Source organism: Pan troglodytes, chromosome 5 (genome assembly GCF_028858775.2).
Source record: "Pan troglodytes isolate AG18354 chromosome 5, NHGRI_mPanTro3-v2.0_pri, whole genome shotgun sequence".
NCBI lineage: Eukaryota > Metazoa > Chordata > Mammalia > Primates > Hominidae > Pan > Pan troglodytes.
Genome location: NC_072403.2, coordinates 50,601,530 through 51,754,962, shown reverse-complemented (window position 1 = coordinate 51,754,962; position 1,153,433 = coordinate 50,601,530). Strand labels below are relative to the sequence as shown.

At 39.2% G+C, this 1,153,433-nt stretch overlaps 3 protein-coding genes, 3 long non-coding RNA genes, 2 other non-coding genes and 1 pseudogene across 32 annotated transcripts; 4 read left to right on the top strand and 5 right to left on the bottom strand.

Moving 5' to 3' along the window:
• Nucleotides 1-203,719: 203,719 nt before the first annotated feature.
• On the bottom strand, nucleotides 203,720-209,863 carry LOC134810303 (uncharacterized). The gene is made up of 2 exons (XM_063813090.1): nucleotides 209,700-209,863; nucleotides 203,720-205,990 (listed from the first exon to the last, which is right to left on the bottom strand). The coding sequence occupies exons 1-2, from the start codon at nucleotides 209,800-209,802 to the stop codon at nucleotides 205,383-205,385; spliced, it is 711 nt and encodes a 236-aa protein (XP_063669160.1). The 5' UTR covers nucleotides 209,803-209,863; the 3' UTR covers nucleotides 203,720-205,382.
• Nucleotides 209,864-222,880: 13,017 nt separating this feature from the next.
• Nucleotides 222,881-222,987, bottom strand: LOC112209629 (U6 spliceosomal RNA). The gene has a single exon (XR_002944455.1). It is a non-coding gene; the product is annotated as a U6 spliceosomal RNA (small nuclear RNA).
• Nucleotides 222,988-291,680: 68,693 nt separating this feature from the next.
• LOC107975152 (uncharacterized) lies at nucleotides 291,681-295,425 on the top strand. Its single transcript, XR_001718441.3, has 2 exons — nucleotides 291,681-293,543; nucleotides 295,124-295,425. It is a non-coding gene; the product is annotated as an uncharacterized LOC107975152 (long non-coding RNA).
• Nucleotides 293,143-294,370, bottom strand: LOC107975151 (uncharacterized). Its single transcript, XR_001718440.2, has 2 exons — nucleotides 294,274-294,370; nucleotides 293,143-293,708 (listed from the first exon to the last, which is right to left on the bottom strand). It is a non-coding gene; the product is annotated as an uncharacterized LOC107975151 (long non-coding RNA).
• Nucleotides 295,426-318,464: 23,039 nt separating the features above from the next.
• RUNX2 (RUNX family transcription factor 2) lies at nucleotides 318,465-541,698 on the bottom strand. 3 transcript variants are annotated; one of them, XM_001142127.6, is made up of 9 exons: nucleotides 541,476-541,698; nucleotides 541,152-541,275; nucleotides 446,843-447,216; nucleotides 437,794-437,950; nucleotides 431,763-431,867; nucleotides 377,454-377,627; nucleotides 357,163-357,324; nucleotides 324,273-324,338; nucleotides 318,465-322,728 (listed from the first exon to the last, which is right to left on the bottom strand). In XM_001142127.6, the coding sequence occupies exons 1-9, from the start codon at nucleotides 541,611-541,613 to the stop codon at nucleotides 322,250-322,252; spliced, it is 1,779 nt and encodes a 592-aa protein (XP_001142127.3). In that variant the 5' UTR covers nucleotides 541,614-541,698; the 3' UTR covers nucleotides 318,465-322,249. The 3 variants fall into 3 exon arrangements, with proteins under 3 accessions (XP_001142127.3, XP_001142454.3, XP_024213000.2); XM_001142454.6 differs by lacking the exon at nucleotides 324,273-324,338 and having other exon boundaries at nucleotides 541,476-541,697; XM_024357232.3 differs by lacking the exons at nucleotides 318,465-322,728; nucleotides 324,273-324,338 and adding an exon at nucleotides 355,917-356,120.
• On the top strand, nucleotides 489,877-1,047,434 carry SUPT3H (SPT3 homolog, SAGA and STAGA complex component). Of its 23 annotated transcripts, XR_010158029.1 has the most exons (16): nucleotides 492,075-492,244; nucleotides 504,458-504,558; nucleotides 546,977-547,065; nucleotides 548,053-548,148; nucleotides 616,740-616,775; nucleotides 618,662-618,789; nucleotides 758,927-759,011; nucleotides 840,487-840,573; nucleotides 848,195-848,285; nucleotides 859,312-859,451; nucleotides 901,259-901,334; nucleotides 908,464-908,576; nucleotides 909,655-909,762; nucleotides 930,144-930,254; nucleotides 1,026,766-1,026,859; nucleotides 1,047,076-1,047,434. XR_010158029.1 is itself a non-coding variant. In XM_054685866.2 (14 exons), the coding sequence occupies exons 3-13, from the start codon at nucleotides 547,028-547,030 to the stop codon at nucleotides 1,020,234-1,020,236; spliced, it is 1,014 nt and encodes a 337-aa protein (XP_054541841.1). In that variant the 5' UTR covers nucleotides 491,683-491,969; nucleotides 504,458-504,558; nucleotides 546,977-547,027; the 3' UTR covers nucleotides 1,020,237-1,020,256; nucleotides 1,024,652-1,024,727. The 23 variants fall into 23 exon arrangements, 19 of the variants coding, with proteins under 19 accessions (XP_054541840.1, XP_016811120.1, XP_063669147.1 ...); XR_010158028.1 differs by lacking the exons at nucleotides 492,075-492,244; nucleotides 616,740-616,775; nucleotides 618,662-618,789 and adding an exon at nucleotides 491,683-491,969; XM_054685866.2 differs by lacking the exons at nucleotides 492,075-492,244; nucleotides 616,740-616,775; nucleotides 618,662-618,789; nucleotides 1,026,766-1,026,859; nucleotides 1,047,076-1,047,434 and adding exons at nucleotides 491,683-491,969; nucleotides 1,020,168-1,020,256; nucleotides 1,024,652-1,024,727.
• LOC107975150 (uncharacterized) lies at nucleotides 605,790-610,363 on the top strand. Its single transcript, XR_001718439.3, has 2 exons — nucleotides 605,790-605,863; nucleotides 609,925-610,363. It is a non-coding gene; the product is annotated as an uncharacterized LOC107975150 (long non-coding RNA).
• Nucleotides 671,990-672,085, top strand: MIR586 (microRNA mir-586). Its single transcript, NR_035925.1, has one exon. It is a non-coding gene; the product is annotated as a microRNA mir-586 (primary transcript).
• LOC134810242 (pre-mRNA-splicing factor RBM22-like) lies at nucleotides 765,584-766,891 on the bottom strand (annotated as a pseudogene).
• Nucleotides 1,047,435-1,153,433: the final 105,999 nt, after the last annotated feature.

The following is a 1,153,433-nucleotide window of genomic DNA, read 5'->3' as shown; positions in this document are numbered from 1 at the left end:
AAGCAAAGATTGGTACCCACTGCTGGAGCTGGTGGTGGGGTACCCACTGTTGCCATTTCCTTCAGACATAAGGCTCATGTAGAGAATCTCTAGGACAGGGAGACGGACATCTCTAAGGACCAAAGCAGACCTCTGTGGAGACATGAATGTAGGCTTAGACAGGCGGCACAGGGTAAAGGGTTCTCTTGGCACTAGCTCAGTCACCATCAGAGTTCTTTAGGATTCTAGAGACTGGGGAGTTTGGCCAGTGCTATGAATTTCCTTGAAGGATCATGTTGAGGAATGAGACAAGATGGAAATGTGCCACTCTCAAGACCCAGCCTATCATTCGACTCAATTTTGGTCATTTTCCCCAGAGCTAATTCTATTTAAAATGTCATTTGGGAAGCCTGGGCAACTTGGATGACAAATGAGATAAGAGATCTTGTTATTAGTCTTCTATTGTGTAATAATAAATCACCACAAACTTAGCAGCTTCAAACAATACAATTATTTCACAGCTTCAATGGCGAGGACTCTGTGGGAAGTTCAGCTGGATCCTCTGCTCCAAGATCTCATAAGGCTGTGCTCATGCTAGGGGTGAGGGCTTATCTAAAGGTTTGACCAGGGAAGTATCTTCTTCCAAGCTCACAAGGTTGTTAGCAGCATTCCATTTTTTATAAGTGGTCAGATTGAAGACCTTAGTTCCTTGTTGGCTGTTAGCTGAAAACTTCTCTCCAATCCTTGCCATATGGACCCTTCTAACATGGCAATTTGCCTCATCAAAGCCAGCACAGAAGTGAATTAGCAGGAAGGAAGTGACAATCTGTTGTAACCTAATCAATACTGCTGTGTTCTATTGATTAGAAGCAAATTACTCAAGGAAAAGGGATTACCCAAAGCCGTGAATATCAGTACATGGGTATCATTGGGAACCTTCTTAGAGACTGCTTACTATAACCCCCATATTGAAAAATTTCTCTCTCAACTGAAGGGATTGAAGCCATTGAAAAGAACTGTCAAAGATGCAAATGTGTCACATGGGCAGGGTTATATTAATTCATGTATATCATCTCTCAAATTATTTTATTACATTAGCCAGTCATCTCAATATTTATTCATGAAATGTTATTAATAACTGACCAGAGTGAGTATTTCCAGGGATATAAGATAAGTAAAAAAGGGGACTGCCCCCAAGATGCTTTTAGTCCTAAAGGAGAGGTAAATTACTGTTGCTGTTAAATTTCTATGCCCAAAATCCTTACTGTGAACTACTTCTGGAAACTAAAGCACGGGATCTCCTAAAGGCTACTATTAAATGCAACTGTATTATCCCAGGAGAGAGAACTCAAATGATACATTACATTTTAGCAAGATTTGGCTGCTAGTCACAGAACAGGTATAAATGGAAGCACAAACTCAGTCATGGTGGCAGGCTGGTGGGGGCAATACTGTCCCGCCCTTGGAGAGCTACAGAAGGGATGCCCCCTGTGAGGAGGGAGGAGGCATGGTAGAGGATGCTGGGAGGGCATAGGAAAAAGGGACATTCTTCAACAACTGTCCTGTCTCAAGTTGGTGGACTCAAGTTTCAGCCAATAAAAAGTTGGCGAAGAAAGGTGTTTGATAAAACATGGAATCTTTTAACCAACATTCATCACCTCCAAACATTGTTAATGCAAAATGAAGTAACAAAAATAGGGTCATGAATTGCTTTTATGCATCTAACAAATATTTCTTGATTGTCTACTCTGTGCAAAGTGTGTGGGCACTGTACTTACTCCTGCGCAACTTTTTGAGGGACCAAAAGCACGATAACTCCATGCCTGCCTTGTAATACACTGGGAGAATCATTCTACAGTTCACACATGAACCCTGCCAAGGAAGATAAAATATGGCCCTAATCCTCCTTTCACGGAGCTCTCCATGAAGGAACAATGAGAGAAGCCAGCCTAACATTTATAAAGTGGGAGCCTCAAGTGAAAACTGCTTCTTGGAAAGAGAGCAAGAAGGGAGGGGCCCAGAGGTTTGGAAACAGCACTTGATAACAAGGCTGAAGGGGCTGCTCCTTATGGGAACTCTAACGTGTTCACTGAACTCATTGGTGTGGGAGAGACTGAGATTCAGAGATGAGCAGACCATCTACTTGAGAGAAGGCATGACGTTTGCCTCCCGGCGCCAGCCCTAGCCCAGGGACAGGACGCCAGGCTTCCCCTGGGCTAGGGAGGTGGGAGGGAGTGTCTTTAGCTGAGGCTCCTAAGCATAGCCAACCGCTTTATCTTCTCCAAAAACACACGCTGGAAGAAGAGAGGAGAGAATGTTTGCCCTGACCTACCTAATTGTTGCTATATTTGAAGCACCTACATTTCCTTATTAACACTACAGTTTTTCGTTGCTCAAACATTCTAGTCAAAACCACACCCCCAGAAACAAATCTACCCTGTCACCCCCTTAGAAGAAAAAAGTACCCAGGACTCCATCTGATAAACAGTTTTCACATGATTAGTACACTCTTCTTCAAAGTGTCCATCATCAACACGGTATAAGCAGCTTTCATTCTTGTGCCTAGAATGCTTTATGCTAGCCACTTAAATTCATCATAAGAAACTTGGTGTTTTACCATTAAATGATAATAGAAAAACATGCAAAAGCAGCCATATCGATTATTCTGGGAACTAAAGGGGCAAAACTTTAGAATAAGAAGCCTCAGCTAACATGTGGGGCTGGGCCAGTTGAGTCTCTAGGAATGTATGGGCCAGAGGTAACCACTTCTCCTCCTTCCAGTCCCTCCAGGAATTGCAACTCCACTCAAAGACCCCCTGAAAATAGGCACCCCATCACCTGTCCCCTGTATTTTCCCTTATGGCTGTACCTGAGGGAGTTTGGTTCCATCAGATCAAAAGTGCTGATTTTGGCCAATAATCAACAAGAATTATTAGCCCAAGCTATGTGCCCAACACTGCACTAGAAAGGAAGACCTAGTCTTTACCTGTGTAGGGTAACTTTAACTTAGAGGTGGGTATAAGATTGTGCCCATGATTTTCCTTTATCTTTTAGTTTCTATCCCTATTTTAGTATTTGTGATCTTTACACTGCCAGAGAACAAAGACATACATAACACATGTCCCAATTCACTATGTTGAGTTTACATGTAATTATGGTTTGTGTTCTTTCACATTTTTTTCTGTTGTTTGTTTGTTTGTTTGTTTTCTGTCGCCTAGGCTGGAGTGCGGTGGCGTGATCTCGGCTCACTGCAAGCTCTGCCTCCTGGGTTCGAGGCCATTCTCCTGCCTCAGCCTCCTGAGTAGCTGGGATTACAGGCTCTCACCACCATGCCCAGCTAATTTTTTTATTTTTGGAAGAGACGGGGTTTCACCATGTTGGTCAGGCTGGTCTCGAACTCCTGACTTCGTGATCCGCCCGCCTCAGCCTCCCAAAGTGGCATTCTTCACATTTCTAACATTTACCCCACCACCACCAAAAACAGTTTTTCTTTCAGAACATGAGGACACTACATTAAGAATTGCCAGGGTGGAATGTGATGATATATGAGTACTGGGAAGAGAGGGAAGGTTTGGACAGAGAAAGGGTACATACCTACTTCATGTCACCCCTGCCACCTTGAGGCTATACTTATAACCTGGACAAAGACTACCAGATTTGCAGAAAAGTTAGAAAAGGAGGAAATGCTGAATTTTAGAATAAGAAGCAACTTGGCGATCCTATGCTACATTTCATTCATCTCAAAAACCAAACGAGGGTACATAATTTGCCCAGCTCACAACCAACAAGGAATAAAGCTAGAACACAACACCAGGTATGTCTTGCTCCCAAGCCTGGATTCTTTCTCCATGCTGGGCTGCCCCTGGAAATCAGACATTCACATCATGGCAGGACTCAAACATCAAACATACTTGTTGTCAGGCCTTTTGCAATGATTATTTTATGCCTGAGTATATATAATCTGTCTTATCCTCCAGCAGGTTCTGTGTCCTGACCTCTGGGGTGTCTCTGGTGTCCCTTCATGTGCCCAGCCATCTCCTGGGCCCTAGTAAACAGACGCATGTCCAGTTGCATTGAACTTTAGTGGTAGTGTGCTCACTCATCTTTCTGTTGTAACTTTCCCTACAGTAAACTTACAACAACTTCTTACAGACATACACACACACAGAGAGAGACAGAGAGGGAGAAACTAACAATAGTTAACAGTAAGAATCTGAATCTAAGGAACTGTGACTATTTTAAAAGCAGAGAATATATTGTAACTCATGAAGCAGAGCTGATCTGGAAATAATCTGGCTTCGATATGCCTCTAGTGTAACCCTTCAAATATAAGAACTCACTATCTCTAATTTCTTTTGTTGCAATTTTCCAATAAAATCTGGCAGTGGCCCAAGTTCTCAGAGGACTAATAGGGATAAGAATGTCCCTGATTTTCCTTCAAAATGAGAAATCATTTCAACGTGAGGAGTCCAGCCGCAACTGGCACAACCCCCAAGGGTCTCTGGATTTCAGGAGAGGGACCTGGGCCTCTCTCTGGCCATCCCAGCAGGCTCCCAGACTTATAATTGTTCAGTCAGCAGCCCAGAATTGTGGCCTACTTAGTTTTCTCTAAAAGCACTTAAGGACAGTTTAATGAAAGGAAAGAGCAGCAGAGAAAGGGGAAAAATGCTTTTTTTAGGAACTGAACAAAATATCATGTTTTCTTCTCTCTCTCTCTTTTTTTCCCTTTTTGCAATATTTCTCCTTAGAGAAAATTATAGTCTTTAGGGCCAGCAATGTGCTCTGTATGTTTTGCTTATTACAGTGGTTAAAACGAGAACCATGGGTGATGGAGTATCATTATAGCATTCTTGATATCCCTGATATATTTGTGCAAACATAGTTGTGGGCAATGCATGGACAACGATGAGCCCGTGTTGTCTGAAGAAGTTTCTCCTCGTCTTTGTTTATTTGCACAGCCTCTTGCTTTACTCTGGAATCCTCCGTTTGTATTCCTTTTTATAGTTTCTGCCTCTTTAAACTATATTTTTCTTTAGTGTATCTCCTTTTCCACCTCCCTCAAGCAGCCTTGAAATGTTTCCATGCCAAACAATTTGCAAAGGAAATGTTTCAAGTTAGAAATGGAGTAAAATGGTGGCTGTAATCACAACGGTGAATTTCTAGTCTTTACCACTTTACTCCCTTTGGTTTGTGTCCATGTCTTTCTCTATTTTCTGTTCCTGTCAGTAGGAGCCCAGGAAGAGACTCCTTTCTCCTACACAGGGTGCCAGAGAGCCAAAAAATAAAAAATAAAATCACAATACCATTGAATAGCAATGCTGAATAGCACTGAGCCAAATGCTTTGAGACATAAAGGAGCAGCACCCTCCATTCCATTCCATGCTCTAAAATTGCTTGAAGTGTACTGAGAAGAAAGACATGAAATACTAATAAGGGCAGGCAGGTTAGGGGCCATGGAAGTTCAGAGAAAAGGGGTCTCTGAGGGCTGGAGAATTCTAGGAAAGCCCCATGGAGGACGGGGGCCCTGCAGGATGAATGGGGCCTTGGGAAAGCAGAGAGGAGGGAGAAACACTTTTTCAGAAAGAAGGAGCAGGGAGACTGTGATGACTGCTCAGCCAGATCGCCAGGGTTCTCAACGACATGCTCAACACCAGGAGGCTCACTGGACTCTCCATGAGAGAGCTTCCTAAATCGGCACGACTCCTACTCCACAGAGATTCATGTGCCCACTTTGCTGACCTCTGGTGCTAACGATGCATATTTTATGAGTTTGAGCCCTCTTCTTAAAATTTTATTTCTGCTTGAACTCTCATTAGATTCTGTTTGCAGATAACAAAAATTCTAGGATTCTAACAAAAGTTACAGATTCTCTCCCCAGAAAAATTAACATAAATACAAAGTTATGCTTATAATTTTAGGAACCCTCCTGATGTTCCCTCATGAAGCCCAGGTTTAAATGCCTTGACTAAACTGTCCTTGAAGACAGAGACTGATTTTTATTCATCTTAGTAGCCCAATGCCCAAAACACAGTAATTGGTCAATAAAGATTGAGTGGATGACACAAGAATGAATTCTGTCTCTCTCACTTTTTGGTCCCCAGGGACTTCCTTCAATCTGCCTGCCTTAGGCCACAGGCTCCCATTACCTACGGATCCCAGGTGCCCATGTGGAAGACTCTCATGGGACCTGCTCATATCTGTGGTTTCTGCTCCTATCCTTGTGAATTCTGATAATTATTTTGCCTTGACATCTATTTCTGCCATTTCACTTTCTCATACAAGAAACAGGTCTCGGTCACCTTGACAGTTTCCAGTTCAACACAGCACCCAAATGGCTCAAGAACTCAGAGGCATCTCTCCCACCTGGCAGATGGAGCTCCCCATTTTCCCATCCTTCCTTTAAAGAGAGCATTTGGCCATTTGCCCTCTAACCTGAATGACCCACACCCTACTCCTTTATCTGTGCTGCTAGTTGCAGAGCTTTCTTCTCTCTCCCTGCCTGACTCTTCACTTCTGCCTTGCATGACCCAAGGATGGAGCACTGCCCTCCAGACTCATTGCACCCTCCCTGTCCAGATCTGTAAGTGAAAGTCTTTGAACCTGTTTCCCATTGTGGTGGGGGACTGAATTTGCGCTTTCCACCTGGAGAACCAGGGACTGCCCCAGGCTAGAATTCCCCCCGCCCACCATGGAATGCCTTGTGGAGGGGAACGAAAGAAGGGGCTCCTAGCACCAGAATGATGGTCAGGCAGGCATGAACTGGACACAGCTCAGACAAGAGCCACGAGGGCATCTGCCAGTGTAAACAAGGTTCCCATGTGAGGGACCCTTTGATCTGGGGAAGGACAAATAGGCGTTGGGCTCTCCACTAAGTAAAAGAAACATCCCATCAAAGGCACACTGTAAATACTATGTCCAGCTCTACCTCATTTCCTATTAGGGCAGGGCTGCTAGCCACCCTGTCACTCTGGTACTGGAATCCCAAATTAACTGGGGGCTCTCAAAACACCTAAAACTTGTCCTTTCTGTGAATCCAGGTTCTCATTGTTATTTAACCATCTTGCATCTCATCTCCCAAGAGTTGAGCTGTCTGGCATCTATGATGGTAGCCAACCGGCTAAAGAAACCCATGTCAACATGTGGAAAGAAGAGAAACAGATAAGGCTTTCATTCCTCTCATTTCTTTTCTAGGTAAACCACGTGCATTTTTACGGGTGCTCTCTGAAAGCACTGCCTCGATCTTATTTTCTAACCACAAAGAAGGATTGATGCCTACTGGAATGAGATGCGTGTCCTGGGGAGGCGGGAGATGAAGATGCTCTGTGCCAGGAGGCTGCTTGTAAGCACCTCTTTGGTCATACTCCATGTTTTAAAAAGTTACCTGAAATGTGAAAAAAGCACATTTCCCTTTCAGAGTTATTCTAGAGCATTGTCTAACAAGCCTTCCGAGGAGTTGTTTGATTCTGTCCTGGAGAGATATATTTTTAACTTATTTAGTGTTGATCAAGAGCCCAGATTCTGTAAAGTCAGATGCTAATCTGTAGAAGGCTGATAGGTTGTATGACAATTTTATCTGGTAGCAATGCAATCAATTTCTGTCTGTTAGAAAAGGTAACCCCAAAGGTTACTGTTTTATTGTCTTGTAGCACATTAACTAGTTTTACAGTTAAAGTTTTTAATCTTATTTCAGTAATTTTTCTTTCATTGACTATCTACACTGCCATCTTTTGTATTCTCTTTTAAAATAGTTTTAGCATCCTCCAGAATCCCTGATTAATAAGTTCAACAAATGTTTGACTCATGCTAACTCTATACTTGCAAAGGAATTTTTATTTTAATTTATTGAAAACTATCAACTGCATTTCAGCTATGGGCAGAGGCCAGTGTCAGAGGTCTTTTAACACCCAGGGTGCTGTAGACAAGCATCTCTCAGACTCTAATGTGTACATGAGTCACCTGGAATCTAGTTACAATGCAGATTCTGATTTGCTGGTTCTGGGGTGGGGCACTTCTCATAAGCCTCCAGGTAAAGCCAACTCTGCCATCAATGGACAACACTTTAGTGAGTCTGTAGGATGCAAACTGTCTTCACAAACTCCACAGGAAGTTTCTGGTGGAGAGTTTCTGGGCACTTTGGGGGTGATTTAAGTGTGTGTAGAGGGGTGTGGATAGGAAGGTGGGGCAACATAAAGGAAATGAAGTGATTCATGCTCAACTGCGATTGCCTGAGCATTAAATTCAATCAGCGGGAAATCCAATCTCCCCACTGCAAAGGGAAACGTCCAACTTGGAGTGCTGCTCTCCAAGCAACACAGCCTCCACCCTCTCCTGATGGGACCTACTCAGGCTGTTCACCAAGGACCCCTCCAGAGCTCTCAAGTGCATGGGTAGTTCTCAGACTTCGTGTTTTCTATGGCTGTTGAGCTGTTTGCACCTCCTTTGGGAAGAGCAGAGGTAGGTCCCCTTTGTTTTTAGTGGGCACATTTCAACACTTTGGTGGCTGACTCTGCTGTGCTGTGTGCTTTCTTACTTCATGGTGCACTAGTATTTTAAATCCTTTACATTTCCTGGAAACAGAGATCTCAGAGACTCCAAGAAACACACAATTTGTTTAGTTCACTCCTACACAGGAGCCTCTACCAAAATGGAGAGGCATGCATTCCCAGGGAGGACTGAGAGCTCTGGTCCTGGCTCTCAACAGCCAGTTCATGGAGTGGGCTGCAGTGAGAAGAAAGAGAGAGAGAGAGAGAAGAAAGAAAGAAAGAAAGAAAGAAGGAAAGAAAGAAAGAGAGAGAGGGAGGGAGGGAGGGAGGAAGGAAGGAAGGAAGGAAGAAAGGAAGGAAGGAAGGAAAAAAGAAAGAGTAAGAAAGAAAGAAGAAAAAGAAAGAAGGAAAGAGAGAGGAGGGAGGAAGAGAGGGAGGGAGGAAAGGGAAACAGAGAAAGAAAGACAGAAAGAGAGAGAGAAAGAAAGAAAGGGAGGAAGGAAGGAAGAAGGAGAAGGGAGGAAGGAAGGAAGAAGGAGAAGGAAGGAAGGAAAGAAAGAAGGAGGAAAAAGAGAAGAGAAGGAAGTCTGAGAAGGAAAGACAGAAAGAGAAAGAATGAAAGAAAGAAAGAAAGAAAAGAAAGAAAGGAGAAAAAGGTAAAAAGAAAGAGGGAGGGAAACAGAGAAAGAAACAGAAAAAGGAGAGAAGGGAAGGGAAGGGAAAGGAGAAAGGAAGTAAGAGAGAGAAGGAAGGAAGGAGGGCCAGAGAGAGGGAGAGAATTGTTGATAGATCATGAGAGTATGTTCTGCCTTCTGGGACGTGGTGTTAAATGTCTTCACTGAAATGATCTTGGCTGTACACAACAAGTGTTTGCTTTGTTTTCATTTTTGTTTTTATGTCCTATCCTCATTCAGTAAAATAAAAAGTTGGCAATCACATGTTCATCCTCCAATTTTAGGGAAAATGTTTCTAATCTGGAAAGCCACACACCCAAGAACCACTGACCCTGGGCTCTCAGGCTGCAGATGACAGCCCTGAGTAACTTAGTCCTCTCTTCCAGCTGTCTGGAAAGCCAGCACTTTACTCTGCAGTATAGAAGCAGGTAACTTCCTACCAATCACCTCCCTGGTCCTCTTCTCCCGCTCCTCTTCTCCTCCCATCACCATTCTGCCTAGAGGGAAGAAACCCTGATGAAACAGATAACAAAGCCTCTTCGGCAGTATTTTAGTGCAAAGTCTGAAGACTGAGAAGGAGCTGGAGTTTGAAGGCCTGGGATTGAGCCTTGGTTTTGCCAGTTGAAAACTGCATGCACTTTTATAAGTGGTGTAATCTTTTTGAAGCTGAAAACCTTTCAGAGTTGCCAAGATAATAAAATCAGAAACATATATAAAAAGCTCTGTAAAACATAATGTAAAAGGGCTGTGAAAATATAATCTATTGTTACAAACCCCCTCCATCCCTCCACATGTCTAAATATACACATGAAACGCTGTTGAGTGGAGAGCTAAGATTTCTGGTTCACTTGTACCCACTGTTGGTGTGGGGACAGTCAAATGATCTTAGAGACAAGCAATCTGATTTTCAATTATTTATTAGATTTCGTTCATCTGGGGTCTGTTGGATCATCAAGAGCCATGCAGGTAACTGGAATGTGGTCAGTAACCCCTGCTTTAAAGAAACTGAGATAGAGGGGAAAAAAGTATAGCTAATTCGGTAAGTTAACAGTTTATCGAATGTTCTGACATAATCTCATTTAAAGACAAAAGAAAAGTGAGTGTTAATGTTCCCAATCACACATGATACCCAAAGGTTCTAAAGATAAGTTACAGCCCAAAGTCACACCATCAGCAAGTGGCCAGGACAGGATGTGATCCCAGTTCAGGCTGATTCAGAGGCCCTGCTGTTTACCCTACACAGTCCTCAGGCTATCTGAGAACCAACACTGAGCCCTTACTCACTTGTCATGGGGGAAATTCTTGGATAGGGTACTCAAGCCTCAAATTGCCCCCAATTCTACCATTTATCAGAAGTGTAATTCTAGACACGTCCTTTCTGATAGGTCCTGTACAATTCATAAAAGAAATATAAAATTTCTAATCATTTCCATGAAAGCAGTTAAAAGCCAACACAAAAAATAAAAAAACAGAATAAGAAATTCAAGGCCCAGTGCGGTGGCTCACCCCTGTAACCCCTGCCCTTTGGGAACCCAAGGTGGGTGGATCAGCTGAGGTCAGGGATTCGAGACCAGCCTGGCTAATATGGTGAAACCCCATCTCTATGAAAAACACAAAAATTAGCCAGGCATGGTGGCAGGCACTTGTAATTCCAGCTACTCGGGAGGCTGAGAAAGGAGAATCACTTGAAACCAGGAAGCAGAGGTTGCAGTGAGCCATTGCACTCCAGCCTAGGCAACAAGTGAAATTACAGCCCAAAAAAAAAAAAAAAAAAAAAAAAAAAAAACCAAAAAAAAAAAAAAAATTCCAAAAGCAAACACAAATAAGTTATAATCAGTAGGCTTCTCTACTGAACTCATCATTATCCAGAACTTACTATTTTTTGCTTTAAATTAAATGTCAATGATCATTTAATCATTTACCAGTCCTACTTTTCTTGGTAAGGCTGGTAAATGAAATTTCTTGTGCCTAAAGGGTTAAATAAAATATTTTTATACTATTTACACTGAATATTATCTAACTTCTTAGACTAATATTGGACATTATCTCATCAGTGTATGTTAGATGTAACATATGTATCTGTTACCGACGCTAAACATCTAACTGTGGGAGTGGAAATATAATATAATAAAGAGAATGTATACAGGAGGAAAATTGAACTCCAAAATGCTTTAAATTACAACATGATGCCTTCCACTTTATTTAATCAAGTCCTTTCTTATAACTCAGTTAAAATGAGAGAGAAGAGAAAAGAGAGAGGGAAAGTAATACTAAAATTTATTCCTAATTTTAACTCTGAAGTATACAATAATCATAGTGATTTGATGAAATAGTTTGAAGTTTCCAAAGCAAAAAAAAAAACGATAGTTTTGTGTTTCTTCTGCAAGGCTTCTCTTCAAGAAGTCAAATTCAGAAACTTTACCTTAATCATTTTAATATTCTGACCTAGGAAAATTAAGATGTTGGTGATGTGAACATGTATGCTGTAGAAATGGATGTGGACCACAGGTGATGGGTATGAATGACAAGGTTCAGTACCAGAAGGTTCACTGGAGCTCTCAAAAGCTTAAAGAACACATTAGATTAACTTAATATTAGTATTTCAGTCACATCTAGTGAAGTGACTCACGCTTGGACTCAAAAAGCCACATGTCTGCTCTATATCTTAGTCTATAATTGACTTAAAGATGAGAGAAAGAAACAAAATCTGTGCACTTAGAAATTCCTTGACCTTGTTCATCTCACAAGCCATCTCTCTTTTCTCCTTTAAAACCCTCCTGCTCCAAAGTCACCAAAAGATGGTGAGAGCCAGCAATGACTGCCTCAGATGGCAGCAATGGAAGCCACACACCCTCTCCATGATGATGTTCCCATCCTCAATACAGGGAACTTTCAACTCAAGGGAGATCTACTAGAACAGGAGCCAGCCAACTACCCCTGTTTTTCTAAATAATGTTATATTGGAATATAGCTACACTACTTATTTACGTATTCTCTAGGGCTGCTTTTGCAATACAAAGGTAGGGGTGAGTGATTGCACTTGAGACCATGTGGCCACAAAGCATGAAATATTTGCTATCTGATCCTTTACAGAAAAGGATCCTTTGCTTGCTCCTGAACTAGAAAGAGCTCCAGCTTTGGAGCATTAAGATTGGCATTTTATAAACTCCAAAGCTCTGGTTCACAATCCTGCTGTCACCCTTGCACATCTGAGGGAAAAAAACATATTTTCATCAGTAATTCTGTCTTACCCCTTAGTAGAAAGGCTCCCAGCATGCACATACATGATGAAGCTAGTGAAATCTAAGCTTCAGGGACACTCACATGCACAAGGCCTTGGGAAGGGCCCATGTGAGGTGTTCATATAGTTATCTGTTTTTGAATCATTTGAAAAAATAAGATCCGGGGACTGTTGTCTCTTTCCATTCCAGTTTTTCCCCCAATGAGTCTTTTCCATGTGTTGGGTAGTGCTAGGACGACTTTGGGAATTTCGAGGAGCCAACTGAACAGAAGTCGAGATGGGGAATTGGGGATATTTGTAGCTTGGCTGTAGTGGGATCTGGAGAAATAGACAGAAAGACATTTCACAGTCTCTTCTTTGTATGGTTAAGTTACTGCTAGTACCTCCCAAGATAGGAATGACTTGTGGGAATATTTCCATTGACCACCATGCTGACCCTTAAGTGTTACGATGCAAAAGTGCAGGCTTAGTGGTCTTAGTGCTATGTGAACATGTTCTGGGATACCCATCGCAGAAAAATGCATGGTAGTGGAGGAGAAACAGGTTTGGAAATGTGTAAATCCAGAAGCTAGTCTGTGGAAAATTCTTCCAAGCCCTTACGTTCATGTATGAAGGAAACTTGATAGATTTTCCCAAATCTGACAACAGTCTTAAAATGTTGAATGACACTATTAATGCAAGTTGTGATACTGAAACTTTTCTACCAATGATTGTAAAAGTCTCAATCAATGATGCTAAGGTAAAGATCAAATTATCTTTCTATAGAAAACATTACAACATTGTTATTGTATGAAGATATGACCAAAGTATTCAGCCAACAAATGTAGGATAGCTAGTACCATAGAGTGTGTCAAACTGTTAATTAATAAAAATAGTATGTTGTTGTCTGGATTTTGTGGTCAGATTTTTTAAACTCCTGATTTTTTGTGATTTTATTTTCATTCTAAAAAAAGTACCATAATTATATATCCTTTTTCATAAATAGGGCCCTCCAAATCACGTAAGGTTTAGACCCACACAACCTGTACTACTTACATACTTGCACATGCTGGTTTCTTTCTTAGTTTTTTTTTTTGTTTTTTTTTTTTTTTTTTAATGCTAGTCATCATAACCCACTATATGGAGGTTGTGGCCCAGTAATGGAGGGATTCACAGTTGAAAAACTGCCTTAAAAATCTGTACAATGAATTAGTAATGTAAGTGAATCCATTACTAAATGGAGCCTGTCTCACTCCAAGCTACCTTGCTACCTGGTAGATGGAAAGAACATGCATCTCAGAACTAGGTTGACCTGGGTCTGAACTTGAGCATAGTATCTAAGTTTCCCAAGCCTGGGTTTCTGCAGCTGTAAAACAGGGAAAATTGAACCAACTTTATAGGGTTGTTGTGAGGGTGAAATGTGAGGACCTGGGACCTGTGTTCAAGGCAGAGTCCAGAACCTTCATACAGCAGGTCTCTGACACCAGCCATTCCCTTCTTCACCATGCACATCTCCCGGGAGCCACCAGCAGCTCAGGCACAGAGAACACAGCTGGCAAAGAGACATTCAGAGGAAAGCCTCTGTAATTAATGTCATATTCACTCAATTTCAAGTCTAGACAATATTTTTTTAAAACAATTGCTTCTGAGGGCCAATAATGAAAACAGAACAATGTCAGTCATCAGAACTCAGAAAGGGAAGGATAAATATTGCCTGACAGGTCCATTCTAACTTTGATCCAAAATTCTGCATTCTTCTGGGAGACTTGTAGTAAATGATTTCCACACTTCTCCTCGGCTGTTGGTCCTTGCTGTCCACCACCCTGTACTTTAGAAACAAAAGACAGGAGTGCCAGGAGAAGACAGCCTTAAAACTCTTCTTTAAAGGATTCAGTAACGGGGGTAGCAGATGTCAATTGCCCTCCAGATATCACTGTCCTAGATATAGAGTGAGCTGAGTACTCTGAAAGCTATGGGCAGCCCCAAATCGTGGACCCAGAGTATATTCCCAGTCAGCACTCCAGGGGTCTGAATTTCCCATCCTTATGCTACTTGAGGTTGAACTTAAGGGTGGCCACCTGTTACCCTGGGGCAGCTGAGAAGAAAGTGAAAGGGAATTGCAATTTTTCCTGGTATTGGGTCTGTGGAAGGGGGTCTCTACTCTTTCTAATCCCACCTCTACTCTCATCCCATCCTCATTCTTCCTCATTTGTTAAAGGCAGAGATTAGGGAAGGCACTGGCCACAGCCACCCAAGTATCGCAACTTGGGCAGGGTAACATTTTGATGCAACTCTATGCAAATGGCACCCCTGGAAATGGGCACAGTTGTAGTCCAGGTGCTGTGGCGTCTGGCAAGTCTATGTCGTGCTGTTCGGGGGTGATGCTCCATCTCTGCTGCAGAATATGTAAAATGTTAAATCTCCTGTCCAGAGAAGTTTCTTCCCATCTCCCTCCATAGAGAGACTGTGACTGGAAACAGGGCAAAACACAGAGAGGCTGACAAGAGGAAAAAGAGAAAAAGAAAACCAGAGGGAGACAGAAAGAGGAAGCAGCAGCTTTTGCTACAGTCCCAGGGAATAAACCAACAGAATTCAGGTTGGTTCAGAATTCAAGAAACAGCTCTTTAGTAAACAGAATTCAGCAAAGAAGCCGGCAGATGTTCCCATGAACACAGGGCACAGCACGGGGACAGACCACCCAGCCCTCAGACAACATCAGATCCCGGTGTTTTGTCACCCAAAGGAGCCTCCCTGGTCAACAGGGACCCCGGGAGTCATTTGTATCTGCCCCACTATCCCACTACCCCAGATTCCCATAGGGGAATGAGGAAAGTCCTCCTGGGATCCAACAGGAAAATCTGCATCCTCCCCTCCTTCCTAGTTCAGTAGCTAGTGATACTTACGAGACAGCACGAAAGCGCAGCTCAACCCAAAGCAGCATGCCATCTCCTGGCATGCTCACTCACCAGGCACCTAGCAACCCATTTGAAAGTCCCCTTTCATCCTCCAAACATAAGTGCAATTTCCCCAACCCAGTCAAAAATCTCTTTCTCTGTTGACAGTATTCTCAGCCAGGTACAAAGGGAAATCTGATGTAACTAAATCTTACTCAAGTGTGAGTAACTGATGATCTTTTTCAACTCTCCCAGGAGATTTACACTGTAAAACGCAACAAGATAAAAACAAGGAAAGCAAGAACCGTGATGAATCTCCATTGGGTAGGTTCCAGGTAAGGTGACAAAGGGAAGGAAAACCTTCAGGAAGGGTAGAAGAGTTTGGAAGGCTGAGCTGGCCTCCCAGAGCTCCTTAAATCCCATCATGAGGGCACCTGCTTACTCTATCTATTCATGTTGCTTCTGCTTCTAGGCAGTCACACCTCTCCATATAGAAGAAACCCGATTCAACTGTTTTCTGCCATAATATCTAATAAGAGTCAGGTGCTATAAGGCAGGGGTTCTCAAAGTGTGAGCCGCAGACCAGCAGCATCAGCAACACCCCAAAATTTGTTAGAGATGCAAGTTTCCAGGCCCCTCCCTAGACCTACTAAATCAGAAACTCTGGGGATGGGACCCAGAAATCTGTTTCAACAAGCTCTCCAGGGTATGTTGATGGACGGTAAAGACTGAGAACTGCCTATATAGGGCATGATGAACTGGGAGCCTTCCTCTTCCACTAGCTTGAGCAACTCAGTTCCCCTCTGTGAACCTCAGTTTCCCCAAATATAAAATATGACTGGATTTAATCAGTGTTCTATGGAAAATGGGTTTCATCAGATGCTTCGTGAAAAAATTATTTTATTATCAAGTAATCCTGGGAAATCCCTTCTTAGACATCCATAATACATGTTAGCCTATTAAAGAATCCCCAAATCCAACCATAAATAAAGAAACTTGTTTAACTGTGTTTAGCCCTGTGCTTGCCAGACACTTTTGAGTATGAATTCTCTTTCTTAATCACATCCATTAACATCTGGAACAGAAGGGTTTAGGTGATTGCCACGGTCTCTCCCTCTCCCAGCTGTAGCATCTGGCAGGTCTATGTCATGCTGTTCGAGGGTGATGCTCCATGTCTGCTGCATCGTATGTAAAATCAGCTCTCAGGAGCATCTCAGCTCACATAGAGCAGCCTGTGCCCTATACAGGAGTTTATCCACATGGTGATTTATGCACATTCTCTGATTTTGCTAGTGTTACATACAATCTTACCCTTCCCTGCCACCTAGAGAAAAAACACAGGATAGAGGAGAGCATTAAACAGTTCCAGGGCAAAAGGTGAGAGGAGTGAGGAATAGAAGGAGAGGTGAGGAAGTCATCCTGGGGGTGGGGGTGTGTTATCGGGACTGAATAGCCATGCCCAGCCCAGGGCAGAATTAAGCCTATGACAGCCTTCAACTATCTGCAGAACTGTTGGTATCACTTCACAGTTTCTTGTTTCTTAATCCCTGCCTTTCTTAGAGGGCAGAGAAAATGAGTCACAGGCATGGAACACCCTGATCTCTGAAAGCAGATGATGCCAATAATCATAAAAATTATTAATAATCATTTTAATAGTCTGCAATTTACAGTGTTTCTTCATATATTCTTTCTTAATCTTTGCAACAACAAGGCTGTGAAGCAGAAATTACTTTTATCCTTATTTTGCAAATAAGAAAACAGAGGCTCAGATGGGATTTTTTTTCAATCCCACTGAACTGGGATTCTACTCCTGGCTTCTGCAGTCACTGGTTGCACAGCCACAGGTGAGAAATTCAGCCTTTGTGCCATAGCTTCTAATAGCCTATAACCGAGGGTAACTGGATTGAATACCAAGTTTCTTCTACCACAAAGGCACATATCTACTGTTGTAAATCAATTTCCATCTGAAAGCACTCCTTGGTTTGTGCAATGTTGAATTAACTTCATGCCTGCCCATAGCATCCCTGACAACAGACAGTACACCCACTAAGTAGTAATAGGAATATAGTTTCTAGACTTGATTAAACCAGATTGAACCCAATTCCTCACACTTGTTGTGTGATTTGGGGTTTTGTGAGATTAATTGTGTAAAGTGTTTAGCACAGTGCATAGTAAGTGCTCCATAAGTGTCAGCTACACATCAATCATTGGAAGAAGGCAAATCTTAGCTGAGTTCGGGCGCCAGGAGAGATAGCAAGCACTAAAGTGATGAAAAGTCACTGACTATGCCAAGACCAGGAGACAGATAATTCAAAGAACGTTGAATATGAGACTGAAGACTTTGGTTGAAATCTTCACTTTGCTGCTTAATTTCAGGTGGCCTTGCACAAACAACTAAAATGTTTGCTTTTCTCTTCCGCTTCTTGGGGGTTGTAATGCCTGACTTGCCTTCTATACAAGACTATTTGAAGGTTAGACAGGCCAGGCATGACCACTTGTAACAGACACTGTTGATTGCCTACATAAAAGCCATTCACTCCAATTTCTTGATAAACAAACCTCAATTTTATTCAGGTATCTATCTCTTCCACATGGTCATGAACTCTACGAGGTGTGTTCTGCTTGGTGTAAGCTCATAATGGTGGTTCCATTTCCCTCTGCTAGTGGCTGGTAGAAAGAAGGGCCTGTAATGCAATTCTGACCACTGAGATGTGAGGGGAAGTCTTTGAGGGGTTGGACAAAAGGTTTCCTTGCTTTTACGAGGAGGCATAAAAAGAAGTGGTATCTTCTTCCCCTGGCCACAGCCATATCTAGATGACCATACTGGTCCTGTTGCTGCAGACATTTTGCTACCGTGAGGGGACATGCTTGAGCATAATGCCACCTCTCTGAGGATGGCGGAGCAGAGAGATGGAAAGAATTTGGGTCTTCGATAATATCATTGAGTCACTTAATTAACCATCCCTGAATGTGCTGTATCTCTGGAACTGCCGCATGAAATAGTAAATGTATTCTTTGCTAAAGGCAGTGAAGTCGGGATATTGTGTTGCTTGCCACTGAGAGCATCCTAATACATACACTACTGTGTGGTCTGCTGCTGTAAAGTGCCGACACATAATACATATGTGACACACATATAGTTATATATAAACTATTATTTGTATTGAATGCTCCAAACTCACTCCTTAAGTGGGAGGATATTAACAAATTACCAAGAAAAGTCAGAGAGAGTTGTAGCACTCGGGTAACAAGACATAGATCAGTGATGGGGATAGAATCAAGGTATAACATGAAGAAGCCTAACTGAGCTTCACAGTTTATTTTCCTTTAATGAAATTTAGAACTATACCTCCCTCATTTTTTGTGTTTAACAAATGATGAATGTACCAAAGAAATTAAATACATATAATAGATATGTTATATATGTATATATGTTATATATGTTAATATACATATATGTATATTATTTATGTTATAGATGTGTGTCATATGTGATATCTACATACATGTGTGTATACACATACAACATAATATGTGTTATATATGCTATATATAGCATATATATGTGTTGTGTATGTGTGTTATTTATGTGTGTACATGCATATGTATATATACACACATACACGTAAGGAACATATAAGGAGAAAATTCTGCCACTCTACCAAATCACGTGTATTCTCCTTTGCCCTCAGGATTTCCAAAGCTCACTCACATCTATTATGCATCAGAACATGGGCAAACCAACTGCGTGAAATAATTTGGAAGTCACAAGTCCACTGCGTCTATTTTTTTTTAAGTGAAATGGAGAGATGCTGGCTGAACGAAGTGTTCCATTTTCTAAATAGAATGCTTTATTTGGCCAGGCCAGATATGACCTAATGATGAAGATTCAATTGCATCTGAAAGGAAGATAAATTAAAATATAAGTTGTAAAAGTGCATATTCTTACTAAACTGAACATGGGACAGGGTTTTCTCTTCTAACAGCTGTCCACTCTTACTTCTTCTCTCTGATTTGACAGAAAATGGTAAATGTCTTGGAAATTATTTAAAATGTTGTGGGATTGTGTTTGTTCTAAATTTTGGATTGGGAAGGCAGACAACCGTTCCTGGTAGGGAATCAGGATAATGTCACAGGAACATCTTGACTGGACTTGTGACTCCCAGTAATGGGAGAGGACATGCTTGCTCCTGACATATAGTAAGTGCCCAACAAGTAAGTTTTAAAGAACTGAAGCCCAATATTCTGTTTATCCTAGGCAAAAGGCCCTGAGCATCACTGAAAGTGGCAATTTCACATTATATGGAGAAATTTGAGAGTAAACTGTAATAAATTAGTAGAATAATGTTGTATTCATTGGCAAAACCTATGCTTTTTCAAAAATATATGACAATGATAATTGATGTCCATGATGAGCTCCTAGATTCACGACTTCTAAGTACCTTAACTAGAAGCGTTATTATAAAAAGCATGGGACAGGGAGTCCACTGAACTGGGATTCTACCCCTGGCTTCTCCACTCACTAGTTTCATGGCCACAGGCAAGAAATTCAACCTTTATGCCATGCCATAGCTTGTTTATTGGCCAAGTGAATGATGACAATAGTGCCTACCTTATAACGCGGTTGTGAGGAGTAATGGGCATAATGCATGGAAAATACTTATCAAGTTCCCTGGTATATTAGTTCTTGTTAAAATCACCTAAAATGTCATAAATAAATAAATAATGTGGGCCACAGCTTTTGAATCTAGTCTATGATACTATTTAACCTAGTTCTGTATGACCAGTTCATGGATGATATACACATGGGAACTCAACTAACCAGATTCTTTGATAACCAGAGTACCTGTCTGTTATTGTGCTTATCTTATTGTATCATCATCAGTCTGCAGATTTCTCTATAGCTCGAAAGTGAAGATCACAGTGGTATGAATGCTATGCATCATTTTTCTCTTCAATACACAGCTCAGCATTTGGCACATAGTAAGCACTTAATAAACATTGTACGCGTAAAACAAGTCAGTGAGTGAGTAAGTGAATTTTGCCTTGGGCCAGACCTGTTTTTCTGTAAAATATTACATGATTGACAGGGAATCCATTGGCAGTTACTAAGATAAATCAAGATGAAGCCACTACAGAGAACCCTCTCTGGAGGCTAAAAACTATAGGCTCCCATTGCTGGATCTGCTGCCAGATGAAAACCACATTGTGTGGCAATTTACATTGTGTTCTTACTAACATCAAGAGATTCAAGACAGCCTGGCTCCTGCCATCTTACGAACAATTCTGCCCCAGCACACTGGCTACTGTTCTCTCTATTGAATTGCAACTCTTTCTTTTGGATATCAATAAACAGCTGCAGAGTCAAATTAGTACTGTTTACTGTCAAATTATGATGGAAACTGATCCTTTCTTTTCGTTGTTTATAACGCCTGTACTGCTTGTCCCAAACCTCCAGAGTAACTAAATGCAAGTCGACGGCTTCTGACGGTGGATGCTATCCCAGATCAAACAGAAGGCAGATTTTGTTTGTCTTCTAAAATAAACTATCTTTTCAGGTTCATGGGCTCGGAATAACAACTATCACATTTCGCCAGCTGTTTTTTATTCCTTTGCTAATTTTACAGCTTGGTCTTTCAGAAGGAGGGCTCTGTCTTTGTTCCATTCCTATGGTGCTGGTTCAGTGCCAGGGGAACAGAATATTCATAGAAGTTTGGGAAGCCAAGAGAAAGAGGAGAGTATGTTTGTGATTTGGATGCATGGATAACAGTGTTCTGAAGACTCATAGTGAAATAAAGTGTTTATTGTCAAAACCTAAATACTGTAGCAATCTCTAAATAATAGAGTTTTTAAAATCCTGGTTCTATTACCTAACATTTGTTTTCCTTCCAAGCTCTTCACCATTTGCATATTCAATAGGCAGACCTTCGGTGTATTCCTCTAAGTTCTTTTTTTTAAAAGATTGAACAAGACCAAGATAAGTAGCCTGTCACTTAGAAATCATCTGCAGATTGACATGATTTCACTAATCATTACTTTGGGGATATGAATATGCAACTTGTTTTAAAACCAGTCAAATGCATTGCCCTTCTGCTTGTACTTTTCTATCTTGTTCATCAGCCTGTTGTGAAGAAGAATCTGCAAATTGCCTCATTGGAATCCGGGCGCTCTACTTCGGTTACATTTTCTGGATGAGTCAAACTACTCTCACAAAAAAGAGCGTAATATTGTGCTGTCACGAACAGTTTTCAGGGAACCCATGCTAGCTCTTGGTGATTACTGGAAATTTATTTCATGCTTGCAAACCAATTTTTCAAAAGTTTGATCTAGAATCTCACCAAAGGGCCCTATCACATTGTTTGCTCTGCAGTTAGCAACTATCTTTTTACCCTTTTCAAAAATAGGATCAATAATTTGCAAAATTCATCTAATACTCATCCTGAAAAAGTGAATTTACATGCACCATATAATTTAATCTTCATGATGATTTTATAAGGCAAGTACCATATCTCCACTTTATAAAAAAAGAAACCAGCACTCAGAGGAGTTAAGCCCTACAGCAAGAGTTGGAAACCTGTTTGCCATCCCTAGTCTCAACTCTCCTGCCATTTCCCCTATCCTGACTTCTAAGTCATCTCTGATGTGACCTCACTCTTGCATTTCAAATTTCCACTCTTCTTCCATTTGAAGCTCCAGCCAAATTAGGATACCACTGAGCTTAAACATGTCTGGTACCATCCTGCTTCCATGCCCATGCCCTACCCTTTACCACATAGCTAGGTTTCAGCTAAAATATCACAACTTCCACACATCTTTCCCACACGAACACACATATATACACAAGCAGAGCCATTACTATGGCTGCCCAGTTGTTTGACCATGAATAGAAAGAGCCCCTTGCTGGGAGGGCCTTGGGCATTTTGGTCTTTAAAGCCAATGAGCTCAATCTGAGGAAAGTACTTGGAGGGCCCCAGGGGCTGGGGCAGAATATCTAGGAAGACCAGGCTCAGCAGACACAGAGCTTCAAATACCCTACATTGCCTTCCTTCTCTTATTGGTGCTATACCTGGAAGCACAGACTCTTCCACATTCCTGAGTGCAGTGGAGAAAATGCCAAATCTGCACAGCCCTTGGCAGGGTGGGAGCAGCTAGAACACTCGCTGTTAACATGTGTACTTATAGTCTCCTCAATCAGTGAGAAGCTGGAGCTTCTTGTCCAATCCACCATTCATTCCATCATTTCTTCAGTAAGAAAATATTAACCACCTACCATTGAAAAACACGAAGGAGAGTAAAAAGATGGATGAAAAATGGTTCCTAAGCTGTAGTTTATAACTTGGTGTGAAAGATAACCTCAAACATCACAAATCAAGGCAGTAGTACATAAACATACAGAAACAAAACAAAACAAAACACTTTCAAAATTCAGAAGAAGGGAAGTTCTTTGTATGGTTTTTTTTGTTGTTGTTGTTATTTGATTTTTTTGTTTGTTTGTTTGTTTTGAGACAGAGTCTCACTCTGTCACCCAGGCTGGAGTGCAGTGGCGTGATCTCGGCTCACTGCAAGCTCCACCTCCCGGGTTCACACCATTATCCTGCCTTAGCCTCCCAAGTAGCTGGGACTACAGGTGCCTGCCACCATGCCCGGCTAATTATTTGTATTTTTTAGTAGAGACAGGGTTTCACCGTGTTAGCCAGGATGGTCTCAATCTCCTGACCTCATGATCCGCCCACCTCGGCCTCCCAGAGTGCTGGGATTACAAGCATGAGCCACTGCACCTGGCCCTTTCTAATGGTTTTAGAGGCAAGCTAGAAATGGAAGCATGGGAAGGATTTTAGAAATAAAGATGGTTGCAGGGACAGATGCTTGAAGGTGGAGGTTGCAGGAGGTGTTCAGGCAATGGCAAGTGGATCTTGGCTACAGCACAGGCTCCATGCAGACCACGGGGACTAGTAAAGGGAAGACTGAAGACAATTGCAAACACCAGGCAGATGAATTTGCATTCTTCTGGAAAGGTGATGGAGAGCCATTGAAGACTTGTGAGCAGGGGGGTGACATGATCAACACTATGTTTAGGAAAGCTAATCTGGTCATCACGTGAAATGGAATGATGTGGAAAGAGCTACATGTGTAGCTCATATGTCACATGCTTTGACTTCATTCTGTTTGCAAATCCTTCTGAAACATCCTCTGAATCTTCTCACCTCCCCTTGTTTCCTTACATTCACCACAAAATATAAGAAAATCAGCAATGGGATCTCAACATCTTTTTTTTTCTTTCTTTCTTTCTTTTTAAAGAACAATATATTTGCACTTGTTCTAGTTATTTCAAAATGGCTATGGTTGAATCAGACAAGCTGTTAAAAGGTGGAAGGAACTTCAAGCTGAGGGCTTGGATCTGGTATAGCACAAAGTTCATTTTCATTATCATCATCACCACCTCTAGCAACTATTGAGGACTCACTCTTCACTAGATATTAACTATAAACTCATTTGATCTTCATAATACTATAAGCTAGAGGGAGGTGGCTGACTTTTCCACTTGATCAACACAACATTTTGCTTCTAGATTCTTTTTGGTGTATGCATAGTCCAGGCCCAGAATAGAATTTCCAACTTGCATCCTGGTAACCTGCTCAGGGCTCAAGCTGGGTATAATCTGGTGTTCTGGTTTGGCTTTATCTTTGGACCTGATGAGTATTGAGATCTGGATTTCTTTCTTTCATACTTTAAATATTTCTCAAGCATCTGCTACGTGCCCAGCATTTTGGTGAACAAGACAGATACGTTTCTTGCTCTCATGGATGGTTTTTCTTGGAATTCCAGGAAGGAGAAACATTTACCCCCCAACTCATGATAACAAGAAAACCTGGGTACAAGACTTGATTCAAATGCTAATTTTCTGAAACCTTAGCCAAGCCTTTAAGCCTCCCAGAGCCTCAGTTTCCTTGTGGTTAGAAAGACAGAGGTTACCTGGAAGATACCAGCTCTCTATCAGAGACTATGATTTTCAGAGTTTCAAAAAGTGAAGTCATGCTGTAGTCAGATGCCTTTCCCATCCCCCTGCCTCAGCCTTTCTGCTTTCCAGGGCTGGAAGGCTCAGGCTTCAGAGGAGCATACTTATCACACTGCAAGCCCTTCCCCACTGGTGCTAATAGGGGTCATTCTTATGTGGGCACGTCCATGTCCCCAGAAGGCCGGATAGGTCCAGCCTGACTGTTTGCTCAGTGTCACTCTGAATCAAAGACTGCTCCATTTAAACTTGACATTGTTTTTCTGTTTACTTTACCTAATAAGCGAATCATTTACTCCATAAAAAGCACATTTTGGAGATGGGGTGGGATTCAGGAAAGGGAGATGCTGGTCCTGCTTCCTAACCTGGTCTATGAGCTGAATTACTCAGTGAGAGGTGATGTAATTCCCGGAGACACACGCCAGAGACGTGGAAATAAATAAAGCTGCTCTTCTCCTCTCATTGGAAGAGGTCATGCTGATGGAGTTATGCAGGATTCTTCGGAGAAGGGAACCCAGGAACTTGATATCAATCTCATTATATAAAGACACCACAGAGTCTCTTTGAATGTAGGATTCTGTTGACGCACAGTGTGCCATTAAATTGGAAACAGGAATGAGTAAGGCAGTTGCAAATCACAAAGCATTTAAGCCACTTTCACCCCCTTCTGCTTGCTCCAATATGAGCATGTAACTTACTTTGTTCAATGACATTTGGCAGCCGCCAACTTCAAAGCCATTTTTATTTTTATTTTTCATCTCTGGTTTCAGGAATGCACCAGAAGCTTATCTTTTCCCCTTTTTCTGCAATTAAAAATTTTCATTAAAAAACAAGAAGTTGATAGGAAGATAACTTCTTACACTAGAAAGCAGAGGGGAAAATACGATGTATGCAAAGAAGTTACTTAACACCAGGAGCTGGTTTTTTGAAAGGATCAACAAAATTGATAGACCGCTAGCCAGACTAATAAAGAAAAAAAGAGAGAAGAATCAAATAGACGCAATAAAAAATGATAAAGGGGATATCACCACCGATCCCACAGAAATACAAACTACCATCAGAGAATACTACAAACACCTCTACAGGAATAAGCTAGAAAATCTAGAAAAAATGGATAAATTCCTCGACACATACACCCTCCCAAGACTAAACCAGGAAGAAGTTGAATCTCTGAATAGACCAATAACAGGCTCTGAAATTGTGGCAATAATCAATAGCTTACCAACCAAAAAGAGTCCAGCACCAGATGGATTCACAGCCGAATTCTACCAGAGGTACAAGGAGGAACTGGTATCATTCCTTCTGAAACTTTTCCAATCAATAGAAAAAGAAGGAATCCTCCCTAACTCATTTTATGAGGCTAGCATCATCCTGATACCAAAGCCTGGCAGACACACAACCAAAAGAGAATTTTAGACCAATATCCTTGATGAACATTGATGCAAAAATCCTCAATAAAATACTGGCAAACCGAATCCAGCAGCACATCAAAAAGCTTATCCACCACGATCAAGTGGGCTTCATCCCTGGGATGCAAGGCTGGTTCAATATACACAAACCAATAAATGTAATCCAGCATATAAACAGAACCAAAGACAAAAACCACATGATTATCTCAATAGATGCAGAAAAGGCCTTTGACAAAATTCAACAGCCCTTCATGCTAAAAACTCTCAATAAATTAGGTATTGATGGGACATATCTCAAAATAATAAGCTATCTATGACAAACCCACAGCCAATATCATACTGAATGGGCAAAAACTGGAAGCATTCCCTTTGAAAACTGGCACAAGACAGGGATAACCTCTCCCAACACTCCTTTTCAACATAGTGTTGGAAATTCTGGCCAGGGCAATTAGGCAGGAGAAGGAAATAAAGAGTATTCAATTACGAAAAGAGGAAGTCAAATTGTCCCTGTTTGCAGATGACATGATTGTATATCTAGAAAACCCCATTGTCTCAGCCCAAAATCTCCTTAAGCTGATAAGCAACTTCAGCAAAGTCTCAGGATACAAAATCAACGTACAAAAATCACAAGCATTCTTATACACCAGTAACAGACAAACAGAGAGCCAAATCATGAGTGAACTCTCATTCAAAATTGCTTCAAAGAGAATAAAATACCTAGGAATCCAACTTACAAGGGACGTGAAGGACCTCTTCAAGGAGAAGTACAAACCATTGCTCAATGAAATAAAAGAGGATACAAACAAATGGAAGAACATTCCATGCTCATGGGTAGGAAGAATCAATATTGTGAAAATGGCCATACTGCCCAAGGTAATTTATAGATTCAATGCCATCCCCATCAAGCTACCAATGACTTTCTTCACAGAATTGGAAAAAACTACTTTAAAGTTCATATGGAACCAAAACAGAGCCCGCATCGCCAAGTCAATCCTAAGCCAAAAGAACAAAGCTGGAGGCATCACGCTACTGGACTTCAAACTATACTACAAGGCTACAGTAACCAAAACAGCATGGTACTGGTACCAAAACAGAGATATAGATCAATGGAACAGAACAGAGCCCTCAGAAATAATGCCGTATATCTACAACTATCTGATCTTTGACAAACCTGAGAAAAACAAGCAATGGGGAAAGGATTCCCTGTTTAATAAATGGTGCTGGGAAAACTGGCTAGCCATATGTAGAAAGCTGAAACTGGATCCCTTCCTTACTCCTTATACAAAAATTAATTCAAGATGGATTAAAGACTTAAACGTTAGACCTAAAACCATAAAAACCCTAGAAGAAAACCTAGGCATTACCATTCAGGACATAGGCATGGGCAAGGATTTCATGTCTGAAACACCAAAAGCAATGGCAACAAAAGCCAAAATTGACAAATGGGATCTAATTAAACTAAAGAGCTTCTGCACAGCAAAAGAAACTACCATCAGAGTGAACAGGCAACCTACAAAATGGGAGAAAATTTTTGCAACCTACTCATCTCACAAAGGGCTAATATCCAGAATCTACAATGAACTCAAACAAATTTAGAAGAAAAAAACAAACAATCCCAACAAAAAGTGGGCAAAGGACATGAACAGACACTTCTCAAAAGAAGACATTTATGCAGCCAAAAAACACATGAAAAAATGCTCACCATCACTGGCCATCACAGAAATGCAAATCAAAACCACAATGAGATATCATCTCATACCAGTTAGAATGGCAATCATTAAAAAGTCAGGAAACAACAGGTGCTGGAGGGGATGTGGAGAAATAGGAACACTTTTACACTGTTGGTGGGACTGTAAACTAGTTCAACCATTGTGGAAGTCAGTGTGGCGATTCCTCAGGGATCTAGAACTAGAAATACCATTTGACCCAGCCATTCCATTACTGGGTATATACCCAAAGGACTATAAATCATGCTGCTATAAAGACACATGCACACGTATGTTTATTGTGGCACTATTCACAATAGCAAAGACTTGGAACCAAGCCAAATGTCCAACAATGATAGACTGGATTAAGAAAATGTGGCACATATACACCATGGAATACTATGCAGCCATAAAAAATGATGAGTTCATGTCCTTTGTAGGGACATGGATGAAATTGGAAATCATCATTCTCAGTAAACTATCGCAAGGACAAAAAACCAAACACCGCATGTTCCCACTCATAGGTGGGAATTGAACAATGAGAACACATGGACACAGGAAGGGGAACAACACACTCTGGGGACTGTTGTGGGGTGGGGGGAGGGGGGAGGGATAGCATTAGAACATATACCTAATGCTAAATGACGAGTTCATGGGTGCAGCACACCAGCATGGCACATGTATACATATGTAACTAACCTGCATATTGTGCACATATACCCTAAAACTTAAAGTATAATAATAATAAAATATAATAGAAAAAAAAAAAGAAGTTACTTAACACCTTGAGCCAGTCATTATGTTCTCTAAGCCTCAGTCTCTCCATTTAGAGAATGGGAATGAAAGCTGAGAAGACTTGAACAAGATACCATGGATAAAACCATAATGCTCTTCCCTTCACAGATTTATTCATTCATTCAGTCAGTGAGTGCCTACTCTGTTCATCACAGGAATAACTTTTAATTCCCTCAAAAATAGGAGAATGCATACCTAGCTACCAAACCTATTAAAATATACTTGAAAATTTGTTCCAGTAACTCAGTGTTTAAAAATCATATCATTTGAGTAGCCCTTTTCTCTTTATCTGTCTCCCTCACCCTCCACCCACTAGTACAAACTTCAGTGTGGAGAAAAATATCTTCTCTCAATGGCCCCACCTCAACCCCCTTCTCTACAAATCTTTTATTGAGTTCAGGGAATCAGATGGAGAAAAGATGTCTTGAGAAAAAACACACATGAAAAAGAATAGATGGCCTTTGATTGATTTATTTCCCAGTTAAAAACCCAAAGGACATCAGCTTATTCAATCCCACAAATGTCTAGCAAGGATCTATTAGACATTCTGCTATGCAATGTGGTAGCTCAGGAAGAGTTGGGTTCTAGTCCTCTTTCTACCACTAATTGGCTCCCTGACACTGGCCAACTCCACTGCCTCTCTAGGCCTCTTCCTCTATAAAGGGGGCCTGGAATGAGTGGCCACTAATGACCCTTCCAGCACTAACATTTTATGATGCTAATGAGTGCAGGGGGAAGAAACTGAAAACCAGCTCCTACAAAAATGGAATTACTTTGCCATTTCTGTTCTTTATTTGATCACAATTACTGAAATTATGTAGAACATATTTCCATGTTGAGTCTAATTACAGAATTTTCTAGTTTTATTTTTGTTGTTCCCATTTGAATCCAGCTTGTTTTTGTTCATTTTCTTGGGTGGAAACTTTTTAGCACCGAGTGCATTTTTATGAGTGTCTTTAAAAGGGAGATTTAAATGTAGTTCCTCTGCCTTGGTATGGAGTTCTCTGAAATTTACAGGAGAAAAAAAAATATCTAGTCACTTTGAATTTAGGTCAAACCAAATTTTAATATCCAAAGAATTTAATCAGAAGGCTGGAGTCTACATTACTGCTTTAAGATACCAGATTTGGCATGTGTTCTATTTTGTTATGAAGGACCTTACCCATCTCAAGGCTAATGCAGTACATATTAGTATTCAAGATCTCAGGAAATCTCATTTTGGTTTAAATTTAACTCTGTATATTCTAGCATTTGTTAAGTAGAGAACTCCCTGCTTCATATGTAGTCTCATAGATCGCATCAGATTTATTTCCCTAGTTTAGGGTGATTCAGAAGTTACCAAATGGTTGAACACATTCCAAAGCAAATGCGATAACATCTCATGAACTCAGATCTCATTAATTTAGAATTTATGTATCTTGAGGGTGCATAGGCAAATCTAAGCAAATAGTAGCGTAAATGACTTTTAAGGAAAGTTTAATGTTCTTCAGAAGACATTGTTTTAAGTGCATTAACAATATCTTTAGCATTAAAGAAGGTGCTAAATACAAATGATTCTAAATTAATCTCCAAAGTTGATAAAGTAGCCCCTCTTTGCACAATACATATTTAGACATTATTTGTGACACTATTAATAATTAAAATTATCTCTGAAACATTTTACAATTCTAGCTTTTTCCCTTTGGAGTGTATCGGTTCCTCAATTTAATAGAAATTTGTAATATTGTTGCTATATAGTATACCACATTGAAAAATGGAACGTTTGATCACATTTGATCATAGTGCAAAATTTGTTTTATATGATTTACCGAGGGTAATGATGAAAGCACTTGTGACAAGGATATTTGAGGTGAGTCTGGCTAAACACAGAAGGAAAACGCGTCATGAAAAGATCGATCCAGTTATCTTATTACCAGACAAGTAAGGCCCAGAAAGGCAAATTGATTTGTCTAAAGTTCTGCAGTTCAGCGTGAAGTGAAGCAAGAAAGAGAAAGCGTGGCTTTTGACTCTTACTTCAGCCTTTTCCACTACCCTGGTCTCTACTTCACAGAAGGGGCTGACTTCCATAAAGTAGAGACCAGGGTAGTGGAAAAGGGTCTCTCCAGGCCCATCTTGCACTTCTATAAATGATCTTACACTGACCCAGTGTCTTAACTTCACACACCCCCTGAATCAGTAGTTCAAGGTACACTGAGAGCCCGCCTACAAAATTGCTCAGCTTCCCCCAAAATCAGGTATTCAGCCGCTCCTAAGACTTGTTTTTGTTCCAAAGCATCTGACTCAGTGGGAGCCTCATCTAGACCCAATTACTGTAGGGGGTGGGGGATATATATATCCTGCCACATTACTTAGCCTGACCCTTCTGCCTGTTTCCACCTCCTGCTCGCTGGTAAACCAAGAGAAAGTGGGTATTTTAGGGAAAATGCACTGGGAGGTCACCAAAGCAACCTGGATTGTCTTCAAGTTGAGCTCAAGAGCCACAGGCCGCAGTAACCTGATTCTTGAAATATTCACCACTGATCCTGGAAGCTGTTTTCTTTCTGGTTTGTGATTTTCAATAGGATTCCAAACAACCAAAGAGGGTTGGATTGGGGGCGGTGGGGGGGAAGAAGAACAAGCAAAGAGAGAAAAATTCCTAACCTTCCAAAACCAGACATTTATCACTGTCATTCACACAATGACCTCAAGGGAGGTCACTGCTACTTTACAGCTGGCAACAGTGCTGTGGTGAGCACCAAAAGGCATTTTTGGCCTAACAAACCAATTAGCTGATGATCATATCCACTTCCTTGTTCCTTCCTAAATTTCTTAAACATGTGTTTCTTGGAATCCACCACTTTTGCCACATAAGCCCAAGTGACAAATCATCACCCCCGAAGAGCCAATGCCCCACAACAAACCACCAGCATCTGTTGCAACTGCCAGAGGACAGGAGCCAGTGATAAGCCAAACTACCAAATTTGGTAAAAAGGAAAAAAAGAAAAAAGCTGTTTGTGCTGGCTAAGTAGTATATTCCAAAGTGCAATGATGGCACTGGCTTATTTGCAAAATGTTTTGAGATCTGTTACAGTTAGGAAGCTTGGTGAGAGAGAGGACTGTCATCAGGGACAGGCTGGCTGGCTCCCAGGGAACCAGTAGCTTGACGAAGTTACCGCAGTCCACATGCTGGTCCTCAGCTTGGCAGGTCCAGCAATTAGAGTTAGTCTGCACTTATCCAGAGAGGAAAGGTCAGTTTCTTGTGGACTGGTATGTGATAGCCAAACACATAGTAGGTTGATGTATAAACCAGAGACTAGTCTATTAAGTAACAGTGGAGCTGACATCTTCAGGAGCCAGCGTGTCCCCTCTCCCCTCCCGTACCTATTTGAAATGCTCTTCCTCAGACACCTGGGGAACCATCCTAAGAATCTGAAGGTGGCTAGCCAGACAGCTTTGACTCAACAAAGGCAGAAAGATGGCCCTAAAAGACCTTTCACCCCAGCCAAAATGTCTCTTTCGTAAACAGGCCTAGATGACCCCTGCATATTTCTGTCTTTCTACAATTCCAAGCTGCCTGCCTCCCTTGTGTTCTTAGTCTTTTGTAAAGACCCTGGAGCCAGTAAGTGGTAGAGCCTGTATTTGAAGCCATCTCTGTCTCTCTCAAAAGGCTGTGTACTCACCACTTCAAAGATGTCCTTGGTATTTTCAGATAGTCTAAATCTCCTCCGTTGCTTTGATTATTTATTTTCTAACGGAGAAAGTGAAGGGTGGGACTATTGTTAGCCATGGCAGAGAGAGGAGGGAAGAGATAGGACGCAATAAGGTCTGTGCACATTTAGAGACACGGCTCTGTTACTAAACAAGAATCTTGTTCAACACCTTTGTCTCCCTCAATTCTAGAAAGACAGGCCCAGAAACTTCACCTGGTTACCTAAGTCTACATGGCCATGGTTTACAAGAATGAGAGAAAAGTGTCTGTAATCCCTTTGAGTTGATGACATTTGAAACCTCTCTGCACATAACAAGATGCTGATGGATTAACTGCAATGCCGGAAAGGACAGAGAATCTCAAGATCATTTTTTTTTTCTGTTAAAAATAACAAAAATAACAACAACAATGAAAAAAGTCTACCTTTTAGCAGTTAATCTTTCTAAAATGCTTTAATTGATTCTCTACCTCAGTAATTAAGGTCTAATAACCATGACTGAGCCTTTCTTAGATTATTGAATACGTGAATGATGACTATAGAATATTATAGATATAGCTAGAGTTGCTCTAAGATTGTTCTAGGCCAGGTGCAGTGGCTCACGCCTGTAATCCCAGCAATTTGGGAGGCCGAGGTGGGTGGATCACAAGGTCAGGAGATCAAGACCATCCTGGCTAACACAGTGAAACCCCATCTCTACTAAAAATACAAAAAATTAGCTGGGCGTGGTGGCGGGTGCCTGTAGTCCCAGCTACTCAGGAGGCTGAGGCAGGAGAATGGCGTGAACCCAGGAGGCAGAGCTTGCAGTGAGCCAAGATCGCACCACTGCACTCCAGCCAGAGCGACAGAGCGAGACTCCATCTCAAAAAAAAAAAAAAGATTGTTCCAAACCCTGGGTTTTTTCCCCTGTTCCCTTTCCCTAATGCAAACCTGTTTTCTTGTGACTTTTCCTTAAAGTTAAGGTGAGTTAAATTCTAGCTATGTGACAATTACGAGTAGTTAAGCTCTGTTTAATTAGAATTTTGCAAGCACAAGGTCATAGAAAATAATAATTTATATCTTGGGGGACTGTAATGATCATATAATCCAAAAACCTCATTTCATAAATGAAAAAATGAACACAAACACCAAGACAGAAGTGATTTACTTAAGGCCACTCAATCAATTAGTAACAGAGTAAATATGTAAATCACATCTAACTACAGGTTGAATTTTTTTTTTACCCAGTGGGAATGAAATTAACAAATGACCTGGAAAGTTGTCCTATTGCTGTGGAGGAAGGACATGGTCATGTCCTCATGGCCCTCTATGTCTGTATGAAGACTTCAAATGCTAAGAGGTTTCAAGTACCACCAACTCAAAAGAGATTAGAGACACCTTTACCCACAAAAACCATGTCTTTGAGGCCTTAGGCAACAAGGTGAAGTTTTTGGGCCCCTCTTTCTAGAATTGAGGGAAACGAAGATGTTGAACAAGATCCTTGTTTAGTAACAGAGTCTTGTCTATTCTGAGCACAGCTCGAGACCCTCTGTAGAGAGAACGGGGAGTCATGGAGGAAAAGATTCAACCTCACTGGTGGTCAGAGCTCCAGGAGTGAGGCTGGGCACAGAGCAATGACTGAGGTAGAGGGAAACTGGTCTCAGGATCTCATCTGGGGCTGGGCTGTGAAGCAAGGTTTGAAGCATCACAGCTAAAAGAACCAGTGAAGATTAAGAAGATCCGAGGAGAAAAAGCCCAAAAGATGTCCAGAGATGATGGGTTGCAGGAAGAGGAAGCCTTCCGAGGGCTGCCTGAGGATGAGCTCGTGGTGGATGCCAGGATGGCTGTCCTGCAGAGTCCAACAGGTGGAGGGGGAAGCCCTAGCTTGAGTTACCTCCTCTCATTCTTCCCACCCCACCCCTTCTTCCCCCACCTCGACCCCATCTGACTCAGCAGGATCTCCGTCCTTTGGGAAATAGTTTTAATTAGGCATGGGAAGAATTTTCCACAACACAGCTTCTGGCTCCACACATTTATTCTGTCTTCCTTCCCTTCCATTACTCTCATACTCCCCATGCCAGGTGCCCTAGGACATGGTGAAAATGATAGATGACCTTTGTCCTGCACCTTTGTACCACAATAGGGGACAAGTCCACCTAGCGGCTAGTAGGAGTATCCCTGCCATTACTGCCCCAGGACAGCAATCCCATTACAGGGTATATACCCAAAGGATTACAAATCATTCTACTATAAGGACACATGCACATGTATGTTTATTGCAGCACTATTCACAATAGCAAAAACTTGGAACCAACCCAAATGCCCATCAAAGAAAATGTAGCACATTTGTACACCATGTACACCATGGAATACTATGTAGCCATATAAAAGGATGAGTTCATGTCCTTTGCAGGGACATGGATGAAGCTGGAAGCCATCATTCTCAGCAAACTAACACAAGAATGGAAAACCAAACACTGCATGTTCTCACTCATAAGTGGGAGTTGAACTATGAGAATACATGGACACAGAGAGGGGAATATTACACACTGGGGCCTGTCGGGAGGTGGGGGGCTAGGGGAGAGATAGCATTAGGAGAAATACCTAATGTAGATGATGGGTGGATGGGTGCAGCAAACCACCATGCCATGTGTATACCTATGGAACAAACCTGCACGTTCTGCACATGTATCCCAGAATTTAAAATATAATAAAAAAGTTTTTTAAAACCCATACATAAAAATGATGACAAACAACCCTAACATACTCCAAGAAACCTGAACTCATGTATGCCCAACTCTATTGCCCTTTAGCCAGATCCCCAAAATGCCCGAGGCTGCTTCAAGGTCACCTAACTGGAAGGAAGGTGTGATGGAGGAAAGGTCGGGAGAAAAAGTGATCTTAACTGGTTGTGTTAAAATGGCTTACTTTTCCAAATTTTACAAAGACATATGAGCACTAAGTCCCCTCCTGTACAAGGAGTGAGGGCAGGGGGAGTGAGAGGGAGATTCGAAATCTTCAGTCTCATCAGCTTCACAGTAAATCCAGGCCTTAAATCTGGAAATGGCAGACCCGTTGATAAAGCTGAATACGTGCTCCCCCATTCCTCAGCAGGCTGGGTCACCTGACATCTGCACCATGGAGCAGATCTTCTTAAGTTTGTAGCCAGGGGATGGCAGTGGGGGTGGTCCCAGATAATCCTTAAAATGAATCCATATATTGCTGGGTTTGTCTGATGAAGTGGAGGAGGGTGAGGAACCAAGACCAGCAAATGTCTATATCCAGGGGTTGATTAGCATCATTGGGGAGGAGAGGAAAGAGTCTCATGTCGGTGTGGGAAGCTGGGAGAGGAGGGAGGAAAGTGTGGTGTTGCATACACATGTTCACACACACACACACACACACACACGTATACACATGCATATACACACACACCAACCAGTTCCAAACTCAGGTCTGGGCACTGTGGAGATGGGCTACAATGTGAAGCCGGAGCAGAGGATTTCTAAAGGACCTAGTAAGTCATGGGCACTCATGTCTTCACCCAGTCGAGCCCCAGTGGGCTAAGTGTGTGACAAAGTGGGGTAGTGGCCCCTCCATGTCTGAAGAGAATACAGCATGGCTCTGGCAGGATGAAGGCTGGCAGCAGTCAGAGGACATGGCCCTGAACATAAACCATGGTATTTCTGCAGGAGGTGATGGAGCAGGGGTAGGGAGAGGCAGCCCAGGAGGTCGTGCAGGCAGAAGACATCATCGGCGGGGCAGGGGTGGGGGAGCAAGAGTGAGAGAGGACACCACACAGTGACCTCGACTGGCACAGGTGACACATCTTTCCAGGACTCCCAGAATGGCTGGTGGGGCTCTATGGAGGACCGAGGCCATGTGTGAACAGATGGGAAAACTTAGTGAAGAACCTATTGTTGCCATTGAGGCCAGAGAGATTCAAGGTCCATTTCATGGACATCAGCGTCTCAGCCTGCTTTGTAAGAACCCCATCTGAGCCATATTATTGATCTGAGTTTGAAGGCTAAAGAAGGATATGACGACCCTCTCCAGGCCCAACATTTAGGGGTGAAAGGGTCAGATTAGAATGAGATTCTACTTATTCATTTATTCCTTCACTCATTAAACATTTACTGAGCTTCCACTATGTGCCAGTCACTGTTGTGGGTGAAACAGAGAGTTCCAGCTGTTAGACTGCCAAGGGAATCAGCAATCGCCGAGTAAGGAATTGGATTGCTCCATCTCACTTGCAGCTGGTGTGCAAGCTGTGTCAGGAGGCAGCACCACTTAATGGTAAAGACTCTACACTCTGGAGCCAAACTGACATAGATTTAAACTCATAGCCCCCCCTTACCAGCTGTGAGAACCTAGGGAATCCACTTAGTCTTGCTGAGCCTCTGGTGTTTTGGTCCTTACCTGTAAAATGGGAATAATAACAAGACATACTTCTTAGGTAAGCATGAGGATTAGAATGTAGAATCCACATAAGTGTTTAGCACCATTCCTGGTGCACACAAGGGCTTGGTAAGTGGGAGCTATTCATGTCCTATTCACATTATCATTCTTTCATGCTCCCCATTTGAAAGTTATACTGCAGTGCAGAGCTGTGAGCCAGACCAGCGCACATATGATTGAAGGAAAGAAGACATAGCCTTCAGCAAGCATCAGCAGGAGACAGTGCTTGGCCTCAGTGGCACCAGAGCCTGTTGACAGCAGGTGTGGGGATGTGGCAACCGGCTCCTGCACTGAAGAGAAGGAAATTGACAAATGCCATGAAGGAGCTAGAGAGCTGCACACATGAGCATGCAGATAACACCTTCTGGAGACTCTTGGGAAAACCGGAGGAGGGGGCATTTGGAGGGTGGCTTGGGGTTCCTGTGGTCACAGATGGGGCCAGAACCGAGAGCTGAGCTTTGTTGGCTTGTGTTTCTCCCTCCAGGTTGGAAGGTGGAAAACTGTGGCCTATCACAGAAGTACCCTCCTCTTATTAGTCCTGGGTAAGGAGGTGGCACTGACCTGGTCCTGAAGGATGAATAGGAGTTTGTCAGGTAGGACACCAAACTGTTTAGGGAGCCACCGCTGTCCTGCAGGAGAAGGAGGAGGGAAGGGAATGGGAAAGAAGTTGGAAAGTTAAATTGGAGCCGAATTGGGAAAAGCCTCCTATGCCAAACTCTACTCAATTTTGCAGGTTTGGGGCGGGAGGGTGCACTGGAATTTTATAAGCCAGAAATGGAAAGCAGATAGAGCAGTCAGGTATGCATCTTACTAAGGGTTCCCTATGGCAGCATGGAAAGTGGATTTTGTATGTGTTAGGGGTGGGAATTAGGGTGTGAGTAGTAATCAGAAAAAAGTCAAAGTTATCAACACTTTTGTGTACTGAGTGCTGCCAGCTGGCACATGAGGATGTGGTTTTTTCTTCTCTCTCCGCAGGTTTGCTAATCTCCTTTCTTTCTCCTCCTGCAGGGAGCTCCTGGTTCCTCTGATTCCTCCTCCTAAGAACACATAGACCAGACTGGTTTCTAGGTTTCCTAGAAGTCCAGAACAAGGCCACCCCTGAAACAGCTGTGTCTCAGAGAATAAAAAATCATTCAAACTATATAGAAGACAAGAACCATTCATTACCCAGAACCGTTCTAATACCCTAGATATCAGAGTCAGCTAGGTGTGAGCACCTGGGCCTAAGCCATGTATATAGGGGTAGAATGAGTAAGACACACTGATCTGAGAACCTGAGAAATGTTCCTCTATGCCCAACTTGATTCTCTTTATCAAAATGATTTTTCAATTGGGAGAGAAACAAGAAGAAACTACAACCTGGGCTCTTTGACTCTTGCTTTTTATATGACCAAAAGTGTCAGAAAGACATGGAGGGGGGGGTGAGCTGGGAGATGAATGCTTTTTGTTGGATGCACAGACCCTGAAGCTTCCCCACACCTGGCTCTGTAGAGCCTGCATCCCAAGCCAGTCCCACTCCACAGCCTTCTGCCTCCTCGCTGAGCCAGGCCATACCATGCTCCTTCTTGCTTCCCAGCTTGCCCAACACCCTCAGCCATACCTGAAATACCCTTCTTCCTCTGTCCTCCTCATCCCATCCATCCCTCAGGTCTGGATCACTCTTTACATCTTCCATTGGTTTCTCCTAATCAGCCCAGTCCTTACCAAAAATAACCACAGCAGTGAGGACAGTTATCCATGCTGAGCCCTGCCAGCTAGACACTGAGAGTGCTTCGCTCAGTGGTGCACTCATTCAACACACTGTCTGGATGCCTACCAGGGGTGTGGCTGTGCACAGAACAGACGGGTCCCTAACTTCATGGTATCCTACAGTGCTTCCTGTCCTCACATGGGCCCTGGAGGCAGGCTGCCCTGCTCATTCCAGACACAAAATTCAGGTGCAGAGGGCCAGAGGACCATCTCCTGTGCTGTACTGATAATGACAGAGCAACCTTTAGATGCTGGTCAGTGTGACACACACTGCCAAACACTAAGACCCAGGGACATCTCCTACTGTGTGTGTAGCTAGCATCACGTCAGACCTGAAGCACCTCCCATATTTCCTTACTGTTTGGTGTGGGACGGATTTAGCTCCTTAACTAAATCGTTAACTAGGTTGTTCAAGGCCGGGCCCAATCTTGGGTGTCATTATTTCCTGTAACACCTAGAGCTATGCTGAGTCTAAAATACTTGGAGAGAGGGGCAAAGCAAGTCTTATCTGCCTTCCAAGCTCCTGTTTGTTTTTGCCCATAAATTCAGCCACAGAGGGAGGGCCAGGGGATCTCCTGGATACTGCAAAACCTGCAGGCTGCCCTGCTTGTCTCCAGCCCCCCCTGTCTTCTAACCCTTTAAAGCCCTTCTAACGCAATGGGGGCACGGCTGGTTCAGTTGCTACCCAGAATCTTCTAAATGTACTATGTAATCATGCATGTATTCTAAACATATTGTAGCATTCTTTTTTCTTCTCTCAAGTAAATAATAACAAGTCAATCATATAGCACTGATCTTGTGCCAGGCATTGCTCTAAGACAGGGGTTTTCATTTGGGCAGCATCAACATCACCTGCAGGCCTGTTAGAAACACCAACTAAAGGGCGTTCTCTGGGGCAGGGCCCTGCAATCTGTGTTTTCACCAGCCCTCCAGGTGATTCTGTGAGCACCAAAGTTAAGAATCCACTGCTCTAAAGGCCTTTCATGTATTCACTTGTTTCATTCTCATTCCAACCCTATGAAGTAAGTTCTCATGTGAAATTCTATTAATACTTTGTAGCTGGGGGAACTAAAGTACAGAGGTTTGTCCACTGCTCAAACTAGGATTCAAACCTGGACAGATGTACCTCAAATCCCTCAGTGGAGGCAAGAGGGCTTAACCTCAGGAAGTCAGGGGACCTCACATTGCATCTCTCTCACCCCTGGAAAAATATCTAGAGACAAGAAGCTGGTGGGCACAGGACAGGCCTCTGGGAGTCTAGTTGGGCAAGGACATGCCTGGCTTCCCGGAGGTCATGTGAGTCTGTGAACCGTGGTTGACCTCAAGGCAGGAAAGAACAATTTGACTAAGTGTCTGAAGGTGGTGCTGTGGAAAGAATAAAGCACTTTTCAAATCTTCCTCTGTCAGTCCCAGGTTGTTTGATAATGTGCTTCGCTCAGGATCTGACACAGTGATAGGGAGCTTGGTAGGATGCTGCCGGGGCCCCTGCCACAGAAAAGGTGGGGTTTATCTCAGACCAGGGGCCTCAGTTGTCCCATCACTGTAGAGCTATTTAATTTAAAGGAAAGTGGCTGAGAGGGCAGAAAGAGCATCCAGGAAACACCACCGCAAGGCTCTCAGGCCCAGCTGGGATTCTCCATCTGGGGTCCTTGGGGTGGAGTCGAGGATGGCCACCATAAAATGGTAACACATTCCTGCGGCTGATACCATGCAATTTTCTTCAAATGTATGCTTAAAGATTTTACTAGTTTTGTGGATTGGGGTAGAGAAGAGGAGAGAAGAGGCAGGGAGATTAAAAAAAAGAAAAAAACAAAGACAGACAGAAATAATAAAGATATGAAACTGATTGTGGTAAACTAAGTAGAGCAGGTATAAAGAGCTTTCATCTTGCTTCTTCTGTGCTGGTCCATCTCCTCTTCTCTAAGGAAAGGGAATTAACATTGCTGAGAACCTACAATGTGCTAGGTGCTCTCCACATACCCCCTTGCTCAGTCGACATTACCACCTCCAAGGCACGTATTATCATTGTACCCAATTTGCAGAAGATAGAAGAAACAAAACTAGTTCTCAAATGTCTTTCTGTTTATTGCCAACCCAACACTTTCAGCTATATCACATTATCGTGAAGGTGTCTTGATTCTTTTGGCTGCAAAACAAGTCCCTAGATATAACAATAAAGGATATTTTTAACATTTATGAAATGCCTCTTTCATTCTTCCCTTGTCCCTGCACTTCGTTCCTGTACTCTGTTCTCTGTTCTCATCTCATTGACACACGGACTTGTCAAATTAGTCAGTCCAGATGGGATTATTCATTTATTTATAAGGACATGAAATGGCGTTGTTTGTTTGGGGTGGGGAGAGGAAAGGATGCAAGAGCAGGTTCTCTGGCCCTGTCAAAAACTCACCACAATGATCAACCCTTACCTAAACCATGAGGTCATATATTCACTCACTGAAGGAATAGTTATGAATTTTAAAATTTTTGAAATAAATCCTGAAGTTCAACATGGTAGTTTAGGCCTACTTTTACCTCTCCTTCCTCCCCAATTCCACTGAAATAACAATAAATAAATGCAAAAGAATAAATTCATAACCAACATGAAAGGATCCAGCTGCAATCCAGAAAATTTTACAAATACCTGGACCTAAAGAAGATGGGATCATATCGATAGATAAAGCCGAGTGGAAAAATCTACATCCCAGAACCACATGCAGGGGAAGAACTGGCCTGGAGGTAGAGCCGCCCTTCCCAGCAAAGCCCTGCAGAGGCTCTCAGATCAGAGCCTTGGGGCCACAAGCAGGGATGGACTGTGGGGAGATTAATGAAAGGCCTTTCCAAGTTTCATAACTGCCCACCCTCCTCCTCAGAGAGCAACCAGCGGCCATGGCATTGGTCTGTGTGAAAAAAAAGAGTATCCATTTTGTCTTGGCTTTGGAAACATTCTTCCCCTCACTGTTCCCTGTTCAATGATATGGATTTGGTCATACTCCTTGGTTTGGCAGCATATGAAATTTTCATAAACAGAATACTTCACATTCATGTATTGCTTTTCTGTTTTCCAAATTAGCCTACAGACAAAACTTGGGGGACCTAGAATATAAATTGTATACACCAGAAGTAAAGGCAGAAGGAAATGTTACAGCTCAGAAAAGGGAGGTGGGAAGGTGGTGAGGGCCGGGGAGTGCGGGTGTGCTGTTGTCGGATATTCCAGCGCCTGCCTGTGTCAGGACGGTTCCAGGCCCAGTGAGGCATGGAGGAACCAAACAGATGTTCTCAGTCCTAGCAGCACCTCCATTCCCATCACAAGCCAATAGATTCCTCCTAACAGTTAACAAATCCCAAAGTGAAGATTTAAGTAGGTTGTTTAATACCTATAAAAGTAGCCACAAGAATGAATGAGGATAATAGCAGTGTGTACAAAAAGCCATGGAAGACATGAGACAGTGTAAAGTTGCTAAAAATCCGTGTCATATTAGGGGGGAGTGGATACAGTTTAAATAGGACAATTTCAAGAAATAGATTATAAAGGAATTATCTAAGGTTGTGGTGGGAATTACCAGAAGTAAAAAGACATGGCCAAGGAGTGTACATACAGGGCATGAGTTCAGAGCTGGGGCAGACAGACGTACTCTCCAATAGCCCTTGCCACATTTTGTTCATGTGTATGCATTACTGTTATAAATAAATTAAGGTAAATGATTAAAAAGCAACTTCACCTACCCCAGGAGGAATGTGAGGTGGATATTATCATTCCCATTCTCATTTTATATGTGAAGAAATAGTAGGCCGGGCACGGTGGCTCATGCCTATAATCTCAGCACTTTGGGAGGCCGAGGTGGGCGGATCACCTGAGGTTGGGAATTCAAAACCAACCTGACCAACACGGAGAAACCCTGTCTCTACTAAAAATACAAAATTAGCTGGGTGTGGTGGCACATGCCTGCAATACCAGCTACTTAGGAGGCTGAGGCAGGAGAATCACTTGAACCCAGGAGACGGAGGTTGCGATGAGCCGAGATCATGCCATTGCACTCCAGCCTGGGCAACAAGAGTGAAACTCTATCTCAAAAGAGAGAGAAAAGAAAGAAAGAAAGAAATAGTAGCCCAGCCCTGTTGTGTGATTAGAAACCAAGTCTCCTGATCATTGGCTTCAAATTCCGCCTGCACAACCCAAAACCTTCTGCTTTTGGATGCAGACTGACTAGGGTTGGAATGCTCAAGTGACTGCTGTGAACCTTGAGTAGCTCACTGTTCATCTTTGAAAATAGGGAGAATACAACTACTACCCCTCCCTGGGTTACGCTAATCACATAGCACAGGGCCTGGTACAAAACAGGCCCTCAAAAATGTCAGTTTCAGCCAGGCGTAGTGGCTCATGCCTGTAATTCCAGCATGTTGAGAAGCCAAGGTGGCTTGAGCCCAGGAACTCGAGACCAGCCTAGACAACCTGGAGAAATCCCATCTCTACTAAAAGTAGAAAAATTAGCTGGGCATAGTGGCACAGGCCTGTAGTCCCAGCTACTTGGGAGGCTGAAGTGGGTGGATGGTTTGAGTCCGGGTGATCAAGGCTGCAGTAAACAGAGATCTTGCTATGCACTCCAGACTGGGAAACAGAGTGAGATCCTGTCTCAAAAAAACAAAACAAAAAACAAACAAACAAAAACTGTCAGTTTCCTCTCTTCATGTTTAGTTTTAAACCCATCCAAAATTTGGAACATTAATATCATTTGTTGATCAGGTTGTCTTTCTTCTCATTTCATGTGATGTATCACGAATTCTGACTAAATTGAAAGCAATTCATTCTTGGCCATATGAAAGGATTTGTCACAACTTAGCAAGGTAGAAAATGTCAAGTTTAAAACATGTGGCAGGAAGATGTGACTTCATGGACACACGCAATCAGTGGTCCAAGTAGGTGAGTGTTTATGGTTGTGGGGTGAGGGTTACTGGGAAGGGTTTTACTTTCAGTCCCCTGAATACCTGTTTCCCACTCACCACACTGAGAGGTCACCCTTAGAGTCACTCCTTTGCACCTGGAAGAATTGTGGATCTCCCTGGTTCCCTGTGAAAAAGTCTAAGTGTCACCAGGCATAGAAAAAGCAGCTGTCCAGCTTAGAGAACAGTATCCTGGGACTAGACCACTGGAGAACGGCCTGGGAACAGATAGGGGAGGAGAAAGAGGGAGGAAAACAGAGAAGCACTGAAGGAGAAGGCACCAGGGACAAGGGACAATTCCCCCAGCTCCACGGCTTTCTTCTGCTTGTTATAACCCATGAGAAGCAGAACATCCTCCCAAAGACACTGCATCATTGGCACACAGTATATGCTAGGTTGGCACTCTACTAATGCTTCACGGCATTTGCACATTTAATCATCACAACAATCCCATCAGGTTGTCACTATTATTCTTCCCATTTTACAGCTTAAGAAACTGAGACACAGAGAGGCTAAGTGTCATATCCAAGTCACACGGCTGTGTGACAGAGCCTGGAAATGAGCCCAAGAAGCTTGACTCCAATGTCAAACTCTGCACCACCACATTAGAAACACACTCCCCACGCAGAAACACACACACACACACACACACACATACACTGCGGGAGGACTCTCAGGGAACTCGTGCTTTCACAGACTGCTAGGTGCCAAGTTCTGCTTTTTAGAGCCAGTGAGATAAGGAGAACTTGCTCTATTTCATGTAAGAAAGCTTATCTGTTACTAACATAGTAGATTAATCCTCTGTCAATCCAGAAGAAAGAACTAGACCTGAAGGGTGGAGCTTGTAGGAAGAAGACAGTAGTTCAACATAAGCAGTATAAAAAGAAGGGCTGCTGTGATAGGTAATGAGCTACCAGTCAGTGGACGTGTTTTTGGTTTGGCAGCTGCAGTCTAGGAATGAGCAGATGGTCTACATCCTGGGGACGAGATTGGAAGAGATGAGAACCAAAGCCCCTCCCAGCCCAGGCAGTCAATCTGAACACACTTCTCCAGACCTGCTGTTGCAAAGCAGTGTGCCGAATCAACAGGAGATGCAGGTTAAATAAAACCCGACCCAGCCTCTCAAAAGTTTACAATGCGATTCTCAGGTTTTCCAATATCATCTTCATAGAGTTCCTGGAGGAATTTAATAAAGTACAGTGAAGATTCATTCCTTTCATTTCCTAAGGGTAAGTCCGTTCTGACCTGCCCAATAACCCTTTCTCTTCTCTGTCTGCTTCTGGAGAGCACTGTGAGGAGTCAGTCTTATTTAAAAAAAAAAAAAAGTAAGAAAGAAAAAAAGAAAGACACATGTATGATATGTTCTACATCTTTGCCTCTGAAGAGGAAATGCTCTGTGTTACTGTAAATAATAATTTGCAGGTCAGTGAAGGTTGTTAAATGCCCCTGATACCTTTTCTCACTTCCCTCCAGACTCTCGTAATTACTATTGCTCTGAACCCAGCGGGCAAGATGCACATTTCTCTGTCCAGGAAATGACAGCAGCATTGTGGTACCCTCTTCTCACTTCGGGGAAAGACTGTGTATCTGCATATTGAGCCTGTCCAGAGTCCGTGTCAGAGCCGGGTATGTGCCTGCCTGGAAATAGCTGCATGGAAATGCAGGAAGTGGTTGCCCAAAAGACCTGAGGCTGCAGGTCATAGCCCCTGGGTTCTAAAGCTGGCTCTACCACAAGCTACGTGACCTCAGACAAGTCACAAAATCTTCTGGGACTCTGTTTCTTCATCCATAAAGCCAAGAACACAGCACTTACCATGACTCATAAATACTAATATATAATGAGAATTCATTCTTTTATTCAATATCTCATTCAAACACATATGAATCATCACTAAGGACCAGGCACTGTTTTAGTCCCCGGGGGTGCAGTAGTAAACAAAACAGCGAAAGTCTCCCTCTCCCTGGAGTTCCACTGGGAGAAGCAGATAAAGAAATGAATAAACAAAACATGGGATTTCTAAGGGCTTTGGCAAAAAGCAAAGCCTAGAAGGGTTAGGAGGAGTGCTGAGGGAAAAAAAGGGGCATCTCTAAGAGGGTGCCATTGAGATATAGGCTCAAAGGAGGTAAGAAGGTGAGCTGAGAGATCACTGGGGAAAGAGTAATCCAGGTAGTGGAGTAGCCAGTGCAAAGGCCCTGAGGCCAGAGTGGCTGGAGCAGAGCAACTGGGAGGGATGCAGACTGGATTCAGAAGGACATGGAATTGAATAGGGTAGGACTTGCAAGGCTTTGGGCTTCTCTGAGACAGGAGCCACTGGAGAGTGTTGAGCAGAGGAGTGACATAACCTGCCTGGGGTTTTAAAAGAATCTCTCCAGCTTCTGTGTTTAAAAAAAGAGAATCAAATAACGTATTTCCCAAAGTGTTTTGCAAAACACAAAAGTACAACATGAAAATGAAGCACAGTAAAAACTCAGTCCTCCAAGCTCCTCAGGAGAAAAGTTGTTCTGGAGACCAGGTGTGGTAGATTAAATACAGCCACAAGTTCGTCGTCACTTTCCCCACTGAGAGCTCAAATTTATTTCCCCTCCCTTCATCTGGTTTGTCCTGCAGCTGCTTATCAAATATGGCTAGAGTATTGCTGTGCCAAATCCAGGCCCAGCCTTTTAGGGGACTGGCAATTTCCTCTCTTTTCTGCTTGGAATTCTCACTCTTGGGACTGCTCTTCTCAGAACCCAGCTGCTATCCATGGAGAGGCCATGTGCAGGTACTCTGGGTGCAGCCCCAGGAGGGCTCCCAGACAACAGCCACCATCAACCACCAGCCATGTGAGGAAACGCTTTCAAGATGTTCCAGTTCAATTAAGCCCCCAGATGACTTTAGCCTCATCCAACATTCTGTGGGGCAGAAGAATCTCCCAGCTGAGCCCATTTAACCCATAGCATCATGAGACAGTAAAATATTTGTTATTATAAGCCACAATATTTTGGAGTGCTTTGTTATGCAGCAATAGATAACCAAAACTTCAGGGTTTTCTAGAGTTCAGAGTCTATCCAGTAAGGTATCAAAGCTTGAAAAGGAAAAATATTAACTATAATAAATGGAAAACATTCTAAAACGGAATATACAACTTCCTTCCTTCCTAAACAGAGTTTACCCACATTGATTAATCTTTCCTTGGTGATTCAAATGTATCCATGTGAACATCATCATATGTTTGTCTTGTTTTTAATGATGCAAAGATTCCCTGAGGGTCTATTGAAATGATTGGAGGTTTTTTCCTTATACTTACTGGTCCTGCACCTGTTTTCTTCCTTAGGTATTTTTAAAATGATTCCCCCTCCTTCATTTTTCTGTTTGTGCCTGTTTATGTCAGCTTCTCCTCATGCCTTTTCTAATTTGTCATATACATTTTGAGTGGAAGAAATTTTTTTTTTTTTTTGAGACGGAGTCTCGCTCTGTCGCCCAGGCTGGAGTGCAGTGGCGCTATCTCGGCTCACTGCAAGCTCCGCCTCCCGGGTCTACGCCAGTCTCCTGCCTCAGCCTCCCGAGTAGCTGGGACTACAGGTGCCTGCCACCACGCCTGGCTAATTTTTTGTATTTTTCGTAGAGACGGGGTTTCACCTTGTTAGCCAGGATGGTCTTGATCTCCTGACCTCGTGATCCGCCCGCCTCGGCCTCCCAAAGTGCTGGGATTACAGGCGTGAGCCACCGTGCCCAGCCGAGTGGAAGAAACTTCTTAGAGTAATTTGAAAAGTATGAATAAACAGGCTTAGAGAAAGGGCCTAATTCTACAAAAGGGCATGACTTTTTGTTTGTGGATTTTGTGACAGCAGTTTTGCTTATAATCTAGTTCTTCCCAATATTCCATATGAATAGGGCTGCTGGATAACTGAGTTTAGAATGGGGGAGAAGTTTTTGTTATTCCTGTAAATGTATTTAGATACTAGTTCATAGAATCACAGAGCTGGAACAAACCTTCCAGAGATGTTTACATTCCACTCCCTCAATTTACAGATGAGACCCACAATATTTGTTTGACTTGTACAAAGTGAAAGAGTTAATACCAGCAGAAGCAGGATTAGAGCCCAGGCCTCTACGTCGCAGAGCAGTGTTCTTCTACCAGGTCCTTCTGAGCACAATTTGTCCTGTGATCTGTAAATCCCGAGTGAGGCGAGGAAGCCCAAGAAGTACATTCCTATGAGAGCTCATGAAGCATAGGAGAAAGCTCTGCTCATCTGTGCCACTTACCAGCCACATGATATTGGGCAAGCTGCTCTGGCTCTCTCAGCCTAATTTGTTCAGGATAGTGAGTTCCAATATCCAGGACTGTTATGAAAAATAAATAACACAGGCCAAGTACGAAGCGTGGTGTGTGGCACTCAATTATTATTCATTTGATGATTGTCATCTTTCTGTTGTGCCTTCTATTAGTCTTGGCCCCTTAGAGCAGACAAAGTGTGAGGCTCGTTGGATTAAAGACTATACCAGCCTCTCCTTCTCCCCATAACCTTAACTACTTGATAGGAATAGTCCAGTCCCTAGACCCTTCCTTCTGTGGGTGGCATTGCCAAGGTTGTCTGGTGAAGGGTTCCACTAAGGTATGCATAACTTGTGGAGGTAGAAGAGGAGCTGTTGGGAGAGCCCAGCCCAAACAGAATCCAGCTTAGCTGATTCGCGTTTTGTTGTTATTTTTGTTGTTGTTGTTCTTGTTATTGTTGCTTGAGACAGAGTCTAGCTCTGTCACCCAGGCTAGAGAGCAGTGACGTGATCTTGGCTCACTGCAACCTCCGCCTCCCAGGTTCAAGCCATTCTCCTGCCTCAGCCGCCCGAGAAGCTGGGACTACAGGCATTTGCCACCATGCCCAGCTAATTTTTTGTATTTTTAGTAGAGACAGGGTTTCACCATGTTGGCCAGGCTGGCCTCGAACTCCTGACCTCAAGTGATCCACCCACCTCAGCCTCCCAAAGTGCTGGGATTACAGGCATGACCACCATGCCCGGCCTGATTCGTGTTTGGGGGTCCTACTGCTGGATTAGGTCTTGTCCCAGGATGGAGAAGAATGGTGGATCCCCAAACAGCAAATGTTTGAAGAAGGGACACAACCCTGAAGCCAGCAATGAGATGCAAATGCCTCCCTTCCTGCACTCCTCCTCCCACCGTCAGTGCTCTGAAGACTGTGAGGCCCCCAGTACTTGTTTTGGAGAGGTTTTAGTCAGTGCTCAGAGGAAAGGGGTGGGGGAGAAGAAGGCCAGTAAATCAATAACAGATCTTTCTTTCCATCAGCTGGTTTAAAGTATTGAGCCAATGTCAACCAATCTAGAATTTCTAAGTTGTAAATTTAAAAATTGAATAGTAAGATTTTTATCTGAGCTGCTTTGTGAAAGCCACTATTCAGAGTCCAGTTTATCACACTCCTCACGTAGTCTGAGCTAAGGTCTGGGGTCATGCCAGTCTAGGGAATTCAGTGAGAAGGTTTTCATTTCTACCTGGCTCAGGCTGTGGGGCTTGGATATGGCACTTCTACTGGATCTTTGTGATTCTCCTCCAACTTGTTTCCCTCAACAGATTTCCTGGACTGTGAACTGATCATGCAGAAATATTCAGAGCAATGAAGGACACTGCAGGGCCCTGAATAACCTCATCGTCCAGGATTAAAGAGTCAGTCGACATCACATATTCAGCACTATACTAGGCACTGTGGAAAATAACAATGATGTCAGCAACAACAATAATAGTAATGACAATGAATGTTTATTGAGCACCTACTATATGCCAGGCACTCAACTAGATACTTTTCCTAGATTATTTCTGAGTCTTCCAAAAATTGGATAAAGTGGTTGTCATTCCCTCTGTTTTATACACAAATAAATGAAGACTTAAAGAAGTTAGATAAGTTGCTCAAAGTTCTACAAGCAGTGAGAATAAGGACCTATATATGATAATTTCCTTGTCCTTGAAGAGTTTTAGGAAACACCATCTCCCATCTGTTATCCAAGAATATTCTCTTGCTTCTAGTCTCACATCAACATTCATTCAGTCAATAAGTTTTTATTTAGCGCTTAGTATGTGTATCTGCAAATACCACCTTGACAACAGAGAGAAAATACACAGAACAATTATTCACTCAAAGCTGGGGAATGTAATGAAAGGTCAGAGACAGAAATCAGTGTGGGCTGGAGAAGTAGGGAAAGGTTTTATGGAGGAGTGGGACTGGGGTTGGGTCTTGAAGGATAAAAGAATTATTCAAAGAGCATCCCTGGCCAGGCGAACAGGATAGGCAATGGCACTGGGGCATGAATAAGCATGACAGGGGGAAGTACATTGGGAGGACACAGAAATGTCATAAGTGGAAGAAAGAAACTATTCAGATGCCCTATGGGGATTGGACAAGAGGATGGCATTCATCTAGGAATTTATTTGGGCTATTGCAAATGATAATCCAATGCTTCAAGTTTCTTATTAACTGAAGATATGGAGTACATAAAAATGATGAATGAAAACAAACAATATTATTTTGCAGTAACATTTAAATTACTAACTCTTCTATAAGAGAAGCAGTCTACCAAGTTAAGGAGTGGTTAGGAAGATTAGGAAAGTGTTTCTGTCCCTCACTGAGAATTAAACTTTGTTTGTTTGTTTGTTTGTTTGTTTGTTTGTTTGTTATGCAGTCTTGCTCTGTCTCTCAGGCTGGAGTGCAGTGGCGCGATCTCGGCTCACTGCAAGCTCCGCCTCCCGGGTTCACGCCATTCTCCTGCCTCACGCCATTCTCCTGCCTCAGCCTCCCGAGTAGCTGGGACTACAGGCGCCTGCCACCATGCCCATCTAATTTTTTTTGTATTTTTAGTAGAGAGGGGGTTTCACCGTGTTAGCCAGGATGGTCTTGATCTCCTGACCTGGTGATCTGCCCACCTCAGCCTCCCAAATTGCTGGGATTACAGGCGTGAGCCACCGCGCCAGGCCAAGAATTAAACTTTGTCCTCCAAAGATTCGTGTGTGTGTGTGTGTGTGTGTGTGTGTATTTGTTCTAAAAATACCCCCAGAAAACTAGAAAAATAAGAAAGTGTAACTCCTCCTCACCCTGATGTAACAGTCTCAGTGGGGACCACATTTATTGCGTCCATACCCCTCGTGGATTAGTCTAAAAGTCTTGGAAGGTCAAAGACTACCATGGCTGCTATCCTACTTCCCTCCAGTAACCTCCCAAGGGGGCAGATGATTCCACATTGAATAAATCCAATTTAGGGGAAAACTCCTGTAGGGAAAAGGATGGATCCTATGGTAAGAGAAGTTTCTATAGGTAGAGTGGCATTTCCCAACGATGTAGAAATTTACACAACAGAAGTAAAAAGAAGAAAGTACTCCTGAAAAGAAGCAGTGACTTGAGGACAAAGACAGAGGAGCAAGACTGCAAACTGGGAACACCTTCAAGGGAACCCTTCTAGGATGATTTAACTTCTTAGGTATCCTTGCTCTAGGAAAATTAGATACAGGTTAAAATTATTTTCTTTTGTGGCAGAGACTGTTAGCTGTCCACCTAGTGCTTCCTTTCCATTATACAAATTTCCCTCTGAGAAATGACTGCTCAACCAGGTGTCTCATTTCCAAGCCCCCTTGCATCTAAATGGGGCCATGTGGAGTGTCGTGTGGAGTCTTCTAGGGCCCCGACTGCCATGGGCATGAAAAGGTCTTTTTCCTTCAAATCCTCTTGCTTCTTCACAGGAAATCTATTCATAAGAACATTTCAATCAGCAGGATAATAATAATAATTATGCTAAAATTAATAACTTATAGTTTGCTCACATGCACGATCCACAAACCCTGTAAGGTGGCCATGATATCACCTACTTTTGTCCCCATTTTAGAAAGGAGGAAACTGAGATTCATGTCTTATCAAAATCTGGTAAGTGTTAGAGCTGTAAGAAGCTAACACGCCTCTGGATAGATGCTCCCTAAAAGAGAGTTGGTGGGTCTTTCCTAGGGAAATTGCTGTGCTCTGCTCTATGTCACTGCCACTGCTTCCTCACCTTCCGTCCAGTTGCTCCCGTTAGAAATTGCTACCATTTTCACACCCAAATAGGCAAAAGACCAAGAAGGAGACCTTGATTCCAGTGGTTTAATGTTGAATCTCAAAGTGATCATTGAAAATGTAGAAAACAGTTCAAACTAAAGTCAAAATGTTGCGGTAGTGAGCTAAGTCTCTTAACATAGGAATCTTTGCGCATGTCAGTTGTCCAGCTCTAAAAAGTGGAGGCACAGAGTTCCATTGCCTCTAACATTACCTTTATTCAATCAGTTGATAGATGGGTTTAGAGCAGTGTCTCTTGATCTTTCATTATTAGACCCCTCTAAAAAGTCTTTTTAGATATTTCCCCCAATATCCCCATGAAAATTTAATGGCATAGATATACTATATATTTATTTATGTACTATGGCCCTTTGAAGGGTCACAAACCATTGCCTCAAGTTTTTTTCACATCCTCACCCCCTGAATTAATTTGCACCCCATAAGGGCATTGTCACCTCCTCTCCTGCATTGACATTTCACAGTGTAGAGCATTTGCTTTGAGTGAGGGATATAAAGTGAGGAAATTGACCAGACCCTTGCCCTCAAGAGCACACACTCCAGCATGAAGTGGGCTTTGTCTTACATCATCAACAACCCTAGGAAAGGAGAGAAGCCAGAGGACCTGGGCTAATTTCTGTGTAAACCACCAAAGGTGATTTTAAAACCCTTCTCAATCCAGGAGTTTAGTAGCATTAGATTGGGTTTCAGTTCTGAGCCATCATCAGTGGGGGCTCTACATACAGAAAAACTGGCAAAGACCCGAGGTCTATGTGGAAATATGGTTGGGAGGCATTCACCACACATTTATGGCATGAAGAATAATTTTTGCTATTAAAAAACTGTTTATAATGAAACACAAGACAGAATGGAACAAATTCCTCCAAAAAATGAAAAAAATTTTTTTTTTCAATCACTTCTATTGAAAAACCATTCAGCCGGATTTAAATAGCCAATTCTACTCAAGATAATGTTTCAGTTTCTTTAACAAGGGAAAGAATTTGAAGCCGAAAAGCCAACTGCTACTTCATTTCTTTAATGAAAATCCCCTCGAATGCTATGATCTACTCAATCCTAGGCTCATAGGTTGAGTCACAAAGAAGTAACAAATTCTAAGAAAGGGACTGAGTGGGGAGTAATTCCATTCCACATTAGCACCTTAGAGCAGTACTACTTCAGTGCTTCTGGTGGGCGTGAGGGAGAAAATTAAACATAAGCCACACTCCTTCATTCAGCAAGTATTTATTAAGTGCTACTATGTGCCAGGCACCATGTGAGATGTTTAACAACCACAAAAAGAAGCCCATTAGGGAAAGATTTAGGACTTCTCTAGCATCCAGAGCAAGCTTAGCTTAGTACTTTACACTTGGGAGTTTCTAAATATATTATTAGAAAATTCTTACATAAAAGCAGGAGACTCAGGTCCTAGATGTACTTCGGAGTTTAGCTGTGTGGCCCTTTGTCAGTTACCTAATGTCTCTTGGGCATGATCTATTCATCTGAAAATTAGGGGACTATTCTAGATAGAGGTTCTCAACTATGGCTGTCACCCAGGGTACTTCAAGGAAATACTGATGCTTGGGGCCCTCCCATCTAAGACCTACTGACTCAGACTCTCTGGAGGTGGGGCTGGAGGGTAGGTATTTTTTAAAAGCTCTCCCAGCTGTACCTCCTTTGATAAAACTAAAGATAAAACCCTAGATAGAGGCACATCTGAAAACAAGATGGCAGCTCTGACTTCCTGACCACTCCGGCAATTCTCAAAGTAAGAGAAACAGGGCAAGATTTGCCTCCAGTACTTCCTGTTTTAGCATATTTATGCTTTTCTTCCTCCTTTCCCCCATTACCATCTGTTTCCTGATTCCCTTTCTCTCCTGACCCATTCGCTATGGCTTAGCACTTAGTATACTTTTCTTTCTCTTTTGGCAACACGTATGGTAGCATTCATTTGCAGCTAAAAAAGAATTCATCTCCAGAGTTCCTCCTCTCAGGAAAGAAGACATATAACAGTAAAATGAAAGGCTCAATAACACTGAGAACATCATCACAAGCTTCAGGGAAAATAGGTTGAGACACTTCAGGAGCCATACTGAAATCAAACCATGTAGAATACTACCTTCTCTGGCTATGTGTAAGCATCATATGCACTTGATCCCTAGTGGAAAATTAGACAAAAATTCTCCAAGATTTAACCTAAAATGCTAAAAAAAAAAAAAGTGGAATGGATTGAGAAGTCTTCTGGTCAAAAACTGCCACCCAGTGTTCAGATACCCAGGCCCATCAGATAATTTACTTGATATTTTCCAATTTGTGGATATGCCTCTTTTAAAAAATGGAAATTCCATTAAATTAAAATATCTGTTAAATTATTTCCATACATTGAAAACCCCATGTGCCTCTATAAAGTCCAGTTGTTTTAATTACCTGAAGACACGGACACAGATTTCTAACTTATATCCACAAGAACTTATATTCTTGAACATAGAAGGTATTCAACTAATGTTCCCTTCCTTTTCTTATGAAAGAAGTATATTTTACATTTTACATTGCTAAAGTAAACACAAGACTTTTTTCTTCACTGACTTTCTTTCAGCCCCCACAGACCAAAAACCCTTCAAGGGAAGACAAGGATTCCTACTCAACTTTTGATTTATATCACTAAGCAGACTGTTTGTCATTGCAGTGAATGGATCAATTAATGAATGAATGACTCCCTCAGGGAAGACTTCCTAATTTTTTTATTGTATAAACCATCCTTCCTTCTTATTCCCAAACATGTACTTTTTCCCACCACAAGAAGACTTGTACTACTTCAAGATTAAGTAACCCTATGGTCATACCTAAATGCCAACCACACTATCTGCACTGTGCCCAAATGCCATCCTCCCTGCCCTTCTCAGGTACCCATGAAGTTGTCACCTATGGTGATGGTGTGGCAGCCTATGATATCATTATGAAGAGCTTTCTACTCTGGGCATCCTATCTGGCCACATGAAAGTTCCCTGTAGTCTCAGTTGAGAGAAGGTTAGTAATTCACTTAGGGCTCATTCACAAAGCTGTTTTTGACTTTTATTCTGAAATAATTATATATTCGCAGGAAGCTGTAGAAATGTACAGAGAGGTCCCACACATTCTTCACCAAATTTCCTCCAATTCACCAAACTAGTATGAAGTTGGCAGAATAACTTTTGCTCATGTATGTTTATGTGAAGGAACGGGAAACAGGATGAACAACAATCCTGGTTTGCCCAGAACTGAGGAGGCTCCTAGAATATGGGACTTTCAGTATTAAAATGAGACAGTTCCAAGCAAACTGGGAAGAAGTGGTCATACAAACACCATGGAAACATCCATATAAACTTGCTTAGCAAGTCATATTTGCTAGGGATAGAGCTCCATTGCTCTTTTTGGGCCTCCTCTAAAACTTTCTCCTAATGATCTCACTGTACTCCTACCTATTTAATTTCTCCTTCTGTTTGCAGGCCCTGTCCCCTCAATACTTAGATCTATCTTCCCCCCAGAGCCCTGTTTTAGAATTATACTCTCATGCTTTCCTGAGCCCCTCTTTGGCTACCAAAATTTCCATTTGTCCCAGTGCAGTGAAAATAGCCCCAGACAGGGCAGAAGTGACAAAGGTTCTCATCTCTCTCCTACCACCAATTGACTGATTGACTTTGTGCAAACCATCTTCTAGCCCTGGACTTTTTACTCAGAAAATAAGGATGCTGGTCTAAAACAAGCTTTCTCACCCTCGGCACTACTGACATTCATGACCCAATAATTATTTGTTGTGGGAGCCGTCATGTGTGTTGTTTGTACAACGTGTTAGCAGCATCCTTGATTTCTGCCCAGTAGATGCCAGGATCATCCCTAAGTTGTGACAAACAAACATGTCCCCAGACATTACCGAATATCACCTGTGGGGTAAAATACCCCTGGTTGAGGACTGGTCTACATTATTTTTAGTCACTTCCAGTTCTAAAAACATTTGATTAAATCAATTCCAAGTAAATTATGCATGATTAATAGTTTCCCCTCAGCTTCCCAAGAATATTTGCATTTTCCAAATAGTACCTATTTGGAAAAAAGTCTAGAAGAATCTTTGGCAAAATATTAAAAGCAGCCCTTTCTATGGTGGGGTCACAGAGGTTTAAATGTTCTTTCATTCCTCCTCCTCCTCCTCCTCCTCCTCCTCCTTTTCATTTTTTGGTTTAATATCTATGTGATTAATCCATTACTTGAGTTCTTTTTTTTAATGGATGTTTAAAATACAAATGAAATCAGTTTGTGCTATTCAAACCCAGCACTAAGAAACATGAGTTTAAACAGAAGATATTACAGTGAAAACAGGGCCTTACAAAGTCACGTCATTTTGAGCTATTTAAACCTTTTCACATAGTTGTATTTATTATATACTATGAAATTCTTATGATGTATTTACACAAATCATATTGTTTCAGCAAACAACGAGTTTTGAAAATACCTTTCCTACTAAAAGCAACCCAGTTCAGGGCACCTCAGCTGGAATTAACCAAACCTCATCACTTCTCACCTCCCAGAAACAATCAACCTAAGGAGGAATCAGCCTCTGACACTCAGCCTGTCTGGCTGAGAGAGTCTTAGGGGATGAATTCTTGGAAAAACCTAAAAGCACTTTCAAAAGCTTGCGAATTATTCACTCCATACAACATGCTAAATATTTGATTGAACCATATGAAATTGTCAATAGTTGACTGTTTCTAACCTACAAAAATTTAGATTTCATATGATTTCCCCTAGTAATATTCAGGTAATTCATCACTGAATTACCATTCAGTAATGGTCAAATAGGTTAAGAAACCCAACCATCCATTGCAGTTATCCTGCCAGGTGCTTTGACATAGGAAGTTGGCGAAAATGTAGAAAGAAGGGTATGGAGCCAAGTCTTGCAGGTCTCATGGTCTGACCAGACCCATGATGTCACCAAGAGGAAAAGGCTAAAAAAATAGTGGCTCTGCCCTGTGCAATGTGCAAGCTCTTGAGGGAAGGGACCGGGTGCTATTATTCAGGTCTGTGTGTCGCACTTTGTGTTTCTCACACTGCTTTATGCACAGGAAGGACCTGAGTGTTACTGTTTAATGGTTACGGGAGTAGGAACATCTAAAGCATATTGCATAATAAAATGATTTATTCTGACCTTCATTCATAGATTCCTTCTTCAAAAGTGTATCTATTACCTAGAATTTGCAAAGAAGAATGCTACACAATGTGGTTGGTTCAATAATTTTGTCCCAGCTTTCACGCAATTTCTAGACTATGCAAATTGGACCTGAAGAAGTGGTTTCAACACTAGAATCCAAGCGAGACATGGTTCCACGTGAATGGCTTTATCATTGAAATAAGTGAACTGGGGAAACGCCTTTGAAGTTATGTTCATGACCCCAGTTCCTCTGACAAACTACAATGCACTGTTAAAATGAAGAAAAAAGTCTCACTGGAAGGGAAAAATATGTTCACTTCATTAATGATTAAATCTTATGCTTAGCAACTTCTTTATGTACTCTCAAAACCATGAATTTGGTCCTATTGTCAAAACTACACATTAGCAGTAAATATTCCACAAATACTTCAATCTACTGAAGTCAAAATTGAAGCCATGAGGGAGGCAAATTATAAATTTTTTGTATTTTTTGGGGGGTGCATTTTCCCTTTTAAAGCATTTATGACTTATGAACAAAATTGACTTGAATCAGGCCTTCCCACTGGTAGAAAGCAAATTAGAGTCATTCCAAATGACCAAAGCTATTAGCTTTGACTTGAGCTCAATAGAATAAATAAGTCATTTTTCAAGGGTGTCTTAGGCCGTTCTTGCTGCTATATAACAAAGCCATAAACTGGGTAGATCACAAACATCAGAAATTGATTTTTCATGGTCCTGTAGGCTGGGAAGTTCAAGATCAAGGTACTAGCAGATTTGGGGTCTGAGGTCCCACTATCTGGTTCATCAATGGCACCTTCTCCATGTGTTCTCACATGGTGGAAGGGGCAAGCAAGCTCTCTGAGGTCTCTTTTATAAGGGCACTAATCCCATTCATGAGGGCTCCACCATCATGACCTAGTCACCTTCCAAAGGCCCCATATCCTATTACCACCACCCTGGGGATTAGAATTTCAGCATGTGAATTTTGGGGAGATACAAACATTCAGACCACAGGAAAGGGGAGGCTGGTCTTCCATTTTCTATAAGAATTTCACCAAAATGCTCAAAGTCTGAAAATCTCACATGTTTTGATCATTTTCTTGTTTTGCCCTGACATTTGCATTGTTAATCACTTCTTCAAACATGGTTGACTGGCTTTAAGTGACTGCCAGAATTTGAGCAGGACCATTTATAAGAGGCACAACCACACATCAGCATGTGGTCCTGCTTCTTGGAACCTGCTGACTCTCATAGTTATCATGATGGAAAAACCTCTAGCTGGAGCTCGGTTCCATCCTCTCTTCCTAAGACAGCATGGCCTACCTAGCTTACTTTTTAAAATTCCTCTTTAGGTATCCAAGATCTCCAGAGAAAAAGAAGACTACTGGGGGGTGGTAGGAGGGTCAGGACAGAGCAAAGGTCAAGAGAGCTCACAGCCCACCTTTCTGCCTCCTATGTCACCTAGGGCCAGTCATGCTCCTCCTGACCTCATCTACCAGTCACAGAAAGTATATTAGATAACCTGAAGTTGTTTTAAATTTTAATAATCTGTAATTCAATGGCCAGTTATGAAAAAAGTATGCCTCTTTTTTTCTGCTATCCCTTCTTCCCTTCTCTCTCTCCCTCCCTCTTCTCTATACCTCTCTGTCTCCCCCTTTTTCTCCCCACCTCCTCCCCCCGTCACTCTCTCTCCTCCTCTTTTTCTCTCCCCCTCTCTCTTTCCCCCTCCCTTCTCTCTTTCTCCCCCTCTCTCTCTCCTTCTCTCTCTGTCTCTCTCTCTCTCCCCCCCACCTTCCTCTCTTCTCTCTCTCTCTCTCCCCTCCACCTTCCTCTCTTCTCTCTCTCTCTCTCTCTCTCCTGGCAAATGCTTCCCAGCAGCCAAATAGAAGTCATTACCAGAAGCACCGCAGCTAAACAGAGGGAAATGTTTAGGTAAGCATTATAATGGGCATGGAAATAAAGAGACCACAATTCAAAGCATAAGTCATCATAGATGAGAATGCACATGTTTGGGGCTAGTTTTATGAGAAATGAACGGGATGATGCTGCGCTGGCGAATCCCTGGGCTTGTGTTTTCTTAATGCCAGGAGTGATTTATTTTCTGGTAAACAGTTTTGCTCAAGTAGGGCATCCAATTACTACAAACCTTGTTTGGTATAAAAACTAACTGCATAGAAAAATATTGCCTTAGCAAGGTTTAACTGGTTGTTAATCCAAACATGTGGCAGAGCCCGAATTCCACGGCTCAAAATATCCTCCTGATTCTCAGCAGCATCCGAACGTCCAGAGATCATAATCATCACTCTCAATGAGGCATGACTCAGAGGTAGCATATGGAAAGAGGACATTTCCAGAAAAACCATGGTATGGAAACCAAGCCTGCTGGGAGAGGCAAGGCCTCCCTTAGGTAAAAGTTCTGCTCTGCTCCTTTGAAGTGTGAGGTTGGGTTGCTTCGGGAGAATGTTAAGAAAGATGAAAAAAACTTCTAAAATCTTCCTTTCCACACAAATCTCTTCACATACAGCTCTGTTCCCTGGGATGTTTCATCACCTTAAGAAATATATTTAAAACAGACATAGTAAGAGTATCCTTTTATAAGTAAAGCAAAGCACCAGACTTTTATTTTTCACACACAAAAAAATTTTAATTGCCTCCTTCAAATTCTTAGGGTTTACCTCTAGCATCCATAAGACTTAATTGCCATACTTGAGATATTTTGCTTTCAAGCAAAAAAAAAAGCTTGAAAGGACTTAAGAGAGAAAGAAAAAGAAAGGAAAATGAAAGAAAGAGGGGGAGAGAGAGAGGAATAAATCTGCTCATCAAGAAAATTTAGCTTTGTGTCAAAAATATGTCTCAAAATGAGAAAGGGAGGAGATAAGTTTAATATCCAAATCTTCCTGTTTCCCACCTCTTTTTCCATGGGGTTTCCTGCTGTGCTGATAGTTTTCAGTTGTCTCTAGGAGGTGTCCGGTGACCATGTATTCTGAGTACTGCAAATGCATACTTTGCCTGCATGTCCTGGAGGAGTTGTTTAAAATACTTTTCCTATTTCAAGGTGGCAGTTGGCAGTCAGAAAGATCCTAAACGACTTTGGAGCAATTTGAGTCAAAAGGAACGTGAAGTGTCAGCTTACCCCAGCACACAGACGCAGCAGCCCTGCCACAGGGCAGCAGGCTCCTGGCTCTGCACACTGGATTCCCTGCCACAGGCAATACACTCAACTCAAAGAATCATGGCGCACCAGGAGACTTGGCCTACAGAATCATTGGCTCCGCCATCCCTCTGCTGGCTAGCAGGCAGATAACAAAACCATCCCACCGCATTGATTCATGCAGATCACATTAATTTAAGAATTCCAAAGATGGGGATTTCATAATCCTCCTTGGTTGTTCATTCCAGTCTCGCAACCCTATCAAACAAGACCTTCTTCATCTCTCACCCTAATCTCCCCTGATGCAATTCTAGCCTCTCAGTTTTTTTCTGTCTTCACTAGAAATGAAAAACAGATGGACACCATCTTCTGCATAATAACCCGCCATAAACTGGGAGACCATTATTAAATCAACCGATCAACCGGGTCCTTGTCTTCTCCAGGTTAAACGACGCCAATGCCTTCAGCTTTCCCTCATAGTTGCTGGTTTCCAATTCATTATTTTCATGACTCTGTGTCACTCAAATTGTAGAGGCATGAACTCAAAATTTTATGAGGATTTGACTAATACTAACTAAGTGCGTGTGTGTGTGAGTTTGTGTATGTTCGTGTAGGAGGGAGGTTTAGCTTACAGTTCCAACAAGTTAATTTTTTTAACTTTTTTCTTTGTGAAGGATATCAAAGAGTTTATATAACATACAAGCACAGTTTAAAAAAAAACAAAATAAAATGAGAGCACAAGCACCCACCACAAGTTATTTTTTCTATTAAAACTGACCTTGTGTTTGATTTTGCTTTATTTGAGAGGAGGTGGAGGGTGATTACGTTTAAAATCACATTTACATTTGGATTTCACTGATTAGATTTTAAACCAATGATACTTTTTAAACTCTTACACAAATGTTTGTTATAGCCTCCTTCAAATCTGACAAAATTTTGCTGAGGCATCAAAATTTTATAAGTCGGCCCATTCTAAAAAGTCCCAAACTACATCAAAAAGTCTTTAAAAGGGGGAGTGTTTCCAAGGAGCCAAGTTTATTGAGAGTCTAGTTCTCTATTATTAAAATATTCATGTCTGAGCTAAAACAATGTTTTCATCAGGAAATGTCAGGAAACAGGCCATTTAATCATGTTTCTCTCAGATGATATTTGATGGTATCATTCCCATCATTCAAACAAACTGCCAAGAAGCAGATGTGCCTGGGATCCAAGCGAGTTAGAGATTCAAACCTCCCTAGAGTTATTGTCATGAATTTTCTACTTCATATCAGTCCAAAAGATACCACTTCATGAAAACATCTGAAATTACTAGCACTAACCAATCACTTTCATTTTGTATGTTTTAGGGAAAAATATGTTAATGAGGTGCCATTATGTCATTGATCCATAGCTTACCATTTATAGTCCATCTGAATCTCTGCTTGAGTCAAAAGCCAAAGAGCTTCCTGGAGATAAAGCCATCATTTTCAGTTCAAAGATTTGCAAGTGCTTGTTCTCAAGAGCCTGATATTCCTACGTCTCTCATCACAGAGGGCCTATCCCATGTCTAATTGCAGAAAAGGCCTCAGTTTACCCTTGGCTCTACTTCCAGAGCTCTTGGTTGTCAACTTTTCATGTTGGAGAAAAGAATCGGAAGTAAAAGCTATGCTGCAACCCTCCCTGTGTCTATTTTTTTTTCTCTAGCAGAATGAGGTTATTTCTTGCTTGTTTTTGTTTTGTTTTGATTTTGTTTTTCCATTTAACCTCCCCTGCTTGCTGATTCACTCTTGTGGCTGAGACTGCACCTAATTTGCTTTGTGTTTACAGGTGCTTCTCTCGGGACTTGATCAAGGCTTGTGACTTGGTCACAAACTTATTTTTGTTTCTTTCAAGATTCCAGACCCAAACATTGAAACCGTTTTTGAATACAGACCTCAGTTGGCTTCATCACACATTCCCAGGAAGCTGTGCCCTGTTTGCTTCCTGCATCCAGTCCCTTTATCCAATACCCACCCTTTCCCTTGGCTTCTGGGGAAACATTTTAGAAACCATCTCCATGCTTCCTGAGAATATATAAAGACTATTTGTTTCCATTTTTTTCCTAGCTAATGCCCACATTTTATTCTTATTCCCATTGCTAACACTGAGAAACACTCAGGATTTTCTTTTTTCCCTCCTTGGTAGCAACTTCCCTGTGGACATTTCCTGCAAGAGTCTTGCTCCACCTGTCAGAACCAATGCCAGATTACTTCCCATCTTTATAATGCTGCAGGGTTAGAAACAGGGCTGGGCCCACCAGCAGACTCAGTACAAGATCCAAGTTAGGGTTGTGTTGGGCTACCTATCCTGGAAAAGAAAACCTTGTCTATTAGGTCCATCTGCCTGACACCATCCTGCAGTTTCAGGCTGGTCTTTTAAGAGGGAAAGGGGTGAAAAAGAGAAAAAATAATATAACAAAACTGATCTCTGCACTACCCATGGAGTCATTAATGTGGTTTCTAGCAAACTGCTCATAAAATTCATAGCAGCAGCTAATTGCTACCATGTTCTTCCTCATATACTCCCATATTAAATTTGAAAGAAAGAAAGAAAAGCCCTTTCAAAGCCATATTAATCCATGCATAGCAGTGGAATGCATGATCTAAAGTGAGCCTTTCCTATCACCACAGCTATGTGGGCTAGCTGTCAAATGGTGGATTTCATGTCACTCACAACACAATGAACAATGCCTTTGACTGCCGCTGGCTCTGCCTCGGCCCAGCTCCCTTTACCCAGGCGGCACTAACCAGCACAGAGTGCCGTGTGAGTGCACACATTTGAATGTCAGTGTATCAGCCTCCAAGCCGTCTCCAGGGAATTCAAGCACAATCTTGGCATATATCTTTCTGTTTCTGCCTCCATCCCATATACACATTTGCTCGCAAGTCCGCAGCGGAAGAGTTGTGGCCAGCGGCCAAACTTCAGCTGCTGCCTTACCCTCCATGAAGATATTTCACTACATAAAGCCATGCAATATGCTAAGACCAGCCTTGCCTCAAGAAAGCTCTTGTAAGGACTTACAGAACCACAAACTCAACAAGTCTATCATACTTTTTGAAACTCTTTCTAGTAGAAGGCTTCCTTTGGAATTAATTATTCCAAGCATTCATCTGGACTGGGCTGCTCCTCAGCTGGTCTGAGCTTATGTGGATGCATTGGTTGCTTCTGCTCAGCTTCTGTTTTGATTGGACAGGCTATTGATAGCATGCTGATTGGAGGTGGCACCCGTTCCATTTGATCTTGGCATCCCTTCTGATTGTCCAAACCAGTGTCAAACCGATTGTTGCCTATTGTTAAAATGTATTAAATGAAATAAGTTTAGTCAAGAAACCAATATGTTCAAACAACATACCAGAATAGCTGGGTAACAACTAGTCAAAGACATTCCGGGGTCTGCAATGAGCATTTAATTTCAGAAGGTCCTGCTGCAGTATGAAAATCTGACTCTCTCCCAGGTATATCAGGGATGTCATTGCAGAATCACTACAGATTACTCTTTCTTTTCTCCATCCAACCTGAGGGTTAAGCAGGTAAGCTACAAAAAACTGATGTAGGTCTTCCTAGTGGAGAAAGAGAGCATACAGCATCTTTCTGGAGGTACTATAACTATTTCTTCTGCCTCAGCCTCATGCCCTGTAGGAACTGAACACCCTTCATTAACACCTCAGACCTACTGTAGACCTGAGCCAGCTGAAGCCGGGCAGTACATTAGAAATCCTATCCTAATCAATAGGCATGTTTGGAGTTAGTTTGGATCATCATACAAGCTGATGGCTCATAGGAATTAGGTGATCATTATGTGTCCACCAAGTCACTAAACTTAGCCTCTTCCTCTCAATCATTGCTACTCCATATCCCATTACTTCCATGGGGGTGAATGCCCTGCTCTGAATCACAGCCTACTGACGCAGGTCTAAACCCTAACTGATACCCTCACCTGTAGAAATAGTTCAAGGCTTCTCTTCTCTAAGTGGCTTCTTCAATCCCCTCACTCTCTGTCTGCTTCCAAGAGGAAAAGTTCTGAAATCATGGAGTCTCAGAACAGAGTCAATCTCAGTCCTAGGCAGTGAAGCTTTGGATGGGAGGAGATTAAATGGGCATGAACCTGGCCAATTTCTCTTTCTCTTGGGTTCTTTTTGTGTGCATCCTCATGTCAGAGTGATATGTCAAAGTGTCCTGACTTTAATCTAGGTCTTGGATTAGAGGAGAAATATGGGGTCCTTACAGTTCATACATGACCCAGCCCACTGCCATAGGGAAGACTATGGGTAATTATGGCCAGAACCTGAGTCAGAAATAGAGCCCTTCCCCTTGCCCCTCTCCCTTAGGAACCTGTAGCAATGATAAGCAGCTGGTGGAGTGTTAGAAATTCATGATTTTGAAAAACACAACATTCTATCCAGGCCTATTAACATAGCCTAGGTTCAGGAGACTCTTCACCATACGCCTCCCTACTGGCTCGGGTTTTGCTGCTAACAGACAAAAGTGCCTAGACACAGAGGCACCCACCCTCCAGACGAAGAATATGCCTCTGCCCAGATCCTTTTGCTGCGGAGTTTCAGCCACCATGTTGGTATCTTAGGATGTTTTCATCAACACACATTCAATCTCAGTTCGGCCATGTCACTATGACATTTAATCAGCCCTCCTCCTTGGAGGCCAGTCCTAGAGTTGGCTTTCTACATACTGACATTCCCCTCTTTTCTACTGAGCTATCTTGGAGTCTTCAGATTGCCTTGCAGCCATGATAATAGAAGTGCTGGGTGTATGGACAAAAGTGGAATTGGCTTGAAGTAATTTGTGAGAACTTTCTATCCATTTGAAACCAAAGAACCACAGAGGAGACAGATAACATAATGTCCCAAGTCTGTTGGAAATGTGTACATTTTGACCAAGACAAATACAAATCTCAAGACATTCCCTTCCTTACCTCAAGGCAATAGTCTTCTGTTTTCAGTCTCCTCCCCAAATGATATTAGAACCACCCACATCAGAAGGTCAGAGAAAGAGGCACAAGGAGGGGTATATTAGTAGAAGGCATGGGATAAACTTGGCAATATTTGGGTCTTCTTGTGAGTGCTTGATGTCTTGTTAAGCATCGCCATAAGGCCTAGCTGGCTTGATGTTTGGGTTCCATTCCTACCTGCAGGTAAATCCTAGCCACATTGATCCTACTTTTAACTAAGAGAATGACACAAAATATCCTAAGACATTAAGGGGATAACCCTACTAAAAGACAAGGAAAGCAAAACAGCTGATGCGTTGCTGGATGCAGAAAGTCAGGGGACTAAAATGCAGCCAAATCCTGGAGCAGCTTTGCTTCTACCCCCAGGATGTTTAGTGGGGAGTCCTGAGTATTCCTTCATTCAACAGAAGTCAAGCAACATCTCTACCTGCTTTAATAAAAATAATCACTCAGTTGAATAAACCCGTATTTTTGCTCAGGAAGCTCTCAGGGGAATATTTAAGAGATAGGTACAAAAGACGAACATTAAATCAAACATGAAAATACAAGTTTGGCTTAACAGGAAAGAGAGTGTCAAGGAGGGCAATATCCTCCCTGACAGGGTGGCCCACCATTCCAGTTTGCTTGGGACTGAGGGGACTCTTGGGGCATGGAACTTTCAATGCTATAATTGGGAGAGTCCGAAAAAAAAAAAAAAAAGGACCGTTGGTCACCCTGATCCTGATCCACACTGAGTGAGGCTAGTGACAATGTAAGAGTTAAAGGAGGGTGTATTGTGGTAGGATGGGACCAACTACACAATCTCAGAGGGGTCTGAGGCTGTTGTCGATTCTGTACATTTGGAGGATGACATAATGAAAGCGGAGCTCTCCAACTCCGGCTTTGCTTCTGTCCTGTCTGGAAAGAACAGTGATATTCAGGCCAACGAGAGCAATATAAAAATTGGTGAAGGATCTCCCAAAGCTCAACAGGGATGTGTAGCCAGGATGAGCTGGTCCAGCTGCCCAAAATGAAATCAAGAGTCTTGGCCCAGAAACGTAACCTGAGAGAAATAGCAATAGAACTACCAAACCCTTGTAGACAATCTTCACAAAAGGGGCCCTAAACTTGAGTGTGCTTGATGTCTTCCTGGGAAGTTTTTTGGGAATGCAGATTCCAGGGCCCCTCCTTCAGATAGGCTTATTTGATGGGTCCAAAGAAGGGGGTCTGAATTTTTAATAAACGCACCAGGCGATTCTCTTAAAGGTGGACTTTTAATGGACCACTCTTCGAGAAACACTTGAAGAATATTGATGAAAAACCAATTGGTAAACACCTATTTGTTGGTGGACAAACAGAAGAGACTAGAAATTTAAGAGAGAGAGAGGAAAAATATATATATATATATATATGTATGTATGTGTGTGCGCCATTTTAATTTTCAAATAAGAAAATTCTAAGATGGATTTCTCAAAATATAACCCACTGAGCTACTTGCCAGTTCCTATCAGATGCAAGGCGTGGCCTCTCACAGCTAGGACAAAACCAATATTAGTGGCAAAGCCTGTTCTGCTGATGCCCAGTCTCTCTAAGAGATTTTTCCTCTGAACACACCTAAGCACTATTCTGAGCTATCTGTTTATTTGTTTGAAGTTGATGCCTTTACCCAAAAGAATGAACCTGAAGATAAAAATCAAAGATGCCTTGGCAAACTGAAGCATAATATAGATACACATATCACTTGGGTGTATATGTGGTCATCAGTGGGCTAGACAGCTGCAAGTATGCAAATCAGAGCCCTGAAAGCCACACTGTTAAAAATGCCTCGGCTGGCACCTCCCCACCACTCAGGCAGCCCACATTCTAATAATGGCATTTCCTTCCTATCTGGTTGCTAATTCTCTGAGATGCAAACAAAGAAGAAATGAGAAAAAGAAGTGACCTGCCAACTAGCTCCATAGAAAAATTCCTCCCAGATTTAAGATTTTTATCTCTTGTTAACTTTGGTTTCTGAAATAATAACTAACATGTGCATAGCGCTTTATTCTTTAACAAGGTTCTTTCATGTATATTATTATCTCATTTTATCCTCCCATCAGTCCCATAAAGTAGATAAGACAAATGGTTTAATGACACTGGGGCCATACAGGCTGAGCTAGAGGCAGAGCTCAGATGATCAGAACTGGGACTCAAACTCAGTGTCCTGATCACAAATCCAGAACCAGTCCTTTGAGCCAGACAATCATCTCTTTAAATCCTTTGTGGAAAAGAAGACAGTGCAAAGTACTTAATAAGCTAATTAGTCCATTAAATAAATGGCTCAGACAGTTGTGGCTGCTCTTCCCATCACCGTTATATTTGTGTTTGCTTTCCCTCAAAATTAACTTCATTATGTCTCTGAGTTGGCGGATGCCAACACATATCCACAGGGAATTACATTTCTGCACTGGAAGGAAGCTCCCTCTTGGATGTTTTGCAAGATTCATCAAGGAACCTGATGGAAATTGAGCCTGTCATTAATGAGACAGGGCAATTTGGCGCAGAGAAAACAAACCTCTAAAATGACTGTGTCAGCAACCTCCTTGCACTCCCCGCTGAAATAGAGCAGGAACCAGTTCCCAGAGGGCAGGGGCCATGTAGTCAAACACTCTGCCATGGTGCCTAGCGCAGTGTCACAGGCAGAGTGGGTGTCCAGAAACATTTGTGGCATGAATGATTCAGGATGACCACACGCTGTGTGAGACAGAAGTGGAGGGAACAAAGCTGAAGAGCAATAAATCAGGGCCTGAGGGTTCTCATCCCAGCTCCAGTCTGACATAGAGCAATTTTCTCTTCTTTCTCATGGGTAAAGCACTCTAGATGAGGACAAACTAACCATCTTATTACTGGAAAATCTATACAAAATCCACCAGAGAAGGTTAGGCACTTAAACCAAAGTGGCTTAACAAGAAAGGGGGAAGTAGCCCAAATTCAAAACTCAGAACACTAACCAGGAGAAACATCAGTTTCATTCGCTTGCCTTTGTAAAATGATCCTCCTTGCTAACCTGAGGTTGACTGTATGCTTAAGGGTTAAATGTATTACCAGCTGGCAAATGACCTTCTTGAGAGAGAAAGGGGAAGCAAGAGAGGCCAATGCCTCAGAAATAACTAGTTTAATAAAAATAATCTCCCCCTCACATTTCTGACACCACCGGGCAGTCACACCATCCTGTCTCAGGTCACCAGACGCAGCTCCGTGAAGTCAGAGGAAATTATAGAAATCCATCATGGCTGAGTTTTCTGACCTGGTTATTACTTGCTGCTTTTTATCTTCCAAACAGTCCCTAAATTTAATTGCCTTGTTGTAATGGATTAACCTCTGAGGTCCACAGTAGCATTTATATTGTGTTCAAAGGGAAGGTTGAGGGTTCTGAGCCAGTGTGGGGAGTGTGCTTTTATCAGACCAAAGCTGTCCTTGCTCAGTTCTGAGTAACTCCAGTAAACACTTGTCTGTGAAGGTCACATGAATGTCTAGTCAAAGAGAAACAAAAAGAGACTCTCATTTGATCTGAAGGAATCAATGCACCCTCTCCAAGCTAATTTCAATATGGAGGAGAAGCAAGCAAAGGCCACAGGGACTGTGACTCTGCAAATAAGTATTAAAGGCACCAGTTTTAGAGAAGGGAGAGATGTGGGTCTTAGTCTTTCCTGTGTCATATATCTCTCTACTTCTTCTAGATCATTCTCATCAGAAAACAGCCCCTCCTGTCTCCCATCTACTAAAAGGACCTCTTGACCCATATTCCCATTTCTTTGTTATTCCTTAAAATAAGTTCTTTAAAAATATTAGCTATGCAGGCAATCTGTCACTTCCCTTCACTCTACCTACACTTCTCTTGTCAGAGTCATCCACAACCTTTCATGAAGCCAGATTCCATAGACCCATTTTTTTTAATCCGTCTCCATCACCTTTGTAGTAGCATTTGACACAAGACTGATCCCTTCTTCTTGAAACATGATTTCCTCCTAGATTTGGTGTGAAACCCATCCTCTCCTTGTTTTACTTTTCCTTTCTGGCCATTCCTTCCCCAGTTCCATTTCTCTTACTCACCTACCAATCATGTCAGTGTTCTCTCTGGGGCCCTCTTCTTGTTTCTCTCTATCCTCCTTCCCTAGACATTCTCATCTGTTCCTATGGCTCTCAATGCCATCTATAAACTGATGACTCTAAAACATGCATCTCTAGTTTCTAACTTTGTGTTTGAACTTGAGACTAGCATATTCAGTTACTTGTCTGGCATCACTGATGTATCCCAGAGAGATCACAAACATATGCTCAAATCTATTTCTTCAGGTATTCATCATCCCAGTACATGGCATCACCATCCACCCAGTTGCTCAAGCCAGACCCAACTGAGAGTCACCCTTGAGCCTACCCTTCTCTTACCACCAATCTACTGCCAGTATTGTTGATTCTATCTCCAAAGTACATTTCAAACAAATCTATTTCTCTGCATCTCTATTGACATCATCTAGCTCAAGCTGACAAATTTCCCTCTCAAACCCACAGCCAGTGACCCCCAGTGCAGGCTCACACAGCCTCTGTCAACTCCACCTTACTTGCCTGTTTTCTGTTCCTCAAGTACACCAAGTTCATTCCCACCCCAGGACCTTTGCACTTGCAATTCTCTCTGCTCTGTCTTCTGATCTTCTCATGCCTGGTTCCTTCCTGTCACTCTGATAGTAGCTTAAGTATCACCTGTTTTGAGATCTTCCTTGCCTACTCAATCTAAAAAATTATGAGAGACTTAAGTTCAAATTCTAGCTCCCTACTTTCTAACAGTAAGGAAAAAATAAAGAGTGAGCATAGGAAGCAGGAGAGTGAACAACATGTAACACTAACTGATATGGTTTGGCTCTGTGTCCCCACCCAAATCTCATCTCATAGCTCCCATAATTCCCGCATGTTGTGGAAGAGAGTCGGTGGGAGATGATTGAATCATGGGGGCAGGTCTTTCCCATACTGTTCTCATGATAGTGAATTGGTCTCAAGACGTTTTTAAAACAAGAGTTTCTCTACGGAAGCTCTCTCTTTGCCTGCTGCCATCCATGTAAGACATGACTTGCTCCTCCTTTCCTTCCACCATGATTGTGAAGCCTCCCTAGCCATGTGGAACTGTAAATCCAATTAAACCTCTTTCTTTTGTAAATTGCCTAGTCTCAGGTATGTCTTTATCAGCAGTGTGAAAACAGACTAATACATGAACCATGATCTTGGGTTCAAGATCTGGCTCTGACACTACCTGCCTTATGAGTCTTTCCACTATATTGTAGCAGGTAGAAGGAGGCTAGGTAAGATGGATGGGCAACAAGCAAGAGAGAGTTTATGGTGGGATGGCTGTTAGACTTTCTGGCCAATGTGTGAAGGAGGATTCTGCCAAACAGAAATGACCACAGACAGCAATTATTGGCTAAAAGGGAGCTTTAATAAAATTGATGCATCTTATATATCCCCAAAACAAGCAATAAATTTTGCTCAGTAGGAATATGAAGGATTTTTAACTTATAGTCCTTTCCTTTGAGCCCTAAAAACACACATGACAATTAAGAATACATAGATCAAATAATAATCATAACTTGCATTCACTAATGCTCTTATGCTAGCTGGACACCCTACTCTCAATATCCTGTTCAATCCTTCCACAACCCCGTGAGGTAGGTTTTCTGTTACTATTCCCACTTTATAGAATAGAAAACTGAATATTACACTAAAGCTCACACAGGTAGAAAGCTGAGATTTGAACCCAGGTGTGTCTCCTCCCTGGGGCTATAATATTTCCTGTAAAAAAGACGTCCTGGACAAGATCTGATTGGGTTCTAACTCAGAAAGTTAAGCAAAGTTCATTATTTTGGGAGAAGTCCTCTTAGAGGAGCTGGAAATCATGTTCAGTCTTAGTGTATGTGTTGGAATAGGAAAGACAAAATCAAAAGAAGAGGGCATGGAGCACTTATTCCTCTACTGAGTGCGCAGCCTATGGACATGAATAGTAGGAGACACATTTGGAGAGAATGGGAGGCTGCAGTGGCCACAACACAGTGTGCATATCCTGCCTTCCCTCCTTCCTTCATTCAATCATTCATTCCACAAATGTTCATACAATACCTCCTGTGTAGCACAGTCGTGGCAGCTTGGGGAATATGAGGGACAACCAAGGAGACATAGTCCCTGCCCACACATGGCTAGAGCCAAGTGGAAGAAACACATATTAACAAATAAGCACAGATAAATGCCTTGTTTCTTTGATCTAAGACATTATCAATTGTAAGAAATACAACTTCATCACAGGCACACATAGTTTGTAAGACGCAGCCCAGTTTGGAAGCTTTAAACTATTGGGGAAGAGATGTAGATATAGCATATAATTGCATAATTGTGAGAAGTGCTATGAAGAAAAAGTACAAAGCACTATAGGAGACACTAATGGGGTGTGGTAAGGATTAATTTAGGCTGCAAGAATCATAGAATCCCTCTTGAAGGAAGTGAAGGATGCTGGAAGAGTAAGTTAGGTGAAGAAAGGGGCTATCATATGTGCAATCCCTCAGGCAGGACTCATACTATAGCTGCAAGGACATGAAGGGCCAATGTGGCTCCAGGAGGGCCAGTGTGTGTGTGTGAGTGGGGGCAATGCCACCAGAGTGTAGCCGTGGCCAACAGGTTCAACATGTGGGCTCTTGCATGTTACATTAAAGACTCTGGGTTTTATTCTAAGTCCATGGAGAACCATCAGGGGTTTTTAAGCAGGAGAGTAACATGGTCCAATTCTTGTTTTTAAAGGTCACTCTGGCTACAATATGAAGAGCAGATTGTGGGAGCAATAGCAAGGAGATTAGTTAAGAGACACCAGCAGTAGTCCAGGAAGAAAGGATGGACCCTTCCTCAGGGTGTGGAGAGAAGCTGATGGATTTGAGACACATTTTGGAGGTGTAATTGAGAATACTTGGTGATATTTGTATACTGAAGAGGGTGTAAGAATTAAGGATAAACTGTCAGGTTTCTGACATGAGAACTTGAGTGAATGGGGATAACCTTTCCTGAGATGAAAGAGAACAAACTTTGGAGGAGAAGCCTACAACTTCTTTTTTGGATGTAAGTTTGGGATGTTTCAGAGAGTCCTAAATAAAGAGTCAATTTGGCACTTAGATGTGAGTCAATTCGGCACTTAGATGTGAGTGTGGAGTGCAGAAGAGAGGTCTGGGTATTTCCACATCTGCAGTTGGTGTCTTTAGATTGGGAGTTTTCAGCATAAATGATGTTTAAACTCATAAGATTAGAAGAGGTTGTCTAAGGAAAGAATATATTGTGAGAAAAAGACCAGGGTGAAAGCCTAAGGTGCCCCAGCATTTAGAGGTGGTGTGAAAGATGTAAGTCCAACAAAAAGGATGAGCAGAAATGGCCAGAGAGAGCAGGGGAGCCAGGCACCCAAGGTGAAGGCCAAGAGAAGAGAGTTTTAAGAAGCAGGGAGTGATCAATTATGTCAAACACTGCAGAGATGGTCAGGAAAGATGTACCCTTTGGATTTTGCACTGGAGAGACAATGTATCACTTTAGCAATAGCAGGTTTTGGCTTGCGGTGAGGAGAATACAGACTGAGATGGGCTAATGAGGAAGCGGAGGCAGACTGTGTAGGCAGTGCTTTCAGGAAGCTTGGCTAATGACGGTATATGGGAGAGGGTGGAAACTAGTGAGGGCGATGAGGTCAAGGGAGGATTTAGTTTGCTTTTGTTTGGAGAGCCATTTGCCCAAGTGGAAAGCTAACACAATGATCCACACAACAGTGGTGGGTTGAAGATATGGGAAAGAAATGACAATATTAGAAGAGTAATATTCCTGAGCCCCCAGGGAATGTTGCATCTAGAGCACAATGCAAGCCATATATGTAATTTTAATTATCTAGGTAAATATGTTAGCAAAAGTAAAAACAAAGAAGTGAAATTAATTTCGATAACATATTATGCCCCACACAAAATATTCAAAATATTACCCTTTCAGCATGTAATCAATGTAAGAAATTATGAATGAGATATTTTACATTCATTTTTATCCTATTTTACACTTATAGCATATTTCCACTCAGACTGGATACATTTCAAGTGCGAATAGTCACATGTGGCCGCTGGCTACCATATTGGACAGCCCAGGTCCAGAGCACAGGTAGAGGCATTGACCTCTGATGGAGCAAACAACATTTTCTCCCTTGAAAGATAGAAAGGAAAAGCTGCAGGAAGGTTTGAAGATTTGGTGGTAGGTGAATGAAGGATATTGGGAGGAGTTTTCAAGACCATTTAGTACAACTACCAGGACATTACTTAATCTTTCCATCAATATACTTCTGCTCCTTTGAAATTCCCTTTTACTTCCATAATACATTGAGAAACCATTGGGCTTCTTGAGTGACAGAAGGTAGGCATATTTTATGCTGGAAAGCCTCCCATAAAATCTTTCAAAAATCCCTTTTTAAGCACCATAAGGGCTATTTTTATACATTGTCTTCTCATAACTTTGGAGAGACAAATCATCCTTCAGTGGCAAAGCAAGTATAAGTTCTCGGTCCTAAGCCCAGTCTTGCCATTAACACCTCACTGTGCTGGGAAGTTCCCTTCATAGGGATGGATGGTCTGAGCAACAAGCATAAGAAAGATAAAGAGACCCTGCTAGGTTCTAAACGGGCACATGCATCATCAATAATGATCAGAACAACAATGACAATGATACTCACAGGGCCGGCCACATCCTCCTGGTGCTGGCAGTTGATGCCCCCTCAAATCTATGTTTCACTCATCTAAGGATCAGCAAAACCCCAAGTGTGAGTCTGCCTAGGCCTTTTCCTCCTCTCCCTTCAAACCCACATGTATCTTGAGGTAAATCTAATCCACATGTTTCTGATTCATTTACACTTAACTCATCAAAATGTTGTTTTCTAACAGCTATTTGATGGCCAAAAACTCTTTCTTAAAGCTCCTTTCTTACAAATAGGATGTTGTGGTTTGCCAAGAGAAAAAAAATAAAGCTGGGCCCCAAAAGGTTTGAATCTGACTCAAAACTAAGAAATCATGAAGTTTGGACCAAATTTGGCCAGAAGCTTTCTCATTATTCCTCGTAACCTTTCTCTCCCAGGTGATTTTTCAACTCTCAGTTCAGTGACAGACAAAGTGACAATGCTTAGGCCAGGCAGGGTGCTGGTCCAGGATTGCATTTGACGCTGGTTGAACGAGAAAATAGGATGCATTCGCAAGGGACATTTTTCAGTCAATTCACTTCTCCTCCCTTGAAATTCCCTTTACCTCTGTGGTTTACAGTGGGCCTCTTGTCCACTAAATGGCAGCTCCTTTACTCACCCCAGGGCGCTTTCTGCACACATAAACTGCTCCCCTTGGGTGGGGCTATTCATGGTACTTGGAACCATGCTTCTTTCTTCATTTCCTCTTCTCAATGAAAGCTCTGTGTCAAAGGTTTCAGGAAAACAAAAATCCCAGAGCATGAAGAATTTCATGGCCCTGCAAAGAAACAGAAAATACATTAGGTCAGATGTTAGGCTGATAAACTCATCAACTCCCTTTAACTTAAGACTTTAATTAAAATGACCCCTGTAAGGGGGATTAAAAATAAACACTCATTTATGGTTTCTCTCTGAAATCCTGTAAAATCAACATGAAAACACTACTTCTGGTCTATTGTAGCTTCCTAAGTCACCCTGGCCAGACGGATTTTATTCCTGCCATTTGGAATTAAGACAAATCTTCAGCAGCCCTCACAGGCATAGATACTCTGATCTTCCTCCATGTTTGTTTCTCTTTGGGCAGCTTCCAGACACGGGCCATTGGACACATGTTACACTAGCAAGATGAGTTTATGAGGTCTCTCTGCTGTAGGAGCAAACTGTGTAGTCTGGCAGTAGTAACTAGGACACAATAAATGTCCAAAAAGTATGTGTTGAATTAATCTGTATCAACAAAACTCAGTGGGTCTATGGATCTAGAGGAATAGAGAAGAACCATATTCATAGTTTGCAAAGCAAGAGAAGAAATGAAAAGTGTGGTGGAATGAGGAGAAATGCAGAGAGAAGGTACCTAGTAGAGTCATTTTGCAAACAACTCCAACCATTGCCTCTCTTTCCAGCAAGCAATGAATGACAGTTTCTAGAAAGCTTTACCAAGGTGTCAATGGATAAGACAGGATAAGCCAGATTTTGTGACATACACCAATCTACAGCTATTTTGTTATATCTTCCCGGAGCAATGGCAGAAGCCCACACTTTGGTGTATCTGAAATTTCCACTGGGAAGACAATAGGATAATGGAAGAAATAAGGCACAATCTTTGGACTGGGAAGGAAGATTTTCCTGTTTCTCTCAGGCCAGTAGTTCACTGGGCCCAGACTCTAAGACACGGATATCCTGGATCAATTCCAGCAGTGAGGATGAGCTGTCGCTGGGAAAGTGGCAGGAGCCAGCAGCAACAGCAATGTAGAGAGATGGCCAGTTTCTGGGCAGCCAGTATGTAGGGCAGCAGCTGTGATGCCCTACAAACTCAAGCAGTGAGGCCCAGTACCAGTACCAGTACCAGTACCAACCATCTGGTATCCCAGTGCCAGTAGGAAGGTCAAGAGCAATCAGCCCTGCCTGTAAACTTGAGGTGAGCAGCGCCTCACCCTGAGGCTGGAGTCAAGTCATCACCAGCCAATACCCACATGAGACAGCAGAGAGGCAATATCAGATTATTCCACGCTCAGCCAGAAGCAAGATCAGAAGATGGAACCTGAGGGTTTGTTCCAATCACGGCCTTCTGCAAAACTCTCAGAGCATCTGAGTGACATTTTGGAGATGGTTCTGTCCAGAAAGTCTGCAGGCATGAACTCATGTTCTCACAATCTTGGACTTTAAGAAAGCATAACTTGGTTCTTTAGAAAGCCTTGGAACATATATAGGTGACATGAATAATGCCATCCTTAGGAGCCCCAGCCAGCTATTTAGTTCCCTTATCTAAGACTGGCACTTTAGGATTCCCCCACGTTTGACACCACCTTTCTGTCATCTTCTGCCATCACATAGAATCTTTTCCTGATGTAAAAGGATCAGAAATGAAGGTTAATATGTATTTTTTTTAATGTAAAGAAGAAGGCGGCCGGGCGCGATGGCTCACTCCTGTAATCCCAGCACTTGGGGAGGCCAAGATGGGTGGATCACGAGGTCAGGAGATCAAGACCATCCTGGCTAACACAGTGAAACCCCGTCTCTACTAAAAATACAAAAAATTAGCCTGGTGTGGTGGTGGGCGCCTGTAGTCCCAGCTACTCAGGAGGCTGAGGCAGGAGAATGGCGTGAACACGGGAGGCAGAGCTTGCAGTGAGCCGAGTTCGCGCCACCTCACTCCAGCCTGGGTGACAGAGCGAGACTCTGTCTCAAAAAAAAAAGAAGGCAAAGCTTGTGTACCCTGAGTTATACTCCTCGATATCCACAGGTTTTCCAACCTGGTGAGGTATCGACCCTTCCTTGAATTAACCCCTATTCTACGTTCAAGAGGAGTACAGCTATCACACTTGGGGCCTCCCTTTGGGATGTTCCTCACATGTAACTGGCAGGCCCCTGGCCCCCTATTTTCTGTCCGCTCTTCATGAAGAGTGGTTGAGCTCCCCAACTTCTTCCTGTACTCTTTGGGATAGGGAAGCTTCCCACATCTCATTCAACAACATGTTAAAAATATCGCTTGCTGCTCACCAACTAATGGATATGACAGAAAAAAATAATCTATCATTTGTCATTTCTGCTCCCACCATGTCTCCTGAAAGGAGTGAATTCTGGAAACTGGAAGATCTTTTTAAGAAGCTGAGCCCCGCATTATGGTTCTCAAAATAATGGGCTTGCACATGTTGATGGCAATGCGATGAAAGATGTTTTCCAAAGCCTTTCACCAGGACTTACAATATGAGATACATTTTGCACTATAGTCCCCCACCAACACACACCATTTTAATTTCATTTTTTAAAATTTATTTCATTTTTTAGAAATGACAGTGTCACCCAATAAATTGATTTCACAACTCACTATTGGTTTATGATCCAGTTTGGAAAATACGGAAGTAGATTTGGGCAGGGGTCTGTGTGTGTGTGTGTGAGAGAGAGAGAGAGAGAGAGATGGGAGAAAGAGACACAGAAGTGGGTCGGGAAGGTTAGGAGAAAGGAAGGAAAGGTCTATAGCCTAAGGGTAATTTTGGAGTAGATGGTACATATTTTTAATGAGGATTTTTATTAGTCTCCCCTCTTGATTTCCAGTAAAACCTACATTCCTCAGTGATGCTCCATGGGGTGGATTAGCCTGGGGGACAGGGTGTATAACAAAGAGCTATGCCTGATTCAAGGTTGGCAGGGAATGAAACCAGAGGCTGCCCAGGAGAGCAGAAGTGTGTGGATTGTGTATGTCAAATGGCCAACTCTCCAAATTTCACAGAATTCCATGCACTGGGAAGTCAGCAGAATTTAGAGAATGGCAGGTGAGTGTGATGGAAAGAGGGAAGGCTGGGAAGCCACCAGGACTGGATCTTAATCTAGGGTGGCCTCTAAGAAGTCACTTCACCATGTGGGCCTCATCATCACCTAGAAAAACGGAAGAATTTTAAGATTTGTAAGATCCTGTCTGCCTCTAACTTTCAACGATTCCTACATTGTGTTCTTTATCCTTAAGTGCTCACTTCGGCAGCACATACACCTTATCCTTTAGTTGTTTACAGTCATTGAGATATCCTTCTTATGGACCAAATAAAATGTCATTGTTTATCTCCTTTGAATTTTTTTTATTATACTTTAAGTTCTAGGGTACATGTGCACAATGTATCTCCTTTGAATTTTATGCCAAATTAAGGCTCAGTCTTTGAGACATCTCCTCTGACACTTCCATACATGATGTGCTTGCCCCCTTGCCACAGATACACACACCCTCATGTACATGCATGTGAACACACAAACACAGACTGTAGATGTACTGGGTATTTGGCTGGGGGGTACTGTGGGTGCACTGGTCATCTAGTTGTGGGGACTATGGATGAACTGGTCATCTAGTAGGGGAGACTGTGGATGCACTAATGATCTGGTTGGGGGGACTGTGGATGCACTGGTCATCTGTTTGAGGGGACTGTGGATGCACTGGCCATCTGGCTTGGGGGACTGTGGATGCACTGGTCATTTGGCAGAGGGGACTGTGGATGCACTGGTCATCTGGCTTGGGGGACTGTGGATGCACTGGTCATTTGGCAGAGGGGACTGTGGATGCACTGGTCATCTGGCTGGGGAGACTGTGGATGCACTGGTCATCTGGCTGGCGGGGCTTTGGATGCACTGGCCATGTAGTTGATGGGACTGTGGATGAAGTGGTCATCTGATTGGGGAACTGTGGATGCACTGGTCATCTGGTTTGTGGTACTGTGGATTCACTGGTCATCTGGTTGGGGAGACTGTGAATGCACTGGTCATCTGGTTGAGGGGAGTGTGGATGCACTGGTCATCTGGTTTGTCCCTCCATGTCCCTCTCTACCTGATCTCTGCCCTGAGGCTGATGTGAGTGTATACCCCACCAGTAGTCTCCTGGATCTTCTACTGCCCACTTGGTTAGTGAAGAGCCCTGATGGAGTTAGGAGAAGAAAAGAAGGATGAATTCTGGGTATTTATTCTAGCTAGGTATCCTGGAAATTTATTCCCCCACTTCCCTTCCAGTGAGGCTGCCCCGAGCTGCTCTGTCCCTCACTCTTCTTCTCAGAACTCTCTTCCTTCTGGTTCTGGCAAGGTCTTCTCCTTGCCCCTCCCTCTCTTGTCAGCCTAGCAGTGGCAATGACCCTGTTGCTTCCAGCCCTTGTTCCTGCCCCCTCCCTTCTGGCTCCTCTGCATGCCCCCTGCACCTGTATAACAAATAAGCTCTCACAGGATTTGGACAATTCTAACTGGAGCACACCATCTGTCCCTATTGACACCTTATACAGTGTAAGAGTCATAAAAGATCTCTACACTTCATCCTTGGAAGCCGGTGACAAAAAGAAGTTAATGAGATTTTAGTTGCTTTAGAAGCCAATAGTTACAAATTTTAAAAAATACATGTTTTATAAGAGGTAAAATTTTTCTGTTTTTTAATAATATTAATAAATATGGATTAGGAAAATTAAATAAAGCTAAAATTGGTGATAAAGGTATTAGAGAAAATATCAGTTCTTGAAATGGCACAAAAGCTTGAATCACAAATTTATCAATAAACTCATGAATTTTGATAAATGTTTGTATCCCTTATGGTCATATGAGTCACATAGTCAGGGCACTATGTTGAGCCTCTTCTCTGTTAAAAATATACTGTGTAGATACTATATATACATACATATATTACATATGTGCACACATAAAAGCCCACCCACAATGAGGAAATAAAGTGATTTATGCTATATATCTGTTTACATGATATATCGTTTTATTTGGCTAAGAGTATTAAACAAGGAACAAGTATTGAGCATTTCATTGATTACGGGCATACGTAATTTAAATCATATGTTGGGATAGTGATGATTCCATAGTTTATTTCTCAAAAGTTGTGTGACTATCTTGAATATCTTAGGGGAAAAAAGGATCTTAAGCTAAGTTCATAAAAAAATACAGAAAACTCTGAATACTGAATGTGCAGCCGGATTATGAAAAGCATATGGCCAGGGCCCTCTGTTCACCTCTCCATTTCTTAAAAGAATTATTCACAGCACTTAGCTCAGAGTTGTGCACCTAATAGATGGCTGAAGTATGGACCTGACTGTTGATCAAGTTACATTAAGCCAAGTTAAGACCTTACTATAATTCTTTTATGTACACACACACACACACACACACACACACAATCTGCAGTCAGATTAATGCTTCATTTATCTGACATTATTTTTGTACATTTCCCAAGTAAATAAAGCTCATTCATTTAAAGTTACATTTCTTTAATTGGGATCACAAAACTTTCTAAAAGAAAATACACACTACTCTACGTTCTTAAACAGAAAATTCTCAACATGGTATAGACTGTAAACAGTGACTCATGATGGTTCCAATTATGAGCATCAGTCATTTTACTTGGCCCTCACATTCTGTTGAGAATCTTTTAGCGATCATCAGGCTATTTATTATTTTAAAGCTGCTTTCTAAACAGTGGAGGCAGTGAGGCCTCTCCCCTTCCTAACAGCACCTTACATCTGCTGACAGCTTTTGTCCCCAGAAAAAGCCTGACATTTGGTCTCTGAAGAAAATATGTTTTCTGCCTGGGAAGGATCCAGGTATAGGATTGAGCCTGAGTATTGAAACAAATCTTTTGGTAACTGTAGCCATCACCCTGATTAGATTCTTAGGGAACCAAAAAGGCAGCTCCACCCAGGAGTAAAATACACTGAAGGGCAATACTCCCAGACTACAGCCCTCCTTCTTTTGTCCCTCCAGGGTTCTCCTGGCTGCTCCATGCCCTTCTACCCTATAGAGAGGCCCGTACCCACTTAATCAGAGCACACAGCCCACTCCCCTATTTATGGGAGTGGTTTGTTGGGTGAACAGCCTTGTCCTACAAAAAAACAAGGGAACCTTATGACCAAAGGTCATCTCATGTTGAAGAAAAGCTGATTCCATAAAAGGATTGGATGAATACAGACATCAGTGGTAATTCAGAGAATAGAAATGGTATTTTTAAAAAGTATAATTAGTATCCACAAAGAGTTTTAAGAAGATAATGCATTCAGAAACCCAGAACAGGCTATACAAAAAAAGAGAAGCATTCAAAGAACAAGAAAGAATACTTGGAAACTTTAAAAATAACAATTTTCAAAATAAAACAGCCATATCAACAATAAAACAAAAGTGCCTAAAGATGAGGGTGATGGTCTGGAATTTACAACGAAGCAAACCACTCATAATGCAGAGCAATAAGACAATGAAATGGAAAGTGTAATAAGAAAGTTAGGAGACAAAGAGGAGAAATCTACCAGATCCAGTATATGTCCAATAAAAGTTTTAGAAGGCAAGAACAGAGACAAGGGAGGGGAGAAAACAATCAAAGAAAGGAGGAATAAACTTTCCCTAGGTTGGGGAGCAATAAGAATCTGCAGATTGGAAGGGGTTCATAAGATCTCAACAAAATGCCGGAAAAGGTCCCACCCTGGGGATAGGAAATATTACAGTATTTTAAAAAATAAAAAGAAAACTTTAAAAGTTTCTAAGAGAAAAAGTTTTTAGAAGGGAACTTGAATCACACTAACATCAGACTACTTGTTGCTAACAGTAGATGCTACTTGTTGCTAACAGTAGATGCTAGAAGTCAGTTAAGTAATGCAAATATACACATTTGGAGAGAAGCAAGGGACCCAGAAAATGCAGCTGTGTATCATGCAAGAAAGCTGGAGGAAGACACTGCTAGTTATTTGCCCAATATAACTATTACCTTCTTTTCCTAACAGAAACCCGGTTTCTTGGGGCAGGGCGGTGGGTAACCAATGTACCCAGCTAGAATTCTTTACATCACCAGACTCTCTTGAAGCTAAGAGTGGCCAGATAACCCAGTTGTGGCCAGTAAGTGTAAGCAGAAGTTGAGTTTGAATTGAAACTTTCCGGATGCCTTTTTCAAAAAAACAAACTTACCACCCTGTTTCATACCTTTGCCCTTTTCCCACCTCTGTTTTAGAATGTGGACTTGATGTCTAGAGGCACATGCTATCTTGTGAGTAAAAGGACCGAAGCCTATGTTGTAAGGAAGCTAATAAAAAAGGATGGAGACAGCCTGGATCCCTGATGAAAAGCAAAATCATAAAAGTATTAAAAGAAAGGTGGGGAGATTTTAAAAATAATTTTAGAGGAAAAAAAACTAATAAGTATGACACAAAATTCAGAAGCCATAAAAAGATTTAAGGAAAATTTTAAATTTCTGTATCAGAGAAAATAACCCCACAAAAAGTCAAATAATTACTGATGAAATGGAAGAACATAATTGTAACTCATATCATGAAAAGATAATTTCCTCAACATATAGTGAAATTCCTAAGAACTGCTACAGAAAAAAAAAAAAGGACCTAATTGGAAAAATAGGCTCAGTGGCTCACGCCTCTAATCCCAGCACTCACTTGAGCCCAGGAGTTTGAAACCAGCCTAGATAACATAGCGACACCCTGTCTCTACAAAAAAAAAAACAACAACAAAAAAGACAAATAGGCAAAAGAGAAGAGCATAAGAATCATTCTTTGCCTACCCCTAGATCCTGAAGATTTGCTTCTGTGTTTTATAAAAGTTTTATAATTTTATGTCTTATATTTAAGGCCACTAGCCATTTTGAGTTACTTTTTGTGTGAGATATGAGACTCAGATCAAGGTTCTTTTTATGGGGGAGGTGTTGTGGGTGCCCAATTGTTCCAGCACCATTTATTGAAAAGGCTATCCTTCCTCCAGGAAATTGCTTTTGCACTTTCATCAAAAATCTGTTAGGCATATTTGTGTGAGTCTATTTCTGGGTTCTCTAATTATATTCTGCTGATGTATGTGTTTATCATGCCATCAATACCACACAGTCTGGATTACTGTAACTATAAAATAAATCTTTAAATCAGGTAGATTGATTCTTCGCCACTTATTCTTTTTTATTTTTTTAAGACGGAGTCTCGCTCTGTTGCCCAGGCTGGAGTGCAGTGGCGCAATCTTGGCTCACTTCAACCTCCGCCTCCAGGGTTCACGTGATTCTCCTGCCTGAGCCTCCCGAGTAGTTAAGATTACAGGCACCCGCCACCATGCCCAGCAAACTTTTAATGTTTTTAGTAGAGATGGGGTTTCACTATATGTTGGCCAGCTGGTCTCTAACTCCTGGCCTCGTGATCCACCCGCCTCAGCCTCCCAAAGTGCTGGGATTACAGGCGTGACCACCGTGCCTGGCCCTTCACCACTTATTCTCATTTTTCAAAATTGTCTTAGTATTCTAGTGGGGTTTTTTGCCTTTCCATATATATTTTAGAATAATTTTGTTTATATTTACAATGAATATCTTACTTGGATGTGGTAAGGGATTGAGTTAAATTTGTATATCAATTTGGGGAGGACTGACATCTTTGCTATTGTACTATTCATGAACACAGTATGTTTCTCCATTCATTTAGATTGTCTTTAATTTCTTTCATTACCATTTTATACTTTTCAACATACAACTCCTCAGCATGTTTTGTTAGGTTTCCATGTAAGTATTTTATCTAGTTTGAGCACTTATAAATAGTATTGCATTCTGCTGTCCATGTGCTGTTTGCAAGTATATAGAAATACAACTGAGTTTTATATGCTTATCTTACATTTTGTAATCTTGCTGAAATCACTTATTAGTTCCAGGAGGTTTTGCTTATAGATTCCTTAGGATTTTCTACATAAACAATCATATCATCTACAAATAGGAACAGTGTTATTACTTCTTTTCTAATCTACAAGCCCTAATTTTGTTTTTCTGCCTTATTACACTGGCTAGATCCTTCAGCATCATATTGAATAAGAGAGGTAAGAGTAGGCATCCTTGCCTGGTTCCCAATTGTAGGACAAAAGTATTCAATCTACTACCTTTAAGTATAATGGCAGACGTAGGTTTTCGCAGATCATCTTTATTAAGTTAGGGAAGTTGCCTTTATCCCTATTTTTCTAAGAGTTTTTCATGAATGGGTGCTGAATTATGTCAAATGCTTTTTCTGGATAATAGATATGATCCTATGATTTTTTTTCCTTTAACCTGTTTATATAATAAATTACACTGATTAATTTTCAAATATTGAAACAGCCTTGTATCCCTAGAAGGTACAAAAATCAAGGATTATTCATGTAAACTGGTTGTGGTATCTTTGCACCATCCTTTCTCTGACCTCACCACACTTCCTCATGGGCTGGAGAGGTTGCCAATGCTAGCTGTGTGGACACTAATTCAGGCAAGGACTGCTAGGCCATGGAGCTGGCATGTGTTGTGGGGCAGCCAGTGTTCCAAGCAAGGAAGTGCCATGGATGCATCAGGCTCAGGGGAGAAGTGAGATGTGCCCTCCATGCCAAGCTTGCTGCCTGCAGTGCCCAGTGAGGCACCAGCCTTCAGTTGGCCAACAATTCCTACTAGAGAACAATGTGGTTGGTTAATTCTGACTAACTATGCCTACAACCATGCAAAGCAGGAAGGAAGAATGTATCCAGCTATTATTGGAATGTAGTGCTCATGCATGGAAACTCTCATGTTTGCCTACTTTGCCTTGCTACACTCTGAGAACTCATTCTGCATTTTTATTTGTGTGGAATAAATTCTTTTCAACAAATCCCAGACTTTGCCACATTTATCCAGTGCTAAGTCATAAAAATACCCATAGACCTTGAATATTGCTAACAAGTTAGGATAATGTGTCTGTGGGAGATGAAACTTGGAAGTAGTTCCTTCTAGCCCAAATTCTATATAACACTTAAGCAGCCTAGAAAAAACAGGCAATATCCGGTGTGCAAAAGATCCTTCTCTGAATCTAGGACCTCTAGAGAAGCCAGAAAACAGAGGCAAATCTCCATTCAGAAGCAGAGGCCATCTGTAAATCTAATTCTCTCATATTAGTCATCAAGAAAGGAATTCATACATGCCGAAGAAAGTGGAAAAACATTGTTCAGCATTTTAAACTGAAAGAGCTCTGTTTTCTATGTTTTTCCCCTAATTAGTGTTTCTTAAACTTTTTTCATTATGTCTCACTCTAAAGAGCCTTTTTAGACACATATTTCCTAAGTGTCTCCCTGTCTTCTCCATGAAATTTGAGTATCATAGATATACTGTAGATATTGTTGGGTAAAGTTGAGCTTTGAAGGGCCACAAACCAGTGTGATATCTAATTCCCTCCCCAGTCAATCTTAGCCCCTTAGGAGCAATATTGCCCCTGTTGAGAATGCATGTCCTAAACTAATGAGTGCCAAATTCTTCACTAGAGCAGAAGAAAGGAATAGTCTAAAACCACCTCTAAGGTTGCACCAATATCCTGTCCTCAGAATTACAATGACAATAATTCTCCTTTATCTGAGTGCAACTATTAGTATGCTTTAGTCCAGACCTAAGTAAAAAGGAATTTATTTCTATTAAAGAAATGTCAGGAAAGCTGGTGTCAGGAAGTCTTAAAAGGCCTGGCAAGTCATAATCAGGCAGCTACCTTCCCATCTTCTGTCTCTTCTGGGAACATGAGTTACCTTCTAAGTATGTTCCAGGTGAAGACTCTTACCTGTTCCTGCCCAGGGCTGTGCACCTCCTGCACAGGTACAAATGCCTGAGTATCTCAATCACACAATCTTCCAGTGTTCCTTTGCTGTTAGATAGGAGTTATATGGAGCCATTTGTTGCAATATTTGATGGCCAGACTCTGATGCCATAGTTAAGTGGACCAGCTTAATTTAAAACATTGTAAAAATCTTGCAATTATGTTTTGGGCTCAGAGTCTAACAGACTTTTGGTAACTGAACCATGCCACATGTATCGGGGGTGGCAACTGTTGTATATTAAAGTTGTGCATCTGATTTTACTCACATTAGCGGCTTCTGTGACACATTTCCACTGGAAGTGGGGAGCAGTCACCATGGTGTCAGGTGGCAGGGAAACTGAAGCTTCACGGTGGCAGCTCTGTGTACTGGGAGCTAGGATTTTCAGGAAAGACAGTTGCTGAGTTAGAGGAAGCCTCTAACATTCTCTCCACAGACTGATTTAATGAGGAATCTTGATTCATTAGATAATAAACATAAAACGGATTCTTTTATCGAGTGTCTGTTACCAACTGGACTCTGTCGAACTACCCTTTTCCCCTGGTGGGGACACTCTTAGCAACACCCAAAAGGGCAGCATGCCTTTCCTGTCTCGTTTCAGTTCTCTAAGAGTCAGTGCTGTCAATATTAAATCTCCAATTCCATATTCAAGGGGTAGTGCTTCTCCTTCCACCTTCTCAGCCTCAAGGAAGACTATGCATGGAGCTTGACTGGATTGGCCAGGGGTGAACAGTAAGACACAGTCTCTCTCACATGCTTCCTTCCTCCTGTTCTCTCCTCTTGTGTTGGAATGGAGAGCAGAGAAAGAGAAGGTGTGTATCTAGTATGTGAATGTCACAGTGAGCTTTCAGACACCACCTTGGTTGGTAGTAACTGCTGACTTCGTTCATCATCTATGAACTCAACCTGGTCAAGTGGTAGCTCCAACAGCCATGCTGACAAAAAACTCTTCTAGGCATAGGTGGTCTCCTGGAGACTAGGCCATATCTTTCACTTGTCCTCCAGCCAATGGGTTCATCCACTTGCTCTGATGCCCCGAACTCCTTTGGTCTCTGGCAAGACTGTTGAACCAAGTCCCAATTACCCTTCCTAACCCCAAATCTGGGGCCCATGATGTGTACAGGATCTGTTATCCATCCTCTCAGGAACCAGGAACCCCAGAGGGACAGTCTTTGTTGCTGCCTGGTAGCACACCATGCCATCTCTTTCTGCTGCTGTAGTAGCCCAGATATGGGCTCTCAAGCCTGGTGACTGGATGCCACCACCAGGAAATGAAAAGCACAACTCCTTCTGCAGTTGGATTTACTTTCAAGAGTCTGCATAAAAATGTATGAGTGGTGCTCCATCCTTTGACTTCAAAGAGAGCAGAAGCCCCTGGGAAGGGGAAGGGAGAATGGTGTGGGGGGCCACATAACACTCCCTTATATAGGCAGTTTTATTCCACTCCTAGTTGGCCTTTGATAGCTATGGGAAGAAGGGATGGGGAATAATAAAAGCCATGCTTCTCAGCAGCCCAGTGGTGATGTCTGACCCATTAATGACAAGAAAACAGGACCTCCTTCTCCCTGTCGTCTCCCTTCCAAAGCCTTTGACTCCTTTACCCCCATAATAATGACATGCAAATATGCCTTTAGGTTGTTGTCATAACAGATCTGGCCACTGCTCCACCTGACCTCAACTCCATTGTTCAAATCTGCTTGGCTTGACCTTAGTGACTCAGTCCAAATTGTTGAGAGAGGGACTCCAATTGGCTCTGCTTTGGACAGAGGTTCATGAGGGATTCAACCCGATGTGGACATAAAAGCAGATCACCAGGGAAGAACATGTCTTCCTAGGTCTATTTATTCATCAAGGCTTATGGCTGGGGTGACTGTATCATAATATCAATGAAACTTAGGCATTTTAGAGAGTGAAAGGGACACTCTTCCCCAAGGCCAACAGGCATAAGCTGGGACTTTCCTGAATAAACCAGAATGGATGTATGCCCTACACAAAGGAACTTCCAAAGAAGGAAGCGTAGCTAGACAAGTACACCAGGTACATTGGTGCCACAGAAAAACACATTCAGCCAGCAGCAGAGTGTGAGACCATTGTTTTGTTATCATTACTGTGTTGTAAATGGGTTCATATTTGATGATTTTCTATAAAAATATGATTTATATTGCTAGAGAAATAGAAAAGACGTATAAAGATTAAAAGTATCACCGTCTCCCCATCGCTCTTCCCATTTTAAAACTATACTTTTTATTTCTTTAAATTGTCATACCGTAGTAAAATATGTAAATACATAGTGTATCTTATTGTGGAGCCTTGTACTTATGAGTGTTCAAGTTGCTTTATCTTTTTTCTTTATATGACTGTTATTTTAATTACAATATTGGCTGAGTTATGGTGATTTCTCTGGAAGGAAATCCGCACTCCCACCTTGTTGTGTGGGAGAAGCTCTAATGCCAGGCATTTCCCCTCTCAGGGTGGCAGCCACCTGAATCTCAGACATAAAGCCTCAGAATATTTAACTTGGCTTGCAAGAGTCTCCTTGCAAACTCAAACTTAATGAGGACAGGAAAATTATTACAGAGGTGTTCTTGATGGCGTTCAGAGTAAGGGCACATCTGCCATTGGTCAGTGACAACAGGGCACACCCCTCTATGTGTCTCTGCCAACCTCAGGCTCCCAGAATTTCCCTGAGGTCTTGTTGGTCAAAAACCCAATAAACAGTCCAGGTTGTTTATTGGAGAGGGGCTCTGCCTCTCACCCACCGTTCACCATTGCCCTGGGTGGCCTGGCCACCCTTGCTTTCAGGTTGGGAAAATGGCAAATTCAGGTTTATGCGATGCACTAAGTTGTCACCTGTAAGAAAACAGAGAGAGAGAGAGAGAGAGCCTCAAGAAATCAGTTCGTCTGAGCATGGAAAGATGAATGCATTTAGATTACAAGGACCATAAATGGATTATAGGTTTTGTTTTGTTTTTAAGTTTTCAGAATGTTTTCATGATGGTTTAAGCCCATACAAATATCATTTTTTAGACCACAGGTTGGCAAAGTATGACCTGTGGGCCACATCTGGCCAGCAGCCTGTTTTTGTAAATAAAGCTTTATTGGAACACAGCCACACTCGCTTGTGTACATACTGTCTGTAGCTGCTTTTGTGCCACAAGGCAGAGTTGAGTAGTTGCAACAGAGAACATATGTGGTCCACAAAGCCTAAAATATCTGCCATCCGGCCTTTTACAAAAAAATTTGCCAACTCCCTTTTTAGACCAACATTGACACAATCTCATTTTCCTCACTAATTTAACAGGAGGAAGTTTATATATTAATGCAAAAATAGAACACATGGCCCTTCCTCAAAATGTACCCCCTCTCATATCTTATAAGCATGTCGCTGCTTTTCTATACAAGAAGCATTTTTTAGAGTAGCGGTAAAGAACAGAGAATTTGAGTCCTGACTCCATGCTCTCCAGCTGTGTGACTTTGGGCCAGTCCTTCAGTCTCTCATGCCTCAGTTTTTCTCATCTGTATACGGGGATTGTGATCATACCTAGTTCATCAGGTTGTAATGAAGATTAAATGAATCGATACACGTAAAGAGTCGAGAAAAGTCCCTTCGCATAGTGTGGCCTCAATGAGCATTGGCCTCTAATTGTTTGCTTCGTGTGGTGTAGCCATTCCTCTACACTTGACGTCCAGTGAAACACACATGTATCAGAAAAGGGGCAAGAAGGAGAACATGGAAAAAGAGAATAGAAATCCATTTTGCAATTTAGCAAGATCTAAGATCTACCTAGCCCAGTCAGCCTTTGCTTCCTTCTCAGAGCTGTTTCCCCAGCTTACTACACTGATTTTTATTTATTTTTCCTAAAAACCATAAAATTTCTGAACTGGATGCATTAGAACACGGCCTGCAGAATGCCTCCTGGAACGTCTGAACTAACAGCTGGAGAGAATGACAATTTTTAGTTGCGCTGGAATCTGTTGAATTCACGATTCCCCCAGATCCAGTTATTTCTATTCACTCTCAGGCTTCAGTGAGCTCATTGTTCCTTGGATGGAATCACCAGCTTGGGCTCAGCACCCAGCCCTTTTCAAAGTGCTTAATAAATTAGTGGCTCTCCACATGTACTTACCCATGTGGCACGAAGTGAGACACACAAGGTTAAAAAAAAAGGCTGATCTGGGTTTGAAAACAGGAAGACTAATCAGGCCTTTGCTCAAAGGAGGTCAGAATAATTTGCCCCAAGCACCAAGCACTGCGTTATCCCTTGACAGGGCTGTTGAATCAATTAGCCTAATTAAATGAGGTGGAAAATTACTCCAGCAAATAAGTTGCCATGAAAGGTAAGTCTTAATTTGGCCTAAGGGAAAGCAAACAGCTCTCCGGTGTCTTGCCAAAGTCTATGAATGGGGAATAATTGGCAATTTATGTGTATGTGTTTTTAAGGCCGTGGGACAAATATGTTTTTGTTGACAAGCAGCTGAAGCTTTCCCTGGTATAAAGACAGGGTTACTAATTAAGGGATAGTATAATTATGTGTGTTGGCAGAAATGTCACATATGTACCATGGCTGCAAACATTGGGGGCCTGCGACCCAGTTCATCACAGGGGGTTCAGGCCAAGACGGACCTCTGGGGCAGCACCTCACATCAGGCCAGTCAGTCATTGCTTCCTCCTCGGTGATGTTTCCCCAGCTCGCTACACTGATGAGGACTCCATCACAAGCCACTGGGAAAGACAGGCTATGAAGTTTGAACATATGTGAAAATGTACCTTCATCTCATAGAATCCACTGCAAGCCTCAAGAATGATGTTGGAGAAATCTACGTTTTTTAGTGCAGGAAGGTGATTGAAATTATGTGATATGAAAAAATATATATATATAAAACGGTCTATGTCAGCATGGAGAGTGGAAAGTACGCATCTTCCTCCTCTGCAACCCAGGATCCAATCTCTGGGGCCAGCCTGCTCCAGCTCCATCCTGCAGGGGGAAATGTGAGATCCTTTATTACTGAGGTTCTAGGTTCCTGGGATATCTCAGAAAGGCGCATCTCCAAACACAGAAAAGTTCCCTGCCAGTCACGTTGACCACCTCATGCAGGGTAACTTTGATAAGTTTTTTCACACACACACACAAAAGTCTGCTTTGTATGCATTTCTCAGAAATCTCTTTCTCAAAAGGGATGCAGGCTCAAAAGAAAGTAGGCTGTGGGGAGAAAGAAAATGCCTGCCGTTCTTTGTAACTGAAAAATTAAATTATTAAAACAATCACAGCATGTGAACTTCTCCCAAAACCCTATTCCAAGCTTCCCAGTCAGACCTAGACCAGTATTGTTCAGAGCCCAAGGGGCAGTGCAGACAAGCAAGGCCAACGTGGCCTTCTCAGCCAACTTGGCTTCCTCAGAGTTTTCCTGGCCCCTCCCGTACAGTGCAGCCCTTAAGCCCCTACTGTTTGCTCACTTGTCTGTGAGCCCAGCTCAGCTCCGTGCAGGGCTTCTGGAATCCTGGCCTGTGTCTTGCACTCTCCTTCGACCTAGCTGGGGAAGTGAATGATTAGTTAATGACCTAGTATGAGGCAGAACCCAGAGTTCTAAAAGATCCTTGAGAAGAGTGTCCTTGAGGTGATGCGGGGGAGGCTCAACAAGAACCATCTTATAAATGATTGAGGACCATGGTTGTGTGCCCTGAAGGCACCAGAAAAATTAGTGCCAGCCCCTCTGTATCATGACAGGGCTCTGTGTTTGAGATGGCAGGTTTACAAGGCAGCATAGCATGGGGTTAAGAGTAAGAGTGTCTTTCGCTCTTTCAGTAGCCAGAGGGAAGGAGGGAGGATAGGAGAAAGAAGGAGGAAGGAAGCAGGCAAGGAGTGCTAATAGTAATTCCATCATCAACGTGTGCTGTGCTCTTCACAGACAGTATCTCATTTAAACCTCCCCCAAACCTATGGGATTTATCATTCAAAACACGGGATTTTAAAGTATGCCCTCTTGATTAAATAAAGCTCAGAAGTCATATAATTAAATGTTCCATTTGATCTGTAGCCCTCAGCCCATCCCTGAACTTTACCTCAACTTCACCCCGTCTTGAGCTTTATTCCAACCCAAACCCTCTCCATCCCTAATATGAGGCTTAGGGATGGGGTAGGAGTCAGGAATGTGTTAAGGTGTCTTCCTCAGAAGATACTGGGGAAATTTTAGAGCTGATATTTTTTAAATGGATTTAAATTTTTATTTTATTTATTTATTTATTATTTTATTTATTTAATAGATTTTATTTTTTTAATAAATAGATTTTATTTATTTATTAGATCTCCTTAAAAACAAAAGTAATCAATGATTCTTCTAACAAATTAAATAATAAAGTGATAAATGAAGAATAAGTTAATAATTCCTCTCACAAGTTCTTCTTCATGTGGTAATTAATGCTAATAGCCCAGTTATTCCTCCCTGTTCTTTCAAATACATATAAGCATCACAGATATAAATCTATATATTAAAGCTGACATTTTAATGGTTTTCTTTGAGTATCATAAAAATTTACTGTGAATGCCAAAAATCTCTACCAAAATGCCAAGTCAAATTGTCACATTACCACTATTTTTCCCATTTTAAAGATGAAGGAACCGAGCTCTAGAGAAATTAAATAACTGGGTCACATTCACACAGCCAGAGCCATGCTGGCTGGCTGGCTTGTGTGCCTGTCTTTCTACCACACAGCACTGCCTCACGTTTCATACGGGACTTGGGGTTGAGCTGCACAGCCTAGAGGTCATCTGCTTACTCATCTTCCTATGCCGCTCCCAGGCCAGGGCTTGATCTTTGAGTGTCCGGGATCATGAATCTGCCTGGACAAGTTCCTTCATACCTCATGCCTTAATTTTCCTGTTAATAGCCCAGTAGCTTACTGTGTGGGATTGGTCTGAAGAATAGACAAAAAAAAAAAAAAATAGTTCTTTTTAAACAAAAATATGAAGTCAGAACAAATGCTTCAAGAAAAAGCTTTCTTTTCTGACAGGTGCCATTTTTCTCAAACCCACATAGATTTAAAATGCGCCAGATGTTGCCTTTATCAGCATTACACAAGGATCAGGTAAATGGATCCATGGGACCAGTTCCTACTCTCCGTTTCCTTTTAAGGTACTTAAATAATATGGGCACGGTCAGTTGTTTAGGGAAAGAGACAAGCTCTTGAGATTGAGGTAATGAGAAGATCCATTGAGCAGAGTCCTGGAGAAGGGCCTGCACTGGACTTTGAAGGTACCCTCAAGCTGCACAATCTTCTGTGAGGCTTGTCAGACTCTGAGATTCCTGCCAAAGGTCTATTTTTTTCCATTAGTCTTCATTGATGAGGTTTTCATTTGAAACCTGAATGCACAAACCAAGAGTTCCTTCCATCTAAACTCAAGAAGAGAGCCACATGAGCCAGAGTTGACTGTCTGCGTTCAGCTTTTTAGAAATGGTAGGGTGGGGGAGTGCCAAGGATTTTGTTTTAGTCTGTTAAGGGACAACAAGCTTCCAAGGTTCCATTTGAGGGACACACAGGAGGCTGAAAAGAACCAGTAGGCAGCTCCTTGTCCTAGCCCTGAGGTTACTCATGGATCAAATGATTCTACTGTTTTCTCTGCCCCCTTCAAGTCTGACAAGCATTGACTGTCCCTTATTTCTTAGGGTCTGTTAAGTTTTTTTTTTTTTCAATTTGAAACCCATAGCTTAATTTGAAAACAAATGAGTTTTCTCAAAAGAAATAATACTTGCCACCTACTAAAGAGGCTTATTGCATTCCACGCTGAGAAACCAGTTGCCAGAACCAAGGGTTTAGATGGAGACGGTTGGCAATGAGCTGCCTGATGTCCCCTCTCTGGACTTAGCATTTCCAGATCCACTGTGGCCTGACTGTGACGTAGCGCTGTGGGCCTTGGCCACCTTGGACCCAGACACACATCTGCCAAGGTGAAGTAACAAATGCTTGTCCAGTCTGGTGATCAGCAGGACAGAGACAGGCACCCAAAAAATTATTTTTGGCTGGGTACAGTGGCTCACGCCTGTAATCCCAGCACTTTGGGAGGCCCAGGCAGGCGGATCACTTGAGCTCAGGGGTTGGAGGCCAGCCTGGGCAACATAATGAAACCCCGTCTCTACAAAAATTAGCTGGGTGTGGTGGCCTGTGCCTGTAGTCCCAGCTACTCAGGAAATTGAGGTGGGAAGGATCTCTTGAGCCCAGGAGGTCGAGGCTGCAGTGAGCTGTGATTGCACCACTGCTCTCCAGCCTGGGCCACGTAGTGAGATCCGGTCTCAGAAACAAAGAAACAATTTTTAAGCCAGAAACCTACCCCATTCTTAAGTAAAGACAACAAGGATTCAATAACCCTATCTACACCGTCACCACACAGCAGAGTACGTTGAGCCCCTCCAAAATTGTGCCTCCCAAAGGGGACACAACCTGCCCAGCAGCCCCTCCACAAGGCTGAGGGGGCTGTCCTCCTCTCATTCCAGGAAGCCAAAGCAGGCCCCAGGAAATGAGGACTTTTTCAAAATAGCATCCTGGGGTCCCTTTTAACCTCTCTATCTCTGCAAAACCTAGAAGGCTCTGTGGAGTTGGGTTGAAGCCAAGATAGGATTAACTGGAATTGTAGAAGTTTTCAGAATAAGCAGTTTCCTACTGTTAGCAACTTCTTACCCATAGCTAAGGCTCAATCCCCCTTCCCCTTTCTTAGCCAAAAAGGACATATATAATAATTCTGTTTTGTGAGATAAAGTGTGTGTTGTGTGCATGTGTGTGTCTGTAGGTACACGTGTGCACAGTGGTCCTTGTGAGTGCATACACACCTACACACAAGGACTGCACAGCCTTATCCCTACCTTTACCACACTGCAGAGATGGACATGTCCCACTCTCCAAATATATATATACACACATTTATATATATATACACACATATACATATATACACATATATATAGTAGATACTTATATAAGTGTTTTCAGTGCTTGTGTGTTTGCATGTGTATAAACATAGATAGATATTTATCCCTTCTCTTCTTCCTCATTCTCCTCCAAAGTCTTCATCAAATCTAAAAACTGTTCTTTTCCATTTCTACCCAATCCAGACTTTCTGTTATGTCTGCTTCAAGCGTCACAAAACAGAGGTTAAATTCTGAGCCTCAGTGATTCTATCTAGAGCCACTGTTGGGCACTTTCCTTACTGGCTTTGACCTGTCTGGGATATTGCCTACCAGCAGTCTCCAGAAACATGCCATCAGCCAGGATGCATGGCCCTGCATCTCAAGTGTTTTTTCTGGGTTATGCTATAAATTTTGGCTGAGACATCAACACATGTCAACATGTTACTTTCAGTGACATGTTTTTCTTTTCTCTGTTAGCTTTGGTTCAGGGCTGTAAATCCATTTGGGGAAGCAAAGTGTCCAAGCCTAAGCAAAAGTCATCTAATATGCTTCATGGATTGTGGGATTTCTCTATGCCTGACCCCTCCTTCCGTCACTCCCCTCCCTCCTTATTTTCCTTAGAAATCGAAGTGAAAAGGATATTCAGTTGGATATCCTTTAGTGATTAAAGTGATCAAAGTGAATTCAACTGGCAGGGCATAAATGAACACAAACCAATGAGCTCCCAGTGACCTCTGTCCTTGGTTGGATCTTAATGAGATCCCTCCCAGGTACACACATTTGCTGCCTCTAGGGAATTGTAGTCAAATCTCTTTTTGTTCCATCTGAGCTCTGAATTTTCTTTTTTGTCTTTTCATTGACAACAGTGGTCTCTGTCCAGATTTTAACCCCACTTTGTCTAGTCTCTTCTTTCCTTTTTCATTATTCAAAATATCTTTGATCTGCTTGACATAGGGCTCTGGGCTACCTGAAACATTCCTTCCAGGCGTTCTGAGAGGTCCAAAGACTCTCCTCTTGCCCCAGGGGGGCTGCTTCTCCACTGTCTTCCTTTTGCCCTTGACAGAGTGAGTTCCCTTGGCTGTGCTTTCATTAAGTGTGATGGAGAAGGAGGCGCCACAAGCAACTCAGCTCAAAGCTGTGGCTTATGAAAAGTGATCTAAAAGGTGTGCTATACATTCCTCAGGCTGGCTGAAGGTGGCTAGCAGAAAGGCAGTTTATAGGGAACAAAAGAAACATGGCTTTACTGCCTCTCTATTAAAAAAAATAAAAATAAAAAACTTCTCAGGTTTTGAACAAATAATATTAATGTACAGCTTGAACACACATCTTAACCATCAATCTTAAATCTAAATCAGTTTTGGCTGTTCCAAAAACCCATTTGCAAAGGATAAAGACTTACCACGATTAGGGTATCCTAAAGAATTAGTCATGGACTCTGAAGAAATCAATTGCAGGAGACAGCTTACGGCTGTGAAAAGAGCAATAAGCCAGAAGTCAGCCAACCAGGATTCTAAGCCCAGAACTGTGAGCATGTTATTTAATTACTTTAGGTTTCAGTTTCCTCATCTGCAAAAGGAGAGGGGTGAACTTAAACCTCTAAATTTCCATGGGTTTCAAAAATGTTTTGAACAAGTAAGTAATATTAAAATAAGCCAGTATTCTCCCAAGGCAAATACTTTGCAGGAAAAGTATATATTTATTTGGATATACAAGTTCTAGTGTTTGTTTTAAAAAAATTTTCATTGCTTCATAGTCATATCTTGTATATTCCAGCTTCTGTTAGAAGGCTTTTATGACTCTGTCATTCATAAATTTGTCCAAACTCCTTTTTAATTCATTTACATTTCCTGTCTGTACAGCCTCTCAGGGTAATGAGTTCCATAACTTTATTACGTGCTAGGAGAAGTATTATTTCCTTATTTTCCCTAAACTTACCTCAAGCTTCTAAACTGCCTGCTTGCCCTGTATTTCAGAATTTGATGAACAAGTTCACCCATAGTCTTTGCTTTATAAAATGAGATTAAAATCATTTTAGGCTGCTACAAAAAGCAGCGGCCCACCCCACACCTTCCCCTAATTATTACAGTTACTTATACAATAAATGTGGGTATTGACGGCATAAGGAAGTCCTGGCTCCAAATGACTGAGAGTCAGGAGAGCCTGGAGGCCTAAAGTATCGCTTTAGAGTCAGACGGGCCGAGGCTCAGATTCCAGCTCTGCCGCTCTCTGGGCAGTCTCTCTGAGCCTCATTTCCTCATCCGAAAAATGGAAAACAGTATTCACCTCAGACCTTGTTGTAAGAGTTAACTAATACAATTTTTGTAATGTGACTAACACAGTGCTAGGTCCATTGTAAATCTCTCCCCAAATCCAGTGCGTTTTTGCGATCATTAATGAATGTCAGGATACTAGATAGCCCTCTAGGTTCTAGAATCATTGCTCATATTGTGAACAGGGCCCAAACAACAGGTTGACAAAGAACAATCTGAGCTTCCATGCAGGAGATGATGGAAAAGCAGGGTTGGAGAGTGAAGTTTTGGACAATAGAAAGTTAGTAGAGTTTAAGAAGAGATCCTTGGCAGCAGATCCACAGAAAACCTACTCTCAGCTTGAACTAAAGTGGCACCAGACATGGACAATAAATATTTACAAGGTGCTAGAAGAGATTTTCAACCAAAAGAAGGAAGGGGAAGCCGATATGCTCTTTCCAGAGCAACGGCCTATGGGTCTTGAGAGGAGAAATTCCATTTCTAATGCTTACCAATCAGCGGTGCAATCTTAAGCAAATCAATGCCTATATCTAAGTCCAGGTTTCCTTGCACATAAAATGGAATTAGTCTGGTTCACTGACTTACAAACCATGCTCTTTGGAACCTGTATTAGGGAGGAGAGGAAAGAGTTGGGGAATGAGGATAGGATGTGAGTCCTCATCCCTAATTCCATCAAGTAGCCATATTTGTAAAGTCCTAGAATTGACTCATAAAGGAAAATGGCATGGAGTCAAAATTACTCTTAAAAAATCCTAAATCACCCAAATGTTTACTGTGGGAAGTACAAAAGAACCAAAACCAAGTGAGGAAGAGCATCTCCCATCTCACACTTACTCTGGGGTATGCCGTCATTGAGCCAAGTTTCTCTCTCTCTTTCTCTCTCATACACACACACACACGTATGTATGATGAAATCTGTTCGAATGCATAACCTAATGCTACTGCAATGAGATTCCATTTAAGATTTAAAATTTGGTTTGTAAAAAGCCTTCCCCAGCTATAAAGAAAAATAATCAATACTGCTAAACTAGACACTGGGGTGCTTTCCACTCTAACAGGCTGGGATTCCAACAAGAAGAATGTAAGCTTGAAATTCAGGATTCTTATTAAAGGGGTTTGGAAAGAATCCATTCACATAAGAAGAAATTGGGACAATTTGTACACCTAATCAGACAACCAACAGGTGCAGGAAATGGAAAGAAAATAAGCCAAAATATGTAAGCATTTCTGGAAGCCTAACAACAACAATAAAAAGAAACACTTAGCATCTAGCAGATTCATAACCAACTGGCATCCCACAATCAACTAGTTATAAGAAAGGAATTCAGGAGACTCTATAGGGTATTCCCTGAAGACATCATCCCAATGTGTAGCTAGGGCCAAAAAGGCCAGTAAAATTCTATGCACATCATCAGCACGATTGCTTTTTTGAAAATATAGACAATTTATGTGATTCCTGAATAAAGGCATGGTGCAACACAACTGGGGTAATTTGCATTGTTCTCATTCCCACGGCCCCTGACCTCGACCCCCAAAAGATGTAATTAGCTGAGCAAGGCAACCCAGAAAACAAAAAGAGAAAACAGAGCAAAAGAACCAAGGACAATGGATTGAGGGAGGGAGAAATGGAGGCAGACTGAAACATATTAAAAAAAGGAAACCGAAATAATTAAAGTGATGGAAGTTTCTTTAGTCGGGAACATTTAGAAGGGATATTACTAATATCTACGAGATTACAAAGGAGAAAGCAAGGTGGTCATGGGTTTTCCCATGGCTCCCTTCCTTCCTCACACTCATAGGAGTTTAGAAAAAGTAGTTTTGGGGCTAGACTAACAAAAAGCATACTCTATTTATTCAATAAAGCAATATATATTTAAAGGATACATCACAGGTATTGTGTGATACATCACAGGGTACATCACATTTATCCATGGGAAATACATGGAAGTTGTTATTCTACCAAAAGAATCCAGCGGATGTTATAAATATATTCAAGAAAGGTTAGAAAAATACAGATAAATTTGAGAGCTTTATTTAAAGAAAATGCATCTCTTCATATATCTTTGCCCAAAGAATAGTCAGTTTCTTAGGCAGGGGAAGTTGTCTTCTTCAACCAAAAATAAGAATCTGGACAACATTGCTTAAGGGTCTTTCATTTCCATATTAGTCTGCTAATACCTGGAGGCCAGGATTAGGTCTTGTATTCCTTTATACCCATCTAATTCTCCTGCTCACACAATGCCTTGTATATATTCAGTGGTCATTAATGTTTGCTGAAACTAATCTAATTACATAGATTCATTGGAAGAGCTGGCAAATATAGTCTCTCTACAAGCCCTCTTGGTACTTTCAGTGTTCCCCTTGGATACATAAGATCAGTCTCTAATAATCATTACATTTTTGTCATCTGGAGAAGTTCCTTTCTTTTTTAAAAAACTTCTTTGAAAAATCCAACCTATTTAGTTTCCCAAGAGTTCCATCTAATAAGCCTTTTAGAAAAGCAAGCAATTTGAATAACAACAGAATAAATTCAATCTTTGCCTATTTGTGATACTAGGAAACAGGGCCAATCAATTTCAAAACAAATCTCAGAGTTAGTGCATCCAAATAAAACAGCAGTCAACCAACAATTTTCTTCAGAGCATGACTGTTGGTGCTGAGCCTGAGGAGGAAAAGGCTTATCCATGAGCTATCGGGATCTGTCATCATTTCCTTTGAGGAGCAACCAACCGAGACACAGGAGATGGAAAGTCTCAGCCTAGTTCTATCATCAATGAACTGTGTGACCTCAGGTGAATGATTTAGCCTGTCTTGGCCTCAGTTTCCTCATCTGTAAAAGGAAAAGGTTACTGACTAAGGTCATAATACACAAATCGCAGAATTCTATTTACTTAAATCTATTGATCAAGGAAAATACTGTTTTCAGAATGAAGTTTTAATTTCTAATTTTGAGAAGGTAGATTTTCTATCTTACTCTAACTTAATGTAACAGCTCCATAAGGTATCTGGAAGGCTGGAGAAGAGTGTGTGTGTGTGTATGTGTGTATGTGTGTAATATGGGGTGGGGAAGGGGAGGAGGGTTGGATAAGACAAGAGTTTAATAATAAGCACCCCTTAGGCTCCCCTCATTCTGGAAGAAAACAGTTTTCTCACATCATACCACATTTCCATGTTCATATTTATCAATGAGACAGCCCTCCAAGACGAAATATTTCTTCTGAGAATTTTCTCAAGGCCCACCCTTTACTCCACCATTGGATGAAAAATTCCTAGAGAATGGAGACCTTAGGCCACCATCCTGAAATGGTTCAAGAAGGAAAAAAGCAGAGTCCTATGTGAAAAGAATGGAGCTAAGAGAGTTTCAAAAGAAAGGACTGTGGAGAAACATTGCAAGTCTTGCGAGAGAAGTAAGAGTGATGTGGCTCATTCTAGACAGCTACAATCCCAAAAGAAAACATAAGGCTTCCCCCAGAAGATCCTTCAATCCTTCTAAAATTCCACATCCTCACCAGGCACACAAAACTAAAATTAGTGCATCATACACCGTGCAGCGACACACCAATAGGGCATGGCAAAGAAAATGAGAACAAGAAAGGGCCTGCTCCTGGAAAGGCTCGTGGACCCAGAGGGTCAGCGCCTGGCACAGGGTAAATGCTATAGAAATGTTTGTAAACAAACAAAATAAAAATTAAAACCCTTATTGTTCAAACCCCATGTGAAATATAAACCTGCCACATACATTTTGAAACATTTTCAGCATTGTTATCTATAAGATGTTCTCCATTCATATAAATAATAGGCCTGAGCTGTGACTGTGTTGTAACAAGACCAGACGGGGAAAGGTCTTGTTCACTTGCAGCCAACTTCATATGAATCGAAGATATGCTTTGCCCTATGGCAAAAGAAGACAGAATAAAGTAGCATGTGTGGCCTCTACCCAAAAGAAGATCGCAATCCAGTTGGTGAGGTAAATTATACAGGTGCCCAAAGTTAATGATCCACCCAAGAGATGCCATTAGACAATACAGATGGGATGTATTTAATACAATAGGCAAGAAGATAGAGAATGAACTGGGCACGTTAGGAAGGGCTTCACAGAGAAAGGCTTTGAATGGTAGTCATGAAGGGCACTGTGGAGAGGAAAAGAGAGACTTCCAGAAAGTTGGAAGACTGAGTATAGGCACCCACATCAGAGGAGATTGAGCATTTCGGGCAGGCTAGCATGGAGAGTCACCATTTGGCAACTTATGCTATGATGTTGCAATAACTGGGTAAATCAATTGGGTAGGCTAAGCAGCTTGGACTTCATCCTGTGAATCATAGGGAACCCTTCGGATAAACACAGCAAGATAGGCTGTTGGTCATGCAAAATTCCCTAAGCCTAAGATATTGATCATTTCTATCAGTGGTAGTCTTTGCACTGAGTAACCATGGAAACACTACACTACCCAAGGGTGCCCCCTCACATGTGGTCTTAACAGATCTTCTTCCTAAGTTAAGGGCACCCTGACAACCTTGAACAACATCTTAGAATTAGAAGAAATCTAAGAAGTTATAAAATCCTATTCCTCAAACAGTGCAGAATTTTTTTTCTACGAGATCCTCAAGAGCGGCATATTCCTTGGGCTGGCACAGTACACTGCACACAAGAGGAACTCAGTCAAGGTTTGTGAGTAAGCAAAGTAATCCAGCCATTTCTTAAACAATTCTGATAATTTAGATCTCCCTTGCAGGCTTGGGCAGCATTTAATCATTAGAAAGTTCTTTCTTTATTTGAACTTAGGTCTATCTTCCTGTTTCTACTACCCATTGGTTCTAGTTCTGTCATCCAAAGAAACATAGAACAAACATACTCATTCTTCCACGTGACCACTTTTTGAATATTTGGAGATACTCATTGGGTCTTCTTAGTCTTTTCCTCTTAAAAACATCTCCAGTTCCTTTCTAGAGCAAAGGAACCAACATGCTGTTTTCGGTAGTGCTGTATTCTCCTGTCTCTCTTTAATTTACTGAGAAAGATGGGTTGCATGAAGGGTTGGATTATAGATTTTGGGAAGAGAGGGATCCCTCCAGAGGCTAGATACATGAATCCCTGAACATTTGTATCTGTGCCATGATTCTCAGTGGCATGTTTTCCACCCCCACTTGCAGCCAGGTCTCCCGATGAGCCTGATCTTTTCTCCCCACAAGTCCCCACACCCTCATGCTGTAGGGTCTCTGGGGGTCTGTCATCCTCCCCCACTTCCATTTTCAACAGATGGTATTTTCGCAGGTAAGAGCTTTGCCAGTGTCCCCTGGCAGCCTTTGCTGCTAGCTTCTCTGTCTACTACTCTAAATCGCAGCCATTACCATTTAAGCCCACTTCCTCCAGGTTGGTCCCCAGCGCCTCAAGCAAGCAAGAGCAGCTGGTTCCTCATCCTCTACACCGTAATCCTTCAAATCCCTGAAAACCTTCATTAAATCCCAGTTCCACCAATGTCACCACACCCTTAAGCTTCAGGGAATGCTCTACCACAAACCTTCACCTTCTAAAGCAGAGGATCATAGTCATCATTTTAAAAAAACAAAATAGAAAACACCAGAGTGCATGATATTCAATAAATGTAAATATTGTTTCTGGAATTTTTTTATATACATTAATACATTAGTTATATATATATCCTATATATATCCTATATCCATATACATATATACTCTTCATGCACTATGATGAAATGTCAGTGTCTTTGTTATTGTGAGTTACGGTCAAAAGAGTTTGATGAACACAGATTTTCCCCAGCCCAAAGCTGTGGCTGTCCCTAGTTAATGTCTGAGCCTACAGGGCTATCTAATAAAAAGAACACTAGGTCAAGGCGATTAGACTCTGGGTTCTCAAGGTAGATATCACATCTCTCTTATTCGTGAAGGCATCCCTGCATCTAGTTCAGTATCTGCACAAAATAGGTATTTTCTAAATGAATGAACACCAGTCACTGGCTAGGTGACCTGTGGGACTCAGTCCCCTACTTATAAAATGAGTTTTCAGCACTTTATGATGAACTCCGAGTCCCCTGAAACCCAATCCTGAGAATCCGAGACCATCTCTGGGTCCTGGAAAACACTTTTGCAATGGCAAAGATTGGCTCTGGTAACTTCTCTTTTCCCCCAAACTCACACTGTACAAATAACCACCTCTGGGTAGGAAGTGTGAGGATAAGCTGGTGTTGAAAATGAGCTAAGAAAAAAAATAAAGCAAATCCTGCCCAGTGTATGTCAGGTTGTGGTTTGTACTAGATTAATGAAAGCCCCACATGGCATAATTGTGTTTACAGTGAGCTTATAGGAGTTTTCCCTCAAGGTAGGGAAAGGGGATCGGGTTAAACAAATTATTTAGCTTTTCCTGACCTGACCTGGCAACAGTGATGGGGAGCAGTAGCTGAGGAATGGCCTTCTCAACGTCAGCCTTAACTATGCTCACCTCGAGCTCCTTTGAAACCAGACACTGGTCTTCCATCTGGGAAGGGGAAGACAATTCTGAGGACTAAAGCTGCAAATTGCTTCCTGTGGGCAAATTGTGTGGCCAATTGTGTGGAAGTGATTTCCAGCTACAAGGCAATAGTATTATAGGAATTAAAGGTCTTGCTTTTTGGATAGCAAACTTGTAGCAAATAGCAAATCTGATTGTCTAGAACTAGAATCTATCTCTTTCTTTATCATTGTTACCAACTCTTCTTCCTGAAACAGAAACACTTTATGGAGTTACATGCAGCCCACTTCCACAGGAGGGTACTATCCTGCACTTCTATTAAAAACAAAACACAGGTTCTATCTGGATGCTGAATTTACACAACAAAAATCCAGTTTGAATTAACATTGACTGAATGGATTCAATGAACTACATGTTGCACTGACATGTTTGACTTTGGTCTAAAAGCAAATTAATTTTAACTACAGTTTAGGGAATGTGGATATAATTTTGCTTTGTTTTTATGGTTGACTTTTTTTTTCAGTCAATCTATAGACATTGCCAGTTCTCTTTAGTCTCTGAAGATATTTTTAGGTATGAGACTGTACTAACAGGATGTATGTAATTTATTGGCAGAACTTTTCTGTCAACCCGTCAGTCACTTGTTATTCCAAATTACATGGGCCCAACCCAGGTCTGGGATGCATTCACATTAAATGATTGTGGATCATTTATTTCAGAAATGATAGGTTGAAGAAAATGTGCTTTGCATATGAGAAATAAAATCCCACAGCACATCCAGTTTCCTGTTTCCTTGAGAGCTTCATTTTTCCATTTGGCCCTTATTTAACTTTTCTTCCGTCTTACTTAAAGGTCTTAAGAGGATCCAAATTCAGACCAGGAAAACCCTAACCACCCACTCCCTGGCCCTGGGTTGTGTAAGACCACATTCCCAGAGGGCAGGAAGGAAATCACAGTCACAATTCATGTTTTGTAGAACTCTTGGGAGTTCAGCAAGGGAGTGAGATGAGGTGTTATGACCCACATTTTGCAGGCCAGGAGACCTAGGCTGGATTAGGTGATGTGGCCAAAGTCACACAGCAAGGAAATAGGGAAGCCAGAACACAAACACTACTCACCTGTCACCAAATCAGGTGTTCTCACGACACTGCACTATTCTCCTGGAAATAGTTTCCACGGTTTGTGAGTCTTTTCCTAGCTTGTTTCACCAAGCACAGTACCTGTCCCAATCCAGCAAATTCTTATCATCAGGGTTCACTCACAGAAGCATAACCTCTGGATGGCATGTGTTCTGGGATTGGGCCTTCTGCAGTCATGGAAGTAAGCTACATGGATTATGTCAGTCATCTGCTCGCTATCAGGGTGGGCAGGCAGAAGGGGAAGGCGGGGAAGTAGGGGAGGCCAAAGACAAACAGGAACACTGTGCACCTCTCACCACCTCCGATCCGGTAATGCAAGGGGCGTGTGGGTGGATCTGCACTCACACCTGGTCCAGGAACTGGAGAAGCTGAAGCAGGAGGTCTGTGGGAGCTGGAGCTACCCCGGGCCTGGAGGCTGCCCCGGCAATGAGCAGACCAGCCATAACACACTGACAGCAATTATACAGGGTCCACTCTATGACCATTTTCACATACTGTTTAGATTTTATGTATTTAAGCTTTTTGTAGACGTATACATTATATATCCTGAATCTTACATGTAACTGTGATTGACTCTGACAAATGCACATGTCCATGTAACACACACCCTTATCAAGATATAGCATGCTTTCATTACCCCAGAAATTTCCCTCCCAGTCAACACCCCTCCCCAACACTACCAGAAGCTACCACTGCTCTCATTTCTTTCCCAATAGATTAGCTTTATTACTAGACTAGTAGTACTAAAGATAATCTATTAGCTTTAGTACTAGTACTAGTTTAGTTTAATACTAGTACTAAAGCTAATCTATTAATCTAAAGCTAATCTACTGGGAAAGAAATCTGACTAGTACTATCAATAGATTAATACTAAGACTTTATGTAAATGGAATCATACTGTATTTACTCTTTTGCAATCTGGACTCTTTACTTAACATAATGTTTGTAAGGTTGTCCATGTTGCCAGTATTAGTAAATCATTCCTTTTTATTGCTTAGTAGTATTTCATTATATGACTATCCCAAATTTATCCATTCACCTGCTTATGGATATTTTGGTTGTTTTTATTTTGGGGCTATTATAAACACAGCTACTATAAACATTCTTGTACAAGACATTTGGAGGGGGAATATGTGATTTCTCTAGGGTACTTAAAAATAGAATTACTGAGTCATAGGGTAGGAATATGTTTAACCTTATTACAAGCTGCCAAACTACTGTTTTTCAAAGTAATAAGTTACAGGTTATATTGTGTCCCTCTAAAATTTATATGTTAAAGTCCTAATCCCTAATATCTCAGAATATGACTGTATTCGGAGATAAGGTCTTTAAAATAATAATTAAGTTAAAATGAGGTGGTTAGAGTGGGCCCAATCCATTATGAATGTGTCCTTTTGCAAAGAGGAGATCAGGACAGAGATACACATGGAGGGGAGGCCATGTGAAGACACAAGGAGAAGACAGCCAGCTACCAGCTAAGGAGAGAAGCCTCAGAAGAACCAGCCTGCTGACACCTTGATCTCGGACTTCCAGCCTCTAGGATTGTGAGAAAGTACATTTCTATTGTTTAAGCCACCTAGTCTATGGTACCTTGCTATGGCAGACTAATACATGGTAGTGCCATTTTTATACCTCCTAACAGCCATGTATGTGACTTCTGGGTGTTCCACATCCTTGCCAAGACATAGTGTTGACAGCATTTTTATTTTTAGCCATTCTAGTGGGTGAATAGTGCATATAATTGTGATTTTCATTTGCATTTCCCTGATAACTAGTGATGTTCAGCACTATTTTTTGTGTGCTACTAGCCCAGGGGGTCCCCCTGCATCCTCACTAGCCTCTTTGCAAACCATTTTCCACAAAAACGTCTGATCCCTTTTACCATCTAAAATCTTTAAATGACTTCCTATTTTTATGAAGCTAAAACAGAACTCTTCTGATGGTTTCAGACAAGGCCCTACATGGCTCTCCACTCCATGCACACTAGACTTCTTCCATCCTTTGTTCTCTCCTGATTTCTCCTGCCATAAGAACTTTGGTACACTATTCTTGTGCCTGGAAAATGATGGTTTCTCTTCCTTATTCAGACAATGATGGCTTCTCTTGCTTACTGAGCCCGTAGCTCACTTCTTCAGGGAACCCTCTGTTCACCTTTCTAATTAGATCCTTTTCCTCTCTTAGTGGTAGTATCTGTCCTTTACAGCCAGCAAAAAATTGGGGGAAAGAAAAAACCAAGGTATTCCCCATCTTTGAAGTTTCTTCTCCCCAATTTTTGACTGACACAGTCATGTTCACATTCTACTGAAGTTAGTTTCTCACTGAAGCAGTCATGTTCACATTCTATGGAAGGGAAGCTTATTAGAAGACAAATCCCAGAGACGAGGGCACAGTGGATTAGTGGACTCTCCCTCCAGATATTGGTTGAAATTTGGGGCCTGGAAAGACAAACTGGCTTGACATTGAAGAGGGCATGATGTGGCAGCATAGGGTTAAGTTTACAGTTTTCCTTTCTTGATTTATTTTAACATGAATCCGTACTTATAACGATGCTGATTTCACACTTATAACACAGTGTTGAGTAGGAACTTGGGAAGGAGGCAGGGAGGTCTAATTTAAGGCTGATGTCCCATAGTAAGATTGGTCCCAGTCTTTAACTTTCACAAGACACTTGCTGAGGATTTGTAATAAATAAACATGGGGGGAGGAACAAAACCTCAAATTCAATACTATGTCTATGTCTTTAGAGTTGTGAAGAAAGATATTGAAAGCAATGACATCAGCACTCAAACCATGGAATTCAACTTGCAAGGTTGTCATCTTAGGGGAATCTACTCTGTTTCTTAAGTCTCCATTTGTCCTGTGGCCCTAGGGAATAATTACTTGTCACCATGGTAGAAGTCAATTCCCACTGTCTCCTGCCACAATCCAGTTTGTGAAGAGTATAGCATCTATGTGGAGTTTAATAACCTCCACTGACATTTTTGTGAAAAAAACAAAAGCAAGCGAATCTAACCCGGAAACACTGCCCATTATAATGTATCTTATACAGGAATATCTTATAATCTTTATTTTGTTTAACTAGTAGTATTTTTTAACATTTCATTATGCAGTGTTTAATTTATATTACTTATACACATTTTAATAAATTTAGCATAGAGGGTATGGATAATATCTTCTTTGGAGGACTTTAAGTACTCTTCTTAGTGGTAGATATTCTTTATTTATGTCTTGTATACTTCAGATTTCGAAGCACTGAGTTTGCAACATTGTAATGCAATAAAAGCAGTTTTAGAAAATTAATATGAGAAACTGTAAACAGTTTAATGAGAGGGGATGCTGTTTTGTTAAATGCCTAGGATGTAAAACTGAAACCCTTTAAGTTTGGCTTGAAGATTCCTAGCAGCCTAGGCCAAAAGGAGATCATGATGCCTTCTAATGAAATAAATTATTTCCCTGGTGCTAAAATGTGCTTAGAATATCACACAGAGCCCTATATATAAAGCCCCAAAATGCAATTATGTCTTCAGTTTGAGTTGCAGAGAAAACACAAAAATTGTCTTCAACATAATCCTAAAATAAAATCTCAGGGTACATTATCCATCGAGATATATATTTCTTCAGGAACCTTGAGCACCAGATTTGCTCTGGTAGTGTAGGCTTGTGATAACTAAGATCCTATCATGATGCTGGGCAAAAGCCAGTTCTTCTGATGTTAGTTGCCAGGGCAATGGCAAAGGCACCAAAAGCGAAAATGAGATTTCTCCAGGAAAACATGAAACTCCCAAGTGTCATAAGTAACTGTAGAAAGAGGCTCTCTATCTTGGCATAAACCTGAGCTACTTGAGGGTGACTTGTATCCTTACATGGTTAGGGATCTGGGCTTCCTTCCGCCACCAAGATGCAACTTTGCAAGTCTCAGAGTACTTGTGCCTGGAGGGAGAGGTAAGAGGGCAGTGCAATCATCCAACCCAGGCAGTGGTCATAGGTGGTCGTTTGACAAAATCATTGAACTAAGTGAAAGCTTTATAACTATAAATCATAATTTTCAACACAGGAAAAACAAGCTCCTGCAATGAAGACTGTATCACAAAATTAAACTCAATATTTCTAAACAAATTTGTTCCCCTCTTTTTCCTTATTTGTAACACACTCCCCCAGCAACTGTCACCCAAAAAACTTCTGAATAGTCACTAAGTATGGATTGTCATTGAGGTGTCATTTGTTTAATCTGACTATCTCTGTATTTTAATTGGTATGTATAGGCCATTTATATTTGATGTAATTATTAATATGGTTGGATTTAGGTCTACTATTTTATTATTTTCTGTTTGTCCTTTTTTATTCTCCTCACTTTTCTGCCTTGTTTTGGATTATTTGCCTATTTATCTTTTCATTTTTTGGTTATATCTCATTGTACTTTCTTACTTGCTATTCTACAAACTACACACCTAACCTTTCACAGACTAAATATAGTTAACATTTTACTTTGAGTAAGATGTAGAAGACTTTAGGTAAAATGTAGTTGCCTTAGCACTATATATATCTCTTTAAATATCCCCTTTTTATTATAATTGACATATGTATTACTTTTGCATACATTTTCCACCAACATAATTTTTGCTTTCAATAGCCATACATATTTTAGGAAACATAAGAGAAAAATAATCTTTTATTACAGCCAGATATATACCATTTATCTTGCTCTTCCTTCATCCCCAAAGTATAAAGTTTTTCCCTGATACTCTCTTCCTAAAAAACTTCCTTTAGCATATCTTTTAACACAAGTCTGCTGGCAAAATTACCTTACTCTTTATTTCATCTTTATTCTTGAGGGGCTTTTAACAAATACAGTTTGACAGTTCTGTTCTTTCAACACTTTGAGGATACTGTTCCACCATCTTTTGGCTTCTTTTGTTTCTGATGAGAAATTCACTCTCATTCAAATTTGTGTTGGCCTATATGTGGTGTTTTTCTCTGGATGCCTGAAATTTTTTTCTTTATCTTTGGTTTTCAGAAGTTTGATTTTGATATATTTGGGCTTTGTTTCCCATGGGTTTCTATTGTTGGGGTTCACAGAGATTCTTGAATCCATATATTTGTATTTGCACTATATTTTGGAAGTGTTCAGACATTATTTCTTCAAATTTTTCATACCAATCTATTTATCTTATCCTTCTGAGACTCCATTGATATAAATGTTGTTTTGATATTGCCCCATAGGTCCCTGACAATCTATTCCCCATAGATTTTTTTCTCTTTTCTGTATTCTTCGGGTTGGATAATTTCTGTTAATCTATATTCAAGTTCACAAACTTCTCTGTTATCTTCATTCTGCTATGGAGCCCATCCAATGACATTTTCATTTCAGATATTATATATTATACTTCTAAAAATTAAACTCCATTTAATTTTTTTAGTTTGTATTATTCAGTTGAGAATTTCTCTCTTCCATTCACTTCAAAAGTGTTTGCTTTTATACTAAGGAGCATGACTCTACAAGTTGCTCTAAAGTTCTTTGTCTGATAATTCCAACATCTAAATCACCTTGGGTTTGGCAACACTAGATTGTCTTTTCCTTTGGGAAGTGGTCCCATTTTAATGTTTCTTTTTTTTTTCTTTGTATGCCACGTAATATTGGACTGCATCTTGGAAATTTGAATAGTATGTTGTGATCCTCTAGGTTCTGTTAAAATCTTTGAAAATTTTTCATCTCTTATTTGTTTTATTACACAATCAACCACCGTAGGTTCAGTCTGCAGTCTTACCTTGCTTTTTGTGAATGTTGGTTTTAATGGCAGTTCATTTCCATGGCCTTTGCACTGCTGTTTGTGTTTGCACCACTCAGGGGTTAGTCTGGTAGGTGCTTGGGCAGTTTGTATCTTAGCTCAGTTCTCAAATACCTTACTATACTTCATAGGTTCTTACCCACACATGCATAGTTCAGGGGCAAGCCTGACACTTATGTTAGATTATCCATGACATTTGGAGACCTTATCTTCTAGCATTCTTCTCTTATTCATTTCCTCCAAACCTTCATCTTCTAAAGACTCCTTTAGACAGTTTTTATAGCCAGAAATATGTGTTCTTCTCAGAGCTTTAGCCTCCTATGCTGTCATGCAGTTTTGCACCACTGGGGTTGCCTCAGAGAAGAGAAAAAAGAGAGAGAGAGAGAGAGAAAGAAAGAAAGAAAGAAGAGAGAAAAGGAAAGGAAAGGAAAAGAAAAGAAAGGAAGAAAGAAAAAAGAAAGAAAGAAAGAAAGAAACAGAGAAAGAAAGAAAGGGAGGAAGGAAAGAAAGAAAGAAAGAGAAAAAAAAGAAAGAGAAAGGGGAGGGGAGGGAAGGAGGGAAGGGGAAGAGGAAGGGGAAGGGGAAGGGGAAGGGGAAGGGGCTTTTTGTATTCTGTCCAGAGTTTTTAGTTGTCTTCAATGGGAAAGATGTGCTCTAGTAGGCCTACTCAATCTTGGCCAGTAGCAGAAGTCCTCTGCGAAGTTTATAAATATGAAAGACACGGAGCTCTTCAGATTTTCTAGTCCTTCCTGTGTCCTTTGGGTAATTTGTATCTTTCATGTGTTCATTTAATCTTAGCTATCAAATTTGTTGGTATAGAGTTGTTCACAATATTTCGTGATTATTTTGTAATGTCTTACAGTATGTCCTGATAAATTATCTTTCATTCCTTATTATCTGATTTTTTAAAAATTTTTCTCCCTTTTCACTGATCAGTTTAAATCTAAGTGTTAAACAACTTTGGTGATCTTTTCAAGCAACTAGTATGGAGTTTTGTTGATATTCTACTTAGCTGTTCATTATTTCATTAATTTCTACTCTTAATTTTACTATTTCTTTTATTTCACTTATTTAATATGTTCTTTTTCTAACTTCTTAAGGTTGAAAGGTTAAATTATTGATTTTACACCTTTCTTTTTTCTTAGATATGCATTTAAAGCTATAAATTCCCTCTAAGCACCACCGTAGCTGCATCTCACAAAATCTGCTATTGTGTTTTCTCACTTCCCCTGTAATTTCTTCTTTCATCCATGTATTACTTGTGTTGATTAATTTTCAAATATTTTGGAATTTTCCAGTCCTCTTTTTAAATTTATTTCTAATTCGACTCCACAGTAGTAAGAATACATACTCTATATGATTTCAGTCTTTTAATATTTACTGAAACCTGTTTTGCAGCCCAGAATAGGATCTAGCTTAATTAAAGTTTCAGATCTTGAGAAGAATTTATGCTCTGCAGTTATTTGGTAAATGTAATCCATAAATATTAATTAGATAAATTAATCTAATTGATATCAAAACTACCAATTATTGATAGTTTTAAGGAGTATTCAATGTCTTAACTGATTTTCTACTTGTTCTATCAATTACTGGAAGAAAGTGTCAAAAATCTCCGATTATTATTGTAAATCTGTCTTTTAATTCCTTAGTTCTGTAAGTTACTTGCTTTATATATTTTGTGGTCTGGTTATCAGGTACATATATATTTAGAATTATCATGTATTTATTATGAATTGACCCTGCTATAATTTTGAAATGTCTCTCTTTTTCTCTGGAAATACTCCTTATTCTGAAGTCTATCTTGTCAGATACTAATAGCCATGCCAACTATTTTATAATTACCATTTGCCTTCTATATCTTTTTACATGTTTTTACTTCTAACCTATATGTATTTACATTGAAGGTGGGTTACTTACAGACAGCAGCACAGTTTTGGATCTTTCTTCTTAATTCAGTCTTAAGAATCCTATCTTTTAAATGAAGTAGTTAGTCCATTTACATTTAGTATAATCATTGGTGTGGTTAGATTTAAGTCTAGCATCATTTCTATTCATTTATTTGTCCTATTTGCTATTTTCCTGTCTTTTTTGGATTTGAGTTCATTTTGCCTCATCAGTTGGCTTTTCATCTATTCCATCTTGTGCGGTTTTTTGTTTGTTTGTTTGTTTGTTTGTTTGTTTGTAGTTAAGATTTACAATATGTGACTTTAACATATCACATTCTGCCAAAAAGCAAGATTTCATTGTTTCATGTATAATGTAGGAGCTTTACCCATCTTTTGTACTTTGAATACATTTTAATTCTCCATTTGTTATAAACCGCAAAACATATTGTTGCTATTTTTGCTTTAAGCAGTCTATTAGTCTTTAGGGAAAACTAGGAAAAAAGAAAAAAAAGGTCTTTTACATTTACAATATATTTGGCATTTCCAGATCTCTTTATTACTTCTAGCTCTGAGATTCTACCTAGAATCATTTTCCTTCTGACTGAAGGTCTTTAACTTTTTTTCCTAGTGCTGGTTTGGGTGGTGACAAATTCTCTGAGCTTTTGTTTATGTAAAAATGTCTTTTATTGTACCTTAATCTTTGAAAGCTATTTGTGCATTTTTGTGGGATACAGAATTCTTCGTTGATTTTTTTTTTCTTTCAGTGTTTTAAAAATGCTTTCTTTTGTCTTCTGGGTTGTGTTGTTTCTAATGAGAATTTAGCAGTCAATTTTATGACTGTTCTCCTGTTTGTAGAATGTCTTTTTTCTTTTATGAATTTCTCTTTATCTTTAGTTTTAAGCATTTTGATTATTATATGGCTAGGTTTGTCTTCATTCTGCTTAGGATTCATTAAGTTTTTGTCCCATTCTTTCTATCTTTTCTCTCTGGGATTCCAATTACACACATTAGACAACTTAATATTGTCCCACAGATCACTGATGCTCTGCTTTTTCTTTTCTTGTTTCTTCTTTCTGTATGCTTCATTTTTGATAATTTATCTCCCTGTTGTCAGGCTTATTGATCTTCTGTTCTGCAGTGCCCAATCTATTGTTAAGCCTGTATATTGAATTTTTTCATAACCTGACATTGTATTTTTTAATTCTAGAATTTCCATTTGATTCTTCTTTTATGTATAATTTCCATTTCTCCATTGGGATTTCCTTTTTTTATATATATTTCATATATTTTTAGAAATCTTTGACTATATTTAAAATAGGACTTTTTAATCCTTGTCTGCCAATTTCAACACCTCCGTCATCTAGGTTTATTTATATTGATTAATTTTTCTCCTGGTTATAAATCACATTTTCCCATATTTCTCCATATTTATCAGTTTTTTTAATTGCATAGTGGACAGTGTGGCTACTACATTGTTTAAAGGCTTTTGTTGCACAAAATCCTTCAGAAAGAATATACCATATTTCATTGATTCTAAGAAACTAACTTTTCCATTTTAAGTTTTATGAAATCAAGATGCATCCAGTAATTAATGGCATGTCATAATTTAATTTTTCTTGCTTACTTTTACATAAAATAATAGTAGATTTCTTAATTGGTGGCACTTAGATTTGATGAAATATGGTACTGATGTTCATTCCATCAACAACACAGGAAAGTTATTCTGAAAAAATTCATCGACATCAATAATTTTTGCCAATATAATAGATGAAGAATATATAATTTTATTCCTATTTGCACTCCTTGATTACCATGGGGTCATTTTATAGATTAAAAAACCTGGGGATGAGGAAAGCAATTAATAACCTGATATAAGTCCTTCCTCATCCCCTCTACCCTACATAGTTTGGGCTAAATTTTACTAATCTGAGAAATACAAGAATCTCAGGACAACTGCTCTTTGCTATTTTTCTCCAGGCAAAACAAAAGTAATAGTTACATACTGTGAGGGTGGATTCTCAAGCCAAGATGCATTAGAACATGTACACAACTTGTTAAAATATTGACAGTGTTTTCTATGCAGGTTGGTAAATAGCCACTACCTGAAGATGCCCAAGTGTTCCAAGACACCTACAACTATCCCAGCCATTCCCATGGTTCTCCAAGACCATCCAGTTATCCAGCAACTAAAGGGTTAATGCCTAGTTCAGTAGACATAGGATCCTTCAGAAACCTGCTCCAATTCTATGACCAGTATCTTTTTGTTTGGTTGGTGTGCATGCCATACTAGTCACTGAATCTTTTGAATATCACCCCTGTTGAGTAATTGATTAAACTGATCCCAGTTTATCTATTCAGGAACAATTCAGAGGAAGAGGAAAGAGAACAACTTAGAAGTGGCAAGAGAAAATGTATGAAAGAGAAGTCTGTGTGGTTACTACACTGGCATGCCTGGGATAGCCAAGAAGTATCTTGAGGCTTCAGGACCTCTGAGAAAAACGTGGAAATTCAATCAATCAGACATCTACTGAATGTCTGCCAGTGTCCTATAGAGTAATCATGGGGGAGCAACAAGGGCACACATTTCCTTCATAGAGGAATTTAAGACCTAGTGGGAACAGAAGGCCACAATTGTACAAAAGGGTCCCAAAGGCAGCCCTTCCCCCATTTCATATTGTTGGCAATGGTTAGCTCTTAAGAGAAGCTGGATGCATAATGGGATGAGAAAGGCATTGATCTTCCATAAATCCTCAGAGCTACCACATGCACTGCCAGCTACTCTTTGACCTTGAAATATATCCATTGAGAGAAGCTAAGAAGTGGATATCGTGTTCAAAAGTGGGACAAAAAACAGGTAGCCTAGAATCCTAAATCTTGTCCCTTAAAACCTTTCATTTCACTCTTTGAGATTTTATTTGCCTAAAAGGTAAATTCTGTTTACACTGTTGGTCATTTGGTTAGCATTATTTATTGTCTGCTTCAGGAAGGGCACAGTTTGATTCCTGAAAAGTCATACAGACAGTAGGGCAAGGATAAAATGAGATTCAGAGCAACTGAATATCTGATGTCTTTGCAATAGGAAAGCATCATGAGCTTCCTGGGCATTTCTTCAAGGGAATTACATAGTGTCAGAGTAGGAAGAGATTCACGTCTGAGTTAACAGAGGAGAATCCCAAGACCTGAAGCATTGTCCCATTTCTGGCCCTTTAAATATACCTGGACTCCTACAAGACAACATATCAGGCACATAAGAACCGGTTTGCATAGACTCAGCTGGTCCAGCCTCAACTGTTCCAATTCCAGATCTTTGCCTAGGACCCGTGCTTGACCGCTTTTGACCTGCTGCTGCTTCTTGACCTACTGCTGCTTCCCTGGCTCTGTACTCAAACTCTTCACACAATGTCTTTGATTAATTACTGTGCTTGATTTAGGAGAAGACAGAGTCTTGTGTCTTGGATTTCCCAGCCAGACCAATATCACTCACTGAGTATAACCCCCTCCTTCCACCATGGCTTATTCACTGAGAAGAGACTTGCTAAAGACTTAGAAAGAGAAAGTTGATGGTAAAACTGCACCCAGAATCAGGGCAAATCATTCTGCAAATATTAAGTTCTTCCCTTCCTCAAGACTGAAACAACTTAGCAAAAAAAAAAAAAAAAAAAAAAAAATCTGCAAGTTAACAACTTTCCTACTATTTGTAGGAGAAGGAAAGATCTCTCTAGTTCAGTAATATTTTGAAATACCAGGAGTTTTCAAGGTGCAAATCACTACGCTTATATTTACTTACAGTGTAGAACCTACAAAAGAAAGATAAACAGCATAATACAACTCTAAGTAAACAACGACAACAAAAAAAGTAAGCTCACATTCTATCCACCCCTATCTCCACCATTGTCACCACCACCATTCAATTAAACACTAACGCTTTTTAAAAATCATACCTGCTCTCCAGGATCTTACAATTTTACTTGAAATGATAAGTGCAAAAACTAGAGATAAACTAATTCTCATAAGTTATTTTCAAGAATCACTTAATTCTTTAACTTTTTAAGCTCTTGTTAAAAGCATTAAAATTCTAATTCTTTTCAAATGAATTTGGAGCATCTAAGATCAACACACCATATTATTTTGGTCAATTTAGTCCACCAGCAAAAAAGCAAAGTAGTCAAACCACTGATTTAGAATTGTGCGGGTGCCGCCAAAAAAGTAAAGCAAACCGATTATATAAGGTTGTGTAGATGCTGCCAAAAAAGTCATCACCAAAATTGCCCACTTTTCATGATTGTACAAACACAGGCTTATTGAGAAAGTCCATCAACAATGATAAAAAAAAAAAAAGAACTTCTGTCTCTCTCCTGCTTTGTACTGTAGGGTCGGTTACTAAGAATCTCAGATGAGTAGAGAAAGAACTATTAAAAAATTGAATTCCTGTCTACACAATGCCAAAACATCTAGTAAGTCTGGTTAAAAAAAAAATGTCAATCCAGATGTTTGGCACTACATAGACAAAACATCCAGATGACTGGCTGAACTTGTGAATAAACTGCTGAAATGCACCAGATGTTCTGGATTCTTAGGGCTTCAAGGCCTAGCAGTCCTTGGGGACATCAGGAGAAAGCAAATGTCCCCACTGGACCTTCACCTCCTGCATGCCTTCCCTGGAAACTGCAACGGGTGTGAGCAGGGTTTAAATTAAAAACGTCAACAACCACCTTAGAAAAACCAAGTGAAAAGTACAAGAAGGACATAATGTGATATCTATCTGAAATACACGTTTTGGGAAGTCACTGAGTCACACTGATCTTGAGGCGTTGTGGTTGCACTTTTAAAGATTTTTTTGCCCCTCAAGACTTTCTCTTTCAGCCCAAGCTCTGGCCTGCCCTTTTCCAACCCAGGGTGCTGTGGATTTTTTTCTAGGCAGCCGTTGAAGCTGAAATGTAGAGCCTTCTCTTTCCCCATCATTTTTCCTCTTCATTGCTCCTTTCTTCATACCTCATTTTATGGCTTTCCTTTCCTACCATGTGCAAAGTAAGAAAGGGAGCATAACAATCATGCCAAGGATTCTTCTGGTACAGCAGAGAAATGGGCACCCCTGGCAGAAAAGGCTCAGTGCTGGCAATGGCAGGCCAAGCAGGAAGGAACAGCAGGCTCGGGGTACAGAGATCCAGGCACAAGGAACAGAGACATTGCAGGATGCTGCCCCACCCCGAGGACACCCGAGGGGCTGGCGACCAACGGGGCTCAGAGCAGCACTTAGGAGGATGTTAATTGACAGGGTGGGACGGAACCACAGAACCCGGAGTCTCCTCCAGCCAATTTGTCTAAAATGGCGCTTGCAGGAAACTGAGGGCAACAGAAAAGAAAAAAAATCTCAAAAAACACCATGTGATTACTAAGCTCCCAACCGTATTTAAAAAACAGCTTTGGCTTCCGGCAGAAAGTTCTGCTATGCATTTAATCTGTTACATAATTTTTGTTTTCAGAAAGGGGTTTGTTTTGTTTCTTTTTTAAAATGTCATTAAAAGATTTCCTTTGTGTCAGTATTTTCTGGGCCTTCCCTGGGACAATTTATGCTGTTTTGTAAAAAAAAAAGGAAAGAAAAGAAAAGAAAATAAAGAGAGAAAGAAATGAAACGAAAAGAAAAGAGAGAAAAGAAGGAAGGAAGGGAGGAAGGGAGGGATGAGAGGAGGGAAAGAAGGAAAAGAAAGGGCAAAGACAGACTTATTAAAACAGTCTTTCTACTGCCACTGGAGAGGGACTTGACTCATTAGGATACAATTAATAGGATATGGGAAAGGATGTGGGAAGGAAAATAGAAAAAGAAATAATTCCTCATTTTCCTCATGAAGTTGGTCCCAGTGTTTGCTGGGAGGAAGCAAATCAGAATACTAACTGGAAAGTTAAAGGAACATCAGCTGCAGTCCCACCTCAACCCCAAGACAGACGGGACACACCCCGGTTTCACTAATACTAAAAGATGGCAGAGACAGGCAGGAAAATTTAAATACAAAAATATAGAGTATTATTTTCCTCTCTTTGGATTAAAAAAAAAAATCCCTTCTCCTATTTCTAACCACCCCCCACCCGTGTCTTCCTTTCCCCTCCCCTTACCCTCTCTTCTCTCAGGGATTGGCTTTATTTAAAAAACTATATTTCTGCCCAGGCACTCAAAAATGCTGAGTGCCTGAAGCAAAGTAGTAGAATAAGCATGTTTCTTACTGTTTCTTGGCAACTCTGAGGCCCAAGACCTGCTTCCAATTAGAGATCATGTGGCTTCAGTTTAGTATTATCATGAAAATGAAATTACCACTTTAGAAAAGTCAAGTTATTTTGGAAGTGAAAACTGCAGGTCAGAGCCCACCAAAATTCCAAAAAATTTGCTCAAGAAACATCTTGTTGAAGGGTCAAAAAGGCCTGGCTGATAAACATCCTGGGGTTGTGACTTGCACCATTCCTCCAGTGGGCCTCCCTGAGCCCTATTGTGAAGGTCAAGCTCATCGTCTTGCAAGAAAAGGCATCCTTCTGATGGTAGGTCCAAGCTCACCCTGCTTGCAGAGAGACAGTGCCAGCTTCTCAGCTCCTCTTGCCATGCTTGAGCTGCTGATCTTGACGACTCGCCTGGCTGGTACATACCTACCTTAGCTAGGTTTTTCTCTCTACTAAGGTTTATATCTTCCCTCCCCAACAAGATTGTAAATTCCTGAGAGCAAGGCCCATGTCTTTCCTTTTTTGTAGTTACATAAATTCTTAGAATAGGAAGGAATCTCGTCCAATCACTTAATTTGAAAGATAAGGCATATTAACTAGTTTCTGGCAGAAACATCGTTAGGGCTAAGGCCTCTGGCTATATCAGGATCCTCCCTGAACCCACAGATTGCCTTACCACCAGGATGAGCTTGAGATGCTTTATTGACTAGACATGGAAAACCTTGTGTACCAACACAGTGGTTAAGACCCCAGAGATTCAGCAGCACAAGGTTCAATCCCTGGGGCCTCCACTAACTACCTCTGTGATTTGAGACAAATTGCTTTACTTATTTGAGCCTTCATTTATTCATCTGTAAAACTGGGAAAATATAAATATCTACCTTGTTGGTTTACTGAGGATTAAACAAGAGAATGTATGGAAAGTACTTAGTCCATGTGCCTACAGTTGGTAAGCACCAAATAAATGGTTATTGTTTTGTTATCATTATTATTACTATTATTAATATTATTATTATTATTTGGAATGTGTTTGATAGAACCCAAACACGGGTGTGTGTGTGTGTCTGTGTGTGTGCATGTGCGTGTGTGTGTGTGTTTTATAGAAAGCTCCACAGCACGTCCTGTGAAAACATGGGTTTGTTTAGAGGAAATGGCCTGTGTCAGCTTTCTGGAACCATCTCTGTGTCAGCTTTCTGGAACAATCTCTGTTATTATGAAATTCCAGGAACTGGAATAAAATAGCAAGGGAATGGGGGAGAGAGCCAATGGGTTCTTCACAATGCAACTTGAACCAACCAGCTAGCAGGTCAATAATTTGTTGAACACACATTGTGTATCAGGCACTGTCAGATGCTTTAGGAAATTCAGGAAATGTTAAACACAGGCTCTTCAAATGTGCACACTCTAGTTACAGATACAGGGTGAATGGAAAGAGAACTAAAATTTCAGCTATGTGTAATGTGTCTCATGGGATCTATTGACAAGTGCTAGAGAAGTTCAGAAGAAATAGAGATGGCTTCCAGGTGGTGTGGGCAAGGAAGATGTCATAGAGAGGGTGAAACTTAAGGTGGATCTTGAAGGACTGGGAAGACTCAACCATGTAAAGATGAGAAAGCAGTGTTCCTCATGCTAAGGGAAAAGTCTGTGCAAATGTCCAGATGTGGAAATTTCAATGTGCATTTAAAAGCAGTGAGACCAGACTGGCTAAAGGTAACAGTACATCTATAGGCTTAGGGAACATAAGAGTAGAAGAGTTTCTTGGAAATATACTATGAAGTGCTTTGAATGCTTTGCTTATTACAGGACCTCAGTATGGTTGTGCATAGAATGCTGCACCTTAGCATTTTGCAGTGTACAACCTAAACAATTGTACTTAGCAGTTTGGCTAACTCTTTGGAATTCATCCTGCAGGTAGCCATGAGGCACTGAAGGTTTTTGAGTAAGATGTCAGGATTTGATTTTTATATAGGATGTTGGGGACCATGCACTCAACTTGGAAGAGTTTTGGAAATGAGCAAGTCAAAAATAACTCACCACCAATTTGGGGGTGGGAAAGGAGAGAAACTGTGGTGCTTTAAAGCCCTGGCTTTTGGCATTCACAGTCTGAATACCTTTGGAGTCTGAGGAATCATGATCCAAATTAACAGCTTCTGAGCTGACTGGAGGCAAAAAAAAAAAAAAAAACCAAAGAAACAAAAAAAAAACCTTTAGAGTAAAACATATCATAGTTGACTAACCTTTATTATTGTGGGCTGTTCTAAAATTCTCCTTATCTAATGGCACAATTTCTAAGGGGGCTTAGGGGAGAAGTGGCAGGCTGTGGGGCTTCGAGGAGGGCAGAAGGAACCATGGTACTATCTAAAACTCTTCAGAGAGGCAGGAAATGAAGGAGCAGGTAGTTGAGAGGAGGATTGGGTCACAATTACTCCATTTTCTTTTTTGCTGTCTTTGAGAACAATTGTTCTGTGGCCTACATCAAAAATAGAGACCAATCCATAACTGTGCCAAGAAAAACTCCCCTGGATATAACATAACACTGAGTCTAACATGAGGTGGTGGGGGACAAGGAGGGAGTGTATCACAAAAGAAAACAATGGTGTGTGGTCCTCCTCACACACTCTGGCAATTGATGGGTAACTTTTGGTTTCACAGGTTCCTGCCAGTCCAATTGAACCCTGAGCCTTTACTCAACATCCAGGGTGACCTGAGGCTCCCAGCGACACCTAGCTCCAGGGTCCACACACATCATGGCTCCTACTGAACCCCAGGGAAGACTGAAACTCAAAGGAGACCAGAGAGTTTCTGCAAGCCAGAAAGGTGTGAAACAGATGCTGGGGTGGAGGGTGCCAGAGGATGGGGATAGACATATGCAAGTTTCTGCCACCAACTTGTGGATTCAAGTTTGAGCCCTCATTTGCAAATATCTGTGTAAAAGACTCCATTTCCCGTGACCTCAATGGAACATGACTTGGCTGGCTGGACAAAGCATCCTGAGGAGAAAAGCAGCTTGCCCGGGACGTCACAGGAAACTTACAGGAGCCCTAAATGAGCCCCACTGCTCAAAGGCAGGAGGACCGTGTGGAGGGAAGGGATCCCCCAGCCACACCAAGAAAGCCTCTTCAGACCCTGAGAAAGAAGAGATAGGAAGGGAGAGCACAAGGTGGAGCATGTCTCTTCCACACCCTCGAGGGCAACAGGACCAGGGTCCCCACCTCACCACTCCCCCATCTACCACACTCAGACACGCCTGGGAAGTGCGAGCTGTTCTCTCGGAGAGACAGACCCAGGCAAAGCCCTGCTGACCCTGCAGCTTTCCCATCCTGGAGCCTGCCCAGCCCAGGGCAGACCCCTAACCACCCAGCCGCAAGGTGTACGTCGGGACAGAAACAACGACCCGGGATTGCTGACAGGCAGACCAGCATCAGCGACCCAGAGCGAGGTTCTGGACGGCTGGCATTCTGCTCCACAGCTACCACCTGGGACAGCAGTGGGGATTGGTTGCATTTAACTGTTTTCTTTCATTTCTTTTAAGTGCTGCTTGGCTCATTTCAACCAGGGGCTCCTGAAGGATTGCAGAGCACTGCAGAGGCACTCCGTGTGCTGAAACAGCTGAATCACAAGAGGAGTTCCCTGAGACTCTTGCAGCTGGTCAACCCTGCTCAAGGGACACACAACACGTTCCCAACTCCCTCTTTCCTTGCTTTTTTCTCAAAACACAGGTGTGTATGCGCGTATGCATATCTGTGTGTGTAGATACAAATGTAGATATATAATATATAAAATCTTACAACACAACACAGTATAACATAGTAAGAGATAATATCATACAATATAATATCCTTATATACCACCATTGAGATCAAGACCCTCGATCTCAACCAACTTGTGGACAACAGTCCGTTTTACCAACCCCAGTTTGCTGGAAGTTAGTTCAGAGCAAGTTTGCTCTGAGATCTGTGCCCCTACCATCATTCTCTGAGGAAATACCAGTTGTACTTCCCATCAGTGCTCCAAATGTTCTTTGTGGGTAGATTTTTTTTTCTCACTTCACAAAAACAGAAGCTTCCAGGTTACATGTACAGCCAATCATCAATAGGCTCCCCGGCTTGGGTAAACAGTTCATCCCAGATCACGTCTTCTGTTCAGCAAAAGCGGGCTCACACTTGCAGATGGCAGAAGAGTCTCCTCTAAGTGCCACAGGCCCTTCTGCCTCCCTTTTTAACCCCCTATTTGCCTCCTCATCTTCTCCTGCTGCTAATGTTATAAGAATGAGCTGTTCTCAATGAGAACACATGGACACAGGGAGGGGAACATCACACACTGGGACCTGTCGGGGGTCGGGGGCAAGGGGAGGAAGAGCATTAGGACCAATACCTAATGCATGCGGGGCTTAAAACCAAGATGACGGGTTGATAGGTGCAGCAAACCACCATGACACATGTATACTTAAAGTAAAATAATAAAATAAAATACGAATGAGCTGTTCTCCCACAGTCTCACCTCCACCCATGTCTAGATGTTGATCCCTAACTCTCCTTGTACAATAAAGAAGTCAAATTCTGCCAAAAGTGCCAAATATCTCTGGGCATTCAAATCATCCATTCAGGCCACAAAATCTGAATTTGTGGATCACCCAAGCCATCACCATCACCCCTAAGTCACCTCCATCTCCTATTGCGACTACAACTCCTGATGGGCTCAATGCTACATGTGCCTGCGTCAAATTTCTTCAAGAGATCTCCCGTTTATTCATTCATTTGCAAATGTTTGTTGAACAGGCACGAAGAGCCAGGCGCTGGGCTAGGCGTGGTGGCTCACATCTGTAATCCCAGCACTTTGGGAGGCAGAAGCTGGCAGATCAATTGAGGTCAGGAGTTCAAGACCAACCTGGCCAAAATGGTGAAACCCCATCTCTACTAAAAACACAAAAATTAGCCAGGCATGGTGGTGAGTGCCTGTAATCGCAGCTACTCGGGAAGCTGAGGCAGAATTGCTTGAACCTGGGAGGTGGAGGTTGCAGTGAGCCGAACTCTTGCCTGGGCAACAAGAGCAAAACTGTCACCAAAAAAAAAAAAGCCAGGCGCTGTTTGTCCTAGGCCTTGGGAATCAGGCCAGTGAGTAAAACTGGCAAAGACCCTGCCCTCCTGAATCTTACATTCTGATGGGGGAGAAAGATAATAAACAAATGCTGCATAATAGAGGCTGATGAGTGCAAAAGATAAAAATAGAACCAGTGAAGAAGATAGAGAAGGACCCAGTGGGTAGCACTTCAGATGTTAAAGGGCTGGTCAGAAAAGCCTCTCTGAAGGGGAGACCCTGGCGGGGGGTTGCAGTGCAATGTGAGAGCATGGCATGAGGGTATCGTTCACCTATGAAAACACAACCCTCAATTCTCCTTGGCAGTGGAAGGCAGTCATACAAATTAAACTCCCTTTATTATTGCAGCAGGGAACATCGATCACATGCTTTTACACCCGTCAATGCATTTGCTTCTCACAACTCCATGGGGTATGATTCACATTTTAAAATGCTGCAACAGAAGCCTCAAGAGGGGAAAGGACCACCCAAGGCCATTCAGAGAAAACCCAGTGGCAGAGCTAGATTGGAATCCAGATCTCACGACCAGCCAAGCACTTCCTAGGAGAATAGATCATTTTAAACAGTCTTAACCTCGGGTATATTTTGCTTAAGACTTCCATCAGAGGTATGTGCCTCAGAACTGACAAAAGTCTGCTCAGGTATATGTCACTGTCTGTGCGGCCCTCATTCCCTTCCAGCGTGACCTAAAACTGCTGCATGGTTACAAATGGGCTAATGAGTTACTGAATTACCATAAGTATCCTACTCTTTGGTAAATAAGAGCTGGCTGTCGTCAATCAAAAACCCAACAGAAAGGAGATAAAGAGCAGCATATGCACACTATGTGTACTACATTTGCTAAAACTACCAGTCCTGTATAACTTTGGACACATCTTTTTCCATCTTTGACCTTAGTTTCCTCTTTTGTAAAAAGAACATTTTAAATTAGGTGATCACTAAGTTTCTTTTTGCTTCTGGCATCCTACAATTCTATGCAAACATATAGATTTGAGTAAGGACCCTAAGCAAGCCCTTTGGTGATGTGCCACATTGTACCTGGCTAGGGAGACTTTCCTGGCTAGAGACACTACCGTCCATGATTCATTTTCCCAACAGAGATGCTCTTCCCAGGCTAAAGCACTTCCTAAGATTTTCTGAGGTAAAGGATGAAGTATGTTGATTTTTTTCTAAATCGGTGTTCGTTGTTGATTGGAAAACTGAGGGAAGGTAAAGCCTTTGGGGATGAGGATGAGAATAAAAGGGAGGAGCAAGAAGGGGGCAGAAAACAAGAAAAGGAGAAGAAAGAAAGATAAGGTAAAGAAAAGAAGATAGAAGTGGTGGTGGTGGTGGGTGATAGAGGGGTAGGAGCAGGGACAGGAGATGTCCTAGAAAAGTGTTTCCCAAGCTTTGTGATTTGCTTCTTGTATAAGGCACGTAGGCTTCATTAATAAGAAAGTTTGTGTGTGTGTGTGTATTCTGAAGTGTGTATTAATCATACTGGCGATGAGCAGATGAAATCAATGATTCCCCCAACTTCCTCTGAAATCTACTGGAGAAACCACATATATGATGTTTCCTCAAACTGCCGCTCCTATTCATCCTTCGTGCAGTGGATTTATTAAGGTTTCCAGGACAGTTTCCTATTATGATCACTCCTCACTCTGGGATGCACCCCCAAATTCTCTTTTCTTATCCAACCCCATGACTGGTTTCTCCTGCTCTCCTGGAGGAGCAAGTTTCATGTCATCCCCTTAGCTAGCTTCAGCCAGGTAAAACTTTCACGTTTCAGCTTTCACACTTTTTCTGTAAGTGTTCTCTATGAAGCAAAAAAACACTGTTTTTCCTCTGCTTTCACACTACACCATCAACACAGAAGGCTTCTGTGACCAAATGTGTCCAAGTTTTTCCCCACAAATTAAGCAAACAACTAATTCTGCAGCAGACACCAGCTGGATGTCCTCGAATTCAATTCAATCCTGACACCATCTACCTGGAAGTAGCATCAGATCCCACAAGTTGAGGGTTCAGCCCCACAAGACTGCCTCCCCCAACTTCAGACACCAATCTCAATTAATAAGTTGTCACCTATACTTCTATCTGATCAGTTATAAATTGGGGACCCCATGACCCCCTTTTGGGATTTGATTAATTTGCTAGGGCAGCTCACAGAACTCAGAGAAACAGTTGGTTACATTTACCAGTGTATCATAAAGGATATTACAAAGAATACAATGAAGAGGTGCATAGGGCAAGGTGTGGGGGAAGGGACATGGAGCTTCCATACCCACCCTGGGTGCACTGCCCTCCAGGAACCCTCATGTGTTCAGTTATCCAGAAGCACCTGGAACTCAGTCCTTTTGGGTTTCTATGGAAGCTTCATTACAAAGGCATGATTGATTACAACATAGGCCATTGATGATCAATTCAAATTTCATCCCTTTTCTCCTTCCCAGAGGCTGGTGGGTGGGGCTGAAAGTCCCAACTCTCTAATCCTGCCTTGGTCTTTCCTGTGACTAGTTCCCATCCTGAAGCTACGTAAGGACCCCCAGCCACCAGTTATCTCATTAGCATACAGAAGGACACATCACTTGGGAGAGTCCCTGGATTTTAGGAGTTATATCCCAGGAAACAGGAGGAAGACCAAATACATATTTCACAATATCACATTTGTTATTCCACTTTCTTCCTTCTGGTTCCTTTTCCCGCTGTGGTCTTTTTACTCATTTTTCTAGGTGCACCTTTACCTGCACCTACAGTATTCCAGTACTACAGAAATAATCTTCAGATTGGCTGTGTATACCTCTATGGAGAACCAAAGACTTTCCAGAGGGATACACAAATGTGAATAAATTGGGAATCATTTTCCAGATCCTTGACTCCAGAAATGCTCTTGAACTTGTTCCCCGACCAGCCTGCCATTCTGCCTCTGCACTTCCCTTTCACAGACAACATTTTCCCTACTTGACAAAACATGGCATATTTCTTGCCCACTCAGATCTTGCTTTGGAACATTACTTTGGTGAGTATAAATCTCTAGGATACCAAACAAGGGGACAATTCAATAATGCATGGCTCCTGAAAGGGACCCCTTGACAATGAAACAACGAGGTCTTTAGTAAGAATTATTGAAGGGCCAGAACCTTATTTCTTCCACACACACACACACACACACACACACACACACACACACACAAAGCAATTAATGGCATAGCTCTGTGCCTTTAACTGCATGTCTATCTACCTGTCTGTGAGTTAGGAATGGATGGTTGCCATAGGGTTGCACCAATTTGAGTTGAAAATTTAAGTCAGATTTTTTTTCTGGAAAAAAAATAAATAAATAAGACTGTGTGAACTGCCTTTGCCAAAGTGATTTTATATGACTGGACATTTTCAAAAACTGAATGAGTTCTAAGGTTATGACAAAAATATTTAAAGCACATACACAATATGTCATAAATTACAAAATTTGCAACTAGTAAACTTGTAATGAAAAACTTTTAGATGTTGTGATAGATTGTATTTTTGTTTCTATTTGCTGCCATCCTCATACTAAAACTATACTTGGGTCAGGTTTGCTCATATGACCTTCTTTTGCCCGTTGAATATGAGCCATAGCTACATGGAAGCTTTAAGAATGATCACATGGTTCTGGCAGAGCTATATTATCTCTTAAAAAAATTATAAACAATTTTCCATGATGTGCTTATTTCATACTGCATGCCTGTGTCAAAACATCTCATATACTCCATAAATATATATACCTACTCTGTACCCAATAAAAATATAAACAAAAAAAAAAAATGCGTGTCCCAAACAGCAGGTGCTTCTTCCATGTGGATCCTGGAAAAAAGAATCCATGTGGAGCAGAGTCACAGCCAAAGTATCAAGTAAGCAAGAAATAAGACTTTGTTGTTATAAATCTAGATTATATTTTATATATTATATGCTTAATTTTATATATTATATGCTTAATTTTTATATTATATGCTGTTATACAAAAACATAACCTAATTAAAACTGACTAATATATCTGAGAGGCTAAATACCTTTTTAAGTTTTATTTAAAGAGTATGAGGGCAAATATATTACAGCCTAACATTTTAGATCAATGATCAATTCCCGTTATATAAGCCACCTTTTATCCATTCTCCAGGCTTATTAATCAAATATTAGATGTGAGCCCTAGAGATACAGAAGAACACATACTCCTCAGTCTCAAGGAAATTACAGTCTGATACAGTAGAGACATACAAGCAACATACCTCACTGCCTGGTGAGGATGACCATGGATATGGATCCAGAGAACAGAGATATCAGAGAAGGGAATGGTCACATTTATATAAGGTAGAAAACACTGAGGAAGAATTACTGGAGGAGATGTAGCAGGGAAGGACATTTCAGTTACACACAAGTGCATATATAAATTCCTAAAGATTTAAAGAGACATGGTATGTTTACAGAACTAGAAACATCTGATATTGCTGGCATCCACTTTTCAAAAGCAGCAGTGGGAGATATAGGCTGTAGCAGACAGATCCTAGATCCCTGCCTCCTGGTGTTCATGACCTAGTATATCCCTCTTCCTTTGGGAGTGGGATGGATCTATCACTTAATTCTAATCAATACAACATGGCAAAAGTGATGATATGTTCCTCCCATGATTCAATTACATAAGACTCCTAGAAGACTAGCCTGGAATCTCTTTCCCTTGCTGGCTGTGAGAAAGAAAGCTGCCATAAAGTAAGTGGAAGCTCATAGTGCAAGAAACTGCAGGAGGCCTCTGGTAGCCAAGGATGGCCTCAGTCCTGCCACACAAGGAAATAAGCTCTGCCAAAAATCTAAATAAATGTAGAGGTGAATTCCTCCCCAGATGAGCTTCTGATGAGACCACAGCCCTGGCCAATAGCTTGATTGCAGCTTGGTGAGCCCCTGAAGTTTACAACCAAGCTTAGTTTTTCCCCAGGCTCCTGACCCATAGAAACTGTGAGATAATAAATGTGAGTTGTTTTAAGTCATTACTTCATGGTAATTTCTTACACAGCAATAGAAAACTAAAAGACATCTAGAGCTGTGGGAAGGGGCTGTGCTAAAGAGCTCAGCTGGGAACCTTGGAAAGAACTCTGAAGGAAATGATTAAAGTAAGATTGGTAGAACTTTGACCTTTACCATTCTTGTATGCCTAATATGCTGACTACACTTAGTACTTTGATGAATGGGTGAATGGCCACCCAAGAAGTTTTCATGGAAAAGTCAGATGTGAGCAGGTTCTGAAGGAGGGCAACAGTTAGATAAGTACTGAGGAGCAGAGAACTTTCCTGTGGGGAGCAGGAGAGTGCCAGAGGTGTGGCAATGGAGTAGGGGTCCAGGAAACATAAAGAAGACCTATTTGTTAAAGAGAAGGGTGGGAGAATATAAATAAATAGTAAAAAAATGGATGGGAAAGTTGGTTGGGGCCAATTTTTTACCTCAAAATCCTTAAGATCAATGTCCTGTCAAGCTCTTATGTTCTTAGCCCATCCATGATTACATCACTCCTTATTTACCATCTTTTGATAGCTTCCTATTATCTTTGGTATTAAATCAATACTTCTTCCCAACACCTACAAGCATCGCCTGATGCAGCATATCTCTCTTGACTCAACACATATCCCCAAGACCCCTAATACTCTGGGCTCATTTTCTCAGAACACCCAAATTCTCCTGTCCTCCTGCCCTTGGGTCCTTCACACAAGCCAGGAGGGGTTGACAGAGTAAGGTGAAGGCACATTCCCGACAGGACTTCCCCAAACTCTCTGCACCCCAGTTTGGAGTCCTTCTTTGTCATATGCTCTCATGACACCTGCCTGCTTCATGGCCTGTACTATACTTGTAAATGCAACCCTGGGGATGAGTTGTTGAGTATCTGTGGATCTCATTAGGACATACGAGACCTAGGCTGTGTTGCTCACCATCACATTCCCCAGAGCCAGCATAGTGCCTGTCACAGAGCTGGCACTCAATAAATATTGCCCCAATGAGTGTATGGATCTATGGGTCCACTCTCTGCTGGAGTTTAACCCAGTATAGGTGACAAGAGTTGAAGCTTGAAACCATGCTTCTACCACTCACCTTGTGCTGGGCTTTGTACCCAGAGCACGAGATGAAGCCATGTCACAGCAGCTTTCTACTCACCTGCCGGGGACAGAGGGGCCACTAGACACAAGGACACACCATGAACTGACAGTGCATAGAATGCTTTTACAGTCATCCCTCAACACGAGGTGAGGAAAGTCACAGGACAACTAAATCATACCCACTTCTAACAATTCCATTTCTTATTACTCTCAGAAAAGCAGTGAAAAAAAGAATAAGGTCTAGCTTGCATCTTTGCATACTATAACTGCATAATGCTTTTATTGGCAAGATGTCACAACAAACTTATGTATTTGGTTTTTTAAAATCACCATTGATAGATAAGACACCAGGAGATTTTGACATGCATAGGGTCACATGGCAAATTAACAGTGGAACTAAGGTTCAAGCTAAAAACCACAGTAGAGTCAACATATTTATTGAATAGGCTTTGTTCAACTGTGAGCTCTTAGGTTACATCTGGTGACTTCATTCCAATTGTATGTAGACTGAGAGAAACCCCAGTCTGACAGAGGACGTATTAATTAGAATGTAAGAGGATTTAGAACGTTCTAGGGTTGATGCCAAATTCGGTGTGAGGACAGGCAGTGAGTTAAGAGGAAATGAATGGCTGAGAGGGGCGGCCTTTTTGAGAGAGAGAACAGGGGAAAGGAGACAGTTGGTAGAACTCAGCCTGAGATGCAGGGACTGCCAAAGAGGTCCTGGTGCAGGGAGAAGTGGGTCAATGTTTGGTGCTTTTAGAAACTCAGAAGAAAAGTGGTTTAAAAATGGGGCCACTACAGGCACCTGTAGTCCCAGCTACCCGGGAGGCTGAGGCAGGAGAATGGCGTGAACCCGGGAGGCAGAGCTTGCAGTGAGCTGAGATCGTGCCACTGCACTCCAGCCTGGGCGACAGAGCGAGACTCCGTCTCAAAAATAAATAAATAAATAAATAAATAAATAAAAATTTTAAAAAATGGGGCCACTAGACTGGATTTAATCCTGACTTTAGGGCTTTCTTTCTGGGCAACCTCAGAAAAGTGACTAAATCTAGTTAACTAGTACCTACCTCGTGGGGTTATTACAAACATTAAACAGAGTAATTCAAATAAAGCAGAGATGGAACGGTACAGATGCTCCTTGACTAACAATGGAGTTACCTCCCAATAAACCCATTGTAAACATTGTAAGTTGAAAATGCATCTAATACACCTAACCTACCAAACGTCACAGCTAAGCCAACCCTACCTTAAACATGCTCAGCACATTTACATTAGCTTACAGTTGGGTAAAATCAGTTAATGTAAGCCTGTTTTATATTTAGGAGTTGAATAACTCAGGTAAGACTATACCATAGAGTACAGTATTGGCTGTTTACCCTCATGGTCGTGTGGCTGACTGCAAGCTGCAACTTGCTGCTGCTGCCAGGCATCACAAAAGAACCTCATATGGCATATTTCTAGGCCAGAAAGAGCAAAATTAAAAATTCAAAGTCTGGTTTCTAGTAAGTGTGTATTGCTTTTGCACCATTATAAAGTAGAAAAGAAATCATAAGTTGAACCATTGTAAAACGGGGATCCATCTGCACAGCCTGCAGATCAAGTTGAGTCCACTCCTTGCTTTTCATAAATAAAGTTTTATTGGAACACAGCCGTGCCCATTTGTTTACATATTTATCTATGGCTATTTTTACATCAGTGGCAGAGTTGAGTAGCTGCAACAGACAGCTCATGGCCTGCCAAACTGAACATATTTACTATCTGACCCTTTCCAGAAAAGTCTGTGACCCTTACTCTAACACAATTAATACACATTTAGTAAAATACATTAGCATGTAGCCTGGAACAAAGTAAGTGCTCAATAAGCATTAGCTCTTATTATCTAATCCCATGCTGTCAGATGTAGGACCAGGTTAGGTAAGTGATTTGCCCAGGAATGCTAAGCTAGGTAGTAGAAAAGAAACAGGGCTTAAGAAAGAGGATTAGGTGCCAAGCCTGGTCTATCAGAAGACCTAATCCAAGCATAGTGTGTGCAAAGGACACAGGAAGTTCAATTCAAGGAAATCTGCATGTCAAATCCAGTGTCTTGTGAATTGAACTGGATAGAGAAGCAAATTTTATTGTAATCAAGAATAAAAAGGCTATGGACAGAAACTTTCCTAAGATGTGTTTCCTTGATAAGAAAATCCAGGAAGAGAGGCCTGGAGAGAAAGGTTTTCAGAAAGGATGGCTGTGGCAAGTTACCCTAGAGTGATAAAAACCAGTTAGCAAATGTTCATCTATAAATTTGGGAACTGTCCAGTCATTGCAGGTCATGATTTACATACCAGGAAACTAGATTTAAAACGTTCTATTTAATTTGTGTTTTGTAACCCTGAAAATACAATCCAGAATATAAATAATGAAAATAAGCATAGACAGGTCAATGATACCTTTGTACAATCAAATTATCATTTAGGTGTGTCTGAGGTGGAGGTGGTTATTGTATATAAGAAGTTATATCAGGAGTTCTTGAGTAAGCATGCGATTTTAACATGAAACAGCCAAACTGGAGACAAAAATAATCTTGCTACTAGTTGTTTTTGTTTTGTTTTGCTTTTGCTCACCCAGTGGCGTCTAACATAGGGATGGCAAATACTATTCATGTAAATACTTGTTATATGTACTTCCACTTCTCTACCCAGAGTAGACATTACTAACCGTTCTTGGCACATTTTCTCACTGATCCAGACTGCTTCAGAAGTCTCCAGAGTGTCATGCTGTATGAATCTATTATGTAGCATTCAAGATGAAATAAAATTATCATTCCCAGATCCATGGTACATGGTAGATGCTTATTAAATTTTTATTGAATGGTGATGAATAGATAAATGGATTAATGAATGGATGAACAAGTAGGTGATTCAACTGTAGACCTCTCTAAATGCAGCAAACTGTTTTGTTTGTTCATACCATCGATCACAAGAGAAACCAAGTAAGGTGGAGTTGGAGCAGGGTTGGGTATTTACTGGAGACGAACAATTCCAGCTCATGCTTGAAGGCTCGAAGTCATGGTGACAACTACATCTCTAAACACCCGAATACAGGAGAAAATGGCTCTGGAACCCACTTGCTGCGATTGTCCAGAAACAAGAGTTACTACAGTGAAGCCTCATTCATTTGTTTATTCGATAAATCTTCATTTCATCAGTCAGGCTCCCAGCAGGATGTGGATAATGGAGGAAACAGATAACCTCAGATGGAGTCATTTTATGAGTTTAATGAAGAGACTACTACCAAGGATAGCACAGTACCCTGAGGCTAGAAACGGAGGGAGCCATCACCCTCCCTGAGCCCAAGAGGAGCTGCTGTTTCAGTAGAGGGACTCAACCAACCTGTATGCAGGTTTACTCCTGGTTCCTCCATGGGCTGCACGAAAGGGAAGCCGGGGGCGAGGGAGCCCACTGATATAGTTCATAAAAGTCAGCTTCCGGGCCCAACGCAGGGAGGAAGTGTAGCGAGTGGACCTGGAAGGACAAAGTAGATCAACACAAAGCTGGGCAGTAGCATTGAGCAAAGCTGGGCAGTAGCATTGAGCAATACCTTGTCCTAGACAGTGAGGGCTCAACAGTGAACAAAACAAACAAGGTCCTTATCCATAGGAAGCTTAGAGTCTAATGGGGGAGGAGAAATGTTGAACTAATTAATATGTTAAAATAAGATGATTTCAAGATATTTTAGAAAACACAAAGCTAGTGGTACGTAACAATATTGTTTCTATTACATTTTCCTAAATTAAAAAATTAACCATCACCAACAGATAATGCAGATGCCAGGAGACAGCGCTTGGCCTAACTGACTGTTTATTCTTAAAAAGGAAACCAGGCACTATTTTCCTATCTTGTCTTTTGATCACATGCTTGCTTCCAAAGTCATTCTCTCTTTGATAGTTTGAGAAAACAAATTTTTGGTTTTGGAATGGGCGCCTTGTTTAATCCTGGTTTCTGCAATCTTGGTAAATCAGGGAGAAAGATATGTCCAGTGGGCAACACAAGAATGTTTTATTTGCGTAAGAAAAAGAAAATAGATTTTTTTTTCTGAGTTTCAGGAACAGAGTTTTGACCATATTTTGGTGTTTAACATCCGTTCATCTCAAGAAACTTTTTTATTTCCAATCTGTTCTTGATTCTATTCAAAGAGAACTATGACATCTCTCTCCATTAATAATATTTTAAAGCTTATTACCCTATAGGCTCTTTCTTAAAGGTTAGGAAAGGAAGCTGCTTTGGCCAGAAGTTTTGGAGGTTTTCTCTGGGGGGGTACCTGAAGGTTGGCAAGTGGGTGGGGGTGGAATAGAGGAAGAGTGTTTATCACCAGGACACCAAGTTCTGATCCCCAAATCAACAAGCCATGCCCCAAGTTAGGAAAACGGAGAAGGGCTGGCTGGACTTCAGAAAGACATGCAAACAAATTTACCATACAGTGGGTTCACGATATTAAATTAAGTATTCAGCAATCACAAATCTTATAACACATTCCAGAACAATCGAGTGTGTGAGAGAGAATGAGACCTCAAACCAGCTAAGCCAGTATTTAAAGCCTTTTTAATTTAACAGAACCCATTTTTTATGGTATCCAGGATATGTTTCTGGCTTTTCAAGCTGTCACATGATCTCTTGTCCAGATGTGAGGGTGTATATCTGGGACTGGACCAGCCAAAAACCGCAGCACTTTCCTTCAGCTTGTAGCTTGTTACTGTAACTCAACCGTACTCCTCTCAGCTACAGAAGCCCCACATTAATATGTGGTACAACAACAATAACACAGGAGGGGATAAAGTTAACCAAAACATTCACATGAATCTGGAAAAGAGGAGAGGCGCGGGGCGGGGCGGGGGTGGAGAAGGAAGGAGAGCCAAGTCAGATAGGTTTATTTGTCAGCTCCACACAACACTGAAAATGAAACCTCCAAGTGTGTGGTGGTCTGAAAACTTCCCTTTTTCTCACCTACTGTGAACAGCTTTTACCCAAGGACAAGACTTCCTGGAGCTTTCTTCAGGAAATTAGCAAATGCCTCTGTTTGGAACGTCAGGTTTCAGGAACCCACAGCAAGGCCAGAAAGTGCCTCAAGAACCACAGAATGTAGAGCTTCTCCTTCAAAGAAATTTCTGGAAGCCCAGGCCTTCACCACAGAGCGGGCAGAAACAGGAGGGAGAGGGCAACCGCCTGCCTGCCTGACTTTGCACCTTTGCCAATGACCTCTGAGGGACCAGCTCATAAAGCTGCTCAGATGGCTTCTGTCAATCAATCACATTCATCACGAGGTTTCTTTGTGTATAAAGTGGGGACAGTAATAGAACCTGCCTGGAGGGGATGTTTTTAGGAGTAGAGGAAAGCACTTAGCATCTTCCCTGCCTCAGTGAGTGCTTTCATTCATTCTTGAATCCACAAATATTGACAGAGCACCTACTATGCACCCCTGTTCTAGAGGCCTGGGCTACCTCTCTGAACAAAACAGACAAAGATCCTGACCACAAGGATCTTACTTACATAAGAACAGGGGGGAAAACAATATAATAAACAAGAAAACAAATTCATACCTACAAAGGCAACATGAGCTACGGCAAAAAGGGGAGAAAAAGCCTGCTCGGGAGACTGCGGCACCCGGAGAGCAGGCGCCATGTAATAAAGTGATAAGGAAGGTGGCTTTTGAATTAATTAAACAAAGCAAACGTCATTTATAATAATCTTGTCTTAATTCACAAAGGACGTCTTTCACCCCAGGGGGCTCTTTCACCCTATGTCTAGCCCTAACAAGTGGCTTCATTAGAACAGATGTGCACGGCCGGATAGTGCTGGGGAGCCTCAGAGGCCTCCCCCATTGAAGATCCTGCTCCCCTTTCTGCCCAGCCCACCTCGGAGGCTCACCAGGCCTAGAACTGCACCTCTGACTGGTCACGAGTTGGAACAAGTGGCCTCTCTTGAGCACACATTGTGCAACTGGCTCTGGCCGGCTCACCCTTAAAGCAGAGAGGGTAAGGCAAGGAGAGCTCCATGTCCCCTTTCATGCTATTCTGATTCTCCTCTAAAGGGGCATGAAAGGTGAGAGCCAACAATGTATTAAGGGGAAGCCTTGTATTCTTCTTTGCCTTAACTCCCATCCTTGCAGTGCCACAGAACGGACACCGGAAGAGAATTCTATCCTGGGCCCTTCCACGACACACTCTACTTTCAGGACACTTTTCCTTCTTCCTTCGAGTGTCAATCCTTCCAAATCCTCTGTGCACTGCTCGGTTTGACTTCAGCTCCAGTGGTGAAAGGGAAGATTTATTTCCAAAACGTTCTGTGGAGAGTGTTTCATAGAAGATGTATTGTTTCTAGCAAGATCTTCACCAGGGCTGAGGAAGAGGCAAGAAATCTCCCCCAGAAATAATGCCACATTTCTTGGAAATCATTGACTCTGCAAAAGAAATAAAGAAAAAACCTGTAATCATTTCAGTTAAGTTGTATGCAGGTATCTATATTTTATGTTTAAATACATCTGGGTATGTGATGCAATGCACATATACACATGTTAAATCATATAATCTCAGGGTCAGAAGGGTGCTTATAGTAGAATTTCCTCTCTTACTATAATGCACTGTGAATTATGCCTGCATTAAGTGTAACATGGGTTACAGCCAAGGAGAAATATCTACCCAGCTGCAGTCCATCCAGTCTACTGAAAGTCTGCAGATGGCACCTGACAAAGCCAGGATTTTAATTCACAGCCTGTATTATGACAATTAAATTAATTTCAAATACTTTCATTTAGTTTAAGGTGAGTTTAAAGGCAAAGAAGTTAATAAAAGACTTACAGAGTTTTAGCAGTGGTTCATATCTCTGGCTACACACTAGAATCACCTGAACTGCGGTATTTTTAATTCATACCTATAGAGAGTCTTATTCACAAAGTAGTCCAGCATGCATTATGCTAGGTTAATTTTTGCAGCAGTAAAATATTCTGCTTATAATAATGAAAATTTGTGGCAAGAAGCCTCAAGTATAATTAATATAATTTCCCCTCAGTAATGTCTAAAATGAAATCACTCTCCTCTACACTCCATACCCATACTGTGATTTTTTTTTTTTTTTTGAGTTGGGGTCTAGGCTGGTGTGCAGTGGTGCTGCAATCATGGCTCACTGCAGCCTCAAACTTCTAGGCCCGAGTTTCAGCCTCCCAAGTAGCTGGGACTACAGGCACACCACCACACCCAGTTAATTTTTCTACTTTTTGTGGAGATAGTCTCACTATGTTGGCCAGGCTGGTCTCTTACTCCTGGCCTCAACTCATCCTCCCACATCAGCCTCCCAAAATGCTGGGGTTATAGGCATGAGCCACCATATTTGGCATGCTCTGATATTTTTTATTGGCCTTTGCAGAGGGCCTTTTGATTCACCTTACTGCAAGAAGGTAAAGTAGTTGAAAGAATCATAGTCTAGTAATCAAGAAACATAGTCTTCTGCTCTGACGCCAATAGCTGTATGCGTCTATGTTTACCTTTCTGGCCTCAGCTTGCTCGTCCATAAAATGGGCAGATTGTCCAAGGTGACCTTAAAAACCCTTCTTTTAGAAAGAGAGAATTGAGGTTGTAGAAGGAGTGTGGATTTTGGAGTCAGAGAGATAAGAGTTCTATTCCCAACTCAGTCACTTCCTAAGCAGGCGACCTTGGGCTTGTCTCTGAGTTTCAGAACAGCCATTGGTAGGCATTTATTGGGAAAATGAATTGAGATGTGGAAGCACTTCTGCAAAATAGATGCAATTACATATTCTTTTTAATTCCATTTGATTCCCTTTCTCTCCTCAGACCCCCTCCTCTTACCCCCTGAATTAACAGAGCATTCAAGTAAAGTATGAGTTTCTTTCTTTTTTTTTTTTTTTTATTGAGACGTAGTCTCACTCTGTTGCCCAGGCTGGGTGCAGTGCCGCGATCTCAGCTCACTGCAAGCTCCACCTTCTGGGTTCACGCCATTCTCCTGACTCAGCCTCCTGAGTAGCTGGGACTACAGGTGCCCACCACCACGCCTGGCTAATTTTTTGTATTTTTTAGTAGAGACAGGGTTTCACCATGTTAACCAGGAAGGTCTCGATCTCCTGACCTTGCGATCCACCCACCTCGGCCTCCCAAAGTGCTGGGATTACAGGCGTGAGCCACCGGGCCCAGCCAAGTATGAGTTTCTTAACCAAAGAAACCCATCCAAATGACAAAAGGAAATTTCTACCTTGCACCCTTTTCTGTCCAGTAGAATTATTGTTAGATTCTACCCATGTGACCCAAGAGAAACAGAATTGTCCATGCAATAGGCAGGCTCTCTACGTTCAATTCACTTCCCAGAGCTGGTGATTCCCTTTGATGCCTTGCAGGCAGACATTTTAGGCTATGGGAGGGACATTTTGGAGGCAAGCCTTCCATGGAAACCTCCAAATCCCATTCTGTAGTCACCCACTGGCTTTTCCAGTGTTAGATGAATCCTACTTGTCTCAGCCACTTCCTTTAACCTCATCCAGGGCAGGCCCTCAGAGCGGCCATCTTTGGGTAAATCTATTGTTTCAGTCTTTTCGTGGGAGGGAAGAGTCTCTTGTGAGAGAGGAGAAATGAAGCTAACATATTCTTGTCATTCCTGAAAGGCCTTCTAATAGCTTGGGTGTGCTGGGAATTTGTCCAGCCCTCCGTGTGGAGGGCTTTCTACCTTGAATGAAATAATCCACTTGAATAGCCCAGTAAGTAAAATCCAGTGGGAGATAAGCCAAGAATCATTCCTTGCCGCTTTTAGCCAGCTTACAAGTTTGGTGTCTGGATTATTTTGTGAGCCTGGCCATTGGAAAAACATCTAAATCTGACTTGTTCCCTGAATGAATATGACTTGGGGTGTGGGGGTGGAAGGGAGAAGAGAAAAATGAACTGGAGCTGTGTGAAATTTGACAGTTTCAGTTCACAGGGGTTTGAGTTAACTTCTTTCAGTTTCAGCTCATGCAGGCTTCCCTCCTTTGGAGAGAAGATTTGACTTTCAGGTTGAAAGAAGCTAAACGGAGCCAAAACCACATTATTTGACGTACTTTCAGGTTGAGTCGAGGAGAAGAAAGAAGTGGAAAGGTTGCCCCAGCCTTATTCCAATTTCTCCTACAAAAACTCGCACCTGGTTTACCTCCAGGGTTCTCTGTTTCCTGGTCGACTTTCCTCCCAGCTAGATTCAAGTTGAATTGTGAACCCAAACCCTTACATATTTAGCTTATCCTGGTGGCCCACTCCCTGAGCTCCAGAAGAGCAGAGCCAGTCTGAGGAGGGACAGGGCCTACCCTGAAAGATCCGTATGCCCCCAATTGTCCCTATTGCCCCTGTTTATCTTTCTAAAATCCCCCATGGGGCCAGGGACAGTGATCAGCAAAGAATCTGAAGTTGAACCCCACTCCCGCAACATACTATCTGTGGGGTCTTATGTGGGTTAATCACCAGGCTGTTGACACAAACCTTAATGATTTTTTTAAGTTCTAAAATTTGTCTTATTATAATACGAAAAATCACATTTTCCCCCTTTGTGGTGAAGTCGACGTATTTAGTAGAGACTCATTCATCTGTTAGTAGCCCAGTCCCCAGAAAAGTGCTAAGGGGTTTTGGAGGAGTTAATTTCTAACATTAAGAAACATTTAGAAGAATGGGACGCTGCTACGACTTGAAGAGGGTGAGGATCCACAATCTGACCACAGACAGAAGACACCCTCCTACAAATGTACAAAGCTCCCTTGAAAAACAAAAGTCCCCTCACCAGCCGCAAGGACTGCAGCAATCCCTCCCAGTCCTACCCTTGTCTGACTGAGGCCATCATTCAGCCCAGATCACATCTGTCCACTCTGAGGTCTTGGCCTGAGGAAATGGGTCACAGAGGGACCAACAACCCTACTCCATGTTACCTGGCATTTCCAAATAGAAGGATCAAGGGAAAGAAGGAGAGGGAGAAATATATAATCTTTCACATAGGGAGAATAACTGCTTCTAAGGTTGTTTCCATTTCCAAAAATTAATTTGCATATACCCTGAGAAAATTCCTGCTGCAGGTGGAACTACTTTAGGTAGTGATCACTTATTGGATGGAAAAAGAGAGAGCAGATAGAATCCAGAATAAGAAGAGGACCTCTAATGAATACGGATGGGCCCCAATCAGTAAGACTGTGGTTTACCAGATGTTTTAAGTAACCAGCATGTCCATATTACATAGTTAGAAGAGACTTAGTGAATCCTATCAGGATGGTTTTCGGGGGTTTTTTGTTTGCTTTTTCTCTAGAAGAAAAGCAGCTAAAACTCTCAAAGTCTGACCTGAACTCAGTATTGAATCAAGCTGACCTTTGATGACATAGGTCACAAAAGCTGATTCCACAAGCCACACATGGTAGGCAGCTCTCATATCTCAGACGACTGCAGACAGCCCAGTGGCTGAGCAGCCGAGGCACACATCCCCACTGTGCAGGTAGGAAGACTCTACCCTGCTACCAGGGCCTGCTAGACCACGGCTGCAGGAAACAAGGGTTTTGGGAGAAGGAGGTAGTTCTAATAAAACACCCTGAGGCACAAATCCAAAACGCTTTTTCGCCTGGATCAAAAGACTCCCTGTTATCAAAGCAAAGGTTGCAGGGCTGCCTTTCTCCAAATTCCGTAAATCCCCTGCATCAGTAATTACTAATTATCCCCCAATAGCTAGCTATGCTCTCTCTCTTCCACACTACTAAGATCCATGATTTTTTGTGTGGTGCCTGGATGCCAGATTAAAGACCATATTTCTCAACCTTGTTTGCAGTTAAGTGTGACCATGTAACTTAGCCCTTGCCTTTGTGATTGAAGTGGTGTGTATAACTTGCTGGAAGTGGTTTAAAAAGCCAGGTTGTGCCCTTTCCTCCTGCCTTTTTCCTGCCCATTGGCTGGAATATAGATATAATGGTTAGCACTCCAGCAGCCATCTGGGACCATGAGATAACCTAGAGAAGTCACACATAATGGACGGCTAAGATTAAAGATGCCTCTACCTCTGACACCACGAAGAGCCATTGGAGCCCTGGACTGACCACCTCCAAACTTCTTGAACATAAGGTGTAAATAAACCTCTATCTGGTTTAAGCTGCTACTCACAGCTAAGCCTAATTGTAATTGATAAATTCGCTCAATAGGTTACGTATTTTCTCCCTTTATTTCCTCTTCCAACAATTTCAATTATTCAGTTAACACAAATTAAAATACTAGCTAGCATTTATAGAGTGTTTCTTGTGGCCAAGCCACTGGTCTAAGTGCTTTATATGAATTAATTTGTCACAACAACATATGAAGTAGGTACTTTTTTCTGTCTGACAATATTTATTTTTATAAGATATTTTTTATATTTTATAAAATATTTTATAAAATGTATGCAATAGCAAAATATAAGAAACCTATATTGGTAGGGAAATAATTAATTGTGTGTGTATGTGTGTATTAAAAGAATTACGCAGTTCTATATATATTGATATAGAAAATTATCCCAGGTATAGAGTTAAGAAAAAAAAAACAAGGTATCAAAGTGTATTTTTTACAAATCAGAAAACCGAGGCATAGAGTGCTTAAAGAACTTCCTCGAGGTTACTTGTAAAAGCTTCTTGTAAATGATTTGGTATCTGAATCCAGTTTATCTGATTTTAATTGTGAAAAATAATAGAGAGGGAGGGTTGACCTGGGTTTTCACCCACCCAATGAGGTTCATAGGGACAAAGGAATCTATCCACTGAGCAGAAAATTGGATCAGATGACTTTTGAGATGCATTCTAGTTTTCAAAATTCCGTAATTCCATGAAAGGGCAACATTGTAAGATCCTTAGGTAACCAATAAACATTCACTTATATGCCCTACACGTCTCTTCCAGGGGGAAAAGAGTGAACTGTTTTAGATATATTTTCAATTTAGATATACTATGTCAATGCTTTTGTTCCAAGAGGATTCTAGAGTCATCATAAAACTCAGTCAGACTTGCATTTCTCCAAGTTTCTGGTTAATCAAGCCTTTTCTCCATCCACTCAGGATTCATTCAGTCAAGAGCAACTAAATTCTTTCGTATTCAAGTCACTGTGCTACATGGTCAGGGATATTTAAAGATAAAACAAAACAAGATAAAGACATGACATTCTCCATGCCCCGCAAAAGCCTATGAACTGCTAAAAGGGTCCTATAGAAGAGTCTTAGGCGTGAATTCAGAAGACCTTGGTTTGCCTGGACCTTAGGAAAGTCATTTTTTCTCTTTGAGTATGTTTCTTCATATTTGAGTTGGGATTGATAAGACTTAGCTCAAAAAGTTAGAAGAAAGATTAAGTAGCAAGAGTAAAACACATTGTAAATCAAAAAGTGTTATAAACACGTAATTCTTCACTGCTCTTCCTAATCTATGCACCACCTTCTCATACACTTTCTCTGTTATTAATCCCTCATTACAATGCTGTGGGATATGTAACAGGGATAATATTATCCCTATATGACAATTGCCTCAGAAAGAAACCAAGATGCAGAAACATGAAGAACCTTGGCCAAGTTCACACCTGTTACATAGCAGAGTCAGCTTTTAGAGAAGACGCCAAAGCTGAAATCCTGGCTGTGCCATCTCCACAGAGTGAAGCAACAGAGAGGGAACCTGGTGATTAAGAACATGGTCCCTGCACTATTCGCAATAGTAAAGACATGGAATCAACCTAAAAGCCCATCAATGACAGATTGGATAAAGAAAATGTGGTGCATATACACTATGGAACACTATGCAGCCATAAGAAAGAATAACATCATGTCTTTTGCAGGAACATGGATGGAGCTGGAGGCTATTATTCTTAGGAAACTAACCCAGAGACAGAAAACCAAATACCACATGTTGTCACTTATAAATGGGAGCTAAATGATGAGAACTTATGAACACAAAGAAGGAAACAACAGACACTGAGGTCTACTTGTGGGTGGAGGGTGGGAGGAGAGAGAGGAGCAGAAAAGATAACTATTGGGTACTAGGCTTAATACCTGGGTGATGAAATAATCTGTACGACAAACCCCTGTAACATGAGTTTACCTATATAACAAACCCTCACATGTACCCTTGAACCTAAAATAAAAGTTTAAAAATAAATAAAATAAATTTTAAAAAAAGAACATGGGTTCTAGAGCCAGACTCCCTGACTGTGAATCCCAGATCCACCACTGCAACCCCTAGGACTCTAGGAAAGTGATTTACCCTCTCTGTGCCTTAGCTTCCTCATCTGTAAAATGGGGATGTGATAAGATCACAGGGCAATGAAGGTTAAGTGAGTCTCTGCAATCTTTTGCTCATGTATTGGAAGTTTTATTTTCAAATCTCTCCATTACAAATGGCACCTTTTCTAAAGGACCATCCTGTGCCAGGTTCAGAGGAGCTTTGAAGTTCGTTGTCCCTTTTTGCTTATCCTTCCTTCGGTTCATGGATGTCTGGTGTCCACACCTTTAGCCATGGTCCAAAATCTCAGGAGGGAAAAGGACATTACAAGAAGCACATTGCTTCCTCAGCTGGGAAGCCAGAACCACTGGCTGTGAGCTCACCCTCTGAGGGGAATTTCCACCTCTGAACAAGAAAGAGTAGACTCCACTGAGCACCAGAAGCAAAGTAGGAAAGACAGACCAACCCCTCACTGTCCAAGCTCGACTCTTACCATGTAAACACTCCCTGGCTGTACGCAGACACCCATGGCCACACTGGGGTATGTATACATTTACATTAGAGCGAAGCGGATGAATTGGCTCAATTCACTAACACTCTTGTTTTATTTGGAGCCATGAGCACTGGGCTGCCAAGTGAAATGGCTGTCTTAGAAAGCGCTTGTGTATTTTAAAGAAACATTGCATGCATTTTAACCAGAGATTTCCTCTGTGTGTTTATTTCCAATAGTGTGAGTGCCAAAGGGTGGTCAGTTTGCTGCATCTCATCTGTGGTTGTTGGGGTAAGATTAGGGGCCCGCCTGAGGACACTGAAAGATGGGAGACACGAGTAAATTGGAAGTCAGTGGGGTTCATCTATTCCTCATTGTTCAGTGGGGGGGCAGGATGTTGGAAATTCTTCCGAAGTCAGGGTGCTTGCAGATGGTGTATTTTATGCAAGCCATCATTGTAATGCTTCCTGTTTGAATACTGCTTTGCAGATTAGAATTCCTTCATACACACTCTGCCAGTCACTAGGCAGCAGGAAGTCTGCTGGTCTTGTCTCTTTACATCCTGGGGTGTGTGTAGGGTGACCCTATGCTCAGATAGGGTGCACAGCCTGACAATGACAGGAGCCACGCCTTTATAAAACTGCTACCATGTCCCCAGCATGTAATCTTTGATGGGTGACTTAACCTCCCTCATATTCCTATTTAAGGGCTTGTGAGGATTAAATGAATTAATGTGTGTAAAGAACTTAGGACAGTACCTGACCCATGACAGTCACCAGACCCAATTGAAAATGTAATAAACGTTAATGAAAATCACAATGATGAAGTTAACGATGATGATAGCAATAGTGACAATGGTGATGTGAGGATGGCGAGGATGGTGAGGACACTTCGCTCTCCTCCTTTTTGGTAAAATAACAATAACAGACTCCAGTCACTTAAGGCCAGGAAGCCACCTGATGGGCGCTTTATAACATTGTATCTAATCTTTACAACTCCTATCTTATAGTTGGAAAAACTGAGGTTCAGAAAGGTTAATGAACTAGCCTGGGGTCACAGCACTAGTCAAAGGCAGAGGATTTGGATCTGTCCATCTTCAATCCATGCCTTTTCTTCATGTCACACTGTGCACATCTCCATGTCACCTTCCGGTCATTGGAGTCACCTGAATACTTCCTTTTAAAAGTTTACTTCTGGACCATTTTTCCTTCGTCTCTGCATTTTTGTTTCACATTTATCTTTACTTTTATGCCACCTACGAGCTTATATTCCCAGGCTTCCTGTTGAGTATATCCCTCCTTTGCAAAGTGTCTTGTGAAATTCCAGAGTGTGTTCTGAGGTTCCAGGCTACTTCAATACCAGCTTGGAAATCCTGGGTTACTTGGACAATGTATTAATTGGAAGTGACAGTGGCATAGGATCCATTTCAGCAGCCTGTAGAAATTGAGCTGCTGGCATGTGCCAGGCAGAGTCCCACATGCAGGGACAATGGCTCCATTCTCACAGGCCTTCATTCTAGAGCATGATACATGCAAATCCCAATACATACAAGAGAAATAATTATACCATCTCTATTTCACCAAAGCTGCATTCTTTATGGGGAAAACTGTACATTTTAAAGCGTTCATGGTTTGGCCCAGTCTTGAATTCAAAATAGCAGAATCCAGACCCTGCTGGGAGAGACAAGAATAGGGAGGCCCAGGTTCAAGTCTTGGCTCTTCTTTTCTTATCTGTGACCCTAAGCAAGAATTTTCCCCTCTGATCTTCACATTATTCCTCTTCAATAAAGATAATACCTAATGTCTCCATAACAATGCCTTGCTTTTACCTAATACTTTTAGCCATTAAATATGTTTCACATCAGTATTTCATTTAATCAGGCCAAACCTGGCCACCCAGGTCATGTGAAGCATCGACTCCCTGGATCTCCCTAGAGTGCAGTAGCCAACAACCCACACACCCACCACTGAGTGGCCCCACCCCTTTGTGCAGATCAGGGCAGAGAATTCTAAGAGAAGAACCCTGACACCACCAGATATGCTGGCTGAGGATGTCTTTAAGTGTACGCGCCTTAGAGTGCTGAATTCAATTCTCACCTCTTCACTTGCTAGCTGTGTGACCTTGGGAAAGTTGCTTGACTTGTCTGTACCTTGGTTTCCTTATTACTAAAGGGGAGTAATCATATTTGGGGTAGTTTTAAAGATTCAGTCAAATAATGTATATAAGGAATTTAGGACACCAAGGAATTAAAAATTGGTATCTTGAAAATAACTAATTCTTATCAAGTAGAGTGAAGAGGAAGAAGAAAGGGGGCTCAGGAGAAATAGGAAGTGTTCAACATACCTTGAACATTGACCCTATGAAAGGACATGGTAATGTATCCTTGCTTCAACCACCCACAAACAGATGGACACCTTCTAAATGTCTTGGGAGTGGATACAAATTGACTAATTTTACAGGTGGATAAACAAGTAATCACTCAGAAATACTGATACTGACATCACACAAATAGCTAGTGAGTTTCTTGAAGATGGGAGCTACATGGATCTTATTCACCGCTGTACCTCCACCCCTTCCCTGGAAGGTGGCTGTTGCTGGGTATGTTTGTTGTTGCTTTGCCTGCTTCACCAGGCAGCATGTCCCTCCCAGAGGAACAGTGAGTTGGAGGTGATGCCAACAAGTGGGCATGGCAACAGAGAGAGATCAAAGTTATTAAAAACCCTATTCACCAGGCTACTCCTGTGTCCCTATGGCCTACCAAGGATATGAAATCCCACAGCCTCTTCCGTGGAGCTCTGAGCTTCAGCCTCACCTGCCTCCACACTAGGAAGAAAGTGTCACCACCATGCAGTTGTCCAAAAAGCATTCCTCTCATGCAAACGGCCTCCTCCCCGACCCACCAGCCGGAATGATGCCTAATGCACACCTCCAGGCTTCTACCTCCATCTCACTTTTTACTACCATCTCAACTCCCATCCAATAACTCCCCTATGGTGACACTTCCTTAAACCTGGAATTCCTCCTTCTCCCTTAAATCTCAGGGATTAAGACTCTGGTGGCTCCTGACTGATGCCACTTCTTGGCCTAATCTTGCTCCACTCTGGGGCATTGCTCTCCCCTCCTCACATGCCTCCCCTTTACTCATCTCACCCTCCAAGGCCCACCCTTCCTGAGGTGAGGGAGTCCTGAAGGATGGACCTCTAAGGTGGACGTTGCAGGACCCAAGACAAGGCCACACAGTTACCGGGGCCCTTAGGCACAGCCACAGTGGACAACAATAGAAGGCAGTGAGGACTCAGGGCACAAACAGGACAGAGTTAGAGTTCACAGGAAAAACAGAAGAGATTGGAGGTTTCATGGTGAAGGGGCCACATGAGCTCAGTCAATAGCCAGGAGGATTTTGACAGGTCCAACTGGGTATAGAAGGAGATGCCCCTCTGGGAAAATCTGAACCAATCATTACATCTGAAAAAGGACTGGGGTACATGGGACTAGCCTGATGGTGAGACAGAGACCCAGATGCACCATAATGGGGAGTGACAGTTCCCTAAGACACCTGGAATCTTAAAAACCATGGTTTTCAAAGCCAAATAGGCATGGGTTTTACTCCTCCCTCTGCTCTTTTAAGCTATAGCACCAAGAGCAGGTCACTTAACCTCCCAAGCCTCGGTTTCCTTATCTCTAAAATGGGACTATCATTATCTCAACAGGATTGATAAGGAGATTAAATGGCAAAATGTGCATAAATCCCTAAGTCCTAACTCTGGCCTATATTCTGAGTGTATAAATGATTCTCCACTGCCTTTGGGATCAAGTGCAAACCCCTTACCCTATGACTGTAAACCTTTACACAAACACCATTAGAGTAATTTAATTTTATACTCAGAAATTTATTTTTTAAAATGATTTTCAGAATACACACTATAAGATATAAAGCTCAACAAAATCTTGCTGGTAGAAATATACATAAAAATTTACAGTCCTGTTCATAGCAGGGGTCAGAATTTGGCCGGCATAAAATTGTCATGCTCCTCAGTAGAGGGTAAGAGTGTATAAAGGAACACCCTGAACTCAGGAGTTGCCTCAGGGTCCCTCTGACTGCAAGATTCAAAGTCTCACTGGAGCAAGGCCAAGAGGAGTGGAAGACAGAATCATATGCCTCCGAGCCTGAAAGGGATTGAAGAATGAGTATTGTCATAAGGATTTGTCTTCCACACACATTTTGCCTAAGTCTGGCTCTGGTCCCAGGCCACACTGCAACAGGAAGAGCCATTTAAAAGGGGTAACAGGTTTTAGAGGCTGAATTGCTTCTGTCAGCCTTGTCATAAAAGGGGCTAAGAAAATGCTGGAATTCAAATGACCATCCATATTCTAGAACATTCCAGAATCTTCCCAGGAGTTCTCAAGCCACTAGCCAAGCTGAAACGTGGCAACAAATATTTAATGGGAAAAAAACTGTTGCCATCTTTTGCTTTCAGAATATCTGCCACACATTTCAGGACCTGTCTTCCACCTGCCCTCTATCTCCCCTCCCACTGGAGCCAAGTGCGCACAGGATTCTGGCAGCTTCCTCTTCCCTCACACCAAGTTCTAGCCTTCTCAAGAACCAAGCACCTGCCACCACTGCTTCCACTGGCTGGACTTCCAGGGGCACCCTGCTCTTGGTTGGGATGTGATGAAAACTACAGTGATTGAGAAGCAGCCAGGCCTTGGCCTCCTTTCCTCTGCCCAGAACATCCATCTCCTGTCACATCTGCCCACCTGATTGACCACAAGCCCCTTTCTGCAAGGGCAGGCTAAGGTCAGAGCCAAGACAGCTGCAGGAAGAAGCTGTATGGCTTGGGGATCACCACCTGGGCTGCCAGTGCACTTCGGTCTTGCTGATGCCTGGACCCTGGTCGGGCATCTGAGATGCAGGCACTGGAGCTCAGCAGGCAACCCCGGCCTCTGATGAAGTTAAGCCCCAGTGAAATCTGAGCTCCCTGCTTCTTGGGCTGTGTTGACTCTGTGTGCACCTGTCCTATTCACATCTGTGCCTTCAAAGAAGCATGTAGGATCAGGGAAGAGGTGCCTCAGGCCAGTTTGGGGAGGTGCCCAGGAAACTGTGCCAGGTGCATACAAGACACCATGCTCACAAGGCCAAGGGTGGGAATATTGGGTGGCCCAGGTAGGTCATAGCCTTGAGCCATGGACACGCCCTCCTCCCATCCCTAACCTGAGCCAGCCGTCTTAATAATGCCTATGTGTAGACAGCAAGCAGGCTAAGTAAGAATATGGACAGTTCAGGGAAACTTGTCCCCGAAACTACAGAAAGAATCTAACCCAGCTTTGAAGAGGTAGAAACGGACATCATCTCCTCTCATTAACTTCATTGTGATGGATTTCAGATACCTTCTCTGTCCACTCAAGGAGTAGCTAAGATAGTAAATGATTCCTGAGGGCAGATAAACTGTTTCAGCAAGAGCACTGATCCCAGACCCAAAGACAACACAGGGATTTCCCTGAGTACAAGCCTCTCCTCCCAGAGCTCCTGCTCCAGCCTCCCACTTTGGCCCTGTGGCACCCAAGATGGCAGCCCTGCAGCAGCTTCTATGCCAAGACTGATTTGGCAGAAAAGCCCCTGCCTCTGGACTGGCCCAGGCCCAGACTTATATTAATACCAGTTACATCATCACATTGACTGGCTGGGGGAAAGTGAATGCTCTTAGGATTGGTTGGCTGAGGTTCTGAGTCTTGCATGGTCTAGATGAAGAAAGAGTTTCTTTTTCAAATCCGGTTGAATTATGGTTTTATACAGTTTCAGCTACAACTCCTTTTTTTTTTTTTTGAGACAGATTCTCACTCTGTCACCCTGGCTGGAGTGCAGTGGTGTGATCTGGGCTCACTGCAACCTCCACCTCCCAGGTTCAAGCAATTCTTCTGCCTCAGCCTCCTGAATAACTGGGATTACAGGCGCGTGCTGCCATGCCTGGCTAATTTTTTTGTATTTTTAGTAGAGACGGGGTTTCACCATGTTGGCCAGACTGGTCTCCAACTCCTGACCTCAGGCAATCTGCCTGCCTCCGCCTCCCAAAGTGCTGGGATTACAGGCGTGAGCCACCACGCCTGGCCTACAACTCTTTTCCTAATACTTACAATGCAACAGGACTAAGATCCATGTTGACTATAACCAGGAACAGTGCAGAAGGCAGTGTGGTGACCCCCACCTCCATGGTGCCTACTTAAAGGACTCTAATGGCCCCTGAAAAAACTCTCTCCTGAAGACTTGTCACAATCCAAGGAATTACCATCTTTGGAGTTTCATTCCTTTGGGTTAAGATAGTGTCCTCTGTCAAAATATTAAAATTTCTGGGAGGGATAGCACATTGAGTATCAGTCTCCAGCATCCAAGAATTCATTTATCACACTTTCATCACCCTCACCCCGATCATCGCTGGCTGCCTGGCACTGCTCTCCCCTTCTTCCCATTCATCTTGTCCTCTTCTGACAGCAATTGCTTTTTAAAACAGCCCGTATCAGTCCCTGTCGCTTCCCTTTCTAAAATGCTTTGCTAACTCCCCTTCATTTACAAATACAACTCCAACTCCTTAGGGTCCTTAGAATTGAGGGCCTCTTGTGTTTTGGCCCCTGCAGGGAGCTCATGGCCCTTCAGTTGGCACACCCCACCCATAGCGCCTTATGCTGCACACCGGGCTCCCCAGCATTCTTCTCAATATCCAGGCCCTTTCACTCCTGTCTTCTCCCATGCACTTCCATTGGCCTTCCTCCACTTCTCCTCCTGAAGAACTCCACCCCACCCTTCGAGAGCCTGATATTTTTTCTGGATTGTGCTGGGTTTCCACAGCCCACCTCACTCTGGGCACTCTGTCCTGCCAGTCTCTTCATCCCAAAGTTCTGGAGACCGCATTTGTGACATGGTCCCATGTTATAGGAATATAATGGGTATTATACTCCTTTATGTGTGTTTGTGAGTGCATAAAATGGATATAATAATATTTCTTTCCCCCTTTCAACTGGGAGCTCTTCCTGGGCAAGAACTACATCTTATTCATTGTCCCAGCACCTGCTACATAGCCAGCCTTCCACAAACATGTGTTTTCTTCCACTCCAACCGTCAGCTGGGAGATTTTTATATGAGAAAAGGGAGCAATGTGGGGTGGGGGCAAGGAGTGGAGTAGGATAAAAGCAGTCAGTACATTATACATTGGCCTAAAGACCCAGGCAGCTACGTGAAGCCTGGATGAAGGAGAGGAATCCTAAAAGGCCAGGACCCAGGACAAACATCACCAACCTAGTCATGTTCTCCAGGGCCAACTAAAGCTTAACAAACAGTGGTAGTAGCTACTTAGAGCTTTTTTTTCTTCTTCTTCTTTTTTTTTTTTTTTTGAGATGGAGTCTTGCCCTATTGCCCAAGCTGGAGTACAGTGGTGTGATCTCGGCTCACTGCAACCTCTGCCTCCCAGGTTCAAACGATTCTCCTGCTTCAGCCTCCCGAGTAGCTGGGATTACAGGCACCCGCCACCACATCCAGATAATTTTTGTATTTTTAGTAACGATGGGTTTTCACCATGTTGGTCAGGCTGGTCTCAAACTCCTGACCTCATGATTCGCCCGCCTTGGCCTCCCAAAGTGCTGGGATTACAGGCATGAGCCACCGTGCCCAGCCTACTCATAGCTTTTTAAAACCTCTCTGCTAAATTTTACATTACTTCTTTGATTCCCAAGTTATTTAATAGTATGTTCACATTTCCAAATGTGTGTGTGTGTTATCCTTTTGTCGTTAGTTGCTAACTTAATTGCATTGTAGTCAGAAAACATTGTCTATGTGTTCCTGATTTCTTTATTGCCTAAAATGTGGCCAGTTTTTATAAACATTTACACTGGGGAGAATATGCAAGCCCCAAGTATAGGGAGCAGGACTCCCTATAGGTTCACCAAATGGATCTTGTTCATTGAGTTGTTCAAAGGCTCTTCAGCTGTACTAACTTGTGGTCTGATGGATCTAAAATAGATGTGTTCAACATCTCCCACATTGATGGTGGGATTCACGGTCAGTCCTTTTAGTTCATTCCACCTTTGCAAACTTATCTGTTCTCACTTGCCTCAAAGAGGTGTCAGCTCCAAGGAGGAGAGGGTTCGCAAACCACAAAGCTTCATGTGCAGGGTATCACTGGTGAAATTTTTGCGGCACCTATTATCATCTTGAGAAGAATAAAAGCCTTTTCAATAGCTCTGTAGGTCTTCCCTCTCACCTTCATTATCATCACTCCCCATCATGGAACACATACTATATACACAGGCTCTTCTCACTTGATTCCCGGTTTTCTTTGGAGATGCCATTAGTCACAGAGGGAAGAGCCTTGCTCAGATTCCTCATTAATAGAACTGCAAAACCTGGAGCAGAGCCCAGGTTGGCCTGCCTCCAAAACCTATGCTTTTATGATGTTTTTTTTCATTGCTTAAGTTGTTTTTCTAATAAGGAAATATTTCATATACATATGTAATAATATACATAACACTATATAGAAGGTATAAAGAATAACAAAACAAAACCCATGCCCCCACCACAAAGCCTAACACAAAGCCACTATAATTGCTTTTAAATCTTGTGTGCCCTCCCAGTTCTCATTCCCTTCACCTCTTCTCCAGAGTAAACACTTTCCTGAATTTTATGGGATTTTTATCACCTTGCTTTTTTCTCAATAATCTTACTATCTATGTACATATACACATATACACATATGTGTGATAATATATTTTTAAGTTTTATATGATTCTGAATCTCATAGAAATGGGTTCACATTACATATACTCTTCTGCAACTTGGGAGTTTCATCTGTGTTGATGGGCTGGAATTCATTCCTTTTTACTGCTGTATAGTATTCTACTATATGAATGTACCACTATTTATGTAGTTTTTTTTGTTTTGTTTTGTTTTTTTACCATTGATGGACATTTAGTTTGTTCCCACTTTTTGCTACAATGATGGTGCTATAAGTATTCTGATCCCTTGGTGCACACATGCAAGAGTTGCTCAAGGGTATAAATACCAAGAGTGTCCCTTAGTCAGCTTGGGCTGCCATAACTGAATACAGACTGGGTGGCTTAAACAACACAAATTTATTTTCTAACAGTCCTGGGGGCTAGAAGTCTAAAATCAAGGTGTGGGCATAGCTGCTTCCTGGCGAGGGCCCTCGTCCTGGCTGATAGGCAGCCTCCTTGTCTACCTATCCTCATATGATGGAGAGAGAAACAGCAAGCTCTCTGCTGTCTCTCTTTTTTTTTTTTTTTTTTTTTTGAGATGGAGTCTTGCTCTGTTGCCCAGGCTGCAGTGCAGTGGCACGATCTAGACTCACTGCAACCTCTGCCACCTGGGTTCAAGTGATTCTCGTGCCTCAGCCTCCTGAGTAGCTGGGATTACAGGCATGTGCCACCACACCCAGCTAATTTTTTGTATTTTTAGTAGAGACGGGGTTTTACCATGTTGGCCAGGATGGTCTTGATTTCCTGACCTCATGATCTGCCCACCTCAGCTTCCAAAGTGCTGGGATTACAGGCATCAGCCACCATGCCCGGCCTTTGGTGTCTCTTTTATAAGGGCACTAATTCCATAATGAAGGCCCCACCCTTATGACCTAATCTAAACCTAATTATCTCCCAAAGGTCCCATGTCCAAATACCATCAGTGGTGGAGAGATGACGAGGGGCTTCAACATATGAATATTGTGGGAGACACCATTCGGCCCACAGCAAAGTGGAGCTGCTGGGTCATGGTGCATTCATCTCTTCGGCTTTACTAGATATTGCCAAACTGTTATCTAAAGAAGTCAATTCAAAAGCCACGCTCGAGACCTACTTCTTCCTAACTCAGCCGCTCACCTCCTTCAGTATGCCTGCCAGGAGCATCCTTGAGCCAGATTCGACATTTTTTCTCTCTAAGAGCTTAGGAATTTTTCATGTGTCATGACCTGTTTCTCTCCCCTGCTCCCTCTCTAACTGGTTTTCTCTTCCCTCACCTTGAATGTCTCTTCTCCTGTCTTCCCAGCAATAACACTGGCTAAAACACACCCACACTCCACCTGTGCTCCCTTCTGGAGAGAAGCCACACCCTCAGAAATGTGGAGTGCTTCCAGGGCAGAGCATAAAGGAGCATTTGTCTCTCAAAGACACCAAAAGAAATAGTGTCTAAACCTTCTTATAGTTAGCCACCAGGAATGAGCCAGTCAGTTATTAAATCAGTGGGCACTGAGACTTATAGAGGTGGAGGAAGTCCAGGAATCATTATCTAGTCCAGCCCCCATCCCAGGAGGAAACAAAGGCCCAGAGGAAAGTGCTTTGCCCAGCGTCACCAGGCCAGTGAGGTGAAGCTGTCCTGGAACCCTAGCTCTGTGTTGCTAAGCAGAAGTTGCCATCCAGGCAGCTTGCAGGAACAGAGGTAATAAAATTATGCTATTTCTGGGCTTTGCATGCAAACAGCTAGTGTAAAACATAGTCTAAAATTGTTTTTAAAAAAAAGATTTGCCTGTTCAGGGAATTTATTATTGAGGGCTAATTTTAGGCTCAGCCAAATTAAGGAATGATCAATATTTTATCACAAAGGGTTTGTTTATAGCAAGTGACAATTAATGTCTTGTTAACCACTTTTCCTTCATGCATACAGTAAGTGTTTATTGAGCAGCTGCTATGTGCCATATTCTAAGCATTGATGACATATCAGAGATAAAAATCAGGTGAAAATTCCTGTCTTTCTAAAACTTACTTTCTTGATTTTTTTTTTTTTTTTTTTGACAAGTTCTTACTCTGTCACCCAGGCTGGAGTGCAGTGGCGCGATCTCGGCTCACTGCAACCTCCACCTCCCTGGTTTAAAGGACTCTCATGCCTCAGCTTCCGGAGTAACTGGGACTACAGGCGTGCACCACCACACCCAGCTAATTTTTGTATTTTTAGTGGAGAGAAAGTTTCACCATGTTGGCCAGGCTGGTCTTGATCTCCTGACCTCAAAGTGATCCACCTGCTTCAGCCTCCCAAAGTGCTGGGATTATAGGCATGAGCCGCCACACCCGGCCTCTAGAGCTTACTTTCTAATGGGTGATGACAGACAATAAACAAGCCAACAAACACAGAAATATGTGTGTGCGTGTCTGTTTGTGTGTCAGGTGCCAGGAAGCACTATGAAGAGGAGGAAGTAGGGTAAGAGAGGGTGGAAATGCCAGCCAGCAGAGGGTGCTGTCATAGCTAAGGGCACTGCGGAAGGCCCCTGGACTGCCCTATTAGAGCTTTGAACAGAGGGAGAGGAAGGATGCCACACGGGAAACGCACTCCAGGTTGAGGAAACTGCAAGAATAGAGGCCTGAAGCAAGAGCCCTCTTGGTGTGTGCAGGGAAAGAGCATGGAGACTCATTTGCCCCAAGCAGGGTAAACAAGAGGGGGCCTAGAAAGAGGCGAAGTCAGAGAGGTAATGGGGGCTGGATCACACAGGGCCTTGGAGGCTGTGATCAAACCTTTGGAACTAACTTAAGTGGGATGAGAAATTCTATCAGTTTCCTGATGCTGCTGTAACAAAGCTATAAACACACATGCTTAGTGGCTGAAAACAACACAAATTTAATATCTTACAGTTCTGGAGGGGAGACGTCTAACACGGGTCTTACTGTGTTAAAATCAGGGTGTCGGCAGGGCTGTGTCCCTTGCTGGAGCCTCTCGAGAAACCCTTTCCCTGCCTTTTCCAGCTCCCAGAGGCTGACTGCATCCTTTGGACCTTGGTTCCCTTTCTCCATTTTCAAGGCCAGCAATGAAGGGTCAAGACCACCTCACTTCACAACTCTTTAATTATTCTTCCACCCCCACAACTCAACTTCTCTGACCTCAGCCTGGAAAGGGTCTCTGCTCCCAGGGACTCATGTCCCCAAGACGTGTCACCCTAGGTTGTGTTGGACCCACCCAAGATACTTTTTCCATCTCAAGATCTATACCGTTCATCACATCTGCAAAAGTCCCTTTTGCCGTGTGAGATAACACATTCATAGGCTCTGGGCATGAGGCTGTGGACATCTTTGCGAGCCTTTAATCTGCTGACCACCACCTACACTGCAGGGTTCTGGGTAGACAGAGGAGTTATGTGACATGACCTGCTTTCCAAACAGCTGCAGGGCTGGGAATGGGCCACAGGAGGCAAAGGTGGAGGCAGAGACAACAGTGAAGCGCCTACAGCAGTTACTCAGATGAGAGGGGAGGGTGGCGTGGATAAGAGCAGTGGGACTGTGAGGAGCAGTCTTATGATGGGTATATTTTAAAGGGAGAATCATTAGGATTTCCTGACAGATTGGACATGGAGGGTGGCAGGAGAAGAGTTAGGCTAATTCCATGGATTTTGTTCAGCGCATGGGAGAATGGAATTACTGTTCATGGGGAAGGTTCCCCACAGAGGTGGGAACACATGACCTCATATAATGATTCCACTATCCAAAGTTCAGCTATGCATCCACTCTGGCCTCCCAGCCTTCAGGATCTTATATTTTAATCAGGGAAAAAAGACATACAAGATAACAGAATTGATTATTTACTGAAATATCAGAACTTATTCCTACAAATGAACACTATCTCCAAAGCTCTCATCTTGGGAATCCATACACATTTATTCCAAGGCTGCCACCAAAAGATTTTTGGAATCTCTTTCTAGGAATCTAGTTGATTTATAGACCATAAAAGAAAATCGGCCTTGTCATTTCTCCCTCCAAAGGTAAGTTTATAAAAGCATTGACTTTATTCACTGGACCTCAACTTCCAAAAATTGAAGCCATTTCCCCCAGGATGACCATCTGCTACCACAGAGGATATTCACATGTCCAGCTGTGCTGGTGTCATTAGAAGTCAGCTACAATTTCCAGGCAGGACAAATTTCCATCCACACACCAGCACCCCTTCACTGGAAGTGAGAACTACCGCCCTCCTGGAGCTCCAGTTTTTATGCTGTTAACACTGGGCAGGAGGTGAAGGGGGTGCAGATCTTCTTAACAGCCCAGAACTCATTTGGATGTAGATTCTGGCATAATATGTTTTTAAATTGTGTTATTCTGCGATGGTGGATCATCCACATATCTTTAAAGAGACATTTGAGCTCATCTCAATACCAGGTATATTTATGTTCTCTTAAGCTACTAATTTGTTCTGATGTTATCGTCCCAGTAAATATGTAACTAATTGTATTTCTTGCTTGATTCTAGAGGCTAGAAAATCCTCCAGACTGAGATTGCTCAGTTGTAAAATGTGGGTGACAACAGTATCTTCTTCATATGGTAGTTTTGAAGAGGAAGTCACATATGTCACAGAAAGCACTTAACATAATACCCAAGAAACTCTTGAGGTATCCTGGACATGATTGCTATTCTGCATCCTCATGTGTGATCACAGTTACTAGATCCACAGCCCACCTTTTGTTTTTCCTTAGAAGGACCTACTTTTTGGCTCCAACTGATTTTGTTTCTTTCTTCTCATTCTTGCCCGGTTTTCCTAAACTTCCCTTTGAGTAACTTCACTGCCCAGTTGGGTGGGTGAGCAAGGTCTTCTTTTCCTCCATTCCCATCTCTCCTCTACCTCCCAGGACCATACCAGAGGCAGGCAACGGTCCTGGCCAAACCAGCCTCCTCTGCTTCCTTCATGACTGACAGACAGCTGGACTTCACCTGCATAGAACGACACAGGAAATTTATAGGCTCAAGGTGGGACATGGTCTTTGCTGCTATGTGGCTACTAAGGAGGAGAGGCAGGGTCTATCCATGTAAAATTTTGAATGTCCGTCCCTTTCTATGAAACCAACCCCCAAGTTTTCTATCAACCTGAAAAAGAAACACATGCTAATGCCAGGGGAATTTTCTTCTCCCACAGAGAATTTTAGGAACAAAAATAGAGGGCTCCTCGAGTCTATAGCTCATGCTTAAAATCTGATTCACCAGTGGCTCAATTGTTTGGAATTTTAGTCCAATGGAGGAGATAGTTTTGACCAGAAGGCCCTTTAGAAGCACTCTCCCCCCTACTGAATTACAGTCACTCATTTTCTCTGGTTGAATAGGTTAGAGTGGGCCCCGGGGCAGCTTGAGGCTCTTCTCCACCCCTTCTTTCCCTTTCTTCCCCACTCTCCCCAACCCCACTCCACCCTTAAAGAGGAATCATATACCCCAGGTGATCAGATCATCGCCCAAATTAGATGACAAAATAGATTTAAAAGTGCCTCACCTCACTCTATGCCTGGCACATCATGGGTACTTTATGAATGTCAGTTTAATTGTGTTTCCCATCTCCCACACTTGTCCACCAAAACTATACAGTTCAGACCCCAACAGACCATATGCCAACACTCCAGTGATGAAGCTCCCCATCCTACGGAGCCTTCCCAGCCCGTTTATTCCATCTCAGTACAGCTGCTGATGGACCAGCCATGCCTGTCTTTCTTCCTGAGGCTCCAGACTTTGTAGAAACTTCCAACCGCTTGATTTGACAAATGACTTTCTGAGTGGAGGGAGGTTTTACATTTAATACATATCATAAGGGACATCAGAGCTATGCTCAGGAGATCAAATACTTTCTTCAGCTAAGAATGTAAGCATTATCCCTATTAATATCTTTCCAACAAAAGCCCTGTGCTCCCCACCCCCGTTCCTCTATGATCTCAGTTTATTAATGTCGCAGGCCCCTCCCCTGTCAAGCTGTCCTCACCACAGACTCTCATTCCAGCCTGATGTCTACCCTCTGTAGAACACACCTCCTTGGCAAGCATTTAATGCAAGAAAAAAAATCCCCCATCATCATAAATTGTAAAATCAAACAACTAAACACCATCCCCTGGGAAATAAATTCTGAAGAGTTAAGAAGGGAAAAGAGAGGGCTATGATTATTTTAATCCTATTCCAGATGCCCAGGTACTCTCCCCAAACAAAACCCAAATTAAACATGAGCCTTATTCAAAGGGAAAATGACAACACAAGTGCAGAAAACAACGTTTGGCAAATAGTAGATGCTCAATTAATGTTTATTTTAAAATAAGTAAGTGCATAGGTACAAAGCAACGCTGTGCACCATGTTCGGCCAAGCCCCAGCCTGACCAAACAAAGTAAGTTATTGAAACCAGAGTCCCCACACTGAGAGCATGCTCTGCTGTTCAAAAGCGCCTTCATGCTCATTAGTTGCTATGACTAATGCAGCATATCGAAGCTTGCACCTGGCCTCGAAGGGATGTACCTCTCGGAGGTCCCTCAAAGAATGGAATAATACAGACATCCACAAACACTGAGAAAATCCTGTTCTCACAAGATTTTTGAACCATCTAAAGACTTTAAGACCTGTATCCTTACTACAAAAATTGCTGAGATTAGGAGCACACTGATTCATGATCAAAACTGGAGTGAATAAAGACCTCTTTTTTTACCACCACCACCAACAAAAAGTGTCAGAAGGGTACTGACATTATAAGGTGGATACTTCAGATGTAGAGGTCAAAAGGGCAAAAATGTACCAGCCAGAAAATTTCTTTTACTTAGCCAATCGAACCCTGTAGTCAATGACAAAGTCATGTATCTCTCTGGGCCTCAGTTTATACATCTGTAAAGTAGGAACAAGGAGGTTGGCTCCACATACCTACAAGGGTTCTTGAGAAAATAAAATTAGATTGTGTGAAAAAGATCTTTGAAAAATCAAAACGTATACACATAAACCAGCCACAATAAGTAAAGGACAGAAGATGTGAAAACCAAGGAGAGATCGTTCTTGGTTTTGAGTTAAAGGAGGTGTCCTTTCCCAAGACGGTACCAGGTAATAGGAACAACAGCGATGAGGTCATCACAGGTCATGTCCTGTCATCAGAGGCAGCGTATCACAGGGTCAGGGCATACTGCCTAGGGTCAGAGCCTCCACCGTCCTGGGTGTGAATACCAGAGCTGCCATCTGCAAGCTAAATAATCTCATGCTGGTCTTTTGGCCTCCCAGGTCCTTTGCTCACTTGCCTGTAAGGTGGACTAATATCTTCTTCCTCCTAGAAAACTACTGTACGAATCCAATGAGGTAACTGAAGCCAGAGCATGCAGAAGTGCTGCACAGATGTCAGCTCGGCCTGAAAGCACATCCTTCAAAGAGAACATTCCACTCTCACAGACCCTCTGAGGGGGAGAAGGAGCTTCCTTGCAGCTTCCTGTGTGAAGTTTTCTCAGGTTCTGCTTCATTGCTCTGGGTTTCCTCCCACCACCCTCTCTGTGGCACCTCCACAGCCTTGGAGGGTCACATGCTGGGAGGCAAATGGCCCTTTGCCTCATGCCCTGTCCCCCACTGCTGGAGGTGGTGCCCAGAGGGAAGGAAGAACAGCCTGGTGTGGTAGCTGGCAGCTGGTGGCTGCCTGATCCGGATGCCATCTCTGGCCCAGATGGCTCTAACATTTTCCAGTAGCCCCCAAGCAGTGCCCTAAGCAAAAGCGTGAATCAGGTGAGATTCTGCTGCATGGTTTTCCCATCTACATTTCAGTATCCTCCCCTCAACAAGGCCCAGATTCCCCCAAAAGTGCTGTACTAACTTGTTCACTCCTGACCACATCCTCCCATCAAATCCTCCTTGGACTCACAACTCTAAGACCCAGAAGGAAGGTAGAGATCATCTCATCTGGATCCTAACCTGGGTCCCTGAGCCCCCTAAATGTCCTAGCAGGCCATAACGGGAGTCCTAGAGGTATTCTTCGTATTTTTAAAGCCATTCATAAGCATATGAGTGTGCTACACATGAGACCAGACAGGCTAATTATGCCTCAGGTGCTTTGCTTTTGGATGGAATTATATCCACTGACTGTGTTCATTCTAGTTAGCTGGTGTTAAAGATTCTGATTACAAGTTTGTCATTTTAAATGTCAACAATTCCTCTTTCAGTAAATGTTGCTTGTGTCATAGACAGGCTTTTTTGTCTAAAAAAGAATCAATAGAGGAAAAATAATAAAAGGGCTCCTTTGAGGCAAAGAGGTGGAGAACCAAATCACCTCCCCATTTTACAGATGAAGACATGGAGTCCCAAGTGTTTCCCAAATTCATGCGGCTACTCTGGGGCAGAAGCAAGAGTTTAGCCTTGGTGTTTTTCCTTCTGCTCCAGCACTGCTTGTACAAGCTGTTCTGCCACATCCCAGGTTCTGTCCTCTCCTCGCAGCCCTGCCAATTATCAAGCAGCACCTAATAAGAAAACTACTGTCTCGTTGGCCAAGTGATGTACATATGTCAACAAGTCTTTCCTAGAACTGTCCTGTCCATCAAGTAGCCACTAGACACATGTAACTATTTAAATTTAAATTAATTACAATTAACTACGATTCAAAATTCAGTTCCTCAGTCACCCTAGCCACATTTCAAGGACTCAGAAGTCACATGTGGCTGGTGGCTACATATTAGACAGTGCAGACATGGCTCATTTCCACCATTGTGGAAATTTCTACTGGGCAGACTGCTGTAGATGCACTTGACTCTAATGGGGAAGGCCCCAGCCCTGTGACTGGGGAAGACATGAAGGTGCTTCTCATGGTATCAGGCTCTCTGCCTGGACTTATGGTCTATGGATCACCAATGACCTGGGGCCAGACCATTTCTGACCCCATTCCCTGGGGTCAGTTGCAACTGCAGTAAGTCCACCCAGGTCAGAGAAGGAGATCTTGCAACAGAAACAATCAGAAGGATCACCTTCTCCTTAGACAAGCCCTGTGGTTTCCATGACCAGAAACCACGTTCAAGGTTCAATCACTCTGAATATACATGTCACTCTGTCACAGGAGAAAGAGCACTAAAGGGGAGTCGGGAGAGGTGGGGTTCCAGCACAAGTGTTGCCTCTTACCAGCTGTGTGCCTCCAGCAACGCCCCCCTCTCTGGCCCTCAATCCCACACTAGGTAAACAACCCAGTCTTCTGGAGTCCTAAAATTCCACGCTGACCCCATCATCATTTCATTCCTCTCTCTCTGGTATGTGTCTTATCTTTCTTGGATGTGTGTGCATTTACAGAATGTTTCATCTTAATCAAGGACATAATAGAGAGGGCAGGGGAAATTGCCTTGGAGACTCCAAAGTGTGTGTTAACATAGAGAAAGAGCTCTGAAAACCTTCTAGGGCAGCAGAGGCTGTCAGGGTGCTCTTTTCCATGCAAGAATCCAGTAGAGGGGGATGTTGCATAGAGGCGAATTCCTAACAGGCTTTGCCTTCAGCTTGTCATTGTTAGTGCCCAAGCTCAGAGGGGAGGAAATGTCTTTTTCATCCTTGCGGGACCTCACATCTACTCTCTGTGTACCAGGACTCAATAAGTCTCTAAAAGCCTCTGGATGGACACAGGAAAGCCGCTGGTGTTCTTTCTGTGCATTTAACCCTAATGAATTTTCCCTTCCCATTTCCAAATTACAAAATCAAAGCTATTTTCTCAGGTGCCATATTTAGCAGCTGTCAGAAGTTGGAATCTGGCAAGATCAACAACTTTTGAATAGCTCAAAATTCGCTAAAGTCCCAGATGGGTTTTCCCCTTCTCTGCCCTCCCGCTCCCTTCTCAGAGCCAGCTTTCAGAGTCCACCTCGGGCGCCTGAGACCCGAGCAGTGTGCCTCTTTCAGTAAAGCATGGTTTTAAGGAAATAAAAACACATTTCCCTTTCACATGCCTCATTGCCTTATTTTCCCTCTCATTTTGACAAAATGGGGCTCTGCAGTCCTCCTCCTCAGATGAAGGCTGATTAGCAGCCACGGTCACTAATCTCTCACCATCTTCTTCTAAAAATGAGACTCACCCAGCCTCAGCACAACAACTAAGAGCAAAAGGTTCGTCGGAATTTCCAACTCCTGTGATTTCTCCCTTTGGTTCTTCAGAGATAACGGTGAGAGTGAAAGATGTAGAGGTGAGAGTAAGACACGCAGAGAAGCCCTGGCTATGAGCGCCCATAGTGGGCGTGGGGCAGCAGCCCTTGAAACTTCACGGTGAGATTCCACAGAAGGGATCTTTCCCTTGTAAATGTCCCACTTACGGCTTGAAGTTCAAGAAGGTAGGCCTGGATCCAGCCTCACCAGCCTGACCCTATGCCAGGCTTTCTGCAGCACTGGGAGGGAAGGGTGGAGAATGCTGAAGACAGAGATCTCCGGCAGTCACACCTTTCATGGAAAACAGAGACACCTGTCTTGATAGGTGAAGCTGTGGATGGTGGCTCAGCTGCTGTCTCAAAGCAATCAAAGAAAATGTCTGTGATAGGTGGAGGGAGATTTTGTTCCCCAAGGTTGGTTCTCCAAGCTGAATAGACAAAGGTGCAAGAAACAGGGAAATTCTCAAGCAAAATAAGTTGTATTTGCCGGAAAGTCTATCTGAGTGAGAATTCTCAAAATATTTTCTAAAGCTCCGAACTGTTTGGAGAACGTAGCCACAGTATATACAGAAATAAATGCCCCATTTTCATTAGAAGAGCCTTTGTGTATAAAGAGACGCATCCAGGCTTTGGGGCCAGACATTGGTTCAAATCCCAACCCTGTCACCTTCTACTCAGATAACCTCAGACAAGTCACCTAGAACCACTGAACCTCCATTTTCTCATCTCTAAAATGTAATGGCACCTACTTTTACAGACTTATTCCAGGGAATAAATAAGATAAACTATGTAAAAGCACTCAGGGGCCAGGTGAGGTGGCTCACCCCTATAATCCCAGCACTTTGGGTGGCCAAGGTGGGCAGATTACCTGAGGTCAGGAGTTCAAGACCAGCCTGGCTAACATTATGAAACCCCGTCTTTACTAAAAATACAAAAATTAGCCGGGCATGATGGCGGGTACCTGTGATCCCAGCTACTTGGGAGGCTGAGGTGGAAGAATCACTTGAACCTGGGAGGCAGAGGTTGCAGTGAGCCGAGATCGCGCCACTGCACTCCAGCCTGGGTGACAGAACGAGACTCCATATCAAAAAAAAAAAAAGCAAGCACTCAGCACCATGCCTGGCATATAGTCAGCACTCGCCAGATGTTAACTGCTATCATTACATTGCTAATGAAATAATACCACAACATTCTGAGTGTAGAGGTACAGACATACAAGAAAATCCTCTCTTTCTACAAGAAATTTCTTCAGGATTAAAATTCTGATGCCTGTATGACTTAAGACTAACCCACAAGAAAATGTCATGGGGGACTGTGATACATACTTCCTAAAATTTGTTTCCTGTTCTACCCAACAGCCCTTGTGTTTTTGGAGTTCTAAAACTGAAGCCATGTGGTCAGTATAAATGGCAGAGTATTAATCAACTGAAAATAAATATTTCTGAGATCCAAGGGCAATAAAACCCTGTGGAAGCACCCACCCCCTACCCATTACTCAAATTCAGACACAAAGAGACTGCGTCTGTCTTCATCCTCACCATGATGACCCTTCATTTCAAGCAATGGAATATTCACAGCATCATAGTGGAGCTTGGGGTACAAGTGGGGCATGGTGCTGATAGCCCTGTGTTCGGTGGGACACTGCCCTGGTGGTGGCAACTGGTGCATGCTTCAGTTCTCCTCCTTGATCCTCAGCCACGCTCAAGTCGGTGTTTGCTGTGCAACTCAGCGTCGCTGCTGCCCCTGCTCATGAGAATTACATTGTCATGTAATAAGTACCTTCCTTGAGTCCGTGAAAATAAAAAAAAATTCTTAAAAACAAAGGAAGAAAGAGCATCATTTCCACGTTTGAGGACCTCAAGATTGGTTAGAAATTAACTATGACACCTGCCCCAAGTGGTCAAGATGTTGTCCAATAATAAGTTGTCACCAGGCTGGGTGCAGTGGCTCACGCCTGTAATCCTGGGATTTCATGAGGCCGAGGTGGGTGGATTGTCTGAGCTCAGGAGTTGAGACCAGCCTGGGCAACACGGCAAAACCCCATCTCTATTAAAATACAAAAAATTAGTCGGGTGTGGCAGCATGTGCCCGTAGTCCCAGCTACTTAGGAGGCCGAGGCAGGAGAACTGCTAGAACCCAGTAGGCAGAGGTTGCAGTGAGCCGAGATCACACCACTGCACTCCAGCCTAGGTGACACAATGAGACTCTGTCTCTAAAAATAAAAATAAAAATAAAAAAGTTGTCACCAATAATTGAAAAGTGGGCTAGTTTATTCATTCATTTCTAATCAAGCAGATGCCACAGTGTTATTTGATACTAACATCTGATCTTTGATACTAATATCTGACCTCTCACTTCAAAAATTGGGAAATATTTCTTCACATGGTTCCTCTGACACCGTGAGCCAATGGCCTCTTGCTGGGCACTCATGAGGTATAGAGCCTAACATTATTAGCTTAATAATAACAACTTTTAAAAACCTAGAGAACAATAAAATGAATAAAGTGCCTCAGATATTGCACTTAACTCCGTTCCCTAAGTCAGCAGCTACAACAGTGCTGGTTTGAGTTGATTGATCCAGTTCACGGGCGGACCTGAAGCCGGCTCAGCCCCACATTTAGGTAAGATCTGAGGGGCGCCAAGAAACTTACCCTTGGTGGTGGCATTCCAGTAAGTTATTCATATTTTGAGTGAAGGGAGTAGGACTTTGGAGCTTTGTTTGTTTTACCTTTTTGTAAAGCAGTGGAAACCCTCTTTCAAACAAAATCTCTGAGGGCCCCTATGTAGACGATACTAGCGCATTGTTAAGTAGTATTTACTGTATGCCAGATGTTTTAACTCATTTAGTCCAACAATTCTACAAGGTAGATACAGTGTGCTGTTACTGTTCATACTTTACAGATGGCAAAATTAAGGCACAGAGAAGTTAAATGATATGCCCAACATCACACAGCTGTAGGTGCTAGAGCTGGGTTTCCATCCTGCCTGGTCTGGCTCCAGAGCCCACCCTTTCATAGATCACACTGTGTGACCCCAGTATAGAGTGTTTTTAAGGAGGCGTATAAAATCAGAACAGCTCTGGCTGGAGCTCTGATAGAGGGCGGAGGGTTCCAAGCTTTCAATAGTGACCCTCAGGTACATCCAAGGAAGATGAGGACTTCAGGAAACCAGTGGATTAAGACTTTATCTACCTAAGATCACTTTAAGATCACATTTACTTCTTGAGGAGTAACAAATTAGTGCATTAGTAGGAATCTATTTCCAATTACCAGGGTCTTTAGAGAATGAAACTTAGGTAAGTGGTGACTGGGAGTCCCTGGCTACAGGGCAGGGATATGGAGAGCACACGGGTAGAGGGAGCGCTGGACTCGAGTCTGGACAGTAGGAGGGGAGGGGGCTGAGAGAGGCAGTGCCTCCAGGACAACCAAGCCTCTACTTGACAAGCAAGCTGGAGGTCAGGCTAACAGCAGTGCTTGTGACCAGTATTTGAAAGGGCCTCCGGGCAAGCCACTCTCTGGGTGCTGAACACTAAACAGCAGGTTGGTCCCTGGCAGAGGCATAGCGTGACTAGAGCCGTGGGGGTGGGTGAGGAGAACAGTCTGACGTGAGAGTGTCAGGGCTCCCCCCATGAGGTGACACTCAAAGTTTCAGTTTTTATCTTGATAAAAAGTTTGTAATTTTCACAATTGCAGAACAAATAGAACCATGACTCATATTTCACAATTTGCCTGGCAAATTCACTATGTGAGCATGTTTCTGACAACTGCATGTTTTCCAGGGGTGAGGGGACATCAGGATAGAACATTTGGCCCGAGGGGCATGTTATAATGGGGGACAGTGGGACACACATTGCCCCCACCTCATGTCTTAGGTTCAATACCAGAAGCCAGTGATTCATGCTGTGCACAGGTCTCAGTGGACTTGGGAGTACATCACAAATTCTGAGGTATCCATGTGTATATTTTACTGTCTGATTTTTAATCATCTCTGAGCCACATTTTCATCCTCTGGAACTTCACGGGATAAATTACTTGAGGTTCATCATTTAAAAATTTTTTTTGAAATTTGAATAGCATAAGTTTGAGTAGCAACTTTCAAGATAATGTAATTTAAGAGATGATGATACACGTGATGAAATGTGACACTTTAAAGGAACAATTAAAACACCCATTGAAACTGAAAAACCAGAGTTTCGCCCTTCGGTTTCTAACTAAGGAATTGAGTCAGAAGTTCTGTAGTCTTCTGTGGAAGAAATAGACATGAGGGCCAACTCTGTGTCACCCGTAGATAACACCTAGTACCACGTCAGCAGCATGAGATAATGAATTATTATTTGTCAAATGAATGATAAGTACATAGATGCAAATACATAAGCATACAGTCCACACCAGCTGAAATACAGGGCCCAGTCTTATTCTTAGGGACCATTTCCCTATTCAACATGCTAATAATATTTGTTCCTTTTTTTTTTTTTGAAACGGAGTTTCGCTCTTGTCGCCCAGGCTGGAGTGCAATGGCACGATCTCGGCTCACTGCAACCTCTGCCTCCCGGGTTCAAGCGATTCTCCTGTCTCAGCCTCCTGAGTAGCTGAGATTACAGGCTTGCGCCACCATGCCCAGCTAATTTTTTTGTATTACTAGTAGAGATGGGTTTCACCATGTTGGCCAGGCTAGTCTCAAACTCCTGACCTCAGGTGATCCATCTGCCTCGGCCTCCCAAAGTGCTGGCATTATAGGCATGGGCCACTGCGCCCGCCCATTTGTTCCTTTTTAAATAAGCGTTGATTAATCTTGGAAACAAGGTTTATATAGACAGCAGAAACTTATCTTCCAATGGTTATATCTCACATTCATTGAGCACCTTTTACTCAGATCCCTTGAAATGGTCCAATTTTTGATTCTCAGAGCACTAGTGGGCTGTTAAGCCCCAAGGTAACTGTGATATTTTCCCGTATCTCCCAAACCACCCAGTGTGGCAAGTGTAATTTTGTTCATTTTAGGAGATGAAGAATTGAGAGACATCCAAGCCACAAAACAGGAAGGGACAGAATTGAGATCCTAGGCCAGGTTAAGCCCAATGCCCGTGGTCTTTATATCAAGGGCTAACAGCCTTAGTGAAGATGGGGGTGTCTGCCTGCCCCTTCTGCAGTGTCAGTACTGTGAAGGCTCATTGAACCTCAATTTTCATCATGTAGAAATTTGACCCCTTCAGTGCTGCAAGGGCCTCCCAACAGGTCCCAAGTCCATGCTTATTCCCACCCAGGCTGCCCCCCACCTTCAGCCAGAGTGATTGCAAGTCTGGTCAGGTCACTCCCTTGTTGAAAACCCTTTAAGACTGCCCATTACATTCAGAATAAAGGCCCAAATCCCCACAAAGCCAAAAGCTCCTACCTGACCAGCCCTGTCCACCCCTTTGGGCTCCCCTGCTTCTGCCCAAGCCCTCTGCTCCCCAGACATGGGAATCACTTTCTCCTTCCTGTCACAGGGCCTTTGCATATGTTGTTCCATCTCCCAGAGGGTTCTTTCCCACCACAACAGCTTCCCTCTTTCTCTTGTCTTAGCTTAAATGTCCCTTCCTCAGAGAGGCCCTTCATGATGACCTTCTGCAGTGCATTCCAGAGCACCCAGCACCCATCTTTCATTTCACTCATCACTGTTAGATCAGGATAATGGTTTACATAATTGTTTGTTTCATGTCTGTTTCACACATTGCCCAGAGGAGGAGGTATGAATTAAATAATACCTGTGAGGGCAGGAACTCTGTCCATCCCACTTATGTCTATGTTTATTACCAGTGTCTGCTTCAGCACCGGACATGTAGGAGATGCTCAATAGATGCTTATTCCATCCATGAGGCAATTCATCACCAAATCAGGACACTGCTGATCTAGTTTTAGGCCCAAGGTCTTGTAATCTCCAAGCATGTTTACCATCTGATATCTGATTGGTTCTGAGTTTTATCAGAACCAATGTGTGAGAAGCTGGTGGAGCTGAAGTGTAACATGCATTACAGGAAACCACTTACCACTCTGGGATCCCCTCTCCCCACTATGTGTTAATAAGCTTAATAATAGCGACAGCTAACATTTATTAAGTGCTATGTTCTCACCAGTACCTTAAGAGACTTTCATACAACCTAAGTCCACATGGCATGATCTTTTTAACTTAAGCCAGATCCTGTCCAAGCTCTGTTCATCTCCAGAGGCTCCATCTCACTTACAGTAAAAGCCCAAGTTCCAGGCATGGCCTGTAAGGCTCAAAGGGTTTGCTCCTCTCTGACCTCATCCTCAGCACACACTGCCCATTTCACTGGGCTCCAGCCACACCAGCAGCCTCCTTGAAGCTCCTAGAATACACCTGACAGCTCCCCCACAGGGCCTGTGTGCCTTCTGTACCCTGGGCACGAAATGCTCCTGCCCCAGATCGATGCAGTTCTGGCTCTATCATATGCTTTAAATGTCATCTTCTCCACGGGCCTTCTCTGACAGCCATCCTGTACTCCCTCAGCCCCTTTCTTGCTACGTTTTTCTCCATCACATACCACCATCTAATATACCACTGCTATTACCTGTCTGCTCATTCATTGTCTGCCTGCCCCCTCTGCAATGTCAGTGCCACAAAGGCAAGGATTGTTGCCTATTTCGTTCACTGCTGTGTCCCTAACTGCCTGGTGCCTACAAGGAGCTCAACAAATGCACATTCCATGAGTGGATGTTCTCATTTCGTCCTTACATTAATCCTGAGAGATACACACATCACCAAAACACCTTCCTTGCCATCTTTTCTGCCAAGTCTACTACTGCTCCTGTACTTTGCTCGCTGGTGGCAGAAAAGACAACCAGGAAACTCAGACCTCGAGACATTCTGGGTTCACACCCTCACCCCTACAAAGCCTGTCTGAAACAGGTGCCCTGTTTCAATTTCCCACTTCTCTAGTCTAGCCAGAAGTGAGTTTCCTTATGCATCAGTCATTCATTTGTACGTTGTTTTCCCGACATTTGCCGGAGACGGTGGCCCCAGGTGAATGAGGTAGGCCCCACCCTTGGGGAGCTCAGAACTGAAAAGCTACCTCCATCTCTCAATGGCCTCTTCAGATTCTTCCTGTTGCACCATTTTCCTGCTCATTTATTTTTCTAATTTCAAACATAGATTTTGTTACCTTTCAAAATATGAGGCATTTAAGAAAAGCAGCATTTTAAAATAGTGCTCATGGCTAGAAGTGAGAGAGATTCTTTCACACCTCCCTGTCCCTACCTCCAGGGGCGAAAGAGGTGCAGCTTGTTCTCAAATAGAAAAATTCAGCATTTTTCCAAAGCAGGCAAGGGTTATGTTTCTGCACGTAGGACAGGTTCTGAGCCCTGGGATAGTGGTGAACTTCATCATTTTCATTTCAGATGCCATTTCTCTGGATTCTTTCCCCAGCCATGACTGCTCAGCATTGCTATTAAATCTTCTAAGCATTTTGCCCAATTAACACCCAAAACATGCTTTTCGCCCTTGCATCCACCTCCTGTCCTGCATCTACCTCTCCATCCCTTCCACTAGCTTCACATCTCTGTTGTTTTCAAAGTTGTCCCTTGTATTCTGGGCAACCCGTTACTTGTTTCATCAAACCATTCTGTTCTCAAGTCCCTTCCTCTCTTTAAATCCCTCTTAAACCATCAGCAAAATCTGCTGCTGCTGCCTCACAAGCAGGGCCCCTCCACCTCGACACCCTGCCCTGAGAATCTGAAGGGGAAGGAGTAATAGTAGAACTGAAATTAAATGTCAGTTTCAGCTAACCTGAGCAAGGCACACTTTCACCAGAGGGGATCACAAAAGCAAGGGATGAGGACTGCTTGTCCTCTGCACTTACTGACTAAACTGTCAGGGTCAGCAGCTGCTTCTGAATAGACAGGTTATGGACTTGATTACCCACTCAGATTAGAGGAACTATCAGGGCACCATATACTCATTAGTTCATTAATGCCGTCCTTCACGCATGCAGCAAATAGTGATTGCAAGGTTTATTTCTTTGACTGCTGGAGGTTTTATAGTCTTTCAGAATGCCGTATTACATTGCAAATATTCTTGAGGGGTCTTATGTCTTTTTGAATGAAATTTAATTTGATACAATTCAGTTCCTCCATTTGAACTTCCATAGCATTTTGTGACATGGAAAAGAACACTGGACTAGGGTGAAAGAGAACTAGAGAAAAATCCAGTCTATTCTACTTACTGGCTGATTAACACGAGGAAAGTCACCTGACTTCTTCAAGCCTCAGTCTCCCTCGTCCATTAAATGGATGTGATACCAGCTACCCTACCTATATCATGGGAGTTCTGTATCCCATGTACAATCAGCAATCAGCAAGATGCCTGATATACAGTGGCCTTTCCAAAAACATAGATGAAACTGAAGAGATTACAATTAAAATCAATCCGTGGTAACAAAGGGCCTTTTTGTTGAGTCGAGCATTACAGAAATGAAAGCTTCATCTCTACTTAACAAAATTTTGTGCATCCTTCAAGGCCTAAGTGAAATGCAGTTTTATTCATGAAGTGGTCCCTCCCTCCAACCCCAAGACAGAAAAGAGCCAAGGAGATTGAGTGTCATCTGGGACACAAGGCCACACCTAGGAAGTGCAGCTCCCTGAAGCAAAGCCCTTGAGAGTCGCCAGGAGAAGGGATTCACTGCAGAAAATGCAGTTTGTAAACCTAGGGCCTGCCAAAGAGGAAAGACGAACCAAGGACCCAGACTGAAAAAGGAAAGGAGGGCTCTGAGCCGTGGAGAGCAGACATGGAGCAGAGAGGAGATTTGAGAAACAAAGTTGGGTGGTGTTATGGAGCAAGTAGATTGGTGCCCAGGGGCAAATAGACACTGAGTGCTTGGAATATTCTCCTGCAGCTGAATCACGCTGGACAGAAACCATCCCACCCTTTCTCAAATCCCATAGCACTTTGTACTTCTCAGGGCACTGCCCAAACTGCCTGTCTTTACGAGTCTTTGAGGATGTGCATATCTTCCCTCCCCTACCAGAATATAAATACTTTGAAGGCAAGAGCCAGGTCTCACACCCTTTGTACACCCTTCCCAGCCCACACCTAATGCCTAGACCAGTGTCCTGCATATGATCAGTATAATAAATATTTGTGGTGGATTAATAAAAACATTACACTCTTTGGTTTCATATATGACCAAATAAAACATGACCCAAAATACTACTGAACCTTAAAAACTAGTTGTGCACAGGTACCCTGGAACTTAAAGTATGATAATTAAAAAAAAAAACTAGTCTACTCCTGTAGCTTTATCAGCTGGGTTTTGAACTTTCTCTCTATCCTTGAACACTTTACAGCATACTTAATTTTGTTATACTACAAAATCACTGCTCACTTAACTATGTGTTTCATACCAAAGAGTGTAAACATGAGTACCATTTATTGGACATAATAGCAAAATAGCTACCTGTTGGCCAAATGCATTTGCCACCCCTTCAGAGTGTAAGCTATTGCTAAAAGGTGGCTGCTACACTAAGACTACATTTCCCAGCTCTTCTTGCACTCGGGGGAGGCCACGAAACTAGTACTCATCAATGGAATGTCAGTGAAACTAGATAAGTCTCATCTCTAGGCCAGGAATTTTAAGAAACAGTTAAAGCTTCTACACTCTCTCCTTCCTCTTTGCCACCTGGAAGCAGAGACTTTGAGGTTTCAGGGGATGCAGAAGTCACGAGAAGAAAGCCACAATCCCTGAGTGACCACAGGGAGAAAAGCCCTCTGCTTTCTGTATTTAGATGGACAAAGGGAAATTGCAAGATGGAAGCCTGTATCCCTGAGTCACCACATGAAGGAAAGCTCCAGCTTTCTCCATTTGGTCTATCACATAGGCAAGAAAAAAACTTTAATTATGTTAGCCACTGGAATTTGGCATTTAATTGTTAGAAAAGCTAGTGTCACCTTAACTAACACAACTACCTATTGTATGGCAGGTGATTCACACAAATTACTTTCATAGAACACTTGCAACAGTCTTGCATGGTAGGTATGATCACTATCCTTTTTATTTTGCAAATAAGTAAACCAAGACACAGAGAGGTTAAGTCACAAAGGTTAAGTTAAGAAAGGTTGTCACAGCTAGTAGGCGCTGGAGCTAGAATTTCACTGAGATTTGTCTGGCCCCAAATGCTGTGTTTTCTCCCACGACATCATACTACCTCTCATTTATCAGTGATCTTAGACTCTGCCTTTGACATCATTTTTAAATTAGGGGTTTCTGGCCTGATTCTGACCTACACTTTTTAGAAGCAGTTGAGATATATGTCTCTGCTTTCCTTCACTGAACTCCGACCATCACCTGGAAGAATTATGTATTCCAAGCCCTGGAGTGTTCCCAAAGACTTTAATTTCTTCCTCACCTGTTTTGACACAATTCTTTTACTATCAGAATTGAATTCTTTCTCTAAGCAAATATTTAAGCTTTATACTGCTTGACTTCCATTTTTTCACCAGTTGGGAAGGGTAAGAAGACAATTCATTCTGGGTTTAGAGTGGGGGACAAGAAAGAGAGCGGGGGAAAAGGGAGATTGTATGGGTTCATCAAATCCCACCTGGTCCTTGCTTGTTTCAGAAAACCCTCTCAGACATCTTGTTGATAAAATTTATGCTACCCACGATTATGTCTGTGTTAGTTCTGTTTCTCTCTCACTTTCCTACTGAGGGATAAAAAAGTTCAAATGACTTATCCAGAGTCATACAGTATCAGTGGACAGAACTGGAAAGCAAATTATATTGACATGAAAAGAAATAGAAAGTAAGTCAATACATAAACTCATCTGCAAAAAGGAGCTTGTAGAAATTGGGTACTTTTTTTGGATTCTTTACATATAAAATGCCAGTTATCCAATGTAGAAAGAAAAAAGAGTAGGCAGCCCCAATTTGTAAGTAATTGAAACCAGCTCCTTTAGCTACTGGGTGAGTAATCTTTCTAAAACGTATATACGTGTTGACTTCTTAAACCATATTAACTATTCTTAGTGACTCAAGATAAAAACCAATTGTTGAATTAGATTGTTAGAGGATGATGCCTTCAGAGGATAATGAAGAAAACAAGGCTTCTTATACTAAATATTCCCAAAGTATTACTGGTTCAGTGCACTCCAGGAGAGCAGAGATTTTGTCTTTAGCTAAAGCACCTGGACCTACCTGGCACATAGTAGTTGTGCAATAAACATTTGTTTAATGATTGAATAAATGGATGAGTGTTTTGCTTTCTAATCATTTCATCTCCTCCCTTTATATCAGGTTCTTTGTTGTCATCATTCCCTATGCCCTTAACTTGCTATTTCTAATCTGTTGTGGGTCGAGAAACTTAAAATAAATTACATAGATAAGAGAAATTTTAATGTAGCTCAGTAGAACTTCTAGAACTTTCTGCATGATGGAAATATTCTAAGTACCCTGTGTACTTACCACTTTTGAACATTTGAAGTACAGCTAGTTTAGCTAAGAAACTGAGCTTTAAATTTTATCTAATTTTAATTAATTTAAATTAAATTAAAATAACTATATGTGACCATTGGGTACTGTACTAGACAGCACAGGTTTTGAACTAAGTGCTAAATAAAAGAAGGACTTGTCTGAGGGCCAGGGGATGGAGATTTTGAAAACTGTGCAGTCTTTTTTTTTTTTTTTAACTTCCACCCTGTTATGAACGAGTAATGAAGCAGGTCACAGGGCTCTGCAGGATGCATAGGAGTGGAGTTGGGCAGGTTGATTTGGTTCAAGTTGCACAGTTTTGCCTCAGTGATAATATTTAGAAGGGCTGAAAGTGAAAAGTGGAAAAAGCTCTGTCAGGGATGTTCAGAGGCCAGGTGAAGCCGGAGGAAAAAGCTGGTCTATTCAGGGAGACATCCAGCATGACCTGACACCTTCTATCCCTGATCACTCAGGGCAGACAGCACTGCAGTTACGTGGAGTTGTGTTTGTGTTTGTTTGTGTGCATTTTTTTTTTTTTTGAGATGGAGTTTCACTTTTGTTGCCCAGGCTGGAATGCAATGGCACAATCTCAGCTCACTGCAACCTCTGCCTCCCAGGTTCAAATGATTCTCCTGCCTCAGCCTCCCAAGTAGCTGGGATTACAGGCATGCGCCACCATGCCTGGCTAATTTTGTATTTTTAGTAGAGATAGGGTTTCTCCATGTTGGTCAGGCTGGTCTTGAACTCCTGACTTCAGGTGATCTGCCTGCCTCGGCCTCCCAAAGTGCAGGGATTACAGGCGTGAGCCACCTCAACTGGCCCATTTGTGTGCATTTTAAATCCCCAGACTTTCTCACGATATTTTTTAACACAGGGCTTCAAGCAATCAGTATGGTTTAAAAGCTCTTCTGTCTCTATCCTAAAGAGAAAGAATCACCCTACCTTAGTCAGGAGGTCTATTATCTGACTACTAAGGAGCATTTCTGGAGCTTCTATGTCCTGCAGGGATGATTTGGAGGCTTTCTGAGTAGAATGGAGGCAGCTGTGCTCACTGGAGGGAGTCCACCCTTTGCACCTTTGTCCTAGGTTCCCCTGGAGCTAGAACAATCTCAGCCATCTAGACCTCAAGGAACTCACACTGAATTCAATGTCTATTGTCTGCAGAAATGGCATCTGCCTATCTCTATGCAGGGAAAGAGTCTCAGTGGCTGAATATTGTCACATACATATCTTTTTTGCTGGTCTAGAGGACATTGCTTATATGCGACCTGCAGGCGCACACCACTGCTCTCACCCACTTACTTCCTAATAAAAGAAACAAATTTGGTCTTAACCACACACACTGTAGCACCAGGTCCTGTTTCATGATCAAATCCATGCAATTCTTCTGTTTTTAGAATATATATCGATATCTATGCATAGATATAGATGCATATGTGTATGTAATATAAAAGCAATAATTGATCATTAAAGAAAATGTAAAGATGAACAAAGGCATTCAAATACCCTTATCCAAAGACAACCTCAGTTAACACTTTGTTGTATTTCTTACCTGCCAGTCCTCTATGCATAGATGAGGGATTTTCCCTTCTTAACCTTGTTGCAAGCATTTTATATTCTGCATCTTTCTTTTTGTTATATCATGAGCATTTTCCTTGTAATCATACAGACTTAGCAGATCTCTTTTGTAAAGCCTGCCAAGTATTCTGTTAAGTGGAGTTAACATACATACTTAATCATTCCCCTCTTGGAAAAGCACTTGTTTTCTAACACTGCCCTTTTATAAATTATGACAGCAAATAATTTTGTGTGCAAAGACTTGTCTCCACACATACCAGCTTTGGAATATCCTCCTTAAGATAGAAGCGTAGAAGTAGAATATCTGAGTCCAGAGTCATGAGCATGTATTAAAATTAAAGTCCCATATTTCCAAGAGTCAAGGTTCAGGGTAAACGAGCAAAGCCAAGTTCACAAGCTGATAATCATTTGACCTCAGTATTCTAGCTCAGAAGTTCCCAAACATAAGACCTGCTGCAACAGGAGTGCCCGGGCATTTATTTACAACCCAGATTCCCAGTGAAACAGGAGAGTTCCCTGACCCCCTCCTGGGACTTTTGACAGGAGTGTGGTTCATTTGCTTGGCTGCAACACCTCAAACCCTTTACAGGAGGGAGAGCATGCAGACGGGCAGGTGCAGGAGGCGGGGTAAGCGCTTTTGGGCTCCGGCTTCACGGTAGCATCTAGGGAGGAGTTACAAATAATGCTCTTTCAGTAGTTACCAGCCATGGATGGCTAAGTGGTAAACCAGCTCAGTGTATAGTCAGGGTGCCGTCCTTTTATACCCTGCCCTCTTGGTACCTGGGTCCTTGTTTGGTGTCCAGAAAGAATCAGGTCACATGGACTTGAAGGATGGTGAATATGGGGATTTTTATTGAGTGAAGGGGGTGGCTCTCAGTGGGATGGAGTGGGAAAATGATCTTCCCATGGGGTTTGGCTGTCCTGCGGCCAATCCCTCTCTGACCATCCCCAGTCAAACTCCTCTTGATGCTCAGACACTCCTTCTCTTCTCTCCTTCTCTGCTACACCAATCTGCTGCTCTGCTGCTCATGGAGTCTGGGGTCTGGGGTTTATATGGGTACAGGATAGAAAGGCAGGCATGGCAGGCCAAAAGGCCACATCTGGGTATGAAAACAGGAATGCCTGTTCCCATTTAGGGCTGCAGATTTCCGGGCTTCAGCGTGGGGCCTTTGCCAGAGACCTGCCCTCTTCTGCCCAGTATTTCCCTGCCTTCTGTCTATATTAGCAGGACCCACCCCAGACTTACTGATTCAGAATATGCTGGGTTGAGCATGAATGGAATGCTAACAGTCTCTAGGTGAGTGTTTAATAATCACTGCTTCTGGACAAAGGAACCTCCAGGCAGAAACACATTTTGAAGAACAACTTTACAAGCCCTTCTGTTTATCTGCGATTAAAACTGCAGATAACAGGCCTAATCCTAACCCTGCCACATGGCAGGGAAAAAAACTCATAATAGCAACCAGTATACTTCTTAGTTCCTTATTGTACTCATTTAATCATCACATATAAAAATATGAAAATTCACATCCCACTGATCAAAAATGCTTCGCCTTATATGACCTTTGGAAGTTAGCCATTTCCCATGTAGATGTTCACGCTTTTTCTCAGTATTTCCCTCACTAAGACTGTCTACAATTTCCTCTGCTAAGACTCTAGGGTCTTATTTCCTCTTTATTGGAGGATAGAGAGTCTCATCTGTTTTAATTATAAATCTCAAAGACTTCACTAGAATTTTAGTAATATAACAATGCCACCAAATCTAAAGTATTTGGAACCGTTGATGAGATCCTCTAAAAAAGAAAAGCAAACCTGACTTAAACCCAGGATGGGCAAAACACTCAAAACTCACCCTCTCCCTGAAACCCACTGTGTTTCCATGGTGTTCCTTTGATCAGGGAACAACGAATTCACACAAACCAAAATTGAGAAACAAAGAGAGAGAAATCATGTCAAAAGCAGAGACCAATTTTGAAGCATTCAGGAGGACATCAGGCCAAGATGGGTGTGATCCTAAAGGCTACCACCCAATAAGGCTTAAGGGGAACAACTTGCCTCCCACATCTTAGCCCTGGGTCAAAAGTCTCTTTCTCAAAGGAAGCACTACAAAGCGGTGAAAAGGTGTCCTTTGTGAGAAGTTCTAATTTGTCTTTTGTGAGAAGTTCTAGTGCTACTATAAATCACTGTGGACCATAAAGAGGGCCTCAGTGGAGGTGTCCCTGAGCTGCTTGAACTTGATGAGTCCTGAAAAAAAGAAACTTCCACCAATGAAGGTCAAGGGAGGACTACGATCGATTTTTAATCACTTGAAGTGGTTAAAGGGCAATAGCTCTGGTGGCACAAAATCACCCAACAAAAATGAACCTGGCACCTGTGCTGTCCTGGTAGCTGAGAAATTTTTAAGGAAGCATTTCTCAAAAGCAGGATGCATGGAGACCCAGAGGCTGAAGTTCAAGGTTAAAGGGTCCAGGTCGGGAAAGAATGACATTTAACTATCTAGTTTCCTTTTTTTGTGTTTGTTTTTTGTTTGTTTGTTTTTTGACAGGGTCTCACACTCTCTCCCAGGCTGGAGTGCAGTGGCGCCATCTCAGCCCACTGCAAGCTCTGCTTCCCAGGTTCAAGTGATTCTCCAGCCTCAATCTCCAGAGTAGCTGAGAGTACAGGTGCATGCCACCAAGCCTGGCTAATTTTTGTATTTTTAGTGAAGACAGGGTTTCACCATGTTGGCCAGGCTGGTCTCAAATGCCTGGCCTCAAGTGATCCACCCACCTCGGCCTCCCAAAGAGCTGGGATTACAGGCATGAGCCACCGCACCCAGCCTAGCTTCCTTTTAATATTGGCCTAACAGTCAGCCAAATCCAGATGAGTCTGGTATAAAAATGAGAAGATAGCCAGGGCTGCTGGTGACCTGGTGAGGTCATGGATGTAACTTCAAATTAAGAAAGTCACTCAGGTTTTAAAATCGCCCTACCCACCTCTCCAATCATCCTCAGGCTGTCCTGGTACAGTACACCAGCTCCAGCATCCAATTCATAATTGCTCCCAGATGATAACAGAGGCAAGGGAAGAGAAGCCAGGAGCAGGCTATCATGATATAGCTCATTTTCTAACTTCATGTTATTAAGATGTCCCTTCTCGTTAGAATATAAAAGACCCGGAGAATCCCAGGCCTGACCTCCAAAGATTCCTAGGGTGGAGCCCAGGAATCTGTGAGGTTAGCAAGACCCCATCCCTACCAAGGGATTCTGATATTGGTGGTTCAAGGACTTACCGTGACCAAAACCCTCTCCCGGAACCCCATGTCTGGCTCCACTCATGGGCCCCAAACAGAACACATGTAGTCAGGGTTGAGCAACCCGGAGATAAGCTCTGTGCTCCTGGGGTGAAAAGGCCATGGTTTTGTGGTCGTTCTTTTGGAATGCATTGCAGAAGGAGGACTAAGCATTTGTTCTTCATGCACGCAAGCTGATGACTCAATTCTGACAGCAGCCTTCTTGTAAGACGGCCTCTGCCAGGCTCCATAAGCAAAAGATTTAGTCAAGTGTGTTAATTCAGGTAGGGCTGCAATTAACTGACTATGGCTTCATCTCACCCTCAGAGTGTCCTTTTTAGATTGTATTATTGTTCCCAAATATTAATTCTCCTCTCTCCACTCCACCAGAGCTGCTGCCAACACAGCTTTCAAGCAATATAAGCAAGAGATAAATGTTTATTCTTTTAAACCATTGAGTTATTGAGGCTGTTTGTTATTGTAGCAAAAACTGGCTAACATAACCCTGTTTTGACAGGTACAGGAGTAAAGCACATTCTTTCACCTAACATACTTATTTTAAAGACCTACTGTGTGTCAGGGATTATTCAAGAATAAATGTTCAAACCTTACAAATACAGAATTTGACCACACCTTCCAACTCAGCTTTAGTCTTTTCTTCAATGGAAACAAATCATGTTACTCTTCTACTTAGAACTCTTCAAGCATTCTCCAGCTAACTCAAATTAAAGCTTAAGTCCTCTATAATGGCCTGCAGGACCCTACACACAGTCTGGCTCTCATATCCCCCATGACCCCATTTTCTACTACTCCCTATGTCCACTTTTCCAGCTGCCTTGGCCTACTTGCTGTTCCTTGAATACACTGAGCATGCTCCTACCTTAGGGCTGTTGCACCTGCTGTTCTTTCTTTGGCCACTGTTCCCCACAATATGACAGGGCTCACTTCCTCACCTCCTTTAATGTCACCTATCAAATGTCACCTTCTCATTGAAGCATTCCTTGACCACCCAATTTGAATTGTAACTCTCCCCATGCCCTCCCTATACCTCTCCCCACCACATCTCTCTCCACTGCACGCATCACCATCAAAATGGAGTGTATCAGCAGTTCTCAGAGTATGCTATACAAGCCCTGAAGGTTTCCGAGACACAACAAAAGAATTTTCGTAATAACATGAAGCCATTACTTGTCCTTTTTCCCTTGCAGTATATGCCCTTTCTCTCTTACATTTGCAGTATGTCTTTTAATACTCTGAAAAATATACATAAAGGTCTTTTGCCACCTACCAAACTATGATAGTTGTCTCAAGGAAAAGTACTTGTATTATTGTTTGAGTTGCAAGCTGAACTGGCTGTTTTCTTTTTTTTTTTTTTAACGGATTTTTCTTTTGATCTTCACAGAAACCCTTTTTAGGGATTAATTGTTTTTATTCCCATTTTATGGTTGAAGAAACTAGAGCTTAGAGAGTTTAAGCAAAATGCTTGCCTAATAAGCACCAGAGCTAGGATGAAAATGCAGGTTTATTCATTAGGTTACATCATTAAGTTACCTTTAAAATTCTGGCTGGGTGTAGTGGCTCACGCCTGTAATCCCAACACTTTGGGAAGCTGAGGTAGGCGGATCACCTGAGGTCAGAAGTTCGAGACCACTCTGATGGTAGTTTCTTTTGCTGTGCAGAAGCTCTTTAGTTTAATTAGATTCCATTTGTCAATTTTGGCTTTTGTTGCCATTGCTTTTGGTGTTTTAGACATGAAGTCCTTGCCCATGCCTATGTTCTGAAAGGTATTGCCTAGGTTTTCTTCTAGGGTTTTTATGGTTTTAGGTCTAACATGTAAGTCTTTAATCCATCTTGAATTAATTTTTGTATAAGGTGTAAGGAGGGGATCCAGTTTCAGCTTTCTACGTATGGCTAGCCAGTTTTCCCAGCACCATTTATTAAATAGGGACTCCTTTCCCATTACTTGTTTGTTCAGGTTTGTCAAAGATCAGATGGTTGTATATGTATGGCATTATTTCTGAGGGCTCTGTTCTGTTCCATTGATCTGTATCTCTGTTTTGATACCAGTACCATGATGTTTTGGTTACTGTAGCCTTGCAGTATAGTTTGAAGTCAGGTAGCATGATGCCTCCAGCTTTGTTCTTTTGGCTTAGGATTGACTTGGCGATGAGGGCTCTTTTTTGGTTCCATATGAACTTTAAAGTAGTTTTTTCCAATTCTGTGAAGAAAGTCATTGGTAGCTTGATGGGGATGGCATAGAATCTATAAATTACCTTGGGCAGTATGGCCATTTTCACAATATTGATTCTTCCTATCCATGAGCATGGAATGTTCTTCCATTTGTTTGTATCCTCTTTTATTTCATTGAGCAGTGATTTGTAGTTCTCCTTGAAGAGGTCCTTCACATCCCTTCTAAGTTGGATTCCTAGGTATTTTATTCTCTTTGAAGCAATTGTGAATGGGAGTTCATTCATGATTTGGCTCTCTGTTTGTCTGTTATTGGTGTATAAGAATGCTCGTGATTTTTATACATTGATTTTGTATCCTGAGACTTTGCTGAAGTTGCTTATCAGCTTAAGGAGATTTTGGGCTGAGACAATGGGGTTTTCTAGATATACAATCATGTCATCTGCAAACAGGGACAATTTGACTTCCTCTTTTCCTAATTGAATACCCTTTATTTCCTTCTCCTGTCTAATTGCCCTGGCCAGAACTTCCAACACTATGTTGAATAGGAGTGGTGAGAGAGGGCATCCCTGTCTTGTGCCAGTTTTCAAAGGGAATGCTTCCAGTTTTTGCCCATTCAGAATATATTGGCTGTGGGTTTGTCATAGATAGCTCTTATTATTTTGAGATACGTCCCATCAATACCTAATTTATTGAGAGTTTTTAGCATGAAGGTTGTTGAATTTTGTCAAAGGCCTTTTCTGCATCTATTGAGATAAACACAGGCAACCTACAAAATGGGGGGAAATTTTCGCAACCTACTCATCTGACAAAGGGCTAATATCCAGAATCTACAATGAACTCAAACAAATTTAAAAGAAAAAACAAACAACCCCATCAAAAACTGGGTGAAGGATATGAACAGACACTTCTCAAAAGAAGACATTTATGCAGCCAAAAAACACATGAAAAAATGCTCATCATCACTAGCCATCAGAGAAATGCAAATAAAAACCACAATGAGATACCACCTCACACCAGTTAGAATGGCAATCATTAAAAAGTCAGGAAACAACAGGTGCTGGAGAGGATGTGGAGAAATAGGAACACTTTTACACTGTTGGTGGGACTGTGAACTAGTTCAAGCATTGTGGAAGTCAGTGTGGCGATTCCTCAGGGATCTAGAACTAGAAATACCATTTGACCCAGCCATCCCATTACTGGGTATATACCTAATGGATTATAAATCATGCTGCTATAAAGACACGTGCACACGTATGTTTATTGTGGCACTATTCACAATAGCAAAGACTTGGAACCAACCCAAATATCCAACAACGATAGGCTGGATTAAGAAAATGTGGCACATATACACCACGGAATACTATGCAGCCATAAAAAATGAAGAGTTCACGTCCTTTATAGGGACATGGATGAAACTGGAAACTATCATTCTCAACAAACTATCGCAAGGACAAAAAAACAAACACCGCATGTTCTCACTCATAGGTAATTGAACAATGAGAACACATGGACACAGGAAGGGGAACATCACACTCCGGGGACTGTTGTGGGGTGGGGGGAAGGGGGAGGGATAGCATTAGGAGATATACCTAATGCTAAATGACGAGTTAATGGTTGCAGCACACCAACATGGCACATGTATACATATGTAACAAACCTGCACATTGTGCACATGTACCCTAAAAGTTAAAGTATAATAATAATAAAATAAAATTTAAAAAAGTTCGGGACCAGCCTGGCCAACATGGCGAAACCCTATCTCTACTAAAAAATACAACAACAACAACAACAAAACTTAGCTGGGTGTGGTGATGGGCACCTGTAACCCCAGCTACTCAAAGGCTGAGGTACAGAGAATTGCTTGAACCTGGGAGGCGGAGCTTGCAGTGAGCAGAGATGGTGCCACTGCACTCCAGCCTGGTTGTCAGAGTGAGACTCTGTCTCAAAAATAAATAAATAAATAAATAAAATTCTTTCCATGTATAACACGCCATGACTATACCACATTGTAGAAGGTCTATGGTGATCACAGACCTCTTGTGGTTAACGGTGTTTGAACTTCAGAGTTACATAAATATAAGAAATAGAAACAAACGTATTGGGCACCTATATGCCTCATTTCCAGACAATGTCTCTTTTAATACCAGCCTCGATTTATTCCTTCTGGAATTCCAGTTAGATATTTGCTGGATATTTCCATTTTATCCTCCATGTATTTTAATCTCTTTCTCTTCTTTTGCTGGATTCTGTGTAATACCCTCAGGTTTATCTTCAGTTTGCTAATTCTTTCTTCAGTTTTGTCTAATTATCTGTTCAGTGCATCCACTGACATGTTTTTAATGCATTAACCATACTTTTTATTTTTATAAGTTCTATATTTTTAAGTCTGCCTATTCTTTCTCATCTTATTATATTTTCATCATTATTCATCTTGTTTCTTACATTTTTTAAATTAATTAATTTATTTTTTCCATAAGTTATTGCGGTACAGGTGGCGTTTGGTTACATGAGTAAGTTCTTTAGTGGTGATTTGTGAGATTTTGGTGCACGCATCACCCGAGCAGTATACACTGCACCATAGTTGTAGTCTTTTCTTTTATTTTTTTTGAGACGGCATCTCACTCTGTTGCCAGGCTGGAGTGCAGTGGCGGCGATCTCAGCTCACTGCAAGCTCCGCCTCCCGGGTTCACGCCATTCTCCTGCCTCAGCCTCCCGAGTAGCTGGGATTACAGGCACCCGCCACCACGCCAGGCTAATTTTGTTTTTGTATTTTTAGTAGAGATGGGGTTTCACCGTGTTAGCCAGGATGGTCTTGATCTCCTGATCTCATGATCTGCCTGCCTCGGCCTCACAAAGTGCTGGGATTACAGGCGTGAGCCTGCGCCCCCGGCCCATAGTTGTAGTCTTTTATCCCTCACCCCCTTCCCACTCTTTCTCCCAAGTCCCCAAAGTCCATTGTATCATTCTTATGCCTTTGAACTAGCTGTTTTCCTTATGCATCACGTTTTTACTTGCAAGAATGACTACTGACAGACAAGGTATGGTTACTCAGACTTGAGTATTTGACAGACATTTTCTGAAAAATAACTAATGCATTTGTTGCCAAGGATAAAATATAGGCTCTCTTGCAAAAATTTAAAATTTTGTAAATTTTATATCTGTCACTATTCAATACTTAAAGGCTTTTCTAATGAAATTGGTGATGATATTAATAAATGTTATTTTGGGGATTGGATAATAAAATCTAGTAACATTTGAAAGATTTACGTAATTGGGTGAACTTATATTTTTCAAAAGATCCATTCACAATGCATTGATAAAACAGTCATTCAAAGTGCAACATAGACCAATGGATTTCAATAAAACAAAATGTTGTTATAGTTTCAGATTCAACGTTGCAAATGACCTTTAAGAAACAACTACTTGTTGAGTTCTGGTGTAGTAGAAAAGAAAAGGACTCACAATTAAATGAAAAGGCTCGTAACATACTCCTCTCTTGTGCAACTATATGTCTGCGTGAGGCTAGATTTTCTTCATATACTTCAGCCAAAACAGTACATCAACACAGATTGAATGCAGATGCAGATATGAGAATCCAGCTGTCTTCTACTTGTAAATTAAAGAAATCTGCAAAAAAGACTTTTTAAAATATCACTCTTTTCTAAAATGTTGTTTGTTTGGGAAAAAACTATAATTTTTCACTAAATATATGTCATTTGTGCTAAAATGTAATGGGTATCTTATTATTACTTTTAAATATTCATATAGATGCATTTTTAATTTCTCAATTCTAATTTCTAGTATTGTAAATATCAATAGCGATAACTTTTATAAATGAAAGTTCTTTGAGGTCCTCAATAATTTTTAGGAATATAAAGGGGTTCTGGGACCCAAAATTTTGAGAACTGCTGCTGCATATAACTCACTTATTGCTGTAACTATTTTTCATCTTCCTCCATTACAATGCATGCCATAATATGGCAGGAGTTGTTTCCTGTCTTGTTCATCACTGAGTCTCCAGAGTTTAGAATAGTGCCAGGCAATTGTAGGTGCTCAGTAAAGATTTGTTGAGTGAATGAATCAATGCCACTCAACAGCAACCTCCACTTCCTGAGGCCTGTGTGCTGACTCTCCTATGAACCTCCCCAGGGCACAGAGTGTGAGGTTGAGCTAAGAACCCCCACATCCATTTATCTGTTGTAAGATATTTTCCAACTTCCTGCCCATTCCAAATCAAACCGATCTCACCCATTCTGAACTCTCCATGCACTGGCCTTCTAACACTGAGTGCACACTATGTCCTCAATCATTCATCCTGGCCCTTAAGGCCACCACTTTGCCTTGTTTATATGCAATTCCTTTTCTTCCTCTCAGATTGTAAGATCCGGGAGTGCTGTGTTTCATGGTTCGCCTATTTTCAGCTCTAATCACAGTACATAGCACTGAACAGGTATTCAATAAATGTTTTTTATATAAGTGAATAATATACAAAATGAACACTCTTTCACCTGAATATGCACGTATATATACACATTGAGAATACTTATTTGTTTCCAGCAGCCAGTGAAAACCTTTCTCCAATGACAGCATGGTTCCCATACCTTTCTTTCCCTATAGCTAAGCCCTTCCCTTGCTCCCAAAAGTTCTCTAGCCAACCCTGCCCTCAGGCACACCAGTGCAACAGTGCAGGTGACTCACTGTCAATGCCTGTTTGTAGGACATCCCTCAATGGTCAGTGCCCCGGTATCCAGGCTTCTGCCTCATAGCCACAGGTCCAGTAACCAGGCCAAGGCATTGTTCCCTTGAAAGAGTCCTGGCCTCCGTGACAGTAGCATTTCTTGAGCATCCACAATGTGTCATGAGCTTGGTCATAAATATGTATAATCCCCAGGCATCTCAGCAACATGATAGTGAAGAACCACAGAGAACATGAGATAAGGACCAAGCCTAATCAATTTGTTGTATCTACACACTCACAGTGCATGCTCAGTCAATATTTAGTGAATAAATGACTGAATGAATGAATCCTACGTGTGTGTTCACATCCCATTGTACATATGAGCAAACAGCCTCACAGAGGTTATGCAGCTCATCCATCATGTTGCCAACCCCTGCATATATTTAGGGCCACCAATGGTCTACACCCAGTGGCTTCCCCCACAAGCCTCTGTCCACTCAGGCAAACTGGTTTTCATGTCACAGACCTTCTTGGTCTTGGTGGATTCCACTGTTCATTCAGCAACAATCTCTTAGTGTCAGCCAGCTGGGACAAGTCACCTCAGTCCTTCCAACTCCTGTCATCCTTAGCAGACCAGGCAGGGGCATTTTCAAAGTACCAGTTAAACCTCTTGATTTCAGCTGGTTGGTCCAGACTAGCAAACCAGAGAGCAGGACACCTAGTGCAAAGAAAGCCATTCTGCTCTCAACAAGTCTGCAGCTAACAGCACTTCTTTCAGTCCTCCTCAGTTTCTGTTGCTGGAGGAAGAAAGATACAGGAGGCTGGGAAATTCAGGCCAACCGACTTGCTCATATTGCACCCAGGCTCCCAGTCTGTGGCTGCAGCTTTTACTGGAAGGTAGTAGACATGTGACTTGGGCAAGGCTACACTAGCTAATGCTTTGCTTCCTAAGTGCTCCTAACAGCTGCAGTTAACCAGGGAAAATGAAGCTGGGAAGGATCACGGAATGCCAAGGTTTGCCACTTTCCCCAATGCCCAGGCCCCCCATGGCCTGGCCACAAGCATCCTTTGCCCAGTTATTGCCCTGACAGCACAGGGAGCAAGTGGCCCCTTGTGCAATCTAACAGTGCAGCCAGCTGAGAAGAGCCAGGGCCCCAGACAGAATGTGAAGGCCTGGACAGGAGCATTCTTAAGCCCTGTGGAGCACTGGCCTGGTCAAGGGACAGCACCTACTTGGCCACAGGAGTAAAAGCATGGGAGAGTTGGGCCCTTCCCCTGAAGCCTCTGCACACAGGAGGCTGTGGGGCCTTCAAAAAAAGAAGAGGAAGGAAGGAAGGAAGGAAGGAGGGAAGGAGAAAGGGAGAAAGAAAGAAAGGAAAGAAAGACGGAAAGAAAGAAAGATGGAAAGAGAAAGGAAAGGAGAAAGAAAGAAATCTTGTATTGCTTTGGGTTGTTTTCTATTTTAAAAAGTGATATATTTCAATAGTAGAAAATTCAAATAGTACATAGAAGCATTAAGAAACTGGGTGCAGTGGCTCATGCCTGTAATCCCCGCACTTTGCTGGGGTCAAGACAAGAGGATTACTTGAGGCTGAGAGTTCAATACCAACCTGGTCAACATAGCAAGACCTCATCTCTACTAACAGTAAAAGAAAAAAAAATAGCCAGGTGTGGTGGCATGCCTGTAGTCCTGGCTACTGGTGGGGATGAGGTGGGAGGATCCCTTGAGCTCAGGAGGTCAAGGCTGCAGTGAGCTGTGATCACACCACTCAGAGTGACAGAGTGAGACCCCATCTCTAAAATAAAAAAAGAAGCACTAAGAAGAAAATTTAAGTTACTTGTTACCTACTTGTCATCTAGAAATGACTACTGTGGACATTTTGTACCAGTCCTCCTGTCTTTCTTCTGCATGTGTCTTTATTATAACATATTGATGTCATAATGTTCCTACTGTAAACAGACTTTCCACCAAACACTGCATAATAAGCATTTTCTCCACCATAATAAATAATATTTTGTGATTTTTAAAGCATACAGAATATTCCACCATCATCTGGAATTTATTTAACCATTAATTTTTTTAACTATCCCCTATTATTGAACTTCCAAGTTGTTTTCCTTTTTTCTATTCTAAGCAACATGCTGATTATCTTGAACATAAACTGTGCCCTTCTTCAATTACTTAATTAGAAGGGTTGCTAGAAATGGAATTATTGGGTCAAAATGAACCCACATTTAAAAAAATTTAAGAAGACTTACTAATGTATAATTAACATACAATAAGTTGCACGTATTTAAAGTGCAAAATTTCGTAATTTCTGACATATGTATATACCCATGAAGCTATTGCCACAATCAAGGTGATGCACACATCTGTTACCCCCATATGTTTCTTTGTGGCCCTTTCTAATCCCTCTCTCTCTCCCCTTCCTTTCCCCATAGCAATGACTGCTCTGCTTTCTATCACTACAGACTAGGTAGAATTTTCCAGGGTTTTTTATAAATGGAGTTACCCAATACGTACTCTTTTCCTCTGGTTTCTTTTCTTCAGTATAATTATTTGGAGATTCATTCATATTATTGTATCACTAGTTTATTCCTTTTTAGTGCAGAGTCTTACTCCACTGTATAGTCAGGAAAGTGCACCCATTTTTAACACTTTTGATGCCTACTACAAAACAGACTGTGGGGGCTTCTTGAGGCTCTTTATCACAAAAGCATGGACATTTGGAGCTGACCGCCCCCTCCACTGAAAAGCTAGGATTTAAATTCCATTTGTTCCAAGTGTACCATTCTGTCCCCAGAACTGCACAGCCTCTGACCCTCCCTAGTTCCAACATCCATTACCAGGAAAAAGGAAAAACTCCAGGAACCAAGAAAAGACCCAAGAGAAGAGGGGCCGGCAAGGGCAGCAGCAGTGTCACTGGAGCCCTGGTACCTCGTGCCTCAACTCTCCAATCCCAGAAGGGACCTACTTCCTAGATGCTGCTCTGCTCCCAAAGAAGCTGGCCCTGAAGCAGTGGCCTGAGCCATCACACCATGGGCAGTCATGGGGGTGATGAGCAGGGCACAGGGACAAGACAGTTTCTCAGACCACACAGACAAGTGCGTGTGAGGTCTATTTGCGCTCCCTGTAACCTGTAACACTGCATGAACATTGTACTGGTACAAATAGAACTATAAAACAGGGAGGAAAAAAAGACTGCATTTGCTTCCCTGCTAGACCATGAAACCACTGAGAGTCGGATCTGTGGCTGACTCATCTTGCTTCATGGCTTCTTGCTCTGGTGGGTTTTCAATCCGCTTTTCTCGAAGGCTATTGACTACATTTTCTTTGAAATAGCTCAGCTCCTGCCCAGCACCAGAAATCAGGCAACCACAAGGAAGATGGCAGGGGGCTGGGGCCTGCCCTATCCCTACACCCGTCCCATAAACTTCTCTGCTTCCTTCAACATGCAGTTGCATGTCTTTTCTTTAGAACCACGTCCAAACTCCCCAGGTGGAGTCAGTCATGCCCTCAAGCTGCCTGTTTTCCATTGCATTGGGATTATTTGCTTAACCATTCAGCAAGCTTATTAGGGGCCCACTGTGTGCTGAGTACTGGGCCCTTCCGCTCGTGGAGTCCAGAGTCCAGTGAAGCACCAAGGCTCAGTGGAGATGACTCCCATGCCAGGGGTCAGGAGCAAAGATGGAGCTGTGCAGAGGACACCATGGGCCCACTGAGGAAAGATGCCTCTCTTGGAATGGACAGGGAATCAAGAAAAACCTCCTGGAGGAATTAGGCCCTAAAACAAACCCTAAAGAACAAAAAGGGGTTATCTAGATGCAGAAGTTAGGAAAGAGGCAGGGTCCAGACTGCGTGGATCAGGGAACAAAGGCAGAGAGGCAGTGGGGTCAGGGGAGAGATGTACAGAGGGAAGAATCAAATATCTCACCCACCAGGAGAACGGGAGGCCGGCCAGTCCAAAAGGACTGAAGAATCTGGCTGGTGGTGGAATAGCAACTACTGAGGGGCAAGGCAAGAGAGGCAGGTAGGAACCAGGCACCAAGAACTTTGTACTCCATGAAAAATGGGCAAAAGGGAGCCACTTGAAAATCTGAATGAGCAACTTAGTTAGAAGTGTATGTGAGGCAGATTGTGTGCTACAGTATGGGAGAGGGATTTCTGAGGGTGACACCGGATCAGACACACTAGTTATGGGGGAAGTACAATAATCAACAGAAGAGGCATTAAAGGACTAAACTAGGGGAGTGTTGGCTGGGATGCAGAGTAGAGATGAGTATGATGGATGTTCAGAAGGTAAAATTTGTAATACTTGATGTTCGATTCCAATGTGGGGACTAAGGGTGAAAAATAAGTCGATAGTGACTCTTGAGTTTCCCAAGTGGCACACATGTGGATGGCACCTTCCCATCAATTAGGACAGACATGGCTTATTCACCACTCCATCCCCAGAGACCAGTACAGTTTCTAAGATATGGCCAGTGCTTCATAAACGTTTCTGAATGAATGAATTAGTCTAAGAACAGTCCTGCCTTACCTACTCCAAGGGGGCACATGCACAGAGCACAGAGTGAAAGATGTCCTGGATTTGGGTAGCTGCAGACCCTGCAGGGAAACCCTCAATGTAAAGATGGTCTCCTGTCCCAATAACATGCGTTTACAGAGGAGGATGCCAGCAGAGGACCCAGGCATATCAAGGAATGGAGGATAGCAACTAACACAAACAGACATGACTTGGATCCTTGCTCCATTCAGACCATTGGCAGCTCAAGGCTGTGGAAAAAGGAACATAGGAGCTTGACCCAGAGAGAGAAAAGATTTGGAGATTTTAGTCAGCAACAGACACTGAAGGTGGGCAAGGTCAACATTTACAAAGTTATGACGAAGGCCTTTAAACAAGGAGATTCCTACCATCTTCTTAGCAGGAAGTTGTCGTTGGAGGTCAATGAAATGGAAGCCACTTCCTGCAAAAGGGATCTTCCAGAACTGTGGATCCCCTTCCCTGAAAAAAGGTAAGATCAAAAACTATGATAGATTTAAAGAAGTTTTAAATTGATTGTGTCTAACAAAGTTTCCAGAGCATAAAGTGGACCCTTGGGTTTTTGTAGCACGTCCCCAGTATGGGGTGGGATAACTGAGGGCTTCCACACTCCAGCCTGTCCCTTTTGGTTTTTGTCAAGAATTACATCATGGGTTTTATGAAGCCCATTCAGAGCCCTCCTCGCTGAATATCCTTGGACATGTTTTTAAACTTCTCATTCCTCAGGTTCCTCATTGCACAAAAGGTGTGGTAATACCAACCTTGGAGGACTGTTATGGGACTGAATGAGATAATAGACGTCTAAAAAATGGCAAATTTTATTATCAGAGGCATCGCTGTTATTATCTTACAATAAGTCAACCTTTCTGAGTTTCACCACAAAAACACATGATCAGGCTTTTGGAGAATTAAATTAGATGATGGAGAGGGATACGTTTTGTGCACTGTAAAGAATTCTGTAAAAAATAAAATGATTATTGTTGTGTGGGTATGAAGAGGGAAAAACAGTCCCCTGATTCTCCTGGAGAGACTGAGGGCTCTCACCCAGAGCATGTGCATTTTTATCTTTAATTCAAAGCCTATGACTCAGGTTGGAGATCTGCTTACTGGACTGCTGGAAAGCTAGGCTTAGGACTCCCCTGCAGGACCACCCAGGAGTCTGAGCAGCCACAGGATGCCAGCATCTTGTTGACTTAAGAATATGAACCATTGGAATGTATTACACCTGTCTGTCCTGGCTACCTAGCCTTTTAGTCCTTCAAGGTGTTTAATTTAATCTGCAGAACTCTATACAGTGGGACCCTCATTCCCTCTGAGGTTATTGCTTGCTTTTATAACATTAAGCTAGGAAGTTATAAAATTGCAGAGTGTGGGAAAAATACCAAGATCCTAACCTTGGTTTGACCACCTACCAACTGTGTGGTCTTGAGAAAATCATTTCACTTCTCTAAGCCTCGATTTCCTCTCCTATAAAATGGGGCTTATAATCCCTGTTTATCTCTCATAATTTTTATGAGAATCATTAAAGTATTCTGTGCAGTATAAACAATTGTATAAAATAAATATATAAAAGTATTCTTACTACTTCTGCTATATCAGTTAGGCTAGGCTACATTATTCTTCAATAAATACAAGACTCGTTTTTCATTCATGTAAAGTCAGGTGTAAATTGAGTGGCTCCTCAGGGCAATTCTCCTCCATGCAGTGATTCAGGGATCCAGGCTCCACCCATCTGGAGATGCCAACATCTGAACATCTGGTTTCCAGAGTCATTGTAGCAGAGGAAGAGAGGAGTGATGGTTTGCCAAGAATTTTATTAAATGTCATGCCTGGGAGTGGTTGGATATCATTCCCACCTATATTCTATCGGAAGCACCCAATCATATAGCCCCAACATAATTACAAGCAAGAGTGAAAAATGTAGGGGAGTCAATGGAACAACTGGTGAATACCAGTGTCTTTGCTACACCTGCACTAATGACAAATAATTTACAGTTTAGGAAAATGCATGACAAAGAACAAAGAGCTTAAAATCAAACAAGCCTGGGCTCAAATCCAAACTTTGTTGCTTGCTACCTATATGACTTTGAGCAGTTTGGAACCCATTTCCTTATATTTCAAATGGGGGTATTATGGAACCTACCTTACAGTTTTGCTGTAAGGATTATATGAGATAATAAGTATAAATCTGACACATAATTGCTTAATAAATGGTAGCTGTTTATTATTTTTCTCTTCTCTGAACTTTGAAACTGCTGATTCACTTCTGTGAATATTCTGTGGCAACTTGCGAGAAAAAATTTAAGTGTCTGTCACACTCACCAGCTCCCACCTGAGAAACACTTTATTGCTACTAAAACCTGATTAAACTGAGTCTCAAAAAAGAAGCAGTCATCTGAGAGGTTATTCACCGTCAAATAAGCCTCTTGTACTCTGCTCTGGGCATCAAGGACCAGGGTTCCCGCTGTACCATAGAGGACCTCTGTGCAAATTAGAAAAAAAAGCCCTTCCTCTTGATGTAGAATAATCCCATTGGCCCTACTGCTTGATAAGTGTGGATTTCACCCACTCCTTAGCCTGGTACCCTTGGGCAGTGACCAACCTGCACAACTGTACCCACTGGTCTGCCAGGGATATATAAACGAAAACATCTAGTCATGCTCTTGAGGAGGCCACCAGAAAGCTCTGGGGAGACAGACTTATAACCAATTGACTTCACTCCACTTTAGAGCAGAAAGGAGAGAGCAGACAATTTTGTGGGCACAAAAGGCAACAAGTTACCCTTTATTCCTTTTCTCTCTTCCTATAAACAAGACTGTCCTGGACTGTGGTGACTTTCTGTCTTGGTTGGTCCATTCAGAGTTAAAAAGACTCAGTGTCTTTGGTCTCGCTGAGTAAAGGCTGGTCACAGTCCAAAGTACAGAAGTTCAATCATTATAGTTAGGTCTAATTGAGACACACATCCAATCCTTCCTCAGGAATCCTGAATAACCCATTTTCAAGTCCCCCCCACCAATCTCTTTGACTAACAGGTTGTTTTACTTTGGACAACTCAGTTAAACCTTTCCTTGCCTCAGTTTCCCCCAATACAGAATGGACATGGGGTACTAATCAAATGTGTATTGAGGGGAATCTATTAAGAATATTGTAAACTTTCAAAAATATAAACCGACACAAATGCATGGAAGTCATTGTTCTTTTATGTATGTGATTAATGTACTTGCATAGTAATTCACAATGATATTTTATGTGAAATATCTTTATCTTTATTTGTTCTAAGCAGTTTCTTCAAATAAGGATAAAACAGGCGCTAGAGTGTGGTATTAAGAATTACAATGGGCCAGGCATGGTGGCTCACGCCTGTAATCCCAGCACTTTGGGAGGCCAAGGCAGGTGGATCACCTGAGGTCGGGAGTTCAAGACCAGCCTCACCAACATGTAGAAACTTCATCTCTACTAAAAAAACAAAATTAACCGGGTGTGGTGGCAAATGCCTGTAATCCCAGCTACCCGGGAGGCTGAGACAGGAGAATCCCTTGAACCCAGGAGGTGGAGGTTGCAGTGAGCTGAGACCGCACCATTGCAATCCAGCCTGGGCATCACAATGAGACTCTGTCACAAATAAGAAAAAGAAAAAAATGAATTACAATGAACTACAAGTAAAAGAAGTAAAAAAAAAAAAAAAAAAAAAAACAGGGGCATAATTAGTTGAGAAGTCTTATTTTTTTCACATGTAGCTAGAAGTGAAAAAGGAGGCAGCCCATGGCTGGTACTGTAGTCATGCCATCAGAGACCCAAGCTCTTTCTGCTTTCCTCTCAATCATTCTCAGCTTGTGCTGGCTCCTTGGGGCCATAATATTTTCCAGCATCAGATTTTTATTCCAGGAAGGAAGAAGGAGAAGGGCAAAAGGACTCCCCATCCTCCTTCAAGGAACTACTCAATATTTCACTTGCTTCTCATTGGCCAAAGGAATGTCACATGACAACTCCTTTCTACAAAGGAAGCCGGAGAATGTAGGTTTTTAGCTGGGCATGCGGTTCTGGCAGTAAGAAAAAGCAGGAGAGTGGATATTGGGTAGACACCTAACAATGTTCAGATGTATTTATGACAAGTTGATTGAAACAAGGGGAAAAAGAGTGATTAAAAAAAAAAAAAGCATATGAGGCAATTCCCTAAATCAGTCATCTACTTCCACAATAATGCTCCCTCGCAGTAAAAAAACCTCAGGGACATGCAACAGTAAACATCTAGGGTCAGCTGGAGGTCAGCTAAGTGGCTCTGCTAATTTTGGCTGGGCTTACTCATATGTGTGAGAGTCGGCTGGCAGTTGGCTGATCTAGACTGGCCTTGACTGGAGCAACAGAGATGGCTCAGCTCTGCTGCTCAGTTTCTCTTCCTCCAGCCGGCTAGCTTGAGCGTGTTGTCATGGCAATGGCAGATACACAAGACAGCAAAAGGAAACACACACAGTCTCTGAAGTTCTATATGTGGAACTGATACTTACACTTTACCTTGTTGGCCAAAACAGGTCCATGATTAGGCTCAGAAACAGCATTGGACAGCAATACAGATGTGTATGGTGAAGGACATAGATACAGGAGGGATGAATAATTAGGGTCATTTCTACACTCTGCCATATCCCTTCTCTATAGATTCTTAGACCTAGTAGCTAAAAGAGGCATTAAGTGGTTAAAAAGGATTCTCTAGAAAGCAGAGTTTATCACATTCACATTCACGCAAAGATCTGCTGTTAAAAGAGTCATGTCCCAGCAGTATGATTGCATGTTTTAAAATTATAAAAATAATATCCTAGATATTTAGAACACCAACACCACGTTTTTGGGAATAACACCCTAAAGGAAGAATTTTCTTTAGATTATTAAAACTTTACAATATTGTTTCCAATTTTTTATTTTGATAAAATACACATAACTTAAAATTTAACCTCTTAAAGATTTTTCAGGGTATATAGTTCCAGTGGTTTTAATACATTCATTCATAATGTTGTATAAACATCACCACCACCCATCTTCAGAACTTTTTCCATCTTGTAAAATTGGAATTATTTACCCATTAAACAATAACTCTCAATTGCCCCCGTCCCCTGGCAACCACCATCTCTACTATTTTGAATAGTAATTGGCAGATTTAGATTAGATCTAGTAATTTTATACTTAATTACCTCATAGAAGTGGAATCATACAGTATTTGTCTTTTTGTGACTGTCTTATTTAACTTAGCATAATGTCCTCAAGGTTCATCCATGTTTTATCCTGTGTGAGAATTTCCTTCCTTTTTAAGGCTGAATAATTTTCCATTGAATGTATATACCATTTTGCTTATTCATTCTTCTGTAGAGGAACACTTGGGTTGTGTCTGCATTTTAGCTATCATGAACAATGCTGCTATGAACATAAGTGTACAAATATCTCTTTGAGATCTTTCTTTCAATTCTTTTTGGTATAGACCTATTAGGCTGGTGCAAAAGTAATCGTGGATTTTGCTATTTCTTTTAATGGCAACAATTGCAATTACTTTTGCACCAACCTATAGATGCAAAATTGCTGAATCCTATGGTAATTTTATTCTTAATTTTTTGAAGAATCATCATACTGTTTTCCACGGTAGCTGTACCATTTTACATTCCCACCAACAGGGCACAAGAATTCCAGTTCCTGTGTATCCTCATTAATACTTGCTTTTTGCTATGGTGTTTTGATAGTAGCCATCCTATTTGGTGTGAGTGTTACCTCATTATGGTTTTGATTTGCGTTTCCCTAATGTTTGGTGATGTTGAGCCTCTTTTCATGTGTTTATTGGTTATTTGTATATTTTCTTAGGAGAAATGCCTTTTTTTTTTTTTTTTTTTTTTTTTTTGAGACTGAGTCTCACTCTGTCACCCAGGCTGGAGTGCAGTGGTGCGATCTCGGCTCACTACAAACTCCACCTCCCAGGTTCATGCCATTCTTCCACCTCAGCCTCCCGAGTAGCTGGGACTACAGGTGCCCACCACCATGACCAGCTAATTTTGTTTTTGTATATTTAATAGAGACGGGGTTTCACCATGTTAGCCAGGATTGTCGCAATCTCCTGACCTCGTGATCTGCTCGCCTCAGCCTCCCAAAGTGCTGGGATTACAGGTGTGAGCCATCACACTTGGCCCAGAAATGCCCATTTTTAAATTAGGTTCTTTGTTTTTGAATTTTAGTTCTTTATATATGCTGGATATTAATCCCTTATCAGATGCATGATTTATACATATCTGCTCACATTCTGAGGGTTACCTTTTTACTTTGTTGATGAGCACATTATTTCTTACAGCTAATTTTGAGGGTGGATTGTCTTCCCAGAAAATGGGGAGAAATAATGTCTCAATTTTTTAAAGGTAGAAGACCCAGGATGAATAAAGTTTCAGGTCTAAGAGGAAAAATATAAATTCTTAAGCTATAGAAATGACCCTTCACCTGATTTTGTACCTCACAGTAATGCAAAACTAAACCTGTTTCAAAGCCACCTTTTCTGTACAGTGCTGCTATTGTGTGGTGGGTGGTACAAATTTAGCCAACCCTACAAAATCCACTTCCCTAGACACATCCTGCAAGGTTTCTGTGACCGCTAGTGGTAAAGCACCACAATGGCGCTCATTAGTCAAACATCACTGCCGGTAGTCTCATTCCTCCTGGAGGCACACACTGAAAGAGAGAACTTTTCCTCTGGGGTCCTGTGCTTATGTGTTCATGGTCTTGTAAGTCACAGCAAAGAGAGAGAAAAACACAGGAGAAAATGAAAATGTCCACAGGAAACAGCCAACTGTACAGAGACAGTGCTTTGGGAAAACCTAAATGGGACTTTATTTCTTTACAGGGGGAAAGAACAAGAATGCAGTCAGCTCAGGTTTATACCAGGATAAAGTGAAATGGGTGGAAAGAAGTGTGAGTTCTACCTTAGGTAAGTTGGCACCCCTCAGTTTCCCCAAATGAGCAGGTGGAACTGGGTGAGCCTGCGGTTCCTTCCAGTCTTTATAGTCTGTGTTTGGGGAAAACCAGGAGGCCACCAGCACAGAATATTTGCGTGGGGCCATGTGTGTGTCCTCCCCAAAGGGGAGAATATAGCAGGGAAGCTCAGCGTCGGGGTGACCAGGAAATAGTGAGAGCTCCCAGCCCAGGAGAGCAGGCCCCTAACAACGAGCCCTTATGAGGGGCAGGTACATGTACACAGTGTGTCCCTGAAATGAGCTGTCAAAAGGAGGGGAAAGAGTACCCTGAGGGTGTGTTTTGGAGAGGAGAGTGGTAGCGAAGGGGGATTCAGAAAACAAACTTTGCTTTGGAACTCCAGACGAATAAGGACAGGGAATGCCCTCCAAGTACACGTGGACAACATTCACAGCAGATACCTCAGCTCCCAGATCCAAAGAGGGTAACCACGTCCAACAGGGATGACCAGGTGGCATTTCTAAACCTGATGTGCAGTTCTAAGAGGAGAATCCATTTTTTTTTTTTTTTGAGACGAAGTCTCACTCTATCGCCCAGGCTGGAGTGCAGTGGCATGATCTCGGCTCACTGAAACCCCTGCTGCCTGGGTTCAAGCAATTCTCCTGCTTCAACCTCCTGAGTAGCTGGGATTACAGGTGTCTGCCACCATGCCAGGCTAATTTTTGTATTTTTAGTGGAGATGGGTTTCACCATCTTGACCAGGCTGGTCTTGAACACCTGACCTCATGATCCACCTGCCTCAGCCTCCCAAAGTGCTAGGATTACAGGTGAGAATCCATTATTATATTTAATATTTCAATGCAGGGACTCAGAGCCCTTAAACTGATTGGACCTAAAAAACCATTCATGGACCACACATGACCTGATCACTCTTGTTCCCTTCCTGTATCTGTGACACAGACAACAAATGCCATCACTTCTCGGCCACAGGTGGAGACCCTGGCCAAGGATACATGACCAAGGATACACGACAGAGCTACAGATCAGTCCTGAACAGAATGCAACAGAACAGCTTCTTGTTTCCTCAGCCACACTTCTAGACCGAATTTCCTGCCCTGAAATGCTGTCCACAGCCAGGCCAAGGAGCGGAAAAGAGAAGCCTTTTAAAATTAGCATACTAGCATATGGGGCGGTGGGAGGAGGGGGATGAAAAGAAGGATCTTGGAAGAGCTCCAGCTATTTTATTCCTGCTTTTTCATTCCAGTTTGGAGATCTGGGACACATTGATTCACAACTTTATAGTTCTTATTCAGCATTGATTTATGGGCTGACCAATCTGGGCCTAATCAGTCAGAGAAGGATTGGGGTTTTTTTGTCCAATAATGTTATATTTATGAGTCCATGAAGTGCACCTTGGCTGCAGCCCTGCCTGGAGTCAATAGAACAGAACTTCTAAGATCTCAGAGAAGGGGGTTCCCAGACCATTTTCTGCCCCCATATCATGCTTAAAGCTCCACTGTACATTAGAGGCCCCTGGTGTCATCTCACATTTAAACTCCAAACGGCTTGTCTGTAAATCTTCAACAACTGTGAACAGCTATGACAGTCTTGAATGTCCGTGGTTCTGTGCATCTGTCACTCTTATTTTCTCCTTTCCTTCTCTGACTGTGGAAGTAACTAACCCGCAGCTGGATGGATGCTCACTGGATATTTCACAGCTGCGGAGACCAGGGCAGCGTTTGTTCACTCAGAGAAGCCCAGCCAGGGCTGTGCGGAGTTCAGCGGGTTATCATGTGCTTCCGGCTTGATTTGTGGTTATTCTGGTTCAGTGACTATAAAGAAATGAGCAGCCTGGCTAGACAGGAACTAGTTAAGAAGCCTGTCGTGGAGGGGAGGAAACAGAAATACTCAGATTGCAAGCATCTTTATGTTTTTCTTTGACGGGAAAGACATTTTCCCTGTCACACTCTTGGCAGCTGTCTGTTCTCAGCCTCCAACTCTGGTTAGCCCCAGCCGAGTCATTTATTTGCAGGACACCTCAGGCAACAGTGTCCCTGCCTCCCTGCCCTACCGTGGGTACCAGCAGTAAATGTCCATCACCAGCCTCGGCACCCTAATTCACCTGACAAAGGATTCCACTGCTTGATTTATCCTGAGGAGAGAAAAATTCAGCAACAGCAAGAAACTTAGAAAAGCCATAGGCATCTGACAGACGAAGGAAGAAAGCTGCCAATTCTGCATTTCAGAGTCTGAGCCTACGAAGCCGACCAGATCTACCTATAAAGAGGGAGTCTTGAATGTCCTAGGAAGACTGCCAACCATTACTGGGTGAACGATCAGACAGGTCATCAAGTCAGGGATTGGCAAACTTTTTCTGGAAAGGGTCACATGGTTAAGTGTTTCCAGCTTTGAGGGTTACATACAGTCACTGTCACATCTTATTTTTTCACTACGACTTAAAAATGTAGGCTGGGCACGGTGGCTCACGCCTGTAATCCCAGCACTTTGGGAGGCTGAGGCAGGCAGATTACAAGGTCAGGAGATCGAGACCATTCTGGCTAACACAGTGAAACCCCATCTCCACTAAAAATACAAAAAAAAAAAAATTAGCTGGGTGTGGTGGCGGGTGCCTGTAATCCCAGCTACTTGGAAGGCTGAGGCAGGAGAATGGCGTGAACCTGGGAGGTGGAGCTTGCAGTGAGCCAAGATTGCGCCACTGTACTCCAGCCTGGACGACAGAGCGAGACTCCATCTCAAAAAAAAAAAAGTAAAAGTCATTCTCAGTTCACAAGCTGTACAAGAGCAAGTCACTGGTCGTGGTTTGCTAACCGCCCCTCACCCCAACCCGTGGTTTAGACAAACTAAAATTGTTTTTTATTTTAAATTTTGTATCCACTCCCACTGTGCATACATGCATGTGCATGAGTGTGTGGCCTGACAGCTCCAGGCAGTCCCAACGCGCCACACCTCACCTTCCTAGGGTAGAAGTAACACTGGGAAACTCACTCCAGAGAGCCAAGACGCGCTATAGCAGAAAGAACACAGGCTTCAGGAGACATGAGGATTCCTCCCAGCTCAGTGCTGCATCTGTTCTGTGCCCTGAGCCCGTCACTTGCCCTTTGTGACCTTCCGAGATCCATTTGCAGGGTGAAGGGGGTCAGGCCAGATGATGTCCAAGCTCCCTCCCAAAAGCGATATTTCCTGTAGGCATCCCAAACCCATTTAGGACCAAATGAGGATGTCAGAGAAAGGAATGGATACAAATGTCTTCTATTTGTTCACTCTAGCTCAAAGCACAGCCAATTTTGAGGTGACCACCCCCCACATCAGAAAACCCCCTTTGGCAGCAGAGTGGCTGGCACAAGCTCTGCTCAGAGAGACCTGGGAGGAATGCTTGTCAGCCTGGGGGTGCCAGCCACCCCTGCCATGCTCACCATGGAAACAAGCCGTGCGGCCCGCACACCAGGCCAAGAATCTGGGCAGCTCGAAGGAGCCATGCCATTGTGGGCAGACACCGAGGCTCCCAGAAAACAAGCAAAGGCGAGGCCTGGAAGCTGTAGCGGAGACAGGTCATCATGACCTTCCCTCCCGGGCCACTGCCAGACTGGCCAGCGGACAGGTCTTCATCTCCATCCAGGCAGCCCAGGCAGCCCTCAGGAAGTAAGAGACGGAGCTCACTGCTGCCAGCGTGGGCCCAGGGACTGCTCCCTCCATCAGCAAGTATTGGGTACCAGCTACATGCCTAGATGGTGTTGGGCATTATAGGGACAGGGTGGACAGGATACCGTGACTGCTCTGGAAGGAATGGCTGGGTCGGAGAATTAACACCCTCCAGTGACCACGTGGGCAGCAGAAACTGTACCTTGTGCATTTTGAAAGAAGAAGCTGGAGCTGAGAGCCTTGAAAGATGTTCCTGGTGTCTCTCAGCAGGGGCTTTGCACGTGTACTTTATGGAAATGGTTTGAGCCCACGGGGCATCCTGCCAGCCGCATCCATGACTGCAAAGGTTAGAGTCACCATGCTTGAGCAAAGGAGTAGTGGAGACCTTGCTTTGTAGGAGGCTTAGTAATAATTTGGTAGCAAATGCCCTTGGACCTTGGGATACTAATACAGTCACCATAGAGACCTATAGAAATCCTTGCATTTTCTAGTTCTCATGCAGAGTTGGTTGTTGAAGTCAGATGATCTAAGGGGACGAGAGAGGAGGGTGATAACATACAGTAACAGCCAAGTCACCTTGTACATGGAACGTGATTAATAACATTGACCTTAAAGGGCCTAGGAGCCATTGGTGCTTCAGAGCCATCACGTTGGACAGCCCACCGGCTTCTCTCCTCTTTCCTGCACCTTGTCCTCTCCTTCAGCACCTCCTTTCTCCCTCCCCACATGACACTGATGCTGTGGCTGATGGGGGATTAGGGTATTGGTAAGGTTCCTTGTTTTCCAGCTTTCTGCTCTAGTTTCCTGGCATTTTCTTATTTTTCAGAGACCTAGTGCTTCCAGAGAGCAACTTTGCCGCCAACCGGCGGGAGACCCACTAGCCAAAGGCAGCTCAACAGTTCCAGGGCTTTGACCTGCTACCAAGAGGAAGTCTAACGGGAGAGGCAGCCCCAGGTGGTGGTACAGCCAGAGCCCTGGAGACAAACAGATCCTGTCTCTGTTCGGTACCAGCTATGTGACCATGGGCAAGTCACTTGACCTTTTCGTGCCTCAGTTTCCTGATCAGTGAAATGGGAGTGATAGGCCCTACCTCCTAACCTTGCACACAGGGTTACTGAAAGGAATAAATGAGATCCTATATGTAGAGCACATAGCACAAGGCCAGGACCTGATAGGAACCCAATAAACACTTGTGCAGATGTCCTTTTGGTAAAGGAAGACAGCCAAGGGCCAGTCCCTGGGAGGTATGTGGCTATGGTTAGAATGTCTGTGTCTCCAAAATCCATATATTGGAACCTAAGACTCCATGTGATAGTATTAAGAGGTGGGGCCTTCTGGGAAGTGATTAAGCCATGAGGGCTCTGCCCTTATAACGGGCTAGAGGGAATTGGCAAGATGTTTCTCCTTGTGCCCTTTCACCTTCTGCCATGTGAGGATGCAACAAGGGGTGTCATCTTGGAAGGAGAGACTAAGTCCTTACCAGACACTGAACATGCAGGTTCCTCGATCTTCCCAGACCCCAGAACTGTGAGGAAATAAATTTCTGTTGTTTATAAATTGCCCAGTCTCAGGTATTTTGTTATAGCAGCACAAAAATACTAAGACTTATCTGCCTTATGGGCAGGCTGGCTTCCTGTCTCCCAGAATGGCAATGCACACTGGTTAGCCTGCCCTTGCCCAGGGCCTAGCAGTCCACCAAGAAGGTTCAGAAACCCCATCTGTCTGTGCTCTGCAGCAGAGCCATTTCTGTGGGCCAGTCTCCCACAGCATGTTCTCGTGGCATAGACTGAGAGCCAAGGGGCGGCGATCACCACAGGGTTCTTCCTGTGGCTAGCTCCAGAGAGCCAAGCCCACCTCTGCTGGCAGGAGCACTGCCCATGTCACTCTGTGACGCCCCATCTTCAGTGCCTCCGTGGCTGCGATGCCCCTCCTCTGACTGACAGTTGCTCTCTTTAGCTATCCTACTGCTTTGACCCACAGTACTACTTGCGCTGATCATTTGCCTACTCGCTGTCAGCTGCGTTCCCAGCCTTCTTTGCTCTGCTCTAGCATAGCAGGGTGAGCCTCCACATGCTGCATTTCCCAGACGCCCTCCAACAGGCTTTCAGTGAGGTTCTGTGAAGAGGAGGCACTGCCAAAAGCCTGGATAGTTCCTCCCTGCTGGCCTCTGGTGGTGTCTCAGGCAGGTGTGACAGTGCTATTGACACCCAAGGGTGGCAGTGGCAGTGGCTGCAGTGTCAGGGGCTTTGGCCTAGCAGTGCTGCTCTTGGCTTCCTGCTGAAGCAGCTCAGTTCTACAGCCATGGCTTGGAATCACACCGATTCTGGTTTCCAAGGAGACGTTCCCCCTTGGCTCCTCCAGCCCACAGCTGGTGGCGCTTTCCTGCAGCCGCTAGTCTTCGGATAACCTTACCTGACTGCCACTGTTCCTCCAGTCCTTCCATCACCCAGTTTCTGCTTCCTCAATTAGATCTCCTCAGCGTGAAAAACCAGGAGGGCTTCTGTTTCCTGACCGGACTCATACACCACTTGAGTGACCATGATTCATCTCTTCAGCATGGTTTTGCACATCTCTGTTCTGGCCTGCTGTGTGCTGATTTTAAAGTTTAATCTTCAGAAGATAGCTTTGTTTTTATTTCCCTTTTACAAAGTTTTTAAATGGAGCCACCCCGAGACCCCATTGTTCCTCCTACCATTCATTCACTTCCCCTTTTTGAACTTTGGTGAAGCCATAACAGCACTAAAGAAAGAAGTTAGGAGTGTATGCCCTTGGACCCAGCAATCATACCTCTAGGAATGTACTTACACAACATAATTACAGAAGAGTAAAAACATGTATGCTCAGATAGATTCATTACAGCATTGCATGTAATAGTGAAAAATCAGAAGCATAAATAAAAAATTGGTTAAGCAAATTTTGCTTCATATATAACATTGCTTTTTAAATGAAAAGATTTCTATCATCTATTATCAAGATTAAAAAAAACAGGTTACAGAACAGCAGGCCTACTACGATCACAGTTAAGTAAAATTGCATACGCATAGGTATTTGTATTTAGACACAAATACTTCAAAGAGTAGTTGCCAAAATATTAACAGTGGTTATCTCTTAAGTGTGGATGAAACTTTGGGTGAGTTTTATATTCGTAAGCTACCTAGATGGGTTCAATCACTACATCTGTATTTAGGATTTATAGGCCAGCTCCTCTTTGTTCTTGAAAGATTTCAGTCTTTTGTTGTTGTTTTTAATCTAATGTAAAAGAAGTCAGTTAAAATCAGAATGAAATACTGTTCAAATCAACAAATGAATAAAAACTTGATGTTCCCAGTTGCTGTAGTTGATGCCGGTTTTGCTGTTTCTTCCGCTAAAGGGCAGATCACAGGGCAGGACAGTCACTTTGGGCCATCAATTCTCCTCCTGAAGAAAAGAAGGGGAAAGCTCAGCTCAGACCTGAGTCTATGACTCTCACTCTACCAGAGTTGCCTCCTAATGATACAGGACTCAAGAGAGAGGATGTAACAAAACTCGATAACCATAAAAGGACATTTGGACAGCACTTTCTGGAATACCGAGCCCATCACATCCATGCCTGATTTTGATAGACTGCGGTACAGCGATGTTATCTCCATTTGATTCAGATTAGGAGACTGAGGCTCAGGGGGATTAAAGAACACTCCCAAAATCAAACCACAGGAAGCCTGGCCTCCCTGCGAATACTAATTTCACCACACCCTGCTGCCTCTCTCCACCACCTTCAAACTGCTTACACACTGGAACTGTTGATAATCCCTCCCTGTGTGAGACACCAGGCTGGGATCCCCTTAAGGGCAGGGACGTTATCCTATTCATCTTGTGTCCCCCGATGCACCAGCATTGTAGCACTCAGTAAATGTTTGTTGAATTAGATTGAACTTCACTGGAACAGTTTTAGAAGTAGGAGGCCAGAGCTAACACTCTGCCAAAAAAAAAAAAAAAAAAAAAAAAACCAAAAGCTTTGGTTAGAGTTGAGGAATCTAGGCACTGCAGGGTACAAAGACAAGCAGAAGTTCCTGGGGAGCAGTGGCAATTCAAATAAGCAGGAATTCCAGAGCAGAAAACCCCTCATTACTTTCTTGCTACTCACAGTGTGTCTTGGATCAGTAGCATCAGCATCTCCCTGGAGCTGTCTAGAAATGCTGAGTCTCAGGCCCCACTCCAGAACTTCTGAATCAGAATCTGCATTTTCACTAGCTCTCCACGTAGTTCCTGCTTATCAAAGTCTGTGAGGCACTAGAGGTGCACAAACTCTACCAGCCACAGAACGCCAGCTGTGAGCCCTACAAGTGCTCCCAGACAGGGTTTTATTTTGTGCAATGTGGTCTCAGACCCTTCGTTTGTTTGTTTCTTTTTTTTTTTTTTTTTTTTTTTTTTGAGACAGAGTTTTGCTCTTGTTGCCCAGGCTGGAGTACAATGGCACAATCTCGGCTCACTGCGACCTCTGACTCCTGGGTTCAAGCCAGTTTCCTGCTCCAGCCTCCTGAGTAGTTGGGATTACAGGCATGTGCCACCATGCCCAGCTAATTTTGTATTTTTAGTAGAGACAGAGTTTCACCATGTTGGTCAGGCTGGCCTGGAACTCCTGACCTCAAGTGATCCACCCGCTTCAGCCTCCCAAAGTGCTGGGATTACAGGCGTGAGCCACCGTGCATGAATATTTTCATTTGTTTCTGAAGAAAGAGCAGCATAGCATGTTTGCTTCTAGCAAAGAAGCACACTTTATTAAAATTCTAATAGGAAGAGGAGAAGAGCCCTGCCTCACTATGGGAAGCCAGATTCTGGAGAGTGTGGATCATCCCAAATTTTTGAAATTCTACATAGGTTAGTGGATCTCAACCAGGGGACAGTGGCGATGTCTGGAAACATTTTTTGGTTGTTTCAACTGGGGAAGCTGGTCATTCTGGCAGTGAGTAGAGGCTGGGGATGCTGTTTCCTCCATATTTATTGCCCAGTCCCTCTGGAACTTGGTTTCCACTCAGTCCAAATGAGAGGAGTGGGTCTATCAAATTTATGAAGATCTGGGAGTTATGGAAAGAATCAGAAGAACCATTAAAAGCTTATTCTTGTCAGGTGCAGTGGCTCATGCCTGTAGTCCCAGCTACTCAGGAGCCTGTGTTGGGAGGATCACTTGAGCCTGGGAGGTAGAGGCTGCAGTGACCCGAGATCGCGCCTCTGCACTCCAGCCTGGGTGACAGAGTAAGACTGTCTCTTAACAAAAAATAAAGTATATTAAATTTAAAAAGAAGCTTATACTTCACAAGTATGACAAAAGTTCAACAACTCAAGGACTATAGGAGGGCTGGGACAAGCAACTAAGCACAGAGAGAAAGGGGCCGTGCAAAGGAAGAAATGTGGTAGGGAGAGCCCAACGCCCAGAAAGTGGATATAAATTTTTTTTTATTACACAAAATACTTTCTTACTCATAAGAAAGACTTAAATACCCCCCCTTTTCCACAAATACACCAGATTTTGTTTCATTTCTCTATTTTCCAAACTTCTTGAAATGTGGTTATGAGGAAAAAAAATATTTTTCTAAAAACGATTTTAAAAACAAACAAACTTGTGAACGTCACCAGAGATGGATGCTCCACCAACGCTGGAGCTGGCCTCGCTGCTGCTTTGGCGACTTGCTTTGAGCTCCTCTCCCTCCACGCCACGCAGAAGTCGCAGGAATGGGATGTGAAAGAGTGTTTCTCTAAGCATCCTTCGCAGGGTGCCACCGCCGTCTCCAGGCACTTTTTCTGCTAGGAGCTCAAGACAAGAGAAGGGCATGTGAAGGGCCAGGAAGCCGGGCCAGGGGCCGCCGTGAGAGAGCGGAGGAGGAGGGTGTGAGGCGCAACCGGGTCTGTTTAACGCTGAAACGCTAGGGCCGTGCTTTCCGCTAGGCAGCTGCGCAGAGCAACCGCTCCTCCGCCGGGCGCGCTTCGCTGCTGGGGAGGGACAGGCAGGGATGCCTGGTGCAAGCGATCCCTTGGCCCCGGGGCGGCCCAGCCTCGCCGAGCTCCATTAGTTGGCATCCGGAACATCTGGCAGGGGCTCAGGCTGGGGCCCCAGGGACGAAGCCAGTTTGGTGAGGGCCCGCGCTATGCTGTCCAGGTGGCCGTTCATGGTCCGCAGCTCCACCAGGATGTCCCCGACGTGGGCCTCCAAGCTCGCCGCAGCGGCGGGCCGGGCTCGGGGCGACGGGGATATACCCGCGTCCACGGTGCCCTCCTCCCTGCCCGCAGTGCTGGGGCGCGGGGCGCGGCTCCTTTCCGGGCCCTCGGCCGGTGCCAGGACGGGCGGCGGCCGCTCCTTGTCATCCCCGCGTGTGCTGGGAGAGGTGGTCGAAGGGCAACCGGGGAGCCAGTCGACCAGACGCGGGGCGGCCTCCGGGGAGGAGGCGACGACTGAGTAGCGGCCTGCGCGCCGGGAGGCGCCGGGGCCTGGGGGCGCCGAGGCTGCGGGGAGCGGAGGCAACAGCGGAGGCAGCACTGGCGGACCTGGGGAAAAGGCCTGGGGCTCGCAGGAAGAGGAGGAGGGAGATGGCAGGGCGGCGGTGGAGGGGCCTGGCTCCTCCGAGGAGAGGAACAAGGTGGTCGAAGACTGGGAGTCCAAGGTACTGGGCTCTGAATCTGTCAAGGAAGAAACGAGAGAGTCACTCAGGCATGCATGCTCATCAGCATTTATTGTGCGCCAACTCTATGCCCAGCTCCATGCTAGGTGCTTAAACGAATGAGAAGGTGGAAATGTATTTCCTATCCATCAGAGCTTGCAATTCAGTAAGGAAAAGTGGGTTATATGAGCAGTTAATGACTGGAGAACAAAGTGAAGAGGGTGTGGTACAGAGCCTAGGTACTCAGGGGCAGAGAAGATCAGCGAGTCCAAGAAGGCATCCTGACCTAGCTCTCCACTTGGTCTCGAAAGGTGGCACGGGTGTGAAGACAGAGATGGACGTCCAGGCAGGGGACCATGCTGCAGCTTATTTGGAGGCAATCTTGCCAAGGACAGCCCTGAAGACTATGACAAGAAGGGCCTTCCCCAAGATTGCCAAAAACAGAACTGTGTTAAACAGATGACCCTCCACCGCCCCAGCAGAGCGAGGCTCTCAGGGTGGAGGAGAAAGAGTTCAGGGCCGGGAGCCAGGAGACCTTAGTGCTGATTCTTGCTCTGCCAGAAAATGCCATGGGACCTTGGGCAAGCCCCATCCCTCCTTGGAGACTTGGTTACATCCTCCCATTTATATAAGAAGGTTGGGGTCAATAGCCTCTGGGACCCTTCAGAACAGATCATTCTGCCTTCAAAAGTCTGCAGCTTGAAGCATTGATCTAAGTTCACAGTGGACGCACTTAAAAATCTGGAAGCACTTTACAGACCAACTTTTGTTAGTTCTCCCCTAATCCCTTGAGCTTCCAGGTAGAAAGCAGGAGGCAGCTCTTTGTGACTGGATATGGTAACAAGGTTTACCAACCTCAGATCAAAGGAGCCACATGAATTCGAGCTACCTTAACTGAGCTATCTCAGCCACCCTGGTCACCACCTTTGGGGAGATGGTCCATGCTCACCCTGGAAACAGTTGTGAGTTTTACTGGAGCCAGGTTTGGAGGCTTCTCTCCCAGTTCCAGCTAGAACCGTCTGCGCTTGGCTTTCTGCATTGTCTGTTTGGGTGCCCACCCTGGTGCCCCGCCCTTTGGGGATTCCAAGCTTTTCAAAGGCAGAACTTGCTCGAGTACCTCAGCTTATTATCTTGGGGAGGGTGACCTGATGAAAGAGTCAGTGAGTAAATATATCCCCCGCTGCCTGTGAACATGTGTGCTCTCACCCTCGTCATGGGTGAGCTGTTCCTTCATCTGGTGTCTGGCTCAGACTCAGAGAAGCCCTAGTCATCTGGGGAGAGGTTGGTCCCTCATCCCTCCCGACTCCAGTGTCCAACAACGTTCTCACAGAGCTCACAGGCCCCAGATGTTCAGATGTCCAGTTTGTGTGGGAATTGTGTCTGAGGGGATCAGAAAGGCAATTATTCCTCGGGTGACAGCATTTGAGGAGAAGCCAGCAATGTGCCTAAGAGCTTCTCTGATGGAAAAAGTTCATGGGGCCAGGCATGGTGGTGCAGGCCTGCAATCCCAGCACTTTGGGAGGCCAAGACAGATAGATTGCTTGAGTCCAGGAGTTTGAGCCCAGCCTGGGCAACATGGTGAAACCCCATCTCTACAAAAAACTTGGTGGCATGTGCCCATAGTCCCAGCTACTCAGGAAGTGAGGTGGGAGCATTACTTGATCCTGGGAGGTTGAGGCTGCAGTGAGCCATGATCACATGACTATGCTCCAGCCTGGGCAATAGGGTGAGACCCTGTCTCACAAAAAAAAAGCTCATGGGTACTTTCTGCTGTTGACTTTCACAGAACCGCCTCTCCCCCACCAAAGCTATATATCCCCAGGTGTCTGTGATTATTTTCTTTTATAAACCAAGAATCATGGCTAGTTCTAAGAACCCAACCACTATGAATTGAAAATGATAAAAAAGAAACTCCACAAACTGTTTTCTCTAGCTTTACTTGAGAAATGTTAATGAGCTTCACATATCCAATTCTCGTAGCAGACAATAAAATCTCTATATTAAACCAAATAGAAGTCTAATGTGTAAAATGAAATAGAGGCAAGCACACAGAATATTCTAGGGTAGAAGCAACCTAGAGACCTAATGCCATCATAAAGGTGGTGATAGCAATGATGCTGAGATTTCTCTGGGCTACCAGAGGTATAAGAAAGGTGACCTCGGCTGGGCGCGGTGGCTCACGCCTGTAATCCCAGCACTTTGGGAGGCCGAGGCAGGCGGATTATGAGGTCAGGAGTTCGAGACCAGCCTGGCCAACATGGTGAAACCCTGTCTCTACTAAAAATACAAAAATTAGCTGGGTATGGTGGCATGCACCTGTGATGCCAGCTACTCGGAGGCTGAGGCAGGAGAATCTCTTGAACCCGGGAGGCGGAGGTTGCAGTGAGCTGAGATCGCGCCACTGCACTCCAACCTGGGTAACACGGCGAGATTCCATCTGAAAAGAGAAAAGAGAAGAGAAGAGAAGAAAAGAAAAGAAAAGAAAAGAAGACCTCTACAGCCATTCACTTAATAGGCCCCAGCAAAACCTTGAACCAAAGAGCACTGGCTCAGTGAGGGTAAAGATGTCTCAAAGAAAAATGCTTCACTGTTGTTTCAGCTAAAACTTTAAAACATGTATAAAAGTTGTCAAGACTTAACCCAACCACACTGGTAAACAGAACTGAAAATCAGAATCACTTTTTCACAAGCCACATCACCTCCCAGAACTTTCTCCTGGCTGTCACGAAAGTTGGTTGCAACCCTAGCTCAGCTAAAATTGGCTAAATGATTTATAGGTCTCTTCCATCCAAGCTACTGCTCATTTTATCCCAAATTTGGTGCACGAGCTTTTTGAATCAATGACATTTTTATGCACCTTTGGGGATTGCTACAAAATAATATCACAGTCTTGCTGTACAAACAGGTCTGTGTGGAGGTTGGGGGCTTTCAGGTGCACAGAGTTGAGTTCCTCAGCCTCCTTAACTCCCTTTCTCAGCCCTCCACATGGTCTCTGGCTCTTAGCCTGCTTTGCTAGCCTTCTGAGCATGAAGACTACATGACATTTTGTGAACCTTTTGTTAGCTAGAATTTAAGCCCAGTGAAAACAGGGACATTGCTTATTTCATTCTCTGCTGTATCACCAAGGCCTCAACAGTGCCTGGCGTATAGTAGATGCTTAATAAATACTTGTTGACTGAACACCATGTAATCATCATAGTCTAGAAACACAACTCTAAATGCAATAAACAGATCCAGCTGCATGTTGTTTGGTCATTCAGCACTCCAGTTATTTATCGAGCCTATGCAATATTGGGTACATATTTATCCTTTGAAAAAATGGGTTTCTTGTTTATCTGATATTCAAATTTAACTGTGCATCCTGTATTTTATCTGGTACCCTCATAGGAGATTGACATTTTCATCCTGCCTATTTCATAGATGAGGAAACTAAAGCAAAGATGGGTTAAATGTTTTCACACAATTTCAGAGTTAGAAGGAATCTTTGCTGCTGTTTTGGATTAATTGCTTAAAACGAGGAAGTAGAGGCCAGTGAGAGAAAGTGACTTACTGTTTAGTGACACAGCTGAGAATAGAAGTGAGAACAGAGAGAACAGCGTCTCCTCTCTCCTAGTTATCCCTTCAGGATCCTGATCACTCAGTCACAGAACAAATATGTATAAGAACCTACTGTGTGCCAGGTGCTACACTATATTCCAAGACACAGCCAAACCAGGCAGAGTCCCTACCTGAAGGAGCAGATCGGGCTGTAGGCTCTCTGTCCTCCCACAGAGTCAGTGGGAGAGCACACGGGGTGCAGATCTCACCAAAACAGACTGCCTCTCTGTGCATATCAAAACCCAGATGGCAGATCAGATTAGGGCAGAAATCCAAAAGAGCTGCACAGCAGACATCCACCAGTTATAGTTAGCACTGATGTGCTTATAAAGCTTTCACCCTCATTCACAAGAAGGTGGACTAGAGGCTGGTGGTGAGCCATTGTCACACAGCAGTTGAGTGCAGACTTTCTACCACAGCACTTCTTTCTCTCTGCTTTGCCACCCCCATCCCCCTCATACATATGGTTGGTTTTTGAGGGGAGAGATGCTGCTTCTTGAGGTGAAGGAAGTGGGATTTAACTAAATATTGGTTATTCTGGTTCCTTCCAAGTCTAGAAATATCTTTGCAAAGGTCACTTGAAAAAAAAAATGTAACTAACAAGCATTTGAGAAGTGGTCAGGCTCTCTAGAAATTTTTTTAAACCTGCAAATTAAAATAATAATGAATTACTATTTCTCACTTATAAAATTGTCAAAGTATTCTTTTGCTAACGCTCATTGTGAACAAGATTGCCAGGAGAGAAGCATTCTAATATACTGATTCTAGTTGAGTAGATCAGTACAGCCTGTCTAGAAAGCAACTTAGAAACATGTATGATAATGTTTAGTGAGAAAGGGAAATTGCCAAATCACATTATTCAGATGAGTGCCACTGCTTACAGGAAAATGTGTATAATAAAGATTGGGAGAAAATACATGGTGATGTTAGGCATGTGAGGCATGTACTGGGATTGTAATTTTCTGAATTTTCAAAGATTTCTGCAGTGACTATGCATGGATATGCCTTCCCTCATCACTGACTTTTGAGCCCAAAGTGACTGCTTCCTACCAAGCCTGGTATCAAGGTCTTCTGACCACTTTCTCTTCAATCTTGTTGCTGAGTTGAGCTGAATAACTTGGCTGGTAACTATGCACCTTGAAAGTCCAGTTGTTTGGGCATTTTCTAGGGGGATGGGGTGGGGTTCAGTTAACTTTTTTTACATCCATTTAGTATTCTCCACCACTGACACCCCCCAGCCTGGGGCTTAGGCTTCCTCTGTGGAAGAGTTGAAGTGTGCACCTGGCTATGGGAACATGTGGCTCATTTGCAAATAAGACCTTCAGACCCTCTCCTTAAAAGCTATTCCTTTCACTGTCTTCCCCTCCTCCATAAATGGCCTTCTGTGTGTTCAGCCAAACACCCAGGACTAATCCTTGACCCTTCTCTTTCCCTCAATTCCCACATCCAATCTGTCAGCAATTGTTGTCAACTCTACCTTCAAAATATACCCAACATCTGACCGTTTCTGTCTCTAGGCGGTGTCCCAGCTGTTGATGGCTGAGCTGAGATCAGAAAACAGGTCTTCTGAGTTCCAGGTCAACACTTTCTCTGCCACACCTAAAGCCTACTAGATTTGGATGGACTATTTAGAATGCATCTCCCAACCCCTCTCAGCCACTCCCTATGACTGGCCCCAGGAAAACCCTTTGCCTAATTCTTGGTCCCCCTTTAATACATTTTAGGTAATATCTAAATTTATTCATTGATTCATTCAAGAAATACTTATTGAGCACCTACTGTGTACCAGGCAGGATGCTCCATAGTGCACAAAACCAAGCCTAAACTCTGTCCTCATCATGGGGGCAGAAAATAATCATACAAAACAAATGTGTGATTGCAACAGTGACAGAATCTACATGTTATAAGCTAAACATACAAGAGGAGGATAAAAAATCCCTTCTAAATATGAGGATATGACCTCTGGAAGGTTCTTTGAGGGAACTCTGCTTAAGTGGAGTTCTGAAGGATTAGTAATTAAGTAGGAGGGAGGAGAGAACACTGAAGCATGAGCAAGGGCCTATGGCAGGAGGGAGTATTGCAAATGTGTGGAACATCTGGAGAAAGCCAGTGTGTACGGAGTGGAGAGAGCCAAGGGAAGAAGGCATGTGGTATAATGATGCTTAGGAGAGGAGTACTATATGATTTACACTGCCAGTTATCACTCAATATCTATTCTCCCCTTCTTCCTCCATTTTTGGTGGGCTATGGCCACTTGGAAAAAAATATTACATTTTCCAGCCTCTCTTTCAGCTACCTGTAGCCATGTGACTAAATTCTGCACAGAAGGATGCAAGTAGAAGTGCTGTGTGCAATTCCTCCTTCCTGTGAACTGAGATTTGGTTGCAATGGCTGGAGCTCAAGCAGCCCTCTTGGATTGTGAAGTGAAAACTGCATACTAAGGATGACAGAGCAGATAACTCAAGTAGTCTGAGTCCCCCATCACTTTAAGGAGTTGCTGTGCCAATCCTCACTGGTTGAAATGCAGACTCTTCACATAGAAAAGAAAACCTTATCTATTCAAACCCCTATTAACTTGGGTTTTCTGTCACTCATAGCCAAACCAAATCTTGATCTACATGACCTTGTCAGACTTGTTAGAGGTTTTGTCTTTATCCCAAGAGCAATGTGAAGCTTTGAAAGAGTATTAAGCTTAAATGTGCATATGCGTGTATGTGTCATGATCAGTTTTATATTTTGAAAATTTTACCTGTCTGCTGGTGGCAGGTTGGTAAGACAAGGGTAGAGAGAATAGAAACAGTAAAAACAGGAGGTTGCAGTTGCAGGTGAGAAATTATAAAATGGCAGTGGCTTTTGCTAGGGTTGTGGCTCTGGAGATACAGAGAAGTAGATTCTAGAGATAGTTGGGACGTGGAAACAACAGGACTTACTATTGTTAGGGATGTGACGCAGTGTGGGGAAAGAAGGCCTCAGAGAAATGGGTCCCCTACCTGGCTGCTGCTTCAGTGCAAGGTTCCAGAAATCCTGGCTCCAGAAGGGGAACTTTCCCTTTCTTATTCTTTGGAATCTGGGTGGCCCCTTCCCAGCCCACACCCAGCCCTCGAAAATAGCTCAGCTCTGACACACCTCACCAGAGGCAGCCCTCAGAAACATTTTCCCAGGAACCTGGAGGGAGGAGAAAGTCGATAGCCTTGGGGGACTGGAAGAGAAGAGGAATGGAAAGAGGAACAGACCTGTCTTCATGAGAAGCAACATCTCCCTGCACTGCAACCAGGCCATTGCCTTTGATGGTTCAGACTTGGCTAAGTTTCTGCCTGCTCTCTTCAGAAGCACCGGCATACAAAAGGGAGGGCTGAGTGTCTGATGAACTCAGCCCAATAATATTCACTTCTTTTATTTTCCAGGAACGTCATGAGACCCACAGGGCAATCTTCTGGTTTTAAGACCTGGTGAGTCAAGTCTACAAATACCTCTGACTCAATCTGATCCCAAGTTCTCACCAGGCATCTCCTAGGAACATGGCTCAGCAGGAGAGCTGGAACTGACCAACCCTCTGCAGGGAACAGGAGGGTTGGTTTCTCTGCTTTGGGGTTTGGGGAGGGAGGGGGTGAGAAGGGCTGGCTGCAGTGGAAATGATGGGATTCTTGACTTGACACTGACCATGCTCACAATAAGAGCTGACATTTATTGAGTACTCTCTAACTCCAAGCCATGTGTTATCTCTTCTAATCTTCACAGAAAACTAGAAGTGGTTTCTGTCATCAATCCCATCTTACCATTGAGGAAATTGAGGCTCAGCTATGTTAGGAACCCTGGTCACTGGCACAGAGCTGTGATATGAACCAAGGCAGCTGATGCCAAGGCTATTCCATGTGAGGGAGGTCATGTGCTTTCTAGAGTTTTTGCAGGCATTGGAGGAGGACTGAGGAGAGCTAGTATTTAAGGAGGGTCTGCTACACTCTAGGCCAGTTATATGCCACCTTGACTGCACATTAAAATCACCTGGGGAGTTTTATAAACACTATCGGCGCCCCTGACCAATTAAATCAGTATCTCTAGGAGTCATACCCAGGCATCCTAGGTTTTAAAAGTTCTCCAGGTGATTCTAATATGCAATAAGGTCTGCTCAATAAAAGCAAGTTTCATGTTTTTTATTTTTTTTCATTTAATGACCCTATATCCATTAGTAAATGGGGAAGCTGAGGCTCACAGAATTTGGATGGCTTGCACAAACCCCATGGCTGATAAGACCCATGTCTTGATCTATATCTGGCTGATTCCAACACCCGTGTTTGTTCAGTTCATTCCATTCTCTCTCATATTTGGGCATCCTCTATTTTGAAAACATGGGATTTTTTTTTATTATAAATTTCTTTTGCAATTTTCATTTTGTTTGTTCAAGTCCAAGTGCTGTTTAGGTCAGCTGCCTGAGAGTAGCAATGCAGTCTATAGCCACTGAGTCGGGTGGGTTGGCCCAGGGGTGGCTGAAACCACGGCCTTGGCTTCATCCAGGCTCTGCTGCAGCCAATGGACCAGGACCTCCGAAGAGATGTCCAGGAGCCCTGGCTGGGAGGTGCCCACTGACTCTCCCAGGCAGAATACTGGCCATCTTCTGTGGCTTCCACCCCTGAGGGGCCACCATCTGAGAATGAGAAGGCCCAGCCCTGGGGAGATCCCTAGTCTCTGTTTCCAGCAGTGCTAGTGATTTCCCAAGGAGTGACATTAGAAAAGTCATCACACATTTATTTCTGTATATATCATTCAGAGCCTAATTTTCTGGTGGCTGAGGGTTGAGCTCATCAGAAACAGACTTCATCATCAATTGAGTTAATAAAGCCAAGTCAAGACAAGGGATAAGGGCAGCCATCCAGATGGATTCAAGCAGCCAAGAGGTGCTTCTGCTCAAAGACTACCTTTAAAGAAGGGAAGAGAAAGAAGTGAGAGCAGATACCTGTACACCCATGTTCATAACAATATTATTCACGAGAGTCAAAAGGTGGAAGCAACCCAAGTGTCTATCCATGAATGAAAGAATAAACAAAATGTGGCACAAACATACAATGGAATATTGTTCAGCTTTAAAAAGGAAGGAAATTTTGATATATGCTACAACATGGATAAACTTGGAGACCTCTGCCAAGTGAAATAAGCCAGTCACAAAGGCCAGTACACAAAACATTGTATGATTTCTTTTGCGTGAAGTTCCTGGAGTGGTCAAATTCATAGAGACAGAAAGTAAAATGAGGGGCAGTTAGTGCTTAAAGGATACAGAGCTTCTGTTGGGAAGGATGAAGTTCTGGTGATGGTTGCCCAACTGTGTGAATGTACTTAATGCCACAGAACTATATAATTAAAAATGGTTAAAATAGTAAATTTCATGTTGTGTATACTTTACCACAATAAAAAGGTGGAGGAGAAGTTTGACACCTTAATTCACAATTTTGTCCAAGCACTTGAAAGATCTATATATGGCATTACCACAAATGTTTATAAAATGGGAATGGGAAGAGCTGATAAAATAAATTGCTATGGAGAACATGATAGATCAGGTATGGGTTAAGCACCCCGGAGGCTCCTGAGGATGAGGATTACTTACCCAGTCCTGGACTCTAACTAAACATTAATGCCTCCTCAAAGATGTCTGGTTTTTTAGTCATCAGGGTGTCAAATTCTAGTAAAATGGCTTTGTTGAGACTGTGTGGATGCAGGTTGGGAGAAAGTAAAGTCTAGAGCCTGACACTTTCAGAACCACTCTTACACTCATATGCATTATAAGCAAAGTGTTGCAACCTCCAAGCATTTCACAGCCAACCTTCTGGCTCAGGTCACTCATTCCCACTGGCAACACTGGCAAGTGTTTGGGTAAAGAGCCCCATGGTCCTCACCCAGACTTCCAGACACCTCATCCCTTTATTGCTCACCCTGCTCCAACTATTCCTTGAAGGCACCAAGCACATTCCCACCTCAGTGCCTTTACACTTGCTGTTCCTGCTGCCTGAAATGCTCTTCCCTCAGCTATCTGCAGGCTGTCTCCCTCATCTCCTTCAGCCTTCACTCAAAGTCACCTTCTCAAGTGTGCTTTTCTGGCCACCCTAGTTAAAAGTGCCACCCCCCACTCTACCACATCATCTTCCTGTCCCCCTTGCTCTGACCACAGACGCTATCACTGTTCCACTCATATCCCCAGGGAATATGCCAGTGGAGGAAATTGTATGTGCAAATGCATGAGGCTTGGAAGACTGTGGCCTCAAAGGCCATCTGAAATGGCTGGAGTGGAGCATCCATGGGGCTGGGGGACTTCATGGAATGGCTTAAAGGGTAACGAGGACAGAAGGTTGAGGGAGTTTGTCTACCAAGCTAAGGAATTTGAACTTTAGCAGGCAATGGGGAGCCACCAAAGGGTTTTAAGTAGGAAAGTAATAGATTTGATTTGCCTTTTAAAAAGATTACTTTGGCAGCCAGTGGAGTGGAGGTTGAAATGGATGGGATGAGGCTGGAGGCGAGAAGACCAAATGTAAAAGTAACATCTTGAACATTGATGAGCTCAAATGATGTTGCAGCAGAAGTGAACATAAGAGTGACATCCAGCCAGCCAGTATTAGAAGCAATTTTTTTTTTTCTAGGAATAGATTGAATTTCAGCAAAAAGAAACTTTCCTGCCACCCTTTATGACAATCCTGTGAACGCTGGCTCCTGCCCTCATTCAAGTTGGCCACCCTTGGTCTTTCATGCATCACCATTCAATAAAAGCAAGCATGGGTTTTATGGGATTGTTTGGAGAGCCCTGAGCCAAAGTTTTCTACTCACTTAGGCAAGGCTGTTCTGCCAATTCTTAAATTGGCTGTTTTTTACATATAGGGTGTGAAAGATATCTCTATGCATCTCTAGGAACACACCCATTTGGAAGGAGACATATGTGACTATATATATCTTTATGTGCTTTTTGAAGGGATGTTTATACAACTTGCATATTCTTTGGCATGAATATTTCTGTAGAATGGAGAAAGGGAGAGACAGCATGAGAAAGCTATTCCTATGCCATAACTGACTTTGGCTCATGAAACGAAATGCAAAATAGATTATGTTCCTTAGCAATGCCTCCTGGGTTGAACGGCTCCCAAGTCAACCCACTTAATCCTTCCTCCTGGAGGGTCACTCACCTTTGAACCTTCTTTTCTAAAACTACCATTAAAAAAAAATAACAATGATGTAGCCCAGTCCAGGCCCTACTGAAACCCAGGCTCCCTACCCCCAGAGGAAGAGCTCACCAAAAGAGTCATCTCGCTTCTAAAACTCGGGTTGCTTGAAGAACTTGATGGAAAGAGCAGGGTAGTAAAAGACAGCATTTTGGTTGGTTTTAACAAGGCTAGGAAGCCTAGAGTGGGGCCAGCTGTATAGTCTGAACTAACCCAAGAATATTAGAAGCCGGGGTCACATGGAGCTGGGACACCACCAGGAATGTGGGGAGCAGAGACAGTCTGGCGAGGAGCGGAGGGAACGACTGCAGCCCCCTGCTGCCAGCTCCCACGTGAGTCAACCAGGAGGACGGGGGGACAGCTAGGATAGGCAGGCAGGAGGACTGATCCTGCAGGGTGAACGGGCAAGCTGCGCCCAGCTGTATGGAGTTCACTTGGGCCCTCTTCACACCATCAAGCTCCAGGACTTCCAGGGGGAGACAAGGGTGACAGATGTGTCAGCCAGGACAGGCACCTCAGAGAAAAAGCCTCCTTGGTTTGTTCCATGGTGTCCCCTTGCCAAGTCCCCAACCCACACTGAGCAACCAAGCAGTAGGACACCCCATCTGGAGAGGAGGGAGGTGATGGCTCCATTCCCCAAAGCAATAGGCAGCAAGGTTTCCGACAAGGATGTTCAGTAAGTCAGCGGAACTGGCTGAGTCCTCTAGCACCTTCCATTTGCTTGGGGAATAAAGTAACACTGGCCAGCCCTGAACACACTTGGTAAACATCTGGTAAGAGGATAATCCTGTTTCGGCCTTCCATGGTGCCCTGGGAGCAGACACTGGCTCTTAACAATTGATGCCTCTGGTGTCTGTTGCCACCTCTTACCACCACGCCCTTGCACTTAGAAGCAAATAATCCCAAGAGATGGCAGGGCCATATTCAGTTCCCTAATTGTCCCATCCAGGCACTTTTAATGCCCAGTCCTTTCTCCTAAGAATTCCTCTGAGACCAGAGCTCCCAGCCTTGCCACTGTGTCTCTCCCTCAGGACATCTTTTCTAATTTGGGTCTGAGATTTTCCATTCCTTCATTTCATGCCATTCCTTCTAATGATAACCCTTTGTGCCAGGCTCAATTATATACAAAGCTTAAATGAGCAACCCCAACTCTAAATTTGGCCCTGTCCATTGAAGGGGGTGGGGGTGGTGCCTTGGTCATTTGGCTTTGCTCAAAAAGAAAGATGCTACTCCCCATGGGGAAACAACGCCAAGGAGAGGGGGAAAAACTTTTGCAGAAATAAAAATCTAGAATGAAGAAACATACCAGCGCTGGCTGCCCCTGGTCACTGGGGCTTGAAGCTGCTTCTGCATCTTCAGCCAGCACTGTTAGGACTCTTTGTCCCACTACAGGCATGCAGAAGCTATAGACATGCTTTGATTTTTCCTTTTAAAAACGTCCTCCAATCTGACCCTACCTATGCTCTCCCTGCAGGGTTAGCAGAGGGTGAGATGAGAGCATTTGCCAGGAATTTCCTGACTTCTGTGAGTTTTTCTCAAGATCTGGTCATGAGTCAACATGATATAGTGGGACACATGGTGGAGCTTGCAGTGGCCTCCCCTCCCTTCTGGAACTTTAGGAAAACCATGTCCCTGCTGAGTAACCCTGGGCAAAAATCCAGAAGGCCCCCTCCCTCTCCCTGACTCTCCCTCTGTACAGTCCCCAAGTTAGAGGAGATAAGGGAAATATATTTACAACAAACTTGATCAGACTATTAATATTCTCCAGAACTACACAAAGATCCCTGTTTATACAGCTCACCTCCTTTCAAAATTAAGCTCTCTTGTATGGTTCCATTGCTCTTTATATTTTGGGCGTTTAGAAAATCGGAGGAGGGGGTGATGAGGAGAGGAATGGAGAAGAAAGGAGAAGCATTGCCCAGATTCACAATGACAAGATCCGAGACCCTAACACACCCTCTGAGAGGCCCAGGTGAACTGGGCTGCCAGGTAGGTAGAACTATCTATGCAATTTTATTGATGTTGACAACCCATCTGAAATACTCAAACGAAGTAGATTCATTACAATTTCATGTGCGAGTTCTGACTACCAGAACTGGCTATCCTGGCCAGTGGAGTCCAGCCATGATCAGTTTCTGCTAGTGATAGTTTAGAATTACCCCTAAGAGTTTGGGGGAGAAGCTCAATGAAAATCAATGACATCCTTCAATAGATCTTTGAATTAAAACAAATGGAGTGCTACCATGAGACTGTTAAATATCTGTGAAGCTTTGCCTCAACCCGGGTTAATGGGAGCAGATTCTGGGAAGCACTTTGCAAACTGTTAGATTGTAGCAAGGAATTGTTGGTATCACCATCGTTGAGGTTCACTAGCTTCAGCTCTTTGGGCCAAAGAAGATGAACATCTTTTATGAATGTAGCATAGACTCACACCTGTAATCCCAGCACTTTGGGAGGCCGAGGTGGGCTGATTACCTGAGGTCAGGAGTTCGAGACGAGCCTGACCAATATGGTGAAACCCCGACTCTACTAAAAATACAAAAAAATTCACCGGGTGTGGTGGCAGGCAGATGTAATCCCAGCTACTTGGGAGGCTGAGGCAGGAGAATTGCTTGAACCCGGGAGGCAGAGGTTGCAGTGAGCCGAGATCATGGCATTGCACTGCAGCCTGGGCAACAGAGCAACACTCTGTCTCGAAGGAAGAAAGGAAAGAAGGAAAGAAAGAGGAAAAGAAAGAGAGAAAGAGAAGGAAAGAAAGAAAGAAAGAAAGAAAGAAAGAAAGAAAGAAAGAAAGAAAGAAAGGAAGAAAGGAAGAAAGAAAGAAGAGAGAGGGAGGGAGGGAAAGAAAGACGAAAGAAAGAAAGAAGGAAGGAAGAGAAAGAAGAAAGAAAGAAGAAAGAAAAGAAAGAGAAAGAAAGAAAGAAAGAAAAGACTTTCTAATATCCTTGAGAGTTTAGAGGTGAATATCTTTATTCCTGTCTTTCAAATGCAGAAACTGAGGGGCAAAGACATCAAGTGAGTTGCAGGCATTGAGGAAAATAGGACACAGCACCTCCGACCCCTTAGGCCCTTTATCTCCTTCTAGCCCAAGACCCTCAGGAAGGGTCAAGGCATCCTTAGTTGTGGAAAGCATAATTTGGGAAGGAAAATCTCAACTTGAAGGAAAAGCTTGCTGAGGAGAGAGGCCCTGTTTCTCCTCTCAGCCTTTCATGTGTGCTGGTATCAACTATCCAAGTAACAGATGGAGGTCGTGGGGCAGGTGGGCTGCTCTGCTGTCCCTGGCTGTGCTGGGGTCAAACTATCCACTCTCCCCATCGCAGCTGCCAGCCTGGCACATTGTACCACCTGCCAGACCTGGTTCCTGAGGCCACGACAGAGTTCTCATACTTTCTACCATTCTGAGGGAAAAGTGAGATCAATATTTTCCAGGGCTCTTTCAACTGAGATGAAGAAGGCAACTGTCCTCTTCTCCACAGGCTTTTCTCCCCTTTCCTCACTTCCCCTGTCCTCTCACACGCAAGCACACAAGCCCATGGTCTCACCACGCCGGAAAAAGACAGCTCCCAGTTTCCTTCTCATTATGGGAAAAAAAATTCTGAATGGCTGCTTTTTCACATACATATAACAGCAAAAGGAGAACAAAATGAGGCAAAGAAGAATAAAATTTTAGTGAACTATAACTTTTACATTTTTATTTAAAAATGTTTATTATACATTATATTTTATTATATATTTTTATTATTTCTTTATTTGTTCATTTGCTTATTTATTTGTTGTAAGCCAGCAGAGCCTTTCCTTCTCCCAGCTGACCGTTTTCTACCATCTGCTGTCTGCCTGTTGAGGTGCAGGCCGCTGGGAGAGGCTTCCTGGAAGCAGAGCTTCCCCTGAAGCAGAAGTTCCCCGGATGTACGCAGTTAGAGCCCAGGCTTTCTGTGAGACCCAGACCCAGGCCACTTTCATTGGCGGGCTCTGGAAACATTTTCTTTCAAACGCTGTGGGCTGTAGCTCACTTACACATAAAATGAGCAAAACAACACTCTTTCCCACAGCTATGCCATGAGGTTTAATTGTTGCAAATTTGTGAAGTGTTTTAAGATCCTTGGATTAAAGAAGTTATATGAGAAAAAAATGTTATTACAGAGTGGAATTCTGCTTAGTTGTCATATGTTTCCTGTAACTCTTCCCCTGTGTCTTATATAACTTGGAACAAGTAGTATGAGCTATGAGGCCTTCAGAAAGCCTTTAAGTAATTTCTTGGCCTGCTTTCTTTACCTTTTAAAAAAAATTCTTCTTCTACTTTTCCTTTTTTTTTTTCTTTCTAATGCAGCCAAAACTTGTTCCCCTCTAATCCGTATGATGAGAAAGGAAGTTGCTTGAGTTGGGGTGGGCCCTTGTCCACCTGAGTACTTCCTTGTCTCTCCTCCCTTCCTCTCCCTTGCCTTTGCTCCCCACCTACACCTCTTCTTTTTATCCTCATATACACGTTCATAGATTGAAATAAATTTGACTTTGAGCCCTGGCTCTAAAATTTGCTCTGCCTCTTGGACCAATTGCCAAAACAGGTTACTGAGTGAGGCTCCCTGAAGCCAAGCCTGATGTGTGTCGAGGCTTGGTGATGGTGACAGAACAGAGCCTGGCTGACCAAGGAGCACAGGAGGCCCTGGGTGGCTCTTCCCCACTAGGACTTCCCAACATCAGCGTCACACCCAAAATGCGGGAAAACACCCAGGCAGCTGCTACGGTGGCCATGAGGCAGCAGCCAAGAATGCCCCTTGTCCTGGCTGCAGCTGTGTCCCTAAGCAGGTGCTGCCTGGCGGCTGGGCATGCCTGCATGTGTCACATCCTCCCCTGGGCACACAGAAACACATCCCAGATCAGGGATACACACTGGCCCTCACAAGCAGCACTCTCATGCCCCATGCCCGTCCTGAGGCCATGGAGATTGTGAGCATAAGATAGGCCCCAGGTGATGAATTCTTTGTAACCCAGTATCTCAGCCTCAAGATGCATTTAAACATTTTTTTTTCCTTTCTTACTTTCAGCCTTGAGGCAGACTTTGAAACTCTTTGCTTCTTCCTTTCCCACCGTGCACGCTTGTCTAATTATGAGCTTGCTTAGAAATTCCAGGGACCAACTTTGAAACATACCAGGCAGAGAGACCCAGCTGCAGGATCCTCCCACTCAAGAAGAGTTAGCAACAGTGAGCCCCCCACTGCCGGGCTGAAGTCAGTATGATGCGAATCAGACCTCCCCACAAGCCATTACCGAGATGGCCACAGAGCAGACACGCAGACCTGCGCCCCTTTTCACTACTCCTGCCTATTCCCACATCTTTTCCTTCCTAAAACCCTTCCCTTGGCCTAAAAAGTTGGAATGATCTTCCAAAGGCATGAGCTTGGCCATACCCCAACCACCAGCATTTTCATAAAGTTGCTTTCCTTTCTCCACACCTCTCTTCTTCTGTTTTCTACCTCTGAGCGGCGAGCAGTCAGACTTCAGCCAGTTACAAAATGGGGCCCAGAGTCGCATTCCCTCTGCCCTCTGCCCTCTACCCTCAGCTAAAGGACCATGAACAGATTAGAGGAACCCCCTTCCACTGACCCTACACCTCCCTGGCATCACTGCAAGGGACAGAGTGTCCCCAGAGGAGGAGGGAGCACTGACGCTGGCTCTCTGGCCCCGCACAGGGACTAAACAGCTACTGCCATCCCCACACCACCCTCATCCGAGAATTCTCAGTCGGGGTCCCACTTCTCTGCTCCCCACAGACCGGAAGAACCCAGTGAGGGAGGGCTAAAGTGAACCTGAGCCTGGGGACAGGACAGAACCAGGCAGCCTTCCTCCTGCACCTGGGCTCTTTTTTTTTTTTTTTTTTTGTAATTTTCATTTTTGTGTGCACGTAGTAGGTATATATATTTATGGGTTACATAAAATACTTCGATAGAGGAATGTGATGCATAATAACCATATCATGGAAAATGGGGTATCCCTCCCCTCAAGCATTTATCCTTTGTGCTATGTGTAATCCAATCAAATTATTATTGACTATAGTCACCCTGTTGTACTATCAAATACTAGGTCTCGTTCATTCTTTCAATTTTTTCTTTTGGTACCCATTAACCATCCTCACTTTCCCCCCACCCCGCCTCCCCCTACCATAGGGGCCATGGTAATCTTCTTTGTATCCTTCCAATTTTAGTATATGTGCTGCCGAAGCAAGCACCCTGGGCCCTCTTTGTCTCTCATTCCTTCCTTACTCTTCCTCACCTGCTTCTCCCCAACCCCAACATTCGCTCTTTTTCCCTCTTCTCCTACTGGTCTCCACTCCCACCCTCAGCCTGCCCTAGCTCCTTACCCCCAGCAACCTACTCTCTTCTTTTTTAAATTTAATTCTATTTTTAATTGATACATAATAATTATATATATTCATGGGATACATGATGATGTTTTGATCATGTATATATATAATGTATATTGACCAGATCAGGGTAATGAACATATCCATCTTCCCAAACATTTACCATTTCTGTGTGTTGGGAGTATTCAATATCCTCCTCCTAGCTATTTGAAACTATATGATCGTTAACTACAGTGGTACAGAACACTAGAACTTATTTCTCTTATCTAGCTGTAATTTTGGATCCTTTAACAAATCTCTCCCCATACCTCCCTCTCAAGGCTGGTTGGTTATCTGGGGGTATGGGGAGCTGTGTGTTGCCTCTTCAACAAGAGGAGAGTAGGGACTGTGTCTCATACGGTGATACAGTCCCCTCCCTAAATGTTTTACTCACCCCTGCAGAAACAAAAACCAAACCAGAGCAGTATTTCACTTTTAAAAGGGGGTTTCCTAGAGGCTGTTTCCTAGGGTCTATGTAAATTCGGTCCCATGATAAACATGCTAGAACATTCTGAGCTGAACACAGTTAAATGGTTTCCTTCCCTTAGGAATTCTGAGGACCTTAACATGATAAAGAGCATCATAAACATCCGAGAGAGAGGCAGAATGTAGAGTTTTCCAAATTTATTTGAAACTCCCCTTTTCTAAGAAATATTTTGAGAGGCAAGGCAAACATCCCCTTGACCAATGCTGCAGGAGATGCCAGCTCCTCCAAGGCTGGCTCCACTCTAGAATTATGGACAGTGCCCAGCATAGGATCCTGGATAGGCCACCCCTTCACAGAGACCAACACCTCTGCCCTCCTTCAAGCCAGAAAAGCAGAATTGGCCTCATCTTCCAGAACCTTCAACAGTCACTTTGACAAGTGGAGGACTTGCTTTACTCTGAGACTTTATTCTGGGGTGTTTCAGCCATGGACTAACAAAGAGACACCCAAAGCTACTCCTCTCACAATAAGGCCCCTCAGTTGTTCACCCCCAGCAGCACCTGCATTAGCACAACAAAAGTATTTCAAAGTCTAAAAACTACAGACTCAGCACCTTGGCCTGTGGCTACTTAATTACAGCCCTTCCCCTCCTGCTGCCTGCTTTCTTGGACCTGCTCTCACTGCTTCCCAGCCCCTCAGTAATTGACTCTCACCTCCTGGCTCCCTGGGGGTTCAGCTTGGTGGTCCATGTGACAGGGCCCTTATCAAGAAGTCTCCAAACTGTCCTATGGCCTGGACACGTGCCCATGGACCAATTTTGTTTCCTTCAAATCAGGGAAAGGAGAGGCAAGTCTTCTTGCTTCCTGAGAGTGTTGGCGATGCCTGAGAGCATGAGGGGAGGAGAAGGGAGACTGTCCCAGCCAAGCCAAGGGCAGGGTGGGGTATTCCCACAGGGCACCATCAGCGTGGAAGCTTTGAGAAGCAGGGCACACCCTGTGCAAAGGATGTTTAAGTCTACAGCCATTGCCCTGCTGCGGCCACAGTGTATACTCCCATCATTTCCTCCCATTTCCCATTGGCATTGTCCCTACAAAGAGGGGTAAGAATTATGTGAGATTTGGGCAGGTGATATCCCCTGGACAACCATCAGGGCTGCTAAGAATCACAACCAGCACTGTAGGCCCACCCACGTTTCTTCCTCTGCAAAGGCATGTGTACCTGGGGTTGGGGGAGCAGCTGGGAAAGCACAGCTTGGGGGACACCGACACTCTGAAGGTGCAAGTCATGTTGCAACTGGGAGCCTCAGTGTGTTCATCTGCAGCATGAGCGCAAGGGCTCCCCATCCCACCCACAGCATGTCTCCCAGGGGCCTCTGGGCGCTCTGGGGGCAGGAGTGTGAGAGAGCTGAGTACTAGTCCCTCTACCATTTCCTAAAACGTCCCATTCCTGCCACCCAGCATCTCTTCCCTATGAAGATCAAACTCGCACTGTCCCTGTCTGCCAACGTATGCAGGTAGAGGAGACCCAAAGGTCCCACCTCATTCGATTCCAGCTGCAGATGTCATGGTGAGAGCCCCCTTAGCTGCCTCACCTTGGACGATGAACAGTGTGAATCACAGCAAAGACAGCCTAAGCCCCTCTCTTGCCACAAACCCCGCCCTGACTACGCCTGAGAGTGTCCTCACCACTCACCTCTGCAAAGAGCTTCTCGAGAAGTTCTGGAAGACTGTGGCAGAGCAAGTGTTACTTTTAACCTGTCAAGATTTTAGCCCAGGTGACCATAACTCTATCTTCCTTACAGGGTCTTCTAGAGTAACCAGAACAAGGGTTGGAGGACTGGTGGGAGAAGGCGAGGAAGGAGGAGGGAACAGAATGGGGACACTCCTGCCTCTTCACCCCTCTCTGAGTCAATGGTCATGGCCAGTGCTGCTGCTTATAGGCACTCTGAAGCTGGTTCCCAGCATAATCAAATAGAAGCCAAAGGTCAGGAGATGCCTTTGCCAGACAGGAGAGCCCTCCAGAGGACCCAGCACTGCCAAAATGCTCAGGATACACACTTCCAGTTACTACGTTGCTGCCCTTTGTCTTCCTGGCTGTTGCTCACGTCTTCACCAGCCTAATCTCGGGCTTCAGGAATCCTAGACAGAGTTCCAGCCCTTCACATGTCGCTCTGTCTGGAGGGACCTGACTGTGATCTCTACTCCCCAGCCTGATGCTGCCTGCTTCCTTTCCCCGAAGTCACAGCTCAGTGCTTGAGGCAGCACAAGGAAGAAGACTCTGGGGGAACCCCAGTCTATGATGTGGGAAAGAAAGGACACAGTATCCAAGGACAACAGAGAATGGCAGATACAGAGAAGGGGAGGGAAAGGAGGACAAGGGAAGGAAGAGAGGAAAGGAAGGGAGAGGAGAGGAGAGGAGGGGAGGGGATAGGAGAGGAGGGGAGAGGAGAGGAAGGGAGAAGGAGCGGAAAGAAGGGAAAAGGAGAGGAGGGGAGAGGGGGAGAGGAAGGGAGAGGAAAGGAGGGGAGGGAAGGGGAGGGGAGGGAAGGGGAGAGAGGAGTGGAAGGCAAGGGAGGAAAGAGAGGAGGGGAGGGGAGGGAGAAAGGGAGGGAATGGGAGAGAGGAGGGGAGAATGGAGGGGAGGGGAGGAGAGGGAAGAGAAAAGGGGAGGGGAGGAGAGGGGAAAGAGCGGGGGAGAGAGAAGGGGAAGGGAAGGGAGGGGAGAGGAGGGGAGAGAGAAGGGGAGGGGAGGGGAGAGAAGATGGAAGAGAGGAGAGGAGGGAAGAGAAGAGAGGAGAAAGGGAAGGGAGAGAGGAGGGGAAGGGAGGGAAGGGGAGGGGAGAGAGGAAGGGAGAGAGGAGGGGAGGGGAGGGGAGAGAGGAGGGGAGGGGAGGCAAGGGGAAAGGAGGGGAGGGGAGAGAGGAGGGAAGGGGAGGGGAGAGAGGAGGGCAGAGAGAAGGGGAAAGGAAGGGAGAGGAGAGGAGGGGAGACAGAAGGGGAGATGAGAGAGGAGGAGATAGAGAGGAGAACGGGAGGAGAGGGGAGGGGAGAGAGAGGAGAAGGGGAGGAGAGGGGAGAGGAGAGAGAAAGGGAAGGGAGGGGAGAGAGGAGGGGAGACAGGAGAGAGAAAAGGGGAGGGGAGAGGAGAGAGGAGCTGAGGGGAAAAAAAGAAAAGAAAGGGAAGAACATGAGGCCAGAAAATCTTTAAAAATGAACTTTCTCTTCCCAGAGGGATATGAATGGGAGAGGAATGCCACAAAAAAGAGCCCATACAAGTCAATATAAATATGGTTATTTTAGGACTCGGTGGAGAATGGCTGCTGGTGGTCTCCCCCTTCTTCCTGGTGGGTCGGCGTTCATCCCAGGGAAGAAAACTGGGTCATCACAAGTCTGGCCCTGCGGCCCGACCAGGCGGCCAGCGTGGAAGCGCAGTGGGCGGCCACGCGGGCGGCGGCCCGGGCCGCACCTTGAGGCGGTCAATCTGTATGTGTGAGCAGCACTTTGATATCTGGCCACGAAAGGACAAGTTCTCAAAGCCCCCATTCATGGACCCTACACACAGGAGCAGCACACAGAAAAAAAATTGTTTCCCCATCGGTCTAGAAAGGTGGGTTCCTGTTTATTAATCGAAGACCACATAAAGAATGCATGGTTACAAATGTTCCTTCTGAGGAGCACAGAAGCTGGTTTAAAAAAAAAAATCCATCCGGTGATTACTTGGGACAAAAAGCTGCTGCTGCGGCCCTCATGTTAGTTTTAGAAGGAAAATTCTACAAAAGTACGGGGGGCCTATTTTCACCAGGCCTCACTGAGGGCTTTCCACGGGGCCTGCTGAAACTCGCCCCCTGTTAGAAGCTCTCAGACGGTGGGGTCACTAGTGCCGGCCGCAGCTCCCCCTCCCCACCACTGCTTCTTCCTGCACTGAGAAACACCCAAGAGAATATTTTTTAAAAAGGTCATTGGCAATTAGCTCCCTGTGGAAATCAGAGAACATTCGAGAAGAGTTCCCTTGGAAGAAGTTCAGAGAAACTCATTCTCAAGGCAAGGCTCACCCAGACCGTGAGGGTCCCACCCTGCATCTGACCACAGGCTCCGTTTCCCACCTACAGCAGGGACCGTGGAAAGGGAATTAAGGAGCAAACAGGAGATAAGATGGAGGCTTGGGTTCTCTTTTGAAGCTTAATTAAAGCAAACCGATCAGCCTTCTACTGCACATGCCGCAGACTACACAAACGGCGAACATAATCACTAAGAGGGAGCCCTGTCCTCCGCAGCAGGCGGGTGGCAAGGAAGCCAGTTCAGGCTTCCAGCGCCGGAGAGAAAGCCCAACTGTGATCACTCAGTACAAATCGCACCTGGAGGCCAAAAACACTGCTGATTTCTCCAGATAAGGGGGGAAAGGGGACGGGCAGAGGAAATGGATTCCAGGCCATCTTCATTTAATTTATTTCTGTGGCGGATCCTAACTTATTTCTAGGTGAGGGGATCAAACAGGCCTGTCACCAAATCACAGTCATCTCAAATATGCACAGACTGTACCCCATCCAGCTCCCGGACCACCAGCACGTTTTATGATTTCTTTACACTACAAATATTTGGCCGTGCTGAAATCACCCAATAAAGTCAATCCGGGGCTTCATCTGCAGTTCTGAGGCGCTCTCCAAGTGCTTGCTGGAGACTGGCCCAAAATAACCATTGCTCATCTTATTCAATATCGCAGGAAAATGTGTCCTCCTTCCCGTATCTGCCTCCCACCACCTGGGAGCACAGGGACGGTCCCGTTTGGTGTGTGTTTGTTGCTTTTGCTGTTAAAGCGACTGCTGTTGTTTTCCATACACAGTTGCAGACGCGGTCAGGATGAATTGCCTGTGGGTGACAGCCAGGTCCTATGAGCAGACTACAGGGCCAGTCCTGACCTTCCGCCGACAAAGTGAGTCCGGGCCAGCCACTAAGGCGGAGGCCGCGCCTGTCACTTTGGGCAGCCACAGAGGTAGCCTCAGGGCCTGAGTCAGAAGACCAAGACTCAGAGACCTTCCATCCTGGGCCCTTCTGCCTCCTGCCCTCCACCTTCCTCCTGGGAGAATGAGGCCAGGGCAAATTTAGGGGTGGATGCCATAGGAACAGGAAGAAAAAGAAGCGTGTCTGAGACAGGAGGAAGCCACGGTTCAGGGGTATCATCCTGAAGAAGTTGTCATTCAGGGTAAGCAAAGGGAGGGAAGAAAAGTAAGCAGCAGCCACCATCGTAACTCCACAAGGACGTCAGGCAGGCAGGCAGGCAGGCAGGCAGGCGCCATCGTCAGTGGGGCCACTGTGTGTTTCTGACCACAGAATAAGAGCTCACCCCACATTAAGACCTACACATTTCTGCATCCTCTTTCTCTTTGAACTTAGGAGTTCTTGGAGAATATAATCTGGGTTGCCCCCGAAGCCATCCTGGCTTTACTTAGAGAAGTTGGTATGATTTTCCTCTCTTCATAGAAGAGAAAACAGAGGTATGGAGAAAATGAAGGGAATCAGAGGAAGTCAGGCAGGATTCCTGAGGAGTTTCCCAGCCTCTGCACAGCAAGGGTGGGGTTCGAACACCTATTGGGAGGCCTGGAGGCATCTTCAGTTGGTTTGATGGGCATCTGTCCCCAGAAGCCTCTATGTCAGTGGGTACAGGACCTGCCCTGTGGAACCTGATGAGCAATTTTGTCCTCACTCCCACAGGCTTCCAATGCCTGACAACACCATGAAGGATGAAGTCCTGGGCAGCAGCCAAAGCTCCATGCATTCCACCCTAACCCTTCCCAGCCAGGACTGTGGACACAGCAGCCTCCATCACCCTCACCACCACTAACCACTTCTCCAGCAATGACAGCTAGCCCTGGGCCCCAGGGAAGGAAAACGAAAATCAACCCCGCTGTTCATCAGAAACATCCCTGAAAGACTTGACAGGGCCTGAGGCAAGGCCAACAAAAATCAGTGTTTCTCCCAAAGCCACACCATGCTGCAAAGTGACTAACAATTCTTCTTTTTAGAGATTGCCTTGCCCATGACTTCTCCAGCTTTGTCTCTTTCCTACTGCCTCAGAAGTTGCTGAGATACCCAACCTGTCCCCACTTCATGTTGGCATGCAATTCAGAGCAGGTCCACATTTCCCCTAGTCCCTCCTTACCATCATTAAGCATGAGTTCAAAGCTTATAAAATGCCCCTCCCCATTCCATCCTCCTGAGATGGGTCCCTGGGGTATGTTCTCCCTTGCTGCAGGAAGTTAACAAGCCTAACTTTATTTGACAATAAGTACCTTCTCGGTAGTTATCCGTTGGAAAGCAAAAATATGAGCAATCCTTCTGATCACAGGGGCCTCTGCAAGCTTAGTTTCCACAAGGTTGGTGCTGATGCTCTGAGATATCCACCTGGTAACCAACAACTGGTTTTCCAAAAAGACGTCACAACCCCAGCCGTGGCATCAGTGATCCATGTCTTGTATCCTCTTTTATTTCTCCTGGAGGCCACATTTCCAGTATGCAGCCAGGCTTCATGGGGAGAGAGGAGCAGAGACACCCTGAGCTCTGAAATGCAGGGAGTTGTCTTTGTGTTATTTTGCTATTTTTATTTTCACATCGAAAGTAGCTTTATTGTTTTCTGATTTTAAAATAATAAACACTGTAAAAAGTTCAAACTTCAGAAAGTATTTTTTAAAATGAAAGCTAACCTAAAGCCCACTAACCTGCTAATCATCACCAACATTTTGATAATCATCCTTTCATCTATCTCCTTATATATGTGAGCATAGATACATTTTCTATATAAATGGGGTATCACACATATTGTCTTTTAATACAGTGCACACATTTTTCTCTTCCATGATCTTTTTTTCTCATATCCCACCTTCCCCTCTTCAATGTTCCTGCTCCAGGTAACCAGTGTTACCTGAGGTGCTTCCTTCCACACTTAGCTCCTCTCTACTCTCTCTGCATGCAGCAGAGCCCAGTGAAAGCCCTGCTCCCATTGAAGGCATTGATTTTAGACAATGGACCCTGGTAGAGACAAGGATGGAGATCCACACATGTAATTAAGGAATCAGAAGACCTCTAACCCATAGACACTGATGTGCTGCTATAATTATAAAGATTGTTGGTTGGTTGCTGGGCCATAACTGAGTTGCACTCAAAATATACTTGTGGGACAAACAGAGTCTCCTCCTCCTCCTCCTCCTCCTCCTTCTCCCCAAACTAAGTTGGATAATAAGGTGACAGGGGTCTGTGTTGCTTTTAACACACCCCATTGCCCCATTGTCTGTGTGTGGCAGTGATTTGGACAGGATGGTACCAAACCAGGTTGTTTTCAGCCTTCTTGATGGCCTCTCCTCAACACTACTGAACAGAACTCTTCACTGCTCCCACAGAGCGACTGTTTCCTTCCTGACTTTCTCTCATCAAATTATTTAGATCTTGATCTTCCTGACCTTCACCTGAGTAGGTTTGCCGCGCTCTGCATTGAACTTTTCATGCCTGTCCGTGCATGCCAGTTGTTCACCATCTTGAATGACATCTTCAAGACACCAAATATGATAAATGCCCACTTTGTAATATGCTGCACTCTAGAGCATGTGATGAAAATGGATGTTATGTTAATCAAATCTATCTTTTGAAAATTCCAAAGTACACTAAAAATGAATTAGATGGTAATTTTTTGTTTCTACAACAATTCCTAGCATAAGAAAGAAATAGCCTATTAATATTTGGGGCTACAAAAACACGTGATTTGTACTCAACATTTCAGGAACATATTTATTGTATTAAAGTGAAAGGGGGCACATCTGATTCCCTGTTTGCATGTGTATTTCTGCATCCAGGAGCCTGGGCCTCTGGTCTCTGGCCTTTTAAAATCTGTACCAGGTTGCCTGCCACATACCTCTCCCCTGCCTGTCACTCACCACAAGCAGCCCCTCACAGGCCAGAGCTCTGCTGTGCAAACAGGTGCCTCAGAGTTCACCCAAAAGATTTTTTAAAAAAACAAAAGACAAAAACTTTCCACTCAGAGCAGGCAAGCTTTACTTTTTTTAAAGTAAGTGTTACTTAACAGAAGGCCTCGTAAAGCTCATAAAACACTGGAACATCTGGTAAACGGTGTCAACTTTACACGTTCTCCAGCACAGGGTACATGACTCTTGTTTCCACTGGCATAACTCAGGGATGCAGAGCCCCGTGCTGGTGCGTCTCTGGGCTCCCTGCCAGTCCTGATTTTCATAGGATGGTCTCAAGCCAGCAGGTCTGTCTCTACTTTCAACCAGCCCAGCAACAGACAACCAACAACCTCAGAGCCCAGATACAAGAGGCAGCAAGGGAGGTGAGAAGAGTGAAACAACCTGAGGACCCAAGGACATGACCCTGCTGTGACGGGCACACACTGCATGCTGGGAGCTGGGGGGAGCAGACTAGGATGTCGCATATGATTGGCAGCCTGCCTCTTTTGGGTGCCTTCAAAATAACATGAGAATCTGTGGTTTAAATGTTCATTCATTTATCCTAGATGTTAAACACACTGCTTTTTGCCCAGGTGGGGTGCCAGGGGTTGGGGAGGGTTACTCAAAAACACTTAAAATCAACATTTCCAAAGTCCTCTGGAAATGAGGTCATGGTTCCATCAGCAGACACGATTTTCTATACCTGTTTTTATATCCTGGCAAGTAAGGATCCCAAAGGCTCCACTGTGAGACTCTGACTTCACCATGAGAAGAAAGCTTCTTTCTTCCCAGCTGGTCTCCTTCCTACCATGTGACTTTGAATCCCAGGGATAGCCACAGGAAAACATCAGAGAGACACTATCAACATTTCGAGACTCTAAGCAAATACCTCAGCGAGCAAACCATCATGTCCCCTTAGGAATCTACTGCATTTAGGGCTCAGGATCATCCCACTCTCCCAAACACAGCAGAGACCTGGTGATACAAGCACCCAAGGGTGAGATGAGGACCTCTAGCTGGAGGGGGACTGACTATGTGTTTCTGGTTAAGTCCCTCAACTGAGCTCCAATGCTTTCATCTGAAAAATTGCTCTCTCTCTCCCAGGATTGATGTAAGAATCAGCCGACTTAATACACACAAGTGTGGCTTATAAGGCATTCCACAAATATTACTTATCATTATACACATATAATCGCTGACTAGTTTGTCTTTTCTGTAGTCTTCATTTAAAAAAACAAACTCAGTTCTGGCTAATAAAATGTAGCAGAAAGTGTGCTGAAAGGTTTCTGGGAAAAAAATGTTGCTGCTGATGAAATACAATTATGTTAGAGAAAAGAGTTCTCTAGTATACCTCCTTCCCTGTGCTTCCAGTCTTTGAAAGTGGAGCAGCTGCAGCTTTTCTGTAACCATGAGGCAACAAGCCTATGGGTGGAAATTCATTATGTTGAGGATGGCAGGGAAGAGGCAAGAAATGGCCTGGAGGCTTGATATCGCTGAACCAATGCCAGCAAATGTCTGCTTTTAGACTTCTTGTTATGTGAAAAAAACAAACCCTACTTAGGCAAGCCACTGTTGATTGGGTTTTCTGTTATTTGCAGCTGAATGCATTGTAAAGGACTTAATTCTTCCTTTATCTGTTCTCACAGGACCTTGTATTTTCCTCTAAAGAACTTATCACAGTCATAATTATTTAAGTATTAGTGTGATTATCTGCTTAATGTCTCTATCAACTAGATTTTAAGTTCTGTGAGGGTAGAAACCACATCTGTCTGGTTCACCATTGAATCCCTAGCTCCTATCTCAGTGTCCAGCATATAGTAGATGCTCAGTAAATACTGGTTGAATGAATGAATGACTGAATAAATGAATAGCACTTATTCTAAATAGACACTAGTCAGTTCACTTCCTATTCTCAGTAGGACTAGTGTGGCAATCTCTCAAATTAGCGTGGAAGTTTTGGCAGCATGGAGGGACCTCCCTCTACCATTTCTCTCCAACACTGACTTGAATCAGCTTTTCCATGCCAGTCAAGACACTTTCCCTTATGGAGAATAATGCCCAACACAGACCCCTTAGAAGGACCTCAGTAAATCCCGGCAGAACAGATTTTGCCACCCCCAAGAATCGTTTTCCATAAGATAAGTGCATCCTGCTTTCTAAAGACAATTTGAGTCTCTCCCTCTAAACATTAAGCCCTGATCCCAGCTTCAACAGCAGGAAAATACCTCAGTAAGCAATATCCCCCATAGCATTACCTGATTTTGCTTCAAGAAGAAGGAAGAAAAGTTTCTTAGTGAAAACCCTTCTTTCCTCTACTGCCGCTCCCTGGGCTGTGTGTTACCACTTCTAGTCTCAGCTGGAACTAGCAACCCAAAAGCAGTCCCAGAAAAGAGAAGGAAAAAGAATTAAATCACACCACCCACGAGGGATCAGGAGTTTACAAAACACTTTCCCCGTGGTTGGCTGCAAACGCAGTGCAGAGGGTGGTCTCTTACCCTCCATTGCCTGTCCCTTGTCCTCCCTGTGCCAGAGGGGTATATATTACCTTTTTCCTTCTGCTAAATGCCAACACACAAACTCCTGGAAACGATCCATCAGCAATTCGGAGAAAGGATCTCCCACGTAAAGCAGGAGGATCCTGAGTTTCAACTTCCTGTCTCCATTCACACTGTACCTTCCAAAAGGAGGGAGACTGGCCCCCTGGAAGCCATAAAGCATAATGGTCAAGAACCAAGATTCCAGACCTGGGAACTCTGCCACTTCCTCGTTATATAATCCTGGGCATTTTATCCAATCTCTATAAAAACTCATTCTCTGTTTTGGTAAAATGGGGAAATAAATGAGATAATCCATGTAAAGTGTAAGCTTGCCACATAGCAAGCCTCCAAAAACTTCACATATTTTTATCCAGGTTCAACTCAAATCACACTTACCTATGAAACCATACTCTGGGAGGTTGTTAAATGTCTTCCAAGGCATTTTCTACTGATTGGCCGGTTCCCACCAGCCTTCTGTGTCCTGCCTATGTCTTCTCTGAGTCCATCCGCCTTTCCTAGGCTCATTCCCTCTAAAAGAGCTGCTCCAACTTGAGAGATGCCTCCCAAAAGATTGTGGAGCCCATCATGGGGATATCTCAGTTACTGCCTTAGTTGCCCGAATCTTGCTCTCCTGTTCTTAGCCAGCCAAGTTACCTCCCCTCGGTCTGTTTTCATCATCTAAAAATCAAGAATAACCATTTCTACTTTGCAGGATTGTTATAAGGTTTAAAAATTAAGTATTTGTAAAACGCCAGGCACATACCGGGCACTCAAATCAGGCTTAATGTTCCTATTCATATTATTATTATTCAAGATCCAAGTTAGCATATGCCTAAGTTAAACAGAAAAAGAAGAGAGAAAAAGCAAGAGCAAAAACATTTTTTTCTTTTCTTCAAGCTGAGATGCAAGTTGGCAATCAGCTGGGGTCTGGAAAGGGAGCTGGCCAGCCACCCAGCACGCTGCTGCTTCCCAGGAAGATCCTGCTTTAAAGCTGAAGCCCCACTGGGCAGGGTCCAGCGACGCTTGGCACATGACTGGCACCACCACACAAATACAGAAGACTGTCTGGTTGCAAATGCATTTACAGATTTGGATTAAAAATAAAGTCCCCGGATGGACCCACCAAGCTTATATTTTAGAAGGATTTCTTTCTCTCTCTCTCTGGAAATGTTCTGGACTCCTGAAAATAGAGGTTTATTATGGAAATGCTGACAGACCCTTAAATAGAGCACTGTATTTGCAACACTGTAATTATGGCTCCATTGAAAAGCTCCAAAGAAAACATGATTTCCTTGTGCAAATAAATCATGCATGGCTTTAAAGGCCCAGATTTGGATCATTTGAACCATAAGGAACCATCATCTTCCATATGTGAATGAATTATAAATAATAATGGCTTTAAAAAAGGCCCATCCCAGGGAAATATGGACCCACTACTATGGCATTTGTAAAACTGGACCCACATCTCACTCTTGTCTTATTGCATGAGTAGGCACCAGATTAGCCTTATTATAGCATTGATTTGATTGGCCTAGAAATTGTCCCTGAATAAATAAGACATTCATATCTTCTTCCATTTATGTCCCTCACAGAACTTTCTCCCACACTCTCTTTCTTTCTGTCTTCCACTCTAACATATTTGCTCTGTGTGCCATTCCTCAGCAGGACGATCTGAGGTTAGACCCTGCAAATAACCACGTCAACGTGATGCAGTAGCTCAGATGTGTCCAGGGGCTGCAGATCTGTTTGCACCCACAATGGAAGGTGCCACATGCACTTCTCTATGCTCTTGACACATCTCGTGGAGGGTGTGGGGCCACCAATACTTTAGAACTGTATCTTGACAGGCACTGTATGTTTGACATACAACATGTGTCTGCAGCCTCGGCAAAATGTGCTCCAGATTTCATAGCTACTGCCCCGAGCACTGGATAAGAGGCCATTATGTGAATCTGCAGCAGCTCCAAGCAGTAATCAGAGAAGCAGACCATGGTCTTGGAGGACAGGCTTTATTCTCCCATCCAGATTGTGGTTTGCTTATTTTCAAACAGTTATTGATACTTCCAAATTGCAGTCACTAAATGACAGGTTTCATTTAGATGATCATCAAAAATGAAACTAGCAGAGTTGAGGCTATAATTCTTTTTTTCTTAATAGCAAAAGAAAATCTGCATTATAACTATATAGAGCTACATGTGGTTATAAATACTTGATTACACCTACAAAAAATAAGTGTTACATGACATTTGTTTTTTTCAACAACAAAACTGTAGCTGGATTTTTTTCATACATATAATTTTCATATTTGGGGATAAGTAAACTCCTAAGAGGCTTTTTGAATTACAAATGAGAGATTACATTAGGTTCCTTCTGATTTTCTTATCAAGTCTACTTTATTACATTCTAATTAGTTGAAATTGGGTAACAGAGAGTTGCCTGAATCTGCATGTAACACATATAAACTCAGAGGCCCCGTGGCCCAGGCTTGGTGAAGTTCTATGTTAAAAGCAATTCAACAGAAAAGATAGATAAATATAACTGAAAGCTATTTAAATCCTTTCTTGTTCTTTTTAGAAAACACCAAATCAGGGGAGGACATATATTTCATATAATAAAATAGTTTTAAAACTCTTGTTATGGACTGAATTGCGTCCTCCTAAAATCCATTTGTTGAAGCCCTAATCCCCAATGTGACTGTATTTAGAAATAGGACCTTTAAAGAGGTAATCAAGGTTAAATGAGGTCATTAGAGTCATTAGAGAGGCAGTCCTAATCCAATATGACTGTAGTCCTTGTAAGACGTGACATCAAGTTACCATGTACGAAGAGTAAAGGCCATGTTGGGAGACAGCCATCTGCAAGCCAAGGAGAGAGGCTTCAGGAGAAATCAATCCTCCCAACATCTTGATCTTGGACTTCCAGCCTCCGGAAGTGTGAGAAAGTAAGTTTCTGCTATTTAAGCTACCTGCTCTGCAGCATTTTGTTATGACAATCCCAGCAGACTAATCCAACCCTCTTTAGATATCTTTCATGGTTATTCTCTTACACCTACCAGTGGCTCCCCCTAAAAATCTATTTACACCTTCCCTCTGTATGGCTCTCACACTCTCCTGAAAGCCCACTTCATGCCTGCTTTCATTTTTCTCTCCCTGCTCCCCTCTTTGGCTCAGCTCTTTATTACGTGTGTCGACTGGGCCTCTCTAGTAATTTGAGATATTTTTCTTCCTCTTTTCTTCTTTTCATCTTATCTTAACCAATGTAAGAGATATTGAAAAATTAAAGGCCTTCCTCCAAAGGGGAGGTGGGGAGACAGGCTATAAGTATGTATTACAACCTGTTGTCCTTATTACACACTTCAAAATTATAATACAGAAGCAAATGGGACAAGAAAGAAATGGATGAAGGTTCAGAAAGACAGAGATACAAAGCCAGGTGCAGTGGCTTACACCTGTAATCCCAGCACTTTGAGAGGCCGAGGCAGGGGGGTCACTTGAGGCCAGGAGCTTGAGACCAGCCTGGCCAACATGGTGAAACCCCGTCTCTACTAAAAAATAGAAAAATTAGCCAAGTGTGGTGGTGCATGCTTGTAATCAGCTACTTGGGAGACTGAGGCAGGAGAATCACTTGAACTCAGGAGGTGGAGATTGCAGTGAGCCAAGATGGTACCACTGCACTCCAGCCTGGGCAGCAGAGTGAGACTCCATCTCAAAAAAAAGGACAGAGATACAAACAGCAGCACTGCCGACATGATGCCAGAAGTGCAGTAGGAAAGGCCAATTCTCTAGTTATTTAAAAAAAAAAAATGGGAATCTAAATGTTTGACCACAGTCATGCATTGCTTAACAGGATAAGTTCTGAGAAATGTGTCCTTAGGCAATTTTGTCATCGTGTGAACATCGTAGAATATACTTACACAACCTACATGGGCAAGCCTACTATAGACCTAAGCTATATGGTATGACCTGTGTTCCCAGGCTACAGACCCGGGCAGCATGTTATGGTACTGAGTACTGTAGGCAATTACAACACAATGGTAAGCACTTGTGCATCTAAACAAATCTAAGCATAGAAAAGGCACAGTAAAAATACAGTATAATAGAGAAAAAAATAGTACACCTGTATAGAGCAGCTCTATTATAATCTTAGGGAACCACAATTGTATATGTGGTCCACCGCTGATGGTAATTTATAACAATGCATGTCTGTAATATGTTTGCCACCCTGAAAAGTTGGCTAAAAGCTTTGACATCCTGTCCACCTGGTCAGAAATGAATGTGAAGGTAAACAAGAAATGGTGTGTTCAATTCTCAGCAGGCTCTCCTCTAGGGGAAAGCGGACAGCTAAGTAAACCTCATTTGGCCTAAAAGAAGAGAAAGGAGGGAGAAAGAGGGAAACCGGAAATCCTCCACAGAACAAGTACAATTTTATAAGCATCAGTAGAAGAACTGATTTTTGTTTTGGAATGGGCTTGTTTATAGTTGACAAGCAAAATATTTAGAAATGTAACGGGAGGAAAAGGTCACCACCAACTCCAACAAATTCTACTATTAGTCAGCAAAATGCCACCAGTCTGGATTCAGGCATCTGTGTACAATTATAACAGCATTCACAATGCACTCTTCACCTTCAAAGCCCTTTCCCCAGCATTAACGAATGAATTCTCACAACGACCTTGTCAGGGAGGTGTGATTATATCTGTGTGGGAGAGAGAGGCTGGGGTGGCCCAAAGAGGTTCTCTTTTCCCTAAGCCTGAGAGAGATACATCCTGGAGATGCAAATTCTTGGCAGCCTCTGGTCAGCTAGGGCCCTCCCAGGTCTCCAAGGGCTGTAGATCTCCTGGCTTCCCCTGAGTGCAGGAGCCATCCAGAGAGGAGGTCACCAGCTTTACTGCTGCCAACCACCAAGAAGTGAAAGACATACCTCCCTCTCTCGGGGTGATGAAAGCTCATTTCTGTATCCAAACAGGCATCTCTCCTCCAACCATTAGTTTTCCGAGCTCTCTTGCAACATATGCTGGCTTTGTCCTGGGTTGACTTAGCTAAACTGTAACTAGAATTCTCAGAATTCTCTTCCTTGTACAGTTCTAAGTTAGGGTTGGCTACAAGAGACTTTAGAGTGGGATCTGGGAAGTGAAAGTGAATTAGCCTCCATTATGCTAGGAAGGAGGTATGGGGCTCCAGGCATCTTTTTAGCTTAAATTGCTGTTACAGGTCCACTGCCCATCTGCTGGAAGACAGCAGAGCTGGTCCTGTGGCTCTTCCAGATCCTACAAGATTTCTTCCTTCAGCTCCTCTGGGTCCTGAACCAGGCATGTGCCCAGTTCTATGGAGAAGGACACCTGCTTCTGCAAACCAACTGCTTTGTCAAGGTGGTGAGTGCTATGGTCTGAATGTTGGTGTCTCCTGACAAATTCATGGGTTGAAAGTTAATCTTTGATGTGATGGTGGGAAGAGGAGAGGCCTGTGGGGAAGTGCTTATGTCCTCACAAATATAATTAGTGCCCTTATTAAAAAGATTAAAGGGAGCACATAAGGACACAACTAGAAGGCACTACCCATGAAGCAGAACACAAGCCCTACTGGTGCCTTGATCTGGAGTGTCCCAGCCTCCAGAACTGAAAGAAATACATTTCTGTTGTTTATAAATTACCCAACATAACATGTTTTGTTAGAGCAGCTTGAATGGACTAAAGCAATGAGTGACACATGTGAATTCCAGTTTGTCTTCAAGGCTTCATGCTGGTGCATTCCAGTTTATCCTTGGCCATTCCCACTTCATATCCAACCTTTTCTTTCCAATTGATGATCCTACGGACTTGCAATGGCCACAGGCCCATCACCAGACGAGGCAACAGCCTTCTATCGACTTCCTCACCAGCTTCCACAACTGTGTAAAACATAATCCCTACAGAAAAGCCCTCATTCACCTTGTCCCTCATAGTGGTTCAGCTTTCTTGATCAAATTCTAACTGACACAGGGCATTTGACTACTTATGCGATCACAGGATCTCCAAACAGAATGGGTCCCCAACCAGGAGTCTACCCCGTGGAAGCCTACAAGGCATGTAAAATGGCATCCGTGGTTTCAGTGAGCCTCTCAGTTTCCCCCATTTCTCTCCTATAGATCTGCTTGGCCTCATTTCCTGTGAACTAGGACTTAGCAGACCCATGAATCTGAATTCTAACCCAACAGCACATGTCCAGTCGTCTCTTATCCCTCCTGCTCACCTCCATCCCACTGGTGAGGGCAAATGAAGAAGCAAAGACTGGACAAACAAAGTTCACCCAGGCTGTCCCCTTACTGGTCAAGTGTTTATTTAATGAGGAGCTGCCTAAAAGGTGTTCCATTCATGTAAGTTTCAGTCTCAAGTGTGAGGCTAGTTTGGGGATTTAGTGGCTTCAGTAAGAAATCTGAATATTTTCCAAGGCCAAATATGGAAGAAAGAGGAGAATAGTTCAGTATAACCTTCCCAAGGGGCCACCATTTATCCAAGCAGAGTGCACCCATGTTCCCTCAACTTCACACCATACAGGAGAGTCAGCAGGAGTGTTGGGGATGGATGAGTGGATGCTGTGCTGGACATCTGCAAACAAGCTCTAAGATCCAGACTCTGCCATTTCCCAGCTCTTCTCTATATTCAAAGAGGATGACCTCTATAAACTACCAAGGTTCCCCACTGCTTCCTGCTTGGTTTGGCAAATGACAAACATGGGCAGATATTTGAGAATGGGCAGAAAAGAGAAGCCAGGTTTTCACACCCCTCCCCTACTAGGGGCCGAGACTTCTCTACCAAGACACTACCAGGTGGATTCCCCCCAGAGCCAGCTTTCAGCAGGTAGCTCAGGCTCTTGGCTCAGGTAATACCTTTGTTCCTCCAGCCCTAGGGAAAATAGGAGTTTTCAGCAATTGCTAATCTTGGGGTTGCCTTGCCTTACCCTGGTTGCTCTTTCAACTCTTCTAAAAACCTTTGTAACTTATTTCCCATATTAAATTTCCTCTATTAAATTATTCTGCATGGGTTTTGTTTTTTCTGGAGAGACACTGGCTGATACATATGCTTTCAACTCTAGGGATTAGAATTTGCCAAAACTGATGCCCTTCCAAGATTTTTAAGTTCCCTAGGCTAGCATCATTTTTTTCCATTGCTTGTAGACAACAATACACAAAGTGTTGCTGAAGAGGAAAATTGAATGGTAATTCTGCACCCAGTCTTTGTGTGGAGGGTGGGGGTAGAAGACAAGGAAAACTGACTCAGGTTTTCCCCCTAACTCAGTAAAAGTAGGTAGATACTAGAGGGGTTTCTCATGTCATAGTAATGGGTTTCTACTCATCCTTTCCACACTGTCTTACCCAAATTTCACTTCTTTCATATATTCACCAGCATATATTAAGCATCTGCTAAGCCTGGGGATATGAAATGGACAAAATACTATTGACATCAAGGAACTTCTAGTCTAGTGGACAAGTGTGATCATGTGCATGTCCTTTCTAGGATCAGCCCTTGCCATTAGAACCTGTAGTGCTGACGTAGAATTATCCATTCCAATCAAAACAGCCAGATAATTCCTCACAGACCAGAATCTTTCCAGCAGCTTCAATAGAGGTATTCACAAACAAAAGCACATCACTTCAAAGTCATCCTCACAGCAATCCTCATCACTAGGGTCCTTCATATAAGAAGGCAACAACATGCACTCCCACAAAGGAGACCATATTCTCCCTCTTCAAGTTCAGATCCCAGTCTCTTCCAGATTTGGACATTCTGGTCATTCATATCATTGCCATGTGTGATCTGACCACATATTAGTCCAATCTACTAAATCTTCAAGGGTTGTCTTGGCCTACATGTTCAGAAGATCTCTTTATCTTCCCTTTTCCTACTCCAAGCAAGACACTGACCCTGCTACTCTTCAAGGGTTCTTCAGATCATGCTTCCACCTCTTCCTTCTTAATCAGTTTTGTATCTTTCTTCAGCACTTGGTAGGTTCTGGCAAGTAGAAGGCATTCAGTGTTCATTGAATGAATGAATGTATAGATGCAAGGATGATGAATTTGGAGTAAGAAGCAATCAATGATGTGTTAACTAAGGGTTGTCTACAAAGCACTGGTTTGGAAACCTTGCTTTAAGTGCAGTACCATGCTCATCCGTGATCATCATTGGAGTCATACGCCAAAAATAAGACTTTCAAGGAATAATACTGAAGCCTCATCCCCAGGCACAGACCAGCACCCGTGTGTACAGAGGAAGGCTGGCTGCTATACCTGGACCTGCAAGAGTAGTTTTGTCCCAAGATTCAGCCAGTATTAGAAAATTAAGATTTCTAAGGAAATGTTTGAGCCATCCATTTGCCAGAGTCCCCCCACGAAGTTGGCTCAGTATGGATCCAATATTTTAAAATCCTCCACTGGCATTTCCAGTTGCAGAAAATGTGGATCATAACAAATTGCAGCAGACAGCTTCTTCATTTTCCTTTGCGGGAGCAGCCTGCAAACCCAACACCCACAGGCAAAGTCCTATGCAGTGTCAGTTAGAGACCACAGGAGAGTGTCTGTTAGTGGCTGTAAGACTTTCCCTCTTCCCAGACCTCAAACCTTAGAATCTGGCTCATTAAAGATAGACAGTAGGCTCCCCTGAGCCCCAGACCTTTCCCTAGCCTACTAGAAATAACCAAGAAGCCAGAGGTGACTCAGCTCCTACTTAGACCCAGACTGACTTTTCTACCAGCCAGTGCTGTTGTTTCAAGGTCCAGTCTTGACAGGAGCCACCCACACCCCAACCTATGAGTAGCTCTTCCCCAGGAAAAAAAACAAAACAAAACATAAACCAATAGAAACCCTGAAGATTAGGTAGCAGATTTGCAATGACTTGGGCGCCATGTAGAATTAACACAGAATGCCTCATGCCATAAGATGAAGTCACAGCACCCAAAGATGAGCCAAAGGATGGCCTCCATGTCTCCCTTCATTGCTGAGGCGAGTGGCAAAGGCCTGCCCACTCTCTGCCTTCTGGGCAGGAAGTCTTACATGGCTCTTGCATTCCATCCAAAAGACAAAAGACGGGGTGGATTTCTCTGAACCCTCGCCAGGTCACACTGAGGTGGGTGTTGGGTCTTTTGAAACTGTCAGAATGAGTATGCTTCTGATTATGGGGTTCCCAAGACTCTGAGCCAGCTTTTTTTTTGTAAGCACATACATTTTCTTTCTGGACCACAGCCACGTTGCTCTGGCTAAGTTAATCCCCACAAGTAGTCACAGTGCTTCCCAGGGCATCCAGGGAGTTGCTTGTTTTAGGGAAATCCTGTTAGTTTGAACTCTGTTCAAGAATGTGCCCAGTGTGCTTCAGCCCAGGAGCAAAGTGGATTTGGCCTGGAGAGTTAAAAGCACTTGGGTCCTTGGGGGTAGGGGACAGAAATGATCTGTGAGCCTGTAAGCCTGGAGGAAGAGTATGCAGATCCAAGGGTCAGCTAACTCAGCCCTGCAATGTTCTGACCTACAAACTTGAAGATTAACTGGCTACTGGAAGATTCTCTGCATGCCCCAATTAGCGAAGGGTCAGTTTACGTTGATGTGATGAGGGCAATTGTGAAGCAGGATTGTCCTGGTCACTCCACCTCTTGTTTTAGGGCCTTCCTCTTCCAGTAGGTTCTCTGGGTTCTTGTCTGTCTAAAAGACCCACGACTTCTCAACACAGTGCCTTTGCTGGTAAGGAAATATGCTGCTCTTTCCAGATGTTTACCTCTAATTTTCCCTACTCATCAAAGCTTGCCTGTCCTGTGTGTCTACACTGATAATAGGAGATGATTACTCCCTGTTACTGTGTTTTCCAGGATAATCCTTAAAAATAACTGGAGCAGGCCACTTTCTATATGCTGGGAATTTAAAAGAGCCTCTTACATCCCAAAAACTCTCCACCTCTGACTCAGGGCCACTTCGAGGTTTACCATCAAGAGTGACTCATTTGGCTTAAAGTTTTTGTTGTGTGTCAAAAAGCAAAGCAAAGAGGCAGTATAATCTAGAGGACAGAACATGAGACTGAGAATCAGGGGCCTCAGTCCTCCTACTGGTTCTGTCGTAGCTAGCTGTGTGATCTCAGGCAGTCACTTCAGCTCTCTGGTCCCTAATGTGCCAGGCGTCCCCAAAGGTCAGAGCAATGGCAATTTACTGAATCAATCAAGTGACACAGCCCCAAAGACTGCCTGTAGAGGGTACTTCTAAATAGTCGGTGATCAGATATGTTCCTGCCATAGACTAGCCTGCTCACGAGTTGTGACCTTATGATCACTCATATGTGTGCACTCATCAGATTCCCTCCTGAGATTGGGTTTTATTTTGTTGGCAGAAGAAGAGAGAAAAAAAGAAAAAGGGAGGGAGGGAAAGAGAGACAAAATGAGCCAGAACATAAAAGGTGCCATCCAGAAAAGGGAAAGAAAGTAGAAAGGGAAGGCAAAGGCAGTGGCGCTGAGGAGAAAATGGGCCTTCTTGCAAAACATACTTCCCTTTCTTACAAACCCAGCTAAGATATACACAGCACCCGTGGCCCAGTAGCTAATCAAGCTAACGGAGAATGTTTCAAATTTAAATCCAGACTCTACCTCTCATTCTAGGAAAGTTATCTAGCCTTTCTAGGCCTTGATTTCCTACTCTATAAAAGGAAGTGAATATTAGAACCTACCTCAGTGGGTTACTTGGAGGACTAAACGAAATAAAGCATGTTAAGCTCTGCCCTAATAGTGCAGAACTTTTCCCCACTAAAGACTCACTCTATGTAGGCTATTTTTATTATTAGGGAGGAACACAGATTACCTGAACTCTGGAGGTGTCTACAGGAAGAAGTATTCTTCAAATAGGAAGACAAGAATGGTGCAGTTTGCCAGGCTTCTGAAGTCACAGCATGTAAAATGGGAAAATTAGCTCTGCTGAATGAGCTACACTAAGGAAATGCCTAAGGCCTCCTTATAAACCCAGGTAATCCATAGACACCAAGCTATTAGTGCTCAGAGTGCATCCCCGGCCAAACGCCTGGTCAAACATCATAGTTGGTTGGTGCAAAAGTAATTGCGGTTTTTGCCATTAAAAGTAATGTCGAAAACCGCAATTACTTTTGCACCAACCTAATAGCATGGGACTGAACCTACATGTGTGATATGTTCCCTATGATGCATTTTAAAATTTGATGGTTCATCACCAATGGTAATTTTTTGTTAAGAATGGATAGGCTGGGCATGGTGGCTCACACCGGTAATCCCAGCACTTTGGGAGGCTGAGGTGGGTGCATCACTTGAGGTCAGGAGTTCCAGACCAGCCTGACCAACATGGTGAAACCCCTTCTCTACTAAAAATACAAAAATTAGCCAGGTGAGGTGTTGGGCACCTTTAATCCCAGCTACTGGGGAGGCTGAGGCAGGAGAATCGCTTGAACCTGGGAGGTGGAGGTTGCAGTGAGCCAGATGGTGCCACTGCACTCCAGCCTGAGCGACACAGCAAGACTCCATCTCAAAAAAAAAAAAAAAAAAAAGAACAGATAGATCAAAGATCAAAGTTAAAGTATCATCTAGAATAAGGTCAGCTGAAGCCTGAGGATACAGCTATGCTCAGAGGGAATGAATGAGGATGGAGGATGGGTTGAGTGGGTGGGTTTTCTTCTTAAGCCATAACTTGAGATTCTTATCACAAAGATAATGATGGGGGCTCTAGCTAGGGCAACTTACTAAACTACTAGGGCTTAAAGAAGTTTGTGTGAAAGAAAAATGATCTAACAAAACATGTTTTTTGAATTATTCCATAGAGTTCTTTTCTGAAGAATTAATTTTAAAAAATCCGAAGTCCTTACAATGGCTTCAATGTTCTATATGATCTAACCCCTTCTGTGACCTCATCTCCTGACACTCTTCCCCTGCTCCTCCTCAATCACTGCCAAGCTCACACTCTCTTTAACTTGCCTTATCCTGTTTCCAGAAAATTCTCCCCAGATATCCACATGGCTTGCCCTTTCACTTCATTTAGGTCTCTGTCCAAATGTCACCTCATCTGAGAACCCTTCCTAACCATACTACTCACAAGAAAACCCTAACAATCTTTTCCTTTTACCGTGTTTTATTTTCTTCATAGCGCATAGTACCATCTGAAACTCTAATAATAGCACTTGCATACTAATAATGGCACTTTGGTACCACCTTACATCCTGATGCACTTAGTACCACATAGCACTTAGTACCACCTTACATGCTAATAATAGCAGTTAGTACCACCTTATATGTGTTGACGCATCTAGTACCACATAGCATTTAGTACCATGTGCTGATTGGGGACATTTTAAATTTTCTTATGTTCATCTTAGTATCCATATACTAAGTGCCTGGTACATGGTAGACACCCAAAAACTATTTCTTGAATTAATGAATGAATGACATTGTTGAGTGGATGGATGAATGAATGAGTGGGGATGCAGTTAAGTGGCACAACCATTAAGCTAATGTTAGCTCCAGAATGTGACTCTCTTAGAGAAAGCTGTGTGGTAGTAATCCTACATGTTTTGTTTTATGAAAGAAAGTATAAAATAGAAGATTTGCCCATGACTTTAATCCATTTTGTATTCTTATTTGGTTCTAAAAACATAAATCCCCCTTTCAATTCATTGCTTTGTGTAGAAGAGCCCTGGATCCAGTTGAGAAGAGCTGGATTCAATCCTGATTCAGTCATTTCCAGGTACATGATCTTGGATGAGACATGTGACTGGCCTGAATCTGAATTTCCTCATTGGTAAAATGAAGCTAAAATAACTTCTTTCTCAAAGGCTGTTGAGAATTAAATGAGATGCTATATACAAAGGCACTTGGAATTGTAAAATATGATGTAAATGTGGATGGTAGATGGTAATGCTTTCTCACAAAATATGGAAAGTGTTCTCCTTTTGAAAAGTAGATACTTGATGAATTAGAAGGAAGTAGAGACTGCAGTCAGGACTATCTCTAGAGCATTATTTTTTGAAACTGTGGGACTTTACCTCTTAGTGGGTCATAAAATCAATTTGATTTAAAACCAATTATTTTTGGCCGGGTGCAGTGGCTCACGCCTGTAATCCCAGCACTTTGGGAGGCCGAGGCAGGCGGATCACGAGTTCAGGGGATCAAGACCATCCTGGCCAACATGGTGAAACCCTGTCTCTACTAAAATACAAAAAAAATTAGCCAGGTATGGTGGCATGTGCCTGTAGTCCCAGCTACTTGGGAGGCTGAGGCAGGGGAATCGCTTGAACCCAGGAGGTGGAGGTTGCAGTGAGCTGAGATCATGCCACTGCACTCCAGCCTGGGCAACAGAGCAAGACTCCAACTGAAAACAAAAAAAAAACACAAAAAACACTATTTTTTGCAGTAAGTGAGAAAAGAATAGAAAACATCAAGATATTTCATAAAATCTTTAATGTTGTGGATGTGTTTCTAATGTCATCATTTAGTAATGAAGTAAATTTGTCACTGTGGGTCATGGTTAAAAGGTTTGAAAACTACTACTTTAAAAGAATCTATTATTACAGTGTTAATTTTGGTCACCAAAGCCTGAACTAGATTGGAAGTATGAGAAAATACTCACACCATTTTTCCACTGCTCTCACTCCACAATGATCAACACAGAAGACTTCTGTGACCAAATGCATGAGGATTTTTCTTCACATACCAAGCAAGCCATCAATTTTGCAGTGGACAGTGGCTGGGTGTCCTCTAATTTAATTCAGTTCTGACACTATCTACCTGGAGATAGCATCAGATCCCATAGGTTGAGGACTCAGTCCCGTAAGTCTGTCCACCTTCCAGATGCCAGTTGCAAATTCAGGCCTCTGGAACTTCTGATCGACTGACTTCAAGTTGGAGTTCCTGTGACTCCCAGTTTAGGTTTGATTAGTTTGCTAGAGTGGCTCACAGAACTCAGTGAAACACTTACATTTACTGGTTTATTATAAAGGATATTACAAAGGATACAGATGAAGAAATGTGTACTGCAAGGTATGAGGGACATGGAGCTTCCATGCCCTCCCTGAGCACGCCACCATTCAGGGACTTCCACATGTTCCAATATCCCAGAAGCTCCCCAAACCTTGTCCTTTTGGGTTTTTATAAAGGCTTCATTGTACAGGCATGATTGATCAAACCATTGGCCACTGGTGATCAACTTCACCTTCAACCCCTCTCCCCGGAGGTGTGGGGGTTGGGCTGGTCACCAGAAAGACCAAGGGTCCCAACCCTCTAATCATGCCTTGGTCTTTCTGGTGACCAGCCCCCATCCTCAAGCTAACTAGGGGTTGCCAGCTATTGGTCAATCATTAGCATACAAAGATTTATCGCTTTAGAGATGCTAAGGATTTTAGGAGTTTTATGCCAGGAAACGGTAGAAGACTAAATATATATTTCACAATATCACAATGAAAGAAAGAAGAACAATAATAACTATTATTATTAGCTCATATTATTATTATTATATAATCATCATAATAAGTCTATGTGGTAAGTTGTCTCTTACCCTAGTTTTTAAGAGGGTTAAAACAGGTCCAAGGTCACACAGCAAATAAGTAGCAGAGCCTGGTTCCAACCCAACTTTTATTTTTTGTTTCTCTCTCTACTCCAGATCCTACAGTCCTATCACTAGACTATCTGCTTCACCTCTGAAAGAATTGAAGAAGGTGGGAAGCCAAGGAAAGAAAAGGTCAATATTGACATCAAGGCTTCAGTGCTGAGTAACTGAAAGAATCCCTGTACAAACGTCCAAAGTGGGCACATCAGCAGAGTGAGTTGGTTTGAGCAGGGGAATGGGAAAAACCTGAATTTAAAATGATGGATTGACACCCAACTATCTAATTTTCAGGTCAAAAGAGAACCTCAAGCCCTTGGTAGACATCACTGGCATTTCAGAAGACCCAAAACCCCTCTGGGTTTGTGTATCTTGGGATCAGAACCAGCACTTGTGTAAAGAAGCACTTCCTACACCCCAGAGTGGCTGCAAGTGCTTGTGAACGGCAGTGCCCACCTCAGCATGGCGCCAACATCCTAGTAACACATTTGGTTTGTGAAGGCCATCAGCCCTTCCCTGTTTGCACACCTTGCCTCCTCCAAATAGTAGTCTTCCACTCAGAGGTCAAAGAACATGCTAAAAAGTCATTTCCTGTTTTGCAGCTGCAGTCTCTGAAGGCCTCTCAAATCTCCTCCAACCCTGTCCCTTGCCAGGTTGAAAAGAATGCAGTGAACCCATCACTTGCCTTTATAATCAGATCTTCTACATAGCTCATCTAAATTTCTCTCATGACAATGTGAGCCCCAGTGCTTTCAGAAGTTGTGGGCACCAGATGGGCTGTGGCCTTCTGAGTAAGCGCTGACCAAGGGCAACCACAGGCTAACCATCTGAACTGAAAGTTAATCTTATGAGAACAGTGAACATTAAGGCTTATATGTCAATGAGGAGTTAACAACATGGCACAAACACATTACAAATTATTACACCGACACTGGTGTGAAGAGACTTAAGCTGTGGGTTCTGGAGTCAGAAAAATAAACAACAAGAACAAAATAGGTAAATGGCTGAGCTGTCAACCTACGCTGCTCTGTAACATTCGTGATTAGTCTGTATGGTAGGTCAATTCGTGGTCCCCGCAAAGATATCCATGCCCTAGTTCCAAGAACCTGTGGATGTTACCTTAAATGGTAAAACATAACTGCAAATCTTAAGGATTCTTGAGATGGGGAGATTATCCTGCATTGCCTGGGTGGGCCCTGCGTGTAATCACACGTCCCTAAGTGTAATCACACATGTCCTGTAAGACAGAGGCAGAAGAGATTTGACACACACAGAAGAGAAGAAGGCGATGTGATCGCAGAGGCAGAGACAGGAATGATGTGGTCAAAGCCAAAGAATGACAGCAGCCACCTGGAGCTGGAAGAGACAAGGAACAGATTCTCCCCAGGAGCCTCCGGAGAGCGTGTGGTTATGCTGACACCTGGATTTCAGCACAGGGATGCTGATGTCAGACTTCTGGCCTCCAAAACTATGAGGAATACATTTCTACTGTTCAAGCCTCTGTTTGTGTAATTCGTTATGGCAGCCATAGGAAACTAATACAGTCTGGAACATAGAGATGTGAAAATGCCAAGCACAATAATGGTATTAGCAGATACAAATAAACAAACAGCACTGGTAATCAAGCCCAATGTTCTTCTCTGTAGGCATTTACCCCAGAAGGCATCTGAGATGAAGAAATGTTTGTTTCTTCCCTGCATGCCTTTCTTCATCTCTTTCCTCCTTCATATGCCTTCTATTTTCTCATCCCCCTTTAAAAAAAAATCTAGTCTGTAAGGCATAGAAAAAGGAGCATCAGCTTTGGAGCCTCACTTCAAATTCCACTACTGCCCATTCACTGAAAACTTAGGCTAGTCCTGTGACCTCTCTCAGTTTTCCCATCTGCAAATGGGGACAATGCCACCTACTTTTTAGGGTTTTTGTGAAAAGCAAAGGAGATAAACCATGTAAATCTTGATACAGTCGGTTTATATCATGTACTCATTTACCTTGCAAATTGAACTTTCCATATCTGTTGGGGGCATTGGAGAGAAAATTAGAGAAAAATAGAATTAGCAAAATAAATAAGCAGTGCTGGTAATTAAGCCCAGTGTTTGTCTCTATAGGCATTTACCCCAGAGGACATATAAGATGAATAATATAATCTACTGTTTCATCTGTGACTTCAGGCCTCAGGTGCTTCTGCTGAGTGCAAGTCCAACATTCAAAGATATATTTCTCATATAGCATGGTTTCTAAACACAAGACAACTTTTTCATCTGATACTTTACATGGTGCCTTCTATGGTATTTTTGCCAATAATTTTAGCATGCATGGTGTACACTGCATAGCTGACTGCAGAACGTGGACCCAGGCACAATGCGGCTCCACTGTAGTGCCTGGTCATTATCCTTCTGCACAGGTATGCCCTGAGCTTACCCAAACCCCTCATTCCCACACTGAGCTAACTCTTACCAAGCTCCCACAAGCACCAAAGGCTACTGGCCTACTGGTCTTTCAGCAGCCATGGAGTTCTGGAACAATTATCCTGCTTGTATCTTATCTTCAGTCCATAAATTTAATGCAAGTGGCAAAGGTGCCACCAAGGGGCCTAATGATCCCCAAAAGTTTGGGAAATGTAGAAAGCACTAAAAATTCATGAGATCCATCAAATACCAAGTTATCTCAATAACTTTCTGGCCCTCAGCAATTTCCTCAAAAAAAAAAAAAAAAATGACCTGCATATTTAGAGAACAGTGGTCTTCCTACAGTGTTCTCCCACCACTTCAAAAGTGATTTTTTAAATTGCGGCAGAACTTATTGCTAAACAGCCACATCCACATCCAACAGCTTTTTGGGAGGTTATAAAACAAACAGGCAGCTCTTTTGGAGTCATAACATAGCAAAAACCTAGTCATACCACTGAAAAGAGGAATCCTGAAATTTGCCCTACCAGTCTTAAAATGGGAATCTCTCAGGGAAAAGAAAAAGGGGAGGGGGAAGCTTTCTGGCTTCTTTAAATATCTTCCTGTATTTAATTTCACAGAAAACCAAGCTTCTGGCCCTACCATGCCTTCAGCCTTCTCATTACCTCCAGCAATTTACATTGCATCTTTTTTGAACTCTGAGTTCCCGGATAGAGTTGAATGTGGTGTGGCAAATTAGTGAATCATAAAAATTAGAGCTGGAAAAGGCTTCTGGGGTCATAGGGTTACCCTCTGCCAATTCTAGATGGTTCTCTGTGGTTTATTCCTGAGTGCTTTGTTCAAACTGGTTTTAAGTCAACAATACATCTCACAGGGAGGGGAGAAAGGGAATAATAACAAAAGAGTCTGTTGCCCTTCCGTTTCCCTAGCCAGCCCAATCCAGGAGAGGGAAGCCTAGGGCCACTGACTGGAGAAAGAGGGATGAATCATGGGATATGAGGGCTGGAAGGGACTTCAGAAGGTATCTAGTCCAACATTAAATTTTACAAAGAAGGAAGGGAGGTTCAGGGAGTTTAACGCACAGTGCCACAAGGATTACATGAGACCTATGTCAATGAAAGCAGGGCCTGGCACATCAAAGGAACTTGACAAATATTGATTCCATTTCCCTCATCAGATCATCTTCTGCCTTTGTATTGGAGTTTGTTGTTTACACACATTAAATGATATCTTGTGAATTCCTTGAGGGTGGGGACTCTATTTTATTTATGTCTCCCACAGCACCTAGATCTGGGCCTTGCATAGAAAGAATGGCTCAGGAGATGCTAGTCATGTTGAATTATGTTTCAACAAAAATGGTCTCTATTCCTTACACAGATCTCACTAGCTTGTATCCATGTTTGTGCTTGCCCCCATCTCCCAGATCTTGGAATAATGGCTGTACATTACAGGAAGTGGGGTTTAGGGTCAACGTGAGCAGGACCTTCCATGGACTACACCTGAAAGGAATTGGGCTGCCACGGCAGGTATCAGGCAGAGCTGAACACTTGGGCAGAGACAAAAAGGAGGGAACATGGGCATCCAAATTAGGTTAGAGTATTGACCTCTGAGGTCCCATTCCACCTTCAAGTTTTTAGACCCTGTGATATAAAAGAGCTTTATTTCCAAATGCACATAAGGTTTCAACTAGTTGAATCCCTTAAAAGTCAAAGCCCTCTCAAGACAGATCCCCACAGTCTCTCACCCTTATAAATCAAAGACATCAAAATATGACTCCAACTGTGAGCAAGGGGTGAGAAGGGTCCCCAAAGTTTTCTCCCAAATGCACCTCTTGATCTAGCTTAGAGACTTCAAAAGTTATCCTCTTAATACACTTTTTAAAACCTCATTTAACATAGTCAAAAGTGGAATTAGTTCTGTGAGTTAGTTTGGCAGAGAGACGAAATCACATCAAATCCATATTCATTATAGACATCCCAAATGTCAACTATGAGGATGGATGGGAGCTCTTGTGTAGGAGGAAGAGTAGCTCAAGAGAAACACTCCAGGGTTTACAGAGATCTGCCTTTTGCCTTCCTGTTTCACCTCCTTTTAATTGATTCATCCCCAAACACTGGAAGACTCATCCATTCCAACCAAAACTCTTTCATTCTTAATACCTCTCTTCCTACTTTTAGCACTAGCCAGTTATGTCTAAATGGGCCCTTGAAGACATTTGAAAATTCTTATATGTTGTTTTAAATTTTAACTTTTTTAAAACGGGAAGTGTCATTGTAGAAAAATTAGAAAATGCAGGTAAGCAAAAGAAAACCCTCACCTTCTAGAGAGAATTCTATGAATATCTAACATGTAAGTTTTCAAGCCTTCTTTCTCCTCCTATCCTCTAGAACAATGGGAAAGAGGGTAGTTAGAGAATAACTGTATAACTTAGACCAGCGGTCCCCAACCTTTTTGGCACCAGGGACCAGTTTCATGGACAACAATTTTTCCACAGACAGAGCTGAGTGGGGAGCATGAGATTCTCATAAAGAGCGCACAACCTACATCCCTCACATGGGCAGTTCACAATAGGGTTCGGGATCCTATGAGAATCTAATGCTGACAGTAATCCAACAGGAGGCGGAGCTCAGGCAGGGATGCTCACTCACCTCCTGCTGTGCAGCCTGGTTCCTAACAGGCCATGACCAATACTGGTCCGTGGCCCAGGGCTTAGGGATTCATGACCTAGACCACACTGAGAGTCGGCTGTACCTGCTAGCTCTTGACTTCACTCTTGAACTCTGAATGTGGAATAGTCCAGAGTAGAGGTGAATGGAAAAAAAAACTACAGGAACAATGCAGGCTGTTTCACACAAAAGCATCCTCTTGTGAGTGGGGGAAGGGAAAAGGGACAGGGATAGGATTTATTCAGACTTTCAATCACTGTAATCATAACAACCATTTATTCAACATTTAAAATGTGTCAGGCATCCCTCATCTCAATGAGTTCACACCTCCTGGAGCTTTCCTAGGGGTGTGCTGGTGAAGGGTTAGCATCTGGCAAATCTTGGATGAAAGCCCTGGCTTGTAGCATTTACCATTTCCTGTGGTGTAAATACCCCTACCAATTTCAAGCTATGACACCAAGTCGGGAAGAGATGCTCAAGAGTATGAAATCATATCGTATTTCCACCATTCAGATGGAATAGCCATCAATAACCTCAAAAGCATAGATAATAGTGAAATGCAGTAACAGAATTTGGATCTGTGAGTTTTGTATATTTTGTATGTTTTCAATGTAATTTGTTCAGTGGAAAGTTTGTATAACTTAATTCTTATTAATGTCTGTATTTAACAACTGGCTTGCAAAATTCCTGAAAAGTGTAAGCTTTTGTGGAGCCAGCATCAGCCAACTCCATTGCACCACTGAGCCCTCCTCATCACCTCTTACTCATCTTGCTATGTAAATACAACCTGACTCATGAGCTTTTGTTTTACCTGAACTTAGGTTTTGTTTTTATGTTTTTGTTTTCCTTTTTGTAGAGAACCGGGTCTCACTATATTGCCCAGGCAGGTCTCGAACTCCTGGGCTCAAGCTATCCTCTGCCTCCCTAAGAGCTGGGATTACAGGCCTGAGCCACCATGCCCAGCAGATTTTGTTTTAATCTTTTCCATCTTCAAGATGTTTTGCTTCTCCTCCCCCTCCTCTGATTTTGGCTTTCTGCAACAGGAGAGGTTATGGTGGAGAAGAGAAGCTGATGTCCAGAGGGAAGGACTTTCCCATTCAATAAAGATTTTAAGAAAGGGGAAGTGTTAAAGCAAGAAATGTGATGCGTGATTAAAAGTGATGCTCTCCAATACGGCAGCCACTAGCCACATGTTGTTGCTGAGCACTTAAAGTGTGGGTAGTTTCAATTGAGATGTGCTATAACTATAAACCACACACCAGATTTTTGAAGGCTTAGTTCAAAAATATATAAAATATCTAATGAATAATTTTATATCAACTAATTATGAAGATGATAATATTTTATATATGCTGAGTTTAAAAATATATTATAAAATTAATTTCATCTGCTTATTTTTACTTTTTAAAATACATTGACCGGGTGAGGTGGCTCACATCTGTAATCCCAGCACTTTGGAAGTCCAAGGCAGAAGGATCATTTGAGCCCAGGAGTTCAGCCTGGGCAACACACGGAGACCCTGTCTCTACAAAAAATAAAAAATTAGCCAGGCATGGCGGTGCATGCCTGTGGTCCCAGTTACTTGGGAGGCTGAGGTGGGAGGATCACTTGAGCCCAGGAGGTCGAGGCTACAGTGAACCATAATCATGCCGCTGCACTCCAGCCTGAGCAACAGAGTGAAACCCTGTCTCAAAAAAACAAGTAAATAAAAAATAAAATACATCTACTAGAAAATTTTAAATTATATACATGGCTTACATTTGCTTTCTACTGAACAGCACTGCTATGGAGAGTTAACAGAGATCAAGGGACTTTTGCTAGAGACGGCATTTTTGATGATTTAATCCCAGGTTTCTCAAGCTGGAGGCGTGGTTTCTGAAACTTGCTGGCTTGGTGGGAAGGTTTATTCCCATAGAGTCTTTCAGGAACTCAGGCTGACCCTGATTTATTTAGTGCTGACGATTGGGTGCACTGTGAACAAGAACCAGCATGTGCTGGCGCAGCACTAACAGAACACTGCTGCTCGTTCACGCCATCTGACTTCCTCACTGCATTACTGTCCCTAAAACCAGCAGCACTAAACTGCATCTAATGAGAAACTCCTGAAAACAGCTGGAGTCAAGTTATATCCCCGAGCTGTTATTAAACACGTGCCATGTGCTGGCCCTGAGCTGGGGCTATGACAGAGTAGGGTTCAAGCTTACAAAAGAAATAGCCCCACAAATACATGGCCAATTGATTTCTGAAATAGGTGCAAAAGCTTTTTAGAGGAGAAAGGAAATTCTTCCCCATAAATGTTGCTGGAACAATTAGATACTCACATGCCAAAAAATGGAATTCCATCCATTCTTCAAACCATATACTAAAATTAACTCAAAATGGCTTATAGACCTAAAACTTTAAAACTTTTGAAGAAAAAAATGGGAAAAATACTTGTGATTTTGTGGTTAGGCAAAGATTTCTTAGATATGATACCAAAAGCACATCCATACAAGAAGAAAAATTATAAATTGGACTTTATCAAAATTAAGAAATTTTGCTCTTCAAAAGATACCATTACGAAATGGATAAAACAAGCCACAGACTAGAAGGAAATATCTGTAAGTCACATAGCTGATTTGAAAAAAAGACCTGTGTCTAGAATATACAAAGAACTCTCAGAACTAAATGATAACAAAGCAAACAACCCAATATGAAATTGGGCAAATGATTTTAAAAGACACCTCACCAAAGAAGATACACAGATGAAAAGGTGCCAGTCCTTATTAGGAAAATGTACGTTAAGGACACAATGCAACTTAAAATCACAATCAGCTACCACTAACTATTAGATTCTTATTAGCATGTCTAAAATTAAGAAGACTGACCATAACAAGTGTTGACAAGGATATGGAGCAACTGAAGCTCTCATACAATGCTGGGTGGGAAGGTACAATAGTACAACCACTTTGAAAAGTAGTTTGACACTTTCTTAAAAAGTTAAATACAAAAAAATACACAACTACCACATAATTCATTCCACTTGTAGGTATTTACCTAAGAAAGATGCAAGTGTATGTCCACAGAAAGACTTGTACATGAATGCTGATTGCAGCTTCGTTTGTAATAGCCCAAAACTGAAAACGACCAAAGTGTTTGTCAATGGGTGAATGAATAAACAGGTGTCAAATACCTGTCCAGTGGAATAATACTCAGCAGTAAAGAGGAGTGAACTATATAGATGTAACAACATAGTTGAATCTCTGAATAATTACACTGAGTGAAAGAAGCCCGACAAAAAATAATACTTATTGTGTGATTCCATTTATATAAAATCCTAGAAAAGGCAAACTAATCTATAGTGACAGAAAGCAGATCAGTGATTGTTTAGGGATGAAGGGGGAATCAAGGAGGACCAGGAGGGAGAAATTATAAAAGGCCACAAGGAACCCTTTTGGGGTGACGGATATGTTCATTAGCTTGATTGTGGTGATGGTTTCAAGGGTAGATATACATGTCAAAACTTTTTAAATTGTACACATTAAAAATTTGTAGTTTATTGTAAATTATACTTCAAAAAAGTATAAAGCATAGCCCCTCTCCTTGGGGAGCTTTCAATAGACAGTGTATAATCAAGATTCACCATGGCTTTCCCTGTATTTATGGAGATTGTGGGAGGGAGTCTCATGCCTGCCTCTCCCCCACCTCCCGCATGAAGCACTGCTGCTGCAGCAAAGACTCTGCTAAGAATCCTAACAAGTAAACAAGAGTGATTCCATTTAGAATCTGGTCCCATCTGGCCCAAGCCAGGGCCAGACCCCAATAACCTTCCCACCTCTCATGCCCCATTCCCATGTGGACTCCGTCTTGCTTCCTTGTCCGAGTGCCCAGTGAGGAGCTCTATTCTCAGCTACTCAGGTTGAAAAATTCGTGCTTGAAAAATACTTGTGCTATTTCTTTCAAAAAGACCTGCATTTTTTATAGACTGGCAGAATAAAAAAACTCAAAATGCTTCATGTCTAGAAAGGACATTTCAGGCTCTGTTGAAGCTTGGGGGACCTTACCACCGCATGGACAATCTCCTGCAATCACTTACCTTCTGCATGTGCATGGCACATGTTCAAAGTTGGAGACCTTTACCCTCTGGTTATTGGCCTGCTGGTAGAGGGAAGCCGAGCTAATCTCTCACCTCCCTTGTAATTCAACACTCAGAAAGGGCAGGTAGTAGAAGAGCCCTGGAGTCATTGCTGCCTGTTGGAAGCTCAGTCATGCTGGTCTCCACTGAAGTTGTACCTGCAATGGTGAGTTCCAGGCTGAGAAATGGGGGATAAACTCAGTGTCCTATGAAAACACATTTCAATGAGACTATGCCTGCCAACGGGTGGCTCAAGGTCTCCCTGCGCAGAGTCCTTCTTCCCTCCAGGTAATAATACCTGGGCCAGGTTAGCTTTAGGTGGGGTTAGAGGACAACCTGGACCTTGTCTCAGAGCCACCTGCTTTCTAAGATGGCACAGATGGGCCCTGCAAGAGGGCCTCTTTAAAGTCCCCCTCACCCAGTGCTGGCTGAGCCCCAGGTCAGAATCCAGTCAGATAAACAAAGCAACAGTACTGTTTCTAGACAGGTTTTAATTCTTCTGTGATTCTTTGGAAAACTTAACATAGGATCAAGAAATCTCAGTTGGAGGAACAGTAGAAATATTCTAGCCTGACTGCCTCACTGACACATAAATCTCTACTCCATCGTACCTGAGAAGTGGCTGTCTGTTCCTCGCCTGAATGCTTCCTCTGACAGAGTTTTATTTTAAAACAAGCTCTAATTGTTAGAAACTTCTTCCTTATATATGCAGCTGTGAAAAAGAATGAGGAAGTTCTCTCTGTACTGATGTGGAAAAATCTCCAAGATATACTATCAAGTTAAAAAAAAAAAAAAAAGGCCAGGTGCTGAACAATATGTCTAATATACTAGCTTTGGAACTTAAAAAATAAGAAAAATAAGAATTGACGTTCACATTTGCATATATAATATATGCATTTTAAAATTCTGATAAAATACAGATGAAATATAAAAATAATGGTTGAATACTGGAGAAAGGGGAGAACTAAGTGGAGAAAAATGAGAGCTAAGACATTTGTGAAATTGATTGTATGCCAGCAACTGTTCTAAGTACTTTATGTGGATGTACTCATTTAATTCTCACAACGATCCTATTAGATAAGTACCATTATTATCCCCATTTTTCAGATGAGGAAGCTAAGGTTCAGAGAAGTTAAGTAACTTGCCAAAGGCCACACAGCTAAGAAGTAGCAGGACTGGGACAAACTGAGGCAGCACAGCTTTCAGAGACTACACTCTTAAGGACCATCACAAACTGTCCCTACTAGAGTACAAGGGTGGGAGGGAGGCTTTGTCCTGTATTTGTCTTTATGCTTTTTGTTAGTTAGGTTGGTTGGTTGGTTAGTTGGTTCATTATTTATGTATTTATTTATTTGGTTGGTTAGTTGGTGGGTTGGTTTGGTTGGCTGGTTGGGTTTTGAACCATGTGAATGTATGCTATATTTAATAAGAATTTCTCTGGCTGCTGTCAGGAGACAAGGTTAAAAGCTGGGGGACCAGTTTGAACAACAACAAAAAAAAACTGCTTTCCTGCTTTTTTGTTGTAGGTTGGTTCTCTGGGCAGCGATCAGATCCTGCTAAATGAACCCTTTCCAGGAAGAAAAAGAACATTTTCAAGTCTGTCTGCTGATCCCTGGATGCCCCAGGCTTTCATACTTGTCACCATGCTGGTTAGTCTTCCCCAGATACACCCTGGGACCTCATTGCCCTCTTAAGGTGGGGCCCCAAATCCAGCCCAGTTCTTCAGCACTAGTCTAGCCAATGTGACTATTACCTCCTTGTTTTGAGAACTGCATTTCTACTAATGCAGCCTGTTTGCACTTGGAGTTTCCAGAGTCCTCATTTCTGTGTTGCCATTAACTGCAACGTCCAACACTCACCCTCATGTGCTCCTGCCTATTCAGCTCCTCCCCATTCCTGACTGGTACAGTTGTTTCTGGGCCCATGACTGGGACATTAAATCTCTCCCCATTAAACTTTATCTTGTTAGCCCATTTGATCTATTGTTCCAGCCTGGCTCAGTTGGATCCTGACACCATTTTCCAAAATAGTCAAGATCCTTCCCAGCCTCATGTAAGACAAGTATTAATTATTCCCATTTGGCTGTTAAGGACACTTAGCCCCAGAGAGGGGACATACCTAACATCTCACAAATTGTGCCAGGGGAGGAACGAACCAAGGGCTCTTGACCTCCACTCAGTGCCTGTTCCAGGAAGTCCTGGTGTTGTACTAGGTCCACAGCCCGGGCCTGCCAGAAGAATTCCATCCTGCAGGCACTATGGCTCAGGACTGCCTCCCAGGGCTCGGGACTGCCTCCCAGGGTCCAGCACTGACACCTTCAATAGGAGCTGGACAAAGGGAGTGCACTAAGGCAGACTCATGCTCAAGCTTCACAGGCAAGAAGGAAGGCCGTCATGTGCATGGCACATGTTCAAAGTTGGCTGGTGATTATAGCAGCTTAAAACGTCATGTTCTAGATGAGTTGCTGGGGGTTTTCTGAAGCGTGTGCCGAAATCAGAGATGCCATGGGGATGACATCTTCCTTATCTGTGAAGTGATGTGATGTGGAGTTACTCAACGAGCAATCCCCAGAGACCACAAACCAAGAAACTGATCCAGGAATTCCACTCTTGTTCTTCTGCCAGATGTGCGGGTTGAAGTGTGTTTCCACGCTCCACATGTCTTCTCTCCCAGAGACAAGGTCAGACAGCTATTTCAAAGATGGGTAAAAAAAAAAAAAAAAAAAGGGAGGGCATTGCCTACCTAATCCACAGACTGGTCACATGTCTGATTTGGCAAAATGGGTGAACAAAGTGAAAACAGGGCAATTTCCCAGGATCCAATAATTTGTGGTCATGAAGACACCAGAAAATATGGCAGGGGAGACAGAGAACCACGACTGGGCGGATCCGCGTGCTCCGGGACCGCCATCTATGGGAAAAGCCAAGAAAGCAAAGCACAAGGAGCAACAGGTGCCTCCTAGAGAACTGAAAATGCCTTTGAGATGAGGTGATGCTGGGTTGAGGAGAAGTGAGCCAATCAGATTCGTTGAAAGCCAGCCCTCAGTAAAGGTCATGGCAGGACACACCTCAACATCTCAAATTAAGTCTCAGATGCCATCAGGAACTCCGGCTTGACTAGATAGGAGTGGAATTTAAAATGAAAGCTTTCTAACCCGGAAACCAAAACGTGGTCTCTAATTCTGACCCTGCCTTATTGTAGTGGTTTTTGAACATCCTATGACCAATGTGTGCCTCAGTAACCCCCGTTTTCAAGGTGACTTGTTGGGAGGGTAAGAGGCAGAATAAAAGAGATGATGAAATCCACCCTGCCAGCCTCACTGGTGTCCTATAAATTCAGAGACGATAACATCAGGACATTCTTCTGAATTACTTAAAGAATGACAGAGAATAAATAGGATTCTTTATGACTGCTATTATGATGAAATTCATAAAATTTCCTGTGGGGGTGTTTTCTGAAATCCTGAAACACAATTTCATTCTCAACTATGTAACAGTTTTCACCTTGTCAAAATTCTTAACAGAAAGTCCCCAGGACCCCGTCATGGGAAATTAAACCCCTGGAGAAGTAGAAAAGCTACTAGAATATGTCCTTCTGACCCCAAACCAGGAGTAGGTTAGTGCGGGAAGATGTTTCGAGTATGTTCAGTTGTGAACTGGGTGCAGCTGGCACCCCTTAACGGATAAAACTGGTTCCAAGAATGAGTCATACTGATTATACCCTTGGGACATCATTCATAAATATCATCTGTCCCCAAAGACTTCCAAAACACAGGAGTCATGGCAAAACACACACACATATATACATGTAAGCAAGACTTCTAACAATCAGGCCATTGTTCGCAGCAGAAAAACCAGGCACACCCTTTATCTAAGATAAAAAAGAAAATGCAAAAAGTAATCAAATGAAACCTATCTTGCTTAACCTGAAAAACAGCAGTTGGATTAAAACATGTCTATGATCCATTTTCAGCAAGCCACTTTCCTGGGAGCATTTCAGTGAGCGGGAAGCTTTTTGGGGACAGTCCTCCCCTAAACAATGAAGTGCTCCTTGACACCTGTACTCATGTCCCTTTTGTGGCTAACTTCCCAATCAGTCCCATCCTCACTGAAGGGGCACAGCATCTGGTTAATTAAACCTCCTTCTTTCCTGTAAAAATATGTTATCAGAAAGTAGTTTTTGTTTTGTTTTGTTTTGTTTTGTTTTATTAGGGAATACAACTTAAGAAACAAAAGTTAATTTCAGCATTTCAGGCACCTACAGTCTCCTGGAGAGGGGGTGAGATGAGGTGAAGGGGTTATGTATAATCTTCTCCCTAATTCCACAAGGGAAAACCTGGATTCAGCACCTCACAGAATTCCCTCCCACCTCCCCCTTCATCCCTGCACAGAGCAGAAAGTCTCTAAAGGGCCAGCCGTACACATGGCCATTTGATTCGACTGTGGCATCTTACCCTAAACAAAACTCTCCCAAGTATGCCTTTCTACAGAAAATGACTGGCCTGAGAAAAGCTGGCCAGCCACATAGTGTGAAGCCAGGTGCAGAATATGTTCATCCTTGCTGAGCCTGCAGCAGTGGGGTAGAAGTTGAGAGGTTTCAGACTCTGTCCCCAACCTGTTGTCCTTGCCTTCTTGTGCACACCTCAGAGGTACACATAAAACTCCGCCCCACGGCCCCTCCCCACTGCTCTTCCCTCTACTACATTTCAGGAGCTAGGAACTAACAGGAGCTCTGCCTGCCTCAAATGAAAACTTCAGTGAGGCCATCACTCCCACACCCACACCCTGCAATAGCACCAATCCTAAAAGAAATCCCCCCCACACACAACTGCCTGCTCTTTAGAGGGCATTAGACATAACACTTCCCACTGAACACACATCTAATTTGCTCACCCAGAGATAGTCACTCCAAGTAGAAACTATTCTAGCTTTGATTCTGCATGTTCAAAACACTCACGCAAAGAGAGAGGGAGACAGACAAAGAGAGAGAGACAGAGAGACAGAAGGAGGGAGACAGAGTCGGAGACAGACAGAGAAGTAGAAGAAGAGAGGGACAGAGAAAGCGAGAGAGGAAAGGAAGTTTTCATAGACCACTAGGGCTAGAAGAGACCTCCTTTTAATTTTTTCAATAGTTATAGGTCAATTGGGGTTTTGTATTTTTTCTGAGTCAATTTTGGTAATATGCTTTAATAGGAAATTGTCCACTTAAATTTTCAACTTTATGGTATAAGGTTATTTAAGTTATCCCAATAATTTTAAACTCTTATGTTTATAGTTGTCCTTTTTTTCATGGTTTGTTCATGCTTAATTTTTCTGCAGATATCCAGTAGTCTTTAAAGAACAAGCTTTTGGCTTTCGACAATCCTCAGTTGAATCTTTGTTTCTGTTTCATTAATCCCTTCTGATACTATTACTTCTCCCCTCTCTCTACTTTCTTTATCTTTACTCTTGTATTTCTCCTAACTTCCTAAGTTGGGGATTTAGCTCATTGATATAAATATTTCTTTTCTTTTCTGATTGTAATGCCCATTCTCAGACAGACAATTACACAATCACAGCAAACCTCCCTTGAATCAGCTTCACTTAGAAGAATACGAACAAGAAACACAGCATGCCTTCAGGCCAGGATCAGACACTGCTCTTCATAGCAGTCCTCACAGTAGTTCAAGGACTAGTGTCTTGTTTTTAAAATGAGGAAATTGAGACCTAGAGAAGGAAACAGTTTGACAAAAATCAACAGCAAGCTGGACCTAGACCCTAGGTCCTTTGTCTCTTTTCCCTGTTGTACTAATTGGAAAACTAAGATAACTGTTTAAGTAGTCGCTGTACCTCCCATAGTGTCATAATTTCTTTGACTCTCTGCTTCAGTTTCTTCATCTGTCAACTAGAAATACCATCCTTCCCGGCCAGGTGCAGTGGCTCACGCCTGTAATCCCAGCACTTTGGGAGGCCGAGGCGGGAGGATCACCTGAGGTCGGGCATTCGAGACCAGCCTGACCAACATGGAGAAACCCCGTCCCTACTAAAAAAAATACAAAATTAGCCGGTCCTGGTGGCACATGCCTGTAATCCCAGCTACTCGGGAGGCTGAGGCAGGAGAATCGCTTGAACCCGGGAGGCGGAGGTTGCGGTGAGCCGAGATTGTGCCACTGCACTCCAGCCTGGGCAACAAGGGCGAAACTCTGTCTCCAAAAAACAAAAAGAAAGAAAGAAAGAAAAAAAGAAATACGATCCTTTTCTTGTCCCTCCCAGATCACAATCTTTGGGAAAAAAAGAGCCGCCCATATTTAAGAGTTTTTTTTGGTTGTTTGGTTATGTTTTTAGGGATGTGTGGGGGTAGATGTGTGCTGAGTCGGCTGGTGGGGGAGGTGGAGGTTATTGTGGGTAAGTATCGTTAAAAACTGACCCTGCTCATGACGGAGTCTGGTTGAGGTCAAGATGTCTTGGTTTGCATGATCCATGATCTTAGCGTTTATCATTTAAAATTAGCACTAAAGTGAGTTCCCCACAGATAAGTAACTTTTAGCTCTTAAAATTACATCAGTGGGTACAGCAGGTCCCCATAGAATTCAACAGAGGAGAGAAGTTTTGCTCAGGGCTTTGATACCTCATTGTCTGAAAGGGCCAGAGGGAATGGACTCACATTTATTTGGGGCCAACTGTATGCCAAAGACTTTGATAGGCATCTTCCCTACCATATTTCTTTTTGGAAGAGTGTTAATTACAAATTTAATTTCTTGTTATAGATCTGTTCAGATTTTCTATTTCTTCTCTAAAGAAGTTGGTTTTGGCCCTGGCATGGAGGCTCATGCCTGTAATCCCAGCACTTTGGGAGGCCTAGGGGGTGGATCACCTGAGGTCAGGAGTTTAAGACCAGGCCTGGCCAACATGGTGAAACCCCATCTCTACTAAAAATACAAAATTAGCTGGGTGTGGTGGCGCATCCTGTAATCCTAGCTACTTGGGAGGCTGAGGTGGGACAATCATTTGAACCCAGGAAGTGGAGGTTGCAGTGAGTCCAGTGCGGCTGGAGTGCAGCTGCACTCCAGCCTGGACAACAAGAGCAAAACTGCATCTCAAAAAAAAAAAAAAAAAAAAAAAAAAGTTGGTTTTGGTATAATTTCTCTCTAAGATTTTATCAATTTCAACTAAATTGTCTAATTTGTTGGCATAAAGTTGTTCATAGTATCTCCTAATCCTTTTACTTTCTGCAGGGTCATTACTAAATTTGGTAATTTGTGTCTTATCTCTCTTCATTCTTTGGCCAGTCTAGCTACCGTTTTGTCAGTGTGGTTGATCTTTCCAAAGAATCAACTTTTGGTTTCTTTAAATTTCTCTCTTGTTTTTCTGTGTTCTGCTTCATTCATTTCCACTCTAATCTGTATTATTTCCTTCCCTCTGCTTTGGGCTTAGTTTTCTCTTCTTTTCTCTAGTATCTTAAGATATGAACTAAGATTATTAATCTGAGATCTTTCTTCTTCTCAAATATAGATGCATAAATTTATAAATTTTCCTCTTATGAAATGGACCCTCTTAAGAAAGGACGTTTGAAAGTCAATTCCTCTATAAAGCTGAGAACGTTGGCAAAAATGTCAAAATGAATTTTTTTCAGAACTCTAAATTAACTAAAGGCTTGCAATAATCCAAGGAACACTTAAGGATCAGCTTTTCCATTTCTGCAAGAAAGGCAGTTGGAATTTTGATAGAGATAGCATTGAATCTACAGATAAATTTGGGGAGTATAGCCATGATATGGTTTGGCTGTGTCCCCATCCAAATCTCATCTTGAATTGTAGCTCCGGTAATCCCCATGTTCATGGGAGGGACCCAGTGGGAGATAATTGAATCATGGGGGTGGGTTTTTCCTATGCTGTTCTCATGATAGTGAATAAGTGTCACAAGATCTGATCTGCCCGTTATAAAGTGCAGTTCTCCTGCCACACATTCTCTTGCCTGCCACCATGTAAGACATGCCTTTGTTCCTCCTTTGCCTTCCTCCATGATTGTGAAACCTCCCCAGCTATGTGGAACTGTGAGTCCATTAAACCTCTTTTTCTTTATAAATTACCCAGTTTGGGGTGTGTCTTTATTAGCAGCATGAGAACAGACTAATACACCGTGTTAGCAATATTAAGTTTTCTAATCTATGAACATGAAATGGCTTTCCATTTTTTTATGTCTTCTTTAATTTCCTTCATCCATGTTTTGTAGTTTTTACTATAAAGCTTTATACTCCCTTAGTTACATTTATTCCTAAGTACTTTCTTTTTTTGATTCTATTATAAATAGAATTATTTTCTTAATTTTATTTTGGATTATTCATGGCTAGTGTATAGAATTACAACTGATTTTTATACATTGATATTGTATCCTGCAACTTTACTGGACTAGTTCCATTGCTCTAAACATTCTTTTCTGTGGAATACCTAGGATTTTCTGTATACAAAATCACTTCATCTGCATGTGGAGATAGTTTTATTTCTTCCTTTCCAATCTGGTTTACCTTTTTATTTCTTGTTCTCATCTAATTTCCCTGGTTAAAACTTCCAGCACAATACTGAATAGCAGTGATGAGAACATCCTTCTCTTATTTCTTACTTTAGGACGTATTTCACCATTAAGTCTGTGGGATTTTCATAGATATACTTTATGGCTGGTGGGTATGTAAAATGGTGCAGTCACTTTGGAAAACTTTTTGACAGTTCCTCAAAAGGTTAAGCATAGAGCTCCCACATGACCTAGCAATTTCACTAGTAGGTTTATGCCCCCAAATAATTGAAAACATATATCCACATAAAAACCTGTACATGAATGTGCACAGCAGCATTATTCATAATAGTCAAAAACAGAAACATCCCAAATGTTAATCAACTAAAGAATGGATTAAAAAAAGTGGTATATCTATACAATGCATTATTAAGCCATGAAAAGGATTGATATACTTATAGATGCTACAACATGGATGAACTTTGAAAACATTATGCTAAGTGAAAGGAGGCAGACACACAAGGCCACATACTGAATGATTCAATTTATATTAAATGTCCAAAATAAGCAATGCATAGCAATAAAAATTAGATTCATATTTGCAAAGGAATGGGGGAAGGAGGCAATAGGCAGTGACTGGTAATGGGTATAGGGTTTCTTTTGAAATAATGAAAATGTTCTGAAATGACTGATGATAGTTGCAAAACTTGGTGAATACAGTAAAAGCTGTTGAACTGTACACTTTAAAAGGATGAATTATACGGTATGTGAAGTATATATCAATAAAACTGTTATTTAAAATTTTTTCTTTCTAAGCATTTTAGCTGCATGATATATATTTTGATGATGTGCTTTTGTTTTCATTCAGTTAAAAATATTTTATTATTTCCTTTGTGATGTGTTGTTCAATTTCCAAACACTTGGAGATCTCCCACATTTACTTCTCTTGTTAATTTCTAATGTAATGCCATTGTGTTCAGAGAAATGCCTTGTATTATTTAAATGCTTTTAAATTCATTGACACTTTGCTTTATGACCGAGGATATAGTCTGTTCTGGAGAAGTTTCCATATATGCTTGAAGAGAATGTGTATTTTGCTGTTGTTGGGTGGACTTCTTTACATCTATAGAAATAGATGTCGGTTAGGTCAAGTTGGTTAATAGTGTGTTCAAGTCTTCTTAAATCCTTACTGATTTTCTGTCTAGTTATTCTATCAGTTATTGAGAGTGGGATGTTAAATGCTCCAGCTATTGTCAAATTATCTGTTTCTCCTTTCAATTCTTTCCATTTTTGCTCCATATATTTTGGGACTGTTTTCTTAAGTGTACATAAGTTTATAACTTTTTTATCTCCCTGGTGAATTGATCTAATTATCATTACAAAATGTCCTTCATTGTTTCCAATAATACTTTTTGTCTAAAAGCATATTTCATCTGACATTAATCGATCCAATTCTAGCTCTCTAATGGTTTCTATTTATACAGTGTATCTTTTTCCATTTTTAAAAATCTATTTGTATCTTTGAATCTAAATTGTGTTTCTTGAAAGTAGCACATAGTTAGATCTTGTTTTTTTTTCCAGGCTGATAATCACTGCCTTTTGATTGAAGTGTCTAAATCATTTGCCTTGAATGCAACTACTGATATGCTTGGATTTGCATCTTCCATGTTCTATTTGTTTTCTATAAATCCCATGGCTTTTTAAATTCATCTGTTCTTTCTTTACTACATTCTTCTGTGTCAAATAGGTATTTTCTAATATGACATTTTGATTCCTTTATTGGCTTTTAAAACTATTTTTAAAAATATTTTCATATAGTTACTCTAGGGATTACAATATGTATCTTAATTTATCAAAATCCACTTTGGATTAATACTAACTGAATTTCAGTACAATATTGAAAACTTGTTCCCATACATATAGCTCCATTTTATCTCCTTTCCTTTGTGCTATTATTATATACATTAAATCTTTATATGTTATAAGCCCAACAATACAGTTTTATAAATATTGTTTTACACAATGATCTTTTAAATCTGATATGAGAAGAAAAGAGAAAAATATATAATACAGTTCTTCTATTTACCTACATAGTTACCTTTTCCAGTGTCCTTTGTTACTTCACGTGGATTCAAGTTATTCTCTGGTGTCATTTCCTTTCAGCCTAAAGGATTTCCTTTAATATTTCCTGTAAGGCAGGTCTGTTAGCAATGAACTCTCTCAATATTTGTTTTTCTGGGTAAGTGTTTAATTCACCTTCATTTTTTAAGGACAATTTTCTTGAATATAATAACCTCAGTTTACATTTTTCTTTCAGGATTTGAATATGTTATCCATTGCCTTGTAACTTCCAATGTTTGTGGTAGAAATTCAACTTTAATCACATTGTTATTCTTGTGTACTTAATGTGTTGCTTTTCTCTTGCTGCTTTCAAGTTTTTCTCTATCTTTTAATAGTTTGACTATGACGTGTTTAGGTATAATGCTTTTTTTCTCATACTACTTGTTTGTTGAGCTTCTTTGATATTTAAATTAATTTTTTAAATCAAATTTTGGAACTATAAAACCATTATTTCCTTAAATATTTTTCTGCCTCTTCTCTCTTGCTTCTCCTTCTGGAACACATATTACACATATGGCGTATGCTTGATAAAGTCCCACAAATCTCTGAAATTCTGTTCACATTTTGTCATGCTATTTTCTTTCTATTCTTCAGTTTAGATTATTCCTGTTCATTTATCTTCATGTTTGCCAATTCCTTCTATTGCTATTTCAAATCTGCTGTCGAGGGATTCTAGTGAATTTTTCATCTCACTTATTGTTCTTTTCAACTCCAGAATTTCATTCTTTTATACATTTCTCTCCTCATTTATATTCTCTATTTGATGTGTCATCACCATACTTTCCTTAAATTCTTTAAATATGATTTTTTTTAGTTCTTTGAGCATGTTTATTATATCTTCTTTGAGGTCCTTCTCTGCTAAGTCCAAAATCTGGATTTTCTCAAAGACAGCTTTTTTTTTCTATGTATGGATCATACTTTTCTGTTTTTTTTTAATATGTCTTACAATTTTTTTGTTGAAAACTGAACATTTCAGTTAATGTATTGTAGCCAGTCTCGATCCTGATTCCTCCTCCTCAAAAGTTGTTGTTGCTGCTTTGGTTGGTTGGTTGGTGACATCCTTGGATTAATTCTGTAGAGTCTGTCTGCCTGCAGTATGTAGCCACTGATGTATCTGCTGAAGTTTTAAAATTTTTTCTTTTTTTAATCCTAACTTCCTATACCTAATGTTTAGCCAGAGATGTGTGGATAATCACGGCCCTCTCTGGTCACTACTGAGTGTGTGCACAGCCTTGCATCTGTGTGCAGCCTTCCACAATTCCAAAAATGTTATCAATGGCCACGGTGGCTATCCCACTCCTTGTATCTTCCTGTTCTTTTGGGGCAAGTTGCCTTTTCTGTTGCTTCCCTGAACCAGAATTACAAACTCAGGATGGCTGCTGTATTGGCCTTTCTTATTCATTCGCCACCAACATGGTTACTGTTTTAACAGGGTTTTCCTGCACTTCACTCCAAAGCAAGTCAACCCCCTCCAGCAGCAAACCTGCTGGGTTTTATGGCTTATCCTGCCCTGTTAGGAACTACTGTGCTGATGGAGCTGGAGTGAGAGTTGGGGAGGTAGGAGCAGTCCCAGTCTACCGTGGCACAGACTCCCTTTGTTCTTAATTAAGGTTCTGCTGTTTGTAATGAATAAATACTTCTCAATTTGTTGTGTATCTTTAGTTAATTTTTCATAGTCCCAAAATGGTTGTTTTTTACAATTTTGTCCAGTTTCATTGTTGTATTTCGGGAGTGTTGGACAGGCTTCTCATTCTACCATTCCAGAAGTTCCACAAGTCTCCATTCTATATTTCATTTAATCTTCATAAATACTATGAGGTAATTTTATTATTACCAATATATGATGAGGAAACAAACTTCAGAGTGATTAAGTAATTTGCTGGAAGTCATGACTCATATTTCTCAAAGGTAGTACAGTGTTTTGTGGATTCTACACCAGGGATCTGAATTGTTTCTGATTCTTTGAAGATGCACCCTCTTATAGAGATGCCATCTTGAAGAATTTTGCATATCTTGACAAGGTTAGGAGTCAACACTATTGTCTTGATGGTTCTGGTAACTCTGTTTTGGTGTTGATGATGCAGATAAAAGTTGTTTTTATGATGTACACCCCATGTTCCAGATGCCAAGCAATGTGCTACCGTATTTCAAATGTAATCCTCATAGCAATACTAGAAGGGAGTGAGACCTAGTCATGCCCACTATGAAAATGTGGAAGCTGAGACACAGGAACATGTCATGTTTTAAGTGCTAGAGACAGGATTCAAACACAGACTTCAGATTCTAAGGCCTAGTGTTGGACATAGTTCAATAGTCTCCCTCAATTGGAATGTCATCCTGCTAAAAATAAAGTGGGAAACATGGAAAGAGCCCTGAGAAAATTAATAAAAATAATGAAAGATTTAGAACTATAAATCAATGGAGAAAACTAACATGAGGGACAATTTGGTCTAGAGAGGGGCTAAAAATAGCAATCTTTAACTACATGAAGTGATACTAACATTTGCTGATAAGCACTAAATGTTTATTTCATTGAAGGAAAAAAAGCAAAGCAAAGCAATAGAAGTATATTTTTATTTCATCAGAAAAATCTCACTTCTTTCAAGGATTCAGGAGATGCTTTAAAGTTTGTTACTCAAAAGATTACGTAATCTTCTTCAACAACTAATTGTATTTCAATTCTCCTCATAGTATGGCTTAGGTAAAAGCAGGGGGTGACTTGCAAGACTCTTTCAGCCCTACCTGCCCTTCCCAAATTAGAAGAGCAGATTCCCCATCCAACCTCCCTGGTGCCTAAGCTCCATATTCTGCTCATCTCTGTGTCTCCATACCTCTCTCTGGTTCATGTAGCCAATTAAAGCAAGACTTTTGCAAGATACACCCCCTTCAGGCAGGCCAAATCTGTTTATCAGATGTAAACAACTACTATGTGAGTTCTAATACGAAAGTGTGTAAAAGCCCCACTTGCTCAAGCATTTCTTCCTGACTACCATTAAAATCCCCATTTAATACTTTGGGTTAAGATATAGTCTCCAGAATGTGACTGGTAAAACACATGTATCATGGTGGCCACATCTATTTCAATAGATGCACACATCAACTTGGCTAGGCATCCCTTTGGAAGAAGGAGTGGCTCTAAGATAACATCAATTTACATCCGGGGAAATTTGATTTATGGACAAGAAAGGTAGAAAAGTTGAGATTTTGCCATAGTGGATAAATGAGTCCATGGGTACTGAGACAGGAAAAGCGAATGAGAGGAGGGCAAGCTCACGTTCAGAAAAGTGGCATGACACATTTGATCTTTACAATTGTCCTTCTGTCTAGCCTTGACTCAGATCATCCAAAATTTATTCCTTGGGGCCGAAAGTCAGAAATGGGGACCTAAATCCCTTGCAAACTTGACTACATCTCTGCCAGCCAGCTGGAACCATAGCATATGTTTTTACATTCACTTTTATATGAACTTCATTTTGCTAGCGATTTCATTAAAACCCACTTCCAGAGCTGATATGTGCAACTTGAAATCCTCCAGATGAATAAGTTCTGTAGATGATGACAACACTCCCGCCACACTCCATGGATCAAATTGCTCTTTATCCACTTGACTTGGCCAGAATGTAAAGGCAAACGCTGAGCAAATGCTATGAAATCAATAGCTACAGAGTGTTGGTTTTGGGTTTTTTCCCCTATGTAGACTCCAAAGGAGACTGACACGCAGATTAGACAAATCACTTTTTGTAATCCTAAGGACTGCTGCATGAGGTATCCAGAGTATTAATCAAAGGCTGAGACTGAGTAAAATGTGAATTAAATTTCTTAATGGAGAGAGACATGAACTCTCTATCCTTAGATCTCTGGCTGTGGATGTCTGTAAGGCAATGAAAAATTCTGCTACCCAGTTTATAATATTCTGAAAGATATATCACCAAAGTGACACAACTTATCATGGTTACAGTTTCTGTTTAGAGAACTCAGTTTCCGATGAGGTCAAAGGGAACTCAGGGCTGCTGGCAGAGAATTTAGGGTAGCCCATGAAAACCAGAGTCCTGTACATTTGGAGTCATTTGAACATCCTTTCCACCACTGGGGGCTTGCCTGAGTCTCAACCAAACACCAGCACCTTAACTTTTTTTATTTAGTCCATCGAATTGCAATGAAGTGAAATCATTTGCTTTCTATGGCAGCAAAACCAAGGTGAGCCTAAAAGAAATTAGACTAAAAGCAAATAAGATTTCATGCTAAAATTGAAAATAACCCTGTATCATGGCCACATGTGAAGATCAAACTCACACCACCTGAAGTCACTGGTGTGACACTGGTCAAGTTAGGGATGAATGGCAAAAAAAAAAGAAAAGTTAGTAAAAGTGTTTGTAAACAGAGCTTTTTCTTCTTGCTCTCTGCAAAGATCTTTTTGGGTGCCATGGCACTGCAGAGTCAAGCCAGTACAACTGTCTACCCCAGAAGGAATGAACCCGGCAGCAGCTGGAGATGATTCCACTTCATCTAAGACTGTCTCTGGTTCTTTGAGGATGGATGGGGCTATGAACCCACACAGAAACATTATAGGATACAGTATTTGTATGTGGGCAACTTTTTCCTAAGGTGTTAAAAGCCTTTTATGGGCATTATCTGACTTATCCCTACAACCTTCGGGTAGATGGTAGGATGGGAGAGAAAGCCAGCAGTATAGATAGGAACACAAATCAGAAATCCGTAAAGCCTATGTTAGGAGATATCAATGACTTCCCTAGGATAAAGCAAGCTGATGGAAAGGAATTTGAGGCATTCAGCTTTTCCAAGGAGTTGGAGGCTACAGGATTGCATGCCTCCTCCAACATACATACACACATGCAAACACACAAGTCTGAACCTCTCTGTGACTCAGTTTTCTTCATTTCTAAAGTTGGGATTACAGTGTATACCTCATAGGATTTGATGAGGATCCAAGGAGATGATCTAAGTAAAAAATAATAATGATGATCCCTAATAAAAAGGCAGTTCCCTGTTAATCCCTTTCCTTTCTCCTCCTCACTGCCACATCTATCCAGAAAATGGGCCAGCCACAGAAGGAGGCAGAACACATGAGTTTGGCAGCAGAAGGAGTAGTGCTTCTAATAACCTCTCAAACAAACTGAGTATACTATATATTCTAGAGTGTACATGGTCTAGGTTAAAGCAACATGCTAAAATGTATTTTGCATTTTGTCAGGCTGTTAAGAGTGCACTGAATCACTGGCTGAAACTTCAGCCTCTTCTGCCATGCCCATCTGCTTCTCTGCGCCTCTACTGGTGTTCTTAGTAATTGGGAGGAGGCGAATTTCCCCCCAGTTGAGAGACCCCATGAGATTATCAGCAATTGTGCAATAAATCTTAAAGATCTATCCCCCCTCGAATGCAGTATGCTATGGCACACCAGGTTACAAGATGCATAATTAGAGCTCATTCGGCTGACAGATTAATGGGGTTGTAGAAAAGGCCAGATAGCAGTAAATTAGGCAGCTAAACACTGCAATCTCTGGCATAACATCAGCACTAAATAGCACATCTTTTGTAGCGTGTTGGGCACTTCTCACAGATTCTTAGAAGTGTATCTGTTTTATGAGGTGTTTTCCTTTTAAGGAACCTCAGCATAAATACTTTTGTGGGCAACTTGGCCTACTGGTATTCAGCACTTTCATTGCCCCAGCTATTTCAGAGTCACCTACTTAATATCTGTATAATATACTGTCACAGTCTATTATTGGAAGAACAGCTAAATATAACAACAGTGACTTCTTAGTAGCAGTCATACTCTTGCTAACTAGCTTTTAAAAAAGACTGACAAGTTCATGATTATTGTACATCTGTTTTTATGACCTTGGTAAAAGTTGGTAAAAAAGGAAAGTAAATTTCAGAGTGTTCAGATGGATGAAACAAATGAACCTGAGTGATTTGGGTATTTTCATTCTAGATAGGACAGCTCACCAAGATGACACAATGTCAGAATTCACGCCCATAGTGCTGACAGTAGGATCTTCTCTCCCAGGGTCTCTTAATTCTTTTCCACCTCTTTTCAGATTTCTACAATTTTGAGAGCATTTTTCCAATCCCACAGCACCTTTCTGCCTATTAATGAGTTTCCTCCTTGCCTATGTCTCTAACCCTTCTCTAAATCAGAGGTCTTTGAATTATTTGTTTGTGTATACCCTAAAATAATGTTTTAACTACATTTTTAAGAAGACACCTAAATTTCATCAACATATGTTTAGGTTGTTATGAAGGATGTACCACCTGACAGCCTGTGCACTCTGCTTATGCTTTAGCTATATTTTCATCAAAACTTCCTTGCAAAAGATTTAGGTGATTCTGTTTATGTCTGCCATATGACCTAAATGGTAAAGCAGTCCTCACTGTCAATCCAATTAGCCAAATCATACTCACTTTCTCATGGAGAAATTCTAACTTCATTTTCCAATTCAAATGAGTGTGTTAATATGTCTCCCCAGGGCAACTAATTCATTTCTGAAGTGTCATCCTGATAGACAGATGGATAAATGGGTAGATGGATAGTTATGACACTACATACATGCATGGAGGCTTGCCAGGAGTTTGCCATGGGACAGAATGGTGCTCTGCCCCCTTTCAGTATTTCCCCCTAACACGCTTTTTGGCCTTTTTTTTTTTTTTTTGAGACAGAGTCTTACTCTGTCGCGCGGGCTGGAGTTCAGTGGCAGGATCTCCGCTCACTGCAACCTCTGCCTCCCGGGTTCAAGTGATTCTCCTGCCTCAGCCTCCCAAGTAGCTGGGATTATAGGTGCCAGCCACTACACTCAGCTAGTTTTTTGTATTTTTAGTAGAGAGGGGGTGTCACCATGTTGGCCAGGCTGGTCTTGAACTCCTGACCTCATGATTCACCTGCCTTGGCCTCCCAAAGTGCTGGGATTACAGGCTTGAGCCACCATGCCAGGCCCATGTCCCCAGTGTTTAGAGACCCAGAGGATATTTAGACCCTGAGGAAATGCTCTATAGTGGGAGGGGGATGAGTGAAAGGATGCCTTTTATTTTAAAAGTGTGAGAAGGGCAACTGTGAGGGGATGGTGGGAAAGAGTGACAAGTGGTGTGTTCTCAGGATGGTGAGTTTTAGGAAACGGTGCGCATGAAAGTTGAGCATCTGAAAATCAACAGCATTAAAGCCACCAGCATCTGCATAACCCCTGAAAAATCTTCAGGCACTCCCCAGAAGGATACACACCATAGTGTGAAGATGGCTGTTCTTGATCAAACACACAAGCTGGGGGTCATTCTGGGGAAAGCAGTGAGAAACACCTGCTGTACCAATATCTGCCTCTGCTCCTCTAGCCGCTGCAAGCAAGAGGCCTCACCAAGGGTGCCTCACTCATTTATTCACTCAACAAACATCCTCTTTGTGTGACGCTCAGTGCTATGTGTGCTCCCTTGGCCTTGCATTCTAGGGGTCATCTTGGATAATCACTGCCATCAAAATATGGAGACTCCTATCAGCCCTCATTTGTGACAACTTCATATCACAGCAAAACTCGGGTATGTACAGACAGCAACTGGTGACTTGGTTAGAAAAACCTATGTAGGGTATTTCCAGATGCTTGAGCCATCTAGATTCCAGATCCAAAATAAAAGAAATTAAAAAAGGTAGGAGGGGAGCCTGAGGGAAGAGGTCATATCCTAAACTCATCATTAAATTGCCGGGAAGTGTGAGTGATGAAAATGGCCAGGAAATATGATCCTTTGGTGAATTGGGATCTCACTAATATTTAATTGGGTCTCCTGTGAGACATTTAAATCTATGGGCAGCTATCAAGGGTGAGAATTCTACTCTAGTGGCCCCCAAATGATTTCACCTTCACTTTCATTTTAGTGGTGGAGGAAAGCCAGGACATTTGCTAAAATATTTGAACTGTGGGTATGTGTTTTAAGGCCTGTATGTGTGTGGTAGTCACCATTGAGGAAATTCAGAGCTTGATGATCTCTTTCAGCACATCGGTTACCAAAAACCAGGGCAGCCACGCTGGAGGTCTGGTCACCCTTGTACAAGCCCTGGATTAGTCAGTTTCCTAAACAGATTTTTTTCCAAGAAGGATGGCTAGGAAATGACCATCTTCAATTTTTCTACAAGTATTTACAAACCTCCTTAAGGCTGAAATCTAGGTGCTTTCAAATAAACAAAAATGGTTTGCAAAGCACTCCATAGCCTCTGCACTCCAAGCCCCTTCAAAATAAATGAAAAGGTAAAATGTTGTGTGTGTGTTTGTTGTTGTTGTTGCTTTTCTAAATTCCAACACATCATCACAGGCTTGGGGACCAGAGACAGATAGGAAAATCACTGGACCAGGAGGAAGGAGACAAAAGTTTTAAATCTCAGGTTAATGATGGGACCAAGAGAGTTCTGAAAAGTGTTGTGAACCTCAGCCACACACTTCCTTGCTCTATAATCTTAGACAAGTTACTTAACTGCCCTTTGCCTCAGTTTTCTCATCTGTTGAAGGATGAGCCTACCTCTCAGTGAATTGTGAAGAACTGAATGAGATTAGGCATCGGAAGTGCTAAGCCTCACACCCAGCACATACGACAAGCCCAATCATATTTGCTATTACTGTTTGTGGCGTGGGGCAAGTAAGTCCGCTCCGTTTCTCCAGACCCCTATTTCTTCCTCTTCTCTGTCCATGTAGAAAAAACAAAGGCACATTTTATTGTTTTTAAAATGTAGGTTTTACTAAAAGGCAAATGGATCAAAGTCCAGTTTCCTCCTCCATTAAATTGCAAATATCTTGAAGCCTGGGACCAGAATCTTGCTTTTGTATTCCACCCGCAGCCCCCGACCCTGATCCCCTGCATTGCCTAACAGTGCCTTATACATGGTAGGCATCAATAAATATTTATTGACTTGAATTACCTCTACGTTTAACTTTGTGATAAGGGAGTAAATGAGTGAGACAGTTTTTGTGAGGGCGTTAGGTGAGTCTGGGAGTCTGTTTGAGTGAGAGTAGGTGTGTTTATTAGTGATTTAGTGAGGGGAAGGGGGATGACTGCACATGGATATAAACATTTCTGTAATTACTGAGATGGCTTTAACTGACCCAAGACTTCACAGGAACATAAATCTCTGCCTAGCAGACAGAAGTGCTGTTATTTAAAAAAAAACAAAAACAAAAAACAAAAAAAACCCTTATTCAACCCTCAAATGAATCAGATTTTGAAACTGATCTTCCGAAGATAAGCTCGTGTGAGGAGAAAATGAGATGCATGTTTTCCATCTTTGCCCTTTTTTGCCTTTGTTTATCAAAAATATCAACTAGAAGAGAACTTTTTTGCACTTCAGAAAACAACTAAAATCAACCCCTGCTTTTCTGTGGGGGCTCCACTCATCTCCTCTGTGAATAACACCAAGTACAGATAAAGCCCTTTGAGACAAGCACGGGTATCCAAGACTCTACTTCAGAAACCTAAAATTAAAAACAAATCTAAACAGTGGATATTAATTGTTTTATATATATACATACTTTTTTTTACATAAAGGAAAGAAAAAATAAAAACACCAAGTGTTTTCCCTGGCTTGTGCATTTGTGATGACTCACTTCAACAAAATTCTAGGGGAGAAAACTCACCTCACTTCTACCTCTAGGAAATTCCCTTTTCATGGGAATGAAAATCTCAACTTCCATGCTCTCAGATCTGGGGACCCGTGGTGTGGGGAAGTGGGTCTGTCACCCCACCTTGAAGCTGCAAGCCCTAAGGCAGGCCAGTGCTTTCTTTCTAACCAGATCATATTTTTCGATCTGAACAATTTTATGATGGGGGCTTAAGCAACTTCCTACATTCCTGTTGTTGCTCTTAATTTCTTCTACTTGGACTGAAACCCCTACAGGGAAGCTATAAAGAAAATAGAATAAATAAAGAAGGAAGAAAATGTTTCTCTTCTCTTTCCTCCCTAAACCCCCCTCATAAACATCCCACCCCAGGTCACAAAATGTATGGTGAGCATTAAGCCTTGGCAGTATTTTGACACGGTGCACAGTCCTTTTCTCCTCCCTTTTCCTTTGAGGTTCATCTTGCAGCCCAGGGCTCTGTTCCCCTGCCAACTTGGTGGGAGTGTTTAGTGACTGGAAGGCTGTGGCCTGCTCTCCCCAGAACTTCACACTTCATTTTTCCATATCCCTAGGAGCAGCAGCAAATATTTCACCAGCCTGGTTTGCCGGCTACTGCCATAAATCAGACTTAGGCCTCAAAAAAATATCCAGGCCTGTCAAGGCATTAAGCTTTTATTTTCTGACTCGATCCAGTGGTAAATGAGAGCTTGTATTTTCCTTTAAAACTGTAAAGGGATTTTTAAGGATTGTCGCTGGATGGCTGCCAGCTACAAAAGATACAATACAGAGTGTAACTGGTTAGGAGAGATTTGAAAAAGTCTTAAGTATGAAAAATGTCTTTTCTTAAAGGTTTTTCAATGAAATGGGAAACAGGGCTTAAATTTCATAAAGACTTTAAAAAAAAAAAAGACCCAAACTATTCATGAGAAAAGCATTAGGAAATGGAAGAGTCGTGCTCTTTGAGAAATATGAGTTATACTTGTTCTGCGTGCTCTCTGCCACTGGCCCCCTTTCTTCCTCTCTCTTTCTCAGTGTACACAGATACTTGGGCCGGTTCATTAGTCAGTTCCTGCCATCATTACTGACGATATGACAGCAAGAACAAACAGACTGGACAGTTTTATGTGCTGTATATTAATTGCTTCATAATTTAGGCCTGCAAACAGGACAGTGAGGCAAGTCTACTTGGAAAACCCCCTGCTTAAAATTCTAAGCAAGCTTGCAAGGTGCAAATCATGCCTATGAGATCACTTCTGAATATTTCCCCTGGATGAGTAATCAAATCTTAAACTCCAAATGCTGAAAGCCAAAGCCTTCTTGCAGTTGGAAGAGAGATGGAGTTAAAATAGGTAGGTATTGCACCAAAACACCATGTCCAGGAAATCTGGAAAAAGGTGCAAGAAACCAGGCTAAGATCAGGTACTAGGTGTAGAAAAACAGTCTGCTTAGATTTTGTGATGTGTCATGTTTCATTGAGGTACACATTTAATTTCAGTAAAATATAATTAAGTGAGAGTAAACATAATCTTTCCTCTGCCCAGTCCAGTCCAGGTTATTGCATACACTTGCAGCCTGGTGTCACAAGGAGGTGTGGGAAGTGGGGGACGAAATAACTAAGGAAATAGTGAACCTCTATTTACAAAGGTTTCAAGGTAGCATTTAAATCAGGATGAGACCAATCAAGACAGTAGCAGTGCCATTTAGGCAAGGTGATCTGATTCTGCACTCAAGAGAGCTGGGGATGAGGTAAGTGGGAGTGATGGGAACACAACACCAATGGGACGTGGGAAGCGGAGACCAAAAATGAGTAGAGAGGAATATCATTATAAGGAGGGTAGGGGGAGGAATAGACTGCCACAGCTGACTTTGCAAGGACGCCATAGACCATCCACCCTATTGGTGAAGTTATTTATGTAAACCTCTCACACTCCAACCTCAAGATGATTATTTGTGTTAAATCTTGGGTGTTCTCAAGGCAGGGCATTGTTTTCCTGTGTGTTGCTCTTTCTTCTTGAAGGAGTTCAGAAGAACCTGAAACCAGACTTTCTGGCCTAACATAGTTTGAGCAATGGTTTGAATGTTGGTATAATCCCAGAATGGATCCTCTTCTGAAGTCCATTCCAGCTGATCTCTCTCCACTACTCCCAACCTTTCAGTGGCACATGGAGCCGAGCTATGGGTGTCTGAAGCCTCTCCAGGAGCACGCCTCACCTCCAGCCTCCCACTCAATGATCTATCCCACCCTTCCATTAGCTCTTTAACTTGCCAAGGTTTCTCTTGCCTCTGGTCTTTTCCTTCGTCCTGTGACATTACCCCCAAAAGTCTGCAAACGGTGGTCCATGGACCAAATCTAGCCTACCACCTGTTTTTGTATGGTCCACAAGCTAAGAATTGTTTTTTTTAAATATAAAATCGAAAGAAGAATACTTTGTGACATGAAAAACTTATAGGAAATTTAAATTTCAATGCCCATAAGTTTTATTGGAACACAGCCATGCTCACTCGTTTACATATTGCCTCTGGCTGCTTTCACAGTATGACAGCACAGTAGAGTAGTTGTAACAGAGATAATAGGACCTGCAAATATTAACTATCTGGCTAATTACAGAAGGTTTGCCAACACCCTGTTGTCCCTCTCCTGATCAACCACATCACATTGAGCCTGACTGACCCCTCTTCTTCTTTGACATCACCTTTCGGACTCACTCCCAGGCTAGCTGCTCCTGCCTTGCACACACTACACTTCAAGCATAGTGAATATTTTGTACACTGAACTCATTTCAAAATGGTTTGCATTCAAACTACAAACTGGCTAAAACTACTGGATGAAAACATAGTAAAAGTCATCAATCAATCATAAAAAATACCCTAATTGAAATCTGGAATAATAAATCTAGAAATGTTCATAGGGGTTATCCATAAGGAGTAGTATGGGTGAGTTTAACATACTTTTGATTATCGATATTTTATAAATTTTCATAATGTGTATTTTCTAGATTTTCTCTATAATGTACGTGCTCTAAATTTTCTATACATTTATAATGTGGAAATATTATATAAATATTATTTTTAATGGAACTTTTACAAAAATGTGTATTGAGCACCTTTTTCATGCAAGGCACTGAGCTAAGCACCATGGAAGATACACACATTTTGCCTGTTTGGGTTGAGTATTCAAGAAAGCAACTATTATTTGGTGAGGAAATGTGTTTAGGTATTATTAGATAATATATATGTGTCTATGTATATGAGCCCCTAGTTTATTCCCTCTTCCCAGGGTTATCCACTTACTTACTGTAAGTCCTTGAATATGTCTATATCATTTTTAAAAATGGAGTATACATGTTTTACTTTACATTGAAGGTATTCTGCTATAATATCATCCTTTCATTTTTACACTCTTTAAAATAATTTGTTTGTTAATTTCCCAAAAACGTTTGGGGGATCTTCTGTGAGGTCAATTCCCAGGTATGTTGTGGGTTTAGCTGTCATTGTGAGTGGTATTTCATGTTCTATCATCATTTCTCAATGGTAACTGCTGGTGGATAACGAATCTTGAACCAGGCAATCTTGCTGGGGAAGGGAAAATATAAATAACACAATGAAGGAGACTCTTACTGATCTGTGTTGCAAACTCTGGAGTTGGGTCTGCACCTGTGGTCTAAGAGGCTGGGGTAGGGTGTGGCAGGGTGAGAGTGGGGGTGGGGGGCCTCTCCATCTGTCACTGATGGTGTGTTCCACGCTTTTCATAACTGAGACTTCTGCAGGCCTGCTACGTGTGCATCTGGCATGTCCTGACACCACACCACTGCCCCACTGACTATCCAGCACACAGGCACTGCCCACGAAGTAAACTATCATTTCCTTAAAAATCCCTAAACTTCCTCATATCTTTCTACAGAGTCTCACTGAGGCTCTAAGCCCATAATCTCTCCTGTAAATATATTGGCAGGAAGCAGCCCTGGCTCTGTCCTCTCTCTCCTTAAGTGGCATTTGTGCCCACCAAGCTATCCTGGTAGGGTTAAGATGGCCTCCAGGATCTGGCAGATGGTATTGGATGGAATTCATTATTCTAGGGCACACCTATTGGTTCAATAACATCTGAAGAACTGTGGAATGATCTGAGCATCAAAGATTTCAGGTCTTGGCTTGTCCCTCTTATCACCACCACCATCATCTCTGCTAAGTCATTCCATTGTTATCATAACTTCTTAGCTCCCCAGTGATTTACTAACTATGCCATTTTGCAGGTATAAAATGAGCTGGACAATATATACTCTTTGTCCACATCCATGGAGTGCTGGGAATAAGTTTTTGAGAGCCTTGTCAAAAGACTCTAGGTAGTCAAATCCTCCTTAGTTAATGTTTGTGCAGGAATAAGAAATGCTAACTCTTACTAGCTGGGTTCAACTTTTTCCCCACTGACTTGCCTTCTAAATGCAGTGAGTCATCCAATACCTTCAATAACTAGAGCAGTGGCTCTCGATCACCTGGGAGCTTAGAGCACATACCTACACGTGGACCCCACCCCAGAGAAACTGAATCAGAATTTCCCTATCTATCTGCTGTGCCAAGAGTGTCATGTTCTGCTCTCTGAGACCAAGTAGAACACCTGGGTGGGGGTGAAGGAGCGGGGTGGAGAACCTGTCCTCTGACCCCACCTTTCTCTAACCACATCTAAGTGAAAAACCACAAAACCAAGTAAACAGGCAACTGAGGGTTGATACAGTGATTGAAAAGGGGCGGGGGTGTGGGGTAATGAGGATGGATAAGGACAAGAGACCACATCACATTAACAGAGTCTTTCTCAAATTCAGACCTCACACTCCACGGTGGAAGGGATCTTCGGGTGCCAGGGTCAAGTTGCTGACACTGCCCTGGGAAGGACTGTACCCTGCCAGTGTCCAGGCTGGAGGGGCTGAGCTCAGCTAACTAGAGGCCTGAGCACCCTTTCCTCCCTGCACCCTCCAGGCGGCCCTCCTGCCCCTCCCTGGTGGCCCCCCCCAGCCTCGCACACGCTCTTCATTATCACCACCGTTGCCTGTGCTTCTTGGGTGTTCCACCCATCTCTGGTCTCCGCCCTGAGTGAGGGGATTAACTTCCTGCAATGCCACAGCTGCAGCAGGCTGTTTCTGCAACGGGCAGCAGGGGGGCCACATGGCCCAGGAGGATGTGTATCCAACAACTAAGGGTGCTGAATACTCATTCTGGGGGAACTTGGGGTGGGAGAGTTTGCTCTCTGGGGCATTTCTGAGAAAGGGGGAAATTGGCATTTGGAGGCCTTGTCTGACACCTTCACCACAGTTACCAAAAAACAGAAAGAACGTTGCTTCCATCTCCATTATCCTCCTGAAGTGACTTCTCTTTCCCCATGCGGTTCCTCTTTGCTTCCTCCCCATAATAAGAAATGCCTTTTATTGAATGCTGGCCATGTACCAAGTGCATTCATGTGCTCTCTTCAGTAATATTCTGTTTGTAGATGAAGAAACTGGGGCCGAGGGAAACGAGACTCAGCTTGTTAGTAAAGTCAGAGGTGGTGCTCAAAGGGCCTGACCATCATTAACCAAATCCATCAGAACTCAGAGCCATGTGGGCAATTCTGATGGGAGCAGCATAAGCAAGAGTTGGGAGCACCCACAGGCTTTGGACCAAACAGTTACTTAGCTCTTCAGCCTCCAACCTCATCTGTAAAAGAGGACAACAGCACCTACTTCATAGGGTTGTTTGAGGACATAACACAGGAGGGACATTTAAGACCAAGTCAGGTGTAGCATAGGAGCTTCATAAAGTAGCCATTTTATTATTAATCTCATTGTTAGTTTTAGAAATATAACTGCCAAACATTTACTCACTCATTCAGTAAATATTGATAGAGGGCCCTGTACCCATCACTAAGGTACATCTGTGAACCAAAAATCAAGCGTTACTATCAGTTGATGGGTTCATTCTCACCCCAGTTGGAAAGCAGGTCACCATTGGAGGGTTGCCTGGAAATTCTGGGATCATCAGAGGACAAGGACGAGTGTTTTGAGATGAAGTGGCCACCTCTCTTCCAGCATCCTTGAATACTGGAACCAAGGCTCAGGATGGTCTGTCCCATGAACAGGAGGGTTGTGGGGAGAAGAGACCAATCCTTATTAAGCACCTTCAAGTAAGATTCCTGAAACTCCTGATACAGCAAATGCTTGTAGGAGGCACTTGAGATGCTCTCAGAGGCCATGAAGTCAAAGCATTGAATAGCACAGACGGACACGTAAGAGAAGATATAGTCCTGTGCTGAAGAACTCCAGGTCTGGAGTCAAATTTCTTCGCTTCCCATTGTCTACACCCCTAGCTAGCTTGGGTGCTCTGAGCAAGTGGTTTATTCTCTCAGACTTGATGTCCTCAGCTAGAAAACAAATGGAAATGATAGGATCACTGGTCTCATAAAATCTGGAGGTGTCAATGGGAGGATATGTAAAAAGAGACTCAACAAATTTTACCCATTACTATGATCTGTCAGTCTTTCTTACTACTCCAAGAAGAAAGTCTGGGTGTGCTGGTGAGTCCAACACTTTCTAATCTTCCCTTTAACAGGAAAGGAGCAATCCTCAGGCCCACAGCCTTCTACAGGTAAGATAACCTCGTTAGGACTTCACGACATTGCTTTATTTTCATGGTGTGCGGGGGGAGACAGGATGATTGTCTTCTAATTATGGCAAGTGATACTGGTTTTTTTCTGATAATGATAGAAAGCTTCCTTTTAAAATAAACATTTCAATAAAAACAAATCAACTTCAATACAAATGTTAAAGAAATAATAGAGCAGGTGGATACAGCAAACATCTTAACTGTGGCATCCAAATGACTGAAGTTTGGGAAACAATGACAGAACAGCCCCCATGCCACTGCTTTTGGCCTCCAGTTAGAGATGAGAGGCTCCAAAAGCCATGCTTTGAGCCTCATTCTAACTATCTCTAACATCACTGTCCTTTCCTAATATGTCCCATCAACAGAAATATGCCTTTGCTTCCAAGCCACTCCAAAGAGACCACTGCACTTCAGCCATTTCCTCCTTCGTGTACCAGTGCTGTACATTTCACCCCCTGCACTCCAGGCTGAGGGATACGGCCCAGTCCCCTGACAGGATCAAGTTGCTTCTTGAGTCTTCTTAGAAACACAACTATACCCTGTTTCTAGGTGTGGTCTACTTTTGCACATAGCTAACCCCACTCACAGGGTATCAATTCCAACTACTTCCTTCCTCAGGCAGCAATTTTGGCACCTTTTTGTACCCACTCATGTTCCAACCACACACCCGAGATGAATGAGCATCTCATCAAGTTGGGGAGGCCAAAGCCACTGAAGGATTCTGTTTCTACTGTAGCTCTCATTACTGTTTCTCACATTAGAGCACATGTCACTCTGGGAATGCATCGCTGGATTAAAGAGTATTCTTTCACACAGTCATAATTATGGGTCCTAGAAGTCAGTGAACTAGGGAGTCCAGGGGATATGGATGAGAATAAAAGATGAGAATCATAGAATTTAGATGTACAAGTTCCCTAAAACTACACAGTCCCACTCTTCTGCTTTACCCATGAGGGGAATGAAGCTGGGAGAGGTTAGTTGACCTGCCCAAGGTCACATGCATCCCAGTCAGAAAACTACCATGTTCCCCTTTGGGCTTCTGAACCCAATTTGACCCTGGACCTCACTAAAAATTCTCTCCATGTCTTCTTTCTTCAATGGATAATTTAAAATAGAAATAATAATAAATATAACACCTCGTTGTATATGTGTAGCACCTTTCTTCCAATAAATGGTGTTCTTTCAGCTTGCCCACCCATGCTGCACAGAACGGAAGTGTTTCCACTATGGACTCTGTTGTTGGTTATTGACTGGAGCGCAACTTCTAGCCCACACACATACCACTATCAAAGATATAGCTCAGAGTACAGGCCCATGTCTGTTATTATTAACTACTCAAGGGGTAGTGTTTAAAAACAAAAGACCCTCCCCAACATAATACACATGAAGAATATGTTTAGAAAGCTTAAATCTTAACTATTTTAAAAATTAACTATTTTTGTTTTAATTGGATAGTTATTTGATTCTCCATGGAAGAACAGGCTCTTTTGTGTTGTTAGTAATAGGTTGTACTAATATTGATAGTAGAATAGTGGCAGCAGTAATAGTAACAATCATCATTTATTAAATGTCTACATGGAAGGCATTTATATCCAGTCTTTTATTTAATCCTCACAAAAATCTTAATGATATGTGTTTTTTCACCTTACTGAGGAAATAAATGAAAGTTCAGAGACATAATTTACCCAATAGGCAAAAAAGTGAGGTCTTACCTTTTTGACAATAGAGTAGACATGATTTTAAGAAAAATCCCTCACTATACTAGGAAAAATATTTTAAAAATTTTAAATGTATGACAGATCTATCTAGAAAGTAATTCCTTGGGCCCCATGAATGATCAGAATGCCCAAATCCAGAGTCATCATCAAGTGATGGAGTCAGCATTTCCTGCACATGAGAGAAAAAAATCTGAAGCTCAAGGTGAGTGAAATATCAGAATGGAGACCCACAAATAAGCCAATATCATGGAAAGGCAACACTCCATTGACGGAGCTAAAAAAACATCTATCCCACAGAACAAGGTGGAGATACATGACTGGCTTGGTCTTGACTCTGAGTAGAAAAAAAAAAAAAACAAAACAAAGAAAGAAAAAGAAAAAGTTCCCCCTCCCTATTTCTAACTACAGATGTGTAGGTTTATGACTTTGGGCCTGAATATACACAACAAATGTGGCTAAAATAAAACTCTACAAAGTTAAATTGATTCCAGGTTGGTGATAAATGGAGCCTCAAAGAATTACTACATATTATTAAGTTACAAAGAAAATGAGCTCTGTAGAAAAAAAATCAGTAATAAAAAGTAAATAAACAACCCTGAGTGAAAGTCAGCAGAAACAATAAACTCTACAATCAGACCTTCAAAGACCACAGATACTGGAATTATTCAAATATAGAATATACAATTAGTATGTTTAATAGGTTTATAAATATGAGAGGAGATTGAAACTATGTGAAAGGTAAAAGAGACTATCAAAATTAGCCACATTTGAAAAGTACCAAACAGAAATTTAGAAATTAAAAATGTAATAAATGAAATAATTTAAATAAATAGGGTAAACATTAAAATCAATGAACTGTAATACTGAAGAGATTACACAGAATCTAGTAGTAAAAAAAGCAATGAGAAATGTGAAAAATGGTGAGAAAATGTAAAGAATAATTTGAGAATGTTTTATAGGAAGCAATAAAGAGAATGGGGAGAAGCAATATTAAAAGAGATAATAGCTAAGAATTGTCCAGAGTTAATGAAAGACACCAGTGCACAAATTGAGAAAGCCTAGAGAATACCGAAGAAATCCCTGCCTAGATATACCGTAGTGAAGCTGCAGAACAACAAAGACAAAGAGACCTTAAAAGCAATCAGAGAGAACAGGTAGATTGTCTGAAAAAGAATGATAAGGTCATAGCTGAGCTCTCAAGACCAGCAGGGAAAATTGAATGAATTCAGATCAACCAACTAATGTCAAATAACTATCTAGAATTCTAAACAAAGAAAGCTATCTTTCCTTTAAAAAAAAAAAAAAAAAAAGAGGGGTGGTCAAAGAAACACAATTTCAAACTATCACAAATTGAGAGACTTTATTATCAGAATATTGTCATTGTAGAAACATCTAAAGGACATTCATTTTAGAAACAAATCATCCCAGAAGGTAGATCTGCATTGCAAGTGAGTCAATGACAAAGATAAAAGTAAACATGTGGATAAATCTAAACAAACACTTATATGTACCAAAAAACAATGTCTAATTTATGAATCTTTAAAAATCAAGAGATAATTAAAATCTGGATAACTTCATGTAAAATTTAGAGATGAATAATTAGATTTCAAGAGTTCTTTGTTTCTTGTATTGTTCAGAAAAAGCTTATATTAATTAGCTTTCAATTAAATTATGTTAAAGTTGCATATTAAAATTTTTAGGGTGGAATAGAGGGGAAAAATGGAATTCAGAGTTGAGTGAATAAAACCAATCAATCCAAAACAAGGAAGCAAAGGAGAAAAAAGAAAAAACATATAGAAAAAAAGGTAAATATTACTATAAAGTACAAAATAAGATGGTAGAAATGAATCTAAACAGTTTGGCTATTACAAATGATATAAATGGCCTAAACTCTCCACTTAAAAGAATGACAATCAGACAAGCGCCTGACCTGGAGGGAGTTGTTAGTCCAAGTTGAGAAGTGGGGAAAAGGTTCAAAAGGTAACCCAAGCAGCACCAAGTCACATAGTGCTTTCAAAGTTTAGCTGAGGCCTTTGACTTCAAAGCTGTGCTGTTGAAGCATGGAGCAGGAGATTGCTGCCTTTCATTGTAAGACTTCTTATTATTGTTTGAATGAACTTTCATTTAGCATATTGATGAATTACAAGGATAAAATATTTAAAGTTAACAAAGAAGAAAAAATAGGGAACAATTCTTTGGTTTGAATATATATATTTTTATATATGCACACACACACACACATACTGTTATGCATTGTTTAACAATGTGGATATGTTCTAACAAATGCATCATTAGGTGATTTCTTCATTGTGTGAACATCATAGAGTGTACTTACACAAACCTAGATGGACTAGCCTACTACACATCTAAGCTATATGGCATAGCCTATTGCTCCTAGGCTACAGACATATATGGCATGTTATTGTACTAAATACTACAGGAAATTATAGCATAAAGGTAAGTATTTGTGTATCTAAACATAGAAAAGATAATGTGTTGCACTATGATGTTATCATGGCTAAGATCTCACTAGGTGATAGAAATTCTTTAGCTCCATTATAACCTTAGGGGACCACTGTTGTATATGCACTTCTTCATTGACTAAAACATCATTTTGCAGTGCATGACTGTGTGTGTGTGTGTGTGTATGTGTGTGTGTGTGTGTATATATATGTATGTATGCATATATATGAGATAGTTTCCTTTATATATTTATGTATTGTTTGAATTTGGGACAATAAGTAAGTTTACTTTTTTACGATTAACAACAACAACAAAAAACTCGGGCTGTGGTGACTCACGCCTATAATCTCAACACTGGTGAGAGGATTGCTTGAGGCCAGGAGTTCAAAACCATCCTGAGCAACATAGCAAAACCTATTGGTGTGGTGGTGCATGCCCATAATCTCAGCTTCTTAGGAGGCTGAGGCGGGAGGATCACTTGAGCCCAAGAGTTTAAGTCTGCAGTAAGCTGTAATCACACCAATGTACTGCAGCCTAAGACATAGAGTGAGACCCTGTCTTAAAAAAAAAAAAAAATCTTAAAAATAGGCAATGGGATACTGTAAATTTTTTAGTCAGGAAGGGCTTGAGAATAAGATATTATGTGGGAAGTAGAGAACAAGATGGATTTAGAGATCAAGAGACAAAAACTAGAACCAGAGAAACAAATCAAAACAACTAAAATAATTGTCTGGGACAGTGTCATAAATGCAAGATAGAAGGAATGGATAAATCTAAAAGAAGCAACAGAACTTCTTCACTATTCTTGTTCTTGCAGGTCAGTCATAGGAAGAACAATTGAGTGAAACTGAAGGAAGAGGCAAAAGTGACTTAATGATGATAACAGTGCCTGCTCTACTCTGCTTCTGCAGAAGACTCACTTACTGGACATTCTGGAGCATTCATACAGAATAGTGAACCCCTCCCCGATATCTTCCATATCTTCCCTTGCTAGGCATAACAGAGGATGAAGCACCACTACGGTCTTGAGAGCCTCCTAAAACACATGTCAATTTGATTAGAATGAAAAAAAAATCCTCTTTTGCATGTCCTCCAAGGACCCTCCCTAATTCCAGTCCACAACATTAGAGGCTCTGGACCTTCAGATAAATTGTTGGAAGGGATGGAGAAGTACCCCAACCATGCCATGGGTTCTCGAATGGGGCTGCCAAGTGTACCCTCTGTGCCCTAGACCAGGAACTTCCTGGAGTCACATTGTCCAGTGGTTAGATACAAGATCTTAAGCAACCAAAAGGCAAGGAATCAGTTACCTGGAAATGGAGGCAACTTTATAATCATTTTCACAACCTCTAGAATGGTATCCAAACTGGCCATTCCCTAGGCCTTCTAGAGCTCCACTTGTGTGGCCTACGTAAGTCACTTAGCCTCTCTGAGATTTAGTTTCTTCATCTGTAAAATGGGGATGGCAGTAACAGACTTCTAAAGGTTTGTGGGGTGGCTTCAATGGGATGATAATATAGAAATTACCTGGCACAGTGATTGGCCAATCTAATAATTCAATACTTATTTTTAAAAATTAATTTTGTAAAAAGTGAAGATAAAGAAAACCCTTCCATTTCTGTAGAAATGCTAGTGGAAATGTAAAGGAAAGAAGAGAGAAAGAAAAATAGAGGAGAAGTAGAATCAATAGGACTGAAGAGAGGGGATGAAAGAAATGGAATCTTCAGGAATTAGAATGTTAAAGCCTGGCCTATTATGGAAATTACTTTATCAGTGATCAAAATAAAGAAGTCAGAAGGGAAAGACTTGTCTCTGCAGTGAAGCTGTAAGATCTCGAAGGCAAGAAATGTGCTCCCTTGTGCTCACTGCATTGAGCATAGGTCAAACATTTTAGTTTTAAAAAACAAAATATTTGCTGCATAAATAATGAATAATGAATATGTGCTGCATAAATCATTGAAGAGTGGATGAACAAGTGGGAGAAAGGGAAAAGGAGAAAGAAAAAGAGATGGGAGAGAAAGGGAAGGAAAGAGAGAGAACAAACCATAATGTGAGGCAGGTACTGTCTCCTGGAGCTGGGAAAGCAGCTCCTCCACATGGAGGAGGCCACCACTGTGGTGTCTTCCACCCCTTTGTTCTCTTCTCAAGCAAGATGGGATTCTGAACCTTGAGGCTACCTGCATATTATCAACCAGAATCCTTTACGAGTAGCCAGCACTGTCTTGAGCTTCTTCTGTGCTCCTTCATAGCATTTCCCAAGGTCTGAGCTCTGAGAAACAACCAGAGAGCTAGAAGTGTGCCTAAAGAAATGCGGCCTTCACTAGCTTTGCTGGTTACAGGTACTCAGACACGACCAGCCCTGAAGCTTTTGTGCCTGCGCTGCTCCAGACTTAGCTTCCACAGGAAGCCCGTCCGTTCCCATGGCATTAGCCGACTTCCACTCTACTCTCACTGGTAAGGACAGTGGTAGTTAATAACCTTGTATACGGAGTCAGGAAATGGAAGGAGTTATTTATTTTCCCTGAAGACAGTTTGTTCTTTTGATAAACTACAGTTTTATATAATTTTATTAATGCCAATAGTAAATTGTGTTTTCTCATGACTAAGCTTCTTCCTCCCACCCTCCCAACCCCCTTTAGACTTTGGCTATAAATAGAAAGCTCTTTGTTCTGTCTCCTCTGGGCAATAATTACAAACATAAACTGGGGAGAAGCCCTCATGTCTTTCCACATCTCTTGGTTATTTCTCCACAAGTAGGCAGTCACACAAACAAACAGCCTGCTCTGTTTGTGTTTTCTCTGCAGTCACAATTCTTCCACTGAATGTTTATGCATTCCAGCATCTCGAGAACTTCAGGACCGGGATAGATGGTATCTTAATATGCGTTTGAACATGTGCACTTAATGTGCTTGGTTAATTGGAGTAATTAGTAGTCTTTTCATTCCAAGGCCGTTGCTGAAATTAAAACGGGGCTGTTATTTCTTTTAATGGACTAACTGAAGAATTATTATTTTGAAAGTGAATCAAGACTGAAGGATGCGAAGTTCTGTGCTCCAAAAGAGGAGGAAGGGACTGGAATTCTAAGGATCTGAACATCTTTGGGGAAAGTTCCCAGCCTCATTTACTCCCTCCAGATATCACAATACCCAGGGTGATATAATTTATTACCCAACCCAGGACACTTTTGAGAATAAAATGGGGCCTGTTTACTGATTTCATCGGGATAACAGTCCTAAACAGAGTGTTCCAGCAAACCGGAGTATGAGCACTCTACCAACACTTCACGTGGCTATAGCTGTACACACAGGGGACTAGCCATTTGATACCATCTGTTTCTCACACACATCCATGAGGGAAGAATCATTCCCATTTAACAGACAATGTAACTGGGGCTGAATATAGCTCAGCGACTTGCCCCAGGCCCACCAGGAAGTGGATAAAGCCGTGCTCAACCCAGCACTTCTTCAAAGCCTTATTCTTTGTCTGCCACACTGACCCACGCTGATTCCTTCTGGTCAGCCAAGAATGGCACAGGAGTGGGCTGGTAACATGTGAGCATGTGCAGCTGAACTGGAAGGTGGCCAGGAGCTGAAGTAGCAGAGAGCAGAGCTGCATTTCAAGAGGAGGCAGCAGGGCATCCCGGCCAGGAAGCCTCACAGGCAGCCAGGTGGGTTGCCAAAAGAGGCTGCTCCCTTGGTGTTCTGGACCAGCTTCTGACCCTTAGGCGTGGAAGTGTCTCAAATGAGCTCCAGGGGTCCTGTGTGACCAAAGGAGCTTAATTGCAAAGGCACCAGCTATTGTGACAGAATTTTTGAGACGATAACTTTCAACAAGTTCCTGGACTGAGAGGGCTGGCCGTAAAGTGGGCGTGGTCTATGGGCTGTCATAGTTACCGTCTTCTGTGACGTATCAAAAGGGCATTGTTGATGCTCTCATTTCCACCATTTGATACCATCTGTTTCTCACACACATCCATGAGGGAAGAATCATTCTCATTTAACAGACAATGTAACTGGGCCTGAATATAGCTCAGCGACTTGCCCCAGGCCCACCAGGAAGTGGATAAAGCCATGCTCAACCCAGCACTTCTTCTCCCTACCTTCCACCCATCCTGCCTGCTCATCTTCCCTCCTTGGTGAAGGCATGTGTGCTGTGCTCTGCTTAACTAATTTCCCTCAGATATTCGCATTTCTGTCTTTACAATTTGGCATCCCAGTGAGGTTTCCCTTTGTATATTTTCCGGTTCCTGTATTCCCATTATTCAGGTATCATCACTCAATAACCATTTGACAGCAGTAATGCTTTTCACATGGAAAGAATTGGGTTTTTATTGATGGCAAATGTTGTGATGAACTTTCATGCCCACTTGGAGCCGGAGCACCTTTTTTATAGAATGAACCACAATGAGAAGCGTTTCCAAGAAATGTCTTTGGAGTGTGGACTGAGATGTACTTTTAGGAACAGGTCCTGTGGCCAGAGTGGGGAGAGAGGGGCCTTCCCATTGTCAAAATCTCATCAATCAAAATGTATAATAGCAACATTATTAATAACCCTATAGTTGCATTGCACTTGGTGCTCTTCCAAGCACTTCCCTAGAATCCTAAAATGAAGGCAGGGCAGATATTATATCCATGTTACAGGTTAAACAACATTGTAACAGGACTGATAACACCATGAATGAGAAGTCATTTGACCAATGGGTAAGTGTCTCATGAGAAAGAGACTTTTAGTAGGCCTGAAATCTGTCTTTGGGGGTCATAGATGCTCTCTGTAGGAGTCCTTCCAAGGCTAAACTCTTATCAAGATCCCTTTTGTCCAGTCCAAATATAAAAGCATGGCCACTATGTCCAGGCATGGTGCTCCACCTGCAATGAAATTAAGCATCCTGACACCTAATCCAGATACAGTGAGGAACCAGGAATTATTTCACAACATATGCCATTGGCACATGGTATGGCAAACAGAATGTGAATGCCGTGTATCGACTTCCCAGGCTAGGCTGGAAACACTATGGACAAAATACACAGGGCATTCTGCACTGGATCTAACAAAAGAATGGCAAATGCTGTGTGATGGAGGTGGTGATGCTAATGAATCACATCTGCATTACCAAATAGGCTAGTTTGGGTCCTAGGCCACCCCTGTACTTCCTCAGAAGCCAGTCTTGGCACTTGCCTTGGTGAAAAAGAGAATTAAGCAATTAGACAGGAACTTGCAAACCAGCTAGGACTACCACCATCACCATTTTGTTAATATGGAAGATAAAGCCTCAAGACTGAAGAGACTTGCCCTAGTAGCAGGATTAGCCAGGGCAGAGTGGCGCTAAGAATGCAGGCCCCTGGCAGAGAATGCCACCCAGCCTCCCACATTGAGTCAAGAGATTTTCTAACTCATCATGACATCTCTTCTTCATCCTTAACCCGGAATTACCCTTATTGGTGGTCTGCAGCTGGTAATTAGGGACTCAGCAGTCTGAGTTAAGAAGAGGATGCCTTTCCTACATATTTGGCTTCTCCATGCTCCTCCCATCCTCACTACTATTGCATAGTGCAGCAGGTGTCCATGCCCTTCATTGTGAGGAAGCACCTGCCCTTACGGCAAAGCTCCCTGAACAGCAGGTTGTGCAAGGAGCACTGTGAGGCTGGTATGAACCCACAGGATGTTGTAACTCAATAGGGGAATGCATGATCCACATGCACCTGGCACACCCCAGCTGGCTCACCGTGGCCTGTGTCCTGATAGCTCAGTCTCAGGCTCATACTTGTTCCAAACACACCAGATTACCCAGGAGTGTGCCTAGAGGAAAGGTGCTTTTTTTTCCTAAGCCACCTGCTTCCATTACCCATGGATGTCCTTCCCCAGGTCCATAGCCTCATGACTTCTGTCAGGAATTGGTTCAGAATGTAATACTCGGACTCTCTGGAGCTCAGATCTTTTGTCATTTCAAACCTAACCCTCCCTGGCTTGTGTTTCAAGGGATGTTTTTCCTGTCCTGCTTGGTTTTCCTGTCTGCTTTTTGCATTTTGGCTGGCTTATGAAATGTCCTATTTCATTCTAAACCAACACGCTGCTCCTATATCAATTCAATTTCAGTCAAAGAATATTGAATAGAGGGCACACCTAGACCATCATTAGTTTCTATCCATCCTAAGGTTGTAGAAAATTCCATCCAATGGATCTACAGCTAACTGCCATGCTGCATGCAAGCTTCTTAATTTATATTTTGCTTGGCAAACAAATAACTCAGGGGACTTTCCTCTTCCTCCATACTTCCCCTCAGAACTCAACCATCTCATGCTCCTACTACCATGGTTGACGAGGAAGCTGAGCCATCAGACAGAGCAGTGGTGACCTACGGAGCCGTGCTTTCATGACCATATGGCCTCTCAGCCGCGGGACTTGCCACACTGTCCCATACAATCCTCTGTCATTTTAGTATCTCTCACTGCCAGGTCTTCTTCACACCAGCTTGTGAGAAAAAACGGTGCATCACTTCTCAATCCTGGTTTTAGTGACATCATATTGATAGCTGGAACTTTGCCATATTTACATCACAGAAATCAGTAAACACCATTAAAAAGGCTTTTGTTTTCTTCCTTTTTTTTTTCTCAGAGAGCCAGTTATTAAACATTTACCAACATGTGCAAGAACGGGTTTCAAGGCCGAGGTGGGCAGATCACAAGGTCAGGACTTTGAGACCAGCCTGGCCAATATGGTGAAACCCCATTTCTACTAAAAATACAAAAAAATTAGCCAGGCGTGGTGATGCATGCCTGTAATCCCAGCTACTCGGGAGGCTGAGGCAGGAGAATTGCTTGAACCCGGGAGGCGGAGGTTTGCAGTGAGACAAGATCGCGCCACTGCACTCCAGCCTGGCAACAGAGCAAGACTCCGTCTCAAACACAACACAGCACAACAAAACAAAAAAGAACGAGTTTCATAGTGAGAAACAGCGGAGAAGCCAGCTTACCTGGTGGGCCTTGAGTGGCCCCTACAAACTCCAACCTGTTCAAGACTCATTTGCCATGTTGTCCCTTCCAGCCAGGGCAATCCCCCCAGCCTGAGCTACTTCCCAGACCAGACCACAGAAGCAAGGCCATGCTCACCGAGGACCCCACTTGTGGACTAGACTTCTGTCCTGCTGTGGCCTCAAAAGCAATAGCCAGGGCCCCATGAGGAAACTGCCATCAGAAGCACAGGTGTGCCTGGCAAGGACACAGGAGGACCACGGCTCCATGCCGATGAGAATGGCAGCTAAGTCTGAAGCTTTCTATGATTTAGATTCCTGGTTGAGAGGGAGCCTATAGGAATGGCGAGAAGGGAGAAATTTGCAGAGGCAGCAAGGTGAGTTTAAACTGGAAACTATGAAGTTCCTGGGTTTGGGGCTTTCACTTTTTCACCTCAAAGTTCCAGGAGAAGACTGTTCTAACTCAAGAAAACCCAGGCCAGGTGGACTCCACTATTGTTCCGTGGGTTCCCCTGACAAAGACCCCAACTTCCCTCTCACTCAGCTTCCCATTTTAGGTAAAGGATCTCAAAGGAAGAGTGGTGGGGGGCAGTTCAGAAAGGAAGAAGGAAGAGGATGAGAAACAGAGGATGGAGGTCAACACAGCCAGAAGCAGAGGAGGAAGGCATAGGAAATAACACCTTTGCTCTGGTAACCAGAAGGAAGGAAGAGTTGGGTGGGGCTGGGGAGAGGACAAAGGCAGAGGCAAATGCCACCATGTCACACGTTTCCACCATGAAGGCTTTCTCAGCTCGAATCCACTCTGCACCCTGCAGCCAGATGAACACTGCTTTCCCTGGGCCATTGACAAAAACCTTCAGTGGCTTCCTAGGGCCCCGGTCATTCGCTTCATACCTAAAATCTCCCTTATCTGGCCCCAGTCTCCCTTTTCGAACCAGGCTCCTCTTCTCTTCCCTGGGCCTCTCCTAAAGGGGTCCTATTCTCAGACATCCAAGCCTTTGCACTCACTGAGCTGGGTTTTCTTGAATTAGAACAGTCCTCTCCTGGAACTTTGAGGTGGAAAAGTGAAATACATGAGTGAATGAATGAATGAATGAATGAATGACTTACTCTTAATATATTAATTTGACCACAGAGGTCTAGTCTATTCCAAATTAAGAGAGGAAAGAGACATGACAGCTAATGCAATATGGGATCCTTGATCAAATCAGAGAATTTTTGTTAAAGAGCTATGAAGAATATTCTTGAGCTAATTTGAAAATTTTAATATATTGCTGTTTAGTATATTTAATATTATTTTACATATTAACATATTTTAATATTTAAATAATACATAATATTAATAATAGATAATATTATTTTATTAAAGTTTCTTGGGTGTGATGTCATGTTTTGGAGATGTACGTATATAAATATATCTATATAGATATATAGATAGATATACAGATATATAGATATATATAGATATATAGATATGTAATGAGTATTTATGCCTAAAGTGTCATGATATCTGAAACTTACTTTAAAGTGGTTGAGGGGGGAAAATAGAGAAAGAAGAGAGAGAGAAATGCAGTGAGATGTTAATTGGTGAATAATCTAGGTAGAGTATTTATTGTAAAATTCTTTCAAATTTTCTGAAAGTTTAAAAGTATTCTAAATAAAAATTTGGATTAAAATTAATATAACAGGCTGGGCTTGGTGACTCATGTCTGAAATCCTAGTGCTTTGGGAGGCCAGTGTGGGAGGATCACTTGAAGCTGGGAGTTTGAGATCAGCCTTGGCAACAAAGCAAGACCCTATCTCTACAAAAAATAATTTTAAATTATTTTAAATTAGCTGAGTGTTGTGGCTTGTACCTATCGTCCTAGCTACTTGGGAGGCTGAGGAAAGAGGATCACTTGAACCCAGGAGTTGGAGGCTGCAGTGAGCTAGCATCCTGCCACTGTGCTCGCTCCAGCCTGGGTAACAAAGCGAGACCATGTCTCTAAATTAATAATAATAATAAAACAAATAAAGCCTAAAAAAGCTTGTGCCCTCCATCCATTACCACCACGGCTTCCCCAGTCACCTCAGAAGAAAACCTGAAGTCCTTCACAGCCTGCTGCTGGTCCTTCATGTTTCGGCCCTGTCTCCTCCTGACTTCTCCTACCGCTCCCCACTCTCCCACTACATTCCAGGCACATAAGCCTCCTGATTGTTTCTTGAGCCAAGTGTGGGCATTATACCCAGGGAAACAGACAATAAATATATAATCAGATAAAGAACATAAGATTAGTTAGTGCAAGAAGAAAAACAGAGCATGTGCCTGCCCCAGGGCCCTCACACTCATGGCTCCTGTGGCTTGGCCCTGTTTCTCCTACAGTTACAGCTCACTCTCTCACTTTCTTCAGGTTCCCATTAAGTGTGCCCACTTCAGAAAGCTCTTTCCTAACAGCCCTATCTAAAACAACATCGCCACCCACTCCTTGCCCTTTCTTTGCTTTTCGCTTATGCAAAGCACTTATCAAAACTTGATATGATGTTGTTTATTTCATTATGCATTTACCGTTTATCTGCCTTTGTTATTGTCTCTAGTGTCTAGAACAGTGGATGGGACATATTTCACATGAAATACATGAATGAATGAATGAATGAATGACTTATTCTTTATATATTAATTTGACACATATTGTACCTGACTAGGTATTGTTGGTTACCTTTCCATGTACTGGATATTTATCCTCCATCACACCTAGCTATGGTAAATTACTTTTGATTTAGGCCAGGCATGTTGGCTCACTGTCTGTAATCCCAGCACTTTGGGAGGCTGAGGCGGGCAGATCACTTGAGGTCAGGAGTTCGAGACATGCCTGGCCAATGTGGCGAAACCCCATCTCTAATAAAAATACAAAAATTAGCTGGGCATGGTGGCACATGCCTGTAATCCCAGCTACTCAGAAGGCTGAGGCATGAGACTTGCTTGATCCCAGGAGGCAGAGGTTGCAGTGAGCCGAGGTCACACCACTGCACTCCAGCCTGGATGACAGAGTGACACTCCATCACACACACACAAAAAAATTACTTTTGATTTAACAATTTTGCCTGAGAATAGTTTCAGGCATCATATACACAAGTTCTCCCTTTGGAGAGTACACGCGAGAGAATCTGCATTGAAGCCCCAGCTCTACCATTTACTGTTTGTAGAACCTTGGCTAAGCTGCTTAACCTCTTGGAACCTTTGTTACTTCACTCATAACCTCATTACCTACTCTACTTTGCAAGGCTATTGCATTAGAATGAAGTTTGTAAACTACAAAGTACTGTTTAAAAAAAAGTCTATTATTTTATCTCTGAGAAAGACTTGGAATAAATAAGTAACTCAAGTACCATTAGAAGTATTAATTAAACTAGCAGTAGAACTAGTTATGAAAATGCAATTCTTTCTCGACTTACTCTCTAAAGCAGCACAGTCCAATAATACATTGCATGTGGCTAAAGAGCCCTAGTGTGACCAGCGAACTGCATTTTAAATTTAATTTTGTTAGTTTTATTTAGAGCTGTGCTGCCGCATGTGGACAGAGGCTATCTCATTGGACAGCACAACTCTAGGTCATCATTTCTTCAAATATGTTTTGCAGAAAACTCCTTGACCCTGACTATGAAGGGATTAGGTTTTGCAAGCATCAAGAAGTCTAGTGATGGAAATATTATAGTTTAATGAAAAAAGTGTGGAATGGAATGAAGACAGGAAGAGGAGAACAGAGGGTGGTGTCCTTGTCCTGTGACAATGCTGATTTTGGAACGGCAAATGAAATCTGCCTCTTTGGAATTCTATCATCCCCTCTTACTGCTCTGTGGCCTTAAAAATGATATTTAAGATCTCTGAGCCTCAGTCTCCTAACTGTAAATTAGGAATCATAAGGCCTACCTCACAGGATTACTGTGAGGATTAAATGAGACTGACTAATGACACAAAGTGACTAACGCAGTGCCCAACACAAAGCAAGCTCTCAGTCCTCTAATTCTCCCCTCCCCACACACTTTTGCTACTCTGGGAACACAGGGAGGTCAGGAACGGCATGGTGAACTTGTGTTTCTTGCCCCAGACCACTTGTTCTGGGGCTGCCTAGCTGTGAGTGGGGCATCCCTCCAGCTGCATGCAGCCTCGAAGTGGCCTGGGCTGGCACACACCCAGTCTCCCTCCCTCCATCCAGGCCTCTTGAATGCCCTGACCTCACCCAGCACTTTGCTCTGAAGATCTCTGAGGGCTTCAAAGGCTCCTCTTTGGATTCAATACAAACGATGTTCCTTCTGGGTATGTACACAGGTGGGGGGAAGGCTAGTGGGTGGGGCCCAACTACCTCCTCCTAATGAAGCCACTGCTCCCTCTTCTCGGCTCTTAGGGAGAGTTCCTTGCACTGCCATTTCCTTTGCTGTTGGTAGAAAAAAATGTAAAGTCTAGTTCATGCCCACACATGCTTCCGGGCGTAAGCTTCCTTTGGTGTCGCCTGGGCAGTCCCACTCCAGTTAAAAAGCAGATGGTGGTGAATCCACTTCTCAGATGTGGCAAATGAAAATCTTAAGCAAACTGCTTAAAACTCTTAACCTCCCTCCCAGGATTACCCAAGATAGTCTCATTTTTAATTACTCTGTATCTAAACCTTCAAAAATGCCCCAAAGATCCAATACATCAATGTCCAAGTCTGATCTCTTAGACTGTCTCTTTTCCGTGGAAGCAGCACCAATCCGGTCAGGCAGTGGATTCTCAGTGTTCCAAAACTTGATCACCATGTGTGACCATTTAACATCATGGCTGCCAATCTTTGACATTCCCACCTTGAGAGATGGGGTCCCCTCTCCTCGAATGTGAGCAGGCTTGTGACTGCTTCGATCCATGGAGTATGGTGAAAGTGACAGACACCACATGACCTCTGAGGCTATGTCATAAAAGGTCACACAGCTCCAGCCAAGTTGGCTGGGACATTTGTTCTCAGAGCCCAAGTTACCATGGAAGAAATCTAACTACCCTGAGACGGCTATCCTGGAGAGCCCACGGAGAGTGTCTTAGCTAAGATTGTCCTTTGACCAGCCCAGTCAGGCACCCAGCATGTGAGTGAAGAAGCCTCAGAAGATTCTAGCCCCCAGCCTTTCAGGTCACCCCCTGCCTTTCGAGGTGGCCAGCTGAGACCACAGATATTTAGGGTGGAGATGAGCCATTCCTAGTGTGCCTGCTCCAATTCCTGATCCACAGAGTCTGTGAGCATAATAAAATGTTGTTCTCTGACACCACTGAGTTTTGGGGTGATTTGTTGTGCAGCAAAACATAACAGGGCCCTGGTATAATGTCTCATAGAACCCAGGCCTCCTGACTCTCATCTCATCTGGACAACTAATTTCCATCGACCGAAATGCCCTGACTCCTTATCAATGGACCACAAAGTTCCCAGTGCTACTTGTTGATAAGAGGGAGACCAATTTGGACTTGCGTAAAACTTGTCTGGTATAGAAGTGGCAGGCAAGGGTGGAGTGGGGCACAGCCTGGAAGGAGACATATTCTTTTTTAAAAAATAATTCTGGCTGGGTGCAGTGGCTCATGCCTGCAATCCCAGAACTTGCCAAGGTGGGATGATTGCTTGAGGCTAGGAGTTAGAGACCAGCCTGGGCAACACAGTGAGACCGCATCTCTGCAAAAATGTTTAGCCAGGTGTGATGGCATGCACTTGTAGTCCTAGCTACTCAGGAGGCTGAGGTAGGAGGATTGCTTGAACCTAGGAGGTCAAGGCTGCAGTGAGCCATGATCCTGCCACCGCACTCCACCTTGAACAACAGAGCAAGACCCCGTCCCTTAAATAATAAGAATTCTGAACTCTGATCTTTAAAATAATTTTTTTAACTAAAATAGAAAAAAATACAAAGAGAAGAGTAAGGGCTTACTAATGTGATTTAAGTGGATGGCAATGGCTTTATTCAAAGATTTTCATGTTAAAACTTGTTGGTGTTTTAATTGGTTTTATTTGGTTGTCTGTTTTTTAACGTTTTGCTTTGTTTTTTGAAGCTAGGATTTTCTCTTTGGGTCACCGCGTGTTCTTTGGGGTCATATAAAGTACTCTGCTCAAGAACAAAGGCCAGTGTGGCTATGATGAAAATGCATTGACAGAGGGGCTTCAATGTCTATGGAACAGAAACAAGAGCCCTGGGCCAAGAGGAGGAAATGTGGATTCACCAACATGTTGAAAATCATTCTAACATCTCCAGGCCTCAGCGTGGTCATTCACAAATGGAATTCAACAATTTCTAAGGCAACTTTTCTAACATTTTGGAGATAAAAAATTTAATGTTTAGTAAGTGCTTATCCTGTGGCAAGCACCATGTAAGATCCTTTAAATTTTTAATTCTTTAAAAAAAATCCTGAGCAGCACAACTGTGCATTTCTCATATCACCAATGTGTGTATTAGAAAACGGAGGCCCAGTGAGATAGAGTCCCATGGTTGAGAAGTAGAGGGGCAGAATTCTAGAATCAACATTGCCATCCCCAAGAAACGCTGGCTCCCCTCTGCCTCCGCAGCATTTCCCACACCTCGTGCCCAGAGGCTTTCACAGTCTGGTTCTTCAGTCTCTAATCCTTCATAGTTAGAAGGGAGGGTCGTAACTGCATTCCTTTGTACTGTCATCAGCTACTTAAAGTGGCAAGAAACAATAGCCTCTTTCTCTGGAGAGTCCCAGCTCTGCTTTCCTGGAAGGGTTGCTCTTTGGACCCTGCTGGATCTCTGAGTGATGGCCAGGGCAGCCCCCAGGTGCACTGGGAAGTTCAGAGGACTCCTGCCACCTAGCACTTCCCTGCAGATCTTGAAACGTAAAGTGATGTGAGTCCCTATTTCCCCCTTACCAAGGCTCCCTCAACTGCCGGTTATTTGACATATACTCAGTCTATTACAGGACTCAAGAAAGCATATAATGACTCCATTCACAAAACACTAAGGACTCATCTTTTCCTGCCAAACACTCACTTTCCTTATCACCATGATGCTTCCTATCCTTGTGTCTTGACGAAGAGGTGTCTGCCTGTGCAGGGATGCCTCATGCCCAAAATCTCTTCTCCTTGTACACCTGTTACTGATGCTGGAACCCTGAAATAATCACCAGATGTTCACTAAGTCCCACTGCAATCAGCGCTGAGAGGGATCATTGAGAACCATCATATCTAAGAGGAATCATTGCAAAGTGATTAAGATCATGGGCTTCCAAGTCAGTCACGATGGGTTTCAACTATTAATACATGTAATAGTTTAAAGACAGCTCTAAATTTGTTGCCTCTCCACTTATTCCTCTCTCCTTGATTCTGGGCAGGTCCCTGTAACTAGCTTTGACAAAGAGAACACAGTGGAAGTGATCCTGCCCACCCCTCTTCCAAGGTAGACCTTAAAAGACCTGTAGCTTCCATTATTGTGCCTCCTAGAAGCCTGTACCATGTAAGAATTCTAACTACCATGGGAACATCATGCTGTGAGGAAGCCCAAGCTAGCCATTTGGGAGAGAGAAAGGCCACGTAGAGAAGCACCAAGAAACTAGACATGTTTGTGAAGCCTACTTGAACTTTCCAGCCCAACTCCAGCTGAATGCATCCAAGTGAATGGCCCCAGCTGATCCCCTGTGGAGCAGAACTGCCCTGCTGACTCCTGACTGAATCCCTGATCCACAGAATTGTGAGCAATAATATGACTGTTGTTCTAAATCACAAAGTTGAGGCATAATTTGTTAATCAGCAATAGATAACTGAAACAGAGTATAAGAGGATTGGAGGACCAAACTCACAGTGCAGGCTACATATACTATCACTGAGCAATTGGGTCAGAATGGCAAGGAGATCTTCATGGAGGAGGTGGGAAATGTTTTGCAGGAAGGGATGGAGTTGGATGAGTGAAAGGACAAGGTATGCAGGAGAAAATTCTACAAGAGCTAACCACTCCATAGGCCTCTGGGGACATGCCCTGAACACTGACAGGACTTCACAATTATTTCTATCACAGCCACCTAACTGCCTCAGTACCGGGGAGTCTGCCTGGGTTTGGCCCAAAGTAGATTTCACCAAAGTCCTGCTTTATCTTCACAACTCCTATGAATTTTATACTGCATTTCATAATTTAGTCATCTACATTTTAATTTTAAAAATGGTTGAAATTACTTACCAATTACATTGTTTAACTTCTCCCCACCCATCCCAATCTCTTCAGTAAAACAGATGCCCCATGAAGAAGGGTCACCATGAGACCTGGACACTGTGTGCCCCAGAACATGTGACCTCAAGGGGGTCAGAGACTTGGGTTTTTCCTTTCAGGATCTACGCACAGATCTTTTTTAGTGCCATAACTGGCCTCTGGGTTCCCCACTCCTGTCTCAGTCCCAACTTTAAGCTACCCTTAGATTCACAAGGAACCTGACTCAGGAGAGACCACTTCCCGACCCTGCCCAGAGGCAGCTTAAAAACAACCTAGTTCTTCAGTCTCTGGACCATGCTCCTGGCCTCCTCCCACAGAGCATTTGGAAAGCAACCCAAGGCAATGTTCAGTCTTCCCTGAACATACTCGAATACCCCTCAAACCTCTTTTTTCCTTAAATAGGCAACTCACATATGCATCTATAACCTGTGTAGATACGTTGACACTTGGAAGCAAAATAGAGGAAAGCTTTCATTATCATTTGCCATTTGAAAATGATTATATGGGGGGATGATGGGTATTGAAGGAGACAGCTTATAGTTAGCATCCCGGGGAGACCTCTCTCTCAAGACCTGGGTGAGACTACACTACCTCCCGGCTTCCAGAATGGGGACTGCTTGGTGCCAGACCTGGATGCCTACCAACACAAATTAAAGGAATAAGACACCTCCTAGATGGGAATGCAGGACACTCAAGAGTGAGAATGGTGAGAACTTTAAAGGGATCATCACCTCTGCAGGAGACCAAAAATCTGCCCCAGAAAGAGCAGCTACCCCAACAGATGTTTCCCTCACATTCAGAAAGTCTTTGATTCTGTGTTACCATGAGACTCCAGACTCTGTCTCTCCCACATCCTACCCCGATCCCAGCCCAGGACCTCTGCTGTTCCCCATGAGAAATACTCCCTCTCTCCTCTCAGTCCCATCCAGAAATACAGCCACGCCTTATTTAAAGTTGTGAATCCCTAACTGGACACTCTGTGGAAACCAAGCTGATCAGGTCAACTTATACTAAAAAATGGATGTGGAGGTGAGACTAGGAAGCAACTGCTTAATGGGCACAAGGTTTTCTTTTAGGGTGATAAAAATGTTTTGGAACTAGACAGAGGTGGTGGTTGAACAACATTGAGAGTGTACTAAATGCCACTGAATCATTCACTTAAAAATGATTAATTTTATGTTATGTGAATTTCAACTCAATTTTTTTTAAATCTCCCGATAAAGAGTCAATCCTTCTAGAATCCTATAAACCAACACACATTTAACTCTGGAGCTTCGTCTCCTCATCTGTTAATGGGAGGTTGTGGGAGAAGAAAGAGTTCTGACCCCTATGATTGTTCTAATTCCTATAGCAGGACAAGGACTCCAGATGATCCCAGGACAGGACAGAGAGAAAATAAGATCAGCAAGCTGCCAGTAGGCTAAAATTAACTGACCCTCCACGATCTGGATTTGGCAAGTGACTGAACTTCTCTTATGTTCCTCCTCTGTGAGCTCAAACATATCATATGAAACTCTTGAGAGCAGCCCATAAAAATGATTCTAAGACTCAGGCCAAATCTGGAGAGCTATATATTTGAATCCTATAACTTCATTTCTCTCTCAAACATGAGTTCGCAGTCTGCAATAAGTCCCAACATTAGGCGACGCAGGATTTTTCTTAATACATGATTATAATCTTCAAAGGCCCTTGCCGATTCAAAATAAAGAGAAAAGAAGATTCCGGGAGCAGGCACCCTACAAATTTTAAAAGAAAATGAAAGGGGTCCCATCTGGTACTTCAACAAGTTGATTTGATACTTAGAAAATGATCCTTTTGGCCAAAGAATATTTTTACTTCGTGTGTCTATATAAATACACTTTTTTTTAATAGAAAGTACATCACTAGTCTCTAAAACCAAACGTGGTTTTGATTGAACCAGACTTACATTTATTTCTGAAGCTCGTTTGCTAACAATAGAACTGGCTTTCCCATTTGCCAAGATCAATGTTGACCTGTTTTCACCTAAATTTTATAGATGTCAGAAAAAGAAACTGTTCACTATTCAGTGGCATACCCTGGCCTTTCTCAGCCACACTTGCTTGCATTTTTGCAGCTCCTTTAAATTCCCCTTGTCACAAAAACTAACAATAAGGTCAAGTATTTCAGTAAGAAATATTGAATTATTATCCAACGTTGTCAAGCAGCCAAGAAGCTACGAAAGCTAACCACGAACTGTAGAAGAGAGCAGCTTAACCTCAGGCCTCCCAGACCTGCCTCCATTGCACGGGGAAGGATTTTTGGCAGTGGGGGGCACCAGAAGGGTTGGGGAGGAAGGGGGGAGGGTGGATGAGTAGAATGAGAACTGGACGGCTCACAATCACGTCCAGGCTCTCGTCCCTCAGGAGTGTCTTGTTGCACTCATTTGCTGCTGCAAAGAGCCAGCTTTGATTTTTCTTGGAGAGGGCTCCAGGCACCCTAACATCTCAGCTATGCCAACACCATGAAGCTGCCGAGCTCTCCTGATTTCCTGGCCATATCCTTGTCCATCAAGGCTAATTTCTCTGACAACATAAACTTCACTGTGTAGCCAATAAACTCAAACCCGATGGAACTTGATGTGGCCAGGAAGGAGAATGACAAACGGGCAAGATGTCAGGGCTGGAAATATAATTCATTTCGCCAGCCAGTGGTTTGGGAGGGGTATAGATGAATTAACATGTGTGTGCATGCGTGTGTTTTATTTGTTCTAATAACTCTAATAAAGATTCCATTAATCAATAAAATAACTCTCACAAAGACAGAAATCAATGCAAGCTCCCAAAATGGGCCTCTGATAGATTCAGAACTCTCTCTCATTTTCACCCTAACCCACAGTGGCTATGGGCTCAGATCCTCTCTTACTTCAAGGGATCTGGGCTGGATGCTTGGGCGCGAGAGAGAAGAATGGCTCTCAACTGGGCGGGGAAGAGTAGCCCGCAAGGAGGCAGCGGCTCCAGGATGGGAAGTGAGGATGCCAAAAAAGCATCCCTAGGAAGGTTCCTGCCTTTCCACGAGGCTATGGGGCTTTGAAGGTAAGGTTTTCATAGTTCCAGAAAACTTCCCTGGAAATGCAAATTCACCCCTCCAGGATGAGAGTCAGGACAGGTTCATTTTATAAAAGGGGAGGTCCACGGGAAAGGGTTAGCTGATGTGGGCTTAGAGAGAGGGGAGTCCATGTGAAGTCCTCTAGGGGCATGGTGGGCCTCCAAAGGAGAGCTCTGGAGGTGTGGGTAGAGAAGACACCAAGATCCTGCTTTAAAATTGTACATAGGATCAGTCACAAACATAGCTCTTGTCAAGCTCTTTGAATGTGTGACCATGCAGAGTGGTCTTACCCCAACCATTTATGCTTGACAACCTTTCCTATTGAAGGCTGAAGGGTCCTTTGTGCCAAAATTATCCCTCACTGCTCTATCAAGACTCTAGTTCACTTGGTAGTAGGTACAGGGTGAGCAATGAGATAAAATACATCCCTGTTCTGTACTGAAAATTTGACATTTTATGCTGTCCTCTCAACATTTTTATATCTATACTCTCTTTTGTTAAACATTAAAATCTCACATTTTTTCATGTTATCTGTTTTAACAACATAGGTGTTTCTCTAGGTTTTTAATTATTAAATTCTACTATTGACTATGGTTTTCCCAAGTATGACTCCTATCCCACAGAAATTCTGATACTGCCCACCCTACCCCACCACTCCACCCCCCCTTGCTCATCCTATCCGTGGATGTGTAGTCTGGCATGCTAAAGAATGCTGCAGAGCCTGGGGTAATTCTCTCTTTCTTTCTTTCTTCTTTCTTTTTCTTTATTTTCTTTCTTCCTTCCTTCCTTCTTTGTTTCTCTTTCTTTTCTTTCTTTCTTTCTTTCTTTCTCTTTCTTTCTTTCTTTCTCTTTCTTTCTTTCTTTCTTTCTTTCTTTCTTTCTTTCTTTCTCTTTCTTTCTGAAGAGCTACACGTGGGAGCTCCATGTGGCAGTATGTGTCCACTCCCAGGTGCTGCACTGCAGGAACTGACACTAGCTCAGCTTCAGACCCTGAGTGGCAAGGAATTACTCAGGCTTCCAGATCCAGCCCAGATGTCATCTTCCTGCCTTTCCCAGGACTTGCTGCCTCCTTGGGGCCCCCTCTGCCCTTGGTTCATATGGCACCTGCTGCACTGTACAAGTTTATATTTCTTTTTTCTTTTCTTTTCTTTTTTTTTTTCTTTTTTTGAGAAGGAGTCTCACTCTGTCACCCAGGCTGGAGTGCAGTGGCACAATTTGGCTCACTGCAACCTCTGCCTTCCACATTCAAGTGATTCTCCTGCCTTAGCCTCCTGAGTAGCTGGGACTACAGACGTGCACCACCACACCTGGCTAATTTTTGTATTTTTAGTAGAGACAGGGTTTCACCACGCTGGCCAGGCTGGCCTCGAACTCCTGACCTCAGGTGATCCACCCGCCTCAGCTTCCCAAAGTGCTGGGATTACAGGCGTGAGCCACCTCACCTGGCCGTGAAGTTTATACTTCTGTCTCTCTGAGCAGATGGTGAGCTTCATGAGGGTGGAGATATATCTCATTCATTTTCATTTCCATCATTTCTAGTAAGTGTTTAATCAATATTTTTGAATGAATACAAATGTAACCCCTCCCTTAAGATCAGACTAGAGTTGGGGACTGAAGCAAAGCAATGACAATTATTTTCTCAAGCAAGGGATGGGGTGAAGCCACAAATTCCTCCTCCTCTTAGCTTTCCACCTTCCTCTGCCCTGTAAATGACTTGACACTTATGTCTGAGAATCACTTGGCACAATAATGGCTGTGTCTATCATTAAACAGGGGTCAGATGAACTATGTTATAAGTCTTATAACACTATACTTAATACCTGTGTGCTCTATCATCACCCCATTAGAATGGTTTTCCCCTTCTACTTTTTAAATTGAAGGGTGATATGGTTTGGCTGTGTCTCCACCCAAATCTCATTTTGAATTCCCACGTGTTGTGGGAGGGATCCAGTGGAAGGTAATTGAATCATAGGGGCAAATCTTTCCCGTGCTGTTCTCATGATAGTGAATAAGTCTCATGAGATCTGATGGTTTTAAAAAGAGGAGTTCCCCTGCACAAGTTCTCTCTTTGCCTGCCACCAACCATGTAAGATATGATTTGCTCCTCCTTGCCTTCCACCATGATTGTGAGGCCTCCCCAGCCACGTGGAACTGTGAGTCCAATTAGACCTCTTTCTTTTGTAGATTGCCCAGTCTTGGGTATGTCTTTGTCAGCAGTGTGAAAATGGACTAATACAAAGGGATATTGGTTATAGGTAACTTAGATAACAAGCAGATAAAAGGTACAATTGAGATGACAAGCCCTTTTTCAAGAATAGCTGTTATGCTTTGATTTGTTTAGGTGGCTAGGACATCATGTTAATGAAGTCAAGACTATGGCCCCATCTCTAGAGGCCAAAGCTTGAAACAGCAAATAGAAAGACCTTTCCATAGCAAGGCCATTGCCTTCCAAAGCAAGGCATTGATGGCAAGGGTCTGGGTGAGAACATCCCTCTTGTCCACTAAACGGAAATCAACTTGAAGCATGTTGCCAACAGATATATCAGCTTTCTCCAGGAAGAAATGGCACTGATGCTCCTAGACTGGATTTCTCATCCACTAAGTCAGGCCTGGTATGCTAACTTCATCTATGTTTTAAATAAAGTAACATATAACAGGTCTTTAATTAATAAGGTTAGATGGAGGATGGTATAGGATCAGCACGTTGGAAATTAATTTATATAAGAAAGTTTTAATAAATCAGTTTGCCTAAATTTATAACAAATGAAAATAGGTTCACGAAAAGTAGGACATTAAAAAAGTAGTTAATGAAAATATAATGCAGAAGGTGCTACTATTATGAAGGAATGAAATATCTCTTACGGTGAGTGAGTATAGAAACTGCTTGAAATAGATGTCCTGACCCTTGACTTCCAATCATCTGTCTTTGGGGTGATCCTTCAAAAGTGATTTGACCTCTCTGGGATTCCATTTCCCCATCCTCTACAAAATGACCATTTTGCCAGTTCTGCAGTAAACAGTGGACCCCATTCTCTTTCTTAATGTTAGACAGACTCTAGTCTTTTAAAACTCCCCATAATTTCTCCATTCTAAAAGCCATTCCAAATCTATAGGTAAGAGCTCCATGGTCCTTCAGCAGACCATCTGGCTGGCAATATATTATTGTCCCGAGTTAAAGAGAAGGTCAAGAGAGGTTAAGTGGCTTGTTCAAGGTCACGCATCTAGTTAGTAGGGGTTAAGGATCTGGAACCCAGAACTTTTTGCCACTTTCTGATGTCCCCCTTTCAATACACTGCTCAACCCCTTCAGGGAGAGTTGGCTTCATGGCTGCTACAACAGGGTGGAGAAAATGGAAGAGTAGATTTTCCCTCTTTGACTGTATGAAAATCACCCACTTTTAGAATACCAAACCACCCATATATGTGGTGGGAATGAAAGTCTTGTGTGACTAAATATAGATGCCAAGTACCTTACAAATATTTGAGTGTTTGCTTTAGGAAATGAGAAATGGAAAATGAAACTGGCCATAAACAGAAATCAAAACTGTCTAAATTCTCTCTATAAACTAATTACTACTTTTAATATCTGTTTTTTTTGCAATCTCAAGAATTCATGAATTTGCTTAAAATAAAGAATGGCATGACAAAAACCTCTTTTACTGAAATGGATTAAGTTGAACAGACATGCTTTCCAATACGCTTCTTAATGACGGCAAGCCTTCCAACATATTGGTCTGCCTATAGTAGCTGTTCAATAAATATTTTCAAAGAGAAGAAAGAAAAGAAGGGAGAGAGTGTGAGAGGGAGAGAGATAATTTCTATTATCTGGACTTTCAGTAAAATATAATATTTTTTTCCATATAGATTTAAGAAAATAGTCTGCAAGGTACTTTAAGATACTTGGAGAGAAGCCCACCTATTCATTCAAAGTGATTTAAATCATTTAGGGCAAGAAACGGTCGTGCCCCATCCCTGGGCTCCTCCAGGCTTCTGCACACCAACACAAAGCCTTGCCCAGATCAGGGGTTCCACTTCAGATTGAGGGAACTGGGTAGTGCCCCTTTGTCAGATTGCAAGGAGGACCCCAGAGCCATTCATAGAAAGGTAAGGGTTGAAGTTGACAGGAATTTCTTGGCTTGGGTCTCTTTCTAGTTAGATGAAGCCAATGCTGCCAAATTAAGTGCAATAATAACATTTTCAGTGACAATGTTCACACAAAACACAACATACCTACATGGAAAACCTTGGAAGAGACTACAGATTGAGGATTGGGATGGGGGTAAGGTCAACATTCTTGTTCTGAAGGTGTTGATGTATTCCATTCATGGTTTACGTGATACAATATCTCCGGGTTCCCTAGGGAAGCAGCCCATAGCAAGCCAATTGCCAAACTTAACCTTAATGAAATGGACTAATGGCTGTTGTAACAGCCTGAACCTTAATGTTCAGTAGAAAAATAGTTTATAAAATATATAGGAAAAAAACCTCTGTCAAAGAGCAACATTTTTAAAAATGTTAAAATAGCATTTTTAAAAAATCTTCCACTTCTGGCTTCAGCTCTATTGTGATTCCAACTAATTGAAAATTTTATTTATGCTTTTAAAAACAATCTTAATTATTATCAACAATAATAATACGTACCATCTAGTTTACATCTATTATGTGCCACACACTTTGCTGGGCATTTTTAGATCTCATTAATTCATTTACTTCTCATAACCTCCATTATACAGATGATACAGAGATTGTGCCCAAAGTTTGAGCTTAGGAACATAGTCTCTGGTATCAAGCAGATCTAGACTTGAGTCTTAATAGCTGTATAACCTTGGACAAGTCTGAACCTCAGTTTTCCTATCAGTAAAATGGGGATAAACACAGTACTAACTTCTTCATAAGTTGCTGGGAAGATCAAGATAAGGCACGTGAAACATTAAGAAAAGTGCCAGGTACATATGTGATCATGCTACTGGTACCAAATCTGAATTTTCCTCAGAAGGACATTAAAACAATGGGCTTCAGTGCCATCCTAAGTAGGGAAGGAGGAAAATCATCTTTGGCTCCCATTCCTTTCCCCCCAGGATGTTCATACTAGTGAGATCAAGGCCAAGTGAACTTCAAGGACAGCTAGGGGGGAAAAAATAGAAAGGATAATGTGCACTTTCTGCATTTCAGGGGAGGATGTGGCAGTTGGAGGGAGAAAGTATGAGGGTTTAGGAGGATGATATGAACAGGAAAGGTAATGAAAGGGGTCTTTGGGGAACTTATTTTTGGGGCGAGCCTCTCAACCTCCTCCTAACATCCCCTTCTTCTCTCGCTCACTTTCCTGCAGGCCTTGGAAGCAAAGCCCCCAGGAATGACTGGAAGACAACATTCTGCAGACCCCTTCCACAGGGTACCCCTGCTCTCCAGGAAGGGCCTTCAGGGCAGCATTTGGAGGTGGCATGAGCTAGCAGCGGCGTGCAGCCTGGGCACTGTCTGATCTGGTCAGCCCAGCCGCACAGAACACCACACAGGCTCTGGCAGCTCCCTGGGAAAGAAGAAAGCAGCATCTTGCATGTGTGGCTTATTCTGAAAGGAATAGTATCTGAGGGATTTGATGGACTCTGACAGGGGGAAGAAGGTAGTGAAAAAGATGGAACAAAGATGCCATTTAAAAATACTGGCTCGTGTTCAGGATTTCGCTATTTTTTACTGCAAGGAACAAGTAAAAAAAAAATCCTCCTATTGATGAGTATTTTTCTACAGTCATTAAAAGTCAAAGGGCTCAGGGCTTCCGACTTTCCCTCTTGGGAAACCTGTAAGCTCGTCTTCTGGACAGCTTAGAAAAGGGCTGGATGGCGAAGGCGAGAGGCTCAAAGGCCCCCAGCAAGCAGCTCCGCCGAGGAACGGGTGCAGGGGACACACTGTGTTTTCAGTTCAGATTCTGTGATCTTTCTGCCAAACAGTGGTTTACAAAGCAAAAACCTCCAGAGAATTCTCATACTTTCTGCCTTATTCTCCTGGTGTTCGTCTTAACAGGAATCAGCTGTTTGCCTTCTCACTTATACAGCATGTTGCTGAGGCGAATTTAGCATCTGGCCTGGCTATTATTAAAAACAAGAACATCCTGCTCTGTTGGGAGAACAGCACCACTGGCAATAAAAGGACAGAGATCATTTGCATTCAGGATTCCAGAGATGTGTTTCAGTTCAATATCTGCGCTCCCTCCTTCCACCCCTGCTTTCATTTTAAGATTTCCTGATGCATCCATCATTTGCAGCGTGGTCAACTTTTTTTCTGAAACAGGCACACACAGAGCATATTTTTTCCTTTCACTGGGAGGCAGGAATGACTGGAGTTGTTCAAACACCGGTCCGTTCCTGCAATTCCTATGATAAAGTTGAACTACCAGAGGAATTTTTTTTTTTTTTTTACAACTGCGGAAATGAAAAAGTAAACAAGACTGGGACTGCATTGGTATTTAGGCTCCAGCTTTTTGTTGTTGTTTTTGTCTTTCCCTTTTTTTAAGCCATTGGGCTAGGAGCCTGAAGGGACCATATAATATGAAAAACGCTGAGAGGTTTTATTAGCCAATAAAAAAAAAAACTGAGTTCCTATTAACCACTTAACTCCTTGCTGAAGTTCAAACTTGCTTTCTCCTTGGATCCTTCTCTCCCTCTCATGCCCACGAGGAATGACGGTTGGTTCACCAGTCTTTCCCTGCACAACCTGAGCTCACAGTTTGTGCTCCAGAAGGTGTGGTTGAGAATCGTATTCAATAATAATCTCTGTATTTCTCATCTGTGAAGCCATAAATAAGATTTCTGCAAGGAGCCAAATGTTCTACGCCCCCAAATCTACACACACAAAGACTCTTTAAGCACTCTACTAAAAAAGAGTAAAGTCATTGTGATTTCTAGGATTTGAAATACTAAATGATGGTTAGGGAGAACAAAATCAGGCTGAAGCATTTCTGGGATAAATAATGATCCCACAAAACGCTCCTCTCATTTGGGGGCAGAAGAATGAAGGGAAACTCACAGAGAAACAGAAAGTGAAATTGGTCCAACTATTTCACTGCTGGAGATAGATGGAGTTAGGATACATAGGTGACTTGGTTTAGGAAAGAAAGGATGTCGAAGGTGATTTAAATCCTAACACTGTTTTATTAATCGTGCCACAATTCTACATGTCACGTGGTTTTGTTATCTGCTTTTTGCTGCTTTTAAATAAATTTGTACTTTTCTATCAGTCCATCATCCAATTGTGTTTCGGGTGTTCTTGGTATTCCCATCTCTCAAAAACACCCTTAGTTTCTGCCATTATATACTGTATCTCTAATTCCACGAAGCTCACTCTATCCTATTTCCATTTTCTACATTCGGGTTAACTCTAGTACTTTTGGTCCTCCCAGATAAATTTCCTAAGGCCACATGAGCCTGTGCGCTTTTGTGTTCCGGTCCCATTTAATGTTACTGCTCCAAGAGCTACTCCCTGAAGGGCTTATGTGGAAGAATTTTGCCTTTTTGTTAAAAGTATTTTGCTCTATGTCCTTGATTTCTTTATAAGAATAGCAGGTGGGGGAAATTCTTCCCTTTTTATTGGCTACGCAGTGGGACAGAATGACCTGGAAAGAATAGATAGCAATCAAGAAGTGAGCTGTGTTTGCAGTGCTAAAACAGGAAGCACGTTTTGCAGAAAACCCCACTAAGTGGCCTGACATCAATGCAACAAGATAATAAGAAACGAATTAAAAGACATTTTGGTAAATGTTAAATGTGTTTCCAGAAATTTGATCCCTCTGCTTCCCAAATGGCTGAGCATATCTGAATAGCAGGGCTGGATTGAGTCACAAACTTTTGAATAATAGCTTTACAAAAATTACTAAAAACTCCTTAAATGTTAGCTTCTCCCTGCTCCCTTAATTGACATATCAAGGAGCATCCAGTGTCCCTTGTCCCAGTAACCTATTTGAAGACAAGTAATTGTTTCTTTATCACTTGTGGGATAAAGGCAGTACTTTTTTTTTTTTTTTGAAGAATTTGCAGAAATAAAAAACTGAGGCCAAGAAACACTGTGTCTCCTGAGTACATGTGCAGGGGTGGTGAGCCCCATCTTTCTCTGAGTGGGTGGCTGTTCAGGTACCCTTTCCAAACTTCACCCTCCTCCCTCCCTCCCTTCAGGCACACACATACCTGTGTGTGCATACACATATACACACATACACACATACACCACACCACACACACACACATACACATACACCACACATATACACACACATGCACATACATACACATGCACACACACACCACACACATATACACACACATACACACACACACCACACATACACACCACACATACACACACCACACACACACATACACATGCACACACACCACACACATATACACCACACACATATACACACATACACACACCACACATGCACACATACACACATAGACACACACCACACACGTATACACATATACACACACGTATACATATATGTGCACATACACACCACACACATACACACATGCACTACACACATAAATACACATACACACATGCACCACAGACACATATACACACACATACATACACCCCCCACACACACACACATACACCACACACACGCCCACACACACACATCCCTGGTGTATTACCCTTTGCGTCTTCACTGGATCCTTTTCCTTGGTAAGTTTTGATTCATAACTTTTTAAAATTTCCTTTCCAAGGCCTCCTGATTGAATAGTTACCGCTGAGAAGCCCCTAGGAAGACACAAAGAGGCTTCTCAGGGTCCACAGCAATGGTGGTGAGGAAGGAAAGACTCCCTTGCCTTTGCTCAGAACCCAGAGTTTAAATCAAGAGTATCAGCTCTCCACATACTGGTTCCTACCTGGCCTTTCTTAGCACCTTTTCCAGGCCAGAGGAGAGAGACAATGGAAGAGCCGAGAAGGGTTGGGAGCAATTTGGAGTATACCTGGGGTGCATAGGCCTAGGGTGTAAGCCTGATTCCCAGTACCAATACCTGGACAGCTCAGGTGTTATGAACTCTTGCATGAAGATGTCCTTTCCAGCCTCACAGAAACTGACTAAGGAGTGAATGCATGAGAATTTGCTTGGGATTTTCACAGGTGAGCTGGCCCACACTCACTACAACTGGAGCAGTCAGTTGAGTTGTCCTCCACTTCCCCAGAAGAACTTAGAGATGGTGACACTGTTTCATAAGCATCCTTTTTAGATACCTCCAAATTGTTGCTTCCTAGGACTGGTCTCTAAAATAATTTTCGAATAGTTAGGACAGAGAGGCCAACTGATAGCATTGCTTATTGTTAACCTGGTAATCTAGGTACAGGCAAGCCAGTACCTCCATTTCTGCAGTGGCTCTTGGCTAGGTCATTATTGTTTACCAACCATTTCCAGAGAGAATGAAAAATTAACTAATAAAGAGCTGTAGGACCTGCTCTCACTGACTGCCAATGAGGGCTTCCCTGACATCCTCCCTTGCCTTTCATACTGTTTTCAAGTCCCATAAATATAAACATGCGGCTCTTCCACTGCGTCTGTAGATAATAACTTCAGGGGCCTTCCTGTTTACATGGCAATACCCATTTCCCAGCCAAATAAACTCTGTGACAGAGACCTGAGGTGTTTATTGGGCCAGTCCCGGCTGGGATTGAGTTAACAGGAAACACCCACTCTTGCAGAAATGCCTGATGATTAAATATTTGGGGGATAGGGGACACCAGGGGTCAAAAACACTGCAGAAATTGCTTTCTTCTTCCGCCTGCCGTTTCAGTGAGAAACAGGCCATGATAAATATGGCCAACCAATCCAGGCTTAACAAAGCCCCACAGCTGGGCTGTTCACTGGCTGCACAGCCCATGTTGCAGAGAGGAGTGAAGAGGTGCAGACGAAAAAGCCAACAGCAGCCCTCACGATACATCCAAATCTTGGGGTGCCATCAAGTGAAGGGATGGAAAAGGTTGAGGTGTAGCCATCACTGGGAAGTCCCTCAGCCTCTGCCTGGCTACTCTGATTTAATAAGCAATGTATTCTCATATCAGTTCTGTCAATAAAGCCTCTAGCTCAGTGGTTCTCAATCGGTGGTGATCTTGCCACCCAGGGACCATTTGGCAACATCTGGAGACATTTTTGATTGTCCTAACTAGGGAGGTGCTACTAACATTTAGTGGGTAGAGGCTAGGAATGCTGCTAAACATCCTACAATACACAGGAGAGCATCCCTGACACACACACACACAAAGAATTACCCAGTCTGAAATGTCAATAGTGCCAAGATCTAGCCCAATGTCTTTTCATAAACCAAGAAACTGAGACACAGAGGAATAAAGGGATTTGCCCTAGACCATCCTGATGGAGAAAACTGGAGACAGAAAGCAAGCCACTGTGACCACCTCCCTTGTGAATGCCCTTTAAAGTCACACAGATGTTTGATTTTTTTTTTAAATAAATAAATCTACATCCTCAGAGTTGCAGACAAGTTCCCTGGCTTAAGCTCACCCAATTGCTTTCAGGACATTTCCTATTCTTGGAATTTAACTATTTCCAAGATTTCTTAGAAAATAGTGCCAAAGGGTTAAGAATGAGCAGATCTTCAAGGTCTCTAACTCTCCCTGTGATGTGGGTCAGCTTGGCCACTGGCTGACCTTCTCTGCACCATGTTTTCCTGGGTCCCTATTTTAGAATTGTGGTGAGCCCAAGCATTCAGAAAGCATAGGACACAGAGAAAGCAACCTTTCTACCCCAGGCCTTCAACCTTATCACAAGGGGGGGGGACTTACCAAAAATAAACAGTGGCCAAGGGAACAAAAAAGTCTCCAAACTATAGTTATGTTCACTAGGAGAATTCTTCTGAGGCTATAGCCCTCCAGGCCAAGGTCCATTTTTACTCATCCTTGGGATTTGGTTGACTTTATTTTTAAGAACCCAAAAGACATGTGGAAAGGAAAACAGACTAGCCTATACCTGGGCTGCCCGAGATCTTCTGTTGATAGCCAGAGGTTCACTTGCGGGGCCCTGTTCATGTTCTCAGAGATTAGAATCATGAAGCCATCGAGACTGCATCTATATGCCTGATAGGTCCCCCAGTTGGAATAAATGGCCTTACTCAAGGATGAGGTGAGCACTCCTTCCTTCAGACACAAGCTAGTAAGGAAGTGAGTTCACTGCTAGATTCTTTGCCCACCCCTCTCTAGGAATAGGACAAAACAAGAAGACACCGTTTACCAAGATTTTTTTTCTTCTCCCCAGTAATATAGCATCTCTTCTCTTAACTAGCCCTGGCAAGTCCTAAGACCAAACAGTGCCCAGGTGTAAGCAGGAGTAGACATCAGACTAGGGAGAAACCGTGAACAAGAAAAGACCCAAGGTACACACATAACAAAACCAAAAAAGCCATTTTATTGAAAATTAAATTCAAACTTCAAATTAATATTACAATCATGAGAAAAATGCCAAATAATTCAATTTACAGTTGCAACATACAATACAAATAGTCCCTTTGAAGTTAAGAGTAAACTCATCCACAATCATGACCTGTGGCACAAAGCGGAATTTTTACAATATGTGCATGGAAAGCAATTCTTGGGCAATAGCAATTGGAAAAAATAAAAATGAAAGCTTGTATTTACACAAAATGCTACAAATATTTTTGTTCCACAGAAACCTAAGAATGGTAAAGCATATCCAAAAGAAATGGAATTTTATTCAGAACACCTAAGAAATTATTGTAAGTTATGGTTTTGGCTGATATATTTCAAAGTACTGCATTAAAAAGCAAACAGTTATTTGTAAACATGAAGTAAACACACATCTAAAAAATTCTCACATAGAAAATATTTTTTAAATGCATTCGTTTTCTAAAAACAACAAATTCAAGGTTTGGAAGAAGTGTCTTTTATTATTGTTCTTTCAAATACCATAGGTATAATTATTACTTTTGCTAATGCTTCGTGTTTCCATGTATTAACCTGGATTCTGGGCCAGTCCCTTTCCTCAGAATGGAGGGAATCCTTAAAGCTGTACACACATCTCCTCCCTTCTGAATTTATCACAGATGGTCCCTAATGGTGTGGACTTCTCTGCTCCTTTTGAAAGGGCCCTGGCAAGGGAGAGGCAGTGAGACCGTCTAAAGAGCAAACGATAGTTAATCTGTTGAGTTTCTCAGTTCTGGGCTGAATGTTATTCCACTAATCTAAAACCAAAGCTGTGGTACCTGTTCTGGAACTCTGATATGGGTTAAAATTTGTGAGACAACTGAAATGGATAAAAATGTGGCTGCATTGAAAAGACTGCAAATTCCAGCAATGTTTGTGCTACAAAGAGAACCACGCTATTTTAATTCCCAGGAACTAGTACATGGTTCCACAGTAGTAGTAAGACTTTGCTTTGGTCTTGAAATCACAAATCAAACACATGACCCAGTGCAAATTAAGGGTTCAGTGAAAAAAAACAAAAAAAGAAAGAAAGAAAAACAAAATTTTAATCCCTAGACCAAAAAAGGGCAGAATTTGTTCTAAGAAATGTGAATTACCCCCATTGGGGTGGTTGGAGTGAGGGTGGAGGGAAGAAGTGCTTGAATTTTTCCCAAGGAAAAAAAGCTTCTAAAGTGTTTCTGGGTTGCTGCCTGCAGCCACTATAGTAACATTTCAACACAAAAGCATCCCTAAAGTCACTCAGTATGTGTACTGTAAACTTAAAAAAGCCCTTTTAACATTAAAAAATAATGTACAAATATAGTACCTTTTTAATTAAATAGGATGCAGCTGGCACTGGCGGTAGCATTTTTATGTCAATTAATTAAAATTGAAATGTGTAACCAGACACTGGCTTTTTTAAGTGCTGCTGAAACGAACACACATATTTTACACTTACAAATAAATGGACAGTGGTGTGCTTCAAGCTACCACACACAAACAATAAATAGTATCAATTACTACTTCCATCTTACTTAAGTAATAGAAAAGTGGCTTATTTATCTAAGCATACTTGGTATACGGCCTTTAGAAGGCAAAGTGTTTTGCTTTCCCATCCATTTTTATTAGAAGGAGTCAGGATGAATTCCAAGGGAGACTCCCAGGCAGGAAGCACAGGTCCAGCTGCCCCACACGCTGTCCTGCAATGCTGGGTGGCCTACAAAGGTGGGTTTGAGAAGGACCAGAGAACAAGGGGGCCGTTAGGGTTTGAAGGCAAATCTCTGCTAAATTCTGCTTGGGTGGGTGGAGGATTCCAATGAAGGGACCCTGACTTTTCAGGGAGGAGAGCAGGGATTGGCCTGGTGGTGTCATTAGATGATCCTTGTTTGGATTAAGGATTTGCACTTGGAAATCTGCCATGTGACTGCCAGGAGTGGTCAAAGTGCATGCCACAGAAGGACTCTAGCTCAAATTCATACACACTAGTAGACACCAAACTCCACACCCCCTTGCCCTCCTTGGCACTCCATTGTAAGAAATACAAATGTCAAAGGCTGTCTGTAGGTCCCCGTGGGCCATATGTCCTCTCAGCTCAGCTACCTGCTGGAACCTGGCTGCCTTTTCAGAGGACCTACTCCCAAAGGACAGTGATGTCATTCTGCTCCTCTAGATGCAAATTCTGTGGAAAGCTGCCAGTGGGGCCTTGGGTAAGGCAGACTGGGGTTCCCCTGTTGTGTTGTTTGGTAAGGCTGGTTGGTGAAGAATCCCTGGTGCAATTTTGCTCTCCTGTACTAGGTGTCTCATAATTGAACCCTCTATCCACATGTGCGGCTTTTAGCTGACTATGTCTTTGCTATGAAGCCTGGCGATTTAGAGTTTTGCTTAACTATGAAACCACAGAACATTTTTCTGTAGTTCAATGATTTACTTGTGCTTGTCTTTTTAATATGACAAGAGTCATAATTACCCCAAAGAAATTAGAAAACCACATCACTCCAGCATTTCATGCTGATAAAGGGCTAAAGGTTGTTTTTTAAATCCCTAATTACTGCTTTAGAAGGCAAAGCTGTGTTAGAGGCATTCAAAGATCTGAAAGAACTAAACATAACATTTCCTTCATACATCACAAAAACAATCTATATCTAAAATATTTGGAGATGGAAGTATTTTTTAAAATCACATTGTGCCTGGATGAACTGAAATTGCTTAGCAATATTTCAGATATGGCTCTAGACCACTGAAGAAATTTGTTATTTAATAAAGAGCACTTTTAGAGACCGAAGTCAACATATCAATACACTAAGAAATGTTTCAAGGGTCCAAATGTCATTAAATAATTATAAATATATCTTTAAAGTTATATGACCATTCACGTTAGCAAGTTACCTCAGATTTTACACATATTCATAATTTAAAAAAAAAGAAAACAAATAACACATAGCCAAACGCAAACACTATCTATACCATTATGGCTATAATAATGTATTGCCATTTTCAGTTTTGCATAAAAGGAGAAGGCAGGTTTTAGGGATGGGATTTCTTTTTGGTTCAGTGGGAAAAGGGGAGAAGGAGTGTTAAAAAGTAAAATAAAATAATCTATCCTGATCAGTTATTTTTGAAGTCACTTTCTTAGAGCAGGAAAAAAAAAAAAAAAAAACGAACCCAACAGTTCACATGAGGACCTGCAGCATGTCTGAAAGCAGAAATTGGAAGAGTTATTCTGAATGATGGTACTGTGATGGAAGCGTCCATTCTACCTCATGTCCCTTTAGTGCACCTCAACTGGTTTTGTGAGCTGTCTGCGGAGGGCACTGGTCCATACACAGCTGCCACCGTGAGGGTGTGAAGTTTCAAAGCACAGAGAGGAAGCGGCTTTGCTCTTCTCCCTCCTGAACCTGGAGTCCACCTCTCTGAATTGGCATATGAACAGGTTATTGATGATAACAGACCAAACAACAAAAACAAAAATACCTTTTCCCTTCTTTGTTCCTTTGTAAAAGTACATCTTAAATAGTAAACAATCTGAAGCTCGATTGCAATTGTCTCTCTTGAGCCTTCTGCTTCTCAATATCTACCCTCTTATGGCTGCAAGATCATGACTGAGTGAGTGAATGAAAAATCTTCTAAAAAATAGGCACTTTGTAGATAGCTAATCGATATACATATATATGCACTCTCTCTATATATGTATATATTGATACGTGTGGGATGTGGCCCCCAGATACCACTGGGCCACTGCTGAGGAATTTCAATATGGTCGCCAAACAGATTCATCCATTCTGCCACTAGAATTCAAAACAGTTGGGGAACTGCTGTGGCTTCCATCAGCGTCAACACCATCATTCTGGTTAGGCAAATTGGGATTTAATAGCGTGCTGCCATTCGAGGTGGTGGTGCATGGCGGAAGCATTCTGGAAGGAGACCGGTCTCCCCCCGGCACCATGGGAAACTGATAGGATCCTGACGAAGTGCCATAGTAGAGATATGGAGTGCTGCTGGTCTGGAAGGGTCCACTCTGGCTTTGGGAAGAGCCGGGGTAGGGTGGTGGCAGGTAGGTGTGGTAGTGAGTGGTGGCGGACATACCGAGGGACATGCCTGAGGTGACTGGCGGGGTGTAAGTAAAGGTGGCTGGATAGTGCATTCGTGGGTTGGAGAAGCGGCTCTCAGTGAGGGATGAAATGCTTGGGAACTGCCTGGGGTCTGAAAAAGGGCCCAGTTCTGAAGCACCTAAAAATTATAACAGAAGATGGAGGGAAAAATCTGTAAATATCAATTAAAATAATGATAGAATTGTTACAAGAAAAAAAAAAGAAAACTTTAGCTTTCCCATAAAGGAACAGCAAGCCACAGACAGACCTTCAAATGCACCAGTCACTTTACAGTCTTTTTCCCCCACTTTGCAGTCTTAACAGCATTGATCCTTAAGTTCTTCACCCCCAGAGAATCCCAGAGGGCTTTAAAAACCCACATGTGTGCCAGGTCAATGTGTAAACCAACCCAACACTCTGATCACATAGGTTCACTCACCAGACTTTAAAACCAAATCCTCATGGATTTTTTTTTCTCTTTTTGTTTCTCGTTGCACTTTAGATATTTGAAGTGAAATTTTTACTAAGTCAGACAAGTTTATTTTCCTCAACTCAATATAAAGAAATTCCAAAATAATGTCTTACTGTTATTTACTCTTGGTAGGCTCTTTCATCAATGAAGGAACATCAAAAAGATATCCTATCATGTTCCTATCATTTCCTTTAACGCCTTTAAAGAATTTAAAATCTTGTCAGAGGTCTCATCTTAGCAACAGTGAAATCAAACCAGAAACTCATAACTTCTCTGGGGGTGGATAGGGAGGGTCATAAGCTACTAGATCAGTCGGTTTTGAAAGTGGGAGTCAGGAGGCACAAGGGGGCTTCGTACCTTAGGAATCATTGATTTCAAGTCTTGATGGGAGACTTGTGACCTGATTTAGACCAGGTGCTAACCGTAGCTTTTGCGAGAGGCTCGCTGCCTAGGGGAGATTAAGAGGAGGGCACTCCCCACCCGTCTCCCAGGCCCCAGCACCACATCCTACAGAACCAGCTTCAGGTCAACTTGAAGCAGTAACCTGAAGGCAAAGATGGTTTTCCCCTAAAACATGAAGTCCTTTCACTTCTAAAGCTAACAGTAGGCCTCCTTAATAGATGTTTCTGGTGCCTAAGTTATGAAACCACCGTTATAAACCATTTCATGTGGAAATTTGTTTTCTGAAATGCTAGAATCTTGTAGTTGTGACCTTTAAAGATTGGGTTTATTATTATTTTTCTAGAATTGACAGAATTGTGACAAGCCCTTTTCTAATACCAGTGCTCTTGCTAAGATATTGTTCCCTTCTAAAATATTTTGATTATTCAGATCTCATATATTTGTTTCTCCTACAGCTTTTAGCTATAAAGAAAAGCACTAAACAATTCTTGAGGACTTTAATGAATGGGTACTTCTTCACCTCATTTTTATTCAGACCTTGTTCTTGGATATTACGATGTTTATTAAGGGAATAATCCGAACACTTTTCTTTAAAGGTGCTGATTGAAGGTTACTAATTTTTGTTAAAATGCACACTGCTTATAATCTTCACAAAATGCAAGGGTTAAGTGCCATGATGTGCATTCGTAATAAAAAGTGACTCTTTAAAAGCAACATATAGTTAACAAAACTCACAAATCGGACAGTAACAACCAGACAGCCCAGCCCAGCCCAGCCCTGCCCAGCCCAGCAATTGTTAAAAGTCTCACCTGCCTGGCTCTTCTTACTGAGAGTGGAAGGCCAGAGGCAGAAGTCAGAGGTGGCAGTGTCATCATCTGTAAAATGAGGGGGATGAGCTCTAAGTTCCCTTCCAGCTCTAATGTTCTATGACTATGAATTCCAAGAGAGAAGGAGAAGCAACAGCCTTAGGGGAGGGGTAGACAGAGAGGTTCCCATCCCTCATTAGTATTTCCCAGAGTCTGCAGGCCCATAAGCAGAGGGTAAAAGCTAGTGAGCAGCTTCTAAGGCCAGAAGCAAACACTTTCAAGATGAAGAACCAAAACTGACAGCCCAGGCAGTCACTCTCTGCTTTTTATAAATTCTTCCATCCTCAACCAGCCTCTACCTATTCCTCCCAAAAACGAAATTCTGACAAGCTTAAATTTAAAAATGTGGAAACAGCTATTATGACAGAATCAGAAATGGGAGCAGATGCTCCATAACATTTCCCCTGCCCAGTGCTTGTGCCCTGCCTCGTACAATACAGAGGCCAAATGGAGGCCACAGACGTTCCTCAGGCAGCCTCTGCATTGCAGGGCATCCAGGTGACCTTGAGCTGGCAGAACTAACAGCGATGGGCAGGGCACTTCTGTATGCATTAAGTTCAATATTTAGATCATATAAGAAGAACCAGAATAATGTGAACAGCGTGTATCAGAAAGAAGTCGCACTTAAAACGCCAACGTGTGCCCCCTGCAGAAGTATGGAGTTCACACAGATAGACATGTTAATGTAAAAACTGCTTCTTAGGTGTATCTGTACTTAAAATACACTGCAGTAATAATTACAATTCCGTATGGTTTCACTTATTTTGATGCAGAAGCCTCATTAAAACTCTTTATGTGGGGCCCTGGCAGTAAACTCCAATATGGTTTTGAATTTACCCCTCCCCACTCCTTCCTCTCAATTTTACCTGATACATTTTGCTGATGTTTTTATTGCCCATCACATGCCAGGATCACTGTACCTTTTTGGTTTATAGATGCTAGCTAACACAAAATGACATTTGTTTTTCAATTAACGAGCTCTGGTTATGGTTTATAGAAAACAATGCAACAAATTTCCGCTAGGTTTACAGTATTTTAACCAATCACTTCTAGGCATTTGAGTCTTAATGTCTTGAGAATGGACTCTTTCTTGATAAAGAGCGCTAATGTTGACTTGAAAGGGATTATAGGATGATTTTTCAACTTACAAACAATAGAATTTTCTGGAATTTGCTTAGTCATTTTATGTTACCAAGAAATGTTCCTGAAACATTTTGCAACATGTTCTCTAGGAAGAAATAGTAACAATTTGCTCTAGTACCATACGAGATCCCTTATAAAATAATCATGATAAGGTGGTGGGAGAAATCCTAAACTTAAAAGAAAGACTATAAAGTCCTTCCTAATCTTCAATTTTTTAAATAATAATAGTTACAGAAGCAAATAATATCATTAAATTTTCTTTCATTGAATAAGGTTGTATCTGTGCTTCCAATGTCTGTTTTGTACATGAACTCAGGTTTTCTTTTAGAACCCCTTCTTGGGCTATTTTGACATTGTATCCTAAACTAGTCATCCTTGTGTCGCCAACCACATTGTAGCCACAAACTTACCAACATAGAACTAACTGGATGTTACATCAACTAAAGTAAGCAAAATATAAGTTTGACTTATTAAGAGTCCATATTATGAAGGCCTAGAGTTCTAAAAGCAGTGCAACCCCAATCTGATTTTCTAAATATAAAACCAAAGCTCAGCCACTCCCCCAGTGATATGCCTGGTACCCTCAGAGCTCCCAAGAGCCAGTTTAAAACTCATGACTACAACTTACTGGATAGATAAAGCCAAAGGTGGTTTGGGGACCTTTTTAAAATAGCAAGGAACAACTTGCACAAGTCCATTCTTTTTGCTGTTATCCATGTTATCTCCTCCATATACAAAGTACATTCAGCTATTAGGCTTTGCTGAACAGTGGAGAAGTTGAGAGTGCTATAGCCAACACTAGATCACTTGGTGCGAAGAGTTTCAAAATGATATGTGCCTACATCTTCCTGGGGGACTGCCAGGAGTTACTAGAAGCCCAAGATAATCATCGTGCATTTTCCTGATGGGTTGGTTTTACTCAACTTGGGGAAAATAATACACTATACAATAAACATGAATATGATGTGGAGGAGAATGCAACATTTATGTGAATTTTTAGATAAATAAAAAATGACTTCAACAAAATTTTGCGCTTGTAAAGCTTTAGGCTATGATCTGAGATCCCCCAAGGTACTCAAATACTCCTTTAAGCTGGCTGAGGAACTCTGATGGAAAAGTCTAAACTCTTAATTTGCTGCTTAGGTAACGCAAATCTAACTCCTGTTTGACAAATAGGAAAGCTGGTATCTAGAGAAAAGAAGCCATTTACTCAATATCACAAAATCACAGCCACAGCTAGACAGACCTCTTTGACTTCTAACAAAGGATATGCGATCTTAGTTACCCTTAAGGAATTTGGTTAACATGATCACAGGTCTATCTACATACACATACACACCTGCTATCTTAGAAGTTGATTTGCCTAAATGAAAAATACTCAAAATATCTCAAAATACTTAAATTGACTCTTCTACTGCCTAAGTGTTGCCCCAGTGAGAGTTCCTATCTTTGGGATATTATTAATAACTCTTTTAGGCCTTGTTGATCTAATCTGCTAAATAATGGGCAATTAGTTTAGTTGCTCAGGGCAACATGTGAATAAGACCAAGGTCAAGGGTACGATCCCCTTAGGACCTGCTGGCTTCCTACAGATGCATTTCATTCCAAAACTGCTGTCTACACCCCTAGCCAAAGCCAAACAGCTTGCAAACAAATGTAGCTGTCATAAAAAGAGCTGCAAGAACTTTGCTCATTAAAATAGTAACAGCAGCGGCAGCAGCAATTTTTCACAACCTAATATACACAGGAAAGAATATATTAATAAAATTTCCATGGAGCACAAATAAAAATAAAATCACTAATAAAAATTAAAACATCTTGCCCCTCCTCCCAAGGCCTATGAGGGAAAAGGAAATAGCCTCTCTTTACCCAACTAGGTTTCTTGGGTCTTCAAGTGGAAAGTGTGTGAAACCAAGATAAGAGGGAATCAAACAGAATGTCTGATCTTCAATTTTCAGGGCCGGGAATCCTCCCTGTGGCATCTTTCACACACTGCTTTCGAATGCTGCTTATCCTGAGTCACGTTTGGCTCCCACTGAGAGTGAGCTGTGGAGGGTAGAGAAGTGTCTGATACTTCTTTGCCTCCCCTTCAGAACTTCATAACAGTCACACCTGTTTGACATTTGAAGGCCTTTACTTTAACATACATTTTCTCATTGACTAGGCCCCCAATAAATACGGTTGGTTGATGGAAAATGGGTAAGGAGATCTCTAGAACAAAAAAGAAATTGGAATTTGACCAAAATAACAGACCGGGTACTTGCCACTGGGGCTGTCAGCTGGGAAACCCCATGCCCCATGTCCTCTTGGCCTCTGTGCAGTACATTCACACATCCCAGCAGAGCAGGCAGGTCAGGGCAGAAAAAAGGAAGGGGGGCCTTGAATCCAGACTGAACATATGCTGGCATATTCAGAGTCCTCTGCCCACTTTATGTGAGGGGATAAAGGTACAGAATGAAAAGCCATTGTACTTCTCAGCAATGAGGTGTTAACTTCAAAGCTTCATTGGGGTCTTTTAAATGGTAGGAGTTATTGCTTCAACAAATCTCAAATAAATCCGAAGGACGTTTTATTAACCCCTCTCAGAGTTCTTTCTATTGGAACATGTAATACACAAGACCTATGTGGAACTGCTCTCCCCTGGTAACCAAGAATCTTCTCCCCCTTTTAAACGTTTTGGCTGCCCCCTTCCCAACAGCTCTATTATTTAATTTCCTATTTTACTTCTGTTCCAATAGCATTTATTTTCTGTATCACTCTTTTGGACCCTTACTCACTCCCTTATTGAATTATTAGCTGTTTCTTAGTCTGTTTTCTCCAACTATAAAGTCAGCTTTGGATGGTAAAGAATATGTTTTCCTCTCATATCCCTCTTGGAACCTAGTACATTGTAAGAGGCTAAAATGAAAAAAAAATGTCGGCGCATGGTTGGATGGATAAATGAATACGTAAATGAGTCTAAGGATAGGGAACTCTGTACAATAACTCTGTACAGTTTTAACACAAAAGAAAAAGATATGAAAAGCATTGAGCAATGCTGACATCAAACCTAAAATGTAATTCAAATACATTCCATACCTATAAAACCTTGTAAAACTCTCTTTAAAGAGCATTCAAAGCTATTCCCAAGCATTATTGCGTCACTTGACCTCACATTGCAGACAGGAGCCCCCAAAACAGCAGTTGACACTAGTAAACGGATGCCTCTGCTTTGCTTCCACTGTTATTTCCTCTTCACTCCCAGCACCTGTCCTGCCTCCCAGCCAGTATCTGGGTGTAGATCCACACTAGGGAGCCCTGGGGAGACTAGATGAAAGGGAAAGAGGGCCAGGCCAGAAACCCATGGCCTGCTGTTAGGTAAGCACACTCGTCCTTCCTTATGATCCTGGGTTAATCGCTGCCACTAAGATCATAATCTTTATTTGGAGTGAATAGTTTAAAGGAACAGAGAGTGAAACTAGCATCTTGTTTGAATTTTTTTAGACTAGTATACAGAAGCAGAAGTCAGAGTCATCAAGAATCATAGATGAGTTCTATAGATGAGTTTTATAGACACGGAAACCTGCGGGCATGGTAGATCTGAACGGCAACATGAGACTCCAACATGGTTCTCCGTCCTAGCTCCAGCATTCTATTCTACCTCTGCACCCTGAGAGAGCATGCAGGGTGCAGAGGAAAACATAGAGGGTCTGCCTTGAGCTTCCTGAGATCTGCATTCTATGAAAACACACATGAAAAGGGAAATTCTTCCACTTACTGCCTTTTTAAGTCACACAGGCAGCAGGGCCTTAAAACAAGAGTGTATTACCCCTTACTCAAGCATAGGCCAGCCACCTTTCAAAAAGCATATCTGAGCAATTCTGTAATGAAGGGGTGAAAAGGAAGGAGGCTATGGGCATATTCAGAGTCCTCTGCCCTATTTCAAAGTCATATCCCACTGCTCCTAAGCATGGCCCCTCTTCCTGGTGGAGTGATTATATACTCAGGACACTCACGGGAGCTTTGCCCATGCTCTCCCCGGCACCCATGGTTTTCTCTCTTCTCTCTGCCAGACCAAAGTAAGCGAGCTCTGGCTCAAAGCTCACCACTACACAAGGATTTCCTGGGCACACAAATTCTTACCATAATATTTCATTTACCAGACTAACCTTGGACATTTATGTAGATAAATGTTACTGCTGCACACATTCCTAAGTATTATCATTGGTTTTAGATAAGAATTTTCGTTTTCCAACTAAAGAGGAAGCAAATGAAGAGGAAGAACCACATATTCTTCTTCCAGATCCTACCGTATAGTATGGTGCTGAGAAGACAGATGCTTCAAAAAATTTTGCAAAGCAGATGAATTACTACCAAAGTCTCAAGGAGGCAAACACGACAGAGGTAGAAATGCTATATAAACATTATTCAAAAGTCAAATGTAGACTATATGCAAAATATTACTTTGCATTTTCCACACTGAGGTTCTAAGGGACCAATTTTCTAAATTTCCCTGAATTTCTCCCCTCACACTAAAAAATGATCAACTATCCATCACTAACTTAGTTTTACTTTTCATTTCATTAGATAATAATTAGGAAAATATACCATATATAGAAGACATGCAACGGATCATGCTGATGGAGAAGAAACCAGCAAAATGAGATTGTAAAATCATTTTAAGATAATGAAATGACCAGCAAACTCCATTCTTTTGCAAAAGAGAGGGAAAATCCCTCGACTATACAGTCTAAATATTTGTTTTCTGTGTTGTAATGAATTGTACTTTTCCACTGCATGCTCACAAATTCTGAAAGAACTAGCTGATCCTAAGGCTAAGAAAGTATGTTATGCTGAAGGAAAAAGAGAGAGAGAGAGAGAAAAAAAAAAAAAACCTGGCAATTTTCAGAAAATTCAGCCATTCCTTAAACCCACCCAAATTTTGAGGATATTGTTGGAAGAATATATTTCCTTTTATAAAGGGAAAGGGGGCAGGCAGTAGATGTGTGAGTGAGTGTGTATGCATACAGGGAGGGAGAGTAAGGGAAGGAACGAGCCAAAGATGGAGGGGGAGAGAAAAGGGAGGAAAAATGAGAGAGATCTTCCTGCTAGGCCTTGATTAAGAACTTTTTAAATCCTAGGAAGGGTGGATAGTCTTTGAAACCAGATCCGCTGCAGGAAGGAGGCCAGCACCCAGGACACCGTGTCTTTCAGAAGGGGCCACCCACGGTGCCGTGGCGGTCATATGACTGCCCTGTCACATCCTGAAGCCATTTCCAGCCCATGCACACGTCTGTGCTCCCATTTAGAGAGGATGGGATATATTGGGAACACATATGGAAACACTTTCAGAGAATCAGTTTCCATGAAATTCATAATGAGCCAAGTGGCTTCAGATGTGGTTGCGTTCCTCCGATTAGCCAGCAAAAAAATAAAGGAAAAAAGGAGGAAAAAAGGGACAAATCCACCCTTTCAGACCTTATTTCAGTTTCAGAAAAATTAAAAACCACTAATGACTTATGGCTACCAAAACATGGAGCCACAATTAGGAGAGAAGGAACTAGGAAAATGAGGGAGAGAGGTTTAAAAGTGATAGCCTTTCCCTCCTAAAAATAACAGCTTCGATATCGGTAATCTTATCTTAAATCAGAGAGAGCCTTTCCTGCGATGGTATCTGCCTGGAGTGGCATAATTAATTTTCTGACATCCTGGCAGAAGGTTGTACACATGTGCAAATGAGGGGGTGGGAGGTGGCGGGGAGATGGCGAGCGAGGCAGAGGCTACAAGACCAACTCTTATTTGATAACATATGTGGTCAATTAAGATTATTTTAAAAATTGCAAACTAAATGATAAATTGTTCCTAAGTAAATCTTTCAAAAAAGCCAGAATTCAGACAGGACAGACTGGTATTTTCCTGTGGCCTGCGCTAGTGGTAACTTGGTCTATATTAAAAGCAGAAATTTATGAACTGGTTGAGATGTTATATATTAGACACCAAAGCCTAACTGATAGGAAGGCATGAAATACAAGAAGTGGACAAATGGAGAAGGGTTTTTAAAGAGGGACATTTAACTGATATTAGTAAGTTAAAACGTTATTTATATATTAAAACAAAAACATACATATTCTAAAATAAAATTCACATACATTCTCAGATAAAACAAGAGACTTGGAAATATTCTCTTTGGAGACCTGGGGTTGTTTTGGGTTATGCCAGCAGATCAGGGAGAGCAGGGATAGTGAAGGAGCCCTTGAGTTTCCTCTGCCCTTTGAGGCGCTCCCGTGGAAAAATCTGCGCAGCGTTTCTTTCAGGCTTGGTAGCAAGCCTGAAGCCCTGGTGCAGGAATGTTCTGACTTGAAGCTGCTTGATGATGGGCTGGGAACTAGAACTGCCTATTGCTTAACAGACTAGTCAGTTGCTTTTCCCTAACCATATGAATCCTATAAGTGATGGAATAGCCACAGCATCCCATGGTGTTAGCAAAAATTGACTAAGAGGAAAGAGTGGCTAACCAAACAGCTGGGATGCCACGGCTCAGATCTGCAGAAGTACTCCATCAAAGCACTCCCGCTGCCATTTTGTCATTAAATCCTCTGTAAGGTAGCAATGCCACTGACTATACTATATGAATGGCAAACTCAAGCTCAAAAAAAGTGATTTCGTCGAAGTTACAGATCAGTACATGGTAGCCCAAGACCTGGCCCCAGATTTGTGGGGGCTTTGCTGTCACTGTCTCCCCTAAGGTGCAGGGATTCGGGGTCATTTTCATGTGAATCTAGCAGCCTGGCCATGGCTACCTGGAGGGCAATGATGAAAAGCGTTCTGACCAATTATCACTGACAGCCCTGGGATGAAGGTGGAATGGGAGGCAGACGCATGCACTCATTAGCCATGCTTGACCCAGCCCCAGAATTCTGATATTGTCTTTACCACTGGTGTTCTGAATGATATGAAGCAAACCATGTTTTATATTCCTTAGGTAAACTCATTGCATGAGACTCTTGTAAGCAGGAATTGGTAACAGTACACAGCAAATAGCAAACATTTCCATCCTAAAAGGGCATTCCTCCTTACCCGCACTATTTGAACTAGTAGAGCCAGAGAAGAAGGAAACCAAAAAGATTGGGTCTCCAAGCTAGAAAATACATAAATTGAGAATCAAAATCTTGAAATTCGTGATTAACCCCACACACCCAGCTGCAGGTCCAGCCAAACTCTTCTGTAAAAAAACCATAACTGAGAAGAGAGATGCTGGTTGAGGTAGGAAAAGACTATGAAATGAATAATCACCACAAAGTCCAATGTTTTCAGATAGAGTTTGCAGAGTTCTGGTTGGACTCTGCTTCTTAAAGCAGGACTCAAGCTGCTCCTTTAAATCTAAAACCAACCCAATCTAAGACTACACCTGTAACTGAGACTAGCACTGGTCCAGGAGAGATGCCAGGGAAAAGGAAGAGTCCGCTGCAGGCAGCGGCTGTTTTCAAGGCCGAATCACACAAAATCTGACAAGCTGGGGGCACTATTTTTTTCAAATACAATTTCCCAAAATAGATCTCAACAGGCTTGGTCCCCAGGTGTGGTCCAACAGCCCTGAGGCCATCCTGGGCCTTAAAGCACGTGGCTCGAATTGCCTGATGCCCCTAGACCTAGGACTTGAACCAGATTACCAAGTGCTGTTCAGTCTCTATAATTCAGCTCCAAAAGATACAGCTACCCCAGGCCTAACGCAATCCATATTAATCTAGGATCAAAGCCACAGGCTTCAGCCTCAAACTGTATCCTGTGAGGACCTATGTTTATTTTTGCCCTTTCTCCCTCTACGGTCAGATGCAGCCACTTACCTGTGCCCCACTGGAGGCCTGGGCTGACCATGCCCTGGGAGGGGTTCCTGCCCCAGGAGGAAATACATAAGGGGCTTCCGGGTTGTGACAGAAGCTGGCTTTATATTCAAGGTTCACTTTCTGTGTTGCATCTTCTGCTTGGGTGGTTTATCTGGCTTCCTGAATCTTTATCTTGTTTGACTTTCTGGTTCCTCGGGATTTCCTTGTTCATGTCTGCCTACCTGTTCTGTGACTTCACGTCAGGCTTTTTCACTCAGGTGTGTGTGTGTTTCTAGACTCTGTGTTAAGGGCACACAAACATTTGCAAGAGCAACAATCTTGTCCCAACTTACCTTTCCAGTCTTGTCTCTCATTTTACTTCCATGAACTCTACAATCCAGTCATACCAGACCCTTTTCCATCTTCTGTGCTACCCTACCTTTTCCCACCTTCCTGCCTGGGTTTACATTGGCCCCTCCGCCCTTAGTATCCCACTAGCCCCCTACCCTATCTCAGCTCCTTAAAATTCTAAGCAGCCTTTAAAATCGACCTCACAGTCCCCCTCTGCTGTGAAGCTTCTTCATATATTCTTGCTTTAGCCCTCAGTAACCTCCCCTTCCTCTCTGCAGACAATTAGTTCTTCATTTGTATCTTTCTTTTTCTTTCTTTTTTTTTTTTTTTTTTTTTTTTTTGAGACGGAGTCTCATTCTGTTGCCCAGGCTAGAGTGCAGTGGCGCAATCTCGGCTCACTGCAAGCTCTGCCTCCCGGGTTCACGCCATTCTTCTGCCTCAGCCTCCCCAGTAGCTGGGACTCCAGGCACCCGCCACCACGCCCAGCTAATTCTTTGTATTTTTAGTAGAGATGGGGTTTCACCGTGTTAGCCAGGATGGTCTCGATCTCCTGACCTCGTGATCTGCCCGCCTCGGCCTCCCAAAGTGCTGGGATTACAGGCATGAGCCACCGCCCCCGGCCCATTTGTATCTTTCTTATAAGTGTGCTGGGGAAGCAACAATCGCGCAATCACCTCTATAGCCTTTTTTTTTAATTTAACTTTTAAGTTCAAGGGTACATGTGCAGGTTTGTTACATAGATAAACTTGTGACTCGGAGGTTTGTTATACAGATTATTTCATCGTCCAGGTATTAAGCCTAGCACCCATTAGTTATTTATCCTGATCCTCTCCCTCCTCCCAGCCTCCACCGTCCAAAAGGCCCCAGTGTGCGCCGTTCCCCTCTATGTGTCCACGTGTTCTCATCATTCAGGCTCCCACGTATAAGAACATGCAGCGGTATTTGGTTTTCTGTTCCTGCATTAGTTTGCTAAGGATAATGGTCTCCAGCTCCATCCATCTTTCTGCAAAGGACATGATCTTTCTTTTTTATGGCTGTGTTCAACTAGCCTTTAAACTGCTTAAAAATGGGACTGCTGTCCTATTTATCTTTAAACACACCATGGCCCCTCTCACAGTTACATACAAAAAGTATTTAAATGTGTGTCTAAGGGAAAAGTGATGGCAATAGCAGATTTGACTTAAATCCTTGTCTTTCACTGAAATTTGTGTGTGTCATCTGCCTTCTGCCTGTACATCTTCAACTAACTGCCTTTCCTACTTACTCTACCTGTGTTTACCTGAAAGGGTTCAGGTTAGTTGCGGAGCCACAGCTCTGCCCTGACTACCAGTTAGTTCTGTGATGCGTCTCTTGCTTTCCTCAGTTCCCTGGCTTGCCCCCTTTATCCTATGAACAAAAACTGTTTCTGATTTTTTTCAGTCCCAGCAAACCATCAGGTCCCACATCAACCTACCTCTCAAAAATCATCATGAAATAATAAGGTAACATCTCAGATTTTGCTTTTTAAGTTTTCACTGCTTTTACATACATTTGGTTTTACCTTCACAAAGAGCCTGAGAGGTAGTCAGGATAAGCACCCATTGATAAGGAAGCTTCATCAGAGAAAGAAGGCACCATCTCGAAGACACAGCTCATTAGTGCAGAGCTGAAGTGAACGCGTTGGGTTTCCAATTTGTGTCCTTTTTTCCCCCAGTAGAGGTGCCTCATTAGCATCTACTACTTTCCATCCAAACAGAAGTCTCAACGGGAGGTCTGGGCGTGGTGGCTCAGTTCTGTAATCCCAGCACTTTGGGAGGCCCAGGCAGGCAGATCACTTGAGGCCAGGAGTTTGAGACGAGCCTGACCAATATGGGGAAACCCCATCTCTACTAAAAATACAAAAATTAGCCAGGCGTGGTGGTGGGCACCTGTAGTCCCAGCTACTCGGGAGGCTGAGGCATGAGAATCACTTGAACCCAGGAGGCGGAGGTTGCAGTGAGCCGAGATCGAGCCACTGCACTCCAGCCTGGATGACAGAGCGAGACTCTGTCTCCAAAAAAAAAAAAAAAAAAAAAAAAAAAAAGCCTCAACAGGGGAAAGGACGGTATTTCTTTAAAAACAGGGCACATTTCAATTGATATTTTTAAAGCGATGACTGGTATGCCTTCTCGCATTGGATGTTTATATCCAGTGACATCAGGAACCAAACTACTACCTTTTATTTAACTGAAAAACTGACTTTGCAAAGAATTTCTTTCTCTTTGTTGTTAGGATTTAGCCTAAAACCATGTACAAGAGTCTTCCTGCTATCCTGAGACAATGCTCCTTATGTAACTTCCGAATCCAAATGTAGCGTTGTAGTAACTCGTTCCTCTGACAGTCTCAGCGTTTTTCCACTCAAGCCCTGCACACAGAATTAACTCAAAACTTCTGCAAGAAAAACGTCCCTTTTAGAGTTTGATTTGGCATCAGTTTCAAAGAGCTGTTTGTATATTTTAGAATATGTAGAATTTTCCTTTGATTGAAAACTCTCTTTTAACAATGGACAAGAGATGATTTCTCTTCTGAGTGATTTAAACAAAAACAAACACATCTTAGTTACACAGAGCCTTGTTCTCAAAGTGGTCTTTCTGAAAGAAATCAAACCCTACAGATTGTTAAGCATTTGGCAAAAGCCTTCAAACAGCCAAAGCCAAATAGCGAAATTTTCCTTGTTGCAGGAGATAAACAAATACTAGAGCAAATTTTTTAAAAAATAGAACCTCCTTTCACTTTCTACTCTGCTCGATAACATTCCCCTCTCAACACACACACACACACCCCTTCAGAGGGGTTTCATCTTCAATGTTTATTCCTGGTGCTATAGTAATAAACTCGCCACAAATGGACATTTTCAACATCTGTTTGTGGCTGTTCCCAGACGTCTTGTATTTCTTTGGGACATGAAGCCCTCTGTCTCCCAAGTGTAAACAGACACACCTAATTATGTATTAAGGTGTCTGAGAGGAGCTACTTGTTTTGATGACCGTAAAAAAAAAAAAAAAAAAAAAAAAAAAGAGCCCGGTCTGCTTAGCTAGCTGTGGGATGTGGGACAAACACACAGTAGTAGCTCCTCAAACAGTGGAAGTTCTCTGCCTGCCAAGGACAAAATCCAAGTCCTATTTTTCTCAGCCTGAGAATCATGTCCACTGAGTCCACTCCAGATGTGGACCAAAACAGTCAGTGACTGGTCAGGAGAGACAGTGCTGCCACAGATGCAGGGCCACATCTATTTAATCTTTTCATAAGGACTTAATTTTCGGGTGAAAAGAGGAAAGGTGCAGAGGGGAAGAGGTCATTGGGGGTTCATTTTTTTTCTTCTTCTTCAGGTCACAATGGCCATGGATAGCAATTTTAATCAATGTCAGTAGCCTATGAGAAGCGTAGCAGGATAAAATAATTCTAGAGTGTTGGACTAGCAACTGGAGATGTGGGTTCTGGCCACAGTGCTGTCCCTGCCTCACAGGGTGATCATGATGGAGTCCCTTTCCCTCTCTGACCCACACATTCCTTGTCAGTAAAAAGAGGGGCGGGGATGAAATCATCTCTGTGGGTTTCCCTGCTCTAAAATTCTGATCCTGCTACATATTGGACAAGTCTGAGAATTCCAAAAATACCTTTAAAAATTCTACCAGAAATACCGTTCCTCTAAAGAATGGTCCCCATTCATTAAAAAGCAGTACTAGTTTTCAAAATGAGGTAATAAAGCTATACATTCAATGTGCAAAAAAAAAAAACTAGGTTTTCTATGTACAAAATGTCAATTCAAAAATTTAGGATCTTTTCTAAAAATTAAAAAAATGTAATTGTTAACAACAGTTCCCAACACAGGCCAAAAGAAAATGGGAACACTACTAACTTTTTAAGAAAGTCTTTCATCCTTAAATTTAGCAGTAAAGAGGTTAAAACTAACACTTCAGGCTCCCATATTCAATGGGAGATACCATGTGAGCTATTTCTCTTTCTTTTCTGTTCTAGATTATTTAAGCAAATTGTTTGATCTAAATTATCCAAAGTTAAAATAAATGATTTTTTTATCAACCTTTCCAGCTCTCGCAAGGTAGAATATATTGTGCATAATTTAAGTAGCTTTAAATTTCTTCGTCCCACATATAAAACCATATATTTTGAGTTTTGTTTTTTTTTAAACAGAATCTCGCTCTGTTGCCAGACTGGAGTGCAGTGGCACCATCTCGGCTCACCACAGCCTCTGTCTCCTGGGTTCAAGCGATTCTCCGGCCTCAGCCTCCCGAGTAGCTGGGACTACAGGTGCACACCACCACGCCTGGCTAATTTTTGTATTTTTAGTAGAGATGCGGTTTCACCATGTTGGCCAGGATGGTCTCGATCTCTTGACCTTGTGATCTGCCCACCTCGGCCTCCCAAAGTGCTGGGATTACAGGTGTGAGCCACCGTGCCTGGCCTATTTTGAGGTTTTAAGATTTCATTAATGTGTACATTTTTAATTTCTAGAATAAAATTTATGTTTACAAAATTGGGAGGTAGATTTTTCCACTATTATTTCTGGTTAGGGATTTGGTCCATTTTACTTTATTTTGGGTTCTCTGATCTGCATCAAACCATGAATTTTGGCTACTTAGTAAGGATTAATGGTGTTATCCAGGTTTGGGCTGGAAAGATCAGTGATAACGAATATTCCTCTTAGGATGATAGCCAACAGGCCTTTGTAGCAAAGTCCGATTCTGATATGGAGACTCCTACAGCAACGCAGAGTAGGGAAAAGCATATTATGTGGAGCTAAAAGACCTGGAATTGAGTTTTCACTCTCTATCCCTTTCACTTGATGACCCTGAACAAATCTCTAAATGTCTCTGAGCCCTAATTTCCTGCTGGCAAACTACTGAGTATAATAGTATTGATACTTCAATGCGTTGTGATGATTAAATGAAATAATGTCTATGAAAGTGCTTTCTATAGATGTAAAGCACTATCTAAGTATTATTAATACTAAGTCTTGCTATGCATTTATTTTTACTCTCACCTTTGGAGTTAGTTGCTAAAATTCTTCCCGTCTTCCCCTGCACTTAATTTGTCTGAGGTTCTAACATGTTCTTTATCTGTGAGCTTTAAGTACTTTCCACCATCAGAAAAGAGCTATTACAGAGGACCTGATCGTCCTGCTCCTTTTTAATTCCCTCACTCTCTGGAGTTCCTGAAGCAGAGCAGAAGAGTTCAAGGTGCCCTCCTAAGATGCCTCCACCTTCCTGGGGGAGTCCTCAGTTTGTCTGTACATATTCTGTTGCACATGCCCGAGTTTCCACTTCTCTTGGATGACCAGCAGCATCCTCTGGAGACAGCAGCTTGATAAGCTGCCAGAGTCCACTGTCATCTAACTGCACTGGAACATGGACCTCTTCATATGCAATAGGATACTGTGGGGGAATGCAATAAGCCTAACTCACAGATTGTACTTGTACCAATCTCTTTGTTCTTCCCGTTTCCCTCAATGTTAACCTGCTTGTTACACTTGTTGGAACTTACTTGCCACATTTTTAGATAACTGAAGGGATTTACCTCCAATTCGCCTTCTATATAACCTAAAGTGGTACTGCTTATTTGATTTTAATGAACTTTTACAAAGATTGTTTTCAAACTTCTAACTAGACATTCTATAATTTGCAGTTTGAGATTTAACCTTTTTATTAAAATGGTGGTAGGAAGACCCCTGGGAGGGGTTCACTTTGGAGAAATAGTTTTTCTCTCTTAGGTACCAGGGAATGTGGTAAAGTGCAGGAGGAAGGCAACTTAGCCATCTGCAGAAGCTGTGGCTTTGCAAGTCCAAAGCTGACACCTCAAATACTAGCTTGCAAAGTCTGCAAATGGGCTGAAAGATAACCACATCTCCAGTTCCCTAGTTTTAATCTATCTCCTAGTTACCTATCTCCTAACTCACCTGTGCGGTGATTTTCACTATTATACCACGGTGTTGTTGGAGTGAAAAAGATCAGTACCAATGCCTTAAGACTGGAGGGGGAGGGCATGAGTATAAGCAAGTCCAGCCACTCATCTGAAGAGGAGGGGAATTCATTACACACATGTGTATTGTCAGGATTCAGACCTCTTGGCTCATGGAGAGAAAGCACGCCTCTTTTCAATAAACTACCCTACCAATTTTATTCCTTTTTAAAGTGACTGTTTTTATCCAGGGGCTGTTATCTGTTATCTGCTGCTTCTGACTCTAGTGAGAAAATTCACATTACATTTTTTCACCTCCATTCTCTTTTACTATACCCTTCTAAATGAAAGGGAATGCAATAAGCCTAACTCACAGATTGTACTTGTACCAATCTCTTTGTTCTTCCCGTTTCCCTCAATGGGCTGTCAAACCTAGTTTTTAACCAGGGAGAAAGGTTAAAAACTAGGTTTGACAGCCAAAGAAACAGCCAACCCATTATCCGAAGCTCCAATCTATGAAGTTTTTGGAGCTCTGAGAATTATTCTGGATTCCCCATGCTGACACCCTTTGAACTGTATCTTCTATGGAGTCCTTGAGCTTCCAAAACTCAAAATAAATCCATCAAATACATTTTGAGTAGGTTTGGTCACTGGGAAATGTGCTCTCCAGGTCCTGATTTTACTACTCTCCTTTCCTTTAAAACAAACTAACAAATGGCTGTAATAGTTTTCAGTACACACACCTCTGAACTTCAGGATTCCAGAAAGAACAGAAAGCTGTGTCCATGGAGAAATGGAACTTCATTACATTTTAAACAGGAAATATAAGAAAAAGTGTTCATATCTGCATAAGATCTTGAAGCTAACTTCCAGAGCCCCAAATTTAGAGTTTCATGAGGAGGAATCTCCTTTTAGGGCATGGTTGAAGGATCTGAGAATGGAGTGATAGCTTACTACAACTGTGATGCCAACAGGGTTACCTGTTTAAAGCTTTCTCCTATAAGCTTGGCTTGTGGTTATGAGATTCTGCTTAGAACATGTTCCTCATCCCTTATCAATTCAAGTTCCTTGCTATTTAAGATAAGCCCCAATTTCTCAGTCCTCTGAAGAAGCTGTTCCGGGTACTGACTCCACAGGGAGGACAAGTGCTGGTTTCTCACCTGGACTGACTTTTCTTGACTGCTGGATATTAGCTCGCCAGCCTGAAGGAATTGATAGCCCCTTGCCTAAGTGTTTCTTCACTTCAGAGCTGTTGCCACACACTGCCCAGTGTGATCATCTAATGATTGCCTGCAAAGCCAGCCTGGTCACAACTGCATGCATGATGCTTTCCATTGAAATGCATCTTTTTTTTTTTTTTTTTGAGACAGAGTCTCCCTCTGTCACCCAGGCTGGAGTGCAGTGGCACGAGCTAGGCTCACTGTAACCTCTGCCTCCCGGATTCACACAATTCTCCTGCCTCAGCCTCCCCAGTAGCTGGGATTACAATTGCGTGCCCCACACCCGACTAATTTTTGTATTTTTAGTAGAGACGGTGTTTCACTATGTTGGCCAGGCTAATCTTGAACTCCTGACCTCAAATGATCCACCTGCCTAGGTCTCCCAAAGTGCTGGGATTACAGGCTTGAGCCACCGCGCCTGACCTAAAGGGCATTTTAGAAGCAGTAGAAGGAACTGGTGTGTATGAAAGATACAGAAGATACATTTTGAGGATGAGAAGAACATTGATATGGTTTTGCTGTGTCCCCATCCAAATTTCATCTTGCATTATAGCTTTCATAATCCCCACGTGCCATGGGAGGGACCTGGTGGGAGGTAACTGAATCATGGGGGTGGGTCTCTTCCATACTGTTCTCGTGATAGTGAATAAGTCTCATGAGATCTGATGGTTTTAAAAAGAGGAGTTCCCCTGCCCCCTGTACACATTCTCTTGCCTGCCACCATGTAAGATGTGCCTTTCTCCTCTTTTGCCTTTTGCCATGATTGAGGCTTCCCCAACCATGTGGAACTGTGAGTCCATTAAACCCATCTTTTTTTATAAATTACTCAGTTCTTGGGTATGTCTTTATTAGCAGCATGAGAACAGACTAATACAAACATATAATGTTCTTTCAGTCCCCAAAATTCATCTCATCATTGTACATCATTGTACTAAAATCTGGGTTTGCATGGTGCCAAGGAAGGAAAGCTATTGGAAATCAGAAGATTAAAAAAACGTGATTACAAAAAACTAATAATTTTCAGTCAAACAAAACATTTCAGATCTCAAAATGGATTTCTGGCCTGAAATTTCCAGGTTAGTAGTTCTGTATTTGTTTAATAAATCAAGTAACTCCTGAATTACCACTTCACTTAGGGTGTATAATAGTGTCTAAACATTAATTAAACTTGTAAAAGATGCAATATTATTCCTTTTAAAGTAAACTAACAATTGGGAGAAAACATTACTAAAGCATTTTGATGATACCAGCAAAATTCTCTCTCTACTCCAGTGTCTCTATCCCCACCATTTCCAGGGAAGCCCAAGCCACTGTCCTCTCACTAGGGTGACTGCCGCAGCCTCCTAACCTCCTCCCTACCCCTGTTACAATTCTCCACCCAACCGCCAAAGTGAGCTTTGAAAAATATAAATCAGTGTATATCAAGACCCTGCTTAAAATCTGCCAAATGGCTTAACACTGCACATAACAGCAAATCTAAACCTCTGATCTTGACCTGTAGTGGCCCTGCATAACTTGGACCCAGCCTATCTCTCTGACTTCATGTCATCTACACACTCCAGCCACTGAGCATTCTTCTCAAACACCCCACAGTCTTCCCACCTCTGGGCCCTTGCACTCGATTTTCCCACTGCCTAGAATGCCCTCCCTTCCTCCTGATCTTGACAGGGCTAACTCTTTTTTGTTAATTAGATCTCAGCTTCAATATCGACTCCTCATCACATCACTCTATTTTACTTCTTTCATAGTACATATCCCTAGATAGTATTTTATTATTTTTAATTGCCCACCCTTTGGTAGTAATAGCTAACATTTATTGAGCATCAGGCATTATTCTAAGGGCTTTACATATATTAACTATCCTTTAGTCCCCATAACAACCTATTAAAGCAGGTATTATTATTATTATTAGATTATATGGTCATTTAACTGATGCGGAAATTGAGGTACAAACAAGCTAAGTTACCTCCCCACAGGCACAAAGCTAGTGAGTAAAGAAGCCTGAATTTAGACCTGGCTCTAAAGACTGTTTAATTATTATGCCATATGCCAATAGAAAAAGTTCCAAGAGCCTTTCTGTCTTGATCATCAGAGTATCTCCAGTGGGCAGAACGGTGCTCAATAAATGAGTAAATTTAATGTTGGCAATAACTTGTGTTAAATATTTTTATCATGCAGTCATAAAACACTACGACAGTAATGTTTCATTAAGAGAAATCTCGTTATGATTCAAATCATATTTTCTTTAAATAGATCTAATTTCTTTAATATAGAAAGCCTGGTCCTGTGATCACATTTATTCTGTTATTAACAGAATTCGTCCGTTTTAATAACTCTTAGCTTATAAGGTTCTCATTTCTCCAGTAAGATAAATTATCACTTACAAATGTACCATTCTCATGTAAAGAGGGTTAACAAATAAATTACATAAAACCATGCAAGGGTATGAGAGATGTCAATAAAATTCCTTAATTTTACATTAAATCTGGGATTTCAAAAATTGTCTATGGATTCTGACACACATGCACATATATAAGGCTTCACCTTAAAGACAGGTTCAGCTGTGGTCAGGTATCAAGATCTAAATGTACAGTTTTTTGGTATTAAATAACCTGATCTTGGGTTGCTTCTCATCAGAATCTCTTAACTGAAATACAAAACAAAACCTTTCCTGACATCTATCATAGTTGCTCCTGTTAATTTAGTTCTTCGATTAAATGCTATATTAGCCTTTAGTGTTATTATTGATGGTGGTATTTAGTTTTCTTTTTTTTTTTTTTTGGAGACAGAGTCTCACTCTGTCACCCAGGCTGGGGTGCAGTGGCACAATCTCAGCTTACTGCAGCCTCAGCCTCCCTGGCTCAACAATCCTACCACCTCAGTCTCCCAAGTAGCTGGGACTACAGGCACGCAACACCCCCAGCTAATTTTTGTATTTTCTGTAGAGACGGGGTTTCGCCATGTTGCTGAGGCTGGTCTCCAACTGCTGGGCTCAAGCAAACTGCCCGCCTCAGCCTCCCAAAGTGCTAGGATTACAAATGTGAGCCACCGCGCCCAGCCGGAATTCAGTTTTCTGATGTGATGATTACTAAATCTCTCCTGTAAGAAAACCTGCCCTTTCAGGCCTTAATTTAGAATCACAGACATCAAAAACTTTATGATATACCTTGGGGAAAAACTAGCCCAATTAACTCAGTTCACGCTTAAAGAAACTAAGACCTACAGAAGTTAGTGACCTGCTCAAGAACTCAGAGGCACATCTGAAATTCAAAAGAGAGGCTCCTCAATTCCCAGCCAACTCCTATTTCCAATACACTGTCAACGATGCTATGAATGTTTAATTACCACTCTACATGCTTGAGTCATGGAAGAAATGTTTTCCTGATAAACCAAATCAATTCAACACAATTTTATTGAGCAACTGCTATTTTATCAGTGTTGAACTCAATTCTTCTTTGGGAGGCAAGACCCAATTCAAAAGTTTCAACCACCTACTGGATTAAAGAGGTTCTGTGAGGTTTTATTAACCCTTCAAAGAGTATCTGTGGCACCTGCCAATTTCTAAGGTTAGAGAACAACTTTAACTTTCTTTGTTAACAGCTCTGAGGGCCAAACTCTTTCCTTTTTGGAATCTTTTAGGTCAGTTCTCTACTATGTCTTTTGAGACTGAGTCTCACTCTGTCACCCAGGCTGGAGTGCAATTATGCAATCTTGGCTCACTGCAACCTCCGCCTCCCGGGTTCAAGCAATTCTCCTGCCTCAGCCTCCCGAGTAGCTGGGACTACAGGCGTGTGCCACCACACCCAGCTAATTGTTGTATTTATAGTAGATACGAGGTTTCACCATTTTGGCCAGGATGGTCTCTTGACCTTGTGATCCACCCACCTCGGCCTCTCAAAGTGCTGGAATTACAAGCATGAGCCACCGCGCCCAGCCTCTACCATATCTTTAAGCCACACTGAGAATGTACTGTTTTCCTAAGGTGTAGTTTGGGAGCTTACAAGTTTGTTTTCTTTAATGATGAGTACCATAACGCTATTATCAGACTTTTTCCTCTTTTCCAAACCTGTTTTTATTTCCTTTGTAGTTTTTATTTAGAAAAGGTTCTTCTTAATTATGTACGGATTTATTGTGACCACATCAATGGGTTTATTTATTGATTTTTCATGAATCACTGCTCTCCTTGGCACAGGTCAGGGTGTGTTTGTAACCATCATTATATGTGTTATTTTTATTCCATCAACTATAGCATTGTTACTAATTACCACAGAGAGCTGGAACAGTGACCATTTTGGGTAGAGCGCGAGACGGCGATAAGCTTTAGATACAAAAGCACAGGGCTCCTTCTAGTCTCCCATGCTTCGCTGCATAGTTATGGGTTGATCACTTAAGGTCACAGTCTCTCTGGAAAATACATGACATGTTTCTACTTAAAAAAAAATCCTCTGAGATATTTAGGAACAATGTTGCCTGTGCAGCATTTTATTTTTATTTACATTACTTTCATGGATTTGAAATTCATTAATTTATTGAGTCATATAAAAAAAATTTAGACAGTATAGTCAAATGGGGTCCTAGATTTGCCTCAGACCAAGTTACTTAAATTCTGACCCAGTTCCATAAAATACGCCTTCCTGTTTGCATTTCAGGAAAACAAAAAAGAAGTCTGAAAATGACTGAACTATTTGAAAAAAAGTGTTGTCCACAAATGACTTTGAACAATTCAAATTAAAGTTCTGTCATTTGCATTTTATCATATAAGATATTTTAATTAGAAAAAAGCTTTTTACTTGTTTAGTTATCTCTTTTTTTTTTGTTTTTGTTTTTGTTTTTGTTTTTGTTTTTCGAGACGCAGTCTCGCTCTGTTGCTAGGCTAGAGTGCAGTGGCGTGATCTCAGCTCACTGCAACCTCCGCCTCCCGGGTTCAAGTGATTCTCCTGCATCAACTTCCTGAGTAGCTGGGATTACAGACATGTGCCACCACGCCTGGCTAATTTTTAGTAGAGATGGGGTTTTACCATGTTGGCCAGGATGGTCTCTATCTCCTGACCTCGTGATCCATCCACCTCTGCCTCCCAAAGTCCTGGGATTACAGGTGTGAGCCACCGCACCCAGCCTATTTATCTATTTTCTAAGATTCCCCTTATAACTATTTCTGCATGTTAACAAACCTAAGAGCTAATTTAAAATAATCATGCAGGCTGGGCGCAGTGGCTCATGCCTGTAATCCCAGCACTTTGGGAGGCCGAGGCGGGTAGATCACCTGAGGTCAGGAGTTTGAGACCAGCCTGGCCAACATGGTGAAACCCCATCTCTACTAATAATTTTTATATTAGTTAGCCAGGCATTGTGGCAGGTGCCTATAATCCCAGCTACCTAGAAAGGCTGAGTTAGGGGAATCGCTTGAACCTGGGAGGGGGAGGTTGCAGTGAGCTGAGATCATGCCACTACACTCCAGCCTGGGCAACAAGAGAAAACTCTGTCTCAAAAAATTAATAAAATAATAATAATAATCATGCAGTTCCTCTGTCCCCTTTCTACCTTTCTACCAACAGTGATCAGTTAATGTTTCCTGAGAAATCAATGCTTAATGAAGTAATCAAATAATATTAAGACATAGGGATGTCAGTGATCCTATTTTTCCTGAAAAAAGTATGAACTTGGCTAATATTTATTAATATCACAAATAATAGACCTGTCAAGACTATTTATATGTATATTCATTATCAACATAATGAGTAGGTGGATTCATGCATATGGGGATGTATATGCTGAAGCAGAGCAACAACGTTGTTTGATTTTATCAGAGTTGCTGGCATATTCCGTAACATATTGCATAGTGAGACCATACATGCATTTACGAAATATGAAATAAAGGTAAACAGAAATTGTCTTAGTCTCCTATAGAATCTTACTTCTAGATCTATTAGCCAATTTCTAATAATAGTCACAGCATAAGAACCCTGAAGCATGCAGCACTGATTCCTGGGTAGACTTTTCTACTGAATGCTAGTACTTCCCACGACATTATGCATGCTGAGCATCGGAGTAGGAGTTAGAGATAGAAAGGGATTAGAAGGCCAGGCCCTGGGCCAATGGGAGTCTTCAATCTAGCAGGAGCTCTGGAGAGATAGCAAAGGATTAGAAGACTAGGCCCCTGACTTAGGGGAGCTTTCAGTCTAGCTGGGAAAAGACAAGATCCTCCATATCCTTGTCACATCTTAAGAAACATGAAGCCACACACATCAAACATACGTAATTTTTAAAAGTTGAAAACGTAATTGTTGAAGCAATTCGGAGTGAAAGTATAATCTGAGCTGAATGGGATTTTTTTTTTAATTTCCTAATGCAGATGGCTTTAAGTTGTTTACGGATGTGAATTATTATAATAGAGCAAAGGAACAAAAAAGATCTCCTTTCCTAAAATCCTGAGCATTCTTTGCATGTTTTTGGCATCTACATGAGCTAGTACTATAATGTAACCATCACATTTGCTTTATGTTGTATCCTAAATGAGACTGAAAACTTCTTGAAGGCAGAGACTATATCTTCTATTTCTTTTTTTACTTCTCACCTGCATAAGCACATTTTAAGTACATGCCAAATATTTGTTGAGCTGACTTGAAATGACTGAAATGAATGAAAGAAAAGCATTCCAAACAGGAAGGAATGCCAGGGACTACTAATATATTAGATGACATTATTAAAATCTAAAATGTTCTAGACAGGCAGAAATTATTACCTGAATTAAATAAGGTAAAACCTAACAGGGATAACTGTAAAGTATCATATTTGGATCTACAAAAAAACAGCTCTAAAAGTAAATAATTGGAGAAATGCAGATTGACAGAAGTGGCAAATAAGAGAAAACAGTGTAATATGGTCACCAAAAGAACAAAGGCCACTGAAGCCTGCACTACCAGAGCCTGAGAAGAGAGGAATAGTTTGGTTCTGGGTACGAGGCATTAAGATGGACACTAATGAACTGTGTCAGAGACCACTGACCAGATCAGTAGGATGACCTGCAACCATACTATACAGAAAGCGTTAAAAAAAACAGGCAGAGGTGGGGCATACAGGAAAAATTCAGCCTGAAAAAGATAAGACTATGAGAAATGATAACTGTCAAAACCCTATCTTTTGCTTTGTTGTAGAGGAATAGCTGTGCTTCAGTTTACAGATTAGTTAACATAATTTCTATCATTTTCTCAGAAAAGAGCTTTGACACTTTATTACATGATGGCTATAATTAATGTCAGACTCTAAAGTGGAAATCAAAAATTCTATTTGATCATTTGGTTTCAAGCTGGACCTAAAATATGTTTTGGCATTGTTACTAACTGTTAGCAGCAAGTTCTGGAAACAGATACAGTCTTGATATGTGTTCTAAATATGAAACATATTGCAAAAAGACTTGGAGATAAAAATATATACTGCTTATGCACACTCTTACTGCGCTATTTCCTGTCCTTATCAGCAATGAAAGTTTCTCTTGTTTTGCCCTTTCTTTGTTGTTCCAGGTGAACAAAATCTTTTCTCTTCCTTTTCTTCTCCTACATATCTATCTTCCTCTTTTTTTTTAAATCTTCTTTCCCACTAATACTTGTTTCATTAAACATTCTTAAGCACCTACCATGTGCCAAAAACTGTGCTAGGTTATAAGGATTCAAGAATATGCAAAACATAGCCACTGTCCTTAAGAAGCTTATAAAAGGAGAATGGCATGCAATTAAATTTTTATGCTAAAGGACGATATGGGCTGGGCATGAGGCCTCACACCTGTAATCCCAGCACTTTGGGAGGCCGAGGCGGGTGGATCAACTGAGGTCAGGAGTTCGAGATCAGCCTGGCCAACATAGAGAAATCCGTCACTACTAACACTACAAAAATTAGCTGGGTGTGGTGGCTCATGCCTGCAATCCCAGCTACTCGGGAGGGTAAGGCAAGAGAATCTTTTGAACCTGGGAGGCAGAGGCTGTAGTGAGCCGAGATCACACCACTGCACTCCAGCCTGGGCAACAGAGTGAGACTCTGTCTCAAAAAAAAAGAAAGATATGTACACATTAGAGGTGTGTCCAAAGTACAGAAATGACATACAAATGGGTGTAGATGAGACAGCGATTCACTTTGAAGAAAGTGGTGTTTGGGAAAGGGATGCCCAAGAGGGAACAACAGGGCCCTGCCCCCCAGTGCAAAGAAATGGGCTGACATGGAAGTGGGAAATAGCACAGCACACTTAAGGAATGCCAGGCATTTTTAAGAGAAAAGGCCCCCCTTTACCTAGGAGAGTCAAATATTTTGGGAGGCAACTAAGCAGTCACATAACTGGATTGTTATTTTAACTTGGTATGTTCCATATTTGAATTGGTATGCATGACCACCAAACAGTAGATGTTCAGGAATTTATCTATGGGCAAGATTAGGAAAAAAATATTTAATTTAAAAATGCACCCAAGATACAGAAAACCATTTGGTGACAATTGCTATGATAGAAAACATGCTTCTCCAGGAAGAAATGTGTGAAATGCTTTCTAATAGGAATGATCACTGACAAAGTCAGCAACAAAAGGAAAATGGAAGATAGGATAGTATCCTCAGGTTCAGGTAGAGCACCTTTGATGACTTTAAAAATATAATAGCATCCGGTCGGGTGCAGTGGCTCACACCTGTAATCCCAGCACTTTGGGAGGCCAAGGCAGGTGGATCACCTGAGGTCAGGAGTTCGAGACCACTCTGGCCAACATGGTGGAACCCCATCACTACTAAAAATACAAAAAAATAGCCAGATGTGGTGGTGGGTGCCTGTAATCCCAGTCTGTAATTGGGAGGGTGAGGCAAGAGAATTGCTTGAATCTGGGAGGCAGAGGTTGCCATGAGCCGAGATCATGCCATTGCACTCCAGCAGGGGCAACAAGAGCGAACTCCATCTCAAATATATATATATACACACACACACACACACACACACACACACACACACACACATATATATATAAAATAGCATCCTTCCAATTCGGGGTAGAATGAAATGCAATTCGGGGTAGAATGAAATGCATTACTAAGCCATGAAAAGACATGGAGGAACTTAAATGCATATTACCAAGTGAAAGAAGCCAGTCTGCAAAAGCTACTTACTTATTGTATGATTCCAACTATATAACACTGGAAAAGGCAAAACTATAGAGACAGTTAAAAAAAAAGAATCTGTGGTTGCCAGGGGCTCAGGAAAAGAGAAGGGAAAGAGAGATGAACAGGTGGTGTACAGGGGATTTTTAGGGTAATGAAACTACTCCTTATGATTCTGTAATGGTGGACACATGGCATTATGATAAAACCCATAGAACTGCACAACACAAAGAGTGAGCCCTGTGTAAACTATGGACGTTTTTTCATAACAATGTATCAATATTGGTTCATCAATTACATCAAACATCACACAAATGCAAGATGTAAATAACAGGAGAAAGTGGGAGATGGTGGGAGGAGAATATAAGAAACTATACATTCTGCTCCATTTTTCTGTAAACTTAAAATCGCTCAAAAGAATAAAGTATTAATTTTAAGACATATACATGAAAGTAATAATGTCACATGCATTTCTACTCTTTAGAAGATAATTATGCGACCTCCTTTTTCCACTAGCATTTATCTGGTAAGGCAAACTTTACTAAAAGTCCTAAGAACATCAAATCCCTAAACAGATAGCATCTTACTCCTTGCAGAGCCTCTGAGATATATGATTCAGCGATTTCTAGTAATTCATTAACATAGGACCACTGAGGCACAATAAATTAACTGTATCTGAGAATGATACAAAGACTCTTTAGTGACAATGAAATGAAAACTCAAGTGTCCTAAGTTAAACTGCGCCCCCTCTTCTCAGACCCCAGTGCACTGCAGAAGCCACTGTATCTATCGTTAGAAAATTAATACTTTGGGTGAAATGAGGTTCATACACTCAAGTTTTCTTTGATGGAAAGGAGATTTCAGCAAATCCTCAATAAAATATATAACCATGTGTTTGCCATCCCTGCAAAAGCATGATTCCTTTCATTACTAAATCTTTTCCCTATGTGTGGGTGGTTGTACATGTGTCAGAAATAAATCCCCACAAAAACAACTGAGAAAAACCATGTATAAAATCAGAGTCAAACCATGTACACAGGTTTCATTCTGAGCTTTAGTATTTCAGTGTAGCTACAAATAACAGTAATTAGTCATACAACCAAGCTTAGTTAACTTTGTGAGCTGGACCAACTATTATCTCCAACTGATCTAGTAGGAATGAAAACCACTTCTTTGGGCCTCAGCAGCAGTAAATCAAAAATTAGAGTAAATGGAGGTCCAGGTAAGATTAGAACACCATCTGCTATGTCAAAAGATAGGCTATTTTTAGGGAAAGCAAGATGAATTTCAACTTATGGAATGCAAAAGTAATCCATCCAATCAGTGGCGATATAATGAAGAATACGGAACATTCAATTGTTGACACAGGGCTTGCCTTTGTTTAGGGTCCATAAAATTTAATAACTTCCCCACTCTGTGGCTTTAAACGGAGAACTTCTTCAAAATAAGAGTTACTCCTATTAAACTTAATTATTTGCCTGTGGCTGCTGTGGCAGAGTATGTCTACCAAACAGGTGGCTCTTAATAAAGGACTGGTTCTGTAGTAAAAAGTAGATGCTCTAGTGTTTTATTATGGTTGCTTTAACTTTCTGGTTTATTAGTATTAATTGCTGAAGTTTTCCTTTTAACCTTTCTTAAGGCATTCCTCCCTCCTGTGAGTTAAGAGCTGCTCTGCTAAAATAAATGTTCACATATAATTGGCACATTACGAAGCTGCTGGTTTCAAGAACTTGACTCGGCGGACTTGATAGAGACTTGGTTATAAGGGACATTTTAAAATGAACTACATCAAACTCTACTGGGTTTGAATCCTCCTGACAGACCTTGAGTACTCAAATGGGGTTTCTCCACTGGCAATTTCTAGATTTTGTAGTAGTGATAAAATAATTTTTAATAATTTTATTATTAAACTAATGCTTATTCTCCTGACCTTGGAATATTATAGTTTAGCCACTGAAAGTCATAAAACTGGAGACATCTTCAATAGTCCTGTGCAGTTGAGTAAGTGAAAAGTGTTAATATTTACATATTTTGAAATAAGAGATTCAAGACTACTTTCCTAAGCAGAAGAAAAAAATAACCTTACAGAAAGATTAACTCTGTCCTATGTTAACAACAACAACAAACAAAAACCCCATAAATGCAGAGAAGAATCTTCCATACAATCTATAGTGGCAAGCAGGGAGAGGTGGCTCATGTCTGTAATCCCAGCACTTTGGGAGGCCAAGGCAAGAGGATTACTTGAGACCAGGAGTTTGAGACCAGCCCAGGCAACATAGTGAGATCCTGTCCCTATGAAAAATATTGGCTTGGCAAGGTGGTGCAGGCCTTTAGTCCCAGCTACTCAGGAGGCTGAGATGGGGGAATTGTTTAAGCTCAGGAATTCAAGGCTGCAGTGAGCTATGATCACGCCTCTGCATCCCATCCTGAGCAATAGAGCAAGACCCTGTCTCTTAAAAAAAAAAATCTATAGTGACCTCTTTCAGAGTAACTGAGGCAGCCAACATCTATAAATAAGATGCATCTTACCTGTGCATCTTTAACTAACATATCCTAAGTCTCTAAGAAACCTCCAGAAAGCATCAGAAAGGTATAAATCCCTTCTACCTCATTATGCCAAAGAGTGGTACAGACTTAGGTTAATCTAAGCTACTTCACTCAAATGAGTGGGATAGTGGGGGAGTTATTTGCAGTGAAAAAAAAAACCTGTGTAAGCTCTCTAGGAGACTCATACTCTGACCCACAAGTCAAACAATCAGCCTCAATAAAGAGTTGTGCTTCTTTCCATAGTAGGATAATTGTATAAAATACATTTTGAAAGTCAGCAATTATTTATTTACATAGTATTTTGTAATGACTTCCAGAAATGTAATTATAATCTTTGTGTCAAGCCTCACCAGTGCTTTGAAGATCAAAACTGCCATGGGTGATACGATTGCAATTATAAAGACATGCAGTGGTTCGGGTCATATAAGGCTTGCTGGTCCTTGCCTTGTCACACCTTACCCTTGACTAGAATCAATGAGAAATAACTTTGGCCACCTCTGTGTACTGAATAATCTTTTAGAAACATGTAGGATGAAGTGAGATAATGTATAAAATCACCCGGGGATAGGAGTGCTACTTAAATACAGATTATTATATGATGAGGCCATATTTATCAAAATAAGTATGGTAGGAAAGGAGGTGTCTTCTGCACTATAACATCACTAGACCGGTTTCTGAGACTAGTGCTGACTTTTATAATTCAACTGAATATGATTCAAACTCATTACCATAACGTACACCTGTTAGTCAATTACATGGCAATAACTTCTCATTCAATTACAAACTTATATGTGCTCTTGTTGTTCCATTACAATATTTAAGGCTACCCAATGTTAAGGAAATATTTCCTGAATCATTGTATTGTACTCTGAACTTGAAGACGTCTAGTATTATATCTTTCTCTGCAGTAAAGTAAGGATTGTAGGTAACATACCTTTATCATTTTATCTTATTTTGTTTATACCTTGCTTTCAAAAATGGTCTGAGGAAAACTACAAGACTATCTAATATAATATCACTGTGATTACTGTCATTTATTAACTTCTAGAATTGTTGCCATGCTTGAAAATTACTCAGAAGAAAGGATACTAATAAAGAAAGGTGAAATATTGGATTCTCTGAAGGTCTTTAGGTAGATTAAATCATGGTCTTTCTTTGGAATGGTCTTTTAGGAGAAAATGGAATTTCTTTAGGAACAGTTCTTTCTGGTGGATCTTTCTGGTTGTTTCTATTCCTATGATCCCTTGGAACACAGCATTAGCATGCCTAGTTAATTTAAGTGTAACTCAGCACTTTCTATTGTCTGACATAATTGAATCGTTATTTTCTCTTAATGCTTTATTGATTTTTTTGTGAATGGTTCCCAATTGCTTTTTGCTCTGTAAATATTTATTTTAAATCTACGAATAATAATAATAATGGGAAACATTTGAGGAATTCTATGTGCTAGGTACTGCATTAAGTGATTTATGAATGCCATGTGGGTATTAACTTATTTAGATAATCTAAGGGCTTTGTTTTAAATATGCCCTGTGGTGATCTATTTTCTGAAGGAAAAGTCCCCTTTAAAAGTTTAGATTTTTATCTAATCTAATTTGACTCACTTAACAAGACTTACCTGCAAATTACATATGGATATAGAATTTTTACAAAACAATTTTAGCTTCATAATATCAGCTACAATCTATTTGGCACATATCATGTGCCAGGCCAGTTCTAAACACTTTACATAAAGTATCTCACTTAATCCTCACACCAACCCTGAAGATGAGTATTGTATGCCTATTTTACAAATAATAAAACTAAGTTTCAGAGAAGTAAGAAGTTGCCTGATATATGTATGAGCTGGGATAAAAACCTGGGTCCGAACATCCAATCCTACTGTGAAGTGAAGAATTTTATTCTTTCTCACCCAAAATCATATGAGAATATTTTGTGTATCCCTTTAGATATGGAGATGAAAATTGATCAATGCACACAAAAACATAAACTGTTCTGGAAAGCATCTCAAAAAGAGACCACAGGACTGCCTGTAAACAGGGATAGAGGTTAGTATTTTTAGCTGTCCGCGTTATGTGCAAACAGCATTATTTGGCACAGAGCATTATGAAGACCAAAGGCACAGGAATGGACTCAATCCAAAGGACTTTATTTACTAAAGCACACAAACAAAAAAAAAACCCAAATTAAAAAACCCCTCATGCTTAAGTCTCACATGTAGGAGCCTCTAGGTCATGGACTTAGACATTGGGTTTAGATGTTGAGAGGAATCATAAGATATAAATTGTCTAACTTGGTACCTGGGAACCTATGAGACAGGCTCCCCCAAGAAGGCTCCCAGGACTAGTCCCCAGGGAATTAGAAATGGTGCACACTCCGATGACATGGTCCCTGAGTCCACCAGGCAGTGCTTGGGTGTGCAGGCACAGCCCCGCAGCCCAGGGCAAGGTCAGGTGAGTCACGGCTCCTCCAGTTCCCTGACAGTCCATGTCTAGTTGTTTCTTCCTGTTTCCCTACCTACATGCTGACAAGAGGGATTTTCTGTTCTCTTTACTGTTTATACAGAACCTCCCACCCTGGCACCATGTTACTTTACCAGTAACAACTCCAGAAATGTTAAGGGTTGGAGGAAAAAACTGGACTAAACTCAGTATAAACCAGTTTAAACCAGAGGCTCACTCCTACCTTTGGCCTAAGATAGATATATGGCTGGAAAATTAACCAGTTTCTGCTCCTGCCTCCCTGTCTGTGAAATGGGAAAGGTACTGTTTTGTGGAAATGTTTTAAGTAACCCTCAGTAAAGTAACTTGAAATAATCTGGCTGTTTTCCGTTACACATGTACATGATAAACAATGACGACTACTCATTTATGCAGCATTTTTCCAATGTTATTTTCAATGGCTTTCCTGGTGAACTCACAGGAATATACCTCAGTAGGAAACTGCTGTAGATAAGTGTCTCTAATGCTACCATCACTCCCTGAGGTTTTTTTCCTGTAGGTACTGCTAGAGAAAAAAACAGCAAAATCTGCTTCAGCCACAGTGGGTTAGGCAGATGGAAGCCCCAGGGGACCCCAAACAGAAGCAAGTTTGCATAAGTCTATTCTGTCAAAGTGTCCTTTCGGGCCTATGTAAAACAAAACAGGCTCTCAGTATGAAATGCAGAAGGAATAACCAGAACTAACTCAACACCATCAGCATTATGCTTTTAATCCCGCATCAGCCTTCGTTATCCCCACTGTGCCTTACTCATCCTTTCCCGTATCTTTAATTAATGTTTGCCTGAAGGCGACGGTGATCCCAGGCAAGGGAAATGATAACTAAAATTCTATACTCTATACAATTCCCCAATACATACTATGTGATTCTTAAAAATGATAACAGGAGTCATAATGAAAAGTGGTAACATGGTTTTCCAAAAAACCTTGCAATTCTCCCTCCACCCCTCTTCTTTCCCTACTCACCCCCATGGGAGTCCATCTGCTGCAGAAAATGTGAGGCACTAGGACCAGAGAGCCCTTTCCTGCTATTTGCTTGAGAAACAAAGCCTTCCCTCCTCCCAAGTTGAAAGAAATAAAGGAGTCTGAACTAATCAAAACCCGCAAGCCTGCTGGTGGAGCTTCAGCTTGTCAGTGATGCAACTCAGCGGAGTGAGTAACGGCTTCGAGCTTTGCAGAAAATGAGAGAGGGAGAGAAACAGAGACAGAAACACAAAGAGAAAGAAAGAAAGGCATTAACCTGGCCAGGAGTCAAACAGGTGCAGGGGCCCGAACGCTGAGAAGAGTATCTGGCAAACGTGGGATCCAATGGGGTGTGTGCCTCTGTGGACGTACGTCATTGAGTGGGGACAATGTTTGCAGTTCATATGTCAGGGTGGACCAAGAGGTTTCTTTTCTTATTCATGGGACTCATATAGTCAGCTAAGGGCCTTTAACTTTTCTCTATTTGTCAGTTTGGAGTTTTTGTGAACACTTTCTGGCTCTCTGTGATGAATTCTCCAGGATAGAGGGGCAGCCAGGTCATTTGTCACACACACTCCCCCCATGGGCCACACATTTCTGTGGTGCCTTTGGAACAGAGGAATTGTGAGCACTGGGCTGCCAGGCTGCAAGTGACAGCAGCATGCATTATGTTTCACAGAAAGTCTGCCTCCTTCTTGAGTTAGCCACTCAGAGGCCACGCATTGTCTTTTAAGATTCTTCCAGGCCTCACAGCACTTCAAATGACTAGTTTCTGACAAAGATCCTAAGTTTGCAGGTGCTCTCTCTTGGAACTGACTAGCTTGGACTCCTGGGACTTATAAGCCTTTAGGAATGGAGGGCTGTGCCATCAATCTGGTTTATAGGCAGATGTTAGGAAAAGAAAGGAACACAAGCAGAGGAAATCCTGGCATAATACCCTCAGGAAAAGGGCCTAGTTATGAGACAGTGCCCACCAAATGGGATACAATTCAGCAGGACACTAACTGGGCGGCATTAAATACCATGTTAAAAGTATGCCATCTCTAGTGGATTTTCAGTCTCTTGACTTAAAATGTTCCAGTGTTTGATAACCCCATAATTCAGAAGATTTAATTTGCCAGTTGTCATTCCCTTGCCCACATGCCTCTAATAGAGAGTCACTGTGAGCATGGATGAGACAGGCTCAGCCCATCCCACTCCCCCCGACCCCTGTGCAGGGATGGATTTTTAGTTAAAGCACGGTCTTTACCTGAAATGCGCCTAGGCACATCGGTGATGGCAGGAAGCCCAGTGCCCCGTGTGGAAGACAGCGGGGTGGTAGAGTGGATGGACGGGGACGTCATCTGGCTCAGGTAGGAAGGGTAAGACTGGTCATAGGACCACGGCGGGGAAGACTGTGCCTGCCTGGGGTCTGGGAAAAAGAAAAAGAAAAATCTTTAGTATAGCAACCATTGCAGCCTTAGAAACATGCAACCCAAAACTCAGAAAGGAAAAAGCAGAAAAACAGGGAGAGAAAAAAATGGCTTATATATATATAATATATAAGGAATGGCTATTTCTCTCTTATAACCCCATCCTTTCACGCCTTAAATAGCACAAAGCGTTCTAGACTTTGAGTTTCAATGAAAGCAACAAAATGGATGATGCATAAAGACTATTTGTCTCTCTCTTCCAAATATTTCAATTTCGAAAATCTAATAGTCATTTAGAAAACAATCTGCTTTGGTTATCTTTACAAAGTGGAATTATATTTATTTTCTGTATCTCTAAAATTCCTCCAGTGAACATGGATAACTTTTTCTAAGTTAGAATATTTTCTGAACAATTAACTTGGTTAAAGACTATGTAGACTGTGCCTTTCGCTGCTGCATATCCAGCTACTTACTATCTTTCAGACATGCTTTTTGGTTTTAAAGTGCATGATTCCATGATTTCATCTCAGGGCACTTTCTTTTCAGGCAGGTCAATGGAATGGCCCTTTCTAGCATGGGGTGAAGGGAATAAGGGCAGGAATGAGAATGGAGGGGCAGCACGTAAGATGAACAGGAAGGAGGGAAGCCAGTTACGTTACTCTCATGCTAAAGCTAAAACAGAAAATAACCCGGAAGAAAAAGACAAAAATTTAATTTCAAAGTCAACTACCATTAAGAACTGAGAAGCTTCATCACCAGCCAGTTTCAATGTTAAGCACCATAGTTTCTGACAGTAAGAAAATGCCCCAAAACAGGAGAACGGGGAAATGTTTTTAATCCTACTGGAATCTGTTTAGAAGAAGTCACATGTCTGGAATTTGGCCTAGTGTTACCTACAGTCATTGTAATATTAAAACTAATGGGCAGTCAGCTGTTTAGGGTTAATTGCTGAACATTAACAATATTTTTTGATGTATCTCTAGAAGTTTCTTGGAGGTACAAACTCAAGGCCACATAGATTTATTAAAAGACCTTCTGCTTACATACAGAAAAAAAGGTAAATGTGCTGTATGTTTCCAAAGCAAAAAAAGTATGTATTTCAAACTCTTTTGCTCTTACTTGAGGGCTAATCAAACAAAATCATAACCAAATTTCTCTTAACACGTTTTTATGCTAATTTTTAAATTATGTTAATTTCTAAAATTCTAATAGACCAGGCTGTTCACAAGATAGCTTGGTATCTTAGAATATGCATGGACTTCAGAATGTTCAGAATTAGGTCCAAGTTCTGAGACTTCTACTTTCTGTGTAACCTTGGCTTAATTACTCAGTCACTCTGAGCCTCAGTTTCCTCATCTGTAAAAGGTGAGGAAGGAGGGGCAGCAATAATACTTGAATCATAAGGATATGAAAATTACATGAGAAAACGATTAAGAGAAAACTAGCACAAAATAGACTTAATAGGCATTAATTATTTTATATACATATATATATTTAAAAAAAAACTCTGGGTGACATAGGGTTAGTTCCATGTTTCAAACATATCTGAACTGGAGTTAATACACTTGGAATAGGTTTCAAATTATCCCCACACATCACCTATTATTCTTTGAAAATAAAAACTATTAATATACTTGAACAGTTAATTCAGGTTTATCTCTAAAAGTAAAAATGAGTATATTAAGATGTGGATTTTTAGATGATTCCTCCGTTAAAACCTCTCAGTTTTTCTATACAGTCACAGCAGTTTAGTTCAGCTATTTCTTGTTTATTTGTTCAATTCAGAAACAATTTATTTAAAGATTGTTTAAATAGGACATACTTCCTTGAGTCAAAATAATTAAACACACCTGGATATTTATCTGATGTTTACTGACATTGACATATACAGAAAAATGTCATCCAATTCAATTTTAAAGAACATTTACCTGAGTTTGCAATTTGAATAAAAAAGTAGTACTATAAGTGGTTAACAAACTTTTCCTTCAGAAATCTAAAGGATAATTGATCATTAAAGTAATGGGCTTCTGTGCCTTAAAATTCTCAAGGCTGAGATTGTAGAGATTGGCAACATTTCAAATCTGAGTGACTGGTCCTTGTTATATATCTGATATTGACATACTTCCTTGCCTTACACCATTAATGTAATTCAGTATTCAGAGAAACGGTAAATGATCTTCAGATGGAAAAAGATTCATTCCTTACAGCACAGGAAAGCAGTCTCGCAAGTGCAAGTCCTTCTCTCAAGCAACATTTTCGAAAGACAAAGAGGTTGAGAACCACATAGCTAAATAAGTTGGGTACACAGGACTCAAATTTGGATTTGAGTTCTCATCTAACTTCCCCAGATGACTTCCTGAGCAAGCAGTTTAACCTATACCATTCCTCTCCTGCAACAAGTCATCCGTCTAGGGCCCCCTGCCTAAAAACGAGAACAAATACAAAGAAATGTAAAAAATGACGAAAAGGAATTAGGGTACTCAACCTGGATGTAAGATACAGTTCTCCTTGTGCAGAAAGGCGGCTCAGTACAGTGGGAAACAAGTGGGCTTTCTAGTGAGAGGATCTGAGTTGGCGTGCCAGCTCTGCTATTGATAAGCTGTATGACCTCATCTGGGTTAGCTAACTCTGAATCTCAGTTTCCTCATCTGGAAAATGAGGCAGCATAACACAGAAAAGTGAATATAGTAAAGTGGTCACGCATCCTGGCTGTGCAGACAAGCCTAGGCTTCAGTTAAACCTCCCTGCTGTGCTGAGCAAATCACTTAAACTTTTAGGCCTTGGTGGCTCATCTATAAAATGGGAATAACGATACTTACTAGGGTTTTTGTGAGGATTACATGAACTAGGCCATATCTAATATGGTACCTGGCACTCTTAGCACATATTAAGTATATAATAAATACAAGAGCTATCTATATAATGAATACAATAATAACTACTCTCATTTTTGGAAAATGAGATAATGCAAGTAAAAGCATTTTGATAACTATAAAGTACTACAGAAAAACTATTTTGACTCTCTTTAGGAGCTCACATGGTGAAGGCCCTGCCTGAGCCTTGTGACCTGGGCTGTGTTTCTCAATGTCACTGAGCTTTAATTTCCTCATCTGCAAAATGGAGATGATAATACTATCTCAAAGAGTTGAATCCTCAGACTGAAGATTAAATAATATATGGTAAATGGAAAATCGTCATTATTAAAAATAAATATTAAAATATGACTCTGTGCTATCCAGGGTAGCTGGGTTTGTCTCATGTTGTTATTCTTAAAGACTTCCAAGATCAGATTCAGCATAACTAAGTATAATGCCTTGCACATAGTACTCAATAAACAACTATTGAATGAACCTTTCAGGGTGGCTTGAGTGAATAATAAAATATTAAAATTAAGTCATAATTAGTAATTCTCTAATTTCTCTTTAAGCTACCAAAGAGGTTTATATCGTGAGGTTTTAGGTTTTACATCCTGACTGCCAGAATATATACTAGAAAAGTCTATTAAAGGATAGTTTTGCTTTTAGTGGAGGCCTTTCCAAATATCCAAGATTAGGAAAAATAAGTTCTCAAGATCCCTAAACAAGTCAGAAGATCTATCTTTGTCTTTTTGTCTCTCAGAGGATAGGCTAGAGTCAAGCCAGTCTCTTTCAAGGTCACTGTCCTAAGAATCTGTGAGAATGACTTAAAGAAAGAGTTACTAAAGAAAAATAAAATAGGCCGGGAGCAGTGGCTCACACCTGTAATCCCACCACTTTGGAAGGCCAAGGCAGGCAGATCACCTGAGGCTGGGAGCTCAAGACCAGCCTGACCAACATGGAGAAAGCCTGTCTCTACTAAAAACACAAAATTAGCTGGGCGTGGTGGCACATGCCTGTAATCCCAGCTACTCAGGAGGCTGAGGCAGGAGAATCTCTTGAACCCAAGAGGCGGAGGTTGCGGTGAGCCGAGATCACGCCATTGCACTCCAGCCCGGGCAACAAGAGCAAAACTGCATCTCAAAAAAAAAAGAAAAAAAGAAATATAAGAACTGCCATATGGGGTTATGGGGTTCACTAGATCTAGCATAAAAAACAATTTTAAAGAGGATAGCAACCTTTTAAGCAAAAGCCATGGTCTCCAAACACCCCCATGCCTTCTCTAATACCTTGTGAATGAGTGATTACCAATCCTAGCTCCACCATTTCCAGACTGTGTGATTGGACAAATTACGTATCTAAGATTAAAGTTTCCTCATCTATAAAATGGGAGTAAATAAGAATATCTCCTTCATAAAGTTGTCTGATGATTAAATGAGATAATATAATATAGAGTTTAGCATATGGAAAGAACCTGATAAATGTTTCCCACAGTTAAAGACTCTACCTTACTGAACCTTCATTTTATATTTGTTTCTAGCCCTTGACCTCTTTTTCTGGCAGAGTACAATTTTTAGGAGAGCTTCCTGTACTGTGTAGTTCACAATTTGGAGCATATATGTCCATGTTAGTCACGTTGATATCCGTTTACAATGGCTTAACCTTAATCATGTTCTTTCTTAAGTTTTGGTTTCTTCCCAGAGAAATCCTAATTTTGTAAGTGTATTTTCAAATACTGTACACTTTAACCTCTTCAATCTTTTAGTGGGGGAAAAAATGGCTGTAAAATATCTTCACTTCCCAAATGCGCAATCACCAAGAAAATATAATCCTGTCATAAATACATGATTACAACATATTTGCTTTTTATGGACAATTATTAGTGCTTATAGTAGAGGAAAGTCACCTTAACCTGATCTCATAAACAATTTCTGAACTCAACTTCCTGAAGAAACCTGAGACTTCTGAGATTTACTCTCAAATTGGATGAGTCAGAACAGGTGATAGATGTTTTTCAGGCATCATCAGTCAATCCTAAAGTTACTAATAGGAAAGATACAAGGCCTAGCTCTAAGACAAACCTACTAATTAACGACAAACAAGAAACTGTCTTTATCTCAGCCTCAGGTCCCACAGAGCAAGGATAATCCATCCGTCACTCTGCCTCACCCAGAGTTATATTGGATGGTGTGTCTTTTCAAATCTACAGAAACATGGAGGGAAGAACCATGTCCTAACACTCCAGCAGAAATACAAATATCCTTGAATTTTAATCATGGCCTTGAGGTGACACCCTGGCTGACTGCAGTTATAGGTCAGCCAGAGTGTCACCTCAAGGCCATAAACTACCTACAAGTTTTCAGGGGCTAAATCAATCCTATCTCACAGAAAGTTTCCAAAAAAAAAAAAGAAAAGAAAAGAAAACTGTTGCCAGGCACGGTGGCTCAGGCCTAGAATCCCAGTACTTTGGAAGGCCAAGTTGGGTGGATCACTTGAGCCCAGGAGTTGGAGACCAGCCTGGGTAACAGGCTTTTGTAGAGATGGTGAAACCCCACCTCTACAAAAAAATACAAAAATTATCCGGGTGCGGTGACACATGCCTGTGGTCCCAGCTACTCTAGAGGCTGAGGAGGGAGGATCATTTGAGCCTGGGAGGCACTGAGTCACGCCACTGTACTCCAGCCTGGGCGACAGAGCGAGACTTTGTCTCAACAACAACAACAACAAAACTGTTGTTGAACTTTAAATATTTTTATGTTTTTTTAAAAACTATAATTCATTCTTTTTATATGGCAATCTTCAGAAACAGTATCAATATTATTTTAATTACTATATTAGAGAAATTCAACAAATTGACATATGTTTTCATATGGATATGATATATGAGCTACCCTCTGGTGTTGGGTTTTTATGCACACACTCTTGAGTGCTTGGGAAATCTGAGGCACTACATATCACTAAAGATGACTCCACTCTTATTTCTCCACCAACTTCTCTCCTGCCACCTAAAATAGGGGGTCTTAGAGGGAAGTGGTAATCAAATCTGACCTGTAACATAAACTTGAGAGAGAAAATCAGGTCTTTCCTATCTGATGGGTCTGCTGTACTCACAGACAGGATGTGATTGATCAAAATGACTACATGCGAGAGAAGAGAACAAAGCAGAGGACCAGGGCTGCTCCTGCGGACCCTGAGGATGAACCCAGGCAGAAAGGAGTCCCCAGGGCCAAGAAAGCACACTAAGAACCACCACCAGGAATAAAGGGAAGGCTATTTATTGGACCCCTCAGATCTGCAACAACACATTTTCAGAAGCAATCATGGTTTCCTCCGTGAGAGTAGACCAAATCTAGCTATTAAGGGTTCAGGTTAATTTCTCTTTTTCTGTCTTAGGTAGAAGCCACTGAAAGCCGTAAAAAAGAACCAGTCATCTGACATAAGGAATCCCTTCAGCATGTGTTTCAACCGAGGCAAAGCCTGTCACAAGCATGGAATTGTGTTTTAAAAACGCTCTAAAGATGGAAAGGAACCATGGAGCACCAATGTCAGAATCGATTTTATAAGTTCTCCTTCTAGGGTGGTGTTCCTTCAGCTTAGACTTCTTGAAGAGTGGTTGCATCTGCTTTCCATCCTATAAACCACAAAACATAAAAGTACAGAAGGCAAAACCATACCCAGGGGGTGCTCAAAAATGCTAATTGGGAGAGGGGTGGTTCATCTGTCTCAAGTTGCCTTTCATCAGGCAAAAATGGAGACAACCCTTTATGTAAACCTGTGGAGACGAGGAAAGCAAACAGTCTTTTTTGAGCAGGACCACAGCTTCTGAAGTACAATCACTGGTATGGGGAACAAAAAGGGGGTGGCTGTGCACTTCCTACAGTGATATATAAGAGTCATGAGCTCTAGGAGTCTCCATACTTTCAAATGACTAAAAAGCCAAATTTCGCATCTGCATAATTGAACCCTAAACACTTGGAGTCATATTGAGAAGGGAGGAAGGCAGACAAGAAAAAAAAAAAAGGCATCCCGGGAAAATGAACTGACTCCGGGAAAACATGTCCAATTCTCTTCTGAATGAGTAAGTTTGAGTGGGGGCAGCAGAGCAGGCAGAGAGCTTTCTGAAAGCCCAAAGGTATGCTGGAAACAAGGCAGCTGCTATTAGCAAGGCTCCTTTTGTAAACACTTTGGTTAAACATGTGTGGGTGTGAAGGAGGATCTGCTTTCCTAGGAATTGCTCACAACAAGGCACACCAGGGACAGGGTGCTGAACTTCATGCAGACGGGAGGAAACAAGTCAATGGGAGCAAAGCCTGAACCCGCACACAAAAGGCTATTTCCTGTTCCTGCGGCCAGCAGGCTTCTGTGTAACAGGACACCATGACAGCCAGTGATTCTGCCAAAGCTGTCTGCAGGGAGTACCTGCCGTATTGGGGCAACAAGGTATAATCAAAGATCCCCACAATCCCACCCCTTATTCTCCACCCATTTTCCCCCTAAACAGTACTCAAATCAGGCTGTGTAAACCTCAAATATTTCTTGAGAAAACTGGGGTGTCAAAAATGATATACAGAGTCTACTGGCTTAGAACTATGCCTCTTAATTGCTACCAGGGTCAATCATCCTAACACAGAGGAGCAGATTCGCCATTTCCTATCTTAAACTATTTCTGTCATATTACTGTCATTCATAATACAGACATACTCACACTTATACATATACACATTCATACATACAGAGATTCCCATTTCAAAACAATCTACACTAAATATGAAATGTTAAATTCTATGTCTTTTCTAATAACCCTGTCAGCAAGACTGGAGTTTTAGAATGAGCTTTCTTCACTCATTTCTGGTTCTCTTGACTAATAGGAAACCATTTACAAACAAATGGCCTCCTCCAAGCATAGGAAGAGCCCTAGACTGGAGGCTCTGGCACTAACTGTGCAGCCGTGGACGAATAATTTATGGCCTCTGAGTCTCACTGTTTTCACCTGTAACATGGGAATGGGTGGGTTATCTCTAAGATGTTTTCCAGATACAAAATGCTATGATGCTAACCACTCAGAAGAGTGAGCTCCCAACCCTCAGTCCTTTCTGGAGACTGTAACTGCATCAGAAATGACTGCAGCCATGCAGAGCTGACTCGGGGTGGCTATGAAAGGTAGCTGACAATGCAGCGCCTCCCATCACAGAGCATCTGGCTCATGTCTGCTGAGAAGCCCCAAGAGCAAGGTGCGGACCCCCCTTGTCCCCACCAAGGGCCTTCTCCAACTGATCTGGTGGCTACCAGAATCATCCGGCAGGAGACAGACCCGAGTGACAGAGTCTAAAAATGAAATCTGAGAAAAAAAAGCAGCAAACTGGTTAAAACTGGAAGCTATGTAGGGTACACCAGGCATGACCATAGGTTATATTACAACACAAACAATGGGAGAAGAGAGAATTAGTAAACTTAGAAGACAATAAGCAGAGAAGAGAATGAAAAACGATATGTATGGCCTAAGATATCATATCCTGTAATAAAATGTTAAAAGAAAAACCAGAAGGAAGTTGCATTGTTAAGACAAGGTGATGAGAAGCACTCTTATGTATCACCAACTTTTGCTAGATAGGGATCATAACTGTCTTACAGAAAAGGACAGGCATTTCTTGTTTTAAAAAAAATCTAATAGAAGAAGAAAGAGGCTATACCACATGTCATACCTGTCCTGGCCTCTCAGCCTTGGCATATCCTGAATCTCAATGGCAAAGCTAGAAGAGGGAAAGAAATGAGATACAAAAGGGTGGGACAAGAACTTGAAATGCCACTGAGATGTGATGCTGGCAAGGGAGAGTGGCCCTTAGTTCGAATCATAGTATTGAACTGGGTGTGGTAAATTCAGGTTCAAATCAGGCTGATGTCAACATCCAGGAAATCAGATATGGGCAGTCGGGGTATTACAGAAGGTCCCCAGGCATGGTGATACCTGATGTCACATGGATGATTATATCCATCGTTCTAGTAATTGTCTCTCATTCATTCATTCATTCATTCAAAAAAATATGTATCAGGTATCTACTCTGGTATTGTGTAGGCACTTGGAATATTAATGTTGAATAAAAATAGACCTAATCCCTGGTGCTATGGAGTTTTATGACCTAATCCCTGGTCCCATGGAGTTTTACAGTTGGGTAGGAGAGACAGGCATTAATCAAATAATCATATAACTATGGTAAATGCTGAAAAAGAGATGTTCATGGTACCATAAAATGGGAACTCCAACCACATTGAGCATCAGGGAAAGCTTCTCTAAGGTAGTAAAGATTAAGCCAAGACCTGAATGACAAGCATAAGTCTAGAAGATGAGTAAGGGAGGTTAAGAGGGCTTTAGGCCCGTGTCCAGTCCCTGGGAAGAAGGCAATATCATTTTTTTATGGACTTGATAGAAGGCCTGTGTTTAGAACATTGTGAAAAAGTTTCAAAATATTGTGAGATGAGAATGGAGAGCAGGCAGGGAGGAGCCAGGCTGTGCTGACCCTGCTGGGCCATGCTAGACATTTTAATCTTTATCCTAAATGCAATAGGTCACCTTAGAAGATGTTTAGGTATAGAGTGACATAATCAGACATGCATTTTTAAAATCTCCCTCTGGCAGCATCCTAAAAGAAACAGGGCAGAAGTCCAGTCTAGGACCAGGCGTGCAGGAAAGGGTGTGGAGAGAAAACAACAGCTGGAATGGACACACGGGTGGAGTCCAGGGGCTGCACTCAGGCTTCGGGCTCTTAGCTGCCTCCACACATCACCTGATCACGGGGGCGAGGCTCCTGAGATGGCCTCAGGCTGGATCAGGATGAGTTCTGGATGGGTAAGGTGAACCTTGAGTAATAGGCCTCCCTTGGGCCTACAGCTGGGAGTGATTTGGGCCGGCTCCATCTCACACCTTCTAATTCAGCGGTAGAGCCTGGGCATCTGTATGTTTAACAAGCTCCCCAGGTGATGTGATTATGTGCCAAAGTTCAAGAACAATAGGCATAATTTTTATTAATGAAAGTTAGAAAGGAAAATTACCGAACCCTATTTTGATTTAATCTTCCCTATCAAAAAGGATGATCTTACATAGAAAGAGCAGAACAAACGTGCATAAGAGGAAATTAAGGCCCAAGAGAAGTGAGGAGATAAGGGAGAGCAGTGTGCTGCTTTAGATGAATTCAAGTCTCTGCTCCAAGATAAATGATATCCCACAACATGGCAAAAATGTAGGTAACTAGTACTCAAGGGGCTGCTTCTTGATGGAGCAGGGTCTAAAAAGTTTTTCCTTAGATTAAGTAAAATATGCCTCCCTATAACTCCAATCACTACTAATCTTAGTTTTGCTCTCTGGGATTACTACTCCACATGACAGCTGTTAAATTACTTGAAGATAATGCCTTTAAAGTTTACGACACAAAATACACTAGGTTTTACATTCCCTTATTCCATTTATCTTATTCTGAAAACAGCATTGCTATTGGTAAAATCTAAGTTGCTGAAACTAAGTTGTTTTGGAGCCACTGTTGGTGTTGACTTGCTTGCAGCCCACTAAAAACACTTTCAATAGCCAGTGTGCAAAGAACTTCTCACACTTCATCCCACAGTGACTATCAGAAAGCAGAATGGGCTCACTAAAAAACTGTCTCCTAGAATTACTAAAGCAATAGATTAGAAGGCAGCTCATCTGTCTATTGCTGTCTATTGGACCTCAGCAAGATATATGCCTTATCCCTAAGTGATTTATAGCTAGTTAAAAAGCCTGCCAGAAAGTGGTCATTAATATATAGATCGTGGTCAGTTTAGACAGAGTTATATGGTGGCATAATCCAGGGCACAATAGTCTTATTTCTGTCCAGCATCTTCACCAAAGTCTTGAAGGATTAGAAGGGACCTTTCCAAGCTTCAAGATGAGACAAAGTTGTGAGGAATAACCCAACACAACAGAAGAAGAATCAGAACTACAAAATAACCCTACAGGATGGAAAGAGGAGGTGAAAGCAACATGATGAAATGAAATAAGAGCAAAAATACAGTGCTGCATTTTGTCAACTACAAGACAGGATGGGGGAGCCTGCTCCAAGAGCAGAGTTTTTCATGGACTGACAGCCACAGTGTGATGGGATAACAAAAAGTTAACACAAACTTGGGATATATTAACAGAATATTAGTAGACCCCTACTGACCTGGTCAGGCATAGCTAGAGGATTGTGTTCTCAAGAGGCAGCATCAGGCTAGAGCACTGGAGAAGACAGGACAAGGTGTGGGACCTCTATCGGTCATATGAGGAATAGCTGAAGAATGGCTAAGAGCGCCCATCTACCTTCAACCTCTCCAGATGACACTCCTTCCCCTTCCCACCTGAACGAACACTCGGATTTCCCCGTTAAATTTCCCTCTTAACCCTTCCACTCGGCTGCTGCTCATTTTCCCAGTCCAGATGGGTCAAGTCCTCTTTGGAAGTTCTTCCATCTACCAACCTGCAGGACATTCCCCCCCATGGGAAACTGGCTCAACATCTTCCTTGTTCCCCTGTGTTGTACTGAATCCTACCTAGTCCTAGCAGACAGACGGTCCACGACAGCCTAGCCCACTCCTAGTCACAAACTGTAACCACTGCGGGAGAGAATCACATAATCATGCCAGTTGGCTCTTCCCATGACCTCTACCTTCAGCTGGGTCCTCAAAGATGCTCATCCAAAGTCATTTTCCATTCCCACCATTCACCCTGGCAACAGCGCCAAACATTTTTCATTCTAAATCTTTCCCCCTACACCTTCACCCACTCCCCACCTAAAACTATCTGTCAGGTTTCATCTTCCTAAGACACAGATTTGCAGTTTCAGCACTGAGGATTTCAGAAATCTCCTAGCACCTCAGTTTTCATATTCTCTATATGGATCACAATCTGATTCTTCCATTAAATCTTGTCTTTTAAAGTCTATTAAAACCAATTGTTTTAAGCCATTAAAAAGCAAGTCTTTATTACAATAAACAAAGTCCTAAAGAGAATTTGATGCCTCTAACTGGGAGTAGTGCCATACAGTTCTATTCCTGGAATACTTTTGCATACATTAAAATGAAAACACTTTTTAGACTGATCATATCTATAATATATTATTGTTGCTATTAATACTGCACAGTCAATGTACACCAACTCTCTGTGTGAAGCCCTGAGATATGTGGAAGCATATCACATAAATAATGGATATGTGAAGCATATCCATTATTTAGTGTGAAAATATACCACCGGGGCATCTTTGCACAAAGTGCAGGCCTAACTTGCCCCTCTGCTGGGTTACCCCGTAAGTTAATATTTCCTTCAACATTAATCTCCTATTCTGATCCTTTTGCCCACAGTCTATCACAAAAGGTAAAACAGGGCAAAAAAGGACCCTAAGCAACTAGTAAAGGGGACAGGTATGCATACACATGGGTGTACATATATATGTACATATACATATGTATATAAAACTAAAACTAAATATAAAACTAAAAGAGAAAGATGATGTGTTGGAAAAGAATAGGAGAACAAAATCAAGACTTCCTCTGCATGGAGAGTTAAAGACAGGCTAGAAATGGAACTGTTTTGGGGGAAGAAGGATAAAACGAGGCATTATATAGGAGATAAACCCTTCTTATCACAACTAAGTGTTAACTATGCATCTTATATTCCCAGATAGGAGAAAATTACAAAGACAACTTTTTGAAACAAAAAAATAATTTTTCTGGGAACATCACCCTCTCTACTTTTCTGAAAGCGTAATAAAGTCAGACCATCTTCAGTTAATAAGGGAATGCCAACAGACAGAAATCCAAACAGAGCACCTTTAAGAAGCTCATCTGTGGATACTGCTAACAGGCTAAGCAACAACATAACGGGTTGACCACCAGCCCTTCACAGAGTCCTAGGCAGCTTCATTCTTTAAAGCCAGCACAGGCTGCACCTAAAGTCTACTCTTCCTCATAATGTGGCCACCAGAGCAGAATCAATATGAAATAGTGTTTACACACAGGATTTGAACCCTTTCTAAAAATAAGGATTGTGACTAGCAACCTCCTGTACAGAGGTTCCCTGCTCACACATGTGCAAGGCAGCAGCAAATTTGCCCAGCTGCCCCACCTGAAACATCTCAAAGGAAGAAGACAGGGCAAAACTTCCCAGGAACTTCAGAAATTACAACACTGCACCACCAAAGTAAAAAAGAACCACTTCCAACAATCTGTCTTTCAATGCAGTGACTTCAGTTCCTTGACACAAGTTGCCTACAAGTGAGCAAGGACCACAGTGACTGTGAAGCCTGAGAATTCACGTGACTCCCACTCTCCTCCATACCCACACTGATGGTACCCTACTGTCATTCTTCCTGCTCACCAACAGTATCTGAGCCTCTTACGGGTCCGTCCGCCCTCACACTCACAGCCACCATCACCCCAGGCCCACTTCATCTCCCAACTTGTTTCACATTAAAGAATCATGTGGTCACTCAGCACTTGAACAGAACAGTAACTTAAGACACATGCAACTCAGCTGTGCTTTCTGATTTCTGAAAGGATTACACTAGTAAATGTTTCGGGACAAGCACTAGAATCCTAGGACAGCCAAACATATACACAGCCTAATTCCAGCTGGCCTAATTGGCTGAGGTCCCCTTAATTGTTAAAGGAGTTCTGTTTGCTGAGGGAATACAGAATCAGACTGAAGTTAGGTGGAAACCACTTCAGTCACAGTAACTGCTGATAAGATTATTATTAGACAGGATGTCCGGCAAGCAGTTTTTACCTTAAATACATGCCTTATATAACTGGAATTTAATCATTTAAATGATTATATTGAATTTTAAAGTATAATTCAGATATTCCTAATGCTAACTCCCTTTTATGAAAATATTCTCTCTAAGTATCCTAAATAATGTATAATGGACAGAAGAAAAAGAAATTAGTCCTGCAGGACACATGTCACTTAGATTGTTGGCAACAAGCCCAACTTGATAGGGATGAAGGTGACTGCTTGCTAAGAATCAGGAACTCACAGTCAACTGCAATAGCTGAAGTAGCCTCCAGCAAGTCATTTCTCCAAGAATCAATTTCTTCCATCTGTGAAATATGTACCTTTAGAATTGTTTTAGGCCTTTGGTTTGTAAATGGTAAAGAACTGCATAAATGAAAGTGAGGTACAGAAATGGGAGGAAGCTGAGCCATGATAAAAGTACATTTCAGCTTCCCAAGAGTACTTGGTGGTAAGTACACAGGGCCATGGAGCTATGGAGAGCTGCCTTTAATTCCTGTATTTACCACTTACTAGTAGTAAGTGGGACCTTGGGTGAGTTATTCCACCTGTCTACCATCAGTTTCCATAAGAATGCCACCTATCTCATAGAGCTATTGTGAGGAACGTATGAGTTAAACTAATTAGAACAATGCCTGACACATGACAAGCATTTAATAAATGGTAACTAATAGTAATTCAATCAAACAGACACTAGAAAAATATTAAGGCTAGGATAATAGTGGGTCCTGCCTCCTGAAGAGGTCAGTGACCCATTTATTCATTGATCACCGAACCAAAAGTCACGTAGTAAGCAGGTACAATGTAAGACAATGGGGGACACAAAGATGAAGAAAACATGGCCCTAGACTTTGAAAAGTCCAAAGTCTGATGGAGGAGACAGACAGGTGAACAGTAATCATCAGCACATGGAACAAGATATAATCAAGGGTTGTACAAGGTGGCACGGGAGCCTGAATCGACTCTGCTTGGATAGGTTGGAAGAGGCTTGACAGAGGTGGCAGCATTTGATCTGAGTTTTGAAGAAACAATAAAAATGTGTTTGGAAAAACAAGACAAGGAAGAGTGTCTAGGCAGAGAAAAAAGCATGAAATACAATAACATATTAATTTAAAATAAAAAAATAAGTGAAACTTCAAATGAATTGCTTGTACATTACAAAAGGAGAAAAAGTCACAATAAATAACATGATGGACTATCTAGCAGCCTATGCAGAAGTGTCCAGAATCTACTCCTGAGTGAAGGGCAAATAGGGGTCTGAACCAAGGAAAAAAATATCCTGTGCACTTCCTTCCAGCATTTACATGCAGGGAAAATCAACTTTCATTGACTGCTTAGAAAAACAACCAAGACTCAAAAGAACCAAGAGCTGCTTTTAAAGGAGAAAGGAAATCACGAAAGGCAACGCTGCAACCTAGGAAGAATCATGAGAAGGGAAGCCCCTTGGGTGTCTGCAAAGGCAGTTTTACAAGCTACTGTAGGAGTGAGAATGTCGAGTCTCTTCTTTCTTAGCATCTTCTTTTCTCCACCCAACTGCTTCTCTGAGCTCCCCAGCCCCACTCCACCTTATCCTCCCTGAGTCTTCCCCACATCAGTGAATGGCACCACCATCCTCCAATTGCCCAGGTCAAAACTCTGAAGTCCTGTTTTCCCTTCACCATCAGCGAGAGTTGTGAACTCTCTATTAAAAAAAAGAGAGTATTCAGAATCCTTCAGTGTCCTTCCACCTCCACTGCTACCACCATTTACTCTCTCGAGCTACTGTAGCAGCTTCCTGAACATAATTCTGCTTCTTTGTTTAGCCCCTTATGGTCCCCTCAAACAGCATCCAAACAGGTTTTATTATGCATGTAAATAACATAATGTCATTCCCTTGCTTCACATCCCCCACTACACTGGTACCCCACTGCAATCAGAACTAAACCCAAGCCACTATTGCGGCCCCCAAGACTCCCCATAATCTAGGCTTTGCATGAGTTTCCTACTGCCTGAAATGTCATTCCTCACAGATCTTCAAAGCTTTTCAAAGGACCTTTTCTCAACTTTCCAATCAAAATTAGCTCCTTCCCTCTCCGAGTTGTTACCTAGCAATTATCCTATTTCATTTTCTCATAGCATTCATTATTATCAGACATTATCTTATATGTATGCTTATTTACCTATTTATTGACTGTGTCTGACACTAAAATATAAGCTCCTTGTGAGCAGAAGCTGTGTCTCTCTCACTCACTTGCATCAATGCCTAGCAGATAATACGCACTCATTAAGTATTTTTTGAATGAGTGAAAAACAGAATAGCAGCACATCCCCCACCCTAAAAGCGAGATGAATCTCCCAATCCACCAAACCCAAGGGCCTGAATCAGCATTATTTTTTAGGTGTAGCGGACCCATCTAGAGGATAATGAGTTTAAAGATATCTTAAGCGATATCTCCCAACATCATATCCTTACTCTATTGCTATCGCCGCTTTCTGAATCAAAAGAAGTGAACATTTGTGACAGACTAGGTGTTTCCTGGCACCTAGAGACAAGCAGCAGATGTCTGAATGATAAGAGGTCTAGAGGAAGCAACTTCCCCAGGAAGCTGTGGGGAGGCCCTGGGCCTTCAGCTGAACATCAGCCATTAAAGACTTCCACAAAATATCACCATCAGACAAGCACTGCAAAGATACCAGGGAGGGAATACAGAATCAGACTGAAGTTATGTGGAAACCACTTTAATTAGGTTCTAGCTACCACGTGGCTAGAAGTTTTGGTCCTAGGAACTGCAAGAGACACTGGAAAAGGCTAACTATGAAACACTAAATGCTTATGACTTCCTCAATTTATGATTGCTAATTTCACTTCACTCTTCTGGGAGTTTAAAGACGTCTTCTGCCTTTTATGTTGGCAAGTGGGAGAACTAGAGGGGACTATATAACCATGATCATTATCTACAGTTTTGGGGTAAAAGCTTGAGATATCAAGAGTAGCAAGCCAATTGCAGAGAGGTAACTGGGCCCTTCCTGTTACAAACGTCTTGTCCAAAGGATTACATGAACTAAAATGCAGATATGGCATATTGCAAAGAAGTTACAAAATCCATTACAGGCAAGAATTTAAATTTAGTCATGCAATTACATTGACCCTAAACTTGAATAAAACTGAACAGTTTAAGTAAATGCTTTATTGAAATGTGATTTAAGCTGCTGCCCATCACTAGGGAACAATGACATCCTGGGACAGGAAATTAGAAAGAAGAGTTAATGCTACTAAGACAGATATGATATCCTCTCAACCCTTATTGCACCGATTGCTTCTCACCTGAACTTTCAATAATTCATATTTAATGAGACACTGCCACTGGGCTAGTCACAAAAGAAAATAAATCCCTGTAATAAATCCCTCAAAGAATGTACAATGTAGCAGGGTAGAAAAGATGAATACACAGTATCCTTAAAAGAAGGCAATCTTAACTAAAGCTTAGAGGGTGGATGCACTGCCTTTGGATGAAGGTTCCAGAACTTTTTCCTGAAGAAGATAACACAGTGGCCTTGGAGGATGGGTGGAATCTTGTCAGCAGACAGAGACTACTGTAGATGGGCTGGCTGAGTAAAGGGGTACAGAGAGAAGCACGTGTACTCAGGAATGGTATTACAGTTGGGGCACAGGATGTGGTATGCCAGGGCTGGGGAGGATAACTATCTCTTCAACTACAACTAAGAACAGCGCTTTTCTTCTCTCTCCATATTACCTAACACCCAGTTTGCTACATGTGGTAGGCCCCAAATCATACTTATTGAATAAACAAAGAAGTCAATCCAGAGATTAAAAAATTAAACCTATTCAATTCATTTTCACATTGCTGCTGCTCCAGATGTTCCTGGGCTTTCCTTTAAAAATTGGGTCACAGTAGAACACTGCATCTCCTTGGTTATGGACAGATACAGGGATTCTGTCACTCACAATATGGGAACATTTAAAGAAAGCTCACATGGCCAAGAGTGGTTGGGGTGACAAGTATGTATGTGGACATCTGGAAATTTGGAAAGTTTGAGAAAAGTTGTTGGGTCCAATACCTAGTGGATGTTGAAAAAAAAAGAACACTAGTCTATAAATCAATTCTATTACTACCATAATCCCAAAATGAAGAGCACTAATACTCATAGAAATTCCAAGAAGCTATCAGTACCTAGAAATTAACTTGTTTTATATTTTCATTTTCAGAAATATATCCAGTGAATGTGTTCCCTGCCCTGCCAGTAACTTGCTGTGCAACTGCAGACAAGAAGCTTAACTTCCTGAGCCCCCTAACAGGGAAGAGGGTGAAGAGAAGCTGACAACTGGAGGAGGGCCAGGCCTGTGGAGGTGGCCACACTCTCGATCTGCTCAGATGCATTTGTGGCACAGGCGAGCCCCACATCTCCTCTGAGCCTCACTCTCTGCACGTGTATCTGCTAGGCGGGGATGCTGCTAAAACACAGATCCTCTTCACAATTTTTCCAGCCATTGGTTTCACAATATCTAAGGTACCTTTAGGTTCTAAAATGTCCTCTGGATCTACTTTATGATCTCATCTTTGGATTTAAGGACAAAGCCTTGAGAGAAGCATCTTCTTAAGTGAATCTGGCAACACGCAGTCTCCAAAGGCCATTTCTAAAGCATTAGTCATTAACAGCATAAATAGCAAACAAAAAATGATCAGAATACAGAAATCAAACATTTAAAAAGCCAGTGGTTGCCAAATCATAGAACATATATTTATATATATTTTATTAGTCATCATAAATCCATTACAAATCATATATAAACACTTATATATATGTGTGTATATATATACATTTGCTTCTACAAACACACACACACACACACACACACACGCAGTCTAAGGATTACTATAAAGACAAAAGGAAAGCTATTTTATGCCTTAATGAATAATCTAAAGTCTACTACTTTTTTTTTTTACATATATTTAGGGGGTATAAGTATGGATTTCTTATATGCATATAGTGCATAGAGGTGAAGTCTGGGCTTTTAGTGCACCCATAACCCAAACAGCAATCATTGTACCCAATGGGTCATTTTTCAACCCTCACCACCACCCCCACTCTCCCATCTTTTGTAGTCTCTAAGTCCACTACTTTAAATGCAGTAGCACCCATAGCTACAAGCTTCAAATTCACAAGTTAGTGTGAATTTTACTCTTGTATTTTTATCAAGGACATATGTCTAGTGAACACATTGACCTTTCAATCCCACATATGAATGATTAAAGTTTTATATAGTCTAAAACATGGCCATTCTTCAAAGAGCAATAATGTTCCTCCTTAATGCAGATATCTGGTTATCTTTAGTGTTTAGATGTTTGATTTTTATAATTCTATATTATTTTTTAAAATATACACTGATGCAAACTCATACATTCCGACTAAAATATATACACTCACAGAAACTGAAACCTACTCTAAGTAACTATCCAAGAATACATTTACATAATATGGGCAGGAGAGAAGAAGAGATAGGTCATTCTGTTTATAAACAATTATGTTTTGAGACCATTAAGAACATTCGAGCCTAACTACTATAAACAAAAATCTAACCATAAAAAAGATCCATGTTGAGGGCTTATTACACATTTTGTTTTGACTTACTTTCCCTCTATTCTAGTCCACCTCTACCAATGATAGCAATTAGATGACATGTAAACTTCCTTTCAGCTCTCAATACTTTTATCTGCAAATTAAAGATTTATAATAATTAATACACTCTCTTGTCATCATGACCTAAAAGCATTCAAACTAGTCTTTAAATAAATCTGTTTTTGCACAAGTGGGACAAAAAGAAAAGAGTTGGGGGTCTTAATGCACCGAATGTGAATGATTAGTCTGTAATGTAATGCCGATGTTAATTTCTCAGAAGAAAGGTAAAGTAAGTAGCTGACTAGAATTTATAAAGAGAAATGTCTAATGGAGAACCAGAGCTAAATGTAAATCAGAAGTGAATTCTGTGTGCCCGATGAGCCACACATTGACCTTGCCTTATAACTACCAATCAAGGCCTCCTGTTCACCCTGGGCAATTTTCAAGCAGACTTAATGAAATAGTTATACATGTAAGAAATGTAAGCCCAAATCTGAGAGGGTAACACTAATTTTCTAATAGTAAGGGTGTGATGTTATCCCCTGCACCACCTGGATACAATATAGAAACGTATAATAAACATTCTCCCAAAGTGCATTATTACCGTTCCACCAGGGTGTAGACTGAGATTGCTGCAGAGTAGAGCATTAGTAGAAATATCCCCCAAAATGTTATCCCCAAGTTATTGAATGTTATTTTTTTAATAAAAAAGAAGAAATCAGTGTCTTCAAGTCTTGATTCTTTAATAATAAGCCGCTTCACAGCTCCAGGAGTTTTGAAGTGAACACATCTCCTCTGGTAGCCCCTCACCCCCAGCCTGCCAGCGTCTATGCAAGTGAAACCTATGAGTCTGTCTTACCTGTAATCTGACTCTGTCCTTGTGGATTAAAAGGACTTGGTGCAGAGTTCAGGGAGGGCCGTGGGTTCTGAGGCGGGACACCTACTCTCATACTGGGATGAGGAATGCGCCCTAAATCACTGAGGCGGTCAGAGAACAAACTAGGTTTAGAGTCATCAAGCTTCTGTCTGTGCCCTGGAAATAGCAAATCATAAAATAAAAGCATATTAATTAGCTGAACAATTGACCATGCTAAATAGATATGTGAACATACAAACTGGGAGTTTAAGCCAAGGAATTATCAATATTAATATTTATAATGACTTGTCTACATAATGCCTTCCATTTCAAATTGCTTTATAAGCAGTATCTGGTGGCTAGCATTCCTAGCTCTGTTTTATAAATGGAGAGCTGAGGTCTCAGAGGACAACTTGAAGTCAAGCATCAATAGAGAGGCAGGATACTAGACACCTTCTCTGGCCCTCTCAGTAAAAAAAAACAAAACAAAAAAAACAAAACAAAACAAAACAAAACAGGAGAGATGTGTATTGGGGGTGTTTGCTTGTTTCATGATGGAGGAAATCCCCTCTGAAAGTTCAGAGAGTCCATGCATGTTAGCCACAATGTCACAAAGCTGGAGCAGAGACACGGACAAACACATTTGTCAAAGGGAAATTTCCACGATGACCATAGTGACTTTTCTTTAACGTTACAACTACTCTTTACTAAGACTCTTTTCTGGAAAATTAAAACTCAAACCTAAACCCCTTTAAGAAATAAAAAAACAGAAATGTAAGCAGGGAAACTCAAATTCTCAAGAGGAATCTGGATATTTTGTGATATGCCAAAGCTGGAATGTGTATAATAAACTCTGTTAAATCAGAGAGAATGCTTTTTTATTTTAAATCCACTACTGTGGTTTTGGAAAAGAAGCTGAAATACACTCTTTAAGTAAACATGTGACTGTGACAATCCATTATTTGGCGGAGGCGGGGAGCCTTTCTATCTCTCTTCTAGTTTATTCAAGTCTAAAAGCTAAAGAAATTCTGGGTATTAGAGAAATGCGCAAATTAAAACAAACCAAGATACTAAGACTTCTTAAAAATCATCAAATCATTCTTAACAAAAGACATACTAGTGTCTTGGTGCAAGTATAACAGAAAAGCATCTGAATCTGGGTGTACCACAGTAGAGTAAATCTATAGGGTGGTGCTATTGGGGACAAATGCGATGCTAATAGAGAAACAGAAACGGACTGTGGATTCCTTCCTCCAGATTCTGTGCCAGTGAGGCCCTAGGGTGCTGCCCCAACATTTTAGTATGACTATTAAGTAACTGAAGCTGATTCGAGGAAGAACCACCAAGATGATGATGGGATTAAGAGTTTGCCCCTTGAAGAGAAACTAAGGGAATTAGAATATTATCCATAAAAGAAAGAAACCTTGAAGAAGGTTTATGAAAAGCCTTCAAGCCTGGGAGTTTTTCACTACTCTACGGGTAGCGCAAACGCCTTAGCTTCCACTTAATACAGAACAAGAGGAATGTATCAGGATAGGGTTAAATTGAACATTAGAATTTCCCAACTATAAGCTGTCTTCGTAAGACAAATTCCTTATTTTATTTGCCCCAAAATGTATTTTCCTGTCTCCTTTTTCATTGCCTTCCCAGCCCAAAGAAAACAGATAGGAAGCCAAGGCTTGGTAATATGAGTGTAGCTGTCTCCACGGCCAAACGTGTTCCAACTAGGCCCATTAACTGAAATGCACCCACCACCCTATTTCCTGCCAGTGCAAGTTTTTGGGCATCTGCTATAACAGAAGGACTAGACCTAGGAGAAAAATGAACAGGAAAAACTAGAGAAATTCATTGTTAATGGTTGTTTTCCCCACCATTACTGTTTTGTATCCAGATTACAAATAGATTTTAGATCCCTAGAGGACTTTTAGAGATGACCCAAAACAGCTCCTAGACCCTGGCAAGTAAGGTGTTCACCTATGAAGTGACTGAGGCCTGCAGAGGTAGAACAACTAGCTTATGGTCCTCGGCTGCCGACTAGCTCAGCCTTCACGAGGATATAGCCCTCGTCCAAGTTGACTGAGCTTTCCATTCATCATGTGGCACCATCAGTGCTGGTATTCTAGCTTTCTCTTCCCTTCCTCTTCCAGCTGCTATGGAGGACTGAAAATATCCAGATCATATAGAGTGAAACACCTAAGAACTAAGCCCAGTGAGGTGCCAAGGCTGGCTTTCAACATAAGCAGAAGTAGCAACAAGGATCCAATTACAAAGTTAATAATTCACCCATTACCCTAAACAAATGGCTGTAGCCTAACTCACCAAACTTCCATCAGTACATCTTGCTGGGTCTAACTAGTTTCACAATTACGGAATTATATAGTACTTGTCACAGATCCATGGAGTCTGTTCCTCACACTCACACACAGACACACACATGCACACACATAGTATTGGTGTGGTGTTGATACAGCTGTAAACATTAACAAGAAAGCTTACGGAATTGTCCCTGGAAGTTATTTTTCTTAATAGGCCATATTTTTGGAATGGCAGGTTCCCTGAGGGCTGAGGGGAGGGCTACATGATCTTGCATGGTTCCTTTATACACTAGGACTTTACGTGGGCCATGGGTCACAAGAAAATTTAATAAGCTTTGCCTCTGCTTTCTATAGGCTTAGGTTTTCCTAGAGGCTGTATGAGATGTGAGCTCAGACTGTACATGTGTGAGTACATTTTTACTTTCTCTTAGCCCAGTGCTTTCAGGAGTAATAAGAGGTTGCAGGCAAAAATAAAGGACTTAGGCTAGGACTGGTAAGTGTGAAAAATTTTAAAGCAGGTGAAATTTTAAAACCCTTCATGATCTTTTGGAAATTATCTTCAAAGAGCGCTTCCAAGTATCTACAGGCACCCTAGAATAATTCAGGAAACATTTGTCTGCAGATGCACACATACAAAAACATACGCATTTTTCTTTGTAGATATCTGCCCCTTCACAGCCACCACTGCAACCACAACAAAATGCACTCTTCATAATGTATGAAGTACATTGAAGAACAAAGTACATTGAAGAGAAAAAGCCAAACAAGTTCTTCACACTTCAACTATGACAAATACCTGTTACCACTAAACCACATCAGGGTAACACTCGAATGATGGGCTGAAAGAAGGTGTACTTAAATCCCCAGCACCCAAGCAATTCCTTCAGAAATTAAGAACATGGAAGACCAAGGACACACTGACTAAGTCAAGGACAGGGTACTCTGTCATAGTGCAGTGAGGACTAAACCTCATCCAAAGGGCCAACGAGTAGATGTTCCAAACAGGAGGAGGGTAATGAAGAATGGAAAATTCCTGTATTATACTTGAGACTCTATGTAAAAATGCTCAGTCCTGGATCCCTTCTCTAGCTGAACTTTCTCCCTGAATCCTTCCATCATTGCTGAATAAGAAAATTCCCTAGGGAGCTTTGAAACACGGATGTCCAGGCCCCATATCAGATCAATTCAATCAGAATTTCTGATAGTGGGACCTGGGGAAAAGGTCTCTTTTATTCAAGATTTCACCACATGATCCAATGTGCAGCCAGGATTGAGAACCACTGCCCAAGGTGATCTCAGTCTCATGCACTAAATACTACCTATTTATACCAATGACTCCCCCTTTTCTGGTTGAGCCCTGACCTCTGTCTTGAGTTCCAGGTTTGTGTGTTCTACTGCCTACTTGACATCTTCCCTGGGATGTTCCAAAGGCATCCATCTTAAATGCAGTATATTCAAAACAGAATTTTTTATTCTCCCCTCCAAAAAAATCCTATTTCTCTCTAATAGTCCCCCATCTCAGTAAATGACACTAGCCACTCAGTTTCCTAAGCCAAAAGCCTAGACATTTTCCTTGATTTCTCCTTATCTCTCACTCTCCACATTCAATCCATTACCGAGTCCTGTCATTTCTATCTGAACGCTATATCTCAAATCGATTCAGTTCTCTCCATTTCTACTGATATAACCTTGGCCTAAGACTCTAGCATTTCTCTCTGGGCAGCTGAAAATCTGTCTCCTTTTCAGTTTCCCATCTCAAGAGCTTTCCATATTCCTGAAGTGCTCTCCCCTGATTCCTTGTAGGGCCCACTCTTTCTTACCCCTTAGACCTCAGAATGAACACCACCTCCTATGAGAGGCCTTGTCTGCCTCCCATAACCAAAATAGGTTCCCACCCTCTTGAACACACCCTCTCTTTATTTTATGGCAGTCACCACAATCTATAATTATCTTGTGTATTTATTTTTGTCTCTCCTGTAAGACTGTAAGTCTCATGAGAATGAGCCCTCTGTCTTGTTTACAGCTATAATCTCACAACCTAGTTCAGTGCCTGCTACACAGTGGGTGCTCAGTAAATATTTATGCAATAAGTGAATGAATGAATATTCTCCTCTTTTAGATAAATTCCTTGAGTGAAAGAAAATTTTCTGGTCCAGGACATCATATTATATATATCATATTCTTTCCCCAAAAAAGTTCTTCTTGTTTGACAATCTAGTTAATCTAGTGGGCAAAACCTTTCTCTAGAGACAAGCCCTTATTAGTGCTTCCTACAAAATTTTACTGAAGGACATTCATTTAAGTGAAAATATGCTTTCTTTTTGGAAAACCCTATTCGCTTTCACTGTAATTCTTAAGCATTGTTGAAAGTCACTGGGAATCAGAGAGATGAAAGGGCAATAGAAATCATTTAGACTCTAAAGTTTAGAGTAACATGCTTCTTTCATGGATGAGGACCCTGAGTCCCTGAGAGGGGACATGCCTTACCCAAAGTCATATAGTTACTGGCAGGACCAGACTCAGTTTTCCTGATTGCTGGTCTGGGGCTGTTTTCTCTCCCATTGCCAACCAGCTTATTTCAGCTCATAATAGTTCAGCAGCAGTCATTCAGGGGAAATCATGATCAAAAATCAATTTAAAATTAAAAACAAAAAAGTGGTTTCCAGAAAAGATTTCTTTCAAAAAGTTGAGTGTGTTTAGCTGAATATGACTTTTGTTGCAATAAATTCAGGGGCACAAGAAGAAAGCATAATCAAAAGGTCACAGCATTCACACATCCTTAGAGCAAAGACAAATGAGAAACAGTTAAGTCCCTAAGTCATAGTCTAGCGAATCACCCCATTGTGCCCTACCCACAATGAAAGTTAGTAGTACTACCATTAAAACTTCTGCTTTCAAAAATCACACATCTGAAACTGGCACACGAAGACTCTGAAAATGTGGTCTGTGAACTATGAAAGTAAACTTGACTCTGTGTGATGTGCCCCTTTTCGCCCATTTTTATGAAAGTTGATTGAGAAACATTTAACAACTTCGGAGAGCTACGTGGCTCCCCAGCCAGAAACTTACATTCTCTGTATTATATCCACAACCTGATGCACTGCACCAGTCAGCGCACCCTGAAGAATGTCAAAATGCACTTACAAAAAACAAGGCACTTTTCATGAAGAGTGTGCCACGTGATGCCCAGTCTACCCTAATATGGCACAGCAGAATCATTTTGCTGATCACTAGGGCATGATGTTTGGCAGCTCATCTTTTTGGAGTAGTATTTTAACTTGATTTTAAAAATTCCCTAGGTATCTACCTGTATCCTAAGTATCATGAAAACATACTTTTTAAATAAAATAAAGTTTAAAAGAAGATCTGTAATAGAGCATCAATAAGGAATCAGTACCATGTCCATATTTGGGTCAGTTAGTGCAGCTAATGTGTACTGGTTATCTACTACATGCAAGCCTCACTAGGTATTGTGAGGAGGAGAGGATAGAAAAATATATAAGATAATATCCTTGCCCTCAAGGAGTTCACAGTCTAGTGGGGAAGAAAGCAATTAAATATAACTGAAGAGAGGCTGTGGTGAGGGCAATCACTAAAATGCCATGATTGCGGATCAATTGAGAAAATCTGAATATGAACTGTTTTTAAATATTAAGGAAGTGGTACTTTCTGTGATTATGTAGAAAAATGTCCTTCTTATTTAGAAGGGCTAACATATAGTTAGGGGTTAAATATCATGGCATCCAGCATTTGCTTTACAATATTTGGGCAAAATAGTAGGTGAGGAAATATGCCAAAAAATAAATAAAAGGTGATGGGTAGATAGTATTGTATTCAATATAATCTCTATTTTTATGTTCGAAATTTTTCATAATAAAAAATTTAAAAAGTATTGAAGTATTATAGGAAGTGCAGGGGAGCAATTGATTTTGACTAAGGGGAAAGAGGAAACCTCACTGACAAAATCATGATGCCTGTCCTTGAAGGTTGACTAGGATTTTGATAAGCAGAGAAGAAACAAGGAAAGTTAGCTGGAAGAAAAATGATGAAAACCTGATAATAAATATCTTGTGAGATAAGATGATGCTAAATATGTATATATATATATATATATATATATATATATATATATACACACACACACACACACACATACATATCCAGGCACACATATATATACACTTATCTATATATGTGTGTGATATCAATCTAAACAGATGCACACCATTCTTCAAACCACTTTATAACTCTAGTCTTACTACTATACATTAATTCTTCTAAGCTATGCCGTACCTATGGGAATCTGCCCTTTAAAGACAGCTCTCAGTCAGGCACAGTGGCTCACACCTGTAATCCCAACACTTTGGGAGGCCGAGGCGAGCAGATCACCTGAGGTCGGGAGTTCGAGACCAGCCTGACCAATATGGAGAAACCCCGTTTCTACTAAAAATATGAAATTAGCCAGGCGTGATGGCACATGCCTGTAATCCCAGCTACTCGGGAGGCTGAGGAAGGAGAATCGCTTGAACCCAGGAGGCAGAGATTGCAGTGAGCCGAGATCAAGCCACTGCAACAAGTGAGAAACTGGGCAACAAGTGCGAAACTCCGTCTCAAAAAAGAAAAAAAAAAAAAAAAGAAAGAAAGAAAAGAAAGGAAAAAGACAGCTCTCTTAATGAATAAAACCATACTTTGGCAGTCCATGAGCCTCATCCACCATGCATTCAGACTTCACTGGAAGAGAGGGGTGACTGGGGAGACATGAGCTAATTTTGCTGTCACCAAGTATGTGATTGAATAAAGTCTGCTCCAATACTCTAGGGCTCAAGCCACAGGATGTAACAGTTTCAGAATGTTGTGACAATGATCCCTGGAGTAAAAAGGAAGAGAGGAGAGGACTTGCATCAGAATTACTATTTCTCAGAGAAAATTGGTTATATGTCCACAGAGCTGCTATTCCACAGCAGTTTTGGAAAAAAATAATGAGATCCTTCACTTCTAATCTATCCTAAAAGTGCTACATGAAGGAGTGTGTTTGTAGGGAGGCGTTAGGGAACAGGTTGACTAATTTTAAAGTCATGATTGCATTCCACATGTAATTGTTGCATTTCTACTTCTAAGGATGAGCCTTACTGTATCTTAGGGAGTTCAGTCGATGGTTTCCAGCAAAAGCAATAGCACAAGGAAGATTACCCAGACTCAAGTACATTCTTAGGAAAGCCACGCAAAGTTCTCATCCACATACTTTATTATAACTATTGAGGCTCTAGATTTAAAAACTTTGATTTTCTGCATTCCTACATACATGTAAAAATGAAGATACTATGGAGAAAAGTGAAAGTCTGCTCCTCTGTTTACGTTCAGATGACTACATTTCACTGGTGGTTTGTGAATGTCTAGAAATCAAAGACCTATACTCTTGTAATGTTTAATTAAGCCCTTTGCCCCTCCCTTCCTCCTCAAACCATCCCAACCAGCTTCTCTTCTGATTTCCTTATTTTCATCATCATCATTTTCTAGTCTCTCAGACTCAAAATCCAGCTTAGGCATGTCTTTGTCACCTCCTTTCCTAGACCCCCATCATCCACTCCAGCCCATTTCTACAGTTTCTTCAGGAATGGGCCTCTACTAGAACCCTCCTAACCTCTGGCCTGTGGCTAATACAGCAGAGGAGCAGCCCGGCATATTTGGAAGGGCACCAAAATGGAACCCTGTTGGTCTTAGTTTCCTCATCTACCAAAAAATGAAGAGTTAGTTTCCATAATTTCTGAAATTCTTTCTGCCCCCAAATCCTAACATTCATGTCACTTACCTGCTCAAAACCTTTCAATTGTCTTCCATTGTCTATTGAATTAAATAGAGCCCCCTGAGCCCAGCAAACAAGGACCTGGTAAATATGGTCGCAATATGCGTTGTCACTCTCATTTCCAATGGCTACAACTGTACTGCTCCCAGCTTGTGCTCTACTCACACTGGTCTATCGACAGTCCAAATACACCCTGTGCCTTTGCTCAAGCTGTCCCCTCCACTTGGAACACCCTCTCCGCATCAACTCCGTTTGGCAAAATCCCTTCCAAGCTCAACTTGGTCATCACATTGTTCTGGTGTTTCCTGTCTCGAGAGCCTTGATGATCCCTCTGATTTATATCCCAGCAAGCTGACAGCAGCGACAACTATGTTTTGCCTACTACATGTGGTTATGCTTATGTGCAGTAGGCATCCAGTAAGCATTCACTTACTATGAATTGACATAAAATATTTATACAAAATTTCAAACCCTAATATTTTAGATTTTCCTAGACTTGACTGAGAGCCCCTTAAGGATGGGTGTCACATTTTATGTCTAGCACAAACTTGGAGCCTAGGTACAGAGAAGTCACACAACAAATGATTGCTGAATTTAAAAATAAGAACATGGATAAATTTAAAATTATCTGTACTTTTGTCCAGTAAAGACAAAGAAGACAGAAAAAAAAAAAAAAAAGCTGGTTATTGGGAAACATTTCCCACAGTAAAATTGATGAGTCTATAATCTTTGCTGGGAAAGGCTGCTGAGTCATCTTTTTCCCTAAGAGTGCACTGTCTGATTCAGGTCAGAAACTATTTCTGGACTAGAATAATGAAATGGGCTAAGAAACTGTCTTCATGTTTAAGGCCTCTAGCCCTTTGAGCCGCTGGAAATTAATAGCCATGCAATATGATACAGGATAGCTCGTGAGTAGAGACAGCCCTAGAACAATGTTAGTGTGTGGCTTCAGACACAGGACCACAGATCATAAACAAATCTGCTTCCAGAAGATTCTTCTCTGATGGCATTTCAAAAATGAGCTAACAGAGCTTCTCTCTAAGGGCCCTTCTTAATACATAAACCAATTTCTAAAGGAAAAAAATCATAATCACTACCACATATCTTCAAGAGTCCCCTTTCAGCTCTTAAACAGAGTCAGGCACGTAGGATTCGGCGTTTATCAAGAGAGAAGAGAGGAAGAACAATTTCACCCAAGACAGGTCTGAAGCCTTTCCAGTCTCTTGGGTGAAACATAATTATGGGAAGAAAAATATAATCTACTCAAGAGACATAATTACATGGTTAAGCCATAGACTCCATAGAAATATTCTAGGGACTCCATTTCATAGAAAAAATGTTAAAAGCTGAGTTTGATTTCTTTTAATACTAAAAGGCACCCATTTAGACCAGTGACATAAAGTTCACTATCTCAATCTCATATGTAGTCATTTTTAAATACAATTAGATGTGTGTGAGAGAGAAGTGAAGGCCTGCTCCTTTCAAAATTTAGGCTTCTAAGGATTGAAGAATTCGAGATCTTTGAATAAATTCATAAATAAATAAAAGAATTGTACGATGTTAATTTGAATGTCTATAAATGCAAGTTCCTTTATAACTTTTAGGTTTTAGGCTGTGGCAAATCACAACAATCAAAGCATACAGTGTCTGGGAGAAAGGACAGTTATCAGGCTATGCCAATATCAGTCACACTTCAGGAAATAAATTATAATAAACACGTGCTTACAGTATAATCCCTTTTCTTCAGATAATGGACTAAAAAAACTTGAGACGTCTGAAGAAAAAGAAACTTCATAGGAGGTAGGAAGCAAAAAAGGATTAAAAATTTTTTTAAAAAGATTGGATGAAAGCATCATGGAAATATACAAGACGAGAAGTAATACTTTTTGCAGGCAGGAAAAAAAGAGCTAACCGGGAATCCGGCTAACTTCGCCGTAGATCCTCTCCCATGTCCTAATACACCTCTAACCTACTATGCTTCTTTATTACAACTCTACTGGTATCTTCTCATTTCAGACCTACTACTCAAATTTGTCTGCCTGTTGTTTCCAAGGGATGCTTCCATCCCGCCTTACTCCAATTCAAAGTAAAATTATATGAATTAGGATTTTTCAGAGTTGTAAGAGAATATAGATTTCATCAGACTGGGTTCTTCGTTTTAGAGAAATAATTAATGCCCAGAAAAATACCGAGACTAGCTTTGAAGTCATGGAACTAGGCAGTGACACTGGGAGGCAGTCCCCTAAACTGCCTGAGCCTCCTTTTTCCTATACCAGGCTGCCACTGAGGGAAAGAAGAAAACGTGGAGCAAAGAGACCAAAAGGACACATTAAGAAAAAGTGCAGAAGCTTACTTCAAAGATGTTATTACATTATGCCCAGTCTCTCTGACTCCGTTTTATCACTTGTTCTCCTACTAATTACAACTGAACATTCACACCATCCTGGACCATGTGAATCTTTATCTCTCCCTTGACTTTATGGGAAATGAACAAAAAAACTTTCTCTATGTCTACACTTTACTTCCAAAACTTAGTAAAACTTGAGTGTTTTAGTTCCAAAAACATTTTCTTTGCCTTCTTTTTCTGTAACATGTTCACACATACCACAGTTCTTTGTGTTTCGAGCACTTATAGAGACCCTACTGAGAGATGCAAAGATTTTTTTAGCGGTAACATTTTTAGCAATGGAAATAGCAGTTTTCGTAGTTGAACAAAAAGCATCACTGTTTATTTGCCAATCCAGCTAAACATGGATGGCATTATTCTTCAAAGAGTGCAGTGACAACTAGCCTACAAACAGACTGTCACGCAATTCCTGGATCCTGGCTCAATTTCCTTAGCATGTGATCCTTTCTGTTTCTCTTTCATTATTAAGGTTTTGTGCATATTTTATGTGAGACAGAGAGTGAGACAGAGACAGAGAAACAGAGAGACAGAGTGTTTTAAGCAAAAAGAAACACTACACAGATGTAATTAAAAAGGCAAAGGGCTCCTCTCTTGACATTCACTGCTGCTGCAGCAGAACATCATTCTCAATTTTCTCATTTCTGTAACAGGAAGAAAATGTTAAAAAGTAATAACCAAAGAAAAAGTCAGCCAACTCCCACAGCCTGGTCTTGCTGTGCTGAATGGCAGAGAAGATCACAGAGGAAGAAAAAAGAAAAAGACAGAAAAAAGGAGGCGGAGAATTTCTTGCTTAAACTGGACCTAGTCCAGCTGGCAAGAAGAGGTGGTTTTCTTAACGCCTGCAAAACCTGATTACTTTTTTTAAAGGAATGAAGAAGAAGGAGATGTAAACACAGCCATTAAAACAGATTTAAGGTACTTAGTTTTAATCTAGTCTAAGACCTTTTCAATTGTATGCTGCTCTGCAATTCTCTGCTTGCTAGACATTAATACAGTGCATAGGCACATGTCAGTGTCTTCTAACCAGTGAACGCTTTCAGCTGAGCTCTGTGGTTACCCTCTCAGGTCAGGCATGGAAGGAACAGCAGCTTAAGCAATAATGGATGCATGTCTGTTACGTGCTATGTCTGTCAGAAGTCTGTTTTACGACATTAAAGGACTATTGTGTTTATATCTACACAACAGGTCTTAAACAGATTGTTTAAACATGATTAAACAAGAGACGTCTTTGAAATAACCCCCCTAATAAAATTCAGATGGGTAAAGAACTGAAAAATGCAGTCAACAATATTTTGAAAAATCATTTCCCTCTAAGCTGCAAGGGTAACATGATATAAACTCCAAAATAAAACAGTTTTTACAAGTTAAACTCAAAGGATTACCTCATATATCAGCACCGCTTTCCAATGGAATAGCGTTTATCCACCTATCCATCCACTCTTTCTTAATGCTGTTGCACAAGTTGCTAGTCTTGATAGACAGATAATCGCTTTATTCAGCCAGGTGTAATGAAGGGGAGTCTATTGTGTTAATCCCAGTATTCTTATCTTCTGTGAACTCTGAATAAGGAACTGAAAACTCTACCTCTTCATTTCAGAACTACTGGAGTTTACTCACATTCAAATCTGTTAAAGTGTTCTTACATTCCACTCTGTCACTAAAGGTGCCAAGTATTTTGAGTAGGATCAAGTTATCGTTATATAAAAAGGAATCAAATGTAGTGTTAAATGGAGTTAGAAGATAGCAAGTTTTACTCTTCTTTTCAAGGCACAACAGATTTTTTTCAAGTGTATTATTCTCAAGCCAAAGGAAGCAGGTTGGTGTGGGTTAATATTAAAAAACATCCTTCGAGCGATTACATTTAAAACCTTTTTTTGTTTTTCAAAAGCAAGTGTAGTGTTAAGTTTTGTGGATATCTGCCTGCTGGCTTCATGCTGAATTATTTAATCAATAATGACAGTTTGGCAAAATGTTTTTCTTTGGTCCATATGAAATATATTCCCTTTTCCACATATACGTACATATATGTGGTTATAAATTTATATTATCTCTATTATATGCATACCTATGTGTACAGAGAGGAATAATCCAGCCAGAGGAACAGCGTTACTACTAACATTAGTTCCATGTCTCTATCCAGGTAATTAGGGATACCGTCCCCTCAAGGCCCCACATGCTTTATACTCTGCCCCCATGACATCACAAACACTTCTGATCACAAACATACCTTTCTTTGCAATAGAAACATACCTTTCTTTGCAATAGGAAGTTCTCATCCTTCAGCCTAATTAGATGCCTTCATTTTAGTTCAAAATGATACATACCGAAGAACCTATGAAGCTCACTGGAAAAGAAGTAATGCAATCTGGAAGAATGGGATAATCCCTGAAAGAATATTATCATTTAATTCTTTCTCTTCTGAGTCCTATCTCTTTCATGGACCTTTCATTGAGAATGTTCTCAGGAATGGCATTCTTTCTGCTCAGAGGATGGGCTCTTCTCAAGATTTAACTTGCCTAATGTCTCAACAAATCCTACTAACAACCCTTGCAATTCAACACAGAAAGTCTGTCCTATTGCGTGCACCTTAATCTCAGCTACTCGGGAGGCTGAGGCAGGAGAATAGCTTGAACCCAGGAGGTGGAGGTTGCAGTGAGCTGAGATGGCGCCACTGCACTCCAGCCTGGGCGACAGAGAGAGACTCCATCTTAAAATAAAAAGAAAAGAAAAGAAAAAAAAAAAGTCTGTCCTATGGAATTGATGACTGCCCAAAATGCAGTATGAAAGAGAACATGTGACTGAAAGGAGACATGGGTTCTGCTACTAATAGCAAGTGTGAACTTCTCAGGTACAGAATTTTCTCATCTGTAAAATAACAGGTGACCTAATTTGCAATCCTAAGAATCAATAATGCTATGGATTCCTCACCTGTCACTATGAGTTCCACAAATACACACACACACACACACACACACACATTTACACACAATTAGTGAACTTAATGGAATAGTTAAAAGACCAAGGCAGTGTCTGATTAAAAAGGAGAATCTCATTTCTAATTCTGGGCCTGACTATACAAGGAGCAGGAAAACTTGGGAGTCTATTCCTAGCTCTGCTACTAAGTTAGTTGTGAGGCTGTAGGCAAATATCTATCATCTCTATGATTCAATTTCCTCCTATGACTCAACTTCCTCATCTGTCAGAAAAAAACAAAGTATCTACAACACAGGGATGTCGTCAGGACAAAATGTAATAAGAGGTGAAAATGTCCTACACAGGTAAAACCACTATGCAAATGTAATATTCACTTATCAATTAAAATATCCTAAGCACTATTATGTTTCATGAACTATGCTAAACTAGGGTGCTCACGGTATACTGGAGGCATCATAAAAACAAATAATTACAGCAGTGTGATAAATAATATAATTAAAGTATGAAAAGGAAACCAAAGAGGAGCCAAAGATTAAATACTTGACTTTCAAGAGCAGTCAGGAAGGGCTCCCAGAGGAGACAGCGTTTGAGTAGACTTAAAGAATGAGTAGAATTTAGTCAAGCAAATGCAGAAGAAGATAACATTCCAACCAGAAGGAACAGCAGGTGCAAAGACACTGAGATGAGAAAGTATAGAGTGAAGCAATTTGGCATCGCTGGAGCTCAGCCACAGGTGTGTGGGTGGAAGGCAGTTGGGCAGAGCAGATGCTGAAGGGCCTTGTCAGTGTGCCACCAAGTCTGAACTTCATCCTGCAAATAACAGGGAGACACTGAAGTATTTTAAGCAAGGGTGTGCCATGCATTGGTTTACAGTTTAGGAAGATTGCTTTACTTACAGGGGAAGATAGATTTAGAAGGGAGTGCAGTTAGAGACATAAAACCAGTTAGGAAATTGTTTTTACGTTATAAGTCAGAAGATAAACACTGAGAGAGTATACTAAGCTAAATCAGCACTAAAAGATTTGAGGGAGTGAATGTGAGACATAGAATAGAGGTACAGACAACAGTACAGTGGAATAATTAGATGTCAGAAGTAAGGCAGAGAAGGTGAGTCTCAGGTTTCTGGTTTGGTCACCTGGGTGAACTATAGGGCACTCAAAACTGGTAAAACTGGAGGAGGTTCATGTTTGGGCAGAGAAGTTTGGTTGAAGTAGAGGTGGGGAATCCCTAACGCTGTGTTGGCCATGAGTTTGAAGTACCCATGGGACATATTCAGGTGCAGACACCCAGGAAGCAACCTAGAAATACCAGTCTGAAGTTCAGAAGAGACTGAAGATGCATTTTCAGTGGTCATGGGAACACGAAGTTAATAGTGTCAATGAGGACACTCAGGGAATGGGTACAGAACGAGTGGAGAAAAGTGTCTAAAAGGGAATCCTGAGAAGCAAACACACCTAGGGTGGCTTGGCAAGGAAGAGGAACACAAAAAGTGATCTAGGAAAGAGAAAGATGAGGAGCCAGTGGCGGAGACAACCCATGCAGTGGCCACTGAAACGGTTCTGAATCTGCTCTTCTGCTGCTTCAGGGACCCAGGGGAGCTTAGCAAGAGAATCTTTGTCTGTGTCCAGGCAAGGGACACAAAGTTAGGTCACAATGGTAAAAAGGATAACTCTCCTCCATTCATTCCATACCCATTCCTCATGCAGCCTCATCAATCCCAATGGCTTCAAGTTCCTATGACTATGGAAAATGCATTTCCAGTTTCTACCAAGCTTCAGATTCATATTTCTAAATGCTTCCTGTACATCCTTGCATAAGAATACCTCTAATGATATTCACTATTTAAAGGGAAAGATAGATTTAGAAGGGAAAAATGTCTAAATACTATCAGAGGTATTCTTATACAAAGATGTATTATTTTCTAATATTTCAAAATGGAGCCCTAGACTGGTCTATAATTTTATATACCAGGTCGCAGTATAAACTTTTATTTCTTAACACTAATTTGAAAAGAAATGCATGCACAGTGTCTTCTGAGTTCAATCTTAGTCATGTTATTTTAAACAAATGGGAGAATTTTTTACCCAGTCTAAAAGCCCTCCCAACTGCATGACAATCAGCCCTTTCTGGGCCAAGTCACAAGTCAGACAATGGCTCTGTACCTGTCACTTGCACAGGCCAGAGAGTAGGCAAAATTTGTTCTCGTCCAAATATTACATAGGGAAAGCCAACATCAGAGTCAGCATCAAAGATGAGGGAAATCAAAAGAGAACATGAAGCAACAACAAAAATCTCCAAAATTAACCATCCTCCCCAGCCTATCTTCTGAGCAAGGTTCCTTCCTCCCCAAAGGCTCCTTGAGTCTCATGGGGCAGTATAGCTGACCACTTATCCTACCATTTGCCACTCCAGTAAGCTTAGGAGAAATATGGAAACAAAATAAAACAGACTCACTCCCTCTTTTCCATCCCATTTCTGCATTCTCATTTCTGTTGTCTATCAGAAAGTAACAAACCCTGAGCAACGTATAGTGGAATGGAAGAACAGAATCCATCTGTTATGGATGGAGAAATGGCAGGGATCCAATGCAACTAGTACAAATGATATCATTTATAGAGCTGCAAACTTAACTAATAAACACATATAAAAGGGCTTGAGAAAGAAAGTCTGAGCCACCAAGTTGGCCTGAAGATTTTTGGACCTCTTACTTTTCCCTATAAAAAACAGAACACCAGAGGTTGCTAAAATCTAGAACAATTTAGAATGTCCCTTGAAAAAACATGATTATCATCGTTTTGTAATGGGCTTATTTTCTAGTATTTCAAGATCAGGCCCTAGGGCTATAATTTTATGTACCAGTTCACCGTATAAATTGTTATTCCTTAACACTAATCTGAAAACAAACTTCAATATGTATTTAAAAGACTAATTCAGATACCTGATCTACTTTGTTCAACTGAATCATATTCAATTGAATATCTAGAATGTGCAAAATGTTATCATATTGTAGTGGTACAGCTCCAGTAGGGGAGATCAATAAATACAGAACTAAAAAATGACAGAATTGTTAAAGTACTAGAGAAAGTGGCATTTAAAATTAGCTCTGAATGTTGAATAGGCCCTAGATTAATAGAGCAGATCACCACTGAGGTGGAAGGAACCACCTAAGCTAAAGCACTAAGGCATGTGATATTATATCTCCATGCCATACCTTCCATCAGTATACCTGCACGTGGAGCCAGGGACAAGACAGTGAAAGACATATAGTGTTAGTCTCCTAAAAGTCATCATCTATCTACCTAGAATTTTATAACCAAGAATTTCTGCCAATAAGTCTAATTTCTAATCTTCAAGATTCAGCTCAAACGCCTTGACTTCAATAAAACCTCCCCTCCACCCTCAAATAGAAGTAAAAATGTTTCTGAACTTCCATGTCACTCCAGTTGCCACTTTCTTATGCCCCTTCTCATGTTCTATCACTTTCTGTCACATAATCATAGTTATTAATGCCCATGTCTTATCTCCTAAAACAGATTAAGCTTCTTTTTTTTTTTTTTTAAGATGGAGTCTTACTCTGTCGCCCAGGCTGGAGTGCAGTGGTGCAATCTTGGCTCACTGCAGCCTCCACCTCCCAGGTTCAAGCAACTCTCCTGCCTCAGCCTCCTCAGTAGCTGGGATTACAGGCACGTGCCACCACACCCGGAGATTAAGCTTCTTTCTAGCCCATGTGATGGGCCAGAGATGGGTCAGAACTCAGTCATCATCTCTGAATTCCCACAGCCCTTTCTTAAAGTGCCTATGGTAGGTACCCAGTAAGTGTTTATTGAATAAATAAATTATTGAATTCAGAGTGTGATTCAGTGACCAAAGGTTCTATGTGCTAGCAACCATTCTACTTAATAAAAGCAGCTCTCACTACAAAAACAAATAAGGCAATAGAAAAAGCCATCTCAACCATTCACAGTCATAGATTATTTTGCCTTCTTCCTCTAGGATAAGAAATGAAAAGCTGGACTCAACGTCTATTAAGTACTCACCGAGAGTCTGATGCTCAAAGGGACATTTCAACTCCCCAGCATTACCAACAGCCAGACTAAACTCTACAGACTCTGATAAGATCCCAGGCTTATTAACAGATGTGAACAAACATCGATGGTTTGTTTATATTTCTTCTACAGCAAAGACTAACCAGAAAGACTGCCCACTCCTCTCAAAAAAAAAGATAAAATCCACAATGATTTATCACAATGCACACATTGTATTGTCTACTGAAATACACACACACACACACACATATATATAAAACATAAAAATATGGTGGGCATTATTTAATATATTTTCCTAACTAAGTTTATCCCCAAATATTCCCTAGCCATTATACAAACTAAACTTTTATTCACTTTACCTTTTACTCTACTATACCTATCTCTAGGGCACAATAGCACTGTGACAAATTAGTTCAGAGAAAGTTTTATAGCCCCTGATGCTGGGCAAAGGGAAAAAAAAAAAAAAGAAAACAGAAAAGCCAACTAAATCTGCACTAAGGGTTTGGACAGACAGAATGCAATTAACCTGACCTTAAGATGTGTTTTCAGGGTTGACAAATCACATTTCACTGGATTAAGGGCAATTTTTCTTTTCTTTTAAGGACAAAATCATTTGGCGCAGATAATAATTCAGACATTTACACCTGAAGTGGCGGTGCGGCGGCAGCTCAGCCTGCTTCTTCCCAGGACCTGGTGACCATGGTGGCATTTGTGAAAAAGGAAAGAAAACATCTAACTTTCACAACTATGACCGAGGAAGAAAACTTGACATTCATTCCCACATATGTGACTCCTTTCAAGAACTCCTGACTCAAAATTTCGGAGGGAAGTGGCCCTGTAATAACATCTCTTCTGAGAATAGTGCCATATGGTTTTAACAGAGGTTTATTTCCTGAACCCAAAGAGGGCTGCTGATTCTCAATCCAACGAAAATAATTATGCAGACAATTTCACTCTATTACTTTCAGTGAAACCCATTCTGTGTGGTCCACACATGCCTGCTGACACCTTCAAAGAGACATTAAGCCATTTTTATGTACCATACCCTTAATGGGTGGAATGTAAGGTAAATTTCCTTGAAGATTAGCACCTGTCGTCATGCATAAGGCACCACCGCCGCCACCCCTCCCCCACCTTTGAGTACCACATGTTAATTCTCAGAGTGGGTCAAAGAAAAGGAGAGAGATGGACATGACTTCCAAGTTAAGTAACAACTTATGATCAGTTAGATATTAAGGCAAACATACACACAAACACACATACACGCGCGCATACACACGAACTGGAAATACTACATCTCCCAAAGTCAACAGCACTGCTGGGAAATTACTTCAGACACAATTGGCAGGTGGGAGGAATGGGGGAGGGTGGAGCTGGGGGGTGTGGGGAACCGCTCCCTTGTGTAAATTCTAGCAACATTCAACTGCTAACCTTAAAATAATCAAGAGAATAGGAAAATAAAATCCCTTCAGCGCAAAGGCTGAACAACACAAATGCTGTATAAATAAAGATTTAAACCAAGGAATACAACTATTAAATAGTTCTTTCAAAGAAGACCACCCTTTAAGCCTAAGAATATTCCCTTAAGAACAAAATATGCTAACTCACACCAGGTTGCCCCTGAATCTCAATTTTATTACACTAGCTGGGTATGAAATGAACTGGTTCTCCCTTTCAGACGACTAAAGATTATTGAGCTTGAAAATGAACTGGTGAAAACAGGCTTTTATTTTGCCAACATACTTGGCCCATTGCAGAAAGATACCCTTTTCCTCCCATAAGATCTTTGCTTTCTAATACCCACCCACCTCTCTTTGAATCAATATAGAAACAACCAAAAAAATTACAGTTTCTCTAGATGTCCACGGGTGTTTCACTAAATCGAACCAAAATCACGAATACTCTTTAAAAGAGAGAGACAGAGACAAAGTCTGTAAGGAAAGCAGTGTCCAGGCCACAAGGTCAGAGCAGGAACCAGATACAAGCCAGCACAGTATTAACCACAAGGCAGGCCCAAAGGCTGCTCCGGGACTGTTTTCTTTAGACTGCCTAAAAGTCCTGCCAAGAAACAGACGGATGCTGCTGAAAGAATATCTTCCACAGCTGGGCATCTGGGTTCAGTGACAGACAGCCCCGCTCCTGTGTGTGTGGCCTGCAGAACATATCGAAAGCCTAGGAGGGAATATTTGGCAGAATGGGAGAAAACCTAAGGATGTTCTTTCTCGGGGAGAGGGGAATGTAATTCCAACATCATATACATCTGACTGAAACTTTGCCTTTGTTCCTGACACCCAGACTTAAATTTTGTTTCTCACTTTTGCTATCCGTTTCTGATGTCTGCTTACTGATTGGGTAGAGAACGCCCTCTGCTCACTTTCCTTTCCAGTAATACCTTTACATCTAGTTTTTGCACCAGGCAGCACTAAGGCTATTTTGTTTTTAACAATCCAGGGGACTATTTAGATAAAAAATAAACTAAAAATCTTGAAATTTCTTAAAAACAGAAACAATTAAAAAATGGCCTAGTCGTGCGTGAGAATTACTATCAAACAAGCTTCAGTTAATTTTCTTAAATTAAAAAAAAGAAGAACCAAGAACCCACTTACCTTCATTCATCAGATTTATTTTCTTAAAGCATAAGCAGTATCAAAGTTTAACTTTAATAGTATACTGGCTAAAACAGTAAAACAAAAACAGGGCTCTATCAAGGAAAAAAGACCAGCCTCTACTATATGCCCTTCAAAGGAAAAACTCAGCGCTCAATAGAGAAAAGGAAGGTAAATCTGAGAAATTAACCATTAATAGACAATATCTAACTTCCGATTTTGATGGAATAATAGGACACTGTCTTCATGATTATCCTATTTAAATAGCTTTGAAAATGTTGGCCGGGCAGCGGTGGCTCACGCCTGTAATTCCAGCACTTTGGGAGGCCGAGGAGGACGACGTCAGGAGATCAAGACCATCCTGGCTAACAAGGTGAAACCCCATCTCTATTAAAAATACAAAAAATTAGCTGGGCGTGGTGGTGGGCGCCTGTAGTCCCAGCTACTCGGGAGGCTGAGGCAGGAGAATGGCGTGAACCCGGGAGGCAGAGCTTGCAGTGAGCCGAGATCGCGCCACTGCACTCCAGCCTGGGAGACAGAGCGAGTCTTCCTCTCAAAAAAATAAAATAAAATAAAAACGAGGTGGGCGGATCACGAGGTCAGGAGATCACGACCATCCTGGCTAACACGGTGAAACCCCATCTCTCTAACTAAAAATACAAAAAATTAGCCGGGCGTGGTGGCGGGCGCCTGTAGTCCCAGCTGCTCGGGAGGCTGAGGCAGGAGAATGGCGTGAACCTGGGAGGCGGAGCTTGCAGTGAGCCGAGATCGCGCCACCACACTCCAGCCTGGGCGACACAGCGAGACTCCATCTCAAAAAAAAAAGAAAGAAAGAAAGAAAATGTCTGGGGCGAGGGATGTAGGTACCGCTTGAGTTCTACATGCACAGGAAAAAATATGCACAAAACACCCTGCTTTTCAGGAACTTAGAAAGAGGATGATTCCCTGACTTATATCCATAAATATCTCCCAAACGCTAGCACTTTGTTAGGAAGTCATACACACTCCTTACAACCAGGAACTTATTTGTTCTGGACCTACTTTTTAATGTAACAAATCTGGTGACATCAATGAGTGGAAATCACTTTACCAAATTTAAAAGTTGAGGCACCTTTGCTAAAAAGAATGGGAAAAAATGCAGTAGTAATTTTCCACCCCCATTCCCAACCCCCAAGTGTCCACGTCCCAAGATGGCTCCTGGGTTGGCTTTCTATCATCTTGGCTCTAACTAGCAAAACTGAAAAGCTATACCGTTATTATTCCCACAATGCCATTATTATGTAAGCTTTTGTCAAATCTCAAATTTGGGGCCTTGAATCCACAAAGTCTAAGCCAATTTCTCTGGGACAGAGTGGTAGAGGGAATGGGTTAAAATGAATCAGTTTAATTTCTATGGAAACTTTTTTGCCCTCACAAAAGCCACAGGACTCGCCAGAGTCTTGAGCTAATAAGTATAAGAGCTACAAGAGTTTGAGGCATGTCTTCAGAGAAATATATTACAAGGGGAAACAGGCCTGTTAGTGAGACATTTTAATGCCCAACCATGGTGCTACAAAAAGGCACAGTTTCTGAGTCCCAAGGGAAAACCTCATAGAGACCAGGAGAAGTATTTCCGGTACCAAAGAAAGGACAATCTGATCAAAAGACAATCTTGGACTCACATGGAGGCCAGGTTGCTTTTTCTGAGTATCAGGGTCCACAGTGATCTCATCCCCCAAATCTGTGGTACTCTTGTCTGTATCACTCATGTGACATTTATCATACACTTCTTTGTAATCTCCTCTGGCAGATGCTTAACTTCCCAGTTCTACGTAAAATCCTTGAAGGCAGAGTACATCTTTATACTCCATTGTGTCTCTCAAACTACAAGAAGAGCTGGTTTTTAATTGACTGATTCAACCCAAGTCTGGCATTTTTCTATCAAGCTGGGCTCTGGGCGAGGCTCAAATGCATCTGAGGCAAGAGATGGAAAGAAAGTAATGAAAATTAATCATGTCATTTGGCCATATCATTTTCTTGGATCACTTTACATGGTCTCTACATTCAAAGACAAATACTTCCTACTTCAGAAAAAATTATAAACAAAGAGCTGTTAAGTTTCTTCTTGTAAATAGTAACGAACTTTTGTTGATTAGCACCTATGGTTCGACTAATTATTTAATAAATGAAAACACAACCATGAAAACTACACATTGCCAGAGTACTGCAGTTGGATTGGCAGAAAAAATACCTACTTTTCCAGTGGCGATAGTGTGTGCAGTAGCTTAAATGTGTTTTTCATTGTCAAAGGGGTCTGATTTCTTTCATATGGATATTGTTAGGAGGCTGAGGGTTCGTGACGGAGTTAAGATGACAGAAAATGAAGCCATGGCAGGAAAGACTGCACAAATGCTTGATGCTCCTCTAGTTAGAGATGAAAGGTGGGTGGAGTGAGCACTGAGCTTTCCTAGCTCATGTCATTGGAGAGGGATACTCAAAAAAGTTGAAAGCTTTCAGTTCTTGGAAATCTTGCTTACTCTTTAGACTCTATGTGTTAGAAGGAGCTCTTGAGGGAATTACCCGTAGTGGTTTTGAGGTTTTTGAATAAAGGGAGAAAACAGGGAAATTGTACAGGCATCCCAATTGACTTCAAAAGTTGATTTGATCTGTACATTTCAGAATTGAATGAAAAAGAAGCACTTTCTCTGTATTTTCTCTACAGTGTTTGAATGCTGGTTCTTGCTATGTGTAGAGAATGACCTTATCTTTAATAATAATTCCAGTGGACACATATTCATAAGTATGTGTACAGACCAAACCATAGGGCCTATAGGCTATGTGCTTTTCTGATATTATTTTGTACTATTAGAAGTTTATGACATGAGGATAAAATGTAAATGTTATAAAAACAAAAGTAAGTTTTAAATGTTAAAATAAAAACCAACCTTTTCTTTTTTCTTTACAAATACTTTTAAAATTAACCATTCATTCACCCGATAAACATTCACTGGGCACCTACTTTGTGCAAGACAGTGTTTCTATTAATAGAAACACTGGGGAATATAACCTCTTATAACATGTAAATAACATAAAGGGTCTATATCCCCAAGGACCTTACAAGCTGGTAGGTAATAGCTGTACACAAATAACTAACATGAAGCAGTATGTTTTAAGAATTCTAAGTGCCACAGTCTGGATGATGCAAAATTTTAGACTGAAGGAAAATTTAATGGGGTGTATGCCATTTAAGCTAAAGAGATAAAATTTCAAAAGGCAGAAATGAAAGAAATATATTCAAATCAAAAGGTGCCACATGAAAAGAGATGTGCAATTGGGAAAAGGCAAGGCATGTTCACCAACAGTGAGAGCAGTTTGGCTAAAGCAGTGGTTCTCAGCTCAGGTAATACAAACTCCTTGGGAGTTTGGGAAATATGTGGAGGCAGTTTTGATTGTTACATGATTGGGGGTGTGCAGCTGTAATCTGGTGGGCATAGGCTAATGATGCCAGTTGTCCTGCAATGGGACAGTCCTACAGAATGAAAAGTTTTTCCACATTCCTCATGACTTTTGGGACATACACCAGAAATTCAAGTAGGTGAAAAAAAATCTGGTTATAATTACCTGAGCCTAGAACCTAGTTCTACTTAAATATAAAGGGATTTTTTTCCCTAAAGTTTTAACACATTGGGTTTTCTAGGAATAAAACCATCTAGAAACCAAAGACAAAGCATATTTTGTTTCATTAGGAGCTTCAACAAGAGTTGCTCTACATTTCAGAAAATCTTCACTAACAGTAACATCATTCTTAGTGTTTGAGTTACTAATATGCACCTGCATCAATCTTGATTTGTAGCTGTCATATTCAAGGTGGTTTTACACATGTTCAAGAAGCTGGCTAGTTCATTGTGTTTTCTAGCATGTTCTCTAAGTATTTAGATATTAAAATGTATGAATATAATTTTGTTTTAAATTAGGTTCCTTTATTTTTCTTTTATACTATGGTAATGGCATCAGAGTGATCTTTCAGAAATTGTGTGGATATATTTAGAAAATCTACAGATTTCATTGAGGATAGTAAAGAGAGATTATTGAGTATTCGTTACAAAAAGGAGGTGTTGGCTCTAATACATTTGAGAAGTACAGGGCTAAAATGTGTGTAAGAAAGTGACTGCAGTTGTAATGATAAGACTGGGCTAAGTTATTCTGGGCATAGGGAAACAGCCTGAGAAGCCTGTACTTGGTTGAGTAGCATGTGGGGCACCACAGAGAGTTTCACAACATGAAGGCCTCAGGTTGACATGATCAAAGCTGAGATTGAGGAAAACTGAGTTGCAGCACTGCATGAAAAGAACTTTAAGGAGAAAGAGGCTGGTAGCTAGAAGAATAATTGGTAATCACTACAATTCCCTATATTAAGGTAAGGAAAGGTTAGTTTTTACAGAGATATATTATTTAAAGATCAAAAGGATTTTGTGGCATTAGTTTTAGGCATAAGGGAGATGGGACATTGAAGACGGCTAGAATGAAAGATAAAGATTTGGGAGTTGTTCATTAAGTCAAGGTGACTGCTCACATGATAGTGTCTTTGATGAGCAAGCAAGGAAACAGGAAGAAAGGAAAGCCAAGTCAGAACTTTTGGCAATGTCCATTTGTCCACTTGTAGGAGGTAGATGAGTGGCTGGGGGCGGTGGGGGTGGCGGTTCTAAAAGATAAAGCAGGCCTGGTGCAGTGTTTCATGCCTATAATCCCAACACTTTGGGAGGCCAAAGCAGGTGGATCACTTGAGGTCAGGAGTTCAAGACCAGCCTGGCCAACATAGTGAAACCCCACCTCTACTAAAAATACACAAATTAGCCAGGTGTGGTGGTGTGCGTCTGTAGTCCCAGTTACTTGGGAGGCTGAGGTAGGTGAATCGCTTGAACCCGGGAGGCAGAGGTTGCAGTCAGCTGAGATCACGCCACTGCACTCCAGCCTGAGCGACAGAGTGAGACTTCGTCTCAAAAAATAAAAGTAAATAAATAAATAAATAAAAGATAAAGCAAAAGAGAAAGAGGACCAGTCATACAGGCAGGAGAAAATTAGAATATGATATGGAAGAGACCAAGGATGGAGGCAGAAGGGGTCACCAACAGGATTATACCTGCAAAGAGGCCAAGGATGATGAGGACTGAAAGTCGGCCAGAGTAAGGCATGGACCATGGCTAAGCAACCTTCAAGACAACAGTCAAGCCGTGGGAGCAGAAGCCAGACTGCAGGAGGCTCAGCGTGAGTAGGCGATGAGGAAATGAAGGCGACAAGTCTAAGTGACTCTTTCCAGAAGTTTGGTGGTTAGGAGCAAGAAAAATAAAATATCATCTCAAAAGAGTAAGAAAGGAAAGGGATGTTTTAGCACAATCTGACCAAATAAATATTAAAGCATTGCAGGAATTGTTTGTCAGTTTCTTATCTGTCGAATAAATGAACTGAATCAAAGCAGCCTTTGTTACAACTCTAAGGTTCTATGATGAGCTACTCAGGCATACAAATTACACTGGTTAAGAAATGAAGCATTCCTAACAAAAATCTGTTTAGTGGAAATAGGATTTATCTCTCCAGGAGACAGACAGAGGGGAAAAGATAAATTATGTACTCCTACTGGAATCCTACTAAAAACTACACAGCATTAGAATACTGGAAGGTCTCTCACCAAGGCCACCTGTGAAGAGATGTCAATGCCATCCTGGCCACCCTTCTTGGAGACATGAAAGATCATCACACAACCAGACTGGGAGCTATATTGTAGCCTGGCAAGGGCTCAGGCTTGGATGTTGATGCTGGATTCCAGTCCTGACTCTGCAGCTCACTGGGTTTGAGGAGTTGGGCACACTACCTAACTTCTCCCCATTTTTTTCTTCACATTTAAATTGAAATCACACTAGTACCTCAGAGGGTTATCGTAAATACTTTATAATATTAGTTATTATTTTTAGTTTTCTTTTTTTTTTTAAGACGGAGTTTCACTCTTGTTGCCCAGGCTGGAGTGCAATGGCGGGATCTCGGCTCACTGCAACCTCAGCCTCCTGGTTCAAGCGATTCTCCTGCCTCAGCCTCCTGAGTAGCTAGGATTACAGGCCCCCACCACACTCGGCTAATTTTTTTGTATTTTTAGTAGACATAGGATTTCACCATGTTGGCCAGGTTGGTCTCGAACTCCCCGCCTCAAGTGATCCGCCCGCCTCGGCTTCCCAAAGTGCTGGGATTACAGGCATGAGCCACTGCACTTGGCCTATTTTTAGTTTTCTTAACATCTCAAGATTAGAGCTACTGCTACAATTTAGTAGGCATGGAACTAAGGCATAGAAAAAAGAAGTAGGGCTGGGTACAGTTGCTCACGCCTATAATCCCAGAAATTTGAGAGGCCAAGGTGGGTGTATTGCTTGCATCCAGCAGTTCGAAACCAGCCTGGGCAACATGGTGAAACCCTGTCTCCACTAAAGATACAAAAAAAAAAAAAAAAAAAAAATTAGCCAGGCATGGTGGTGTGTGCCTGTAGTCCCAGCTACTCAAGAGGCTGAGGTGGGAGAATCACCTGAGCCTAGAGGCTTCAGTGAGCCAAAATTGTACTTCTGAACTCCAGCCTGGGCAATTGAAATGAGATCTTGTCTAAAAAAAAAAAACCAAAAAGAAAAAAAATAAATAAAAACAGAAAAATTAAGTAGTTTTCGTCAAGTTCCTACAGATATAGACCAGAAGGCAAATTTCTAAAATATCATATGACCATATCAACTAGACAAGGCTGCTTTTTAATTAACTGAAAAGTTTATACTTGTTCAGATTAATTAAATATTAATATTTATTATATAAGGTATGCATAGTACTAAAATTAGAGTCCTTTGAGAATAGGAGTCTTGACCAATAATATTTATTATCCAGGCAGAACACCCTCAAAATATCATATAATTAACCATGAAGGATTAATATTTCAGAAGGATGAAATAAGAGTTGTCATATTTCCATTTCACTGTCCTTAGATGATCTTGCTGAGCAATGTCTCTGAAAGATCCTCTGGGATTATAACAGGAACATGGAGTTTTCAGAGTATCTATGGAATGCCTACAAGAAATGGATGGGTTGGCCAAGGCTTATAAATACATCAAAAAGCAGGTAACCTTATTTCAGAAGCATACTGCTCTCCCCGAGCCACCGAGTGATTTATAAGGAACCAAGGCAGAGACAAAAGAAAGAGTCACATATAAATTCTAAAGTATTTCCCCAGCTTATAAACATTTTTTCTTATAAGGCTCAAAAGATGGCAAATCTTGTATATACTCAAGAATCAGCACCACTCCCAGAGTTTCTTGTGTTTGAAAGCAGTGAACTGGCCATATGATAGATAAATGTTCCAGACACTTAAGGAGCTGCCACAATCCCACTGTGCATCAAGAGATATTGTGATTCACACCCACCAGAGGGTTTGTCCAGACAACTTTAAAAAGCTTAAATCCTACCAAGGCACAGTTAAATACCTATGGTTATGAAAATGACAGCTTCTGATGTGACTGATAGGAAAATATTCATTAGGGTAAAATGAGAAAAGTGAATGAACAGGCTACCTAGCTGCTCAATCATATACAGATTCTGAAAGAGGAAATTCCTTTGTTTTCTGTAAGAAAGTGAGTTTTGGATAATGCTCGGACATTGACCTAAGCTGGTTTTTCCAGCTCTGTAGAGAGTAAAGCAACAGATAGAAAAATCTGGTTTGAAGCAGCTCATGCAACCCAAGGGCCACTGTAGATAGAGTTTTAGAATGCTGACACTTATCAAAAAGAAGTAAAGGATTTGTATTTCACTTTACATTATTCTCATGTCATCATTCTAGCCCATCATCACTAAAAAGAAAAAAAAAGTTTATATTTAGGGTATAAACGTCTTGGGTTTAGCAATCAATTAACAGTTCACTTATTCATTTGAAAACTTTACTGTTAACTACTACCTGACAGATACTGGGCTGGGACCTTGCACATAAGGGTGAAAAGACACAGTCCCTGATACACAGAGAACCAATAAATGATCGCTTAGGAGCCAAACTGTCTCTGATGTTGTAAACTTTTTTTTTTTTTTTTTTAGACGGAGTCTCACTCTGTCGCCCAGGCTGGAATGCAGGGGCGTGATCTCGGCTCACTGCAAGCTCCACCTCCCGGGTTCATGCCATTCTCCTGCCTCAGCCTCCCAAGTAGCTGGGACTACAGGCACCTGCCACCATGCCTGGCTAATTTTTTGTATTTTTAGTAGAGACGGGGTTTCACTGTGTTAACCAGGATGGTCTCGATCTCCTGACCTCGTGATTCACCTGCCTCAGCCTTCCAATGTGCTGGGATTACAGGCGTGAGCCACCGTGCCCGGCTGATGTTGTGAACATTTTTCTAATTTCAAACACAGTCCACAATGAGTCCAACTCATTGTCAAATTAGTGTTATCTCACAAATTAATGAAGATAGAAACATTTCCATTAATATGTGTATTTCCAAGACAAAGTAAAGATCTGGATGCAAATCCCTCACTGTACTGTCTCAAAGCTGACCCAGAATAATGAATAAACTGAGATATGCTATTCTTTCCAGGGAAAAGTAAACTGAAAGAAAAAGGGAACAAAAATAAAAGGAGGGAGAATTCATTTTTTTAAAAAAAGCATTTAAACAAATTTGAGTATCGCTGTATAGATTTCTTTGCTTTACATTATCATACTTACACTGAGAAAATCCATCAGTTTTAGTTCTACTGGCAAGACAAAAGGAAAAAAACCAGCATACACCAAATGAAATAAAGACTAAAGTTGGAAAGAATTTTTCTCCCCAGCTAGAAAGAAAATATCTCCTTGTTTTGGAATAATAAGGTCACCTAAAATGCCTTAATGGCAGTCTATTTAGCATATGGTCCACCTTATAACATTACTTTAATATTTGATGTCTTAGTCAATTCATTCTGTTTTTAATATGCCTGAGGATGATATAAATGCCTCCTTGTACAGACTTTTCCTCTTGTTTCTGTATGGAAAGATTTTATTTCTGTTGGAGAGTAATGGTATGCATTTTATTTCCATTGGAAAGTATCAGCATGTATTTTATTTCCTGTGCTTACAAGACCAAAAAGAAAAGTGACCGAGGAACTAAACCATTTGGTAAAGACTCCTTCTTTTTAAAAGTCATTGATCAATATTTGGTAGAAAGAGAAACTGCCTGCGATGTGCTCCTTTCAGGTCAGATACCCAAGTGGCTGCTGGTCTGCAAAGGTGCCTGTGCCACTGTATGCATCCTTCACATAGGGCCAGATGGGGACAACTTCAGCCTCAGGTTCCGCCCAGCCAGCAGAACTCTGGGGTTAGACAAGCAACTTGTTCTTTTACTCACATGAGCACAGAGGGACAATGCTACACTACGACTCACTGTGGTAATTGATGATGCCTTCCAGACATCTATGTCAAAATTAACTTGCAATTGATGCTCACTTGCTTAAGTTTCATTCAAGTTCAAATTATTTGCTCTGAAAGGGAACTGTTTACTTTTGTACACACTTTGATTTCAACCTCCAAAACCATTGCTAGAAATTAATCTTAACCACTGAACATCTGCTTTAAAACCCAAACCCAAGTCCGTCATTTTAACAACATCAATTACAAATATACTGTTTTAAAAACTCTATTGTGAATAGTGGCATATTGTCACCACACAAATCATTAAAACCAGAGTCCTAGCCCTGACGAATTATTCAAAACTACAGTTCAGAAATTAGTAAGCACATTATTTCATGCTTAAGGTTTGTTTTTAGCCAGTTTGAGAGCTCATTTATTCATGTATCTGTTTATTCTCACCTAAATCTCCAGGTACAATGTTCTGTGGTCTTCTTATACATCCCTCCCACAGATACACATAAGACCTATAAGACCATCGATGTCAATGAGAAGCAATGGCAGAACTGTCATACCCCATCAGCTTAATGTTGAGTAAACGGTGGAGTACCAATGCCGCCCCCTTCTTATTTCCCTGAAAAGGATCCAACCAGCACTTTCACTGAATTAGAAGTAGAAACATGGGTTGCTTAACATATGGATATAAATAACTGCAGTGCACCTCATTGATTCTAAATCCTTTCATGTATTTAAGGCAATTTCCTTAAAGCAGACTGTCAGGAATGGAACCTCTTTTTTCTCTCTTTATTTTTAATCAGTGTTTCTCTGTACATTTTGCTTTATTTATCTGAATGTCTTTTTTATTATTTGTTTGTATGAGGGTCACACGAATGGCTGGGGGGCTTATATTTGACAGAATTCTTTAGCAGTTGGACAAGCCAAATCTGGTCATGTGTTCTAGCCACAGCTGCCCTGGGAACATTTTTAAAGCTAGTAATTTATATTGTCAAAACACATTTTTAAAAAAGTTGCAGCAATCAATTAATATTGATAATTCATTTAATAAAAATCATTAATTCACTTAGCAAATTATGTAGTAGGCACCGAAGAAATACAAAATCTAATGGACCTAATCCCTCAAAACACAAAAAGAAAAAAATAGTAAGCCTCATTGTATCACTATTTGGCTTCCTCCCACACATTTCCTGCCCTTAAGCATGTTTGTTAGTCCATGCTTAGAACAGAGCTTAGAAGAGTGCCCAGACTAGTGCCAAGAACAGCAATGGTATGTAGTAGGTGCTTAATATTCTTGTCGATTGACTTCAGACTCATTTCATGAGTGTTTCCCCATCTTAAGACATTCCTTCCTTTTGCACTTTCCTTCTCCATGATGTTGATACTGACTTTCAATGGCGTATACATTTCCTGGGTCTCATCACACTGGGGTTGTGCGAGTACTTTTCCAGCTGGCTTCTTTGCCTCTATACATCCCTTACCTCCTACGTCTTCCTTATATTTGGTTCCTCTTATTTTCCCCACCAAATCAAAATATCTCTGTTGCTTCACAACACTGGAGCTCTTCTGTGGACAGAGGTAGAATGGATCCAATCCCTGTAATTCCCTGTCAGGTGGCAATCCAAAGCCCTCCCTTCAACTATCTTGTTGGGGAGTTCATGAGGCCACCCTACTGCCTGCTCCATTAACTGAGACTTTTCTGAATAGCTTTTACAGCCCTGCATCATTAGCCTGATTCTACCTATTCAATGTGATTTTCCTCTTCTCCCCAACATTCATCCTCTGTTCCAAACCAGCTGTTCTTACTTCTTCACATTCCCTGATCTTTCCCTTCCCTGTGCCTGTAACACATGCCTTCAGTCCACCTAATCCATCATAACCATTTTTTCAGGACCTAATTTCCTCCAAGTGATCTTGTCTTTCTTTCAAAATTTCTATTACACTCAAAGGATAGTATGACTTTTACATTTATGTTGCATTTTACAAATGACAAACTTTTACTATACACTATCCTCTAAAATAACCATTATAGGTAGGTGTTATTATTTCTATTTTTCTGCTGAAGATGCCAAGGCTCTGAGAGACAAAGTGGTTTGTCAAGGGTCACTCACTCTTTTTTTTTTTTTAAGAGTTGGGGTCTTGCTATACTGCCCAGGCTGGAGTGCAGTGGCTATTAACAAGTGCAATCATAGCACATGACAGCCTCGAACTCCTGGCCTCAAGTGATCCTCCTGCCTCAGCCTCCCAAGTAGGTGGGACTACAGGTGCATGCCACCACACCCAGCTCAAGGGTCACTCGTTCTTAACAGTTCAGCACAAGAGCTCCATTATGCCATATCCCCTTCTGGTTACTGCCCCATTTCTCTGCTCCCTTTAAACATCCTGAAAGTGTGTTCACTTTCTAAATTCATTGTACTCACCTCCTAGCCTCCATTTCTCTTAATTTTCAACAAATGATCTTTTGAATCTATCCTTGCACTGACATATTTTTTGCCAAGATCATCAATGCCTTCCACACCGCCAAACTCAATGACAGTCCTTGGTCAGCAAAATTTGACACAGTTGGTGACATTCTTCTTGAACAGAGTCCTTTGCTGCCTGAATACCACATTCTTTGGGGCTCTTCCTATCTCACTGGTTGCACCTACTCAGGGTCCCACATTGGCTCCTCTTCTTAATCCCTATTTCCAATGTTGAGCATTACCCCAGGGATCTGTCCTTGGCCTTCTTCTCTATCTAAAATTATTTATTCCAGTCCTATGACTTTAAATACCACACCAGATTTGACCTAGAGCTCCTACTTGATCTGTGCCTTCCACGCACCATTCTCTGCCCCCAACTATCTCTGTGGCCTCATGTCATACCACTTTCCCATTCACTCACTCTGCTGCAGCCACACTGGCCTGCTTGCTATCCCATAACCATGCCAAAGAGCTGGGCCTCAATGCCTTTGCTCTTGACATTCTGCTACCTAGATATTGATAGATGGCTCGCTCCCTATTTAATTCAAGTCTCTGCTCAAATGTTGCCCCATCAGCAAGGCCTGCCTGACCTACATGAAAAATCATCCACCTCCCTCCCTCTGTCCCCTTACCCTGGTTCTTTTTTCTTTAAAGTACTTATCACTATCTGCATATTTGCATATTATATATATTCATTTGTTTGCTTATTGTCTCCCTCTTTCAATAGAACGCAACTTCCAAGAGGGAAACAATTTTGTACATTTTGTTAAAGGCTATATTCCTAACACATAGAAGAATGTCTGTCATATGGCAGGGCTCAATAAATACTTGTTGAAAGAATGAACATGTGATAGCCGAATTGAATACACAGTGCCATCTAATTGTTTATTAATTATAGCACTATCTCCAGGACAATATTTTAATTCTTCCAAAGTAAAACTTTGTGCCTTATATTCCAAACTTGTGTGTAGCTGGCATACTTGTAGGCACACAGCAGGTGCTCAATAAATACTGTGGCTGCCTGGTTGATTTGAGCAACGTAGAGAAAAGCAGGATCAGAATTTCAAGTATATTCAGCAATTCAAGTATATTCAGTTATTTTTAGGTAATTCTATGATTTTTACGAAGAAAATTAACTGTTATATCTCTGCTCTGTGGGAATACGGTTTTTGATACTGAAAATGGAAGATCATGATGTACGTGACCATAAGAATGTGTACAAATAACTATAAACATGTCAAGCTCTAGGGTTCTTTATGGCAAGAACCCAAGCTAAAGTAAATTCAACTGAAAGAAGAGTAAGGGTTGAGACTAAAGAGAAAATATGGGATGTTAAGAAATCCAGACAGAAATAAGGGCTGCTTAATGTCACATACACACAGGGAAAAGGAAATTAATCAGGAGAGGGGAAGGAAGAAGGCAAGTGGCTCAAAGCTGCAGGTTACTGTCGGGTTTTAGAAACAGAGAATACAGCTACGCATTTCTGTTGGCAAGTTTTTTCCAAGAGGACAGATTGTGGACCTTGAGGTTTTGCATCCATAACATTTGCCCTCTCAAACCAGAGACATTAACAAAAGAGCACCTCAGGAATTTGAAGGAGTCAAGAGGTTCTGTATGTTTCCAGATCATACTTAGAGCCACTTTTTCCCTCCTGCCACAGATTATTACATATGAGTTTTATGTAGAATGAATATATGAACCTTGAAAGGTCCATTCAGCTAACTGGAAGATTCCATTTGCAGTTTATTTTTCATATATTTTTACCGAAATGTCTTATACCAGAGAGGAAAAATAATCAAAATTTTTTTGTTGATTTAATTTATTTACTTGGCAAAAAGGATTAGAAACTGAAGGAGATCATAATGTATTTGCCAGTTAACACATTGGTGGCACGGAATAAATGTATAGTTTATCAAAGTTGTCACAGCTGATTCCTTAGTAACCCAATATTTCTATCTGATTTCTCAATGTTACAAAAGTGAAACACAGACTCTAGGTAGTTTCATCAAGAATGTAAGATGCTTAACAAATACTCTTCATTGCCTAAAAGTTGGCACTGTTTTTGTTTTTAATTTCCTACCCCAAGCCGGGCACGGTGGCTCATGCCTGTAATCCCAGCACTTTGGGAGGCCGAGGCGGGTGGATCACCTGAGGTCGGGAGTTCGAGACCAGCCTGACCAACATGGAGAAACCCCGTCTCTACTAAAAATACAAAAATTAGCCAGGCGTGGTGGCAGGCACCTGTAATCCCAGCTACTCAGGAGGCTGAGGCAGGAGAATCTCTTGAACCCAGGAGGCGGAGGTTGCAGTGAGCTGAGATCACGCCATTGCACTCCAGCCTCCAGGCTAGGTAACAAGAGTGAAACTCTGTCAAAAAAAAAAAAAAAAAAAAAAAAAAAATCCTATCCCAGGATTTATCATTGCATTTGATTAGATCCCATATAGTCTGTCAGAGAGCCTTCTTTGCCTGTTAAACCTTCATATGCCTGTGAGCTTCCTTGTCATATTAACCAGGCAAATGCATTTTAGAGCCACCTCTGCACACTTTTCACAAAGCTTTTAACCACAATGGTTGACTGGGCCTCTATGTTTTTCCACTCAGTCCCAGGCTCTCATCAGCCAAGCTGCCATTGCCCTGGCTTATTTCTTCTACTTTGTTCTATGGGCCAGCCTCCCCAACCTAGTCTCCTACTTTTCTCTACTTCACTTAGCCTCCTTGATGTCAAAAGTCACACTAGAAAGGCTGCTTTAGTTTTTACAAGTGTTAAATAAAAAATAATAATAATTCAAATTGCATTTCCAGGTAGACATAGTAGCTTCAGGCAAAGCATGTGCCAAGCAGAATGCTTCTTCTTTTCCAGATGTACTTATGAACCGAAAATGTTATACTTTTCAGGATTTTTAGAGTCTTCAAATCTACATCCTCTCATCTTTCATGTTTCTAGAATTCCAAAAATAGGAAAAAGCATTGTCTGACATGGGATCTTCCTTCCACCTTCCCTTCTCCAGTCACCCTATCTCCTATGGAGATGGTCCAGGAGGAAAAAAGAACTACCTTACCTGCTGATTCAGCCATCCCTGCCCTGACTTGCAGCCTTCTTCTGTTGGGAAAGGTTAAGCATTACCTTTCCCTTCCATCCTTAGTAATGAACAAGCTGCTACACTAAAAAGGCAATGTTTTCTTTTTTTCTACATATATCTTTTTCTCCATTAATTCCGCTTTTCTTTGATCCTCCACCAGAGCAACTCAGAACAAAAACTACAACTATGTAACCCCCAAAATTGATTTGAATTGTTTTTTTCTTCACATGTATCTGATTCCTACTTACTTTTGCCCCCTCCTCCCAAAAAAATGCACATAAAAATTGGCTAGCTTCTAGTTAGAGTAATCTGAAATTATTTTGGATGTGGTAAAATAGTGACATCTTACACATTTTTCTTCAAATTCACAGCAGGAACCTTTTTCCAACTTGAATTTGATTTGAATCATACTAACCAATTTCAAATATGAAATGTTCAACACAGATGTGTGATCCTGGGCAAGTTCTCTAATTTCTCCAGCCTTCTTTCTCACTTGTAAAAGAGCATCTTCTCTGTCTGCTTTACAGAGTTGTTGTGAAGTCATCAGTGTTATTACAAACTTTGTATGCTATGCAAATATAGAATATATTATTTTCTGAAAACCCAGCCCATAGGGCAGGTCTGAGCATCCTATGCTAAGGTATACATAAGCCACTCCAAAAGATGACATAAAGAGATGGAGCCTTGAGGGAGTCTGAAGAGGAAACCCAAGAGACCCTCAAAGCATGCTTAGAGTGCCCAACATAGCATATTCTTATTCGATTAGCATACCAAACATCTTGTGAGCACCTGTAAAACAGAACAGAGATAAAAGGAAAAAAGAGACAAGAAGAAAAGCAAGGAGAAGAATGTACACTTCATATGAGTTGTCTTCTGAGGCAGGCAACCATATCAGAAAATAATGCAGTGGGCTGTAATGTTTTTAAAGGAATAGATTTTATACCAATTTTTGTAAATCAATTTTCAAAATGTTCATTTTTAATCGAACAGGATTTACCATTTTGCGATTAAGACTCAGGGTATAGGTCAGTCAATTCCTTTGAATAATTAAAAAATAAAATCAGTTTAGAAAATGCAAAAATGTATAAAATAAAAAGTATATGTGAATATATATTCATACATACAAATACATTTAGGAAAAAGTAGTAAAAGGAATTACGTCAAAATATTAACTGAGATTATCTTTGGTGTTGAGTTTCAAATGACTTTTACCTTTCTCTCAATGCTTTCTGAATTTTCTGAAATGTTTACAACAGATCTTCTTATATACTAATTAAATTAAGTAAATGTTATTTAAAATATAAAAAGAAACAATTGGCAGCACTGAGCATCATATATATGCTTTTGTTACTAGTCCTAACAATGTCGTATTTTCACCAAAACAGAATTTTTTCCACACAATCTAAATTATCAAAAACTAAAAGTATGATTACCTCTCTACAATGGCAGGGCATTTATCTACAATGATATTAAAGACTAACAGGATAAACAAATCTTGTAAGGTACATGAGAATATTCATTTCTTGTGACCAATAATAATTGCAGTTTCTCTAAGAAGAAAAGATGGCATAGTAAAGATAAGCAAAGCCCAATGAACTTAAAGGCGTATTGCTGATTGTCACGGGAGTCTCCCTTTACCTTGCTCCTTCACCTTCCACCCTAGTCCATCACACTTCACACTGTGCTAAAGATAAATAAAAGGACTACAAATTAAGTCCTTTATGGACCTTTACGGGTGCTAATCTCGGGTTTATACTCAATTCTGCTGGAGGCCCTTTCAAGTTAGACTCTCAAAGTTATTTCATCAGCACTTAGCATTCTCAAAAGCCCTGGACAGAGCAGCCATGGTGCAAATGTTTGCTCAATTAACGTAGAAATAAACAATATGGATACGTTATTAAGCTGATTTTCTTTCCTAAAATTACCTTCTTTTAATTACCAAGCTCACCAAGAACAAAAGCATCTAAATATCAACATTAGAATTTTACTGGAATATAATTATTTGTCAATTAAAAATGAAATAAAACTTAAAAAAGAAGAATTTCCCTGAATTTCTACAGTTACTTTGTAAGTTGTATAGAGGTCTTGGGATTTAAGATGCTATTGTACAAATAATATTTTCTAACGCAGTTGTTTTAAATAATTTCTAAACCACGAGCTTTCCAACAGCCTGGCCACATTTATGTGGAGGAGAATGGTGAGACTATGTTTTCTTTTCTTTTTTTTCTTCCCAAAGTCTCACTCTGTCGCCCAGGCTGGAGTGCAATGGCACGATCTCGGCTCACTGCAGCCTCCACCTCCCAGGTTCAAGCGATTCTCCTGCCTCAGCCTCCTAAGTAGTTGGGATTACAGTCGCCTGCCACCATGCCCAGCAAATTTTTATATTTTTAGTAGAGATGGGGTTTCACTATGTTGGCCAGGCTGGTCTCGAACTCCTGACCTCAAGTGATCCACCTGCCTCAGCCTCCCAAAGTACTGGGATTACAGGCATGAGCCAGCATGCCCGGCCTGAGACTGTGTTTTCCTGAAGTGAAAACTATCAAAATCCATTCTAAGAACTGACCAAATAGTACCAGGAATAGAAGTAGGAATAGAACTCAGCTATGGTTCAGCTGGAGGAGCTCATTGCTGTAACAAAAGTACATACACACACACATACATAGATAAATACCTACATACATACATAATCTTCTGATAGACTTTTTGGAGCAATTTGTCCCAATTTAGAAAGGAATGAAAGGAGACATTTATAAATTAGCCGGAAATGCCACCTATTCCTTCAAACACAAGGATTTCTCCCTTCCCCATAAAAGTTTTTGTTTACAGCTAAGAGATGACTCATCTTGTTGAGTTCTTAGCAGAGAGGCATTTAGCAAAAGTGGTAATAACCAAAGGCATCTATCTAGATCATCAGATTTCCTTCCTCTGGTCAGTTTGTGCCACAAATCTCATGCTACAAAAGCTACATTTCATCCTTCAGTGTCAGATTTTTTCCAATTCAATTGCAAATTTTTATTTATTTATATTTCAGTTTTCCTAACAAGAGAATAAAGAAATGGTGCCTCCATACCACAGAAGGGCTTCTCCACCTATATCTGACAGTGGGTTGACCCTCAGCAAAAATGAGTGGTTGGGGCTGGTATGTCTTGCAAAGTCCTTTTCCATTAACTTACTTCCATTCAAATGCTACCACTGGGCTACGAGGCGACAAATTAACTACAATCAGTTTCTCCATTCACCATCCTCAGCATAGCTCCAACACAATCTAGAATGAAAGCAAAGGAAGAGGCATCTCTCCTTCTCTTCATTCAGGCTATTTGGCTCTACCAAGGAACTGCTGCACCAGGTCTCACAAAATATAGAACCAATATATAATATACAGAAAGGGGACAAAAATATGTTCTGTAAAAAATAAAATGAATGTTCATCCTGCGTTTTGGACCATCAATGCTTTCCTAATTATACAATCCAAAAACTCTTGGATCCCTGGCCCCAGCAAATTTCCTTGCTATGTCAGATCTGTGCCAACAATGTAGACTTTCATAAATACCCAAAGAGAGTCAATGTGGGAATCTCCTGAGACATGATCGAAGCACAGGACCTTCACTGGCACACTCTCCAAACCATCCACTTTTGTTCCCTTTGAATCTCAAGACCTTCATAAAAGCCTCCATCCTTCTTGATTGTGCTTTAGGCATTATCATGGCCATGTGTCCAGCCTTCTAGAAAGCCCTGACCACTGAAAGCTCTCACTCTGTCTCTATCACAGTACCTCTTAAGGAAAGGGAGACTGGTTTATAAGTCTTAAGTAAAGTCCTCAGGGGAGAACAGATAATCAAACACTTTTTGTAGGTATACCAGTGGGTGTTCTGTTGCTTCAGATAACCCAGTATATCCTCAGTTTCACAGCTTATTCCTCAGGAAAACAGAGCCAGCCTCAGTTACTGCAGAAAATATGGAACTGGCCCTCCACTGTCCCCACATAGGTAATGAAGAGACCTTTCCTATAGCAAAGTGTTTGAGAAGAGGGTTCTTTTTTATAAAGATAAACAACAGGAGGAAACCAAACCTCTCTCCAGCTGATTTTCCTTCCCACTATCAATCCTCTGGCCTCACAGCAAACAAGGAGGGCTACTAATCCCCTTTAGGTTGGCTTTTCCCATGAAGAGACAGCTGTAGCTTTTACAAATCTTTAGAAGAGGTTTGAAAATAAATCATATGTGGGGGAGGGGTGGGGGAGACCCAAATGTAAAAATCATAAGAAGGACATAAGAAGTGCCAAGGACCACTAAGAAAATGTCATGGACAATGAAGAAAGGAGGGCAGTGGAAGAAAGCAAGTTGTGACTTCTGACCCACCTTCAACTGTGGGTGGTTCTCCACCAGTGATGGTGCTTTGGAAGGGTAAAGTGTAGTGGCTAAGGGTCTAAATGTTCTTAATGAGCCATGGAGCCCAAGTTATTTTGGGAGGAAAGAAAAATAGGCTTTCTGAGTATTTTTCCTTTCCCCTAGCCTGGCACCACACCCACTCAGCCTTCTTCCTTGTTGTGTCACCTGTTTCGAAGTCTGTTTCTTTGGTCTCTTGATTATTTTTTTTCCTTAGAGAAAATTGTATGCACTTAGTTCAAAACAAGAACTCATCTAAAACACTGTGTTCGTGTGCATGTGTGTGTGTCTGTGTGTGTGTGCACATGCTTTGTTTCTCATCGTTTCATCAATGAGCTATCAGTGAGTGCTTAAAGCAAACCATGTGCAGGTGTACTAATTAATTATTACAAAAGTTGCTCAGACAGGTATTTAATAAGCAAAAGAATGAATTAAAAAATAAACTTAAAAATACAAACTCTGATGCTTGGCTTCTCCAAGAAAAGTTAACCCTGAAAACAGGGCTCTTTCTTTCCTGCAGCTCCAGCTCCAAAGCTGAAAGGAATGGTGTGTTCAGCCAGCCTTTCTCAGACTTGCTCTGCTCAACTTCACTTCTCTGCCAGCCTTTAAATGCATGAAGCTTTCTGTTTTCAGAAATAAATCCTGCCTATTTCCTCTCTCTTTCCTTCCCTGTGACAATAAATTCCTTGAGGTTGATTTTTGGATTGCATCACTCAAGCTCCAGGTTATACGAACTTTGGTGTCACCTGGAAATGTTTTTAATTTCTCCCAGTAGGGAAGGAACAGACAAAAATGAATCAATTTCATAAAGCCCCCTACCTTTTCTATCTGGAATATACAAATCAAATGAACGTGGGTTTTTCTAACAATAAAACATTATCCTCCTCAGTCCAAAATTAATAATGCACCTATTCTGATTATCAGTAACAATTTTTTGATCATATGGCAGATCTGTTTCTCTTTTTGGTCATATTTTTCTCAATTAAAGATTCTAATGGCCACTGAATCAAGACAAATTACCCTCATTATTTATGTCCACAAACCTCTGTGAGTCTGAGCTTCAGAATTATAATGGAAAACAGAAATCATGCCTTTGATTTTGAAAGCAGAAAGGTGGCATTTTGTTGCACTTTATAAACACACAGAGAAGCACTAAAATGGAAGGTATTTGAAAAGCCCTCCATTCAAGCCCTCATCCTTCAGCAACCTGTACTATTTAACAATTCTTATAGTCAAGAAGTTCTTCTTTAAATCTAACCTAATTCAGTTGAAACCTATTCTTTCTCTGACCTTGCCAGAAACAAAACAGCTGGTCACCATACATAGCTTAATAACTCTCATAATTTTGAGTCTGTTATTAAGTCATTTTTCAGTCTCCTCTTCTTGAAGCTAAACGATCCCAAGTCTTTCAACTTATCTTCATAGGTTCAATTTTACAAGCCTTTAATCATCATCAATGCTCTTCGCTAAACATTCTGAAGTTTTCCATGTTGCTCTTATGTTCTGAAACCCAGATCACCTTTGGGATTGCTTCTCATTGTCCACATAAGCCAAGGCTTTACTGCATGACACATAGTCCTAAGAGAATCTACTTATATAGGTAGCCTACAGCTTTGTTTGGGTTATTTTTAGTTCAAGCCCACTCCTATTGCTCTTTATCTAAGAAAACATGTTATTCGGGACCCAGAATTCTTACGGAGCTCCAGCTACAGACAAGCCATTCCCCCTCCACCTCCTCCCACTCGATTTTTCTCACCAGTGCTCTTCAAGGTCTTTCTCAACCTGCTTTCCCTACCAATTTGGGTCTTGTGGTCCTCTGCTATAAAATAAGTATCTAGCTAATCTGATTTGATTCACTTATTTAAACCAAGTTGTTCACCAAAAATGGCTTAGAATGTGTTATCCTTTGTAGATAACATCTATGAACATCCTGTCCTCGAAGCCTTAACTCGAAGAAGAATCTCAGGCACCTGGTGAGAATGATAAGAGAGTGGTTTGGGGCCAGGAGGGATGAACATGAAGAGTCCTTTTGTGCTCCTCTAATTACACCACACCAGCCTTGGGTACAATTATAAACAGCCACTTTTGGGTGTGTGAGTCCAGTCTCCTTTTTTTGCAACCTCTTCCCAACCATGTAGGCATTGCTAATGCCCTCTCACCTTGCAAAGTTAGGTATTAGATTCTGATACTGACTGTGTTCAAGGTTTGCACACAATGTACCTTTTGCCTTGATGTCTCTTCCCCCAACTCTTCCTCAAACTGGCTTCTTCTCACCCTTTAGGTCTGTGCTCCAATGTCATCTCCCCAGACAGGCCTTCCTTGGACCACTCTTCAATAGGTTCCATCCTGTTCCCTCCCACTCCATTACTCTTTACTATGACATCAGTTCCCTTTACAGCACTTATCACAATTTGCAATTAGATGTGATTATAGAGAAATGTTTGTTTACTTGTTTCTTGCCTTTTTTCTCTACAGAATGTAGGCTCCTCAAAGGGAGGATCACGCCTGCCTGGCACCTGGCTAACAGTAAGCACTCAAAAGTAATTTTTTGAATGAATAAATGTTCCCATGCCGGAAATATTTACATTTTAAAACACATCTCTAATTGTCACCAAAAAAAAGGCTCTGTCAGCTATTTTAAAGGGAGATGGTATTTTCAGTGGTGGGACAGGGTTGGGGGAGGAACGGATCTTTCTCAGATCCATCTAGTCCCACATCATTCAGGCAGCACAGGCCCTTCACATCACAGAGGCAGCCATTAACTGGAAACAATTGTCGGTTCTATTGTCATGCTCCTTTTCCTTACAGCAATTATCCTCGTTTCCAGTTATTTGCTCTCCTTTGAGCTTCAATGTGGTCATGCCATTCTGTAGCATTCCATCATTTTCCTGACGTTATTTCCCCAACTTCTGTTATCTTTCATAACAGTACCAGCATTATCTATCACAGAATATCTGGGAGATACACATCACGATGTTAGTAGTGGTAATCTTGGGAGATGCAATTATGAGTGATCTCTGTCTTCTTCTTTTTTATTATTAGTTTTTATTTTCTAGTGTGCAATTTTTTCACTTGTGCAATTTTTTAAAGTTAATTTTTTAAGTACTAAATTCATTTCACTGGTATTCAAAGTAAGATTCTATTGAGGTTAATTATACAATGTATTATTTTCATCTCACAAAATTCAGTGTTTTCAGCTGTTATACTAAAATGAATTCAATACTCATTCAACAAACATGCCTATATCCATGAACTGCATGCCCACTCTGTGCCAGGCCTTATAACTTTGACTTCTGTACTATTCAGCGATGCTACTGCAGCACTAAGCATGCTTCTTATGTAACACTGCTTCATCACATCAACCAAGAATCCCCTGGGCCCAACACTTACACAGACTTGACAAATGACAACAGGATAAACAGGAAAATATCTGGAATCCTTGCCTGTCTCTATAAATCATCTGCTGACTTGCAGAGTAACATAGGACAAATGAGTTCTCAGATGTCCATGCCTCAGTTTACCTATGTGTAAAATGCATAATGCCTCCCTCAGAGGGATGTACAGAGAATCACTGAGGTAATGTCTAAGCATTTGGAACTCCTTGGCAGAAAGGCGCTACATAATTACTATTTGGTATTTAAGCTGCCCTTCATGTGTGCCAAGTACTTTATGATCATTCCTTAGGAGTTACTCCCAGCTACTTTGTGAAGTTGCCTTCATGTCTATTTCCATTTGAAAGATGAAGAAATAGAAGTAGAGAAAAGTTTAGTGGTTTGCTTAAGGTCACAAAGATGGCAATGAGGTCTCAAAAGAAGAATTCCTGAGTCCTCCAATCCCCTTAGCCATAAGGGAATCCACCTCTTAAACACAAACTACCCTTACAGATTAATTCCCTGTTAAGCTACTCTGAAATAGCCTTCATGGTAGAAAACACATTGTCACTTGTTTTTGTAGGCTGGAGTAAACAGTGAGGGGGTGAAACAGAAACCAAAGCTCTAGAATTAGTAACCCAGACTTCACACTCACCCTTCTTTTTACACATCTATATTTCTCCTCACTTCCTGTAGAACAACCTGCATTTGGTACCTTCATCATCTCCTTGAAGGGCCCATCTTTGCCTACTAATAATTTCCTGGGCCAATCCTAAGGAGGCATAAGGCCCAGATTAATCATCCTGAGTATCCCCTGCAACCAAAATACATGCTAGCGTTTTTACCCAGATTGTATCTCATAAAATTTAACTCCAAGGAGGTAAATGAGAAGATGAGAATGCATGTTGTGGAGGGTACATATGCATTCTGAGAGTTCACGGAAAGGCAGAAAGCACCAGCTTGCTTCAGTGTCATCTGATGTCTTCCCCACCCGCCAACTACTGCACAACCCCAGGAAGACACACACCGAGCCAGCACTGGAGTCACCCGATCCACCTTGCCCAGAGCTAGTCTCACCCCAGATCGTGGTCTCCTGGCCCTTTTAAACCATGTTCCTCTAGTCCACACATTATTTTCTTCCCTCTTCTTAATTCATTGATTCGTTTACCCTACAAAAGACAGCTCTTGTGGTTTTGAGTCCTATACTCTCACCAAAATGACAGAAACGTGTGGACACCAATATCTAAGGATTCCTGCTCCGGTTGCTCAGGGAGCAACAGCCACATGACCTCTGCAGAGCAAGTGTAATGATGGAGTTCTTTAACATAAATTTGGATAAAAAGTTCCAAAGCAACTCAGTGCCTGCCCATGGCAAAAGTGTAAAATAAGGGATTTAATTTCCTCCCCGTTTGCTTTCTCCTCTGCAGGAACATTCTCTCTGACCTCCTCCCCACTCACTGACCCTAGACCTCTCCAGAGTTCTCCAGAGTGACAGGAGCTTAGAAACATTTCCCTTCCACCATCTTTCATGAATATTATCTGTCCTGTGTTCCATTTCCTTAAATACTACTCCAGCTAACCTGATAATAATGACCTGAAAGTTTCAATACAAAGGAATGACTGGAAGTGTGGATCTCAGGCACTCAAAGCAGACAGGCTTTCAGCAGAATGCCTCTCACATCACCGCATATTGGCAGCAGCTAACACACACAACTGCAAACATTTTCAGGAATAAAAACTCTCTGAGAGTTTCACACTAACAGTTTCTCATTGAAGGAATTACTGAAGGATCTACATCAAGAAAAAAGCAAACTCAACTTAAAAGGAAGAACTAAGGTGAAAGAAGGAATGATAAGCAAATGAATCAATAAACATAATGGATAAATACAAGTATAAACATTTTTTAAACACCGATAATGACTAATCCAGGAAATATAAAACAAGGATCTACTAAAATATCAGATAACGACATTAGAAGAGAGGGGGTGAAACTGCAGTTTAAAGAATTCTAAAGTTCTTGTGTGGACAGAGATCATGATTAATTTTAATAAGACAAATATACATATTAAAATGGTAAAGATAATACTAAAATAAAAGAAACACATTCAATGATAACTTGCAAACCAATAGAGTAGGAAAGCTAGCATGTATCTAGAACAACAGAAAAGGAATACTCTGAAAGGAAAACATTTGCAAAAGAGAGAGATATGGAAATACAGAAACCCAAAACTCTCACCTTTCAATAACAAAATCTTGCACTCTTAAGAGTATATCAGAACTGGAAAGCATCAGGAATGCTCATTGCTACAGTTGACCTGCAGCAAAACTGTGATGCCTGAAGTTGGCAACCACTGGCCTCAAGGCCGGCAAAGGTCCTGCCTGCTGCACACTGCCACTCACTGTTTACGTTCTAGTACCCAGGATTTCACTGACCACTCTCCCCCTATCTTCCAAAACCTACTTCCCAAAAAATGATTCTATGTCACTTGTTTTTATCTTAATAAGAATTTAAGTCTCAGTTACCTTTTCCAGGGGTGCTTGGGTTTAAGCCTTAATCCTAAATTTTAATGAAGGGTTTTGGTCTTCCAACAAATAGATTTTCACCACCAGTGCGCAGTAGCAGAGAAATTATGAGAACTGGAGCCCTTCCTTTGCTACTTACAAACACAGTCTTTTATTTTAACTGTTACATATGATCTTGAATTAATATTTTAGACCTAAATGGTATTTATGCCTTTTCTTAATTTCCAAAATTACTTGAACAAACAAGAGCAATTAATTATTTTTATACCTGCTTAAATAAAAACTTTAGAGATTTTATGTGAAGGCCAAAGATGTTCTTTAGTTGACATCATAAATGTATCCTATAAAAATGCTAGGTACGGACAGCTATGAATGGAAAAAGCAATACAACAAATCTTTTTTTTCCCTGCTATTTTTAAGTATGTCCTATTCACTGGTCTAGTCTTCCTTGAAGAAATTGCCATGGCACAAACAAAATAGAGGTGAACAGAGTATTTCAGTGATCTATCAGGAATTATCTTTCTTGAGAAGGAAAGGTCATTTTTATTTAAAAAAAAAAAAAAAAAGAGAGAGAGACAAAAAAAAAGGGGGGAGGGGAACCTCTTTCTCTCAAGTCCCTGTCAAGTCCCTAACACTATTTTCAGAATGAATGATCTCTGACTTACACTAAGATACAAACTACTGACACATTTGGATCAAGCATGTATGTGTTTTTAGAACACATATCACTTGAAAACTTGCCATGCTATATTTAGTTAGAAGTAAATATATCAACTGGAACATATGCATGTGGAAACTGCTCTTGCTGTGAAAGCTACAGCACCTTGTTAACACAAGTCCAATACAATGAAAACGCACATTCAGAGCTGGGAAGCCAGGGAAGAGTGCAAAGGAGGGACACGAGCATGTTTTAACGGCTGTGATAATTTGCCATGAAAGGATGTTAATGCCATAGCTCCTTGCTGCAGCATGCCATGTGCTGCTGAATTAAATTACTGCCATGCAGTCTGCGAGCGAAGGAATGTGTAAACAGGCCATATATCCTTGCATCAGTTCCACAGAATGTTGCACAACACAAAATGCCTCTCGATGTGTCATTTCCTTCTTGGCTATCTTCCCAGCTCCTGACAGCCAGTCAACAAAAAAAAAAGGACTGAAAGATATTTAAAACTGGTCTTCTCAAGAGCACATTCCACCAACCACCAGACATAACCTCCACCAGCGCTTCTGACCCATCCCCCCGCCCCCCTCACCCTTCTTGAAGAAAGGGAAACAGAGAACAGTGGGGTTTTCTTACTGTTATTATTCTCTTAAGTTAAAGATTTTCAACGATGTTTTATATACTGGTAGCCAAGTGATTAATATCTATGACAATCAAATTGCTGCTTGTATTTGCCAACTTGTAAATATCAAAACATGGCATTTACCCATAAATTCTATTCCTTGGGCACTTCGGAGACAGTGAAGAACCCAGGGGAAGTCTGAAAGTCAGGAAGTTAAGGGCTTCTCTACTAATGCTTTGTGCTAAGGACTAAAACCCAGGCCTGCAGCATCTGGGGCATGGCGCAAAGGCTATCAAGGTTTTTTCAAATCATCCTCACAGACTGCAAGAATGTGAATGCAAGAACTGTGTCCAGAAGAATCAAATAATCTTAAAAAATACATCTGCTGTCCCTCTATCCAACATATTTTACATGTACCCTCACCTTATTTCACATGTGACCAATCTCTAAATAAGCATCTTCCTGGGCCGGGCGCGGTGGCTCACACCTATAATCCCAACATTTTGGGAAGCTGAGGCGGGTGAATCACGAGGTCAGGAGTTTGAGACCAGCCTGGCCAACATGGTGAAATCCCGTCTCCACTAAAAATACAAAAAATTAGCCAGGTGTGGTGGCACACACTTGTAATCCCAGCTACTCAGGAGGCTGAGGCAGGAGAATCGCTTGAACCCAGGAGGTGGAGGTTGCAGTGAGCCGAGATCCTGCCACTGCACTCCAGCCTGGGAGACAGAGCAAGACTCCATCTGAAATAAAATAAAATAAAATAAGCATCCTCTTTTGGTAAATAAGCAAAAGTCATGGGCTAGCCTTTGGCATAAAAAGTCTATTCCTTCACCCAACTAAGATGAAAAGTAATGGAGGATAAAAGTGAGCTGCCGCTGACATCAGCTGGAATGAGGAAGAGAAAAATGTCAACCCCTCCATTCTCTCCACCCTTCACCAGGCTGGAAAGCAGTCCCAGAACTAGGTGGAACAGCGTAAGAGAAAAATGAGATGATGTCTTGCCTACACCACCTGTTTCGTTAAGTCTGTTAACTCAAGTTTGTTAAGGTAAAACTTCTGCAATTGGACATGCCTCAAAAATATAGAGAAATAAAACTTCTCTGAACAATTACAGATTTGTTGATGAATTGGGCACAACTGAGAATAAGCAAACAGGAAAAGAAAGTAGTTTAGCTGCAGGACCTAAGCCTAACAAGCTGAGTGAAGCAGGATACTAAGGCAAGCCTAGAAATACCAACAGTACCCTATACTTCCAGATAACCTCTCACTAACCTAAGCCCCGGACCCTTACTGAAGCCACACACAAAGACAAGCAGAGAAATGTTGCAGCCATGTACTCTGAGCTTGCAAGAAAGGAGCTAGATCACCGGAGGGAAAAAGGCAGAGCTTCTCCTTTTTCCCACCAGGTCGAGACAGGTGGCTGGCTGATCAGTGGTGAATGCCAGTGCCCTGGCAGGAAGTACACAATTCACAGCTTTGGTATCTCCTTGAGAGTAAATACGGTTTACCTACCTGAGACCCGACACACAAAAATTTTTAGAAACCCACTCACATGTGTCAGGCAGTAGGTTTGCCAAGGTGCCAGCAAGCAAGAATTTCAAAGTTGGATGATACAAAGTATAAAACCTCTAATCTTGGCCAGGCGCAGTGGCTCACGCCTGTAATCCCAGCACTTTGGGAGGCCGAGGCGGGCAGATCACCTGAGGTCAGGAGGTCGATATCAGTCAGCCAACATGGCAAAATCCCGTCTCTACTAAAAATATAAAAATTAGCCAGGCATGGTGGTACACGCCTGTAATCTCAGCTACTTGGGAGGCTGAGGCAGGGTAATTGCTTGAACCTGGAAGATGGAGGTTGCAGTGAGCCTAGATCAAGATCATGCCACTCCATCTCGAAAAAAAATTTTAAAAATTGAAAAAAAAACCTCTAATCTTAACCATCTGAGGATTCATAAGATATTTCTGCTATAGACTTGTCATGTTGCTGGGCAAGGCTCATACTTCTTTTTGTTCAAACATCTAATGTTCTTCTCACTTGAGTAGTGATCTGCTAATACCAAGCACCACAAGGGAATACCCACCACTAATTCATCTGATATTTACCAAATCTGTTCAATTCAGAATGACACTACGATTAGACTAGTAAATTTGGAGTAATTTTCTTTGAATGTCCCCTAGATTGAAAAAGCCAAGAGTCCTTTCAGAAGATGGCACCTTGAAAAGAATAATTTTTCCTGTTGTGACAATGACAACTGCCAGCTAAGCACTTATGTAAGTTGATGACATTGGTGTCATGAACCACATCCCCCAACATTCACACCATTGGTGGTTTTTTTCCCTTAAATCCAGGCTGCACCTGTGTCTTGCTTCAACCAATCAAATCTAGAGGAAGCAATTCCATGCCAGTTCTGAGCCTAATCCTTAAGAAGGCCCAACATCCTTGGGTGCAGTGGCTCACACCTATAATTCCAGCTGCTCAGGAGGCCAAAGCAGGAGGATCACTTGAGGCCAGGAGTTCAAGACCAGCCTAGGAAACATAGTGAGACCCCATCTCTACAAAAAATGTAAACATTAGCCAGGTATAGTGGCACTTACTTGTAGTCCCAGCTACTCAGGAGGCTGAGGTGAGAGGATGGATCACTTGAGCCCAGGAGTTTGAGGTTGGAGTTAGCTATGATCATGGCACTGTACTCCAGCCTGGATGACAGGGCAAGACCTCATCTCAAAAAAAAAAAAAAAAAAAAAAAAGCAAGGCCTGAGAACTCTCACTTTTGTACCTCAGGGAGCCCTGAGCTGCCGCCATGTGAGAAGTCAGACTCAGCGGGAAAGACCACATGGAGAGGCCACGTGGAGAGGAAGAGGATCCAGGATTATATGGAAAGAGATGCAGTGGGGCCTGTTGCATCATTCCAGCTGAGCCCAACCTGCAGCCATCCCACCAAGGCTTCAGACACATAAATGAAGCATGTGGGATGTTCCAGCACCAGCCACTATCTGATTGCAGCTACATGATAGACCCCAAGCCTGACAGATAGAAAAACCATCCAGATGAACCCCAATCAACCCACAGAATCATAAGAAATAATAAACTGGATGTTATATTCGAGGGTAGTTTATTATTTAGTAATAGACAACTAAAAAATACAGCAAGAGAATTTAAAGTATCCTATGTAAGCTTATTTACTTTTTCCATCCTCTGCACAACAAATAATACCTTCTCCCATCAGTCCTCTTCCCTAACTCTGAACCACTTCTATACAATATGATGTTGCTAACCAAGTTTTCACATTTCTGTAGAAATTATTTAAATCAGACTGGAGGTGGAACCAAGTCCACAGATGGAACAAGGGATCCTAATAGAAACCGATGTTTCAAAGAGCTAGGTATCTAAATGCATTACTATTGCTGCTGCTGCTACACCACTTCTCTGGCTGACAGTTGTTCTTCAGAGCTAGCTTGCCAACAGAAGGTCAAAATGCCTTGCCTAAACACAAGACTTACAAATTTGGGATCTTAAGTATGATGTCATTTCTTAAAATGATAAGCTGGCAAAGAAAATAAATGGCATTTTGTAAAGATGTGTACCATTTTCATGTTTACGCTACTTAAGATGAAGGTTCTAATAAGTCATCGGCTATGTTCCTTTAAAGGGAAGTTTTATAACCGAGATGAATCACAACTGCAAAAGATCAAAGTTAAAAAACATCAATGATGCCATAGGGTACTTTTTAATCTTGTAATGAGTGATGATCATGTGCTCTTATGAAGTTAGTCCAACTGCCAACGCCAGATGTGTATATTAAGAAAAGAAGTTGTTTGTGATGTGACAGCACTGGTTCAGCTGCCAGAGACAGAAAACATAGAAGGATGAAACCTTTTGGATTTTTGAGTGAAAAGCAAGTCTTGGCAGATGCGTTGATAGGCAAGGCCTCACAGTGGGGTACTAGTGCCATAGCATCTGCTCTTGGACTTTGCTGCAAACAAATTAAATTTATCATCAGTTCTGCACAGCTTTCCCTGAGCAGCATGAATATCTGCTCAGGCATAATTTATAATACTTATTAGTGTCATTTACTAATGAGCAAAAATTAGTAAAGCCATCTGCAGGGGGAAAAAAGTAATATACTAGAGAACAGAATCTATAGATGGTATCTGTTTCCTAGAGGCATACCATAAGCAAAACTCTACAGCCAACCTCTGACACTAAAGAAAATGATGTAATAATAGCTGACACTTAATGAACACTTACTACATGACAGTCACTGTGCTACCCATTTTACATACATTACAATATTTAACATTCTTGCAGCAACTGATGAGGAAGGTATTATCATTCTCACATAAAAGATGAGAAAACCAAGGCAAAGAGAAGTTAGGTAACTTGCCTGCCTCCATACAGTTAATAAATGATGGAGTTGGGATTTCGATCCAAGCAGTCCAACATGAAGACCCAACCAGTTAACCCAGAATTTGTCCTTGTTCAAACAGCTGAGCTACCAGAAGCAGGCTTTTCAATATATATTCAGATCTTTAGAGGAAGGAGTGAAATTCCAACAATAGGAACCGATAGTACAAAATCCTCAACTTCAAGCCACTATAAGTGATAAACAGAAGTATACTACTTTTATGACTAATAACCACTAATTAAGGAATTATAATTTGGGGGAGAGGAGGCTAAACAATTGCATATAAATTGTTCCACTCCCCCTGCCCCAACACTGCCCCCAGGAAAGCCTTTTACTAAAGCCCTTCTCTGTTAAGGATCAATAAAATAAGCCACTTTGCATAAGCAAGGGTTGACAAACTACAACTTGGCCCACCAATTATTTTTATAAGTAAAATTTTAGTGGAATACAGATCGAGTATCCTTAATCTGAAAATCAGAAATGCTCCAAAATCTGAAAGTTTTGAGCACCAATATGATGCCACAAGTAGAAAATTCCACACATAAGTACATAACACAAACTTTGTTTCTTCCACGAAATTATTTACATATTGTATAAAATTATCTTCAAACTGTGTGCATAAGGTGTATATGAAACATACATGAATTTCATGTTTAGATTTGGGTCTCATCCCCAAGATATCTCATTATATACGCAAATATTCCAAAAATTAAAAAAAAAATTGAAATCCAAAACACTTCTGGTCCCAAGCATTTTGGATAAGGGATACTCAACCTGTATAGCCATGACCATGAATGTATGTATTTGCTTATGCTGCTTTTGAGCTACAATGGCAGAGTTGAGTGGTTGTGACAAAGACCACCATACGGCCCACAGAGTCTAAAGGATTTGCTATCTGGCACTCTGTAGAAAACGTGTGCCAGTCTGTGTTCTAGAGGATCTCCCATTTAACATTATATGCACCAACTAATCAAACTCCTATTATACTCACTGTTTAAGAAAATTGGAAATATTGTGCATTTCCCACACCTGGGAGTGTCAAAATTAAAGAACCATATTGAGAAGAGTGCTATGCTACAAATATTCAATGCCCAGGATGGCCAAGAGCAGGGAGGAAAAAAATAATCCAGCACAGAATCCAGGTTGTAGGATTCAGCTGTCGCTCAAAGCAGACCCATGCTTCTCTCCAGACACTGACTTCGTCAAGTCACCCTATGATGTCAGGAAAATGACCCCGCATTTTCACCGATATTTTCAGTTAATAAGAAATGTTACTCAGGCTTATCTAGGGCAGGTGGTCTACCACTTGCAGATCTGTATCTGCTTCCACCGCCCACCCTGGGCACCACACAAAGCTTGAACTCAGGTCCCACGTATACCACCTGGCCCCTCTACTCCTAACTCTCACTGCTTTCAGAGCACTTCTCTGCCTTTACAAGGCAATTCTCTGCCTTTATAAATTAGTCTATTGACTAATTTGGACAAAAACCTCTCTGAAATAAGGTACTGCTATGCACACTTGAAACAGAAGTGACTTTTCCAAAGCTACCCTGCCTTCTCACTTATTGTCATATGGTTCAGAACAGGGAGCACCTATCCTTCCCTCTTTCCTCTCCCAGCCATCAACTTTTGAGCATCAACTCTTGTGTGTATGTACACATATACACACACAAACATACACACACACATACACACACACACACGCACACAAACACACGCAAATGGTTTTTCCAAGAACTGAGAAAAGCAGCTGAGATCAGCAGGAAATATCTTTAAGAGATAAGTATTAGCGGTGCTACATTTTAAAAACCAACTATCCTGCTATGTGCATTACTAAAATGGATGTCCTGCCTTTTCAGGAATTCCGGGGCTAGTCTGACCAAAAGTTAGAAGACATCTTCCATCATAAGGCATCATCCCCAACTTATGGCTATCCAGAAAAGGCAGGCAAAGCCCCAAACCAGGCAAAGCTCTATTCACCTGCACTCCATAACCACTAGCCCTTAGGACTAGAGACTTGGTGCTTACACACATGTGTACAGCAATCACCTAACAGGACATTCCCAAACTGAACAGACAGGGCCAGCACTGACTCAACATTATGAACCTGGAAGAATGCCATACACATGAAAGGAGAAGAAAACAAAAACCTGAAAGACTTGCTTTTGAGGCAGGAAACCTCCCTAGCTCAGGCAAGCAGTCAGCCTTTGTGAAAAGAGACAGCAGCAAAAGGGACGGGACCCACCATATGCTCCCACTGCTAGGAAGGTATGCTGCTTGGGTAGAGGCAAAACTTTATGAGACCTTTTCTCTCATTTTAGGGGAAGAAAAGATATGCCACTCTCATGGTCTACGCAGGTTGATTGTTATAGAACAAGTACTTCTGCCAGCTATGCCTCCACCACAAACCAAATTGACCTCCCTAAATGCAGTGGTTAGGATTCCAATGTATTCACTCAGCAAAGGCAGAGTTCTATATGATGTTTCCATTGGCACACAATTGTTAATGGTTTATATATCAAATAATCTTTAATCTCTAAATATATTCAAATACCGCTATGCTGAGTTTGTTCAAAGCAGTTTTTGGTGGGGGTGGGGGAAGCAAACCTCGGTCATTTTAGATTTAGAAGGAACAAACATATTGGCCCAAATAGATTATGTGCGCTACCTGAAACTGATTGCCGGTGAAACCTTCTGGATGTCCAGACAGACAAATAAACCAAGATGGATTTAAACGTGGTTTGACTCTATCTGTTAAAAGAAAACTACCTATAACAATTACTAGAGCATGACCAAACAACAGTGTTGTAACAATCAAGCAAGTTATCATTTGCAAATAAATTCTTTGTAATTAAGCAGTGTGCTCTTCATAAAGGGAATTGAGTGGGCGAGTTAAAAAGCTAAAACACATTCTTAGGCCATGGGAAACATATGCCAGTGCTTTTTGACTAAGCTCAAGATTTTTAAGTTTGCTCTTTTCTTCCTCAGCTCTCATGGGTCTATTCTGCCCCATTATGTTCATGAGCAAAATTTCTTAGCAAATAGTTAACAGTGACTGAATAATTATTCACTCATTTCCCAAAGCTACGGAGGCCTTAGTGATTGTGTGGCAAAGGTTAAAACCGTAGTTTTATTTTCTACTAACTCTGAAGTTTGACTAACTCTCCCTCACTAAAAAAAATATATGCAGATAGCAAAGTCCACAAAGACACTATGGACATGAAAGTGACACTAACTCATTTGGAATAAATTCCTCATAGGGTCTCTGGAAACTCTATTACTTTCTTCAATAAAAAGGGGAGTACTTACTTCTGGGTTCCCGAGGTCCATCTACTGTAACTTTAATTGCTCTGTGATAGGTAGCTACTTGGGGAGGATTTGTGAAGACGGTTATGGTCAAGGTGAAACTCTTGCCTGCAGATATAAAAGGGGAAAATATACAGTGAATATTAAAAAACAGTGTTGATGATTACACAGCAGCATAGATTTCCAAATTGCATTTAAGCATCTCTAAGGAGGCAATGAAACAAAGACAAGAGGCAGGACTCCTTCTTCTAAATTGGAAACCCTCCGATGACCACTTTAGGACATTTCCAAATTTGCTTAGAGTCAAGATCATCGTCCTCATTGTAGTGCTACACAGGAAGACTCCAATTCCAAAAAAGCTCCTCAGTAGCAGCAGTTGTAATGAAAACAAAACCCTGGTCCACTTGAGGAAGGTTCTTTTTCTTTCAGTTTTCTCCAACATCAGGAACACATCCAAGCACAGACAATTTTAGAAGTCTTTATTTAGGGTTGGGTCATGACCTCACGAGAGAACAATAGTAAATCATTGTTGATTATGTTATTTACTTCACATAGCTTTAGCATTTCATTTGCTTAGCTGCACTACAATAAGAAGATAAAAGAGGAAAGTTCTTATGGGAATCATTTTAACAGGAGCCAGTGTCTCCTGTCCTGGCCTTAATGTGCCTGTGGTATGATGATTTCATCATTACTGGAACAAAGTTTTTCTCCTCCCTGTCCACCCCTCCCCTAACATACATCCTTGCTGTTAAATCTTGAAATAACTCCCTGACAGTGACTTACTTTTTGCTAAATGAACAGGACATCTCTCAGTATAAACTCAAATTTTGCTTTTAGCAGAAGGTGTGCTTCATTGAAATATTACATCTGATGCTTCAAATTAATGAGCTAAAAGCGATGAATAAGAAGGGGAAAAGAGACAGGGAAAAGTTTGGTAGCATATTTGGATGTCTGTTTTCTCCAGAAGAAGATACCATTCTCTGTTGCACAGACTTACTAACAGTTGTAATCAGTTAGATTTGCAACGGTTAATCATGTCAGATAGTCAAAACTGCAAACTGTTACAAGACAGGAAGAGGTGGGCGTGAAACAGTGACTCAATAAAACATTCAGCAATCTCAGGCCAGAGTACTCATTTAGTCTGCTCCTGTAACAGACCTTTAAAAAGCTCATTTTGTTTTGCTTTGTTTTTTGGTCAGAGATTCTTTTTCCCTTACTGAAAACTGAGAGTATTAAACCAAAACACGAATCTTTGACAATATGTACCAATGCAAAGTTTAATGCAGTCTTTTCAAAGCTTAATATGGAACAGGTTATATACAAGGCTTAATGGAGAACAGGTCTTTGGCTGTCAAGTCTAGTGAATGGGTTTCCTTTTCAACCTAGACCATGTAAGTTCCTAAAATCTGTTTAAGACGCACATCATTTGTTACTGAGTATAAATAGTTTTAAGTCTCCTTGGCTATACTTTTCCATAGCCAAGGGGAAAAAAACAGGAAAGAAAAGACAGGAATGAGGTGGGTGCAGTTTGAATAGGGAAAGGTGAATAACAATTAGAAACGTATTAAGTGCCACTTCATACACATTATCTCAATTAATCCTCCCCACTTAGATCTCTCACCCCCATTGCACAAATAAGGAGGCTGAAGCCTCAAGAGACTTAGTAATTTACCCAAGTTCATACAACTAATAAATGAAAAAATGAGGATCTGAACCTCATTTTTCAGACCCTAAAATTAATGCTCTTTTTTTTTTTTAAATATTCTGTCACTTGGCCACTTCCTTAAGTGGCTTGATCACTTGCCATTTAAAAAAATTAATAAGTAATTTATTTCTAGATGCGTCCCAATCAGCTCTATGTGCCCAAGAAACAGTAAACATAAATGGACTAATGCAATATCTCAGGATGATGAAAGCATCTATTTTTAAAGTGTCATTGATATATTTTATCCACTATATTGGCTATTACACGGATTTAAATAATTTATAATTGGTTAGCAAAGAGAGGCTTTATTATAAACATTAAGACTAACCAGAAGAATAAACCAGCCAGGAGTCTAAACTAGTTACAGAAAACTAAAAGCCTACAGAATTAGAAACCAGAAACTTGAATAGGAAGCCACTGGGTCCAAGTTAGAACCTCAAAACAATGGAAAGATCGCAAAAAGTAAAAGAGCTGAATCTCTAGATTGAAAGTTAATTTACACTAAAACATTTTAAAGTGCCATTTTGGGGTCAGATTAGTGGTCTATGGGCCCAGGATTGCCTTTCTAACAGTGGCTCCCATGGCTGTGTTTCAGAGTCAGTTTTCATCTATGGCACTCATCTTAATAAATCAAGGATATATACAGATCTCAGTTATCCTTAATGTCTCTAAATAACCTGGTAGAAAGATTGTCGGCTGGGCGCGGTGGCTCACGCCTGTAATCCCAACACTTTGGGAAGTGGAGGAGGGCAGATCACCTGAGGTCAGGAGTTCAAGACTAGCCTGGCCAACCTGGTGAAACCCTGTCTCTACTAAAAATATAAAAATTAGCTGGGCGTGGTGACGCACGCCTGTAATCCCAGCTACTCAAGAGGCTGAGGCACAAGAATCACTTGAACTCAGGAGGCGGAGGTTATAGTGAGCCGAGATGGTGCCACTGCACTCCAGCCTGGGTGGCAGAGTGAGACTCCATCTCAAAAAAGAAAAAAAGATAAAATAGATTGTCCATAAATTTATTTAAACCAGTTTTGGTAACAGTTCTACTTGAGACCTTTACAACTTACTTAGGATATTAAAAGTCATCTATGCTTCCCCTAAATTCAGGGCGACGCCTCATGTAGGAACAAAAGCCAAAAATAAAATTCACCCTTCAAGTATAAAGCATTTAAATTTTCAGAGTAGAATGAGTTCTCTATAAAAAACTGCTTTTAAAAAGAGATGGGTTTGGGGGAGGAAACAAGTAGTTAAGTATAACTATGATCTGCCAAAATCAGACCCTAAGGATCAAGATGTAATTAACAACTACAGCAAAAGTGAATGAGGCTCCTTCTGCTTCTTATTGCCCCTTCAGAAGAAATATGTATGCAATGTTGAAGAAATTTTCAGAAATTACCAACCAATTTAGTAATTGGTTCTTCATCCTATAATAATAATGCACCTCTTAAGTCAAATGTTTATGTGGGCATTCATGATTTCCTTAAATTAATTTTTTTTCAAAAATCCCCTTTTTATCACTTTCCATAAGTGATAAAATACAGCCTGTTATTTTAAAATGTAGGCTCTCAAATAGGGAGCTAGCAGTCAGTAGATAACTAATTGTGTCATCCATGGCTTCATCAGGAAAAAGAAAGCATACCAAAAAAAAATTTAGGACCAAAATCATTTTAAACACTTCTCTTTAAAAGATTAAGGATAAAAAAAAGGAAAAACCATGAAAAACCTTAAGCCTCTCCTAACTTAATGCAAGTTCCACTGATGCTCTACTTTTATTCTAGCACTTTCAAAAGTTGTGGTCATAAGATGACCCATAAAGTCAAAGTCAGTAGTGACATGACTCCTTTATAATCTAAGATTGTTTTTCAGTTTCTGAGAGTTTATGTTTCTACCAGTGGAAAGAAAAAAAAAAGTGTAATATTTGAGGAACTTGGTGTTTTTTTATAACACTACTGAAAATAGAAATATTTAAAGCCAGGAAAGAAAATACAATGGTAGCAGCATGTTGATCCAGACTTAATAGCTTAAGAGAAATGTAGAAGTGTGAAAATCAAAGAGGAAGCTGGAAGAGTCTGTTATAAAGCAGGTCAGGTACAAAGGGTACAAAGGCAGGTTAAAGGGTTTCCTGCCACTGAAAAACTGACCCATTTTTTTTTCAGAGTGTGATCTGTTATCAGTGTTCTCTGTCCTTTTTTCCTCTTCATCTCAGCTTGATATTGCTGTTTCCTTTCATACAATGTTAATGCAGTGATATAAAAATATATTATTAGTGATAAATCAATTTTTCTTTCTCTCTCCACCCACTCCCCCTACCCCCCGTCTAAGTCTTGAAGACAAGTCTGGACCAATTTCTCCATCCTGCCTCTGGCAGCAGACTGTAGCATTTCAGATCCTCCACCAAGTCCCGGCTGCTTCAAAGGAAAAATCCTACTTTCTTCAGTTAAGATCATAAGAAATATAGGGGGAGGGGGTCAGCTCTGTTTGGACATAATTACACTTCATCAAAAGAAGCTTTCTTCATCTTCCATGCGTGAAAAGTCTGCAAGCAGTTAAGTCTGTCTTTTTTTTTAAATATAAAAATTGCTATTTGGGAAACCAGCCAAAACTCAGAAAGCCAATATAGTAAAACAGTGCACACCCTTTGTTTCTCTTTGAAGTTTCTTAAATAAATATGTTGAGGGTTTACAAAGTACACTATCACTTTGCCATACTTTCTACTTAAATTGATCAGAAAAAAGTTATGCAGCATCTATATAATACAAAAGTAAGATAAATGAAAACACTAGTTTGAATCTGTAATGTAAAATTAAGCATGGCACCCAATCCTTTAAAAACTAAAATTCATTACTCTAGTTAAAAAAAAAAGTATTATTACATAAGAAGAAAGATGCAATTCAGAGCATACAGGTAAATCATCATGTTCACATTTTTCTTGATTCTAACTAGAAAAAAAGGAAAACTTTAATTGCATAGTGGACCTGCATAAGTAAATGAGAAAAAGGAAGAATGAATACACACACACACATACTCCAAACCTAATCAGTCAATAGTGATATAGGATGTGTCTTTTTTTCCTCTTTTTATGAAAGTTAACTAAACCTGATGCAGAGATAACTCCCTTAGTTTTGATTCTACCGGAGGCTGTGAGCCTCATTTTATTTCAAACAACCTGTCAGTGACAGTATCTCATTAGCATGAATCATTTTTTTTAAGTTAAAAAGTACAACTTCTTGGCCCTGTTCCTAGAAAGTAAACTAACACTACTCATCGGAAACAGCCTTGCTTGAATTTCCCTTATCAAGTTTTTACAATGGTAATAATTTGACATCTGATCCAAACTAAAGAGCAATTATTAGACATGGTTTAAAAAGTGGTGCTCCTCATTTCCTATTCAAACCTGGGTTGCAATGATTCCATAAGGCTTTATTTCACCTCAGTTCTAAAGTGGTCTATTTTCTTTCTTCTCATCAAAATACTTAAAATGGAAATATTAGATTCAGTTAAGTAAATAAATAAGCATAATGCTTCTAATAGTGAGTAACTAGTAAAAGTCTTTCTGTAGAATAAGTAAATAAAAGCCAAAATATTGGCCTCCTTAAAGACTTTTTTAAAAAACATTAACCTCATTTATCAAACAGTTACAAAAACCCTAAAAGGGATAATTTTCTATTTAAGGATCTCTAATTTTTGAATATGGATTCAGATGATGGGAATCCTTACATAGTATGGAACTATTAATATTAGAGTACTAATCATTCATCTGTCTAGGCAACCTTACACAGTCACTCTAACATAAGTAATACATTATTCACTTATTCAAATGAAAAGCCTTATGTTAAAAAAAACCATGGTTTTTAATAAATTCTTACTATGAGAGTAAATTAAATCATATAGAGGTAACCTGTGATAAGTGAAGAGCATTATGCCAGCTGTCCTTGCTACAACTTAGACCAAAATTGATATTACCAGGAAATTGATCCAACATATCCATTTTTCTTTCCCCTTTACCACTCAATTTACTCAGTTATTTGACTCCTCATAATTCAGAAGTTGATCCTCCAACTGTTCTTTTCTCTACCTTATATGCTCACACCCAGTGAAATTAGGAGCTAGTTTTTCTGAAAACATTGTTTGAATTTTCAATATCATAAAATAAATGAAAAAGGCCTGAGTACTCAGAAAAACACTCAACTTCATCTGGATGTATTTAAATCAAATCTTCAGTAATTCTATTCAGAAAAAGAAGGTGCTGATTTGTATACAGACTAGTCTACATTTCATCAAAGGAGCCTAATGTGCTTATTCTATTATCAGTATCAAAAGTCAGAGACCTACCTCGTCCACTCCGGCCCACAAATCTCAGATCGTTGAACCTTGCTACTTGGTTTTTCATAACAGCAGAGGCATTCCGGAGCTCAGCAGAATAATTTTCATCGTTACCCGCCATGACAGTAACCACAGTCCCATCTGGTACCTCTCCGAGGGCTACCACCTACATAAAACAGGAAACACAGCAGCAATAATGGCACATCAGAAAGGCTTACAAACAGAATATATTCTCATTGCAAATGATGTGTCTTATCAGGACTTAGTGTTCTAGTCCAGTCCAGTAATGGCCGACAGGAATGAAGCATCTGTGTATGGGTCGTGATGCCACTTCAAACAGACCAATGTTTCAGGGTCCACCCATTTCAAAGGCAGGCAAAAACTTCCTTCATTTGTTGTTGGATTCTTCACAGAAAATATGTACATTTTTATTAAATCCCCATGTTAAGCTGTCCATAGGAATTATGCCACAGAAGGAAGAGGGATGCCCCATCTGCAGATTGCATCATACAGATCAAGGCACCACCTGTCTGCAGGCTTTCTCTCAGGGAGAGCCCTGAGGTGTGGTCTTATCCCATCACAGGCTAAAAAATATCAAGTCTGGTCAACTTTATGGGAGAAGATTTTTAAGTGAAACCCTGGGGCTCCTCACTACATAGAGCCTAGATATCGTGTAGTCTGTTTTATCTCCTTACTTTGGGCTAGCACTTCAGCTTTTAATAAAGTATATTTACTGAAAACCACGCTGCGGTGGGACCCAGTGTGATATCTGAAGTCATCAAGAAACTGAAGGTGAAAATAATTGATGATAAATAAGAAAAAAACAATATATACCCTTAGCCTCAGTTCTATTATGTCTTGTGTCCCATCTGCCATCCTGGAATGACATACTTGACTGCTTAATCTTCAACAGTTAATCTGAAGCAAATTAACTCAATCAAGGAAAGATCTAGATTAATCCATCTTTGGAACTAACATTTTCTCTGCTCCAAGACTAGAGATAACACTTTAACCTGAGTCAGCTAACATGCAAATGTGTGCCTTTGATTAACACAGAGCCCAGTAAGGAGATGCTGGTGCAGATCCTTCACGGTCATATATGAAACACTCCTCCTAATCCATTGCCAAGATCCTGCCCCTTGGTAACAATCCTCTCTCTCAACGAACTTCCAGGACTCTATATTCAGATTATTTCCATGTCTTCCTCATTCAGCTTCCAGATGCCCTCATGGTAACTCAGCAATGACCGCAGCTAAAGTAGCCCACAACTGTCTGACAATAACACCCCTGAGTGCTTGCCTGTCTGGTGAACCTCCCACTTATCTTTTTCTCCTTCTAGTGCTACTCCCTCCTTTGTCAAGATTTCCATAAGACAAACCTAAGCATTTAATTCCATGTTCCCAATACAATTGGCATATTACAGTAGATTTCTTACAGTGTGATAATACACACTATACCTATATTTTAGGGCTGAATTTCCCCCATCCATGAACCCTACTGCAACACGCCTTCACTATGTCCTCTCCTCCAGCCAGGAAAACAATCAAACAAAAAACTTGTCAATATTTTTGTCACCCTTACTTTTCTCTTAGGCTGTTTCTCAGTTCCATTCCTTCCATTTAGTACTGTGTTATTCAGTTCAAAATCAATAAAGCCTTCCTTAAATTACAGGCCCCACTTTCCCCAGCCTCCCACTGTACTCAAGTGATCCTCATTTCAACATACATATATTAATATTAATGGTCTATGACTACTTTAAATATACCAGGCCAAAGCTGATGGACTCACTCCTAGGAGTCCAGATTATATGAGTTAGGAAACTACACGAGAGAAGGGCCTTCATCTCATCTGTCTTGTTCACCACTTATCAACCCTGCTCCCAAAAGTGTCCAGCACATGGTAAGTGTTTGATGAATTTTTTTTTTTTTTTTGAGATGGAGTCTTACTCTATCACCCAGGCTACAGTGCAGTGGCACGATCTTGGCTCACTGCAACCTCCACCTCCCAGGTTCAAGTGATTCTCCTGCCTCAGCCTCCCGAGTAGCTGGGATTACAGGTGTGCACCACCACACCTGGCTAATTTTTGTATTTTTAGTAGAGAAGGGGTTTCACCATGTTGGCCAGGCTGGTCTTGAACCCCTGACCTCAGGTGATCCGCCCACCTCAGCCTCCCAAAGTGCTGGGATTACAGGCGTGAGCCACCGAGCCCAGCCAGGTAAACATTTTTGAAATAAATGAAAGAGCTCCATAAAGAGCCCCACTTCGCAGAGACAGAAGTCTGTGGGGCTACCCACTAAAACTCTGAGAGGGCCAGTTAATGTTGAGTCAGCACCCCTTGCTAACAGCAATGTGCCCTTGCCCCCAGCTCGTTTTCTGACATTGTTTTCATCCCAGAGGAGACGGAACCATGCTGCCTCCCTTTCCCTGGAGTATATAGTTATTCTCAACATGAGAAGTCTCCTGGGTCAAAAGTAAAATCCCTTGAAAATAAGACTTCCTCTCTGTACACGTCGTCTCATATCTCAAGCGGCTACTGAATACAGGTAATGCTGTACTCCTGATGGAGGCAATGTGCTTTTCAATTTTTCAAATTCACCATGCCAAAAATGTGAACATTTGAAAATACTGCAATAATTGACTACATTTGCCAGGATTCATCTGAACGTTTGACATTTTGTACACTCAGCATATTGTATTTTAACACCTGCTGCGTGGCTTTCTATGTCAAAGTAAATATGGACCCAGTAAGCATATTAATAAAGGCAGGAGAAAAGTTGTACTGTTTAGAAGAGAATGAATATACCAAAATCAAGAGGCTCCACTTTTTCCCCACTTCTGCTACATATCTGCTATGACCTCACACAAAATAACTTCATCTCCAGGAACCACAGTTTTCCAATATGAATTGGAAAGTCTGCAAAATGTAGAAGATACTATATAAGTATAGAGTGTAATTATAATGATGTGCTTTTTGTAAGATGAGGAGGGTAACACAGTGTTCTGTTCCAAATCTGCTGTCTGTTAAACATAGGCTTTTACTTATAAGCATTCTTAAAGGGTTCAACTGAGTACGTACTTCCTCACTTCATGTTCTGAGATGTTCTTTGATGTTGTTGAGAGATACAGGATGACTGCTGGTGGATTTCACTCAAGTCTGGCTACATTTCCGAAAAAAAAAAAAGCAATCTGCCCCAATATAAAGGTTTTCAAGAGCTCTGGGACATTATTATTTTACTGCATATTTTTAACATAATGGATTTTTTTTTAGTTAGAAGAAATGGAAAATTGATTCAATATGGGAAAATATGAAAGAAAAGATCCCTAAGAGTGAAATACATACATCCATTTTACTGTGCTTAAGCAGTATAATAATGACCATATTCAATATTAGTGTGTTTTACGTATCACATTTTACAAAACAAATAAATAATCACAAGTTGTGTGAGCCTTCTCTGAGGCTGAGAGCAAGACCTGAAAAAAAATGCTAATGCAATGTAGCGACAATCTTTCCTGTTAAAGCTGAACTCTAGTTTAATGGCTAAATATATTGGTTTTTTTTCTGCTATTCACTCTACCAAATCAGATTGCCCGATGTTTTTCTGAGGGGGAGAAAAGGTTGGGAGTTGGGGGAAGTACTGTATTTGACTTTATATCAATCAGAAGTATAATTATATGTTTGAGAGGTTTTTTCTTTAAGTAGATCTCTGAAGCTAAAAAGTTTCCCTTGGAGATTCTCAACTGTGTTTATCTAAAAGAAAACCAAAAGAATCAAGAAATTTTTACACATTTCATCTGTACCAAAACCAAGCAATGGAAAAACATTTGAAGGGGTAAAGCGCAGTCAAAACTCGCTCTTTAACTAGTTAGGAATAAGCACAAATTAAAATTTGCTTCCATCCTACCCAATACAAAAGTACTGCTCTGCAAAGAATAATTTGTGATGATCTTAACAATTACATTTCTAGGTGTTTTTAAAATATAAAATCTACAAATTCAAGAAACTCCATGAGAAAAGGAGAAGTAATTTTCTGTCCTGACATTTCAGAATAGAGAAAGACGTTCCTTTATTTAGCGCACCTCACCATAACTAGCACTTAAATCACATGATATGTGGCTTGCACAAAATAAAGTAGAAAGATATTTAACTGTAGTAAGGCTATTGAAATTTTGTATGAGACTCCTTATGACTAAATCTGTGAATCACTAAAAGAAGAGGAATGGAGAATTAACTCAAACCCTTAAAACAGTTTCTCATCTTTTTATATGGAAATTAAAATTGCCTATGACATTTCCATGGACAGAAGTCTAGTCTTAACTCATCAATTACTCTTATAGGCCAAAATAATTCAGGTATTGTACTTGCGGTATAATTGAAATATAATTATTTTTCAAGATAAAATCTGATCAAATCTTTCTTTGCAATAAAAAGAGAAGTGAGTCTAATTGCAAAAAGCAAAAATGTTATTCCTATCACAATTACTTAAAGATAACTTCAAATACAGTATCAAAACATTTCAACAAATACTACAGTTAATATTTTGAATTTATCCTAGAACTTAGAAAAAGCCCATTGAGTTTTAGAGAAAAAACACAATATATCATTTCATAATTTTAAAAATATATATGTCAAAGATAAATTTTGATAAAAATTATTTCAATTTAAAGCAGCAATTTGTGGGCCATGTATCATGGTGGTTTAGATCATCTAACAATAGATATTCTGGAATTTTGAAAGGATACGAACAATAATGCCAAAGAGGAAAAAATAATGAAAGATATCTACCATACCTATTTTCAAATATTTAATAGAAGTTTTCTAAAAAATTTTATAAGTATTTATTTTCCACCTGAAATTCTTTGTTCCAACTTCCTTACTTAGAAGTTTTATATATTCAGTCCCAAAATATTTAACTTTAAATAAGTTTTCTTGAATTCAAAGGCATAACACAAAAATGTGTCTGTCTTCACACAACTTGAAATCTATTGATTTACATAATTTTGCATAATAATTTATATTACGGTTAATAAGGATTTAACAGGCTTAACAACCTATTTTCCCTAGTTTAGATACAATGAGATTCAAAAAATATAAACATAAAATCTGATCATTAACTATGTAAGAAAAATACTACTCACTGGTATCAAGTATTTACTAGTTGTATATTTGTTTTCGAAGAGAGAAAAATGGCTAGTGATGCCAAAAATTTATTTTCAAACAGAAATTGCTCCGTCATTTTGAAACCCCTCCTTTTGACAAGCACTGAAAGGTATTATTACATATACAGAATTAACTATGAGTGCTAGATTATATATCTAAAAATGTGTTTTCTTTCTTTAACACTGCCAGAAAAACATATGATACTGATAAATATATATAGTCCAGTGTTCTCTAACTTAAAACAGCAGAATAGGCTTGAACTACTTTTAGTTTTAAAATATACATCTGGACTTAAAATTTCTGCATAGTGTTTCAGCTTGAAGCTATTTAAGGCAACTAAGTTACGAACCCTGAACACCAGTCTTCACAGTGGAAATGCTGACAGACCCCTAACTAAAAGGGTGCTACTGGATGCATGGTTGACACGCTCTCTCCACCGTTACCTGACCATCAGCTAATAAGCTGAATTTGCAAATTACTTCTTTGTCACTAGAATTATCTAGGATAGAAAGGGTCTGGGATCCTCTAATAGTATGCCCTAACTATTTTAAGGTTTCAGTGAGATACACCTGAAAATGTTAAAAATATTTATTTCCGTTTCCTTGACACCTGGGGGGACCGAACATTTCAAAACTGCAGAACTTTGTTAAAAATACAATGTTAATAAACAACTTTATATAAAGTATACCAGTTGTTTTTGCATTTTTACATGTAAAAATAAATAAATTTTATATCATCTCGAAACAAGAGATGAACAACGCTAATACATTCTTAATGAAATAGATTGACAATATCGTGTTTAAACACGAGTTTAAACTGACATTTCAAAACAGTCTATTGAATTCATTTCTGATTCTCTGCGGTGTCAAGCTCAGTGTGACAGATACAAAATACGGGCTCAATAAACATTGTATTGATTTGAATATCAGACTTCACAACAAATAAGTTGTGTGTGTGTGTGTACGTGTGTGTTTAAATCCATTTACCTATCTACTATTGACCTGACAACCACTATAATCTATTTTTTACATAGCTCTAAATATCATGGCCAAATTGCTGTCACCACTTTTAAAAGGGAGCCTTCTTCATATTATTTCTTCATTGCAGATGTATTTGATTATATTGTAAGAGTATAGAAAGTCTAGTGCTCTCAGGCTTTTATTCCAAAAGTAGGGTAAAGAGAGGTTGTCACAATCTGGATGTTCCAAACATCCATACATTTTTTCTCAACAGAGTATTTTCTATACTGAGTAGATCTTAGCTATCACCCACTTGTTGAATTGTTTAACACAGGTATGTTGATAGAAAGACATTGACAGTCAGGTTTTAGGTTAACTCAATTCATTATTCAATTGATATGAATTAAAATAGTCAATTTAATACGGTCTTGTTACCTACGGTCTGTTTACTGCTTAAGATACAAAAATGTACTCTGTGTAATTAACAAGTTGATTAATAACAAAGAGCAAAATTTATTTTCAAAATAATTTTTAAAGGGTGGTAGTGAAAAATCTTAGATGACAGCCAAAATATCTGAGACTAGCTCAAGCTAAAGTGCAAAAAACAACCTTTCCATCCAAAATGCTCATGTTCAAATCAATTCAGCAGCATAAATGCAAGAGAACAGTTCAAGATAGACCTTAAATATGTTTAGCAGAATGGTATATGGAACACTTTAAAAATGTAAGCATCTGTTCTTATATTTTCACATATTCTGATTTGTGGCATTCTGCAGACAAGGTATCTACTTATTTGTATTTTTTGCTGTTTTCATCCAGGTTTGGGGTTTTGGGGGGCTTTTGGTTTGGGGGATTGGAGGGCGTTGGTGGAAACAAATTTCCATTCTCATATAAGACTAATTTGAAAATTCTGGGCCCTTGGCCGATGGACATTGTAAAAGATATATATTGTATGGAAATTTAAATTTATACAATTCACATGTATTCTGAGCTTTTCCTATTTCAAGGAAGCAAACATTAACCTACAAAATGGGTGGTTTATAAAAGGAGAAATGTGACGGTTAAAAAAAAAAATTTCTTGAGCCAACTGCAAAATGAAACTTGCCCCAGAATGCAACATCCCCTTTCCATAACAATTCATTCTGATTTCTGTTCTGATATAAGACCTAGCGAGATAACCAGGTCTAATTGACCTGGACTCCTCTTTCTTTCCATCCCACCCACACACGGAATCTGAATTGGTGCGTGGGGTGGGGGTGATCAACAACTGGGAACTGTCAGTGGCCCGTGGGAGTTTGGCCCCAGGGTCCCCAGCGGAGAAACTGGCATGATTCCTCCCCCAACTTTTTTTTTTAACCTCCCCCAAGGCCTTGCTTGCCCTGCTCTCCACAGACCTCAGAACCCAGGGGACCCAGGCCCACCTACTCAAGTTCAGAGGTTAGCAAGGGCCCAAAGCACCTTTCTGAGAGTCTCATCTCCACGTCTGGCTTAACACCCCTGCATCCCTGGCGTCTTGCGAGTGTGGACAGTCCTGCGAGTGTGGACAGCCCGAGAACCCGTTTCCCCATCAACCCAGTGTGCGCTGGGCCCTGGGGGCTCCGCGTCTCCCCCCTGTAGAGGGCTACCCCGGGAAATCTGGATCGGGTTATGGAGAGCCATCGGGCTACTGTGAGAGGCTCCAGATCCTAAACCCTCAACCTGTGGAGCACCTGCCTGCGACTCCCGCGGCTGCCACCCGCCCTCAAACTAACGGGCCGGGCAGGCACAAGAGTCCGCGGGGCGCGCAGAGGCCGCTCTCAAGCCTTCGAGCTCACTCCGTGCTCAGGCCACCAGCAGGAGCCTCTCACCACCTTTCAGAAGCAGGAGGGATCTTTTTTAGATTTAAGTCCTTTAAAAATAATAATAAAGCAAAAATACAAAATTTCACCTCCATTTTCAAGTTGGGCGAACTAAAGTTGTTCCACAGGTTTCCCTCATCCCTCCCTGGCGGGGCGAGGCGCAGAGCTCGGTCCCGGCTGGAAGAAGCGGCCCGAGCTCCCGCCCCCTCCCCTGGCCCGCGCCTCCCAGCACTCGAGGGTTCAGCGCCCAGGCCCCCTGAACGCCCCCGCTTCGGGGCTCGCGGACGCCCCAGCGGCCCCGCCTTCCTCCCGGTAACGGGATCTGGCGCGGGTCAGCGAACAGAGCAAACGCCCCCGTCCTGACACCCCCTCCTCTGGAGACCCTAGGTTTGTCCAGGACCCTCCCGGGCACTGGTAGCGCAGCCCGCGCGCCTCAGTCAGCACCCCACGCCCAGCCCCGGGCACTAATGCCCGGCACCGGCACCCCACGAATCCCGGCACGGGAGCCCGGGAGGGACCAGGACCGCTGAACTCTGCGGGTCGGGGAAGGGGACGCCGAGACCTGAGGAGGGGCGTTTGGCTGTGAGGGAAGCGGGTGAGAGCGCGCGGAGCCCCAAAGAGAGGCTGCGCGGGCAGCCCGCAATGCGGCCAGGCCGGGATGTCCCGGAAGGACGCGGGAGCCCCAGGGGACAATGTCGGGGATCCTCGCCCCCGGGAAAGGGGCGGGGTGGAGCAAGTCCGCTCGCAGTGCAAGAGTGGGTACTTTGGGGATCCTGGGGGAAAGGGAGACGGCGCGAAGGAGTGAGTGAGAATCAAGGCCGGGCAGGAGGCATGAAGAGTGCTGAACGGGTCAGGGGGACTAGGGCTGAAGTCGGGGTGGCAGCGGGCACAGGTGGGAGAGGGAGGGATTTGCGCGGAGGGACTGAGCCCCGAGCCCGCCAGGGCATCCGGAGGGAGAGGCCCGGCCGGGGGTTTCTGGGGTTAGAGCCGCCAAGGCAGGAGGTCTTGGAGGACGTCCGGGGCCCAGCCCCGTGGGCAGGAAGACACCGGCGGGCAGGTTCCGCGGCTCCCGGCCGGGGGCGGGGGGCGGTGTAGCCTCTTACCTTGAAGGCCACGGGCAGGGTCTTGTTGCAGCGCCAGTGCGAGGGCAGCACCGAGCACAGGAAGTTGGGGCTGTCGGTGCGGACGAGTTCGGCCGGGTGGTCGGCGATGATCTCCACCATGGTGCGGTTGTCGTGGGGCGGCCGCAACCGGGGCACTGCAGCTGCCGCCGCCGCAGCCGCCGCCGCCGCCGCAGCCGCCGCCGCCGCCTCCTGCTGCTGCTGCTGCTGTTGCTGCTGCTGCTGCTGCTGCTGCTGCTGCTGCTGCTGCTGCTGTTGCTGCTGCTGTTGCGCAGCCACCACCGGGCTCACGTCGCTCATTTTGCCGGGCTGCAGGCTGCTGGAGGGGGGGCTGAAGCGCCGGCTGGTGCTCGGATCTACGGGAATACGCATCACAACAGCCACAAGTTAGCGAAGTGGCCGGGGGAGGGGGAGGAGGGTGGAAATGAGGGGCAAGGAGGAAATTGGGGGGGTGAAGGCGAGACGGGGGGAAAGAGGATGGAGGTGATGGGGCTGAGGAGGTGAGAAATCAAGTTTGATGAGGCCGACTGCCGGGCGGAGTCTGATGGGCCAACAGAGTCTGGCGATGCGGCGCAGTCGGGCTGGCGGGTAGGGAGACCCGGGAGGCGCAGATCTTTGCCGGAGCCTTTGGAACACCCGGGGTGGCAGCTGCGAACGGGCGCGGGGGTGTGTTTGGCCTGGGGAGGCGGGGGACTTGAGTTTGCAGCTTGGAATGGGGTCCCTTGGGGCACCGCGTCCTGGGTGCGCTGGCGCCCCCTCCCAGTTCGAGTCCGGTGGTGAAGCGGTGTGGGTTCAGCAGTCCAGCCCCGGGGCCGGCATTGCCGCGCGCTGCCCGCCACCGCCGCGCCGCGCCGCGCCGCGCGCTGCTACCCAGCTGCAGGCGGCCGCGCCTCCGCCCTCCCGCGCCGCCGCCTCCGCGGCGGCCGCCGCTCCCCCCGCGCCGGCTGCACGCTCAGATTCCTCCCGCGGCGGCTGCCAGCCCGGCTCCCCGGCTAGGCTCCTTCCTTTCCCTTCTTTTCTTCTCGCCCTCTCACAGCCACCTCTTTGCATCCACTCCCTCCTGCAATTTGCAAAGCTCCCCTGTCTCTCGCGCTTCAAGGTGCCAAGAGGTAAGTCGTGGGCAGCGGATCTCGGGGCAACGAATCTCGAGCCTGCGAATCGCAGCCGCTGCCGCCGCCAGCCGGCCGCGAGAAGGAGCCCCCCGCGCGCCGTGTGCAGTTTCCGAAGCCTAGAGGCGGCCCCAGACTAGGGGCAATCTCGCCAGGTCGCGTCCTCTTGCTCTCCCCACCCCTAGGACAAGGAACCCCCTCTTTGTAGGAAGAGATTGAAGCCAAGACACCAGAGAGCCCCCGGCTGATCTGACTGTCGCTATTTTTCGTTGTAACTTCAGGAGAGGAGGAAGGAAAATTCTTGAGCGTCTGTGCTGACTTCTCAGCACTCTTCACCCTCCCACCTCCACCCCCACCTCTGTCTGAGCGACTCCCAAGGGAAAAAGATTTTGCAGGGTTTCGGTGTTTTTTGTTTTAAGTGACACAAAAAAAATGAGGGGGGGGGTGGAGGGAGATCTAGTCAAAATAGTTTTTAGGAACTCAAGTGCATAGCTGGACATTTCTTTTTTCTTATATATTCAATCTTGTCATTCCTAGAGAACAAGAATGAGGTGTTTGTTTGTTTGTTTGTTTGTTTTTGTTTTAAGGACTGAAAAACTGTCAGCTTTGTGATTAAAATAAGTTGCAAAACCCTTGCTGGGGAAAAGCACCAGCCGTTTTCCATGAATTTAAATATTTTATTAAGTCTATTCTACATCTAAGACTAAGTTTCGTGTCTGTCTTCCCCAGCGCTCACGGGGAAAAATTAAAAATACGAACTAAAAAATTCAAAATGCTTCCGTGGCTGTTTATTTATGTATTTATTTCCTAGTGTGGGTTTAAAAAGCGACTTTGGATCCCCCAAAAAGTTGTGGTCGAGAGGATGAAGGAGCGCGGAAAAAAAGCGGCACTTTTTACCTAAAATGTGGTTTTTGGAGGCTGGGATTTCTAATGATTAGGTTTTTGTGGTTTATATAGACACGACTCTGGCTAAGTCGATCATTACGCTGATGAGAGTCAGAGCACGTGGGTGTCTACGACCAGCCTCAAACTCTGAGCCTTCAAAACAAATAAAACAATGTGCTGCGCCCGCAGAAGCCGGGAAATCCGCTTGAGGCTATTACACCCCAAGAAGGGGGCACAGGGCCGTTTTACCCTCGGCGTTGTGTACTACTACGTTTCTTGCTTATTACCAAACTCTTTAAAGCCTTCCAAAGCTTGAAAACGTGTTTGCGAAAAAAATCATCAGTTGCCAAAGTTTCAAAGATTCCTAGTGGAGTAGCTGACACAGTAACAAGTGATTTTATAAAATAAATGAAGAATTAGAATGCCTCCCCCTCGAAGCATTAAGGAAGAAAGATGGTTGGGTCATCTCTCACGCCCTCCCATCTTATTTAAAGCAATTCACATACCCATTACTGGGTGTTTTTATTGCTCAGTGCAAACGCCTCCCTCACCCTCGTAGCGACCTGCCACGACCCTCCCTGTCTGGTTTTAGAGCTTTGCTCCCACTCGCTGAGCCCACGCCCGGGTCTGCGCCCTAGAAGGGGCCTGGAAGGGCTCTGAGAGCATGAGGGGCACGGAAGATGGGGGCCTGGTGCCAGTCGCGGACTCTGGAGCCCTTTCGAGTACAAGATGAGCTTGGGGGGCTGTGGTTGCGTGACTCGGGATCGCCCCGCTGAAGAGATGCGCAGGGGACTGAGGGTCTGCCAGACCGCGTGAGCAGAGGTGGGGGTGCGGGGTAGCCAGGTGTGCGCTCTCGAGGGGTAAGGATGGAGTTCAGGGAATACTACTCTGTCCTTCCTAATTGGGGCTTTATTTTTACCTGCCCTTCCTCCATGCACTGCTCCACGCCTCCCTCGTCGGTCTTTCCCTTTCCCACGTTTCTCTCCACGTTCCTGCCTCTTCCCCAAATCCCTCCACAGACACTAGCCCCGAGCCGCGCCCCTCCCGCCCCACAGCCGCCGCCTGCCACTGCCACCCTCGGTGACTCCGAGAAGCGATTCTGCGCCACCGGCTATGACACCTGGTCCCCAACCTACTCTTTGCGCCCGGCCTACTGGCCTCCCAGCCCGGGCGCCGCCAGGGTGCGAGAACCCATTTAGCCAGACCGGACCAACTGGAAGCGCAGCCAGGAGCTGAGCTGGCTCCTGCGCGTGCGATTTTTAATTATCTTTTCGGTCACAGGGGAGAGCTCTAACCCCGGGCACCGCCGCGTCCCCTGCGTGCACAGGTCTCTCGAGTCCCACAGGCGGCCGATCCGGGAAGGGAAGCCAGGCTTTCGCCTCAAAAAAGAGAGAGAGAGACTGCATCCATTGCTGTCCTACCTTACACGTCCACTCATGTGCACTCGGACACACATTCTTGCAAGTCCACACGCAGACACACATAAATACATACACACTCATACAGTCATGGCTTTTTTTTCCTGCCTTTTTTTTTTTCTTTTTAGGGGGCTAGTTTTACTTTGGGCATGTTGTGCCACTGTCTAACAGAGATCCCTGGATCGTTTTTTGTTTTTAAATCTGTGGGGGCTGCAAAGGGGGGAAGCAGTTATGGGAATTGATTATTTCTATGGTAAAAGTGACATCAAAATTCCATAACTACCATGGTGGATGATATGCCACCTTCTCTGGGATTGTCCTCCTCCCAGGAAGTCCATAGAACAGAGAACTCCTGGAACTTTGAAGACAATAAGAAACAATTAATATTTCAAATATGGACCACCAGAGGGGCTTTCCAAATAAAAAATTCTAGAATTGAATTTAAGAAGTTACCTTAGGGACTTTTCCTCCTTTTTTCTCCATCGCTGTTTTGTCCTTTGTTTTATTTGGTGGATAGCAAACTATGCAGTCCTCAGTGGTTGGGGATTTTAAGGGCAATTTAATCAATAGTGAGATTATTTATTTTAATTAATCATATCTAGTAACTCAGCTTTATGGCCTTTCTCAGTATCCTTCCTCCATTTCACATTTCAGTGGAACTAATATAAGCAGCTCTTGGAAGTTACTAGTCTTGGATCTCTTAAAATATCCTACAGTTATTTATAATGTGGAAATGAAATTTTCCACTGAATACCCTAACAACGTTTCAGGTATCTGGCACAGTGGGTTTTCAGTCTCCTTTCAAAAACATCCTTTTGCTGAACATTCACACTTTCGACTGGAACTGACTGAGCCTGGAGCTGATGATGTCTTGGCTCTGAGCATTATGCTTAAAGAAAGAAAACATTTTTACAGACCCCTAAACCAAACCTCTCCTGTTAATAGTAGGCACATAGGAAAACCATGAGGTTTTACATATGTGTATTTTGTGCTATAGTTTGCTTGATGTCATCTTTGGGTTTAGATTTTCTACGTCAAAATGTTTGAAACAAATCACCCACCCTATTTCTCTTCAGAAATATTCATCTTTTCAGTTGTATGTGATGGCACTAAAAAGTATACACTTTTTTTCTGAAAATGTGGCAACTCTGGAAGATACAAACATAATCCCACCCACCACTCCCTACCATGTCCTTTAACATTTAACATAACAGTTTAGTAACAACACCTGACAATTCTGACTTTCTAGACAAAGAAAATGAGATGTGAAGCAGTCAGGTTATTTATCCAGTCAAAGAACTGACTGGGAACAGAACCCATAGGCCTTTTATCCTGGTTTCCTTTTCTAACCCCCATACATTATTTTATATATACTTGTTATGATGAAAAGTAGAATAAGTCCCTGTAAAATCTTAAAATATTTTTCAATGGACCAGCTATTAAAGAGGGAAAACCAATGGAAAATTATGGGCACATTGATGATCCCTAAAGCTTTAAATGTCTCATATGGGAAAACTTTATAAACAGAACGATCTTTAGAGAATTTTCGTTTGGACTCTGACTGACAGAAGGTTACTCAGCCCTTGAAGAAGCAGCATTGCCACTAGACCAGGAGTCATCATACTATGGCCCATGGGACAAATTTGGCCTAATGCCTGTTTTTGTACAATTCTCAAAGATGTTTTTTGCATTTTTAAATAGTTGAAAAATTAAAAGAATAATATTCATAGTACATGAAAATGATATGCAATGCAAATTTCAGTGTCTACAAATAAAGCTTTATTGGAATATACCTATGGTCAGTCATTTGTGTATTATCTATAGCTGCCTTCACCTAAAGCAGAAGAATTGGGTAGTTGTGACAAAGACTGTACGAGTCACAAGGCCTAAAATATCTACTGACTTTTTACAGAAAAGTTTGCCAACCCTTGCCCTAAAGTGAAAGGGATGCAAGACCGTGGAGGAGTGAGATAGCAGAGAAGAGTAGATATTTTATAAAGATACTGGAATGGGTGTGCATGTGGTTCAGATTAGTTCTCTAAAAGTGAACAACGTAACATTTAACTTATTCTTTTCTGCATAAATTGTTAATTAGATTAATATTTTTCACTTAATAATTTTGGAGGTGCCAAAACAGAAAGAAAAGAATGAGGAGCGAGTACGTTTTCACAGGCTCCTTAAGAACAATTTTCTTACACATCTCCATATGTCAGCATTTTCCATTGTCCTTAAAATATAGTGGGAACACATTAACTGCATAGATGAAGAAGAGTGAAGAAACTCTCATGTAGTCTGAACATAAAAAATAGGTAAGGTTTTAGTAGGTTTATTCCAACTGTGTTGCACATGATTACACAAGAAACTCAGTGAGCTTACCAATAATTTTCTAGTATACAATATATTCGTAAGACCTATATACAGTTTTCAGACAGTTAGCTTAGTAACTTAAGTGATCCCAAAGCTTTTTGACATATTTTTTCCATTTTAACTTTTTATACCGTTAAATACTGTCTGATTTGTTTTAAGCTCAGTAAATTTTTCCCATTGTCAATGGACCTATAATAATTTGCATGGCTGTAACAAGAGATGAAATGTTTGTAGTGGAGGACTTAGCATCATAAACCTTTCCTTGTTGTTTTAGTTAGCATTCCCAAGGGCCATATTCAGGCACTTACAAGAGAGTACAGTGTTGTCATAAAAAGGCTGACACTTGCCATATGACCTTTCAGAACCACATTCATGGAGCATCTGTGTAATTACTCTTCAGGCATGGTACTGACTAAAGAGGTATATATTTTGTTTGACTAAAATACCAACTTACTAAACGACACCCTAGTTACCTTAAGAAACCAATGTAATTTCTAAAAAGAGCCTAATTCATTACCCAGGAGTCAGAGAAAACTAATTTTCTCAAATCAGCCTTCTGGTATTTTGGTGTTGGCAATTGTCCTATGGCAGTAGCAGTGATCTTTGAGCAGCAGTGGAATGTTATATATAAAAGTTTACAGAGGTCTGTGATGAAACTTCTAAGAACACCCTAAAATTAAAGATTTCCTGTAGTAATTCAGCCATTCTTTACCCAGCTGCTCACATATTGCCTTTAAGTCACCAAGGAAGGTGCTATCCTATTCTAATCTCACTGCCCAAGGTTCCAAAGTTTCACTTTAGGCATTAGGGCAGTGACTTCAATTATTTGTCCCCTCCCTACACCCTGCCATCAAAGTGAAAAATGTAAATCATAATACTCTCAGTTCATCTAGTAAAGTACCAAAAATGTCAACATTTGCACAGTGTGAGAAATTTGAATTACAAACTAGCAAAGTAAGAAAAAATAGAACAGAAAAAAATAGAATAGTAAGAGTTCAACTTGGTTCTATTAGCTGCAATCCTAGGGGATGCCAGTTATTATAAGTCACCATTCTAAGTTTTTTGCTATTCTGGATTTCATACTCAGAAACTGTTCTCTCAGTGTTTTTCCCCATGCTTTTCTAAACTAGACTTTTCTCAGAGAAAACAATTTCTTCTTCCCATCTAGTCATAATCAATTTCTAAAAGCAATGACTCATCTTTTCTGACATTAGGTGATTCTCCTGAATTACCTTCGTTATTGGCAGGATCTTTTCCTGACTCATATTCCTATTAGTGACAATATTTCTTCCAGATCATTTTTCTTCCCTAGGTGTGCCAGTTATCAGTTTATTGTCTTGCAGCTCCAAATTCACCTTTTTTTACCTGCTCTGTGAAAATGAATCCGGGTCCATTAAATATTTCTCTTTATCAGTTGGCAATCATGTTTTGTCAGTGGGGACGTTAGAAAGACATTGCAGGAGGAAAGGGTTTTGCTTCCTGGTTAACTTGTGCTCACACAGCAGGTTTCTGCAGTGCAGGACATATAGATTTCCCAGCTCCTGGCTCCTGAAGTGCATACATACCCACATCTTCTCCAAAGCCCAGCTGCTGCAATAAAGCTAGCTTTTCCAGTGCCAGGCTCCTGAAGCACCGGTAGCCAGAAGTTTCCCCCAGCACCCTCCCCTCCTGGGCTGTTTGTAGCAGTGTGGCTCTGGTGAGGCAACTCCATGTGAACAGCCTTCCCCAGCACCCTAGAGAGCAGATCGGCAGCAAGCTCTACTAGCACAACTTCTCTGCCACCCAGGGAGCCAAGGCTGTGCAGGGTCTGGATTCAGCCTTGGTTGAGAAGAGGGGAGGACTCTTACTTGGTTGCTGTATTTCAGCCCTGAGGGTAGTGGATGCTGTTATTCCTGTATTCTTAGAGTTATTTTTAGTTCTTCCTAGCCAATTCCTTGTTTCTCCAATCCTCTGTTATAGTCAATAATTCTTCACATTAAACTTTTCTTATTCAAATTACTATATGGTTTCTCTGTCCTCATTGGACTTAGACTGATATGCTAAGGTTTCCATTTTCTGATCCCCAAGACATGCCTATTCATAGTGGTTTCCATTTTGGATCACTCCACTGGGGTCATTATAAGATGAGGATTTCCAACACCATATCACATCTATTAAATGATTTATCTCTTCCTAATTATAAGCCTATAATTAGAGGACATATATTTTAAAGAGAAGAAGATGTAGACAGAGAGTATAGATATGGCTATTTTAAAGCACAGGCTAAAATTGGTCAGTGTTTCTTCCCACAGTCGTCCTGACATCTTCCATGAAATCCCATGATCTTATGTCCATACTGAAACTAAAATACACATAAACAAAATCCTGGGCAAAAATTCCAGAGCTGCCTTATCACTAGATCTGATAAAAAAAAAAAAAAAAAAAGCCAGGATCTGGGAAGATGGAGAGATACCTTACAGAATCAGAAAAGCAAAATGCTACCACCAAGGAAAGAAAGGGAGCAGGGCTAGACGATTGCTGCCTTATTGCAGTTGAAGTCAGAGACTGGGTAGTGCTGTGACTCTATGATAAAATAAAATTGGGAAAACGCTGTATTAAACAAAATAAACAGACTTCATATTGTCAATTTTATCCCAGATTTTAATATGCTACATGCATTTTGAATCTCCACTAGACGGACTTAAAATACAGCATTTACAAACTTATTTAATTATTGCTTCTAAAGGAATTTAAAGGTCTTTGAAGTATTTTTAGAAAATACTGAGCTAAATCAAAGTGGGAAAAAAATGTGTTGGAACATTAAAGGGACCGTTCTGTCTAGAAGGGAATATTGTAATATAGTGGAGAAGTGAAGTTGGCTTGGCTACAAGCAGCCAAGCCAAAGAGGGCCTTGGTACCATGATTCCCACTTTTGTGCACATTTACAAGAGGGAGAATATTCACGTTGCTTCTAGAAGCCACAATCTTGGTCTTTTCCTCGCTATTACAGCCCATTACCTTCCTTCATCTAAAAAGGAGAGTTGAATGAAAGTTTCTCTGGGCATGACTCTTCACTCCTCTTGAGTCCTCATTAAGATGAAGCAGAAGAGTTATGCAGGTGTGGGAGTGGATCCCCTCATTATTTAATACTTTGATATTTTGTTTATCATGTATTTATTGGTATTGAATTTCATTTTTCAGAATATTCCATTAAAATCATATCTTGAATACTAGGGTTTGTTTGGAACTCCCTTAAGTTTTGCCCCTAAGGCTAGCTAGGGCCTCCATCATTTCATCTCATCCTGGCCCAGCCCTAGGTCTGTGGGTATTGAGAACTTACCGAGTGATTTCAGGCTTCCTTGCTTCACTACGAGCATCTTTATTTTTTAAATATGTTATTAAATATAAGTACAAATTGCAATCACTGCATATTCTTCCACAAAAGAATGTATCTTTTAGGCCAAGCTCTGGTGGCTCATGCCTGTAATCCCAGTACTTTGGGAGGCCAAGGCTGGCGGATCACAAGGTCAGAAGTTCAAGACCAGCCTGACCAACATGATGAAAACCCATCTCTACTAAAAATACAAAAATTAGCCGGGTGTGGTAGCGTGTGCCTGTAATCCCAGCTACTCAGGAGGCTGAGGCAGGAGAATCACTTGAACCCAGGAGGCAAATGTTGCAGTGAGCCAAGATCACTCCACTGCACTCCAGCCTGGGCAACAGGCTGTCTCAAAAAAAAAAAAAAAAAAAAAAGAATGTATCTTTTAACTTTCTGTATCTACTTGAAGTATTGATAGCAGATATAACAGAATTTTGACCTTCACTATATAAGGGTGATTGTGTGTGTGTGTCCTGTGCTTACCTGGTTATCACTTTTTAACAACAAAAATATGGATTATCTGCTTATTACTATGTAATTTTAAAGAAGTAGACATTCCTGTTTTGTTGTTTCCGTCTGTTTTAGAATTGTCTTTGATTTTATTTAAATACATTGCAAACACATTACACTTGGGGCTTATTTTCTTTCATTCCCATAAGTGTATCTTTGATGTTAAATTAATTAGATTCTCCTTTAGTAAATAAAATAGATTCCATTATCAAATCTTTACAAGAGTTTAAAAGAGGCAGTTCCCGCCAGGCCTAGTGACTCACGCCTGTAATCCCAGCACTTTGGGAGGTCAAGGTGGGCTGATCACTTGAGGCCAGGAGTTTGAAACCAGCCTGGCCAACATGGTGAAACCCCGCCTCTACCTAAAATAAAATACAAAAATCAGCCGAGTGTGGTGGCACACACCTGTAGTCCCAGCTACTCAGGGAGGCTGAGGCAGGAGAATCACTTGAATCTGGGAGGCGGAGGTTGCAGTAAGCCGAGATTGTGCCACTGCACTACAGCCTGGATGACAGAGCGAGACTCCGTCTCAGAAATAAGTAAATAAATAACAATAAAAGGGGCAGTTCCCACCAGTGCCACTATGAAGGTAAACTTTTACCAGAGTAAAAAAAAAAAAGTAGGAAAAAAACTGTTTTTTTAAAAAAAGGTTATTTGGCCAGTATTCTTTCCTTTGTCAATGCAGTTATTTTTCTCTGAATTCACATCTTTGCCCAGAGAATATATTTATTTCTGTTTCCTAAGTGAAACCTCTTTCTACAGTTTTTGATGACTAGGTTTGAGTCTTAACCATGATATACTGATTCTCTGGCTTTTTGAAGTAGGGATTTTTCACATGCCTCAAAATCAAAACCCTTACTTTACTTCTCATACGTACAAAAGAATCTTAGCAAGTCTTCTTTTTTTGGGGGGGTTTTGTTTTTTATTTTTTATTTTTTGAGACAGGGTCTCTCTCTGTCACCCAGGCTGGAGTGTACCGGTGTGATCATAGCTCACTGTAGCCTCAAACTGTCAGTCTCAGGTAATCCTCCTACCTCAGCCTCCCGAGTAGCTGGAACTACAGGCATGAGCTACCATGCCCGGCTAATTTTTTTTTTTTTTTTTTTGTATTTTTTATAGATACTGGGCATGTAGCCCAGGCTAGTCTCAAATTCCTGGCCTCAAGCGATTTTCTGGCCTTGGCCTCTCAAAGTGCTGGGATTTCAGGTGTGAGCCATTATGCCCAGCCTCAGCAAGTTTTAATTCGGATTTTTACCTCAACATTTAGACCAGATTTATATGTACATAGATAATCAACAAGTCTAAAATGCTATTGAGTGACATTATTCTTATTATTTTCAAGTAAGATATCCTACAGTAAATCACACTGAATGAGATGTTCCAGATCTTAAGCTTAATGCTTACTATTCTCCAGGATTGCTGGAAATGTGGGTTGCATCTAGTAGTTTCATTGAATATAGTTTTTTTATTTATTCTGTTTTTAACTTGCTTCACTGGTGTTTACCCTTACTGAAGGGAATTATTATAGTGTGCCCATAACTACAAACATGAAAACTGGTTGAAGTGTTATAACTTATTATAATATATAGTCCTTCATAATTAAATTATGGCTTCTCTGATGCTGATGGTATTGGTTCATACAAAAATAAATATCTTTTTTCAAAGGCTTCTCTGATAAAATTTAAACTGCAAAAAATAAAATATAAGGGAATTACCAGAAGTATGATGCATAAGAAGCATAACTCATCTTACATTAGCCTTGAAAATTGAAAGCTTTTCCATTTTCAACTTTGTTTTGCTAGCATTTACAAACTCAACCATAAAAATTCCCTCTAGGCAGAGATCTGGCAAAAATATTCCAGTTCAAAGTCAAACTTTCTATAGAATGTTTCTTATTGTCAGTGTTAAAATTACAAAATTGAAAAAAAAAATTGTTGGCAAGTTGCTTTGCACTTGTCACTGAATAAAAGGGGGGAGACTCACACCTAAACACGTTAAAGTCCAAACAATCCGTCAGTCATTTTTATTAGACATATATGAAAAGAAAAATAAATTAGTTTGAATTCATTTACTTCACCCTTAAAATTGTTCTATTATGTGAAAAACCTTTGCAGTCTTGAAAATTTTAATATGAGTTACTCAATTTTCTGAACTTCTCAATTGTAGAGTGTGCAATTTGGAGCCATTGAAAGAAAAAAACTTTCAGAAGGTTTATATTGGAGTGGAGACTTGGTCTCTTCCCTTTGAACTCCCTTCCAGGAACAGAGCAACAGGACCACATGTAAACTACACTTCTTCTCTGCACATCCTAAAAGATTGGGTAGACTGAAAAGTGGGAAGTGCACTGGGAAGCCTTTTTAACTAACTCACTATAAACCCTTAACCAAGGGCTCTAGACTAACATGTCCAGTGGTTTCATAGAAATTTCCATCTAAACATTCCATAAACCCTTCAAGGTCAGCATGTCCAATATGCCAAACTAATTGTTTCAGGTGAAAAGAAAGACAAGGGGCAACATGGAGGTTCCCAATGCTCGGTGCACAGTCCTTATTTTTTTTCCGTCTTGGTTAACAGTACAACTGTACACAGAACTGTGTGTTCCTTAACCATAGGAACTATGTCCTATCTACAGAAAATCTGGAACCACACGATTGAAGAAGTCTGGAAACACCATCCCTACCATATTCCATGTATATACCATGTGAATAGTGTCCCCTGGAGCCATGTTAACATGTTATCCCTAGATAGCCCCCACAGTCAGCATAAGTTCTGGCATGTAGCATGTGATCAATATATATTAGTTGATGAATGAATGAATGAATATATCCCCTTAGGTAGAAACTTAGGTATCATGATAGACTAATCTTTTCCCATTATTTTCTACTTCTAGTCTATCACCTGATTCTATTAATGCTACTTCCTGAATATTATTCATATCTATTTTCTTTCCATATCCATTGTCACTGCTTTAGGTTCAGGCTTTTATCATCTTGAACTTCAACTACAATGGACTCCTAACGTGTCTCCCTGCCTCCATTCATGCCCATCTCAATCCCAGTCTATCCTCCACATTGCCATCGGCATTCTCTTTTTAGAATACAATTTCGTTCATTTTGTTGCATTGCCTAAAACTCTTTAAGTGGTTCCATATCATCTATCATACAAAACCCCTTCATGTCCTGGCCTTCCCAAGTTATCACTACAGAACTATGAGTATAGAGTTTAAAAAGTAAAACCCAAATTTGAAAACAAACATATCTTGTGAAAAACCTCAACCTACACATTTCCTGATATCTCTTGCCCCAAACTCAGACTCATTTTTCTCTTTCCTTCATCAGTGCTACAGAAATTTGCATTTACCTCCATTATTGCACTCATCACCTGAATAATCTGTTGACATATATGCATTCCATATAGAGTGTAAGTTCCTTGAGAACAGGGATTAGTCTTAGTCATCTTTTATCCTCAGCATTTAGCATAATGCCAAGAGTGAAATAAGTGTCAATCAATGCTTGTTAAAATGAGTCACTGAATAAATAAACCTATTAAATTATCTTTAGACCTGAATTTTCTATCCTTTTAAAATAGGAAATTTTCATATTATTAAGTGTTATTATTCTTTCTGAAATTATCAAATATTGATTAGGCTGTGGCTCAATGGGAACTTTCTTACATCTTGTTGGGAATATAAATTGGGGAAAAAACCTCGAAATAATAGTTTGGCATTAAGGTTGAAACTGCATATGCTGTATGACTTAGCAATTCCGTACCTAAGTATCTACCCTAGATATACATAGAAAATTATAATACGTTGTATGTCATACTGGAATAAAGAAATGAGAAGCTTGTGTTTGGAGGCAAAAGAGTACAGCTCCAGCCACCTTAGCCCATGTGGGTATCCTAAGGGCTCAGGAGATCAATATCTTGCACTTGTCCTGAATGGAAGGTTTTATAGTGAGTTAGTTAAAAAGGCTTCCCAGTGTACTTCCCATTTTTCAGTCTACCCACTCTTTTAGGATGTGCAGAGGAGATATATAGTTTACATGTGATCCTGTTGCTCTGTTCCTGGAAGGGAGTTCGAAAGGAAGAGACAAGTCTCCATTCCAATATTGGTGGTGTTCTTCCAACCAGGTGCAATGAATATTTGCTGTTTTATTTAAGAATATTCAGTATGCTATGAAAAATGAGAAAAATAAGGAAAATGAATGAAACTAAACATAAAAGTTAGTGGCTTGTGAGATATGTTAGACATAAAAGAAGTTGAGCATATGTGTGCTTAATTTCAGTTGGGAGGAATAGTAGGACCAAGAGCACCAAATATTCATACAGTAAACATATATCAGGCACTCAATATTCATAAGGTCTTAAACTGACTTCTCATTTACAAAACTCATTCTAGCCCATGTGTCCTTTACCCAGTAAACTCCATAGCTGTTCATCAGTGTAATTGGCAAGCTACAGCTGTGGCCAGGTCTAAACTAAAGCCAGTGTGTTCGCTTGAGGCACCATCCTTCTGCCAAGTCCTGTTGCTCAAACCTTGACTCTGTCTTGTAACCACACCATCAGGGGAAGGTTGATACACAGGAGGAAGAGACAAGATGTATGAACTCAAATACTGCAATCCTTCCATTCTGCTTGACCCCAGCCTAGGTGTAGGTTAACCTACACCATTCCTCTCCCCTTGCTTATCCTTCTGTTTTCAATTAATTCACTAAATTACATGACACAGGCATCTTATTTTAGTCTGAAAGACATTTGATTCAGTGACTTTTAGGATAGCTTGCTTTAGTGTTCTTAGGGGCTGCATTGCATCAAGGTAGTTTTCCACAAGATGTACATGTACTCCTGCAAGACCTGAAAATTTTCCACAGACACAGGTTTAAGAGAATCAATTCCCAAATCCTCAAAGTCATATATACTCCTTCCTAAAAGTGATATGCCTAGGAACTTGCCCATAGTTCCCATTTTCTCCCTTCATATTTCCCTTTTCCTACTTTGCAAAAGTAGGCCACCTTCCCTTACTGTTATGCATTGCCTTTGGGCATAAAAAAATCTCCTGGCCTCCATGCCACTACACTCCAGCCTGGGCGACAGAGCGAGACTCTGTCTCAAAAAAAAATAAAAAATAAAAATAAAAATCTCCTGGCCTCCACACAGAGCCTCCATTAATCAAGGCAACAAAAGCACCACTTCTTTCAAATCCTTAAGAGATGTATTTCCAAAAAAACAGTTAACTTTCATGTTTAATAATTGTTTATAAAAAGTATAATGTAGTTATGTTCTTTCATCAATTCTATACCATGGTAATAATAATATTATAATAACTCAAACCAGAAGAATTATTTTAACAGTTATAAACTCATGGACCTAGGAAGCTTAACTACTTACTTGCAATTTCAATTTATGTACTTATTTTTCTGCTGAAAAAATAGTGAAGCATGACTAATTGAGACTCTAAAGCAAAAAAAAAAATACACCATTAAAATATTATTTTGGGCTGGACACAGTGGCTCATGCCTATAATCCCAGTATTTTGGGAGGCCATGGCAGGAGAATCGCTTGAGGCCAGGAGTTCAAGACCAGCCTGGGCAACATAGCGAGACCTCTGTCTCTACAAAAAGTCAAAAAAAAAAAAAAATTAGCTGGGCTTGGTTGGCATGTTCCTGTAGTCCCAGCTAGTGGGGAGGCTGAGATAGGAGAATTTCTTGAGGCCAGGACTTAAGAGGTTGCAGCGAGCTATGACCACACTACTGCACTCCAGCCTGGTGGACAGAGGGGGACCCTATCTCAAAAACAACAATAAAAATGATTTTGTGGAAGAAGAATAAGAGTGGGATAAAAATAAACAATGTAAAATTTCTGACTGAGGAGGATCTTGTTCATGTATTTTTTTAATGGATGAAGGTGTCTCACATCACTGTGGTATTTCCCCTGCATTACATATATCTGAGGCTGCTAGTAGTGGCTCATCCCTGCATCCCAGCAGTTTGGGAGACCGAGGCAGGTGGATCACCTGAGCTCAGGAGTTCGAGACCAGCCTGGTGGTACATGCCTGTGGTGCCAGCTACTTGGGAAGCTGAGGTGGGAGGATCGCTTGAGCCCGGGAGGCGGAGGTTGCAGTGAGCAGAGATTGCACTACTGCACTCCAGAGTGAGACCCCATCTCAAAAAATGTTAATAGTAAATAAAAATTGAGGGAATTATAACCCCCAAATTCAAGATTGTGTTTACCTCTGAATTGGTTCAGAGATCAGATCAGGGTTTTACAGGTATGGATAATGTTTTATTTTATAAGTGGGGTGGTAGCTACACAAGTATTCATTGTATTGCTATTTTTTATACCCAACAATATTATATTTTGATACTACTCAGTATTTAATAAAGCAATTTTTAAAAGCTCTATGGTTCTGAATATCAAAGTCTATGACTTTAAAGCACATATATTTCCTAGTACTGGATTGGGCTGGAGATTGGTTTGGAAAATTCATGTCATTATTTTTAGTATTTTCGGGGATTGGGAACAAATACATCCTTTCCCACAAAATAATATAAAAATTGGTCAAATTCTTATCTGGCCCTGGAAAGCCTATTTAACATGCAATAAAACTAAATGAAATGCTAATCCCAGCACTTTGGGGGGCCAAGGCGGGCGGATCACTTGAGGCCAGGAATTTGAGACCAACCTGGCCAACATGGCAAAACCCCATCTCTACCAAAAAATACAAAAATTAGCCAGGCGTGCCTGTAGTCCCAGCTACTTGGGAGGCTGAGGCACAAGAATCGCTTGAACCTGGGAGGCAGAGGTTGCAGTGAGCCAAGATTGTACCATTGCACCCCAGCCTGGGTGACAGAGCGAGAGACTCTTCCAACAACAACTATAAAAAGAATATTAAATATAATGCTAAGAGTCTTATTCTTCCATTGATTCTACAAAAAATGGGCCCAACCTTTACCTGAGAAGTCAGGATACCAGAACACACCACTTACTACTTTAGTTCCAGCCTCCCCATGATAATTTCTACTGTAGTTATCCAGACAGAGGGATTCCTATGCTATGGTTAAGTTCCCTTATCATAGGGGTAGGTGAAGAGGAGTCTGTTGAGACAACAGAGGGTGTTTACTGGGGAGTTGTGGAAAATAATACTGTATAGATTATGATCATATCATAGACTTCCTCAAAACGTTTACAGAGCAGTCGAGAATTTGTGAAATAGGTAGAGAGATTGTTTAATAAAAATTAAGCTAATAGTTGTTGAATATATATTATGTACCAACAAATTTCCTAAGTGGTTTACATATATAAACTCTTATTCTCCTGAGAACAACTGTATGAAATAGGTAATATAATATCCCTATTTTCAGATGAAGAAAGTAAGAGGCACAGGGTGGTATCTCATCAAATGTCACACAAGTAGTAAATCGTAATGCTAGATGTGAACCCATTCTACCGATCTATAGCACTTGCCAATTTCTATGGTCTAAATATTCCCATCATAGTTGATTTTTTTTTTTTTTGAGACGGATTTTCACTCCTGTTGGCCAGGCTGGAGTGCAGTGGCACAGTCTCAGCTCACTGCAACCTCTGCCTCCCGGGTTCAAGTGATTCTCCTGCCTTAGCCTCCCAAGTAGCTGAGATTACAGGTGCCCACCACCACCCGGCTAATTTTTGTATTTTCAGTAGAGACGGGGTTTCACCATATTGGCCAGGCTGGTCTTGAACTCCTGACCTCAGGTGATCCCCCTGCCTCGGCCTCCCAAAGTGCTGGGATTACAGGCATAAGCCACTGTGCCCAGCCTACTATAGTTGATTTTTAAGCTACCAGCATGATGTCACCAAACAATGGGTTGGAAGGAGATGTGCACAACTGGCTCTAGTAGCTGATATGAGCTAGCTGTAGTGCACTACTGAACAAAGATTTATCAAATTATGATTGTATACAAGAAGCACTCTGTCAAGGCACAAAATTGTTTAGCTCCAACTCTTGCCCTTATGGTAGTGATGGTCTAAATGAAGAGATATTTGCTGCCGTGAAGTATTAAATAATACATATGTATGTAACTTTATAAGAGGAATAATAGTTCACACTTCATTGCCAGATAAATGTTGTAGATATTGGCTTACAGGTGGAAAAATTGCAGTGTCCTCTATGGGCAAATAAGATTTTATGGAGAATTAACAAGTTATTAAATCATTGCAGAATTTGCATGGATGAAAAGGAAAACATTCTAAATACTAGTAAGAACATGAACAAAAAGGGTTATTTACATGAGTTAATGCTTTCATCAAAGCAGACTGTGAAGAGAAACTGTAGAACTCCTCTCAATGAAAAATTTTCCAGCAACCGGGATAAGTTTCAACAACGATCTGCCAAAAGGCAAGAGGGTTAATCAGATGACATTTTGAAATATTTTCTAAGTTTGCTGGTTCGTATAGTTATAACTCATTAGCCTATCTGACCGTATGGCTATATCACTGCCTTTCCAGAAATACATTCATGAAGGGAGCATTGAAATCTAATCTTTAAAAATGGGATGTTCTGATTCTGCAATGTTGAGACTCTTCCTCTGGCTAAAATAAAATCTAATATACTTTTTTGGTAAATTGTGAAGTTTGGCCTCTGGTCTATTTCCTAGTAATAATCAGGTCTGTCTGTTGATGTCTAATATGCTGCTGACAGGCACCTTGAGAACTGTAAATTTTGTTCAATTGCATAGATATTTTAAAGAATCGATTAATACATGTTAATCAACAACAACACTATCAAAAAGAATGGATGGGTTGTTAAAGGGAAAGGTGCAGAAAGCTGTTTTCACATTGGCCGTTTCAATAAATGGGGAGAAGAAAAAGCACCATTGAAGAACACAGAGGAGGAAGTAGTGAAGAGGCAGGGCCATGGGGAATGGAGACATCCTAGAGCAGGAGAGAGTTTCAAGAAGGTGGGTCCTTTGCACTTGCAGATTCTTATGCCTAGAATACTTTTTTTTTTCTTTTTTCTTTTTTTTTTTCTTTTTTTTTTTTGAGACAGAGTCTTGCTCTGTCATCCAGGCTGGAGTGCAGTGGCACGATCTCAGCTTACTGCAACCTCTGCCACCTGGTTCCAAGCAATTCACCTGTCTCAGCCTCCCTAGTAACTGGGACTACAGGCACACGCCACCGCACCCGGCTAATTTTTGTATTTTTAGTAGAGGTACGGTTTCACCATATTGGTCAGGGTGGTCTCGAACTTCTGACCTCAGGTGATCCACCCACCTTGGCCTCCCAAAGTGATGGGATTACAGGCATGAGCCACTGCGCCCGGCCTACTCCCTCATCTTTTTAAATGTCACCTCAGTGAGTTTCCCCAGATCAGGTATGGGAGATAGCGATTTTCTCTCCCCACACCATCCAGCCCAAACTGGTTCCCTATTCTTCCCCTGCTTTGTTTTTCTCCATTTCTCTGATAGTTTACCATTTGATATATATTTACATGTTTGTTTGTTTATATTCTGTCTTCCCTCTTCCCCCAAGTCACACATAGGTTAGAATGTCAGCTCCATGAGAGCTTGTTTTTTTTTTGTTTACTATTGAATCCCTGGTACCTGGAACAGTGACTCACACATAATGGGCATTCAATAAAGACTAGTTAGAATACAAGTAAATGAAGATATGATCAAAAGTGGCAGAGGTGGTCTAGTTCCTTGAATAGACTACATCTCCAGCATTGGTCAGCTAAACACATCTATGTTAATTAAAAGGAAAGTCAGGCCAGGCGCAGTGGCTCACGCCTGTAATCCCAGCACTTTGAGAGGCTGAGGCGGGCGGATCACCTGAAGTCAGGAGTTCGAGACTAGCCTGACCAACATGGAAAAACCCGGTCTCTACTAAAAATACAAAATTAGCTGGGCATGGTGGCTCATGCCTGTAATCCCAGCTACTTGGGAGGCTGAGGCAGGAGAATTGCTTGAACCTGGGAGGCGGAGGTTGCAGTGAGCCGAGATCGCACCACTGCACTCCAGCCTGGGCAACAAGAGCAAAACTCCGTCTCAAAAAAAAAAAAAAAAAAAAAAAGAGACTCAAACAATTAAGTATGGAAGAAGAGACCTTAAACCCATGGCCAACTGCTAAAGATAAATAAAAGAAATCCTTAAATCCTATTTTTTGTGTCAATAACAAACTTAATGTAATGAACTTGGATCTTTATTATAAGGTTGTTGTAATCATATCCTTGTGTTTTATAACCTTAAGAAGAAAAATGTCCATTGAGTATGGATTACTTTTTTAAACCTCATAGATCTGCCAAAATGTTTTTGCTATATATGTGATAAAGGTATTTTTTTAAAAATATACTTGTGTTTTTCCAAAAAAGGACTATTAAATAGATATTTCAGTGTGTTTGTTTGAGGGATAGGGGAGTGGGAGCTGTTGAGACAGAGTCTTGCTCTGTAGCTCAGGCTGCAATGTAGTGGCATGACGAATGGCTCGCTGTAGCCTTGATTTCTCAGGTTCAAACAATCCTCCTACCTCAGCCTCCAAAGTTGCTGGGACCACAGGAGCATGTCACCATGCCCGGATAATTTTTTTGTTTTATTTTTTGTAGAGACAGGCTCTCTATGTTGCTCAGGCCAGTCTTGAACTCCCGGCCTCAAGCAATCCTCCTGCCTCAGCCTCCCAAAGTGCTGGGATTACAGGTGTGAGCCACCGTGCCCAGCTGATATTTAAGTATTGATTATCATAGCCAAGATTTTGTTAATGCTTTATATAACTGATTATTATCTTTTGGCATGTTATAGGAAGCTCTATAAAAATTCCTAAAATATTTGTTGAGAGATAAATAAAATTAATATGTATTTACCCAATTTGGGTGAAAACATTTCAGGGCTCTTTAAAATAATTTGTATTCTTCTGTTTTAATGGTATTTCAAATGGCTTGCTTTGGAAGACATCCTGATATTAATTGATCTTTCATAATGCTACTTGTGGTATATGATTTTTGCAACTCTGAACAGCATGAGGAAATTTGCAAAATTTGCCATTTGCTAAGGGAATCATTGTTTTAAAATTCCCATTTATACTAGCTTCAGCTAAAGAAGTAGATAAGTTAAAAGAGGTAAGAAATACTTAAATTATTTTTAGAAAGTGAAGTGGCAAACAAACATGGACAAAGAAAATTTGTGGAGAGATAGATGAATATTCACAGTGAAATACCATTATGCACTCTAAGAGCATAATTAACCAACACTTTCCTTGAATTATCTAATCCATTACTCACAGTATAATACGATGTCGAATGGGATGTTTCTTGATATCCTAGTAGTAACTCTAGAACCCAAGACACTAGGAACGAAAGTTGAAGACAAACAGAGTTTGGGTCTCAACATTACCACTGAGTGGTTGACAAGGATACATGAGTTTTGTTTGTGCCAAATGGGCACCGCAGAAAGTAGCAGTTCTAGAACCATCTGAACTGCCACTAAGGCTGCAGCTGGGGTAGGAGAAGAGAGGCCATTGGAAGAGGTTGAACGTCTACATTAGGAAGATGTACTGGCATTTGTATGCCTGTTGTTCATTAGCCAGAAAGGCAGGGGCCCCAACAGTCAGTCACACAGTCCAATCACATAAACAATCTTTGCCTTCTGTTCATTATCCAATTATTCAATTACTGGTTGCAGTTTTAAAAGCCTGCATTATCCAATTTAATTCTCATGGCAGCCCTGTGAGGTACGCATTGTTTAAAAATCATACCTCTTTTTTGGATTAGAAGACTTAGAAATGGACTCAAAGAAGTTATACAACTAGTTCAAAGTCAGAGTTAGTGACAGAGCCAGGACTTAAACCAACTTCTTTTGGCTTCATATCTCCTCCTTAATTCTACTGTACAATATAGCCTCACATGTATATTTGTATCTCCTATGAACAAGGCATTGTTAAATGGATTAAAGAGTATATAAATATGCGTAAGATGTTATTGTTCTTAAAGAATTCTTAACGAAGTCTTTGTTTAGGAGGAGATCATAAGCAGCTTGGGTGAGAATGCAATGAGATTGTGGTTAGTAGAAGATAACAAAGAATGATAAAATGCTTTCCATTAGAAATGAACAGAAATTTTGGCAGGGTTTACCCACTGGAAGATAATCCAGAATTTAAGAGAGAGGGTAGGATGGATGGCTGAACGACTTGACAGAAATGCTGAAGAAATTTTTTTGTTTTGTTGTTTGTTTTTCTCAATATCTTATTATGAAAAATTTCCAATAAATAGCAAAGCTGAAAGTTGTTTTTAAACAGCAAACACTCATATACTTACCACCTAGATTCTACATTAATATTTTATTATACTTGCTTTATCATACATCTGTACATCTATCCACCTCTATCTACTCAGCAACTCATCTTCCTAAAGAAAATGAATTTCAAGGTACAGTGCAAACAATATGGCTGGAGGCATTTTAAAAATAGGAATGTATTATATTCAATTTACGTTGTTTGTTTTGCAGCACTATAATTCTTCTTCATTTCTCTTTACCTTCGGTAAAGCTCACCACACAGAGAGTCTTTGTGAAGATGGTGTCTTTCAATAATAGAAATCAAGGAAAATGGCTGGGTTCTAAGTGTAAATAGATGCAGAGAGACTGAAATAAAAAAATACATAAGACAATGGGAAGAACCCAAATTTATTGGAGTCAGGGAATTAGAACTAGAGGTGATCACAAGACTGTAAACTTTCAGGAATTTGGAGAAGTCTTGGGGAGGGCATCAGATTTTGCACAAGGTGTGAATAGGGATTTAAGCCCATTTATCTAGATCATTTAAGGAACAGGCAAATACCAGTTGACAAGTAAATTACCACTTCGTTTCTCAGTTACCATTTACTGGAACTAGAGGTGTTCTATCACTAGAGGCAATATTTGTGGTGGGAAAAAGGCAGGAAAGGAAGGAACAAGTTAGACAGGAAAGAAAACCCGAACTTGTCATAAAGGATCCAGCCACTGCCAATGGTTCTCCTCTCTTTTCTCCACCTTCCCTCACACCTCTCTAATTTCCCTTCCTCCCTCTGTCTCCCCTCCTTCCTTCCTTCCTTCCCTCATTCCCTCCTTCTTTCCTTCCTTCCCTCCCTCCTTCCTTCCCTCCCTCCTCCTTTCCTTCCTTCCTTTTTTCCTTCCTTCCTTCCCTCCCTCCTTCTTTCCTTCCTTCCCTCCCTCCTTTCCTTCTTTCCTTCCCTCCCTCCCTCCTTCTTTCCTTCCTTTCTTCCCTCCCTCCCTCCTTTCTTTCCTTCCTTCCTTCCTAAAGAAAATGAATTCATCTTTCTAAAGAAAATGAATTTCAAGGTACAGTGCAAACAATATGGCTGGAGGCATTTTAAAAATAGGAATGTATTATATTCAATCTCCCTCCCTCCTTCTTTCCTTCCTTCCTTCCTTCCTTACTTCCCTCCCTCCTTCCTTTCTTCCCTCCTTTCCTCCCTCCCTCCCTCCCTCCTTCCTTCCTTCCTTTCCTCTCTTCCTTTCTCTCTTTCCCCACTTCCCTCCCTACCTCCCTCTCTTCTTTCTTTCTTTCTTTGGAGAGTGAAAGAAAGAAACAGGGAGAGATAGAAATGAGAGAGAAGGTGGCTCACGCCTGTAATCCCAGCACTTTGGGAGGCCAAGGTGGGCAGATCATGAGGTCAGGAGTTCAAGACTACCCTGACCAACATGGTGAAACCCCGTCTCTACTAAAAATACAAAAATTAGCTGGGCGTGGTGGTGCACGCCTGTAATCTCAGCTACTCAGTAGGCTGAGGCAGGAGAATCGCTTGAACTCAGGAGGTGGAGGTTGCAGTGAGCCAAGATCGCGCCACTACACTCCAGCCTGGGTGACAGAGCGAGACTCCATCTCAAAAAAAAAAAAAAAAAAAAAAAAAAGGAAAGAAAAGAAAGAAATGAGAAAGAAGAGAGAAACAGGAAGACAAAAAAGGGAAAGGGGGAAGAGAAAAAGAAGCCACTTTGGGAGATGGGCAATTCTCTCTGCCTCCAATGCTGATCTTGCTCAATTTCTGCTTCCACCTTGACACTATTCATTAGTAGAAATACAGATGAAGAGAGGAGGAAACAAACTGGGGTCAGGGGAGTAGAAAAATGGGAGGGAAGAGGAGAGAAACTTGTGTGAATAATATCACTAATTTTTCTAATTGAGTCCCAGCAACTCAAACTCACTGTTACAGGTAGCTCAATGATTTTTTTATCCCTAACTAGAAATTTATTTACAGCTTGCTTTTGTAAACAAAAGCTTCAAACATCTTTTCTGCAAGAGAATACAGCCCTCAAGAGTTACATAGATATTATACTAAATATAGGCTTTTCATTTACCAGGTGTGTGACTTGGGAAAATTACATAGCCACAGTGTGTCTCAACGTCCTCATGTCTAAAATGGGACCAACAATACCTACTTTCTTAGATTGTTGTGATAATTAGAGATAAGTTGTATTAGAGCACATGCCACATGGCACTTATTAAAAGATAGCTATTAATGTTATAAGGAGGAAAGCCCTAAGTTGGAACTCTAGATGACAAAATAGCATGAAGGTTAAAGGAGCTCTTTTGAAGGACTGACTGACTTCAAGATAAAGATCTAAGGTGAGTCAGAAAAAAATGTTCTACATAAGTCAGGGGATGAATGATGCCAGATTGTGGTCAAGAAATACTTGTTAAAATTGAAGGATTAGTAATGAAGTTACCATATTGTATGTACTTGCCAATTTCTTTAAAATCTTCACAGATCTTTTGAACATTTGTAATGTTATGTATATTGGTTTCAAAAGAAAGCCTATATATATAAATATTTTAAGGAAAAATTGAGGGGAGAAAATGCAGCTAAACTGCCTCTTTGTTAATCAGACTTAAAGCTGAAGTCTCACTGTTCAGACTCTTAACAACTTCAATGATAATAGCTCATGCTTACTGAGCACTTATTGTGATCAGGCAGTGTGTGAAGAGCTCTGCATGGATCGTCTCATCTACCTCCCACTACAACTCTAGGCAGCAAGTACAGTTAATAGGTGAGGAACCCGGGGCCTAATAAACAGGCTAAGTAACTTTTCTAAGTGCACACTGAAAGCAGTGAAGCCAAGGCAATCTGAATCTATAGCTTACACCCTTAACTGCTATGTTCTATGTCCATGTGTCCCAGAGCCAAAGAGGCAGCCCAACAAAACCACTGGCAAAGTCCTAAGGAGAAAATAATTTCACACAGACTGGATTTCCAAAACTGAGTGTAAATCATCCACTGAACACTCAAAATGTTCTAGGCACAATGCTAGGTTCGATGTCACACGCAGGGAACACTAAAATGAGATAAGATCCTCCCTGCCTCGAAGACCTCAATAGGTCAATATTGATATTCCATTGTGTTGTTTATATTTAATGTTATAAGTTTAAAAATGATTAATTGCACCAACTATATTATATATGCATGATTCTTGCATAAAATATCAAATTCAATCAAAATAATTTATCAGTAATTCTTTAATTTTGGTCCCTTAAAATATTATGTGACTAGCAAAAGATTTGAATAGACATTTTGCCAAAGAAAGTGTAAAAATGGCTAATATACCATTTTTGAAATACTAATAAGTATCATGAATCTGGCATCACTAGTCATTAGGGGAAAGCAAATTAAAACATTATGAGACACGATTTCACACCCACTGGGATGGCTATAATCAGACAGACAATAACAAATGTTAGCAAGGATGCTGCGACACAGAAACTCTCAAATATTATTGGTGAGAATGGTAAATGGTACCATTTCCAAACTGCTACTTTGGAAAACAGTTGGATCTTTTTTAAAGTTTGAAATATATGCCGGGCACGGTTGCTCAAGCCTGTAATCCCAGCACTTTGGGAGGCGGAGGTGGGCGGATCACAAGGTCACGAGATCGAGACCATCCTGGCTAAGACGTTGAAACCCCATTTCTACTAAAAAAAAAGTAGAAAAAATTAGCCGGACGTGGTGGCGGGCCCCTGTAGTCCCAGCTACTTGGGAGGCTGAGGCAGGAGAATGGCATGAACCCTGGAGGCAGAGCTTGCAGTGAGCTGCGATCGCGCCACTGCACTCCAGCCTGGGCGACAGAGTGAGACTCAGTCTCAAAAAAAAAAAAAAAGTTTTAAATATAAATTTACCATATGACCCAGAAATTCTACTCTTAGGTTTATACCCAAGAGAAATAAAAACATATATACTACATATATATACTATATACATATCTACACAAAAATTTGGACAAAGTATGTATAAGCATTTTTTATAGCAGCATTATTCATAATAGCCAAAAAGTGGAAATGATCCAAATGTCCATCAACTGGTGAATGGATAAATAAAATATACTGTATCTGTTCAATGGATATTGTTATTCAGTGATATAAAGGAATAAAATACTGATACATGTTACAAAATGGATGAAGGTTGAAAACACTGTGGTAAGTGAAAGACACCAGTCACAAATGGCCACATATTATATAATTCTATTTATATGAAATGTCCAAAGTCAGAAAGAAGATTAGTGGGATGGGTACAGTGGTTTACACCTGTAATCCCAGCACTTTGGGAGATCAAGGCAAGAGGATCGCTGGAGCCCAGGAATTTGAGAGCAGGCTGAGCAACATAGCAAGACCCTGTCTCTACAATAAATTTAAAAATTAGCTGGGCATGGTACCACATGCCTGTAGTCCCAGCTACTTGGGAGGCTGAGGCAGGAGGATGGTTTGGGTCCAGGAATTCAAGAATGCAGTGAGCTATAATGGTGCCACTGAACTCTAGAAAGGAGACTAGTGGTTGTCTAGGGCTGGCATGGGAGCATAAATGAAATGGGAATTAACAATCCTTTTAGGGTGATGCAAACCTTCTAAAACTGGATTATGTTGATGGTTACACATCTCGGTAAATGTACTAAAGCCATTGAATTATACAACAATTTCATGATATGTAAATATGATATGTAATTATACCTCAATGATTGTTTTAAAATTATAAAATATTATTATATGACTAAAATTCTCAGGTTTTTATGTAATATCTGAGAATTAGTATGGAATCTATTTCCATTTTATAAAATGCTTATTTTGACAGATGCATATTATGGTATCTATTAGGAGAGTTTTTTATACTAAAGCTTTATAATTGCTTGTCACTAGGTGATGTCACTTCAGATTTAAACTGTCTTTATTCTAAAGCAATTACCCAATTAAGAAATCTTTTCATAATCTTTTACTAATTAATATAGTGGGTTGAAAATGTTTTGGGTTAAGGCTGGTGCAGTAACTCATGCCTATAATCCCAGCACTTTGGGAGGCCGAGGCCAGTGGATCACTTGAGGCCAGGAGTTTGAGACCAGCCTGGCCAACATGGTTAAATCCGTCTCTACTAAAAATACAAAAAAATTAGCTGGGTGTGGTGTCACATGCCTGTAATCCCAGCTATTTGGGAGGCTGAGGCATGATTGCTTGAACCCAGGAAGTGGAGGTTGCAGTGAGCCAAGATGGTGCCACTTCACTCCAGCCTGGGCAACAGAACAAGACCCTGTCTCAAAAAAGTCTTGGGTTAAATAGTGTATGACTCATTTGAAATGCTTACTTTTATAGGTTATAATGTAAGGTAAAGAACCATAGAAATTGCCTCCTCTTTTGCTAAATTTTTGTCACACATTTTCCCTTAAATTTTTTGTTATATGTTCTTATTTTACTCTCTTCTTATGTTTTAGGAAGAATTTGTATTACTCTCATTTTATAGAAGAGGATATATGAGCTCTATGGGTTCAGTAATTCAACTAAAATAACCTAACACCTAGGAGGTTTAAGAACCAGATTTGAGCATAAAACAGTATGTCATTCTACCACTGAGTACCAGCGTGACTTCAGCTGATAGATGTTAAGATTCTAATAGTCATCAATTATTTCTATGTATGAGACTGAAGTGGACTTCCAGTTTCCAATGTGACATGTAAAGAGCTTGGAAGTTGTCACTTCCACTCTCACAAGAAAAAAAGCTGAACAAACTGAAAACCAACCATTCTTCTTAGTTCCATCAGAGAGTGGAGGTCACAGGACAAACCACTGCCCCAAACACTGGAGAAACAGACTGAATATAGACAATCACAGATTATCAGGAGCAGAAGTGTGGCTGAAACCTAGCAGGGACACTTAAAGGGTAATTCATTAATCGCTGGAGACTAAGCTTGTGGACTAGCTTGAGATATTAAAAACGGCAACAATAAAATTCCTGGGGCCCTAGTCTTGCCTCCCCCCCACACACACCCATTCCTGAGTTTTACCTCCAGGAGTCCCACTAGGTTCTCAGGATAAAGATCAGGGAAAAATGCTCTCAAGCTTCCTGTGGAAAGAGGGGAAAGCAATCATTTGAAATATGCTCAGAGCACTTTGTTCTGCTTAACCAACGCCTGCCCTTAAGGCAAACTATTTTACCCTGGTTTAGCTGAGCTGGGGGAAATAAAATACCCAACTCCAGCCTCCTCCAGCATTCCACATGGAGGAAGAGAAATACATAACCCCAGCCCCTACTGGCCTTCCTATCTAACTTGATGGCAGTGTCGGGAGGAGGAGAAGATGAGAAGCACTTGTGAAGTTCACAGCCCAGGGAGCCAGGCTCACTAAAAGACTGAAAGCTAATAATAAAATTATGGAACACTTCCTCTGCTCCTGTGCTTTACCACCACATCAGTCAGGGTCCCTTATACTCACTGAGAATCACAGCTAAAAGATCTGTAAGCTTCAGACCCTACTTAAAAAGGAGTCTCTAGGGAAACCCAAAGACAACAGGCGAGGCTAAAAGGAGGACTCTAGAGGACATTTGATATGGCTTGGATGCTTGTCCCCTCCAAATTTCATGTTGAAATATAATCCTTAGTGTTAGAGGTGGGGCCTTGGTGGGAAGTGTTTGGATCATGGGGGCGGATCCCTCATTAATGGCTTGGTGCTTTCCTCATGACAATGAGTAAGTTCTCTGAGTTCATGTGAGATCTGGTTAAGAGTGTGGTAGCTGGTCGCAGTGGCTCACGCCTGTAATCCTAGCACTTTGGGCCGAGGAGGGCGGATCACGAGGAGGGCGGATCACGACCAGCCTGAACAACATGGTGAAAGCCCGTCTCTACTAAAAATACAAAAATTAGCTGGGCATGGTGGTGCACGCCTCTAATCCCAGCTACTCAGGAGGCTGAGGCAGGAGAATTGCTTGAACCGGGACCCGGGAAGCAGAGGTTGCAGTGAGCCGAGATCACGCCTGGGCAGAGTGAGACTCCGTCTCAAAAAAAGAAAAAGAATGTGGCACCCCCTACCCAACCCCAACCTTACTCCTGCTGTCACCATGTTATGCACTGGCTCCCCTATTCACCTTCTGCCATGGTTGTAAGCTTCCTGAGGCCCTCACCAGAAAGGGATGCTGGCACTACACTTCTTATATAGCCTGCAGAACTATGAGCCAATTAAACCTCTTTTCTTTATAAATCTTCCTTTACCGGGCCGGTTGCAGTGGCTCACGCCTGTAATCCCAGCACTTTGGCAGGCCAAGGTGGGTAGATCACGAGGTCAGGAGATCAAGACCATCCTGGCTAACATGGTGAAATCCCGTCTCTACTAAAAATACGAAAAATTAGCCGGGGTGGTGGCGGGCACCTGCAGTCCCAGCTATTCGGGAGGCTAAGGCAGGAGAATCTCTTGAACCCGGGAGGCAGAGGTTGCAGTGAGCTGAGATTGGCCATTGCACTCCAGCCTGGGCTACACAGCGAGACTCCGTTTCCAGGAAAAAAAAAAAAAAAAATCTTACTTTACACAATGCAAGAACACATTAATAGTACATTTTAGACACTGACACTGCAGCTATAGCAAACAATAAACACAGCTTAACTCCTAGCCAGAAAAACATAAAACCACACAGTGAGGGCCTATCTACCTCAGTTCCTTTTACCCAATACACCATACTTGACTTTCAACAAAAAATTACAAGAAATATTGAGAAGCAAAAAGTACAGTCTGAATAGACAAAGCATCAGAACCAGACTCAGATACAGCAGATATTTTGAAATTATCAGACTAGAAATCTAAAATAACTATAATTAACATGCTAAGGACTCTAATTGAGAAAAAAAGAATGCCATGTGAGAGCAAATGGGTAATGTAAACAGATAGAATCCCTAGGAAACAATAAAAGGAAATACTAGAAGTCAAAAACACTGTAACAGAAATAAAGAATGCTTTTGATGGGCTCATCAAAAGATGTGACATGGACAAAGAACCTGTGAGCCTGAAGATATGCCAGTAGAAAGAAAAAAATCTGAACAGAATGTCCAAGAACTGTGGGCCGATTACTAAAGGGTAACATACTTGTAATGGAAATAACAGAAGGGGAAGAAAGAAAGAAATCAACAAAAGAAATACTTGCAGTAACGATGGCTGAGAATTTTCCAAAATGAATGAGAGACACTAAACCTTAGACTAGGAAACTCAGAGAACACCAAACAGCAAAAATATATATATAAAAAAATAGATCTAGGCATTTTCTAGGTAATTTCCACACCTAGAAATTAACATTACAATGTATTGGTCTCCCTTCTTTTTCTTCTGACCCTCCCCACCCAGAGTCTTTGCTGTCTGGGAAATGTCACAGAATTATTATGCAGATTATACAGCCTAATAAGTTTTCCCTTTAAGAAGTAAAAGTGCATTTATTTTTATTTATTTTATTTTATTAGGGACAGAATCTCACTCTGTTGTCCAGGCTGGAGTATAGTGGTGTGATCACAGCTAACTGTAACCTGGACTCATGCATTCCTCCTGCCTCAGCTTCCCAAGTAGCTAGGAATATAGGTGGATGCCACCACAACTGGCTAGTTTTTATATATTTTTTTGTAGAGACAGAGTCTCACAAAATGTTGCCCAGGCTGGTCTCAAACTCCCAGCCTCAAGCAATCCTCCTGCCTTGGCCTCTCAAAGTGCTGGGATTACAGGCATGAGCCAATATGCCCAGCCTATATTTAAATATAAATAGTAAAAAATAAAATGTTCTATTAGCTTGCACACCTCAATTGGCGTGCAGATTTCTTGAAGGCAGGGATTATGTATTACGTAATTCTGAGTTCCCCAGAGCCTCTAGTTCTATTATACTGTACAAGCAAGGAAAATGTATGTTTGTTTAACCGATTGGAAACAAGTATAAAGGCCTGACTACATATATGAGAGCCTGCAGATGAGGACTGGAAACTGGTGAAAAGATGAGCCACCAATGAAATGGATTAAATAGTTTTGAAGTATTATTTGAATATTTAAAAAGCAAAAGTAATCTCCTCTATGCTTCCATAGTGTGTGATACGTTTAGGCTTTGTGTCCCCACCCAAATCTCATCTTGATTTTTATCCCCATAATCCCCAAGTGTCAAGTGAGAGACCAGGTAGAGGTAATTGAATCATGGGGCGGTTTCCCCATGCTGTTCTCGTGATAGTGAGTTTTATAAGGGGCTCTTTCCCCTTTGCTTGGCACTTCTCTTTCCTGCTGCCTTGTGAAGAAGGCGCCTTGCTTCGCCTTCGCTTTCCACCATGACTGTAAGTTTCCTGAAACCTCCCCAGCCATGCTGAACTGTGAGTCAATTAAACCTCTTTCCTTTATAAATTACCCAGTCTCAGGCAGTTCTTTACAGCAGTGTAGAAACAGACTAATACATTGTGTTAGGCCATTTTAGCATTGCTGTAAAGAAATACCTGAGGCTGGGTAATTTATAAAGAAAAAAGGTTTCATTGGTTCATGGTTCTTCAGGCTGTACAAGTAATCATAGTACCAATATCTGCCCAGAAAGCTTATAATCATGATGAAGGGCGAAGCAGGTGCAGGCTCATCACAGGGCGAGAGTGGGAACAAGAGAGCAAGGGGAAGGTCTCAGACTCTTTTAAACAACAGAATCTCATATAAACTAACAGCAAGAGCTCACTTTTACCAAGGGGATGGTGCTAAGCCATTCATGAGGGATCTGCCCCCATGATCTAGTCACCTTCAACCAGGCCCCAGCTCCAACTTTGGGAATCACATTTCAAAATGAAATTTCGTGTGGATAAACATCCAAACCATATCACATAGAATCTTGTACCTATACAAGACATGCAATGATTTGTTTAGTAGTCCATTTTTTCCGGTTAGACTATAAGCTTCTCTAGGACAGGGATCACATCTTTCTTCCTCTTTTAATTGTGAGAGACGCTTCATTCATATTTTGTAAATAAATAAAATTTGAGAGATATTTGATCAGAGGGAAGAGAGTCTAAAGCCAATCTATAATAATAAAGTTATGTATTTAAAAGAAGTACTATGTTTCAGAGTAATTTTGAAGGAGTTTTCCCTGAAGGAAATGTACTCCCTTGCCCCACAAACCCAATCTTTTTAGGGAGCCTGTATTCTCAGTTATCCAGCTTCTCTCCTGTGATGTTCATATCTCTATTTCCATTTCCATTGGCCTTTCTCTTTTTTTTCTGACCTAGTTTCTTTCTCATGGGGGAAAATGACAACCAAAATTCTTTTCAATTACCCAACTACACTTTCACCTTCCATTTTGTTCCCTTCCTTCTTTTAACTGCTAACCTTCTCAAATGAGTGATCTGTTCAATATGTTCACATTTATACCCTCACCACACCATCAAGACTAGTTATGTCAACATTAAAGAACTTCTGAAAACTCAAAAGTCACTTCTCAGTTTCTCATCTTCTTTAAGTTCCCAATGTTTTAAAACATTTTCATAAAGCAAACGATCCTTTTATGAGGTGAAAAAGCACATGATAATTTATCTGTTTCCTGTAGTTGTTCAGAAGAAAAACAGGTTTCCAGGTTGGGGTACTGCCAAGGAAGACGGCCTGAACCTCTTAGAGTGGAGTTCGGGTTTGGGGTTTGACCCCCTTGACCCTCACCAGACAACATATTGCTGTTCCAGAGCTGACTCAACTTATAAGAGACCCAGCATAAAAAACAAAATGCTGAGTTATTGACATTATCATTGACATTATTATCACATTACTGAGAAGCCAAATACTATTCATGGAAGCCAAAGAATCTGAAGGTTGCTTGGTCACAACAGAATCAGGATAATGAGAGTTATCTACATAATTTGAATTTTTAAATAATACTAAGACCATCATAGCCTGACCTATTTCTTTTCCTCATTTACCTCCACAGAATTGGAATGTGAAATAACTTTTTTTTTTTTTGAGACAGAGTCTTCCTCTGTGGCCCAGGCTGGAGGGCACTGGTGCAATCTCGGCTCACTGCAACCTCCATCTCCCAGGTTCAAGTGATTCTCGTGCCTCAACCTCCCAAGCAGCTGGGATTACAGGTGTGCACCACCATATCTAATTTTTGTATTTTTAGTAGAGACGTGGTTTCACCATGCTGGCCAGGCTGGTCTCTAATTCCTGGCCTCAAGTGATCTGCCCACCTCAGCCTCCCAAAGTACCAGATTACAGGCATGAGCCACCATGCCCGGCCTGCCAATATGTTCTAATTCTGCTCTTTCTGTGCTTCCTGACTAACCTCTCTTCTTATTTATATCATATTTTAATCAGGTTATAATTAAGGCTTGCTGTCTTGGATCTGTATCTCTACAGTGATCCATTATTTACTTATTGTACAAATTAACTTTCAGAGCTTAGTCTTAATTGTAAGTAATTGGAGAATGTCTCACTGTCATCTATATGTCCATCTATGATTTACAAATATGGATTTCTACATATTATGCCATATTTCTTTAAGCAAGACATACTTGGTTAAATCACCTTGATCACCTACACACATATTTAGCTGAAAAATGAGTCTTTATGATCTTTCTAGACCAGTGATCTGTTGGCTGTTTCATTGTTCAGGATTTCCAAAAGGATATCTCCCAGATCGTGAAAGTAGTTCCAAGTTAGGTTCCAAATATTTGAGCAATGGCAAGATTATTGGGACAATAATAGTAGAAAATGACTTTATTATTGGTATGCAATATAAAAATCACAGTCATAAACATGTGTTCTATTGAAGAGAAACTATTGAACTAAGTATGACTGGCTAACTTCAAGTTTCATTAATATTCATTTACTATTTGTTCACTTACTTGGTCATCAATTAGCACTTGCTGCAAGACAAATAGTAGTAGAAGCCAAAGGTTTAAGAAACATTTGTTGGAGGATAATTTAAAATTGAGAAATTCAGTTCATAAACTCCTTCCCCATGAATTGGGAAATGACTGCCATTATTTGATTAGAATGAGATGATACCAGTGCTGGAGCATAATTTGAGAACTGCTATATAGGGGGAGTCGCTGAATATTTCTGATGCTATGAACAACAATTTTATTATTTCTCTATTATAAATGTAAAATGAGAGTAGAGAAGCAAGATTTTTTTTTATAGTATTTGCTTTGTAAAACTTGGAAGAAAGAAATCTGTTGGGTTAGATTTTTAAATCCTGTATGACACCCATTTCTAGAGAGAAACCAGTAGATTTTTAAAAGTCCTTAACAATATTTTTCCAAATAAATGTATTTGTAATATGAAAAATATGACCAAAAATGACTAGAATGTGGTTGAGTAGCATAGTTTGTGCTTCATCATTGCTTGCTAGTTGGAGGAGTCACAAATTCTGTAGATGCTCTAGTGTAAGTTGTTCTCAAACATTAACTTACTTCAAAATCACCCGGACAACTTTTTAAGTTAGATTGCTGAACTCCGCCCCCCAGAGTATCTGATTCTGCAGGTTTGGGGCGGGGCCCAAATATTCATTTCTAACGAGAAGCAGATGCTGCAAGTACACTTTTAGAGCCACTGCTGTATGCTCCGGGCTAGCTGCAATTTAACAAGCCTCTGGTTATCTCTGTCCTATTCCTCATAGTGTGGCAACAAAACTTTATCACCTCATACAGGATTTACCCTGTCATCCTCACTTTTTCAGCAAAATAGTTGCTTTCATACATTACTGAAAAAACTGGGATCATTAGGTATGGTCTGCTTCAAGTTCTCATTTCTTTTTTCCAGCCTGCCTCTTTTCTAATTTAAGACTCATCCCACTTTCTGGTCTCTTTTCTAGTGTCTAATTCTATCTTTGCATCACAGTGATTTTGTCATTAGCCTTTGTCTATCCCAAGTGTTCAAACCTTCCCTCCTTACCAGCTTCTTCTCGAAAGCCTGTAAATAACCTCAAGTCTTTTGATCTTGAACATCTATATCATGGCCCTGAATATTTCTCCAGCTACTCTTTCTCTTTCACAGGCAAATTCTTGGGAAGAATAAGGAACTTATAGGACTTTCCAAGTCACTATAACCAAGCTTCTATTCCTGCCACTCTATTGAAGCTGTTTTGCCAACGGTTACCTTCAACTGGCTAAGTCCAATTAATCCTGATTCTTGTTTTAGCATCATTAATGTGCCTCTTTGAAACTCTGCTCTCCTGGTTTCTGTGACACCACTAAGCACCCTCTCAATGTTCCTTGTTGACTCTTCCTCTCCTCCTCCAATTAGGACTGTGTTTAAGGTAACTGTATAAAATCCCAGTGGCTATAACCAGTAGCACAACTGGAATATTCAGGGAGAATGGTGCGGATAGAAGCTAGAATACAGTCTGGAGATCAGGAGAGTATGTGGACATTTAGATCTGGGAACTAGAAGCATTGAATGTGGATATTTAGGATTTGATGTTTGACTCACTTCTCATTGTTTTATGCACTGTCTCGGGCATTTCATTGTCTACTTTGGCTTCCGCTGTGCCCACACAGATTCTTGCGAGAATTTTCTAGGCCGAATCTAGGAACAGGGCTGTGTGTCGCATGTGAGTTATGTGTGTGGAATGATGAGTGCTGTGTGCTTCTGGTTCCTAAACCCAAATGTGCAGCCACTCTCTTGAACTACATAATTTATTCTAGCTTCTATCTTGACTATTTTGCCTGAATATTCCAATTTGCTACTTGTCATAGCCACTGAGATTTTGTACAGTCACCTCAAACGTATGTCCCAAACTGCCATCTTAGTATTCCTTGTCTTGATAAATGGTACTACCATCCACTCAGTAAGTCAAGAAACCTTGGAATGATACTTGAGTTCCTTCTTTGCCTTACTTCTATCCTCATGTCTTACGAGTACCCAAGTTATATAAAATTCTACTTCTTTAGCATTTCTCCTGCCATCTTCTATTGTTTCCTACTCCATTGACTTAACTCTAGCCCGTATCACCTCTTCCTGAACTGTTAGCTCCTTCCAGTTTTTCACCCTTCCAACCTGTCTTACACATTCCTGTCAACTAAAAAGCAAATTTAACTATGTCATTGCATTAAAAACAATTATTCCAAGGCTCACCATCTTTTATTAGATAAAGCCCAAACTTAATGCCCAAGACTTTATTTGATCTGGCTCCTGTCAAATTTCTAGCTTTCCTTCTCATACCCTATGATCTCATCATGCTGGACAACTGGCAGTTTCCTCCAACACATTGACTTTGCTAATACGGCTCCCTCTGCCTAAATTATCCTTCCTCATTTTGTTAAACCATCATTTACTCTTCAAGGCTGAGTGATGCGTCATCTTCTCAACAGTAACGACAATAATGACAAAAAAACCCCCAACATTTATTAAGAGCTTATCATGTGCAAGGCACTTTGCATACATTTCCATGTAATCCTAATCACAAGACCTTGAAGACAACTGAGGTTCAGAGAAGTTATCTTCCTTGACATCTTTCTCTGCTCCAGTCAACACTTAGTGGCCTCAAACGACTACTCCCTAATTGTGTCTCTGCTACAATCTATACATATGGAGGTAAGATAATTTATATCAGAGCAGATAGTTTTGAAGGAAATGATCTCCAATTTCTTTGAGAAAATGCACTAATAGGACGGGCACGGTGGCTCATGCTTGTAATCCCAGCACTTTGGGAGGCCGAGGTGGGCTGATCACCTGAGGTCGGCAGTTTGAGACCAGCCTGACCAATATGGAGAAACCCCATCTCTACTAAAAATACAAAATTAGCCAGGCGTGGTGGCATATGCCTATAATCCCAGCTACTAGGAAGGCTGAGGCAAGAGAATCGCTTGAACCTGGGAGGCGGAGGTTGCAGTGAGCCGAGATTGTTCTATTGCACTCCAGCCTGGGCAAAAAGAGTGAAACTCCATCTCAAAAAAAAAAAAAAAAATGCACTAATAAGCTGCTGGGTGGCCAGTAAGCCCTCAAAGACTGGAGCCTGCTGGAATCTAAGAAAAGAAAAAACTACTTAATATTAAAAACAAATAAGAATTTGTGGGTGAGGAGGAGCAGAAGACTGAGTAGAAAGAAGAAAAAGGGGCACTGTGGAGAAGCACGACATTGTGGCAGGAGTGCTTTTTCACCAAGGCCGGAGTGCAGTGGTGCGATCTTCGCTCAACACAACCTCCACCTCCCAACTTCAAGAGATTCTCCTGCCTCAGTCTACTGAGTAGCTGGGATTACAGGCATGCACCACCACGCCCAGCTGATTTCTGTATTTTTAGTACAGACGGGGTTTCACCATATTGACTAGGCTGGTCTTGAACTCCTGACCTCAAGCGATCCACCCACTTTGGCCTCCCAAAGTGCTGGGATTATAGGTTTGAGACACCACACCTGGCCTGCTTTTAAGAATAGAAATTTACAGTACTTTTAAGTTGTGTTTCTGTGATGTTGTGATGTTAACTCCCTTTCATCATTTCACAACCTTAGTAAATCTGCTGTGCCCACACAGAGCTTTGTGAAAATGCTTTTGGGTGAAACCTAGGAACAGGGATAAGTTCCACATCTGAGTGGATGTTTGTGGAATAAGGACAGATGGCAGCTCATCCATGAACCTCACTAGTTTACCGTAAGGGGAAGTTCAGAGCCAAAGCAGTTCAGTGAGAACATTAGCTCCCCAGAAATAAGAAAAAAACTTGGGTTGGGCATTGGACTTGCAAATGAGGTGGAATGGAGGTTCAAACCAATCCTAACCGAGAGGTTAAAACCCAGGGAGATCTCAGCTGACACCCAGGTTACATATTATCATAGTACCTTTGCTCTTCCTTGTTTATATACCTTTGTCTCTCCTAAATTCACCAGTAAGAAGTCTTTTTGAGAGCAGAGACTCTGTTATTCATCTTATATTCCCAATGTCTAACAATGACAAATAGTGTACTTACTACGTCCTCAGTAAATGTCTGTTAAAAGAATAATTGTCAAATTTACATAAGTTTACTGAATTAAGAAAAAATAGGCTGGGCATAGTGGCTCATGCCTATAGTCCTAGCAGTTTGGATGCTGAGGCAGGAAGATGACGTGAGGCCAGGGGTTTGAGATCAGCTTGGGCAACATAGTGAGACCCCATCTCCATAACATTTTTAAAAAAAATTAACAGGGTATGGTGGTGTGCATCTGTAGCATCAGGTGGGAGGACTGCTTGAGCCCTGAAGTTTGAAGTTACAGTGAGCTATGATTGTGCCACTGCACTCCAGTCTGGGAGATAGAGTGAGACCCGGTCTTTAAAAAAAAAAAAAAAAAAAAAAAGACACCCTAACGTCTAATACTTGAGATAAGATTTTGTGTTTCATAGTACTATGTCTAACACATTAAAAAATATAAACATTATAAAATTACTCAATAACTAATTATAATAAAAACTAGAAAACTGGCCAGGCACAGTGGCTCACACCTGTAATCCCAGCACTTTGGGAGGCCAAGGTGGGAGGATCACTTGAGGCCAGGAGTTCAAGACCAGCCTTGCCAACATAACAAAATGCTGTCTCTACAAAAAATACAAAAATTAGCTGGGCGTGGTGGTGCATGCCCGTAGTCCCAGCTACTCAGGAGGCTGAGACATAAGAATAGCTTGAACACTGGAGGTAGAGGTTGCAGTGAGCTGAGATCATGCCACTGCACTCAGCCCGGGCAATGGAGCGAAACTCTGTCTAAAAAACAAACAAACAAACAAACAAACAAACAAACAAACACCCAACCACTCCCCCCACCCCTGGAAAACAATAATAACTACAAATTATTAAATATTTTCAATGTGTCAGGAACTTCCCATTTAAATCTGATATCAACCTTCCTACATTAGGTATTCCTATCCTTATTTTACAGTGGAGGACACTTATTTTCAGTTGAATAACTTGCCCAGCATTACGGCTAAAGTGACACCAAAGCCTTTATTTTTTACACTATACCTGACTGAGTTAAAGAAATGGTTTTAAACATATTCTGGAAAGAGGAAAATACAGCTTATGCTGCATCTGTAAAAAGCTAAAAATAAAAACAAAGTAACCTGGTGAAACCTGTTGGTATAGTTCCCTGATTACTATTTAACAAATGATCTGAGCATTACTTAGTCAAAATAGGTTTGTTGCATCCACCTTCAGAATGTGAAGTAGGAATAACAGGTTGCCTTAGCCACACTGTAGTTTATTTTATATGACACCAAATAACTTTTGGTCCTGTTTCCACATGTAATAGAAAAAGAAGGCAGTTATTTGAATAATTTACTGAAATAGATTCAGTTTCAATGAAAATACTTTGGAGAACTGGATGTTTCTGTATACTCGTCTTAACTTTATTCTCTACTTTCACGGATTAATAGACCAAAAAATATTTTTCTTTTTCTTTTTTTTTAAACAAGGGGATGTTTAGCTTTTCTCAAACTTTCTTAAAGGTATTCCTTGACATATATTAGATAGGTCTAAATGGAACTTTATTACATGAGCAAGATTAGAAATTAATTTAATTATTATAAAATGTTACAAATTCAAACTTCTCATTTCCTTAAGAACTTATTTATTTATTTACTGAGACAGGGTCTCGCTTTGTTGTCCAGGCTGGAGTGTGGTGGCGCTATCTTGGCTCACTGCAACCTCTGCCTCCTGGGTTCAAGCGATTCTCCTGCCTCAGCCTCTCAAGTAGCTGGGATTACAGTCATGTGCCACCCCACCTGGCTAATTTTTTGTGTGTTTTTTTTGTAGAGACGAGGTTTCGTTACGTTGGCCAGGCTGGTCTTGAACCGGCCTCAAATGATCCACCTGCCTTGGCCTCCCAAAGTGCTGGAATTATAGGTGTGAGTCACCGTGCCCGGCCCAGAACTTATTTATTTTTGATGGCAAAACATTAAAGATAATACAAACATCATGCTTAATTATGTACTTATTCCCCAAACTGCATTCCTGATCTCTTGCACCTACCCAGCATACTCCAACCCCAATCTTCCCCATCTCAGCTAATGTAGGCAAATCAATTTTTCCAGTTGCTCTGAACAAAATTGTTCATCCTTCATTCCTCTCTTTCTCTAGAACCCTAAATCCAATGTGTCAACAAATCATATTGGTTTTCAAAATATACCCAGAACCCAACCATGTCTTAAGCCCTCTACTGTAACAACCCTAGTACAAGCTACCATCGTCTTTTGCCTGGGTTACTGCAATAGGACCTGTCACTCTACAGACTATTTTCAACCTGGCAGCCAAGGTAACCAATTTAAAGCCTAAATCTTACGATGTCAATCTTCTGCCAATAGCCTCTCAGTGTCAGGCACACAAGGCCTTTCACCATCTGGCCTAGTGCTTCTCTGACCTCATATCACATGATTTTCTTTCTGGGTTACTCTTCTTTAGCTAAAGTGGCCTCCTGGCAGTTGCTTCAACTTACCAGACCTGTCCCCACCCTAGGGTTTGCACAAGTTGTTCTCATAGTCTGGAATGCTCTTTCTTCAGATATGTGCAGGTATCTCCTTCACTTTCAAGTCATTCTTCAAATACTACTTTCTCAGTGAGGCCTGCTTCAACTGCCCAATTTAAAAATGACATCTTCCCCATTTCTCCTGTGCTTGGTCTCCTTCCACATCCCTTCCTGTATAAACTTTTCTGATAACACTCATGACCTTCTAACATACTATATAATTTAGGTATTTATTTTAGGCATTTATTTTTATTGTCTAACTCCTGCATGTGAGTTTGATGATGGCATATGTTTTTGTCTGTTTTGTTCACTGCTCTATCTGCAGCTTCAAGAATAGTGTCAGGTACATGGTAGGCCTACAACAATCTGTTGAAATGTAAAAGTTGTTTGATTCCAGTACAAGAGTATTACATATTGGATTCCATGGGAACGGGAACAACTAAGTTTTCATGTGCCTGAAGAGCTCAAAGGCTCTTTGAAACTCTGGTATTCCATGGTTCCCTTACCATTCTGACTCTCAAAAACATAATCATTTTTTCAGCAGCCAAGCACTACTTTTAAAAGACCCTGGACTGTGAAATCTACAATGATAGGTCCCTAAGAGGATGATCATGATTACAATTCCACAAGCTACCTGGTACTGTAAAATTTTTTAACATTTCTTTTCTAATTATTGTACTGCTTTTCCTTATGAATGCAATTGGAAGGTAGGGGAAGCCAATTTGATTACACCTTAATAATTTTGTGACACCCCAACCCCCTGCAGTGCATCAGCATATTTGATACATCTTTTCATGTTGGTTTTTCTTTTGAAATGTGTAACATCAGGCAGGGCATGGCAGCTCACTCCTGTAATCCCAGCACTTTGGGAGGCTGAGGCAGGAGGATCTCTTGAGCCTAGGAGTTTGAGACCAGCCTGGGCAACCTAGGGAGATCCCCATCTATACACAAAATTTAAAAATTAGCTGAGTGTAGTGGCACATGCCTGTAGTCCCAGCTACTGAGGAGGCTGAGGTGGAAGGATTGCTTGAGCCCAGAAGGTTGATGCTACAGTAAGCTATGACTGCATGACTTCACTCCAGCCTGGGCAACAGAGAGGGAAACCCTGTCTCAAAAGAAAAAAAAAAGAAAAGCCCTGAATACTTTCGTATTTTTTGCAGCACAAATGCTGAAATTATTCTGCACAACTTTAGGATCCATCCTTTGGCTATTCCCATTTTGAAGGAACATAGAATTTTAGGGCTGTAAGGTTTTAATTCATTTGGTTCTATCATCTCATTCCACAGATACAAAAACTGGGGTCCAATGATGTTAAGTGACTTGCTCAGGTACCACCGGGCTGAGTAATCTTTTTGGTCAGAACAACTTGCTCTAAACATAAAACAAGATACTTTTGAGAATGCAATTGGAAAACAGTTCTCAACGTCAGAAAACAAATATAGCAACAATTGCAATATACGGTTCTAAACAATATGCAATCTACCCAGTTTATTTCCATGGTGACAACTTAAGCATTAAAAATAGAAGGCAAATATAGCAAAGGATGAAATAATTGATAAATAGAAAATAAAAAGTCCCCACAAACATCCTAGCAAGTAAGGGTTATGAATCTCAAACAACAAAGAATTTCCAAGTCACCTGAACTGTCACTGTAGCATACACATGAGAAGAAACCACTTCTGGCCGGGTGCGGTGGCTGACGCCTGTAATCCCAGCACTTTGGGAGGCCGAGGCAGGCAGATCACAAGGTCAGGAGTTTGAGACCAGCCTGACCAACATGGTGAAACCCCGTCTCTATTAAAAATACAAAAATTACCCGGGCGTGGTGGCACACGCCTGTAATCCTAGCTACTTAGGAGGCTGAGGCAGGAGAATCGCTTGAATTGGGGAGGAGGAGGTTGCAGTGAGCCGAGATCGGGCCACTGCACTCCAGCCTGGGTGACAGAGCGAGACTCTGTCTCAAAAAATAATAATAAAAAGAAACCACTTCCATGGAATCAGAGAGATGGTTCCATATTAGCCATGACTTCTGCTGCTCTTTTGAGAATGTGGGCTTACTACCTAATCATTTTAAGATGCCCATGGGCACTTTTACTTAGATACATGCACTTTCTCTTTGCACTAGTGAGTCTACGTGAATGTTACATGCCAGAGGAACGTTAAAGTCTACGCTAACAATGCTTCATTTTTCTTTAACAATTTTGTCCAGGTCATGGAGACATTTTTGTGGAGTGATAAATTAACTTGGTCTCCTGATGTGTTTTCCCCACATGCCTTGGAAAATCACTTGTTTTTCTGAGAGGTGGTAGTCATCAAAGCCTTAACTTCAGCAACAGCTTCGCTGTTTTAGCTTTGTTATAATTAAGATACCCTAGTACCACTGATAGTTTAGGATATTTGATATGAATGTAATGCAAAAATATTTTTGGCCCTTTGTATATAGCAATGGTCTCAAACTATGAGCAAAATTATGGCTAAATCAGATTTTCAAAAATGGATTTTAAGAAATTCCAGGAGGTAGGAACCTGGTTAACTCATGTGACTTTAAAACTCAGATCTCTGCCAACAGCCCAATTCAGTTTCCTAAGAATAAAATTTTAAACTTCCTGTATCAATGCCTTAACTCAGTGTCCCTTCTCCATGTGTCACTCTCATTAACTTTTGTTGTGCGTGATTTTTTTTTTTCTTTTTTTGACGGAGTCTAGTTCTGTTGCCAGGCTGGAGAGCAGTGGCGTGATCTCGGCTCCCTGCAACCTCCGCCTCCCAGGTTCAAGCGATTCTCCTGCCTCAGCCTCCCGAGTAGCTGGGACTACAGGCACGTGCCACCACGCCCGGATACTTTTTTGTATTTTTAGTAGAGACGGGGTTTCACCATGTTGGCCAGGATGGTTTCGATCTCCTGACCTTGTGATCCGCCCGTCTCGGCCTCCCAAAGTGCTGGGATTACAGGCGTGAGCCACCGCGCCTGGCCTGTGTGTGATTTTATGCAGGCTGGACACCAGTATCCTAGAATAAGATGATCTGGATTCTATCCTGATAAACTGGATCAAACAGGTACTCAACTGATGCAGGTGAAACTCCAGTGCAGGAACTTCTATGATAACATTAACTGAACACAATTTTAATTGAAATGATCTACTTTTATGTTTCTTTAGATGTGAACATTAATTTTTCTCTTAATCTTCTGTTAACTAATTTCTTGGTAATGTACTCAAAAGAGCTTTCAACCAGTCTTCCCATGTAAGAAGTTATCACCATACTCACTCTGTTACTTTCCCTTATACTGCACACTTTGCTCAGCAATGAATTGATCCCTGATTTACACATCAAGCTGAGCTCTCACATTCTAAATATATCTATTCTTTTGGAATTTTAGGTATTTGGCAAATATTGAAGCATTGGGGAGATTAAAGAGAATCAAACACAACACTAGCAGACTCAACTACAATCCACAGAGGAAATAACCAAATAAGTTGCTATTTTAAACAATTTAAGCAAATAGAAGGAAGGGATTTCAGAACTCACAGTATCTATAGGCAAGAAAATAACTGAAGCAGTGATGCTTAAAAAGACTTGGTGAGGGTTAATACTTGAATCCCTATAAAATACAGTATTTTATAGTATTTGACAACACAGGTGTGAAGGTGAGCATGGATAACCAGTTTTCTTCTCTAAGCAGCCAATAAGAATGTTAAAATATAAATAAGACTTCATATAATATAAAGAGTGAAAGACTGAAAGCATTGTCTTACGACTACTGTATTATTTAAAGAACTACATCTATATCAATCAAATATGGCAGGACAGGATGTACAGTGCAATACTGGGGGTGCAAGATTTTAAAATGAGGAACAGGCCAAAATCTAAACACAGAATCGTCCAAAAAAAAAAAAAAAAAGCCTTCAAGTAGACAAAGTTTTCAATAACAAAACATGGTAGTTAAACGCCTGCGTCTAGTAACATGAGTTGGGGAAAAAACATTAATAGCAGATTAATGAAACAGATTCTGTGCGAGGTCAGGGTAGGGAGTGATGGCGCGCGGAAGCGGCGGAAGAGCTGGTTTCGCCGTCCCAGAAAGGGTTCCACGTCCGCACGCCCGTACTGCGGCCCTGCGGGGAGCGCTCAGACCCCTCCGTTTCCCTTCACCATTGTAAACGCGCAATCCCATTAAGATCCCGTTCACTCCAATTCCTGGAAAGAAGCTTAGAACGGTGAATCTCTTCCTCGGAGTTGAAAATCAACTTCCAGTGCCGGTCACCCAATCCTTCAAAAATCCTAGCCCTCTCGGGCCCAATTCCTAAAGAATTCAAGCCTGTACCCTGTACACCCTCACCGATCTCAGCTCGTCCCCACTCCGCTCCCAGCGGCCCCAGCTCTAAACGCCGCCGCGCGGCTCAGCGCTGCCCACGCCCGGCCCTGAAGACCGCGCACAACGCCCCGCCCCCGGCGAGCGTGGCGGAAGTAGCTCGCTCGGGCTGGGAGACCGCGCGCCACCTGGCCGAGCGCGCATGCGCCCGCACTGCCAGTGCTGGGGGCGTCCGTATCGCTTACTCCTCAGTCTCCGCAACCCCCGCCCCACCGAGAGTCGGGATCACGCCATCTTGCACCCCCCCCCATCGTCCCGTCACCCAGCCGAGTCACCTTTTCCCTTTCTACACTCCACACTCTCTGTCCCCCACCCCGCCCCTTTCCAAGCGTGTCCCGGGCCGCAGCAGCAGAAACCGCACCATCTCCACCCCTACATTCTCCTCGCGGGAAGCGCAGCAGTGCCTCCAAGGGTTCTTAAAGCAGAGGTTGTAGGGCTTGCGGGGGGTTTGCGGGGGGCGGTGCGGGGATTCGGGCGGGGGAGACGTCAGAGAGCCGGGAGGGACGCAGAGCGGAGATCCCAGCGTCGCTGCGACCTCGCGCCGGCCACGCCCTGGCCCCGGCTCGAGGGCGGCTGCCTGGGTCTTCGTCGTCTACGCCGGAGTGTTGAAGGGAGGGCGGCTGTGGGAGGCGCTGACCGGGCGCAGCGCCCTGGTTCCGCTGCCGAGCTTGGAGTTGCCTCTCGACTCCTCCCTGTTGGCGGGTGGGCGTGGGGTGAGGGGGGCTGGGCTGTGCTAAGAAGCGGGGTGCGCGGGTCGTCTAGGTAGTGTGGGGGCTGCCGGAGGAATCATTAAAGAGGGAAATTGTTGCTTTATGGCACGGCGGGAGAAGAGTTAGGTAGTTAGTGGGAGTGTAGCATCCAGAAAGAGGAAAAGATCCGCTGTGTTCTCTGTGGGGTGAGCTCACGTCTGTGACCCCTGGGGAAATTATTTAGCTTGTCTTTGCCTTGTTTTGGTCTGTAAAATGGCGATCTTATAGCCTATTTCAGAATTGTGAGGATTATATGAGAAAATACACGTTAAACGCTTAGAACAGCGCCAGGTGCTGCTCAGTACATGTTAGCTCTGCTTTTGCTCTCCACGTTTTAGGAGTTCAGAATGACTGTGACCTTATCTTCTCCGAGAATCAGGACACTTGGTCTCACACGTGAGAGTGAAGTTATGAAGACAGTGATATGTAATATTTGACACTCAGACGATCCTGGACGTAGTATTACTGTACACGTGGATAAATTAGCATTTCTCCATGAGGCTAATAGAAATGTTATTTCGGTAGAAAGAAATGTGTGTGTATATATATGTATATACATATGTGTGTATATAAGTATATGTATGTGTATATATGTATGTATGTATTTGGAAGGAGAGGACCTGGGGTCTTAGTATATGTGAAGGGCAGACTCTGGAAGAGGAATTAAATTCGCCCTGCAAAGATTTACTTGAAGGACAAAACTTGGGGAATTTCTGGTGAATGTTTCAAAGAGGCTGAATTTGCCTATGAGAAACAGTTCGTGATAGTGCTTTGCAAGAATGGAATGCTCTTCATTGTGCTATTGAAAGTTTCTTATCTCAGGATATTCGGGACATTGGAGCGAAGTGTGCCTAAGTCTAGGGCTGCACTTTTCACTAGCAGTTTCTGCCTTGATGGAGATGTTCCATAATCTGTGCCTTTAGGCACTAGTGGTAGCCTAGGCACAGTGGCTCTTCAGCACTTGAAATGTGATAAGTGTCACTGAGGAACTTAATTTTTAATTTTATTCATAAATTAATAAATTGATTTACGTTTAAATACCCACATGTGGCTAGTGGTGGCTACTGCATTGGACAGCACAGGGCTACAATTTAGATTTTGAGAGTCCTTCCGAGTCTTAATATGGTTGAGTTTTAAATCAGAGAAGCCAGCTCTTTGGAACATTTATTGCCATAGGGAATTGTAATTATATTCAAATAATGCCTTTCATTCAAATACTGCAGTTCAGACCATGGGTCTGTTAGTACTTATTTACATCTTGACAAATTAAAGCAAAACGTTGTCTCCTAGGTTGTACAGCTAATGCCAGATTCAGAGAGCTATGACAGTATTAACTGGAGTTTTCTTTAAACATTATTGTACTATTTTGTGATTGTCGGTTTCTGCTATCTTTTACCACTTTGGTTGGTTTTTCAGTGAGAAGTTTCCAGCTCTTTTTATTCAAGTTTTTTTCTTTTTTAACCTTTTGTGTAATAAAGGGATTTGAAAAATTGTAACTCTTGAGCATTAGGACATTTTAGAACTAGTTTTATGGTTATCCAAATCTTTTGGAGAGATAAGTGAAATTAGGTAATAGATGTTTCACAAAATTACTTTACTTGAAATATGTGCATCTGTTTTTTTTTTTAACCAAGTGTATATAAAGTCAAATTTGAAAATAAAACTAAAAGAACAAATAAAAAACCTTTTTAGGTAGCGGTAGCACCCTTAACCTTGGCCTGATGTCTGTAAAATGGTGCCCTTGGGCCAGGCACGTTGGCTCATGCTTGTAATCCCAGCACTTTGGGAGGCTGAGGCCAGAGGATCTCTTGAACCTAGGAGTTCAAGGCTGCAGTGAATCATGGTCAGGCCAGGCTTCCAGCCTGGGCTGCAGAGGGAGACCTTGTCTCTTTAAAAAAAAAATAAAAAAAAAAAATATGATGCTCTTGGTCTTAAGGCTGAAGATAATTGTTAGATCTGGAACAATAACTTAAAGCTCACGAGTTAAATCAGATGGAGAGAATAGCTCATAATATACACATCAGAATGGGGTGCTTTTATGGGTGACTATAGTATCTTAATTTTTCTGAGACAGTCGTAGTATAAAGCCTGATTGTTCCAGCACAATTATTTTATTTAATAGAACCCCTTTTACTATCAAAAATGTTCGAATTGGGACCACATCATAATGTCACCCTACTGTTAGCCTTGTTGGGACTTGTAATATATAGTTTTAGGATGATTAACCACATTGCAATATCAGAAATACTTTATTATTATTTTTGAGATGGAGTTTCACTCTTGTTGCCCAGATTGGAGTGCAATGGTGCGATCTCAGCTCACTGCAACCTCCCCCTCCTGGGTTCAAGCGATTCTCCTGCCTCAGCCTCCCGAGTAGCTGGGATTACAGGCACATGCCAGCATGCCCGGCTAATTTTTGTATTTTTTGTAGAGACAGAGTTTCACTATGTTGGCCAGGCTGGTTTTGAACTCTTGACCTCAAGTGCTCCACCCGCCTCAGCCTCCCAAAGTTCTGGGATTACAGGTGTGAGCCACCGTGCCCGGCCAGAAATATACTTTAAAACAGTGACAAAATTACTGTTTTTGTGTCTAAATAATAAATGAGATACCTGGAATAAGGCCAGCAAGTGACTTTCCCATTTAAGCCACTGATAATTTTAAAATTTTGCTTTGAATAGAAACCTTTAGCAGCTTGAGTTTTGGTTCCCTCTGGAAGAAAATTATCTTTTGGTGGGGGTGACTGCATGGTAGTCTACGTCAGTCAAATCAGGAGATTGAGTATTTGTGTTGAAATAACACCGATTTTATTTTATGGTGAGGTTGAATAGTGAAATTCGTCAGAAATCTGATTATGTATTAGAATGTTAAAGAAGGATTTTGCTTACAGTTTACTTAATGAAAAATAATTCAGCCATATGCATTATTATTTTAAGTTTATACTGAAGTGGGTAAAATATTTTATTGAGGCTCTAACACTTGATTTGAGTTCTCGCTCTGCTGCTTCCTAACCATGTGATTTGGGACAAATTATTTAATCTCCCTAAGAATACTGGGTTCCTCATTTATAAAATGAAGATGGTAATGGCATCTGCTTCTAGGTTCATAACAGGTTAATTTAAATAACTCATGTGATGGGTTGTGTGCAGTTCAGTAACTATTAGCTGCTGTAGCCTTAAGTTTATTGGATAATCTAGAAGTGATAATAATGTTCTGAGATGTTATGTGGGTTGGTGAACAGAGCACTAAGACCCAATTCTGTAAACCTAGCTTTTGCCCTTTTCTGGCACATTCTTTTGTCATTTCAGTTAAGGTATTTAACTTATTAATATCAGAGCCTCAATTTCCTTATCAGTAAAATGGAATTAGTACCCATCCTCATCCTGCTTTCTCATAGGACTGTTGGTGGCATCAAATGAGAATTACATTTAAAAATTACCGTCTTACTTTACAAACATTTTTATATTGAATTGGTTTTGTCTCATCTTGTCTACCTTCAACCTCCACTAAAGAGTGACCTGCAAAAATTGTTCTGTAAATTTTGTGTAACAGCATGGATAGTGTATAATAGGCACTATTACTGAAGACAGTTCTCTTTTACAAATAATATTGTAAGTCACAGGCTGGGTGTGGTGGCTCACACCTGTAATCCCAGCACTTTGGGAGGCTGAGATGGGTGGATCACTTGATGTCAGGAGTTGGAGACCAGACTGGCCAACGTGGCGAAACCCCGTATCTACTAAAATTACAAAAAAATTAGCCGGGCATGGTGGTGCATGCCCGTAGTCCCAGGTACTCAGGAGGCTGAGGCAGGAGAATCGCTTGAACCCGGGAGGCGGAGGTTGCAGTGAGCCGAGATTGTGCACTGCTCTCCAGCCTGGGCGACAGAGCAATACTCTGTCTCAAAAACCACACACACTCACACACAAAAATAATGTTTTAAGTCACAGTAATGGTGCTTTTTTGATCTGGTCACAATATATTTTCTACGGAAAACAACCCCATACTACTGCTAAGGGAGAACCAACATTTTCTTGGGCACTTGATGTGTTCCTTCCGTTGTATCTCATTTATCCAAACATATTCCCACCTAATAGGTTATACTAATGAGGCTCTTACTTTCTAGAATTGGTCTGTGAGGCTTTTTTATACTGTAGTTCTCCCTCTGAAAATACCTGGCCCATAGTTAATGGGTAGTGAAGGTTAAATAAGATAATGAACATGAAAATCGTGGCCGGCTCTGTGACTTCATGCCTGTAATACCAGCACTTTGGGAGGCCAAGACAGGCCCGGGTTGCTTGACCCTAAGAGTGATGGGCAATATAGTGAGACCTGGTCTCTAGAAAAAATTTAAAACAAAAATTAGCTGGGCCGGGTGCGGTGACTCACAACTGTAATCCCAGCACTTTGGGAGGCCGAGGCAGGTGGATCGCCTGAGGTCAGGAGTTTGAGACCAGCCTGGCCAACATGGTGAAACTCTGTCTACTAAAAATACAAAAATTAGCTGCGTGTCTTGGTGTGCACCTGCTACTCGGGAGGCTGAGGCATCAGAATCGCTTGAACCCTGGAGGCGGAGGTTGCAGTGAGCCAAGATTGTGCCATTACACTACAGCCTGGGTGACAGAGCAAAACTCCATCTAAAAAAAAAATGTAGCTGAGCTTGGTGGTTTGTGCCTGTAGTACCAACTGCTTGGGAGGCTGAGGTGGGAGGATTGCTTGAGCCCAGGAGGTGGAGATTGCACTGAGCTGAGATTGTGCCACTGTACTCCATCCCGAGCAACAGAGAGAGACCCTGTCTCAAAAAGAAAATAGTACTCTGTTTGGTGTATGGTATGTAGGAGTTACTGAAAAGATGCTGTTGAATTCACAGGACAGTAAATTGAAATGATTTATGTGAATATACTTTATAAACTAAAATAACATACAAATATAAATCATTAAAAAAATCTTGAAATGTACTTTTGCTGATTTAAATGCTATAGTGGTTTTATGACTGAATTCTGTATATTTCACTTTATTCATATTAGTCTTTAAAGGTCTACTCTTAGTCATAACATTCTTTGAGAATATACATGTTTAACAATAATCTTTTGTGATATATTTTCAAGAAGCTATGCTTTTGCATGAGTTAATCATCATCATCGGCATGAACTAAATGCCTTGTATGTACAAGGCGGTTTACTAAGGGCTTTACGTATGTTATTTTATGTAACCTATAAGAGAAGTAATTTTAATCTCCATTTTAGAGATGAGAGAACTGAGGCAGTGAGGTGGCATAACTTGCCCAAGGTCATGTGTAAGTGTTAGAGCCTATAATTTAACTCCAGAGCCTAGCTCTTTACTGCTTCCATTGTGGTTTGGCATAGGCAGATATTAATATTTCACAACACAGTTCACTGTGACATACACATTGTGGAGGCCTTTTGGGTTAGTTATGATAAACTTTTATTTGTATATTCTTTGATGTATAGTAGAAAGAACTCTGGACCAGGTGTCGGGGGACCTCAGTTTTAGTCCCAGCTTGTATCACTAAATAGTAGTGTGTCCTTGGGCAGTTCAAGAAACCCCTCTGGACTTCAGTTCCTCACCTGAAAAATGAGGGATTTGGAGGAAATTAGTGATTTTCAAACTGTAGTTCTGAAGTCTGCTCAGATGTCTTTGGTTCCCTCCCACCAATTTGCATATATGTTTGTCTGTTATAGTTGCTTATCCATCTACCTAAGATTTTCTTTTAAACAAAGAATTTCTTAACTGAGTGTTTAAAGTCATCAGTCTCCAAGATAACTTAATGACCATGTAAGTCCCCTGACTGCTATGTTTACAACTTTTCAGTAATTTCACAATATTTTAGTGTTTTAGGAGACAGAGATCTTTTACTAATGAAAAAACTAAAGCACTAAAATGAGAGGATTGTTATTAAAACATAGTGTATCTAAATGGCCTGAATATTTCAGGTTATCTGCTATCTGGGATCAAAGCCTGTTGTTTATTGGATTTGTGACCTTCAGCCAGTCTTAGTTTCCTCATTGGTAGAGGGAGAATACTTGTAGGGTAATTGTGAAAAAAAAAAGTGAGCTAATACTGGTGAAGCACCCTTTATAAACTCCAAATTCCTCTATTTTTTACATGCCTACAGTAAATCCCCCAGTCCTTTTTCTTTTTGGTCACATAAACTGTTTTTAAACACATCAGATATTTTGTAAATTGTTTATGTTTAATGCAGAATTCTCATAAGCTTTAATATTTCTGAAATGTGACTCTAGACTGGAAGAGAGTTTTGATTTTTAAGGGAGCTGCTTATTTTTTTGACATGTTTGTCAAATACACTTACCTCTTACTGTTAGGAGTATAATTGCTGCCAAAATCTTCCACATATCTCAAAAGTTAACCATTAAGTAACTCTTTAATTAAGTTTGTGTAAGAACAACAGTGTTTTAATGTTGGAAAAGTAAGTGTGCTATGTGCCATTTGTCAGGGCTTAAGGATAATCTGATAGGCACATTTGCAGTGCACTTTAGGGACTGTTTTTGCAAAGAAATTTTTTTTTAAACTCAATTTTTCTGTGAGAGTACTGGATATGAAAGCATATGGAATAGAAACTTAATGTGAGACTAAAGGAGGAGGATATGCTAGAAACTCCTGTGTCTCGGAGCAGTCTATCACTGGGCTCCTATGTCTGTTCAAAAAGATGCTCAGGTAGGATATGTAATGCTGCACAGTTTTAGCTGTTTATCATCCAGAGAGAAAGGATGGGGGTAGTTTTCATGTTTACAGGGTGTTTTGATATTTTCAATTCAGATTTTTTTTAGTGCCCATTATATGGATTCCTGGGAGATAAATTATTCCTGACAGAGAAACTGAACTTATGAGATTAGTTGATCCTTATATCCTTATACAAAGTTCTATTATATTGATTAATTATCCTTAACAAAAATCTTGTGACCATGGCTTTTATTTCAGTTTTCTGCTTTACAACATCTCTCACAAAGCTTCTGCAGCTTTTTAAAATCTCCACTTGAATGTCTAATAGTTGTCTCAAACTTAACATAGGCCCAACTGAACTGTTTTTTTTTTTTCCTTCCCAGCCTTCTGGATCTCAGTAAATGGCACCACCATTCAACCAGTTTCTAAGGCTCCAGAATTCGGTCATCCTTGACTGCGCTTCTCTCACACCCCACGTGTAATCCATCAGCAAATCAGTTCTGCTTTCAAAATGTATTCCAGAAATCTGACCACTTCTCATCATCTCCGCTTGTTAAACTAATTCAACCCACTGTCATCTCTTGTCTGCACAACCTCAATAACTTCCTAACTGGTCTTCTTGATTGCACTCTTGCTTCCATATAGTATATTCTCCCAGCTGCTGGAGTTATCTTTTTAAACCTAAAACATTTCAAGTAACTTCCCTTTTCAAAATTCTCTAATAGCTTCACATTACACTCAAGTGAAATGTAAACTCCTGTGGCCTAAAGGCTTTATAAGATCTGCCCTCTTGCTACCCCTGTGTTCATATCTTTCTAGCCACACTGGCCACAGGATTTTGGTACTTTGCTGTTCTTTCTGTTGGGAAGTTCTCCAGAGCTCCCTCCCAGATCTTATATTAAATGCCACCTCCCAGTTGAAATCAACTTGTTTTTTTGATTTCATAGTATTTGTTATTTCCTCAAATTATATTTGTTTATGTGCTTGTCTCTTGCATTATAATGTATTTCTTTTTGTCTGACTTAGTCACTACTATATCCCTACCTCTTAGAACGGTGTTTGGCCTGTAGTAGGTGCCCCGTAAATACTTAGATATGAAGAATCCAAAGCACTGGTGGTGTTGGCTTTAAATAAGAGGGTGTCTTTATTATAAGAGGAGGGAATTAAGGGAGGATACGATACACTGTCTTTGGTGGAGGAGAGTGGAGGGAATGACTAAATGATAGCTTTTTATTCCTCTGGAAGTAGAAGATGATGTCAACTGTCCATAGCTAGGGGAGGGATTCACTGTGGGACAGAGGCTTATTCAACTAAAATAATTAGTATGCACGAAAGTAATTTAATATTAAACTAATATAAACTAAAATAATTAGATGTCAGAGAAAGAATTTCTTTTGTTTACATATCTGGGAAGGTTTCTTGGAGATGGGCTTAGGTCAGTAGAGTTTGGGTAGGTTGAGAGATACTGTATTGTTTCAAAAGGTATTGCAAGAAGAGAGAACTGTAGGGGTAAAGGTTCAAAAGAACATGGAATGGTTCTGGAGATAGTGAAAGTTTGATTTGACTGTGGTAGAAAAGGAGGCTGGGGAGGTCAGGTGTGACTGATTTGAGATAAGTTTATAAACCAGGCTTTTTAATACCTTCCAAAGTCCACTTAAAATGGGGCATATATTAATATATTGAGATTACCTTTGTGTTATTCTAAACACTAGGTCTAGAAGTTTTTATAGATATTTTATGTATTTAATTTTTAATTTTTTTCATTCTCAGTGATTGACCATTTGGTATTATTTTTCACATCAGAAGAAATTTAGATCATGATGTAACCTGATATTTTTTTAAACAACAAAACTAAAACTCAGTGCATAATAGTGTTGGCTTAACCATAATTGCTTCCTGCCTTTGGAATTTTATGAAAATAAAAATGTTCTAATTATAAAAGTTTTCTATTAATTTATATTATGTGAGATGTTCAGGTTATCATTAGAATTGAGACTCTGTAGATGCTCAAAATCAGTACATAGGTCTGCTGAAATAGTTTTCTTCAGCAATATAGAAGAAAAGATTAAAACTTCTCTCTTTAATTAGTGGATTGACTGATAGTTTTCACAGTCCAGATTTTGATGATGTTTGGAGGGTGCAGAAACTAGTAATAAGGTTCTCAACAATTTGAGGTCTTTTAAGCTTAAAGATGTTTCATGGTATTTCTTCTGTGGTCATTTAGTCCCCCAAAATATGAGATCTAACTAGAAACCCAGTAGCATGTTCAGTGCATTTTGTTTAACTCACTTTTCGTGATTAACTTCACTACAATTAAAACTTTTTTTTTGATAGCAATATTTTCTGAGGAAAGGGATGTATCCTTAAATTCCTTCATTTTAAATTGAAAGGTAAATGCCAATTTTTCTTCTCTGGAACACAGTTTTACAGGTGTGTTATAATATTAGCTATTAGCTTAATGATCAGTTTTAAATACTATTAATCAGATATGAACTTATTCCTTGGGTTCACATTTAAACTCTGGCATGTTGAAATAATCTAGGTCCCAATCTGCACATCTGAATTCATTTTGTAAAATATGGCAAACAGATGCATTTTCAATTGAAAGCTGAAACAACTGCAGGACATTAACCCATTGAGAAGATTACAGTAGGTTTTCAGTTCCACAGTAACTGTATTTATTAGTGAAAATTGACTTGAGTGCTTCTGCTTTTAACAGACTTTTCTTTTTTAATGTCTAGAAGAAAGGAAATAGAGCATTGGAATGATAGGACTTTGATGTGTAAAGAAGTTAATGTCAAAAGAAGTTAATTATCTAAATCAAACAATGTGGGTATGGGAAATAATTATTTTAAAGAGTCTAATGACCTATCAGCTCATCATGTCAAGAAAAATGTTATTCACCTGTTTGATATAAAAATTGACTTGACTGTGAAAGGATGATCATGGTTATAATAAACTAGGTTTGGTGACTGGATTTGAAAATGAAAAAGGAGCAGATTGCTCCAGCAGTGTCTCAGGACATTTGACCATAGGATAATCCCATGGAATGGCATGTCTGTCAAATCAGACAAGTCAACTCAAATCATAACTTTCTGGAGGCTGGGGTTACTACTTACTCTTTGAGTTTAACATGTTCTCGAAGATAGCTCTGTCAGCCTTCTATTGGGACAAGGGAACATTTCCTGTGGTCTTTGAGAAATCCAGGCTCCCTTTTTTCGCATTTTGTCCCAATTCTGCAGGACTATTTAGGGAAGTCCTTTGTTTCCTATTTTCCCCCAGTCTTGGACTTGTGATTTTTTTTTTTAATCCGAGTCTCAAATGGTTATGTTTCTTTTCCTGTGTTATTTGTAGAGAAAAGTACTTATTCCAAAAGTCTTTTTAAACAATGGAACAAATTTAGGCTTAAAAAAAGCGATGGTCTTTCTTAGCATTATGTTCTTCATATGTTTTAGAATTTTGGTTTTCGGGCTCAGTTTAGGTGGAACGTTTTTGTTTTCCTTCGCTTTTTGTGCTCTTGCCTTCTTGGTATAGTGGTTTTGGCCTGGCTGTTAGGGCCCTCAGACTAGACCAGAGGGATATTGGGATATTCCAAACCTAGTCACCTAGCTAGTGTGCTGCTTGCCTTAGATCTGTGTCCTGTTGCCTTCTCAAAAGCTTCAAATAAAGCCTATCTCCATCAGTGATTTGTAGTAGCTTTTTTTCCCCAACCTTCTTTTGTGGGGCCCAGCCCTTCCATCTCAGCCCTTGGTAAGTGACCCTGGTTTAGATTCCCTTTATGAATTTTATCATTACCCATAGGAGTGGTTAGATTAGAAAGATATATTAAGAAGATAAATTTGGCAGCAGTATGGAGAATGAACTGAGATGGAGATAGAAGATGTAGCTAAGAGTTTTTAGAAGGCCATAGCTGTAGGACAAGAGGGGAAGGGTGTGAGAACATACAGAAAGTAGAATTTACTTGACTTCTTACAAATTGTAGGGTGTAGGAGAAGGAGTCAAAGGTAGTGACTGAGACTTTGAGCCCAAGTGACTAGTAGTTGTAGTGATGTCATCAGTGAAAACTCAACTTATAAAGAAGCTACTTAGTATTTGTTTAGTTGCATAGAGGTCTTTTAGTAAAAATGTTTAAGTTTTAAAAACTTGCCTGATTGTGAAAAAAAGGGTAATACATCTAAATTTATATAAAAGTTTTTAGCAGATAAAGGAGGGGAATTCTTTTTTCTTCTTTAACTTTCCCCTTTAACGGAAGAGGGTGTTCTTAAGGTCTGCTTATTACAATAGCTAACATTTATTGTGTATCCACTGTGTGCTATCAGTACTGCTCTAAATTTTTGTATGTATTCATTTAATTCTCACAACAGCCCTAAGAAGGTGAGATTATCGTTGTCATTTACAGATGAGGAAACTGAAGCACAGAGAAGTTAGGTAACTTGCCCAAAGTCTTAGCAAAGGAGCGGAGCTGGGATTCAAATCTAGGCAGTCTGACCCCAGAACCTGCCCTCTTAGTTTACTGAAAGTCCTCTGCACTGCTTTACTTTATCATATGTTCTAAATATCTTACATTCTTCTTTAGAAACTGCAAAAAATATTTTGAGGAAAATTACAGCTTTGCAAAGTTTATGCAAGCATATGAAATAATAACTAATGTTTATTGAGCACTTCCAGTATAATAGTGTAATAGATGAGGGTTTACCTACTTTCATGACATTATTTTAATGTTACTTTGACTAAATCTTGCCAATTTTTTTAATGCATTAAATAAAATGTCATACATTAGGATTGGCACCCACTTTATCATTATGCATCACCTTAATTTTATTGGGAAAAATGTCACATTTAAAATTGAGTAAGTTATTTACCCATAGGATTATAAAATATCATAATGCTTTTGATCTACCAATTGACATTATTATTTGTATTTTAGGCTTTTGTTCAAATAGGATTTAGATTATGCTGTAGTTTTCTAATTTTGTATCTTTCAGCTGTGGAATTGTTTCTTTAAATGAGATCTTACTTGGAACCTTCATATATCAACTAGAAAAATCAGGGTTGTTCCGTGGCCTGAATGAAACTGGGGGTGTGTTGTGCTTGGGGTCCATCTAGAATGCCCTGAAGCATTGCTGATGAACCATAGGGCTCCCTGAAGCACATTTTGAAAACCAATGAGCTCTAGTAAAATATGTTAATAAATGCTATTTTTACATTACCTATTGTAAAATAGGTGCTAAAGTATTTATCACTGAAGTGAGTAATTGGCTGACATCTTACTTGACTAGTTTTTTTCCACCTTGCTATTTCATTTTAATAAAGAACATTAAGTATAAGTGAATCAGTTTTGTGCAAAACAAATCAGAAATTTAAATTTTCTCTACTTTTTGGAGTAATTTATATTTGCTTTCTTTTTTTTTTGCATTTACTTATAGCTAGGTACATTTTGTAAGCTTTATTTCTCCTTTTTATTTAGATGAATAATACGGCAGCTAGTCCAATGTCTACTGCAACTTCAAGTAGTGGAAGGAGTACAGGGAAGTCTATAAGCTTTGCAACAGAATTACAGAGTATGATGTAAGTATGTCCCTGCATGCTATTGCTATTACTATTTTAAATTTATTCATGTTGAAAGACAATAGACATAACAACATTTATAAAACGTAACTTGGAAATAATTTGTTATTAATCAAGTAAAAATGAAATACTGTGGTAACATTTTAAATTGCCATATGTAGAGGCAAAATTGGTTAAAAATGCTACAGTGGTACTGTATTTGAAAAATGAGTATTGGTTCATCTTTATAAATGATAGAATGAATAATCAGGTGGACACAATTGCTCTAATTATTTGCCTGAGTCTGTGTTATGTATTGTTTATTTCTATTCTAGTTTATAGATTTAGGAAATTTTTAGACTGATTATATTCTTGGACAGTTGAAATGTTTTCACATGGAAGTTCGTAGTTTTTCTCAACTCTTGTAATAATTCAGTAAGCCTAATTTAAATTAGTTTTTAGTTCTGATAATATTTGAAATCACTGTGTTTCAGAGCATTGGGGAAAAACTTAGAGCATTTGAAAAACATGTATTCAATCTTTGGGAAATTGCAGAGTCATTAAGATTTCTTAAGGCTCTGTTCATCTTGATTTCTGGTTTCTTGCATTAAGTGAAACTGTATCTCTTGATTTGATAAGAGGTAGCATATTTATTAGAAATGTCTGTTGACACATAGTAGTTTTTCATTATATTGGTTCGGGAGACAATTTTGTCTGTATAACGTGGGGGACAACATATTATAGTGCTCTTCTTTTCCTGTGGATACATTATTCATGACTTAACAGGTAGTTGAAAAGAATATATCTGTTGAAGGTTTAAGTGTCTTCCTCTTGTGGCTAAATTGATAGCCTTCATAGTTGAATTAACGTCACTATGTGATGATTACTGTTAAAAGGTAAAATGAGTTTGAGCATATGTCTTATAATTGCATGATAAACTTACTTTATACAATATTGAAAACATTTAGTTCAGGAGCTCTCAAACTTTTTGGCCTTAGGATCCTTTTATACTTTTAATCATTGAAGATCCTGAAGAATATTTGTTTATGAGGGTTATATCTATTAATATTTATTAGTTAGAATTTATTATTAAATTTTTTTTTTTTTGAGACAGAGTCTCACTCTGTTGCCCAAGCTGTAGTGCAGTGGCACAATCTTGGCTCACTGCAACCTTCACTTCCTAGGTTGAAGCGATTTTCCTGCCTCAGCCTCCCAAGTAGCTGAGATTACAGAGGTGTGCCACCACACCCGGCTAATTTTTGTATTTTTAGTAGAGACAGGGTTTCGCCATGTTGGCCAGAATTACTTAGAATTTAAAAAGAAAGAAATTTATGCATTAACTTGAAAAGTAGTAAACCTGTTATATGTTAATATAAATAATATATTTCTTATAAAAATATTCTAAAGCCAAAAATTGATTACACCTTTCAGATGAGATGCCAATAAATTTGACATATTTAGCAACTGCATGAAGTGAGCCTATATTTTAAATTATGGAAAATTATAAGTGTTTATGCTTATATACATTTTTGTGGATTAGTTTAATTTTTTTCATTATAGTTTAGTGGCTTTATATTAAGAATATTTTATGTTGTGTTATGTTAATTATGTTTAAAAATACTAAGCATGTTTTAAAAGGTTTAGAATAAGGTGAAAAAATTCATTTTCTGTAGAGCTGGTTCATTGATTTACTTTGTATTTTTAAAACTTTTAATTTGGGAATTTTCAAACTTACAGTGTAATGAAACCTATATATCCATAATCTGGCTTTAACAATAATTGTGTTTTTCCAGTCTTATTTAACCTTTCTCCCTACTCTCCCTTTTTAAAAAAATATGAAGTATTTTAAAGCAAATCCCAGACATCTTATTTCAAAATTTATAGTATTTATTAAAACAATATACTTGTTAGTAAAGTTAAAAACAGATGTCCTATAGCAGAAGTCAACAAATTATGGCCATGGACTTGCTGCCTGTTTTTGTAAATAACTTTTTACTGTACCATACCCAGGCTTATTCATCTATCTGTTGTCTATTGAAGCCTTCATGCTCTGTGCCAGAGTTGAGTATTTGCGACAGAGACTATATGGCCTGTAAAGCTGATAATATTTACTAAATGGTCTTTTACAGAAAAAGTTTGATAATCTCTGATCTGTAAGAGACAGTTGCCTTTAAGAAGAAGACTACAAAAATTAAAAATAAAAATTAAAAAACCTATGTACCTACCAAAATTAAAAATAAAATATTAAAAAAACCAAACTGTTCCCACAAAAATTAAAAATTAAATTAAAAGCTGTAGAGTATTATATTCTTTTGTTATTTATACTTAGGAGAGCTTCTATTTAGTGCATTTGATGGACCTTGGGCCATTTTAAAAAATACTGAGAAAAAATAAAGGCTAAATTCAGCACTTTCTTATTAACTACTTTTGCAAACATCTTCCCAACCAATGTACCTAAGCTGAATTCGGAATGCAAAAGTTATTGTTGGCTACAGCTCTGGAAGAAATGTACATTTTCCTTCTATTTCAGACCTCATAGAGAGGCCACTCCTAATAGTTACATTCATCATTTATAGTCTGAAGTTATTTTTTTCCCCCTTAGGAATTTCTTTATAGAACAGGGAAATAGGGCCAAAATTGGGAGAATCCTTTTAAATTTACTGGTATTTCTATTGTTATGAGATTTTTAGGCTTTTGATTGTATAAAATTAGACTCAATATACATTTAATTCTTGCTTATGTATATTTCAAATGAGAAAGTGTGGACTTATTCTGCTATGTTTATTTTGTGTTACAGTAATTTCATTCTGTGAATCCCTACTGCTGCTGTTCATAGTTCTAAGCCTGTTTATATTGCTGCTTTTCAGTCCTCTGCTGCTGTCTTCCCCAATCCATTCACTATTAATGAGTTGTTGTTCTTTTGGCTCCCTGGTCTCTAAATAAGTAACAATATTGTAGTGTCATTTCTGGGGAATGGTTTCACTGAAAGTTGTCTAGTTGTCAAGCACAAATGAAATAGTCATGATCTGCTATTAAATCTAGAACTGGCAACCAATCTGTCCTTGTATTAGAGCCTTGAAGAACTTACCATATTTTGAATTTGGGTGGTAAATATCACCAGTGAGGCATTCTTAACAGAAGTTGTGTTGTTGTTGTTGTTGTTGTTGTTTTTGAGAGGAATCTAGCTTTGTTGCCCAGGCGCTGGAGTGCAGTTGCCTGATCTCTGCTCACTGTAAACTCCGCCTCCCGGCCTCAAGTGATTTTCCTGCCTCAGCCTCCCAAGTAGCTGGGAATACAGGCATGCGCTACCACGCCAGGCTAATTTTTGTATTTTTAGTAGAGATGGGGTTTCACCATGTTGGCCAGGCTGGTCTCAAACTCCTGACCTCAAGTGATCCACCTGCTTTGGCCTCCCAAAGTGCCTGGGATTACAGGCTTGACCCACCGTGCCTGGCCCCTTCTTACAGATTTCAAAGGAAAGGATTAGTAGTCTAACAAGTGTTAGTGGGTTGGGATGATAGCAGTTGTGCCTTACCTAGTGCATATAACTGAGCACATTTGCTATATGCTCTTTATCACAGCTCCTTTGAATAACCTGTACTGGAATGGTCCAGAGGTTTTTCATTTTTAGGTTATTGAACTCAAGCAGCCTGTAAATTTGAAAGTGAAATCTTTTCAGTTGACATTACAGGTATTTTAACAAACTTCTTAAGAATTTTAATTAATTTAAATGCACTTTGAGAGTCTTCACTGAGTTCTCTGAGTTCTTCCTTACTTTACCCATTTATATATTTCTTGCCTTGTCATACTTTTTCAGAGTTACAGGCCTGATGATAATGATGCCAGATTTCACAGCTCAGTAGTGCTTAGTAATTATAATGTCACCACGTTTTTAAAAATTGGGAGTTTTTGGGATAAATAGCAATAACATTGAAAAAATCTTGTTTACATGTTACTTTTATATTGTAAGAATTCTTGCAAATGAAAATTTCATCCTTATCTAACATCCACAAATTAAAAAAATTTTAATTAGAATTTTCTTATATATAATAAAATACATTTTAAAAATTGTACAGTTCTGCAATTTTTGCATTTTAAAAAATTACCTTTGTATTTTTGAGATGGGGTCTCTATGTTGCCAGGCTGGTTTCAAACTCTTAGGCACAAGTGACCCTCCTGCCCCCGTCTCCTGAGTAGCTTGGACTACAGGCATGTGCCACTGTGCCCAGCTAAAAATCATTCACTGAGTCCTTATTATATGGCAGGAACTGAATGCCTTCAAGGGGCATATAGTCTAGCAATAGAGAAGGAGACAAATATTTGTAATGCAATAGGATGCGAAAAATTCCATGGTAGTACAAAGGAGGGAATGAGGAACTCTTCTGAGGATAAGCTACCTACGTTTAGGTCTGTAGTTCTGTCCGCTTCCTGGAATGTTTGTTAAGTGTTCTGCGAGCACCTCAAATTTAGAGTGTCCAAAACTGAACTAACAATTTTCTCAGTAAGATTTGCTTCTTCTCCTGAGAGTGTTTGGGATAAATAGCAATGACCATTTATTCATTGCTGCAGTGTACTAGAGCTTTGTTTTATATGTGAAATGGTATCATTTGACTATTTTTTAAGTATTATGAAGATATGAGCTGTGAAAGAATGTGTGCCCCCTTCATCTGACTTTAGAGAGCCCTGATATGTATAGTCTCTGAATTTTTAGTAGATGGGTTTTTAAGCTAACACAGGCTTCCTTCAAATATTGTTCCCCTGGTTCATTTAAGTTTTTCAGGAAACTGGGAGAAAGAAAAACTCCTGAAGGTAAAAAGTCCGAACATACTGTAATTCCAAGGGTGCTTTAATAATATCAGTGATAATAATGAATGCTTGTATAGAACATGCTGTGTACCAGGCACTCTCTTGAGTACTTCCATATGCCATTTCATTTCATCCTCACACAACTCTGTGAGGGTAGATGCTATTATTCCCCTTTTATAGATGAAGGAATAGAGCCACAAAGGTTGAGTAACTCACCAAATATTATCCTATAGTCAGTGGCAAATTCTGGATTAATGCCAGGAAGTCTGACTCCAGATTCCGTGCTGTTGCACTTATGCTAAACTCATTTCAGTTAATCAACTTTTAATTTTGATTTACAAAATTTAGTTTATAAATGACTTTCAACAGTTTATGTGTGACTACTGTGCTATAATGAAATAAAATGTGAAAGCTAAATGTTTTTTCAGTTGATTGCTCGGTTATTAGTAACAAGGACCAGGTGATCCTCCTGCCTCAACAAGTAGCTGGAACTACAGGGGTGAGCCACCACACCTGGCTGATTTTTGTATTGTTTTGTAGAGGCAGGATTTTGTCGTGTTGCCCAGGCTGGTCTTGAACTTCTGGGCTCAAGTGATCCTCCCACCTTGGCCTCCCAAAGGGTTGGGATTAGAAGCATAAGCCTCTGCGCCCAGCCTGTCATTTTTATATTATCATAGCATTTGTTGCAGTTTCCTATATCTAACAACAGATCTTTTTCAGCAAGGGCATATCAGTGACCAAAAGAAAGTATAATTTTTCATAGAAATTATATACTTACTATATACTTATTAGATGCTTGTATTTGTGTTATTTCATAATTTTGGATACAAATGTGGCCATATTATTTGAATATTTAAATGTCTATCCTACTTTTGTGTTTTATCACTGTTAAAAAATAATTGATCTTCCTGATATTTAAATTACACTAAAATATGTGGTAAACTTACCCATTTACTTTTTGTGAAATGCATCTGTTTGGGATATTTTAAGATATACTTTAGTTTATAACTATAATAGTAATTAGGAATATTTTCAAATTGTAATGTAAGTGAGAATATGTATAAAGGCAGATTTCCTGAAAGTGATATTATGTATAAAAGCAGATTTGAGAACATAAAAACACTGCATAATGGAAAGTCTTTTTTCCTTTCAGAAATGAAATAGGAAATGTTTAAGTTTCTAGATCCAGTGAAATTAAGTGCTTGTGTTAAAAAATGTTATTTTATAAATGTGGCTACATAAAATAATTGATTTTTTTATTTAAATATTACTGTCAATTCTCTCATGAGAAGGTAATAACTAGAACTTTCAGTTTAGGATTATATGTGTAATTACCAGGGAAAAAAGTGTCTTGCTTACTTACAGAAATGAATTCTTGAAATTCAGGTAGATGAAGTTATTTGAGTAATTCTGTGATGAAAATCCTTAGTTATATGGGGAAAAATAGGTAAAAATTCACAGACCCATCAGCCTAAAATTGCAGTATAATTGCTGATTATCACACTGGAGAGTGGCAATCTCTGTTCTGAACTAATTTGATGGTAGATCCATGCTGTAATTGATATATAGCTATTTATAGTCTTTTTTTATTTTTAGAGTGAATATTCATACGTTTCACCATGTTCCTGAATGCTTCTCTAGACTCTGCTGAAAGTATTATGTGATTTATGTACAGTATTAACTTTCAAAAATCTGAAAACTTTATATTCTGCAATACATATTTCAGATAAGAGATTGTGAACCTGTATCTACCTCACAGGGTTAGTACGAAGATTAAATGAGATGATTGAATTAAAACACATAGTGTAGTTCCTGGCAGATGATAAACATTGTGCTCTTGTTACCATTATCTTTTTAAAAAATAAATATCATCATCAACATACTGATTAAGGAGTTTATAAAAAGTAATTCAAGTATAGGGGGAAATATTTGCAATTTAATGGGAAGAATTTCATAATTATAGAGAAGAAAGGATTTGTCTACATTATAGCATGCTGTAGAACTCTCCACAGTGATAGAAATTTTATTTCCTTTTTGTCCAGTGTGATAGCCACTAGCCACGTGTACCTATTGAGTATATTAAATAAGCCAGGCAGCTGAGCAACTGAATTGTAGATTTTATTTAATTTAAGTTTAGCCATAAACTTCGCAAACAGCTACCATATTGGGCAGCACAGAAGAAATATAGTAAATACAAATTATTTATAGAATGCTTCTTTTCTGGGTTGCATGTGTTACATTTTTATTGAGATGGGAAAAATACATTTTACATGTTATAACCTGTTTTTATATTTGATTTTAACACAGTCATTGATTACTTTTTTCCTGTCTCTCTTTTTTAAGTTGTCATTGTCCCACAGTTCTTTATAGCTTTGAAGATGTTAATTTTTGGCTACTTTGGCAAGTCAGATTTGATTGAGAAGTTTAATATTACATTTATGTTCCATTTTTTAGAAAGTATGAATAATAAAGAAATGTGTTCAGTTTCTTAAAAATGTTCTTTTGTGAATGTATTTATATATATATATACTCTTAGTCTTTCTGAAAAATCCTATGACTGTAGCTCTGAATGTATTACACTTGATTATTATGTCAGCATGTGTAATTGAATATGTAATGTCATTGTGAGTTTTAGGTTCTCATTTTTAGTAGCTAGATTTACAGAATTTCTGGTAGCTGTAAAATTAGCAATGTTATGTAGTATTCTGTCAATTCATTATTTTTATTATGGTGAGATTTTGAAAACTTGTTAGTTTAAATGTACCAGCTTCAAAATTCATCTTTAGAAAAGGGGGACCAGGTGTGGTAGCTCATATCTGTAATCCCAGCACTTTGAGGGGCTGACGTCAGGGGAGCTCTTGAGGCCAGGAGTTTTGAGACTAGCCTGGGCAACATACTTGAGACGCTGTCTCTACAGAAAATAAAATTAAAAGCAATTATCTGGGCCCTGTAGTCCCAGCTACTTGGGAGGCTGAGGCAGGAGGATCACTTGCACCTAGGAGGTTAGGGCTGCAGTGAACCATGATCCTGCCACTGTTCTCCAGCCTGGGTAACAGAGTGAGACTGTCTCAAAAAATAAAAAATAAAAAAGGTACTAGATAAAAATGGATTCTTGACCGGGCACAGTGGCTCACGCCTATAATCCCAGCACTTTGGGAGGCCGAGGCGGGCGGGTCAGAAGGTCAGGAGATTGAGACCATCCTGGCTAACACGGTGAAACCCCGTCTCTACTAAAAATACAAAAAATTAGCCGGGCGTGGTAGCGGGCGCCTGTAGTCCCAGCTACTCGGGAGGCTGAGGCAGGAGAATGGCGTGAACCCGGGAGGCGGAGCTTGCAGTGAGCCGAGATCGCGCCACTGCACTCCAGCCTGGGCGACAGAGCGAGACTCCGTCTCAAAAAAAAAAAAAAAAAAAAAAAAATTAGCCAGGCTTGGTGGCGGGTGCCTGTAGTCCCAGCTACTCTGGAGGCTGAGACTGGAGAATGGCGTGAACCCAGGAGGCGGAGCTTGCAGTGAGCCGAGATCGTGCCACTGCACTCCAGCCTGGGCGACAGAGTGAGACTCCGTCTCAGAAAAGAAAAAAATGGATTCTTCATTACTAAAAATATATCAGAGAGTGGTTAGTAGTTTTAGATAGGAAATTAATATTTGATGCCTATATTATATATTGATTTGCCTTGTTACAGTAAATTCTGTAAATTAAAAAAGGTGAGTAATTTTAGAAAAGAGTAGTAAATTCTTAATATAGTGGAATAAATCTTGTTGCTTTTGACTTTTTGCTGGTTCTGAAGTCCCATGATAGTTAAGTTTGCCAAAGCACAGTTTTGATTATCTCTAGATGTGAGACTGATGGACACTTTTACATTACAGCCAAAGAAATGAGAATTGGGCCAGGCGAGGTGGCTCACACCTATAATCCCAGCACTTTGGGAGGCTGAGGTGGGCAGATCACTTGAGGTCAGTCAGGAGTTCGAGACCAGCCTGGCCACCATGGTGAAACCCTGTCTCTACTAAAAAAAAAATAAACATTAGCCAGGCGTGGTGGCACACGCTTTTAATCCCAGCTACTCAGGAGGCTGAGGCAGGAGAATTGCTTGATCCTGGTGGGTGGAGGTTGCAGTGAGCTGAGATTGCGCCACTGCACTCCAGCCTGGGTGACAGAGCGAGACTCTGTCTCAAAAAAAGAAAAAAAAAGAAATGAGAATTGATATATTCCAATGTGTTTTAAGATGTTAACATATATTAACATATGTGTGTATATGTGTGTGTGTTTTTAATATACTAAAATATATAAAAAATATATATTCAAATGAATATGCCATCTTTTGCAAATATATCTTTTTTGGACACCTATGTAGATTTTTAAAAAAACCTTAGCTGTGAAATACCATATGCCTTTGAAAAAAATGTTGTTGTAGTCATTAGAAAGTTTTCTAATTGGCATAACATTTTTTTCCTATGACAGAATAGAGTACACAACCACTTTTCTAGAGAAGAGGAGTGAGAACTAATCCTTAATCTATTATCTTTGACTGCTTTCTTCTTCTTACCTTTCATAGGTTTCTGTGTCTTAAAACAACTACGTTACAACCAGTTTTTGCCATGGCTAGTAGAGTTCTATTAGCCTTTCATGGCTTTCTCTCTATTCCTGTATTACACTGGTCAGTAATGTGTGTTTAATAGGGAAAGGGGGGGAAATTAAATTTTTGGGGTTGGCCTGGCAATCAATTAATATTTATTTATTCAACAAAAATAACATTCTTTTTGGTTGGAATTACTTTCCAAACATTCAGACTTGGAATACAACCCATTTCTAAGTCAAGCACTGATAGTATTTTTTATTCTGCCTCTTCCAATTTAGAATTTGTGCATATCAATGTCTTTTATATATCTCTAATCCTTTAGAAGTATGTGAACATAGTTAATGTTTATTTTTAATAGAAATAAAACTTCACTTATCTGGAATTTGTAATTAAATATAAATATTTCAAAAGGCAAATTGATACAAAGAAAAATAATGCTACATCTGAGTGATTAAGGTAGCATGATACAGTGGAGAAGACTAGGTTTGGAGCTGCAAGATCTTGGTTCACTTCTTTCTGTATTGGTGGATTTTATATTTTAGGAACAATTAACCCCCACCCCCAATGAAAAACCCTGGAAATTTTATGGGTAGGGGAACTGTTATATCAACATTTTATTCTATAATAAATGAAGTATTTTTTATATTTCCTCGTAGAGACAGTTTATATTATTTTCTGAAAAGGAAAAAATCAGAAAATACAGAAAGTTCATAATTAACACCTTAATTATTAAATTAAATTAAATTAAAGTGCTTATTGGAGCTGGGCATGGTGGCTCATGCCTGTAATCCCAGTACTTTGGGAGGCCGAGGCAGGAGGATTGCTTGAGCCCAGGAGTTTAAGACCAGTCTGTGGTACCCCATCTCTAAAAAAAAAAAAAAAAAAAAAAAAAAGCCAGGTCTTTTGGCATGCTCCTGTGGCTCCTGATGCTTGGGAGGCTGAGGTGGAAGGATTGCTTAAGCCCAAGTGGTTGAGTCTGCAGTGACCTGTGATCGCACCACCGCACTTTAGCCTGGGTGACAGAGTGAGACCCTGTCTCCAAAAAAAACCTCAGAGTGCTATTAAGGCTTTGGTATTTATCTTTCCAATGCATACAAAAAATTAAAAAATACCAAAAGCCCATATTATAATTACTACTGTGTAACTTGGGTTTTTACTTAATATATATCACAGGACTTTTCCATGTTGATAAATACACAGCATTATCTTTATAAGCTGCACTATAAACCCTAGCCTCAAGCGATCCTCCTGCCTCAGCCTCCCAAAGTACTGGGAATACAGGGGTGACCCACCACACCTGGCCTAAAACTTTTTTTTTCTTTTTTTAAATGTGTCTAGAGATCTCTGCATAGCAACATATAGGAGACTGTGTGTGTGTGTGTGTGTGTGTGTATGTGTGCGTGCATTTGTGTAGTTACTGTTTGAATAAATCAGGAAGCCTTAAATGCAGTGAAGCCCCTTATTATCCAAGGAAACTGAGACAATCCCTGAATGAGTTAGCAGCGGCAGTAGAAGTAATGAGATCCTCACACAGATAAGCAAAAAAGAAGATCATAAAAGCATCTATGATTCCTTTCCAAGCGAGGCATACACTTTGGGGTGTGTACATTTGTGTGTGACTTAATTTTTATGTTCTTAGTAATTTTTAGTCATTACTGTGCTTTTTTGGTAACTGTCCTTTTTTCCTTTCACCTACTATATTGTGAACAACTATGTTATCAGATCTTTTTATTTCATTGTATGTATATCTATCATATTATTTTTAATCCCTGCTGTTAAGTAATTAGGTTTTGTCCAGTTTTTCCACTATTATTAAAAATGATATAATGGAATCTTGATACCTACTATTTGAAAGTCATGGAGGAATTTTTGAGTCTAAAGACTTTTTTGATACTAACTTCCTAATTTTTCCTACAGGAAAGTTGAACTAATGTATTTCTATCAAGTTATGAGAGCACCTCCCTCCATCTTCCCTGACAATTTTTAACAGTAAAAATATTGTGTTTTCAGCTTTTCTTTGACAACTGAGCTTGAAAATACTTTGGCCATTTTTATTTCTTCTTTTGTGCTTGTCTGTATTCTTAGTATAATTCTACTGTATTTTTTTTTCCTATTAAGGACCTTTGATATACTAAAGGCACTGACCTTTGGTTGATTATATTTGGCATTTTCCCTATTTTCCCTGCCAGCACCTAAATCTCGTGGTTGCCTTAAGGTTTGTATATAGTGATTAAAAAAAAAAATGAGTTTTCATTGCTCATATAGTTGAATCAGTCTTATATATCTTATTGCTTCTGTCTTTGACAGAATGTCCTACCCTTGATTTTGATACATATCTTCATGCACTTTCTTACATTTCATATTTTTAGTTTCTGTGTTTTAATATTTAATCCATTGTTTTGTTTTATGATGTCAGGGAGGGTTCTAAGTTAGAATAATTTTTCTTCAAATTGATTTGCCAGTGTACTTACCATCTCAAATTATATAAGCCCTTATTTCTCCTCAGAATTGAAATACTACCTTTATCAGATAATAAATTATTTTAAACTTTTCTGCTTTGTTCCATTGAGTAGTCTATTCCTTTGCCAGTACTGCATTATTTTAGTTATTATAGCTTCTTAATATGTTTTAATAGTTAGTATTATAGTTCAAGTCCATCCGCATAACTTTTCTTTTTAAAATATTTTTGACTCTTTTCCTATTTTTATTTTTCCAGATGAATTTTTAGGAATCATTTTATCAAGTTCCAAAACAAATTCTAAGTGCAAATTTTAAGTAGTTTCATTTTTCTTTTCTTTTTCTGCTTTTTGCTGTGTACTCAGATTTCAGACATTGGTCTGTGCAATTCATTTTACTTTTAAAGTTGATTAATGAAATCATTTTACATTTAGAAAGTTTATTTGAAACAACACTGGAGAGAAACACTAAAAACAACTGACTAATGAGTGGGCCGGTTAACTACTGTACTATTAGAGACTCTGAAGAACTTCTCAGTTTTCTTTAATATTTGTTTTTCTTGCTAGAATGTAGAATTGTGCTGTGACTGCAGTATGTAAAAATCAGCCAAACTATTCCCTCAATTTTAAATCATGCAGTTATTGTCTTAATTTTGAATGGTAGTCATAGCTGGAAATAAATGACCAGTTTAATTTTTTTATAGATATATAAAACTGCATTCTGACTAATAGAATTATATATATGTAGATATCTATGCAATATAAGTAATAAAGAATAAAGGTATTTAATATATTCTTTATTTCGTAAATACATGATCTAAGTGATCAAATGGTTCTATTTTAAAGAAATTATTTCTACAGTAGATTATGAATATTCATGACTACTTATAAACAGAATACTAGGTACAGTTGCTCCATAGTACTCTACTTGTAATACAGTGATGTCCTAGTGAATCATAGAAGCATAAAATGTACTTTGTTCCTAGGATAAATAGTCCCAATCTGTAATTTTGTTTGAATTTATAGATTTATTTTTATAGTTTTTGTTTTCTCTCCCCTTGGCTGGTAATTTTGTTGCTGTCATACCAGACTCCAGCAATGTCTCACCTTCTTTCCTTTTGAATGTTGCTTCCAGTCTACAACAGTATAGTAATCAAATTTATTAGATTTGTATCTATAATAAGAGTTCATAAACTAGGAAAACTTGATACACTTTCTTTTCTGAAAAAAACTACTTGATCTTTGGTGCATAAACATAATATCAGTTTTGAGAGGGGTTTGCTTACTCCTTGGTTCATATTTTTTATTGTATTTTCTAAGGCTGAAATTGTCAGGTAGACGATCAAAGGTTATTTGTAAGTCCTTTGGGACTGACTCTTTTCTCAAGGAAATACTGTTAGGATTTTTAGTTAGATTGCTGTAGTTCAATACACTTCTTTTGCTTATAAAAAAGGTCAGGTAATATTTATTTTCAGCTATGCCTAATTACCATTCATATCATTTTAAGGAAGCAGGCAAGATAGCTGGTTGGGATGGCAAAGATTTGAGGTAGGGGAGTTTGAAGAGAGTGGTAAAGGTTTGTTGTGTCAGCGGTAGAATTAGGGACAGAAAGCTAATTAGGAGTATACTAATTGTTGCCTAAGTTGTCAGTGACTCAGCTGAGCTTAGTCAGCATTTATAAGGCCTCTAACAGGCTGTATTACTCTTTTTCAAAGTGCTCAGCAGCTGGGCATAGGGCTGGGAAAGAAAGATAATTGGGTTAATTTAGGTATTTGAAGGGCAGATGTGGCAGAAGGCTATTGAAATTTGAGATGTTGGAGGTTCTGATCACTAAGTTTGGGCTGGTTGGGAGGGATAGAATAGAAAGTATGGAGTTGATCAATTTGGAGAAAAATGGGGAGGGAGAAGGGATTGGAGATTTTAGTGAAGTATAAAACTAGGTAGAGTAGAAGTAGTAATTAAGAGAGCTGGAGGAACAGAAAATGTAACAGAAAATACAAGTATCACCTTGGAAATCTCATCGTCCTGGAAGTCTTCTTTGACATCTCCACTCAGTTTCCTTTCTGTGTGCTGTGGTAACTTATAATACTCTTTTAAGTCCTCATTTTACTATGTTACAGTGATCTTTTTATTTTTCTCTCTTCCTCACCATAAGCTCCCTGATTATGGGGATTGTTTTAAATTTCATGTTTTACAGTGCCTGGTACGTAAGTATGCCTGGTAGGTGTTGAATTTAGTAGAATGCATAGGAAGTTGTGATCTTGATGGGTTAGTGTAGCGTAGGAGGGCAGTCTCTGTGGGAGTGGCTGAAGTGATGAGTGAGTTGTATACTTGAAGTGTTTTCACTAATTTAGAGCATAATTTTTTTGTATGTATCTTAGTTTCTGTGACCAGCTATTACAGTGGTCCTCAACCATTTTGGCAGCAGGGACCAGTTTCGTGGAAGGCATTTTTTCCACAGACCTGGGTTGGTGGGGTGGGGACATGGGGAGTATGGTTTTGGGATGCAACTGTTACACCTCACATCATCAGGCATTAGATTCTCATAAGGAGCGCAGAACTTAGATCCTTTGCATGTGCAGTTCACTATAGGGTCGGAGAATCTAATGCTGCTACTGATCTGACACGAGGTAGAGCTGAGGTGGTAGTGTTCGCTCTTGCTGTGCAGCCTGGTTCCCAACAGGCCACGAACTGGAACTGGGGGTTGGGGACCCCTGAGCTATTATAAATCCGTCTGAAAATGTAAAGACTTCATTCATTTAGACACTACTGGGATATCTTAAATTTCCTGATTAGAACCTGGCATTTAGCTGACAAAAAGAGCTTATCCTTAAAATTTTTTGTTGTTTTCATGTGTTTTATAAGCTTCCTTTAAAAGGCATAGTAATGTGATTATGACCACATCTTAGCAGCCAGAAATTATTTTTAGAAATTATTATTTGCTTTGAAGTTAGTTTTCATCCCCCTATTTTTCCCTCTCATTTCTACTCTCAACATTTAGTCTAAAGCAGTGTTACTCAGCAAGTTTGTGACTATTATTGGTCTTCTGTGAGAAAGCAGCTTGAGCCAAAATGTAAACCAATTCCCTGCTTCCTTTGTTGAAATAGTTTTCTTGTGATAAAAGGAGAAATTAAATGGTGTGTATTACAAATTACCTAATGTAATTCATTTACATCCTGGTGCAAATTCCTTGTATTTTATTGTGTACTTGAAACAGTTTTTAGACTAGCACCTGTTGGGCAGACCACATTTAATCTAGAAGATTATTATATACAAATGTTTTTTGTTTATTCATTCACAAATACCAAGTGGGTGCCTACTGTGTACTATGCACCGTTCTAGGCTCTGGAGATATAGCAGTGAATAAAACAAACACAAAATCCTTAATCTCAGGGCTACATTCTAATTGTATTAGAAATATCAATTTTATTTCTCATTTCTCAGAAATACTTTTGTTTTTGTAGTAAACTGTATTCTTGCAGTTTACAGTTTTGTGTATAAAAACTTTAGACTTAATTGTATGTATCTTTACATATAGTGGCAATACTACTTTATATTTTTGGCTCTAGTAATTTTTTTTCCTGTGACTAATAAAACCTTTGAAAACAGTAATTGCTTATTTGAGTCACTTCCCAATTTTACTTGAAATTAGTTTTTCTGAAGCAAAGATCTTTTTATTTAAAAGGAGATGTAAAAGGAATTAATTTTGAATAAAAGAGAACATTGACAACATGAACTGATTATGCAGTGGATGGAATTGTATGTTAAGCAATCATTGTTTGGTTGCCTTTCTTATATTCTGACAGATGACCTGTTTGTCAGACTTCAGAGTATTTTAGAGACTATATTGAAATAATATAATTTTAATGATGAAATATAAAGAGCAGCAAATTGATGAAAACCAGTGAAACAACCTATGACTTAAAAAAATGAATCTTCCAGTGCAATGGTTCCCAAACCTTAGTGTGCATTAGAATCACCTGAGAGCCTTGCTGAACCATTAAACTGCTGGGTCTCACCTCCAGCCTTTCTGATTGAATAAATCAAGGGTGAACTCAGCAATTTGCCTTTCAAATAAATTCCCAGGTGATGTTGATGTTGGTGATCCAGAGACCATACTTGGAAAACTAGTGCTTTTATATAATGTCATCTTATAGTGCCCCGATTTATCAATAATTAGCTAATTTAATCATAGTCGTAGCAGATGGTGACTTAAAGAAAACTCAGCAGGTAAACTGAAAGCCAAGAAAGAACCCACATTTTTCTTAATCCTTATTTTAGTGGACTCATTAAATGGAAGATTGTGGGACAAAATATAGAGAATTATTGTGATTCCATAATTGTGACTTTAAATATGTAGAAGTAGACTGAAATACTAGCGATATTCTTTTTTCCCCCTCTAGTGTAGTTGTCCCTAGAAGAACTAAATTGAAATTTAAATACCCCATTTGTATTACAGGCAGTAACATTTATAATCAGGATCCCACTGATTTATGTAGAGACAGAATTTAATGATACCAGTGGAAAGATTATAAACCTCTTTCCACTCATAAATTCATTTATTCAACATTTACTAAGTACATGTGGTGTGCCATGAACTGTGTATACATTTGTGGAAATAAATAATTATAAATTGTGATAAGGACTCTGAAGGAAAATGTACAGGATACTGTGAGATAGTGTAATGGGGGAACTAAAGCCTCTCAAAGAGAGTTCATTTAAGCTGAAACATGAAGGATCGATAGGAATTTTGGTTACACAGAGTTGTGGGAAGAGGAAATATCACTTCCATCACTAAATAGGTAATGTGCACTAACATCTTCCTATATATTATTTCATTTAATGCCTTGTTAGTTGAACGATATTATTGCCAATTTTTTTTTTTTTTTTTGAGTTGGAGTTTTACTTTGTCACCCAGGCTGGAGTGCAGTGGTGGGATCTTGGCTCACTGCAACCTCCACCTCCCGGATTCAAGTGATTCTCCTGCCTCAGCCTCCTGAGTAGCTGGGACTACAGGCATGCGCCACCATACCTGGATAACTTTTTTTTTTTTTTGTATTTTTAGTAGAGACGGGGTTTCACTGTGTTGGTCAGTCTGGTCTCGAACTCTAGACCTCAAGTGAGCCTTCTACCTCGGCCTCCCAAAGTGCTTGGATTACAGGCGTGAGCCACCGTGCCTGGCTATTGCCAAATTTTAGATTAAGAAAATGAGGAGACGATAAAACTAATGGTAGAGAATTTTTTTTTAGAATTTAGAATTTCTTTAATAGAAATTAAATAGCTTTCCAGAGTCATCCAGCTATTCAGTGGTAGAACTGGGATTAGATTTGGTCTTTCTGACTCCAGAGTCAGACTTTTAACTGCTATGTTATATTAGATTTAAACTTATTTTCTTAATTATTAAATAATGTAAGTATACCCCTTTTTTCTCATTTCTATGGAAATGAGAAAGGTGCTGCTTTTAATGTAAAAACTATAAGCTAGATATAAGCAGGCCATTTAGAGGGATACATACACATATCCACATATCCACACATGTGTACACATGCATACATACCTATTTATATAACTTTAAACTTTCTCTGATTGTAAAAGTAATGCATTTGTTTGAGATTTTGGAATCTCTAGAACCAAAGAGGGAAATAATTTTTTCATTCGCAGGTAACCATACTGACATTCTGTTTCATTATTTCAGTAGGCATGTAGTATTTTTTAAAAATAGTAATTACAATGTGAATACAGAATTATTCTCTGATAAATAGACAAACAGTGTTTTAATGAAATATGCGTCTTTTTTTTTAAAAAAAAGAATTGTGAAGTTCTTTTTTGGATGTAGAAAAATAAAGTATTTGGATTTCACTCTTCTATTTAAAGGGAATAATCTCACAGGATTATGTTTCTTTTATTTAAAATTTTTTTCTCTGTCATGTGCATATTCCCTTGCTTTTGCAGACAGACCCCAAGAATGCTGGGGAGTTTAAAAATATATGGAATGTAAGCCTTGCTGCATTTATGTTTATTAACCAGTTTAAAAAATATATTAAAGGTCAGATTTTGTTTTTCTCAAACTTAACATCTTGCCTATAATGATACATGGATATTCCTTTTGGGTTCATTATGTGCCATAGTGATTTATGTTGAGGTATTTCTTTTGTGCACATCTACCACCAGAAGATTTTAAATACAATTGCAGAACTTTACATTTGTAACTTGAGAAAGAAGGAAATACATCTTAAAATCAGAACACTGTTCCCTAACAGTCATATATATATCAGTGAAATCGAATTCATTTTAAAGAAATTTAATTATTCACTGTAGTTTAATTTACTATATCTCTTAATTCTAAGGTGTTGAATATAAATTAAATTTAGATGTTAGCCAGATATCCCATTATTTCACTTATCTTAATATGATACATGTAAATAATTCTTTAGTCTTAGCTTCTTTCTTTGATAGTAAAGTCACACATATTTGTGGGGTATTTTTATTTAAAATGTGTTCAATTTTTAATTATATAAAGTACCACCTCTCTTTTCAGCCATATAAGTTATTTTTAAGGCATTTTCTTTTCTTATATAGTATTTCTTTAGCTGTTACCACGTCCCTTTGCTAAGTCCTCCTACTTTTTGTTTAGGCACTTGTTTATTTGTCCATCCACTTCCACCTACTGATTGATTAATTCATTTAAGAAATGTTTATTGAGGCCCGGCGCGATGGCTCACGCCTATAATCCTAGCACTTTGGGGGGCCAAGGTGGGCGAATCACCTGAGGTCAAGTTTGAGACCAGCCTGACCAACATGGTGAAACTGGGTCTCTACTAAAAAAATACAAAAATTAGCCAGGCATGGTGGCCTGCACCTGTAATCCCAGTAGTCAGGCAGAGGCAAGAGAATTGCTTGAACCCGGGAGGTGGAGGTTGCAGTGAGCCGAGATCGTACCACTGCACTTTGGCCTGGGCAATAGAGTGAGACCCTATCTCAAGAAAAAAAAAAAAAAAGAAATGTTTATTGAATTCCTATTATATGCCAGGCATTTGGCTAGATGATGTGAAAAGAAAGTAAGAGTGGGAGAGAGGGAATTCTTGTGTATCTGTGCTACCAAGAGAGTGTGTAGTTTAGTGTACTGTATTGTATCTCTGTGCTTAATGAAGTTGCCTGTGGGGCTGCTCAGGAGGGCATGCGAGGTTCTAGCTACCCTCTCACCCTTCTTCGTTTCAACCCCGTAGACTCCTTTAAAAATCTATTTTATTTATTGGGCTTTCTCATAGCATTTCCTATGAACAATGGATTTTGCAGTTTAAAAACTTCAGTATCACCTGTCTAGTAGAATTATATATATTTACATATATGTATAAGTAGAGTGAGAATCTTACACACATAGAAACTGAGAGAATGACAGGTGGTAGATGCAGGTAAGTATGTGAAAAGAGTTACAGATATGCTACTATAGGAATATGGAGGTGGATCAGAGAGTTTTCAATTTGGAGGATGAAAGCCAGTGAAAATAGTGTCGTTTGAGATTTTTCTTCAAGGATAGGCAATATTTAGCCCTGTAGAGATTTGTAGGTAGGGTGACAGTGAGGATAGGTAGGGAATATTGCAAGTACGGGAGACAGCATGATCAAAGACACAGAGGCAGGGATGAGGCATTTGGAGCAAATAGCTTACTGTGTCTAGAGAGAAACTGGGTCATAGAAAATACAGATAAAACATGATTAGTATCAAAATGTGGCAAGCTTTGGCAGACTGAGGAGTTAAGTCTTTTTCAAAGACAATTGGAAACCTTTGAAAAATGTTTGAAAGATAAAGGTACGGTGTGCATTGATACTCATTAAGAAGAATTGATAATGCATCATGTAAAATGAGTTGGCTGTGGAAAGACCTGTTGTAGTAGTCCATGTAAGAGGGAATGGGAGTGAAGAATAGCAAGCAAGTGTAAGTGATATTGCATAGGTTAGATTGTTAGGTCTTGGGGATTTATGAGATTAGAGAATTAGTTACCAAAAATGATTCCAAGGTTTCTATCTTAGAGGACTAGCAAGCTGATCATGCCATTAAGCTGCAGGTTTGAGCGTTGGTTTATCATTTGTATCCTGGTTGAGGAGTCTATCATAATTATTTATAATACTAAAGGATTAAAAAATGGAAATTGAGATGAAGCCTGAAAGGAATAGAGATACAAAATTAATCTAGAAGGTAAAAGTCTGCAGAGATGCATATAATAAAGTCCCTCTGGTTGCTGAGATGGGGCAAAAGTTTTACTGTCAACTTCATAGCAAATAGGAAAACATGTCATTTGAGCATGACATTTTACAGTCTTTAACAATCAAGTGAACAAAAGTTTGATTTATTTATAATACTAAATTGTAATAGCTTATCTTTGATATTTTTATAAAGTGTCAAAGATTTTTATAAGTATTCTGACATCTTGTATTAATATCTCATTTAAATCTCAAAACATCCATGTGAGGCAGCGCAGATGAGTGGGTAGTTTCTCCTCTGTTTCATCCCATGAGGAACGTTTTAATGTACAGCCTTTTTGTTACATAAATCAGTTTGCTAAATTCTGATTCAGCTAGGTGAAACAGATTTCTAAACTCACCAGAATGAAGCCTGGCTTCAGAGCATAGTCCATGGCAACTACTAAACTATCCTGCTTGTAAAGAGTCCCTTAAACTTCAGGGATTTAAAAATTCTGTACCATTAGTTTTACCGTCTCCCGTGTCATAGTCTGAATCTTGGCTTATTGCATTTTTAACTTCTGAAGTGGCCTTCTTTTTTAGGTCCACCAAGTATATTTCTCTTTTGTCTTAAAGGCAGACTCACCTTTCATATTTAGGATTTTTTTTCTCTAAGCTTTCCTAGCCAACCATGAAGAGCTAGTTTATACACTTTACCCAAAAAGTTAACATGCTTTTGACATTCCTGATTTTTAATGGGTTTTAAATTTGTGGTAGGCATAGCTTTTTGTGGCCTCTTAATAGTTTTTGTTGTGCATATTGTAAAGCAGTTAAGTACTTAATTGATAATGTTACTATTCTAGACGTTCAAAGGAAAATGTACATATATGGGCTCTCCACTGGATATTTAGAATCTAAGGCAGTGCTCATTTGGACATGAATGAAAAAAAAACCGTCAGAGAATGAAAACAATAAAGCACTGCATGAATGGGCAACAAAGTACATTGTTTATAGCTAAGGGCAAGTCAGTTTTAAGGGTGGAGAGCAAAAATAAGTATACAGACAAGGGGAAGTTTAGGCCAAGTATAAATGAAGTGGTTCCCAACTGTATAAGAAATAAGATTGAAAATTCTGGTTCAAGTAGTCTAAGAAACCCCTGCAGAGGAGCTAAACTTCTAGGAACTTTGTCATGGTCTAACTCTTTGTATACTACTAAGTATTTAGTGGATGTTCTTTCTCTTTGTCATATCCACTTCATATCAACTTTTATCTCTCCGAATAAAAGGAATTTGGATTGCTCTTTAGTTTGACAATTTTTCATATATACAATTGTCTCTCATATTTTCTGTTTTATTCAATTAGTAGTCATGGAGAGGAAAAAAGACAGGAATAGGCACCTGTGATTGTAAAATATTTTACCAGTAAACAACTAGTATAGAATATCAAGGGCAACTGGTTATAAAATGAAAGCCTGTAGACCTGTCAGGTGGAGGTCTTTGATGGCTAAGATTCTAATATGGGTTATTAAAAGCGTGATTTTAAGCACCTAGAAGGTGAGTAGTTGGAGCCAAATGGTTTTCCTCAGCAGTAGTCATGCCTCACAAACTTCTGTGTTACATCAGAGCTACTAGATAGCTGTCTCAGGAACATGGGACAGAGACACCATTTTTAAACTTCATCAAGGCTTTTCACAAGGTTGTGGTGAGACATCATTGACAACATGAAGAAATACAGACTAGTAGCTAGTTTGTACTGTTATGCAACTTAATAATTTGCAGAATGTCTCAAATTATTGAAGGCATTTTTTACAAGAGAGAGTTATGTACATAGGACCTTCTCTGTTAATCAGTCATTGTGGGTAAACTGAGGGGTGTATGAATGTGAAAATTCTATTCAGGTTTGAAAAGCTGCCTTTTGGAGGTGCAATTATTATAGATTAGATGATCTCTGTTAGTCTCTCGAGTCCTTCAGAATTAAGAATAAAGAGTAAACTACCAGGTGCTCTTCACTCAGTATTAGAACTCTGAAACAGATCAAGTGAACAACTTTAGGGACCTTTAGTAGAGAAGGGGTTTCACCATGTTGGCCGGGATGGTCTTGATCTTCTTGGTCCGCCCGCCTTGGCCTCCCAAAGTGCTGGGATTACAGGTGTGAGCCACCGCACCCGGCTGAGATTCTGCATTTTTAACAAGCTTTCAGGTCATGCTGATTCTGCTGTTTTGTGGAGCCACACTATGAGTATGAGTTTAGACTTAAGATGATTTAAGGTTTGGAAAGTTGATTATATTTAATAATTGTAATGCTTTTGTCAGATCAGTGTAGACACTTCACATTTTATTTAACTGGAAACTTTCAAGGTAGGTGGTAATATTTTTACAGATGAGGAAATTGAGATACAGGGAGCTTAAATGTTGGTTGCTCAGGGTTATATACTAGGCGCTATAACTGGAATTTAAACTTAACACCAAAACCCCTGCTGTCCTTGTGTTTCCATGACATTCTATGGTTTTCATGAGAATACTTTTTCGATTTACAAATATCTTGTAATTGGAGGACTTTGTTCTGTTTCTTACAACTTGAGCATGAAAAATTAAAAACATTGTTCTTCATATGTATTTTTTTGTATGGGTTCAGGAAAAATAAGCTTTTAAAACATTAACGCAAACTATTAACTAAATTTTTGAAATTTTATGTATTGATGGTTTTTAATTGAAAAATATTGGCAAATAAAAAAAAAGGCTTCCAAAATCCTGCTACTGTGTAAACCTTATATTATGACTGTTTTGAGTTCCTCTGATATAGAGGCACTCTCATATTATTTTTAAAAATCGAGATTGTAGGGCTGGGTGTCGTGGCTTATGCGTGTAATCCCAGCACTTTGGGAGGCCAAGGCGGGTGGATTACGAGGTCAGAAGATCGAGACCATCCTGGCCAACATGTTGAAACTCCATCTCTACTAAAAATACAAAATTAGCTGGGCGTGGTGGTGCGCACCTGTAGTCCTAGCTACTCGGGAGGCTGAGGCAGGAGAATTGCTTGAACCCAGGAGGCGGAGGTTGCAGTGAGCTGAGATTGTGCCACTGCACTCCAGCCTGGCGACAGAGCGACACACTGTCTCAAAAAAAAAAATTGAGATTGTGTTATATATAACTTAGTATTCTATTTTTTTTTTCACTAGGCACAACTGTAGTGACAAAGAGACCTCATTCTATTTATAATAAAAACCCTTTCCTATTTTCCTCATGATCATTGGCACCATCAACCATTCTGTCCTAAGTGGCAGTCTCATTTTCCTTATTCTTTGCCTCTTCCATAACTGCTGCCAAATTCTTCTGTTAGTTTCTTTGTAATATCTCTTCAACTTGCCCATATTTTTCAGTCCAGTCTCCGTTTTTTTTTAATGCTAGGTTAATTACTACTAAATCACCATGTTATTTGTGAATTTATTCTCTGCTGTTTTGGTTGACTGTTCTGGCTGTACACAGAACCTTTTGTCTATCTTCATACATCTTTTTAGTGGCTTCTGATGAAATAAGTGTGAATAATTGTAGGGTTTAAACTAAAAGCGATGAATTATCTTAGTGTGTCATTTTTAATTTGTAACCACATCTTTTTCTAACTTCTTGCCTTCATTGCCAGATAGGGTACCAGAATCTGAGAACTTGTAATAATATTGCTACTGCTGAGGACTTTTAACTATCTGTTATTCCGTAGTTATTTTCATGTGTATACATTTTGCCATTTCATTCCTTTCTTTTTGTTTCCTCGAGTCTTATGCCATTGTACTCTTTATGAAGTTGCCGAGACAAACTCACTTTTAACCTTTTTCAGTGGATGTTTCTAATGAAAAATAATATGAAAATTTGTGTTTTCCTTTTAAAATGTAGTTATGACTTTATACTTGCATATGTATTTATTTAATATTAGTGTGATCCTACCTCATGTAGCTTTTAAAAGTTGTTAGTTTGCTCATTAAAATATTACCTATCAAGTTAAATATAGGTGCAGAATGATTGGAGAAGTCTGTTGAGATTCATAGATCCCCAAACAGCTTTTCTCTTTTCCTTAGTGCTTTATCTTTGCAAAATATCTCATGTATCATATCATAACCTATGGTTTCTAATCAGCATTTTTTCTCAAAACCATATAGACTGAAAAATATAATCTCATAGCTTTATTCCTACCCTCTGCCAGAGAAAAAAGCGGAGCACTTTTGTGGCTTGTTTGAGAACTTTTTGTTTTGAGTAATAATGTGGATAATTGTGGTTAAAATTGGGGTGAATAGTACATGTCAAGGATTTACTTCTTAGAATCTTGTGCAGTATTTTTTTGGTAGGCACAGGAAAAAGTACACTTATTAGTGGATTTTTGTGAATATCAAATGAATTAGAATTTAAGAAATTATAATTAGAAGTTAAAGCTTAGAAATAAAGGTTGTCTGGATCACTTAGCATATGTGTAGGGGTATAGGTCTTTGTAAATGGGGCTATGAGACCATAGTATAAGGAATGCTACAGATAAATATAGGAAGTAGGATTTGATTCCAGATCTGACACCAAAGCCTATGATTATAATCATATTTATGATACATGATTATTTTAATTTTATGAGGATTATACATTCTTGGTGTTTAAGTGTTTAATTTTTTACCCCTAAATTATATTTTTATATCACATAGAGTATATATGTGTATTGTGGACATTAAGACTATTAATTATAATGATTAAGAATTATCTAATTCCTTGAAACTTTTTTTTTCTGATCAAACTCGACCTAAAGGCCAGGTGCGGTGGCTTATGCTTATAATCTCAGCACTTTGGGAGACTGAGGTGGGAGGATCGCTTGAGCCCAGTAGTTTGAGACCAGCCTGGGCAACATGGCAAAAACCTGTCTCTACAAAAAATTACAAAATTATCTGGGCGTGGTGGTGCGTGCCTGTAGTCCAAGCTACCTGGGATGCTGAGTCGGGAAGATCCCTTGAGCTCAGGAGGTCAAAGTTGCAGTGAGCTGTGATCATGCCAGTGCACTCTAGCCTGGGTGACAGAGTGAGACCTTGTCTTGAGGGGGAAGGGGGCTAAACAAACCTCACCTTAATCTTATTCCTTGATATACTTTTATTTTTTCTTAATCTCTGGTTCTGTCAGATTAGTATTTCTTAAAGATATGTGGCAGGGTAATTTGAAGACTCCAGGATTATCTTCTTGTTTGTATTTTATCGGTTTAATAACTTTAGAATAATTATGTTTCTGAGAACTAACACCTTTACAGATGAAATTGATTGAGGACTAGGAAGTAACTTCATTTAGATCATGTATAACACTGTAAAGTGGTAATTAAGAGTTAAAAGGCTTGGGTTGGAATCCCATCTCTTCAACTCTGTAACCTTGAGCAAGTTCCTTTACCTCATTCTCAGCTTCCTCATCTGTAAATAATTATGATACATGTCTCATATAAGGGAGTTGTAAGAATTAAAGGAAATAATGTTTATAAATGGCTTAGCATAGTACCTGGTACAGTAAACGCTCGACAATGAAAGCTAACAAAGTACAGTTTCAATTAAGGTATACTCTATAAAAATTATAGACTATGTTAGGTACATTGATTTTTCAAAATATGTTGTCTAATTAAATTAAAACTTTAATAAATTTTAAATAATTTAAAACAAATAACATTTAAAATAAAGTTTTGGATTAGATTAATTATGTACTTAGAATAGCTATTTGAACCTAATAGAAAAATAAGAATATTAATGTTTTTGGCTATAGTCATCTTATGGAATCCTCTGTACTTCTTATTTTCCTTATTAATATAGCTTGTTAAACACAACTTTATTTTTCTTATTAATATTACTGGTTAAACACATAACCATTGACTATCACCTCTGTTGGAAGAAAAGGAAGGAAAGAAAGGAACTAATTTTTTCTTGTGAACAAGCTTTACAAATGTTTATTGGGGACACAATTTGGAATTAATATATTTTGGATATGCATTTTGTCTTTAGCTTATTTCTAGGAGTATTAAAAGTTGGCTATCTATTGGCTCACAATCTTGGCTAATTTATCTAGGGAGTTTGGTTTTAAAAAAGTTCTGAAGGCTTTCTCTCCACAAGCTGCTCTTCCCCAAGACTTACTCCCCAGGTAATTCTGTTGATCAGCCAGATTTGGATACCACTGTAACATAAGAAGTCTTGTATAGGCTAGTGAATTCTTTAATGGAATACTCTTTCAATCCCTTTTTTCTTAAAGCCTTATAGTCAAGTAATAAGATTACTTAGCCTTATAGTCAAGCAATAAGGCCATAACTATCTTACTTTGCAAGATATTTATGGCAAGTATGTCTTCTTTAATGTAAATATTCTTATTTTTAATTTTTCTTCTTATATTACCTTATTTCTATGTTTTATGTCACCCTGCTTATTACATGTCATTTTATACTCACATGAGTATAAATAGTTTATACTTATGTGTCTTCAGCTCAGGACTAGAATTTGTATGAGGCAAGCAAAGTGCCTAGGGCACAAAATTTAAGGAGGCTGTCTCTTTGAGGACTGTGCAAGAGTGAGTACCTCCTTAAATTTTGTGCCCTGGATGCCTCCCTTGTCTCATCCAGAGAAATAGGCTGCATATAAATTATTTTTATTTTAGTTTAGCATAATCTCATGCATACTTGGATGTTTTGTAAAAAAATTGATGACAAAACGAAATAGTATAGCTGAACCCAAATTTATATCGCCCAGTATAAAAATAAATTAACTATTTGAGAAAGATAGCATTATTATTTTTATCACATGGTCAGTAACCCTCAGAGCTTCCCAGTTCAGCAGAATCTTGTCTGAACTGAAATACACTTGGTTGTTTTACCTACTGGCAGCTACCTGAAATCAGTGCTCTTGTAGCTGTCAAACTTTCTTAATTCAAAATATAGTACCATCAGCTTTTTATATAAGCTTATATGTGATCACTTGAAGTAATCAGAAATGATACCAGTTTTATTGTATTTTTATTACTAATTTTAGAATTTCTTGAGAAGTTGCCTATAATTTTTTTTTTTATGAGAGCTACATCTGGAAATGCTCAAAAGTTGTTTGCCTTTTTTGAGAGAACAATCTGCAGTGAAAGTATAACTTCTTTAGAGGTGATGTTTAAGTTAGCAAATGCTGAACCATAATGTGAGGAAGCATAATATTGTGAATTATTTGGCAAACATACCTAATACAGGCATTAGCTGTTGAAACCATTTGTGAAGTACCACTTACAGAAAGCTAGAAAGATAGGCTACACAGAACTTTATCTGTAAACTCTGAGGATGAAAACTAGAGTACAACTTGTTTATTCAATAAAGACTAAATTCTGTAAGTTTAAGTTTGATTTGTTTATAGGTTCCGTGATTAATGTGTAATTAGAGTATGAAAGAAGCATTTAGAATCCTTTAAAATTTATAGGTGTAACATCATTGTCAAGTCAGGAGTTTTGTTTCTTAAAGTTAGAATTTACTTAAATATACTTTTTCTCTAAAAAAATAAAATCTTATTTCTACTTACAGTAGTACCAAAGTGAGTTTTCGCAAAAAGAATTATTTAATATGTATTTAATATTTGTTTCAAATAAACAAAAATAAACATAACAACCAACGGTGGAGGGGCGTCTTAGATTTGTTTTTAGCTTTCTTTTTCATGGCTTCTAGAAGTGTATCATATTATAAATACATTCAAAATGTTTTGCTCTGAGGATATGTAGCATTCCAATAAAGGTTAAATCAATAAAAATGATTTGGACACATTCCTAAGCATGGCTAGAACAGGTAGTCCGTTGTTTTAGGTACCCTTGAGTTTCTGGAGCAGATCATTATGGCGTAGCAAAAGAACTTACTAAAAGTTGCTTTCTATGTGTAGATGCATCAGCTTAAAAAAATAAGATTTTCTGGCCTTCTAGAAATGAGTATTTTTAGAGTAACCCTTGTATATATTGATTTAATTATATATTTTAAATGCAGTTAAAGTTTTGGAGCTTTTTTTTCTTCGAATGCTGGAGATACACCATAATTGATAAGGAAGAGGTACGTACAGGAAAAATGCAATGGCAAGCTTTTCCAGCAAATTTAGAATAAATGACAGTCTTATGGTTAAAGAAAGTATCACACATTATAATTGCAAAATAGGGATTGGATGTGATTCTTTTTAGTCTTGCCAGTTTAGAAAAAAATTCTGTAAGTCATTGGCATGTTGTTCTGTTCATATGGGCAGTTCAAAAGGCAAGCTTTAATTTGAGCTTTTATTTTAAAAAGCATATGTATATCTCCTATGTTCGGGGTTGGCTTCTCGCTATATTATTGTTGCTACGTAGTTTTATGCATTTGCTTGCGTTTTTTGTGTTCATGTCATAAGTTTTAAGTATGTAAGTTTTCAGATCACACTGTTTTCACAGCAAGTTTCAAAAAATATTTTTATGCCAGTTTATAATAATGAGTAAGGCCATTTTTATTAAAGTTTCCTTTAAAACAGCATTTAAGATGTTTCTTGATCAAAAAAATTCAGTGAATTGACCATGTATTTGAATGAAGAAAGTTTAAAACAGAGGTAGAAAATTTGAGTTACATGTATTATTAATGAAGTTATATTATAGAAAATCACTTCCTATCTTTTTGTACATCTAATATATATTTACTTTGTAAGTAAATACTTTATTAAAAATACTGTGTTACAGTATTTCTTGGAGCACAGGATTTAATTTTATAGTCAAGAAAATTGTTTGAATACGTCTGAGTAAAAATTTATTTTACATATATAGAGTGGTTTAACCATTTAATAATTAAATAATTTAGCAATTTAAGCCAAGTATTTTGATGTTTTAAAAAATATTTAAGTGTATCTTGATAGATTCTGATTTTAGTGTGTCTTGTGTCTTGATAGGACCAGAATATTTATGAAAATAAAAATAAGCCTAATAATCAGCACATGGCTCTAAATTTTCTTCCTGGGTACTTGTGAGTGATAATGTTAAAAACAGATCACTTTATGTGTTTTCTCTAGTCCTATTGGTGTACAAAAATATTCTGCAATATGCTTATGCGTGTTATAAGAGAGGGATATTGTTAAATCTTTACTACATAATCAAGAATAAAGCTTTCCTGACAGTACTCATTGTCCTTATCTAGCTAACACTTTTAAAATGAAGTGGTTACTAGTGGTAAAAAGTTTTTAAAATGTTAAGTTTTCCTTCTAAATTACAGAGAGAGAAAGAATGTATATGTATTTGGTTTTGAAAACTGGGAGAATATAAGAATTCTGGGTGGACACTGGAGTTTATAATACGTGAAAAGGAGTTTCTTCTATGGAAAGGAGGTTGGATTAATGATCAAAAGTTGGAGTACATTGACTTGTATATTTCCATTTCTTTAGAAATGCACTGTAGCACATTGTCTTTGTAAGTAGTATCTCCATAGGCATTATCTTCTTAAATATTTCATTTTTGCATTGACTCTTATAAGAACAGTAGCAAGTTTTTCTGCATTTTGTCAAAAGCTGAATTACCGAAATGCTTTACAGATTTCATGAGAGGTAAAAAAATTAATCTTATTAGATTATCTTTTGTAACCATTTATCCTGCCTAATGTTAAGATGCTGTTGTCTTGATGGGAGTTTTCTCATAGATTACTTCATGATGTCTTAATATTTTTGAATTGGGTGTTAGGTTCTTAGTATGAAATGCTTATGTACTTTCACAGGTGTCAGCTTTATGGAAAACACAGTGATTGATATAATGTGGATTGTTAGCATAAAGAAGTTTCCTTTCTGTGATCCTGTACAGTTGTTACAGATATCTGTAATCTGACAGTTTATGAAATAAAATGAGAATTTACTTTTATCTAAAAAAATGTATTTTAATGAGCTGTGTTTGCGTTAAAGTATCTTATAATAAAATTGTAATTGATTGAAGAGAATCCATACTGTGTACCTTTTTGATACACATGGATTTTCTAGGATCGTTATAGTGATACAGCAGTAGGTTGACATGTTGTAAAATGTAATACCATATTACATAGTAAAATAAATGTCATGATCCTTTCTTTTAAGCTTCAAAGTAAATTCACATTGTTTAGATACATTTAAATAATTTGTAATCATTTAGTAGAATTATATCTTTTCACTTAAAATTATATTGGGAATTTGAAGTCTTAAACTGGGAAGTTCAGTACAGAAATTTAAAAAGAAAGTTAATTCTAGCAATTATCATAGAAAAATTAGAAATTCAATGCTTAAATTGTTTACCCAGGTTACATGGTCAATGAGAAAATATACCTGTTTAGCTTCAAGCCAGAGTTGTTCTTTGAGATAATATTTATAAATAGGAATCTATTAGCAAATTAATTCCATTCATATTTGCCCTTATAAACTCTAATACTTTGTTTAACTGATATCAGTTTTTAATTATTGGTACTTAAGTTTATAACTGGAAAATAACATCTTTGGATTTTACAAGATTGATTATTTTAGTCTTGAAATTCCTAGTAGATGCCTAATCCCTGTTACTGGTTTTATAGATTGACATTTGTTAACTTACATGCAAAAAAATTTTGATTATATTTCATGACAGAACTATAGTACCTCAGTTACATAATTTACAATTTTTTTCCTGGTTTATAATCATTATTACAAGTTCTGTAGTCATTGGTGTGAATGCATTCACACTCATGCATGTGTATATGCCATGTATAAAAATGTTAAGACAAACATAGCCAGAAGAAATTTAAGTTGAACATATATGACACGTATTTTGTTTCTGTGTAAAAATACATCGTGTTCATGTGAAGTTCTGTGGAATATCACGTTATTATTCTGATATTTCTAAAGAAAGACTGCATATATATGTATTCAAACCTTATTGATGATTGTTATTGTGATTTGGCTAGCATTTAACTTTGTCTTTTTTTTTTTTTTTGCTTTTCCTGAAGCACAAAATAGATGTAGGTGTAAGATACATGACTATAAGGAATATGTAAATAATGGTATGGTTCATGTAATTTAGGGGAACCTACAAATGTGTATTTAAGTTCTTGAGTTTTAACTCAAGAACTTAGTCTATTATGTAAATATATGTTTATAGTTGGTGGTATATAATGATTCTGGTAGACATCATTGATGTAAAAAATCAATGTAACTGAAATGTAAAATAAAATTACCTTATTTGACTTTGTGGTAAAAATTATTTGCCTTACATAGGATATTTAGATATACCTTTTTAGAAATGTCACTAATCTGATGTAACTAATGTATAATTAAGAGAATTGGCAATAGGAATAGTAGAGATAAAAGAGTCTTTAAACTGTTTGCCAAAATAATCTTAGATATATTTCTGGGAATAATGTTAACTTGGTAAATTTTCTAACATCAGTATGATAATTTTTAAATATCTCAAACATTATCGAAATTGCGTATGTATATATGTCGGAGATTTCCTTGTTTTGTGGGCAGTTGATTTAAAAGATGAAAATCATCTAATCAAGGTAAACATTTATCTTTTATTTAGAGCTCAAGTCACCCTTGGTATGATTTTTGTTCCTTGGGTGTATACTGGATTTATGAGTATTAACAAGAATATAGAGTAGAGGAAGTGCATGAATAACAATTTTTTTCTCTTCATGTATTAAGTACTTATGTAGCAACTAGCCTTTAAAGGCCTGTTTTAATTCTACAGCTCATCTTATTTGGGGATTGTTTTTTATATCAGGTTAAATGATATAAAAAATGATTGTTTTTTATATCATGTTAAATGATGCAGTTTCTGTTTATTAGTGTTTATGAAAAACTTTGCTTTAGTTAGGCTTCTTTCTATTCAGCAGTAACAACAAAACCTAAAGTGTTTGATAACATGTTGCTTACATCCACTCAACACTGTTCCAAATCTTGAGTCCTATGCCCTTAATAAATAGTATAAAGGGGAGGAAATTCCTAAGAATTCTACATAAAGTGAAGATACTGTATAAAATAAAAGAACATTTAATCTGAATTGCTATACAGGTCTTAAAACAGTTGTATGGGAATGTATGGTCTGTTTCATGTGTATGTGCTGTTGAATGGACAAAAGCTTGTGGTTGACTGTGGTTAAAAATGTAAGGAAACTCCCTTTTAATAAGGTATAGAAATTCCCTGTTATTTTTTGAATCGTAACACATTAATCAAAATATATACCCAGTGAATTTCATAATCTTTTTGAAATGGCAAGAGATTATATTAAGGCATAAAATTTCATTATGTGAGACTTCTTTTAAAGATTTGTTTTAAGATATTAAACATCTCAGATTTGATGAAGAATTTTCACATGCTTTAGACAGTTAGCTTAGAATATTTTATTATTTAGAAAATACCAAGTATTGGAGTTCATTGTTATCTTTATTATGGGAGTTTTATGATTTTTTGGGGTGTGAGGAGAGGCAGAATTTTATCTATCTTCAGTGGAAGTTGCAGCGTTCATTGGTATAGGAGAAAAAATAGTACATTAAGGTAACCTATTGAGAAGTCTCTGCTTAAATTACCATTGGATCTGCTAGCACCTGATTAGTAATGTCTGACTTGTGAGTGACTAGAAAAAATAGTTATGCTTTGCCATAATTACAATTTTAGTATTTGCAGGAAGGATTTTTTTCACATTGAGTTGATGGCATTTGTCTATTTGGTCACATGTTTTTATATATTTTTAATAGATGCTATAGAGGTAGACTGTTTCGGTGAATCCTTCATATAAAAATGTCTAAAGATTTTTGTTAGGTAATAGTATTTGCAGTTTTAATGCATTTAATGAGCTTTTGCATGACTTCACTATTGACTTAGAGTTGTCATATCTTAGTATCCTAGAACAAAGGTTAGAACAGTATGGAAGATTGGTATTTGTATGCTTTGGAGAGGGATTTGAGATGTTACCCTGTTTTGCCGTCAATTTTCAAGTATGCACGGGTGCATCATTAATCATGAGAAATGCAAAAATAAATAATATAGTCCCATTGGATTTTTTTCTATGAATACTTACCTTTTCCTTTTTTTTAAATATATATATACAGTTGAGGTATTTAGGTAACCCCTAACCTTTTGCTTCAACAAAGAAGTACAGTATAAAAATATTACCACAGTTTTCATGTGAGCAGCTCTTGAATCGGGGGGAGGGGGAAAGCCCTCTAGATGAATATTTGTTGAAAAAAAAAGTTGTGATACAGAATGTCTTAACTCAGCCTCGGTACAGTACTTGAGGACCACCAGTGTGTAAAATTGAAAGCACATGAATTTTGAAGCACTAGAAAAGGTTTGTAATTGATTAGCACTGCTTTAAAGTATTGGAGTACAGTGAGTTTTGATTTGTGAATGGTTCTATTCAATAAAGATTAATTCTGTGTGTTTGATAAAATCTTAGTGCCTTCAATGAGTTAGCTCCCCCCGCCCCTGCAGTTTATTTAACCATCAAATATTTCAGTGTTCTTTTAACAAACTGGAACATTTCTGTCTTACCGAATTTAACTTTAGCATGACTGTTTTAAACAAGTCAAACTATCAGTTGTTAGCTGGAAGAGTGTAATTGAATAAATTAATATTTTGTTCTTTTAAAATAACTAAAATATATCATAATGTAATCATGTATATTTCATGCCTTGTGATATAGAGACGGATTGATCAGGAGAGTCACACAGACCAGCCAGATCTTTTTCCACAATTTCTTTTCAGTGTTTTAGATTTCAAAACATTTTTTAAAAATAAAAACTAAAAATCTTTAACAGTTTGTAATGTAAAATTAGGATTGTTATAATTTAAAATAATTTATATGAGTCTTTGGGAATTACTTTGACATTTTTAGCTTTTGATATGTGTTAGAGTGATTTTCTGTGTTTGTTCTTAACTTTGTAATTCTGCTGCCTAGTTTTGGAATTTAGCTCTGTATTTTAAAAAGAAGCTATAAAACTTTGTCACTACTAAATCTTGAAACTATAAATATATTATTGAAATGGACCACAATTGCTGTTTTGGAAATCAGTGTTCACACATCATGTTCAAGCAGTTACAAAGATTTTATGTAGATAATCAGTCAGCTGATACATTTTCATGAGTCATTAATTTTAAGATACTCTATGAGTCACATCTGTGATTTTCAGCAAGCTATATTTATGATAAATGATGGACAGATTTTGAGTAGTACAGATTGATAATTTTTGATTAACTCAAAGTGAAGTATGCTGAGAGATCAAGGACACAGACATACTCTGTTTCTCTAGCGTGTGCGCGCGCACACCACTCATTGTATTTGAGGTGAAGCAGTTGTTAATGTGTGCTTTGTACCTCACCTAGGAAAATCCTAAACTTTCTTTTTAACTATTTTACAAAATTGGGGCACATACTTAAGACATTTCATTAGGTGGTGGTGATAATCATTATATAAAAATCTAAAGCCTGAAGTGAGGTTTTAGGCTTTGCATAGATTATAGAATGGGGAAATGTTTGCAATGTGATAACATATACATGATGTCCACTACTCACCTGTAATTAGTCTGAGGTAGTGGGTTGACATTAAGTTCTCTATTCAGGCTTCAAGATACTGTTTAGGGGCTGGCGGGGAGGGAAGGTGCAGCCCACTTTTCAAAAGAGGAAGAATTGGTTGTAATGTTGGGGGAAAAAAAAGGTTCACTACCATGCCTTGCTTAGAATCCTGTCAAGTTTTGGAAATTTTGAATAGTTATTAAGAATGTTACGGAAGTATAAGATCCCTGTTATGATAGAATAAGAAGCAGTTTAATATATCCTTTGTGAGAATTTTAACATATTCTTCATGATAACTTTACTTCTAATACTGAAGAATTTTTTGAAACTTGTGTTGTTCCTGATCTGGTTTTTAAAATGTGTTTAAAATAAATAGTTAAACAGAGTGATAACGTGAAAGAGTAACTTAACTGCCTCTGTTATCCCTCCCTGATATCTCTGTTATCCCTGTTTCAAGTTATCCCTCTGTGTAACAGTAGTTTTAACTATTCTTTTTCCTTTTATCTCTTGGGTAGTAGTAACAAAACTTTCGATGTATAAGCTGTAATTATGCTATGTGTTGTAATGTAGTCTAGCTGTATTTATGTCCTGCTTCCTTAATATAGAAGTTTTTAGAGTAATACTTGGTACCCATCATTAAAATTTTAAATTAATCTGTGATTATTATATTGTATATATTATAACTGAGGGGGCCCACTTACAGCTATTGAGGGAGTCACTAAAGCAATTTTACATTTTTTTGTAAAATACAAAGTACCTTTCCTCACCCTGTAAGAGAAACCATTTTTTCTCCCTTCAGGTTTAATTATTTCTGTTTGACCTAAACTGAGACTGATCCTCTAGTAGTATCCAGTTAAAATGTGTGAAGTAGGAGGAGTAAAGGAAACTCCAGTCATTAGTTGTAAGTTAAAAGCAGAGTTAATATAGATGTACACAGCAAGAAGGTTTATTTTAATGGATATAAGAAAAATTTTTGAAAACTTGCCTTGTAGTTGGAACATGTTGGACATCATAAAGAGAATCTTGTAAGTGTGTTTAGATATTTTGCTATAATAACACATCAGCTGATGAATGTTAAAGTCATTTACATATCTGTATCAACAGTAAGTTGAAATTAAATATTAAGGGACAAGATTATGCCTACTTCTTTTAAAGTCCAGCATGGTTTAATAGTTGTGGCTTTTAAAAATCATACAGGGTATCCTTATGGAGCTTTATTTTTCATGAGACTAAACAGCAGTTATTCATTTTGGTAGGTCCAAGAGTGTGATTAAAAGAATCTTAGACGTTTCAGTGTTTGCTGTGTGTTTATAACAAGGTCTATGGATAACAGTGTGTAGATGTAAAATTAAAATTACATAGAAAAATGCAGTTGCATGTAAGTTTTAAAATACTTCCATGAACTTTTTAATATCCTGGGCAACTATAAAGATCTTTTAAAAATGGCTGTGATGTGCTTATCATAATTTTATTTCAGCTGAATGTATACTTATATAAAGTTGTTTAGAAACAAACTTATTTAGATAGGATACAGTTTGAATTTATAAGTAGATTTCTTTTAGTTGAGCTGGTTAAAATGTTAACTGTACTACAGGTTTATTTCTGTGTTATACATGGTAGACCATAATGTTGAGATAATTCTGTGGTCTGTTATTTTGTAAAATTGCTTCCTTTTTGAAGTTTGCTCAAATATTGGGAGCTGCCGGAGTCAATAATTTATAATGCTTTGATTAATTTAGGATCTGACTTTTCTTCTGGTGAGGGTTAATGAGAGTATTAAACTGTTTCTTTTACTGTTTTCATATCCTCACCTCTATAACTCTAGAAAACATTTTGATCAATGTGAGATAATTTAATTTTGTATATTTCAAGTCATTACTTTGAAAATTAGATACATTACAGATACCAAATGCAAATATATACAGAAATTTCATTTTTCAATTCTTAACGCAACAAGACAGCATAATTAGGATCTTTAATATACTATTTGGAAAAGCTAGCAGTTTATCAAAGAATCATACCTTTATGTTTAACAGGTTCATATCTTACAGGATTTTAAAAATGGTAACACTTACCCCAAAAGAAGTTTTGCTGACATGGTGTCACTGTGCTGAAGAGGCTGTTTGATGCCATAGTCCCTCCTTTTTTTTTCAGATAGAACTTGTACCCTCTGTTGTAAATACTGCTTGCAGCCTTAAACTGAAAATACAAACCATACCCAAACCTTGTTTTAGTTTTACAGTATGCCTGGAGTACATAGACTTTATATTTATTTTTTTCTGTCAAGAAATTATGTAGCTGGTAACATGTGAAAAGCAAAGAAACAAAACAAAAAGAGAATGAGCAAATATTTGAAGGACCTACTATTACTGCATAGACTGTGGTTAGAGAGCACTCACTGACTCTGTTGGTCTCGGTGGCTGGTAGTGACCTGCGGAGATTAACCATTTAAAAACCAGAGACTTCTTGCTGTCCTCCTGGAGAAAGTTTGCACCGCACTTGTGGTTCTGTGGTTGTTTGTGAGGCGAATGAAGCATTCACACAATCCAAAAAAGCAAAAGCTTTAAAACTCCTTTTTTTTGCAAGCACTATTACTGGAGAGGCAGAATCATGTGGTTTGTGACCTCACAGTACTCTTAAGTAAAGTGGGACTGCCTACCACTGTGGCTTTTCCCCCTTGCTCTTTCTCTCTCTCTCTTTCTCTCACAAAAGGCTTGTGGTAAGGCCTTTCCTGGCATCCAGAAGGATATAGCTTTTTAATTTTTGTGACTCATGAGGATTTGGATAGAATACAAATGCTGAAGGAGCCCAAACTCCTGTAAGGTTAAGCATTTGTAGAGCAGAGCTCTGCAGTTAAGGGCTTTCCTTTCTACTCCCCGCTCAACCTCTGCCTTTTTGCCTCCTCTTTTTAGTTCATTATTGTGTCTGTGGAAAAATGAACAAAATTGGCTCAAGAGTCTGTGTGAAATTCTGAACAACAGTGATGATTTACAATAATTCACATCTTTGGACTGTATCACATTCTGGGGTCTGCTTCATATTTGCTGGGTGGCTGGATTCCTTCTGTTTTCCTTTTTCTTGTCTTCTTAAACTTGTGAATCTGTAACTCATTGTAAAAAAAAAAAAGTTTACCTTAAGGTCTGGTTGCAAACTGCTTGCTAGGCTTGACTATAATTGGCTGTCATGAAAGTGTTAGTCTGGGCATTCTTTTACAAATTTTAAATCACGTCTGTCTAGTTTATTATCAATCTATTAGATGGCAGCCTTTACAATAAAGATTAAATGTAATGTTTCATGTATACCATTATCTCATGCCTAGTTTGAAGATCTTAAAAAAATGAATGACAGGGATTGTAATATAGTTTATTGGATGAATCTTAGTTTTCTTTATGATTGTAATATTTTTTGTCTTTCATGGAAGTGTATTCAGTTTATATAGTTCTTTAAGTAGTTTAGACATTAATAGAGTTGCTGATAGCAGATCTTCTATAAAGTAAAATGCTTATGTTATAATGTAGATTGTTCAGTATTTGATTCTATGAGCTTAGAATAGAGTGGGTTAACAGAAGCTATGTATTTTTTTGTTTCTAATGGAAGCTTTGAAATAAATTACAAAATGCTGTGTGTAGTAAGGAATAATGGCCACAGACAGAGTATGTTAGTCGTCTCGATTTGCTAATTCTGATTCAGAAGAAAATTGGAAACATCTTTGGGAAACTATCTCCTTTTTTGCCCCTTTGGACAAGTATGTATAGAACTCATTTTCTTATTAGGATGATTATATATCATAGGCAGTGAATTTTATATTTATGAATAGAGCTTCCTGTTTTCATCAGTTGGGAGCGATGGAGTATTTTTCAACCAAAATTATAAAGGCGAACAGACCAATTTTCTAGGCATTTTTTTGCCATTTATCCATGCCACTCTAAATCTGCATGTTAGACTTCTTCCTAGCGTGACAGTAACTAGGAGTGGCATAAAGTAAATGGGGTGGGCGGAGACAGTGAATTACAAAAGATTATTTGGAATGTGCAAGGAGGTAAGGGCTAGGGAGACAGGAGGGTGTTAGAACTAAAATATCCCTGTGTTCTTCCTAGTGCTATTCATTATCTGCTTTTGGTTCATATTAGATCACAATAACTGTACAAATATGTTCATAAGTTTCTTTACAGAAAATTTGATTTTCCCAAAATACACTGGTAGGGTATGGGAATGATTCTAGTCCTTTATTTTTCAAATGTCCAGAACCTTTTCAGAATAAACTTTTAGTGATAAAAAACCAGAAATACATTTTGGTGTTTTATTTTAACTATGGATTTATCATGCCTTATTGTATGTGTAAACAGATTTTACATTGAAAGGTAAAAGCGTTCATTTAACATGCAGTTATTCATGTGAAGGAGAGAAAAATTATTTTTTCTCTTTTATAAATAAGTCGTATCCATATTATCTGTATCTCTAATTAGTATCCAAAGTAAACAAAAGGAGGGTTTTGTCCTTATAGCTTGTGGGATTTCAAACATAGTTTCATGTGTACCTATAATAGCAGAATCACTTAATTGAAAATATGTAGGTAGCTGCTGTAGTATGATCAGCAAATGGTTTTCTTCTTTTCAAATAAGCTTATAGTTTCTACATTAGCATTCACTGAAACATCTTACAAACCCAACATTTTGCTATTTTCTTCCTTAAAATCTTCTTTATGTAAACTTTGGCTCTTCAAATTGACCTGATAAGAATTTAAGTAATTTTTAACATCTATTTGTCATTTAATTACCTGTTCACTTTTTGCAGGTAATCCTCCTGCATGTAATTTTTGGACCAGGATTATTATTCTTAACACATGAGAGTTTAGTAGATATTGTTATATATGCACTTTTTGTCCTGTGTGAGGCCTATCAAATTCTAGCAGGAGAAAGATAGTGAAATCATGTGCTTTAAGTTAGTATATTCATTATCCACATGAATTTTTTTCCTAAAACGAAAATATATCCTCTTTGGAGCAAATATTACTTTGTTGTAAAAATTTAAAAAACAATGATAACTGGGGCACATTTGATAATTGGTACACATTTGATAACAGTGTGTTTCATTAGAAATAGCTTACTACACGTGGTGAAGAGATACTGATTTAGAAAAGTCAATGCAAATAAAGCTCTTGATTATAGATTTATACCATGGTTATAATCAGAAATCGAAAACCACAGATTTATTTTTATTTTTATTTTTGCTTTTTAAAGACCCATAAAATTTTATCCTCTCTGGGGACATGTTAGTATTTGCTGTTTTGAAGTAAGCAACAAGTTTAGGTATACTGTATAAATCACATACTTTAATGCCACGGAAATGAAATACAGTTTTGATCTTGAAATCAATTTCAAAGAAAAAAAGTTGTTGGTATCTTGCTTCTCCATGGCTTTGTAGTGAATAAAATGTGTTAGAATTGGTTGAACTTTTGAAAATACCAAGGTATTTGTGTTTAAATGCTGTGTGTGTCTTCATTGTAACCATTTGAGTAATTTTTTACTTTCTTAACTAATGATCATATTTTAATACATTAGTTTTACTTTATCAATATTGTGCTCATTTCTATGCATTTTTTTAAGGATTATTTTAGACTTATTTGCTGCTAACTCTATTCTTTTATTTGCTGCTAATTCTTTGAAAAACAAAGGAGAAAATGGTTTAATGCAGGAATGTTTAAACTTTAGAAGTCCTAATTTGGCTTAAAATGTTCTGATTATGAGGTTTTACGAAGGAAGTTTTTAATTTATTGTTTCATCTTGGTATGTGACTGTTTCTTATTTTACTTTTTTTTGACAATTTTTCTTTTTTTTGGATTTGATGTATAGCTGTTTAAGCTTACACGGGATCTATTTGGCCTCATATTGACTACTTCTGTTAGTAAAATATGTATAGTTTCATCTGTTAAATTATGGTGACTGTGCAGTATTCCATTTCCTTGTTTAATGGGGTATATGTTTATGTACACAACTGCATGCACATTTGTCTTATTGCGTATGTATACAAGGCATTGTTTTGTAGTACTTTTTGTAATGAGAGCATTTTTCTCAGTTTATTTTAATTAGATCAGGTAAAAACCCAAACTAGCACCATTTCCCTGATTGTTTGAACAACTTCATTTGATTAGTTTTAGCAGCTGTCTAAATGTGAGATTATGTGGAATGCCAGAAGAGAAAATGCTAAGTCAATCTCTCCCGCCTTCCCTCCCTCCCTCTCCCTATCTCTCTCCCTCTACCAATCTCTCTCCCTCTACCTGTCTCCCCCATTCCTCCTCTTTCCCTTTCTTTCTCCTTCAGGCCTTTTTGGTTTCTCTTCCTTTTTTCCCTCATTTCTATACAGCCTCAAAGTAGATTCTTAAGTTCTAGTAGGGGATATTGACATTAATCCTCACTAATGAATACTCGGTAGATTTGGAGCTCTTAACATTCATTACAAATTGTTATATTCTAATATGTAATGCCTCAGTTGTTAGATAGTATTGGCATCTGATTATAGAGACTTAATTTCTTTCAGCTGTTTTTAATTGTTTCTTGAATCCTTTTATGCTAATTTACTTTAATACATTGTTCACATAGTATTAACACTTTAATTATGAGGATTACTTTTTTTTCTTTGATTATTCTTTGAAGTGCAGAGTGATCCATACTTGTTTAATGTAGCTGTATAAGTAATTCATGTTTCTTGTAATTATTAGAACAATTCATCTTTGAATGCTGTCATTTTTGTAATAATAAAAAAAGGCGAGAACTTGCAGAAAATATGGGAAACATGCTCATATGACAGCTGAGGATGTGGCTAGACTAAAGCAGGAAACTACTACCCACAATGCAATGTTACATACACTACCACTTAATAAAATTTATATCAAACATGCTACTGACAAAACCAAAGAAAAATAATATCCCAGCTATGCTATTTAATGTATCTAGGGAGAAGTGAAAGTAATCTTTTTAGAATCTTTGTACTTAGAGAATATAGTAAATGAAACTGTAGGACATTATTGTATACGTTGGAGCACTGCTGTAACTTTGTGCTATGGAACATGGCTGTAGGTAAAACTGTCCTATAATGAGAATCTTTTGTATATTAGCTTTCTTGGAAAAGGTACAAAAGGAAAATCTCCTCTCTTTCAATTGAACTCTTTTAGTATTAAATAGGATTAGAGGATATTATCACTTGAAAAAATAAGTTAAATTTTGAGATATTCATTGTCATTATCTAAACTTTTAGTACAGTCATGTATATTTCGTTACAATTTAAGATGTCTTTTATTGCCAAGTTGGGGGTGGGACTTGAATTGTCCACTGAGGCATATTTCTTTTTCAAGTAATTGTTTTTCTTGCTCTTTATTTATGTTAATGACTTGCTCTATCAGTCTATGTGCTTTACTGTAGGGAGGTTATTCTAAAGCAAAAATGTGAACTGCTTTTATAATGTGGTTGAAAAACATGTTAAGGCATCATCTAAAAAAATCGGGTTTTAATATATTTAAGGTTTCCGTTTATAAATCTTAATCCACTGTGCTCTTAGCTGTCAGACTTCAACAATTTTGATGAAGTTAATAACTTAATAATTTAGATGAATTTTGAGGTTTATAAAGGAGGTTGTTGAAGGTTTAACCGAACATAGTAGAGTTTTTGAATTGATAACCAATGTATACAAGTTTAGTTAGAGGAAGAATAGAGAAGATTGTAAGTTAGTGTTACTTATGAAGGATTCCTCTCTGAGCATTCCAGTATATAAATTGTCAGTGTTTTGTTTCACAACCGGCACAGTAATTGTCATCTCATAATTTAAACATGAATATCATCGTATGTCTGTCTGTATCTCTATTAAGGATGATTTGCTTAATTGTTTGAAGTTTTTTCTCCTTTAGAAACTGCTTATCAATAACAGCTGTAGCACTGTGGCTTTTCTCCATGGACTCATGGTGGTCTTTGGAACAACGTTCTTCAACTTTGACAGGTGAGACAGAGGCTCTCCAGTGCCACTGCTTTTGGATGAATCTGACTGTGGTTGGAGAACGTGCATCTTGCCAAAATATATGGGCGAGACCACACACAGCCTTTAAAATAGTTATTGTAGGCTTATTTTTAGGAATACATGTCTTGACAGTTCTTTTATTTGCATGCCAGTTTCATTACTGTGTATAGATTTTTCATTGGTTTCAGTAAAGGCGATCGCAGATTTAGGTCTCTATTTGTTAGGCCTTGTGTATAACTTATGCTGGAAAATACCTTGAGTTCTAGCATAATTAACAATATAGAAAATATATTGAAAATGAAGTGCTAGAATACTGATCTTTTTGTTTTTATATATTTGACAGTATTCCCATTGGAAATCTCAATTTCTCAGAAAGCATAGCAGTGAAAACTTGCACTAATTTTACTTTTAAGATTAAGGAAGTCAGGAAAGAAATGTTAAAATATTCATATATTTTAATTATATTAATATTAGAAAATTATAAAAGTATGCATTTTTATAATATTGGTATAATAAAGCATTGTTTAAAATGTAGGTTTTACACTTTAATAGAAGCTTGAAAGCATTGAAACTAATTCCTGAAGAAGTCTGTTTCTTGATGCATAGGCATAATATACGTGTTATCCAGTCTTTTTATGGGATGATTAAAACTTTATTTAGCTTAATGAACTATAAAATTGTTTGAATATGTTTAAAAATAAGTATTTCTAGTTTTCTAAAACTAGCTTTTTTAGTGACCAGTAGAGATCACTCTAGACTTTTATAAAATGTTAATTGTTTCTTTTTATAAAATGCTGCATTGGATAATTATTCATGATTCTTATTAAGTTATTAGTATTAACAATATTAAAACTTCTTGGGAACTGGGAGGTCACAAGACTTTTTACTTGATGATTAATGAATATTTCTTAGGTATTTATTTATAATATGTTTTAACCATCTAAGGTGAGATTACAATTTTTTTTCTAGCTTCATAGGGAAAACAGATACTATAGAAGTAATTGGAAAATCAGTTTTTCCCTATTGTTATCACAGTATCCTTCCACTGCTGAATGATTCTGGCAGGTAAGTAGTGGGAAATTGTGTTCCTATCGCTTTTCAAGAGAACAAGTTTATGGATAGAAGAGAGAATGTATTATATACAAATAGATTGTTTAGAGAAAGATCTGGTGCTTACCTGTCAGAAATCAACATGCATGTGAAACTTGATTGGTTGCTAGATTGAAAGTAGAGCTACATAGTTCACTTTTAGGATATTTGAGAAAACTTGGAATATGGACTGGATTGCGACGATACTATGGAATATGTATTAAGTTAGATGTGATAATGCTATCATGTTTTTATAGTACAATATCCATAGTCTTAAAAGAGATATGAGCTGAATTAATAAAATTTAATTAAATACATTCATAAAATAAATACATTTGTAAAACAAATGTGTCAAAATGTTAATTGGTGTATATAAGTAAAGGATATATAGGCATTTTTCAGCTTAAACAGTGAATTCTGAAAGCTAAACCATTTTATGTTTAAGTGATACAGAAATTTGATTTCAAATGGAAATCATACTTGAGGAAAATTCACTCATGTATAAATAAATTTTTAAAAATGAGTGAATATGAGTAGCTTGGGCTATACAGCAATTTTAGATTTTAGTTTATAGTTTTATTCTTTAAATTTTATTCACAGTAAAAAAATGGCTAGTTTTCACAGTTTATTTATATATGGCAAATATAAATTGAAGATGGTAAAATATTTTTGAAAATCCTAACTTTAAGAATTATGAGTTTGCATTATGGTAATTCAAGGCTAGAAATTTTTAGAGGATCAAAACAAGCATCTGTTATTGGTATGTCATTTGTGTATTCTTAGCTGTATGCTTCTGGAATATATATATAAAAGCCTTAAAAAGTTTATTTACATTAAATACTATTATATTGTACTACTGTTACTAAATTATTTATACTACTACAACTGTACTAATACTACTAAATTGTTTATACTACTACATTACACTTTACAAGCAGTATTTTAATGATCAGAAGACTACGTCTCTATGTACAAAGTATTAATTTTGAATTTGTGTTATACTAGTTGATGCCCTACCAGGAATTGACACACTTTTTCTAAAAGGCCAGGTAGTAAATATTTTTGGCTTTGTGGGCCATAGGATTTCTGTTAACTACCTAACCATTGCCGTGTGAAAGCAGATGATAAGTAAACAAATGAGTATGGCTGAATTCCAGTAAAACTTTATTTACAAAAACAGGAAGTTGTGGCCAGGCATGGTGGTTCACACCTATAATCCCAGCATTTTGGGAGGCTGAGGTGGGAGGATCACTTGCCCCCAGGAGTTCGAGACCAGCCTGGGCAACATGGTGAGACCCCATGTCTACCAGAAAAAAAAAATGGAAAAGAAAAATTAGCCAGGCATGGTGACGTACGCTTGTGGTCCCAGCTATTAGGGAGGCTGAGGTGAGAGGATCACCTGACCCCAGGAGGTGCAGGCTGCAGTGAGCTGTGTTCTTGCCACTGCACTACAGCCTGGGCGACAGAGCAAAGCCCTGTCTCAAAAAACAAAAAAAAACCTGGGAAGCTGCCATAGTGGTTTGTCCACTCCTCTTATAGAACAGGCAAGAATGACTTGTAATAATGAAGATCATGTTTCTTATTTATATATTATAATAGAATTCTTGAAGTATTTGGAAATTTTTTTAATAATATTGTTACGTGAAAGATCGTGTCTATGGTATGTAATAACCATCTCTTGAATTGAGTCATGCAAGTTCATCTTGATCATATAATCATTATATTGTGTCACCCTAAAGTCCTTTTAGGATGAGGTTGGAATCCAAATAATTTTGATTAGAGTCCATCTATAAATTATCTTCAATCTCAATATTTAATTTATTTACTTTTCATTATTACTACTAAGATGTTAAGATTTATGTACTTATTATCCACAGAAATGTTCTCTGTTTTAGAGTTCACTACGTTTAATGCCTAAGCATGAAATATTGTAGCAGAAATCTTAGTAACAACTATGATCAACTATTTTCCCTCTGTTTTATCCATATTTGAATTTCATTGGGTGGAAAAAGTAACTAGTTATATTTGATATTACTATGTATTTCCAGAAACAGTCATTGCATCTTCCATTGGACATAATATCCAAAGTAAATTCATTTTCTGAGGATTTACCTACATTAGGTAGACTTTGAGTATTATTTGATGATGGTGGTTACTACTGAGTAAGAAAAGTAATATTTTATGTATTTTTATTGGTAAATAAAAATTGAGCTTGTATTCTGATCTGAATTTCAGATCTTTAGCCTGTTAACACTTAAGGTTTTATATAAATGGGATGGCTTTAAGTAACAGCTTACAGTTCAAATTATTGTGTACTTTATTTTGTCCATGATCATTTTAAGCAATTCTAATTATTAGATATACCGGCAAGAATATGTCTCAAGTAATTTTGTTATGGAGGAGGAATCTTTCTGCCTGCTTCCTCCTGCCTTACAAACTCTGGTGATTGCCTGTTTGCCCTCATTTATGATAAAGTTCCAAAGTGATTGTTTGTACCTCCCATATTTAATTATAAGACACATCATAAGACACATAATTATAAGACACCTATTTAATTATAAAACACATAAATCATTGCAAGCAGTAAGAAAGATAGCTCGTCTGAGAGGGAAACACACACATATACAAACCCAAAAAGCATCTTCAAGGGTCATTTAATGTGAGGGCAGATTGATTGCCCTGTCTGCCTCAGTACATTTTAAAAGATATCAGTGTAGGAATTTAATGAACTAGTTGACAAGAGGAACATTTTTTTAAACATACTTTTTTATGAAAGACTGGGAAATATTTAATATTTATGTAGGGAAGATTTTCATCCAAAATTAATAAATTAAAAATAGTTTTGACATTTAAAGTTATATAATGATCATGTAGTAGGAAAATCTCTGAGAAATAAAATCTTGACTAATAATAAATGGTTAATATAGATTTACTTTATTTATTTCACTATCTCTTGGTACTATTTTAAATCTCTAGGACTCCTGTCATTTTTAGTTATAAATTCATGTTTTTTGAAAATTGAGAAATCCTAAAGACGGCATATTTTTGAAATAATTTATGGATTATTCAATACAACTGGTTGGTGTACACTCTAGCATTGCTATTTAGTTATTTACTGCATGAAATATTTATAAAGTTGATTAGTGATAATGTCTTAAATTAATAGACTTTATTTTTCAGTGCAGTTTTAAATTTACAGACAAATTGATCACAAAGTACAGAGAATTCCCATAAGCTCTCACCTTCCTGCCACTGCCAACAGCTCTCAGTTTACTCTTACTAATATCTTGCATTGGTGGTCTACACTTAATTACAATTGATGAACCAATATTGATACATTATAGTTAGCTAAAGTCCACAGTTTACATTAGGATTTATTCTTTATGTTGTACCATTTCATAGGTTTTGCCAAATGTATAATGTCCTGTCTCCAAAATTATGGTGTCATCCAGAATAGTTTCACTGCCCTAAATATCCTCTGTGCACCTCCTATCCTTCTCTCTCCACAATCCCTGTTAATAACTATTTTTTTCTTCCCTTTCTTTTTACTGATACATGTATGTAATAGTGGTTAAATACATATAACATAAATTTACTATCTTAACCATTGTGACAACGGATCTTTTTACTCTGTCTATAGTATTGCCTTTTCCAGTATGTCATGTAGTTGGAATTGACTCCCAATCCTGCAAGTCCTTTTCATAATGGTGTTAATCTATTCCTGAGGGTGAGGCTCTCATCACCTGAAAACCTCCCGTTTTAAAAATTGTGTTACTTGTTTTTTTGCATTCCTTATGTATTTTAGATATTAACCCCTTTGCAGATGTATGGTTTGCAAATATATTTTCTCATTCTGTATGCTTGTTTCTTTACTCTGTTGATTGTTTTCTTTGTTCTGTAGTAGTGTTTTAGTTTATTGTAATCCCATTTGCCTATTTTTGCTTTTGTTGCCAGTTCTTTTGGGGTCATATCCAAAACATTATTATCCAAACCAATTTCATAGAGCTTTTCCCCTCTGTTTTCTTCTAGCAGCTTTGCAATTTCATGTCTTATATTTGTGTTTAATGCAGTTTGAGTTGATTTTTGTGTATGTTGTTAGATAAGGATCTAATTTTATTCTTCTGCATGTAGCTAACCAGTTTCCCCAGCACCATTTATTGAAGAGACTATCCTTCCCTCATTTTGTGTTCTTGGCATCTTTATTGAAAATCAGTTGACAGTAAATGTATGGATTTACTTCTGGATTCACTGTTCTGTTCCGTTTGTGCGTGTGCTTTTATGCCCGTACCATGCTGTTTTGATTACTGTAGCTTGATAGTAGATTTTCAAATTAGGTAATGTGAAGTCTCTGGATTTGCTTTTTGCTCAAGACTGCTTTGGCTATTTGGGGTCATTTGTGGTTCCATATGAATTTTAGGATTGTTTTTTCTGTTTCTGTGGAAAGTGTCATTAGATAAAGATTGCATTCAGTCTTTAGGTCACTTTGGGTAGTCTGGACATTTTGACAATATTCTTTTTTTTTTTTTTTTTTTGAGACAGAGTCTTCCTCTGTTACCCAGGCTGAAGTGCAAGTGGTGTGATCTCAACTCACTGCAACCTCTACCTCCCAGGCTCAAGTGATCCTTCCACCTCAGCCTCCTGAGTAGCTGGAACTATCCGTGCATGCCACGATGCCTGGCTAATTTTTGTATTTTTTGTAGAGATGGGGTCTCGCCATGTTGCCCAGGCTGGTCTTGAACTTTTGAGCTCAAGTGATCCGCCCACTTTGGCCTCCTAAATTTCTGAGATTACAGGTTCCATATGGCAGGAGCCACTGTGCCTGGCCTTAACAATACTCTTTCAATACATAAAGTTAGAATATCTTTCCATTTAATTGTGTCTTCTTCCATTTCTTTCCTCAGTGTTCATGCAGGCATGAGCCGCTGTGCCTGGTTTTAACAATATTCTTTCAATCCATAAAGTTAGGATATCTTTCCATTTAATTGTGTCTTCCATTTCTTTCATCAGTGTTTTGTAGTTTTCACAGTATAGTGTACAGGCTGTACTTCTTTGGTCAAATTTATTTCTAAGTATTTACCTTTTTTTGGTAGCTATTGTTAATGAGTTTTTTAAAATTTCTTTTTTGAATAGTATGGAAATGATACTGATTTTCACATGTTGATTTTGTGTCTTGCAGAATTACTGAATTTGTTTATTTGTTCTAACAGTTTATTCCAGAGTCTTTAGGTTTTATTCCATGAAAGATTATGTTGTCTGCCAACAGAGATGATATAACTTTTTCCTTTGGATGCCTATTATTTCTTTCTCTTATCTAATTTTGCTTGATACAATATTTTTTTTTTGCTTTTTATAGGAGTTATTTAGTATTTACAGCTTTCAACATAGACATCCCTCTGATTCATTTTTATTTTTTATTTTTTTAAAATTTTATTTTTCCATAAGTTATTGGAGTACAGGTGGTATTTGGTTACATGAGTAAGTTCTTTAGTGGAGATTTGTGAGAACCTGGTGCACCCATCACCCGAGCAGTATACACTGCACCGTATTTGTTGTCTTTTATCCCCCACTTCACTCCCACTCTTCTCCCCAAGTCTCCAAAGTCCATTGTATCATTGTTACGCCTTTGTGTCCTCATAGCTTAGCTCCCACATATCAGTGAGAACATACGATGTTTGGTTTTCCATTCCTGAGTTACTTCACTTGGAATAATAGTCTCTAATCTCATCCAGGTCATTGCAAATGCTGTTAATTCATTCCTTTGTATGGTTGAGTAGTATTCCATCATCTATCTATCTATCTATCTATCTATCTATCTATCTATCTATCTAAGCTTCTTTATCCACTCATTGATTGATAGGCATTTGGGTTGGTTCCATGATTTTGCTATTGTGAATTGTGCTGCTATAAACATGCGTGTGCAAGTATCTTTTTAGAATAATGACTTCTTTTCCTCAGGGTAGATACCCAGTAATGAGATTGCTGGATCAAATGGTAGTTCTACTTTTAGTTCTTTAAGGAGTCTCCACACTGTTTTCCATAGCAGCTTGTACTGGTTTACATTCCTACCAGCAGTGTAGAAGTGTTCCCTGTTCACCGCATCCATGCCAACATCTACTGTGTTTTGATTCTTTGATTATGGCCATTCTTACAGGAGTAAGGTGGTATCGCATTGTGGTTTTGATTTGCATTTCCCTGATCATTAGTGATGTTGAGCATTTTTTCATGTGTTTGTTGGCCATTTGTATATCTTCTTTTGAGAGTTGTCTATTCATGTCCTTAGCCCACTTTTTGATGGTATTGATTGATTTTTCTTGTTGATTTGAGTTTGTTGTAGATTCTAGATATTAGTCCTTTGTCAGATATATAGATTGTGAAGATTTTCTCCAACTCTGTGGGTTGTCTGTTTACTTTGCTGACTGTTCCTTTTGCCATGCAAAAGCTCTTTAATTAGGTCACAGCTATTTATTTTTGTTTTTATTGCAATTGCTTTTGGGTTTTTGGTCATGAAATCCTTGTTTAAGGCAATGTCTAGAAGGGTTTTTCCAATGTTAACTTCTAGAATTTTTAGTTTCAGGTCTTAGATTTAAGTCCTTAATCCATCTTGAGTTGATTTTTGTGTAAGGTGAGAGATGAGGTCGAGTTTCATTCTCCTACATGTGGCTAGCCTAGTGTCTGAGCACCATTTGTTGAAAAGGGAGTCCTTTCCCCACTTTGTTTTTGTTTGTTTTGTCAAAGATCAGTTGGCTATAAGTATTTGGATTTATTTCTGAGTTCTCTATTCTGTTCCATTGGTCTATATGCTTATTTTTATACTAGTACCATGCTGTTTTGGTGACTATGGCCTCATAGTATATTTTGAAATCAGGTAATATGCCTCCAGATTTGTTCTTTTTGCTTAGCCTTGCTTTGGCTATGCGGGCTCTTTTTTGGTTCCATATGAATTTTAGAATTGTTTTTTCTAACTGTGGAGAATGGTGGTGCTATTTTGATGGGGATTGCTTTGAATTTATAGATTGCTTTTGGCAGTATGATGATTTTCACAATACTGATTCTGGCCATCCATGAGCATAGGATGTGTTTCCATTTGTTTGTGTTGTCTGTAATTTCTTTTAGCAGTATTTTATAGTTTTCCTTGTAGAGGTCTTTCGACTCCTTTGTTAGGTATATTCCTAAGTATTTTATTATTTTTGCAGCTATTGTAAAAGGGATTGAGTTATTGATTTCTCAGCTTGATTGCTGTTGGTATATAGAAGAGCTACTGATTTGTGTACTTTAATCTTGTATCTGGAAACTTTACTGAATTCTTTTATCAATTCTAGGAGCTTTCTGGAGAAGTACTTAGGGTTTCCAAGGTAAACGATCATATTGTCAGCAAACGGCAACAGTCTGACTTCCTCTTTACCGACGTGGATGCCCTTTATCTCTTTCTCTTGTCGGATTGTTCTGGCTAAGACTTCCAGTACTATGTTGAAGAGGAGTGGTGAGAATGGGCATCCTTGTCTTGTTCCCATTCTCAGGGGGAATACTTTCAAGTTTTTCCCATTCAGTATTATGTTGGCTGTGGTTTTGTCATAGATGGCTTTTATTACATTAAGATACGTCCCTTGTATGTTGATTTTGCTGAGGGTTTTGATCATAAAGGGATGCTGGATTTTGTCGAATGCTTTTTCTGCATCGATTGAGATGATTGTGTGATTTTTGTTTTAAAATCTGTTTATGTGGTGAAATATATTTATTGACTTGCATATGTTAAACCATCCCTGCATCCGTGGTATGAAACCCACTTGATCATGGTGGATTATCTTTTTGATGTGTTACTGGATTTGGTTAGCTAGTATTTTGTTAAGGATTTTAGTATCTATGTTCATCAAGGATATCAGTCTGTAGTTTTCTTTTTTGGTTATGTCCTTCCCTGGTTTTGTTATTAGGGTGATGCTGGCTTCATAGAATGGATTAGTGAGGGTTCCCTCTTTCTCTATCTTGTGGAATAGTGTTGAAAGGATTGGTACCAGTTCTTCTTTGAATGTCTGGTAGAATTCTGCTGTGAATCCGTCTGGTCCTGGACTTTTTTTTTTTTTTTATAATTTTTAAATTACCATTTCAATCTCGCTGCTTGTTATTGGTCTGTTCAAGGTATCTAATTCTTCCTTATTTAAGCTAGCAGGGTTGTATTTTCTAGGAATTGATCCATCTGTTCTAGGTTTTCTAGTTTATGTGTGTAAAGGTGTTCATAGTAGTCTCGAATGATCTTTTGTATTTCAGTAGTGTCAGTTGTAGTATCTCCTGTTTCATTTCTCAGTGAGGTTATTTGGATTTTCTCTCTTTTCTTGGTTAATCTTGCAAATGGTCTATCAATCTTATATATCTTTTCAAATAACCATCTTTTTGTTTCATGTATCTTTTGTACTGTATTTTTTGTTTGTTTCAATTTTGTTTAGTTCTTCTCTGCTCTTATTTTTTTTCTTCTACTGGGTTTGCTTTTGGTTTGTTCTTGTTTCTGTAGTTCCCTGAGGCGTGACTTTAGATTGTCTGTTTGTGCTCTTTCAACCTTTTTGATGTAGGCGTTTAGGGCTATGAACTTTCCTCTTAGCATTGCCTTTGCTGTGTCCCAGAGGTTTTGATAAGTTATGTCATTATTGTCATTCAGTTCGAAGAATTTTTTAATTTTCATTTTGATTTCATTTTTGATCCAGTGCTCATTCAAGAGCAGGTTATTTAATTTCCATGTATTTGCATGGTTTTGAGGGTTCCTTTTGGAGTTGATTTCCAGTTTTATTCCACTGTGGTCTGAGAAAGTGCTTGATAGCATTTCAATTTTCTTAAATTTATTGAGGCTCTTTATATGGCCTATCATATGGTCTATCTTGGCGAAAGTTCCATGGCTGTTGAATAGAATGTGTATTCTGCAGTTGTTGGATGAAATGTTCTGTATATATCTGCTCAAAGTCTATTTGTTCCAAGGTATAGTTTAAATTTATTGTTTCTTTGTTGACTGTCTTGTTGACCTGTCTAGTGCTGTCAGTGGAGTATTGAAGTTCCCCCCCCCCCGCCCCACACATTATTGTGTTGCTGTCTGTCTCATTCTTAGGTCTATTAGTAATTGTTTTATAAATTTGGGAGCTCCAGTATTAGGTGCATGTATGTTTAGGATTATGATATTTTCCTGTTGGACAAGGCCTTTTATCATTATATAATGTCCCTTTTTGTCTTTTTTTTTTTTTGAGACGGAGTCTCACTCTGTTGTCCAGGCTGGAGTGCAGTGGCACGATCTCGGCTCACTGCAAGCTCCGCCTCCTGGGTTCACGCCATTCTCCTGCCTCAGCCTCCTGAGTAGCTGGGACTACAGGCACCCGCCACCATGCCTGGCTAATTTTTTTGTATATTTTGTGGAGATAGGGTTTCACTGTGTTAGCCAGGGCCAGGATGGTCTTGATCTCCTGACCTCGTGATCCGCACACCTTGGCCTCCCAAAGTGCTGGGATTACAGGTGTCAGCCACCGTGCCCGGCCTTTTGTATTTTTTAACTGTTGTTGCTTTAAGGTTTCTTTTGTCTGATATAAGAATTGCTACTCCTGCTTGCTTTTGGTGTCCATTTGCATGAAATGCTCTTTACTACCCCTTTAAGTTTATGTGAGTCCTTATGTGTTAGGTGAATCTCCTGAAGGCAGCAGATAATTGGTTGGTGAGTTCTTACCTATTCTGCAATTCTGTATGTTATAAGTGGAGCATTTAGGCCATTTACATTCCATGTTAGTATTGAAATGTGAGGTACCCTTGCATTCATCATGTTCTTTGTTACCTTTATACTTTGTTTTTTTTTGTTTTTGCTTTTTAACTTGTATTTTTGTTTTATAGGTCGTGTGTGCTTTATGCTTTAAAGAGATTCTGTTTTGATGTGTTTCCAGGATTTGTTTCAAGATTTAGAGCTCCTTTTAGCAGTTCTTTTAGTGGTTGCTTGGTAATGGTGAATTCTCTCAGCATTTGTCTGAAAATGACTGTATCTTTCCTTCATATATGATGTTTAGTTTCGCTGGATACAAAATTCTTGGCTGAAGATTGTTTTGTTTGAGGAGGTTGAAGATAGGGCCCCAATCCCTTCTAGCTTGTAGGGTTTCTGCTCAGAAATCTGCTGTTAATCTGATAGGTTTTCCTTTATAGGTTACCTGGTACTTTTGTCTAACAGCTTTTATGATACTTTCCTTTGTCTTAACTTTGGATAACCTGATGACAGTGTGCCTAGACGTTGATCTTTTTGTGATGAATTTCCCAGGTGTTTTTTTGTGCTTCTTGTATTTGGATGTCTAGGTCTCTAGCAAGGCTGGGGAAGTTTTCCTTGATTATTCCCCCAGATATGTTTTCTAAGCTTTTAGAATTGTCTTCTTCCTCAGGAACACTGATTATTCTTAGGTCTGTTAGTAATTGTGCATTCTCCACAGAGTATTCTTAGGTTTGGTTGTTTAACATAATCCCAAACTTCTTGGAGGGTTTGTTCATATTATTCTGTTTTCTTTTTCTTTGTTGGATTGGGTTAGTTCGAAGACCTTGTCTTTGAGCTCTCAATTTCTTCTGCTTGTTCTGTTCTATTGCTGAGACTTTCCAGAGCATTTTGCATTTCTAAAAGTGTGTCCAAAGTTTCCTGAATTTTTGATTGTATTTTCTTTATGCTATCTATTTTGTTGAATATTGATCCCTTCACTTCTTATATCACTTTTTGGATTTCCTTGCATTGGGCTTCGCCTTTCTCTGGTCCCTCCCTGTTTAGCTTAATAACTAACTTCCTGAATTCTTTTTCAGGTAAGTGAGGGATTTCTTCTTGGTTTGGATCCATTGCTGGTGAACTAGTGTGATTTTATGGGGGTGTTGATGAACCCTGTTTTGTCATATTACCAGGGTTAATTTCCTGGTTCTTTCCTATTTGGGTAGGCTCTGTCAGAGGGAAGGTCTAGGGTTGAAGGCTGTTGTTCAGATTTTTTTGTCCCACAGGGGGTTCCCTTGATGTAGTACTCGCCCCCTTTTCCTGTGGTTATGGCTTCCTGTGAGCCAAACTGCCTGATTGTTTTCTCTCTTCTGGGTCTAGCCACCCAGTGAGTCTACCCAGCTCCTGGCTGGTGCTGAGGGTTTCTGTGCACAGTCCTTCTGATGTGAACCATCTATGGGTCTCTCAGCAGTGGATACCAGTGCCTGTTCTGGTGGAGGTGGTGGAGGGTGCAACGGACTCTGTGAGGGTTCTTAGCTTTGGTGGTTTAATGCTCTATTTTTGTGCTGGTTGACTTCCTGCCAGGAGGTGGTGCTTTCCAGAAAGCATCAGCTGTAGTAGTGTGGAGAGGGATCAGCAGTGGGTGGGGCCCTAGAACTCCCAGGATTGTATGTCCTTTGTCTTTGGCTACCAGGTTTCCTAGGGAAATCCTGTCAGGTGGGGATGGGGCTAGGTGTGTCTGAATTCAGACTCTACTTGGGCCGTCTTGCTGTGGCTACTGTGGGGGATGGGGTGAGATTCCCAGGTCACTGGAATTGTATACCTAGGAGGATTATGGCTGCCTCTGCCGAGTCATGCAGGTTGTCAGGGATGTGAGGAAAAGCGGCAATCACAGGCCTCACTTAGCTCCCAAGCGAACTGAAAGGCTGGTCTCATTCCCACCGTGCTGCCCACAACAGCCCCAAGTCTGTTTCCAGGTGGAGGGCACGCTTGAAAACTTACCAGAGGCTTTCCACTTCCCAGAGTATTTGAGGTGTCTCCCAGGTACTGCAGGAGCAGTCCGCTTTCTTCAGAGGTTCTGTGGGTCCTCTCAGGATTGCTGGTTTGTTCCTGCGGTTGATCAGAAGCTAACATTCACAATCTGGTACACTATTCTTGGTGGACATTTTCTCCCCATCCTTTTCATCACTTTGACTATATCATCCCATTCTCTCCTGGTCTGTAAGGTGTCTACCGAGAAAACTGCTGTTAGCCTTATTTGAACTCTGTTATATGTGATTTCTTTCTTTTCTCTTGTTGGTTTCAGGATCTTTTCTTTATGTTTGATTTCTGACAGTTTGGTTATAATATACCTTCGTCTATTCTTGTTTGGATTAACTCTGATGGGAGATTTTTTTCCCTGCCTATATGTTGATATTTATATCTTCTTCAGATTTGGGACATTTTCTGCTATTTATTTAAATAAGATTTCTATCACTTTTTCTCTTTCTTCTTCTTGAACTCCTATGACCCAAATATTTGCTGTTTTGATGCTGTCTCATATATTTTATAAGCTTTCTTCAGTTATATAGTTTTTTTTTTCTCTTTTGACTATATATTTTTAACTAACTTGTCCTTAAGATCACAGATCTTCTGCTTGATCAGTTCTGATATTGTTGATACTCAGTTAAAGTTTTAATTTCATTTCATCGTGTTTTTCGGCTTTGGAATTTGTTTCTTTTTATAATTTCAATCTATTAGGTTTTTCATTTTGGTCATTTATTTTCTTGAAGTTCACTGAGCTCACTTAAAATGATTATTCCGATTTCTTTCTCAGGCAGTTTATCTTCATTTCTTTGTGGTCAGGCACTGGGAGATTGTATTCTTTTTTTTTTTTTTCCTAAATATTTAGACATCTATTTTTAAAAGGCATAAACACTCACAGTGTTATCATAATCCTTTCTCCATTTATTTTTCTTTTTATTCAAAATGACTAGCTAGCTTATATGCATATTTTAAAGTAGCTGAATAGCTCAGGAAAAACAAAAATTTGCATAACCAAATTGTGCACCTTTTTTTTTTTCAAATATTTAGACATTCTGTTTTTAAAAGGCATAAACAGTGCTATCATAATCATTTCTCCATTTATTTTTCTTCTTATTCAAAATGACTAGCTAGCTTATATGCATGTTTTAAAGTAGCTGAATAGCTCAGGAAAAACAAAAATTTGCGTAACAAACCGAATTGTGCACCTTTTTTTTTTAAATTCAGAATTTTCATTATTTTTTTTGACTGTTTTTTTTAAAAAAATTTTTTTTTTGTTATACTTTAAGTTCTAGGGTACATGTGCACAACTTGCAGGTTTCTTACGTATGTTTACATGTGCCATGTTGGTGTACTGCACCGATTAACTCGTCATTTACGTTAGTTATATCTCCTAATGCTTTCCCTCCTCCCTCCCCCGATCCCACGACAGGAGCTCTTGTAGGGCAGGCCTGGTGGTGACAAAATCTCTCAGCATTTGCTTCTCTGTGAAGTATTTTATTTCTCCTTCACTTATGAAGCTTAGTTTGGCTGGATATGCAATTCTGGGTTGAAAATTCTTTTCTTTAAAATGTTGAATATTGGCCCCCACTCTCTTCTGGCTTGTAGTTTCTGCTGAGAGATCAGCTGTTAGTCTGATGGTCTTCCCTTTGTGGGTAACCCGACCTTTCTCTCTGGCTGCCCTTAACATTTTTTCCTTCATTTCAACTTAGGTGAATCTGACAATTATGTGTCTTGGAGTTGCTCTTCTCGAGGAGTATCTTTGTGGCGTTCTCTGTATTTCCTGACTTTGCATGTTGGCCTGCCTTGCTAGATTGGGGAAGTTCTCCTGCAGAGTGTTTTCCAACTTGGTTCCATTCTCCCTGTCACTTTCAGGTACACCAATCAGATGTAGATTTGGTCTTTTCACATAGTCCCATATTTCTTGGAGGCTTTGCTTTTGTTTCTTTTTATTCTTTTTTCTCAAAATTTCTCTTCTCACTTCATTTCATTCATTTGATCTTCCATCACTGATACCCTTTCTTCCAGTTGATCAAATCGGCTACTGAAGCTTGTGCATTTGTCACGTAGTTCTCATGCTGTGGTTTTCAGCTCCATCAGGTCCTTTAAGGACTTCTCTGCATTGGTTATTCTAGTTAGCCATTCGTCTAATCTTATTTCAAGGTTTGCCACGGGTTCGAACTTCCTCCTTTAGCTCGGAGAAGCTTGATCGTCTGAAGCCTTCTTCTCTCAACTCGTCAAAGTCATTCTCCATCCAGCTTTGTTCCGTTTCTTGTGAGGAGCTGCGTTCCTTTAGAGGAGGAGAGGCACTCTGATTTTTAGAATTTTCAGTTTTTCTGTTCTGCTTTTTCCCCATCTTTGTGGTTTTATCTACCTTTGGTCTTTGATGATGGTGATGTACAGATGGGGTTTTGGTGCGAATGTCCTTTCTGTTTGTTAGTTTTCCTTTTAACAGTCAGGACCCTCAGCTGCATGTCTGTTGGAGTTCGCTGGAGCTCCACTCCAGACCCTGTTTGCCTGGGTATCAGCAGCAGAGGCTGCAGAACAGCATATATTGCTGAACAGCAAATGTTGCTGTCTGATTGTTTCTTTGGAGGTTTCGTCTCAGAGGGGTACCCAGCCGTGTGAGGTGTCAGTCTGCCCCTACTGGGGGGTGCCTCCCAGTTAGGCTACTCGGGTGTCAGGGACCCACTTGAGGAGGCAGTCTGTCTGTTCTCAGATCTCCAGCTGTGTGCTGGGAGAACCCCTACTCTCTTCAAAGCTGTCAGACAGGGACGTTTAAGTCTGCAGAGGTTTCTGCTGCCTTTTGTTCGTTTATGCCCTGCCCCCAGAGGTGGAGTCTACAGAGGCAGGCAGGCCTCCTTGAGCTGCTGTGGGCTCCACCCAGTTCAAGCTTCCTGGCGGCTTTGTTTACCTACTCAAGCCTCAGCAATGGCGGGCACCCCTCCCCCAGCCTTGCTGCCACCTTGCAGTTTGATCTCAGACAGCTGTGCTAGCATTGAGTGAGGCTCCATGGGCCTGGGACCTTCTGAGCCAGGTGCGGGATATAATCTCCTGTGTGCCGTTTGCTAAGACCATTGGAAAAGCGCAGTGTTAGGGTGGGAGTGACCTGATTTTCCAGCTTTGCTTGGCCATGAAAGGGAATTCCCTGACCCCTTGCACTTCCAGGGTGAGGCGATGCCTCGCCCTGCTTCGGCTCATGCTCAGTGCGCTGTACCCACTGTCCTGCACCCAGTGTCTGACAAGCCTCAGTGAGATGAACCCGGTACCTCAGTTGGAAATGCAGAAATCACCTGTCTTCTGTGTCGCTCATGCTGGGAGCTGTAGACTGGAGCTGTTCCTATTCGGCCATCTTGGAACCGCCCGATTGTATTCTTTTGGTGGTGTTTTGTCTCCTTGGTTTTTCATGGTTCTTGTTGCATTATGTTGATGTCTGAGCATTTGGTGGAGTAGTCACCCCTTGCAGACTTTTTGGGCTAGTTTTGCTATGGAAAGACCTTCACCTTATGAGGGCGCTTGTTGGTTAGGGTACAACAGTTCTGGCACCAGTGAGGGTTCAAGCTGGGTAATCTGTGTAGCTCTGCCAGCCGAGGTTGATTTTAGACCAAGATTGGAGGGATGCTCAGTGGCCAATAGTGTGAATCCTCAGTGGCTAATACTGATGTCTGTGGTGGCAGCAAGGGTTTTGGGGTCTTTGGTGACAATGGCTGCTAAGGTCCTTGTGATCTCTTTTACTCCTAACAGAGAAGTTGTGGCTGAGCATGGATTCATTTTGGTACTGGGTATGGCTTGTGGACTTGCTTGAAATAGCAATGGTACTAGTTTGTGATGTGTGTTGCCTGTGATGTGGCCTTGGAGTTGAGACCTGAAGCCTGGGTACTTGTGGAGGGAGTATGGCTCTGGCATCTGGGTCCATAATGGCACTGATATGTATCATGTAGGCACCTCACCTGCCATGTTGGCAGCAGTATGTGATGCCTGGAGGCTTGTGAACACATCAGTGGAGATGAGAATTGGGAGTACAGGTATATGCAGAATTAGAGAGGCTCCTAGGTAGAGGTGGGGCCTAGCTCTGTGTGATAGCTGGTTTGGTACTTGGAGTACAGGCATGAGCAGTGAGGGCTTGGCTTTTAGCCCAGGGAATATGAAGTTGCTCACTAAGGTGATGGCTCAGATATCTGAAATGTGGGTCCAGTGCAGCCACATTGCCTGGGCTTGGAGTGGGTTATTTGTAGAATGACTGCAGTTCTGGGGTTGGGGCAGGTGTGGAGTTGGGAAAGATAGTGGCTTCTACTCTGTCGTTGGTGATGTCATTTCCATTATTGGATTTTTAAGGCAAGGAGTTACATGATGTATGGTTTTGAATCATCTAATAGCCATGTGGTATATAGTATATATTAGAAGGGACCAGAAGGATTTTGTAGTGAACAATGCTGAGGGCTTGAATGAACTAAAACCACATAAAGAAAGGGAACTCTGAAAACTGGTTGAAAATTAGTTTTGTGCATGTAATTTAATTTATAAACAAACAAGTTGGTGGAAGGAACATTTTGTCAAATGTTATTAGAATAATCTAGCTGAATTTATGTAGATGTATTTGTGAAAAGACTTTTGTAACTTCTTGAAAATTTCAAAACATGACGATTCATTTTATATGTGTAATAACACTGAATCATAAAATGCAGTAGGTATAGCGGAAGCAATAAATATTGTAGTTATATTGGAGTTGGTATGAAAAGACCATGATATTATGTAATACAGGTGGTGAGTTATGTTCCAGTAATATGGAAACAATTCATTTAGATTTAGAGCTAAAAGCCGATGTTTTTCGTTTGAGGTAGTTCAGGGAGTCTAATAGCTTAGATTCAAAAGTTCTACAAACTATAATTAGCCATGTCATTCTCTGGAATTTATGCCTCATGAAAATAATACTTTTCTTTGAAAAGCAAACGAATAAGCAAATATAAAAGCGTGAAGAAAATGCCTATTCCTCTGTGATTCCTATTGGATACATTATGTATTCAAAAAGAAGATCAGGCCATGGTGTTCTTGAGTTGGGTTTCTGTAATCAACTGTTTGTAAAAATAAATGTTTCAGGCTGTTGATTTCTTCTATTTGTGTTCTTTTAGTGGTCAAGTGGGTTTTCATTTTAAGTACATTATTGACTGATGATGGCCATTGGTGCTTAAAAAGAATCTAGGTATAATGGCATTGTGCATTTTCTAAGATATTTTTGGCATTCTTACCCATTAAAATGGTTACTTTGCGAGGATAAGCAACTGGAAAAAAATCATTGAAGCCATTCTTTTCTATTCGTATTTTTGGTTTTGTTTTGAATACTACTTCTTTTATTTTCTCACCCCGTATTCCTAATAACTTCTTCCTCTTTGACCTTTCTTTTTAGGAAAAAAAATTTAACAGAAACTTTCTGAGGTCTGTTTGTATAGCTTTGAAATAACTTCTGCTAACAGTCTGTTTAGTTTTAGAAAATGATACTAGCCTTGTAGAGCAGTAGAATACTAAGTGGTATCATTAATGCCAAACATAACGATAAAATAGTGGAAAAATTTATTACATATTTAGTTTTTTGGATGGTTTCATTGAGGTGTGTCTTTGAGCATAATTATCAAAGTGATTTTTCCTTTAAATTAAGTAACATTCCTCACTCTGCTAAATTGATTTTCAAAATTAGACCTCTATAATTTGGATGGATGGGTAGAGATTAGTAACTTTTATCTGTAATATTTTCCTGTATAAAGCAGTTTTAAATGTCTTTTAATATATTTTAAGTGAAATATAATTATTAGATATTGCTGTTTACACATTTAAATAGATAAAAAGTGTATTATTTTTCCATTTATAAAGCATCCACTTTGTGAGAGTGACTAACTCTTACTGATCCTGATCTGTAGTATACTAGTACTTAGTTCTCATCTGCCAACATATTTAGCTTTCTACAGTATATAGTCTATTAAAAGAGAAGTACAACAAATTTAATTTAAAGATTTAATTGGCTTTGGGTTTTTTTGTTTTTTTGTTTTTTTTGAGACAGAGTCTTGCTCTGTCGCCCAGGCTGGAGTGCAGTGGTGCAACCTCCCCCTCCTGGGTTCAAGCAATTCTTTTGCCTCAGCTTCCCGAGTAGCTGGGACTACAGGCGCGCACCACTATGCCCGGCTAATTTTTGTATTTTTATTAGATATGAGGTTTCACCATATTGGCCAGGCTGGTCTCGAACTCCTGACCTCATGATCCGCCCACCTTGGCCTCCCAAAGTGCTGGGATTACAGGCATGAGCCACTGTGCCCAGCCTGGCTTTTTTTGTTTGTTTCTTTTTTTTTTTTTTTTTTTTTTTTTTTTTACTTCTAGAATCAGGCAACATCTCATTCTATTAAATAGAATGGACTGAGCAGAGATAGTTGGCTTTATAGGCCAAAAATGGCTGAAGAAAACAGAAACGAGAAACAAAAAGCAAATTGGTTGTTTCAAAGTTACTTTCCTTAGTGATGTTAAGCATTTTTTCATATGTTTGTTGGCCATTTCTCTATCTTCTTTTGAAAATTGTTCATGTCCTTAGCCCACTTTTTGATGGGATTGTTTGCTTTTTTGTTGCTAATTTGCTTGAGTTCCTTGTAGATTCTGGATATTAGTCCTTTGTCGGATGTATAGCTTGCGAAGATTTTCTCCCACTCTGTGGGTTGTCTGTTTACTCTGCTGTTTATATCCTTTTGCTGTGCAGAAGCTCTTTAGTTTAATTAAGTCCCACCTATTTGTCTTTGTTTTTGTTATATTTGCTTTTGGGTTCTTGGTCATGAAGTCTTTGCCTAAGCCAAGGTCTAGAAGGGTTTTTCTGATGTTATCTTCGAGTATTTTTATAGTTTCAGGTTTTATATTTAAGTCCTTGATCCATCTTGAGTTGATTTTTGTATAAGGTGAGAGATAAGGATCCAGTTTCACTCTCCTTTATGTGGCTTGCCAGTTATCCCAGCACCATTTGTTCAATAGGGTATCCTTTCCCCGCTTTATGTTTCGTTTGTTGAAGATCAGTTGACTGTAAGTATTTGGGTTTATTTCTGGCTTCTCTCTTCTGTTCCATTGGTCCTGTGCCTATTCAAACCAAAACCCAATGCAATACCACTATACTCCTACGAGAATGGCCATAATCAAAAAATAAAAAATTAATAGATGGTGCCATGGATGTGGTGAAAAGGCAACACTTATATACTGCTGTTGGGAATGTAAACTGGTACAACCACTTTGGAAAACAGGGTGGAGATTCCTTAAAGAACTAAAAATGGAACTACTATTTGATCCAACAATCCCAATCCTGGGTATCTACCCAGAGGAAAAGAAGTTGCTATACAGAAAAGATACTTGCACACACATGTTTACAGCAGTACAATTTGCAATTGCAAAAATATGGAACCAGCCCAAATGCCCATCAATCAATAAGTAGATAAATAAATTGTGGCATATATATATATATATATATATATATATATTCCTGAGATACTTCATTATATATTATATATTCCATATATATATATATATGTATATATGGAATACTACTCAGCCATAAAAAGGAACTAATGGCATTCACAGCACCTGGATGGAACTGGAGACTATTATTCTAAATGAAGTAACTCAGGAATGGAAAACCAAACATTGTATATTCTCACTCATAAGGGGGAGCTAAGCTATGAGGATGCAAAGGCATAAGAATTATATAATGGACTTTGGGGACTTGGGGAAAAGGGTGGGAAGGGGGTGAGGGATAAAAGACTACAAATTGGGTTCAGTGTATACTGCTTGCATGATGGGAGCATCATAATCTCACAAATCACCACTAAAAAACTTACTCATGTGACCAAATACCACCTTTCCCCCGCAAAGCCTATGGAAATAAATTTATTTAAAAAGTTACTTCCCTCATACAATTGAAGCAGAGGGGACTTCCTTATCATGCTGGCTCCAGGTAAACTGGGCCTCATTGGTTGCTGTGGAAAACTGGCCCATCTCAAAATTCAGTTCATTTACTTGGCACTTAACAGGAGTGATTCCATTTTGGTTTGGTTTTGTCTGCTAAAGTTTAGTGTGGGAGGCTAATCTAAAACAGTGACTTGCCATAAACTTTAACAAATCAAATCCACTTGCTAAAGGACACTGAAAGATACAAAGTTAAAAAAGTACTGTACCTTTGGCTCTTTTCTAGTTATATTAAAACAAAGTACAGCTTAATTCAACAAACTATTTTCAAATTCCCATTAGGTGCCACATACTGATAATATAAAGATTGATAAACTAAAATGATCCTTGCTTTCAAGTATTTGACAATGTTAAGAGTAAACAGTCTTGCACACATGATTCATATGAAATAATACAAATCATAGCTATAAACAGGATTTTTAGGGACATAAATTAGAAGAACCACTTCTGTAAGGTGATGTAACATTAACTAGGAGATTGCCAGGAGGGAGAACTGATGGCAAAGGTCATTTCAAGCAGAGATGAAGCAATTATCCTCAACCCCTGCCTGCACCAAAAAGACCCAAAACAATAAAAGAAAAACCCTAAACTAAAAAGAATAAGGGGAAAAACTTAAAGGGCTAATGAATAGAAAAAAGAGAACTTCCCATTATGTTTTAATAGGTTGAAATTATATAAAGCTGGAATGGAAAAGAGCATGAGTTATAAGGTAAAGAGAATACGTTTCAAGTTCCAATTGTACCTGCTCTGTGTTTCCAGATAAGTCACTCAGTTTTTGTAAGCTTCCTTTTTCTCGTTGCAGTAGATGCTGTTAGTACCCCATCCAGTCCCTTTTTATCTGGATGGTTTATTTACCTATCCCTCACCCATAGTGTTGGTGACTTACAGCTCTCAGTTCTCACTAGTGCCACAGAATTGCCAGGACCTGCCTGCCCAGAAACCCCAGAGATCTTAAGCTTGCCACTTTCCCAGGGGGTAGGTAGGTGACTTGTAGTCAATGACTGGTTGATATAAGGGTATAAGGCCTTGTCTTTGTCTCAATATGTGACATCTCCCTGGTGCCAGTTAGACTCCAGAGCTCACTCTGAGATCAGGTTGAGGCTAGTCTTTAGCTGAACCCACAGTTTTGTTGCCTCATTCACTTCTTTAAATTTTTTACTAAGAGCAGTTCCTCAATCATGTGCACAGAGTTCTTGTCTTAGGTTTTGCCTCTCAGGGACTTGACCTAACACCCACCCCCACTTTCCCCAGCCCTTTAAAAAATCTGCGATCAGGTATACATAATTTAAAATGTACAGTTTTCACCATTTTAAAGTATACAATTCAGTGGCATTAAGTATATTCCCAATGTTGTGCAACTGTCACCACTATCTCTTTTCAGAACTTTTTCATCAACCCATAGGATAACTCCAAACCCATTAAGCCGTCGCTTCCTGTCTTCCAGCCCCTAAGCAGCCACTGGTAACACCAAGGAGTAGAATTATCTCATCATATGGTAATTTAACTCACTGAAGTACTTGCCAGCTGTTTTCCAAAAGGGCCATGTAATTTTATATTTCTACCAGCAATTTTGAAGTATTAGTATTTTGATTCTCCACATGCTCACCAATGCTTGTTATTTTCCAGTTTTATTTTGAGGGTCATTCTAGTGGCTGTGGATACTCTTCTTTCAAATTGAACTAACTCTCCTCTTAACATTATTGTGAGAATCAACTTGTGAGAGAAAACTTTTGGCGTATTACAAAGCACTGTATAGATGCCTTTACTTGTGATGTACGATGCAAACTGAAATCGGATTTAAAAGATTTGTTCTATCTTTGGTTTTATAAGACTTGCATAGAAAGAAAATAATAAAATTCAGTTGTGATTAACTATTGGGCAGTCTAATAGAAGTATACAGTATTAAGCTTTTGGTTGTCCCTTTTTACATTTGAGAGATGTTATTCTTGACATAGTTTCAGTGTAAGAAAAGATAATTGGGGCTCAGTTTCATTTTCAGTGCCTGCTATTAATTAAAGGGCCACTTATGCCAGAATTTCCCATTGATATGTTTTGTTGTGTGTGTGTGTGTGTGTGTGCACATATATATATATATTCACATATATAATACGCATATAAAAGTCATGTTATATACTTACTAAGAAAAATGACAAAATGTTGGACAATAAAAAGAATATAAAAACATTTTTCCTATAGATAAAAATTTTAAATCAGTCTATTTTTGTATGTATTTGAGATGTATATATATGTACATGATACTGTTAATTAATTAATTTTTTTTTTTTTGGCAGAGCCGGGGTCTCACTGTGTTGCCCAGGCTGGTCTGAAACTCCTTGGCTTAAGTGATCTTCCTTCCTCAGCCTCCCCAAAGTGTTGGGATTATAGGCTTGTTAATTTTTTTAGCTACCATTAAAATTTGTTTTCTGAATTGACTAAAAAACCTCTATAGTGTGATTTTTAATGACTGTGTACAGTATTCCTCCTTGTGGATATTACAGCATTTTCATAAAAAGATAAATAAAATTGAACTTTTATTTATATGACACATTTTTGTGTGTGCATATGAATTAAAATCTCTAATCTTCAATCTTCAGTTAAGATTTCTTTTGTTAAAGGGGACGCATATCTTATATTACTGCTTTTGTTTTTAACATAGTCATCAGTTTAAGATCATTACTTCATACAATTCTTTTTTTTTTTTTTTTTTTTTTGAGACAGAGTCTTGCTGTGTTGCCCAAGCTGGAGTGCAGTGGCGCAATCTCAGCTTACTGCAACCTCTGCCTCCTGGGTTCAAGTGATCCAAGTAGCTGGGACAACAGGCCCCTGCCATCACATGCGACTAATTTTTTTTTTTTTTTGTACTTTCAGTAGAGATGGGGTGTCACCATGTTGGCCAGACTGGTTTCGAACTCCTGACCTCAAATGGATCCACCTGCCTTGGCCTCCCAAAGTGTTAGGATTATAGATAGGTGTGACCACTGCTCCTGGGCACTTCATGTAATTCTACAAAACATTTTAATTTATTTTGATGTTTTTTAAACTTTGCATTTACGTGGTTTTATGGTTTTTTGTCAAGGATAATTTATTGCCACAGGATTAAAATGGTCCATGTTTTAGAAGCATTAGTTTTATTCTTTGATGAGTAATTAAAAATTTTTAATATAAAAAGACACAGGGATCATTGTGAGATCAAGGTAAAGTTGACAGGAACTTAAAAGATAAATTTGGTTATATACTTTTAAAGGTTTCCTATATTCTAGAGAGTTACTTTAGTGGAGAGGTTTAGTTTGCAATATGGGATATTTTCAGATTTTACCATTCAGTAAATAGAAAAGTAACAATTACATTGGCCAATTTTAGTCATTTTTCTGTCTCATTTGAGCAGATCTGATAACTTTGTATGTTTTACAAAGTGTTGTTTGGATGTTTGAGTTATTGGTCATTAAGAGATAACATTTTAGGGAGGCCGAGACGGATGGATCACGAGGTCAGGAGATCGAGACCGTCCTGACTCCATCTCAAAAAAAAAAAAGAGATAACATTTTAATGAATATTCTTCATATGTGTTAGGCCCATCTTGGAAGGCTCTTTTCTGATTTTTGTAAATTACTTTTTTGATATGTTACAGGTGGATCAAAGAACAGATATCTAGGAATTAACTGTGATACACCTCCCATTCTCCTCTTGATAACCTACTTTTTTTTTTCTTTTAAGTGACAAAAATAATTTTAGTTTTTCCTGATTCTAAAACTTATTCATGCACATTGCTAAAATGTAGAAAACAAAATTTCTTAATGGCACTGTCATCCTTCCAGTCTGTCTTCTGTGTTCGTGTTCCTATTCGTTCTTTGGTCTATAATAATCTTCCTGTCTCCACTTTCTGAAGTCATGATCATTCATTAAATTATCGAAAGTCCTAACTCTTCATAAAACTTCTCAGTGTAGCCTTGTGGAAAAGAGATGAACTTCATTGTGAGAACTGCATGAAGCTGTGAAAAGTTACCAGCTTTGGATTTTGTCAAATTGCATTCCACTCCTGGCTCTACAAATTATCAGCTTGGTGGCCTGAAGCTTGTTATTAAACTTCTGTGTTTTTATGCTTTTTTATCTCTAAAGTGGGCATAATAATCTTTTTATGGATATTGTGAGCATTAAATGAAATAATATGTGTAAAGTACCTAATACAAGGAGCTGATAAGCAATTCATGTTGAATCGTTCATTCAGTAGATACATACTGGATGTCTACTCTGTGCTAAGTTTTCTCTGGGTGATAGGCTGCATAGGGAGACAGATACTAAAGTATTAAAATTTTATATACCATTAGTAATGGGGAGAAGGGAAGTATCTTACTGAACTTCAAGTTCATTATGAACATGTGTGTAACATTGTGTGTGTGTAGTTTGTTAATATGTTAAGTTTTAAAAAGCCTCCAACAATTTATTGGTTCCCAGAAGACAATAAAATGAGCTCAGATTTAAAATAAATGTGTTAGCTTATTTATAGTAATCCTTCTAAACTTGCATTTCTGCCAACCTGTCTTGGAACTTCAGTGACAGAGGGACTTCTAGTGTTTAAAATATTTTATGTAATTTTTGTATAACACAAACCTTTAAACACAAACCAACTATTTTATCTAGAAGTACAAAAAAGACAGTGATCTGACACACTGGTGAAGGAAAATCTAGCTTTGTTATGCCTATGAGACAGTACTATTCTGCACTTTATTAAAAACTTAAGGGACTTTGTATAGGATAACTCTGAATGCAGTTGATTTCCTCTTTTCCTTATAAATCTGCACCTAAGACAAAAGTCTACTATACAGAATTTTAGTTAACAATGACAGGTAGATAGATATCCCTTCCTCTAAAATTTTTGCTTGTATAATGGTTGAGTTAAACTTCATGATGTCTGAAACCTGGCTTTACTATTTGCTCTGTAATGGGGGATGAAGCACATCATTTTTTTTTCCTTTTATTTTTTTTTAAATTTATTTCCGTAGGTTATTGGGGAACAGGTGGTGTTTGGTTACATGAATAAGTTCTTTAGTGGTGATTTGTGAGATTTTGGTGTACTCATCACCTGAGCAGATTACGCTATACATTTGTAGTCTTTCCTTTTTTTTTTTTTCTTGAGACAGAATCTCACTCTGTCGGCCAGGCTGGAATGCAGAGTGCAGTGGCATGATCTCCATGGGGCACACGTGGTGTTTGGTTACATGAATAAGTTCTTTAGTGGTGATTTGTGAGATTTTGGTGCACCCATCACCTGAGCAGAATATGCTGCACCCTATTTGTAATCTTTTTTTTTTTTTTTTTTTTTTTTGAGACAGAGTCTTACTCTGTTGGCCAGGCTGGAGTGCAGTGGCACGATCTCAGCTCACTGCAACCTCCATGTCCCGGGTTCAAGTGCTTCTCCTGCCTCAGCCTCCCGAGTAGCTGGGATTACAGGCATGTGCCACCATGCCTGGCTAATTTTTATATTTTTAGTAGAGACGGGGTTTCACCGTGTTGGCCAGGCTAGTCTCAAACTCCTGGCCTCAGGTAATCTGCCCACCTTGCCCTCCCAAAGTGCTGGGATTACAGGCATGAGCCATCACACCTGGCACTGTTTGTAGTCTTTTATCCCTAACCCCCTTCCCACCCTTTCCCCCGAGTCCCCAAAGTCCATTGTGTCATTCTTATGCCTTTGCATTCTCATAGCTTAGCTCCCACTTACGAGTGAGAAAATAACGATGTTTGGTTTTCTATTCCTGCATTACTTCACTTAGAGTAATAGTCTCTAGTCTCATTCAGGTAGCTGTGAATGCCGTTAGTTCATTCGTTTTTATGGTTGAGTAGTGTTCCATTGTGTGTGTGTGTGTATATATATATAGTATGTGTATGTATATATGTATGTATATGTGTGTATGTGTATGTATATGTATATGTGTGTATATATACTTATATATATATCACAATTTCCTTATCCATTCGTTGATTGATGGGCATCTGGGTTGATTCCGTGTTTTTGCAGTTGCGAATTGTGCTGCTGTAAACGTGTGTGCAAGTATCTTTTCCTATGACTTTTTTTTCCTCTGGGTAGATACCCAGGATTGGGATTGCTGGATCAAATGGTAGTTCTACTTTTAGTTCTTTAAGGAATCTCTGTACCATTTTCCGTAGTGGTTTTACTAGTTTGTATTCCCACCAGCAGTGTAGAAGTGTTGCCTGTTTAGTGCATCCATGCCAACATTTACCCAGTTTTTGTTTTTTGATTATGGCCATTCTTGCAGGATTTGGTGGTATTGATCATTAGTGATGTTGAGCATTTTTTCATATGTTTGTTGGCCATTTGCATATCTTCTTTTGAGAATTGTCTATTCCTGTCCTTAGCCCACTTTTTGATGGGATTGTTTTTTTCTTGTTGATTTCTGTGAGTTCATTGTAGATTTTGGGTATTAGACCTTTGTCAGATGTATAGATTGTGAAGATTTTCTCTCACTTTGTAGGTTGTCTGTTGACTCTGCTGTTTTTTTTTTTTTTTTTTTTTGCTGTGCAAAAGCTCTTTAGTTTAATTAAGTCCCAGAAATTTATCTTTGTTCTTATTGCATTTGTTTTTAGGTTATTGGTCATGAAATCCTTGCCTAAGCCAATGTCTAGAAGGGTTTTTCCAATGCTACCTTCTGGAACTTTTATAGTTTCAGGTCTTAGATTTAAGTCCTTAATCTATCTTGAGTTGATTTTTGTATACAGAGAGAGATGAAGATTGAGTTTCATTCTCCTACATGTGGCTAGCCTAGTATCCCAGCACCATTTGTTGAAAAGTGTTCCCAATTTATGTTTTGTTTGTTTGTTTTTTTCAAAGATCAGTTGGCTGTAAGTGTTTGGGTTTATTTCTGGGTTCTCTATTCCATTGGTCTATGTGCCTGTTTTTCTACCAGTACCACGCTGTTTTGGTGACTATAGCCTAATAGTATAGTTTGAAATCAGGTAATGTGATGCCTCCAGATTTATTCTTTTTGCTTAGTCTTGCTTTGTCTATGTGGGCTCTTTTTTGCTTCCATATGAATTTTAGAATTGTTTTTCTCTAATTCAGTGACGAATGATGGTGGTATTTTCATGGGAATTGCATTGATGAATTTGTAGATTGCTTTTGGCAGTATGGTCATTTTCACCATATTGATTCTACCCATCCATTAGGATGGGATGTGTTTCCATTTGTTTGTGTTGTCTGGGATTTCTTTCAGCAGTGTTTTGTAGTTTCCCTTGTAGAGGTCTTTCACCTCCTTGGTTAGGTATATTCCTAAGTTTTTTTTTTTTTTTTTTTTTTTTGCAGCTATTGTAAAAGGGGTTGATTCTTGATTTGATTCTCAACCTGGTCACTGTTGATGTACAGAAGAGGTGCTGATTAGTGTAGAATAATTCTGTGTCCGGGAACTTTGCTGAATTCTTTTATCAGTTCCAGGAGCTTTCTGGAGGAGGCTTTAGGGTTTTCTAGGTAAACGATCATATCAGCAAACAGCAACAGTTTGACTTCCTCTTTACTGATGTGGATGCCCTTTATCTCTTTCTCTTGTCAGATTGCTCTGGCTAGGACTTTCAGTACTGTGCTGAAGGGGAGTAGTGAAAGCTAGCAGCCTTGTATTGTTCCTGTTCTCAGAGGGAATGCTTTCAACTTTTCCCCATTCAGTATTATGTTGGCTGTGGGTTTGTCATAGATGGCTTTTATTATATTGAGGTATATCCCTTGTATGCTGATTTTGCCAAGAGTTTTAATCATAAAGTGATGCTGGATTTTGTCGAATGCTTTTTCTGCTTCTATTGAGATGATCATGTGATTTTTAATTCTGTTTATGTGGTGTATCACATTTATTAACTTGTGTATGTTAAACCATCCCTGTATCCCTGGTATGAAACCCACTTGAACATAGTGAATTGTCTTTTTGATATATTGTGGATTTGGTTAACAAGTATTTTGTTAAGGATTTTAGTATCTGTGTTCATCAGGGTTATTGGTCTGTAGTTTTCTTTTTTTGGTTATGTCCTTTCCTGGTTTTAGTATTAGCGTGATAATGGCTTCATAGAATGATTTAGGGAGGGTTCCCTCTTTCTCTATCTTGTAGAATAGTGTCAATAAGATTGGTACCAATTCTTTCAATGTCTGGTAGAATTCTGCTGTGAATCCATCTGGTCCTGGACTTTTTTTTTGATAGTAATTTTTAAATTACCATTTCAATCTCACTACTTGTTATTGGTCAGTTCAGGGTATCTAATTTATCCTGATTTAAGCTAGGAAGGTTGTATCTTTTCAAGAATTTATCCATTTCTTCTAGGTTTTCTAGTCTGTGGATGTAAAGGTCTTCATAGTAGCCTTGAAGGGTCTTTTGTATTTCTTTGGCGTCAGTTGTAATTTCACATGTATTGTTTCTCACTGAGCTTATATCGATTTTCTCTCTTCTTTTCTTAGTTAATCTTGTTAATGGTCTCTCAGGTTTATCGTTTGAAAGAACCAGCTTTTTGTTTCATTTATCTTTTGTATTTTTTTTTTTTTGATTGTTTCAGTTTCGTTTAGTTCTGCTCTGATCTTGGTTATTTACTTTCTTCTGCAAGGCTTGGGTTTGGTTTGTTCTTGTTTCTCTGGTTCCTTGAGGTGTGACCTTAGATTGTCTGTCTGTGCTCTTTCAGACTTTTTGATGTTGGTGTTTAGGGCTATGAGCTTTCCTCTTAGCACTGCCTTTGCTGTGTCCCAGAGGTTTTGATAGGTTGTGTCACTATTGTCATTCAGTTCAAAGAATTTTTTAAATTCCATTTTGATTTCATTTTTGACCCACTGATTATTCAGGAGCAGGTTGTTTAATTTCCATGTATTTGTGTGGCTTTGGAGGTTCCTTTTGGAGTTGATTTCCAGTTTTATCCCACTGTGGTTTGAAAGAGTGCTTGATATAATTTCAGTTTTCTTAAATTTATTGAGGCTCATTTTGTGCCCCATTATGTGGTCTGTCTTGGAGAAAGTTCCACGCCTTGTTGAATAGAATGTATATTCTGTGGTTGTTGGATGGAATGTTCTGTATATATCTGCTAAGTTCATTTGTTCCAAGGTATAGTTTAAATCCATTGTTTCTTTGTTGACTTTCTGTCTTAATGACCTATCTACTGCTGTCAGTGGAGTATTGAAGTCCCCCACTATTATTGTGTTGCTGTCTATCTCATTTCTTAGGTCTGTTAGTAATTGTTTTATAAATTTGGGAACTCCAGTGTCAGGTGCATGTATTTTTAGGATTGTGATATTTTCCTGTTGGACAAGGCCTTTTATCATTATATAATGTCCCTCTTTGTCTTTTTTAACTGCTGTTGCTTTAAAGTTTCTTTTGTCTGGTATAAGAATAGCTACTCCTGCTTGCTTTTGGTGTCCTTTTGCATAAAATGTCTTTTTCCACCCCTCTGCCTTAAGTTTGTGTGAGTCTTTATATGTTAGCTAGGTGAGTCTCCTGAAGGCAGCAGATAATTGGTTGGTGGATACGTATCCATTCTGCATTTCTGTATCTTCTAAGTGGAACATTTAGGCCATTTACATTCAATATTAGTATTGAGATGTGAGGTACCATTTTATTCACCATGGTATTCGTTGCCTGTATACATTAGATTTTGTTTTTGTTTTTTAAATTGTATTTTTGTTTTTGTTTTTTAAAATTGTATTTTTGTTTTATAGGTCCTGTGAGATTTATGCTTTAAAGTGGTTCTATTTTGATGTGCTTCCAGGATTTATTTCAAGATTTAGAGCTCCTTTTAGCAGCTCGTGTGGTGGTGGCTTGGTAGTGGCGAATTCTCTCGGCATTTGTTTGTCTGAAAAAGACTGTATCTTTCTTTCATATATGAAGCTTAGTTTCACTGGATACAAAATTCTTGACAAAAATCATTTTGTTTGAGGAGACTGAAGATAGGGCCCCAATCCCTCCTAGCTTGTAGGGTTTCTGCTTAGGTATCTGCTGTTAATCTGATAGGTTTTCCTTTGTAGGTTACCTGGTGCTTTTTTCTCACAGGTCTTAAGATTCTTTCCTTCATCTTAACTTTAGATAACCTGATGTCAGTGTGCCTAGGCAGTAAACTTTTTGTGATGAATTTTGCAGGTGTTCCTTTTGCTTCTTCTATTTGGATGTCTAGGTCTCTAGCAAGGTCAGGAAAGTTTTCCTCGATTATTCCCCCAAGTATGTTTTCCAAACTTTTCAATTTCTCTTCTTCCTTGGGGACACCGATTATTCTTAGATTTGGTTGTTTAACATAAGCCCAGAATGTTTGGAGCCTTTGTTCGTATTTTCTGATTTTTTTTGGTCTTTGTTGGAGTTTGTTAATTAGAAGACCTTGTCTTCAAGCTCTGAATTTTTCTTCTACTTTTTCAGTTTTATTGCTGAGACTTTCCAGAGCATTTTGCGTTTCTATGAGTGTCCATTGTTTTCTGAAGTTTTGATTGTTTTTTATTTATACTGTTTCCCTGAATATTTCTTCTTTCACTTCGTGTAATATTTTTTGGATTTCCTTACATTGTGGCCACCTTTCTCTGGTGTCTCCCCTATTAGCTTAATAACTATCCTCCTGAATTCTTTTTCAGGTACATCAGGGATTTCTTCTTGGTTTGGTTCCATTGCTGGTGAGCCAGTGTGTGATTTTGGGGGGTGTTAAAGAACCTTGTTTTGTCATATTACCAGAGTTGGTTTTCTGGTTCCTTCTCATTTGGTTCCTTCTCTCTGTCAGAGGAAAGGTCTAGCGCTAAAGGCTGTTGTTCAGATTCTTTTGTCCCATGAGGTGTTCCCTTGATGTAGTACTCTCCCCCTTTTCCCATGGATGTGGCTTCCTGGGAGCCGAGTTGTAGTGATTATCTCTCTTCTGGATCTAGCCACCCAGCAAGTCTACCAGGCTCTGGGCTGGTATTGCAGGTTGTCTGCAGAGTCCTGTGATGTGAACCATCTATGAGTCTCTCAGCACAGTATTTGGGGTGTCTCCAGGGTCTTGCAGGAGCAGTCTGCTTCCTTCAGGGGGTCTGTGGGTCCTCTCAGGTTTCCTGATTTATTCCTGCAGTCGTTCTGGAGCAAAAATTCATGATGCGAGCCTCCACATGCTGCTCTGTCCATCCGAGTTAGAGCTGCAGTCTAGTCCTGCCTCCTGTCTGCCATGATCCATCCATTTTCTTGGGCCTCAGATTCCTCATTTGTGAAATGAGACTAGAAAAGCCTCTGGCTCCATAGGCTTATGTGATACAATACTGTGGGATACTTAGTACATAGAGTAAGTCCTCAGTGTTAGCTACTGTTATCATGTGACACTACAAACAATAGTTTAGAAATAATTTGGAATTGGATAGACCTGATATCTGGTCTAACTCTGCTTTTAGCTTTGAATGAGAGTTTCAGCCACTTCTTTGGACTTAGTTTTTAGTTTTTTAAAAATATTTTTAAAAGAGAGATCATAAGGCCCAACTTACGGGATTTTTGTTGATGTTTAAAGGAGTATATAGTTAAAACAGTGCCCAGAAGAGTAAATACAAAATAAATGCTAGATTTCTCTTCCATTCCACTCCCTACCCTCTGCTTTTTTTTTTTTTTTTTTTTAAATCATCCATGCCCTGATCTTTTTCCAGAAGAGATTCACTTAATCCCATGACAGTGCAGTTCAGACCTGACTGGAGTACTACAAATGTAGTTTGATCTGTGCCTGGTAGATAATTTAAATTGACCAACTCCAAGGTAGTTATATGTTAAGTCAGTATTTGTCTTCCTTTTTGTTCACAAATAAAAGCAAGAGCCTTTTTACTTTCCAAATGATTTTAAAATTTAGATTGAATTTGTCCAAAGGAAGAAAAATATATTTAATTTTTTTTTCTTTTTTTGAGACGGGGTCTCACTCTGTTGCCCAGGTTGGAGTGCAGTGGCATGATCATGGCTTACTGCAGTCTTGAACTTCTGGACTTAAGCGATTGCCCCACCTCAGGCTTGTCAGTAGCTGGGACTACAGGTGTGTGTCACCACGCCTGACTAACTTTTTTAAATTTTTGTAAAGATGGCATCTCTGTTGCCCATGCTGGTCCTGAACTCCTGGGCTCAAGCAGTCCTCCTGCCTCAGCCTCCAACATGCTAGGTGACTATAGGTGTGAACCATTGCACCAGGACTTTAATATTTTTGTTAAGAAATTGTTGCTGTTAAAAACAATCATAATTCAGTCTCCTCTGTACTAGTGTTACCAGCTGACGTACCATTTTTTCTTTAAAATCTAAACAGCAAGCATATTTAGTAAATATCTCATCCTTACCTGTGAAACTTATAGCATATGACGTAACAGAGGTATGACTGATGGATGTTTTCTCGTGTTTACTTATTCCTTTTTGAGGAACTGAAGAGCAATAATGGTTTATGCATACGTATTTTCTAAAAAGCCTATGTGTTAATATATTATCTGACCTCTCAAATTATTCAGATGATATCTCTTTAATATGCCACTAAGAATGGAAGGAGAGTGGCTCAGGGAAGATAAGACAAAAACTTTTCATGTTATTATTTTTTAAATTATGAATTACTTTAAAGATACAGTGAATTACTGAGAAATCCTCAGATTTCCACTTTCTCAATATTTTATTTGATAAAAGAAAGGTGGATGGTGGCTTTCTATTTCCTCAGTAATACTCTGTAACTTTATAGTACTTTATAATTTCAAAAATGAGTGAGAAGCAGTTTGTCATTAGAATTTATTAATATCTTATTTTGGCTCTTCTTATGGTTCTCTTTTATTTATAATACATGATTCTGGATTTTTTTATGGTAGGGATATAAAAATTCCCTTTAAAATTAATTTTAGTAACAATTTAACAACATAAAGGGTTGATAATTTGAAAAAATACTTGAAGAAAATATTAAGCAAATAAGAGTGCAATAGTATGCAAGATGGTTAAACATGGAATATGAAAAACACATTAGAAAGAACCATGTTTTAAGATACAGTTTCTTATTAAAAGAAATGTGTTACTAATCCTGGCCCGATGCTGAGAGTAGAGAGAAATAGCTCCTATGGATCCTATATTAGAGGACACGTATAATGTTTATCACCTGTATCAAATGTAGAATGTGTATATAGGACCTCGTCTCATGTATTCTTTAAAATTGAGTCAGTGGAAGGGAGAGAAGATAAGTGGGAAGATGGATCAATGGACAGAGGATGGGCAAAAAGTTCTCTCTTTTTCTTTCTTTTAAATGTCTTTTGTGAAAACTGTCAGAAAAAGTTGTGTTCTTTATAATGGTAATGGTTTGTCTTTATCAAACGGTGAATATTTAGAATATATTAAAGTATCCCACAGTGTGATTATTGCATGGAATTAATGAATTTATAAACAGTACTCAGAATATTGCATGTAGACTGAAAAATGCTTTGCTATATATATATATATATATATATATATATATATATATACACACACTGTATCTCTTATTGTGTGTAAATATTGTGATTAATAAAGTACAAATACATTTTAAAACATTATTAAATTTATAATAATTTTGCCATCTATATTCTAAATCAGCATTGCATAGTTATTATGTTTGAATATGTGATTTTTTTGTGTTGAAGAAATTACCTTCTGACTTAAAATGGCATGAAACCACTGTTACTGATTCAAAAACTATCCTTAAGTCTCTTAATAAATATCGTTATTTATGCTTCTCAGTTATAATCCCTAAAAGATACATTAGTTTCAGCCCTTTTTAGTTGTCAGTTAAGTATTGAGTTATGTTTGAGGTTGAGGTGGAATGGATTTGATATCGTATTGTGAAAGGTGAGTAGCAGAAGGTGGCTTTGGCACATAAAAGATGTCAACTCAGAAACTACCTGATGGCTGCTCTAGGATTCTCTTTAGAAAATAGTATTAGGTAAGTTCTAGTAAGAAATAGGTGCATCAAGCCTTATAATTTCATAAAATACATGAATGGCTGTCATGTTAACCTGGAAACTTTAAAGGCAAATATAACAATTAGCAGTTCTCAGCTACAGAAGTAAAATTTTAGGAAAGGAATGTGCAGCAGACCTCATTTTCAAAAAGTTACAAAATAACACGAAGAACTAAGTGTGGTAAGTTGCTTTAAGTAATTTTTAGGATAAGTCTGTTACAGTTCAGAAGTTGCAGTTATTTTTGGAAACTATTGAAATTGATCGATGGTCTTGTGCTTTTCAAAATTGTAGTGAAACATTAAATTTACCATTTGCACTATTCTTAACTGTAGAGTTCATTGGCATTAAGTACCTTGACATTGCATAATCATTACTCCTATTCATCTCCAGAACTTTTTCATCTTCCTAAACTGAAATTTGGCAACCATTAAACAATAACTGCTCCTTCCCCCATCCTCCCAGTCCCTGGCAACCAGCATTCTACTGTTTCTTTCTTTGAATTGGACTATACAAATTATATGAGGTCACTCCTATAAGTAGAATCATGCAATATTCATCCTTTGGTGACTGGTTTATTTCACTAAACAATCTTCATGGTTCATCCGTATTGTAGTGTGTTACAGAATTTCCTTTCTTTTTAAGGCTAAATGCCTTATATGGATATACAGCATTTTGTTTATCAGTTTATCTGCTGAGGGACAGTTGGATTTGTTGACCTTTTGGCTATTGTGAATAATAGTGTTACGAACATCAGAGTACCGATATCAGCCATTCACTCATGTTATAATTTTTTTTATTTTTTATTTTTATTATACTTTAAGTTTTAGGGTACATGTGCACAATGTGCAGGTTTGTCACATATGTATACATGTGCCATGTTGGTGTGCTGCACCATTAACTCGTCATTTACCATTAGGTATATCTCCTAATGCTATCCCTCCCCCCTCCTCTGACCCCACAACAGGCTCCGGTGTGTGATGTTCCCCTTCCTGTGTCCATGTGTTCTCATTGTTCAGTTCCCACCTATGAGTGAGAACATGTGGTGTTTGGTTTTTTCTCCTTGTGATAGTTTGCTGAGAATGATGGTTTCCAGCTTCATCCATGTCCCTACAAAGGACATGAACTCATCATTTTTTATGGCTGCATAGTATTCCATGGTGTGTATGTGCCACATTTTCTTAATCCAGTCTATCATTGATGGACATTTGGCTTGGTTCCTAGTCTTTGCTATTGTGAATAGTGCTGCAATAAACATACGTGTGCATGTGTCTTTATAGCAGCATGTTTTATAATCCTTTGGGTATATACCCAGTAATGGGATGGCTGAGTCAAATGGTATTTCTAGTTCTAGATCCCTGAGGAATCGCCACACTGACTTCCACAATGGTTGAACTAGTTTACAGTCCCACCAACAGTGTAAAAGTGTTCCTATTTCTCCACATCCTCTAAAGCACCCGTTGTTTCCTCAGTTCTTAATGATGGCCATTCTAACTGGTGTGAGTTGGTATCTCATTGTCGTTTTGATTTGCATTTCTCTCCTGGCCAGTGATGATGAGCATTTTTTCACATGTCTTTTGGTTGCATAAATGTCTTCTTTTGAGAAGTGTCTGTTCATATTCTTTGCCCACTTTTTGATGGGGTTGTTTTTTCTTGTAAATTTGTTTGAGTTCCTTGTAGATTCTAGATATTCGCCCTTTGTCAGATGAGTAGATTGCAAAAATTTTTTCCCATTCTGTAGGTTGCCTGTTCACTCTGATGGTAGTTTCTTTTGCTGTGCAGAAGCTCTTTAGTTTAATTAGATCCCGTTTGTCAATTTTGGCTTCTGTTGCCATTGCTTTTGGTGTTTTAGACATGAAGTCCTTGCCCATGCCTATGTCCTGAATGGTATTGCCTAGGTTTTCTTCTAGGGTTTTTATGGTTTTAGGTCTAACATTTAAGTCTTTAATCCATCTTGAATTAATTTTTGTATAAGGTGTAAGGAAGGGATCCAGTTTCAGCTTTCTACATATGGCTAGCCAGTTTTCCCAGCACCATTTATTAAATAGGGAATCCTTTCCCCATTTCTTGTTTTTGTCACGTTTGTCAAAGATCAGATAGTTGTAGATATGTGGCATTATTTCTGAGGGCTCTGTTCTGTTCCATTGGTCTATATCCTCTGTTTTGGTACCAGTACCATGCTGTTTTGGTTACTGTCACCTTGTAGTATAGTTTGAAGTCAGGTAGTGTGATGCCTTCAGCTTTGTTCTTTTGGGCTTAGGATTGACTTGGCAATGCAGGCTCTTTTTTGGTACCATATGAACTTTAAAGTAGTTTTTTCCAATTCTGTGAAGAAAGTCATTGGTAGCTTGATGGGGATGGCATTGAATCTATAAATTATCTTGGGCAGTATGGCCATTTTCACGATATTAATTCTTCCTACCCATGAGCATGGAATGTTCTTCCATTTGTTTGTATCCTCTTTTTTTTAATTGAGCAGTGGTTTGTAGTTCTCCTTGAAGAGGTCCTTCACGTCCTTTGTAAGTTGGATTCCTAGGTATTTTATTCTCTTTGAAGCAATTGTGAATGGGAGTTCATTCATGATTTGGCTCTCTGTTTGTCTGTTATTGGTGTATAAGAATGCTTGTGATTTTTGCACATTGATTTTGTATCCTGAGACTTTGCTGAAGTTGCTTATCAGCTTAAGGAGATTTTGGGCTGAGACAGTGGGGTTTTCTAGATATACAATCATGTCATCTGCAGACAGGGACAATTTGACTTCCTCTTTTCCTAATTGAATACCCTTTATTTCCTTCTCCTGCCCAATTGCCCTGGCCAGAACTTCCAACACTGTGTTGAATAGGAGTGGTGAGAGAGGGCATCCCTGTCTTGTGCCAGTTTTCAAAGGGAATGCTTCCAGTTTTTGCCCATTCAGTATGATATTGGCTGTGGGTTTGTCATAGAAAGCTCTTATTATTTTGAGATACGTCCCATCAATACCTAATTTATTGAGAGTTTTTAGCATGAAGGGCTGTTGAATTTTCTCAAAGGCCTTTTCTGCATCTATTGAGATAATCGTGTGGTTTTTGTCTTTGGTTCTGTTTATATGCTGGATTACATTTATTGATTTGTGTATGTTCAACCAGCCTTCCATCCCAGGGATGAAGCCCACTTGATCATGGTGGATAAGCTTTTTGATGCACTGCTGGATTCAGTTTGCCAGTATTTTGTTGAGTATTTTTGCATCGATGTTCATCAGAGATATTGGTCTAAAATTCTCTTTTTTTGTTGTGTCTCTGCTAGGCTTTGGTATCAGGATGATGCTGGCCTCATAAAATGAGTTAGGGAGGATTCCCTCTTTTTCTGTTGATTGGAATAGTTTCAGAAGGAATGGTACCAGCTCTTCCTTGTACCTCTGGTAGAATTCGGCTGTGAATCCCTCTGGTCCTGGACTTTTTTTGGTTGGTAAGCTATTAATTATTGCCTCTATTTCAGATTCTGTTATTGGTCTATTCAGAGATTCAACTTCTTCCTCATTTAGTCTTGGGATGGTGTATGTGTTAAGGAATTTATCCATTTCTTCTAGATTTTCTAGTTTATTTGCGTAGAGGTGTTTATAGTATTCTCTGATGATAGTTTGTATTTCTGTGGGATCAGTGGTGATATACCCTTTATCATTTTTTATTGCATGTATTTGATTCCTCTCATTTCTTCTTTATTAGTCTTGGTAGCAGTCTATGAATTTTGTTGATCTTTTCAAAAAAAAACCAGCTCCTGGATTCATTGATTTTCTGAAGGGTTTTTTGTGTTTCTATTTCCTTCAGTTCTGCTCTGATCTTAGTTATTTCTTGCCTTCTGCTAGCTTTTGAATGTGTTTGCTCTTGCTTCTCCAGTTGTTTTAATTATGATGTTAGGGTGTCAATTTTAGATCTTTCCTGCTTTCTCTTGTGGGCATGTAGTGCTCTAAATTTCCCTCTACACACTGCTTTGAACGTGTCCCAGAGATTCTGGTACATTGTGTCTTTGTTCTCGTTGGTTTCAAAGAACATCTTTATTTCTGTTTTCATTTCATATTTCATTATGTACCCAGTAGTCATTCAGGAGCAGGTTGTTCCGTTTACATGTAATTGAGCGGTTCTGAGTGAGTTTCTTAATCCTGAGTTCTAGTTTGATTGCACTGTGGTCTGAGACACAGTTTGTTATAATTTCTGTTCTTTTGCATTTGCCGAGGAGTACTTTACTTCCAACTATGTGGTCAGTTTGGGGATAGGTGTGGTGTGGTGCTGAAAAGAATGTATATTCTGTTGATTTGGGGTGGAGAGTTCTGTAGATGTCTATTATGTCTGTTTGGTGAAAACCTGAGTTCAATTCCTGGGTATCCTTGTTAACTTTCTGTCTCGTTGGTCTGTCTAGTGTTGACAGTGGGGTGTTAAAGTCTCCCATTATTATCGTGTGGGAGTCTAAGTCTCTTTGTAGGTTTCTGAGGACTTGCTTTATGAATCTGGTTGGTCCTGTATTGGGTGCATATATATTTAGGATAGTTTGCTCTTCTTGTTGAATTGATCCCTTTACCATTATGTAATGGCCTTCTTTGTCTCTTTTGACCTTTGTTGGTTTAAAGTCTGTTTTATCAGAGACTAGGATTGCAACCCCTGCCTTTTTTTGTTTTCCATTTGCTTGGTAGATCTTCCTCCATCCCTTTATTTTGATCCTATGTATGTCTCTGCACGTGAGATGGGTTTCCTGAATACAGCACACTGATGGGTCTTGACTCTTTATACAGTTTGGCAGTGTGTGTCTTTTAATTGGAGTCTTTAGGCCATTTACATTTAAGGTTAATATTTTTATGTGTGAATTTGATCCTGTCATTATGATGTTAGCTGGTTATTTTCCTCGTTAGTTGATGCAGTTTTTTCCTAGCCTTGATGGTCTTTACAATTTGGCATGTTTTTGCAGTGGCTGGTACTGGTTGTTCCTTTCCATGTTTAGTGCTTCCTTCAGGAGCTCTTTTAGGGCAGGCCTGGTGGTGACAAAATCTCTCAGCATTTGCTTGCCTGTAAAGTATTTTATTTCTCCTTCACTTATGAAGCTTAGTTTGGCTGGATATGAAATTCTGGGTTAAAAATTCTTTTCCTTAAGAATGTTGAATGTTGGCCCCCACTCTCTTCTGGCTTGTAGAGTTTCTACTGAGAGATCAGCCGTTAGTCTGATGGGCTTCCGTTAGTGGGTAACTTGACCTTTCTCTCTGGCTGCCCTTAACATTATTTCCTTCATTTCAACTTAGGTGAATCTGACAGTTATGTGTCTTGGAGTTGCTCTTCTCAAGGAGTATCTTTGTGGCGTTGTCTGTATTTCCTGACTTTGCATGTTGGCCACCTTGCTAGATTGGGGAAGTTCTTCTGGATGATATCCAGCAGAGTGTTTTCCAACTTGGTTCCATTCTCCCCGTCACTTTCAGGTACACCAATCAGATGTAGAGTTGGTCTTTTCACATAGTCCCATATTTCTTGGAGGCTTTGTTTGTTTCTTTTTATTCTTTTTTTCGAAACTTCTCTTCTCACTTCATTTCATTCATTTGATCTTCCATCACTGATACCCTTTCTTCCAGTTGATCAAATCGGCTACTGAAGCTTGTGCATTTGTCACGTAGTTCTCGTGCCATGGTTTTCAGTTCCATCAGGTCCTTTAAGGACTTCTCTGCATTGGTTATTGTAGTTCGCCATTTGTCTAATTTTTTTTCAAGGTTTTTAACTTCTTTGCGAAGCGTTCGAACTTCCTCCTTTAGCTCGGATTAGTTTGATTGTCTGAAACCTTCTTCTCTCAACTTGTCAAAGTCATTCTCCATCCAGCTTTGTTCTGTTGCTGGTGAGGAGCTGCGTTCCTTTAGAGGAGGAGAGGTGCTCTGATTTTTAGAATTTCCAGTTTTTCTGCTCTGTTTTTTCCCCATTTTTGTGGTTTTATCTACCTTTGGTCTTTGATGATAGTGACGTACAGATGGGCTTTTGGTGTGGATGTCCTTTCTGTTTGTTAGTTTTCCTTCTAACAGTCAGGACCCTCAGCTGCAGGTCTGTTGGAGTTTGCTGGATGTCCACTCCAGACCCTGTTTGCCTGGGTATCAGCAGTGGATGCTGCAGAACAGCAGATATTGGTGAACAGCAAATGTTGTTGCCTGATCGTTCCTCTGGAAGTTTTGTCTCAGAGGGGTACCCGGCCGTGTGAGGTGTCAGTCTGCCCCTACTGGGGGGTGCCTCCCAGTTAGGCTATTCGGGTATCAGGGACCCACTTGAGGAGGCAGTCTGTCTGTTCTCAGATGTCCACCTGGGTGCTGGGAGAACCACTCTCTTCAAAGCTGTCAGACAGGGACATTTAAGTGTGCAGAGGTTTCTGCTGCCTATTGTTTGGCTATGCCCTGCCCCCAGAGATGGAGTCTACAGAGGCAGGCAGGCCTCCTTGAGCTGTGCTGGGCTCCATCCAGTTTGAGCTTCCCGGCTGCTTTGTTTACCTACTCGAGCATCGGCAATGGCGGGCGCCCCTCCCCCAACCTCGCTGCCACCTTGCAGTTTGATCTCAGACAGCTGTGCTAGCAATGAGCGAGGCTTCATGGGCATAGGACCCTCTGAGCCATGCGCAGGATATAATCTCCTGGTGTGCCGTTTGCTAAGACCATTGGAAAAGCGCAGTATTAGGGTGGGAATGACCCGATTTTCCAGGTGCCGTCTGTCACCCCTTTCTTTGACTAGGAAATGGAATTCCCTGACCCCTTGTGCTTCCCGGGTGATGCGATGCCTTGCCCTACTTCGGTTTATGCTTGGTGCGCTGCACCCACTGTCCTGTCCCCACTGTCTGACAGTCCACAGTGAGATGAACCGGTACCTCAGTTGGAAATGCAGAAATCACCTGTCTTCTGCATCGCTCACGCTGGGAGCTGTAGACTGGAGCTGTTCCTATTCGGCCATCTTGTCTCCACCCCCCATAAATTTTTAAAGATATTAAAAACTAAAACTGTCTTTTATAAGTTGCTTAATTTGAAATGAGCTATCTCAGTTAATTACTATTACTTTGAAAAACAAATAATCTACATCTGGTTACATCGAAGTGCAGTTTTCCCCCTTTATTTTTGTTAGCTATTTTTAATTGTATGTTTTTTATGGACATTACAGATGTTAATGGCAATTACTCAACCATTTCAGGAAGTTTTAAATATTTAGGAATGTTTAACCACTCTGTTGCTATAGAACATGTTACATTTTTAAATAGGAGAAATAAAGTTGATAAGGCATAAACTATTCTTAATAATTTGCCCATATATTTTATCCCACGGTTACCACTCTAGGTGAAGCCATTAGGAGTTCTGTAGTTGGTTTCCTCTTATCCACAATAGACCTTTTATTACCAGTTCATGTTACAAGGGGAGTAATTAATAATAATCCTCACGTGTTCTGAATTTATTGAAAAGACACAGAAGATAGACAAATGATAATCAAAGTATAAACCTTTTTTTCTTTTTCTGTTTTTTAATGATAAGCTGAATGGAAAATGTGGTTCTGTATCTATACCTAAGAGGTTTTTGTTGTTGTTTTTTGGTTTTGTTTTATTTTTGAGATTTTGCAGTGGCATGATCTTGGCTCACCATAACCTCCGCTTCCTGGATTCAAGCAGTTCTCCTGTGTCAGCCCCCCGAGTAGCTGGGATTACAGGCATGTGCTATGATGCCTGGCTAACTTTTTTTTGTATTTTTAGTAGAGACAGGGTTTCACCATGTTGGCCAGGCTGGTCTCAAAATCCTAACCTCAAGTGATACACCCACCTCGGCCTTCCAAAATGGTGGGATTACAGGTGTGAGCCACGACACTTGGCCTATACCTAAAAGTTTGTGCTCACATTCTTGGTGTACCCTCATTTAGTTCTTGGAAACTGTTTTTGATTGTGGAAAAATTTGGCTTCCCGTGTTAGACATACATATTTTTGCAGTAGAAGAGATGGTGAGACATGATTAGATTCTCGATATATTTAAAAGAGTCAAGATAATTTGCTAAGAGATTGGATGTGGGGATTGAAAATAAAGCTGGAGTTAAAATGACTCAAAAGTTGTTGTTCTTGTCAACTAAATAGATAGGAATGGTCATCAGCTATCATGGAGTGCAAGTAGAGCAGGTATATTAGAAATTAAGTTTTGGTTATGTTAAATTTGAGGTATCTGTTAGATTACCAAGTTGAAATATCAAGTAGGCTATTGGATGTGAGTCTGGAGAGATTTCTGGACCGGATATAACAGCTCTATCAATATGATAGCTTTTATAGATGTCTTTGTATAAATACATTGTATTAGGCCATTTTTATATCACTATAATGAAATATGTGAACTCGGTAATTTATGAAGAAAAGAGGTTTAATTGGCTCATGGTTCTGCAGGCTGTACAGGAAGTGTGGTGGCAGCATCTGCTTGACTTCTTATGATGCCTCAGAAAGTTTACAGTCGTGGTGGAAGGCAAAGTGTGAGCTGGCATCTCACATAGCAGAAGCAGGAGCAAGTCAGAAAGGGGGGGGTGCTACACATTTTTTAAAAATCAGATCTTGGCAGAACTTACTCTCAGGAGGACAGCACCAAGCCACTCATGAGAGATCTGCCTCCATGACCCAAACGTTTCCTGCCAGGCCCCACCTCCAGCATTAGGGATTGCATATCAACATGAGTCTTGTAGGGGACACATATCCAAACCATATCATACATGCACACAAACATACACATAACCTCTACTTAAATGGTTTCTCTCATTGTTTTCATTAAATATGTACATTTTACATTGTCCCTAAATATTTTCTACAGTGTAATGCTTACTGGTCACATGGTATTTTATTTTGCAGATGTCATAATTTGGTTTCATTAATCCCATTTTGGGTCAAAAGATTTTAGATATTTGAAGGCTGTTTTTAAACTTTTAAATAATAAAAGTTGTAGTTAACACTAAGAAACATAAGTATCTTAATCGAGAATTAAATAAAAATTTTAATTAGGTGACAGTTTTTTCATTGTACTTGGGATCTGGAGTTTTAGGTTTCATGAATTATTTTAACTTTTTTCAGAAATATTATCCAAATGTCTTATTTTTGAAATATGCTAGTTGTAAAAAATTCTACATTGTATCTACTCTATCAATTAAATGATTTTTGTGTTGCTTGAAGGTCACAATTAGCACTTTTTGTGTTTATTGTCTTATTCATGAATAATTTGCAGTGCTCCTAAATATGTCTGCTTGTTGCTCACAGTCCAGTGTTTTTTAAATGATTGTTCTGTCATTTTCTATAATCTGTATTGAACAAGTCATAGACTTCTTATTGTACTCTTCTCTGTGTAATTCTTGCTTATAAATTGTAGTGCTTTGAGGAAATCATTAATTCTTTTGCAATGACATTTAAAATGAAATCAACATTTAGTTGTTTGAAAAAGTAACAGCTGTGACTTTGTAAGCTACTGTTAGTGGCTTTGGAAGCTAGTTCGCTAGTTGTCATAATGAGGTCATTTTCCAAAAGAAGATGAAGTCATTTGCCATTTTGTTTTAGTCATAGTGGGCTTTTTCTTTGCCCAAATATTTTTGGATTACACATTCCCACCCACTTATTTTCATAGTTGCTAATGCTTTTGTGGAATAGGATAATGATGGAACTTTGAAAGGCAACAGTTTATACTTAACATGTTCATTATAGGATTTTTGTTTTGTACCATAGTTGGAAAAAGACCTGTGTAGACTTGAATATCATTAAAGTATATTTTCTTTTTTTTAAAATTATACTTTTAGTTCTGGGATACATGTGCAGAATGTGCAGGTTTGTTATTTAGGTATACATGTGCCATGGTGGTTTGCTGCACCCATCAACTCGTCATCTACATTAGGTATTTCTTCTAATGCTATCCCTCCCATAGCCTCCCAACCCTTCCCCGACCCCACCCACTGCCGACAGGCCCCAGTGTGTTATGTTCCCCTTGCTGTGTCCATGTGTTCTTATTGTTCAACTCCCACTTATGCGTGAGAACATGCAGTGTTTGGTTTTCTGTTCCTGTGTTAGTTTGCTGAGAATGAGGGTTTCCAGCTTCATCCATGTCCCTGCAAAGGACATGAACACATCCTTTTTTATGGCTGCATAGTATTCCATGCTGTATAAATTGTAGTGCTTTGAGGAAATCATTAATTCTTTTGAAATGACATTTAAAATGAAATCAACAGTTGTTTGAAAAAGTAACAGCTGTGACTTTGTAAGCTACTGTTAGTGGCTTTGTAAGCTAGTTAATTAGCTAGTTGTCATAAGGAGGTAGTTTTCCTTATATGCCACATTTTCTTTATCCAGTCTATCACTTCTAATCGGAGATCCAAGTCATGTTTGGAATTGCATGTGTGTAAATCCTGACATAGAGAATATGGAGTTACACCAGAAATTGTATTCTTCTGAGTCCCTATAGGGTAATGCTTTATTCAGAGTCATGTAATAATTCCCACCTACTTGAATGCCTGCCTGTTGCTTCACCATATGTCTACAGTTTTGGAGGGTCTGTGGCCCTCCAGATCCATTTGTGGTGGAAAGTTTATGGCTAGTAGAGATAAAGATTGTATCCATCCCACTGATTGTCATCTATTTTCACTGGTACAAAAAAAATTCTCTTTTCTTCTGGGATGTATTCCATATAAACCTGTACGTTTATTGTAGCCTGAGGATTCCAGACATATTAGAAGTGCTAATCCTAGATAATAATTCTAATCTAAACCTCCTTTTCTTTGTAAAGGAAAAATAATTGTAATATTTTATGCAGTAACATAAAAATAGCTATATATAATTTGGACACTTCTAATAGAGAAAAGTATTTCTATGAAGTATTAGAATTTATCTTAACTAATAATAATAATTTGACATTAGTGGAATAAAATGGAGAGTCCCAAAATGAATTCAGTTGCATTTAAGAATTTAGTATAAGCATCACAAAGCAAGAATAAGTGATTATTAAATAATGTTACATTAGATTAAATGGTTTAATATATTGAGTTTACATTGGATAAGGAGTTTTATGTAATATAAAATCATAAGAAAAGCTTATAGAAAATAGAAATGTGTTTTATCTTTGGAAGTATTGTAATTAAAAGGTAGTTTCTGGTGACCAGTGTCCTAAGTAGTATATAGTTAAGTATCTTGTATCAGTTATCTATTGCTACAGTAATGCAATATCACAAAGCAGTTCAAAGTCTCTGTGGCATGCAACAGTTAAGTCCTCATTGGTCATATGTGTATGATGGTCAGCTAGGCAGCTCTGCTGATTTTGGATGGCCTTAATTGGAGGAACTGTTTGACTTGGTTTTACTCTCTCATCAAGTAGCAGGTGTGTTCTCCTCATAATGGGAGAGATGTAATAAAGACCAAAAAATGCGATACATTTTAAAGCCTAATCTTGTAGCTGGTGTGCCATCACTTTAATCTGTTGGCCAGAGTAAATCAGAAAATCAGCTAGGGTTCAATGAGTGGGAAATATACGCTGACCCTTTAAATGAAAAGAATTGCAAAAATTGCAAAACCACATGGAAAAAGATACAGATATGGGGAGGGGTGAAGAATTGGGGCCATTATTGTAATCTATCTCACAGACCCTAAAGCAACAAAAGCAAATGAACAATAGCTATTTTAGTGCATAACATTTTTCTTTATATAGTATTTGATTATATTGTGTAAGTTTTTATAGGAGAGGTTTCTATTTTCGTATTATAATTTTGAAAAGCTGTGTAGTTTTTTACATTAATTTTGAAATGTTAAATGGTACTAATATATAAACTCCATTTAGTTGTGCTGTATTATTCTATTTATATGTCTGCAGAGTGTGTTTATTCAAACACTGTTTTTAGTAAACTTTTTAGGCTTTTATGTTTATGTTGACATTTTTGGTAAAATAAACAGTAATGCAGTAAATAGCAGAATATTTTAGTGCGTTGTTAGCATAAATTCTGGGACTGGAATTGTTTTATGAAAAGCTGTTTCTGGGGGAAAATAATATACATACCTGACAGGTATGTATTTTCTTATGGTACATTAGAAAAAATAATCTCTGGAAGGGAATAGAAAACAGATAATACTGGTTGTTCTTCAGTAAGGGAACTAGATAGTTAGTAGACAATAATAGGAGGGAGACTTTTCAGTGTGTGTTTCTTTTTTAATTTTTTAACCTATTGAATATTGAGCTAGATAAATGTATTATTCAGTCACAAGGTAATATTTTTAAAACCTTTTAATTTTTAAATAATTTATGTCATTCTAAAAAGTTGCAACAATAGAGTGGAGAATTTAAGTATTCTCTTCACCCAACTTCCCCTAATATTAACAACTTACCTAACCAAAGTATAAATATGAGAACTAGGAAATGCTATGTTGTATCATACTATTAACTAAATTACAGGCCTTATTTAAATTTCACCAGTTTTTCCTCCAGTGGAATTTTCCTGTTCCAGGAATCAGTCTGTCATTTCACATTACATTTAAATATTCTATCTTCTTAGTCTCTTCGAATGTGTGACAGTTCTTCATTCTTTTCCTGTCTTTCAAGACGTGATACTTTAGATGAATACTGACAATAATTTTACACAATGTGTAACAGATAATTTTAAAAAGAACACTTTTAAGAACAAATTTAGAAATATGTCATAGTGATTTTTTCTTTTTCTAAAAAAATGGTGAAGTAAAACATACATCTCAAAAATAACACAGATTATAAGAATATTATAGATGAATGAATATTGAAAAACTGAACATAGTCATGAAACAAGTAAGCAGACCAAGAAATAGAAGATTGCCTTCATCTTAGAATCCTCCCTCATGTTCCCAGTCACCAAGCCCACTACTTTTTCATCTCCCAGTTTATTTTGTGATGTTAATATTACTGTGATATAAAAAACAGTAATTGCAAGAAAAGAAAGCTGTACACTACTATCGCTTATGAATATAGGTACAAAAATTCTCAACAAAATAAAAGCAGCATGTAAAACATATATACCAAGTTTCAGGGAAATTTATCTCAGGAATGCAAAGTTGGTTCAGCATCCAAAAATCAATTAATATAATATGCCTCATTAATAGAAAAAAAGAAAAAAATCAAAGCATCAACTCAATAGATACATACAAAAATTAATATTTGACAATGTCCAACACCTTTTCTTTCTTTTTTTGAAACAGGGTTTTGCTCTGTCACCCAGGCCACAGTGCATGTTTGGCTCACTGCAGTCTCGACCTCCTGGGCTCAGGTGATGCTCCCACCTCGGCCTCCAAAGTAGCTGGGAGTACAGGCATACAACACCACACCTGGCAAATTTTAAAAATATTTTTAATACAGACAGGGTTTCACCGTGTTGCCCAGACTGGTCTCAAACTCCTGGGCTCAAGCCATCCACCTGCCTCAGCCTCCCAGAGTGCTGCGATTACAGGCATGAGCTGCAGTTCCCAGCTAATCAACTGATTTTTGATAAAGGTTCTGAAATATTCAAAAGGGAAAGAATAGCTATTTCAAGGAATGGTGCTGGGACAACATGAAATAATTTGGACCTCTTCTTCATGCCGTACATAGATATTAAAGTGGATCATAGATCTAAATATAAGAGCTCAAACTATAAAATGTTTAGAAATATAGGAGTAAATGTTCATGACCTTGAGTTTGGCAAAACACTCTTAGATATAACACAATGACCTTGAGTTTGGCAAAGCATTCTTAGATAGAACAAGCTAACAAAGGAAAAAAGGTAAATTGGACATCATTGTAATTTAAAGTTTTTGTATTTTAAGGACACTTTCAAGACAATAAAAGCACAGTTCACTCAATGGGAGAAAATTTCTGAAAATCACAGATTTGTAAGTTACTTGTATCTGTGAAGAACCTCTTACAAGTCAACAATTAAAAAGACATTACAATTAAAAAATGGGCAAAGGATCTGAATAGACTTTTCTCCAAAGAAGATTTACAAATGGCCAAATAAACACATGAAAAGATGCTCAATGTCATTAGCTATTGGCAAATCAAAACAACAATGATGACTACTTCACACCCACTAGGATAGCTATGATCAAAAAGATAACAAATGTGATGATGCGGAGAGATTGAAACCTTACAATGTTGATGGGAATGTGCTATGGTGTGGCTAGTTTGGAAAACATTTTTAGCAGCTTTTCTAGAGGTTAAATGAATACAGATTTCCCACGTGATCGAGCAGATTCACTCCTAGTGAAGCAGAATGAAGAGAAATGAAAATATAAGTCCACACAAAATTTGTACGTGATGTTTGTAGCAGCATTATTTCTAATAGTCAAAAAATAAAAATGACCCAAATATTTGTTACCTGATGAATGGATAGCAAATGTGGAGGAGTCATACAATTAAATATTGTTATTTGATAATAAAAAGGAATTAATTACTGATATACAAGGGGTCTTTTAAAAGTTTGTGGAAAATGTGAATTATGAAATACTATGCCTGGGTTTCACATTTTTTTTAAACAACAAAATAAACTCTTACTAACTTGTTATAACATGTATGACAGGATCTAGTTTGAGGGACTAAGATGGATAAGACATCCATTTGAAAAGAGCAACATGAATTCTGCCCAAGTTGAAGCAAGAACTAATATCAAATTTATGGTGAAGCTTGGGTGGTAGAATGGTGAAATCACTGATGCTTCACAAGAAGTATATGAGGACGACAATGCCCCAAGATATCAGCAGTTTACAAATGAACATCTCATTTCATGAAAGGATGAGGCGATGCTGTGAAACCCACAGCAGCGGACCATCCACATCAATTTTCAAGGAAAAAATTTATCTTGTTTGTAGCCTTATCGGAGAGGATTGACAACAGCAGAAACTGGCCAATACCATAGATATCTCAATTGGTTCACCTTATACAATTCTGACTGAAAAATTAAAGTTGAGCAAACTTTCCACCCGATGGGTGCCAAGGTTGCTGCACCCAGATCAGCTGCAGACAAGAACAGAGCTTTCAGTGGAAATTTCAAACAAATGGGCTCAAGATCTCAAAACATTTCTTCAAAGAATTGTAACAGGAGTTGAAATGTGTATTTACTAGTATGATCCTAAAGACAAAGAACAATAAAAACCATGGCTACCAAGAGGTAAAAGTGGTCCAGGCAAAGCAAAAGCAGACTGGTCAAGAGCAAAAGTCATGGCAACAGTTTTTTTGGGGATGCTTGAGGCATTTTGCTTGTTGACTTTCTGGAGGGCCAAAGAATGATAACATCTGCTTATTATTAGAGTGTTTTGAGAAAGTCAGCCAAAGCTTTAGCAGAAAAAAAAATGCCTGGTAAAGCTAGAATCCTTCTCCACCAGGACGGTACTCCTGTCTTTGCTCCAATCAAGAGCAATTTTGTGAGAGTTTCCATGAGATATCATTAGGCATCCACCTTACAGTCCTGATTCAGTTTCTTCTGACTTCTTTTTCTTTACTAATCTTAAACTGTCTTTAAAGGTCAATGTATTAGCCCATTTTCACGCTGTTGATAAAGATATATCCGAGACTGGACAATTTACAAAAGACAGAGGTTTAATTGGACTAACAGTTCCACATGGCCAGGGAAGCCTCACAATTATGGCAGCAGGCAAAGAAACAATGAGAGCCAAGTTAAACGGGTTTCCTTTATCAAACCATCAGATCTCGTGACACTTACTGACTATCACAAGAACAGCATGGGAAAAACCTGCCGCCATGATTCAGTCACCTCCCACTTGTCCCTCCCACAACATGTGGGAATTCAAGATGAGGTTTGGGTGGGGACACAGCCAAACCATATCATTTCATCCCTAGCCCCTCCCAAATCTCATGTCCTCACATTTCAAAACCAAACATGCCTTCCCGACAGTCTCCCAAAGTCTTAACTCATTTCAGCATTAACTCAAAAGTCCACAGTCCCAAGTCTCATCTGAGACAAGGCAAGTCCTTTCTGCCTATGAGCCTGTCAAATCAAAAGCAAGTTTGTTACTTCCTAGATACAATGGGAGTACATCATTGGGTAAATACAGCCATTCCAAATGGGAGAAATTGGCCAAAACAAAGGGGCTACAGGCCCTGTGCAAGTCTGAAATCCAGTGGGGCCATCAAATCTTAATGCTCCAAAATGATTTCCTTTGACCCCATGTCTCACATCCAGGTCACACTGATGCAAGAGGTGGGTTCCCATGGTCTTGGGCAGCTTTGCCCCTCTGTTTGCAGGGTACAGCCTCCCTCCCAGCTGCTTTCATGGGGTGGAATTGAGTGTCTGCAGGTTTTCCAGATGGACAATGCAAGGTGTCCATGCATCTGTCATACTGGGGTCTAGAGGATGGTGGCCCTCTTCTCACAGCTCCACCAAGGAGTGCCGCAGTAGGTACTCTGTGTGGAGGCTCCAACCACACATTTTCCTTTCACATTGCCTGAGCAAAGGTTCTCCATGAGGGCCCTGCCCCTACTGCAAACTTCTGCGTGGGTATCCAGGCATTACCATGCATCCTCTGAAATCTAGGTGGAGGCTCACAGGCTTCAATTCTTGACTTCTGTGCACCCACAGGCTCAACACCACGTGGAAGCTGCCAAGACTTGGGGCTTCCACCCTCTAAAGCCACAGCCCGAGCTATACCTTGGCCTCTTTTAGTCATGTCTGGAGCACCTGGCACATAGGACACCAAGTCCCTAGACTGCACACACCGCGGGGACCCTGGGCCTGGCCCAGGAAACCATTTTTTCCTCCTAGGCCTCTGGAACTGTAATGACAGGGGATTCCGTGAAGACCTCTGACATTCCCTGGAGACATTTTGCTCATTATCTTGGGGATTAACATGTAGCTCCTTGTTACTTATGCAAATTTCTGCAGCTGGCTTGAATTTCTCCCCAGAAAATGGGATTTTCTTTTCAGTCGCATTGTCAGGCTGCACATTTTCCAAACTTTTATGCTCTGTTTCCCTTTTAAAATGGAATGCCTTTAACAGCACCCAGGTCACCTCTTGAATGCTTTGCTGCTTAGAAATATCTTCTGTCAGATACCCTAAATTATCTCTCTCAAGTTCAAAGTTCCACAAATTTCTAGGGCAGGGGCAAGATGCCACTAATCTCTTTGCTGAAACATAAGAGTCACCTTTGCTTCAGTTCCCATAAAGTTCCCCATCTCCATCTGAGACCAGTTCAGCCTGGAGTTCATTGTTCATATCATTATCAGTATTTTGGCCAAAGCCATTCAACAAGTCTCTAGGGAGTTCCAAGCTTTCCCACATCTTCCTGTCTTTCTGAGCCCTCCAAATTCCAGCCTCTGCCTGTTACTCAGTTCCAAAGTTGCTTTCACATTTTCAGGTATCTTTTCAGCAGCGCCCCACTCTGGTGGTACCAGTTTACTGTATTAGTCCATTTTCACACTGCTGATAAGGACATACTCGAGACTGGGCAATTTACAAAAGAAAGAGGTTTAATTAGACTTACAGTTCCACATGGCTGAGGAACCCTCACAATTATGACAGAAGGCAAGGAGGAGCAAGTCCCGTGCTACATGGTTGGCTGCAGGCTAAGAGAGAATGAGAGCTAAGCAAAACAGGTTTCCCCTTATCAAACCGTCAGATCTCGTGAGACTTATGTACTACCACAAGAACAGCATAGGAAAGTCCTTCCCCCATGATTCGGTCACCTCCCACTGGGTGCCTCCCACAACACCTGGGAATTCAAGATGAGACTTAGGTGGGGACACAGCCAAACCATATCTGTCAACCACTTTTTTTTTTAATATAGTTAATAGTGTATAAAAAAAGACTGCATTGACATGGCTAAATTCCCAGGACTCTCAGTTCTTTAGGGATAGAGTAATAAGTGGCTGGTATCATCATTTACAAGTGTCTTGACCTTGATGGAGCTTATGTTGAACATAAGGTTTATATTCTTTCATTTTTATCTTTTAATTACATTTTCCATTAACTTGTCATATGAAGTCCCTTCATATGAACTTAAAAACATTATGTTGAAGAAGCCAGTCATAAAATACCACGTATTGCATGATTTCACTTATTTGTAATATCTAGAATAGGCAAATCTATAGAAACAGGATAGATCCGTGGTTGCCTAGGGCTGGGAGCAGGGAGTGAGTAGGGTCAGGATAGAGGAATGACTGTTAAAGGACAGGGTTTGTTTTTGGAGTGATGAAAATGTTCTGAAATTAGATTGTGTTGATGGTTGCACAACTATGAATACACTAAAAACTATTGAATGGTATAATTTCAGTGGATGGATTTTATGGTATGTGAGTTATATCTCAATAAAATTGTTAAATGATCAATAACCCTTGCACTTTAAACATCTGTCTCATATGGGAGGCAAGTGTATAAAGCAAACAATTAAATTGATAACATGGTAAGTGCAATAGCTTAAAGATACTGTGAAGCTTGAAGGTTGACTAGTTGTTTACCTGTCAGACTGTGGAAGGGATCTCTGTAGAGGGAATTGTCTTTCCTAACCATTCAAATGTCGGTTGAGGGGATAATACTTTGAGAGATTTACAAATGATTCTGTTTAAGTAGAGATAAAGTGCGTGCCTAATACTCAGAGCTTAGTAGACTCTCAAATTGTAGTTGTCATGGTGAGACAACAGTACTAATAATTTTGATTATTAAAATGGTATGGTCTGAGGAAGTAATTGTTTCTTTAGCGTTTTCTAAAATATGTTCTAAATAAGGCTTTCCTTCAGATGCTTCTTGATAAAATGGTGTTAAACAAATGAGGAATGTGGTATTATTTGTACTTAACAGTGTAGGTACCATATTAAAGGCTCCAAATAGTCCTACAGTAAGGAAACTATTTAATTTTGTTCAACTAAGGGTTTCCCAAATTTAGTTCATTCAGTATCCATTTGATTTGACGATACCTGTTACCATGTTTTGCCGTTATCCTTCTCTGAAACATATTTTAGTATGTGCTGCTCAAATTTCTTTCTTTTCACTAGCTGTGGTGATTGGAGTATGATATACCCAAGCTTTACTTATTTGGCTTTCTAGGTGATTGACTTTCCAGAACAATCCTTCAGTTATAATGTTCATGTCTCTCTTTCATAAAGCTCTGCATGACACCATCTTTTTGAAGACAGGAAAAAAGTTACATTTTCCTGATGAATTGTTGTGCTTCATTTTATTAGGTTAAGCAGTAGGAACATTTTAACCAATATATTCATTAAATCTTTAATAATTTTGACTAGGATGAAGTTCAGAGTAAAAATCCATATTCAATTTGTCAGGTTATCTGAAATAAGTTTCTTTCAGAAACTATCACACATTCTTCTTAGTTATCTAACATTTAGTTTTGTTGAATAGTTATGGTTTTTGTTTTCTATGTGCCTCTGCTGTAGTTTACTTTAGACCCTTTTTACAAGTAGGTATACTATACACTTGTATAATTGCTTACAGTGAGAATAAAAATTCATGTCAGTTGACGTATATAAGAATGTCATGATTATGTTTTGGAGATTGTATTTTAAATGACCTCCAATTTACCCTAATCGTTCATTAAAAAATATTTTAAGGGGTTTCTGTTGTCCTTTTATGGAGAATCATGTTTTTTGTTGTTGTTTTTACTCTATTTAGGCAGATCTGTAAATCATGTATCTAGATGCTAAGCTGTGGAAAAATATTTGACATTCAAGTTTGATGGCATTTTTATGTTTTGGAGGATTTGCCATTAATTTCAGAGTTCCACACACACCCCTTTTTAATTTCAGAGTTCCACACACACCCCTTTTTAATTTCTAAAAGTGTGAATTGTAATTACAAGATATAAATTATTTGGGTCTCTGAGTCTGTCATGTCATAGCAGCAGGACTATGATTGCATATATGTATTCCAGATAAAAGAAGGAACTAATTGTTTCCATTGATGTGTTTACCTTAATGATTTCATTTGTTTTTTAACTTTGAATATCAAGGCCTTTCATTCTATGGAAAGAGAACTAATTTTATATTGTTGTATACTGTTGATGTTTCAACCTTAATGTCAATGAGAATAATGTACCTGTAACTCTTTTTACTATTGTTGCATAGCAAATAATGGGTAGCTCAGTGGCAACAATTATTTGTATGTGAGCTGGCAGCTCTGCCTCGCATTGCAGATGTGTGGGTAGGCTGGGTTGGTGCTACTCCACGTGACTTTCATCTTTACTTTTGGATTAGGGGGCAACCTAGGTCATGCTTTTTTTCTTTTTCTTTTGGTGATGGTGGCGTCTCCAGAGGGCCTCTTAAGTCCTTGTAAGGCCTAGGCTCTTAACTGGCACATTTTGTCACTACTGCCTATTTATCATTGGCCAATTTAAAGTCAAGAGGCAGAGAAGTAACTCTGCTAAGTGCAATATATTGGATGTAGACGGTGTATATTGTAATCTATCGCAGTGTGAGAGTTCAAAGGAGATAGGTATTAGGCACTGAAGAATAACACTAAGAAATTGAATATTAGCCAAGTTTTTAAAATAATTTCTTAATATCTCAACTATTTTCAAATATATTTTTTAATTCAATAACTTTCAGTTTACTGCCCTGGCAGACAACATTGGGATCATTTTAAAGCTTGCAATAAAAACATTGCACTTGTATGCATGTGCAGAAATGTGTGCATATTTTTATGTATGAATATGGGAGAGAGAATTAAATATTTTCCTTTTTACTCTATAAAAGGAATAGATTGAAGAAGTAAGGGATTTTAGATGTCCTTGTTAACTCCTTAATTAGGGCATGAATTTTAGGTCTTAAAATGCGTATTCTCTAAATCCGTTATATAAATTAAAATCGGAGATATGTGTGGCATAGTCAGCCTTTTCAATAATACAGGTTGAGTATCTCATATCCAAAATACTTGGGACCAGAAGTATTTTGGATTTTGAGTTTGTTTTTCATATTTTGGAATACTTGTGTATATATAATGAGATACCTTGAGGATGGGACCCAAGTCTAAACATGAAATTCATTTATGTTTCGTATATACCTTATACATATAGGCTGAAGGAAATTTTATACCATAATTTTAATAATTTTGTTCACTGAACAGTTTTGACTATGTAAACTGTAACCTGTCACATGAGGTCAGTTGTGGAATTTTCCACTTGTAGATATCATGCTGGTGCTCAAAAACTTTTGGATTTTGGAGCATTCTGGATGTTCAGGTTAGGAATGCTTAAGCTGTACTCATTTATTGAATATGCCAACATAATTTGTAAAGAAGATGTTCCTTAATGGCTACCTCTGTAAATATGTGAAAAAATATTTTTCATTTTATGCCTCAGAGTTTTTATATATGACTGAATATAGTGTCTCTGAATATAAGGCAGATTTCTATTTATCAGATGAGAAGATTTAAAAAAGTTGTTTACTTAGTTGAATGTGAAAATTATTAGGGATATAGATGTCATCAAATGTCTATTCATAATATTTAATAATTTAATATATGTTCAAATCATATAAATGTTAATTTAAATATACTATTTTTCTATTTAAATTTCTTGAGTCTTTTCATATTGTTGCATGCATTTGACTTAAGTGTATTCATCAATCCTAGAAATATTTTTTAAGTTATCCACTGAGTTTTCCATGGTATATGATTTTTATTTCTTCTTGGTTGTTTGAGGTAAAGTATCACTTTGACGAAATCATTAGAAATTTTTACCAAGTCCTAAGCACTCATTATTTATGATGTCCATGTTGTATTTTATTTCTTTTGAAGTTTCTAGATTTTTTTAAAAAAATTTTACAGTAACATCTAGCATTTGGAATTGTAAAGTAATTCTCCCAGGAATAACTGCTAAATCCATTTTGAATTTCCTTGTGGCTTTTCTCTTTCTTAAAAAAAAAAAATTGTCAGGTTACGTTTATAAGTTTTCAAGCTATAACTCTATAAGCTTCCAACTGATTGAGGTCAATTCAGGCTAGTGTATTTTTCTCAAATGTTACTTTTTGATTAAAAATAAAAAATCGTGGTGGTACTGTGTAATATGAGAATCTTTGTTAGGATTCTAATGTGAGGCAACTGTTTCTGAACAGTAATTCTGTGAAAGGTGACTTATATTTGGGCAAAAGATATGAATGAGTTTCTTTTTGATCACTTTTTGGTAGATACATTTTGATGTATTTTATCTTCTCAAATATCTATTTTATTGTTATAGTGTGATCTTTTTAACTACTTTAAGGAGATTAATTGGTCAAACATAACATTCTTGCTTGCATAATATATTCAGTACCTCTATCCAAATGGCATAATTTTTGTTGGAATGCTGCAGGGAACACACTAATTTTACGTGATATTTTTTCTTGGCCATGTAATACTGTTAGTACTTTTTCTGCAGATTTATTTCTAAAGGTAAAAGTAAAAACCCTACTTTGGTGTGCCTTATGTATTTAAGGATTTATCAAAAGTACTAGATTTTAACCTTAATGTATTTAAATATATCACCAGTGTTGCTCAATGTGCAGTCTTTTCTTGGCTTAGCTCAAGGTTTTGATTGCTAAGATGTATATCCCAGGAAGTGTGAAGGTTAAAAAACTTTTGAAAGTTATTTAAGACCTAGCCGGACTAGACTCATGCTAAATATCATTAGCCAAAACAATTAGTAGTTGATTCTGTTTGACAGGACAAAGTTCAGTTAAACATTCTCCATCTGTCAACAACTTAGAAAAACTAACAATGAAATATACAAGGTTTCTTTTGTGATATAACAAAGTAGAATTGAAAGTATGTGGAAAGGACATAAGGTCTTACCTAAGAAAAATTTTCAATTATGTTTAGTACGGTTTTATTAAAATTGAGGATCATTTAAAATACACTGATAATATTAGGTGTCCTATTGAGAGGTCTTTTCTATTGTATGTATTTCATTCATTTCCAAAAATATTGCTTTAATCTGAATAATTAAGATTTTCTTGAGGAAATGCACTGGATTTGAAATAATTGTGTGTATATCAAGGAAAATTCATTGTAACTAGAGCTGTTGTCTTCTCACTCCAATACTTCATAGGGGAAATTTCAGTTCAAATTAATTTCATTAAAGTGATTTTTTTCCTTTAATAGATGTTTATCCTTTTTACATTTATTCTGATATGTTTTGCCTTCTCTCACTTAAAAATAGTTTCTCTTTTCTTTAAACTAGTTCTCATGTTTTCTAAATTTTGCTCGTCTCCCTACTTGTCTTCATTTGTCTCTTTCCTCTCCTTCCTTCCTCCCTTCTTTCTTTTCTCTTTCTTTCCCTCCCTTCCTTTCTTGGTAGCAAATATTATAAGAGTTAGGCTCATATTAGACTTGTTGTAATGAAAACATAACAAATAGTGACTTAAGTAAGTGGTGTTTTATTTATTTTATCCTGCCTCACAAGAAGTGCAGGGCTAGACAGTTTAGGGTTGGTATAGCTGATGAACTGTTGTGCTTTGTTTATTAAGTTAAACAACAGGAACCTTATAACCAATGTTCATTAAATCTTAATGACTACAGGTGTGCACCACCATGCCTGGCTAATTTTTGTACTCTAAGTAGAGACATTGTTTCACCATGTTGGCCAGGCTGGTCTTGAACTCCTGATCTCAAGTGATCCACCTGCCTCAGCCTCTCAAAGTGCTAGGATTACAGGAGTGAGCCACCGTGCCCAGCCAGTTTTCTTGAGGAAGTTAGAAAATGAAAGAAAAATGACTGGCTGGTGAACTTTTACCCACAACAATTTTTACACCACAACAATTAAAAATGTATATAAAAATACTTCTTCTGAAATCTTATTCTGGGTGTTTCTAAAAAATACAGATTTCAAGATCCAATCAGTTTTTTAAATGCACTTTGTCATTTCTGTTTTATAATGCTTATGTAAATTTTTTAAAAAATAAGTGTTTTCATTTCTTTTTCATTAATTAATTCATAGCTAATAGATTTCTACTTCTCTGGTGTACCACCACAATGTTTGACTTAATGAAACAAGTAATTTTTTTCTGTAAATTGAATTTGCTTATTTAATTGGATCTGGTTTTCTTTCAATTTTATGTTGGAGAATTGATCCTCTGGAAGGTGTTCAAATGATGTACATAATCGATGTTTAAGTACAAGTTACTGATCAGGTAACATAATTTTCCTAAAAATTTACTTTAGTGGTATTTTTAATAGAAAATGGACTATAATATACAATGTTATGAAACCACCAAGGTGCCTTTGTGTGATGGTTACGATTTTATGGCAAGAAAAAGCACATTTTTGGGGGGTGAGAAGGGACTATGTTTGTTTCTTTTGTTGGATTTGAGACTGTAGGGATACAAGAATGGCATTCCCGTTATCATCATGCAGCAAGTCCGTTTTTTACATTTGTTCATTTCTGTAGCTTTTCAAATGATAGCCTGTTTCCTCCAATTTTATTTTAGATTCAGGGGTGCATGTTCAGGTTTGTTACGTGGGTAAATTGCATGTTACTGAGGTTTGGTGTACGAATTATCTCATCACCCAGGTAGTAAACGTAGTACTCAATATGTAGTTTTTCAACCCATACCCCACTCCCTCACCCACCCTCTAGAAGTTTCCACCTTCTGTTGTTGCCATCTTTATGTCCATGTCTGCCTAATGTTTAGCTCCCACTTTTAGGTGAGAACATATGGTATTTGGTTCACTGTTCCTTTGTTAATTTGCTTAGAACAATGGCCTTCAGCTGCATCCATATTTCTGCAAAGGACATAATTCGTTCTTTTTATTGCTGTGTGATATTCTATGGTGTGTATGTACCACATTTTCTTTATCCAGGCCACTCTTGATGGGCATCTAGGTTGATTCCATGTCTTTGCAGTTATGAACCCTGCTGTGCTGAACATATGTGTGCCAGTGTCTATCTGGTGGAATGATTTATTTTCCCTTGGGTATATATCCAGTAGTGGGATTGCTGGGTCAAATGGTGGTTCTGTTTTAACTTCTTCGAGAAATCTCCAAACTGCTTTCCACAGTGGCTGAACTAACTTACGTTCCCACCAGCAGTGTATAAGCTTTCTTTTTTTCTGCAACCTCACCTACATCTATTATTTTTTGACTTTTTAATAACAACGATTCTGACTGTTGTGAGATGGTATCTTATTGTGGTTTTGATTTACATTTCTCTAATAATTAGTGATGTTGAGCATTTTCTCATATATTTGTTGGCTGTTTGTATGTTGTCTTTTAAGAAGCTCCTGTTCAAGTCTTTTGCCCACTTTTTAATGGGGTCGTATTTCACATATTAAGTTCCTCCTAGATTCTGTATATTAGACCTTTGTCGGATGCATAGTTTGCCAATATTTTCTCCCATTTTGTAGGAGACATTGTTTGCTCTACAGATAATTTCTTTTGCTGTGCAGAAGTTTAATTAGATTCCACTTGTCAATTTTTGTTTCTGTTGCAATTGCTTTAGGGGACTTGGCCATAAACTGTGCTAAGGTTGATGTCCAGATAGGTACGCTAGGTTTTCTTCTAGAGTTTTTGTAGTTTTAGGTCTTACATCTAAGTCTTTAATCCATCTTGAGTTGATTTTTGTATGTGGTGAAAGGAAGGGGTCCAGGTTCAATCTTCTGCATATGGTAAGCCAGTTATCGTATACTGTTCATTGAATGGGGAGTCCTTTCCCCATTACTTGTTATTGTTGACTTTGTTGAAGATCAGGTGGTCGTAGGTGCTTGGGTTTATTTCTGGGTTCTCTATTCTGTTCTGTTGGTCTGTGTATCTGTTTTTGTGCCAGTAATATGCTTTTCTTTTTGCTTAGAATTGCTTTGGCTATCTAGGCTCTTTTTTGGTTCCATAAGAATTTTAGAATAGTTTAAAAAATTCTGTGAAGAGTGAGATTGGTGGTTTGATAGGAATAGCATTGAATCTGTAAATTGCCTTGTGCAGTATGGCCATTTTAACAATATTGATTCTTGCTATCCGCAAGCATGGACTATATTTCCATTTGTTTATGTCATCGCTGATTTCTTTTAGCAGTGTTTTGTAATTCTTGTAGAGATCTTTTACCTCCTTGGTTTGCTGTATTCCTGGGTATTTGATGCTATTTGTGGGTATTGTAGGTGGGATTGCATTTTTTATTTGGCTTTCAGCTTGGGCATTATTGGTATATAGAAATGCTTCTGATTTTTTATGTTGATTTTGTATTCTGAAACTTTACTGACCCTGTTTACCAGTTCTAGGAGCCTTTTAGCAGAATCTGAGATTTTCTAGGTATAGAGTGATATCATTTTTGAAGAGAGATACATTGACTTCCTTTGTTTTTATTTGAATGCCTTTTGTTTCTTCTCTTTCCTTGATTGCTCTGGCTAGGACTTTCAGTACTATGTTGACTAGATGTGGTGAGAGTGGTGGCATCTTTGTCTTCTTCCAGTTCTCAAGAAGAATGCTTCCAGCTTTTGCCTGTCCAGTATGATGATGGCTATGGGTTTGTCATAGATGATTCTTACTATTTGAGGTATGTTCCTTTGATGCCATTGATGAGAGTTTTTAACATGAAGGGATGTTGAATTTTATTGACAGCCTTTTCTACATCTATGGAGATGATCATGTGGGTTTTTTTTCTGATTTTGTTAATTCTTTTTGTGTGGTGAATCACATTTATCGATTTGCGTATGTTGACCCAACCTTGCATCACAAGAATAAAGCCTACTTTATCATTGTCAGTTAGCTTTTTGATGTGCCTCTGGATTCAGTTTGCTGGTATTTTGTTGACAATTTGTGCATCTCTGTTCATCAGGGATATTGATGTGAAGTTTTCTTTTTTTGTTGTGTCTCTGGCAGGTTTTGGTATCAGAATGATGCTGGAGTCACAGAATGATTAAAGGAGGAGTTCCCACTTGATTTTTGTTTTTTTTGGAATAATTTCACCAGGATTGGTACTAGCTCTTCTTTGTATGTCTAGTAGAATTTGGCTGTGAATTTGCCTGGTCCAGGGCTTTTGTTTTTGATTGGTAGGGTTTTAAAAAAATTATTTTAAAATATACTTCTAATTCTTGGCTTTATTTTCAGTTATAAACATCAGCTGGCCTATCTGGTGGTGTGCAAGTAGTATACTGTGGGCAGTTTCATCTGTTTAGATGAGGAATTTATTGCAGGGAATTGGACCAGGACACCTGACGCAGCTGGGTCAAAAGTCTTTCAGTGATTTTCATCTTGGTGACTTCTAATATAGCTCAGGCTGTCACATATTTGTTTACCTTATTTTATTTGCCTATCTTGTTAGCTTGGTAAGAAGTTCCTTCATTGTTCAGAGATGATCTTTTATATAGGCAATTCATGTAAGGATTTTCAGGAGCTTTTTATTTTTCATAAAGAGGATATTCTTCAAACATCTTTGTATAACTGTTCCTCAAGAAGTTGGTGGAAGCTGTTAAATAATCTTGTGTAGTTAATGTTAATTCATTATTTTACTTGTTAAAATGTAGAGATTAAAAGATAATCTGTTATGAGAGACTAATAAAAATGGACTAATTTTAATATACTTGTTTTAAAAATGATTTATTATGATTATCTTTCAATCAGCAATGCTGCTAGAAAGCTGTTATTTAGCCTGAATTTTAGAAAATGTGTTAATTTTTTTAAAGGTACATTGTTTTTTTTGATAGGAATAAATTGAATGCAGTGACGGTGGCAACTTTGGCCATGATTATTTAGGTAAACCACAACTAATTCATAAAGTGCTGAGGACCCTTTAATACCTACCAAAAATGGGCAGGCTGTCAATTTGGAAGTTTCCATGTGAAACATATTCTTTCACTTGGCCTCTGAAAAACTTTCCTGCAGTTCCCTGCGTAGAATGTAGTTTATTTACTGAAAAGAAGGAATGATTGAGTCAACTCACAGGAGATAAATCTGTGGTAGGTGTTACAGGGCTGATTTTTATACCATATAACATAAGTTTATTTTACTTGGTAGTATGTAAATTTTGCTGGTGAAAGCAGGAGTACCCATTCAGAGGTATTTTAGACTTCGATGAAGAACAGTGCTTTTTGTTAGGAATAACATATTAGTTTGTTCCTTAGTAACGGAATTCAAAGCTTTTAGAAGGAGATTAAGTTATTTAATCTGTGTTAACACAAGAGAAAAAGAACTATCTAATGATAATTTATATGTTTAAAGGTTAATTTATAATTTACCTGTAACATACATTGTTACTTTCCATCAGATTAACTGCAATGAACCTGTCATTTCCAACATCAGTTTTGAAGACCAACATTATGCTGCCTTTAATGGAGGGGATCGGTGTAAACAACATCCACATTCCATCCAAGGCCCAGACTAGACACCAGAGTTACTAGTTTTTACATGGCTTGATTAGAAAAGAGGTGGTTCCTATGCACTGAAGTTTTCTCTACTAGAATGGGCACATTTCCCAGCACAAATATGATACTTCTATACTAATCAGGATGGAGTCTTATCCTGCAATGAGACTTAAATTTTGGGCCTTTCACCACATCATTGCTGTTTTCTACGAGGTCAAAAATAGATATAGAGTAAACCAACCCCAAAAGTCAATTACAGGGTTTTATAGTGATGTACTGTGAAAAATTTGGTCATGTTTTTCATTATACAGAATGTTCTTTCCAAAGACATAAACAGAAAAAGCACATACGTTTGATTTTAAAAATAACTCTGCCTAGCCCTTTAAACTAGTGGAGACATTTTGGATCCTTTTAAATGATCATTATTATAATTACATGATAAACCTCTATCTAAAGGCAGCCATTCTTTGTAATTACTTATTCACCCTCCCCCCCCAATTGAAAAGAATTTTTTAAAAATGAAATTACAACATAGGTACTTTGAAAGTATTTCTGGTGCGCAATTGGAAGATCTGATAAACGCATCTTATTTTCTCATCTCTTCCCAACAAGCAAATGCTAAAGTGTACTGCATCATTTTTGGAGCATACACACTAATTTACAAGTATAAAATTATAAAAAGTACAGAAAAAATTTGTCTATTATCAACTAATACTATGGTTAAAATATGATTGATGAAATCTGGTTGGTAGTACAGTTGTTAGAGTAACATAGTACTTGAAATTATTTTAAATTAAACTTTACATTTTTAAGACAAGCTTATCTAAGCCTCAAAAAACTTTAAAATGAACAAAAATTTTTGCTATATAAGTGACATTTTATTGGAAGGGATACTTTGAAGCCTTGTAACTTAAAATCATGTTTTTTATTAATGATTAATTGCTGTTTTTCAGCTTTAAATTCCACATAACTCAAGTTTTCGAAGATTAGGAAACGTGCAAATAAATTTTTTTACTTAATGCTTTGCTCCTATAGTGAAGGCTTAGTTTTCCATAGACAGATTTCAACCTAGTGCAAATTTTTGTTTGTTTGCTTTTTTGAAATGGTTGCTTCCTTTGTTGTGAAGTCTTTTACTGACTGACTTGTAATTATCCATTTACTCATACTTATGCAAATAACACTAGCGCAATGGAAGCTGAATGATAACTCTTTAAATCTGGTAACTTTTCTTATTTCTGAGATGGTGTAAAAAGTGAAAACAAAGTTTTGTTTGTTTATACCTGTTGCAGATACTATTGATTTGACTGATCAAGACTTACCTTTCTCGAAGAGCCCTGATTTTGCTTGGAAATCTTGAATAATCTCAGCCAATTATGGTTGCTATGGTTTGAATGTTTTTCCCCTTTAAAACTCATGTCGAAATTTAATTGCCATTGTAATGAAGAAAATGGACTTTTAACCCTTTTCCCATTTAGAAAAGTGCAGTTTGCTGACAACGCTCATTTAATTTTACATAAACATGTTCTTTGAGGCTGAAGAAAATCTGATTTTCAATGTGAAAATAAAATGTAAAAACTCTTCTTGGAGTTGTGTCTAAACAGAACTAATATCAGAATTGTCTGATTCATCAGAATCATCTATTTCAGAAAAACTGGATTCAATAAATGAATCTTTGGCTAACAATTATTCAAGAACGATGTTAACATCATGCCTAGGAATGCTACATTTTCTGGGATTTGAGGTTTTCCGTGATCGAGAATTATTATGTTTCGTAAATGGAAATATCACTATTAAAAACAGAATGCTGTAAATAGAATGATGTTTTTTGTTTCCAAAGTCAATATATTAGACCAATGCAAAAATAATAAAAATGAGGTATTTTGTGGCAAAGTTATCTCAGGGTAAATGCTGCAGCCACAATCGCCCCCAGTGAGTATTCTCAGGTCACATGGGAAAAAGGTTAAGAGGTGATTAGGCCATCAGGGCTTCACACTCATGGGTAGGACTGTGACATTATAAAAGGGTGAGTTTGGCTCCCTCTTGTTCTCTCTTGCCCTTTCACCTTCCACCTATGGGATGCTGCAGCAAGAAGGCCCTCACCAGATCTTGGACTTCCTAGCTTCCAGAACTGTGAGACAATAAATTTTTATTATAAATTACCCAGTCTGTGGTAATCTGTTATAGTAGCACAAAACAGACTGAAACAATGATGACTGTATTCTTCTTATCAGTAATTGGTTTAAGAAGGGTCATGTGACCCAAACCTAGTCTATGTATGACATTTAAAAAGTTTGAATGGCGTCTGAGAATATTTTCTCACTGATAAAACAGACTCTCTGGAAATGTCTATCCTTCTTGCATTGAATGAAATGCCTAGAAATGCTGCTGGAGTATAGTAAAATTCTGGGCATGGAGCCAGGGTGCCTGGGTGATGAAAATCTCAGCATTTCCTTTAGTAGGTTTGTGACCTTGGATAATTTATTTAATATCTCTGTACCTTAGTTTTTCTTATGGTAAAAATGGGGCTCATATTCAAATGGAACATTAGTCGTTTGGAAAAAGACATTATAGTCATTAATCATTAGGGAAGTGCAAATCAAAACCTTAATGAGATACCACTTCACACTCGCTAGGATAGGATCAAAAAGTCAGATAGCAACAAGTGTTGGTGAGGATGTGGAAAAATTGGAACCCTCATACACTGCTAGTAAGAATGTAAAATGGTACAGCTGCTTTGGGAAACAAACTAGTAGTTCCTCAAACCATTAAACGTGGAATTACGACATGACCTAGCAATTCTACATCTGGGTATGCACTCAAGAGAACTGAAGACATATGTCAGCACAGAAACTTGTACTTGAATGTTTATAGCAACATTATTCATAATAGCCAAAAGGTTGAAACATCCCAAATGTTCATCAGTGCATGAGTGGATAAGCAAAATGTGGTATATCCACATAATAGATTATTATTCAGGCACAAAAAGGACGGAAGTACTGACATATGCCAAAACATGAATGAAGCTTGAAAACACTATGGTAAATGAAAAAAGCCAGTCACTATATTATTTTACTACTACAAAAGTCTATAATTGGGAAATTTATACCAACAGAAAGCAGATTTGTGGTTCCTTAGAGTGGTGGTGGTGGAGGTTCAGGAAGACTAGTGGAGGGAGGGTGGGGGGTGGAGAGTGCTGTAGTCAGAATGTTTGTGTCCTTCCAGAATTCATGTTGAAATCTCATTCCTGTTGTGGTATTAAGAGATGGGGCTTTTAGGAGGTGATTAGGTAATGAGGGCTCTGCCCTCATCGATGAGATTAGTACCCTTATAAAAGAGGCTTGAGGGAGCCTTTACCCCTTCCTCCATGTGAGGAAACAGAGAAATCATCATTCATGGGGAATAGGCCCTCACCAGATCAATGAATGTGCTGGTGTCTTGGTTTAGGACTTCCCAGTCTCCAGAATGGTGAGAAATAAATTTCTGTTGTTTATAAATTACTGTCTATGGCATTTTGCTATAGCAGGCTGAACAGACCATGACAGAATGACAGCTAAAGGATACTAGTTTTATTTTTATTTATTTATTTTTTGAGACAGAGTCTTGCACTGTCGCCCAGGCTGGAGTGCAGTGGTGCAAACTCGGCTCACTGGAAGGCCTGCCTCCTGGGTTCACACCATTCTGTTGCCTCAGACTCCTGAGTAGCTGGAACTACAGGCACCCGCCACCACGCCCGGTTAATTTTTTGTATCTTTAGTAGAGACGGGGTTTCACCGTGTTAGCCAGGGTGGTCTCGATCTCCTGACCTCGTGATCTTCCCGCCTCGGCCTCCCAAAGTGCTGGGATTATAGGCATGAGCCACCATGCCCGGCCACTAGTTTTATTTTTTCTGTGTGATAAAAATGTTCTCAAATTGACTGTGGTGATAGTTGCACATATCTGCGAATATATTAAAAGCCATTGAGTGAGTGAATTTATGGTTTGTGAATTATGTCTCAATAAAGCTGTTGAAACATGGTGCCAATAATAGTATCTACCTAGTCTGGGTTTGATGGGTCATGCTTTTAGTCCAACCACTTTGGGAGGCTGATGCGGGAGGATCACCTGAGGCCAGGAGTTCAAGACTAACTGGGGCAACATAGTGAGACCCCATTTCTACAAAAATTAAAAAAACATTTCTGGGCATGGTGATGCCTGCCTATAGTCCCAGGTACTTGGGAAGCTGAGGTGGCAGGAGTGCTTGAGCACAGGAATTCAAAGCTTCATTGAGCTATGATTTTGCCACCGCATTCCAGCCTGGGTGAGAGAGAGCGAGACCCTGACTGGAAAAAAAAAAAAAAAAAACCTATTATAGGTTGTTGTTAAGAATGAAATAAATTAATGAACATAAAGTTCTTTGAACAATACTTGGTGCAGAGTAAGCACTCAAATAATGATAAATATGGTAAAAATTAATTATAGCCCTTAGAGGAGCTAGTCAGAAAGAAGACAATATCATAGTCCCCCATTATCCCGGGAATATATTCCAAGACCCTTAGTGCATGCCTGAAATCTCAAATACTACCAAACTCTCTCTCTCTCTATATATAGTGTTTTTTCCCATACAGATATACCTTTGATAAAGTTTAATTAATTAGGCATAGTATGAGATTAGCAGCAACTAATAAAATAGTACAATCATAGCAATATGCCAGCATCACTACTCTTATGCTTTGGGGCCGTTATTAAGTAATATAAGGATTATTTGCCCACAAGTGGTGCAGTACAGCAAGTTGATCTGATAAACTAGACAGCTGCTGAGTGATTAATGGGTAGATAGCCTATACAGTGTAGATCTGCTGGACAAATGGAGAATTCATTCCAGAGGGGAATGCAGCAGGTTGGCATGAGATTTCATTATGCTGCTCTGAATGGCACACAATTGAAAACTTATGAATTGTTTATTTCTGGAATTTTCTGTTTAATGTTTTGAGACTGCAGTTGACTGTAGGTAACTTAAACCATGGGTAAGTGAAACTTGGATAATGGGGAGCAGAGGAAGGAATTTTTTAGAGTTGGAAAGGCCTTGGTCCGCTCTGCTTTGGGATTACTTATGTGATAAAAATAAGGCATGTGATTCAGCGTTTTCTGTTTCTTGCAATGGAAGGCATTTTACCTGATACTACAGCTCTCTTCTGTAATTTTATTTATTCCTTATCAGAGCAATAAAACTGTCACTTTTTCTGAACTTCTGCACTTAGAATCTTTGCCAATCTTTGACCTTTCTGTATACTAATGTGTGTGTGTTTAGTTTTAGTTTTTATCTCATTACTGATTAACACTTCTTTGAGGACATAGACTGTTTTAAATTTTAGTGTCCTTTGTATTAAATTGCTGAGCACAGATTTGAGCTTGCTAATAGTAGGTGGTTAATCATGTATTAGTACAAGAGAAAAGGAAATGGCTTTTAAATTGTGTGCCTCCTCTAAAATTTACTAATTTCTGCTGTTTCTATCCTGTGTTTGTCAGTGTTTCATGGTCGAAGTCTCCCTTTGTTGGTTTAATACAACTTGGGTTCCTATTTCAATTCTGATTAAAGTAGAAATATCTCTAAAATGCTAGTAACTATCTGCCCCAGACTTTTATCCCAGTTGCCAAATAGAGTGGGTCCCATTGCTGATTATAAATGTAGTAATACTCATTTAAAGATATAAAATATAAACATACGAGGTACATTTCAAAAGAATTTGTTTGTTGTTCGGTGCCTATTGCTTCACATATCAGTAATGATACAGGTATAGATATGAATGTGTGTGTGTCTGTGCATGTGTACGTGTGTATATATGTATGTATTTTTGTTCTGGTGCTTCCACATAACTTTTGGTTCTATATATGTACTGTGTGTATATATATATATATATATGTGTGTGTGTGTGTGTGTGTGTGTGTATGTGTACGTGTGTATTTTTTCCTCCAGTACTTAACATTTTATTTATTTATTTTAGAGACAGGGTCTTGGTCTGTTGCCTCGGGTGTAGTAGCACAGTCATAGCTCACTGTAACCTGAAGCTTCTGGACTCAAGTGATTCTCCTGCTCCAGCCTCTCAAGTAGCTAGGACTCTAGGCACGTGTGACCACGCTTAGTTGATTTTTTAAGTTTTATGTAGAGACAAGGTTCTGCTTAGGTTGCTCAGGCTGGTCTCGAGCTACTGGGATCAAGTGATCCTCCCACTTCAGCCTCCCAAAGTTCTTGGATTACAGCCATGAGCCACTGGGCCCAGCTTATAATTTGTTTTGATTCTGAGCTAGAGATGGAATGGGGTAAATGGAGAAGTGGATCAATTACAATTTAAAAATTGTGCTCAGTTACACTGTTTTCTTTGGAGGGCACTTCAAAATGCCCAGTAGTGCTTGATAATTAGATAGTTATCAGATCATTGTTGTCTACAAAAATAGGTTTTTGATGCCTAGCTCTCTGCCCTTACTTCAGGCAGACTAATTCTTTGTAAATTATCTGCTATTCTTTACCCATGTAAAAGTGTTGAGATATTTGTATTTCCTTACTGAGTTATAAGAAATCTTTGTATATTGAGAGAAATTCTTTAATTCTTTGTTTTTTATAAGAAATTTTTAGTTTATTATTTGAAATAATAAACTTATATGTTTATAGTACTTATTTTTATTCAGGAGTTTAAAAATCTATGTCATGTCCCACATGAGTCTTTTTTTTGTTTTTTTCCAGCTTCGATGTCATGCTAGGTAACTACTTTTTGGTAAGGTTAGTATTAAGTCATCCTCTCATAGCCCTCTATGAATAACTCACTGAAGATGGTTAGGCTCACATATTGTATTTTTAGTCTCCATTAATGCTTGTTAGTTTTTGAATCCAGTCCTCCCAGGAATAATCCATAGGAATGCTTTCTTTCTTGGTTTTTTTCTTGTGTTCTGATACATTATTTCTAATTTTCTTTTATTCATCACAGCCCTGACCCTACTCACTAACATTTGTCTTGTTGCTCTACCACTAAATATGACTGGCATATAACAGGGTTGTAGAAAATATTCTTTTAATGAATGAATAAACTTCAAGAACCTGCACATGAATCACCTCTTCTGATAGATGTTTTCTGACAGCATCCTTTTTTTTTTTTCAGGTGCCTGTTTGTATTGTACCTTAGAACTCTTAACCCTTTCAAATTTACATGTTTAGGTGTCTACTGTGCCATTCCTGGATGTGAAATTCTATTGGACAGAACTGCAGCGCCAGAACAGTGCTTGTTACATCATAGGAAACGAGTGTGAATTATTCAATGGAACTGAGCTAAAGGGCAGCATACAGACAATTGGCAAATATCTATTTTCCCTGAATCTGTGTTGTTTCATCATATTATTTCATTAATAGAAATATTATTGGTTTCACAGCATCAGAAACATATTGAAGCAAAAGTATAACATTTCATTTTTAAATTGTGCATTACTCATTTTTGGATTAGAGTGACTTCAGCTGGAGAATTAAGTCAGTTTACCTCTCTCATGAACTGTGACCTTGGACAAACTGCTTAACCATTTTCAGCACAGTTCTCTTTCTACAAATGAGACTAATATGTTTGTTGTTGATGAGAGCTAAATGAGATGTCTGTAATATTATATGTAGAACATAGTTGAGAATCAATAAACATTTGCAGTATTTTCTCATCCATTCTTGTTTTAATTTGGAACATAGAGCTAAAGTTGACCATATCTTCATCTTCTGGTCGGCTGGTTATTTTCTTATTTCCACTCCCTCACCCCATTTATAAGACCTTTTCTTTATTTAAACATAATTTATTGAAATTGAATATTTGAGATAATGTTTTTTTGTCTTTTTTTCTTATCAATGACCTTTCTTATCTTGGGACCCTGTTCTTTTATACTATGAACAGTTCATATCGAAACCTTTGGAGACCATCTAGCCTAGTGGAAGAAATACTGACATTTATCATCAGGCAAGGAGTAATTCACTCAATTACTCTGGTTTTTGTTTATGGTAAAATGAAACTAGCACTGGCCTTTGTTTATGGTAGAATGAAACTAGCACTGGAATTTTTTTGAGAAATTATTCAGTTCTGTAAATATCAGAGAGGTGTTTTATTTAAGCATGTCTTTTTCTACTTGAAAATACCTTCTTTTTTTCTGTTATACCTATCTTTTCATTTAAATTTTCCAATTTTTACTTTACTCTTTATTAGGACTTAAGAATTCTGTGACTAGATTGCTGTTCAGATGGAAATTGACAGCTATAAATTTCTTTATACTCACCTGTGCCTGGGAATTACAGCAAATTTTCAGTCTTACTTTGGCTTTCTGCTGGCATCGAACACTTTGTGTGTGTGTGTGTGTGTGTGTGTGTGTGTGTGTGTGTGTCTGTGCAGCTTCTCTTAGTCATTTAGAATAAGTTTAAAGAAGAGACTAATTGGTTTTAGAGAAACATAATTTAGATGTTAACTATTGTTGAAAGAATATACATAACATAAATTCTAAAGCCGAGAATAATGATTGGGAACACATACATACACATACATCTCTGATCATTTGTATATAAACTTCATATTATTTGAGAATAGGTTTTATATTGCAAATCATTTTCCCTTAAAAATTTGAAGTCTTTGTTCTGCTCTTTTCTAGCTTGTATTGTTGCTGTTGAGAAGTCCTGGCTGGGAACGGTGGCTAACACCTGTAATCCCAGCACTCTGGGAGGCTGAGGAAGGAGGATTGCTTGGGCCCAGGAGTTTGAGACCAGCCTGAGCAACATAGTGAGAACCCTGTCTCTACTAAAAATGAAAAAATAAAAATAGCTGGTGTGGTAGTGCTCATGTGTAGTCCCAGCTACTTGCTTGAGCCCAGGAGTTCAAAGCTGCAGTGAACTATGATAGCGCTACTGTATTCCAGCCTGGGTGACTGAGCAAGACTCTGTCTCAAAAGAAAAAAAAAAGGCAGTCTTATGCCCTTCTGATCCATGAGCTTTTCTATAAACCCTTTTTTCCCCTTACTTGATGCTTTTAGGATCTTTTTTTCTGTTGTGTTCTGAAATTTTCTGATACTGTGCTGTGAGATGGGTGTTTTTTCAATCAATTTGCTAGATATAGTTATCTTTCAGTTCTTGGAAATTTTTTTGAATTATTTCTTTGATAATTTTTTTCTCCTGTTTCCTCTGTTTTTCCATCTTTCAGCTTTCCGGAATTGCTGTTATTCAGCTATTGGTTTTCTTGAAGTGGTCCTTCAGCTTTCTTTTCTATCCTGTTTTCCATTTGTTACTTTTTTGTTTTACTTTCTAGGAGATTATTCTCAACTTTATCTGGAAAATTTTAACAGTTTTTTATTCTTCTAGTCAAAATTTTAATTTGTAAGAGCTTTTTTTATTGTCTTTGTTTTATTTTTTATTGTTTTATTTTTTTATTGCCTTAATGTTTCTTTTACATTTTTTTTCATTGAAAGAAAAGCCTCTGGGGTCTTTTCATAGATGTAAGATTCTGTCTGCCTTAGATATTTGTCATGATTGCATGACGTTTTCTTTTACTCCCTTTATTTTTCTGCTGCTTCTGATTTCCTTTTTATCCTTTTTGTTTTGCTCACCATCTTTCATGTCAGAGGCTTTTCCTTATTCTTTGGTGATTTTTGATGCCTGTTCATATTTAAGACCGAGGCATCAAAATGTATTTGAGGTAGACCTTTATTGTAGGATGACCAGGTAGAGATCTGGCTGTTTTTTTGCGCAGGATTCCTCAGTGATAGAATTAACTGTAGATTTTGTTTCTCTTAGACTGAACATTTCTCCAAACAGGAACCTTTTAGTCTTTTGTCTAGGGTTTATAAGCCTGGTTGTAAATACTTTTGCAGCTGAGCAGAAGGGATCTGGTATAAGGTTTGAGGGTGTTTTCTCATAAATTGGTATGTAGATTTTTCTTTTCAATATGATATATCATCAACCCTTTCCCCTTGGCCCCACCCCCCACAGATGTGTTGTTCACAAACACAGCGTTTCTCTGGTGTAACGTCCCCAAAGATGAAAGCTTCAGTGTTTTGCAGGAGTGGTGAAGGAATAGTGGCATGGCTTGAGTGAGGTTGGAAAAGGGATTTGGAGTTCTGTTTCCTTTAACAATTTACAATGTGTTTTGGTTGTCAGTGCCACCGTGGATCCCTGCCTTCAGGTCCCGAACTTTGTCAGAGTTCTGTGGCATACAGCTTCTTGATTGTTGCTGAGTTAATCCCCCTGGGCTTAGGTTTCTATTTCATCGGGTGTGCTTTCTAGCTTCCAAAATGCTATTAACATTTTTTGTCTGCTGTCTTCCTTTCCCTTTTTTTTTTTTGTGTGTCTGTTGTTTGTATTCCTTTAGAATTTTTACTAAAATAAAAAGACTAGTAATTTTGCCTTTTTAGTACAGAGCAGAGTTAAATGTCATTTGACTAGATATACTATTTCCTTCTTAAGTTAGAGCATGTAATGTTTGCTTACAGTTTTATCTACATGATAGACAATAAAATGCAATACAGAGAAACTATAAGCAAAATAAAAGAATAATGCTAAGTAAATCTCTGAATGAAATAGTAAATCAGAAAATGAGGGAAGATTAACATATGAATATTAGTCAGGAAACTATTTAAATGAAATATTCTTATATCTGGGAAAGAATAACTGCTATTCTTCAACTCCTTTTTTTGTTGCTAAAAAAGTTTAGAAACGATATTGCGTGGTTTCTAAGTGGTAAATTCCTGGGAGTAGAATTCCCAGATTGCATGGTACGTATATATTTAATTTTGTTAGAAACTGCCAAATTTTTTTCCAGAGTGTCCTTTGTATTTCGCATTGCCATCAGTAATGTATGAGAGTTCTTTTTTTTTTTTTTTTTTTTGAGATGGAGTCTTGCTCTGTCACCAGGCTGGAGTGCAGTGGCGTGATTTCAGCTCACTGCAACCTCCGCCTCTTGGGTTCAAGTGATTCCCCTGCCTCAGCCTCCCGAGTAGCTGGGACTACAGGTGCGCTCCACCACGCCCAGCTAATCTTTTGTATTTTAGTAGAGACTGGGTTTCACCATGTTGACCAGGGTGGTCTCGATCTCCTGACCTCGTGATCTATCCACCTTGGCCTCCCAAAGTGCTGGGATTACAGGCAAGAGCCACGCCTGACCAATGTATGAGAGTTCTAATTCTTCCACATCCTCATTGGCACTTCGCATTGCCAGTTTTTTCTCTTTTTTTGATTTAGCCATTCTAATAGGTGTGAAGATGTGTCATACTATGATTTTCTTTTGCATTTCCTAGTGACTAATGATGTTGATGGCTTATTTGCTATCTGTAAACCTTCCTTGGTGAAGTATCTGCTCAGCATTTTCCTTTTTTATTTACTGGATAATTTTTCTTATTTTTTTTATTTGGAGAGCTTTTTATACATTCTGGATACCAGTCCTTTAGAAGTCCTTTGTCTCATATGTAATTTGAAATATTTTCTCCCATGGAAATATGTAGCTTTTCATTCTTCCAACAGCATCTTTTGCAGAGCAAAAGCTTTTAATTTTTATGAAATTCGATTAGTCATTTTTTCTTTTATATATCATGGTTTTGGTATTATATCTAGGAACTCTGTACATAAACAAATGTCACAAAGATTTTCTTCAGTTTTTTCTCTAAGTGATTCATAGTTTTTTTGTATAGGTTTTTTTCTGTTTTATATTTAAGTCTGTGATTCATTTTGAATTACATTTGTATAAGTTGTAAAGTATGGGTCAATATTCATTTTTTCTGCATATGGGTGTCCTGTTATTCTAGCACTATTTGTTGACAAGTAAGTCTGTCATTTCTCCAGTGAATTACTTTGCATCCTTGTGAACAGTCAATTGACTATATTTCTTTGGGTTTATTTCTGCACCTTCTATTCTGTTCCACTGATTTTTGAGTCTAACCTTTCTCCATTACCACACTGTCTTGATGACTGTAGCTTTGTAATAAGTCAGAAAATGTCTTAGAGTGAATTCTTTTTGTTCTTCTTTTTCAACATTTTTGGCTCTAGTTCTTGTTTTCTTACCTTTTTTGTATGAAAGTTAGAATTGGGTTTCTATGTCTACAAAAAAAAAAAAAAAAGGAAAAAGAATCCAGTAGAGTCTGGAGGCATCTAGATTTAAGCTTCCAAAGTTCTCCCTATTGAGAGTAGTAGGCACAAAGAACACACTTCTTCCAGCAGTGAATTGTAGTAATGCATGTGCATTGTTTCTATCTAGAAAGCCCCCTTAAGACTTAAGAGTTTTTTTATTAAGGGTTGGTCATGTAGGCACATGGTACCTGCATGACTAGCCATAACTAGTAAAATACTTGACTCCAAGAAAGAGAACAGGTCTTTATAATAAATCACAGTGTTTCTACAAAAGACCTAGATTAAGCTGGTATGTCAGGGTTTTGTGCCCAAAACAGGCAAAATAACCATGTTACATGGGAACACCCCAAAGGCCAAGTTTTTACATGCCAGCTGAAGGCCAGCTCTGCAGTCAGGCTCCCCAAAAGATAGCAGAAGGGCTGCTCAACTCTTTCCTGAAAAACATAGGGCTATTCCAGTTGTCTCTTTCTACTTCAGTGAATTTTGGTAGTTTGTATGTTTCAAGGAAATCATCAATTTCTTTTAATTCGTCAAAGTTATTATCAGAGATTTGCTTATAGTATTCCTTTATTATCCTTTTAGCATCTGTGGGATCCATTGGGATAGCTCTTCTTGTACTTTGTGCTTGGACTGGCTGGAAAATTATCAATTTTAAAGTTTCTACTTTTATTGATTTTACTCTGTTTTCAATATCATTGATTTCTCTTTCAATTATATCTTTCCTTCTGCTTACTTTAGGTTTACTTCTTATCTTTTTAGTTTCTTAAGAGGGAAGGTTTGGTTATTGACTTAAGACCTTCTTTTCTAATATGTGTAATTAATGCTGTAAGTTTTCCTCTTAGCACTGCATTAGGTGTATCTTACAAATTTTGATATGTTGTATTTACATTTTCATTTAGTTAAAAATATGTGTAAATCCCCTTAAGACATCTGCCTTGACCCGTGAATTGCTTAGATACGTCTTTTACAATTTCTGATTACTTGGGGGATTTCACAGGTACCTTCCTTTTGTTGATTTCTAGGTTATTTATGGTCAGAGAACATACTTTGTAAGAAGTAATAGCGTCTTATTTTCCTATTTCGAATCTGCATTACTTTCTGTTTTTTACATGCTAGTAGGAGTTAAATATTGATTCTTAAGAGCAAATGCTTTTCATAATTTGGAGAAAACAAACCATGGGACTGATAATTTTAACTTAGTGCAAAGTTGCACTCTACTTCCTGTTACGATAATGGTTAAAAGTTCACCTGTGTTGATAAAAGACCTGAATGTAAGAGCTCAATCTGTAAAACTCTTAAAAGAAAACATAGTGAAGAAGCTTCAAGACATTGAAATTGGCAGTGATTTCTTGGATATTATACTAAAAACACAGGTAACGAAAGAAAAATAAAAAATTAGACATCATTAAAATTTAAAAGTTTTGTGCATCAAAGGACGCTGTCAAGAGAGTGAAAAGGAAATCCACAGAATGGGAAAATATTTCTAAATCATATGTCTGATAAGGGGTTAATATCCAGAATACATAAAGAACTCCCAAAACTCAACAGAAAAACTCCCAAACAACCCAATTAAAAAATGGGCAAAAATGTTGAATAAACATTCTCCAAAGAAAATATACAGGTGGCCAATTAGAATATGAAAATATGCTCTATATTACCAGTCCTTAGACAAATGCAAATCAAAACCACAATGAGTTACCATTTCATACCCATTAGAAAGGCTATTTATTAAAAAAACAGTGTTGGCAAGGATATGGACAAATTAGAACACTTCTGCATGGCTGGTAGGAATTTAAAATTGTTGAGCTGCTGTGAAAAATGGTATAGTGGTTCTTCAAAAATTAAACAGAATTACCACATGATCCAGCTATTGTATTTCTGGTTATATACCCAAAAGAATTGAAAGCAGAGTATCAAATGGATATTGGTACACCAGTGTTTGTAGCAGCATTATTCACAATATCCAAAAGGTGGAAACAACCAACATGTCCATCAGTGGATGAATGGATAAAAAAATGTGGTACCTACATGAAATGGAATATTATTTAGTTTTACAAAGGAATTAAATTTTGAACTTCTTGCGTCATGGATAATTTTAGAAAACATTAGGCTAAGTGAAATAAACCAGACCTAAAAGGACAAATGTTATGCAATTCCACGTATATGAGGTACCTAGAATGGTCAAATTCATAGTGACAGAAAGTAGATTACCAGGCGCTAGAGGAGGGGGAATTTGGAGCTTTTGATTAATAGGTGTGGAGTTTCAGCTTGGTATGATAGAAAATTTCTGGTTATGGATAGTGGTGATATTTGCTCAATAATGTGAATGTACTTAATGTCACTGAATTTTAACCTTAAGAATGGTTACAATAGTAAATTTTATGTTATGAATATTTTACCACACAAAGAAAAGTTCACTTGTATTTTAATTGTTTGGAACTCAGAATACACATTACCTTGGTAATGGTATTATTTAGGGACTTAAATTCCCAGATTAACCAAAATAGATATTCTTGAAAAAACATGTGAAATATCTGAAATACTACACATTTGCAATGAAAAACTTGTAGAAAATATTTATGATCTTACCAATCAAAGCATTACCAATCTTAAAAAATGATTTTTACAAATCTTTTAATGCTCGAAGGTAAAGCCAGTTTTACTGTGGAAGAATTTGTAAATAATGAAATGGGAATTTTAGGTGCATTCATAGATATTTAGTAACTGGTTGTATTTATTATGTCAAATTGCAGCTCAAATAATAAGATTTTTCATTTATTTAGTATAGATTTATAATACATCTATATTATAAGCACATAGAAATCTTTATTCTCAAGAAATTTAACCCTCAGAATGAAAAGTGCTGAAATATTGGAATGGAGAAGGGAATGAACATGTGTATTTTAGAAGACAGGGAAGTAGGAATTAGGTTAATGTGAAAGAGAATGTTGGGTGTGGAAGAGATAGAAGTTTACTGAGGTGTAATAGCAACAGGTAAGGAGTTAGAAAATTACATACAATTAAACTCTAAACAGTGTTAAACAGGTAGAGATGATAGGCAAGAAAATTGGGTAAAATTAGTATAGAAGGTATTAACCAGGAAGAATTTAGTATTGTGTGGACAGCACCAGTTTTCAGGAAAAGGTAGTGGGGTTGTTTGTTTAAAATGTTCACTTATACAAGAGTACTGTTTTGTGTAAGATTTAAATAATGAAGGAGAGCATAAGATTGGAAAATTTTCCTAAAGCTATTTGGGAAAAATAATGATTTAAAAATGAGATGAATAATGAAATTATTATTAAGGATATAAATAAGGTGTGGCTAATAGGTTTTATCTTTATATGCAGCTCCCCTTGGTTGCTTGAAATGTTTGAGAAGAACTGTGGGAGTGTATCTGGGCTTTAGTAGGAAAAAGATTTGTGATTGGTTGTAATGGCTCCTATAGGTGAATTACGGAGGCCGTGCCATCTCTGATCTAAATGGTAATCAGTCAAAAGCAAAACAGCCAGATGCCATGGCTCATGCCTGTAATCCCAGCACTTTGGGAGGCCAAGGATCACCTGATCCCGGGAGTTTGAGACCAGCCTGGGCAACATAGTGAGACCCTGTCTCTACAAAAAATAGAAAAAAATTAGCCAGGTGTGGTGGCACATGCCTGTCTTCCCAGCTACTCAGGAGGGCAGATGTGGGAGGATGACTTGAGCCCAGATGTTGAGGCTGCAGTGAGCCATGATCACACCACTGCACTCCAGCCTGGGTGACAGAGTGAGACCTTGTCTCAAATAAAATAAAATGAACAAATAGTAAATTAAAAATATAAAACAGATCGGGTATATTGTTATCTGATACAGGGGAAATACAGGCAACAGTATTAGTGCAAAGAAGAAGAACTGCTCTTTGTAATTCAGAATGATATTTATTGGAAAATTTTTACTTAGTAGTTTAGTATCTTTAATACATATAGGGCTATTCAGATTTTCAAAGTTTTATACCATTTTTGGTAGTGTCTTTCAAGGAGTTTGTCCATCTCATCTCAGTTGTTGAATGTATTGGCATAAAGTAACTCAAAATATTACCCTATTATCATTTCAGTGTTTGTAGAATATATAGTTATGCCTCTTCTTTTACAGTCTTTTGTATTAATGAGATTCATAATTTGTGTTCTTTTTCTCATTCTCAGTTTAACTAGTGATTTATTGATTTTATCAATCTTTTAAAAAGATCAGGTTTAGGTTTGAGTAATTTTTCTGTGTTTTTGGTCTGTTTTCTATTTGATTTTCATTCAAATTTTTATTATTTCTTTTCATTGGCTGACTTTGTTAAGCTGTGCAGTGAGTTTTTTCACTTTGTATATATTTTTTATGCTATAGAAGTTTTCTTAAGATTCTTTTTCATTGTTAGATTTTTTTGTCTGCTCATTTTAAATTCTTGAGCTTGTATATAATACATAGTAGCTTTTTTTTTTTTTTTTGAGAAGGAGTCTCGCTCTGTTTCCCAGGCTGGAGTGCAGTGGCACAATCTATCTCAACTCATTGCAACCTCTGCCTCCCAGTCTCAAGCAGTCCTCCCACCGCAGCCTCCCGACTAGCTGGGATTACAGGTGCACACCACCATGCCCAGCTAATTTTTGTATTTTTAGTAGAGACAGGGTTTCACCATGTTGGTTAGGCTGGTCCTAAATCCTGACCTCAAGTAATCCACACTCCTCGGCCTCCCAAAGTGTTGGGATTACAGGCATGAGCCACCATGCCCAGCCTTATAATAGCTCTTTTAAAAGCTTTTCCTGCCAAGTTTTGTTATCTATGCCATTTCTGCATCTGTTTCTATTGACTTTTCTTCTGTTTATGGGCCTTATTTTCCTGCTTTTGTGCATGTCTAATAAATTATTTGGTGGTGAGTCATTGTGACTCATGTTTTTGACTTTCTAGATTTTGTTATCTTCCTTCAAGAATGGTGAATTTTGTTTTTCCAGGCAATTTAATTATAGATTAGTTATAGATACACTTGATGTTGTTGAGTTTTTAAAATTTTCTTAGAATTAGTATGGAATACTTTTTACTCTAGGGCCATTATAGTCTACTGCTTTCCAAGAGTCACTATTGAATGCCACTGTTGTATTCAGTGATGTCTACACTCTGACTGGTGTGAACTTAAATGTCTCCCAGCTTGATATGAGCTCTGAGAATGTTCATCTTCAAGCTCCCCTATGGTTGTGTCTTGTGTTGTGAATTTTGTCTTTATGCATTTTCAACTTAGTATTTAGCCAAAGCCTCAAGGGGACATCAGTGGAGACTTCTAAAGTTCTTTCTTGGTGAAATACTATCTCTTCGGTACACTTAGGCACTTCAGTTGCCTCTACCTCTCAGGTTGTTGTCTCTGTCTCTTGAACTTTGGCTTCTATGTTCTATCCCTGTCCTTATTCTGTTTAGAAAGTACCTACACACGAAAGGCTGGATAAGCATAGGGTGTTCTTTATTTTGCTTCTTTCAGTCATTGCTGTTATGCATGGTTTTTGTTTGTTGTGTGAGGCCAGTTATTTCACGTATTTTATCTAGTTTTCTGGTTGTTTACAGCAGAAGACCAAGTCAAGTAAATTTGCTCTGTAGTTTCCACAAGTGGAACTGTCTGGAATGTTATTTAGAATACTGTTGGAATAATGTAATTGATTGGTTTCTTATTAATCATGTTTTATTGGATAGAGTAAAACATAACCACTTTGTGTAGTCCTTCACGACTAGCAATTTGCTTTCTTGCCTTGTGTTCTTTCCTCAAAGGAGCCTATGCTTTGTTTTATTCTTCTGGACAAATTTACTTTGCTTTTTCCTAATTATATTCCATTCTCTTTAAACCAGTAGTTTTTATTCTAGTTACCTTTCTTTTTCCCCCTTCCATTTCTGTTAACTCTCTTTCATTGGTCATGTACTTTCTTGGCCACAAACCTCTTTTCTCACTGATGACCTCTCACTCTTGCTGAGACCAGCTTGATCGAGGAGACCCTAACCCAGCAGCGCTAGAGGAATTAAAGACACACACACAAATATAGCGTGTTGAGTGGGAAATCAGGGGACTCACAGCCTTCAGAACTGAGAGCCCCGAATAGAGATTTACCCACATATTTATTGACCTCAAGCCAGCGATAAACATTGTTTCTATAGATTATAGATTAAAAGTATTCCTTACGGGAAAAAAGGGATGGGCCGAAACAAAGGGATGGGCTCTGGCTAGTTTCCTGCAGCAGAAACATGTCCTTAAGGCACAGATTGCTCATGCCATTATTTGTGGTTTAAGAACGCCTTTAAGTGGTTTTCTGCTCTGGTTGGGCCAGGTATTCCTTGCCTTCATTCTGGTAAACCCACAACCTTCAGCATGGGCATCATGGCCATCATGAACATGTCACAGTGTTGCAGAGATTTTGTTTATGGCCAGTTTTGGGGCCAGCTTATGGCAAGATTTGGGGGGGGGCCTGTTCCCAACATGTCCCCCTTTTTTGTTTCACAAAGTGATAAAAACAAAGGCAGCTTTGTCACGGTGAGCTACTTCTCGCAGGAGTCGGGATCTGCATCTGCAGACTATACAAAGACGAATAACACAGATTAAAAGCACAATCATCATTGAAATCACCCAGCTTCCAAGTGTTTTTATCCTTTTTAATGGGTTACTAGCTGCTAATCTGTCTGCAGCTCCTTCAAGCACTCCAGTTCTTAGCATTAAGGTCAGGTGTGCCTGGGATGCTTTAAATATTTGTTCTTTTAATTTTGCAATATCCAAAGACAAGTTTGTAGAGTGTCCTTCTAGATGTTTTTTAATTCTTTCCATTAATAGTTTCCACAAATCCTTATGTTAAGCTCCTACAGCAGGCATATCATCTGAGGTTGAGGTGCCTCTATACCACCATGTTTCCAAATAATAGGAACTTGCCATATTTTTTACTGTTTCTACCATCTGATTGTTTTGTTTGGACCAGCTGAACATAGTGTGGCCATGGCACGCAGACTGAGAGGTGTAATTCAAATTAAACATCCCCTTAGGGGACCAATCAGTGATTCCATAGGAATCGTTGCGCAGCACCTCCGCCTGTTCTGTAATGCAATCTTCCCAAACAAGTAAGTTCATTATTTCTGGCCAGGTCCAATTCTGTTTACAGATAGGTTTTTGAGGGCGGTACGCCTAATTATAGGAGCAGATTTATTATGGTAAATACTGAGACCAGAAAGCATGTGTATATGTGTCATAGAGTGATTACATCCAGGCATTATTGCCAGCCAAGATTGATAAATATGCCCAATAAAAATAATTGTTCTCTGTGTCAGCCCTTGTTGAAGGAATACTCATGGCAGTAGTGACCACCGCTATCATAGCTATCATTAAATTACTTGTTGTGACAGGTTGTCCGCTTTCCTCAGGTTTTCTTCCACTATCTGTGACAGCTGGGGTCCTCCTCAGCATCAGTGTCAACATGGCTGCAACTGGGGGGTCCTCGCAATCCTGCTAGAATGTCTTCTTTGGCATCTGGCTCATGATAAGGTTTCAGGTGTCTTGATGGTATCCAAATTGGCTGCTGGTTTTGGCCTGGAGAAACACAAGCATAACCTCTACCCCAAGTTATTATTTTACCTATTTCCCAACTTTTTGTTATCGGATCTCTCCACCAAACCAGTTGTTCTGCTTCTGTCTTTGCAGCTGGTTTCTGTAGATGCTCTTCAGCTGCTGATAGCATCTGGCCTTTAGGCAGGCTCAAAAAATTTGAAGTCAATAATGCTAGATTAAGTTGCATATGGGGTGTTCCATAGTCCCTGTTTCCCCCTTTGTGCTTTTGCAATTGTTGTTTTAGGGAGAGATTCATTCGTTCTACAATGGCTTGTCCTTGAGAATTATATGGGATGCCAGTAATGTGTTTCATATTCCGTATAGAGAAAAATGTAGCTAGAGCTTTGCTAGTATAGCCTGGGGCATCATCTGTTTTAATAGAAGCTGTAATGCCTATCACTGTAAAACACTGCAAAAGGTGATGTTTAACACAGGCAGAAGACTCTCCTGATTGGCATGTAGCCCAAAGTTAGAAAAGGTGTCCACACATACATGTACACAAGCTAGTCTCCCAAACGAGGGAACATGTGTGATGTCCATTTGCCGAAGAGAATTAGATTCCAGTCCTCGAGGATTAACTCCTCCTGTAAAAGATGAGGAATGCACCATTTGGCAAGTTGGGCATCACTGGATAATAGTTTTAGCTTCTTTCCAGGTAATGCTGTATCTGCGCTTGAGACCAGAGGCATTAACATGGGTTAAATTGTGAAAGTGTGTAGCATTAGATATTGCAGTAGCAACTAGGCAATCAGCCATTTGATTCCCTTCAGTTAAAGGTCCTGGAAGAAATGTATGAGCTGTAATATGAGTAACGTAAAAAGGGTGCATTCTACTCCTAACTGCTGTTTGCAGTTGGGTAAATAAAGTCATCAGTTGTTCATCTGTATGAAATCATAACTGAGCACTTTCAATTCATTGTGTAGAATAAACCATATATGAAGAATCAGAAATCACATTAATAGGCATATTAAAAGCAGTCAATACCTCAATTACAGCTACAAGCTCTGCATTTTGAGCTGAAGTATAGGGTGTCTGAAAAACTTTACCTTTCGATCCAGAATAAGAAGCTTTACTATTACTGGACCCATCTGTAAAAATATTCTCAGCACCTTCAATTGGTTTGAATTTAGTTATTTTAGGGAGAATCCAATTAGTTAATTTCAAAAATTGAAACAGTTCGTTTTAGGAAAAAATGACTATGGAGAATACCCACAAAGTCAGCTAAATGGGTTTGCCAAGTAAGACTCTTTATAAAAGCTTGCTGTATTTGTGCCTTCGTGAGAGGGACAATAATTTTTCCAGGATCATATCCATGTAATTTAACAATCCAAGTTCTCCCATTTCCTATCATAGTAGCAATTTGATCCAAATAAGGAGTTAGAGTCCATGAATTCACATGTGGAAGAAAAAGCCATTCTACTAAGTCCTGTTCTTGGACAATAACAAAATAACAACAGTAGGTGAATGCTGAGTCGGAAAAATTAGCAAATCTAGAGTCTTCTTGGGATCTATTCTATTTATTTGAGCTTTATGGACTTGCCTTTCAATCAGCTGTAACTCTGCCTCAGCCTCCTTTGTTAATTGCCAAGGGCTAGTGAGACTAGGATCTCCTCTAAGGGTAGAAAATAGATTACTCATGGCATGGGCAGGAATGCCTAGAGCAGGTCGTATCCAATTAATGTCCCCTGGTAATTTTTGAAAGTCATTCAGTGTTTTAAATTGATCCCTACATATGGTTACTTTCTGTGGCACAATTGTACTGTCAGTTACTGAGGTCCCCAAGTAGGAGTAAGGAGTAGTCTGAATTTTGTCAGGAGCTATAATTAAACCAGTGCAAGAAATCGAATTTTGCAAGTGATCATAACATTGGAGTAATATTTCTCAAGTTGGGGCAGCACAAAGTATATCATCCATATACTGAATAATGTAACACTAAAAATTTTTTTATGAGTAGGTTCAATTGCTTGCCCTACATAAGTCTGGCAAATTGTTGGACTGTTTAACATGCCTTGTCACAACACTTTCCAATGAAAATGCTTAGCAGGCTGCAGGTTGTTTACTGCAGGAATTGTAAGTGCAAAGTGTTCACAGTCTTGCTCAGCTAAAGGGATAGTAAAGAAACAGTCTTTTAAATGTATGACAATTAAAGACCAGTTTTTTGGAATCATAGCAGGAGAAGGCAATCCTGGCTGTAATGCTCCCATAGGTTGTATAACTGAATTAATGGCTCTTAAGTCAGTTAACATTCTCCATTTACCTGATTTTTTCTTAATTATGAAAACTGGAGAATTCTAAGGGGAAAATATTGAAGCTATGTGTCCTTTTTCTAATTGTTCAGGAACTAAGTCCTCTAAAGCCTCCATTTTTCTCTTTACTTAGCGGCCATTGTTCTATCCAAATTGGCTTATCTGTTAACCATTTTAAAGGTATAGGTTCTGGAGGCTTAACAATGGCTGCCATCAAAAATGATAACCTAAACCTTGGCAGGAACTTTGTCTTTCTGCTTGAAGCAGTTCCTTCAAACCTTGCAAATTTTGTCCTAGTCCCATACCAGGGACATACCCCATTTCATGCAACATACTTTGACTTTGAGGGCTGTACAATTGCTCTGGAATTAGAACTTGTGTTCCCCATTGTTGTAATAAATCTCTTCCCCATAAATTTATAGGTACAGAAGTTATAATTGGTTGAATATTCCCAGGTTGTCCATCGGGTCCTTCACAATGCAAAATGTAACTACTTTGATATGCTTCAGGGGCTTTACCAACTCCAACTATGTTAAATTGAGTGGGTTGAATTGGCTAGGTGAACAGCCAATGCTATAGAGAAATGATTGAAATGTCCACTCCTGTATCTACTGAACCTTTAAATTTCTTTCTCTGAATAGTTATTTCACGGGTAGGACATTGATCAGTAATTTGATTCACCCAATAAGCTGCTTTGCCTTGTTTGTTTGTGTTTCCAAATCCTCCTATTCGTTTAGTTTCACTTTTTCCCATTTCCACATATGGCACAGTCAGGAGTTGTGCTATATGCTCTCCTGGCTCTACTTTCCAGAGAACAGAAGTAGATATAACAATCTGAATTTGCCCATTGTAGTCTGAATCAATGACTTCTGTTTGTACCTGCACTCCTTTTAAATTTAAACCAGACCTACCTAGAAGTAATCCTACCGTCCCCACTGGCAACATCTGACTGGAGACAGCAACATTCTTTAACAGTCCCATTACAAAAGGAGAACCTGGTCCATATTGATTAATCACTTGTTTAAATTCTTTGAGTAATTTAAAAGGAAAAGGCTCAAATGTAGCTATAATATTTCCCTGTTGATCTCGGGGGGTGTATTCTAACAGGGAACTGCCAAGCCTCTAAATCACCCTCTCTTCTAGCTTGCTGGATTCCTGCCTGAATAGAACTGAGAGAGGTTGCTTGAGGCACTGCTTGAACAGTCACTGGGGCAACTACTTTTCACCCAAGGTCCTCCAGAAAAGAAAGATCTGGAGGGTTAGGCCACTCTTTTTCTTCAAAATAAGGAGGGGGTGCAGAAGGGTAGGGATGAACATCTGCCTCCTTTGCCACTTTAGCTTTACCTGGCAAACAAACCTGCTCTGTTACTTTGTTATACTCTCCTTCCTCCTCATCATCAGTGTGAAAAGGTTCCAAGATGGAACTAACCAGAGCCCACACTTGTCCCATTGTTACCCTGATGCTTCTGAGCTCCCCTTTTTACTCACCACGGGGATTGCTTAAGAGCACTCGGGTGTCCTCCAGCTTAGTTCCACGTTCTCCAACCATTGCCCCGGCGACCTTTCAACCTGGGTTTGAGCCCCAACGTTGGGTTCCACTTGCCGAGACCAGCTCAGTCGTGGAGACCCTAACCCAGCAGCGCTAGAGGAATTAAAGACATATGCACAAATATAGTGTGTGGAGTGGGAAATCAGGGGACTCACAGCCTTCAGAACTGAGAGCCCCGAACAGAAATTTACCCACATATTTATTGACAGCAAGCCAGTGATAAACATTGTTTCTATAGATTACAGATTAACTAAAAGTATTCCTTACGGGAAAAAAGGGATGGGCCAAAACAAAGGGATGGGCTCTGGCTAGTTTCCTGCAGCAGAAACATGTCCTTAAGGCACAGATCGCTCATGCCATTATTTGTGGTTTAGGAAAGCCTTTAAGTGGTTTTCTGCTCTGGTTGGGCCAGGTATTCCTTGCCTTCATTCCAGTAAACCCACAACCTTCAGCATGGGAGTCATGGCCATCATGAACATGTCACAGTGCTGCAGAGATTTTGTTTATGGCCGGTTTTGAGGTCAGCTTATGGCCAGATTTGGGGGTCTGTTCCCAGCACACTCCTAATCTGCCTTCTTCTTTAAGATTAACTTTATTTTCTCCAGTTCCTTAATTCTCTTGTCCAGTAGAAACCCAATTTTCCACCTTCTCACCATCCTAGTATGTGAGGCCCTAAATTGATTTACTTAAAAATAAATGCGCGTGTGTGTTTGTAAAGTAAATCAATTTAGGGTCTTAGGTACTGGGTACAATTTAGGTCTCAGGTACACACACACACGTGTATATATCCTGTAAATATAAAGTTATCAAATACATATATTACATTTTTCTGTTTCTAAGGAGCCCTTTCCCTAATAATATTTATATTAGAATCTACAAATTTAATGCCACTTGATCCTCCCAGATTTCAAAAGAGAATTAATGGTGACTTTTGAGTAAAAATGAAGACATATTTATGTACAGTACAGAATGGAGATTGTCCTTATCAGTAATTTAAACTTTTCAGTTATTAGAATTATTCATAAGTGTTTATAAGGTGGGGCTATTTTATTTAAAATGTGGCCTTATAATAATGTTTATACTGACGCAGAAAAATTCATTGGAAACATATATATCATTTCCCTTTAATTTGTAATTTCAAATGTTTTATCCATAGTTTTAGATAAAGCATTTGTCACTTGTATCATTGGCTTTCTTTCCAGTGTTAATTTTAATTTCTTTCCATTCTCTTTTTCTCGTCTAATTTCTGTGTCATTTTTTTCCTAAATCCGAAAAAATTCTCATGAGAGGTATTTTCATGTTAGACAGGTTAAGGCAGAATTTTGTAAACTACTGGTTCATTCAGCTCTTTAATTTTATTAAGAAGCGTTTTGTATCTTGTCAAACTATTTCTAGGCATTTTAAGGACTTGGGAGTGTTAAAATTCATAAAAATCTGTTGTACCATGGAATAGTTTCTGATCAGCAGAGATCTCCAGAAAAGTTGCCACTTAAATGAAGAAAATTATCAGTTGGATATAAAAGTGGGTAACTTGATAGCTATAGTTTGTTTACATTTTCAAAGTTTTTAAGCTGAATAATTTTAAGTTGGCATGCTATAAGGGTTGTGACTAGGTAAGGAAAAAATCAGTTTTTAAAAATTGCAGCAGTTATTTGAAAATAAGCATTTGTTCAGCCCAATAATAATTTAGAACTTCAGGTCATGTGTGTATATATATATGTATTTCTTTTTTTTCTTTTTCTTTTTTTTTTTTTTTTTTTTTTTTTTTGTGACAGCGTCTCGCTCTGTCTCCCACGCAGGAGTGCAGTGGTGCAATCTTGGCTCACTGCAACCTCTGCCTCCTGGGTTCAAGATATTTTGCTGCCTCAGCCTCCTGAGTAGCTGGGATTGCAGGTGCCCACCACCATGCCCAGCTGATTTTTGTAGTATTAGTAGAGACAGGGTTTCACCATGTTGGCCAGGCTGGTCTCGAACTCCTAACCTCAGACAATCTGCCCACCTCGGCCTCCCAAAGTGTATCTTTGGTTTTATTCAACAACATCAATGTATTTTACCAAAGGATTAAATAGTTTTATCCTTTGTAACTGATACTCACTCCAGACAATAATTGAATATAATGTCAGTATTTACTGAGCAATGTATTTTATGAAAGTCAATTATACATAGGTAATATTTACATGGGAAAAGGGGATTTTATAGCTTTAAAAAGAAAGAGAGTACTTCTAATAACATTGAGCCAGTTTAGAATTTAGTACATATTCAAATACCTTGCAAGGACTAGGTGACTATTTTTTAGACAGTAAGAATTTGAGAATGTATCCATTTTAGTTGTTTTTAGTAATTTATTAGTGACAGCAAGGGTGTTTTTATTATCCCAATAAAGGACATCTATTTTTAAGGTAATTTATAGTTTTAGTCATACTGTTCTAAAAGAGTTAATAGAAAGGGAAAGATTTTCCTTTAGAGTAGCTGTAGGTGGCTTTATCATAGTGGTTAGGAATGTGGGTTTAGAGATCCCAGTTTAAATGGCTAAGACATCAGACACACATCCTCTCCAGAAAGAAGAGCTAAAATTACAAATAGACAATCATACCTTGAATAGAATATATAGGAGAGAACACCAGAATCCAACAGAGAAGTCACAGGAAACATCTGCGGCACAGAAGAAGGAAGCCATTGGAGACTTGGCTGAGATTGGTTGGGAGCCCATAGGGGCTTGATATTGTGGTGAAAGAGTAAGTGAGAGAACCTCAGCAGTTAACATTGCCACTGCACAGTACTGTGGTTGGAACCAGAGAGAGCTTCTCTACCTTCACAAATTCTGACACTAGCATGGGTAGCCATTTAAAGACCTCACCAAGGCATTAGACTGGACAGGGTACTCACGCTGGCTCACTCACACACCTGAGACTTGAGTGACTGCAGCTGAGCACCATCGTGAGCGCATAGCTGTCATGGAGCTGCATCCTGTCTTCGGGACCACAGCTCCCATATTTCCACATCCTTTGAGCCACCACTGATGTCTCCCAGAGTCCATTTGGAGGGCTGTAGCAGCACAGCGCTGGCTGGACCCAGCCCAAAAGTGCTGAAGGGTCCTCAGTACTCTAGCCCACAGGGAGTACTAATCCCTGGAGTAAGGACAATGCAGCACACCAAAGACAGCCTCTTGTACAAAGAAAACTAAAGCACGTAATTTCTAAAACCTGAGGGACTCCTGTCTCAGGCTGTGAGAAGTGACCCTGCCCCCAGCTGAAATAAACTGTGTGCTCGGCCTAGCACACAGAGAGTATGATCTCTTCCCCCCGTAAGAGTTATCACTGTGTTCAGGCTCTCACATGTAGAGAGGGACCCTTTGTCTCACTCCAGACGCTTCTGTAGGCCCAGCCACTGTTGCTGCTCCTGGAGGCTGGGGCAGGCGAACTGGAGGGTTAGCTTTCCAGGGCTGTGAGTGGTGACGGCACCCTCACTGGCAGTGGGATCTTCAGTTTGTGTGTGAAGGGCTGGGTGCCTCCCCCTAACCCTTATGCAGTGCTGTGGTGCTCCTGTCACAGAGAGTGGAAGAACCTGAGAGTTGTGTGTCTGGGACTCTGGCTGGTGACCGTGCACTGTAGCCAGTGTCAACATCAGTGTGCAACACTTGGGCCCCAGAGGATCATCCCACCACTACTACCATCACCCACATCACACAGGTTATCCAGTGACTCAAGAACCCTCTCATCTGCTCAATCCACTGATTCCACTACCAGTATTTGAGCAGGCCACCTGGGTGCCCATGAATTGGCCTGCCTGGTCCCATTAATACCCTCATACCAATGTACACTGCCCTGGAGCCCATGATCAGGCACAGTCAGCTCATCGCTGCCATCATTGTGATCTTAAGACTAGCCCACCTGGCATCTCTGTCTTCAACAAAACATTACCATAGGATCTACTGATAACCATAACCTAAGCCACCAGGGAAAGCACAGATACCACTGAAGCCATTTACAGCTGGAGAAATCATATAGTGATGACACTACTGCACACACCGATAATCAAAGCCAAAGGGGCCTACCCAACCAGCACAATTGGTACATCTTCAGAAAAAGTTCTCCCCTAAGAAGGCAAATTCAGAAAACCTGAAGAAGCAGCTGTTCCACCAGATGTGCAGATATCAATGTTAGGACACAGGAAGTATGAAATAGAATGTGATAATCCTTCAGCAATAGATCCCAATCAAAAATAAATTTACACAGTTCTGGAAAAAGAATGTAAAATTAAACTAAAAATGCTCAGAGAGATACAAGAGAATTCTGAAAATACAAAAAATGAGAAAAACTATTCAGGATATTTATGAGAAATTTATCAAACAGATAATCGTAAATAAGAATCAAATAGCAACTCTGGAACTGATGAATTCCTTTTATGAAATACAAAATACACTCGAAAGCTTCAGCAATAGACTAGAACAACCAGAAGAGAGACTCTCAACTTGAAGACACATCTTTTGTAATAATCCACTTAGACAAAAATAAAAGGAGTAAAGGATGAACAAAGTGTTCATGATATATGGACACCACATAGTGATCAAATGTATGAGTTATTAGTATCCCTGAAGGTTGAGGAGAGAATGAAGGGGTTCGGAAACTTATTAAACAAATTAATAGATTAAAACTTCCCAAGTCTAGCAAGAGATTTAGACATTCAGATACAGAAAGCCTAGTGACCCCCAATCACATGCAATGTAAAAAGGTTTCTCCACCCCACATTATAGTGAAATTGCCTAAAGTCAGTGACACATAGAAAATCCTAAAAATTGTAAGAGAAAAGCGTTTAGTCACCTATAAAAGAGCCCCATCAGACTAACAGCAGCTTTCTCAGTAGAAACCTTACAGGTCAGCAGAGAATGGGAGGATATATTTAATGTGCTCAAAGACAAAAACCCTGCCAGCCAAGCATACTTTATCTAGCAAAATGATTCTTCATGAAGGAAGGATAAATAAAGTCTTTTCCAGACAAGCAAATGCTGAGAGAATTCATCACTACTACACCTATCTTACAAGAAATATTCAAGGGAGTCCTAAACCTAGAAGCAAGCAAAAGGGTGACAGTTACCATTATGAAAACACTTGAAAGTATAAAACTCACTGGTAAAGCAACAAATGAGGAAGAAAAAAAGACTCAAATGGTATCACCACAGAAAATCAGCAAACTATAAGGACAATCAATCAGAAAATAAGAAAGGAACAAAGAATATTCAAAACAACTAAACAACAGTTAACAAGGTGACGGGGAAAAACCTTTCATATCCATAATAACCTGTGTGTAAATGATTTAAATTCTTAAAAGATATAGATTGGCTGGGCGCAGTGGCTCACGCCTGTAATCCCAGCACTTTGGGAGGCCGAGGCAGGCAGATCATGAGGTCAGGAGATCTAGACCATCCTGGCCAACATGGTGAAACCCTGTCTCTACTAAAATACAAAAAATTAGCCAGGCATGGTGGCACATGCTTGTAATCCCAGCTGCTCAGGAGGCTGAGGCAGGGGAATCGCTTGAACCCAGGAGGCAGAGGTTGCAGTGAGCTGAGATCATGCCACTGCGCTGCAGCCTGGTGATAGAGCAAGACTCCATCTCAAATATATATATATATATATATATATATATATATATATATATATATATATATATGCTGAATGAATTTAAAACATGATTTCACTATATGTTTACTACCAGCAATGTACTTTACTTGTAAAGACACATGCAGACTGAAAGTAAAGGGATGGATAAGGATAGTCCATGCAAACAGAAACCAAAAATGAGCAGAAGTAGATATACTTAGATAAAACAAAACCCATAAAAAAAGACAAAGATGGTCATTATATAATAATGATAAAGTGAAGAATTCATATAACAATTGTTACATAAGCCCCCCCACACTGGGGCATGCAGGTTCATAAAGCAAAAATATTACTAGATCTAAAGAAAGAGACAGACTCTAATAAAATAATTGTGCAGGCCTGAACATCCCACTCTCACCATTAGGCAGGTCATCTAGACAGAGAATCTATAAAGAAACGTTGGACTTAAACTAGACTTTAGACCAAATGGACTTAACAGACATTGATAGAACATTTTATCCACTAACTGCAGAATCCTGTGAATGCAACTGGAAGTCATTTTATCTAACAGCTTTATCCAGTTTGTGGATGGAACTGGAGGTCATTGTGTTCACTGAAATGAAAATTAGCCAGATACAGAAAGACAAATACCACATGTTATCACTCATATCTGGGACTAAAACACTAGATCTAATGGACATGGAGAATAGAAGAATAGATACCAGAGACAGGGTAAGTTGGGAGGGTGGGGGAAAGGGACCATGAATAGAGGTTGGTTATGGGTACAAATGTATAGTTAGGTAGAATAGATAAATTCCAATGGTTGATAGCAGAATAGGGTGACTGTACTAGTAAGAATATTATATATATTTCAAAGTAACTAGAGGACTTGATACCTGTACATAAAAATAATAAATAGTCAAGATGTTGGATTACCCCATTTATCTTGACTTGATCATTACACTTTTTTTTGCATGTAACAAACATTATCATATATCCCCAAAATATATAAATTATTATGTATTAATAAAAGAGAGAAACAAAATGTGGGCTTAGAGTTAGGCTGGGGTTTGAAGGAGGTTTAGCTACTTAGTCTTTAATGTGTTCTCGGAATAGTTGTTATCTTTGGGCCTCAGTTTTCTCATCTGCAAAATGTGGCTGATAATTGTATCAGCAAGATAATCTGTTTTAGAAGATTATATATATATAGAACACCATCTATGTCTGGAATGTAATAAGTACTCAGTTCATGCCAGATATTGTTATTTTTATTTTAGTATTTTGCTATAGTAGAATACATGGCTCATACTCCTATTTCATCCTGTGTATTTCATGCAGTGGGGCAGTATCACCTTTCAGAATGCAAAAGAAAACTCTCTCAGTATAAGTTGATTTGTAGTTCTCCTAGGAAAAAGAATGAGTTTAAAGACATAACTCCTGCTGTGATACAATGAGTCCCAAGAAGTTAGTTAAATAATGGCTATTTTGGTAAAAATGGTTACTGCAATAATAAAAAATTAAAATTAAAAAATAAAATTAAAAAACCCAAACCAGTAAGTAATATTTCAAATAACTCAGTTTTTACCAAACTCATGATTTTTATAAAAAAGGATTCCAGAATTTTGATTTTATATATGATTTTAAAAAATGTTAGGGTTTAATCTTAGCATATTTTGGAGTGCTTGTTAATTCATTCAATTAAATGCTTTCATGCAAGATTATATCTTCTTATCATCATAGCAAAAGTTTGATAATCCTATTGGTAAATTGATTATTAAGAATTTATTTTTAGGTTGGGCACGGTGGCTCATGCCTGTAATCCCAGCACTTTCAGAGGCCAAGACGGGTGGATCGCCTTAGGTCAGGAGTTCGAGACCAGCCTGACCAACATTGTGAAACCACATCTCTACTAAAAATACAAAAATTAGCCTGGTGTGATGGTGCATGCCTGTAGTCCCAGCTTCTTTGGGAGGAGAATCACCTGAACTCTGGGGGCGGTGGCTGTAGTGAGCCGAGACTGTGCCACTGCACTGCAGCCTGAGCCACAAAGTGAGACTCCATCTCAAAAAAAAAATTTTTTTTAATTTTTATTTTTAGAAGGTGTATTCTTCAGAGAAAACCAATAGTGTGTGTGTGTGTGTGTGCGCGCGCGCGTGTGGGTGTTTGCATAGAAAGAGATTTATTATAAAGAGTTGGCTCACATGATTCAAGTTTAACATCTGCAGAGCCAACATACCAATTTGAATCTGAAGGCTAGAAGCTCCTATATAACCAGGAAAAGGCAATGTTTCAGGTTTAAGACAATAGGCAAGAAGAGCTCATGTTTCATTTCTAAGGCTATAAAGCAGCAAAATTCTCTCTTGCTTGGAGGAGGGTCAGCCTTTTGCTCTATTAAGGCCTTCAACTGATTGGATTAGAACCACTGCCATTATGGAGGGCTATCTGCTTTGCTTAGTTTGCTGATTTAAATGTTAATCTCATCCCAAAACATTCTCATAGAATAACTTAGAATAATGTTTCATGAGATATTGGGGTGCCCTTTGGCCCATTTAAGTCACACATAAAATTGAACATTGTAAAAGGTAAGCAGAAAATAATAAAAGCAGACATTTTTGGCTTCACTTACTGATTGCACTTGAGGAGCAGATAGAAAATGATTCACCTATAGAAGTTACACCTTCACAGTGTGATATTGCCATAGCATTGCTCTGTATGTTTTCATATTGGCAACAGATCATTATGTACTTTGAGTGTAGTTTTTTTTTCTTTTTTGCTTGTTTTCTTCCCCATTCTTACTATTTTGATAAAAATTAAAATATAAAAGTTTCATTTTGTTTTATTTTTAATATATTCCTCACTCTCAGCAAGCTTTACTGTATCATCTGAAAACATTAGCTATATTGCCTTAATGGGCTTAGTGTGTTTTTAGTCAGGCCAGACACAATGTTAGATTAAGGAATAATTTAATCATTGAAGTGATTGGTACCTGTCTTTTGGACCTTTTCTTATTATTCTCTACCTTTGAATCTTATTGTTCATGGCATAAAGCTGCCTGGTGGGTTGGGTGTCCTGTCTCACTGGGAAACCAGTTGTGATCTAGGAATGCAACAGGTGTCCAGGTAACCTTTTGTTTAATATTATGTGTTAGGTTCCTAATCTGAAACATAAAATGGAAAAGGAAGTCCAAGTATAAATAGTCTTTTTTGGAGGGAGCCTGGAAATAGTTTAAAACTAGTGGGAAAAGCTAATAACTGAAATTGCATGAATTTTATTTTTTATGAGCAGTATCTAGTTTTATGATTATTTTTAAAGCTGAAATCTACAGTTAAGTTAAATAAGTTAAACATAATTGTGAAGGCATAAGCACATAAACATCACAGAGTTAAGGAATCATCAAACTAATTAACATATTACTAATGTTGAAAGTGTCTGAGGTAGAATATGTTTTTCAAAAGATATCTAATATAAATAATTTTTCATAATTATTTTAATTCCAGAAATTTTTCTCTTATAAACATATTCTAGTTTCCTTCAATCATGGGATTTATTTTAGTATTATTTCATATACTAACTATCATTAAATAGGTTAAAAATTTGATAATTTTGGCTGGGCATTGTGGCTCATCCTGTAATCCAGCATTTTGGGAGGCTGAAGCAGGATGATCCCTTGAGCTCAGGAGTTTGAGAATAGCAAAACCTTTTCTCTACTAAATATATATATTTAGTATATATTTAAATATATATATATTTTTCTAGATGGTCTCACTCTGTCATCCAGGCTGGAGTGCAGTCACGTGATCGTAGCTCACTGTAACCTCGAACAGGGCTCAAGCCATTCCCCCACCTCAGCCTCCCTAGTCACTTGGGACTACAGGCACTTGCCACAGAGTACATGTAGTTTTTTAAAAATATTTTTGTTGGCTAGGCACAGTGGCTCACGCCTGTAATCCCAGCACTTTGGGAGGGCAGGGCGGGCGGATCATGAGGTCAGGAGTTCGAGACCAGCCTTACTAACATGGTGAAACCCCGTCTCTACTAAAATATAAAAATTAGCTGGGTGTGGTGGCATGGGCCTGAAATCCCAGCTACTCAAGGCAGGAGAATTGCTTGAACCCGGGATGCGGAGGTTGCAGTGAGCCAAGATTGCGCCACTGCACTGGGTGACAGAGCAAGACTCCGTCTCAAAAAGAAGAAAAAAATTTTTTTTGTAGAGATGGGGGTCTTCCTATGTTGCTTAGGCTGGCCTGAAACTCCTGGCCTCAAGCAGTCCTCCCACCTCGGCCTCCCAAAGCATGACAATTTAATAAGCCTATTTTACCAGCACAGCACAATACCACAATCAGTCATCATGCAGGCTTAAAATTTAATTTTTTTCTGTATTTGAGTAAACGTTATACACACACACACTCAAACATACACACATACAAATATATATTGTATGCTTAGAGTCATATTGTATAGTGTACATCCCCTGGTGGCAGAAAGCAAAACAATTTAGCTGCCTTAAAATAGGAATACTTCTCTGAAATAAAACTTAGAGTTTTAATATACCCAACTGAAAAATATCACCATTTCCTGGACTTCATATATCTGCTGTAAAATTATAGGATTATCGAGAGGATTAAATTCACTGATAAATGTAAAGGGCACACTACTTGGCACATTGTAAGTGCTTAATATAATGTATGACTTATTCTTACATATCTGAGGATTGCATTGGTGTATATGTCTTGTGAAGATGACAGTGTTTAGGTTAATTTTTTTCTCCTTAACAAATTTATGCCCTCTTTGTCATTGTACTAAACAGTTGGCTCCATGTTTATTGCTTGTTATGTAGAGTAGGGAATGTTTTAGTGGTGTATTTTAGTTTCATTGATAAATTACTACAACCATGTGGAAGGCTGTTATTTCTTCAGGTCTTTTGGGATTGTGCTTGATCTGTGGGTATAAAAGAGATTTTTGTATGTATTTAATAATGTGATGAGACAGAAATATACTAAATTGTATGTTTTATTCTACAGCAGACTCTGTTAAAAAGTGGATTATTGTTATATACACTTAATAAAAGACTTGAAACAAACCTCCAAGATACTTGCAGGGTTGCCAAAAAACATACTAGCATACCATCTATTCAGTGATGAGGAAGAAGATAGTGGAAGAAAGTAGTAATCCAACCAGTTAATCTCTCTCCATATGTGGAATGGTCAAAAATATTAATTTTTATAAGAAATTTTGTATAGATTTAGCTGGGGCCAATATTGTTTATGATACAGTAGCTATCTGTAAAGATTTGGTGTTGATTCTTAATATTGAAAATTAAGGCATATAAGATAGTTCACAAAATGTCGATTAAATGAAGTAGCTGTATTTGCCTAAATGTTCTTTTGTCCTTGTTAGTGAAGAACATAAAAATCCTATCTGACAGTATAGATTGTATATTTTTATTGTCTTTTTTTTTTTTTTTTTAGATGGAGTTTCGCTCTCGTTGTCCAGGCTGGAGTGCAGTAGCTAAATCTTGGCTCATTGCAACCTCCACCTCCCAGGTTCAAGCGATTCTCCTGCCTCAGCCTCCCGAGTAGCTGAGATTACAGACGCACGCCACCACACCTGGCTAATTTTTGTATTTTTAGTAGAGATGAGATTTCACCATGTTGGTCAGGTTTGTCTTGAACTCCTGTCCTCAGGTGATCCACCCACCTTGGCCTCCTAAAGTACTGGGATTACAGGTGTGAGTCACCACGCCTGGCAGATTGTATATTTTTAGAAGTTTAATAACTTAAATGTATGGGACCTTTTATGTGTTCAGAAATACACATAATGATAACTTTTATTTCTGTGTCAAAATTTATTATAGTGGCAATGATAGATATTATAATAAATGAAAAATTATCTTACCTTGACTAATAGTTAATAAAATCTGTTGGGTGTAGTTTTTTTCTATCTTTCTTTCTTTTTTTTTTTTGGAGACAAAGTCTCACTCTTTTGCCCAGGCTAGAGTGCAGTGGCGCGATCTCAGCTCACTGCAACCTCTGCCTCCCAGGTTCAAGCAATTCTCCTGCCTCAGCCTCCAGAGTAGCTGAAATTACAGGCTCACACCACCACGCCCGGCTAATTTTTGTATTTTTAGTAGAGACGAGATTTCACCATCTTGGCCAGGCTGGTCTCGAACTCCTGACCTCTTGATCCAGTTGGGTATAGTTTTGAATGAACTCTTGCTTGCCTATTCATCCTTTTGTCAAATGATGGTAATATATAGAGATTTAAATTTTTTTGAAGATGTATTGATACTAAAATGCTGTACACTGTGAAGTGTCACTACCATTTATTTAAAATAGTAAACTCAGTATGTAGGTGGTGACAGAACCACACAGTGAGAAACATTCTTTCAGCATGTCATAGTTTGTTCTGCTCAAACCATGAAGTACTGTAGATCTTTTAACAATCCCATTGAGAGAATTTCATGCATTTTAGAGGGAGTACTTACATATGGGTAATGAGAACATCTTTAAGTAGACAATACAATGGGAACAGGAAAACCTGTATAGTGAATGTTAAGAATGATATTAGTTTTAATGACATTTACATTTATATGTATATATATATATATATTATGTTTGTCTTTCAATCCTGTGAGTGAATTCTAACTAAAAATATATTGCCTTTGGTTCTTTATGGAATTTTTTTTCAAATGATTTGTTTTTGGTACATTATGATATATTTTATATTTAATATGTATATTTAATATATATTAAGATATTAGATATATTTTTATTAAGGCTTGTTGGTGTAATTTACTGTTGGTAAGTATTTCTATCATTTTTAGTATTCTACTTGTAATTTAACATTGTTAGATTAAGATTATATTAATGTTTTAAATTGAGGAATTTAAAATAAACTAGTAATTTAGTGCTTCATAGTAAATTCGTAAGTAGAGCTCTAGCTTTGATTATACTTATATTTGCAATAATTTACATCATGATGTGATAATTACAGTAAATGTATCCTTGAAGTTAAATTTAAATATTTGGTAATTTTAGACTTTACTCATTCAGAATTTGCTAGAATTTGATAGAGCTTGCAACTTAGCTTTAGTTTGTCTGTTATAAGAGGTTAAGATTAATTGAGAAGATATATATCAGATTAAGAAAAAATTTCATTATTAAATATAAAATTTAGGGGCTTTGTAGGGTATGATTTATATAGTTAGAAAAAAGTTCTATAATTGATGTTTTAATTCTGGGAATCTGAAATTTTAGATTGGAATTTCTAGGTACATACGAATTTAGTATGGCACACCTTACTGAACTTTTACAATAGTATATGGTATCATTTCTGTTTCTTCATTTTAGTTATTTAAAATTAAACTTTTTATTTTGAGGTAATTGTAGATTCTAAGGTAGTTGCAAGTAATAATACAGACAGATCCTGTGTATCCTTTATCTAGTTACCCCCAATGGTAAGAGGTTGTAAAACTATAGTACACTATTAAAATTAGAATATTAACATTGATAACATCCATTGATTTTGTGAAGATTTCTGCACTTGAACTTGTGTGTTTGTTTAGTGTTTAGTTCTCTTCTTTTTTTCTCACATACGGTTTCATGTATCTACTACACCAGTCAAGACACATAACAGTTCTATTACCATGAAATTCCTTGTGTTGCTTCCCCTTTTATAGCCTCAACCAACTCTTCTCTCATATTCTCTACCTCTTTCCCTATCCCATGGCAACCACTGATTTGTTCTTTCTTTCTATTGTTTTGACATTTTAAGAATGTTAAATGGATGAATTACAATATGTAATATTTGGTATTGATTTTTTTTACTCAAACATAATTCCATGAAGATTCATCCATGTTGTTGCATTCATTAGTAGTTATTAGCTCTTTATTGATAAGAGTATTCCATGGTGTGGATGTACCAGTTTCTTTAATAGTCACCCATTGAAGGACATCTGAGTTGTCTCCAGTTTTGGGCTATTAAAAATAAAGCTTCTGTGAACATTTATATACAGAATTTTGTGTGAACACATGTTTTCATTTCTCTGGAATAAATGCCCAAGAGCATAATTGCTGTGTCATTATGGTAATTGTGTGTTTAATTTTTTAAAGAAACTGATAAACTGTTTTCCAGAGTATCTGTACAATTTTACATTGTCATCAGAAATGTATGAATGATTCACTTTCTCCATATTCTTATCAGTCTTTGTTGTTGTCACTGTTTTTAAATTTTAGCCATTCTGATGGTCCCGTAGTGATAATCTCCTGTGGTTTACATTTGCATTTCCTTGTTGGCTAATATGTTGAACACCATTTTGTGTGCTTATTTGCCATCTGTATGTCATCTTCCATGAAATGTCCATTCCTGCCTTCTGTCATTTTCTAATTGGATTGTTTGTAGTTTTACTGTCAAGCGTTGAGTGTTTTCCTTACGGTTTGTAGTTTATCTGTTCATCCTCTTAACAGGCTGTTTTGCATAGCAAAAGTTTTTAATTTTGATGAGGTGCAATGTATCTAATGTTAGGGATCTTGCTTTTGATGTCAATCCTAGCCTTAGAGTCTAAAGATTTTCTTCTACTTTTTTTTTTAAGTTTTATGTTTTATATTTAGGCCTGTGATACATTTTTTAGTTTTTATATATGCTGTGAGGTTTAAGTGGAAGTTTATTTTTTTGCCTATGAATGTCCAAATGCTCCATCACTATTTGTTGAAAAGGTTATATTTCCTATATTGAATTATACTTTTAAGCTTCTAAAAAATCTGTGAGCCATTATTTGCTTGGTCCATTTCTGTGTTCTGTATTCTGTTCTATTGATCTATGTTTTTGTCCATCTACAGTACCACACTGTATTTATTATTGTAGTTATATGTAGACTTTAATATTAAGTAGAGTGAGTCCTTTCATTTGTTCTTCTTTTATAAGATTGTTTTAGCTGTTCTAGAAGTAGCTGTTCTACAAATTATTATTTTCGTAAATTATTGTGATCATGAAGTGAGAAAAGCACTACAAATTAGAATAAGCTTCCCTATGTCTACAAAAAGAAAAAACCTTGATGGGATTATGATAGGAATTAAATTAAACTTATATATCAATTTAGGGAAAATTAACATCTTCAGTATGTTGAGTCTTCTAATCTATGAACATAAACTGTGTCTCCATTTATTTAGGTTGTCTGATTTCTTTCATCAACATTTTATACTTTTGAGTATATAACTCTTGTTTATGTTTTGTTAAGTAATTGTCTTAGGAGTAATTATAATTTCTTTGGAGTATTTTAATTTCTGTTTTCACATGTTAATTGTTAGCATTTATAAACGGCTTGATTTTTGTGTGTCAATCTTGTATCCTGTAACTATTTCACTCTTATTATTATATTTTATATTATACTTTAAGTTCTAGGGTACATGTGCACAACGTGCAGGTGTGTTACATATATATACAAGTGCCATGTTGGTTTGCTGCACCCATTAACTCGTCATTTACATTAGATTTCTCCTAATGCTATCCCTCCCGCATGCCCCCACCCCACGACAGGCCCTGGTGTATGATGTTTCCCACCCTGTGTCCAAGTGTTCTCATTGTTCAATTCCCACCTATGAGTGAGAACATGCAGTGTTTGGTTTTCTGTCCTTGTGATAGTTTGCTCAGAATAATGGTTTCCAGCTTTATCCGTGTCCCTACAAAGGACATGAACTCATCATTTTTTATGGCTGCGTAGTATTCTATGGTGTATTTGTGCCATATTTTCTTAATCCAGTCTATCATTGATGGACATTTGGGTTCATTCCAAGTCTTTGCTATTGTGAATAGTGCTGCAGTAAACATACGTGTGCATGTGTCTTTATAGTAGCATGATTTATAATCCTTTGGGTATATACCCAGTAATGGGATTGCTGGGTCAAATGGTATTTCCAGTTCTAGATCCTTGAGGAATCGCCACACTGTCTTCCACAATGGTTGAACTCCCACCAACAGTGTCTTGCCCATGCCTGTGTCCTGAATGGTATGGCCTAGGTTTTCTTCTAGAGTTCACTCTGTTATTTTTTTCCAGGAGGCTTTTGTAGATTCTTTGTGATTTCCTATGCAGACAGTAATGTCATTAGCAAGTAGGAACAGTTATATTTTGTTTGTTTCCAATATGTGTGCTTTTTATTTCTTTTTCTTATGGTGTTGTACTAGCTAGAACTTCCAGTAAGTAGTATGTTGAGAAAGAGTGAGGAGAGTGGATATCTTTGCCTTGTTACTAATTTTAGGGGTAAAGCATTTAGTCTTCTATCATTATGAATAATTTTAGCTGTCATTTTTTGGTTGTTGGGAAAGTTTCCCTTGATGAAATAATGTTGGATTTTGTCAGATTTTTTTTTTCTGCCTCAATTGATATGTTCATACTATTTTTCTTCTTTAGCTTGTTGATGTGATTGTTTGCATTGCTTTATTTTTGAATGTTGAACCGTGTTGCACATGTGGAATAACTCCCACTTTTTTAGGATATGTAATTATTTTTATATATGGTTGAATTTGATATGCTAATTTTTGTGTAGGTATTTTATGTCTGTATTTGTGAGAGAAGATGGTCTGCAATAATCTTTTTCTGTCTGGTTTTAGTTTCAGTTTATATTTGCCTGATAAAATGGGAAGCATTTTCTCATCTTTTTTTTAATAGATTGTGAAAATGGGTGTAATTCTTTTTTTTTTTTTTTTTTTTTTTTTGAGACAGAGTCTCTCTCTCCGTCACCCAGGCTGGAGTGCAATGGCATGGTCTCGGCTCACTGAAACCTCCGCCTCCCAGGTTCAAGCGATTCTCCTGCGTCAGCCTCCCAAATAGCTGGGACTACGGGCACGTGCCACCACACCCAGCTAATTTTTTTATTTTTAATGGAGACAGGGTTTCACTATGTTGGCCAGGCTTGTCTCAAACTCCTGACCTCGTGATCCACCCACCTCGGCCTCCCAAAGTGCTGGGATTACAGGCGTGAGCTGCTGCGCCTGGCAATGCTTTTTTAAAAGTTTACTTGAATTCTCCACCCAACCAGTTAGGCCTAGAGAATTTTGAATTCTCCACTTAAACCAATTAGGCCTAGATAATTGTTTTGGAATTGGGGGGAGCTGTAAAATTATGAATTCAATTTTTAACATTGTTATAGGACAGTTCATATTATCCATTTCACACTGGTTGTATTTTGGTACTGTGTGGTTTTCAAGGAATTGGCTTGTTTCTTCTAACTTGTCAGATTCGTAAGTCTAAAGTTGTTTGTAGTATTCCCTTTTTAATCTTTTAGTAGATGCAGGATTTGTGGTAATGTTGTTTTTTTCATTCCTGGTGTTTGTGATTTGTGTCTTTTCTCTATTTTTGTTAGTTTTTCATTCCTGGCGTTTGTGATTTGTGTCTTTTCTCTATTTTTGTTATTCTTCCTGTAGGTTTATCTATTTTATTCATCTGTTTTCAAAGAACCAGTTCTTTTATGGATTTTCTGTACTATTTTCCTACTTTAAATTTTGTGTCTTATCTTTATGATTTCCTTCCATCTACCTGCTTAGGTTTATTTGCTTTTTTTCTACTTTCTTGAGATAAGAACTTAGATCATTTATTTAAGACTTTTTTTTCTAATGTAAGCATGTAGTGATGTGAGTTTCTTTTTCCTCTTGATTTTAGCTGCATCAAACATATTTTGGTATGTTGTCTTTTTATTTTCATTCAGTTTTATGAGTTTTAGACTTTCTTTGTAACTTCTTCTTTGACCCATGGATTATTTAGAAGTGTGCTTAGAGATTTTCTCATTATCTTTCTGTTATTGATTAATAGTTTGATTCAATTATGGTTAGATAACATGTTCTATATTGATTTAACTCTTTGAAATATGTTGAGATTTGTTTCATGGCTCAGGACGTGGTCTATCTTAGTGAATATTCAATGGGTACTTTTTTCTGGTGTAGTATTTGTATGTTTTAATTTGATTTTGTTGAGTGTATTGTTCAGATTTTCTATATTCTTGATGATTTTCTCACTAGTACTTTTTTTGAGACGGAGTTTTGCTCCTGTTGTCCAGGCTGGAATGCAATGGCGTGATCTCAGCTCACCGCACCCTCCACCTCCCAGGTTCAAGTGATTCTCCTGCCTCAGCTTCCCAAGTAGATGGGATTACAGGCATGCGCCATCATGCCCAGCTAATTTTTAAATATTTTTTTAGTAGAGGTGGGATTTCTCCATGTTGGTCAGGCTGGTCTCGAACTCCCGACTTCAGGTGATCCACCTGCCTCGGCCTCCCAAAGTGTTGGGATTACAGACGTGAGCCACCGTACCCGGCCACTAGTACTTTTATCAAATGTTGAGATAGGGCTTTTGAAATCCCCATGTATAGTTGTGGATATATCAGTTTTTTTTCCAGCTCTATCAGTTTTGCTTTATGTATTCGAGACTCTGTTTTTGGTTGTTTGTATTTACAGGATTCCTATGTCTTCCTAGTAGATTGCTCCTTTGATCATTATATAATATCTTTTCTCATGTTTAGTAATTTTCTTTGCTCTGAAATTCACCTTATCTGATATTAATACAGCTCCTTCTGCTTTCTATTAATATTCCATGTTATATATTTTTCACTCTTTTGCTTTCAAAGGATTACCTTCACGTGTTTTTATGTACTCTGCCCAACTTTGCCCCTTTAAATGGTATATTTCAACAATTTTCATTTAATTATGAATATGTTACAGCTTTTCTTCCATTTTATTTATTGTTTTCTGTTTATTTTCCTCTATTTCTCATTTCTCTCATTCTTTCTTTTTGCCTTCCTGTGTATACTAGAACATTTTTTCAGATTCCACCTTGCTTCATATATATGTTTTTTTGTTTTCTTTTCTTTTTCTTTTGAGACAGAGTCTTGCTCTGTCACTCAGGCTGGAGTGCAGCAGTGTGATCTCGGCCTACTGCAGCCTCTGCCTCCCAGATATAAGCAGTTCTCCTGTCTCAGCCTCCCTAGTAGCTAGGACTACAGGCACACGTCACCACGCCTGGCTAATTTTTGTAGAGACTGGATTTTGCCATGTCGATCAGACTGGTCTCGAACTCCTGACCTCAAGTGATCCACCTGCCTTGGCCTCCCAAAGTGTTGGAATTACAGCGTGAGCCACCACATTCGGCCAGATTAAAATATATAGTATTTTTGACTATATTTTGTATAATTTTCCTAGTAGTTGCTTAGGGTATACATACATGTGACTTATTCTAGTCTACTGATGTCATCATTTTATATTTTATTTTATTTTTTTTTTTGAGGCGGAATCTTGCTCTGTCACCCAGGCTGGAGTGCAGTTGCGTGATCTCGGCTCACTGCAGCCTCCGCCTCCTGGGTTCAGGTGATTCTCTTGCCTCAGCCTCCTGAGTAGCTGGGATTACAGACGCGCACCGCTACACCTGGCTAACTTTTGTAGTTTTAGTAGAGATGGGGTTTCATCATGTTGGTCAGGTTGGTCTTGGACTCCTGACCTTGTGATTCACCTGCCTCGGCCTCCCAAAGTGCTGAGATTACAGGCATGAGCCACCATGCCTGGCCATCATTTTATTTTTCTAAGGAAATGTAGAAACTTTATTTTTATTTAGGTCTCTTTACATTTTGGCTTTTTATTTTATTTTTCATTGACACATAATAATTGTATCTATGGGGCATTGAGCAATATTTAAATACAATGTGTAATGATCAAATTAGAATAGTTTTATATCCTTTAACCAAAGTTGTCCTACCTTGTAATCTCTCTGCCCTCCCTAGTCTCTAATAACTACTATTCTATGCCCTACTTCTGTGAGATCAAATTTTTTAGCTTCCACATGTGAGTGAGAACATGTGGTACTTATTTTTCTTTGCCTATCTTATTTCCCTTAACATAATATCCTCCAGGCTCATACATGTATTGGAGTCTGTTTCTCTCGTTAGGTATAATAATTTTAAAATATATATCAGGTGTTCCTGTGTTAGGTACAAATATATTTACAGCTGTTATATCCTCTTGCAGTTTTGATCCATTTATCATTACGTAATGACCTTCATTGTCTCTTTTTACTATTTTGACTTAAACCTTGTCTTAGCTGATATAAATATAGCTACTGCTGCTCATTTTGAATTTCCATTTGCATGGCATACCTTTGGCATCTTTTCACTTTCAGTCTATGTGTGTCTTTACAGCTGAAGTGAGCTTCTTGTAGGTAGTGTGTTTGCATCTTTTTCAAAATAATTTATTCAGTTTATTTATCCAGCCTATCTTTTAATTGGTGAATTAAAACTTTCTATTTAAAGTTATTATTTACAAGTAAGGGCTTACTCTTATCATTTTGTTAATTGTTTTCTGGTTGTTTTATATATACTTTGTTCCTTTATTAATATTTTTTTACAGTTTCGTGGGTTTCTTTTTGCAGTGATAAGCTTTGATTTCTTTCACTTTCTCATATGTATCTGCTGTATCAGTGAGTTTTATACTTTGTGTGTTTTCATGATGGTAGTTACCATCCTTTTACTTCCAGATGGTAGTTACCATCCTTTTACTTCCTTAAGCATTTCTTGTAAGTTCGGTCTAGTCGTGATGAATTTTCTCAGTTTTCTAGTCTGGGAATGTGTATATTTCTCTTTCATCTCTGAAGGATAGCCTTGCTGTGTATGATATTCTTGGCTACCATTACCCCCATCCCCCCACACTTTTCATCACTTTGAATATGTCATCTTAGTCTCTCTGGACTGCATGATTTCTCCTGAGAAATCCTGTTAGTCTAGTGGGGATTCCCTTATATGTGACTTGACACTTGTCTTGCTTGTTTTTAGAATTCTGGCTTTGACTTTTGACAGTTTGACTATATTCTGCTTCAGAGAAGATATTTTTGGGTTCAGTCTATTTGGCCTTTAAGCTTTATGAATCTGGATGTCCATATCTTTCCCCAGACTTCTCAGCTATTATTTCATTAAACATGTTTTCTATGCCCTTTCCTGTATCTTCTCCTTTTGGGACTTCTGTAATGTGGCTGTGGTTTGCTTAATAATTTCCCATGATTTCTGTAGGCTTTCTTCATTCTTTTTTTCCTTTCTTTTTTGTCTGACTAGATTAATTCAGAAGATCTGCCTTCTAATGTAGATTTTTTTTCTTCTGCTTCATCTAGTTTATTGTTAGTGCTCTCAATTGTACTACATTTTTTAAAATTTCATTCATTGAATTCTTTAACTCCAAGATTTTTTTCCCCGATATTTATCACTTCATATAATTTTTCTTGTAGATCACATACTGTTTTCTTGATTGGGTTGAATTGTCTGTGTATTCTCTTGTATCTCATTGAGTTTTGTAAGGATCATTATTTTGAATTCTTTTTCAGGCATATCATAGTTATCTTTTTCATTAGGGTCTGTCACTGAGGATTATTGTCTTCCTTTGGCAGTTTCATATTTTCTGGCTTTTTCATGTTTCTTGTGTCTTTACCTTGGTTTCTGTAAATCTAGTGGGACAATCAGCTCTTCAGATTTTATGTTAATTTTATTAATTAGGGATAACATTTTTCCTGCTAGTTGTGTCCTATCATGTTGGTTGAGTAGGCTTTGATTTTTGGTTCTGAGTTAGTGCAGTAGTGGTAGTATAAATTTCCAGTGATTTCTTCAGCTCTATTTGATATCAGTGGTGTCTGTGATTGGCTTTGTGGCCTAGGCTGTGGGTATTTGTTGTTGCTGTCGTGCAGCTTTCCTGGGAGTAGGAGCCACGGGGTAGGTTGATTCTCAGGTCTGGGATGGAATACACTGGGCACAGCGGCTCTGCTGGTTGCAGAGGTAGTATCACTAGGAAGGGGCATGGAGTGCCGATTCTCGGTCGTGAGGGGGTTACAGGCAGCAGGTCTTGGCTCCAGTGTTAATGAAGTCTCTGTTACCTATTTTGGAGTGCACTCCATGATGATAGCTCACTGCAGCCTCAAACTCCTTGGCTCAAGTGATCTTCCTCCCTTACCCTCCCGAGTAAATGGGACTACAAGCATGTGCCAACACACTCAGCTAACGTGAAATAAATTATTTTAGAGATGGGAGCTCACTGTATTGCTCAGGCTGGTCTTCAACTCTTGGCCTCAAGTGATCCTCCTGCATCAGCCTTCTGAGCAGCTGGGATTACAGATGTGTGCCACCACACCTGGCTTTTCAGTCTTTATTTCAAAATTGTCTGTACTTTATGATCCATCTTTAAATATTTATTTTCAGTGTTTTACATGAAGAGTTTAATTATTAGATACAAGTTTCTGTATTTCTTTCCTTTCTGTATTTTTTCATTTTTTTTGTATGTAATTCTTTTCTTTAATGCTGATTTCCTTTCTCCAAGTAATCCTGATTTTCTTGACCCAGCTTTTACTATCATTAGTTTTCTGAATACTGTCAATCACATTACATTCCCATTTGGCAATTTTTACTTTTTCTTCATTTTTAGATTATTTTTTTCTCTGTTATTTTCACTTTTCTCAGCATGGATTGAGAATGTGTGTGGTCACTTATTTAAATTTTTTTCATAAGGTGTTGTAGAAAACTGATTTTTTCCTTCTGAGCTGTTATGTACCTGGGTGGTCACTGAATCGTTTGATACTGTAGCTGTGAGCTGTGTTTGCTCATTTATACATTGGTTTATTGTTTAAAATCTCTTCCTGGAGTTAATTGCTTTTAGTCTATTGACTTGTTTTTTTTTTTTTTGCATTTCAAAATCTCAAAAGGCTTTCGAGTGTTATTAACATGATTATGGACATGGCTGATTACATTTAAGTAGTAAATTATGTAAATTTTAATGTATTTTAGAAATTTGAAATAAGCCCTTTTTAGTACCAACTTTCAAATTGATTCCCAGATGAGAATTTTTATCTTCTGTTTAAAATGATAGAGATTTGGTAATAAAGACTGCTGTCTTAATTCAAAATTTGGAATAATTTTTGTGTGACTTGGACTAAAAACTTATAAAAATTTAGATTTTTTTCTAGCTTTTAATAAATAACGAACATTTAATGGGCTTCCTTGTTCTTAATAATTTGATTGATTAATTATCATAGGATATAATCCTTAAAAGTTTGCTTACTGTTTCAGCAGAATTGGTCACTTATGATTAATATTACCTAATTGATTTATGAATGTTTTGTTCATTCTGTTATTTACAGTGGCTATAAATATTTGTTTCTCCAACATATTACAACACAGTATTTATCTGTTTTATCTTTGCCAATGAAGAATAATAGGTTATTTAATTTATATTCCCTCAATGATGTTAAATATTTAAAAAAATGTTTTGGCCATTTATGTTTGTTCTTCTGTGAATTATAAAACAGTTCATTTTTCTTTTGGAGCATTCTTTTTTTCATATTAAATTTACATGGCTTTTTATATGCTAAAGACATTAACTTATTAAAAAATACATGTTTGTTATATGTTTTATTCAGTTTTCTTTATATTCAGTTCATCACCAGAATGCTTGCCTTTAGGGGTCCTGTTGCTTGAACAATGCATACTCAAACTCTTCCAGGCACACTTCCTGTGGTGAGAAGCTCAAGCTAAATGAATCATGAGGGAACTTAGATTCATGTCACTCTTCAGGATATATGCTAATTGAATTGTGTGGCAAACACAGTTGTTTTGTCTTTTTGACTCATATTTTAGAATATTGGTGGGAGCTTGGTGTCATTTGTTTGGCTAAACCAGTATATTTTTGCATTTACATTCAAAATCGGCTTCCTTTCTTGTGCTGATTGTGGCATGTTTTGGTATTTGGGTTTTGTCATCCTTGGAAAATAAACTTGCCTTACCTGGAAACAACCTTGTATAATTTTTGATCATGTAAATGCATCCATCCATGGTGGGGGAAGGACATCACCTGTAAACAGAAGGATATTTAAGGTAAACAAGAATGGTATTTAATCAGGTATCAAGAGTAGATCCTAAAAGACAATGAATGATGTCCTAAGAACTGTGAGGGAAGGTTATTTGTATGTAGAATTCGATACCTAAGCAAATTGTCAGCCCTGAAGACAGAAAAAGATTATTTTTAGGTATTCAAGTGATTAGTACTACATTCTATATACCCTTTGGAAGTTTCTTGAAGACTTTCTCCAATAAATAAGGAAGAAAATCAAGAAAAACAAAGTCATAGGACCTAGTGAGTAGTAGAGTCAATACACACACACACACACACACACACACACACACACACACACACACAAAAATAGTGGAGGTGGAGGGAAGTTTCAGAACCTATGGCTGAGGAAGAGAGCATTTTCCAGGAAGAAAAGGAAACTCCTTTTAATAAAGCCATGATGAAGTGAGTGGAATGCTTAAACTCATTGAGATACATTTTTCATTTTAAACAAGAAGAATGAAAACAAGTAAAATTCCAACCCTAAAAGTTATATTAAAAGTTCGGGGAAGAACAACCAAGTATAGTAAAATGAAGCATGATTTTTAAGCAATTGATTCAGCATAAGAAAAGTGCGTATATTTGATCTTGCTGCTAGAAAAATTTCCTTTTTCTTTTTCTTTTTTCTTTTTGAGACAGAGTCTTGCTCTGTGGCTGGAGTGCAGTGGTGCAATCTTGGCTCACTTCAGCCTCTGCCTCCCGGGTTCAAGGAATTCTCTCATCTCAGCATCCAGAGTAGCTGGTAATACAGGCATGCACTGCCACACCTGGCTAATCTTTTTCCATTTTTAGTAGAGATGGTGTTTTGCTATTTTGGTCAGGCTGGTCTTGAACTCCTGGCCTCCTGTGATTCGCCCACCTCAGCCTCCCAAAGTGCTGGGATTACACATGTAAGCCACTGTGCCTGGCTGAAGAATTCTCTCTTTTTTTTTTTTTTTAATTGAGACAGAGTCTTGCTGTGTCGCCAGGCTGGAGTGCAGTGGTGCTATCTCAGTTTACTGCAACGTCCACCTCTGGGATTCAAGTGATTCTCCTGCTTCAGCCTCCCGTGTAGCTGGGATTACAGGCACATGCCACCACGCCCCCCTAATTTTTATATTTTTAGTAGGGACAGAGTTTCACCATGTTGGCCAGGATGGTCTCGATCTCTTTACCTTGTGATCTGTCTGCCTCGGTCTCCCAAAATGCTGGGATTACAGGTGCGAGCCACCACGCCTGGCCCAGAATTCTCTTTTAATTGGCCTAGAGATCATGTTATTGGACAAATACCGAAGGAGATGTGTTCGTTGTCCTCTACTTGGAAAGCACAGAACATAATTATAATAAAAATAATCATTTTTATTGATTTTTAGAATTTAGAGTCATTCTGTGGTCAAAACATAAGTGTCTTGTTTGTATTTAAGGGAGATAATATGAATCTTAATAAACTTTACAGTATAAAAATAAACATAAAGTATGAGGACCATGAAAGGGCAGGGGAGAGAGTAGGAGCCTTACTGTTACAACTTCACCTTACAGAGATGGATATCGAGATACTGTAGAACATTAAGAAATAAAAGTTTACTTACATTTATAAAAATTAGGTTTTTTAACCATGTAAGTATTTGCTTGTAACTTTTATACTTGTTATTTTCAAAGACAGTTATGTTGGGAAATTTTGACTCATTAAAATTTTTTTCTTCTTTGTTTAAAAAAAATGGAAGTGTAATAAAATGAGTCTAATAAAAAACACCTTTTCCCATGCTCCTTTGTGGAATGGTCAGTTAAAGTGAAAGTCACTGGGTGGAAAACTTTTGGGACTGGTGCTTGAAAGAGGCTTGTTCAGATGGGAGCTTACTTTACTTTTTGCTCCCTTTTCTTCTCTTTTCCATTCTTGTACTTGGACCTGGTCTTGGATCTTTAAGAGAAAGACTGGAAGCACAGACATGCTTCTGAGATATTGTGGGTTTAGTTCCAGACCACCGCAATGAAGTCAGTCTCATGAATTTTTTGATTGCCTGGTGCTTATAAAAGTTACGTTTACCCTATAGTATAGTTTATTAAGTGTCTGTGAATGCAAAAGTATCTGAGACAGATCTCAATCAGTTTAGAAAGTTTATTTTGCCAAGGTTAAGGATGCACCCATGAGACAGCCTCAGGAAGTTCTGATGACATGTGCTCAAGGTGGTCAGAGCACAGCTTGGTTTTACATATTTTAGGGAGACATGAGATATCAATCAATATGTGTAAGATATACATTAGTTCTGTCCAGAAAGGCAGAACCTATTGAAGTGGGGGAGGGGGCTTCCAGGTTATAGGTAGATAAGAGAAAAATGGTTACATTCTTTTGAGCCTCTTAGCCTTTTACTGAAGACACAATTTATATGTGAGAGGAGGGTAGAGGAATAGTCACTTATGCCTTTGTCAGGCTTAGTGAAACAATAGGGCAGAGAAAGCAATCAGATATGCATTTGTCCTAGGTGAACAGAAGTATGACTTTGAGTTCTGTCTGTCCTTTGTCTAAAAGCAATTTCCTTCTGGGCAAATTGTGAGGTGAGTATGTAGCTTTTTATCTTTGTAGCTGTCTTATTTAGGAATAAAATGGATGGCAGATTTGCCTAACAGTCTCCAACTTGTCTTTTCCCTTTGGCTTAGTGATTTTGGGGTCCCGAGATTTATTTTCCTTTCCAGTAGCCTTATGTCTTTAAAAAAAAGCAGTATACATACCTTAATTACAAAAATACTTTATTTTTATAAAATGCTATCTTGATCATACGAGCCTTCAATGTGTCATAGTCTTTTTGCTGGTATCATCTGAGCCTTCAATGTGTCATGGTCTTTTTGCTGGTATTGTCTGAACCTTCAATGTGTCATAGTCTTTTTGCTGGCAGAGGATCTTGCCTTGATGTTGACAGCTGCTGAGTTTGAGTGGCTGAGGCAATTTCTTCAAATAAGACAACAATGAACTTTGCTGCACCAGTTGGCTTTTGCTTTCACAAAAGATTTCTCTATAGCACATGATGCTCTTTAATAGCATTTTACCCACAGCAGAACTTCTCTCAAAATTGGATTCAGTTCTCTCAAACCTTGTATCTGCTTTAGCAACTATGTTTATGGAATATTCTAAATTATTTGTAGTCATTTCAACAATGTTCACAACATCTTCACCAGGAACAGATTTCGTCTCAGGAAACCACTTTCTTTGCTCATCCATAAGAAGCAACTCCTCATTGCTTCAAGTTTGATCATGAGATTGCAGCACTTTAGTCACACAACAGGCTCTACTTCTAATTCTAATTCTCTTACAGTTTCTACCACATCAGCAGTTACTTCCTGCTCTGAATTTCTGAATCCCTAAAAGTTATCCATGAGCGCTGAAATCAGCTTCTTCCAAACTCCTATTGATGCTGATATTTTGACCTTCTCCCATGAATCACAAATGTTCTTAGTGGCATCTAGAATGGTGACTCCTTTCCAGAGGGTTTCAACTTACTTTGCCCACATCTGTCAGAGGAATCACTATCTGTGGCAACTGTAGCCTCATGAAATAGATTTCGAAAGTTGAGCTGACTCCTTGATCCATGGGCTGCAGAATGGATGTTGTGTTAGCAGTCATGAAAACAACATTCATCTCCTTGTATATCTCCACCAGAGCTCTTGGGTGACCAGGTACATTGTCAATGAGCAATAATATTTTGAAAGGAATCTTTTTTCTGAGTAGTAGGTCTCAACAGTAGACTTAAATTATTCAGTGAACCATGCTGTAAGTAGATATGCTGTCATCCAGGCTTTGTTATTTCATTTACTGAGCAAAGGAAGAGTACATTTAGTATAATTCTTAAGGGCCTGACATTTTTCTGAATGGTAAATGAACACTGGCTTCAACTTAAAGTCATCAGCCTCATGAGCCCCTAACAAGAGGGTCAGCCTGTCCTTTGAAGCTTTGAATTGACTTCTCCTCTCCAGCTATGGAAGTTTTAGATGGCATCTTCTTCCAGTAGAAGGTTGTTTTGTTTCCACTGAGAATTTTTTTTTTTGTTTTTTTTTTTGAGACAGAGTCTTGCTGTGTTGCCCAGGCTGGAGTACAGTGGTGTGATCTTCACTCACTGCAACCTCCACCTCCTGTGTTCAAGCGATTCTCCTGTCTCAGCCTCCTGAACAGCTGGGACTACAGGTGCACGCCACCATACCTGGCTAATTTTTGTATCTTTAGTAGGGACAGGGTTTCACCATGTTGGCCAGGATGGTCTCAATCTCCTGACCTTATGATCTGCCTGCCTTGGCCTCCCAAAGTTCTGGGATTACAGGCATGGGCACCACACCCAGTCAAGAATCTCTTTTTTTGTATAGCCATCTTCATCAGTGATCTTAGTTAGATCTTCTTGTTAAGTTGCTACAGCTTCTACATCATTGTTTGCTCCTTCACCTTGCACTTTTATGTTATGGAGGTGGCTTATTTCCTTAAGCCTCATGAACCAACATCTGCCAGTTTCTAACTTTTTTTCTGAATCCTTACCTTTCTCAGCCTTCATAGAATTGAGAAGAATTAATGCCTTGGTCTAGATTAGGCTTTGGCTTATGGGAATGTTCTAACTGGTATTATCATCTACCCAGACCACTAAAACTTTCTCCATATCAGCAATGAAGTTGTTTTGCTTTCTTATTCTTGTATTCACTGGAGTAGCACTTCTGATTTCCTCCAATAACTTTCCCTTTTCATGCACAACTTGGTTAACTGTTTGGCACAAGAGGCTTAGCTTTTGGACTGTGTTGACTTTCGGCATACCTTCTTAACTAAGCTTAATTCTTTCTAGCTTTTTATTTAAAGTAGAAGAAGTAAAACTTTAACTTTCACTGGAACAGTTAGAGGCCATTGTAGGGTTATTGACTGGCCAAATTCCAATTTTGTTGCATCTTGAGGAATAGGTAGGCTCCAGGAGAGGGTGTGAGATGGGAGAATAGCCAGGTGGTAGAGTAGTCAGAATATACACAATATGTATCAATTAAATTTGCTATTTTATATGGGCCTTGTTCTTGGTGCCCCCAAACAATTACAGTGGTAGCATCAAAAATCAGTGATCACAGATCACTATAACAGGTGTGAAACTAGTGAAGAGTTAAAAATGTTGTGAGAATTATCAAAACATGACACAGAGATATGAAATGAGCCCATGCTGTTGAAAAATGGCACCAAGTAGACTTGCCACAAATGACATACAGACTTGCATGAATTTTACTCATCTTAAACAACAAACACAACATCTAGATCATACATTAGTCTCCATTTACCATCCCATTACTTTGCTTCCTTTTTAGCATAATTTCTCAAAGGAATTGCTTTCTCCCTATCTCCAGTTTTTATCCTCCCATTCTTTCTAAAATTTACTTCAGTCAGACTTTTTCCTTTTATCACTCCACCAAAGCTGCTCTTCTCAGGTTCACCACTGACCTTTATATTGCTAAATCCAGTGGCTAGTTTTCAGTCCTTATCTTCCTTGACCTATCAATAGCATTTGACACAGTTGTTCACCCTCCTCTTTAAAAGACTTCATTCACTTGACTTCCAGAACACCTCAGTCTTCTGGTTTATTTTTTTTTATTTAGGTTTAACTTCACTAGTCGTTTCTACTCATCTCCTAGATGTTGGTTGCTTTTCTTCTTCTGGATCTCTGAACAATGGATTGTGCTAGGTTTCAGCCTTTGTTTCTTATCTTCTCTATCTAAACTTAACCTATAGTTGATCTCATCCAGTCCTGTGGTTTTCAGTATTAAATACCATATACCCAACTGTTTCTGACTACTCCACATAGAGCTTTCCTCTGAACTCCTTGTTCACATATTGAAATCAGTACTATACCTCTCTCTCCACTTGAATGTCTGGTAGATTTCTCAAATTTAGTGTAGCCAAAACCAGGTCCTTATATTCCCTCAAACATGCTCCTGCTGCCATCTCCCCCTCATCTCAGCAATCTATTTGGCAATTCTTTACTTCCAGCAGGTCAAAATCTTTGGAGTTATCTTTAACTCTCTCACAGCCCACATTTCTTTCCACTGCTACGCATTGCTCTTAGTCATCACTATCTTTTACTTGGATTTTATTCTTGTAATAGGTCTGTCTTTCTGCAACTACTTTTGCTCCTGTTTTTCATTTCTACCCCCTGCCCCTTGTTTTATTCTTCCTGTGATATTGAGTGAAATTTTAAATATTTAAATTAGATTTTTTTTTTTACTTTTATAATTTGAAATTCTTTAATGGCGTCTCATTTTATTCAGAGTAAAAGTCACATATTTTATGATGGTCTGTGTGTCCTCACTTTTCACTACTTTTCTGATCTCAGTTTCTTCTGCTCTTGCCCTCACCTTCTGCTAGAATATTCTTTCCTCAAATATCTTCTTACTCTCTTCCTCATGTTCCTGCTTAAAGGTCTCCTCATCATTGAAGACCTCATTAATCGCCATATTTGAAATAGCAGTCTTTCCCTTCTCTACTTGCCATTTCTACCTAATTTTTCTTCATAGCCTTATCTCTGTGTGACACTGTAAATATCTAATTTACATATTCATTTATTCATTCATATATTATTCTTCGTTACTAACACATGTTCTTCATAAATGTATTTTAGTCAGTTTTGTTCAGTATTGTATCTCTCACACATGGTAGGTGCTTGCTAAATGCTGGTTAAATGAATGAGTCTTACATACTGTATAGATACATAGCTAAAAATTAATATAATGGAATGTCAAATTTTATTTTCAAGTAAGTGTTGTGACCTATTTTCAAACTCCAGCACTGTGACTCTAGAATCATTTCTCATAATTGTTGAATTTTAAGGCCTTCTGTGAAAATAGTTGTAGCTGATCATAAGAAAAAGGCAGTGAGCTGATCTCAACTGGTAGTCTGTTTTCAGCACTACCATTAACTTAGTGGTGTAACTTTGAACACATTGCTTACTGGTTTTTGTTTTTGTTTTTTTTTTTTTTTGAGACAGAGTCTTGCTGTGTCACCCAGGCTGGAGTAGAGTGGCGCAATCTTGGCTCACTGCAGCCTCTGCCTCCCAGGTTCAAGCAATTCTCCTGCCTCAGCCTCCCGGGTAGCTAGGATTACAGGCGCTTGCCACCATGCCCAGGTCATTTTTGTATTTTTAGTAGAGATGGGGTTTCACCATGTTGGCTAGGCTGGTCTCAAACTCCTGACCTCAAGTGATCCGCCATCCTCAGCCTCCCAAAGTGCTGAGATTACAGCATGAGCCACCACCCGCAACCATTGCTTTTTTGAGCTTCCTTTTCTTATCTATGAATTGCATTTTGTAAGCTATACATTATATAAAGTTTATCAGAATTTCAGGAATTTTATATTATGTAATTGTGGAATGGTATGCCATGACCTAATGGAGCTGGAAACTATAGAAAATGTGGGAATAAATAAAGATCATTCCAATAGCGCAAACTCGGAAAACTGGCAACATGGAGTCCTTCTATGTTATGTCTGATGGTCTTCAGTAACTTAGGGCATACTACTTTGCATCTGTAGATAGAAGTGTATACCCTGCTTAAATGATTACAATGTACTTTTGAGAAAACTAAAAAACCAATCTGATAGAAGGAGAAGGAAATCTAATAGGTTGAGTAGCTAGTTTGGGCAGGTTATAGAAAGAGGATTTCAAAAGTCAGAGATGGGAATTTGGTTTTGCTTTATAGTACAGTATAAAACTGGAATCTACGAGATATTATTTCTGTAGTTAAAATGAAAGTACTGCATGAGAAAGTTGAGCCCAACATGGGCATATTTAATGAAGGGGAGATTGGAGTTAAGCAAGCAAGTTAGGAAGTAAAATTACTTGGTATAGTAATTTCAGGAATAAGAAGGGTCTGAATCTGTTTTAAACTGACAATAGTGAGAATGAGAAAAATGGGATAATGTAAGAAAGGAATAATAATAGGATCTGGTGATTGATTAGATATGGAGGAGTCAAGGAATCAAAAATTAAGGTGATTTTGGGTTTCAGCCTGAGTTATTAGGGGTGGTTTCTGTCAGTCAGTAGCCTGGGAGTGATTCCAGGAAAGGATTGTATTTGAATGGAAGGACTGCATCAAGATTTGGAAATTTTTCAGCATAGAGGTTTTCAAACTTTTGCCCCCAAATGAAATGTTATGTGATGACTCGATATGTTAAAAACACATAAGATTGAAGCAGATCTGTTTGATGCAGAGGTGGAGAATATATGTGGAAGGAACGAGCATCTTCCTGACTCTTGTCCTCCTTGAACCCAAAGGCTCTGATGAGTATAGTAAGAAATCACCAAAGTAGATTCTTTATAAGTGTTCCCGTAGATCCAGTATTTGGTGAACTGCTTGTCTGTGATAACCTGTGTATCTTCTGCACGGCTGTATCTTTTGTTGTTTCTTCTCACCTTAGCAGTTATCAAATGTTTATTATTTTAGACTCTTACCTGGCTCTGAAGATGTATAGAATACAAAAGAGATATAGGTGGTTCTTCTTCTCCTTCTTCTTCTTTTTTTTTTTTTTTGAGACGGAATCTTGCTCTGTCACCCAGACTGGAATGCAGTGGCTCAATCTCGGCTCACTGCAACCTCCGCCTCCTGGGTTCAAGCTATTCTCCTGCCTCAGCCTCCCGAGTAGCTGGGACTATAGGCATGCACCACCATACCCGGTGAGTTTTTGTATTTTTAGTAGAGATGGGGTTTCACAGTGTTGGCCAGCTGGTCTTGAACTCCTAACCTCAAGTGATCCTCCAGCTTTGGCCTCCCAAAGTGCTGGGATTATAGGCGTGAGCCACTGTGTTTGGGTGGCCCTTCTTAACGGAACTAATAATTTATTATAGAAAGCTGCCATTTAAAAGCTGTGATAGAGAAGTATTAGTAGTTCAGAGTTTAAGTAGACTTAGTGTAGTCTGTCATGTTTCATAAGAGGGATGGTCAAGGGGGGCTTTCTTGGAAAAGTTACAATTGATCTTGCCTGGAGATGAGAGAGAAAGTGCACAAATAGGTTGTATGAAAAACTGAGAGAAGTCCTTCATGGCTGGGGCAGAAGGCTCTGCATGAGGCTGGAGAGGTACAAAGTAAAACTGGTAAGATAGATTAGGACCACAGCAACACATGTCGTGTTAAAGATTCCGGACATTATTTTGACAGTATTGGTAATCCACTGAAAGGTTTTTTAGTGAGGGCATAAAGTGACCTGATTTGCATTTCAAACAGATCATCCTGGGCAGAAATATGCAGAAAAGGTTTCAAGTGAAGGAGAAGTGAAATTGAGGGCAAGGGGATGCAGTAAGACTACCTTGGAGGCTACAAAAATAGTTCAGATGAGAGATAGTCTGAATAACAGGTGGTGCTGCTGGGGAACTAAAGACAACTCAGGATATACTTAAGAGGTAGAATTAACAGGAATTGGTGATCATTTAGGTACAGAGTGTAGGGCAGAGGAAAGTATCATTGATGACAGCTTAGATTTTGACCTGAACAGTTGGGTAAATATTAGTGCCGTTTATAAACTTTATGGACTGCACCTCCTTTATTTTGGTTGTTTTGCGTGTTGTCTTTACATGGTGTTTTCTGTCTCCTCAGTGCCTGTGTTCCTCGCCATTTACTCCATGCCCTGTATTCTCTATCCACTTAAATGACTGCTTTATAAAACCTATATTTTATTTTATTTCGAGATCTTCCTCCAAACTGTGGTGCAAGACTTCCTTCATGGAGTCTTTCATCAATATTCTCATCCTTGATTATGTTATCTTTACCTTATAGTTTATCAGTATTTGTGTATAATCTATATCTTACTGTCTTGTATTTGATGCTGCTCTGTAATTGATCTCTAGTGATTTATATATATATATACACACACACATACATTTGTAGGATTTCTTCAATTTATATTATAATTTATTTCTACATTATGAATATCTGCACCTGAAAGTCAGTGTAAAATGTGTAAGTACTACCTCTGTTAAATCAATTTGCTCTTTAGTTCATTAAATAGAATTGTATATTATTTATAAATGTCAGATTTATAATATTGATAAACATTTTTTGTCCATTCTAGGTTAATGCTCCAAATGGAATGACAAAGATATTTCAAAATAGAGATTTTGATAGTACGAGTAGTAATAATGTACAAGGTATTTTTTGACGTTAATGACTAGGAAAAGTTTATGGATACAATTATTTAGGCAAACTTCTAAATGGGATATTTGACTACATTATACAAAAGATCATTGGGTAAAAGCAATCTGATTAAGTTTTTATTAACTTTGTAAATGCTTTTGAAGATACTGTTATATAAAAAGTAATCCTAAATTTTTGTTGCAGTAGTTTTGACTTTAACAAGTATGTAAGGCCTTCATTGTTTTCCTTTTTCTGTTTTCTCCTCTTCTTTCTTTTATACTATTTTATTTTTATATTCTGGATGTGAAATTTTTTTAAACCGTTTCATAATTATCTGCAATTTTATAATTTTGTAAACGTTCCAAGGAAGGTATCATCATTATTAAAAGATTCTTATGACAGATAATGTCTAAATATTGCATGATTTATTTTTAATTTCCAATTATTGGGTATGTCAAAAGAGTTAATAGTATTGCTTTTGATGCCTGATTTTGAGAGCTGGATTTCTTATTTTGGAAAATATTCAAAGTGAAAATAAAATGAAGTCACCTTAATATTATAATGGCAAAATATATGATTTGTACCATTTTAAGAAGTTGCTTGAGTCAGTGAAAAACAATTGAGGTTTCCTAACTTTGGAAATCACAGATGTAAAATGTTGATTAGTCGTGCATATTCTACTACTTTTTAACATGTTAACATAATTTGAAAATGTACATTTTATGGGCTTAACTAGTTGCAAATTAAGCAGAACAATATAAAACTGTTAATATTTTAAAAACTAAGCATAAGGTAGTTTGGTAAATTTTAAGAACACACGTTTTAGTTGGAACAGATGTGAAAGACATATTATTTTAAAGGAAAATGGGGTCCACAGCTATCTGTTTGGAAATGTCTTTCAATTACAGTGGCATCCATGACTGTTGGATTAGAATGAAGATTTGGCTGGAAGTTCTCTCTGTCCTATTCTGTGTTTCCTTTTGAATAAGAAACAGCATGTGTGAAGTACATTTACTATAATCCATTCCATACTGGGTAATAAAAATTCTGTGAAGAATGATTATGCATGTTATGAAATTATTCCAATTATGTTTTTTTCCACTTTCAGCTCACTAGTATTTTTAAGTTTATATAAATTTTACAGAGTGTGTTGATATATTAATTTATTTTTAAAAATGGGAATATGGAATAACTAACTCTCATTATAGATAATCGCATTCCATTGGTGGCGTGACTTCCTGTATTTTACCAAATGTGAAACAGTATTCACTGAAAAAGAAATAAAAATTTTCTGAGTGAGCAATAAACCAAGCAATTAGAAATGAATTCTTGCATTTTAAGTTGGCAAGTTGCAGTATGAGATTATTTGCATATACCAATTCATATGTTAAACTCTAGGATTACACTGAACTTTAAAAAATAAGACAGTTGAAAGGGTAACTTTTAGTTCACATTACAAATAAAATGAATGATTATGTTACCCGTATCATTCACTTGAGCTTAAATATTAAAATTTTGGTTAATGAAATGCAAGTTAACATGTATACTTAATTATTATGTAAGTTACTAATCATCAGAAAATATTTTTATGCTTGATTTTAGTAAATTGGTTTATATTGAAATCTTCGTATTGTTCCCATAAGGAAGTAATACATAGGTGCTTATGTGTATATTTGTACACATGACTGTTTAATTCAAATTGATAAGAGAGAAACTTTGATTTTGTTACTTTGAATGAAAATGATTACAAATAAGGTACATTTATTACCAGTATGTAATTTATATAAAGTTTATGGTAGCATCCTCAAATAAGAATATTTGACATATTTGTTCTAGGCATTATGTCAGTGAATACCACAGTTTTCTTCTTTCAAATTAAAAAAAAATCTTATATTACAGTGATGCTTTTCAGGGTAGGCCTAAAGAGAATGGACTTTGGAACCAAACTGTCACTTAATAACTGTGTGACTTCTGGTAAGCTGCTTAACCCCTATGAGCTTCATTTTTTATTGTCTCTAAAGTGAAAGGTGTTCTGAGCATTAAGAAGGTTCAAAAATGTAAAGTGCTTACAAACAGTACTTTGCACATCATAAGTACTATTAGCATATGATATCTGTTAGTTTTCTTACCAGCTGCACCTAAAAAATATGAGGCTTTAGGATCTTGTTAAGTTTGTTAATATTTTTAAAATGTGCATCAAAATGGGATATACTTTAGACATTTTGATCATGGGTTAATTTTTTATTAATGTAATAAGTCATACTTGCTTTCATTCAACATTGAACAATTTAACTTTCATTTAATGGTAACTTACTAGAAATAGACAAAATATATATGGCAGTTATACAAACAATATTTTGTATGATAATACAATTAGAGAACATATAAATACAGCACTCATTATGTTTACATTTTAGGATTTTATTAAACATTTGTAGAATTGAATAAGAAATGTTAACAAATATTTACACTGAGTATTGTTACTAATTAATGTTCAAAATTATAAATGTTTTTCTTTCATCATTTTGCTTTTCATTTTTCTCTATTGCACAGAAGATTTTTATCTATCGCACAGAATAATGATTCTTACAGTCTCTGATTTGGTTGATGGGGTGTATAACATTTGACTGAGTGAGTCTTTGCAGATGTTTATATGGACGGAAGCTAGATTATAGTATTTCAGATACAAACTGACTGACTTTCCTTGGAACAGAAAAATTCTTGTCAGTTAAGCCACAGACTCACATAAATAAGGCTCTAGACTTAAAGAAACATAATGTTTAACTAATCTTTGAAAAACCTGAGTTCAAAGTCATGTATTGCAAAAAAGGAAAACATTTCTGAATTATGAATGGCTTTTGTACTGCTGTCAGATGAAACATATTCCTTTTAGGGTTAAAGACAGAAAAAAATACCCACAGAGAAACAGAAAATGTGTTATAGGTTTAACAGTGGTTTCAAGTAATGTGAAAAATTATGCTACTGTGAAACTACTGAAGAATTATCATCTGACTATTGAATTACCTACAAATGTCAGTCTTCTATATTTAGTGGGGTTGGTTGCCTGACCATAATGTAGGAAAAATAGTCTTTTGGATGACGAAGTATTTTTGCTGTATTCTTTATTCTAAAACAAATGACTTTTTTTTTTCACTGTAAGAAGCCCAGGAAATGATCTTAATGGAGTTAAAGAAATATGCAAAAAATACTTTTTTTTATAAAATTACTTAAGGTGCTGCAGAATTGTGGAGATTCATGCTCTAATTGTAATTCCTCAGATGACCAGAGCAGGTCTCAGGTTACAGTATTTGTATATAATTTTAAGTTCTGAAGGGTATAATAAAATAGTTAAAAATTAAGCTGAGTTGTTTTTTTCTGGCAAGGAAAAATAGACTTAAATCTTTATATTGGAAGCATTCATTAATCACATATATACATTTAATCCAATGCAACAACAGTATTTTAAAATAGATCTTAAGAAATAGGTGTATTTTATTGTCTTTGAGTTAATACATTTTGAAATATAAAATTGTATGCATTTCTAATTTTAAAGATGTTGTGTCTTTAAAGATGACAACAGCCCTTATAAGCACTAGTAAAAGATGTAATTATTTCTAGTCTTAAGATTTTAAAATGTTATAAAATAGCACAGATATTTGTTAAGTAACAGTATGGGAAATAAAGTGTTGTAATTGGTCTGTTATAAAGCTATTCTGTTGCATTTTTCTATATCCTTAATTACATGATTTAGTTTCATATTATTCAAAGCTTAAAATAACAGATATGATTAGAAGTTAGTACGTTTACTTAAAAATAATAGGTAGCTATTTCATGATAATAATTAAGATATTGGTGTTCCAAATGTAACTTCAGGTAGTGTGACTTAACTCAGAGTAACTCAAGGACTGTGTATATAGAATTAAAAAGATATAGCAGCTTAGTCAAAAACCACTCATGTTACCTGTTATAAATAACCCTGGATCAAACTAATTTTCTTAAAAATTAACTTATATCAAGAAGTTATTTTAACTGTGTCATTGTTACAGATGAGACATTGATTCATTGTTATATGCTATTCCCAAGTTCTGAAACTTGATTTGTTTTCACAAGTGAAAATTTCAGCAAATTAATGTATTGGGACTGATTCTTTTCTTTTTCTTCGTTTTCTTATGGTTAATTAAGAAAACAAATATTTTAACCTAAAGATATAACAAAGTATTAGGAGGAAGGTTTCTAGTTTTAAATTGCAAGGCTTGTGTGTTCCATAAGCCACCAGTGTTTAATTCAGTATTTCCATCTAAGAACTTACATTATAGCAAATGAGGTAGACATTTATACCTTTTTTTTCTGCTGCTGTTGAATACAAAATGACACTCAGTATTTGTAAAAGTGATCCTGTTTCAAATCAGAAAACTGCATCACTAGAATATGTATTCCTATTTTGAAAAGCTATTTAAAAAATTTTTTTTTGTTCCTGCCTGGCTTTCATATTGATTAGACCAGCTCTTAAGAAGATATGATTAAGTATCATTTTAAAGTAAAAATGGGTATTCAAAGCATGTAACATTTCAGATAATATCTTGTTCAGCAGACCAAAAGATAAGTTGAGAACTTTGAGAGATTTTTTTATTTCTAGAAATGCAGTGATGGAACATTATCAAGTTTGGGTTATTAAACAGTATTCAGAGTAAGAAGAAATCTGAATGCTTTTGTAAGTTTACAGTCTGAATAGATGCTAATTGCAGATGAGAAATACAGCTTTAAGTTTCTTACGTTGTATGTAATTTGGGTTTTTTTCGTGGTTAATTTGGCAGTTAGACTCACTTTACACTTTGTAAATTCAAAGAAAAGCAATTATCTAACAAAGTCAAATTCTTATTAAAAGACATGGGGTAAAACCATTATGCATTGTATTTTTAGGTCCCAATACGTGTGGGCCCTAAAAATACAATGCATAATGGTTTTTCACTTTTTATCTTCTTATTTTATGTAAATGAAAAAATAGTACTGTCAATTTTTTTCTGCAAATACCACAAAACTTTTGTCTTTCTCATAGTTTACCTTAATTTTGTTACATTGCATATTTCAATTTGAATTCTTATTTTTTAATTAGTTTTAAAAAGCATGTATTATAGAGGATATATGAAGTATTCATCCAACCAAATAGCACAATTTAACTGATCTTTGAAAAATGTTTATTGGTTAAATGCACTTAGTAACAATGTATGTAAAGAAGAAACACCATGTAAAACAGGAGCCACTTAAAAATTCCTTGGCAGATTTATTTTTCTTTCAAATCATTTAAGTTATTAGATCATAGTATGAACTATTGTTCATGAGTTTTTGAGTCATTTATTTTAAAAATTTCATGAAAAAATCTGAAATGATCAAGTGCCATTTTCTCTCCATTTACTTGATTATTTGTTCATTCAGTGTTAATTGAACACAATTTTATTGGATGCATAAAAATATTAAAAAATAATCTTTATTCCTATTACTGATACTTAAAACCAATTTAAATATGTAGTAGCAATTTTAATATTAAAATGAGAAATGAGTATTGAAGAATTATGTCTTAAAACAAAACTTCTTCCTCCACTGTTGAATTTAGCATACTATTTTTTATGTTAACCTTTTGTACCAGGGATTTTTTTTTCTTCTCCTCAGAAGCTGAGGATGTGTTATTTTAGATGTATCTTTACCAAGGAAGAGATGGTAAATCCATGTTGTGGCTTTTTACGTATTTTATAAAGACAGGGTTTTAAAAAAATAATATAGCAACACTGTAAGTCAATCTTCTCCATGTTTTCTTGAATCATTTTTGTATTCTTATCTTTTATCAGTAGTTGTCACACTTTTTATGGAACCAAATGCCTAATAATTGAAACACATACACATGATCTTTGAGAAATCATGAAAATACAATTCTTGTGCTTAGTGATATCCAGAAAGCATAATATTCTGAAAAAAGTTATTCCCTTCAGTCAATTTAAAATTAAACACTCTAATGCAAAAGGATATCTAAGGTGAAAGATGTTTGTGTAATGCTAAACATAACCAAAGAAACTGTGGTTTTAGCAAAGGTACTATTGCTCTATTTTATCAAGTGCCAGAAATTGCATAATGAAAGTCTTTCAGTTAGTGAAAATATAAGTATAAAAACACAAAAATACCACCCAGCTGGTAGAGATCTTCCTAATTTTTACCTGATTGTATTTCTGAAGAAATATGGCAGGGCTGTCGTAAATTTTCAACATGAACTGCATTTTTGTTGCCAATTTCCATATCCTTTAAAAAGTGCTGAAGCGTGCATTTGCTATTTATGTTTGCAGTAGACTGAGTACACTTTTACTATTTGTGGTTTTAGAAATTGGAAACAACCAAACAGTGGTGCTATGGTCTAAAAAAATAAATTTTAAACAGCTGCGGGACAGTATTTTTAGAATGGTAGGAGTACTTCTAAAGCAATATATCTGCCCCCTACCCCCTTTTAAAATGATTGAATATTGTCACAGATATAAAGTCAGATATCTATTGTGTATTATCTATGGTAGATTGGATAAATTAAACTAAAAGTATATTTTGATAGATGTGAAATATATTTTTAGCATGCTAGTGTCAGCTCACTTTTCTAACCTGTAAATATTTGTTACTATATGCCAGCTACTGGCATATACACTTCATAGGCATTGAATCTTCTCCTTCCTTGGGTAAGAACGATCATTATTCCCATCTTACAAATAAGAAAACTGATGTAAGTAACTTGCCCGGGATCAGAAAGTTTGTAACTACAGACCTCAGTGAGATTCAAACTAGTTTTCTCTAAGACTCATGAATCCAATTGTTTTTCACCTTATGTTTGGGGCAGATACTATTAAAAGAGGAAAAGAAATAATATGTACCCTAGTTTTAACTTCAAGTATTTTTCTGCTGATGTTACTGAAATATGAACAAACATAAAAATCTAGATAGCAATTCTTCATTGCATTTAAATCTATTGAAACTAGTAAGTCAAAAAAAATCAGAAATGAAAAACAAATCGATCATATCACAATCAAAATAATAACCTTAATTTGATATGACAGACTTTTAACTCCTGAAAATAAATTCCCTTTCTTAATTATGACTACTGTGTTCTAAAAGTTTGTTACATCTTCCCAGTGCTTTGCAATTCTTTTGACATTATGGCACAAGTGAAAAATGATAATATTCATAGGGCCACTGGATATAGAAGCACAAGGTTGCTCTTGACAGCAGACAATTCAGGGATTCCTAAATGCCTCTGGTCCCACCAGTCAGGCATTCCATAGGCTGAGAGCATTAAAACCTACACACCTGTACCTAGTTGGTGGCTTTTGTTCCTAAGGGCATGGGTTGGAAAGCTCTGATCATTGCTCTCTTTTTCTGTAAGATAACAAACACAATTTCCTGTGACTTTTCTCTGTTCCAGTTATTATGAAACCATTGTATAATATATCATAGCATCACTTGGCCATTATTTTATATTAAGCTAGCCTCATTTCATGTCCCTTCTTTCTTTTCCATTATCCTGCCACAAAAAGCCAATTTTTTGTGCCAATTCATTGTTTTTTATTGACATAAAAATTTAATTATACAAGAAATATTACAGAAAATTTGCAAACTCTCAAGAATTAGATTCACAGATTTCAACTGAAAAACATTACACTGCAATTTATAGGTCTTTTCACAGTAGTTAAAGCATTTTAGTTTTGCCTTTTATGATTTGGTATCCTAGAAACAGATAAATTTGTCTAAAGTATAGTAGTCAGCTTCTTTTGGAATAAAATTGCTAAGCATTCTGAGATTAGATGAATACTGCTTAGGATGAGATTGGGTTTAAATTGTATTGATTTAAATGACTGTAATAAAAATATCACAGCAGGTTCAGTTTAATTTTTTTTCTATTGCAATGACATTCTTTTTGTTGCATTATAACCGTAGTGTATTTTTTATTAGAATTAATGTATTTTTATTAACCTTGATGCCACTTTAGAGAACTTCTTTTGATTGTATACATATGTGTGTGTATTTCACTAAAATGTTTTGCAGCATGTGCTTATGAAGGCATTAGAAAATAAATCATTTTTACTTCAACCAATTTAGTCATAGAAGATTGAATGATAATTTTACTCTGCTCTTTTTTGGTAGAAAACAGTTATCACCAATACAACAAGCACTTGAATAGTATTCTTTAAACTTATGATTTCTGTGTTTTGTTGTAAACAATAGGTTTAGTAAAACAAAATTTATATTTGTAGATATATAATAGAGGTGGTTTTTCTTCTTCCTCCACACCACAAACAACACTTTAAAGTATCATTTTGAGTTGATTTTTTTTTCTTCTCAACCAGATTCTATATAGCATGATTCTTGTGAAACCAGGGATACATGTGTTGTGTTTGAAATATAGTTAATAAAGATAAGATGATTTTCTTATTTGGATGATGGAAAAAATGTAAATTTTATTTTTTAAATGCATACCATAAAATGTAAAGTTTGACAGAATCCTGTTGGTTGTAAAAGTATGTCAGTTGTGAAATAACCACATAGACCGTGTAAAGGCCTGCTAATAATGATCAACAAAAAGTTGTCTTTAATTTCTAATGAATGAACCCACTGGAAAAGGAAGCTGAAGACCCAAGTGTATAACTGGACAGTTTAAATTTCTAATGTGGAACAGATATATACTCTGTTCAATGTGTGTTTAAACTAAGACACATTTTAAATAGATAAAATACTTAAAATTTCAAAAGCTGTATGTTAGTTTACAGAACTAATGTTAATTATCTGTATGAGGGCTCACTCTAAGAATTCTGTATTGCAATCTTTGGGATTTAATCCCTAATGTACGTTACAACCTGTTGTGACTCTACTGATTGAACTTTTCTAAGAAAGCTAACAAGAATACATTACTTTTATTTTTATTATTTGAGATGGAGTTTTGCTCTTGTTGCTCAGGCTGGAGTGCAATGACACGATCTCAGCTCACTGCAGACCCTGCCTCCCGGGTTCAAGCGATTCTCCTGCCTTAGCCTCCCAAATAGCTGGGATTACAGGTGCCTGTCACCATGCCCAGCTAATTTTTTGAGGAATACATTATTTTACTCAACTTTGTTCAATGAAGGACTATTTATTGAACACTGACTCTGCTTGGCCCTGGAGATTTAAAAGTGAATTTGATACAGCATCTTAATATTTAATTTGACATTACAGAAGCTTTTTCTTGACATAATCTTGAAATATTAAAATAGCTTTGATTTTAAAAAGTCAAAGATTCTTAATGAAAATCCCTTTTAAAATTTGGAACTAAATTTTAAAGCTTATTTAGGACATTAAACTTTTCTGATCATGGCCTATTTATAAATAGTAGATTTTACATTAGGAACCAGTGTACACAAACTTATATATAAATGGATATAAGTGGGGTTTTTTTGGTGTACACGTGTTATTCTGAATCGAGAGTTTCAAAGAACATTTATTCCTACTTTACATACATACACTCTAATATTTATTTCTTAAAGCGTGGTGGTCATGGTCCCTTAACGAATCTTACTTAGTTTGAAAAACATTGTCAAAGAGAATTCTTTGGAACTCTATGGGTGCTGTTTCTGTTTTTGTCCTGGTTTCTACAGTAAGTACCTTCATCAAATGTAGAAAATTTGGGCGGGCTGGTCATAACAAAACCTTTTTAGAAAATGGTTCAAAGAGCAAAAGAGTCGGATACATTTTCTTACAATTTTGCATTTCTCATATCTATAATACTAGAAGTCAGAGTTATTATTTTTGTGTCTTAAATCTTATGGAATTTTATATTTCTGATTTTCTTTATTTGTTGTAGCTAAATTCTCTGCGGTAGGGATCTGCTTTAGTGTGGTGTGATGAGTCATAATCAATGAGTTATTAAGTTCTCTGTGCCTTTTATTCTCAGAGTTAACCACTTTGCTTTGATTCGAAATATTAAGTAAGGAATCTTTGCTTTGTTATATGATAAAGGCTTATAAAGTGTGCAAAGTTGTTCTTTCGTTAGATCTAAGATTAAGAACACTTTATTTAAATAGCTTATTAATACAATTTAAAGAGAAACACCAAAAATTACCTAATTATTCATCCTTGTTAGGCTGACTTATTTGGGTTATAAACATACTCTTTAAAAACATAAAATTAAAGCTGAAATAAATTAAAATGTATTTTTTTGAAGTAATCAAGTTTCATTTTCATCTGATCCCAAGTTAACCATTCTCATTTCAAAGAATATAATTCTTGTGCTTAATCAGATTTTTGCTTTTTCAAACAGTTTTGTTTTAATAAGTCAAAATGTTATATAAACAGAAGACATTGTATTTCCCTATAAACTGATTTTTTCCCCTTGCAAAATCTATATTACAGCCAGTTCCATAATGCCAGCATGGGAACCTTGACTTCTCCTTTCATCAGATGACTAAGAGAATTCAGTTAACTGCCTGTAAAAGATATTAGAAGTATACTGGGAATACCAACTCCTAGAAATCTAAATTGAAGGGATTTAGAGAATGGGAGTACTGGACTAACAGATACGAAAAACTTATTTCTGTGGCAGAGCTTTCAGTGAACTAATGTTGCCCTTTTCGACATAGCAGTTTCTCTGACATCAGTTTACTCAGTAAAGTAAGTGAATATGAGGAGACTGAAATAAAATGTTGAAGACTTGTATTGGGTATAAAGTTTGATTATATAAATTTAAGAAATGAGGTATATTAATATTTTTTAGTCTCATGACCTGAATTATTTAAGCCACAGACACTGGAAGTGCTGGGATAGTAAATAATATCTTCTCTGCTTTTGCTAGGGAGATGACATAAATACGTTGTTGTTGGTCTTAATGTGGAATTGGTGATTTGATAAACATTTTTGTAAAATTTGAATGTAGCTAACTTCTTCTCTCTTAAAGTGCCCACATTTATCTTATTTTTGTAGACTGTATTTTTTAGAGCAGTTAATGTTTACAGAAGAATTGAGCTGAAAGTACAGAGTTCCTACCTGCCACCCTCCCTACAGTTTCAATTATATTTGTTGAGCCAATATTGATATGTTATTATTAACTAAAGTTCATAGTTTAGGATTCACTCTTGGTGTTTCACATTCTGTGGGTTTGGACAAATGTATAATGACATTTATCCACCATTATATTACTACACAGAATAGTTCCATTGCCTTAAAAATCCCCGTGCTCCACCTATTCCTCCCTCCTTCCCTCTGAATTTCTGGCAAACACTGATCTTTTTATTGTCTACATAGTTCTGCCTTTTTCAGAATTTCATATAGTTGGAATCATATATGATGTAGCCTTTTCAGATTGACTTCTATTACTTGGCAGTGCACATCTAAGGTTCTTCCATGTCTTTTCATGGCTTGGTAGCTCATATCTTTTTATTGTTGCATAATTTTTCATTATATGGATATACCACAGTTTATCCATTTGCCTATTGAAGGACATCTTGGTTGCTTACTAGTTTTGGCAATTATAAATAAAGCCGCTATAAACATTTGTGTGTAGGTTTATATGTGGACATAAGTTTTTTACTCAAACCTTTGAGTAAATACCAAGGTATTTGATTGCTGGATCATATAGTAAGAATATGTTTAGTTTTATAAGACACTATCAAATTATTTTCCAAAGTGGCAAATCATTTTACATTCCCGCCAGCAGTGAATGAGAGTTCCTGTTGCTCCACACCTTTGTCAGCATATGGTATTGTTAGTGTTTTGGGTTTTAGCCATAGTTGTAACTCGTTGTCTTATTTGCAACATAATGACATATGTTGAGCATCTTTTCCTGTGCTTATTTGCTATGTGTGTATGTTCTTGGGTGAGGTGTCTGTTCAGATCTTCGGGCCCATGTTTGAGATTCTTATTTTCTTACTTTTGAATTTTAAGGGTTCTTTGTATATTTTGGATACCAGTCCTTGATCAAATAAGTGTTTTACAAAGATGGTCTATGGCTTGTCTTTTTATTCTTTTAAAACATTTATTTTTAAAATCTTCCCTTATAAGCTATCTACGTTTTCAAAATCTATTTTCATTCTACCTGATGGGTCTCCTCACAACTCAATTTAATAGTTTAAATGAGAATAACCCAACAAAGTCTTCTATCATTTTTTTTTTCACATAAGTTTCAGCACAAAGAATTGGCCCGTATACAGAGTTTACATATGGAAAAACATTTGTAAAAATTAAATGTTAGGTTTTTGGTTTATCTTATTCTTGGTGTGTGTTGCTTTGGGAAGCTTTGCATTGAAACCACTGATTTCTTTGGGCCAATGAGAATTCCTAATCCATTTTAGTTTGCAGTTAAAATACTATTTCTCAAACTGTATTTCATGGAATTTGAATCTTTTTCAAGATATGTATAGATTTCTTTTTTAACCATAACATTTTTATTTCTTAGTCCCATTTTTTGGGAAATATTTCATGCTATATATTATCACTTGGAGAGTTGCAATGCATATTAAAGCTTTAACAAGTTTTATAGTAAAGAAACCTAATTCATTAGTTTAACGCAACAGTTGAAGTCTTTGACAATGGAATCTGTTCCTCTGGAACATATATTAAAGCTTCCAGAATATTGTTGTGCAGAACATTCATGAAATAAATGATGCCCTAGATCTGCATGCAGTGGGACATTCCCTTGGCCTAGTTCCAAAGGGAAGATACATTAAAAAGTTTAAATTTTGCTGTGCTTTTAAAGGGATTTTTCTGTGGTAACTTTTCAGAAACTGTTTCCAATCCTATGCTTATTAAAAGTGGCCAATTGTGTTACATATAACTTGGGACATCAAGGAACATGGGGTTATTAATGGCTTTCCAATAAAAATAAAATCAATTGTGCTATTCCTCTGTAAAAAAGGGGTCTCAAAGGTAAGGCTCTTAGTTTGTTTCACAAATAAATTTTACTGGAAAGAGTGTTGTTTTCTTTGGTGGTGAGGACTTCCTCTTTGATTTTTCTAAGCTTTGACCAGTGAAAATGTCTTTGGGTGGTCTTTTGGCCTTGGGGATTGACACAGAAATCCTACTTTACCTTTTCAAATAAATAACGATTACAGTTCTCCTTATTCAGACCCCATCTTATGGTTTCCTCTATAGATTTGGTCAAATGAATAGGATTGGCTCATGAACTTCCTTGAGGGTTGGTTTTTTAATAAGGGAACCATGTTTCTCTGAAATTTTGGGTTGATGAGAACATTAACATTTTTTATTAGTTGAACTGAAATGAACCTGAAATATATTCACATTAAAAATTAAATTTTTCATTTTAGAGACTATCTTAAAGGTTTTGTTTTATATTTAAAACTTTGAACCTTGTGATTTATAAACATGGTAAGGAGAAAAATATCACTAAGTGATAGACTAATTATCTGAAACATTTTATTTTACTTACTAGGGTTTCTCACTCATAAAAGTTGCTTTTGCCCAATATAATTTTATTTGTTTGGCAAATAAGACAAATGATCTCTCACATTTTATTTTATTTTTTTAAGTTCTTTCTAAGAAATGGCCAATGGGTCGGATCTGGTGGCTCATGCCTGTAATCCCAGCACTTTGGGAGGCCAATGCAGGAGGTTCACTTGAGCCCGTGAGTTCAAGACCACCTTGGGCAACATAGACCTCATCTCTAGCAAAAAAAACAAAACAAAACAAAAACAACAAAAAACCAGAAAGAAAAGTGCCAATGATATTGCCACCTTAAAGGTTTATTATACAATGAATACTTTTTTACCTATTTTAAAGAACAAAAAGTCTGCAATGACATGAACTCAAACTACCTATAAAAATGAGTACCATCATTTAAGGTTGGTTAAGTGCTGAGGTACACAATGAGTACAGTAGAGGTGAGAACCAGCATTTGCTGAGAGTTTTTTTCTTTAATCATGAAATGATGTTGAATTATGTTGAATGATTTTTCAGCATCAATTTATATGATCATATAAATATCTTTAGTTTGTAGACATGGTGGATTACATTGATTGATTTACAAATGTTGTAACAGGCTTGCATGCCTGGAATAAATTCCACTGATTATTGTAGACACAGTAGTCTCTCCTTATCTGTGCAGGATACATTCCAAGACCCCCAGTGGATGCATTAAACCACAAATAGTACCAAACTTGATTGCTATAAATTAGAACACATTTCTGTTCATGTCTTCCACAAATTTAATGCCTTTTCCACCTTCACTAAGCACTTATCATGCACTGTGGCCATAACTTTTGCAGTTTGAGGTGGGACAGCAAAACTAGCAAGAAAATCTTTTTCCTTTTTCCCGATTTCATGAATAGAAGATTCGTTCTTACTATACGTCTTAGCAATCTCAGCATAAGATTTCTTTCCTTTCTTTGTTAAATCAAGAAGTCTTACCTTTCCAATTTAAGAAACCACTTTATGGCATCTCTTTGGCAAATTGGAATTGCCAGCATCACTGCTGTTGCCCTTTGGGGTCATTATTAAATAATATAAGGATGACTTAAACACAACCGCTGTGATGCTGTGACAGTTGATCTGATAGAATTTAGAAGGCAGCAAAGTGACTAATGGGCAGGTAGCCTATAGAAGTGTGTACATGCTTAACAAAGGGGTGATTCATGTCCTGGGTGGGCCAGAGTGAGATTTCATCATGCTACCCAGAATGGTATGCAATTTAAAACTTATGAATTGTTTATTTCTTGAATTTTCCATGTAATATTTTCTGACCACAGTTGACAGTAGATAACTGAAACCTCAGAAAGTGAAACTATGGTGAGGGGGAACTGCTGTAATTATTTTTCTATATTGCCAGACTTGATTTGCTAACATTTTGTTGATGATTTTGCATCTAAGTTCATGAGAAATATTGGTCTGTTTTCTGTTTTGTACTTCCCTTTGGTTTTGTTGTGCCTTGGTCTTTTTGTACTGTATTGTTTTGGTATAACAGTAATAATAATAGTTATAAAATCAGGTGTTTCCCCTCATCCTTTATTTCCTGGAACAGATTATATAAAATGGATGTGTTTGGGAGGAAAAGTGTCTTTTCCTCACTCTTAGGTCCTCACATCTTAGATTCATGGCTGAGGCCAGTATAAGAAAAGACAGATTAACAAGAGAAAAGATACATTTATATAATAGAAGTTTTACATGGCACACAGCCCTCGTAAGGGAAAGGAACCTGAAGAAAGAGGTAAATCTGTGTGTGGGTTGTCTTTTTTTTTTTTTTGAAACGGAGTTTTGCCCTTGTCGCCCAGGTTGGAGTGCAATGGCACAATCTTGGCTCATTGCAACTTCCACCTCCTGGGTTCAAGCGATTCTCCTGCCTTAGCCTCCTGAGTAGCTGAAATTACAAGCACCCGCCACCTGGTCCAGCTAATTTTTCTATTTTTAGTAGAGACGGCGTTTCGCCATGTTGGCCAGGCTGGTCCCGAGCTCCTGACCTCTGGTGATCCACCTGCCTCCGCCTCCCAGAGTGTTGGGATTACAGGCATGAGCCACTGCATCTGGCCATTTTTTTTTTTTTTTTTTTTTAAAGGCGAAAAAGTATCACCATGTTGCCCAGGCTGGACTCCTGGGCTCAAGGTATCTACTGGCCGCAGCCTCCCAAGTAGTTGGGGCTACAGGGGTGCATACTCTGTGCTTGGCCTAAACCTGTGTACTTTTAGTGCTAGGTTTGATGAAGAAGTGGATAGTGTGTGTATGACTGGATTAAAAAGTATGACCTAATGGTAATAAACCAGAGGGAACATAGCAAGGTGTTATTCAGGTTCTTCTCTGTGACCCTAAATCATCAGAAATCAGGATGTTCCTTTCCTCTGAGTATAGGAAGGACACCTCTCAAACGAGGATCTTATGACTTGCTTCATGGGAATGTCAGAAAATCCTTTTTAGATTTTATGACCTGGGTCAGGGGAGAAGAGCTGGAGGAAGGTAAGAGTGGTCTACCTTCTTCTGAGATTTTCTCAAATTTTTCCAGCTAAAATATTTTGGAGGAGTGTGTACTGAACCTTATTAGATGTTAATTCTACTTTAAATCTGGTAGAAGTGTGGTAGAATTTTCCTGTGAAACCATCTGAGCCTGGAGATTTTGTCTGTCATCTCCACTATAACATTGAGTGCATCCAGCGAGTTCATTTGGGCTATTATATTTTCAGTTCTATAATTTCTATTTGGTTATTTTTTTAATTGTGTTTCTTTGCTGAGATTTTCCATTTTTTGAGAGAGATTTTTGAAGGTTTTTTGAAATACGTCTTTGATGGTTACTTTAAAATCCTGTCAGATAATTTAAACATTTGATTCATCTTAGTTTTGACATCTGTTGGTTGTTTTTTTCATTCATATTATGATTTCCTGGTTCTTGGGATGACAGTGATTTTTGGATATTATGAGGCTTTGAATGTTTTTTGTTGTTGTTGAAGTGTAACATGAGGGCTGGGTGAGTATATTCTCACCTTCCCACTGCCTGCCCTTTCCCCCAGTACCACTACAGCAAAGTGGGACACTGACTTACATTGCCTTTACAGATAGGATGTGGATGTTCACCTCCTCAGCCCACTGATGCCTTCTTGCGAAAGTGGTCTACCTCCCTTCCTGTTTGCCTCTGGTTTGAGTTTAACATTGGTCCCCTGCTGAACCCACTGCTACAGGAGTAGGAGGGGAAAGTGGAGTGCCCACCAGCTCTGCATTCCTTCACCTTCTTTGGCTTCATTGGTACAAAGTGGGTTGGGACTCTGCTTCCCTCTGGGCTTTGCTGATCCTGATGGGTGGAGTGGAGAACAGGAGTGCTGAGTAGCCCTGCTTGACACTGCCTCTTCAGTCTGTCAGCATGAAATAAATATATAGAGACAAGTCTCCAAGCAAAGGTTTTATTTGGAAATAATATACAGGAATTGCAGTTCAGAACACAAAAACTGGGGTAGCCCCTAGGTGTGTCTGAAGAACAAAGGAAAAGTCTGGGGCTTTACTGGGGGAACAGAGGAAGCTTATGTAATTTGTTTTGCAAGTTCATTGGTGTTGGCAGTGTCTTACAGGGGCTGGTGAATTCTGATTGGTGAGTGACAGTTTCTAGGTAAAACTTGTAAGCTTAAAGTTATGGCAGGCTGTTGCGGTTTTGGACTGGGCTTGTGAGATAGTTCCTAGAATGTTTTTCCCTAAGACTCCTCCCACTTTATTTTTGTTGGGTATGACAAAAAAATCTCCTTTGCATAATCAGTTTTCACAAGTCTCTTTGCTTCTGGGTAGGTATGGAGACCCAGCTTCCATTGGGCATCAGTAACACCAAGGGTAGGAGAAAAGTAGAATACCAGTTAGCCCCCACTTGTACAGTCTCTTTGTTCCTGTCTGGTAGTTCAGGCTCAACTCTTTCCTGCGTCCCACTAACAACAGACATAGTGGGGATTAGCTGTGCTTTGGATTTCCTTCTTAATAAAGTCTCCTTGCTGCTGGGTCAGGATGGAGGCTTAGCTTGCTGCTGCTCCCTGTAGACACTAATCAGTTGGAGGAATGCGATCCACAGAGGGGAATGTAAAATCAGTTCCTCCTGCTTCTGCCCCAGTGAAAGTACCCTTAGCCTATCTGGTAGATGATGGAAAATTAGCCTGCCAAACTTCCTGATTGACTACTGTTGGGTAAGTTAGGCTACCTGCAAGGACGGAATAGGTTAGAGATTTTTGGAGTGGAAATTTAATGTACCATTTGGCCTGCTGAAAGTGGGTGGTAAAGCTGTTTTTCCATTGATGATTGGCTGATACTGCCAAAAATGCTTTTTGTTGTTTGCCCACCCTTTTTATGATCATTGCTTTGCTAGTTAGGAACAGGCTTTCCTTGGAGCTTTTTTTTTTTTTTTTTTTCCTCTGCCTGTTGGTGGTTCTACATCGGAGTCTTCTCTATCACCCTGTTTGGGATATATGGGAGGCAATAAGGAGATGCAGGGGACTCATTGCCATGTTATTTATCAAATAGTGACGTCCCTAGGCAGCCAGCCTTCTTTTTTTCTACCTTTCAGCGATGTCCTGTGCTTTTCTTGTTGTGTTGTGTTTTGGGTTTTTTAGTTGTAAGAGGAACGACGTGGGAGCTCTGGGGCTTTCCACGTTGATGCAACCAGAGAGCCTTCAAAATATTGTTTTTGTTCACATAGAAGCACTCAGAAATAAAATTAAATCTCATTATTATAGTGGAGTAATATTTGGTAAGAATTTTTTCCATGAAGATTTTCATCAATTTGGACATCGGGCTGTGATTCACTATTACCATTTCCCCTGTTAGAATAACAGGATTATTTTCCTATAAAAAAAAGGAGTGCTTTGTCTTTTAATGTGGTAAAATATATATAACATAAAATTTATAATTTAGCCATTTTTAAGCATACAGTTCAGAGGCGTTAATTACATTCACGATGTTGTGCAATCATCACACTGTTTCTAAAACTTAAAAAGATTTATGGACTTTTTTTTAAGAAGTTTTAAGTTTACAGAAAAATGTAAAGGAAGTATAGAGTGTTTCCATGTACTCTCTCCTTCCCCCACTTATTAACGTCTTGCATTAGTGTGATGTGTTTGTTAAAACTGATGAGCCAAATACATCCTGTATGTTCTGACAAATGTATGACATGTATGCACCATTACAGTATCATAGAAAATAGTTTCACTGTGCTAAAAATTCTTTGTGTCTACCTGTTCATCCCTTCATCTTTCGCTTCCTCATCCCCCACCAGCCCCTAATAACCAATGATCTTTTTGCCATCTCCATCGTTTTGCTTTTTTCAGAATGTTGTATCAGAATCATACAGTAGGTATCCTTTTCAGATTGGCTTCTTTGACTCTTAGCAAGGTACGTTTAAGGTTCTTCTGTGTCTTTGTGGCTTAATAAGCTTTTTGTTACTGAATATTTTCCAAAGCACTCTCATTATACTTGATATGATTTGGATGTGTGTCCCCTCCAAATCTCGCTGAAATGTGATCCCCAGTGTTGGAGGCGGGGCCTAGTGGGAGTTGTTGATCATGGGATGGGATCCCTCCTGAATGGCTTGGTACCATCCACTTGGTGATGAGCGAGTTCTTACTCTGAGTTCACGCAAGAGCTGGTTGTTTAAAAGCTTGTGGGACCTTTTTCTTCTCTCTTTTGCTCCCTCTCTTGCCTTGTGATGTACCTGCTCCCACTTTACCTTCTGCTATGAGTAAATTTGTTTATGTTTTCATTATAAATTATCTAGTCTCAGTTACTTATGTACATTACTTATGCAACGTGAAGACGGACTAACACAATAGCTAACAGAAACTCTGTATACATTCCGCAGTTACTTTCCATTCCTCTCTCCCCCCAGCTTTTGGTAACCACTAACTTACTTTGTCTCTATCAGTTTGCCTATTCTAGATACTTTATATAAGTGAAGTCATACAATATTTGTCTTTTTGTGTCTGGCTTATTTTACTTAGTACAGTGTCCTCAAGGTTCATTTATGTTGTAGCATTATCACTACTTCATTCTTTTTGTGGCTGAATAATATTGTATGCATATACCACATTTCGTTTATCCATTCACCTTTTGACACTTAGGTTGTTGCCACCTTTTGGCTATTTATTGTGAATAATGCTGCAGTGAACACTGATATACAAATACCCATGTATGTCTGCAGTTCTTTGCACATATAACTAGGAGTGGAATTGATGGATCTTATGGTAATTACATGTTTAACCTTTTGAGGATCCACCCAGCTAGCTGTTTTGACAGTGACTGGACCATTTTGTATTTCCACCAGCAATGTAAGAGGATTCAAGTTCCTCCACAACAGGCCAACACTTGTTATTTTCCTTTTTGTTTAAATAGACATCCTGGTAGGTATGTAGTTGTATCTCATTGTGTTTCTGTGTGTATGGCTTTTTATGTTCAAAGTAACGATAAGTCATCCAAAAAAGAAATACAGCCTTCCATTCCTGTCCTGTGTAGATAAGAGACTTCATATTAAGCTTTCGTAGGTCAAATACCATATAGGAATTACCACTTAAAAATTGAAACCTTTTGCAATGAACCTAAAACTGCTCTAAAAAAGTGTATTTAAAAAAGAAAGGCAGGCCAGATGCGGTGGCTCACGCCTGTAATCCCAGCCTTTTGGGAGGCTGAGGCGGGCAGATCATCTGAGGTCAGAAGTTTGTGATCAGCCTGGCCAGCGTGGTGAAACCCCATCTCTACTAAAAATGCAAAAATTAGCCAGGCGTGGGGGCGGGTGCCTGTAATCCCAGCTACCTGGAGGGCTTGAGGCATGAGAATCACTTGAACCTGGGAGGCGGAGGTTGCAGTGAGTCGAGATTGCGCCACTACACTCCAGCCTGGGGGTTACAGTGAGACTCTGTCTCTTAAAATAAATAACTAAAAAATAAAAATAAAAAAGGCAAACAAATGAGGTATTTCTCTATAAGCTCTATGGGACAGTAACAGCAGTTGTGGCTTCTTCAGAATACTCAACACTAAACGTTGGAATTTTGTTACAGGCATCAGCTCCTTCTATTATGAATAGCTTTTGAAGACATCAGCTCCAGCACCTTTGGTGCATAAAAATTTATTAAGGTAAAGTACAACAAAAAAGGAAACGTATTATGATTATGTTCAGAGAAAAAGGATGGACTTACTCTCAACCACTGTGCCTTTGAGAATACAACTTGTATGTATTTTCAAAGCATAAATTTACTTAGCACTTTCAAAAGCAGTTTTATTAGACAAGATATAGTTTTATTATTTATTTATTTATTTATTATTATTATACTTTAAGTTTTAGGGTACATGTGCACAATGTGCAGGTTAGTTACATATGTATACATGTACCATGCTGGTGCGCTGCACCCACTAACTCGTCATCTAGCATTAGGTATATCTCCCGATGCTATCCCTCCCCCCTCGCCCCACCCCACAACAGTCCCCAGAGTATGATGTTCCCCTTACTGTGTCCATGTGTTCTCATTGTTCAATTCCCAACTATGAGTGAGAATATGCGGTGTTTGGTTTTTTGTCCTTGCGATGGTTTACTGAGAATGATGATTTCCAATTTCATCCGTGTCCCTACAAAGGACATGAACTCATCATTTTTTATGGCTGCATAGTATTCCATGGTGTATATGTGCCACATTTTCTTAATCCAGTCTATCATTGTTGGACATTTGGGTTGGTTCCAAGTCTTTGCTATTGTGAATAATGCCGCAATAAACGTATGTGTGCATGTGTCTTTATAGCAGCATGATTTACAGTCCTTTGGGTATATACCCAGTAATGGGATGGCTGGGTCAAATGGTATTTCTAGTTCTAGATCCCTGAGGAATCGCCACACTGACTTCCACAATGGTTGAATTAGTTTACAGTCCCACCAACAGTGTAAAAGTGTTCCTATTTCTCCACATCCTCTCCAGCACGTGTTGTTTCCTGACTTTTTAATGATTGCCATTCTAACTGGTGTGAGATGGTATCTCATTGTGGTTTTGATTTGCATTTCTCTGATGGCCAGTGATGGTGAGCATTTTTCCATGTGTTTTTTGGCTGCATTAATGTCTTCTTTTGAGAAGTGTCTGTTCATGTCCTTCACCCACTTTTTGATGGGGTTGTTTTTTTTCTTGTAAATTTGTTTGAGTTCATTGTAGATTCTGGATATTAGCCCTTTGTCAGATGAGTAGGCTGTGAAAATTTTCTCCCGTTTTGTAGGTTGCCTGTTCACTCTGATGGTAGTTTCTTTTGCTGTGCAGAAGCTCTTTAGTTTAATTAGATCCCATTTGTCAATTTTGGCTTTGGTTGCCATTGCTTTTGGTGTTTTAGACATGAAGTCCTTGCCCATGCCTATGTCCTGAATGGTATTGCCTAGGTTTTCTTCCAGGGTTTTTATGGTTTTAGGTCTAACATTTAAGTCTTTAATCCATCTTGAATTAATTTTTGTATAAAGTGTAAGGAAGGGATCCAGTTTCAGCTTTCTACATATGGCTAGCCAGTTTTCCCAGCACCATTTATTAAATAGGGAATCCTTTCCCCATTGCTTATTTTTCTCAGGTTTGTCAAAGATCAGATAGTTGTAGATATGCGGCGTTATTTCTGAGGGCTCTGTTCTGTTCCATTGATCTATATCTCTGTTTTGGTACCAGTACCATGCTATTTTGGTTACTGTAGCCTTGTAGTATAGTTTGAAGTCAGGTAGCGTGATGCCTCCAGCTTTGTTCTTTTGGCTTAGGATTGACTTGGAGTTGCAGGCTCTTTTTTGGTTCCATATGAACTTTAAAGTAGTTTTTTCCAATTCTGTGAAGAGAGTCATTGGTAGCTTGATGGGGATGGCATTGAATCTATAAATTACCTTGGGCAGTATGGCCATTTTCACGATATTGATTCTTCCTACCCATGAGCATGGAATGTTCTTCCATTTGTTTGTATCCTCTTTTATTTCCTTGAGCAGTGGTTTGTAGTTCTCCTGGAAGAGGTCCTTCACATCCCTTGTAAGTTGGATTCCTAGGTATTTTATTCTCTTTGAAGCAATTGTGAATGGGAGTTCACTCATGATTTGGCTCTCTGTTTGTCTGTTATTGGTGTATAAGAATGCTTGTGATTTTTGTACATTGATTTTGTATCCTGAGACTTTGCTGAAGTTGCTTATCAGCTTAAGGAGATTTTGGGCTGAGACGATGGGGTTTTCTAGATATACAATCATGTCATCTGCAAACAGGGACAATTTGACTTCCTCTTTTCCTAATTGAATACCCTTTATTTCCTCCTGCCTAATTGCCCTGGACAGAACTTCCATCACTATGTTGAATAGGAGTGGTGAGAGAGGGCATCCCTGTCTTGTGCCAGTTTTCAAAGGGAATGCTTCCAGTTTTTGCCCATTCAGAATGATATTGGCTGTGGGTTTGTCATAGATAGCTCTTACTATTTTGAAATACGTTCCATCAATACCTAATTTATTGAGAGTTTTTAGCATGAAGGTTGTTGAATTTTGTCAAAGGCCTTTTCTGCATCTATTGAGATAATCATGTTGTTTTTGTCTTTGGTTCTGTTGATATGCTGGATTACATTTATTGATTTGCATATATTGAACCAGCCTTGCATCCCAGGGATGAAGCCCACTTGATCATGGTGGATAAGCTTTTTGATGTGCTGCTGGATTCAGTTTGCCAGTATTTTATTGAGGATTTTTGCATCAATGTTCATCAAGGATATTGGTCTAAAATTCTCCTCTTTGGTTGTGTCTCTGCCCGGCTTTGGTATCAGGATAATGCTGGCCTCATAAAATGAGTTAGGGAAGATTGCCTCTTTTTCTATTGATTGGAATAGTTTCAGAAGGAATGGTACCAGCTCCTGCTTGTACCTCTGGTAGAATTCGGCTGTGAATCCATCTGGTCCTGGACTCTTTTTGGTTGGTAAGCTATTGATTATTACACAATTTCAGCTCCTGTTATTGGTCTATTCAGAGATTCAACTTCTTCCTGGTTTAGTCTTGGGAGAGTGTATGTGTCGAGGAATTTATCCATTTCTTCTAGATTTTCTAGTTTATTTGCGTAGAGGTGTTTGTAGTATTCCCTGATGGTAGTTTGTATTTCTGTGGGATCGGTGGTGATATCCCCTTTATCATTTTTTATTGCGTCTATTTGATTCTTCTCTCTTTTAATTGTGATGTTAGGGTGTCAATTTTGGATCTTTCCTGCTTTCTCTTGTGGGCATTTAGTGCTATAAATTTCCCTCTACACACTGCTTTGAATGCGTCCCAGAGATTCTGGTATGTTGTGTCTTTGTTCTCGTTGGTTTCAAAGAGCATGTTTATTTCTGCCTTCATTTCGTTATGTACCCAGTAGTCATTCAGGAGCAGGTTGTTCAGTTTCTGTGTAGTTGAGCGATTTTGAGTGAGATTCTTAATCCTGAGTTCTAGTTTGATTGCACTGTGGTCTGAGAGACAGTTTGTTATAATTTCTGTTCTTTTACATTTGCTGAGGAGAGCTTTACTTCCAACTATGTGGTCAATTTTGGAACAGGTGTGGTGTGGTGCTGAAAAAAATGTATATTCTGTTGATTTGGGGTGGAGAGTTCTGTAGATGTCTATTAGGTCCGCTTGGTGCAGAGCTGAGTTCAATTCCTGTGTATCCTTGTTGACTGTCTGTCTAGTTGATCTGTCTAATGTTGACAGTGGGGTGTTAAAGTCTCCCATTATTAATGTGTGGGAGTCTAAGTCTCTTTTTAGGTCACTCAGGAGTTGCTTTATGAATCTGGGTGGTCCTGTATTGGATGCATATATATTTAGGATAGTTAGCTCTTCTTGTTGAATTGATCCCTTTACCATTATGTAATGGCCTTCTTTGTCTCTTTTGATCTTTGTTGGTTTAAAGTCTGTTTTATCAGAGACTAGGATTGCAACCCCTGCCTTTTTTTGTTTTCCATTTGCTTGGTAGATCTTCCTCCATCCTTTTATTTGAGCCTATGTGTGTCTCTGCACATGAGATGGGTTTCCTAAATACAGCACACTGATGGGTCTTGACTCTATCCAATTTGCCAGTCTGTGTCTTCTAATTGGAGCATTTAATCCATTTACATTTAAGGTTAATATTGTTATGTGTGAATTTGATCCTGTCATAATGATGTTAGCTGGTTATTTTGCTTGTTAGTTGATGCAGTTTCTTCCTAGTCCCGATGGTCTTTACATTTTGGCATGATTTTGCAGAGGCTGGTACCGGTTGTTCCTTTCCATGTTTAGCGCTTCCTTCAGGAGCTCTTTTAGGGCAGGCCTGGTGGTGACAAAATCTCTCAGCATTTGCTTGTCTGTAAAGGATTTTATTTCTCCTTCACTTATGAAGCTTAGTTTGGCTGGATATGAAATTCTGGGTTGAAAATTCTTTTCTTTAAGAATGTTGAATATTGGCCCCCACTCTCTTCTGGCTTGTAGAGTTTCTGCTGAGAGATCAGCTGTTAGTCTGATGGGCTTCCCTTTGAGGGTAACCCGATCTTTCTCTCTGGCTGCCCTTAACATTTTTTCCTTCATTTCAACTTTGGTGAATCTGACAATTATGTGTCTTGGAGTTGCTCTTCTCGAGGAGTATCTTTGTGGTGGTCTTTGTATTTCCTGAATCTGAATGTTGGCCTGCCTTGCTAGATTGGGGAAGTTCTCCTGGATAATATCCTGCAGAGTGTTTTCCAACTTGGTTCCATTCTCCCCGTCACTTTCAAGTACACCAATCAGACGTAGATTTGGTCTTTTCACATAGTCCCATATTTCTTGGAAGCTTTACTCGTTTCTTTTTATTCTTTTTTCTCTAAACTTCCCTTCTTGCTTCATTTCATTCATTTCATCTTCCATCACTGATACCCTTTCTTCCAGTTGACCGCATTGGCTCCTGAGGCTTCTGCATTCTTCACGAAGTTCTTGAGCCTTGGTTTTCAGCTCCATCAGCTCCTTTAAGCACTTCTCTGTATTGGTTCTTTTAGTTATACATTCTTCTAAATTTTTTTCAAAGTTTTCAACTTCTTTGCCTTTGGTTTGAATGTCCTCCCGTAGCTCAGAGTAATTTGATCGTCTGAAGCCTTCTTCTCTCAGCTAGTCAAAGTCATTCTCCGTCCAGCTTTGTTCCGTTGCTGGTGAGGAACTGCCTTCCTTTGGAGGAGGAGAGGCGGTCTGTTTTTTAGAGTTTCCAGTTTTTCTGCTCTGTTTTTTCCCCATCTTTGTGGTTTTATCTACTTTTGGTCTTTGATGATGCTGATGTACAGATGGGTTTTTGGTGTGGATGTCCCTTCTGTTTGTTAGTTTTCCTTCTAACAGACAGGACCCTCAGCTGCAGGTCTGTTGGAGTACCCGGCCTTGTGTCAGTCTGCTCCTGCTGGGGGTGCCTCCTAGTTAGGCTGCTCGGGGGTCAGGGGTCAGGGACCCACTTGAGGAGGCAGTCTGCCTGTTCTCATATCTCCAGCTGGGTGCTGGGAGAACCACTGCTCTCTTCAAAGCTGTCAGACAGGGATATTGAAGTCTGCAGAGGTTACTGCTGTCTTTTTGTTTGTCTGTGCCCTGCCCCCAGAGGTGGAGCCTACAGAGGCAGGCAGGTCTCCTTGAGCTGTGGTGGGCTGCACAGTTCGAGCTTCCTGGCTGCTTTGTTTACCTAAGCAAGCCTGGGCAATGGCGGGCGCCCCTCCCCCAGCCTCGCTGCCGCCTTGCAGTTTGATCTCAGACTGCTGAGCTAGCAATCAGCAAGACTCCGTGGGCGTAGGACCCTCTGAGCCAGGTGCGGGATGTAATCTCCTGGTGTGCTGTTTTTTAAGCCCGTCGGAAAAGCGCAGTATTTTGGTGGGAGTGACCCGATTTTCCAGGTGCCGTCTGTCACCCGTTTCTTTGACTAGGAGAGGGAACTCCCTGACCCCTTGCGCTTCCCGAGTGAGGCAATGCCTCACCCTGCTTCGGCTCGCGCACGGTGCACGCACCCACTGACCTGCGCCCACTGTCTGGCACTCCCTAGTGAGATGAACCCGGTACCTCAGATGTAAATGCAGAAATCACCCGTCTTCTGCATCGCTCACGCTGGGAGCTGTAGACCAGAGCTGTTCCTATTCGGCCATCTTGGCTCCTCCCCCCAAGATACAGTTTTAAATACCAATCATGGACCAAGGTGAGCAATCAGATTGAGTCATTGCTTGGGAGATACAAAATAAATTCAGTTATATTGGAGATATCTGCTAGGAAGAAATTCCCTTCACCTTCTTCCCAAAGATTCTAAAGTAATTCAAAGGGAATCAGCCAGTCTAGCAATAAGCTTGATGTCACATGAGAATAACTGGTATCTATAACGAGAAGCTTTGAATCATGGAGTTATCTGTTTCTCAGTATAAGCTTATTTTTAGTATAATTTATCCAAATTCTAAATAGGAGTTCATAAAACTTTGGGTTCCATAATACGTAGCCTAAAAATTACCATTTTTTTAAATATCACTTGAGTCTCCCTCAGGGCCTAGCACCATGGTATCGTATTCATGTAGGATGCCTTCAGAATCTGTTAGTTTATTTAGTAAACTCATGAGTACTGCTGCTAGAGATAAGAAGATTGGTGAAAGACCCAAACCTCTTCCATTTAGGAGCTGATATGGCTAGGCTTTGTGTCCACACCCATGTCTCATCTTGAATTGTAATCCTCATAATCACCACGTGTGAAGGGAGAGACCAGGTGGAGGTAATTGAATCATGGGGGCAGTTTCCCCCATGCTGTTCTCGTGATCCCCCTTTGCTCAGCACTTCTTCCTTCTGTCTTGTGAAGAAAGTGCCTTGCTTCCCCATTGCCTTTCACCGTGACTGTAAGTTTCCTGAGGCCTCCCCAGCCATGCTGAACTGTGAATCAGTTAAACCTCTTTCCTTTGTAAATTACTCAGTCTTGGGCAGTTTTTTGTAGCAGTGTGAGAACGGACTAATACAGCAGTTCAATCTAGTAATAAAAGATTATATGTGCACACACACACATCTGCAAACATATACGGTATATATATACAAACAAATAATTTTTATTAGATGTTAAGTGATATAGTAGGAAGTTCTATGTACGTAAATAACAATCTAGTATTCAGCAAAAATGTGGACAAGGAAGTGACATTTAATTTTTTTATTTTTTATTTTTTATTTTTTTTTTTTAGTGACGAGGGCTCACTATGTTGCCCAGGCTGGATTTCAACTCCTGGGCTCAAGTGATCCTGTCACCTTGACCTCCCGAGTAGCTGGGACTCCAGGCGTGATTTACCATGCCTGGTTTAGAAGTGACATTTTAGATGAATCATGTGTAAGGAGAAATTAATGAAGATACTTCAGATAGGTATTTCAAAGAATGGCTATTTTTATTTTTATTCTATACCTAATTTAGTCTAACAGAATTTCTGTATATATATGTGCAAAACTTTTGGAGAATATAATTTAGTTTCAGAACATCAGGAAGATGAGATATAATATAAAACTTTTTTATAAATGTTGCTCTAAAATAGAGCATGTTACTACAGACTGTGTGTTCTTCTTTTAGAGTATTTTGTAAAGGTGCTGTTTTATAGCTCATAAAAGTGAAAGCTGTTTTAAGCAGTTAGCATTGTGCACCATTATGGCTGTTGATGTTCCTGTTGCCCAATTTTTCTCTTATTCACCTCACTTTATGCTCAATGATTCTTAACCTGCCGCATGGTCTGTATCTTAGATTTGGAGCATAGATTATAGATTTGAAAGAAAGAGGTCAGAATCTTTTATAATAATATACTTAAATACCCTTGTGTCATAAGAGTGGAACCAAACTCCAGAGATGTAAAAGATTAATTTCTTGTTTATTTAGAGAAAGGCGATACACTTCTGCTTTATCACTAGAATGTGTCTTTATGCCTGTTGACAAACCTGAGGATCACATCAATGGGTAATCTTGCCTATGATCACGTAGAATGTTAATGGGACAACCCAGATTAAAACTGTTGACTCTTAACCACTGTAACCACTGTTCAGTACTTAGCCAAGAAAAGCTGCACATTGAAAAGTCTTTTTCAGGTTTCTTCACATTTTGATGTTGAAGCCTAGTTGCTGAAGTCAGCTAGATTGAAAGGTTAGAGTCAGGTGGATTCTATTTATCCCTGAATGAAAGAATTACTGGGTGAGATCACCAAGCAAACCATTGTGGCCACAAACAGATGCACTATTTTCCAGTAACTCTTTGGGCAGCAGGGGCACAAAAGTAAAAAGGCAGAGGGCAGTGGTGTGAGTAGAACAATAAAGTAGGTATTGATAGTGCAAGGTGAGCAGTACTGTAAAATTTTTTTGATTATACATGGTGGGGGCATCAGTGATGTCTTCCCCCGAAAGAGGACAGTTAAATTCAGTTTTGCTATTGGCATGACTTAAAGAAGTGTTAATGCCTCTGCAGCATCTATCTCTTAGGCTTTTGAAGTATGTATGTGGCCTTTTCTGGCTCTATGCTGATAAGTTCTCCCCAACACCAAGATTCCAAGTCTCAGTTGACAGAGTATGGTTTACAGTTATTGGTTTAGAACCATTAGAAATAATCAAACTTCTGCATCTACTACAGGTGTCAGATGTCAGTGATAAAATCATTTAATGAAAAGTGGTTGGCTTTCTTAGGAAAAAGAGATCAGCTCTGGAATTTGGTAAACCTGATTTGATTTAAATCCTGCTCCTATAGTGTGTGACCATGGATAAAGCAGGTAATCTCTGTGAAACACTAGTTTTGTAGATTAAATGAGATTATGTTTATGAAGCTCTTAGCACAGTGCCTGATATATACTCAGTACTATGTTAACTGCTTTTATTAATAAAATGAGCTTGTATTTATAATTGCAAAAATGTAATGGTTACCATGTTACCTTTGATACTAAGTTTGTGCCTCAAATAGTGGGGAAAATGTTCTGTTTAAGTTTATGTAAGATTTATAATATTTCAAGTAGTAACCATAAATTTAAACCATGTGAAGAAACAAGAATTAACATTCTTATTTTGGTGATAGATATTAAAACAGTGTTTTTTGAAGAAATCCACAAAGAATTTACCAATAGAGTTCTTAAGTGTGTGATCAGGATGTTTAGTGTTTGATTATTTGTATGTACCTTCTCCAGGACTTGGAAATCTATATGCTTTGTTTGCATCTTTATTTCATCACATATGGAAGCTGAGAAGTTTTTGATAAAGGACTTTTTGTCTCATTGATATTTTTCAGATTTTTATCTGTTGAAGGATAGCCAATATAATTCCTCAACTACGAATTTTTAAAAATATCTGGGCCAGGTGTGGTGGCTCACACCTGTAATCCCAGCACTTTGGGAGGCCGAGATGGGCGGATCACGAGGTCAGGAGTTCGAGACCAGCCTGGCCAACATGGTGAAACCGCATCTCCAATAAAAATACAAAAATTAGCTGGGCACGGTGGTGCGCACCTGTAGTCCCAGCTACTTGGGAGGCTGAGACAGGAGAATCACTTGAACCTGGGAGGCAGAGGTTGTAGCCAGCTGAGATCACGCCACTGCACTCCAGCCTGGGCAACAGAGCAGACTCCATTTCAAAAAAACATATATATATGTATCTTTAAGGATTTATCTTCAGACTTTTTTTTTCCTGTTTTCAGGCATATTGGGTTTCTATTTAATCATAAATCATCAACTGTGTTCCTATTTAATCATAAATCAAGCCGCATTCCCTGGATTCAAAGAGTTTACACTCTGAGATGGTCAGGATTGTTAGAGATAAATAGAGGATAATGTAAGGATAATATTTTATAGACAATGAAGATAAAATAGGGCTGGGCACAGTGGCTCATGCCTGTAATCCCAGCACTTTGGGAGGCCGAAGGGGGCGGATCATGAGGTCCAGAGATCGAGACCATTCTGGCCAACATGGTGAAACCCCATCTCTACTAAAAGTACAAAAATTAGCTGGGCGTGGTAGCGTGCACCTATAGTCCCAGCTACTCTGGAGGCTGAGGGAGGAGAATCGCTTGAACCCAGGAGATGGAAGTTGCAGTGAGCCGAGATCACGCCACTGCACTCCAGCCTGGCGACAGAGTGAGACTCCGTCTCAAAAAGAAAAAAAAAAAAAAAGATAAATAAATGACCATATTCCATTGGAATGCCATCACTTTTTAAAAAGTGAGTGGAGGCCAGGTGTGGTGGCTCACGCATGTAATCCCAGCACTTTGGGAGACCGAGGCAGCCTGATCACAAGGTCAGGAGTTCAAGACCAGCCAGGCCACCATGGTGAAACCCTGTCTCTACTTAAAATACAAAAATTAGCCGGGCGTGGTGGTGCATGCCTTTAGTCCCAGCTACTTTGGAGGCTGAGGCAGGAGAATCGCTTGAACCTGGGCGGCAGAGGTTGCAGTGAGCCGAGATCACACCACTGCACTCCAGCCTGGGTGACAGAGCAAGAGTCTGTCAAAAAAAAAAAAAAAAAAAAAGCAAGTGGAATTTTTGTTAATGCCTTACCAGAAGGGAATGATTTCAAATAGTCGTCTGCATTTTATGACAGCTAGGTGTTGGTATTACATAAGATCATAATCTTACTTTTATCAGTCTTGAAGTGACTCACTGTTCAATTTGGGGACACTGGTTTGAAAGGTCCTCTTCAGTTATAAGGCATGAAAATACCATGGTGGTTTTGGGTTTTGATTAAAAATAGCATGTACTGATTTCTGTGTAGGTGTACTTACCATATTTGTTTATATTTATTCAGTGTTGGTATTGCCTTTATTTCTAGCAAATATTTCTTAAGAGTATTTTTGCCTTGTTTATGTTGTAAAACACAGAAACAACAAAACTGAATGTATAAATTTATGCACAATTTATAATGTTAAATAAGGTATTCATTTTAGAAAATAATATGACAGATTGCTTTTTTCTTTGATTTTATGTATCTTCTGATAAATTAGTGCCCTGAGATCAAATAAAAATTTGTTTTCATCATCTTAATGCTCATGCTCAAAACTAATATAGATACAAAAAATGAATACATTTCAGAAATTTGGACAGTTAGTAGAAATTAAAATACACCAGTAGCTAACATGCTTATAACATTTTGCTATTTATAGAACCAGTATGTCCTTTTGATTCCACCGCCAATATGATAAGGAAATGTTACTGTCTCAGAGAGCTTACTTGACTTGCCTGTATCATAGCACTTTGATATCACTAAGACGTTTGTTTGGCTCTAGATTCCTTGTTCTTTCTATATTCCTCAAGGAAGTGTCTTGATTTTAAAATTATTGTCATGAATATTGGGCTTATGATATCACAGAATTAAGTTATATGACATTCCATTGCATTTTGGAAAAGAAAACAGAAATTATGCTAGCATTCTTATGTTAATAGTTAGAAATGACAGCTGTGGAGAAACGTTAGGACCTATGGAAGTAAAAGTAATTGTAGGATCCAAGTTAAGTAAAAGCCAATTGCCATATTCACATTCTGAACACAAATTCAAGGGACTCTACCAGATTCAGAATTTTAAATAAAAAGAAAAAGAAAAAAAGAAAATGAACCTAAACACCCTTGGTAGTCATTTTTATTTCAGTGATGATAAACTAACACACCTTTTAAAGATTATGATAAACTACACAGATGGGCTTTAATTCCCTTAAACAGAATTTTGCTGAACTGATTTCAGCTACAGGGGATTTGCGGATGTAGTCAACAGTCAATGAACAGAAACATTTTATTTGGCTGGAGAGGGCAGAGAGGTTTTTCTGTAGAAAGGAGTGTGGGGATATGCTCTTTATTTGTAGACTGCGGAAAATTTCATGTTACTGTTTGTTTTAATCCAGAAAAAATTGAGGAAACACGAAGTACTGCTCAAAGTTTTTAATTGTCTTTAATTCAGCAAGACTCATTTGCAGCCAGTGTAGAACAATGCCTATAGAATTATTCAGAAATGATTTTTTTCTTGTTCTGTCAGCCCTAGGAATGATAATAACATCTCTGTAGCTATTATAAATATTGATAGTTTGCACTTTTAAGAGGTAAATTTTCTTACCTAGAAGTCTACGAAGAGTTCTTTTTTAAATCATAGCCTGTCCTAAATCAAAGTGAGGCAACTATTAACTTTCTGTGTTGAAAGAGAGAAGTGGGAAGTATGAAGGCATGCTCCAGGAGTCTGACTTAATGTGTGACCATTCCCACCACCTGGGGCTGTGCCCTGTGGATCTATTTTGAGCTGCCAGACTCAAAAGTAAATAATTTTATTTAGCATCTTCTTTATATACTGGTTTGAACCTTAACTTTGTAAGTTAAAAAAATGACATTGCAAGCAGTTTATCCTCTTAACTGATTTTATATTCATATACTTTGACTATTGTCCTTGAAATCATAGGATGAATCTTAGAGATTTTAAACATATTACTGTTCTGCCTAGAAAATAATAAAACTACATTTTACAGAAAAAAGCTCTTAGATTTATTAACGTTGCTCATCAAGGAGCTATTGCAGAATAATCTGAAGAGCTTTTCCACAAATTTCTCCAGATAATTTGATTGGATATTTTTATACAAAATGCTTTTAAAAGACTCTAAACTCTGATATTAAATTGGAAGCAAGTTTACAATACGACCTGAACATATAAAAACATTTTTTTATGTTCAAGCAATATTTTGATAGTTCTTACAATAAACATAATAAATGCTTTTTTAATGAATAATTCTGATTTGGAATAATGTAGCATCTAGTGCTGCATACAGTTGGATTATAGCAAATGATTATTTTGTCTGGGAGCCTTTTTTACAATTTTAAGTATAAATTTAATATTCCTCATAATTTAAAATAATTTTAATAATTTAGAATGATTTTTATTTCCCCAGAATAATTGGTTTGCATTATGTGTAACAGCAGCAGAGTTGTTGAATCTGAAAATAATAATGCATTTGAGTAGTAAAAAATCAGCCATGGAGTTTATGTGAGACCAAATTATACCACTAATTTTGGCTTAATTTTTTCCCTCATCTGTAAATGAATGAGTTGGGCTGGATTTCAGCTCTAAAATTTTATGAATGTTTTTGTAGTTATAAAGAAGAATATGTGGAGTCTAACTGTATGCTCCTTTATCACCCTTTTTAAAATTCTCTGATCCATTACAGTCAGACTTCATACTCATCACTACATTAAAATCAGTCATTCATTCAAAGTTCAACAGTGCCACTGGAATTAGCGAGTCCAGTTGTGGTTCTTCAGCACCAGATCAGCAGAATCTGATCAGTTTTTGACAACTTCCTGGCTGATTTTTTGAAAAAATTTAAGTCTCTTTATGACATTGAATGGCATTGAAGGCCCTTAACAGTTTAAGCTAAGCTTTCTCTTCTGCTCTTAGCTCTGGTAGCAAAACGCTTTTCTTTCCCATACTATGCCAGGTGCATGTATACTTACCTCCCATTGCTCACAGTGTTCACTTTACCTGGAAACAACCAGAATCCAACTTTCTCTGGCCCAGATTTACCTGAGCTTCATGGAATTAGAGATTTAGGCTCAGGGTTTATAAGTAATTTAAAAACAGATGCAGCCAGGATTTTACCTCAGGTCTTACTGATTTACTGTGTGATCCCCAAATATCTGAGACAGGTCTCAGTCATTTTAGAAAGTGTATTTTGCCAGGGTTAAGGATGTACCTGTGACATAGCCTCAGGAGGTCCTGAGAACATGTGCCCAAGGTGGTCGGGATACAGCTTACTTTTATACATTTTGGGGAGACATGAGTGCCAATGTGACACTCAAGGAAATGCTCATTGGACCATTTTGGGTTTTGCATTTTTGGATTAGGGATGCTGAACCAGTGTAATGCAAATATTCCAAAATTCGAGAAAATTTGAAATCCTAAACACTTCCGATCCCAAGCATTTTGGATAACAGATATTTAGGCCGTTACTGTATCCTAGCATAAATTGTGAGATTCCTAGAAAGCAGTAGTGCCCTGAAGAACACAGGTGTAAACAGTTTTCCAAACAAACTAAAAGGAAAAGAGCATAATTGATTCTTTGGTGAGAGGTACACTTTCATATGATGTAAGAAGTGAACTTTGCCAGGCGCAGTGGCTCACACCTGTAATCCCAGCACTTTGGGAGGCCGAGGTGGGTGGATCACCTGAGTTCGGAAGTTCGAGACCAGCCTGACCAACATAGAGAAACCCCGTCTCTACTAAAAATACAAAATTAGCCGGACATGGTAGCACATTCCCATAATCCCAGCTACTCGGGAGGTTGAGGCAGGAGAATCACTTGAACCTGAGAGGCGGAGGTTGCAGTGAGCCAAGATAGAGCCATTACACTCCAGCCTGGGCAGCTAGAGTGAAACTCTGTCTAAAAAAAAAAATAAATGAAAATAAAGAAGTGAACTTCTTTTGCCAGTATCGGAGTCAAAACTTGAGTGAAGATATTGCTGTGTTTCATCAAAGTTAAGTAAATATTTCTCTCAATGTTTTTCATCCTCTAAATTTTCCTTATTCCAGCTAGAAAAAAAAAATAGCCAAAATCACAAGTCTCTTGTGTCCTAGAAGTTTTCATTGAGTGCTACAATTCCTAAGATAAAAAATGTTGAGTTTGACCAAAAGATACAGATGATCAAAACATTAATTATGAAGCAGAAAACATAACACATAAGCAAAGACAGAAAAAGGGTGAGAAAAATTGGCCTTACTACCAAAAATTACTTCAAAAAGGTTTCTTAATATGACTTCATCTAAATCTCTCACATAGGGATTAGAATTCTAGCAACTTCACAGGAAAGATAAGTGCTTAGTTATCATTTAGTAAGCCCATTCAGAGCAGTGGAGCCAGGTGTAAAGTTCCAAGAGAAATTCCAGGAGACCATCAGACTTTGGTGTACTTGGAAAGCATTCATCCAGTTGCTATCACTTCTTTTCCTCTTTGTTCTTGCCATGCATTAGGTTAAAGTGAGAGGAAACCAATGACTTTGGCTAGCTTTTATAGTACCTACACTTCTGTCCATTAAGCCCTTAGCCCATTTGAGGAATCCTACCCAGGAGCACTCTTATATTACAAGATTGTGTCTTTTCAGAGATCTTAATGTGCTCCTGGCAATTCAAAGTTAAGGCTTTTTATTAAAAAATTATTTGATTACTTTATTGGGTGTATATGTATAAGAGTGGAATTGGAATTGCTTGGTCATGTAGTGTATGTTTACTGTTTAAAAAACTGCCAAAGTGTTTTCCAAAGTGGGGTACAACTTTACTTCCCTGCAAGCAATGCATGAGAGTTCTAGTTACTCATATCTTTGTCAACACTTGCTCTTGTCAGTCTTTTAACTTTTAGCCATTCTAGTGGGTATGTAATGGTGTGTAAGTGTTGTTTTAATTTGCATTCCCTAATGACTAATCATGTTGGACATCTTTTCATGTCCCTCTTAGCCATTCAGATATCTTCATTTTTGAAGTGTTTATTCAAATCCTAAACTCAGTTTTTATTTTTGGGGATTTTGCTTTTTGTTTTATCCTTTTACTGAGTCGTGATATTACTCTTCTCTTTTCTCTACTTTTTCTCCCTCCTTTTCTCTCCCCTCTTTTTTTTTTTTTTTTTTTTTTTTTTGATGGAGTCATGCTCTGTCGCCCAGGCTGGAGTGCAGTGGCCCAATCTCTGCTCACTGCAAGCTCTGCCTCCTGGGTTCACACCATTCTCCTGCCTCAGCCTCCCGAGTAGCTGGGACTATAGGCACCTGCCACTATGCCTAATTTTTTGTATTTTTTAGTAGAGACGGGGTTTCACTGTGTTAGCCAGGATGGTCTCAATCTCCTGACCTCGTGATCCTCCCACCTTGGCCTCCTAAAGTGCTAGGATTACACGTGTGAGCCGTCGCACCTGGCCCTCTCCCTGCTTTTTGAGACAGGGTCTCACTATGTCACCCAGGCTGAAGTGCAGCAGTGCAATCACGCTCACTGCAGCCATAAGCTCCCAGATGCAAGCCATCTTGTCACCTCAGCTTCTTAAGTAGCTGGGACCACAAGCGCGTGCCACCACCTCCAGCTAATTTTTAAATTTTTTGTAGAGATGACATCTCCCTGTGTTACCTTGGCTGGCCTTGAATTCTTGGGCTCAAGTGATTCTCCTGCCTTGGCTTCCCAAAGTGCTAGGATTGCAGGCGTGAGCCACTGTGCCTGGCCTACATTTCATTATTTAGTCTAGATTTATTTATTTAGTCTAGATACACGTCTCTTATCAGGTATGTGTTTTACATATATTTTCCTCCAATATGCATCTTATTTCTTCTCTTTCTGGGATTACAGTTTTACCTATGTTAGATCATTTAGTATTTTCTCACAGCTCTTGTGTTCTCTGTTCCCTTTCTTTCAGTCTTTTTTTTCCCCTTTGTTTATCGGTTTAGATCACTTTTGTTCACTTGTCTTTACGTTTTTGGATTCTTCCTTTAGCTATGTCCTTACTGTTAATAAGGTCATCTAATGAATTTATCTCTGATAATTCTGTTTTTTATTCTTAGCGCTTTCATTTGATATTTTTTGTATGTTTTGTTTCTCATTTGCAATCCTTCTTCTCTGCATATTGGGCCTTTTTCCACTAGGACCTTTAACATATTAATACTAGTTAATTTAAAGCATTTATACAATATTTCCAACATCTGGATTATCTCTGATACTAGATTTGTTGATAACTTTATCTTTTGGCAATGGTTGTATTTTTGCGTTTCATAATTTTTTATTTGGAAATGCTGGATAATGCTTTTAAATGAACAGTATAGATTGTGCTAAAGAATGTTTACTCCTGGAAATAGGCCCATTTCTTCTTCTGCTAACTGTGAGTGGTAGAGTCAATCAGTAGTTGAGCTATTTTGGATTTTGGTGTTGCTACATTCATTTTTAGTACACCAGGCTTCAGTCTTCTCCAGTAGAAAATAATGTTACCTTGTGCTTAGTATGGGCTCTCTGGTACTGGTGGTTTTTCTCAGTGTTCCAGCTCTTTTAGGATAGCTTTCATCAGTGCCTGTAGGGTTGCACCACAGACAGGGAATTTCTCTCTGTGCTCTTGCTCTTCCCCTAGCAGTAAACTGCTGTTCCTTGTTATTGGATGTGAGCCTTGCGGTGGGGACAGAATGGAAATTTCTTAGTTCTCAACCTTAATCTTAGGTGGGCCCTGCATACATGTGCCTTGGGGGTGTGACCTTCTCTGTGTATGTGCCTTACCCTCCTATGCAATCAAACTTTGCCTTGTATCTTTGGGGTCTTGGGCTTTAGATGACTTCTGCTAAAGTCTTGACCCAAAGTTTCATGCTTCTTCTCTGGTGGCTTAAACTTTTGTTTGGTATGAGAGAACAGTTATTGTGGATCTCTACATCCTGAAGTAGAAGCAGAACTTCCGAAAAATTTTACTATACTTTTTAAAATATGAAAAAAGTGGGATGAATTTTTATGACAAAATATAAGTTCACAAAGAAATACCTATTTATGGCAAGCTGCTTTGTGAAACACTCCTCAGACTTTCTGGTATACGTGTTTGTCTTCTCTGACCTTAGGGGAACTTTTGTGGAAACTTTGAGAAGTACCAAGGCTTAGGCCAAGCAAAAAACAAAGGCAGAAAAACCCACCTTAAAACACTGGTGAGTCATCAGTGAGGCAGACACTTGTAGGTTGACTAAGGAAGCACTCATTCCCTAACACCTCTCCTGTCTACCTGTATAAAGGAGACTGGAAAAGCTAAATACAGTCAATTTTTGTAATTCTTGGTAGTTAGATTCTGTAAAGTCACCATGATGACTGAATTAGCAAATTCTCAACTATTGCTCCTAAGGAAAATATGAACAAACACACATACACCCACACATGTCATGTAGGCTATATAATCTTAATCCTGAAAACTACTCATCCTGGTAGAGTCTCTCTTTATTTAACAAAAGAGAAACTGAGGTTCAGAGTGTTAACTGACTTTCTGATGCCCCATGAATAGGTCCCAGATTTGGGATTCAAACTCATTCAGCTGGTTCTAGAGCTGGAGCTACTTGAACTACACTGCACTGCCCCCCACAGCTCTGTCCTCTGGTGGGCATCTCTGTGTGAGAGCTGAAACAAGAAGGCAGAGTGTCTCCTTGTTAGACCTTAGCTGGGAATATGTGTATCAGCTACTCAGATTTTTCACTGCTCTACATGTTTGTTAATGATGATGAAAACACAGCAAGTACTGATTTTGGGGTTACAAGTAAATTTTGGTGAGTAGGCTGATTCACAAATACGAGATTGCAAATAATAAGGATCAACTATTTACTTTTTAAATCTCCCTAATAATTAGGGGTAGGTATGTGACAGAGTTCTTCTGGTTAAAGGTAAGTAATTAAATGTATGCTGAGGACCTCTTGCTTTTTTTTTTTTTTTTGTAAAAGTGACAAGTGGTGCTGCATCACCCTTTTCTTTCTGATTTAATGTTGATTTGAGTTGAAAAGTATGGCAGTGATCCTCTGACAACAAGGTAACAAGTATAAACATGAAAAACAGGGCTGTAAGGTAAAAAGATAGTGGTCCTTGGTTATAGCAATGAGCAGCTAAACCCATCCTAGCAACCACCTACCGACAGTCATTTTAATTGAGAAAAATAACTACCTACATATTTAAGCTGCTGTTGGTTAAGCTTACTGTTATTTGGATAAGAATGATTTCCAATTGACATAGCCAATAATCCAGCTTTTACGTAAGTTTTTTTAAAAATAGAAAGTTAATGTATTTACTGGCAGTTGATTATGCTCACTACTTTACATATGTAATACTTATGTACTATATTAGATAGAAGATTATTTTAACTGGCTGTATTCTTGACCAGATTTAGGTAACAGTAAATTACCTAAATGCTAAGTTAAGTGCAGTATTGTAGTGCATTTCTTTTGATAATCACAATTAACAATGCAATTAGCAGTGAAATGAATTGTACCAGCTTGAGCTTTGTCTTTCATGACATTATTACTTTGAGTCATTAGTAATGCAATGCAAAGCTTTTTAAGTTGTTTCCAGTTATCTGCAGTTCACCTAGAAAGTCTGGAAATACAGAAACTAGTGCTCAAGAATTCCATATTGCTCACTAATGTTTTAGATATGTAATCTCCCCACTTCTCTTGCAATATATATGTTGTTCTGTAATTTCATAGGCCAGCAAAAGATCTTTGAACATCATTTGTTCTTGTGCTCTATCAAAACAAGAAAATAATTGTCACTTCACACCCTACAGATCTCCAGGGATGCAGACAGTCTTTGGAATATACTCTAGTCTTTAACTTCTTGAGTGATCAAATAATCTTATATTTAAGTGAAGTTTCTCCTTATATTTGAAGTCATTTTCCCCCATTTGATCTTCATTGATTATAGACAGTTCATTATTCTTATCATGAAAATAATTTATATATTATCTATCACTATGAACAAGCATCGTTACTCTTAGAAAAGAATGAGCATTTTAAGGGACTTGAAGTCTCTTCTTGGCTGTCTCCCTTGAACTACCTGGAGAAGACATCTCATAGAGTTGTAAACACTTTAAGGTTAGGTACCGCCTCTTACCTTTATATCCTCAGCTGTTAGCACATGGCCTTAAATAGGGAGTTTTATACCCATTTGTTGAGTCTAATTATCTTTAATTTGTATATAATGTTTTGGTTTTTGTTTTAGAGTTGAGGTTTTGCAGGCTGGAATGCAGTGGCATGATCTTGGCTCACTGGAGCCTCAAACCTCTGGGCTTAAGTGTTCCTCCTGCCTCAGTCTCCTGAGTAGCTGGGACTATAGGTGCACACCACCCCACCTGGCTAAGAGTTTTTATTTTTGTAGAGAAGGGATCTTGCTATGTTGCCCAGGCCTGCCTCAAACTCCTGCCCTCAAGCAATCCTCCCTGCCTTGTCCTACTGAGTCACTGGGATTACAAGCACTACACCTGGCTCTTTCTTCTTCTTCTTCTTCTTCTTTTTTTAATGAGTCTCATTAATTTGTAGCAAGTCATATAACACTGAATTAATCTGGCAATTATATGATCATTGGTAAATCTATGGGGCAAAGACCTGCCTGTCAGGTTGGGGAATGTGAAGAATATCCATACCCTTGAAAGCAAACTGTGGCATTACCTTTGTCAGTTCCATGTTTTTGTTTTTGTTTTTGTTTTTAAACATGTTCTGAAGAGTTATACACATTCCTATGTATTTGTTGGAATACTGTGGCTGTCATTGTCTTTATTTAGTACATGTTACATTTAAGACACTGCCTAAGATACAAAACAACAGGCATCATCCTTCATCTCCTGGTTTTACTGTTTTGTTGAGTGATAAAGACATTTGAATTCAATAGTACAGAAATAGTGTGTAAAATAGTGTTTAAATTAAGCCATATAAAATAAAATGTCACTTGTGTGATGCTGAAAAAATTCGAGAGAAGAATAATATAGTAGGTCTTTATTAATCAAATGTTTATTGGATGTCAGTTGTGATTAAAGCACCAAGACAGGCTTTGTGTGTGTGTTGAGTGGTCAGCAGCTTTAGGGTATGGAGGGAGGGTCAAAGTCAAATAAGACACTATTCATGCCTTCAGGGAGCTCTGACTTCATGTACAGTGGCCTTTAGCAGTAATGGTACTTCCAAAAGTGCTTTTGAAAAAATGCAGTTTATGAGAGTCTCACACAATTTGTTGTAGAGAAGAGAAAATGCAATAAGAGTTCAGAGAGTAGAGATATTTTTCTAGTGTCCATACTCTCAAGAGACTTCTGTTATAGAAAAGTATTGCCCTACGTAGAGATCAGATCTCCTGAAGTAGGTGCAGTCAATTGAAAGTTTATAATGTGGCTGTGAACTATTCTTTTGGGGCTCAGGAGTCACCTTTATAGTCAGGCCCAGGTAATGCTTCCTTCTGGACACAAGAGTTCATCAGATAAACATTACTGTGTTAGTCTGTTCTTGTGTTGCTATAAAGAAATACCTGAGACTGGGTAATTTATAAGAAAAGAGGTTTAATGGACTCACAGTTCTACAGGCTGTACAGGAAGCATGGTGCTGGCATCTGCTTCTGGGGAAACCTCAGAAAGCTTACAAATCATGGCAGAAGGTAAAGGGGGAGCAGGCGTCTCATGGAATGAGCAGAAGCAAGAGAGAGTGTTGGGGGAACACACTTAAACAACCAGAGCTCCTGAGAATGAACTCATTATTTCAAGGACAGCACTAAGCCATGAGGGATCCGCCCCCATGACCCAAACACCTCCCACTAGGCCCACACTCCAACACTGCAGATTTTATCTCAACATGAAATTTGGAGGGAACATTCAAACTATATCAATTACCTGTTTCAGAGGCAGGAAAATTTTGTGGTGTAGTTAAAGGATTTTATAGGAGGAGATTCATATCAAGACCTAGAATAGAAACTTTGGGTATCCATATTTTTTCTTGTATAACAAATTTTTGTATTGCCTACATATTGTATTTCTTTTGTGTCTATGAGTAGTTTTACTGTGTTTATTAATTTTTTTCCTTTGTACTTTACTTTTTTATTCTACCTTCCTCACTTAAATTTACAAATTTTATGGATTTTTTTTTGTTTCAATTCAGTATGCATTTCAGGCCTTTTGGAAACTCACCGTAATTCACTTATATATAAAAAATGTTTTTCCCAGCTAAAACAATATTTTTAGTTTCAGGTTTTGCTATGCTTGCAGAATCTGTGTGTGTCTTGCTCATTCATTTTTATGGAAAATCTCTTTATATCTTGACTGTAGATGTAGTACTTATGTCTTTGGTCATCTAATTTTAGACTGATTTTCAAGAAAACATTTGGTCATGCATTTATTTTGTCCTCTACATTGAAGCACTACTGTTATACGACTACTGTGAATACTTGCTGTAGATCTTTTTGTAAGTCCCTTTTAATATTCCAGAAACTTTAACTGCCTTGTTTGAAGACCTGCCTCATATTAACAATTTTTCAAAATAAACAACATTTTAGTGAGTTTGTATTTGTTTGACAAGAACTTGAATGTGAGTCTTAGCCTGCCAAATGGCTATTTAAGAGAAACATTTCAGTATCCTTGTTAATGACCTTGGCTTTAACCATTTGAGCGGTACATGCTATGCTTTATATTAGTTCTTCTGGTACCTACTTTGCAATACTATTTTAAAGTTCTATTTTATTTCTCTGATGACTGTACCATAAATTAATTATTTGAACCCAGATTTTTTTTGTTAGTTTATAACTCGCATTAATTTTTGGGATTGTGGACTATGTTGTGTTATTTGGGTATATGTAGGTGTGGGTGTGTTTTAACTGTGACTTCTGGTCTTCAAGAAAAAAGCTCAGACCAATAATTGTTTTTGAAAAATTCCTGACATAACTGAACTGTAATTTATTAATATTTTACTTTTACATTTTGGAAACAAAATAAAGAGCAAGAACAACCAACAAACCAAAAAAGTAATAAGGAGAAGCTAACTAAACGTGGATCTTGTTGTAGTAGCTAAACAAAGAAAGGAATTTGAACACTTTAAACATGAGAAATTTATGATAGAGTTGTGTAGCAAGTACACATTTATAATTTATTTAAAACAGGATCTCTGACTGTTCAGAAACTATGTAGATGAATTGTGAGTTATGAGTGAATCTACATGGTTCTTGCTGGCCTCCATGACTGAAGAAAGCTTGATGTTTAGATATTGGGTGAGGCTAATGATGGCTCTAGATCCAAGGATGACAACCTGTCTCTGTGTAAACCCTTTCTCTGGGATGACTATTTTGATCTGTGCCTCAGATAACTGATAGTGCTAATTGATTTTGAAGCCTAGATGCCTAATTAGGCAGCCAATTAAGTCATTTCGAATAGTGACTTCATGATAAGTAATTTGAGCCAGTTACGTTCAGGTGTGCCCAGTAACAATCTTTCACCTCTGTAGAGGTGGAATCAATGTCATTGAATCCCATATTGCATCATTGGAAAATGCGTCTGCTGCATTGACAGTAAGTTAAGTACAGCTTGATCAAATCTGGTCAGTTCAATAGGATATTGTGCTTGAAGAGCAGAGGCTTGACAACCTACGAAGAAAGGTGACTGGAGAGCTGAACATCTTGGTCATCCCCTTCAGTGGGGAGGAGAGAATGGGAATGTAGGGACTGGATTCTAACACAACTGCATAGGTCATCCTGACATACTACATTATGGATTTTAGAATGCAGCAGTGATGAACACTCAGTCAAATTGAAATGTGTCTTCCTTGCCATTGGATTTGAGTCCTTTTGCTCTGATTTTTTTGATCTTGTAACCACACTTTCTGATGAGATAGCCCCACTGACCAGCAAGGACCACCTACCTCAGGGTGACTAGTAGTAGTGGAGTGTCTTGTTTTCCCATTACCTACATATTCTTGGTGACAGATGCTATAGAATGTGTTCATATCAGGATATGACCTCTGGTTCTGCACCATCATAATATAAAATAGGTGAGTGAGTAGGGTGGGCAATAGGAATATTTCTGGAAGCCATTCCTATACTCTGACAGCTAGCGATAACCATACAAGGAAGTGGCTGGGTATGTCTCACCCCAAATCAAAGGTATCCCCAAGTCATCCCTTCCTTAGCAGGATTCCAAAAATGTCTGATCTAGAAGAGTGTTATCCTGTGTAGAGTTCAGATCTTTTGAGGTTGGTAGAGTCAACCCAGAACTTAGAACGTGGCTGTGAACTAGTGTTCCTTCTTCTAGGGCCCAAGATTTACTTTTATTTCCAGTCCTAGATATGCTTCCTTCTGGACACTACAGTTTATCAAGTTGAACATTACCCTATTTCAGTTGCAGTGAGCCGAGATAGTGCCACTACACTCCAGCCTGGGTGACATAGTGAGACTCCATCTCAAAAAAAAAAAAAAAAATATATATATATATATTTATACACACATACATATTTATATATATAAAACATAGGCATTATCTATCTATCTATATATATCTCTATGGTTTCTACCCAGACCAATTAAATGATTGTAGATCAGAGTCAGGGAAGAAGTGACTCTGTTAGGGGTTGAATTTATAAAATAATTATATAATATTATATATTAGTATATAAATATATTATAAATTATAATAATTTATAAATAAATTATAAATGTGATTCTTTTTTAAATCCCCTAGAGCATGGATGGGTCATGTTGAGGAATTATAATTATGTATTATTAATAATTATTATAATTACAGAAATTATAAGTTTAGATATATAGTTTTTAGAATGCTGATCATGATCTATAACGATTCTCATCCTTGGCTACACATTAAAATTACCTAAAAAGCTTTTTAAAAATATAATGCTGGCTGGGTGCGGTGGCTGACTCCTGTAATCCCAGCACTTTGGGAGGCCGAGGCAGGCGGATCACGAGGTCAGGAGTTCGAGACCAGCCTTACCAACATGGTGAAACCCTGTCTCTACTAAAAATACAAAAATTAGCCGGGCATGGTGGTGCGCGCCTGTAATCCCAGCTGCTCAGGAGGCTGAGGCAGGAGAATAGCTTCAACCCGGGAGCCGGAGGTTGCAGTGAGCTGAGATAGTGCCACTGCACTCCAGCCTGGGTAACACAGTGAGACTCCATCTCAAAAAGAAATACATATGTATATATATATTTATATATATAAAACATAGGCATCATATATATACATATATGTATGTGGTTTCTACCCAGACCAATTAAATCAGAATCTCTTGGGGTTGGAGTTCTTGGCATTGGTACGTCTTTCAAATCTGTAGGTGATTCTAATGTGCAGCCAAGTTGAGAATGACTTGTCTTGTCATACATTATAAATGTATGATCTGACGATACATTATAAATGAAATGTTAAATAATATATTGATTTTTGGAGGTTGGTTCTTAAATACTGTTTTTAAAGAGAATGTTTCAAAATATAAAAATCCATAACCATTTTTCTTAATCATATGTTGATTGTTAAGCCTCTCCAATTATTATGACATTATTGAAACTCTTTTCTACAATGTTGTATATAAACATAGTCCATGAAGTTGAATACATTTGTGAAGTTAAAAAAAGGATGGGAAGATTTCACCAGTGTTTTAACAGAAATAAATAATATTGTTGCCAGATGATTGCATTTTCATGGAAAATTATTGGAAGTTGCATTCCTTTAACTTATTAATGTTCTCTGATCAAATCAACAGATCAAGTATAGGTGGTAGTTTCTGTTAAGTTCTTTACACATGTGTCTTGATTTCAACTAGATTATCCAAGTCTCACTTTTTTTTCACTAAAACCATAAAAATTATGGTACTAAATCATGGAATTACTTCATTAAATGTCTATGTGTCAACAAATATTTCACACTAGCTTTGGAAGTTATTGTAAAAAGTGTTCTGATAAAAAAATCAAAAACTTCATCATTCTAAAATATATATATATATATTAAGAGAAAACCAAGGGTTTTAAAAATATAGAATTGGGACATTTTAAAAAACTGATTTCTTGTTATACTCATAAACTTATTTATGTTTCTTTGGGTTGACAGATGAATTCTGCAAAGCTGACACTGATTTAACATTTTTATAAACAAAGATTCCAGAAATTTATTGAAATTATATTAATTATATTAGTATTAGAACAGAAAATATATATTATTATATTAGTATCAGAACAGAAAAGGGAAAGAAAAGGGAGCTAGCATTTTGAAATTTATGTTAGTCATTGAGCCTATGCCTTTAAATGTGACAGCAAAGGTTATCGTAAGAAGTGTTTGCATTGTATCTTTTGACCACTCTAGAACTCAGGAAGGATGCAACAGTTTTGTTAGTTAAAAAACACTATACAAATGTTGAGGATATCTGCATGACCTTAGGAGACTGAAAGCATTTTTGTCATCCTGTGATAAGAGTAAAACCAGGTGGCTGCATTCTGTGGCTTAGGATGTGGGTTTCTTTGTTTCTGATAGTCTCAGACACTGAGAGAAACAAGTTACATATGCAAAATGAGCTTATGCTCATGCTTAAAATGTTTTTAAGCATCGTGTAGCTTGGTAGCATAATTATTGGCCATAGAATCTTCCATTGGCTGTTTTTTTGTGACAAGCTATTTTCTTTTTTCTTCTTCTTTTTTAAATCCCCTATAACATAGATGGGTCATGTTGAGAAATTATAAACATATTATTTACTCTAAGAGGTAATGAGTTTGGCTTTATTCTCCTTGAATTTGAACGTTAGATGAATTATTTGCTGTAAGGTATAGTTCAAAAATATAAATTTGCCCATTTTTGGGTAGATTGGCCTATCATTTATATATAAGTGAACTTTTACTGGTTTCTTCAACAGAATGCTTCATAGTAGCTTCAAGTTAGCTCCATTGCCCTAATATGTGGGGGTTTTCCTGAGTACAGTGACCCTGGAATCTCAGTCTTGCCCCTTAGTCCTTTTCCCCTTATTTATCTATAATTATGTAACAGTGAAAAGGAGGCCTAGCATGACTAACTCCATTTTTGTTCCTAACTCCCCATCCTTCATGCCCTCTTTTAGGTTAGCTGCTTTTGCTTATCTTTGTACATAGGCCAAGCTAATTATGGGAGGAATTTAGCTTATAGTTTAAAGCAAGGATGATAATAGTCCCTTCCTTGAAACTAACTCCTGAGGAGATAAGGAGGGTTTACACAGAATTAACAATGTAGTATTAAAAGATTTGTTGAAGCATTGTGACCTGACCAAAGACAAAGAAGTTTCAGTCTTCTTTGACCGTCACTGCTGCCCACATCAGCCCCTTCCCTCATCTCCCTTTCCCCCACATAAAAGGAGCCTAAAATTCATATTAACTTAAGATGGTTCTTTAGGACACTAGTTCACCATCTTCTTGGTATGCTGGCTCTCCAAATAGAAGTCACTTTCCTTGCCTCTTGACATTTTGGCTGTCATGTGGCGAGTGGTAAGAGCTTTGAACTTCGTTACAATTCATTGTAAAACAGCATTCTCAATTAATTGCTTATGAAGCAAAGTCTACTTAATATTTTATGAGAATATTTATGGTTCAAAATATATATTTGAAATAGGAAGTTAGAGCTATCTTAATCACACATTCTAATGAGCCCAGTAAGATGCATTTTTTTTGTTTCACACTAATTTTGTTGTGCCATTTTTTCAAACCTAACTTTTTTCCTTCTAAGATGAACAGAGTTTCACTCCAAATTGCAGATCAAACACTACCTTCTCCACGGAAGTCATGTACTGACTGTCCATATTATCAGGCACGTGGGTACAGAGGCCAAGGGGGAGCTTCCCCTTTGCCCTCTGAAGGTTCTCTGAGAATGAACTGACAAAAGGCAGATTAATAGGGGAAAGGGCATACATGTTTATTTAACAGGTATAACACAGGGGAATTGCAAGAGAATGATTACCCAATAACCCAATGAGGTTTAGATGCTACATATTCTTCCTGATTGGGGATAGGGTTGATGGGTGCAGGGCAGGATGTAGGAGTAAATGATTTTTAGGGGAGATGAATGAACCTGAAGAACAATGGCCTGGGACTAAGTTCCTCTGAACTGGAGTCAGGGAGCAGGAAGGTGAGAAGCACAACTTCACTGTGAACAAAAGTTGTCCTATTATGCACATAAATTCCCTCAGGTAATCTCTAGAAGCTGCTCTCAGAATAGATGAAAAGTCTATATGAGCATGGTGACTACTCACTGAAGTCTTCTCTCTTCTCTAGTGGTTAATTGGTCTTGATTATTTGATGAGATTCTTGGGAGGAGGTCTGTTATTTTCTGAGCCACAACATTGGCATAAGATATCTTTCTTAGCCCTGATGCCATTCTTGGAAGTTTTCTTCTTCTTCTTTTTTTTAATTGTTCAGTCATTTCTTCATTGAGCAGACATTGACTAAGCATCATCCTCCAATTGTTTCGTTTCAAACACTTCCTAGAATCCTTCCTATATAGTAGGTGTGAAGTAAATAATATGTGAATGAATTGACTATATGGATTTCAAGCTACTTGTGTTTTAAGCTAAGTAGGCAAAACCAAAAGTATTGATTGACCTTTGGGATTTTCTTTATTTGAAATTAGTTCTAACATAGGAGGACTAAGCGCTGTTTTTTTTTGTTTTTTTGTTTTTTTGTTTTTTTTTGAGACAGAGTCTTGCTCTGTTGCCCAGGCTGGAGTGCAGTGGCGTGATCTCAGCTCACTGGAACCTTTCAACTGTAGTAGGTCATAGATAGCTACAAGTTGGCATTTATGGGAAATAATTGGAGTGAAAATTGACAGTGACAGTTCATTTCCACTTTGGACAGTATTTATAATTTGTAACTTATGATGGGGTTATTCTTATGTATAGGCAATGTTTGTTCATACCAATGCATATTTGTCACAGGTATGTGTTATAATATTTTTCAAGTTACAACTACTATATATTAATATGTTTAGTAATCCCAACAGTTCACACAAAAGAGAACTGGAAATTTAAGATGTCCAAAAACATATTGTGTACTAAAAGTTTGGGATGACTACATAAATAAAGATGGGAAAACACTGTAACTTACAAGCCTGGGCACTGAAATCAGCAAACTTGAATATAACTCCACTACTTAGAGTCAGTCCTGCTAAAATGCAACATATTTGCTCCTACAAGTCAGCATGCATTTCAGAATTACACAATGAAAACCACAGGACTTACAGGAAAATGGGGTTATGGCACAATACTCAAAAACTCAGTAACACATTTAAAAAATATCATAAGTGTTAAATGGTTAATAAATAAATACTGCAATATATTTGGCACTTTATATTGAAAAAGACCTGAATTCCCTCGTGGAAGCGGAAGAGGTTGCAGCTTGTGAGTTGTGAAGTGATGGAAAGAGGATTATCTGAAGTCAGAAGAAAAGTTGTAGTACCAGATCTGAATAGGTATCAGTCACAACTCACATGGTGAACTGAGATAGCTGGTTAATGTCTGAGCGTGTGCTTTTGGTGTCCTCCTGTATGACTTGGTTCAGTTTTCTGTAGTCACCTCATGTTTCTTATGGATGAAGTCACTCATAAGCAAAATGAAATCTGAGTTATGCTCAAATTGTTCCCTAATGTATCAGTTGGATTGGGACACATTTGCATTTCAGAATAAGTATTATAGCAGAACTGATTGTACCGTCTAGTTAGCTTTGGCACATTATTTAACTCTCAGAGCCTTGATTTTCTCATGTGTAACACAGGGATAGTAGTACTGACCTCATAGGAGTTTGAGGAGGACTAAATGAATGTATACATACAAGTTTAAAATAGAATATGGTATATGTTTGTTAAAAAGGAAGGAATTTTCTATAACTCCTATTTAGAAATCATCCCATCTGGAGAAATTAAAAATGTATGTTTTTGTGATTTTTATTTCTTCAGTTAGACATAGATGTTACATATATAGATTTAGTGTATTGTAGATAATTTAAATCTATGTTTATAATTCAGTTAGTTGCTACCAGCAGTGATGCTTTGCTTTACCCGTGGGTACGTGATAAAAATACATGATAGAAAGTCAGCATGTTCTTATTGCTTAATTTTTTCTGTAATCATCAATTTATTTATTAAAATAGTACAGTTATTTAACTGCTGGCTGACACTACTTATTTCATCATCTTTCTTCTTTCTCTTACATTCATTGTCTTAATCTTTCATCTTCATTATTACCATAATATAATCAAATTCCTCTGTCCTCTGCCCCTTTCCTGTTTCTAGCACTAAGATTTGCCTTTATCTTCCCCCAGTTCATTCATCCTCCATACAACTGCCAAAGTGACAGGGATCAGGCTGTTTCCTTGCTAGAATTTTCTCCTCACCTCCCAGCCACCTCTTCCTATGACACCAGGCACTGAAGCCATCCTAGATGATCTAATTCTTGTCTGTGCTGTTGGAAATGTCTGGATCATATCTGTCTGGTCAGGTCCCTTATACCCTTCCTTTATGTATATCTCTCCTACAACAACAATTACACTGTATAATAATATTTTTCACATTGATGGCCTCACTGAAGTCTAAGTTCTTTGTGTTCAGAGATTTTGTATTATTGTCTCTTGGGTCTAGCATATACTAGTTGTCCAATTAGTATTAGGGAAATGAATGAAGGAAGGAAGGAACAATGAAGAAAAGGTAGGTCAAAATGTTTAAAAATTGAACACCTAGGTTCAAGTTAATGAATTAGTTCAGCTTTTATCATTCAGTGTTTAATTTCATATTTCTTTTTCTTTTTTTCTAAAACGAGGACAACGTATTTTAAATATCTCGACAATATAATGTAGTAGTCAGGAGAACAGTCTGTGAAGCTAGACTGAAGACTCCTTGGTTAGATTTCTTGCTCACCTACTTATTCATTTGATGAAGTTCGGCAATTTACTAAACCTCTCAGTGCCTCAGTTTCTTTACCTGGTAAATGAGAATAATAATAATATTTGTTTCATCAACTTATTATAATGAGTAAATAAACTGTTACTGGTAAAGTGTCTAGAATTTTAGGTGGCATATGGTAAATAATAGATGTTACCTATTCTTGTTGTTCTCAATTATTATGAACTAATGCCCTGCTGTTAAGTTGCAAGGACTTTTTTCCTACCATTGCTCTGGAGCATCTTTGCTTATACCATTCTCTCCTACTTACTTATGATATGATGCTTCTTCTCAATTGAATAAAGAAAATCTTAACACTTACCAGATTCAGGTGTGAGTTAGTGATGAAAGGAAATCAAGGCTAATCTATTTCACCCAATTTTGATGCTTTATAAGGCCAACCACCTTTTGTAGTGATTATTAGGCATTGATTGTATTTATATTGTTGCTACATGTATTATGCACTTAATATGTTTAGCTATTAAAGCTGAGTAAGAAACAAAATACTTTATTTTTATTTCAATAGTTTGTGGGGAACAGGTGGTTTTTGGTTACATGGATAAGTTCTTTAGTGGTGATTTCTGAGATTCTGGTGCACCGTCACCCATGCAGCATATACTGTATCCAGTATTTACTCTTTTATCCCTTACCCGCCTCCATCCCTTCTTCCTGAGTCCCCAAAATCCATTATATCATTCTTGTGCCTTTGTGTCCTCATAGTATAGCTCCCACTTATAAGTGAGAACATATGATATTTGGGTTTCCATTTATATATTCCATTTAGTATATACATATATTTTCTTTATCCACTCATTGATTGATGGGCATTTAGGCTGTTTCCATATTTTTGCAATTGCGAATCGTGCTGCTATAAACATGTGTGTGCAAGTATCTTTTTCATTTAATTACTTATTTTCCTCTGGGTAGATACCCAGGAGTGGGATGCTGGATCAAATGATGGTGCTACTTGTAGTTCTTTAAAGAATCTCCACACTGTTTTCCATAGTGGTTGTACTAGTTTATGTTCCCACCAGCAGTGTAAAAGTGTTCCCTTTATACCACATCCACTCCAACATCTATTATTTTTTGATTTTTTAAATTATGGCCATTCTTACAGGAGTAAGGTGGTATCTCATTATGGTTTTGATTTGCATTTCCCTGATCATTAGTGATGTTGAGCATTTTTTCATATGTTTGTTGGCCATTTGTATATCTTCTTTTGGGAATTGTCTATTCATGTCCTTTGCCCACTTTTTGATGGGATTGTTTGCTTTTTTTGTTGCTGATTTTTGTGAGTTCATTGTAGATTCTCGATATTAGTCCTTTGTTGGATGCATAGTCTGTGACTATTTTCTTCTATTCTGTGGGTTGTTTACTTTGCTGATTATTTCTTTTGCTGTACAGAAACTTTTTGGTTTAATTAAGTCCCATCTATTTATCTTTATTTTTGTTGCATTTGCTTTTGGGTTTTTGGTCATTAACTCTTTCCCTAAGCCAATGTCTAGAAGAGTTTGTCTAATGTTATTTTCTGGAATCCTTATGTTTTCAGGTCTTAGATTTAAGTCTTTGATCCATCTTGAGTTGATTTTTGTATAAGGTGAAAGATGAAGATCCAGCTTCAGTCTTCTACATGTAGCTTGCCAGTTATCCCAGCACCATTTGTTGAATAGGGTGTCCTTTCCTCACTTTATGTTTTTGTTTGTATTGTCGAAGATCAGTTGGCTCTAAATATTTGGCTTTATTTCTGAGTTCTCTGTTCTGTTCTATTGCTCTATGTGCCTATTTTTATACCAGTACCATGTTGTTTTGGTAACTATAGCTTTGTAGTATAATTTGAAGTCAGGTAATATGATGCCTCTAGATTTGTTCTTTTTGCTTAGTCTTGTTTTGGCTATGTGGGATCTTTATTGGTCCCCTATGAATTTTAGGATTGTTTTATCTAGATCTGTGAAAAATGATGTTGGTATTTTGATGAGAATTGCATTGAATTTGTAGATTGCTTTTGGCAGTATGCTCATGTTCACAATATGAATTCTCCCCATCCATGAGCATGGGATGTGTTTCTATTTGTGTCATTGGTGATTTATTTCAGCAGTGTTTTCTAGTTTTCCTTCTAGAGATCTTTCACCTCCTTGGTTAGGTATATTCCTAAGTATTTTATTTATTTTGCAGCTGTTGTCAAAGTGTTTGAGTTCTTGATTTGATTCTCAGCTTGGTCGTTGTTAGTGTATAGCACTGCTACTGATTTGTGTACATTCATTTTGTATCCTGAAACTACTGAATTCATTTATCAAATGAATTCATTTATCAAATCTAGGAGCTTTTTGGATGAGTCTTTAGGGTTTTCTAGGTATATGATCATATTATCAGTGAATGGTGAGAGTTTGACTTCCTCTTTACCAATTCAGATGCCCCTTATTTCTTTCGTTTTTGTCTGATTGCTCTGGCTAGGACTTCCAGCACTATGTTGACTAGGAGTGGTGAAAGTGGGCATCCTTGTCTTGTTCCATTTCTCAGGGATAATTCTTTCCAATTTTCCCTGTTCAGTATAATATTGGCTGTACATTTGTCATAGATGGGTTTTATTTCCTTGAAGTGTGTCGCCTCTGTGTCAGTTTTGCTGAGGGTTTTCATCATAAAGGGATGCTGGACTTGTCAAATGCGTTTTCTGCATTTGTTGAGATGATCATATGACTGTTGTTTTAAATTCTGTTTATGTGATATATCACATTTATTGAAACCCACTTGATCATGATATATTACCTTTTTTATATGCTGTTGGATTCAGTTAGCTAGTATTTTGTTAAGGATCTTTGCATCTATGTCCATCAGGAACATGTTTTTTAGTTCACTTTTCTTGTTATGTCCTTTTCTGGTTTTGGTATTAGGGTGATACAGGCTTCAGATAATTATTTAAGGAGGATTTCTTCTTTTTCTATCTTTTGGAATAGTTTCACTAAGTGGCGTCAGTTCTTCTTTGAATGGCTGATAGAATTCAGCTGTGAATCCATCTGCTCCTGGACTTATTTTTTGTTGGCAATTTTTTTATTACTGTTTTAATCTCACTGCTCGTTATTTGTCTGTTCAGAGTTTCTGTTTCTTCCTGATTCAATCTGGGACGGTTGTATATTTCTAGAAATTTTTCCGTTTCTCTAGATTTTCTAGTTTGTGTGTATAAAGGTGTTCATAGTAACCTTGAATGATCTTTTGTATTTCTGTGGTATCAGTTGTAATATCACCCATTTTGTTTCTAATTGAGCTTATTTGGATCTTCTCTCTTCTTTTCTCGGTTAATCTTTTACTGGTGTATCTATTTTGTTTATCTTTTCAAAGAACCAGCTTTATGTTTCACTTTATTTTGCATTTTTTTGTTTCAATTTCATTTAGTTCTGCTCTGATCTTTGTTATTTATTTTCTTCTGCTGGCTTTGGGTTTGGTTTGTTCTTGTTTCTCCAGTTCCTTGAGGTGTGACCTTAGATTGTCTATTTGTGCTCTTTCAGACTATTTGATGTAGGCATTTAATACTATGAACTTTCCTCTTAGCACTACTTTTGCTGTATCCCAGATTTTGATGAGTTTTGTCACTGTTATTCAGTTCAAAGAATTTTTAATTTTTTTATCTTGATTTCATTTTTGACCCAAAGATCATTCAAAAGCAGATTATTTAATTTCTATGTATTTGTGTTGTTTCAAAGGTTCCTTTTGGAGTTAATTTCCAGTTTTATTCCACTGTAGTCTGAGAGGATACTTGATATACTTTTGATTTTGTTGTATTTATTGAGACTTGTTTTGTGGCCTATCATATGGTCTCTCTTGCAGAACGTTCCATGTGCTGATGAAAAGAATGTATATTCTGCAGTTGTTGGGTAGAATTTTCTGTAAATATGTTGGTTCCATTTGTTCTAAGGTGTAGTTTAAGTTCGTTGTTACTATGTCGATTTGCTGTCTTGATGACCTGTCTAGTGCTGTCAGTGGAATATTGGAGTCCCCCACTATTATTGTGTTGCTGTTTATCTCATTTCTTAGGTCTAGTAGTAATTGTTTTATAAACTTGGGAGCTCCAGTGTTAGGTCCATATATATTTAGAATTGTGATATTTTCTTGTTGGACTTACTCTTTTATTATGTAATGCCCCTCTTTGTCCTTTTTTTTAATTGTCGTTGCTTTAAAATCTGTTTTGTCTGATATAAGAATAGCTATTCCTGCTCGCTTTTAGTTTCCATTTGCGTGAAATATCTTTCCACTCCTTTACCTTATGTGAGTCCTTATGTGTTAGTGAGTCTCTTGAAGACAGTAGATACTTGGTTAGTGGATTTTTATGCATTCTGCCATTCTGCTTTTTTTTTTTTTTTTTTTTTTTGAGACGGAGTTTAGCTCTTGTTGCCCAGGCTGGAGTGCAATGGTGCAATCTCTGCTCACTGCAACTTCCGCCTCCCAGGATCAAGCGATTCTCCTGCTTCAGCCTCCTGAGTAGCTCAGATTACAGGCATGCACCACCACACCCGACTAATTTTGTATTTTTAGTAGAGACGGGGTTTCTCCATGTTGGTTAGGTTGGTCTCGAACTCCTGACCTCAGGTGATCTGCCCACCTCAGCCTCCCAAAGTGCTGGAATTACAGGCGTGAGCCACCACTCCTGGCAATTCTGCATATTTTAAGTGGAGCATTTAGGCGCTTTATATTCAATGTTAGTATTGAGATGTGATGTACTGTTGTAGTTATCATGGTAGTTGTTACCTAAATACCTTGTTTTTCTTTTCATTGTGTTATTTTATAGGCTCTGTGAGATTTATGCTTTAAGGAGGTTCTTTTTTGGTGTATTGCAGGGTTTTGTTTCAAGATTTAGAACTTCTTTTAGCATTTCTTGTAGTGCTGGCTTGGTAGTAATGTATTCTCTCAGCATTTGTTTGCCTGAAAAAGACTTTATCTTTCCATCGTTTATGAAGCTTAGTTTTCCTGGATACAAAATGCTTGGCTGATAATTATTTTGTTTCAAGAGGCTAAAGATAGGACCTCTCATCTTTTCTGGCTTGTAAGGTTTCTGGTGAGAAATCTGCTGTTAATCTTACAGGGGAAATTTCCCTTATAGGTTACCTGATGCTTTTGTCTCACAGATCTTAAGATTCTTTCCTTTGTCTTGACTTTAGATAACCTGATGACTATGTGCTTAGGCAATGATCTTTTTGTGATGAATTTCCCATGTGTTCTTTGAGTTTATTGTATTTGAATGTCTAGATCTCTAGCTAGACTAGCGAAGTTTTCCTCAAATAAGTTTTCCACACTTTAGATTTCTCTTCTTCCTCAGGAACACCAATTCATCTGTGAATCCATCTGCTCCTGGACTTGTTTTTGTTGGCAATTTTTTATTACTGTTTTAATCTCACAACTTGTTATTACATAATCTCAAATTTCTTGGAGGCTGTCTGCACTTAAAATTTTTTTTGTCTTTGTCTTTTGGGTTAATTTAAAGCCTTGTCTTCGTGCTCTGAAGTTCTTTCTTCTACTTGTTCTAGTCTGTTTTTGAAACTTTCTAGTAGATTTTGTGTTTCTCTAAGTGTGTCTTTCATTTCCAGAAGTCTTCATTATTTTTTTTCTTTTCTGTACCTATTTCTCTGGATCATTTTTCATCTATATGCTGTACTTTTAAAAAAATTTATTTAAGTTGCTTTTCACCTTTCTTTGGTGTCTCCTTGAGTAGCTTAATAATCAACCTTCTGAATTCTTTTCTTTTTTTTTTTTTTTTTTTTTTTTTGAGATGGAGTCTTGCTCTGTCTCCCAGGCTGGAGTGCAGTGGCACAACCCAGCTCACTGCAACCTTCGCCTCCTGGGTTCAAGTGATTCTCCTGTCTCAGCCTCCTGAGTAGCTGGGATTACAGGCATGTGCCACAACACCTGGCTAATTTTTATAATTTTAGTAGAGATGGAGTTCTACCATGTTGGCCAGGCTGGTCTCAATCTCCTGACCTCAGGTGATCCACCCGCCTTGGCCTCCCAAAGTGCTGAGATTACAGGCATGAGCCACTGTACTCGGCCTCTTCTGAATTCTTTATGTGGCAGTGCAGAGATTTCTTCTTGGTTTAGATCCATTGCTGGTGAACATTATGATCTTATAGAATGCTGTTTTGTCATATTACCAGAATTACTTTTCTGGACTCTTTCAGTGGAAAAGCTTGGAACTCTAGGCGTGCTGTTCACATTCTTTTGTCCCACTTGGTGACCCCTTGATGTTGTGCTCTCCCCTTTTTCCTAGGAATGGGGCTTCCTGAGAGTCAGACTGTAGCGACTGTTACTGCTCTTCTGGGTCTAGCCACCCAGTGGGGCTACCAGGCTCTGGGCTGGTGCTGGGGAATGTCTGCAGAGAGTTCTGTGATGTTATCCGTCTTCAGGTCTCCCAGCCATGGATACTAGCAACCTGCTGTGCTGGAGGTGGCAGGGGAGTGATTTACACTATGTGAGAGTCCTTGGTTATAGATATGTTTAGTGCACTGGCTTTTTTGAATGCTGATTATGCTAGCAATGAAGTTGTTCTGTGGACAGACTCAGGACCTTTGGTTAGGCAGGGTATTGCAGGCGGTGAAATTAGCTGTTGTTTTCTCATTCTTGGGAGCAGGGTTATTCTGTCATGAGTTGATGTAATTGCCTGAGTTGGGTGGTGCTTTGAAGAAAGTGCCAGCTGTGGCAGTAGTAGGGGGATCTAAGCTTGCTCTAAGTTGGCCAAGGTAAATATGCTAAGTATTCTGACTTCTCAGGTGATGGGGCCATAAAGCTCCCAAAAGTTACATGTCTTGTGTTTGGCTACTTGTGTGGGTAAAGAAATACCATCAGGTAGGGGCGTGCTTAGGTGGGTCTGGCCTCAGACTGTTGTTGGTTGGAGCTTGCCATGGCCACTGTGGAGGATGGGGAGGGGGTGGTTTGCAGGCCAATGGGGTTATTTTCCATAGGGGATTAGGGCTGCTTCTGCTGTATCATATAGTTCACCAGTGAAGTGGGGGATAATCAGTAGTGAAAGGCCTCACCCAGCTCCCATGCAGTTTCGGAGGCTGGTCTTGTTCCCATAGTACCCCGCTCAGACCTTGCCCCACTCTGATAAAGCAAGCATGGCTTTCAGGCCTCAACCCTCCTTGTCTGCCCACATTGTTGGCAGCAGCTCCTGTGCTTGTGTCTGTAGCAGTTCCCATTTTCCCCCTGAATTCTGCTGAGGTAAATTTGTGCCCAGTCAAAATTATTACAAATTTCAGTGGGAAGCTTCGTTCACCCTGTGACCCCCTCCCTAAGTACGCTGTCTGCTTTCCCCAAGGGCCCCTGTGAGATATATGAAGGTGGGCTTCCCTGTGCTCATGTTATAGACAGGGAGTGCCTGCAAGACTCTTCCTGCTGCTTCTTCTGCTTTTATATTTCGTGTGGCTCCCTATTACATTTCAGCTTTACGTAAGGTAAATCCTTCTCCTGTTATCTGGAGTTTCACATTCTTCAGTGGGGATATGTGTTCAGAGGCAGGTTTTCCCCCTCTCACAGTTTTTCTCCTGTCTCGTGGAATCTGCAGCAGTGTGCCATTTGTTTCAAAGGATCTGTGAATTCTTTCAGTTTTTCTGGTATGTTGCTGCAGTGCTTCTTGGAGCAAAAGCTCATGGTGTGAGTCTCCATGTGCTGTTCTGTCTATCCAAGTGGGAGCTGCTTGTTAGCCCTGTCTCCTCTCTGCCATCTTCCCCTACCTCTGTCAAGAAAATATATTTTTTAAACAGAATGTGACCTGATGCTTCACCAGAATTTTTAGCACGCAATAATTGTTTGTAAAATATAATAGAGGTTGTTTTATGAAATTAGAAAAATTTTCATTTTGTGTTTTTATTGCCAATTATATTTTTAAGTATCATTTACCTGAGTATCTTTTTAAGTCATAAAACTTTAGCTTTGATTTTAATTTATGAAAATAATATAAAAATAGTGACCTTCATAGGAAGGATAGGCTGCAGATTTAATGACAGTCTGACTTAAAAGGGGGGTAGACTTTTAATAAGCACTGCATTTATATGCTTGAGGTAGCTAGGAATTTTTTTCTTCTGCAATTTAAGATGACAGCAGTGCCACCAAACATGTCAGTCACTAGGGGATTTGATGCTGTTCTCTGACACTAGAGTTGAAGTCAGTGTTGCAGTAATAATACAAGTGCATTATTGTCATTATCATTTACTTAGCTTTTTTCAGATTTATTGAGGTATAATTTAAATAGTGTAAAATTCACTGTCATAAGCGTTGAATGATTTTTAGTAAATTTATAGAGTTGTGTAACCATAACTGTGATTCAGTTGTAAAACATTACTCACCTCCCCCTAAAATTCTTTTGATCCTATTTGTACCCAGTCTGTATTCTTATAACTACTCCTCTTGATTGGCTTTCTGTCTTCATATATTTGCCTCTTCTGGGCATTTCATATAAATGAAATCACACACACAGACAGACAGACAGACACACACACACACACACAGAGTATTTTCCATCTGGCCTCTTTTATATAGCATAATGTTTTTGAGGGACATTCATGTTGTATCAGTATTTCCTTGAGTTTTGCTGCTAAAAAATATTCCATTGTATGGACGTGCCATATTTTTTTTATCCCATTCACCAGTTGATGGACATTTGGGTATTGTTTGCTTTTTTGCCTTATGAGTAATGTAGCTGTGAAAATCTGCATTCAAATCTTTGGACATATGTTCTCTATTCTCTTGGATGGATTGCTGGGAGTGGAATTGCTAGGAGTGGGTTATATGAGAAGTTCGTGTTTAACATATTAAGAAAATATCCAACTGTTCTCCAAAATGGCTATATCATTTTACATTCTCAGTAGCAATATATGAGGAGTTTGATTTTTCCACATCCTCCCTAGCACTTCTTATTATCTTTTTGATTATTGTCATCCTAGTTGGTATGAAATATATCTCATTGTGTGTTTGATTTGCATGTTCTTAATGACTAATACTGTTGAGCATCTTTTTGTTATTTTATTGTCCATTTGTATATCTTCTTTGGAGAAACACGTATTCAAATCTTACAATTTAAAAATTGGGTTATCTTCTTATTGAGCTTTACGTGTTCTTTTTATATTCTGAGTACAAGTCCTTCAGATATATGGTATGCAAGTAATTTCTCCCTCTTTTTGGCATGTCCTTTCATTAGCTTAATATTGTTTTTTTGAAATGAAAAAGTTTTTCATTTTAATTAAGTTCAATTTGTCAATTTTGTCACTTATTGCAGGTGCTTTATAAGTTGGGTGTTTAGTATATTTGCATGTAATGTGATTATAGTCATGGTTGAATTTATAACTGCTTTTTTTGCTGTTTGTTCTCAATCTTATATCTTTATTTCTTGGTTTCTACTTTATTGCCTTTCTGTTAAATAAATATTTTTTAGTTTACAATTTATATTTCTCTGTTCATTCATTATTATTATTTCTTTGTGGTTCTAGGAATTACAGTTTGCAACTTTATTATAATCTGCTGCAGAATAATACCTTAATTGTGGTAAAATATTGAAATATTATTCTAATATATATTCTCCTTCTCTTTTTTGTTCTGTTATGGTCATATAGATTACATTGGTGTATGTTGGTATACATAGACATATGGTATATTTAAACCTGGTGTACATTGTTGTAATTGTTGCTTTTTATAATATGTCTTTAAAAGAAACTAAGGGAAGAAATGTGAAAAAGTGTCTTTAGAGAGTCTTTTGTGTTTACCCCCATATTTAACTTTTTGAGTGTTCTTCTTTTTTTCTTTTTGCTTGATTGGTTTGAGTTATCACATAATGTCATTTCCTTTCAAACTGAAGGACTTGTCTTAGTATTTCTTACAAGGTAGGTCCTCTAGCAACACATTCTCTCAGGCTTTTTCTTTTAATCTGTGAATGTCTTTGTTTCTCCTTTATTTTTAAAAAATAGCTTTGCTGGATTTAGGATTCTTAGTTGACATTTCTTTTAGCCCTTCTAACATATTCCATTGCTTCTTGTCTTCACTTTTTAAAAAATGAGAAATCAGCTGTTAATCCAGTTGTAATTCCCTTGTATGGAATGAGTCACTTATCTTATGCTTCTGTCAGTAATCTCTGTTTTGGCATGAGTCTCTTTGAATTTATCTTATCTGGAGTTTGCTGAGACTGGATGTGTAGATTAATGTTTTTCATTACATTTGGAATTTTTTGGCCATATTTCTGTAAATATTTTTGTCCTCTTTTTTTCTTCTCCTTCTGAGACTCTGTTATGTGCACATTGGTACACTTGTGTGTCCAGAACACTTACCATGTTCTGTGAGGGTATGTCATTTCTTTTTTACTCATTTTGTCCTCTTCAGAATTGATACTTTCTATACATCTGTGTTCAAGTTCACTGATTATTTTGACAGCTCAGTTCTGCTATTGAGCCCCTCTAGTGAATTATTCATTTCAGTTACTGTACTTTTCAACTCCAGAATTTCTGTTTTTTTTTTTAAATAATGTCTCTGTTGATATTCCATTTAGTGGATTATTGTTGTTATACTTTCCTTTAGTTTTTTTAAACTTGAATTTCTTTAGCTCTTTGAAATATTTATGACTGCTTGACTTGTATTTCAATTGACTCCCCTTTTCCCAGGTCAATAAGTTGCTTTCTTATTTGTTATATCTTATAATTTTTTGTTTGAACACTGGACTAAGATAGTATTTTGTAGCAAGCAATTACAGTTTTTTACTTTTTTCTCCCCTTGGGGTTATTGTTATTGTTGATTTTTGTTTGTGTGTTTGGTAATTGTCTAGACTAAGTCTGTCACCCAAACATGTAGCCACTGATGTCTCTGTTTTATTTTTTCAATTGTTTTATTTTAGGCTTGACTTTCTGGGTTTTTCTTCTGTTTCTTACAGCCTTGTGTTTAGTCAGTTCAGAGATTGTGCTCAAATAGTTTGAATCAATGCTTCTTCTTTCTGCTTTTGGATCTGTGTTTGATCATGGAGGGTACATTCATTGTTCAGGCTGTTAAGTTTTTCATGGCTCTTATTTTCCACTGGATTCACTGGTGTGTCTTCTGTGAGTGAGCTCACTTCTGTTGGCTAAGGAAGTATGGGTGGCTGATAACTCACTTTGATCTCTGCTGTGCATATTATCAACCTCAGTCAATGCAGGATAATTAGCGATCACATCAATCCCCATATGGATGAATCACCTCCCAGAATTACCTGCTAAATCCCTGGCTTGCCTGCCTGTCTGAGTTCAGGCCATTATATCAAAGTATCATGGACTGGATGGCTTTTTAATAACAGAATGCAATTTCTCATAGTTCCGGAAGTTAGAAGTATGAGATCAGGGTGCCAGCATTGTTGTTTCTGGTGAAGGCCCTCTTGGATTACAGACTGCCAAAGTTTGGTATAACCTCACATGGTGGAATGGGCAAAAACTGGTTTCTTTTATAAGGGCACTGCTATGATTTTAGTATGTGTAAAGACTATCCTTGTTATAAATTAGCAAAGGACTTAGCTAAGTTGTGTCCATGCCCTAGGGCTTCGTAAGAGGCGGAATTTAAGAGTGATGAACTAGGTATGTGGTGGAAGAAATTTCTATGCAAAATATTGAAGGCGCTACATGGCCTTTTAAACACATATAGTAAGATGTGAGAAGAGATAAATAATTTAATTTATAATCGAAAGAGAAATAGAACCTAAAAATCTGGAAAATTTGCAGCCAGGCCATGTAAAGAGTGAAAAAGGCATCTTTAGGAGAGTAAACCAAGGGTGTGTCCAAGCAACTGTTTGCTAAAGAGATTACTGTATATAGAAGGGAGCCAGTTACTATTCATTAAAACAATGGGAAGATGACCCCAAAGGCCTTTTAGAGACCTTTGAGGCAAGCTAAGACTCTGAGGGCAAAGTTTCTAGCAAGGTGCCAGGGAGACTTCAGCCTTCACTGCCCTGTGCTGCCTTGGCACTCTACTCATCTATTTGTGGTTTATTGTTTCTTGTCCACCTCAGCCATGGCTCAAGCAGGCTCAAGTGCTGATTATGCCACTACTCCTGAAGGTACAACCTGTAAACTTTGGCAGTGTCCATATGGTGCTAATTCTGCAGGTGCACAGAATGCAAGACATTTGGGGCCAAGGTGATCCTTAACCCGATTGCAGTGGATGTTGTGGACACCCTGGAGGTCCCAGAAAAAACCTGCTGTAGGGGTAGAGCTGCCACAGAGAGTCTCCACCAAGGCAGTGCCTAGTGGAGCCATGGGAACAAGGCCACTGATGATAGTCCCCATAGGGTAATTCCTGGTGAAGCCTTGGTAGTGGGGCTGCCTTTGAGAATCCAGAGCTGTCGAGCTACCAGCATGCAAATCCATCCTGGGAGAACTAAGACTTAATGTTGTTTTCCCTGTTGGGTTTTAGACCTACGTGAGACTACTTATTGCTTTCTTCTTTCCTGTCTCTCTCTTTGGAAATGAGAATGTCTGTCCTATGCCTTCACCCTCATTTTATTTTTGCAGTACTTGTTGTTTTCATAGGCTCACAGCTGGAGAGGAATTTGCCTCAGTATGTATCATGCCTTGAGTCTCACCCATATCTGACTGAGATGAGGCTTTGGACTTTTGAGTTGCTGCTGGAATGAGTTAAGACTTTGGGGCTATTGGGATGGAATGAATGTGTTTTGCATTGTGAGAAGGACTTGAATTTTGAAGGCTAGTGGCAGAATGCTGTGATTTGAATGTATCCCTAAAAGTTCATGTGTTAGAGACTTCTTTCCCAATGCAACAGTATTGCGAGGTTGAGCCTAATAAGAGGTGATCAGTTCATGAGGGCTTTGTCGCCCTGAATGGATTGATGTTGTTATTATTGGAGTGGATTAGTTACCATGAGAGTGTTATAATAGTGAGTTCGGCCCTCCCTTGTTTCCTTGCACTCTCTTGCCCTTTCACCTTTTGCCGTAGGATGATGCAGCAAGAAAACCCTTACCAGATGCCAATCACTTGACCTTGGGCTTCCCAACCTCCAAAACCATAAGAAATAAATCTCTGTTCTTTATAAATTACTCATTCTCAGATATTCTTTTATAGTAACATGAAGTCAACAAAGACAGGAACAAACTTTATTAATGAGATTACCTCCCAAAGGCCCTACCTCTTAATAACATCACATTGGGGGTTTGTAATTCAACAAAAGAATTTTGCAGGGATCCAAATCTTCAGTTTAATGCACTGCTAATCTGTTTCTTGCCAAAAGAAGGCTCACTACTTCAGGCGAGTGGAGGTGCTGGCACTCCCTGTTCATGTGCCACTAATATTGCCACTTTAACTGACAATACTAAATCAAGTTTTCTCCTCTTTAGCAACATGAGCAGAATTTTTAGTTATCACCTCCTGCTTTCTCCTGATTGAACTACCATATAAATAGGTCTGGAGGGTTGTCACATGTTCCGGAAAAAATATCCACAGAGTCATGCTGTTTTACCCAAAATTCAGTAGTTTCATGAATAATCACATCTCAGATTTTTGTAAGCCTATGGTTGGTTTTCTGAGTGCTGAAATTGTTGTTGTTTTTCAGTTTTGTCAAGCTTTATATTTTTGGGGAAATGGCAGAAGATTTGTTGTCCTCCCATCAAGCAGGAATGGATCAATCTTAGCATTTTAACTAAGTATCTGGTATGGTTTATTTTCAGTTCTACAATGATTAAAATGTAAAAGATAATCAGAAGTTCAGTTTTGCTTGGCTATTCTCTCCCACGTCAGAATATTCTGTATTTGAAAGAACAGTTCTGCTGGGGAAGGAAAGAGCTTCATTAATTCATATTTCAAAACACTTTTTGAAGATAAGACTGCAGGAAACTAAATATGTTGGTTGGAGATCTGAACGTGTAATATGGAGTATTAGCAAGAAGAAAAGAACTTTGTGTGGAGTCAGTTTTTTCCCACAAGTTTAGAACTTTGATACTGCCTTCTCAATTTGTGTGCTAAGCAGTCTAAGCAATTAAGTAGAATTGGGCAAGAAATAAGCATGTCAAGGTCATAACTGTTAATTTTGTCTGTGTGTATGTTTACTCTTAAAAGATTACTCTCCTTCTTTATCCCTTTATTATTCAAGTAGTGTCTATTCATGGGAGGCAATATTTGTACTGGTAAGAGCTCAGGATGTGTACTCAGACAGACCTAGATTCAAACACTTACTACTTTTGTCCTGTTGGATAAATCATGTGACTTCTGTCTTAGTTTCCTTTTTTGTAAAGGGGGTGATAATAATACCATTTTATGTACTTGTATGAGGATTGAATTAGATCATTTCTATTATTGTTAGTGTTCTATTTCTAGACCAACACTAATCTGGACAACAAGTGTTGAATCATTTTGCAAAGTAAGGAAATTTTTTTAAGAATAAAATCACTTCCTAAATTTAGTAAATTCAGATGGGTTATTTTCCATTGGGTTCTTCTAAAGCATAGTGCACTGGCACATTGGAAGAATCATCAATAAAAAATAGTGACATGATAATCTGCCAAGTCTTTTGTAGAAATATTACTAAAATTGCAATCAAAATATAACACACTGTAAGAGAATTTAATATTTAAAATGCATTGGTTTCAGGAAAGGTCTAGTGGTCAAAGAGAAATGTAAGATAGCAGAAAGAGATTTGCTCTTCTATCCTGTCATTTATTTTGTTGGACGGACGTTGAAATAGGTTATCAAGCAGTAGGGAAAATGTTTAAAAGTAGGTTTAAAGTAATCTTTTGTAGCAAATTTTAAAGGGAATAGGGAACTGTAAAAGGTCTTAGAAGTTAGCTTATTTTATGTACCAGGGTTGATGGGAAGTTTACAAACAGTCTGACAAAGCAACACTTCCTCTCTCTCAGTTTGGACAGCTTCCATCCAGAGAATGCAGAGATTTAATTTTATAGGAATTCTGGAATTGCCAGTGCCAGGAGCAGGAAAATGTAGTAGTCCTCCTCTTATTTGCAGTTTAGCTTTCTGCAGTTTCAGTTACCTGCTGTCAACTATGGTCCGAAAATATTAAATAGAAAATTCCAGAAATAATTCTTAAATAATGTACTGTTCTGAATATTGTTATCATTGTTCTATTATATTATTAGTTGTTAATATCTTACTGTGCTCAATTTATAAATTGAACTTTATTATGGGTATTTATAGGAAAAACAATGTATGTTTAGGATTCAGTACTACCCAGTTTCAGGCATCCACGGAGTGTGGGGGATCTCAAAACATATTTCCCGTGAATGAAGGGGGACTATTGTAAACCCACCATTGTTCCAACCAGCCTGAATATATGGGGACTGTAGTTACAATGAAATAATACTTAAGCTATAATTTACCTGTTTTTCTCTATTCATGTTGCTTTTTGGAAATAATATTTATTTTTGATGCTTAGCTAGATTACAGTAGTTAAAAGTAAAGAGTTAACATGTTAGATTTTCTTCTTTTTTCATATTTATACATATTCCGTCAATCTGAATATCTTTTTATATGTGATGCAAGGTAGAGGGCTTTGGCTTATATGGTAACAGTTTGACTTTAATGGCTTCCTTTATCAAAACTGGCACATAAGCTGTTAATATGTATGTTAGAAACCCATCTATACTTGAGGTACAGTGGTTACATATAGGCTTGGAAATAAATATTAAGTTATGCTGTATCCTGGATAAGATGTGTAAATTGAGAGTGAATAGATTTTTAATTTATTGTAGACTGTGATTGTGAATCATGCATGAATGAATTAGGCAGAACATTGAGGAAAAAACTCATGAGATTTTTCTTTCTGCTGCCTTATTTTGCCGTATCTGGAAGGATGAGACTATAGGTTTAAATTATAATACTTTAGAACATAAAGCAACCTATAATTTAGCCCAGTATTCCATATTTACATCTGAGGAAACTGAGCTCCTTGCAGGGCGAGTGATCTAATCAGGATTATGGAGAGGATAGCAACAGCACTGAGAGAAGATACCTCAGATCCTTGAGTCCTAGTCCTCTGCTCCTGCTTGCTACTTAAAAGTGTTCTTGGCCGGGCGCGGTGGCTCACACCTGTAGTCCCAGCACTTTGGGAGACCGAGGCTGGCAAATCACCTGAGGTCGGGAGTTCGAGACCAGCCTGACCAACATGCAGAAACCCCGTCTCTACTAAAAATACAAAATTAGCTGGGCGTGGTGGCACATGCCTGTAATCCCAGCTACTTGGGAGGCTGAGGCAGGAGAATTGCTTGAACCTGGGAGGCGGAGGTTGCGGTGAGCCAAGATCATGCCATTGCACTCTAGCCTGGGCAACAAGAGTGAAACTCCATCTGAAAAAAAAAAAAAAAGTGTTTTGTTTTTGTTTTTGTTTTTTACCTTTGTCTTTTTCCTGTAAGGTATGCTTTCACCAGTGTGACTCTTTAAAGTTCAAAAGATAAAGGATACCCGTAAATTACTTCATACGATGAGAATTTACAGTAAAAATGCAGTAGGAAGTACAGACACATGGACCTACCATCCCAGCAGCTACAGAGCTAGGCCTCAAAAAGGATGGAATAAACTCGTATACAAATGTTCATAGCAGCATTGCTCATAGTAACTGAAAAGAGGAAAACAATCCCAAGGTCCATCAGCTGAATTTTATTATAAGTAAAATGTGGTATATTCATACAGTGGAATATCATTTAGACATAAAAAGGGATGATGTAGTGATAACATGTTACAACATGGATGACCCGTAAAAACATTATGTTAAGTAAAAGAGAAAAGATACAAAGGCCACATATTGTGTAATTCAATTATTAAATATCCAGAATATGCAAATTCATAGAGACAGAAAGTTGCCTGAGGCAGGGAAGATGCTGGGAGAGGGGGTGAGAATGGGGAATAACTGCTAATGGGTAGAGAGTTTCTTTTTGGGTTGATGAAATATTTCAAAATTAGATTAATGTGATGGTTTCACAACTCTGTGAATGTCCAGAAACCTAGTAAACTGTACGCTTTAAATGGGTGAATTTTATGGTATGTTTATATCTCAGTGAAAGTGTTAAAAATAATCTTTAGAATATTTTGATCACTTAGCTGTCTTGTGCCAGTTCGCAAGTGGCATTTACCAATCATTACTCCAATCTTAACACTGCCTTTTTTTGTGTGTTTTGACTCATTTCTATTTATTTCTCCTTATTTTTCTCGTGCAGTCTTCCTCTCCATCCTTTCCTAAGTTCTTCATTCAGAATTCCCCCAAAATTCCCCCAAAAGAGAATATCCAATTGATTGATGGATGGATTTTTTAAAAAAAATCCGTAAGTAGTATACGTCTTCGCTTTCTGGCATATGATATTGATTTCTGTGGTAGATTTTCATGATAGAAAGTTTATTTTTAAATTTATTAAAATAGTAATAAATATTGATGTACAAAAATCAGTAGCTGCCTAACTAGTACAAAAAAACAGCACAAGTTGTGAAGGTAGTAATCAAATGACTGACATTTAGTTCATACGGGTATCTAGGACGGTGAACTTTCAATAAATGATCTTTAGCAGTCCAGTTCTCCTTATCATAAACATGAAATTATTGCTTAAATATCTACACAAGGAAACCAAGAATTTGAAGTGCGAGACCACATAACTAGAAATTTGTTGTGCGAGGACTTGATTCCAGATCTTCAATATCCTATACTAAGCCTTTTTCGTTAATGGGCACCATTGTCCAGACTGCCAAATGAAAACTTCTTTATCCACCAAAGATCCTGTGTAGAACATACATCAGTAGTGAGTAAATAGTTGTCTTTTACATAGCACTTTTCATAACAATGCAAAGAGAATGAATTTGAAAGGCTTTGTACAGTGTAATAGCAGGTCAGAGTCTGAGTAGAGGGCAATTCAGATGAGCCCTATTAATGGTTTTCTGCTCTATAAAAATTGATACAGCAACTACAGTAAACCACATTCAAGTTATTTATGTATAGGAAATATTCATCTTTTTCTTTTTTAAAAGCTTTTGCTTATTGGACAAGTTAATAATAAATTTGTCATGAATACATAGTTAATGTGACAAAGAATCTTTTAATAGAGGCCAGGCGTGGTGGCCCATGCCTGTAATCCCAGCGCTTTGGGAGGCCGAGGCAGGCGGATCACTTGAGGTCGGGAGTTTGAGACCAGCCTGGCCAACATGGTGAAACGCTGTCTCTACTCAAAATACAAAAATTAGTCAGGTGTGGTGGCACATGCCTTTAATCCCAGCTACTCAGGAGGCTGAGACAGGAGAATCGTTTGAACCCAGGAGGTAGAGGTTGCAGTGAGCCAAGATTGTGCCACTGCACTCCAGTCTGGGTGACAGAAGGAGACTCTGTCTCAAAAAAAAAAAAGAATCTTTTAATAGAAAAAAATGCTTTTCATTCTATAGACTGGACTCTTGCGGATAATTGTGTGTGTATATATATATGTGTGTGTGTATATATATATATATACGTGTATATGTGTGTGTGTGTGTGTGTGTGTATATATATATATATATTTTTTTTTTTTTTTTTTTTTTTTGAGACAGAGTCTTGCTCTGTTGCCAGGCTGGAGCGCAGTGGTGCAATCTCGGCTCACTGCAACCTGCACCTCCTGGGTTCAAGCGATTCCCCTGCCTCAGCCTCCTGAGTAGCTGAGACTACAGGCACATGCCACCATGCCTGGCTAGTTTTTTGTATTTTAGTAGAGACGGGGTTTCACCATGTTGGCCAGGATGGTCTCGATCTCCTGACCTCGTGATCTGCCTGCCTCTGCCTCCCAAAGTGCTGGGATTACAGGCGTGAGCCACTGAACCTGGCTGATAATTATATTTTCTAAGACAGTTTACTTTAGCTTGTGAGCTATTTTTGTGACTTTTTCATTAAGAAAACTGCCTTGATTCTCTTGTACATTGCAAAGCCCAGTCATAAGGATTGGGCAAGCTGATAGGGCTATATTAATATCAGACAAAGTAAACGTCAGAATAACAAGCATTATCGGTAATAAAGAGGGGTATAATGATAAAAGTCTGTCAAGAAGAAACAGTAGTCCTAAATATTTGTGCACCTAATAAGAGAGCTTCAAAATACAGGAAGCAAAGCTGACAAAATAGGAGAAATTTTAAAAATTCACCCTATGATAGTAAACACAACCTATCAGAATTTATTAGATGAATCTAAAGCTGTGCCTACAGAGAAATTTATAGCTCTAAATGCTTATGTTAGAACAGAAAGAAAAATGTTGAAAATCAGTATTTCCTCTACCTTAAGAAGATAAAAAAAAGTGAAAATTGAATCCAAAGTAAATATAAAAGGAAATAGTAAACATGAGAGTAGAAATCAGCGAGATAGAAAACAGACAATAGAGAAAAGTCATTGAAAATAGAAGTCTCTGAGAACATCAAAAAATAGATAAACTCCTAGCTACATGAAGAAAAAAACATAAATTATGAGTGTGTGTTTGAGAATACTAACTCTGGATTTAGAGTCTTTGCTTGAATCATGAAAGGTAATTTTACCATATTTGTGACCTTAGACAAATTATTTAATCTCTTAGTGCATCATTTTTCTTATCTGTGAAGAAGAGGTAATAGTACCTACCTCATAGTATTGTTGTGGAGTTTAAATGATTTAATGATGTCAGGTGCCTGGGAAGTGTATGATGTCACTGTATGATGACAGTGTATGAGGACAGTGTTCATAGTTGTTATTTTTATTATTATTTATTTATTTTGGGACGGATTCTCAGGCGCCTAGGCTGGAGTTTGGTGGCACTATCTCAGCTCACTGCAACCTCCACCTCCCAGGTTCAAGCAATCCTCCTGCCTCAGCCTCCTGAGTAGCTAGGATTACAGACGCACGCCACCGCATCCAGCTAATTTTTGTGTTTTTAGTGGAGACGGGGTTTCACCATGTTGGTCAGGCTGGTCTCGAACTCCTGACCTCATGATCTGCCCATCTTGGCCTCACAAAGTGCTGGGATTACAGGCGTCAGCCACTGTGCCCAGCCCATAGTTGTTATTTATTATTATTAATAATATTGGTTTTGGAGGGAAAACAGCATTATTCAAGTCAGGTACAGAGTGGAAGTCAGAATTTTCAGAACTCATGATCTCTTGTATCAATATAATTTTTTTTAGGCAAGCTTTTTCCATTTTTTCTTCTCGCATCGTCTCTTCCCCCTTTTTAAAAAATGAACTAAATTGCAGAGATATTTAAACTTTAGAAATTATTATGGAATCCTTCAAAACACTTTGAAGTCAGTACAGAAAAGATATACAGTACCTATTTTATCCTGATTTCCCTCAGTGGTTATTAGTGTGTATCTTTTATTCTAAATTCCAGGCTTCTCCCTTAGAGGATAGGCATAGTCAGTGTCCTTAATCCTTACATCGCTAACACTGTTCTTCATATCTTTTGGGGGAACCCTTAATTATCAATCCCAGAACATTCTATAAATCTTCATTAGGAAATTCCTTCTGAACTTTTGCTGAAAAGTAGTTACTGTGCACTGTGTGTATAGCAGCTGTTTGCCTAAGTTAAAAAAAATTGACCGTTTTAATTTGTTTTAAAAATATCCACTGGCACTGGTTCTCATTACAGATGTGTGGTTGTAACATTTCATTTTTTAAATGTGTATCCATCTTTTTTCAGTTCTAAAGGAGCCCAAAGAAACCATCTAAAACCTTAAAAATAACCACTAAACCTACAATGTTTTTGGGTTTTAAAAATTCTCAAGAGAGGACATTTTTTATCTTGGACTTAAGCTTCATACAGGGTGGCCCATTTAAAAGAGGCCCTGTACACAGCCACATTATTAAATGGGAACTGTTTTAAATGGGCCACCCTGTAAATCAGAGGGTTTTTTTCCAATGGGTATTTACTTCTTTGCACACTTCTGAGTTTAGTGCAAGTTTTCAGTTACTGTGCTTGATAGGCAGCCCTGACAAATTTAAATGTGGGCATCCAGGTGACATTGAAATGCACAAATCTGAGTTCAGAGACATGCAGAAGCTTGTTGGTTCATATTTTAAGAGATCATGTTTGGGTCTCAGAAAATTTGGGCAACATTCTATGTGAATCTCCTTTTTCAAAACTTCTGAAAAAAAATGGATGGGATACAAATAAACTGAAAATGGAAACTTTTAGTGTAAAGAGTAATACAATTTTGGACTTTCTTTTATTGGAAGTCTTTTAAAACCGGAAAGATTTTTTTTTTTTTTGGTAATAGTTTAAGGTCAATAGTTCTTTATATTTTTAATGCAGTATTTCAAACACATACTATTGTGTTCAGTTACCTGAAAAATAAATCAGTGCTAGAAATGAGAGTTTACTGAAGCCATAATCTGATCCAGGTTTTGCTGAAGCCCACCTCAAAATTTGTAGGACACAGAGCAAGAGTGTAAGTGGAGACCCATGTACCATATTATCATTATAACTATTCCTGAAATCACAAATCAAAACAGGAAGAGATGCAAGAAAGTGGATACGTTGCACTATTGAAAATGGTACTTTAGAATGCAAGAATCTTTTGCATCCATACTCTATGAGAGGAAGATTTAAGACCCCATGCATTTCTACCACTTAATTTTCCCCATTCCACAGTAGTGTGCATTTGCCATCAATAGTAATACAACCCAAAAACCAAACAAAATTTGGTTCAAAGTATTGTAAAAAAAAAAGTTTGGTAGTCATATCATGCATAGAAACTCAATTTAATTTTAACATGACAATTTTAATTCATGGTTTATTTTGGACTTAAAATTTTGTGCATTAAATGATGACATGTTATTTGATTACTACAGTGATAGAATTACAAAGTGAAAAACACACCTAATACGTTGATAAGTTTGTGTATTTGTTTCCTAGGGCTTCTATAACAAAGTACCAAAAACTGGGTGACTTAAAGCAACAGAAAGTTACTGCCCATATTTGAGGTTGTTAGACATCCACAATCAAGTGTCTTGTTCTCTGAAGGCTCTAGAGGAGAATCCTTCCTTGTCTCTCCTAGCTTTACGTGTTTGCCAGCAATCCTTGGTGGTTCGTGGCTTTTAGATTCATCACTCCAGTCACATTACTGTCTTCTTCCTCCGTCTTCATATTGCCTTCCCTCTGTGTGTGTCTGTCTCTGTGCAAATTTCCACTTTTTGTAAGGATACCAGTCCTATTTGTCTAGAGCCTACCCTAATGACCTTGTTTTAACTTCATTATCTCTGTAAAGACCCTATTTCTAAATAAGGTCATATTCTGAGGTACTAGGGGTTAGGATTTTTATACATTGTTTTTGGAAGGACACAATTCAACCTATAACAGTTTTTTTATTATTATTTTAAACATGAATATTCAATATTTTAAAAATTGGTAAGCTGTACAGTTTAAAAATAGTATAATTTTTCTTTCTTTCTTTTTTTTTTTTTTTTGAGATGGAGTCTCTGTTAGGCTGGAGTGCAGTGCTGCAATCTCAGCTTGCTGCAACCTCCGCGTCCTGGGTTCAAGGGATTCTCCTGCCTCAGCCTTCCAAGCAGCTGGGATTACAGGCATGCACCACCATGCCCAGCTAATTTTTGTATTTTTAGTAGAGGGGGAGTTTCACCATATTGGCCAGGCTGGTCTTGAACGCCTGACCTCAAGTAATCCACCTGCCTCGGCCTCCCAAAGTGCTGGGATTACAGGCCTGAGCCCACTGTGCTCACCCAGTACAATTTTTCAACTGTAGTTTTACAATTTAAATAAGAACATGAAGTTGATTGCTTGTTTTCCGTATATTTTGACAAATTAGTGTTTTTTTTTAAAGAGTGGAACAGTTTTCTTGCAGTTACTAAATAATATAATAGCTACAGTAAATGAGTTATCATCATCCTTAGATTAACTCAAGCTCTTACTCAAATACTTCTTTAAAAGAAGTTCTTGATTATTTGAATATGTTTTCCTTTCTCTCCTCTCTGAACAGTGGCAATTATGGTCAGCTACTAGTCACTCTTAATTCATATTATTTGATACTGGTGTTTGATTATACCAGGGATTGGCAAACTGTGGCTTGAAGGCGAAATCAAGATAGCTCCCTGTTTTTGTACAGCAGCCTGTGTAACCACGAATATTTTTTACATTTTTAAATGGTTGGGGAAAAAATCAAAAGATGAGTAGTATTTCATGAGATGTAGCACTTACATGAGATGAAATTATGTGAGATGCAGAATTCAGATTGCAGTGACCATTCATAAGTTTTAGTGGAGCATAGCTGTACACATTCATTCATCTACGGACTGTCGTTGGTGACTTTGGTATTGTGATGGCCATTGTGCAAAAGAGACCTTAGAGCCCACAAAGTTGAAGATATTTACTGTTTGACCTTTTCCAGAAAATATTTGCTGACCCTTGGATTACACCTATAGTTTTTTCCCCAACCTGTTACACTTCACCACACAGGTTAAAATAGATTATATATATATAATCTTTGTTTTATTTTTTGTAATAGTACAAATTTTTAATTGTACTTTAAAAAAATTATACAATTTAGTGGCCGAGTGCAATGGCTCACAGCTATAATCCCAGCACTATGGGAGGCCTAGGTGGGAGGATCACTTGAGACCAGAGGGTGGAGTCTTCAGTGAGCCATGATCACACCACTGCACTCCAGTCTGGGTGACAAAGCGAGACCCTATCTGGAAAAAAAGAAAGAAAGAAAGAAATTATACAATTTAAAATTCACACTTAAAAAAATTGATGATTTTTGTATTGTCATAGTAGAATTTTAATTAAATTAGACGGACTGAAAGAGAGTTTCATGTGTGCTTATTTGTATCTCATTTACCAGTGTGGTATGTACTAATTTTGGAGTTCACAAGGACTTGGTGTTTACATTTGCATTCCTCAGCCTTCAGGAAAGGACTTTCATCTTGGTTGATGTTCAGTGAATATTGTTAAAGTGAATTAAGTTTATATGTAAATTAAGATGGTTATGTATATATGTGGTAGAATTTTAAATCAGAAAACCCAATAAAGAAAATAGGACTATATTTATTTAGTATTCCACTTAAGTGTCAGCTTTTGGACCTAGCTTCCATTAACTAATAGGGTATTAGAATATTTACCTGTTGTAAAGAAATTTACCCCAGGTTCTCAAACATGTTAATGATGAAGCTGAAAATAGAACATGTAGACTCTAAATGTCTACCTTTCATTTTCAGTGTACAATCCAAAATGAAAGAGTCTAGCAATTTGTGGATGATTATTATTGTTCATTGGGTCTGCAAGCACAGTTTTCAGTATGATATAAACTTAGAAAATAGACATGAAGTGCCTCTCGTTTAATTTGATATAGAATTCTCTTCAACAATACTCCCAAAATTTTTTTTTAATTAGAAACAAAATGTCATGGAGGTAGGAGCAATTCTGTCTTCTATTTTTGGTGTTTTAATGGTGTATATGGTGATTTATCCTTAAAGGTTAACTTTGTTATAAAGTCATTGGGATAAAGTTAGTTACCAAAATAAAATTAATGATGGTGGGTTTAGTATTCTTTCAAAGTCTGTTGTTTTGTTTTGCTAGCAAATAGCTTAAAGAGACATTTTAAACATCAATATTTTATTTAAAAACCTTTTTTCTTAATCCTTAGGTACTGTGAAATTATTCCTAAGTTTTTGAGAGAGAAAGTGTATTAGGGTTTTAACTATATAAAGTATGTGTGATTTTAAGAAAATTTAAGTAGTTATACTGAATTGAATCAATATTTTTTTGTTATGGATTATTCTTATAACATGTACTAAAAGTGCTACAGACAGCCTTGTTACTTTTCCACTCCCTTGCCAAACCCTTGCTCCCAACCCCAACCCCATATCTGGAATAGATTATTGTAGGCTCTAGCATTTCACAGCGTAATAAAGGTGACACCTGTGTGAAAACATAGTTATGGTAAATAGATTAATTTTGCATTTTCTTTTTTAAAGTTAATATATGTAGAGAATACAATTTGTTCATTTTTAATTTTTCTTTTTTTTTTTGTTTTTAAATGAACGATATCTTTCACTTAACTTTCTTTACTCAGAGTTTTAAAGAACACATCTGGCTAGGTGCGGTGGCTCACGCCTGTAATCCCAGCACTTTGGGAGGCTGAGGTGGGTGGATCATGAGGTCAGGAGTTCGAGACCAGCCTGGCCAACATGGTGAAACCCCGTCTCTACTAAAAAAACACAAAAATTAGCTGGGCGTGGTGGCGGGTGCCTGTAATCCCAGCTACTCAGGAGACTGAGGCAGGAGAATTGTTTGAAGCTGGGAGGCGGAGATTGCAGTGAGCCAAGATCATGCCACCGCACTCCAGCCTAGGCAACAAGAGCGAAACTTCGTCTCAAAAACAAAAACAAAAACAAAAACAAGCAAAATCTATAAGTAGAAATGAGTTATGTGAGTTTAGTGAAGAATTGAATACTGCATTATGAACAGGTTAATTTGAAATGTTAAATATTGTTTGGAGTCATTCAACTGTGAAAGATATACTTAGATAATCCCCCACCCCCCGCATAATTTCATAGGGTTTTGAAATCTTTGGAATGTGGGGGAAAGAGAAACTCCTGCAACTGAGAAAACCCAGATTTAGTAATCTAATATTCTAATTCCTTGTCAATACTCAGGAAGTCAAATTGTTTACATTTGTTTGAATCCTGGAAACCTCTGGTCCCCAGGACATACAGAGAATCACAATTTCCTTCTTTCCTCTCAGAGTTGCCCAAGCATTCTCTCTCTAGAAAAAAATGGGACGTTCTCCAAGGGCTTTGAGATAGGAAATTTGTTCACCATAAAAGAAACTCTAATTTTTACTCCTTTAGGATCTAGAGGTTATGGAAATCAGAGATCCTGGTTTGGAGAGTTTCTGGGCCAAGATTTTTGTGGAATTTTTCTGTTTATCAGACTCTCTGGAAACAGTATATGAATGGTATTGGTGTCTTTATGCTGCAAGGAATATTTCCCTCTGAATATAATAATAATTACATACCTAGATAATCAACCTGTTCCAAAGTATCAATTTTAATCTCTTTGTAATATTTGTATTATAATCTATCTATTAATAGCATGATGAGGTTAACCTATACTTATTATTGTTCTAATATTTCTGCAGTTTATTTTTACCAAATTTTAGCCTTGGGAAATTTTTGCATTGTTTAGTACAATTATTCCTGAACTTTATCTCAGAACCTGAGAAATTTCTATGTGATTTATGCATAAAGACACTATGGAGTTCCCCAGGTTTGTAGCTTTAATATTTACCCTTAATTCTTGAAACCTAAAAGCAAGGTAAATTTCATGTGGCAAACAGCTATTTGCATGAATAGAGAGGAAGCCAGTTATTTGCTTTTGACTTGGAAGAATTTGTTCAGCCTTTTAATAGATTCCTTTTTTTGGTTATTGATATAGACATCATTTGTTGTTCAACTTCTTTAGTTTTCCTCTTAATCTTCTGAATTCAACTATTGTGGCATTTATATATTGGTTTGCATTTCTGCATGTACCACACTGGTTGTCAAAAAGTTATTTCCAATTTTATGAAAGTATCATCATCATCCTACTCCAGTCACCCTAACTTGGATATATGCTTATATAGTTTTTTTTTTTTTTTTTTTAGACAAGGTCTCACACTGTTACCCAGACTGGATTTAAACTCTTGTGCTCAAGTGATCCTCCCTCCTCGACCTCCCAAAATCCTGGGATTATAAACAGAAGCCACCATGCCTAGCCTATATAGTCTTTTCACTTTTAAAATTTTCTTTATTGTGGTGGAAACTGAAATAAATTACTTCCGAAGTCTCTTCAGTTTCTATGAAAGACAATATTATAGAGCAGTTAGAGGGTTTTTGTTTGTTTGTTTTTTGTTTTTTTTAGTTTGCAGTCAGACTGATGGGAGTTGGAATCTCATTTCTGCCACTTATTAACTATGTTACTTGGGTAATCTAGTTAACCTCTTCAAGTCTTGAAGTAGCAATAGTAATAGTACTTACCTTTTAGAGTCATTTTGACATTTGAATCAGTTCAGTGGTGTCTAGCAAACAGTAAATCCTCAGTATGTACTATGGATATAATCGACTCATTGTCATTTTGTCATAACTATCATTATTAAACAGATTCTAAATTCTGTATATTTTCAGACTCATTTTTTCCTTTTCTTTTTTAAAAGTATTTGCTGCCTTTAAAAAAATAAATCATTAATCTGGTTCCTTTTTGAATATTTTTTACTTGGCCCCAAATGCATACCAAGTTTAATGAAATTTCAAACATTTTTCCTTCTACATGTGAAAATCTTAAGTTTTCTAGGAATACACCCTTTGATTCTCTGCCCTGGCATCTTTTACTGCATAACCTAATTCCACTCTATATTTGGTCCACAGTGCTGCAATTATTGACTCTTTCCTGTTAACATTATGCCCACAAATCACATGAATTTGTGGCCATCTGTGCTCATCCAACAGGCAGCTATATACATATAATAAGCATATATTAACGCCTATATGCTTAAGGTTTTAATCTGCTCTAACAGTATCTAGTTTGTGTGCCCACTGAACTTTCACAACATGAGGAAAGCTCCTTGTGGTCTGAGATAATAGTGGAATCAGTTGGGAGGTGAATCCGTCCTCATACCTTCTCTTCCCTAGACATACATTGAGTGCCCACATACAACTGGCATCTTCTTAGGTGCTCAGAATACAAATTTAAATAACAGGTGATTATTTTCCTCTAAATGCATAGGGGAGAATAGAGACAAATTAGTTCATATAAAAGTATGACTATGTAACTACATAACTATACAACTATGTAACTATACTATGAGGAGGTTGTGAAGAGTGCTATGGAAGCATCTAGGAGTGGGATTTGTTATTTATTGCCACAATAATGCTGCATAACAAAACATTGTGAAACCTCAGCATTTATGATTATATGACAGTAGATTAGGCAACCCCACCAATCTCAACTGTGCTCTGTTATCTATCTGACGGTCAGCTGACTGCCAGCATCAGCTGATAACTCAACTACGATAACTGGGGTGACTGAGCTGTGTTTCATGTATCTCTAATTTTCCAGCAGATTAGCCTTGTCATACTTTCATGGCAGTGGCAGAGTGCAAGAGTACAAGTTGAAATGCTAAAGCACTTCTTAGCCTCTGCTGCTAATAATATCCCATTGGCCAAAGAACATAAGAGGGTTGAGCTCAGGGTTATAGTGCAGGGCTACTTAAAGTTACTTGGCAATGGGAATGGATATAATATGAGGTGAAAGGTGAGTTAGGGCAATCAGTGCAATATGCCGTAGAGCAGCAAATGAGTATTATGGAAAATTTCCCAAGGGTCGTACCCCTCGAACTATGTTTGGAAGGCATTGGCTGAATGGAAGAAGAAACAAAGACTTATTTGACAGAGAAAATATCATGTACAAAAGTGAGAAGACCTGAAACCTATTGTGTGGTCAGCTGTCCATAGGGAGTTTGATATGTTAGGAACAAATGGTGCATGGCTAGAAATAAGGGTGGAGCCAGAGAGAAGCCAGATGTCAAAGACTTTTATATAATAAACAGAGGAGTTTGAAAGTTGTAGGATTCTGTGAAGGCTCTAATCTAGGGTCTTAATTACTGTTTTATTGATATTAACTATTATAAATAATTAATTGCCTGGTATTGCCTATTAATATTTTTATTTGCTACTACAGAGCTTGTACCTATGAAGATCTTAATCGTGTACAGGGTGGTAGTAGGTAGATACAGAGATGTATGTTTTCACTAATATTTTCAGTATACTTAAAGACTTTATATGTTCATTGTAAGCTTCTACAAGTACATACTGAGCTTTTCATAGTAAAATTTAAAGGTTAATATGAGTTTCAGTGTTAATAGTGTATATAAATATCTATAAAGGGTTATTATTTATGCATGCCAAATTTTTAAGTTATAGACTTTATACTAAAGTAAAAGATCATTTAATGTATGCTATGTGTTTATTCTCAGTAGAGTTGTGTCTTAATGTCTTTCTCATGTCATCACTTTTTTATCCATGTTCTAGAGAACAAACTGAAAACACATTTCTTCTGGGCATACTAAATTTCATTTTTATTTGAGGAATACAGTATTGTTGAGACTAGAGATGAACTTATTCTTAATGTTCTTAAAAGTGACTGATCACTATAAGACAATTGTCTTATATACGTCCTGATTCAAGCGAAAGCCCTTTGTGAAGAAACTAATGGAATATATTATGTAGTACAAGTGGAATATATTATGTGTTCTCCTACTGGCAGTCACAGATATTTACACAATTAATTTTCAAGTTGCATTATTTCCATATTTTTTAATTTATAGTTTTATTCATATTCTGAGACCAAAGCCATTGTTTTTGGTGACAAATTAGATTTTGCAAATACAACTACATTAGGAAAAAGATTATGTACAATAGTGGTATTAATTATTGCCAGGTGGTTTTTCTAGAATGCTTTGTAAGGAAGTGTAATAAAGTTGTAATTTTGGCATGAGTTTGCTTCATTTTTTAAAATGTTGGGTGAAGGAGATTCTAGTCATTGTACCCTGATGAACTTGACATCAATCTCAAGAAAAATTTTGGAATCTATAATTATTAGGAACTTGCATGAGCTCACAATTGATATCAGTATAAAATAATTTTACTTTCATTAAGGTAATGTCACAGTTGTAGAGTAAAAATTTAAATGAGATGTTTGATGTCATCTCTCCTGATGTTCTGCTGGATGAGATGGAGAGTTATATTTCAGACAAAGACAGCTTGAAACCTGTATCAACTCTTCCCAGCCCACAAAGTTTTGATTATTGGATCTGTTGTTTCAAGGATATCTCTTTGCTACAGGGCTTTATAATTGGCCTATGACTTGTTCAACACTTAGAGGTTTGCATTCCTTTGGTTTGTTTACTAAAAGTTTTATAACTTTTTTTTAAATGAAAACTTGGGTAGGACCTTAATATATAAATCAAATAAATGCCGAACTACTCTGATTCAACTGAGAATTGAAAGTGGTAGTAGTTTTGGAAAGTCTTTTCAAAGATATGCTATTTACATTGAGACCAAAATGATAAGAAATAGGAAGTCTTTAACCTTGAAGAAGCCTAGAGAGGATGTATGGTTTCTTCAAGTAGATTAGTGGTTGTCTTTGGCTGAGGATGGGAAATAGGACTGACTGTAAATGGGCATGAGACATTGTTTTGGAATGATGGAAATGTTCTGAAACTAGATTGTGGTGATGATGGTAAAACCCTGTAAATTTACTAAAAGTTATTGAACTGTACACTTTTAAACAACTGGATTTTATGGTATGTAAATGATATCTCAATAAAGCTGTTTAAAACAGATGCTGTTTAGCAAAAACAAAACAAAACCAGACCTTTAAAGTAAGCTTTCTTCATACTTTTGAAGACCTGCCATGTAAAAGGATTTGTCATTTCATCAGTTCCAGGGGACAAAGCTAATCCCAGCATATGGAAATTAATTTTTAAAAACCCAGAATTTCACTTACTGGAACAAATATCTCTCCAAGATGCAGAGGGACAGGCATAGTGATAGTGTGTTGCAGGGTCTTTAAGATGTTTAAATGACATATATAAGTATACCTGGCACTTAATACATGCTTACTGTTTAAAGAAAAATTAATACAGATAAAGATACAAGTGTATGTGTGTATAATTTTTAAGAGAGAGAGAGAAACGTGCGCAGTTGTGCTAAAATGTTAACAATTGGTGATTCTAGGTGAAGGATTTACAGATGTTCATTCCACTGTTATTTCAGCTTTTCTGTTGGTTAGGAATCTTTCAAAATAAAATGTGAGAAGAAGGAGAGGAAGGGAGGCTAGGCTGACTAGTTTGTGAAGGCAAACTTCCTTAAATGCTGTGAAAAATAATGAGCCTGTCATTCAGTATCTGAAATAAAAACAGAAAACTTGATTTATTTCTTCTTATCATAAAGGAGAGATACATGCCAGTCAAGCACAGTTTGTTAGCAAGGAAGGCTGCTGATCTTTCGGGTTTTCAGGAAGCATTGAGTTCAGGGATTGGTCGTGTTCTGGAGTTGACATAATCTATAATAAGAGAGATGAGAATGTTGTTGATTGGTTGGCACTCAAGGGTGTGTTTACTGGAATGAGTCTGTTCCTGGTTCTGGTGGCTATTTATTACCATGGCTACAGAAAATCAGTCATGTCTTTAAGTTTGTGGGAACTTTGAAAATTCTCAGCTAGTATAATATTCAGTGCCTGACATGATGTAGACCCAGTATTCAATAAATATTCGTTGAATGTAAATGCATTTTTAAAAAGCTCACAATGTTTGCCATTATCACCACCATCATCATCTCATTGTTAGAAACTGAAGAACTTGGCTTTGAAGTTCTAAAATCTTAGGTTGCATTTTATTTGGAATCCTCTCACTAAAGTCCTTAAGTTATTTTGGAAGTTGTTTTGTTTGTTTGTTTGTTTAAATCAGTGTTTCCTAATTTTTTTTTCAATGCTATGTAACTCCATGGGCTTAGAAAAGGATTGCATACACAGTAAATACGTTTAAAATCAAGAGTTTCTTTTCTTCAGAACCTCTCAGAGTGTTTAGTATGGTAACATGCATTGCAAATCTAGAGAAGAATAAAATATGTCATTTTCCAAGCTCATTTAACTACAAAATACTTTTTCTTCTGGACACTGTCAATCTGAAAAATGTTGTTGCAGTATGCCATATTTATATCCATTTTATACTGATAATTTTCTAAAGATCTGATGGTACAAAATTCTCTTATCTCTGTGACTATCTCATACCAAGTAATCTTGACGCTTACTGTTGCTGACTCCCCGGGTAAATCTCTTAACTTTTTTGACTCTCTCTGATTCCATGTTTATGTAACATGGGAGAAACTTTCCTGTTTTCATGCTTTACAGTTTGCTTTAAATGATAGGTGAGAAAAGTCCTCTATGACTATGAGGTGTTATTGTGATTACAGTGTATCTGTTTTCAATGTTATAGGAAGTTAGTTTTTTGACTAAATTTCAGTCAAACTAAGATAGTAAAGTCCATTAAATGTTTTGGAGGCTTAATAGACGTTCATTTAGCGTGTTGTTGTACAATGAGTTCTGGATGAGGTAAAAGTCCTAGTTTTACTTCTAACTGGACTTATGACCTTGAGATGGCTATTTAACCTCTTGGACTTTCATTTTTCATCTGTTTAAAACTGAATGAAAGGACTACATAATCTTTTAGATTATTTTTTGACCTAACATTCAATGATTGCTATATAGATCTTTCCTGTTCCTCAAATAGGGACGGTTTATAATAATTTGCTTTATGCTGCTATCTATTAAGAGTTTGAAGATGGGAATATTTGCTTCTTAGAAATGTAGGATATATGAGGGAAAATGCCGTGTAAATTGTTAGAAGAAATTCATAAAGATATTCTGCTAGTTTTGTAAACTTTCTCAGATGCACATTTTCATGCACTGTAGATGAGTTTTATTTTATGAGCTGTCTTATAAATATTTATGGATGAGCTTTCTTATGTAAATCTTGATTTTTAAAAAAATTTTCTGATTTATATATTTTTTCTATTTAAAGCTATTTCTTTCACACATCAGATCTTAATAAATACATGTTTTAATATTTCACACTGCCCATTGCATACTTTACATTTCATGATTCTGTTCTAAGTTTTTTTCTCTCATCTTTCTAACATACAAATTATTTATTTAGTAATTCATTAGTTATATTGTTTATTGTCCTTTCCTCATTGGAATGTAAACTTGACTCATTTTTTGTCTGTTTTGTTCACTGATATGTTCCAAGCAACCAGAACAGTGCCTGGCACATACCAGGCAATCAGTCAATATTTGTTGATTGAGTGATTAATACCTATAGGTATTATGTGTTTACCTTTTCAGAAATTTATACTGTTTTATCTTTTATTTTAAACATATATGTATATTAGTATATTTGTATTTTTTTACATCAGCATTATTTATTTTATATCATAAATAATTTAATTTTGCTTTTTATATATCTTCACATATTTATATTTATTTCATGGTGTTTTGTAAAATTCTAAAAGTTTTCTCAAAGTTCAGTTAAATTATATGAATGTTTACTATCAGAAGGGGAATGGGGAAATGGTTGTTGAGAAATCAAGCAAGCAATGAAAAAAATCATCACTGCTAGGAAATCTGTTGTCTTAAATGTTTATTTGATTTTTTTTTTTTTTTTAATGGAGTCTTGCTCTGTCGCCCAGGCTGGAGTGCAGTGGCCCAATCTCGGCTCACCGCAACCTCTGCCTCCCAGGCTCAGGTGACTCTCCTGCCTCAACCTCCCAAGTAGCTGGGGTTACAGGCATGCACCACCACGCCATGCCTAGCTAATTTTGTATTTTTAGTAGAGATGGGGTTTCACCATGTTGGCCAGGCTGGTCTGGAACTCCTGACCTCAGGTGATCTACCCACCTTGGCCTCCCAAAGTGCTGGGATTGAGCCACCACGCCCAGCCTTATTTGATATTTTGAGTTACCTATCACTTGGGGTTTCTTAGAGCTATTGTTAATAAAATTCATTTCTTCCTTTGAAAACAGGTGGGTAAAATCATAGATTTGTGAAAGAGCTGTTAAAATTTGAAGAGCAAGGCTAATTTGTAGTGTTTATAACTTTCCAATTGCATTAAATGACTGATCACGGCACTTTTATTCCCCACTTTGGATAGTGGACAAATCAGTGTCAACAGATATTGGGTAAGAATGACATAAACAACAGTATGATGTCTGTGTTCACATACATCATCTAGTACTAATTTAGCTGACTAGAGTGTATGGTAGGGCTGTAGCCTGCTATTCACTCTAATTCCATTTAGGAGACATTCTTGGGTATTATAGTAATACCTAGTCTATAAAAGTGTAATCAAAAAAATGCTTTGAAGAGAAAAAAAAAAAACCTCTCTTTTGGGGACAGCAAGTTACCCAGAGCCTTCTTAAACCAAGCAATAGTCACACAGTGTCCATTCTAAAGTAATGTCAATTACCTGGGGTAGGAGAACATCCAAAAAAACCAGAACTAATTAAAAAAAAAAAAAAAGTGACTAGCTCCCAAGACCACAGCGATTACTTAACCAGAGTATCCAGAATGATTTAACCACATTAGAGTCTGTAGCCAGTGGGAAGTATTGAAAGCAACTCAGCATCCAAGAAGATGTACACATGGCAGTAAAGAAACATCTCTTTATCCTTTCTTTATGTTTGGTTTCTAGATGCTTTATGAGTAGATCTGCTTGTAGGCCTTGTATGCTTGGTGACTGGCCCAGCAGGCTGTCTCACAGATCATCACCAAACTTATCCCCTTTGCTTCTTTTTCAGAATCTCTTTAATTAAAACTTAATCAGCCCTTCCCCTCTGTTAGAAACTTAATCAGCACTTCCCCTCTAAATCAGCCCTTCTCCTCTGTTAGAAACTTAATCAGTCCTTCCCCTCTGTTAGAAACTTAATCAGTCCTTCCCCTCTATTCTTAATCAGGGCTTGGAAATTTAAAAACAAGTATTTTAGACTCAAAGTTAGGCCTGTTAAATTCTTTTAATTGAAAAAGAATAATGTAAAATTCCGTGATAATATGTTCAACACCCCCCACCTTTTTTTTTTAATTTAAGGAACAATGACATGTTTCTTAGAAATTATTTCCACATATAAGGCCAGGGATAAACTATAGCTTTCTTTTCCTTCCTCTAATTATTTTTATTTATTTATTTCATTCTGTTACTCATTTTTAACATGTTTTTCTTTTTCTTAATTTCATGATTTTCCCACAGTTTACTCTGTGCGATTTGATTTTCTCATAACAGTGTGGCCCCATTCTTGAAGACAGTCTTTAAGATTTACGAATTATAGTTGAATCAGATATATTTGATTCAAAATAAAGTTTCTGAAAAGGTTTCTTTAAAATTATGTAATCTAGTCCCCTCCTTTTACTGCTGAGAAACTGAGGTGCCAGGAGAAGTTACCTGCTCATTGCAGTACTTCTTAATAGCATAGTGGGAACTAGAACCAGATCATCTAACTTCCAGGATATTTTCATGGTTACTGACTTTTCCTACTTTGTAGCTGACGGCCAGAATATAGTATGACTTCTAGCAGCATTATTGTAATCTTTTTAGTTGGATACAAGCCCTGTGAACTTCATCCATTTTTCTGGGCTCAAATCTCTGGCTGGTCATTTAGTTTGGTGCTATTTCTTTCCCTGAGTGGGGGTGGGGGGGCCGTGACTACAGTGAGATGTCAGCTGGGCACCTACTCATCCTCTGACTCTCATGAACTTCATCCTCAACATCAGAGAATAGAAAAGCATTATCTTCAGATGAAGGAATAAATTTCCCATATGCTATTCGTTTCTGTTTTGAGACTTTAGAACTGAAATAATAAGGGTAATTGTTTGAAAGCAAATATACAAGTTTTATTTATTGTTAATTCATTCCCTTAACAAATGAAACTGTTTTCTTGCTTGTTTTTTTTTGCGGTGGGGAGGGAGGGCGGAATGTATGCCATGACCTTCTAGTACTAATTAGGCTGATTTACTTGGTAGGGAACACTTTGGAAAACCCCTCAATCCCAGGCAAACTAGGGTGATTGGTCATGCTGATAACAATAATGTATATATGTTAGTGAATGCAAAAAGATTTTCTAACACCAATAAATAAAATATATTTTTAAAAATACCATTTTGGCTGGGGGCAGTGGATCAAGCCTATAATCATAGCACTTTGGGAGGCTGAGGTGGGCAGATCACGAGGTCAGGAGTTCGAGACCAGCCTGGCCAACATGGTGAAACCCTGTCTCTACTAAAAATACAAAAACTAGCTGGGCATGGTGGCCGGCGCCTGTAATCCTAGCTACTCAGGAGGCTGAGGCAGGACAGTTGCTTGAAGCCGGGAGGCGGAGGTTGCAGTGAGCGAAGGTCACGCCACTGCACTCCAACCTGGGTGACAGAGTGAGACTCTGTCTCAAAAAAAAAAAAAAAAAAAGTATCGTTTATTTTTTACCTCCTTTGATATTTCTCTTTTGTGTTTATTTTATGCTGTTTTGTTATTATATTAATTTGTATAACTTGAAAAGAAATACACACACACATATGTAAACACATTACATACACTTTCTCAAAAAGTATTTATTTTCCCCTTACAGTTTATGCCATTAAAAGAGTTTGGAGTTGACTGCCTTTCACAGCTGGGGATATGTAGATGTGAGGAGAATAGGTCAATTGATACATCATCAAATACATGCATTTACATAGGGTCCAGAGGTTAGCAAAAGATTTTAGCAAATGAAATGATGCTTTAGAATTTATAGAGAGATTAAAAGAGTATTGATATATTTGGGTAGCATCTTGGCATAGATTACTAACCAAAGATGTCACATGTGGGTTCAACATAACATAGTAAAGCTCCTTCATTTTTAAGAAATCTTTCTCCTTTTTTTTTTTTAAAAAAAAGCTGATGTTAGAAACCACTGAAAAGGGGTTCTGTTGTTTTTTGAGAGCAAAATGACTAGACGTTTATTGTATATTTTAATAGATGTCTATTTGAAGGATCTCCCCTAATTTTAGATAGTATTGGGCATATACATAGCACAAAAATGTTAAAAGTGTTAGTCATAAATTCTGCTGTCTTTTAAAAACAGTATCCAATGGTTTTGTTCAGCATTCATCCTCCTGGATCCCAGTATAAGTATACAGAATAAAAAGTTTAACTTCATCTCATAAATGCCCTTGTTTGTTTCATACTTTCACTGTGCACCTGTCAAGCGGATTGCAGAGTCAGTTGCCCTAGGTTGAAGTGAGACATTTCATCCCAGGATTGAATAAAGCCAATACTGTTTGCATGAGAAGATAGGGTGTAAGTTGCTCCGCCCCAATCATTATTAAGTTGCTCTGGCCTTAGTTATAATCATGGCTGTCAGAGTCACAGTCTTTCCTAAAATGGAGGGTTGTGTGTTATAGCAATGAGACTGCTGCAGGACACCAGGAGAGGGGCAGCCTTTTCAGAAGGTTTCCTGAAAGACCTTTAGTGGATGCTAGTCAGGCAGTACTGGTATTGTCACAGGCATCAAGACAGTATGTAAATGAATAGGGTATCAGAATCTATTGATTAGGACAAGACCCAGGATAAGTCAGTCAAGACATCAGAGCACTGGGAGATAGGTCTTCAAAGGGGAAAAAAATCAAAATAGTTGTATAAGTATCAATTACTTGTCTGTCTTTAAGTGGCTTACAAGTAGTACATACATTGCAGAGCAAAAAAGGAAGTGACTGTGGCCAGGTACAGCAGTTTTCATTTCTGTTTTCCAAAAACAACTAGAACAATATCTAGTTTTCTGTGTATGAGGGGAAAAATGGCAGAAGTTATTTATAAAAGCTGTTGGAGAAAAACTGAAGTACCAATAACCCTGAAAATTAAAATAATATACTCATCAAATGATACACCTGATACCAGTCATTGTAACTTATTTAGGTACTTACTTTACATGTGTATGCTCATGAAAACTGTTTTTAGTACAAAGATCTAACTTTCTCATAAAAGCTTAGGCAATTTGTGTCTTTTATTGATACAAGAAGTATTTTTAATTTTTTTACTATAGATGTCAATTGAATTTGTAGTTTTATGGTTAAGCCAATTATTTAGCTTTGATAACTTTGCACTTTTTTTAACAGTGACATTCGAAGTAACTTAGAATAATGGAAGGAAAACCTTATTCAAGTATTCCAGCGAATTAAATAATGCATATATCAGTGAATACAACAAAAGATTTTTGCCTTTGTGGAGTTTGCTTTTTATTGTGGACTTTTTATTCTCTTTTTGTTCTATTGGTTGTTTGCACCAAATAACATACTATCTTAATGATTGTAGCTTTATATTAAGTCCTGTAGAAAATACTCTCCCATCTTTTACTTCAAAAGTGTTTTGACTATTCCTGTCTCTTTACCATCTCATATAATGTTTAGAACCAATTTATATTTACTTTTAATTGCATCTTCTACCTTTATGTTAATGATGATTTTTTGTAGATTGATCTTATAGCCAGAAACTTGCTAACTTATTAATTCAAATAATTTGTTTCTTGATTTTTGGTTTTCTATGTAGATACTCATATTATCTGCATATAAGGACGGTGTAGTTTTCTCTTTTCCAATACTTTTATAGTTTTAGTCTTTTCTTGTTTTATTGTTCTGACTATAATCTTAAATATTATATTGACTGAAAGTGGTGATAATAGTTATCCTTATATTGATCTGGTTCTTAAAGGGTTTAAATGCTTCTGTGTATGTGGTTTCCTGTAGGGTCTTAGCAGATTCACTTTATCAAATTAGAGAAAGTTCCTTGTGGTGCTAGCTTACTAAAGGTTTATGTCATGAGTGGTTGCTGGATTTTGATGAGTGGTTTTCTTACATCTGTTGAAATGATTATGTAGGTTTTCTTTTTTCATTTTCTAAATTAATGTAGTTATATTAATATATTTATTCAATATTGAGCTATTCCTTTCCTGGCTATGTTAGTCAAAGTTCTCTAGAAAAAATACAAGCAATAGGATTTTATAAAGGAGATACACACATACATATAAGATACATGCACATGCATGCACACATACACACACATATCAAAACAAGGAGGAACTAATCATGACAATTATAGTCCTTGACTACAGGTGCATGCCGCCATGCCTGGCTAATTTCTTTTGTATTTTAGTAGAAACAGGGTTTCACTGTGTTGCCCAGGCTGGTCTCAAACTCCTGAGCTCATGCAATCCACCAGCCTCGGCCTCCCAAAGTAGTGCTAGGATTATGGGTATGAGCCACTGTGCCTGGCCTATTTCTTTTTCTTACCTAATTGCTTTGGCTGGAATTTACAGTATTGTGTTGAATAGAAGTGACAAAATTGGACATTGTGTTAATGCTTATCTTAGGGGAAAAGTTTTTAGTGTTTCACTATTAAGTTGGATGGTAGCTGTGAGTTTTTCATATATGGTCTTTATCAGATTGATAACTTTTCTCCATTAACTTTTTAAATGCTATTATATTTTTCATTTCTATTTCTGTTTAGTACTTTTTCAAAAATGACTAAGCATTTGTTAAGATTTTTGTTGTCCTACATATGCTTCTCATTTCTCTTTTAAAAAAACATAAATTACTATAGTTAATAGATACTTATTTATTCAGGTATGTATAGGCTGTAGGTCTGATTCTGCAGTTTGTTGGTCCTGCTCACTCTCATTCTTGATGACTTGATTCCTGGTACATGTAGTGAATTTTGATTTTGAATTCATGGTCCTTGATATGTCATCCATGGGAATTCTTTCAGTTATTTGTTCGAAATATGTTCTTCAACAAGTGAGTTGCATTTGTCTCTACAAGGTACCTGTGGGCACTATCAATATAAATCACTTTAAATTAATGCTTGGCCTTTTTTTAAGGCTATATGGGCAGCAGATACTCTAGCACCATGGAAGTGAATTTATAGTTAACAATTCTTAGGTAAGATTTTTTTCCTCTCCTACTCAAAGCTTCGGGTGAGGTAGGCAAAGTGCATTCTCTGGAATGGGTATTTTCCTAGTTCACACATTGAGGGTGTCACCATCACTTTATGTTAGGTTTCTCAATGTTATATTGGATTCTCAAACTGATTTCCTACCTTTCTTGTGGTCCCCACATTCTTTTCTATACCTTGAATTCTCTACTAGTTCAGTATAGACTGTAGGTTACTGTGATTAGGTAGATGCCTTCAGAATAAATTTTGAAGGTTCAGTACTCTATTATAGAACTCTTTTTTTCATCTTGTCTGACTTTGGTTTTGTCTTCCCTAATGCTGGTTAAAGCATACTTTAAATATATTATTGTGCATTTTCAAGTGTTCTTTACCAAGAAGGTATTCTTTGCACATCCAGTCTACTTTTAAGTTTTAAGAAGAGGAATTCTAAGGCCAGCCTTTTTAATCCATTCTTGAAAATCTGCTTCTATATAATTCCAAGTCATATTCAATGGTATTTACATAAATTTTTCTTACCAACTTTCAAAGCTGATTACATCATACACTTTTATACCTTTCTATGTGGCTCTTACTAGCTCTTGTATTGGTAATTGGGATGTGGTTACATGATTTGCTGGTTGCCAGTGTTGTGAAGTAGTTGTTAGTATTTTGCATTTTGAAACAATAAATTCCCTTTAAAAAATACTGTACAAGGCGGGCGCGGTGACTCATGCCTGTAATCCCAGGACTTTGGGAGGCCACGGTGGGTGGATCACCTGAGGTCAGGAGTTCGAGACCAGCCTGGCTGACATGGTGAAACCCTGTATCTACTAAAAATAAAAAATTAGCCAGGTGTGGTGGCACGCACCTCGCCTGTAGTCCCAGCTACTCTAGAGGCCGTGGTAGGAGAATTGCTTGAACCCGGGAGGCGGAGGTTGCAGTGAGCCGAGATTGTGCCACTGCACTACAGCCTGGGCAACAGGGTGAGACTCTGTCTCAAAAAAAATAAAAAATAAATAAAAACTGTACGAATCCAGAAATAGCATAGATAACACTGCACTTTTCTTTTGAAGTTGCAACTTGTGTGGGAAAGACTTTCTTTTATTTTCTTTTGTCTTTTTTTTAAACAGGATCTGACTCCATTGCCCATGATGGAGTATGGTGGCATGATCTTGGCTCACTGCAACTTCTGCCTCCTGGGCTCAAGCCATCCCCCCACCTCAGCCTCCCAAGTAGCTGGTACTATAGGCACATGCCACTGCTTCTGGCTAATTTTTGTATTTATTGTAGAGGCGGAGTTTCACCATGTTATGCAGGCTGGTCACGAACTCTTGGGCTCAAGTGATCCTCCTGCTCCGGCCTCCCAAAGTGCTGAGATTAAAGGCGTGAGCCACCACACCTGGCCAAGAAAATTGCACACCCATTCAGACATTTGGGCAAACAATTTATATTCTCCTTACTAAACTGATTCATGTAATAAATGTTTCACTTTTTGCCTTTCTTAGTTTTATAGTCCTTAATATTGGTGTGTTTTAAATTATTTTGCAGGTATTCTTTAGGTGATGCTAGAAGGCCTCTTCATGAAACAGCAGTTTTGGTAGAAGATGTGGTACACACTCAGTTAATTAATCTGGTAAGAGCATATATAATTTGATTTGGTTTCTCTTCTCTGCATTCTTTTATTAGGATGGTAACCCAACACTTTAAAAACATTTTATTTACAGCTGGAATTCTTTTTTGTTAGCATTATTGAAGTATACTTTATATATAACAAAATTTACTAGTTTAATGCATAATTTGCTGAGCCTCGACAATGGAATATTATAATATTAACTTATAACACAATCATGATATCGAAAATTTGCATAATCTAAAACAAACCCTTGTTCCCCTGGGCAGTCAGCAGCCATCATCATCACAGCAGAAAGATTATGACTCACTGAAGGCTGAGATGGTTGTTAGCATTTTGTAACAATAAAGTATTTTTAAATTAAGGTATGTACATTATTTTTTAGACATGCCATTTGACAATCAATAGACTATAGTATAGTGTAAACATAGCTTTTATATGCATTGAGTAACCTCATAATTTGACTGTACACCTACTCTGTACCCACAAAAATTAAGTTAAAAAATTAAAAAAAAATTTGTCTGACTCACTTTATTGCAGTGGTCTGTAACTGAACTTACAGTATCACTGAGGTATGCCTGTACCATGTTTAAAGAGGAATTCACTCATGTAGCCTTCTAATCCTTGTATGATTTTATTTTTACATTTAGCTCATTCCTATAGTTGTTGTTTATTCCTGTTATTTTGTGAGATATGGATCTAATTTTATCCTTTTTCAAATGGGAACTCAGTTTTACCATCACCATGTATTTTAAAATTTATCTTTTCCTTAGTGATTTGAAATGCCTTCTTTATAATATACTAAATTTATATATATAGGTATCTGTTTCTCATTGTATATGCTATACTAAGGGTTTAGTATATGTATATCCTAGTATGGCATTTATTACAGGTTTTATAGTATATTTTAATGATTATTAGGGCTAAACTTCCTTGTAGTTTTTCTTTTTTTTTCAGTATGTTCCCAGCTATTCATGTATATTTATTGCTCCTCATGAATATTAGTAGCAACTTATCTAGCTAATAAAAATTTTCATTGGTATGTTTATTGAGATTACATGATTTTATAAGTTAAGGAGAGCTGCATCTTTAAAATCTTGAATCATTCTATGAATGGGGATATCTACATTTGTTTGAGACTACTTTTGTGTTTTTCAGTTGTGTTTTAACATTTTTCTTCTTTTAGCTTCATACATTTCTTGTTAATTTGTTTTTTTAACTATTTCATCTTCTTTGTTGCTATTGTTAATGGATTTCTTCTATAATTATGTAACAGCTGAAAACATTCAAAAGTTTAATGAAATACATAAATCTACAGATTCAAGATGAGCCAACTCCGTTTAGAAGAAATTAAAAGAAATCTATGTTCAAACTGCTGAACAATAATAATATAATACAAATCTTAAAGCCTGACAGGTTTATTATCATAGGGGAAGGATGATTTGAAAGATAGTGGAATTCTTATCAGAAAACAGGCAGGCTAGAATGAAATGGCATAGCAGTTTTAAAGTACTGAATGTAGAATATTAGGTTGAATGTTCTTTTTCTCTGTCTTTCTATAGCCTTCTCCCCTTCTTTACATGCCCTCCTGTCTTATAAGGACACCAGATATTTACTCTTTGGTGGTATTGTTATTCATGTTAAATCTATGTATGTTACTATTTTTATATGACAACATTATAACTTTTCCTTTAAAGTCAAATGCTTTTAAGGAATGTAGATAAAAAAGGAAGCATATGGCCTATTTTGTATTTACCCACATATCTACCATTTCCCATGCTCATTATTCCTTCTCACAGATTTTAGTTGCCATTTCAGTCTTTTCCTTCATCCTGAAGAAGCCTTGTAACTTTTTTTGTAGTACAGCTGTGCTAATGATGAAGTCTCTTACATTTCTTTCATCTGAACATATCTTTATCTTTATTCTTTAAGTATGTTCTTCCCTACATGGAATTCTATGTTGATAATCTTTTCCTTTCAGCTCTTTGAATATGTCATTCTAATATTTTCTGATCTACATTAGTTTCTGTTACAAGTTAACTGTTATTCGTTTGTTCCCCTGTATGTAACATGTAGTTTTTTTCTGGCTGCTCTCAAGATTTTTCCTTATCTTTGGCTTTGGGTAGTTTGCTATCTCTAGGAGTGATTTTTGAAATCGTTATTTTCTTGTTGAACACTAGGTATCAATTCGTGGAAGTTTTCAGCCATAAGTTTTACCATTTGACATTGTTTCACAAGACTTTCAGGGCCTTTAGTGTTTCTCCAAACTTTTTCTGCCCCTTTTTCTTCTGTTGTTTTGTTTCATTTGACTTTTGTAATTCCTATGGCTTTACCTTTAAGTTTACTATTTTTTCTGCCATCTCTAATATGCTATTTAGTCAGTGCTAGTGTTTTTTTCAGTGTAGCCCATAGTATTTTCTATTGCAGTATCTGTTTGAAAATGTATCTTAGTGGGTTATAAACCCCTTTTGAATTATGGATACATACTTTTATATTCTATTTTAAATATAGACGTTGGAACATTATTTGATGACTGCTACACTAGTATAAACAAGAAATAGTATGTGCCTTTACTTATAATGAGAAATCCTCTTATTACAATAGACACTTACCTCTCCTTACCCATTTAATATTTGAATGATAGTTTTGATGCCTATTTGTGAGATTCATCCTGTCCAGATTCCACTAAATATTACATTGAATGATATACCTAACTAGAGGAAAACCTTGTTTTGTTACCTCTACAATATCCAGGCATATGTCAGAGTGAGTTCTTTAGAGGAAAGGAAGAATTATAGAGAACATTTATTTTCAAAAAGTCAGTCCTTTTTTACCATGAAATATCATGTAGTCATGACAAATTATGTGTGTGTTTTGTACTCTTCATTTAAATCTCTTTGTAATTCTTTATCCATTTGCCTATTAAGATCAGTTTTTTCCTGTAATTCTTTGAACATTTTTTTTTTTTTTTTTTTTGAGACGGAGTCTCACTCTGTCATCCAGGTTGGAGTGCAGAGGCATGATCTTGGCTCACTACAACCTCCAACTCCTGGGTTCAAGCGATTTCCTGTCTCAGTCTCTTGAGTAGCTGAGATTACAGGTGTGCCACCACGCCCAGCTAATTTTTTGTATTTTTAGGAGAGACAAGGTTTCACCATATTGGCCAGGCTGGCCTCGAACACCTGACCTGAGGGATCTGCCCGCCTCAGCCTCCCAAAGTGCTGCGATTACAAGCGTAAGCCACCACACCCGGTCAACATCTTTATAATAGCTTTGTTGAAGTATTTATAGTCTAAATTCAGTAACTGTACCACATTGGAAGCCATTTATATTGACTCTGCTTTTTACTTACTAGGTGTCATTCTTTTGGGGTTTTTTTTGCATGTCTAATAATTCTTTTAAAAGTGGATATTTTATATAATACATTATTGTGACTCTTCTGAAGACTTTTTGTTGGTTTTGTTTTAGCTGGCAGGTAACTTGGCTGGACATAAAATGTTTTCTCCCCCATATTGTAGACAGGAGGTCACCTCTCTCCTTAATTCTTATTGCTTTCTGCTGCTGTTTTTGGCTTTTCCCCTTTTGTGTCTCTCTTAAACTTGTACGTTTTCCTCTTTTGTGTCTCTCTTAAACTTGTATGTTTGAATGCTTGAGAAGAAAGGGAAAAATAGTAGGCAAATTGTTTTTTAAGTGTTAATATTCCCTTACTGTAGAATACTGTGTAACCAGTATACATTATATTTGTTAGTTTTTTATAATATTAAATTTTTTTGAAATTACATAGAACAAAATCTGTTTTGTTTTCTTTTTTCAGTTCTTTATGTTTTGTCAAATGTGTAGTCTTATAACCATAACTAAAATTGGTTCAGAACAGTTCCCTCATTCCCCAAAAAATTATCTTGTTCTACTCATTGTCAAATTTTTCTACCCCAACCCTCTGCCACTATGAGGACCCCATTGTTTGTCAAAGAAGGAGAAGACTTCTCTTTTAATTCTTTTTGTCTATACTTGGTAAGCAGTTCCTAGATTCATACTCCCTTTGAGTTCAATACAGGGGATATGAGTAGAAAATAAAAACAATGAAACTCACTGCCAGGTTTTTTTTTTGTTTTTTATTATCATTTTTAATAGACACATAATAATTGTACATATTTATGGGGTACAGTGTGTTATTTTGACACATGTATACAATGTATAATGATCATATCAGGGTATTTAGCATATTCGTTACCTTAAACATTTATGATTTCTTTGTGTTGGGAATATTCAAAATCCAGTCCTAGCTATTTGGAAATATACAATAAATTGTTACTATTATAGTCACTATATAATGCTATGGAACACTAGAACTTATTTCTCCTATCTAGCTGTTTATCTCTGTACAACTCTTTGGCTATACCTTTCTCTCCACTTCCCTTTCCTCACCTCTAGTAACTACTATTCTATTCTCTACTATTATGAGATCAACTTTTTGTTGTTGTTGTTTTGGAGACGGAGTTTCGCTCTTGTTGCCCAGGCTGGAGTGCAATGGCACGATCTCGGCTCACCGCAACCTCCGCCTCCTGGGTTCAAGCGATTCTGCTGCCTCAGCCTCCCAAGTAACTGGGATTACAGGCATGCCCCACCATGACCAGCTAATTTTGTATTTTTAGTAAAGATGGGATTTCTCCATGTTGGTCAGGCTGGTCTCAAACTCCTGACCTCAGGTGATTTGTCTGCCTTGGCCTCCCAAAGTGCTGGGATTACAGGCGTGAGCCTCCGCGCCTGGCCAGCTTTTTTACCTTTCATGTATCAGTGAGAACATGTGATATTTATCTTTCTGTGCATGGCTTATTTCTATTAACATAATGTCATTTAAGCTCATTTATGTTGCCACAAATAACAGAATTTCCTTCTTTTTTATGGTGAAATAGTATTTCATTGTGAATATATACCACATTCTTGATATCCATTCGTCTGTTGATGGACACTTCAGTTATTTCATGTCTTGGCTGTTGTGAGTATTGCTGCAATAAACATGTGAGCACAGATATATCTTTGGCATACTGTTTTCCTTTGTATGTGGACCCAGTAGTGGGATTGCTGGATCATATGGTAATTCTATTTTTAGTTTTTTATTGTTTTCCATAATGGTTATACTAATTTACATTTCAATCAAAAGTGTATAAGACATTCCCTTTCTCCTCCTCATTGCTAGCATTTGGTATTATTAATTATAACCTTGTTTTTGGTAATAACCATTCTAATAATTAGGGTGAGGTGATTATTTCATTGTTGTTTTCATTTGCATTTCCCTGATAATTAGTGACATTTAGAGTTTTTTCATGTACTGTGGGCTATTTGTGTGTCTTTTTTTTTTTTTTTTAAGTACAGGGTCTTGCTATGATGCCCAGACTGGTCTCAAACTCCTGGGTGCAAGCCATTTCCCCCCTCAGCCTCATGAGTAGCTGGGATTACAGGTGTGTGTCACTGCACCCAACTGTGTCTTTTGAAAGATGTTGATTCAGCTCTTTTGCCTATTTTTTAAATTGGATTTTTCATTTTATTGCTTTTAAGTTCCTTGGATATTAATCCCTTGTCCGAAGAAATTCAAGCATTTTCTCCCATCTTGCAGGTTGTCTCTTAACTCTTGATTTTGTGTAGAAGATTTTTAGTTTAATATAATTCCATTTGTCTATTTTTGGTTTTGTTGCCTGTACTTTTGAGTTCCATTTCATAAAATATTTTCCCAGAACAATGTCCGAAGCGTTTTCCCCTGTGCTTTCTTCTAGTAGCTTAAAGTTTTGGGTCTTAGATTTTAAGTCTTTAATTCATTTTGAGTTGATTTTTTGAGTATGGTGAGAGATAGGGGTCTAGTTTATTTTTCTGCATATAGACATCCAGGTTTTCCAGCACCGTTTATTGAAAAGACTCACCATTCTCGGGAATATTCTTGTCTTTATTTCTTTGTTCTGATATGTGGGAATCCCTATCTGGCTAAGCCTTTAGCCACACAATCTAAAATGATATGTAAATGGCCCTGAGGTGTTCTTTGCACATCGAAGTTAAATTTTTTTAATTATCCCGAAAACAAAAGTGTAAATGAGGTCATCATTTCGTTTTTAGATTGCCATTTACTGTTTTGAATGGTTTTCTGCTTTAATAAATTATTAAGTATTTTTTACTTTTTCATGTTTTATTCATTTATTTAGTACACTTATTTATTGACACTGGTATAGCTCTGGTTATAGTGATACAAAGATGAATAAGAGTTTACAGTTTTGTCAGGTACATTAACACATAGAAGCTAATTTTAAAACATTATGGTAAGTGATAATACTGATATCCAGAATGAGATGAGGGTTTTAAGAAGAGATAATTATTCTGGGCTGGAATTCTTCATGTATTTCTATATTCATGTCTCTAATAAATGATAAATCTTTCATAGGATTCAACATGTATTTATTGAGTTGAATTGAGGAAAGTAAGCATTGGAATAGAGGTTATAAACTTGGCCCAAAATGTGACACAGAAACGTGTTTTATTCCATTTACAGTATGATTTTTTTTTTTAAGGAAAACACATTTATTCCAAGATTCATTGATTCGGATTTTTAAGTGTTCTTTCTTCCATAGAGCCCCAGAGTGTTGATAGTGTGCTAGGGTTTCCTATGTTTTCTGGCATGAGCTCCCATCCTCTGAGGTCATGAGAAAGATAGTGGATTAATCCTGGAGTTGTCATGAAAGGAAAGGGTGGTCCCATTGAGGTGAATATGTGTGGCCTAAATCCTGGGGTTGGGGGTGTGGAAGACTAGGGGCTGGTGGCTGGGCAATGTTCACCACAGCTGGAGGACCATGTTGGGGCAGGTTGAAGTAGTTGGTACATGCATCTGCTGCTGCTGTAGGAGGAGGAAGAGCTCATGGCAGTGCTGGAATAGGCTGTAGCTGGATCCCAGAGTCTGTGATCTGTTCTTCTCTTTTTCTTTTCCTCTGGATGCTTGGGATCTTCCCCATTTTATGTTGAGTCTACAGCCATTGACAATCAACTTATCAAAGGACTTCTCAGCAGCCACTTCTGCAGCCTGCCCTGTGGAAACCTGGATGAAAGCACACTGCTCTCTCTGAACAACAGTAATCAATCTGCATCTCTCCAAACTGGTAGTGATGATGTCTTAGATCTGTCTCAGAAATGGTATTATCCAGACTACCAACATATGGGGAGGATAACCTTGTCCTCTGATGGGTCCAGATGGGGCATGATTGAAGCCCACTTTAGATGCTTATCTGTTTCTGGATCATTGATTCCATAATATTCTGATTGGCAAGGGGATCATCTGCATCTATAGGCTTCTCATGTCTGCATGGATGTTCCTCTCCTCTCTTATACTCTCCTTTCACCCAGGAGGAGCAAACGTGGGGCTTACTCCTTTGGTAGGAGGGTGTGGTCCAAGCTGGACTGAGTAGCATGTCTCTGGTCAGTGTGGCTTTTTCCCCAGCAGGCAAACTGGCCACGTTCCATCAGAGCTAGAAATCCCTGTCTCTCATATTCTACATGCAGTACTCTTTTTTTGACATCAGACTTTGGCAGGTCACCTTCAGAAGACAGTTCTGCATTATTAACCTGGATGGGCAGACCATGCTTTAGGTCTTAAGATTTAGGCCTAACAGACATGATTCAATTTACTGCAGGGTTGGCACACTTCTGTCTTCTTGAAATGCATGTGGACCCCAGGGCACAAGCAAAACACTGAATGGCCTGGCACAAATTTTGCGTTCCTTCCTGCTTTTTTCTTTGGCTATTTAATATATATAGATTTCTGCAAGACATTCCTGGCACAGAACAGGAAAGTCCACCCCCTCCCAGTTCTGCGTGTTGTAAGCTTGGGAACCCAGAGAGCTCGCCATCTTTAGAGCATCTGGAGGCAGTGGTAGCTGTTGAGATGGGAGAGAGGACCGCCACAATCCTATCAGACCCAGCCCCAAATTTCATGATTTTTCTACAAGAATACTGAAATGGATGACCTTGCAGTCCAGTTTTTTCATAAGTGTCTTTGTCCAGTATGAAATTAATTTCCCTGTTAATGATAGGTCTAAGAAGGGAGTGAGTTTGGAGAGAAGAAGATACAAGGGCAGACTTTCAGTTTATAAAAACCTGTATGTCTTTTTGCACAGTATATATATTTTTATCATTAGAGATAGAAGAAACATGAGTGTTGTTACTGTTTTGTAGAAGGACAGCAGTATTATCTTCATCAATATTTGTATTTGCATAGCAGGAACCTTTGGGGACCCATTGTAGCTACAGTCAACTGTAATTGTGACAGTGGATCTCTTTGAGATGTCAGTGGAATGACTTCGTGTGGCCACAGTTGAATTTCTCACAAATCAGCAAGTGGCTGGAAGCCTCTCACAGCCTGCATAGGGCTGCCTTGTGCTGGCCCATCTTAAGCTAGGTGGGCTTCCCCCTTTCCTTATCACACCTCTTTCCTCTGCCTTTGCTTCTGTGGCAGCTCAAGAAATTGTGAGCCGTCATCAGTTCTCCTTCAGGGCATGGACTTCTCTCTCTAGAGTTTCTGGGAAGCCAGAAAACTCACAGCTGGGCTTGACACTTGTGTCCTGTAGCAAACTTCCTGACTAAAGCAGTGGCTTTCAAATTAGCATGGTCCATGAAACACCAGTATTCAAAAGAATGTTCAGGGACACCTCATATTTGAGGAAGAGAAAAAGATGGGGCTCTGAGATCCCTACCCCAAATTCAACCAGAACAGTTCCTTTTTGATTATTTGTGTATTGTAGATTTCTGTCAGTCAAAAATTTTTGAAGTCCATCTTTGATCAGTGTTATCTTTTCATCATTTCACTATGTATAGGATAAGTTCCACAAGATTGATGCCTGATATATATTATACTACACTCTCTTTGTCCTACAGCATTTTTTCAGTATCAGTTATGTCAGTCCTTTCAGCTCCTCAAAATTTTATTTTGGGACTATGGACTATTTCTAGCTATTATCTCCTGATAGATATATATCAAGATTGAATATAGCACCTCGAAGTAGGTGAAGCTGTGTTTTTGACAAGACTTATTATGATATACTTTGATTCTTTAAAAAAAAAAACCTCCCTTAGTCAATACAGATTTTTATTGAATATCTACTGTTGATATTTTGTTGAATATCAACTACCAATGATGATGGACATTTTTTAGATTATTTTGGCAGTAGGTACATATTGTTTCATTTGGGGAATACTACCGTAAGACTGGCAATAAACTACATTTAGAAGTTTTTACTTAAGTCATTTTTTTTTGTCTCGTCTTTCTTTGACCTGTTGTTCCCATGTGGAATCTATATCCTCTCATCTAATGCATAATTCTTATCCAGTGCTTCACTTAGGCCTGTGCTTCGTTTTAAGTAATTTCACCTTCTTCCACTCTTTTCCACTTGTTAGGTTGTGGATAGCTTAGGCCTGAGTTGACTGTTTTTCCCTGAAGTTTATGTACATGTAGATTATATACTATGTTAAATAATGAAAATACATCATCTAAAATCTATATAAAGCTTTCGATTTTACTATTTCAAGAACAGATTAGAACAATAAAGTCATAGAATTTCAAAGTTGAATTACACTTGAGAAATTATTTAAACCAACTCTTACATAAGTTTGAACCAAATGAAATTGACATATTTACAGGCTATAAATGATTGAATATTGGTGATTTTATATGATTCAATGCAATACAAATTAGAAATTGTCACTAGAGAAAGGTTTCAAACTCTTAGTTTCTTTATTTTGTTATGTTGCAATGCTAATATTTACTTTTTACTGTAGTTATAAAGCATCATAAAGATTATATATATATGAAGGAGTTAATGAAATTCCTGGAACATAGCGTCCCTTCTCTAGGTTACTAGTAACAGTAGTAATAGTTGCTATTGTCGTTAATAATGGGGCTATTTAATGGCATGATTGAGATGAGAAATGGATTAGAAAATTTCCAAGAATTTCACATTTACCAGAGAGATGCAAACTTTTTCATATCCTAAGCTTCCTTATTCCTCACTTTCCAGGTTGAGTTAAATCACATTGAAGTAGAGATTTGTGCCAACTGCAAATTATGTTTGAGTTGCTGTTATGATGCTGTCAATATCTCTTCCAAGTTCAAAAAGTAATGATTTCAGATGGCTGTATAGCTGCTTTCATTTCTCTGTTCATTCAAAGTTAAATATCAAAAGATTCACTACATTTTATGCATAGAATGTAATTACCATTCCATTTAAAAATCATATTAGATTTTCACTATATGAATCTACCAGTCAGTAGTAAGCTGTATAGTTGGTTACACTAGTTTTCACATCAGAACCAATTTATCATGTTTAGCTAATTCTCCTTAATTATGAAAAGTAATAAAGAACAAATTCATAAGTGTGAAGAGTTATGGCTTAATCTCCAATCTGGATTAAAATGCACTGAATTCACCCCTCCCTCCTGTAATGCTTTTTAATTTCCCTGGTAGAAGCAGTTCATGCAAAGCTCTGTTCTGTCCTTATCACCAGTTCTGTGAGGCTGTCACTTATGCCACCTCAGTAATGTTTTATGGGTGTGTTTTAAAATAGTAATAAAGTTTCCTACATAGAACTTCAATTATAAGGGTTATCAAAATAGGACAAACTAATATAATTTGTGATTGCATAAAATAAAGGAAGCAGAGGTACCATGGGGACCTAATGAATCATAGGATGGAAACAGTCTTCTTGCTAACTAAACATTCATACTTTGTACTAAGCCAGAGCATGTATATGTAGTTCAGCAAACCAGAACACACTCTGTGTTTACATGAATGGAATATGAGGTAGTCCACAAATACCATCTGGGAAAAAATTCTCGGCCTTTCTGTCTGCTACTGTGGAGTAAATTAAGCATATGTTTAGAATAAACAGACTAAAAACACACCTGCTTTGGGGAAAACACACACGTATGGTCACATATGCGTACAGAGTTGTTCAAAATAGAATATTTTGTGTTGGTAAAATCTGATTACTTTTCTTCATTTTTACTTCTTAAGTAAAAATGAAGTATTATGGAATAAGTATTATGGAAAATTTCCTGATTATTTCTGTATAGCACCACTTGTTTGTAATTGATCACTCCTAATATCTTCTACTTAAATTAGTCTTATTTTCTCTCATATATTACTACCTCATGCATCAATAAATACAATTGTCTTTTTTTAAAAAAATGAGTAACTATTGACTGATACTTAGTTTTTAAAATGGGCATATTCTGTGTAGAATGCCTCTTATGCTACATTCTCCCCACCAATTGCCATGGATAGTTTGCTAAAGGCATGACACAGAGGATCAACTGGGAAGGAATTCCCAGTCCTTTCTCCCACTCTTAACATATTTTTTTCCTGCTGTAGTATATCCTACTAACCAATTCATTTTGAAAAGCAGTCTTTACTTCAGTGTCACAGAATTTCAGAGTATAAATTGTTTTTCACTTCCAGTAAATTACAAGTATTGTCTCATGTTACTTGGTTTTCTTAGCGTAGATATAAAATAGCATCTTCCCACCTTTCCATTTGTGTTTCTTTTCTTGCATCAGGCTTTTCTCCCTAAAGGTTCTTCCTTTCTTTCTCCGCTGGTCTGCTAGACTCCTATCCCCTGACTTAAGCTAAATTCTAGCTACTTGTATCCTGTGCCATGCTTGGATTTTTAATCTGTGCTGAACGTTTTAGTTCAGGCTAAAATTTCTCATAAATGCTTAGGTTCCAAGTGTTTTAGATTTACCAGAGAGATGCAAACTTTTTATAAAACTCCCACTCTCCAGATTGAATTGCATGTCTTAATAGAGATAGGCAGAGATTTGCGCCATCTTGAAATTGTGTGACTGAGTCTATATTATGCTTTTGATAATATCCAATTTTAAATGAAGTTCAAAAATTGTCATGATTTCTGATGGCTATGTGGCTGCTTTCACTACTCTATTAAATATGTGTAGAATATAATTTGTTTTATGCATAGAATATAATTATCTAACCTTCCATTTGAAAATCATATTAGGTTTTTTTCTATGTGAATCTGCTCAACAACTAGTAAGCCATTCAATCTGTTGAACTATGCTTTCATATGTGAATCTATTCTCTGGATTATTTTTGAGATTATTTATAATCTTGAATTATAAAAAGTAATGAAGAATAAACATATCTGTGAAGAGTAACTGTTCAGTCTCCCATCTTGATTAGCATGCATCAAGTTCTCTTTCTCCCTCTTTCTTTGTTCTTACTTTTTGTGCTTTTTAATTTGGCAGATGTTTTCCAAGTATTCTATTCTCATTTATCAGTTTTTCTTTTCTCCTCTGTATCTGAACTAAGAGATTGTTTAAAACTTCCTCTTTCCAGTTCCTTTCCCAAGATCTTTGAATGTCTTTTCTTTATCCATAACTCTGCATCTTCTTTCCCCATTGCTGCCATTACTCTTGATTAGTGTTAAGTTTCTGCAGAAAAGAAGAAAATAACAGTTAGTAAATATCTACTATGTGTGAGGCCGTCTTCTAAAGAGTTTGCTTATATTATTTTATTATATATATAGGCCATTTTCCAGGTTTTAAATAAAAACATTTCTGTATAGCTTTTTAACTTACGAAATTTTAACCTAGCTTGAATTTATCCTATTTTTTATAAAAATATAATTAGCAACTTTTATTTATTTATCAGATCTCAGTATTATATATTTTTCTACATTTGAAGAACATACAATTATTTTGTAAAATATGTATTTTTATCCCTTTAGATTCTGATATGAACTCTTCACATCCATTGCGATGTTTTATTGGGGTGTTATTTTACTACATTGTGTTAGATGTTTTATTAGGGGTGTTATTTTACTACATTGTGTTAGATGTTTTATTAGGGGTGTTATTTTACTACATTGTGTTAGGGAACAGATTATTTATGCTGATAATTTCAATTCTAGTCGTTCTCACATCTCTGGGTGAATTTATAAATCACATTCTTAGTTTCCCAAGCATATATTAACTCTCCTTAGAGACTTCTCTAGTAAGTTGTTATGAAACTCTAAGTATATATATAATCTGAAATTCAAAAGGTATTTATATTTGAAGCACTAGAATAAAATTGACTTAATTTTTTTTTTTTTTTTTTTTGAGACGAAGTCTCACCGTTGTTCCCCAGGCTGGAGTGCAATGGCACAATCTCAGCTCACTGGAACCTCCAACTCACAGGTTCAAGTAATTCTCCTGCCTCGGTCCCCCAAGTAGCTGGGATTACAGATGCCTGCCACCACACCTGGCTAGTTTTTGTATTTTTAGTAGAGACAGGGTTTCACCATGTTGGCCAGGCTGGTCTAGAACTCCTGACCTCAGGTGATGCACCCGCCTCGGCCTCCCAAATGTTGGGATTACAGGTGTGAGCCACTGCACCCGGCCGACTTCAAATTTTTAAATTAAATGGAAAGAGAAAGTCTATTAAATAAATGTGTCAACTAGAAAAGGCTTAAGAAAACATCTTCAGGATAGAACTTTGAAAATGATGTTTATCGGTAAAATTTTCACTGACTTTCCACTTCTAATTCAACTAATAATATGGCATTAAGTAATAAACATCAGCATAAATAGTGTAAAAATAATGCTCAGTACCCAGAATGTATTTAATCTAAGAGTTTCTTTATGTGTTTTTTGGGGTTTTTTTTGCAGTAGAGTAGGAGGAAAATGGAATGGAAAGGACCAAGGCAATTAATAAGGCAGATGCTGATAAGAAACAGCAAGAAGTTGTGACGGTGTAGAGCCAAGATAAAATAATTGCTAAAAACACAAATACACACAATTATAGGTTATCTAGTTGGTTTACAAGTAAAATATATAATGTAAAGTATGTTCCAGAAAATATATATTAAAATATCAAAAGTTTCCTAACTTTTTGGTTTCAGAGAACATCATTCTGTTGTATTTAGCCCAGTATGCTTATTGATATTTGTAACCATATAAAATATAAAATTTATATTTTATTTATGTAAAATGACCAAAAACTTGATATGACCAAAAACTTTTTCTCCCCAAAACTGTATATAAAGATTCCATAATTTAGCAAATATCCTTAAGGAATTAAGGGAAAAATATTTTTAAAAGTTTCTGTGTTTCTATCTATAGTTTGACAGAGTGGCATCACTTATAAGAAACATTTCACTAAATACTTCCAGTAAACCTAGAGAGTTAGAAGATACTCTCTTCACTTTATAGGTTTAGAAACTGAAGAACAGAAAGATTAAGCAACTTGCCCACAGTCACACAGCTTATAAGTAGTAGATAGGGAATTCAAACCATTTCTTCTCTAGAGAGTTTGGGGATGCCTTAGTATAGAAAATATGCTGTTTTTTTAATGGGTACTTATCAGACTGAATTTACTATATGTCTGTAAGGTCCCTTCTAATTCTGAGTATTCTGTGGTTCTCTGCAGTAAAAAGAATATTGTTTTCAGAGTAGTATTTACATTTTGCAAATAGTTAGTGAGGAGTGGTTGAAAAAGAAATAATTGAAAAAGAGAAGTGCCAAGAAAGGTAAGCACAATCTTCTTTTGGTGTGGAAAATACAAATTCAGTTTCAAGTCTATGATAAATATTTATCATATTTGAAGTTTGGAAAGAGAATAGCATTCTTTAACATGAGAAATAGTTTTAATAACCAACAAAACATAATGTAGGCATAAGTTATAATTTCATAATATTAAAATAGAAATCATTTGATAGACCACTGGACAAAGGTAATTCAATATATAAGAAAGAAGGAATTTAAACATACTTGAAAAGGATATTTAAAATATTGTGAACTTTTCCAGAAATCAACCATATTATTGCTTGCTTTGGTAATAAGCTTTAAGAAGAAAAGTTTTAGTAGAATGTTTTTCCTTGAGCACTAAAGTTTCTCTTTGTAGACTGTTTTTATTAAGAAGATCACTAGACTCGATGTAAGATTTGATGATAATACAAGAAGTAAAATAACTGTATTCCTAATAAAATGTTTATGGTTCACATATAGTTAAAAGAATAATAATTTTTTCACTAGTTAACTTTTACTCCTATCATAAAAGTCTCAGCTTTATCCTTTTCAATTATTTTGTCTATGGCAGGTTTTAAAAATCAAATATTGCTTTTTTTTCTAAATATGCAAGCATTTGATTTCACTGATAAGAATACGGTTTCAATGAGTACATTATATTTAGTAGAAACTCAATATTTTTTAATTCGTTTTTTCACTAAAAGCAAAAGTATTAATACTCTTTTTCTAAATAACTTTGGTATTTTCTATCATGGTGGATAAAAAAGTCCCTGCATTTTCATAAAAATCAGAGATCAGGTGGTGATATTTTCAAATGTCTCTTTTGTGAGAATAAAGAAAATACTGGAATTCAGTTTCCCATTTCTAACATATCTAATTTATTTGTTCTCTTTTTATGCTAGTCAGGAACTGAAAGTTTTTATAAGACAAGAAGGAAGTTATTTATCTATGTCAGTATTAAAGACCTAATGGCTGTTCTCCAAAAGAGAGAATGGTAATTAATAAATTATCCTTTTATTTACACTGAGTTTCAAAACCAATTGCTTCTTTGTTTTCAGTAAGTATAATATTTTTGTGTGAATAATAAGCTACATAGTAATGATTAATAGCTAACCCCGTTTGGATTTTAGAATGGATGTGAATGATGTTGTCAGGAATGGAATGCCTATTTTAAAATGTCAGCTATATTGCAGAGCTTTTGCATTTTATGCCAAGAACCAAATTCAGCTATTGGTTGATATTATATCACCTCTCATCAAGCCATATGGGTTTCCAGTTGTATGAGCAATGTTTCTTAATTGTATGATGGAGAAAGGTGATGAAAAAGACACTTGGGACCAGATTTTCAAGGTCATTGAATTTCAAACTGAGTAATTTGTATGTAATTCTGTAGACAGCTGGGGACAATTAAAAATTTTAGAGAGTGGCATAGTAAGTGAAGTGGATAGAATAACCTGGCTATTTTATATCGAACTGTGAAAGACTCAAGATGCTGCTTCTGGAGAGGTCAGTTATAAGGAGGATATTGCAGTATTTAGGCAAAAGATGTTGCTAGCTCTAAGTTGCACGGTTACAGATTCTGAACTACCACATCCTAGTTTGAAAAAAAAATGTAGAGCTGCAATATGCAAGATTTCATGGGTTCAGGAATTCAGGGCCAGGAAGGTTAAATAAAAGATAAGGGAGAGCAAGTCAGAGATATTTCCTAAGCATTTGGGAGAATGACAGATTTGTGAATTGAAATAGGTCAGAAAGCACAGATTTGGAAGAGAAATGATGGTTTTAGACATGAATTTGAAGCTCTGATGAGAGACGCAGAAGAAGAAGGGTTTTAGAATAAGGCGAATGGCATTTCAGGAAGATACTGTTTGCCTACAAAGAGGCCTGGTTACAAGTGAAATGGGTGACGCCACCCAAGAGGATACCCAGGAATCCTGGAAAGAGAAGAATTGAGTCCTGATTGTAAAAGGGAAGAACATCATTGAAATAAGAAATGTAACATATAGATTGAAATTTAATTTTATTAGAATGATGCAAAACTGCTGTTTTTGGAATTCTTACTCATAATGCTTTGAAATGAATGGGATGTTTTTAAAAACCTATATATTTTTACTTTTGTTTTAAGGTGGACTAAAGGAAAATGTTATAGGCTACTCTTGGCAAGCATTTTGCCATAAAATTTTCTGATATGGATAAACAGAAAGCTAAATTGTGTATACTTGCTACTATATTTTCCATTCATATGATATTTTGAAGTCCATATCTCAATGTACTGAATTCTACTTTCCTTCAGATGAATACATCTTATAATAAAAGATAAAGATATCAAATTTACAAAGTTAGTGTAATTGTTATATATTATTTTGTTTTAGCTTCAACTACTTATGCTTACTACCTGTAAACAATAGTTCAGTATGGGTATAAATTAAATTCCATATCACAGAGAATAAATGAATTTAAAATCATATAACAATCAAATCTACCATGACAGCTGTCAGTACTGATCTGAGTGAGAAACTGATAGAAATACTGAGTTGTTAGTACATTTATATGTACTAACTTGGTATATTCTCATTTGGTAATCACTGTTCTAGATGTGACTCCCCTGATCCCTGATTACTTTTGCAAAACCCACAGGATTCGTGAGCCATGAGTTGGTAAATGCTTGTAGACCGGAATGTTTTTGGAGACAAACATTGCTGGATTTGAATCTTGGCTTCATAACTTGCCAGTTATACAGTCTTGAGCATATTCCTTAATCCAAGTCCTCATTTAGTCATCTCTTGGAATTTACCTACATCATAGGCATTATATAAGATAATGTGTGTAAATGACCTAACACTGGTCTACATTATTTGCCAATGGGAACAGGATTAATGGCAGCCAAAAATTTTTTTGACATTTGGAGTAACAGAGTGTCCAAGGCAAAGACACTAAGAGACAGAAAGAGAGCTCGAAGATTCATAGCATGCAGTATTTCTGAGGCCACTTTTCTGCTTTAGCATGTCATCCCGTATACAGTTTTGTCACTATTTCTCCTACCTCTACTTTTTATTGCCAATATTCTTAGATACCTTAACATTCTTAAATCCCAGTTTAGATAATTTATTATACATGAGTTTCCTTGTTCCTTCCTTGTCAGTTCCCGTCTGATTTTATGTCCCTGAGAAGAAACCTGCAGACGCAGAATGATCTAAATTTAATTCATTTCAATCCTGGAGACTTAGGAAGCTTTTCCATTAATTTTATGCCTTCTCGTTTTATCTCTATAATTGGAATAGAACTTAACTATCATTGAAATAAGGAACAGCATTGACTAAAAGCACTTATTTTTATCCAGCAAATCCTTGAATATTCTCCTAAATGATCTTCGAGTCCTAAGATATTGTATTTTAGTGGCGACTTCTATGTTTAGTTTTGTTCCTTTTTCAAACTTGATGGTTTTCAGAATATTGTGTGAAGAAATTTCCCAACATTCTTGAAAAATACATGATTTCATAAGTACATAGTAATGTGGAGTTTGAGGGAGGTGAAACAGAGAAATGGATAAATAGGTAGATGAAACAGAGAGCTCAAGCCCCCAAACTTGACCAGTGTGCTAAAATGAGTATAGATTTCTTATATTATTATTATTAGGTGTAAATTAAGTAATACTATGAATGTGTTTGTAAATTGTAAAGTGCCTTTTCATAAAACTAGGGACACTGTTTTGATGTTGACATTTCCTTTTATTATTATTGCTAATAATAATCTTTTTAAAACTTGTGTTTTAAAAGCATTTACCCTCAAAAGTCTATAGAGAAAACTCTTTATCTGAAATATTGGTAAAGTTATTAGATGATATTTTTAGTATAAATGTTAGCATTTATACTTTAGAAAAATTCTAGGTACTAAAATTTTAAGAGAAGCAATTGTACTTCCTAAGTTCGTGTGCCCTTTTCTTGTGAATTGACCCTTTAGACATCTTAACTTTTAATAACTTGAAATTTATGTGGAAAACTTCTGTTTGGGGAAAAGCTTAAAATTCAGTATCATGTATTAATCATCCAGCATTATTATTTTGAAAAATAACCAACGAAAATAATGCAGTATAGTAGTTCTACACTTTAACACTTCAAAATATGTATTCCTAAAAGTAGAATTTTCTTCAAAATATATATTCTTAAAAGTAAAAATTTGCTATGCTTTATGTAGCCAAGGTTACAAAAGACTTGTAACTTCTAATAATTAGCTTAATCTGATTTTAAACTCTTGATGGTTTTGGAACAGAAATTTTTGTTTGAAAGAAAGATTGGCTTGTTAACCGAATTATGTAATTATAAGTAAATGTGGTCACAGCTGCTTTTGATTTTATTGTTTTACACCTGATTGGAAACAACAGGTTTTTAAAAATATTTTTCCGTTTCTTACACTGACACCTAGTGTTCACTATTACTGATATCTTAAATATTAAATTTTATTTATTAATAATTATGGAAATAGATTTACGTTCAACATATTTTAGCCGTGTACCTATTCACAGATAAATAACTCTCATTTTCAGTACCAGTGATGCACAGTTTTTCTGGTTACTCCTGTGACATCATTATGAAGCAATTGCTGAGGCCATTTTGAATGCAACAAAACTCTAAGAAGCCTAGAGTTTTAGAGATGGAAGAATTGCTGGAGGGAGTTTTTAAAACCAAGATTCTTAAAATCCCAGTGCTTTGTTATGTACATAAGTACTTCAAGCCACGTGTCCAAGTGGCTGATTTAGTTTATGTATGCTTAGTCTCTGTGTCATAGAACAAAATCACATTTAGTCATGCAAGCATTATAAATTTAAAATTCTTGGTTGACCAGGAATGGAGCATGATTGAGTTATTTCTAATTTTCAAAAAGGGAGACTTGGTGATATTATATGTTTACCATTTCCTATGAGTTCCTAAGGATGATTTTAATGCCCCAGATTTCCTAGTAATAAGGTTTAAAGGTGTCGATTAATAACCGATTTTACACAATTAGGTGAAACTGTATATATAATTCGGAGAAAATTTATTTGTGCAGTAAGCATTTGGTATGTCAGAAATATAGTTGGCCAATACAGATAATGAAATTTGTTCATTTTATTTTTTTTGTCTCTCATTAAAATGGGGAATGATATTACTAATAGGATGAAAATTTTTAGCTAAGATTGAGCCTTTAATTTATGCTTAACTTTACAAAGTCAGTGACAGAAACTAAGTTTCAAGTAATTTCTGATAGAACTCCTGCAACCTTCAGTGTTTGACTTTCCAAATGTAATTTTCAGAGAAGTATGTTTCTCATACCTAAAGATCAAACATTTTAAATATAGGAGGATCATAATTGAGTTGTTTTAAATAATAGTTATGATGTTTTTAATATACTTGTGTTTTTTATTTCTACCTAATAAGCTGTTGTTTTATAATTCATGTAATACCTTTTCCCCAGACAAGCAAAAATTATCATTCTTCTTTTGATCCATTCATCAACTATTTATTAATCATCCAGTATTCGATTGAATCTCATTCAAGAGATAAAGTGCCGAATGAGGTTGTCATTCATGTTGTCTTAATTAACAGAAAAGATAAGTATATAGAAATGTGGAAAACATATACAAGCAAGAGATAAGTAGAAAGGAATTTTGATTACAATGTTAAATACTTTCTGCTACATTTCTCATATAATCAGGTTTTTGGGTGGATTTCCATAATTTCTGAATAATTTTTTCCATAATCATCAAGTTCATTCTAGAATTAACCAAGTTCTTAGAAATGAGGTACCAAATATGTTCAGTTGTATCTCTAGAACAGGTGACACAAAAGGTCTGAAAGGAACTTTGTCAGATGTAAAAAAAGGAGAAACAAAACAGGTAGTATGGAGTATGTAGTTTTTCCTTGGCTTTAAATGGGTTGAAAATTATCATTTGAGAATGTCACACACATTTATGTTGAATAAAAATTCCAGCAATAGCAAAAATGTATATAAATACTTTGTTTCTGGGTGCATAGAGATGCTTCAGAATATTTAATTAAATATTTAAACCTGTGTTGGGAGACAGGACAGAAAAAATTTCAAATCACATTTTTCCCCTGGCACTTAGTGCAAATGTATAGATGTTTGCACTTTCTTTTCTACATTTTTATTTATTTTTAATTAATTTTTTAAAAAATGTCAACTTTTATTTCAGATTAAGGGATTTATGTGCTGGTTTGTTACATGGGTATATTGAGTGACACTGAGGTTTGGGATATGAAGGATCCAACAGGTAGTTTTAAACCCTTGGCCCCCTCCCTCCCTCTTACCTCCTATAGTTCCCAGTGTCTGTTGTTCCCATCTTTACATCATTTGTACCCAGTGTTTAGCTCCCACTAACAGGTGAAAACATGCAGTATTTGGCTTTCTGTTCCTGCATTAACTCACTTAGGATAATGGCCTCCAGCTATATCTATGTTTCTGCAAAGGACATGATTTCATTCTTTTTTATGGCTGCATAGGATTTCGTGGTGTGTATGTAACACACTTGCTTTATCCAATATACTGTTGATGGACACCTAGATTGAGTCCATGTCTTTGCTATTGTGAATAGGGCTGTGATGAACATGAGTGCGTGTGTGGTTTTGGTAGAATGATCTATTTTCCTTTGAGTGTATACACATTAATAGGATCCTGGGTCAGATGATACTTCTGTTTTAAGTTCTTTGTGAAATCTCCAAACTGCTTTCCACAGTGGTTGAACTACTTTACATTCCTACCAGCAGTGTATGAAAGTTTCTTTTTCTTTGCAGCCTCGCCAACATGTTATTTTGATTGGTATGAGATGGTACCTCATTGTGGTTTTGATTTGTATCTCTCTGATGATGAATGATATGGAAATTTTTTTCATATGTTGTTGGTAGCTTGTATGTTTTCTTTTCAGAAGTGTCTGTTCATGTCCTTTGCCCACTTTTTAATGGGATCATTTGTTTCTTGCTTGTTGGATTGTTTAAGTTCCTTATAGATTCTAGATGTAGACCTTTGTCGCATGGATATTTGTGAATGTTTTCTCCCATTCTGCAAGTTTTCTAACATACTCTGTCAATAGTTTCTTTTGCTGTGCAGAAGCTCTTTGATTTAATTAGGTCTCACTTGTCAATTTTTTTTGTGTTGCGCTTGCTTTTGAGGATTTAGTCATGAATTCTTTGCCAAGGTCAGTGTCCAAAGTGGTGTTTCATGGATATTCTTCTAGGATTCTTACAGTTTGAGGTCTTACATTTAAATCTTTAATCTATCTTGAGTTAATTTCTGTATATGGTGAAAGGTAGGAGTCCAGTTTCATTCTTCTGCATGGTGCTGGGATAACTGGCTAGCTAGCTAAATGCATCCAAGGAAGGTCTATAGTTAGCCAGTTATCCCAGCACCATTTATTGAATATGGAATCCTTTCTCCATTGCTTAGTTTTGTCAACTTTGTCAAAGATCAGATGGTTGTAGATGTGTGGCTTTATTTCTGGCTTATCTATTCTGTTTCATTAGTCTATGTGTCTGTTTTTATACTAGACCTATGGTGTTTTGTTTTGTTTTTTTACTGTACCCTTATGAAGTCAGGTATATGATGCCTCTGACTATTCATTTTACTTAGGATTGCTCTGGGTATTCAAGCTTTTTATTGGTTCTGTAAGAATTTTAGAAGAGTTTTTTCTAATTGGGGTAAAAACAATGTTGGTAGTTTGATAGGAATAACATTGAATCTGTACCCTGCTTTAAGCCATATGGCCTTTTTAAAGATAGTGACTCTTGGCCGGGCACAGTGGCTCATGCCTGCAATCCCAGCAGTTTGGGAGGCTGAGGTGGGTGGATTATGAGGTCAGGAGTTCAAGACCAGCCTGGCCAACATGGTGAAACCCTGTCTCTATTAAAAATACAAAAATTAGCCGGGTGTGGTGGCGTGTGCCTATAATCCCAGCTACTCAGGAGGCTGAGGTAAGAGAATCGCTTGAACCTGGGAGGCGGAGGTTGCATTGAGCCGAGATAACGCCACTGCACTCCGGCCTGGGCTACAGAGTGAGACTCCGTCTCAAAAATAATAATAATAATAATAATGATTCTTTAATATCTATGAACATGGAATGTTTTTCCATTTGTGTCATTCTGTGATTTCTTACAGCAGGGTTTTATAGTTCTTGTAGATCTTTCACCTCCTTTGTTAGATGTATTCCTAGATATTTGTGTGTCTATGACTATTGTAAATGGGATTGTGTTCTTGATTTGGCTTTCAGCTAAAATGTTATAAATGTATGGAAGTGCTACTGATTTTTGTATGTTGATTTTATATCCTGAAACTTTACTAAAGTCATTTATCATTTCTAGGAGCCTTCTGGTCAAGTCTTTAGGGTTTTCTAGGTGTCGAATCCTATTGTCTCTGAAGAGAGATAATTTGACTTATTATTTTCCTATTTGGGTGCCTTTTATTTCTCTCTCCTGCCTGATTGCTCTGGTTAGGACTTCCAGTACTATGTTGAGTAGAAGTAGTCAAAGTGAGCATCCATACTTTGTTCCTATTCTTAGGGAGAATGCTTTCAAGCTTTTGCCTTTTTACTATGATGTTGGTAGTATGATATGATAGTATGTCCTTTGATGCCTAGTTTCTTGAGGGCTTTTATCGTGAAAGAATGTTGGATTTTACTGAGAGCTCTTTCTGTGTCTGTTGAGATACTCATATGGTTTTTGTTTTTAATTCTGTTTATGTAGTGAATTACATTTATTGACTTATATATGTTGAACAAACGTTGCATCTCAGGAATAAAGCCTAATTGATCGTGGTCAGTTAACTTTTTGATGTGCTGCTGGACTTGGTTTGCTAGCATTTTGTTAATGATTTTTGTGTCTACGATTGTCAGAGATATTGGCCTGAAGTTTTCTTTTTGTTGTTGTTGTTGTGTCTTTGCCAGCTTTTGGCATCAGAGTGATGCTAGTTTCATAGAATGAGTTAGGGAGGAGTCCCTCTTCCTCATTTTTTGGGAATAGTTTCAGTAGAATTGATATCAACTCTTTGTATGTCTGGTAGAGTTCAGCTGTTAATCTATCTGGTCTGGGGCTTTTTCTGGTTGGTAGGCTTTTCATTACTGATTTAATTCTGGAACTCAGTATTGGTCTGTTCAGAGTTTCAATTTCTTCCTGATTTAATATTGGGAGGTTATGTATTTCCAGGAATTTATCCATTTCCTCTAGATTTTCTAGTTTGTGTAAAATGCCATAGATGTGGCACTTCCTTTATTTGCAAGTTGATTGGCTTTATTTAAATTGCTTATTTTATTTAGAAGCCCAAATGAAATAAAACTAACGCATTGCATTTTCATGTAACTGAGTGAAAGTTCACTTGATTTTTTCCCCCTATTTTTTCCAGGCTCAAAAATTGGCTGAAATTGCTGGGCAGGCAGTTCTTTTAGAATTGTTTCTGTCAATATTTTATCAGGCCCAAGAGTAAAATATTCTGCAACTACTGCAGTGTTTTTATTGCCACTCTTAAGGTAGAACCCTGTTAAATGGTGTATAAGTATGTGGATTCAGATACGATAGAAATTCCTGTTTCCACAATTATAGTGTATGTATAAGACGTAGAGTTAGATTGGATGGTGATTTCTAGCCACAGAGGAGCTCTATCATTCATTCACTCATCAAAGACTTATTGATAAATGTGGCAACCATTGTTTTAGGTACTGGGGATATAATGGTATATACAAGAAAGTCTCTGCTCTAATGGAGCTTATATTTTGGTATGCAAGAAAGACAATAAGTAAATGAATAAATAGTATCACATAGTGTTAACTACTATGAAGGAAATAATCTAGGACAAGGACTGGGAGTAATAATGTTAGATTACCTCAGAGAAGATGATACATGAGCAAAGAATTAAATAATGTGAAGGAGAATACCATGTATTAACAGGGAGTATAAAGGTACTGAGATTGGAATGTACTCCAGAAACAGAAATATCAGTATGTCTGGAGTGAAGTGAGTTAAGGATCAAATGGGACGAGCTGAAATGTAAAAGTTAGATAGGGACCAGATTATGTAGGCATTGTTTTTCTCTCTGTCAATTTCACTCTCTTTGGCTTTGTTCAGGAGAGAAGGTGTTGTTTATTTATTCATTTAATTTCTTAATTTTTAATTCTTGTGGATACATAGTTGTATATATATATGTACATATATACGTATATATGTACATATATATATATATATGGGATATATGAGATTTTCTGATACAGGCATAAAGTGGATAGTAATTTTATCAGGGTAAATGAGGCATCCATCACCTCAAGCATTTGTGCTTTCTACTGCAATCCATTTATACTCTTAGTTATTTTTACAGCTATAGTTAAATTATTATTGATCGTAGTCACTCTGTTCTGCTGTCACATACTAGACTTTATTTATTCTTTCCGTTTTTTGTACCCATTAACCATCCCCACTTTACCTCCACTTCTTCATTTCCCTTCTCAGCCTCTGGTAACCATCTGTCTACTCTCTATGTCCATGAGTTCAATTGTTTTAATTTTTAGCCTCCATAAATAAGTGAGAACAAGTGAAGTCGGTTTTTGTGTGCCTGGCTTATTTCACTTAATGACCTCCAGTTCCATCTATGTTGTTACAAATAACAGAATCTCTTTTTTTTTTTTTAATGGCTGAATAGTACTTCATTGCGTATATGCCACATTTTCTTTATTCATTCTTCTGTTGATGGACACTTATGTTGCTTCCAAATCTTTACTATTGTGACTAGTAAACACGGGAATGCAGATATCTTTTCAATATATTGATTTCCTTTTTTCTGGGATATACCTAGCAGAGGTATATCTGGATCATATGATAGCTCTGTTTTTAGATTTCTGAGGAACCTCCAAACTGTTCTACGTAGTGGTTGTACTAATTTACATTCAAACCAACATGTATGAGAGTTGCCTTTTCTCCACGTTCTCACCAATATTTGTTATTGCCTTTTGGATAAAAGCCATTTTAAATGGGGTGAGATACTACCTCATTTTAGTTTTGATTTGCATTTCTCCGACGATCAGTTGTAAAGCACTTTTTCATATACTTGTGTACTGTTTGTCTTCTTTTGAGAAATGTCTCTTCAGATCTTTTGCCCATGTTTTAATCAGATTATTAGATTTTTTCCTATTGAATTGTTTGAGCTCCTTATATATTCTGGTTATTGAACCCTTGTGAGATGGATAGTTTGCAAATATTTTCTCCCATTTTTTGGGTTGTCTCTTACTTTGTTGATTGTTTCCTTTGCTGTGCAGAAGCTTTGCAATTTGATGTAATCTCATTTGTTCATTTTTACTTTGATTGCCTATGCTTGTGGGGTATTACTCAAGAAATCTTTGTCCAGTCCAATGTCCTATAGAGTATTCCTAGTGAGTTCTTTGAATAGTTTCATAGTCTGAGGTCTTAGATTTAAGTCTTTAATCCATTTTGACTTGACTTCTGTACATGGCAAGAGATGTGGGTCTAGTTTCATTCTTCTGCATATGGATATCCAGTTTTCCCAGAACTGTTTATTGAAGAGACTGTCCTTTGCCCAATGTATGTTCTTGGCATCTTTCTCGAAAGTGAGTTCACTGTAGATGTATGCATTTGTTCTGGGTTCTCTTTTCTGTTCCACTGTTCTGTGTATCTGTTTTGATGCCAACACCATACAGTTTTGGTTACTATAGCCCAGTAATATTATTTGAAGTGAGGTAACATGGTTCTTCTAGGTTTTTTTCCTTCCTTCTTTTTTTCCTTCCTCCTTCCTCCTCCTTTCCCCTTCTTCTTCCTCCTCTTTCCCCTTCTTCTTCCTCCTCTTCCCCCTTCTTCTTCCTTCTCCTCCCCACTTCTTCCTCCTACCACTTCTCCTCCTCCTCTTCTTTTTTCTTCTTTCTTTTTCTTCCTTTTTGCTGAGTGTGGTTTGGCTATTCTGGGCCTTTTGTGGAGTCTCACTCTAGCGCCCAGGCTGGAGTGCGGTAGTGTGATCTCAGCTCCCTGCAACCTCTGCCTCCCAGGTTCAAGAGATTCTCCTGCCTCAGCCTCCCAAGTAGCTGGGACTACAGGCCTGTGCTGCCACGCCTGGCTAATTTTTTGTATTTTGTTGTAGAGACGTGGTTTCACTATATTAGCCAGATGGTCTCGATCTCCTGACCTAGTGATCCACCAGCCTCGGCCTCCCAAAATGCTGGGATTATAGGCATGAGCCACCGCGCCCGGCAATATATGTAACAAAATAATAGCTGAAAACTTCCCAAGTATGGGGAGAGATGTGGACATTGAGATCAAGAAAGCACAAATGTCCCATGTTAGATTCAAGTGAAAAAGATTCTCTGGAGCACATTATAATTAAACTGTCAAAAGTCAAAGACAGAGAATTCTAAAAGCTGCAAAAGAAAAACACTGAGTCACATATAAGGGAATTTCCATTAGACTATCAGTATATTTATCAACATAAACTTTGTAGGCCAGAAGAGAATGAGATGTTGTATTCAAAGTGCTGAAAGGAAAGGAAAGGAAGGAAAACAAACAAACAAACAAATAAAAAACCTGTCAGCCAAGTATACTGTATCCAACAAAGCTCTCCTTTCGAAATGAAAGAGAAAAAGAGACCTTCCCAGAGGAGCAAAAGCTGAGGGAATTTATCACCACTTGACCAGACTTAAAGAAATTCTTAAAGGAATGCTACAACAGGAAATAAAAAGGTGAGAATCATTGTAATGAAAACATGTGAAAGTATAAAACTCACCAATAGAGCTAAATTTATAATAAAACTAAGAACACCCCAATGCTGTAATGATACTGTGTAAATCTTTCAGTCAACTAATATGAAGGTTTAAGGTCAAAATGGTCAAAAACAACAACTGCAATGTTGGCTAAGGAACACATAATAAATAAAAATGTAAATTAAGGCCACAGAAATATAAATTGTGTGGCAGAGTGGAAAAGTCGAGAGTATTTTTATGTGACCAACATTTAATTAATTACAGCAGATATACAAACAAAAAAGAGAACAAAACCAAAGCAGTAAACAGTAGAGCATGAAAGGAAGAAAGGAGGTATAAAATGACCGGAGGACTGGGCATGGTGGCTCACACCTGTAATCCCAGCACTTTGGGAGGCCAAGGCGGGCAGATCACTTGAAGTCAGGAGTTCAAGACCAGTCTGGCCAACATGGAGAAACTCTGTCTCTACTGAAAATACTGAAATTAGCCAGGTGTACTGACAGTCCTGTCTTTCTTATGTTTTAGATTGTGTGTTCCCCCACCCCCCCAACCAGTCCTTCTATCCATCTGATTTTGTTTAATTTCTGTTTTTAGCAATTCCTCAGTTTTGGCTCACTAATACCATTCTTTATTTTCCAAAATTGTTTTTGAAGCTTTTCTTTTTTCCCCCAAAATACACCTTTTTAAAACTTCTTGAAATTTTAGGCAAAACAAAAAGTTGAGGTGTGGGCTATTTGTCATTTTGATCTATCTTTCTTTACTTTTGTGTTTATCGAGTTTTTCTACTGATAATGTGACACTATCAGTAGAAATGCACTTGGCCTTGCAGAAATACAGATTCTTATTGATTTGTTTCATGAACACTTTTTTTTTTCCTTCTTCTTTTTTTTTTTTTTTTTTTTTGAGACAAGGTCTCACTCTGTCACCTAAGCTGGAGTGCAGTGGCACGATTATGGCTCACTGCAGCTTCAATCTCCTGGGCTCAAGTGATCCTCCCACCACAGCCTCCTGAGTAGCTAGGACTATAGGCACAGGCCACCACACCTGGCTAGTTTTTAAAGTTTTTGTAGAGACAGGGTTTCACTATGTTGCCCAGGCTGGTTTCAAACTCCTGGACTTAAGCGATCCTCCCACTTCAACCTGCCAAAGTGCTGGGATTATAGGCATGAGCCACCATGCCCAGCCTATGAACATTTCTTAAACACCTATCATAAGCAAAATCCTATGGTTGGTACTATGGACAAGGCCTTCTATCTCAATAGAGAGGATATAGTTTGTATGGGATATGGTCTGTTCAGGAATGAATATACTACTAATGAAGATGTAATGTTTTATAAAGTGTCACAGTGGTTCAAAAAGGGAGAAATTACTTCTTCCTTAAAAGAATGAGGGAAAGCTTCATGGGGGAAATCATTTTTATGCTGGTATTGGAAGTGGTGGTATCTGACCACATAGAGATTAGAAAGAGAGTTGAGACAGTGGGAAGTACAGGTAGGAGAACAAGTCAAGAAAAGTGAATAGAACATTTTGAGGGGAACATAGCATGCATGAAAAGGAACAAAGGGAGATTAAAAAACTACCAAACCATATTCGTTAGAAATTTAGAGCCATTTAAAGTTTTGAGCCTAGTTTCAGCTGGTGTTTTTAGCTGATAACCCAGTATTGTGCATGGAATAATTTGAGGCAAGGAGGCCATTTCTAGGGGGCCCTGCTAGGAAACTGGGCATCTAGACTGCCAGGGCTTGACAATAGGTTGGATTTTCTTTCAAGCAGATTGTAAGAAATCATTAGTGTTACTCAGTAGGCTGCAACTTAATCATTTTGACAGCCAAAGGGGGCTAATGATTAAAGGCGTCAATTTAATTATTTAAAACATTTGACCATATATGCTGAATATAACCTTGTATCACTATTTTAGAAGTACAAAAGCATTTTTGAGTGTGAGTCTGACTTCATTGACTAAAGTTTGGAAGAGCCTGTTTGTATCAGAGAATACATCAGAGTCTCTGCCCTAGTTTTTTTTTTTCTTCTTGTAGTATATTCTTTATGATAATCAGACACGTAACAGGAAGAACATCTCCATCTGGTAATCATTACCTGTAGGATGTAGAGCTTGTATGTGTCTTCTGGAAGTTAACTTTTAATGTTAAACAAAGGAAGCTGATCAAAACCAGCTGTAAAACCTTTGCATAGTTCATATTTTATACAGTCAGCATTACATTACCATTCACATGACTGTATGTCTGAAGTTTTCTAAAAAAGTAAATCTTTCATTAAAATTATTGTAATCCTGATTTTATAGTTAACACAACTTAAATGTTTCCCTGTTTGGCAGGAACATTTAACGCAATTGACATCACTGTGTATGTGGTTATACACCTTGGAGAAATAACGGCTCATTTATTAAACATATATGCCACTATTAATATATTTGGGATGCAGTCAAAATAAAAGTAGTAGGTAGGTCAAAATATAATTTTCTAATTTAAAATTACGAGGTTAATAAATGTAGAAACTTGCCAGCTAAACATGTAACAGGCCATTAAATATATTATATGAACTAATTATATAGATACTGAAAATTACTCTAGTAATACCCCCTTTGACACATGGCATTTATTATAATCCTAGGTACACACAAGCATAGTAATTTTAGATCATTATTATTTATGAAAAGAAATGGCTCAGAATTATAAATCAGGAAGAAGACTTCTTTTTTTTTCCCTTAATTGAATTTAGAACTACTGTGGAACTTGGAAGAATTAAAAATTCATCCTGGGCAGTGCTTTGCATTCTGCAGGTATATCGTGTATGTTAAATAATAATAGTTTCTTCTGCCTGGAACTTGCAGTCGTTATATAAATAGCAATTTTGAAATCACAAAGCACATGAATTTCTAACAACACATACTTGTGAAAGATCTGTAACAACAGTATTGAGGATTTGCTATCATGAGATGGAATTTCATGACGAGAAAATGTACCAGATAATGTAATGACTCAGGCAGAACAATTTAAGCAGAAGACAGTAAGCATTTCTCTCCGAAGGAAATATTTTGTTATTCAGTGGTTGTTTTGTAGATGATTAATACTGTTGTGTTGGAAATGCTCTAGTCTGGAGAAACCTAAGTATTGCTCACAAATACCATGTAGTCAGAGAAGCCAAGGACATTTCTGGTGATTCAATATAGTGTAACATCAAGTATGACCATATCTGGTATTAGGGCCACTGTTGTAAAGGTGCTTTTCTCAGGCCTTGGTTAACTGTTTAGGAAGGTATTTAAAAATGTACAAGCACATAAGTGGAAAGTAACTGATGGCAAACGAATAATTTTCAAAATACTATAATTATAGTTTTCATTTCTGCTAATAGTGGCATATTCCTGTTTTAAAAGATACGGAATATATTAATTGTACGCCGAAAAGGCACTGAACCATGTTAGTCTCTGAGAATTGACAAGCTATCATTCCTTAGGAGAGAGATTTAAAGAATGGTCTACTTCAGTCATAGTATTTGTGTTAGAACACTTAAGTAAATTTAAGACATTCATTTTTAACACAAAAATAAATAATTTGTAGCACGAAGCACATAGCAGAAACTCAGTATATGTATGTTTATTAAATTATTGTACCAAGAAGACTTAATTATATTAACACCTTTATTAAACTACATCTATGTGTGTATGTATAATATCTGTAAATACACATATTTGTATACATAAGATTAACAGAAAAAGTGCAGATTGTAAGTGCTCAACTCAGGGAGTTTTGACAGTTCTGCACTGCCATGTAACCAGCACCCCAAAAGCAAGGAATAATATTTCCTGTACTTTAGAAAGTTCTCCTTTCCAGTCACAACTTTCTTACTTCCCCCAGTGGTTTCTATTACCATAGTTTAGCGTGTCTGTTCTTGGATGTCATGTAAGTGCAATTACATAGAGTGTGCCCTTTTGTGTCTAGCTTTCCTTGGTTTTCTTAGTCTTTTCTATTTTATGTATTCTAGTGGGTGTGCAGTATTATTTTATTGTGATTTTCATTTCTGTTTCCTTAAAGATGAATGATATTGAGCACCTTTCACTTGACTTATTGCCTTTCGTATATCTCACTTTGTGGTGTGTCTATTCAAACTTTTTGTTCCTTTTTATTGGGTTATTAATACTTTCTATGTTTTGTCCAAGAAATCTTTGCATACCCAAAGGTCAAGAAGACTTTCTGTTAGGTTTCTTTATGTTTATATGGTATCTATTATCTTTATAGTTATATGGTACCTATTATCTTTATGGTTATAGTTTTTATGCTTAATTTTGTGGTCCATATTTAATTATTTTTTAGGTATTGAATTAGATAGATAGTGGAGCTTTTTTGTTTTCCGTTTAGCTCTTTCAGTAACATTTGTTACCTGTGTTTCAGCAACATTTTTGGACATAAATAAAGGACGCTGTGACTAAAATTACGTATAGAGTTAACATTTTTATTCTCTTTCCTCCTTTAATTTAATTGCTTTTCTGTTTAGGTGCTTTTCTGAACCCTTGCAGGTTTAACCACTAGTGAATCACTAAGCTGTGTCTTTCATAACATTTCAACAAATTGATGTCAGCACTCATTGCAGTTTTCTGTTCTCTTCCATAGAAATACTCAAGAATCAATTAATTCTGTCAATAAGAAGTGATCTGTAGAATTTGTATCTAACTTCTATCCTGTATCCCTCCTCCTATTCTCACCTTATATAGCTCCTTTTTCTTGCCCTTTTCATAGCTGATAGTAAAGAAACGAACTTCAGTACCTCCCAAAACAAGTCATAAGATCTTAAGTATTTTCTGAAACTATTTAGCTATGGTTTTAGAACATGATGCCCCTAACATGTTAAGGTATTTGGTATAGTAGTATAAATCAAGGTATTAGATATAGTAGCATAAATTAGTGACTCTTCTATATAAAATTTCCTAGTCATCTGTGTTCATTTTGGGATGCATCCCATCAAAGGAGATGGATTTGTGGTTTTTCACATGAAATATATTTTATCAGTTCGCCATAAACTGACATAAATTGGAAGATCCATTTTTGGATTTGAGTTTTGAATTATTTGTGATTTTTATCTTTATTAAGCTTTTTTTTGTATTTTCTGAGCTTTCCATGATAAACATTTATTGCTTTTATAACAAATCCATGGGTAGATTGTATTCTCTAAACTTTTGGTAGTCTAATTAATTAACAAGGTATATGTAGATACTAGGGCACTTTGATTAATGAATTCTCAAGCTGGTATAAATAGAAGACAGAATTGAGCTTCTAGAATGCTTTCAGTTGGTAGGTTTCATTATATTGTTTGAGTTATATAGACACATATGTTTGAATGACACTGCTCATGGAATACCTACATATCTTCAGCGTAGATAATGAAGACTATCTGTCAAAGTATCAACCAAAATCTTGTCTGTGAATATAGATAAGAGATGAGAAATAGACTTTAACGGAGAAAGTCGTTTCTTTCAAATTCATATTTAGGCAAATAAACATCAGAAAACATCAAGAAATCTTAGAAATGACAGACCAATAAATGATACTATTGTTTCATGGCTTCTAAGATGTACTTTTTTTTTAAACTTTTTAACTTTCTGATGTTTGGATGTGTGGTGACACAGCTGTTAATTTCCTGAGTTCTGGTAAGATAGAGAGAGGGCCAGTATCCAAGTTTGAAGAAGGTGTCAGTGCCTCAGATTAAAACCCAGGAGCTTTTAATCCTAGATTGGGCAGCCTTGGTAACACAAAGAAAGATGGGTACCAATTACTCTGCATCAAAAAGAGATTCAGAAGAGTCAGACTCTGAATGTGAAAACATTTTACGAATACTTTAACCAATTTTTTTTGCTGCTGTTTTCCTCCTTTTTTATGCTGAAGTGAAACAATAATGCCCAAGTATGATCTATAATGATAATCTATGCCCTAAATCTAAAAGAACTTTAAAAATGAGAATAAAATAAAAATTCTACGTCAATGCTTCTTAGACTATCTGAAGCCAAGGTCTAGTTTTTTGTTTTCTACCTTCACCACTTTTATAAAATATATTTGAAATTTTCACTGCAATATTAAAATGTTACAAAAGTTTCTAAACACTCTTATTTTCTGACCTTGTAGACTGATAACAGTTTATGGTCTGGCACTGGTCAGGGTCCACATTTTGAGTGGCACTGATAAGAAAACATTTTATCAGTTTAATTTTCATTGTGTCTTTTTTTTCTTAACCCACCAAAATAATGGTGATCTTACACTTGGTGGTGTTAGAGGTTTGATGAAATAGTTGGTGTATATTGCCTAATTTCTTTAAAAGCATTGTTTTAGGAGTCTGACTGCCTAGTTAACTTTGGAGGAAGTCCCATATCATTTCTAAGCCTGAGCCTTTTGATTGTAAAGTGGGGATAATATTAGTTCTGACTTCATAGCATTGTTGTAATCATTAAATAAGAAAATTTGTGGAAATCACTTGACTGGACGTAGTAGGAATGACATATATATTAAAGCATATTGTCATACTCACCCAGACTTTTCCTCATGGGAACTCAATGACAGGGCACTGTAGAGAGATTATTAGCATGCCAGGAGATTACCCCTCCTCAAAGAGCTGGCTCTCAAGGACCTTTGAATTCAGGTATAATCCAGGGAATACCAACAGCCCTGCATTTCTTTGGTAGGTCTGGGCATCAGAGATCTGTATCACATTGAAGGATGTATGTCTGAATGAGCTGAAACAGGTCTTTAGTAAGCAATTGATAGAAAGTCATGATCTCCCTTCTCAGAGAGAGGAATCTAGTAAAGACTTAAGATGGCTTGTCAGGGCTCATTTTGGACAGATGAATGTTCTCAGTAGGACTCTAGTCCCAAAAGAAAACTGGAGTGCACCCTAATAACTGGGACAGATCCCCAGTCACAATGTACATGGCTCAGGGTTCTGGGAAAGCTGTTTCTTGGGTGACATGTGAACATATAATATCTTACCTGTCCTCTGCATTGGGTATCAGGCTAAGACAACTGATTCTCTTTTACCCTTTTCTGGCTGCTGACTCTTTCTCCTTGACTCCAAGCATAATAAGGACTCAGATTGCAGATCAGTGATCTTTAATGGATATCATGGGGCAAAAAAAGACAGGAAAATAATAAAGAGTTTACTGGGTTTGGTTAGGTAGTTTCCTCATGGGTAACTTTTGCAGTTTTTTTCAATGTTTCTAACAATTTTAAAATATAATTTAGATTTTCTTGTTGTGGGTCTGAGGAATCCTTGGTTTACTGACCTATGGGATTAATAAAAATTTAGGTTTCCCAGGTGTTTGTTAACCATGCTTTCATTGTTCATATATCCCAATTAACTTGAAACTCTTGCCAAATAGGAACCTGCCTGAAATGAAGATACATATTTCTATTACTATGTCCATTTTTCTTCATTTTACATTCTCCAAAAAAGGTAAACAGAGACAAAATATGGGAAACATCTTTTTTCTGTATCGGTTTGATTACTTTTTATCATATTTATTTTAATAGTATAGCCAACATACTGATTAATTAGGAATAAATGGCAAGAAAAGACTTACAAAGAATAGGGAATTTGTTTTGCGGCTCGGATGTTTGTTGCTTATACATGTGCTTTGTTTCCTGTGAACTTAATGGTGATTTTAAATTTAGTAATATAAACTCTCTGCTATACACTGGTAGTAACACTTCTTCCTTGTCATCACTCCAGTTTATAAAAAGAAATTGCTTTCATTTTGAGATTAAAGCATTTCTTTTTTTTTTTTTTTTTTTTTTTTGAAACGGAGTTTTGCTCTTATTACCCAGGCTGGAGTACAGTGGTGCAATCTTAGCTCACTGCACCCTCCACCTCCCAGGTTCAAGTGATTCTCCTGCCTCAGGAGTAGCTGGGATTACAGGCGCGTGCTGCCATGCCCGGCCAATTTTTTGTATTTTTAGTAGAGACGGGGTTTCACCATGTTGGGCAGGCTGGTCTCGAACTCCTGACCTTAGGTGATCTGTCTGCCTCTGCCAAAGTGCTGGGATTACAGGCGTGAGCCACCATGCCCGGCCAAAGCATTTCATTTTACCAGCTGTTGTCCATGCATGTGACCTCATCAACAACAAAAGTATATACTTCTGAATACCAAATAAGATTAGGTTGGATCCTGGAGTTTCCAAATTGGCTTTGGGTGGTCTTGAAAGATCAGAAATCTTCTGTTGATCTGAAAACTCTATATAATTCTCATAAATTTCAATGTGTTATAACTTCAATCAATATAGTGAATATTTTTTTGATAAAATGGGTTTATTGGATAACAATGGTCCTTTTCCCCTTAAGTTTCCAGATTATGCGAAGTAAATCTGGAAAATCCAATGATATATCATTGGATTCATAGCCTATGAAAACATGCAGATTTTCTTCTATGCTTTAGGTAACTTCAAAGCAGACTCTGATAGAAGTCCTTCTTGGGAATGACCATGATATATTCATACCTGGCATTGATCTGATGGCTCTGCCAAATTTGTTGCACACTTTTGCTGAAGTGAGCAGAGATGTTTTCCTCTTCTGGCAGTTAGAAATGCTGCTACCCGCAGCTGTTGGCAGGCTCCTCTCTAGGCATATTTAAATCAGTGGAAGGGAGCTAATGTATTTTTTTTTCCTTTGTGTCATGGAAGTTATCTGAGACCTGCAGAAAATTAAATATTACCATTCAAATACTTTTGAAAAAATAAAACCAATTCGGTGACTACTTTTAAAAATAAATAAATAAGAGTTCTCTGCAAAATATAATTTTGTTGAGTTAATCTATGGATTTTTTGGTGGTTTCCTCACCCTCATATATTTCAGATTATTTTTAGTATAATGCTTAAGCAGTTAATCTTTTAAAACTCTTCACAGGAACTTTCTAGGAAATAGGAAGGTGACTATGAGTGTGCTGTTTCCTTCCATTAGTTTACATATACTTATACGGATCATACTTACATTTTTTCCCTCAAAACACTTTTTAAACCAAGCCAAATATGCCATGCCAATTTATAGGGGCCTATAAATCTAAGTAATATTAGGACCACAGATCCATCCTTTTTCCTTACTCTCTTCTTACAACTATAAAATTAGACCAGGTGATGATATCCAGATTTCAGTGTTAGTCCCTCTTGTGTCCTCCCTGTCTAACACATACTGTTCAACCTAAACACGTTTTTTGTCATGTCGCTCTTCCCTGCTCAGAGTCCTAGAATGTTGTTTAACACGTTCTGCATGAAGTTTTTGGTTCCTCTAATACAATTGGTTTATACTGTTATTGTGGTATTTACAATCTGTTATCTTGTTTTACTACCTTTATAATTTTCTTGGTTACAAGGCCACAGATAATCCCTCTTTATCCTTCACCTTCTAATTCAGTATTTTACATTCACAGGTTCAATACAGTACTTATTGATTCTCTATTGTGCTCTAAGCATTGTAAAGTACACTAGGAATCACAGGTGGAAGCTATACAGTGTACTCTTTAGAAGGCTGATCTGCTTTGATGCTCCATTTAGTGTGTCTTGGCTGTAATATTTGTTAGTGTCTCAGAATTATAATTTTATGATATTTATAATGCTCTGGATTTATGCCTTGAAAACTAGAATTTATTACAGTGTAGATTTATAATTTTTATTATTTCAACTTTTTCAAATGTTATTTGTGTTACTTTGTAAATTACTTTCTAAGATGAATGTAATAACTTTTCCCAACAGTATTACAACAACTTTATTATGGACTGAATTGAAATAATTCGCCTAAAAGAGGCATCTGTATCCTTTGCCATATCAGACGCCAGTGTGAATACTAGATAAGGTGTATATTCATATAAAAATTTGTTTACTTTGTGTTTAAAAGTGAATTGATACTGGATAATGTCTAATATCAAGAAAATTTGGATATTAAATAACACTCTAATTTTAATAGTGTGTGTTTTAGTGTGTAAGTGTTCGTATAACACATCACCCAATTTAATACCTTTCAATTAGAATTTGAGTCTTTGCCAAAAAAAAAAAAAAACACCTTATGGATAAAAAACTGGCCGTACCACAATTGATTTTGGGGTGTAACTCTGAATTTACAGCTCAGAACAATGGTATCATTTTCAAAGATATCATGACTAGAATTATGTTATTCATAAGTATCACATAAAATATTAGTCTGATATTGATATATATAGTCATATAATGGATTTTAGAACTATACACATATTGCAAAAGCTTATAATAAAGATTATCAATCTACATTGTAAGAAATTGTTTTTAAAAGCATAAACAATCCCTAATTTCTTTTTTTGTTTGTTTCTTCAACTTTTATTTTAAGTTCCGGTGTACATGTGCAGGACGTGCAGGTTTGTTACATAGGTAAACTTGTGCCATGGTGGTTTGCTGCACAGATCAACCCATCACCTAGGTATTAAGCCCAGCATGCATTAGCTATTCTTCCTGATGCTCTCCCTCTCCCTGCCCCCTCTAAAAGGCCCCGTGTGTTGTTCCCCACAGTGTTTCTACGTGTTCTCATCGTTCGGCTCCCACTTATAAATGAGAACATGCAGTTTTTGGTTAGCTCTTCCTACATTAGTTTGCTGAGGATAACGGCTTGCAGCTCCATCTATGTCCCTGCAAAGGACATGATCTCATTCCTTTTTATGGCAGCATAGTATTCTATGGTGTATATGTACCACATTTTCTTTATCCAGTGTATAATTGATGGGCATTTGGATTGATTCCATATCTTTGCTATTGTGAGTAGTGCTGCAGTGAACATAAATATGCATGTATCTTTATAATTGAATGATTTATATTCCTTTGAGTATATATCCAGTAATGGCATTGCTGGGTCAAATGGTGTTTCTGCTTCTTGATCTTTGAGGAATTGCCATACTGTCTTCCACTATGGTCGAACTAATTTACATCCCCACCAACAGTGTTAAAGCGTTCCTATTTCTCCATAGCCTTGGCAGCATCTTGTTTCTTGACATTTTAATAATCACCATTCTGACTGGCATGAGATAGTATCTCATTGTGGTTTTGATTTACACTTCTCTAATGATCAGTGATGTTGATCCTTTTTTCATATGTTTGTTGGCCACACGAATGTCTTCTTTTCAGAAGTGTCTGTTCATGTCCTTTGCCCACTTTTTAATGGGGTTGTGTGTTTTTTTCTTGTAAATTTGTTCAAGTTCCTTGTAGACTCTGGATATTAGACCTTTATCTCATGGATAGATTGCAAAATTTTCTCCCATTCTGTAGGTTAGGTTGTCTGTTCACTCTGATGATAGTTTCCTTTGCAGTACAGAAGCTCTTTAGTTTAATTAGATCCCATCTGTCAATTTTGGCTTTTGTTGAAACTGCTTTTGGTGGTTTTGTCGTGAAATCTTTGCCCATGCCTGTGTCCAGAATGCTATTGCTTAGATTTTCATCTAGTATAGTTTTGGGTTTTACAGTTAAGTTTTTAATCCATCTTGAATTAATTTTTGTATAAGGTGTAAGGGAAGGGTCCAGTTTCAGTTTTCTGCATATGGCCAGGCAGTTCTCCCAGCACCATTTATTAAATAGGGAATCTTTTCCCCATTGCTTGTTTTTGTCAGTTTTGTCAAATATCCGATGGTTGTAGGGTGTGTGGTCTTATTTCTGAGATCTCTATTCTGTTCCATTGGTCTATGCATCTGTTTTTGTGCCAGTACCATGCTGTTTTGGTTACTGTATCCTTGTAATATAGTTTGAAGTCAGGTAGGATGATGCCTTCAGCTTTGTTCTTTTTGCTTAGGATTGTCTTGGCTATACGGGCTCATTTTTGGTTCCATATGAATTTTAAAATAGTTTTTTTTTTTCTAATTCTGTAAAGAATGTCAATGGTAGTTTAATGGGAATAGCATTGAATTCATAAATTACTTTGGGTACTATGGCCATTTTCACGATATTGATTCTTCCTATCTATGAGCATGGAATGTTATTCCATTTGTTTATGTCCTCTGTAATTTCCTTGAGCAGTGGTTGATAGTTCTCCTCGAAGAGATCCTTCACTTCCCTTGTTAGCTATATTCCCAGGTATTTTATTCTTTTTGTGGCAATTGGGTGTTCATTTGTGATTTGGCTCTCTGCTTGCCTGTTGTTGTTGTATAGGAATACTAGTGATTTTTTCATTTTAAAATCAATATTTTATAACCTGAGAATTTGCTGAAGTTGCTTATCAGTTTAAGAAGCTTTTGAACTGAGACGATGGGCTTTTTTAGATGTAGGATTATGTCATCTGCAAACAAAGATAATTTGACTTCCTCTCTCCCTATTTGAATATGCTTTATTTCTTTCTCTTGCCTGATTGCCCTGACCATAACTTCCAATACAATGTTGAATAGGAGTGATTAGAGAGGGCATCCTTGTCTTGTGCTGGTTTTCTGGGGAATGCTTCCAGCTTTTGCCCATTCAGTATGATATTGGCTGTGGGTTTCTTATATATGGCTCTTATTATTTTGAGGTATATTCCTTCAATACCTAGTTTATTGGGAGCTTTTAACATGAAAGGATGTTGAATTTTATCAAAGGCCTTTTCTACATCTATTGAAATAATCATATGGTTTTTGTCTTTAGTTCTGTTTATGTGATGAATTGCATTTATTGATTTGCATATGTTGAGCCAACCTTGCATCCCAAGGATGAAGCTGACTTGATCATGGTGGATAAGCTTTTTGATGTGCTTTTGGATTCGGTTTGTCAGTACTTTATTGAGGATTTTTGTACCAATGTTCATCAGGGAACAATCCCTAATTTCTGAATAGAGTATATTCCAGTACTGTATACCAAAACTTGGTTCTATGCTATGTAGAAAATACTATGAAGGAAAGGAAAGCAAAGATTAGTAAGACTCAGATCTTATCCTCCTGATGCTTCCTATCTTACACCTATATTATAAATATAAATGTCATAAAGAAAAAGGTACAAAGTGCTTAAATAGTCAACCAAGAGAGCGATCAGACCTACTTAAAGCATCAAAAACAGCCTTATAAAGCACTTGCAATTTGGGTAGATCTTACTGGATGAATAAGATTTCACATGGAAAGATGGATAAGTGGAGAGGGAAAACGTTCAAAGTCAAAAGGAGCAGATAGGTGTTCATATGAGCAACTTCATAGACTAGTAAATAATGCGTAGTGAGTTTGGCTAGAGCTAAAAATGATGGGGCAGGGGAAGGGATAATGAATCATAATGAATCTGGAAAGGGAGCTGAAGTTATACTGTAGTGCAGTGTTTCTCAACAATAGCTGAACGCTCCTTTTAGTAGGAAGGGTTGGAATCTTAAAACCAGTATGTAAGATTTCAAAGAGCCCCACAGGTACTTCTGATAAGGGCCTCGCCAGGGTGTATCCCCAAACTGAAAATCACTCTGTATAATATAACAGTATTTTATGCCAGACACTGTACTAACTACTTTGCATCCATTATTTTAATCTTTACAGCAATTGTATGCATAGCATATTCCTTAGAATATAGAAGGCGTTCAGTATATATTTGTTGAATGTATAAATAAGAGTTTAAATAGTGAATATAAATTATAGTTATTAGTGTTTCTGTTTTCCAGATGAGGAAATTAAGGTACAAAACCTTGACTATAAGAAATCAATTGCCAAACTGCCAAAAATGTGCATAATTTCTAGGACTAAGAGTCTGGTGTGAGGGTTTGTTTTAGGTTTCGAGGCTCTGATCTCACATGGATTATTTTAGTTTCATCTTGCTTCATCTCTTATCTTACTCTTTCCAATAATAAGGAGTTTAAAATGGAATCTGTTTTCTATCAAAATAATCCACTAATGCACATTAAAGTTAAAAAAATAAGCACCCCATAATTTTCTCACATTCATTTGTGTGTCTAAAAAGATACTTTTAACTTAGATAACTAACTTATATCACTCTCTAATTGGCATTGTTTCATGTGCATAACTAAAATTGTCAACATTTTCAGGTAGTAACCGTCACATTGATATGTTAGTTCTCTCTGGAACTGCCTTTGCTGTGTTTACTTAAGCAATTCTTTGTCCTAGATTTTTCTTTTTTCTTGTTTTTGATCCTACTGACTGAAGTGACATTTTTCCCCTCACACTGTGGCTTTCCCAGCAGTTTGTCTGCAGAAATGGCAGTCTTTCACAAATCCAGGTTTTCAAAGTAACTGCCTCTGTTCACAGACCCAATAATTAAACTTTATATTCCAGGCCCTGCAAAATATGTGGTTATCATTTGTCCAAGCATTCTTTGTTTTGTCTCAATGAGACACATGACTACTGAAAAACTATGAGTTACACTGAGCAGCAAAATAAATACTGCCATCCTCTCAACTCTGAGTCCTCCTCAAGGTAGAAGCCTAAAGCTTAGTTTAGCATTTCACTTTGTCAGGCTCTATTAGGTTTTGTTTTGTTTTGTTTTTTTGTTTTTTGTTTTTTTTAGTTTAGTTAGTTTTGTCAGGCTCTGTTGGGTTTTGTGTCATCACAATACCTTCTATGTTCCAATTCTTTTTTAAGAAAAAATCTTGATTTTTCTAAGTGAACATTGCTGGAAACATTGCTTTATTTAATTTAATGTACTTTTACATATGTCTAGAAATGAGATAAAAGACTGATATAAACTTTGTCTTCAAATTATAAAATATGGTACCATTACCTGATTTCTCTCTAGGAAGAATTGATAAAAGATTGAGTCCATAATAAGAAGGATTTTAAAAAGGAAAAACATTATCAAAGAAATCATTTAAACAATTTAAATCAATATCTTTTATTTTTAGGGTGAACTTCTATGTTTACCTAAGGTATATCTCATATTATTAATATATTCTTTACGTTTTAGAAAGACAATTGTATTTGTTTTAGGTCTTTGTGAAATACACTCAAATACATCTTTCAATTCTATGTTTATAATACCTTATTTAAAGCCTTTGTCTCCTAAGTCCAACATCTGAGCTCTCTCTGAGACACTTTTTATTGATTGCCTTTTTTCCTGTGTGTGGGCTGTAGATTTTTTCTCTTTCTTTGCATATTTGGTAATTTTGTTGTTGTTTAAGACTGGAACTTTTTTTAAATTTCAATTGGTTTTGGGGAGACATGTAATGTTTGCTTACATGGATAAGTTATTTAGTGATGATTTCTGATATTTTGGTATACCCAATCACCCACGCAGTGTACACCCTCCCCAGTGTATACTCTTTTATCCCTCACCCCATCCCAGCCTTCCCTCCAAGTCCCCAAAGTCCACTGTGTCATTCTCATGCCTTTGTGTCTTCATAGCTTAGCTCTCACTTGTAAGTGAAAACATACAATGTTTGGTTTTTCATTCCTGAGTTACTTCACATAGAATAATGGTCTCCAGTTCCACCCAGGTTGCTGCAAATGCAAATAATGCAAATGCAAATACTGCATTATTTTGTTTCTTTTTATGGCTGAGGAGTATTCCATGATGTACCTATACATTTTCTTTATCCACTCATTGATTGATGAGCATTGGCACTGGTTTCATATTTTTGCAATTGTGAATTGTGCTGCTATAAACATGCATATGCAAGTATCTTTTTCATATAATGACTGATTTTTCTCTGGGTAGATACCCAGGAGTGGGATTGCTAGATCAAATGGTAGATCTACTTTTAGTTCTTTAAGGAATCTCCACACTGTTTTCCATAGTGGTTGTACAGCTTACATTCCCACCAGCAGTGTAGAAGTGCTCCCTTTTCACCACATCCATGACAGCATCTATTACTTTTTGATTTTTTGATTATGGCCATTCTAGAAGGAGTAAAGTGGTATGGTATCTCATTGTGGTTTTGATTTGCATTCCCCTGATCATTAGTGATGTTGAGCATTTTTTTCATATGTTTGTTGATCATTTGTATATATTCTTTTATTTATTTATTTATTTATTTATTTATTTATTTATTTTTATTATACTTTAAGTTTTAGGGTACATGTGCACATTGTGCAGGTTAGTTACATATGTATACATGTGCCATGCTGGTGCGCTGCACCCACTAACTCGTCATCTAGCATTAGGTATATCTCCCAATGCTATCCCTCCCCCCTCCCCCCTCCCCACCACAGTCCCCAGAATATGGTATTCCCCTTCCTGTGTCCATGTGATCTCATTGTTCAATTCCCACCTATGAGTGAGAATATGCGGTGTTTGGTTTTTTGTTCTTGCGATAGTTTACTGAGAATGATGGTTTCCAATTTCATCCATGTCCCTACAAAGGATATGAACTCATCATTTTTTATGGCTGCATAGTATTCCATGGTGTATATGTGCCACATTTTCTTAATCCAGTCTATCATTGTTGGACATTTGGGTTGGTTCCAAGTCTTTGCTATTGTGAATAATGCCGCAATAAACATACGTGTGCATGTGTCTTTATAGCAGCATGATTTATAGTCATTTGGGTATATACCCAGTAATGGGATGGCTGGGTCAAATGGTATTTCTAGTTCTAGATCCCTGAGGAATCGCCACACTGACTTCCACAGTGGTTGAACTAGTTTACAGTCCCACCAACAGTGTAAAAGTGTTCCTATTTCTCCACATCCTCTCCAGCACCTGTTGTTTCCTGACTTTTGAATGATTGCCATTCTAACTGGTGTGAGATGATATCTCATAGTGGTTTTGATTTGCATTTCTCTGATGGCCAGTGATGATGAGCATTTTTTCCTGTGTTTTTTGGCTGCATAAATGTCTTCTTTTGAGAAGTGCCTGTTCATGTCCTTCGGCCACTTTTTGATGGGGTTGTTTGTTTTTTTCTTGTAAATTTGTTTGAGTTCACTGTAGATTCTGGATATTAGCCCTTTGTCAGATGAGTAGGTTGCGAAAATTTTCTCCCATGTTGTAGGTTGCCTATTCACTCTGATGGTAGTTTCTTTTGCTGTGCAGAAGCTCTTTAGTTTAATTAGATCCCCTTTGTCAATTTTGGCTTTTGTTGCCATTGCTTTTGGTGTTTTGGACATGAAGTCCTTGCCCACGCCTATGTCCTGAATGGTAATGCCTAGGTTTTCTTCTAGGGTTTTTATGGTTTTAGGTCTAACGTTTAAATCTTTAATCCATCTTGAATTGATTTTTGTATAAGGTGTAAGGAAGGGATCCAGTTTCAGCTTTCTACATATGGCTAGCCAGTTTTCCCAGCACCATTTATTAAATAGGGAATCCTTTCCCCATTGCTTGTTTTTCTCAGGTTTGTCAAAGATCAGATAGTTGTAGGTAAGCGGCGTTATTTCTGAGGCCTCTGTTCTGTTCCATTGATCTATATTTCTGTTTTGGTACCAGTACCATGCTGTTTTGGTTACTGTAGCCTTGTAGTATAGTTTGAAGTCAGGTAGTGTGATGCCTCCAGCTTTGTTCTTTTGGCTTAGGATTGACTTGGCGATGCGGGCTCTCTTTTGGTTCCATATGAACTTTAAAGTAGTTTTTTCCAATTCCGTGAAGAAAGTCATTGGTAGCTTGATGGGGATGGCATTGAATCTGTAAATTACCTTGGGCAGTATGGCCATTTTCACGATATTGATTCTTCCTACCCATGAGCAAGGAATGTTCTTCCATTTGTTTGTATCCTCTTTTATTTCCTTGAGTAGTGGTTTGTAGTTCTCCTTGAAGAGGTGCTTCACATCCCTTGTAAGTTGGATTCCTAGGTATTTTATTCTCTTTGAAGCAATTGTGAATGGGAGTTCACTCATGATTTGGCTCTCTGTTTGTCTGTTATTGGTGTATAAGAATGCTTGTGATTTTTGTACATTGATTTTGTATCCTGAGACTTTGCTGAAGTTGCTTATCAGCTTAAGGAGATTTTGGGCTGAGACAATGGGGTTTTCTAGATAAACAATCATGTCATCTGCAAACAGGGACAATTTGACTTCCTCTTTTCCTAATTGAATACCCTTTATTTCCTTCTCCTGCCTGATTGCCCTGGCCAGAACTTCCAACACTATGTTGAATAGGAGCGGTGAGAGAGGGCATCCCTGTCTTGTGCCAGTTTTCAAAGGGAATGCTTCCAGTTTTTGCCCATTCAGTATGATATTGGCTGTGGGTTTGTCATAGATAGCTCTTATTATTTTGAAATATGTCCCATCAATACCTAATTTATTGAGAGTTTTTAGCATGAAGGGTTGTTGAATTTTGTCAAAGGCTTTTTCTGCATCTATTGAGATAATCATGTGGTTTTTGTCTTTGGCTCTGTTTATATGCTGGATTACATTTATTGATTTTCGTATGTTGAACCAGCCTTGCATCCCAGGGATGAAGCCCACTTGATCATGGTGGATAAGCTTTTTGATGTGCTGCTGGATTCGGTTTGCCAGTATTTTATTGAGGATTTTTGCATCAATGTTCATCAAGGATATTGGTCTAAAATTCTCTTTTTTGGTTGTGTCTCTGCCAGGCTTTGGTATCAGAATGATGCTGGCCTCATAAAATGAGTTAGGGAGGATTCCCTCTTTTTCTATTGATTGGAATAGTTTCAGAAGGAATGGTACCAGTTCCTCCTTGTACCTCTGGTAGAATTCGGCTGTGAATCCATCTGGTCCTGGACTCTTTTTGGTTGGTAAACTATTGATTATTGCCACAATTTCAGCTCCTGTTATTGGTCTATTCAGAGATTCAACTTCTTCCTGGTTTAGTCTTGGGAGAGTGTATGTGTCGAGGAATGTATATATTCTTTTGAGAATTATCTATTCATGTTTTTAGCCCATTTTTTGATGGGATCATTTGTATTTTTCTTGCTGATTTGTTTGAGTTCCTTGTAGATTCTGGATATTAGTCCTTTGTTATATGCAGAGTTTGCTAATATTTTCTCCCATTCTGTGTGTTGTCTGTTTACTCTGCAGATTATTTCTTTTGCTGTGCAGAAGCTTTTTGGCTTAATTAAGTCCCATCTATTTATCTTTGTTTTTGTTGCATTTGCTTTTGGGTTTTTGGTCATGAAGTCTTTCCCTAAGTCAGTGTCCAAGAAGAGTTTTTTCCAAGGTTATCCTCTAGAATCTTTATGGTTTCAGGTCTTAGATTTAAGTCTTTGATCCATCTTGAGTTGATTTTTGTATAAGGTAAGAGATAAGGATCCAGTTTCATTCTTCTACGTGTAGCTTGCCAATTATCCCAGCACCATTTGTTGAATAGGGTGTCCTTTCCCCACTTTATGTTTTTTGTTTGTTTTGTCGAAGATCAGTTGGCTGTATTTGGCTTTATTTCTGGGCTCTCTATGCAATTGCATGGGTCTATGTGCCATTTTTATACCAGTACCATGCTGTTTTGGTGAATACAGCCATGTATTAATAGTATAATTTGAAGTTGGGTACTGTGTTGCCACCAGATTTGTTCATTTTGCTTAGTCTCCCTTTGTCTATGCAGCCTTCTTTTTGGTTCCATATGAAATTTAGGATTGTTTTTTCTAGTTCTGTGAAGAATGATGATGGTATTTTGATGGGAATTGCATTGAATTAGTAGATTGCTTTTGGCAGTATGGTGATTTTCACAATACTGATTCTACGCTCCATGAGCATGGAACCTTTAGATAATATATTTTAGCAACTCTCAGAATCTCTGTCACCTCTAGGGATGTTGTTTCTCATATTTTTGTTTATTTAGTGAAATTACTAATTCCATAAAATCTGTCTGCCTTTCTGTATATAACCACTGAAGTCTCTGGTCAAGTTTTTTTCTAAATTTAATTTAATAATTGTTTTAATTTAATAGTTGTTATTATGCTTAAACATGGCTTTTCAGTGATTACCCCTGGGGCAGCAAGTTTTAATGGTCAGCCAGTGATTAAAAGTTTTCTTATGGGTTCAAACATTTTGAACCCATAAGGCTTCCACTTTTGCTGAGAAATCTGTATGTATATTAGGGCACACATTCAAAGTTCAGGCAGTTTACAAATCTGCCTGTGGTTTCACTTCATAGTCTGCTCAGGGCGTACAGGATCTCGTCGTCTACAATTGATAAGTAGGCAGCTGAGGTCTTTTCTGGTCTTTCCTAAGCATGCATGTAACCTGGTGCATGTGTAATCTGTTCAGATTCTCAGGAATATATTGGAACTTTTCAAAGCCCCCTATGGCTACATAGTGGCAGAAAAGATTTATCTTTTCCTCACTTATTGCAAGGTTCATGGCTGAGATATTTGTGTTAAAAGATAGACTAACAAAGGAAAAGCATACACATTTATTTCATATAAATTTTACATGACACAGGAGCCTTCAGAAATTAAAACCTAAAGAAACTGGAAAAACTATTTTTATGCTACATTAAATGAAGAGTGGACATTTGTGCAGAAGTCTGATTGGATAAAGAGAGATATGATCTAATAGTAATAAACTGGAGAGATTTCAGCAAGGCCTTTTTGTTCAGTCTTCTCTGTATCCCTGTGCGACATTCCTTGCCTCTGTGTGTGGGGTACATGAGGGCCTTAAGACCTACTTCAGAGAAAGGCCAGAGAATTCTTTTGTGGCCTGCTTCAGGGGAGAAGGGTAGCAGAAGGTAAGAGAGACCTTCCTACTACAGCTTACAGCGGGGAGAAGATTTCTCAGTCATTGCAAGGTTCATGACTGAGACCCCTATAACAAAAGACAGATTAACAATAGAAAGGCATGCAAATTTATTTAATATAAATTTTATGTGACACATAAACTGGAGGGAACTTAGCAAGTCCTGTTTGTTCAGATTTTTCTTGGCATTTCAGTGCCTTCATTCCCTCTCTCTGGGTATAGTCGAGCTCACCTGTCACCTGATGGTCTTCAGGGGAGAAGGGAGGGAGAAAGTCAGAGTGACTTTTTTTTTTTTTTTGAGACGGAGGCTTGCTCTGTTGCCCAGGCTGGAGTGCAGTGGCGTGACCTCAGCTCACTGCAAGCTCTGCCTCCTGGGTTCATGCCATTCTACTGCCTCAGCCTCCCGAGGAGCTGGGAATACAGGCGCCCATCACCACGCCCGGCTAATTTTTTTTTTTTTTTTTTTTTTTTTTTGTATTTTTAGTAGAGATGGGGTTTCACCGTGTTAGCCAGGATGGTCTTGATCTCCTGACCTGGCGATCCGCCTGCTTCGGCCTCCCAAAGTGCTGGGATTACAGGCATGAACCACTGCACCCGGCCATCAGAGTGACCCTTTTAGGTTTTATAGCCTGCTTTAGGGATGAAGGGTGAAGGAGAAATGAGAGTGGCCTTTCTGCCTCTGCTATTTTCTCAATTTTCAAGATGCCTTATTTTGGAGTTGTGTTTCTTGCACCTCATCATACTGTTTTCTCAAATGCTGAAGTGCCATATTTTGGGGTAGTATTTCTTGAACCCCATCAGGTATCTTCTGCAGATTTCCATTTTAAATTTTTGGTTGCTATTCTGTTAGCCACACTTGGTATTCCTGATTACTTGCCACCAATTGCTGTTGTTTTCGACAATGCCCTTGAGAACAGGTAGGAGAATCTCTTGAGGCTGGGAGTTGGAGACCAGCCTGGGCAACATTGTGAGACCCCATCTATACCACAAAAAACAAAAAAAAAAGGCAAAACAAAACAAAAAAGCTGCGCCCAGTGGCACATGCCTATAGTCCCAGCTACTAAGAAGGCCTAGGCAGGAGGATTGCTTGAGCTCAGGTGTTTGTGGCTGCAGTGAGCTATGATTGTGCCACTGCACTCTAGCCTGGGCATCAGAGTAAGACTCTGTCTCAAAAAACAAAACCACCGAAAACAAGAAATTATTCTCAACTCTCCTCCCTCCCTTTTTACCTCCCTTCTCTCTACCTGTCTTCCTCTCTCTTCCCCCTCTTCCTTTTTCCTCTCTCACTCTATTCACTCTCATATCACACATACCTTTTTTACCCCCTTCTGCATTGCCTATTCTATCTGAAATGTCCTTATCCTCTTTCATACTCTTCTACTCACCCCTCCTTTTCTGGTCTGTCTTGCCCGTTAAACTATGATCTACCTAAGGTAAGGACCACATTTTAGTCATCTTTGCATTCCCAGCCTCTGGTGTAGTGTCCAGTACAGGAGTTTAGGGTAAGGTGTAGTCTATGGATTTATTTCTCATGACTTTAGGACTAAGGTAATGTCTGTTGGTAATAATGGGGCATTTTCTAAGAACCGTATTTATGTAGAGGTTTTGTTTTGTTATTGCTTTAAATTTAGCTAAATAAGAGTGTCTGAGTCAAAGGTGTCTAATTACGTTGACAGTCATCCACTGAGAAACGCAGTCAATACAAAATGCTACTGTTTGTATGATTGGATTTTTTGCAAAGCTACTGAAAGGTAGTCATGCCATAATCTGGAAATTGTATTCAGCACATTCCTATAAAACCTTTCAATGTAACTTGGTATAGCTATGTATCTGCAACAGTCCTTAGCTCTTGTCACCTGATAAACAAGTTTCATGCTTTTCTTTAATTTTAATTTAAATTTCAGAATGAATATCACAACATAAATAAATTACAGCAATCTCATTTTTAAATGGGCTTTTTAAAAACTCATAACTACTTAATGACATAGTCTTTCCACCAGTTAATTATCCCATTTCAGAAAATATATTCTGAATCTTCTGTCACCGACTCTCTTCAAAAGAGCTTTTTGTGCACCTCCTTGTAACTAAATATATCATTCTATCAGACAATACTGCCAAATACCTAGTGATTCCCTCTGATTTCTCAAAAGATTTTATTGTCTGGCTCATTGTTCTTTTGTCTATAATACTCCTGTTACAATTCTTGATCATTTCAGTAGCCACGTGCATGATCCTTCCAGTATCCTGGACTTTCAGTTTTTCATTTTCTCTCCAATGGCACTGTCCTCCAATTTATTTCAGCCATTAATTCCATGATTGTACCCTAGACCTTGTTGTTTACAATGACTGCAACTCCTGTGTAACTTCAATTTAGAGTATTCTACTCTCCAATCACCACCTCCCATTGTCTGTCACCTAATTTAAAGGTCTATGCTCAATAGTTATAATTACTCCTTTGCATATGTACTTAATACCCTTGGCCTCATTTCACTTGTCTTACTCACCTGGCAATACTCAACACTGGTTAAATTCTGCTCTTTAGCAGCTTTTAACCTGTACCAATGCAGCTGAACATTGCTAGAGATAAATACAACATGCTTACAGTAATTCCTGACCACTAACTTTAGAGTTTTAATGAGTTGTTAATACTGTCCTGTGATATATGTATAAATACATATATTTAATAAATATATATAAATACATACATTTGATAAATATATATTTAATATATTTAATAAATATGTATTATACATATATATATATATATATATAAATTTTTCCCTATTTATTTCACTCTCCCAGTATCTTGGATGATGTGTTATACCTTTTTCTTTTTCTTTGAATTTCTAACAAGTTATTTCCTATCCTGATTCTCAGCTTATAGCTGTGCTTCCTACCTCTCTAAGGAAGTATGAGGAAATATAACAGGCCTTTCATATGTTTCTACTTCATCTGCTCTTTTCCTGTACTTATGCCCACATACCTGTCTTCCCTCCCCATATTGTAGCTTAACTGTCTATTCCCCAACCTCTCCACTTGTTCTTAAACTCCCATACCCTCAGGCCGGGCGCAGTGGCTCATGCCTGTAATCCCAGCACTTTGGGAGGCTGAGGCGGGCAGATCACGAGGTCAGGAGTTCGAGACCATCCTATCCTGACTAACACAGCAAAACTCCATCTCTATTAAAAATGCAAAAAATTAGCTGGGCATGGTGGCAGGCCCCTGTAGTCCCAGCTACTCAGGAGGCCGAGTCAGGAGAATGGCATGAACCTGGGAGGCGGAGCTTGCGGTGAGTCGAGATCATGCCACTGCACTCCAGCCTGGGCTACAGAGCGAGACTCCATCTCAAAAAAAAAAAAAAAAAAAAATCCCACACCCTCTTATACACACAAGGACATCAGCACTTTTCTCTCCTGCATTATTACATTTCTACTCTTTACTAGATTATTCTGAGAATAATTAGCCAATATATAAACTTAACATCAAGTTTCTAAGTATTTGAACACTGGGGAATGTGAGAAAGTAGCTTTTGAAATGTAACATGCCTACTCATTGACCTTGTATTATCAACATGCAAAATCAGAAAACTGTCTTCCATGAGGCTTTAAAACAAAATTAATATCAAATATATGTGGCATGGTTTATTTTCTACTGAATACTGCAGTGGAGACCAAGAACATTTTAGTAATTGTATTTAATTTATAGGTTCAAATGATTATTGTGCCTCCCTCTCTTTCCCTGCCCGCCCCCATGAAAATTTCCTAAATGGAAAACCAAACTATGCGTTTTTTTTTTTCTTTGCCTTTCAATGCTTCTGTATTAACTTATTGTGTTATTTTGTGTTAATTGTGTTATGCAAATATTCTTGGGAAAATGTCCATGATCCCAGATGATTTTGTGATTTATAGATATTTCAAATGGAAGTATCTTCTTTTTATACACACACACACACACACACACACACACACACACTGCAGAAAAAGCAGTGTTTGCTAAACCATGTGTGTGGACTGACTGGCAAGGTGGCTCTGAGTATCCTGTTTCTTAAGCTATAGCTTACCTAGATAATCTGCTGCAGTGGCTTTCAAACTGTCTTTTATAGAAGTACTTCAGGAGATTTTACTCAGGAGATGATGATGTCCTTGTGGGTGGAATCCTAGACTTGCCATACTTGGAGTACTTGAATTAAAGGAGCTCTGTTTTACCTGTTCATGGTAAGGGGGTTTCATATATGATTTCATTTTCCCCAGAACATTCTGCTGCTTAAAAAGAGGGTACCAAATATTTATCGTACTGTCAAGTAATTAGTCTTATTGTGGTTATTCTTTTGGTTCTTATTTTATTGATGGATACATAACATGAATTTTTCCATATTATTATGTAACTATTATGCAAATTGATCTGTATTTTAATTGTAAGGGGCTGCTTTAAGAGTATATTATCAATATTGTCCTTATTTTATAAGGATTAGAATTGGGTAGAAATAATTCCATCAGGAGGTAAATATAGTAAAAAGTGAAGGGGTTTTTTGCTTGTTTTCGTTTTCTTTCTGAGTTAAGCTATAAACAATGAAGCTACTTGTGTATACTCAAAGACTGCTTTAACCAAGGACCTGCTCTTACAGTCACTTAAACTCTGAGTTGGCCCAACTGTGAGTTTGGTTGCCAGCGGGCAGCAAAATTAGTGGCAGGCAAGTCGTGAAATGTCATTATAGTTTCATTTGATACAAGAACTTAGGAAAATAAAAGGGGACCTAGAAAATTCATACCCCTTATTTTGTGAAGGTAAAAGTTGAGTTGTGGAAAGGAGAAGTGACTCATGGTGTCACATGTAGACCTAACTTCCTGTTTTTATCCCTGTGAATGAGTGTAACTTGTGTTGACTGTTTGAGTAAGGCTGATTGTGTGGGACAGAGGCCCCTTGGAGCATCCCTGAATAATGAAGGTTATCTTTTAAAGGATCCACATAAATGAGATCTAGCAGCAGAAGGCTCAGGGTTGGAAGCAGATCGGTGGCTGAACTCTTGGCATCCTTCTTTTCTTCTCATTTTCTTTCTAAGCTGATTTTTTTAAAAATTGTTTTAATTGACAAGTAACAATTGTATATATTTGTCATGTACACTATGTTTGGAAACACGTGTACATTGTGGAAGGGCTAAATTGAGCTAATTAATATATGTATTACTTCACATATTAATTTTTTTGTAGTGAGAAGACATATGCACTCTTAGCAATTTGCGAGAATACATTTGTTATTAACTATAGTCACTATGCTGTACAGTTCTCTTGTATGTTTTCCTATGTAACTGAAGTTTTGTATCCTTTGGCCAAAACCTCCCCAACCCTTCTATAACCCCTCCCTCCCCCTCAGCTCCTGGTAACCATCATTCTACTCTCTACTTCCGTGAAGTCAAACGTTTTAGATTCCACATATGAGATCATGTGGCATTTGTCTTTCCATGCCTGGCTTATTTCACTTAACATAATATCCTCTAGATTCATCCATGTTGTCAAAAATGACAGAACTTCCTACCTTTTTAAGGCTGAATAACAATCCATTGTATATAGCACATTTTCTTTTTCCGTTTACCCACTGATGGACTCCTAGGTTGATTCCATCTTGGCTATTGTGAATAATACTGCAGTGAACATAGGAGTAATGCTACCTCTTAAACATGCTAAGTTTACTTCTTTTGAATATGTACCCAATAATGAGATTGATGGATCATATGGTAGTTCTGTTTTAAATGGTGTTGAGACAACTGGATATTCACATATAAAAGAATGAAATTAGACTCTTATTTCATATGCAAAAATCAACTCAAAATGGATTAAAGAGTTAAATGTGAGATCTGAAACTGTAAAACTACTAGAAGAAAACACAGGAGGAAAGCTCCATGACATTGATCTGGGCAATGATTTTTTGGATATGAACCCAAAAGCATAGGCAACAGAAGTGAAAATAGATGAATGGGATTACATCAAACTAAAAAGCCTCTGCCAAAAAAAAAAAAAAAAAAAAAAAAAAAACAGAGTAGAGAGACAACTTACAAAATGAGAGAAAATATTCGCAAGCCATATATCTGATAAGGGATTAATATTCAGAATCTATAAGGAACTCAATAGTAAGAAAATAATACACTTTACTATTAACTAAAATCCAAACTTTATTTGGATTTTGCGTTTTTCCACTGATGCTCTTTGTCTATTCCAGAGTCTAGTCCAAAGACTACCAAATCTTAAGTGAACAAAAAGCTTTGGCGATGATGTAAAAGTTTGTTGGCTAATGGAATAAAGATTTGATATTAGGGCAGTGTAAAAAAAAATGGGCAAAGACTGTATATAGACATATCTCAAAAGAAGACATAGAAATGGCCAACACATATATGAAAAATTACTGAACATCACAAATCATCAGAGAAATGCAAATTAAAACCACAATGAGATATGACTTTGCGTATGTTAGAATGGCTGTCGTCAAAAAGATGACAGATATGAAGTGTTTGAGAGGATGTGGAGAAAAGAGAACCTTTGCACACTAGTGGTGGGAATATAAATTAGTACAGCCATATGGAAAATAGTATGGATTTTCCTTAAAAAAATTAAAAATAGATTATTCTTATCAGAATAAAGACATGCTGTTATTTCTCCCATCTGAAAATTCCTTTTTTAAAAACCTTCTTTCTATAGCTGCTACCCTTAATAGCAAAATTCCTTAAAATAGTTGTTTGTATGGGCCATCTTTAATTCCTATTTCCCCATCACTTTTCCCACAGTCCAATTCTTGCTTATTTTGTATGTTATTCTCCTTTCTTGCATACTAAGAACTTGATTACCAACAACCCTAATATTCTTACTTATTTCTTCAGTGCTCTAATACATAAGAAATGGTTGCAGGATTGCCATACCAGTACCTCTACCAATACAAACCTACTTAGTAAAGCTCAAGACTGAATGCCTTCACCTTAAGAATGAGAACAAGGCAAGGATGCTCCTTTCACCAAGTATCTTGACCATTTTGTATCAGATGCCCTATACATTGCATAAGGAACAATAAGAAAAAAGCCATAGCAAATAAAAAGAAAAAAGTAAAACTGACTTTAGTTGCAGGAAACATAATAATATAGCTAGAAAATCCTATACAATTTACCAAAGAAGTTTTTCTAGAATTAATAAATGAATTTAGCAAGGTCAAAGATACAATGTTAATCTACAAAATTCAATTGTAATTGTATTTTTATATACCGGCAGTGACATCAGAATTTAGTACCAAAAACATAAGGTATCTATGGGTAAATTTAACAAATTGTATATAATACCTGTACACAAAAAATTATAAAACATTGCTAAATGAAGTTTAAGAAGCCTTAACTATATTGAGAGGAGTAATTTTTCAGGAATTAGAAAGCTCAATATTGTTGGGCATCATTTTTCCCCAAATTGTTCTACAGATTCATTGCAGCCTCTATTAAAAGGCCAGCAGGCTGTTTTCTAGATATTGACAGCTAATTCTAAAATTAATATGGAAATGCAAAGGACTTAGAAAGTCAAAACACTTTTAGAAAAGAACAGTTAGATGTTTGTTTTAAAACTCACTGTAAACCTATAGTAAAGCAGTATGGACTGAGAGCGGTGGCTCACGCCTGTAATCCCAGCACTTTGGGAGGCCGAGGTGGGTGGATTACTTGAGGTCAGGAGTTTGAGACCAGCCTGGCCAACATGGTGAAACTTCCTCTCTACTAAAAATACAAATATTAGCCTGGCGTGGTGGTGTACAGCTGTGGTCCCAGCTGTTTGGAAGGCTGAGGTGAGATTATCACTTCAATCTGGCAGGCGGAGGTTGCAGTGAGCTGAGATCGTGCCACTGCACTCCAGCCTGGGCGGCAGAGTAAGACTCCATCTCAAAAACAAACAAACAAACAAACAAAAAACAAGCAGTGTGGTAATGACATAAAGATGGACATGCATATACATCAATGGAACAGAATAAGAAATGCAGATATAAAGAGTTGAATTTCTGCAGTTTGACAGGTTAGATAATTTAATGGGGAAAGGTTATTATTTATAACAAATGGTGCTGAAGCAACTGGGTATCCATGTGGAAAAACAATCTCAACCCTTTCTTCGTGCCATGTGCAAATATTAAAATAGCTAAAATTATTAAACTTCTAGAAAAATGTGTAGGAGAAAACCTTCACCTTAAGAATGAGAACAAGGCAAGGATGCCCCTTTCACCAAATATCATGACCTCAGTTAGACAGACTTCTTAGATAGAACATAGAAAGCATGAAGAACAACAAAAGAAAAAGTGATACATTGAACTTCACCAACATTAAAAAACTTGCGCTCTGAAAGATACTGTCAAGAAAATGAAAAGGCAGGTTACAGGCAAAAAATATTTGTGATGCATATATCTGACAAAGAATCTGCCTTTAGAATATATACAGTACTCTTTATTAATCAGTAATAATGTGACAAAGAATCCAATGATAAACAGGTAAAAAACTTGTATAGACACTTTATAAAAGAATATATGTGAATGACCAGTAAGCACATGTGAAAATATTGGAAGCTCTGGCCAGGGCAATCAGGCAAGAGAAAGAAAAAAGGATGTTCAAATAGGAAGAGAGGAAGTCATATTGTCTCTGTTTGCAGATGACATGATTCTGTATTTAGAAAACCCCAGTGTCTTAGCCCCAAAACTCCTTAAGCTGATAAGCAACTTCCACAGTCTCAGGATAGAAAATCAATGTGCAAAAATCACAAGCATTCCTATACACCAACAACAGACAAGCAGATCTGCATTTACAACTACATGACTACATCCCATGAACAAGGTAGTTTGGGGTTATGACAGTATTTTAGAAGAATTTAGAGGTCTTAATACTTTGATGTTTTTGGCTTGAAGGACAGTGTGTTCCCCCAACAAAAAGATGAAGTTCCTGAGGAGGAAGCAGTTTCATTTCTTATAACGGTAGTTCTCAAAGTATGGTCCCCATAGACCACTGATGGTCTTCTAGGATTCTCTGGGTGGTCTTCCAGCTGGTTTCTTGAAATTCTAAGGTTCATAATATGACAGTATCTGTAGTCTGTTTTATGGCGTGGATTAATAATTTACTTGTGACATTTCTTAAGTATTTTTTCAGATGCCATTCTTCCCATGAGTCATGATGAGGTTTCTTTTCAGTGGCATAGTGGGTATAGATGGAGTTGGTCACTCTTTTTTCCTCTCGTGAAATAATCCACAATATGAAATTGAGAACTGCTACCTTAGAGATGTCAAACTATTTATATGATTAAAGCTTTGAGAAAGTCCTTCACTGACAATTTGTAACACTAAAATAATTTTTATTTTTTAACTGAAATCCCAGTTTGCATGCTTAAAATTGACTCCTCAGTTGGCCAGAGAGAAGTGGCTCTATTCTAAAACTGGAAGAGATCCCATCCAAGAATCTAAGACCTAAGAATCTAAGATAACACTTTGAGTTGAAAGCGTAGGGTCACCTGGCCTGAAACCCAGCAGGCCTGGATTTATTTCTGATTCCATCACCCAGTAACCATGAGACCTTGATCATGTTATATTCCATCTCTCAAGCAATTTTTAGCAGTAAAATTTTAAAGTATTTGTTTTACCATAATTAAATTCCTGGTATAGTGCCTGACTCATTCATTCAATAAGTAATATATTGACTGTCTCTTCTAATGATAGCTGTTTGGATGCATAATAAGGTAAGATGTGATTCCTGACTTCAAGTAATTTACAGATAAGTAGTGGAGGTAGAAAAGGAGATCTAGCCTAACATTACAGTGCCATCACCTATTCCCTAGAGCTGTAGATATCCTGAGAACCAGGGGATTAGATAAGTAGTGGAGGTAGAAAAGGAGATCTAGCCTAACATTACAGTGCTATCACCTATTCCCTAGTGCTGTAGATATCCTGAGAACCAGGGGATTAGGGGTTTCCCCGAGGATATGAAACCTGAGCTGAGTTTCAAAGGTTGAATAGGAGTTAGCTAGACAAAATTGGAAAGATTATTCCAACCTGATAAAGGATTCAAAGGCATACAAAGCAGAATTTGTGTAGAGAACTCAGCCCTGCAGTGAAAAGTGCATAGGGGCGAGGTTGGAAATGATAATAGAGATTTGCACAGAGGCTTAAGAAATCAATGAATGGATACTACCATTAGCATTAACACTGCACTGCCTCTACTACCACTGCTATTTTATTAGCAGCATTAGCATTTTAGATGTTTAGGTAAATGGGAGGGAACTGTAGTAGCTTAATTTGAATAAATAATTCAGCCCACTTTGTTACAAATGAAAGTATAGGAAAAATGTATTTTTCTTGACTTACATACCTGAAATTAATAAATTCTGTTAATATGGTGTACATTTCTGAGTTTCTCATTTTTAGAAAGGCAGTAAGGGGTTCTTCAAAGCCCTGAGTTGTTTGTAGCTTCAGTTCATTTAGTTTTATTCATAGTGAGTAAAAGCTGAATTTCAATCTGTACCATGCCCCAACAATTATAAATTTGAAATTAGTGAAAGCTGAATTAATGTGGTTTCACCAAATAGTAATGGTGCATAGCTATAATCAGATCATATTTATTTGTGAATTTCTTTCCTTTTTTTCAGCCTTTAATATGTGTGTAGTCTTCCATAGTAGAATAAGCTCCTTGAAGGCAAGCGGGGACATTTTTGCTTTCCATGTTTTCACCTCTTTTTGTTCCTCATTTCCAATTCTAAAAAGCATCTAATATTGTGTCTGAGTGTAGAATAAATGTTCAGAATTTATGTCATGAAGGGATTTTTAACTTAGGTGTAAGTCTCATCATTGCTCCCTGTGGGAATTTTGCCTGAGGAGGAAAAGGACTGTGTTAAAACTAACATTATCTCAGGTACCATGCTCACTACTTGGGTGACTGGATCATTCATACACCAAACCTCAGTGACACACAACTCACCCATGTAACAAACCTGTACATATATCCCTGACACTAAAATAAAGGTTGAAAAAATATAAGACCGTTTATTTCTATTTGTGTGCATTTGTCATTTCTCTCATTTTCATGGAGAACAAAACAAAATTAAATAGGTGTTAATTAAGTTAAAGATTTTATACTCTTTTTGTAATTTGCCTTGGTTTTGGTGTTTGTGTGTGTGTGCGCGCGCATGTGTGTGTGTATGTAAGATACAAGGCTCCCAGAAAAGTGTACTTCTTATGGGATAGTTCAAATAACCAATGAAACAGAAAAGATTCTTTTTTCATGTATGCTATATTGCTTTAAACATTTAGTAAGGGAGGACACTGCCGTTTTGTAAAAATCCTTCTTTGAACAAAATGTTGAGAAAGGGTAATTTTTTAATAAAATAAATAGTTATAGGTATATACCTTAGCTTCTAGCAGTTTTTTTTAAGCATTAAAAACTAATTTTCCACATTTTCTTAATCCATTCTATCATTGTTGGACATTTGGCTTGGTTCCAAGTCTTTGCTATTGTGACTAGTGCTGCAGTAAACATACATGTGCATGTGTCTTTATAGCAGCATGATTTATAATCCTTTGGGTATATACCCAGTAATGGGATGGCTGGGTCAAATGGTATTTCTAGTTCTAGATCCCTGAGGAATCGCCACACTGACTTCTACAATGGTTAACTAGTTTACAGTTCCACCAACAGTGTAAAAGTGTTCCTATTTCTCCACATCCTCTCCAGCACGTTGTGCACATGTACCCTAAAACTTAAAGTATAATTAAAAAAAACAACTAATTTTCCCTTATGATACCAAATATGAGTATCTGCCCTATTCCAGACATATAGTAAGCAACCATATCATGTTCTAGGTATGCATTTACCACTATAAGGAGGGATTAGACTGAATGGATTTTGTTTTGAGATGAAGTCTCCCTCTTGTGCCTCAGGCTGGAGTGCAATGCCATGATCTCAGCTCACTGCGACCTCTGTCTCTCAGGCTCAAGCAATTCTCCTGCCTCAGCCTCCCAAGTAGCTGGGATTACAGGTGCCTGCCAAAATGCCCAGCTAATTTTTTTTTTTTTTTTTTTAGTAGAGACAGGATTTCACCATGTTGGCCAGGCTGGTCTCAAATTCCTGACCTCAGATGATCAGCCTGCCTCAGCCTCCCAAAGTGCTGGGATTATAGGTGTGAGCCACCACACCCAGCCAGACTGAATGGATTTTTAAACAAGTTTGATGTTTTTTAAAAAGCTTTCTTTCATAATATTAAATTCAAGTTTTTTATTCTATGCCATACTGTATCTGTATTTTTTAACATAAAAATGATACTTTATTTACTGTCTCTAATATAGTTGACACTTCTGGAAGACGTGCTGCACACTTATGCTTCACTTTGTTTTACCCTTGATGGAGGCCTGCGTACCATGGTATCTTTATACTTTGTAGGATAAGCCCATAATCATCTCATAACCCTAAGAAGGAGTAGCCATTATCCAATATTTGAAATGAGGACATTGGAACCCAGAAAAATTACTGAGTCCTGAGAATATACAGATATCTTTACAATATCCTATTGGTAGGAGACACTTAATTTTACCTGTACTTAGGACTACTGACTAGTGAGGAAGAAATGTTTAGATGTTAAAGAAGAAAAAGAAGGTGGAAGGTAAGAAAAATGGCATGTTTTTTTCTTTGCATTTTCAGCTGCTCCTGGAAATTTCTGTTTCAAAAGCAATTTTTCTGATTTGGAAAGTTTGGCATTTATTATTCATTAATTTTGAAGGTTTATAAACAAATAGCCAACACTGCCCTGCATCAGTTGGCAACTGCCTTTTTCTGTGTCCTCACTTGTTCATTCTTATTTCTCTTTCACCATTGTCATCTCTCAGTTTCTCATATAGACCAAGTTATTTGCTGTCCAGAAGTCTTTGGACATGTTCTTCCCTGTACCTGGTAGCTACTCACCACCACTCTCTCTCCAGTGAATGCCCTTTGAATAACCAGAGCCCTTTAATCCGTTAGATTTTAAGTCTCAGCTAAAAGGTCACCCACTTAGAAAGGCATTCCTTGACACCATTGTCTAATGTAGGTGTCTCCCCTGCCTTTAAGTGCAGTTTCAGTGAACTGAGTTTTTTATTTTACTTATTATGACTTGTAAATATTTCATTTATTTATTTATTTATTCCCTAACATAATGGAAGCCCCTTGAAGCTAGGGATATTGCTGTTTTTATCACGATGGCACCCTAGCTCCTAGCACAGTGTTTAGTGTGTAGTGGGCACTCAGTAAGTATGGTTAAGTAAATGAATGAAAACGAATTGAAAACTAAAGCTCACTTTAGTCTTGCTTCTCCAGGACAAGATAGAAAGTAGCCACCAGTTCTCTGGTGAGATTTGTTTGCTAAGATTTTGAAATGGAAAAAATAAATTGCTCATTGAGAGCTTGGGGTCCAATTACTTGGCCTCACATATAAGGGAGGGAAAAATCTCTCAAGAGAAGGAAACAGAATATTCAGTTTAAAACTAACAAGTTAAAAACTTGTGACATATTGTGGGTTTGTAGTCTGAATTTCCGTATCAACCTCAATATATTTAATTAATTACACATGTTAAAGTTGTGGGGCTTCTCTGTTATTCAACAGGATTATTGGTAATTAGCATTATTATTTGAGAGCAAATAAGAACAGTAAAAACAGAATATTTAGTGTGTTGTTCAAGAGTATGAATTTCTCTTTGAAAAGCTTTTTTCTTTGTTTTTGTTTTTGAAAAGCCACTCTGTGTTGGTAATGGTGAAAGCATTAGGAGAAAACAGGACTTTGCAAGTATATAATTTGCAATTAACTGTCAACATTTCCGAATGCTGTCTTAACAATACTTCATACAGTTGTGTCAAAACTTTCAAACAACTATTTCTTATTGTGACTATTCTTAATCTGCATGTACGAATGTAGATTGCAATAAAGTCTAAGTTCATGTTCAGTGCTGCTCGTTTTTGTTTTACATTATAGTATAGCATTTTTCCTCCCACTATATAATTTTCATATTTTCCCCACACTACAGTAGACCAGGGGTCAGCAAACTACAGCCCATGGGCCAAATACGGCATCCTTTGCTTATTTTCGTAAATAGAGTTTTGTCAGAACACAGCCATGCTCATTCACTTATGTATTGTTTATGGTTGATTTCATGCCACAACCTGGGGGTTGAATAGATGAAACAGCATATGGCCTAAAAAGCTGATGATATTTATTATTTGGCCCTTTATATTAAAAGTTTGTCAAACCCTGCTGCAGATGGTATAAGGGCAGTGACTGTGTGATCACTGTTCATCCCATAAGTCCCCTGACAGTCTGGCCAACTGCAAAATCCTGTTGCCAGTTTAAAAAGCTGAAAGCCTTTATTCTTATTTGTATAACAGTTGTCCTAATCTGGAACATCTTGTGCATTTTATTCAAGCATAGCAAAGATAAACTCTATTTTTTTTTTTTTTGCTGTGATTAGGTCAGAGGGTTTTTTTTGTTTGTTTTTTGTTTTTGTTTTTTTCTTTTTTTTGAGACATAGTCTCGCTTAGTTGCCTAGCCTGGAGTGCAGTGGTACAATCTCGGCTCACTGCAGTGGAATCTCCACCTCCCAGGTTCAAGCGATTATCCTGCCTTAGCCTCCTAAGTAGCTGGGAATACAGGAGCCCAACACCACGCCCAGCTAAATTTTGTATTTTTAGTAGAGACAGGGTTTCACCGTGTTGGCCTGGCTGGTCTCGAACTCTTGACCTCGAGTGATCCACCAGCCTTAGCCTCTCAAATTGCTGGATTACATGCCCGGCCCACGAGTTGTATTTTTTTAAAGTTAGGTGATGGAAACAGATTTGAGAGCAAAAATTAAATTCTTTAATAGTACAGAAATACTCAAATCAATCCTAGCAGTTTTTTTAATTCCTTCAATTTTGACATTTTGCTATTTTGTTTTGATTTTTTGTTTAAAGCCTATCACACGTACCACCTCAGCAAAGTAGATTTGAAATGTTTAGACAATACCCATCCACATATTAAAACACTTTTCTTCCCAGAGGAAGTATAGTAATTTATTCTTTTAGGAGTGTTGTGACTTAAATGCGTCTTTTTCTTCCTGTTTCTTGATCCAATGTAATTAAATAATAGATTTGATTTCATAACTTTTCAAAAGCAATAAAGAGGAAATTATGTTCAGCAGATTTGTTTATTTTTTTTCTGTGCCCTTCCAAAGTTTAAATGGGATCCTTTTTCCTTGCACTAACGGGAAGTGAAATAGCTCTTTCAAATCAATGTCCTTGAGAAATGAATGTTAATTTAAAAATACACCTTAAAGAACAGAAACATAATTTTTCCCTGGAAATATCGGATGATTAAATCTAGTTACATGCTACTTTGAAATAATACCAGGATTTTAATAACTATTCAGTTATTTAAAAATCAGTGCCATGCAATATATACACCCAGTAAAGTATAATTTAATGAATTGCCAGATTAGTCCTTATTAAGTTTTAGTTTTTATACCAAGGTATAATACACCTTTAAACTTTGTCAAAATCATTTCCTTCAAATTGTGTATGTGTATTTTATGTGCTGTATTCACTTGCCTTGTTTATGTTGAAAAATAGTTTTCTCCTAATGTTATTTAAAAAATAATTACAGAATTAAAGAAGTCCTAATACCTCAAACAATATAACAACCAGAGGAGTCTTTCCTGTTTACATATAATGAGATAGCTATTTGTACATGTTTTAAAGCCAAAAGTGGACTCAGTCACTTACTAACCAATATTATTCAATGTTTCTAGGTACGATGAAGTGGAAATCATTCATTTCTGATTATTATGACAAATGATGTAAAAACAAAAAACATGAATAGCTCTCAATATGAATAGCTACTCTAATCATTAGGCATTGTGAGCTGTTGGTGGGTGTTAGACACACAGCTCTTTTCATCCATTTTGATTTTACAACTTGTCATATGTGTTTTAATGCTAGTAAAACCTATCTAAAGAAGAAAGTACTTTGATTTTTGGAGGACCTTGATGAATTAATTTGAGTACCCTCTGAACAAGCCAGCTAGCAGTTTCTCTTTCAGGCCCAGGGAGATAAATTTGAGACTATTCATAGCATAAGTAAAACTTGAATAGTTTTTATAAATGAACTGGATATTTTTAGGGTGTTTTTATTCTTTTTAATTTTATCTTTCATTGATTTGTCATGGATGTCGTCGAGACTCTAACAAGACTGTGGATTCCCTCCCATCTAATACAACATTTTACGTATAATTTCAGAAAGTCTATGAGCCCCAGTTAAAATTTCCTCAGTGACAAAATATTTACATGATTAAACCTATCCTTTAAACTTGAAGAGATAGTTTAAAAGCATTAACTGTATAACTGTATTAGTGTAAAAGTAAGAAAAGTTAATTGTAGAGAATTTGAAAAATACAGAAAAGTATAGAAAATAAAAATCACATATGATTTCGTTATCTAGATATAACTACTCCTTAGTATTTTTTTTTTTTGAGACTGAGTTTCACTCTTGTTGCCCAGGCTGGTTAATTAATTCTGTTTTCCTACTGAAATAAACTACCCCTTTTATTTTATCTTAAATTCTCATATATTTCTTTTATTTTTTTATTTAATTAATTAATTAATTAATTTTTAATGCAGAGTCTCGCTCTGTCGCCCAGGCTGGAGTGCAGTGGCATGATCTCAGCTCATTGCAACCTCCACTTCCCGGGTTCAAACAGTTCTCCTGCCTCAGCCTCCCGAGTAGCTGGGATTACAGGAATGCATCACAACGCCTGGCTAACTTTTTTTTTTTTTTTTTTGTATTTTTAGTAGAGACAGGGTTTCACCATATCGGCCAGGCTGGTCTCTAACTCCTGACCTTGTGATCCCCCCGCCTCAGCCTCCCAAAGTGCTGGGATTACAGACATGAGCCACTGCGCCCTGCCATATATTTCTATCTTATCATTATGTTCATCTACTTTCATAGTCTCTTCTTTTCTTTTTTTTTCTGCATCTTTTCTTTTCTCCCTCCATTTCTTACCCCTCTTCCACTGCAGCCACTCCTACCAAAGCTTTCTAATACAATTATATCATAATTTTCAGTTAATTTATTGGTCATCATTTTGGCTCTGAAATCACCCGAATTCATAGCTGAATTGTATATGGTACTATATTTGCATTTTCTTATAATTTTATTTTCCTCACAATAATTATCTTATTCCTTTGTTTAGTTTTCTATGTACCAGTAATTCATATCCAGCTCTGAGTGTGACTCTCTTGTCAATATAAATAAAATAAATATTTCCCACAATATTATCTTTTTGGGGAATACCTCTCCTAGATTCTTCTGTCTGCTTGCTTTGGAAGCTGCTCTTTAAGCTTCCTGCACATCCATCCTGGGATCTACCCTTACATCTTGGGGACTTCCTCTATTCTGTTTGGGACCCCCTATGTCCTATCTTACTTCTTAGGCATAAACCAATGAAAAGTCATCTTCTTACTTGGATTTATTACCTTATTTTGCTGGAACACATCCTCTACTTCCTGAGAAAGAGTCCATGAGTGGTGAATTTTTATATATTTTGCATGTCTTAAACTACCTTAATCTACCTTCACAGGTTGTTGACAGTTTGGCTGTGTGTGAAAACTTTTAGGTTTGAAATTATTTTTCCTCAGATTATGAAGGCATTTTTTCATTATTTTCTGGTGTTTAGAATTATTATAACTTAAACAGTTAGAATGAAATGGCAATGTAACTTTTTAAGCTTTACCTGTGACCTCATTTTTTCTTATCTCTGTTTTTAGTATTACTGTTTATCAGAATTTTGAAATTTCACAATGATATGTCTAGAATCTTTTACATGACATGTCCCCCACCCCACCTTGGCTACTTTTCTGATCTCATCCCCAGCCACTCTCCTTATTCTCAGTATACTGTAGCTGTGTTAGCTCCTTCCCTTTCCTCCAACATGTTCAAGCAAAGTCTTGCCTCAGAACCTTTGCACTTCCTATTCCCTTTGCATGGGGTGTTCGTGAGTACTGCCCTGATTACCCTGTATAAAGTAATCCACAAACTCCCCTCACCTGATCCTGCCTACTCTTCTTATTTGGCATAGCAGTTATTATGACATTGCAAGTGGTTTATTATTTGTCCTCCTGACCACTAAACGATAAGCTTCGTGACAACATGGGCGTTATCTGTTTTTATTCAATGCTGTGTCCCTACCATTGAGAATTCTGTTGGATTTTCAATATGAATAGTGAATGTGACTTGGTATGGTCTCTTTTCATCCATTGTGCCTAGGAATTATAATAGTAGATTCAGTTTGAAAAATCTGGTTTTTTCATTTCTGGGAAATTTTCTTGAATTGATTCTTCAATAGTTTTTTCACCTCTTTTTTTTTTCTTTCTCTTCCAGAACATCCATTTTGGGATATTGGAACTGTATTAATCCTCTAACTTACCTTTTTTATTTTTCATTTTTTTGTCTTAGTTAATTACTAATATACTAGACTCAAGTGTTTTAAGAGAAGCAAATTAAAATGGAAAGTGAGTTTTCTACCCACAGTTATTTCACAATCTGTAATAACTATTTACCTTTATCAGGTCACAGTGTCACTAAAATAAATATGGTTTTGGATAATTTTTCCCTTCTAATTCATACCTACGACTGTGGCAATACATTAACTAAACACATTTTTAAAATACATGATATAAATATTGATGGAGGTAGGGAAGTAATCAGAGTCTGTACATGAATGGCATTGGCATCCAGTTGAGTTGGTAACAATTCGCAACTAAGCTCCACCTCCATCCTTACCTAGTAAGGAGTCAGAGTGCTAGTACTTTTCACACTACCTCTCCATACAACCTTTTGGACATAAAACAGTGAGGATACAAATGAATATTTCTTGAGAGTCTGATAATAAACAGTACCAGACACTTTGTATACATAGCTTAATATGGTCCATACACACTCCTGAAGTGCAGGTATCATTACATCCATATTAAAAATTGGGAGATTGAAGGTAAGAGACATCAGTTACCTAGCACAAAGTCACATAACAGTGTCAGGTCTAATCCGTCAACTGAAAACTTTGAATTTAATGAAAGTCTTAGTAATGCATTTTAAGAGTACATCTGTTATAAACCATATGAAAAATTCTTACCCTACACCAAAAACAAAACATGTTTACATAGAAATACTTAACAGAAATTTATCAGAGACTTTAAATACTCCATAGAAACTATATTAAACGAATTCTGTGTAAGTCCTCTAGCATGCTGGATGTTGATTGGTCAAATTACTGAATTTTACATATTTAAATATTAGCTTCCATGAGCAAACTACTAAATATTAGTGTCCTAAGGAAAATGGGCAAAGTTGTCTACTAGCTGTGGACTACAGTGGAGACAGGCGTTATTGTCTGATAGATTTGTTCAAATCCCATTTTTGTCACTTAGCTGTTCTCAACTACAGATTTCTTATCTGTAAAATATCTGTTAAAAATAATAAAACACTGACATCACCTAACAAGGTTTTTACAAGGATTAGTAGAACTAACAATTTTGTAAAAATAATGTAAAGTGTCAGAAATTTCATGTTGTATTCAACAAATGCTAATTTATGTTCTTGTTACTGTTATTATTGGTTTTGTCTTAAATTAAGTCTTGGAATCTGGAATTACAATTTTCATCATTGGACCATAGTGTTTATCTGGTGCTGGACACCTCCCACCATTTATGTTTTTAAATAGTCTGAACAGAACTACTTTTAAAGAGGACTAAAAACATTCTGCTTTAAGTGTTTTAAGTGGAAAGTGGCCCTAGTGAGGCTGTTCTTGATAATTCTAAAGACTTATATGACACTAAATGTCTTCTCTTTCTCCCTCTAGATCCTTTTTTCACCCTTTGTTCTTTTCTGTGTTCCAGGAGGCTAGTCTCTTTGGATCTCTCTTGCCCTCTGACTTCTGGTTGATTTTGGCCTGTGGGAGGGACTGGGGAGCTCTGAGAGTGGGATGAATGTACAGGGTTGGTTGTATCCCTATCAGGTGGGCTTCTCTAGCCTCCAGCTTCAGGTAACAGCTAATTCCCCCTTAATCCTCTAGGCCTAGGTTTAGTAATGGTTTCATGCTGCTGTTGGAGGAGGAGGAGGTAGGATGGTGAGGAGGCACCACAATCTCCCTGGTCGTTTCCCTAAAGCCTTCCCCACATTTTTATAAACAGTTCCTGTATTAAGCTCTTCCTCAGTTACACAGTTTAACTATGCTGTTTCCCTCCAAGCCCCTGACTAATATACATACATTCAAATCAATATTAATACTTCCACTGGGGTCATCCCCAAAGATGCCTCAGACACACATGTATTAGCTGAGATTCAGCCAGTTAAATTCTCAAAATTGAACTTTTTCCAAATCCTGATTAGAGACTTGGAAGCATAATCTGATTTGCCTTCAGGCTTAAAATTCATCATGGCTAGTATCTAACTGAACACTAACTCAAGATGGGTAGGAATATTTTCTTTAGATATTTTAGATAATCTGTGGCAGTCTCTTTGAGACACTTAAAATCCATAACCTTAATATAGTCTGGCTTCCTTGTGCAACTTTAGAAAGATGTTAACTTTACACACTCCTCAATATAGTATATAAGTTATGATATCTGTCTTGCAGTTGTCTGATTTCTAGCATAAACTCATTGAAATTATTTTAGAATAAACTTTTCGTAGTGATAGTCATAATATCTGTACAATATTTATTGTACATCTAAAAGTAATCAGTCTGTAAGCCCTGTGAGGTGAAGGACCATGTTTTCATTTGTTTTCTTCTTGTTTTTGTTGTTTGTGTACTTGCTTTGGTTTGCTTCTGGTTAGCATAATTTCCATTCTCAGCCCCATGACTGGCCTATACTAGGTGCTCAATAAGTATATATTGAAGGAACAAAGAGGCTACCAGTGTTTAACTAAAAATAATAGATTTTTAAAATCTCCATGCTGGCTTATTTTATTTTAGGTTCAACCACAATACTGTAGTTTGAAGATTTATCCTTCTGAGACTTCTCTTTTGTGATATTACTGCCCTAAGAATCACAAGATAGGAATAAAAGGTTAATATATGTTGGGCTGTTACTATATTTCAGACATTATCTTTTCTCTGTTTTTTTCCCTTTACTTGTTCTTCTTAACATATCTGCAAGGAAACTGGTATTACTCTTATATTTGCTTTTTTGTTTTGGTGAGTTAGTACAATCTTCTCTATATTTAGTTATTGATCACATTCACACAGAGCACACAGCAGGATCCAGCAGCGCTCAGTCTTCCTACTCTACTTCCTGTGCCTGTTCCCCTACATCTGCCTACAACTCAGAGTCTTCAGAGGCTTTTACTGAATTGCTTAAATACTGTTTTAGCTCATTCTAACACACATTAATGGAGAGTTTGCATCCTAGTAGAAAGGAAGCCGCCTTCTTATAAAGAGAGCTTTGTAGAGTAGAGTGCTGAGTGGTTAAGTTGGCTGAAGTTCTATGAGGACCTGGGCAGTACAATGGAAAGGGAGTGTTTAGGTCTATGCTTGTGTTAGAGAAGACCTCAAAGAGACAGTGATGTCTCACTTTTATTTATGAAGGTTATGAGGTTCCATCTTCTCTACGCTGTTTGCTTCCTTAGAATGTAACTGTATGAGTGTTGCATAATTGTACCATTTTATCCTGATGTGAATGAATCTCCCAGGAATATCCTGATTTTGGTTTTAGTGACCAGAGCTAAACATTTTCTCAGCCTACCAAGTTATTAGTGGAATCTCTTTTCCTTTTCTATATACATTGCTGTCTTAACTTCTCCCTAGCCAAAAATGAGCCATCCCTAAGCAATACTTATGCGGGTATAGTGTTTTATAGTTCTCTATTTGTCTTTACTACATTATTTCATTTGATCTTTACAATAATCTGTAAGTGTAATAAAATCTGTACTTTGTCACCTTCTTGAGCCCTTTTTAATAACCTGATAGTGAAATATGGAACTGACATCTGAGCTTAGGGAAACCTGACTTTTCATTTCATTTTACATATACTGCATCTAATTTGATAAATACTGTATACAACATGTATTGGTTTTCCTATGCAAGCAAACTTTGGATACAGAATTTGAATAAGGGCTACTTTCTCTGACAAACTGAGGGAGAAGTATATACAAATTATCTCTGTTCATCATATGATGAAAGCATAGGGCAGATGAGAAATGGATAGAGACCAATCTCTTTTACATATTAATTAGCAATTGCATTGCTATAATCCCATTTTGCAACTGTCTTTGGCTTTCAAATACACCTGGAACTATTGAATAGAATACTAAAGTAATTATATCACCTGCTGATTTGTGTACCATGGTAAACATTATGGTAAGATAAGTCATTACTGCTAAATAAGAACCCAACCCCATACTTCCTTTCATGCACGTGCAGCTAGTTGAGCTGGTTGCTATTTCCACTGGTATGACTAAGTGAGTTTCCCTTAGAGCATTGACTCCCATCTGCACCTTACCAAGTTGCGCCATTCTTTCTTATGGTTCTTCTTTATTTTTTCTCTTATTGATGTAAGTGCTTAATTATGGAACCAAAAGTATACCCAGGGTTAAACACTAGAATCAGAAAGGAAAAGCCAAAAGGATCTTTGGAGCTTATTTGATATTCACCTCTCTTTAGTTCTCACTTGAAGAACCTGAGGACCAAAAAGATCAGCTATTCTGTTAAAAACCGTAACTACAAAACTAATGTGTGCATTGTATTTCATTTTGAGGTAATTTTACATGAGAAATTATTAGAGAAACAATTCATTCTCTATCAAAAAAGCCCACATTATTTTTCCCTTGAAGTTTGGATGAAAGTTAGCTTACATTTTACAAGAAAGTGATTCTAGTGATGTACAGACATGTTTGGTATGTATCTATGTATGCACACACAAATATGTATTATAATTAAGGATAAAAATATCACACATATATACAAATACATTTATCCACAAATTATTTACATCCTAAATTTTTTAATGGGAAAATGTCATTAATACTTAATAATAATTTGATAATAACCTTTCATCTTTGTGAGTACTAAAAGTTATAAACTTTTTTATGAGTTCTTCACAATTTAATTTATCTTTTCTAAATAAATGTCAATAACATTTATGTCAGGCTAGCTATATGCTGCGTGATGTTACCTCACTAAAACATGAAATCATAGACATTTAAAAAATGTTATGAGACAAAGAAAGTCAAGATGGTTTGGGAAACATTTTCTAAGTAATGATTTTTAAAGCTTTGACTACTGTATTCGACTATAACTTGGAGGTAATAATCTAAAGATTCTGGAACACTCTTTGGGATGTACCACACTAACAGAGGAGGCCACATTTTAACCGAGTTTCATAGCAGATCCTTGCCCTCTGCATGGATCAGGTTCTTAGATCCAGCATCAGAAGCTGCAAATCTAAAATTGGCACTTTCTCTATATATTTTCTCAACAAAAAGACAAAATTATAAAGTTGCTTTTGCCAAAACAAGGGTAATTAGTAATAGAGATAAAATTAGATATCAACTTTCCTTACTCCCCATAATTATTCTAAAGCAGGACTTTATTCTTTCCATTTGGTAACTTTTCTAATCATTACATTGGCCTGTGTGTGGTCTGGTGTAATTCAGTGCTTTTAGTACCCTGATCCAGCCATGAAGACTTAGCACAAGACCTGTGTTTATTCCTGAACATTCTAGGGTGAAATGAAATCAGGCTATCTTGTAAAAACAAATGAGGAAGAGTTCTGAAAAAAACTAAGAAATTCAGTCTCTTACATGTTATATTTTTGTCCTGTGAAGAAACAAGTAAGGGCTACAACCCGTTCAGTAGATGCCTGTTTACAAATGTGAACAGAAGGGAATATGGAAAGGGGTGTGGACATGCCAAGAAGTAAGCTGAGAAAGAAGAGGCATTATTAATGTAGTCAAGTAAAGCAAATATTATATAGGCTACCAAAATATCTTATGGTTCTGAATTTTAAGAAATGCAAATGTAACCTTTTCTTAGACTTCAAAAATATATCAATTTCCAGTTACTGAGTTACCAAAGGATAACTATATATTATGTTGAACAAATTCAAGGTACACTTCCATCGTTCTGCAATTTTAATTGTATTTTAGATTCAGTAAATAGTCAAATTGTATTTTCATTTCAATAGTTAAATACTAAATAGTTAAATTTTAAAGAGGCTGTGTGTGATAGCTCACACCTGTAATCCCAGCACTCTGGGAGGCCAAGGCAGGAGTATCACTTGAGCCAAGGAGTTCGAAAACAGCCTGCAATAAAGTGAGATCCTGTCTCTACAAAAAGAATACAAAAATTAGCTAGGCATGATGGCATGTGCCTGTAGTCCCAGCTCTTCAGGAGGCTGAGGTGGGAGGATCATTTGAGCCCCGGAGTTTGAGGCTGCAGTGAGCCAAGGTAGTGCCACAGCACTCCAGCCTGGGTGACAGAGCAAGACCCTGTCTCTTAAAAGAAAAAGAAAAATTTTTAAACAGTTATCAATTACAGTTAATTAATACTAAAATACTATGTTATTTAAACTATGACTTTATTTAATTTCAACTTTTAAAAATTTCTAAAATATGCCTTTGCTTACATTCAAAACTTAGATATATTTAGAGTTGAAAGTTGCTTATGAATAGCTTGTGTGCAAAACAGGTTAAAAGAAAATGTTCAAATGATTATTGCTTCTTGTTCTCCTAATTTCACATTTAAATCACAGAGTAACCACAGAATTAGTTCCATGTTAAGGCTGCTATCTTCATACAGTAAATATATAGTTATTGTTTATTGGATATTTTTTAAGCTTTAGAGGTCACATTGATTGTAACTGAGTAATTATATATATATATACACATGCAATATATGTACACACACATTTTAAAGAATATGTATATATATACACATACAAATATGTCATATATACACACATAGTATATATGAATGAATTTTTTGAGCCATGAGATCCTGGTAATTATAGCCTTATATATTTTTTAAAACCTGACTTAACTGTGCTTGACTTACTATTCTAAAAAGAACAGTTAAAATGAAACTCTAAAAAGTTAGGCACATCTTTTATCAATTTATATACTCATTTATGTTTCAAATGTCTAAGAAAACAGAATACCAATCATCAAAAAAGAATAAGAAGATTATATGGTAGGAAAATACTATGTCAAATACCTTAAATGTAGAGTATTCTGAATGTTAACTTTAGTTACAAATACATTTCCTTTCAAATACTTACTTAGCTCACAATCCTTAGGCTGGGTCTGCATGGAGCCACTGGCTTGGATGTTTTGATCCAAACCTTTTATCTTTCTTTCTTTTTTTTTTTTTTTTTTTTTTGGCAACTGTTTATTCACCAAGAAAGAAAATGTTTTGAAAGGCAAATAAACATTTTTATGGTTAGACTTTTCTATGCAATGTAAGGCTTGATTTAGTGAACGCATCTTCCTCTATTCTGAATAAGAAATCTAGGAGAGAAACATGAATGGCTTAATGTTAAACATGTATTACTTAGTAATAGTTTTGTGTGTTTGGACATCTCATAAGTTTGCTGTGAAGGTTAAATGAGATAATATATAGAAGACATGAAGCATAGGATAATAAATTCTATAAATGTTAGCATAAAAAACGAGCGTCAGCTTCTTGTTAAATATAGGTAGTACACATGCTTCAAACTCTGAAAACTCCACTAAATAACAAAATAATTTTAAGTGTATAAACTTACAAGACGTAGAAAACGGGAGAGGACTAAATAGCAGGTGAGAACTGTCAAAAAAAAAATCTGAAAGCTTAAAGTGGGTAGACAGGCTTAACAGACCTGAGGAAAATGAAACTTTGGAACATGGAAAAGTTTGGGATTGAAGGTTCCTCTGAAGAAAGAAGTCTTGTGTAGACTAAAAACAGGAAGATTGGTAAAAGGCATAATTTTATCCCAGTACCCTATCCAAACCATGTAGGCCATTAGCTACCCCTGTGCCATTCTGGCAAAATAGTATAACTTTACTTTGTGGAAAGGTGAAATAAAATGATCTCCAGTATTAGAAATCCTAGACACAAGTCCACCAGCATTCATTTAATAGACATTTCAGGAAAACAAACAAAACAAAAAACAGACAATAGAAATTTTCAAAATAGTCCAAGAACATTTTTCAAATGTAAAGGACAAGAACATACAGGTTGAAGTATTGTTATGAGTATTTAGAAAAATATTTCAAGATAGACCTTCGAAGAAGCATCACGAATTTTCAGAACTTGAAGTATAAAAAGAACAATAGTAAAAGTTTCTCAGACTAGGGGAAAAGTCACACAAAGGCTTAGGAATCATAATGTAATCGACTTGTCAACAGCAACATTTTAAGCTAGAAGAAAAGGTAGCAGTGCCTTGAAAATTCTGAGGGAAAATTATTTTTAATCTAGAATTCTGTACTCAGCCAGATTATCAATTGAATAGAAGGATGACATAAACACATTTTGAGACATACAAGATTTTTAAAAATTTATTTCCCTTGCACCCTTTCTCAGAAAACTGTAATATCAAGTATATTTCAGCTGTAGCCCACCACAGGGGAGAAAAAGATGTTGCAGTTTGAATCTGTTCTAGTTAAGTGCCTATTTTTTAATCTTCAAAGGAATACAACAAAATCCAGAGTTCTTACGGTATGTTATTCACAATATCTCAGATAAAACACTAGATTACTTAAAATCTGAAATAACAGGAAAACATGACCCAAAGCCAAGAAAAAATAGTCAATGGAGACTGATTCCAAGATGACACAGATGTTAAAATTAACGTACAAGGATTTTAAAGCAGCTATCATAACTATGCTCATCAACTAAAAAGGAAACTTTCAGATAATATGCTTTGCTGAAATGAGGAAGTAAATGAGGAAGGAAATGAGAAAGAGCAGAAATGGGGTCAAGAAAACAAGAATCCAGTCTGGGCACAGTAGCTCCTACGTGCCTGTAATCCCAGCACTTTGGGACACCAAAGTGGGCAGATTACTTGAGCCCAGAAGTTCCCAGCCAGCCTGGTCAACATGGCAGAACCCTGTCTCTGCAAAAAAATACAGAAATTATCCAGATGTGATGATGCACGCCTATAGTCCCAGCTACTCAGGAGGCTGAGGTGGAAGGATCTATAGTGCCTAGGAGGTTGAGGCTGCAGTGAGCTCTGATCACACCACTGCACTCCAGCCTGGATGACAGAGTGAGACCCTGACTCAAAAAAAAAAAAAGGATCCAAAGCAGAAGAGTAGAAGGGAAGTCTGGAGGGCTCCAGACGAGATGTCTCATCAAAAGCAAAACTGAAATAAATTCTGATACATTTCAAATTTTTCAAAAATAGTTTGGTATAACATAAACACTGTATATTTAAACAAAAATTATATTTCATAGGTAAAGTCAAGAGGAGAGATGGTCAAATTTGGGGTGTCTAAGAACACTAAATCTTTTTCACCTCTCATAATAAGTCATCTGATAATTTTTAAAGCTGAAAAATAAAACAAGTATTATAAGCTTATTTCAAATATGTTGGTAAATAAAATAGAAACAAGCTTAAAAAGTTAAAGGTGGTTGCCACTGGAAGCAGAATTACAGATTCAGAAGAAGTGTGGCAAGGTATTCTGTCATAAAATTTATAGTATTATTTGACTTTTAATGTTTTATATATTTTTTAAATTAGATATAAAATTTAAAAGTTAAATATAAGACACATAGCACAGCACCTGGCACAAATTAGGGACACAATATATGGCCACTATTATTACCACTAAGATTATAATTCTCCTACTAGTAATTAAAGTCATTGATTACCCATTTCAAATAAAAGAGAAACAGAGAAACATAAACCCACAAATCTAGAGAACTTATTTGATGTATCTAAGGTTGTGCAATCACTTAGTGATGAAACTACACTGGAGTTTCCAAACTACACTGGAGTTTCCTAACTCCAACTTAGGAAATTTAACTCCAGGTTCTTTCAGTCTTATCATGGAGGATTTAAGAGAAGACCTTTGAGGTTATCTCTAGCTAGCAAATATGGTTGCAAGCAGAGCTGACCATTCATAGCCTAACCTAGAATCTGGCCTGATGGATAATGAGTGCATAATAGATAGACTAATAGAGGGAAAAATAAATAATTTTAAGCCAGGCGACAACCTTACCTAGGATTCTGCCTCTTCATGATACTAGCTCACCACAACTCCTACCGTTTACCATTTATCTTCAAAAAGGACAAATCCAAGGTCTTAGGCAAAACCTAAAAGAAAGAGCTGCAATGGAAGTCTCATTAAAATACTTTCAGTAGCTTAGTAATTGTGGAATAATCAACTTAATTCTGTTGTACATTTTTTTTTTTTTTTTTGAGACGGAGTCTCGCTCTGTCATCCAGGCGAGAGAGAGTGCAGTGGCGCGATCTCAGCTCACTGAAAGCTCCGCCTCCTGGGTTCACGCCATTCTCCTGCCTCAGCCTCCAGAGCAGCTGAGACTACAGGCGCCCACCACCACGCCCGGCTCATTTTTTGTATTTTTAGTAGAGACTGGGTTTCACCATGTTAGCCAGGATGGTCTCAATCTCCTGACCTCATGATCCGCCTGCCTCGGCCTCCCCAAAGTGCTGGGATTACAGGCGTGAGCCACCGCGCCCGGCCAATTCTGTTGTACATTTTAAACCTTTTAGAACTTCAGAGAAATCTTTGTGCTGAATTTATGTGGGCCCCAGCCAAATGCAAAAGGCCATCGATTTTACATAGCTTAACTCATTTCTGTTACATTTAAATTGAAAAACTGAAAATCATGGAGGGGAAGATGGATTGCCAACATTTAACAAACATTTATAAATTGCCTGTTCGGGGTCAATGGTTCTGTACCTACGTGTATAATTCAAAAGAAATTTGGGAGGCAGGAGTGTTACAAAACTTGATAACAAGTGCAATTAAGATATTATAAACTGCATTTAAGTTTTCTGTCTACGTTGGATGAGAAACACTGTTGTGTGAAAATAATCATACATCTTATTTTTCTGAGAAAATTATTTTAAAGCTCGTATTTTAAAGAAAAAGTGCCACATCTTATAAAGAATCAAGATTTTCTCATAATTTAACTATAGTACTATATTAGAGACCAGCAGTAAGTATGTGTGAGTGTGCACACCTGTGTGTATGAGAGAGATTTATGTATTATTATAAGGATAATAAATTATAATTATGCAGTTATGGAGTCTAAGGATTCCCAAAATCTTCATTTGGCAAGCTGGAGACCCAGGAAAGCCAATGTGTAGATGTTTAGTTCCAGTATGAAAGCCAGCAGCCTCAGAACACAAGAAAAGCTGATGTTTCAGTCTGAGACCAAAGGCCAGAAAAGGCCCAGTGTCCCAGGTTATGCATTCAGACAGAAGTTGTTTCCTCTTACTCAGCCTTTTCTGTTCTATCCATGTCTTCAACTGATTGGATGGGGCCCACCCACATTAAGGAGGACAGTCTGCTACTCAGTCTACTGATTGAACTGTTAATCTCATCCAGAAACACCCTCATAGTCACTCCCGGAATAATGCTTGACCAAATGTCTAGGTACCCCGCGGTCCAGTCAAATTGACACACAAAATTAACCATCACAAGTACACAAAGGTAAAAAGAACCAAAATTATTGGAGCCTAAATGTAGAATTATATGAGAGAAAAACAATAAATATAATTAATGGAAAGGCAGGGAAAATATGTGAATCATTCGAGCTTTAAAGACCACATTGAATTTAGATAACAGGGAATTATTAATCTTAGAGCAAGAATTCAGACATTATATTTAAGGGAGATTATAGTAGAACAAATATGGTGGGAATAGCACATTCAAGACCCCCGAGAAGATTAAAAGAAACAACAAAATAAACAGAAATTGGTGAAAATATAATACAGTGAGAAAAAAAAATGAATGTCATGGATAGCAATGTGAAATTGAGAACAGATTTATTTATAGGGTCAAAGATGTGGCATTTGAGGTGACATGTAATAGTGTACCTTTTACTTCTCAACCTCCTAATAAAGTATTATAACATACTTAAAATGTAAACATGAGTTTTAATATTTTAGGGAGTTTTTTCCTAACAAAGTTGTGACAAGTTAATATTTTGTTTACTTTGACAAATAGAAGTAATATTAATCAGAGAAAAACAGAAATGCTATAACTGAACTGCTGTTAACACTGAAGTTTTGAGGAACATTTTTGATATTGGTTTCCCAGTTCTACTATTGTTTTCACATTAAATGCACCAATTTTAAGTTTAATGCCTGTGGAATTGGACTGCCCAGTTGCTCACCTGTTTTTTGTTTTGTTTTTGTTTTGTTTTTAATTTTTATTTTAGGTTCAGGGGTACATGTGAAGGTTTGTTACATAGGTAAACTCATGTCACTGGGGTTTGTTATACAGATTATTTCATCACCCAGGAATTAAGCCCACTACCCAAGAGTTATCCTTTCTTCTCCTCTCCCTCCTTCCACCTTCAAGTAGGCCCCAGTGTCTATTTCCTTTTTTGTGTTCATAAGTGCTCATCATTTAGCTCCCACTTATAAGTGAGAACATGCAGTATTTGGTTTTCTGTTTCTGCATTAGTTAGCCTCTGACTCCATCCATGTTCCCACAAAAGACATGATCTCATTCTTTTTTATGGCTGCATAATATTCCATGGTGTATATATACCACATTTTCTTTAATCTGTCATTGATGGGCATTTAAGTTGATTCCATGTCTTTGCTATTGTGAACAGTACTGCAGTGAACATTTGTGTGCATGTGTCTTTATGGTAGAATGATTTATACCCCTTGGGGTATATACCCAGTAATAGGATTGCTGGGTCCAATGGTAGTTCTGCTTTTAGCTCTGAGGAATCACCATACCGCTTTCCACAATGGTTGAACTAATTTACACTCCCATTAACAGAGTATAAGTGTTCCCTTTTCTCCACAGCCTTGCCAGCATCTGTTTTTTTTTTTTTTTGACTTTTTAATAATAGCCATTCTGACTGCTGTAAGATGGTATCTCATTGTGCTTTTGATTTGCATTTCTCTTAATGATCAGTGTTACTGAGCTTTTTTTTCAAATGCTTGTTGGCCACATCTATGTTGTCTTTGGAAAAGTGTCTGTTCTTCTCCTTTGCCCACTTTTTAATGCTCACCTGTTTTTAAAGTTTGTATTGTTAAAGAAAACTTTCTTTAGTCTTTCTGGTAGTAGGCAAAAATTTGCAGGAGAAGTAAACCAATGCATAATAACACAGTTGACCCTTGACCAACTTGGGCTTGAACTGCATGGTCCCACTTATATGCAGATTTTTTTCAACCAAACATGGATGGAAAATAGTATTCCTGAGATGTGAAACTCCTCTATAAGGAGGGCTGACTTTTTGGATACACAGGTTCCATAGGGCTGAGTGCAGGACTTGAGTATTTCGGTATGGGGGTAGTAGATGACTTTTGTATGAGTTACTTTAATTAGCTAATAAGATTTCTGTCTTCACTTGGTAGAGAAGAGGAGGTCAGAGTTTGGGAGAAGTAATTTTGGGGTTTGGGACACATCCGGGATAGGCAGGCCTTGGTAAGGTAACATAGTGATACTTTCAGTTCCAGAGACATACTAACTAGGCAGAGGTCCAAGGCAGACAAGGGAGTGCTACCAATGCTAGTCCTAGTAAGGATATTATGTTGGTTGAGATAAATTAGAAAATCAGGTAAATAAAAAACAAAGATAAACTTTTCCTACTACATACAACAGGATAACCATGATATAAATTCCAGATCCTTACAGTGGTCATGTATTGGTTCTGAAAATAAAAAAAAAAACAGTGATTCCAAATGTTCAACTCTTCTGTGTCTTTATTTTCTATTATCATACTTATCCTGACTAATATGTTTGTAAACTGATACTTTAGAGAATGTTATGAATAGAGATTATTTATATGTAGTGTGCATAAACTGTTGATTAATTGAGAAAACTATTTAGGGATACATATTTCTCCAGATCCTTCTTAATGTGAGTAAAATTACATATGTCTGTATAGTGTTTTTCAGATTTCAAATGATCAGCATTCTTCATATAAGAAAATAAATTTACTGTGTATGTGTCCAGACAAATGTATATATAGCCCATATTCTTCTCAACACTGATTGCCTGTATTTTAGACTGTGATAGAAATATTTTTATTTGAAAAGCATGTGCACATATATTTCCCTCACTCTACCAATTTTTAGAAAAAATATGTTCATGCCTGCTGAAAACAGTTTCTGAGTAGATAACATCATCTTTTTAAAAACCTACCCCCCCACCAAGATTTCTTTTTAAATGGTTCACAGTTAAATTTAAATTTCTATATTTAGATAGGATAGTGTTTATATACCAACCGCAGTATCCAGGAAATTCAGTGGTAAAGCTGACACATAGCGAGTTTATAGTCTATTTTGTAGTCTGTGTATTTAGAGAAGGTTTGAAGCTTACTTAGCAAAAAGGATTAAACATTCAAGCAGAATTTCTTTAGCACAAATATACTATTTGATTTCATATATTTGTTGAGATAATAGTGTGTCACATTTTAAAGATTAGTTCTCAAGAAAATGTGTTAGGTTTATCTTTTAAAAGAAGGATGCATTCAGGAACAGCTTTTATATGTAACTATTTTTATAGTATTTCATATTGGATAGACTTGGTTTGGTGCAATCAGTAAGATTTGATCAAATTTGGAAGAAGTTACATGTTTTTATACTGTTTTCTGTAGCATCTTTATTTTTTTCAGATGGGCGTATTTTATGTTGCTTCCAACTAATCAAAATAAGAAATTGAGTTTGCCTGTGCCAAAAAACAGAACTATCATTTTTCACATTCTTTTATTTTCCAGGTCATTTTTAAGTAAGATTATGTTTCTAGGACTTATGAATTCCTGAAAAATCTTGACTTTGTAGATATAAGGGGCTAGATGAACATTTCAGGGGGAATCTAACTTTTAGTGCAGTAATGTTTTGTGTTGTACATTCCAGATACAGTTAACTTTTTGTGTGCATGTGATTAGTATGGAAAGAAATTAATGCAGTCCAGTATTATGATTTATGGACTGAATCCTTTACCCACTGAAGACTTGCCAAAACTAAACGTATTTTTTTTCCTTTGGATATTAGAAACAGCTACTGTTTTTGTTGATCTTTTAAAGTTCTGAATGGACCTATTTCAAATCAGAGCAGCATGGGAGCTCAGATTAATAATATACTTATTCAACTAGTGATACTGAGTGAAACCATTGCTCACATGAGTATGAAGGATAAAATTTCATGAAATCATTTTCAGGTGCATTAATGCATTTCTGGAAGCTGTGTATGATTTTTCTTTTGCAAGAAAGAAATAAAAGATTTCTGTTTATTGTATTGGTTACAGGTGGGCTCATAAGTTAATTTAATTGCATGTTTTATATCTTAAAAACATAAGACATTTTACTCTTAAAAGCAGTAATGTGATTGCTGGATTATTTCCCAAAGGTTTTTAACTCTTAGTATATTTATCTCTCTAGAGACATCATGACTGTACTATATATAATTTGTGTTACTGAGAAAAATTTCTAAATTTTCATTATTGTTAGTTACAGCAAGCTGCCGAAGTTTCTCAGCTGCGGGGAGCAAGGGTAATCACTCCTGAAGATCTTCTGTTTTTGATGCGCAAAGATAAGGTAATATAACATAATTTTATTGTATTAAAATCCACGTTTTCTTTAATTGGACTTGCATGTGGAAACTATATATCCTTGTTGTGTACCTTTCACATTAAAATAATAACTATTGAACTGATGTTTTAGTCTTCATAGTTTGTACAACAAAATGGGTTTACAAAAGAATTGATATTTATTATGTGGACAAAAGCACTTATATAAAAACTGTGCTAACAGCGAACCCTCACTTATCCTTATGCGTCTATGTAGACGCTTTCATTGCTACATGATACTCACTAAATATTGACTCTATGTTCTGTTGTCATAAGTGGGATATAACTGAATGGCATATTTATTTTTCTCCTCTTCTTACAGATTAACATTACCAGGATTATAGACTTTCATAGAGTAATTTTTTAAGCCTGAAATACAAAGTTTAGTCTGTAGCTCTACCTTATTGAAAAAAGTAAATTAATAAAGATTAATTTTCAATGGGATAAACATATACCATAATTTCTGTTTTTGAACAAAGACCTACCTTTCTTACTCTTTGAAATCTGGTATTAAAATATTTAAGCTGATATTTGTGTGTCTAATTTTGCCATAATTATTTTTCATGAGTAGGTAGTCAAAAATATTCTCTAATATTTTACATGTTTCAGTTAATCAACTCTTAGATGATATGAAGAATATTACAAAATGAAAATCTTCACTATTAAGAAAATTATTATTTGGTATAGGGTATCTATATGATTTAGTTGAAGAAGCATTTTAAGACTCAGGAAATTTCAAGGTTGTATGATTAGATGGAGAGACTGTAGGATTTTTTAAAGTGAAAGTTTCTGCCCAGGGTGAGGCAGTCTTAGGTACAAGGCGCCAGATGCAAAGAAACTATTGAAGATATCAAATAATGTGCATCTAAAGAACTGTGTAAAATGCAGTATGTTTCAGCTATTAATAGAAATCTTGAACCCGAAGGTCAAGAACGAGTGATAATACATTCTAAGTGTAAGCATAGAACAAGCTACAAAGGATTATCAGTTACTTTTAAAATTAAGCAGCATTACGGTCTAATAAATCTAAATGCCCACAAGAGAAAGCAGGAAAGATCCAAAACTGACACCCTAACATCACAATTAAAAGAACTAGAAAAGCAAGAGCAAACACATTCAAAAGCTAGCAGAAGACAAGAAATAACTAAAATCAGAGCAGAACCGAAGGAAAAAGAGACAAAAAAAAACCCTTCAAAAAATTAATGAATCCAGGAGCTGGTTTTTTGAAAGGATCAACAAAACTGATAGACCGCTAGCAAGACTAATAAAGAAAAAAAGAAGAATCAAATAGATGCAATAAAAAATGATAAAGGGGATATCACCACCGATCCCACAGAAATACAAACTACCATCAGAGAATACTACAAACACCTCTACGCAAATAAACTAGAAAATCTAGAAGAAATGGATAAATTCCTTGACACATACACTCTCCCAAGACTAAACCAGGAAGAAGTTGAATCTCTGAATAGACCAGTAACAGAATCTGAAATTGTGGCAATAATCAATAGCTTACCAACCAAAAAGAGTCCAGGACCAGATGGATTCACAGCCGAATTCTACCAGAGGTACAAGGAGGAACTGGTACGATTCCTTCTGAAACTATTCCAATCAATAGAAAAAGAGGGAATCCTCCCTAACTCATTTTATGAGGCCAGCATCAACCTGATAACAAAGCCAGGCAGAGACACAACCAAAAAAGAGAATTTTAAACCAATATCCTTGATGAACATTGATGCAAAAATCCTCAATAAAATACTGGCAAACTGAATCCAGCAGCACATCAAAAAGCTTATCCACCATGATCAAGTGGGCTTCATCCCTGGGATGCAAGGCTGGTTCAATATACGCAAATCAATAAATGTAATCCAGCATATAAACAGAACCAAAGACAAAAACCACATGATTATCTCAATAGATGCAGAAAAGGCCTTTGACAAAATTCAACAACCCTTCATGCTAAAAACGCTCAATAAATTAGGTATTGATGGGACGTATCTCAAAATAATAAGAGCTATCTATGACAAACCCACAGCCAATATCATACTGAATGGGCAAAAACTGGAAGCATTCCCTTTGAAAACTGGCACAAGACAGGGATGCCCTCTCTCACCACTCCTATTCAACACAGTGTTGGAAGTTCTGGCTGGGGCAATTAGGCAGGAGAAGGAAATAAAGGGTATTCAATTAGGAAAAGAGGAAGTTAAATTGTCCCTGTTTGCAGATGACATGATTATATATCTAGAATACCCCATTGTCTCAGCCCAAAATCTCCTTAAGCTGATAAGCAACTTCAGCAAAGTCTCAGGATACAAAATCAATGTACAAAAATCACAAGCATTCTTATACACCAATAACAGACAAACAGAGAGCCAAATCATGAGTGAACTCCCATTCACAATTGCTTCAAAGAGAATAAAATACCTAGGAATCCAACTTACAAGGGACGTGAAGGACCTCTTCAAGGAGAACTGCAAACCACTTCTCAATGAAATAAAAGAGGATACAAACAAATGGAAGAACATTCCATGCTCATGGGTAGGAAGAATCAATATCGTGAAAATGGCCATACTGCCCAAGGTAATTTATAGATTCAATGCCATCCCCATCAAGCTACCAATGACTTTCTTCACAGAATTGGAAAAAAACTACTTTAAAGTTCATATGGAACCAAAAAAGAACCCGCATCGCCAAGTCAATCCTAAGCCAAAAGAACAAAGCCGGAGGCATCATGCTACCTGACTTCAAACTATACTACAAGGCTACAGTAACCAAAACAGCATGGTACTGGTACCAAAACAGAGATATAGATCAATGGAACAGAACAGAGCCCTCAGAAATAATGCTGCATATCTACAACTATCTGATCTTTGACAAACCTGAGAAAAACAAGCAATGGGGAAAGGATTCCCTATTTAATAAATGGTGCTGGGAAAACTGGCTAGCCACATGTAGAAAGCTGAAACTGGATCCCTTCCTTACTCCTTATACAAAAATTAATTCAAGATGGATTAAAGACTTACATGTTAGACCTAAAACCATAAAAACCCTAGAAGAAAACCTAGGCAATACCATTCAGGACATAGGCATGGGCCAGGACTTCATGTCTAAAACACCAAAAGCAATGGCAACCAAAGCCAAAATTGACAAAGGGGATCTAATTAAACTAAAGAGCTTCTGCACAGCAAAAGAAACTACCATCAGAGTGAACAGGCAACCTACAAAATGGGAGAAAATTTTCACAACCTACTCATCTGACAAAGGGCTAATATCCAGAATCTACAATGAACTCAAACAAATTTACAAGAAAAAAACAAACAACCCCATCAAAAAGTGGGCGAAGGATATGAACAGACATTTCTCAAAAGCAGACATTTATGCAGCCGAAAGACACATGAAAAAATGCTCATCATCACTGGCCATCAGAGAAATGCAAATCAAAACCACAATGAGATACCATCTCACACCAGTTAGAATGGCAATCATTAAAAAGTCAGGAAACAACAGGTGCTGGAGAGGATGTGGAGAAATAGGAACACTTTTACACTGTTGGTGGGACCGTAAACTAGTTCAACCATTGTGGAAGTCAGTGTGGCAATTCCTCAGGGATCTAGAACTAGAAATACCATTTGACCCAGCCATCCCATTACTGGGTATATACCCAAAGGAGTGTAAATCATGCTGTTATAATGACACATGAAAAGGTATGTTTATTGCGGCACTATTCACAACAGCAAAGACTTGGAACCAACCCAAATGTCCAACAATGATAGACGGGATTAAGAAAATGTGGCACATATACACGATGGAATACTATGCAGCCATAAAAAATGATGAATTCATGTCCTTTGTAGGGACATGGATGAAATTGGAAATCATCATTCTCAGTAAACTATCGCAAGGACAAAAAACCAAACACCGCATGTTCTCACTCATAGATGGGAGTTCAACAATGAGAACACATGGACGCAGTAAGGGGAACATCACACTCTGGGGACTGTTGTGGGGTGGGGGGAGGGGGGAGGGTTAGCATGAGATATACCTAATGCTAAATGATGAGTTAATGGGTGCAGCACACCAGCATGGCACATGTATACATATGTAACTAACCTGCACATTGTGCACATGTACCCTGAAACTTAAAGTATAATAATAATTAAAAAAAAAAAACAGAATGGCAGCATTAAGACCTAACTATCATTCATCAGCTTTGAATTTCATAGAACTACATTTTTCGGGTTACCGATTGTTTTCCATAAATATAACACAGAAACCAAATCTAATAGCAAAAAGATAAGATTCTCAGAAAATTTTTTTAAAAAGTAAAAAGGAATTTATTGACTTTTAAAGCAGCTATTACAAACTCACTGTCTAGGTATTTATAAGTTAATTTTTTAAAATAAAATTTCATCTTGAGTGTATACCAAATTCTGTAGCATTAAGTACAGTCAGCTTGGTATGAAGACTGATAATACAATCTTCAAAAAAAATTAGAAGTTTATTTATTTATTTTGAGATGGAATCTTGCTCTATCACCAGGCTAGAATGCTGTGGAACCATCTCAACTCACTTCAACCTCCGCCTCCCGGGTTCAAGAGATTCTCCTGCCTCAGCTTCCCAAGTAGCTGGGGCTACAGGCATGTGCCACTACGCCCAGCTAATTTTTCTATTTTTAGTAGAGACAGGGTTTCACCATGTTGGCCAGGATGGTCTGTATCTCCTGACCTCGTGATTTACCTGCCTCAGCCTCCCAAAGTGTTGGGATTCAGGTGTGAGCCACCACATGCAACCTAAAACTTTTTGTAAGATTAAAAAAAGCAGGCCAGGCACGGTGGCTCACGCCTGTCATCCCAACACTTTGGGAGGCCGAGGCAGGCAAATCATGAGGTCAGGAGATTGAGACCATCCTGGCTAACACGCTGAAACCCCGTCTCTACTAAAAAAAATACAAAAAATTAGCCAGACGTGGTGGCAGGCACCTGTAGTCCCAGCTACTTGGGAGGGTGAGGCAGGAGAATGGAGTGAATCTGGGAGGCGGAGCTTGCAGTGAGCCGAGATCATGCCACTGCACTCCAGCCTGGGCAACAGAGCAAGACTCCGTCTCAAAAAAAAAAAAACACAAATGGGATTTAATTAAAGAGCTTCTGCACAGCAAAAGAAACTACCATCAGCGTGAACAGGCAACCTACAAAATGGGGGAAAATTTTTGCAACCTACTCATCTGACAAAAGGCTAATATCCAGAATCTACAATGAACTCAAACAAATTTACAAGAAAAAAACAAACAACCCCATCAAAAAGTGGGCGAAGGACATGAACAGACACTTCTCAAAAGAAGACATTTATGCAGCCAGAAAACACATGGAAAAATGCTCACCATCACTGGCCATCAGAGAAATGCAAATCAAAACCACAATGAGATACCATCTCACACCAGTTAGAATGGCAATCATTAAAAAGTCAGGAAACAACAGGTGCTGGAGAGGATGTGGAGAAATAGGAACACTTTTACACTGTTGGTGGGACTGTAAACTAGTTCAACCCTTGTGGAAGTCAGTGTGGCGATTCCTCAGGGATCTAGAACTGGAAATACCATTTGACCAAGCCATCCCATTACTGGGTATATACCCAAAGGACTATAAATCATGCTGCTATAAAGACACATGTACACGTATGTTTACTGCGGCACTATTCACAATAGCAAAGACTTGGAACAACCCAGATGTCCAACAATGATAGACTGGATTAAGAAAATGTGGCACATATACACCATGGAATACTATGCAGCCATAAAAAATGATGAGTCCATGTCCTTTGTAGGGACATGGATGAAATTGGAAATCATCATTCTCAGTAAACTATCGCAAGAACAAAAAACCAAACACCGCATATTCTCACTCATAGGTGGGAATTGAACAATGAGAACACATGGACGCAGTAAGGGGAACATCACACTCTGGGGACTGTTGTGGGGTGGGGGGAGGGGGGAGGGGTAGCTTTAGGAGATATACCTAATGCTAAATGACGAGTTAATGGGTGCAGCACACCAGCATGGCACATGTATACATAGGTAACTAACCTGCCCATTGTGCACATGTACCCTAAAACTTAAAGTATAATAAGAATAAAATAAAAAAATAAAGAAATAAAAAAAAAATTTAAAAAGCAATTATAGTCAGGTACCATATGATGAACTTTTTTTCAAAAATGTACTGCAAATACAGCAGTAGTCCCATAAGATTATAATGGAGCTGAACAATTCCAATTATCTAGTGATGTTGTAGGTATCATACTAACATTGTAGTGCAATGCATGACTCAACTTTGTGGTGATGCTGGTGTATACCTCTGCACTACTGATGGTATAAAAGCGTAGCACATAAAATTATGTATAGTACATAATACTTGATAAAGATAATAAATGACTGTTACTTGTTTATGTATTTATAATACTCCATCATTAGAGTGTACTATTTGCAAAAAACACTTAACTGTGAACCACCTGAGGTTGTTCCTTCATGAGATATACCAATAAAAAAGCAGTTATCAAGGGAGCTGACAGTTCCATGCATGCTATTGCCCTTGAAGACCTTCCAGTGGGACAGGATGTGGAGGTGGAAGACAGTGATATTTACAGTCCTGACCCTATGTAGGCATAGGCGTGTGTGTGTGTGTGTGTGTGTGTGTGTGCGCGCGTGCATCTTAGTTTTTAACAAAGAAGTTTAAAAAGCTATAAGAAATTTAAAAGTAGAAAAAAGTTTATAGAATAAGGATATAAAGGAAAAACCTTTTTGTACAATTGTGTAAGGTGTTTGTGTTTTAAGCTAAGTATTACTGTAAGAGTGAAGTTTTTTTAAAATTAAGTCTATAAAGTAAAATAGTTACAGTAAGTAAGCTAAGGCACATTTATTATTGAAGAAAGAAAAATTTTAAATATAGTGTAGCCTAAGTGTACAGCTTTTTTAAAAATAAAGTCTGCAATAGCATGCAGTAATGTCCTAGGCCCTCAAATTCACTTGCCACTCATTCATGGACTCAACCAGAGCAACTTCAGGTCCTACAAGCTTCATTCATGGTATATGCCCTCTACAAATGTATCATTTTTTGTCATTTACATGGTATTTTAACTAATTTTTCTATATTTAGAAATGTTTAGATACACAAATACTTACCATTTTCTTACCCTTGCGTACCGGTTTGTAGCCCATGAATAGTAGGCCGCACCATGTAGCCTAGGTGTGCATTAGACTGTTCCATCTAGGTTTGTGTAAGTGTATTCAGTGATGTTCACAAAACGATGAAGTCTCCTGAGGAGGCATTTCTTAGATCCCCTTCATTAAGCAATGTGTGACTATTGTGATTCTGGAACATCCGAATATTTGTAAATGAAAACTGCTTTTTAAAAGACTTGTATTTTAGCCTTTGTGTTTGATGACTACCTTTTTATGTCATAGCAGTATGCTAAGGATTACTTTACTTTCTCTGATATCATGAGGTACAAGTTTATTAAATTTGGTTATAGTAGTCTTTAATCAGTAAAGTTAATATATGTATAGGTTTTCTTATTTACTTATTTTATATTTTTAATAGAAAAAACTTAGAAGACTGCTAAAATACATGTTTATCCGAGACTACAAATCAAAGATTGTCAAAGGCATCGATGAGGATGATCTTCTCGAAGGTAACCAAAACAAAACACAAAACTAAAACATGAGCTTATGACACATGTGTGCTGGATAACACATTTATGCAATTCCAGTGTAACTGGAGAACTAGTTAATTTTGTTTACTGTCAACAAATCAAGTGGAATACCCTTGCAAAAGTATATATTTCTGATAAAACATATTATACTGTGTTACCTATTTAATATTACTACAGTTCTCATAGATTCTAATTCTTGAAAAATAGTTCTGCAGATGAATTGAAATGTTTCTTTTTATGGAGCACATAGTGAATGCAGACTTAGAGTAAAACAGACCTGAATTCCAATCAATACCAGTTCTCTGCTTTCTTTGTGTGACCTTGAGGGTCAGTTTCCTCATTTATGTGGAGGGAAATTATATTGTGTAACATGTGGAGTGCTTAGGAGAGTTTAGCATAATATATGAAAAGCACTTGATACATGCCTGCCACTGAATCAATGATAGCAGTTAACACCATGCTTCAGACACCATGAAGTTTGGGATGGTAAGAGTAATATTCAGTTTTGCTAAACCATCATATTAGTTTGATGTCCTCTCATTCATTTCAAATCTTCCCCCTTATCTTCATTTGTATGTTCTAATTTTGTGTGTCTTACAAAAAGCACACTAAAACTTAAAAAAAAACAGTTGATAGAAATTATAAAGTAAAATATTCAGGTAGAACACATCTAATCTTGACGTGGGACTTCTGAAATGGCTATGTAAGGAGTATGGCAGAGTCTCTCCCCAGTGAACACATTTAACTGGTAAATTTTTTTTGAAATAATCATTTAAAGTCTGTAGAAATTGTCCTAAGCACGTACAGCAAGCAGGGCAACACATATTCAAGATCAACTAAATCTTATTAAGAACAGTATTGAGAGTCTGTTGCATTTAAACCATGACCTGCTCACATGATCACTCTTCACCATTCTGCCACCTTAACTCAGTGTGACAGAAGCTCTACTCTGAGTGAGTGTAGCTTGCCTCTCCAGTTCTTATTCTAGGGCAACAATTTTACCCCAGAAGGGGCAAGAGGTAGGCATCTCTCATCTCCCTCAGCCCCATGTTGCAAAAGCTTTATTCTAGGCAGGCACAGCTGAGATGACTGGGGCTCCCTTTTCTCACTTAACCTCAGCTCATAGGATAAAAGCTCTACCTCAGACATGGTAGTCTGAGAATACTGGGCTCTGATTGCCACCAACCTAGCTCTCATAGGGAGCAAAGCTACATACCAGAATAGACAAGCCTAGAAGTCTAGGGGTTGCTTCCCTTTCCAGATCCCCATTCTCAGATCCAGGGAAGTCTTTCCAGGAGAAGTTAATTGCAGGTCCACCCTCAGCTTCAGTACAGTGGTACAGATGTTCGGCTCAGACCTTAGGAGCAGAAAGCTCTGCAGCTCTTCCACATCACTGCTTGGAACAGAGTGTGTGGAAATTCATACCTAAGTTCATTGTAAAAATAACAACAACAACAATGAAGATCCTGGTGATGAGTGATTAAGAGGGGACTGGTAGCTCCATGATACTGGTAGCAAAAAGCAAAACAGTGGGTCAGCTAGATGTTAAACAAAGAAAACAAGGGAAAGAGATAGTTAAAAAGAGCCCTCCTGCAGTCAGAGCAAAACTTAAAGGCTGGCAACGTTTCACAGGGGCCCAACATTATTTAGATCAATCAATCTCTGGAGCAATTTATGCCCAAGGGTATTATCAGAAACAGTGGAGCAAACAGCTGTCAATTAGTGGGGGCTAACAGCTGTATGTGATAACAGTAGAGGCAGAACAGCCAGAAACTTAATAGGGAGATCAGGGAAGGTAACAGCCAAACACCCCCTGACTAAAACTACAGTCATCTCTGGTTATGGAGGAGATTGTTTGCATACTCAAGGCTGCACCCTCTGAAGAACAACATCAGAGTCTGCATACTGCAAGGGAAGAGACTTCATTTAATAGTTCAGCCAAGTCATGAAATAAACAATGACAAGCCCCAGGGAGGGGAGGGAGTTATCTAGATTTGCTACACTGTATTATCTAAAGTGTCCCTTTTCAACAACAACAACAAAAATACTAGATATGCCAAGTAATAGGTAAGTATGAACAATAAAAAGGAGACAAAAAAAAAGCAGACAATAGAAACTGCTTTTTGGGGGCCCAGATGTAGGACTTAACAGACAAAAACATCAAAGCGGCTATTATGTATGTGTTCAAATAACTAAAGGAAATAAAATTTTTAAAAAAGGAAGATATGATAATAGTGTCTCACAAAGTAAAGAGTATCAATAGAGACAGAATTTATTTTAAAAAATAGAAATTACGGAGTTCAAGAATATAATTACTGAAATGAAAAAATTCAGAAGGGCTCAATAGTTGTTTTCAGCTGGCAGAAGAAAGAATCTGAACTTGAAGACATCATTAAAGAGTATACAATCTGAAGAAAAAAGTGAAAAAATAATAAAGAAAAATTAACAGCTTCAGAGAAATGTAGAGCACCATTAAGTGTGTAAAAATACGCATAATGAGAGTATCAGAGGATGAGAGAAAAAGTAGAAAAACAAATATTCAAGAAATAATGACTGAAAACCTCCCAAATTTGATGAAAACTACCAGTTTACTAATTCAAGCATATCAACAAGCTCCAATTAGGATAAACATAAAGAAATCTACACTAAGACACTTTTACCAAAAATGTGGGGGAAAAAAACAGACAAAAAATCATGAAAGTCACAAGAAAAAAGCATATACAGGGGGACCCTGACAATATTGATGGCTGACTTCTCATCAACATAGAGATCAGAAGGCAGTGGGATGATATATTCAAAGTGCTGAAAGAAAAAAACTTCTCCACTGAGAAACTTATATCCAGCAAAACTATCTTTCAAAAATAAATGCAAAATACATTCCCAGATAAACAAAAACCAGGAGAATTTCTTGCTGTCAGACCCATGTAAGAAAAGTTTTTAAGGCTGAAAGCAAGCTGCACCAAATAATTTGAATCCACACATTTATGAAGATAATTAAGTACATAAATATAAGAGAAAGTATAGTTGTCTAAAAGCAAGCTGCACCAAATAATTTGAATTCACACATTTATAAAGATAATTAAGTACATAAATATAAGAGATAGTATAATTGTATATTTCCTTTCCTTTTTAAAATTGATTTATAAAGCAGCTATATAAAACACTATGTATATAAAAATTGTTATGTTGGGTCTGTAATGTTTGGAAATATAATATATTTGACAGTAATGACACGAATGAGGTAAGTGGTAATAATGCTGTACTGGGGTAAGGAAATGGCACCTCAAGTTATAGAAAGAAATGAAAAGAACCAGAAGTGGCAAATAAAATGGTAATATAACAAACTATATAAATATACAGTTGGTCTACTATGAAGACACAGACCACTGAAACTGAATCAAGAAGGAATGGAAAATCTGAACAGGACAATAGCAAAAGGTTAAATTAGTAGCTTAAAAATTTCCACAAAGAAAAGCTCAGTCACAGATTATTTCACTGTTGAATTCCACCAAATGTTTAAAGAAGAATACCAATTATTTCCCAACTAATTCTATAAAGGTAATATAGATTGAGCCTGATATGAAAACCAGACAAAGATATCACAAGAAAAGAAAACCAGACTGCAATGTTTTTTAATACAGATGCAAAAATCCTCAACAGGATGCCATTAAACTGAATTCAGCAAGTGTAGAAAGGATTATAAACCATGACCAAATGGGATTTGTCATAGGGATATAAGGTTGTTTTAAACTTAGAAAACAATTCATGTAATGCATCAAATTAACAGAATAAAGGAGAAAAATCACATGATCACCTCAATAAATGTAGGAAAAGCATTTAACAAAATTCCAGAAGTTTTTAATGAGAGGGACATTCAACAAACTAGGAAGAGAAGGAAACCTCTTTAACTTGATAAAGATGATTGCATGGACTGAATGTTTTTGTCCCTCCTCACCCTCTGAATATATATGTTGAAGCCTAATTCCCAGTGTGGTAGTATTTGGAGATGAGAATTGTGGGAAGCATTAAAAATTAGATCATAAGGATGGAACCTTTATGATTAGGGCATTTCTGAGAAGAGACACAAGAAAGTTTGTTTCCTCTGTTTCTGCTGTCCACCATATGTGGATACAACAAGATCATGTCATCTGTAAGCCATGAAGCAGGCCTTCACCAGACGCTAAATCTACTGGCACCTTGATCTTAGACTTCCCAACCTCCAGAACTGTGAGAAATAAATGTTTGTTGTTTAAGCCTCCCAGTTTATGATGTATTTGTTGTAGCAGCCTGAGCTAAGACAGACATATATGGAAAACCCATACCTAACATCATACTTAATGGTAAAAGACTATATGCTTTCCCTTATAAGATCGGGAACAAGACAAAGATGTCCATTAATGGCACTTATATGCAATATTGTACTGAAGGTTTTAGCCAGATGTTTAGTCAGAAAGAGAAATGAAGGGCATCCAGATTAGAAAAAAAGAAGTACAACTACCTCTGTTTACAGATAACATAATTTTGTATATAGAAAATTCTAAGAAATTCAATAAAAACTATTACAACTAATAGACTGGTTCGATGTGTTTGCTGGATGTAAGAGAAATATGCAAAAATCAAGCATATTTTAATATATCAGCTATGCACAGCTCAAAAATGAAATTAAGAAAACAATACCATTTACAATAGCATCAAAAAGAATAAAATATTTTGGAATAAAATTACTAAAGACCTGCAAGATTTATGTACTGAAAATTACAAAATATTGTTGAAAGAAGGCCTAGATAGTAATGGAAAGACATCCTACATTCATGGATTGGAACATTCAATATTATTAAAGTGTTAATACTCTCCAACTTGGCCTACAGATTTCATCTGCTTTTTTGTAGAAATGAATACACTGATTCTACCAATCATGAATATGCTGATTCTACCAATCATATAGAAATGCCAGATTCTGATATGGAAATGACTCATCTAGGTCGTGAGGGAACTAGAATACCTAGAGCAATCTTAACAAAGAATAAAGTCAGAGGACTCATGCTTACTGACTTCAAAACTTACCATAAAGCTACAGTAATTACGATAGAGCAGTACTGGCATAAGTGTAGACATATTTGTCAATGAAATGGAATGGAATGAGAGTTCAGTAATAAGCATTTAGGGTCAGTTGATATTGACAAGGATTTCAAGAGAATTTGATAGGGAAAAAATAGCCATTTTGACAAATATTGCTGGAGCAACTGGATATCCACGTCCAAAAGAAAGAATTTGGGCACCTACAACAACACAGTACACAAAGTTAACCCAATATGGATCATAGACCTAAATACAAGGGCTCAAACTATAAAATTCTTAAAAAGAAATACAGTAATAAATGTTGATGACTTTGGAGGAGGCAAAGCATTCTGAATGTATGACACCAAAAGTACAAACAGCAAAAGAAAAAGGGAAAATTGGACTTGATCAATTATTTCAAAGTCAAAACAATGACTAATAAATTAACTGATCAATTTTAAAACTTTTATGTTTCAAAGAGCAACATCAAGAAAGTGAAAAGACAAACCACAGAATGGGAGAAAATTTTTCTTATATATCTGATAGGGTACTTTTGTATAGAATATATCAAGAATGCATGCAACTTAACAATAAAAACACAGTGGCCCAATTTAAAAATGGGCAAAGGGTCTGAATAGACATTTCTACAAAGAAGATTGACTAATGGACAGTAGACACTGAAAAAGATACTTAAAAATCATGCCTATAAATAATCCCAGCACTTTAGGAGGCTGAAGTGGGTGGATCACTTGAGGTCAGGAGTTCAAGACCAGCCTGGCCAACATGGTAAAACCCCATCTCTACTAAAAATACAAAAAATGAGCCGGGTGTAGTGGTGTGTGCCTGTAATCCCAGTTACCTGGGAGGTTGAGGCAATAGAATACCCTGAAACAGGAGGTAGAGGTTGCAGTGAGCCGTGATTGTGCCATTGCACTCCAGCCTGGGCAACAGAGGGAGATTCCATCTCAAAAAAAAAAAGTCATTAGCCATCAGAGAAATGCAAATCAAAACCACATTGATATAATACTCCACACCCACTAGGATGACTGTGATCAAAAAGATAAAAACAAGGCCGAGTATGGTGGCTCATACCTATAATCCCAGCATTTTGGGAGGCTGAGGCAGGAGGATCACTTGAAGCCAGGATATTGAAACCAGCCTGGGCAACAAAGCAAGACCCCATCTCTAGAAAAAAAAAAATTAATTAGCCAGTCTCAGTGGCATGTGCCTGTGGACCCAGCTACTCAGGAGGCTGAGGTGGGAAGATTACTTGAGCCCAGGAGTTAGAGGCTGCAGTATGCTGTGACTGCACCACTTCATTCCAGCCTGGCAACAGAGCGAGACCCTATCTCTTAAAAACAAACAAACACACAAAATGATAATAACAAGTGCTGTTGAGGACATGGAGAGCTAGAACCTTCTTACGTTGTTAGAGTATAAAATGGTGCAGACAATTCAGAAAGCATTTGGGAAGTTCCTCAAAAGGGTAAACATAGATTTACCAACTGAACCAGAAATTCCATTCCTAGCAAAAGAAGTGGAATAAGATAAATGAAAATATGTATTCACATAAAAATTTGTACATGAGTGTTAGCAGCAGCATTCATGATAATAAAAAAGGAAATAGCCCAAATGTCTATCAGTGGATGAATGGATAAATAAGTATGGAATATTCATATAAAGGAATATTATTTGGCTATAAAAAGGAATTAAATACTGATATATGCTAAAACATGGATGAACCTTGAAAATATTAAGCTAAATGAAAGAAACCAATCACAAAGACCAGATATTTTATTCTATTTATATGAAATGTCTAGAATAGGCAAATCTAAAGAGATGGAGTGTAGAGTAGTGGTTGCCTAGAGTTGGCGGAGGGGAAGATTGAGATAGGGAATCATTTAAAATCCCATTAAAATCCTCCACTCAAACCCTTACCATTGATTACATTACAACTGAATCCCAACAAGCAGCGAAAAAAAAAAGTGGGGGGGAATACTTAGGGTGAGGGGAGTAATGCACCAACATAGAGGAAGCTAAGACAGAACGTAATACCTGCCAGCAAAATAGTTGGGATTAGATGACAACTTAAATTTTAAAAAGTAAGGAGAACAATAGTGGGACTCAAATGTAGCACAAAAGAGATTTTCTAGAGTTAACACACAGTAATTCACAACTAAATAAATAACTCAATAATTTTTTGTTCAAAAAGTCACTCTTCAGACCTAATTAGGGAGAATAAAATGCAATAGTTATCTCAAAGCACATAGAAAAATGTAAAGATATGAAAATTATGAGGGAAAAAGGTAAGAGATATAGAGGATAAATTCGGAGGAGTTAAGATGCATATGATAGGCATTTCAGAAAGTAAAAGTAGGAGATGGAGGAGAGGCAATTATTAATAAATTATAGAGCTAAGAGAATCCAAGACTGCAGAGTAAAAAAAGTTGAGTAGATAAACACCTGGAATGTCTTAGTAAAATTCTTGATCTCTAAACATAATGAGAAAATCTTACAAAAGCTCAGCCTCCTCTACCTCCAAAAAAGGAATTATTAAATGAATCACATTATAATTGGACTTCTCATATATAACACCGGAAGCTAGAAGGCACTAGAATCATATTTATCGATTCATGAGAGGAAGGGACTGCAATCCAAGGACTTTATACCCAACCAAGATAAGATATCTGTCTATAGTGCTAAAGAAACATATTCAACAATATACAAATATCAAGTGCAGAAAGTAAATGCAAATGCAGAAAGTAAATCATCCATAGATCCCAGTGATAAACTTCAAAGTTAGAAAAAGGAAGAATAGGAAAGAAGTATGTTGAGTAGTTAATCTTGTTTGGACTCAGTATTTATCTCTAATGATACAATATGTGAGAACATGCAATATAAGTGCTAAATTTCTTAAAATACTGGTGAAATTCTGTTAATACTGTAAAAATAATACCCCTTTTCATCGGAAAGCCAAAAGTTTAGAGATGGAGAAGGGGTGAAGTAAAAATTTTTCAAAGATCTATTGATAGGAAGCTGAGATAGGGAAAATGAAAGTGTTCTGAAGGTCTCTTGATACTGGAAAGGGTGAAACGTTAGAAGAAAAAGTTACTTGATTGGGAAAATGTTACCTCTTGGTAGAAGTATAACTGATATCTTATTTTAAATAACAATGGAAACTGTTGTTTAAAATATGTTCAAGCAATGTGTCCAACCAGAGAAGAGCGAGGTAAACATTAAAGAAAATGGAAAAAGGGATGGTAAACATTAACAGAATAGAAAAGTATATTACAATTTCAAATTAACAATGAGAAGAAATGGAAGGACTATCAACATGGCCAAACCATTAAAAATGAAGAAAGGAAAAGGAAAAAACAAGAATATGAAATAAATACCAAATATAAAGCAAGAGAAAATAATAAAAATGAAATATATCGGTCATTGCACTAATTATGAAATGGATTAAATTCTTACATTGAGACATTATAAACAACCACAAAAATAAAACTTGAACATAAAAAAAGGTTATAAATAATGCGATGAACAAATAAATGGTAAATAAATGCATACACAAATGCAAAGAAAGCAGAAGTGGCAATATTAGCATCATGCAAGCTATAATTTAACATTAAAAGCCCAAACAGAACAAAGAGGAATATTTTATAGAAGGATAAAGGGGAATAATAATAATAATAATAAAACAGGATAAAGAAGAATAATTATAGAAGACACAATTTTTAACATAATAGACCCATAAGCACTAAATAGTAAATCAGCAAAATAGCAAGATATGCTTCGACCTGTATTTATCTGGAATAGAGGGTCTATGAATTTTTTCAATATATCTACAGAACATTTACAAAACTGAATTGTAAAATTGGCCACAAAGTGAACCTTTACAAATTTAAATAAGAATAGATATCTGATAGTATCCATTCCATCTGTGTGAGTGGAGAGAAGTCATCTCAAACAAAAGTTATAAAAGAAAAAATGAACTTATTTGACAATATAGAAATTAAATTTTTTTTTTTTTTTTTGAGACAGAGTTTTGCACTTGTTGCCCAGGCTGGAGTGCAATGGAGCAATCTCGGCTCACCACAACCTCTGTCTCCCGGGTTCAAGTGATTCTCCTGCCTCAGCCTCCCGAGTAGCTGTGATTATAGTAGAGACAGGGTCTCTCCATGTTGGTCAGGCTGGTCTCAAACTCCTGACCCCAGGTGATCCGCCCGCCTCAGCCTCCCAAAGTGCTGGGATTACAGGCGTGAGCCACCACGCCTGGCAAATTTTTAATTTTTTAGTGGCAAAAGATGCTTTAAAATTCATAGGCAAATGAAAGACTAGGATAAACATTTTTAACTCAGATAACAAAGGGGTAATATAAAAGAGCCCTTTGAATTGTTAAGAAAAAGGCAACCCAGTTGAAAATGGGCAAAGGATAAAACTAGACAATTAACAGAAAGGCTTATTCAGATAGCTAACAAACATATGGGAAAACATGTTTAGATTCATTAGGGAAATTAAATATTTTAATCACAATGATGTATCACTTTACATTTATTAGACTTCTCTCATGGAGAGACAAGGCATTCCTCATTAGTCTTGGAAACTTGAAGGGTTAATGCACTGGTAAACAATCTCTTTACTTCCATTAAAATGTTTGTACCTTTTAACTCAGTAGTTCCATCCTTGTGAATCTATGCCATAAACATTAAGCCAACCATACAGAATGCCATATGGATGGGATGTTTATTACAGCATTTCCCCTGGGTAGCAAAAACCTGAAACAAAGTTTATGCCCATCAGTAGGGGATTGGCTGGAAAGCTGTGGTACATACATACTGTAAAATATTACACAGCCGTTAAGAAGGAATCAGGGCTGTACCAGTTGACTTGGAGGGATTTTTCTTCCTAATTGACGAAGAAACATGAAGTGCAAGACAAGAAAGAAATAGAAGGAATATCATAAGAACCCTTTTCTAGAAAATATAAATGAATAAAACAGCTCTATAAATGAATGTATTTTTATGGATATATGAGCATGGAGAATACATATTGGGTGGTGTTAATATGAGTTACAAGATTTTGAGTTGGAATTTGGCTGATCATGTAAAAGGGAAGGAAATGGGAAAGAGTAATCAAGCCAAAATGATATGTGATATTTTAATATATTTTAATTTATAGATGTTTATAAAACTTTTTGATGTAAAAATTTAAAAGAAATGATAAAAATGAAGAAAAAGATCTATGGACCTAAGATAATAATATAGATTCTTATATGTATATAGTTGTTAATGTGCTTAGAGATATATATTTTTTAAATCTTCTGTAACCTTAAGTTGTCAAATTTAAAAAAATACATATTCAGGTATCTCACAATAATTGTGCTTTTTAAGATTTCCTTTGTATTATTCATTTTGCTATTATTTTGTTACATAAAAGTTTATGGCCGTTTAAAATTCCTTTTATTACTAGATACTATTTCACCCTGTCTCCTTTAGTGTTTTTGGTCTTGAGCTGTATTTTCTAATGTTAATGTTACCAGTTCTGCTTTCTTAGCTTGTATTTGCCTAGCATATCCTTACTCATCATTTTTTGTATTGTCATTTCATTTCAGAGGTGTTTGTTATAAATACTATATAACAGTATTCTTTTTCCAAATCTGAGCACACCACTCTCTCCTTTTTATAAGGGATTTAATTAGCCCTTTCACACTTACTTTGGTAATTGATCATTTGGTTCTATTCTTTCAGTCTAATTTGTGACATGAAAAATTATTTAATTCTGTATGACTTATACTTTTATTTGGAATGCAAGAATTTTTTAAAAGATTATTTTCAGAGAATCCCAATTCTGAATTTGGTATACTATATTTAATACATGTAATAATTAGTGCTGATGTAAACCTATTGAGAACATTTCTTTTTTTCTTTCCCTTGACTTCATGAAGACAAATTGAGTGGCAGCAATAATGCGAACAAAAGACAAAAGATTGCTCAGGACTTCCTCAACTCTATTGACCAGACAGGAGAACTTTTAGCAGTGTTTGAAGATGACGAAATTGATGAAGTTAAACAAGAAAGAATGGAGGTATAGTACATTCTTCCCTTTTTACAGAAATAGAACAATCATTGCAGTGCCTTTGCTGTTTGGTTCTATTCTCATGTTCTTTAAATGTTGTCTGAAATCTCTAAGTCAGTGGTTTTATGTCTGATGGTAGCGATGTGCAGAGGATCAGCCCCTGAAGTGGGAGTCAGATCTGCCTTCAGCATCAACTTTGGGAAACGACTTCTGTTTTCTGTTTCCTTATTTCCTGTTTTGAAAATGATTAGGTTTCCCTACTCTGGATCTGACTTTTACTGATTTTATTTTATGAAGCTAATTTCTAATTAAATATTTACCTTTTTTGTTTCAAATCATCCAGTTTTATTTGTAAACAAAACTAATTCTTACTGCTTTTATGTTGGCATATATAGTGTGAAGAGCTATTCTTCTGGCTATAGTTGCAGGCTCTGATTGGACTTACTAGCTAGGGTAGTACCCAGGGCAATTACATGCTTTATATCACTGCAAGACAAAACTAGTGACATGTATTTGGATTCCCTGGATATGTCTTAACAATGCATTTGAAAATTATATGTCTTCTATTTACCTTAGCTATCTATACATAAAATTATTATTTCTTTAAACACTAAAGGAAAAATTTAAAGTAAAATGATTTATTTCATTTGAGTGCCTTCCAAATTACAAGACAGTATTTTCACAGTTCATATTGCTATTATCATACTTTCACATATAAGGAATCTCCATTTTCCCCTTCTCTTTCAGTTGGGCAATGGAGGTAATTTCAGAATTGCAAAAGATTGTGCTAACTGCCAACTTTTTTATAGTTTCTATGCATGCTGAAGATATAATTATTTTATGTTAAACTTTGGAGGAGGTCCAGTAGACATACATGCTTTATAAACTTCAACAACCTTTAAAGAATTAGCAGGCTTGGATCATGAACTGTGATCTAAAGGCAGTGTTCTTTTAGGTATCAATTACTTTAGAAATGTGTGGTTATCTTGGTTTGGTACAACTGCAAATGGTTTTAGTTCAACTTTGCCTTGGGCCAAAAACATGCTAAGTTGTCCAAAGCAGATGATAAACATGTATTTCTGATGTCATCATTGCCCAAACAGGATATGGTTGTTTAGTGGCATGGTTTCACTTATGATGCATTACACAAAGAGCAAATATTGTTTATGCTTTATTTTTTAAATATTTTTATATTATAAAAATGGCCACTGAGAAAGGTTCATTAAGGAATAAAGCATAATACATAAAGCATTAGTAAAATTGAACAGGTAACTTTTCAATTTTGATGGGAAGATCTTGGCTAGCCAAACCTGTTGCCTAAAAGGGCATTCCACAATCAAGAAGAGAAGAAATGGAACATTTTGTAGCTCTATAATAGCAGGCTACTGTAGACCTAGAAAACTGGGGGTCAGCAGGGTACTAAAGTCAATAAAATATCTGGAGATGCAGGGTAGAAGAAGCTTGGGTACTTATGCAGTCTGTACACTTCTTCTTTATAGTTATGTATTACATACTGGTAACCAGAATAATAAAATATCAGAAGTTGATAAAACTAGTTACAGTGAAAGTCTTCATATGTACAAATAAACATGAGACTGGCAACTTCGTTAAGCTTTGTATCATAACAAAAATCTTCTCTGGCCAACATAACAGAGTAGCTTTTATATTCTACTCATCCAAATAACAGTTTAACTGAAAAAAATATGCTGGGCTTGTACACATAACTTAACTGTAGACAGTAGAAAGTGGAACTGTTAAGAGCATAGGCCTTGCCTGCTTCTAATTTGATAGGTTATAGTTTCAAGAGTAAACCACAACTGTGGCAGTTCATATGAAACCACTTTGGACTCAGAGACTGCAATCTCTTGCTTTTAAACTTCAGTAGAATAATCAGTCCTGGCATCATTCAATGACTTAACTTTCCTCTAAGCATCACTTATGGTTGCAGAAACTTTGTTTACTACCTTCTCCCCTAGCATGTATGAAAATGGTATAGACCTACCAACAGGCTTAATTTTAGTTTTCTTTCTTCTTTATAGATATAAAAACTCACTTGGTATTCTAGCTTCTTCTCAAAACATTGAGCAAACATACAAAAAACAGCCTGAGTTCTTTCCTATTGTTTTCAGCTGATGTATGTGTGCTTGGCTTTAGTTTCATCCATAATTTACTTCATTACTATTAATTTATGTGACTTGAAATATAAAAAAATCTGAATTTTTACATCCATTTTGCCTTACTAGTTCATCATCGTGATAGTTAGCTAACTCTTACACATTTATTTTTCTCTAGCACCAGATTCTAGCACTTGGGCATACCTATAGTAGAGCTCCATGATCTCAGAACATCCTTTTAAATGATCAAATAAAGATTAAATAATGCTCAGAGTTGCTTTAGTGTATTTGAGGGACTGAGAAGAGCAGGGAAATACATACAACTATAGCTTCCCTCCAACCCCACCCACCTCCATCCTAAAATAAGGCAGGTGTGTCTAAGTGTAGCTAATGTTTCTTTCATTCTAATTTTTTCATCTAATCAAATATTGTCAACCAAAGACCAAAATACAGTCACTAAAAGCTTCAAATCGCTTTGAGTTTTCTTGTCAGTGAGGAACTGTGGTCACCCACAGAAGAGCTGTGCCTAAGAACCTGCTTTGCTGCTTGTAGAGGAACCTGAGAAGCTCAAGTTTGTCAATAATCAAGTAAACTATCTAGTCTTGTAAGCCCCTAAGTTTGTAAAGAGATGTAAACAATGGGTGCTTAAAAAGTTGAGAGAACTCTACCTTCAGAGTAATCCTCAAATTGATAAAAGTAAACAAGAGAGCAAGGATTAGAGCTTACCAGAGAGAGCAGCTTTTAAACAGTTTGGGGTGCAGAAAATCCCTAGTGACTTTTTATCTTGTGTTTTCATATCAGAGGCTTAATAATGGAATCTAGAGAGAAAGCAGAGTGATATACATAACATTTAAGGCAGCTTAAAATTTGTTGATAATAAGCTTTAAATTAAATAAGGTGCCAGGTAGTCATCTGAATTTGCTTAACCTGAAATGAACTGAGACCATAGATTTGAAAACATATAGTTTCTCATAAAGGCTGAATAATAAGAGAAATCAGATATATCATTCAGTTGTGCCCAAGTGTAGCATGGTTATGATTCCTGGGGATTTTGAGTCCCAGGGTTATGGTTTTTGGAGGTAAGTGGACTAGAAAACTCATTGAAGAAGAAATAGGTGGATGCCTGTAGAAGTTGTCCATCTCTTGTTTTTGAAGTCTTTCTACCATTCCCATTTCTACCTATCATGATTTATTTTAATTATAAGGAAAAGGAAAATAAAATGTCTGTAAAGCTAACATTCCAAAAATATTTTACATAATACTTAACATAAAAGAAAAAGGCTAATCCCAGTAAGATAAACATTCACAAATACCAGAAAAGTTTAAAAAGTTGAGTTAAAAACTGAAACTCTTAAATATGTTATAATACATGGGACTGTGAAATAAAGATAGAATTATATACTACAAAGATATATGTAGTTTACATATGTACATAATAAATACATGTATGTATATATCTATGTATATACATTTATATATGTATATACATTTACATATGCAAATTCATGTACATACATGTATACACTATGCCCATATATACATATATAGAAATAGAAATGTAATTTTTCTAGATTATTTAAAAGGTAAAAGTTAAAGAACAATCAGAGGTATATCATACAAACCCTGTAATACTGGGGGTTACAGTATTAATTTCAGAGAAAAGAGAATTTAAGGAGAGAAGCTTTAAAATGGAATAAAGGCAATAATTTTATGTTACTAAAAGATACACCTATAGTGAAAACATAGTAGGTGCAAACTGTTAATCATCAAATTCCAGAGCATTGAAAGCTTCTGGTATGTGAGGAGAGGTCAGAGAAAAACATTTGTTATGGAGACTAGAACACACCATCCCAATCTTTGACTGATTAATTCAAGGGTAAAAAAAGACTTTAATAAATATCTAAGTTTATATAATAGATGCATATATAATGTTTTATAAATGAGCAATAGTCTTAAAATCTTACAACTCCAAGGATTCCATGGGTCTCTTCAGGGAAGAGAGAAGAGGTTTGGTGGGGCTGTAGCCTCCATCTGCCCTCACACCTTCAACCAGCACATCTTCAATTTTATGTAATGGCTGTACATATCATCAGTGAAAAAAGTGATTCACTGTTTTTTAAAATTGAAAATCGTTAGAAAGCACCACCATTCAGGTGCACGTGGTGGTGTACGCCTGTAGTCCCAGCTATTCAGGAGACTGGGTCATTTGAGCCTAGGAGTTCAAGTCCAACCTGGGCAACATAGCAAGACCTCGTCTGTTAAAAACGAAAAACCGAAACACTATTCAACCATCCATGAAGAATCAAACGAAATCTTTCTCTGTCTCTGTCTCTCACACCCACCTTCACTCTCACTCTCTTTCTTACTGTCGCTTTCTCTCACACACATACAGTCAACAAACTCCAAAAATGCAAAAATTTATAGGGCATATTACTTTACCAGAATGGAAAGAAAACCTAGAAAGTAATAACGGAAGTTAAACTAACAAACAAAACCTTGACTGATTGAAAATTAAAAAGGGAAAAAAATCACAGAGGCAACTAATGAACCAAAAATAAATTTAACAGTACCGTCACAGACTGTTTAGATAGTAACAACGAGAAAAGTCCATATAAAATTAAACAAGTATAGACAAAGCTTTGTTAAAAAGAGAAGCAACTTTTTTGCTTTTAAGTCTTTCATTATTAAATTGGAAATAATGAAAATAAACCAAACATTCAACTAAAGCATAGAAATTTTACAATAAAATAGAGAAGACAGGAAAAATGAAAATACAAAGATAAGCAGAAATAAAAAGAAGACATATAATTAAATTTATCAACTTAAGAAATTCTTTGCAAATATAAGAACAAAGTGGTAGAATGAATCTGTGTCACCTCTAAATAAGAAAAATAAAAAAGTATTAGGTTGGTGCAAAAGTAATTGCAGTTTTTGCCATTAAAAATTTTAATTCTAGAATGCCCACTGTTACCACTTTTATTTGCCAGAGTTCAAGGAGCTCTCAATAAAAGGTATAGCTATTGGCAGAAGACCACAATTTATCATTTTGCCATTTAAAAAGGCAAAAACCGCAATTACTTTTGCACCAATCAATACTAAAAATTGGCAGTGAATAATGATATAGCCATAGATGCTCGTATAATTTAGTAACCAATTTATTTATAAATCTTGATGAATGAGTGTTTTTCTAAGAAAATATAAATGTATAATTTTTACTCATCAGGAAGTACTAAACCTGGATAAATCAGTAACTCAAAGAAATGCCAGATTTTTTTAAACAGTTGTATCCTCAGAAGTCTCTGAATCTAACCCAGTTTATGGAAGAGCTCTTTAATTCATGAAATAGTTAATTATCCTGCTATCCAAGCTATCTCAGAGCATAGAAAAGAAAAAAAAAGGAGAACTTGTCATTAAATTTTAAAAAGCAAGCATAACTTCAGACAGAGCTCAAATGAATGAAAATTATCATAATACCTTCCTTAGGAATATAGATGCATAAATCTTAAAGTATTAGCAATTTTAATTTGAAAGTATATATAATGAAAAATGTATCACAACTGAGTAGGATTTTTTCCTTGAGTTCGAGTATGCTTCAGTATTAGAAAATATATTACTATCATATATCAAATAGCTAGGTCAAATAAGAATAACCATATGATAGTTTTAATTGGTAATAAAAAGAGATATGACAAAATTCACTTCCTAGATTTTTTAGAAAATCTTAATAAACTAGATATAGAAAAGTCCTTCTACTTTATGATAAAAAATATCTCACTTAAATGAACAGACATCATGATAGTTTTAAAAATATTAAGAGTTCTGTTAAATTCTAGAATGCCCACTGTTACCACTTTTATTTGCGAGAGTTCAAGGAGCACTAGGCAGTGCAATAAAAGACATTGCTATTGGCAGGAGACAAAAATTTATCATTATGTACAGATAACATAATTTATTAATTTTGGTAATCCTTGAGCATCAATGTAAAAAGTACTGAAGCCAATAAAAGTCTTCATTAAGTCAGATAGACACTGACCAAAATTAGGAGCTTCTTCCATAATTCAGTAATACTCAATAATAAATTCAGTAATATTCAATAGTAGAATTGAGAAAAAAAGACAGTGTCAATCAGAATAATACAAGAAAAAAATTATTTGGAGATAAACTTTATATTAACAAAAAATGTAAAAGAAATATGTAACTCATTTTTAATAATGTACTGAGACATGAGTGTATAAATGAAAAAGCACTATGTTCCTGGATATAGACTAAATGTTGTAAATAGCTCAGTTGTTTCCACATTAATGTATTGGCTTAATGTTGTTTAAACAGAAATCTCAGCAAGATTAAAAAAAAACTTTATAAAATGATATTAGACTTCATCTGAAGTTATAAAAAATTAGGATAGCCAAGAAATTTTCATTAAAGAAGAGTAGGAGATTGAGTTTAATTTAATGGCAAAACCACAATTACTTTTGCACCAACCTAATACCACCAAATAATATAAGATTCCATGAAACTACGACAGTCAAAATAGTGTGGTACTAGTGTAAAACCCACAGGCACTCCTGTGAAGAGAATAAATGATACAATTAAATATAAAGAAGAATTAGTCACAATAAAGATGGTATTAGAAATCAGCGGGAGAAAGATGCCAAGACAATTATAGAACTACTGAAAAAGAAAACATAATGATAACTCTTAACCTTATACATGCATCAAAATACATTCCAGAATATTAAAAATTTGGTATAAAAAGTAAAACCATTTTCAAAAAATACAAATAACCACAGGTAATATGGAAGGACTTTCTAGGCTTTTGTTTCAAAGCTTTTGAGAAATGCTATTCCTCAAGATGTTGTCAAATACACTGTGGGGGTAGGGAGTGGTCTGTTTTCAAATAAGTTTGTGAAATGCTAAATTCAAATTTTTAAGAAGTTTCTTTTAGGAATTTTCAGAGGGTTTTGTATGCTAAATTTTGTGAATTTTTCAAGAGAGGAAATAGACTCTATTAAAATATTCTGAAAGGTCACTCAGAGCCCAGTTTGGGGGTGAAAAAATCACAAAGGAAGTGACTTTTAAATTTGATCTTATAAAAATTATGTCGGTTTCAAAAACACCAAAATTATTAAAAGACATGAATAAAAATATGACAAAACTATCAGTATCATTTATATAGATCTTTTAAAATCAATAAGAACATTCTAGTAGGAAAATTGGCAAAGGATATGAAAAACAAGAAGAAATAAAAATAAATATATAAAGTATCTACTTACTGGTATTGAAATAATGCCATTTTTGTATATAAAATGGTCAAAAGTAAGATGGGAGTGGTAACACATTAACTGTGGAAATGTAGATTAGTAAAACCGAGAAAGTATTTTAAAATATCAATTCAGTTAGAAGCATTAGAAGCATTAATATACTGCAACCTAGTAGACCTACATTTGGTAATTTCTCTTTAGATATCAGGAATTTTGTTCATGTGCACATTCATATGCACAAAACTATTCATCACAATGTTTTTCATAGTATTGGAAATGGGCTGAGAACCCTGTTTACCTGATGATAAGGGAATATTCATGTTTCGCAAACACATTGAAATTAAGGCTGCAAGGAGAAATATACCAACATGCTAATAGTGGCTGACAGTAGAGGATGAGATTTACAAGTTTATTGAATTTATAAATTTATGCTGTTTTGAATTTACATATTTACCATCTCTGTTATGTTTCTCTTAATCCTCATTTGATTTCCTTTGTTCTGCAATTTCTCTTTTCATTTTATTTTATTTTTCCCATCAGAAGTATTTACTTTGTAAGTGATGCTGAAGGATATGCTTTATGAAGCAAATTAAATAGGCTCTTTAGATGCTTGCAGTTAAGACTGAACAGATGAATGTATGAAGCAATATACACATATAATATGCATGTAAATACAGGTAAATGCATGTTGTGCAAAAAGATGTACCATTGATTTTTTCTCATCTAGAGAAGGCGCCTGTTGTCGGATTGAAATACTAGCAGTTAGAAACTCGTAAAGTGTCAGTTAAATTTTAGACATAAGAAAGTATGGTGGTTTAGTTGTGATTTGCTAAGTAAGCAGTTGTTTCTTATGCATGTTTTTCCTTTTAATTGTCCCTTGTTTCTAGATGCAAGACAGTTTAAAGAGGTAGGGAATAAAATAGATCTTTAGGGAAGAAAAAGTTGTCTGTGAATTGTCATACTGAACGTAATAAAGTTTATTTTGCATTTTATTTGAGACATGATTATATCAGGAAGATTCTAGTTTCATGGGTATTTTTGTATAAATGCAGTAACATCTATTAGATGCTCTCAATAAATAAATATCAATAGATATTAATATTGGTGTTTATTTTTAGTCCTTTAAATGTTTTATTCAGCTATAGTTTGAGTTTAGATTCTCAAATACTTCAGAAAGCTGCTGTTCCAATTTGAAGATGTATAGGTATAATATTCCATCATATTATTGAAGAGTAGGGGACTATAACCCTACATAGTGTCATACAGACCATCTTCAGAGCAGTAATAATGATGTAAAAGTTGAAAACAGTTAATATTTTTGCATGATGCTAGTGATTGCAGTTAATTAAAAAAAAAAAAACCAATTCAAACAAAATTAAGCAGCTAGGGAAAGGTTTTGTTTCAGATAACAAAGCCCAGAGGTAGATTTGGCTTCAAGCAAGGTTTGATATTGAAGTTCACAATGTACATTGGATTTCTGGCTCCAATTCCCTATTCTGCTTTTCCTGCCCTTTTATGTTTTTGTTGGCCTAATCTTCAGGTCATATTGAATATTTATTTCTCACATAGGAGCACAAATGACTATGGAAGTTTTAGGTCCAGGTGGAGAGAGAATGCCTTTGTCCCAGGATTTACTCTTAAAAAGGCTTGGGTCACAACATCTCCCCAGTCCCTGCCAGTGGCAGTAGCTAGTAGGATGAAATGTCCTGTCTGGCTTACCCTAAGCTGTATGCTTCATCCCTGAAGTTGAGTGTACAGTCAGACTTCAGCAAAACCCTGGATCTCTGGAACTTTAGGAAGAAGTAATGGGTGTGAAAAGATAGCCACAAAGGTCCTTCAGTGTAAAGGTCTTTAACATTATGGCAGTGTGAATTAGTAGAATGATGTCTTAGAATCTTGGCGCTCTGTTCAACTCTCTAGGAAGTTTTCTCTAAGACACAACGTGGTAAAAATGAATGCAAATCTTTTTCTTTGGAGTCAAGCAAATCGTCCATCCATGCTTTCACTCCTTTATTTATTAAACATTTATTTATTGAGATTTTTTAAGTCAATCACTGTTCTAGGTCCTGAGGCTGTGACTATTAAAAAAAGATAAAACATGGCCTTTGCCCTCACAGTCCTAGAGTAATAACTGACCAATCAAAAGTATCTAGTAAAGGTGAATACAGCCTCAATAAATGGGTTACTATTCTAATTATTACTATATTTGTTTTTAATTTTGAACCTTCTTAATGGATTATTGGTTTTGTTATTGAGCCATATATTTTCTACTTGCTACATAATTTGAAATTTAGTTTATTCTGACATAGGGCACATTACTTCTTTAAGACATTTAGGCAGGGTCATTGAATTAGCTTCAGTGTGGTTTGCAAAATAAACTTGAAAAGGGCTAGGGTGCATTGAAAAACATGAAACAATGTAATACGTCAAGGTTAGTTCCTGGAAGAGTTTCATTAGGATAACTCATTGTTATGTTTATTAAAGGTTAATTTTTGTTCAAACAATTTCAAAATACTTATGAAATTATTCTGAAGGGAGTATTAGTAGAAATACCAACAAGATACCTGTGGTAAATCTAGCTGCACAGTGCAGGATTAATGTCATTCAGTATATGTTATTCTGGCATAGGAACTGTAGAAGAGGTAGTATTATTTGATTTAGAAGAACCCAAAATAGATGTAATATGTAGCTCTGAAAATGATTTCCGTCTGTGACTTTTTATACTATCAAATTACATTTTACCCATAGCTATAGCTGTACTTTTATGATATAATGGTAAAGAATTGTGTATTTGTTGTCATAAGTGCTTGTCTAAAATTGGGGAAAGTGCGTTCTGGAGAAGGCATTTTTCAGTTAATGAAATAAAAAGCAAGTTACAGATCTATAAAAATGGAACTCTAACCTAACTCTTACCTAGATCCCTATTTTTCTGTAGCTTACTATATCCAATTTGAAGATGGCTCTCAAGGGATCTTTTTATGCTTTTCTTAACCTTGTGAAATATGAGCTTCAGCTGAGGGTGGAGTCTGACTTCTGCTTTGATGATTAGAGCACCTCACATACAGGTGTGAAACCAGAGTGGTTGTGTTTGTTTTATTCTGTTTTTGTTTTGTTTTGTTTTGTTTTAAAGACGGAGTCTCCTTCTGTTCCCCAGGCTGAAATGCAATGGCCCAATCACAGCTCACTGCAGCCTCAACCTCCCAGGCTTGATCGATCCTCTAGCCTGAGCCTCCCAAGTAGTTGGGACTACAGGAACTTGCCACCACACCCACCAAATTTTCATATTTTTGTAGAGACAGGGTCTTACTATGTTGTCCAGGCCGGTCTCAAACTCCTGGGCTCAAGCAATCCTCCCATCTTGGCCTCCCAAAATGCTGGGATTATAGGTGTGAGGCACCAAGCCTGGCACTGTTTTTTTAATCATTCTCTAACATTTCTGGATATATAATCTCTTACAGTTGTTGCTTTGCTGTAGAGAAATTTTATAGCAGGATTAATCAAATGACTGCCATCTTTTTAAAAACAATATTAGTACCATTCCCATTTGTCCCCCACCCTCGGACCTATTTAGATTCTTTACTGTTAGTTTTTGGATGAAATTTAAAAGTTTTCTTCCCCCTATTCCTTTCTTTAGTCTGCAGGGGAGCAAAATACATGGTGGCAGCATTGAAACCATACTCATAGTAATCCTATTTTCCCTAATCCAGATCAGAATATATTATCTGATATTCACAAGTATCTTTTGTTATGGGGACATGATATTTTCTATCTGGATTTGGTAGGAAAGCATTGGAATAATGATTGCTATTTATTTCCACCTTTCCTACATCAAGGGAAGTAAAACAGAGTCATTTATTTGGGTAAAGATAGACATCAGCACTGCACACTGTGAACACTCGTGTCCACTGTTGGTGATGCATGATGCAGGCCTTACCGGGCTGCTGTTTTTAGTCTTGCCTAAACGGATATTTGACTGCCACATGGTGATTATACTGTTCAATTAAGCTTTTTATAGAATCATTCAATATTTTCTGTCTCAAGTAATTTCAGTTTGTTCTTTTTAAAATGAGATCCTTCTCTTTTAAAAAATACATTTCAAGGGTTTTCTTAGAGATCAGTCTTCTAGCTTGTTTATAAAACACCTTGGCAAAGATGAATTTTAAAATATCATTGAATTTAAGAACACCACAAGATTTGCCACTAATTTACATTTAATGTTTATAGTTCTCAAATTGTGGTTGTTGTAATAACCAAAATATTTTTGCCTCGAATATTTTGTGGATTATATTTCCCTATTCTTTCTCCTTACCCACATTCCCCACAGTAGGTGGGCAGATGGTTGTTACATAGTTTGGCCTTTATTTATCTTTATTGGTTTAATCTCACCAAGTTAGTGTTTCTAAATATGAAAATAAGTGTATTCTCTGGCAAGATTTTTGTCTTTTTAATGTTTCAGTTTATTTAGTGGAATTAACAGATCATTACTTGTTTGGTATAGATAATTTCCCCCATTTCTTTATGTGCATCCATGCTGAGGAGCTGCCTTTAGTTTAATTCTTATTGTTGCCACTACTTTATAGAAAATGTGCAAATCAAGCTGTTTAATGTAATTCTATTTTTTTCTATATCATTGTGTTCCTCATTTAGAATTAATAATTTTGGATTAACGCTTGAACCCACAAGGCGGAGGTTGCAGTAAGCTGAGGTCGTGTCACTGTACTCCAGCGTAGGCAACAGAGGGAGACTCCATCTAAAAATAAATAAATAAATAAATAAAAAGAATTTTGGATTAAGCCATAAATATTTAGTGATTAGTATAATCTATTGTATTAGCATATCCGTTTGGAACTTTTCATAGCATCAGTCAAAAAGGCAGATCAGATCCTACCAGGCTTCTCCTTTTCATGATTCTCCATTTTCTAGAGAGCAGTCTTAATTCCTTAGCATGGGATTAATATGATTATTACTGTCACCACTATGGCACTTAATATTCAGTTACAAAGGGAAGTGTTTTGCATTGCTATAGAAATTCTGAAAATTTTTACTCTCACAATAGCCATGAAATAAACTTTTGAGTGTTTAATTTTCAGATAAATAATAAGTATTAACAATTTGGGCATTTTATCTCATTTTTTAAAAATATTTATTATATCTTACTTTTACATGTCCTACCTTGAAGAAAGGACTTTTATTTCCTCGTGATTCTCACCTCAAATAGTAGAAGACAGTCATGACTAATGGATTCATTGAGCTGCTCTCAAATATAGAGGTTAAATTACAAAAGCGGCCACCTTTAGGAAAACAAACTTTAGAAAAATCCAAAATCACTGGGTAATTGTTTTCATTTTGCAAGAATACTTTTATTACATAAAAGTATAATAATTATTTTTAATAAATAACTTGTTTATTAAAATAATAAATTTATTTTAAATCATTGTTCTTTTAAGTAATTTAAAATAAGACTTTGCCAAAATTTAATACATACACAAATATCTGCAAAGAATACTACCGTATACCTTTACTGTAACTGTAGAAGTTATTCAAGTGAGGGAGAGACAGAAAGAAATGAGGTAGGGGAAGAAAAAGAGAGAGATGAATGGATGAAGAAGTGAAGCCTTTTTTCCTAGAGAGTAGCTCTGTGTAAAGTTCCGTTGTCTATTCGTGATGGGCTTGCCCCCATGATCCAATCACCCCCAACCAGGCCCCATTTCCAACACTGGGAATCACATTTTAACATATGATTTAGAGGGGAAGAATATCCAAACCATATCAGCAACCTTGAGAAAGAACAAAGTGGGAGGCATCACACCCTGATCTCCAATTATGTTACCAAGCTATAGTAATCAAAACAGTACCCTACTGCCCCCATGATTCAATCACCTCCTACCAGGCCCCACCTCCAACACTGGAAATCACATTTTAACATGAGATTTGCCATAAAAACAGACACAGAGACCAATGGAACAGAAAGCCCAGAAATAAACCTACACGCATGTGGTCAACTAATCTTCGACAAAGGTGTCAAGAATGCACAATGGGGAAAGGATAGTCTCTTCAATAAATGGTGTTGGTAAAAGTGAATATCCACATGCGAAAAAAAATGAAATTGAATCCTTATCTCTCACCGTAATTAACTCAGATGGATTGAAGATAAACGTAAAAGTGTAAAACTCCTAGGAGAAAACATAGGGCAAAGCTCCTTGACGTTGGCCTTGGTAAGATTTTTTGGATATCACACCAAAAGCTCACGAAGCAAAAACAAAAATAAACAATTTGGACTATATCACTCTAAAAAGCTTCTGCATGGCAAAGGAAAAAGTCAACAATATGAAAAGGAAACCTGTGGGTTGGGAGAAGTATTTGCAAATCATACATCTGATAAGGAGTTAATACCCAAAATATATAAGGAAATCACACAACTCAATAGCAAAATAACAACCCAATTAAAAAAAGGAACAAAGGACCTGACGAGACATTTTTCCAAAGAAGACATAAAAATGGCTAACAAGTATATGAAAAGATGCTTAACAGTACTAATCATCAGGGAAATGCAAATCAAAGCTGCAGTGAGATATATCACCTCACACCTATTAGGATGGCCTTTATTAAAAAGACAAGAGATAAGTGTTAGGGCATGGAGGAATAGGAACCTTTGTACGTTATTTGTGGGAAAGGAAGTTTGGTACAGTCATTACGGAAAACAGCATGGAAGTTCCTCAAAAAGTTAAAAGTAGACTATCAGATGATCCAGCAATGCTGCTTCTGGGTATATATCCAAAAGAAATGATCTTGATACCTCAAAGAGATGCCTGCATTCCCATGTTCATTGCAGCATAATTCACAATAGCCAAGATAGCCAAGATGTGGAAACAGCCTACCTGACCTGTCAGCAGGTGAATGGATAAAGAAATTGTGAAATAGATATACACACATATATAATAAAATATTACTCAGCCTTCAGAAAAGTGGATATTGTGCCATTTATGACTACATGAATGAACCTAGAGTATATTATGCTAAGTGCAGTAAGCCAGACACAGAAAGAAAAATACTACATGATCTCACTTATACATGCAGTGTAACCAAAGGGTGATGGGTTATTTTGGTGGCCTGGATTTTATTTCCTTGGGATATCAGTCATCTCAAACTCATCAGATATTTTTAAATATTCTTTTAATGTCTCATGTTATTATAAATCATTCCATCCACTTGTGTGGGACTTGGGTACTTTCACATACAACTATAGGCCAAATGTGTGTTATTCAAAGAATTGTGGGATCTCTGAGGCATGAGACATCTATAAGAAAATTTACAATTCATTCGTAATAAATTCTAATAATATTGAATCTCCCCACCCAAGAAACCAAATCAAAACCAGGAAGAAAAGAAGACACACTTTATTTAAGCTAGAAAATGTAATTTGTTTAATTTGTACCAAGAATTATCCAGTGTTTGCTTGAGTGTGGAGAAATAGACAATCTCATATTAGTGGAAGCATATATTGATACAGCTTTCTGGAAATACATGTGGCAATATCTATCAAATACATGTTAAAAACCATTATATGTTATTTGATGCAGAAATTGCATTTCTAGGTACTCTCCTAGGGAAATAATTTTACAAATATGTTTTAAAATCAAATGTCATTTTTTTAAAAAATAGGAAAATTTTTATTTAACAATAGAAATATTAGTGTTGTAAACTTTCATCTTAATATTGCTTTTGGTGTAGCCCATAAATTTTTTTAAAGTTTTTTTTTTTTTTTAAGCCTTTCATACATAGTCTGTAATTTCTGTTTTGAATTGCCCTTTGGCCTAATTTACTTATAATATTTAAAATATATAGATATATATTTTCCAAATGGCTGGGTGTTTTATATGTTTCTTCCTTTATTAGGTATTTTAGTTGTTTTGTTGCATAGTAGTTAGATTGTTAGATATATTAGCATAAGGAATTTATTAGAATTTTCTTGGTGACATTGATATGTAGTGGCTTTTTACAACTGTTCCATGGACAGGTTAGGAAGATTTTCAAGTATCTTTTAGATCATCAGTATTAGTAGTACTTAGTGCTTTTTCATCCTTAGTCTCCGAAATTTTTTTTGACCACAGACCCTCTTCAGTAAAAATTTGAAAACTCACACTGCACCAATGCCTGCCCTAGTAAAACCCCAATCCTGGTTAGATCTCACTCTTTGCCCATTTCATAGCTATATTATGTCTATTCCCCAGTAGCAGAACACAACTGGAGAAAAATAAGCAGACTAATCTTACTTTCTTACTTCACTAAGAATCTCAAATACCCTTGGCGCTGCCCAGCAATCCTAGAACATTCCCTAGTGTACCCATTCTCCCGTGGTACTTAATGATTATCTAAACCTTTTCCTCTCTTCAGACTTTTTGCACTTCTTCCCTTTTCCAGCTTCATTCCTAGTTCACTCATTCTCCAGATTCACTTCATCTTGTTGCACTGAGAAAAAAGAAGTGATCAGAAGAGTACTTTCACAAGCTACCAGAGCACCGACATACATTATTGGTTAATTTTTATCAGCACAGAAAAATGTTATAATTTCCCCCATCTTAAACAAACAAAAAAAGCTTTTAACTATATTTTTCTGCTCTCATTCAGCATAAAACTTCTCAAAAGAGGTTACATTTCCTCTCCTTCCATTCTCTTTAGAACCCACTTGAATCATGCTTTCATCCTCAGCACTCTACAAGAAATTACTCTTGTTAAGGTTGCTAATAACCTCCATTGTTGCCAAATACATTGGTCAATTCTCCATCTCCATCTTTCTCTGGATATCACCTCTCAGTGGCCCTGAACTGAACCAGCACACTGCCACTTCCAGAATTTTGCATGTGCTGTTTTCTAGCTCTCTCATTTTCCTCAGATCTCTACTCACATATCATATTTTCAGAGAGATTTTCTCTGACCATCCCATAAAAAGGGGCTATGGACTGAATTGCCCTCTTCCCACCCACCCCCCGCCCAATTTATATGTTGAAGCCCTGACTCCCAATGCCCAGTGTGATGGTATTTGGAGATGGGACCTTTGGGAGTTAATTAGGTTTAGACTAAGTCATGAGAGTAGAGTTTCATGATGGGATTAGTGTTTTGTAAGAACAGGAAGAACCTCTAGAGATCTCTGCCATGTGAGGACATAGGGAGAAGGCAGCTATCTGTAAGCCAGGAAGAGAGCCCTCACCAGAACCAGAGTGTGCTGGCACCCTGATGTTGAACCTCTAGCCTTCAGAACCGGGAGAAATATATTTCTGTTGTTTAAGCCACCTATTCTATGGTATTTTGTTATGGCAGCCCCAGCAGACTGACAAAAGGAACAGTGTACTTCCCATATATCAATCCTTTTCTAAATCCTTACTCTACTATATTATTCATGGCACTTATCATCCGTGATCTTTTATATGTTGGTTTTTTTTCTGTCTTCCTCTACTTGAGGAGAAAGCTCCAGGAGACAAGAGCTTCATCTATTATGTTCACTGCAGTATCTCCAGTACCCTGAACAGAGTGTAATAATAGTAGATGCTCAATAAATATATTTTATATAAACAAATAATGAAAATATCTTTAGTATGTGATTCTGTTCAGAAATTTCATAATAACCACCTTTAATTACTTTAATTACTTTGCTTAGAGCGAACCAGTGAACCTTTGGGTGGGATAAAGGATTTTGACATTCATTCTACATCTCAACTCAAAGTATTGTAAAGATTTCGACTACTGATGGTATAATTTTAATTGACCATAGCCAAGACATTTTCCTCTACCAAGTGCAATAAATTGTAGTGTCCTCAATAGTAGTAGTAGTAGTAGTACCAGAGTCATTCATTGCACTTACTGCATGCCAGATACTGTTCTAAACCCTAATATATGTATTATCTGATGTATTCCTTTCTTCACCGTCTACCCATGGGATAGTTTCTGTTACCCTGTTCACTTTATAGTTGGGGACACTGAAGCACAGAGATTAGGTAACTTGTCTAGGGTCACAGTTACAAAGTGAAAAGTACCAGGAAAGCAATCTCCTCTGTGCATGCACTATCTGGAAAAGGAAAGTATTGGGAAAGTTTTATATTTCTTCCATTCTGGCCTTTATCTGGAAGAAACTTCTCGAGTTTTGTTATGTATAGTTGCTAGGCTCCCTAATTTTAAGGCTGATAAAGATATTTTACTTTTGCTTGGCCATGTCAGTTTCTGAACAGAATCACATATTAAAAGATAATGGACTTATCATACTTGGTTTACAAACGTGAACCCTCATTATCTTAAGTCCACAATTTATAAAACCATAGTTGATAAAAGATTACTTTATCTTCTTTCAAAAATTTTAAAAACACATGAAGGGCCAAGGACACTCAGTTATTTACATATTAGTGTGAATCAGATTGCTTACCTCTTGATCATTATTAGCTAAGAGGGACTTCAAAGAATTTTGGTTGGCAAAGAGTAGAGGTAAAGTAGTTTTGAACCTTAAAGAGTAGGGAATATTAAGTGAGGTGCTGTACTTGTTGGAAGGAGAAAATTCTAGAGAGAGATGCTAAGAAGTTGAGAAGATTTCAGAAATAAAGTGAAAATATGTCAAAGACCAACTTTATGCTTTCAGAATTTTGCCTAATACTGGTACTTGTAGAAAGAGGACAAAATTTTCTTAAATATGTCCCTTCTGATTCCTGCATAAACTTGAGTATGTCCAGGTGCATACGGGTTAAAGAGGTTTTTGTAGATTACTTGGGAACCTAACCACCATTTAGGACAGTGTTTCTATGGGAAGATGGATTTGTTTAGGATGTTGTACCCTAAACAGACTTAGGATACAACGTATTTATGAATTGGGAGATTCTATATCTTCTTTTCTTTTTAACTTTTTGGATAAAGGGTCTCACTGTGTCACCCAAGCTGGAGTGCAGTGGTGCCATCGTAGCACACTGCATCCTTGAACTGAGCTCAAGCGATCCTCTCACCTCAGACTCCTAAGTAGCTGGGACTACAGATGCGTGCCACCATGCCTGGCTATTTTATTTATTTTATTTTATTTTATTTTATTTTATTTAGTTATTTAGTTATTTATTTATTTGGTAGAGATGAGGTCTTGCTTTGTTAACCAGGCTGGTTCTGAACTCCTGGCCTCAAGCAGTCTTTCCACCACAGCCTCCCAGAACACGAGGATTACAGGCATGAGCTGCCATACCCAGCCTATATTTTAGTTTTGAATGTGACTTTTTTGTGATCACAAATTTTCAATGACACAAAACTGTTCGTCATCCCCCAAAACTCTTTCATCAAGCTTGTTTTCTCTGGGAACAGAAAACTAGTATTACAGATGAATACTGAGCAAAATTTGGCACCTCTACCTGATTTATTATGGGCTATTTAGGAAGATAATATTTCCTACTATGTAAAGGACTTTGTGTTGATCTTTTGGCCTTTATGTAATTTATGTTTATGTTTCTGGCAATGCCCTGATGGTAAATGTCCTTATGGTAATTAAAACACATATATTAATTAAGTGTGCTACTAGTAATAAAAGTTAGTTACATATAGGAAAGAGTTCAGTTTTGTCAGGATGCTGAAGCAAAGTTGTGATGGGAGTTTTATTTCATTGGGAGTTGCTACTGTTCTTCCTGCAATTGGTGACAGACTATACAGAGATCATGGATTCATGTAGAGACTGGGGATCGCAAAGATGCTAAATATATATTCACTTATACTCTATTTGACATGTTGTTTGGAAAAATAGTTAACTACATAGACAGATTTCTCATTTTATAAGGATGTGTATCTTCTAAGCAACCTACAGATGGGTATACAACTGGGCCTCAAGAACTACAACTCAGACACCAATAAAATAAAAATTTTATTCACTATTTCTGATCTCCACTTCTCTCTACATAGCCTTAATTTTTCTCTCCTTGTTGAGCTATGCTTTATACTTAGAGGGTTACATGCCACCAGTAGTTCCCAAGTTAGCTTCATCACCTTGAGAGAGGCAGGCCCAGCTCACTGGATTACCAATCTTAAGTCTCAGGAAATGGCCTCTGTTTGATTCAGCTGTGTCTAGTGTCCAGGCCTGGACTTGGCACCATCGCTAGAAGGCAGGATCCTGTTACACCTCTCTCACATAGAGGCTTCTAGGCAACCTTGCGGAGATGGAGGCAAGAGGAGGCAGACAGTGCCTTAGCTCCTTACTAGATTAGACCCTCTATTCATTCATCCACTCAACATTTATATTCATAATATGCCATATATATGCTAGGTTGATCTTGAGACTGTCAGTATTTTATTTCAAAAATGACTTTTGTCATCTAAATTTTCTTTAAAAAGCTACAGAGCATACTGTACAGTTATCTTAGACTTACAGGAAAATGCCTAATGAAAAAGTAAATAGAAAACCTCACTAAAGTTCACAGAATGACAGAGAGAAAGTAAAGTGTACTTCCAGTCAAGCTCTTTCAGTTAAAAAACATCCTCACTAAACCTGTAAAACATTTCAATAAAAACGGTTCTTTGAATGTTATTTTAAATACTATATTACTTAAGCAAATATTTAAATACTATATTAGTTTCTCTGCATTCTTTACTTGAATTTAATTCTACCTGTCTGCCAAGTATGTCAAAACCCCAAGTCCATTTTCATTTGCCAGGTTAAATGTTTATTTTGTTTTCCCACATAATATGCTCTTTGAAGTGTCATAAGCATACCAAGCCTGATTTCTTTTTAATAGGGACATGGTAGGGGATTTTTTTTCTTTCTTTCTTTCTTTCTTTCTTCAGTTAATGGGATAGGATATGCTTTTCTCGAAGAATATGTAAAGGTATGTTCACATTCCTTGCCTACTGAAGGAACACACTGCCTTCATTAGCTATTAGAAAATGAACTTTCACTTTCTTAAAATGTGTCCAATAAATTTAATGTAAATTTTTGAAGGCTCACTTTATCTCCTCATTATCAGAATACCAAAGACTTTCTTGTAACCTAGAATGTCCACTTTTACCTAACAAGTCACCCTGTATAGACTAATATAGTGAAAAAGTATGAGGCTATGGTGATCTACAAATAACAGACATTATTTGATTTGGGAGTTTCCATTTGCTTCTGCTCATCTATGCTTATGTGACTCAAACATCCATTTAGAATTTTTTACACTTATTTTCAAAGAGCATTGACATACATTTGAATACCATAATCTCTTAGATATACTTCTCTCAAAAAACAACTATTGATAATAGCTTTCAACATATATTTTATCTTAAAAAGACAGATTTAATATTTAGCCTCTATGTGAATCCCATGGTGATTGATACCTTTTGCAAAGTTCTTTAGAACATCTTCTTAGATTTCTTGTGTTGGACCTAATTCACTATACGAGCATCTCTAGGAGGAACTATTTGAAGCCAGAGTAGTGGTGTTTTTCCTATCCTTTTATTTTCTTGACTTTAAGAAGTACCTGAATTATTTTTCCATTCTCTGTTATGAAAGTACAGATTCTTACGAATGCCATAGTCTGTCTTTCATTATCACTATCACAAGGCCTCTTCATTCTCTAAATCAGCAAAAAATTCTTCTGTGCAAGATAGAGGAGAGATAGGAGACTAGTACAAAGTTGATACAGGAGAGTACATAGCTGTATCTTTGATACAAGTGAAGTGATTCTAACACACTCATAGTTTTGAAGTATCTGGATGTTTACCAGAAGTTAGGACCCTTATGGCTTCTTCCAGTGACATTTCTTCTATATAAAGAATCGGGCTGGGCATGGTGGCTCACGCCTGTAATCCCAGCACTTCAGGAGGCCAGGAGATTGAGGTCAGGAGATGGAGGCCATCCTGGCTAACACGGTGAAACACTGTCTCTACTAAAAATACAAAAAATTAGCCAGACATGGTGGCGGGCACTTGTAGTCCCAGCTACTCGGGAGGCTGAGGCAGGAAAATGGTGTGAACCCAGGAGGCAGAGCTTGCAGTGAGCTGATATTGTGCCACAGCACTCCAGCCTGGGCGACAAAGCGAGACTCCATCTCAAAAAAAAAAAAGCCTGGGTGACAGAGTGAGACTGTCTCAAACAAACAAACAAACAAACAAAAAGAATCATTGCAAACAGCTTGAAATTTTCTCAGTGTGGATTTGGCCAGGTTGTCTTATCTCTTAAATCTTAGAACTATGAAATATTTCTTTGCTTTTTAAATTTCTTTTTCTTTTCTTTTGTTTTGCTTTGCTTTGTTTTAGACACAGGGTCTCACTCTGTTGACCAGGCTGGAGCACAATAGTGAGATCATTGCTCACTGCAGTGTCAAACTCCTGTGCTCAAGTGATCCTCCCACTTTAGCCTCCCCAGTAGCTGGGACTACAGGCATGCACCATGGTCCCTAGCTAGTTCTGTTTTTTTTTTTTTTTTTTTCATGTTATGTAGAGATGGAGTTTCACCTCCCAAAGTGCTAAGATTACAGGCATGAGCTACCATGCCCAGCCAAAATGTTTCTAAGGCTTTCAGGAGTTCCCTGAGATAAGAGAATACACGTAGAACCACAGAATCTCAGAGCTATATTAAAGAAGAGAGAACTCAGTCACAGTGAGATGAAGCAACTTAACCTAGAGAGTCCCATCTTGTGTTAGAGGTAAAACTGAGACCTAGAGTCCAGATCTTCTGATTCCCAGGTAAACATTCCTATTACCACTCACGCTAATCTTTTTCTAATGGTATAGAATGTTTCTCAGTATTATAGAAGAATATTTCAAAATATTTGGGTTATGATTAAAACTCATTTGCCACTGAGTTACAACACTTAAGCACTGTTGATATACAGAATGTATTGGGATTGGGTTGGAATCGTATTTACCCTATGATGTACCCAGTCTATTCCTTTTCAAATATATCTTAAATGTCATTTGCTTTCTTCATATCTCTCTCATCAAAATAAAACTACAAAAATGTAATTTCATGCTTTTTGTTAACAAGTGAAGCAATATTTTCCAGGTATATGACTTCTTCATTAAAATCCATCCTTCATTTATTTGTACCCAGCTCTGCAAATATTCTCTGTTACTTTCAAGTTCCTTGTTCTTGGAATCACTTTACCCCTCATATCCTGTAGTGTATTTCTCCCTAAGATGAAGTTTGAGATGGATAGCAGCTATAGCTGGGCTTCCAGTAAAGAGTTAGAGTAGAACATGTCAGTAGCAGTGATCCATCCCACCAGCTGGCATTTACGCAAAACAGCAAAGCATTTAAGTAGGCATTGGAGTGAATCATTTGTCAAACCCCTTTTCCTGTCACTTGCCTTCCTTGAGGAGTTGTTATGCTAACTCTAAGGTATGAATAGATTAAATGCCACTAAATCTACTTCTTCAGACGTGCGCTTCTTAATCTTTTTGGAATTAGGACAGTTATTAGACATGGTTATTTGACTTAACTTTGCCTTTTCCTTATCCTCTGAAAGTACTCCAGTGAAGTTTAAAGCTACATAAATTGCATTTAAAAAAATGTTTGTAAGTGATGTGATGGAAGAGAATCCTCATTCTTAAACTTATTAGAGGTTCCTATGACTGCTAAAAATCAGTTCTGGAAATGATTATGATGGGTCACATAGATGTAATGAATTTTTAACCTCAGTCATATACCACCATGTAGACACAACTACTTGCCACTCAGTATCCATGTTCTCCTTCCTTTGTAACAAAACTGATTTGTAGCTGGGTATTTTAACATCCAGACCAAACAAGAAGAAAGAAAGAAAATCTGCATTTCTCTTACCCTCAGCCACGTTTGGTCACACGACTGAGTTGTGGCCAATGAAATGTAAGCATTCTATGGGAATCCCTAGTACAATAAGCCCTCACGTAACATCATTGTACAGCAGGCCCTCGACTTCCTTTCCTTCACTGTCATTTTGTTATAACATTGATGCGGGACAAAGAAAAAAATGATTTTGTTATATGTTGTTTCACATAAATTTTCAGTTTCCAAGAACTTATCAATGAGATGAAGTGAGGACTTACTGTCATTTTTTCTTTTTTTTTTTTTTAGAGAAAGGGTACACTCCCTACCCTTTCTGCATTTGTCTATTTTATGCAGATTCAAGGCTGGAGCTTTAGAAGCCAAGACATTCTGAATCACAAAATGTCAGAGCAGATACTGGAGGAGATTGAGGCCCTGGAGACTTCAGTCAGTGTTCGTGTAAAGCCTGAATACCTATCTCCAGAATTCATTTATGTGAGGAAAAATAAACTTTGATCTTACCTAAGCAACTATAATTTTGGCTTATATATGTAGCCAGAAATAATCTTAACTAATAAAACGTGAATGAGCCCCCTGGATTAATAAGAACGTACTTCAAGAAAATAATTAGTGTCTTAAGGTAGACCTGGTCTACTATAAAAATTGTTTTAGTTAACAGTTTGGTAAATGGAAAGAACTTAATAATTCCAATCTGTTTGACAGTAATTGCGTTCTGTTTTACCTGATGCTTGAAGAAATCCAGGTTATCTCATACAGTCTTATTTCTAATTTGTGCCAATGAAATGAACTCGTAAGTTCATAAGATGTAAAACGAACTTTTTTTGTCCCATGTCATGAGAGCAGATAATTCTTGGCTGTCACACAAACTCATCACCTTTTAATGGGTCAAGGAGGCTGTAGAGATTACTCATCCTAGCTTTTGTGTGGACTTTCACTGTCAATTCCAAAGCTCCACTTAACCTTTTACATAGAACATTGATTTCCCCCCCGCACTTTGTTCATTCTTTCACAGATAATTGATAAAAACTGAGTTTACTTTTTGTATTGAAAGAGTATTTTGTCATGGTTTATGATTTTCAAAGAACAATCATAACCATAGGCCAAGTGTTAATATCTTAACATGTTTTAGCCTAAGACTCATACTAATTTGAAGAATTTTGTTCATTGAAACCTATCAACCTATCAAATGGTTGAAGAAATCATTCAGTATTTATTAGTATGTTTCTTGTCTCTTAAATTCTGAAAGAAAATGGGAGGATTTGATTTTAGGCTTTTTTGTTAATCAAAATATTCGTTCTGCGACTTGAGAAATTAAAATACTGTGCTACAGAAAAATAAGTACCATCTGGGCTGTGTGTTTTTCTACCTCTAAAGAACATTATGCAAAGGAGGGTATGCAAAGTAACAAGGCCTGTTCATTTAACTATATGGGATACCTGGTGTGGTACAATAGGAGTATTACTTAAGAATTGTATAAAATCCAATTTAGTTTATCATGTTGTAAATGTACCTAAAAGGCACCAATAGAAAAGAATATTAACAGGATTGCTTTTGTGCTTTGAAGAATATTAATTTATTATTTTGGCAAGGACATATTTTCATTGTGTGGATTTCTGTTACTTATTTCAATGTTGTCCATGTTTTGTTTTGTTTCTAATCTGCATACAACGTTTGGGCAATCTGGTCATGAAACCTGTTGCCCCAGTGATTATAGGGTTTTTAGCCTGTTCTGACAGACCAAACTCTCTCCCTACTTTCACCCTCACCCTAGTCCTCCCATGTGGATCCTTCATGTTGCTTCTTACTCAATAGAATAACTATTATTCTATTACTTAGAACGAATAGAAAGGAAGGATGACCTTCCCAGACAGATGAGACCATGCTGTGTCACAACACTGTGTTCCCACTTAAAGCCTACAAACTAATGAAACATACACAGTATGCATATTCTCATTGTTTAGCAAATCTATCTCTTCCCTCTGCATCATTTTCTTTATTATAGAATGACAGTTTTTATCTTTTACCAAACTGTTTGTAGTATACTTGTCTTTTTTCTGATACTCTCTTTAGATTGTATGGTATTATGACCAGAGCATGGGCTTTGGGGTCATATAGACCTACATATTAAAATCACAGTTCCATTCTTTATCCAAGGTATGTTACTAACCTGGACAAATTACTACATGTTTCTGAGTCTCAGATTCCTTTATCTGGACCTGCATCTTAGAAGTGTTGGGAAGGATTTGTGATAACATATGTAATATACCTGGCTCAATTCAGCACATGGATGTTTAAGAAATGGTAGCTGTCATTGACAGAATCTTCTTTATGAAAATATATAATATAGCAATATTCCTATGGAATTTACTTTAGAAATAATCTTCCCTTCATAGTGACTAGAATCAGAATCAAAGGATTTGCAGCATGCATAACATCAAGTTAGTGGAATATGTAATATTTACTACTACCACCGAGTAAAATGACTCAGAAAATGTAGTCTGAATATTCAGTAGGCACTATGATAATTCCATGACATTCGTCCACTTATATTTCATTAAGCAATGTATTCATTTTAGAATACATTTCTAGATCTTATGAAAACTGCATGTAGCGTAATCTGAGGGTTTCAATTCTATAAAACAAACCCAGTTTCTTATCAGGGCCACTACAGAGCATTTCACATAGAATTTTTTAGATTATTGCAAATTTTATACATCTCTAAAGTTGTAACATGTAGTAGTAATGTCAAGTGAACTGCCTAATTTTACTTGATCAGATAGAAAATTTTATATCTGAATAAGGAGTTTTGTGTAGAAGTCAGTAGTATAGTAGAAAGAGCACTGATTTTGGAATAGGAATCTTAAACTCTTTCTAGCAATATATTTTACCTTGGTGAAAAACCACAAAACTCTCATCCAAGTACTAAACAAACCTGACCCAGTTTAGCTTGTGAGATCAGATAAGATGCATGTAGGGTGGCAAGGTGGGGTGAAGAGTATACAGGAACTGTCTGTACTATTTTTGAAGTTTTTCTGCAAATCTAAAATTAGTTCAAAATTTTTTTAAAAAAGTATTTTTAAAAAATCCAGAGAGTCAGTAAGTTTCAGTTTCTTCTATAAATGGAAATGTAATAATAGCTTATCTTTCTCCCTGACACAGCTGTTGAGTGGATAAACATGTAAATAAGGCAGTATACATAAAACTTTAAAATACTGCTGTTCTATGCTGTGATTCTTCCTTACTTGACTTCACCCATTTTACTGATCTTCCCTTCCTCTTGCCGCCAAAATAGTCCTTTGCTTCTTTAAAGCTTTTGTGGTTACTTTATTTAAGGTGAAACACTGCCTCACATCACCAAGTTGCAAAAACAATTCTCCTTTCATCATCTTTCTTTGTAATCATTCCACACCCTCTGTGGCTTGCCTTCTTTAAGCTTCTTGCTTATGAACTAGGCCTGGTGGCCACTGACATTTAATCAAATAACAGTTATAATACATTTACTCATGAGTAAAGCCTGAATAAAATGTGGGCACTGACATCTAAGAGAATGGAAATTTCATCATCAAATATCTTAACAGAAACCATTTTGTTAAATAACCATAATTACAGGTTTTGCACTTATGATTGCAGAGGATTTTGCTCTTCTGCATTCTTAGAAGCTCAAGGGACAGCCATTGTGTTCAGGCTACTTGAAATACCTATACTGAATCTAAGTATAGCCAGGGCTTCTTCAAGAGAAAAGTCCTGCAAGACTTTATAATTCAAAGATTTTCACACCCACAATTATTTTAAAGATTATTTCTGTTTTTAAAAAATATTTTTAGTTTAGGTAAGTAGACTTTTCAGATAAGAATTCAAAATATGGCCGGGCGCAGTGCCTCATGCCTGTAATCTTAGCACTTTGGGAGGCTGAAGCGGGCAGATCACTTGAGGTCAGGAGTTTGAAACCAGCCTAGCCAACATGGTGAAACCCCGTCTCTACTAAAAATACAAAAAATTAGCCAGGCATGGTTGTGGTCACCTGTATTCCCAGCTATTTGGGACGCTGAGGCAGGAGAATCTCTCGAGCCCTGGAGGCAGAGATTGCAGTGAGCCAAGATTGCGCCACTGCACTCCAGCCTGGGCAACAGAGCGAGACTCTGTCTCAGGAAAAAAAAAAAGACATTAATTTTCCAAATGTGTAGACATTTCTGCTTTTTCTTAAGTATTTAGGAATTTACATTTACTACATCTGAAGCAAAGCATTTTTGATTGTTATGATTATTCTTGTATCTTCGTGATAGTCATACTTGGTAAAGACTATCATTTTCTCCTTTTGTTAGTGACTAAATCTTGGCATTCTCAGGAAAAAAATTTTCTTCCTTTTGTTTTATGTTAACTCATGCTTCTAGCTTAGATCAGTCTCTGTGACAGATTTCTATTGATGGACTTGCTCATTTCTGACTCGTGAAAACAACTCGGCCAATTACAAGAAAGGAAACTTTAGCATTAAGATGATTAAGAACGTTCCATTTAGAGGAATAAATAATTTCATTTTGTTTGTTTTGTTTCTAATCTTAACTCAAATGCTATCCAGTTATAAAAGCCTATTTTTCCTCAAGAATTTTTCCCACACTGGTGGCATTGTTTCCTTACTGGAGCATGACATACTCAACATGAGTTTGCTTTTTTCATATTTTCTTTTTTTTTAATAATGAGCTCATCATTTTACTTACTCTGCTTATCAAAAATCAGAAGTAACTTGATGTTTATATTATTAATAGGACTCTTTCCAAGTATATTGACATTTCAATTTTTTTCCCAATAGTGTTTGAGGAACAGGTGGTTTTTGGTTACGTGGATAAGTTCTTTAGTGGTGATTTCTAAGATTTTGGTGCACCTGTAACCCAAGCAGTGTACACTGTACCCAAGTGCAGTTTTTTATCCCTCACCCCCTCCCACCCTTCCCACCAAGTCTCCAAAGTTCCTTATATCATTCTTATGCCTTTGCATCTTCATAGCTTAGTTCTTACTTATAAGTGAGAACATAAGATAATTAGTCTTTCATTCCTGAGATAATTCACTTAGAATAATGATCTCCAACTCCATCCAGCTTGCTGCAGATGCCATTATTTCATTCCTTTTCATGGCTGAGTAGTATTCCATGGTATATATATACCACATTTTCTTTATTCAGTTGTTGGTTGATGGGCATTTAGGCCCAACTTAGTTCGTTAGTTAGAATACTTATGGTTTTCTATATAAAGAGTCAACTTTTAAAATATTTATAAACTGGGAGAGTGAAACTAAGAAGGTAGATTACAGATAGTAAAAGCTATAAACTGGTCATCTTTGTTTGTTTGTTTGTTTGTTTGTTTGTTTGAGATGGAGTCTTGCTGTGTCACCCAGGCTGGAGTGCAGTGGCCCGATCTCTGCTCACTGCACCCTCCGCCTCCTGGGTTCAAGTGATTCCCCTGCCTCAACCTCCCGAGTAGCTAGGATTACACGCCCCCACCACCATGCCCAGCTAATTTTTGTATTTTTAGTAGAGACGGGGTCTTACCATATTGGTCAGGCTGGTCTCGAACTCCTGACCTCAGGTGATCCACCTGCCTCGGCTTCCCAATAAACTGGTCATCTTAATACATCATTGAGCCAGTTATCTCTGCTACTCATTAACATTTCTGGCAGCAGTAGGGTAGCTTCCACATAGGGTATAGAATTTTTATCAGAGGTGAAGAGAGGTCTTATTGTATTGACTCAGGAAAGTTAAATATAGCAACATTTGTTCTAGTCTGTTTTAGGAGCAGTTTTTCCTAAGTGCTTTATAGATAGCCTGTCATTTTTGCAACAGACCATGATGTCAGGACCAAGGAGGGTTTTGATAGAAATGACACAGCATGATTTGCATTTTTAAAAGGTCACTTTGTCTGGTGTGTGGGGATTACTTTTTCCTTTGGTACCATGATCTTCCTGTGAAATGGCCTCTGTTTTGAAACCAGAAGCACAATGCTTACTCCTTGAAGGGAAGGCAATGTGTATAGTACAGTAGTTTTCAAGTTGTGTTTTGCAGTTTTTGGTATTTCATTGAGAAGTACTTTGCAGAGGAGAAAGAATATTGGAGGACTGTGAGTCTTCTTCCCTCACCTCTATCAAAGCATCTCTGGTTTCAGCACCTTTATTTATGAGGGTTCCATAAGGTATCTCTTAAATTACACAAACACAAACACACACACTTTATACACACACATTATACATATATGTGTGTATATAGTTATACAGACATATGTATATTTATATATACAAACATATGTATATATGAATATATATACACACAAATACATATTTTCAAATGTTCACATACACCTACCCCACCCAGCATATACACACGTAGCCAAACCCCTTTTGTAGTAAAAAGAGCATAAACTTTAGAGTAAGACAGATCTCATTTCAGATTGCAGCACACATTGCTTAGCAACCTTGGACAAGTTACCTAATATATGTGAGCCATAGCAGGAAGACTCATTAGGAGTCTGTTATAGCAATTGATACAGTTTGGCTGTGTCCCCACCCAAATCTCATCTGGAATTGTAGTTCCCATAATCCTCACGTGTCGTGGGAGGGACGTGGTGGAAGGTAATTGAATTATGGGGGCTGTTACCTCCATGCTGTTTTCATGGTAGTGAGTGAGTTCTCAGGAGATCTGATGGTTTTATAAGGGGCTTCTCCTCTTTGCTGCCACCATGTGAAGAAGGATGTGTTTGCTTCCCCTTCTGCCATGATTGTAAGTTTCCTGAGACCTCCCCAGCCCTGCAGAACTGTGAGTCAATTAAACCATTTTCCTTTATAAATTACCCAATCTCTGGTATGTCTTTATTAGCAGTGTGAAAACAGACTAATATAGGAAATTGGTACCAGGTAGTGGTGTGCTGCTGTAAAAATACCTGAAAATGTGGAAGTGACTTTGGAAGTTGGTAACAGGCCAAGGTCGGAACAGTTTGGAGGCCTCAGAAGAAGACAGGAAAATATGGGAAAGTCTGAAACTTCCTAGAGACCTGGAGGGCTCAGGAGACATGAAGATGTAGGAAAGTTTGGAACTTCCTACAGACTTGTTGAATGGCTTTGACCAAAATGCTGACAGTAATGTAAACAATGAAGTCCCAGATGGAGATGAGGACGTTGTTGGGAACTAAAATAATGGTGACTCTTGCTGTGTTTTAGCAAAGAGACTGGCAGCATTTTGTCCCTGCCCTAGAGGTCTGTGGAACTTTGAACTGGGGAGAGATGATTTAGGGTATATAGCAGAAGAAATTTTTAAGCAACAAGTCATTCAAGAGGTTCCTTGGGTGCTGTAAAAAGTATTCAGTTTTATGTATTTACAGAGACACTTTGGAATTGGAACTTATGTTTAAAAGGGAACCAGAGCATAAAACTTTGGAAAATTTGCAGCCTCGTGATATGATAGAAAAGATAAACCTATTTTCTGAGAAGAAACTCAAGCCTGCTGCAGAAATTTGCATAAATAATGAGGAGCAAAATGTTAATTGCCAAAACAGGGGAAAATGTCTCCAAGGCATGTCAGAGGTCTTCACGGCAACCCCTCCCATCACAGGCCCAGAGGCATAGGAGGAAAAAATGGTTTCATGAGTCAGGCCCAGGGCCTTGCTGCTTTGTGCAGTCTTGGGACTTGGTGCCCTGTGTCCCAGCATGGCTAAAAGAGTTGTGGCTTCAGAGGGTGCAAGTCCCAAGCCTTGGCAGCTTCCACATGATGTTGAGTCTGTGGGAGTAAAGAAGTCTAGAATTGAGGTTTGGGAACCTCCACCTAGACTTCAGAGGATGTATGGAAACACCTGGATGTCTAGGCAGGGGTGTGTTGCCGGGGCAGAGCCCTCCTGGAAAACCTCTACTAGGGCAGTGCAGAAAGGAAATGTGGGGTTGGAGCCACCACACAGGTCCCTACTGGGGCACTGCCTAGTAGAGCTGTAAAAGGGCCACCATTCTCCAGATCCCAGAATGGTAGATCCACTGACAGCTTGCACTGTGTTCCTGGAAAAGCCGCAGATACTCAACACCAGCCCATGAAAGCATCTGGGAGGGGAGCTGTGCCCTACAAAGCCACAGGGGCGTAGCTGACAAGAGGCCCTGGGACCCCACCTCTCTTGAATCCGTGAGACCTGGATATGAGACATGGAGTCAAAAGAGATCATTTTGGAGTTTTAAGATTTGACTGCCCCACTGGATTTTGGACTTATGTGGGGCCTGTAACACCTTCATTTTGGCCAATTTCTCCCATTTAGAATGGGTGTGTTTACCCAGTGCCTGTACCACCATTGTATCTAGGAAGTAACTAACTTGTCTTTGATTTTACAGGCTTGTAAGTGGAAGGGACTGGTCTTGTCTCAGATGAGACTTTGGACTTGGACTTTTGGGTTAATGCTGGAATGAGTTAAGACTTTGGGGGATGTTGGCTGGGCGCAGTGGCTCATGCCTGTAATCCCAGCACTTTGGGAGGCCGAGGTGGGCAGATCACGAGGTCAGGAGATAGAGACCATCCTGGCTAACATGATGAAACCCCGTCTCTACTAAAAATACAAAAAAAATTAGCCGGGCGTGGTGGCAGGCACCTGTTGTCCCAGCTACTCGGGATGCTGAAGCAGGAGAATGGCATGAACCCAGGAGGTGGAGCTTGCAGTGAGCCGAGATTGCACCACTGCACTCCAGCCTGGGCGACAGAGTGAGACTCCGTCTCAAGAAAAAACAAACAGACAAAAAAGACTTTGGGGGATGTTGGGAAGGCATGATTGGTTTTGAAATGTGAGGACATGAGATCTGGGAGGAGCTGGGGTGGAATTAATATGGTTTGGCTGTGTCCCCACTCAAATCTCATCTTGAATTGTAGTTCCCATAATCCCCATGTGTCATGGGAAGGACCCATTGGGAGGTCATTGAATCATGGGGGGCAGTTACCCCCATGCTTCTGTTCTCATCATAGTGAGTGAGTTCTCAGGAGATCTGATGTTTTTATAAGGGGCTTTTCCTCCTTTTGCTTGGCACTTCTCCTTCCTGCCATCACGTGAAGAAGGATGTGTTTGCTTCCCCTTCTGCCATGATTATAAGTTTCCTGAGGCCTCCCCAGTTCTGTGGAAATGTGAGTCAGTTAAACTTCTTTCCTTTATAAATTACCCAGTCTCAGGCAGTCCTTTATAGCAGCATGAGAACAGACTAATAGAGTAATCCAGAGGAGAGTTGATGATGGTGGCTTGGACTAGAGTAGTATCAGTGACCCTAGAAAGTGATGAAAGTGGTTTATTTTAGTTATATTTTAAAGATAGAGCTGATGGAAAATGCTTAGAGGGAATTAACTGATGACTTAATCTGCAATAAAAATTTTTATTTTCACATGTTTAGAAAAAGTCCTTACTGAAAAAACTAAGATAAATCACATAGTAGCAACAAAGGGAGATTGCAAGCAGGGCTCCTTTGTTCTTTACAGAATTCTGTGTATCCTTGGGGAGGATGGTGAGAGCCATGCTGCACTGACAGGCTTCCCTTTTCACAAGATTTTACCTTAAAGATGCTAGACTTTTATTCTATGTAAGTAAAGCCAGACTCCATAAAGTGTGCATATTTGACTACTTGAGAATTTGATCTGGCCTAAACCAAGATGGAAAGATCTGCAGTTCTAACTCAAGATTAAAGAGAAAGTATGAACTAAATTTTATGAATTAATGGCTTTATATATTTTTCAGGCAGTATTCTAAAGTTTTACCCAAAATGACCAAAATATTTAACCATATCCCTATGTGCTTGCTGTACTGTAAAGCCTTTCAGCTCATCTAGATATTATGTAAACCTCTGAGAATTTTTAGGAATGTTATTCAAAATGCCTGAAGATTTTACACATATTAAACTAGCATGTTCACTTTTTTATATATAGCCAAATAAAAATCACCAAAAAAAAAAAAAAAGGGTTGTAACATCCTTAATCAGGAAAGCAAAAAGTCAAAGTCAGTGTTCTATTACTTAAAAGAAATAGTTTGGGAAGAAACTCACATGGCTTTTTATGTTATTTGCCAACCGAGTTATTCCAGAGCATATTTACAACTTTAAGGAAACATTAGCAAAAATTGGTACTAACACTAAACACTGGGATTTACAACTTGACAGGTAATTAGGTTGTATGGCACTAGGTTGTTTTAAAAATGATACTTTTCTTAGCACACATTTTATCCCAAGATGGGAAATATTTTATTACATATGGTTTTTTTCCCCATTACTGGCTTAATAAATTTAGATTAAAAATTTTTAATGGGCATTAAAACATTTTTAAATTTATTAGTTTGATTTTAATAACTATATTTTTCATTATATAACCAATTAATGCCCACTCTTGATAGTTTAAAATGTATAAAAAAGGTAAAGCTCCTATGATGACATTAATTAATATATTTAGACCCATAGGATATAGATAAAAAAACTGAATTCAATATTTTGAAACAACTCTATTATGTCATAGTAGCACAAATATCTTTTTGTGTGTTTCTCAATCACTGATGCTTTGTACTTGCTGAGGATTACTCACTTTCAGCACAAAATTTCTTTTAAATCCTTTGAATCTTCTAGGGTCTACAGCTCTTTCTTTAGGAAACTTCATATAATTACTGTAAGACATTCTTAATACCTTGGACATGTAAAATTGGTATATTATGAATGCCACTCTGGGGAAACAAATTAGCACCACTGGAAACCTATTTTTTAAGGCTGTGATATAGAAAATATACTGCATTTCTATTCAAGTCGATATAATTCAGTGAAAATTGCAGGTCAAACCTAAATGAACTTTTGGTTTCTACTTCATCAGTCAGGATTCTGAGTTGGTCCCTTAAATATTGCATGACCTTCTCCTTTGTGTGCGTATGTGTGTTTTTGCTTTTTGATTTTTTTTCTAAAAACATATATTCAAGCCTCTGCTGTTTCTCTGTGATTTTCTGCCTCTTGGGTAACTGCTTTGGTTATTTTTATGTGTGCACAGTTAATGACTTCCTGTAAGTCAAGCAAAATTAACTCAAGAGGAAAGAAGATTTCTTTACTTTTGAAATGCTTTTTCTGTTTGTAATTCACTGTTAAAAAAAAATTACTGAAATGTGTCACTGAAAAGTTAAAGTTACCTATAATTTCACCTCCAGAGATAAATACTATCAAAAGTATAATGTATATGCTTCCAGACTTTCCGTGTATTTGCAGGCATACACGTGCATATGTGTGTGTGTGTTCAAACATAAATGGAATTAAGGTACATGCATTCTAGTATGCAACTTGATTTTTCCATTAATAATACATTCCTGCAGCTAATCTTTGAGGAGAGACAAAAGTAGCACACATAGAAAAGTGCAGGAAGGAGTATAATACTATCTAGAAGAACAAATAATCTCAGAAGAGAGAAATCAGTGTAAACTGGACAAACTTCCCAGAGGAGGTGGGACCTACGCAAGACCTTGAAGAAAGGGAATGATTTAAATGACCCTGAAGATGGGGAGGGGTGGCCAGCACAGTAATGGGGGAGTGGCAGGGTGGCAGCAGTACATGGCACATATGACAAAGGGTGACCTAACTAAAAACAAAGAATAAATTTGGTTTTAGTGAGAACAATGTGTGCTGAGGTAGAACGGCCGAGATTATGTCTGTAATTAGAAGTCAGGCATTTGAGCTTAAATTTGATGCAGTGCTTAGTTTAGAGCCATTTGTTTATGAGTCAGAGAAAAGAAAGTGATGTGGGGACACAGGGCAGCCTACTACAGTGAATCTTACAATGTACGAGGGCCTTTTCTCCATGTTTTTATTTAAAATACTAGTATGCAGGATAGGTTGGGAGAGGAAAGGTCTGTGAAAGCTAGGAAGCTGTTGCAATACCCCAGGACCAAAATGATGACTTTTGCAGTGGAATAAAAAGAAAGGGTGCTTTACCATGTGTTTTGAGGGAGGCTTACTTAGCTTTTGGGTAAGGAGTCTACCAAATTACAAACTGACCCAGCAAGCAGAATGAGCACTCACTGGGGTACTGGATTGCCTCTGCAACCATCCCAGTAAATCCTTTAACCTTTCTGGACCTCAGCTTCTTTACCTACAGTGAGTTAGAGATATGGTTTCTTCGGCATTCTATGGTATTTACTGACTTGTTAATATTATCCTTCTGCAAGTGGACCACGTTATACATATATAAACATGCATACACATTTCATAATTTACATGTTGCCGCATTGCTGAATGCTGCTGCCAACCACTCCATTTGAAGTTTTCAAGTTCAACAACCAATGCCTATTGAACATGAGATTGTTGGTAGATTACCATTTTGGTAAAAGGCATTTTGCCTTTTCCGTGCAAAAAGGACTCTGCATTTCAATTGTAAGACTTTTAAGAGTAATCAGAATAAGATTAAAAAAAATTTTTTGGCCAGGTGCAGTGGCTCATGCCTGTAATCCCAGCACTTTGGGAGGCCGAGGCGGGAGGATCACTTGAGGCCAGGAATTCAAGACCAGCCTGGGCAATTTTATAGAGATCTCATCTCTATAAAAATAAGAAAAAAATTTGCCAGGCCTGATGGCACACACCTGTAGTCCCAGCTACGCAGGAGGCTGAGGCAGGAGGCTCACTTAAACTGGGGAGGTCGAGGCTGAAGTAAGCCATGATGGTGTCACTGCACACCAGCCTAGGTGACAGAGCAAGACCCTGTCTCAAAAAAGAAATGAAAAAAATGTTGAAGTAGAAGTGAGAGCAGATACTCTCATCTTGGTTTGAAAGTTATGCTCTGTGTTTTTGTGTTGCTGAAGAAAGTTAAATGCCATGTGCCTTGAGAAGCTGCCAAGAGATATGCCAGCACATAGCTTCCATAACCTTTAAAAATGCTTCAGTGAAAGCACACGGAATTTAAATGCAACTGCATGCTGCATAAGTAATCCAGCCTTACACCTCAAAGTGGTATAGACAGGGCAAATGATGATTGTCCGTACTGAAAGTATTTTTCAAAGACACAATCAACTTCACATTAATTGAAATAAAAACTTTTCACTGAAAATTCAGATTAACAAATATGTACCGAGAGTTTGTTGTATTCACGATATTGAACAAACAAATTATACTAGGCACTGTATCTGTAGGGATATTAGCATTTCTGTTTTCATTTAAGTAGGACGCAGAAAGTGAGTTCATCTAGCATAAAAGTCAGCCTTCTCTGTATGTTTTACAATAACAAGAAAATGCTGTAACTTCCCGGTAGTGAGAAAAGCAACTAGTCACCAACTATTCTGTTTTACCTTTTTAAAAAGCTATTTCAATTAAATTTTAAAATACTGTTGAGTATTTGGAAAACTTTAGGAATAATTCTTTCACAAGTAGTTTCTCCACATTTGCGCCTATGTTATAATACTTAGCTATATTGTAATACTAGTAAGATTTAATTTCCTAAAATCCTCTAAGTATGTTGCATATTTTATGAATGTTCAAGAATGCTGTTGTTGACACCTAAAGAAACCAGGGAGTGGGTGGAATTGACAGATTAAGCAGAAGACATACTGGACTTGCAGATACAAGAGTATGACTAATCCAAAGATGACCTTACATTCATGTGGCTGTCTGAGATAGGAGAGCATTGTGTAATTTGAGAATGTTCAGTATGAATAAAAGCCATGATAAATCATCTGTGATTATTCAGTGACTTTTATTTCAGAGATTTGTGTTTTCAGTGCCTTTGACAATGATATGATGTCTTTTTTATTATAGTTTAATGACTATACGGAATAGCCAAAGTAAGTCTTTTAAAATTAAGTTTGCATTGTAATATTTAGTTCAAAAGAAACTAGAGCCTAAAGGGAGTACAACCTTCATTACAAGTAATATGATCTAGAATAGTAACTGTTTTCTGAGAAACTTTGTATACCTTAGAGGTAGGTATTTAGGACCCAAGTTTTACTTCTAGTTTTGCCTCTTTATTAACTGTATGCTTTTAAAGTTTTCCTTTAAGTTCTCTAAATCAGTGTCTTCATTTGTAAAATGAAACTAATAAAACTGCTTACTCTTTATTGAGATGGTTTTACTTTATAAATATTTTAAATATGTATATAAATATAAATATTTTATAAATTTTATTTTATAAAACCATCTCAAAGAATAAGCAGTTTTATTAGTTTCATTTTAAAAATAAAAAAAATTGTGTTCATTTTAAAAATAAAACCATCTCAATAAAGAGTAAGCATTATTCTGATCATGATGTTTTACTAGGCCTATGCTATTGTCCCCTTGAATCTTTTTCCATAGATTTCTTAAAGGAATAGAAAAGGACTGCCAGTGTATACTTTAGTATGGATCAGAATGGGTGATCTGAATAGAGGCAGAGGAGAAGGTAGAATTAGGGCACCACAGAAAATAAGAGCCACACTTATTTAATATCTGACCACTGTCTTGATTTTTTTAATGGATTTTTGTCTTTAAAACTGCCTTGTCTCTCTGGGATTTGTAAAATTGGATTACGGTTTGATCCTAATTCTTACAGTTTCTGGTCTTAGGCCGGTCAACACGTACTTAAATGCATTTCTTTTGTCCTAGTCCATCCATTCATCTGTCCCTTGATTCAGCTAGTGAGGCCCAGGCAAATCCAAGCAAAGCATTGCCTCAGCACTCTAGAAGAGCAGCACGGTTCCTGTATTTGGAGAACATACAGTTCATGAAAGTTAGATATTTACTCCCTTTCTCAGTATTTAAGATGACAGTGGAAGGACAGGAGAAAATATAATACTCAGATGTTGAATTATTTGGATCATATGGCCAAAATTTGTTCCTTTTTTTTGTATCTTTGAAACAATTCTGGGGGAAGAGAGGAATAAACAAAAATTAGGTGATAAGCATATCCAAATCATCTTCATCATTGGCCAAAATTTGTTCCATTTTTTTTAAACAATTCAGGGGAAGAGAGAGGAATAAACAAAAATTAGGTGATAAGCATATCCAAATCATCTTCATCATCTTCAAATCCAAGTCAGTGCATATATAGCTCAAAGAATCTCTGATTTCATGAACCCCCTTGACTATGCTGTGAATACCATTCATGTGTTATATCATGTAATACTCAAGGACATTAGTATTAGTACAGTGCTTCCAGTCTTTCTCACATCATGGCACACATAGAAAATGATAATATTTTTAACACCCACCAAGGTAAATGGACAAGGCAGCTGGTAGCAGATACCAGCCTAGGGGTTCTGCTACCTCAGCTTCGTTCAGCATCCAGAGAGTGAATGGAATCAGTATCTCTACACACCTGTGACGTGCTTGCACTATCAGATACACTACAGTTTCTACACTCTTCATTAGATTACCCCCAGCTTGTACGTCATTTGCTGACCCAGGGCCTCGCTAATTTCTTTTTCTTATGAATAGTTTGAGCATGTTAATTGTAGGAGCTACATGACATGTTTTAGTAAGACAATATATGAAATTTAGAGCATCCCAAAGGAAAACATTGGAATAAAAAATTACCATTAGTTGAAGACAGCTTTTTATAATGAAAATAGGCTGACTTAGGAATTGGGAGTCCTGAGCTTGAATTCTAACTTAGTCCACCTTTGACAAATCACTTCTCTGAGCCTCAATTCCCTTTGAATTGAAGAGATTTGAACAAGATAAACTTTAAGCTGCCTTCTGTTTCTAAGCCATGATTTTGTATTGTCTATAAGTCTTTGCTGTTGAGTCAGCTGCTTTGCGTGGAGTGTTTCCTGTGTGCTAGGCACTGGATAAATGGCTTCTTATATATACCCTAGGGTCAGATTTGTGGGGCTCCTCAGATCAAAGTTTACTGCTTCAATGCTGGAGGAATTAAAAAAGAACTAGGATGCTTAATGAAGAAAAGAGAATAGGCATTGGAGAGGGTGTCTGAAAGGAATGAGGCTTGCCATAATAATTTAGTCTTTCAGATGTTTATGGATATCTTTGAAATATTGTAGCTGGCAATTCTGGCAACCTTAACCTCTGACGATAAATTTTGCTACCTCTCATTTCTAGAAACACTTATTGCCAATACATCAGCTATGTAAGCATATATGCAGAGGCCAAATCTTGGTTGTCCAACTTGGTGGAAGAAAAAGTTAGTGTTAAGAATCCCTTTAGGAACATTCTTTTTCCATAGTTATCCAAATCTTTTCTGTCCAGCCATTTATTGGTTGGAGGAGGCTACCAAGCTGGAGAGCAGCAGAGATGGTATGTAGGAATCATTAGATAATCATTCTCGATCTAGTTCCATTATGGTGATAGTCATTTGCCCTGTGGAATAAAACAGTCGCATTTGTTCATCCAACAAATGTTTATTGCTTATTTACCATGTGTCAGATATTTTCCTAGGAGCTAGAAATTCAAACCTGAGCAGTTCCTGCTATAGTGAGACACAGACAAACAGATATATATACACAAACATACGTACATAGATACAAATTAACGTTAGTATTATCAGTCTTAGAGAGTTTATTTAAATAAACACATTAACAATTTTTTTTTTTGAAACGGAGTCTCCCTCTGTTTCCCAGGGTGGAGTGCGGTGGCGCGATCTCGGCTCACTACAACCTCTGCCTCCCGAGTTCAAGCGATTCTCCTGCCTCAGCCTCCGAGTAGCTGGGACTACAGCCGCATGCAACCACACCCGGCTAATATTTTATATTTTTAGTAGAGATGGGGTTTCACCGTGTTAGCCAGGATGATCTCAATCTCCTGACCTCATGATCCACCCGCCTCAGCCTTCCAAAGTGCTGGGATTATAGGCATGAGCCACCGTGCCCAGCTGCAACTTTTTTTGTAATGTTCAAAACACATAAATAAATTCTCCCTTTCTTGCTTCCTATTTTCATCAGGAAACATTTATTGAGTCATGTGTCAGATACATTAAAAAGAGGGCTAAAACTAGATCATGCATTTAAATATCAAAAAATACTTCCAAGTAAATAAAAATTAACCCAATAATATACTCTTAAGGAGACGTGGTTGTGTGGTTGGTTGTTTGTTTGTTTGAGACAGAGTCTCACTCTGTCACCCAGGCTGGTGTGCAGTGGCGTGATCTCAGCTCACTGCAACCTCCACCTCCCAGGTTCAAGCAATTCTCCTGCCTCAGCCCTCCAAGTAGCTGGGATTACAGACCCATGTCCAGCTAATTTTTGTATTTTTAGTAGAGACAGGGTTTTGCCATGTTGGCCAGGCTGATCTCGAACTGCTGACTTCAAGTGATCCACCTGCCTGGACCTCCCAAGTGCTGGGATTACAGGCGTGAGCCACCACACCCAGCCGAGACGTGATATTTCTGACACATGCACAAGAAGATGTGTACATACATATATACATATATGTGTGTTTGTGTATATATATAAAAAAAGAAATTTATGTGTATATATGTGTACATATATAATTTATATATTTATCTTTATATGTGTATATATATACACATACATATATACATTATATGTATATATATATAAAATGTTTGTATATGCCCAAAAAGGATACTTGAACCTAGTGGGTAAATAACCAAGATAGACTTGGATTTGTGAGTATGTGGATGTGTGGGAGGTAAGGAATGAAGGAAGGGAGAGAGGGAGAGAAAGAAAAAAGGGAGACAGAAAATAAGGAAGGGGAAAAACAGTCATTGGTCTTAGAAGGAACCACAGTAGTGACTAGTAATTTTTACCTTAACTCCTACTGCCCCATCTATATTCTCTATTAAGCTCCAGTTAGTACACCATTATTCATTCCATCAACTGACCTATCATTGGAATGGACTACTCACACAAATAAAAGAAAAAAGAATAATTTCTATTTCAAAAATACAAAAACATCCACAGACATTAGAAGAAATGGTACTTATGTGCTCTAACAACGATGGTAAAGGTAACTTGCTGAAAGTTCTTCCACAACAGAAAAAAAAAATTAAATCTCAGGGATTTTTTTTTTTCTTCGCTGGGCAGAAATTCATTCCAAGAAGTACCAGCCTGTCTCATTTCAAAATGCTCTCCTTACCAAGGAAGCGGAAGTGGTCATATTCTTTCCCACCAAACTATGGATGAATTATAATTATCCTACCTCTTGTGGGACAGTGAAGCAGTAAACATCTGCTATACTGAATCAAAAACTCCACAAATGAAACTATACCAAGTGAATCATACCTGGACTCAGATTAAAGGATCTGTATTGTGTTTACCTTTTTCTTTATTTTCTTGCAATCTAAAATATGGATTTGTCAACTGTGGCCCCAGATTCTAACTGAAAGGGAATATATGGATTCCATTCACTGATTCTTGTTTAATATTGAACATCACAGCTTTAAAGCAGATTGACAATAATATTTGTAACAGTTTTTCTGTTTGGTTTATTATTCCCTCATCATTTTCTTTTTCTTTAAAAGGATGATACAAGTGAGAAAATTTAGATGTGAGGTCCTTTAGTTTTAGTTTCAATAACAAAGGAGCAGAAAGTAATATTTAAACTTTATTTCCAAAAGACACCAGCTTCACAACTAGTGTTAGTTATTGTGATTTTATGTATCATGATCTATGTGGTAGTATTACCCTGTTCACCTGGAATAAGGAAAGGAAAATGGTACTTCAATTCTAAGTTTAAGCTGTGAAAACATATATAATAATCTGCTTGCTTTAAAAAATGTTATGTATTTTTATCTTTTAGAGAGCAGAAAGACAAACTCGAATTATGGATTCAGCTCAATATGCAGAATTCTGTGAAAGTCGACAATTAAGTTTCTGTAAGTAACTATTTAACTTTGCTTAATTTTATGCATAAGAGATTTGTGTTATAGATGTACTAAAGTATGACAGGATCTGTTTCTTAGAAATTGGTGGATTTAATATATGTGTAGTTGTAAGTGCTATACAAACAACCTCTACATTGTGGGGAGCCTATAAACGATTTTCCTACATTGTACTGCTTTGCAGTTAATAACATTAAGAGGTCTTAAGTGGTGCTGGTAATATACAGAGTGCAATGGTAATTATTTACAGTACTTTTAATCATAAAAATTCCATTGTCTTAATATTTCCATTTTAATTTCTAGTTTCCTAGTCATATTTACACTAGTATTTCTGATTGCATTTGATCCATAATGGACTCTAATAGTAGTCATGACATTTAAAGGACCCTAATATTAATTATTTTCCTTTATGTATACTCATTACCACAAAGGAACATATCACTGGTCTCTTCCATTTTTGTCTAACCTCCTACCGTGGCATGTATTCAGTGTTAGCCAAATTTATTAGTACATGCTCTAGTAACACTAGTAACCTCGTGGTAAAATTAGTACTTTCACATCACTGCACATCAGCTTATTGAAAGTGTATAATGACTCGTAATAGTGAGCTAGATTGTGTAGCAAAACATCCTTACAGCAAAGTTTCAGTTGTGACTAAGGCTCTCGGGGTAAAGGTCAAAGAAGAAAGTGTGATGAAAAGTCCAGTCAAAAATATGACAAAGTAGCACATGACCATGGTCTGAGGGATTATAGAAACAATGGTGTCTTTAAATGGAAAGCTATTATGTGGTCACAATAACAGCATATTTGATTTGGAAAAAGAAAGGGAGAGCTTCATTTATAGATTATAAAGTGCAAATAAATGACACATTGCATAGTATCCCATGTAAATGTCAGTAAAATATAGGAAAACATGTTTTGGAAGATTTTTTTTTTCTGACTAAATATACTTTCCAATTTGACTAACAACTTGGCATCGTACATCTGTGAAGCATTAAGTAAATGGCACTTCAGATCATGGCAATTTCAGCAAATGAAAGGTTTTGTATTGTAATTTTTAGGTTTAAAAATGGCATTCAAGTCTTTATAAGTATCAACCTCCAGTTTATAAAGTAACATTTAGTGCAATTGAACTATTTTTTTAAATTATATTTTAAATTTAATTCACTTAAAGGAACAGACATACTACTTTCACACTAAAACTCATAATCTTAAAGTCTCCTAATATGCCTTCTCTTTGAAAATCAGATTTTCAGTTACTTCATGTTTTTTTGTTTGTTTGTTTTTGTTTGTTTTGTTTTGCTTTTGTTCTTTTTTTTTTTTTTTTGAGATGGAATCTCACTCTGTTGCCCAGTCTGGAGTGCAGTGGTGCGATCTCGGCTCACTGCAGCCTCCTCCTCCTCCTCCTCCTGGGTTCAAGTGATTCTCCTTGCCTCAACCTCCTGAGTAGCTGGGATTACAGGCATGCACCACCACACCCAGCTAATTTTTGTATTTTTAATAGACACGGGGTTTCACTATGTTGGCCAGGGTGGTCTTGAACTCCTGACCTCAGGTGAGCCACTGTGCCCGGCCCATGTTTTGTTTTTAACTCAATAATAAACTATAGTAGATTAAAAAAATAATATTTTCCCTTTCTGTATAAAATAACTATAGTATAAACAGTGTATTATGTTTAATTTTCTTTTCTTTAGAGTGGAAGGACTTGGTCATTTAAAACTATTTATATATGGTGCCCATAGGTGTTTTATTATGAAACCTTGGTGGGGAAATCTGTTTTATATGGCAAAATACTGTGGTTGAGAATGCTTTAATCCACGTGGGTCAGCAAATTCAGAAGCTATTCCTGCACTCGTCAGAGTGTTATGCTCTTTTCATTCTTCTCCTTCTAATAAATTACCAAGATACAGGAATTGTGGTCCTGCCGTATGTATCTTCTTAAGTATTTGATCATAGCCATCCCTGGAATTACTGGTACATTTTAAAATAATGAGTCTGTAACTTTATAGGCTGAGGGTAAGCTGTAGCATCGGCACACTAATCTAATTCACAATTCAGTCTTTTGTTTTCATATGTATATAAGTCAGAGAGTTATTTCTCTTAAAGTCTTTTAAAATCTGATATTACTATTGACACACAAAGCTCATAATCATAAAGAATAATTTATAATAATTTAAATCATTAAAATTTATAATCTATAGTTAAAATGTATAATTGATAAATTATTTTCCAGTCCTTTACTTTCAACTTTTTATTTTATATTTGGTTTTATTTAGATTTTGTTTGTAATCAGAGAGGCTCTGTGTATTTTAATTGATTAGTTTAATTTATATGGATTTAATTACTGATATTGTATATGCTGTCTTGTGTTTTAAATTTCTGTGCTTTTTAATTTGCTTTTTCTCCTCCTTTTCTATGTTGTATTTCTATGTTGATTGGGTTTTCTTCATTTCTTTTTCCTCTGCTAGTTTGTAAGTCCTATATTCTCTTTGTACTATTTCAGTTGCTATCTTTTTTTTGATATACATCCATGACTTAAAGTTTTTAAAATTGTTAAATATTTGGCTAGGCACGGTGGCTCATGCCTGTAATCCTAGCGCTTTGGGAGGCCGAGGCAGGTGGATCACCTAAGGTCAGGAGTTAGAGACCAGCCTGACCAACATGGTGAAACCCTGTCTCTACTAAAAATACAAACAAACAAACAAACAAACAAGCCAGGCGTGGTGGTGCATGCCTGTAATCCCAGCTACTTGGGAGGCCAAGGCAGGAGAGTCACTAGAACCCGGGAGGTGGAGGTTGCAGTGAGCCGAGATCGTGCCATTGCACTATCAGCCTGGGGGACAGGGTGAGACTCGTCTCAAAAAAAAAAAAAAAAAAAAAAAAACATTGATAAGTACTTAAACTTTCCTTCTTGGCCTAATGTCATTTTTTCCTACAGCTCTGTACAAATTTAAAAACACCCATTTTTTTTCTTAAATGTCTTTATTTTGCCCCCATACTTAAATGATTGTTTAGTTGGGTAGGAAATAGTAAGCTGATAGTTAACTTATTAAGACATGATTCACTTGTCTTTTGGCCCCTGTTGTTGGTAGAAGTTTGCTGTCAGTCTACTTATTATGTGTGTTTCCTGTGGAAGAAACTAAGAGAATGAAGACATTGACGCCAGGTCCCCCCTTATATGGGGAAATGAACACACTGGCCAAAGTAGTTGCTCATAAATATGTATAAAGGAAAGGAATAAGGAACTCCTGCTAGGGAAGTTTCCAGGGAAAACCATGCCCTCTGAAGAAGGCTATTTTCAATTAGGTTGAAGTTGCAAAGTAGTTTCTTCTGAGTGGAATGAGCATTCCAGAGGACCCTAAGGAAAGGACTGGGAGTGGAAAGACTGTTGGGAAGGGATGGGATAGAAATCACTGACTAGTATGCAGGCATGAGAGAATGGACTATTGCAAGAAACTTAAATTTTGTTAGTGATCATTGATAAGAAAGATAAAAAGTATGTGAGATTAACCTTAAATTTCCATATGAAATTATCATGTAAAGTTGCTTTTTAAGTTCAGCGCAGGCTGAAAATCCAGGTAGTATTACAAAGCTAATAATCCTAGGAACTTTTGACCATTGCTCAGGATTCTGTTTGTTAGTCAATTTCCAGGTTGTTTCTCCTGATACGTTGGGAAGAGGGGCGAAGGAGAAGGAACTTGTTTATTCTGAGGCCCCTCTCACCTCTTGATGAAAACAAACTGTCTTAACTAGAGTTATCTGTGCCTCTTTTGCTGGAACCAACAATACCTTGGAAGGGTCAGGCTCTAAAGCCATCCTTCTCCAGGTGACAGGGAAGGAATTAGCTCTCAAAGAATCTCCACCACTTGGTGGAACAGCAATAACCCAAGTGGTTTTTGGACTTCTATGCATGTCTTTTGATGAATAGAAAAGTTTGGACTCTACTCTTTTATTTAAAAAATACTTCATTCATTTATTCATTTCTTCTGGAAATATTTCTTGTGAGTCTGCTAATGCCAGGCAGTATTCTAGGTGCTAGGGATACAGTTGGAGATATATGGTCCTTGTCCCTGCATTCTCGGTGGTTACAGTCTAGCAAGGAAGCTAATTCTGTTATGTGGATAGATCCAACTGAATATTAATAATGATCCTTTCCCTCACTTTTAAAATCAACTGTTTAGAGCACAGTCACAAAATATCTGTTTCTGTCCTAAAGATCTGTCAAGGAGGTAAGTGATTAATGTACATCTCATTGATCTTGCCAAATTGCTGCCTGTTAACTTTAACTTCAGAAGTATTCCACAGATGTTAAACAAGTGTTTGTGAGCTATCGCAGCATACTAGTTAGATGGAATGTTGTATGTCAGAAAGTATTTGGAAGATTTGTTACTTTGGGGAGATAGCTTTAAGGGGGATTATCATAATTCTGCCATATTTGACAGCTTTGGGTATATGCTTCGATAGCAGGACTTAATGTTTTCCATGATTTATTTAAAAGAGAACTCTTCTGTATGTGGAATCCTTGAAGATTCTATATAGAAGGATCAAAATATCATGCTTTGAGTTACTATTAAGTGTTTTATAGACCTGTGGGGCCAGATTAATCAAAAGAATAATCAGTGGATTATAAAGAAAATCTTACAGATTTCATAAAATCTTCACTATCAATCTTTCCCTCTAGGTTACTAGTTAAATGAATAATGTCTAATGAAGTCCCTATATCAAATTAGACTGCTTAGCACTGTGGCAGTGTAGAGATATTTAACTAAAGGTTACATATGTGCTTGGTTCTGTATATGCTTGGTACTATTACACATGCAGAGACATAAGGCATGGTCTTCTCCCACAAAAATTTGTAATATGGCTTAAGAAATTATAAGCATTTGTGAAAGAATATCTGATGGTATCAGTGTTCAATAAATGGCTAGAGTAGGGAAGTATACCTTTGGCCTGTATGATCAAGATTCATATGAATGAAGAAGAGTGATGGCAGAGCATTCCATGGAAGGAAAGGAGTAGGAGTAGACACACAGAGGAAAAGATTCAAGGCCAGGTGATGGTTTAATAGGGAAATATCCTAAAGGCTGCTTGGAATCAGTCTGGATGGTTTTGAGTCATGCTTAAGAATTTAGACATCTTCATAATCAGAAAAAATGTAACCACAGGCTTAGATTAGACCAGATGTCAGTTTATTTAACTTTAAATTTACAACTTTGAGCCATTCTGGTAATAGACACTTTTTTTTTTTTTTTTTTTGAGACAGTTTCGCTGTTGTTGTGCAGTGGCGCCATCTCGGCTCACTGCAACCTCCGCCTTCCGGTTTCAAGCAATTCTCCTGCCTCAGCCTCACGAGTAGCTGGGACTACAGGCACGCACCACCACGCCCAGCTAATTTTTTGTATTTTTAGTAGAGATGGGGTTTCACCATGTTGGCCAGGATGGTCTCCATCTCTTGACCTCGTGATCTGCCCACCTTGGCCTCCCGAAGTGCTGGGATTACAGGCGTGAGCCACCACGCCCGACCTAGACACTTTTTTTAAACGTATTTATTTAGTAGGTTTTTTGGGGGAACCGGTGGTGTTTAGTTACATGAATCTTTTTTTTTTTTTTTGAGACGGAGTCTCGCACTCGCCCGGGCTGGAGTGCAGTGGCTCCATCTCGGCTCACTGTAAGCTCCGCCTCCCAGGTTCACGCCATTCTCCTGTCTCAGCCTCCCAAGTAGCTGGGACTACAGGCACCCACTACCATGCCTGGCTAATTTTTTTTGTATTTTTAGTAGAGACGGGGTTTCACCATATTAGCCAGGATGGTCTCGATCTCCTGACCTCGTGATCCGCCCGCCTCGGCCTCCCAAAGTGCTGGGATTACAGGCGTGAGCCACCACGCCCAGCCTACATGAATCTTTAGTAGCAATTTCTGAGATTTTGGTGCACCCATCACCCAAGCAGTGTGCATATTGTACCCAATGCGCAGTCTTTTATCCCTCACCCCCGTCCTACCCTTTCCCCTGAGTCCCCAAATTCCATTGTATCATTCTTATGCCTTTGCGTCCTCATAGTTTAGCTCTCAGTTATAAGTGAGAGTATAGGATATTTGGGTTGCCATGAGCTGGAGGCAGCGTTAGGCATGTCTGAGCTCAGACTCTTCGTGGGCGGGGCTTGCTGCGGCTATTGTGGGGGATGAGGGTGTGGCTTCTAGAACAAGGGAGTTACGTTGCCAGGGGCATTATGGCTGCCTCTGTTGCCCCACGCAGGTCGCCAGGGAAGTGGGGGAAAGCCAGCAGCCGCAGGCCTCACCCAGCTCCCATGCAGCCCACAGCCCGAAAGGCCGGTCTCACTCCACCATGCCCTCTGCCCGTAACAGCACCAACTTTATTTCCAGGCAGCTGGTGAGCAGGGCTGAGAACTTTCCCCAGGCTACCGGCTTCCTAGCTGAGAAAGCAAGCCTACTCACAGTTCCTCTGCGTCCCACAGAGCCTGCAGCGGTGATCCACCTCCTTCAAGGGGTCTGTGGCTCTTGGCTTTCCTGGTATATTCCTACGGTAGTTCTTGGAGCAAAAGTTCACAGTGTGGGTCTCCACGTGCTGCTCTACCCATCCAAGTGGGAGCTGCAAGTTAATCCTGCCTGCTATCTGCCATTTTCTTCTGAGACTAGAGAATATTTTTGAAAAGTATTAGCAATAGTTTCTGTATGTTTCTTTTTTCATCACAGGTTCCTTCTTGCAAGATTTTCTGTCTATATGAGTAAATTAAGGTTACATCAGACAAGAACATCTTCTGACTTCTTGTTGTAACATGAGCTGTAGCCAATGGTAAATCTGACAGTGTGAGAAGTATTAAACATTAAATGCTTTAATATACTATGTCATATAGCATAGGTGTAAAATAAAAGACCCAAATACGTAAGAGAGTTGTTGAAAACAACCATTGTGTTGCCTTATAACTGAGAGTTAAAACTTGGATTTCTTGGGGCCAGAATATCTAGACATTAATTATGCATTTTATGTGCATTATTTTTTGTGTACAATTCTGAGTATACTTTTTTAAATTTTGTGATAGTAATGTGCAGTATTAAAACACTTTAAAAATTAAAATTTCTGCACTTGTTTTTTTTAAATGGCCAGCCAAAAAAGCTTCCAAATTTCGAGACTGGTTGGACTGCAGCAGTATGGAGATAAAACCCAATGTTGTCGCAATGGAAATCTTAGCATATTTAGCGTATGAAACTGTGGCACAGGTAAGAATTCTAATCTGTCATATCGGGCCACACTGGCTGGTTTTTCTTTATCTCTGCCCATGATCAATTCTTCTTCTCCCTGCTGCTCTACCAGTAATAACAGCCATGAATTCTCTCCTGTGGCATTTATATCATTTTCTAAAATTTAGTTCAGTTATGTGTCTCTGCATCCTCAATTCAAGTGGATGCTAGGATAAAAAAGAGTTTCCTGTACCTTTATCTTAATGAGAAATGGAATCCCTGCATGCTTTTTCTTGACATTGAACTCAAGTCCACATCTGCCTTGTTTAGAGATTATTTTTGAGCTTTGAAAAACACCTTTCTACATATGTGAGAATTTAGGAGTACTTACCAAATTCTGGGTCTGGAATCTCGCCCTCTAAAAGACTTTCTCAAGATGTGGTCTTTAGACCACAGGCATCAGCATCTCCTTGGTTCTTGTTTAAAATGCAAATTCTGGCCAGGCGCGGTGGCTCTTGTCTGTAATCCCAACACTTTGGGAGGCCGAGGTGGGTGGATCACCTGCGGTCAGGAGTTCAAGACCAGCTTGGCCAATATGGTGAAACCACATCTCTACTAATAATACCAAAAAAAAGTTAGCCGGGCATGGTGGCGGGCGCCTGTAGTCCCAGCTACTCAGGAAGGCTGAGGCAGGAGAATCATTTGAACCTAGGAGACCGAGGTTGCAGTGAGCTGAGGTCGCACCATTGCACTCCAGCCTGGGCAACAAGAGTGAAACTCCGTTTCAAAAATTAATAAAATAAAATAAAATAAGCAAATTCCTAGACTATATGCTTAAAACAGACCTACTGAATTAGAATCTCTGGACTTAAAGCCCAGAAATCTGCACTAGTGACTGTGAAATAAATTTTGAGAACTACTCTCCTAAAAAGTCAGAATATATCATGACTAGGTCCATTCACCAGTCAATGAAAGTGTGTGCTCATGTCTACAATATAGATTTTTAGGCAAGCAGGATTATCAGTAACATTCAGCATGTATTGCTTTTAGGTTTGCCACTTCAGTGGCATTCATGATTATTTCTAGCTATGTGACTTTCATTCTTCTGATCTTCTAGTTAGTGGATCTGGCTCTTCTTGTGAGGCAAGACATGGTAACCAAGGCAGGGGACCCCTTCAGCCATGCCATTTCTGCAACCTTCATTCAGTATCACAACTCTGCTGAGGTAAGTACAAAAAAAATCTGTCTTAAAACATTTGTGAATTTTGACACATATCTGGTATTTACATTAGTGGTTCTTTAATAAAGATTATGCAGGAGTGTATAACCTTCAGTCAAAGAATCTTAATACATTAGACGTTCAAATAAGTATTTAATTGAGCACCTACTGTGTGCCAGGCCCTGACAGTCCACTTTAAGACAATGACTTTTTTCACGTTTTTCTTGCTTCACTTAGCTTTCCTAGCCCTTCATTGAAAGGGATAGTTGCAAGGCATTTCTTATTTTTATGGGAGATGAAAAACTGGTTTAGGTAATGTTGGAAAAGTCATTTATTTCTTTGTGCTTCAAAAGATAAGAGGGTTATCATTATTATTCACATAATAATCCCTGGCATTTATTGATAACTTTCCATTTCAATTATTGATTCATCTCTAAAAATGATTTAAAGAAGCTTGTCTTCATTCATCTTGAGTTTTTAGATTGCCCGTACTATGTGAAAATTATATTCTTTTCTGATCTGGCTTTGCTATGGGAACCGTAAAGTTTTCTTTCCAATTTTAAGGCTCTGTATAATAACTGTGCACCACTTTTAGTATACAGAATATCCTCTGTAAACAGCATCTACCTCAAAACCAGAAATGTATTGCAGTGTCTTGAATGTATTTGCCAATATTTGACCCTTTTCACTAACAAAAACAGCAGTTTCACGTAATTCAATCGAATATCCATAGATAAGACAGCAAGAAGGTTAAGTTCGCATCTACATGTAGAGTTGTGAAGTAAGTTTTGGATCAAGTTGGTTGAAATATATAACCTGAAAATGGCTAAGCTCTGTTTTATAGCCATACCTTGATTACACATTTCTACTCCTTGTTAAATATCTATAGGCAAGGATAGTGGTTCAAATCATTTCTAAGAAGTAGTTGTAATCTTCTTTAGGTCACAGACCCCTTTGAGAATCTGATGAAAACTATAAACCCTTTTTCTATAAACACATTCACAAATTTTGCCTACAGTTTCAGATTGTTCAGAGACATTCTGAAGCCATTCTGTGGATCCAAGGGATCTGTGAACCCTATGGACCCTAGGTTTAAATTTCTCTGCTCTAGGATACATAGAAAATATGTTAACATATATGCCCATATAGCATCTTATTACAAACAAAAGGACAATTTAACATTTTCTTATGCCCCTTGGAAAATCAAATTGGCTTGGAAACCAAATAGGGATTAAAATGTTTATGCCCATTAAAAATCCATTTTTTTCTTAGAAAAGGTCATATATCATTATCAGTCAACATACAAAAGTCCCTAAAGCTTACTTAGTTGATTAATCACTATTTGTTTTCTTTATGTTACAAACCCAAATTATGATGTCAAAAAAAACCCTTTAAAATGTCTTTGATGTTTGTTCACTTTATGAATATGTGTATAAGTATGCTTTCCATTAACATCAGACAGATTTGTCATAACATTTCTAATTGAGAAAATTTACTGTGAACACAACGGGCCTAGTTTTCTTTTAACATTCAAGTGATTGCTTGCATGCCTAGGAAAACTCTTTATTTCCCCTCTTTTCTTGGTTCTCCAGGGTGGCCAAGCTGCCCTAGGCAACTGCTCAGCAACCGCAGCCGCTGTTCCCAGCTACCCAGCAGTTGAGAGGAATATCCTATATGTGCTGGATTTCCTGGGCTCTCTGGGGGGTGGGAGCATGAGTGTCAGAGAGCCTCCTGACAAAATATGTTAGTATAAGCCTCAAACTTTTTTCTGGCTGGCAGACACCCCTCCTCTCCTGTGACTGGTAGTCAAGATGAATATTCAGAGACTGGAAGTCTTCCTTCCTGCCCTTTATCACTTGACAAAATCAGCAGCTAACATCAAGGGCCTGTACATCAAATACTATACCAAATTGAGTCCAAAGTGGGGCTCTGGAGACTGATGTGATCTCTGTTCAGGGAGACACGATATTTTGTAAAACAAATAAGCAAATAATTGAAAAAACAGTTTAAGATGGCATATACTGGTTTCCAAATGAGTGACTCAGACAGAAAATACAGAAGTTTAAAAAAACGAAATAACCTTCTCTAGTTGCAGTCGAAGACTTTAGAGAGAAAGCTAAGGTTAAAAGAAAAATAGGACTATGATAAGGTAGAAGTTAGGATAATACTCTAGGACTCAAAGACAGCATAAGTACCATTTTAGAAGGAGAAAAACCCAATGCTGTTTAAAATATTCAAGGATTAAGGTTCATTAAAGAGGAATAGTAGGCATTTGGATTAGAAAATTAAGGCTCAGATTATATAGAGTCTTAGACTGCTAGAGTTAGGAAGGAATGAATTGTTGATGGTTTCTTGGCTGAAGGGTGAGGAGTTCAAAAGGGTGTTTTAAGATCCAAATGGTAGTGCCATGTACAGTGGATTAGAATTGGAAACTCAAGATGTGGGTTAATACACAGTGCATTTTATTTTAAGAGGTATCATTCTTGAGCACTAACCATATAAGGAACTGGGCTGGTTAAGCTTGGGTTCTTACTAGATTAGCAAGTTTAATATTAATTCAAGTTAACTTTCTAGATTTTCTATGTTGCCCAGGCTGGAGTGCAGTGGCTATTCACAGGCATGATCATAGTGCACTACAGCCTTGATCACCTGGACTCAAGCCATCTCTCTGCCTCATCCTTCCATGTAGCTGGGACTACAGGCACACCACTATGCTCGGCTATTTTTTAAAATACAGTATGAAGAATTGTGGGCCAGTAGTGCAGTTGGTATGATTGATAATGAGGAAAATGTAGATTAATAATACCATACATTAAAATGATTTTGAGATTTTTATTTGCCTGTGAATTTCTTAGGAGCCAATATTGTGATGTGACTGATAAGGAATTTTTTTAGTATTGGGCATCATCCTATAGAATGGACATTGACACAGTGGAGCATGTCTAAAGGAGAGTAATGGGAAAGGGGGCAGGTGTCTGAAGAAACTGAAAAACATTTCTTGTAATAACTGCTGGGATGAACTTGAGGTGTTTGACCATTAAAGAGAAGAGGCTATGAAAGATAAGTCTTCAACTATTTAAAAGTACTTCTCCATAAAGAAAGAACAGACTTCCTTGAACATATCAGTTTATGCATTCTCATGTTGGTGAGTATCTGGACTGTCACCAGTTTCTGAGGTATTATGAATAAACCTGCTATGAATATTACTGTACAAGTCTGGAAGGACAAATGCTTTTGTTTTTCTTAGGTAGATGGCAGTGAATGAAATTATTGGGTCATAGAGTTAGGCATGTGTTTGGTTTTTAAAGAAACAGACTTTTTTTCCAAAGAGGTTGTACCATTTTATACTTCCACCAACAGTGTATTAGAGTTCCAGTTGCTCCACAGCTTCATCAACATTTGGCATTGTCATTTTTACTTTTAGCCATTCTAGTGGATATTTTCTGATAACAGTTTAAGTGTGTATTTCTCTGATGACTGATAAGGTTGAGCACTTTTTAATGTATTGATTGGCCATTTATGTATCTTACTCTGAGAAGTGTCTCTTCAAATCCTTTACCCATTTTTTTTTTTTTTTTGCAGGCAAAGGGGCTGACTTTTATTACCAGTTTGTAGTTCTTTACATATCTTGTGACAACAGTCCTGTATCAAACACATATTTTTCACGTATTTTTCTCTCAGTTTGTTAGCTGAGAAATTTTAAGTTTCTGATGAAGCCTAATTTATCCAATTTTTTTCTTTTTTTTCTTTTTTTTTTGACAATATTCTGCTTGCATTTATTTATTTTTTAAATTTTTTTTAAATTATACTTTAAGTTCTAGGGTACATGTGCACAACCTGCAGGTTTGTTACATATGTATACATGTGCCATGTTGGTGTGCTACACCCATTAACTCATCATTTACACTAGGTATGTCTCGTAATGCCGTCCCTCCCCATTCCCCCCATCCCACAACAGGCCCTGGTGTGTGATGTTCCCCACCCTGTCTCCCAGTGTTCTCATTGTTCAAATCCCACCTATGAGTGAGAACATGCGGTGTTTGGTTTTCTGTCCTTGCATTAGTTTGCTCAGAATGATGTTTCCAGCTTCATACATGTCCCTACAAAGGACATGAACTCATCCTTTTTTATGGCTGCATAGTATTCCATGGTGTATATGTGCCACATTTTCTTAATCCAGTCTATCATTGTTGGACATTTGGGTTGGTTCCAAGTCTTTGCTATTGTGAATAGTGCCACAATAAACATATGTGTGCATGTGTCTTTATAGCAACATAATTTATAATCCTTTGGGTATATAGCCAGTAATGGGATGGCTGGGTCAAATGGTATTTCTAGTTCTAGATTCTTGAGGAATCACCACACTGTCTTCCACAATGGTTGAACTAGTTTACAGTCCCACCAACAGTGTAAAAGTGTTCCTATTTCTCCACATCCTCTCCAGCACCTGTTGTTTCCTGACTTTTTAATGATTGCCATTCTAACTGGTGTGAGATGGTATCTCATTGTTGTTTTGATTTGCATTTCTCTGATGGCCAGTGATGATGAGCATTTTTCCATGTGTTTTTTGGCTGCATAAATGTCTTCTTTTGAGAAGTGTCTGTTCATATCCTTCGCCCACTTTTTGATTGGGTTGTTTGATTTTTTCTTGTAAATTTGTTTAAGTTCTTTGTAGATTCTGGATATTAGCCCTTTGTCAGATGGGTAGATTGTAAAAATTTTCTCCCATTCTGTAGGTTGCCTGTTCACTCTGATGGTAGTTTCTTTTGCTGTGCAGAAGCTCTTTAGTTTAATTAGATCCCATTTGTCAATTTTGGCTTCTGTTGCCATTGCTTTTGGTGTTTCAGTCATGAAGTCCTGGCCCATGCCTATGTCCTGAATGGTATTGCCTAGGTTTTCTTCTAGGGTTTTTATGGTTTTAGGTCTAACATTTAAGTCTTTAATCCATCTTGAATTAATTTTTGTATAAGGTGTAAGGAAGGGATCCAGTTTCAGTAACCAAAACAGAATGGTACTGGTACCAAAACAGAGATATACACCAATGGAACAGAACAGAGCCCTCAGAAATAATACCACACATCCACAACCATCTGATCTTTGACAAATCTGACAAAAACAAGAAATGGGTAAAGGATTCCCTATTTAATAAATGGTGCTGGGAAAACTTTCTAGCCATATGTAGAAAGCTGAAACTGGATCCCTTCCTTACACAATTTTTTTCTTTTATATTTATTGCCTGTGTCCTAAGAAACCTTTGGCTACTCCCATGTCATGATGATATTGTCCTGTGTTTTCTTCTAGAAGCTTTATCTCTTTGGTTTTTGTATTTAGTTCTATTAATCTGGTCAAATTAAAGTCCATTTATTGTATGAGTTGAAGCCAAATCCAATTTTTACTTATGGATATCTAGTTATTGCAGAACTATTTGCTGAAAGACTCTTTTCTCCCATTGGATTGCTTGAACAATATATCTAAATGGATTTATTTTTGGAGTTTCATTTGTGTTTATTTGATGATAATGTAAGTCTTCAAACTCTGTTATTTTTTAAGCTTAATATGGACACGCTGTGTTCTTCACATTTCTATGTAAATTTTAGAATCAACTTGTTAGTTACTGCCAAAGAAAGAAAAAGAGAAAAAAGAAAAGCCTGGTGGGATTTTGAAAGGAATTAGGCTGACTGCTTACATCAGTTTGGGATATGTTTTAGCAATACTAAGTCTCACAATCCATGAACATGGATTTTCTCTCTTTTTTATATTTATGAAATATCTCTTTTTATTACTGAAAATGCTGTACGTATGAAGTCTCTTTATGTGATTGATTTAGCCATTCCAGCCATGTGATTGCTGTTTACATAATATGTTTTTCCATCCACTTCCTTTCAATATATTTGTATGTTTCTGCAGGCATACTTCAGAGATATTGCAGGTTTGTTTCCACACCACCATATTGAAGTGAATATTGCAATAAAGCGAGACACAAATTTTCTGCTTTCCTGGTGCATATAAAAATTATGTTTACGCTATACTGTAGTCTATAAGTCTGCAATGGCATTATGTCTAAAACATGTACATACCTTAATTTTAAAATACTTTATTTTTTAAATGCTAATTATTATCTGAGTCATTTGCATGTCATAATCTTTTTGCTGGTGGAAGGTTTTGCCTCAATGTTAATGGCTACTGATTGATCAGGGTGGTGGTTGCCAAAGGTTGGGGTAGCTGTGGCAATATCTTAAGATAAGACAACAGTATGAAGTTTGCCACATTGATTGACTCTTCCTTTCTTGAAAGATTTCTCTGTAGCACGTGATATTGTTTGATAGCATTTACCCATAGCAGTACTTCTTTCATAATTGGAGTCAGTTCTCTCAAACCCTGACATTGCTTTATCAGCTAAGTTTATGGAACTAAGTCTAAGTCATTTGTAGGAGTTTTTGTAGTTATTTTTAAAAATGTTCACAGCATCTTCAACAGATATAGACATCTTCTCAAGAAACCACTTTCTTGACTCATCCATAAGCAACAACTCTCACCCATTCAAGTTTTATCATGAGATTGAGCAGTTCAGTCATATCTTCAGGCTGCACTTTTAGTTCTCCTGCCATTTATACCACATCTGCAGTTACCTCCTCCACTGAAGTCTGGACCGCTCAAAGCCATTCATGATAGTTGGAATCAGCTTCTTCCAAACTCCTGTAAATGTTGATATTTTGACCTCTTCACGTGAATCACAGATGTTCTTAATGGCATGTAGAATAATGAATCCTTTCCAGAAGATTTTCATTTACTTTCCTTGGATCCATCAGAGGAATCACTATCTGTGGCAGCAATAGTCTTATGAAATATATTTCTTAAGTAATAAAACTTGAAAGTTGAAATTATTTCTTGAACTGTGCTGCAGAATGGATTTTGTTAGCTATCGTGAAGACAGTGTTCATCTTTTTGTACTTCTCCAGCAGAGCTCTTGGGTGACCAGATACATTGTCAATGAGCAGTAATTATTTTGAAAGGAATCTTTTTTTCCTGAATAGTAGGTATCAACACTGGAATTAAAATATTCAATAAGCCATGCTGTAAATGGATATGCTGTCATCTAGGCTTTGTTGTTCCATTTATAGAGCATAAGCAGAATAGATTTAGCATAATTTTTCAGGATCCTGATTTTTAGAATGGTACATGAACACTAGCTAAAACTTAAAATCACCAGCTGCATGAGCCCCTGACAAGAGAGTCAGCTTTGAAGCTTTGAAGCCAGGCATTGATTTCTCCTCTTCTAGCTATGAATGGCCAAGATGGCATCTTCTTCTAATAGCCATTTCATCTACAATGAAAATCTGTTGTTACATGTAGCCATCTTCATCATTGATCTTAGCTTAACCTTCAGGACAACTTGCTACAGCTTCTACATCATCATTTGCTGCTTCACCTTGCACTTTTATATTATAGAGATGGCTTCTTTCCTAAATCTTATGAACCAGTCTCTGGTAGCCTCTAACTTTTCTTTTGCATGTTTCTCATCTCTCTTGGCCTTCACAGAATTAAAGAGAGTTAGCACCTTGCTCTGGATTAGGCTTTGACTTAAGGAAATGTCATGGCTAGTTTGATCTTCTATTCATCCTACTGAAACATTCTCCATATCAGCAATAAGGCTGTTTCACCTTCTTATCATTTGTGTGTTCAGTGGACCAGCATTTTTTAATTTTCTTCAAGAACTTTGCCTTGCACTCACAGCTTGGCTATTTGGGGCAAGAGGGCTAGCTTTCATCCTGTCTTGGCTGTCAACATGCCTCCTTCACTAAGCTTAATCATTTGTAGGCTTTGATTTAAAGTGAGAGACATGCAACTCTTCCTTACATCTGAAATACTTAGAGGTCATTGTAGGGTTATTAATTGGCCTAATTTCAGTATTGTTGTGTCTCAGGGAATAGGGAGGCCTGAGAGAAGAAAGATGGAGGAACAGCTAGTCAGTGGAGTAGTCGGAACAAACACTTTTATTAAATTTGCTATCTCATATGAATACAGTTTGTGGCGCCCCAAGACAATTATAATAGTAACACTAAAGATCACAGATCACCATAACAGATAAAATAATAATGAAAATATTTGAAATATACTGTGAAAATTACCAAAATATGACACAGAGACATAAAGTTGGACACATATATGCTTTTGGAAAAATGGCACTGGTAAGACTTGCTTGATTTAGGGTTACCATAAACCTTAAATTTGCAAAACTTACAACATCTGTGAAGCACAATAAATCAAAGTGCAATAAAGTGAGGTATGCCTGTATTGAAAGATAAATATAATATATTTAAAGTCATCTCTTATAGTCAGCAAATAATTGGGTCTTGCTTCTTTATTCCTCCTTTCTGTCTGTATCTTTTTTTCTTTTCTTTTCTTTTTTTTTTTTTTTTTTTTTTTGGAGAGAGGGTCTTGCTTTGTCTCCCAGGCTGGAGTATAGTAGCATGATCATAGCTCACTGCAGCCTGAATCTCCCAGGCTCAAGCAATCCTCCCACCTCAGCCTCCTGAGTAGCTGGGACTACAGGCATGCACCACTACGCCTAGCTAATTATTGTATTTTTTTTTGTAGAGACAGGGTTTCACTGTGTTGCCCAAGCTATTCTCAAACTCCTGGGCTCAAGCGGTCCACCCACCTTAGCCTCCCAAAGTGCTGGGATTATAGGCATGAGCTGCTGTGCCCTCCCCCCATCTGTATCTTTTAATTGTAGTCCATAATTCTGTGATATTTGATGTATTAATTCACGTGGTCGGATATAGGGTAACTTTTCCTATTTGTTTTCTGCTTATTTCCTCTCTTACTGTTTATCTGTTTCTGTTTCTCTTTCCTGTCTTCTTTTGGGTTGTGTGTTTTTTAGAAATTCCCTTTAATTTATATATTGCTTTCTTTATGATATCTTTTTGCATCCTTTTTTCAGTAGTCATGGTAAGGATTACAATGTACATCCTTAAATGTTCAGTATACTTGGGAGTTATTATACTGTTTAAGTCACATAAAATGTAAGACTCTTGTATATATATAGGTCCAGGTCCTTTATGCTATAATTGTCGTGCATACTACATCTATATATATTATAAGCCATAATACCGTAATTTTTGTCTTAAATAATCTAGTGCGTTTTAATGAAACTAAGAGAAAAAATAGAGCTTCACTTGATCTTAGCCAAAAGGCTGAGAAGCAACTAAAAAAAAGAGCTTATTGTTTACCATTCCCATTGTTCTTTATTTCTCTTTCATAATTAGAGTTTTCTTATATCATTTTTCTTTTCTGTTCTGCTAAATTTTGTTTAACATTTGTTGTAGTGCAGGTTAGCTAGTGATGGTTATCTTAGTTTTGATATTTCTGAAAAAGTCTTTACTTTTTCTTCATTGTTGGATGATGTTTCATTAGATACAGAATTCTGTCTCGAAAGTTTTATTTTTCAGTATTTTAATGATGTCATTCCACTTTTTTCTCTATTGTTTTTAATCATAAGTCAGTAGGTTTCTATTATTGTTTCCCTGTGTCTAATGTGTTGTTTTCTCTGGATGCTTTCAGAATTGTATTTTTACTTTTGATGTTCAGCTGTTTGGCCATGATATCCATAGGCATGGTTTTCTTTGTATTTATCCTGCCGAAAATTCACCAAAATTCTTGAATCTTGAATCTCTTGAATCAAAGACAGTGTATGTCTTTAACCAAATTAGGGGACTTTTTGGCAGTTATTTCTTCAGATTTTTTTCTGCCTTATTCCCTCTCCTTCACTTCTGAAACTCCAAGTACATTGTATTAGTTACTTTGATATTATTCCATAGGTAACTTAGGTGCTTTTTAATTCCTCTTTTAATATTTTCTCTCTGTTCTTCAGATTGGAGCAATTCTATTGAACTTTTATCTTCTATACATTTCTTTCTGTCAGCTCCAATCTACTGTGACACCCATCTAGTAATATTTTATTTCTGATATTTCATTTTATACTTCTAAAATTTCTATTTGATTTTTTATAGTTTCCATTTATCTATCATTATTTTTTATTTGTCCGTTTGTTACAAATGTATTTTATTTTGTGCTTTGGAGCATGGTTAGAATTGCTGTTTTAAAATTCTTGATTGCAAAATTAAATATGTGAATTTTCTTGGTCTCCATTGAATATAAGTCATGCTTTCTTGTGTTTTGCATGTCTGGTAATTTTGAATTGTAAAGTGGACATTGTGAGTAATACGTCATAGGCATTTTAGGATTCTGTTTTATTCCTGTGAATATATTGTTTTTATTGGTGGTGGTGGTAGGGGTGTTGGTATATGTGTTCAGCAGGGAAGTTACTTTTCTAGACTCACCTGTAAACTTTGAACTCCTCTTCAGTGGCAGCAACTAGAATGTCTTTTCATTTCTTTTTGCTTTAGTGAGATTGCATGCATTTTTACCATACAGGAAGAACTTAGGGGTTAGTAAAAGATTTGCGGAAAGCCATACGTGACGGCACTTATTATTTCAGCTACTCTGGAGGCTGAGATAGGAAGATCACTTTAGCCTAGGAGTTTCAGACTAGCCCGGACATAGTGAGACCCCATCTCTCCCCACCCACAAAAAAAGATTTGGGTAAAATTTGTACACCGAATTTGGGGCTCCCCCTCTTTCTATTCTGTCCCTTTGGGGATTTCCTTTCTCATTCCGCACCTACTGTGATTGCCCGAACTCTGGCATCTCGTTTATCAAGGATCTAAGATTATATGTTAGCCACTCCTCTACCCACTGGATGCTGCCCTTAGGCTAAAACTGTAAAGACAGGAAATCCACCCACTGACATTCCCTTCTAAAAGTACATACTACCGTTTCCAGCTTCAGTCTGGTTTTGATCAGTCTTCAGTGCTTTCATATACTTGGTTTTTTTTTTTATTACCTATTCAAAGCTTGTAAGAATTTCAGCTATTGTACTCTGCAACTCATTCAGTAGCTAAAACTATGGTAACAAAATGTTACCTAAAAGACCTCTTCAGTTAATTTGATTCACAAAGTATGTGAGAAGGAGTTGTAATTAACCTAGTGATATGTATACATAAATTAATTTTTTATAAGTTTTTAGAAATTCTTTACATTTTTCTCCGTATATTTAAACATTTCTTCCCAATCCTGTTGAAAACTATTAAATTGGAGTTATTTTACAACAGAGTTTTCCTGAGGAAAGTATTATCCCAGTCTATGTCTGTATTCTCTTGAATTTGAAATTAGTGGCATCAGAATTAATAATGTTCCACTTCAGAGGCTTTAATTATTTTTCTACTCATTTATACACTTCTTTCTATATTCAGACTTTTGCTATATTTTGAGTTTTACTCACTGGAAACCTCAGCTATGATGCTATAATGGTTCAAGTAATCCTGCATATAATAATAAAATCTCTACACTCACTACGTGTATTACAAGCCAAGAAATTCGATGTATAGTTATATCTGTAATACTATTGTTGTAGCCTTGGACATGTCCCGTATTTTCACTCTTTCATCTATAAAATTGTGTAGGAGTTGGAAACATTTAGAATAGACCATTCTTATGTCCCATCCAGAGATAATAATGTATGAATCCTTGAATTTAGTGAACCTCTATTATTTTTTCCTTAAACACCTTTCTGGTTTTAATTAAAGAAAACCTTTTTCAGTCACCTATAAGAAAACCCCATCAGACTAACAGCAGACTTCTCAGCAAAACCTTACAGGCAGGCTAGGAAATAATGGGATGGCATTTTCGAAGTACTGAAAGAAGAAAAAACTGTCAGCCAAAAATTTTGTATACAGTAAGATTAAGCTTCATAAATGAAGGAGAAATAGCTTTTCCCAGGTAAGCAAACACTGAGGGACTTCATCACACTAGTCTGACCTTACACAAAATGCTCAAAGGAGTCCTAAACATGGAAACAAAAGGTTAATATTCACCGTCATACAAAGACACAAAAGTATAAAATTCTCAGGTCTTATAAAATATCACACAAAGAAGGAAGAGAAATGAATCAAATGGCAATTTGGCAGAATTCCACCAAACCACAAAGAGAAAAAGAAACAAAGAATTTATCAAACAACTAGAAAATAATTAACAATATCACAGGAGCAAAACCTCACTTATCAATATTAACCGTGACATAAATGGATTAAATGCTCCACTTAAAAAATACAGATTGGCAGAATGGATGGAAAAAACAAAACATGATTTAACTATATGTTGCTTACAAGAAACTCACTTTACCTATAAAGACATATATGGACTGAAAGTGAAAGGGAGGAAAAAGACGTTTCATGCAGATATAAAGCAAAAGTGAACAGCAGTGGTGATACTTAGATAACACAGACTTTGTATCAAAAACAGGAAAAAAGACAAAGAAAGTCACTACATAATAATAAAGAAATCAGTTCAGCAAGAGGCTAAAACAATTCTAAGTATATATGCACCCAACACTGGAAGGCTCAGATTCATGAAACAAATATTACTAGACCTAAAGAGATAGACAGCAATACAGTAATAATGGACAACTTCAACACCCTATTGACAGCATTAGTCAAATGGTTGAGACAGAAAGTCAACAAAGACATATTGGACTTAAATTGGACTTTAGACCAAAAGGACTTCAACAATCATTTACAGAACATTCTACCCAACAACTACAGAATATGCATTATTCTTATGAGTACATGGAACATTCGCCAAGATAGATATCACATGTTAGGCCACTAAACAAGTCTTAAGAGATTTTTAAAATCAAGTATCTTCTCAGACCACAGTGGAATAAATCTGTAACCAGTAACAAGAGGAACTTCAGAAAGCATAAAAATACATGGAAATTAAACAATATCCTCTGGAATGATCATGGGATTAATGAAGAAATTAAGACACATTAAAAGATTTTTTGAAACAAATGAAAATGGAAACACAACACACTGAAACCTGTGGTATACAGCAAAAGCATTGCAAAAGGTAAGTTTGTAGCATTAAATGCCTATATATCAAAAAAGCAGAAAGATCCCAAATTGATGACCTATCATTCTGTCTCAAGGAATTAGAAAAGCAAGAAAATACCAAACCCAGAATTATCAGAAGAAATAACAAAGACCTGAGCAGCACTAAATAAAAATAAAGACAAAAAAAATACAAAAGATCAAGGAAATTAAAAGTTGGTTCTTCAAAAAGATAAACAAAATTGGTAAATTGCTAGCAAGACTAACCAGGAAGAGAGAGGATCCAAATAAACAAAACCAGAAATGAACAAGGAGATATTACAACTGATACCACAAACATACAAAAGATTGTCACAGACTATTATGAGCAACTATACACTCACAAAGTAGAAAACCTGGAAGAAATGGATAAATTCCTGGAAACATACAACCTCCCAATATTGAACCCAGAAGAAATAGAAATCCTGAATAGACCAATAACAACTACCAAGATTGAATCAGTAATTTAAAAATCTCCCAACAAAAAAGAGTTCAGGACCAGATGGATTCACAGCCAAATGTGTACAAAGAAGAATTAATACCAGTCCTCCTGAACCTGCCCCAAAAAATTAAGGAGTAGGGAATTCTCCATAAATAATTCTATGAGGTCATTACCATCCTGATACCAAACCAGGCAAGGACACAACAAAAACAGAAAAGTACAGACCAATATCCCTGATGAACACAGACTCCAAAATCCTCAACAAAATACTAACAAACCAAATCTACTAGCATATCATAAAGATAATTACCATGATTGAGTCAGTTTTATACCAGGGATGCAAGGATGCAACGTACACAAATCAATAAATGGGATACATTACATAAACAGAATGAAGGACAAAAATCATGATTATCTAAATAGGTACAGAAAAAGCATTTGATACAATTCAGCATCCCTGCATTATAAAAACCCTTAACAAACTAGGCATAAAAGGAATATACCTCACAGTAGTAAAGGCCACATACTACAGACCCACAGCCAACATCATACTGAAGTGGAAAAAGTTGAAAGCGTTCCCTCAAAGAACTGTAACAAGACAATGATGCCCACTTTAACCACTCCTATTCAACATAGTACTGGAAGTCCTAACCAGAACAATAAAGCAGGAGAAAGAAATAAAAGTTATCCAAATTGGAAAAGAAGAAGTAAAATTATTCCCGTTTGCTGATTATATGATCTTATATCTAGAAAAACCTAAAGATTCCACCAAAAACCTCTTAAATTTGATAAATGAATTCAAAGTTTGAGTATACAAAATCATTGTACAAAAATCAGTAGTGTTTCTATTCACCGATAATCTAGCTGAGAAAGAAATCAAGAAGGCAATCTCATTTAAAGTACTACAAAGAAAATAACAAAATATCTAGTAATATTTAACCAATGAAATGAAAGATCTCTACAAAGAAAACTACAAACCAGCGATGAAAGTAATTGTAGAGGATACTGACAAATGGAAAACCATCCCATGCTTATGGATCAGAAGAATTAATATCATTAAAATGATTATACTGCCCAAAGCATTGTACAGATCCAGTGCAATCTCTATCAAAATACCAACCCCATCTTTTACAGAATTAGAAAAAAAAATCCTAAAATTCATATGGAACCAAAAAAGTGCTCAAATAGGCAAAACAATCTTAAGCAAAAACAACAAAGCTGAAGACATTACATTTCCTGACTTCAGATTATACTGTGAGGCCATAGTAACAAAACAGCATGGTACTGATATAAAAACAGACACATAGGTCAATGGAAGAGAGTAGGTAACCCAGAAATAAAACCATGTATTTACAGCCAACTAAACTTTGCCTAAGTTAACAAGAGCATACACTGGGGAAAGGACACCCTCTTCAGAAAAAGGAGCTGGGGAATTGGATCAGCATATGCAGAAGAATGAAACTGGTCCCCTATCTCTTATCATATACAAAAATCAACTCAAGATGGAATAAAGACTTAAAGATAAGACCTGAAACTATAAAAAAATACTCAAAGTAAACCTGAGGAAAACTCTTCTGGACATTGGTCTAGGTGAAGAATTCATGACTAAGACCTCAAAAGCACAGGTAAAAAAAAAATAATAGACAATGGGACTTAATTAAACTAAAAAGCTTCTGCATGGCAAAAGAAATAAGATAGTGACAGGAGGCTGAGGCAGGAGAATCGCCTGAACCCAGGAGGCGGAGGTTGCAGTAAGCTGAGATTACACCACTGCACTCCAGCCTGGGCTACAAAGTGAGACTCCGCCTCAAAAAAAAAAAAAAAAAAAAAAAAAAGATAGTGAGCAAAGAACCTACAGAATGGGAGAAAACATTTGCAAATTGTGCATCTGACGGGGGACTAACAGCCAGAATTTACAAGGAACTCAAACAGCTAAACAACAACAACAACAAAAAAACACCAAGTAATCCCATTAAAAACTAGTCAAAGGAAATGAATAGGCATTTTTTAAAATAAGACATACCGATGGCCAACAGGCATATAAAGAAATGCTCAACATCACTAATCAGAGAAATGCAAATTAAAACCACAATGAGATATCATTTTACACCAATCAGAATGGCTATTATTAAAAAGAGAAAATAACATGTTGATGAGGATATGGAGAAAAGGGAACTCATGTACACTGTTGTTGGGAATGTAAATTAGTACAACTTCTATTGAAAACAGTACGGATTTTTTTTTTTTTTTTTTTGAGACAGTGTCTCACTCTGGTACCCAGGCTGGAGTGCAGTGGCATGATCTGGGCTCACTGCAACCTCCACCTCCCGGGTTCAAGCGATTCCCTTGCCTCAGCCTCCCGAGTAGCTGGGATTACAGGCAAGTGCCATCACACCTGGCTAATTTTTTTATATTTTTAGTAGAGACGGGGTTTCACCATGTTGGCCAGGCTGGTCTCAAACTCTTGACCTCTAGTGATCCACCTGCCTCGGCCTCCCAAAATGCTGGGATTACAGGCATGAGCCACTGCGCCTGGCCAGTATAGCTGTTTCTTAAGTGAAAATAGAACTATCATTCAATCCAGCAATCTCATTACTGGGTATCTAGTCAAAGGAAAAGAAATCATTACATCAAAAAGATACCTCCTCTCATATGTTTATTTGCACCTCTATTTACTTTGGCAAAGATGCAGTCAACCTAAGTTTCCATCAACAGATGAATAGGTAAAGAAAATGTGGCATGTATACACAATGGAATAATATTCAGAAATGGAAAAGAATTGGTCAGGTGCAGTGGCTCATGCCTGTAATTCCAGCACGTTGGGAGGCCGAGGCAGGTGGATCACTTGAGGTCAGGAATTTGATACCAGCCTGGCTAATGTGGCAAATTCCTGTCTCTACTAACAATACAAAAATTAGCCAGGCGTGGTAGGTGTGCCTGTAGTCCCAGCTATTTGGGTGGCTTATGCATGAGAATCACTTGAACTTGGGTAACAGAGGTTGCAGTGAGTCAAGATCGCACCACTGTACTCCAGCCCGGGGGACAGAGCAAGACGCTGTCTCAAAAAAGAAATAAGGAATGAAATAATATTTTTTACAACATGGATGGAACTAGAGGTAATCATCTTATGTGAAACAGCTCAGAAACAGGAAGTCAAATATTGCATGTTCTTACTTATAAGTGAGAGCTAAATAATGTGTACACATAGAGGTAGAGTGTGGAATGATAGACAATGGAGATTTGGAAGGTTGGGAGTAAGTAGGGGTAGATGATGAGAAATTACTTAATGAGTAACTATGTTACTCAAGAAATGGATATCCTAAAAGCCCTAACTTTACCACTCTAATCTATGCATGTAACATAATCACACTTGTACTGCACACATTTATACAAAGAAAAAAATAAATAAAAGCTTTTTCTAGTTATATAAGAACTACATTTTAACAGTTACCATCTCAAACTTTTAAATGAGAAAATTACATATGTTGTACACTATATCCTTTGGCCAATGAATGGCCCACCTTCATGTGAAAAAAATTCTCCATAAGGATGAAACTTTGGAGGAGCTATGTGTGTAACAGGAGAAAGACAATACTTCCTTGGCCAGATCATATCAACTTTTGTGGTCTGCAAAATGTTAGTAATAGTAGTACTAGCCTTTCAGTTGCTCTAGTCTGAGGTAAGTGTTACTTCTCTGTAAGACTTAAGATTTTACATTTAGCAAAAGATCTAGTTTACCATTATAGATGTGGAAAGAATAAGATGCAGTTGATTGAGATTCTAGATCCTTCTTAAACACTCACTCTGGTAAGGGGAAGGCTGAGAATGGATAGGACACTAACCCTGCCAAGAACTTTTAAGTTGGGAGAAAAAGGTTCAGTGAGAGATCCAGAGGCAAACCTAAGTTTCAGTATAACTTCCTGCATCACAGTTGAGAGTTTAAACTGCTAAGATATTTTGTTCATTGTAAACCGGCAAAGAAAAGCAGAGAGACAACAGTCAAATCCGGAAAATATGTAGAACGCCATATGCTATTTCAGCTTCTAATACCCAGCATCAGTTTCTAGTTGAAGAACTATTAATACGAAAATGGAAGGATGCAAGAATAGAGTGTGAATGCGGCCAAGAGGAAGAGGACCTGACATATGGAGAACTTTTCCAAACAGCTAGTACTTTTCTTAAAGAAATACAGAGTTTATTTCCCAGAGAGATTTCTGCAAATACTCTATAAACAGGACTCAGTATTTTGTCAAATATTTGGGTTTAGTTTTTGAAAATTTAAAGAATATCGTAAAATTTAGGCCTAATCAGGATGCTAAAGATGAATTGATGTATAAGTATAATGCTCTTCACACGTGTTTATAGCTGATATAAGATTATTAATAACAAATATGTACATTTTATGTTAATTCTTCTGAAGCAATTTTGAAGAATATAATGCTAGAATCACTGCTATATTAAAAATTCTAAACTTGGGATACATTTTTAATTTGAACAGATTATTAGCACCTTGATAAAGGACTAGATGTTGACAGACAAAGAGAATGTGAAGATATTTGTTGAGGTAGAAAAAAAAAAAACTGGTATTATAACGTTTAAAGGCTTGCTTCCGGAGAACTCAATGAGCAAATCAAGAAAGTATAAAAGTGCGCCTAGTAGCTTCATTATGCTAATGTTAACAGTTGCTGAATTATGGCAGATAAACCTGAAATTGGCAAAATGGAAACTCTAATGACATTTTTCACAAAATTCAATGTTTTCATTTTAATATAATTTAATGTCACATTTTGGCAAAAATAGCATGATTCAGCCAGGCTGGCTTATGTGTCTCCATATCTTACAAATGGCAGTCACAAAATTTTTCTAACTTACGCTTCTATCTTAGTCCATTTGGGCTTCCATAACAAAATCCTGTAAACTGGGTGGCTTATAAACAATAGGAATGTATTTCTTATAGTTCTGGAGGCTAGGAAGTCCCAGATTAAGACATTGGCAAATTCAGTGTTTTGTGATGGCCCGCTTCCTGGTTCATAGGCAGTCATCTGTTCACCCAAACCTCACATGGCAGAAGGGGTGAGTGGTCTTTCCCTGGTCTCTTTAAAAGGGAACTAATTCCATTCATGAGAGCTCCACCCTCGTGGATAAATCAATTCCCAGAGGCTTCTTATCCTAATACCATCACTTTGTGGGCTTGGATTTCAACGTACAAATTTTAGGGGAACACGAAGACTTACCATAGTAAACCTCCTACTTCAGTTTTTGATCAGTGTTTCATATAATATCTTAGAGATAGCTCCATAGGAGTATGTAGGGAACTGCCTCATTCTTTTCAGTGGTTGCTTTGGTTTCTGTTTCTTTGAATGGATAATTTATTTAACCAATCCCTCATTAATGAACATTTAGTACTATAGTAAGTATCCTTATGTATATATATTATTTTGTACCTGTGCAATATATCTGTAGGATAAATTCTTACAGGTGAAATTGCTGAGTAAAAGAGTTTGTTCTTTTTCATTTTTATAAGATTTTGCCAAATTGCTATCCATAGAGGTTAGCAAATTTGAGAGTAAAAAATGTATTATCAAAAAATTACAGTAATTATCAGAAAAACAAATAATATTAATTGTGTGACTACAAATGACTTCTAGACCCGTTATAGTAATATGCAAGTTAATTCTTTAATGTTGATGGCCTGCCATCTGCTACCTACTATACTTTGAAGTAAATGAGCTTCCATTTCAAAAACTTAGCCATCCCATTTTTAACACTTAATTTAAATAACCTAATACTATTACTAGCTAACATTACCCAGGAGGCTGAGTCAGGAGGATCACTTGAGCCCAGCAGTTCAAGACCATCCTGGGCATCACAGCGAGACCATATCTCTAAAGAAATTAATCCTTTTTTTTAGCCAGATGTGGTGGCACTTGCCTTTAGTCTCAGCTACTTCAGAGGCTGAGGCCAGAGGATCGCTTGAGCCCAGAAGTTTGAGGCTTCAGTGAGCTGTGAGCACACCACTGCACTGCAGCCTAGGTGACAAAATGAAACATCATCTCTTTATAAAAATAAAACAGTTTCCTAGCATGTGTCAGGCATTGTTCTAAGTGGTTTATGTATTTCAACTTATTTAATTTTCACAACAGTCCTACAAGCAATTATAATTGTTTTCCCAATTTACAGGTGAGGAAACCGAGGCCCGAGATATTATGTATCTTGGCAGAGCTGGTAACTTGTAGGGCTAAACCCTAGCCCTATAAGTTATTTTGAAAAATCATGCTGAACACACATATGCACATCTATAATTTCTTAAGTTTGTATTCACACTCTCATCGCAAATTATCCTTATCTTTCTTGTATCTTTTTGTGCTTGCAAACCTGCCTTTTACAGATGCGGCAAATTAAAACAGAAAGTTGTTGGTTTCGTTTTTGTTTTGTCCTGAGATACCTAGAAAATTAGAAACCAAGTTGAAATGGTCTTATGACAATCCCAGGTATGATAAATAAATGTATCATAATTTAACATTTTTCATTTTAAGTTGATGACCCTCAAGTTATTTCAGAAATGTGCCAAAGAAGCTCCTAAGAAACGTTTATAATAATAAATGTTAAAATGTTTTTTTAAAAAAATAACTTCCTGTGGTTCTTTCAGTAAGCTTTCATGACACTTTTTATCTGCAGGCAAGTGGCTGTATTCTCCTGTGTCTTGACATGCAGGCTTAGGTGAAATATTGTGGGCATAAAAATTGCATTTGGTAGGTCTGCTAGAAAGGGGTCATGTAAAAGTCATCTTTGATTTGTTAATGGAATTCTTTTTTAGATGTAGTATATGGCAGTAGTGATGTGCATCCTAAGGGAAAAACCGGTCTCTTTTGTAAAGGTTTATTTTCATATTTATACACTGTAGTTCTGTTGCGTGTTTTTGATTTAGTAACAATTTATGTGTTTTTCTGTCGCAGAGCACTGCAGCCTGTGGTGTTGAGGCTCACAGCGATGCCATCCAGCCCTGCCACATCAGAGAGGCCATTCGACGCTACAGCCACAGGATTGGCCCACTTTCCCCATTCACAGTACGTAATAACAGAGTTATAAAAAGTTATATTTATAATATGAAAGAATTTTGATTTTCAAGTGGTCAAATGAAGAAGCAATGGAATTGTTGAAAGCAATTTGTGGTGACTGTAATTTTGTTGTATAAAAGTGGCATAATTCTCTTGGGAAATGAAAGTCATTTTCATCTCTTTTTGGAAGGACACTTTTTTTCTACAAAATATTATTTTCTTTCAATTACAAATTAAGTTTTTTTGTTGAGGTTTATAGTTTCTATTTTTCAAAGCTTAGGTTTATAAAACGTTATTCTCAAATTATATGTATCCAAATATTGCTAGTAGCACTTTATATTTTAAAATTGGTTAGATTGGCATTACCACTTCTATCAGATATCCTTCTCCTAAACATGCTTTTAGTTGAAAGAAGAAGAGATATTTCTTTACTGGCTTTGAACTAAGCTGAAATGCAGACAGCCTTTTACATCTTCAAATGATTTGAAAACTTATAGTCAGGGTTTTGTGTTGTTTTAATGGGGAATTAAAGACCTGATATTTCAACAGTCTAAAGAAAGTGTGTGCAGGTGTGTGTGTTTTAATTAAATGCTCATCTTATGGCCCTTTAAAAAAAAGATCTTATTTGTGTTGAGAAATTTCTTCAAGTCCTACTCTGTTTATAAGGAAGTAGTTCAACAGAAAGTAAAGTTTGATATACCTAACTGAGGAAAGTCAGATTTACTTTTTTGATACTCTGTTTTAACAAGCTAATGAAAATGTATATGTATAACACTATACATAAACAAATGAGAAAATAAATAGTAAGTATTACATAGTATACATTTTTACCTGAGTGGATTTTACTATTCATAAAAGTCATGATTTTGTCTATATTATCTTTTTTCCTTATGTTTAGTTAAATAGAATGCTTTCTTTCCATCCTTTATTTTTTTTAGTTGTTGTTAATTATGTAGATAGATTCTCTGTGTAACAGGAAGAACATGTTTTATAAATGTCTCCAGAAGCTCTCTGTAATGGTGAAACTTTGCACTTTTAATATTTGAAGTTTATCTTATATAAGAACATGATTTTAATATTGCTGATTAAAGCAATATATCCTTTTGCATGAATGTTTTTAAAGTCTTATAATTGAAAAGAAATAATTAAATCAAGTTTATTTTACATGATGGGTGAAGCTGTTTTAAATGACAGGCCAAAAGGAAGATGAACATGAAAAATTATGAATGAGAAAAATAAGAGATAATTGGAAGTAAGAATTTAAAAACCAACTGAAAGTGAAAAAAAACTTATAATGAAAGATTAAAAATATCAAATCCATCGATAACAGTCAAATAATGACGAATAGGTTGAGACAGTGGAAGGGAAAAAGAAGAAAAAAGAGGCAGTGTTTGATAATAATCTAGAAGCAATTAAAAGATAGCAAAGGGAAACATGATTTTTGAGAAATAACCTAAAATGGTAACTAAAAGTAATGAATAAAATTACATAAAGGAAAATGTATCTGATACAAGGAGAAAACACCCTAATCATGAAGTCTGCATTATTTCCTCAAAAAGAAGCGGTAGCTGCTTCTCTCTTCAAAGTTTTTGTTTTTAAAATAGACTGGACAGATCACCTGAGAGCCATCTTGGTTGATGACACTATTTACATACGTGTGTGTGTATATCTTTTCCCCCATGTCCAACCTGGTACTTATGTATTACTACTTTTACAATCTAAGACTGTAGTATTAGTATATGATAAAAATGTACTTTAAGCTAGCTTCAGATATTGCCTAAGCTAATTTGGATCTAATAAACATAAAGAATGGGCTTTTTAAAACTGATGACACAATTTTAAAATGCTTAATTTAAATACATCTAGAAAATAAAACAAGCCATGACCTGGAAGGTTCAGTTAGCCACTAGTAGAACAATCAAACAAAATCAACAACAAATGGTAACAAACTCCACCCCAGAGGGGCACCCAAGGTGTTATTATTCCTCAGGAGGGGACCACCACCTGGAAAGGTCTCCTCCATTTTCTTCAGCTATGAGAATTTGCGCACTACAAGAGTGAATATGCCTGCACTTTTTTTTTTTTTTTTTTTTTTTTTGAGATGGAGTCTCACTCTGTTGCCCAGGCTGGAGTGCATTGGTACGATCTCAGCTCACTGCAACTTCTACCTCCCAGGTTCAAGCAGTTCTCCCTACCTCAGCCTCCTGAGTAGCTGTGATTACAGGCACCTGCCACCATGCCCAACTAATTTTTGTACTAATTTTTTTTCTTTTTTTTTTTTTGAGACGGAGTCTCACTCTTGTCACCCAGGCTGGAATGCAGTGGCGCGAACTCGGCTCACTGCAAGCTCCGCCTCCCGGATTCACGCCATTCTCCTATCTCAGCCTCCTGAGTAGCTGGGACTACAGGCGCCCGCCATCACGCCTGGCTAATTTTGTGTGTGTTTTTTAGTAGAGACGGGGTTTCACCATGTTAGCCAGGATGGTCTTGATCTCCTGACTTCATGATCTGCCTGCCTCAGCCTCCCAAAGTGCTGGGATTACAGGCTTGAGCCACCTCGCCCAGCCTAATTTTTGTAATTTTTAGTAGAACTTCGCCATGTTGGCCAGGCTGGCCTTGAACTCCTGACCTCAGGTGATCCACCCACCTCGGCCTCGCAAAGTGCTGGGATTACAGGTATGAGCCACAGCGCCCAGGCTACCTGTGCTTTTTTTATATCATGAATTGCATGACCAGGGTGACACAGGTTTCACGGTATATAATACATAAATCTTCCTTTTAAAGTTAAAAATTATCTCATTAAAATGGGATGGATTTGTAGACTGTGTGTGTCAATAACGCGGCCACCCTGTCTTGGCTCCCACATACCTCAAGCTGCTAAAAAAAAAAAAGGGGGAGCTCATGGTAGAAACTTACCATGATTGGGGATGCTGATGTTCGCTTCCCTAAGGTCCACTCTGAGGACCTGACATGGTACTTTAAGCTGCAGTGGGGACACTTTGCCACCTCGGCTTTGAGCTGCAGCTCCTAACAAGAGAAAAGGTATGTGGACTGCTTTTATAGTAATCATAGATTGACACCTATATTTTCATACAGAAAGGCTGAACTGACTTGCCTCCAATGTAAAATGTACTTCATAAATTAAAATGCCAATGAACAACTAGTTTATATTTATGAAGCATAGAGATTTTGTCTTCATAGCATGTCATCCCAAATCTAGAGTTTTTGGTATATATTTAAATGTAACATCTAATTTAGAATACCCATAACAATGTGTGTATATATATCCATTTACCAATAATTTGATAGTTAATAGTTTACATGGAAACATAATTCAGATAGTATATTTAAAAATCTGCTTTTAGCGAGTCATCTTTCTGTCTACTTTATGACTTCTGAAATAATTTTATACCAAATGACATGATCAATTTCAGGAATATAATTCATTATATAAAGAATTGTAAGTGAATTTTTCACCTTAGGGATTATTTAAAGTGATAGAAGAAAGGAATACTTAAAACCATGTTAGCTGGGGAAGAAGGAGAAGAGTACAAACAATGCTTTGAATTGTAGTAGCTCCTGGAGTAGGAAGTACACAGGGAGAATGGCATAAACATCAGTCACCTGCCACACACCTGTGAACACCACATTCATGTGTGCTGTGGAGACACATACCATCCGTCCCCACTCAGCGGTTAGCAACAGTACTCTCTTTGGCATATTGGTTTTCATTGGTGATTTGTTTCTTTTCTGTATTCTCATTTATTCTCAATCCTACACAGAAGATAAGAGAAGGTATCTTACCTTCTTAAGTAATTTTCCTAAGTCAAGCTATTCATTAGATTAAATTAAATTAAACCAGAGCTAAGATTCAGGCCTTCCAACCCCTAGCTTCAAACACTTTCTCCTGAAATACACACTTTTGCAACTGTGCCCACCGTACCTCACTTTCTGTATACACACTCTAAAGAACCTTTAGAGAAACTAATTTTACTTTTTTGCTTCTTGTTTGTTTTTCTTAGTTCTAAAAATCACTTCAGATTCTATGATCTGCAGTATTCTAGAGTGCTTTTGCAACCTAGAATGTCCTGAGTGATTTTGATGCTTGCCATCTTATATTGCATTTTTATTCATAGTAGTTGATAATATGTGAAGTTATATTGTGTGGTGATTAAGAACTTTGATCCTGGAGCTAAATGGCTAGGGTCCAGATCCCAGCCCTGCTACCTACAAGCTGAGTAGCCTTACACAGGTTTCTTCACCGCTTAATGGCTGTTCCCTCATCCCTAAAGTGAGGATATTAGATTATACTTCATGATAGGATTTAAGAAGTACTGTGAACTTAATTAACATATAGTAAGCTCTTAATAAATTATATTAGTAATAGTGGAAGTAGTAGTAGCTATGGTATATTTTTTAAAAGACATAAATAATACAAAGTAAGCGGAAACCATTCCACTCAACCACACTCAAATGCGTGTGCCTGTGCACACACATATGTACACACCGAGGCTATCTGGCCTTACTCTATAAGCCCGGAAAAAAACTAAAAATTTCAATAATAATGTGGTTTGTTTATGGACTAATAGTTTGTACCATTAAAATTTAAATACCATGTAAAAATTATTGTTCCTGAAAATAAATGATCATTTTTACTCTTTGGATTAATAACGGTTAAAGAATATAATTGTTTTTTTAATCACTGATCATCATAAATAAGTCTTAGCAACTGAGTGTACATACTTACCACCCGATTTTTTGCATACCAGCTAGGTTTTGCATACTAGCTCTGTGGAACAGAAATCTAAAGAACAAATGGGTGACCTAATTTATAAAGTTTCTTCAATTTCAGTGTTTGTGATTTTACATATTTGCATAAGTTATTGAAAAGGTTTTCAGAAATTGATGAATATATCAAAGTTGATACATTTTTTAATTACTGGGCTTATTTTTCTCAACTTTTAAAATTTCTTCAGTTTACTCATTATGAAAGAAATGCTACTGTTAGAAAATTATGAAAATATAGAAAAATAAAGAATAGAATAAAACTTACGTCCTAGAGATAACTACTGTTAATATATCACTACCTTTTCATCCTGCCCTTTTTCTTTGTATATACATATTAATAATTTAGCAAAATTGAGATTATTCTAATATTGTTACTTATCATTTTATAGTATATTATGTAGTCCTTAAAAACATGATTTGTAATAGCTTCATAATACACATTATACATCTAACTGTACCTTTATTCACTTAACCATTCCATTTTGTTCTTTATTTAGGTTATAAATAGTGATAGTGGATATTCTTGTATGTAAATATTTATCCATCTATCTAGTTGTTTCCTTATGATAGATTACTAGAAGTGAAATTCCTGGATCAAAGGATTGGACCTTTTAAATTTCCTGATAATCTTACCAAAATAATTCTTAGAAAACATGAATGACTTGGTAATTGTGTAAGTGGTATATGAGAGTATAAACTCAAATCAGCGTTGAATATTATCAGTTTTATTTTTGTCATTTTCCAGGCAAAAATAAAGTAGCAATTATAGCAGCTAATATTTGTTGAGCACTCATGCATCATGCACTGCACTGTACTGACTCACACAGGCCTCATGACGACCTTAACAAATAGAAACTATTGTTAATTTATAGATGAGAAAACTAACAGACTGTTACTAGCCTTCCCAAGTTAACATACAGCTAGTGAGTGATAGGATATTTTTGTTTTAATTTGTATTTGATAACTAATGATATTGAACATTTTTATATATTTACTAATAATTGGTATTTCTTTGAATTGAATTATGTCTTTGCCATTTTTTGTAGGGCATTAGATTTATTTGTATGAATCTACTAACTTATGTGAATAAATTTTTGTAATTAAAAAAATTTTTAAGACATTTATCAATTATGAACAGTAAAACTTTTTGTCAGGTTTGTTGCAGGTATTTTTCCCAGTTCTCCATTTATCTTAATTTTTTTCTAATTTGATATGTTTTCAATATATAGGATTTTATGTAGTTAGGTCTACTGGTATTTTCCTCTATAATATTCTGTTGTCTTATGATTTAAAAATTGTATAACCTGAGATTAAATACACATCTGTATTTTTAATTATTTTTTATTCAACTATAATTCTACATTTTTATCTAATATATGGTATGAGAGTTTCTATAATATAAAAACTAAATATCAAAATATGCCAATCAATTAAATGAGTAATCTATCCAGTTCCTATTTATTAGGATTACTTTATTTATCATTTGTTAAATTACTACAAGCGTATCGCGGGTCTTTCTGTTCTCTATTCTGTATTATTTTCCAAAATTATTGATAGTGTTTTGTATGTACTACCTGAATATATAAAGAATACAACATTTAGGAAGGGCATCAGGGTCTAAAAATGGGTGTAACAAAGGTTTAAATGAATTGTCCCATCAGAAAATTCATTGGCATTTGTTTGAAGAATATTTTTTTCACAACCTAAAAATTCAAATGCTTTTGAATGGTAATGGTAATGATTTTAACAAAAACATTCTTAGAATTTACTTGTTCAGGGTTAGAAGTAAAGAGCATTTTAAAATGTTATGATTAGAGCATTTGGTGTTTTCTCTTAGAGAAAATACTCTGAGGGGTAGTCTAGTGTTCTCTTATGTCACAGGGAAGGTGGTCAGACATGTTTTATCTAGATCTTCACTATTTACAAGCAGTGGGTGGTACCCATGGTTACCTACTCAAGCCTAGCTCTCAATGGGAAGTGCTGTAAATTGCTGATATAAACCCAGGTCTGTAATTTTGAAAGCCAGAGTAAGGAAACTGTGTTCGCCGAGTGTGATGACATAATCCCATCTGTAATGCCTAAATCTATTTTAGTTTCTCCTGATATTCACAGTAGAAAAATGTTAACCCTCTGAACTTGCCATGTTATCAGGTAACTTTCTATTGAACTAGAATAGTGAGACAATAAAATTGCTCATTTAAGCATGGTCATTAACCTGAATAATACCTTAAGTGCATCTGTAGAAACAAATCTCTAGTCTTTACTGGAGAGGACTTGAGCTAGCCAGTTAGTCTGGACCTCTGAGAAGCTTTGTGATGTACCCAAAGACACTTTGCAAGTGCATGACAGAACTAACCCTAGAATCCAGCCTCCTGACTCTCAGATTACTGTGCCCATTTACTTTGATGTAAATTTATTAGAGGGTACTAGAGATGTTTTCATATCATTAGTTTAGGGATGTTCATAATGGACTAATAAGGATCGAAAATATGAAAAATTTTTAAAGAATTCTTCACATTGAACTTTTAAAAACAAAAGTGGCATGGCAGATTGTTTTGATCATTTTGATCTAGAATTTCATATTTGCAAATATTTATGTCATGAGCACATTAGGTTTGTCTGCATCTTATGTGTTCAACCTGGAAAATTAAATGTCACAAAATATTAGAATAATTTTCAAATCTAAATACCAAGTAGAAATTGGGTAGAAATAAATTATATGTGTTTTTACTGGAAGTGAAAATTTTCATAATAAATTTTTTGAGAGTACTAAATCTATTATTACAGATTGGAACCCAAACATATGTTTAAAACTGTAGGCCACTGATCCTAAGGAAAAAAATTAACATGTAGCATATTTATCATGTAAGAATAACCTGTAAGTGAGTATTTCCCAGAAAGATATGAAACATTTAATTTAACTACTTTGAATTTTAATCACCAGAACCTTTTCTGTGTACAGCAGCTAAATACTCTGTAGCTTACTGGTACCATAGGCTTCAATAAATTCTTACTAATCCTACCCATTAAACTTTTTCTTTATTGGTTGACCTGTATTCTTAACTCTTTCAGTGGTTTTATTCTAAAACTACAGCATTTCCTAAACTAAATTCTGTAGAAGACAAGTATTCCAAGAGGTATTAAGTCTGTATTTGTGTAAGGAAGATCCACTCTTAAAATTTCATTCAGTAAGTATAGGTGTATTTTGAAGTCAAAGTTATGGATGACAGTTGGAATATTATATCCATTAATGTCCACTTTATTTTTGTATATTTTTAATTGCACAACATTGAAAAGAGTTTGATTCAAAATACAGCCGTTTTTAATAATGTGCTATACAGGCCTGCAATAGTCTTGGTGCAAAAGAAATAGTAAAAATTATTTGTTTGAAAGTTGTTTCACTAACAATATCTGGCACGTGCTTCTATTTCTAAACTGGAAAGTGTTTAGAGGGAATCAATTTTTGGATTTCTTATCCAGCATAATTCTTCATGGTTTTCTGGAAAATATTTTTAAATGAATCTTAAAACACTGTAAGCTACTTAAAGATGTCACAAAGAAAATCTCCGTCATCTGAGGATCCTTCTCTGACAAATATTTATTGAAGTTTGAGAGTTAAATTTATTTTGCTTCGTCTATTGAAACCATATTTGGTGAACTTCATTTTCCACTATTGTAAGCATAACATCATGATTCTACATTGCCAACTGGAGTTGGTACGATCATGTTATATTATAAAATTGTTTAATTTTTTTTGTTTTTTGTTTTTTTTAATCAGCAGGCAGATGTGGGGAGAAGGGAAGAGAGATCTTATCTCATTTAAACTCTCTGCAGCAGTATCTTACCTTGGGGCAGCCAGTACATTTGTTTATAAGAAATTATTCAGTTCTGTTTTGAAAAATCCTGGTATTGCCAATAACTAATGTTTGTCTCTGTGGTATACAGTGACTGTTCAAACACATTTTACTCTTTCCCGCTTTCACTTTGTATTATTAGTAAACACCTCAAATTTAGTTCAGCACAGGACATACATCCTGAGGTGATAGACTTACTTGCACAATTTTATACAGAGTATATTTGGGCTGCTTTAAATATCAAAAACAAAACCTAAATTCCAAGACATAACTTACTAATCAACAGAACAATTATGAAAAGTTCAAATATAAAACAGTGGATGACATAACCTTTATTTGGAGTAGCACAAAAATTGTGATAGACATTCAAACCAAACATCTATGGAGACCCTAGAATATTCCAAAGAATCCTAGAATTTTCAGGAACATAGTCTGGAAAAGCAAATCACTTTTCTCTAATGGGGGACATAAAGCAGCAATGAAAGATGACAGTCTTAATCATCCCTCTGTATTTTCTCCAAGTTTATATATTTCAAAGTCTTTTTAAATTGGTAGTACTTCAAGAAATTAATCTATTTTTGTTATAACAGGTATACTATATCTTGAGGAATAGAGGAAGAATTTGATCATGAGTGCAAGGAAAGGGGTAATTTATACCAAATAGAAACCTTTTGAGTGGAATATTCTAAAAGGACTAAATCTTGAGGTTTAAATGTTGTTATAGTTTCTGGGTTTTTGCAGTCTTCTGGAGGAATGGAAATCGAATGAAGAAAATCCTTGGAGTGACTCTGAAAAGGAAAATATGTCTTTAAAAAAAATTACAGGATTCTTTTAACTCATGAATTCATGAAAGCAGCACAAGGATTAGCCAGGAGGAACTAAACTAAGTTGAGCTATTTCTAAATTTTAAAATTGTGCTGTAAAAATGGCAAGAAACTTCTTTAAAGTCTATGAAGAAACAAGAAGATTATAAATACTCAGATAGATGACTCTTTCAGTACATTAAGTTGCTCATGTTGACCTAGCAAAAATATTATTTTCATTTTTTAAGTATTTTATATACAAATTAGTTGAATATTAGAAAAATATCAGTTCTATTGAAATAGATTATTTATTTACTATTGCCAGAAACATCTAACATTCATAAGTGTGTTTTGTTTAAGTGAAGCATTTGTATACTCTTTTATTGATAGTGTGACAAAAAAATCCCCTCCAAATACCTGTGATGAGAGCCTGTTGAACTGTAGGTGATTTACTTTTTGGTGATTTCTTAAATATTGAAATGTCCTTTAATTTACTGATGTAGCTGCAAAGTTAATCCCAGAACATAATAAGTGGATTGTTTTAAATAGGAAATTTGCACCTTTCAAAAATGAAACTGATACCTTACTCTTATTGCGCCCAACATATATTTAAGACTATATGCAAGTTAGTTAAAATGTGCAGGAAAAAAATAATTATGCCTTGTTTTCCTAACCAGTGTTTTAATTATGATTTGATTTAAACCAAATCCCCTAGGCTATGTATGCACAGATCAAATCTCCCACCCCCACATACTGCCTCTGCATGACTCCAGGATGCGAGAAGAGAAAATTCATAGTCCATATGTCAGTCAGATGTTAATTTTTGCCCTGGCACCTGGATAGGTTCTCCCACCTGATTAGAGTGCACTCGCAGCTCTGGGCATATGCCCAATAAGTGGAGTATGCTCTCTAAATCAGGAAATATTTTGACTGATTAGTTGGCAGAGGTCATGAGGACAGAGCCCAGTGTCAGGCTCTGAGTTTGCCCAGGCGCATTCAAGGTGACAGTTGGGCTGCTGTGCCTTTCTGGTGGAAATAGCAGGGAGGGAGTATTTGAGTTGACTTTCTGGCTGCAGAAGTTCACAGCCTGGCCTACAGATTTCTGTCAATCCAATTCAAATACTTGTGTAGATTTTACAGTTTCCAGTAGAGACGTTAGAGCCTACATTTCTGGCTCTGATTTTACTCTATATTCCTGATCTAACCCAAAAACCCATACCTGTATTCGAGACTAATTAGGTAAGATCCTAACAAGTAAATGAGTTATAGTTGACAAATATTTCTCATCCAAGCAGGGTTTTGGTGTTCAAAAGAGAAAGAGAAAAAAGAAAAGAGAGCTAGCTTGGTTTCTACACTGTGCTTTTCTCTGAAGCCACTGTCTAAAGAAGAAAGTATTAGGGGTTGATCTTCATGTTGGTGACCTAACTTTGCCTTAATTTTTGATGGCAAACAATGTCTATCGTTCACACAACCAGCTTGCAAATGGTTAAAATAAAAAATTAAGGAGGCAGGGCAAGACTGTGTACTGCTATGAGTCAATCTGTCACCCACCACTGCTAGAAAAACAATCCAAAGTACATGCCTTCCTGATAGAATGAAAGCACACTTCGCATACAAAGGACAGCACTTGATTTTTGAGTATGGACAAGAATCCGTATCTGTACAACTGAACTACATGTGACCATTATTAACATCCACATGTGTCCTGAGATCTTATAGCTTTGATATCTGCATTTATTCAATAAGCATGTGCCAAACATTGTGTTAGAAATATATTGGGAGGGAGGTATGGTGTATGGAGATAAGAAACCAGTTATCCAAATATAGCAAAGGAGGTGAATAAATAAGCAGTGCCATGTGACTGATGTTGTAACTAAAAGAGGGACAGTGCCTTAGATACAGTGAAAGGATGGCACAATCTGCCTGAGGAAGTGAAGGAAAACTTTTAGGGTGTTTAATATTTGACTTTATAAAACAGAGGGGAAGGGAATGAGTAGTGATTTTGAAAAGACAATACAAGCACACAGAGGAGCGGGAATAAAATGAAAAATAAAATAGATGTATGAAAGTAGCATGGCTGTTCAGGCAAAGATGAGGAACTGGATCTGGAGTACGTTGAGATGAGATGAAGCATCAAAGATAAAGTGATGCCATTTTGAGAAGGACTTTTATTTATTTTTTTTTCAACTCTTAAAATAAATTTATTCATTCATTTATTCACGTATCCATTAAGTGGTGGTTAGACACCAAGTTTAGAGAGAGGAATTCCCGTAGCAGGAATTTTACAGTTCTGGGAGAAACCCATGTATCTGAAAAATCATATTAAGATAAAGAAAGTAGATTTGAAAGTAAATGCCACAGAGAAAAATGTAAATAATTTCAGGTATTTATAACATAGCATAAAATAAACCTTTAATAAAGTCACTTTTTTTTTATTATACTTTAAGTTTTCGGGTACATGTGCACATTGTGCAGGTTAGTTACATATGTATACGTGTGCCATGCTGGTGCGCTGCACCCACTAACTCGTCATCTAGCATTAGGTATATCTCCCAATGCTATCCCTCCCCCCTCCCCCCTCCCGACCACGGTCCCCAGAGTGTGATATTCCCCTTCCTGTGTCCATGTGATCTCATTGTTCAATTCCCACCTATGAGTGAGAATATGCGGTGTTTGGTTTTTTGTTCTTGCGATAGTTTACTGAGAATGATGGTTTCCAGTTTCATCCATGTCCCTACAAAGGACATGAACTCATCATTTTTTATGGCTGCATAGTATTCCATGGTGTATATGTGCCACATTTTCTTAATCCAGTCTATCATTGCCCAGACTTTATGATTTAGGGCAGCAGTTAGCAAACTGTTCTGCCAAAATACATTATGGATTTCCCACAAATAATAGTGTTTTCTCTAGTTATACAAATTTTTGTCTCTTAAATTTCTTTTTCCTTTTCTGTCTTTTTTTTTTTTTTTTTTTGAAAGAAACAAGGTCCCATTCTATCACCCAGGCTGTGACGCAGTAGTGCAGTAATAGCTCACTGCAGCCTCCATCTCCCAGGCTCAAGTAATCCTCGTACCTCAGGCTCCCAAGTAGTTATGCACCACCATGCCTGGCTAATTTTTTAAAACTTTTTGGAGAGATGGGGTCTCGCTCTCTTGCCCAGACTGGTCTCTAACTCCTGGCCTCAAGCAATCCTCCTGCCTTGGCCTCCCAAAGTGCTGGGATTACAGATGTGAGCCACCACACCCAGTGGGAAATTTTCTTTTAAACAACAGACATAGTCATTAAGGAGCTATTTCAGATTTTTTTAAGCAAAATATTAATATGAACAGCTCTGTGTTGTAGAAAAATATAAGTGACTGTGGGTTGGGCACAGTGACTCATGCCTGTAATCCCAGCACTTTGGGAGGCCGAGGTGGGTGGATAACGAGGTCAGGAGATGGAGACCATCCTGGCTAACACAGTGAAACCCTGTCTTTACTAAAAATACAAAAAATTAGCCGGGTGTGGTGGCATGCGCCTGTAATCCCAGCTACTCGGGAGGCTGAGGCAGGAGAATCGCCTGAACCTGGGAGGCGGAGGTCGTTGTGAGCTGAGATCATGCCACTGCACTCCACCCTGGGCAACAGAGCAAGACTGCGTCTCAAAAAAAAAAAGAAAAAAGAAAAAGAAGTGATTGTGTTGAGAAGAGACTGGTGTGAGGGGATATAATAGGCAAAGAAACAAATTAGGTGGCACTGCAATATTGCAGGCGAGAGGCTAAAAGAGCGTCTTCTGAGGTAATGGCGTGAGACCAGAGAAGACAAAATGTATTCAAGATATATTTGCCGTATAGAATAAGTAGAATAAGACCCTGAGTGAGAGAAGAATAAAAAAATAGCAAGTTTACAATTTGGCTAATGCATAGAACAGACAATTAGAAATGTTCGCGAGACTAAATTCAGTGCTCATATACTTAATGAAGAACTTGCATTAAATTTAAAGATTCACCAGGGAAACTAATTTCAGGGGGATATCCTGGTTAAGGGTGGGGGTAGCTCAAAGCAGAAGTCATCTAAACTTTAAAAAAAAAAAAAAAAAGACACTATAGCTTTCTGTTTGAACTTCTGGGAGTGTTTGTATATACGACCAGAAAGTCCCACATATTATGCTGTTTTGATGAACAAATTGACTTTCTAAACCGTTAATGAATTTGGTCATGCATTCTTAGAAGACGCCTAATCTAACCAGGTTTTGACTTTTTTTTCCTTCATTAAAGCCATGCCTGCAATAGCTTTGGGTAAGATCCAAAGCATTATTTTCCTAAACTTTGATTAGCAGCTTTTATCTCTGTGAGAAGCTATCGTCTCTGTCATTGCTCTTCCACGCCCCCTGAAAAAGAAACTGTAAGGAACGTAATGAAAGCAGCACTAACTTACACACCAGATTTTATAGGATTTATGAAATGATGAGTTAGCGCTTTTTGTACAATTTAACAGAAATCCAGCCTTACTGATTGTAGTGATGCTTCTAAAGGAGACTTGCTATGTAGGTTCATCATCACCCATACAATCATTCCACCTCAACAAGCACTTCCAGTCTGTAAGAAGCTCAGGCTCAATTTCAGGCATTTTTGCCCTTCCCTGCTAAGTGTCCCTCCTTCAGATTTATGAAAGAAAACATTTCTTTCTGTGAAAGGTTTTTGTACACCCGCATCTGGAAGTGTTTATTTCAGTGGCATGTAAGCTATCTGTGGATTTAGTTAGCACCAGACCCCCTTTTGTGTACTTCTGCCTTAAAAATTTTATAAATGATCTTATTGAATTTGTGCCAGTGTGCACATGGTTTGGCTGATTGCAGCATATATCCTTTACCTGCCAGTCACCTTTGATTTATGTTCCTTCTGCTAAGCTTTTGCCTTCCAAAAATGGTGCCACTGAACTGTCCTCTAAATCATCTTATTGGTTAAATTACTCCAAGATGAGTTGGTATGTTTTTGGTTGCCTACAGTCAGATGAATTTATATTTTTATGCCCTTACCCACTTCTAGTAAAGTCACTTATAAAGGAGGATTGGACAAGGTACATCATCGATCTCTTTATTCCAAATGAATACCATCTGAAACTCTGTGCCAAGTCCAGACTAAAGTGATGAAGAAGTGTTCTTTGGCATCTACTTACAAGTCCTTCTTTTGCAAATAAGTCTGTACCTTGAACTATAAATCTGATGTGGGGACTTTTTAATTCTCAGAAAAGGGGAAATAAAGTCACTGAAACAAAATATGTAAACTTTGTCAGAAAAATAGGGATTTTGTAGGCTTTCCAAAACTTTACTAACTTGTGAGTTTCATGATGTTTCTTGGAGAAAACCAGGTGGCTTAGCAGTTACTTAAAATGTTGGCTATTTGTGGGAGTGGTTTCAAGGGGATTCATATTTCTAAAGAGAGATCTTAGCTAATTCCTAAGAGCTTTTGACAAAATGATGCATCATTTTGAACTAATTTTCTAGAGATACACTGGTCATTTAACTTAATGTCACAGGTTACCAGCTGTATCACTAGATTACCCCCAGTGAATTTACTTAGAGTGAATTTGCTAATGAGGAAGCCAACATTGTGCTGATAGAGCATGGCATTACTGATAGAAATTTTAAAGTAGGTTTTAAGTACTCAAATATCTCACTTAAGCCAGCTTTGCAAAGAACTGGTTTTTTTCTGTATAATATATGATGATAGAGGAGTATTTTTAAATTTCCATGATTGTACTGGAAATGGTGTGGAAGTATTTAAAATACTTGGATTACACAGCTCTCAGTATCATAGTTCACAAACTATTGTAAGCAAGGATAGAACTTCTAGGCTGCTTGGCTGTGGTCCCACCTAGCCTGGAGGTATTTATTCTAAAAGACTCATGAGGCTTCATTTATACTCCTGAAAATTTATGTGGTGCTCCCTGTGCTCTACCAAGGTGAAAGCTGTCTCAAGAGTGTGTCAGTCATATTTGCATGTTTAGACAGTCATGGCACTGACATGCTGTTCAGAGACGCAGCATGTGTAGGGCTGCTGCTAATAGAAAATCACTACCAGAGATGTAAGCACTGTTTCCATTAATATGTCAGTTTGACTTTTCAAAACATATATGTACACACATATATGATCTTTTAGATAGAATGTACATATATTGTACGTATATGTGTGTAAACATGTATATGTATGTGTATACAGTCTCAAATACAGTCTCATTTAAAATGATTATCCTAAATGAACCAAAAATTTAATGAATACTATTTTACGTAAATGACCAGTTAACATTCTACTGTCTTTGATGGTTTTTCAAGGGCTTTTGAGTCAGACAACTTGCCTGAGTCAGTTTTGTGATTTGTTAAAATTAGCAATTTTTTTTTTTCTTTTTGAGACAGGGTCTCACTCTGTTACCCAGGCTGGAATGCAGTGGTGCAACCCTGGCTCACTGCAGCCTCAACCTCCCAGGCTCAAACAATCCTCCCGCCTCAGCCTCCCAAATAGCTGGGACTACAGATGTATACTGTCATGCTCAAGTAGTTTTGTTTGTTTGTTTGTTTGTTTGTTTTTTGTAGAGACAAGGTCTCACCGTATTACCCACGGCCTTGAACTCCTGAACTCAAGCGATCCAGCTGCCTCAGCCTCCCAAAGTACTTGGAAATTACAGACATGAGCCTCTGTGCCTAGCCCCCAAATTAGCAACTTTTAATAAGTGTCAGTAATAATACTTCAAAGCTTCTAGCACTGTGCTTAACCTAGAACATGCTTAAAGAAATGCAGTATTTAAAAATCATTATTATCATATTAGAATTTAAATGTAGATTACAATGCTAGTTTGCCAATAGTACCCTTCAGAGAATCACAAAGGGAAGCCCAGCCTGACATTTGAGTGTGAGACAGAGACCCAGAGCCATAATTGGCTTTCTTTGTAGCCTTCAAAAAATTCCCTAATGTTTCTATGTCCATTTTCAGTTAGTAATAATATGTTCTCTATACCAAAACCTTTCAGAATATCTTGAGATCCACGAATGCTGGACTCCTTTCCTGCCCTGCATGTTTGCCCTTGTGTGGGCAAACAGACCCATTCTGAGTACCATTTTACTTCCCAGTGTCCATGGCATTACTGACCACATATGGGGAATAAGGCTTAGAGGCAGTAAGGGTATGGTAAAAAGATGAGGATCTACAGAAATTGTGGGTTCCAAAAAGTAACTACCAAAATCATTTCCAGGAATGAGAGCTTACTGAAGTTGGAAGCTTTAGATTGGAAGAAAAAAATGAAAGATGCAGTGTATTGTGAATTGGCTTTATTGATAAGTTTCCAGCTTGAGCATCAGGAAAGGATCCTCACCCAGAAATAGTTCCTACTTCTGCTTTTACTGATTCCTAAACTTCTACTAGTGTAGAGTCATTGTCATCTCTTAAAATATGTCTTTGTACACCTGTGAAAATTTAACGTTTCAAACATCTAGATGAGAAAATCTATAATTCAACAAAATTGTTCAGCAGTAACACTTTGAGTTGATAATGTTGACGAAAAGAGTCAAACTCTGTAAAATATTTGAAAAGATTTATTCTGAGCCAAATATGAGTAACCATGGCCCATGATGCAGCCCTTGGGAGGTCCTGAGAACATATGTCCAAGGTGGTTGGGGTGCAGCTTGGTTTTTTACATTTTAGGGAGACATGAGACATCAATCAAGTACATTTATTGGTCTGGTCCAGAAAGGCGGGACACCTTGAAGTGGGGAGGGGTCAGGAGCTTCCATGTTATAGGTAGATTTAAAATTTTTCTGATTGGCAATTGGTTGAGTTATTATCAATAGAAATGAATGTCTGAGTTACAATAAGAGGTTGTGGAGACCAAAAATTTTATCATGCAGATGAAGCCTCCAGGTAGCAGACTTCAGAGAGAATAGAGTGTAAATGTTTCTTATCAGACTTAAGGTCTGTGTTGATGTTAATGCTGGAGGGTATAATGTGGCATGTCCAACCCCCACTTCCCATCATGGCATGAACTAGTCTTTCAGGTTAAATTTTAGAGTGCACTGGCCAAGGAGAAAGTCCATTCAGATGGTTGGGGGGCCTTAGAACTTTATTTTTGGTTTATGGTAACTAGTATGATCTTTGGTTTATTCTCTTAGTCTATTTCAGCAGAACCGTAAATTCTTCAAGACAGATGAGAATGTATACAGTTCCAGAAATTTCCTAAGAATTTAATTGTGAAATCTTGGTCGCCAGGTTATCTTAGCATCTGATAGTTACATACTTTTCTTCAAACCTAAGTTGAAAGTGTTTCTTTCTCCCCAGTGGAAAGAAAAATGTGTAATGTTATATGAACAAACTCTCTGAGGCCCTTCCAAATTTTGGTAGCAGTATTTCTCATGCATTCAGTTGGGAGAATTTTGCCACTCTCTTTACTTTTATCCCAAGATGGCTTCTTAGCACTCATACTTTCTTTAGAGGTAAGGTAAGGAGAAAGAATTGGATGTTCAGATTTAGATAGATATGTGCCCGGGGAATTCCTGGTGATACAGGGCATGGTAGTAAGAGTCCAGATCTCATCTCTTTCTTACTTCCTTGACGTTGTTTGAACTGTTTTCTCCTTTTGGATCTAGTCCTAAGCTTTGACCCACTTGCTCCAAGATACATCGTATTTCCTGATCTGATCCACACCTGGTGAGGACCTGTATCCTCAGGTAGACCAAAGGACTGCATCTTAATCATCTTGGGTTCCTCTCTCAGCAAAGGACAATACTTTTTGTTTATTTGTAGCTCAACATAAAAGATTGATGAATGGATGGACAAGTGTACAGAATGATGGTCTGAAGAGACAACAGCCACCTGATAGAGTCCAATTTTAATCTCCCTAATCAGTTTTAGGCCCCTCAAACTTAATGTGCCTTATATAAATGTACACTTCATTACCTATGATTAATTTGTATATGGGTAACTGCAGGGCAGCCAAAAGAAATCATAAGATTGTTTGATTATTACTGTCCAGGATTGATCATTGATTCCTCATGAATCCAAGGCAAAATAATGCCCAAGCTACCTCATGAGTAATACCTGTTTTGAAATAATATGTTCAGTGGGTAGTTATGTACTACCCTAACCATACTGGGAAAAGTATGAAGCTGAGCTCCTAGCACCATGCTGGAACTATAATTGGAGCTAATAAATGCCTGTTTAATTGACCTTTGCACTCTGCACCTCATTCAGCACTGAGGAGCAAAGCTCCACATAACCAACAAGAAAGAACTTTGCTGTCAATTTTAAGCCTCTGAGGATTATCTTTTAACTTCACTGATAAAACTCTTTAATCATTTTGCAAAAGTGGCTTTTAGTTGACTAGGTAATATGTATAAAACATTTAATCTTCATGGTTACTTTTATCACAGAAGTCCATTCTGTCTACCTATTTGTTCTTGACAGCAATTTTTTTAAAAAATGTATTCAAAGGAGCAATGCCTAACTATTAGGTTCTGGATAGAATATTATATAATAGAATATTATTCTTTGTAATGGTACTTGATGAAGGCAGATTTTACTCATGTGACTTTTATGAGCTATTAAATAGAAAATATTTAATGAGGACTCAAGTTGATAGTTGATAAACATTTGTTATGAAAATCACAAGTTACACATGAAACTATATGATAGGGGTGGCACCGAATCATCACTATCCATTTAGGAAGCTTTTGTCTGAAAAATTTTAGATACCAAAAATAACTACTTGGAAAACAAAATTTGAAGAACCCCAAGTAGCAGAATAATATGGATAGTAAGATGCATCTATTTGTTAGATGAATGTGTGTTCTCATAGACACAACCTAATTTTTCTGATAAAAGTGCTTTTGTTAGTGGGATGCTTTTGTAGAGTTGCACACACATTTTTATGATACATTTTTATGTGTAGTCATCAATTAAGAAAAGAGTCTAGACGTCTTGTTTTCAAATTTGGAAGTTATGTTCTCTTCTTGGATAACAAATTCACATGCAGCCATTAAATGCATCAGGTTCCCATGCAGACTGTAGTTGTCTACGTTCTTAATGAGGAGCCCTTCTCTCATCCTGTTAAGAAATTCCCAACATAAAATATTTTGTGCTATATGGCTAAATAAAAAAGCTAGACAGCTGCAAGTTGAAGATGGGGCTTCACATGTTTCCTGACTGGAGGAGAATTCATCTTTTTTTGTTTTAATTATGCCAAATAAAAGCCAATGATAAACACAGGCATGCTGTGACTCTGCTTTCCTTGGGAAAAAGAGAAGAATTCTCAGCATTGTAGCAAAGAAAAAATAATGCAAAGAAATGTGTCCTAATGTAGACTGTCAACTGGAAGGATGATGATTCGACTCCATTATGCAGATAGAGATGAGCCTTGGGAAGAAAGGGAGAAGAAATCCCCTCTCCCATCTACAATCAGGAAATGCAATTCTCTGAAGCCTCTTTTTCCTGAGGGGTAAGCTTTGGTTTGCCTCTTCTTACTGGCCAGGGAAATCAGTTTTTCTGATGAACAAAGAAGAATGAGAGTCAAGTATTTCACACATTTTCTTGGGAAGAAGGCATTTTCCAATCAATGAATCGACAATAATTTTGAATTCCTAGTGTATTGTCAGTGCAATATTAGACATTGGAGAAGAGAGAAGGGGAAGAAACTGAACATCTATGGTGCCTCCTCACCTAGCACAGTAACTGCCACATTCAGAGCCAGTGTTCATTTCCTTCTGTATCAACTACCAACAGCTGAGAACAAAAAGAGACTTTACATTTAATTGTAAGGAGGGCAATAGTAACTCATTCTGTAGATAAGTGTTAAACTTCACATCATTGGTTCTAGGTGCTTTAGGAATCCAGAGGTAAAGGGAACAACAACTGGAATAATCAAGAATCTCTGCCAGTGATTCTTGTGGGGCAGCACTACTGCTCTCAGACCAGGCAGGACTCCTGCCCCAGGTCCCACAGTATAGAGAGTATCTCCTATCACAAACATTGTTCAGGTTCCACTTCTCCACATCTCTTACACTGTGTCCTGAATAAGAGGCAACTGATGATGAATGGGGATGCAAAACATAGTATATACATACAATGAAATATTATTCAGCCGTAAAAAGGAGTGAGGTTCTGATACGTGCTACAACGTGGATAAACCTTGAAAATATTATGCTAAGTGAAATAAGTCAGACACAAAAGGACAAATACTGTATGATCCCACTTACTGGAAATATCTAGAATGAGCAAATTCACACAGGCAGAAAGTAGATTAGAAGCTACAGCAGTGGGGGAAGAGGAGGAATTATTGCTTAATGGGCACAGAGCTTCTGTTCGGGATGATGAAAAAGTAGATGATGCTTGTACAATATTATTAATGTAGTTAATGCCACTGACTTGTACATTTAAAAATTGTTAAAATGACAAATTTTGTTATATATATTTTATCACCCCCTGCCTCCAAAGGAAACTGCTGCTGAATTCCATGAAGTTCTGTGGATTGTGCTGCCATGACTTCGTAGACAGACACTGCTTAAGTAAGAGCAAGGGGAAGATTTGAGCTGCAGAGCTTTTATTTAAGAGGGAAAGGAAATTAACTCATCAAAGCCTTTCTCTGGGTATGAATGCAATAGTTTCTGGCATAAGGAAGCATTGTTTCCTAGTGGTGCCAAGCATCAGTTTTCTTGCCTCTCTCCATGTTCTAATTCAAGGTTCCAAATATGCTCACAAATTAACACAGTATCCACAGCAGTTGCAAATGTTAGCTGAAAAACAGTAACGATTCGTATTACCCTTACACTGGTACGTATTTAGGCCTAGATGTAAAGTGCATGAAATGTAATAGTCATTCCTTATATTGGCAACTATATGGATAGTAGACATTAGAATTGTGAATACCTTCTTTAAAATAGAAATATTTAGTAAGAGTCCATTAAATTTTCAAAAAATTATACTAAAAATTGCAGCTTTATTTTAAAAATTTAAAATCATCTGAAGGGCAAGACCATCATGATGGTACTAATACAGCTGACAAAAGAAAAGGTATACATGCCAGAATTTTGGCATAAATTCCAGAAGTATTTTTTATGCCGTAAGTAATGCATCGTCTTTTGAATGTATTGCTAGGAGTTGTGTCAATAACAGTGACATTCTTTGGAACAATTTGGAAGATAGTTATGATATTTTCTGAATCTGCCCAAAGGAAAAAACATCCTAATTAAATATATACCAAATTTGACCTTGCAACCACTGTCAAACATGTGGTGGGAATGCTGACTAAAAAATTTAAGTGATTAATTCTAAGACAAAAGAAGATGCACTAAAAGAGAACAACAGAAGATTCTCAAAGCCTTTTTGGAGGAAAATGAAATCAATTTTGAATTGTGCTATCAATAGTTACTTGCTATGGATAATAATGTTAGCAAAAGCTTACCAATAGTGTTAGCAATAGCTTTAAAAAAAAACTCATCAAAAACAATTATATCTAAGTTAGACTATTTCATTTATAAAAGAAGCTACTTTTTTTTTTTTTTTTGAGATGGAGTCTCACTCTGTTGCCCAGGCTGGAGTGCGGTGGCATGATCTCGGCTCATTGCAACCTCTGCCTCCCAGGTTCAAATGGTTCTCCTGCCTAAGCCTCCCGAGTGGCTGGGAGTATAGGCACCTGCCATCATACCTGGCTAATTTTTGTATTTTTTAGTGAAGATGGGGTTTCACCATGTTGGCCAGGCTGGTCTTGAACTCCTGACCTCGAGTGATCCACCCTCCTCGGCCTCATAAAGTGCTGGGGTTACAGGTGTGAGCCACCATGCCTGGCCCCCCTTTTTTTTTTTTTAATTTGAAAGAAAGTACATTTTCTAAATCAAAGAGAAATTAGAAAAAGGAAATGAAAATATTTGCCTAATTATGAAGAAGATTCACAATCTTAATTTCTTTAGATAATATTTTCTGGTCATTGTAGATAAAGGCATATTATTCAGAGAAAAGTATTTCAGTGACTGTCTTATCATTTTGGGGTTTATTTTGTTGTTATTTCTGGAAAAGTTACTTAAATCCCATGAAGTAAGTAAGGGGATGTGCATTGTTTGAAAAAGTTTTAATTTTGTCATTTAATTGGAAAATGAGAACAATGGTTATTAATTCTGAAATAAAAATGAAAGGAATATAGTAAACAATTTTCTCCACCAGCAAGATACGCAGTAGAGAAACCTTGGGAGAAGATAAGAGACTGGGAATGAAGGCATGACATGTAAGGATCTGGAGCTAATGGGAAATGTTGGGAAACATGGAAGGTCAGGTTTCAGTGACACCTTGCCAGCCTGAAGGTCCAAGGTGTAGGGGAAAAGAGAGAAGGAGAAGATAGGGGAAGGGAGGTTCTACAGACCGGTAGAGAGTTGAGCATGATTACAGGACTCAGAAGACAGTGGGGAAATAGGCCCAACTGGAGCAAGGGAAGTGGGTTCATGAGCAGAGGGAACTGCAGCCCAGAAATCCCAGTAGCAATTTTCTTCTTCCTCTGAAACACTTTAAGACTTTTGGTATGTATTGTCCAAATACTTTCCAAAAGCGCTATGCTAGTTTACTCTCCCACCAGCAATTCGTGAGAGTTCTCATTTCACTGTATTCATGCCAGTATTACTGTGTTTTAAACTTCATTTAAAGTTTGAAAATTTGATAGCCTGCCAACATTTCTAAAATGGTAGCATTCCCTATTTTGAAAATGTTTCCTGAAGACTCGTAATGCCCTCAGCCTTTGGTATAATGGGAAGAGCCCTGGGCCTGAGCTAGGTGTCAGAGCCCTTACCTACAGGCCTTGAGGACAAGTCCATGCGCCTCTCTCCATCTGTAATGTGAGAGTCAAAAAACAGGCCCCTGCATGGTGCCATAGTGGTTGAAAAGGTTAAAGGAGATAATAAAAGTGAACAGTCTTCGTACATAGGAAAATTCTAGATAACTATAAAATTCAAGATAATTGTTATATATTAGTATGCTACATGGTTAAGACTTAATCTGAGCATTTTATAGGATAAGTGTGAGCTTAAAGATGTAGCACTTCTGATCCCAATTTTTAAAAATCAAAATCAGAGGTTGGGGAAAGGACAAATAGGTGATCCAGAATTTCATATAGAAAATGAAATATATAAGAAGAGCCAGGAAATTTCTTGAAAAGTATAATTAGGGAGGGAGTTATTAATTAACTAGGCCCAATATCAAAACATTACAAAGCTACAGTAATTCAATTTGATGTTAATACATAAATAGATAAATTGAGCAGCCTAGAAAGATCAGAAATACACCCAAATATGGATAGCAAGTTTAGCATATGATATAGAAAAAATTCCCAAAATATGTTAGTAACCACACACACACACACACACACGCACACACACACACACACCTCTTAGGTATAGAGCAGCAGAAAGATACATAGTGTTATTTATATTAAGGGAGTAATTAAAGATATATTTTTATAGCTATATGTGTATACATATATATGCTAGTATATACATAGAATTATCTGGAAGGACACATGAAAATCATAAAAGTAGTTGTTGCTGAGGAGATAGATGAAAGCTTATTATTTAATATTTCCCTATGCTATAATTTGGAGTTTCTAAACCAATTTTCCAGTATTACCTATTTATTAAAATTTTAGAGACAATATTAGCTCAGAGTAAGGCTGAACCAGTGAGTACTTCTATAAACCAAATATTTCAATATTTTTTTTTTAGTTTGTACTCAGATATTTTAGTGGCCTAGATGTCTGATATGTCAGGAATTATATATACCTACCTTTCCACAGTTCTTTGCATAGTGCTAGGCACAAAGTTGGCTTGCAGTGAAGACTTTCTGGGGTGTAAAGGTGACTTTCCTTTACACATGGAATGGGTCTAATTTAGGAAGCTAGATTGCGTAGTTGGCAGTTCTCTTAAATACTTTCCCCATAGTACCAGTGTGAAATAGCAAATTTTTGGCAGCCAGGCAAGTTCCATGAATTCATGTGTAGTATGTCTTTTCTGTTTAGAATTGAGATTCAGTGCCCAGTGTCTAGCTTTTAAAAATGGTATTTCTGGCCAGGCGCGGTGGCTTATGCCTGTAATCCCAACACTTTGGGAGTCCTAGGTGGGCGGATCACGAGGTCAGGAGATTGAGACCATCCTGGCTAACACGGTAAAACCCCGTCTCTACTAAAATTACAAAAAATTAGCCGGGCATGGTGGTGGGCGCCTGTAGTCCCAGCTACTTGGGAGGCTGAGGCAGGAGAATGATGTGAACCCAGGAGGCAGAGCTTGCAGTGAGCTCAGATAGCTCCACTGCACTCCAGCCTGAGTGACAGAGCGAGACTCCATCTCAAAAAAAAAAAAAAGAAAAAGTAATTTCTAAAAATCTTGCTACATTTTTGCACTGGTTAAAATTAAATTCTTTGGACACATGGGGAGTTGTTAAAATTTTTTCCTTGAGAAGGTCAATGAAATGGATTTCAGCAGATTTGGTTATTTCTTGCTACTCTTTCAAGTTCTCCTGGCTCTTTGGTCCTCCACAGTTCCTTACTTTACCATAGTCAGAGCCACATCATCAAAACTTATCTTCAGAAAGTAACTAAGCAAGTTTTGTTTTTCTTTTTCTTTAACTTAACATTGAGGAAAATATAGATAAACATTCATTACTAATATTTTTAGCAAATCAGAAATTTTGAAAGCCTGTGAAGTCAGCATCTCACAAAATGGAGACAGCCATGTTGTGTACAAGATGAAAAATATCACCTTCCAAAACAATAATGCCTGTAACAACCACATACAAATTAGAGTATAATAATTTTACTGTTTACCTTTTTTGAGACAGAGTCTCACTGTGTTGCCCAGGCTGTAGTGCAGTGGCATGATCTGGGCTCACTGCAACCTCTGCCTCCCAGGTTCAAGCAACTCTCCTGCCTCAGCCTCCCAAGTAGCTGGGATTACAGGTGTGTACCACCATGCCTGGTTAACTTTTTGTATTTTTAGTAGAGATAGGGTCTCACCATGTTGGCCAGCCTAGTCTTGAACTCCCCACCTCAGGTGATCCGCCCGTCTCAGCCTCCCAAAGTGTCGGGATTACAGGCATGAGTTACCATGCCCGGCCACTGCTTTTATTTTATAGGTAAGAAAACTGAGACATTACATAAAAAATGAAATCCATTGTACAATGCTAATACAGTCAAATATCGTGAAATAGATTTGGTGGCTTAACCATCATTTCCCACCTTTAAACAATAAACATTATTCCCCCGTAAAGGAGGTGAAAAATTACTCGGATTAAATATAGTGAAAATAAACATCATTAATTAAATACTACTGTCTAATCTCTGCATTCATTAACACTCTGGAGTAAAAAACATAATGGTTTTTGTTATGGCTTCATATTTCTTTAAAATAACAAATAGTTTTCTAATTTGAGAAACATAACCAGTGTCATTTGGTTTTTAAAAGAATTGTATCTTAATCATCAAGGTAATGACACAGCAAGAAAACAATGACGTTAATCACTTGAAGGTTGTGTCCGTCTACATTCCACATCTAATCAGACACCCTTAAATTCCAGCAGAAAGTCTATGAAATTCATGGGTCAACCTCCAAAGTACATCAGGAAAAGTACTAATGCATTTGAGAGTAAAAACAACAATGGCCAATAGCAGGAGAACATCTTATTTAAACTTTTGAGATAATAAAACAATACAGACTGGGAACCCTTGTGAATTTTTTTTGTTTGTTTTTTGAGACGGAGTCTCACTCTGTTGCCCAGGTTGGAGTGCAGTGGCGCAGTCTCGGCTCACTGCAACCTCTGCCTCCCAAGTTTAAGCGATTCTCCTGCCTCAGCCTCCCAAGTAACTGGGATTATAGGCACCCACCACCATGCCTGGCTAATTTTTTGTATTTTTATTAGAGACGGGTTTCACAATGTTGGCCAGGCTGGTCTCAAACTCCTGACCTCGTGATCCGCCCACCTCGACCTCCAAAAGCGCTGCGATTACAGGCATGAGCCACCGCACCCGGCCACTGCTTTTGTTTTATAGGTAAGAAAACTGAGATATTACATGAAAAATGAAATCCATTGTACAATGCATAATGCAGTCAAATATCGTGAAATAGATTTGGTGGCTTAGCCATCATTTCCCACCTTTAAACGATAAACATTGTTCCTCTGTAAAGGAGGTGAAAAATTACTCATATTAAATATACTGAAGATAAACATCATTAATTAAATACTACTATCTAATCTCTTTGCATTCATTAACTAACACTCGAGTAAAAAGCATAATGGCTTTTGTTATGGCTTTATATTTCTTCAAAATAACTAAAATAGTTTTATTATACTTTAGGTTTTAGGGTACATGTGCACAATGTGCAGGTTAGTTACATATGTATACATGTGCCATGTTGGTGTGCTGCAACCATTAACTCATCATTTAACATTAGGTATATGTCCTAATGCTATCCCTCCCCCATCCCCTCACCCCACAACAGGCCCCGGTGTGTGATGTTCCCCTTCCTGTGTCTATGTGTTCTCATTATTCAGTTCCCACCTGTGAGTGAGAACATGTGGTGTTTGGTTTTTTTGTCCTTGCGATAGTTTGCTGAGAATGATGGTTTCCAGCTTCATCCATGTCCCTACAAAGGACATGCACTCATCATTTTTTATGGCTGCATAGTATTCCATGGTGTATATGTGCCACATTTTCTTAATCCAGTCTATCATTGTTGGTTGGACATTTGGGTAGGTTCCAAGTCTTTGCTATTGTGAATAGTGCCGCAATAAACATACAAGTGCATGTGTCTTTATAGCAACATGATTTATAATCCTTTGGGTATATACCCAGTAATGGGATGACTGGGTCAAATGGTATTTCTAGTTCAAGATCCCTGAGGAATCGCCACACTGACCTCCACAATGGTTGAACTAGTTTACAGTCCCACCAGCAGTGTAAAAGTGTTCCTATTTCTCCACATCCTCTCCAGCACCTGTTGTTTCCTGACTTTTTAATGATTGCCATTCTAACTGGTGTGAGATGGTATCTCATTGTGGTTTTGATTTGCATTTCTCTGATGGCCAGTGATGATGAGCATTTTTTCATGTGTCTTTCGGATGCATAAATGTCTTCTTTTGAGAAGTGTCTGTTCATATCCTTTGCCCACTTTTTGATGGGGCTGTTTGTTTTTTTCTTGTAAATTGTTGGAGATCATTGTAGATTCTGGATATTAGCCCTTTGTCAGATGAGTAGATTGCAAAAATTTTCTCTCATTTTGTAGGTTGCCTGTTCACTCTGATGGTAGTTTCTTTTGCTGTGCAGAAGCTCTTTAGTTTAATTAGATCCCATTTGTCAATTTTGGCTTCTGTTGCCATTGCTTTTGGTGTTTTAGACATGAAGTCCTTGCCCATGCCTATGTCCTGAATGGTATTGCCTAGGTTTTCTTCTAGGGTTTTTATGGTTTTAGATCTAACGTTTAAGTCTTTAATCCATCTTGAATTAATTTTTGTATAAGGTGTAAGGAAGGGATCCAGTTTCAGCTTTCTACATATGGCCAGCCAGTGTTCCCAGCACCATTAATTTAACAGGGAATCATTTTCCCATTTCTTGTTTTTGTCAGGTTTGTCAAAGTTCAGATGGTTGTAGATATGTGGCATTATTTCTGAGGGCTCTGTTCTGTTCTATTGGTCTGTATCTCTGTTTTGGTACCAGTACCATGCTGTTTTAGTTACTGTAGCCTTGTAGTATAGTTTGAAGTCAGGTAGCGTGATGCCTCCAACTTTGTTCTTTTGGCTTAGGATTGACTTGGCGGTGCAAGCTCTTTTTTGGTTCCATATGAACTTTAAAGTAGTTTTTTCCAATTCTGTGAAGAAAGTCATTGGTAGCTTGATGGGGATGGCATTGAATCTATAAATTACCTTGGGCAGTATGGCCATTTTCATGATATTGATTCTTCCTATCCATGAGCATGGAGTGTTCTTCCATTTGTTTGTGTCCTCTTTTATTTCTTTGAGCAGTGGTTTGTACTTCTCCTTGAAGAGGTCCTTCATGTCCCTTGTAAGTTGGATTCCTAGGTATTTTATTCTCTTTGAAGCAGTTGTGAATGGGAGTCCACTCATGATTTGGCTCTCTGTTTGTCTGTTATTGGTGTATAAGAATGCTTGTGATTTTTGCACGTTGATTTTGTATCCTGAGACTTTGCTGAAGTTGCTTATCAGCTTAAGGAGATTTGGGGCTGAGACAATGGGGTTTTCTAGACATACAATCATGTCATCTGCAGACAGGGACAATTTGACTTCCTCTTTTCCTAATTGAATACCCTTTATTTCCTTCTCCCTGGCCAGAACTTCCAACACTATGTTGAATAGGAGTGGTGAGAGAGGGCATCCCTGTCTTGTGCCAGTTTTCAAAGGGAATGCTTCCAGTTTTTGCCCATTCAGTATGATATTGGCTATGGGTTTGTCATAGATAGCTCTTATTATTGTGAGATGCATCCTATCAATACCTAATTTATTGAGAGTTTTTAGGATGAAGGGCTGTTGAATTTTGTCAAAGGCCTTTTCTGCATCTATTGAGATAATCATGGTTTTTTGCTATTGGTTCTGTTTATATGCTGGATTACGTTTATTGATTTTCGTATGTTGAACCAGCCTTGCATCCCAGGGATGAAGCCCACTTGATCATGGTGGATAAGCTTTTTGATGTGCTGCTGGATTCGGTTTGCCAGTATTTTATTGAGGATTTTTGCATCAATGTTAATCACAGATATTGGTCTAAAATTCTCTTTTTTGGTTGTGTCTCTGCCCGGCTTCGGTATCAGGATGATGCTGGCCTCATAAAATGAGTTAGGGAGGATTCCCTCTTTTTCGGTTGATTGGAATACTTTCAGAAGGAATGGTAGCAGCTCCTCCTTGTACCTCTGGTAGAATTCGGCTGCGAATCCATCTGGTCCTGGACCTTTTTTGGTAGGTAAGCTATTAATTATTGCCTCAATTTCAGAGCCTGTTATTGGTCTATTCAGAGATTCAAATTCTTCCTGGTTTAGTCTTGGGAGGGTGTATGTGTCCAGGAATTTATCCATTTCTTCTAGATTTTCTAGATTATTTGCGTAGAGGTGTTTATAGTATTCTCTGATGGTAGTTTGTATTTCTGTGGGATCAGTGGTAATATCCCCTTTATCATTTTTTATTTCGTCTATTTGATTCTTCTCTCTTTTCTTCTTTATTAGTCTTACTAGTGGTCTATCAATTTTGTTGATCTTTTCAAAAAACCAGCTCCTGGATTCATTGATTTTTTGAAGGGTTTTTTGTGTCTCTATCTCCTTCAGTCCTGCTCTGATCTTAGTTATTTCTTGCCTTTTGCTAGCTTTTGAATTTGTTTGCTCTTGCTTCTCTAGTTCTTTTAATTGTGATGTTAGGGTGTCAGTTTTAGATCTTTCCTGCTTTCTCTTGTGGGCATTTAGTGCTATAAATTTCCCTCTACACACTGCTTTGAATGTGTCCCAGAGATTCTGGTATGTTGTGTCTTTGTTCTCGTTGGTTTCAAAGAACATCTTTATTTCTGCCTTCATTTCATTATGTACCCAGTAGTCATTCAGGAGCAGGTTGTTCAGTTTCCATGTAGTTGAGCAGTTCTGAGTGAGTTTCTTAATCATGAGTTCTAGTTTGATTGCACTGTGGTCTGAGAGACAGTTTGTTATAATTTCTGTTCTTTTGCATTTGCTGAGGAGTGTTTTGCTTCCAACTATGTGGTCAATTTTGGAATAAGTGCAATGTGGTGCTGAGAAGAATGTATATTCTGTTGATTTGCAGTGGGGAGTTCTGCAGATGTCTATTAGGTCAGCTTGGTGCAGAGCTGAGTTCAATTCCTGGATATCCTTGTTAATTTTCTGTCTCGTTGCTGTGTCTAATATTGACAGTGGGGTGTTAAAGTCTCCCATTATTATTGTGTGGGAGTCTAAGTCTCTTTGTAGGTCTCTAAGGACTTGCTTTATGAATCTGGGTGCTCCTGTCTTGGGTGCATATATATTTAGGATAGTTAGCTCTTCTTGTTGAATTGATCCCTTTACCATTATGTTATGGACTTCTTTGTCTCTTTTGATCTTTGTAAGTTTAAAGTCTGTTTTATCAGAGACTAGGATTGCAACCCCTGCAATCCTGCCTTTTTTTGTTTTCCATTTGCTTGGTAGATCTTCCTCCATCCCTTTATTTTGAGCGTCTGTGTGTCTCTGCACATGAGATGGGTTTCCTAAATACAGCACACTGATGGATCATGACTCTTTATCCAATTTGCCAGTCTGTGTCTTTTAATTGGGGCATTTAGCCCATTTACATTTAAGGTTAATATTGTTATGTGTGAATTTCATCCTGTCATTATGATGTTAGCTGGTTATTTTGCTCGTTGGTTGATGCAGTTTCTTCCTAGCCTCGATGGTCTTTACAATTTGGCATGATTTTGCAGTGGCTGGTACCGGTTGTTCCTTTCCATGTTTAGTGCTTCCTTCAGGAGCTCTTTTAGGGCAGGCCTGGTGGTGACAAAATCTCTCAGCATTTGCTTGTCTGTAAAGGATTTTATTTCTCCTTCACTTCTGAAGCTTAGTTTGGCTGGATATGAAATTCTGGGTTGAAAATCCTTTTCTTTAAGAATGTTGAATATTAGCCCCCACTCTCTTCTGGCTTGTAGAGTTTCTGGCGAGAGATCAGCTGTCAGTCTGATGGGCTTCCCTTTGTGGGTAACCCGACCTTTCTCTCTGGCTGCCCTTAACATTTTTTCCTTCATTTCAACTTTGGTGAATCTGACAATTATGTGTCTTGGAGTTGCTCTTCTCGAGGAGTATCTTTGTGGTGTTCTCTGTGTTTCCTGAATCTGAATGTTGGCCTGCCTTGCTAGATTGGGGAAGTTCTCCTGGATAATATCCTGCAGAGTGTTTTCCAACTTCGTTCCATTCTCCCTGTCACTTTCAGGTACACCAATCAGACGTAGATTTGGTCTTTTCACGTAGTCCCATATTTCTTGGAGGCTTTGTTTGTTTCTTTTTATTCTTTTTTCTCTAAACTTCTCTTCTTGCTTCATTTCATTCATTTGATCTTCCATCACTGATACCCTTTCTTCCAGTCGATCATATCGGCTACTGAGGCTTGTGCATTCGTCACGTAGTTCTTGTGCCTTGGTTTTCAGCTCCATCAGGTCCTTTTAGGACTTCTCTGCGTTGGTTATTCTAGTTAGCCATTCGTCTAATTTTTTTTCAAGGTTTTTAATTTCTTTGCCATGGGTTCGAACTTCCTCCTTTAGCTCGGAGTAGTTTGATTGTCTGAAGCCTTCTTCTCTCAACTTGTCAAAGTCATTCTCCATCCAGCTTTGTTCTGTTGCTGGTGAGGAGCTGCGTTCTTTTGGAGGAGGAGAGGTGCTCTGATTTTTAGAGTTTCTAGTTTTTCTGCTGTTTTTTTCCCCCTATTTGTGGTTTTATCTACCTTTGGTCTTTGATGATGGTCATGTATAGATGGGGTTTTGGTGTGGATGTTCCTTCTGTTTGTTAGTTTTCCTTCTAACAGTCAGGACCCTCAGCTGCAGGTCTGTTGGAGTTTGCTGGAGGTCCACTCCAGACCCTGTTTGCCTGGGTATCAAAAGCGGAGGCTGCAGAACAGCGGATATTGGTGAGCAGCAAATGTTGCTGCCTGATCGTTCCTCTGGAAGTTTTGTCTCAAGGGAGTACCCGGCCGTGTGAGGTGTCAGTCTGCCCCTGCTAGGGGGTGCCTCCCAGTTAGGCTACTCGGGGGTCAAGGACCCACTTGAGGAGGCAGTCTGTCGGTTCTCAGATCTCTAACTGCATGCTGGGAGAACCACTACTCTCTTCAAAGCTGTCAGACAGGGGCATTTAAGTCTGCAGAGGATTCTGCTGCCTTTAGTTTGGCTAAGCCCTGCCCCCAGAGGTGGAGTCTACACAGTAAGGCAGGCCTCCTTGAGTTGCGGTGGGCTCCACCCAGTTCGAGCTTCCTGGCAGCTTTGTTTACCTACTCAAGCCTCGGCAATGGCAGGCACCCCTCCCCCAGCCTTGCTGCCGCCTTGCAGTTTGATCTCAGACTGCTGTGCTAGCAGTGAGCGAGGCTCCGTGGGCATAGGACCCTCCGAGCCAGGCGCGGAATATAATCTCCTGGTGTGCCGTTTGCTAAGAGCTTTGGAAAAGCGCAGTATTAGGGTGGGAGTGACCCGATTTTCCAGGTGCAGTCTGTCACCCCTTTCTTTGACTAGGAAAGGTAATTCCCTGACCCCTTGTGTTTCCCGGGTGAGGCGATGCCTCGCCCTACTTCAGCTCACGCTCGGTGCGCTGCACCCACTGTCCTGCACCCACTTTACGACATTCCCCAGTGAGATGAACCGGGTACCTCAGTTGGAAATGCAGAAATCACCCGTCTTCTGCGTCGCTTATGCTGGGAGCTGTAGACTGGAGCTGTTCTATTCAGCCATCTTGGCTCCATCATCCTAAAATAGTTTTCTAATTTGAGAAACGTAACTAGTGCCTTTTGGTTTTAAAAATAATTGTATCTTAATCATCAAGGCAATGACACAGCAAGAAAACAATGACATTATCACTTGAAGGTTGTCTCCGTCTACATTCCACCATCTAATCAGACACCCTTAGTTTCCAGCAGAAAGTCTATGAAATTCATGGATCAACCTCCAGAGTACATCAGGAAAAGTACTAATACATTTGAGAGCAAGAATAACAATGGCCAATGGCAGTAGAACATCTCATTTAAACTTTTGAGATAATAAAACAATACAGAGTGGGAACCCTTGTGAAATTTTTTGTTTGTTTGTTTTGTTTTGTTTTGAGATGGAGTCTCACTCTGTTGCCCAGGTTGGAGCGCAGTGGCATGGTCTCAGCTCACTGCATCCTCCATCTCCCGGGTTCAAACGATTCTCCTGCCTCAGCCTCCCAAGTAACTGGGATTACAGGTGCCCACCACCACACCTGGATAATTTTTTGTATTTTTATTAGAGATGGGGTTTCACCATGTTGGCCAGGCTGGTCTCGAACTCCTGACCTCATGATCTGCCCACCTCCACCTCCCAAAGAGCTGGGATTACAGGCATGAGCCACCACACTGGCCACATTATAACTTTTATAGGCACAAATTTCCTTAAATTTCAAGCAAGTTTAGTCAACCCTCATTATTCATCAGGACTACAAATAGACCGGCTTACAACCAGGCAGCACCTTACAAGTGACTCTTACTTACTATATAGTTCTTAAGATAAATGTATTTCTACTTTGAATAGTCACATGGATATTGTAAAGATGGCAATTGTACATCACTACTCAGTGACATTTCTTGCCTTCATGATTTTGTCAGTCTTTTTTTCAGTAGACAAAATATTTTCTAAAAAGTGTGAATCTTCTAGGTAAACAAAGCCAGCTCATAACCTGGTAAAAGCTGGGCATCCCATCAGCAGTTAATAAGGTGATCCCAGCCATCTTTCCACCCTCTCTAATTCATGATCCAAACAAAATTTTTGCAAATCAGGGAGGGGGGCAGAGTTTTCAAGTCTTCTTATTTCATAGAACTTTGGGGGCAACAACCAAATTTCTGTTGATAAAAAAAACTGTCAGTTGCCTCTGATGTCAATGACCACTGACAGCTCACCACCTTGGCCAAGTCGGGGTAGTCATGCAGCAGCTCATGCAGGCAGCATAGGAAGAATACCCTGTTGAAGCAGCGACTGCCACTGCACGTGAAAGGCGTGAGCCGGCTGCTCCTGTCATGCAGCGCCCAGGTGTCACGCTGTGCAGTCCGGGTGTGCACAGGCACACCAGGCGGCCAGGCCCTGTGGCAGTGCAAGAATGCAGGCACCTCAGATGTAGGGGGCTGGCTGGGAGGCCTGGTTTCTATTGTATCTATTATAGCAATAACCTTAGAACTTACTGTTACAACAGTAACCACTTATATGGTGATTTCTGTGGGCAGGAATTTGGGAGTAGCTTGGCTGGGCAATTCTGGCTTGGAATTTCCTGTGAGGTTGCAGTCAGATGTCAGCCAGCTGTTCACTGATTTGTTACGTAGCTGATAGAGTAATGCTGGCAGTTGGCGGGGGGCCTCAGTTTTCCATGGGAGGGCTGAAGCATTCTCATTGGATGGCAGCTGGCTTACTCCAGAGCAAGCAATCCAGGAGACCAAGGTGTGAACCACGGTGCCTTCTGCGACCTAACCCTAAAGGTCACATACTGTTCCTTTCACCATTGTTATATTCAGTATGGGAAGGAACTATACATAAGGGCATGAATACCCGGAGGCAAGAATTGTCAGGTACCATCTGGAAGCTGGCTACCACCATACCTTAAGAAGGATATAATCTTTAGGATAAGAGATCATTTCTACTTCAAGTTAACAAAAGGCCTCGAAGGATCATAAGATGCAAATTCTTAGTCCCGATGCAAATTCTTAGTCCCTTATTTCTTAAAATTGGATAAGCAAGTATGTTATGTAATAATAATTTGTGTATGTGACAAATGGTTATAAGTTTTTTTGGATGGAATGGTTCTGAGATCTTGGTGTTTTCTCGAATGTCTTATATAATTATATAACAAGAAAATACAGTATGATTTGGTGACTGAAAAAATTAAATGTCAACTCTTTGTTGACAGGACGATAGTAGATGAGGCCTAGGGCTCAGTGAAGAAGGAGTTTGGGGGAGCCAGAGAAAGAAGAGCATAGCAAAGATACCCTTAACTGGGGGATATGAGAAATAAACTGAACTTGAGCTCCCTCCAGAAGCAGGTTCTGGGTCACCTTTGCTCGCTGTTGTATCCCCAGGAACCGGCACACTGCATAATACAAGTAGATGTCCAGTGATTAATTTCTGGAGTTCCTAGGATGTGGAGAATATTGTACAGAGAGCTAAAAATTGAAGCATGGCCTTTGCTTAGGGTTTTATGATTTTGCTTGAAATGATGTTCCAGTACATCACATTATCAGTAAAAACATGATGCAAAGTCAGGAGCTTTAATCTCTTCTCCATAAGTACAAATGCTGAAGATTAGGCTATATTACACAAAGTAACTGGTCATTTCAAAAGAGGAAATTTCTCTTGGATAAAAGACCACAGCCAAGAACTGCTGAACATAGTTCAGAGAGTTTTTCCCACTATATTTTAAGTGAATATTTTTCTAACATTAGATTTCTATAGGATGACTAATGGACTGTAGGGCAATTCAGCCATTATTTTTAAAAATCCATTGTGGCAAATAAACCTGATATTCTGTCGAAAGAGTTGAGGTTAACCCCAGCTTTTTCAAAAAGCACCAAGTGTGTATCCTCACTGTAGAGAAAAGGTCTTCATTCTCAATGTCTAGCCCAAAGCCCACACTAACTAATCTGCTTGGCCTTCAGTTTATTCTCTGTATTAGGACCTTGGGCTGAATCGACACAACTGGGATTTGTGATCCTGACTCCAGAAAGTCTGCATTTTGTATACCTCAGGCTTAGCCATTCTGTGATTTTAAAACTAACAGGATTTTAAGTCACATACTCAGAAATAGATTTAGCATTAAATGAGATAATTTGCATAAGGCGCTTTGGCACAGTGCCCTAAAGAGAATCTGGATCTGATAAATGAGATGGTATTACAGCCGTCTTCATTGTGTCATCATTGTCACTATCATTCAGTTGACCTCGACCCTCTGTCTAGCTGTGCTGTATACATGCTGACTTCAGGGTATCCTGCATTTTCTCATCTGTTTTTTTAAAAAATAGAAATTAACAACTCTCCCACTTTTCTACCCTAGAGGAATTTTATACATATAAGTGAAATATATGAAAATTACTTACAGGAAAGCAAAATAGTAAGGAGATGTGTTTAAAAAGCACAGGAATAAGAACCAGAAGACCTGGTTTGATGTCTGCAGTTAACCAATTTTGTTGTGATGCCTCTTAGTTACTGTTAGAGCCTAGACTGGATGATCTCAGAATCTGTTCCATCACTAACCAGATTATTGATTTTGTTTCATCTCACAACAACCCTGTGGAATAAGTGTTCCTGTCTTTGAGCAAGTTACTTAACCTCTCTGTAACTCAGTTTCTTTATGTAGAAAATGTGACCAATAATAGTGCCTTCTCTTGGGGATGTTAAGAATTCAATGAATTAAAATATGTGAGGTCCTTAGAACATTACTTGCGATGTATTTAGGACCCTAAGTGTTAATAATGATGATGATGATTTTGCAGATGAGGAAGCTGAAATTCATGACAGTTACTTAAGTTTTCTGAGGTTACTTAGAGCTTATACAGCTGGAACTTGAATTCAAGGCTTATGAATTCCATCAAACCACATTATTTGCACATATTTATTTCAAACCTCGTTACCTGGTTTTGAAATACTAATTGACTAGCACAGCATCTACACAACTGGACCCCTAATCACACTCTCCCAGCGTTTTTTATAGGTTGTGTTACAGAAAAAAGCATGGAATGAGAAGTTGTAATGTTGTTTGTCCCCAGGCCTCTGAATGCCCATGGGACATATACAATCCCTCCTTCAAAAGTAAGAAGTCTTACAGGGCATCACTACCTAGGAAGGTAGAAGAGAATTCTGCTTTTTTCCCCAAGCACTATTTGTGACCGCTTCACTTTTTTTACCCTACTTTAGTTATGTCTACACGTTTCTTACTTATTTGGATAAAGAGAATGAACTTCATTTTACATTATACAGCCTATTAAAGCAGTAAAATAATTGTTTGCTTTTGAAACCGGCTCTTTGTTCTCCAATTCTCCAATCTTTTCCACTAATTGTGGTTCTGCCCTGGGTAAGTGCATAAAAAGTAAAATCCCATTCCCTTCACTGCAGTTATTCCATCAGGCTGAACCACAGCCCCAGACAATACAAACATTGTTTTAGCCATGTTAAAAAGACAGGTGATACTAGAAAGTAATTTCACTGGTTTTGTTATTGCTTGTTTTGTTTTCAAATATAACTAGAGCATTATTTCTCAGAGACTGTCTCTCAAAACAAAATGTCCTTGAATATATCTACAGTTCCAAACAGTGCTGCCTTTGGTCAAAATATTTTTAAAATCAGTTTTAATAATTATCTTCAGAGCTTTCAGCACGTCCTTTTGAAAAGACTAAATGGTTGAGCCAGGTATGGTACTGTGTGCCTGTAATCCCAGTAAGAAGCTGAAACAGGAAGATCCCTTGAGCCTAGAAGTTCGAGAACAGCCTGAGCAACAGAGTGAAACTGTGTCTCTTAAAAAAAAAAAAAGACTAAGTGATGACAAACAAATCACACTATTATTATTCCATATAGTTATAGATTAGGACCACCTCTGATACATCTGAGTTTAATATGAAAAAGAAAAATTATGGAATGGACTTTCTTATGGTTCAATTCATTGTCTGTGTATAATGAATCTAAACTGAGGAAAAAAATAAATGTTAAAGAAAATGTTTAAGTATTGAATGGTAATAATGGGTTATTACCATTTCTGGATATCATTGGCACATTCCCATTATATCAACATCATTAGAAGTATTTCTCTTCATGCACTCTTAAGTTTACCTAGTGGAAAAGTGAAATTAAAAGTTCTATAAGAACTCTTTTAAACAAAATAATGCTCAATTATTAGATTATTCAATTTTTATATTTTATATTATTTTAAAATGTTATAAAATATATTATTGCCCTATGAAACACTCATGCTTATTAACATGGTTTTCCTGGCCTATAAGGGTGTTTTCTCAAAATACATATTTTAAATATAATAAATATGTAATGCTTTGCTAAATTAGACTATAAATAATTTGAAAAACCGCATCACCAAGTCAATCCTAAGCCAAAAGAACAAAGCTGGAGGCATCATGCTACCTGACTTCAAACTATACTACAAGGCTACAGTAACCAAAACAGCATGGTACTGGTACCAAAACAGAGATATACATCAATGGAACAGAACAGAGCCCTCAGAAATAACACCGCATATCTACAACTATCTGATCTTTGACAAACCTGAGAAAAACAAGCAATGGGGAAAGGATTCCCTATTTATAAATGGTGCTGGGAAAACTGGCTAGCCGTATATAGAAAGCTGAAACTGGATCCCTTCCTTACACCTTATACAAAAATTAATTCAAGATGGATTAAAGACTTAGACGTGAGACCTAAAACCATAAAAACCCTAGAAGAAAACCTAGGCATTACCATTCAGGACATAGGCATGGGCAAGGACTTCATGTCTAAAACACCAAAAGCAATGGCAACAAAAGCCAAAATTGACAAATGGGATCTAATTAAACTAAAGAGCTTCTGCACAGCAAAAGAAACTACCATCAGAGTGAACAGGCAACCAACAAAATGGGAGAAAATTTTCACAACCTACTCATCTGACAAAGGGCTAATATCCAGAATCTACAATGAACTCCAACAAATTTACAAGAAAAAAGCAAACAGCCCCATCAAAAAGTGGGCAAAGGACATGAACAGACACTTCTCAAAAGAAGACATTTATGCCGCCAAAAAACACATGAAAAAATGCTCACCATCACTGGCCATCAGAGAAATGCAAATCAAAACCACAATGAGATACCATCTCACACCAGTTAGAATGGCGATCGTTAAAAAGTCAGGAAGCAACACGTGCTGGAGAGGATGTGGAGAAATAGGAACACTTTTACACTGCTGGTGGGACTGTAAACTAGTTCAACCATTGTGGAAGTCAGTGTGGCGATTCCTCAGGGATCTAGAACTAGAAATACCATTTGACCCAGCCATCCCATTACTGGGTATATACCCAAAGGACTATAAATCATGCTGCTATAAAGACACATGCACACATATGTTTATTGCGGCATTATTCACAATAGCAAAGACTTGGAACCAACCCAAATGTCCAACAATGATAGACTGGATTAAGAAAATGTGGCACATATACACCACGGAATACTGTGCAGCCATAAAAAATGATGAGTTCACGTCCTTTGTAGGGACATGGATGAAATTGGAAATCATCATTCTCAGTAAACTATTGCAAGAACAAAAAACCAAACACCGCATATTCTCACTTGTGGGTGGGAATTGAACAATGAGAACACATGGACACAGGAAGGGGAACATCACACTCTGGGAACTGTTGTGGGGTGGGGGGAGGGGTGAGGGATAGCATTGGGAGATATAGCTAATGCTAGATGACGAGTTAGTGGGTGCAGCGCACCAGCATGGCACATGTATACATATGTAACTAACCTGCACATTGTGCACATGTACCCTAAAACTTAAAGTATAATAATAAAATACATTTTTATTATTTTTCCAGAATGCCTTTATATATTATAAATAGGCAACTAGAAGGAAGTGAGATGAGATGCCTTCTGTGTGTACATATGCAACCTTTAGGCACACAGGCCTCTGCTGTAAATGAATAATTGAGTCAACACTTGTCCAAATTTAAATTATGTGTGTGTGTGTTTGTATATATTGTTTTGTATTTTTGTATTCCTACATACATTTTATATTTGTTCAAAAGACTTCTTTAGTTTTTATCCTGCTTGGATAGTTGGTTTGTGGGTTTAAAAAAAAAAGAGTAAAGTACAAAATCAGAAAAATTCAGCTGAATTTCTGAAAGAGATTTTAGTGGAAGGAAAGTAATTATAATTTTGGCTGCTAACACTTGGCTCAGGGTGTTTGATTTGATGAAGCCATGTGCTGTGGTGAAAAGAGCAGAAGTCAAGAGGCCTCGGCTTCAGTCCTGGGCTCTACCACTAATCTGTCTGAAGGACCTCAGATAAATCACTTGACCTATGTGGGCTTCTGTTTCCCTATCTGTAAAATGAAAGGTTTGACAGTAGTATGGTTGCTGGAATGTCTTCAAGCTTTAATATTCCATCATTCAAATTCTGCATGTACTGTTTCAGATCCTTTTTTCCCTGTGTATTAATTGCATGCAGATTATCTAAATATCCATAGATGTTTAACTGCAGACTTTGTCTTAGTTAGATAGGGCTGCCATAACAAAATACCACAGACTTTATGGCTTAAACAACAGAAATTTATTTTCCCTCAGTTCTAGAGGCTGAAAAGTCCAAGATCAAGCTGCTGGGTGACTCAGTTCCTGGTACGGACCCTCTTCCTAGCTGTAGATGACCACCTACCTTCTCACTGTATTTTCACATGGCCTTTCCTTGGTACTTGTCTGTGGAGAGAGAGATCCCTCTCTCCCTCTCTTCCTCATCTTATAAAGCCACCAATCCTGTAAAGTCAGAGCCCTAACCATATGAGCTCATTTAACTATAACTATCTCCTTAGAGCTCTATCTCCAAATATAGTCACATTGGGGGTTAGGGGTTCAACATATGAATTTTGGAAGGATACAGTTCAGTCCATAGCAGTTCTCCCAGAATTTCATTTCACTCTAGACATTCTCTTCATTCCAGATGGTTTGTACTCACTATCCTCCTTTTTAGATTAAAAAGGAAGAAAATACTAACATTTCATGAGCTTTCTAAATTAATAAGAGAAATAATAAATATATAAAAGAATAGAACATTTTGATGGAATTTTCCCCAAGATTTTATTAGGACACTTAGGAACATACAGAGAAGTTGATAAAAGTTTACAGTGAACACCTGTATACCTACCACCTATTTCGACAGTTAATATTTTACTTGTCTTTTTTTTTTTTTTGGTCACTAATCTGTCCATTCTCCATCAACCATCTTTTTTTTCCTGGAATGAATCTTTTATTTTTTATTGTAAAATATACATAATAAAAAATTTACCAGTGTAACCATTTTTAAGTGTACATTCAGTGGCATTCAATACATTCACAGTGTTGTACAACCACCACCACTATCCATTTTCAGAAATATTTTATCATCCCAAACAGAAACTCTGTACCCATTAAGCACTAACAACCCATTCTTTCCTCCCCAACCCCAATCCCTAATAGCCTCTATCGACTTTCTATCTATAAGAATTTGCCTATTCTAGATGCATCATATAAATGGAATTATATGATATGTGGTCTCTTGTGTCTGGCTTATTTCACTCATAATATTTTCAAGGTTTATACTTATTGTAATGTGTATCAGAATTTTGTTCCCTTTTATGGTTGAATAATCTTCCATCATAAACCACATTTGTTTTAGTCAATTGATTCTTGGGTTATTTTCATCTATTGGCTATTGTGAATAATGTGGCCATGAATATTGGTGTACCAGTATCTGAGTTCCTGCTTTCAGTTATTTTGATTAGACACCTAGAAGTAGAATTTCTGTATCAGATGGTCATTTTATGTTTAACTTTCTGAAGAACCACCGAACTGTTTTCCACAGCAGCTCTACCATTTTATTTTTTATTTCTTTTTTTGACTTCTTAAGAGGTCTTCTTCTTTTTATTATTATACTTTAAGTTCTGGGATACATGTGCAGAATGTACAGGTTTGTTACATAGGTATACATGTGCCATGGTGGTTTGCTGCACCCATCAACCCATCATCTACATTAGGTATTTCTCCTAATGTTATCCCTCCCCTAGTCCCCCTACCCCAACAGGCCCCAGTGTGTGATGTTCCCCTTCCTGTGTCCTTGTGTTCTTATTGTTCAACTCCGACTTGCAGTGTTTGGTTTTCTGTTCCTGTGTTGGTTTGCTGAGAATGATAGTTTCTAGCTTCATCCATGTCCCTGCAAAGGACATGAACTCATCCTGTTTTATGGCTGCATAGTATTCCATGTGTGCCACATTTTCTTTTTTTTTATTATTATTATTATACTTTAAGTTTTAGGGTACATGTGCACAATGTACAGGTTAATTACATATGCATACATGTGCCATGCTGGTGTGCTGCACCCATTAACTCGTCATTTAGCATTAGGTATATCTCCTAATGCTATCCCTCCCCCCTCCCCCACCCCACAACAGTCCCCAGAGTGTGATGTTCCCCTTCCTGTGTCCATGTGTTCTCATTGTTCAATTCCCACCCACAAGTGAGAATATGCGGTGTTTGGTTTTTTGTTCTGGCGATAGTTTACTGAGAATGATGATTTCCAATTTCATCCATGTCCCTACAAAGGACGTGAACTCATCATTTTTTATGGCTGCACAGTATTCCATGGTATGTATGTGCCACATTTTCTTAATCCAGTCTATCATTGTTGGACATTTGGGTTGGTTCCAAGTCTTTGCTATTGTGAATAATGCCGCAATAAACATATGTGTGCATGTGTCTTTATAGCAGCATGATTTATAGTCCTTTGGGTATATACCCAGTAATGGGATGGCTGGGTCAAATGGTATTTCTAGTTCTAGATCCCTGAGGAATCGCCACACTGACTTCCACAATGGTTGAACTAGTTTACAGTCCCACCAGCAGTGTAAAAGTGTTCCTATTTCTCCACATCCTCTCCAGCACGTGTTGCTTCCTGACTTTTTAACGATCGCCATTCTAACTGGTGTGAGATGGTATCTCATTGTGGTTTTGATTTGCATTTCTCTGATGGCCAGTGATGGTGAGCATTTTTTCATGTGTTTTTTGGCGGCATAAATGTCTTCTTTTGAGAAGTGTCTGTTCATGTCCTTCGCCCACTTTTTGATGGGGTTGTTTGTTTTTTTCTTGTAAATTTGTTGGAGTTCATTGTAGATTCTGGATATTAGCCTTTTGTCAGATGAGTAGGTTGCGAAAATTTTCTCCCATTTTGTTGGTTGCCTGTTCACTCTGATGGTAGTTTCTTTTGCTGTGCAGAAGCTCTTTAGTTTAATTAGATCCCATTTGTCAATTTTGGCTTTTGTTACCATTGCTTTTGGTGTTTTAGACATGAAGTCCTTGCCCATGCCTATGTCCTGAATGGTAATGCCTAGGTTTTCTTCTAGGGTTTTTATGGTTTTAGGTCTAACGTTTAAGTCTTTAATCCATCTTGAATTAATTTTTGTATAAGGAGTAAGGAAGGGATCCAGTTTCAGCTTTCTACGTGTGGCTAGCCAGTTTTCCCAGCACCATTTATTAAATAGGGAATCCTTTCCCCATTGCTTATTTTTCTCAGGTTTGTCAAAGATCAGATAGTTGCAGATATGCGGTGTTGTTTCTGAGGGCTCTGTTCTGTTCCATTGATGCATATCTCTGTTTTGGTACCAGTATCATGCTGTTTTGGTTACTGTAGCCTTGTAGTATAGTTTGAAGTCAGGTAGTGTGATGCCTCCAGCTTTGTTGTTTTGGCTTAGGATTGACTTGGCAATGCGGGCTCTGTTTTGGTTCCATATGAACTTTAAAGTAGTTTTTTCCAATTCTGTGAAGAAAGTCATTGGTAGCTTGATGGGGATGGCATTGAATCTATAAATAACCTTGGGCAGTATGGCCATTTTCACAATATTGATTTTCCTACCCATGAGCATGGAATGTTACTCCATTTGTTTGTATCCTCTTTTATTTCCTTGAGCAGTGGTTTGTAGTTCTCCTTGAATAGGTCCTTCACATCCCTTGTAAGTTGGATTCCTAGGTATTTTATTCTCTCTGAAGCAATTGTGAATGGGAGTTCACTCATGATTTGGCTCTCTGTTTGTCTGTTATTGGTGTATAAGATTGCTTGTGATTTTTGTACATTGATTTTGTATCCTGAGACTTTGCTGAAGTTGCTTATCAGCTTAAGGAGATTTTGGGCTGAGACGATGGGGTTTTCTAGATATACAATCATGTCATCTGCAAACAGGGACAATTTGACTTCCTCTTTTCCTAATTGAATACCCTTTATTTCCTTCTCCTGCCCAATTGCCCTGGCCAGAACTTCCAACACTGTGTTGAATAGGAGTGGTGAGAGAGGGCATCCCTGTCTTGTGCCAGTTTTCAAAGGGAATGCTTCCAGTTTTTGCCCATTCAGTATGATATTGGCTGTGGGTTTGTCATAGATAGCTCTTGTTATTTTGTGATAGGTCCCATCAATACCTAATTTATTGAGAGTTTTTAGCATGAAGGGTTGTTGAATTTTGTCAAAGGCCTTTTCTGCATCTATTGAGATAATCATGTTGTTTTTGTCTTTGGTTCTGTTGATATGCTGGATTACATTTATTGATTTGAGTATATTGAACCAGCCTTGCATCCCAGGGATGAAGCCCACTTGATCATGGTGGATAAGCTTTTTGATGTGCTGCTGGATTCGGTTTGCCAGTATTTTATTGAGGATTTTTGCATCAATGTTCATCAAGGATATTGGTCTAAAATTCTCTTTTTTTGTTGTGTCTCTGCCCGGCTTTGGTATCAGGATGATGCTGGCCTCATAAAATGAGTCAGGGAGGATTCCCTCTTTTTCTATTGATTGGAATAGTTTCAGAAGGAATGGTACCAATTCCTCCTTGTACCTCTGGTAGAATTCGGCTGTGAATCCTTCTGGTCCTGGACTCTTTTTGGTTGGTAAGCCATTGATTATTGCCACAATTTCAGAGCCTCTTATTGGTCTATTCAGAGATTCAACTTCTTCCTGGTTTAGTCTTGGGAGGGTGTATGTGTCCAGGAATTTATCCATTCTAGATTTTCTAGTTTATTTGCGTAGAGGTGTTTGTAGTATTCTCTGATGGTAGTTTGTATTTCTGTGGGATCGGTGGTGATACCCCCTTTATCATTTTTTATTGCATCTATTTGATTCTTCTCTCTTTTCTTCTTTATTAGTCTTGCTAGCAGTCTATCAATTTTGTTGATCCTTTCAAAAAACCAGCTCCTGGATTCATTAATTTTTTGAAGGGTTTTTTGTTTCTCTATTTCCTTCAATTCTGCTCTGATTTTAGTTATTTCTTGCCTTCTGCTAGCTTTTGAATGTGTTTGCTCTTGCTTTTCTAGTTCTTTTAATTGTGATGTTAGGGTGTCAATTTTGGATCTTTCCTGCTTTCTCTTGTGGGCATTTAGTGCTATAAATTTCCCTCTACACACTGCTTTGAATGTGTCCCAGAGATTCTGGTATGTTGTGTCTTTGTTCTTGTTGGTTTCAAAGAACATCTTTATTTCTGCCTTCATTTCATTATGTACCCAGTAGTCATTCAGGAGCAAGTTGTTCAGTTTCCATGTACTTGAGCAGTTTTGAGTGAGTTTCTTAATCCTGAGTTCTAGTTTGATTGCACTGTGGTCTGAGAGACAGTTGGTTATAATTTCTATTCTTTTACATTTGCTGAGGAGAGCTTTACTTCCAACCGTGTGGTCAATTTTAGAGTAGGTGTGGTGTGGTGCTGAAAAAAAATGTATATTCTGTTGATTTGGAGTGGGGAGTTCTGTAGATGTCTATTAGGTCCACTTGGTGCAGAGCCGAGTTCAATTCCTGGGTATCCTTGTTAACTCTCTGTCTCATTGATGTGTCTAATGTTGACAGTGGGGTGTTAAAGTCTCCCATTATTATTGTGTGGGAGTCTAAGTCTCTTTGTTGGTCACACAGGACTTGCTTTATGAATCTGGGTGCTCCTGTCTTGGGTGCATATATATTTAGGACAGTTAGCTCTTCTTGTTGTATTGATCCCTTTACCATTATGTAATGGCCTTCTTTGTCTCTTTTGATCTTTGTTGGTTTAAAGTGTGTTTTATCAGAGACTAGGATTGCAACCCCTGCCTTTTTTTGTTTTCCATTAGCTTGGTAGATCTTCCTCCATCCTTTTATTTTGAGCTTCTTTGTGTCTCTGCATGTGAGATGGGTTTCCTGAATACAGCACACTGATGGGTCTTGACTCTTTATCCAATTTGCCAGTCTGTGTCTTTTAATTGGGGCATTTAGTCCATTTACATTTAAAGTTAATATTGTTATGTGTGAATTTGATCCTGTCATTTTGATGTTAGCTGGTTATTTTGCTCGTTAGTTGATGCAGTTTCTTCCTAGCCTCGATGGTCTTTACAATTTGGCATGATTTTGCAGTGGCTGGTACCAGTTGTTCCTTTCCATGTTTATTGCTCCCTTCAGGAGCTCTTTGAGGGCAGGCCTGGTGGTGACAAAATCTCTCAGCATTTGCTTGTCTGTAAAGGATTTTATTTCTCCTTCACTTCTGAAGCTTAGTTTGGCTGGATATGAAATTCTGGGTTGAAAGTTCTTTTCTTTAAGAATGTTGAATATTAGCCCCCACTCTCTTCTGGCTTGTGGAGTTTCTGGCGAGAGATCAGCTGTCAGTCTGATGGGCTTCCCTTTGTGGGTAACCTGACCTTTCTCTCTGGCTGCCCTTAACATTTTTTCCTTCATTTCAACTTTGGTGAATCTGACAATTATGTGTCTTGGAGTTGCTCTTCTCGAGGAGTATCTTTGTGGTGTTCTCTGTATTTCCCGAATCTGAATGTTGGCCTGCCTTGCTAGATTGGGGAAGTTCTCCTGGATAATATCCTGCAGAGTGTTTTCCAACTTGGTTCCATTCTCCCCTGTCACTTTCAGGAACACCAATCAGACTCAGATTTGGTCTTTTCACGTAGTCCCATATTTCTTGGAGGCATTGTTCGTTTCTTTTTATTCTTTTTTGTCTAAACTTCCCTTCTCGCTTCATTTCATTCATTTGATCTTCCATCACTGATACCCTTTCTTCCAGTTGATCGAATCGGCTCCTGAGGCTTGTGCATTCTTCACGTAGTTCTCGTGCCTTGGCTTTCAGCTCCATCAGCTCCTTTAAGCACTTCTGTGTATTGGTTATTCTAGTTATACATTCATCTAAATTTTTTTCAAAGTTTTCACCTTCTTTGCCTTTGGTTTGAATTTCCTCCTGTAGCTCGGAGTAGTTTGATCGTCTGAAGCCTTCTTCTCTCAACTCGTCAAAGTCATTCTCCGTCCAGCTTTGTTCCGTTGCTGGTGAGGAACTGTGTTCCTTTGGAGGAGGAGAGGTGCTCTGCTTTTTAGAGTTTCCAGTTTTTCTGCTCTGTTTTTTCTCCATCTTTGTGGTTTTGTCTACTTTTGGTCTTTGATAATGGTGATGTACAGATGGGTTTTTGCTGTGGATGTCCTTTCTGTTTGTTAGTTTTCCTTCTAACAGACAGGACCCTTAGCTACAGGTCTGTTGGAGTTTGCTAGAGGTCCACTCCAGTCCCTGTTTGCCTGGGTAACAGCAGCGGTGGCTGCCGAACAGTGGATTTTTGTGAACCGCGAATGCTGCTGTCTGATCATTCCTCTGGAAGTTTTGTCTCAGAGGAGTACCCAGACGTGTGAGGTGTCAGTCTGCCCCTACTGGGGGTGTCTCCCAGTTAGGCTTCTTGGGGGTCAGGTGTCAGGGACCCACTTGAGGAGGCAGTCTGCCCATTCTCAGATCTCCAGCTGCATGCTGGGAGAACCACTGCTCTCTTCAAAGCTGTCAGACAGGGACATTTAAGTCTGCAGAGGTTACTGCTGTCTTTTTGTTTGTCTGTGCCCTGCCCGCAGAGGTGGAGCCTACAGAGGCAGGCCAGTCTCCTTGATCTGTGGTGGGCTCCACCCAGTTCGAGCTTCCTGGCTGCTTTGTTTACCTAAGCAAGGCTGGGCAATGGCAGGCGCCCCTTCCCCAGCCTCACTGCCGCCTTGCAGTTTGATTTCAGACTGCTGTGCTAGCAATCAGCCAGACTCCGTGGACGTAGGACCCTCCGAGCCAGGTGCAGGATATAATCTCCTGGTGCGCCGTTTTTTAAGCCCGTTGGAAAAGCGCAGTATTAGGATGGGAGTGACCCGATTTTCGAGGTGCCGTCTTTCACCCCTTTCTTCGACTAGGAAAGGGAACTCCCTGACCCCTTGCACTTCCCGAGTGAGGCAATGCCTCGCCCTGCTTCAGCTCGCCCACAGTGCGCTGCACCCACTGACCTGCGCCCACTGTCTGGCACTCCCTAGTGAGATGAACCCGGTACCTCAGATAGAAATGCAGAAATCACCCGTCTTCTGCGTTGCTCACGCTGGGAGCTGTAGACCGGAGCTGTTCCTATTCGGCCATCTTGGCTCCTGATCCACATTTTCTTTATCCAGTCTATCATTGATAGGCATTTGGGTTGGTTCCAAGGCTTTGCTATTGTGAGTAGTGCTGCAATAAACATATGTGTGCTTGTGTCTTTATAATGGAATGATTTATAATCCTTTGGTATTTGCTGGAGCAAATGGTATTTCTGCTTCTAGATCCTGGAGGAATCGCCACACTGTCTTCCACAATGGTTGAACTAATTTACACTCCCACCAACAGTGTAAAAGCGTTCCTATTTCTTCACATCCTCTCCAGCATCTGTTGTTTCCTGACTTTTTAATGATCACCATTCTAACTGGCGTGAGATGGTATCTCATTATGGTTTGATTTGCATTTCTCTAATGACCAGTGATGATGAGCTTTTTTTCACGTTTGTTGGCCGCATAAATGTCTTCTTTTCAGAAGTATCTGTTCATATCCTTTGCCCACTTTTTGATGGTGTTGCTTTTTTCTTGTAAATTTGTTTAAGTTCCTTGTAGATTCTGGATATTAGCCCTTTGTCAGATGGATAGATTGCAAAAATTTTCACCCATTCTGTAGGTTGTCTGTTCACTCTGATGAGTTTCTTTCACTGTGCAGAAGCTCTTTAGTTTAATTAGATCCCATTTGTCAATTTTGGCTTTTGCTGTCATTGCTTTTGGTGTTTTAGTCATGAAGTCTTTGCCCATGCTTATGGGTATTGCCTAGGTTTTCGTCTAGGGTTTTTATGGTTTTAGGTCTTATGTTTAAGTTTTAATCCATCTTGAGTTAATTTTTGTATAAGGTGTAAGGAAGGGGTCCAGTTTCATTATTCTGCATATGGCTAGCCAGTGTTCCCAACACCATTTATTAAATAGGGAATCCTTTCCCCATTGCTTGTTTTTGTCAGGTTTGCCAAAGATCAGATAGTTGTAGATGTGTGGTATGTTATTTCTGAGGCCTCTGTTCTGTTCCATTCAGCTGTATATCTGTTTTGGTACTAGTACCATGCTTTTTGGTTACTGTAGCCTTGTAGTATAGTTACAATTTTGATGCCTCTAGCTTTGTTCTTTTTGCTTAGGACTATCTTAGCTATATGAGCTCTTTTTTGGTTCCATATGAAATTTAAAGTAGTTTTATCTAATTGTATGAAGAAAGTCAATGGTAGCTTGATTGGGGACAGCATCAAATCTGTAAATTACTTTGGGCAGTATGGCCATTTTCATGATATTGATTATTCCCATCCATAAGCATGGAATGTTTTTCCATTTGTTTGTGTCCTCTCTTATTTTCTTGAGCAGTGGTTTGTAGTTCTCCTTTAGGAGGTCCTTCACATCCCTCGTAAGTTGTATTCCTAGGTATTTTATTCTCTTTGTAGCAATTGTGAATGGGAGTTCACTCATGATTTGGCTCTGTGTTTGTGTATAGGAATGCCTGTGATTTTTGCACATTGATTTTGCATCCTGAGACTTTGCTGAAGTTGCTTATCAGCTTAAGGAGATTTTGGGCTGAGATGATTGAGTTTTCTAAATATACAATCACGTCGCCTGCAAACAGAGACAATTTGACTTCCTCTTTTCCTATTTGAATGCCATTTATTTCTTTCTCTTGCCTGATTGCCCTGGCCAGAACTTCCAATACTGTGTTGAATAGGAGTGGTGAGAGAGGCCATCCTTGTATTGCACTGGTTTTAAGAAGGAATGCTTCCAGCTTTTGCCTATTCAGTATGATATTGGCTGTGGATTTGTCATAAACAGCTCTTATTATTTTGAGATACGTTCCATCAATACCTAGTTTATTGAGAGTTTTTAGCATGAAGGAGTGTTGAATTTTATTGAAGGCCTTTTCTGCATCTATTGAGATAATCATTTGGTTTTTGTCATTGGTTCTGTTTATGTGATGGATTACGTTTATTGATTTGCATAAGTTGAATCAGCCTTGCATCCCAGGGATGAAGCCAACGTGATCGTGGTGGATAAGCTTTTTAATGTGCAGCTGGATCCGGTTTGCCAGTATTTTATTGAGGATTTTGGCATTGATGTTCATCAGGGATATTGGCCTGAAATTTTCTTTATTTGTTGTGTCTCTTCCAGGTTTTGGTATCAGGATGATGCTGGCCTCATAAAATGATTTAGGGAGGAGTCCCTCTTTTTCTATTGTTTGGAATAGTTTCAGAAGGAATGGTACCAATTCCTCCTTGTACCTCTGGTAGAATTCGGCTGTGAATCCATCTGGTCCTGGACTCTTTTTGGTTGGTAGGCTATTAATTACTGCCTCAATTTCAGAACTTGTTATTGATATATTCAGGGATTCTACTTCTTCTTAGTTTAGTCTTGGGAGGGTGTATGTGTCCAGCAATTTATCCATTTCTTCTGGATTTTCTAGTTTATTTGCATAGAGGTGTTTATAGTTTTCTCTGATGGTAGTTTGTATTTATGTGGGATCCGTGGTAATATCACCTTTATCATTTTTTATTGTGTCTATTTGATTCTTCTGTCTTTTATTCTTTATTAGTCTTGCTAGCAGTCTATTTTGTTAATCTTTTCAAAAGAACCAGCTCCTGGATTCATTGATTTTTTGAAGGGTTTTTCGTGTCTCTGTCTCCTTCACTTCTGCTCTGATCTTAGTTATGTCTTGGCTTCTGCTAGCTTTTGAATGTGTTTGCTCTTGCTTCTCTAGTTCTTTTAGTTGTGATGTTAGGGTGTCGATTTTGGATCTTTCCCACTTTCTCCTGTGGGCATTTTAGTGCTATAAATTTCCCTCTAATCACTGCTTTAGCTGTGTCCCAGAGATTCTTGTACGTCATGTCTTAGTTCTCGTTGGCTTCGAAGAACTTATTTACTTCTGCCTTAATTTTATTATTTACCCAGTAGTCATTCAGGAGCAGGTTGTTCAGTTTCTATGTAGCTGTGCAGTTTTGAGTGAGTTTCTTAATCCTGAGTTCTAATTTGATTGCGCTGTGGTCTGAGAGGCTGTTTGTGATTTCCGTTCTCTTGCATTTGCTGAGGAGTGTTTGACTTCCAATAATGTGATCAATTTTAGAATAAGTGCAATGTGGTGCTGAGAAGAATGTATATTCTGTTGATTTGGGGTGGAGAGTTCTGTAGATATCTATTAGGTCTGCTTGGTCCAGAGCTGAGTTCAAGTCCTGAATATCCTTGTTAATTTTCTGTCTTGTTGATCTGTCTAATATTGACAGTGGGGTGTTAAAGTCTCCCACTATTATTGTGTGGGAGTCTAAGTCTCTTTGTACATCTCTAAGAACTTGCTTTATGAATCTAGGTGCTCCAGTATTGAGTGCATATATATTTAGGATAGTTAGCTCTTCTTGTTGCATTGATCCCTTTACCATTATGTAATGGCCTTCTTTGTCTCTTTGGATCTTTGTTAGTTAAAGTCTGTTTTATCAAACTAGGATTGCAACCCCTGCTTTTTTTTGCTTTCCATTTGCTTGGTAAATATTCCTCCATCCCTTTATTTTGAGCCTTTTTGTGTCTTTGCACATGAGATGGGTCTCCTGAATACAGCACACCAATGGGTCTTATCCAATGTGCCAGTCTGTGTCTTTTAATTGGGGCATTTAGCCTGTTTACATTTGAGGTTAATATTATTATGTGTGAATTTGATCCGGTCATTATGATGCCAGCTGGTTATTTTGCCCATTAGTTGATGATGGTCTTTAGAATTTGGTATGTTTTTGCAATGGCTGGTACTGGTTGTTCCTTTCCATATTTAGTGCTTCCTTCAGGAGCTCTTGTAACGTAGGCCTGGTGGTGACAAAATCAGTATTTGATTGTCTGTAAAGGATTTTATTTTTCCTTCACTTATGAAGCTTAGTTTGGCTGGATATGAAATTCTGGGTTGAAAATTCTTTTCTTTAGGAATGTTGAATATTGGCCCCCACTCTCTTCTGGCTTATAGGGTTTCTGCAGAGAGATCTGCTGTTAGTCTGATGGGCTTCCCTTTGTCGGTAACCCTTTCTTACTCTCTGGCTGCCCTTAATATTTTTTCCTTCATTTCAACCTTGGTGAATCTGATGATTATGTGTCTTGGAGTTGCTCTTCTAAAGGAATATCTTTGTGGTGTTCTCTGTATTTCCAGAATTTGAATGTTGGCCTGCCTTGCTAGGCTGGGGAAGTTCTCCTGGATAATATCCTGCAGAGTGTTTTCCACCTTGGTTCCATTCTCCCCATCACTTTCAGGTACACCAATCAAATGTAGGTTTGGTCTTTTCACATAGTCCCATATTTCTTGGAGGCTTTGTTCACTCCTTTTCATTCTTTTTTCTCTAATGTTGTCTTCACACTTTATTTCTTCAAGTTGATCTTCAATCTCTGATATCCTTTCTTCCGCTTGATCGATTCGGCTGCTGATACTTGTGAATGCTTCATGAAGTTCTCATGCTGTGTTTTTCAGCTCTATCAGGTCATTTATATTCTTCTTTAAACTGGTTATTCTAGATAGCAATTCCTCTAACCTTTTTTCAGGGTTCTCAGCTTTCTTGCTTTGGGTTGGAACATGCTCCTTTAGCTCGGAGAAGTTTGTTATTACCCACCTTCTGAAGCCTACTTCTGTCAGTTCGTCAAACTCATTCTCCATCCAGTTTTGTTCCCTTGCTGGCGAGGAGTTGTGATTTTTTGGAGAAGAGGCATTCTGGTTTTTGGAATTTTCAGCCTTTTTGCTCTAGTTTTTTCTCATCTTCGTGGATTTATTTACCTCTGGTCTTTGATTTTGGTGACCTTCAGATGGGGCTTTTGAGTGGATGTCCTTTTTGTTGATGTTGATGCTATTCCTTTGTGTTTGTTCATTTTCCTTCTAACAGTCAGGCCCCTCTGCTGCAGGTCTGCTGGAGTATGCTGGAGGTCCACTCCAGACCCTGTTTGCCTGGGTATCACCAGCAGAGGCTGCAGAACAGCAAAGATTGCTGCCTGTTCCTTCCTCTGGAAGCTTCATCCCAGAGGGGCACCCGCCAGATGCCAGCCAGAACTCTCCTGTATGAGGTGTCTGTCAGCCCCTACTGGGAGTTGTCTCCCAGTCAGGAGGCACGGGGGTCAGGGCCCCACTTGAGGAGGCAGCCTGTCCCTTAGCAGAGCTCGAGTGCTGTGCTGGGAGATCCACTGCTCTCTTCAGAACCAGCAGGCAGGAATATTTATGTCTGCTGAAGCTGTGCCCACATCCACCCCTTCCCCTAGATGCTCTGTCCCAGGAAGATGGGAGCTTTATCTATAAGCCCCTGACTGGGGCTGCTGCCTTTCTTTCAGAGATGCCCTGCCCAGAGAGGAGGAATCTAGAGAGGCAGACTGGCCACAGCAGCTTAGCCAAGCTGCAGTGGGCTCTGCCCAGTTCAAAGTTCCAGGCAGCTTTGCTTACACTGTGAGGGGAACATTGCCTACTCAAGCCTCAGTAATGGTGGACGCCCCTCCCACCACCAAGCTCGAATGTCCCAGGTTGACTTCAGACTGCTGTGCTGACAGCAAGAATTTCAAGCCAGTGGATCTTAGCTTGCTGGGCTCCATGGGGGTGGGATTTGCTGAGCTAGACCACTTGGCTCCCTGGCTTCGGCCCCCTTTCCAGGGCAGTGAATGGTTCTGTCTCACTGGCATTCCAGGTGTCACTGGGGTATTAAAACAAACTCCTGGAGCTAGCTCGGTGTCTGCCCAAACAGCTGCCCAGTTTTGTGCTTGAAACCCAGGGCCCTGGTGATGTAGGTACCCAAGGGAATCTCTTGGTCTGAGGGTTGCGAAGACCCTAGGAAAAGCATAGTTATCTGGGCTGGAATGCACCATTCCTCACAGCATGGTCCCTCACGGCTTCCCTTGGCTAAGGGAGGGAGTTCCCTGACCCCTTGCTATTCCTGGTGAGGGAACGCCCCACCCTGCTTCGGCTTGCCCTCCGTGGGCTGCACCCACTGTCTAACCAGTCCCAATGAGATAAGCTGGGTACCTCAGCTGGAAATGCAGAAATCACCCGCCTTCTTCATTAATTTCACTGGGAGCTGTAGACCAGAGCAGTTCCTATTCAGCCATCTTGCCATCCACACCGGAGAGCAGCTATACCATTTTATATTACTACGAGCAATGCGTAAGTGTTCCAGTTTCTCCACAACCTAACCAATGGACTGAAATATTTTTAAGCAAGGGATTCACACACATACACAGTAACTTCAACACGATCTTCTATTTCTCAAAACTCTCATTAGTTAAAAAAAAAAAAGGCTTTAGTGCAAGCCCAAATATCTCCAAAAAAAGGCCTATCTCACGATTTATGATAGGAGATTAGAAACATACCCACAAATGGCACGTTGTTTTTAAAAGAGTTTAGGTTCCATTAAACGTTACAAATACATGTATCTTCTCATCATAAGCATCACATTTGATGATGGACTTTGCTTCAAACAGTGTCAAAATCAGTAATGCATCACATTTTAGAAAACAATTTCAAATAAAACCTTGTTACAACACTGCTCTATATTACTTTATCACTATTTAGGATCATATCTAATTGTTTACAACAGCATATGAATTATTTAGGATTTGTTAGACTTAAAAGCAAAATGCTGGCAGCTAGGGTTCAGTGTTTGGCCCATGTTAGCATTCTGTCCTGGAAGGACTCCTTTAGTTGGGTGTCAAAATAGCTTTAATGCTTCACCAAATGAAGAAACGGCATATCATACATTTTATATTAAATTCCTTTTAGACATACTAAGGAATTTACAAACAGGATCAGGTTCCAGGATGGTAAGCACATCAGGCTTATTCAAAGAACCTTTGGAAGTCAATAAGGAGAAAAATACCAACATCACAGTGCAGAACTGGAGAACAAACACCGACAATTCATCTAAAAATATGAATGGCAGACTTCACTGATAATGGAATTCTATGGAAACAATGATAAACCAAGTCTACATCACTGACAAAAAAAAATTGAACATAATGTTTGATGCAGGAGAGGTTTGCATGAGAAATGCAATCTTAGGTCTGTTAAAAAATGTATAGATATATAGATACACACACACATAAACTGTTCCTACCCTTTAGCCATGCTGAAGAAGTAAATGGGATTGAATAATTTTCATTTAAGGGTTTTCCTGGTAGTACACTTATGTTAGTGAAAATGTGGAAATAATCTGCTTACCTGTAAGGACACACCTGAATAATTTGTGTTACAAACTGGGATTTTTTTTTTTTTTTTTTTTTTTTGAGACTGAGTCTCACTCTGTCACCAAGGCTGGAGTGTAGTGGCACTATCGCAGCTCACTGCAACCTCTGCCTCTGGGGTTCAAGTGATTCTGCTGCCTCAGTCTCCCAAGTAGCTAGGACTACAGGCATGCGCCACCACGCCTGGCTAATTTTTTTGTGCTTTTAGTAGAGACAGGGTTTCACCATGTTGACCAGACTGGTCTTGAACTCCTGACCTCAGGTGATCTGCCTGCTTCAGCCTGCCAAAGTGCTGGGATTACAGGCGTGATCCACCATGCCCAGCCCATGCACTGGGATATTAAGTAGCCATTAAAATAACATTTTGTAAAATGTTGAATGGCTTGGGAAAATGCTCAGCATATTGTAAGGAGTAAAGAAGGCTACATTATTTGACATAGGATAAGATATTTAAAAGCAAATTTATAGAAATACGCTAGACATAACTGTCAAATCCTTTTTCCAGTTTCCTTGAGGTATAACCTACCCCATCTTTTTAATGCATTTCTAAGTAGGTTACAAACATCAGCATTTAAGGATGCATGTTATTAACTAATGTTCAGTTTTTTTCTTTTAAGATAAAATTTTCATACGTCATACACTTTTTTTTCTTTTTCTTTTTCTTTCTTTTTTTTTTTTTTGAGACAGAGTCTCACTCTGTCACCCAGGCTGGAGTATAGTAGCATGGTCCCAGCTCGCTGCAGCCTCGACCTCCTGGGCTCAAGTGCTTATCTCACCTCAGCCTCCCAAGTAGCTGGGACTACAGGTGTGCACCACCACACACCTGGCTAATTTTTGTATTTTTCGTAGAGATGGAGTTTCACCGTGTTGCCCAGGCTGGTCTTGAGCTCCTGGCCTCAAGAGATCCTCCTGCCTCAGACTCACGAAGTGCTGGGATTACAGGCATGAACCACCACGCCTGGCCGACATACACAAATCTTAAGCATACTATGCTGATGAAACTCTTTTTGATCATCATTTTAACTCTTGCTGTGCTCTGTATACATGTTAATTGAAAGAGCTGTTTTGTGAGGAAAGAGGCACTGTTCCATTGGTAGAAGCTGTTTATAACTTGTTAGTTGTTGAAAGAGCCATTATTTGCCAGATCAAAGTTAAATCACTAAAAAGGACAAGGTTGGGAAGTGGATGAATGAAGAGAAATGTTGAAATTCTTTGGGGGAAAAAAGCAAAATTGGCTGATAATTGGCAAAAGACTGGTTATAGGTGTTTGGGTACCTCATACACAACTTGCTTGTATAATTTGCTTTCTACTTTTGCTTTGTAAATTTAGAGGCAGGGAAATGAAAAGAGATATTGTTTCTCATCTCCCCTATTCTCCCTAGAAATTCTTTCTTATCTAATACAGAGAGCCTCACATTGTCCTGATATGTTTGACACCTTGTTAAAGATTGATAGGTGAGTGAATGAGTGAAAATAAATGAATAGCTATTCTTAGCAGTCAGAAGGTACTTCCTAGGGACTTCCTAACTAGTGGTTATGAGATAATTATGCTATATCTTCCAGTGGATTGTGGCACAATGCTTTCAAGGAGTCTTAGAGCAAGGGATTCGGGGCAGGTTAGAAAAGAGCTTTCTGATTCATGGGTATACTTGGTTTATATTTCTTTGCATTTAGGTAGGTAGGTAGAATTGGTTTAGGTTTTTTTGCATTTACATAGATAAGACACACAGATACACACATTGAAGTTGTCTGGGCATATTAGGAGTAATTACCTACATACGTGCCTCTTCTTCTAAATTAGTTGTAGATTTTCAGAACAGTTGCAATATCGTCTGTTTCAACCTACTGGGTTTTCTTAGTGGTTTATATCTCAGCCCTTGGTTCACTGCTCAGAGTTTCACCTCTGCCTCAGTGAGTCACCCAGCATTTAGCAGCATGCATGGCTATTTTTCTCGAGTCCCTTGAAATGAACTCCCAAGGAGTTGTTTTTGTAGAAGACAGTTGGTAAAGAAGGGCTTTTTCAGTATTGTCACAGCCTTTGGGGTGTGATATGCTATTTGTCTTTCCAAGGAGGCAGTCTTCAAAGAAAAAAAAAAAGACAAAGCAGCCTATACTCAGTGTTAAGAATTGCTGCTTACTTTTGATGTTTGGACAAGAGCTGGCACTGCTAGAGATGTTCTGCCTTTTGAGGCACAGCTCATGCCATCCATGTGAGCACAGAGTCTCATCAGCATTCACATCTTACCTGCTACTGGTCTCACACTGTGGAAATGGGTAATAGAAACAGAAACATCAGTGACATTTGGCTCTTTTATTCAGAGGAATCAAAAGTGACAAAGAGAAGCCAGGGTCAGCAGTAGGCAGTAGGTCCACCCATTGGGATAGCATAGCTATTGGGGAAATTGTCAGCACAGAGGCAAAACCATGGTATTCCATGACTGCAGCAGGAGGTCTGCAGTTGTGACTTTAGCCAAGAAGCATTGGGAATCCAAGATGAGTTGACAAGGAATCTATCCTGATGTTTGTCTTTGGGACAAACATCAGGAAACACAGGAAGTAGTTGCTGTGATGAAGTCCAAGAAAACAGGCAGAGCTAAGGAGCTCCAAAGAGGGGAAGACAGGCAGGAATTGATAGGTGTGGGGACCCCCACAGGCAGAAATGGCACCTTCAAGACTCCCAGCAGCAGAGTCTTAGAGGGAATGGTGGAGCAGCGTTGGGTTGCCTAGCAGCTGAACAGAGTCCATAGCATGACAAAATGGACAAGACAGGACCTAAGCAGAGAAAGCCGTATACTCGCAGATGACTACCTTGTCACAGAAGCATTATGAGACACGGCCTCATCCAGGCAGGTAGATGGTGACATCATCCTTAAAAGGCTGAAATGGATGGTTCCATCCTTAGAGACTTTTCTTTTAAAAGTATAATTATTGGGGCAAGAAAAACATGAACTTGGTTTTTAAATTTTACTTTACGTTTTCCTGGGGTTTTATTCTGTTTGCTTCCAGCATGGTCCAAATACCTACTTCAAAGCAAACATTCTAACAAGAACTTGTTAAGAGGAAGGGAAACCAGCTCCTGTGGCTTCTTGTACACCAGCTATGGGGGCACTCACAGAACCACGTTTGTGAGTTGAGTGTAAATGAATCCGAAACCTACAAATTAGATTTCCTTTGAAATACACATGGGTTTAAAACTTTAACGGGAAAAGAACTTGGCAAATCAAATCTGAGCATATTCAGTAAAACCTCACTAATTTGCACTAATGACCAAGAGATCCATTGAGAATTACTGGATTTTTGTGAGTGTGTTAGCATGGAAGAAAAAAAAAAAATACCAAAATGGTTGAGAAGGTAGGGATGGGGGATAGAAAAAGAGAAGGAGGAGGAAAATCAAAGTTCTAGCATCAAACAAACATACTTTATGGTACAATGAAGAATGTATTTGAACGGTTACTGGAATGAAACTCAATAGCTTAATGAGTGCCTTGCTGTGGTACGCCTGCCCACTGGGGAGGCAGCCATGTCATAAGGCCTGCCTAAGCCAGCAGCTAATGTGCACTTAGGTAAAGAGGCCTTTGCTTTTTTGAAAGTTGAGGGGTTGTGGTTTTTGCAAGGGTGTGAACCAATGAGATTCTACTGTGTGTCATGCAGGTTTGTTATAGACTTGCACATGTAGGCTGTGATTCTAAGTCCGCATTGGGGATGGAATTGCTTATTACTGCTTAAAAAAAAGTGAAAACTTGCTAGAAAGAGACAGCAATTCTGACTAGCTGAATCTTTTTTAGATGTTAGTGAATCAATCATATCTATAGTAGAAGATGAAATTTAAAGCATTCTGAATTGAAGATTGAATATTTGGTAGCCCTTTATTGTGACATGAATTTTATTAAAAAAGGTGGGAGGCCGAGGCGGGAGGATCACTTGAGGTCAGGAGTTCGAAACCAGCCCGGCCAACATGTATCTACTAAAAATACGAAAATTAACTGACTGTGGTGATGCCTGCCTGTAATCCCAGCTCCTCAGGAGACTGAGACAGGAGAATCACTTGAGCCCAGGAGGCGGAGGTTGCAGTGAGCTGAGATCACACCACTGCACTGCAACCTGGGTGACAGAGTGAGACTCCATTTCAAAAAAAAAGTGTATCTTCCTTTATAAGTAACTGTCTAAAAAGTTCTTTAAAGATTTAATTATTTGTGGCCCAAATTTCAGTAATCATAGTGGCTGTTTTTAATCCATTTACTTAAGAAATAGTTTTCTTCAGTTGTTAGTATTTTTACATGTGCACTTAAAGGACAGTGATGTTTCCTTTCACTCTCCTTTCCATAATATCTGAGAATATCTAAAATTGTGATAGTCTTTATTACTATGGAATATGTCTTTACTAAATGTGCTATTCTTCTGACTTAAGCACAACCCTTGGTAATGATTTGTGTTTACACTGATTTAAGTCATTCCTTAGACTTCCCTTACTGCAAGCTAATGTTTTACCAGCTGAAGAATAATTTAGAACTTCAACTCAAGTAGCCATTGAAGGCTGTGGGGGATAATAAATATGAATAGTCAGAGCTTTCTCTAGGATATAAGCTGAGGCAATGATTTCAGGTCTTTAACTGCTGCCCCTAGACCAGAAAAGGAGTTGTCACACCAGCTGCTGCAGAAAAAGACCAAACCTAATTTGACACACAGTAAAGCCTAAAAGGAGTTGGTCACTAGAAGGAGTTGCTTGTATAGAAGACAGTTGTAAAGCTTTATGTTTTTTTTTATTTTAAGAGATGGATCTCAATGTATATATATTACCTAAGAGATGGATCTCAACATATTACCTAGGCTGTCCTCAAATTACTAGCTTCAAGTGATCCTCCTACCTGAACTTCCCAAGTAAGTGGGACTACAGGCGTGCACTGCTAAGCCGGGTTTGCTTTTGTCATTTTTAGTATTTTCTTTCTTTTTCCCCAGTTAAACAATAAAACATAATTCATGTGCCACCTCCCCCTCAAGTCATGGAGTAGAGAAGTAATGAATTTGGAGGATTCATTTATCCCATAGGAATCATACAAAAGTTATTCACTCTTTTCAAGCCCCCAGTTTGCCCCTGTGACTCTTAGACAGGCAATCTACTTTGCTTAAAAAAAAAAAAAAAAGCCGATGTAGGCTTTCTAAATTATTTTCTTCCTCACCTCAACATTTCTGTAATTTAATTCCTGTTATCTCTCTTAGACCTGTTTCTGAGGAGAAAGTACTGATTAGTTTGTCAAGCAGAGCTCTTAAACTCCCCTCCCTCACTGCAAGTTCTCCCACTTGGCTTTCTGCTTCCTGTCTGTATTTTAGCAGACTCAGGTCTCCCCCATCTTGAGTCCTCTCCTTGGCAGTGCAGATGACTATTATTGTTACTGCCCTTTTACAGCAGAACTCTTTAGAAGATTGGAGAACATTCTACTTAATATATGTGATGTACCTCAAGTGCCTGCCTCTAAGGCTCCTGGTATGGTTTGGCTCTGTTTCCCCACTCAAATCTTATCTTGAATTTTACTCCCATATTTCCCACATATTGTAGGAGAGACCCAGTGGGAGATAATTGAATCATGGTGGTTTCTCCCATACTGTTCTTGTGATAGTGAATATGTTTCATAAGTTCTAATGGTTTGATAAGGGAAAACCTGTTTCATTTGGTGCTCATTCTCTCTCTTGCCTGCTGCAATGTAAGACATGCCTTTCACCTTTTGCCATGCTTGTGAGGCCTCCCCAGCCATGTGGAACTGTGAGTCCATTAAATCTCTTTTTCTTTGTAAATTACCCAGTCTTGGGTATGTCTTTATCAGCAGCATAAAAATGAAGTAATACAGTAAATGGGTACCAGGAGTGGGGTGCTGCTGAAAAGATACCTGAAAATGTGGAAGTGACTTTGGAACCTGAATAACAGACAGAAGTTGGAACAGTTTGGAGGGCTCAGAAGAAGACAGGAAAATGTAGGAAAGTTTGGAACTCTCTAGAGACTTGCTGAATGGCTTTGACCAAAATGGTGATAGTGATATGGAATGGACAGTGAAATCCACGCTGAGGTGGTCTCAGATGGAGATGAGGAACTTGTTGGGAACTGGAGCAAAGGTGACACTTGTTATGTTTTAGCAAAGAGACTGACAGCATTTTGCCCCTGCCCTAGAGACTTGTGGAACTTTCAACTTGAGAGAGATGATTTAAGGTATCTGGCAGAAGAAATTTCTAACCCGCAAAGTATTCAAGAAGTGACTTGGTGTGTTAAAGGCATTCGGTTTATAAGGGAAGCAGACATAAAAGTTTGCAGCCTGACAATGCGATATAAAAGAAGATCCCATTATATGAGGAGAAATTCAAGCCAGCTTTAGAAATTTTTATAAGTAACACAGAGCCAAATGTTAAGCCCCAAGACAATGAGGAAAATGTCTCCAGGGCATGTCAGAGGTCTTCATGGCAGCCCTTCCCATCATGGCCCGGAGGCCTAGGAGAAAAGAGTGGTTTTTTTGTGGGCTGGGCCCAGGGTCCCCACGCTGTGTGCAGCCTAGGGACTTGGTGCCCTGTGTCCCAGCCACTCCAGCCATGGCTGAAAGGGGCCAACACAGAGCTCAGGACATGGCTTCAGAGGATGAAAGCCTCAAGCCTTGGCAGCTGCCACGTGGTGTTGAGCCTGCCAGTGCACAGAAGTCAAGAATTGGGGTTTGGGAACCTCTGCTTAGATTTGAGAGGATGTAGGGAAATACCTGGATGTCCAGGCAAAAGTTTGCTGCAGGGGTGGGGCTCTCATGGAGAACCTCTCCTAGGGCAGTGCAGAAGGGAAATATGGGGTTGGAGTCCCCACACAGAGTCCCTACTGGGGCATCACCTAGTGGAGCTGTGAGAAGAGGGTCACCATCCTCCAGACTCCAGAATGGTAGATCCACTGACAGCTTGCACCATGGGGCCAGTAGCCCCTTTGTTTTAGCCAATTTCTACCATTTGGAATGGCTGTATTTACCCAATGCCTGTACCTTCATTATATCTAGGAATTAACTAACTTGCTTTTGATTTTACTGGCTCATAGGCGGAAGAGACTTGCCTTGTCTCAGATAAGACTTGGGACTATGGACTTTGAGTTAATGCTGAAATGAGTTAAGACTTTGGGGGACTGTTGGAAAGGCATGATTGATTTTGAAATGTGAGGATATGAGATTTGGCAGGGGACAGGAGCAGAATGATATGCTTTCATTCTGTGTCCCCACCCAAATCTCATCTTGAATTGTACTCCCATAATTCCCACATATTGTGGGAGGGACTCAGTGGGAGATAATTGAATCATGGGGGCAGTTTCTCCCATACTGTTCTCATGGTAGTGAATAAGTGTCACGAGATCTGATGTTTGATAAAGGGAAACCTGTTCCACTTGACTCTTATTCTCTCTCTTGCCTGCTGCGATGTGAGACGTGACTCTTGCCTTCCACCATGATTTTGAGGTCTCCCTAGCCACGTGGAACTGTGAGTCCATTAAATCTCTTTTTCTTTGTAAATTATGCAGTCTTGAGTATGTCTTTATCAGCAGCATGAAAATACAGCCCCACATGATCTGGCCCCCGACAACCTCTTAATTCATCTCTTAATACCTGCCCTCTTTGCTCATTCTGCTGCAGCCACCCTGACCTCTATCCTGTTCCTCAAAGACTCCACTTAATGTTCCTACCCCAACGTCTTTCCACTTTCACTTCTCTCTACCTAGAGTGCTTTTTGGTCATATATTATACTATATGGCTTATTCTGTCATTTACTATAGAGCTCCCTGATCTAATGATACCTTCACGAACAGGACCTCCTGACCCCTTACATGAAATAGGAACACCACCTCCTCTCTAGAACTCACCGTTGCTTTTTCCCAGGATATCTTTTCCCCATAGCACATTACCCCTTTTCATCCCATAGCGTGTGTCACCCACAAATACTGTGTGTGTGTGTTTATTGCATATTTCTTCCACTGTAATATTTTGTGTGAGAGCTTGGACTTTACCTGTTTGGCTCACAGGTGCATTCCCACACCTAGAAGAGTGACTGGTAAGTAATCAGTGCATGACTGGATTAAAGATAGAGTAGAGATACATACATTCTGCAAATATACTAGCCCTTTCTTTGGTGAACTTTGTTATTTTATTTTGTTTTTAATTAGTAATTTTTAGGTTTGTTCTTTGAGGGGAGTTTTTATAACAGTTTTTAGGTGGAGTGTTGCTCTCTTGCTTCCTAACAAGCAGATGTCAGCTGCAGGCAAACCTTGTGGAGACTCCTTTCTTAACTAAAATGTTTGCTTAAGAGAATATGCCTTCAAAGAGAGAAGCTGTACACCATCAGGGGATTTTTTAGTTTTTGAAATTAAATTGTTTGATCAAGTTCAAGGTGTTTTTAAAATTTTTTAATGTCCTCCTTCAATACGTCTTTATTGAACTTTTAGACACTAATATTTTAACAAATACAAAAGAGAAGGGCCTTGCCCATGAGACAATTATAGCCCAAATGAAAGAGAAACTATAGAATTCTATCATTTCTTTTTTTATTTTAATATTAATTTTTTTTTTTTGATACAGAGTTTCATTCTGTTGCCCAGGCTGGAGTGCAGTGGCGCAATCTTGGCTCGCTGCAACCTCCACCCGCCTTGTTCAAGCAATTCTCCCTGCCTCAGCCTCCCAAGTAGCTGGGGTTACAGGCGCCTGCCACCACGCCCGGCTAATTTTTGTATTTTTAGTAGAGGCTTGATTTCACCATGTTGGCCAGGCTGGTCTCAAACTCCTGACCTCAGGTGATCCGCTCACCTCGGCCTCCGAAAGTGCTGGAATTACAGGTGTGTGTCACTGCTCCTGGCCCTGTATCATTTCTTTATAAGGTGTAATTACTGTGCTAATCCTTCACAGGCTGTAGTAAGAGCAAGTAGAGGGTGCTTCACCTGGTTTTGGGGTTCCAAAAAGGCTTTGTGGAGAAAGGATTGCCTGAGCTGAATTTTGAAGAGTAAGAAGAGTTAAGCCAAGCAGAGAAGGGGGCAAATGCAGAAGGAGCATGAGCAAAAGTGAGTTCCAAGGAGGTGTGAAACAGCACTGCATTGTCAGGTTATTACCAACATTTTGAAATGCTTAAAGCATGAAGTACATGGTGAGAAATGGCTGGAGATGAGAAGAAAAGGAGAGGCGGGGGCTGAGGCATGGAGAATGCTGTATTTAGGAGCTTGGGTTTAATCCTTAAGGTAGTGTCCTTGCAGGGCTTTTAAGCGAACATCAGAGTCAGAAGGTGTATTATAGGTACTGTCAACTTTTCAGTGGCTTTGAAACTTCAGCCACATAACTTGTTCTTCAAACAAGATCTTACATTTTAGCTTAATATTAAAATCAGATCAAAGCAGAACTGCCCAGTTGAGGTTGGGGTGGAAAACACAGAACTTCCAAGCTTGGTATCTTCCCTATTCTTCCCTAGCCCCTCTTGTCAGCTCCTAGGACAACTTTGGGAAACTTCCAGGGCCCTTCTTAGCACACTGTTAAAAATCAACCCTTTCAATTTTTATATTAGAAAACTGTGGCTAGGGCCAGGCATGGTGGTGGCTCACATCTGTAATCCCAGCACTTTGGGAGGCTGAAGCAGGTGAATCACCTGAGGTCGGGAGTTGAAGACCAGCCTGACCAACATGGTGAAACCCTGTCTCTACTAAAAATACAAAAATTAGCTGGGCGTGATGGCGGACACCTGTAATCCTAGCTACTCAGGAAGCTGAGGCAGGAGAATCGCTTGAATCCAGGAGGCGGAAGTTGTAGTGAGACAAGATTGTGCCACTGTACTCCATCCTGAGCAACAGAGTGAGACTCCTTCTCAAAAAAAGAAAAGAAAACTGTGGCTGAGCATCATGGCCCATGCCTTTAATCCCTTTGGGAAGCTGAGGTGAGAGGATCACTTGAGCCCAGGAGTTTGAGATTAGCCTGGGCAACATAGGAAGACCCCATCTCTACAAAAATAAAACAACTAGCCAGGTGTGGTGGTGCTTGCCTGTAGTCCTAGCTACTCAGGAGGCTGAGGCAGGAGGATTGCCAGGAAGTTGAGGCTGCAGTGAGCTGTGATCGTGCCACTACACTCCAGCCTGAATGACAGAGTGACACCCTGTATCCAAAAAATAAAAAAACAAAACAAAACAAAAGAAAGCTATGACTGAGAAAATGAGAAAATTAGAGTATCTCAGTGAATTAATAGCAGAACCCAGGACTCTTGATTCTCAATCTAGTTCTTTTCTGCAGTATAATGTACCATCATTGGCAAAAGAAAACTTTTACTGTTTAATACAGAAATTCCTCACTCTTATGCAGGTGCAATAGGTGAGATTAAAAAAATATATATCACCCAAGTAGAATAAATGTTCTACATTGAGTATATCCTTATTAATCTTATTAATGCAGACTTTTTTTAAAAAGATTCTTTTAGAATTGGTTTCTAGTCCATATAGTTTCTTTGCTTTTTTATGTTAGTGGCTAGAATACCAAGTTACTATCCCTCAACTTGAATTTTTTAGGAATTAGATACAGGGAGTTTTTTATTACAGCCTCTTGTTGTTAATGAAATCACTTGCCATTAAGTCCTAGTAGTGTCTGTTTACTGACCTTGCTTAAATAGTATGTCATGGCTGAATCCTGTTATAATGGCAAAAGCAGTTGAATAAGAGTCGGGAGACCTGGTTCTACTCCCAGTCCAGCCATTAACTGGTTGAATAACATTTGGAAAAGTCACTCAAGCTCAACTGTACAATGAGAAGGTTGAACTAAATTACTTCTAAGGCCCATTCCAGCTCCTACAGTCTGTGATTCTAATTATAGGGTATGTTGTGTTTTATCTGTGAGAGTGGTGATGTTATAGACTGCTGCAAGCTCTCATTTTTGGTGGTCTGAATGACTAAGGATAGCTGGGTACATGAAGCAGTTGATTGTGAATATCTCTGAAGAGACGCAAAAGTGGGCATTTACTCATCAGGGCAGAGGATATGTATTAATGAAATGAGTTCATTTATTTGCAACTATATTCACAGTCTGGGAATTTGAATGGCTTCACTGAAATTCTAGTAATAAATTCCCCACGACCTTATCAGTGGACAGTTCAGCCTTGGGACAGCCCACTTAGCAGATGTTTATTAAGAGTGTTTATGAAGAGCTGTGCTTATCTCAGTGGGAGTCATGGTATATAAACTCTTTTAGGACTCTCAGAATAATAGAAGTCCTTCATAGTCCATTTCTGAATTCCCCATTCTGTGTTTGATTCCCCAATCTCATTTTTCTGCAGAAGCCCTTCCTCAATGTGCTATTTAAAGTCCTTTAAATCAAGCCCTATTACTTTGAGAATAAGTGTGATATAACAAACAATGACATTATTATATTGTAAGGACAAGAAATGGGGTTAAGTTATAAAGCAGAACATTTTTATTTACACAGCAGTGTTTTAATAACCAGCAAAATTTTGGAAGAGAGCTAGAAAAATAGTTAAAAGATAAATGGACTTATGTTTCAATGTTATGATTTTTCACATACACTAAAGTTCATTTTTACTTTTTTAAATCCTTGAATTTCGGACAGGACCCTAGGAGAGTTGTTGGCATCCTTTGGTCAACACATTTGTCAGGGTATTTTCTTTTTTCAATGTCCTTCTATGGTTCTATTAAGCAATAACCTCATTAGCACCACATTCTGAGTGGTATAGTATGATAGCTTTACTACAAAGGGGTTCTGTATTTCACTTGCCAGGATATAACACTCTTATGACAGGAGAGAAAAAGAAAACTTGCTATGAAGGGGAAGCTTAGACATTATTTACTCTAAATATTGGAGCTTTCCATTTGAAAGTTTACAGAGGCTGAAGAATTGTTGAATTTGGAGATTTTGAAATGAAAATCTCCAGCAAACTCTAAAAATGTTTCCACCTTAAAAAACAAGTTCTGTTTCCTTCTGTGAGCATTTGCCTTACATAGCTTTGGATTAGTCTATAAGTTATTTTCATCACAAATACCTTTCACTAAGAGACACAGTATCACCCTCTTCTGGAGTGAAACAAATAAAACATTCTGGTTCAGGGCTAGGCAACTTGAGAACAGACTGTCAGTTGTGTTGAGTTAGATGGACTCTTTTTACCTCTTTATATCAAGTCTATTTTTTAGGTTACATCAAGTTAAAGTAATGCAAACTCTGAAAGGCCCAATCCAAATTAACCTGGCAGTATTCCAGAAGTGCTGGGAACTGGCAAATTTAAATCATTTTCAATTCCAGATTCTTTTTTTCTTTTACCTTTGGCTTTTTGTCATCCTGGATGAGTTAGAACTATGGAAAAACCATCATTACTGATTTTACCTCTTTTGAGTCCCTTGACTTTGTCTACACAGGCAAAATGTATTATAGCAAATATATCCCAAAAATATCATTAAGTCCTAGACAGCCATAGGAACAAAGCTCTGTTGACACAGTTAAAAATAATTATGTGCATAAATACCTTCTCAGGTCCCTCTCCAGGTGCGTGTCACTCTAGCATGGCAATATGTAGGTGCATGCTACCCAGTTGTGGGTAGATTTAGAGATAAAGCACAGGGATAAAGATGAAATTGCCATTTATGTAGGTCAAACCCAATTGAATGCCAACAGTTTTATATGGTTCAACCTAGTAATTATTTTGATCTGTTATCAATTAGCAGTTACTCTTCACTTCACCTTTGCTCCGAGCATATAATCTGAATTCATCTAAATTGACAAGCCACTACCAAAACAAAGCAATGCAACAAAATACAGACGGTTCTCTGTGTCTCAGCTTCTTCATCCATAAAATGGAGGTGGTAATGGCACAAATGCACCTTCCTTGTAGGGTTGTGAAGATGAAATGTAAAAGGCCTAGAATAGCACTTGACATGTAACAAGCACTCAGTAAATTTAGCCATTAGTAACATTGTCATCATTATCAGCATGTTACTAATTTGTTTGTTCAATGAATATTTATTGGCTTCTGACTATTTGGCAAGCTGCCTGGTGCTGGGGCCACATTTCTGAATAGGCTATATTCCCTACCCTCAAGGTTCAATTATAATGTAGTGTAGTGTAGTAGTAATGTAGTATAAGTGCTACTGTAGGGCTAGCAGGTGCTGTGGACTTAGTGCACTTGGGCGAGGCCTGATTTTGTCTTAATGATCAGGGAAGGCTTCCTGCAGGGAATGTCAGCTAAGCTGAAATCTAAAGGACTAATAAAGTTAGCCAAGAAAAAGTAACCAGGAAGAACAGATTCATCAGCATGAATATAAAGTATAGAGGCTGGAGGGAGAGAGAGCATTATGTGTTCTGAGAACAAGTCTTTACTTCCCTCCTGTTTTGCACTTGTTACCCCATATATCAACAGGTTTCATCTGTTGACACCATGGCAAAAATGTATATGATTTTTACCAATGTGATCAAGAGCTTATTGCTAGTTGCCTATTTGAATAGTTCGAGAGTTGCTTACCAAAGGATTCCAGCTGTAATGTTTTTGTCCTGTAGAGAAGTGGCTATTCTCTAAAGGTATTTTTATGTAATCCTAGGTAAGAAAAATCGACTAAAAAGTAATAACTGGGCCTCCAGAATAGAAAAGAACTTTTAAAGAAAATCTGTTAATAATGCTACATAATAATAGCAATAGTAAAATGATTGTAGAAGAGCTGGATTACTTATTTATCTGAATAACCAAAGAGTGCATTTTTCAAAAACAAAGCCAGTTAACATTGAGCTAAACATAGACATTAAAAATCAATCCAATTGATATGGATTTTTTTAATAGAGCAAAGTAAATCAGTTAAAGCAAACGATTGTAGCAGTCAGATCTCTCCCAATGAGACTGCTCTCCCCAATAGAACATCCCTTTCTTTCACAAACCCATACGAGCTTAAGAGAATGTGTTTCTCTTCCGCTTTTGTCCTTTTACTAAGATAAAACTTATGTGTCCATTATGGCGCTTTGTGTTTTATAAGGGTATTATAAGTGATGCTTTATTTATTTTGTATTTTCAGAACATCTGGATAAAAAGATTAAAAAGGTAAACAATGTGGAGGAAGCAAAATGCAGACAGTAACAATAAAAAAAAAATTTACCAATTAATATACTATTGAAAATCTGAATTTTTAATAAAGGGATTATTTCTTTGAGTCTCAAAAGACTGCTTATTGTTGAGCCTATGTTTTGGGTTAGTTTATGATATAGAAAATTGATTGAATTGAAATGTATATCTTTCCCCCATTTAATAACATACCTAATTCTATACTCGTGAATACCGAAGTCCCCATGATTTATTACGGATTTTATTCTCATTTATGAGTTCCATGTCAAACTGTTAAATCAACGGAATCATTACCTTTGCCTTAAATTAGCATAGCACATCATTAGGGAAAGCAATGCTATACATTTAATTGCTGTTTTTAAAAGTTATGTCATGTTGCCGTGCCCTACGTTTGTGTTCATGTGTTACCATGTTTAATTTATAAGGCGTTTGTTTAATTTACAACAAGCTTCTGGGCTGCTTCCTGTTGTTCACTAGCTCCCTCAAAGCCCAACTATTTGGTAATAGCTGTGGCTATTGCTATGTGAGTATTTGAAATATAGTGAAACTGAAATGATATAGGATAAGAGGGCAAATGTTAGAGAATTGGAAAAATAGAAAAAACCAGTGCAGCATGAAATGTCAAACCACATTTTAGGGCACTTTTACTGTATTTCCATAAATGCATGAGGGAATTATGTTGCAAATACTTGAAACTGTTTATTTTCATTTTTGGCCCGATTTTCTAGCATTGAAGAAACCATGTCTAATGATCTTGAGTATTCCTAAAGAAAAAGAAATTATATTTTACATAATGGTTTGCATGTGTGAGTTCCCTCTGGCAGAAGCACTATAATTAGTGTGTCGTCTCTGAGGGAAGAGACTAGCTGTCTTAAAGATGCAGTGGCCACATTTGACTGCAGGAGCTGAGTGCAGAACATTATGATTTTGTTGAAAGATAAACACCATCCCTTTTCACTTATTCATTCGCTCTCCTTCCTGCTTCTTTGGCAAGGGAAGCAAAGGACAACTGAGTACAAGCAGTTTTCTTCCTTTCTTATTCAGCAAACCATGGAGAAATATCTTGGCTTCTTGACATTAATAAGTGCTTCAACTATATTTGGAACCATTTGGGCAGCTTTTCAAAAATGAAAAAGGTACAATAAAAGAGGACCGAACTTCCTGTTTTACTCATAAAGTAGCAGATTCAGCAAAGGCTTTCTCTCCTCTGGGAACAGTCATATTCTTCCCTGGAGACTGGAGATTGTAGAATATTATTTCCTTGCACAGCTTTCATTGAAACTATTAAAAGACAGCTTGAGGAGGCATAATGGCAGACAGTATGAAGCTTTTCAGTATTGTTACTAAACGAGAATAATGGTAGTGTAAATGCTTGACTGCCTCTGAAGTAGTCAAAAGTGTCTCTGATTGTCAGGGTGGTGGGGTGGGACCTAAAGGCTGTCCTAGAACCGAAACAGAAAAAGAATGTGAGCGCATATATAATGGTTTTGTGTAAGATGTATGGATGTATCTGTTGTCTATCTGCATTATCGTCTGCACACCATCTTTGTGTAGTCTTTGCTGTATATTAATTCTTGATTCCCTGCAATATTTGAAGAAACTGGAATTGACCAAGAATCAAATACGGCACATTTCAGACCAGTACCTATGGCTGCACAGAAGTAGTGAAAAGATATGAAGAAACCATTCTATGAATAAAGATGACAGTTTCATTAGGAGAGCAAATAAGAAAAACTGTGCCTTCTGATTCTGTTTTGCATTAGTTTGTATTCGTTTCTGAGCACACTAGAGCCAGGATGTCTGCTACCCCTTATCTGTTACAGTGTGGGCCATAAAGCTGGGGAGATGAAAAACTGCTGCTTCAGTAGAAGCATCTGCCAGTCAAAACTGGCCAGCCCAAGAGATGGGACTCAAGCCCGTCAGCACCTCCCTGATCCACAGCAAAGCAGTTTGGGAGAAGAGGGGCAAAGTTAAGTGTGCGGTATTATATGACCCTCTCTAGAAAGTGCAAGATGTTTGTGTGCAATTCCATGTGATAGAAAAAGCTTTGAGATCAGAAAACATGAGTTTCTTAATATAATCTGACTGTTCTTTGATAACCCAAGAATTGCAAGTTGCACAACTGAGTGGTGAAAAATGAACTCTATGATTGTTTTCATTCTAAGGTGAAAACATCAAGGACACATTTCGTGCTTCCTCTTTGTGCTTATCTTTTAGATAAGGAAATACTATGTTTTATCTCTGGAGGTTTCTTGAACTTAAGTAATATAATGAATCCTGTCACATAAGATAGTCCTTCAGGTATTTGAAGATAGCTGTCATGTTTCCAGATTCTGTAAGAAAGTCTTTAGTTTAAAAGAATTATCCAGATGGAAATAAATTTCTTCTTATCTTTCATATGAATAATATTTTAAAATCACATTTTAGATACATTTAAATGCTGGCATTTTTACTTTAATGTGTTTGTGGTCATAAGCAGAGATGGTTCATAAGGGGTTGCTCACTGAGTGCGGAAGCTGAATGGAGCTAGATCTGCAAGAAGCGTAAAGAAAAGAGAGGAGAATTCTGGCTGCAAGGGATTGAGGGCATATAGAATGGGAAAAAGGAGAAGGAACCTCAGCAGAGAGAAGCTGTTCAGTAACATTGATGCCACTAAGCTCTCCCGCTCCAAAACCAAGTGCAACAGAAGAGCAGAATGACTCCTAGTATCTACTGTTCAGTATTAGTTTATACTGATTGACAGATAGCTTCTTTTCAAAATAGGTGGTAAAGGATCACTCAGGCTGCTATGAAGAGAGTGTCCTACAGACCAGAAGAGAAGCAAGGAGACCAGTTAGGGTGTTATTAAAAGAGTCCATAGAAGGATGATGGTACAGTGCATTTTGTTTTGGGAAAGCTGATTTCAGCCTATTTTTTTCTTGCCTGTTAACAAGACAAAAAAAATCATTCCTGCATTCATTTTTATTCCCCTGTTTGGGGGAATAAATTTTATAATTTGTTCTATGTGCATTTTCAGGCCCCAAGCATGGATTAACTTTTCATCTGTTTAAATGACTGAATGTCATGGCAGTGATATTTGTGTCTTGTTTATTCTTCTGTCTCCAGTGCAGACTCCAAGAGCTCTCTGCGTATATTTATTATAAGTGAAGGGGTTCAAAATATACCACTTTGACTTTTTTTTTTTTTTTTAGCTAAAAGCAATTGAGAACCAGCTAATGCAGGAAAAGCTCTTTACCTCCCCCTCAACTATCTAGAATAAAGTATAAATTTACTTTTGTAAATGAAATTTCCACTAGTAAAGTATTTTTATCAGAAAGAGAACTACTCTCAGTAGTTCTTATCACTCTTACCTGCATAATAAAGCAACCTTTATTTGCTACACATTTTTCCCCTCACCTTCCCATAATTTGCCTCCCACTCCCCCCACCAGAAGCCCCTAAACCACTACTCCTGTTTATAGCTCAGGTATGTAAGTCTCAATTATCTGCCCATCTCCTTGAGCCTCATTTTTGTAAAACACTCATGCATATGTATGTAATTAAGTTTTTTTCTCCTGTTAATCTGTCTTACACTGATTTAATTCTTAGACCAGAGAACCTGGAAAGAGTAAAAGGAAGCGTTGTTTCCTCCTGTACACATGCACTTATTTAATTTTTATTTTTTTATTTTTGATAGAGATGGTTTCCCACTATGTTGCCCAGACTGGTCTGGAACTTCTGGGCTCAAGCAAGCCTTCTGCATTGACCTCCCAAAGTGCTAGGATTATAGGCATGAGCCAACTCATGCACCACTTGAATTTATTGAATGCATGTTTCCTATGATGATTTTAGAGCTTCTCGAGGTTATCAGTGATTCGAAGGCCAGTACAACGTAGAAGTTGAGAACATGGGTTGTGGAGCAACTGCCTAGGTTCACATCATGACTCTCCACTTAGCAACTGTGTGACTTTGGGCAAGTTATATAACCTTACTGAAAGCACCTGTCTAATAGCATTGTTATAAGGACTAAATAAGTTAATACATGTTAAATGCTTAGAATAGTCCCAGGCACAGAGTAAACATAGTATGTTAGACTTTGTTATTATAATTAAAAAACAAAAGCTTATTTCTCTTTAATCTCTAGAGAGCAAGGCAGTCGTTAGGTAACATACTTTCTACAGCCACTAGGACATTATTTAAAAATGTTAAAGATATCGATGTAAAACTCTGTTTAGAATTGTTTTGAACCAGGTGGTAGACTGGAAACTCCTACAAGACAAAGTGCAAAACAAATTGCTGCATAGTTAGCTACTACTGTACGTGCACCTTTTCTCTGCACTTGCCCTAAGGTCAGCTCACAGAACAGAGACAACTATGGAAGAAGTAGCATTTTTTATACAAATTACTTGTTTTGTGGGAGAGCAAGACCTTTTGTATGCTGATAGGAGTTTTTGTTTAATAGAACACTTAAAGGTTAAAAATATAGAGAATTTACCATAGCTGTTCTTCTATGAAAATAGTATGTTCTCCAAATTAGAAGAATGAGTAAATACAGCATAAATTTTTAAGATGTTTTCATTTTCTTCTAATGTTCATGAATACTATTTCTCTTGTGGGAGGTTGGGAAGAGGGTAAGGAAAGTAACAGAAAGCTTGGGAGAAGAGGTTGTTCCTTCTCCACTGAATTTTTCAAAGGATGAAGTCCTTCAATAGCCTTAGAACCAGAAGAGGTTAAGTAAAAATGTAAAAGTAGAGCCCTGCTGAAACTTGACCTCCAAAGCCTTTTTTGAGGTAGGTGCCATATTATATGTTCACAGCTCTATAATATGGCTTTCAGTGTAGTAAATGAAGCTGAGCAAGGTCTGAGCATGCCTCAGCCAAGCATAATGCAAAATTAGGGAAAAAATAGTAGAATGGAATTAGTTGAAAGGTAAAGAAAGCAAACTGGAAAAGGTGACTAGTGCCACCTATAATTACTTTTCCTCAGGTGCCCATTTGCCTAATTCTGGCTTAAATACTTTAAATAATTGATTCTCAGCCTCTTCCCTCCTCACTAGAATACAGTGAAAATCAAAAGCAAAAGTTTTTGAGTTTCCCCAAGGCTGGAAAATAGAAGATATGGTATTATTACCACGAATTGGTCCTCTAATGTGTGAGGATGATGGATTTTCCATTTCATTTGGCACCCAAATTTGTAGGAAATGCCAATGGGGCCCCTCTTATTTAAATAAGGAGTCAATCTTTGTCTCTTTGGCAGATTAAGTTCCTGGAAAAGGCCTGACAAGTCAAAATGATGTAAGTCAGTTTTTGATTTTCCCATAGAAACAGTGTTCAGTAGGAGTTTATAATCTTGATCAGGGGCTCAATGAGCAGCTTTTTATAGAAATCACTCCAGACACCAGATTTCATCAACTGAATCAATTTTAAAAGGCACTCTAGTATTTCATAACCTAGATATTTATGTATTTTTAATAAGTTCATAGCCATATGGAATCCTTTTTAAAAATTATCCTATCACATTTTTATTTTAAGGAACTAGAAGGCAACAATATGTCTCCATTGGTATGGAAATTCAAAAGGCTAACCGGGGATCATTTTGACAAGTTTCTCCAGGGAGATCTAGGATAACTCAATGATGGCTCTTCAATAAAGAAATCACACTTTTTCTCATCACTATTTCCACTATATCTAGCACAAGTCTTAGAGACTGAGTATTTTGGTAGATCAATCTGAAGTTGGATTTATTTCCTTCTAATTGCCTAATAAGTCTGTCTGTTCTGCCAACCATAATTGTGGTGAATATGAACACAAGCGTGAGTCACATCAGTGTCTCTCCAAGACTGCCTGTTTACCAATGAAGGAGAATTTCTTACATCCCCACTTTCTGCTCATCCTAGCCAGTTTAGAAAACTCTTTTTATTCCTTAGATATTGGTGTTATTTTATTCTGCTCCTGTATTTAAGTACATCTTTATATGTAAATATTTCAAAAAATATATTTATAAAGGGCCATGGAAAGGTATTCAAATTTATTGAAACCATTCCTATGAGGAGGGCTAAAGGCTGATCCCTTCCTGTGGTCTCTACACATAGAAAAATCCCCAAGTCCTTGATGCTTATTTCCAGAATTCCATCACATGAATTAAATTCAGTGTCCATCATGTACACCATCTGTCAGAGGTCACAGCCATGTCATTAGACCTTGAGCTCCCAAAAAAGAGAGAACTTAGTCTATGGGTGGGTTCCTACTAGCAAATCTTGAACAAACCAGAAGCTTTATCAGAAACCTCTAGATAAACCAGTAGCTTATTATGAATGCTAATATGACTATAACTGAGAAAACTGAAAGCTATAAATGGTGGCTTCATAGCATCTATATATGTTTGTACATACAAGGTACATTTATAGATAGATAGATAGATAGATAGATAGATAGATAGATAGATAGATAGATGTATATAAAACCAAAAGCAAAATAAGCCCAGCTTCCCTGGATTCTGACTGACAATGAACAAAATAATTGAAAAAAGAAAGTTCAGTATTTCAGTCATAAACTTCCAAGACTCCTTTCTATTTGAGAATGTTTTTGTCTTGCTAACCACAGAGAACAGTTGGAGTGAGTGGATCATTTTATTTTGATTGCTTCTCCTGCACTGGCCCTGAGGGACAGACTTGATGATCTAATAAGTCTTTTCCATCTCTAATATCTATAATTTTGGCTATTCTGTGGCAGCTTCTTATTGCTTTAAATAAGCCATCTTAATTCAAAAAACATACATCTGGATTTGACCTGCCTAATATATGTCAAGAAGAGTGTGTCCCTTTAAAGCCCCACCAGGGAATTTCTGAGAGACTAAAGAAACTGAAAGGAAGCAGGAAAAAAAAGGTTAGGGGGAAGTGGAGGGGAACTGTGATTCAAACAATTTTCTGTTTATTTTATTTAAGTTTTTATTTTTCAATAAGGAGATTGTCCCTTAGGCCTCCTTAAATCATTTATTGGTTAAAATTTAATCTGATCATTAGTGCATTCTTACATTAGTAGCATTTTAAAATTGTTGATTCTTTTTCTTGGAAGTTATTCTACCATTAACTAGCATTTTGTTTCACAGATTTTAGTCATCATCTCTGACCAGTTCTTGGCCTCATATCCACTCTGCAACTCCTCAGACTTGAATGTCTGAAGAGGAAGTGGTATCTATGCATTGCTCCAAATGTCAGCCAGTGGTGGTCCTCAGGCCAGGTGTCCTGGGGGCATTATTACAAATACATAGTAACTGTCTTCTCCCCAGCTAAATACATTGCCAACACTATGAATTCGCTTTTATAAATGTATAAATATATTGCCTCTACAGTTGTACTCAGGCCATACATCTGGTTGATCTGCTGGAATAGCTATCCTTTATTTTTCCTGCCCAGTGATTTTAATTCAATGTGTAGGTCTTGTAAGCTGTTTTTGGTTAATATTTTCTCCTGCACATATTTAGTTATTTCCTGAGATTATTATTCCAGACAGAAGAATAGAGGACTATGTCTGTGTCTCTTTTTGTCCATCAGTCTGTCCTTGTCTTCCTGCAAGACTAATTCAGTCTAAATGCTTAGTTACTTTTTCTGACCCTTTCTCCAGATCCTCATGATTATAGGCAGATCAAACTAGAATAAAAATTAGTATTCATTTGTAGTGCTTATATCTACAGCTATGCCCTATAGAAAAGTCATATACATGGCAAGAAACAAGTGGAAGTTTGTAAATTTATTCAACAAATATTTGTTGGCCATATGTTATATTCTAGGCACTTCATGAAATTACGTTAAACTGCTCCCATGTATGGTACCCAGTGCTTCAGCTATGACTTAGCCTATAATGTCACATTGGAGTTGAAATTAAAGTTATAAGGTAGTGTTTTTATCAGTTGTTTATTTAGACTAAAATGCCTTTAAAAAGAAAGTCGTCTCTTATTCACTCCTGATTTCCTTCAAAGGAAGGTTTGGGGGAATGAAGTAGTAGGAAGTGTAATAGGTTAAATGTTAGATGTCATTGTTTCGAGTCCTGAGTCTGTCATTGAACCACGAAATTTAGAAAAATGACTTAACCTTTTTGAGCCACAGTTTCTCATCTAAAATGGGCATAGTAATCCCCCCTGCTTTCCAGAATTACAGTTAGGTTCACATGAGAGAATGCTTGTAGAAGTACCTTGCCTATCTCTACAATATCTATTGGTCTGTAATAGAAAAGACTCTCTTATAATTGTAAGTCAGCTCACAGGAAAACCTTCATTAGAAAAGGACAGTTGCAGAGATCCACACAACAAATGTACACAGACTGTTACTCTAATACTGTTCTTATCACAAGAATAAAGACAACAGAGATTTAAAACTAGGAATGAACCTGACAAATAAGGTTTTGATTTTTCTCCCTAGCCTAGTGGTTCTCTGCCCTGGCCGAACTTTGGAATTGATGCCTGGGGCCTGTCACCAGAAATTAATTGGTGCCAGTGGGTCTCAGGATATTTAAAAGTTCCCCAGGTGGCTCTAATGTACAACCAGCCAGTGTTGAGAAAAGTCACCGTGCTAGAGAAATCAATAAAAGACCTCCAGAAGTCTAGTTATGAAGACACAGGCTGGGTACAGTGGCTCACTCCTGTAATCCTAGCACTTTGGGAGGCTGAGACAGGTGGATCACTTGAGGATAGGAGTTCAAGACCAGCCTGGCCAACATGGTGAAACCCCATCTCTACTAAAAATACAAAAAAAAATTAGCTGAGTGTGGTGGCACACACCTGTAATTCCAGCTACTCAGGAGGCTGAGGCAGGAGAATCACTTGAACCGCAAGACAGAGGTTGCAGTGAGTCAAGATCACGCCACTGCACTCCAGCCTGGATAACAGAGCCAGACTCCATCTCAAAAAAAAAAAAAAAAAAAAAAAAAAAAAGACACAGAGATAACTGTCAACACTAGAAGAAAATATTTCTGTAATGAATGGTAAAGAAAATTAGTGGAATCCATACATCTCCAACAATAGTCTATAGTAGCTTAGGTTGACATCTCACCAGTGACAAGAGCAGGAGAAGAAAAGACAGAGCATTTAAAAAATCTTCCCATAGGCTGGGTGCAGTGGCTCACGCCTGTAATCCCAGCACTTTGGGAGGCCAAGTCAGGTGGATCACCCGAGGTCAGGAGTTCGAGACCAGCCTGGCCAACATAGCGAAACCCCATCTCTACTAAAAATACAAAAATTAGCTGGGCATGGTGGCACATGCCTGTAGTCCCAGCTACTCAGGAGGCTGAGGCAGGAGAATCACTTGAACCCGGGAGGCGGAGGTTGTAGTGAGCCAAGATTGTGCCACTGCACTCCAGCCTGGGTGACAGAGCAAGACTCTGTCTCAAAAAAAAAAAAAAAAAATCTTCCCATAACTGTTTAAGTTTCCATTTAAAAATTAGTATTCAACCAGTAATATGATAGCTATAGAATGAGTCAAGTGGCAATAGGTATACGTAAACACAAGTGTAAGTGCTGTTTTCACAATTCTTGTTCCCTGTAGTAAATATTTAAGTAACAGCTAATCTGTGTTGTTATAACCAATCATGGCTGATTCCATTAAATATGTAGACACTTTGATTGTGACCAGACTTGTAGTCTCAGGTCATTTCTATGCCTAACAAAATAACTGTATCAGCAATTGGAAAAGTATATAGTAGCTAGCACAGTCCCAAACTAAAATACAAGAAACAAAATATTAGTCTTTCATTGTGATGCTAAGGGTCCAGTTCTCAGAGCATTGTCCTGATTTGTGCCCAAGGATTCAATCTCATCCTTAATATCAATTACTAAAAACAAAAAAATCACATTTATGTGTTTTCCAGTTTAAACACAGAAAAAGCCAAGACACAGAAAAAAGTCAAACGGTAAGCCTTAAAAACTCCATTCCTGATGTGGAAATTGTTTTAGTCTTCAAAAAACTTTTCAACTGGGGCTGGGTACAGTGCCTCACGCCTGTAATCCCAGCACTTTGGGAGGCTAAGGCGGAGAGATCACCTGAGGTCAAGAGTTTGAGACCAGCCTGTCCAGCAGAGAAACCCCGTCTCTACCAAAAATACAAAAATGAGCCAGATGTGGTGGCAGATGCCTGTAATCCCAGCTACTCAGAAAGCTGAGGCAGGAGAATTGCTTGAACCCAGGAGGCGGAGGTTGCAGTGAGCCAGTATTGCGCCACTGCACTCCAGCCTGAGCGACAGAGGGAGACTCTGTCTCAAAAAGAAAAAAAAAAAATTCAATTGGGAAAGACAAAAATGTTCAGAAAGCTCAGGCCTCCCCTGTTCTCTCCAAAGACCATTCTCAGTTTCCCTGCAATATAGACATCTATCCTGGTCTTACCTCCTTTTTCCCACTCCTTCCCTTCTAAAACCTCCCTTGTTTCTTCTGTAGTCTGGTGCACATGCTTTATTGAAGGGCTCTGAGGTTCCTCCCTTCAACTGTAAGGTTGTCTGGTGTCTGAACTACCTTTGAGCCTCTTGTCACTATCTGTGTGGTTAGCTTGTTGAAATATGCATAAGTGTAACTCTTGAAGAGATTAGTAAATCGAACTGTTGGTATCCTTAACTAGCCTTTTGCATTAAGTTGAGGAAAAGTTCATGATTGACAAGCCTAAAGTTACAGAGCAGAGTGAGTGCAAAGTTGGAAGGCAAAGTGATGAAAAGGACAAAGGATCAGGGATGGTACTGAAATGGGAAAAATTCCCTTGTCCCCCTCACAGGGCATGCAGTGGGGGTGTGGCTCGCCTGTTCAGTGCCCCGCTGCCCATACCTCTAGGGGAGCATAAAGACGGGCAGGCTGTGGGCTCTGACCCCATGGCAGTGTCTAGGGGTGGACGTTTACAGCTGAAGCCCCAGTGGGCGTGTGTTACAGGGTGCTCTTTTAGTTTAGCCGTCCATAGGCAGCTTGTGTTAGTCAGCTCAATTAGACCCCTGCCTTATCGCAAGGACAGAGGGCTTTCTGTATCCCAGGGTTCTTGCCTTGGTGTACCGGAAAAATCAGATCACACATGGGCTTGGAGAATGAGCACAAGGTTTTATTGAGTGGAAGTAGCTCTCAGCAGATAGGGGAGCCAGAAGGGGAGATACTTTCCCCTGGTGTCGGGTTGCTCAGTGGCCTGGGCTCATGCCAGCGAGCTCCCCTCAACGTCCTCTTGACATCCAGCCTCTTGTGTCTTCTTCTGCCAATGTGTTCCTCTTGATGTCCAGCCGCTTGTGTGTGTGCCCACTAGGGTCTCAGGTTTTTATAGGCACAGGATCGGGGCGTGGTGGACCAGGGTGGTCTTGGGAAATGCAACATTTGGGCAGAAGTGCCTGTCCTCACCTAGGTCTGTGGGTACAGGTCCTAGGGTGGAGCCCTCACCAGGGACCCACCCTTCTCTTCCCAGCACTTCTTTGCCCCTCTTCCATACCAGTACCAAAACAGTTTTTGAAAGCCTGCTACTTCATATACCTTTATCAAGGAGCAGTTCTTCAGAATTAGAATTCAAGCCCTCCATAGAGAAATGCCATTTCAGAGCTGTGTAGTGATTGGTATATCACTTCACAATGATAGCTTATGAATGGATGGCTTAGATGTACTCCTGTGAGTCCCAGGAGACCCTGTTTTATGCCTCACGTATCTGTTTTTCTCCCACTCAGTTTCTACCCCAGTGTCTGGTACTAGTAAGCATTCAATAAATGTTTGCCAAAATGAATGGAATTTATTGTATAATTATATACACAGTTTACCTTGGTCTTAAGGAACTCTAGTCATATAATTTTTCTATTCAACTGGGACTTTCTAATGAACATGTAGTGTGCTGCCATGTAGAAAACTAACAACTTGGAAACTTACTAAGTGCTGTGTTTCATTTCTAGTACTGTTCAAGTCCAAACAAGTACATCCTGCCTGTGATGTACAAATCCTGACCATCTCCAACAAAAGCATTATTGTGGGGGGGGGGGGGGGGGTTGTTGTTTTATTTTACTGAGTTATAATTTACATACAATAAAATTCATTCTTTTAAAATATATAGTTTGATGATTTTGACAAATGTATATAGCCATAAAACCACCATCACAATTAAAATATTAGAGCATTTCCATTGCTGCAAAAAAGATGTCCTGACATCTCATTATAGTCAGTCCTCTACCCCTACCATCCATAGCTCTGTCAATCACTGATGTGTTTTCTGACCCTATAATTTTCCCATTTGTAATATGTCATACAAATGCAAATTGTATACATGTACCCCTTTGAGTCTGACTTCTTTTCATTTAGCATAATGCATTTGAAGTTCATCTGTGTTATTGCATATATCAATAATACATTCCTTTTTTATTGCTGAAGAGTGTTCCCTTCTATGGGTGTACCGCATTTGGTTTCTTTGTAGTGGACATTTGAGCAATTAGGAATAAAGTTTACATAAAAATATATAAATGTTCACCTATAAAACATGGACATGTTTTCATTTCTCTTGAGTTGGTAATTTTGACATAGTCTGATTTATCAATCTTTTTTTTACAGATAAGTATGTTAGCTAAGAAAGCTTTGCTTATAAGGGCACAAAAATTTTGTCCTATTTCTTCTAGAATTTTTATGGTTACTTGTGTTTGGGTCTGTGATTCATTTTCAGTTAATATTTGTACATGGTATGGGGTAAGAATCGAGGTTCACTTTTTTGCATATGGATGTCCAATTGTTCCAACATCATATATTGAAGACTGTCCTTTCCCTATTGAGTTATCTTGGCACCTATGCTGAAAATAAATACTCCAAAAACGTGTAGGTCTATTTGGACTCTCTCATCTGTTTCACTGATCTGCATTTCTATCTGTGCCAATACCATACTGACTTGATTACTTTAGCTTTAAAATTAGGTAGTGTGCCTCCTCCCAACTTTGTTCTTTTTCTGTGCATGTGTGTGTGTGTGTGTGTGTGTGTGTGTGTGTGTGTGTGTTTGGCTGTTCAAGGTCCTTTGAGTTTTTATTTGGAATCAGTTTATCACTTTCTACAGAAAAGCCTGGTAGGATTTAGAAAAGAATTACACCGACTCTATAGATAAGTCTATGGAAAAATATCTTTACAATATTGTCTTCTGATCCCTTAACAGTATCTCTCTTCACTTATATATTAATATTTAAAATTTTTCCTCTGTAGTGTTTTGTAGTTTTCATTGTACAGGTCTTACACATATTTTAAGAGTCCCCTAATTAATATTATGTTTTTATGCCATTTTAATTTCTTAATTTTTTCTTCTTGTTCACTGCTAGATATAGAAATAAAGTTTATTTTTTTCTGGTGTTGATTTTGTATCCTATAACCTTACTAAACTCCCTAGTTCCAGTAAGTTTTCTGTAGATTCTTTGGTATTTTCTATGTAAACAATTGTATTATTGTCTGTGAGTACTGGCAGTTTATTTCAACACTTCCAATCTGTATGCCTTTTGTTTTCTTTCCTTATTTCAGCTGGTATTAATGGTGAAATAGGTGCAGTGGGAGTAGATATCTTTGCTTTATCCCTGATCTTATGGAGAAATTGTTTTAGACTTTCACCACCAAGACTGATGTTAGCTGTGGGGTTTTTATGTATGTCTTTTATCAGATTGTACAGCACCATTGTTCTTGCCTGTCTGTTTTTGTGTATGTATACACAACTCATTTTGAAATTTCTAATGCTTCTTCATGTATATCACTTAAAGCACCGATATAAAACAATTTATAATAATTTGCTGCTACCAAAAAGGTTTTTTGTCAGCACACTGAATTGCATGTGTCCTGAAACTAGGCTTTTATTTTTTACTATTTCTAAAATTTCTAGAAATATTGGATATTTTTTATCCAGTCTCCCTTCAGTGGATGGACATTTGGGTAGCCACAATGTGCCCAGGTGGTAATTCCCTTCCACGTAACAGTATGTTTCTTTTCAAAAGTCAGTAGACGTGGGTCTTTTTCATTGAGCAATGTCTTTTTGCTCCCACCGAAAACAAGTGACATCATTAACATTTATTATGATTCATTCTGATGTGAGCATGTACTCATAGTCACCACCATAATCTTGTGCTGATATATAGTAATGTAATAAATGGTCCCTTCTGTCTCACAGGAGACTGGATAAATAGGCCTGTCTGTAATCATGTTCCCCTTGTGTCAAAGCACAGACCATCAAATTGCTCTTATATCACTGGTATTTTAAAAAATAATCTTTCTTATCTTTATGTATCATGTAAGCATTTTTTAAAAAAAAATAGGTATGTGACAGCGTGAAAAGCCTTTAAATGATTTATAGTTGGTAATGTCTTACTCTCTTTCCATTCATTTCTTTATATTGAAATAATCCCAAGACAATTGGACAGCACTGACTAGCCTCATGATCTCATGTCCTGACACTGATACCACTTACCTGTTTTTGTAGAGGAAACATTTATTTCTAAATAAATGTTAATAAACATTTATTAATGAATAATATGTATATTTCTAAATCCACTATGCATGTATACATATACATGATACACACAGACATCTAAGTAACTTCCTTCCTCTGCCCACCCCCAGCCCAAAGTGAGACTCCTATGTAATAAGAACCATGACTGTTTAACTGATTCCTCAGAGCCTACCATGTGCATTTCACAGAGAATATACACAGAAAAAAATGTTGGAAAGACAAGTCATTCTCAATGTTCCCAGCATCCTATCAAAGCCTTCCTTTTAAACACGATTTCAGCACCCACACTCTGCTGTCCATTAATAGGCCATCTGCACTCTGGTGTCTGCATGGCTTCCTCCATTCAGGCCTCTAAATGTCACTTTATCAGAGAGGTAACACCTTCACCCCATCTCTCTCTGTCACCTCATCCTGCCTTATTTGTCTTTATAGCACTTACCACTGTCATTGTGTGTATATACACACAGACATATAGAGACTATCTATCTTACCTCACTAGAAAGTAAGATTTAGTGGATTCACATGTATTCACGATACATCTCCAGCACTAAGAACTGTGCCTGACATGTCATAGGCACTTAATAAATACTTGTAAATGAGTGAATGAACAAATGAATAAGCAAAAGTAGGCCAGAGAGGCGTTTCCAAACCTGAGTTCCCCAAGAGCCTTATGCTTACAATGGGACATCTGCAGACCCAAAGATGCATTAAGCATTGTCTGTAGGGAGAATAACTGATTTTTCTTCATGTTTTTCAGTGGTATGTAGATACCATCGTGATTAATAAAATTTATTTAAATACATTATTGAAGGCTTTCAGTCATTACATATTAGATACCATTGTGATTAATAAAATTTATTTAAACACATTATTGAAGGCTTTCAATCATTACATATTTTGTTGGTCAGTGGCTACGAGAAGTACAGCACCTCCTATGTGGGTGTCTTTAAACACCTCCCAACACTTCCACATTGAGGACCAAGCCTTACCATTAGTTTTGGTGAGGCTTTAAAAAAATAGTTTTGGTGGGGAAAAACCATATTCACAGCATAGCACGGATTACCTAAACTTGAATAGTATTTAAATAAATTCTATTCACCAAATACCTATTGAGCATCTAAATGTCAGACATTACAGGAGATATAATAATGGCTAAAACACGGTTTAAAAGGTGGAACTTATTAATTCATATAACAACTAATAATAATATCTGTTAGGACATTCTTGCTTGCTATAACAAAATACCTGAGACTAGGTAATTTATAAAGAAAAGAGGTTTTATTGGCTCATGGTTCTCCAGGCTGTACAGGAAGCATGGCAGCATCTGCTTCAGGAAGCTTCCAATAATGGCAGAAGGCAAAGGGGAAGCAGGCACATCACAGAGACAGACAGAGAGATAATACTTTCATGTACATTATCATAGCCAAACTCTCAAATTTCTCTTCTCCAAAGTTAGATGACAACATCATGTTTTAAGGTATTGCAACCTTATTTGACTTTTTCATTGGAAGTTTGACTCTTTAATATCACCATATAATTATGTTTACACAAAGAATTGGAAAGAAGGCATAGAGTCTCCATATGTTCATTTCAGCCTGGGTGGCTAAAGGGCTTCTAAGAGTCAGTGCATGAAAATGGCCTAGATTGAATAAATTAGCAAAATCACAAAAGGAAACCACTATAGGAAATAGTTTTACACATGTAATTGCTGAAATCCTATAGTGAATGTGTCAATCTGTACTAACTAAATAAATTTGTTTATAGACATGTTCTGTATTAGCTTCCACTCTTTCACAGACCTTTGCCAAACAAAATCCCACTAGAAGTAGGATGTTCACACCCGAGTAGGAGTTTCTTGGATAAATATTTTTACTATATGGAGACCAAAACCACTTTTACAAATTTTAGACTTTGATTGAAATACGATATTTCTTTTGCTTTTTTCTCCCATCTTTTCTTCTGGCAGCTACTTGTGCATTAGCTTACCTCCTGTCACCTCCCACGGGTCTGCTGAACAAGAGACTGGCTGCATGCACAGGAGGCCAGGCAGTCCCGAAAGTGGTGAGACCAGTTTACCCAGTCACTCCCACCACCAATTGGACTGGAGAGACAGAGGAAGGTCCATTTGCCCTTCTCCCAAAACCTAGTTGAAATTATTCCTTGAATTAAGCATAGAGATTATACATTGAGGCTATATTTTATAGAATGCCTGTTTACATTTCATTTGATTGCTACATGAATAGAATACATAAAGGTAGAATTTATGCATGGTCCTCAAGAAATCGCAGTAAAAGTTATTAAAATATAACAGCCACATTCTTTTGTAAGGATGACTCTGATCTCAACTTTTGCCAACCAGTTTGGACAAGAATTTCAACTGATTTCTTAATTCTGTAGTCAAAAACTGGTGCTGGGCTGGGCGCCGTGGCTCACGCCTGTAATCCCAGCACTTTGGGAGGCCAAGGCGGGCGGATCACGAGGTCAGGAGATCGAGACCATCCTGGCTAACACGGTGAAACCCCGTCTCTACTAAAAATACAAAAAATTAGCCGGGCGTGGTGGCGGGCACCTGTAGTCCCAGCTACTCGGGAGGCTGAGGCAGGAGAATGGCGTGAACCCAGGAGGCAGAGCTTGCAGTGAGCCGAGATGGCGCCACTGCACTCCAGCCTGGGCGACAGAGAGAGACTCCGTCTCAAAAAAGAAAAAACAAACTGGTGCTGAATTTTTCATAGGCCCTTTTGAGGATCCATTTTGTTAACTTGGCTGTTGAGTAATAAAATATTTTTAATTATAATAACTTATGTTAAAAGTGAAACAAGGAGCCAGGCATGATGGGTAGCTAAGGCAAGAAGATCATTCGAGCCCAGGAGTTCAAGACCAGCCTGGGCAACAAAGTGAGACCCTCATCTCTAAAAAAATTTTTTTTAATTAGCTGAGCGTGGTGGTGCACACCTGCAGTCCCAGCTACTCAGGAGGCTGAGGTGGGAGAATCGCTTGAGTGTGGGAGATTGGGGCTTCACTGAGGCATGATCACACCACATCACTCTAGCCTGGGCGAGACCCAGTTTCAAAAAAAAAAAAAAATAATAGTGAAACAAACATTTATTTTTGATGCGCTTAAGCCTTTTCACTGTGTTTATGAGACAATGTAACCAGTAGGCAGTTGACTTGGACAATAGTGTGATAAGGGTGATCTGGGCCAGTGCAGGATCCTAGTTACCATGAGCCCAAAAGCTCACCTTTTAGAATTAATTAGAATAATACCCAATAAAATGAGTACTGTCACTACCACATAAATAATATATCTGACTTGGGATGGCTCCACAACTCAGATCTTGTCATTTAATATGATAGCTCTGTTCAAATTAATCTTTCACATCAGAGGAGACACTTTGGTTATTTATGATATGTTGGAGATAAATTTTCAGAATGGTTAAGGCATATTATTGTAAATGTCCATGGCAAATTTAACACAACTCTGTTTTAGAAATATAGATGTGTAATATGTACAAGGTAAAAGTATGTTCACAGTGTCTCAAGAACACCTAACTTTAAGGAAAGAGACACAAAGGCATGGAAGAGGCATGCCCCCCTATTGTCAGTCCACAGCAGTTCAGCTTGGAAATAAATGCCAACAGAGAGTACTCTAATTTAATATAAAGAGTTTATGCCAGGCCCTAAAGCAGTGATTCAAGAGAATCACTTGGTTGAATGCTTATGAGTATCTCGGACCTGAATTTGGATAAGCTCTTTAGTGGTAGGTAGTTTGGGTTGGTGTCTCAGATTTAACATTTATTGACTAGCCTATAGATTGGCATTTGGAAACAAGAGAAGTCAAGATCTCTCTCCTCTTGGCCTTACTTAAAACACTTTTTTGTCCCCTGAACCCATCCCCTTCCCGTCCCCAACTCAGATCTCAGCTGTGTGACTTCTTCAAGAAACCTCCTTAATGACCACCATCTCCCTCTACTGCCCTCTTACACAGCCCATTACACTCTATTCTCATTTTGTAACTTCCATCACTTTTGGCATTTCTCATTCAGTATGTGTCTTCCCCCTCAGCCTGTTCACCACAGAGGGCAGGAACCACATCTGTGATCCTGCTGTACCCACTGTACCTTGTACTCTGTGTTTCTTGAATGAATAAGTAAAATGACAGTAGGTTCATACAGACATACACCTTCTCTATCATTTCTCAGCCTTTTGGCTAAAATCAAGTGTAAAAATATATCTTCTCAGGTGGCTACCGAATGTAATTGATATTATTAACTACCATCTCCTGATTTTTGTCATAATTTTTTATTTATTGTCTTTAAAGAATTCTTAAAGACCTTAATTGTAATTTACTTACTGTCCAATCAAATTGGTGTTGACCATTGGCAAACAGCTATTGCTATCTGTGTTCTTACTCCTTGTCTGGTGTTTTAATGTGGCAAAGGCCATTGAGAAGGCGGGGGAAGGCCATAGCAACAGTATTTTCTTTTTGTTTTTGTCTTACATCAGTATTGTCTAAGACCTTGAAAATGCAATTGAGTAACATGACTACAAAACCAAGATTGTAAAAAAAATTATATTATCTACTACAAACTTACTGTTGATTATAATTTTTGGTAACAGAGTATTTGAACCTAAAATGTTTATAGACTCAACAAAATAATTTCACAGTGTTGTTTTAGATGAATTGAATATTCTTTTTCTGGCAAACAAAGCAATTGGCTTGATTGATGCATAACTTTTCACTGTTGACTGATAATCAGTAAGAAGAAGCCCAGAAATGCTCCCAGTGGGAACTGAGACCTAATATCAGAATAACTGCTTTGCAACATTGCTAGTGGTTGGGCTATCAAGGTCACTAATTTAGTTTTCTTAATAACTGGTGCTGATGGTTCTCTTGCAAAATGGTAAGTGTGTGGTCTAAGCCCAATTTTTAGGAACTGAGACTATCCAGCCCCTGCTCTAATGATGAGCACATCAGCATTTCCCATTATTGCCCAGAGGAAAAGAAGCTACCTGCTAGTCAAATTCATTCATTCATTAGATGACTATTTATTAAGCATTTAATTTATTTCATGCATTGGGTTATGCCTTAGACATACAGAAATAAATAGAACAGTAAGTTCCCTTCCTTCTGGAGGTTATAGGTTACTCAAGCGAAATGAGAATTAACTGTTGTTAGAGCTGAGCCCCCAAACAATTGTTATTTGGGTTGCTAATTCCTGCCAATTTGGCACTTTTTGGCCGTTCTTTTTGTTTTTATCTTGTATCAGTATTGTCTAAGACCTTGAAAATGCAGTTGAGTAACATGACTACAAAACCAAGATTGTAAAAAAAAAGAGTATTTGATGTTATCTATTACAAACCTACTATTGATTCTAACTTTTGGTAACAGTATGTGAACCTAAAATGTTTACTTATATGTGTTTGCAGCTTGGAATAATTTGAGACATTTGTTTTGATTGTCTTTAATATAAAAGTAGCTGAAGACAAGTTTAATATTATTGGTGTTAAGTTACTATTAAACAAAGATGTATGTAAGTGCATATAGTGTCATGGAAAGAATTTATACGTAGTCTCATAAAATTGCTGAAGATAATATTTACAAAAAACCTTTTTTTCCTAAAATACAATGTTGTATTTATTAGCCACTTAATTATTTTGCTCAACAACAAAAAAGTCTTAATATATCTCATAATTTGAAATGACTTGGGCAATTATGAGTGGTAACTTTTAATAACTAAATTTAATCTAGAGATTTTTGTATTCAGACTGCCGAAACAACTTGGTAATAACTCAAGAATTTATAAAAGTCCAATGTTAGTATTTTCAATAAAATAAGAAGAGACTGGCATAGAGTTAGAGAAAATCGGGCATAAAATGACAAGTTCCTCAAGATTTATGGGCTCTGGGTTACATGGACTACAATGAGAGTTAATACTATGTTTTTTTCCCATTCTGCCAGGCGGAGAAGACCTCTTATTTAAAGGGCAGGGCTCCCTCCACTGTTGTTAAATCAAGGCTCTGCTTCTGACAGGATATTTATAACATAGGGCAAGTATACAAAAGAAAAATGTTTAATGATGAGTTTTGCATGTTATACAGTGCTATACATCATATGGTTTAATTTAGGTCCTCTGAAATATCAGAGTTAGAATGAAATTATCAAAAGGAGAAAAGTCACATGGCATGGTGCAAACAAGATGTGCCTATTTGTATTTATGTTTGCTAATGAAATTCAGCCATGATTCCCACTTTGATTTTAAGAGTCTTAGACCAGCATTCGGCTTTATTCATTATAATTAAATATCTTGCCCACACGCAGACACAAGGGCAGCAAAGAAAGGGGCATATTTTATCTTTTAAAAAGCGATTGCATAGCTTTCATATGAAACTCCTGAACTTCCAAGATTTATAGTATTAAAGCAAAACAATATGTCTTTCGGAGCACGGTCATCTTCTTAGGCAAATGGAGGGCTTAGACTCGGAATCTAATGACCTCACAGAGACCAGGGCTGAATCTTAGGCAAAAGAGAGGACTTAGACTCGGAATCTAATGACCTCACAGAGGCCAGGGCTGAATTCGGACATATGGGAGCAGCTGAATTTGAAACAACCTAAGTTTGAGACAACTTGGCATAGTCTGTCTTCTACCAGAAGAGAGATTGAAAAAGGCCTGTTAGAAGCACAACTGATTTTCACTATAAAGCTTGGGAGTGGGGTGGGACAGAGAGGGGGACTAATTTAGTTGACCGAAACAGCATTTATACATGAAATTCAGAAATGTACCTACCATCCCAACTGTGGCTCAACTGAGTATTCCAATAAACCAGACATTTAGGTTAAGTTAACAAGTAAGAGTTAGTGAAAGCCTGTTGCTTCTAGTTTATTCTACTACCTCCCTACCTTTTTCTCCCAGCAAAGCAAAGCCAGCGTAGAACCTCAACCCTCTGTGCCCATCTTCATCCCTTTCAGCCTCAACCCTCTGTGCCCTCACATCCCAAGATGTGAAGAATTTGGAAAACCCCAGGCTCTTGGTGACAGGGCAGCTCCTGTGGCCCACAGATCATCCTAGAGACAGAGCATCTATACTCTATACTTAGTTAATTAGGAGTTAACAGTAGTTTGGGAGAGGGTGAATGTATGCGCCAAATCTTTTTTATCGTCCCTTTTACTGCTGGATTTAACCTAGACTTGCCAACTCCAAACAGCTCCACGCAGGCCATATTATTTGCTTAACCCAAAATCAGATACTGAGCATAGCCATAGTAAGACTTCCATGAAAACACATGGTGTATCAACCCCTTGAAGGTCCTAAAGATGCATACATTTGCCACAGAACCTTTCAGCTATGTATATCTTATTTTGATGCTTTGTCCATTTATCAGAATTATTATTTTGGGCACTCAGGAAAATTAAGTGATTCTCCAGGGGAGGGCTAATCATAAAGCAGAAAAGCCCAAGGTAGAACTCAAAGCTTATAATGGCTTGACCTCTACCTGCTCAGCTATATTGTTTCGGACATAATTAAGTTGTGTTCCTTCCTTCCCCCTCCCCTAACCGCCCCTCCGCCAACTCCACCAGTTTCTTCACTTTTGTTCTGCTCCCAAGGGCTGTTCTTTATCCAGAAAAACTGTTTCTTTCCCTGCATCTGTTTTCCCCATTAAGGCCGGGGAAGCTAAACACATAGCTTTGGGCAGAATCAGAACCATCTGCAACAAGCCCTAAACTGAGTCAGGAATCCTAGGCGAAAACCATGTGACTGTGGATGGGTCACTCTCTCTGGACATTAGTTTTTTCATCTGTTAAATTAAGAATGGGGCCAGAGGAATTCACAAATATACTTTCCAATTCCAAAGTTCTATTGTTCCTTGATTCTAGATGTTAGTAAAGGGTTTGTTCAGCTTGGTTTAGCAGGCTTAGTTTCCAAATTCCTTTTTCACTATAGTATTAAACATGTTGTGGCAGTCAGACAGACTGTGCTCCTAACAGTGGCATCTCAGCATCTTGGGGGCGGAAAGCAATGCCTAATCTACAGATAACCTAAAGTGAGAGATACAGGTAACCCGTCTGCTGTGGGTAAAAGCCACAGTCTGAAAACTTCAATTTCTGCCTCTTCCATGTTAAATTTACTAAATGCCAAAATTAGAATTTCCATTAGGAAATATTTATTTACTCCATACTCATGACAGATTCTTAAAATGTTCCATTTATTGACAAAACCATTATTGGGTCCTGTTAATGATCTCCTCATCCATTTTACCACTGTTCTCAGCTCTCAGTATGCACCTGGGATACTTCTAAGACATTCCAAAGCCTAAACTCCACTCAGACCCACTGGCTTTGAAGAACTGGAGCTACAGCATCTGTATCTATCTTTTAAAGCTCCCCAAGTGATTTGGGTGCAATGTTCTATACTATACACTATTCTTAAAGTTAGTTTGGAAAATAAGCAGTAGTTGAGAAAGCCTCCAAAGTGAAGATGATTTAGATTTAAGGTCCATTGTCTGTACTCTGAAGTATTATACCTGGCTGATTTAGCTTAAATTTGAAATAAAATTGTAATTTGCCCTTTAAGTGATGTTTAGCAAGAATTGAGTTTGTTAGGACTAAGAGAATATGTGTATCTACAGTGCTCTGGGTGGAATTGGGGCAGGGGACTATCTGGTTTGTTTTGTTTATTGTAAGACAATGTAGTATAATGAAAAGAACACAGGCCCTGGGTTTTAAATCCAAAATCTACTCTTTTACTAATTGTGGTAAGGCTCAAATTAGATGCAGACATGAAAATATTTCATAAACCATAAAACCATGTATCTCAGCATTTTTTAATCTTTGCCCCTCCCTACTTTGAGAAATAGACAAATCTCATGCCTTTCGAAAGTGTAAGTAAGTTCAAATTAAATATTGTGATTAGAAGCAAAAAAACAAAAGCCTGCTTTGTTTTCTCCCTCCTTTCTCACTTTGAGAATGACCTCTCAGTGCATTTTACTTGTGGTGGTTAAAACTTGAATGTGAAACTGGAAGTTTAGTGAAGCCAGGGACTGTCTATTTATCTTAGTGTCCTGTTGTACCACCAAGCACACAGTGATTTACAGAATAAGAACTCAGTAAAAATTTGCTGAAATCATATTAAGCAAATTTATAGGAATTCAGACAATAGAACCAAAACCTCTTTCTTATGCCTTTGAGAAATAAAGTATTTGTAAGAGAGTTTGGGACTTACTACAGTGAGATTCTTATGCTAGTTTATTTAAGATTTGAGAAAGCAGAAGAGAATCAGGAAAGGTAATAGAATAAAACAAGTCTGTACTGGAAGAAAGACTGGTGTTTATAGTTAATGTTTTAATAATTAGGCTAATGGCAAAAATAATACACAGTAATATTTAAGTTGGAACTACAAAATAAGTTTTGTAGCATGTGTCCTTTTGCTTAAGAAAAATATTAATCTTTTTTGCTTTTTAATATTCATTTGTATCCCTTAAGATGTATCAATTTATGATAACCCATAAAAAACAGAAGTAAACCACTATGGGATTTAAATGTTTTCTCTACCTTGTCCATATGAAGTAAAAAACAGTCATTTTAAAAAGTACACACTTAGAAATTAATTACCCCACAGTGCCCAGTGCAGTAGGTAAAATCTGTATCTGCTTATCCAGGTAGATTGACATTCTGGCACAGGTCATAATTTGGCACTGTATGAATAAATGAATGTCAAAAATTGGGTCCTCAATTTAAAAAAATGGGAACTATGAATTCCTAATTTTATAACTAATTGGGCCTTAAAAACATTAAGTATTGTCTTTGCTGTGAACTTTAAGAAATGCTAAAATGTCTGAGCTTTTCAGCAAATTCACAAAGGAGCAACTGATGTTGAGAACAGAGCTTTATTAAACCAGAAATGAACCTTAAGTAGTATATAGGCATGTAGGATCCAGTTTGTTGGGGAGGTCTAATTGTGTTATTGATTAATCTATAATTTTCAGTAGTGGGTGGAAGTCCTGACTCTTTCTGGTCAAAGCCTGGATTTTACTAACTAACTAACTAGGAGTGTCTGTAAAGATACAGAACTGGGAATCATTCATAGGGTCTGACAGAAGAAAGTAAGTAAGTGGGATACAAAGTATTCCATGAGAATGTGGCCTCTGGAAGGCCCTCACACCAAGCAATGTTTAAATTTAGTTTCAACATTTGCAACACAAATAGAGAGAACTTTACAGTTGACGTGAAGATGAGTTGTCTTCATCCATCTTCCTGTAAAGTTGCTTACTCTGGAAAGCATGCCAAAGTTGGGACGTTCCCATAATTGCCCTACATAGACAATGTACATCCTTTGTACATCAAAAGGAAAAAGCAGTGACTCGAAATAGAGGACCCTAGGGAATATGTTTACTGAAATTGCTCTTCACTAATTACACATGCTTGTTTGTTCCTTCTTTATTTTAGAATTCAAATAGGAAGAACATTACAGAAATCTGGGTCAACTCTAAACTGGTTTTCTCATAGGATCTGTGTTATTAAATAAGTTATTAAAAAAAATCTTTTGTTTGCAAAGCAGTGATTGATAAATCATCTGTGAAGGTGAATCGATCTTTCAAAAGTGACCTTTTCCATGCTAATAAGAACTATTTTATATTGCCCCATCTGAAAAGATTAAAACCTGGTTATTTCTCAGGTGAACTCAGCTAAGACTCACTCTCCCTCTAAGCCAAAACCTCCTTTCTCAAGCAAGGCTCACTTCAACACTGTATGTTTAGAAGGAATGCAGCCTTACTCCTAGGTCCATTTAACTCCATATAAAACCATCCCTGTGCTTTAAATAATACATGATGTTAAAGATTGTCACTGTGGTTGTAAAATTTAAAATATCAGGGTCAAGAAGCTAAGAGTATTACTTTGGCATAAGCCTCTCTGTAAGGCAGCCGTGGTGGTAGGAGCTGTTTCACAGACTGAGGCTCCACTGCCTGTGGTTGTGGGAAGACACCCTATGCATTCCTGCAAGTTATTTGTGGCTCTCTGAGGCATTCACTTAACACTGTTCTATAGCGCAATTTTAGGAAGTAGAGTTGGAATTTTCTAGTCCTTGTTAGAATGTTTTCTTCAATCCAGAAGTGTTCGACAACACAAAAAGCCCCATGGTAAAGAACAAGCTCACAGAAAGAACACTGAGGAATGACACTTGGAATGTGCCACTGTTTTGTCATCCCTGATACACTGATCTGGAGTGAACTGCATAGCAGCATAACTAACCGAAGAAATTTCAGCCAGGGCGCCAAAGCCTGACAAGCATAGTAAATCTTCTTAAGCAGGATATTTGGAGAGAAGGTTTTCAAGTTAATTGAATTTTATGATTAACAGAAGGTTATCTAGAAAACTATATTTGTTTCACCTCATGTTGATGGAAGTCTTTCTAAAGGGTTAAGTCTACTTTCCATTTTTAGTATAATTAATTATAAATGTGGTTTAATTATTTTTTAAGATGAAGATTTCACTGCCTCCATAGCCTTATCTTGATCGTAAAAGGTTATTCTGTATTTCTTAAAATATGGCTGTGGCTGTTCAAGGTTAATTCATTGGGCTGGAAGTATACAGACTCCAGAACTGCTTCAGAGTTATTAGCCTAAGGGGGAAAAATCCCTAACCTGAATTTTATGATTTTCTTTGTTTTTCTGAAAAGATTGACGGTTATGAATTCTCTGGATGTGACTGTTCCTAGTTTAAATGATTAAAAATGTGCCAGGGAAAGGGAAATTTTATTCCTAAGTCCTGAATTTTAGTTCTGCTCCCCTCTGGGTCTTATGGTGAGATTCAGGATGTTACAGAGACCCTGTGTGATCCAGGTCTCCCAACACTGAAATGCAAAATATGTCTCTTGGAATGAAAAGCATGCAACTTTTCTTTCTTTACTGAAATGTATTAATTATTGCACTTAGAATCCATTTTCCCATTTTCTTTTATGGGAATATTTTATCCCACCATGCATATCCATGTGTACATCTGTATGTACAGGTATGTATATAAAATTATATAAGATTTGCATTTTTGATACTGTCTACAATATGCTGAACTATACAGAACTCCTTTGAGATCATCCTATTTTAGGGAGGAGGAGCGGCCTCTATTAGTGTCTGTTCCGACAGCTTTTCACTCAGACTATAAATTAGGCCCAGGAAGGGCCAGTAATGAGTCAGTAATTTATAGACTATTAAGATACTTAGTTAGAAGTGATTCCTGAGCATATCGAATAGAGAACACATGTTTATAAAAGACAAACAGATTCAATACATCTCTTTGGCCTAACCAAGCCCAATCAGTTAACAAAATGGGATGTCTTATTTTGTGTATCTGCTACTTCCCAAACCACTTGTTAACCACACTGACTTTTTAATAGACAGAATGGTTGCTATAGTTTTGCCACCAGAAATATTCAGATTAAGCATTCTATTAGATTGTAGCCAGCAGAGTCTACAAAACAGGAAGAGGGCTCTGCTTGCTTTTTGCCTCCTTTCCTTGTTTGACTTGATGTGATAATTCATTGCAGATTTCTTTTTCTTTGACAGAATGCCTACCGCAGGAATGGGATGGCTTTTCTAGCCTGCTGATGTGACAACTGTGATGTGCCTGCAACAACAGGAAAGGCAATGTTATATTAAGGTGATTTCTTGTGAACAAAATAAAATACAAATTTACCTTTCTTTTATCTGAGGGAGTGGGCTGGTCTGTTGTGACTTTCAACTTGCTGACTCCTCCTCTTTTCCAGCCCCTCAACCATCGGTCTTGTTTACTAGATGGGCTGTTCAGCTAATTAATGGCAGGATGTTTAGGATAGTCTGTAGGTGGACAAGAATGCACATCACACAATTTTGAAATTTTAATTTGAGTAGATTTACTGCCCTCAGCTCACATACCTTAAAAGCAGTGGTTGCCCCCGTCCGGCGTTTTGTCTGCATTTTATTTGATATATTTTATAATCCGGGTTTGGAACAAGGAAACAAAATTAAAAGGACAGTGAGTTTTCGCCTTCCCTTACACCACCAACTTTACTTTCCAACATTTGTTGACTACATGTATTTTAGTGACAGCTATCCATTTTATAAACTTACAGTAATCAAAGATCTAACAGACCTGATAAATCACCTGTTCCCACCTCCTTTCCCCTTCACTCCACTTATAGTATGTGTCATTTTCAATGCCTGCTTCCCAACTTCCTGCCATCTGCCTTTCATGTGTGTTTTTCCTCACACAGAACCTCTTCCTCCATCTTCATTTCCCTCCTTTTCCTGTTCCTCCAATCCCCAGATCCACCACTCCTGCACATGCCATACACATTTAGAAGCCAAGTATTCAGAATCAGTAGAAGGGGAGCAGAGTGATTTCTTGCTTCCTCCCTTCAAAGCACTACCACACCTAGACTGGAAATGTGGGCTGGGTAATTTCTTGCTGTTAGCAGCCGAGCTATCCTTCTGGCATCTATACTTTCTCCAGTAAATGAGGAACCGTAACTCTTTGGAACAAACCAAAATATAGCAGATGTAATTGTACAGTTCCTGATTAAACTTCAATTGCAAAAAAGAAAGTTATTTCTTTAATTCTGTGGGAGTTTTGTATAATTTTACTTTTATGGTTTTTACACATACTTGAAACACTCTTTCTAAAGAATTAATAAAAACAAATGAGAAATATGAAAGATCTTTTTCTTGATACTGCTCCTTTTTCTTGATACTGCTCAAGAGAGCAAGCCTCTCTTGATACTGCTTCCTAGATTTAAGGGTAAAGAAAGTAGAAATATTTCTCCCTTCACCCAAATTTGCAAGTATAACTTTCTGAACATGCCATTTAGAGGTTATGTCATTAGCTTTCCTGCCTTCTTATACTGTAATCGTTGCAATTCAAAAATACTGTTTCAATTTTAAAACCAAGACTTTTTATTTGAAAACCATCAGACTCAAAGAATTATGAGTCTCAGTTAATATGATTATGCCACATTATTTACATTTGTTAACTGTCATTTACCTGCTCTATGTTAATCTTTTTAGAAAAAATTTGCATTTCAGAAACAAAAAGCACAGATAGATATATAATATCAAAATATTCCCAAAGGATTTTGATGTTCCATCTATGCTTGTTAAAATGCATGATTAAACTTTTTATCATTCTTATTTTCCTTGGCATCCATAATCATGGAAAATTACAAGCTTGCAGTAAACATCCTAACTTAACTTTTAAACGATAGCATTTATTGTATTTGGTTTTGATCTGCCAGGCTTATAGATGGTATAAAATTTTCAGGGGATAATTTTTCACATCAAAATTCCTTCTCTCCCACATTATACATTTTAAAGTATGCACAAGGCAGAAAATACAGGGTTTGGGTTTTTTTCCTTCGTTTTATTCCACCTGATCTCCTTATAGTCCCAGAGAAGGAAGACTCAATGTACATTTCTCTCAGAAATATGACAGGTCTGTGTTTTTGTTGGTCTGGCATATGTTTGTCTATCTTGAGCAGTCTGACAGGTAATTATTTATAAAATCTGGTTTTGCCCGGTAAGTTCATATAATAACCTTTCATTTTTCATCATAAGCCAGTAAGCTGAATTTAGAATAAAGCAAGGTCATTTATGTCTGTCCTGAACCAGCCTACATGTCCCCATAATTGCTCAATATTTTTAATTCCTTTTTCTATTTTTTATACTTAGGTTCTTTCTCTGACTCTTTGCACAATACTAAATTTGAAGTGAAATAAAATTTCCTTCAGCAGTGACTATAGAAATAAAAGAAAATTTACAGAAGGAATGTTTAAGAAAACTTCAGTAAATTATTTTCTCAATAATCATAATGTTAGAGCAGAAGATAGTCTTAGAGATCATTCAGAACAGCTGCTTATCTTACAAATGAAAAAACCATGGCCTAGAGAGGGAAAGTGAGTTTCCTAAGATCACTCAATAATGTAGTGACAGACCAGAGATGAGAATCGATGGTCCCTAATTTTCAGTCGGTATTATACAGTATTTTCTACCATACTGGGTTAGCATAAGAATATTACTAAGACATGTTGGGGTTTTGTGGCATATTTATCCTAGACAACAATGTAAATTTATTTAAAAACTGTACTAATTATGGATACACCCTAAGGCATACGTGTTATATAGTAAAATCTTCAGTGTGACTGTGGTATTAACAGTCTGTTATCTTACACATCAGGCTTAACTCTAAGTTAAATGGAAATATACAAAGCTAGTTTCTATTTTTTGTCCCTTGTATTTTAGAGACTGAATTTGAAAATAAATAAGCCAATAAATAAATAGCCTCTCTTGATACTGCTTCCTAGATTTAAGGGTAAAGAAAGTAGAAATATTTCTCCCGTCACCTAAATTTGGAAGTATAACTTTCTGAACATGCCATTTAGAGGTTATGTCATTAGCTTTCCTGCCTTCTTAGATTGTAATAGTTGTGATTCAAAAATACTGTTTCAATTTTAAAACCAAGACTTTTTATTTGAAAACCAGCAGAAGCACAAATATTTTTTAAATGGTGTATATAATTCCTGTATCTGGGGAGAACCCTTCATTTATTGCTGTTCTTTGTTTTTATAAAATAAATAATAAACAAGCCATGTCTAATGCTTTTACCATGTAGAAGACAAATAAACATAACTGATGATTCTTGGTCTGAAAGAAAACATGTTTGTTTAGAATTATAAAGTTTAATTTTATGAATTTTTTTACATAGTTCTCAAATCAGGCAATGCTTTCCAGTTGATATAACCTCTTGTGTAAAACTGAATCACTAAAGAGAACATATTCTCTCATCTGCCCCCCTGGAATTTGGATAGAACCTTTCCAGGCTACATTTAAAATTCTACCATCAACCATGTATACATCTCATAAAATATTTTACAGTTTCCTGTATGCTCTGGCCGAACATTTCATAGTACATAAACACTCTGCAAATAATCTAAGGGCATTAAGTTGAATATGTCATAGCAGTGGCCACTACATAAAGCTAATTCTCCAGCAACACAGTTTCTTATTTTTACCTTCTTATTTGAAACTCAAGATGAAACTTTACATGCTATTGTTGTACAGTGGCAGGGGTGAGAAGAGAGCAGGGAACTCTAGCAGTTTTTGTGGAATTGTGTTCATTAAAGCAAAGGCTTTCTGCAGAGGGTATCTAGCCAAGCTTAAACAACAAAACTTTGCCTGCAGGAATTGGATGTAAATGTGATGGTTAAATAAGGGCCAGATGTCATTAAAAACTCAAATATTAGAAAGTCATATCTCTTAAAGTAAGTCTCAAATGTTGTAAGTCGGATACTGATACCATGATACCTAAAGAAAGAGACGAGACTTGCATTTGTTTTCCGGAGCAAGATAGATAGTAAGTATTCAAGCTGTCATAAGTCATGGAAGTTTTGGCAATTGAAGCATATTTTAAAGCAATCAATTCCTGCAGTCACAAGAACACTGCATACATATTTCATTGTTGGGAGCCACTGTAATTATCTGTACAGCATTGTGTTCATGATCCCTTTTCTGCTCATCACTACTGAATATTCACTATTCTCATTTTTTTCAAAGGAGGGTAAAGATAGGAAAAAAAAAGGAGGCGAGGCTCAAGATGATCAAAATATAGTTTTACTTATACCAGGTAACACTCTACTTGCTATCAAAAATGATGATGTATTGTGTCAGCATTTTAATAAGCTATGACATAATAATTATAGCACACCATGTGCTACCCTGTGTACTAAGCAGTTTGTGTGATTTATCTCATTTAATACTCACAGCCCCACTACCAGATATGCCCTGTTGCCCACAGGCAGGAGAGAGGAAACTGAGGAACAGCAGATTAAATGTCTTATGCAGAATTACCCAAGGTAGAGCTGGCTTTTGTACCCAGCACTTTGATCCCAAAGCTCATGCTGTTAACCACTGTTACACACGTGGACTGTACTGGAGTAGAGATTTCTGAGAGCATATTAAAGAGAATTGCTGCCTGACCTTGAACCTAGAAGCACTTCTCAGAACCAGAAAATTTGATTGCAAGAAAATTTTAACTTAACATTCCTCCTCTAATGCCAAGTATTATGTATATAATAGAATATTATATCATGTACAATAGAATATAATTATATAGGCTCATGCCAAGTTTTTAATAATGATGTCTTAAGCCTCAAGATAGATAAATGTATATAATCAATGAATATACTAAAAGTCCCTATACAAATTATGGGGAAAAATTCCTCAAAGATCCATGTATACAAAGCTTCTCTCCTTTCTGAAGACCAGATTTCCCCAGAAGGCTCTATTTACAGGCTACCGTTTCACGCTTTCATACAAGGTATGTATCCATGTTATAAAATAATTCCCATCGTGTTTACATGTGTTTGCAGTGGCAGATACAGAAGTACATATGGCAATGCCCTGAAACTTTAAATAAATGACCCTTTTAAAGGCTTGCTCATTAATTCATTAATTATATAGTAGTCATAGTTTTTCCCAGCCTGACATGTTTGTGTGTGAGGCAGGTCTGGGGGAAGTGGTGTATGGAAATAAATAGGAAAGTGGAAAAAAGCTACCATGCACAATTTGAATTACAAAGGATAGTTTTCCATTCCACTCAGTAGTTAGCAGCAGCTTTGTTTTACAGAGAGAGAGAGAGTCAGGTCTCTCTTTGTTGCCCAGGCTGATCTCAAACTCTTGGACTGAAGTGATCCTCCCACCTTGGCCTCCCAAAATGCTGGGATTATAGGCATGAGCCACCACACCCAGCCAGCAGCTTCTTTAATTCAACCCTAAGTTTGTTCTGCCTCAGGACAAGCCACCTTCTGATTTATGTCCTTTAAGATTCCAAATAACTGCACCAGCCTGTGGTACAACTTTCTTTTCTGAATTTTTTTTTAAGATGGGGTCTCCCTATATCACTGAGGCTGGTCTCCAACTCCTAGGTGCAAGCAGTCCTCCCACCTCAGCCTCCTGATTAGCTGGGACTACAGGCACAAGCCACCTCACCCAGCTATTTCTGAATGGCTTTAAGTGTGTCTTCCAGCTACTTCACTTGGGAAGAGTTAGTTCACCTGCCAATGCATTGGCCACTTGTCACCCCTCCCTGACCTAAACATACCAGTCAGTCAAGCAAGCAGACACTAAGCAGCACCAACTACTGCAGCTCATGAGTTGGCTTGCCACACTTCCATAGGTTTGGCCTGTAAGGAAACGGTGAGCCCAAATGGCTTTAGACAGTCTGTTACACAGCTACATAAGCAAGATTGGCACAGTGTCAACTTCCCACGTTCCTAATCCCACAGGAAGATACCAAGCCAGAGGGGCCAATTGACAGAAGACATGAGTGACTGGGGGGTTACCATGTCATGGAGGAGCCAACTCTAAACCACAGCCAAGCAGTTTTTTGGTTTTGTTTTTTGTGTTTTTGAGACAGAGTTTCACTCTTGTTGCCCAGGCTGGAGTGCAATGGCTCGATCTCAGCTCACTGCAACCTCCGCCTCCCAGGTTCAAGCGATTCTCCTGCCTCAGCCTCCCGAGTAGCTGGGATTACAGGCGCCTGCCACCACACCCAGCTAATTTTTTGTATTTTTAGTAGAGACGGGGTTTCACTATGTTGGCCAGGTTGGTCTTGAACTCCTGACCTCGGGCGATCCACCCGCCTCAGCCTCCCAAAGTGCTGGGATTACAGGCATGAGCCACCGTGCCTGGCCAGCCAAGCAGTTTTATAGCTTGCATTCACATCCCAAAGGGGGCTGAGGTGGAAAGACCTTTGCCTTACCAGAACTAGGGAGTCAGATGCAAAACTACCTGTGGCAGCTCCTCTCAAGAGTGGCTGTCTTGCTGTGTTCCTGTAACAATCACAGAGGAAGGTCCCTATGGCCTAGGTAGGGCTGCGTGGCCTATGTGGAGATGAGGTCTCCTGGGAGCCCTTCCACGGCAATGTGTAGAAGGTCTGGTGTTTCTGTTAGCAGTATGCAAAATCAATCTGCCTCTTCTTTCCTAGGATTTCATGGTGGTCTCCTTCCCTAGCTCTTTCCCATAAAGTTTCCTGCCTGTCTCAGCACATAGCACCCTTTGCTTCCTCTGAACTCTAAGCCCTTGTTGTTCTCTCTGCTTCCTATTTAGTATCCCTGATCATCTGTCCATGTGCCTTTAGACTGCACCAGATTAAGAATTTCTTGAGGGCAAGTCTTGAATTAACACCTCTTTGTCATTCTCATATACACAGATACTCATAAACATTTGTGGTTTGGTTGGTAGAAAAAAAATTTTTTTTTTTTTTTTTTGAAACGGAGTCTCATTCTATTGCCCAGGCTGAAGTGGCTCACAGGAACCTCCGCCTCCCGGGTTCAAGCAGTTCTCCTGCCTCAGCCTCCAGAGTAGCTGGGATTACAGGCATGCGCCACCACATCCAGCTGATTTTTGTATTTTTAGTAGAGACAGGGTTTCACCATGTTGGAAAGGCTGGTCTTGAACTCCTCACCTCTAGTAGTCCACCTGCCTCAGCTTCCCAAAGTGCTGGAATTACAGGTGTGAGCCACCGTGCCCAGCCAAAAAAATGCATTTAAACATAAGCTCAGAATCCTTTTTTAAAAATCTTTGTTTAATCTCATCAATTCTTATTTCACTTATTTGGCTATACAGCTTATGAACTTTAGATGATCACAGCTTTTTTCTTAAAGACAAATACAATGTCTCAGAAAAACCAATTTAAAGCACCGCATGCATCAGGTTTCTTGTGGCCTTTGTGAGTAGGTCACTGTGCCATCAGTCTTGTGTGAAGGGGTTAAGGACCTCATAAACAGATGACCTTAATCATATTTGCATTACTTTGCACTACTAAGACCTAAGAACCTTTGAGTTCCATCTGAATCTATACAACCTTGAAATAGAATTACAAACTAGTAGGACTATTTTTGTATATAGTCCATCTTTGAAAACCTACCAGTTCTCCCACTGGTTCACTGTAAAGACAATGAGCCTTTTAGGATCAAATTTCCCTAAAGGTAATGGAATAACATGTCCACTGAACTTAAAGCAAATATAAAGATCTATTTAGACTAAAAATAACATTTTGTGAACCAGAAGCTACTCCAAAGAGTAGCTTGAAATTAAAATGTCTGTTTTCTTTATAGCCATTCCTTCAGAAATCTTATTTGGCACCTATGAAAATCAAGCAATCAACATGTAGTCTGCAGGCCCCAAACAGTGAGCCTGAGGGGAACCGTGAAATTATAGAAAGGGGTTCATGAACCCACCTAGATTAAATTATCTGTAGATTCAATAAAGCATATTTTGCCCATGTAGGTGCTAGTCTATTTTATTAATAAATATACACATAAGTCCCATTGTAATTATAAAATGTAAAATCACTTTAAAGTGATACTGAAATCCTGCTAGCTTTTTGACACTACCTTTTTCTTTAAAACAATAGATAGCAAAAGCCAAGTTATAGAATGCAGGGATCAGTGAGTTTATGTTAAAAAGTGATTCTCAAGCTCAATAAAAGGTAATCGTTGCTTTCTGTACTTTATCATAATTGCCATTGTCTCCTCGTTCTCCAATGGTGAGTAGGTTGTGCCTTCTGAAGATTTCAGGCAGCTTTAACGTGGATTTGAGGGCTTTTTTCTTCCTTTGACATAAACTATCACTGGAACTTTTTTCATATGTCTTATTTTGGGAAAAATTTATGATATTTTTAACATTAGGAAGTTTTGCTTTTCCTGACATTTTATTGCTTTGCCTATTTGAAACATTTCAATCCCAGACAATAAATATTATGTGATTATTGTTTTCATATGGATAGGCTATTTCCTCCCACTCTTTCTAACCCCCTTTCCCAGCTAATGATACTAAAAAAGTAAATTCAGCATTCCCAAAGTCACATATAATGAAAATTGAAAGAGGGGCAGGTTTCAGAGAGGGGGGTAGTAGTAGTTAAAAATAAAGTGAGGTATGTGGTTTTCTTTCAGTTGGATCTCAAATTTTTCTTGCTCAGTTGAAATGAAGATTATTCTGTAAATCATTTTTATCAGCAGTCATAACCAATTATCACATTAATGGTATATTTGAATATCATTTCAATGGAAGCTAAATGGGTCTCAACGAAGTAGATGGATGTTAGCTGTGCATACCATGAGTACTCGGTGTTTAGAAGCATCCACCGTAAAAAGCTGTCCTCATGGCTACCTTACCTTCTTCAAGCCATACATGAAATAGCATGTTACTTTCTCAGACCGGGCCACAGTGGCTCACACCTGTAATCCCAGAACTTTAGAAGGCCAAAGTGGGAGGATTGCTTGAGGCGAAGAATTGGAGACCAGCCTGGGCAACAGAGCAAGACCCTGCCTCTACAAAAAATTAAAAAAGTAGCCAGGCACAGTGGCACATTCCTGTAGTCCCAGCTAATGGGAAGGTTGAGGCAGGAGAATCACTTGAGCCCAGGAGTTCAAGGCAGCACTGAGCTAGGATAGTGCCATTGCACTCCAACCTGGGCAACACAGCCAGACCCTGTCTCAAAAAAACATAAATCACTTTCTCTATAAGACCTTCTCTGACCACCCTTTTAAATATTGAGACCCCAACCCCTGCTCTAGCACATCATATCCCTTTCCTTGCTTTCTTTTTCACTCTAACACTTACTGTCTTCTAAAATACCATTCCATAGATCTGTTTATTTTGTTACTGTGTTCTCCCTCTAGAATGTAGACTCTGCAATTAAGGATCATGGTCTATTTTGCCCACTGCTATATCCCAGCACTTAGAACAGTGCGTGACACATAATACGTGTTGAGTCAGTGTTATATGAATGAATGACTGATCAGTACTTAATTCTGCAAATTCTTGCAACACTATACCCATGTTATTATACTTCTCTGGTTCTTCTCCAGCCTTTAGCTTTTCCTTTTCACTTCTGTCCTGGCTCGTCATCTTCATATCTCAACATTCAGCTTCCCCTTGACTTTCCAAAGACTTCTGAACTTCTTCAACTGTGTTTTTCAACATAACTCTTTTAAAAAACATTTTTGCATTTTGATACTTCCTAAATCACAGTGCATCTCCAACAAAATAAGAAATTTGACCACTACAAGCAGAAATTAGTTGTGATGTCATTAGGTTTCAGTAATATTATGTCAAATTTTATTTGATGTATCTTTTTTTCTTTTTGAGATGGGGTCTCACTCTGTTACCTAGGCTGGAGTACAGTGGCGTGATCCTGGCTCACCGCAACCCCTGCCTCCTGGGCTCAAATGATCCTCCCACCTCAGCCTCCTGAGTAGCTGGGACCACAGGCGCATGCCACCATGCCCGGCTAATATTTTTTTGGTAGAGACAGGGTTTCACCATGTTGCCCAGGCTGGTCTTGAATTCCTGAGCTCAAGTGATCCGCCCACCTTGGCTTCCCAGCGTGTTGGGATTACAGGCGTGAGCCACTGCACCTGGCCTATTTTGATATATCTGTTTCACCACTTGCTCAAATTTTCTTTTTACCACAGCTCCAGGTTAGCATTTTTATTAAAAAATCATGTATTATTTATCACTTCATATGTTGCAGAAGTTCTTTAGATATGGCACATAGAAACAGAATATATTTCCTTTTTTCTTTTTTTTGATACAGGGTCTTGCTCTGTCACCCAGGCTGAAGTACATTGGCATGACCTGGGCTCCTGGGCTCAAGCAATCCTCCCACCTCAGCCTCCTGAGTAGTTGGGACTACAAAGCACATGCCACCATGCCCAGCATTTTTTTTTTTCTTTTTATAGAGACAGGGTCTCACTATGTTGCTCAGGCTTATCTCAAACTCCTGGATTCAAACTGTCCTCCTGCCTCAGCCTCCCAAAGTACTGGAATTATAGGCATGAATCACCACTCTTATCTATGTTTCTTTAAAAAAAATGCTTAGTCTGATCTAGTTTGCATATAGTTATAAACCCTTTTTATATGTACAGCACAATTTAGTGACTTCTGACAAATGAACAGTTGTGTAATCACCATCACAATAAAAATAAAAGAACCCAAAACAGTTTTTTCATGTTCCTTTGTAACATGATTCCCCCACCTCATCACTAACCCCTGGCAACACTCATTCTGTCCCTATCATTTTTTATATTTTCCAGAATGGCTTATTAAATGCAATAATTCCATATCAAGTTGAATTTCAAGATTTTTGTGTGTCTTTTTTACTTAGCATTATGCTTTTGAGCTTTATCCATCTTGTTTCATGTGTTAGTTCATTATATGTTATTGCTGAGTAATATTCCATCATATGGATGCACTACAATTTGTTCATCCATTCGCTATTGAGTAGACATTTGCATTGTTTCCATTTCCTTGCTATTAAAAATAAAATTGCTCTGAACACAAATGGACAGATCTTTGTGTGGACTCACGTGTTCATTTGTATTGGGTAAATACCTAGAAGTGGGATTACTGACTCATGGTAAGTGAATATTTATTTTTATAAAAAACTACCAAAATGTTTTCCAATGTAGATGTACCATATGGCACTCCCACCAGAAATATGAGATTTCTAGTTTCTCCATATCTTCACTAGCTTTTGGTATGATCCAGCATTTGGTGTATTGCTTATTTATTTTGCTTTAATTTTAGCCATTCCAGTAGGTGCATAGTGATATCTCATTGTGGCTTTACCTGCATTTCCCTGATGACCAATGATATTAAGCATTTTCCATGTGTTCATTTGCCATCTGTATTTTTTCTTTGTTGAAGTGTTTATTCACATCTTTTGCCCCTTAAAAACATGGTTGTTTGTCTCATTACAATGTAAGTGTTATGTCTTTTAGATACAGATCTATTATCAGAAATGTGCTTTTCAAAACTTTCAAGTCTGGAGCTTGTTCTTTCCTAAAGTGCCCTTGGAAAAGCTGATATTTTTAATTTTGAATAAGTCAAAGTTATCAATTTTTATTCTTTTAGGGCTTATACTGTATGTCTTATGTAAGAAACCTTCATCTAATCCAAGCTCACAAAGGCTTTCTTTCTCCTATGTTTTCTTTTAGATATTTAAGTTTTGAATTTTTGCTTTCAGGTTTTCTATTTATTTTGACTTTGTATATGGTATTAATACAAGATAAGAGTTGAGGTTCTATTTTTTTGTTTTTTGCATATGGATGTCAGATAGTTTCAATACCACTCGTTGAGAAAACTATCCTTTCTGTGTTGAATTACCTTGACCCCCTTGTCTAAAATTAATTGACCATATAAATATTGCTCTGCTTTGCATCCTGTTTTGTTCCATTGGTCTATTTGTTTATCCTGATACTCATGCCTGGTTGTCTTGATTACTATGACTTTTATACTAAGTCATGAAATCAGGTCTTAAGAGTTTCTCAGCTCTTCTTTTTCAAAATTGCTTTGCATATTTTAGATTCTTTGCTTTTTCATATTTCTACAAAACACTTTCTGAAATTTTCACTGGGATTGCTTACAATGTATAGCTTAATTTGGAAAGAACTGACACCTTAGCAACATTAAGCCTTCTAATTAATGAACATGATATAGCTCTCCATTTATAAAGGTCTTTTTAAATTTTTCTCATCAATGTTTTATAGCTTTCAGAATATAAACCTAGTACATATTTTGTTAGGTTCATGCATGGATATTTCATGGCTGATGTTATAAGAAATATTTAAATTTTTTTCATTTTCCAATTATTCATTATTCATTTTATTTCACAGAGAAATAAAATTGATTTTTGTATATTAACTTTTTATGCTAAAACCTTGCTGAACTTCCTAGCTCTAATAGATTGCTGAGGTGGTGGGGGCAGTTATAGTTTCTTCGGGATTTTCTACATAGATGATCATTTTGTTTGCAAATACAATTTTTTTTCTTTCTAATCTGTATAGTTTTTATTTCTTCTTCATGTCTTATTGCAGTAACTAGGATCTCCAGTACACTATTGAATAGGAGTGGTAAAAATGGACATCCTGTCCTTTTCCCTATTTTATGGGGAAAGCATTCAGCCTTTACCCCATTAAATTAGCTAAGATTTTCTTAGATGCTTTTTATCACATTAAGGAAGTTTCCTTTTATTCCTTTTTTGCTGAGTGTTTTTATGGATGTTGACTTTTATCAAATGGATTTCTTCATCCTTGAAGACAATGAGTTTTTTTTTTTCCCAGTGATAGATTACGTTGATTGATTTTTACTTGTTGAACTAATCTTTCATTACTGGGATAAATGCAATTCGGTCATGATGTATTAACCTCCGTGTGTGTGGGCATGTGTGTGTGTGTGTGTGAATATGTATGTGTATATTTATATATATTTGTGTGTTTGTATTTTTAAAGAGACAGGGTCTCACTCTGTAGTCCAAGCTGGAGTGCAGTGGCATGATCATAGCTCACTGCAACCTGGAACTCCTGGGCTCAAGCCATCTTCTCGCCTCAGCCTCCCAAACAGCTAGAAGTATAAGCACACATCACCATGCCTGGCATTTTTTTTTTTTTAATGTTTTATTTTGTAGTGACAGGGTCTTGCTTGTTGCCCAGGCTGGTCTCGATCTCCTGGCCTCAAGTGATCCTCCCACCTTGGCCTCCCAAAGTACTGGGATTATAGGCCTGAGCTACTGTGCCCTGGTGACATTTTGATGGATCTGATTTGCTAACATTTTGCTAGGTATTTTTGTATCTGTACTCATGAAAAGTATTGATCTGGAGTTTTTGTAATGTCTCATTTCTGGTTTTTATATCAGCTAATGCTAGGCTCATAAAATGAGTTTGGGCCTGCTGCTTCCTTTTCTATGTTCTGGAAGAGTTTCTGTAGAATTAGTGTTTTTTGTTGTTGTTGTTAAAATTCCGTAGAATTCACCAGGGAGGCTATCAGGGTCTGAAGTGTTTTTTTGTAGGAAAGCTCTTAGCTATGAATAATATTAGATATAAGGCTATTTCTTAGATAGATATAAGGTTATCTATTTCTTCTTGAGAGAGTTTTGATAGTTTGTCTCTTATTTGTCCCTTATCTAAGTTAACAAAAGTTTTGGCATAAAGTTGTTCATTAAATTATCTTATAATCCTTTAAATTGTCTGTAGGATCTGTAGTGACACTCCTCTTTTTAATTCCTAATATTGGCAATTTGTTTATTCTTCCTTTTCAGTTTCCCTCTAAACACTACTTTAGCTATATCCCACAACCTTTAATGTGTTTTGTTTTCATTTTCATCCAATTCAGAACATTTTCGAATTTCCTTTCTGATTTTCTCTTTGACTCATGGCTTATTTAGAAATGTGTTGATTCGTTTCCAAATGTTTGAGAATGTCCTAGATATCTTCCTGTTACTAAATTTTAATTTTATAATACATACTTTGTATGATTTCAGTTCCTTTAGGTTTTCTAAGGTTTGCTTATGGCCCAGAACATGTGCATATGCACTTGAAAACTTGTGTATTGTGCTCTTTGATGTAGTATTCTATAAATATTAGGTCAAGTTGGTTGATATGTTGGTGCAAAAGTAATCACGGTTTTTGCCTTTGAAATAGTAATGGCAAAAACCATGATTACTTTTGCATCAACCTAACAGTGTTATTCAGTTCTTCTGTATACTTACTGATTTTCTACTTTTTACAATCAATTACTGAGAAAGGAGGGTTAATGTCTTCAATTAATATTGTAGACTTATCTGTTTCTCCTTTGAGTTTTATTAGGTTTTGCTTAGTATATTTTGAAGTTCTGTTCTCAGTTACATACACACATTTAGGAATGGCATGTCTTCTTGATTAATTGTCCCCTTTAGCATTCTTAATTTTCCTTTTTACCCCTGACAGTATGTCATGTTCTGAAGTGTACTTGGTCTGATATTAATAAATCTACTTCATCTTTCTTCAGTACTTATATTATACATATTTTTTCATCCTTTACTTTTATTTAAAGTATCTTTTTCACTGATAGCCTATAGTTAGGTGTTGCTTTTTAACCCATTTTACAATCTCTGCCTTTTAATCCCACTCTTTAGACTATATCTAATGTAATGATTGATATGGTTACATTTAAATCTACAATCTTATCCTCATCATAACTCCTTAACATGCTAACTTGTATTTCTTGGTTTTAACTTATTTTTGTCATTTTAACTCTTTAACTTGTTCTTTACCACCCTTTTTATTATTTTTAAAATATTCATTCATTGCAAACAAAAAACTCAGAAGACTCAGAAAAGCACAAAGAATGCAATTAGAATTAGCTATAGTCCTTTAACGTTGAGACTACACGTGACTGACATTTTAATACACACATGCACACATACACACACACACACACAATATGTTCATAAAGTACATACTTCTTTGTAACCTATAGTAACACTTTCTCATGACTTTTTTTTAAGACTGCAGAGTATTTCTGTTATGAAAAAAATTTGAGGCCGGGCGTGGTGGCTCACAACTATAATCCCAGCACTTTGGGAGGCCAAGGCAGGTGGATCACTTGAGGCCAAGAGTTTGAAACCAGCCTGGCCAACATGGCTAAACCCCATCTCTACTAAAAATACAAAAATTATCCAGGCGTGGTGACGCACACTTGTAATCCCAGCTATTCAGGACGCTGAGGCAGGAGAATTGCTTGAACCTGGAAGGCGGAGGTTGCAGTGACCTGAGATCACACCACTGCACTCCAGCCTGGGCAACAAAATGAGACGCTGTCTAAAAAAAAAATAACAGTAAAAATAAAATTTTGAGACTATAACACTGCTTCCACCCCCAAACTGGGAAGATGCCAAGAAACCAAAGAATGATTCGGACAAGTCCAGCTTGGTGAGTAGATGAGTTTATTAAGACTTACACACAGGGAACTCCTGGGCAGCAGCAGAACAACTCTAGAGATCCACGCTGCCTCCCATCTCTAAGGCTGCTTTTAAGCTAATTTTCTGGCTCTTTGCTTACCGTGTGTGTGATGGGACTGTTTTCCTTGGTATGTTCCCAGATACTCTCTGGGAAGTTTGGATTCTCAGGGACACCTGCTCCTCTGCTGGGCACCCTGGACTTGGATCACTGCCTGGCCTTTAGGGTTCAAGCAGTGAACATATACCCTTAAATAACCTGTTGGGAGACCTGTCACTACATTTCTTCATACTATGATGGCTGGTTCGTTTTCAATTGTATCCTATTTTTGGACATTTCTCTTTTCCTAAAGTTTTGCATTATAAAATGTGCATTATTTTTCACACATCAGACTTATTTCCTTCTCTTTTGGCCTCTGTCATTTTGGTTGTCAGCCTCGTTGTTGCCCCTGTGAAGGTAATGTGCCTGCTTTTCTCTGGCTGCTTTTGAGGTTTTTTTCCTTTTATTATTTAACAGCTGTAGTATGACATGCCTACATGTAGTTTTCTTTGATTTTCTCTTTCTTGGAATTTGTAGAACTACTTGAATCTGTGGCTGGATATTTTTCATCGATTTTTTTTAATCCTATCCACTTTTCTGCAAATATTTCTTTATGTCTTCTAGGATTTCAATTAGATGTATGTCAGACTTATTTTTTTAACCATACATTATATGTCTTCTGTACCCTTTTCTGTATTTCTTATTTCCTTTTCTCTCTGCTTCATATGAATATTTTCTACTGACCTATCTTGTATTTATTGAACTTTCCTTCTAAAATCTATTAAGCTCATCTACTGAATTCTTTATTTTTTTTATTTTTTTAATTATACCATCACCATTTGATTCTTTTTTGAAAAAAAAAAAATTCCAGTTCCAGTCCCTTCTTTATTACCTCAATATTTGGGTTGCTTGGGGATGTTTCTGTTGTCTGTTTTTTTTTTTTTTTTTTCCTCTTGGTTTTCAGTGCCTCCTGCTTTGCCTATGAGTTTTTTACTGAATGCCAGACATCATATATGCAAAAGATATAGACGCTCTGGGCTGGGCACGCTGGCTCACCCCTGTAATCTCACCACTTTGGGAGGCCAAGGTAGGGGGGAGGATCGCTTGAGCCCAGGATTTCAAGACCACCCTGGGCAACAAAGCAAGACCCCATCGCTACAAAAATAAAAATTAACTTGGCGTGGTGGCATGTGCCTGTAGTAGTCCCAGCCACTCAGAAGGCTGAGGCAGGAGGATCCCTTAAGCCCAGGAATTTGAGGCTGCAGTGAGTTATGATTGCACCACTGCACTCCAACCTGGATGACAGATCAAGACCCTGTCTTAAAGAAACTCTGGATGGTGATTTTTTCTAGAGAGGATATAATTTTCTGGCAGGCAGATGGGGTACAGTTGGATCAAGGTTGATCTATTTCTGCTTTGCCTTTATTCCTAGAAAATATCCCTAGGGTCTCAGCTGAGAGCCTATGGTGTTTACCAGGCCCTTTCAACCCTGGTGAGCTCTGAAATCTAACCCCTAACCCAACAAGATTGATGGAATTTTTGCTCACCTTTTTAGCCTTCCATCTGCTGCTCTCACCCCCCACCCCACCATATGTACAGCTTTGGAGTTGACATACGCTTCAAGGGGAAATTGCATGCAGAATTATAGACTTATTTCTCTGTAGTTTCCTCTGGTCAGGGAATCATGGTCCCTCAACTGCCTTGGCAGCCCCAAACTCCAACCTCTGCTTCCCCAGCCCAGTGATACTGCCATAATTCCCAGACTGTTTGGCCTCACTTCCTCTCACAGTTAATTGGCAAATTTCGTGAGAAAAAAAGAGAACCTGACTTTTCTCCATTATCTTATTCTCTCAAGTCCTGGCCACACTGGTTTTTTTCTGATGCTTCAAATAATTTGTACCCCTACCCCAAGATGTCCATATCCAAATCTCAGAACCTGTGAATATGTTACATCACATAGCAAAAGGGAAATAAGGTTGCAGATGGCATGAAGGTTGCTAATCAAAGGAAGTTAAGATGGAGAGGTTATCCTAGATTATCCACATGGGTCCAGTCTAATCACATGAGCTCTTAAAAGCAGAAGAATGGGTAAGAGAGATGCAACATGAAAATGACTTGATGTTCTAGCTTTGAAGACAGAGTAAAGGAGCCACGAGCCAAGGAATATGATGGCCTCCTAGAATGGCCCCAGCTTACAGACCGCTCGAAAATGGAGACCTTGGTACTGAAGAAACAGAAACTGAGTTCTCCCAACAATCTGAATGAACAGGAAACAGATTCTTCCCTATAGCCTCCAGAAAAAAACATAGTCTGACAACACTGATTTTAGTCTAATGAGACTTATACTGGACTTCTGGCCTATAGAACTGTAAGATAATAAATTTGTGGTATTTATGCTACTAAATTTGTAGTAATTTGTTACGGCATCATAGAAAACTATTACACAACTGCATTTGTATTTTTTTTTCCAGCTTCTGTAGTTGTTTGCAGTTTGAAAATCAGTCTCTCATACCTTGAGTTATCAGTCAGGGTTCAGTCACAGAATCAGAACCACTGTGTACTATGGGATGAGGATTACAGGAATCAGACCTTATACAGTTGTGAGAAGAACTGGGAAAGTGAAAGCATAGGAAGGAAGTTGGAGGATCAGAGGAAAAAAAAAAAAAAGACCAACCCATCAATGTGAGAAACAAAGAACAACCAGGTGCCAAAAGTGGCTGCAAAGTGATGGCTTATGAGAAGGTATGCAGGAAGCCATGCTTCTGTATAACTGCCACCTTGGCAGGCCCACCACCGAGTGTCTAGCATAAGCTGGGAGCCACTGTTGGTCAACAGCCTCTTCAGTCAGAACTGAATGTGGAGTAGAAGAATGTGAAGACAAGCTAGAACCTGTCAGCATTTCTGTGCCTTCTCTGTACCTGCAAGACCTTCAAAGATCAATAGCTGCTTCATTTCCACCTTCCACATCTGCATACATTTCCCTTTTGGCCAACTCTAACTCAGAACCCTGTAGGGAAGGGGACTATGGGAAAGTAGTTTAAGTTTCACCAAGTTGGCACACTACCAATGACTGCAGTCTATCCAACCTTTGTCTACTTGGTACCCATACATACATCTTTTAACCATGTTTAACCTCCAAATAAAGTCAACAGCAAAATGCTTCCACCTAATATGATGCATGCTAACCCTGTCCTCCAAAAAGGGTATAAATACCTTTGTGGTCATCTTCCCAATAACCCATAACCCCTTCTAATCTTGAGCATCATACAAATGTCACTTGAGAGGCATTACAGAATACCTGACCACACTCCTCAAAACTGTCAAGGAAAGCCTGAGAAACTATCATAGCCAAGAGGAGCCTAAGGAGACATGATATAAATGTAATGTGGCGTCCTGGATGCAATTCTGGAGCAGAAACGGGACAATGGATAAAAACTAAGGAAATCTGAATCAAGTATGGGCTTTAGGTAATAACATACCAATATTTGTTCATTAATTGTGACAAATGTATCATAATGTAAATTACTAATAATAGAGGAAAGTAGGTGTTGGGTATATGGGAACTTTGTGCTGTCTTCACAATTCAGTAAATGTAAAACTGTTCTAATATAAATTTTTTTTTTTTTTTGAGATGGAGTCTCTCGCTCTGTCATCCAGGCTGGAGTGCAGTGGCACGATCTCAGCTCACTGCAGCCTCCGCCTCCCAGGTTCAAGTGATTCTCTTGCCTCAGCCTCCCAAGTAGCTGGGACTACAGGCATGTGCCACCAGGCCTGGCTAATTTTTGTATTTTTAATGGAGACGGAGTTTCACCATGTTGGCCAGGATGGTCTCAATCTCCTGACCTCGTGATCCACCTGCCTCAGCCTCCCAAAGTGCTGGGATTACAGGCCTGAGCCACCATGCCCCACCAAAAGTGCATTTTTTTTTTTTTTAGTAAAAGGCTATTAAGTCCTATATGACACATCCATTTTGGGGTGATATTTTTTCCTCTTTTCTCTGAGTCACACTCCCTCTTTAACATCCTGTAACCTAAATACTGAGCTATATGGCTAGCCACTATTAACACATCTTCTATTAAAGATAGGGAATGGAAGTGGGGGAGTAAAGAAAATTAATACCAAAAAAATGCTGTATTCATATTAAAGTAAGAAAGAAATACTTACAACCACTACTGTCATCATTTCTGTAACTGGTCCAATGGTCCTTGCTAGTATTTATAACTTCCGTCTTCTGTTAGCCAGTCCATATCGCCTTTGCCCTTAGTAAACAACTCAGCTGATGTGCTTCCTTGCCTCATGGGGTGATCCTGCCTATTTCTGTTTCAGTTATCTTTTGCTGTGTAACAAACCCACCCCAAACCTTAGTGGCTTTAAGGCAACATGATTTTTTTTATTTCTCATGATTCTGGAGTCAGGCATTTAGATGGTATTTAGCTCTTGTCCAGAGCTGCTGAAGGACAGAAGTACACTCAGTTTGGACCCACAGGCCCAGTCTTGGCTTCTGGAAAAAACTACACCAACAATACATTTGGCCCCTTCACCACAAGGTTTCCTCAGTGGATCTGGCACTAAGAAATTATATCTATTCATAACTCTTGCCTGATGAGTAACTTGGATCCTAAATTCTCCCTGCCCTTAATGGCTGTGTGGTGTTTGAGAAATTGCTTTAACTTTGGGGTCTTGGATTCCTCATCTATTAAGTGGGAGCATTGAAGTTCTACTAGATGACTTTAAGACATATTTTTTACTCCTGAAATCTGTTATTTAAGAGGGGCATTTATGGAGTGTGGATTATGGAAAAACCAGCATAAGTGGGAGTCAAAACTTTAAGAATTTATTTCAGCCTAAAATGCCTATTTTTGAAGGGAACCTAATCAAAACTTTTTAAAAATAGTTTTTAATTATAGGTTTGAAACTTTGTGTTATTTGTAATACCTTTTTAGAAGCCTGAAAATAACATTTCTCTCTGTACCAACTTTGTGCTTTTCCATTTGGTAAACACTGATTTTATTTCTCTCTGTCCCTGTAGGAGTAAACCAAGCCAATTCAGCACTTCCTGTTTACTTCCTTGTCATATGTATCATAGATGGTGACAGACCTGCTCTCAAAACAAGCTTCCTTCGTTTAATTCTGCATTTTCTGCTTAGGCAACCACCCTATCAATACACTTGAACAATGAAACAATTTGGCTACGGAAGCACTGTCTCTGAATTCCTTCTTCAACTTGTCAGTGGAAAGGAAAGTCCCTTGGTGGAATGGTAGGAATAGTTTTAAGCGGGGTATCACACAGTGCCTTACAGTGGAGAATATCAAAGCATTTTCAGCTCTTAATCTTCGTATGCATGACATGGGTGAACACAAGACTAATAAACAACTTGATTTCCTTAGGAGATTCTCAGTGCTCTATCTGTTTTTTAAGTAAGAAGATTGAGTTTCATGTATATTGAGTGACTAAAGTGTAAGCTTAGAAATATTTTATGTTTCCATCATAGTTTATTCTGTTCAGCATAAATCATCAGAGCCAACCATAACTTAACCATTTACTAGAGCTTTTTCAGAGTCAGTTGTATTACAAGCATGTCAGACACACCTTCCTACAAGTCCCTCAAGGTCAATAGTTGAGAAATTCTGCGTTTTCCTTCCCTTCCCCACTCAACACTTATGGAAATATATGCTAATTGGAACAGAAGCTGCCTACCAAACTAACAGGGTTAGACCACTCTTAACACAAGATTAATGAGAAAGAAGTTTAAGGAAAAAATAACATTTCTCAAGCAGTAAGAAAGTACATGCCAAGTAAAAGCCAACAGTCTGCATCAGTCGGATACCAAACTCTGCTTTCCCTTGACTTTACTTAAAGGAGTTAAAGACAGGGAATCCTGTATGTCCAGCCTTGCTCCAGTCACTGTTGCCAGCCCTTTGGCTCAGTGTGGCTGGCTTCTCACCTTCCTTGGGGCCTCAGCTCAGCAGCCACCATTGTAGAAAACAAGATCACAGACTCAAGGGTTAGAATGAGACTCTATACATTGTTTACTAAGGTGACATGCCAGAAGGAATGATGAGGCACAGACATACTGCATGTGGCCCGCTGCATTCATGACAGGCCTTTGTAGGTGTGTGATTTATATTCATAAAGGGGGGTTCGGAGATAATGGATGTTTAAAGTCACTGATATTGGCAAGAAATTAAGTTTGTGAATCACTCTGCGCTGTTGATGAATGACTGAACTGTGAGTTAGCAGACATCAAGAGCTGTCAGTTAGGAGTGATACTAACGTTCTTTTGAAATAGGTTTAGACAACAGTATTTGCTTAGAAGGAGAAAAGCCTAAAGATCTTATCAATTTGCAGAAACTGTAATTGGCATACTACATGACATATTTACATTATTTGGCAAGGGCCGGTGGGGGCGGGGGGTGATTTCTCTTAGAATTCCAACCCTTTCGGGATCCAAAGGCAGCCTTCACCTGTGGCACATGCTTAGCTCTTTATAAGCACCCTAAATTTTTCCAAATAAATTTTACACATTTAAAAAGTGATGATCTTTCACACCTAGTGCCCAGATCTTAGTTTCTAAATATCATTCCCCACTGGTATTCAGGGTTCCTTGGAGAAATGCCTGATCCCAGAACCAGGGCAGGGAAAGATGCCTGGAAAAATGAGCCTTGAATATTTTATTGCATAAGAAAATAAGGAACTGGTCAAAGAACCATGGGGAGATGTCAAAAATGGAGCTGGAAGAGGCTCTTACTGGCCAAATCTGGGACAATTTGAGCATCAAAATAAATGATAGTACTAGTTTGTCACCCATCGAATAAATATTCATGAGTCCATGCAGTATAAATAAGTAAACAGAGGAGAAAGTGAAAGGTCTTCTTTGCAGAAGAATGCCAACTAATAAATATAGAAGGAATAGTGGCATTAAAAGATCATCCATGGTAGAGGAAGACTGATAAGAAGTGGTTTATGTAGTCTCAGATTGTCTCCCCACAAATTACTGATTAATTAAAAAGGAAAAAATAGTAAAAAAGAAATCTGATGTTCTTTAAATTATTTATTGTAAGTACTGTTAATCAAAATGTTATGTTTGTGTTCAAAAATAGATAAGTACTCTTGCTTAAATTTTGTGTTTCTGCAGGCCATGCCACTAAATAAGAAATGCAAACAGGGAGAAAATCATTTTTAATAGTTGAAAGAATATCTCCAATGATGGCAAATCCTTTGATAAAATATATTTTGGTCAAATGCCCAAGACAGCTCCTTTTGTTCAGCCTCAATCTGGAAATTGTTCTTCCCTCCAAAAGCCAGAACAGGCTGACACTGTAGCACATCAGAGGCATATGGGAGCTCTCTGCTCCAAGCACTGCAATTTAAGGGAGATGGGGAGCTACGGCATCATGTGGGCAAAGAGGTGGCCATTCTAGGATGGCACTGGAACTCCGTCTGTCCCTTGCCCAGTGAGGACCCTGGCCTTTATTTCCCCCTTTTGTTGACTATATAAAACCAGAAACACTGTTTTCAGTTCCTGTGATGGTTAGGTATCTGAAGCAGGCAGGACACCAATGTCCAGACAGGGCAGACTGGGTAAACAGGACTCATAGATAATGCTGGCTCAGCTGGGCGCCCAGCCACCTGGTTATGTGATGAACTGCACTAGCATTCCAGGGAGACCGGACAGGCACCTCGAAGACTACATTCAGACGCTAAAATGCACACCCACAAAACAGCCATCTCAGACTTCTAATCTTACTTTATGACCAAACTGTAATTACATTACACCAATTACTTGAATATTACATTTTTATTACTGTTATGTCATTATGTCTACTAGGAAAAAAATATGCCTACTTTAACCAATAAAATTCTTAATGACTCATTTAAGCTGTGTCTACATGAAACCCCTGACTTAAACATTTTGGTCAAAATAATTTTTAGAGCCTGGGAGAAAAAGAGAGTTAATCTCCATCTATGTGATTACCCCCAAAGCAAGAAAACTTCCATTCGTAGATGTACAGCTAGAAGTTAAAAAAGTTCCAGCCAAAGCTAATCAGAAAGTTACGATGACTATATTTAAGAGCTATATTTATACAGCCATCAATTCTTTATCGTCTGTTGATCAGTTACAACTATTAATAAAAAAGGAGAGCTGGGAACTCAGGAAACAGCCATGTAGCCATCCTCCAAATGCATGGAGGCACGTTTACATTTCCAAAATGTCAAGTAGGCCTAGCTGTAAAAAGATTCTTTAAAGACCATCTAGGCCAGTTTTTTGGGAGCCAGTGATTTAATTGGGACTCACTAGGGACAGTCCCCCAAATAAAGTTATTAATGTGTAGAACTTCTGTTTTAAAATCATTATAATTACATTTTACTTCATTTACCTCTTTTAAGGTAGCATCTCATTTTCTGTAGGCCAGTGACCTGTAGAGCTTATCTCACTGAGAAATTCCAGGCAGTCAGACTCGGTGCATTTTCTCAGCAGAGGGACCTCTGACCTTAACCACCTCTCAGCTCGCCCCAAACCTATGTGTCCCTTTCCCAAGCCATGCAGACTCAGACAAGCATAGGACGCTACCTGTCTCCAAAATAATTCTCTACTTCAGGAGCCAGAATTCAGACCCTTGAATTTTGAGAATTTACCATATGCACTTAAGTGAGTCAAAATATCCAAATTTAATCACTGTTGAAAACTTTTTTCACATACATTTTACATATGCCTTTTCCTCCCAATTTTTTATGCATTAAACACTTTCCTACAAGAAGATGAAGTGGGAACAGGTTTTTCTTGCCCTAGGCTTGGTATTTGCTTTATTTAAAAAAAAAATCCTTTTGACAATATATGTACTCTGTATTACTGTGTAAAATCTCATGCCTAATTCTTAAGTTATGTGCATCTGCTGGACATAAACACTGTTAAACATTCATGACTGCCTACAAATGTGAAAAGTATTACCAGGTCTATTTTTAACATTATTTTGGCAAGACTGTTGCTGTGGAAAAAAAAAAAATCCTATAGAATCTTAATGAGAAAACTGAATGATTCTTTGAAATGTGGTTGTGATTCCCTAACTTATTAAGTGATGATGTCACTGGTGCCGAGAAGCAAGAAACAGTGGACTCACTCACTTGCCAGCATGCTCTGGAGATACACCAGAAGGGAAATAAAACTCATCTTGAGTACGGTTTGCGCTGAGCTGCACCTTCCCCCACAGCTCGGAAGGTCACACGTGTCCCTGCACAGGACGTGTCTCACACACTTGGTCTGTCATTTCTGTGAACCTACGTCATAGAAGGGTGCACTGATTGCTTTTGCTTTTATGGAACTTGATCTGTTTGCTGGCCTTTTTTCTGTTTATTACCCACATTTGTCTTACAGAAAAGAACCACCTTGTTTCACCTGTTGGAGAAAGACGGGGGTGTCCTCCAGCTCACCTGAGTCCCCTCAGTCACTTAATCAGCAAGTGGCAAGAAGTTCAAAGAAGTCTGTCAGGACAGGAGCACAGGTCTAATGAAGGAGGTTGTTCCTCATGCCTTCTTACTCCCCAACTCCCTTCAGACTTCTGGCCACTCGACTTGAATCCCACTTGTCCTAAGTGGGCACAGGCCCTGTAAGAGCAAGGTGTGAGGCTGTTTGGTTCTAGGCAGCAGCAAACAGGACCCGGCAGAGTTGTACAGACTGTGCCCTACACAAAGAAACCAGGCCAGGAAGGCATTGGTGGAGACTAACTTTCATTTTGGCCTTCATTTGCCAAGCCTTGCGTCCTGGCACAGGAGATGTGTCAGCCAGGAGCAAGGGCCACTCAGAGGGAGCGTTGTTTTATCATTCCCCTACCTAGAGGAGGCACTTTTTCGTAATTCTTCTGCCCTACGAGGATCCATTTGGCTTGTTTGTACAAAGTCACTGTGTGTGCTTGCAGAAGCCCTGGGGCTGGCCCTGGAGGAATCAGGACTTGTCATACTGAAGGGGCAGATTCTGCACCTTAAATGCTGGCTGGGTCAGCAGTGAATATAAATGAGGTCATTGCTTCTATGGAAAAAGTGCTACAGAATAAGGTCTTTCATCCTAGACAGCAAGTCTGGAACCTTTCAGAGTTCCAGAATCAGCCACAGCTGATTGAAAATTGAGGAACGATTTTCAGCCAGAAACCTGCAGAACCCGTATCTAGAGAGAGAGCTATGTGTTCCATCCAAAGTAGGGGCTGGTTTAGTTCTGCACTGGAGAAAATGCAGCCTGAGGGTGGCCTAGCTGGTCTTAAATCTGCATAAAATCATGGAATCACTGAAGTTTAGAGCAGAAAGAAGTCTTAGGTCCTCTAAGATCCATTCACAACTTTCCAAGATGAGCACAGGAACATGAAGTGCTGGTCCCCACCACCCGCAAAGGTGGTATCTTCTCAGCCAAGGGAGCCTGCCGCTCCCTCCACATCCATTCTTCTGCCATCCTGATGGCTCTAGATATTTTGTGGCGAGTATTCTGATTTCTGGGCATGGACCCACTGGTGCTCCACTTTCTTCCACAAGTTCTTTGTGAAATACCTACCTGCCACTAATCACTCAGTGACGTCTACCATTTGCACAGAATGACCAGTGGCTCAAATGCTCTTCACTGGTCATCCATGATTGCCACAGACTTCCAGAGGAACTCAGGGCCATGAACCTGCAGTCTTAGTCCAGTCCCTGCCCCAGTCCACTGGAATGATGCAAGGACCCATCCTGTCACTCCCCTCCACCACTGCCAGGACACTCTTGTTTCCTACCCCTTTATCCTCTGGCTATGATGCAGCTTCAGTTTGTTGGGGGAGGTCCCCAGGAGCCAGCCTCCTGACCACTGCCTCTGCAGAGACTCCTGCCATGCCCCACTCAGCAGTGCAGACTTGTGCATGGACACCCCACACCAGAGCTCTGTTTATCACACACTCGGGACAGCAATTTGGACTAGAGCTCGTCCTACACTCCCTTTATCTACCCTAAGTCCAGAAGCATACATTTTTTGACTACTTCGTCCCACCCAGCAGCCTCCACTGAAGTCCCAGCATGTCTCAGAGCTGAGGCTATGCTGGAGATGACACATGACATTTCAGTCCATTCTTGGAAGTTTCTTTGTCTTTGCAAGAAGGATGTTAATTTCGCAGGTTAATTTGGTAAACCTGTAAGTCAAGAAGGGGGACTTTGACTTCAAATTATTACATTTACAATGCTGCGTATTATTTTAGCAGGTTCCACAGAGATAATTCACTCATTGTTACAATTGTGTTTTTATAAACTTCAAAGAAACATGGACTTTCCTTTCAGAAACTGCCTCACACAGACTCATATTACATTGTTCTGAACCCCAAGTCTACCTAAGACATGACCAAGACATCATTTGATGTGCCATCCCATCCTCCTGCCGGAGAGTGTGACCCAAGGAAGAGACCCTCAGGGCTGGTGGCCATATTGCCCCTCTCTGTGATGGACTGCATGTGCCACTGCCATTACTTATACTGACTTTGCCCTTAACTATTAGTTCTGATTGATTGATTTTTGGCAAAATACTCCACAAGGTCCATATCAGTTAGCTATTGCCACCTAACAAAATCCTAGAACTCAGTAGCTTAAACCAATATGCATTTATTATTGTGGATGAGTCCAGAGATCTTCTGGTCTCAGGTGACTTACTCGTGCATCTGCATCTGCGTTCTGTGTGTTGGTTGGCAGCTCTGCTGATCCTGGCTGGACACTATCATCTGTTTAGGGGTCAGGTGACTGCGTCTGGCATAGGGTGGCTGTGGCTAAGACAAGTGGGCTCTTCTCCATGTAGTCTTACCCTTCTGGCCCTGGGTGGTTCATATAGAGGCAGCAGGATTCCATGAGAGGGGAAACACACCAGGTCTCTTGACCCCTAGGCTCAGAACTGGTACAATGTCAATGTCACTTCTGCCACATTCAAGGCCAAAATATACCACAAGCCCTGCCTACATTCACGGGGTGGGAAAGTAGGCTCTACCTCTTTCTGAGAGGAACTGCAAAGTGACACTGCAAAGGGCATGGCAATAGGGAAGGGTGGTGAAGTGTGGATATTTTTGCAATCGATCTATCAACTCTCTACTAATAGCTTTTATTGGCCAGGTGCAGTGGCTCACACCTATAATCCCAGCACTCTGGGAGGCCGAGCTGGGAGGATCACTTGAGGCCAGAAGTTCAAGACAAGCCTAGGCAACATAGTGAGACCCTGTCTCTATTAAAAAAAAAAAAAAAATTCTAAAAATTAGCTGGTGCAGTGGTGTGCACCTCTGGTCCCAGCTACTTGGTAGGCTGAGACAGGAGGATCACTTGAGCTCAGGAGTTAGAGGTTGCACTTAGCCATGATCACAGCACTGCACTCCAGCCTGGGTGACAGAGCAAGACCCTGTCTCTATTAAAAAGAAAAAAAACTTTTATTTTTCTCATTCTACATGTAAGTAATTAAATGTCTTTATAATTATAAAGTGCTTTCTCTTATGTGATCTTGCATAATATATCCAATGCATGCACTTCCCAGATGATGAAACTAGAGACTCTAAGAGGTTAAGCTGCTTGCCAAGAGCTAGTAAGTGGCAGTATCAGGACTAGAATCCTGATAGAATCCTAGGACTAGAAGACTAGAATCCAGGTCTTCTGATACAAAGTTCAGAATCATTTTGAAAATTTCACACTCATGATCCCCTTTGGGGTAATGGTGTTCCCTTAAAATAGCTTCCTCCAAAGGAAGGAGTAATTTGTGGCCATAGGATGGGAGCAGGGGTGGGGCTATACAATCCATATGGAGCCTGACCCCATCTTGGTCTCCTTGTCTCCCTAGCACAGTGTTGTAATTCTCTAAGCCAAATAATCCTAGCAAGATGCTGTACCCTACACACCCTCAGACACTTCATTCCAGACTATGGTTTTGTGAGATTTCATGCTGCTTTAATTATCTTATTCCTTGTTAACTCTGGGTCTCCCTGCCAGCCTGCCTTAGAACTTTTGTCTCTTTCCACTGTCACACTTTGTCTCGAGCTACATATCCCAGCCTCAGACCTACTGCCTGCACTTTCAATCTGTTTTCTCCCTTCTCCTGATGTCTTCTTGAGATCTCGGGGTTATTGGCTTTTTTCCCCAGGACTACAGCTCTCAACCAGTTTTTACAGGACCAGCTGGTGACCTCACTTGCTACTTGACTGCTGCAGCTCATTTAAATGCAACCAACGGCCTTGGAGTTTTAATAAGAAACTTGGAGCTCCTAGTTCTGTTGCGACTTGGTGGCAGCTCAGTACCTGCTAAAGTGTTGCTTCCCCCCTGGCCTCACAGAGGGACTGTAAAAGGTTCGAGTTCTGAAAGCTTGAGTGGAAGCTGTTGCATGCAGGCTCCTGGGCCCAGAGAGGACTGCTTTTCTTTTCTGAGCCAGCCTCCTTTTTATTTCCTCCTGGCACATGTCTGCTCTACTGAGGTCTCCACTAAGGGCTCTATGCTCAAGACAAGCAGCAACACAAGGGAGGCCAAGTCTGGTGCGAAGAGAAGAGGTGATGAGTCACTCAGATGTTGCCTTGGACACAATCCTGCACCTCAGGCAGACACTACCCCACTGCCCCACAGAGTGGACCCCACAGAGCTCCACTCTGAAGTCTTGATGGGGTAGCCATGGACAGACTAAGGCAAACTCAGAAATTTGCACTTCTTTTGCCAAAAGCAAATCTTAGGTAACAGAACTTTATCTTTCATTTGGAAACCCCTTTTCTTCTTCTAACAGCTATGTGTATCCCACTTACAAAAAAGGAAAATGAATCTTCAAGATTCACCAAGTGATGACACTTGGCAAGTCTGAAAGGGAGAATTCCCAGCTCCACTGACTGCTCTCAGATTTCCTGATAAGTAATGGTGAAGACAAGGCAGGGAGTGAGAACTGTGTGTTTAGTTGGGGTCTCCTTGGGGATTATAAAAGACAAACAAACAAAAAACCTTGACATTCAATAAACCATTTATAGAAGCTAAGATAAGGAGTTCCCGTGAGCTTCGGAGCCACTTCTGTTTGCTGCTGTTCTCCAATTAGCCGAGAATGCAAGCAGATTGTGCGAACGCAGCACTAAGCCCCGTGCCAAACACCTTCTCAGGTTTTTTCCCCTCTGCATTTTGCTAATCCCTGGATGAAACATAATCGCAGAGAAATGTTCAAGGTTGGACACAACAGGGAGGAACTCAATGTTGGCTCCCACTCAGTGGAAATAACATGCCACTGGACTCAGCAAGGCAGGAATAAGGATGTTAAACAAATACACTTCTCTCCAGACTCCCTAGCAATGGCTTGTTGCTTTCTGCAGAAGCCCTGAGTTTCCTCAAGCTGTTCATTCCGCTCCAAGGTTTCATCACCTGAGATATGTTTTATAAGAGAGAAACAGGGAAGTCAACGAGTAAAAATTCCAATCAGGAAAAGAATGGAAAGAGAATTAAGTCATTTATTCCCCTCTAGGGAAAAATAAAAGTAGCAAAAGTATTTATATAGAATAAGTATATAATTATGTGTAATAATTAAACTCCAGCAACTTGCAGTCATCATTCTTTGTCACTTTGTCTCAAACCAGAGGAAAACATTTCTCCCTATTGTGGTTTCAAGTTAAGATTTCTGAATTAGAAGTTCCAGGTTCCAACTGACTCCTGTCATTTGTGTTCTGATGATGGAATGGGAAAAGAAATCAGAGAACAGGACAGAACTTTCTGTAATAAAAAGGGAAAAAAAATCCTGTCTAAAAGTACTTAAAATATAACACCTATCTCAAATATACACACATTTATATTTATATCTTATTTAATCTTTACCACAGTCCTGAGATTGATGTTATTATTCCATTTTACAGATGAAAATCTGAGGTGAAGAGGGGTTTAAGGCCACACAGATTGAACCATGGAGTGAACTGGAGATGGCTATGCGGTTCTCCTAAACAGAAAAGGGGGCTCAGAACGGTTTAGGAGAGGTACCGCTGGAGATTAAAAACAATCACAAGAGCAAATACTTGTGCGTGCTAAAAAGCAAATAAAAAATAGAACATGGCCAAAGTTCTAGACCTCTTCCTGAGGGGTTAGAAAGTGCTCAGTGGTGATTTTGGCATCTCTGTCCACTTATAGTCCAGAAAACTGAGGCTTTGTAATGTAGGTTTGCCTGCAGGCATGCGATAAATTTGTGCTGAAACCCAGTCTGAAACAGGTCTCCTCATTCCTGTTGATCTCGCTTTCATGAACCCAAACGTGATGGAACCAGGAGGGGCATCAGCATTTTTACTGGCCCTGAAATGGAGAAGGTAAAATGGCAGCCTGTCTTATTGCACTTCCTAGAGTGAATCATGTGGCTTTTGATTAACTTGCTTGGGGCTTCTTTCCTTTTTTTTTTTTTTTTTTTTTTTTTTTTTTTTTTTGAGACAGAGTCTCGCTCTGTCACCCAGGCTGGAGCGCAGTGGTGTAACCTCGGCTCACTGCAACCTCCACCTCCTGGGTTCAAGCGATTCTCCTGCCTCAGCCTCCCAAGTAGCTGGGACTACAGGCACCCGCCACCACGCCCAGCTAATCTTTGTATTTTTAGCAGAGACGGGGTTTCACCATGTTGGCCAGGCTAGTCTCGAACTCCTGACCTCAAATGATCCACCCACCTTGGCCTGGCCCTGAGGCCATGAAGCCAAATATGGCCACTAGCTGAGCACTGGCTTCTATGGCTCTTAAAAGTGTCTGCAAGCATGATAGTCACTCCATTTTCCTGTAGATCATCCAAAACTCTCTATGAAACAGTCTTTCCTCTTTTATTCATTGAGCCCTCTATGTTCCAAGCACCGTACCACACAGCAACAACACAGGGAGAATGCAGCTTCCCTTAACCAAGTAAAGTGAAGCCCTCCTCCACCTAGGTTCACATTAAATGTGTAATTCTCTCACCCTTATGACTTTATTAGAGTTTGCCAGACTTCCTTGGACTTGAAGATGATACACAGGAGTGAGAACTTCATAGGCTTTGAGTTCTGGTTCTGGTTCTGGTCAGCTGTCTATTCTTGGGCATGTCACTTGACCTATTTGAGCTTCAATTTCCTCATCTATAAAATGGAGGTGATAATTCCTGTCTTGTAGGATTTGGGGTAGTGCTGGTTATGCAACTGGCACAGAGCATGTGGTCAGTGAGGGGGACCCATTATTTTGCTACATTCAGTTTTCATCAGCATAAATTTCTAACTCCATTGTTTATTCTGAAGACTTACTTTTTTTCCCCCTTCCATAGTGAGTAATCACTAAAAGCCAATTATTCCATCCACTCTCTGGTTTGGGGTTTTCTTTTTGTTCTTCATTTGATAATTTCCTCCAAAAAAGTATCTGCCTGCCTCCTGGGTAAGAATATTTCTGGCCAACTTCTTTGAAAGCCTTTGGCAGAGGTGAACACATTTCTAATAAAATGCCACTAGAAAAGAGAGTAGAGGGAGGGACAATCATACCCCTTCTGTCTAGAAAGCCTTTTACAAACACAAAGAGCTTTCTCATCCACTGCCTCCTTTCATCCTACAACAATACTGAGAAGTAATCAGGGCTGAAACTGTCAGTCCATTTTACAAATGAGGAAATTGAGGTTTGCAGAGATTGCGTGTCTTGAGGGGCACACAGGCAAAATGCAATGAAGATAGATCTCTAAAGCAAGTCTCTGACTTTCCATCGATGCTCCTTCTACCACAGGGAACCGCTTCTGGGATAAGTCCTTTTTCTTGTTGCAAATTAAAAGTAGGGAGGATTTTTTAATATGGCTTAAGTGCAAGGGGGTGAAGTCACTGGGAGACCCAGGCCTGCCTTGCTTCCTGCATCTGTGAAGAAGTTCTCCATACAGCTTCCTTTTCCAGGAACCAAGGGCATTAGGGCCTCTGTTTCTCTACTCAGGAATTGAATTTATCCAAATCTAGAATTACTGGAAGCCCAGAATCTTATCCACCAGCCCAACCTCCCTCAAGTTTCCACTTGTGACTACATGTGAAACCCTGTATGAGCAATTATCCTGCATGAGCCTGAGCCTCCTCATCTGTTAATTCGGGATAATAATGCTACCTCTCACTGTTGGGATATGTATGAGAAAGCAGCTTCCATCTTATGGGCATCTTATGAAGGTGTATTACATGTCAGAAATTATTCCAGGTACTGGGGATAAGCGGGGTACAAGACAGAAGGGAACCCTCCTCTTACAGAGCTTACCTGCTAAATGGGGGACGTAGATAAGAAACAAACAATGAACAAGGTAAGTTCCCAGTAGTAATCACTGCTATGGCGATATATAATATACAAATGAATGAATATTCATTTAGACGAATATTTAAAAATTATTCAAACAAACTGAAATAATCTTAACTTTGTATCAATTTGGTGATACAGCCACACAGAGTAAAGAATTACTTCAGGTCACTTTAAAATACAGTATTTTGATTATACATCTCTGGTAAGGTATATTATCAGGACAAAAAGAACTACAAAGAGATCTTATACTGCATTCAGGTGTCTTATTGTAATTTTAATTCACATTGGAAAATCAATGTGAATCCTTTGTTCTCTTAACAAAGCATATTTCCTAGCTCTATCCATTGAAAAGGCTTAGAAACTGACAACCCAGTAGCAGTAAGCTCCTACATCGTGGCCTCTAAATGCGATTTCCTTTCAAAAGAAACCAAACATTCTTAGAGAAATGTTTGACTTCAGGTCTAGTGCAATAAATATACAAGATGAGCCTGATATCTTGAACCAGAAAGCAGGGAAACTATCAAAGACTAATTTTAATGAGAGTCTGCTCATTAAAACAGGACATCGGAGTCTATTTGAAGGGGCTCCTATTGGCCTACAATAGGATAACATGAACATCAAAAAGATTAAAACACACCCAATAATATATATATTTGATATATTATACATCCATGGGTTCAGAACAATTGTACAATGAAAATTTACAGTACCTTTTTTCAAGTTACTAAGCCACCAACTCATTATTCTGAAAACTTGCTTTTAAAAATTGAGAGGAATTAAGCATTTATCCTGTCTTTCCTGCATGAACTGGATTTTGGAGAAACTAAACTGTTATTAGGGAAAAATTTTTTAGAAGAATTCCAAATAATAAATGCAAAAAAAGAAAAATAGAAATATAAAAATCACCATTTTGCAACTCCTAATGAAATAATGTATCAAGCAACAATCATTGAAGGTCCCAAAATCATCAGATGAAAGGTTGATGGGGAGCTTTCCAGTGGAAGGGACAGGTGGACACCACCTGAATGTATCAGTCAGTTTTGGCATCAGTAAAGGGGGGGCAGCTGAACACTGTGTGTTTCATAATGTGATATACTCCCTCTGAAGTACTGCCAAACAAACTTGAATCTGATCAACACTCAGTAGCAGTGTAGAGGAAATCCAAGGGACAGAGGAACAAACCAAACAATACCATGAGGAAGCAATCAACCAAATCAAAAATGTAGAACCTCCTTCAGGTCACATAACCTGATATCTCTACCAAATCAAAGGTATTAAAAAGAGGTGGTAGATATTAAAAAGAGGTGGTAGATAAGGGAGTTTTTAAAGAATAAAAAAGACTTAGGAGATAAAACGACCAAATACAATGTGTGGACCTTGCTTGGATCCTGATTTGAACAAACCAACTGCAAGAAGGCTATAACAAATCAGGAAACTGATGATGGACTGGCTATTACTATTTATTTTTAAATTTTTAAGGTATGATAATGGCATGGAGATATACCTTAACAGTTGGAGATCCACACTGAATTATTCAGGGTGAATTACATAATGTCTAGTGTAGTGGGCTGAATAATGACTCCTAAAGATGCCTGTGTTCTAATCCCTGGAATCTGTGAATGTGTTACTTTGCATGGCAAAAGGAACCTGGTGGACATGATTAAATTAAGGATCTTCAGATAGATCGGCCTGGGTTATCCAGGTGCACCCAATCTAATCACATAAGTGATAGAGAAGAGAGGCCATAACACAAAGGATGCAGGATGCGGGCTGTGGGCTGCGGGCTGCGGGATGTGGGCTGCCTCCTGCAGATGGAAAAAGCAAGGAAACAGATTTTCCCCCGGAGCCTCGAGAAAGGGCCATAGCCCTGCCAGACACCGTAAAATAATAAATTTGTGTTGTTTTAAGTCACCGAGGTAATTTCATCAGCACTAATAGAAAATGAATACCTATGGGATCTGTTTTTAAATGCTTCAGAAATAAAAGTGGTGGAGAATAAATGAAAGATTGGAAAAATATCGATGATAACTGTTGAAATGGGAGAGGAGTGCTCTGAGTTTCATTATACTATTCTGTCTACTTATATATTTGAAATTTTCCACGATAAATGAGTTTTTAAAAACTACTACAGGGTAGGTAGTGAGCAAAGGAAGAAGGGCTTGTGGGAGACAATGGAAGAGTGGTTTTGTGGTGTGGCATGAGATTGGAGGTCTCAGACCTGTGACCACCAAGAGTGACACATGTCTTGGGTTAGGGAGATGGCTCCCAGGCTCCCTTTCTTGGTGCTGAGTGCTTTCTGGGTGCACTGAACTAGAAGTAAAAGGCGCTCTCTAGAAAAAAACTAATCAACAATTTACTAAACATTTCTTGAGCATCTACTGTGGCCGTGATCACTAGATATAGCCTCCATGCTCTAAGAACTTGACCTCTATGCAAGAAACTACAGCAAACCCAGAAAGATGGCAGAATTAAAACCCAATTCATTGAACTCACACACTCCTTTGGCAGTGGAAGTGACTGTGAGCTCTGACTTGTCTCTGAGAGTGAGGATTAAATGTCTATAAAGCATTTGCCACACCCTGCCCCATGAAAAGTATCTGTGTGGTCACCAGCTTCATTGGCGCACACATCAGCCAAATGAGCTCCCTGGGTCATTCACACTGCCTCAGTGGGCAAGAAAGAAAGGCCTACTCACACTGGCTTAAGGAAAAGTGAGTTTGGTGTAAGGAGTCAGGGCAGTAAATAAGGCAGATCTAATAAGGGGCTGAGCTGGAACCAGCTAGCTATAGGAAACACAGCAACATCTTTCTCCCTCTCATTCCCCACACAGCCTCTCAGAGTCTCCCCTTCCTCTTTAACCCTGCACCTCTTTTACTCTCTCCGTTAGTTCTGCCCACCAGCATCCTCTCTCTTATGAGGTCAGATCACATCTTGAATAATTAACTTTCTTTAGACCTGATCCTATTCAGACAGTGGCATCCATTGTTCAGGGAATGTTGGGGCTGTCAATCTAAAAGGAAGGGAAACAAAGAAACCCTCCTCCATGCCCACTTTTGGAAAAGAGACTTCTGACACTGATGGCAAAAACATTAGTCTTGAAAGCCAGGGCTTTTGATTGGCAAGAACCAAGCGAATGTGGAAGCAAAAGAGTCTGCTGGGCCTTAATCAGTTTTGTGGTATGGAAACACAAGAGGCAAAATCCTGAACAGGACTGATGCCATAATCCAGACTGATGGCACAGATTATTAGGTGTGGAAAGAGACCAGCAGACCCCAGAGGTGAATGGTTCCACAGGCTGCAAAATGGATGGCACCACGGGAACATGATGAGGCCAACTGGCAGGAGCCAGAGTGGGAAAGTGGAAGTAGAGTCTTGTCCAGAAACTGTCAAGTCAACACCCACAGGCTTCTGGTCACCATTCTTTGCCTATCCAGAAGCTCACTGGGTAGCCTCATTGGTCAGCAAGGCTCTCCCATTGACGGCAGCCTGCACATGGCCTGACGATTGTTCCAGCAGGAGTAATGTTCTAACACACGGTTCACCCTATTCTAATTTGCATTTACTGTAATGGCACAGGACACTCATGAGCTCCCCAAAGAGAAATGACACGCAGAAGGAGGCAGAGTGTGGAAGTAAAGGCCCCAGCACCGTCTCTGGCATGGAACTGAATCCTAGGATCTTTACCTAAGCAAGGATATTGGTGAACCACTGCCCTCTTATATTTAGCACAAAAACAGGCACTCCAGGCCCAGAGGCACTGATCAATCAACTGGAGTCACGGCATCTTGAAGCCTCTGTCCTGGAACAGACAATCCAACTGGCTCGACTTGGGTAAAGTCTATTCCTGTGCCTCTCATCTGTGGCCGGGCGTGGAGTCACATGGCCTGCTGCCTCCTCCCTAAGAAGTATGGGAGCACGTGCTCCAACTCCTCCCCACTCCAAAACCCATCTTCCAAGTCTTCCTCATCTCCTATTGAGGTCTTCAGGGACTCCACACCGCCAATCCAGTCATTATTTCTCTCTCCTTTTCTTTCCTGGCCTCTGAGCAGCATATGGCACAGTTGATCGCCCCCTCCTTTTTCATCCTCAATACTCTTGATGTCGGTGACACCATCCATGCCCAGTTTTCCCCCACTTCAGTTGCTATTCGTTCTCAGTCTCCTTCGCAGCTTTTCCTCCTCTGATCAAACATTTAATGTTGAGATTCCCAGTGCTTGGCCCTACAGTATCTTCCTAAAAGATCACATCTAGTCTTATGGCTTTAAACACCATCGTTTTGCTAGTGACTGCCAGATATCCCTAGCTCTGACATCTCCAATGAGCATCAAACTGATATATCCAACCACTTACATGATGTCTTCACTTAAAAGATCTCATTTAGGCCGGGCGCAGTGGCTCACGCCTGTAATCCCAGCACTTTGGGAGGCCGAGGCGGGCGGATCATGAGGTCAGGAGATTGAGACCACGGTGAAACCCCGTCTCTACTAAAAATACAAAAAAATTAGCCGGGCGCTGTGGTGGGCGCCTGTAGTCCCAGCTGCTCTGGAGGCTGAGCTGCCAGGAGAATGGCGTGAATCCGGGAGGCGGAGCTTGCAGTCAGCCATCTCGCCACTGCACTCCAGCCTGGGAGACAGAGCGAGACTCTGTCTCAAAAAAACAACAACAAAAAAGATCTCATTTAAAAGCCAAAAGATAACTCTTTATCTTCTGCCACAAATTTGTTCTTCCTGGTTTCAGTAAATGGCCCCAACATTCACCCAAGTGCTGGAACTCGAAATGTAAGGAGTCACCCTCAATCACCCTCTTTCCCCTAAATCCCACATCCAATACATCAAGCCAAAATATCGCCCTTATTCATCTATCTCTCTCCATCTCCACAGCAACAGTCCTGATCCAAGACCTCGTTACTTCTGACCTGAGCTCCTGGAATCCATCATCATCTTACTAACTTCTTGCTGCCATGCTTACCTTCCTACAGAGCAGCATGGCTGACTCCCTCCTGATTTTATACCTCAGCTCAAAGTCACCTCCTCAGAGAGGCTTCCCTGACCTCAACTAGCTCCCCTCCACTGGCCCACTCTGCCATGTCACACTTTCACTTCATTTATATCATTCAGTGTCATCTTATTTACCTTGTTCTTTTCTGTCTCCCCTCACCAGAATATAAATTCTATGAGAGCAGAAACCTTGTGTTCCAAACACCTAGCACAGTCCCAGCATTCAATAAATATTTACTGAATGAATGAATGAATCCACAAACTCCTATGTAGCTGGGGACAGTCTTTCTGTTCCAAAAGTAAGTGCAGGTTAGGAGCGGAAGAGCAGAGTGGGTAGAGCAGGGAGGGAACTCTTTGTCCAGACTGGGTAAGACAAACTGTTATATTAACAGAAGAAAATCCAGATTTGAGGATTTGGGAGAGGACAAAGACAGCAGTGCCTTCCATTCTACAGTATTTTCACAGGGTTCGATTGTCACAACGCCCCCTCCTTGGGGAGGGGGGGACAAGGAGGAGTACCATTCTTACTTTTTTCACTAATGAAGCAAAGAATGAAGTAATTTTCCAAGGTCACACAGCCAGTTAATAGGATTTGGGTCTGGAGTCCTGATTACCAGACGCCCAGTTCAGCAATCCTGCCTGTCTGCCCTTGGGCCACTAGGAAAGCTGAGTGGTGAACTGTGCAAGTGGTGAGAGTTCTGCCCTCCATACTCTGGGCAGCTCCCTAGTTTGAGGACATGAGCAGGCTCAGGAAGATGCCAGGCCAGCCTCCTTCCTGAGGGAGGCACTCTCTACTGACTTGCCTTTCCCCAGTCTCGTTGGACACTTGCTCAGGAAGCTCATGACATAAGCACCCCTAAGCTTCCTTTCAATTCTTTGAGCCACAAAAGGGACGCTGGATGATCTGGTCCAAACCTCTCATTCTACAGATGAGGAAACTGAGACCTAAAGAGAGGTATGGCTTGCCCAAAGTCACATAGTGAATTAGTGGCAAATCTGGGGTGCAACCAGGGCCCCTGCATGCAGAAAAGTATAGTAACATACCCACCTCCCAGCCCTGTTCAATTTTTATATTTTGCAAAAATTGCCTACTTTTTGAGACAGGGTCTCACTCTGTTGCCCAGGCTGGATTACAGTGATGCAATCATAGCTCACTGCAGCCTCAAACTCCGGGGCTCAAGCAGTCCTCCCATCTAAGCCTCCTGAGTAGCTGCGACTACCAAACCCAGCTAATTTTTAAATTTTTTGTAGAGATGAGTCTCACTACACTGCCCAGGCTGGTCTTGAACTCCTAGCCTCAAGCCATCCTCCCACCTCAGGCCCTCCCAAAGTGTACATCTTTTGTTTTTAAATGAAGCATTATAACACAATTGAGAGTCCCTGTGTACCCTCCCCTAATTCCATTCCCCACTCCTTTTCCCCCGAGGTTACCTGAATTTGGTATTTAACATTTCCAAGTGTTTTTATACTTCTACAACATATGTATGTATACATAAACAGTACATAGAATCATTTTGTATGTTTTAAAACTTCATATAAACATCACTATCCTGTACAAGTCCTCCAAATGGCCATTATGTTCTTGAGATTTAAAACCATGTTGGTAAATGCAGGGCTGGTTCATTCGTTCAAACTACTCAGGTACCGTAATTTATTTATCCCTTTATTGATGGGTATTTAGTTCTGTTTCTTTCACTGTTACAAATAATGTTGCAATAAGTATTTGGGGGACACAGTTTTCCATTTTCCTATTGATGGACTCATTTTTTTCCCAGTGTGTTGCTATTTCTGTCAATGCTGCAATGCCCGTAGACACGTGGCCCAGAGTTTCTCTAGGGAATTCACCTGAGAGAAGAACTGCTGGGCTTCAGCTTTACTAGATATTGCCAATTTGCTCTTCAAAAGTGGTTGTACCAATTTACTCTCCCACCCCGTTCAGTAATCTTTCCATTATGCCAAGCTGCTGCCTTATTCTGCTTTCAATTCTTTATAATTTATGAAAGGAAAATATAAAAGAGGTGCTATTACCTTATTAAAAAATCCAGCTTCCTTTCCCTGCAGAAAGGAGAGGAGAAAAGAAGGGCAATTGCATATTGGATTAGGGCCTGGCATGCATTCATCAACTTTATAGTAGCGCCGACTTGGAATTTGGGTCTCCTGAGGGGAAGAGTGGGGCCACTGGAAACAAGAGACACTTTCACCACGGCCTTCTCCAGGAACGCAGATATAATTTACTCTAAGGTACAAAAACGTTTGCACTTACAGCCTCCCTGGTTCCAATCAGGACATGAAGGGAAAGTGCCAAGACACCAGAGAATAAGCCAGTTCTCATAAACTTTCCAGCCAAGTGCTGCAAACTCTGGAAGGTAGAATCAGGACTGGTAATGAACTTGAGTGCTCGGGCCAGGTCAGCTCTGAGCTCTTCTGAGCAATGCCTGGCAGCCCCCTCACGACTGCAGAGGGCCCTCACTCCCTCCAGCCCCTTACGGCTCTGATGCCTTGCAGCAACCTCATAGACCTGTGTCAGGTGTCTGCCCAGGTGGGGTACCTTCTTCTCCTGGGTTTTAAGAGAAGGGATTCTTCTGGCTTCCTCTGAAACCCTTCTTCCCCAGTCTCAAATCATCTCTCCCTCTCCTTAGACTCTCATGGCACTGTGCTCACCACTGTGTCATACAACTTACTTAGGACTCAGTCTGCCTGCCTTGATCCAGATTTGTGAGTGGATCCCCCAAAGACTATCGTCCCCTTACAGCAGCGATTATGTCTTTGTCACCTTGGTACCCTGCCTGGTATGCACCCACTGTTCTGCTCTGGGAGGAAAAAAGGAAAAGAAAGACAAACAAAAACACCACACAACAGTTCATCAGGCCCATCTCTGAGCTCCCCACTCCTTCCCATCAATGATTTCATTCTCCTCATTCTGTGCTGTGCATATTCGCCTCCCTCCCTATCTTCCCTACCAGGCTGTGTAAGCCCTGCTTGCGCCCTGAGAGCGGGGGCATGCTGTGGGCAAGTGCTCAGTAGTTGCTGCATGGCACATAGTAGGTGTGCACTGAACTGAATGGCATTGGGACTTCGTTTTCAACTTCAGATTCAACCCAGTTCCTCTAATCAGCTGCAGGTATATCTTTATTGGTGAAAAGAAAATGTCAGAATTCGCTCATGAGAGTTTGGGGTGGAAGGGAAAAATAAGAGTCCTGCTGACTCCCCAGGATGAAGGCTGAAGACGGGAGAAAGCCTGAGGGGAGGAGGAAAGAGGCCCATTTTAATTGGACAGCTTTTTTCCCCCCTTTTATTCTTCTTGTTTTTAAGTTCCAGTCTTGGATCCTAGAAATTACAGGCTCCTTCAGCATCGCCTCTGCGGTTGGAAAAAATGCTTATTTCACTTTTAAAACAAACAATGGAAAGTTCCTTTTAAAGGAAAAATCTTATTAGCCCAAGTCCAAGGAGATCTGCTGAGAGTCAGATCTGCTGGGATTGCCTACTGGGCAAACTGGGCCTCACAGGGGGCAGCCCCAAGACAAGGTCTGGCCGACCCCCACCCAAGGGCTCCCTTCTCAGAAGAAGAACCCACCCCTCCCTGCAGAGCAGCATGCAGAAGACCTCCCAGTGAACACTCGCAGGAGGAAACCGCTCAGACATGAAAGGGAGGAGAATATCCTTTACCCAAATAAACAGCCAGAGGAAGATGCAGAGGGAAGCGAGTCCATCAGACAAAGCCACAAATTAAGATCACAAGAGGGCTTGGGATTCGGGCTCTGTCTTTAAAACATTTTCCAGGAAGCTGCCCCTGGGGCAACCCTGTCATCATGCTGGGCTCGAGTGGCCCTTCCAGTGGGCATCTGCGCATGTGCTGAGTCACTGGTGACATAGAGTTGGCGGGAGCCTGAGAAGATGGGAATAGAGGTGAAATAGGCCATGGGTTAGGGTCAAGGATGTGGAATGGGGCCTGTGGAAAGGAGGAGAGGGAGCCCTTCATAAAATCCTGGGTGGCACCAGACGACAGAAAACAGCCTGGGGCCGGAGCTAGCTCTCTGTCCTTGACAGAGCCTTCCTCACCCACAAGCAAGGCCTCAGGCCCTCCACAAAGAGTCTCACCTCTGGGACTCAAAGTGCTTCAGTTGTTACAGCAGACTCCGCTCAAGCTGTTCTCCCCATTCCTCACCGCGTCCTTTGACGCGGGTCAGCAGTGGCTGGTGTGGCACATCTCGGGATTAGACAGCCTCCCCGATCCTCCTCTACTTGGGTAGTAGAGGACTTAGTGTGAAGGCATTCTGATGCCACCTGAAGGCTCACCTGGTCTTGTTTAAATGTCTCAGTGCTTGGATGTGAGGACACAGGAACCACTGGTGGGAATGGGCACAGGCACAGTCGCACTGCAAAGAAATCTGGCAATATTTAAAGAAAACCAAGTATGGGGTTCTCCAAGCTCAAGCAATCCTTTTTACACAGTTTGGTAAGGGGATATGTACAGAAATGTTTGTGTGGTATTACTTTGGTGATGGAGAGTTAAGAGAATCCCAAATGTTAACCTCTAGGGGAGTGGATAAGAAAAATGAGGGGCACGCATACCATATCAGAACTCAGGACTGCAGCTAAGAGCAACGCACAGGCCAGGACACTGTACATGCTTACCTCAGAGAGTAAGGAAGGACCAAGATGAGTGACAGCCTTCCCACTTAAGAGTCAGAAAAAGAACCACTCAGCCCACAGGAAGAAGAAAGCAGGAAATAAAACTTAAGGTAGAAGTTAAGGAACCAGAAAATAGATAACAGAATCAACAAAGTCAAAAGGGTTCTTAGAAAAGGTAAACCTCGGCAAGATGAATCAAGAAAAAAAGACAGGGCGCTAAAGCGCTCCATTTTAGGAATGAAAAATGGAACATGACCCACACATCCTGTAGAGATTAACAGATAATAAGAGGATACTATGAACAACTTTATGTCTGTAAATTTAAAAATTCAGATAAAATGAAATAGATAAATTCTTAGAAAAATACAAGTTGCCAAAAGTGACTCAAGCAAAAATAAAGAACCAGGGTAATCTTATAAGTAATAAGGAAATTAAATTACTAGTTTAAAATAGCAGTAAAAAGACAACCACAGTCCAAAAGGCTTTACAGTAACTTCTATAAATCATTTAAAGAATTGATCATTCCAATGCAAATAAAATACTGGAATAAGAGCAATTTATTCTCCCATCTCCAATTTACCGAGGAGACTAAAAAGAGATCAATGCAAATGACAGCATAGTACAAGCAAAAATATTACAGGACAATCTCACTCCAAACATTCTGAACAAAAGATTAGCAAACAAATATTTTATTAGAAATACATTTTAAAACAATACATCCTGGCCAAGTTAGAATCTATTAATTATATAATTATATTAACAATTAATAAATCATTACATTAATGTTATATTAAAGGAGGAAAACCCTTACGATCATCTCATTGCTTTTTAAAGCAATGAATTCCTTATAAAGCATTAGGTAAAATTCAAAAATTGACAATGGGAAAACAAAAGCTTTTTGCAAACTAGGATCCGAAGACCTGTTCTTGAATCTGATCAAGAATATCCACAAAGAACCTGCAGCAAACGCATTCCCTGAAATCCCAGAAGCCCTCCCTTTGTGATCGCAGAAACATGGGGCTGTCCCTTCCTACTCCTGTTCAATGCTGTCCAGCCATCTCCACAGGACACATAAAGAAATGTCAGGATTGGAAAGAAACAAAATTACCATTATTTGCAGATGATTTGGTTTTCCATTTAGAAAACTCAAAATAATCTTGAGATAAATATTAGAGTTAATAAAATAAACTTTAAAAGTGATATTATAGCAAAAACCGCAACTACTTTTGCACCAACCTAATACGTAAGCTGATTCCCTTTCTATATTCCAGTAAAAACAGCTAAACAATGTAATAAAACACTGCACTTAGAATAGCAACAAAAATATATCCAGAAATAAATCTACCAAAGATGTGAAAGTCCTCTATAGATAAAGTTATAAACATGTATTAAGAGATACAAAAAAGACCTAATTAAAATGACTGTACTTAGATAGGAAGACTCTAGATCCTGAAGTTGTCAATATTCTCCTCAGTTGATGCACAGTCAATGCAAGTGCAAGCAAAATGTCATTACGTGTGTGTATATGACAGTGGTGGCAGGGGGACAGCAACTAAACAAGGTGGTTCTAAAAATTTATATGGAAGAACAAAAGTCAAAAATAACTTAAAGATGAAAAACAAAATGGAGGGACTTGTCCTACCAAATATCGAAACTTTCAATAAAGCTATAAAAATGAAGACAGTGCGGTATTAGCACAAGAAGAGACGAAGAGAACTGTGGAAGAGAATAATCAACCCAGGACCAAACCCAATACAAAACAGGCATTGCAGGGTGGACTGATCAATATAACTAAGACAATGTGTTATCTATGTGAGATAAAAAATAAACTTAGAGCCTTACCTCACACTCTACATTAAAAAAAAACACCGACTTTGGGTGGGTTAAAAACTTGTGAAAGGCAAAAGTTTACATCTTTCAGAAGACAATGGGAGAGGCTATCTCTATGATCTCAGAGCCAGGAAGGAATTATTTAACAAGACAGGTAAATGCAAACTATATAGGATCATACTGACAAACTTGACTATATTAAAATTAACTTAAAGAGCTGATATCATGCAACAGTAAGAAGCAATGAGCTAAATGAACATATAATCACATGGATAGTCCTCAAAACACAGCGCCGAGTAAAAAAATATGAAGCAGAACAAAAATTATAGCATATTTCTGTTTATGCAAATTAAAAACATATATACACAAAACAGTACATATTTTACAAAGATACAAACAAATTTAAGGATATTCAAATCATTCCAATGCATTAGGGTGAATATTCAGAATAAATAAGAATGTGAGTCAGAGAGAAGGGGGAAATGGAATAAAATGCAACAAGAGAAGGGCTTGCCCAGGCTAGTGAAGACAGTGTACTACCAACTAGGGAGTACAATTACCTCTACTCTGCTCCTCAAGTTCAACAGAAAAAACAAAACAAGCAAATAAAACAAACAAAGATTGCCAATGTTACCTCAACCATGAATATCTCAACTTTGGATTTAAGGCTGTTTCATTCTTTTTTTTCCTGATATCCATGACGATTTCACAAAATGCCCCAAAATTCCATTAGGAAGTAAACATGTCTTGAACAAGCACCACTTTATAATTATTAGGTGTTTTAGGTTGAGTTTCTTAGAAGCAGAACCTGAGGCAAGAATTCTGTGTATAAATGTTTTATTGAGGGAGTGAAGAAAGCAGGATAGGACAAGGGAAGAAGATAGGCAAAGAAATGGGTTCAGAGGAAGTCTAGTCTGTCTGATCCCGTGGGGAGCTCTGAAGTATGAATTACCACCTAAAATGTATGCCACTTACACAAAAGGATACTAGCCTCTTATATCCCACTATCAGTCAGGGGTACAACAGTCACACTTAGGGGCACTTGTAAGTGACATGAGTCTGAGTAGGAGGGCATCTTTGAGGCAGGCTATCCCAGTCTACCCTCTAGCCTTCCAAAATTCACTTCCCTCCCACATGCAAAATACACTTCCCCCTTTCCAAGTTTCCCAAAAGTCTCATACCATTATGGCTTCAGATCAAAGTTCAGAATCCCTTCATCTAAATGAGGTCTAGGTGCTCATGGGGTTCCTTTGAGGGTAGTTCCTTAAGCAAGCTCCTTGAATACACTACTTCTGATTTTAAAACCTTCAAACTAGACAGACAAGTTATCCCTTCCTCCCCCAACACTTGATGTTGGAACATGGATAGGATAATTTCTACAGGAATTCCTGTTCAAAAGCAGGGGAAATGGGAGGTACAAAGGAGTCACTGGCCCATAGCAATTCTGAAATCTCATGGGGGCAAATTCCCTGATTAGGAATCAGTCTTACTTCTGATTGAGTCAAAAGGCAGAGAACAATTCTCCTTGGATTTTGACTCTAACATCCAGGCTCTTAGTTCCAGCCCCTGTGCTCTTGATTTCCCCTTGTGAGTCATTCTTTTTTTCTTTATTTTTGTTTTTTGTCTCACCCTGATTCCTGCCAGAATTTTGCGGTCCAAAGGCCTTTATTTATTTTGTACTAATTCTGTCCCTTTCAGTACAAGCCGGATATGTTTTTGTGATTATTATCTAAAAACTTGTAGCTTTCCTATGAATGTCATTGGGGGTTTTCTCCATTAGACAAAAGCCACATACATATAAATCTCTTTGAGATAAGCCCTTCTCTACCCTGGGCTTCTACTGCAATCAGTTAGCTTTACTCTTAAGCTTCTTAGAAACTTTAGCAAAAGGTGCTAAAACACTTTAGCACCTTTTGTCTATCTGAATGGTACTCTAAGGCATCCCTTAGATCTTTTCTGAAATCTTAACAAAGAATTTTACAGCCACAGCCTCAGCTTTATTTTTGGACCATGTTTTCCCAGCAGTGCCCTTGATTTGATCTTTAGTTAAAAGACATTTCTTAATTTTTAGCATCATTTGGCATCTAGAGATGTTAGGAAGTGTCTAAATCACAAGTCCTTACTCCTCTTAGCTTATCTCCCTCCTGTCGCATTTTAGTAGAAGCATCATGAACCAGGTGAAACTTCTAACACTCTGGCTGGAAATATCCTTACTAGATCACACAGTTCATTAGGTGCATTTTCTATTTCCACATGACTCTAGGTGACACTTTTGCTACCCTTTCTGCCACTAGGTATTCAGGATTTCCCTTTATCCAGCTTCCAGTAACATGTTCCTTTGTTCCTGTTAGGGCCTATCAGCAGCCTTCTCATCCAGACTGTTCAAGGCACTTCAGGCTTTCAGCAGCACTCTCTTTAATGTCCTTCCAGCTTCCATTTACCTCCTGGTTCCAAAGCCACTTCTACTTCTGTAGGTATTTGTTATGGCAACCCCCTCTTGCAGATACCAAAAACCTGTATTCTTGATTGTCATGTAACAAATTAACCCCAAAACATTTATTATGACACAGTATCTGTGGTTCAGAAATTCAGGGGCAGTTTAGCTGAGAGGTTCTTACTTGGGGCCTCTCATGTAGCTATGGTCAGAATGTTGGCAGGAGCCGAAGTCACTAAAAGGCTTGACTGAAGCTGGATGGCTCCCACACATGGGAGTTAGCAGGAGGCTCAGTTCCTCACCAAATGGCCCTCTCTACAGGCTATTTGAGTGTCGTGCCAACATGACATCTAACTTCCCCAAGAGCAAGTAATACAAGAGAAAGACTAACTTTATGTTTTAACAAGAATCACTCTGGTTGCTCTGTGGAGAATAGACTGCAGGAGGGCAAGGGTAGAAATGGAGAACTTACTAAGAAGCTAATAAGATGATGTAGGCAAGAAATGATGGTGGCTTGAACAAGACAGGAGCAATGGAGATGGTAAGATCCTGAATATATGTTGATATTTTGAAGGCAGAGCTGGCAAGATGTACTGCTAGATTGTAGATGGAGTCTGAGAGAAGGACCACGGAGATCTACCAGGTTTTGACCTGAGCGAACTGGAGGAATGAGATCACCATTCACTGAGGCAGCCACCCTCCATATGATTTAGGAACCTTTATTATCTATATTTCAGAGGTGAGGAAAGTGAAATTTTGAGTGCTTAAGTAACTTGCCAAAGGTATCCCAGATGGTAAGTGACATAGCTGGTTCTTAGTGATGTAGTGTACTGGTTATTAACTACTGTACACTACTGTCTACTGAGCCAGGAATATTACTAGATGGATCACTTGCCAACATACTTTGTTAAAGCAACTGGCAGACGTCTGTGTGCTTCCAGATGACTTGCTCAGCAGTAGGGGCAGGGCATCAAGGGAATACACATCCCTACATTCACATGTGTGTGGCCACAGTGCTCACTGCCCATGCCACCCTGGCCAGGGTCTGGTGCTGAATGTGAGCCATGCTAATGTGGAAGCTTCCAAACATGCACTTCGCACTCCAGAGAGAAGGCAAGGTCAGGGGAATCTTGCCCCCCACATGCCACCAGGCTGCCTGCTTTCCAGCCAGTAACTGTTGGTACTTTAGGAATTCACTGCTAGGGTCAGCTCTTTAGTGCAAACCTGCTATGGGCTCTTTGTTAGATGATGCCAAGGGCAGGAGCCTGAAACATTAAGCCAGGGCCCCTGGGACATTCATTTCTGCAGTTATCCATATGTGGACTGACAAGGGAGGCAGCATTTAGCATTGTTTGCAGTCTGGATTCCTTCATGAGCAATTGGATTTTCTATTTCTTCTCTAATTCAGTTTCTACCCTCACTGACTAAGCTACATCCCAATTCCTGATGAGGACTAGGAATTCCAAGTGGCTGCCCTGGGACAGAAGGGATCCTGTTTCCAGGCTGGTCCCCGTTAGCCCTGCCCTTGCTTGAGAAACCCTTTACAGTCTTGCGGAGTGAGAATCTTTTCCTTTTTCTCTTTCTTTTCCTTTTCCCTCTCTATAGGAGAGTATATAATAGCTGCTTTATATACCTAGTAAAATTTTTGGATAAGTCCTCCCAAAAACAATGTTTCTTTGATGTTGTATTAAAGAAAAAAAATATACTTTAAACGGGAAAAGCAAAGCACATTTCTGTGTTTTCATGCAGGGCCTAATTAGGGAGAATTTCTGGGAGGTGAACCTGGAAGTAGGGGGCCTCGGTGTCTCCTGCTGATCTCAGAAGGGGTCTGGGGTGTCACCACTTTTTAATTTTAAATAGAAAAACACAGACAGAGACCCAATCTCTAAAGGGAATAGATTCTAAGTGGGGACTGCAGAACTTTGGGATACTGAGACACAAAGAGTTTGAGGAAAAATGTCCAGCCTCACTTAGAAAAATGTAAACTAAAACAAGTCACCATTTGTCACCTATCAAATCAGCAAGGAGGTTTTAAAAGATACATCTGACACCAGTGAGATTGTAGAATGACAGCTGTTCCCATGCAGGTGAAAGAATAAACTGTTATAAACTCTTGGTAGGCAGTTTGGCAGTTTGTATCAAAAGCCCTTAAATCAGACCAACCCTTTGAACCACCAATCCCTAAACTACAGGTTTGTCATAAAGAAATATTGCTAGATATGCACAGGGCTTTGGGTAAAACAATGCTTGTGGCAACTTTGCTTATTTGAGAAAACACTTAGAAACAATGATAGGAAAGGGGTTAATAAATCATTATGCCTCTAAATGCTGACATTAAAATGTGTTGTAGGAGAATATGTTGTGATGTAGGAAAATAAGCATCTTTTATTGTCAAGTGAGAAAGATGTGATAAACGGAGGTATATATATATGTATAAAATCAACAGCAGCATAGCAAAATGACTAAGAGCTCAAACTCAACATTCAGATAACCTGGGCAACTTAACTAATTCTCTCAAAGTCTTAGCTCTTCGGCTATGAAATGGGGATGAAAGGCCCTTCCTTCTTCATGTAGTTATGAGGGCTCAATATGAAGCCCATGGCACAGTATCTCCACCTGGTGAGTACTTAACAAACAGTAGCAGAGATGTCTCTCTACCAAAAAGTAACAAGTGGAATCTCTGGGATATCAGTTGATAGGTTACTTTTCTCAGTTGTCTTATTGGTGATTTTCTGTGTTTTCTATTATTTTGTGCAGGAAATATGTCATACTTCTGCAACCTGAATATCAAATAAACCCTTATAAATAAAAATGAACTCTAGGCTCAGAGCGGCAGCAGGAGGTGAATCCCGCAAATGCCTGAGTGTCTCGCCACAGAGACCATGAGGGTGCCGGGAGCCCCTGGTGGGTCAGAGGTACGCCTTCAGCAGGCCTCAGGTCTGTCCTGCCCCTGGCCCAACTGGGACCATGGCTTTAGTCAGCACTGGGAAGGGAGGGCACCTCCTCTCAGGTGCTGTTCTCATCCCGGAGTGCCCGGCCCAGGCCCCTCCATGCTGCATTCAGTCAGTGCAGGAACTCTTCCCGTGGGCCTATCACAATAAGGTGGAGATGGTAAGTGCCTGCCTGAGCCAGAAGGTCCCCACCATGCAAGGACCTCCATATTCCTTCACCCTAGTGGGCTTACCTGCCTGGAATGCTACTCTCCCTCATTGTCCCTCCCTGCTTCCCTGATCCTTCTCAGCCTTCCAGGCCCAGCTCAAGCCCCACCTCCGTCAAGAAGGCCTCTTGGGCTGCCATAGCCTCCACAGTCTCTTCCTCCCCTGAATGCTTTTCACCCCTGCTGGGCTCACCAAACACAACCCCACGCTTTCCTTGGGAGATGAGACACTACAGTTCCTCAGCTCTCATCCCAATCAATCAGACTCACTCCAGGCTTACCACGTGTGTGCCCTGCACATGTTACCTGACCTCTCTGGGCCTCCGTTTCTCATTTATAAAATGGGGATAACTGCACTGCTTTGCCAGCTTGTTGTAGACACTAGAAATAAAACATGAAAGGCAGGTACCACTCAACAGTCATCATTCAATAAATGGTAACTGTTACTAAAAGCTAAACATTGCTTTTCTTTTGCAAATCACCCTCCCTGTCAATAGAAGAACTAGCAGGCTGTGAACAGAGGCCTGAGGAGCTCAGCATGACTGAAGCATGTGATCTCGGGCACACTGACCTCTGGGAGGTTGGAGAACTTTTCTGCTTCCTTCTTGGTTCACAGCTGAGAGGACAGGAGTTTTCCCCAACGTGTTCTATGATTTAATCATGTGTGTGGGTTTCTGTTCCCTTTTTGGAAAGTGTGTTTTATATCCAATGTCACACACCCTGAATTTGTCTAAAACTCTCCAGTACTTTCCAGGTTTTGCAAACACTGCCCTGTGACAGAATGTCCTACCTTGGATGAGCCACTTGGGGAAGTGGCGACAGCAGAAATCACCTGTATTTCAAGCACAAGTAAGGATCCAGCATGTCTCTTGAAGGGCTCACCAAGGAGACTACAGGTGTGGAAATAACAATCGAAGCCAGAGTGGAGGCAGCCAGAAGGCCACTCCAGGGCAAGGCAGGCATGGGTGGCTTCCAAGGCCAGGGCCTGAGCTACACAAGGAGTATAGGCTTGAGCTAAGAGTGTGTGCTGTGAAGGTCACAGGTGGCCTAATGATCTCCCAAGCTGGGCATTGCCATGTCTAAGACTCTCCCGATGGAGCTTCATTCTTCTGAGTTGAGCTCTGCTGCCTCTTTAAGCATGGCCATACTCTGGATAGGATTAATTACTCAGCTTACTTGTGCCTATTTGCACTAAGATGTTGCTGAAAAAGCCAACAACCCAAATGAAAAATAGCCAATGGATACAGTGAGTTAACAGAAAATGTACATACATTGCCCTTAAACTTATAAAAAAATCGGTCAATGTCACTCATAAGAATGCATGTTAAAACTCCATTGAGATACCATTTCTCACCTATTAGGTTGGCAAAAATCCAGATGTTTGACAAATACACCTAGAGATGTGCTAGTTTTTGTTACTGACTCTCAGCTCCAAACCCACCCCTCTCGCTTCTGCTTTGCAATGCTGGGGCTGGACCTCCGCAAACCCCTTCTCTAGTTTGACAGCTGTTGACCTCTTAGGCTCTGCCAAGAGGGGGCACTAGATGGAGACTGCAAGGTTGGAGGGGGCAGAAGTTAACTCCTTCCTTCCTATTTTGCAACCTGTCGGCCTCCTGTTTGGTTACTGTTCTTGAGAAGATTGCCCAGCCCCTTCACTGATAAAATTGGTAAAACTGGTGAAAGCACAAAATAGTATATAACCTTTATGTAGAGAAATTTCACAATATCTAATAAATTACAAATTCAATCACCATCTAGCTCAGTAACCAATCCCTCTTCATTCTAAATGTTCGAGATCACCTATTGCAGCATTATTTGAAACAGCAAAAAGTGTCCATATATAGGGGATTGGCCAAATCAACTATGGTATGTCTGTACAATGGGTACTCTGCAGCAGAATAAAAGAGAAAAACTTACATTGTTAACTAAAAAAACCAAAGTATATAACCATGAATGTGGTGTTCAGCTTTCATATAACAAACAGCATAAAATTAGAAAATATATTTGCTTATAGTTACATATACAAATGTTGGAAGGATACACAAGAAACTAATAATAGCAGACATCTAGATGGCTAGGTGTGGGGTGCTGGGAGACAATTTTCTGCATGTCTTCTGAGCAGAGACCCTGACAGCATATGTTGTAGATTATTTTTCCAAGGATGTGTGTACAGAAACAGGCTTAGAAGATATAGTGTCTCTCTCCAGAGCAGAAAAGAGATTTGTTTGCTGTCTGGTAAAAGTAAAATAATGTCTTTCTCCAGGGCAAATATTGGGTAGGTATGTTCTCAGCCCAATATAAAACATTAGGGTTTCCTAATCTCGGGATTCCTGAATTATGATGCAAACCTACTGCATGCATGGCACCCACCTTGGCCACTCCACATGCCCGCCCTGGGGGACACAAGGAACTGGTATGAATATCAAATGCATGCTGTCTGTTGTGCCATGAGTAATGAAGTCCTTTGTTTCTTACCTAATTCTTACATCTTCTGCCTGTATAACAGTGGTGGCTTATATGTTAGCTTGCAAGCAGGGTAAAATCAAACCGTTCACAGTTCTAGATGGGGGGAGGAGGGAATTAGGTGGCTAGAGATGGAGCAGGACAAGACTTCTTACTGTGTATCTTTTCATGTTATCATGAGTTTTGAAGTACACAATTATATTACCTCTTTAATCATAAATAACATTTAGTTTGAAATTAAAATGTTACTCTTATAAGTAGGCCACAAAATTTTAGAGTGCTGGGCCTGACAAGAACATAGGAGGATGCTGAGTATGACCTTGGACTCTTGCAGAGGAGAGGGTCAAGACTGAGGGACATGGCATGACCTACACAGCTACTTACCAGAGGATCCTGGATGAACCCTGACCTCCTGACTGCCAGTTCTTTATAGTGCCCAGGCTGGATCAGGGAGATAGAGGTGAGACAAGGATGTTGAAAACAGAGGTAGAGATTATGATTTTGACCTCACAATTTAGCCTAGAACCAGCCCCGCCTGAAATTAAGTAGTCAGGCTTAACCTGACTCTTAACCTTCATTTCTTACAGTAACATCTACTGCAGAATATGCTATTTAGTAAACTGTCTCAAATTATGTTTGGGAGCAAACAAAACATTTTAAAAGGCATGTTCATATGCTAATTCAACCTAAACCACTCTCCCTATTACAAGCAACTGTGGAGAGAAGGCAGGTTTGAGGCTCTCTTAGACTCACTCCACATTCCTAATAAGTCAGTGGCAGCATAAAGTAGACAAGAGAAATGTGGGGTACAGGAGTTTTGGTGGGCTTTTGTAGAAAGATAATCAGAGGCCAAAAATGTGGTACATCTATTCAGGAATCATATATCATATCTGACCCTTCAAAGGTAGGGCGGCTATAAGTTTTTAATAAAGGTTTCTCAAATGAATAGAGAAGTATGTATTGCCATCACTCAGGCAAATTTCTAGAATCAATATTATCAGGCTGCTAATACTTGAGAACCAGAGAAGGATCACACGATTGTTCCTACTGCTGTGGAGCTTGATATGGTGTGGAGAAAGGGTGGAGGATGGGCCCTGAGAAAGTGCTTCTTCAATCAAACTAGCTCCACCTGATTCCTTCCTTTCATCCATCTGTCCACTTGTCCATCCATCCATCCATTTATCCATCCATCCACCCATTCATCCATCCATCCACTCACCCAGCCAAACAACTATCTATCTATCCATCCATCCATCCATCCATCCACTCACTCAGCCACACAACTATCTATCCATCCATCCATCCATCCATCCATCCATCCATCAACCCACCCCCCCAACCAATCCCTGTCCTATAAGATCTTTGAGAGTATTGAGCTTTTAGGGGAAATATACAGAGATTATTAGAAGACAGTTGGAAAAGTGCCAGAGTGCTAATATCTGTCGCAGATATGCATGAGGTGGAAGGGTAATGTTGCTTGTCTATTGGCCTGGTCTGTCTCCCTTAAACAGCGAGCACCTTAAAGGCAGTGAACTGCACTTTATTAATTTCTGCATTTTGGGGGCTCAAGACAGCACACATTAAGTCAACATTTGTTGAATGAAAGAATTAATGTGTGTTAGAGAGTATCAGTCAGAATGAACTAGATTATGCTCTGGTTACCAAAACCTCACTGGCTTAGAATGATTAACAAAAGGTTGATTTCTTGCTCATGAAACACGTCTCTCCATTGGCTGGGAGCTCTAAATTATCAACACACTGGAATTGGTCTGACGGAGTCGTCACCATCTGAAACAGTGTCTATCATCACGGCAAAGGGAGAGACAGAAATGGCAAATTGTTCACTGCTCAGAGGCGACCCATATCAACCCCATTAACATTTCATTGAGCAAAGCAAGTGCTTCCTCCCTTAGGAAGACAATCTGTAAGTCTGTGCAGACCTCTGGTGGAGGTCCCAGATCCCTGGGCAATGCACAATATTCTCATCATCAGGTCTACATTGGATGTGTGTTTTTTCCTGATATGAATGCCTATGACAAGTTATCTGCCCCATACCCACAATGTACAAATGTGGTGTAGGGGCAGAATGACAGACACTCCAGTCCTAAAAGGGGAATGGAGAATTTAGCAGAAAACAAACACCCGCCCTGCACACTTTGAGGGCACCTATCATTGGATGGGGATTGTTTCTTGATTAGGCCTTCATTTCCAGCTCTGAAAGAAGCTCCCATTGTCCACTGCCCTCTGAGATCTCTGGATCAGCCCTCTGGAATATTCTTTCTCTTTGGCCAAGTCAGGAGTGAGCTCTGGAGACTGTGTCCCCCTTGGAGGCTGAGCAGCTTTCTCAGAGAAGCCACTGTCTGATACAGTAGTGGTTCCCACAGCATAAGGAAACCTCCAGCACGGAAAATCACACACTAGCTCTGAATGCTTCCACCCAGAAGTGACACATACCACTGTGGTTCACACAGCATGTCACATGGCCAAGCTTGGCTCCAAGGGGCAGGGAAATGTAATACTTCCATGTGCCTGGAAGGAGAATTGGAAGTACTAGGTAAATGACATTTGCAGTGAGTGAATTTCCTCTGGCACTGGAAGTCAGACTGTCATAGCCCAATGGGTTCTTTCTTCCTGCTGCCCAGAAAAGACAATGCACTAGGAACAGCAGGTACTGCAGCAAAGAAAGAGCTTAATAATTGCAGAGCCAGGCAAATGAAAGGATGATAGAGATGATGTTATTTCTCAAATCTGCCTCCCTGATAATTCAGAAGCTAGACCTCAAACTATGAAATTATTACAAGAAAACATTGGGGAAAATCTTCAGGACATTAGTCTGAGCAAGAATTTCTTGAGCAATACCCCAAAAGCACAGGCAACCAAAGCAAAAATGGACAAATGTGACGATATCAAGTTAAAAAGCTTCTGCACAGCAAATGATACAATCAACAAAGTGAAGAGACAACCCATAGAGTAGGAGGAAATATGTGCAAACTACCTATCTGACAAGGGATGAATAACCAGAATATATAAGGAGCTCAACTTTACAAGAAAAAAATATATAATCATCCAGTCAAAAAAATGGGCAAAAGATTTGAACAGACATTTCTCAAAAGAAGACATACAAATGGCAAACAGGCATATCATATTAGTCCATTTTCACACTGCCATAAAGAAATACCCAAGACGGACTGGGTAATTTATAAAGGAAAGAAGTTTAATTGACTCACAATTGCACATGGCTGAGGAGGCCTCAGGAAACTTACAATCAAGGCAGAAGGTGAAGGGGAAGCAAGCACCTTCTTCACAAGGCAGCAGGAGAGAGAACGTGTGAAGGAAGAACTGTGAAACATTTATAAAACCATCAGATCTCAAGAGGATTCATTATCATGAGAACAGCACGGGGGGAACCACTCTCATGATCCAATCACCTCCCTCCCTCGACTTGTGGGGATTACAGGTCCCTCCCTCAACACGTAGGGATTACCATTCGAGATGAGATTTGGGTGGAGACACAGAGCCAAACCATGTCACATATGAAAATGTGCTTGACTTCATTGATCATTAGAGAAATGCAAATCAAAACTATAATGAGATATCATTTCATTCCGGTTAAAATGGCATATATCTAAAAGATAGGCAATAACAAATGTTGATGAGGATGTAGAGAAAAGGGAACCTTTGTACACTTTTGGTGGGAATGCAAATTAGTACATCCACTATGGAGAACAGTTTGGAGGTTCCTTAAAAAACTAAAAATCGAGCTACCATATGATCCAGCAATCCCACTGCTGGGTATATACCAAAAAGAAAAGAAATCAGTAAATCAAAGAGATATCTGCACTTCTATGTTTGCTGCAGCACTGTTTACGATAGCTAACATCTGGAAGCAACCTAAGTGTCCATCAAGAGATGAATGGATAAAGAAAATGCGGGACAGATACACAATGGAGTACTATTCAGTCATAAAAAAGAATGAGATCCTGTCATTTGCAACAACATGGATAGAACTGGAGATCATTATGTTAAGCGAAATAAGCCAGGCATAGAAAGATAAACGTCGCATGTTCTCACTTATTTGTGGGATCTAAAAATCAAAACAATTGAACTCATGGGCAGAGAGAGTAAAAGGTTAGTTACCAGAGGCTGGGAAGAATAGTGTGGAACTGGGGAGGAGTGGGGATGGTTAATGGGCATAAAAAAATGGAAAGGATGAATAAGAACTACTTTGTGCTATTTGATAGCACAACAGGGTGACTATAGTCAATAATAACCTAACTGTACATTTTAAAATAATTTAAAGAGTGCAACTAGATTGTTTGTAACTCGAACGATAAATGCTTGAGGGAATGATTACTCTATTCTCCATGATGTGCTTATTTCACATTGCATGCCTGTATCAAAACATCTCACGTACCCCTTAAATATATAGACCTACTATATACCATGAAATTTTTTAAATGAAAAAATGTAAATAAATAAATAAATAAATCCAGAGGCTAGGGTTTTTAAGAGTACTTTGGTGAGCAGGATACTGGAGAAATGAAACAATTGATTGGCTTAGGATGAAATCACAGGGGTGTCTAAACTGTCTTCATGCAGCTGAGTCAGTTCTTGGTGGCAGGGTGTAGGGAGGGGTGTCTCAGGACCAGGTGGCATCTTTTGGTTTACCAAAATGCTAAATCTGAAAAAATATCTCAAAGATCAGTTCTTTAGGTTTCACAATAGTGATGTCATGTATAGGAGTAGTTGGGGAAGTTATAAATCTTGCAATCTTTGATTATGTGATGGTGGGGTAGTAAGCAATTTATAGAAAAGCAAACTAAGCAATGGCAGGTTACTATTTATGCTGATTCCTTAACAAAGTTCAAGCCTCCACCATAGTTCTAGCCTTGTCATATGAATGTAGCTTCAATCTCTGGACAAGGAGAGGATCAGTTTTCCTTGCTTCAAACTTTACCTATGAACTAAAGTCCTCTCATAGTTATCTTGGCCTCAACACTAGAATAAGCAAAAAAACAAAAACAAAACAATAATTTAGCCTGTGAGGTTAGAAGTAACCTCTAACCTCAGTCAGTCATGTTAGATTTCCCTCATTACTTATAATTTTGCGAAGGCAGTTTCAAGACCAGCTTCCAAAAAATGGCATTTGCTTACCTTAAAGAAGGTGCAGAGAAGGGTAGCTTCAATCAAGGTGAAGCAGAGAAGGCAAAAGGAAGCCTGAATATGAGGCTGTTCCCTCAGGCTGCAAGATGAGGCTGTAAAGGAAAGGGGCTGAGACTTAAAGCTGGGAAGGGTGCCCTCCAGAAGAGGACACCCAGGACTTGTGTCCCCATCCCCCGACCCCCAAGTCTAAGATGAAAGATTCTGCTGGGTGAGGCTGCAGAGTTGAGTTCTGGCAAATAAAAGGAAGGCTGATCTCCCAGGTGGGAAAGTATGGAGCGTGTACTCCCAGCTGGGGTGCTCATGGATGACCTGCATCATTTCTTTAGTAACATAAAGGAGGCCTGTGAATCAGGAAGCTACAGATGTTCCAGAATGTTCCTAACCTCTTGAGGGTGACGTCATCACAGCTCCCAGACATGTTTCTCCTTACTTGGGCCCTGGCCCTGACAGAGGGGGACCTGGGGCTGACCTGGATGGCAATTGTGGAAATAAATGGTATTAAAACTCTCTATTATACGCTGTTCTTAAAGAAATCAAACACTAGCTTTAAAGAAATGTAGTTTTATTTTTTTTCTACGGACAAACAGTATAATCTGAAACAAGCTATTGGCAAGTAGGGGCCTTAGAGCTTCCTTTGGTGCCACAAAGAAGAATGAAGTGGAATTAGCACATCAATTGGTTACAGGTGAAAAATGGGTCTAAAGTATTTAAAAGCTGTTTGTTCTCCTAAGGCAGTTAAGCATTCCCCTCCTCCCTGCCTTCCTTTTTTTTTTCCCTTCTGAGCTCTTCCTGCAGTTAGTAAAGAGGGCAAGCTCTGGCCTGGCCTCTGGCCCAATTATTGCCACTTCCCTGCCTGTGGATTCTCCTCAGCAGAGGTTTTGCCTGCTAATAAGTATCATTTTCTCTAGGCTGGCTTTTACACTTGCCCAGAACTGTCTGAAATTGTAGGCTGCTTCTGTAATCAGCAGCAAAGACAGATGTCTGAGGCTTCTGGTCTTGACTTTTTTTTATTTAAGTTTTCCTACTTATTTGTAAAATTTTATTATATATTAAGGATATTAAACGTACAGGTTTGTTACAGAGGTATACACGTGCCACGGTGGTTTGCTGCACCTATCAACCCGTCTCCTGCATTAGGTATTTCTCCTAATGCTATCCCTCCCCTGGCTCCCCACCCCTTGACAGGCCCCGGTGTGTGATATTCCCTTCCCTGTGTCCATGTGTTCTCATTGTTCAACTCCCACTTATGAATGAGAATATGCAGTGTTTGGTTTTCTGTTCTTGCGTTAGTTTGCTGAGAATGATGGTTTCCAGCTTCATCCATGTCCCTACAAAGGACATGAACTCATCCTTTTTTATGGCTGCATAGTATTCCATGGTGTAGATGTGCCACATTTTCTTTATCCAGCCTATCATTGATGGGCATTTGGGTTGGTTCCAAGTCTTTGCTACTGTGAACAGTGCTGCAATAAACATACATGTGCATGTGTCTTTATAGCAGAATAATTTATAATCCTTTGGGTATATACCCAGTAATGGGATTGCTGGGTCAAATGGTATTTCTGGTTCTAGATCCTTGAGGAATTGCCACACTGTCTTCCACAATGGTTGAACTAATGTATACTCCCACCAACATTGTAAAAGGGTTCCTATTTCTCCACATCCTCCCCAGCATCTGTTGTTTCCTGACTTTGTAATGATCGCCATTCTAACTGGCATGAGATGGTATCTCATTGTGGTTTTGATTTGCATTTCTCTAATGAACAGTGATGACGAGCTTTTTTTCATGAGTTTCTTGGCCACAAAAATGTCTTTTTTTCAGAAGCGACTGCTCATATCCTTCACCCACTTGTTGATGGGGTTGTTTTTTTCTTGTAAATTTAAGTTCTTTGTCGATTCTGGATATTAGCCCTTTGTCAGATGGATAGATTTCAAAAATTTTCTCCCATTCTGTAGGTTGCCTGTTCACTCTGATGGTAGTTTCTTTTGCTGTGCAGAAGCTCTTTAGTTTAATTAGATCCCATTAGTCTATTTTGGCTTTTGTTGCCATTGCTTTTGGTGTTTTAGTCACGAAATCTTTGCCCATGCCTATGTCCTGAATGGCATTGCCTAGGTTTTCTTCTAGAGTTTTTATGGTTTTAGGTCTTACATTTAAGTCTTTAATCCATCTTGAGTTAATTTTTGTATAAGGTGTAATGAAGGGATCCAGTTTCAGCTTTCTGCATATGGCTAACCAGTTTTCCCAACACCACTTGTTAAATAGGGAACCCTTTCCCCACTGCTTGTTTTTGTCAGGTTTGTCAAAGATCAGATGGTTGCAGATGTGTGGCATTATTTCTGTTCTGTTCCATTGGTCTACGTGTCTGTTTTGGTACCAGTACCATGCTGTTTTGTTTACTGTAGCCTTGTAGTATAGTTTGAAGTCAGGTAGCGTGATGTCTCCAGCTTTGTTAACAATATCGTGAAAATGGCCACACTGCCCAAAGTAATTTATAGATTCAATGCTATCCCCATCAAGCTACCATTGATTTTGTTTACAGAATTAGAAAAAACTACTTTAAATTTCATATGGAACCAAAAAAAGAGCCCATAAAGCCAAGACAATCCTAAGCAAAATGAACAAAGCTGGTCTTGATTTTTCAGAAAATTTAAGCATCACATCCATGTGGAGGAAACCCTTCCTGTCTGACAGATGTGAGAGAAAAAAAAAAAAAAAGAACTTTTATCTGGGGAATGTGAGTCCTTTTAAACTATCAGACCCAGAGAGACATTAAAATGAGGCAGCAATCACATCCTACTCCCTCCCTTTTGAGACTTGTATTTATCTCTTGAAACTGCTTGCTACTGCCACAGCTATAAACTAACCTAATAATGCTGGCTCCAGGCACTATAACCCACACCCTATAGCTTAACAATGTATAGTCAATCTATAGGTTGTTATTTTTAATGTACAGTCTTGGTAAACAACTTGTTACAGTAGGTAGTCAGGCAGATATGAGCAGGGCAGGAGAGCTTGCCCATCACAACAAGGAAGGTCAGGCGACCATCAGGTGACGGCCAGGCAGTTGTTAACTGTCTCTCTAAAATAACAATTGGTCGCAGTCAGTGCCAGGGAAAAGCAGACTCCCTATAGATTTTTTAAAAAAAAACAAAACCTGAAACTGGTGATCAGCAGCTTCCTGATAAGATTTCAGGAGTTGGAAGAGTGGGCTCACACATGCGCACTAAGAGGCAAAATGATGGCGTTTAACAGGTATATGACCCTCCGTGGACATTCCACCAGTGAGGGAAAAAAATGTCTCAAGTGAGCATGTGTACAACTCCAGTACACACACTGTGCATGCTCACCTCCCAAGTGCTAGCAGGCCACTGTGCATGCAGACAACAGACCCCAAGGGAAAAATCAGGGGAGAAAGGATGCAAGACCCTGGAAGTAGGCCAATGTATAAAACCCCAAGGCAAAGGTCAAGCTGACTACTTGCCCTTCAAGTCGCCCACTTGGACCTCTTCCAAGTGTACTTTCCTTCATTCCTGTTCTAAAGCTTTTTAATAAACTTTCGCTCCTGCTCTAAAACTTGCCTCGGTCTCTTCTTCTGCCTTATGCCCCTCAGTTGAATTCTTTCTTCTGAGAAGGCAAAAATTGAGGTTGCTGCAGACCCATATGGATTCACCGCCAGTAACTCAGATGCCTGCCACCGGTAACAAACTCAGAAATGGACTCTTCTTTCCTTTCAACAGTGTACTTGTAACTGCTGCCAACTGGAGAGTATATTTGGGACAACTTGAATCAATGCTCCTGGGTTGTAATCTTCAAGCTGGGCCCAAATAAACTTTCTACTTTTATTAATTTTGCCTCAGCTTCTTCCTTTTAGGTCAACATGTCTGGCATAAATCAGCAGGACTCAGAGTGACTCCCCCGGACCCCAACCGCTTGGTGTTTCTCTCAGAAAGCAGCGCTCGGTACCAGCATAAACAGTCTGTCTTCAGAAGTCCCGTTGGGTGTTTCAGATGAGTTTTCCTGAATTCAGACCTCCCACTCTTTGGTTAAAGGTCTAGACTTTCTTTGGACCATTTTTCAAACTCTTTCTTGAAGAGTGAGGGCTTCAGTCTTTGGACAGGAGATTCTGGTGGAGAGCTCTGTGGGGAACTGCCTTTTTTCCCACTTCTGTCTCACAGCAGAAGCTCGGGTCAAGGTTTTTCCACCTCTGCCTCAGGACCAGAGGTTTGAGTCAAGGTTTTTCTGCCTGCCTCACAGCAGAGACTCAGGGCAAAAGACTGGCAGTTAGGCACTGGTGGTTTCATTTTACATAGTATGCTTTTAAGATTGTGGCTGTTTTCTATCTCTTGAAAATTCAGGGTTAGCCTTTCATTTGTGACTGGTTCCTGTTAGTTACTAAGTGAAAAGTGTACCCCCGTTTTGCTCTTCCAGACTCTTATAAGGGTCTGGCCCCACATACTTTTAGCATTCTGCTGCCACCTGGCAGTTAGACACACTCAGAGACTCATCACACTTTGACCCTAAACGCATTCCCAGTCTCACTTTTGAAAAATTCCTAAATGATGGGAAATCAAGCTTCAAAATCTCAATGCTCCTTTTAAAAACACCAGCTGGATTTATGTAGAACACTTATAGGGTGCCCTCTTGTAGATATCCAGGAACGTGGACCCACCTAACCTGGGATGGTCATAAGCAGCAATGACCAAAAATGAAGGCCTTTAAAAATACCAAAAACAGGCCAGGTACAGTGGTTCACGCCTGTAATCCCAGCACTTTAGGAGGCCAAGGCAGGTGGATCACGAGGTCAGGAGATCAAGAACATCCTGGCCAACATGGTGAAACCCCGTCTCTGCTAAAAATAGAAAAATTAGCCAGGTATGGTGGCACGCACCTGTAGTCCAGCTACTCAGGAGGCTGAGGCAGGAGAATTGCTTGAACCCAGGATGCAGAGGTTTCAGTGAGCCGAGATCGTGCCACTGCACTCCAGCCTAGGCAACAGAGCGAGACTCCGTCTCAAAAAAAAAAAAAAAAAAAATTATTTCTGTGAACAATTAGGAAGAGCTGGTTTTAGAACCAGATAAATTGAATAGGAGACTTATTTCCAATACACCTTAAAACCTCTAAAAGAAACTCTAACAGAAAAAAATTGCCTCTTCCATTCAACAGGTAAACAAAGGAATATTTGAAACTATTAAAATAGACTTCACAGGCTTTCTCCCTTTCACCTCTCACTGCTCCTTCAGATGAGCCCTGTGATCTACTCATCCCTTTCTGCTTGTTCCCTCAACTCCCATACACCTTTTAGCCAGAGATATTCTGGAATTTTACAGTGTACACATTTCCTTCTCTCAGAGGGGAAAATGAATTTAAATTTAGAACAAAAGGAACAAATGGAGCAACTGCAGGATGGAAATAAAACTACTGTGATTATAAAAATGCAGATCTAACAACTGTCCTAAACCAAGACTAATAAATACACTGATTTTCTGACCCAATATCAAACATCCGGAAAATTAGCAAAGCAGCAGTCCAACTCAAATCAGATCAGAAATAAGTTAAAATCCTTTAAACACTCAAACTTCCTGCTTTGGATCCCCTGCAGGATTGACACACAAAAAAGCACTCCACGCTGTAGTCTAGTGGCCAGGGTGGCCCAGGTTCAATCCCTGGTCAGGGAAATAGTCCGATTTGTTTAAAATTATTTGCATGATTCATGACCTTTTGGGATACTCATTTGTTACTGGTCCTTTTCCCTTTCCGTGGAGAGCTTTTGGGCTCCCTTCTTTTTCCATTTGTGGGGCATATGGGGCTTCGGGTCCTTGTGCACAGGTGCTAGGCTGAAAGGCTGAGATCCAAGAAAACATGGCCAGACAGAAATTTGAGTTTACTCCATTTGCAGCTAGCGAAACCTTCCTTTCTTTGAGCTGTCTTTGGGGTAGTTCTGGATCTTGTGAGGACTGCTTTGAACTTCTTTGGAGATACTTCACGAAACCAACAAAGATCAAAAGACACAAAGAAGGCCATTACATAATGGTAAAGGGATCAATTCAAAAAGAAGAGCTAACTATCCTAAATATATATGCACCCAATACAGGAGCACCCAGATTCATAAAGCAAGTCCTTAGAGACTTACAAAGAGACTTAGACTCCCACACAATAATAATGGGAGACTTTAACACCCCACTGTCAATATTAGACAGATCAATGAGACAGAAGGTTAACAAGGATATCCAGAAACTGAACTCAGCTCTGCACCAAGCAGACCTAATAGACATCTACAGAACTCTCCACCCCAAATCAACAGAATATACATTCTTCTCAGCACCACATCGCACTTATTCCAAAATTGACCACATAGTTGGAAGTAAAGCACTCCTCAGCACCACATCGCACTTATTCCAAAATTGACCACATAGTTGGAAGTAAAGCACTTCTCAGCAAATGTAAAAGAACAGAAATCACAACAAACTGTCTCTCAGACCACAGTGCAATCAAATTAGAAGTGAGGATTTAAAAACTCACTCAAAACCGCTCAACTACATAGAAACTGAAAAACCTGCTCCTGAATGACTACTGGGTACATAACAAAGTGAAGGCAGAAATAAAGATGTTCTTTGAAACTAATGAGGACAAAGACACAACGTATCAGAATCTCTGGTACACATTTAAAGCAGTGTGTAGAGGGAAATTTATAGCACTAAATGCTCACAAGAGAAAGCAGGAAAGATCTAAAATTGACACCCTAACATCACAATTAAAAGAACTAGATAAGCAAGAGCAAACAAATTCAAAAGCTAGCAAAAGGCAAGAAATAACTAAGATCAGAGCAGAACTGAAAGAGATAGAGACACAAAAACCCTTCAAAAAAAATCAGTGAATCTAGGAGCTGTTTTTTGAAAAGATCAACAAAATTGATAGACCACTCTCAAGACTAATAAAGAAGAAAAGAGAAGAATCAAATAGACACAATAAAAAATGATAAAGGGGGTATCACCACCGATCCCACAGAAATACAAACTACTATCAGAGAATACTATAAACACCTCTACGCAAATAAATTAGAAAATCTAGAAGAAATGGATAAATTCCTGGACACATACACCCTCCCAAGACTAAACCAGGAAGAAGTTGAATCCCTGAATACACCAATAACAGGCTCTGAAATGGAGGCAATAATTAATAGCCTACCAACCAAAAAAAGTCCAGGACCAGATGGATTCACAGCCAAATTCTACCAGAGGTACAAAGAGGAGCTGGTACCATTCCTTCTGAAACTATTCCAATCAATAGAAAAAGAAGGAATCCTCCCTAACTCATTTTATGAGGCCAGCAGCATCCTGATACCAAAGCCTGGCAGAGATACAACAACAAAAAAGAGAATTTTAGACCAATATCCCTGATGAACATTGATGCGAAAATCCTCAATAAAATACTGGCAAACCAAATCTAGCAGCACATCAAAAAGCTTATCCACCATGATCAAGTCAGCTTCATCCCTAGGATGGAAGGCTGGTTCAACATACACGAATCAATAGACGTAATCCATCACATAAACAGAACCAATGACAAAAACCTCATGATTATCTCAGTAGATTCAGAAAAGGCCTTTGACAAATTCAACAGCCCTTCATGCTAAAAAAAACTCTTCAATAAACTAGGTATCGATGGAACGTATCTCAAAATAATGACAGCTATTTATGACAAACCCACAGACAATATCATACTGAATGGGCAAAAACTGGAAGCATTCCCTTTGAAAACTGGCACAAGACAGGGATGCCCTCTCTCACCACGCCTGTTCAACATGGTGTTGGAAGTTCTGGCCAGGACAATCAGGCAAGAGAAATAAATAAGGGGTATTCAATTACGAAATGAGGAAGTCAAATTGTCCCTGTTTGCAGATGACACGATTGTATATTTAGAAAACCCCACCGTCTCAGCCCAAAATCTCCTTAAGCTGATAAGCAACTCAGCAAAGTCTCAGGATACAAAGTCAATGTGCAAAAATCACAAGCATTCCTATACACCATTAACAGACAAACAGAGAGCCAAATCATGAGTGAACTCCCATTCACAATTGCTACAAAGAGAATAAAATGCCTAGGTATACAACTTACAAGGGATATGAAGGACCTCTTCAAGGAGAACTACAAACCACTGCTCAATGAAATAAAAGAGGACACAAACAAATGGAAGAATATTCCATGCTCATGGAGAGGAAGAATCAATATCGTGAAAGTGGCCATACTGCCTAAAATAATTTATAGATTCAATGCCATCCCCATCAAGCTACCAATGATTTTCTTCACAGAATTGGAAAGAAAACTACTTGAAAGTTCTTACGGAACCAAAAAAAGAGCCCACATAGCCAAGACAATCCTAAGCAAAAAGAACAAAGCTGGAGGCATCATGCTACCTGACTTCAAACTATATTACAAGGTTCCAGTAACCAAAACAGCATGGTACTGGTACCAAAACAGAGATATAGACCAATGGAACAGAACAGAGGCCTCAGAAATAACACCACACATTTACAACTATCTGATCTTTGACAAACATGACAAAAACAAGAAATGGGGAAAGGATTCCCTATTTAATAAATGGTGCTGGGAAAACTGGCTAGCCATATGTAGAAAGCTGAAACTGGATCCCTTCCTTACAACTTGTACAAAAATTAATTCAAGATGGATTAAAGACTTACATGTTAGACCTAAAACCATAAAACCCTAGAAGAAAACCTAGGCAATACCATTCAGGACATAGGCATGGGCAAGAACTTCATGACAAAAACACCAAAAGCAATGGCAACAAAAGCCAAAATAGACTAATGGGATCTAAATTAAACTAAAGAGCTTCTGCACAGCAAAAGAAACTACCATCACAGTGAACAGGTGACCTACAGAATGGGAGAAAATTTTTGCAATCTACCCATCGGACAAAGGGCTAATATCCAGAATCTAAAAAGAACTCAAATTTACAAGAAAAAAACAACCCCATCAAAAAGTGGGCAAAGGATATAAACATACACTTCTCAAAAGAAGACATCTATGCAGGCAAAAGACACATGAAAAAATGCTCATCATCATTGGTCATCAGAGACATGCAAATCAAAACCACAATGAGATACCATCTCACACCAGTTAGAATGGCAATCATTAAAAAGTCAGGAAACAACAGATGCTGTAGAGGATGTGGAGAAATAGGAATGCTTTTACATTGTTGGTGGGAGTGTAAATTAGTTCAACCATTGTGGAAGACAGTGTGGCAATTCCTCAAGGATCTAGAACTAGAATTACCATTTGACCCAGCCATCCCATTACTGGGTATGTACCCAAAGGATTATAAATCATACTACTATAAAGACACATGCACACGTATGTTTGTTGCGGCACTGTTCACTATAGCAAAGACTTGGAACCAACCCAAATGTCCATCAATGATAGACTGGATTAAAGAAATGTGGCACATATACACTATGGAATACTAGGCAACCATAAAAAAGGATGAGTTCATGTCCTTTGCAGGGAGATGGATGAAGCTGGATGAAGCTGGAAACCATCATTCTCAGCAAACTATCACAAGGACAGAAAACCAAACACTGCATGTTCTCACTCATAGGTGGGAACTGAACAATGAGATCACTTGGACACAGGGTGGGGAACATCACACACCAGGGCCTACTAGGGGAGGAATAGCATTAGGAGAAATACCTAATGTAAATGATGAGTTGATGGATGCAGCAAACCAACATGGCACATGTATACCTATGTATCAAATCTGCATGTTGTGCACATGTACCCTTGAACTTAAATTAAAAAAAAAAAGTCATACCTTGGTTAAGCCTTATTGGTTTTGGTGAGTCACTTGGGAGGTTGCCTTTGGTTAAAACAAAAGTTCAAATGCCAGGAATACCAGCTATTTTTCCTGGCTAAAACCTGATAATAAGAGATATGCAAAGACTTTTTTTTAAAAGCTCTATGGTCAAAGTCAGCTTAATTAAAAGCTGATATACAAGTTCCTCCTTTCTCTTTGTTGTCTTTGGTCACACATGAAAGAATCTAGAAGAGACTTCTAATGACTCAAATTCCCTTAAGGCACACAGAAAAGAGTACCACTAACCCTCTTTTTGGGGTATTCTGTCTTCCTGTGGAGTCTGAAGAGTCATGGATGAGTTCCTCTCAGGTCTAAAGCTCTGCTTTCTTTTGTATTGTGTTACCTGATCTCTTTGGCTTTGAGGGGTACCAGAGATTTCTCTACTGTGAGAGAGCACTTGACCTTTGTATGTGTGATGGCTGCTGAGTCAATGGCAAGAGCTGCAGTTTTGGAGGTAGCTGACAGCAGCTGTTTAAAATGAATGGTTATTTTCTAAAAAGTTTAAAATTTTTATTTTTGCTTTCTTTTTTCTCTTCCTTACTTTAGGAAGTATAATGAATGGTTACTATTACAGAGGGCTACTCATTTCTTTGCATGTTTAGATTTAAAAGGCATGATTTAAACACTTAAAGAAATGTGTTTCTAGTAAAGTGCACTGTGAAAGCATTGCGTGGCTCAGTCCCATGGCATTCTCCTCTTTCTGGGAACTCAGGATAAAGTGTAAAAGTGGAGTCCTTGATTTTTAAATATCTAGATGTTCTGCCTCCCAACTGCACCTGCTTTTCACATAAATTATTAGGCCATTAAAAATTACAAATGCTTTGTTGGTCATGTTTCTTAATGGGCTCTGCCCTGAACATAGCAGCCCAGTTGGAAAACAGGCTAAATTAAAAGCTACTTATCTAAATAAAATTGGTCTCCTTATAAAATGCTATGGCATTTTCCTATCATTTGTGTTACCTTGGCATCCATTTTAAATCTTTCTCTAACACACCCAAACTCCTTCTTGAAAGAAGCCAAATTCTCTCTGTCTCTCTCTCTCTGATTTGAGAAGTAAATTTGCTACCATGTTTTCTCTAAAACTCCGTAAGGGCTTCAGCCCTGTGAGAGAGATAAACTTTAACCTTTTTCATTCACAAAGACACAGTTTGAATCCCACCATCCTTTCAAGCTAGTGACTTTTACAGGTCTCATGGTTAAGAGTTTTAAATCAAAGCTATAATGTCTTTATTTGTGCCTGTCTGTATTATGTGTACATATATACATGGCTGTTTGTATATTGGTTGTGATACCATTGACTTATAAATAAACGAGGGCTCATAAGTTAAATAACCCAAATGCTTTTCAGGTCCCTGTGACTTTAGTACTCTTTGGTAAATAAAGATAGTTTTTAAATTGTTGATAAAATAATAGAAATGTCTTCAGAATTTTAGACATTTTTGCCTGGGTCTACTGATCAGATCTGTTTATAATGTCTCTACTAGATATTTTAAAGTCATAAAGCTGTTGCTTTTATGATATTTTTGACACTTGCTTAATTTGTCTGTGAGCTTATGTCTTTGAATTTGGGCCTTTAAATCCTGTGGTATAGATAGTGGCCATGGTGAAGCCTTGGGACAGTGCCTGGGCTGCATCCTCCATGGGTCAGCTATGCCTCTTGACCATGCTGGGAAAGGCTGCATCCAATCTTTGTCCTGGGATCTGCATCTGACACATAAGTAAAATCGGTTCCTAGGTTTTTCACTGAAAATCAGGGTTACTAAGAGTTAACACTGGAATTAATATATGCAATTAAAACTACTAAGTATAAGACAAACAATTCTACATACAGAGTATATAAAGAAAGTAAGATGCAAAAAGAGTTTTTAAAAAAGAATATTTTTTTTTCTTTTACTTGAGAGAACTTTGTGTGGTCAAAACAAGAGGGCAAGGAAAGTAAATTTTCACCTAAGGTAGAATGTCAATATAAAAAGGGGATATATAACACAAAACTGAAGGTTTAAGCAAGTTGTAGAAGGCCTGTAGAAGATTAATCTCATGAAAAGAATTTTATGTGTGATCAAGTTGGCTAAATTAGAAGGGGATTATTTTTCCTAAAAATGGAGCATATCAAAAATACACTGATGCAGGGCCAGAGTTAGGCCCCTGGGTCAAAATAACAGGGTTTTCTTGGAGCACTGATCTGTTCTTTAATAGAAAATTGTAAAGGTTAAAAGGTTTACAGAAATCTTGTGCAGTCAAAACTGAGATTGAAAGATGGCCAAATAGGAACAGCTCCGATCTACAGCTCCCAGCGTGAGCAACGCAGAAGACGGGTGATTTCTGCATTTCCATCTGAGGTACCAGGTTCATCTCACTAGGGAGTGCCAGACAGTGGGCGCAGGTCAGTGGGTGCGCGCACCGTGCGTGAGCAGAAGCAGGGCGAGGCATTGCCTCACTTGGGAAGCGCAAGGGGTCAGGGAGTTCCCTTTCTGAGTCAAAGAAAGGGGTGATTGACAGCACCTGGAAAATCGGGTCACTCCCACCCAAATACTGTGCTTTTCCGACGGGCTTAAAAAACGGTGCAACACGAGATTATATCCCGCACCTGGCTCAGAGGGTCCTACGCCCACGGAGTCTTGCTGATTGCTAACACAGCAGTCTGAGATCAAACTGCAAGGCAGCAGCTAGGCTCGGGGAGGGGCGCCCGCCATTGCCCAGGCTTGATTAGGTAAACAAAGCAGCCGGGAAGCTCGAACTGGGTGGAGCCCACCACAGCTCAAGGAGACCTGCCTGCCTATGTAGGCTCCACCTCTGGGGGCAGAGCACAGACAAACAAAAAGACAGCAGCAACCTCTGCAGACTTAAATGTCCCTGTCGGACAGCTTTGAAGAGAGCAGTGGTTCTCCCAGCACGTGGCTGGAGATCTGAGAACGGGCAGACTGCCTCCTCAAGTGGGTCCCTGACTCCTGACCCCCGAGCAGCGTAACTGGGAGGCACCCCCCAGCAGGGGCACACTGACACCTCACACGGCAGGGTACTCCAACAGACCTGCAGCTGAGGGTCCTCTCTGTTAGAAGGAAAACTAACAAACAGAAAGGACATCCACACCAAAAACCCATCTGTACACCACCATCATCAAAGACCAAAAGTAGATAAAACCACAAAGATGGGGAAAAAACAGAACAGAAAAACTGGAAACTCTAAAAAGCAGAGCGCCTCTCCTCCTCCAAAGGAATGCAGTTCCTCACCAGCAACGGAACAAAGCTGGATGGAGAATGACTTTGACGAGCTGAGAGAAGAAGGCTTCAGACGATCAAATTGCTCTGAGCTACAGGAGGAAATTCAAACCAAAGACAAAGAAGTTGAAAACTTTGAAAAAAATTTAGAAGAATGTATAACTAGAATAACCAATATAGAAAAGTGCTTAAAGGAGCTGATGGAGCTGAAAACCAAGGCTCGAGAACTACGTGAAGAATGCAGAAGCCTCAGGAGCCGATGCGATCAACTGGAAGAAAGGGTATCAGCAATGGAAGATGAAATGAATGAAATGAAGCGAGAAGGGAAGTTTAGAGAAAAAAGAATAAAAAGAAATGAGCAAAGCCTCCAAGAAATATGGGACTATGTGAAAAGACCAAATCTACGTCTGATTGGTGTACCTGAAAGTGACAGGGAGAATGGAACCAAGTTGGAAAACACTCTGCAGGATATTATCCAGGAGAACTTCCCCAATCTAGCAAGGCAGGCCAACGTTCAGATTCAGGAAATACAGAGAACGCCACAAAGATACTCCTCAAGAAGAGCAACTCCAAGACACATAATTGTCAGATTCACCAAAGTTGAAATGAAGGAAAAAATGTTAAGAGCAGCCAGAGAGAAAGGTCAGGTTACCCTAAAAGGGAAGCCCATCAGACTAACAGCTGATCTCTCGCCAGAAGCCCTACAAGCCAGAAGAGAGTGGGGGCCAATATTCAACATTCTTAAAGAAAAGAATTTTCAACCCAGAATTTCATATCCAGCCAAACTAAGCTTCATAGGTGAAGGAGAAATAAAATACTTACAGACAAGCAAATGCTGAGAGATTTTGTCACCACCAGGCCTGCCTTAAAAGAGCTCCTGAAGGAAGCACTAAACAGGGAAAGGAACAACCGGTACCAGCCGCTGCAAAATCATGCCAAAATGTAAAGACCATCGAGACTAGGAAGAAACTGCATCAACTAACGAGCAAAATAACCAGCTAACATCATAATGACAGGATGAAATTCACACATAACAATATTAACTTTAAATGTAAATGGACTAAATGCTCCAATTAAAAGACACAGACTGGCATTTTGGATAAACAGTCAAGACCCATCAGTGTGCTGTATTCAGGAAACCCATCTCACGTGCAGAGACACACATAGGCTCAAAATAAAAGCATGGAGGAAGATCTACCAAGCCAATGGAAAACAAAAAAAGGCAGGGGTTGCAATCCTAGTCTCTGATAAAACAGACTTTAAACCAACAAAGATCAAAAGAGACAAAGAAGGCCATTACATAATGGTAAAGGGATCAATTCAGCAAGAAGAGCTAACTATCCTAAATATATATGCACCCAACACAGGAGCACCAAGATTCATAAACCAAGTCCTGAGTGACCTACGAAGAGACTTAGACTCCCACACATTAACAATGGGAGACTTTAACACCCCACTGTCAACATTAGACAGATCAACGAGACAGAAAGTCAACAAGGATACCCAGGAATTGAACTCAGCTCTGCACCAGGCAGACCTAATAGAAATCTACAGAACTCTCCACCCCAAATCAACAGAATATACATTTTTTTCAGCACCATACCACACCTATTCCAAAATTGACCACATACTGGGAAGTAAAGCTCTCCTCAGCAAATGTAAAAGAACAGAAATTATAACAAACTATCTCTCAGACCACAGTGCAATCAAACTAGAACTCAGGATTAAGAATCCCACTCAAAACAGCTCAACTACATGGAAACTGAACAACCTGCTCCTGAATGACTACTGGGTACATAACGAAATGAAGGCAGAAATACAGATGTTCTTTGAAACCAATGATAACAAAGACACAACATACCAGAATCTCTGGGACGCATTCAAAGCAGTGTGTACAGGGAAATTTATAGCACTAAATGCCCACAAGAGAAAGCAGGAAAGATCCAAAATTGACACCCTAACATCACAATTAAAAGAACTAGAAAAGCAAGAGCAAACACATTCAAAAGCTAGCAGAAGGCAAGAAATAACTAAAATCAGAGCAGAATTGAAGGAAATAGAGACACAAAAAACCCTTCAAAATATTAATGAATCCAGGAGCTGGTTTTTTGAAAGGATCAACAAAATTGATAGACTGCTAGCAAGAATAATAAAGAATAAAAGAGAGAAGAATCAAATAGATGCAATGAAAAATGATAAAGGGGATATCACCACCGATCCCACAGAAATACAAACTACCATCAGAGAATACTGCCAACACCTCTATGCAAATAAACTAGAAAATCTAGAAGAAATGGATAAATTCCTGGACACATACACTCTCCCAAGACTAAACCAGGAAGAAGTTGAATCTCTGAATAGACCAATAACAGGAGCTGAAATTGTGGCAATAATCAATAGCTTACCAATCAAAAAGAGTCCAGGACCAGATGGATTGACAGCCGAATTCTACCAGAGGTACAAGGAGGAACTGGTACCATTCCTTCTGAAACTATTCCAATCAATAGAAAAAGAGGGAATCCTCCCTAACTCATTTTATGAGGCCAGCATCATTCTGATACCAAAGCCGGGCAGAGACACAACAAAAAAAGAGAATTTTAGACCAATATCCTTGATGAACATTGATGCAAAAATCCTCAATAAAATACTGGTAAAACGAATCCAGCAGCACATCAAAAAGCTTATCCACCATGATCAAGTAGGCTTCATCCCTGGGATGCAAGGCTGGTTCAATATATGCAAATCAATAAATGTAATCCAGCATATAAACAGAGCCAAACACAAAAACCACATGATTATCTCAAAAGATGCAGAAAAAGCCGTTGACAAAATTCAACAACCCTTCATGCTAAAAACTCTCAATAAATTAGGTATTGATGGGACGTATTTCAAAATAATAAGAGCTATCTATGACAAACCCACAGCCAATATCATACTGAATGGGCAAAAACTGGAAGCATTCCCTTTGAAAAATGGCACAAGACAGGGATGCCCTCTCTCACCACTCCTATTCAACAGAGTGTTGGAAGTTCTGGCCAGGGCAATTCGGCAGGAGAAGGAAATAAAGGGTATTCAATTAGGAAAAGAGGAAGTCAAATTGTCCCTGTTTGCAGATGACATGATTGTATATCTAGAAAACCCCATTGTCTCAGCCCAAAATCTCCTTAAGCTGATAAGCAACTTCAGCAAAGTCTCAGGATACAAAATCAATGTACAAAAATCACAAGCATTCTTATACACCAACAACAGACAAACAGAGAGCCAAATCATGAGTGAACTCCCATTCACAATTGCTTCAAAGAGAATAAAATACCTAGGAATCCAACTTACAAGGGATGTGAAGGACCTCTTCAAGGAGAACTACAAACCACTGCTCAAGGAAATAAAAGAGGATACAAACAAATGGAAGAACATTCCATGCTCCTGGGTAGGAAGAATCAATATCGTGAAAATGGCCATACTGCCCAAGGTAATTTATAGATTCAATGCCATCCCCATCAAGCTACCAATGATTTTCTTCACAGAATTGGAAAAAACTACTTTAAAGTTCATATGGAACCAAAAAAGAGCCCACATCACCAAGTCAATCCTAAGCCAAAAGAACAAAGCTGCAGGCATCACACTACCTGACTTCAAACGATACTACAAGTCCACAGTAACCAAAACAGCATGGTACTGGTAGCAAAACAGAGATATAGATCAATGGAACAGAACAGAGCCCTCAGAAATAATGCCGCATATCTACAACTATCTGATCTTTGACAAACCTGAGAAAAACAAGCAATGGGGAAAGGATTCCCTATTTAATAAATGGTGTTGGGAAAACTGGCTAGCCATATGTAGAAAGCTGAAACTGGATCCCTTCCTTACGCCTTATACAAAAATTAATTCAAGATGGATTAAAGATTTAAACGTTAGACCTAAAACCATAAAAACCCTAGAAGAAAACCTAGGCATTACCATTCAGGACATAGGCATGGGCAAGGACTTCATGTCTAAAACACCAAAAGCCATGGCAACAAAAGCCAAAATTGACAAATGGGATCTAATTAAACTAAAGAGCTTCTGCACAGCAAAAGAAACTACCATCAGAGTGAATAGGCAACCTACAAAATGGGAGAAAATTTTCGCAACCTACTCATCTGACAAAGGGCTAATATCCAGAATCTACAATGAACTCAAACAAATTTACAAGAAAAAAACAAACAACCCCATCAAAGAGTGAGCAAAGGACATGAACAGACACTTCTCAAAAGAAGACATTTATGCAGCCAAAAAACACATGAAAAAATGCTCATCATCACTGGCCATCAGAGTAATGCAAATCAAAACCACAATGAGATACCATCTCACACCAGTTAGAATGGCAATCGTTAAAAAGTCAGGAAACAACAGGTGCTGGAGAGGATGTGGAGAAACAGGAACACTTTTACACTGCTGGTGGGACTATAAACTAGTTCAACCATTGTGGAAGTCAGTGTGGCGATTCCTCAGGGATCTAGAACTAGAAATACCATTTGACCCAGCCATCCCATTACTGGGTATATACCCAAAGGACTATAAATCATGCTGCTATGAAGACACATGCATACGTATGTTTATTGTGGCATTATTCACAATAGCAAAGACTTGGAACCAACCCAGATGTCCAACAATGATAGACTGGATTAAGAAAATGTGGCACATATACACCATGGAATACTATGTAGCCATAAAAAATGATGAGTTCAAGTCCTTTGTAGGGACATGGATGAAATTGGAAATCATCATTCTCAGTAAACTATCGCAAGAACAAAAAACCAAACACCGCATATTCTCACTCATAGGTGGGAATTGAACAATGAGATCACATGGACACAGGAAGGGGAACATCACACTCTGGGGACTGTTGTGGGGTGGGGGCAGGGGGGAGGGATAGCATCGGGAGATATATCTAATGCTAGATGACGAGTTAGTGGGTGCAGCGCACCAGCATGGCACATGTATACATATGTAACTAACCTGCACAGTGTGCACATGTACCCTAAAACTTAAAGTATAATTAAAAAAAAAAAAAAAAACTGAGATTGAGATTGGATAGATTTGTTTTTTGTTTTTTGTTTTTAATTATACTTTAAGTTCTAGGGTACGTGTGCACAACGTGCAGGTTTGTTACATATGTATACATGTGCCATGTTGGTGCACTGCACCCATTAACTCGTCATTTGCATTAGGTATATCTCCTAATGCTCTCCCTCCCCTCCTCCCCCCACACCACGACAGGCCCCAGTGTGTGATGTTCCCCTTCCTGTGTCCAAGTGTTCTCGTTGTTCAATTCCCACCTATGAGTGAGAACATGCAGTGCTTGGTTTTTTGTGCTTGCGATAGTTTGCTGAGAATGATGGTTTCCAGCTTCATCCATGTCCCTACAAAGGACATGAACTCTTCCTTTTTTATGGCTGCATAGTATTCCGTGGTGTATATGTGCCATATTTTCTTAATCCAGTCTATCATTGATGGACATTTGAGTTGGTTCCAAGTCTTTGCTATTGTGAATAGTGCCGCAATAAACATATGTGTGCATGTGTCTTTATAGCAGCATGATTTATAATCCTTTGGGTATATACCCAGTAATGGGATGGCTGGGTCAAATGGTATTTCTAGTTCTAGATCATTGAGGAATTGCCACGCTATCTTCCACAATGGTTGAACTAGTTTACAGTCCCACCAACAGTGTTAAAGTGTTCCTATTTCTCCACATCCTCTCCAGCACCTGTTGTTTCCTGACTTTTTAAAAATTGCCATTCTAACTGGTGTGAGATGGTATCTCATTGTGGTTTTGATTTGCATGTCTCTGATGGCCAGTGGTGATGAGCATTTTTTCATGTGTCTGTTGGCTGCATAAATGTCTTCTTTTGAGAAGTGTCTGTTTACATCCTTTGCCCACTTTTTGATAGGGTTGTTTGTTTTTTTCTTTTTTTTTTTTAATTACACTTTAAGTTCTAGGGTACATGTGCACAACGTGCAGGTTTGTTACATATGTATACATGTGCCATGTTGGTGTGCTGCACCCATTAACTTGTCATTTACATTAGGTATATCTCCTAATGCTTTCCCTCCCCCCTCCCCCCAACCCACAACAGGCCCCGGTGTGTGATGTTCCCCTTCCTGTGTCCAAGTGTTCTCATTGTTCAATTCCCACCTATGAATGAGAACATGTGGTGTTTTGTTTTTTGTCCTTGTGATAGTTTGCTGTGAATGATGATTTCCAGCTTCATCCATGTCCCTACAAAGGACATGAACTCATCATTTTTTATGGCTGCATAGTTTTCCATGGTATATATGTGCCACATTTTCTTAATCCAGTCTATCATTGTTGGACATTTGGGTTGGTTCCAAGTCTTTGCTATTGTGAATAATGCCACAATAAACATACGTGTGTATGTGTCTTTATAGCAGCATGATTTATAGTCCTTTGGGTATATACGCAGTAATGGGATGGCTGGGTCAAATGGTGTTTCTAGTTCTAGATCCCTGTGGAATCGCCACACTGACTTCCACAATGGTTGAACTAGTTTACAGTCCCACCAGCAGTGTAAAAGTGTTCCTATTTCTCCACATCCTCTCCAGCACGTGTTGTTTCCTGACTTTTTAATGATTGCCATTCTAACTGGCATGAGATGGTATCTCATTGTGGTTTTGATTTGCATGTCTCTGATGGCCAGTGATGGTGAGCATTTTTTCATGTGTTTTTTGGCTGCATAAATGTCTTCTTTTGAGAAGTGTCTGTTCATATCCTTCACCCACTTGTTGATGGGGTTGTTTTTTTCTTGTAAACTTGTTTGAGTTCTTTGTAGATTCTGGATATTAGCCCTTTGTCAGGGCTATTAGCCCTTTGTCAGAGAAGATTGCAAAAATTTTCTCCCATTCTGTAGGTTGCCTGTTCTCTCTGATGGTAGTTTCTTTTGTTGTGCAGAAGCTCTTTAGTTTAATTAGATCCCATTTGTCAATTTTGGCTTTTGTTGCCATGGCTTTTGGTGTTTTAGACATGAAGTTCTTGCCCATGCCTGTGTCCTGAATGGTATCGCCTAGGTTTTCTTCTAGGGTTTTTATGGTTTTAGGTCTAACATGTAAGTCTTTAATCCATCTTGAATTAATTTTTGTATAAGGTGTAAGGAAGGGATCCAGTTTCAGCTTTCTACATATGGCTAGCCAGTTTTCCCAACACCATTTATTAAATAGGGAATCCTTTCCCCATTGCTTGTTTTTGTCATGTTTGTCAAAGACCAGATGGTTGTAGATGTGTGGTATGATTTCTGAGGCCTCTGTTCTGTTCCATTGGTCTATATCTCTGTTTTGGTACCAGTACCATGCTGTTTTGGTTACTGAGCCTTGTAATATAATTTGAAGTCAGGTAGCATGATGCCTCCAGCTTTGTTCTTTTGACTTAGGATTCTCTTGGCAATGTCAGCTCTTTTTTGGTTCCATATGAACTTTAAAGTAGTTTTTTCCAATTCTGTGAAGAAAGTCATTGGTAGCTTGATGGGGATGGCATTGAATCTATAAATTACTTTAGGCAGTATGGCCATTTTCAAAATATTGATTCTTCCTATCCATGAGCATGGAGTGTTCTTCAATTTGTTTGTGTCCTCTTTTATTTCGTTGAGCAGTGCTTTGTAGTTCTCCTTGAAGAGGTCCTTTACATCCCTTGTAAGTTGGATTCCTAGGTATTTTATTCTCTTTGTAGCAATTGTGAATGGGAGTTCACTCATGATTTGGCTCTCTGTTTGTCTGTTAATGGTGTATAGGAATGCTTGTGATTTTTGCACATTGACTTTGTATCCTGAGACTTTGCTGAAGTTGCTTATCAGCTTAAAGAGATTTTGGGCTGAGACGGTGGGGTTTTCTAAATATACAATCATGTCATCTGCAAATAGGGACAATTTGACTTCCTCATTTCCTAATTGAATACCCTTTATTTATTTCTCTTGCCTGATTGTCCTGGCCAGAACTTCCAATAACATGTTGAACAGGAGTGGTAAGAGAGGGCATCCCTGACTTGTGCCAGTTTTCAAAGGGAATGCTTCCAGTTTTTGCCCATTCAGTATATTAGCTGTAGGTTTGTCATAAATAGCTGTCATTATTTTGAGATATGTCCCATCAATACCTAATTTATTGAGAGTTTTTAGCATGAAGGGTTGTTGAATTTTGTCAAAGGCCTTTTTTTGCATCTATTGAGATAATCATGTGGTTTTTGTCTTTGGTTCTGTTGATATGCTGGATTACATTTATTGATTTGTGTATGTTGAACCAGCCTTCCATCCCAGGGATGAAGCCCACTTGATCATAGTGGATAAGCTTTTTGATGTGCTGCTGGATTCAGTTTGCCAGTATTTTATTGAGGATTTTTGCATCGATGTTCATCAGGGATATTGGTCTAAAATTCTCTTTTTTGTTGTTGTGTCTCTGCCAGGCTTTGGTATCAGGATGATGCTGGCCTCATAAAACGAGTTAGGGAGGATACCTTCTTTTTCTATTGATAGGAATACTTTCAGAAGGAATGGTACCAGCTTCTCCTTGTACCTCTGGTAGAATTTGGCTGTGAATCCATCTGGTCCTGGACTTTTTTTGGTTGGTAGGCTATTAATTATTGCCTCCATTTCAGAGCCTGTTATTGGTGTATTCAGGGATTCAACTTCTTCCTGGTTTAGTCTTGGGATTGTATATGTGTCCAGGAATTTATCCATTTCTTCTAGATTTTCTAGTTTATTTGCGTAGAGGTGTTTATAGTATTCTCTGATGGTAGTTTGTATTTCTGTGGGATCGGTGGTGATATCTCCTTTATCATTTTTTATTGCATCTATTTGATTCTTCTCTTTTCTTCTTTATTAGTCTTGATAGTGGTCTATCAATTTTGTCGATCTTTTCAGAAAACCAGCTCCTGGATTCATTGATTTTTTGAAGGGTTTTTGTGTCTCTATCTCTTTCAGTTCTGCTCTGATCTTAGTTATTTCTTGCCTTCTGCTAGCTTTTGAATATGTTTGCTCTTGCTTATCTAGTTCTTTTAATTGTGATGTTAGGGTGTCAATTTTAGATCTTTCCTGCTTTTCCTTGTGGGCATTTAGTGCTATAAATTTCCCTCTACACACTGCTTTAAATGTGTACCAGAGATGCTGGTATGTTGTGTCTTTGTTATCATTGGTTTCAAAGAACATCTTTATTTCTGCCTTCATTTTGTTATGTACCCAGTATTCATTCAGGAGCAGGTTGTTCAGTTTCCATGTAGTTGAGCTGTTTTGAGTGAGTTTCTTAATCCTGACTTCTAATTTGATTGCACTGTGGTCTGAGAGACAGTTTGTCATAATTTCTGTTCTTTTACATTTGCTGAGGAGTGCTTTACTTCCAACTGTGTGGTCAGTTTTGGAATAAGTGCTATGTGGTGCTGAGAAGAACGTATATTCTGTTGATTTGGGGTGGAGAATTCTGTAGCTGTCTTTAGGTCCGCTTGGTGCAGAGCTGAGTTCAATTCCTGGATATCTTTGTTAACTTTCTGTCTCGTTGATCTGTCTAATGTTGACAGTGGGGTGTTAAAGTCTCTCATTATTATTGTGTAGGAATCTAAATCTCTTTGTGGATCTCTAAGGACTTGCTTTATGAATCTGGGTGCTCCTGTATTGGGTGCATATATATTTAGGATAGTTAGCTCTTCTTTTTGAATTGATCCCTTTACCATTATGTAATGGCCTTCTTTGTCTCTTTTGATCTTTGTTGGTTTAAAGTCTGTTTTATCAGAGACTGGGATTGCAATCCCTGCCTTTGTTTTCCATTTGCTTGGTAGATCTTCCTCCATCCCTTTATTTTGAGCTTATGTGTGTCTCTGCATGTGAGATGGGTCTCCTGAATACAGCACACTGATGGGTCTTGACTGTTTATCCAAAATGCCAGTCTGTGTCTTTTAATTGGAGCATTTAACCCATTTTCATTTAAGGTTAATATTGTTATGTGTGAATTTCATCCTGTCATTATGATGTTAGCTGGTTATTTTGCTCGTTAGTTGATGCAGTTTCTTCCTAGCCTCGATGGTCTTTACAATTTGTCATGTTTTTGCAGTGTCTGGTACCGGTTGTTCCTTTCCATGGTTAGTGCTTCCTTCAGGAGCTCTTGTAGGGCAGGCCTGGTGTTGACAAAGTCTCTCAGCATTTGCTTGTCTGTAAAGAATTTTATTTCTCCTTCACTTATAAAGCTTTGTTTGGCTGGATATGAAATTCTGGGTTGAAAATTCTTTTCTTTAAGAATGTTGAATATTGGCCCCCAGTCTCTTCTGGCTTGTAGAGTTTCTGCCAAGAGATCAGCTGTTAGTCTTATGGGCTTCCCTTTGTGGGTAACCTGACCTTTCTCTCTGGCTGCCCTTAACATTTTTTCCTTCATTTCAACTTTGGTGAATCTGAAAATTATGTGTCTTGGAGTTGCTCTTCTTGAGGAGTATCTTTGTGGTGTTCTCTGTATTTCCTGAATTTGAATGTTGGTCTGCCTTGCTACGTTGGGGAAGTTCTCCTGGATAATATCCTGCAGAGTGTTTTCCAACTTGGTTCCATTCTCCCCGTCACTTTCAGGAACACCAATCAGATGTAGATTTGCTCTTCTCACAGAGTCCTATATTTCTTGGAGGCTTTGTTCATTCCTTTTTACTCTTTTTTCTCTAAACTTCTCTTCTCGCTTCACTTCATTCATTTGATCTTCAATCACTGATACCCTTTCTTCCAGTTGATCGAATCAGCTACTGAAGCTTGTGCATTTGTCACGTAGTTCTTGTGCCATGATTTTCAGCTCCATCAGGTCATTTAAGGACTTCTCTAGACTGGTTATTCTAGTTAGCCATTCGTCTAATCTTTTTTCAAGGTTTTTAGCTTCTTTGTGATGGGTTCAAACTTAGCTCAGAGAAGTTTGATCGCCTGAAGCCTTCTTCTCTCAACTCATCAAAGTCATTTTCCGTCCAGCTTTGTTCTGTTGCTGGTGAGGAGCTGCGTTCCTTTGGAGTGGGAGAGGCGCTCTGATTTTTAGAATTTTCAGCTTTTCTGCTCTGTTTTTTCCCCATCTTTGTGGTTTTATCTACCTTTGGTCTTTGATCATGGTGACGTATAGATGGGGTTTTGGTGTGGATGTCCTTTCTGTTTGTTAGTTTTCCTTCTAACAGTCAGGACCCTCAGCAGCAGGTCTGTTGGAGTTTGCTGGAGGTCCACTCCATACCCTGTTTGCCTGTGTATCAGCAGTGGAGGCTGCAGAACAGCAAATATTGCTGAACAGCAAGTTTTCCTGCCTGATCATTCCTCTGGAAGCTTTGTCTCAGAGGGGTACCTGGCCGTGTGAGGTGTCAGTCTACCCCTACTGGGGGGTGCCTCCCAGTTAGCCTACTTGGGGGTCAGGGACCCACTTGAGGAGGCAGTCTGTCCGTTCTCAGATCTCAAACTCCATGCTGGGAGAACCACTACTCTCTTCAAAGCTGTCAGACAGGGACATTTAAGTCTGCAGAGGTTTCTGCTGCCTTTTGTTCAGCTATGCCCTGCCCCCAGAGGTGGAGTCCACAGAAGCAGGCAGGCCTCCTTGAGCTGCAGTGGGCTCCACCGAGTTCAAGCTTCCCAGAAGCTTTGCTTACCTACTCAAGTCTCAGCAATGGTGGGTGCCCCTCCCCCAGCCTTGCTGCCGCCTTGCAGTTTGATCTCAGACTGCCGTGCTAGCAATGAGTGAGGCTCCGTGGGCATGGGACCCTCTGATCCATGCGTGGGATATAATCTCCTGGTGTGCTGTTTGCTAAGACCGTTGGAAAAGCACAGTGCTAGGGTGGGAGTGACCCGATTTTCCAGGTGCCATCTCTCACCCCTTCCCTTGGCTAGGAGAGGGAATTCCCTGACCCCCTGTGCTTCTCAGGTGAGGTGATGCCTTGCCCTGCTTTAGCTCACACTCAGTGGGCTGCACTCACTGTCCTGCCCCCACTGTCCGACAAGCCCCAGTGAGATGAACCTGGTACCTCAGTTGGAAATGCAGAAATCACCAGTCTTCTGCATCACTCATGCTGGGAGCTGTAGACTGGAGCTGTTCCTATTCAGCCATCTTGTAAATAAACATCTGGATAGATTTGTTTATAAGGTTTAATTAAAATTAGCTTTACATTAATAATACACTGATGCAAAGGTAAGATTTGTTTTTCTCTTTTGAACAATATTTTTGTGAAGTACTAATAAGGATTAATTTTTTGTTCACCTTCTGAGTGGAAAAAAGAGGGAAAGACATTTTTTCATCCAATGCTGTCTTTATTAGGTCTTTTGATTGCTTGGAAAACTGAGTCTCCTCTCTATCAAAGAGTAAAGGTGTTTTTGTTTTTTGTGGTTTTTTGGTCCTATTTATATGCAAAGAAGGTTTTTGCTTTCAGAAATATTGGAATTATCACTTTGGTTAAATGAATGACTATTATTAGTGACCTGTAATCCTATTTTGATCAAATATTTTAAACCTTCAGTATTTGACATACTCCCAAAATCAAATTTAAAATTCTAAAATTAAGTCTTTTCCAGAAGAAAACCCTGGAAGTCCAAGAGAGATATATTAGGCTTATTTGGTATATTAAAATCATATGGGAAGCACTGTCAAATAAGAAATAGTATTTAACTTTGAGTTATATTTGTATAGCTATGTTAATATGTTCCAAAATTGTAGGAGATTCCACTTCAGATATGTCTTGTTATATGAAATCAGTCATGATTATGATTAAACTGCTGTATGCCACAGGAATACCCAAATTTCCTTTTCAATTGTGTCTTTAACCATAGCTATCCTAAGTCTTTTGTCATTTACAGACAATTAGTATTCTACTTTGATTCTTCTGAAAAACAAAACAAAACAAAACAAAAAATGGTTTAAAGCAACGGCAACAAAAGCCAAAATAGGCAAATGGGATCTAATTAAACTAAAGAGCTTCTGCACAGCAAAAGAAACTGTCATCAGAGTGAACAGTCAACCTACAGAATAGGCGAACATTTTTGCAATCTATCCATCTGACAAAGGGCTAATATCCAGAATCTACAAAGGCCTTAAACAAATTTACAAGAAAAAAAAATCCCATCAAAAAGTGGTGAAGGATATGAACAGACAGTTCTCAAAAGAAGACATTTATGCAGCCAACAAACATCTGAAAAAAAGCTCATCATCACTGGTCATCAGAGAAATGCAAATCAAAACCACAATGAGATACCATCTCACACCAGTTAGAATGGCGATTATTAAAAAGTCAGGAAACAACAGATGCTGGAGAGGATGTGGAGAAATCAGAACTCTTTTACAATGTTGGTGGGAGTATAAACTAGTTCAACCATTGTGGAAGACAGTGTGGCGATTCCTCAAGGATCTAGAACCAGAAATACCATTTGACCCAGCAAAGGATTATAAATCATTCTACTATAAAAACACATGCAGCCGGGCACAGTGGCTCACACCTGTAATCCCAGCACTTTGGGAGGCCGAGGCAGGGGGATCAAGGCAGGGTCAGGAGATCAAGACCATCCTGGCTAACATGGTGAAACCCTGTCTCTACTAAAAAATTAAAAAAAATTAGCCGGGCATGGTGGTGGGCACCTGTAGTCCCAGCTACTTGGGAGGCAGAGGCAGGAGAATTGCGTGAACCCAGGAGATGGAGCTTGCAGTGAGCCAAGATTGCGCCCCTGCACTCCAGCCTGGGCGACAGAGCAAGACTCCATCTCAAAAAAAGAAAAAAAATAAAAAACCACAACACATGCACACATATGTTTATTGCTATTGCAGCACTGTTCACAAAATAGCAAAGACTTGGACCCAACCCAAATGTCCATCAATAATAGACTGGTTAAAGAAAACGTGGTATATCTACACCATGGAATACTATGCAGCTGTAAAAAAAAAAGGATGAGTTCATGTCCTTTGCAGGGACATGGATGAAGCTGGAAACCATCATTCTCAGCAAACTAACACAAGAACAGAAAACCAAACACCACATATTCTCACTCATAAGTTGGAGGTGAACAATGAGAACACGTGGACACAGGGAGGAGAACATCACACACCAGGGCCTGTCGGGGGATGGGGGGCTAGGGGAGGATAGCATTAGGTGATATACCTAATGTAGATGATGAGTTGATGTGTGCAGCAAACCACCATGGCACATGTATACCTATGTAACAAACCTGCACATTCTGCACATGTATCCCAGAACTTGAAGTACAATAACAAAATTTTTTTAAAAATTTGCTACAATCCAAAATTTGCTTTTTCTTCAAAGAAATTCATGAAAAGGGACCCTGACAAGTACTCTTGAGTACAGACATCTGATAACTTCGGAGATCATACCACTGGACTAAGTAAAAATCTTCAAAACTCAATAAACTAATGTGTTCATGAAGATTACTAACCCAACATCAAGCAGAACATGAATTACATGTCACTAAACTGATAAAGAACTGAAATGATTTTTAAGACTTTTTATTTCAAACATTGATTTTTTTTATATTTTGTTTTCCAGAGTCAAAAATATATTTTTCTTTTGAGCTATTTATAGGTTATAGCAATTGGGTAATATATCTTTATAAGCAAAATCAAAACATTTGCCTTTCTCTCTACTTTGTTTCCCCAAAATTTGGAAATTATTCATGGGTATTCTTATTTCATGGCAATCTAGTAATCTGCACTAGTTCAATAAGAATCTGTTTTCTGTAACAGGACACAACTGAAGACATTGTTTGGTGGTGGTGGTGTTTTTAGCCAGACTTTGACTGGAGTGGTATATTTTCAGAGATGATCAGACTGCTTTGAGGAATTGAGGTTGACTTTATAGAGCTGATAAAAAGCCTCTTGGAAAGACTGGCCTGAAACCTTATCTTACACAGTTCCCTTTCAAGATTTCTGTCCTTGTGGTAAGTAAAGAATGTCACTTTTAGACAGGTTTGGGAACCTCAAGATATTTTGGGGACCTTGTGAAGAGACAAATTTACCAATTCCTACAGGTAGTACAATGGCAGTCTAGTGGTGAATCCTTGGCTTGATTTCCTAACCTCAAAACTTTTAACAGTGTAATCCAAAATTCCTTATGAAAGTTCCAGCAAAGTCAACCTAAAAGAGCCTATTTGGCCAATCATTTTTCTTGCACTTTATGCAAGTAATCAGACCAAGTATAACATTAAAACTTATTTTACAAATAAATTGGTCCTACTAAGATTTATCGTTGGTAAAAATGGGGGCTGAAAACAGAAAAAAATTATGTTTCAGAAGAAAACTACAGTACACCTGTTATTAGACTCTAGCCCTGTCCATTTTTCTGAGTTTTTATTATCTTCCTACAATTTGGACTACATTCTGAACTACTTCCTGGATACAAGTCTCTAAAAAAGGACCAGGCTTTAATTTTCTTCATGATGCGTTTAACTGACTTCCCCAATGGAATAGGTTTATTAAAAATTTTGGCATACACATTTTCTTCTTTATTATAGTCCTTGTGCGTATTATATTTCTACTATATATCTCTCATTGTTTTACTACTTCTAAGAAAACTAAATTCATGGTACCCTACAGACTAGAGATGATTTAACAAGTGACAGCAGCTATAGATCAATGACTTTGACAGGACTACCCTAAGATCGAGCCTTCCCAGCAATGAGGGACACCTTGACACTCAGATTTTGATCATCAATGCTTTCAAGAAGAAATATTTTTGATCAAAAGGGGGAAATGAGAAAATAAAAGAAAATTTATCTGAGAAACGCAAATCCTTTTAAATTATCAGACCCAGAGAGGCATGAAACTAAAGCCACAATCACATCCTACTCCCCCACCCCATTTTTAAGATATGTATTCATCTCTTAAAACTGCTTGCTATTGCCACTAGTAGCTACAAAGTAACCTAATAATGCTCCACCAGAAACTATAACCCAGTCTATAGCTTAACAATGTATAGTCAACAGCTTATGTTATTTTAAGGTAAAGTCTTGGTAAACAACTCAGGAATGGCCTCTTCCTTCCCATTTGTAACTGCTGCTAATTAGACAGTATACTTAGGACAACTTGAATCTATACTGCTGGGTTGTAATCCTCAGGCCTGGCCCAAATAAACTTTCTATTTATATTAATTTTGCCTCAGCTTCTTTACCTTTTAGATCAACAGACAACAGGGACTAGAAGCCTTTTTGGAGTAAGGAAGTGGCATTCACAGGTGACAGTGCTGAGGAAGGAGGCTGGGGTCTCCAGGGATATAGCTTACAATTCCTCTCTAAATCCTGGGTTCAAAGAGCTGGGCTCCCAAATGTCCCAGGAAAGCTTTCTTGTGGCAACACAAACTTGCACCAGCCCCCTACATCTGAGCCATTTGAGGTGATTTATATGAAGATAATTGCAGGATAATTCATTGAGACATGAATTCATGCTGTATTTTTCCCTCTGTTCCAAGTAGGAAGCTTCTCTGTGCTCCTGCACCTCTGGGGAGCCTTGTGGTACAGGCTGGGGTTAAAGTCTGCTTAGAGACGATGAATTTCCTGGACTTTGCCTTCCAGGAGCCAGAGCAGCTTAATGGGATCACGCAGTAGAGGAGAGGGCAGAGAGAAGGAAGGAGCCCCATCCAAAGGAGCTTGTGGAGTTCCCCTCATGAGTAGAACCAGCAGCCCTCCTAGGGAGGTGGAGGACCTCCAAGAGTACTGGTTACCAGGATGGCCAAGGATAGGCCTGAATATCTGGCTTCCCTCTAAGCCCAAGCCTAGAACCTGAATTTCTGTGCAAAGATGCACCACTCCTCTCACCAACACTCCCCTGCATCCTTGCAGCTGTTAAGGTGAAGGGGACTCAGCTCACTCTTGGAAGCTGGCTGCATCACTCCAACCACTTGGACAGGATGGAATTCCTGAGCAGCTCTTCACTCATTCGCTGGCTCACTCAAATAACCAGTGGGTCTGGAGAGCAGACCAGCACTCAAAGCAGAAGTTGCTTCAGTGCATGTGATTTGTTTTCTGAGGCTTGGTCCCACACCTCAGGGCTGCACTGGGGACACAGAGTCATCAGAAGGCATTAAGGAACCAGCTAGGCATCCCCATGCTTTCAGGAAGCAAATCACCTAAACCCTACCCTCTGACCCAAGCCAGGTAAGAGAGACCACCAGGGGGCCAAGTCCCCCAGCTAGGGTAATGTCCGTGAATGTCTTGTAAGAGAGCCCTTTGAATACAAATACCCACAGAAGCTGCTGACTCTCCTCCAGTGCCTTAAAAAGTGGCCCAACCCTGGTGTCAGCCAGGGTCATCTGTCCCTTAAAATCTAGACCTGATTGTCTTGAACCCCTCCCCCTGGCATGTGCAGTGCCCTCACCAAGACTTCTGGGAATTCTCAGAGATTGGTGCTTCTTCTATCCTCTTCTGGCTCTGATTTCAGAATTCTGCTGAATTATCCTTCTTCTTCATTTTGTGTCTCTTCCTATGACACCTCCCAGCACAGACCCAGAAACTTTCCCTGATCCCCAAGCTTCTGAGTACAAGCAGGCATGGAAGTTGGATGTAGAGATTTTTCTGAAGATTTAGGGGCAATAGCTGGAAACGTGCATCTCACTCCAAGATGCAGGGAAAATTAAAAGTGGACTTAAGTTCTTAGGAAGCCCCTGGGCATTTCCTACCCTTCTGCCTCAGTTCCTGGTTGCTGCAGCCCTCTCTTCTCTAATCCTCTCCCCGAGCCCACCACCAATTCTGGTCCCTTCTCATGCAGACTAGGATGGTTCCCTATTCCTCTTCTTACTCCAGCCTCCCCTAGGGGCCCCTCCCACCCTCATGTCCTACTGTGCTTTTTTTTTTTTATTTTTTTGAGATGGAGTCTCACTCTTTCACCCAGGCTGGACTGCAGTGGCACTATCTCGGCTCACCACAACCTCCGCCTCCTGGGTTCACGCCATTCTCCTGCCTCAGCCTCCCGAGTAGCTGGGACTACAGGCGCCCGCCACCATGCCCGGCTAATTTTTTGTATTTTTAGTAGAGACGGGGTTCCACCGTGTTAGCCAGGATGGTCTCGATCTCCTGACCTCATGATCCACCCGCCTCAGCCTCCCACCTACTGTGCATTTTACTAAACTAAGATCATTCCTTTCCCATGTGAAACTGGTACTGGTTGTGGTAAAATAGTAATTTCCTACCTCTGAAAGTACCATTATTTTACAGATGAGGCCAATTGGACTCAGTAGTTTAAATAAATCAGTCAAGATCACATAGCAAGAGGAAGAGTTGGGATTGCACTGGGATCTGTCTTCACAGAAAGTTGCCTTTCCTTCTGGGCTGCCTCTGATTTGGCTGAGGTCTTGGCCTGCAGGAGGGGTCTGCTGCAAGAGGGGCAGGTGGTTCTGAGAGGGGATCTTCATGACCCAGGCAGGAAGCGAGCGTGCCACTGCCTTGTCAAAGTTCCAGAAGCAGTGGTGTTTGGAGTCCTGAGAACAGGCAATCCTGAGTTCTAGGGAGCCTATGTTAGGTGGCTGGACCGAGACCGCCAGGGTGTGAGGGGCTGGCACAGAAGGCTGGGCTTTTGCTCGCAGGCAATGAGGAATGAGAAACCAGGCAGAGCTGGGAGGGCTAGAAGGTGCCTTTAGCCATAAAGCAAAGCTACTAATCCTGGGTGCCAGGAGCAGTGCTAAAGCCTTTTACATTACATCATTTCTAATACACATAGTAAGCCCCAGAGAGAGTCATCCTTTTACTTCACAGATAAGGAAGCTGAGGGTCTCAGTGGTTGAGTGACTTGCTCAAAGCCCCACAGTTATTAAGTAAACAGGCAGCCAGAATGCAAACTCCACACGTCTGCTTCCTAGTCTCCCACGTGCCATGTGGGTTCTGGGAGAATATTCAGCTGCTGGGGGCTGGTAAATTGTGTGTCTGTTCCTACCTCAGGGACTCTGCCGCTGTTCTGGAATACTCTCCCACTAGGTTTCAGTACAGCAGGCCCCATCTTGTCTTTGGGACTAAGTTTAGGGGACTTCTCCTTGCAAAAGCCTTGCTGACCTCCTAATCCAAAGAAGCCCCCAGGCCCTCTCCCTCTCCTCACTCTGTCATATTTTCTTCTTGGAACTTACTTGAAATTTTCTCATTTGTTTATTACTTATTGTCTCCCCCATGCCCTAAACGTGAAAGTGGAAGGTATCTGTCCTGTTTTCCCAAATCCCCAGTGCCTAGGTCAGCCAGCACTCACATACAAATATCTGGCAAAGTGAAGGAGGCGGCAGAGTCTGAACACCAGCAAAAGCCATCTCTTGCCCATATCAATAACCCTCTCTCCACAGCCCAACCACCTCAGTGGCAGCTTTTCTACTCCATTTCCCCAAGAAGAATTGCTGTGGGAGGAATGACAACTGGACCAGATGTCACCTGACAGGAGTCCAAGCCAGATCCTGCTACCCTACCTGGTGGGTCTCCAAACTGGCAGACCAGTCTGCCCTGGTCCTTTGGAGGTCCTCTACCCCAAGTCTGCCCAGGAATTCCCTTCAGCCTTTCTACAACCTCTCATGCTCACTGACCTTTAGGCTTTAGGGAAACAAAAACAATTCTGCCCTATAAAGATGTCAGGACCCTGACTCCAGGTGGCCAAACCCTTGTCATGAAATGGAAGGAACACAGGGCCTGGAGGTGGACTACTGGCTAGAGGCCTGGGGATGAGGCCCAGACCCTGAGCTAGGGACTGGAGGCTCCTGGTTCCATGTGCAACACGCTCAGGATCACTGGCTGTGGCTGAACTCCACTTCTATCAAACACATTCAATGATGTGTTCCCTTTGTCTACCCTGTGGGGAGGCCAGAACATCAATGAAATATAAAATTGAAAGCACATTGTACTTCTCAGATGAAAAGTGCCACAGTCAGAGAGATTCACAGCCATACTGTTCACTCGTGCTGGTCAAATGGCTTTGGCTGGGAGATTTTTTTATGGGTATGAGTTTTAGAGTTTAAAGAAAAAAATACAGCTTGTTTCATAGAGCCATTATGGGATTTTTCTGTTGAGGCACACAGTCTCTGCACAGCCCTAAAATGTTTTGACAGCTCAGGCAAATTCTTAGGAAAACCTGAGACCAGAGCGTGCCAACCAGCCGCTTATCACTCCGCTCCCACAGCCCCAGCGCTCGGCTGGAGCTTCCCCTGCTGGCTCCTCAGCAGGCCCGGCCGCCACCCTGCCCGCGGGACCAGCAGCACGCGGCCCAGCTATGAATCAACCTTGTCCTCCCATTCCAGTGCGGGAAATGGGATGATGAATTCGTTTCCATCACCACACTGCCCATAAGTCACGGCTTGAAGGGCATTTTTTTCTTTTAAAGTTTCCAATGACAAAGATTTCATTATCCAAAGCAATAATTTTTACCCGGAGCAATGCAAGATTTCACTCTACCTGAATTAGGCCCATATGTGAAAGGGCAGCCTGAGAACGTCAGTGTCTGGGGGCGGAGAGGAGGGTGGGGAAGGGGGAGGCTGGTCTCTGTGTTCTCGCCCTGCCCCCACGCGTTCCCTTTCTCTCTCTGTGTGGATGTTCGCTTTCTTTGTTCTCAGTCTCCTTCCTCCTGAGCCAACCTCTCTCCTTGTCACTGGGCACCCCCATGATCCTCTCCCCAGGGTACAACCCTTCCTCCAGTGACAACCCCGCTGACACTGTCTGTTTATTCTGCTGGCCTGTTCTCCCTACTGCTTCACATCCACACACTCCCCATCCCCCGCCCATATCAGAGCCAAAGAAGGGCAAAGAATCATCAGCATTGCTCTCACATGGAGGCCAAAGGGCTTTCCTTTGAGTCAGAAAGGCAATTTCAAAACTGCACTACAGAAGTGCACTGCACTGCACAAGATCCCCGGGGGATTGGCTCATTCTCAGGCTCCGGATGTGCCACCTTCTGCCAGGCCCCATCTTTTTACCCTGTTAGTTTTCACACTGAGGCCTCATTGCTCCAAAGCCAAAGCCTAAAGTCACAGGAAGCATATATAAGAATCTAAAGAAGGAAATATGGGGACCTTCTGCAGCAGCACAGGAGAAGCCAAGACAGGGCCCTCTGCTCTCAGCCCTCCTGGAAAGCAGCACTTGAGGGGTAGAGGGTTCCTTCAGGGACTGGCTGGTATCTTTTGAGGACTGGCCTGGCCAGGGAAGGCCAGGAGCCCTGCTGAGAAGGGCTTACTGTTCTCAGGGTAAGACTGGGGTGCCCCTGGCATCTCCCACTGTCCACATCCCAATCCCACAGAGCCTCCTGCTCCACCTGCTTTCCCACTAACAACGCTGCCGCCATCAGTCCGGGGACAGGCCCAGGTCAGATCACCTGTGACAAGCCCAAGAGGAAATGCTAGTGTCAGATTCGAGGGAGCCACGTACAGCCAGTCTACATTTAAACAGCAAGTATTAATTACAGAATCCCAGCCAAGTACAAAAGACAAAATAAATGCACAAATGTATTTCACTTCCTCTTAAAGCAAATACAAAGTAGGGCTGATATTAACTACCAAAATGACAAACTTTCATATGACTGACCTACATGCACACACAGTTAGAATAAACACCAGGGAAGAGGCCCAGACAGTGACCTCAGGAGTTCAGGCAAGCAAGGGAAAACTGGAGGCTGGGCCAAAGAGTCTTCACAGAAGAGTGGTGCTCTGGTGTGGAGGAAGTAATAATCCGAGTCTTCAAGAGAGTGCCAGAGTAGTGGAGTGTCCTCCCGGAGGGGTGGGAGTGATGCTGGGAGTTAACTGAGCCCATCCATTGAGTTTGGAAGCTCAAGCTAAAGATCTAGACCTCTCATTACTTCCCAATCAGTGACAAAGGGAGTGTTTTGAAGCCATGTTAGCCCCCACAATTCTCAGCTACCACTATTACATATCGTTAACTCCTCCCACCAGGTGCAGCAAAGCACATTATGAGTGTTACAGTGAGCATGGGGATAGGGAGACAGGACAAAATTGATCTGAGGTGTGATGCCTGTGCTGGGAGGCCTCTAGTGCACTCGCTGGCTAAGAGAGGCCCCCGTGCCAACCCCCTGACCCACGCACAGCCCCACTGCAGGCCAATCTTCAAATTCCTGCCTCAACAGTCTCACCTACTACCTCATGTCAGGAATCTGGAGCTCTGGGTTAGCAGGTGGAGTTGCGGCTGATATATGTGACATCAGGGTGCTGTGAGATTTGTAGGCAGTGGCAAGTTTTAATTAAAATTTTTTCTTAGGCCAGGCATGTTGGCTCATACCTGTAATCCCAGCACTTTGGGAGGCTGAGGTGGGCAGATCACATGAGGTCAGGAGTTCAAGACCAGCCTGGCCAACATGGCAAAACCCCATCTCTACTAAAAATACGAAAATTAGCCAGGTGTGGTGTGGTGTCGGGCACCTGTAGTCCCAGCTACTTGGGAGGCTGAGGCAGGAGAATCACTTGAACCCAGGAGGCGGAGGTTGCAGTGAGCCAAGATTGCACCACTGCACTCCAGTCTGGATGACAGAGTGAGACTTGGTCTCAAAAAAAAAAAAAAAAGAAAAAGAAAAAAAATTCTTAGAGGTGAAATTCACATAATATAAAATTAACCATTTTAAACACAATTCAGTAGCACTGAGTACATTCACAGTGTCGTGCATCTGCTGCCTCTATTTAGTTGCAGAACATTTTCTTCACCCCAAAGGGAAAACTCATGCCCACGAAGCAATCACTCCCAAGTTCTCCTCATCCCAGGCCCTGGCAGTCACTGATGTGCTTTCTGTCTCTTTCCAGATGTTTCATATAAGCAGAATCATACAATATGTGACCTTCAGTGTCTGGCTTCTTAGCATGTTAGCTTGGCTTAGAAACTTAGCATGTTTCTGAAGTTCATCCATGTTGTTTCATGTATCAGAATTCCATTCCTTTTTATGGCTGAATAGTATTTCATTGTATGTATATACTACACCTTGTGTAGCCATTCATCTGCTGATGGACAACTGTGCCCACCTTTGGCTAGTGTGTATAATGCTCCTATAAGCATGTACGCCCAAGTATTCGTTTGAGTCCTTGCTTTCAATTCTTTTGGGCATATGCCTAGGAGGGGAGTTGCCGGGTCATATAGTAATTCTATATAATATACTTTTGAGGAATGGCCAAACTTCTTTCCGCAGGGCTGCATCACTTTACATTCCCACCAGTAGAAAGGTTCTGAGAATCCTCAGACAGATAGATAGTGGTAGGGGATGCATCTGATGGTTTTGTTTGAGTCAGGGTTAGGGGAGGCTGAGCTGGAGCTACTACCTGGTGCTCTCGTGGCACCCAAGTCCTCCGCCATTCCTAGAGCCCAGAACCGTGTGCGGCTCAGAGCAGGTCCTCAGAATTGAGGTGTAAAGGAAGCAGTGAAGACTAGGAAGGTGGTCACAATGATGATCCTGGGTCGCAGAGTCCTGAGACACCACAGTCACACCGTGAAAGTCAAGGCTGAGGACCTGAGACTACACAGGCTTCCCCACTCGGGCTCCTGCAGATAGCAGGCTGGGAGCTGCACTCCTTTGCAGATACCATTACTGGAGATAGGACTGCAACACGAAATGATGAAAATGTAAAACATCAGGGAACATGCTGTAAATCACTTATTCGCAACCTGCTGCCTCCCAGACATGCCCGATCGGAGTGAGATGCTGCAGCAGCTCGGGATTTCCACATGGCCTAGACCAGGTTTTCCTTCAGGTGCCAAGACCCTGACCTAAGAACTGAAACCATGTGGGGAAAACACCTTGGGGGCCTGACTCATCCTGTCCTCCAGCCGAAAGCATCGCCCCTGAGTCTTCTCCTGGCATCGAGCCCACCAGCCCCGGGCCTTGGGAAAACCCCTTTGCCCCTCCATGCCTGTGTTTTCCCAATTTGAGAAATGATGATGCCTTGGCTTGAACAGCCTCCCAGGCTCCCCAGCAGATTCCAGATGTATCTTTGATTCGTGGAATTTACCCATAGTCTTGGCTCTCCTCATCTGGTCTCAGTGAAAAAAAATCAAGAAACAAAGAAAAGAAGTGGCCAGTTCCACAAGGCCCTATGAACAGGCTTCTCAGGGCCAGTGTCAGCAGCAAGGCTCCTGAGGCCAGGGGTCCTGCCATCCACCTGCACTGGCCCAGATGGGAAACGGGGCTGCTCAGGAATGTGTAGGGTTTCAAGCACAACTGGCATTCCTTCAAGTGTGCAGTATGAGGTATGGCCCCTTAGAAGCAAAACCCACATTGAAAATCAAACTAAGAGAGAAAGTGAAATGATGGGCTGTCTGCCTGGTTTCCCAAGCACTCCCCTCAGGACACCTTTAAATGCTTTAAGTGGAACTGTGTCTCTGCACACTTTTGCAGTTTCATGTATACTGTCTGAAGCAGAGGTTAATGTATATAGCCTTGTTGCAACTGGGTGGACTTTCTCAGTTCCCTGGTTGCTTGGCCACCAAAGCAAGCCCTGAGCAGGAGGGTGGAGGGCAGTAAGAGAAAGAGCATGGGATTTGGGGTCTCAGAGGATCTGCAAACCACAGCTGAGCTGTGGCTAACACCAGCGCCAGTGATGGAGGAGCTATAAATCTTGTGTGCCCTCCAGCGAGCCCTTCTCACCTCTGGGCCTCAGTTTCCTCCTTTCAACAGTGAGAACATCAGACCAGATGACCCTCCGGGTTGCTCCAATGTTCTAGGCAGTGGACCTTCATGGAGCAACTGAATATTCATGAAGTTGTGAGCAGGCCAGTCCTAGCCAGAGCCAAGCAGATGCACTAGCAAGAACCCCTCTCACCCATTAAAGAGTAATGATGGTGTGTCACAGTCCATCGGCTGAGTAGGCCACTCAATTCTCCATCTCATCTACCTTCTTTGATCTGAAGGTCCACACAAATGGTTCCCCTTTAAGTGCATGGGGAATACTGTCCTGCCATAGGAACAGCATTTAACAAAGCTGGGGGCCCGAGGTGCCCAAAACCATCATCGTAATAAAGTAAAAGATCAATGTATCCAACAACGCCACCCCTGTTTGCCAAATTTATCAGCCACAACAGCTTTGCTGTGAGGTGAAATGTTGGGGGCTGGGTTGGGGAAATCAGTCGCCTTTCCTTACTATGCAGCAGTTTAGCCATAATTCTTCTTCAGATTTACTTCCTGTAGCAGTCTTGTCTCCTCAGATTCTCATTTCTTAGAATCCTTTCATGATTATCCCATAGTGCCTAGAACAGGGCTGGGCACACAGTGGGTACTTAATAAGTATATATGGATCTGTTTTCAGGCGTGTCCAGGAAAAGAAGACTAGCATTTCAGTTACCTGTGGCTGCAGAACAAACTACCAAAACAACGATTTATGATTTCTCATGAATCTGTGTTGACTGGATTCAGCTGGGTGGTTTGGCAGGGCTCATTTAGCAGCTGCATTCATCTGGAAGCTTGTTTGAAGCTGGAATGTCCAAGATGGCCTCTTATCCTCCAGAGCTTCTCTCCCATGTCCCTGCATTATCCACTGGCCTAGTCTGGACTTCCTTTTAGCAGCAGGGTGGCTGGGTTCCAAGAGGAACTGTTCTAAGAAGACAAGCCTAGTGCGCAAGCACTCATAAAGCCACGGCTTGGATCATGCTTGTTAATATCCTTTTGGCCAAAGAAAGCCACATGGCAAACTCCAGAGTCAATGCAGGAGCGACCACACAAAAGTGTGACTTCTAAGAGATATAGTTCATTGAATGCCACAAAGCAATGACCTACCACAGCTGGTGAATCCCCTCTGCCCCCCTCGATGGGGATAGAGCCATGATACCCTGAGCCATCCTCTACCCTCCCAGAAAAGTGGAAGACAGGGCAGGTTTCTCAGTGGAAAACCATCCTCCAGAGCATGTGAGGAAGTCAAGTCACCCACTGCCAAGTTAGGGAGGGAAGGTTCCTTGAGTCCCATCATGGTCATGCTCAAAATCTAGCAAAAGCTGGACTGTCTTTTCAGATCCTGGGGGACAAGTGGAACCTGTCACTTGCATTCATTCACTGAATATAGTACCTGAGCACTACCATCATGGAGCACTTGGGATCAAGGTGTATCAAGGGAACCTCTGCTACCAATAGCAGGAGAGGAACACATGCATTTCCACGCATGGCCATGGGGATTGTCTTTTTCCACTGGGGAGTAATAATGTGGTGCAGTGGTTAATTGCATGGACCCTGTTGGCAGATGGCTTGGCTTCAGATTCTAGCTCTGCCACATACCAACTCTGCTGACCTGGGCAACCTGCCCAGCCCTCCTGAGCTACGGTTCCCGCGTCTAAATTCTCGTGAGGGTTAAATCACTTAATCCATGAAAAGCACTCAGAACAGAGGTTGGCATAAAATAAGCACCAGGCAAGCATTTGCTAATATTATTCATGAGTAACCCTTACATAAAGAATTCTTTTTTCAAATTACAAACCTAATATATACTCGATGTAAAAACAAACCAACCTTGCAATATCTGAAAAAAGAAAAAAGGGAAAACCCACTCACACAATTCCTCAACCCGAAAAGAATCCTCTTCACCTCCTGGCATGCACACTTAGTGTTTTCCTATGAAATATGTACACATAGCCATTCTTTTCATTACAAAAAATTGTCATACTGTTTGTAGCCTGCCAGTTAAAATGTAATAATGTCAAAAATGTTGGCCATAAATATTAATCTACAATTTGATTTTACTATCAGCATGTATTTAATGATGTAATCTATCCTTTCCTGTGGGATATTTATATGATCTGTGATTTTTCACAAATAGAAGTAATGCTGTGATACATATCCTCATACGCATCCCTCATTATGTCTTCAGAATAAGTTCCTAGAAGAGGAAAATGCTGGGTTTGAATGGAATGCCTACCTGCAGGGTTGATTCAGATGCTGCTGTCCTGGCCTGGAGAGAATGATTGTGCCTGGAAGGCATAGTAGGAGAGGAACATGTACCTGTCCTCCATGTCCTTGTCGGCCATGGGGATTGTTTTTTGTCTCTAGGGAGTTATAGTATCAGCCTCTAGGCCAGGAACATTCTGCTGTGGTGTGGCTTCTCCTCTGCCGCAAGTAAGGCCAGAGCCGCCTTTAGAGCCTGTGGAGGCCAAAGCAACTCCATCTTGGAAGCTACCCACCATGTTGACTTCTGATTATCCCCAGTTCTGGGACGGCCTCTAAGATTTCGAGCCTATCCATTGTTCCTTGTGTAAGAGCAAGTACTTACTATAAATCCTGCACTTAGGTCAACCTTGATGTTATCATACTTCAACTGTCCTACACTTCCCTTCTGAACCACCCCTCCCCTGTGGTATATAAGCTCTGGGTCTGGAGGGTAATGGCACGTGGATCCACCATCTCCTCTCACTGCCACCTGAGACATAAACATGGTTTCTTTTCTTAAGTCTCTATTAAATGTTTCTAAGAAACTGGATTTGTCAGCCTCTTTCTTCAGCCTCTCAGCTTCTTCAGACTTTGGGGGTGGGATTGCATAGACCTGCCCATTGTAAACAGAGCCCCAGTTGCCTTCTGCCTGCCTGTAACCACTAACTGCCCCAGGTTTCCACCTGGTCCTCCTGCACCACTCTCTACACACAGAGTTTCAGTGTCCCAAAGAGAGACTTTGGCAGGAAACAGACATGCTTCAATATCCCTTTAGCAGGTGACCCCAATCCATGTATCCCTCTCTGATGCCCATCTCCAACCTGGACCTGTATTTCTGCCGGACTGTTCCATGGCATCCTCAAATTTAGCCCGGCCTAACCCACTCTTCTTGTCTGCTTTCCCATCACCTGTTCCAGCAAGCTATTTGAGCAGGTGTCCCGGCTTCAGGGGTCAGGCAGCATGGGTTTAATTCTGGCTCTGCATTTACCAGCTGGGTGATTGTGGGCAAATGACTCAACCCCCTTGAGCTGCAGTTTTTCTTAACTGCAAATTGAGGACTTTAATATGAGCCTCTCAGGGTTCTGAGGATTCAGTGGGGTGACAGCAGGTCTTACAGAGTAAATGTCTAATAAATGATAACAAGAGCAATACTGATATTATTTTTATTCTTACTACCCACTGCTCCAACTGAAAACCTCATAGTCATTCTTCCTTCTTCAAGGGTCTCTTCTCTTCCACAAAGCCAGGAAGTAAACCTTACAAATGGCCCCTGAACCCCTGCTGCTGCCCTGCTGCTGGCACACATGCATTAAGTGGTCTCCTTACCCCCTCGCCATCCTGTGGACAGCACATAGCAGATGCCTGGAAAGTTGCTTGTGTGAAAAGTACAGTGGTTCCCAGCAGATCACTTCCTTTCTCTGGACTCTGCTTCCTCATCTGTAAAACCATCTCCAAGGGCCCTTGCAGCCGGGAAACACTGTGATTCCCTATCCCTCTACTGGTTCCTTGCCCCAGGGAACAAGGGAGCCTGGCTGCATCACTCAGGCAGGCAGATTCTTAGCAGGACAGAGCGAGATAACAGCTAGGTAGATGACTTCTCTTTTTATTGCCTGAACCATCAAACCCTCCCCAAGATTTCTGGACTACTGTCCCTTGGCTGGCTCAGAAATTTCTTAGCTCTACCAATATTTTCTTTCGTAGTTCTGTAAAGCAAGCTCAAACTCAGCGAGCACCGCCTATGCAAAGACCTTAAACCACATGTTTATTTTCCTAAGCTATAAAAAGTTTATGAGGGGAGCTGGACTTCTTGTCCAGCACCATGCTCAGAATTGCTACTGCATTCCACAGGAAGACAGAGGGCTCTGTGTCAGTCCAGGGGGGCTGGAGGGAAGTAGGTGGAGTATAGCTGTCCAGCCTCCGGTGGAAAGGGCATAGGGCATGGGAAGGAACAACTGAGTGGCAAATTCATTGGGTAGTGAGGGCAGTGGAGAAGAAAGATGGGGGAAAGATTTGAGCATGGTTGCAGGTGGTTTAATCCAGCATTCTGCCTCTCAGGTCCGTCTCCTGTCAAGGCAGCTTTGGGACACTGAGTCAGCAAAGGCACTGGGGCTCGCCCTGGCTGAAGCTCACTAAGCCAGCCCTTCTGACATGACACAGCCCCTTCATCCAAGAATATGAAGTCATTGAAGCTTGATCCTGGAATAAACTGCCAAGAGGAGACACCTTCACTTAGTTGCCTCTAGTTTCCTAATGATCCCAGCCCATCTATTTACTTCTTTCCACCTAGCCCAGTGCTTCTTGAGAATCAGATGCCATGGAGTCATTCAGAACTCCAGCACCAGGGTATGTTCTGAGATACAGTTTGTTTGTCCACCAGCCTGGCATTTCTGGGGGTCCCTGATATGGACTGAGCCTCTGAGGGTAGAGTATTTCCTCTTGCAATGCAGGTCTAGGTTTTTCCATTGAGCTGATGCCAACCTCTTTAAGTGGATGAGATCTTGAATGACTCTTGGATCCCAATATCTATAATACCACCTGCCAAGATCTGGTGAAGCTCACTGAGCCTGGGCCCTTGGTCCTTCAGGCCCATTTCCCACTTGGTTCCATCCTGGGAACTCCAAAGGGTCACATCATAGGAGGAAGGAAACAGAGGTGTGTGAAGGTCCTTGGTCCTCCAACTGCAGGGATTTGAGTACTAGATGGAGTGGGGAAAGGACTGAGTGACACTCAAGGTCTCCTCTAACCCTGAAATCCTATGATTTCTAGGAAAAAAAGGAAACTGCCATTTGCTCAGAGCAGTGATTCTCAAACTCAATGCCTCTATTCTGTTACAAATATATCATAATACTCCCTTATTATCCTGAAATAAAAGGTATTATACTCATAATTTTAAAAGGTCAAACATCTTAACTGTAAAAATGGCAATTTATGATAAATTAATGTGTATTGCCATATATAAATGTGTAGGCATGGCTACTTCAGAAGCCCTGATGAAGCACAGCACCGCACCGCTGAACGGACTCCCGGTGCCAGCAACATCATCAATGCAGAGTGACAAGGTGGGTCATACAGGGATTCCAAAACTACATGCAGCATTGCTGTCAGATACAATGCTTTCCTATATTGTGAACACTGTTAAAGTACAATCTTAATTTACATACTGGTTGCATGCATTCAATGTTTTCTAAAACCGTGCAAAAAATAATCTGTATTGAGTCCTGGTATAAGATGATAAAGTCAGGTTTTTCACCTCCAGAATTGTCCAGTTAGTAATTTGACAGTTGTGTAGGGCACAGGACAATTCTTCATTTTGCAGGACAGTCTCAGGAATGGCAGGGTATTGGGCATCCTTTATCCAGTGTGCAAAATGCTAGTTGCCCCTCGGCTGGTAGTATCACCCTGTTCAAAATGGTTGAATTGAAGCCTCCTCTCTGCCTGGAGACACAGGAGACAGGAGATGGGGACACTAATCATCACAGTGTTAAGGATCTGCAAGATCTGCTGAGACATCACTACAGTTTGGTGAAGTGACCATGGTAATAACCTGTGTTGCTGAGGTAATAACCTGTGTTATACCTGTGTTGCTGCAATGCCCAGCTTTGTCTCTCAGGTGGTCCTTGGCCTCCACCCCAGCCCCAATATCTCAGGTCTCGTTTAGCATACAACTTATAAACCAGGCTGGTAGCAGCCCTCAGGGCCCAGAAGTGGCCTTCTCTTGTCTGAGATGCTTTCAGAAGAACCTGGAGACCCTCGCTTTTGGACGAGACACTGCCCATGTACCATTTTTGCAGTGGTTGTCCTTTTACCCGCTACCCCAATTTAACCATAGAGGCACTTACAAATCAGAATGATTAAAAAAAAAAAAAAAGGTTCAGTGACCTGAGCAAGTTGCATAACTTTTCTGTGACTCAGTTTCCTCATCTGTAAAATGGGAATAGGAAGATGGGTGGATACCATTAACCTTAAAAGGTTGCAAGCATTACACTTTCATTAATGAAAGGGCTTTTCAAATTTGAAAGCACAAATATAAGGTATTACTACTTTTTCATTTTGTAGCACTATTATTATTGCCAGTTCACTAAGCCCCTATGAGGCACATCCAACATGTGCTGACCACAGCCCATCTTTGGCCTCAAAGGAAAAGGAGGCCCGCAGAGCCTGAATCTCCCACTGCCTGGCCTGGCCAGCTGTGCACCGGCTCCGCACCTGCAGGAGACTAGGTGGGCTCCCAACAGAAGGCGCAGGGCAGTGTCAGTAAGGCCACTGTGGGACAGCTGGCTGTTCTTTCCGGAGGGCAGGGCTAGGCTTCAGACATTCATTCCAGGGTGCAGTCCAGGAGGTGTCTGCCCCAAGGCAGGGCACACGACCAGAGCTGAGAGTGTGAGGATAAAAGTAGTGAGAAAGAGACTGAAGAGGCATCCTAGGACCAGATGGTGCAAGGCCTGAGAGGCCTAATCAGAAAAGGAGAGAGGGGCACCCACTTGTTTAATTGGCTTTACTGTCCTTGAGTATTCAAACCTGGCGCTCATTTCCACAGGCCTGACGCCATCATTGCCCCAGGCAGCAGGAAGCTGGCTCAAGACCTGCTCAGGCTGTTTTCCCCTGCACTCACCTTGCGCTTCCGGATCCTGGCCTTCCTCCTGTGGCCCGGTCTCAGGTCCGAACCCTCCTGCTTCTTGCGGACTCCTTCTGGCTGCCAATGGCAGACACTGTTGAACAAATCATCAGGGGAGCAGCAAGTGTACAGGTACACCTAACGCACGCATGCCCACCTGCGTGCCTCGTGTGTACGCGTGCGTGCTCGCTCATGTGCGAGCATCGTGCGGGCTCGCCTCCAAGCTTCCAGCGAGCCTCCGTGCGTGCGCGTGCGTGCTTATGTGCGTGCGTTGTGCGGGCTCACCTTCGGGCTTCAGGTGAACCTGCCGCGTGCATGCTCAGCAGGTGCGTGCATGCTCAGCAGGTGCGGGCCCTCCCAAGGTTCTGCGCTGCCTCCAACTCCTCTGGACGCAGCTTCTCTAGCGGTGATTGGAGTTGTGGTGCTCAGCGCCGATCTTGTGTGCTGATAAAAGCTGCGGGGATTGTCGAGGTCTTCCTAGGGCGGTGAAAGGGGGGGGGCCCAGCTTCAGATCCGGCGAGTTTGCCACTAGCCTGGCTGCGGCTGTTACCAGCCTGTTCAGATTCGTCGTCAAATTGGAAGCCCCCGAGAGGAGACAGCCAAAATACTGAGGACCCGCAAATGCAGACCGGGGAGACGGAAAGGGAGATCCCATCTCACTGGAGTAAGGTGGAGGAGCTGAAACAAAAATTGGTACCCAGGCCATGACAGCCCTGGATACAGCTATCCACAGACAAGAAAGAGCTTGGTTTTCCTGTTTTGAAGCTAAGTTGTGTTGGGCCCCTTCTAGGGACTAGAAGTGTTGTATACTTTATGAGGTAGATACTACCATCTATCTCTATTTTACAGATGGGGAAACGGAGGCCCTGGGCGGGTAGGGAACTGGCCCACAGCCACACAGCTATAACTAGTAAAGCTCAGATTTGAACCCAGGTTTTTCTTCTGCGAAAACTTTTCCTCTTTCAGCCACCTCACGCAGCCTCCCTAATTTGAAGGGCCATGAGGCTAAAGAGGAAACTGACATCTCAGATTTTCAGGGAACATACCTAATCCTTAACACAGAGAAGACTGTAAACCCCTGAGGTTTTGGAGGTATATCCAAACAACCAGCCACACGCACAAAATGCATTTAACATTTTTATCCTGAGAGTTCACGTAAAGTTTGCTTTCTACTCCATGATACATCCGGGTCTTCTTAAATATGTTCAAAAGGTGTAACACTTGAATAAAACAGATTTTCCAGGGACCATTCTTGTTTATTCAGGCACCAATTCTGTGTCTCCAGGCAGTTTGAAGAGCAGAGCCTTGGACCAGAGGATCTCAAGTATGTTTGCTGCAGACCCTTCCGGCTGCCTGAAGAAGTCCAGGGACTCCTCCCCAGAATAATGTTTTAAATGCATAAAATAAAACACTTGAGATTATAAAGGAAACAAGCCATATCAAAATATAATTAACAATATGTTTTGAATTGAATTTGTGATACAGTTTTTTGGGGGGTTCTTTTTTTTAGGACAGCTTTTTAAAAAGTTATCTTAACCATTTTTAAGTGTACAGTTCCAGTGGTAGTAAATATATTCACACTGCTGTGCGACCACCACCGCTATCCATCCACAGAGCTCTTCATCTTGCAAACTGAAACTCTACCCATTAAATGCTAACTCCACATTCCCCTGTACTCCCACCCCCCTAGCAACCACCATTCTACTTTTCTTCTCTATGATTTTGAATACTTTTAACTACCTCATATAAGTGGAATCAAACAGTCAATTTGTGACTGGCTGATTTCACTTAGCGTAATGGCTTCAAGGTTCACCCATGTGTCAGAATTCCTTCCTTTTTAAGGCTGAATAATATTCCATTGAATGTGCATACTACGTATTATTCATTCATCAATCAATATATACTTGGGTTGCTTCCAGCTTCCGGCTATTGTGAATAATGCTGTTATAAACATGGGTGTACAAATATCTCTTTGAGATCTTGCTTTTTTTTGAGACGGAGTCTCACTCTGTCGCCCAGGCTGGAGTGCAGTGGCACAATCTCAGCTCACTGCAAGCTCCGCCTCCCGGGTTCACGCCATTCTCCTACCTCAGCCTCCCAAATAGCTGGGACTACAGGCGCCCGCCACCACGCCCAGCTAATTTTTTGTATTTTTTAGTAGAGACGGGGTTTCACCGTGGTCTCGATCTCCTGACCTCGTGATCTGCCTGCCTCAGCCTCCCAAAGTGAGATCCTGCTTTCAGTTCTCTAGAGTATAGACCCAGAATTAGACTTACTGGATCCTATGGCAATTCTATTTTTTTGTTTTTGAGGAACCACCCTACTGCTCTCCACACAACTGCACCATTTTACATTCCTGCAGGGAGTGCACAAGGGGTTCCACTTTCTTCAGATCTTCAGCAACATCCATTTTCTATTTTTTTGATAGTAGCCATCATAATGGGTGTGAGGTGCGTGGTAAAATTTTATATATGCTTCATTAAGACCTTAAATAACAAGCTCTTGTGGTGGGACCGTAATATAAAAAATATTTCTTGATATTTGTAACTATAATATGAAAATATCTGTGATTGCCAGTGAAAAAGACTGCATTTGAAAGGAATGCTACATTTCAACTTTAGGGGAATAAAAATAAAGTTTTTCTTTTCTCCTTCAAATTCAGAGAACCCCTGAAAATTTAACCTCAGATTAAGAAACTCTGCTAGAGAGACAGCTCCAGAGGAAAAGCTAAAGGAAAAGGCCTGACAGATTTGTAGGTAGGGAAGTGGGGTGACTGCAGGCTGGCTTCCTTCCGTGACATTCTGCAGCCGTGAGATGGCAGAATGACCATGAGTAAATGTCCTCTCCTTTACCGTGTCCCCCCTTAGTCATTGGATTAGCTCCAGTCGTGATGCGAGTCACTGAAGAGGATTTGCAAACCCACTGTGTCCACACATTCTGCCTTCTACAGCCCCTCACTGCGCATCCCCACCTCTCTGAACCTTGACCTTCAAGTGCTCTGGAGAAAGTCACCTTCCCAGGTCACATGGTCCCTTTTAAGACTCCTCCAGTGCAGAGGAGGTGAGGGGTCACTGCTGTCGGGAGGGCCAACTACAGGTACCACTCCACTGTGAGAAATGAGGCTGAGACCAGGAGTGCCTTTCAAAGCCTCAGAAGTCAGCCACTTAGTTCTCCCAGCCACATCTTGAAGCATTTTTACTATCAAGAAGGATCTGCATGCAAATTTCAGAATCTGTCTGTCAGTTCATTTTGCAAAGAGTGTTGGAACAGTGGCATAAAAGGAAATCCAGTGAGACAAGGTAATGGGTGTGGATGACTGCTAATGGGACCTTCAAGTCCCTAGGCTGTCCGCCCTGTCTTCCTTAAGCACATGTTTGGAGTTCAAGTTCAGTGAGGTGGAGTTGTGTTCTGATTTGTTGATTTTTGGAAAATACACACACACACACACACACACACACACACCAGAAAAATCCAAAATCAGTTTTCTTTCGGGTGCTTTGTTTTTAAAGAGAATCAAGATGTTAACCATTCATATATTCAATGAGGGCAGAGGCTTCTTTTCATACACTAGGTGTGGGGATGTTAAGAACAATTTTCCTCATAGGCTAAAAATTATTTCTTTGTTTTCTGCTATACACAGTATGCATTTGGAAAGGCAGAGTGACACTGCTTGTGAACAGGATATTTCTTTACAATTTTTGTTACTGTTTAATTTTTCAAAAATGTTTTCCTGCTCAAGATTGAGTACCTACTTTTTAAAAGAAAATTAAACTGAAAATTGTAACAGTAACGCAGCTGGGATGTCTGACTTTACAGTTTAAGAGTCGAAATATAACACCCGAGTACTGTCTCAAAGGGCAGTGTTTGAGGTCCCAGTATACTGAGTCTCTTTATCAACCCTGCTTCTGCCTTCACCTCCCCTTCTTCATATGTCAAGGAAACTCCAATATATCCATCTGGCTCTTCTCAACAGAACCGAGCTAGGTAGGGAATTAGAGAGTCCCTCTGCCTGTGGCCACTGCCTTAGTACAGGAATCACGGTGGTCATTAATGTGGGTCCTAAGCACTGATCACTGCCACTCCACTGGTTTTATTTCAGGAGATTTATTGTACGCTCATGTCCCTAGATGATAGCCTGGGCTTTGGATTTATCCTGACTAATGTTCACAATATGGAATCTCGGAGGAGAGAATTCTGGTTTCTCCCAGAAGGCTCCTGAGTTCCTTATGCAAATTTGCTCACATTTCCCCAGTAAGTTTCGAGTTAATCATATGCAAGCTGCCAGAGTAATCAACCTGCTACAGATGGTGTATCAATTATCTATTGCTGCATAACAAAGCCACCCCAAAACCTAGTGGCTTAAAACAAGAACCATTTATTTGCTCATGATTCTACAGGCTGGAGGCTGGACTGAGGCTGAATAAATCAATATGCCTGGCCCTCACAGCAGCAACAGCTGAGAGCTGATAGGACCTTTGTCTCTAGCAGGGTAGCCTGACTTACAAGGGGTAGCTCAGAGCTCCAAGATAACCGAAGCTACCAGACCTCTTAAAGCCTGGGCTCAGAAGTCCCAGAAGGTCACATTCCACAAAGTCAGCCCAGATTCAAGGGGGAGGGAGAATGGACTTCTTGATGCCCATAAGGGATGGGAAGAATGTTATTGGCTGTATTTGCAGACAATCTAGTCTTACCCCTGGACAATTTGCCAGAAATGACAATTGCATCCCAAACTGGCAGGTTTTATGTAAAGAAGTGGGGTGTCAAGGGCTTGCTCCCAGGTGTTTATGAGGGCAGGACTCAGGGGAATTGTGGAGCAAGTTGTGGGGAAAGGGAGGACACCACTGTTGCTCCAAAAGATAGGGTCTCTGGAGCTCCCTCCCACAAGCCAGCTTCAGGGATTGGCTTTAGAAAGCCTCAGCAAAACTAGAACTGAAAATAAGGAAAACCCCCAAAGGCTGTGGAAACCATTTCATGAAGTGTGAGTTGGTAAATAGTTACTAGAAACATGGTTTTGATCAGGTAAATTCAACCCAATTAAAGGCAGGAATGGACCTCATATCCCCCTGACCCCACCCCTAATAAGGGATATAGTGAAATGGGAAACACCAGCAGGCAGATGAGGTGGCAGGCTGATTTTTGGCAAATCAGTCTGTTATCTGCAGAGCACATTGTAATTTACAATGTGATTTCTCATTGCTCATTTCTTATTGCTTATTTAATGTGACTCATTACTTATTTCATGTGTTGATATTTAAATATCTTTATAAGATAGCTCAAGCCCTGAGTTCCTGATATTTTCATCTACCCACAGGCATTATATACCCTAAGAAAAACAGAGGAGGCCTAAATTGGAATTAGGACTTATCTGAGTGTGTCTGGGGAGCTCATGGGGAGGGTCACCAGAGGCATATGTGACTGAGGAAATGGGGCGGCTAGGAGAATGCAGCCCAAGAGGGGAGGCAGCCAGATGGGGCCAACTTGAGCAAGTTAAAAAAAACAAAAAACAAAAAACAAAAAAACACCCATAGGGATCAGTAAGTAGCCACAGTTCAGAATAGAGCTTGAGCTTGAAATCTGTCATTCTGTTATGTCCCCTCTGAAATCCCCATGGATTCATTTCTGGGACCAAGGAGCTAGAAGGCTGAAGGAAAACAGAGGAGATCTGGCAGGGGCCAAGGACCTCCCTAAGCACATGGATGTGAGATCCAGTGAACTGTGGATTCTTATCATTCATGGGGACTTAATCTGTGCTGATTTGCTGGAGTGGCCTGGGGAACTAGGATAAATAAATAAAATCATAGCACATTTACTTACTGATTGTTCTTCAGTGTTATGGACCTAATTCTCTATTCAGTATTTGAGATGCCAAAAAAGAAAGTGAAAAAACAGCCGGTTCACTTGCATATCAGATCACCATGGACTTACCAGGGAATTAGGGGATACCATTAAGTAACATATCCACCCTCCTGAAGATGAGGAAATACTGGAGGTTAGTGCAGGACATGAGATGTTAGGAGTCCTGGGATGTTTCTGGTGTCCTCATGTGTCATTACATGACTTGGAAATTTGCTTAACCTCTCTGGTTCAAAGTAGTTGGGGGAAATAAATCTAAAAGTAATGTTTTGGTGGGTGACTCCAACATTTTCTACAAATTCAGTGGTTCTGAAATAGTGTGAGGCAGAAAGTTAAAATTCATCAATGGACATGAATTTAGAACAAATATACGCTGAACTTTCAGGATGAGACCTGGTTCTGCTGCAGGCTCTTCTGAGTGCCTATGGGCTTTTGTGTGTGTGTGTGTGTGTGTGTGTGTGTGTGTGTGTGTGTGTGTGTGTGAAACTCTTATGCTACACAAAAAAAAGCCAAAACCGAACAATAACAAAAACTTTATGCCATTGCCCTACAATGTGAGATATGTGGTTCTGAGACCTCTAATATTATTATATTGCAAGATGCTTGCAGGCCATAGTTTTCAAGTAACTTTTTGATACAGAGCCTAAAGCTTAGCAACTTTTAATATTTGCAGCTGCACTGACATCTAGGATGTTGCTGTTCTCTCGTGCCCTGCACACCGTAGACATTCTTTTTGAAAAAAAGAATCAAATTCTCATGGGCAGGCTTTGAACTGAACCCCATACCAGCCCAAACTACTCTCTTCAACTGAAAGCCAAACCAAACCCAAATGATATTTTTCAAATTTTGCCATTAACCAAACCAAAGATTTTCTAAAAGCCCAGCAAACCTACTTGGAAAAAAATAATTGAACCCGTTTAAAAATTTTTAAATGAAAATAAAAACTTGAACTGGAACAAAAACAAAACATAAAAGTGTTCTCCAAATTGGATAGCTATTTTACTTGGTTCAAGTGTCTGGTAAATATAAGGTCACAGTCTGTGTCTAAGTTGTAGAATTCAGCCAGAGAAGCCTGTTTCTTGTAATCATACAGATTGAGCCTCCCAAATAGGAAAATCTGGAATCTGAAATGCTCCAAAATCTGAAACTTTTTGAGTGCTGACATAATGCTCGAAGGAAATGCTCACTGGAGCATTTCAGGTCTATGCAAATATTCCAAAATATGAAAAAGTATGAAATCAGAAATAGTTCTGGTTCCCAAGCATTTTGGATAAGGGATATTCAACCTGTAGCTATCTTCCAGGTAGTTATGTGATTTTTCATGCTTTTTTATTCATTCAATCTTTTTGATGCCTCTGCGACAGTTTCCACCTTTGTCCCCATCTTCCAGAGGGGGAAACTAGGGCACAGAGATGTCAGAAACTAGCCCTTGTCTAGTAGAGCCACCGGAGCTGGGATTCGATGTCCACACTGTACCCTGTGACAGAGACAGACTGTGAAACTGAATGAGTGGGACCATGATGGAGCAAGAGGTTCCTTAGTGGAAACACTGGCACTTGGGAAGCTTTCATCATATATGGAAAATGAAACGGTATTTTTATTACCAAGTCACTGATGTGGGGGCTTTTAAATTAGGCAGTTCAGGAAATAGCACCTTATCATTTTGTGGCACATGTTTAAATGGATTTGGCACCCTTGGGAGACCCATTAGCTCCCATGAGCAAGGACACAGGGCCCACTCTGGAGCACTTGGGACTCACCAGGGTGTGTTGCCTCACCTCTGCTCCATCTACCCCTCACCCCCACCCTGTTTCTGGCTGCCCACCACCCTGCCTCTTGGGAAAGAGGCTTCAGAAGGACTGTGGTTTGCTTATCCTTGCCTTTGCCTTGGGCAATGCCAGTCAGATCTGCCTTGCTTCTGAGTCCTATGCAGGTCCAGAGATCCCTTCACAGGGGACAGCTCAGGAGAGGTTCCTGAACCCTTCAGCCAGGTAGAGACTCGGATAGTACCTATCCCTGAGGAACTCAAAGCATGTCTCTGACTGTCTATTCCAAAGCCACATCCTAGGAGATTGAAAACACCTGTGCTTTACTCACCTTGGAGAAGGAAACAGGATTCCATGGTGAGGCAGATGGATGAGGATGAGGAGAACTGTTTCTGTGCCCAGGACCTCCAGGAATACCTGGATGAGGAGACAAAATCCTACACTCATACTGATAGGGGCTTAGAGCCATCCAAAGCTTGGGACTGATGTTAGTGCAGTTTTATTTGCACTCTGCATTTGTGCATGTGGGCTAAACTGTTGTAACAAATAGTCCCAAGCTGTAATATGTCAACACAATACAAGTTTATCTCTTGCTCATGTAATAGTTCTGGACAGTTGTCAAGAAAGGTAGGGTGATGCTCTTCCATGTCATTCAGGGATCCAGTTTCCTTCTATCTCATGGCTCTGTCATTCTCTATGGTATCGTGCACCCAGTTGATAGAAGGAGAAAACTACAGAGGATCATAAGTGGGAGACTTTCTGGCTCAGTCTGAAAGTGGAGCACCTCACCTCCTTTTACATTCCAATGGCCAAAGTCAATGACATGACATGCCCAATGGCAAGGAAAGCTGGGAAGTGGATCTAGTTGTGTGCATGGAAGAAGGGGAGAACGGGTTTTCCTGAGCAGTCATCAGTCTCTGCCACACACCTACATAGACATTGGTGAGACCTGCAAACATTTGGAAGATACCTCAGAAAGAATCTAAAGGGAAAACAAAAGATGAAGAGAGAAAGTAGAGATGTAAAAGTGATTACTGACTATGGTGAACTAAATAAATGTAATTTGAAGTCACAGATTAAAATTACTAGCTTAACTTAAAGAGTCCATCTAATCTATCCTGAGAAAGTTGTCCTAAATCTTTCATAAAAAATGTTAACTACCACTTTATATATAAAATTAACTGTTCAAGATAAAGCAAATTCCCATATATAGGGGAAAGATAAACTGAATATTGAGTATGTCCATGCCCTTAATAATATTCTCAGTGGCTAAGTAATAATCTGAAAATGCTTAGGTTACAAGGTTACGTGGAAAAAACAGGACAGAAAGTTGTATGTACAATATGATGGCTGCTTGGTAACACTAAAAAAAAAAAATCACATAAAGGAAAGGCGGAAATAAACTCATCAAAATCATAGCAATAGTTGTGTTTGGATAAGGGCATCCTTAGAGATTTGTTCCCCTAGATCTTAATTTTCTGTAATGTTTAAAGTTTACAAGAGAGCATGTATTGTTTTGTCTCTCCTGTCTGTCCTAAATCAGGCCTTCCTCCTACTCTCTTTCTACCCTTTCATGCTCCCGAGTGTTGGTAAAAATTAGATATCATTGTCCTGCCCCCGATGCAATGGAATGCTCCTCCTTACCAACTCACTCAGCACAGACCCAGCAGCCATTCTAGGATCCTCATCTTTCACTGCCAGGGAAGAGGAGAGAGACCCTCCCTCACAGAACCTTCGTGGGGTTTCCTGGGCTGGGAGGATCCAAGATTACAATTGCTTTTTTTTATTGTGGGAATTTGCTTATGGGTCGCCCAGCTCTGCTACCATCATCACCCTCCTCACCAGTATACTCCATGCCAATGTCAGGTGAATGCATGTTAATATGTGTGTTGTATATACCCATACATGTATGCAAATGTGCCTTCTTATGCTAACAAGTGTCAAAGACTCAACAGACATTAAGATCTGCAGCCAGGGCCAGGAATGGTGGTTCATGCCTGTAATCCCGACACTTTGGGAGGCCAAGGCAGACAGATAACGAGGTCAGGAGTTCAAGACCAGCCTGGCCAACATAGTGATACCCCATCTCTACTAAAAATACAAAAAAAAAAAAAAAATTAGCCAGGCATGGTGGCGGGCACCTGTTATCCTAGCTACACAGGAGGCTGAGGCAGGCGAATCACTTGAACCTGGGAGGCAGAGGTTGCAGTGAGCCGAGATCGTGCCACTGCACTTCAGCCTGGGCAACAGTGTGAGACCCCATCTCAAAAAAACAAAACAAAAAAACAAAACAAAAAAAAGATCTGCAGCCAGAAAACTGTCTAATCAATGGCCAATTTACATTAAGATCTTAGGGCTTTGAGATTGTTATTATAATCTATGAACAAATAAGAGGAGACCTTCAAGCTGAGACTCAAAGAATGAGAAGGAACCCGTGATAAAAAGAGCTTCCGAGTGAGATCTCAGTGATATGCATGTGTAAAGGGCTTGAGATGGGTGTGAGTGTCTGGGAGTTGTCAGGGTTGGTTGGGGGGCAGGTATCTGTAGCCCAGGGAAGACAGAATGGGGTGCAGAGTGGGAATGGGGAGAGAGTTAAGAGAAGTGAGGATTGGATCAAGCAAGGCCTTACAGGTCACAGTGAGATGTTTGGATTTAATTCTAACTACAATGGAAAGCCACTGCACATTTTTATGCAGAGAAATGACATGATCTGAATTATGCTTTGAGAAGTGACATGGTCTCTGGGACAGCTGTCTGGAGGAGGCACTGGTGGAAAGGCAGGAAGAGCAGTGAGTAGAGATGATGGAGGCTACCTGGGAGGTGACTGAGGTTGTCCAGCCAGAAGATGCTGGTGCCTGGAGGAGTCGATGGCAGTGTATAGATTCAAGACATATTTTTGGGCCTGGGAGTCATACTTCTAGGACTTCCTTGTGTACTGAATCTAAGGAATGAGCAAGAGGGAGTGATTGAGGCGGAATCTGAGATTTCCAACTTGAGTAGACTCCACTGCCCCTGCCTGACATGGGAATACTAAGGCAGTAACAGAAACAAAGAATCCCACTTTAGACGTGCTAAGTATGAATTAGCAGATTTTATAATGCTTTTGATTTTCTAGGAAGGACCACAGTTGGGCCTGTGATGGAATGTCTAAAAAAAATTCCATAGAACATTAAATTTAGGACAAATTCTGAAGATCCCAAATCATTTTTCCTTTCGGCATCATTTTCAGAATATTATGTCTCAACAGGAACAACTCCTTTGAACAACAAAGATAGCTGCATGGTGGTGATAGACTCCATTCAGCTTTGGAGGATAGACTAATACCACAGCACCGACTGGAGAACCACGGAGGCAGCAACTCCCCTTGAGAACTCTGCAAAGCCTACAGATGTGCAGCTAGCACAGGCAGCGGGTGTGCTGGAAAGATGAGGACTGGCCAAGAGGCCACTGCTGGGACCAGCCATTATCTCTGACTCTGTTCCTGTGTTTTGAGCTTAACAAAACTCCAAATGCATTTCAGCTCCAAATTCCCTTTCTTCTGTATGGAAGTCCCTGCATATTTCAGGGAAATCTGTAACCGATTTGAGAGCAATCTGCCTACCCTGGAGCAACTTTGTCACAAAATATACTATTTTCACATTCTTGCAGAAACCACTGATGTGTCCGCTTCCACCATCCAGCACACTCCCACCCCACCAGTCAGGGCCTCTATGCACACATCTAACTGTTGCAGAATGGATGGCAAACCCAGCAACTGGTTACCTCCAAAATAATTTTCATCTTCCATGGAAGTGCTCCAGGGGAGTGGTTTAGGGAAGGTATACTGTAAATTAGAACAGCTTATTTTCAGAAGCCATGTTTTAGAAACTTGATAGCAGCTCCATGTTCTTGATAACTGTGCCTCTTGGAGGCTGCACAGACATTTCTGTTGACGCTGGACTGGGTGCTCCCACATGAGCTGGTTGGATCAGTCAAGTGCCTCGTGCCCTTTTCCTTGTATTTTGGGCTCATGGAAACCCCAAATGCTTTTTGCCTCTGCCCTTCCCTCTAGGTTGAAAATCTGTGTATTTCAGAGAAATTTTATCCATCTGTTTCTGATTCATTTACCCCAACTCATCATGATATTTGTTTTGCAAGAGATATTCGATAGCTAAAAAGTTATTTTCAAGTTCTTCATAGAGAAAGGCTTATGTCTTCTCGTGTACAAAAAGAACATCTCATCCCGTAAAAGCACCTGAATTCCTAAAATAGTCAATAGAGAAGCCAAGATGGTGAGAACAGAGGCTCAAAATCTGGCTACACTTCCAACCCTCATTTCTGCTAAATCCCAGTTATTGAGGGATCAAGTGGGGACTTACTCATGTGGCATCTCAGGTTTCATTCGGAAAAGGTGGGGCGGGGAGAAGGAAAGGAGACAGAAGATGCTTCCCAAGTGATCAGTGCAGTCATGTGCTCTGCCAGTGCAGCCTCCTGAGGTTTGTGGAGGCAGACAAGCAGCAGAGGCCTTGGGGGTGGCAACATGGGCTGTGGAGACTCCTGGCAGATGGGACAGCTATGCCAACAGAGGGCAGTCCCTGGGGACCCCCAGCCTCAATAGCCCAGGAGCAAAGATGATATAAGATGGTGACTTTCATTCTGATGGACACCCTGCCTCATTTCAGAAAGGGTTTGGATTGCTTATAAGATTTGGTCCAGATACTCCAATATAAGCAGTGCATCAGAAGGGCAGAATCCTTCTCCTGGGTTAGGCCCCCCTCCCTCAGAGGTGGAACTCAGCAGAGCCCAGGAGCATGGCAGTGAGCACACTTGAGGAAGGGTTCCAAGGACGGAGGAAACACATAGGCTCCTTGGTGGCCCCCACGGCCCAGCCATGCCCTGAACAGAGAGGGTGCTGGCTTGGGTGGCTCATTTCCACGGTGCTGATGGGTCCATTGTGGCCATCTACCCCTCCCTCCAGTGGCCCCGACCTTCTGCTGCCCCTTTGCATCTGGGCTGTGGCCACAGCCAAGGAGGCGAGAGTCCGGCTCCTGTCACCATCAGTGTGTCTGGCAGGCCAGGCGGAGGCACGTGGGGAAACGCTGAAGCAGGGGCAGAGGCAGGCACCATCTGGGAACGATTAGAGGCTGACTTTTATCCTGAGGCCTCTATAAACCATCCATCAGGGAGGCAAGTAGAAAAAACACAACCTTCTTTCCCTTTTTATTTATTTATTCTCTGCTTTGTTTATAGTGACAGTGGTCACAGTTTCCCTGAAAGGAAATCACTGAAAATTACAGGGTGTTTGGTTGGGCTTTTTAAAAATTAATTTCCTCTATTTTTGCATGAATTTGATTTGCTCTCATTCCCGTCCACTAACTCACGCTTAGTGAAAAATCTCTTTTGATTTGTTCTTAATGTGGAAAATGTTGGCAGTTCCACATGGCAATTGGAAAAACTCCGAGGAGCGCACACCAGGTAGAGCTTTCCAAGGCTTTCCAGAGCTGGGGAGAAGCTCTCTGTGAAGTGAGGCCACGGGCAGAGCCCCTCACCCAGCCTTTGCCCAAATGCCCAAGCTCCTCAGGCTCATCTCCCGGTTCTCCTCAAGTCCAGCTCACTGCCCAAATGCTTGTTTTCTTTCTTTCCCATCTTCAAGGCTCCGTTCTCTATTTCTAGTCAAATTATCTCACCAAAAGAATATCCCCAGTAAAGACCCCCTTCTCCTGCAAAGTGTCTATCATTGTCCCCAAACTGGAAACTTTCTCTTCTGAAATTAATTCAAGATACTGCCTTCTGAGCTGGGATGGCAATGAGCAAAGCAGGAACCATCCTTTCCTCTCTTGTGAGAACCACACTTTCCCCTGAAGGAGGGAAACCCTACCTGGCAACTGTGGGCTGCCTCATGCAGCGTGTCCTCTGGGCCAGTGGTGGAGATACACAAACGGCTTTCTCTGGAGAGGCCAAGGACATTGAGTGGTGAGTGAGCATGTTATCCTGCACATCCAATCTATTCTAAAGAAAGGGGAGGACCACAATTGGAAGGCTTTATTTTCATTGCAGGAGGATATTTAATTCTTCGGGATAAAATAATGTATTTTCCTCCTGAATGTCTCTGCTCCCTCTATGTCCCCAGCCTTCCCAGGATTAGGTCCCACTGGCCCTGTGGAGATTACCTCTCAGAAATGACAGGAGGCATTTAGGTAGCTGGAGGGAGCTGCTGCATGAAAATCAACGTCCAATGCTTCTCCTAGGTGGAGAATCTGTAGAGTAGCTCTCAGCAAAAGGATCCACATATCATCATTACAATAGTAACAGGGACACTGCAGTGGGCTGAGTGTTTATGCACCCCCATCAAAATTAATATGTTGAAATCCTAACCCCCAAAGTGATGGTGTTAGCAGGTGGGGCCTTTGGGAGGTGATTAGGTAATGAAGGCAGAGTCTTTGTGAATGGGATTAGCACTTTTATAAGAGAGGGCCTGGAGAGCTCCTTCTCCTCTCCCACCATGTGAGGAGGACACAGAGAGAAGGCACTGACTGTGAACCAGGAAGGGGGCCCTCACCAGACACCAGATCTGCTGCTGACTTGATCTCGGACGTTCCAGCCTCCAGAACTGTGAGCAATAAATTTCCATTACTTATAAGCTACCCAATTTATGATATTTTGTTATAGCAACCTGAACAGACCAAGACATACACCAAACACTGTCAAGAGGCCATTTACTAAATGTCAGGTATTGTGCTGAAAGCTTTAAGTCATGATCTTGTGTAAATACTTGCTCAACCTGATAGGCAGGTATTATTATTGCCATTTTATAGATAAAGCAACTATAGCTCAGCCAGGTTAAATAATTCACCCACAATCATACCACTATGTATGTGGGAACCTGGATTTAAACCTGACTTTAGTCCTGTTTTACTGCCTCCCTTATGCTGTTAAGCAACAGGATCAAGTTGTGCAGGCATCTCGTAAGAGAGCACACCAGAAAGACAGTCAGGACACGTGGAGCCTCATGCCACTTCAAGAGTGGTGAGTCTTTTTGAGCCTGTTTACTTGATCCAGTAAAGCAGGCAAAGTAGATGATTTTTAAAGGCCCTTCTAGCCACACTTCTAGAGCCAAGAGACCATCACACACTATTTCTCACTAAGTTCCACCAAATTCCTCATGCCCAGAACCACATGGGCCACATGGAAGAGCCCCCGTTAACAACTTTAAGGACCAGCGGTGTGGACTTCACAGGCAAAGGAGCCAAAACCATCCCCAGAGGCAAAGACCACAGCTCGCTCTCCAAACCTGTGTTCTGAGTGGCTGGCCATGATGGAAATCTGCAATTAGCTGTTTTAATCCCTAAAATAGCTTTGCTACTATTGTATATAGTCACGTAGGAAAAGAGAAAACCAGGGACCACCACAGCAAGGTTGGGGGGAAGTTGGAGATTCAGGCCTCTGAACGCCAGCCTCTTATTTGAATTGTGTGTGGTTGCAGATAATGTTCTGATTTCCAGAGAGCTGACAGCTGGGATGAACGGCCGCTTAACCTGATTAGATATGCCTCAGCCACAGACTCTGGGGCCACAGACAACTGCTCATTTGAGATGCATGCCACTGGCACCCGTCTGAAAGAATAAAGGCCAGCCTCAAACAGACAACACATTCTTGGATGGAAACCTTATGGTTTCTACACAGCAAAAAAGGTTTATAACTGCCTGGGGTTCCTTTTCACTGAATATTCTTTGTTGAAGAGTGTTTAGAACAAACTTGTAACTTTAGCACTTTGCTGTAATTGCACCTTGTCATTTATGACCCAGTGGTATGTGGTGGAACCCCAGGGGGGAAAAGGGGAGACCAAAGGGCTACTGATTTCCTGCATTGAATCTATTCTGTCTTCCCTGACACCCTGGGCAGTAGCTCCTGACCTTTCTCCTCAAGACCCAAATGTAGTCAGGAGGCCCCGATCCTCCTTGCTCCTCCCTGCTCCTCCCTGCTCCTCCCTGCTGGGTGTCAGGACTGCAGAGCGTCTCTTTTCCCACCAGCTCATTCGCTGCCCAGAGGATGCTTCCTTGTTGATGCGCCAAGCCCCCTGCTCTGCCATGGTTTTTAGCTGTGGTTCTTAGTACCATGAGGCCTCCCGTACATCTCCAGGAGTCTTGTCAGCACCCTGTAGGAGGATGGTGGAAGGGCCAGAGGGGCTTCTTCCAAACACCCCCGCCCCTCACCACCCATCATCTGAAATGCCAGCAATCCTCAGCCTCAGTGAGCCTCCAGTTATATCACTAACCTTGAGGTACTTTTAAATGTAAAGCACAAACTATTATGGTGTGAGCACATACTATTGAGAACAACACCTTTAGAGTTCTCTCCTAGAAGGGGAGAGGAGCACATTGCTCCCAAAGGAGCAGCAGGGAATCCATTCCTTCACAACCCACACATTGGAACCAAGTGCTGAGCCATCAGTCGTCCTTGTACATTTCCCCCCCTTGTTTTTTCAAAAACTGGAACCTACTCAAATACTAACTATAAACTACAAATCTTAAATCCTCCTGTTCATTTTTCTCCAAATGGTAAGACTTCCGCAAAAGTCTTCCAACAGGTCTCTCCCTGGTGCCCCTCTCACCTTAGTGGTGAAGAGCATGGAGGGAGTATCTAACTAGGATGCATGGAGTATGGAAGTGACTAACTAGGATGCATGGAGTATGGGAGTGTCTAACTAGGATGCATGGAGTATGGGAGTATCTAACTAGGATGTGTGGAGTAGGATGCATGGAGTATGGGAGTGTCTAACTAGGATGTGTGGAGTAGGATGCGTGGAGTATAGGAGTGCCTAACTAGGATGCATGGAGTATGGGAGTATCTAACTAGGAAGCGTGGAGTATGGAAGTGACTAGGATGCGTGGAGTATGGAAGTGACTAGGATGCGTGGAGTATGGAAGTGGAAGTGACTAGGATGCATGGAGTATGGGAGTGTCTAACTAGGATGCATGGAGTATGGGAGTGCCTAACTAGGATGCATGGAGTATGGGAGTATCTAACTAGGAAGCGTGGAGTATGGAAGTGACTAGGATGCGTGGAGTATGGAAGTGGAAGTGACTAGGATGCATGGAGTATGGGAGTGTCTAACTAGGATGCATGGAGTATGGGAGTGTCTAATTAGGATGCATGGAGTATGGGAGTGTCTAACTAGGATGCATGGAGTATGGGAGTGTCTAATTAGGATGCATGGAGTATGGGAGTGTCTAACTAGGATGCGTGGAGTATGGGAGTGCCTAACTAGGATGCATGGAGTATGGAAGTGACTAACTGGGATGCATGGAGTATGGGAATGTCTAACTACGATGAATGGAGTATGGGAGTATCTAACTAGGATGTATGGAGTATGGGAGTATCTAACTGGGATGTGTGGAGTATGGAAGTGACTAAGTAGGATGCATGGAGTATGGGAATGTCTAACTAGGATGCATGGAGTATGGAAGTGACTACCTAGGATGCATGGAGTATGGCAGTGTCTAACTAGGATGTGTGGAGTATGGAAGTGACTAACTAGGATACATGAAGTATGGGAGTGTCTAACTAGGATGCATGGGGTTTGGGAGTATCTAATTTGGATGTATGGAGTATAGAAGTATCTAACTTGGGTTCAAATCCCAGCTTAGTTTGAATTTCCTCATCAGTTAAATAGGAATAATAGTTAACTGGGTCATCTGACTTAACTGAGTTACCTCATCAGTTAATTGGGAATAATATGAGTATCTCCTTACAAGGTTATTACGACATTAATTGAGATGTGGTGTGTAAAGCACTTAGCAGAGGACCTGGCTCATACCACAGGTCCAGTTAATCTTTTTTCTTTCTTTTTTTTTTTGAGATGGAGTCTCACTCTGTCACCCAGGCTGGAGTGTAGTGGCATAATCTTGGCTCACTGCAACCTCTGCCTCCCAGGTTCAAGCAATTCTCCCACCTCGGCCTCCCGAGTAGCTGGGATTACAGGCACACACCACCATGCTCGGCTAATTTTTGTATTTTTAGTAGAGACATGGTTTCACCATGTTGGCCAGGCTGGTCTCGACCTCCTAGCCTCAAGTGATCCGCCCACCTCAGCTTCCCAAAGTGCTGGGATTATAGGCGTGAACCACTGTGCCCGGCCCAGTGAATCTTAATTATCATTATTATTGTCATTAATAATCCATCCTCTACCTGATTATCAGTTTTTACTGTGCTTGAACCCCTCTTTGATCACTTTCCAGGTTTAGGTTTCCCTATAGAGGCATTGTTCTGCCCTGTAATATAATTGTTTGGGCACTTGTCATATTACCATTATTAGAGTTATAAGCTCCTTGATAGCAGGAATCAGGTCTAATTCATCTGTGTATTTCATGCAGTGCCTCATCTGTGCTAATTATAGGTCAACCCCTGCTACAAAAGTCTCCAAGATACTCCACAGCCCACTGATTGAGATCCAGGCTCCTATCTTCACTTTGGCCCCAAATATGCATCAGATTTCTGTGCCCTCACACATTGGTCCGTGCTGTTCATGTTGTTAGAACCCTGTTCCCACCTTCACTTCTTGAACTTTTAAGAATCCTTCAAAGCCTAGCTGAAACTATACTTCCTCAGGGACATATTCCCAGTGCAGTAGTCAAATGGGATTCATCCTACCTCTCATCTGTAAAATCTGACTTTAGTGCAAGAGTCAGCAAACTTTTTTCTGTAAAGAACCAGAAAGTAAATATCTTTGGCTTTGCAGGCCATATAGTCTTTGTCACAATTACACAACTCTGCAAAAGCAGCCATAAATAATGCACACAAAAATGGGCATGGCTGTGTTTCAATAAAACTTTATTTATAAAAACAGGTGGGCTGGATTTGGCCTATGGCCTGTAGTTTGCCAGCCTCTACTAGTCTCTAGTCTTTTTTTTTTTTTTTTTTTTTTGAGACAGAGTCTTGCTCTGTCACCAGGCTGGAGTGCAGTGGTGCGATCTCGGCTCACTGCAACCTCCACCTCCTGGGTTCAAGCAATTCTCCTGCCTCAGCCTCCCAAGTAGCTGGGACTACAGGCGCACGCCACCACACCTAGCTAATTTTTGTATTTTTAGTAGAGATGAGGTTTCACCATGTTGGCCAGGATGGTCTCAATCTCTTGACCTTGTGATCCACCCACCTCGGCCTCCCAAAGTGCTGGGATTACAGGCATGAGCCACCGTGCCCAGCCAACCTCCACTCTAGTCTCTTACGGTGCTAATCACAAGCTGCCTTTGTATTATGGTTATCTGAGGTCAAGTCTCCTCTCCACTTCAGAATAAAAGTTTCTAGGGGGCAGGGACAACATTTTTCTGTTGCCGTCTGACATGGTTTGGCTGTGTCCCCACCCAAATCTCACTTTGAATTGTAATAATGCCCACGTGTCAAGGGCAGGGCCAGGTGGAGATAGTTGAATCATGGGGGTGGTTTCCCCCATACTGTTCTCGTGATAGTAAATAAGTCTCACGAAGTCTGATGGTTTTAGAAGTGGGAGTTCCCCTGCACAAGTTCTCTTGCCTGCCACCATGTAAGATGTCATTTTGCTCCTCCTTTGCCTTCTGCCATGATTGTAGAGCCTCCCCAGCCATGTGGAACTGTGACTCCATTAAATCTCTTTCCTTTATGAATTACCCAGTCTTGGGCATCTCTTTATTAGCAGTGTGAGAACAGACTAATACACTATTACTTACAACAGGCACATAGAAATGAACAGATATTTGAAGAAAGACAGGAAGAATGAGGTAGGTAAGAGGGCGGAGGGTGTGGGTGGAAGAGACATGCACAGAGGAACTGAGGACGCCGAGTCAGAAAGATGAAGAGGTTCAGAGATGGAAGAGAAAGCAGGCAAGAGAGCCCCCAGCAGAATATCCCCAGTGCAGAGATGTAGGGAGATTGAGAACAGAGCATTATGGGCTAATTGTGCCCCCTCCTCCCCACCACCAATTTCTGTGTTGAGATCCTAACTCCCAGTACCTCAGAATGGGACTGTATTTGCAGATAGGATCTTAAAATAGGTGATTAAGTTAAAATGAGACTATTAGGGCGGGCTTTAATCCGATCTGACTGGTGTCCTTACAAGAAGAGGAAATTTGGCCACACAGACAGACACAGGGATGTGTGTGAACACAGAGATAACCATGTACAGACACAGCATGAGGGTGGCCATCTGCAAGCCAAAGAGAGAGGCCTCAGGAGAAACCAGACCTGCTGACACCTTGATTTTGAACTTCTAGCCTCCAGAACTGTGAGAAAATAAATTTCTGTTTAAGCCACCCAGTGTGTGGCATTTTGTTATGGCAGCCTGAGCTGGCTAACACACGGGGGAAGGCCAATTAGAAAAACAGAAGGAAGGCCCCAGCAAATGCTCATGATTTCAAATACTTTGCCTGTGATTTCTCAAACATTCTAGCTTTCTAAAGACTTTCAAGTCTTAGTCTCTTGGGAGATGAAGGTAGGGAGGAGTTAAGGATGGATTCAGTTTCCAAGTCCTGGGATACAAGTGTGTAGCTGCAGGCTTGCATTTCTAACACCATACAGTCCTGATGATTCTGCTGAGTGCCATCCTGTCCAGTTGCTCCACAGTGTTCCAGAAACATTTCTTACATGTCCACTCAAACTTAATCACCTAAATACCTGCCATTTCTCATGTACTTTTGAAGGGTTCTGTCTGCTTTGTAGTTTAAGGAAAGCATTTGATTTTTCTACCCTTGTAAAAACTGCAGTTGGAAGAAATAATTTTACTTTCGCTTCCAGGTTTATTTTGTTTAACTAAAGCCATTAGAAATAGCTTCAGTTTTACATTTCTCTTCAGTCTGCTTGCAAAGTGTGTTAACACGGTGGTTGAATTTCAATGGTTTGGATTGCTTTGAATGACTTCTGTGTTTTCATTCCCGATTCCTCACATATTGGTTGCTATCTAGGTGACCAGATGAAAGAGTTAATTTTTTTTTATTGATGTGTAATAGATGTACATATTTTTGGGATGCATGTGACAATTTGATACCCTCAAATAATCAAATCAAAATCTTAATTATTAAGAAAGTATTTTCACTAAGTAAAGGCTTAAATGTGCATATCAAAGTTGAAAACCTGATGTCCCCGTAGATACAAGTTCAACTTGTATACCAAGAGACCCAGCAGCCAGATTTTTCTCTTTGCAGAAAGTGACTTAAGACCTCACAAAGTGAAGTCCTTGGGACACATGCCATGGCCCTGGGGAGCACAGCCTCTATTAGGCCAGGAAATAAAACCACCAGGAAGGGTCTAGCAGAGTTGCACTACCCTGGAGCCTGTCTTGTGGCAAACGATGCCGTAGGAAGTTTTCACTTGACTAGTATAATTTTGAGATGCTCATACTAGATTTCCAGACTCATTATATTTTCCTAACCATCTGGTGGAGCCAGGTGCTGTTTTTATTATCATCATCCCCATTATACGTGAAAAGAAACAGGACAAGAGAGGTTGTCTAAAGCTGCCTTCTATGTCAGTTCTCCTTTGTGACTGTTGCTTGCCAACCAACAGTTTGCTGGTGGGGTCACTGGTGGGCAGGAGCTGGGTTCTTTCACTCCTTTATATCCCCTCTTGGCACCTTGTAATATTAGGAACAGCATCATGGGCTATGATTCTCAATGATATTTGCAATTTAACAAGATGCCCTCCTGTGCCTGCTGGAGATGCTCCCCTATGGCGAAACCAGGAACCTCTTGTGTGCTGGTGCTGGTAGGATCACATGTTGTGCTCCAGCTGCCAAGGAAGGCTCTTTCCTGAAGTTGATGTGCAGAAAACAGTAGTTAGGATTGACCTCTAAGAGGAGGGTGACTCTTGAGAGATGAGAATCAAGAACCAAAAGATTCTTCCCCCCTTACTGGTTTTGGAGTATCTGGGGCTCGATTTTATTGAAGAAACCAAGCCTTTATACGAACATACATCAAATTAACAGGAAAGCCTCTGACTTTTTGCTGCAGAAAGACTTCTGCCTTAAGTATTCATTCTGAATTGGGACTGTTCCCTGGCCAGGCTGTCCCCTTGTCAACTTGGAAGCTGACCTCTCCTGCCTTACAGAGAATCAAGGGACAGAGTTCCAGTCCTCTGGCTTGGGACTGACACTGCCCACCCGGGTTACAGCCCCACTCCCAGCAGCCTTCGCACCTGCAGTGCCATGATTTAATGAGGGCTGTCAGGGATTATCGAGTTGTGAACTCTTTTGCATCCGCCAGGCTCTCATGAATGAGGCATTTTGTTCAGCTCCTTCTCACTTCGTGTTTCTTGGAGCTAGCACAGAGAGAAAAGGCAGCAAGTGAGCAGCTATTTTGGGCCAGGGTCTTATATTTGAATATTACATGATGAAATAGTGCACCTATCAAGTCTGTTGTTTTTGTAGCTTTTCTCTGCGTCTTCTTCCCACCTCAACTCACCCCACTGCCACCCCACCCTGGCCTTCTGAGCCCTGAGGCGCCCTTGCTGATGGGCCAGCTAGGTAATTCTGCAGTTGGTGAATCACAGATCAGTAACTGAGACAGAAAATACTTGCTGTTGCAAATCCCCTGATGAATGGTCACCGGAAGCTGGGCCTGCAAAAGAGGGGCTGTAGGCCAACATTTGAGCTCCCTGAGCTGGGCAGATTTAGAGACCGACTCACACTGAATCCTTCTTGATCCAAGTTAATTTTCTGAGGGAAATCCAAGGGGGAATGGTCTTATGATTTAGTAGTGTTTTGAGGCTCAAAAAACATTTGTCAATAAAAGAAAAAGAAAATGGTGGCTTGGATATTCAGTTGCTTTCAGTGGACAACGTTTTGGTCACTAGGAGGCAGAAACATCCACTGTGAGCGAGGGTCTCCTTTCCGGGAAGATGGTGGCAGAGCAACTGGGCCAGCCTTTGGCCTGCAGCCGGGACTATCTTTATATAACACAGCAATAAATGCTATTTAAACAACAATTGTAAACAGTATTCTTTGACTCTTCTAGCTCTCACTTCAAAGAAAACCAAAGCCATTGGATGCCATTGGAGAAAAGAATACTGTGATCATTTTCATTCTTCCCAAACACCCTCCTTCCAGCAGCCTGGACAAGCCTTGAGTGGGACTTTACAGGTCACAGGATTCTTCTCATATATTCCAGGTAGCAAAAAAAAATCTATTTAGGATTAAAATTTTCTTGACATTGACATTTTTTATCTATCCACACTATGAGGGAATATTTCCTTTTCAAAATATACCAGCCTGTAGAATCTCTGAAAGACGTCTGTTGACTGAGAGGCAGATGGAGGGTGGAAAACGAAAGGTAAGTCAGCTGGAGGTTCACAGGTGAGAGAATTAAAAAAGGAAAGAAACCATTGTCGAGTTGGTAACCATTAACACAGGGTCGGGCGAGACACGCTTCAACAAAGTAGCTCTTTGTGGCTGTAAAATACTATTCTGGACCAAGTCCACCACAAACCACAGGAACATCTAACTTAGAGGCCCTTGGAAGGATTGAAACACAAACCCTGAACTTTGGTGTCCTCCAACAGGCAGTGGCTGTGGGCTACTATGAACATCCGTCTGACCCTTGGAAAGCCTGAAGGAGGTGCCTCCTTGCTCTCCAGCTTGGGCCTTGGCACTCGACTCTGTAGTCAGGGCCCCGGGTGTCCAGGATAAGGGTGAGTGTGGCCTTGTACAGCTGCACATTGTGGCTTAGGTTTCTTGTGATTACTACGGATGTAGTTGAGTTGACTGTGGTGTCATGTAACCAGGATTGGTTGGCAATTCCGGAAATCTGAGGGTAAAAATAGCTGCAGACCCGCCAACCCTTGGCCGGTGCCACCACGGTGGACAGGAATGGTGGGCTGGAAAGTGCTGAGTTTCGTGAACTTTTCTTCCTTCCGGTGGTGGGAGGTTCTCAGAATAAGAAGGTCTGGGCTTTGGATTTCCCCCAAAGGTTTCTCGGTGCTTCCCGGGCCTGCTGAGTCAGTGTAGTTGGGTTTGAGTGAGCACTCAAGAAGGGATGTTGGTTTTTGAGAGAGGGGGCTTGCAGCATGAGCCGACTCAGGCTCAACAGCCAGGGGAGGTAACCACAGAGAGCACCCACTGGTTCCCAGCCTCCTATGGCCCCAACATCCTGTCACCAAGGGTTTACAGCCTCCCAACCACCCTCCAAAATAGACCCATCAGAGCCAAGGCCTCTACCCTACTCCATCTTTCTTGCTTCTTGCCAATTCTGTGTCTGAATTTTGCCATTTCCTGACTACCATCTTCACCCCACAACTGCTTCTCCTGTCTCTGTAGGAGAACTGGTTAAATGCCAAGCCCATAGCCCAGTTCCCCTCCCTAGGGTACCATCCCATGTACTCTCTGTTTGATCTTAACTCTGAATTCCTCTGTACCATATTTTCACCTTTTTCTAATAAATGTTCATTCATTGCAAAATGCTTCAGGACCCCCTGAGAAATGGAAAACATAACTTTTCTACACATGACCTACAGAGAAGCTGCATTAGCTTGGACTGAGAGAGAGATGCACTTGAACCAAATGTACATCTAAATTCTAGAATGTCTCTAGAAGGGGAAAAGCCTTATTATTTTAATGTTCACATGATAGTTTAAACTAGGCTGACAAAAGTTGAGTTGATATCAGCCCTTTGATATCCTGCTTTAATAATTTGATAGGGATAATTTTCATCGCTAGGTTAATCTTTCAAATAAAAGGGACCTCTGGAAGGAATGCATTTATGAAAATTGTCAGTTGAGTCTTAAAAGTTTTCTTGGATCTTGCCAAACCTAATTTATCCCTCTTTTCATTTTATTCACGCAGAACTTACTTTTTAAAATACTTTGCATGTGTGTGTTTGTGTTTGTATGTGTGTGTATGTGTGTGTGTTTGTGTGTGTGTTTGTGTGTGTACGCGTGTGTGTGCACTTAGATTGCTTACTTCTAGGCTGGGCTGTGAACTCCCTTTGAAAGGGACAAATTCACTCGGTTCTTCAATTCAGTACCCAATAAGTGCTTACAAAATGTTTATTGAATTGGACAGGATTATATGGATTAAAGATTCTTGTGGGAAATCTTGTTTACATTATTAATTTGCTTGGCATGTTCTTTCTTTCTAGATAGCAATAAGGCACACTTTATTTCCAGCTCTTGTCCAAATTTAAAATTCCACCTTAGTGACGTTCTGTCATCTCTCAGTAAGCCTGTGGGTCTTTATTCTCCAACCAGGTCTTTACTTCTTCCCACAGTGTCCCAAGGAGGACCCCAGCCAGCAGCTGGCTCCATTGCCTAGAGTTTGCTGCCAATGTGGCCAGAATCATGCATTTGGCCTGCTGTGGTCCACCAAAGCCCACAGACCCCATCC

Coding starts and splice junctions, on each gene's coding strand:
- LOC134810303 (XM_063813090.1), bottom strand. CDS start 209,802: ATGCACAGAGAGGCAGTCTGTTTTGGTGAGATCTGCACCCCGTGTGCT. Junction 205,991..209,699: donor AGCCCGATCTGCTCCTTCAG/GTAGGGACTCTG, acceptor CTTCCTTGACAG/ATTCAGAGCCCAGTACCTTG.
- SUPT3H (XM_063813077.1), top strand. CDS start 491,685: ATGCGCCCGCACTGCCAGTGCTGGGGGCGTCCGTATCGCTTACTCCTC. Junction 504,559..758,926: donor ACAGAATTACAGAGTATGAT/GTAAGTATGTCC, acceptor ATTATTTTGCAG/GTATTCTTTAGGTGATGCTA. Junction 909,763..930,143: donor AGTATCACAACTCTGCTGAG/GTAAGTACAAAA, acceptor TTTCTGTCGCAG/AGCACTGCAGCCTGTGGTGT.
- RUNX2 (XM_001142127.6), bottom strand. CDS start 541,613: ATGCTTCATTCGCCTCACAAACAACCACAGAACCACAAGTGCGGTGCA. Junction 377,628..431,762: donor TGGACCTCGGGAACCCAGAA/GTAAGTACTCCC, acceptor TGCTATTTCCAG/GGCACAGACAGAAGCTTGAT. Junction 357,325..377,453: donor AGGACAGAGTCAGATTACAG/GTAAGACAGACT, acceptor TCTTTTTCCCAG/ACCCCAGGCAGGCACAGTCT.